Here is an 846,297-nt window from a genome sequence, read left to right on the forward strand (position 1 = left end):
AAAATATATATAAAAAATAATTGGAAAAAAAAAATTGAGGGGGGGGGGGGCGAAATATAATGATGATGAAAAACAAGTTAGTCGTTTCCCTCTTGGATGTTGAGACCGTGTGGCTGTATGGTACGAAGGCGCTTCACTCAGAATTTCTCCCTGCTGGCACGGACGGTGTCAGGGCGGTTACCTAAAGACTCAATGCCCTGTAGGATCATGTCGGAGATGGAGTGGTTGGGGAGGTTAAAGTGATTACCAACAGGGTGTCAAGCTTCTTGGTTTTGACAGTGGACCTGTGTCCATAAAACCGCTTCTTAAGTGCATTCTTAGTTTCTCCCACATACTGTATACCACAAACTCTGCAAGAAATGAGATATACTACATTAGATGTGGTGCAGGTGATGTTGCCCCTGATCCTGTGGGAGGAATTGTTGGAATTACTGGCAACAGAATCCCCTTCTTGGATATGGTCCTGGCAGACAACACACCTGGAATCACATGTGAAAGTACCCTGTTGTGTGGAAGGAATAGTATCAGAAAGTGGGGGGACTTCAGCTCTCACAAGAAGATCTCTAAGATTGCGAGGACGTCTGTAGGCCAGGATGGGGCTATCGGGAACTGCTCGTTGTAGCCGATCTGAGGTTTGAAGTATATGGTGATTGTCATTAGTGATGCTGCGGAGAGGAGGGAGGTTAGGATGAAAAGTGACCACAAGAGGGACTCTGGTATTGGTGTCCTGGCTTCTGGGCTTCTGCTTCAGTACATCTGACCTGGGAAGAGATTTGACCTTGTTGATGGCCTGCTGCACTTTAAGTGCGCTGTGTCCCCTAGATGTAAGGTTCTTCTTGAGGTCCCTGGCATGCTGTGAGAAGTCAGAATCATTAGTACAAATGCGGCGGAGGCGGAGAGCTTGACTGTATGCTATACCACTTTTACAATGTTGGGGATGGCAACTGGAAGAGTGTAGGTACTGGTGACTGTCTGTGGGCTTGGTGTATAGATCTGTGACACGGGAGTCACTCTCCCTTCTGATGGTGACATCCAAGAAGTTGACCTGGTGGTGAGAAAGTTCAGACGTGAATTTAATAGTTCTGTGGAAAGAATTGACATGGTTAAGAAAGGTGTGAAGGCTGTCTTCTTCTCTGGTCCAGATGAAAAACACATCATCAATGTACCTCCACCAAATCCATGGACGACAAGGGGCAGCAGCCAACATCTGCTCTTCAAGCCTAGACATGAAGAGGCAGGCGAACGACGGAGCCATGCGGGTCCCCATCGATGTCCCAAATACCTGTAAATAGTGATCTCCCATAAAGGTGAAATTGTTCTTAGTTAGTACATGATTCATGAGAGTCTTCAGATCATCAATGGGGGGGCTGGTGTGGCCACTTCTAGACAGCGCTTCACAGGTAGCTGAAATTCCTTCACTGAATGGGATGTTAGTATACAAGGATGACACATCACAAGTGCCAATGATGGCAGTGCTGGGGATCTGGTCCTTGATAGCTTCAAGCTTCCTGAGAAAGTCCGGGGTGTCGTGTATGTATGACGGAGTCTGAGAAACAAGGGGTTTAATGAAGTGATCAACATAGAGGATATGTTCTCAGTGGGGAACCATTACCGGATACAATGGGTCGACCAGGATTCCCAGGCTTGTGGATCTTGGGCAGGAGATAAAATCGAGCAGCTTTAGAATCTGTAGGAGAAAGAAATGCATGGGCTTTGTCAGTTAATTCATCACGAGCATGCATGTCATCCAGGGTGGTCTTTATCTGTTGAGAGAAAGAGTCAGTAGGATCAGAATCAACAAGAGCATAGTTAGTACGATTGTTGAGGTGCTTCATGGTCTCATCGATATACTTTTGGCGATCCATGACAACCACGGCAGATCCTTTATCAGCAGGCTTGATGATGATGTCAGTCCTGGTTCTAAGAGACTTGAGAGCCTGGCGTTCCTCACGGGGTAAGTTGTCATGTGTCCTGTGGGGAGAATTAGCAGAATTATTAACTTTGGAACTAACAACCTGCACGTATGTCTCCATGGCTGGAACCCTGTTCTTTGAGGGACCCAACTGCTTTTCTTGCGAAAAGGCTCAGGTTCAGATGCTGGCTCATCAAGGAAAAACTCCCGTAGACGTATGCGACGATAGTATTGAGTGAGATCCTGACTGAGTTCTACCTGGTTGACCTCTGGAGGGGTGGGACAGAACTTGAGGCCTTTGGAGAGAAGATCCAATTCAGCGGAGGAAAGAGAGGACGATGATAAATTAACGACTGTGGAGGGAAGGTTTTCGTTATCATGGTTAGTAGTTGCAGGACGCCTAAACCGTCTTCTGTTGTGCTGTTGACGTTTCTCCAAGATACCACGGATCTTCCTGTTTCTGCGATCAAGAAGTTCGGCTTTCTGTGTGGACAAACATGAATTTATCTGATTATTATACTGTTCCCATTGGGCCTCTGTACAACATGATCGCAGGTCATCTTCGAGTTCGGTGATTTCATCAGAGAAACTGTCAAGAGAAGCAGCACAATGTTCAGTTAGGATATTGATGAGACGGATAGATGTACCATATAGCAGTTGATTCCTTTTCGCAAGAAAAGCAGTTGGGTCCCTCCAAAGAACAGGGTTCCAGCCATGGAGACATACGTGCAGGTTGTTAGTTCCCAAGTTAATAATTCTGCTAATTCTCCCCACAGGACACATGACAACTTACCCGTGAGGAACGCCAGGCTCTCAAGTCTCTTAGAACCAGGACTGACATCATCATCAAGCCTGCTGATAAAGGATCTGCCGTGGTTGTCATGGATCGCCAAAAGTATATCGATGAGACCATGAAGCACCTCAACAATCGTACTAACTATGCTCTTGTTGATTCTGATCCTACTGACTCTTTCTCTCAACAGATAAAGACCACCCTGGATGACATGCATGCTCGTGATGAATTAACTGACAAAGCCCATGCATTTCTTTCTCCTACAGATTCTAAAGCTGCTCGATTTTATCTCCTGCCCAAGATCCACAAGCCTGGGAATCCTGGTCGACCCATTGTATCCGGTAATGGTTCCCCCACTGAGAACATATCCCTCTATGTTGATCACTTCATTAAACCCCTTGTTTCTCAGACTCCGTCATACATACACGACACCCCGGACTTTCTCAGGAAGCTTGAAGCTATCAAGGACCAGATCCCCAGCACTGCCATCATTGGCACTTGTGATGTGTCATCCTTGTATACTAACATCCCATTCAGTGAAGGAATTTCAGCTACCTGTGAAGCGCTGTCTAGAAGTGGCCACACCAGCCCCCCCATTGATGATCTGAAGACTCTCATGAATCATGTACTAACTAAGAACAATTTCACCTTTATGGGAGATCACTATTTACAGGTATTTGGGACATCGATGGGGACCCGCATGGCTCCGTCGTTCGCCTGCCTCTTCATGTCTAGGCTTGAAGAGCAGATGTTGGATGCTGCCCCGTGTCGTCCATGGATTTGGTGGAGGTACATTGATGATGTGTTTTTCATCTGGACCAGAGAAGAAGACAGCCTTCACACCTTTCTTAACCATGTCAATTCTTTCCACAGAACTATTAAATTCACGTCTGAACTTTCTCACCACCAGGTCAACTTCTTGGATGTCACCATCAGAAAGGAGAACGACTCCCGTGTCACAGATCTATACACCAAGCCCACAGACAGTCACCAGTACCTACACTCTTCCAGTTGCCATCCCCAACATTGTAAAAGTGGTATAGCATACAGTCAAGCTCTCCGCCTCCGCCGCATTTGTACTAATGATTCTGACTTCTCACAGCATGCCAGGGACCTCAAGAAGAACCTTACATCTAGGGGACACAGCGCACTTAAAGTGCAGCAGGCCATCAACAAGGTCAAATCTCTTCCCAGGTCAGATGTACTGAAGCAGAAGCCCGGACACCAATACCAGAGTCCCTCTTGTGGTCACTTTTCATCCTAACCTCCCTCCTCTCCGCAGCATCACTAATGACAATCACCATATACTTCAAACCTCAGATCGGCTACAACGAGCAGTTCCCGATAGCCCCATCCTGGCCTACAGACGTCCTCGCAATCTTAGAGATCTTCTTGTGAGAGCTGAAGTCCCCCACTTTCTGATACTATTCCTTCCACACAACAGGGTACTTTCACATGTGATTCCAGGTGTGTTGTCTGCCAGGACCATATCCAAGAAGGGGATTCTGTTGCCAGTAATTCCAACAATTCCTCCCACAGGATCAGGGGCAACATCACCTGCACCACATCTAATGTAGTATATCTCATTTCTTGCAGAGTTTGTGGTATACAGTATGTGGGAGAAACTAAGAATGCACTTAAGAAGCGGTTTTATGGACACAGGTCCACTGTCAAAACCAAGAAGCTTGACACCCTGTTGGTAATCACTTTAACCTCCCCAACCACTCCATCTCCGACATGATCCTACAGGGCATTGAGTCTTTAGGTAACCGCCCTGACACCGTCCGTGCCAGCAGGGAGAAATTCTGGATGAAGCGCCTTCGTACCATACAGCCACACGGTCTCAACATCCAAGAGGGAAACGACTAACTTGTTTTTCATCATCATTATATTTGGCCCCCCCCCTCAATTTTTTTTTTTTTTTTTCCAATTATTTTTTATATATATTTTTTTTTTTACATTTTTTCCTCCACTTTATTATTTTAGTTTTTATTTCCTATTTACATCTATCATTTTGTAATATGTTCATGTAGTTGCCATTCATTTTCATATTTCTATTCAGCCCATTGTCTTCATTCATATCCTTATCCCTCTTACTTCCATTCATGACATCCCACTTCCTGCCCCTATTGATATTTCCCAAGAAACACTTATGTCTTCTATTGTCTTGCTAATTTCCTTTTCCTTTATGTCCATGTCCCTATATATATGCATGTTTGTGTGTTGTCTTGTCACTCTGCCTTTGATAAAGATCCTGCTAGGATCGAAAGCTCAGGCCCCTAAAACTTTGAAAAATATATAACAATAAAATCTATTTAGTTTACTACAGAAATTTCACATCATTTACAAAATATAATGAATGTCTGATTTACACAACTCGATTTTAAATTGGCATTTCTTCAAACCCGATTTTCTCGAAAAGTTGTTTATTCGCGGCGCCCCACTATACGCCACTATGGAATACAGACGACGACATGGCATATATGTAATTATGTGCAACATGCAACTCAATGCCTGAATCAACTGACATTTTTGTGTTTTTCGTGGGTGTCTATTGAACTATGTCCTGAGAAAGATGATATAGAATCACAAAATATCCCTAAATGTAAGTTGGAACATGCTTAAAAAATTAACCAAATTCATTGAAGAAGATCATACATTGTGGTTTTAAATTGTACTGATATGATTTTCTTATAACATCTAAATCAACCATGTTCTCACATGTTTCGTAATGGGCTATTCCCCATTTAAAATCTGCCAATCCCTGTGGAAAATTTAAGAAAAGTCTTCCACTGAGGGAGTATGTTTTTCAAATATAGTTAGTTGGGGTAAATTATTTTGAAACCCCTGTATATGGTTTTCCCTATTATCTTCCCAAACTGGTCTTTTCAGGGACGTCCCTCTTCTGTTTGAGACCCATACTCCCTCTATAGTAGTAAACTTGAACTAATCTTCTTCAGGGGAAGTGTGGATTTCAAATGGAATATCCCAATATAAGCCAGTTTTATATCACTTCTAGGTCTTCCCAAGCTTGAAGGTGCTGATGGTAGGATCCTAAAAGAACTCAGAAGAGTTTCCGAGATCTTCTACTTACCGCAACTGAGCCAGGTGGTAGATAACATAGTGAATGATGAAGCTTCCCTAAATCCCAGCATCGGCACGTATCTTAATCACAGGATGGGACAGAGGGCAAAGGCTATGTTTCTTGAGAAAGAAACTTTCTCTGACATCAAGTTTAATGTACAAGGTAAGTTGATTGTCATAATCTCCATGATTCCAATGAGAAATGGTTACGGACAATCTTAGCTAGTCAACAAGTGGGTAGCTTGATGTTATGGGTTCAAATCCCTTCACCAAGGGCGGATCCAGGTTTTTTGAAAGTGCAGGATGATCATGAAATATCTTCTGCATCACCTCGCTCACAAATGTGATTCTATTGGCCATTCTAGAGGAGCCCGATAGGGAAGTTGTTAAGGCCATCATGTTATGCACTTGGGTGTGGCAGATACCCCACATGCCTCGCATCATCCCACTATGGGAACAATGGGGAGTTGTTATAATTACAGTGGTTAAATAGTTTTATTGAACTGGCCACAAAATTAAACTTTATTCACACTCACTCGCCAGCGCACAACATATTATTATTAATATCTGCTAAATCACAAGAATTTCTTGCATTCAGCAAATTTGTCATTTAATTAGAATAGCATAAAACCACACTCAATTGAATAGAATTAGACCTTTTGAAAACTTTCCCGTTCTTGATTTGAAATGGTCAATAATGGTCCATAATGGACCTGGTACAGATGTAGATAAATAATAGAATAGATTAAAATTACATCTTCTAATAAATGAATTCTTTTTAAATATATGGTTGGAATACTTAATTTTCTTCAGGAGTTGTTATCCCAGCACATAAAGTGATGTTGATGGCCCGATGTGACGTCATGGCAGGAATGTTTGGTGGACTGTTTGCAGAGAGGTCTAAAGAAGTGGTAGGTGTTCTGACAATGGGCTATTGCAGTTGAAATCTATCCACCCCGTATGATTTCACACCACCAAATAGAATTATATGGTTGTGCGCCCTTAATTTCACTTCTCAGAAAAACTCATGCATTCTCAATTTAAGCATTAAAATGAGCAGAAATTTGCATAATTTTAGCCAAATTGGGATTGGTCATGATTAGTAATATTAATTCCTGCAAGTGTACCACAGATGGGAGAGATCGAATAACTTTTAATGATTTTAAGCAGCCTTTTCTTTACAGAAACACTGGCATGGTTTTGCCTGTAAAATAGGAAATTCCCAGGCATCGTAGACTTTGAGGGCCAGTCGTAAAAAATAATGACGGTCAACCTATATTTTTTCCCAGCCAGAGGGATCAGGCAAGGGCTGATTTCAACCATCATAGCTGTCGCTTAAAACTGAGTCGCTCCTGTGAAGAAAAAATGATGTTTTCTTAAGGCAAATATAGCACATATCTCTATGGGACTCTGATTTGGTGGTGTGAGATCTGAAGGAAGACATGACCTCAATCTCTCACACAGGGAGTGTGAATTTCAAATTGAGTTACCTGATAAGCTGGAACATGTTCATTGTAAAGTTTTGTGTGGATGTCCCCAAAATGCTACATATCAATTACAACCCATCATTGAAAAAATCGCAAAATTTGGTTGTGGTAAGTATCATTGCCACTGGTGAATCATTAGAATCAGATTGCATCAACTATAGTTTTCAGCACAGTACTTCAGCGGTCTGCCAATTTGGCAGTTTGTGGCATAAATACGGAAGTGGGGTTCTGATTGGCTAATTGAATCACGTCATCATCACATCGGCACCTCATTCGCGAGTCAAAATGCATAGCAACGAGTGACCTAGTTCTTTTTACGCGATAATCAGAGCAGACAGACACCGCTGAAGTAATTTGCTGAATAGTATAGGCTGGTTGCAGCCGAACTCGGTGCAAAGCACTTGGATTGTAACATTAACATCTGTGCAACTCCCCAAATTCCATTGGGTGAAGGAAGTTTTGATAACAAACAATAAATCAATTATTTTGAAAGCAGGAGAAAACAGGAGATCCGGGTGAAAACTTGCAAGATCGATCATGGATTGGGATAAACCAAGTGCACATACAGTCCTTGGAGTATCCCATTCAGGTAACCTCATTTGAAATTCACACTCCCTGTGTTGGAAGGTTAAGATCATGTCTTCTGTAGGAAGTGTATGGATTAATCTGTAGGTTTAAATTCAAAAAGTTTTTTAAGATCATATCTTCTGTAGGAAGTGTATGGATTAATATGTAGGTTTAAATTCAATAAGTTTTTCTTATTTACTTCCAGGTCACATTAAATGATGAAGATCAAAAATGTTTCACAGCACTCTTGGAGTATCTCTACACAGATTACACCCCAATAGAAGATAGTGACAGTGTGGGCATACTTACCATGGCAGATAGATATGGCCAAGAAAGACTCAAAAACTTAAGTGAATTGTACATTGCTAATGAAATTGATCGAGATGTTAAAGATCACATTGCCAAGGCTGATATTGATGTGATAGAACTTCTTCATGGAGCACAGGTAAGATTTAATTGACATCTTGAATTTATTTGATGAAATTTCCATTGAAATATAAAAAATAATGTGCTTCTTTCTAAAAATATGTTTCTATGATACAGTCTGTACTACTGGTTTCTTAGACAAACTGAAACAAATTTGATGACTTTCTGTAGAGTCAAACCTCTTTTATCCAGCCATGACAGCACTTGCCGGATAAGTGAAAATTCGGATAAGTGAATAATTATGTATAATTCTGCATTGTATGTTTAAAGTACAAAAATTGGCGGGGACAGAACATAATTATTCAGTAAAACAGAGATGGTCTATGAGTGCTGTGTGCAACATTGTTATGGGGGGCACATCCTCCTCCCCCAGAATTCGGAGATGGTGGGTCTTAGGGAGCTGATGGCGTACTGGTAAAAGGGGGTCTGGGAAGAGTCAAAATCGAAGGTCTTTTTTGGCTTTCTGGTTGAAAGTTGCCTGGAAAAAAAATAGAAATGTGAGGAATTAGCAATAATTATTTAGGGGTCTTTTAGTGCTGAAATGATCAAAATTACAGATCTTTCAATTCTCTATTTTGGTAAAATTCAGTGGTTTTTTGGGGAGCATACCCGTATGATCATTTGTGTTAAGAAATATTCACCAAAGGTCCACTTTTGTTTGGTAAAAACGTTGAAATCTGCCCTTTTTTAAAGGAAAAAATCACAAAAGGTCCACTTTTGAGCCTGCTGCACTCCCCTCAAATAAATCCAGGTTACATGCCTGGTTCAGATGTTAAGACCACATTTTATGTTCATTTTGTTCTGTTCTATAGCCTAAAATTTAAGCAAAATTAAGTTCCCAAGACCCAAAAATTGTTCCCAAAACTCCCAGTTATGTGCTTCAAATAAAAGTTAAGTGTCTCTGGCTCTTTGTGCTGATGCTGATACTGTATTACATTTTCCAACTATAAATTACCTGACAACACCTTTTTACAAGCCGACGACGAACGTTCGTCGGCTTGTTCTGTCTCTTCCCAATTCTTCTTCTTCTGGCAACTCGTGACATTTTGCGTGACTTGCCACGTTTCGCCCTAGCTCTCTTATGCTTTGACAGATTTCAACCATACTTGAGCCAAATGACCACTGGACTAGGCCAAACCTTACATTTGACTTTGACCTGACTGTGACCTTTGACCTTGACCTTATGGCCAAAAATGTTGATTTCACAAAAAATGCTACTCCTTCCACAAATTTCATGCGATGAGGACATGGTTATATCATGTGACTCGACTTTAGTCGGTGTCTATAGGGTGTGCTCAGATAAGGGGTCAAAGGTCATTAAGGGGTCATTTCCGGTCAAAGTCTAAAAAATATTTAAAAATCACTGTCTTTACAAATTACATAGCAGAGAGTCGCCATTAGCACACATGCATTGCTACTAGCCAGGGTCTTTAGGATGCCTACAGTTTTGGGGTCAAAGGTCATTAAGGGGTTACTTCCGGTCAAAAACCAAAATTATCAAAAATGTTCAAAAAATTTTTATCTCAAAATGTAAAAAGACCAGAATAATATAACCATCATACATGAATCAGTGTTCCCTGATGTATGCATGGTATTTTTATTTTGGGGGTCAAAGGTCATTGAGGGGTCACTTCTTGTTTTTAGCTGAATAACCTCAAGAATTTTTATCTCAAGAACCTCACATGTTAGAATTTTTTATTTAAAATTGGAACAATGCATTTTGTTGGTGTACATAAGGTTTTTTTTTTCATTGAGGTAAATTGTCACTAAGGGGTTCAAAAGGTTATTCAAAAATTTTAAAAAAATCAAAATCCATGTATAAGTTCCGATTAAGCTGAAATTCACCAGGAATATTTCTTATGACATCCTAAGCACAATGCAAGAGCAGTTGCCCCCATCCGTAACCCAGGGGTCAAGTTATAGGGGTCAAATTGCGGCTTGTACTCAGCGTCTGTTGACTCTAGTTTTAAATGTTTTTTCTTTTTTTAATGTTTGCGTATCCCTTTCTTTCTTTCTCAGTTCCATAATGCTACACAGCTTGCCAATTGGTGTCTTCATTTCATCTCATCAAACTACTTGGCTTTCACAGAGAGGTCAGAGTTCACTCAGCTCAATGGAGATAACCTGAATACATCCAAAAGAACCGCTGGCCACCTGTATCTTATCTGGAAGAAATGAAAGAATATGAAGCTAAGATCGGAAAGAAAGAAACAGATAAAAAATGTAAAGTCATGTAAAACAGGCTTCAAGCGGCCCTATATTTCCTATATTTTTGAACTCTTACTATATTTTCCTATATTGTTATAAAATGTCCTATAATTCCTATATTTTTTCAAAATGTAAGAAATTGAAATGCTTTTTTCACTTGCACTGGTGAATTTTATGTAAAATTTAAAAATTTTGCGTTCTTTGTGTGTAGCTGTCATTATGTGACATGATCAAGGGGAATGAGTCACATGTCGGCCCTGGTCGAAAATGAGTTTTACACATGTTTCTAAAGAGGACATTTAGGGCTTTCAGAAACTGAAAACCCCACGTCAATTTATCAATCGCTAAAAACAATATAAAACAAAAGAATTTTAACACTTTCTTTGCCAATATCTCAAAATCAATATTAGCGACATCCGACTCATTTCCCTTGATCGTGTCAAATATTATCAGCAGGGCAGTGGGTAGATTTTGCTGCCCTCTATTTTTTGCCTAGGATATTATTTGTAGACATCATACTGGGTCCAAAACTGATGCACACATCATGCAAAGGTTAAAAGTTTCTTTGGGACTTTTCCCCTTAACAATAGTTATTGGTCTCTGACACCCACTGTATTTGACTTCCGCGGTTCTATATTTGTCCAATATTTTCATTCTAAATGTTCCTATATTATTCCTATATTTTTGCAAGGGCTGGCTTGAAGCCCTGTGTAAATGCTTGCATGCTACGTGAAAATTACAGACTTGCTTCGTGAAAATTAAGACTTCATGACATTTTACAAGCTGTTTTAATAGTTGAGGACATAATTATGGCGGTGGATGGTTGGTTGTCTGAAAGTGATATATCGTCGGCAGAGTGCTACACTATCGTAAGTGCAATAGAATGTAATAGCTGCCTTTTGTAAAACACCTATTGTTTGCAGCACAATCCCCTCATTGTAAAGTGTTGATGTTCTGTATTACTTGCCTGATGCCCACTAAGCTAACCCAAGATATCACCTTTACATGTAGTACATGTAGTTGGGTGTTTTTCTAGTGTTATTGGTTAAAAGTAAGTACATTTATTGAAATGTTGCAAATGGCAGCTATTACATTTTATTTCAATTTTATATACGTCAAAATATTTTTTGAATTTACTGAAAATAAACGCTCAAAAAATGATGAAAAATCTAATGTAATTTTTACATAGAACCCCGATAAAGATTACTGTGTCGTTTTTATGGTAATCTAATCTTCTATTTTCTAAAAAACATCTTGGGGTTCTATGTGAAAATCTTGAATAAACTGGGGAAAACCCAACGTCTATACTCCGGGGACTATAGGCCTACAAGAAAATGGCAGATTCCCTATAGGCCTACATTGTACGGACCGATATATCAATACCATGATGCACGATGCAGTCAAAGTTGATATTATCTATTGTGCTCAGCACAATACACGCCGGGAATACACGTATTGTTGTATTTCTATTCTATACCCAGAAATGTTGGAGTTGCCTATAAGCTATATGTTAAAAATTCAATATGGCTACCAGCAACTCATGTGGTCCAATGGATTAGCGCGCTGGACTTGGCGATACTGTATGCAGCTGCGGCGTATGTTCGAGTCCCACCTCTGCCAAACTGAAATTCACTTTTTTTTTTCACTTTCATATTTGGGAAATGGGACTGGGCGAATTTATGTGTGATTCGGGATCATATTCTTTAGGATAGGTGCTTTTAAATCGGAAAGATAATATGACAAGTTTTGAGTTGAAATGCCAATAGGCCATTTTTTCCCGGGAATTTTCTAAATCCGGGTGGTGTCGCGTAAGCCGGAAATTAATCTTTTCTAAAACAAGAATAATAATAACAATAATAATAATAACAATAATAATAATATTAAATAAATATTAAAACTTTAAAACTTAATGTGAAAGTCTGAAAGACCATAGTTGAACCAGAGAAGGTGAGATTTTGAACATATATAGTTCAAAATTTAATAAAACAATATAAAATAATAACAATACTATTCAATGTTGCTACACTAAATATATGAAAATAAATAAAACGTATTACTAAAATGAAGCAACCTTCTCAGCGAACACAAAACATTTTCGAGATCATTCGCAAACGGTTAGAAAAGGTTGTCAGAAAATGTTTAAATGTCGGGTTATATAAATGGTATACAGACGATATATAAAACGTTTTTCATAACATTCAAAAATATTCTAACATTATGTTATTTAAGTGTTGACAAAATATTTCACAAAAGAAATGTTTGGAAATTTTTATTAAAATAACATTTTGAAAACATTTTAAAATATTGTTGTTGTGTGTTTTCATAACAAAACATTTTAAAACGTTTTAATGACTTTGATATAATCCGACATTTAAAGGGGCATTTCGTGATCCACAGCATCATCTCCCCCACTTTTTTCAAAAAAAAAGTTGAGACTTTTACATAATGTTTATGTACAAAAAAATTCTTGCAGATTAATTCGTTTAGCAAAGATATGAATTTCATTCTGGTATACCAGAACGAAATTACAACACAGTCTATGGAGCAGTATAATCATGCATAACTCGCAAACGCAAAATTGGAATCAACTGAAATTTTGGGAATAAGCTTTTTTCGTGGATATCTATACTGAAAATTGTCATAAAAAGAGGATCATCAGTGCTATGATCACGAAATACTCCTTTAATGTTATTAAAAGGTTTTTACCAAAACCAAAACCCAAAATACAACCTGCCCAGCAAACACAAAAACGTGTTTAAAACGTTTTAAATAAGTTATACTTTGGCTTTTGGTTTAGGTAAAAACGTTTTAATAACATTAAAATGTCGGGTTATATAAAGGTCATGATAACGTTTTAAAACGTTTTGTATGAAAACACACTACAACAATATTTTTTTAAAAAAAAAAAAAAATGTTATTTTAAACTATTTTTGCAAACATTTTTGCCAATTATATTTTGTCAATACTTAAATAACATTATGTCAAAATATTTGAACCCAGCAAACCCACAAATGTTCTTAACATGTTCTTTTCAAAACCTTTTAATAACATTTAAATGTCGGGTTATATAAAGGTCATGAAAACGTTTTTAAAACGTTATTGCAAATATTTTGGGCAAACATTTTTCGCAAAATATTTTTTCAACTCCCAAAATAACATTCTGTTTAGAATGTTTTGTATCAAGTTTTTGAGAATGTTTTTGAATTGTTATTAAAACGTTTTTATACCCTTTATATAACCCGACATTTAAACGTTTTCTGTAAAACATTTTTGTTTGATGAGCAGGAGATTATCATAAAATGTTTTTTAAGGTTATGAAAACGTTTTATACTCTTAATATACCCTTTATACAACCCGACATTTAAACGTTTTCTGACTATAACCTTTTGCGAATGATGTCGAAAACGTTTTGTGTTTGCTGGGTGCTTCCAACGTTTTAAAAATTAATGTTTGTGTTCGCTGGGTTAGGGCCTACTACAAAAATGTATTTGTATAAATTGGAAAACACTTCAGATTTATTGTCCTGCTTTTTAACCAAAAAAAAAATAATAATAATAATAATAATTTCATTGTAGGATGAAGAAGCTTATCACTGAGCGTATACCAACCGCGTGCAGTTAGGCCTATATGGCGTTTTAATTGAATTTAGGGCCTACAAATATCGCAAAGCGCATTTTAATATAACATTTTTCTGCTAAATTGGATTGGTACGCTATTGTTTTGTTAAAATAATTACACAAAAACAAATGATACGAGAAGCAATATTGTATAAATAAAGACAAAATGACAAACGTTTTCAACTGAGTGTTTTTAAGTTATTTGACAAGTTTATAATATTCATCATGTTCATGCTGTTTGTGTGGCCTATAAGATGTTGCGAAATGATATATAGGCCTAGGATAAAAAATGTTTATAATTTCTTTAATTTAAAACAAAATCCTATACATTAGGCCTATAGTATATAATATTATCATCGTTTAATTATAATTATTATTTCGTTGTTATTTTTTAAATCGTAATCATAAAGAATAAATTAAGTCATGACATCCTGCTGCTGAATCATACTATCAGATATCTGACTTTTGCAGTTCTGAGTTTGATCATGCTAATTATCGATTATCATGTCATCATTTTTGAGAGCTATTCAGCTATGATAGGCCTACATGTATGTTTCCAGTGCGTAAATTCTTATCCATGACAATCGTCGAACGATTTTACTTTGTATGAACTTTGAACTTTATTAAATCCTATGGTACCGGTATCTGATTTGTTGAGCCAGTCCCATAAGGCCCAAAAAAAATTGTTTGTTTGTCCACGTCCGACCGACCGTGTACCCTGGTCCCGACCGTTTTTTTTTTTTTTTTTTGGATTTTTTTTTTTTTTGGAATTTTTCAAAAAAAAAAAAAAAAAATTAAAGTTTTTATTTTTTTTTTGTAGTGTCCCTGGACCTAGATTAAATGCTAGGATCATTCATGGTTGACCTAAAAAAAAAAAAAAAAAAATTAAGATGTTTTGTATTTTTTAATATGAAAATTGATAATTTGTATTCATGTCATAGTCTATTAATGATTTCAAAATGCATTGAATTTGAATGCATTTTGAAATCATTAATAGAGTATGACATGAATACAAAGTATCAATTTTCATATTAAAATACAAAACATCTTGAATTTTTTTTTTTTTTAGATCAACCATGAATGATCCTAGCGTTTAGGTCTAGGTCCAGGGACACTACAAAAATAAAAAACCTTTTTTTTTTTTTTTTTTTTTTCAATTTCGGTACCCGGTTACCCGCCCAAAAAATGCGCCGGGTACCCGGGTACAAAATTACCCGAAAATGCCAGGCCTATCAGCAGAACCATCTCAAGAGTTAAACCAGTGAAGTGCTGTGTGTTTGGACTTATTTACCAGTCTTGTCAGTTGTCAGTTTCAAGTGCAATATCTGTAAAAAAAAAAAAAAAAAAACCGACCTACCGACCCAACTATTTCATAAGCCTTTATGGACAAACAAACAATTTTTTTTTTTTGCCTAATCGTTGCTATGCCGATTGTTATAATGCAGGCAGACGCAAAACTGCTGATAGCCTATAATGTTGGCAACGTCGAATTTGCGACGGCGTTTTACAATATACTTTAATACAATCACCACCATGCGTACACATTCTCAGAATCACGTATTGACTTTATCCCTTTTTTCATCAAGCGCACGTCCTTTTTCAGGTTGGATAGTAGCTGGATTTTGATTGGTTCACATGCCATGAGGTCATCGCGAGATGGCGTGTTTCTCACAAGAAGCCTAAAAAGTTTATTACGGGACGCTAAAGACGTGTACCATGCATGCAGATCCTAACATCCAGTTTATTTCAAATAAAATATGACCGAAGTTCCATGGCAAATAATAATTTTGCACGCTTGGTTACGCTTTCAACCACACCACCTCAATGCCTTCGGCAAAATATTTCCCTAAGTTCAGGTGTGCCATTTGCGCATGCGCGAAAGTAGTTTGATTGACAGATTTCACCTCTGACCTCGATCAGCTGTTTTTGCGACAGTCATAACACTGACAGAAGTATCCAGTTGCGAAAATCGAATTATTTGCCTCATTTTAGCGACGTGCTTGGACTAGTTTGCAATAGTAATATTAGTATTCAATTCACTGAATATTTAGAGAAGCAAATGACATGATGGATAAGGACAGTTTAAGGCCACGGACATCGAATATACCACGAAAACTAGCTCGTTCACGTAGCGTTTTCGTTGTTCGAAAATTTCTAACTTTCGTATGAACAACCGATAGCTTGTGATACGAAGTTAGAACGTGCAAGGATTTGCGCTCATGTAACGTACCTTCACTGACCTTGTTTGGTACATGTACACGGTTGGCATACAGGTCCCAATATATCATGCATATGAATAAAAACTTCTTCCTGAAGTTTCTTATTGTCTCAAAAATATGAGGATATTGTTCTTGACATATTACCGACACACTGTGCTATACTCCTGCATCAGTTCGTCATTATTGTACTTACTAAAATCGTCATTTTGTGTAAATTTTTCTGGAGTGATCGCCGGACATCAAGGGGCGCAACACTAAATAAGCGTCCCATAGGATAACGTGTGATTTTGGCCTACTTCGAGCGCCATTCCTGGCGTCCCTGCAATACTTGGCAAAATAAATTTGGTATCAAATTAAAGCTCTGTTTCTGTAGATTCCAAAACGTTTGTCGGCATATATCGATGACCGTTGACTTTTTTCGCTATTTCGCGGGGCAAAAAAGATGGCCTAAAAATATACTAAATTCACCACTCACATTTCAAAATCGGAAGTTGTCTTCATCCGCCACAGAGAATTGCTTTTGAGATAAAATGTCCGGTTTTTTCTGCATGTTATCATTGAATAAACTTGTCGAATTCTTATGAGCTGATATTGAGTGATTTAAAGTGAACATGTCGGTAGATATGGTCGCTACAATCTCATACTCACTATGGACTATATTAGCCGAATTTCGTTCTTACATAAAATGCGTAGTGATTTAGTGTTGCGCCCCTTATAAGGATTTAAAAGTTTTCAAAATCCACATTTGTCACTTATTAATTAAATTAGAGAAAATTTGTAGCTCAACACCGAAAATTTCATGTCTCTGCGACATTTCGTTCAAGAGAAATGTTGTTTTAAAGATCAGTGCCGAAACGCGGAAAATCGCATATTTCGACTTTTCCTCCAATATGCGAGAGTTTGCACAAAACTCACTAAACTAGTGACAGACAACAATTTAAGCACGTCTTTGAACCAAGTTTAATTTCTTTTCTAGATTATCTGTCTTGCCATTTTGTTTTGGAAAGCACTTGTTAATGAGTGTGAAGTACAAACACCCCCCCCCCCCTGTTTCAGTAGTAACAATTATGATCTCTTTGCATAGGCCTACTGAATATGCAGCAAAACGGCTTCATGCAGATTAACAATGCCTATTAACTTTAAAACTCATTTTTGAGCCTTTTTGAAGATTTTTGGATACAATTTCTAGACTTTGCAGGCGCCTGCTCGGCCAATAAAGCATTTTTTCCATTAATAATTCATCAGGGTGACTTTTCGTAATCCTTGTTTATCATCATGTTTGAAATAGAACACATTTCATGACGCGCATTTCTTATTTTACGCGAAGAATGTAAAAGGAACGCGTTCATAGCGACGGCCGTTACAAGGGGCGCAACACTAAATAAGCGTCCCATAGGATAACGTGTGATTTTGGCCTACTTCGAGCGCCATTCCTGGCGTCCCTGCAATACTTGGCAAAATAAATTTGGTATCAAATTAAAGCTCTGTTTCTGTAGATTCCAAAACGTTTGTCGGCATATATCGATGACCGTTGACTTTTTTCGCTATTTCGCGGGGCAAAAAATATGGCCTAAAAATATACTAAATTCACCACTCACATTTCAAAATCGGAAGTTGTCTTCATCCGCCACAGAGAATTGCTTTTGAGATAAAATGTCCGGTTTTTTCTGCATGTTATCATTGAATAAACTTGTCGAATTCTTATGAGCTGATATTGAGTGATTTAAAGTGAACATGTCGGTAGATATGGTCGCTACAATCTCATACTCACTATGGACTATATTAGCCGAATTTCGTTCTTACATAAAATGCGTAGTGATTTAGTGTTGCGCCCCTTATAAGGATTTAAAAGTTTTCAAAATCCACATTTGTCACTTATTAATTAAATTAGAGAAAATTTGTAGCTCAACACCGAAAATTTCATGTCTCTGCGACATTTCGTTCAAGAGAAATGTTGTTTTAAAGATCAGTGCCGAAACGCGGAAAATCGCATATTTCGACTTTTCCTCCAATATGCGAGAGTTTGCACAAAACTCACTAAACTAGTGACAGACAACAATTTAAGCACGTCTTTGAACCAAGTTTAATTTCTTTTCTAGATTATCTGTCTTGCCATTTTGTTTTGGAAAGCACTTGTTAATGAGTGTGAAGTACAAACACCCCCCTGTTTCAGTAGTAACAATTATGATCTCTTTGCATAGGCCTACTGAATATGCAGCAACACGGCTTCATGCAGATTAACAATGCCTATTAACTTTAAAACTCATTTTGAGCCTTTTTGAAGATTTTTGGATACAATTTCTAGACTTTGCAGGCGCCTGCTCGGCCAATAAAGCATTTTTTCCATTAATAATTCATCAGGGTGACTTTTCGTAATCCTTGTTTATCATCATGTTTGAAATAGAACACATTTCATGACGCGCATTTCTTATTTTACGCGAAGAATGTAAAAGGAACGCGTTCATAGCGACGGCCGTTATAAGGATTTAAAAGTTTTCAAAATCCACATTTGTCACTTATTAATTAAATTAGAGAAAATTTGTAGCTCAACACCGAAAATTTCATGTCTCTGCGACATTTCGTTCAAGAGAAATGTTGTTTTAAAGATCAGTGCCGAAACGCGGAAAATCGCATATTTCGACTTTTCCTCCAATATGCGAGAGTTTGCACAAAACTCACTAAACTAGTGACAGACAACAATTTAAGCACGTCTTTGAACCAAGTTTAATTTCTTTTCTAGATTATCTGTCTTGCCATTTTGTTTTGGAAAGCACTTGTTAATGAGTGTGAAGTACAAACACCCCCCCTGTTTCAGTAGTAACAATTATGATCTCTTTGCATAGGCCTACTGAATATGCAGCAAAACGGCTTCATGCAGATTAACAATGCCTATTAACTTTAAAACTCATTTTTGAGCCTTTTTGAAGATTTTTGGATACAATTTCTAGACTTTGCAGGCGCCTGCTCGGCCAATAAAGCATTTTTTCCATTAATAATTCATCAGGGTGACTTTTCGTAATCCTTGTTTATCATCATGTTTGAAATAGAACACATTTCATGACGCGCATTTCTTATTTTACGCGAAGAATGTAAAAGGAACGCGTTCATAGCGACGGCCGTTACAAGGGGCGCAACACTAAATAAGCGTCCCATAGGATAACGTGTGATTTTGGCCTACTTCGAGCGCCATTCCTGGCGTCCCTGCAATACTTGGCAAAATAAATTTGGTATCAAATTAAAGCTCTGTTTCTGTAGATTCCAAAACGTTTGTCGGCATATATCGATGACCGTTGACTTTTTTCGCTATTTCGCGGGGCAAAAATATGGCCTAAAAATATACTAAATTCACCACTCACATTTCAAAATCGGAAGTTGTCTTCATCCGCCACAGAGAATTGCTTTTGAGATAAAATGTCCGGTTTTTTTCTGCATGTTATCATTGAATAAACTTGTCGAATTCTTATGAGCTGATATTGAGTGATTTAAAGTGAACATGTCGGTAGATATGGTCGCTACAATCTCATACTCACTATGGACTATATTAGCCGAATTTCGTTCTTACATAAAATGCGTAGTGATTTAGTGTTGCGCCCCTTATAAGGATTTAAAAGTTTTCAAAATCCACATTTGTCACTTATTAATTAAATTAGAGAAAATTTGTAGCTCAACACCGAAAATTTCATGTCTCTGCGACATTTCGTTCAAGAGAAATGTTGTTTTAAAGATCAGTGCCGAAACGCGGAAAATCGCATATTTCGACTTTTCCTCCAATATGCGAGAGTTTGCACAAAACTCACTAAACTAGTGACAGACAACAATTTAAGCACGTCTTTGAACCAAGTTTAATTTCTTTTCTAGATTATCTGTCTTGCCATTTTGTTTTGGAAAGCACTTGTTAATGAGTGTGAAGTACAAACACCCCCCCTGTTTCAGTAGTAACAATTATGATCTCTTTGCATAGGCCTACTGAATATGCAGCAAAACGGCTTCATGCAGATTAACAATGCCTATTAACTTTAAAACTCATTTTTGAGCCTTTTTGAAGATTTTTGGATACAATTTCTAGACTTTGCAGGCGCCTGCTCGGCCAATAAAGCATTTTTTCCATTAATAATTCATCAGGGTGACTTTTCGTAATCCTTGTTTATCATCATGTTTGAAATAGAACACATTTCATGACGCGCATTTCTTATTTTACGCGAAGAATGTAAAAGGAACGCGTTCATAGCGACGGCCGTTATAAGGATTTAAAAGTTTTCAAAATCCACATTTGTCACTTATTAATTAAATTAGAGAAAATTTGTAGCTCAACACCGAAAATTTCATGTCTCTGCGACATTTCGTTCAAGAGAAATGTTGTTTTAAAGATCAGTGCCGAAACGCGGAAAATCGCATATTTCGACTTTTCCTCCAATATGCAGAGAGTTTGCACAAAACTCACTAAACTAGTGACAGACAACAATTTAAGCACGTCTTTGAACCAAGTTTAATTTCTTTTCTAGATTATCTGTCTTGCCATTTTGTTTTGGAAAGCACTTGTTAATGAGTGTGAAGTACAAACACCCCCCCTGTTTCAGTAGTAACAATTATGATCTCTTTGCATAGGCCTACTGAATATGCAGCAAAACGGCTTCATGCAGATTAACAATGCCTATTAACTTTAAAACTCATTTTTGAGCCTTTTGAAGATTTTTGGATACAATTTCTCGACTTTGCAGGCGCCTGCTCGGCCAATAAAGCATTTTTTCCATTAATAATTCATCAGGGTGACTTTTCGTAATCCTTGTTTATCATCATGTTTGAAATAGAACACATTTCATGACGCGCATTTCTTATTTTACGCGAAGAATGTAAAAAGAACGCGTTCATAGCGACGGCCGTTACAAGGGGCGCAACACTAAATAAGCGTCCCATAGGATAACGTGTGATTTTGGCCTACGTCGAGCGCCATTCCTGGCGTCCCTGCAATACTTGGCAAAATAAATTTGGTATCAAATTAAAGCTCTGTTTCTGTAGATTCCAAAACGTTTGTCGGCATATATCGATGACCGTTGACTTTTTTCGCTATTTCGCGGGGCAAAAAATATGGCCTAAAAATATACTAAATTCACCACTCACATTTCAAAATCGGAAGTTGTCTTCATCCGCCACAGAGAATTGCTTTTGAGATAAAATGTCCGGTTTTTCTGCATGTTATCATTGAATAAACTTGTCGAATTCTTATGAGCTGATATTGAGTGATTTAAAGTGAACATGTCGGTAGATATGGTCGCTACAATCTCATACTCACTATGGACTATATTAGCCGAATTTCGTTCTTACATAAAATGCGTAGTGATTTAGTGTTGCGCCCCTTATAAGGATTTAAAAGTTTTCAAAATCCACATTTGTCACTTATTAATTAAATTAGAGAAAATTTGTAGCTCAACACCGAAAATTTCATGTCTCTGCGACATTTCGTTCAAGAGAAATGTTGTTTTAAAGATCAGTGCCGAAACGCGGAAAATCGCATATTTCGACTTTTCCTCCAATATGCGAGAGTTTGCACAAAACTCACTAAACTAGTGACAGACAACAATTTAAGCACGTCTTTGAACCAAGTTTAATTTCTTTTCTAGATTATCTGTCTTGCCATTTTGTTTTGGAAAGCACTTGTTAATGAGTGTGAAGTACAAACACCCCCCCTGTTTCAGTAGTAACAATTATGATCTCTTTGAAATAGGGTAAATCCCGGTGGACATCGAGTAAAAAAAATTAAAACAGATTAACAATGCCTATTAACTTTAAAACTCATTTTGAGCCTTTTTGAAGATTTTTGGATACAATTTCTAGACTTTGCAGGCGCCTGCTCGGCCAATAAAGCATTTTTCCCAATAATAATTCATCAGGGTGACTTTTCGTAATCCTTGTTTATCATCATGTTTGAAATAGAACACATTTCATGACGCGCATTTCTTATTTTACGCGAAGAATGTAAAAGGAACGCGTTCATAGCGACGGCCGTTATAAGGATTTAAAAGTTTTCAAAATCCACATTTGTCACTTATTAATTAAATTAGAGAAAATTTGTAGCTCAACACCGAAAATTTCATGTCTCTGCGACATTTCGTTCAAGAGAAATGTTGTTTTAAAGATCAGTGCCGAAACGCGGAAAATCGCATATTTCGACTTTTCCTCCAATATGCGAGAGTTTGCACAAAACTCACTAAACTAGTGACAGACAACAATTTAAGCACGTCTTTGAACCAAGTTTAATTTCTTTTCTAGATTATCTGTCTTGCCATTTTGTTTTGGAAAGCACTTGTTAATGAGTGTGAAGTACAAACACCCCCCCCCCCTGTTTCAGTAGTAACAATTATGATCTCTTTGCATAGGCCTACTGAATATGCAGCAAAACGGCTTCATGCAGATTAACAATGCCTATTAACTTTAAAACTCATTTTGAGCCTTTTGAAGATTTTTGGATACAATTTCTAGACTTTGCAGGCGCCTGCTCGGCCAATTAAGCATTTTTCCCAATAATAATTCATCAGGGTGACTTTTCGTAATCCTTGTTTATCATCATGTTTGAAATAGAACACATTTCATGACGCGCATTTCTTATTTTACGCGAAGAATGTAAAAGGAACGCGTTCATAGCGACGGCCGTTACAAGGGGCGCAACACTAAATAAGCGTCCCATAGGATAACGTGTGATTTTGGCCTACTTCGAGCGCCATTCCTGGCGTCCCTGCAATACTTGGCAAAATAAATTTGGTATCAAATTAAAGCTCTGTTTCTGTAGATTCCAAAACGTTTGTCGGCATATATCGATGACCGTTGACTTTTTTTCGCTATTTCGCGGGGCAAAAAATATGGCCTAAAAATATACTAAATTCACCACTCACATTTCAAAATCGGAAGTTGTCTTCATCCGCCACAGAGAATTGCTTTTGAGATAAAATGTCCGGTTTTTTCTGCATGTTATCATTGAATAAACTTGTCGAATTCTTATGAGCTGATATTGAGTGATTTAAAGTGAACATGTCGGTAGATATGGTCGCTACAATCTCATACTCACTATGGACTATATTAGCCGAATTTCGTTCTTACATAAAATGCGTAGTGATTTAGTGTTGCGCCCCTCAATAACATGTAGCGGCCGCCATATTGTAATTAAATGCATACTTGCAACACTGCCAATTGATGACGCGCAGCCAAATTGTGTTATCTATAATTTTTCACTATCTTTTGCAAGTTTTCTGAGGTGATTGATTAAAAATATTAAAAATATTGTGATTAAAATAAAATTGCATTGGTATTTTCCCTTTCTTTGAATTTACAAAAAATTATTTTATTATAAGTTTTTTTCGTTAAAAAAACCCAGGTGACCTATGGTACCTTGCAAGCTTGAGGCTCCATGAAGCGGGTGGGGAAAAAGTCGTGGGGGACCGGCGAACCAGTCAGTCGTCAAAACAACTGCGATCAAGAAAGATCGCAGAACTACAGGACCTATTACCGTTTTTTAAATGGTCAGAATTTGTACTTCGGCACCTGTATTTCCGGTTAAAAGTAAGCAATTGATCTTGCGAAGATACATAAATGTTAGCCAAACTAAATTGTAGCCAAATTTGATAATTTTAAAAATTGTTTTAGAGCGTTTTAAAACAGTCGACGAATCTCCGACTAGGGCAGGTATCATTGGCCATTCTAACTTTCGTATCACAAGCTATCGGTTGTTCATACGAAAGTTAGAAATTTTCGAACAACGTTTTCGTTGTCCCACTGGCCTACTACACGTAGATTGCCTGGCGATCGGAGTGTTATCGTCAGAGCACCTCAGACTACACGAAAACATGACGAGATTTGTCCCATTCACCACTGCATCACACAGATCTGTTGTTCATGCACTGTCATGACTGTACATTCATGATCATTGCAATACAGTGTATGTCGTGTAGTGTATACCGTTCTCCTGGCTGAGTATGTTGGGTGTGTTGTTTGTACCTCGACTCTGCAAGGTGAGTTTCTTTTATAACTCATTAATTTTTTAATGCACAAGTAAAACTAAACGACACAACATTAATTTTAACTGGCAGTGCCAGTGAGGATTCGCTATAGTATAGACGAATCCAACGAGCCAAGTCATGGTCAGGATTTGGTCGGCCATTACTAGGCCAAGTAAAATAAAAAACATGTTTCACGTCCGGGTTTTCGAAAAAAAGGAGGAAGAGGGTCTTTTTATTTTCTATTTTTATCACAAAATTGGTGTAAATAGCCATACTTAGAGCTCAGTGTTTTAGCGTATACAATAATGCCTGGAAAAAGGAGGAGAGTTACACCCCTCAAATGATCACAAAACCTTCCTAACGTGTTTCTTGTATCTTAACAAGGCTATAGAAAGCATCCTAACTTCCTAGACATATATTTTGAAAAGTTATAACCGAATTTCAAAAAATTAAAATATATTTGAAGAAACCTCAAAAAAGGAAGCGGGAGGGGACGTGAAACATGTTTATTTTTTTATTTGGCCTTATTAGGGTCCCTGCATGCACCAAACAGGTGTTGTGAGTGCCCAATTGGGTGGATTAAACCCGCTTAAAATTTGATGTGAGATTCTTTTGTGTTGTAAACTGTCATCATTCTTTTGTCTGCGTGTAACACGGGTGGTAGAATGCAGTTTAAAATATCCTTCAAGGGCGCATCATTTCACATTTTAGGTGAGATAGTTTGGTCCCCGTCGCGGCTATGGCCGCCATTGAGGTTGGGGAATGCGTGAAATTTGATTCGTCTATAGGAAAATATGATTTTGACTTCATCTTAAGTCTCAATCCCAACCCACAGCAAGTGAGCAAACATAAAGTCTTGATTTTTGCAGAGTATTGTGACGGAGTGGAAGCCTGGGGTAATTTTAGGAAACAAAACGACTGGAGGGAAAGCCTATAAGGATCTCGTGAAAACCTGAACCCTATAAAATCATACTAAAATCTCCCACCCGAGAAAGAAACCTCTCATGTTTGCACTTTCTACACGAGCACTTATTTATGCCGTGATTAAGATCGTAATTCAATATGCTCAATATCTATCATGTAGTCGTGATCCCAGAGCATGCAAAGTTAAAACAATAGATTTCCTTCAAAAGTTTACTATTTGAAAGCCTAAGGAGTTACATTAATTTTATTAATTAACCTCGCTAACGTACTGTTCATATTTACATGTTTTATAGCAAAGTTGTTTTTATTAATAAAGTAATTTGACAAGAGAGACGATGATGTTGTGTCTTTACGTATTCCATGAGTCTATGCAGTTCTTTTCTTACTTTCATTTCCAAATACAATTTCATATACAACAGAGTATACATTACTAAGATTATACTAAATTATTAAGGGTCCAAATCTTGCCCATATTTCCCCAGAAATATTGGCAAGCATCACCGGGATGTATTGTTTTAATAAATAAAAGACCAGACGAAGATTTATTAGTGAAACAAGGGTTTTTGAAATGTGACCTGGCTGAAAACGGTCGGCGCACGAAGCCAAACATTAATTCGGGTCTACAGAAAGCTCTAAACATGACCTGGAAATTTCCACGCATGCATGCACGTATACTTTCATGCGTTAATGGCCATAAGTCAGTGGCACGGGACACAGCGGTAGCGTTGTCCCGTGCTATGCATAGGCACATGTACTATGCAACGGTTCCACTCCACAAACCTAGGGACCGTCTTGGAAAACGATTAGTACATAAAGGGATCCAAAGTGTCTTCGTCTTGTCTTTCATGAAAGACCTTAAAGTTTGAAGTATAAAAAAGATAAAGGGGATTCCTATCATGCATATAAAAACAATGTTAATACTCATGGGGGAACGACAACTGACAATATAGAGGGAAGGTGCGTGGGTTGACATGTCTACTAAGCTTGAGAATTTGAAGGACCTCACGCCATGTAGCGTATTCAGCCCAAAACCTTTTCCAAGTAGCGCTATAGTGTCACTTCTATGCCGACTAGCATTTCCGTGCGATAAACGCCCAAAGGTTTTAATTAAAATAATCCTAAGAAAAGTATCACTAAACAGTTTTTACAAGGCCTAAATTAGAGATGTAATTTGGGTTGTAGACATGTTCCCGACTCCACCTTTCCCCATCTGCCTGGTCCTAGCAGTCTGTTCTCGTGCGCGTCCCCAATACAATCAAGCAAAGAAAATTAGTAAAAATAGTAAAAATAACCCCCAAACCCCCCTCCCTCCGGGTCTTTGGGCCGACCCCTCGGCCACCCGAAACTCTCACATACCTGAAACTAACCTATCCAAAATAGTAAAACTGCTTAAAAGCGAAACAAAACTTGCACAATCTTCACACCCGACTGCCTCTCGTGAGGTTTTTGACAAGAGTGTCCCGACGGCGTCCCGTTTTTGGACGGGGCGTCCAGGTTTTTGGACGGGCCCTGATTGGTCAAAAGTTTCACATGACCTTGATCTTTTAGTGCTTGACCAATCAGGGTCAACCCTATGATCATGCTCCCATCCCCCCTGATTCCTTTGCTTGATTGTATTAATAAACAATAGAGGGCCTACTCTAGCTCCTCTCAGATGGGTGAAGACATCTATATGAAAACAGGTAAATGACCACTTTGTTACACTACCCCCGACGAACAAAAACATTTCGTCCCCGAAATGGGAACCGGGGGGTCCTGTAGTTGTGGTCAGTATAATAATATGTGAAAGCAAAACATCAAGAAGTCTACTTGCCGTTTCACTTTCTTTCTAAAAAAAAACAGGGTAATCTGATCTGTACTGTTCCTGAAGCAAATCCCACAAATTCCTTCCCATACGCAACCTGTCTGACATGAAGACATGTCAGTACTCAGTACTGTATGTAATTTTAAGCTTCCGTAACACCATACACTATACAGTACACGCAACAACAATGCAAGCACAACAACACCACAATCCAACTCCGTGAGCTGGTACCGTACCAGAAAGTCACCCATAAGATCACCTTCCAGAACAACACAGATCAAAATATTCTATATTTCTTACTTTACTTACTCTAGTACTTCGATCACATGTAAATTTAAAACATTTTAAACTTTGGTTGTAGTGACAGATCCATTATCCTGACTTCGCACAACAACTTGTTTACCGTATCCACTGAGTCAGAGGTCAAGCTAATGAGTGTTTTTAAATTTGTTTTGGTTCGATTTATTGCACAAAATTCAAAATTTCGAGCTTTAACATAAAATAACCTCAACGTGTACCATCAAACTCTTGCATATAATTAAAATAGTATCTTCAACAGGTTTACCTGGGAAATTTTTATTATAAAAGCCAAAGAAAATCCCAAAGGATTCCCAAAACAAGATTACAAACTAGAAACACTACTTCTAGCCAGCAAGGAGCTGAAACCAGACTCGTGTAACCTGCTTGTTTCACTTGCTTGGACATCAGGATTTCCACGAACTTTGTGAACGGAAAAATGACCCAAATACTCCTCAAAGAGAACTAAAATTTGATTAGGAAGTTTCCTTGGTCTCTCCAATACGATATGGATAAGAAATTCGGACTCAAAATTTGCATGTGCGACCACTTTTGGAGGAGTTTTGGGAACTGTCCAAATAACCGGAAGTGGGAAAAACGAAAAAAAAACCGACACGACATTATTCATGAGTTGTTGTTGTACGTTGGACATGTACGTGCCTAGTAAACAAATCTGCATAAAGGTGTGGAAATTAGGGATCGTCGCAGAAACTTGGTGATCGGCGAAAATGGATAAACGGAAATCTCCTATGCAATGATGTTAAAATTTTGAGGTGAGTTATAAAATGAGTCAATGTCAAATAAGCCAAGACCTGTAAAGGATCCAAATATTTCCAAAATCAGCTTAATTAATTTGAAACTGTCTTTGAATTTTGTTGCAACTTCAAAATTTCATCTGGAAGAAATACAAAAGTCACCTTTTTGGTACCATTTAAACCAGTAAAATATGCAATAAAAAATGCAAGTTTAGGTCCTTAACATTTTATTCTAAATCATTAATTCCTGAATCCAAAAAGGTAAAAGTACTAAACAGTATTTCCTATTTAATTTTGTACCAATTGAACAATTTTAAATTGATCAACAATTTTCAACATTAATATAAAGAAAACACTTCCAAAGCCTTTCCTAGCTCTGATGAAGCGATATAACATGTAGAATAAACAAATGGACTAAGAAATGGTATAATTTGGTGAACGCATGTCGTAAAGCCTTTCCTAGCTCTAATGTGACATGCCAACATTTTCAGCATGCACTCCAAGGCCTTTCCTAGCCCTGATAAGTGCTCTGAAAATGTCTCACACATAAATTATATCATTTACAAAGTATACAAAAAAAAAAAAAATTAAGGCCTTTTTTTTTTTTTTTGCCCTAATTTATTAATTTATCTCGAGCTACCAGAGCAATACCTGTGGTGTGTCACAAATTTCTATCACTAATTAAAAAAAAATCTATTTTTATCATAACATTCATTTATATACGAAAAGACCAACCAATGCGCAAGCTAAAAGTAAATAGCCCCTATCCAGGTGCGCGCTTACCTTTGTTTGTTTAAAAAAAAAACCCAAAGACAACAAACCCCCAAAATGGCCGTGCACAAAAAAAATTTTTGATGCTGACAGTATAAAATTATACATCTAAATTTTCCTTTTTATTTTATTTTTTTAATTGTGATAGAAATTGTTTATTTTTTTTTTTTTAATTTTAAAAAAAATCTCCCCAAAGCCTGAAAGCCACACCCGGGATGTTGCTGGTGCCCTATTTAATATTGATTTCTCGAATTTTTATCTTCTTTTCTTTTCAGACTTCTTTGTTGTACGGCGTGAGCTGGGCTTCTCCGGTTTCTGCAGTTCTTCCACCACGCTCTCATAAATGGTGCCGTCCGCAAGTACAGTCTTTTCCGAAATTTTGGTGTATACTATACCCCCTACCATGCGTGAGGGTCTATCCCATAACCGGTCAACTTGACTGTCAGGAAGATTCTTCACTTGCTCGCGAACTGCTCTAATCATCGCCCCGCTGGTACTACGGGGGGCCGGCATCTGCCGATGTGATGCCGGAACCGGCACCCCCGTAGCTGCTGTGTAAGATGAGGATGCGACGACTGGTAGGCTAACACTGGGTTCTACTTGCGGAACTGCTGCTAGCTCGCTACAATTAACTGGAGCCGCTGGTGGAACGCTACATGTAGCTGGGATACCAAGAATTTGAGACCAAGGTTCTTCATGCCAGGCACCGGACCACATAGGGTCGAACCCCCCCTCTGCCAAACTGTCTACCGGAGCATGCATTTCTGCTTCCGCGGGGGCAGGCCAGGCCGGTGGCCCGGCGTACCGGGTACCTGACGCGTAATCCGCTGATTGGTTGCTGGTAGTTGGTGCCGTATTTGAACTATGCTTGACTCTTCGGTGACTTCGCAGCTTCGATGGACGGTTAGCGTTAAATGTGCAATCTGCGATCTCACATATATACTTGACATAGTGAGCGCTCCGCAGATGATCTTTTAGCGTCCTGAAATCAGAGGCTGCAAACATATTGCACCTTCGGCATATTAGCTGCCCTGGGGCCTCATAGGGTTTCAACTCCGCCATCTGGGGATAAACGAAATCATAACATATATATAAAACAACAGCGGCCTTACTAGCCTGCTTTTAAAACCACAATGCACGTAGGTATAGATCAAAACAGTTTCGTTTCCTGTTTCTATTTTTAGACAACAATTATTAATTAACAGATTGCGTTCTCAACAATAACAATATAACAACTGGACCCTTCAAAGGCTCCGCAATTTTGGTCCACATTTGACAGCTGAGACTGTTAATTTTACATATTAATAATTAATTCCTAACCATTGGGGGCTTTTTGTTTTTCTGCCTCTCTTAGTTTTGTTCGGGGCTTCCTGTGTTGTACACCGACGATCTGTGCCCGTATTTGTCGTAATTGGTTTGTAGCACAATTCCTGACTCAAAGGGCGGGATATGTTAAGTTTGAGTTTGTCCTTATTCACCACCACCACTTTAGTACCTGGGGACAACTCAATTTTGTACAATACATCATTTAATTTCTTGACTATGGTATAAGGGCCGTGCCAGAAGGTCTGGAGTTTCGGGCACACGCCTTTGGACCTAGCAGGTTTGTAGTACCACACGCTATCACCAACAGTGAAACTTGTCTCACTAGACCTTAGATCATAGTGGTGCTTTTGCTTTTGGCTAGCTTTCAAGTTGTTTGCACGGGCTTCACTGTGGACTATGTGCATTCGTTCTTGCTGTTTTTCTACAAACTCGTGTAGCCCTACTTCCTCCTCCCTTCCTTGCGTATCTGGCCCCAATACGATGTCTATGGGTAGCCGAATATTCCAACCCAGCATCAGTTCACAGGGGGAATATCCGGTACTACTCTGAACGGTTGACCGATAGGCCATCATTAAGTATGGAATTTGTAAATCCCAGTCCCTTTGATCTTTGCTCACATATAGTTTAAGACTATGTTGTAATGTTCTATTCCAGCGTTCTATGAATCCATTCCCTGAGGGACGGAAGCTGGTAGTTCGACTTTTCTGAACTCCGAGCAGCTCACATAACTCGGTAAACAGTTTCGATTCAAAGTTACGACCCTGATCTGAATGAATTTGTCTGGGAACCCCGAAAACACTGAACACATGTTTAATCAATGCATTGGCTACCGTCTTAGCCTCCTGATTCGGAATTGGAATTGACTCGATCCATTTTGAAAAATAGTCCCCAACACACAACACATAACGATTTCCAAGGTTAGACTCGGGAAGTGGGCCCAATATATCTATACCTAAACGTTCCATCCTGGTACTAGAGGGAGATAGTTTCATGGCTGACCTGGCGTTAACAGATGGATTTTGTTTCTGCACGCATTTAGGGCATCTCTGAACCCAATCCACCACGTCCCTATAATACCCCACCCAGAAATAGCGTTCTCGAACACGAGCAAATGTCTTCTCTTGCCCTAAGTGACCGCCACTCTTTGCGTCGTGTAATTGCTGCAAGGCGCCTTCGCGCAATTTATTCGGCAACACTATTACGAGCGAAACTCCCCACGGATCCGTCTTCCGCCGGTATAACACCCCACTGCGTACAACCAGACTCTTTCTTTGCCTCCCTGTCACGATTATTTTGTACACTCCTGACTGGCTTCCTACCCGAGTTCTGGGGGCCCTCACTACGAGCAGCGATCTTAATGGCAACACGCACTGCCTCGTCCAGATCGATAGGCTCTTTGAAATACACCATGTTCTGGACCTCTGGCTGTCTTAGCGCATCAATAAAGTGATCTTTGGCGATAATCTCAATCATAGAGTATGCAGCCCCTGGGTACGCATTTTTGGTCATGCGCCTTATAGAATGTGCAAGATCAGGGAAGTTCTCGTTTACGCCCTGCGTTCTATTTTTCAGAAGGGCACGAAACACCTCTTCCTGTTTCTCTGGACCAAATCGCTTACTCAAACATTGGACCAAATCCAGAAAGCTACCTCTAAGCATCGGATCAATGTCTCCCAATACTTCCCTTGCCACGCCCCAAGGCTTCCCCAAGATAGAGCAATTTTTCGTCTTCGCTCCAGTCATTTAGTTGAGATATCATGTTGAACTGAATTAAATAGTCAGGCCATGATGTTGTGCCATCATAAACCGGCGGTTTAAGTTTGTTCACGGCTTTCCCTGGTGTACGTAAGGGATATTGGGATATGGAAGGGTGAGTAAACTCAGCATGAGAACTTGAGAGGATATTACCATCTTTGCCCGCTACTGACTCATGATGGGTCTGCGGAGTTTGGGCACGTGTGGAATTTTTATTGGCCTCCTGAAGCTCAGTCAGGCTACATTGTATGGCTTGAACAGCTTTGATCATTTCGGCCATATTACTCCCTTCACCCCCAGCCCATTCATGTTCTTCGCTGGCATCCTCAAAATCCGAGTTTTCCTCCCCATCCTCAATTTGTTTTTGTTGGGTTTTGGGAATTTCTCGCTCAACTCTACCCCTATTTGCCTTGCTTTTAGGGCGGACAGATTTTTCCACCGTTTCTTCCCTGACTCCAGGAGTCTTTGGACGGGAATCACCCCTTTCTGTTTCTCCTGAAGGGTTTAGTGCCTGACCTCCCACAGCCCCTTCGCTAGACTCTGCATCGCTATTCGGTCCTGAAGTTCCTACTTGTCTCCCAGATCTAAGCACAGCCCCTTCCGTAGTCTCCATATTATTTTGCGCTAAATGTCTTCTGAAAAAGAAAGGGTTTTGAGACTATGTTGATCTATTTTATTTATTTTTAAATAATTTTTACATTTCAATAAGTTTTGATAAATTTTTTTTTTTTTTATTATTTTATTTACAAGTTACTTTCGGCTTGTCAGCTCGTTTCCTTTATTCATAATAAAACACAACAGCACTTTGTTTTATCAGAAATGTCCTCCAGGGGTTGACTGGGTACTACTCTGCGCACCGATTTTCCGCCATTTTGAAAATTTGCCTGACAGTTGTGTATTTTAAGGAAATCCACTCCTAAGATTCCATTTATGGGTAAGTCTGCGACCCAAATCTCGTGCTCAATCTCCATTTCACTTAATCCTACATCAAATTTACCAACCCCTTTTACTTCCACACACTGTCCATCAGCCAAGATCAAAACTTTTTGAGCTAGCTCCAAATAAGGGCGCTTAATTTCAGGAATCTGTTCAAACACATGACTACTGATAATTGTGACTGAGCTACCCGTGTCAATTAACCATTTAAGTGACACTTCTTGAATTTTTCCATCCAGTAATCCTGGCTGTATTTGTAGACTTTGGTCGAGCATTACATTTTTATTTGAAAGACCCTCTTTTCCGGCTTGCACTGCAGCCACCCTCTGACGTGGAGTTCCTAAAATCGTCCTCTCCATTCCTTTAATTTAAATTTACAAGATTTCTCAGGTTAGTTGTCTTGATAGAAAAGAAACTGATCCTGCCCGGACTACGCCATTGTGACGGAGTGGAAGCCTGGGGTAATTTTAGGAAACAAAACGACTGGAGGGAAAGCCTATAAGGATCTCGTGAAAACCTGAACCCTATAAAATCATACTAAAATCTCCCACCCGAGAAAGAAACCTCTCATTTTTGCACTTTCTACACGAGCACTTATTTATGCCGTGATTAAGATCGTAATTCAATATGCTCAATATCTATCATGTAGTCGTGATCCCAGAGCATGCAAAGTTAAAACAATAGATTTCCTTCAAAAGTTTACTATTTGAAAGCCTAAGGAGTTACATTAATTTTATTAATTAACCTCGCTAACGTACTGTTCATATTTACATGTTTTATAGCAAAGTTGTTTTTATTAATAAAGTAATTTGACAAGAGAGACGATGATGTTGTGTCTTTACGTATTCCATGAGTCTATGCAGTTCTTTTCTTACTTTCATTTCCAAATACAATTTCATATACAACAGAGTATACATTACTAAGATTATACTAAATGATTAAGGGTCCGAATCTTGCCCATATTTCCCCAGAAATATTGGCAAGCATCACCGGGATGTATTGTTTTAATAAATAAAAGACCAGACGAAGATTTATTAGTGAAACAAGGGTTTTTGAAATGTGACCTGGCTGAAAACGGTCGGCGCACGAAGCCAAACATTAATTCGGGTCTACAGAAAGCTCTAAACATGACCTGGAAATTTCCACGCATGCATGCACGTATACTTTCATGCGTTAATGGCCATAAGTCAGTGGCACGGGACACAGCGGTAGCGTTGTCCCGTGCTATGCATAGGCACATGTACTATGCAACGGTTCCACTCCACAAACCTAGGGACCGTCTTGGAAAACGATTAGTACATAAAGGGATCCAAAGTGTCTTCGTCTTGTCTTTCATGAAAGACCTTAAAGTTTGAAGTATAAAAAGATAAAGGGGATTCCTATCATGCATATAAAAACAATGTTAATACTCATGGGGGAACGACAACTGACAATATAGAGGGAAGGTGCGTGGGTTGACATGTCTACTAAGCTTGAGAATTTGAAGGACCTCACGCCATGTAGCGTATTCAGCCCAAAACCTTTTCCAAGTAGCGCTATAGTGTCACTTCTATGCCGACTAGCATTTCCGTGCGATAAACGCCCAAAGGTTTTAATTAAAATAATCCTAAGAAAAGTATCACTAAACAGTTTTTACAAGGCCTAAATTAGAGATGTAATTTGGGTTGTAGACATGTTCCCGACTCCACCTTTCCCCATCTGCCTGGTGCTAGCAGTCTGTTCTCGTGCGCGTCCCCAATACAATCAAGCAAAGAAAATTAGTAAAAATAGTAAAAATAACCCCCAAACCCCCCTCCCTCCGGGTCTTTGGGCCGACCCCTCGGCCACCCGAAACTCTCACATACCTGAAACTAACCTATCCAAAATAGTAAAACTGCTTAAAAGCGAAACAAAACTTGCACAATCTTCACACCCGACTGCCTCTCGTGAGGTTTTTGACAAGAGTGTCCCGACGGCGTCCTGTTTTTGGACGGGGCGTCCAGGTTTTGGACGGCCCTGATTGGTCAAAAGTTTCACATGACCTTGATCTTTTAGTGCTTGACCAATCAGGGTCAACCCTATGATCATGCTCCCATCCCCCCTGATTCCTTTGCTTGATTGTATTAATAAACAATAGAGGGCCTACTCTAGCTCCTCTCAGATGGGTGAAGACATCTATATGAAAACAGGTAAATGACCACTTTGTTACAGTATGTAGGCCTACTATATGTTTACAAAGCAATCGTGTAAAAACAGAATTTTGAAAAATATTCAGGGCTTTCCCCTTAGCAAATGTTACAATGGCTTTAATTACAATGTCATACTGTATTGTCTTTCCAGAAACTGGCACACGAAAGGTCCATTCAGCAAGGCATATCTTCCAAAAATCTGAACTATAAACACACGCTGAAGCAAAGCACCTGCAACCGAACAGCACAGCTTTCCTTATTGAGGAGGATGTAAGTAATTTCATTTACAAAGTTGTAGCCAAGGGGTGCAGCACACCACACAAAATGCCAATACCTTATTCCTATGTGTTCCTATATTTAATTCTCAGGCACGACAGGTATATATGAAATGAAAGTGCCCCTGACAAAAAATAAAAGAGAAAATCAGAAGGGCAAAAGAAAAGAAAAGGGACAAGGAACCCTTTTCTACCGAAATTAACCTGATCATGACCGAAAATAGTGTAAAATACGAAATTTTTGCGTGCTACGTCCCAATAAAGCCTTTTTTAGAAGCTCAAAGACATACAACCTCTCTATTTATAATTGTATGATGCAACTTTTTTTGCGATGCAGAGTTTTTTGTGTACCACCTAAGTTTTATTTTGCCCTCCTTACTAAAAAAGATGGCTATGCCCATGAAACTATGCACGACTAGTAGACTTAGTAAATTACAGATTAGTGCTTTAAATCTGTCTCCGCTCTCACAGTTCATAAAAAAAAATTAAAATTGCAAAATGATTGCAAGTGACTACTTTTGACTTTATGACCTTTGACCTCACACCTATTGAAATAGCATATCATGACTCTGCTACAATAATTTATCATTTTGGAAGGAAAATCTAAAAATTTAAAAAGATAGTACATTAAGGCTTTAAGGAGTACTACTGTACACCCTGGCCAATTTTGTGCTTATTTTTGCATTTTTCGCAAAAATTATAGCACATTGGTGACAAGTAAGATATGTATAGGGGCAAGGACTCCCAACTACTGTACTGAAAATTCAGCAACTCAAAGCAAGTAGTTATTGATTTTTTGATCAAATATTGGTTTTCCCTCATTTTTGACTGTAACTCCACAACTGTTGTCTGTGCTGATATAAAATTTCCAGTGCAGTAGTTGTAGTCCTTGCCCCTATAATATACATATCTTACTTGTCCCCTATGCCCTATAATTTTTGAGAAAAATGCACAAATAGGCACAAAATTGGGCAGGGGTGTAGTACCCCCTTAAGGCACACAAACAGCCTAGATACCATAATCCTGATAATAATGTGTAATAATTAATCATTGGCTATTATTTTATTTTATTCCAATTTCCAGGTGCAGCAGTACTACTGAGGATACTGGTTTCGTGAAAGACAAAGAGGATGATGGTTTGGAAGTCAACAGCTGGCATCTGTTATCTGTCGCATCACTCGCTAGCCGTACTATAGGGCTTTTTAAACACACTATATCCGAGAACTGCTAAAACCCACTAACCGCTCCACCCAAAAGGGGGCATTAGCAGTCTGGGTTTAGCAGTTCTCTGGATATAGCCAGGTTTTACGATATAGCATGGTTTTGGACCACCACAGTCAAAAGGCCGTAGTAGGGCTATCACTCGCATGCATTGAAAACTTTCCCAACATTATGTCAACAATTAAATTTTTGAAGAAAATCTTTTCTGGAGGGTGAACATTTGATGAGAACTTAAATACTTGCATAGTAATTTATGTGGTGCATAAACTAACTAGTAAATGTTTGCTCCAATTATTAAAATAATAAGGACCTCAACAAATGACTCTGACATCATGTGATGTAATCGTAATGCATAGTTCCTTACAGGCTGTAAAAGTTGCATGGAATTATTGGAAATGTTCTAGGCACTTTTCTTTGGTTTGCCTCAAATTCAGCAGTGACGTCAATGTCTTTTCATGTCTGCGCCACACGAACCACCCTTTTTTTTACACAATTAACTATACGCACACGATTCAATACGGCGCCCACTAAAATATGCACCTACGTCACTACTGAACTTGAGGGGAACCAATGTATAGCCAAGGTTCTCTAGTCCAAAAATACGGATCGCTAGTCCGAAAAAATAGGAAATGGTTCACAAGTCCAAAAATAAATAAGGTTTACAAGACCTTAGCAATGGAAAATCTGCAGCCATTAGGACTAGCGACCATTTTTTTCTTGGACTAGTGACATTTATGACTAGCGCACCTTAGGATTAGCGGATGCAGGATAGAGTAATTGTAGACCAAATTGTTTAGTAGCTGCTACTGGTTTACCTTCATCCCCGTAAATATGATGAGTATCCAGTCCACTAATCAAGGGTTTAGGACCAGAAGGCCTAACTGCAATAGCTGCCCCATAGACATTTTGATAATTTATCTAAAATATGACACTTGGCAGCTATTGCAGATAAGGCCTCGTTAATGTCTGTTATTTATTAAATAAATAAAAGAAGACCCTACATGTAAACCCTTAACATAAAACTAAAATAAAAGAAGGTCCTACATGTAAACCCTTGACTTATAAATGCTTTTAAAGGAGTGTAAGTGTTCATAGTTTATTATTGGCAGACACTGTTTCTTTCATGAAAGCTGTGACTGTGCATCAATGCATTCACACCCAAAGCCTTCAGGAAAGACTAGCCGATGTCAGTCAATGCTACAATGTAGTCTTTTGTGAAGGCACCATATTAACACACAAGCTGGACTCGAATTTCAGTCAGGGCCATTGCCTGCAGTTTTTCAGTTTTGGCCTTTGTGCCCCTGATCTTTGTTAACTTCAAGGTGTTCTTCATTCCTCTTGACAAGTGGTGCCAAATGGCCTTGACAAAGGGTCCCCCAAATGAAGGTCTGAACAAAAGCCTTCTCAAAAGACTAGTGGCTGCCAATAGACTGTAAATAAATGGTCTTTTTGCACTCATTATCTCATACTTCATTACTAAATGTGTTTTTACACCTATTTCTCTGGTACATAATTATTAGAAAGACAAGAGTTCATGAAATAAACAAAAATGCATGGTGAATATGTAGCTTTGATCATTGTTTTAATTTATTTTGAGATCTGTAAGGAAGTGAAAAAATAAAAGCACTATTTTTTTTTTAAAAAAGTATGAAGAAGGAAGTCAAACAAACCAAAACAGTTGAACACACCTACTTAATAGATAATAAATGATGGGGATTTTTTTACTACATGTATCCTCTATTGTGTGATGGAAGATATCCAATAAAAGTCTGCACAAAAAGTAACACAGCTGAAATATGCCTATAAGTTCAGAACTAGTAATCGTTTCCACAATATTTCTACATAGAAAGAAGGATGATTTATTTACGCTCATTTTGATACCCCATTTGTGAAATGTCGTTCAATACTGATAACACAGTACATAGTGCTTTTAAAGAAAAACCACAAATTTAAAAGTTGCCATTTACAGCAATCAATGGTTTCAATCAATGACTTCATATCAATACAAATAACCGCAACTTTCAATTCGGGTATTTTTCTTTAAAAACACTGCTGTGTTGTTATTATTGAACGAGATTGGACTAATGGGGTATCAAAATGCGCGTAAATAAATCATCCTTCTTTCTATGTTGAAATATTGTGAACACAATTATTAGTTCAAACGCTACAGGCATGTTTATAACAGCTGCGTTACTTTTTGTGCAGTCTTTATTTTATAATACAATTCAGCATATTCCCTCTAAGTGATTGTGATCTGGGACAAATCCAAAATTGGATCTAATCTATTAGAAATATTCAATCTAGAATTCAATCTTATTTGATTTTTAATCTAAAAAACATTTGGATGGATTTTTAAAAATCTAATTTGAATACATCTAATTTGATTTTAATCTAAGGCAATCTAAGCAATTTTAATCCCATATATTAAAATTGAATTAGATTGAATTCTAATCTATTGGATTGAATATTTCTAATAGATCTTAATAAATTTTCACACATTCTGTTACACCTAATTTATGAGTCCCGACTTTCAACACAAGTATTGTTCTTCAATTAGTGAGATTGAAGTGCGTTTCTGAATCCGGTCATTATTTCAGTCCTTTTTAATATTTCATTTGTTCCATGACTTCCATCTGCCTCCGCTGCAAAATGTGACATGAAATGGCTCACAGTGGCATTGGTTAATGGTGTCTGGCAGTTGGTTGTTACTTGTACAGTGTAGCTCTGACCTTTTAGTAGGCCTGAAAAAGAAAAAGAGGATTTTAGACAATTTGTCAGGGTAAAGCTGGGACAGTGGCACAATCCCCGCATGGGGCTGTTACAGCAGCTTGGTTTGAAATCCTTGCCCACCCACTTCCCCAAATGAGCACATGCATCTGTATTCCCCAGCCCCCCTTGGCGGTGGTGGCAGATTTACCCCAGCTAGCTGTTCCCTTGATTGCAATGAAAGTGTAGTTTTGCCACTGGTGCCCCAATCCCCCTCCACCATCGGTTGCACACCACAGGGTTCATTTATGTGCCATATTAGGGGCTGTGCAATAATTATCGGGGTAATAAAATGTCCGAACGACCCACCAAAATAGCTTGCCCCCCTCTCAGCCTGCAAAATAATCGCTTTCCTCCCTCTTTTGGCCTGCCAAAATCTTTGCCCCCAACACATGCCAAATTTTTGGGATCCCAATTTGCAAACCTTAAAAGGTCTAGATATGTTGAGAGCACAGCGAGCATGAAAATTTGCATATTTCAGCGTTTCCATACTGTTTTCCTAAGCTTTTTAGAGCATTTTATTTAAAAGGCACCCTATGAATGTGTGCCAAAATTGCTTGCCCCCCCCCCCTCGGATCGCTTGCTTGCCCCCCAATTTTACCCTCCTTCCAGGGCTCATAATTATTGCACAGCTGAGCCCTTATAGGTATAAGGGGCTATCATTTTCTTCAGAAGGGGGGTCATGAATATACTGGGGGTCATAGAATTTTAAGACCAAAAATAGGGGGTTATAATTTTGTAGCAATCAAAATAGGGGGTTATAGAATTATTAAGGGCTGGCGACTGGTGTAACTTTTCTTACACTTTTTTGAACAAAATGTGCACACAATCTTTATACAATGCAAGATTTTTGCGCACTCCGTGCGCCTTCTTTACGCTTATGGTCAAAAATTTTAACGCGTTTCGTGTACTCCGCTCTAAAATTTTGACAGAAGGGGGGGTCCTAAAATTTTTTTTTTTTTTTAGGGGGGTCGTAAAAATTTTAGCCCTCGATCCGCGATGGAGGGGGGTCATAAAAATTGACTTCAGTCACCGACATATTCATGACCCCCTGCCGAAGAAAATTACATCCCCCTGAAAGGTGAATTCAGTCAAATTTTGCCATCAAACACTGCATCATTTTATATCAAATTAAACTCCTTGATTATAAAGAAAGCCAAAACTGAAAATCGTTTTGTCATAGCACTTTCCGTAGCAAAATTACATCTTGTCACAGATTGACTTTCATGATATCATCAAAAACATTCAGCCAACATTAGAAGCTTCAATTGGCAAAACAAATCAGGATCTAGGCTCATGATGGAATTTCCGGCTCATGACAGAGCAGCTTTTCTACGGTGCGGGAACTGCTATCAAAATCCCTCTAAAATTCCATGTGCGATTCTCTCATTACAAAAATAAATCATATATTTGGGTCAAGTGAAGTATTGACAACATATTCATATAGGTTTCCTTGACCGATCTTTTCTTTACGAGGAAAATTTACAAAATATTGTTGTATTTTAGCCTAGTCGTAAGAGATTCCCATTGAGTTTACATGTACGAACCTGTTATTCCCACCTAGACCATGCCAAAAACATGCCCACATTTCAACTCGATTATCTACCAAACTGGTCATAGATCTCCAACAATATTTTGATATGACATAAATGAAAGTGTTACTTACCTAATGTATCCATTTTCAGTCGAGATCTATGACTGGAATTCCTGTAATTCGTTGCCAAATATTGGTATTTTCCTCATTTTGCACCACACAAACCAATGGAAAAAGTTACTTCCGGGTTGCCGAGAAGGCAGGGAAAGTAGGCGGGGCTTGTGAGAACAACTTCTAGAATCGTTTGAGTCGGGACGGTAGAAACACCGAGTGCATTAAAAGTAACGAACCCAATGTGGTGGTGTGGCTTTCAACCTCTACGATTTATGATACAGACTATTTTCAATTATCAAAATATCTTTATTAGATTTGCAGGAAATGACAGGAAAATACATTAAAACAATAAAATATAGATGATCAAAAATCATCCCGTTTCTAACAAAATCCTAAAACACTCTCCTAAATAATTAATATATGTTCCAAGATTTTTTTGGAATCTTTACAAAACTACATTTCTTTCTTATAGTATCAACGTGTGGTATCCCTGCAGAGCAACATCAGGTACTTAACACACACGTGTCATACTTCAAGGAATTATCTATAGAAACATTGGATATGGTTTCAATTCTGGAGTGAAAATTAATCAACCGTAGTCGGCAACACACATCACATCAAAGGCTACTTTCAAGTAGATGTGTAACTACTTGAGAATAAAGGACTATGAATAGGTGCGACAGGATAACCTACGGGATTATCTCAAGGATATAATTCCGTTCTTCCTCCTTCTTTTTCAACTTTCCTGGTGTAAGCAAAGAGCTTTTAAATAGAAATAGAGTCGCAATAGATTATATAATCTTTTGTTCGTTTGATGCCGATTAGAAGTTGCGACAGGCTATTCATAAAAGTGGTACAATTGTTTCGAATAAAGGGGTTCCGCCATTAAATTAGTCACTGATCCGGCATCATATTAACGCTCTACACAACAGGCGAGTATCAATAAGTGACCACACTACAGTCATGTGTAAGGGCAGTCATGTGTAAAGTGGTACCATTGTACTCACGTATCCCAAATGTGTGCTTGTGTGGGTCTGAAGTCTATAAGGAGGCTTTAGCTGTCGATGCAATCATCTTTACCACCCACCTGACGTTAGGCGTTTCATTTAAATAAATTGAATGCTCTTGCTGATCGATTACACATTAGAATGTATGAAGGCTGCCATGTCCAGTCCATATAGAGTTATGTAAGCTATCCACCAGTGGAGCTTCTGCGACCCCTACGCAGAACTTCCGATAGTGGATTATCTGCGCACGGTGGACGCAAGGAATCCACAGTCGGATTTTCTGCGCACGTGCATTGAAAATCCCCTCCGTATATAGTTCCGGTGGAGTAATTCTGCGCACGGTCGCAGGGAATCCACGGACGGATTTTCGGCGCACGTGCTCAGAAACTCCCTCCGTATATAGCTCCGGTGGAGTAATTCTGCGCACGGTCGCAGGGAATCCACGGACGGATTTTCGGCGCACGTGCGCAGAAACTCCCTCCGGATATAGCTCCGGTGGAGTAATTCTGCGCACGGTCGCAGGGAATCCACGGACGGATTTTCGGCGCACGTTTTAATCATCTCATGAATTGTTATGATTTAATATTATTAAATGGTAGAAAGTAAGAAATATTATTTTAGTGCCTATATGTTTAGAGTCAGTTCTGCGCATCAAGTTTCATGTTTAAAAAAATAACTTAGAAAGTAAGAAATATTATATTTAGAACGGTGGAGTTTTTCTGCGCACGGTCGCAGGGAATCCACGGACGGACTTTCGGCGCACGTGCGCAGAAACTCCCCTCCGTATATAACTCCGGTGGAGTAATTCTGCGCACGGTCGAAGGGAATCCACTAACGGATTTTCGGCGCACGATTTTATCATCTCATGAATTGTTATGATTTAATATTATTAAATGGTAGAAAGTAAGAAATATTATTTTAGGGCCTATATATTTAGAGTCAGTAATTCTGCGCATCAAGTTTCATGTTTAAAAAACATTACTTAGAAAGTAAGAAATAAATTATTATACATATATTTAGAGTCAGAACGGTGGAGTAATTCTGCGCACGTGCGCAGAAACTCCCCAGGTAGAAAGTATGAAATATTATTTATATATAACTCCGGTGGAGTAATTCTGCGCACGGTCGCAGGGAATCCACTAACGGATTTTCGGCGCACGATTTAATCATCTCATGAATTGTTATGATTTAATATTATTAAATGGTAGAAAGTATGAAATATTATTTTAGTACCTATATGTTTAGAGTCAGTTCTGCGCATCAAGTTTCATGTTTAAAAAAATAACTTAGAAAGTAAGAAATATTATATATATATTTAGAGTCAGAACGGTGGAGTTTTTCTGCGCACGGTCGCAGGGAATCCACGGACGGGTTTTCGGCGCACGTTTTAATCATCTCATGAGTTTACCTTCTGAACCTTCTGAGTTTTTAGTCAGCAAGGCGGAATACCGCAAGTCGCTAACGTAACTCTGGAACCTAATAATTTAATATTATTAAATGGTAGAAAGTAAGAAATATTATTTAGGGCCTATATGTTTCTACTCTAATTTCGGGGGTTTTGCGGATGCTACGCAAGCGGCGGGCGCGAAACCTCCAAAATCGGAGGGTTTGCGTCCATTTTAAATATTGTTAATAATGTTCATACTCCAAATTCGGAGTTTAAAATTATAGTAATATTATTTTTCCAAGGATTTTAAAGGTTATTAATGGATTGACGAATTTCCCAGTAGGCGCTAATGATACGGCCTATTTCACCAGAGGCGGTAAAGATAAGACGGCTTATTACACAGTAGGTGGGATATAGATGAGATGAGATTAGGCCAACTGCTAAGTATCTAAATAATATCAGGAATAATCCGATTCCGCGGTAATTGTTAATTAGTCATTGAACCAAAAGATCAAAGGTGTCGTGATGAGAAGATTCCGCGAAAATTGTTAATTAGCCATTGAATCAATAGATCAATGATGCCGGGATGAGAAATCCCGCTGTTTTGCAGCATTGGAAATAATTTGAAAAGATATAGAGATGATCCCAAGAATAATCCGATTCCGTCAGAATCATAATTTTATATAATAGGCCTATGTATTAATAATTCTTGTTTTTTGTAATTTTACTATTTATCAGCCTGTCTTTATATTTACTTAATGTCATGCATTTGTTGTTGTTTTTTCACATTTTTTAATATTCTAACTATAGGTTTTCTCAGTTAATTTAACGCATTTTTCGTTATATTTAATATCCCGTTAAGGGGGTACTACACCCCCTGTGGTAAATTTGTGACTATTTTTGCATTTTTCTCAAAAAATAATAACACACTGGTAACAAAAATTCAGTAGATTATTGGGGCAAGGATCCCAATTACTACATTGAAATTTCAGTGACTCAAGACAAGCGGTTCAGTATATATGATCGGAAATGAGGTACATCCTAGCGGTACCTAATTTCTTATCATAAATAACGAACCGCTTGTCTTAGATCACTGAAATTCCAGTGTAGTAATTGGATACCTTGCCCCTATAATATACATAACTTTTGTTACCACTGTGTTATTAGTTTTTGAGAAAAATGCAAAAAATATACACAAATCTATCGAGGGGTGTAGTACCCCCTTAAGGGAACTGGAATGATCGTTTCGACAGTATTTTTTGTGGGACATGAGAGTACATCAAACATATCGAATTGCATTATGAATACGAAGAATGTCTTTCTGATATCAAATAATTTTCATTTTATGAAATTTACGATATAATACAAATTTTATGACGAAGTAAATTTTATAAATTTACTGATATATTCTTAAAGTATATGAAGCTGGGAAGAAAAGCCGACGATCAATTGAAAATTTTGACCTTTCATATTGAAGATATGGAATTTTTTCCCCAAAAGACCTTTTTTTTTTTTGGTGTTTTGGGAAAAAATCCATATCTTCAAATTTAATAATTAATAATTAATATTTTGAAAAACACATATTCATATAAATATAATTCGGGGTTTTTTTTACTCAATATACTTTAATTGCCTTGTCCAGAAAAGGTAAATTGATTCGAAGCATCGAATTGTTTTGAATTATTCTAAGCATGTTATTTATAGTTTTCTTTGTAGGTTCTTTATAGGCCGTACTGCTAAGATCCAAATACTATAAGTAAATTGATTTTGATATATAATAAATCATATATGTGATGCGATCAAGCAAAATCAGTCGGAACTCGGAAATATTGATTTTGAGATATAGCCAAAGAAAGGAAATATTTCCTTTTGTTTCCTATTGTTTTGGAAACTCTGTAATTGCTCATATCTTTGGAATTAGTTGTTCAATTTCAATGGGGTTTTCTTCACAATCCAGCTTTGTAAATGCCTGTTACTATCCTATAAGAATCTGAAAATTTAATATTTTCGAGTTCCGACTGAATTTGCTTGATCGCGTCACATATTATTTCCAATATGTATGATTTGTATTTTGGGATTTTTTATTATCTTTTTTAATTATATCCCTGACTTTGTGGTTTGATTTTGGACTGGAAAGGGACCTTTTTTCTTTTAATTTTATTGACCGAATAAATTACAATCATATCATTTCGCGGTATAGATCATATCAACCAAGTGGCGCAATTAATTCCTTAATTCTTTAAAACAAAAAATCTGCTTTATCTTTTTGTAACCTGGTTTGTTTGTGGATGTTGCTGTATGTTACACGGTTTCTATCATTGATATAATGAATATATATTTCTAAGTTATTCTCTACAAATTGTAATACTGTAATAAGTAAATTTGATTAAATGAAGGTATTATTCATTCATTCATTCATTCACTTGTTTTGTTATAATATTGAGTAGCATACGCAAAAAATCCGAAATTGGAGTAGTAAACATTATTAACAATATTTAACCATATGATTTAACATACATTTATAAATGGCGATTTTTTTTTTTACAAATAACTAAGAAGTATACACAACATGGGCAATCGAATAAATATAAATCTAGGAACTTTCCTGATCCAGGCATTCAATGTTTTTAATATAGTCCATATTCTGAATTTCGGAACGAAATCAAACTTTATCGCGGTAGGAAATATAATGAAAATAGTTAGAATATAGCTGAGACAATAAGCATAAGTAAAAAAAAAGACTTGGTAAATAGTAAAAGTACAAAAACAAGAATTATCAATACATATTTTATGCCTATGAAAATGAAATTATGATTCTGGCGGAATCGGATTAGTCTTGGTATCATCATTATACCTCTTAAAATTATTTTCAATGCTGCAAAACAGCGGGGTTTCTCATCCCGGCATCATTGATCTATTGATTCAATGGCTAATTAACAATTTTCGCGGAATCTTCTCATCACGACACCTTTGATCTTTTGGTTCAATGACTAATTAACAATTACCGCGGAATCGGATTATTCCTGATATTATTTAGATACTTAGCAGTTGGCCTAATCTCATCTCATCTATATCCCACCTACTGTGTAATAAGCCGTCTTATCTTTACCGCCTCTGGTGAAATAGGCCGTATCATTAGCGCCTACTGGGAAATTCGTCAATCCATTAATAACCTTTAAAATCCTTGGAAAAATAATATTACTATAATTTTAAACTCCGAATTTGGAGTATGAACATTATTAACATGAAAATTGTTAATTTTCGCAGAATCTTCTCATCACGACACCTTAATTGGCCGCTGAGACACAATGAGAGAGTTATCATGGGGACTTAAGTTGAGATTGCCCGAGTACCGACTGTGAACTCAGGTAGGACAGTGGTAAAGCACTGGACCGGTAATCCAGCGTCCGGGGTTCAATCCCCGCTGAGTCCTGATTTTTTCTCTCAATATTTTCATATGCCAGTTTGCTCGAGCCCCAATCACGTCATTTAAATTATAATTTCTCGGGCTTGCATCGTTTATTTCCGATCCTCGCATATATTAATTTGTGTTTCGCATTGTCTTACGCCCTGCCAGGGTGAAGCATATAGGCCGCCTCCTTCTTCATTATTTAATATTAAATCATAACAATTCATGAGATGATTAAAACGTGCGCCGAAAATCCGTCCGTGGATTCCCTGCGACCGTGCGCAGAAACACTCCACCGTTCTGACTCTAAATATATATATAATCTTTCCTACTTTCTAAGTTAAAACATGTTTTTTAAACATGATACTTGATGCGCAGAACTGCCTCTAAACATATAGGCCTAAATAATATTACTTACTTTCTACCATAATAGTAATAAATCATAACAATTCCTGAAATGATTAAATCGTGCGCCGAAAATCCGTCAGTGGATTCCCTGCGACCGTGCGCAGAAAAACTCCACCGTTCTGACTCTAAAAATATATATAATATTTCTTACTTTCTAAGTTATTTTTTTAAACATGTTTTTTTAAACATGAAACTTGATGCGCAGAACTGACTCTAAACATATAGGCCCTAAAATAATATTTCTTACTTTATACCATTTAATAATATTAAATCTTAACAATTCATGAGATGATTAAAACGTGCGCCGAAAATCCGTCCGTGGATTCCCTGCGACCGTGCGCAGAAACACTCCACCGTTCTGACTCTAAATATATATATAATCTTTCCTACTTTCTAAGTTAAAACATGTTTTTAAACATGATACTTGATGCGCAGAACTGACTCTAAACATATAGGCCTAAATAATATTACTTACTTTCTACCATAATAGTAATAAATCATAACAATTCCTGAAATGATTAAATCGTGCGCCGAAAATCCGTCAGTGGATTCCCTGCGACCGTGCGCAGAAAAACTCCACCGTTCTGACTCTAAAATAGATATTATATTTCTTACTTTCTAAGTTATTTTTTAAACATGTTTTTTAAACATGAAACTTGATGCGCAGAACTGACTCTAAACATATAGGCCCTAAAATAATATTTCTTACTTTATACCATTTAATAATATTAAATCGTAACAATTCATGAGATGATTAAAACGTGCGCCGAAAATCCGTCCGTGGATTCCCTGCGACCGTGCGCAGAATTACTCCACCGGAGCTATATACGGAGGGGAGTTTCTGCGCACGTGCGCCGAAAGTCCGTCCGTGGATTCCCTGCGACCGTGCGCAGAATTACTCCACCGGAGCTATATACCGGAGGGGAGTTTCTGCGCACGTGCGCCGAAAGTCCGTCCGTGGATTCCCTGCGACCGTGCGCAGAATTACTCCACCGGAGCTATATACGGAGGGGCGTTTCTAAGCACGTGCGCCGAAAATCCGTCCGTGGATTACCTGCGACCGTGCGCAGAATTACTCCACCGGAACTATATACGGAGGGGATTTTCAGTGCACGTGCGCAGAAAATCCGACTGTGGATTCCTTGCGTCCACCGTGCGCAGATAATCCACTATCGGAAGTTCTGCGTAGGGGTCGCAGAAGCTCCACTGGTGGATCATGTACATACATGCCATATATCTATATTACACTATAATGGTAATCGATATACGTATACATGTAAGTATAAGTAGAGGCCTATAAAGGTTGTTTTTAAGAAATTTCCATTTAATTTTATTTTAAGAAGGAGATTGGTATAGAAATAGTGGCGTACCCAAAGAGGGAGGGGTTGGGGAGGGGCAGATTCACCTCTGTGAGAAGTCTTGGGAGGGAGGAGGGGATATGGAGAATGAGAGAGGGCTGGAAGGGAGAAATAAAAAGATAAAGTAGATAAATAGAAATATAAGGAAAATGATGGGAATGAGAGAGGGAGGGTGAGAGGGGACAATGAGAGCGAGAAAGTGATAAAGTGTAGACCTGGGAAAGAATAAGTACAGAGAAGGGAAAAGAAAGGAATGATGAATACATTTAATAACAATTATTAGGCCTATATAATAACTAAACACATAACAGCACTGGGCAGCCATTCGATGATGTTAATGCCTTTATTCGTTACGTAATTAAAACGCCCAGTCAGATGTATTTCACACCTACCAAACACAACTCACCCAATTTCGCAAACTGGACGTTGAATGTACACTCTCATGAATATTGATTGGCAACATTTTCCAATATGTCAGCCCTCTAATCGGAAACAATAGAACAATAGACCCTGCAGAGCGTTGTGTGTAAGCGACTGCATCAAACTTTCTCCCTTTTGTTTGGTCAAGTGGGTTATTGGTCACACTGCGAGACAAAATACTTAACTTAGGCACGTGTGAATAAGCATGAATGAACTCGTAAGGCGATGACCTTAGAGACCTTTCAATTATAATGAGCTCGTAAAATTGTTTGCTTAGCGAAGAATTCACACTCGTGTTTTGTATCTGAGAAGTAAGCTACATACTTGATCATTTCAGAAAAGTACACTTTATCCTGTCTTGAATTTAAATTTTTTAAATGATATTAAAATGTCATTATATCATTTATATGAGGTGTCTTAGTACATTTTCGATTTTTGACAGTCACGACTAACAAATCTGGCAAAATACGGTTACTTACAGTCATATTAAATCTTTCTAGTATAATATTTATGTTGAAGAAACCTTATACGTGCAAAAGGTGAGACTCGTAGGTTCGAAGAAATGGACGTTTTTGTAACACGCAATTACACTTCCGGTAGTTATTTCTGCACTTTCCACCATAGATTGATCCAAGGCCAATTTACAAATGGATGAACATTGAATCTCTTTCCTGGAAAAAATTTTGGCTTCGAATTTTTAAATAATTATCACGGTTTTAATTTTCAATTTATGAAATGTTTACCGCAAACGATATAGCACTAGATTAATGATATTTTCTTTTTCTGGGAAAGCCCTATTCCACACGGAACAAGAATCAAGATGAAACCAGGGATCTATACGAAGGGATAAGCATCCTAGGTTACATAACCAAACCGGAAGATGTAGCCTAGGTCTAGACAATAGGCGCCATATTGCAGGAGGGTTAGAGTTCAAACGTTAAAGGTTAGTAGATTTAGGTCATGGGATTTTTTTTCATTTTCCCAAAAAACTTGTTTTCCATTTTTATTTTTCCAAAAGGTTGATATAAAGGTGTGAAAATACCATAATTAACCTCCACACCCACCACACCTATCCCCTCTCTTTTTCTGAGAAATTGAAAAAGATAACTCAGTAGGCCTTCCCTTCATTTTGCCCAAATTCGAGAAATCGAAAATGGGACTTTCCCTTTTATAGGAACTTGATTCATATTTTTGAAAATTAACTTCTTTTCCCTTTTTCTAAGGGGAATATTCTTTTTATTTCCAAGAAAGAATAAAGTTTAAAATGTTTTTATTCCAGGACGGAATAAAATGTATTCCACTATGGAATAAAGTTGGTACTAAGAGTAAGAGTGAAGTGTACCCTATCTATTTTTCCTACATCAGAAAATATTTCAACACGGAATAAATGCATTTTAATTCCCCAAGAGAATTTCTGAAAAGGCATGTTGTGTAAATGCAGCTACGGAGGCTCTGAAGGGACATGACGACTTGACGAGATGACGACATAAATGATGACATAAGTGACAACATAATTTCGAGATGATGAGATAAATGACAACATAATTTCGAGATGATGAGATAAATGACAACATAAGTGACGATATAATTTCGAGATGATGAGATAATTTCGAGATGACGACATAATTTCGAGATGACGAGATAAATGACAACATAAGTGCCAACATAATTTCGAGATGACGACATAAATGAAGTAGCTTTGGTGTAGACACTGAAATTCATACTGGCGACACACTGTGGATTGCGATGAAGCAAGTTACTACACTATTTTGGTGGTAGGCCCTAATGAATTTATTTGCCCATGGAAGTACGAACTTCATGCTATGGGGGCTATGGTGCATGATGTAAATTGTTGGTACCAGGGATAGCTCATACAATTTTGTTGTTCCTAGAAACCACGGTAATGTTAGTCACACCTTTTTTTATAGTGGCATCAAACATTGGAATTCATTACCAAATTCCATCAAACAGATCACCAATTTGACACAATTTAAAAAAACCGTCAAAAAACATCTGATGGATCAAGCCATAAGAACTGAGCAAAGTTCTTTCATTAGGTATTGATGGAGTTTGATCTTTTTCTTTTGGTCGTAATTTTATGTGCAATATGGGATTTGGGTGTTATTTATTTATTTTGTGCAATATTTTGGGTTCGGGAGTTATTTATTTATTTATTTATTTGGTTCTGTTGCCTGATCTGCTTGTTTCCCCATTTCTTTTTTTCTTTAAGGACCCCAATGGAAATAAGCCTCAATTTTATTGAGGCTTTTTGGGCTATCCTTGGTACTCGTCTGGTGTTTACTCCATAATCCATATATTTCGTTGCTATATCTGGTATTTCATGCAATTGACCACATCTTGTATACGTATTTATAATGTATATTTTTTTATCATATGTGCTGTAATATTTTTTATGTGCGTACTGAATAAATATGAATGATGAATGAATGAATGATTGTCGCCGTTCGATTTCATTTGGCAATAGAGCCTACGAGCTAGTACCGTACGTACTATCATAGTAGGCCTAATACTGCACTTTAAGGGCGTTCATTTTCTTTGGAATTTGAAGGGTCGATAAAATGAGGGGTCGAGTCACAACCTCCATCCCAGCTTAATCCAAAAAAAGTTTTTGAGATTTTTAAACCATTAACAGGTTCTTGCAGATTCCGTCGTTAGTCAAAGACATCGTTCAATTTGTATTTTCTGTCTGTCGACATTTACAACATTGGTCTATGGGGCATTGTAACACATGCAATTATACGCAACCTGCAAATTCGATGTCCGAATCCACTGAAATTATGGAAATAAGCTTTTTTTGTGGACGTCTATTGAACCATCTCCTAAAAAGAGGATGTAATAATAGAATCATGAAATGCTCCTTTAAGCTCATTTTTAATACCTCATTATTATGGTTACAATTAGGGTATATAACTAAGTTACTGGGTTTTCGGACTAATGACCTTCAGATTTGTAACCCATAAGTTACTGGCACTGTCTTGAATTTTCTGGGTGTCTTATTATTGATTCTGAACAAAAAAAGAAAGAAAAACACTCAAAAATTATACATTTCAGCATGCATTAATGTTTCATTCACTCAACCTCAACGAAACGAACCTTACTCAACGAAAATAATGCCATAATGCAAGGGCAAAAATCAGGAAAATGCACATTGTGGAAGGCATAATTGACGACCGAAATTTGTACAATTTTTTTCAACCTAAATTTTGGACATATGTGACCGTACACGACGAATGAGCCGTAAATGTCCTAAATTGTATTCTGAGTTACAGTGTAAAATGTGCATGAAGGTCGTATTCATAGGTACCTGAAGTTGTTGCGATATTTAAGGCCAAATAAAATAAAAAACATGTTTCACGTCCAGGTTTTTGAAAAAAAAGGAGGAAGAGGGGGCTTTTTATTTTTTTATTTTTTATCGCAAAATCGGTGTAAATACCCATAATTAGAGCTTTTTTAGCGTATACAATAATGCCTGGAAAAAGGGGGAGGCCTCTTTTTATTTGTTGTTCTGAGAGATAGGCCCCCGCTAACTATCACAAAATCTTATAAAAGTGTTTCTTGTATATTAGCAAGGCTATAGAAAGCATCTCTACTTCCTAGACATATTTTTTGAAAAGTTATAACTGAATTTCAAAAATAAAAATAAAATTGAAGAAACCTCAAAAAAGGAAGCGGGAGGGGACGTGAAACATGTTTTATTTTTTATTTGGCCTAAATAAACTCATTTTAAACCAATCAATGATCATAATATTATTGTTGAAGAGGATAATTAGCTTCGATCTTGGATGTCCATAGAATAATTCTTAATAGCTCTGGTCTTTGTTTGCTTTGGCTAAAACCTGTTCAAGTGGTTGGTTGCAAAGCATCATTTTTTCTAGGTATGTGTACTTAATAATGAGAGGACATTCTTGAACCTCGTTGACTTGGGGATAATTTGACATGACCGCCAATCAGGCCTATGACTGTTTGGTATTTATTATCAGCAATGTGGAAAAAGAGATATGTAGAAGGTATATCATTTTGTTGAAGGAGCAAAGTTCAACAAACCATAACTCCTGGATATTGTTTGAAGTCAAATGATATACCATATTAAAGCTTATGATATATATTTTCTAAACACGAAATAAAACAAAATTGAACGGAGGAGGAATTTACGGCTCATTCGTGATGTACGGTCTCATATTTTGAATTTGTACACATGGAATCAGTCAAATTTGCTGCATTGTTTAGGACAACGGAACAATTTTGAATATGCCACAAATCCATGTTTAACGGTCAAGATGTCCTGTGGGTTTTTTTTAATTATTATTGTGTGGGGGTGTGTGTGTGTGTTTTTTGTTGTTGTTTTTTGTCATTTTATTCGGCTTAAAAGGCATTTCGTGATCCACAGCCTCATCCCCCCACTTTTCTCAAAAAAGTTGAGATTTTTATATCACTGGAAACCTCTGGCTACATAAATGTTTATGTACAAAATATTTCTTGCAGATTAATTCGTTTAGCAAAGATATCGTGAAATTTGAATTTCGTTCTGGTGCACCAGAACGAAATAACAACGTATTGTCTATGGAGCAGTGTAATACACATAATCATGCATAACTCGCAAACGCAATATCGGAATCAACTGAAATTTTGGGAATATGTTTTTTTCGTGGATATGTACTGAAAAATGTCATAAAAAGAGGATGCTAGGATCACGAAATACTCCTTTAAAATGGACAGAAACAATATATTATTTCATCATTTTTGGTATAGATTAAAATTTGACAGGAATTATTGTACATTATGGCTTTAAATGTCAATAGGCATATACTCCTGCTGTATACATAATTATCATGTGGAAGACCAGTAAATTAAGGTGAAACGGCTTCTGCTATTATACGTCTCTGTTATTGTTTTATTGTTGATTTCACGATATCTTTGCTAACAGACCCTCTGTACTTTAATTCAGCGGGGTAACCTGGATTGCAATCATACATCATTAACTACACCAACAAATCTAACTTAATATCTAACTTAATAGAAAATAATAAGAAATTAAATGCAAGTCTCCCACGTCGCACAGGTTCACACAAAGCCTATACATCACGCATAAACACCCCCCCCACACCCATCACCATGTTACGCCACCGTACTGGTACCAGAGCATTGTATTTTAAAACGTAGTTTAAGGTTAAATACCACTAATTATGTATTACACGGGTTTCAATGGGATAATGGCTAATTTCGGGTGGAATTTTCTCAAATTCAGAACTCTCACAGTTAAATGCCACTATAATATCAGGTGAAACTATATGATTTAGATGCCAAATGATCAAAAACTCAACATAGGTTGACCTGAGACTTTTCTTGTTTTAACGCACTGAACCGTAAACACCTTAAAATGGCAGTGCGCCCTCGAAGCTGAAAGTTACAATATGGTAGGGCGAATATTTACCAAAAACCGAAGCCGTGCGTATGAATTTTGGTACTATTACAACAAAAATGTCATATAATGTGAGAAAATATACCATTTTGAAGCATCAAACCCTAAAAAGTACTTTTTTGGCTATATAACTTGATCAATTTCAGTCTTTTCAGAAAACAAATAGTTACTCGTCGTATTGCCATGTATCGCCCAGGCATATTAGTGGTATATGTAACCTTAAGGGGGTACTACACCCCTGCCCAATTTTGTGCCTATTTTTGCATTTTTTCTCAAAAATTATAGCATATTGGTGACAAGTAAGATATGTATATTATAGGGGCAAGGACTACAACTTCTGTACTGAAAATTCAGAAACTCAAAGTAAAGTAGTTATTGATTTATTGATTAAATATTGGTTTCCCTCATTTTTGACTGTAACTCCACAACTGTTGTCTGTGCTGAAATAAATTTTCCAGTGCAGTAGTTGTAGTCCTTGCCCCTATAATATACATATCTTACTTGTCCCCCAATACGCTATGATTTTTGAGAAAAATGCAAAAGGTACACAATTGGGCAGGGGTGTAGTACCCCCCTTAAAAACTCTGTAAAGTAAGTAGGCCTAGCTCACTCGCCAGTACGATATTCCACAAATATGCAGCCTAAAGCTGAATTTATCGCTGAGCGATAGCGATTTATTTTTAGCCAATGAGGTATCGCGCTTTTTGTTGCGTTGGGAAAAGCGCGATAACTCATTAGTCAAATACCAACCCCTCGTCGCTCAGAGATGGAGTATAAATTCAGCTTAATGAAGTCTGGTCACTCGGGTGTGCCCTAATTCACACCACCTATGCCATACATAAATTCGCCTCATACTGCAGTTACTGTCCGTTTTCCTATACACAATACACAGTGCTCTTTCCCATTGACGCGTGACCTTTACAAATAGCCCTACGTTAACAGTATGGGGATATGACTAGTTAACGTCGCTGTGTGAAAAATAACCGGCCAATATTAAAAGTACTCTTCTAAAGTTCTAGAAAATATAGTTTTTAACATGTCCTAAATTTTTAGCTAATTTAGATGTTTGGAAATATTCGTACTTTGGTGTTTTATTTATTGTTATAGGTAATAGTACATTGCCTAGTTAACGTCGCTGTGTGAAAAATAACCGGCTAATATTAAAAGTACTTTTCTAAAATTCTAGACAATATAGTTTTGTAACATGTCCTAAATTTTTAGCTAATTTAGGTGTTTGGAGAGGGTCGTACTTTTGTGTTTTAGGAAGGACATGTAAACGACAGATAACACCAAAAATATGAAGAAATTATTTCCAAACCGTGTTAAGTCAAAAATCATTATGTTGCTCATTTTCAAGAATGCTGGTTTACAAAAAGCACGCCATTGTCTGATTTCGTGAACAAAGCCACACATAACATTGTTTCCTTTCGTTTCCTTTATAATCGGTTACCCAACTGAAGCTATGAATACCAGCTTTATTGCGATATCGCACATGAAAACAGTCACTTGTGCACAACCAGAGAAGATCCGATTTAATCAGTTGAGCTGTTTCAATGAGTGTTATCTTGGTTTAATAGCTTTTAATGGGGTTAAGTCCTGCAAAGGTCGAGATGAATTCTACTGTAGACATGACTGCATCATGTAGCCCAGATAGACCCAGGACATAGTGTTTATTCCTGCCCAAAACAAGACATTATGCATTATGTACTTTTGCTGTTCTCGAACGTTTTAAACACGTGCCTTCACTGTAATTCAAAAGGCGCGCCTTTTTGCGTGATTTGGCAGTGTCCCTAGTCTATTGATTTTATGCTAATACTGTTACGTAATCAAGTTTATGGTAGGAAAGACAAAGGTACAGTCTTTATGTGAACATAAATAAATTCCATCAAAATATTCAATATATGGGGTCAAAGGTTAACTTTCATTACATATTGGCCGATCCTCGTAAAAGATCGTACATTATGGCTTTAAAGTTTTAGATATTCTTTGTTTTTTTCCACAAAAATGACCCAGTAAATGTCATCAAGTAATGACTTTGGAGCGTCATTTATTGTCGCAAAATCATAATAACAAAAGCATCCTGAGCTGATCAAAGTCGACACGTAGGCTACGGCACTACACTGTTACATTTCTTTACTCAAGCCAATTGTGTTTCTCAAAATATAATATTATCAGGTGTAAATATTGATATAATATGTGATAATAATAATGTCATGTCTAGTTCTAACGAGTGCCTGATAAAGGGCATCTCATTTTGCGATCATGTATTAGTAGGCCTATAACACATTTATAGACACAAGAATATACGACATCTGACGAGTTAGCCCGAGGTACTCACACCTCCGTCACTACGATTTCCACTGTCGAACAGGGTCATGATGTTTCGGGCTACTGACGAGTAGAAAATTTCAATGCGATTGTATTCAATTTGAGAAGAAGAATAAAGCAATAACAGACCAATATCTATGAACAGACTGAGAACGGAGAATCGGAGATTGAACCGAAAATCAGAGCGGAAAACGCAACGATCGCTCGTCAAAACGGAAAAGCTCACGCAAATACGCTATTATTGGCATACTGCATGAAAGGTATGTTACACAAAGTGTGACAAACAATTATATCACGATTGAAAACAGTGTTACTAAGGATTGCTATCGTGCCATTAGTTTTGTATGCCACAATCAAATTGTTTGTTGAGAGTACAATCCCTCATTTCAAATATATAGTTTTGGTTTCTCTATTGTTCAGAAACCAAAAATCAAGGGATTAAAATGTGGAGATGAACTGGTATGCAATCATAACACTATTGTGCTGGGAGGACACAAGAGGGTATATATAATCAAAAGTATAATGGCCTATAACCATACGTATATAATAGCCTATTGTGCTAACATTTTCATTATCGATATCTATCAACGCGGGCGACTTTTGCCGTAGGTGGCACACTTCCATGACACCATAAAATTACACCCGAGTTCCGAGATTCGTTTGATAAGTTATGCATAGACATCGTTGAGACACAATGGATGGATATATACGAGACCTAGAGCTACCTAGGCCTACATGTAGAAATCATGTGCATATATTGAGGGGTGGGGGGGTGTTTTGTTTATTTGTCTGAAATATAAACGATGCATGATGATGTAGATGATTTGATTATGAATTAGATTATTCCCCGGAAAGCACAACCCATACCTCTTACCTATATTCCCTCCGCCACCTATATAACCTCCTCCTCCCCCTCCCCACACTCGATATCGACTCTTCCCTATTATTCCACTCCACTCTTGAGCCCCCTCTCCCCTCCTTCCCTTCCCACTTCTAATGCTCTCTCCCCTCTGTTTCTCTTTCTCCCTTACCCTTCCCCCTCCCCCCTCACACACACATACCCTCTTTCCCTGGCGATCTCTTCTATCTCTCTCTCTCTCTCTCTATTCTCCAATAAATAAATTGAATAAAAGTTAGTTTAAACCAGCTTTCTATGATATTGATCTTCCGTCATGCGACATGCACATAAATAGAGTTGTGTATAATAGTGTTGATATCAATGAAGTCATAATCTGTCAAGTGGCTATTGTAATGTCTGTGGAAATATTTCGATGGTCTATATATTTTCACAGTGAAATCAGCTTAGGCTAATTCGTAGCCTCAAGTCAATGCTTTCAAACTAAATCAATGCTTTCAAATGTAGACTGCTTTGTTCGACTTCTCTGCTCGTGAATATTGCACTGCGAAATTTAAACATTTCTTTTGTATACTTAGAGTAGGTAACTTCAAATCAAATAATTTTACGATCCACACCACTTATAAGAAACTGAAACCAAAACCGAAACTGACTGACCCAAATGTTCGGTTTTAAACAAAAGGTAGAAACAATGAGTTCGATATCTTATGATCCAAGTGGTTAGGCAGGACAATAGGAAACCACGTGACCAAAACCAAAACCAAAACTAAAACTATATATTTGAAATGAGGCATTGTATTATCAGTATAGGCTAATAGTGTGGCGACAAATTTTCACTTGCATAATTTGAGGATTTTGTTCAAGAAAATTACCACACATTTTTTGTGTCGCCTGAGACTCTATCCAGTCCAAATTATATCTTAGAAAAAAGGGTGCCAATTAGAACCTTTTTTGTTCCGTAGCTCTTGAACCCTCAAAAAAGGTTCCAGGAAATCCAGGAACCCTTTAAGGTTTTATAGAGTGCACAGAGAACCTAGAAAGGGTCCCCCAGAGTGCCTTAAGAACCTGTGGGAACCATAAAGGGTTCCATATACGGGACAAGCGAAGAACCATTTTAGCACCCTTTTTTCTATAAATGGATGTATATGGGTGTGTGGGGTCACGGTGGGTGGGGCGTGTGTTAATGACAAATGTTTCGGTTTCACACACTTCCAAAGTACAAAGTACCATCTGACCCTGCTTAAACCATGCAACTTGGCAAGTGCCCATGAGTAGAGACTTTAGGTAGCTCCCAAATATCGATGTATTTAATTTGTGTGACTTTTTTCTGCGAGCTTCTGCGTATGCAAGCAGAGTAAACCTAATAAAGGCTACTGATCACTACTATGACCTTTCATTTCGATTTCAGATCATATAGCAGATAGGCCCTACAGCCCTTTGAGAGTAAAACTGGAAGTCCGCTGGAAGTGAAGGGAAAGTGCTCAACCAATGACCAATTGTGTCGGTTACAACAACAATTTGCAACTTTGTAGAAATGACCGGTTGAATTCCATCCAAGCCATTCTGGAAGCCAAGACAGTGAAGCTAACTTATGATACCAACAACCTTGATCTGTTGATAGGTCCAGCTACTACACATGTTGATCTTGTCACTTGCGAGTTCGTCACGCTGAATTAAACGCCTTTCTCATCAGCTGACAGTTTCTTTAAAAAAATTCGGGCTTAATACGCCAGCAAACTGATAATATGATTCAAACTCGCCGTCCAATTTGGAAGCTAATGCTTTACTTGCTTCTTGCATATGTTATTTATATGCTCCTAGTGACACTTAAATCGTACTGGTATGATATCCCTCAATGTCATGTGTATGCAGAACATTCACAGGATGACACCACAATAGGCCTACTCCAGACGCAAATGTATCACCGCGAGTATTCTAACAATAGCTTGCTCAAGATACCAGACACCACAGATGTGCCAAAGACCTCATCATCACCAGATGTCCCACGAATCATCATCGTGATGGTGCTTTCCAGAGTTGAAAATGTTCAAAGAAGATCTTTAATCCGGAAAACTTTGGCAGAACAAAACAGAGCGACAGTTCTTATGAAAACTATATTTGTAGTGGGAAATTCTTCTGAACAAACAAGTTATAGTGATACTCATGGTGGTGATGTGATTACAGCTTGGAGAAATTACGGTGCGTGGAAAGTGACAAAAGCTGATAAAATTGTATGCGGAATTCGGTGGGTTGTAGCTAATTATCCAAATGTAAGCTTTGTTTTTATTGTCAATGATAACACATACGTGAATTATCCGCTATTAGGTGCGCGAATTATGAATGGTGGGAGATATGATGATGCGGGAAGTAGGCCTATTATGATTGGAAATATGATCATGGGAGGACATTTAAAGCAAAATCAGGGAAATCTTTGGGATTTTTGGAATTCTTTATATTATTCCCAATGAATATGACTTCTCTGCGACATTGTGCGATTTGGACAACGGATTCGGTCTTAGTGGTAGTGCAGCAAAGTATTTAAATGAATGGACAAAATCATCTAATAAGTCCTATCATAATTATCGTTATAAAGTTATTGGTTTGGATGTTTCTGGATATGATTTTATAGGATTTGTTGCAAGGGATGGCTCTTGGTCATTAACAGAAGATGAGCAAATCATACCTTCCTCATATGACTCCATTAATGCATGTGCCTTTAAAAATCAAACAATAACAGCTGGTTTTGATTCGAATGAAATGTGGGAGATGGTGATAGGTGACATTGAACATTTTAAGAAGAGATTTGCAAGATTTTGCCACGACCCAGATCTCAGTCAAATTTTGACTCAAAACGTCTCCAATGTAGATTATTTTAATAAAACATTAAATATAGTGGTAAACCCTCGTGATGCGTGCTTAGATGAAAATGGGAAGAAATTATCCAACCTGACCTTGATCATGTTAGTTTACTCCTCTCCAGAAGACTATGGATTCCGTCGGAGGCAAAGTATACGAAACACATGGGCAAAACAAACAAAAGTAGGCAATGGGGAAGTTCGGGTACTTTTTGTTGTAGGAAATACCGGGGGAATATCCAGTAAGAGGGTTGACGATCAAGAGGCTCGTCGTTATCAGGATGTCATACTTACCGACATATTTGATCATCCAGAAGAACAGACTCTGAAGCTGTTACTGGGTTTGAAATGGGTCGCACAAAATTGCAACCATGCAAAATATTTTTACAAAGGGAATGACTACATGTTTGTGAATATTGAAAATATTTTAAGAGAACTTCAAAAAGAGCAACTTGGTGCTAATAATGTGGATAGACTTTACATGGGTACTCTTATTAACACGGGACATGTGCTGCCATACCCTTACTATCACCCCAATCATTATATGATGATGATGCACCAGATCAGAAAGGTTTATCCATATAAGTATACAGGAAGGTTTTACTCTCCATTTTGCTCAGGGCGCAGCTATGTGCTTTCAACTGGGTTGGTTCCTGCTATGTATGATAAATCTTTTTCCACACCATTGATCATATTTGATGATGCTTACCAAGGATTGTTAGCGAAACAGGTGGGGTTGACGCCGTTACATCATCCTGGATTTAAAAACATGGGCAAGTATCAGGATTATCAGGACTCTTGCAGTCTACAAAATGATGTACTGACAGTACCAGTACTCCACGAACATGCGGGTGATCCTTCTACCCATGAATACACGTGGAAAAAATTCAAAGCACCCTGCACTAATAATAGTTCGAAGGCCTATGATCGTGAAAGTGGGCAGGGTCAAGCCATAGGCCTTCAAAAAAAGACAAGTATATTAAAAGACTAGATAAACTCCCGGTCCCCGCACTCCATGCATCCGCGGGTATTCATGCTTGTCGAAAATTTCGCGAAATAAGGGGTGTTTTCAGATGTAGAAACGCGATTCGCGAAACACACAAAAAAGGGGTGTTTTTTCAAACAACGTGTTCGCGAAATTAAAAAAAAGGGTATTTTTATCGAGCAGCCTACGCGTTTCTGCCAGAAAATGGTATATTAGAAATATCGTTCGCGTTTTAGCTAAAATAGGGGTATTGTCGAAGGGCAAATAATTCGCGAAATCGCTAAAAAGGGTCTTTTTCCCTAAAAACTTCGCGAAATGAGGTGCAAAAGGGGGTGTTTTTAAAGTTCACCGACAAGCATGAATACCCGCGGATGCACGGAGTGCGGGGACCGGGGATAAACTAAATAATTTGGACGAATTTTTAGGTCAAGTCATGGATATTTCCACGTTTACATAAAAATTCCTCATATACCCTAAAGTTTATTTAACAATAATAAAAGATTAGATTACCATAAAATGGAAAACATTAATCTTTAGTGGGGTACTATGGAATATTTAACGATCTTTTCAGTCTTCATTTTCAGTAAATTAAAAATAAATGGCGCATATAAAATTTAAATAAATACTATGCCTTCTAAACTAAATCAACTGTGACGCGATTGTATCACACATCGTTTTATATGATGTACAGTTGATATTCATATTATTGTTTTATATATCGGATGCTTCAGTTGTTACACAAAAAATATTTCATACGACACCCCCACTCGGCTATTTCTAAAAGGTATTCAGACTTACTTAGACTGCATTAAATTAGCGTTATCTTATTTCATTCTAAAAACACTTTTAGAAACTGTAAAAAACCACAATGGAGCAACTCCTACATCACTGTCAAAACTAGATGCAGTCCAGAGGCGTGCTGCTCGCATCATCGATCTCCCTGGAGAAGAACTTTCCTCTCTTCAAATTCAGTCTTTGGCTCACCGTAGAACAGTAGGTGCCACCACTATGTTCCATCGAATTTTCTACGGAAATGCCCCTGAATTACTATGCCAACTACTTCCGGACCAGCTCCAGACTGACCCTCGCCTTCGCCGTTCAGTTAGATCTCACGACCTTGCTTCAAATTCCAAGATCTAACCTTGTTAGTCATGAGCGGTCTTTCATTCCATCTACAGCCCGCACATGGAATGCACTTCCGCCTCACATTCCTGGAATTGCGAAACGGAACAGCTTCAAAAAGGAGGTTAATAGCTATCTAGGCGCCAACCCGTCAGCTTTATCGCAACGATAACAGCTGTTAATGCCTTGATATGTCTTGACATAAAAACAAATTTAAAAAAAGCCCAATTGCTGGCAACCCACCTGTCAGCAATGTTCCGAGTCTTGTTTTACATTTACAGGATTATTTATAAGAAGCTCTATCTGTTTATATTGCAATTTTGTTTTACAGGAATATTTCAACAATGTAGCTGCCCTTTTTCCCCTCTTGTATAAAAGGAATAAGTATTGGTTTGTTTTTAATAAGAAGCTTTATATTGCAATTTTGTAATATTCCAGATGTTTTATGTAAATTCTAAAATTCAATAAACCACAACAAAACAATGAAGAAAACACTATAGTGTTCAGTGTTGTATGATATGGTCTTATTACAATAAGCTCATGTTTTTAATACCTCATATCAATATCTATTACAATACAGTTCTAAGTAAAAAAAACAAACTGGTGCATAGTTTGTGATCATTTCTATAACTTAAAAATTAAAATCTTTATATTGCTCATTTCTTCTACACCATGTACACAGATAAGGAATCATATTTTTCACAGCGAATATTTTTAAAGCAAAAACTATGCACTGCAAAAACGCTGCACATGTTGCTTCACCGGGCCACCCTGGCTTGGTCACATTTGGAAGACGGGTGTTACGAAACCGTAATAGGTACAAATTAAGAACAAGTATAGTTTATTCTATACATGTCAATCTTTAAATCATTAGCATAGCTAGTCCTTATAATAACGGTGGACCGCTTTGATGAGTAAATAACAGCCAACCATTGAAAAATACCCCAAAACTCGGTCAGTGGAGCTCCGCCCGTACATGTCAATAGCGTCATTATCGATTGGATTAGTCGACCGTAGCGGACAATTCGATCGCTCATTGGATTAATATTATCACGTGGTAATAAATTTGCATTGGACAATCGATTACTATAATGGTTTAGTACTGCATAGCTCGGTTTAATCTTCACTAAGCGGGTTTATGGCTGGAAAGGTCACGGTGAATTTGCCGTGGACATAACTGCACTATGTGCAAAGCGATATAGTCAAAAATTGTATTCATCCATTGCTATGGTAGTTAATCCGATTATTATATCACTTCGACAGTGAATAAGTGAACATAATTTTGAATATATCGCCCTGTACTAAAAGCAGGTTGCACTAATCACCTGTGTATGTCTACCATCATAGATTGAACACAATAATTATAATGACCCGATTTATGGTGCGTTAGCATCACTGGAAGTATGATTTATTTGCAGCGAATAAGCATTATGAAAAGTATGAAATACGGAATTAATGCTGTTATAAAATATTGTAATAGAAAGGAGGATGTTGATGGCAAAACATTATGGTTTGCCTCTTTGTATGTTGAAGTTGGACATGGAATATATCATCCAGTCCTCGCATTAGGCAACGTAAAGGATCGTGGGTAAAAAGACGCTGCCATTCGTTAACATACCCCGCACACCGACATCGCCTGGCTAATAATTACTTGGTACACCAGAGATACTAAAATCAATACCCGGGATCGATACACGTGAATGTGCTATGCACGATTTTGATATTCAGACGAAAATCTTTGGATACCGGGGTAGAAAATGATGAATATCTCCCGTAAATGATTTCGTCTAAAGAAATCAGACGTGGTTCCTTGCACTTGAATATATGTGTTGAGAAAGAAGCGTCTTGAGAAAGAAGCTTGCGTCTTGAACTCAAAAACTGACAATAATTCTGATTTTATATGTGCCAAATTATATAGCGCAGTGTATAGGCCAATCATGGGTAGTCTAAAAGCATATGACCTATGCCGTACCATGCTCGACTCACACACAGCGAGGTCAGTCACCGGGCAATTGTCAGTAGCCTTAGGCAGATGTCCTTCGGCCCATTATGCGTCTCAAATCTATTAAACAGGTCAGAACAAAATGCGTGGCGGTGGATTCAACCTACCATGGCGATTTCTGCCATGAAGATATCGGGGCTATGACATTGTGCCCCGTGTAGAAGATTTTATTTATTTCATCAAACTGAGGGCACGGTGGCTCAGTGGTTACGGCCTTGGACTCATAATCTGAGAGCTTGCTCGACGTGCGTGGGTTCGATTCCCCGTCCCACCACCGTGTTGCGCCCTTAGGCAAGGCGCTTTGCCTCGCTTGCCTCACCCCACCCAGGTGCAATGGGAAGCTGTTAGGGGTAGTCACAGTTGTTGTACTGATGGACCCTGCGCCACTTGTAGGCTGCAAACGTGGTTCCGACATAATGACGGCGGAATAAATGTAAAGCGCTTTGAGGCTGTTTACGGCATAAAGCACTATATAAATTTATTTATTAATTTTCTACTTACACCTTTGGGTAAAAATTGCAATCTCTTTTAATATGAGAGCAAAAATATGCATTTGAAAGCACGTAATGTGTAAATTGTGAAATACGTTAACCATGATACACGGTTGTTTGATGGGATCATTTATTAGTTTTTCAAACAAAACATCATGTACAACCAAATTTTAGGCTTAAACAGCTAAAAGTGATATCGTGCTAATAAATACAGATGCTTTGGAGTCATTCTCAACTGTAATTTCCCCTCTTTTACAAAATCATTCACTTTTATAGTATTTTTTAAAGCTTTTTCGGATATAAAATGTATCTATTAATGACAAAATTGGTGGCGCTATTTATACAAATAATTCCTTTTATTGTTTGATAAAATATGTTTATAAAATTTCCTTGTTGCTTGTTTCACCTATTCCAGCTGTTTTAATGGCGGTATTAATCACCTAACCCTTGCAAATACAGAAATATGATTTAGGATAAATAGTGCCATCTATAGTTTGTATTTAGTTAATAATGAAGCCAATTCTATATACATCAAACAGCCGTGGATACATACAAAATCCAAACAGTACATGTTTTAGCCCTAATGCTACAGTTCAAAGAGTCAATGAGAAAAAATATATTATCTTTCTATATGCACTGCACACCTTTGTTTCCAATGGACATTTTATTGTCAAATTTCATTGTACAAGGAATACATTAAAAACAATTCCACATAGCCCCCGCATGAAAAGTATTTAGTTATCTTTGTAATCACTCAAAAAGCATTTTATGTGAATTTTACATCCGAACCATGTGCTATTAAATTTTTATGAGCCTTTTTATTTTACATGTAAAGTCTATGAGGTGACGATTAGAAATGAACGGCAATATTGAAAAACCCTCATTTTGGGCCATTTTAGACACTAAAATGCCCACAAAAAAAAAGAATAGCACTTAGTTCGGATGTAAAATTCACACACAATGCTACCTGAGTGAGTACAAACATAATTAAATATATTTCATTCGGGGGCTATAGCAAAAACAAAAAATGTCCTATACCTTAATGGTTATGGAACAAAGGTGTGAATGATAGTTATACCATGGAGGTATATAAATAAATGGAGAATGATCGCCAGAATTCTAATCTCTTAAGTGGAGATTATCCTATTACCTCTATTCAATGAGTCACCAAACTTGAATGACTAGCCACTTCAGCCAAGCTATTGATCTCCACGATGGTTATGAGACTCTACCATGGTTCATTGATCGTCACTCCCAAAATTTCCTCATAGGAATTGACCCTACATTGACCCGTACCGGAAGGCTTGTAAAAGAGACTGTATAATGACGTCAGCTAGTCAATTAGCTGTTCAAAGTCGCCAGTTTTGATAGCTTATAGTTTCAATGTATGATTGTGCGAAATCTTTTCATCATCATTAAACTTCTCATTTTATAATAAATAATTATCAGTATTTAGGCCTAAATGATTATTAATATTATTAAGGGCCATCATTTTCTTTGGAGGGGGTTCCAAATAGGCCTATACCGGGGGGGGGGGGGGCATAACTTTTTGGAAAGAAAAATAGGGGGGCATAGCCTAATTTAATTTTTCAAGAATCATGACCAAAATGTAGGGGGGGTCACAATATGACCACAGATATAGGCCTACAGATAGGGTGTTTATTTTATTCAAAAAGACTGATTTCAATGCAATTTTTTGGCGAAAATGACATTTTGATATCAAATTTTCTGAAACATGAGCACTTTCCAATAAACATTATAAGTAACTGCATTTAGCACCCCATTGAAATAAATGACCAGTGAAACAGACTTAACAATGTAATCAGCTTAGCATAATCAATATCCCCTGAAATTGCCTATTCAACAATAAATGGTCATAACCAACGTAGTACAAAAGATGCTTGGCTAGATCATTCTCCATTTATTTATATACCTCCATGGTTATACCAAATTCTTCAATCTGCCACCATTATCTTATGAATTACATGGTAAAGATAAATAGTAATACGTGTATTTCTACAAATTGGTCGAATAAAACCATCAATTTAATCAAAGTCAAAATAATGTCTTGTCGAAAATTGACCAATTCATTTTTGTGGTGATATGAAATGAGATTAGCACACTTCACAAGATAAGTTGCAGTAATCCTTGATCTTCTTGCCACTGCCTATGACATCGTCTTCGCAGACATTTTTCCCTTTAGCCGCGACGAGGCCGGGACATTGTGAGTCATCGTTTGTGCATTCCTGTCGTCGAGCTATATTATATATAATTATAGCCGGTTAAACAGACAGAATGGAAAAGAATGCGGTTAATTTTTATGCACCAAATAACAAATTGAAACGGATTGATATTGTTGCATGCATCGGCCTAATAATGTGTTTTGCACAGTCAATAAACCATTGTCAGAAATCTATTGTTTGATATTAGTTATTATTATATAATATGAAGCTTCCATCTATACCACTCATTTTTAGTACTGAATGACGTTTAAATCAAACTGTTCAGTATTTTTACAAAACTGTTCAATATATCTTGATACCCGCACGCTCATCACAATACCCAGAAGGCACGCATCACATAAACGCAGTATTCACGTAGAGCGTTCACAAACAGTGATTGAGACTAATTTTGGTACTGCATGACTCCCTCTGATGTGCAGCAAGTCATGTTGTCCTGCGAAGCACACAAGCAGCACAAAAATACGGCGATTTCATCGGGTATAAGGCCGTATAAAATTAATGTTTTGGTTCTCGTCCAGAGGATTTTCATGAATTGATGAGGGAGGAGGTGTTTTTTGTTTGTTTTTTTTTCAATGTAAAATTAGCATTGTCAGTAGTTTTCGGTCTTCTCAACAGTGCTCGAGGAAACGATGAGGCCCTTTTTTTCAAATGTGAGATTCTGAGGATAAACCCCTAGAGTACCACAAAAAGACTTGGAAGTGATGCTTGTTCTCTAATAAACTTATTTATATGTATGAAGATTTCATAAATCATTCCAAAGTCTAAAAAATTTGAAAAATCTGAAAAAAAAAAAAATCTGACAAATCCCAGAAATTGAGGAGGAGGGACGAGAACCAAAATATTAATTTTACACGGCCTAATGTGTTTTGCACAGTCAATAAACCATTGTCAGAAATCTATTGTTTGATATTAGTTAATAATCATGACTTTCAAAATAATTTCCCATCCTCTCCATTATTTGTCAATTTAATATAATTTGAAATAATTGGTATATGGTAATTTTTCAAAATATGCGATACGCCCCGGGCACGTCACAGCCACGTCAGCCAATGAGAGCAGCAACTATAATAGGTCTATTATACAAATATTGACTGCTATGAGGGGCACAGTTAAAATTATAGGCCCGAGGTGATGTCAAAACCATGACTATGCCCGAAGCGAAGCTGAGGCCATAGTCATGGTTTTGACATCACCGCGAGGGCCTATAATTTTAAACTGTGCCCCGAATATTAAGCAGTCAATATTTGTTTTATATACCGAATAATATAGATTCTTCTCATTTGATTGGTTAATAGATTTCCTGAGCTGACAAGGCCTACACTACAAGCTCTTAACTGCATAGGCATTTAAGCTTATAAAATGCATAGTGCAGACCGATATCTACCGATTTCATATCTAAAACCCTACCGTTTCTGTGCTAACATCACACACTGCCGAATCTTCAGATCGTAGTAATTTGTCTAAAAAGTGACGTTTGGCAGATATAAATCCTTGACATATAACAGATTGTAAACAAATCACTGCACTCTGACACTACGGCGGTGAAAGGCCGTCGTCTGCATGGTCAAATTCATCGCGAACTGTGACCGCTATAGTCTCTTTTACAACACTGTATTCAATGCCGACCGTATAGTGAGTGCGTAATGTATACGAGCGATCTGTGTATTCGGGGTTGCGACTATTCAATTATTTATCGGGCACAGTTGAATCTATGCCCCGGGCATAGTTGCATATGACGTCATCTTGAGACAAAAAAAGGGGGCACAGCTATTTTAATGACTCCACTTTTAACCAATCAGATGAGAGGAATCTATATATGAGGTATATAATAATCATTAAAGGTTGTGACAGTGATTGATAACGCAATTAAACTGAAAGTTATGCCACAGGGCTAGAAATTTCAAAAATTTAAAGAATCCAAAACGCAAATTTTAGAGACAGGCAAATGTTTTATCTTTACTTGAAATTTTACCAGTAATAAAAAAATTCACCAAACTTTTTGCCATTTTTAAACACCACAACAAATACCTATGTTTATTTGAGTTAGGTCCTCAGTTTGGTTTTTAACCAAAACATCCAACTATAAATAGTATACAATGATATGATTTTGACAATAAATGTTGTTGGTAATGTTTTGACAAGTAACAGAAATCTCGCAATTTTAAGAAACAGTCCGGAGAGCGTTGCCGCTAAGCCATACAATAGGCTCTAACTGTGGTTTTCATCATTCTGAGGTGGGTTTTTTTTTTGTGATTTCCAAAGACAGGGGTCATTTGAGGGTCATTGATATAATAAATGAAAAAGGGGGTCATTGGATATAAAATTGTGAAACAAATGGGTCATCGGGTAGAAAATTCGAATAAATGGAGCATTTTATTCTTTTTTTGTTTAATTTGAAAGTTTCCGCAGTATTTTATGGCATTTTGATGATAAAATCTGTAAAAAAAAGGGGGTTAATGGATAGCCGAACCTAAAAAAGTGGGTCATCGGGCAGGGGATCATCGGGTATCAAGTCAAGTCAAGTCAAGAGTTGAATGCCTCCCCCACTCCACCCCCAGATATACAAACTCACCCTCAAAGAACCATTGCTGAGCTCTTTCCACAGGCCGCTTCCCTCTCTTTTCTGCTGCTGCCTCTTCCCTACAGTCCGGATCACACGTTTTCTCGCAGATGTCTCGATATGTCCCATCATCGTTCAGTTTTTTATCACAGTCCTCATCGTTTGTGATCAGCTGTTTACATTGATCATTAACTGCTTTGTCAAATTTGTCATCGCATCCTTCAGCAGACGCTGTATTATCGTTGGTGATGAAAAATTGAAAAAATGTGTCACTTCGTTAAAAAATAATACAAGTTTATGATTGATTATTCCCGTCTTTCTTGACTTTATTTGACCAAAATGGGGCAAACAAGGCTTACAAGGACACTGGGCCAGATTTACCCTTTTGGGGGCCCTGGGCCAGGCCAAAATTTGGAGGCCCCAATCTCACCGTGAGACTCAAGTAGCCAAGGTTTAGTTTACAAATAAGGGGTCTACTATATGATCGATTTTACTAGGACATTTGCGTGCGAAGCGCGTGAAAAAAATGTCAAATTCAGACAATTTTAGCCCAAAATGCGAAGGTGAATTGTTCTATACGAAGGGCCAGTGCGCGCGAAGCGAGCAAAATTGTACAATTTTAACATATTTTGATCCAAAACATGGTGTTTTCGGGCTAAAAAGAAACATTCACATGGCAACTTTGGGGGCCCTAGGGCTGGCCCAATGGTATTTCGACGTTTTACTCCCGGTTTTATTGCGATAAAAGTAGCGAACAAGTATTATCATTTGAACGGAATAGGCCCATTCATTTCGCAACGGTAGAAGTAGTGATGTAACAGGATTAATTACCATGGCGATAGGTGAAAACAATTTATGAATGTATTGACAATGCACTCGACGTACGCTATAACTCTGCATCGCACCATTGATTATTAGGCATAAAGACATGGATCGTAATTCTATGGAATATGTATACTGACGATTGGTGTCTTTGAAAAGAGCGGTATTGTATTCAATCTAGCAATAACTTCAAAAGAAAATTGACTTCAACCTTAATTTTTGCTCTGAATAATAGAGGACATATGAATATTTGAAATCTGTAAACAAAAATATTTCATCATACCATATTGAGGCAAAATTTGGGTTAAAACATGCTTTTTTTCATGATTTTGATCATTTTTTTACCAAAAATGACCTTTTTTTTAAAGAATAAAAGAATTACGAAAAACTTGATTTTGGGACAAATGGGGTTCATAATTTGTACGTAGGCTTGGATATATTTGAAAGTGAATCTGAAAAAGTAGTGCCAAAGTGATTCGCAGCAACAGGACTGTATAGCAGTGTTCAAAAATCCTGGATATCAGTATTATTTTCCAATAAATACCGCGTGAAATGAAGCAAGAATGTTTGTTTATTATCAAACAATAATTGACTGTAGGATAAGTGTCGCTTTTTGAATTATTGAGTTGTTAAAATATTACATTTGGGACAGTAAATAACATTTAGCATGGTTTTAGATATATTTTCTACCCAGCGAAAAATATCATAGAACAATAGAACTCAAGTGTTTTGGTGTTTCGTGTAAACATGGTCTCGCGGCGGATCATCTGTTTAGTCGTCTTTATCAGTCGTTTATTTAACTTGCTGACTCTAATCGCGGGTAAATTTACGTTAGAAGTCATATCTTGACGATAGGCGATATAAAAACCATGAAAAAGTGTTTTGGTTTCGTAACGTATCGTATCCGTCGTTCGATTTGCATATGAAAGAACGTGAAAGAATTAATTATGAAAACTAAATCAAAGATTTGAACCGAGCCACTGAACTAGTAAGTTTAAAATGAGTAGATAATAATCTTTCTCAGAAAGCTTGAGAGGAGGGTTTCAAATATCAACGTTAAAACGTACTAGCGTCCGGAATGTGACCATATGTACCCATAATGTTCGTATAAAAGTTAGAGCAGAATTAATAAATATTAATAACTCACCTAACTTGCTCTCAAGTATGACCACCATAAGAAAGATGCAGAGTGCAGCCTTGATGTGTGCCATTTTCACTGATGTTTAAAAATGTAAAATTGTTGAAACAAACACTAGATGCTTTGGAAATGTGCAACTGCTCACCGCTCGGGAACTCTTTTATATATTGAACAAATTGGACAGAACTCTTTTTATATCGGAATTTTTAGCGGTGATTTAGCGAAATGACATGACATACTGATTTGCCTATGGGGCATACCGAAAAGAAATATGTGGTTGACTAAAAGTAAAAACAGAAAAAATTATTTGATGGATATATTAAATATGTAGCCTAATAGCTAAATTATTTTAAGGTTGCAAATACTATTTTTAAGTTTGCAAAAATTGTTTTTAAGTTTGCAAAAATTGTTTTTAAGTTTGCAAAAATTATATTTAAGTTTGCATGTCCCACATGGTACACCATGCTCTTGGTACAGATGCATAACATCGATGATGAGTAGGCTATTTCGATTCGCAGTGGTATTCACAAAAGGTATAGCATACCAGTCTGCCGGTTGCGAAGGCCTTAATCCCCTGTTGTTAAGCATATTTTAATTGGATTTCGTAACTGATCTGCTCCAGTGACTGCACTGACGCTGAATTAAGATGAAAAGCAATCAAATTATGATAAAAAATCCTTGACATTTTGATTATCAACAACGTACATTTGAACACCGACTTTAAATCATCGCAATCGGCTACACAACAGCCGAGATGCTTGCGAATACATTTTGTACACAAACCTGGCCAATTCGGCACAGAAACAGTGGCGAAAACTAACCTCAAAAATCTCTTTTTCTTGAAAAGTGCCCCTCCAGATTTCAGATTTAGATTAAAATAAGTTTTCTAGAAATTTGTAGAAAATCGTATCACGGGGTGATATCGATCTCCGACAGTCAGTGGCCACACAACGAACGACATGCATAAATACGTTCTCTACACAAACCTGGTCAATTCGGGCAAAGAAACAGTGGTGAAAACAACGCTCAAAAGTCACTTTCTCTTTAATTATACTCCTCCAGATTTCAGATTTAGGTTGAGACATATTTTGTAGAAATTCACAGAAAATTGCATGACGATCGGTATTTCACTAAACGCTATGGATTATCTCGACTCAATAAAATTCCATCATGCACGAAGTAAATTAACGGAGATTGTGCTACACTTGTTAGCTGGGGCTGGTTATACGTCCCGGGGGTTACGTTCACAAGAAAGTGTAACAACATTGAAAATGTGGCATTGTTGTCTTTCTGATATTTTGTGAGTTATTACAAAGATTTCTTTGAATTATTGTTCCAAAATACACACATCTTTTTGAAAGTGTTCAAAAGTGTGTTTCTTTTCTTTTCGTTTTATTTATTAATATTTAATGATACTATTTTAAAAGTGCAATATTAGTTTCTGTAAATGAAATTTTATACCATTTTATGTGTTTTATAGATGTTATTCTTTAAAAAATATTTTTGAATGTTTGTTGTTTTTATCTTTGTAAATTTATCATGTAATTTGACCTTCGGGTCACCTTTTGATAATAAAATATGAATATGAATATGAATATGAATAAAAGTGAAAGACACAAAGCTGTATTTTTATTCTCCGTTTTATTCACGTAGTGGCGTCACCCCACCCCCACCCCCACCCCCCCACCCCACCCCAAGTAATTGCACAGCGCTGACCATGCTGATAGACTTTTCATGCTATTTTCGCCTGCCATGTTACGTTGATGCATGCTTCTCTTTGCCACCTGCTACTTCATCTTTATTTCACCTTTTCTACATCACTAAGTTCTTATTTGGTCATTACTAGTGCACTGGACACCATAGGACCAGTTTGTTAAGGTTTTCCATCTCACGTTCTGTAAGGGGCTGTGCAATAATTATGAGCCCCCGGCCCGGGGGGGGGTAAAATTTCCAAACTGCTCGCCAAAAATCGCTTGCCCCCCCCCCTCTCGGCCCGCCCAAAAAATCTTTACCCCCCACCCCCTCTCGGCCCGCTAAAAAATCTTTGCCCCTCCCCTTGCACATGGCATATTTTTGGGATCCCAATTTGCAGACCTTAAATGGTCTATATACATGTTGCGAGCGCAGCGAGCAGGAAAATTTGCATAATTGTCCTGGCCCTGTCCTACAGACCCGTATACATTTTTCAAAGAGGAAAGTTTGAAAGTTGATTCCAGTTGGGTATGCATAGGTCTTCCAAATTCTACTAGGTGGAAAATTCCAAACCCGGGCAAACTCTGTATATGGCCATTTTTCAAAATGGCCGCCAAAATGTACTTAGAGAAAGATAAGCGCATTAATCCAGCCTCTAGGTCATGTAATTGGTGACATTTCACTTGGTTAATAGGCCTAGTGGTTGCTATGGATGCCATCTGGATTTGGTGTGACTTCGACTTCAGAAAACCATGCTATCACATTAATTTAATCAAACAGCCTTGATTTAGAGAAGTTACACACCTTATTGCTCTTCTAGATCAAATAATTACTGAGATATTATCATTTCACCTAGTTAATATGAATATTATATGGTTGCTATAGGCGGCCATCTTAAATGTGTGGATGTACGCCCTAGACATCAGACAACCATGACACCCTCTTCATTCAAATAGACAGTCTTGATTTAGGGGTCAAGCGGCCCCTCGGGCATAAACAACCGTTTAGTCATGAAAATATATGAATGAACCCCGTTCATACATACCAGAACATTTTGTGATTCTTATTTCATCAAAATAATAACAAAATATAACAAGGAACATCATAAAAAACGATGAATTTCCTTCGTTTTCATTACCCCGAGATCGCACATCCGGGCCACCGGGCATAAACGCTGTTTATGCCCGGCTCTCGACCAATCACGCGCGCCGTTATATAGTGAGTATGTATGAATTAGTAGGGATATAGACCTCAATGACCCTTGTAGGTCAAGCAGATTCCGAATTATTGTCATTTTATCTGGTTAATATGATGATTACGGTTGCTACGGGCGGCCATCTTGGATTTCAGGTATCATAGACCTCAGACACCCATGAACCCCCCTTTGTTCAATCAGACAGCCTTGATTTAGTGGGGATAGACACCTCAATGACCCTTGTAGGTCAAGCAGATTCCGAATTATTGTCATTTCATCTGGCTAATATGATGATTATGGTTGCTACGGGCGGCCATCTTGGATTTCAGGTGTCCTAGACCTCAGACATCCATAAAACCCCCTTCATTTACTCAGTCATCCTTGATTTAGTGGGGATAGACACCTCAATGACCCTTGTAGGTCAGGCAGATTCCGAATTATTGTCATTTCACCTGGCTAATATGATGATTTATGGTTGCTATGGGCGGCCATCTTGGATTTCATGTGTCCCAGACCTCAGACATCCATGAAACCCCCTTCATTCACTCAGCCAGCCTTGCTTTAGTGGAGATAGACACCTCAATGACCCTTGTAGGTCAGGTAAATTCCGAATTATTGTCATTGCGCCAGGATAATATGATGATTTATGGTTGCTATGGGCGGCCATCTTGGATTTCATGTGTCCCAGACCTCAGACATCCATGAAACCCCCTTCATTCACTCAGCCAGCCTTGATTTAGTGGAGATAGATACCTCAATGACCCTTGTAGGTCAGGTAGATTCCGAATTATTGTCATTTCATCTGGCTAATATGATTATTTTGGTTGCTACGGGCGGCCATCTTGGATTTCAGGTGTCCTGGACCTTAGACATGCATGAAACCCCTTCATTCAATCAGACAGCCTTGATTTAGTGGGGATAGACACATCAATCACCCCTCTGGGTCAAGTAGTTTCAGAGTTATTGTCATTTTACCTGGTTCATAAGTACATTTTGGCGGCCATTTTGAAAAATGGCCATATACAGAGTTTGCCCGGGTTGGGAATTTTCCACCTAGTAGAATTTGGAAGACCTATGCATACCCTACTCGAATCAACTTTCAAACTTTCCTCTTTAAAAAATATATACGGGTCTATAGGACAGGGCCTGGACTAATTATGTTAAGCGTTTCCGTACGGTTTTCCGAAGCCCTTTTAGAGCGTTTTATTTAAAAGGCGGCCCAAGAATGTGTACCAAAAATCACTTGCCCCCTCTCGGCTTGCCAAAAATGCTTGCCCCCCTTTGGCTCGCCAAAAGATTCTTGCCCACTCCCCCCCAGTTTTACCCTCCCCAGGACTCATAATTATTGTGACTTTTGCCAAGTTCTTCAAGACTGGATTTGATACTTTGTTTACACCGCAATTCGGCAAACTCATCAGCCCGGCGGTGTCTATTGACATTCTCAGTATGGCAACGGTAAGCTTAACGGTTCGGTACTCCTAAGGTTCGATATCACTAATTTTAAATAAGGTTCGCTATCTCTAATTTCAAATAAGGTCCGCTATCACTAATTTATTGAAGGTTCGCTTTCTCTAAGGTTCGCTATCACTAATTTAAAATAAGGTCCGCTATCTCTAATTTTAACAATCCCGGTATCCCTAAGGTTCGCTATCTCTAATTTCAAATAAGGTCCGCTATCTCTAAGGTTCGCTATCTCTAAGGTTCGCTATCTCTAAGGTTCGCTATCTCTAAGGTTCGCTATCACTAATTTCAAACAAGGTTCGCTATCTCTAATTTATAATAAGGTTCGCTATCTCTAATTTTAAATAAGGTTCGCTATCTCTAATTTTAAATAAGGTTCGATATCTCTAATTTGAAATAAGGTATAGATAGCGGACCTTATTTGAAATTAGAGATATCGGACCTTATTTAAAATTAGAGATAGCGGACCTTTTTGTAAGATTGGAGATAGCGGACCTTTTTTAAAATTAGAGAAGCGGACCTTATTTAAAATTAGAGATAGTGGACCTTATTTAAGATTAGTGATAACGAACCTTAGGTATAGCGCACACTAATCAAAATTAGTGATAGCGAACCTTAGAGATAGCGAACCTTAATTAATTAGGGATTACGAACCCTAAACAAAATTAGTGATAGCGAACATTAGGTATAGCGGACCTTTATTGCAATTAGTGATAACGAACCTTAGAGATAGCGAACCTTCAATTAATTAGCGATAGCGGACCTAATTCAAAATTAGTGATAGCGAACCTTATTTAAAATTAGTGATAGCGATCGAACCTTATTTAAAATTAGTGATATCGAACCTTAGAACTAGCGAACCTTATTTTAAATTAGTGATATCGAACCTTAGCAGTAGCGGACCTTTTTTTAGGTATAGCGAACCCCTTTCTCTATTACAGATAGCGGGATTCTGATCTCCATAGACTTTACACGTTAGTTTTAGCGAACCTTAGAGATAGCGAACCTTAGAGATAGCGGTCCTTAGAGATAGCGGGATGTCACGCACAAACCTACGGGAACAAGGCCTGGGGCATCCCCCAATTTTTTTCTTGCCCCCCCACACACTTTTAAGGCAATCAAACCCAACATTACACAAATTTCCACTTTTTGCGGCACTTTGTCCAAAAACAACAACAATCTGGTGCCGCCACTGTAGATAGAGTCGACATTTTAACGTTGTCTGCATTAGAGCCATCTAAAAACGGGGTTTGCCTGCATATAAAGGGTACCAAAAAGCATAGCATGGGCTTGTACATACTAACGCAGCCTATACCCTACAACGATATATCTAATTAATGGTATACGTTTATTTTTACGATTCATCTCATTTAGAAAGAAATTACAATCATAAAATAAACAATCATCATAAATCAATATATTTATAACTGTATAATGATCTCAGTCAATAGCACATATTAAAAAAATCTGTCATTGACATTCACAGTCTGCGAATTAATGAGTTTTGATAATATGGTTATTAATCAACAATACTATTAATTATTTCAATGTACATCTTTTGTGTGACATCGGCCCTACAGGCGTCAGCTGCTACTGACGAGCAAGAGCACTCAACAGAGAACAAAATATTGTGCTGGGTGTTTTTTTTCAACAATTCCACTGGGTACGTATTTTCGTACGAAATAAACAATATTTGTATGAGATGATGTACTCCAGGAACGGAATAGGCAATAACCTGGGGTATAGACACTGTGATGTGCCCTGAGTAATTTGATTTAATTTAATTATTTAACTTTGTTTACAAGCTGAAAGTATTTCATGAGATGGGAAACCCCCTTGTACGTGCAAGATAATGGTGTGGAAAGTCGTTTTGGAATTCCCCCAAATTATTGTAAACAAAGTCAGAGCTATGTTGGAACTTGGAAAGCCCCATGCAGTTCATTATTGCACCATCAGGAAAACCCCCAGGAAGTGATGTAATGTGAATGTATAATTAATCTTGGGAAATCCCAAGATTGCAGCAATGTTGTGAAAATGTGATTGAAGTAATGGTTTATTAATAGATGATGGGTTTTTGCATGAGTACGTACTGATATAAAAAGCTGGAGGCTTTTGTGGGACTTTACAGAATGCCATGGGAGATTGAGAAACTCCACATGTGTGTGATGGTCTTCGTGCTTCAAAAAAGAAGTACATTTTAACCAGTTTATATAGCCAATAATTGAGCTAATTTTAATACAGCAACGAAGAAGACAGCGAGCACACAAAAGTGCTCTTCCTCATCAAAGGATTAAAAGTTCTTCTGTCAAATTGCTGGAGTTTGCTGGGTTTGTGAAGGCCACGCATCTGTCAAAAAACAGCGGAGCTGTGTTAAAGAAACCTGTTCCCTGGAAAAAGAGGGATTGGTGAAAGAAACACCAAGTTTGGAGAAAGCAGCGCAAGGAGATATATTTGTGGAGAAAGCAGCGCAAGGAGATATATTTGTGGAGAAAGCAGCGCAAAGGAGATTGGAGAAAGCATCATCATTTTTGTGTGAGGATTTCATACACAAGGATAATTATAACCGCAAGTGTACACTGGACTTCGCTGGTTTTCGCAGGACAAGTGAATAAGGATATATTACATCAGTCGTCCAGAACATTGCAAGAACTCTAGGATCACCAACAAGAAGACAGCTGGTTAAGTACTGATATAGTAAAACTGTCATTGTGTGATTTTATTGTATATGCGATATTTTTATTATATGTACCAATCATACTCTGTTTTCAATTAAAGACTTAGATTTTGTTAGCTTAAACAAACAGTGTATTTGTGTTGTGCATTCGTGTGAGTTCGGGAAAAAGGTGATTTTGGCCTTGAAACTCGTAACAACAAGGAGTAATGCGGGCCATTATTGCGGGGTCTTTTAAACATCTCCTTTATCCCCATTTTTTTTTATTTTCGCTTTTGCTCGGTTCAACCCCGGGGCTCCTGGACTTCGCCCACCCTGTCCATCCGCTTGCTACGCCCGCAGCATATTTATTCCGGTATGGTATGCACTCAACTTTTAACCCTTCGTAACTCAAGTGTAACCCGTTCGCAAGTTACATTTTTACTAGTCGTAACTTTACCAAGGATCCTTGTAGTAAATCCTACTAACGAAGGGTGCTGTATAGTGCAATTGATTTCAGTTTACATACACTACATTCGTGCAAATCATGTTAAAGCTGTAGATATTTGGCAGATGAATAGTACTTATAGTGCTAATTAATTTAGGCTATGGGGGCATTTTAACAGTAGACCTACCCTCTTTCTAGTAGAAAAAGGTCATTGAACTTTGCACAGAGGGTCAAGTTCAAAATTACTCAGACCTGTTCAAAACTTACATCAATGTGGTCCTCTGGTAATAAGGGGCTGTGCAATAATTATCAGCCCCCCGGGGGTAAAATTTCCGAACGGCTCGCCAAGAATCGCTTGCCTCCCCCTCTCGGCCCGCCAAAAATCGCTTGCCCCCCCCCCTCGGCCCGCCAAAAATTCTTTGCCCCCCCCTTGAACATGCCAAATTTTTGGGATCCCAAATTCCAAACTTTAAATGGTCTAGATGTATGTTGCGAGCGCAGCGAGCAGGAAAATTTGCATATTTAAGCGTTTCCGTACCGTTTTCCTAAACCTTTTAAAGCATTTTATTAAAAAGGCGCCCCGTGAATGCGTGCCAAAAATCGCTTGCCCCCCCCCTCGGCTTGCCAAAAATTGCTTCCCCCCACCCCCCAATTTTACCCTCCCCAGGGCTCATAATTATTGCACAGCCCCTAAGGACTCCGAAGACCGAAAAAGTATACTTTGACCATTATGATGTACGGTTATGCAGTTATGGGCAAAAGAGTAACATTGTGACGTCATATGTCCAATTTTGTCTCCGCTGGGACCGAAAATAAAACTTGCTCTGATCATGGACTCTTGATTTTTGATGAAATTAGTCTCAAATTATTTGTCTTATTACAAGAAATCTATCTTGGGTGCTTTTAGGTAACATAACAATTTGTCAAGGTCAAATTGATGCAATGGAACTCAATGCGACTCAATGGGTATTGTTGTTTTTGATATGTTACTGAGGTAACAAAACATCCTACATAGCACAAACTGTTATTTTACTGATTTATCATGGAAAGATCAATAATTTGGGACCACTTTCAACAAAATCGGAGCATTTTTCAGTTTTGTTTCCAGCTGTTCCCTTTGGTGCTAAAATTAGACATATGACGTCACAATGTTACCTTTTTGCTCATAACTCTGTAACTGTACATCGTAGGTATGTCAAACTATACTTTTTCTGAATCCTTACGACTAGAGAAACACATTGCTTGTGTTTTTAAAAAGTATGCACTTACTTCAATACAAATAGCTGCAACTTTTAAATTCGGGTATTTTTCTTTTAAAACACTGCTGTATTTTTAATATTGAACAAAATTGGGCATCAAAATGCGCGTAAATAAATTATCCTTCTTTTTATGTTGAAATATTGTGAAAACAATTATTAGTTCTGAAGCTATAAGCGTATTTATAACAGCTGCGTTACTTTTTGTGTAGACTTTAGATTCTACGATGGGTCGTAAGTTATGATTGATTTTGAGACTTAGCGTCAGGGGTGTAAATTGTGATTTCTTCCTCAGGAGCAAGTTTTTTAGGCTCAAGATTTCCTCAATCATACCATGCATAAAATAGCTTTATTCTGCACTTCAAAAGATGAGAATACTAGTATTAACATCTAGCGTGTAATTTTAGAGCGACTCTATAAGTGAAGTCCAAATAAAAATCCTTTAAAATGGATGGACCGGGACAGTATTGATTCCATGTGAGGTATAAGTAGTGCTTTTCTTTTCTTTGATAGTATTTGATGGCATCGTACTCACGTGCATGTGATGCTATTACGTATTTTTTATTGTGTGCGTTTGATTTTCTGACTTAAGGCTGGTTCAAAGTGTATATTCGAAGGCGAATATTCGGCTTCGAATACTTTTTGGTCGTCAAAATATATGCGGCTTCGAATATAAAACTATGAACCGGAGAAAGATATATTTCTACAATTCACAGCGTTGCCCGACTGTTAACAAGTATTGCCCGTTGACCTAGGTAAGCAAAAATTAGAGAATTTCTATAACGTAGTCAATAAAATAATAGGTAAACTCAATATTGAACTACTGTCATGATTTAATGTCTGAAAATAAAAATGAATAAATAAATTAATAAGTTAATAAAGAAATAAATAAGTCAATAAATAAGTCAATAAGTGACCATGCGTTTTAAGTGGAGATGTAACATTTTGGGGTTCATAATATAGGCCTACCCCGGGAGGCCTACAGCCTATGTAGTTAAATTTGGTGTCAAACTAAAGCTTGTGATGAGACCAATACAGTAAGCATAATAAATATTGTAAACATAATTAACATTTGCATAATTTGCGGGGTGGAGGATGATCAGGAGGAGCAAATTGAATATAAGTGACCCCCAGTGGTCATATAATGCAAGAGGGCCATTTCTTTTTTCACATTTTGTTTACAATTCACTTTAAACTGCATACTTTAACACCATACAATCATATTCCAGGTAATTTAATTTGCTTTGAGAAGCAATTTTACATATTTAATTTTCTGTAATTATCAAACACATGGCTAATTGTTATCTAATCAAGTATAACATTATAATTATAATTATAGGCCTAGATAGTAATGCGTTGAGTTTTTAAAAAGTAATATCCGCCTTTTTTTCTTTCTTTTTGAAATGACATACTCGTTACAAAAACAAATCAGCATGGAAAACATTTTCTTCGTCAGAGGCAGATATTTGGTCTAGACGATCTTTTAAATTCATTTTTAAATGGCTTTTTCTTTTTCAACCTTATTGTTTGTATTTGTAATGTTCACACAATCTGACAATGTCCCAACTTATACCTAATGTGAATCGAGCCATTTAACATGTGCTTGTAGGACAACGATTTTGAATGAAACATATTAATTGTGATATTTTAATTCCCCTACACTAAAAACAAAAGCTTGTTTTTCGTTGTGTTCTACTAATTTAAATTAGTAAAATAAACTGCTTGAGCGCATTCTACCAATTTTTACGATGTCTTACGATAGGCCTATATGTAACTAAGCGGACGTATGCAAGACTCGTAAATGAAGGAATAATAGTTGTTGAGTGGGTCCTACCAATTGGATTTGGAAGTTCTACGACAATGCAACATTTAGTACAGCATCGATAATTCGTAAACCCTGTCATCGCAGCATTTACGAACTCGTTGTACCATTTGGTTTTACAAAGCTCTGGTGGTTTTACGATGTTTTAAACATTCCCGCTGTTTCGATCATGTGTTCTGCACTCGACCACGCTTGCAGACGACTGACCGAGTAGCGGTTGTGCAGCGACAAACTTGAAGGTGAAAAACTATGCTAACAGGTAATATTTCAAGGTATTTCTTTCAAAATGAGCACTAGATCCTATTGTATGGTGTAAGCTTCTTTTCTGTATGATCAGAAATGCTGTGCCACATGTACATTGTGGTCGTAAAGACTAAAAGTCACGATGCTGTGTCACATCGCATGTAAGCTTAAAGCTACATGTATAAGCTTACATGCGATGTGACGCAGTTATGACTTTTAGTCTCTACGACCACAATGTACATGTGCACAGCATTTCTGATCATACAGAAAAGAAGCTTACACCATCAATACAATATCTAGTGCTCATTTTGAGAGAAATAACTTGAAATATTACCTGTATGCATACTTTTCCACCTTCACAACCATCGTACATCACATTTGTACAACTGATTCGTTCCGCCAGTCAAACGAGTTCTAATCTTTGTTGAGCCTGTCCAACTAACCAATATTAGTTAGTTGAGCCTGTCCAACTAACCAATATTAGTAGGATGAGACATCGTTTTTACGATCCTATAGGTTAGTACGGCAGGTTTGAAATTCGTAAAACCCATGCCGTACTAATCATTTCGTTGGTAAGGCACGTTAGTTAAGCATGCCTAACCAATATATAGCATCGCTTGTCATGCCGTACAAATCATTGATTAGTAGAACGAGACCTCGTTTTTACTAACTTTTACTTAGTAGAACTTACGACATTATGTTTTCAGTGTAGAACACCACAGTTAAGCGTCAAGTCCAAAATTGTAAGTGGGTTTTCTTTTATTTTACCTCATTATTTCGTTAAAATTACTCGAAAACCCTCCTAAGAGTTGTTACTGATATACATTTCATAATTTTCGGCAAAGAATAGCCAAATAGTTGACCGAAATCGTATATTTGCACCAATATTTGACTGAAATCGTATATTAGCATTACCGCCCCTTCGTGACTTTATTGCTGCTAAATGTGAAACGAGATTACTTGAAATATATATTTCAAGAGTTGAACAAGTTTCAACTCTACGAATATATTTCTGAAATATGTCTATCTGATTGGTTGATGGTCAAGAGGATTACGGCATCCTCAAAGTCTCTTGCTGTAATTCTCTAATCGATATCTATCATAGGACCGATCTTTTGAAATCCATATACAACCGTGTCAAATGAAATAGTCTCGGATCATAATTTGTGCACGATACAACGTTGATACTTCAGATTTCGGAATTTTATTTAAAATAGGCATAAATCACCTTGAACAGGTTGAATGCTGGCAAAAGTAGATAAAATAACTATGGGTCGAATTTACATTAATCAGTGTCCTGGGCCAGGATAACATGTAGGACTCATTCGCACTCTAAAACAATACTTCACCAAATGTCCTTGCTTTCATTTTCTCATTTAATTTATTTTTATTTTTATTAATTTCTTTATTCACTGCCTATGTGGTCAATCCGGTATTGCCAAACATTTCTCGTCCATTACCCGTGTTAATCTATTTATTTATTAAAATGCACCATCTATTAAATTCCTGTAATACAATGTATAGTCCTAGTGTATTTTGATAACAAAGTTGTTTTTATTTTTGATTGGAATTTGGGGTTCCATAGATTTACAAGGGGTCAGTTTTTACACGATTTCATATATAAAATATGTTTGGACATGGCGGAATTAATATATGATTAAAAATAGACATACTCTTAGGCCCCCTTTTTTTAATGTTTGTACATTATTAATATTAATGTACAAAATGCATATATATTTGACTGTTTTGTAAACATTAATTTTGATGTTTACTCATAATTATGTCTGGAAAGTCAGGAAAAAAAAGGAGTATCGATATTTCCTGGGAAAGTGGATCAGATGAGCAGTGAGTAAAAACATTCGCTCTAAATGTTTATTTGATTTTTATTTTTTTTATGAATTTATTAGGCCTACTGGTAAAGTGAAGAAAAAAACTCCAAACGCACTCTAGGATTTTTCATCAGCAGCAGTAGAAATTTCTCTTGCATAGATTTTCGGGTGATCTCGCTTGGATTTAGCAAACAATGAACCGTTCACTTGTAGGTTATGTTTGTAAGCCTAAATATCATATTATTTGCATAAAACATAACTTACCATCACTACAGCATTGGAATGCTATTGCCTGCCAGGCATTTTCCTTTTTCTGGTCGTCTTTATATAGTCCCTTACTTTTATGTCATATAAAATGGGTTTTCTTTCAGTTCGTTATCAGCCATTTTGGAACTATCCAGACGTATTTTGCACAACTGTGCAGGTTAATTTTCATTGGGGATTTTTGAAATCATCGTTCGTCGAACGATATTCAGGTGACCTCGAGCCTTTCATATAAATCAATAGTATCTCGCTATCAGTTGCGCGATATTTAATCCGACTCAACTCGGCGTGTCATCATATTTTATTCGTTGCCGTATATATTTTGACGTCACAAAAAGTATTCGACAACGAATATTCGCCTTCAAATATTCACTATGAACCGACCCTTAGGCCGGTTCAAAGTGAATATTCGAAGGCGAATATTCGGCTTCGAATACGTTTTGGGCGTCAAAATATATGCGGCTTCGAATATCAGTAAAACTATGAACCGGAGAAAGATATATTTCTACAATTCACAGCGTTGCCCGACTGTTAAAAAAAAAAAAAAAAGCGCAGTGATTTATAGTGCGCTACGCACAGGCACACCGCCTAGACGTTGATCCACAATCCTCAGCACACTTTACAGGTTGTCGCTGACCACTACGGCCCCACATCATTCCACAAACCATTAAACAACAAATCAGGGACTTTGCTGCTTCAAGAGCGCACACCCTATATACATTCCACAAATATCCATCGCAACCAGGATCAGCTCCCCGAGTTTCATACGGGTTACAACGAGACAAATTAGCAGTTAAGTTCCTTGTCCAGGGGAATTTCAAGCTAACTCAATTTTTTCCACGTGAGCGTACTAGGCACCGCCAGGGTTCGAACCCGCAACCTCTCGCACCACAGTCGAACGCCTTATCGATTGAGCTAACTTGACTGTTAACAAGTATTGCCCGTTGACCAAGGTAAGCAAAATTTAGAGAATTTCTTTAACGAAGTTAATAAAATCATAATAGGTAAACTCCATTGAACTATTGTCATGATTTAATGTCTGTATAAATGGGTCTAAATAGGAGCAGTGGCGTAACCAGTGGGGGCCGGGGGTGCAAGCTGCCCCCGGACACACAAAACCTGGAAGAACGAAGAAGAGTCAAAAATTGGGAAGGGGAAAAGGGGGAAAGAGAGAAAAGAGGGAAGAAAAATCTCCCATTCAAAACACACAACAAAGACTGCGCCAGATGGGCAAACGACTTTTCTTTTGGGAACCCAGAACAAAAACATCAACAATCAACACTGATAATAACAACACCTACAACAGCAAACAACAACACAAATTAACGGGTTGTCTTCATCTTCATTAGATACAGTGCATCCCTCAGAATTGAGTATTGATGCACCTTGAATATCAACATGGCGAGGCGAACAAAGTGCTAGTGATGAACGTGAAGAAAGTTTATCAACTTTCTTCATGTTCATCACTAGCACTTTGTGCTCATGTATTATATTTAGCCTATATACAGTGCTTCGTGCGAGTAAAAATAGCATCAGCAATTATGGAAGCTGGATGCTAGCAAGTCCGTGCCGAAATGCTTCTACGGACGGAGCTGCAGTGACGAGGGATGGAGGAAGATGATAGCTTGATGGTATACTGATGGAAAGAACGAGTACTGGAAAGCTAGAACTCTTGCACGCAGTTGGACGAACTTATGCCTCTGGCCTCTCAGTGAGTCAATGTTCCTGTCACTTCTGATGGTAAGGTAGTCAGCAGCTGGAATATCCACAATGGATGCTACAATTTTGTAACACATCACCACCTGCGATCTCATCCTCCGTTGGTGTAGTGTATCTCACTGCACTGCAGTGACTGACTGAAGATGCATGTCAGTGACGCTATGCTGGTACCGCGATACAAATCGTGCTGTCCGTCTCTGTACAGCTTCTAGACTCTGCTGGATATTTCGTTGCGTGTGGGGTGCCCAGGCAGATGAAAGAAATTAAACAAAATGCATACTTAAAGGAGTATTTCGCGATCCTAGCATCCTCTTTTTATGACATTTTTCAGTAGATATATCCACGAAAAAAGCTTATTCCCAAAATTTCGGTTGATTCCGATTTTGCGTTTGCGAGTTATGCATGATTATGTGTATTACACTGCTCCATAGACAATGTGTTGTCATTTTCGTTCTGGTAGGCCTATACCAGAACGAAATTAAAATTTCACGATATCTTTGCTAAACTAATTAATCTACAAGAAATTATTTGTACATAAATATTATGTAGCCAGAGGTCTCCAGTGATATAAAAAATCACAATTTTTTTGAGAAAATTGTGGGGGATGATGCTGTGGATCACGAAATGCCCTTTTAAAACAAGTATACTAGTACTAGTAGTTTCTGAACAACGAAGAAACCAACACTGGGAACTTGAATGGCTCCATTGAATAATTATGAAACAGGATTTTCATCACATTTTATTCTTTCAAATATCAGTTAACTTCATGAACCACAAGTTACATCATGAACAATAAGGTGGCAATGACTTATTGTAAGGCGACGGAAAAAACACCCTGTTTGACGGGCCCAACTGACCCAGATTTTGTGTTTTGGATTTTTTTTAAATTTTGCTAAAATCATGTATAATCAGCCATTTATTGGCCAATATTGGCTAATAAATATTAATTTTTATACATTTTTTAAATATTCAGCAAAATATGTTTGCAAAAAATCATCACTTTTTGTCATAATTAAGCTTGCGGTGATATTTTAGGGTCATTTATGCCTCCAGAAAAAAAATCTCCGCCAACCGACCTTACTTGAAAAGTCTATCTGCCCGTAAAACAGGTTGTTTTTTTCGTCGCCTAATATTAAATAATTATTTAAACAAATTAGAAACTGAATGTAAGAATAAATTATGTACTGTAGCTATGAAGAATTTCTGAATTGTATCAAGATTGGTACATTTTTAATTGTCCTCTGGACAGTAGTTACATGTTTTAGGGCATATTTCGTTCAATGTTAACCTTTCATCTTCGAACCATACAGCACGTTCACATGAGCTGAGTCGGGCTATGAGTTGATTACAGTAGACAAAGTGGTCATCTTCAGGAATACACGGGGCTGTTAGGAAACAAAATAAATGTAGAACGATTTGTGATACATGCATGATAACAGAACACGGAAGAAAAATCAAGTGATTTCAGGGCCGGATTTACCTTTTGGGGGCCGGGCTCTTGGCCAGGTCAGAATTTGGAGACCCCAAACTCACCGTGGGGAAGGCATGTGCACTCAAGTGGCCAAGTTTTTGTTTAGAGGGTGACGAGCATATTTTGTTCCAAATTTACAAAGATGATTGCGAAAAATGTAAATTTCAGACTATTTCAGCCCAAGATGAAGGTGAATCATACGATGTATGTGGTCAGTGCACGCGAAGCGCGGAACATTTTTGCAAGATTACCACTGATATTTTGGTCCAAAACATGGTGTTTTCGGGCTAAAAAGGAACATGTGCAGGGCAATTTTGGGGGCCCTAAATGTTGAGGGCCCTGTGCCCGGGCCCATCTGGCCCAATAGTAAATCCGGCCCTGAGTGATTCACAATCACATGGAGACTTTCCTCGTAGGCCTACTTATGTGAACTCAAAAAGTCAACCAAATTTCAACAGAGCGAAAATTGATTGCCTGTATAGGTATGATCAGGTTTTTCAATCCATTCTCTGATCAATCTTTAGTCCGTGCGACATTGCTGATTGTCGACAAAGTATAAGGGCCCCCAGGAAGATCAGTGTTTTCATTGATGGGATTACCCTGCTTAAAGAAAGTATTGCCAAATGAGACCAACAACAACAACAACAGCACCTTAGCATTTTCAATAAAATGCTATCCAAAAATTGGGGATTTGGACCTATAGTAGGCTACTTTCACTGTTTCTGAAAAAGGCTTCATGGTCAATACGTTCCCCCTATATGCTTTGGGTACCTCCTAGAGGGTATCTCCTTAATTACTGCATCATTTTGCATTTTATAATAATGCTAGCGTTGCTGTCGTTTTGACGGCCAACTCCTGATAGAATCTTGAAGGAAGTTTCTGCTAGACTTTATGCCAACCATGATACTAAATGCACGAGTCACTTGCCATGCTGGTCGTATCTCATTAACCCCAACCATACCCGCGTTTTTTTGCTATCGGAAGGGAAAGAAGAAACGAAAAAGGAGAGAAGGTGAAGAAAGAAGTCACTTGGTACCCCCGGGATTCGAACCCGGGACCCCTCGCATGCCACGCAGAAGATCACCGACCAGTTACCACGGATGTTACGCTGGCCCGGGCAGCGATTTCCTAGACTTATTCCACCAGCCGTCTACACTGCGCATGTACTGTGTTATGCTTCGTAGTGACCAGAATATTGACGAATGAGGGCAGCAGTTTAAGCGATTTCCATTGATTTCAAAATTGCAGCCATTTCAAAAGGATTTAACATGAGGTGATGCCAAAGGAGTAATACAGATAAATGACAATGATTTATTAACACCTCACTGGATAATAGCCATCTTGAATTTCAAAATGGTCACCATTTCAGGAACAATATGCAATTATGCATCATAACCTGTGATTTTAAGAGACTTTGTAAAGCATTTAAACCACAAGATGATCCTTTTGAAATGGCGGCCATTTTGAAATCCATACGGTTGATGGAAAATAATGCTAATGATACTTTTCTGATACGTCTAGACAATGACACCAAAAAAGCATCCTTAGCAAAACAAAATGCAAATATACATATTCCCTACACTATTGAATAATTAAGTCCATACTCCTAAAAAAACTCCTTAAAGGAGTATTTCGTGATCCTAGCATCCTCTATTTATGTCATTTTTCAGTAGATATCCACGAAAAAAACCTATTCCCAAAATTTCAGTTGATTCCGATTTTACGTTCGCGAGTTATGCATGATTATGTGTATTACACTGCTCCATAAACAATGCGTTGTAGTTTCGTTCTGGTGCACCAGAACGAAATTCAAATTTCACGATATCTTTGCTAAACGAATTAATCTGCAAGAAATATTTTGTACATAAACATTATGTAGCCAGAGGTTTCCAGTGATATAAAAATCTCAACTTTTTTGAGAAAAGTGGGGGATGAGGCTGTGGATCACGAAATGCCCTTTTAAATATACAACTCCCCAAATTATAACTCTACATTATCATATTTTGGCCTTTTCTGTCATTCATATTTTCTGTCCAGCTTTAACCATTTCTGGGCCTTTTCTGGCATTATGTCAGAATTGAACATAATCCACCGCCACCAATTTTGTTGTTGTTGTTGCTTATAGGAATCTGCCTGAAACCAAGTGCATTAGAACCGCTTCCAATTCCCAACTGCTTACAATATAAATATTATTCTCGCTCACAGTTTTAATTTATGGCGGCAACGGCTATGTTTTTGCTGGACCATGAAAAGGTACCAGCCTATATTAGTAATGTTACCAGCTTTATTCTAGCTTACAAGCGTACTTAACAAGTTACTGACGAACCTTTTGGTCTGAAATGGACATATCTTGAAATGCATGCACGAAGGTACGACCACCCGAGTGGTGTCAAATGAAAGAGAGAAAAAAATAATACAGAAACACAGGGGGTTCCACTCCTAATAGTTTTAAAGTTGTGGTCCATTTTGATCTTCAAAATCATCAGAAGTCGCCTAATTGGGCTTCTAATCACGGGTGTGGCAACTTTATAGATAACCTGCATGAACTTGATTTAATGACGAAATCAGTGATGCCAGACGCATTTGTCGTAAACTTGAACGCAAATGGTGTAAAACAAAAATTAGTTGTGACCATGATGCCTACATTGAGCAAAGTAAATCTGTTAACAAAATGATCAATAGTGCTAAAGAAACGTATTGCAAAGACATTCTTGAACTTGAACCGCTGATAGTATAAATATGTATTCTACTTTAAGAACTCTAGACAATTACCAAATGCTGACTTATGTAATGCATTTGCTAGGTACTTTACACAGAAGGTGGTTAAAATAAGAAATGAACTTGATATGATAAACCTCACTTGTGTTGACCCGGAAACAGTTGTCACACATTCAAACTGTAGTGATGATACTAATGTTACCAATGCTTTAGTTTTAGACGTGTTCAATACTGTGTCTGTTGAGGTTTTAAGAAGTACAGTTGCTTCAACACCAAACAAAACATGTTCTTTTGGATATCATTCCAATGTGGCTTCTTAACGACAATATTGACTCTGTGAGAGGCCACTTGCTAATATCATTAATGAGTCTTTCAAAAGTGGTGTGTTTCCAACGAAACTGCGCGAGGCGGTGGTGTCCCCCATTCTTAAAAAATACGCCGAAGAATTACCAGCCTGGAACCATGCAGTCTCCAATATCAGCTATCTCTCAAAAATCATGGAGAAACTGGTGTGTGCACAAATTATTGAGCATCTTAGTTTCAATTGTTTTTCTGAAGAGTTTCAGTCCGCCTATAGACTTCAGCACAGCACAGAAACTGCTTTGCTACGTGTCAAGACTGATATTATGAAAGAGCTGGATAATAATAGAGCTGTTGCTGTTGTCTTATTGGACCAATCAGCCGCATATGATACGGTCCACCATCAAATCCTTCTCAAGCGGCTTTTAACAACACCTTCTAAATTACCGGCAATGCTCTTAACTGGATTGAGTCATATTTGCATGACAGATCCTTCCGTGTGTGCGTCGAAGAGAGTTCATCGATAGAATCTGGTATTCCTCAAGGCTCCGTGGTTGGACCGTTCTTTTTTTCTATGTTCACTTATCAAATCGGTTCCATTTTTCGCAAAAATAACATCAGCTTCCATGTGTACGCAGACGACATTCAGCTTTACTTGCCTTTTAACCCCAAAGATAACATCGAGTGCGATCAAGTGATGACAAGACTTTCTGCGTGCATCGGTGATATATATGGGTATTTCTCTGAAAAGGTGTACTATTGGAAGATAGGCAAATATGAATTTGAAAATGATTATAAAAATGTTTCCTTTACATATCTGTAAGGATGTAAGTCTTTAGTGCATGAAAACAATATTTGGCGCAATCTTTAGGGCGCCCTCTATATTATAGAGGGCGTAATTTGCAGGTTGTGCCAGGTGAGCATCATCTCCGTCACATTTTGGCCAAAAAGGAAAAAAGGACAAAAAAATTGTTAAAACTCTTAATTATGAGTTTTATGGATAACTTGTAAGTTGCTTGATTCATGTTTGCTTTTTTCATTTAAAAAATATGATTTTGTACTTTCGTCATTTAGTTGGGACAATGAGAGGCAGGCTGTACGGAAATGTCATGTCTGTTAGTATTTTTTTATACAAACTTAAGTATATTCATAATTTTGCTTGAAATAACTAAATAAATTTCTATTCACATAGTATACACATATCAATTACATTTCCAAATAGTAAATTCCATGTTGTCTGGGTCAAAGGTCAAATAAAGGTCAACAACAATTGTGATGGAGATGACAATGCTGTGATGGAGATGATGGTGATGTGACGGAGATGATATTTATACACAAATTCCTATAGAGAATCATCTCCGCCACGACAAATTGTGACGCCAACTGATGTAGCGGAGATGATGGTTCAGACATTGCTTACGATTAATAGCAGGGTTAAGCTTACCCACGTGGTACATATCACCACAACAGCTTGTGGGACATATTCAACCATCATTATTTTCCGGAAAAAATCAACAATAAGACTTATATCAAATTGATCAGAAACGTTTGGAGATGATGTTGAATAAAGGTACGCGCGTGTTTACTTGAAGATACCCTCAAAATTGGCAGGAAAAGAGTGCCAATGTGCACCTATTCCGGGTTGATGTTTTTCGTCGTCTGTAAAAGGCCGCGTACAGGGTCAAATTATTGACCTCTGATATTTGGTCTTCACCTCCAGCCGTTTTGATGCCAATGTGACGGCAATGATGCAAAACCAAGGGACAGCAATTTTTTGACACAAATATTTGAATTATTCCATAAAATTGACTTTAGAAGTGGTTTAAAAACCTTCTTAGACATGATATTTACCCCAGTCAGTGGTAATTTTCACTTCCCACACTTGCTCGCAAAAATACTACAAAATCACTAAAATTCGGTGCGTGACATCGGGACATGGGGTTTTCAGGGGGGTCGTCAGATATTGAAGAATTGTTTGACTCCAAGAAATTAATTTTTCCCCACTTGGATGTTCTTAACTATTTTTATACATACAAAAGTCCATGACTAAGCCAAAAAAGAAAAACAAAATCCGCTTTTAAAACTTTTATGAGCGCCGAAAGTCGCGGGACTTAAAAGTTACTCTTTTCAGAGAATCAGTGCCTGGATGACGATGAATGTGAATAAACTAAAACTCAACAATGACCAAGTAAGAGGTTTTTTTTATAGCCGTGTCAAGTTACAATGCTGAGAATTGGTGACAGTGTTACTCAGCAATCATATAATATCCGGAATCTTGGCGTCATTTTTGACCAAAAAAATGTCCATGACTGACCATTTGAAAACCATCACCAAGACTGAACAGATTCATCAGGATCGTTCATAAATCACTGGTAAGCCAATGTTCTCAAAACGGATTCAAGTAGTAAATTTGGTAGGCCTACTCACTAGAAATATTTCGATTCCTATCAGGCAGTGGCGTAACCAGTGGGGTGGCCGGGGGGGCAAGCTGCCCCCCCGGGCACAAAAAAACTGGGAAGAAGAGCAAAAAATTGGGAAGGGGAAAAGAAAAGGGAAAGAAAGAGGGAAGAAGATCTATAGGGTCCTACTACTTTCATTGTGAAATTTGTTCTCTGAAACACTGATTTTTTAGCTTCTAATATGCCAAAAACCAGGAGCTTCAGGGGGCTCCGCCCCCTTGACCCCCGCCGGGGCTTTGCCCCTGGACCCCACCAGGGGCCCTAAGGCGGGCCCCTGGACCCCACCAGTTTAATGCTTCGCGGCAAGCCGCTCGCATATAAATACTACGATTTTTTTTCAGAAATTAGGAAATTTTACAATCTTGCCCCCGGAAGGTCAGGTCTGGTTACGCCCCTGCTATCAGGGATCTTGATCACTGTTTGGTGAGTGTTATTGTTTCTAGATGTTATCGGCACACTTTGTGACGGATTTTGATGACGTCACATGGGTTGCTTGCCGATTGATGATCTGATCGTAGATCCGATTAAGTCTGTACACCCCTCGTCCTTGTTCATGGTGATGTTGCCTCTACTCCTAATCCAGATGACCCCTTGCCTCCCCCCCCTCGTAGCGCCGCCACTGTCATCTCAATGTGTTCAAGGGACTGCACGACTCACGAGCTTGTTCCTCGTGACTGAGTTTCTTGTGCCTTATCCCTGGGTGGCAAAGTCTTCGCTCTGGTAATGACACTCTTCTTCTTCAGTGCCCAACAGTCATGTTGTTCAGGAAGCGTTTAATAACAAATTTGTTCCAATCCATATATGATTCCACCGTCTCTGCGAGCCTCTTTTCAGTGTCCGACTGCATTATTTTTTAGTGTTTTTTTATGCATGCAATTTATATTTTCCTGCTTGTTAATTACTGTGTACTTTTCTAATGTATTTTATGCTTGCATTTTATGAGTTTAATTTTATATGTATTTTATATCTTCTTGCTTGTATGTGTATATTAAGCCAGTGCTTTTAGCTTGTATACAGCGCTTTGTTCTTTTTTTTAGCTAAGGCGCTTTATAAATGTCTGTATTAATAATAATAATAATAATAATAATAATAATAATAATAATAATAATAATAATAATAAAAATAATAATAAAATAATAATAATAATAATAATAATAATTTATTGTTACTTTATAGTTGATTCACATAAATTTTGAAATAGCATCATAAAAAATCCTAATAAAAGAAAAAAAACAATAAATGTCCCTGCGCATCTTCCTTTTAGCCCCGAAAACACCGTGTTTTGGGCTAAAATATAGGGTAAAATGCACACGCGCATAATTGGCCTCTCACTTTAGCTAAATTCACCTCCATTTGGGGCTAAATTAGTTTGAAATTAAAATTTAGCTGTGCGCAAATATCCCAGTAATATCGGAACAAAATAATGCCCCCACCTCCCTCTAAATTTGAATGCTTCCGACGCCACTGTTTACCTACATAGGCCTACAAGCGTTAAGGCAGCCACAAGATCTTTTTTCTTAAGAGTGTAGACCTCGATGAACCCATCAATATTTAACATGGCAATCACATCAGGGACTTAACTACACGATGTAGAGCGGTTACCACACCACAGCTGAACCATGGGCTTCGGCAATATATTGTGGTATACCACTTTCACCTGGGTTAATACCTTCTTGACTTGAGATTTATAGACCCAAAATATGAATATTGACCCAGGTCTTATGAGGAGTGTTACCCAAGGTAGAGAAATTATTTTTTATTATATTCTTTACTTTTATCTCTTTCAATTGACACCCTCGGGAGTCATATCTTCTTGGCATTTTGAGATATGAAAAGGACCCATATGAATATTGACCCGGGTCTTATGAGTGTCACCCCTGGGTGGGAAAATATTTTTAATGGGGGGGGCTATATTCTTTACTATTTCCTCTTTCATTTGACACCACTTGGGAGTCATACCTTTTTGACATTTAGAGATATACCCATTTCAGACCAAAACGTTAGTCAGTAAATAACTTAGTACAGCAAGTAAGTAAGCTAGTAACATACACTTGGATACCATTGCATGGTTCAGCAAAAATTATATAGACATGCATCAAACTAGAAACCAAAATTGTTATGAAGAACAAAACCTTGAAAATACCCATTGGATTGGGTTATTCCAGTTGAAATTCAAACACCCCCTATGGAAGACATGATCGTAATCTCCTACACGGGGAGTGTGAATTTCAAATGGGGTTACCTGAATGGATGACTTCATTTGAATTCTTCACCCCCAGTGTGGTAGATTAAGGCCGTGTCTTCCATAGCGGGTGTATGGATTTCAACTGGAATGGCTCATTGACTTACGTTGCTGCGTTGGCGTTGGTTGAATAGAATCACCAGGACAGTTATTACAGGCGACTGGACACTTCTCTTTGAGAGGGAAAATACCGTCCGAGAAATAAATTTCTATATTGCAATTGGACTTAACAGCCGTCTTTAGTTGGTCACAGTATGGCAATTTTTCCGTGCACTCCTCTGAAGCTTCTTGAGCTGAAAAATAAAGAAATTTACTTACTTTTGATAATTTGTTTAAATAATTGATACCATAAAGTGTAGGCCTATGGAAAGTTAACATAATATATTGAGGTTCATGAAAGTTCGTTTGTGTTGGTATAAATCATGATTTTGATTTAAACTTTTGATCCAAACATCGTAAGGAATTAATTCCTACCTCGGAATTTAATACCTCGGAGCCAACCAACCATCTTTCAATAAAGACGGGACCCGGTTCAAACTTTCAGGAGTCCGGAGCCCGGTTCAAACTCGAGTCTGTGGCCCGGTTCAAACTTCTAGGAGTTTGGGCCCGGTTCAAACTTTCAGGAGTCTGGGCCCGATTATCTATTTGTTTTCATGAATTGGAAGACGTTCTTTGATGTATTACTGAGCTCAATCATCTGAAATTACTGGAACGTGAGCCACCCAGGCTGGTGGCTCAGCATAGTGTTTTATTAACAGAATTAACTCCAAATTCGTTTCCTAATGAGTTTTAGTAGGAAGTAAAAGCACAATGTCCGTTTTCCCGTCCACGGATGTCCGCGTCCAGCACCATCAGCAAAATAATACAAAATGCGTTCGTAAAATATTTGTTTCATTATTGTTGCCAGTAACCTATGTTGCCCTACCCTACACTGCAAAAACAAGTGTTTATATTTAAACACCATATTGTGTTTATCAGAGCAACACTTAATAAACACATAATTCATGTTAATGGTCTAACACTAATGTTCATAAATTAACACTTGGTGTTATATTACAAACACTAATGTTTGTAATATAACACCAAGTGTTAATTTATGAACATTAGTGTTAGAAAAATTAACATTAGTGTTAGACCATTAACATGAATTATGTGTTTATTAAGTGTTGCTCTGATAAACACAATATGGTGTTTAAATATAAACACTTGTTTTTGCAGTGTATTACTTACCAACGACGTCTTTTAAGAGAATTCCAATTAAAAACAATACCATGTTGGTAATCCAATTATTTCTCCTGAATGAAATCATATTAATACCTAATTGTAAAGAAACACGCTGTCTCTCTGTCATGGCTAGTCTACAGTGTCATCGCTGATTTCTATTTTAGTAACCAGTAATAAACCATATTTTATTATTATTTTTTCATGGTACCAGTAGAAACATGTGCGAATTAATCCACGTGTCTCTCACGCGAGGACACCAAGTTTTCTTGATTTTTCAATAAAGGGCTGGGATAGCGACGTTTTCACGTATTTTTAATGGGACCTGAGAGCACATCAGACATATCGAATTGCATTTTGAAAACGAGGAATGTCCTTCTGATATCAAAGAATTTTGATTTTTTGAAATTCGCGATATAATACACATTTTATGGAAAATGATTATATTTATGGAAAATGGTTAAAAATTGATATTTTGGAAATTTTACAGGACTTGAAATAAATTGTATAAATCTAATGATATGTACTTAAAGTGTATAATAGCTGGGATGAAAAGTCGTCCATCATATGAAAATTATGACCTTTCGTATTTGAAGATATAGATTTTCCCCCTAAAACGCCAAAACAAATTAGGTCTTTTGAGGTACTACTAAAACATGTATATCTCCAAGATTTTCCATGAAATTTACCTTCACGTTTATTTTTCTCTTTTATTAAGAAGCCACCATATACGATCTTTAGAATGAGGATGACTACCATGAGTGATGTATTATTGAATAGGCCTACACTCTATCAAGAAAATGAACATCACAATTGCTGGTGCATGATGAGTACATGTTGGCTCAATCCTTCAGTCTTTCAACAGCTACACATTGTCATTGGCTTGTGCTGTTGGCGACTAAAGTTTGATGGCATGTAAAGCTACGTCATTTTAAAGTAAAAGTGAACACCGATGGCGGTATTTACAAAATCGTGTTTGCATCTTTACAATGGCATCAAAACGTCAGAAAAAGAATATGAAAAGCAAAAAAAAAAATTATCATGAAATGTAAGGAATATTTTATATTATTTGGCTAAATTAAAATTTATGTAAATAGCGCCCTCAGTTTTCACACAAATATACAGTTTATAAAATTACCACAAAAAAGCAGAAAAGATTAATAAGTGGATAAAGAAACGAAAATCTATGTTTAAAAAAAGCTACAAATGTAGGTATATGTTAGTGTGATAGCTGTTGGTATTGTCCAAGTCTAGAATTGAACATTATTATAATGTTTTGTTAGAAAAGTTAATAAATTACCTCATCAAACAATCGTTTACAGGTAAAAGGTTAGGGGTTAATTCTGCTCGATAGAAACGTAAAGGATCGCGAAATTTGCTCAAACAATTAAAGGCACATTCAGTGATTTGCTCATCCGGACGATCGTAAAAATCATCAAAATTCAGATTTTGTCATTGTCATAGATTTGCTAACGTAGCACTATGCTAGTGGTTCAGCCGAAAGCCATGTATTTAAGATATAAGACAAAATAAGGCATTTACATGAATCTGTAATTTATATACTGACAGTATATAAATTAGATACATGTATTTGAATGGATCCTGAAGTTAGTCAATACTGCAATAATGCTGTTTTCGTTATTTTTGCCAATTTTTTACCCTTCAAAAATACCTAATGACAATTTAAATAACTTATTCTTCGCTTTTAGGCAATTTATAAACAGGTGGGTTTTTTTTGGCACTTTCGCTGGGATCACTGAAAGGGCCTTTAATGCATAAAATACAAAATATAAATAGTACAATGATGGATGATGGGTAAAACTCAACACTTTTGAATATAATAATGAAAGCAAAATAAGTGAGTAATAATAATAATATATATAATAATGATATAAATATTTATGAATAATTGAAGTTGATGTAGATAATACAGCCAATTAATGGTATAGTAAGATAATGTAATTACAGTACACTGCGTTGTTCATAGTAGATAATCAATGATACACATTTTATTATTATTTTATGTTAATGTTTACTATGGGCAAAACGCCCATCATAATTATACTTTAATATACTGAATATACTTAATAAAACTTAAGCATGCACTTGACTTTGGTGCGGGCTTTGGTGAATATCCCTTGTTTTGTTTTAATTGTGTTTAATAATTTATTTCCTAATACTTTTGAATAATTTATCATTTTGTATGTCTTTGTGCAATAGTGGTCTTGATGATGTGTTTTAATGATTTAAATATAACTTGTACATAATAATAACGTTTTATTGTGAAAGATGTATGGAGGGTGTGTGTTGAGAGGGTGAGAGAGGAGTGCATGTGAGAGTGTGATTGTATGAGGAAGAATGCAGGGTTACTATTTTATTTATTATATATATTTTATCTTTAGTAAAATATCGTATTAATTTTAGTTTTTAGTCTATGTACACTAATGTATTATATTTTAAATTAACTTGTGTTTGTTAGTAATATTTTTAATATCCACACGGACATGTGGAAGAACAATACTGTATTGAACATGTTTTACCGTGTAAAGTTATTATTATTATTATTATAATGTAATGTTGAATGTACCTGCAAAGTAGTATATATTATTTGCTTGATTTGATGTTAACAAAAATATTGTCTTTTGTGTTACAATCAACTACAATAGGCCTCCAATACATGTATATTGTCATTATTATTCCAATCAAAATATAACAAGGTTTTTCAACATGTGCTACCAGCTGGTGCTTCGACTTTTAAAAATAAAAATAGAAAATCGCTAATAATTGTAAATTTGAGTGCCATAGAAAGTGCTCGGATAGTGACGTTATTTTTTTGTGGGACCTGAGAGCAAATCAGACATATCGAATTGCATTTTGAATACGAAGAATGTCCTTCTGATATCAAATAATTTTGATTTTTTTTTAATTCGCGATATAATGCAAATTTTATGACAAATTATTAAAATTTGATATTGTTTTAATTTTTGATATATAGGGCCTAACAGTCCTCGAAGTAAACTTTGGGGAAAAAATCCATATCTTCAATACGAAAGGAACATTTTTTCAATTAATCGTCGGCTTTTCTTCTCAGCTATATACACTTTCAGACATATCATAATTATCATTAGATTTATAAAGTTTACTTCGAGGACTGCCGACTGTTAAATATCAAAAATATTAATTTTTAATCATTCGCCATAAAATGTGTATTATATCGCGAATTAAAAAAAAATATCAAAATTATTTGATATCAGAAGGACATTCTTCGTATTCAGAATGCAATTCGATATGTCTGATGTGCTCCCATGTCCAAAAAAATACTGCCCAAACGCTCATACCCGACTGAGCCCTTAAGTAGTAGACATTTTTCATTTCTAATACAATTTTAATAACTTATATTTCGCTTTTAGGCAATTTATAAACATTTTTTTAAAACTTTCATTGTAACCGTTGTACATAATTATGTATACAATCATGATACGCTGTATTTTACTGTTGATTTATAGACCTTTTACATTTTTCATCGCATTTCAGAAACCACTGCGGTTTATCATTTGATTTATAAATGACAAGTTTATGAATGCTTTGCAGCACCTATATAATTAAGCCATTATTGTCATCAAAATGGATAATGAAATTTATGAATTGTTTTGAAGGGAAATAATAAATTTGCTTAGGCTTGTCTAGCAATAAAATTGTTAAATAACGCTCACGCGTGTCAACGAGCTTCAACGTATCCTAGACTCGCCGTGCCTCTGTATATATACAGGGTGTCCCAGAAAAAATTACCAAGTGAATAAAATTGAACGTAAGTCGAGAAATAGACATCAGAATCAAAAAAAATTAAAATGTAGTGCATGGGCTATTTTATTGTGCATCGCATGAAAAAATATTTGATTCGGTTGACTGGTTGCGAAGAAATTAACGATTGCATAATGTAAGCATCAATGCAGTTCATTCCAAGTTTAATCAACAGGCGCTTTTTCATACTTGCTCATCGCTTCTAATGTATCTCATTAAATTTAGTCTACATTATCTATTTTATAATCCGAAAGTGTTATGTTATTCATCCTTGCACTGAAGATGAATAAAAGTTTGTCCGAGAATTGGAAGCTTTCCAACTTTAATTCTTTAGGTTGTGCAAATACCGTATGTTATATTTACTTTCCAAAGAACATTTGAGCCAAGAATGACAATGATAGTCAAGTGCTTACAGCTTTATGTGTGATTTTTGATACCATGCAACATTAATTAACATTAAAGTTAAAAAAAAAAAACTTTGCATTACAATTTCTTGGAAATATTCCAAAAACATCAATGTGTGGAAGAATTTTTTTAAGCCAGTTGGAATTCGTTATGCAAAATTCTTTAATCAACATTTATATGAATATTAACGATAAAAGATATTTACAAGCACGGAGCATCATTCATTTTCAAAACCTAATTAAATGTTTTGCAAGAAACAGATTGTTTAAAAAGAACGAAAAGGATTTCACCGAACAAAATATGAAGCCACAAACTATAATGAAAGACAAAGATAAAGATAATTTATCGCGTCTGACGTCACCTATCAATCAAACTCGAGCACGGTTTGTTTACAAGTGTCGTGATGATGACTTGCTGAACGCGGATTTATAACCGGGCGCCTTGTTAATTTTGCACCTTTCGACATGCAAACCATCTCAAAAGTTATGTCTTTATAGTTGGAAACTTTCTTTGGTGAAGGCACCATGTCGACAATGTCTAGAAAAGCTGCTTTTTGCCTTGTAAAAGTACGAAATTTTTCGCCATTTGCTGCTATTGCTTTTCTCCGATCAGCACCGGATAGATTGGTCTTCCTTTTACGCGCTGATTAACCTGTGTAAACCAATCAAGGATCGTAATTGACAGTGACATCAGACGCGATAAATTGTTTTTTTATCTCTGTCTTTATAGTGCGCATTGTGTTGAATGATGTTTCTTTCAAACTTGGAATGAAGTGAATTGACGCATGCGTTATGTAATCGTTCATTCCTTCGCAATCAGTCAACCGATCCCGTAAAATTAGCATATAAGATGCAGAATAAAATGAGCTAAACGACGAATTTTAGATATTTGAATTCTGATGTCTATTTATCGACTTACGTACAAATTCATTCGCCCGGTATTTTTTTCTGGGACACCCTGTATTAGTGACGCACCATTAGGTTTCCAGGGGGCGGAGTATTTGTGAAAAGAACTTAACCCACTTGTTCTGTGGTAGGGGAAAATCCCCTAGGTTATACACAAAAATCCGCCTAGCTTTCACACACAAAACGCAATTCCCCCAGAAAATGAAGCGGAATTTGGGTATAAAATAGTGTAAAATTGCACATTTTTGCGCACTTTGCTATTATTTTCCCCTGTCATTCGTATATATTTGGGCATTGCAAAATATGTTGATCAAGTTCAAGACTTTTATTTGCATTAATATTTATGACGGATGCATCTCAGACACATGCGTCATCATCATCTAAAGTTTGGTGCCCATTCCGTGCGCGTGTAAAAAATGTTGCCCCCTTGACAGGGTAGGGCAGCTACGCCCCTACCACCCCTTTGCACATGCCAAATTTCGGTGACCCAATTTGCGAACCTAATAGCTCCTAATGCGAACGTAGCGAGAAGGAAATTTGATTATTTGACTGTTTCCGTGCTATTTTCCCATTTTAAAGCGTTTTATTAAAATGTGCCTCATGAATGTGTGCCAATTGCTTGTTTTCCTCCTTTTTGAGTTGACCTCCCAAAAATTACCCTCCCCTTTTTTTTGGCTTGCCAAAAATTCTTGCCAACCCAGACTACCCTCCCGCAGGGATTAATTTCATATTTTACGATTACAGTCTAGAGCACAACATGACTAAAACAGAACTTTAACCTGAATCTCATATTATCTCCTGCATCTCATCTCTCGGCTATGTGTTGGGGGCGGGGGGGTGAACAACGAGAACAACGAGGCCGAAGGCCGACTAGCGAGGCCTCGCAAATAACATGTAGTATTAAACTTCTGTCAGCCGAGAGTCATTCTTAAAGAACTATGTTAAGGTAGTCCTTCAAAAATGACCTCAGCTATGTGGGGGGATGACCTCGGCTATGTGTGGGGGGGGGCGACTAGCCGAAGGCCGACTAGCGAGGCCGAAATAGTTTTAAACTTCTGTCAGCCGAGAGTCATTCTTGAAGGACTATGTTAAGTCGCGTCGTCATCCATAACAACATCTCAGGTTACTCATGACGTCAGATGGTATCTGACGGAACATCCCCCTCAATTAGAGATATTAAGTAATAAATAATAATTTTGATGCTGAAAGTGTGACATAAATATTGACTACTTTTAATGGGAGTGGCGAACTGTAACGTGGTGGTAACATCTTGCGTGGTATCAGTTTTCATAAGACATCAGTATTAGCCAATATGTGTTTATAAAATGCTTACTTTTAAAAAAAATACGTTACTTTGGATTTAGTAAGCAACTTGTATGCAATAGTGTAATGCAAAGAAGAGCTACAGAACGATGACATCTACATCCAATACAATGAATTTCTTCGTGGTTCTAAGTGTGGTAGTTCTGATGTTGCGAGATGTTTCTGGTAAGTGTACTGATGTTCCGAGATGTTTCTAGTGTAATTAATGATAAACGATGATGACGATGATGATGATGATGGTGGTGGTGGTGACGATGATGATGATGATGATGATGATGATGATGATGATGATGATGATGATGATGATGATGATGATGATGATGATGATGATGATGATGATGATGATGATGATGTCTCTCATGAAGTCTCATGTTCGATGGGCTCTACTATGCCTCACTGGTTAACCACAGGGCCGGATTTACCATTGGGCCAGATGGGTCCCGGCCCAAATTTTGGGGGCCCCTTTAACCCGAGAAACACGTTTTGGGCCCAAATAGGGTCAAATTGCAATGTTTCCGCGCGCACTGGCCCGTTATATAGCAAATTTCACTTTCCCTTTGGGCTAAAATAAGCCCGAAATTGACATTTTTTGCGCGCTTCGCACAAATGTCCTTATCAAATCTAAGCTAGTTTCCCTCTAAAATTGTAATGCTCGCTTGGCCTGCACCTGAGTGCGCATGCCTTCCTCACGGTGAGATTGGGGGCCTCCAAATTTTGGACTGGCCCAGGGCCTCCAAAAAGGTAAATCAGCCCCTGCTTAACCAGATTGGCAAAAACGTGGTTAGATGTGGAAGATTTTTGAATTGCAAACAGAAAAAAAACCCGGTTTCAACGTGATTAAATTGCGATCATAATTGACGTTTAATCTGTGTTATAAAATAACTGAAATCAAAGCAACAAGTAATACTTCTTTGAAATATCAGTCACTACTTTTTCAATTTGATTAAACGCGTAGATTGATCGGTGATTTCTAATTTTTAAATTAAAAACATGATATGTGTTGTAGCTCGACAGATTTTTAATTAGAGAAATATCAAGCCTCGCACGCATCAAATTCGATAGGGCGTGAATTGGAGACTTGTCTTCATTGCAGAGTCTCAGAAGAGTAATCTTCTACCAATCATCCATAAACACCCTTAAAAATAAAATCTGTAGCAAAAATGTGGAATACTTTTTCACTCGCATTTGTTAAAATCAAGCAATGCCTACAAAAACAATCCAACAATATAAACAAACCCCAAAACACAAAATCTAGGTCCGTCGGGCGGCAGAACAGGGCTTTCCGCCGTCGAATCATTTCTATATGATCCATCAGGGGCTATATTAACGTGCACGTTCGTGCAGTGAGAATAAAAATCCGTGCAGTGAGAATTAAATATCCGTGCTTATACTATTTCTATCCAAAGTAAGACCGAATCGGAAAATCCTACATGCATTCAAATCGGCATCAATTAACAATGCGTTGCGTAATCTTTTTCCTTCCATATGTATACAACCTCCCTACACACACCCAGATGTGATCAAGCAAAATGAGTCGGATGTCGGGAATATTGATTTTGAGATAAAGCCAATAATGAGCAGCAAAATGACCCTATCTCTGGAACAGTATATCTAATAATCATGTTTTCAGCAAAATAAAGCCCTGAGAATGGCTCATAAAATAAAATGGGGGGGATACCCAAGTTTGGTTTTGGTAGGGGTGTGCCGCTGAGAATTCGAAGTGGACCCATCAATATACCAATTTGTCAAGACATTTGGACCCATCTATATACCAAAAGTCAAAATTTCCGGCTGAAGTTATCCCAAATTGTCTTAGTTTTACAAATTTTCCCCAAAGTTTTGGGAAAATATCGAAAATTTTGGCAAGATTGACGGCAAAATTGAGCTATTTTCCGAAAGAAATTTTAAAAAAAGGACCCATCCATATACCAAAATTGGTCATTGATATACCAAAAGGCCGAAAATGCTACCCATGTTTGCGGCACATCCATGTATGGTCACTTGTACTGAGTACTCCCCCGGGATAAAATTAAAAACAGATCTGATCAGACTCATTTAGCTTGATCGCATTGCAATATTGAAGTTATGCCTTTTACTTAGATCGGTGTGTATTTAGGGGTGATATGGGTACGGTACGGGTATAAACAACAGAAGATTATATCAGTTACGAATAAATTTCTGAACATTTCAGAGAGAACATCACACACCGATATCGCCCGGTTAACAATTACATGATACAGCAGAGACACTTAAATGAATACCAGGGATCGATACACGTAAATGTGCTATGCACGATTTGATATTCAGACGATAAATCTTTGGATACCGGGGTAGAACATGATGAATATCTCCCGTAATTTATTTAGTCTAAAGAAACCAGATTTTGTTCCTTACACTTGAATATAATGTGTTCAACGGATATGATAGTCGTTAGCTTGCGTCTTGAGAAAGAACCATTGCGTCTTGAACTCAAAAACTGACAAAAATATTCTGATTTTATATGTGCCGAACTATAGAGCAGCGTAGGCTAGCTGCACTCACTCGTGCAAGCAGTCTAAAAGCATATGACCATTGACCTCATCAATGGCGTATACATGCTCACTCACACACAGAGAGGTCAATTACCAGGCTATTGTCAGTAGCCTTAGTCGGATGTCCCTCGGCTCATTATGCGTCTCAAAGATCGGAACAAAATGGCCATGCGTAGCTGTGGATTCAACCTACCATGGCGATTTCTGCCATGAAGATATCGGGGCGATGACACTGTGCATACCTGTTTACATTCTCTCTTTTACAGGGACTGGTGAATGTGTGGATAAATTTAAATACTGTAATGATATGAAGATTAGCTTCAACTACGATTGCAACGTCGAGATTAAATTCGCCCACGGCAGCTTTTCTTTGAAAGAGATGTGTCCTGTCACTTGTGATCATTGTAATGAGCAATCCTTCCTAAACAACATCATACATGGTAAGAAAAGCTTGCTGCATCAACATGTCTTCGTTATTTAATGTATACATTCCCATTATATTTCCAGTCACGTTTAACTTCTAACGAATGTTTGATGACGTTATATCGATCATATATTTCTACCAGACATTTGACATCATAATATAGTTGATTTCCGTCAACAAAAATTCTTTGGAAATAAAAATGAATTGAAATATATTGAATAACGAATACTTGACAATGACAAAATAATTGTGTCATAACATAATGCCAATTAATTGTTTGTGCAAATTTCGTAATTAGGCAATAGGTTTAACCAATCAGTGAACGGCTCTTTTCAGAGCCACCAAACCGTTTACATCAGCAGATAGGAGAGATCTGCTTGTTCTCTGTTGATAAGGAACAGTCTTCAGTGAACAGCTCTTTACAGAGCCACCAGTAGGCAAGGGGCGGCCTACATGTCTCATTCTTAGGTGCTTTGTCCAGAAGAAGTCAGAGCTACTCCTGACGAAAGCTCGACAGTTCTAAACTTGTTCGAGGGCGAAACACGCTAAAAACTTACCAAACCTATCCCACCAATAGGTTTAACCAATGACGAAGTACTAGGTCGAAAATTATGACAATGCGTACTTGTTGAAAGGCTGAGGGGTTGAGCCTACATACATGTGCCCACCGTAGCACAAAAATTAGGATGTTCACGAGTCATCATTTTTTCTTGATATCGGAACCATATAAGGGAGCTTTGATAACAGTTTTGGGGGTTCCGTAGTGGTGATATGTACACTAAGCCAAAAAAGAAACTTATAATTTTTCACAAGGTCATATCTTAAAATCCTCTCCATAAAAATGAACAAAAAGTGCATACAGGATTACTTCAATACTCTACTCTAAACACTGGTCAGTAAGCAAACAGTTGTCCAACTGACACAACAGAAAATGCACTGACATGCAACATCTTCCTGGACCACATTCACAGCGCAACAGATTTCTTTGGCTGGGTTCCAATTATTCGCCTGTACATGAACAAAAATTACACACAGGATTACTTCAATACTCTACTCTAAACACATGTCAGTAACCAAGCAGTTGTCCAACTGACACAACAGTAAAATGCACTGACACAGAACAGCTTCCGGGATCACATTCACAGGCGAATAATTGGAACCCAGCCAAAGAAATATGTTGCGCTGTGAATGTGGTCCAGGAAGGTGTTGCATGTCAGTGCCTTTTGCTGTTGTGTCAGTTGGACAACGGCATAGTTAGTGACATGTGTTTAGAGTAGAGTATTGCGGCAATCCTGTGTGTAATTTTGGTTAATTTTGATAGACAGGATTTTAGGATATGCCCTTGTGAAAAATTATAAGTTTCTCTTTTAGCTTCTTTTGGCTTAGTGTATAAGGTGGTATATTCTCCAATGATTTGGTTCCTTTGTTTGATCCAGAAACGGTCTCTTGCAATCCAGCTGCGGACCAATTCTCTTACTGTGACGCAATGACAGAAGCAGTCAGCTGTGATCAGGAAGTTAAGTTTGTGGATGGTTACTTTTTACTCCAGGAGAAATGCCCACGCACCTGCAATTATTGTCCATAGGCTCGATGTACAAATTCAAGCTGAATCAACGTAAGTTGAAAGGGTATAATTGTATATAAAAAAAAAGTAATAGTTCTGAAAAAATACCGTAAAAACTCGATAGTTAGCATAATGTGCCTCATAGTACTATCGTGCGCTTTTGAAAACATGAAATTGTACCAAAGTCCGACGCTTTACCAACTGAGCTAATGGGGTTGAGACACACGTTTGCAGGTTTACTTGTACGTATATAACTATGTGTATCGATGATTTGCTCAAAACCCTTTAGGGACCGTTCACAAACACTTGTAAGGGGGGGCCTGATGCAAAGGGGGGGGCCTGAAAATGTTTGACCCTCCTAAGGGGGCCCTGAAAAAAATGGCCACAGATTTTTCTGGGAAAATTGAGTTTATATGCTTTTCTATGGGGTTGACCGATAATTTTCATGTCAAAAAAAGGGGGGGCCTGAAATTTTCGAGGTCTGTGAAGGGGGCCCCGAAAGTTTATTTGCATCAGGCCCCCCTTACAAGTATTTGTGAACGGTCCCTTAAACTTTTGTGGATGGGGCTCTTCATGTTTGTATGTTTTAAAAGCGCTCTATAGTAAGAGCACATTGTGCTAACTATCGAGTTTTTACGGTATCATAAAAGATAACGGTGTAGAACAAACGACAAGCTTAAAGATTTTAAAGCAAATCAGATTGTGCATTACACCTTTGTTCCATAACCATTAAGGTTTTGCTATAGCCCCCGAATGAAATGTATTTAATTATGTTTGTACTGTGATGTGCCCTCAGTAATTTAATTTGATGATTTATCTTTGTTTACAAAGTTACATGAGTGATGACATTTTGGGGGAATTCCTCTCTCAAATTGAGCAAAACAAGTTGAATCATATCTAATTTGGAATATTTGGAAACCCCCTGAGGTTGTAAAGGGAAAGTGATGTAATGGAATTCCCCTAAGGAAGTGATGTAATGAGAAAGGTTAATGTTATAAGTAAGACTTGGGAATTTCCCAGATTGAGCATAGTGTGAAGGCAGTAAGGGGCGCACCATTAGATTTCCAGGGGGGGCATGGGAGTTTTTTGAAAAAAAATTTTCACCCACCCAACTTTGTATAAAAATGTACATTAAAATTCTGCCTGACCCAAACTCCCATGCCCCCCCCCCCTGAGAATCTAATGGTGCGTCCCTAAATGGCCCATAATAGAATGGGGTTTTTCCCAGGCTTGATATATAAGAAAATGTACACAATTATTGTCACAGTTGATAGTGTTGATCTGGGCTAGCTAGCTAATATGCTTACAGTCCAATTCCTTCAAAGAAAGGAAATTGCAAACCAGAAATATTTTATGTAGTCAAAGTACTACTATTTACCAGTGTTGTCGGAGAAGATCTAGAATACGTCAAAGAACGTTATTCTTCCAAGAAAGGAATATATATTCTTCTGTCGACTTGCTGAAGTCTGGTGTTTTGATTCAACGCAACTGTCAAAGTAAGTGGGGACAACTGCATCGCAGTCCTGCTTCCTGAAGATATTGTGTGAAAGGTGGAAATAGCACCAAGTTTGGAGAAAGCAGTGCAAGGAGTTGAGTTTGGAGCAAGCAGCGCAAGGAGTCAAGTTTGGAGGAGAAAGCAACGCAAGGAGAAAGCAACGCCATTTTTGTGTGAGGATTTAATACGCAAGGATATTTATAAACGCAAGTGATCACTGGACTTCGCTGATTTTCGCAGGACAAGTGAATAGGGATATTACATCAGTCGTCCAGAACATTGCAAGAACTTTATGATCACCAAGAGAAGAATGCTGGCTAAGTACTAAATAGATAAAGAGTGATTATATTTGATTATTATGTATGTGCATTTGTTGTCATATATTGTACCAATCATAACTGGCTTTCAATCAAACAGTGTATTTGTGTTGTGCATTCGTGTGAATTTGGGTAAAAGGTGATTTTGGCCTTGAGTCAATTACGACTCGTAACAGCACTCACTCAGGTAGCATTGTGTGTGAATTTTACATCCGAACTAAGTGCTATTCTGTTTGGGGGGGGGGCATTTTTGTGTCTAAAATAGCCCGGGAAAATAGCCCAATATGAGGGTTTTTCAATATTGCCGTCCATTTCTAATCGTCACCCCCATAGACTTTACATGTAAAATAAAAAGGCTCATAAAAATTTAATAGCACTTAGTTCGGATGTAAAATTCACACAAAATGCTTTTTGAGTGATTACAAAGATAATTAAATACTTTTCATGCGGGGGCTATGTGGAATTGTTTTTAATGTATTCCTTGTACAATGACATTTCACAATAAAATGTCCATTGGAAACATAGGTGATCAGCTGATGTAATTGCAGAATGTAGTCGAAATCTAACCCTAATCATCCCTAAAGCCAGCCCTAACCCTAACTGGGCCTGGGGGATAGCCCATACACGTTCAATCTTATTGATCAATATCAAAGACCCTAGATACAAGAGTGGATACAAAATCTACCATTGGACACGCACAATGGTAGATTTTGTATCCACTCTTGCATCTTAGGTCCCCAATTTTGATCTGCATTACTGCTCAAAAATGTCCGGTCCGCTAAGCTCGGCGTCGCCGGCGTAATTCAGTGGTAACACCATCACTTTCCCCACCCGAATGCATTTCCTTGACTCCCCCCCCCCATTAAAAACAAAACAAAAACGGGGGACCGTGGTTCCCGTTCCCCCTTCTTTGCGCACGCCACTGCATGTAGAGTCTTTAACTACTCGTACATGTATATTTATTTCATATCTTTCTAATATCAGACTATACTTCATTCACATGCATTTACTATACGCATGTTTTGCAGAACTAGACTTACTATAATATCTGGTAGAATAACAAGTGTTTTTCTTCATTTATCTTTCAGAATGAGGCTTTGTTACATGCCATCAACGCAGAACCTGTCATAAATGTTCCGGTGAGACATCTGTATCTGTGATGCGATCTATACAATCACCATAATGCCAAACATTGGTTTTCGATATTAATGTGCAAAAAAAAAGCGTTATACATTGTTATACAGGGTGTCCAAAATGATTAGCACCAGTTCATGTTATAAGATTTACATTTTACAATTATATCACAGTATGACGGACGTTAACTTTCAATATCAAGCCCATTCCGACATGGTGTCCGCGTATGCGTGAGTGTTTAACCGTAAATGTCAAAAACTTTAATTCCATCTAGGGCCTTTATATTATTAATAACTTTTCCGCTCAGCTTTGGGTATTTTTTCACGGCAGTGAAATGATGCCACTTGCACCCACATCTCATATGCACAGTTTATCCCTTACATATCCTTTGTCTTGAATAGCTATATAGCCCACCAAGCCTGTGGTTAAAGAGACTAGGAAATAATATTCCTAATATCTCATACCCTAGTTTGTATACCTTTATCTAATCTTGCCCCACTGACTACTCACTCATTAGCCCTTGGCCGGGGAAGAGTCTGTTAAATGTAGGAATTTTTTAGCCTTTTTTATAAACATGTTTGTAATTGGCTTATAGCCATCACATGCTGACAATACACATAACTGATTGGTTAACAGGTCATGGCCAGGCCTGATCACAAAATAAACATATCATCTGTATAGAAAACTATGCAGCAGGCGGTTTACTTCAGAAAATTACTACATTGCACAAAACTAAGTCCATTATAGACTCATTATCTATAGTTGAATGTTTATTGACTCTTGTAATATCCCATGTGTATAAACCTGTATAATATTGGTGTTCAGTTCATAAAAAACAGGACCATGACCCTGACAAAAGCTAGCAAGAGCAAATGGCTGTTTAATTTGTTTACTTTAGTGATAAAGGCATCTTGCAATTTTCTTCGTAGTTATAGCCAAATTTGTTTCCTGTATAGGTAGCCTAATAAAAATTCCTTTAAAAAAGGAATTCCTTTAAAAAAGGAATGTGACGCCCAATGTGAACTTGGTCGTGATGTGGTGAAATACATGGTGTTTAGATTTGGTATTATTATCTCTTGCAAACCCGGTGACACCTCATTATAGAAATCAGACCTGTCCATAGGTTGTAAGAGGGGATAGCCTTTTCCAGGCACAAATTGCGCCATATATAAAGTAAGTTTGGCTACTTTGCAACACAATAAAAACCTAAATGCAAAATGAGATCCTGTAGGTGGCTCCCGAGGGGGCTTAAAAAACTAAATGCAAAATGAGGTTTTTAAAAAATATTGTTTTCCAGAGTCAAGACGCAGGTATCATTATTAAGCCTCATATCACTTATTTATTGTGGAATAAGTGCAGGGTAGGTTAGATTTGAATACCGTATTAAATGTTAGACCAAAGTAGCTGAAAGTACATGTACTATACACCTGATCCGTGAACTTGTCTTTTTTAAAGACAGATTCTTGTTTGTGATGTTTTAAGATGGGTTTTTTTCCGTAGATGTAGTAGCTGTTAATTGTACGTACAATATTGTATGTACAATATTTTTCGTGACGTCAGAAAGTATTGCACGTACAATAAAAAGTATGTACCGGGAAAATATATATTTTGCCACAATCATTGGTTGCTTAATTGATACGGAGTTGCCAAATTTCTAAGAGTGGTAAATTTAGTGCAGTGTTCGTGCACGGAATGATGAACATCTTTTTATGTCTTCTTGTATTCAACTGTACTTGAATTTATATTATATAATCAATGGGCACCTTTAAAGTTAATAATATTAATACTGATATTAATATAAAAAATATTAAAATTGTAATAATAATATAAATGGCACATTCAGTTCCCCAATTGATCTGAATTTTAGAAAATCCATAGGAAAACTGCCAAAAACGGCTTGTGCCCCTCCCCCCTCATCAGACCCGGATGCAACGCCTTCTATACTTTTTCATTAATTATAGGCCTATTAATAGTAATGCGTTGAGATTTTAAAAAGTAATATCCGCCTTTATTTCTTTCTTTTTGAAATGATATACTCGTTACAAAAACAAATCAGCATGGAAAACATTTTTTTCGTCAGAGGCAGATATTTGGTCTAATCAGTGTAAGCTACAAAATAGACGATCTTGTAAAATCATTTTTAAATGGCTTTTTTTCAACCTTATTGTTTATATTTGTAATGTTCACACAATCTGACAATGTCCCAACTTATACCTAATGTGAATCGAGTCATTTAACACGTGCTTGTAGGACAACGATTTTGAATTAAACATGTTAATTGTGATATTTTAATTCCCCTAGAACACCACAGTTAAGCGTCCAAAATTGTAAGTGTGGGCTTTCTTTTATTTTACCTCATTATTTCGTTAAAATTACTCGAAACCCCTCCTAAGAGTTGTTACTAATAAACATTTCATAATTTTGGGCAAAGAATAGCCAAATAGTTGACCGAAATCGTATATTTGCACCAATATTTGACTGAAATCGTATACCGTATTCACTCGATAGTTAGCACATGTGCTTACTATCGAGGGCTTTTTGAAAACGTGCAAAACGAAAAAAATGAACAGCGCCATCCACAAAAGTGACAAAAGTGTAAAGGGTTTTGAGCAAATCATCGATACACATAGCTATACGAACAATTAAACCTACGAATTTGTGTGTTAACTACATTAGCTCAGTTGGTAAAGCGACAGACTTTGAATCATCTTAAGAAGAGCAAACTGAGCAGGAGTTCGTGGCTCGTTATAAACTTTTCCGTTGCTTTATTTTTATTTTGGGGTTTGAGCTTTTCTTGATAAATTTAATCTTTGTTTTTCATTTTGTTTCTTTATTGTTTTTTATTTGCTTTATTTTGTTTTGTTTTTTTCTTTTCTTTTCTTTTTCTCCTTTCTTTCTTTTTTGAAACCTGCAAATGTATGTCTGAACCCCATTAGCTCCGTTTGGAAAACGCCGGACTTCGAGACTCGATGAAGTTCAAATCTGTTCGGTATTTCACTATTTAGATTTTTTTCTCTGCCATGTTTGTTTTACAGGTATTTTTTAACTACGAATATAGGCCTACATTTGACAATTCTTGAAGTTTTTTTTGTGGGCTTTTTATTTATTTATTTTTACCAAAGGAACAATTAGAGATCAGTTGGATTAAAAGTGGAGTGGTTACATAACTCCTTGGTAACTGGATCACGCACCTTTTTGAAGGCAAATAAATACGCTCATTTCGTTCTAATAGACAAAGTGATAATCGGATTACACGTAACACTTCGCTGGCGAATAATTTGATCAACTTTAAAATTTCACCCCTACATCCAATTTCATGCATTTCTACACCCATGCATGCTACACCTCAATGGCAGACATAGCTGCTGGGACACAATAGAACAATAAATGGCGTTGAATGCCATAGACTTTGTGTTGCGATCATATCGATCGTGGTGCAGAACTCAAAAGCGTGATCCAGCTGACAGTGATAATCGGATTACACGTAACATTTCCCTTGCGAATTGTTACGCATAGTCGTGCTAAAAGGTCGATACATGTTGAACTCAGCACAATTCAGAAATACGCGTTTTTGCTTTGAAAATTCTCGGTCAAATAAAAACTTTTTTTTCAGTAATGTTGAATAAAAATGTTGAATAAAAACATAGTTCTTGGATATACATTTGAAAAAAATCCCGGTGTTAAAATTAGGCACGAAATTGTTTCCTGTTTGATTTTGATAGGACTCAGCTTCACCTAGACTGCGGAACTTAGTCCTCAATGATCAGTCCCAGAACAACGCCAAATATGGATTAAAAGACCTTTGACCTTGGATGTACAACAGCATGTTATGATCTAATGGGAAACTGTGCACATCAACAAACACCATTTCTATCAAAAGGCAACGTCTGATATAATTTGAAACCACATAAATTACTAGAGTTGGTTCTTCTCTTGGATTTGGACCAAGCTTTAGAATATCGAATGTTGCGTTTTGAAATAAAACAAACCAGAAATTTATCACCCATTGTAAAGATATGGCACATGTACCGAATACATGTACATACATTGGCTGACCTTGTGGATTTCCTGGCCCAGCCATGCTAACCACATAAGGAGATTATACGATTAACCTAGTGCAGCTATTGTCATAGCAGGGTATTATTATGTAATACTCCTGATCCATATTTGGCGTTCTCTTGGACTGATGATAGTCAGTCATTTATCTTTTGGTCGTTATATGACTATCATGATACATCTCCGAGGAGCAATTTCAGACAATTGCTTGGAATTACTGGGGCAGAGGTTAATTGAATCCTTTCATGACCACTGATGCATAGTCAAGTCTGACAAGGACACTCGGCACGAATTGAAAGACCATGTCACTCTCGACATAAGAATGCATGCATGTCAAAGGTCATACGACACCAATTGGTGTTTGTTATGCTCATCGAAATATGTACAGTAGTTCCCTTCATTGTAATGTCCTTCCATACTTCTCCAACCCACTTGGTGATCAGAATTCGTCTTTGGCTTGCTGTTATGTCATTGTTGGCGTATTTTTGGCCATTTAATCAGGGACTGGAAACAGATTATTGTCAAGCTATTGTTATCAGATTATCTTTTCGACCTTCGATTGTATGCGAGTTGCGCCGAGTGCGCTATGTTTGAATTTTATTATTTACTCATGTTGCCCTACTAAATTTTAAAAAAAACATCAAAATATTCAAATATCTTTTTTAAGTTATGTAAAATTGTGTAAAATGTCTATCCTTTGTCGAACACAATTTCTGTGTAGCATGGAAAATCATTTACACAGGATTTTGAAGACAACATGTGATAATTTTGTGGAGATACAGAATGCTAGAACAAACAAAATTATATTTTTTCTGGAATGTGTACACCGTACGCTTGGTATTCCTACTGATTTCGATACTGAAATAATTCTTAAGATGATGTTCTTTGAAGATTTATGTTGGCATTTCTAGAGTCTGTCATTATAGGCAAACATGTAGGCTCATTTCGCAATGTACAAGACAAGCCACGCGCTGTGTTGTAACTGTGCTTGGATTCGTACCAGGGTCTATTGATCAACGTATTATTCATGCTTGCTCAACTGAGGATAATTTGTAAACCAGCAACTCGCATGGTACAATGGGTGGAAGCCGTTTACAGTCCCTCCATGGAGGTATATAAATAAATGGAGAATGATCGCCAGAATTCTAATCTCTTAAGTGGAGATTATCCGATTACCTCTATTCAATGAGTCACCAAACTTGAATGACTAGCCACTTCAGCCAAGCTATTGATCTCCACGATGGTTATGAGACTCTACCATGGTTCATTGATCGTCACTCCCAAAATTTCCTCATAGGAATTGACCCTACATTGACCCGTACCGGAAGGCTTGTAAAAGAGACTGTATAATGACGTCAGCTAGTCAATTAGCTGTTCAAAGTCGCCAGTTTTGATAGCTTATAGTTTCAATGTATGATTGTGCGAAAACCCGATGAAATTTGGATGTTCTGTTCTCAAGTTATGAAACTGTTTTCAACACTAGTTGTGCCGTAACTTGACAAATATACTTACTTTTCATGTTCATATATTAAGCTTATAAGGGGGTCTGAGGGAGTTCAAATATAGTGCAAATGAAAGCAAAACGTTTTTACCTTCCGATTGTGACAAATTTATGTTGGGCCAATTTGGGCCAATTGAGTTAAGAGCGAGTAAAATTTACCGGAAGTACTTCGGAATTCAGCTAAAATCTTTTCATCATCATTAAACTTCTCATTTTATAATAAATAATTATCAGTATTTAGGCCTAAATGATTATTAATATAATTAATTAGGGGCCGTCATTTTCTTTGGAGGGGGGTTCCAAATAGGCCTATACGGGGGGGGGGGGGGTGAAAACTTTTTGGAAAGGAAAAAAGGGGTCATAGCCTAATTTAATTTTTCAAGAATCATGACCAAAATGTTGGGGGTCACAATATGACCACAGATATAGGCCTACAGATAGGGTGTTTATTTTATTCAAAAAGACTGATTTCAATGCAATTTTTTTGGCGAAAATGACATTTTGATATTAAATTTTCTGAAACATGAGCACTTTCCAATAAACATTATAGGTAACTGCATTTAGCACCCCAATGAAATAAATGACCAGTGAAACAGACTTAACAATGTAATCAGCTTAACATAATCAATATCCCCTGAAATTGCCTATTCAACAATAATTGGTCATAACCAACGTAGTACAAAAGATGCTTGGCTAGATCATTCTCCATTTATTTATATACCTCCATGGTCCCTCCATATAGAGGCCTTGCATGTGACGTATCTTCCCGTAAATATGGCGGACTACTCAAATGCATTCAATAAAAGCATGATTGCAATCTACCGTGACAGTTCGTCTCACACACATAACCTTGCACTACGATCAAATAGGTTGATGACAACATTTGATTGAATGGACTGCACTCCGCTATAACTACGGTGAAGGACACCGGTTCAAATCCTTTGTCTGGAGCCAATCGATAATTTCATGCAACGCCTCTATACAAGGTCCCTGATTCAATAAAGCACACAATGTAACAGGCACAATTGAATCGGAGCGGGATTTTACATGTTACACAATGAGCGTGTTTATAGTGAGACAATCTTTCCGTTATTTAGCTAAACTACCGCGCAGTCTAGATTTGCAATGGTTAGTAAAACATAAACAAATATAGACTGCGTGGCAGTCCAGCTAAATACCGCATAATCTGGCTCACTATAAACACGCTCTTTGTTTTTTTATTTTTTGTATTGCACAAAATCATAAAAGTATAATGGATAAGGTTAAAATTATAAAATGCAAAAGATTTCTTTGCGGTTAAAAAGCATGTCCATATCACGTTTAAGTCGCAGTTATTGTGTCCTTCTTGATGTAAAACGAAGTCAGTATTTTGAAATAGACTGCGGAACTCAGTCTTCAATGATAGTCATTTGATAGAAGGGAACCAGCATCAGAGCCTTTGAAAAATATGGAATTTCTGTAGCGTGTAATGGCAAAGAGGACCATGACCACCTCATTTTAACATTGAGGGCACACACCGTCATCATCCCTATATCTTCGTGTTAAGAATTGCCGTGATAGTACGATGAATCCTCACGTTTTTCAACAACTACGCATGGTGATTTTATTCGAGATAGGCCGTGCAACTCAGGCTAAGCATACAATTTGAGATTTTGAGCGCCTGCCACACTGTTTCTATTCTATGTTTTACGATTTTCGCATGATCAATATATGGCTGGCCGTAACCGCCACAACTTGGAGCTGCTACGCGTAGCTTACTTTTCGCTTCGCGGAGCTAAATTGACCAATCATGTTAGATCTTTTCATTACGCGGAGCCAGTGGATGCATCCTCGTTCCAGAGAGAAAACTCTTGCCAAAATTAATGTTTACTATGGGGATTTTAAATGAATCGATTGTAAATAAACCACGACCAGTTGTATAGGATCAATACCATTGTTTGATTAGTGTATAGTCAATGTTACCTTGCATGCATGTGTAATGTGTGTGGCGTGTTTATTTGTTTGTTTGTCTACTGTGTCAGGCCAGGATCACTGACACCCACGGTACTGATACTCTCATACTATCACGGTGATCATATTGTTGAATGTTGTTGACTTAAAAATAATCATGATGCAGTCATGTCTACAGTAGAACTCACCACGACCTTTGAAGGACTTAAACCCTATTAAAAGCTATTTTAAACCAAGATAACACTCAATGAAAACGGCTCAACTACAGGGTGTCCCAGAATGATTTATACCGGGAAAGATGGAATTCTTTAGGTATGAACGGCATTTCTATTAGTCATATTGTTTTGCATTTGAAGTTTTACATATATTTAGCTTTCTCAGATTTTTTAGATTTTAAAAATTAGACGTTTCTAGTAGAAGTTAGAGAGGATTGCGTAAAAATGGTGAATTCCAAGTTTTGACAAAGCAACCTATTTTGAAAATCTGTAAAATTACTAACCGTTCAGCACAAAGTTATTTGGAAAATGTTATGCAGTATATTTGTTGTGTCCTGTTCTTACTTCTACTAAATAGTTGATATCTATCGTTTATTTATGATGTTACGAAGCAATCTTTGTATGGAATAAAGGATTTGCTACTCCTGAGTGACCTTAAACTATTTCTTTGGCGGCAGTTTTGAAGCCAATTATTGCGGTGTGTGAGTTTCATCATTTGAAATGCCGGCAGAGATGGATTTTTCATAAAAGTATAGAGAAGGTTCATCCTTAGTGTCACAGCATGCATTTATGTCCACAGTATATTGGCAAACCCACATCTACATGACGAAGAAGATTAAAATTTACTGCGGAGGATGCTTAAGGAAGTTATATCCTCTGTAATAGTGACATTTTTGGGTAAAAATTGGGGTAAAATCACATAAAAAGTATGTTTTTCAACCTAAATATCTGATGTCATATTGCAAAAGTTTCACTTAATCCCATATCAAGAATTATTTAGCATTGTAAGCTATATGTCTGTGCCAAATTTGGTGTATTTCCTATAAAAGAATGTAGGATTTCTCCAATATATTGCACAGTGTCGCTGGATATGGTGATAAAGGATCCATGTGGTATGATGCCTTTCCACTGTAAATTACACACATGCCATTTTCGTCCATTTTCAGTAATAGCAATGTCACGCAAAAACGAATCAAGCTATTTCCATGATAGTCACAGAATAAGTAGGAGACATGTGTGCCATGTATTGCACTTATTAAGATTGGATACACTGTTGACTATATATTTTTAATATTTTGTTCAAACACGGTATAAATCATTCTGGGACACCTTGTATGTTACATCAGATCTTCTCTGGTTAAATACACACTGCACTTGTGTCTGTTTTACCTGTGCAATGAGCAATGAGCTGGTATTATAGTTTCAGTTGGGTGAACGATTATAAAGCGAACGCAAGGTAACAATACTGTGGGATTTTGTTTACGAAATGAGACAATAGTCTGCTTATTGTTAACCAGCGTTCTTGAAAATGAGAAGCTTAATGACTTAACACGGTTTAGAAATAATTTCTTCATATTTTTGGTACAAAAGTACCAATATTTCCAAACACCTAAATTAGCTAAACATTTAGGACATGTTACAAAACTATATTTTCTAGAATTTCAGAGAATACTTTAAATATTGGCCGGTTATTTTTTACACAGTAGTGACGTCAACTAGGCAATGGCCTATACTTCTAACATACACTATTTGTAGAGGTCACGCGTCAATGGTGAGCGCACTGAGTATTGTGTATAGGAAAACGGACAGTAACTACAGTATGTATGGCCTACTACTAGTATATAAAGTAAATCCGAACTGGTTTGCAGTTTGCTGAAGGTCGAATTCCGCAGGGACACCGCGCAAGTTATACAAATTAGCTCCCGGCGATACACTGCAGATCGCAGAACTGTGTGCATAGTTTACCACCACTCTGCCTAGCTATATAGTTATGTACAATACTGTATGAGTTTCTTATGAGTGCATGTCCATCTTAATAATAAGTCAGTTCGTACTTTTCATAAACTACTTTTTGAATCATAACTTTCGTGACCGAGGATATCTTGCAACTACGTGACGCTCGTCTGGCAAATTCTTAATGAATAAATTCGCTTCACGTAATGAGTAAGTCGTACTTAATTAGTCAGTTTTACCTCCGAGTAATGAAAAACTCTAACATGATCATGATTGGTCAATTTGGCTCCACGGAACAAAAAGTCAGCTACGCGTAGCAGCTCCACGTTGTGGCGGTTGCGGCCTACCATATCAGTATCCCATATGATATTTCTATTGCAAGAAAATTTTATTTGTTGTCAGGTTTTATCTTAAATACACTAACTGGAAATTAAATACACTAATTAGTGAGGACCGGTATTTTGCTGTGGATATGTTTAACTGCAATTTGCGGGTAAAAAATTTGAAATCCTGAGTAAAAATTTTGATCATATTCAACTCTTTGAGAAAAAATTATATAAAAGAATGCATGTAAAATCCAGCTGCAATACAATGTACATTATTGACACACTATCACTCTCTTTATCTTCGGCAATAATAGAATATCGATTTCAATCGAATTGAATACGATGCTCAGTTTTGAGTTTGTAGTTGACTACTAAGCGACCTAAGCGATCGATTGCTAGCCAATCAGATAGAACTCCTTTTCTTGCGTTCGGTGAAATACCAGTCGCCCGTCGCTCACCAACGGAGTATTAAATTTATATTTATCGAATAGGAAGTCGACACTGTGGGGCATACCCAACTACATTGTTGAATAAACAGCCCATGACCCCAGTATGAATAGAACGAAAATGAAAGAAGAAAAAGAAAAGAAAAAACAAAACAAAATAAAGCAAATAAAAAACAATAAAGAAACAAAATGAAAAACAAAGCAAAAAAAGATTAATTTTATCAAGAAAAGGTCAAACCCCAAAATAAAAATTAATCAACGGAAAAGTTTATAACGAGCCTCGAACTCCTGCTCAGTTCGCTCTTCTTAAGATGATTCAAATTCTGTCGCTTTACCAACTAAGCTAATGTAGTTAACGCACAAATTTGTAGGTTTAATTGTTCATATATAGCTATGTGTATCGATGATTTGCTCAAAACCCTTTACACTTTTGTCACTTTTGTGGATGGCGCTGTTCATTTTTTTTCGTTTCTGCACGTTTTCAAAAGCCCTCGATAGTAAGCACATGTGCTAACTATCGAGTGAATACGGTATTAGCATTACCGTCCCTTAATGGCTATATTGCAAGCCAAAGTGCTGCTAAATGTGAAACGAGATTACTTGAAATATATATTTCAGAGTTGAAAGAGTTTCAATTATACGAACATATTTCTGAAATATGTCTCTCTGATTGGTTGATTGTCAAGAGGATTACGGCATCCTCAAAGCCTCCTGCTGTAATTCTCTATTCGATATCTATTATAGGACCGATCTTTTGAAATCCATACAACCGTGTCAAATGAAATAGTCTCGAATCATAATTTGTGCACGATACAACTTTGATAGGCCTACCGTACGTCAGATTCGGAATTTTATTAAAAATAGGCATAAATTACATTGAACAGGTTGAATGCTGGCAAAAGTAGACAAAATAACTATGGGTCGAATTTACATTAATCAGTGTCCGGGGCCAGGATAACATTTAGGACTCCTTCGCATTCTAAAACAATACTTCACCAAATGTCCTTGCTTTCATTTTCTCATTTAATTTGTTTTAATTTTAATTAATTTCTTTATCCACTGGCTCTGTGGTAAATCCGGTATTGCCAAATATTTCTCGTCCGTTACCCGTGTTAATCTATTTATTTATTAAAATGCACCATCTATTAAATTCCTGTAATACAATGTATAGGCCTAGTGTATTTGATAACAAAGTTGTTTTTATTTTTGATTGGAATTTGGGGTTCCATAGATTTACAAGTGGTCTGTTTTTACACGATTTCATATATAAAATATGTTTGGGCATGGCGGAATTAGTATATGATTAAAAATAGACATACTCTTAGGCCTCCTTTTTTAATGTTGGTACATTATTAATATTAATATTAATATTAATGTACAAAATGCAAACGAATGTATATATATTTGATTGTTTTGTAAACATTAAATTTGATGTTTACTCATAATTATGTCTGGAAAGTCAGGGAAAAAACTAAGGAGTATCGGTATTTAGTTTCCTGGGAAAGTGGATCAGATGAGCAGTGAGTAAAAACATTCCCTCTAAATGTTTATTTTATTTTTATTTGTTAATGAATTTATTAGGCCTACTGGTAAAGTGCAGAAAAACCTCCAAATGCACTCTAGGATTTTTCATCAGCAGCAGTAGAAATTTCTCTTGCATAGATTTTCGGGTGACCTCGCTTGGATTTAGCAAACAATGAACCGTCAGGGTTATAGCGCGTTATTTAATCTGATTCAACTCGTCGTGGCACGTATATTTATTGGACGTGCAATACTTTTTGACGTCACGAAAAATATTGTACATACAATATTGTACGTACAATACGGTGTCGGAAGCTCGCTTTACCGTAGTTTATTTAAGCTGCTAGAAATGCACATCAAAAGGTCTTTCAGCGTACACAACATGGTACGTGTATCTTTGTTATAAAATGTAATATATACCAATATACGTCTAGCCCTTTTCTATTCACTGATTATCCATTGTATTTCTTTTGTTCAAGGTTCGTTTCCCCGACCATTACCATGAAGCAATTCCTGGAGAGGGCAATCCCTCATTTGCATGTGACGCTTTCTTATTTAAATTAGCCATTGTGTTATTGCTTAATATTCATATGTTATGGGGAGCACTTTACACCACCAGGTTGGGCAAGTCATGAATAATTTAGCGTTGTGAAGCCAAATAAACTTATTATTTCCCAGGCTTGAAAAAAAATTACAGGCAGAGGTGGGAATCGATCTCGGTACCTCCCGGTTAAAAAGCACAGTGCAAGACCGCTAAGCCAGCTAAATATCTGTTGTGAGACGTGTAACATTAAATCAGTAATAAAAGACGTAGATTCTTATTTTGGGCTCAAATTGTAGAAAAGGGGAAATATTTGTCTCTGCTCTAAAGAAAATAAAAATTGAGATCTTCAAAACAAAATGTTACGGCCCTATTGAAAAAAAAAAGATTGATATCAAAATAACTTCATTTAAATTAATAATTAATAAATTCATTTCACGAGGCGGCATTGTCACAGACGAACACTGTATAGGCTAAAAACTAGGTCCTCACCACTAGACGACGTCGTAGCACAGTGGTAGAGTATCAGACTGGTGATACAAAGGTTGTTGGTTCGAGTCCTCCTGTCAGCAATGTTTGTTTTTGTGAATGCAATGCTACGATACCATTTGTTCAAATTTTTCTTATTTATTTATTTCTTTTTTTATTTATTTATTTATTTATTTATTTGTTTATTTATGTAAATAATTATGCTTGTATTTATTTTGTTTAATCACTCACTCACACTCTTTAGAAAAAGGGCTCTTGGTCGATCAGTTCATTTATTCATTGTTTGATGGTTTGATATGATATGTCTATTGATTGAAATTGAATATCATATAATTTATTCATATTCATTGTTTGTGAATTGATTGATTAATTAACTGATTGATTGATTTGTTGAGCCGGTGCAAGTGAGTGCGTGAAATGTTAGAGGTGAGTTACTTGAACAAGCCTTAATAATTATAATAAATAAATAAATAAATAAATAAATAAATAAATAAATAAATAAATAAATAAATAAATAAATAAATAAATAAATAAATAAATAAATCGCTTTCCCCTCTCAGCCTGCAAAAATATTGTGACCACCCCTGTTGCACATTCAAATTATTGGGATCCCAAATAATGATTAAATACATCAGATTTGTAGATGTAGGCCTACAGTAAAAAAACTTTTTTTTAAACTAAACCGATATTTTACTCATTATTGACCATGGTAGGCGAAACCGTCAATAGTGATTAAAGAATTTTTGTTCAAAATAAAATTTCCATATCATAAGCGTTTCCGGACCTTTACTATTATCCTCCTCCCTCCCCCAGGGTGGGGGGTACTCACGTATAAGGTTTTCCACGAAAATCCATAGACATGGGTCTCCCTTTTAGATTTTCGGTGCTATGTGTGAAAAACATGCCGGAAAACATGTTGCTTTTACTATTTTCAAGCTCAAATCCTTAGATATGGGTAGGGGCCTACATATTTTCGGTAAAATCGTGACCCTTAGAAATGGTTATGGGTTCGGAAGCTCAGGCCGCATCTCCGTCGAAAAATAATCCAAGTACCCGCCCCTGGTTATCCTAAGCCTTTTAAGGCCAAAATCGCACCCCTCACCCCAATTTTACCCTCCCCAGGACTCATAATTATTCACAGCCCCTGATAATCTCCTAAATTATTCATTATTGTTTTTTCGATGGACCTAAGCTCCTGTAATATGCATGCACATATTGAATACAGCAAGCTACATTCAAATTATACATGCACGATGCAAGTGCTATTCCAGAAACGCTGCACATCAGTGACATCACTTAATTAATATTACTACCGGTGGTGAATAGCAAGCTTCGAAGGTTGAAAGTGCGCCCGCTTTACTACCTGAGAGCAATCCGGTAGTGGCGTTTCAATTTATTACGTGTTGGGAAATCCACAAGATCAAATAGAACGGTGAGTGATGATTATTTACTTATTTTTAAAAACAAACTTCTTAGGCCAGTTATAAACTACGTTCACGGCCGACAACTATAGTTTGAATGATATTTATTATCACACGAGGAAATAAAAACAAACGAATATGGCGCCTCACGTGCTTCAGGTCAGGTCAGTGGTCAAAGGTTTTTTATCGCTAAATCGCTGGCTGAATATCGTATCAAATTCAAGTGATACACTACCGTCGTATTATTGACACCAATTCCTAATTTCGACATTACTATTGCGAAAGGTTATTCCATTATCAAATTAGTAGACTTTCTGTAAAAACAAATCACTGGTGCCTGATGGGAAATACTAGTGCGCCATCACCGGATTGCTCCCTGCTCTGCTAGCTGGCGCACTTTCAACTAGTTTCAAGCTTGGTACTCGCATTGAACAGGCAGAGTTCGCAAAACTAACGGCGTCGTTATTTGCCAACCTGGTAAAAGGGATCGAAATTAATTATTCATAACCGATCGATAACTGGCCTCATTTTCTAAATAGCAAACCAGCGGGATTTGTCATAGGTTTGCGTTGATAATAGAACAACCGTGAAGTTAGTGTCACCCCCTTGCCATTACCTAGAGTAATGGAGGTGGCTAGCTGCCCAGAGACCATTATCAACACAATAGCTCAAGATAACGGTCTCGGGCAGCGAGCTGAACAAAAGGAATACTAGGACATTCTAGAAACACTATGGAAAGGATCACAACATACATGTAGAATCTGAGTTACTTTGGTAGACTTACGAAACAAATGCATTTACAGCTCGATTTATATATGCAAATGTTACACGGCAAGAGAAAATTATAGAGGGCTACTGCAGTCCGTATAACATTAATATTTTATATAACACCACTGGTGCTCAACTGATATAAACATGCAAATTAAAACTTAATTACCATAATGAAGTAATAATTATTCATAAATAAAAAGTAAATGTTTCGTTGAATGTATACTCAGTACATGTATATAAACTTTCCATTAGGTTTTTAGAAGGGAATCTTTCTTTATCCTTACCCAACCCAAAAACGCTCAACGGTCCATGCAAATTAGCTACTAGGCAAGAACAGGGGGGTGACACTAAATTCACGGCTTTTGTTTAGCCACGCAAACCTATGGCAAATTTTGTTGGCTTGCTCTCAACAAAGTGAGGCAAGGTATCGATCGGTTATGAATAATTCACATCAACTCTTACTCAGCCCATGTGATTGAGGTCACCACATAAAGGTGTCGTGAGTTTGGCGAATCGAACCTGTTGAAGATAGTAACAAGCGCCCCCAAGCAAGGTTAGACCGGGCGGAAGTGGGTCAACTACTATGATCCCATCAGGCCACAGTGATTTGTTTCTACAAGAAAGTCTTTTAATTTGATAAGGGAATGTCTTGTGGATATAGTAATGTCGAAATTGAAACTAACTATCGATAATAGAAAGGAAATATACGACAAGCATAAGATATGAAATACAGTCAGTATTTGAAGTCAAAAAATCATTTGACACTCCACGCAAACCTATGGCAAATTTTGTTGGCTTGCTCTCAACAAAGTGAGGCAAGGTATCGATCGGTTATGAATAATTCACATCAACTCTTACTCAGCCCATGTGATTGAGGTCACCACATAAAGGTGTCGTGAGTTTGGCGAATCGAACCTGTTGAAGATAGTAACAAGCGCCCCCAAGCAAGGTTAGACCGGGCGGAAGTGGGTCAACTACTATGATCCCATCAGGCCACAGTGATTTGTTTCTACAAGAAAGTCTTTTAATTTGATAAGGGAATGTCTTGTGGATATAGTAATGTCGAAATTGAAACTAACTATCGATAATAGAAAGGAAATATACGACAAGCATAAGATATGAAATACAGTCAGTATTTGAAGTCAAAAAATCATTTGACACTTCACGTGACCTTCCAAAATGGCACCCGCGGCAATAGTTTTTGCCATGTGCTTCCTCCCTGTGGAAAAGCATCCCGAAAAATATCAATCTGCACTAATACACTTATTGGTTTAGCCTGCCAGTATGAATTATTGTTGAAAAGTAGAATAGCACCGTAATTTTGACATTTAATTGTATACCGCCACTAATAATCCAAAAATCCGATCTTTATTCATCACGTCTATTGGCTCATTTTCTTACATTGAACTATTATAGGCACTTCAACATCGATGATAACCAGCGTACACCACAAGACCCTAGAAAAAAAATATAGGCTCACGTCAAGCCGTCTGTACACCTGTCTTCAATCATATAATATATTGAATACAATACCGTTCTTTTCAAAGAGACTAATCTTACAGGTGCAAGTGATTAGCATTTCTTTGACATCTATGGTTCAATGCAACGCACTGAATGGTCTATTGTTCTATTGTGTCCGATTTGAGCGCTGACATATTGGAAAATGTTGCCAATCAATATTCATGAGAGTGTACATTCAACGTCCAATTTTCGAAATTGGATGACTTGTGCTTGGCAGGTGTAAAATACATCTGACTGGGCGTTTTAAATATGTAACGCATAAAGGCATTGGCAAGGATTATTAAATCAGGATGTGACACTTCGTAATTTGCATGTGTCCAATTCATATGTTAATAGCATATTGTTATTAAAATGATGGTCTGACCTGGCTAGAGGGCGTTAATATAATAGACGTTTGATCAAGGGACAGAGTAGTTGCCGTTTGTATCGGCTACCGAACGAAACATAATTATTATGCACATTCCGACCAGACTAGCTTTGCCAGGCAGAGTAGGCCATGACGCGTAGGCCTATGTGCCGATTGCCGAACGTACATTTTAAAGTATTTGCATAACTCTTTTGCATGAAACTGTAATTGTCATCTAAAACAGACAAACAAAAACAATATTATTTGAAGTTTTAATCTTTAAAAAATTACCCTATTTTACTACGGTAAATTAAGATGGCGGTAAACTACCATGTAAATTAAGCGGTAATTTACCGACTCACAACACTGACATGAATACAAGTTTTAGTATTATTTAATAATATTATTTCCTCTATCGTTTGATGTAGGCCTACTATGGTACAGGTTGGGGGGGAATAGTTTTGTACTTAATATGAGGGTGGGGTCATAACAGTTTTAGGTCCATTAACTTGTGAGACCGGGGGTCAACAAAGTTTTGGGTTCACCAAGAGGGGATAGGGGGGTTAAAAATTTGTAACACGAAAAAATATATTGTCCCCCCCCCCCACCAAAGTATTTCTGAACACTCCCTAAACTTAGTTGATTTTCAGCAAATGTTATTTTTCAGCGAGTTTTGCTTTTATTCTGTGTTAAATTATGGCAAACGGAAACAATCAAAATATGATGTAGCAAGGAAACAAATACTATAATCGCTCCTGGGTGTCACCCATGCATACTTTTTGCATACCGGTAGGGGCCTATTGCCAATCACAAAGTTTGAAATTGTAATTGTTTAATGTAGGCTTTTCCCTAACAGAATACGTTTATAGGCACGCTGGCGAAGTGACGTATTTAAATCGGATTAACTACCATAACAATAGATGAATACAATTTTGACTATATCGCCCGCACTCACGTTGATGCAGTAGGACCTACCGATGCATTGAACCATAGATGTCAAAGAAATGCTAATCACTCATGCACCTGTAAGATTAGTCTCTTTGAAAAGAACGGTATTGTATTCAATCTATTATATGATTGAAGACAGGTGTACAGACGGCTTGACGTGAGCCTATGATTTTTTTTCTGGGGTCTTGTAGGTGTACGCTGGTTATCATCGATGTTGAAGTGCCTATAATAGTTCAATGTAAGAAAATGAGCCAATAGACGTGATGAATAAAGATCGGATTTTTGGATTATTAGTGGCGGTATAAAATTAAATGTCAAAATTACGGTGCTTTTCTACTTTTCAACAATAATTCATACTGGCAGGCTACACCAATAAGTGTATTAGTGCAGATTGATATTTTTCGGGATACTTTTCCACAGGGAGGAAGCACATGGCAAAACTATTGCCGCGGGTGCCATTTTGGAAGGTCACGTGATTTTTGACTTCAAATACTCACTGTATTTCATATCTTATGCTTGTCGTATATTTCCTTTGTATTATCGATAGTTAGTCTCAATTTCGACATTACTATATCAACAAGACATTCCATTATCAAATTAAAAGACTTTCTTGCAGAAACAAATCACTGTGGCCTGATGGGATCATAGTAGTTGACCCACTTCCGCCCGGTCTAACCTTGCTTGGGGGCGCTTTTTACTATCTTCAACAGGTTCGATTCGCTAAACTTACGACACCTTTATGTGGTGACCTCAATCACATGGGCTGAGTAAGAGTTGATGTGAATTATTCATAACCGATCGATACCTTGCCTCACTTTGTTGAGAGCAAGCCAACAAAATTGCCATAGGTTTGCGTGGCTAAATAAAAGCCGTGAATTTAGTGTCACCCCCCTGGCATTGGCATCATCGAATGGCTGCCTATAGTGCTGTTAGTGTTAGGCCTATGTGTGTGTGTGTGTGTGTGTGTGTGTGTGTGTGTGGGCGGGAGGGGGGGGGGGCTGTGTTTAGTTTCTATAATAATTATTATAAGGCCTACATTTATTTGTTATTCATTTCTTTTCCTTTCTCTGTACTTGCTAAAGTATCACTCCCTCTTCTTATCTCCCTTCCCTTCTCCATCCCCTCTTACGTTTTGTCCCCTCTCATTCATATCATTTTCCTTACCTTTCTATTTATTTACGTCTATTTATTTATTTCTCTTTATTTCTTCCTCTTGCTCTCTTCCTCCAGTCCCCTCTCATTCTTCATATCTCCGCCTCCACCCTCATCCCCTCCCACGACCTCTCACAGAAGAGCTGCCCCCCCTTCATACGCCACTGATTATGACATTCTCCTTCTTAAAATAAAATAAAATAAAATCTCAATTTGTAAAACAACTTTTATATAGGCCTATACCGGTATACTTATTATATGTTACATGTATACGTAGCTCCCGGGACGTAGCTATTTAATACCATTATAGACATGGCAGCCATGATGTGTAATCATTCAGCAGGCGCATTCAATTTATTTAAATGAAGCACCTAATGTCAGTGGGGTGACAACGAACTATGCATTAGCGGCTAATGTGTGCCTTTTGTGCTTACGGCTACTCAATCACACCCTTGGGTTTATGTATAACAATAGGTACTTTTCATTCCATTAAGCGCTTTCACGCGACTTGCATTTGATCACTTATTGACAGTAGCCTGCTAGGTAAAGCGTTAATACACTGTCGGGTCAGCTTACCGATTTAATGGTGGAAGCCCTTTGTCCCAAACAAAAGGTACCTTTCGATGAATAGCTTGTCAGATTTCAAATCGGCACAAGGTTTCAATGCGTTACGTAATCTATTTCCTCTCCATCTTATAATACCTCCATGGTCCTACTGCATGAACGTGAGTGCGGGCGATATAGTCAAAATAATTGTATTCATCTATTGTTATGGTAGTTAATCCGATTTAAGTACGTCACTTACCCAGCGTGCCTATATAAACGTATTCTGTTAGGGAGTAGCCTATATTAAACAATTACAATTTCAAACTTTGTGATTGGCAATAGGCCCCTACCGGTAGGCCTACATTAAAAAAAGTATGCATGGGTGACACCCAGGAGCGATTATAGTATTTGTTTCCTAGCTACATCATATTTTGATTGTTTCCGTTTGCCATAATTTAACACAGAATAAAAGCAAAACTCACTGAAAAATAACATTTGCTGAAAAATCAACTAAGTTTAGGGAGTGTTCAGAAATACTTTGGTGGGGTGACAATATATTTTTTCGTGTTACAAATTTTAACCCCCCCATCCCCTCTTTGTGAACCAAAAACTTTGTTGACCCCCGGTCTCACAAGTTAATTGACCTAAAACTGTTATGACCCCCACCCTCATATTTTAATATTTAAAAGTACAAAACTATTTTGCCCCCCCAACATGTACCATTGTACATCAAACGATAGAGGAAATAATATTATTAAATAATACTAAAACTTGTATTCATGTCAGTGTTGTGAGTCGGTAAATTACCGGTTAATTTACATGGTAAAATAGTAAAATAGGGTAATTTTTTTAAATTAAAACTTCAAATAATATTGTTTTTGTTAAAATGTACGTTCGGCACATAAGTCTACGCGTCATGGCCTACTCTGCCTGGCAAAGCTAGTCTGGTCGGAATGTGCATAATAATTATGTTTCGTTCGGTAGCCTATACAAACGGAAACTACTCTGTCCCTTGATCAAACGTCTATTATATTAGCGCCCTCTGGCCAGGTCAGACCATCATTTTAATAACAATATGCTATTAACATATGAATTGGACACATGCAAATTACGAAGTGTCACATCCTGATTTAATAATCCTTGGCAAGAACCCCCGGGATACTACCCGACCAGGCACAGTGTCGACTTCCTATTCGATAAATATAAATTTAATACTCCGTTGGTGAGCGACGGGCGACTGGTATTTTACCGAACGCAAGAAAAGGAGTTCTATCTGATTGGCTAGCAATCGATCGCTTAGGTCGCTTAGTAGTCAACTACAAACTCAAAACTGAGCATCGTATTCAATTCGATTGAAATCGATATTCTATTATTGCCGTAGATAAAGAGGGTGATAGTGTGTCAATAATGTACATTGTATTGCAGCTGGATTTTACATGCATTCTTTTATATAAATTTTTTCTCAAAGAGTTGAATATGATCAAAATTTTTACTCAGGATTTCAAATTTTTACCCGCAAATTGCAGTTAAACATATCCACAGCAAAATACCGGTCCTCACTAATTAGTGTATTTAATTTCCAGTTAGTGTATTTAAGATAAAACCTGACAACAAATAAAATTTTCTTGCAATAGAAATATCATATGGGATACTGATATGGTAGGCCGCAACCGCCACAACGTGGAGCTGGATATACGCGTAGCTGACTTTTTTTTTTTTTTTGCCAAATTGACCAATCATGATCATGTTAGAGTTTTTCATTACTCGGAGGTAAAACTGACTAATTAAGTACCGGTACGACTTACTCATTACGTGAAGCGAATTTATTCATTAAGAATTTGCCAGACGAGCGTCACGTAGTTGCAAGATATCCTCGGTCACGAAAGTTATGATTCAAAAAGTAGTTTTTGAAAAGTACGAACTGACTTATTATTAAGATGGACATGCACTCATAAGAAACTCATACAGTATTGTACATAACTATATAGCTAGGCAGAGTGGTGGTAAACTATGCACACAGTTCTGCGATCTGCAGTGTATCGCCGGGAGCTAATTTGTATAACTTGCGCCGTGTCCCTGCGGAATTCGACCTTCAGCAAACTGCAAACCAGTTCGGATTTACTTTATATACTAGTTGTAGGCCATACATACTGTAGTTACTGTCCGTTTTCCTATACACAATACTCAGTGCGCTCACCATTGACGCGCGACCTCTACAAATAGTGTATGTTAGAAGTATAGGCCATTGCCTAGTTGACGTCACTACTGTGTAAAAAATAACCGACCAATATTTAAAGTATTCTCTGAAATTCTAGAAAATATAGTTTTGTAACATGTCCTAAATTTTTAGCTAATTTAGGTGTTTGGAAATATTAGTACTTTTGTACCAAAAAATATGAAGAAATTATTTCTAAACCGTGTTAAGTCATTAAGCTTCTCATTTTCAAGAACGCTGGTTAACAATAAGCAGACTATTGTCTCATTTCGTAAACAAAAGCCCACAGTATTGTTACCTTGCGTTCGCTTTATAATCGTTCACCCAACTGAAACTATAATACCAGCTCATTGCTCATTGCACAGGTAAAACAGACACAAGTGCAGTGTGTATTTAACCAGAGAAGATCTGATGTAACATAGTTGAGCCGTTTTCATTGAGTGTTATCTTGGTTTAATAGCTTTTAATAGGGTTTAAGTCCTTCAAAGGTCGTGGTGAGTTCTACTGTAGACATGACTGCATCATGATTATTTTTAAGTCAACAACATTCAACAATATGATCACCGTGATTATAGTATGAGAGTATCAGTACCGTGGGTGACAGTGATCCTGGCCTGACACAGTAGACAAACAAACAAACAAACACGCCACACACATGACACATGCATGTAAGGTAACATTGACTATACACTAATCAAACAATGGTATTGATCCTGTACAACTGGTCGTGGTTTATTTACAATCGATTCATTTAAAATCCCCATAGTAAACATTAATTTTGGCAAGTTTTTCTCTCTGGAACGAGGATGCATCCACTGGCTCCGCGTAATGAAAAGATCTAACATGATTGGTCAATTTAGCTCCGCGAAGCGAAAAGTAAGCTACGCGTAGCAGCTCCACGTTGTGGCGGTTACGGCCAGCCATATATTGATCATGCGAAAATCGTAAAACATAGAATAGAAACAGTGTGGCAGGCGCTCAAAATCTCAAATCGTATGCTTAGCCTGAGTTGCACGGCCTATCTCGAATAAAATCACCATGCGTAGTTGTTGAAAAACGTGAGGATTCATCGTACTATCACGGCAATTTTTAACACGAAGATATAGGGATGATGACGGTGTGCCAGGGGAGCTTCGCAACTACTCTGCGGTACTCATTACAAGTCAAGAGGCTGGGGGTGCAAAGCCTTACTGTGACCTACCCATAAAAGGGGAGTACCAATGAACACTGCGTTAATGGGTCTTCAAATATGTGCTTAATCACATTTTTCTAAGATATAAATTTCATGGTGTTGAAACCGATCGTAGTCAAAATGTTGATAACTTTTTTGCCATTTGCATTATTCATTAATCATTTGAATAATAATGGTAACGGGGTGAATACACTCCAGCGGATTAACTATGCAAGTACACTTCAAATACAGATCAATTCTGTATTGATTTGATAATGCTGGCGTCTGAGGTGTTAGTGTTTTTAATTCAAGAAACTAAATTTTGGCATTAAATTTCTTTTTAAACTATTATATTTACATATTTTGATACAAACAATTTAATTTTGCTCGCCGTATATGTAAGATAAACGGTTCAAAACAGACCATTATCAGAAATAATGGGCGTGTTGTTCATGACTGGTGAGATGTTAGTTGGTTTGAGGTTGAGACCCCGATACCCTTTATCTACTACGTAATATAAGCCTGGTTCAACGTTTTGGTCGGTGCTTTTTCGATTCCGCATCGATTTGCGGCCGGCTGAGACCTGTTCTTTCCGTGAATGATCAGCCGTGCGGGGCTTTATGGACGCATGTGAATCAGAATGGTCGACTGCAGATCCGTCGGATACCGCTTTTTCAATGGGAAATGAACTTTGCTGCTTGGATGATATCACGATGAGGTCAGCATTTATTCCGTATTCTATTACCCCCACGACCCATTATTCAAAATCGCGCACTGTGATTTGTTGAAACGCGTCACGTGACAGACCATTAATTAGCGATAAAGTGTCAAGGGCAACTAACTTTATGTTCTTCTATCATCACAGCGCACAGCAGAGCGCACAGCACATCTGCTTATGTAGGGGAGAATGGAATGTCAGGGATGTGTTATTGCATGTGCATACCTGCTTATAGGGGAGAATGGAATGTTAGGTTGTGTTATTGGAATGTGCATACGCTTTGGCTACGCGTATATGCGCTCCACCTTGAGATAAACAACTTGAAATATTTGGGCAAAAATTTGATATTTTCTCTTTAAATCACACTATTTTGTGGTAATAGAATAGAAATAAAGGGTGCAGCATTATCCTTTAAACGCAAATAATGTGTCCTTGGCAGTAAAAACGTTTAAATAATGGGTTCGGCTGCGCCTCACCCATTATTTACGTTTTACTGCCTCGGACACATTATTTTCGTGTAAAGGATCATGCATTACCCTTTATTTCTTAATTGAAAACCGTGTTCCGACGGATCTGCACTCGACAACCCTCGAAAGCAAGTATCAACTAAATTGATCAATGAGGGCATTGGTTCTTATCAAAGTTGTTCAGTTTAGCTTAAAGTTTGCTTTCTTTCTCTTTAAAACAAAAGTGTGACTTTTAAGTGAAGTAAGTTTACTTCCGCTGGTGGTGGTGGTAGACTTGAAGTCCCAGAAGACCACTACATGTCGACCATATCGCTTCCAAATGATTGAAACTACAAAAACAATTATTGAGACACATGATATAGGTTCATTTTACAACACCCTATATTTTAAATATTTTTTTCATACAGCTCCATACTCCGTTGGTGATCAATATTCTGTTGTTGACACAGATAAAGAAAGTTTACATATGCATTGTGACATAGACGTGTGATTGAATATATTCTATACAAGCATCTGGATCTTAGGTGAATGGGCTAAATGTGGTCCTTTATATAATTGTAATTCTCAAAATTAAATATATCACAATTTCAACTTACGATTTAAAAATCGTTACTCATAAAATGCAGTAAAAATATATCCAGATCAAACAGCAATGGCCGCTAATTAGTGTATTTAATTTCAAGTTAGTGTATTAAAAACAAAACCTGGGTTTTACCTGAAAACAAATCGAATTTCCGTGTAATAGCAACACCACATGGAGTACTAGAGCATGTACGCAAATCGTAATAATGTGTAGAATAGAAACTTGGTGGTACAATGTATCTCATAATTATGATAGTCGTATGATGCTTAGCCTGAGTCGCTCGGCCTATCTCGAACAAAATCGCCATGCGTAGCTATTGAAAAACGAGAGGGTTCGCCGTACTATCACGGCAATTTTTGACACGAAGATATAGGGATGATGACGCTGTGTATCGCATGTTCTCAAAATTCAAGTTGGTGGACTTTCGTCAAAATTGATCCCTTTGCTTTTGCAAAGCCAGGGGGATAATAAAGAGGGAGATTCTTGACTGCAGAGGAAGAATTTGAGTCAATTATAACTTGATCGCAGCATGATATGATTTCTCCCCTAACGCGATTTCTTTTATTAGTTTGATTACTTTGAAATCAAACAATTTTTTTAAAGCCTACAGGGCCTTTTGAACGTGGCAACCCCCACGCCCCCCCCCCCCAAAAAAGAAAGTCGCCGTTCTATCCAGATAACTACTGAACCGCCCCCCCCCGGACTCGGGTGGAGCGGTCACTGGGTTTTTAGCGGGTCTCGGGAGCATAACGTGCTTGAAGACTATTTTCAACCGGCACCGTACACATCAAACATGATCGCAGGCCCGAACGCAGGGGGGGGGGGGGAATTGGGTAAAGTATGCAACAAGTCCCAAAATTTCAGAATTTGTGAGCGTAGCAAGCAAAAAAAAACCCAGGTTATTTACGCTTTTTTTTTTTCCAAATTTCCAAATTTTGTTCACTTTTAACAAAATCGCCCCCTTGGAAAAAAAGTCCACCTTTTCAACTTGATCAACAGCCCCCCCCACCCCCCACCCCAATGAAATCCTGCGTACGGGCCTGCATGATCGTGACAGTCATTTTGATACAGCTTCCCAGCAAATACAGAAATGTTTTGAAAACGTTTTTTAAAATAACAGGTGCAATTCTGGTTTACCCTGCACATCCTATCTTTAGGTTAAGGTTTATGGTAGGGTTATACTTCTGCGCAGGATACCAGAATTTTAAAACATTTTTAAAACGTGACCCTTTACATTACACGACATTTAGGCTTGTACGGTTTCTTTAAAACATTTTGTGTTTAACGCACTTTTGTTGAAAACACATTTTGGCATTCAAAATCCAACATTTTTCAATTGTTTTTTCAAATGAAAAATATGGGTTTCCCATCAATACCAAAAAATTTCTTTGATGCTTTAAGGGATGTTTGTTAACCGGAACATTCTCCTTTGAAGGAAAATTCAGAAAAATTTTCCACATTCTCCCATTACATTCGGCTATTCCAGTTGAAATCCATAACTCCCTATGTAATGACCATATTGTAGGCCTACGATTTCCGTCATATTTCAATCTTGACCCAAAATGCTGAAATAATAATTATTAGTAATAACCATGATAACTGTCACTCTGTCAGGAAGGGTTTCTGTTAATTTTGAGTCGAAATAAAACAAGAAACCGGGCTATTTTGGCCGTTTTGTAGCGTTCTCTCTGTTGACCTATGTTCAGTTCTCTGTAGTCCACTTGCTCACTGTGCATACTCACTACTCTATCCCAATGGGCACAGGTTAGGATTTCGACGTTGAATCAGTCAACGTTGATACAACGTCGAAGTTTCAACCTAACCTCAACCCGATTTCAATTTTCAACTAACCTCTAGCATGTCTAGGTTTAAGGGACCGTTCACAAACACTTGTAAGGGGGGGCCTGATGCAAAAAAAATTATCGCGAACATTTTTCGGGGCCCCCCTTTACAGACCTCGAAAATTTCAGGCCCCCCTTTTGACATGAAAATTATGGGTCAACCCCATAGAAAAGCATATAAACTCAATTTTTCCAGGAAAATTTGTGGTCATTTTTTCCAGGGCCCCCCCTTAGGAGACAAGCGGCTAGGGGACGCAGGGGTAACCTTGTCAATCAATGGTTATTCTATTGTCCACCAAAGTTAAGCTTGTGACATCACCAATACGTTTATATCCATGATCAATCCAATCAATACTAGCAATTATCCCCAGAAGACCACTGTGCGAAATTGACCAAATTTAACGTGTGCACATAAATCTACATAGAATAAAAGTTAAATAATTATAAAATATTACAATTTGAAATGAAATAAAATTTATAATAATAATGAAAATATTTTCTGCAAACATTTTTTGCCAAATATTTTGTCACCACTAATTAATAATGATATGTTTGAGAATATTTGCAGTAAGTTATCAAAAAATGTTTTCTAATGTAATGAAAAAGTTTTATTCCCTTTATATACCCTTTATATAACCCGACATTTAAATATTTTCTGGCAACCTTTTCTAATGATTGCGAATGATGTCGAAAACTCGAAAACATTTTGTGTTTGCTGGGATAATTGAACATAATTTAAAATTGAATAACACAATAATAAATAATAACAAAAATAATATTGTAAAACTATAGGCTAATACTAATAAATATGTATTAGGCCTATACTCAAAAGACACATTCCTGTTTGTATTAACGATTTGAGAATTTGAGAAAGTGCTTAGTTTTAACCAAATAAAAGAACACAAAGCGCATTTTAATATAACATTTTTCTGCTGAATTGAATTGGTATTTGTATTCAAGTTAGGCCTACATTTTATGACAAGCTATATATTCAGGCTGTTCGTGCGGATATTTAATGTATAACGTTACAAATTCATATTTAGGCCTATGATAATGATAAAAAAATGTTTTAATTTCTTTAATAAAAAAAACTTATATACCTTATATTCTTATAATATTATCATATTTTGTTTATATTGTTATTATTATTATTATTTTTATCGTAATCATAAAGAATACATTAAGTCATGACAACTTGTTGTTGAGTTGAGTGCTGAATCCAGGTACCTGGCTGAATCACCTCGTAAAGTATTAAAAGTGCGCCGCCGTAGCTTAATTCCATGATCTTGATCTTACTTTTATCGATATACATCGATCACTTATCGGATTAAGTATTGAACACAATAGATGAAGTATTTGATTGACAAGGTTACCCCTGCGTCCCCTAGCCGCTTGTCTTAGGAGGGTCAAAAAAATTCAGGTCCCCCCTTTTTGCATCAGGCCCCCCTTACAAGTGTTTGTGAACGGTCCCTAAATCAGGTTGAAGTCCATCCGGTTGAAGGCAATTGCAAATACAACGTGATTTCAACCTGATTTCAACGTCGAAATTGAATTCGACGTTGAAATTTCAACGTGATTTCAACGTCAGGTGTGCCAACTGGGATATACATGTATATACGAGGGGCAGTCAGTATGTTTTAAGAGTGGACTCGTGACGTGATATGTGGATTGTTTTCATGGCATTTCTCAATGATTACATAAACACTGTACCTTTGTCTTTCAAACAACACATGCAAAAATTATATCACACACATGATTACGTAACAGCATTAGCATAAAATCAATGGTCTAGAGTCACTGGTGAAATCGAGTCGTTTTTGTTAAGGGAAATAAGAGGCTGAAATGAGGTATTGTTGTATTTTTTATATTTTCTCGGGAATTAAAGAATGGAGAATGCTGCCTTTTGGAACAGTAATAGAACACAAACTACCAGTTCATTAAACCATGTTTGTTGGGCTGTAAGGGCGAATTTCTCGATAGACGTCTTAGTAAGCCTTAGGCTTAAGGTGGCCTTGAGGCTACTAAGCCTAGCCCGCTCTCGAAGCCCGAGTCTTAACTGTAGCCGGATTTCTTGAACGCACATTCAAGCTGGTCTTAGTGGCCTTGCAGGCTTAACGCTTGACAACCTCGTCCCTTTCTACCAGCGACTTAATTGTATAGGCAGTTGGAGGTGGATGTGTATAAGCTGTTGTCCTTCACGGTTTACCGTACTAATAAGGTTACCAGCGCAAAGACTAGCCTAGACCGGCGGTCTTGTGCTTGGGCTTACACCGTACACAACTTGATGCAAGACTAGTATTTTTTCTGTTTTTGTGTCTTTTATGTATTATTTTATTTCAACTTTACTTTATATTATGAGTCCTGCTTGCATGAAAGATACTTCTATACTTTGTACTCGACGCATTATTTTTTTTTTTTGCATTTCAAAAAGGGTAAAACTGCAAGCCTACAGGAAAGGAAACTTTGATTCCCCTAAAAGTAGGCCTAAAGCAAAAATTGTTTCACACTTCACACAAATCATACGCATGTTTGTCAAAAGTAAAACAATATTAAGGATCATTTTGGTGCAAAACAAAAACATAACCAACCATTTGACAACCATCGTGCGTGCTATCTACTGCTGATATTTTCATGTTCTATTTGCGAATTTAGCAGGAGTGCATAGTTTAATATGATGATGATGATGATGATGTTGGATGATGATGATGATGATGATGATGATGTTGGATGATGATGATGATGATGATGATGATGATGATGATGATGATGATGATGATGATGATGATGATGATGATGATGATGATGATGATGATGATGATGATGATGATGATGATGTATATAGATGTATAATTGACGCAGAATTGAATTACTGCATATTTTGCAGCCAAATTTGAAAGCAAGGCGTCCGATAATAAATCTCAGGCAAAAAAGAGGAAAGCATGGTAGCAAGTTAATGTGGAACGTCAAGGTTTTTGGACATGTCAAATATGGGGGGGGGGGGGGGGGGCACTTCTTGTAGAAGTTGAACAGGAAGGAGAGGGTTGCTCCTTGACCGTTGTTGACCGTTACAAGTTAGGTTCAAGTAGATCAGTAAGCCTTAAAACATTGCCTTTACTGAATCGGCAGCGCGATTTAAATTTGGTATATTCGTAGGCCTACTTCAGAAAAGGATCCTTCCTCTCCTGAAGACGCTCACGACAGCAAGTTGACGCCGAAGATGGCGTCTCGCTTTAATTGCACCCCTTTGGCACCGTTGCTCCAAAAGAAAGTTCATCATTCAAATTAGTAGGCCTTAGAGCAACAGCAGGTTTAACAGACTCTGAATGAACACTAAAATAAAATGGTGAAATGTTCAACTAACAGCAGGTTTAACTGACTCGAATGAACACGAAAATAAAATGGTGAAATGTTCAACTATAAAATCGAACAATAATTATTAGGGACCGTTCATAAATACTTTGGTGGGGGGACTGGGCAAAGTGTGGGGGGACACAAAATGTTTTGAGTTGTACAAAGGGGGGACCAAAATGTTTTGGTTACTAAAGGAGGGGGGGGGTCAAAAAGTTTTAAACAAGAAAATACCAAAAGAACATACCAAAAGAACAAGAGCATACAAAATTTTTGGAATCTCAACTTGAGACTTTACATGTAATGATGTATTCTACTTCGCTATAAGAAAAGGGAATATGTATGTCATTGTATGTATCCCACTGATAATACCGGGTCAAAATAATGCAACCAGCATTTTGTTTTGTTTTTTGTATTTGCCCCGAAATTTATTTTCACCCCCCCCCCCGGCCAAGAAAGCTGGCTACACCCCTGATAAACAAGTCTTAAGTATTAAAAATCTTGAGTATGTGCCCAGATGTTGCTCTCAATTTCCAGTAGCATAGCGACGGGGGGGCAGGTGGGGGCATGTGCCCTGGGCGCCACTCTTAGGGAGCGCCGAATTGACCAATTCAGCTTCGATTCTGCGCCCCTCTAAGCGATGGAAGTCAAAATTTTCACGTGCTTCGCGCACATTTCAGGACAAAGTCAATTGAAAGATCAACTTCATTATAACCAAAATTAATTAGTGATAGGCCCTATTTGTGCTCCGCGCGCAATAATTTTTTCAAGAATCGGGAGCGACACCTATCCTTAGCCCTGAGTGTCACAAGCCCTAGCTACCCCACTGTCAATTTCCCTTTTTTGTGTTATTACTTTTATGTATTCAATTATTGGTTAAAAGAATGAAACATAATTGTATTTTCAAAAAATTAGAATGCATAAATTGAAATTAAACTTCAGACAAGTCACAGCATGTGAAAAACACCTTCAACTTTTAGAAAACAAACCTATTATAAATAAATGTAGGCCTATAATTGCCGGGTATAATTGTGACTGAGTTGCACAAATGGAGTACGGTAGCCCCCCCCCCAGACTGTTTTTAACCTCTTGGAAAGGGGGGGGTCAAAAAGTTTTGTATGTCTAAAGAGGGGGTCAAAAAGTTTTAGGTTCTCTGGAGGGGGGGGTCAAAAAGTTTTGACTCCAAAATTTCCAATGCCCAGCCCCCCCCACCAAAGTATTTAAGAAAAGCCGCTTTAAGCCTGGCCTAACAGGCTTGCATAGACTACGGCTACAGAAGACTGATTTCGAGAAATGTAAATTTTACCGAAGCCTGGGGCTTAACCTACAAGCCTGGCCCACAGGCTAACGAAGCCTCGAGGCTATGGTAGCCGTGCTTCGGGGAACGTGTTTTCAGTTAAGCCTGGTCTTACGACCTCTTAAGCCTTGCGGCTAGACTAGCCAACTGCTAAGCCACCCGTCGAGAAATTCGCCCTACAGGTTTTAGTTTGTTTAAAATGCATGGCCAAATATGTCTTATTTTTGACAAAAACAAGGCTTTTCTTTCTATACAAATCTTGATATTGCCAAAAATAGCAAACGTGGAAATTTAATTTCTTTGGCCAGTTCTGTTGACTAATCTCCAAAAATTAAAACGGGAGTCTCCCTAGAAAATATTTGAATCCGTGATTAAAATATAACTGTTATTCTACCATTGTTACATTTATACAAAAAGTAGTGGTACAGAGAGAGAGGTCATCGTTTTAATAAGAAATTTATTTTTAAAACTTTTCTGTTCATTTCAGATTGAGATCATCCATAAAAATTCATATAAATATTTAAATTAAAATTTTCATAGCATTTTGTAATATTTTAGGCCCTATTTACATGGAATTTTGCCATTTTTGTGCATTTCCACCATGTTGTATCGGTCATCCTACCTACGCATGCGCAGATTATTGTTTGATTTGCACCAGTTATCATCGCACTGAGTACTAGCTCTCACACGTGACCAGTCATTATATTTTAGTCTGTTTCATTTTGGAGATAATTAATGTCATTTGTAATAACTGCTTTTTCATTAACGCCATTTTTGCAGAATAATTTTGCTTACATTCAAGCCCTAAAGTTGTTGAAGTTTCCAGACGTCCCATTTCCACCACAGTTTAATGACAAGTCTCATATTTTACCAAATGCAAACTGAGGATCTAGTGTTTATTCCTACCAAAAACTAGCCTTATGTTCCTTGTACTTTCTCTGTTCTCGGACATTTTAAACACGTGTCTTTGCTGTAATTTAAAAGGCCCGCCTTTTTTGCGTGATTTGGCAGTGTCCATAGTATATTGATTTTATGCTAATGCTGTTACGTAATCATGTGTATGATATAATTGTTACATGTGTTGTTTGAAAGACAAAGGTACAGTGTTTATGTAATCATTGAGAAATGACATGAAAACAATCTACATATGACGTCACGAGTTCACTCTTAAAACATACTGACTGCCCCTCGTATTTTTATGTATACGTTTTTATACACCCGGTTTTTTTTTTTAATTATGCGTAATTGATAGATTTTCAACATCTGATCTTTTCAGTGACCATACTCCCACTTTTTCGTTATTAAATAAACCATTGGATCCCAAAATCAGACAGACATCAGAATTGTCAATTAAGTGAGCCCTCATCTGTTAATAATTCGATAACAAATTAGGCCCATGAAAGTCAATTCCGAGTTTATCGTCCCTTTTTTTTCCAGGTTGGTGAGGTGACTTTTTCATTTTTCATTATTTCATCAGATTTCATTATTGGCCTAAAGTGCGTGTTGATTTAAAGCCACACTCATATACATGTTATTTATAAACATGTTTTTATATGGGTAGGGACTAGAAAAGTTAGAAAAGAGCCTGGTTTTGGTTCCAAGTTATAAATTTATATGTTTTACAAACAAAAATATATGTTTCCAATTGCTAAAACTGGTGAAAACACTGATACTTTGAAAATAATGAATTATTTTGGCAGTTTTGAAAATTTGACGCGGGTGTTTTTGGTGTCCAAAAAGTGACGCGGGCGACGATAAACTCGGAATCGACTTTCACGCGCCTTATGTATAGGCCCAATACTTTACTTTTACCGTCACTAATTATATAAACCTTTTAGCTCCTTTTTGGCCATTTGTTGAATACTTTACCTGTCATGAACATCTGTATAATTTTGAGTTCAACTGAATGCGTTCATAATGATTAATAACATTTTTTTATTTATCAAAAACAACTAATTATTAAAGCACTTCAGGCTTAGTATTTTAGTACACCACTGGGCATTATAATTATGCAAAAAGTAGATGAGGGCGTCACTGTGAAGCAAATCACACATTATGGCTTTAATTGACCTATACAAACCCAACAAATTTTCGCCGATCCCATTTAGATGTAAGTTAGGACATGTGTAAACATTTTAAAACCTTTAAAAAATTGTACATTACGTTTCACTACCTGAAGAGAATTGATCAAAAATTGAATTCCCTACTGAGGTTCGTATCTGTCAATGAGTTGACCAGATCACAAGGATGTCATTAAAACTAGAGGCAGTATATAACACAAATGAGTCAATGAGTTACATAAAAATGACCTTGTGTGGTTAGTTCCCTGAGGCAATTTGGTTAAATGTTGATCCCAGACTAAGACTTATTAGGCCTACCGTCGATTTGATTGAAAAAGGAGGTGAGACGTGATCAAATCTCTCCAGGTTACAAAACGCAATGTTATATGGCTATAATCTTCCACACACGGAATTTCAAATGGCGTTACCTGAATGGAAAACTACATTTGAAATCTTAACACTCCCTATGTGGGAGATTAACGTCGCGTCTTCCATCTATTGGCATGATTGGGGCATATGGATTTCAATGAGAAACCACAAAAACCAGCCCTATTTTTTTTTTTTTTTTTTTTGCTGGTAATAAAAATGTAATAAATAAATAATCACTCCTGAACAAGGATGAAAATAAGAGAGCTTGAAAAAGGGACCACTTTGGCAAAAGTGGCCCCTGGTTTCAGTGGTTTTTTTATCTTCAAGATTTGGAGTGAACCAGGGTGAAAATAAAGAGCGACGGACCAGCTATTTTTACACAAAAATGGCACCTGGTTCAACTAATTTAACTAGGCACCAGGGGCAGTTACTTTTATATTTTTGGTTCACTATTCAGGGTCAGTTTTATGAGAAAAGTGTGACCTGGTTAACTAAAATTGAGATGGAACCAGGGGCCAACAGCTCACATCTCCCACTTATTTTCACCCCTGCTCCTGAATATAGTAAAACACACATCACAAAATGGGGTAATATGAAAACAAAAATTTTATTCACGACATTTTGGTATACCTGTATTGTATTTGTATTACAGGCCCCCTTCTGAGGGCCAACTCATTTCTTGAAAAAATTTGGCGAATGCTTACATAAGTAAAATGTTGATTCCAATAAATCTGAAGAGGCTGGAAGGTCTAAGTACATGTACTGGTAAATTTAATCAAGAATGGTTTGAGCTTGCATTAAAAACACTTTCAACTACTCTTCAAAAGAATTAAAGGATCAAGTGAATATAATCAGCACTTTTGAAAAGATTGGATATGATGATAATATGTGACCCGGCAGCACAAACGAGCCGTAAATTCCCTAAATTGTATTCTGAGTTATGGTGTAAAATGTGTACGAAGGTCGTATCCATCGGTCACTTAAGCTGGCGCGACATCTGTCTTATTTGGATAGTCACAACACCAATCAATAATCCTATTATTGAAGTGGATAATAAGCTTCTACCTTAGATGGCTATAGAACTTTTAATAGCTCTGGTCTTTGTTTGCTTTTGCTAAATCCTTTTCAAGTGGTGTGTTATTTGTATAGGTATGCATAACCAACAATTAACAATGAGAGAACCTTCTTAAACCTCGTTGACTTGGGGATGATTTGAAATGACCGCCAATTATGACTGTTTGATATTTATTGCCAGCAATGTGGAAAAAGAGACACACATAGAAACGAAAAAAGCTATAATTTTGTTGAAGGAGCAAAGTTTAACTAACCATAACTCCGCTTCTGGATATCGTTTGAAGTCAAATGATATACCATTTTAAGTTTATGATGTTTATTTTTAAACATGAAATAAAACAAAATTGACCGGGGAGGAATTTACGGCTCATTCGCCGTGGACGGTCACATATTATTGATAATTGTGCTTGATCTTTCATTACATAACTTGTTCCGTAAGTTATAAACAAAATTCACTCATTACAAATATCCACTATCACCCACATCTTGAGGGGAGGGGGGGAAAATGGAGGCTAAAAAGATCATACTAAGCAATCGCAAGCATTTATTTTTTGGTGACATAACTTCCGTAGCTTTACGGAAAAGTGATTGCCGACCCAAATCGCAACCAGTTCACTGCAAAAAGAGTGTTTATATCTTAAACATCTAAACACATAATCATATGAAATGTGTTTAGAATCTAAAAATTAAATTGTTTAAATGCTAGACATTTAAGGGGATACTACACCCCTGGCCAATTTTGTGCCTATTTTTGCATTTTTCTCAAAAATTATAGCACATTGGTGACAAGTAAGATAGGTATATTATAGGGGCAAGGACTACAACTACTCTACTGAAAATTCAGCAACTCAAAGCAAGTATTTTTGATTTATTGATCAAATATTGGTTTTCCTCATTTTTGACTGTCCACAACTGTTGTCTGTGCTGAAATAAAATTTCCAGTGCAGTAGTTGTAGTCCTTGCCCCTATAATATTCATATCTTACTTGTCCCCAATGCGCTATAATTTTTGAGAAAAATGCAAAAATAGGCACAAAATTGGGCAGGGGTGTAGTACCCCCTTAACTTTCTAAACACCGATCTGTCCTCGATTTCTAAACACTGTTTTTGTAGTGTTGACTTAATTGAAGGCCATAGGTTTTAAACCTGTGGGAATGGTGGACGCCCCAATATTTTGATAAGGGGGATGATCCATACAACCAACCATACCCCATGTTGATGCCTGAGGCTGTGTGTGGGGTGTTCCCCGGGGGTGTTCCTGACCAAATTAACCTCATATTTGGCCATTTTGGCCTTTAAAAGTAGAATGCTTATTCAAACTGAATGAATTTGCTCTTTTGTTGAAAACGCTGTAACATTCCCTTTATTTTGTCGTTCAAAAACTTCTTATCAAAAACAGCTATTAGTATTATTATAAAAAGTCATTACAATATTATATATAATTATGATTATATAACATGTTTAAACTTAAGACAATTTCTCTCATCAAACTAGCCTACAAACAATGCACTAAATCAGAATCCAACGATTCGTTCAAGTGATGTTCAAATATTTTGCTGGGCTGATGGGACCAATTAAAAAAAAAACATGTTCAGTTTTGAATACTAATAAAGCATAACGATAAAATATCAAACATTTTGATAAAACAAGATTGGCCATGATCCAATACATTTGTAACATCCACTGAGGATGCCCTCATTTTTGTCTTCAAAATTCAGATTTTTATACAATTGTGATGTATTTGAATGAACTAACATGCCCTGCGAAAAGCAAGGCCTTCTGAAGGTGATATATTTTAACACAAAATCTGAGATTTGTAATAAAACGACGTAACACATCGTTTATCATACGATAGAAAATATTAGTCAGAACTTGAGTATGGTTGAAATCTCTTGCTTACATGAATCATTGGTATAAGCTATGTGCATATTACTGACTTTAAAGGCCTACTTCTTATTTATAACGTACGTTCCATGCATGAATCTATTTGATGTTCATAACACATTTAGCCGATTGACTTCAATAATGATCGGCGGACTGATACACGCATTGACGAGATAAGCGCTGGAAGAAACAGCGATTTTGTTTGTTTCACCTCTTAATTGTTCCACTCAAAATTAAGGTTCCACACATATATGGTCACCTTCCTTTAATCGTGGCTTTCATATTGGCATTAATGGTATCATGTATAATGGCCAATTACCTGTGATTTATAGTTTAATAATACCCCTACAACTGAGAATTTAATCAGCAAAGAGGATAGAAAAATACATAGGTTGCATTCACTCTTAACATTGGCCTATTCCAGATTCAAATCCACACCCCTATGGAAGACATGACCTTAATTTCCCACACAGGGAGGGTGGATTTCAAATTCAGGTAGCACCATTTGAAATTCACACTCCCTGTGTGGAAAATGAAGGCCATTCCTTCTATAGGGGACTTAGGGTGATTCACAAAAAATGAAATTGGTATTTTTCAACGGGACACCCCCTCATTTTGTTCATTTTGGTAATAAAATTATACCTGCAAAATATGAAAAAATTCAAAAAGTTTAGGGGTGCTACCGGTCAATGAACTTTTGTACACAAAGTCAATGGGATTTTTTGTCAAAAATTTCAAACGCTTATTTCAGGGCCTAAAAAGTCTACCAGGCTTGCAAAACTGAAGTAAATGTTCAATGATATACCTAACTTTGTGAAAAATGGGTTTTACCAAATTAAAGTTCATAGTTGACTGTAATAATAAAAATGTTTCAAAAGTGACAGAGGGAGTGTAGCTCAAGAAAAGAATACCCTGGGATATCCCCTGAATCCCACCAGGCACCCCAAATGTATACCTTATTGAACTGAACTGTTGATAAAAAAAAGATTAAAATTCTTCACATATTAGTTTACCCCAATGGTGATACCAGCTTTTGAAATCTTATGTAATAGTAACTATCAAAATCCATACATCTGTATCAGGGGTGGTCATTATGGCCATACCTGATGAAGATTTGTATTGTTTGAATTGAATGACCACAGGAAGGATTAGATTCACCATGGTTGAAAAGAAATGTATATAAATTTGGGTCACAACTTTATATTAGCCAAGTACCATAATATTTTGGCTGTTCCAGCAACTGCCTTGCCCCAAATGTAACAGTTTTCACAAAAATACTATTTTCTGGAAAGCGGGTTAACATTTTTACAATTTTCTTTAGCATTTATTTTAAGGACATTACTCACACTATGATCAAATATTTTTGGCACAATCAGGGAAAATTAACATGGCTTTTTTGTGTTGTAAAGAAAATGGCTCATAAATCCCATTGACTTTGTGTACAAAAGTTCATTGACCGGTAGCACCCCTAAACGTTTTTGAATTTTTTTTCATATTTTGCAGGTATGATTTTATTATCAAAATGAACAAAATGAGGGGGTGTCCCGTTGAAAAATACCAATTTCATTTTTTGTGAATCACCCTAATAGGGGTGTACGTATTTCATCTGGAATAGCCCCAATTTGATTGCAAACTGCAGTTGTCCAGCATGCGAGTCTTTAACCCCTGCGCACTACTGCTTTTCTAAAAACAACTTTGATTGGTTGATGTCAAGAGATATTCAGTTGAATAGCCAATAAGAATAGTTTTGAAAATATTTCACCGCATTCATTTTAAATGATGGCATTATTCTTACGAAATCACTGATTGGTTCAATAAATGAAACAACATCCATTCTGACCAATCGGCATTTAATACATGTATTGTTATATAAAGGGTATAAAACGTTTTAATAACATTAAAAAAAAACAATTTAGAAAACTTGCTGCAAAACATTCTAACAATGTTATTAAGTGTTTACAAAAATATTTTTAATGTTTGCCAAAATGTATTCTATTCTATATCTTAAATGTAAATGTAGTGTTTTTTCAAATAAGAAAAAAAATCATGTTTTCAGACCAGGGTTCCCAGCATTTCACAAAAAAAAAATTCTGATTTTCCCTGATATTTATTTCCCTGAGAATTTTCCAAAATTCCATGAAAACTATTTCCATTTTACTCATTCGCGTATTTGGGGGGCTTTGGGGGCACCAGCCCCCCCCCCCCCGGGTCAAAGTAGGGGGAAGCCAAAACTAAGCGGCGGAAGAAGAAGGGCGGCAAAAAGAATTAGTAAAGAAAAAAAGGGCGGACAAATTTGAAAAAGTATAAAAAAGTAAAAACTGTGATAAAATGGTACTATGCATTGCTTTTAGGGTGTAAAATCCTTTTTTTTTTTTTTTTGCTCTTCACTTTTTCAAATCACAGAAAAAACAAGAGCTATATAGAAAGTCATGCGAGACATGACACACAAGCCGACCTGTTAATGAGTCAAGTTTGAGCAATTTAGAAATTTGACCTTTGACCCCTAAACTTTGACCTTTGGGGTCATAAATATTTTTAACATGTTTAGAATGTTGGACGAATAATTCCTGTTGCATTTGAGCTCGATTGGACCAATTTCGAATTTGACCTTTGACCCCTATAACTTGACCCTTGGGTCACGGATGGGGTCAACTGCTCTTGCATTGTGCTTAGGATGTCATAAGAAATATTCCTGGTGAATTTCAGCTTAATCGGAACTTATACATGGATTTTGATTTTGATTGACCTTTTGACCCCTTAATGACCTTTGACTTCAATGGAAAAAAAACCCTTACGTACACCGACAAAATGCATTGTTCCAATTTTAATTAAAAAATTCTACTATGTTTAGTTGTTGAGATAAAAATTCTTAAAGTTATTTAGCTAAAAACTAAATTGTAAACTCAACCCAGAAAGTATTGAAACGATTATAGATGTTCAGATATATCGGGAACTGGAATATATAGCAAAAACTTATTTAATGTATATAAAGCACAGCTTTCTCCTGCGCATTTTGATACCTCTTTTGTTGCTCTACAATATCATTTGGTCGAGTTATGGGCGCTTCAGTGGCTTCAAGTCGGATTTTGAAAGTTGCACTTAGCTCATATTCAAGCCAAATGCGTTCATCGTCTACACACAAAAATCAAGACAAAGGACACCGATGTGCTCTGTTTACTTAACCATGAACTTTACTTTATTTTACTCATTAGACTTCCAACTTCAATAGTTGATACTTATCTCTGACTTATCTCATGAACTCTTTCTGCTGACATCTCAATACTTGGTGTGCCCACCATCAATGTCTATCACTGTCTGGATTCGTCGTTGCATGCTCTGAACAAGATCTTTCTTTGGTCAATGTCTCGCCATTTCCTGAGCAGGATGCGCCGAAGGAGTTCTAAGGTGGTGTCAGGCTTGATTGCCTTGTTAGCTTTCCTCCTGTTGACCATTGAGTACAATTGATGGTCACCGCAATCAATTTATTCAACACGAGACACACATACTCATTTGAATTTGGCGGACAAAAGCAATGGCATTTATTGTTCACAGTACAACGCATTTGGCTTGAATAGGAGCTAAGTGCAACTTTCGAAATCCAACTTGAAACCACTCAAGCGCCCATAACTCGACCAAATGACATCGTAGAGCAACAAAAGAGGTATCAAAATGCGCAGGAGAAAGCTGCGCTTTACATGTATATACAATAAATACGTTTTTGCTATATGTTTTAGTTCCCGATATATTTGACCATCTATAATCGTTTCGATACTTTCTGGGTTGAGTTTATTACATCACCCATAGTATTTGTTATCACTAACTCTCAGCAACAGGCAATATAAATAAGGCCAAAAAAAAAGTGTCTCAAAGCTGGATTGAAAACAAATGCGAAATGCAATTTCTTTTTTATTCCCGACTTGGTATTTTTATGGTATTTTGATTTTTGTCAAATTTTTCCGGAAAAAACTTTGCATTTCTTTTTTTTTTTTTTAAATCATGCGATTTTACAAACGCACACACAAGCTTTGAGACGAACCTTTTTTTGTGCCTAAGATGCCCTAAAAATAAATACCATGAATACCTTGCATAGTCTGCATGCAACTGTTGTAAGGTTTATGCATCAGAGCAGGGCAAGAAATAATGGGAGTATAAATTTCAAATGGAATGAACACATTAGACAACTCTTATCTATTTTAAACTCAACTGCCCTCTGAACGATTCCAGTTGAATCTCTCATAGGGGTGTGAAATTCAACTTGAAATTCATACTTCCTCTGTGAAACATATTTCTAATATCTTCCACACAGGTAAAGTGGATTTTAAATGCACTAGCCCAATGGTAAAGGTATGTGATTGCACTCACACACCTCAAAAGACAAGTCCTGATAAGAACATTAAATTATACAATATTAGACTGAGAAAATCAGAATGGTATTGTATATCAACAGCCTAGCATTAGGCGGGGGCGCCGTATTTAACGTTAGCTTTGGGCATTTCATTATTTTCTTTTATTTTCCACCCGGCTTACCCGGGTGAAAAATAATTAAATATCCAAAGCTAAATGATAAATATGGTTCCAGTAACAGGATAGTGACTTCGTGCTTTGTATCACTACCCTATCATATGTTATTTCATGTAAATCAAACATAATTACTGTATTGTCTGTAATAAATGCCCTGGGGGCATGCAATTTTTTGAACGGGTGGGGAGCATTTATTAGAAGTAAAAAGCTTAAAAATCAGTGCGAAAATAGCCAAGTACGACATACTTCCAGCTGGATTAGGGTTCAAATCCAATATGGCAACGCCCACGTAACGGCATATTATTGCAGTATATACTACTACAAATTCTACCATAATTAGGCAATGAACTGAATGGAAGTTTAAGTTAGAATAGGTTTTGTTCATGCAATTTAGTGATTGTGGCAGCCAGCAACTACGCCAGTTTTACGCTTAATCACACAATATGGCATGGATATATTTGCATGTTGGTCACTTTTTCATTAAAAAAATATGGGGGGGGGGGGCCTTTATTTTAGGGGTAGCATCTATTGGACACAATACGGTATAGTAGATGTGTAGCACATAATGATGTTTTGCAGTTCAGTCCAATTGAAGTTTTATCATGTCATTACACACATCAACTCTTGTACAATCTCTTTGATGATCTCGTCACCCTTCGATTGGACATTCCATCGGCACCATCCAGACTCTCAAAGTCAATCACAGCATAGTCGGCGCGTGTGCAGAATCGTTTACTTTGCTTTGGCTGCTCTTGACTTGATGGACTATCCTCAGCTGGTCGTTTACTCGCTCTAGACCTTCCTCTTGCTGTCCGTTTCTGCTTTGTTGTTGTGTCTTTGTAATCAGTTGAATTCTGAGATGATGTTGGGGTATTATTCATCTCCCTTGTGCATTCTTCTTTGCTAGTTGAGGCTAATGTGGACAATTCTAGTCTTTTCACAAATACTTCCTTGTCATTGTTATTCGATCCATCAGCCACTTTGTCATCAGATTGTCTTGAAGTATGTGCAACATCCACTTCAGGTAGATGCAAAATGTCATCCGCCTCTGTGGGTTTTGTTCTCTCCTGCTGCGAAGAAATATCCGTTTCGGAATAGCTAAGGTCCATTGGAGGCGAGTCAGCAACATCTTGATTCACTCTCAACGGTGGCTCTGACTGTACATCAGAATTTGGATTTTTCGTGTTGGCATCATGTGAGCCTGTTTTCTGGTCTGAGGTGCTCTGACATTGTCCTTTCACTGGTGTCTGTTGGGACCATTCCATGTCAAGTTCTTGAAGACAACTCAATGACATCAGTTCTTGCACTTCTCTTTGAGAGGCTGTTAAGCTATCGGTCAATAACCTGTTTTCTTTATTACCGGGAATAGTTTCACCTTCTTGGACAGAATCTTCTGGTGAGGTTACATCTTTACTACCACAATCTTTGTTTGTTCCTTGTCCTTTGGCTCCACCCCTTCTGTCACCTGTTACACTTTCACTAGATCCTTCACCACTTCTACCAGTCTCTTGCCGTTCAACATATTCAAAGGTTTCTCTTCTGCGCCTATTTGGTAATCGGAACCCTCTCCTAACAGTACCAGCCACAGTACTTGGCAATGGACTCAATGGCGGTGGTGACGGTATCCTACCAAGAAGTCTTGTTCTCCTCTCGACGTCCTTTTTCTTCTCTTCAAGCTGACTGCTTTGAGAGCTACCACAATATGATACATCAAATACACCTGTTGCGTCTGTCAATGAGATAGCATCTTTTGCAACAGTGTTGCCAGTATCAAGTTCATTAGTCCTGCCGAACAAATTGGACCGAGGCTGACTTGCAAGCCTTTCCGATCCACTGTGGTGAACACCAATTGGTGTAGCACCTATATGGCATCCATTACTCGATCTCACCACCGGAGTGAAACAATTCCGACTCGTTGATCCCACGTTGGAAGTTGATGAGTTCTTCACATATTGGTTACCTGAATATTTCTGCAATCCACTGCTAGCTTTGGGAAGAGTTGCTGGAGTAAAAAGTTTTGAGTTGCCTGATGTTGGACTACTTTTCACCCCTGTAAACGGACAAATCGCTTAACAGTCGGTGTAGCCGGTTATTGGGACCTTGGTTGCAGTGTTCAAGGACCTTGATTCAAAACAAGCTGGTGTGGTTCTTGAATTGCTTGCCATGTTATCACAATGTCCACTGTCAATGTCTTTCTGCTTACACACGTTTTTATCAGCAGGCGTGTCGGAACAATGTTCAAAACTGTTGCGACGGACCGCTCGCGAGCTTGACGTAGACCCTACCAAAGGAGATACAAATTTTGGGAGCATGGTTGGTGTCTTCATAGGTTGAGGTGTCTTGGTATTTGTAGCAGTGTACATGTTGCTGTTTGATTCAATGTAGTTGATGAATTCCTGAGGATTCTGTAAAAAATAATCAAGAGTTACATTGGTTATTATTTGAGTGCAAAGGTCAGTAGGTCACAGAGATGTCAGATTTATTGGGTTAATTGAAATCCATACACCCCCTGCGGAAGACATTACCTTTGAAATTTAAAACAAACTGATATTGACCATAAAAACGAATAAAAACAGCCATCTCTCACCTCGTGATATTCAATTTCCCGGGCACCGAATTTGCCTGTGGCAATGACATCCCAGTATAAACACAATGAAGGCCGACGACTGTCGACAATTGAGCACAAATAACCATGACGTCGTCATTGCCACAGGCAATTTCGGCGGGGGCATTTTGAATATCGCGTGTTTTGAGCTGGCTTTTTTTATTTGTTTTTATGGTCAATATGAATTTGTTTTAAATAAAACGACATGATTTGTGCGTGATAATTGCTTTTCGAACATACAATGCATAATGTTGATTGACGAAGTGTTCCTTTAATGTGGACTTGTCGTGATCAATACATATTTCATACTTCAGCATTGTGTTCTTTGTTTGTTTATTGAGCTTGTGTATATTGTTTGGAGAGGGTGTGGATACCTCTGGCCTCATTCATTATTGGCGTCTGCACCATCTCCTTCATAATTTGTTTAACTGTATTATTATATGTGACGTGTCATGTCAAAAGGAGACACTTTTGGGCAGGTTATCAATTTTGAGGTTTTTACATATCTTAAATATAGAGATATTTTGCTCCACAATGCCGTTTTTCCCCAATGAAATCGGACATTCCTAAGCAAAGATATTGAGTTCGTAAGTTATGGTATTATAAAAATGGAAATTGAGATATCGGCCTTTAAAAATATTATTGACAATGTTGAGAGTATGCATTTCCTTGAAAAATGTCTCAAAAAATACAAGATGCCAGTTATATTCCGGTCTGAAACTATCAGACAATATTTTAAACATTAATAACATCACAAATTCCCAGCAAACCCAAATTCTGAAAAAGTCACCCCGGGCAGATTTTTGGCTGTTTCTCCATTTACGATCCTGCCCAAAAGTGTCTCCTTTTGACATGACACGTCACATATGTGACACGATCAAGGGAAATGAGTTGGATGTCGCTAATATTGATTTTGAGATATTGGCAAAGAAAGTTTTAAAATTCTTTTGTTTTATATTGTTTTTAGCGATTGATAAATTGAAGTAACTTCGCAAAGAAAAGTCGTATCAACATGGGGTTTTCAGTTACTGAAAGCACTAAATGTCCTCTTTAGAAGCATATGTAAACCTCATTTTTGACCAAGGTCGACATGCGACTCATTCCCCTTGATCATGTCACATATTCTGGTATTTTTCAATATGTGAATTATGAAAATAAATTTATCTTGTATACTGTCCCAGCACAGAACAAAAATTGCAGCGGAGAATATAAATGTAATTTTTTGGCACAAAAGTGGGTGTACATGCATAGTAACAAAAGCCTGATGATGTTTGCTTATTCAGAACTGGTCAAACTATAGCAATGGGCTATTCCTGTTGTTATCCATACACCCCTATGGCAGACATAACCTTAACCTCCACACAGGGGTTGTAAATTTTAAATGGAGTCACACATTCAGGTAGCCCCATTTGAAACACACACCCCCTGTGTGGATGATTAAGGTCATGTCTTCCATATGGGGAGTAAGGATTTCAACTGGAATAGCCCAATACATTAGCTACACTCACCTTAATGCCCTGTTTCAGCTTAGTCACAGCTTGTCTCATTATTTCGACTTGGGAGTTTGTGTAAAACTTGACATGTCAGTTGCTTGGAGGTAGGATGTTGCATTAAAACGATCTCTGGGCTTGTGTTGGAGGTTAGTGCAGCAGATAAACGAGCCTGGTTTGATGATTTCTTCTACACAATATGCCTGTGTGATATAAACAATACCAATATATTAGGTATTGAAAGTAAAAGTTTCTTCTTGCTATATAATTGATGAAGGGTGGATTCCAAACTATTCAGCGATTTGCTCATTCAGAAAATAATCAAAATTCATTGTTTTTGCACCTTGTTAAGAACTTGCCCACCGGTTCACCAGTGGTTGAACTACATTCCATTGTTTTGAACAATAGAAACCTGGCTCCAACCGGTGGTTAAGTTTTGAAGGCATCCCTTAGTAGCATAGATGTGCTAACATAGCCTGCTCGTAGTTAAGCCACAAGACGTGTATTAAAGACAAAATAGGGCATTTTACGCAAACGCCCTCTAGTGGCAGTTCCCCACATCCCCGAGATTTGACCCACATATTCTTATACAGCACCCTCACAGGAACAAACTGCAGTCAATAATCCCATTAGCAGACTATTCTGAACTCCCAAAATATAATTTAATTGTATGTTGGCGGGCTTTTTATTCAGCACCTTGAAAATTTACAAAAATATTTTTTCAAAACCTCTTCCCCTTAGCCTCACAGGAATTCATATCAAATGAAGTTTAATAAGGCATACATTGGATTGCTTTGGCACTTCAGGACCATGGTGCAACATGCACAATTATGCTAATTAACCCCATTTATGCTGAAAATGTTTGGTTTTTTAACATGAATGCATAAAAGGAACGATATTTGACATTCAGTTTGAACAAGATCCATATCGTAAACCAATCTGACTATCCCTATAAATAACTAATATTCTATCTATTAACATTGGTTTATCCTTAGTGCTTAGAGAGCATGAAATATTAATAGGATTAGAGTTAGGGTTAGGATTTAGGGTTAGGGTAAGGGTAGGATTAGGGTTAGGGTTGGGATTTGTTTGGTATTCTTTTACACGAAGGATACACCCTAACATTGAAGAGCATTGCTAAAAAGTTTTTCTAAATGAAAGTAATTAATGAAAGTAAATTGATGACTTTTCAAAGTGCAGAGATGTCACAGGCTGACCCAAAAAAATCCTGAACTTGCGAAGCGAAGCTCTCGCGCAACACGGCCGGGAGGTCCGCTTAAGGGCCCCGGGTGGGGTCCAGGCCGGTAGGGGGCGAGGGGGCGAAGCCCCCCGAAGCCAGATGGTTTCTGCACATTTAGCACCACAGTAAAGGCCATTTCAGAGGGTAAAAAGAACAGTTCAAAGCTCCTGGCTTGTTCTACACTTTCTTCCAGAAAACATCTGTTAAGCATTTAGCTCTTGGTCCAGGGCCACTCCAAAAGCAAAAAAAAAAAAAAGCAAAAAAAAAAAAAAAAAAAAAGACAATCCAGAATTTTTTTTAATCCCCAAAATCCGAAATCCGAAATGTGACATCTCTGAAAGTGGCATGTCAGCTTGTTACCAGGGCGCAATACAACCATTTTTGCAAATTCATTTTCTTCACCCAATTTGATTTGTCTCTGCAATTCAATTTTTCTCCACATAATTCATATTACAGCCAAGTTTCAGCAAAATATGTGCTTTAACTACTTACTTTACCTCGATATAGGTACAAGTAAACCTAAGTCTGAACTGTGCTATATATGTTTATTTAGTATGGCTGAAACTGACCTTCAGTGACAACAAAGCTGAAAATGCTCAAAAGAAGCTGAGAAAGTTTCAGGTCCAATTGGTTCACCAAGTCAATGAAATATGAACCATAAATTTGTAATCATCACCTCCCAACTTGTAACCAATTATACTTTAATGGACAACGATGTTGATCAACAAAATAGACAAGAGATTTATGACCTGTATGTTATCATTATAGCAGGGTTGACTTGATTACAATCTCTTGTTTTGAAATTGGTGTTACATGAAACATAATATGATGCTTCATCCGGTGTCCCTCAAAATGACATTAGCTTAGTTAATTGACTTTGCAATATATATGCACTGTTCCATCTTATATGAAATTATTATTTTATTTTTTGCTTTATTTCCCATTCTGGATAACAGGGCAAAAAAGGGTGAAAGCCCATTTGAAGCATGGCTTATAACATCCTCCATGTCCATGTTATCCTAAAACGAATATAGGCGAGATACAATTATCAAATGCACATATTATGCCCCAATATGATTATGCCAGTGTTGTCTGGGGTAATTTCTCTTTTGAACTTGAAACAACACTTTACATAATCGATTGGCAAGGAAAATTTTATCAACTGATATTTGTACACCTATAAATGGTTTGATGGACTCACTGAAATGGATTAAAGTAAATGATAGGTGGCACAATCAATTTCTGCTTCTTGTTTTCAAGTCACAGTGTTTGAAAAAAATAAGTCCACCATATTTGTCTTTACAATCTGAATTTGTTCATAATAAACATAGTCATACAACCAGAATTTATACTTCAAATTCATGTGTTGATCCAAAATTTAACTCAAATTCAGGCCAGCGGTCATTTCATCTTAGAGCTGTTCATTCCTGGAACGGTTGCACCTTCAATTCGTAACAAATTAGAAAAAGTGTCTTATCGCTAGCATCGGGAGAAGTGATTCATTTCAAACTGTGCGACAAAAATGTTTATTTTCTATCACATAAGTTACAATGCAATCTGATTGGATAAACATGCGTGTGGCACTATTAATACGCTATGTGCATGTGGCACTATTATTTAAATACACAGTGTCAGAATACCTGCTGCATGTTATTTTTATCAGAGATGTGAATTAAGGGCGTACATCACTATATGCACATCACCGTGTTTATAAAGTTCACAAGTGAAGTAAAACCAAATATAACTACCTAATTAACCCAAACATTTTCGATATCAAGTCTCCAATTTGCCTAGAACTTGCATCAAAGATTTACAATGATTTATAGCCTTGACATTTAGAAATTGAACACCTGATCCCAGGGACACAGGAAAGTGTCACTTACGAAACAATTTATTTTCAATTTGCCAATCAATTTGGTGGGGGTTGAATTTTAGAGGTTACACATCTGATATGCGTGATAATGTAACACTTTGAACTAGATTATATGAATGTCAAATCAGACCGTTTTTGATATAATATTAAAGCCGACTTAATTAAAATTTATGTGTACTCGCGTAGGCCTAATTACTAGGAATCGGATACACACACAGACACAATAAAGCTATCAGATATGTTTTTAAGCAGAATTCTTTCTTTTCAAAGAAATAGAGTTGAACTTGTAAAAAGTCACCTTGCAAAAACCTGCCAAAGTTGCCACTGCATGTCAGGGTCCCCCCCCCCCTTTTTAGTATCAGCGGTACACGAGAGACTGGCCAATTACCTTATACATGTATCAGCATAAGATAGACACTTTATAAACTTCCTGATATTTAACTTGGGGGAGGGACCTGACCCGCTGTTAATTAATCTCCCACACAAGGCGTGTAGATTTCAAACAGAGTCATCCATTCAGGTAATCCTATTTAAATTCACACTCCCTGTGTAGAAGATTAAGGCCATGTCTTCCATACAGGGGGCGTATGAATTACAACTGGAATAGCCAACATTACCTGCAAACCTCCCCAGAACTTGATGGCGACCACATTAGCATCGGAATCAGCCACATAAACCATCTGCATGCTACTACCGCTGTATTGAAGCAAGAGATGGAAAATAAAGTTAGTATTTCAAGAAAGCAATCCAAACGATTGATCTGCTCTGCTTTAAAATAGTTATAAAATTAGTTTCACATAAACTATTTAAACAATTAAAATGTGCGACTGAAATTTAAAATTATGCGACTGAAATGTTATTCTGTTCATAGTAAGTTATCAAAGGAACGAATAAGTTGTGTACAGCCATATCGTCAGCCTGCTACGATAACTGCCCAAGTAATTTTTTTGTAATATTGAGAGCAAAGTACAAAATATGGTTCAAGCATGCATTTAAACATATCTTTTATTCACCAATCTTTGGAAAAGAACAAATGATAAGGAGACAAAGGGAATAATCGGAAATAATTAGGGTGATTACTTAAAGTATACTGGAACCATATTTTTTTAACTTTGTTCTCAAAATAACAAAAAATGACTTGGGCAATTATCGTAGCAGGGTGACGATATGAAAAGGTTGTATTTGTTTGCACAACAAGTGGTAGTCAGTAGTCAACACTGATCGACTTCTTCAGGAGGACTTTTAACGAAAAACACCGATTATGCATGACCATTAAAGGGGCATTTTATGATCAACAACCTCATCCCGCCACTTTTATAAAAGTTTTTTTAAAGATTGCCTGTACCAACAATAAGTGTTGAGCTAACAACTTGCGATACATGAGCAGTGTCACCAATCATACCGTATCACATGCATGCTCATCAAATGCTCTGTCTCCAATATGTGATTGGTTGTGGCATTTTTGTTTACATCTTTCAGAACTAATTTCTCAAAAATTCTGATCAGCTGCTGATGAGGTCTACAGCTTGTAGTAAATTGTCTGAATCAGCGGTAGATTGCACCACAGGTCAAACAAGCTTACCACATGAGCTTATATCAATAGGATATGTGACGAGTCATGTCAAAAGCAGACACTTTTGGGCAGGTTATCAATTTTGAGGTTTTTACATATCTTATATAAAGAGATATTTTGCTCCACAACGCTGTTTCCCCAATGAAATCGGACATTCCTAAGCGAAGATATTGAGTTTGTAAGTTATGGTATTATAAAATTCGAAATTGAGATATCGGCCTTTAAATATATTATTGACAATGTTGTGAGTAGGAATTACCTTGAAAAATGTCTCAAAAAATACAAGCTGCCAGTTATATTCTGGTCTGAAACTATCAGACAATATTTTTTAACATTGATAACATCAGAAATTTGCAACAAACCCAAATTGTGAAAAAATTACCCGCGGGCAGATTTTTGGCTATTTCTCCATTTACGATCCTGCCCAAAAGTGTCTGCTTTTGACATGACACATTTAACATTCAATTGTTTTGATTTGGCTACTTTAACCTACCTACTTCCAGCCGCGCTCCCACCGCCTATAGACGTGACCAAGCCCACTACATCTACTTCTCCATACAGTGCTTCATATCCATTCTGCCTCAGTTGCCAGGTAGGAACAGGAGCTCTTTGCTGGTAAACGTTATCCAATTTACTGCTCTCTGCAGGGAGTTCCTTGTAGCGGGTTCGCTTTGTGGAGGCGAGCTGTACCGATTTTGTGTTCTGTGAAAACCTGTGGAGTAAAATGACATGACAAGTCAAGTCATGTATATTCCCTATAATACCACCCTGTATATTGGCCAACAGCACCCAGAAACAAACAAACATAATTATTCATCAAATATAATGATAAACATGTGTTTGTATCGCATCATGCCATAAAGGTTTTCATCCTATATTAGGCACATTCCAACCACTAAGCCCCCTCCCCTCGCACTATATCTGAGCCCCTTTCCTGGTATAGTCAGTTTCTGGTACACCCCTGGAGACAATGTAAAGTAATTTTACTAACATAAACATGTCTCTAATCACCGCTCATGTCCTTTAACTGCACACACATTAATTATTATGAAAAGGAAGTTTTAAAAAAGAAAAAGAAAAAAAAGTGATGAAATGTGGGCTTCATTAAACTCATGGCAGTTTGCTCTATTCATCTCTCATTGGTACCATTATGTGACGAACATAGTTGATGCATGTTAGATATAATGCAAAATACATTATAGGAGTAGTACCCTGTAAATATACTGCACACAGAAGTATTTCAAACTTAAAACAAATGTGATTCTTAAGCGGGTACTACACCCCTGTGGTAAATTTGTGACTATTTTTGCATTTTTCTCAAAAAATAATAACACGTACACTGGTAACAAAAGTTATGTATATTATTGGGGCAAGGAATCCAATTACTACACTGAAATTTCAGTGACTCAAGACAAGCGATTCAGTATGATAGGAAATGAGGTACATCCTAGCGGTACCTTATTTCTTATCATAAATAACGAACCGCTTGTCTTGGTTTACTGAAATTCCAGCGTAGTAATTGGATTCCTTGCCCCTATAACATACAAAACTTTTGTGACCACTGTGTTATTAGTTTTTGAGAAAAATGCAAAAATAGACACAAATTTATCGAAGGGGTGTCCCCTTAAAGACACCAAAACTACTGATACCTCATTCTGCATGCTTCAACTTTAGCTATACACATTTGAATGACAAAAGGTAGAGTTTTAAAAGTGACCATACATACAAGGACACAAACTCGAGTGTTTGTTGTTCCTAGCTTTTAACAGTTTACTTATTTTTACATGTAAATATCAAAGTACAAGTCAATATTTCTATGTAAATATGTACACATTATATCTAGGGATTTTATGATCATTCCTGATCCAATTATTTTTCATCCAAAATCATTACCTTCCTGGCGATACATTGACATTATAGAGCCTCAATCGTTTGCCCTCTGTCAAATATGCCATGATGTCCTCCGTGGGTCTCCATACAGTCATCATACATGTCTGGCTTAGGTCACTATATCTGGATGTATGGTAATCAGCCAATCGCACTCTCAGCAAAGGAGTCACATTCCTTTCTTTAGATTCCTATGGAATTAAATGATATTTGACATTGCATTTTGTTAAATATATATAAATAATAAATGGATTTTAATTGTTTTAAACTTTTCTTAGTCCAACAAGCATCAAATTTACAGAATCATTTTGTTGGCATTGATGGTGCAATGCCATTTGAAAGGTGAATGTTGAATACAGGCTGCATACAAACAACTATACAATTGAATACCTGAGTGGAAGAAGGGCCCAACTCCATCCAAACTGTTTTTGAGATAATAAGAAAAAACTTAATATTTGGAAAAGTTTTGCAGACAGAATGCTGTCATCTTCAGGGGACCTTTAACACATGAATATACAGTATTACATACATTCCAAATTATATATGATGTCTCCATGGCAATGGTACAGGTCTCAATACAAGCTGGAGTTGGGCCCTTCTTCCACTAATATACTGTAAGTGCCAGTTCCGTAAGCAGATGTATTATAAATAGCTACAGAAATTTGATAATTATCCATTAGTTGCACATGTGATATGTTAGCAAGAACATTTATTGCAGTGAAAAGCAGTTTTCATGGATGAACAAAATTCCACTTTAACCCAATATTTGTGGAAGTAGGGCCCAACTCCATAGAGTTGGGCCTTTCTTCCATGAAAACCATGATTAAGTGTACATGGAAGACTATTTAGAGAGTGGATTTTGGCTCATCTTTCACACACAAGGAAGAACAGTCTGTTGGCAATAAAATGCTGGGTCTAACTCATTTTTAAAAAAAATTGGAGTTGGGCCCTTCTTCCACTCAGGTATTCAATTACAGTTTTAGTTCAAAGTAAAGAATAAAAAAAGGTGTAACAGCATAATATTTCATGTTTTCAATATGTAATGTCTATTCTTTGGTTTAAGTTTGGTAGTGACATCAATGCTTTTTCAAAGTTACACTGCAAGTGTGCTGACACAACGCCCTTGTTCATGCGCATTCTGCACAATTAACTTTAAAGCCAATGTACAATTTTATAATATGAAATTGGTTAATTTGTTTTCAAACCTGATTTTTTTTTGCATATTTGTAATGTTTACACATGTCCCAACTTGCACCTAAATGGAATCAGCCAAATTTGTTATGTTTGTAGGTCAACAGAGCAAAGTTCGACATTCATAATCAGGATTTGATGTCCTCCTGTATAGAACTGCATTTTACACGGCCAAAATAAGCAGTAGTTTCTTTTATTTTGCCTTGTTATTTCAGCTCAAAATGGACAGAAACCCTTCCTGACAATTATTATTAGTATTATTTCAGCATTTTGAGTATAGAACAAATTTAAAATTTGAAGGAAATTGTATATTTAGGCTTTATAAGAATGTGATTTGATAGTGCAACTAGGGAAATACACACATACGTCACTACCAAACATAGGCGTAGATCCCGCGGATGGGAGGATAAATCCCCCACCCCAATATTTTGCCAGGGAGATGGTCCATATAACCAAATTAACCTCATATTTGCCCATTTTAGCCCCAAAAGTGCAAACTTAGCACATGCAGAATCTAGGGGAGAATCTGCAGATGTCTTGTGGTTCAGAAGTCACATAGAGCTTTAATTGGCCCTGTATACAGGAAGAGTCATCCCTGTGCATGTTAACTGTCACAGCTATTCAAAAAGAGAAAGGGGACCATCCCTGGTTCTGATGTCTTTACTCAGTAATAGATTCCAGGATAAAGATAGTGACTTGCGGTGTTCCACCCTGCTAACTAAAACTACAGAAGGTTCTGAAGGTATATTGAAAGTGGCTTTTCTAGACCCTGTAGATAATCGGATATAACTTTTGAACCCAAGCTTTAAAATGATCCCAATTTAAGTGCCTCTGGTAGCCTAGACATAACTTATTTTTACACAAAATATTTTGCTGTTGTGCTTTCAACTGATTTTTGTCCTGTTACAGCCTGTATGACATATATTGATTTGATTTGTTCGGTTTGACAACCCTGGATAACCCAAGAAAGCCTCTATTGAAGCTTATTTCCATTGGGGTCCATTTGAACACCGGGACGGGTTGGGAACAGTCAGGGGTTAACACCCTACTCTTTTCGAAACTGGCTGTGAGATACATGTAAGGTAGAGTCTGAAGTTTACCGTTTTCTAAAATCCATTTTCCGTGTTGTAATCCGTGTTGTAAAATTTGTAAATCCATGTTTTATGAATAAAGCTTAAAATGTATAAACAATAGTTATGAATTATAATAATGTCACAATAAAGTGTTCAATATCGCGATCAATATGCTTTAATTGGAATATTCTCACGATAATAGGCCGACTGTTATGATGTTTGGATGGATAGGGGGTCCATGCCTTGGTAATATACCTTTATTTTGGTATTATTAAACAGTATTTTTATCATAAAAATTGACAGCACATCTCAAGAATGTTTTCAACATTTATTTCTCTAATATCTTTTAACAATTTTTGTCACGTCATACACAAATGTAATTTTCTGTGTTTTACCTCCAATTCCGTGATTTTTTTTCCGTTTTCCGTAAAATGGACTCTAATGTAAGGTATGGCTCTCTGCACACGGGACCGACGGCTTAACATCCCCTCCGAAGGACGGAGTACTTTCATGATTCATTTACCCAATTCTAAATTAACCGTGGGGAGTTGAACCCGGGGCCTCATGCACTAAAGGCAAGTACCCTAACCATTGCGCCACACTCTCCCTTGTACATACAACAGACAAAGTAAGCGCACCATTCTTAAGGTGTGACATGAAGTAGCGTGCCATCTTCAGTACACAACTCATGACTCAAAGTAGAATGTAATTGCCATCTGGCAATCAGCGTATACAGACCCGCTGATAGCCAGCTCTGAAGACAGCATGGGTATTGATTGCTATCTACTGAAGACAGCACAGATATGGGACATTACCGCAACCACACAGGTATAAGCCCACCTTCGGCTATAACCCTAACCCGTCTGAATACTACAAAATACTACTCAATATATGCGCTGTTCGTGCATGCATCCCACGTGGTGTGATGATGCAATCGCCCTAAGTGATATATAGGCACGGTTTCGCTGGCCAGCGAAGCCCAAGACCCGTGGCAAAGTGTCGCCGACCGAGTGCTTGGCATGCGAGGGGTCTCGGGTTCGAATCCCAACAAGAGCAAACAACTTCTTTCCTTCTTTTCTCTCTTTATTCTTTCCTTCTTTCCCTTCCCGTCGCCAAAAAGCCCTTAGGGGGTTAGGATTAGAGCTAACCTGCTCATTTTCAAAACTTTCTGGGAACAAGGGTGCACTCAGGTATAAGCCCAGATGTAATTTTGCCTAGTTGTAATTTTGCCTAAGTTCTTAAATTAAATTAATGCTTTTCTCTCACATTTAAGGAATCGGATATTAAAGTTTGCACAGTTATTATACAAATTTTATGACAAATAAAATTTGATATCTTTTAAATTTTTGATATATAACAGTCCTAGAAGTAAAGTGTATGAAGCTGGGATGAAAGCTGATGATCAATTGAAAATTTTTTTTGACCATTCATATTGAATATATTTATATACCCCATATCACAGATGTCTTCATTAGATAGCAGTTAATACCCCATATCAATACTACCTTTAGTAGATAACAATTCTAATACCCCATATCTATGCTACTAACAGACATGCCAACTTTGAAATCCAGATTTCCGTACTCAGAAGAACAAAAATCCGTATTTTGCACCCTAAAACCGTATTTTTTTAAATATGTACCTTTTGCATACCTGCCAACCCCAGAAACCCCAAAAGTAGAACACATAATTGTGAGGGAGCACTTGTGCGATCGAGCACGTAACCAGGCGGTGATGGAAGCGATATCGCCAATTTTGAGGTCGCCATTGGATTAACACATAATCATGAAATCTTCATAAACAATTCTAAATTTGTTATGTGGTGTCAAAGCAAAATTATCTTACTCTAAAACCGTCGAGGTACGACAGTGTACCACACTGCAAGTATGTTAATTTTCCATTTGTAATTGCTAACCGTGTATTTTGAATGGGGCTGTCAGCTCTGTATCTTCGCCAGCCTCGTACGTCACGTGTTGCGCTTCCTATGCCGCCTGCACGTAACAGTCGGGGTCCAGGGGCCCACCTTACGAATTTGCAATCAAATTTGGCAATACCAAAGAACGATTCCATCAAAGTAATAAATCAAAACAGAAAGATGCTTCCTTTATGAGTTATCACTCATTGAAAGTGCTACTTTGCTATACTTTACATGGAAAGCGGCCATCTTAAAGTGGCCATATTTCCTTAATTACATGACTGATCAAGCTGATTTTCGGATATGTGAAAATTAATTATTAAAAGATTTGGTGACCTCAGTCGACCTTTGACCTTGTATGTGACCTTTGACCTCATGAAATTGGATAAAGTATGTAGACCAAACAAATTGATATATTTCTGGAAACATTGGGTTTTGTTACTTCTAATGTTGTTAGAAGCATGCTTTGTTAAAACTCAGAAAATCATTGATCATCATCATCATCATCATCATCATCAATATCATTATAGTATCAAGCGGTAGGCCTAACATCGGGTTTTGTTCATGTTTTCCAAAAAAATTAAACAGTTTAATGACAATGTCAATTAGAAGACTGTACTGGGTCTATCTATTAATTGCTATCTACTGTAGACAGCATAGATATGGGGTTTAATTGCCATCATCTGTAGGCAGCAATGATCCACCGTTACATATAAGGGACTGCACCCGGGTGCATCAACTCTGACAGTGGATTCTCTGCGCCCGAGCACAGAAATGATCCGCCGTAATTTTAATAAGAAAATCTATTATTTTGCTTCCGAACGGATCAACTCCGACAGTGGATTATCTGCGCTCGAGCGCAGAAATGATCCACCGTTATTATAATAAGAAAATCTATTATTTTGCTTCTCTGTGCCCCCGAGCGCAGAACATCCATTACCGGAAGTTCTGCGGAGGGGCGCAGGAGCTCCACTGGTGGATCACGTACATAACTCCATCTGCTGTAGACAGTATAGATATTGCTATAGGTATAGGGTATTAAATGCTATCTACTGAAAACAGCATAGATATAAGATATTAATTGATATCTACTGTAGACAGACAGCATAGATATGGGGCATTCATTGTTATCTATTGAAGTCATTATAGATATGGTGCACAGCACAGATCCTGACTTTTGATTAATATTATTAGACTATTCTGGTTTAACAAATCACCGATTGTATTTATGACGGGCAACAAATTATTGACGACACTTTCAGTGATTGGCTATATCAGAAAAAAATCTAGATCAAATTTTTACATTTGTAAAGCGTATCTTAGGTGTGCTTACTGTGCTAACATACCCTGCAAGGGACGAGACTGAACACAACTTCTAAAGGTAAAGGTCACATTTTAGTCAATGTTGGAGGAGTTCAGATACATGTAGGTAAATTAATTTGAATGGAGATTCTTTTGTCATCAACACTTCTGTTCACTACAAAAATGGTCCTGTTTGGGATATATTTCCTTTGACGTTCATTTTCAGAATCATAAGAACAAACATACCCAGTGCCTCGCAAAATACCGAGAACCTAGAGAAGATATCTTACACTTCCCACAATGCATTTCTTCCCTGTACTGATTTGCTTTTCAGTGCAACATGGGTTGATAGTGACAAAAAATACCTCAATTGCAAGATCTGGATGAGCTTTGTTAATTGACATATTTTTTGTCACTATCGACCCATGTTGCACTGAATAGCAATTGACCTTTTCGGTAAATCCCATAACCCTTTGTGAGTACACCTGAGAACTTCGTCATTTAACGTCCACGCCGACTTGCAATGCGCAGTAACGATGTTCGATAAACGATGTGCGCATCGGCGCGGAGCGGCGTGACGCAGAATGACGAGTTCTTAGGTGTACTCGCAAAGGCTTATGGGATTTACCGAAAAGGTCAATTAGTACAGGGAAGAAATGCATTGAGAGAAGATATCTTCTCTGCCGAGAACCCACCCTGTGTAATTGGCACATTCTTTCTTTTACTATAAAACACACAGGACACTAGAAAAGATGCAACATCACATTCTTCTTTTTATGTTAGTTGATTTATACTTTTGTTTTCTCTCTGGCATGGGTGTACATGTATTATAGACTAAATTTATACAATATATATTACCGTACTGACGCGAGTATAGTCCCACCCCGTTTTGGGGTGAACATTTTTCAAAATTGGGGGTGAGACTATACTCGAATTTCAAAAAAAAAAAAAAATTATTTTTTCGGTTTTGTATTGTCCCTGGACCTAGACCTAAATGCTAGGGTCATTCATGGTTGAAATAAAAAAAAAAAAATTGAATTTGAATGCATTTTGAAATCATTAATAGAGTATGACATGAATACAAATTATCAATTTTCATATTAAAATACAAAACATCTTGAATTTTTTTTTTTTTTTTAGGTCAACCATGAATGATCCTAGCATTTAGGTCTAGGTCCTGGGACACTCCAAAGCCGAAAAAATAAATAACTTTATAAAAAAAAATTTTTTTTTTTTTTAATTTCTTAAATTTTTCGAAAATTTGGGGTGGGACTTTACTCGAAGGTGGGACTATACTCGCGTCAGTACAGTAATAGTATAATACACTGTAAAATAGTATTTATACAATAAAACTAATAGGAATACATTGTAAAGTATGGTGTGTTTTTTTTATTAATTTTTTTTATTAAATTCTAATCAAAATGTAGTTATTACCATTATGTTACCTTTGCTTTAAACAAAGTTATAGCTAAAATAATAGTTTCTCGATCATGAGAACTCAATAGGCACGCAATGACAATTGCGTCGGCGTACAACGCCTACCACACACACTTTGGGTAGTGCTGCATTTCCTGTGCGTGCACAATTGATCGCGCTATCGTGTCATTCCACTAAACTTGCAACATTACACAGTGCATGCAGTACATTCATACTCTCATGATCGAGAAATTATTATTTTAGCTATATACAGGGTGTCCCAAAAAAGAGGCCCCACATTGCCCTCCTTTTCTCCTATTTCTGAAAAGTTGATCAAATATATTTTGGTATGTAAAGAAACCTACAATCATTAGCTTTAATAAACCAAAACAATTATTTCAATCGGCTCATAACTTTTGAAGATATGTTCTTTTAAAGAAATGTATCCGTTTTTTTTTTTTTTTTCGGAGGAGGTTTGTCTACTTCAAAGATTGGAAAGTGCATATACCATGCATGAATATAAAACATTCCTCGATGATAACTTTATAAAATAACAACTTTATTTAAGGAAATGGGCTTTACCGTTTGGTTTATGGGTTATGAATTTTGTTAAGTGTCATTAATTTGGGCGAAATTGATGTGGGATGGGACTTCTTTTGCTATACTTGCAATTACTTATGTTTTTCTCGTTTCTTGCTTTCTTTTTATTGACAACATAAGTCATTTCCCTTTTTGGAATAAAAGGTAGCCCTGAAAAGGGCTGTTTAGTTTGTCTTTGGTTCTTTTGAAGTGAGTTTACTGTGCTGCTCTGCCCTCTACCTGGTTGCCTCCGTGACGAATACAGGTTTCAGCCCTAGTTCTCATTGCATTAATTGCGTTGCATTACCATCCTTAAGGCCTTGTCGCGGATACTTGCAAATGCAGCAGTAATATGGGGTTGCGAAGATGTCTGAAGCTAGCTGGTGATCCTCGTTTATGGTGAATGCTTTCCCAAGACTAATGGTATTATCTATCAATGTCATTAACCGTGTGTTTAGTTTAAATCTTTGATGTAGCCAAACCTCATCCGTGGACAGAGTGAAAAACGGGTACATTTATTAAAGAGGGCATATCTTCAAAAATTGTGAGTCGATTGAAAGAATTGTTTTGGTTTATTAAAGCTAACGATTTAGGGTTTTTTTACATACCAAAATATATTTGATCAACGTTTCAGAAATAGGAGAAAAAGAGGGCGCAATGTGGGGCCTCTTTTTTTTGGGACACCCTGTACCAGTTTTTATCCTTCCCAAGAGTGGCCCGGCACACATAACAAAAACATGTGCACTTGATTGGATTTGAACCGATCACCCACGAATCTCTAGATTTATAAATACAATTCTCAAGCCATCAGCTATGGACTGTAACAAGCAATGATCAAACCACAGACTTAAACAATAGATGCACCATTGTGCTATTCCTGTTGAAATCCATATACCCCCTATGGAAGACAGGACCTTAATCTTCCACACATAGAGGGTGAATTTCAAATGGGTGACTCCATTTGAAATCTACATCCCCACCCTAAGTGGGAGATAAAGGTCTTGTCTTCCATAGGGGGTGTTATTTGTCGGCTATATGGTACTATTTTCTCAAGTTAAATGTTGCTGTAGCTCCTTAAAAATTGGTGACATTTCATAAAATTTCAGGACATATTTATGGAAATTCTCATGTCTTATTTGTTTTATTTTTAATATTTTTGTTTTCTCACTCAGAATATCAGAAATTTAGAGGATTTGGACATGGCCGTAAAGTTGGGAGTTGGGGTAATTTTCCGGGAGCCTTCAGACCAAATCGGGAGGGTTGGCATCTCTGCTTGCATAAACACTGGCAAACAAGGACACACACATGACAAATCTGTATATAACAGCGGAAACACAGTCCAGGAGTGGTGGATGTCAGTTTCTGTGAATCTACAATTTGCACACAAAGATTTATCATGTGTGTTCTCATTTGCCAATGTGTATACCTCAACACCTTATTACACATATCTGTTGTTACCACTATTTACATAATATTCAAGTAAACATATTATAATTTATTCATATTCATATATAGTATACTGCACACAAAAAGTATCCGTACACGTAAAACAAAAGAAATATTTTAAAGACCTAAATTACCAAATCAAGTCTATGAATAACTTTCTTCTGCATATTTTGACAACTCATTTGGCACCATGCAACTTTATTCCCTCAAGTAAACAAGCATTTCAAAAGTTACAAATTTAGGACATTTCTACCGTCAGGATGATTCCCACAGGCATTTGTAATGAGCTCATTACATCATGACAGATCAACACTCATTCGCTCATAATTAGCATGTTTCAAGAGAAAAATCTACGTAAATCTTTGAAATGCTCTCTTTTTGCATTCATATTGGAGGTATATAAGCTGGGAAATTAAGGTAGCATTGTGCCGAATGAGGTATCAAAATATGCAGAACACAAATTCTCCATCTATTGAATACTTTAATTGGTAATTTATGTTTAGTGTCTTTAAGATATTGATTTTATTTTTAAGTGTATGGATACTTTTAGTGTGCAGTACATATAATCTACATTGTCAATGCATTAAGGTGGCTGTGTACTCTCAGACATGCATGTAGTAAAAGTGCAATAACTTTGTAATTATTCACATAAAACATATAAAAGTATACATTTTATGAAGGCAAGACATCAATAAATCTTAATATAAATACAGATTTGGGGTAAAAACAACAATTTTAAAGAAAATCACAAAAAAGTGAGTTTTTGGCAATATTTGTTAGGTACATCATAACAAAAAAACACTCTTTCCAAAATATTTTATTTTGTTTTTAGCTCAATCTTGAGGCTCCATTCCAAAAACGGTTTTTTTATTTTTTTTGATATTGGCCTTATTTTTTGAGATATTGACCATATTCGCTACTTGCACGGTTCCGCCATTATGCACTATGTGCGGGGAGAGCCTCGAACTGGCAGCATACATGAAAGGAAGAATTATGTAACCTTACACAGAACGTTATGACTAGTTCAATTCCCATTCATGTATGCTGCCAGTTCGAGGCTCTCCCCACATATAGTGCATAATGGCGAACTGCAAGTAGCTAATAAGGCATCAAAATGAACTTTTAAAATTCAAAAACGCCTATTTGCACAAAATGATGCCCAAAATATAAAAAAATGAGAAAACCGTTTCTTGAGTCGATCATGCTTTTCACGATGATCATATTTGCTTACCTATATATGCTGTGTTTATTGAGTTATCGTGTACCTAAATCGTCATTTTACCGAGAAAATGAACATTGAAATAATGGCCGTTGAAGTTTAAAGTGGTCACATTTTGCACTTTCATCGAATCTCACAGGAGAATGCGACAGTTTTCGTTTTTGTAACTTATATTACGTGAACATCGGGTAAATCCACAGCCCCTTGAGAAGTTTGAGCGAAATCTATTCATAACTTGATATTTAAATCGGGGAAAGAACTTGAAAAAACACACATTTTATCAGCTAAAACGGAGCCATTTGACCACTAGGTTTTTGTGAAATCAGTGCTTCCGTGGTGTTTCCATAAGATGCGCCACGCATGCAGATAAGCGTCAGCGATTTGTGCGTTAACAAATTGCGCGATACGCAACGCGATGAGTTGTTGCGCGCGTGTACCTTGCTGGTACAACAAAGATTTTCTTTCATTTTCAATTTCAAACACGAGTGGAATAGTGAAATAAAATCCTTAAAATATTGCAGTTGGAGTTTACAAATCTGGATTTTCATTCCTTGTATTTATAAAAAACATAACAAGGTACAAACATATCATAAAAACTCAATTTTGAGAAAGAAACAATGGCTAGAGTACACAGCCGCGTTAACTACTGAACACATTTAAAGGCCCTTTCAGTGATCCAAGCGAAAGTGCAAAAAAAAGAATTGCTTATAAATTGCCTAAAAGTGAAGGATAGGTCATTAAAATTGTCATTAGGTATGTTTGAAGTGAATAATTTGGCAAAAAATGAGGAAACCAGCAGCATTGTCAAAGTTAAGGCCCCCATTCAAATACAAGTAGCTAATTTATTTACTGTCAGTATATAAATTACAAATTTCATGTAAAATGCCTTATTTTGTTTTAAATACACAGCTTTCGGCTGAACCACTAGCAGGCTATGTTAGCACATCTATAACAATGACAAAGGTACAAAAATCTGAATTTTGATGATTTTAACGATTGTGTAGATGAGCAAACCTAGATATGAAAACTTTAATTACATTGTTAAGTTTATATTTAAAAACAATTGTACCCGTAATTATGCATCTCGTTACATTATTAATTAAATATAATAGCGGTTAAAATGGTATTTCTCATTAACAAGCTGCTGCTGCTTCTCCCTAAAAAGTAAAAAGTTTAGGGTCCATTTTAATCATACTGGGACCAAAGGTGTAAGTATAGAAGTATGTTTTGTATCAAATGTGAACGGTTACATCCGGCATCTACAAATAGCGGCGTGTATGCCATTTATAGCCTGCGATGGTTTCCACAGTGGTGGTAGGGGCCTGAAATCAGAAAACGCCTATAATCAAATATAATCAAATAATTCTATAGTTCCTTTTGCTTATTCAAGAAATTGCATGAAAACAAGATCCATTGATGGGTTAGAGGGGTGCATGACCTAGTGGTCACACTCAAATATTGAGGCAAATAAAGCTGACACACAAGAGGAATGGTATGGGTTCTATGAAGGAGATCTAAGCATTATTTTAAGGTGGTTGGAGGGGAACATGACCTAGCGTTGTGCACTCAAATATTGAGGCAAATAAAGCTGACACACAAGAGGAATGGTATGGGTTCTATGAAGGAGATCTAAGCATTATTTTAAGGTGGTTGGAGGGGAACATGACCTAGCGTTGTGCACTCAAATATTGAGGCAAATAAAGCTGACACACAAGAGGAATGGTATGGGTTTCTATAAAGGAGATCCCAAGGCTCATTTCTGCCCCATGTGCATGATTTTTCTTGGGAGAGGAAAATGCCCAAAACTTTCGTTTTGATATATTATTGGCCATAACTCAAGAACCCCAAGACCTATGTAAATATAAATGTGATTACTGACTCATTTCCTTATAAGATCAAATTAATAATATTAAGAAGTACAGTGCAGTTTTTTAGTTAAAAATGCCCTAAATCAGTAAAACCATGGCTCCTGTCAAACCTTTGCGACCTTATGCATCTAGATGAAACATACACACAAGCCTGTGTCACAGGTAGCCATATCACTACATGCATAATAACTATTCTAGTAAGCTGGTAAGTACAAATGGTGACAACATGACCTGATTTTTTTGGAGTAAATATTTGGTATAAAAACCATCAGAGGATTTTGAATTGAAAAAGCATAGGAAATGTACATGTTGCATGTACCATGACACAGAATAAGATGAGTGCAGTCTTATAAAGCATGAGTCTTTTGGCTTATCGACGTTGCAACTTTATTTGTTCTCTTACATTTCTAGCTTCCTTTCTTTTCTTCCAATAATCTGTTATCTCCCCATAAATCACATAAAGAAATGGGTTTATTGAGGAATTAATAGGAAGTATGAACCCTATTATCCATACATACATTTCTGGGGGTAACTCAATGACTTGGCATTGTGCAAGGATGCATGTGATACACAAAGGGACCCAACAAATAAAATCTGTGAACACAAGCGCAAACATTTTTCTAGCCATGCGTATTTCTTCGTCACGGCTTTGCGTTCTTGCTGCCTGTTGTGATGTTTTTCTTGCCGTTCTAAATATTCCTATATAACAAGCTGCAACTACCACGAAGCAAAAAAGGTTAACTCCAATAAATATCACAATGGAATAAATTGGGGAAATTTGGCTTCCGGTAATATCAGCAATGGTGTGAGTGACATTTTGTTGATATGGTTGTTGATGTAGAGAGATATTAGTACTAATTCTACCATTGTTAAGGTGCCGAATTTTAATTGATTCAACTTCAAACTCGGTCTGATTAAGTTGTGTATAATTATTATTCCATGCGGTTATGTGTCGGCGGACTATTGGGATTCCGATGCACACTTCAGAAATGCTAAATACGCCACCATCTTCATTTGCTAAACTAATGGATATGACACTAATCAATAATGCTGCTAACCAAGCAAGTGCTGCACAAATTCGAGCCAGTTTTGTTGTTAATCTACGGCTACCAAATGTATACTTTACTGCTAAAACCGATCCTCACTAGACAATATGGACAAAAACCCAGCAAGTTTGCAGACAAATCCTGGTCGCCATATATGGGCATATGATGGAAAGAACTCCTCATAGTATAAATCGGCAATAACTAAAATGAGTATGTTAATACCCATCAGGAGGTCTGACAGTGATAGATTTGATATGAGTAAAGTTTGCACTTTATTTGCTTGTCTTTTGTGTGATCGTAAGTAAAAAGCAATTCCATTACATATGAATGCAAATAGTCCAATGAGCCACATTAAAACCCTGATAGAGATATGAGGTAACATTCTATTGCATGTTAGATACTCTGGGCGTGGTTCTTGAGATACACATTTTTCATCATTAAAAAAGCAACAGGCTGAAAATTTGTCAACCAAAACCTTGACAGATGAAGTGTTCAAAGTTTTGAACGATTTTCGAGTTATTCTGTACATGCTATTTCCCCTGAGGTCTATAGTTTCAACATTCCTTGGAAATGCTTTATAACCAATTTTTTGAATACTATTATCAGAAATATCTAGAAATACAAGCCCATGTAAGTGATAAAATACATGAGTTGGTAGTTCTAAAATATGGTTATCTGAAAGAAAAAGTGATTGTAAATTTTTCAGTCAATCGAAAATTTCAAATGGCAAGCTTTGAAGTATGTTGTCGCTAAAATCTAAAGCTTTCAACTCCACTAGTGATCTTAAGGAAGGTAGAGTTAACAGAAAATTGTTGCTTATATTCAAATAAATCAAAACACTAAGATTTGTAAATGCACTAAATGCGATAGTCTCTAAACTATTTTCAGATAGATTTAAGCTTAACAAATTTGTAGTCACCTGAAATACATCTGATGGAAATTGGTCGATAGCATTCTTGCTTAAATCAAGCACTTGTAATGCAGGGAATGAATGGAATGTTAGGGATGAATTGATTTTCAACTGATTACTTCTTAAGCTGAGGGAAATCAATTTGGAGTAAGTCTCAAACCTGTCACTTGGCAATATGACCAAGTCATTGTGACTCAGATCGAGGATTGCTAGTTGTAGCATTATGTCATATGTAGTTGACGCTGACACCAAGGCATTATGACTCAGGTTAAGGATACCACCTGTGTGATCAAATGGTACATTATCAATTAAGGGGAATTTTGGCAATTTGCTCAAGGTATTATGACTCAAGTTAATGGTTCCAGATATTTTAACTAGTGAGGCAAATACTCGACCTGGTAATGTGGACAAGTTATTATGACTCAAGTCAATGGTTCCATATATTATATATAGTGAGGCAAATATTCCACCTGGTAATGTGGACAAGTTATTATGACTCAAGTCAAGGGTGTCAGAGTAAACTAGTGAGGCAAATATTCCACCTGGTAATGTGGACAAGTTATTATGACTCAAGTCAAGGGTTCCATATATTCTATATAGTAAGGCAAATACTCGACCTGGTAATGTGGACAAGTTATTATGACTCAAGTCAAGGGTTCCATATATTCTATATAGTAAGGCAAATATTTCACCTGGTAATGTGGACAAGTTATTATGACTCAAGTCAAGGGTGTCAGAGTAAACTAGTGAGGCAAATATTCCACCTGGTAATGTGGACAAGTTATTATGACTCAAGTCAAGGGTGTCAGAGTAAACTAGTGAGGCAAATATTCCACCTGGTAATGTGGACAAGTTATTATGACTCAAGTCAAGGGTTCCATATATTCTATATAGTAAGGCAAATATTTCACCTGGTAATGTGGACAAGTTATTATGACTCAAGTCAAGGGTGTCAGAGTAAACTAGTGAGGCAAATATTCCACCTGGTAATGTGGACAAGTTATTATGACTCAAGTCAAGGGTTCCAAATATTATATATAGTAGGACAAATATTCTATCTAGTAATGCGGACAAGTTATTATGACTCAAGTCAAGGGTTCCATGTATGTCAATTAGTGAGGCAAACACTCCACCTGGTAATGTGGACAAGGTATTATGACTTAAGTCAAGGGTTCCAGACCATCCTATTCCATCTAGTGCGGCAAATATTCCACCTGGTAATGTGGACAAGTTATTATGTCTCAAGTCAATGGTTCCATATAGTATATCTACATGTAGTGAGGCAAACATTCCACCTGGTAGTGTGGTCAAGTTATTATGACTCAAGTCAATGGTTCCATATATGGAATCTAGTGAGGCAAATATTCCACCTGGTAATGTGGACAAGTTATTATGACTCAAGTCAATGGTTCCACTCTCATCTCTCATATATAGTGAGGCAAATATTCCACCTGGTAATGTGGACAAGTTATTATGACTCAAGTCAAGGGTTCCATACATATAATCTAGTGAGGCAAATATTCCACCTGGTAGTGTGGTCAAGTTATTATGACTCAAGTCAAGGGTTCCATGTATTCTATCTAGTGATGGAAATATTCCACCTGGTAATGTGGACAATTTATTATGACTCAAGTCAAGGGTATCCCCTACACCTATAACATATAGTGAGGTAAATATTTCACCTGGTAGTGTGGTCAAGTTATTATGACTCAAGTCAAGGGTATCCCCTACACCTATAACATATAGTGAGGTAAATATTCCATCTGGTAATGTGGTCAAATTATTATGACTCAAGTCAAGGGTTCCATACATTCTATCTACTGCAGAGGCAAATACTCCACCTGGTAATGTGGTCATGGTGTTATGACTTAGGTCAAGGTATCCATCTCTTCTGTATGGTAAGGCAAATATTGAATATGGCATTATGGTCAAGTAATTACTACTCAAGTTAAGGTGAATCAACTCATCCAGTGAGTCAAACACATCCACTGGTAGTACGGAAATGTTATTGTGGCTCAGGTCAAGATAACGTAACTTAACCAATGAATGAAACATGTCAGCGGTCAATTTAGTTAAGTCATTGTAACCTAAATTAAGCACTTGTAATTGTGTCACATTCTGAAACAATGATATGGGGAGTGCTTGAATGTTGTTGTGGTCTAAGATTAGATATTTCAGTGTGTTGAGACGTGCAAAGGCATGGGGTTGAATATAAAATAAGCTGGTGTTAGCAAATGATAGACCAATGGTGGATGGCTTATATACTATCAAATCTGCACTTATCTTAATTGCACTGTCTGTATTACAAGAATACTGCCATTCTCTATAACCCAATGTACATGTGCAAGGCAGATGGCACTTGCATTCACACTTAATTACGTTTGTACTAACTAATTTGAAGATGCTGAAATCTTCTGATCTGTACCTATAATAATGTTTGATTCTATCATTTTTGTTTTGTTCATTTTGCCTTACAAGATTTTCATACAAAGCCAATTCACATCTGTCACCCTTATTAGATACACTTTCAAAACAAGAAGACGTATCTACATCTTCAGCATATATTTCAAGTACAATCTCAGTGTTGTGAAAGTGTAATCTGAATTGATTTCCACTAACAACTGTCATACAAGGGACATAGTCATCTGACACTAACGCATATCGCCCTGCGCAGTCTTTAGTTTGATTACCTACTAATTCTATGTAGAAATACGAGTGTACGGTTTTAAGATCAGATAGTAACAATTTGATGGAGAGAGTCATGCTTTTGTCAGAAGTAACTAAGACACTGCAGTTGTCTGGGCCAGTAAATGCTTCGACCCTGAGCGGAGTGGTAGAAATTACTAAAGTTTGGTTCATATCACATGCATTGATTGCACTCATGGTAGTGGGAGAGAAACTAGGAACACCCGACTGTACAGTACTCTCCAACATGTCAGCTTTCATTATGCTCGTAGATTGGGCCTGGATAACTTGAACATTTCCAGTTCTGTCACTACCAGAATCAACATAGCCTGTAGCATATGATGATGGTCGACTTGTTGGATTTTGTTTTGGAGTTGATGCACCATCACCATCAGAGTTTGATGTTTGATAATCAATTCCAGTCGTGTGAGTAGCATCTGTGATGGGAACTAAACTTAAGGTTACATACTCTGTATGGCGCTGCTGGTGATTACAGCAGAACTTTCAATTTCATCATACTCATAGAGGGGTCTTTTACAATGCACATTTGTGAACCAAATCACAAAAACAAATATAAGATATGCTTGTTTTGATGATTTGGTAAACAGTATAACAAATTGATTTTGCATAATGAGCAGTAGTATTGTGATTTACAGTAATGTGATAAATTGTTTTCTAGTGACCTTACTTAAGCAAATATTTGCAATCGATTCCACTGTTACTGGTTACTGTAAGTAAATATGTGAATTTCCTCACTTATGGATGCTTCTGTTAGTGCAGAAATTGTATTTTAATCTTAGAAAGATTTACAATAACAATATGGATAATGTTTTCCTTATTCTATATTAACCTTACACTACCTACAAGAGTACATGTACACAGATAAAAGAATGATTGTTTTGGAGGCTATGCTTGCAGTACTTGCTGTCAGATGTAGCAGTCTGTAATCTTGAAAATAGAGACTCCGCCCAGCTGTAACAGAAAAGAAAGGCATACAGAAATTGTGATTTCCCATAAACTTCTTGAATGACTATATAGATGAATACAGGGTTTCATTTTCAAATCGACAAGAACCCAAAAAACGGTTCTCCTGAAGGTTCTCGCTGGATTACAACTAGGAGAACCAAAATTGGTTTCCGTAAGCTCCAAGAAGTCTCAGATTCGCATGTGGTGTTATAGTTTACCTTACTGCAACAGAAATATGGTTTAATAATCTCATTAATCCACAAATATTTTCTGAAATGTTGAAAAGGCAAATTTTAATTAAATCATAGACAAAGGCAACAGTGGCTGATTGGCCAGATGAACTTAGAACTAGTTTTAAGCATAGGCAGATATACCAGAATAAAAAATTCCGGACATACCTGCCTGTGCAGGAACTTGAACTAGAACACTTTTCCTACTGCAAGTTTTTGCGTGTTACAGAAGCTTAAAATGTTTTGATTCTGGTGTCTATTTCTAGGTCGGTCAGGGAGCTAGAATTGACCAAATATTTTTGTTCCCGCACTAGACAATATTTTGGGTTGTGAGGTTTGTGAAGAACATGGTTGGGTGACCGGAAACGCATCAAAATGTTTGTCCAGTCTTTTATTTACAGTGCTATGAGGAAAACTGGACATCTTCCATGGAATTATAAATAAATAAATAAATGATATATTGTGAATTATTAGAAATAATATAGAGCATTATGTTACTTTCTTTATGAACTCCACAATGTTATAATTTTGTTGATGGCTGGCGTCTGGATTAACTTAGCTTTCATCAAAAACACTATACATGTATGCTTGTAGACGAGGTTTTACGGTATATCACAGCAGCTGAAAGGAGTATCCCATTATGTTTTGTGGTACAATAGTAGAACCACATGTGACATTGAAAATATACACAAAATCCCTCAGTTCAACTTTCAATTACTCACTGTTTGAATAAATATGACCCCTGAACTATCCATAGGTCTCAATATTTAAGCGGCTCTTACTTATTTGTGGGGATTTGGGCTCCTTGCACAAAGTCCACACAAACAGATGTCTCATGTGTTTCTTGTATACAAAAAAGCAGACAAACGAAGTATTTTTTTTTTTTTTGACACTTTCAGGATATGTCAAGTGTGTGCTAATGATGAAACCTATTAAATTTGAATGGTAGTCGACATCTACAAAAAGAATAACGAAGTATTCAGAATTGTACTAATTTAGTTGGACTTTCACAAAGTCACCCAATATTATACCTTATTAATCTGCATTGGCAACTCTGTATTCGTATGCGATCCAACCAGAGGTTGGTCCATATAGTCGTGCACATAGTCGTGCATAGCCGGTTTTGCCTACCGCTGCCATTGGTTACTTAATTTATACTTCTATCTCAGACTGGCTGAGGGCCAATCAAGTGGAAGTTGCCCAATAGTCATGATAGTATATCCCCCATTGACTCGGTCGCTTTTAGAGTCGTAACGATGTGGTATAGACTTGCCAGTCTCGTGTACGCCGTGTGTACACAGAGACTGGCTTATGCCACTGTGTGTGTCATTGGGATCTATACAAACGTAGCAACATTTTTTTTGCAATTGAGTCAATTTATATAAAATTGGTACTCACATATCTGATTTCTAAATCATAATTATCCTGTTTAATGTATCCAAGTACCTTACACTTGGAATTTGTGATACTTCAAAGATAATTTTTGAGCCATCGACCTTACGAGATGAAACAATGCAAGTCACAAGATCTCGCGAGATGACCCACCTCTTTTACAGCCGGTTTCTGTCTTCAAGTCATGTGCGCGATACTGCCACGTTGCACTCTGGTGTCGAGACTAATCAGTTACGTCGTTAACAACGAGTAAACAAAATGGCTGGGAAAACGGAGGAAATTGTGTCCTTAAAAGTGTTTCAGCGTGACGATCAGAAACCTCAAAAACTATTTTTGTTGGGCCGCTTGATATGCTAATGATATACAGGTACATTGTAGGATATAAATTGGATGGTAAATAAGCCAAATATTGCAAGAAATCTACTCGCTAGAATCCTAGCGACCATAAAAAAAATGACCGTCCATGCGAATGTAATATTGAAATCGTAAAATCCCTACTAGTAATAGACCTACTTGTCACTAATCGTATGCGTGATCAAGTCGTGATAAAAAGGTCAAAGTGGCTGATCAATGTGTGGGCAAATGTTCAAGTGGCTTTTTGACCAATCGGCTTTCTAGCAGTAAAATATGGGGACCAATCAGGTTGTATCAATGTGATACCAATAAACTATGATGTATGACTCATCTTGTTAGGCCTACTAAAAATAAAATTCGGTTTCCGGTAACCCGCCCGTCCTCTTTTTTGGTGCCGCAAAAAAAAAAATAATTTATGCCACTTTTGGAAAAAATAAAAATTTTCAAGAGTCGTCCGTGTCGAAATTCTGACATGAAATAATTTATGCCACTTTTGGAAAAAATAAAAATTTTCAAGAGTCGTCCGTGTCGAAATTCTGATATGAAGTTGTTGGAAATCACATTATTTTATTTTCACCCGACTTTCTGCCATTCAATGATTAAAGAAATACAGTTGAATTGATAGATAATATTTATCGCGATATAGGCCTAGGCCTATGCACAACTATTTTATTTATGAAAACAGCGTGCAGCAGGACTCGTAATATTAAGTAGGCCTACAACTATTGAAAAACTATTGAACTATATATTTTGTCTGTGTCCGCAAAAAATTTGATAAAAACGGTAATAGTAGGCCTAACACTATAAGACAAAGGCCTAACGCTCATTAAATCGGTGTTGTTGTCGAACTAATTCCCATAAAGCTCGTATTAAAAAGAGCAAGTAATAAAAAAGTTAAAATGCTAAAAATGATGTAGGCCGAAAAATTGTGTAATCTTGTCCTAGACACTCAACGATAAACCCCTATCAAGTATGAATAAAAGACTGTTCATTTCAATTTATAAACGTTGAGGAAGTTGTGCATTTTGTCAGCACCGATATAATACAAATTAAAATAACTAACCTGGCAGATTTCAGGATTAACCAACATTTATTTTCTCATGCCGCTCGCCCAGGCCTGCATATTATCCCGTCAAGAAACTCAACCCTAGGCCTACCTTTTTCAACATGTAAATATAATTCCATAGCGATAAATAGTGAACGTTGCATTGAAGATGAGGATACTTGGATGATACAGACCTGTATCATCCAAGTATCCTCATCTATATTAAGCACATGTTAAATGGGGGTATGGGGATGTCCCAGTTTGTTTTACAAGGGCAATTATTATTTGACCCAAACTTTTTGGTGGGTGGGTTCATCATGACCCGAGACAGAACAAGTTTGTATTGGTTAATGGGTCAAGGTCATCCAGGGGTCATCTGAGGTCAAATTAGTAAAAACTATCATATGGGCATGAAACTTGATAGGGTAGATTCAATATTTAGAGCCAAATTTGTGGAGGGTAATTTCGGGGTCACCAAAGGTCAAATTAGTAAAACTGTCACATCACATTGGCATGATACTTGGTGGGTACAGTCAATATTTAGAGCCAAAATTTTGGAAGGTCATTTTGGGGTCACCAGAGGTCATCTGAGGTCAAATTATTAAAAACTGACATATGGGCATGACAATTGGTTAGTACAGTCAACATTTAGAGCCAAATTTTTGGAAGGTCATTTGGGGTCACCAGAGGTCATCTGAGGTCAAATTAGTTAAAACTGTCATATGGGCATGAAACTTGGTTAATACAGTCAACATTTAGACCAACATTTTTTACAGGCCATTTCGGGGCGAACAGAGGTCATCTGAGGTCAATTAGGTTAAACTGTCATATGGGCATGAAACTTGGTTAATACAGTCAACATTTAGAGCCAAATTTGTTGAAGGTAATTTTGAGGTCACCAGAGGTCATCTGAGGTCAAATTAGTTAAAACTGTCATATGGACATGAAACTTGGTTAGTACAGTCAACATTTAGAGCCAATTCTTTTAAGGTCATTTCGGGTCACCAGAGGTCATTTGAGGTCAAATTAGTTAAAACTGTTATATGGGCATGAAACTTGGTTAATACAGTGAACATTTAGAGCCAAATTGTTGAAGGCCATTTCGGGGTCACCATATGTCATCCGAGGTCAAATTAGTTAAAACTGTCATATGGACATGAAACTTGGTAAGTACAGTTTACATTTGAGCCAAATTTTTGAAGATCATTTGGGGTCACCAGAGGTCATCTGAGGTCAAATTCGTTAAAACTGTCATATTGGAATGAAACTTGGTTAATACAGTCTACATTTAGAGCCAAATTTTTTGAAGGTCATTTGGGGTCACCAGAGATCATCTGAGGTCAAATTAGTTAAAACTGTCATATGGGCATGAAACATGGTTAGTACAGTCAACATTTAGAGCCAAATTTGTTGAAGGTCATTTTGGGGTCACCAGAGGTCATATTAGTAAAAACTGTCATATGGGCATGAAACTTGGTGGATACAGTCACCATTTAGAGCCATATTTTGGTAAGGTCATTTGGGGGTCACCAGGGGTCATCTGAGGTCAAATTAGTAAAATGTTGTATTGGCAAGAAACCTCTGTCGAGATTTGATCCCCAAGTCAGGTAAACTTAAAAAATTGGTTTGATTTACACTTATTGATTTCACGTTCAAGTCATTAACTGTTTACAAGTTAATATTATATTTGACTATTTTTGGATCCCAAAAGTTTGGTTATGGACCCCTATTTTTTGGATTTAAGATAAGAGGGTCCATTTCGAGTTTGGACTCCTTACTTTTTTCTACCCCTAATTATGGTCATTTCAAAATATTATTTTATCTGTTTAGTGTTTTGTATTGCATAAATTTCCAAATTGTATGTAGCAGTTTTCTATAATTGCACAAACAGAAAAAGCTTTTATATATAGACAAGAACAGTGAATGACAGAGAGTAGGTAAATGATATTGGACAGTACGACACACTTGTGTAGTATGAGAAGAGCTTTTACGATTGAGACCCCGAGTCATACTGTTTTTCTATTGGCTAGCCTTCAAGTGTTAAATTGGGTCGAAATTTCAGTATGTGTAAATAATTTTTTTTCCTTCCTTCCGTCCCAATTTTTTCAGAGCATGTTACCGGAAACATCATTTTATTTTTATTTAGCCTTATTTATATTATGGCGTAGTACGTTTTGTGCATTGCCGTCCACGGGATATTATAAAAGAAAAATCGATTTTGCCCAAACCTGTATAATAAACACATCAAGGAAATTGGTACTTGACTTGATGAATGACTCATCGTGTTGAGCTTAATTGATGATGATGATAGCGATTACGTAACGCTATGACACAAGTTTTTGTACATTGAAACGCCTACAATGTTGTATCGGTAAATAATAATTAATTTAAATGATGTTGCGCACGCGCCTATGCTATATTCCATGTTTTTGTTTACACCACGCCAAAGAAAGCGTCACATGCGCCCGTCAGTGAGTGAGGATTGCCAAACCTGCGATTTGGTAGCCCAATTGGGCGACTTTTGAAGATTTTCCCCGCGACTTTTGACAATTTCCTGTCCCATAGAAACCAATGGTTAAGAAAAAATTGGGCGACTTTTCAACATTGGCTCCGCGACTTCCGATCATTTCATGTCCCATAGAAACCAATGGTAAAGAGAAAAATTGGGCGACTTTTTCGATTATTTGACCCGCAATTGGCTGAAATCTTTTGGCAACCCGGCCGTCACTTCCTTCAAAGTATCCACTGCAGACAGACGTGTAATTAATTCGTCAAATCGGTCTCATTCATCAACAAACATTATACATTCAACTTCTATTCAACAACTATTTCACCAGGCCAAGTGTCCATGCTCCTATGTTTTCCTTCAACCTTTACAAACCTCTACCGTCTACCTCATTTTAACTCTCTAACCTCTCACTTTCCCTTCTTACAAACATTTAACTAATTACCCCCACCCATCGACTCGCCAAATCCCCACAAGGTTCTGAACAGAAACAAAACATACATCACCCAACCTAAACCAATCAATCACAAACACCATCAATGATCACCCAAACACATGTACCATTCAGTGCCAAAACAAACCACCAAAGCAGAGAACCGCGAAGCCCGAGAACCGCTCTAGTTTTGTATGCATTTGCTATGGAGCAAACAGATCCACTGCAAAGCATGATGGGATTGTCCCTTCAGCTGATGTGGGATATATAAAATACAATATTGCACATTTTGTTTAAAATAAATGGGGATAAATGGTGAATTATACAATTACAAACCAGTGAAAGGAAAGGATGAACAGGTGTCCAGTATGTCTAATAGCATCCAACCTATGGAAACCAATACAGGAGGGGGAAGGACCCATAAACCAAAGGTGCTTGGATAGTGTTACTATATAGATTGAAAACAACTAAGATATCATTGCAACATTAACCCTAACTGAACACAAGGTTTTTTTTTTTTTTTTGTGAAAGAAGAAACAAAAAAGGAGAGAAGATGAAGAAAGAAGTCACTTGGCACCCCCGGGATTCGAACCTCGGACCCCTCGCATGCCACGCAGAAGATCCCCAGCATGTAGCCACTCAGGTGATGTTGGCCCGGCCTACAATTCCGTGGGTATATATGACTTGGGCTGATTGCGTCATCATGTCACGTGCAATGCGTGCACGAGCAGTGGTTTTAATAGTGAGATTTAGTGAGATCTGGTTCAGTAAGGGTTATCTGATTGCCACATAAATTCCTGGCCCCGATTCATGATTGGCCAATTTCCTCCCTTCCTTAAATATGATTGGCCAAAAGTTTGGTGGTGTTTCTCTAGACTAATTCCAATCAGCCGTCTACACTTCACATGTACTGTGTATGCTTCGTAGTGACGACTGATTATCTTACAGCCAATATCATGACAGACTTCTGAAAACTATTCAATGCGACTTCAGTTGTGCGCCAGTGGCGCGACTGACTAGCGGCGCCAGCGTATCAGCGTCGCTGTACCGCGCCGCTGTGACAAGACATAGACAAGATCGCGCTCTGAACTTCTAAAAACAACAAACTCGGTCAAAAGGTCAATTTGGACACAACTGCGCATGCTCTATGCCACAGGAATCCTGTTGCAAAATCCGTCACTTTTTTTCCACGTAGTTTTCTCAGTCGTCAATCCAGACGGTTGACGACTGAGGGCAGCAGTCTAGTGTTTCTCCCTGCCACAAGGACATGCTAATTTTCCATAGGTGGGAAATCAATAAAAACATGGTGGTCTAGCATGCGCAGTAGAGGACGGACACAAAACTCATGACCATGGTGTACAAAATGAAATAACAAAACAAAATTATAGATACAAGCAAGGGTCATTCCATAATTTTTCTTACCAAGAATCTTAAGAAAACCTTCAAGGTTTCATCAAAGTGCAACTGCAATCCTTTGGGTGTTTAGGATGACCTCAACTCCTTTCCTGTAAGAGGAGCAAAAAGCAATTTGTTTGTGATGGTTGTTTCAATGAAATCAATTAATTGACTAATTTTTATAATATATGAATCTTAGTACGTATTGATATTGCCCAATATAAATTTAGCATTAATTCTCATTAATTAGTTGTTAGTTCTTTAATAACAGGCATCGAAGCAGCATCGACGGTCGATCCAAAGATCGAACTAATTTGTTTCTGGTGCCTCAGCACTAGTGCTTTCATTCTTCCTTTTTGTAGTCTTTTTGCAAGTTACACATAATTACATGTATTGCAGTGCCCAATAGGGTTACATACCACTAATAGGCCTGGGCGATACATGGAAATACGACAAGTAACTATTTGTTTGCATGGCATCTGAAAAGACTGCACTAAAATCGCTGAAATTGATCAAGTTATATAGCCAAAAAAGTACTTTTTAGGGTTTGATGCTTCAAAATGGTATATTTTCTCTCATTATATGACATTTTTGTTGTAATAGTACCAAAATTCATACGCATGGCTTCAGTTTTTAGTAAATATTCGCCCAACCATATTGTAACTTTCAGCTTCGAGTGCATTAAACAAGAAAAGTCTCAGGTCAACCTTGTATGTTGAGTTTTTGATCATTTGGCATCTAAATCATATAGTTTCACCTGATATTAGTGGCATTTAACTGTGAGAGTTCTGAATATGAGAAAATTCCACCCGAAATTAGATATTTTCCCATTGAAACCCGTGTAATACATAATTAGTGGTATTTGACTGTAGACTACTGTGATGTAATAACAACCCAAACATGGGATATCTGTGTTACACGACCGATTCTACATAAAAGCCTATGCACACAATCATGACGTAGTCTAAGTTTTCTAATGGTGTAAACATTTCAACTATTTTGTGGAGTAAGTTTGGGGGATGAGGCTGTGGATCACAAAATGCCCCTTGTAAGCTAAAATAGTGTCTAACCTTAAGCTATTCTTAACGAATTCAAACAATTTTGCGCTTTTGCTGGGATCACGACAGTACATTTAAATCATAGAAATAGTAAAGAATATACATGTACTTACCAAGTTGTATGATGATTGGAGAACAGCCTCTGGATCCCTAAGAGAAACTGCACATAAGCTTTGGTTTTTGAAGTCACAAACTTTGTTATGCAGGTATCTGCTTAAACAAAGTCACCGATCCAGATCCAGAAATCTCAGAGATAAGACCGAAGTTTAACATATAACGGCTCTGCTGAGTTGAACTAACTGGTGTGGCAAACACAAAACAGGTGGTTTGTGTTCAAGAAGACACGATCTGCGACTGATCACGCCGCTTGCCAGGGCTGGTATTTATAGGGCATCGATACCGGATGCTATATGGCACCACCTCCACTCTTGACGTAAATCATACCCTGGTTTTCTGAAACTATACACCCTTGCTTATCATGCTTGTCAGTTATATGATTGATAGTCATGGTAGTTGGAACTTTAGGCAGAGGGACACTCCTGATATTGACAATGTATATTTGTAGTGGTCAAAACAGCAGTTTGTAACCTTATTGTTGCACTATCTTCCATGAAGCTCTTAAGACATCCTCATTCTTTTTGAGGAGGAAAAGTCTCTTTTTCCACACACTCCTACCTAAAATGTATCCCTCTGAAGTCACAATTTTGTAACAGTTGTACTACTTAATGATTGATACATGACTGATTTAGTACAAAGTTCTTGTTTAATTCAGCAGCAAGGTCAAAAATAATAGGGTGGCCATCAAGAACTTGGCCGGCAAAATTATTTTTGTGTCCAAATGTATTATAATATTTTATTGTAATTTGTAAAGAAATACATTACAAATTAATCATAGTCATGAATTTCTAAATCTTCACTTCAGAAACATAAATTCTCAATCAGTTAGCTTACCTGCTCCTCCCTTGCATAAGTTTTTTGTTCTAAACCCATTTCACTTTTTAAACACCTCTTTCATCAGGCACCTTTGCCCTAAACACATTTCTTCCCGATGAAATTAAAGGAGCCCCACCCCCGGACTCCCAGACCTGATCCCAGGGTAGAATTGGAATTGAGACATATTTATAGCTGGATAAAATTTCACACTGAAATTTGAGGTTTATGCTTATAATATAAATATTTTGATTCTACTAGGCCATATAAAATAATTTGCCAAAACAAATTAAGTCCCCTTGGACCCTGGACCGGATCCAGAGGTAGAATTGATTACACTTATCTGGATAACATTTCACACTGTTATTATTGGAGTTTTATGCTTGGTATATCATGGTTAATCTAGTTAATTGACAAAGTGATCAGTGTATTATGGTCAGATGACTGGTAACTTAATATTTAACAAACTGTTGCATTTTGTTGGAATAATAAAAACCATCATCAAGAGGAGATGGGTGTCATTTTCAAATGGAATAGCCCAAATCAGCTGTATGATTGATGATCATAATAGTTCCAAATATTGACAATGTATTTTTGATAATTTCTCTGGTGGTCAAAATTTTATCATAATTATTCCAACCCAAAGTTGCACTATCTTCCATGAAGCTGTAAAGGACACCCTTGTTCTTAAAGGGGTAACCTACCCTATTGGTTTAGGAAATGGATTTTCTTCAAACTTGCGTACAATGTCAATTGTACGCAATCGAATTGGATTGTGGTCCCGATCATTGTAAGCAGTGAAGCATGTGAAGGTATGCCGTATTAAACTTAATTTTACAGATTTATCTTGAAAAGAAAAAGTGATTTTATGTCAATATGTATAGTCCACTTACATGTTATAGAAAGTGTGCACATATAGCAAGAATAATCATCCATGGCGGCGTAGCTGGGATTTTTTTCCAGGAGGGCAAGCCAGGGGGCGGGGCCCAAATCCACCAAATTTCCCTGCACTTGGGGGGGGGGGGGGGGGAGGGGCAGGGGCCCAAATAGACAATTTTTGCCGGGCTTATTGCTAATAATCATATGGTATTGCATATCGTATAGATTCTCCATCTCTCTGCCCCTCCTCTCCCCCTTTCTCCTCTTTCTCCCTCCTTTTTCCTCTTTTTTCCTTTTCACTAGGGGGCAGGGGCCCAAATAGGCAATTTTTGCCAGGGGGGCAATCGCCCCCCCTGGTTACCACAAATTGACATGTTGTTTTGGAGGGGTTGGAAATATGAATTTTTAATAATTTGCCATAAAATTTGTATTATGTCGCCAATTTCAATAAATCAAAATTATTTGATATCAGAAGCACATTCCTCGTATTCAGAATGCAATTTGGTATGTCTGATGTGCTCTTATGTCCCACAACAAAAAAAAATTGTGCAAACGTTGCTATCGGATTCCTTCAAAATATTTTCTTAAACATAATGAGAAATGGCCACTAAATTTGAAGTGTTAATCTTACAATTCCTCCAACAAAATGCCTCTTAACAATTTTTGTACTGATATTTTTGTGGCAAATTTCTCTGAGACGATATCAGGGTTCGTTTTTTGCAGGCAAAAACCGGCAAGGGTGGCAAAAACCTGTTTTTGCCTGGTTTAAACCGGCAAAAACTCACATATAGTCACTCAAATATTATAAAGTTACACAGAAAGCTCATAAACAGTAATACAAAACTTTTAATGAATCATTCAACATATTTTTTTGTGTCATCAAGTCCTAATGAAAAAGTTTTGAATTTGATATATGACACATTTTGGTTAAATGCACTTGAGCAATAAAAATGCATGCCTTTAATTTCTTAATATGGTACTTAGAATTACAAAACCTGGTCTTGTTATGTTCAGGAAATTATTTTTGTAACATAATAATTTGTTTTGAGATGAAAAAACTAAACTATTAATCACTTTTTTTAGTTTTTGCCATTTTTGCTGGCAAAAACTGTTTTTGCCAAGCGATTAAAACCACGGTTAAAACCGTGTTTTTCCACTTACGGCAAAAACCTGCGAACCCTGGACGATATGCTGCAAAAGAGCTCCGAGACATACTTTTTTTCATGCCTAATGCTTCAAGTGTCATTGTCACTATTAAACTAACCTCTTCCTGTTCTTCTAGAGCCTTCCTAAATTCCGCCTGCAAATCTGCCTGCTCCTTCTCTTGTAAAGAACGCTGGTAGTTCTGCATAGATATCATCTGCTTCTCACTCAAATGCATCTAAATTAGAGAATAAACGATAGGAATGTTTGCTTTTACTATCCTCTACTGTGTGACAGACGACAGACAGGTCCAATGTTTTATTGTAGTGGATATCGGCACACATTAATAGTCTGTTAAATATTATTTTCATAACTAAAACTAGTTTTGTTTAGAAAACAAATAAGTTAGGCACCAGAACCAAATTTGGATTGACTCTCGATGTTTGTAATTAATGTACTATCAACTAATTAATCAGAATTACTGCTTAATTTGTATTGGTCAATATCAGTAAAAGGAACGATTCATATGTAATCACAATTAACAATAGTCAATTAATTGATTTTATAAATAATAAGGATCGACCAAGCATCGATGGTCGATTGAAAGATCAAACTAATTTGGTTCTATTACCTTACCGTCATGAAAACTCCCCTTTTTCTAAAATGAATGAAAGTTGTCTACAAATTGCACACATTGCAATCGCACGTACTGCATGGCGTATTACGCACTACACTTGCAATGCGCTACATACGTGTAGCTAGTACGCACCTCAACAAGTGTGTTCCATGATAAATGCGGATAATGTGCCAACATCCAGGAACCAATGAAATTCAGCGCTTACAAATTAAACCACACAGCCACTGACTAAAGTTCTGTTCATGCTTCACTATATCTGCATAGCAGTGAGTTGCATTAGCTGCATTGCAGTCTCTTCCCAAAATATACCATAAAATTCCATCTACAAGGGAAGGGTTTTTTGACGAGAGAGACGAAAGGCTGACACCCTTGAGCAATTATGTTACTGATACAGGCAGCTGTACAATGTACACACATATTATTATAAGACCAATCTGCTTTAAATATTTTTGTAGAGGGTGTCTGTCTTTCATCTCTTTACAAAAAACCCTTGTTATGACACCACATTGAATCCAATGTGACTTCAAGAAGCAAAGTTACAAGCATTTGATTAGACGAAGGTCCAGTTTTAAAAGTGACAAACTAGCCTATTCAAAACTCCACGGACTAGTCATCTGGTTTGAGAGTGGTGATTGGCTAATTTATGCGTTTGGCTTTAATTTAAAACAAAAGGAACAAAAGAAAACTGAAACAAAAGAACTGACAAATAAAATGAAAGTTATGAAAAGTACAGAGAAGTAAAAACTGAAATAAAAACAGCTTTAAATAACGCTTCATTGAAGAAACTGTGTTGTCTCTTTGTTGCGCTTGTTGGAATCTTTTTGCGCCTTGTATAGGCGCGCCAGTTTGTCACTTTTAAAACTGGACCTTCGTCTTTTCAATTGCTTGTAACTTTACTTCCTGAGGTCACAAGGGCTTTAATGTGGTGTCATAATGTGCAGGATTTAATAGTGCATCTATTAAAAAAAAAATTTACCCCAATATTGTTCAGTTTTGAAACTCCGAGTATTTTTTCCAAGTGTAAGGATACTCTATTGGCGCAGTATATATACATTAACATGAACGGTGCATCCTGGTTTTCGAGAAAGAGGTTGAAAATAACATACATGTAGATGGAAACAAAAATTCCTTTAAAAAATCTTGCATGCCATTTCCAAGATTTAAATCTCTGATGATGTTTGCGGCATGTAATATTTTGCAAAACATACATTTTCTTAAAGGCTTGAAGGAAAAATATATTCAATGAATTTTTGTGAATCCATGTCACTCTCAAAAGTTTCATACGTGTGTACATTTCATGCTTTACAATAATACAGCTACATTAATTGTCAATAAAATAAAGAGGACCGGTTATGTTGAATGCAGTGGTGGCGCTACGGGGGGAGGCAAGGGGGGGAAATTCCCCCCCCATGCTTTTCTTTCCCCCGCCCAGTTTGCCCCCTCCCAGTTGAGGCAAAAAAACCCCAATTTACGTAAATTTCCGCTTTTTGCAGCAATTTTACACAAAATTTGTTGATTTTGCCACCCCAAAAATTCATTTTTCCCCCAATGCCCCCCCCCCCCCGAAAAAAATTCCTGGTGCCACCACTGGCTGGATGGAAGGGTCTGTATAAAAATTGAAATATTCGACCTAATTAGATACAGTGCCCCCTCCCTAATAAGCACCCCCTGAATTTTTAGACTCACCTCAATAGCTCCTGGATCATAGGCCTCATTGAGGGCTTCATAAATTTCTTGACCTGTGCTGAGTTCACGTATCTCATCTTCTTTCAGGCGCTGAGAGGACCGAGATCTTGTCTTTCTCTTCGGTTCTACAAAGGGCGAAAAAGAAATATAATGTTATGAGAAATGGTTAATTAATTTCCTGTACACTTAAACTTCCTTGCTCTGTCTCATTATAATCTTGTTTAAATCTTTGAAATCGCATTGCTCATTACTCCAGGTACATCAATGAGTCAAGGTGACAAACTTTATACAATAATTCTTCAACGGTACTGAATATGACATAAAACTGCTGCTTGCATACTTACAGAATAAAGGTATTGTTTTTAGCTGCTGGAGTGCATCTATCGTCTTAAACAAGGGCGACATCAATAGTTAAGTACAACAACAAGGCGAAGCCGAGTTGTATTACGCCAAAAATAATGATATTGCATTATGAGACTATAGATGCAACCCATCAGCTAAAAACAATACCTTTATTCTCATTTTCAAACAATTCAATTCAAATAAATATATTAATCATAAGTATACCAAATTTTAATCAAATTAAATCCTACATTTTACAAGGAATTACCTAGGGCTTAGAATCGATCAGTCCTGTTGTCGCTATATATATATATGCATCTCCGATTGGTTCAAATAGCACTTCAAAGTATCGTGTCGACAAACACACGCTAAAGTTGTGTCATATCACACGGGTAAGAACCAATGAAATTGCAAGAACATTAAGTGTTTAAGAATTCCTGATATAAGATGTGATTTCAGAAGACAACATGAGGTTTGTGAACTGAGATTTGAATTAGAAGAATTGCACAGATTTCAACAGGAGCTTAGGCCTCAAAAAAAGCAGACACAGAGTAAAGAAAAACTCTTCTTTCCTGAATGCTACTTTCATCATGTTGATGCATTCGATGTTAGCTTTGTTGCTTTTTTTCCTGGTGTTGTTGTTGCTTTGGTTGGGTGTGTTGTTATTATTGAGGTTGTTGTTCTTGACCTAGTATGCAACATAAATGTTCTATCTTACATCTGAGCTTTAATATGTTTGATTTTACTCCAAATAACCTACATATTTACAAGATTCAAGGGCTGTATGCATTGTCCAGGAAAGCAAAACAGCTAGAACGTTGACCTCAAAAGCAACACCAAATGTAATAGCAATGTCTGCATAGCATGCAGAAGGTTACGGGTTTGATTCCCGAGTCGGTGCATATTCCAACCTTTTATCTGGCGTTTACGCCTGTACTTGTCCAAAGGTTTCATTCAAACATATTGGGTGGCTTAAACTGTTCTTTTCATTTGTAACAAGCAGACGGTGAATTTAATGGGCTTCCAAAACATTGGCGCTTGTCCAAAATAATTGTATCAAACTTGCGTATCCCTTCCTAAGGTTCAAAAATCCTTCTGCTGGACTATTCCAGTTGAAATCCATATACCCTCAATGGAACAGATGACTGTAACCTCCCACGCATGGGGTGTAGATTTCAAATGGAATCTCCTTTTTAGGTAGCCCCATTTGAAATTCACACACCCTGTGTGAAAGATTAAAGACACATTATGTCTCCTGTCCATTGTTATAAATGCTACACTCAAAAATTGGCTTCCAACCACTCATCATACATGCATAAAGCCCACGCTTTCCCACGCTCTCTCTCTCTCATTTGCATTTGTTTGTACAAAATTAAAAATTTTCTTTTTGACAAAGAATTTCATTTCTTTTGATCCTTCTCTGGAATTTCCGTGACCAAAGAGTAAAATTCATGATTTTAGTAATGTATTTACAATTCCATGAATATTCCACTTGCCATGTTGAAATCTTAATCACCATTAATTTAAAACCTACCTTTCTTGGCTTGCTTCTTCTCAAAATCTTTCTGTATTTTACTAAAGAGCTTCTCCATTCTTTGCTGTTTCTCTTTATTGTACTTTCTAGCTTCTTTCTCCTCAGCTCGACTATTGCGAAAGGTAGCGCCACCCTCTCCATGCTTCTCCATATACTGCAAATCAACATTGAAAAACAGAAATAGTGTCAGGGATTCTAATATATGTCCCCCCTTGGTATATGGTCTCTGAAAGGCAAATCTGTTCTACTTGATTGTGCCCCTCTCCATTACCCATACCATACTAGGCAATCACATGGAGTGTAGCTGTATTTTTGTGACCTTACTTTGTCGCTTATCTAAAAAGCGATTGCCAATATATCAATCAAAAGTTGCTAGGATATGATTAGGGTTCCCACACCTTGAAGCTTTTAAAATTCAAGGACTTTTCAAGGACTTTCAAAGTCCAAAAGCATGATTTTCAAGGACTTACCACAATACAAAAATCATGATTCGGCTCTCCATGCAGCACATATTAACGAAAGTGACAGCTCCTCTCCACTCCCCATATTTTGTCAAAATTATACTTTAGGTAAAATTTCAATTTTCAAGGACTTTCAAGGACCTTGTGCAAATTTCCAGGACTTTCAAGGACTCTCAAGGACCGTGGAAACCCTGGCTAATATGATATGGGCATTATGCCCAAATATTCAGTTATGCGACTATCCCCTTATATTTCAACATTGTGTTCCTCTATTGCAGCCAATAAACTTAAGAATAGTCGTCACCATCCCATCTTAAATCATTACCCTCAGGATTGTCCGGCTTATAACTGCCACAAAAAAACAGACTTATTATAAATAATGTATTGATATAGAATTGAGTACACGCAATTATGCACAGCACTTACACTGGCTGCATGTTGCATAATGCTGCATGTTGTGTTTCTGGTGGACAGTACTGCGCAGTGAAGCAAAATCGTCGGCAAAAAAAAAAAAAAAAAAGCGGCAGGAAAGTATGCAACCAGCATAAAACACACCAATCTTACCTGGATAGGATAGCACCTGACTACTACTATATCCAGACATCCAGTTACACCTCCTTCACCACACAGTGATGACATAGTCAATGGGAATGGCTGAGGATTGCGCTGTAGGCCTAGTTTGACATCGTAGCGAGCGGGACGGGTTGAGTTACCATTGATACGTAGCATTAGGCTGGCTGGAACCTGTTGGTGAAAACGAGACAGTTTAGTATATCTAGGCCTGGGACAAATACCTGTGATGGTCATTATTTGATATTTACAAGCCTTGCACTAGAGAAAAGCGGCATAAAAAGTTCAATAGCACCAATGAGATGGTTGCTATACCCACAAAATCCAATTACAAGTGGCCAGAGTTCAATTACAAGTGGCCAGAGTTCAATTACAAGTGGCCAGAGTTCAATTACAAGTGGCCAGAGTTCAATTACAAGTGGCCAGAGTTCAATTACAAGTGGCCAGAGTTCAATTACAAGTGGCCAGAGTTCAATTACAAGTGGCCAGAGTTCAATTCCCAGGATCAATTTAACCATAATTCGGTGACAAAGGTTCGAATCCGGGGGTACCAAGTGACTTAGAACTTTGTTCATCTTCTCTCCTTTTTCGTTCTTCTTTCCCTTCCGATAGCAAAAAAAAAACTATGGGGTTTTAGGATTTGGGGTTCATTCATAGGATTGAGGCATAAATCAACGATCATGCCCTCAATCCTATGAATGAACCCCGTTCATACATACCCAACATTCTGAACATTGTTAGCAATCCAATACAAATGAAAATAATAAGGGTTTACAAGTTTAAATAACATTTCCATACCGTTTTCCTTCAAAAATTGGGAGAAAATGAGTAGGCCTACTTGCAAGAAGCAGCTCGGCTCATGAGGTCAACGGCCGGGAGTCAACGCGTTCATCTTTTGCGCTCCGCGTGAGATGGGCGTGGTGAAATGCGCGTGTACGCAACACTAGCAAATCGTGGATCGCGTAAATTGGGTTCCAAAGCTGCGTGACGCAGCTTGTTTATGCCCTGCGTACTGGTCATAAACAGAATTTATGACCAGCAAAAAACGTCCCAAATCCAATCAGAAACGTCGTTATATCCTGAGTATGTATGAATAATGAATTAAACCTGCATGTGTATTTCTTATTGCTATTGAGAAACAGAAAAAGCTAAAAGATAATGCATTGGTTGAAATATTGACACTAGTCCAAATCTCAGCACATGTGAATTAAAATCTTCTCTTAAAATATAACTAGTCAGTGTATAATCATCTTACCTCAAGAGGACTGCAGGCATCATCCGATCCTACCAGTTCAGCTCCATAGATGCACAGTTTTTGGCCCACAAAGATCTTACCCTTGTGGACCAATGTCAGGAGTGCTTTATCAATAGTTGTGTTGATGCAATACCAACCATCAGTCAGCTCCAGTGTAGTCTGCAATGTCGGCTTCTGGAAAACAAAACCAACAAAATAAGCAATTGAACTTTTTGAGATGTTGATATGTAAATGCTTCCTTCTCAAATAATTCCTTATTAATAAGCCATGTAATGGGCTATTCCATTTAAAATCCACACTACCCCTGTGGAAGATTTTGGAAATATCTTCTACAGGGGAGTGTGTTTTCAAATGTAATTGGTCAGGATTAATCATTTTGAAACCAATACTCCCTCTGTATTATGGCTTTACCTATATCTTTGACAGCTGGAGTGATGAGTATATCAAATAGAAGTTAACCAACTGTCTATTCTATTCAAAACTCATACTCCCTCTGTGGAATTCTTTAGCTAAATCTTCCACAGGGGTAGTGTGGACTTCAAATGGAAAAGCCCATTTAATGAGATATTGGTGGGCCATCTCAGATTAACAAATGAACCACACATAATTCCCATTCCAGAAAAATAGAGCACCAATTTTTGGGACTATAAAAATATTGATCTTGTTTTACCAAATGAAACATAAGCCAAATCTTAATCCCTTTGAATTAACTGACAATAAAATAGCTTTTTTTGTACTGAACAGCATTTTTGGGGGGAAAGGGGGAAAGAACTTGCAATTTGGAATGTTTTTTTAGAATTGCAGTCATCACAAAATTCAAAGACTTGACTGAAGTCTAAGCATTCACAATCTTGAGAACAGGCTAAGATATTACTTTTAATCTTACTATTTTATGTTAAATTTTAATAATTGGTTATGAAATAGAATAGAAAATATTTTTACTAAAATTAGAGTGCATAGACTGACATTAAACTTGGCTTAATTGCCAGAGCATACAAAAACACACTAAAAACATGGGCATAATTTCTCAAAATTGGCCAAATATTAAAAAGTTGACTTTAATTGCTAGAAATTAGAACAAAGTTTCATTGTTGTATATTTGTTTGTTTGCCAACTAAACTTTTCCCATAATTACCTGTTTATCATTGTTGTTAGGAGCCGCAGCAGCAGCAGCAGCAGACTCTGGCCCAGTTCTATGGATTGCACTGACACACAGCACAAGACGCCTAGATGGAGTATCATCTCTCTCTAGAATTTTCTTCAAGGCTGATCTCTGACTGTTATCAATCTCTCTATCGTATCTGTACTTGAGTTGTAGCATCATCCAATGAGGCGTCAAAAGCCTATAAAAAGTGTAAACAATTTAAAATTAATTTCCTACCATATTTAATGTAATAAACATCTATAAACAGGTATATAACGTGACCACTGCCACCATTGTAAGGAATGGATGAAATGGTAGGCCATTGGTAATAATGTTCATATCACAAACAGCAACTTGGTTTGGTAGTAGTTTATTATTTTCATACAATATCAAAATACATAGACATCAAATCATAAGGAGCGAACCCATAATTGTGTGTTGCTCAGCCAAGAGATTGTGAGAGAGAGTTATCTCAGGCCAAAAAAAAAAAGTTTGTCTCAAAGCTCACGAGAAATTTAAAAACAAATGCGAAATGCGATTTTTTTTTTTTATTTTTTTATTCCCGACTTTTTTCATGGTATTTTGAGAAAAAAGTCTGATTTTCGCCAATTTTTTCTGGAAAAAACTATAAAAAAAATTTTTGGAAATAAAAAAAATTTCCGCATTTCTTTTTTGTCAAATCGTGCGATTTTACAAACGCGCGCGCAAGCTTTGAGATGAACCTTTTTTTTTTTTGGCCTCAGCACGCCACAGGTTTTTATTCCTGTTCCCCTATTGATACCCAAATTCCTTTGTCGATCAGAATTGACCGTGATTTGAATGAAATCTTAGACAGTGTTTCTATTCCCTATTTCTTAAATAATAATATTACGAAAAAGTTCGATTACCCATCAGCATTCTACCCTGTTACAGGTAATAGGGACAACAAGCAATTTAAGTGGGTGCATACCATCTGGAGTCTTATTCAAATGAAATCACTCACAGGAGGATTGGAACCTAATAATTACAACCCTACTTGGCCCATATGTTCTCAAATTAATTTGTACCAGGGCCACAAGGGGTCAACACATTGTAAACATACAAGCTTGGCTCTGCAAAAAAGTTCATCAGGATTGTCAATAAAACATGTAATGCCCCTGTCCGACTTTCCTGCCGCTTGCCGCTGCGGCATGATGTATCAACTAAATGACAAGCCTTGTTGTGTCCGTTTGTCTGCGCCACGCCGCTCATCAGCGGCAAGCGGCATGGTAGTATGAAACCAGCATAATTCATTAATTGATAAAGTCTTCTTGCACTTCAACGGCTGCTTGTGGGTGGAGCTGATGTAGACGGTGCTGTAAGGAGTTTCTTCGCATTCGACTCCTTACAGCACCATCTATGTCAGCTCCAACCGGAAGCAGCAGTCGAGGTGCAAGGTTTGCTGAGTCAACTTGAGATGTGCCAAGTCTTAGCACAAAACTGTCACTGAGGTATGTAACATCAACCCAAAATTTCAGATTTGTACAAAATTACATGCTTGCCTGTATTAAGTTTAAAAAAAAGATTTGTCCTCAAATCATCCTGGTCTTACCTTCCTGCAAATTGCTGTGGATATGCCACTTCCATTGCAGCTAATTTCCATACAATCCACCTGTAGTGGTTAAACACCCAGTCTTCATTTACAAACTTGGGGTCTACACCATCAGTGTCCAGTAGTGCACTGAAACAAACAAACAAACAAACAAACAAACAAACAAAAGTGTCATTCAAGTACATGTTTCCATATAAGGCAACAAAAAAGTTGTATTGCCCTTAAAGCTACAAAGACAGGGTCAGTTGATCATCTTTCTTTAAAAAAACCATTTTGCCGCAGATGATATTAAAAATGCAACAATGATTTATACAAATTAAAGTTTTAACTTCAACACTACACTATTTTTCGCTCACCTGGAACATTTTCACTAGTCCGACTAGCGTCTTCAGCAGATGGTGATGCTGTGTTGATACATTGTATCTTGTCTACAATCGGGATATCTCTCACTGATGACGTCATATGATTGACGGAATGACGTCATAGGATGTTACGATGTAGCGCTGCCCCCCTGGGCATCAGCAAGTTATCCCAAATAGGATCTATTTCTAGTCCTTGGTCACGATTTAGTCTTGGTTTTTGAGTCCTTATTTGTATGGTTTCAAGAACTCTCCGGGAAAATTCTTTTTGCTCCCGTTCAAGCACCTTGACATTTTCCCAATCAATCTGGTGACCTTTAGATCTCACTACATGTTCTCTGACTGCTGATTTCGAGCTGCCAGCAGTGGACTTGTGTTCACTAATTAAGCCTTTTCACTAAGCCTTTCCTATGACGTCATTCTGTCAATCATATGACGTCATCAGTGAGAGATATCCCGATTGTAGACAAGATATCAACACAACATCACCATCTGCTGAAGACGCTAGTCGGACAAGTGAAAACGTTCCAGGTGAGCGAAAAATAGTGTAGTGTTGAAGTTAAAACTTTAATTCATTTTATCTACCACTACGTATGAATATCCACTCGTATATATGATTTATACAGTTTGTCAGGCTCATTTTTGGAATATGTCAAACTTATGCAGTACAAATTACAAACAGGAAAACACTTTGCGAAGTTGTGTATGAATTAAAGCCATATTGTAACATTTGCCCGCCCTCAATTTTTATAGAAAGCTAGATTTTTATACTAAATGTAATGTACTTTGATGAACTAAGATACCCTACAAAAATCTAAGCCTAATATGCTGTTGCTGTATGTTTGACAAAATCAGACATTTAATAATAAACTGTTGTATTCCGTTGGTAACATTTGCGCTGGTATTAAATATTGATTTTCTTTGTATTGCCTTATATGTTTGGGCCAAAATTAAACATGGACATATCTGGCAATGAAAACTAACATTTTGAGGAAAAGAAATACAATTTTTTTGATGAAAAAATGAAAATGTTACAACATGGCTTTTAGCAGTTTATCCTTAGCATCCTGTGTTAAATCTAAATGATAACCCTACTGCAGAAGGTGCACAAATCTATTAAAAGTCTTACCTTAACCTTAATGCTAACCCTAATTTATAACAAATCCCATTCTCAAAATTAGTCCGATATGTCCCAACAGCAATATTATATCGTTGTGTAAATGCAAGAAAGTCTCATGGCTGCCTCAGGTTAGATTTTGAAATGAAATTTGCAGAGGAATCCAAAAAGTTGACAAAACTTTAATCTCACTTGGCATTGAGTTTCTGACTGATGACCTGTGACCTAAAATACAATATCGGTCTACTCACTGATAGAATTCTTCCTTCCCAGCCACACCGGTCTCATCAAGAACCAGTCTTCCTCCATCACCAACTAGGATGCCATCATGTGTTGCCATAGCAATATGACTGAAATGCTCTTCACCTTTGAACTTGAACGATTCAGCTTTGGCAGCGCTGACTTGGAGAGTGCTTGGTAACACTCCATGAGAAAAAAGCTGAAAATATCAGACCAAACATGGAAATTAAAATAAATTCCATTCATACTGTGCAGTACATGTAATAGTAAAACTTTAATTATTGTGTCCAATTTCTCGAGCAACAGGTGATCTGCATTTATTAACCTATTTTATACACGAAAAAGAATTTCTATCTTTTATAATAAGGCCTAAAAAAAATTGTTTGATTGGCGTAACCCGACCGACCCTAAAAATAGGCCCGACCCTAGACTTATATTATTTTCTTATTTTTTTGCAAAAAATGAATAAAAAAAGATTAAAATTAAACCGACCGACCTACCCTAATTTTTTTTTCATGTTACGCCAATCAAACAATTTTTTTTAGGCCTAAGATAACAGAAAATTTGTCCAATATCAATGCACCCACCTTCAAGAAAAAATAATCAATCCTGCACGATGCGAACTCACAGCGCATAGTTTGTGAAATAGCGTGCCAAGTGCAATTGTACAATATTTATGCACTCTAAGTAAGAGTGTATCAAGATTGCATAACCTACCTGCTGCTGTGAGTATGCCTGTGGAGGTTGTCCATCAACTACATCATAGAGCTTGACCCTTGGCATATGTTGACGCTTGCTGAACAGACTACCTGGATGTGGCTTAATGTGCTGTGTCTATGGGAAACAAAAGAAAGATGACAAGCGGCTTATATTTGGTTCCGTCTGTCATATTGGGCTAATCCAGTTGACATATATGCACCCCCTATGGAAGACATGACCTTAATCTCCCACACAGGGAGTGTGAATTTCAAATGGAATCACCCATTCAGGTAACCCCATTTGAAATTCACACTCCCCTTGTGGGATATACAAGGTCATGTCTTCCATATGGGGCATGTGGATTTCAACTGGAGTAGATCACTGTAAATCAAATGAGTGTCATTTCATTCAATATCGTTCATTCAACAGAATACTTTCACTAACAAGTACTGAAGTCCCATGACACTACTAAAAAAACACTGGTCAGCATCATAAAAACAGGATTGAAAGAATGTAAATCAAGATTGTCAGTTTCTGATCCTTTAAATATTTTGAGTAGTTGGCTGAAAGTGCCATGGACATGGTAAATCAGTGTTTACTTTCACTATAATTTTGGTGTGTCAAATGAAGTCCTCAAAATGGCCGCATTTTGAAAACAATTTTTGATTGAAAATTACAATTTCATTACATTAAAATTGCAACATACAGTCTCACAGTGAACAATGATTAGAGATACAATTCTTACGAAAAATTTTCATTTTCAACCTTAGCACAAACCTTTTTGGATTCAATCCTGGCTTGTTGATTCAACCTTGCCTGTTGCCACACCTCGCGCATATGGAGCCCAATGGCCACATTGGTAGTACCAAAATGTGTGCTGCTGCTACCTGATGAACTATTAGCAGTGTTGCCAGAAGGTACAACAAACTTCTGAAATGACTTCTGAGGTAGAGAACCAACTATGCTACGTTGCTCTACTGCATGCTGAAAGTTGGCCTTCTTGTAGAATGGAGTTCCCTTTGGACCCCAGTGGTTTGGTGGCAGAGTCTGCTGTGGTACAACTTGAATCTGTTCAGCTTGGACCCTGCTAGGCGTGCCTCTGACTTGATTGTTGGTATTGCTTATTGCATACACTGCTGATGTACTTGGTGTTTGGCCCCGATTGTTGACTAATTTTGATACGCTTTAAGAGAAAAGGGAGTAATTGTTAAAGCCATATTGTAACATTTTTTGAGGACACCCTCAATATTTTTCAATATTCTGATTTGTGCACGATTGTAATGTACTTTTAAGTATAAACTAACATACCCTGTAAATATCAATATACTGTATTGGTGACAAAATCTGACATTTTTAATAAAGTGTGAATAGTGTCCCGTCGTTTTATTTACACAATCGAAATACTAGTCCATTTTAAGTTAGGATTAGGATAAGGTTAGGGTTAGCATTCAGGGTCAGTTTTAGGAATAGGGTTACGCTATTGCTGGGGTTAGAGATTTAAGTCAGGGTTATGTTTATGGTTTGGGTTAGGGTAATGTTTAAGGTTAGGACTTACGTTATAGGATAGGGTTAGGGTGAAGTTTAGGGTTATGCTGGTTTCATACTTTCCTGCCGCTTGCCGCTTTGCCGCTCTGAAGATGATTTTACTTCACTGCGCAATCTCACTAAAAACGCTAGCAGTGACCAGCGGCAAGCCGATATATCGATTACTCCACCGCTTTGCCTTGGCGGCAGCACCGCTGGGAGTTGAATTCAATTTCAAGTCAACTCGGAGCGGTGCCGCTCTGACGATATGAGAACAAAATACGATTTTGGAGCGGTGCTGAGCGGCAAGAGTAGCTTTCAGAGTCATGCCGCTGCCGCTTAGCGGTGTGCCGCTCCGCTTGCAGAAAAGTACAAGCGGCATGATGAAGCGTCATGCCGCTCAGCGGCAAGCGGCAGAAAGTATGAAACCAGCTTTAGGTTATGTTTGCTTCTCATATCAAAACCGCTGAAGCAATATAACTCAAAATTTTGAAACATATTGTTTTAATGGCAGGCCTCAATGTAAGTCAGACCACGCCTTTAATTTTAATTCAAACCATATAATTGAGGTTAAAAAGAACAATTTCCTATAACAATGTTGCAATATAATGTACTCGGAATAAATATCACCATATACTAACAAAACCAAAAACTTGTCCTTGTTTACATAACAATATCAAAACCGCTGAAGCAATACAACTCAAAATTTGGCAACATTGTTTTAATGGTAGGCTTCAAGGTAAGTCAGACGACGCCCGTAAGGAAGCGATCATTTTATTGGGTTTTTATTCAAACTGCATAATTGAGGTTAAAAAGAACAATTTCCTATATCAACCTTGCAATATATTGTACTCTGAATAAATATCACCATATACTAACAAAACCAAAAACTTGTCCTTATTTACATAACAATGTTTTATGGTAATTTGATTAAGAGTTTATGATAAGATTGCACTCTTAAGGGGGCTCTTACACAGGCAGAAGTTGGACAGTTTGTGGGGCACTTACAGGGTACTGCTTAGGTAAACTACTGTGTATGTTTATACTGAATACTCACTTGCTGTTAGTAACTGGTGTGGTACAATATGGCTTGAATGTCTTGCTGTGTCCTACAAGACTGTTTGATCTGTCTGCCCATTGACCTAAAAACAATCCATGAAAACATAATTAAGAAGGGTATGAGGTTACAATATATTTTGCAGGCACTTATGTTTTGCAGAGTCCCTTTTAAGCGTTAGTCCTCAAGCGACGTCAAGCATGTGCATAAGACCTTGTGTAATTAAAATAATATTCGCTTGATGGTTTGCAGTACGCTTATTTGTAAAAGGAATTAGGTAAAACTTCAGTTCGGTCAGTATTTTACATGATCCAAGATTGACAATGAAGCATGTTTTTTTATTAGTAAAATTGAAACAGGAAAATAATGGCATCCCATAAGCAGCTAATACAAGTAACATCACTTTCTTTACCCTCTTTTAAAGCCCTGAATATGCTCCTCAGTCCTCATTATCTACAATTTTTGCTCTTTTTATCTCATACTCCTCATTATCTGTTACTTTAAAAAAAATATGACCAATCACTTCGAAACCCAGCAGTTGCCATCAAAAATAAACTTATTAGATTTCTTTACCAAGGTATAGAGGACTGCTTTTATGCTTTAAAATGACACCTCGCCTATTGATGTTGCATGTAGAATGGTAATTTGTTGTGACAAATTGGGTTCAAATTCCTTACTATTTTCATTACTTTTTAATACCTATTTCCTTTAAATGCTGGTCTAGAAGCATACATAGTGTTTTTTATGAAAGCTAAATTAAATCGAAGCCAGCGTAAATATACCAATACAATAGATTGGTCTTAAAATAATACTTGTTTGTATATGCTTGGATCCGTAATTTATTTGCTCATACTCCATAATGGCGCCTGGATTAATGTAGCTTTCATCAGAAGCACTCTATATGCTTGTAGACGGGGTTTTACGGTATTGTACACCGCAATAAGAATCAACCAATTGATTCAAATTACTTTGAAAACTGCACTTTGATCATTTATCAATTCCTGTAAGAATACTGTAAAAAGCCAAGCAGTGCTATGTTAGCTTGCAGTTCTACTGTACTTTTAGTTGGACACAAGTTGCTAGTTATCCCATGCATGTTACTACTAAGTACTATAGCTCATAAGTATTTATTAGGTAATCCAGACATCTTATTGGTTAATAAAGCCAGCTCCCGAGTACAGTATTTTGACTACTTGCAATTACGCACACACGGTGAAGTAGTAAAAACTTCTGCACCCCTACTACCACACAGTGTCTCAACCCCGCGCATCACCGTTACTTCAGACATAGCATTATGCTACACAACGGCAATTCTGCAGATGCGGATCGTGAAAACGGCACATGCTGCAGTTATTTTGCCGAGATCACCGATGGATAATAACATGCGAATTTGACATTTTATGAAACAAAATCTTATTAATGGAATGTTCAAAGGAAAATTAGAATAATATGGTTCAAAGTGTAAATTGATTGAACAGAAATCCTCCAATAAAATCAGGTAAGCAAAATGCCCGCCGGCACTTTGACTGGTGTGTTGTTTGACTTTTGTTTACGATTTTACCGTGATAGTGAAAATATTTATGAGGTATAGTAAAACAAAGACAACATGTTCCATTTTGGGGAAGTATTCAAAACTACAGGTCCCTCGGTGTTGGATGATTTGCCTACTTCCCCTCAAAACATGTTGTATTTGTATACTACTACCCTCTTATTCTTTTTTATTTCCTCAACTTACTTGCAGGAGAAGTAGAAACTGGCTGCTGTCTTCGGAATGGAACAAACTGCTTCCTCACTTGAGCATCTGGAATATCGAATATAGAGTAGAATCAAACATTTTACTAGGTTTTTTAGAAAAATTCTTAAATTTGCTCATTAATTCAAATTTACATCTAAATATTAGTAAAGCAATAAATCAGGGGTTCTCAACAGGCGGCCCATGGACCAGATGTGACATGCCGACCAATTGCCCTTAAGCAACCCTGACATACGGCAAATACATCAAAACACAAGGTGTATTTGTCCCCAAACTACAGATTTTTGAAATGAGTTTAGTCATACGTGGCCCATGAGCAAATATAACTGAGAACCTCTGAGCTAAATTATATTATAAATGCTGGCTGCTGCTTGTAAGTACCCATCTATTTTATTTCTTACATTAGGTCATCTTAATAGTTCGTCTCAAAGCCCCCGCAGGCATTAGTAAAATCAACCATTTTTTTGTGTGTGTTATTCCCGCTGGATTGAGTAAAATTCTGTTTTTATTTCCAAATCCATCACACAAAAATATTACAAAATAGCCTAAATCGTAAATCTCAATAAAAATTTTCGTCTTGACCACAGTGAAACCTCCTTGACAGATGAAAAGGTGGTCTCTTCTTGTCAAAACGCTTGTCCCACAGCTAAAAAAAAAGAAATTGAAGTATATTTTTAAAAAAAAACCTAAAATAAACCGCATTCCGCATTAGGTTACAACTTGGGAAGGGCTTTGAGACGAACTATTAAATTGAGATGGCCTTATCTTATTTGTGTTTTTTATGAATGATTCTACATCACTTTGACAGGGCTGTCAACTTTTTGGATTTGCTAGGATAGGAAGCTTTATTTCACCACGGAGGACCAAATCAACAAAGTTGTTCTTCCTTGGGGCCGTGTTCTTCCTTGGGGCTGTGTTCTTCCTTGGGGCTTGGCATCAGATTCTATCTTACACATTACCAAGTTTTCGTTGTGGACTATGGATTCACTCGGTCGGACATCCGGGAACATTGTCCCCTTCGTCCCCTTTGCACAAGTGCTCGCACAGCAACCAGCTCGAGAAAGGGGAACTGCACATGCGCACACTGGTATTACAAGGCTATTTCCCCTTTGTGACGTCAGCCCGACCAAGAGAATGATTCTGTGACGGTAAATTGACACCTCGAGTCATATGCGTATGTGTCAACTTCGCAATTTCGTCATCCTACAGTGTCTACGACACTACTTGGTGCAAATCTGGATTGTTGTAAAAATGGCAAAATTTTGATGACGGTCATGGTAATTAATTTTTACCGTTGCAGAACCCACCATCATCAAAAACAAAAATTCACTAATATTGGGTAATTAAATACCAACAAACTATAAATTTGACACTGTTTTTTACTAACCTGTTTCAGTGCTTGGTGCCAAACTCTTGGTTGTCTTTCCCATTGACTTTTCTCTTCCGCAACCTTCCAATCCAATTTTCTGTGGAACTACGCTATCCCCTCTATTCGCAATAGGCCTCACTTGATTTTGGGTGACCACCAAGGTATTTCTCATGCTCACCGCTCTTCTTTGTGACTCAAGACTTGTTGCTTCTCTATTCCTTGTACCTGTATTTGATTGCATAGGCTCTTGTGGAACAACTCCATGAGATATCTTGGCATCTTCTTCCAGTCCATCAGCTATTAAAGTCTTTGCCATCTTTAGAGACGCCTCAGAAACCTCAACTCTGCTACCACTTGCTGTTGTAAAACCGACAAAGCTGTTTGTATTTCTTGATGGCATCTGAGGCTCAGGTCTGTAAGGAACTTTGTTGTCCTGTTGTGCCTCATCTGAGATAATATTCTTTGCCATCTTTAGAGACGCCTCAGAAACCTCAACTCTGCTGCCACTTGCTGTTGTAAAACCCACAAAGCTATTTGTATTCCTTGATGACATCCGAGTCTCAGGTCTGTAAGGAACTTCGTTATCCTGTTGTGCCTCATCAGAGATAATATTCTTTGCAATCTTTAAAGATTCCTCAGAAACCTCCACTCTGCTACCACTTGCTGTTGTAAAACCGGCAAAGCCACTTGTATTCCTTGATGACATCTGAGTCTCGGGTCTGTAAGGACCTTCGTTGTCCTGTTGTGCCTCATCAGAGAAAATTCTCTTTGCTCTCTTTAATGACTCATCAGAAACCTCAACTCTGCTACCACTTGCCGTTGTAAAACCGACAAAGCTGCTTGTATTTCTTGATGGCATCTGAGGCTCGGGTCTGTAAGGAACTTCATTATCCTGTTGTGCCTCATCTGAGATAATATTCTTTGCAATCTTTAAAGATTCCTCAGAAACCTCAACTCTGCTCCCACCTGCTGTTGTAAAACCGACAAAGCTGTTTGTATTTCTTGATGGCGTCTGAGGCTCGGGTCTGTAAGGACCTTCATTATCCTGTTGTGCCTCATCGGAGAAAATTTTCTTTGCTATTTTTAAAGACTCCTCAGAAACCTCAACTCTGCTACCACTTGCTGTTGTAAAACCGACAAAGCTGTTTATATTTCTTGATGGCATATGCGCCTCAGGTCTGTAAGTAACTTCTTTATCCTGTTGTGCCTCATCTGAGATAATATTCTTTGCAATCTTTAAAGATTCCTCAGAAACCTCTACTCTGCTACCACTTGCCGTTGTAAACCCAACAAACCTTTCATTTGTTGGGGCCCGAGGTACCGATCCAAAAGATTCTCTGGCCTCATGTTTTGGCTCATCAGATATTAGAGTTTTTGCCATCTTGAAGGAATCTTCAGAAACATCCACTCGACTACCACTTGCCGTTGTGAAACCAACAAATGTGGCGTTTGTTGATGGGTTCCCTGGCGGTAGTGGTCCTATACCCTCATTATCTTGATTAAGAAACTGTTGAGCTTTCTTCAATGCATCTTCTGATATGTTTACTTTATTACCACTTGCTGTTTGGAATCCAACCATAGGTTTGATAGGTTGTAAATTTGATGCTGCCAGCTCTTCCGTGTCACAAAGGTTATGGGCTCTCTCTAAAGAACTGCTGCCATCTTCATGAAGGAAACCTTTTGCTTTCTGCAAAGACTCATCTGATACATGCACTTTCCGTCCACTGGCTGTTTGAAACCCAACCCCAGATGGCACAGCTTGGTCATCCTCTATGTGGTCTTGTCTTGAGGTACATCCTGAGTTGTCTTCCTGTGCTTCTTCATTCAAGATTTGCTTGGCTGCCTGTAGAGATGCACCGGACACTTGTACCTTGGTCCCACCTGCTGTGCAAAACCCAACAGGAAGTTTACTAGTAGAAGGAATGGATTCATGGATGCTGCCAGGAAGTCTGTTGATCTGATCTTGTGTAAGATTTCTTACCAAATCACTGGCTTGATGCGATTGGTCGGGTATGACTTTCTTGTTACTCACTGTTTGAAGGCCTCCAACAGTTGGATCCGAGACATCTGTGTCATCACATGCAAACCTGAGTTTAGCTTTCTGTAATGCTTCTGCTGAAACTGACACCCTTTTCCCACTTCCAGTTTGAAAGCCAACAAATTCAGTCTTATCCTCAATTTCACTATCGATTAGGTTGCCGTTTGACCCATCAGCCACAAGTCCATGTGGCCTATTTCCTCCATCTACAAATCCCTTCACTAAATGTGATTCAGCTTTCTTTTGAAAAGGCCAGTTAATATCCGATTCATTTCGAGTCCTTCTTTGGAGTTGTTGTTCTATGGCCTGAAGCTCACCAAGAACATGCTTTGCATCTTCCGATACATACACACTCCGTTTCACATCTGTGTCATTTTGCCCGTTCCTACACCCCTCTGCCTCCTCGAGTTGACTACAAACTGTATGCTGGGAATTCACAAAGCCTTGGTTAAGGGATGCATCACGCTGGGAAACTTGTGCGCTCAACACCGAGTTGTTTATTACATTTGCATCGTCTTTCAGATTATCAGCATGCCTTGCTTCCATGTTAGCTATAAGGTGCAAATCTTCTTCTTTGATCAAACTATCATCAAGGAGCATATCATCAGCTACTCCTGCATGTATCTTTTTCTTAATGGCATCATGATCTTCTCCAGAGGGTACCTTTGTCATGATGGCATCAACCTGTTGTTGACTAACACCCACAACTCTGCTGTCTGTTTTACAATCCCTCTCAACTTGGTTGTTATTCTCCACAGTACCAACTGCAACATGGTCCTGACTAAAACTCGCCTCTTCTGCCTTCATGAATGCATACATCAGTTCCATCTGCTCAGCTGCTTGAATCTCATGCTGAGCTTGACTCATACTAAAACCATCATCTGAAAAACCATCATGTGATTCCGAGGCAGGTTTGTTAGCTTTAGCAGTCTGGGCATGTTGGTTTTGTTAACTTCACCTCCAGCTAAAGATGTGGTTAGAACGGCACTACTGTGTGCTGGAATGGCATGTAATGAGGTGTTATCACTTTGGATTTTTGACTTAGTTTCTTTATGCAGTTGATTTCTTGAGGAAGCAACTCTTCCAGAATCTCCAATTCGTAGCCTCGTTTGATGATTCAAAGGCATCTTTGAAGAATCAATTCTCCCTGGAGGTTTAAATGGCCTGAAACCTTTTGGTAATTTACTGTAGTCTTTCTTTGGTTTGATAGCACGGTGAGTCTGTGGTAGCTGGCGATATCGTCCAACTTTTGATGCACTTGAGCTAGACGGTACTTCAGTTTTGTCTAAACTCTGGTTAATGTTTTCTTCTGTGGAACAATTGAATACAAATGGTGGTGCATTGTCGCTAGTATTTATTCCGCTATCTCCACTGGACACAAAGGAGCAAGCTATATCTGAAGCTCCACCTGAGACCTTTCCACTAGCAGAGGCAGACTGGACCACACATGATGTAGAATTATTCATTGCTTGATTGACTTCATCCATGAGACTCTTAGCCTTTTGAAGAGAGCTATCAGTAACTGGAATGAGCTTCCCACTTGCAGATGAAAAGCCCACTGCAAAGGATTGAGAGGATTCCTTCCTAAAACTCTGAGAATCAACTCTTTCACTGATACAAGTGTGTGTCGGTACAGAGTGCAATTCATCCACCGCTTGCTGAGCATCATTAACTAGCATCTCTGCCTTCTTAAGCGCCTCCTCTGAAATCCGAATACTTCTACCACTTGCCGATTTGAAACCTGTGAAAGGCCTTCCTGTGTCAGAAGATATTGCCTCATTCATGGACTTCTCACTGCTGAATTTCAATTCATCTGCTTCCTGTGTAGTACCCGATTCAAAGTTTACAGATGCCATCAAAGACTGAGCCTTCTTCATTGCTTTGTCCGATATCGTGATGCCTTTACCACTTGCCGATGTAAAGCCAACACTGATCGGAATACTTTGTAATGCTCTCAGTTCGCTGTCTACATCATTCATAAGTGCCTGCGCTTTTTGCATCCCTCCTGAAGACACAGAAACCACTTTTCCGCTGGCAGAAGAAAATCCTACATTTGTGGTAATCTGTTTTGGAGACTGCCTGCTTGTTTCTTTCACTGTTTCATTGATCACGGTGGAATCTTTATCTGATAATGTACATGATACATTTCCACTGTCCCTCTTCTGTAAATTAGGCCTGCTATTTGAATCACGCTCGCCCAATTCACTATCTACCTCGCCAATCATCTTGCGAGCTTTCATCATAGACGATGCGGATATTTGGATCGCTTTGCCACTTGCAGATGAAAACCCAACTTGGTGAGTATGTTCCATTTCAGGAGGTTGGGGTCTATCGACAGACAACGGTGCTTGTCCCCTGGTTTCTGATGGTCCTTCTGAGTATTCACAAGTTGTGGTTTTGCCAGGCACTGATGGAAATTGAATGCCTTGGGTGTAGATTTCCGCCATCATGCCTCTTGCTTTCTGTAAAGAATTTGACGAAACACTTATTGCTTTGTTCGCAGCCGTTTGAAATCCTGACATTAATGATGCACCTTCTGTACATTGCACAACTTTGCCTGCACCTGATTGGAGCTTGATTTCTTCACTATGCATTTCTGCCATCATATCTTCTGCTTTCTGTCGAGAATTTGAAGACACTTTTATCCTTTTATTTGCAGCCGTTTGAAATCCAGACTTCAGCGATGATCCTCCTAAGACAGCTTCACTATGCGCTGCAGCTGGTGGGAGCTTGATCTCCTGACTATAGATTTCAGCCATCATACCTCTTGCTTTCTGTAAAGAATTTGAGGAAATTCTTATAGTCTTATTGGCTGCCGTTTGAAATCCCAACTTCACCGATGATCCTCCTAAGCCAGCTTCACTATTCGCTGCAGCTGGTTGGAGTCCAATCTCCTGACTATGTATTTCTGCCATCATGCCTTTCGCTTTCTGTAAAGAATTTGAAGAAACTATTATAGTTTTATTTGCAGCGGTTTGAAATCCAGACTTCACTGATGATCCACCTATGCAAGCTTCATTATTCGCTGCAGCTGGTTGGAGTCCAATCTCCTGACTTTGTATTTCAGCCATCATGCCTCTTGCTTTCTGTAAACAATTTGAAGAAACTGTTATAGTTTTATTTGCAGCCGTTTGAAATCCGGACTTCACCGATGATCCACCTATGCAAGATTCACTAATCGCTGCAGCTGGTTGGAGCTCGATCTCCTGACTATAAATTTCAGCCATCATGCCTCTTGCTTTCTGTAAGGAATTTGAAGACACTTTTATAGTTTTATTTGCAGCCGTTTGAAATCCAGACTTCACCGATGATCCTCCTAATCCAGCTTCATTAGTCGCTGCAGCTGGTTGGAGCTTGATCTCCTGACTATAAATTTCAGCCATCATGCCTCTTGCTTTCTGTAAGGAATTTGAAGACACTTTTATAGATTTATTTGCAGCCGTTTGAAATCCAGACTTCACCGATGATCCTCCTAATCCAGCTTCATTAGTCGCTGCAGCTGGTTGGAGCTTGATCTCCTGACTATAAATTTCTGCCATCATGCCTTTTGCTTTCTGTAAAGATTTTGGAGTGATATTGATACTCTTATTGGCAGCAGTTTTGAATCCTGATGTAAACCCACCTGGAAGTTGTTTCTGATTAGGTAAAATATCTGCTGGGAAAATTCTGTTTGCTTCTGGAAAATTGCCTACATTTATAGTATCATCTTGTTTCTCCTCATTACCCATATGGGCTTGGCGATTATAAATTTTGTCTTTTCCAACATCTGTCAAATTTTCTGCATAATGTATTGTTTTGAAATCCATACTTTGATGATGAAAGTCTTCATGTTCTAGGGTAGTTTTAAGTCTCTTCGGCGGCGGTAACGCAGACCGTCCGAGTCTCCTCCTCGATTTGTGGCTGAGAGAACCGGTGTTTCGTCCTCTCACTGGAGTGGAGTGATTACCGGTGTGGCTTTGTGCTGTTACCATGGGTGAGAAGTTCTCCTTGATTTTCACCGACAGGCTTTCATCTTTGCTGGTTCCTTGAGTTGTGTTTGATGATGTTGCATACTGATGTAATGGGGAGACACTATTGATGTGACCTGATGATTTTGGAGTGTGGTTGGTGGTCTTTGGATCCTTCTCGATGGATTTCATAAAAGATGAAAAGGTGACAAATCCTGTATAAAGGAGATTAAAAATGAACAAAAAGTTCAGTTACACATTTGTGATGTGATCAAGCTAAATGAGTCTGATGTTGATCAAAATCAAAATTCAGTTTTCAATTTCATTACATGAGCCATTCTCAGAGCATAGGCTTAGGGTTCCAGAGATATGGCCATTTTAGTGTTGCTTAGAACAATAAAATAGAAAGGAAGTTGAACACTAGTATTATTGGCTAAAACTCAAAATCAATATTCCCAACATCCAACTGCTTGATCCCATCACATTAACTCTAAGCTAAGTTGTCACCGCAGAAGGTATATTAGCTCCTGTCAAATGCATACTGCTTCAAGTAGAAAAAGTACCCAGCAAACACAATATGTTTTAGAGAAACCATTTCAATGTTGGGTTATAAAGGGTATAAAATGTTTTAATAACATTTTCTCAATGCTCAAAATGATTTTTCAAGAAACATTTTGGCATAGGCAACATTTTTAAAATGCTGTGTTTTTTCATATCAATATCAAACAATATCAAAATGTTGTCATTACCTTTATTATAATATGACCCGCCATGTTTATAATATTTTAAATTGCTAGGTATGGATCATATGGATCATCCTATTTGCCCATATAAGATAACACACAGATTTAGCATGGACAGTAACGATTCATCTCATAAAGCTGTATATTTTCTTCCACATAGTTTTATTTGAACAACAAATTCTAAAGAAATATAAGAGTAAGTTAAAGCCATATTATAACATTTTCAAACAAAATAGATTAGCATTTCTTTGCCATAAAATGTTAGCTTTTACTGTCAGATATATCCCTTTTATTTTTGAGCGAAAAACTACGGCAAAGCAAAGAAAATTGGAATTTACTACCAGCGCACATGTCGCCAATACGTACCACTCCTTCGGTCATGTTGTGATCGACCCTTTGTTGTGTATATCACCGTCCCACACGTCGTGTACGTACTGTGTGTTATGAACATCGTGTATGCGTTCGACTAATAATTCCATCGTAATAATAAAGCGCCGGTTCTGTCGTTTTATTCAAAATCTCGGATTTTGACAAAACTACAGCACCTAGAGTCTTGATTTTTGCAGGGTATATTGGTTTAATAAAGTACAATTTAATCGTGTAAAAAAGGAATTTTAAAAATTCAGTGAGGCGTCTTCCTCAGCAAATGTTATAATATGGCTTTAAGTCCTTTTTGGGAGCAGTATATAGTGTCTTAGATATTCTTCAAATATACCTGAACTTCTGTTGGCTGGTGTGCTTGATGCTTGACTGGTCTCATTCAAATGCCCAACCTCGGTATCACTTTCCACATTGCTGTCTTCTTCTTCCACTATGTGGAGTGTACCTGCCATCAACTTAGGTGTAGTACTGCTTGATCCAACCTGCTTCACATTAATCAAGCTCTGTAGGGGTGACGAATTAGCTACGGACGGATAGTAGAACTTCTTTGTGGCTTTTGGCTTCATACGGAATATGGCAGTGGCTTCTTCAACTGCGCTTACTGTCTCATCAGTGTTTAGGTGTTTTGTTATCTGCACTGCAGGTGCTGGCGAAACTGTTGCTTTGTTTGATTCACTGGTACGTTGAATCTGGCTATCCCCAGTGGACAACTGTGATTTATTTGGTGCACTATTGTTATCTTTTGCTTCAGAAGTAGACTCGGTTTTTATTATCAGTTCATTAGGTTGAGCTGTAGAGGAATGGCTACAAACTGAGAGAGCATGTACTGATGACGAAGTACCCTCACACTTCTGGTTTGTCGTACTTGCAGCGTTCTTTTCATCACTCGTCTCAGGGTCGTTACAAGCGGCATCAACCGCACGACAAAGGGCATCGGCATAGTTTGGGGAGATCTGCGAGAAGAAATCTTGGTTGTCAGCATTTGACATTGGGGTGACATCGGCACAGTTTTGTAGTTCATCTATACTGACATTCATGGATAGGGAATTCAATTTCTGTTGAGTGAGTTGATTATCAGCTTCAATCAGTCGTGCAGCTTCTTTGTTATGTGTTTTCTGCCGAGAGGCAGTTTCAGCTATTTCTGGATGTAGCACTGTGGTTTGTTTATTTGTGTCATTTGAGCTCTCTTCATCTAACGCATCAATTATAGCTCCATTGTGTAGAGTTGAATTTTCAATTCCCAAATCATCTGAAGTATCCGTTGGTCTATCCTTGATTTCTAAAATGTTGCTTTTTGAATTTATCTCACTGTCCTTTTCCGATTCTTTGCTGCTCGCTTTACTGCCAGCATTAGAACATTTCCTAAGTTTCATACGTCTTTGAGGAGGTGTAGCAAGAAAGAAAGCAATAGTCTCTTCAATGTTGGACTGATTATTGCTAATATTTACATTCCTAGCTGAAGCAGAAGCTTCTACGCCAACATCTGCAGCCAACATTTTGTTTTCATGCTCTGGTATCGCATTGCCCGTATCAACTTGCTTGGTCTTTGTATCACCATGATTTACAGAGTTGTCACTTTTTGTCCCAAGTGGTGGCATGGCAATGATTTCCTCATCTGCATCCATAACAACAGCAGTATCCTCATCTGCAACCTGTTGTATATTTGGTTTATGTGGAAGCAAACACGGCGCAACATCTTCCGATTTATCTTCACATGGTGTTTGAATCTGTAAACTGATATTTGATGATGATTGTTTCTTCCTGAGAGTTGTGGATAGATTGTTCTTTGTAATCGTTGCTAATGACTGTTTGTTAAGATAAGGGATCCCCATGACGACGTCACCATCATCATCATCTTTGTCACCACCAATAACATCACTATCGAGGGTGTCTTCACTTGTGCCTTCCTCCTCCAGAGACGACATCCGAAGCAGCTGTAGAGGCTGGGTGTCATTGTCAAGACTTTGACTGTGGGCATCACAGCCTTTGTCAACTGCTGATGTTTTAGGCTTGATGTCGTCCTCAGAAAAGTGAAGCGCTTTTGGCATGACCTGAAATGAGATGAAATAAAAGTGGGGGTTAACACCATGGGACACTACCAGTCAGATTATCTGCTTCTGTAAGAGCTATTTTGATTGGTTACAAAGAGGACTGCGTCATATATTAAGCCAATTAGAGATGTGGTAACAATGCCCAGTAGGGTTGAAGAGGATTAATCTTTAATGTTAAGAAATTTTCTATTTTGATTGGTTATTCAGATGATTATATTATGTGATTAACCAATCAGGGGCAGTGTAAGAAAGGCTGTGTAGTGTCTATGCAGAAAAAATACAAACCGCATAAAAATGATTAGTACATTGTACAATGTATCCATCTGTACTATGTTTCTGATTTTTTTTCTTATGAACAAATACCTCAACATTCAAGGACAGGTCTTTCTCTTGTTATGAACAGAACCCTACATCTCGAACAAGCTAGCTGAACAGTACACCAGAAGTGCAGGATCCATCAATATTTTTCAGAAACTTGCAAAATACCACAGATTTATTTGGCTTGTATATCAAAGCAGTAACTTTCTATGAAACAGTCTCAGGGGTGTGATTGGTGCTTTTTGAAAAAAAACCCAAGGCAATGAAATTATGACGGAGCTCTCGCCTGTTATGACCCGGGGTCCAGGGGCCAGCTTAAGGGCCCTGGTGGGGTCAGGGGCAACGCCCGTGGGGTCGAGGTTTTACACACTTGAGCACCACTGGAGATGCAATTTCATGGGGTAAAATGCAAAAATAAGAAACTGTTAAAATACTTCACTTTATAGTATAAAAACATTTATTATCTGTAAATACATACTTCCAGTATCATATCATTCACATACACATGAGAAATTGCATCACCATTTTTGCACAGTACAGTGTGTCTATATATCATCCAGTCAGGGTTCTAAGGAATTTTCATTTTAAAATTGGGAGATTTTCTCATATCTGGAAACTGAAAATTCCGGAAATGTGACATCTCTGTTAAGCATTTAGCTCTTGGTCCAGGGCCACTCCAAAAGCGACAAAAAATTTTTTTTTTTTTTTTTTTGAAAATCCAGATTTTTTTTTAATCCCAAAAATCCGGAAATCCGGAAAAATCACACCCCTGCAGTCTTTTTGAATCGATATCAAGTAATTAAATGTATTTTCTTGTCACTTGTTTACCTAGTACATATTTATCTCCAGCCCCTCCGTACAAGATTTTTTGTTTTTAGGTACTATGCATATTTTCAGGGATTGGTTGATTGATTTCACATAAACTCATAAACAGAGTATGAATAAAGTAATGAAACCAAATTACTTACCCCTACTCTCATCTCTGACTCGGCCTGATTGCCATTGCTGTTACCCATCTTGTTGTCACTCTTGGAGCCAGGTGGTGTTGCTAAAGAGCTTGTCCAGGATAGGTTGGAGTCATCCGGGTCTGCGCCCAGGCTGATTGAGAGTCTCTGAGATGTGGACTGATATCATAAAAAAGTTTGTGTGTTATAAGAGAAGATATATGCAGATTGCAGAACTAAAAACAATACCTTTAATATTCTTTATTAAATGTGTGAACCTTTTTGATTTTAAGGTCATGGTCAATGTCAAATGTCTTGGCGGCCTACATCTGTAAAATGGCTGCTATTCCAGTTGAAATTCGTACACCCCCTATTGAGACATGACCTACATAATCTTCAAAACAGGGAGTGTGACTTTCAAATGGAGTGATCTGAATGGATGACTCCATTTAAAATCTATACCCCCTGTGTGGAAGATTAAGGTCATGTCTTCCATACTGTGTGTATGGATTTCAACTGGAATAGCCCAAGGGAACATAATGAATATAAATATGTTTCTATTATAGGCCTATATTGAATTTATTTTGTTCTGTGACAAATAGCCGTTGTCTTAAGATGTGGCTGAACGGTGCACATTGGAAGTTACATGGTCCATGGCTTGGCCTCCCCTGCTTTACCCATTTTATTCAAATACCAATTTGCTCATTGAATTACCTGAACCTTGACATGTACATGTATCATTCCTGTTGTCACAGTGAAAATGTGATTGATTTGAGCAGCGCATAATGATCATCGCATCGCCGCACCCACTGTGGCCCTGTGATATCATCCCAAATAATATGACAGCCACAAACCAATGAAATCACATGAAGTTTCTCACATATTTCAGAATAACCCTGGTCTTACTATGTCATTAATAACACAACTAAGATCAGTCTGACTGATACCTGCAAGTCACAAGGGGTCATCTTGATGCCCTGCTGAACTATTTAGAAAATCATGTAAAACCTTAAAATTTCCCCGAGTGGATGAGATGCACCCAACTGGCATACTTAAGTGGGTGAAAGATAAACCTTGAACAAAGTTTAAATTACGGTAACTTTGATTCCAATAATGCATTAATTTCCTCATGCATTTCTGATGAAATTTTGTGACTACATGTATAGGCCATTTTGCTTCCTCGAGGCAGTTGTACATTAATACATTGACGCCATTACATCACATATACGATGCATCATGCACTGTCTGATTGCGTGTGTAAACACACCAGTTCTTTGAGTCAATGCCCGCAATTAAATACTACGCCCACTGGAGCACACACTGATGGCACTGCCTCGAGGTAGACTGTCCCACAGTCTCGGTTCCATCTCTGGGTAAATAATTATTATTTTAATTATTTATTATTATTTATTATTAATTAGAGCTAAAACCACCTTCTCCTTCACTCCAAAGATTAAAACCAACACACCACTAAGCCCTAATGTGGCAACAAAGTTATAGTGCTCCTGAGCACTGTGCGTCGATGAAACTCAATTAATCTACATGTACAAACCAACTTGTTTATTTTTTATAATAGCTCTCCTAATGCGAGACTGTTCAGCTTTGATAGTAAACTGACTTCCAAATAATTATCAAGCTATGTAACGTGACTGTGGCGTCAATTATGATAGCCCTGTCCCATTGTTATAAATTCAAATATGGTAGGCACATAACATGCATGACCCAGTTCTATTGTCATTTTGCACGCGCGTTGGTTATGATCAACAGACTATCAATGAAAACTCATTTCAAATATCGCGTTGCTTGCTGAGCTCTACATTGATTGGTCAGGCTGAGTAGCCGCTTACACAAGTCTTACACAAACGGCAAGACAGTGAGACCACGGACGTGATATATATAGAAAACTTGTCTGACCCAGGATGTAAAAGTGAATTCCCACAAAATGCTGGGAACTGGAAGTCAATTTGCCTACAGATTGGAAGGGTCCATGTATCGGGTTTATTTAATGTTATAATTACCAGTCGTTCTCCATGGACCCGAGGGAGGGTCTACCTTGAGGAAACAAAATGGACTATACATTATAACAGAACTTACCCGATCTTCATCTGGTGTGACCAGCTTTCTCCCTGGTGTCTTCGCTACCGTGGATGGCGTCTTAAACAGTTGCTTCATGAATGCTGGGGTTGCTAGCTTATCGGTAGGGTTCCAGCTTGGGAAAGGGCTGAATCCAGTTGTGCTAACCTGTGATTGCTCATGAGGTTGTGATGAGTCAAGGGCTCTCCCTGTGGCTTGATTTGGTGTGAAAGCTGCTATACCAGGAGTAGCTGCTGGACTTGTATCCACTGCAAAGGAAACAAATCATTTGAATTAAATGTTGGCAATTTAATTGTTTTCTCGTGTGACAAAATGCAAAACGTGATTAGCAAGATTAGCAGAATATGAATTTGCTTGATTTAGCAAGATGGTAACAAAAGTGAACACTATAAGAACAAATGTTTTTTTATAGTTTGAGTGGTGGGCTCTAGCATCAAAATGAACCTTCATTGGTGGTCTCCTGAAGCGAGTGGTGGGCTTCACCGCCCACTGCCACTCACCCACTGCAACTCTGGTGATAAGATTTCAGACTTTAATCTTTGGGTTATACGAGGGGGTACATGTATCCAAAAGTTTTTGACATCACCCAGAAGTGAAGGAGCTATACCGATGAAATTTTGTCAGTGTAATCACTGGTCCTTATGTACATTATGGTCCAAAAATGGTCTCATAAGTATGTTTACTTTCTTAACAGGTGGCGCTAGATGGGCAGTAGGCGCATAACCTTTTCATGATACGATCCTCCACTTTCTTCACTGTAGCCGCATCATCATAGTGATGGACGTCCACTTCTTAGCTCATCTGTGAGGGACATGTGGCCAGTTTGGAAATTCCTTTTTCAAAAAGCAACAGTGCCATATGATGGGCAATCATCACCGAGGATAGCTTTCATTTTATCATAGATTTTCTGAGCATTGTAGGCCTATTACCCTTCAAATGCAGGAACTGAATCATGCTGCGTGCCTCAATTTTCACCATCTTGCAGGTTATGCGCCTACTGCCCATCTAGCGCCACTTGTAAAGAAAGTAAACATACTTATGAGACCATTTTTGGACCATAATGTGCATAAGAACCAGTAATTACACTGACAAAATTTCATCGATATAGCTCCTTCACTTCTGGGTGATGTCAAAAACTTTTGGATACCCTCTTGTACATGTATAGAGCAACAGACCACAGTTATACATTAGTCACACATTCTACAACACCACTATTCATCATTGGAAGGCTTTGCCAAAGGGAATCAAGCAAGTAAAATAAAATCAATACTTTCAAAATATTAGTCAAAAAACACCTTGCTGGTCAAGCTAATTAATTTGAGCTGGTCTCACTTCATGTGCAATATTTGTGTTGGTGTTTCATATTTTTTGTCTTCATTGTTTTTTTGCATTCCCCTCACCTCACTTGTTTGAAGGACCCCAATGGAAATAAGGCTATCCTTGGTGCTCGGCTGTTTTATAATGTTTTATCATCTTAATGTGTTGTTTTTAACAAGTGTGCATCTTTTATTGTTGTTACTTCTCTATTTATATGTAAACATTGTAATTTCTGAGTACCAAATCAAATCAAACAAAATAAAATAAAATCACCAACTGCTGATGAAATATGAGAATAATGAGATGAATAGGCATGCTTCTGCTTCTTCTGCTTCTGCTTAATTACTCCTCAACGCTACAATCGTAACCAGGCGAGGAGGGATTAGTGCGCGATGCGATGCGTAGATGAATAACTTAGTGACTTTGATGTTGATAATGTTTCAGGATCTCTTGTTTGAATTGCTTATTTTCTTCAATGTTGACAATGTTCTGTGGTATTAAATTCCAGTCTCTTATTGTGTTTGGGAAGAAAGAATAGACCCAGCAATCCTTCCTCCCTGACGGTCTTTGGTATGCTTTGTTGTTTGTGTTGCGGGTAAGGCGTTTAACCGGCTGCAGGTACGTTTGCTCTGGAATGGCTGCCTGACGATATGCGATCTTGTGCATTAGTGATATTCTGTTAACTTTTCTTCTGAGTTGCAGCTTATCCCATCCAAGGGATGTCAACATGTCGGTGGGACTACTGTATCGGCTGTAATCTCGTTTCACAAATCTTGCCGCTCTTCTTTGGGTTGATTCAACTTTCTTGATAAGCTCCCCATTGTTTGTGTCCCATACTGAGGAGGAGTACTCCAAGAGTGGTCTGACTAACGTTGTGTAAGCAAGGGCTTTAAGCTCTTGCGGACATGATAGTAGGTTTCTTTTATGAAGCCAAGCTGCCTATTGGCTTTGGCGGTTATGTTATTTATGTGTGTGTTCCATTTTAAATCATGCGTTAATTCTACACCCAGATAGTTGTGACTCTGAGCTTGTTGTAATTTGTTGTTACCAATTGTGTAATCAGTAAGTATTGGATTACGAGCATGTGTAATGCGTAGCAAGAAACACTTGTCGGCATTGAATGCCATCTGCCAGGTATGTTGCCACCTGTCCAGCATTAGCATATCATTTTGCAGCTTTTGAGCATCAGCCTTACAAGTAATGTTTCTGTATACAACACAGTCGTCCGCAAAGAGACGGATAGAGGACGTTAGATTATTTGGTAGATCGTTCAAATAAATCAGAAATAAAAGCGGTCCTAAAACCGTCCCTTGCGGAACTCCAGAGAGCACATTCACCCAGTTTGAGTTCTCACCTTTCACTACTACTCTTTGCTTTCTTTGGGTTAGAAATTTATCAAGCCATGCGTGTATGTTTCCTGTGATAGGCAATATAAATTATTTTTAAGGCAATATAAATTATTTTTAAGTTTACCTGCCATCGAAACAGGGAACCCAGTTGGCGTTGTTTGACTGTTGGCCCATGGTCCTCTCATCTTTCTTCTCTTGTTCCTACACGCTGACGAGGATGGCTCATCTGGACTGAAAAGTGATGGTGATGGTTGATCCTTACACTTTGAAATGTGCTGTGGAGTTGCGGGAGGCTAAGAAGGAAATACAAGCAAGCAAATAATTTGATCATACATGTACCAGTTATGTGCTCGGTATTTCATCCAACTCACAACTTGATGGGCTATTCATAATTCATCTATCCCACATGGAGGTCATGACCTAACACTAACAGGGAGTGTGAATTTGAAACAGGATTATCTGATTTGGGGACTCTGTTTGAAATCTACACCCCCTAAGATTAAGGTATGTAAGGTCATGTCTTCCACTGGGGTTATAATTTATATGTGGATTTTAGCCCAATATTTTGAGAGCTAAGGATCAACACATGCAAATTGAAATTCTAGAATGATATATTTTGACAAAATGGGCTGTCTGCATTTTCACTTTTAGAGATATTGGACTGGCAACTTCTGCTCAAAATAAGCTTGACATCAGGCGGCGGATGACATGATCGAGCCGGCAACTTGTGAAACCGCCCGGCCGTATGGGATTTTCCAATATAGTCGGTTAGTTTTGTGGGGTTCATTATCGAACCACATCGGTTTTAGCTTGTATTTATATGTATAGGCCTATTTGTTTGTGATATTTCAAGCGTTTTAAAATTTCAAAATAATCCCATTCAATTACACGGTTGACGATGAAAATTTACTGAATTTAGAGAATGCAATGCGGCCACCACCTGCTTGACATCATATATTACATGCCCATTGCTCGTTTACAATAATCCTTTGTTTTCTATTGATTTTTTGAGAGGTTTTATGGACCATATCTCAAAACATTATACAGGAAATTTGTGGTGGATGGTCACATATTAATCTCATACCTGGTCGCATGTCATAAGTTGGGTACAATTTCCATTACATGGTCAAAAATGACAAAAAATTTATTTTTTGATATGTTGTATATATTGACAACCTCTAATAATTAACAAAATTTTTAACCTTAACACATACTTAATTTTTGAGATAATGCTTAATTACTAATTAATTTTCAAAATACACAGGTGTCTATGTAAATCTCAATTTTCAAATGCATTTTTCTCAAATCGGACCTCAATTATAAAAATGACTCTAAAATTTTTATTTTATACAAGAATGTCATCAGATTTGGAGGATATGTTCTCAATACATCAATGCTTCAAATGAACTATTTGAAATAATTGTACGTATGTTAATTACATTGTGAAGGTCAATGACCTTTTTACGAGTAAATAGCGAGACGGTTATTCTATTATTGAGGAAATGAATATCAAGAAGAAAGCGTACATTATCATGTTGCTAAAATACTGAAATTCAACTAGGATTTCATTAAAAATGAAAAAAAAATAAAAATGGAACATAATAGGCCCTACCCTTTAAGGTGGTACTACACCCCTTGATAAATTTGTGTCTATTTTTGCATTTTTCTCAAAAATAACAACACTGGTAACAAAAGTTATGTATATTATAGGGGCAAGGAATCCAGTTACTGCACTGGAATTTCAGTGACTCAATACAAGCAGTACGTTATTTATGATAAGAAAAGAGGTACCGGTAGAATGTACCTCATTTCTTAACATATTTAGATGAATCACTTGTCTTGAATCACTGAAATTTCAGTGAGGTAATTGGATTCCTGGCCCCTATAATATAGTATAACTTTTTTTTACCAGTGTGCAGTTATTTTTTGAGAAAAATACAAAATTAGTCTTAAAATATATCATGGGGTGTAGTGCCACCTTAAGTAGTCGGTAATTGTTTTAGTTGTATAAATTCAACATTCAAAGCTGTCAATACATCATTCCATCAAAAAAAAAAAAAAAGTAACCAGTAGTTTTGACATGCTGACATGTGAATTTTCACATAGGCCCTATGCACACACTCCCGCATCCGCCTGCTCCACATCCGCCTGCTCCTCCACCCCTGGCATTTTTCATTTCAACTGATGTGATTTTTTTACTGAATGATGTACAATTATATGCTTCAGTAGACTGAAAGAGTATAAAATTAGGCTTAAAATGAGGTATCAACCACTGCTGTAGGATATGGGGTTACGGAAAGCCAATCAATTGTGTATCGCAATTTTCAGAAAAGTGTAATCCCTCCACCCTTTTTGCATACCCAACTTATGACATGCGACCACCTATATTATCTAGGGCTCCTACAAATTGTGTTTTTTGTGGCACCAATCACATATTTTGACTGCCACTGCATTTTTAGACCTCCTAAATAAATTTTAAGATTTTAACTTTTTTTTTGTTGCAAATTTGGAGAGGAGAGTCCCTGGACCTAAAGCCAAGTGCTGCAATCATTTTATGGTTGATTCCAAAAAGATTTGTGGACAAAAGTTACCAAAACATTTTGTATCCAAAAGGGAAAGATTTGTAACTTGTCTTCACTTCAAAATCTATTTAAGATGTACAGAACCAATGCACTCTCCAAATATGAGAAAAAAAACCTTTTTTTTTTTTTTTTTTTTAGATTTTTGTATTTTTGGTGCAAAATCACATATTTTAGTTTTTTGGAAAATTAAGGCGCGTTTTTAACCTCCAAAATCATGTATTTCTGGCAGGCCTATAATTACCTTTCTGTCTTGCTCCGCACCACATTCACTTTTGTCATCTGTCTGAGACTTTCGTACAAACCAATTTTTGTCCACCTGCCCCAAGTCCACATCAGTCAGCAATGACGTCAAACTTGAATCTGTTGATGAGGTTCCTTCTGACGCTTTGAAGGTCTCAAACTGCAGTGCCTTGTATTTCTTCTCACCGATACACTTGGCACGGAAGTAGGTTCCTTTGGTTATCCTGGGCTGCATGCTGAGTTTTGGTCTTCTGAAGCTAACCCATTAAAAAAAAACATTTCCTGTAAAATGATAAGAAATAAAGTTAAAAGTATTTTACCAATATTTTAGAGATGCCACAAGGTATTTGCAAAAATAAAGGTTAGGGCAGTGCCCATTGGGGGTTGAGGGGGGGGCAAAAAACATTTCCAGTAAAATGATAAGAAATGAAGTTAAAAGTATTTTACCAATATTTTAGAGATGCCACAAGGTATTTGTAAAAATAAAGGCTAGGGCAGTGCCCATTGGGGGTTGAGGGGGGGGGGCAAAGTCCCTGAAGCTGAAGAATTTTCAAGAATGGAGCCCACATTTTCTATATAAAAATATGTTGATTTTTTAAACAAATTCATCCTTTTTTTGGATATTGCTAACTACATTTTTCAAACAGGAAGTAAAACATACATGTTATGGTTAATTCAAATATATGTGTTGATAAGTGTAACACACCTACCATTGCCACTATAACGTGACTAGTCAAACAATTTACCTTTTTCAATTTAAAAAAAAGCTATCAATAATTTCATGCAGTAGGTTTAGAAGCATGCGGGCGGAGGACGCAAATCTAAAACTTTCATTTTATACCATGGCTTTATCAGTCCCAGAACAAAATATTCACTTACCGGTACTGAAATTTGTGTTCTAGTCGCTAGATGATGACTAGTTCCAATAACTAGACATTAGGGCTCTCAACTAATGGGTAATTATGTACTCGGGTACCCGAAGCGGGTAACCCGATTGAATTTTCGGGTAGGAATCCGGGTACCCGAAAAAAAAATAAAAAAATAAAAAACCTTTAAAAAGAAGTTAGGCCCTAAATTACTGGTACTTGTTATTCAAGGTTTACTGGAGAAATAATGACTACAAAAAAAATGCTATTTTTTTATTCAAAGTTGGATAAAGTTGTACATTTTAATTACTTTTGCTTCTATTGAACAGGCAGGGACATATTGAATTAGTATGCATTGCTAGCTTTTCAATGTAAGCAAAATAATTAAAATGTATTGTACAACTTTATCCAACTTTGAAAAAAAAATCCTAATTCACAGGATGGATCTATGTCAACCAACCAACCATTGGCGACGATCATGGGATTGAGTGACTCAAGATTATAGTACCATGGATGTATTAAATCTTATTTAGTACGCGTCCATGGTTATACTAAAAATGTAGTTCCACGCTTTATACTCTATCCAGTATCCATACACACATGACACACACCAACTATCATAAATCCTGTCGTCGTGAATAGTAGATTTCTCAATCAAGTCTTACCCCGGGTCTTACTGTGAAATTAAAATAATTGGGCATACATGTAATATAGGTATCACAGGCAAACCTTTAACACGTTTGCTAGTCAGCCAAATTTGCCTAGACCGGGGCCCAACCAAACACAATACATATTTACATAGAAATTAAAAGAACAGGTCAAGGAAACCTACATAAATATGTTGTCTATACTTCACTTAGTTGTAGTAACTACAAATTTCGAACGTGTGAGGACTTGTTCTCAAGTTGTAGGCACTCCCGTAGGGTGCCTCCAGGGTTTTATTTTGACAAGTTTGCATTTAGTATATCTAGTAAAATACTCAATTTAGAAACCTGTGTCACTGATGTATGTCATCAGTGATTGCTCAACTTATTCTATGCATCAGCTTTTGTCCAAAGAAATATTTAAAAAGATGATTTTTGAGTGATTTTTATGAGCAGCGAAAAGTCCACTCCACGACTATGTACATGTGAATGGTGATGAATGCACACTAAATCACGGCGACACATACACATAGCTCCTTGGAACTACTTCACTTGACCCAAATATATGATTTTTTATGGTGATGAGACACTCGCACATGGAATTTTAGAGGGATTTTGATAGCAATTCCACATAGAAAAGCTGATATCATCATGAGACTAAGATCTAGAAACACCACCGAAATGCCATTTTGTTAGCTGAATCTTTTTGATGAAAGTCAATCTTTGACAAGATGTAACTTTGCTACGGAAAGTATGACAAAAAGGTTTTCAGTTTTGGCTTTAATTTCTTTACTCATAGGGCTTTAATTTGATATATAAAATAATGCAGTTTGATGGCAAATTTGAATTCACCTTTCATACAGGCTACATAAATATAATATTGATGTTCAATGATGTTGTTGATTATTTATAATTTTGTTCTTCTTCTTCAGGGGGAAAAGTTTATTAAATTATAAATTATAATGCAAGATGCAAGATGTACAATCATAGTCCGAATAATCAGTCCCAGAACAATATTTTTATTTCTGACATGATCGTGTTCTGGGTCTGAACTGTTTCCATGCGAAATCTTGATGGGAAATTGGACAAAAGAAGCACATGGTTCGACTTGACAGCTTTTTAATCCCTATTCATGTTACATGAATCACGCTATTGTGGACCATCCTCCTGATACTAGAGTGTTTGGACAAGCGGAATTGGAATCGTTTATAAAAATATCCGATCTTTGCAATCAAAAAACACAAAATTACAACTTTGGACGTACTATTGGCAAAAGACATTATTGCCAAACAATATAGAACATTTTATGTCAACTTGTCAAAATATTGAAGAAATGTGCTTCCTAAACTTGTGGCGACTAGGCAAAATAATTCCCATTTCAAACGCATGGGAAACTGAAAATGCATAACACAGGCTAAGCGGAACGGCCTTTTTGTCTACCTCTCTGTTTGTTAGTCCGAATAATCAGACCCAGAACAAAATATTAATTTCTGACATGATCGTGTTCTGGGTCTGAACTGTTTCCATTCGAAATCTTGATGCCAAATTGGACAAAAGAAGCACATGGTCCTACTTCACAGTTTTTTAATCCCCTATTCATGTTAGTCCTAGAGTAGACCTTATAATAAGCATCATATTCCGAGGAGCGGAAAGACACCAAATTGGTGTTTTATGACCTTTGACATTCTTTTGTGGTGAGTGACATGGTCTTTCAATTCACGCCGAGTGTCCTTGACAGGCGTGACTATGCTTCAGTGGTCATGAAAGAATTCAAAAGATAACCTCTGCCCCAATAATCCCGAGCTATATTGTCTGAAACTGCTCCTCGGAAGATGTATCATAAGAACTCAGTCTTCAAATGATAGTCATAACGACCAATAGATAAATGACTGACTATCAATCATTGAAGACTGAGTTCCGCAGACGCAGTCTATATTCATGTTGCGTGAATCACTCTATTTGTGGACCATCCTTTTTTGAGTATTTGGACAAGAGGAACAGTTTTGACAGGCGTTTTGTCTACCTCTCTGTTTGTAAACAAACGAGGAGGTCGAAATTGTCCTCCTCGGCGAATACGAAAGGCAGCGTAAATAGTACGGCACTATCTGTTTGTCTAGTCCGAATAATCAGACCCAGAACAAAATATTAATTTCTGACATGATCGTGTACTGGGTCTGAACTGTTTTCATATGAAATCTTGATGGCAAATTGGACAATAGAAGCACATGGTTCTACGTGACAGCTTTTTAATCCCTATTCAGGTTACGTGAATCACGCTATTGTGGACCATCCTTCTGATACTTGAGTGTTTGGACAAGCGGAACGGTTTTTGTCTACCTCTCTGTTTGTAAACAAACCAGGAGGTCGAAATCGCCCTCCTCGCCGAATCACGAAAGTCAGCGTAATAGTACGGCACTACTGTTTGTCATGGTTTGTCTCAGACGAGGAGGTCGAAATTGTCATCCTCCCCGAATAGGAAAGTCAGCGTAATAAATAGTACGGCACTAGTACAATCAATGTAATATGTAATAAAAACAAACGGGAAATTACAAGGTTTCAAATGTCTGTTAAAAAATGTACCCAATCAAGATCATCTTGAAGATGCAACTTGCAAGATGACAGCAAAGCCAATGCAACATGCAATGGCATGCAATGGCAAATAATTATAATCATTGATAATAGGGCGATCTTTTCTTTTAGACCACCCGAGCTATATAAGGTTAAAATTACTTAATTTATCAAATTAAACTTTAGCATCAAGGTTAAACATGTTCTTAGCCATGTTAGCTATACAAACATACCTTTTATTTCGCCGAACAAGCTTTATTTTGTTCCAAAATCCATGTTTTTATCGCAATTTTTGACGTAAAAGAGCTGAATGTAAAACCGGTGATACAAACTCCAAAACTTTCGCGTAGCACAGGCGCTTGATGTACGCTCGTTTTGACGGTGATTTACGCTCGCGTATCAAGCGTTTTCAAGCGCGTTTGACAGTTTTTTACTGTGTGACGCAATTCTGCATTTATTCAAGATGGCGAATTTATCGAAAAACACGATGTATTTTTATTTACAAAATTACTTCATTTCACAAATTCTTTGCCACTATCCACTGATCTGATCATATTTTTATGTGACGGAAGTGATGCTGATTTTATGAAGGTATGTTTCTTGCTTTTCCGATAATTTCTAAATTGTTTTTTGAGGCAAAACTTTCCTAGCAAAATGGCCGTTTTCACTTGTTTTCAAAACGTTGTTTTAACCTTGTTTTTTACCCCATAATTTCCCTCATTTATCGAAACCCTGCCCTCCTTCCACTATTAAACCTTGACTTCAAAGTGTTTGGCAACTGTTTAAGCTTGATGCAAAAATAAACCTTGATGTAAAAGTAATAATTTAGTCCCTATATAGCGAGGGTGGTCTAAAGGAATAGGCGAGGGTGGTCTAAAGGAAAAGATCGCCGATAATAGAGGATTCAATTCAAGATGCAATGATAAAAAAATACGCGCTTTTCGACCTAAATTATTGTTACAATATAGAGACAAAACATTACATAAGGCTTACCTAGTTCCAGGATGACCGTAGTCATTGGTAGTTAGAGATGTGAGGCAATAATAATCATTAAAAATTTAATTTGTCCAAGTTCTTTCGCGAACTTTTCATGTAAGTCGCCATTTTGAGCCTGGCGCCTGCTGAAGAAATGCATTGTGGGATGGCAATTGTATTCGCCAGCCGGAGACAGACGTGCATGAGTTTAAACAGTGGGGTTTTTTTATTGTTATTTTGTTTTAGAATCAGAATCAGAATCAGAATCAGATTTTATTGACATTCATCTTACAACAAGATATGGTCAAAACATATATAATAATACGATATATATAATACAAATAAAGTACAAGAACAATACAGTTTACAACTATAAAGAATAAAATATAAATTAACTAGGCATAGCCTAGGCCTATTATTTAAATCCCGTTTTTCAAATGCAGTATAAATGAAATTGGCAACTGCATTGGTGGTGTCAAAATCATTGGCACCCAAGATAAGAAGAAACTTATCATTTTCAGTTGAATTGTTTGTAACAAAAATATCATCTATTAACGTCATAAATCTATCACGGATATCGTTATATAAGGAACATTTCATAATGAAATGAAATTCGTCCTCAATTTCATTGAGATTACAATATTTACAAATATTTTATTTTATTTTATTTTATATTATATTATATTATATTATATTATATCATATCATATCATATCATATCATATCATATCATATCATATCATATCATATCATATTATTTTATTTTATTTTATTTTATTTTATTTTATTTTATGTTTTGTTTTGTTTTGTTTTGTTTTGTTTTGTTTAGTTTAATTTAGTTTGTTTTAGTTTAGTTTAGTTGTTTAGTTTAGTTTAGTTTGTTTAGTTTAGTTTAGTTTGTTTTAGTTTAGTTTAGTTTATTAGTTTAGTTTAGTTTAGTTTAGTTTGGTTTGGTTTGGTTTGGTTTGGTTTGGTTTGGTTTAGTTTAGTTTGTTTAATTTAGTTTAGTTTACTTTCCTCGCAACATATATCTAGACCATTTAAGGTTTGCAAATTGGGATCCCCAAAATTTGGCATGTGTAAGGGGGGGGGCAAGCAGCGCCGATTTTGGCGAGCCGTTCAAAATTTTACTCCCCCGGCTCATAATTATTGCACAGCCCCTAATAATAAGGGGCTGTGCAATAATTATGGGGGTGGGGGTAAAATTTCCAAACAGCTCGCCAAAAAATAGCTTGCTCCGCCCCAGCCCCGGCCAAAAACCGCTTGCCAGTATCGACCTGCCAAAAATTTGCATATTTAAGCGTTTCTGTACTGTTTTCCTAAGTCTTTTTATTCTTTTATTTAAAAGGCTTCCCTTCACATCATGAATGTGCCAAAAATCGCTTGCCCCCCTCTCGCTTTGCCAAAAATTGATTGCCACCCTTTCGGCTCGCCAAAATTTTCTTGCCCCTCCCCCCAATTCAACCCTCCCCCAGGGCTCATAATTATTATAATTATGATAAATATTAAAAATAACTATCGGTTGTTAGTGACCGTTCACGAACACTTGTAAAGAAGGAGCTGGTGCAAAAAGAAAAATTCACTTTTTTTCAGCGCCCCCCCCCTTTCGGACCTTATTATTTTCAGGGTTTTTTTGTTTTGGGTTTTTGGGGGGTGCATTTGCATGTTTTTTCACTTCTCAAGAATTTTCCCAGGGCTTTTTACTATAGCCTACAAACTTTTTGGTTTTTTGTTTGAGATATTGCCAAACAGGAATCCTCACAAGCTCTCACATGATGAGCTCTCATTGCCTGAGAAACTTGAGCTGAAAAACTAGTAGGGCCTAACCTTCTTTTACCTCCTATAGGGCTGTGCAATAATAAGCCCGGGAGGGGGGTAAAATTTCCAAACAACAAACCAAAAGATGCTCGTCCCCCCCCCCTTTCCCCTCCGAGCTTGTGGACCTTTTGTCATGTTTGTGAAGTTTTAAAAAATGCTGATTTTAATATTACAAAAAAAGATGGCCTTTTGTAACTTCTTTAAAAAAAAAAGCTGAATTTCAACACAAAAAAATTTGGCATTTTGGGGGCCAAGTTGTGCACCCTTCATATATATGCCCTAGCTGGCTACAGCTTTGGATAATCCAAGCATTCCTCTTATGAAGACACACACCTGAGACATCGAACTACAGTTTGTCATCTGAAGTACAAAGCGACAGTACCGTAGTAGTAGTTCGGAACTCCCGCCTTTATTCAGATCTTTGGAGTAGACTTCAGTGGTGTAGATTTATGTAAATTTGGGGTTGGGGGATTGGGTGGCTTAAATGTCTTGAATTAGTGAAGCACCTTTCGGCGACAGAATAAGTTTATGGTACAAATGCATCCAAATCACATGAAAAATTTGCCAAAGTGAAGCTAAAATGGTGGAATATGGTGCAAAAATGGACAAATCTCACTTGAAGAGTACAATATCGCACTTTTTAGACCAAAATGGCCAAATATGACATGAGGTTAATTTGGTCAGAAACCCACATACAGGCATCAACAATGGGGTGACACCATGGCTGTCAAGTGTCAAATGATCAAAAAAAGAATGGGGTGATTGTATGGACCATCCCCCATATAAGAATATTGGGGGATTCATCCCCATCCCCATCAGTCAACATTAATAGGTAAATTTTCACGGGAAAATGTTCTGGACACGTGACCAATGCGTATCAATGTGAGTGTAACCTCGAGCCTGATCTCTGACCCCCGGCGGTGACCTCGCTATTCATGTCTTAGTAATTTTGAATTGGAATAGTATTTTTGACCGCAATTTTGATAGAAATTTGTGCATTGCAAATTTATTAAATATTATGTAATCTTAATGTCTTCACAATATCATCAAAAGGTATTTTCAAAAATATCTATCTACGGAAAAAAAATATTTATCTACGGAAACTCTTACCATAATATTATTAACTTGCGACAAGTAACTTATTTTGCATCAAATCAGGAAATCTTCCTATTCAAATACATTGGAAGAACACCCATGTGCTCGAGGTCACATTCAATAATGCTAATATGTCTGCGCTCATGGGTGTCACGTGTCCAGAAAATTTTCCCGTGAAAATTTACCTATTAATTCTGACTGCCCATGGGATCTACAAGCCAATGGACAAGTGAATGGGACTACAAACAAAATCATAATATAAATTGTAGTACCATAGTTTTATTTCAATGGAAACAAGATACAAAGTTAAATAACATTATTATGAGTACAATGGGTTGGTGGTAGATGTGTTAGGCAAAACAAATATATTTCGCCCGGGGGAGGCACTCCCTATCTGAAATGGCAGGGATGTGCCTCGGCCATGTTAAAAGTAGGGGGCATTCAGGTCAAATGTACAATTACAAAAATATGGGGTCATTCAGTACACAACCTGAATAAAAATGGGGTCATTCGGTATGAAACTTTGAAAAAAAGGATGGTCATTGGGGTTACAAAGAGTAAAATGGGAGTCATTGAGTACACTTATTGCCAAAAGAGTATCATTAAGTACACATAAATAAGTGCCAAACTGCGTAAAAACAACTTGGCCACCTTGGAAATGTGAAAAATATCATTATTTCTGGAGGAGAACACAAATACCACCTAAATTTGGGAATTAAAAGGTTTTTTTTTGGGTATAGCAGGAAATAGAAAAAGGGGGTCATTGAGTACATGATTTTTTTTAATGGGGGTCATTGGGTAATAGGTTCAAGCACAAATCTTCCAACAAACGCTTTAAAAAAACATTTTCACCAATATTTTTGTACAACCAAAAATGTGGACAAATGTGCACTGAAAAGAACACGCGCAAAAGAAACACAGCTCTGAGACGCTGTTTTTTAGGCTTCTCATGGAAAAGGACTCCTTGCAGGAAAAGCCTGAGAAACATTTCGTCATGAAACTGCATTATGATTATTTGTATTAATAAAACTTAGGTCTGGTGCAACATAATGTTCCTGTATATGTGTGGTGAATAGTAGGGGGTATTTTTGGCAGATCAACAAAAAGCTAAAAATGGGAGAAAGAGCAAGCAATTTCTGGAATACATTTTGCAGCACATTTTGAATGTTAGAGCTTGGATACAAAAGCATAACCAGTTTTAAAACATTCAAAATACCTACTCGCATTAAACATTTGAAATTTGTGTCCTCCAAAATTTGACATGCATAAAGAGGGAAAATAATTTTGTGCACATCATGGGGAAAGAGATAATTAATTAGCTATATTTAAGCAAAGCACCTGGTTATCACATTGCATGCTGTAATGGCCTTTTGAAACTTATCACATAATGTGTTCTATAATGTACACATCATCTTAAGATTTCTAAAAGTTTGTTATCATGGCTATTATTTTTTTTAATTAATTTTAATAGAAGTTTTAATTGTTTATTATCTTGTTTTGTCAAACATCATGAATGCCCGGGGAAGAAATACAATATTTAATTTGCATCCTAGGACCATAAAAGGCATAGTATAAATCGTGTACATGTACACATTAGTTTACACAAAAAATACCTGGATGTCGAGATATCTTCATAAGTACAGGGACTAACAGGATGTGCCAAAAAGATTGGTACCAATCAGTTTCTACTGATTTATGGACATGATGGCCAAATAAAATAAAATGCAACATAGGATCGGCATAATTTGTTGATTAATGTCATAAACAGTCATGCATAACAATAAATCATATGGCCATTTCAAGAGGATCCAAATGTTGCATCTGGAAGAAGCAGGCTTATCAATAACCATCAAAACTCATGGGTACCAATCATAATGATTATACTTGCATTGGTAATCCCTTTAGCCTTGACTATCCAGCCTACATACACAGTATACACCACGCGGATGCGCAACTGCCGCAACATCATTAGCAACCATCGTTTTTGCACACGTTGAATGCACAATAAAAAAGATGTGTGCGTCGGCATGTCGTATGTAGGGTTAAATGGCAAAGGCTCATGGGATTTACCGAAAAGGTGAATTGATTCAGAGCTTAATGGCACAAATTTTCTTGATTCTCATCCCAGATGACCAAAAATTAACTTCATGTCCCGAAAAAACAGGATTATCATGAAGTAAACAGGAATGATTATTTTGTTTTTTCCTAACAGGTAAAATCTGATACATTAATCTCCATATATATATAAATTAAAATAATAATGATACAATTGACAACATAATATAAAGTATAATATAAATTATACATGTAGTACTGCATAAATAGGTAGGCCTATTACAAGTTATTACAATAAAACTATTTCCAAATATTGGAGCAATACAGAAACGTTTGCATGTCACATCATGAATTTGCAGATGGGTCCAAGGCACTTTTAATCATTTTGGTCAATTTCTAGTAGAAGTTAACAAAAGTGATTTCAAAATGAGGTCAAAAGATTTAAAACTATGATCTAAATATTGTAGGGGCTGTGCAACAGTGTTCGCAATATGCCTCAAAAAGTTACAGGCCAGCCGGGCTTGACCTTAAAAAGTTACCAGCCAGCCGGGTCGGCAACTAGATGCCAGTCAGAAAAGTTACCGGCCAGGCCAAAAAGTTACAGGCCAATGGCCGGCTGACCGACCCTATTTCGAACGATGCTGTGCAATAAATATGAGCCTGGGGTAATATTTCCAAATGGCATGCCAAAAAATGCTTCCCCCAATGGCCTGCCAAACAAATCTTTCCTGCCCCTCCGCCACTCGGCTTGTCAAAATTGCTTGCTCCCCCACACGCCTTTCGGTTGGCCAAAAATCATTGTCCCTCCCAATTAACCCTCCTTGTGCCCCCCCCCCCACTATCATGGTCAGTGCCTTAAATATGATGACTCACGCTACGCTACTGTGAACAAGTGTTCTCAGCTCTAGGCTGAATAAGCCAGGCAAACACGATGACTGGTAGCCAGTCTGACCCAGTTTGCATTGCAACTTGAGGTAGATGTATATCAATTGAGACCTGTTCCCAAAAAATGAGCATAAAGTCACAAGTTGGGAGTTTTGAGACATTCCAACTGTTGGGTTGATGTTCTTTGCTTGAAGACACCTGTATAGTCAGTGGTATGTCCTTTGTGAATGGGGGCAGAGGCTCCGGAAGATTTTAAATAGTAGGGGCCCAGGTTATTGGTGGGACCCTATGGTACCTGCCCATAGCCACCAAAATTATGTCCCCATTATTCATGCACAAAGGACATACCACTGCCAATACTGGTGTCTTCAAGCAAAGAACATCAACTCAACAACAGTTGGAACATCTCGAAACTTCCAACTTGCGACTTTATGTTCATTTCCTGGGAGGTCACATTTGGCATCTTGAGGTGTACTGTGTTTCACCTCGAGTTTGGTACTGACGTTTGTACGTATTTAGTGATCGCATCGAATTATGTGAGTTATTATAAACCTATTCATGTAGAGCACATACATACATGTGCAAAGATTCAGTGGCGGTGCCACGGGGGAGGCATGAGGGGAAAATGCCCCCAGTCAGAACTCTTGCCCCCCTATTTCCCCTCAGTAAAAACCCAAAATTACGAAAATTTCACCTTTTTTGTGCAAAATGTGTTGATTTTGCCCCGGGGGGGGTTCTCAGTACAAATGACCATACGGGGACGTGCCGCAAATATGGGTAGCATTTTCAGCCTCTTGGTATATCAATGACCCCTTTTTCAAAGCCTATTTTGGTATATGAATGGGTCCTTTTTTCAAAATTTTCTCAATTTTTTCGGAAAATAGCCCAATTTGTCGTTAATTTAGCCAAAATTTTCAAAATTTTCCAAAAATTTTGGGAAAATTTGTAAAAACTAGGACAATTAGGGTTAAATTCGGCCGAAAATTTTGACTTTTGGTATATCAATGGGTCCAAATTTCTTGAAAAATTGGTATATTTATGGGTCCACTTTCAAATTCTCAGCGCACGTCCCTACCAAAACCAAACTTGAGTACCCCGGGATTTTGCCCCCCTGAAATTCACTTTTCCCCTCAATGCCCCCGATCCTCCATAAAAAAAATCCTGGCGCCGCCACTGCAAGGAATATGGTTTGTCCGCACATTTATGATGCAACCACAAGAAGTTACATTTGCTACCAAACTTGAGGTAAATAGATAAATAATAAGAGTATTGCAGTTTGCCTTCAATGCAACTCGTACAGAATATCTTACATTGAGCTCATAATATATGCCCAGAATGTTCATAATTCTAAGATCGATAAATTTGGTACAAGGTGCCATATCTGCAATAGCTGCCCTGTGCCCATTTCACAATTTCTCCATTCTATATTGTGCACAATCTAGATTAATACACCTGGCAGCTATTGCAGATGGATAGGGTTTTCTTGCTCTAAACCCCTGATAATAATGTTCCTGACAAGTAGACATATAATCATTTTATGTCACCATGGTTGACTTCACCAGAAGTGAATATGGATATAAAACGTTGAGGCTTCTGCTAATAATTAAACTGCATTTTACATGGCAGCTGGGCAGCAAGACCTATTAAAGTTTGTTCGGCTTATATAAGGCGGAAATTATTCGGCTTTTATTACCGGGCACATCAATAAAGTCCCAACTCACGCTCGCGTAAATTAGCGTAAGCACTGCGCCCAACAGCGTGCACGTCATTCTATATCAATACACAGTGTTATGAGTCTTTTATTGTTTCTGCCTTATATAAACCGAACAAACTTTAGTTACTGTTTGAATTACAATTCTTACAATTTCTACATAAAACGAGGCAGTCTATAATTAGTACAGTCATGCATATAATAGTATTGTATAGAGTTTCAAAACTTAAGTTTCTACTTATCAAACTAACTGAAGAAAAATGCAAAGTGGCTGTGGGTTATATATAAGGGAACAAAACAAAAGTTTGATGACAACCTATAAACGAAAGTCCTTTTGTTAGGAGGTTGGGGTCAAAAAGCTGGATTTTTTAGGCCCTTAGGTACTTTTAGCCGACCATTTTCGTCAACTATTGGCCCCTTGAAAGCTGCATTGCCCCCCTTCCCTATGAAAAAGTCCTGGCTATGCCACTGGGAGAGTGGAGGTCAGCCTCCAAATGAATGCAAGTTTAGTTCATAGGATGTCATCTGAGTTTTGGTTTGTTCCCTAAAGTATATACCTAGCTAACACAAAACGTTTTTCACATCATTTGCAAAAGGTTAGAAAAGGTTGACAGAAAATGTGTAAATGTCAGGTTATATAAAGGGTATAAAATGTTTTCATAACATTCAAAAACATTTTTTTGAAAACTTGCTACCAAATATGCTACTATATTGTTGACAAGATATTTTGCAAAATATTTAAGCAAAAATGTTTGAAAAAATATTTTACAATAACATTTAAAACATGTTTTTGTTTTTGTTGTGTTTTCTTACAAAATGTTTTAAAACATTTTCATGACAACTATACAACCCTAAATTTTAATACTATTAAACTGTTTTAACTGAAACCAAAACATAACCTGTTTAAAACATTTTGTGTTTGTTGGAAAGTTCTGCATGTATACATTCACATGGTATGCAGTTGAGAAGCTACAAATCTACATTCTAAAAGTATACAAAACTAAAAATAAATCGAAAAGGCATAGGTTACAATACATAAAACTAATAAAAGAAAGCTACACTAAATTAATAAATGGCTAAGGCTGCATGAGATGTGCTTTTCATATTGAATTGGAATAGCTATAGAACCACAATGTAGTGCTTTCACTATAATTATGAGCAGGGCCGTAGCAAGGTTGAAAAATGTGGGGCGGCCAAATTACAAATATATTCCCAAATTGAAATAAAGATATAAAGAAAAACATAACAAATTTATCAAAAAGTGAGGCGGCCATGGCATCCCCAGCCGCCCAGCTTGCTACGGCCCTGATTATGAGGGTGTGTTCAAAATTGACACAATTGGGGCTACAGTGAGGTTTAAACAAAATTAGATCAGCTATCAGCAAAATGAGGTTTTCTGTCTAAACAAAAAAATGCACAAAACAACACATGGACCTATCTTTCTGCCCTGGACAGGTAACTTTTTGACCAACCAGGGGGGAGGTGTACTCATATTCTTCAAGTATGGCTGTGTAAGGATGAGCCTGCTGCTGAGAATTTGAAAGTGGATCCATCCATATACCAAATTTCTAAGAAATTTTGCTATACCAAAAGTCCCAATTTTTGGCCTAATTTAACATCAATCAGTTTTTACAACTGGTCCCAAAAACTTGGGGTCATAAACAATCATAAGCGAAGAAAGCAATGTTTGCAGTTGCCAGAAAATTCGCAAAATTCATAAGTTATTCCAGTATTTTATTCATAATTCACCTCTCAGTCCCAAAAGCTTTGGCAAATTTCAAAACATTTTGGCTAGTTATGAAAATTAAGCTATTTTCAAGAAAAGTTTGAAAAAAAAACCCATCCACATTATTACAATGATGAGAAAAAGGGGTCAATGATATACCAAGTAGGTGAAAATGTGACCCATGTTTGCAGCACTTCCCTGTATCCCCCCCTCACCTGTCTGGTCACCTGCCTTTTCCCGGGGGGGGGGGGGGCACTTACATTACGTGGACACCATGCTCATGTATGGACTCTCGAAACGCACCCTAAACGAGTATTACTCAGCGCGTGCAAAACATACCCTAAACAAGTATTTTGCCATTTTTTAACACTAAGAAAGTAAAATTCATGTTTAATATAAGTAGTTTGATGTTTCTTAATGTTTTACCCTACGATTTGTTCTGATAGAAGCCAAACATAGCCTATTTCACCCTTTTTTATTTTGCCATTAAACTTTGGTACCCTAATCAAGTATTTTGCTTGGAAAAGTATACCCTTTTTCCTGATTTTTGGTGTTTTTGACACCCTCAACAGGTACAGCACTGTACTTGCCCAATGCTGAAAAACATCACTTTTTACTTGTTTTTTTAAACGAGCATGGTGTCCACCTTGAAAACCAAGTGGCCCCCTGGACCTTTTCCCGAGTTTTGAGCAGTATGCTGAAATGAAAAGATCATACTAAGCAATCGTTAGGAGCAGATTTTTGTGACGTAACTTCTGTTGCCGACACCCAATCGATACAGCGCCAGCATGCCCTAGCATCTATTCACAAGCAGTTGACTTGAAGGCAACTTTCTACATCATTTGCAGTGACTTAACATGTTTGAATCATGGGCAGTTTTTGAATCGCACGCAGCAACTGCTAGTATGATATGGCCATAGCACTTGACAATTTCTCATTGCTGTACCATATTGCATAATAATCAAAGTGATGACTAAAGAATATTTTTTTAAAGCTGCATTGTGAAAGGTGATATATAAATTACATATTTTTTTTATATTACATTGCAATATAAAATTAAAAAAAGAACAACAATGACAAGAATCCAGACAAATTATTACGTTTACATAAAATCCATACAAAATGTTATCAAAATATAAGCAGTAGCACCTTTTTGGTTATAGTGTTTTGTTTGGCAAAGTTCTGAGATGTACAAAATGACTTTACACAGTAAATGTATCAAGGCAAAATAATTTCGTTGTCAACTTACAGGTTGTAACAAAAAAAATGATACAATTTAGAAAATAGTATTAGGCAAACATGTCACTTATTGATTGTATTGAGTTTTATTTATTCATCAAGGTAATTTTGTAAGGTACAACATAAGCTTTTCAATGGGAGTCTACAAGCGAAGATATGGCCAATTGTGTAAAGTAGTCCTAAAATAGCTTGGGCCACTTCTGTGTCTTTGTGTAGTAAAAGTCACTGTATTGAGTTGAATCATGAACCATCTGGTCCCGAACTATTAAAGAAACCAGGACTTTTTACCAGGTTAAGTTTTTCTGTTACTAATCCAAGTACTGCTTCCACTGCATATAACATTGTTGCCATAATCTCTTATTTTTCTCTAAAAAGCGAAATTGCAATTGTATAATTTTTATTGTTACCGCCTGTATAGAATGAACTGATTACAGCCTGCAATTCCAGATTCCCTAGATGCAAGACATGATTGTGAAAAATGAACAGTAGGCCTGGAATTCCAATTGTTGTTTTTAGTAGATTCCATCTGGAGGGTATTATATAAACACAGACATTTTATGAAATCAGCGAAAAAAGCAGTAAATTGTAGTCTGTGGTTATTGACCCTTTACAGAAATGTGAGACATACCCAGTTATTTGTTCTATGATACATGTAGGGCAAGAAGTTAGTTTCTTTGGAACTATATATTTTGAGGTAGGTCTGTTTAACATGTTTAAGGGAAGGGGTATGAACGTTTGGACAGTATTTATTGTGGGACATTAGAGCACATCAGACCTATCGAATTGCATTCCGAATACGAAGAATGTCCTTCTGATATCAAAATAAATCAACGTTTTACAACAAACAGCCAATCCACGTGTCCACAGCAATTTTTGTCAGACTCAATACACATTGGGCCAAAAAGCAGCTGATTTGCACACAGCAAAGTGAAAACAAAACACCAAACTAAGAGAAAAGCTTGGTAGGTTGGTGCAGAACAGCGTTTTTCCATCGCCTAACCATAACACTAACACTAATTTTACCATAATTTCACACAAACAGAAGCATAACTTTATATCAATTTTGTGAAAAGGTGAGGGAAACACATTCCCCCGGACAGACGAAATATGGTACATACATATCCACGGCAGCCGCTATCAGAAACACCAACATGCTGCAGGCCACCATGACTTTGACTGAGGTTTGCACGGCATTGGATTTCAATTCTAAGGAATGTAAATTCTTCAAGTGTTATATAAAAAAATATACAAAAATATTTGACTCTTCAAAATATAAAACAGTTGAAAGTTTTCAAAGTACTGTGCAATTGAAACACACTGGAAAGCCTTTGGCAACTTCTTCCAAACACAGGAGTATAAATAGCACACATTATTACCATATAAACCAGGAATGTCCGTTAAATGGAACTTTGCAAAGAGAAAGTGTAGCTAAAGATGTAAACATTACATCAAAAATGGACCATAAATGGCGTAATCAGTGTAGAAAAATTTCACCCCTTATTGGCGTAAGGCTCTGAAAATCTTACCCCTAAAATATGGCCAAAAGAAACTAAAATGGACCCCTAAATGGCGTAAACTCTAAAACAAACCCATTGAAATTGAAAAAAAGATACCCTAAACGTCGAAACTTTACCTGAAAAGCACCCTTTTTACTTAAAACGTCGACGACGCCACAAGGCCAAAAATCGACCCTTTTTCGATGTTTTTGGGGACGAGCATGCGAGTAAGCGAGTGACCCCCCTGGGTATGCCACTCTGTACCCATTACATCCATGATAATGTGAAAAAGCATGTATGTGTGTGAATTTACGCATGTCTGCATATGAACGGCAAAACCTTTCATTGAGGTAGTCATATCCATTTGGACTTGGGGTTTTTAAGTTAATATACAAGACTTAAAATACAGCTTTTGCATCACATTATGTTTAAAAGCACCCACACAGAACCATACTGAAAGCCCAATATAATACAGGGAGAACATACCTAATTAATAATCATTTGCATTCTGCATAGATCTAACTAATTAAGCTAACGAGAAAACATCTGTATTAAAAAACATTCATTTAATTATGAGTTTCTCCGACTATATTTCTTCCCAAAATGTTCGGTATTCGGAAAAAAAAGTCCCATTTGCACTGATTTACTTCCTAGCTTTTAAATAAATTCACTATTTTGTTGAATAGGCTAAAAATAAATAACACACATTGTCAAGTTTGCATTCTAAAAATACATTCCTTAAAATATTCTATTTTTATAAATTATAATTTATGTTTTTCTTTACTGCTATCTTGAGGTGTTTATTAGGTTAAAATAAACCATTGCATATATTGAAAATCTTTCTATTTAATAAAAAAAAACCTGCCTGATCTTAGCTCACCAATATTGCTTGTTGAATACCATTATGTAGAATTTGCCATTTCTTGTCGTCTTTAGTGGATTTTTTTCTCCCCAAACATTCAAAGAGAATTTTAGAAGCAACTAATACAAGATACCACACAATTCTAATTTTAATCCTAAATCTATATATATAAGTGACCTAGTCCTACTAATATCCAGACTAGTCCTTGCTCTAAATCCTAACCCAACAGGTATTTAAAAAATACACATCTATGTTACTTCTTAAGATGTTACTTCTTGTGATGCCTTAAAATAGTATTGTTTATTTTTCTTTTCCATCCCCCGGCAATGAAACTTTCTTTTTAAACATCTCAAGTTTTTGTAATCTTCCTGCTTTTAAAATATGAACCATGTTATGTAAATCTCAGTGGAGAAACGGAAATCCCATCAGCAGACTGAAAACTCCGCATATGTTGCAACCACAGACGAGAGAGAAACAGAGCGCGTGCAATCAGTCAGTCTTAGCATCACCTGATAACGAGGGCCGATTGTTCCATGAAATGCGACAGGAGAGACTGCTACGCAATTACTGCATATTGTCACGTATTTTCACACTGACGTGATTGTTAAACACGGCATGATCGAACAATCGGCCCTCATGAATATGCAATAACTCACCTCATACAATACCCGGGGACTTTTGACTGGTTGTACACGATCTATATCTCTCTCGTCTGTGGTTGCAACAGAATAACAGGCTCTTCCACTTGAAATCCTTACACTCCCTGTTGAAGGCATGACATTAATCTTCCACACAGGGCATGTGAATTTCAAATTGGGGTACCTGAATGGATAACTCCATTTCAAATCTATACACCCGCTGTGTGGGAGATTAAGGTCATGTCTTCCATAGGGGATGTACAAATTTCAACTAGACTGGCCCAATGCACGCAACGTGGGACTATTTACTAGCCTAAAAGATATGACTCCTAATGGCAGTCAGCAGTAAAGTCAATTTTAGCCGCGGGTGTTTGAGTATTAACACTATCCCCTACACTTTCTCTCTGACCTGGACCTGCGGGTGTGTTACCCATTTCCTTTGTGGGACTTGATCTTCCAGGTTGCCTTTTTTGCAGTGGACTGGGGCGTCTTGTCCTGCGTCTTTGCGATCGTCTCTTTATGGCTGAATTGGGAGGCGCTGAATTGGCCAGGTGTTTGAATGTGGGACGATCGATAGGGTCGGGGCGAAATTCGCAGACCTCACCACCGAAAGGGGACCAATGCAGCACAGGTTGGCTGTTCCTAGGATACGTCATGTCTAGATTGACGTGGTCATTGTAATTATAGTCATTACGATGGTGGTTATTATTATTATTATATGGAGAGCTCCACGTAAAGCCACCGTTGTGAGCGGAAGGCTCAACCACAAAGTCATTCTTCCGACTCCACTGCAACATTGGACGTTCTGGCTCAAGGTTGGGTTTACGGAAGAGGAACGCGGAAACTCTGCATCCTCTTAGTGGTCGGTACTCTAGCATGTCTTCAAAGTGTTGCATGGCGTTGATGAAGTTTGCAGATGGTTTACTGTAGGATTCATCGTGCCACTCTTCTATGAGGTGTATACCTATAGGAAAATGATTGGGAGAAAATATGCAAGTATTGATTAACTACAAACGATATTTTTTGGTGTATTTTATTGTGCGTACATGTAAGGCACGCATGGGAGGCTGAGAAATCTAAAGAGACTCGAGATTGTGTGATTTTTCCTCAAAAACACTCTAAAAACCAGGGGTGTAGCAAGAGCATCAGGGGCCCATGGACAAGGAGCAGTACGGGCCCTTTTAACCAGGGCGTGATTTACCTTATGGGGGCCCCGGGCCAGGCCAAAATTTGGAGGCGATAAAAGTGGTTTTCCAAGTAAAGTGTTGGATGTGAGCAACCTTGTCTTCCAAAATTTGGAGGCCCCGAACTCACGTGCCGAGGAAGGCAAACTCAAGTCAGTGACCAAGTTTTGGTTTAAGTATAATATAGAGGGGGACTAACATAATTATTTTGTTCCGATGTTGAGGACATTTGCGTGCAAAGCATGCAAAAAATTCAATTTCAGATTATTTTAGCCCCAGATCAACATGAATTTTGCCATTTGAATGCGCGTGAAGCGTGGAAAATTTTACAATTTTGCCCTATTTTGCCCCAAAACATGCTGTTATTGGGGTTAAAAGAAAGATGCATAGGGCAATTTTGTGGGCCCTTGACCCGGGCCCATCTGGCCCAATGGTAAATCCGGCCCTGCTCCCCATTATCAGCTCTTATTTGATTTTCGCTTTTATGCTCGGGGCCCCTGAAACCTCGGGGCCCATGGACTTCGTCCACCCTGTCCCCCCGCTTGCTACACCCCTGCTAAAAACAAGTTTCACTCTTTGGGCAGAAGTATCACCTAAGGATCCATGTTTCATACCAAATAGCAACTTTGTTATTAACAAAAGCACCAATGGTGCAAAAGATTTGCCTGAATTATGCATTCACAACTGGAAATTTATGCAGTCTGGTTCAAACTTTGGCTTGGTTGGTGCCTTTCTTGCAACATCTTTGGCAATATTCAAAATTACAGTAGCCTAAAGATAACTATGAAGACTTCCAAATTTCAACCAAGTTTCAGTCAAAATTGGAGAAATTTACAATTTGACCTCTAGATGACCTTTAACCTTGGATGGCATGTGGTTGTTTTTTTAACAAGCATATACAGGGGGATACATACCTTCATCCCTTGTCATGTGCAAGAATATCATGTTAGAATCATCCCTCATGTTATCTATATAGAGTACCATAGCACCTGGTTTCAAAGCCCTCAATACCGCCGGTATAGCACCTGTTCCGATCCGATGATTAGCTATGAAGGTCTGCACCGCTGATAAACTCTTGACGAACGTCACCAAATCTGCAGAAGACAAGGCGGATACAAAGTCTCGCCACAACCAGGAATTCTCGTCGGCCATATCAAATGGGATGTAGTTCACTTTGACCTTTTGAAAAAAGGGACATGAAAAAATATGTCAGCTTTAACCTACAACACAGAAACATATGCACACAAGCACTCATGCACACACGCATCCCCACCCCCAATATGCACTTACACACCCCCACACACATGTAACTAATTTGAGTATATGATATCAAGTCATAATTGCTAGCTTTACAGCTCATTGTTCATTAGTATGACAAAAGTAATCTTGTATCACTGTTATAAAAAAATAATTTTTTTTCACAAAATGTTAGTTTTCACTGTCAAATATGTCCCCTTTAATTTCTAGCCGAACAACAAAAGAAAGAATATTGCTATACATTGATTCGCCTCAAATATTTTCACATCTAATATCAACCGTGAAAGCGCTTAAATTAAACCTCCCAAAAATTTCCCGCTATACAAAACAAAAATCTACACAAATCTACAAAGAGAGGACCTTTGGTTCTGGTGGTATATGCTTCTGAATAGTCTCCCACGCATGCTTCCAGGATGGGTTGAGGTCCATTACACTGCATTCCATGTATGGGACAGAGTTCATATTGAGTAAATACATCATGATGCCAACAATCTCCGATCCCGGTCCGCCTCCAGCGCAACAAACTCTCATGAAGGGTTTAAAGTTATCCACAGCCATGGGATGTAGCAATGTATGCAGGATATCGCACACCTGCAAAGAGACTCAAAAGGTTAAGTTCTTCTTGAACAGCTAGCGGTTGTGTGGATGCGGTAAATTCATGAGAAACCAGAAATACACAAAACTGATATAAAGGCGTCCACAGCCATGGGATGTAGCAATGTATGCAGGATATCGCACACCTGCAAAGAGACTCAAAAGGTTAAGTTCTTCTTGAACAGCTAGCGGTTGTGTGGATGCGGTAAATTCATGAGAAACCAGAAATACACAAAACTGATATAAAGGGGCGTTGGCTCTAAAAATATTAAGCATTGATATGTAAATCAGACAAATTCACGCTCTGTGGCTTTTATGCTGGATCTCATCTCCGAGCATGTTCCTTTGTTATGCTAAATTCTTTCCCTCTTTTCTGTGCACAAGGTCCTTCCTATACAGGTGAATGAACATAAAAAAGAGTGTATCGCACGAGTATATCATGCAAATTAGTTATCATGTTAGTTGACTCAGGGAATGTAATGTTGTAGGTTCTCCAAATGAAGTTGGTATAACTGGCTCAAATCTTCCTATTAATTATTATGCGATGTTGGGTAGGATATATTACTATATGTGACGTGTCATGTCAAAAGGAGACACTTTTGGGCAGGTTATGAATTTTGAGATTTTTACATATCTTAAATATAGAGATATTTTGCTCCACAACGCCGTTTTCTCCAAAGAAATCGGACATTCCAGAGCGAAGATATTGAGTTCGGAAGTTATGGTATTATAAAATTGGAAATTGAGATATCGGCCTTTAAAATATTATTGACAATGTTGAGAGTAGGAATTACCTTGAAAAATGTCTCAAAAATACAAGATGCCAGTTATATTCCGGTCTGAAACTATCAGACAATATTTTTAACATTAATAACATCACAAATTCAAGCAACAAACCCAAATTGTGAAAAATCACCCACCGGCAGATTTTTGGCTATTTCTCCATTTACAATCCTGCCCAAAAGTGTCTCCTTTTGACATGACACGTCACATATACTCTATATTTCTAAGTGGATTAAATATATTGCTTTTATAGCAGATATTCTTTGCAACAAAATTTGGAGTAACTATTTATTCTTATTCCCTACTTTCAACCCATGACCATACCAAGCTGCTGTGTTTGAGAAAGTACAAGTACACATAAGCACATCTAAAGGCAGGATCCTCCCAGTTAGGCCTGATGTCTAAGCTCAGTTTGGTCTTGTAAGTATCCGAGATCACATGGATTGCTTGGCGCACTTTCAGAGCCTACAAAGGAAATAATAAGGAAAGTTATAGTAGATTCCAAACATAGGCCAATTGTTTAATAATATTGTTTGATCGATTCATATTGCTTGGAGTGCTAGAATTATGCTATACATGTAATAGGAATATATGTATGACAAATTTAGGTTCATCAAATAAGACCACACATGTATGAATGAATAATTTTTTTCCATATCGTCAGCCTGCTACGCAATTGCCTAAGTCATTCTTACATGTTTCTTATTTGCAATTTTGATTTTCTGAGTAATAAACCCATAATTAATCAAATTTCCAGCCGCATTCTTCATTAATTTGTGGGATACATCAAAAGAGATGTTATTGTAGCAGGCTGATGATATGATCAAAACCATTTTACAGGGACTTGACCTATATTTGTTTGAATGAAGGTATTACAGATCAGGGAAAAAAACAGGACTTGGGAAAATTATTCATGGCATACTATATTTTCTTTCATTCAAATGCCTTTGGACTTCAAGCAAGAATGGACTGTTTGCAAGATACTAACAGTGCTAGATTTGAAACAAATCTTGAATTAAGGTGGTACTACACCCCCTGATAAATTTGTGACTAATTTTGCATTTTTCACAAAAAGTAACTAAACACTGGTAACAAAAATTATGTACCGGTATATTATATGGGCAAGGAATCCAATTACTTCACTGAAATTTCAGTGATTCAAGACAAGTGGTTCATTATATATATGTGAGGTACATTCTAGCACTCAGTACATCTTTTCTTATCATAAATAATGTACTGCTTGTCTTGAGTCACTGAAATTCCAGTGTAGTAACTGGATTCCTTGCCCTAAGTTAGAATACACATAACCAGTGTGTTATTATTTTTTGAGAAAGATGCAAAAATAGTCACAAATTTATCAAGAGGTGTAGTACCACCTTAAGTGTCTCAAAAACTGGACCATTTTGACATAACAAACAAATTCTTCTTCAGTAAAAAAAATAAAATTTTAAAAACTAGATATAAATATCTAGGGACTGTTTTTTGGTTGTTGGTTTGTTTTTTGTTTTTGTTTTTTTAATTTCAATTAACTACAACAAAAATGATTGAAATTCAGGCAAAAATCAGGCTTTTTTCATATGTTTTTTTTTTTTTTGGTGAAAATTTCTCAAAGTTGCTCAAAATTTTAAAAAAATAAACAAAACAGGTCCTGGATATTTATATTTACAACTGAGTATTTCTGTCCAAATTTGACCTCACAGATGGATTAATCAAGTCTTTGCCATTCTAAATAAATATGCATACTTTTATATACCAACAACAATTTAGCAGTTATGAGGTCCAAAAGTTTCACTAATTCAAGGATTAAGACCAACCTTAAGACCAATAGGCGCAGTGGCGTAGATTTCTTTTTGACATTGGGGGGATGGGGTTGGAAAAATTTCTTGAAGTAAAGTGAATCCAGCACTTTTTGACGACATATTAAGTTTACTGGACAAATGCACGCGAAGCGCACGAAAAATTTTGCAATTTTAGGGCTAAAATGGCCAAATAAATTATAAGGTCAATTTGGTCAGAAACCGATATACAGGTCTCAATATTGGGGGGGGATGATTGTATGGACCATCCCCCTGGCAAAATATTGGTCCCCCGGGATCTATGCCTATGAATAGGCGAGTGACATACTCACATAGTAAGTGAATATTGACCCTAATCTTATGTGGAGTGTCAACCCCAGGTGGAGAAATACTTTTATTAATTATATTCTTTACCTTTTTTTTTCTTTTTCATTGACACCGGACAACTCTGGGAGTCAACCTCTGTGGCATTTTGAGATTATGTCCATTTAAGACCAAAAGGTTAGTCAGTAAGAAAGTAAGCAAGTAGGTTGCAATCCATAGAGCAGCCAAAACTCACCCTATCTACATCACTAGCTGCTGGTACATTATGGAAGAGCTCTTCCACTGCTTTGATCACTAGTCTCTCTATTTCCTCTGGGATGTCCTGTCCACTCTCTTCTGACCAATCAAAGTTCTCGTAACCCCAAGAGTAGGCCATATTTAGTGTGTCAGAGGTCGGAGATTATCACTACATGCAAGGTGCTTCACTTATTTGAGGTTGTAACTTGTATTCGAAAGCAATGGGGTGGAAGATCGTCAAAATTTCCTTGGGAAAAGAAGAACAAGAGATCTAGTAAGTGAGTAAAATACATGTATCTCATTTCTGTCAGATATGGATAAGGAAATGATTCTAAACATCTTAAAGTAGTGCAACAACAAATTGGCTGCCAAAGTGTCTTGAAATTGGCTAAGATTAATTTTTCAGCATTTATGCAATTAAATGCAGAAAATTGTTTTTTTTAAGTTGAAATTTCAATATTGTAATTCAACTTTAGACATTTATGATAGAGCTGACCTTGAGGCATTTTATGCCTAGTTGTCAGTATCTATGTTATCAGTATTTTCAAGTTCATTGGTTTGGTGCACAGCTGTATTGGTACACTCAGCGTGGTAAATAAGGCGGGCCCGGGGGCCCATAGCCCCTGAAAATCAATGTGGGCCCGATGAAAATGTGCCATGAGGGCCCGACTGGCCCATGAAAAAAATAAGTAAATAAATAAATAAATTTAAGCTTATTGAAAACAGGACTGAAAATACAACAAATCTTCCAAGACATCGTCCATACTACACAAATTCATAATGGAGATTCATTTTAAATGCTTATTTTTTGAAAAAATGTGTTTATTTTCCACTCTCAATTTATTCAGGCCCGCAAAAGTTTGTGAGGGCCCCCAAAGATTCAAGAACAAGGGCCCAAATGGCCCGTGGTCATTTTTGCTTATTTACCACACTGGGTACACTCTTCATCTGCTCCACAAGCACATATGTTTCTGTGTACAGGTCAGATTGTGTCGTCTGCAGGAACATCTTCTGGAGCATTTGCTTATTCCACATCCGCACCTAACAAGCTCCACAACAGACTCGGGAGCTATTGCATTGTCTGACAGGATAGGTACTGTAACTGTTATCTGCATCACTCGACTATCCTAGCTTGAACAGGTCTGGAATATTTGGATTTACCACAAGGTCTTGACTCCAAGCATATATGCTTGCATATGCACCTGCAGAATGTGTTGATGCCACGTACCAGAAGTTGGACTAGGGATTTTACCAATCCCCCTGGTTGGCTCTTGAAGCGTTTCCATCTCAGTTTTCCAGCTATGTTGGCCAGTACTGACTCATGTTAGTATTAATAGTAGGTATAGCACACAAAAAATTCAATTACACAGGAGGTCTACAAAATTAGGCCCATTTAAGAGATCTCTGAAAAAGAATAAATTTGGCGAAAAAATCATCGTGATCGGGGTTACGGTTCTTGAGATATTGTCATTTGAAGTTCGGAAAAAATGACCATAAACCTGCCACCGAAAGCCATTTTTGGCCAAAAATGGGATTTTCCTAAGTTCAAACACCCCTAAAAATGAAATTATATACATACAATAACTGAAAATCACAGAGGTAAGACACTTTTCATAGGTTATTACATATTTAATAAAATCAGGTGTGTTATTGATCTCATTTTTGTACAATACACTCTCAGATATGCCAATTTATTCAAAAATCATAACCGCAAATGAGAAAATCATGAAAAAACGACTAAGTTCAGCTAATTAATAATAGTCCCACCCAGTTTTGAGTCAGTACGGTATTATCGGTATATTTGTAAAAATAAACAATACTAGGCTATTCCATTAACTCAGAAATATTTGGACTGCACGTGCCCATATTGCTATGGTGACTTGCCGTTTATTTATAGTCCGGCTGCAAACTATTGTTTCATTTGGTTAGATGGTTTTGCCAGTTAAAATTTTTTTTTTAAATCAGATTTTTTTTTATTTAAATCAGATTTTTTTTATTTCAATCGATTTAAAATTTATTTTATTTAATTCCAAAAACTGCTATCAAAAAGTCAAGAGTACTAGTGGAAAGCTATTCATATCAGGGTTCGCAGGTTTTTGCCGCAGATGGAAAAACCGCGGTTTTAACCGCTTGGCAAAAACAATTTTTGCCAGTTTTTGCCGGCAAAAATGGCAAAAAAAAAAGTGATTAAATAGTTCAGTTTTTTCATCTCAAAACAAATTATTAAGTTACAAAAATCATTTCCTGAGTGTAACAAGGCTATATTTTGTAATTATAAGTAACATTATTAAGAAATTAAAGGCATGCGTTTTCATTGCTCAAGTGCATTTAACCGAAATGCGGCATATATCGGATTCAAAACTTTTACATTTTAAGGACCTGATGAGACAAAAATTATGTTGAATGATTCATTAAAAGTTATGTGCTGCTGTTTATGAGCTTTCTGTGTTATTTTGTAATTTGAGTGACTTTATGTGAGTTTTTGCCATTTTTGCCGGTTTAAACCAGGTAAAAACTGGCAAAAACAGGTTTTTGCCAGTTTTTGCCACCCGCAACAGCAAAAACAGGTTTAATTGCCGGCACAAACCGAACCCTGATTCATATGCACAATCATACCAGGTATTTACAAAAAAATCAAAACATGTTTTTACATGTGAAAATTTCAAAGAAAAAATCTGGTAAAATTATGGGAAAAGAACCTGTTGAATTCTGCACCTTGAAGATGAAATTTTGGCAATAGATAAAGTGACACCATAAAGATATTTTAATTGTATCCAAAAGGTGTAGAAACATTAGGAATGAACTAAAACAGTCAATTTAAGAAAGAAATTAACTTACATAATTTATCAAAAATGGTAAAAAAATAAAAAACTTGATTAAAAAAACAACAATGATTTACAAAAAAATGAATTAAATCGCGAAATAAATCAGTGATATAAATTGGCGTGATTTAAATCAAACAACCGCATTCTAGATGGTTCAAACTATTCTTTATTTGAGTTGTTGTACTAGAAAGACCCATTTGAGACTATTTTCATCAAAATTGGAGCATTTATCAATTTTAACACCTGTGGAGTTCTCTATAAAAATAACCGTCAACCTTTTTGCTCATAACTCCACAACGATAAGTCGTAGATATGTGAAACTATGGATTTTCTGAATCCTTATGATGAAAGGAATAAAATGACATATGTTTGAACAAAATTTGACAAGATTTTAATTTTGACCCCTGTATAAATTTTGACCTTGACAATTTTACATCCCTCAGAATCTGATTTAATACCACCCATAGAACAATAATCCAGAAACAAAAACACTTTAACTGACAAAACCAGCCTACCTTGGTTGGCCACCGGAGTATTATTGTGTTTTCTGTCATATTGCCAAACAAATGAGTGCCAACGATATCTTGCTTGACTCGCAACATGGATTTCATGAACACCTCTCCACCATCACTCAGTTAATAACAGCTACTCATGATTGGGCTTCTACACTTGAACATCGAGGTCAAACATATGTCATTTTACTAGATTTTAGTAAACTGAACCTTTGACAGAGTGGCTAAACTGGATCACTACGGAATCAGGAGTCAAACCTTGTCCTGGATTCGTTCATTCTTGCATAACAGAACACGGGCTGTATCTGTCAATGGAACACACTCATCATGGGGAGAAGTATCATCTGACGTCCCCCAGGGTTCGGTCTTGGGACCAGCTTTTTTTTTTGCACATCAATGACATTCAAGACCATCCAATCCAAAAGTAGATTGTTTGCCGATGATAGCATCCTTTACAGAGAGATTACCAATCCAGAAGATCATGCCATACTCCAAAAAGATTGGGAAGTTCTCAATGAATGGTCATCCACCTGGCTGATGGCTTTTAACATCAAGATGCTGTCCTAAAAATAATGAGGAAGCGTAAAATCAGCCACCACATTTATAACATCTCCCTGGAAAGGGTAGATCATCATGATTACCTCGTTGTGACCCATGCATCTCCCATGACATCCACTAGGAGTCTGGGACGCCACTGTCACAAGATCAGACAGAAGGCTAGTCGTACACTTGCGATTACTCCGCCGCACACTATCACCTTGCAAACAATAAGTGAAGGCCAAGGCATACCAAGCCCTTGTTCGTCCACAGTTGGAATATGTCTCTGAGACATGGAATCCGTACACCAAAACTGGTGTGGGCCAGCTAGAGCAGGTGAGCTGCAGCTCACTTTGGAGACTACCGAAGAACAATGTCGGTCACCCCCCCCCCTTAATATTACCATCTTGGGGTGGGATCCACTCCACACCAGGCATCTACTTTCTCAAGCTACAATATTCTTTAAAATCCACTACAAACTCATCAACATCAGATTCCCACCAGGCATTCATCCTGCATCATTCATTGGTAAACATTACCACCAGTTGAAGTATTCTCTTCCTGAAGCAACCATCTATTTATCGACCCTTACAAATTTTCCTACTGTTTTGTCAACTTGGCTAGTTCTTCACCTTTATTCTTCACAAAATCACATGCACCTTTATGGCTCTGACGCTGCACCTGCATCAATCCCAGTTTAGCTTCATCTACCCGTCATTTTTCGCTAAAAGGGATCACCGCACTCAAGACTCAATTCACATGATTCTTTCATTTGGAATGTCCATTTGTTATTGCCACTCAACATTACAAGAAGATCAGTGATTTCACTGTTTATCAGCTATAAAATAAATTAAAGAATAAAGCGGTAATGTTTAGCTGCTTCCGTGTTTCGTGATTTTTCGTCATTCTCGCATTTTTGGAAGATATATCTTCAGTTGAAAATTTTTTATGTTCCCGCGTCTGGAGAATTGCTAGCGGCCATATTGCCTTTGGCTATATCCTGAATACATCTTGGACCCACCCAGCGACTTTTTCAGCGTGGATATTACTTGTACTTTCGGTGTATTTTATCAAACAGTGGCGCAGTTTTTAACTCTTTGAAATAAATTTGCAGTCTTTTTATGAAATACCTTGTGTCTTCAGTGCGCATTTTAACATTTTGAAATAATTTTCCATGATTTTGATGTGTAAATTTTAATGACGCAATAAGGGTGTCGCCATCTTGCCACATCTTATCAGCCATCTCGTTACATTACTTCTCTGAATTACTCAACCGCATAGTGCAATAATGGGATTTATGAATGCATCACCATACTGTTCTTTGTTTGCTACGTTGTTTATCATGTTTTGGAGGATCCTAAATCGCCTGTAGAGTTGGATTTGCCTGACTACCATTACGAGCATTGTCGTCGACATTGACTAACGGTACAGATTTGGTCATTCGGGATTTATGGGTGAGTTCGTTCCATATTTCTTCTCAGTCACCATCTAGTACTCTTGTTAAAAAAGCATTTGCTGTCAAAAACCTGAACTTAAAAACTCAGTTATGCCTGCTCATTCTGCTTTGTGGAGACATAGAAAAAAACCCGGGCCCTACTTATGTGCCTAAGTACGATCAATTTAACAGAGTGTTAACATTCCAGGGCAGGCATGACAAATTTTATGCGCGTACACATATCGCGTAACTTGCGTTCGCGAATATACGCCACTGGACTGTGGATTCATCACCGATTAACAACGCTTGGCTCCTGTACAAAGGTAATAGGAAGAATTGTTGGAATTTTTTAGCGAGGGTTGTTCGAAATATTCTCTACATGTCTAATGACATGAACGAGGGCATCAAAGGTTCGCGATCGCGGAAACACCTATTTCCCTGAAGTTCTCTTGCTTCATGATTTATTTTTTATGTTTTTACTGGTTTATGATGTCGCTACCAAGCATTTATCATCATCATACTTAATTTCCACTACTCTGGATTGATTTATTTGGGATGATCCCATCGTCCAAATCATCTTTTGCTGGCAATCTCCATCCTACTCCCGGGCCAACTCCTCAATGTTTTTTCGCGGGGTTGAAACACTTGTCGGCCATCTTGGTTGGACTACATGGCTTGTTTACATTGGCAACTCATGAACTGAGCTGTTTTTCGTCTTTCATTTTACCTCATGCATTTGGATTATACTACTCTACCAGTGTTTAAGGTTTGATACCCTTCTCTCCCTACTGGATACCAAGGTCAGTTATTAGTTATGTTTGACATTTCAGATTTCAGACCTAAATTTGCTGTTGGTTATCCCAACGTTCGCCACCAATTTTATCATGGCTGATCAACATGCTACGCCATATAGGTTGATTACAGTCGATACCATGAACCTTGACTCTATCATGTGGTATGGTATCCTGCTGCCAACCATTTTACTCCAATTGTTACAACCTTACACCAAGCCTGTAAATTACCAGAGCCAATTGAACTGGAAAGGGGTCCTGCTGGACCTCAGTATTTTGCTCATCACTCAATCTCATGACACTGAGATGAATCCTGGACCATACACTCCTGAATATCCTTGTGGTGTATGTCTCAAGGCGGTGCGCTGGTCCCGTACCAGAACTGCGGTAGCGTGCGACACCTGTAACACTTGGTACCACACCGACTGCATGGGAATGTCCTCTGGAACCTACATACATGTACAAACACCTTAACAGATCTGATGTGACATGGATTTGTATGAACTCTGACACTCCCAACCATTCATCATCTCTTCTGGACTCCTACAAAGTTGATAGTGAGACTGAGAAAAGTTGATAGTGAGACTGAAAATAGGTTCCAAGTTCTGTCCAGTATTGACAACTCTGCGATTGACTCATCAAACACTTCCTCCATCTGTAGCACCAATACAACATGTTCAGCTAATGCATCAGTCAATTCTGATATAGGGCCTCCACTTCCACAATCCTTGCCTATTAAAAAGACCACAAGGAAAAATACAACAAGACCACTCAAGGTTCTTTTCGGTGAATCTTCAAAGTATGAAAGCCAAAAGGAATCTTTCTGGGAAGCTGTTGAAGTGAGCCAACCTGATGTCATCATCGCTAAAGAAACATGGCTAAAGCCTGACTTGCTGAACTCTGAATTGATGCCCCTGGATATAACTCGCCCATCAGAAAGGACCGTGCTGACGGCTATGGCGGCGTTCTACTTGCCACTAAAGGTGATCTTATTGACAGAGAAATACAACTTGACAGTGACTGTGAAATCATTGCAACTACATGTAAAGTTGAAATGGTCAAACAACAACCGCTCATCATCATCTCTGCATATAGACCACCCAAAAATCACCAAGCTGCCTTATGCCCAAAACCTTTGTTTTAAAGCTATCAAACAAAGTTGTCACCAAATACCCTTCTGCTAGCTTCTGGATCAGCGGTGATTTCAACCTACCAGATCATATTAACTGGGTTACTGAAGCTATCAATGGTCACCAGTATATACCATTGCTATCAACAACTGCTTTCAATCTACCTTCCAAGACCTGGGACTTAGTCAAACTGTGGACTTTCCTACAAGAATTAACAGCACTCTGTATTTGCTTCTGACAAACCGTCCATCTCTGGTTAGTAAGTGCATCCCCTTACCAGCGAGCGACCATGAGATGGTGCTTACCATTTCTGATATCCGTACCAAGCGCCAGAAACCAGTTCGCAGTCTTTTTTTTTTTTTTTGAGGAAGAAAGCTGACATGGCCATCATCAAGTCTCAACTCCACAAGTTTACTACCTCTTTCCTGTCCGCAAATACAGTCGAAAGTCCTGTCAACAGCCTGTGGAACCAAATTAACACCACTTTGCATGGTATCCTTGAAGAACATGTTCCATCTAACTTTTAAGATGACTTCACCCAGGTTCAACCAACCATAGATCAACAATCGGCTTAAAAGCCTGTCGAAACGGAAGATGAAGGCCTACAAGAAGGCAAAGAAGTCTAATTCACACAAAGATTGGTCGTGCTACAAGTTGCTCAAGAAGACCATGCAATATAGCTGCCGTAAAACCTACGACTCTTTCATCTGCAACATAATTTGCGGAGAGATGTCATCAAATGCGAAGAAATTTTTGTCATACAATAAAAGCAAACGTTGTGACAACTCGTAAGATGGCATCCTACAGAGTGACAGCACTACCAAAGGCAACCTGCTGAACGATCAATTTGTTTCAGCCTTTACAAGCGAAGATTCAGCTGACATGCCTATTCTCGGTTCAAGTCCACACCCCGAGGTTCCCATGTTCCAAATATGATGTGAAGGCATCCAGAAGCTGTTATCAAATCTTAAGCCACAAACTGCTGCTGGTCCAGACAATCTACCAGCCTACTTATTGAAGGAAGGTGCAGAAGAATTGGCTAGAGCTCTTACGCTTTTATTTCAAGCCACCCTCCATCAAGGCAAAATTCCTCATGAATGGAAGTCTGCAAATATGTTACTCCAATTTTCAAGAAGGGAGATAAGCATCAGCCAGCCAACTATCGGCCCATATCCCTCACTTCTTTAGTATGCAAATTAATGGAGCGCATCATGCACAGCCAAATTATCAACCACCTTTATAATGACCATGGTCTTCTCACTGACAAGCAGTTTGAATTCCGGAAGAAACACTTGTGTGATGCTCGGCTCCTCTTGACCATTCATGACATGGCAAGTGGACTGCGAGACCAAGACCATATACCGTATTGTTTGTAATAAACGCTCCCCTCTAATAAACGCCCCCTCCAATTTTTCTGTGAAAAATTGACAAAAATGCAAACATTTCCATGCTATATCGTGTGAGTAAGCTTAAAACCGGCATCAGTCAGTCAGTCTTGTCATGGACGATCGGTAAATTGCATGGAGCAAAACCTATTATAGCTCGCACTTCTATCCATTGCCTAATTATGGTAGAATTTCACCAGATTCTTGCTTGATGATGCGCGTATGGGTGTAATTTTGATGTATTTACCACGAAAATGATATTTTCCATGGGCGTCACCATTAGTGAAGCCATAAATCCCTCCTTCCTACAGGAGCACCATCGGGAAATTTAACCCGATTTTAAACTTTTTTTCACTGACAATTCACCTTCAATAAACGCCCCCCTTTTGGAAAAATGCAACGCCCCCGGGGCGTTTATTACAAACAATACGGTAGATGCCATCCTTCTGGATTTCTCGAAGGCCTTTGATAAGGTCCCGCACAAGCGTCTCCTCCTGAAACTTCACTACTATGGCATACATGGCTCCCTTCTGTCCTGGATTCATGATTTTCTCACCAACCGAACCCAGCAAATCATTCTGGAAGGAAAGAAGAGCAACTTAACGAGCGTCACCTCAGGAGTACCACAGGGAACTGTCTTGGGACCATTGCTTTTCCTCATATTCATCAATAACCTTCCGGAATATGTTACTTCTGATATGGCTGTTCGCTGATGACTGCCTCTTGTACAGGCCGATTAAGACACAGACCGATGTCACCATCTTCCAGCATGACCTCCAAGAGTGGGAGCGCAAATGGCTAAGTATGTCTTTCAACCCTGCCAAATGTGAAGTTCTGAGAGTCACCAACAAAAAAAAAGAACCTCATCACAGCTGACTACTCCATCCACGGCTCTACTCTCCGCACAGTTGACGAAGCAAAATATCTTGGCGTCACGATCCAAAGCAATCTGTCCTGGAAACCGCACATCAACAACATCTGCAAAAAATCCAACAGCACCCTGGGCTTCTTAAGTAGGAACCTGAGAAAATCTCCATCCAACATCAAGGAGCAGGCCTACAAAACATATGTTCATCCAACCTTAGAGTTCTCCTCTACTGTATGGGACCCTCACACCAAGGACCAGTCATCAAAGATCGACATGGTGCAGAGACGTGCAGCCAGGTTTGTCCAGTCAGATTACCATCCAAGACACAGCATGACACAGATGCTAAACAAACTCCAATGGCAGACTCTGAGCGAACACCGGGCACAGAGCAAAACCATCATGCTCTACAGGATTGTCCATGGCCTTGTCGCTATTCCATGCAGCCATGTGGTCCACCCTACTTCAGTACTTCTATCCATCCACTTGTGATGCAACCAGAGGTCACCATCTGCAATTCAGACAACATCACTGCAGAATCCAGTCCTACCAGTACTCCTTCTTTCCAAGTGCCATCTGCCTGTGGTATGTGCTCCCAGCTTCAGTAATGTCGGCCCGGTCCCTGGAGGCCTTCCGGAGCTGGTTGAACCCACTGCAGCTTCGTTAAGTTGTGGTGAGGACCTTTTTACTTGCACTTCATCACCAATCTTCACCTGCACGTCTTCGAATTTGTGTTTCCGCTCGCACCCTTTGCACCGCACACAGTATGACAATACTCTTTTCAAGCCTCGTTAAATTTTAATTTTGTTATTCTTTAAATTCAAACTGTTGAAATAATATTAGTAACTGACGGGAAGGGTTAATGTCCATTTTAAGTTGAAATAACAAGGTAAAGTGAAAGAAACCCCACTGGTTATTTTGGGCATTTAACATGTAGTTCTATGGGAGGACATATTATCATAATTTTCAAATTATGATAATATGTCGAACTTTGCTCTGTTGACCTACAAAGACAACAAATTTGGCCGATTCCATTTAGGTGCAAGTTGGGACATGTGTAAACATTACAAATATGCAAACAAATCAGGTTTGAAAAAACCAACCAATTTCATATTATAAGATCGTACATTATGGCTTTAACTTTTAAGAGGGATGTACCGGTACTTACTGGAAGAAAGAAAGAGAAAATTCATTGCTAGTCATGCTAGTGTTTCTCGAGCAAAGGGTGGTCGTCTAAAAGCCAGGGTCGCCACATGTGTTATGCATGAACGCTGTTTGCAATATTAAAATGGCAATGCATGCATGATGCATGCATGAATGATGACAAAGCAAGGCCAAGAGCTGAGGGGTGGTGCAATAATTATGTGTACCCCGGTGGTGAATTCTCAAAATGGTCTGCCAAAAATCGCTTGCTCCCCCCACACACCGACATCGCCCGGTTAATTACACTATACAGCAAGAGACACTGAAATGAATACACGGGATCGATACACGTGGATGTGCGAATGCGAGACGTCTCACCCCGAAACCTATTCGCCCCAAAAAAGTTCACCCAATACACATTACATACCACGACCAGTTCGCCCCAATACACGTACATACCACGTCCAGTTCGCCCCAATTGACTCACCGTGTATAACGTTGCCGTAGCGTGCATAGTACTAGTAGTGTTAAACATGATGTAAATTACTTATAAATCGCCAGTGTAATAATTTATATAATATAGGCCTATGGCAAAACAAAACATTATATAAAAGAAAAGAAAAACAACAAAAACTCTTACTCTTGCGAGTTTTGTGTATTTTTATTTTACCGACTCAAACTCAGTTAAAATAAGTTTGAGATGTTCAAAACTTTCAAAACTTGCAGTCCTATAAACATATTAAATCAGAGAAGATCTTCTTTGACATAATGAAACTATTAAAAGGACTGAAAAAAATATATTTGGCAATTTTGCGTACAACTAGCAAAACAAACGCCAGCAGCAGCTTTGAGATGTTTTGTGGGTTCCGTGCTGTGCACCCGGGCTGTGCACTGACTTTTGCCCGCTTTTTGCACCGCGTGTAAGCGGCGGATATTTGCTGCCACTTCCGCGAAAACGCCGGGTGTGATATGTGTTCAATCCTGGTTCAATCAATGGTACCGTGACCAAAGCACGCAAAAGTGCCAGAACACACCGACGGCGTACCTTGCTTGACAAGTCCCCGGGCCCGCGGCCGTGTGCCTTACACACTGATGTACGATCGATTGCTTGACAAGTAGGCCTAGTATGCTCTCAATTTGATTAAGACCCGGAGGTAGTGCCACAAAGAAGAAAAATGCAATGATTTTGTTTGCAAAACTGGTTAAAGCCCAGTATTAATACGATTTCTGTCAAATTTTAATTTGGTTATTCTTTGCCAAATATTATTATAGTAACAACTGTCAGGAAAGTTTTCTGGTCATTCTAAACTGTGATGTTCTAAAATAATCAAAGATTTAACAATTTTTAAATATTAGTCTCAGATAATTATATATTCATCCTCATATAGCTTGATATGGCGTTACAACTCTTTACAATAACTTATTATTATATATATCTTTAATTGAAATGCTATTATTTTAATTATATAATCATAATTTTATAATGTTTCAGATATATTGTACATTGTAATTGACAGTTATCATGATTCATTTTGTTCTTAATTTCTGCAACTTGCCTATCAATCACAGACTAATTATGATTGATTTAAACACCACGGGACAGCTTACATTGTACGATGTGTCCTAATCCTCTCAATATGCCAACAATTTTAAGGCGGGATGTTTTAACTCGATGATGTTAATACAAATGTCGGCCTTATTTTATTGATTTATATCATACGCTAATACATAAGCTGGCATAATTATTCCCGGAATATCATGATTATATCGTTATGAACACGACAGAGTGCCGAATACGCAAAATTGCTGTTCTGAGTAAACGCCGCGGCGTTTGAAAATCTTGGTACCATGCTCGACCAATGGGCTCAATCGATCCAATTTTATATCACAATTTTACCCCCGAAATACCCATGACCGCAAATAATTAATTCCTCTAATTTAATTTTCTAGATTTTCTGAAAGTAAGACGAACTCAGTTTCACCCCATTCAAACTTGCTCAAAATGTTAATCAATGTAATTTGTCAGTCGAGTATACCTGTCTTAATTGTTCATCGAGTGGTTACGGTATTTATTTTATTGAATTCATACTAAAATATGCAACGAAGGTACCATTGCGCCAATTCACCAATTCAAACATCTATTTATTTTTGGTAACAAAGGACCACTTCGTATAACTTCCAAATCTGGGTGCTTGATGTGTGAAAATATTGGATCCAAGACATAATAATGATAAAATTGGATTGCTCTTTGACTGTGTCCAATCAGGGATTTCCCTTTTAACAAAGGAGCACCGGCGCATTGCAGCGCACTGCTGCACAGTAGCAAAATCTATCGGCATGATGAAATAACTGTCAATTATATACAAATCAGAGAGTGATGAATTTTATGATGGGCTACAACATCACCTTCAGAAAGTCAATAAGAAGGAGAAACTTATCTTGATGGGGGATTTCAACGCCAAAATAGGCTCTGACAGTAAAGCTTAGACCCCCGCAATGGGCAAGTATGGTATTGGTAAGATCAACAGTAGAGGGAGAAACTGTTGGAATTCTGCATGCTCCACAAGTTGACAGTCTGTAACACCCACTTCCAGCATAAAGCCTGTAGAAAGGTAACATGGACTTCACCTTGTGGGAAATACAAAAATATGATTGACTTCGTCATAACTCAACATGAGAACCTAAGTAGCATCCAGAATTGCCGATCAGACTGCTCAGCTGATGTGGGCTCAGATCACAATCTAGTGATCGCTAAAGTGGTGTCAGCACCAGTCAGAACCAAACGCCTGAAAACAACGCCAAAAAGCTATGACGTCAGTAGATTTACCAACCCCCTGATTGCAGAAGAGTTCAGAGCCAAGATTGGTGGTACTTTTGAACCCCTGCTTCAACTGGAGGATACTGATGTAGAAGACCTGTGGGCTAAGTTCAGAGACACCACAAACAAAATTACTGAAGAATCAGTTGGTATTAGGAGGGCTCGCCAAGTGAAGGGATTGCCTGAAGAAGTCAGGAAAATGTGCCACTTGAGAAGGAAAGCCAGAGTCTTGATGTTAAACAACCCGTCAGCTCCAAACAAGAAGTGCTATCGGAAGCTGAACAAAGGGGTCAAATATCAAGTGAAGCAGTGGAAAAGAAAACTTCTTGAAAAAGACGTTCAAGAAATGGAAGAAGCCCATGCAAAGAACATAAGCCATGATCTCTTCAAGAAAGTCACAAAGCTAGCAGGTGATAAAACCAAAGTTCAAACTGCAGCCAAAGACAAACATGGTTCACTGAAAACAGCCCCAGAGGAAGTAATGAAATGCTGGGAGGAATACTTCAGTAAACATCTGAATACGGAATTCCCCAGGGACTGTAATATACTTAACTCCATCCCGGAGCCTGTCAACACTGCTACAACAAGTTTGCCCTTTTCAATAGATGAAGTTGAAGAGGCCATCAAGAAGCTGAAAAACAACAAAGCGTGTGGTTGGGATAAGATCTCAGCAGAAGTGTTGAAAACAGGAGGACCCATGATGAAGCAGATGTTGTTGAAGATCATCAACACCGCCTGGGTTGAAGGAAAAATCCCTGAAGACTGGAGTAAAGGTCTAATAACCCCTGTATACAAAAAGGGCGACAAACTGGACCCAGCCAACTTCAGAGCTATTACCCTCTTGTCAATCCCGGGAAAAGTATTCTGTAGGATGGTTCTTAACCGAATACAACAGACTGTAGATAACCATCTGAGAGAGGAACAGTGTTGGTTCAGGAGTTCCAGAGGCACCTCAGATGCGCAACAATTCCATCAGACAGAGTCTCAACATCACTTGCTCCATCAATGATGTTATCTGCCGGAGACGTTTGAAATGGGCTGGGCACATCTTCAGGATGCCTCTACATCGGCTTCCCCACCAAGCCTACACTAATGACTTCAGCAAGAAAAGACCACCAGGTCGTCCACCAACCAGATGGAAGGACCAAATTCAGAGGGACTTGGGAATGACCCCACATGAAGCAAAGACGCAAGCAACAGACAGAACTGAATGGAGGAGGCTTACTCGGCAGAGAGCAAAGGGCCACACCGGCCTGTGCATTTAAGTCAAGTAAGTCAAGTATATACAAATCAAAATAGTCAGATTGCACCCTTTTTCATAAATAAGTATGATTAATATAATATATATGTTTGGTGTTTCACGGTGGTGTTTGTTAGAAATCAGTAAAGAAATGTGATGTGCATACTGCATAGTCATGCAGAAAGCATAAGAGAGAAACATATAGGCTATAGTTCCAAATCTGGGTATTTGATATATAATAAGTAACGCTAAGCTAATGCAAAACATGCTAAACTTCGAAGCTAGTGCCGGTGACTCGACGAGGTAGATATATAGACTATAGTAGACGGTGCGCGTGTGAACAGGAAAAATAATGAGTTATGAAGTTTAAAATGATATCATGCATAAACCCGAATAACCTGTATCTTCCAAATCTGGGTGTTTGATATAGGGAAGACCTATACTTGCACGTACGCGTGAACAGGGAAAATAACGTTTCAAATTAATTATCAAAGCCCCTATCAATAAGGGGCTGTGCAATAATAATTATATTTTGTTGTAAAAGAATTAAATGGGAAATATTTTCCATTTCGAATTATAGCGGAAAGAAAACACATTCGGATTTATGCGCGCAAAAGTAACATTTTCCAATTCCGCGCTCAATTCTTTTATTCTGTTCAATACTGTTCATGAAGGTGTGCGTTGTGTAACTTGGGGTAGAGGGGTGTATAAAAATAGTTGTTTTTAAAAGGTTTAGTATGCCTACAACGTCAGAAATCAATGTACGTTCAAACGCATGCTGCATGCACTGCAAGACACCATTAAATCTTTTGGCTGCCTGCAGATCTGAACATATAGGTCTTTTCCCACAAAATGGTCTTGGGAGCAAAAATTTGCCTTTTGCGTGAAAAAAAGAAGGACGGGTCTTTGGATGTGGGTAAAGGATACTACCAAGGATAACCAAATTAAAATTTGACCGAAATCGTATTAATAGGCCTACTGGGCTTTAATCAGTTTTGCAAACAAAATCCCAACTTTTTCTTCTTCGCGTGCCTCCCAATATAGGCCTACGTCACATTTCAAAACACGGCCCGTAATTCTCGGGGTCGTAAAAACATACTCGATAAAATAGATAAGTAACAAAAACCCATATGGATGGAAAAGTACATGATCAAAAATAAAATGTTTTCATAACATAAACATAGTCAGCTCAACTGAATCTCGGGGCTGAATCACATGGGTTTCTAAACAAATTCATAGCATTACACGTTTATATATATCACCAGCCAAATTGGGAAAAGGGAAATTGTTACAAATACTCAACATTTATTTAAAAACAGCACTGCATACTGTCTACTGAAAATACAAATTGTATTAGTTACGAACGTGAATGGATTGTAAAAACATGACAAATTCATAAAATACATAAATACATTTTAATGGCATAAAATTCATAGAACACCGTCAAATTTGTTTACAAAGACATAGGCCTACAGTAAATAAACAAATTAAACAACACAATGTAAAGTGATTCAATAATATAATAATAATTAAGATATGATTAATATATACTAGTACTATTAATAATATTAAAATGATAGTTATTTTTTATTGTTATCATAAGAAAATAATAATAATACTATAATTTTTACTATAATACCGTATTAATTATTATTATATGAATAGGTCGTATTGATTATTCCATAATACATGAATATAAATGCAAACAATTGGAAGTTGTATTGATTGGCCATATGACCGCATGCACTGCATTCACGGCACTTTACAGTTTACACAGTGAGTCAATTGGGGCGAACTTGTCGTGGTATGTACGTGTATTGGGGCGAACTGGTCGCGGTATGTACGTGTATTGGGGCGAACTGGTAGTGGTATGTACTGGTGTGGGGCGAAACGTCCTGAGCACGATTGATATTCAGACGAAAAATCTTTGGATACCGGGTTTGAAAATGATGAATATCTCCCGTAAATGATTTCGTATAAAGAAACCAGATGTGGTTCCTTGCACTTGAATATATATTTTTAACAGATATGATAGTCGCTGGCTTGCGCTTTGAGATACTAGCTTGCGTCTTGAAAAAAAAACTGACAATAATTTTGATTTATATGTGCCGAATTATATAGCGCAGTGTATAGGCCAATCGTGAAGGTAGTCTAAAACCATATGACCTATGGTGTACCATGCTTGACTAGCACACAGCGAGGACAGTAACCGGGCTAATCAGGGCTATTGTCAGTAGCCTTAGTCAGATGTCCTTCGGCTCTTATGCGACACAAAACTATTAAACAGGTCGATATAAAATGGCTATGCGTGGCGGTGGATTTAACCTTTACCATGGCGATTTCTGCCATGAAGATATTATACAAATATTAACTGTCTATGAGTGTAATGGTCGAAATATAATCACGAGGTGAAAGATGGATTGTTCCATTCCACGAGCCGGAACGGCGAGTGGAATGGAACAATACATCTTTCACCGAGTGATTATATTCGACCATTATACGAATTTAAGACAGTTAATATTTGTTTTATATCACTCATGCATAAATTCTATTACTAAAATACTATTTAAGGTAGGAAATACATTTATTCATCAACATAACACCATGTTTTGCGGTGATATACTAAATCGGCGAGTCCAAGAGTCAGCGCACGGCTTGGCGCAGGCGCACTACGGCAAAGCACATGATGGTAAAGACTATCACACAGAGTGGGTGATGGTAAAAATGGCAAATGGTAATCAACCAATGAACTGTCTAGAATTTATGTATAGTGATATAATGGGGCAATGACACTGTGCCCCCCTTTGGCCGTGCCAAGAAATCTTTGCCCCCCCCCCTTTGACGTGCCAAAAAACCTTTGCCCCCACCCCTTTCGATGTGCCAAAATATCTTTGCCCCTTCCCCTTATAGTTACACATGCAAGATTTTTGGGAACCTGAATTAAAAACCTTTTTTTAAATTGTCTTATCATATATTTGCCATGATTGCGAGTGCAGCGAGCAAGTAATTTTGCATATCATGTTCCTAACATTTTCCTACACCTAGGTGTAATTATAATAGAAACGTGTCCAATTCCAAAATATCTGCACCTCAAATTGCTTGCCCCCCCTTTTTTGACCTGCCAATTCACTTGACCCCCTTTCGACCTGCCAAAAATGTTCCCCCCCCCTCTTTTGGCCTGACAAAAAATCTTTGCCTCCCTCTATAGCCTAATTCACCACCCCGAGGGTACACATAATTATTGCATCACCCCTGAAGGGCACTAGCAAATTCACTCGATTTCGCTTCGTTATTCCGAAGGGTCGTTATTCCGAAGGTTCATTACTCCGAATTAATGATAAGGGTCGTTATTCCGAAGGGTTGTTATTCCGAATTTACAACTAGGCTTGTTATTCCGAATTTAAAATAAGGCTCGTTATTCCGAATTTAAAATAAGGCTCGTTATTCCGAATTTAAAATAAGGCTCGTTATTCCGAATTTAAAACTAGGCTCGTTATTCCGAAGGGTCATTACTCTGAATTAAATAGTAGCCTCGTTATTCTGATTTTAAAACAAGGCTTGTTATTCGGAAGGGTAATTTCTCCGAATTTAAAACAAGGTTTGTTATTCCGAAGGATCATTACTCCGATTCTCTCCGAATTTAAAAGAAGGCTCGTTATTCCGAATTTATCACTAGGCTCGTTATTCCGAAGGGTAATTATTCCGAATTTAAAATTAGGCTTGTTATTCCGAATTTAAAACAAGGGTCGTTATTCCGAAGGGTCATTACTCTGAATTTCGGAGTAATGACCCTTCGGAGTATTGCCCCTTTGGAATAACAAACCTTACTACATGGAATTTATAACCAGCTCGCTATTCCGAAGAGTCATTATTCCGAAGGGTCATTACTCCGAATTTACGTTTAAGGGTCGTTATTCTGAAGGACCGTTTATATTCCGTAATGACCCTTCGGAATAACGAGCCTCATATACGAGTAGTGACCCTTCGGAATAACGAAACTTGTTTTAAATTCGGAGTAATATATCCTTCAGAATAACGAGCCTTATTTTAGATTCGGAATAATAAGCCTTGTTTTAAATTCGGAGTAATGACCCGTCGGAATAACAAGCCGAATTGTTTTAAATTCGGAATAACGAGCCTTGTTTTAAATTAGGAATAATGAACCTTCGGAATAACGAGCCTTGTTTTAAATTCGGAATAACGAGCCTTGTTTTAAATTCGAAGTAATGACCCTTCGGAATAACGACCCTTCGGAATAACGACCCTTCGGAATAATGACCCTTCAGAGCACCCTTCGCCGTAGACATGATCACATTTTGAACATGTGAGGGCGGGCTTCATTAAGCTTACTTGTGCACCAAGATCCTGTCTTAACTGTGTAATCCAATAGGAAAATGAAGAAAATTTGGATTTTGACCATCAAAACTCCAACCTAGCCCTAGCATGATTTCTAAAAAATCTGCATAATAATATTTGATGCTATCAAGTACTGAAAGCTACATTTCATGAAACATTAGCACATTTTTGTAAAATGGCCCTTCGTGCTTAAAATTTTAGCCATAAAATACATACACACATGTTAACAGGCGCGTATCCAGGAATTCGTAGACCGGGGGGCGCAAATTAGATCTTTGTGAAATACAATATGGCCGCGAAGCGGACATCCCGGAGCGCTTGCGCGACGCAGGGGGGTGTCTGAGGGGGGATGTGCCCCCCTCAGAAGTGAGAAACTTTTACAAAATGAAGACCTTATTGAAGGCATTTGGTGGACCATTTTGGCACTATTATTGTGTAAAATCCCCCGAGATCAGAAGTTGGGAAATTTTGCAAAATGAAGGTCTAATGGTAATCCCCATTAACATTTTTTTGGTATGTTGATCGTCCCTTTCTCCTCTTCTTTCCCCCACTCTCTCCTCTCTCTCTCTTTCTCCCTCTCTCCTCTCTTTCCCCTTCTCTCTCCTCTTTCCCCATTTTTTTACCCGGGGGGCGAGCGCCCCTTCGCCCCTCCCCTGGATACGCGCCTGTGTTAAGACATAGCATTGATAATGATGGGACACACAATTTGGCCCATTTTGGGACATTCAGGCGATCATACTTTTCCTCATAACATTGCCAATTAAGGCCTACATACATGATTGACCACTCATTTTTTAAGTTAAACGATTCTCTTTTTAATGAAAGCAATTTTAGATGAATTTATTAAATTTCAAAATTTTATGAACATGCCTTCGGAATACTAATAGTGAACCTTCGGAGTATGACCCTTCGCCTCGGAATAATGAGCCTTGTTGTAAATTCGGAGTACCCTTCGGAATATAAATGGTCCTTCGGAATAACGACATGCCCTCATTCACTCATCATGCTCATGCACTTGTCATGCTTGTCAATGAATGTCATGCTTGAATCAATGAATGTCATGCTTGAATCAATGAATGTCATGCTTGTTGCATGTTGTAAAACGATAGAGTTAGAGAAAACGAATACATGGAATAAGCTTTAGTGTCAATACATTTTGTCACCCGACAAAGTCATGACATATTAAAACAAAATCAAAACTGACGGACTCTTACCAAAGTACCCCGGTCAAAGTACTCCTCTCCTCAAAGCTTTGATGCTCAAGTGTGGCTCAATCACAAGATCCAAGAGCTTCCAAGACTCATCGTCGGTCACACTCACAGCCCCGGTGTTGTCACTTCCTATTCAAAGGCGTAACGCATGATCGTTCCCAAAGTCAAAAATACCCCCCTATTTTGCGCGGTTTCAAGAACATTTTCAGCATTTGTTACCCCTATTTTATACAAAAACGGGTACAAATTAGCCTTAAAAATTACCCTATTTTTGCATTTCAAGTACACTTTTACAAAAGCACCCCTTTTTTAACATTTCTAGAACACATAGTTGACATACCAAAGAACACAGCGGCCAAACTGAGAAGTGAGTTCCTGAATATTACTTGGAATGCACAAAAGTTTCACAAAAGTGAAATCCGGGAGTAAATTGAGCAAGAAATGGTATAATGATTTCAACATCAGGATTCACAAAATATACCTTACCCTATTTTTTAATTTCGAGTACACCGTTGTCAAAAACAACCCTATTTTTTAAATATCGCGAACATTTTATGTTCGCGATATTTAAAAAATAGGGTTGTTTTTGACCACGATGTACTCGAAATTGGGAACGATCATGCGTACACATAGTCAATGTTAAGTGATAACACCGGGCTCACAGCCAACTTCAAGCAAGATCGTGTGAAGCAAGATGGAAGAATCTGTGCTTTAATTGATAATTGATCGGATATATCGATATATGGTAAAGCTGAATACTCCATCGCTATAAGCGAGCGATTCGTCACGGTACCAATGAGGTAGTTCGCTTTTCTCAATGCAACAAAAAGCGCACAATCTCATTGGCTTAGAAGCCAATCGTTTCTCGCTCACGCGATGGTGTATGAGTTCAGAGGAGCAAGATCGAAATCGAGGGTTGCACGGGCCCTCATCCACAGAGCTGTGTATACAGGGTGCAGTGTGGGGTCCCAAATATAGGCCTACTGGGGGTCATACATTTTTGGAAAGAAAATAGGGGGGTCATAAATTTTTGAAGACCAAAATGTAGGGAGTCACAAGATGACCACAGATAGTGTGTTTATTTTATTCAAAAAGACTGATTTCAATACAATTTTAGCCTGTTTTAAAAGGGCATTTCGTGATCCACAGCCCCCCACTTTTCTCAAAAAAAGTTGAGATTTTCATATCACTGGAACTTACCTCTGGCTACATAATGTTTATGTACAAAATAGTTCTTGCAAATTAATTCGTTTAGCAAAGATATCGTGAAATTTGAACTTCGTTCTGGTGCACCAGAACGAAATTACAACGTAGGCCTACATGTAGGCCCTACATGTCTATGGAGCAGTATAATACATAAGGCCGTATAAAATTAATATTTTGGTTCTCGTCCAGATGATTTTCATGAATTGATGAGGGAGGGAGGTGTTTTTTGTTTGTTTTTTTTTCAGTGTAAAATCAGCATTGTCTGTAGGCCTAGTTTTCGGTCTTTTCCAACGGGAAAACGAGGAAACTCGAGGAAACGATGAGGCACTTTTTTTTTTTTTTTTTTTTTTTTTTTTTGATAAACCCCCTAGAGTATCACAAAAAAGACTTGGAAGTGGTCCTTGTTCTCTAATAAACTTATTCATATGTATGAAAAATTCATAAATCATTCCAAAGTCTAAAATAATTGAAAATCTAAAAAAATAAAAAATCTGACAAATCCCAGAAATTGAGGAGGGAGGGACGAGAACCAAAACATTAATTTTATTCGGCCTAATCATGCATAACTCGCAAACGCAATAGGCCTATCGGAATCAACTGAAATTTTGGAAATATGCTTTTTTCGTGGATATTTACTGAAAAATGTCATAAAAAGAGGATGCTAGGATCACGAAATACTCCTTTAAGGGATAAGATGTACAAGATGCCGAAAATATGCAAATTAATGATGTCATCTTATGAATATGCTAATTGGTAACGTCATCTCATGAATATGCAAATTGGTGACGTCATCTTATGAATATGCAAATTAATGAGGCATCTCATGAATATGCAAATTGGTGACGTCATCTCATGAATATGCTAATTAATGACGTCATCTCATGAATATGCAAATTCGTGACGTCATCTTATGAATATGCAAATTAATGACGTCATCTTATGAATATGCAAATTGGTGAAGTCATCTCATGAATATGCAAATTGATGACGTCATCTCATGAATATGCAAATTAATGACGTCATCTGATGAATATGCAAATTGGCGACATCATCTTACGAATATGCAAATTGGTGGCGTCATCTCATGAATATGCAAATTGGTGACGTCATCTTATGAATATGCAAATTGGTAACGTCATCTCATGAATATGCAAATTAACATCATCTTATGAATATGCTAATTGGTGACGTCATCTTATACAGATTGGTGACGTCATCTCATTAATTTGCAAATTGGTGGCGTTATCTCAAGAATATGCAAATTAATGATGTCATCTTATGAATATGCAAATTGGTAACGTCATCTCATGAATATGCAAATTGGTGACGTCATCTTATGAATATGCGAATTGGTGAAGTCATCTTATGAATATGCAAATTGGTGACGTCATCTCATGAATATTATTGACATCGTCTTATGTATATGCAAAAAATCTCATGGTAATGTCATCTAATGAATGTGCAGCCTAATGACGTCATCTCATGAATATGCAAATTGGTAACGTCAATTACGATATGAATATTCATTCTCCTTAATTCATTATGCAAAATATTCCATTTTGAATTGGAATAGTCGTAAAATATTTGAATATTCATGAAATTTGATTTTCATAATTGATAATTCTTTGATTCTTGAATTACCACACCTCACAAATTAGTCAGGGAGAGTGTGGTATGATATTATTATCCCGTGCATTTATAATGATTAAAACATCCCACCTAATTAGATACCTTATAAATATAGGTCCCAAAGAGCAAGAATATCTTTGGTGGACAAATCTGAGGTGTGGCAGAGGGCGGCCATCTTGATTTTCAAAATGGCCGCCGTTTTGATATTTATTTTTAATATAACTTGAGGCTCATTCTCCGATAAAGCGTTCAAGTTTGGTCTCGGTAATTGCAAAATTCCAACCACGAAAAATTCATGAAAATCATTCAGAATCGTAAACTTTAATAGTTTCAGACCTCAAAACAATGCATGGGTGATTTTTCAACAATACTTCATTATTGTGCAATATTACTTGCACGCATTGGTGGTAACGTATCAGTGATAACGTATCTGTGAAGCCCTTTCACACTTTTGTCTTAATCGTGCAAGTGTAAAAACTTACCGACTTAATACTTATACTTGATCAGTCATCACCCAATGTACTAAAGTCTGGTATGGTATTTGGCTTCATTTATTACAGCGTTTTTTCCGAGGGGAGTAGAATTTAGGTAACGTATCTGTGACGACATGAACGTAACGTCAGGATTTTTTCCATTAATAGACCTGATTTTGTTTTTACTTTGAAACCATTGTGTTATGTACCACATATCTTAATACTAATTATAGAGAGTTTGTCCGTCTGTCCGCGCGCAATCGCGTCGCGCGGCGATCGCGCGAGGATATCGCGTGCTCGCAGAGCGAGTACTCGCGGAGCTATCGCGTGTTCGCAGAGCGCGTACGCGGAGTATCAACGGGCGTGTGCGCGGAGTACCAACGGGCGCAGTGCAGGCATCGGAAAGCATTGCAGGGTCCTCCAATGTAGTAGCAAGGCACTCAGGGCTTGGAAGAGGTGAACGATGGGTTTCCAGATTATGGATACCGAAGTAAGCGTCACAGGCCTACCTATATCATAGTAGTTTAAAAGGTCAGGACAGGTATATGGGTAATAACGGGTGTTTGGTAATTAAAGATAGGCCAATCATGAGAACCACTCAACCCGAGAACCGCGAAATCTAGTCTTAATACTAATTATAGAGAGTTTGTCCGTCTGTCCGCGCGCTATCGCGTGCGCGCGGAGCTATCGCGTACTCGCAGAGCGTGTACGCGGAATATCAATGGGCGTGTGCGTGGAGTACCGACGGTCGCATTGCGGGTATCGGAAAGCATTACAGTGACTAATTTACAGGTGCATCTCATCGGACCAGAACCAGGTAAGGCCTATAGCCCATTATATTGATCACTAAGAGACGCAGGCCTATATCATAGTAGTTTAAAAGGTCAGGGCGGGTATATGGGTAACTGGTGTTTGGTAATTGGAGATAGGCCTATATTATGAGAACCACCCAACCCGAGAACCGCGAAATCTAGTATAATATAACTATGGAGCCTGCTTGATCCATCACATATGAGAACATTCATATAGCTAGTTTTTTTGACAGATTGCTATCCATTAGAAATATGGTAACGTATCTGTGAACAATATTGACGACATAGTCTCAAAGACCTGTTGGAATAATTTAATAACCTGCGTTGTGATGTTTTATACTTTATAATTAGGGTATGATACCAGCTAATGAAAAGTAGGCCCCTACCTATAATCCATTATTATGCGCGCATGTATAGCGAACAGGGACACATTATACGGATCGCACCTTGGCTGGCGACATGGAGGAAAACAATGGATATGCATAATCAGCTTTATTGTTTTATACTTTCTAGGCATGTTACAACCTCTAGCCTCACACATTTTAGAAAGCAACTCCTAAGTATTAGTTATATTAATAAAAGTCACTTCTTTCTGACGAAACAAGTCTGAATACGACTTGAAACTATGGGCGACACAAATTTGGCTTTTTGGACACTTTATCGGAGAATGTGCCTTGAGTTGCGAATATCCTATTAGGCTAATTTTGGTGACAATACCCACATTTCTAATACCGACGAGTCCACACAACATGGTGCCAGATTGCTAGGGGATCGATAAGACTGGCAGCAATCTTGATTTTCAAAATGGCCGCCATTTAAACATTTTTTACCATAATGGCGGCCATTTATGGTATATCTTCAACAATGACTCTGACTCTGAATGTCGTTTACAGTTCTTTACCTTTCATGAGAAATGCTTGTAAATTACTAATGAACTGAAAAGGCATTCTGCTTTCGCTTTGCAACTTTCAGTCATGTGTACGAGTTACTTCACTTGTATACTTCTCTCAAATTGAACCCCGGGGGGTCACTCCCATTGTGGCCTGTACACCATCCGCGATAATCAACTTTTGAAAAGCACCCTAAACAAGGATTTAACTCTTGGCTAAAACAATACCCTAAACAGGGATTTTATTCCTTGCATCAAATTTCATACCCTAAATTTCATTACCGCGTATATTAGCAATTGCAATTTTGCTACCCTTTTCCCCAATATTTCATGTTTTTGACACCCTAAACGCGTTACGCGCGTATCGTGCTTACCCACGAAAAACTACCCTTTTTACGCGTTTTCATTATCGCGGATGGTGTACAGGCCACAATGGGAGTGACCCCCCCCCCCGGGAATTGAACTTAACTTGCTTTATAATATTAACGTGTAATGTAAGTCTATTAAAATTGTGTTATGGTTACTAAATACTAACCTCATTATACATACACATTATATGTTTATTATCTCTTTCATCTTCATCAACTGATAGAGACACATTTTGACTCAATAGAATAGCCACAAAGTTCGGTACAGTTCAGTCTTTTCCTTCGGCACTTGCAGCGATTGTTGTCACGTGGTGACTCAAAACATCCACACTTCACTAAATGGATCACTGCAGCTGGAGCAGGATGCAAAGTTGTCCTCACTGGTAGGAATTTTCCAATCAACTACATCCCAGCCATCATGGCCATCATCGTCTACATACCTATATAGCTAACAAAAATCCTTCAGCCATGCTGTCTAGATTTATTCTCCAGATACAGATGTCCTCGTCCTAGCCATTAGATGCTACCCAAACCTCTGTAAAGATACGTCTTTTATGACAGAAGTTGCAGAACAAACGCAGGGTAGTCTGCATGCGCCCATCTACAATGCCCTGGGTGTTGAGAAGGCTGCGTCTCTTTCTGGAATCGGGGCAGACGTCACTGGATTTGCTGGCAAGGCAAAGCTGAATTTTTGGCAGGCGTTGAAAGATCTTGACTCAGATGATGACACAGTGTTTGCACTTTCACAGTTAAGTGTAGCAGAATGACCATCTGATGCAGTCAGATATGCAATTGAAGCATTATTCAACAAAAATAGCAAATGTGAGGTGGTGGCTCTTGAAGAAGAGGCAGGCACAATCAGAGGGTCTGTCGCCAACTGGTGCTTCACTTGCACCAGCTATCATGAGATCGCACTTCCAGCAATGATATGGAACAATAATGCTGTTCATGATCCAGAGTTTCAACGACTACAGCATTATGACTGGAATGTTTGATGCAAAATTCCTACCAGTGATGACAACTTTGCCTTCCGTTCCAGTGATCCATTTGGTGAAGTATGGATGTGTCGAGTCACCATATGATAACAATCGCCGCAACTGCCAAATGAATGGACTACACTGTAACAAACTTTATGGATGTTCTATTGAGTCAGATGAATGTGAGAAGACATAAAATGTGACGTGTCATGTCAAAAGGAGACACTTTTGGGCAGGTTATCAATTTTGAGGTTTTACATATCTTAAATACAAAGATATTTTGCTCCACAACGCCGTTTTCCCCAATGAGATCGGACATTCCTAAGCGAAGATATTGAGTTCGTAAGTTATGGTATTATAAAATTGGAAATTGAGATATCGGCCTTTAAAAATATTACTGACAATGTTGAGAGTACGAATTAACTTGAAAAATGTCTCCAAAAATACAAGATACCAGTTTTATTCAGGTCTGAAACTATCAGACAATATTTGAAACATTAATAACATCACAAATTCGCAACAAACCCAAATTGTGAAAAACTCACCCCGGGCAGATTTTTGGCTATTTCTCCATTTACGACCCTGCCCAAAAGTGTCTCCTTTTGACATGACACGTCACAAATATCTCCCTATCGGATGATGAGGATGATAGTGATAACGAACTATGATATGTATGCAGATGAATGGAGTTAGTTACCGTAATTCCGTTTTAACAGACTTTATATACTCCTTGATGTATTATTATAAAAAGCAAGTTCAGTATTTAGAGAAGTGTTTGTGCGAGCAACTTTGTCACGTGACTAAAAGTTGCAAAGTGAAAGCAGAATGTAAGTTTCAAGCACATTAGCATTTCTCATGAAAGGTGAAGAGCTTTATACGACATTCAAAGCCAAACATTGTTGAAAATAGTCCATAAATGGCCGCCATTTTGAAATTCCAGATGGCTGTTACCCTAGCAATCTGGCACAACGTTTTTCGGTCTTGTTGGTGTTGACAATGTGGGTATTGCCACTAAAATTAGACTCATATGATATTCACAACTCAAGTTATGGTAAAAATGTTTAAATGGCGGCCATTTTGAAAATCAAGATGGCTCCCAGTCTTATCGATCCCCTAGCAATCTGGCATCATGTTGTTTGTACTCGTTGGTATTGGAAGTGTGGGTATTGCCACCAAAATCAGCTTCGTAGGATAGTCGCAACTCAAGTTATATTAAAAATAAATATCAAAACGGCGGCCATTTTGAAAATCAAGATGGCCGCCCTCTGCCACACCTCAGATTTGTCCACCAAAGATTTTCTTGCTCTTTGGGACCTATATAAGGTATCTAGATAGGTGGGATGTTTTAATCATTCAAATCCCACGGCTGACCACAGTCTCCCTATAACAATAACAATAACACTGGAGTCACTGTCAACCACGTAACCTCCATAAATGTACATATATTTAAATGTATTTTTAAAATACATTTGTAACATTCATCAATAAAAACAATATTTATATATGACATCATACTAGAATGAATCATTCATTGACATATTGATTTAAATCACTGTATGAATAGTCATAGGCCTATTATCAAAACAATTTAGGACTTAATTTAAAGCAAAATGCTGCTACAGAGAAACCATGCATTCAAAAGTTGGCGTGCGTATGGGTTGCCTAAGATCAATTAGCCCAGCAAATTCAAAAGACTTTACCCATTTCGTTGAAGATTTGGATAATAGTTGATATCAGTATTGACGAAGTAGCTATAATGATGATATATGAATTGATGAAGTACGATAAGGATACTGATGAAGTAGCTATATACCGCTGATAAGGGTATTGATGAAGTAACTAACTATACTGTTGAAGTGTATTAATGAAGTAGGCTATCTAACTGCTGATAAGGGTGTTGATGAAATAGCTATCTACTGCTGATAAGGGTATTGATGAAATAGCTATCTACTGCTGATAAGGGTGTTGATGAAATAGCTATCTACTGCTGATAAGGGTATTGATGAAATAGCTATACTGCTGATAGGGTATTGATGAAATAGCTCTACTGCTGATAAGGGCATTGATGAAGTAGCTATCTACTGCTGATAAGGGTATTGATGAAGTAGCTATACTGCTGATAAGGGTATTGATGACGTAGCTCTCTAACTGCTGATAAGGGTATTGATGAAGTAACTATCTACTGCTGATAAGGGTATTGATGAAGTAGCTCTCTAACTACTGATACGGGTATTGATGATGTATAGCTATCTACAGCTGATAAGGGTATTGATGAAGTAGCTATTTACTGCTGATAAGGGTATTGATGAAATAGCTATCTACTGCTGATAAGGGTATTATCGAAGTTGTTATCTACTGCTAATAAGGGTATTGATGAAGTAGCGCTCTATCTGCTGATAAGGGTATTGATGAAGTAGCTATCTACAGCTGATAAGGGTAATGATGAAGTAGCTATCTACAGCTGATAAGGGTACTAAAAAAGATATCAGATTCTTAAAAACGCGGTTTTTTCTGAGTTTTTTTCTATACCGAAATCAGGGAGGTAAATAACATGTTAACTGGGTGGGCATTCAACTTGCCCATTGCCCAAAACTGCCCACCCAGTAAATTATTTTGCCCACAAAAAATTGGGCACCATAATTATAATAATTATCAGAAAACTAGTACCAACATGGATAATCTTGAAATCAACTTGAAAGTGATATTGAATAATGAAAGTGATGTATCTTTTCTTAACATTTGCCAATTTATTCATTTACCATGTTTACAACTTTGGAGTAGGAATAATTATCACACAGTACAAAATGGTATATGAAGGAAAAAAATAATATTATTAATTATTTTGAGCAATTTCCACACAAGACGTGAAAGAATTCTTATGAGACCATATTAATTTAGATATTCTCGAACAAGGGGTGTTTTTAATAGACTTGGAACATTATATTTGAAACTTAAATCCAGATATACATTGCTCATTTCAAGTCTTTGAGCATGCATGAATACCGTGAATAACGGGGAATACCAACATACACCGCAATGCAACTTTTGGCCACTCAAAAACGCTGAAACTTTGTGAAAATTTGGATAAAAAGTCACAAAAATAGCTGAAGATAATTAAAAGTGTGGGCATTTTGAATTAATTAAAGAAGGAATTCCGGCATGAGAAAGAAAAGTGGCATCTCTGATACCGGTACAGGAAATTACTGGGAAACATTGAAATTTCTGGTAAATACCTGGTCAAATGCTGGTTTGGCAATCATTTTTATATGAATTTGAGAAATATAGTTTTGTTCATGTTTTTAACACATTTTCATATAATCAAATAATTTACTGAATCGTACGCTGAAGTAGCCGCGGGCGTGAGCGTTAATTTGTTTATGCCCGGCTCTCGACCAATCACGCGCGCCGTTATATATCACAAATGTATGAACAACCGTTTAGTCATGAAAATATATGAATAAATCCCTAATTCAAGATGATGATTAGACATCGGGGCTCGTGCATTAGACGCATCAACATCAGCACGCGTGCATTATTTTGTCTAGTTTCTATCCCAACAAGTAATACGCGTTCATTAATCTATAACTGATCTCTAATAATTATGTCAGCATTTCTTGCTGGATGGTATCATTGGTGTTAAATCTATATAATTTTTTGTAAATGGTCACTGATGGTGATTTGTGATTTTTGTGTGATTGCAATGTAATTTCTTTTGTGTGATTTCTTGTAAAAATTCTTGTAAAAAAACACAGAAACATACAAAATAAGTACACACACCACTGCGCTGCTGCGCTAGCCTAGTCCGTCATGAAGGACCGCGCTAGTAAATACGATACTCCATCACAGGGAGGTAAATAAGGATAATGTACAGGGTGGGCAATTTAATTTATTTTTGCCCTCAAATTAGGGAAAATAATTTACTGGGTGGGCAGCGATAATTAATTTCATCCAGGCGTTTGTAGACCTCGCGTTTGCGTGGAAGTTGGCTTTGATGTAAAAAAGTGGACTTTACCCTCCACCTAAATGCATCTTATTAACATATTCATGTTGCAACTTTAAAGAAAAATTGTATATCGACATTTTAAAATCTTATTATTATTCACCATTACTCCTAGGCAGGGGAAAAGGGTAATGTTTTTATTTGGTATTACAGTGAAATAACGTTTTGACTTTTAGTATACTGTAACTTCTTGTCACAGACACACATCACTCACAGATTAAAGAAATATAAATTTCTGTTTGGACGAGTGGCATTTTCTAAAATGTATTGAAATTATTTGATTATAAGAAAATGTGTTAAAAACATGAACAAAACTATATTTTTCAAATTCATATAAAAATTATTGCCAAACCAGCATTTGACCAGGTACCAATAATTTCAATGTTTCCCAGTAATTTCCTGTATCAGAGATGCCACTTTCTTTCTCAATTAAGTCAAAATGTCCAGCATTTGCCCACCCAGTTAACATGTTATTTACAGCGTGCTTCTCGACCAGAGTGTGCTTCTCGACCAGTAGGCCTATAGCGGGCAAAACTCGCATTTATGACCGATGTGGCTTGCCATACTGGTCTGTATTTACTTTCTAAACTATGCAAGGTATACAGTGGTATAACAATAGCTTATTGTAATTAATCGATGAAATATATCGAAAATGTCAATTATTTCACGAGGTCACACGCATCGCAGTGTTACCAATTTGCGCTGATCACGCCTACTTGGGCTACCTGATTAATTTTCATATTTTTTTTTACAGTAATTTATATTATGTATATCATTATCCCTGCGGGTTGGAAGGCCCTAATTCTTGACTAGGACCCGTCATTTTCTTTTAAATATTAAAGTAAGACCGTATAAAATTAATGTGTCGGTTCTCGTCCAGACGTTTTTCATGAATTGATGAGGGAGGGATTTTTTTTTTAAATATAAAATGAGCATTGTCAGTAGTTTTTGGTCTTTTCGAACAGTGTCCGAGGAATTGATGAGGCCTCTTTTTTTTTCAAATGTGAGACTGAGGGATAACCCACCTAGAGTAGGCCTACCACAAAAAGACTTGGAAGTGATCCTTGTTCTCTAATAAAACTCTTATATATATATATATATATATATATAACAAGTATTATTTTCAGGTGACTAACTTTGGAATTAAAAGTGCTCAAACCCATTACAGGTGAGCGTAGAAACAAATTCAAAGTATAGACCTCTGGAAAAGGCAACCGTTACTACTAGTTATGAAGTTTTCATAAATCATTTCAAAGTCTTAAAAAATGGAAAAATCTATAGAAAAAATCAAAGGAGGACCGGGGGGGCGAGAACCAAAACATTAATTTTATACGGCCTGCGTAGATATGCATATTATCACAATCAACTAATCGAGAAGAATTATATTATTGTTTATCTTGGAGACTTTTAATGCCAAAAATTGGCGGGCTCCTTTTTATCTCCACACGCGCTTTTGATGTAAGGGTCCAGCATGCATGTTCAGGCAACAGGCACATGTAAATGGTTCCGGCAACAAGTGACTACCGTCTTCTTACCTACACAGTGCAATAATTGCGATCATTATTAAACCATTTTTGCAAATTGAAAATAAAAATGACTGTTATAAATACACGAAGGGGCGTGCTAATAGGAATTATTGCTTCTATCACATTAATAGTTACTTTTTCATGGATACGGAACCAAGTCGTAATACCAGTCCCATCACTGCGGTATATTTCTGCGGTAAGCATGCATGTGAAGTTGTATCAGGGATATAAAGGGATAGGCATCGTAGCTATTACGTAACACACCGAATGATGTAGTTTAACTCTAGACAATAGGCGCCATATTGCAGGAGGGTTAGAGTTCATAGAGGAAACGTTAAAGGTTAGTAGATTAGGTCACCCAGGCACATCACTAATGTGTTTCACGAGTTGTAATACCGACAGGTAAAAACATTGATTTTGTAAAATTCTCCCGATTTTTAAAATTACTAAATAAGGTTAGTACTTCAAACCATTCTTTGATGAATCTATGCAATATGACGGTAATTTTGAAACATCTAAGAATCAATCTTAAACATCTTCATGATATTCATTTTTTGCGCATGGTCAAAGCATGCTCTTGCGCTATCCACAGACTATCCGGTGGAAACTTCAAAGCAACGATCATGCGTTAATATTTACAAAATGGCGAATGATGTAGTTTAAGTCGAACAATAGCGTGACCGGCGTGACGTAGTTTTTGGCATTGTTCCTATATGCACTTTCACCCTCCTGGTTGTATATGGATTAGGCATAACACGCTACACAATCCTGATATCTTTAAGGGGTACTACACCATTGTACACCCCTCGATAAATTTGTGTCTATTTTTGGAGTTTTTCTCAAAAACTAAAAACACACTGATAAAAAAAGTTATGTATATTATAGGGGCAAGGAATCCAATTATTACACTGGAATTTTAGTGACCCAAGACAAGCGGTTCGTTATTTATGATAAGAAATAAGGTACTGCTACATGTAGGATGTACCTCATTTCCTATCTTATACTGAACCGCTTGTCTTGAGATACCTTGCCCCAATAAAATACATAACTTTTGTTACCAGTGTGTTATTATTTTTTTTTTTTTTTTCAAAAATAGTCACATGTTTAACACAGGGGTGTAGTACTCCCTCAACTTCTTATGGGCTATACCTTACATCAGCAAGAAAACGCCATAATAAATGTAAACATGTATCTCGAGCTATATAAGCCGGGTAGGCCTAGTGCCGTACTATTACGCTGAACAGGATCATGTCAGAAATTAATATTTTGTTCTGGGTCTGATTATTCGGACTAGGGTAGGCCTATATAAGTGATCCGAGTATATAGTAAAAGCCGGGAGTAAAAGCTACATTGGGACACGGGGTCAATTTTACTCCTTGTTTCCATCCCCAGTCGCGTAAATTTTGATGGATGTTTTATTGTTCTATGTTAAACCTCCTGTAAGCATGGTAAGCTATAGACCCTACTCCCTTTTCTTCCCCCACCAATCAATGTTGCAGAGTCCTACACGGAGCCTGATGATCACAGACCCCGATCAACATGATCAATATTGTTACGGGGAAGGGGGTCGATTTCAGTGCATGGTTCTAAACTCGAGTTAAGGGCTGGGGTATGAACGTTTGGACAGTATTTATTGTGGGACATTAGAGCACATCAGACATATCGAATTGCATTCTGAATACGAAGAATGTTCTTCTGATATCAAATAATTTTGATTTTATGATATTTGCAATGTAATACACATTTTATGGCAAATCATTAAAAATTGATATTTTTGATATTTAACAGTACTCGAAGTAAAATTTATAAATCTGATGATTTATACTTGAAGTGTATGTAGGTGGGATGAAAAGCCGACGAAGAATTGAAAAATTTGACCTTTTGTTTTGAAGATATGGATTTTTTTTCCAAAACACCAAACAAAATTAGGTCTTTTTGGGAAAAAAATCCATATCTTCAATATGAAAGGTCAAAATTTTCAATTGATCGTCGGCTTTTCCTCCCAGCTACATACACATTAAGAATATATCATTAGGTTTATAAAATTTACTTAGAGGACTGTTATATATCAAAAATGTGAAAAATATCAAATTTTAATAATTTGTCATAAAATTTGTATTATATCGTGAATTTCAAAAAATGAAAATTATTTGATATCAGAAAGACATTCTGCGTATTCAGAATGCAATTCGATATGTTTGATGTGCTCTCATGTCCCACAAAAAATACTGTCGGCGAAACGCTTAAAACGCTCATTCCAGATCCCCTAAGTCCAATTGACTATATAGATATGTAGATATAGTTCAAATATTAAATATTGTTTACTACATGGATGAATGATAATCTTCACAAATTTAACATTATGTTACAATGTTCTGCAGCAAGTTTTCAAAAACGTTTTTGAATATTATTTAACCATTTTATACCTTAGAATAACCCAACATTTAAACTTTTTCTGTAAAACATGTCTTCCTGTCAGAGGTCCTTGTGTTCTCCCCTGTTCTGTGCATATTCATGGTGCCCGGTGAGGTTTTTGTTTAGGCCTAATGCTTGTAGACCTGATCTATAAATCACTGGGCTCCCCTTATGTATTTTAATATATTTTGCATGGCAATATTTTGATGTATCCCAGTGATTCGTGTCTTTTAATATGGCAAACAAAATGAAGTTAAACGAAATAATTGATTTTTCTATCCTAAATTTTCATTGAATTGAATTGATTTTTAATATAGTTTCCACAAGAAACCAATTTTGGTGACGAGTCTTCTCCAACTCCAGAAATTGTTTATCCCAAAGCGGAGAACCAACCTTCAGTCTCGAATATGCCTACGTCGCAGCCATCCGATACCAAACCAAACATCATCTTCATCTTAGCTGATGACTATGGTTACCATGACATTGGTTACCATGGTAAACAATATGGCGGCATAATTAACACTCCTGTGTTAGATAAACTAGCCTCTGAGGGCGTTACTTTAGAAAATTATTATGTGCAACCAATTTGTTCGCCAACTCGAGTACAACTTATGTCTGGTAGATATCAGGTATGTATATGTGATCTCTAACTTATATTTTGCAATCTTTAACAAATCTAAGTGCATTGTAATTATAGAAATGTTTAGGTTTTATCTATTTAAACACTTCAATATATTTAAGTTATACGGGGTCAACACTAAATTAACCAAACACATATTAAACACTCCTAAACACTAACAATAAAAACACACTAAGATTTTACACACATATCCTCTAATAACTAAACACTATTAATTTAGGACAGCGTTTAGCATTTCTGAGTGTTTATGTGTTTAATTTATAGTGTTTAAATTGGTTAATTTAGAGTTTACCTCTTATGACAAAGTAAATATATTGAAATGTGTTTAAATAAGTGTTTGAAGCCTGAACATTTGTATTCAATGCATCGGTCTAATAGAGAAGTTTTGTCTTGGTTGAAGGGAAAACAGGCTCCAAAAAGGGCTGATTTTATATAAAATTGACATAAAATTGCATTGTCTTTTCGTCCCGATTTCACTGATTTTCCAGAACGGTAAGAATTTACCTTCGGTAACAAGTTTTTGCAGGTGATGAGGAAAGGAAAGAACGCAAATTTCCTTGAAAATGAAATGAAATATCCCTTTTTCATATTTTCATATTTTGTTGACATGCCTACTTCTAAGCAGGACAAGTTTCGCACCGGGGAGGGGAGGTGGGCACATCATATGTACATTCCCCCGGAATTCGGAGATGGTGGGTCTTTTGGAGTTGGCGTACCGATAAAAGGGGGTCTGAACTGCGAACTGTCAAAATCAAGGGTCTTTTTTGGCTTTCTGGTTGAAAATCGCCTGAAATTTAAAAAAATAATGAGTGGAATTAGCTCTAACGCACGGCGTCATCATCCCTATATCTTCGTGTCAAATTGCCGTGATAGTACGGCGAATCCACTCGTTCTTCAACAGCTACGCATCATCGGCGATTTTGTTCGAGATAGGCCAAGTGACGCAGGCTAAGCATATCACTTACACGATATGAGATACCGCAGCGTTCCCATTCATACACGTTTTTACGATCTGCGCATGCTCAGTACCCCATTGGATGTTGCCATTACAAGAAAATTCGATTTGTTGTCAGGTAAAACCCAGGTTTTGTTTTCAATTAACTCACTGGAATTTCAATTAACTCAAATACGATTATCGTTTTCTTTCAACACATATTTTACTGCATTTTCACCGAAATGTTTTCAAATCGTATGATAATAATGTGATATATTCAACTGTTTGAGAATTATAATGAAAAGAACAAGCTTAGCCCATTCAGGTCAGATCCACGTACGTGCGCAAGCACTGGCTATAGAATATTAAATCACAAGTCTATAATAAAAAGCACCATAGTTTCTTTATCTGCGTCAATAATAAAATATTGATTTAAATGGAATTGAATACATCTCTACATCTGAGTTTGTACTTCACTGAGCGATCTGGCAATCGGTTTCTAGCCAATCAGATAGGACTCCTTTTCTTGCGTTCGGTGAAATACCGTCACCCGTCGCTCACCAACGGAGTATTAAGACGTGATTCATTTCAGGGAAAAATATTTATTTACAGGGGTTGTCGACACTGCACAGTGTCAACACCCTGTATTATAAATATGTTTTCCATACAGCTCAATACTCCGTTGAAATCAATATTCTATTATTGACACAGATAAAGAAAGTTTACATATGCATTGTGTTATAGGGCTTGCACCTGGAACTTAACTGAATGGGCTAAAAGTGTTCCTTTATACCTATAAAGTAGAATCGCAATTCTCAAAATTAAATATATCACAATTTTTACATTGGATTTCAAAATCTTTACATAAAAAATGCAGTAAAAGATATCCACAGCAAGCTGCAAGGCCCCGCTAATTAGTGTACTGCTTTTCGAGTGAGTGTACTGGAAAAAAACCCTGGTTTTACCTGAAAACAAATCGATTTTCTTGTAATAGAAACATCATATGGGGTACTAGAGCATGCACAAATCGTAATAATGTGTAGAATATAGAAACTCTGTGTGTATCTCATATGATAGTCATGGTATGCTTAGCCTGCCTGAGTCGCTCGGCCTATCTCGAACAAAGTCGCGATGCGTAGCTGTTGAAAAACGAGAGGAGTCGCTGTACTATATAATCACGGCAATTTTTGACACGAAGATATAGGGATGATGACGATGTGCACTATGTAACGGTCTCTTAGAGTTGAAATTATAAAACCAGTGGTGGTAGTATTATATTTACAATGTTCTATCCTATTTTCACCATGCAGATACACACAGGAATGCAACATTTCGTTATAGAGCATGGGCAGCCACGTTGTCTCCCATTGGACGAGGTTACGTTGCCACAAAAACTTCTGGAAGCAAACTATACAACGCATATGGTAGGAAAGTGGCATGCTGGATACTACAAAGCTGCTTGTTTACCTCACAGAAGAGGATTTAACTCGTTCTTTGGTAAAATGGAAACTCCAATATGATGGAATAATGTTGTTTTGTAGTAAATCTTGTATTTTTTTAGTAATGTCATTTTCATAATCATTGACATCTTCATATTTTTCACGCGTTAATGTATATACCCGTACTGACGCGAGTATAGTCCCACCCCGTTTTTGGGTGAACATTTGTCAAAATTGGGGGGTGGGACTATACTCGAATTTCATTTATTTTATTTAAAAAAAAAATTTTTTTTTAAAGGTTTTTATTTTTTCGGTTTTGTAGTGTCCCTAGACCTAGACCTAAATGCTAGGATCATTCATAATTGACCTAAAAAAAAAAATTCAAGATATTTTTATTTTAATATGAAAATTGATAATTTGTATTCATGTCATAGTCTATTAATGATTTCAAAATGCATTGAATTTGAATGCATTTTGAAATCATTAATAGATTATGACATGAATACAAAGTATCAATTTTCATATTTTTTTTTTAAGGTCAACCATGAATGATCCTAGCATTTAGGTTTAGGTCCTCACTCCAAAGCCGAAAAATAAATAACTTACAAATTTTTTTTTTTTTTTTTTTTTTTTAATTTCTGAAATTTTTCGAAAATTTGGGGGTGGGACTTTACTCGAAGGTGGGATTATACTCGCGTCAGTACGGTAATTAAAATAAATTAACACTTCACCAGGCATGAGAATTTTCAGTTTAAAAACTGAATTCAGTCTTTTTTTATAGTCAAAATTTCCGCAACTTTATTTTAATTTCAGCCTATTTTGGGTACTTTTTGCCCAATTTACGCACATTTTCAGTTTTATTTAGGAAAGTATAATCTCATGGCGCCTGCACTTCACATGGCCTATATCTTCACTGTACAATGCTCAAGCCTTAGCCATTAACGTGATCAAGTGTTTATTTTAGGTATTTTCTGTTGTTTTTGCAGTGAGCTAGATAATTTTAGCTGGCTAGGGCTATGACAAAATCCCAAAATCAGTGACAGACACGAGCAAAATCTATAAGAGGACATTAGCATAGTTCTAAATATCAGGAGACACATGCAATAACCATTAGCGGCGGAATCCGAGAGGTTGGAGGGCCAGTGCCCCCTCCCTACCCACACTTTTTTCGACCGGAGGGCCTGGCCCCACTTTAATCAAACCCATGATGTGTGTCATACGTCTGTGTGAACATATAATCAATTCTCTATTCTATACCCTGAAAGAAAGTGTAAAAATGATGTTTTCAATTAGACCTTCATTTAGCAAAAGTTTTTCACTTCTCAAGGGGCCACATGCGAGTTTCACAAGGGTTTCAGGCGCAAGCGCCCTAAAATCAGCACATTTTGATGTATAGTATCATTTTTTCGAAATTTGTTATGCTTTATCAAATTTTTCCGCCCTTTTTTATTTACTAATTCTTTTTGCCGCCCCCTTCGTTTTTGCCGCCCCTTCTTCTTCCGCCGCCCCTTCATTTTGGCCGTCCCCTGCTTTTACCCCGGGGGGCTGTAGCCCCCCCCCCCAAAAAAATACGCGCATGACATCCCCCCTCACACACTCCCTCCGTTATTGACATTTTCTACATCCTCCACTTACTGCCCCCCCCCCCTCACTTTCAAAATCGTTCTGCCGCCGCTAGCAATAACTATGAAACTAACATAATGCTAAATAAATAGTTGTCACTTTTTTTTATTTGCTTCCTTTCTTTTTGTAATCCTTCCAATCTCCAGGTTTATTGCTTGGAAACAGCGATCATTTTTCCCATTCGGCTAGTTGTGGTGGGTCTAAGGGGTGTTCGGGTTTCGGGTACGACTTGCACGAAAATGATATGATTGCAGATCCAAAGAAATGGAAGGGACAGTACTCGACCACAATATTCACTAATCGTGCAATAAAAATCATAAAGGAACAGAAAAAGGTATGTCACATTTGATACTGGGGTGCTCCACCCGAAAGCGGGATCAGCATTAAAACGTTTCAATGCGATCCGCAATTTTAAAGTTTTCTGTTAAACTTTTCTAAGCTTTTGCGAATGTTTCCCCAGCAAACACAATGTTCTACAATCTTATAAACGCGTTTTGGTTTTGGTTAAAACGTTATTATAACATTTAAATGTCGGGTTTCCGTTATATAAATGTCGTGAAAACGTTTAAAACGCGTTAAGGCTGCGATCACATAGAAGTATACGGTGTAGGCCCTACGGTATTCGCTATACGAAATACGCTCATTCGATCAGGCTGAATTCACATAGGAGTAGGCTATAGGCCTACTATGTGAACTCAGCCTGATCGAATGAGCGTATTTCGTATATATAGCGAATACCGTATACCGTATACTTCTATGTGATCGCAGCCTAAGGAATTAGTCGTCTCTCTGAAATATATTATTTATCATTCTTATGTTCCTCTTTCCAGCCTTTATTTCTGTATGTGTCATATCAAGCTGTACACGCACCAATGCAACCACCAAAAGACCCAGCCTACGATTATAAGAACATATCTGATAGTACTCGTAGGAAATATGCGGGTATGGTATCTTACATGGATTACTCTGTTGGCCGGATAGTTGATGCGCTAAAGGAGACTGGCAAATGGAATAACTCGGTGTTAGTTTTTTCAACCGGTAAGATTCAAGTAAACATTACATGGAAAACACCCAAACACTCTAAATGAAACGGACGCCTGGTTTTTGAGCACCCGGCGCGTTCTGAACACATGCGTTCATTCCCCCTTTTCTCAAAATATATGCATCCACTTTTCTGTAGCGCTTCATGGTTTTCACCCAAATAATTTGAAACCCAACCCGGCTTGAAATGGAGGGGGCCGGGATTGACGCCTTGCCCATGAACCCACGCATAATATGGCATTGCATTGGAAGTTTGTCAGGTTACCGTAGAAACCCGTCTACAAGAAATAGTAGCGACTGTGATGATAGCAAATTTCACGCTAGCGCCCTCCACAATATTATATCATTATGGAATTTGAGCAAATCATTTACCGACACAAGCAGGTATACAATGTATTATTTTATCTTTATTTCGCATCTCACGAGCATAGCTCACTTGGCAAGGCATAAGACTTTGGTTCTTTAGATCGGAAGGTGGTGAGTTCGAGCCTCATCACGGTCACACAAACTTTTATAAACAAAATATTGTTCAAACTTTTCATTTATATTTTCTTGCATTTTCTAAAGACTCCTTTCGTGGTCATTTTTTTTTCATATTTAGTTTAATTTATTCTATTGTTTTTCTTTTATTGTATTCAATCTATGATTTCAGACATACACAGGTGATGAGTGTAACCTGCTTGTAGCGCAGCGCGATATGTTCAAAATTGTTTTCACCTATTGCTATGGTAATTAATCCGATTAATTACGTAACTTCGCCAGTGTATAATGGCCGAATAAAGTCTTGACCATCACTTGGCTTGTTGGATTCGTCTATACTACAATTCGCTGTTGAAGTGACGTAATAATCGCAATAACTACCATCAAGCAGATTGCACTAATCACCCGCGTATGTCACCAAACATAGATTGAATACCACTCTTTTCATAAATACTAATCTTACATGGCGAGTGATTAGCATTTCTTTGACAACTATGGTTCAATGCATAGGTACCACGTGATTTCGATTCGAAATTGTATTCATCAATTGCTATGGTAGTTAATCCGATTAATTACGTCACATCGACAGCGAATAGCCTATGAGTATGGGTTCAAGTGGAACAAAAAATAGTGTATGTCCATTGCTATGGTAATTAATCATGTTAGTGTTTACATCACTACTTCGGTGAAGACAAGAGAAGTGTGCCGTCTCTACCAACGCCTGTGATATAACAGGTGCAAGCGAAACAAAATTGAATGACCAGAATAGTTTCCTTTGTCAGATGAATTGATTGAAGTTTTTGAAGACACTCTATTCTTGATGGGACAATAGATTCAAATGTGGAATAATTATTATTCCTCATCTATTTTTTTATTGAAAAAACTGCAATTGTGGCAACAGAACAATATTTATTTTGATTTCATCACAAGTCTTTCATTCTGGCAAGGGGTAGAAGATGCATATATTAAGTTCGTAAAAAGGACCAAGAGTATTAACTAAATTGAACACCCCTGCAGTAAGTTGGAACAGGTTCTTGTATACAACATTAAAATGCTTAGATTAGATTTGCTTCATATATTTTAGCACGATGAAAGTGTTCTTGTGCGGGCTTCTTGCGGTCGGAATGCGTCATTATGGCAACAGCGGGCTAGTGGTAGGGGAAGGTTACTACCTTCGCAGGGATAGGGACAACCCCCACGATGAGAACGCAGTTGCCATTGTCGACCGTTCTGGCCGCAAGAAAGCTAGTCTAAAGAGACACGGCCACGGTGGTGGCCGGTCTTTTTGATGACACACTTATACACATAAGTAGAAACAAAATCGTGCTTAAGCCAAAAACGCACCCTACCTACCATTCCTCAAGAATTGGGATGGCACAAAGGTGCAACATAGGTTTTTATTGCAAAGACGAGGACAGACAAGTAGTTACAACACATCTGTCTAACCGTGGGTTTCGCTATTATTTAGAATAAATGCTTTTACTAGTTTCTATAAAACCACAAAATTACTAAAAAAAACTATAAAAAAAACTATAAAAAAAAAAAAAAAAAAAAAACACCTAAAATTAAAAGTAGAAAGGTAGATTTGAAGAAAGATAAAAAGAACATGTCAAAAAGTTAAAATTAAACGAGAATGAAAAAACGGAACCAGTGCCCGGACCATGCTCTCTTCAGTTCCAAAGTCTGACGCTCTATCAATTGAGCTATACGATCCTGATGTACGAAACAGTCGTTATTATGTCAATACAATTGATTGGTGTTACAACATACTTAGATGGAATGCATAGCCACCCAGTGCCAGTATTATATTTGCTCAAACTCCAAATACAAAAAGCAACCAATTTTATTGAGGGCGTTTCTTAGGTATATCCTTGTAGACGGGTTTCTACGGTAGGTTTAATACCAGGTCTTTCAAGAGCACTTGTGAGTTATGTTCCGGCCGGACTTTGTCCTTAAACTGCTGGAAAACAGTGCGGTAAGATCGGGTGCTGTTTTTCTGGTAGGGCTAGTTTAGTTCCAAGGTCCCTTGCCATGAACATCAAAACTCCATCTTCATTTTCTTGAGTATTCTAAGGGGTCAAGGACGGTAGTGATTCTCTTCATATTGGAGTAGCCTATCCCAATGGCTCTAAATCTTCATCATGGGCCAAAGAGCGGAAGAGGAATATTTACTTCTCAACGGTCATTAGGCTGGTGTTGAACATGTCATCATTGGTCAACCTTCCAACACTGGCCAACATGATCCAGATCAGGGGCGAACTACTACAAATTGGTAGATCTCGGCTGCTGTGTGTCCAGAAATAAGCTGAAACAGGACTGATCACCCGTAAAGCTGCTGGGACTGGACCAAAATAATTTCCAGCAAAATTCATGATTACGAAAACTACAAGCAAATCTTCGAAAATACCGAGGGTAGATGAGCGGCAGTCTACTGTTGACTTCATGACGGACCAGCGGGAACTCGGCACACCATCACGAACTGTTGGCCCTGATTATTGTCGCCTGTCTACCTTCAAACCTCTTGTAATATCGGTAGCTGTAAAAGACAGAAAACAGAAATGACAGAAAAGACGGAAAAGTTTGGAGTTATGAATTAGAGAGTTGTTAAGAAGCTGTGCGAGTTAAAATGTTGGGAGTTAATGTATAAAGGTGCATTGTTCCCATTAATTGAATGTTTGCTGGATTACCATCAAACTTGGTGGATAAGACTACCATCGGGTGCCGAAAATTGCCAAGGTCATGTCAAGGTAATCCCAGACTTTAGATTGTTGGATTGCCATCAAACTTGGTGGATGCGACCACCATCGGGTGCCAATAATGGTCACGGTCATCTGAGTAGGTCTATAGATTGTTGGATTGCCATCAAACTTGGTGAATGTGATAAAATTTAGTTTCTTTAATTAAACAAATTTTTGAGCTACAGGCACATTAACAGTGCCACCCTTATTTTCAGCTTCATGATTGCCTCCTTACCTGCCATGTCCGTGCAAGGATTACTTATCATCATTTCATGTACTCAGATCAACAGTGGCATAGCAAACGGGGGCGGGGGCGTCAGGGGAAAAGGGGCAGCTTTTCAAACGGCCTGGGCTTTTTTTATTAAATTGTTTTCATCTAACTGTGGGTAACTTGTGAACTTGCTTATTTTTGGAATGGATACAAAGTCTTCAATTGTGTCTCCTGCTTTATCACAATTTGCTAATAAAATTTAATTGTGATGATTTGTGGGGATCAGCATCCACCCCTCTCCATGTACTCCACCACCACAAAGTTCTCGCCAAAATCACATGCACTTCAAATTAAGTAGCTTATACTCGCCACTAAGAAACTCTAAAAATATGCAGGTATGCAAAACGAACCTGCTGTGTATCAGCAGGTCCTGCAGGTGGTCAAGGCTTTCTGGCTTTGAGGCACAGTCCAGACTTTTGTGACCGTGTTACATAATCAGAGGACCACATGAAGTGTATGGATTCATATCGACTCATTCTCACTCATTTGCATTCATTACTATCAATAACTACTCTCTAATTCATAACTCCAAACTTTTCTGTCTTTTCTGTCATTTCTGTTTTCTGTCTTTTACAGCTACCGCTTGTAATATCTACTTAAAATGTCCGTACTGTAAATCAACAAGGGAAAATGCATCAGCTATTCATGGGCTGTGCTGATGCAGGTATTGATATTGCCGGAATTCAAGAACATCGTCTCATTACACCAAGCCCAACCGATGAACTTTGGTCAGATGAGGAGTTGGTCTGGTCATGTCCAAGCACATTCACAGATGTCTTAAGAGTGTTGAAGCTGTTTCCGAGAGGATACTATTTGTAACATTCCATGCACCCACTGAGTGCGCAACATCTTCTGACAAGGAGGAATTCTATTAATCTCTATCTGACCACCTGGGTGGTATGAAAAGGCACAACATCCTTCTCATCCTCGGCGATTTTAATGCCAGAATAGGAACAGACAGTCATCTTTCCCATCCTTGGGTCATTGGTCCACATTGCTACCATGATTCAACAAATGACAATGGTGAGCGTCTGGTCAACACCTGCCAGGAGTACAATCTCAGACCGGCCCAGATGAGATTCCCGCAACCGAGGAACCGTCTCTGGACTTGGACCCATCCATCCATTGAAGTCTATGGTAGTACCATCAACCATGTCACATTTCAAGTATTTGGGTTCCAAGATGGGCTCTAGTGTTGGAGACTTAAAAAGAAGAAAAGCGCTAGCCTGGGCAGCTTTCTGGAAACTGGAACGCCTTTGGAGAAGCCCGTCCCTGCCAATCGAAACAAAAATCAAACTGTTTCAGACAACGTGTGTTACTGTCTTTCTGTACGGGTGCGAGTCATGGGAAATTACCAAGGACGTGGAAAACAAGATCAATGCATTTGCAACATGTTGCTACAGAGTCATGTTAAACATCAAGCGTGTGGATCGGATTCCAAATGAAACCATCTACAACCTGACCAACCACTCCACTGGTTGCCAGAGTCAAGATTCATCAACTCAAATTTCTCGGCCATATACTGCGTCTTGAAGATGGCGAGCCTGTGAAAGAATATGCACTTTATATTCCACCACATGGGAAGAGGAAACCGGGACGGCCGCGCACACTGTACTTACAGTATGTCCAGCACCTCCTGGGAGATACTGAAGGGATGCTGCAGCCAAACAAAATTGTTTCGCTTGCCCAAGATCGCATTAGTTGGAGAAAGCTTGTAGTCGCCTGCTCCGCAGCCGACTGATGATGATGATGATGCATCGGAAGTTTTTTAAGCTTCTTGGAAAATTGTCAATTTCACCTTTTTTTTTCCTTAAGAGCGGCCTTTTGAACGCCTGACGTGTTTTACGAAGTGATCAAGTGTTCAAAAAGTATATGCATAAATTGTGTTACAGAACACGTTTTGCTCACTCAAAAGCGTTGATTATATCTGCAGAACACATTTTGAACACTGACCAGTGTTCAGTGTTCAATTGATGAACACCATGAACACAATCAAACGTTTAAATTCAAAATTGGAACACAAAAAGTGATCAAAAGATGTCCCAAACATGAACAGTGTCAAAACGGTGTTCCGTACAAGTGTTGCATAAAATGTGTGCAAATGCAAAATGATGTTCATTCTTTAACATCAGGCGTCCGTTTCAATTAGAGTGCACATAATCCTAAAACACACCTACTTCTACTAGTACAACGTTATGCATGGTGATTATTTTGATCCATAAGGATTTAAAAGTTGACATAAAAACTAGGGCGTGATTTTCATAAGGGAGTCCCGTATATGCAGAGACGGGGCTAGTGAGAGGGAGGGGAGGAGGAGGAGGAGGGGAGAGAGAGAGAGAGACAGGGTTTTGAAATAAGAGGCCCTTCAGAATATTCGTCTCTAATGCATGGTTTCTAAACTGATTTAGTGGATTTTATTTTTCAACAGATAATGGCGGAGATATTTCGCATGGCAAGGGAGGAGGAGGAGAGAGAGAGAGGGGGTTTTGAAGTAAGAGGCCCTTCAGAATATTCGTCTCTAATGCATGGTTTCTAAACTGATTTAGTGGATTTTATTTTTCAACAGATAATGGGGGAGATATTTCGCATGGCAACAACTGGCCTCTTCGTGGAAAGAAGAAGACTCTCTGGGAAGGTGGAGTCCGTGGTAATGGATTCGTGAACAGCCCATTAATCCCACCCCAGTCCAGGGGACGTGTTAGTCATGACCTGATTCATATCACAGACTGGTTTCCGACATTCGTACAAGGACTCGCTGGAGGGTCCTTAAATGGAACGAAACCTCTTGATGGATTTAATGTATGGGAAACTATAAGGTACGTGGTGGTATGGTACCGGGGGTATGGTAGGCCTAAGCTTAGATAAAGCTCGCTACTTTCCCTTTCGATTCGTGATTTTAAAGAGCTATTATTGGCCTAATTATATCCTTGACCCAAGCCTGTTGAAAATACACAGGCAGGTACAACCCTGCAAAGCCTATAACACTATTTATTTGGGAGAGATACACCCCTGCGAGAGAGTCTCATGTAAATCTCAAATGAAGTTCACACTCAAGACACCTCAGAATATCTTCATTAGGAGCAGTCCGACTGTCCGAGGACCTGGACCACAATGGCCTCATCCCAATAGCATAGTTCAATAACCTCAATTAAACACATAGTGAAAAATTTTGATCCCAAATTTTCAAAATTTATTCAATGAATGTACAAATGTATTGCGGTTAAAGAACTTGCGCCCTGATGAATGAGCATGTTGTGGATCCTAGTGTTATATATCGGCTCCTCAGAAGATACCGTTACCCAATATTTTAGGAAACAATATTGTGCCCGAATATTTTGACTTTCATCGCTTGGAAGGGCGCAGAATCGAAAAATTTCCGGATTCCCCCCTTGTTTCCCCTTTGTATTCATTTAAAACTTAACATTCTCCCTCAATGCCCTCATGGTTGCGTCAAGCCCCCCCCCCCTTTAAAACTCCCACCCCCCTTTGAGCGTAAATATTGAACGGTCCCTAAACGCAACCAAACTTTTTATACGCAGGGATAAAAAGCCAAGTGTTCGAACGGAGATTCTACACAACATTGACCCAATGCTGACAAATACCGAAACCCCAGCAGATTTTGAGGACAGTCCAGAGTTATTTACACCCACGACTAATGCCGCTATACGTGTTGGGGACTGGAAACTTATAACGCATGAACCAAGTAAGTTATATTTGCTTAAAGCCACACTGATCACAGCTAGAAAACAACAGCTGTGTGAAGTGACCAGTAGGCCTAGATATTATATCACTCATACATGAATTCTAGACAGTTCATTGGTTGATTACCATTTATCATTTTACCATCACCCTCTCCGTGTGATAGTCTTTATTATATCACTCATACATAAATTCTAGACAGTTCATTGGTTGATAACCGTTTATCATTTTTACTATCACCCTCTCCGTGTGATAGTCTTTACCATCATGTGCTCTGCCGTAGCGCGCCTGCGCAAAGCCGTGCGCTGACTCTTGGACTCGCCGATTTTAAATACAACATGTTTTGAGGGGAGGATATAAAACAAATATTAACTGTCTTAAATTCGTGTAATGGTCGAAATATAATCACTCGGTGAAAGATGTATTGTTCCATTCCACTCGCCGTTCCGGCTCGAGGAATGGAACAATCCATCTTTCACCTCGTGATTATATTTCGACCATCACACTCATACACAGTTAATATTTGTATACTATCACAGTGCTCTGCCGTAGTGCGCCTGCGCCAAGCCGTGCGCTGGCTCTGGACTTGGATCTTGGATTGGTATACCTCCTAAATACTCCTGGGGAGTTTAAACTGGAGGTGTGATGAGAGCGGGCTAGTTTTTGAGGCGTGGTCGAACACAGTCATTTGTCAGGGAATTCTTGAAGGTAGCTATGGAAGGTTGGTTGATTGTCTTGAAGAAGCGGCCAGTTTAAGGAATTCTTCAGAGCTGTGACACTGGTGTCCTTGCCATAGGTGTTTGTAACATATCTCGCCCCTGCGTTTTGAACCTTTTCAAGATTTTTGATGTTCTTAGATGTGTAAGGGTCCCAGGCGGCGGTGGCATAGTCAACGTGTGGACGGACAAGTGTATTAAACAGCCTTTCTTTGATGGAGGATGAGGTGTCATAGAAGTTCCTTCTCAGGAAGTTTAGAACACGGAAGGCCTTTGTTTTGGCATGGTCTGTCTGCTTATTCCATCGTAGGTCGTTTTGGATGGAGATTCCAAGGTATTGGCTGCTGTTAGTTTCCTCCAGGTCGACACCCATCATATTGTAAGAGGTCGGGGGTGGGTTTCTTCTCCTTGTGATACGCATGGTCTTACACTTGCTGGGATTGAATCTCATGCCCCACTTGGTGGACCAAGTTACCATTCTGTTCAGGTCGGTCTGGAAATCACACTCGTCTTCGGGAGATCTGATGGTCTTGTAGATAAGGCAGTCATCCGCGAAGAGTCTTGTTGTACTTGTCACTCCATCTTGGATGTCATTGATATGAAGGAGGAAGAGGTGAGGTCCCAAGACCGTACCTTGTGGAGTTCCGCTGAGAACAGGAACCCACTCAGAGGATTGTCCATTAACAACGACCCTTTGGAACCTTTTTGTGAGGAAGGAGGAAACCCAGTTCTTGGTGGCAGATCGGATACCATAGAAGTCTAGTTTGATGAGCAGTCTATGATGTGGGATGACATCAAAAGCTTTCGAAAAGTCGAGGATACCCATGTCTGTAGTAAGTCCGTCGTCCAGTTGTTTGGTAAGGTCGTTGGTTGTCAAAATTAGTTGGGACTCACATGATCTGGCCTTACGAAATGCATGCTGGTTATCGGATAAGATGTTCCACCTGGAAAGATGTCTCATCAGGTTACTATCAACGATATGCTCCAGTAGTTTGCAACAGGTACATGTGAGCGAAACTGGTCTGTAGTTTGCCGGGTCTGTGGTGGCGCCTTTCTTGTAAATTGGTGTAATATTTGCTTTCCTCCAGTCTAGTGGTAAGTCCCCTGTATCAAGAGACTGCTGAAACAAGTGCTGAAGAATTGGAGCCAGTTCAACTGCTGCCATTTTCAGAGCTTGGTTTGGGACTCGCCGATTTAATTATGGGGTGGACCCCAAAATATCACGGCAAAACATGGGGTTATGTTGATGAAAAAATGTATTTCCTACCTTAAATAGTATTTTAGTAATAGAATTTATGCATGAGTGATATAAAACAAATATTAACTGTCTTAAATTCGTGTAATGGTCGAAATATAATCACTCGGTGAAAGATGTAGGCCTATTGTTCCTATCCACTCGCCGTTCCGGCTCGTGGAATGGAACAATCCATCTTTCACCTCGTGATTATATTTCGACCATCACACTCATAGACAGTTAATATTTGTATACTGATATAGTCCTAATGCATGAAATATTGGATGGCCATGATGGGAAAGTGTATCCGTATGCCTATATTTGCAAGACTATAACCATGGCTTCAAGGTGAGATAAACCTATATGCTCATTACTGTATGAGCATGGTCTGGTCTGATGTTTCCCTGGGAAACAAGAAATACTAATCTATGGCTTTAAGTTATGTTATTTCCCTGGGAAACAGGAAATACCAATATGTGGCTTTAAGTTGTTATCCCTGGTAAACATTAAATACCAATCTGTGGCATTAAGATTAACATATACGTCTAAAAAGTTAGGTCCTGGTGATGGTGTACTTTCTTTCCTAAGGCATGTCAACAATACCTAGAAAAGTTGCTTTTTGCCTTGTAAAATTATCATATTGTTTCGCCATTTTCTGCAATTCCTTTTCTTTGATGAAGGCACCAGATGACTCAGTCCTCACACACTATACTAACCAATTAATTGTTGTTGGGAGTTTAATTGACAGTGACGTCAGACGCAAAATAGTCTTTTTAATTCTGTCTCAGATTATAACTTATGTTTTTTCTTCTTCTTTTTACTTTTAATTTTACAGCGACTGGAAACTGGGACGTACCGCCTGAATTAGCATCTACTTTAACTAAACCAGCAGTCAATAACGACTACCAACCGATATGGTTATTTAACATTAAATCGGATCCATTAGAAACTCACGACTTGTCAAAGGCACATCCTGAAAAAGTGCGAGAATTGTTACAAAAATTGCAGCATTATAATATAACTTCAGTTCCAGTTTTTTACCCTAACTGTGACAGTAGGGCATCACCTAATCGACATTCTAATCTCTGGGTTCCATGGGGTGAAACGAATTGGAAACACTTTGCACAAATAAAATACTAGATGTATACTAAACTGCGCTCAAAAAGAAACTTCTAATTTTTCACAAGGTTATATCTAAAAATGAACTAAAATTACACACAGGATTACTTCAATACTCTAATCTAAACACATGTCAGTAACCAAGCAGTTACCCAACTGACACAACAGCAAAATGCATTGTCATGGAACAGCTTCCTGGACCACATGTCACAGCCCATTTGATGTGTGTGTAAAGCAATAATGTAACAGCAATGTGGACTTTCCTGTCTCTGAACATGTGAATTGACTCGCAGAAATAACACTCGTACCTAACATTCGTAAACACGCGGACGCACACACTGACACAAATGCCCCAACACTTTCTCACGAATACCATCATTTGGTTTAACTTCTTACGTGCCTTAAACTCTATAATCTCTATAACTCTATAAATATCCATTCTGTGACATGTGATACAGCAAGCGGTTCCATGCCAGTGTATTTTTCAGTTGTGTCATGTCAGTAGGGTAACCGTTTGGATATTGCCATGTCAGTAGAGTTGATAAAGTAAATCCTGTGCGTAATTTTGGTTCATTTTGATGGACAGATTTTCAAGATGTGACCATTTGAGCCCAGTTTAGTTGATTTTCACAAGAAGTGGACAGCATACAGCATTATGTATTTTTTTACTAAAATCATCACCTTTTCAACCGTGCACACAGAGAATCTTAATTTTCATATAGCATATCGTGTTGCTTTGGACGAGTTCTTACGTTGGAATATTTCGCCTTTTTACGATAATGGAGAAGTGGAGGACGCTTAAAGCCATATTATAACATTTTCAAACAAAATAGATTAGCATTTCTTTGCCTTAAAATGCTGGCTTTTACTGTCAGATATATCCCCTTTTATTTTTGAGCCGAACAACTACGCCAAAGCAAAGTTGGAATTTACTACCAGTGCACACGTCGCCAATACGTAGCACTCGTTCGGTCATGTTGTGGTACGACCCTTTGTTGTGTATATCACCGCGCACGCCGTGTACGTACTGTGTGCTATGAACATCGTGTATCATGCGTTCGACTAATAATTCCATCGTAATAATAATCCGGCGTTTTATTCAAAATCTCGGATTTTGACAAAACTACAGCACCTAGAGTCTTGATTTTTTCAGGGTAGGCCTATATTGGTTTAATGAAGTACAATTTAATCATGTAAAAAAAGGAATTATAAAAATTCAGTGAGGGCGTCTTCCTCAGCAAATGTTATAATATGGCTTTAAATATACAGTATTTGAATTGTCATGGTTACCAACGAATCCAAAGAAATGCACCACAAAATAATGCACAATTTATTTCTGAACTTAATTGCAGAATGAGTTCAACAGCTGTTAATTATGACTGATGTGTACTGTCACCCGGCGGCAATATTTTCCGTAGTTAACATTTGAATAGGAGAAAGTTCCTTACCCAACTCTAACCTAATCCTAACCATAACACAATCCAAATAGGATTGTGCGGGACACCACGTATGCAGTTGCTTAAACGGGCTCCCTATTCAAATGTTAATTACGGAAAAATAATTCGCGAACCGGCGGTCAATTTAAATAAAATTGTAATTTCTTGAGCTTGCATCATTATTTCCGATTCTCGCATATGTCTTAGATTGCAAGATATTCCAGTGATTCGTGTTACAAGTACTTGGCATGTCAGAGGATGATTTAAGCACTTCCCAGCAAGTCTTGCGGTTAGCACAGCTGTGTGAGTGAACATGACACCACTGCCCGGTGTGCCCGCCCACTGCATACACACGTGCATGGTTAAATTTGAATTTGGACAGATATATTTACAATAAAAACACCTTCAAAAAGTTGGTCGATTTCACATTTTATGTTATCTACAGAAGGTGTGAATTATCCTTCATGCATACATCACTTTAGATCTGAAATCGACCAAGAAATAATGACACACGGGCAATTCTACAACAACATCTTTTGCACAGAGTTCAATGGGATTTGAAAAGTAAAGTGGCAGTTGAAACTCTAGTGCAGGCCTTCTCAACTGGCGGCGCGCGCGCCACTTGTGGCGCTTGGAGTCAATCGAAGTGGCGCATGAAGTGGCGCAGGGTAATTTTAATAATTTTTTCACATAAATCTTGAACAAAAAAGAGGTGAAAATACCCAATCTGGGCCTTTAAAAAACCTTAAAATCCATGAGCTTCCGGGGGCACTGTCCCCTGGACCCCCATAAAGCACCACTGCTCCTTAACCGCTATGCATAAGCGCTACCTCGCAGAGTCCTTCCTTGACATGTTGGCACTTCATGACCACTAAAATTTTCCAGTTGGCACTTCAAATAAACTAGTTGAGAAGGCCTGCTCTAGTGATAACACTTTTACAGTGCATGATGGGGCTTCCTTAAATCATCCTCTGTTGGCATGTGAACACGTCGCAAAAAATAATTACCCCTCCCCGTTTAATAACCCCCGAGATAATAACTCAACATCTATGCATCACATGGTAAAAAAAACTTAAGTAGCAAAAGGAAACCAGGCTTTGTTCTGCACATTTTGATGCCTCATTTATGGACCAAAATTTGTTGTCATGGATGTTGCTTTTGTTGATAGAGTGCCTGATGGGGCCTGGTCATCACCGGTCATCTTTGACCATCAGTCATGTAGAGAACGTAGTGCATGCGTGGTGCACTGCACTGGTTAGAGTACACTCTTAAAACAAAATGTTCAGAAGGGGACTTACCAGGTATCTCTTCAATTTTACAAGGGTTCTCTTCAAAAATGGCCTTTTAAACGGGCATTTCGTGATCCACAGCTGCATCATCCCCCCACTTTTCTCAAAAAAAAGTTGAGATTTTGATATCACTGGAAACCTCTGGCTACATAATGTTTATGTACAAAAAAATGTCTTGCAGATTGATTCGTTTAGTAAAGATATCATGAAATTTGAATTTCGTTCTGGTATACCAGAACGAAATTACAACACATTGTCTATGGAGCAGTGTAATAAGGGAAATGAAATATATAGCAAAAACTTATTTAATGTATATAAAGCGCAGCTTTCTCCTGCGCATTTTGATACCTCTTTTGTTGCTCTACGATATCATTTGGTCGAGTTATGGGCGCTTGAGTGGCTTCAAGTCGGATTTTGAAAGTTGCACTTAGCTCCTATTCAAGCCAAATGCGTTCGTCGTGTACACACACACACACACACCCACACCGACAAAGATGTGCTCTGTTTACTTAACCATGAACTTTACTTTATTTTACTCTTTCGACTTCCAACTTCAATACTTGCTACCCTTTACTTATCTCTGACTTATCTCATGAACTCTTTCTGCTGACATCTCAATACTTGGTGTGCCCACCATCACACACACTCATTTGAATTTGGCAGACAAAAGCAATGGTCATTTATTGGTTACAGTACAACGCATTTGGCTTGAATAGGAGCTAAGTGCAACTTTTAAAATCCGACTTGAAGCCACTCAGGCGCCCATAACTCGACTAAATGATATCGTAGAGCAACAAAAGAGGTATCAAAATGCGCAGGAGAAAGTTGCGCTTTATATACATTAAATAAATTTTTGCTATATATTTCAGTTCCCGATATATCTGACCATCTATAATCGTTTCGATACTTTATTGGTTGAGTTTATAATATAAGACGAAAGAAATTTGAACAAATCGAAGCGTAGCATGAAAATCACAAAAATGAACTTTGCTGACAGGAGGACTCGAACCAACGACCTCGGTATTACTAGTCACCGCGCTCTACCACTGAGCAGAGAAGATCTATGACAGCATCTAGTGGCGAGGACCTATGCAGTGTTCGACTGTGACATGCCGCAAACTTGAGGGCGATCGCCCGTTTTTTAAACGGTGATTCAATTACTTCACGGCAATTAATATTTTTACGTAAGAAATTTGTGAAGTAAAGAACCCTACAAGCTGATTTGCTCGACAAATAAATACAAAGACGAAAGAAATTTGAACAAATCGAAGCATAGCATGAAAATCACAAAAATGAACTGAAAAATGAAAGTGTATTTGTTTATTTATTTATTTATTTATTATATTTTGAAAGACTTAATTTATTTCAATTTATGATCAATTTGACGGGTCAATTATTGTGTGTCATTATTATTGTGTTACTTGTCATGTCATATTAAAGAGCTTAATTTTAATACAATCAAGTATGGGATGAAATCAAAACTCGACCGCCGGTTGACCTGAAGTTACCGGCGGTTGAACCGCGTTCCATTGTTTGGCACAAAAGAAACCGGCTCTAACCTGATGGAACCGCCCAGAACCCGCGGTCGACCGCCGGTCGAGTTTTCATTTCATCCCTAATAGGCCCTATGGGTCGTTTGTGCTGGCACAGATCCTGCATGGGTGCTGGAAAACATTGATTTTTGAGATACCCTGCTCTCCCACGCACAAGTCCCACAACAGATACTTTCTTATAACTGGGAGTATCTATAGGAACACTATAAATTTAGCTTTGCAAGATACAAGATAATTTTATTTCCCATAATTCACAACAAATCACACAAGTATAAATTTAATTTTAAAAATAAACAAAGGCAATATCAAACAAAACGAATTATGGAGGGAATGACCAGAAGGCCAGAGGAAGTCACCCCCTTTAACAAAGAAATGTTACCAGTGGGAGCACGTGTGGCCGAGTGGATAAGGCGCCCGACTCATAATCCATAGGTTGTGAGTTCGAGCCCCGCTCGTGCCAACGTGTTGTGTCCTTGGGCAAGGCACTTTATCCTCATTGCCTACTGGGGGATGTGGTTGGGTTGGATTGGATGTTTGTATAGTTGTTTGTTTCAATGTTGCAATATTGGCGCTGATTAAGCTGCTGCCTGCAAATTGCATTGTGTGTGTTTAGGTGTGTTTATTGTACAATTCTAGCAATTTGACCTGCGGGTCACCATTAGAGTTTGAAATTTAAAAAAACCCTTCCTACCATTAAAAAAAGTACAAAACAAACAAACAAACGAGAAACCCAATGCTCAAGAATATTTTGAGATCAAGTCACGTTTATATATATTTCGGAAATGTTCCACTGAATTGACCGTTTTTATTGAGTTTGGCAATGAATTCCATAATATTGGACCAGCAGTACGAATGGCATGGTCAGTAAATGTTTTATTGTTCTTCATTAAGTTGAATTTACTAGCGTTTCTCGTTTGGTAATTATGAATATTGGAACGTAGTGTAAAGTCATCATATACGTCGCGTCCGGTAGCCTAATTCAGTGTACTTGTATATAAATACCCCCAATTCAAGCTTGTAGGTGTCGGCAAGAGTTAAAATATTGTATTTTGGTAAATAAGGGAGCAGTATGGCTTCTGTAATGACTATTTGCTATTGCCCTCAGCCCATTTCTGTAATTTCATAATGTTATCTAAGTATGTTTTACACGTATCCCCCAAATCAATACAGAGAATACATAATACGATCAGGTAGGCCTACATAAAATTTGAGTTTGTTCATAACTCCAATTGCCCAACCAATTTTGTTTTAAATTTGCCGAATAGTTTTAAATCACTTGTTGAGTAACGGGTTCGTCCAATACTTTTAGGGACTTTTAGATTGTATTTTGAACCAAGGTCGGTACTTTTTGGCCAACATTTTTAATTTTTGTCCACGAGGAACCCCCGCCCGGGAGGCACTATGCATTTTGAATGAGAGCGATCAATGCGTAATAGACATCTGATCGGAAATTGACTATTAACTTAAATTGAGATTGGCTTTTTACCAAAATTTGTTTGATCTGTTTGTACTTCTTCCGCTTCCGCGTCATCAAGTCCTTCACACTCCAATTCAAGCTCTTTGACAACCGCTACCGTGATGTTGCAAAGTCGGAGCCGAAAGCGTATAGCCTACAGCGCATTCATAATTTTCCATCGGCAACAGCAGATCGCCTCAGCAGCCAATCAGAGACAAATGCATTTCAACGCTTAAAATACGCTCTCGTCAAAAGTTTACTATCGTAGTTCACCTGTTGGCAGTTTTGTATATTATATTAGCCTCTCAATTTCAATTAGCAATTTTCGCTTGACAAAACCAGTAATTTTACTTACTGTAATATTTCGTCCTAAACGTCGGAGGACTTCATCAGATGTGACCATCTGATCCACTTTCCCGGGAAACTGACTTCCGGTTGTGATTGGTCTTGTCTCCAGACTTTAAAAGTGGGTCATATACGTGACTTAGGAAATAAGTGCCTTCCTCTCTATTCATAGTCTTTGTCCCCCTCTTTCTGATCTCCATCGCTTCTCGTACTTCTCTGGATCTTCTGACATGCTCTTTGCCAAGTATCTTGGAGTCCTCCCAGTTGACGACATGATTTGCCCTAGCGACGTGATCAGATATGACTGACTTTGTTTGTTCTTGTTCTGATGCCCTTCGTTCTGACCGAATGAACTTTTTCTCATTCGCTTTCTTAACCTCCGCGTGATGTTCCGCTAGCCTAATCCCGAACAAACGAGAAGTCTCACCAACATAAATAAGATCGTAATTTTGGCAGCCGATCTCATAAATACAATTGCCTGTCTTTAGCTTGTCTCTCTTGTCCTTTGGGTGGACCAGTATCTTTGTGAGGGTTTGATGGGGCTTCATTGCAGTGTCTACTTGGTGCTTTTTGACATTTCTTTGAACTCGTTCAAAAATTCCTTTAACATAAGCAGTCCAAGAGAACGCCAAATATGGATCAGGAGTATTACATAATAATACCCTGCTATGACAATAGCTGCACTAGGTTAATCGTATAATCTCCTTATGTGGTTAGCATGGCTGGGCCAGGAAATCCACAAGGTCAGCCAATGTATGTACATGTATTCGGTACATGTGCCATATTTTACTATGGGTGATAAATTTCTGGTTTGTTTTATTTCAAAACGCAACAGTCGATATTCTAAAGCTTGGTCCAAATCCAAGAGAAGAACCAACTCTAGTAATTTATGTGGTTTCAAATTATATCGGCCGTTGCCTTTTTGATAGAAATGGTGTTTGTTGATGTGCACAGTTTCCCATTAGATCATAACATGCTGTTGTACATCCAAGGTCAAAGGTCTTTTAATCCATATTTGGCGTTGTTCTGGGACTGATAAGGGATCACTACTACCATCCCCTTGCTTTTGTCCTCATCCTTATGGTCTTTCTTTGCGCTAGGTTTACATTTTAGATTTTAGTTGCATATTTGCTTTCACTTGATCCACTGGCCATTTAGGATAGCCATAGTTTTTAAGGGCTCCACGCACATGTTTTTCTTTATTCACTCTATCCGCTTCTTCCGTGACCACGCTGTAGATACGGTCAAATAGAGTTCGGACTACACCCATTTTCTGATGGAGGGGGTGTTCTGAATTAAAACTGAGATATTTTTTTATCTTTCCCAATTAAAACTGAGATATTGATCAGTATGGGTTGGTTTCCTGTATAACAAGAGCTTTACCGAACCGTCAGGTTTCCGAACAATAAGCGTGTCGAGAAATGATATTTGCCCTTCTTTCACTTCCTCGTACACTGTCTGTTTTGTCAACTTGGTTTAGATGATCATGATGATCAGTTAAATTTCGGACTACCTCTGTTTTTATGATTTCGAGCACGTCATCCACATAACGATGCCAATACCGTGGCTTACAATCAATCGGGGCAGTCGTGATTGCTTTCTGTTCCAGAAATTCCATAAAGAAATTCGCTATGATGGGGTTTGCTAGAAAAGGGCCTTGCCCTTTTCTTTTCCTTTGCCCTCCTGATTTTCTCTTTCATTTTTTGTCAGAGGGCACTTTTTCTTTCATTTTTGTCAGGGGCACTCTGCCCCCTGCCCCCCCCCCCGCTGGCTACGCTACTGCACTCCACTTAGGTCCTCCGCTAATTTTTTCGAATTTTTAACGACGGTGGTGTTCCGTGGTACCGACCAAAGGATAGGGTTTCCTTGCTGTGGATTTTCATAGTGCAATAAAGTGCAATATTTCTCACACCTACCTAGAAATTAATATGCATGTTTTCACCGTGGCAAATAGTTTCACAATTCTTTACTTATAGAGCACAAGCGAAACGGAGAACGCTTCAAAAGAAATATGCCGCTGTTGAATATCCCTGTGTTTAGGGTCTTTGGTTCAACCAACACTGGAAGTACTCACCCGGAAAAAAGATCGCGTAAACGCGTGGTTTGGCATGTAGCTAGAATAAACTTTCTATTCAATGGCAGCAAGCAAGGCGAATAGATATGAACTTGACCTGATAAGTTCGAACTCGGTGAAGTATAGTATAATACAAAAATAACAGTCCTATTAAAATCTAAAATAAATTGGATAACAAGCTAGTTAAAATTCGAAAATAAGTTTTGAAACACTTCAACGCCAGTTTTACGCAACCAATAATATGGAACTCAAAATTGAACCCATTCCGACTTTTATAGGTTGTGCGCAAAGTTGTGTAAACGTGATGAACAAATTTCAATATTTTGTCAACCATGCATATCATGGTTGATGGAAAAATTAAAGGATCCTAGTTTAATAGGCCTTCATGTATTGTTGACATTTTTCAAAAATAGCAAATTGATCAGCCTATAGTAGTAATGTTCACGTATACAGGCACTATAATTGTATTACCGAGTACTAAAGTACTATGACACCGTGAAAAACCTCCTTGGTTGGTACCATGAAAACAGAACGCAAGCAAACCAGGATTTTGAATATGATCCATTTATATTTTTATATTTATATTTTTGAATATGTTTGGTGTATATTACAAATTAATTCCACCCATGGTGTTTTCCTAAGCCTGTTTAGAATGTTTTATTTAGGTGCTCCATTAATGTGTGTCAAAAATCCCCCCAATGTCGCTTACCCCCCCCCTTTTTTTTTTGGCTTGCCCAAAAACTCTTGCCCCGTATAGACCCTCACTCTAAAATTTCGATAATTTGATTGGTATTGTTTGATGGAACAATTAGCTACAATATTTAGTGTATCATAGCCAATCAAAGTTAAAATTTGTTGAGATAGCAAAAATTTATACGTGAACTTGACAAGCGAAATTGCATCAGTACATTTCAATAAAAGGGACACGGAACAAAGACCTTTTGAAATAAAGACAGGCTCTTCTGTTATTGTTCATTGGGCATTGACTTATTATACACACACCTTAAGTAACAGATTGTGCACTGAACTTAAAGCACGGGTTCCGTGTACCTGTCAGACATTTTATCAGTTTGTACTATACATAGGATAGAATTGCCTGTTTCTGAGTTTTTACGTTTGTTTTATTGCCCTTCCAATCTGGATATATAGACGTTCTTCAGATCCCGCAATGGGGATCGTGATCGGAGATTACAAGTTCTTTTTGGTGTTGTTGGTGACTCTGATAACCGTGTCACATGGGTCTCATTATCTTGGGGGTACCATTCATTGGTACAGAGAACCAATGGACTCGACAAGTCAATATCCGGTAAGTTTCGCTATACGGTCCGTAAATAAGGTTCCAGTCCGAACGGTGCGGTTAGTGAAGGCCTATGACTAGTATCTAACCTTAGAACTAGCGGACTAAGCTATAGGACTGAATCCATACACGCAGTGCACCAATAATGTATTGCGTCCGGGAAGCTTATTTTCCTGAACCATTTGGGGGGGGGGGCCTAATACACCTAATCGTTAGGGTTTGGGTTAGCGTATTCCAGCGTTCGAAATAGGGCCGATCAGCCGGCCATTGGCCTGTAACTTTTTGGCCGGGCCGGCTGGAAACTTTCATGACTAGCTGTCTAGTTGCCGGCCAGGCTGGCCGGTAACTTTTTAAGCTCAAAGTATTTTAAACATGATTCGTAAATAATGCATTGTCTATCTGTCATTATTTATTAAATCACTTACGAAGCACGGTACAAAATAAATTTAATAGTTTCAATTCGAACAAAATCAGTCCCGATCTTGCTAGAACTAGAACCATTTCAACGGTTCAACCACCGCTTCTACGTTTATTCTGTGCATTTTATATAGTACCAAGCCCGGGGTACCAAGTTACCAACGTATTTCGTCATAGTAACGAGATTTTGAACAGCCTGCGTACGAGTCGGACTCTACAGTACAGTCTCTGATATCAGTAATATGGATCATAATTTAATTATGTAAGAAGTTTACGGGGGAGGGGGCGTACTTGATTTACATTTTGACATAGTGTGCCGCGGGGACTCTGAAACTTCTACCCGTATTTTTGGATTTTTTAACCTAAAAAATGCGGCTGATTCGACCGTTTTTGACCATCTTATTTCCCAAATCTGGACCCATGTTTGATTTTTTTACCTAAAAACGGCTGATTAAACAGTTTTTGACAAATTTTTCTCAAATCAGGACCTTGCATGTTCAGGGATTTTTTTTTTCAAATCGGGACCCATGTTTAAGTTCAGACTCCCAAACTACCCGTAGTAGTAGCCTACACGTCCCTAAAGTACCTATTCAGAATTATAATTATACACTTAAGTTCATTTTAAATACCATGACAAATAATTCCTTGGTTTAAAACGTCACTACCCAGCAAATAAAAAACGTTTTGGACATTATTCGCAAAAGGTTAGAATAGGTTGCCAGAAAACGTTTAAATGTCGGGTTATATAAAGGTTATATAACCTTTTCATGACATTCATAAACATTTTTTGATAACTTGTTTGCAGAAAATATTTCCAATAACATTTTGAAAACATTTTAGAAATATTTTTGTTGTGTGTTTTCATACTTAATATATAACTTTATATAACCCAACATTTAATGTTATTAAAACGTTTTTACCAAACCCCAAAATATAACCTGTTTAAAACGTTTTAAAAACGTTTTGTGTTTGTTGTGTACTGAACTTGCTGTAACTTGACGGAAATATGTTGATAAAAAAATGTGTCCCAGCTTATAATTTCCCGTTTCAAAACTCTAAACAGTTTTGGCCGGTAACTTTTCACTCGGGCCTGTAACTTTTCAGAGTTACAGAGCCGGCTGGCCTGTAACTTTTTGAGGCATATTTCGAACACTGGCGTATTCCCGGAGCGTATTGCAGACCATTTATGCTTGCAGAAAATAAATACGCGTCCGGGAAGCGTAGCCTACTTATTTGCGCAACCATAATGTGTCGGCAAAAATGTCTCCTGCCCCCCCCCCCCCTGGAATCCCCACCCCAGGTGTTTTACAAACACCACCCTGCTAATAATAGGGATAGCTAGAGATCAAAGTTTGATCCTCGCCGTAGTAAATGAATGATGTATCTATAATGGTATCACAGGCAAGTTGCTGATGTTTTAGGCCTACCCCTGGTATGTAACGCCAGCAAAATTGGGCCAGAATAATGCTCACAAAAAGTCCAGGCACGCCACTAGAAATGATGAACTGCAAACTGTTTCAGTTGGGCCTTATATTGAACAAATTGTCCACCAAATTGTCCACGTGTAAAAATTGTCCACCAAATGCCTTCATTGGGCGCTCATTTTGTAAAATTTTCAAAAGACTGAGGCACCTCAGACACCCCCTGCAAATAACCTTTCTTTTTATAGCTGCACTACCACTAGTAACTTTTGATGAACAGTGATAAATCAATAATTGATACTATTTTTACTAGCATCTCAAGTCAAAGCCGCCGCCGACCGGGTTGTGTTTCCTGCTTCATGTACTTGTTATGGTTCAGTATTTTATCAGATTCAAGATTGTTGTATAATAAACTTCGTATAATTTATGGAATTCAGTTCAAATCTTCAACTTCATTCACATGATAGCATGATAGCTATCATGAACAGCCTTGGGATTCTTTGCACCAATGCGGCATATAACCCTAATATTTACTTTTCACCCGTTTCACCATAATTCCATGATCAACATTATATTATCAATCATTATAACAAACAAATTATGTCCGTAATCTAGCTTACGAATTATGCAGCGAGCAGGCAAATAATATGCGGGAGTAAATTTGGACGACAAACTGGCAACTGGTACTGTGCAACTTCCGCTCAACACTAGAGGTCATGAAAATGTCAAAAGTGAAACTAAAACAGGGGCGGAAGCGCGTACGCTTCTCGCCAAAAAGATCACATAAAACGTTTTTACATTCAGAAAACATTTTTGAAAACTTAATGCAAAACATTCTAACAGTAACATAATGTTATATGTTGGCAATATTTTGCAATAATATATGTACATTTCTTTTAAATGTTGCTGTTGTTCATAATAAAACATTTTTAAAATGTTTTCATGACCTTTATATAACCCGGCATATAAATATTATTAAATATAAAACGTTTTGACCAAAACCAAAACGCGTTAATAACACGTTTATTTGCTTGGAGCCTGGCTGTATTTCTAAATATTACAAATAGGCCTAGTGCCTATGTCAAAAAATCAGGTTTGAAGAATATTAACCAATTTCATAAGATCGTGTGGCTTTAATGTGTCTTTATACCAATTACGTGAAGTGTAACAAATTTTGCTTTCAATATTAGTCGACAAAAGAACTTGAACCACAGAAGCTCACAGAATAGCGCAAAACCATTGAACGAACGACTGAAACTGTTTAAAACAAGTCACCCGAATCGTATGCATTTGCTATCTCTATCTTATGTGGACACATTTTGCCGAGTTATAGGCATAGTCATGGATAAATATATGCATATTATTATTATTATTATTATTATTATTATTATTATTATTATTATTAGTGTTATTATTATTATTATTATTATTATTATTACAAATGTATTATTATTATTAGTGTTATTATATTAGTGTTAGTAGTAGTGTTAGTAGTAGTAGTAGGTAGTGTTAGTAGTGTTAGTAGTAGTAGTAGTAGTAGTAGTAGTAGTAGTAGTAGTAGTAGTAGTAGTAGTAGTAGTAGTAGTAGTAGTAGTACTAGTTTAGGCCTACTACTACTACTACTACTACTACTATAGTAGTAGTAGTAGTAGTAGTAGTAGTAGTAGTAGTAGTAGTAGTAGTAGTAGTAGTAGTAGTAGTAGTAGTAGTAGGAGTAGTAGTAGTAGTAGTAGTAGTAGTAGTAGTAGTAGTAGTAGTAGTAGTAGTAGTAGTAGTAGTTGTAGCAGTAGTAGTAGACAATAAAAATAATACGTATACTGTAACTTTATTGCGACTAATACAAACATCTTATTTATTGAATACTCGCGATAAACATCTGCATAATTTCGAATTCAAATACATGCGGTAATCATGATTTTAAAATAACAAATTTTATTTCTCAAAAATGGACTATGGCATAGTGTAACTAGCGCAGTGTCGAACTGAAGAAGTGTTTTCTAGATCCACATATAAAGTCTTTTCTATAGAGTGCCGATGATATTGCATTTTAAAGAAGCAGACTTTTTAATAAACATTAATAGAGGGGCAGCCATAAGATCAATATAAGACATTTTTTGTTACAAGCAATCAACCAGTTGGAATCACATCATCATGAGGTATACACATTAGCGTATGGGGTGCTCCGTTGCAATTTTGGATATTTTGGGGTCAAAATTTGTATAAGGAGGCTATCATTTTGCGCCCCCTGTTTCGGCAACAAAATTTGTATGCCCCACCACCGATACACCTTGTATTGAAATCAGTTGAATAAAATAAACACACTATCTGTGGTCATCATCTTGTGAATCCCTACATTTTGGCCATCAAACATTTTATGCCCCCCCCCTATTTTTCTTTCCAAAATGTATGACCCCCCCCCGTATATTTGGGACCCCTCCGAAGAAAATGACAGCCCCCTAAAAACAAAGTGGCCGCCAAATTCATTGAATTAGGAAAGAAAACAAGGTACACCAACTTGATGTGGGGAAACAAGTAAAATACAGACTAGACAATATGCAGGGGGGGGGGGGCAAACCAGCAAATGTAGGCATAGGAAGTAGGTAAAGTTCGATAGCCAAAATAACAGTTCCAAGGCTCACAAAAGTGCTAAACCTGCAAAAACAACAAGGATCAATGATGTAAATCACTGTGCACATAAACAGACTCGGTAAGCAGAGAGGAGGGCACATACCTCTTAAGTCACGTCGTCTACGATCCACTTTTGAAGTCTGCAAAAGAGACTAAGCAGCTCCGGAAACCACTCAAACTTGTTTCCCGGGAAAGTGGATCAGAATAATGATGATGACCATATCAGTCATCATGGTCATACCTGATGAAGTCCTCCGACGAGTAGGACGAAATATTGTAATGAGTACCAAATATTCACTTGGTTTTGTCAAACTAAAATCCAAAATGTCTATTTACTGAACAAACCTGATGAATCTATTCAACGAAGTTAGACTCGGTAAACCAAACAACCAATGTAGGTACAAAAACAGGCAAAGTTCGATGGCCAAAAATTGCCAATTTCAGAGCCCACAGAAGTGTCAGCAAAACAGTACAAAAGTAATCTGGAGCAGACAAACAAAACCAGACGGACAAAAAACAACCGACGTTTCGAGCAGATAAACTGCTCTTCTTCAGGGACAGACAACAAAATATAAACGCAAACAATGAAAACTACATGCTGTAGTTTAAAAACAAATTGAAGTCAAAAACTGAAGGCAAGTTCAAATAGAACTCAGTAGCAAACAAGATAAGCTCAGAGCAAAATAAGCATGTCTTACCTCAATGAAGCACGCTACCTTGACGAGGCGAGGATAGTGCGGAACTTTGCCTGTTTTTGTACCTACATTGGTTGTTTGGTTTACCGAGTCTGTTTATGTGCACAGTGATTTATTATTATTCCATCATCTTTATTCAAGCAATTTAAACATACAAATTTAAAAGAATAAAGAAACCAACAAACATCCAAGACAACTGGGGCCTTTACTGACCACCAGGCATGGCGTGAACGAAATACAAATTACACATACACAATCATTAAAACACCTAAAAAAGATACAAAAAATATAAATTGATTCTTGTTGTTTTTGCAGGTTTAGCACTTTTGTGAGCCTTGGAACTGGGAATTTTTGGCTATCGAACTTTACCTACTTCCTATGCCTACATTTGCTGGTTTTGCCCCCTCCCCCCTGCATATTGTCTAGTCTGTATTTTACTTGTTTCCGCACATCAAGTTGGTGTACCTTGCTCGTTTTCTTTCCTGTTGTTCATATTCAAGATATCCTCTTGTATCATTTATTGATCCTTAATTGTCAGGAGCAAGATTTTGTTTTCAATTCTCTGATGCACCGGTAGCCAAGTATAGTTCGCGTATGGGTGTTATGTGATCATGGTTGCTGATGCGGGCAACCACTCATGCATCAGCGTTTTAGCATAGAAAGGTCTTTGTCAGGAAGACCGTACAAGACTAGCATTACAACTGTCCAAGTCTAGAAGTTACCGTCACATACACCAGTCCTGTACAATGATTTTATAAAGTCGATAATATATTATCGACTTACATCACATGGGCGCAGCCATTTGCAGTTGGCACCAGGATGTCTGGCATGTGGCTTGAAGCTCTGCGGTTGGTCTTCCTGTAGTTTTCAATGGCAAGATAGGAATTGTGGTCATTTTTCTGATTAGAAAATTGTATTTTTTGCTAATTTAAAACAATATTACAGAAAATTCTCTCGATAACTTTTTTAATCTCTCGACAGAGATTTTACAAATATTGTTTTGTGCATTGTATGTGAAATTTTGAATCACCCAGTGCTCAGACTTTTTGCCGTAAGCGGTTTATCAAAAAGTCATGATTCATTTTCAAAATTCTCCTATTCATTTGTGTGTGCAGCTGAAAATCATCCAGCCATCTGACAATGGGTGGTCTGCTAATGGCTGCCTCCATGAGCTCTACTCGATAATATATTATCGACTATATAAAATCATTGTACAGGACTGTACACGAGCTTAGTTCCGCACTATCCTCGTCAACATGGTCAAGGTAGCGACGCAACTTTCCGATCTTGGCCCTTTTGCAAATGTTGTTGACGTGGTTGGATATGGTTAAAGTGTGTCATCCAAGATCACACCAAGGTATCGTATCGGACCAAGGCAGAGGACAAAACGGGGGAGCCGCAAGCATTTATGTCATTCAGATGTAATTTATTTGTGAACTGGGAGGACACATGCAATGCCTTATTGTCATTGAGCATCAATTTGTTTTCTACCATCTTTTCTAATCTATTCTTGCCAATAATACACTGTCGCGATCTTGGGGCTTCATCATGATTTAGAGCTGCGTGTCATCGGCATAGGTGATGCTGAGAGATTGTGGTGTGCATCAATAATGTCTTGCAGCGGGCCCGTATAATGACATAAACGTAACTGGTCGTACGACAGATCCCTGGGGCATTCCCCAGTCAAGAGTATATAATCAAGAGTTGAGAGTGATGCTACATACCCAATGATGACAGACTGTTTCCTGTTTTGGAGATATGACGCGAACCACTGCAATGCTGATCCACAAATGCCATAACGCTCTTTCAGCCGCCTCAGTGCACTCGCTTGTATAATGTTTGAATGTTTCCATGTTCCAGTGTTTGATGCCAGAGGATGATTTAAGGAAGCCCCATCATGCACTGTAAAAGTGTTATCACTAGAGTTTCAACTGCCACTTTACTTTTCAAATCCCATTGAACTCTGTGCAAAAGATGTTGTTTTAGAATTGCCCGTGTGTCGTTATTACTTGGTCGATTTCAGATCTAAAGTGATGTATGCATGAAGGATAATTCACACCTTCTGTAGATAACATAAAATGTGAAATCGACTGGCATTTTGAATGTGTATTTATTGTAAATATATCAGTCCAAATTCAAATTTAACCATGCACGTGTGTATGCAGTGGGCGGGCAGTGGTGTCATGTTCACTCACACAGCTGTGCTAACCGCAAGACTTGCTGGGAAGTGCTTAAATCATCCTCTGGTTTGATGCGTAAGCCTCTTCCTCTGTTTGTAAGATGGAAGAGTCCCGGGGGAAGAGTCAATTATACCAAAGGCGGCTGAAAGTTCTAAAAGTACAAGCACCGCTTCTTGGTGTTCGTCTACTGCTTTCATTATCGATACGTACCAATGCTGTTTCTAATGCACTGTGGAAGTTCCAATAAACAGACTGGTACTTTGAGTACATGGAGTTGTTATTCAGATAAGTTTGCAATTGGTTGATGGCAACGCGTCACAAGTTCGATTACTTTTACTAGAAACGGTAGGTTGAAGACAGGGCGGGAGTTTTTAATATACTTTGCATCCAGGCTAGTTTTCTTAATGGACAAACAAGCGCCTGTTTCAAACAGTAACACGCCGGATTGGAGGGATGAGTTCACAATTGAGGTGATTGATGGAATCATGAAAATCAGGTCTTCTATATATATAATAATTAGTGAAGCAGGCAGAGGTCCAACTGAAAATCTTTATAGCTGAGCGTTTGATGATCTTCTTCTGATGACAAGGCGTCAAATTGCGATAAGCGGCTCTTGCACTCGCGCTTAACATCAGCTAATAGAACAGGCTTAGAACAGACTGTGCGGTGGCAGACGCATCCAAAGCAAGGCGGACATTGCGAATTTTCTCGTCCAAACACTGACTAAAGCGACTGGCTAAGTCCTTTTTTGATTCGTGAGATCAGAAGGTAGCACTTTGGATGGTTTATACACAAAAAGCTTATCAAGCAGGCAGAAAAGTTGGCGAGAATCACACTCAGCTATCTGAAAACAATGATATTCAGTTTTGGCATCATCTAGTTTTGATCTTGATGTTGATACTGCCCAACACTCCTTGAGGACCCAGCAAACACAAAACGTTTTCGACATCATTCGCAAAAGGTTATAAAAGGTTGTCAGAAAACGTTTAAATGTCGGGTTATATAAAGGGTACATTAATGGTATAAAACGTTTTTATAACATTAAAAACATTTGTTGGTAATTTACTGCAGCAAACACAAATGTTTTACTGAAAACATTTAAATGTCGGGTTATATAAAGGGTATAAAAATGTTTTAATAACATTCCAAAAACATTTTTGAAAACTTGGTAAAAATCATTCTAAACAGAATGCTATTTTGGGGTTGAAAAAATATTTTGCAAAAAATGTTTGCCCAAAATATTTACAATAACGTTTTTAAAATGTTTTCACGACCTTTATATATAACCCGACATTTAAATGTTATTAAACGTTTTGTAAAAAACATTTCAAGAACATTTCTGTGTTTGCTGGGTGCAAATATTTTAACATAATGTTATTTAAGTGTTGACAAAATATTTGGCCAAAAATGTTTGCAAAAATAGTTTACAATGACATTTCGAAAACATTTTAAAAATATTGCTGTAGTGTGTTTTCATACAAAACGTTTTAAAACGATTTCATGACCTTTATATAACCCGACATTTTAATGTTATTAAAACGTTTTTACCTAAACCAAACCCCAAAATATAACTTATTTAAAACGTTCTAAAAACGTTTTTGTGTTTGCTGGGGAGTCACTCGGATAGGTTGTTATGCGCATGCATGCGGTTCGTGTAAATTAGTCTCTATTTATAGTATTTATAGTATAGTATTTTATAGTATATTTTATTCACACACAAATCGTGGCCCTCAGGCCAAATTACAAGTGGTTTACAATATTAAAAACAATGAAACATGAAAAAATACAGTATCAATATTAACAAGGAAAAATACAGCAACTGCTGTTGATAGAAAATAAAATATTGCACTTATTCAAGACATCATTCAAAAACATTATAAATACACACCATTAAAAGGCTAAAATTGCCTCAATATTTCCATATTTAAAAAGTCAGAATATGCAAAACAGTTCAGGGCATTTAGTTATTCAATAAATTGATAAAGTATGGAATAGCGCTGTTTTTGAAACGATCCACTTTCTTGCAGGTGTTGTTTTTAAATTGAGTGGGATCTGATATTTCAACCAAATTATTTGGTAGATCATTCCACTCGCGAACAGTTCTGAGTAGGAAGGCGTATTTGTAGACGTCTTTGTTGGCGTGAATTAATGTTGGTATGCAGAATGGTTGTGGAGCCGTGGTTGACGCAAAGGAGGCTGAAGCAGGTTTCCCGTTTCCGACGGGTAGGGATAGGTGACCGGATGCAGCTTTGTGGAGAACTGTGAGACGATGCATCGATGACTGGTTCTTCTGGTTTCAAGTGAAGCCAGGTCAAGGTCATGATCATCTGTCATTTTGGTGACACATCCCTTAGAGCGTGAGTGGTAATCACTCTGAATGAACCTCACTGCTCTCTTTTGAATCATTTCAATTTGATTTTTGGCTTTCTTAGTGTGTGGATCCCAACATAATGGAGCATATTCCACCAGTTGTCTGACTATGGTCTTATATGCCAGCTATATGCAAATGTTGTCTCATTTGCTCTCGGATCATTAAAATGAAACTGGTTACATAGAGAAATCAGGCCAATTTTCACTAAACGAGCTTCTACTGAATGAAATAAAAATATTCAATTAAAATCCCTTTCAGATTTTAAAAGTATACACATTCTTCTCACAAAATCCGTTCATAAAATGTGTTTAGAAGCTTTCATTTCTTAGGACGGGTCGTGTAAATGTTGCAAAATCACCCTTTTTTTACATGCGAAAGGGCAAAAATTAGCGTGAATCCCGTGAAATCTCGACATTCAAATCGCCCTCTCGCGGCTGCTGATGATCGATTTTTTTTCTCCCAAAATGAATTACAAAATTGATTATCTGCGCTAGAAGTATCTATAAAAACAATTCTGATTGGTCAAATATTATTTCCGGACCATTCAATAATGTAAAATAATATCCAATCGGTATGCGTGTTAGGAAATAGCCCATTAGCATGACGTCATCACGACATCCCGGATGCGTTGCTTGGGGACGCCGCCGCCATTACGCTTCAATCAGCTGATCGAAAGGACGTACTTCGCATCATTCCATTTAATTTTAACATTTCTTTGCGTTCAAAAAGATAGTTTTAGTTCTGACATACTATTTCAATTTCAATTAAAGTCATTTGCTGGTTCAACAGAGTGTTGAATCAAGGAAATATCGCATTTTTGTTTTTCCGTGGATGTCAAATCTCCCAACCGGACCAAGGCCAAGTCGACTCGAGCCGTGGAACTAGCCCTGTAGGGGTGTTGTTATGGTTTGATGTGTGCTGTATTTTTACGCTTACAGTGATATGGGGACCCGACACAAGTAAGTTTCTGTGGTATTTAAAATGTTGTTTTTTATAATGGAAAATTAATGTATTCGATTAATATATTTATATGAATACATGAAAATTGCAATGGATTTCAGTGCATGAGTGAAGTGCCGGAATTAAAGTTTATTTTAAGTATAAAAGTTTGTCGTGCATGTGATGTATGTGAATGAGTATTGCATGCCATGTCTGCCGAATTCGGCATCTCCATACAGTTTTGAGACGAAGTCCAAGAAAAATGCAGAATTCGGCAGACATACAAAAAGATTGGACAAAAAAGTTTTTAAAATTGGGTGTTTACTTTTAACGCAAAATGTTGTCCAGGGTTTATAGTGTCTTAATTTAGCATTAAAAAAAGTAATTCTTGTAATATTGTGTTTGGGGCAGTAATAATTATTAAATTTATTTTTTTTTTTTTTTGGGGGGATGCAGATTCTGCATAAATTTTTGGCAAGTCAAAAGGCAAAGGGGGGGGGGGCAATTTTGGTACCCATATTAATGCGATGGGGCGCCTTGTGAATAAAAGGCTAGTAGGAATTTAATAGTACGAAAACGCTTTAAAAAAATGCATCAATGTTTTCAAATTGGGATCCCAAAAATTTGGCGTGTGCAAAAAAAATTTTGATTTTTGGCAAGCAGTTTGGAAATTTTATCTAGGCTTGGGGGAATTGTTGCACAGCCCCTGTTGCACAGCCCCTGGAGTGCCTAGGCTAGGTTAAAATACTGCACATCAAGATGGCATTGCATCTTGCCCCCCCCCCCCAGTTTCCCCCACTTTTGAGGGGGAAAAAACCAAAATTACATAAATTTCCACTTTTTGCAGCAATTTTGTGCAAAATTTGTCGATTTTGCCCCCGAAAAAAAAAAAACCCTGCTGCCGCCACTGAATCAGATATCCTTTGATTTAAAAAATAAATACGGTAACCTTTTGTTTTGCTTTCCAGATCCAAGTGATGGAACGGTGTTCATCAAGATTAAAAGACCTGCCGAGGGTTGACTACAAAAAGCTTGCAACTGGTCCAGCTCTACTTAGTGACTGTGATAAACATTCAACACCAAAAGAGACATGGTCAACAAGAGATTTTTATAAACTAGAGGTGATTGACACCAAATTTGAAGACCAACTGTTATGCAAAGTTCATTACACTGGATGGGACAATAAATATGATGAATGGCGACCTGCAACTGACATTTTAGACATTCCTGAAGAGTTTTTGACCAGCACTGATGAAACAAAGCAATTATTTTTTATTAACTTACGGATTGCCATCAAGGAATCGTTGCATTGTCAACGAAAGGTGGACAGCCTAGTGGAGATACGTGTCCAAATACCAAAGGATTTGTTTACAGTTATTATTGCCAAAGCTAAGCCCCACAAGCGTGGACAATTTGTTGTGGATGATCTGCATGTTCTTGATGAACTCTTAGGTGACGATTGGAATTACAGGATCAATAACAAAAACAAAGACTTTGCATTTGTTTCTGAAAACCGGGTAATCCTGCGGTTATGTGAACGAGAACCACTTGTGGAATATACAAATGATGGCGTTATGATCTGCAGTCATCGGGGATTCGTTTTAGTGATGAAATTTGTCAGAGGACTTGGCAACAGAGCTGACTTCGACAACTTTACATGTATATGACTTAAATGGACACAATTGAATAGACTGGTGACATTTTGAATTTTAACCATATTCCATTTTGAATTTTAACCACATATCCCATGTTTATTCTGTATGCATTTGTTTCTAAAATTGTGTGTTGCCGAACCAAGAACTTGTGACTCTAATTGGATAATTATATTGTGTGACAGTCGCAGAGATGTCACATCTTGTTTCGTGATATCAGCTTTTTTAGATCCAAATTAGTGATCAATTATATTTCAAACCCATTTTGACATTTATCCCAAATTTGTAGTTTTTAGGCATTTTTCACAAATTGATTGATGCTCTTGCATTGTGATCAGCTTGTAATGGACAAGAATTACTAGTTTTTATAACTGCGCAATTTAATCAAGTCCCAACTTACGCCCGCGTAGGTCCACAAAAGCGTGCATCGGTCACGCATGCAAAACGCAGTCTGCGCCCAGCTGTATGAACATCATTCTTTATTAGCCCATGTTGTAATGAGCCCTGCCTGTTAAGAGCCTATTAGTGTGTTCATTGTATCTCTGTTTTAAAACAGTGTTGCAAAGCCATTCCAATTTACATTGTTGTAACTGACATATAATAGTAAGTACATGTGTAGCAATTAAGTATAATAACAGGCCTATTTATTTTGTACACATATTATATTGTGATCAGCAATTCTTAATTCCAAGATGGCATTGTCTAGCAAGGTCATTATAGTTCAGCTTCTTCTCACATTTATTTCAATGTCAATTGATGCAGCTCCACAGCCTTCAGAGATGTTTCCACACATGGTGAACCTTGACATAAATAATTTGTTAATTTACAATTTGGCAGTCAAAGATGTTCAAGATCCAAAATCTGTTGATAATGTAGAATCAGTGCTGAATACAATTTTAAGTAGGCATAAATTGAGTGCAGAGAAATTTGATCTCCATGATGTAGTAAAAACGTTTCAGTGCAAAATTAAGAAAATGATAGAACATGTTTCAAAAATGAGAAGTGCTGGTGGCAAATCATTGAAGAATTTGTTAGACAAATGGAGTAGGCCTAATTCAAAATATGATCTTAAATTACCTCACAAAACAGGCAGTCCAACAAAAAGGAAACTAGAGGATGATTTAGGCAATGAGCGGGCTAAACGACAGAAACTGGAATTAGATGTAGAGAACTTGCAAACAGAGGTGAATCAAAGCAAGCAGGAAAAAAATGAGCTTTTAAGGCAAATAGACAGGTTAAAGGATCCAATCAAGGAAAATCATGGTCTAAGAGGTAGAGCAAAAAATAAGAAAGACTACAAAAGGGCTCAAACATACAGGCATCGTGCAAAAAAAAATTGATGATATACGTACATCAGTAGACAGTAAAGTAAGACAAGCAGGGATGACACCAATTTGTTTAACAATGAGAGATGAAAATGGGAAGATAGTAAAAATGACATTTTCAAATGAAAATGATGATGCACATGAAGAGGTATCAGAGCAAGAAGTAGCAGATATGTTGTTCATCTTAGATGCGTTCAATATTCCTATCAAAGGTTACCATGAAATTGCGCAGCGCTATGACAATTTGCCAAGATTGGGAGCGATTCAGTCAAAGAAGTTTGAACTAAATAGTCAGTGCCCACTTAAAGATGTTGAGGCGGTGATAGGAGGTCAGCGTTTTACTGGTGTTGTGCGCTCCATTAAAGAAACTCTGCAGTCTGTTTTAGGAGATCCAGCCAGGGCACACCTAATAGAAAATGGGAGTGTAAAGATAAAGTTGAGTGGGGATGGAACACGTGCAGGAAAGAAGAAGCATCTTGTTAACTTTTCAATCACAATTATAGGGGAAGCAACATGCAAATCTGAACTAGGAAATTACCTAGTAGCAATTCTAAGGTGCCCTGAGAATAATACATGTTTGAAAGCAATTCTAGGGGATTTGATTGATGAATTTGAGAATCTCACATCGGTTAATGTCAATGGTCAAGAGATACTCATAGAAAAATTTCTTGGTGGTGATCTCAAGTTCCTCAATCAAATCATGGGAATTGGAGGGTTTGCGAGTAAATTTTCGTGTGTATGGTGCAAATGTCCAAAAGATGAACGCTTTGATATGAGTAAATTCTGGTCTATGAGTGACGCAACAAAAGGTGCTAGAACAATTGATGAAATTTGTAGGCTAGCAGGGAAAAGAAAAGACAATTTCAACTGCACAATGCAACCCTTGTTTCGGTCTGTACCACTTGTCAATGTTATTCCTGATACGTTGCATCTTTACATTCGCATTGCTGACCAGATGGTCTATCATATTATCAAATATCTTCAAGACCTTGACAACCATATCAAGCTAACCTCTGAAAATCTGTCCAAAATGAAGAATCTTGGGATGTTTAGAAAATTCATAGAAGACATAGGGATTTCAGATTGGTTTTTTACAGTTAAAGATGGCAAATTGGACTATGACTCATTTTCTGGACCAGAACATCGCATGATCATGGCAAAAATTCAGTTTGATGAGTTGATTCCAAACCATCCCAAATTAGAAGAAATCAAATTAATGTGGACAAACTTTGTGTCACTTATGGATCAACTGAATCAGGACATGACAGAAGAACAAATAGAAGAATTTGAAGAAGGTGCTAGAGATTGGGTCAAGTTATATGGGGGACATCTTTATTTGACAAAAGATGTTACCCCATACATGCATATTTTTGCTTGTCATCTGCCGGAAGCAATAAGAAGGCATGGGAACATTGTTGACTTCTGTCAGCAAGGGCTAGAAAAGCTCAACGATTTGGTTACCAAATGGTACTTTCGTTCCACAAATTATGATTCAACGGTACTTGCACAGATCATGCACAAACAGCACCGTTTACGAGTTTTGGAGGGCAAGTGTAGGCGTGCACCCAAATTTCAAATTACATGTACCAAGTGCAAGGTACAGGGGCACAATAAGCGTACTTGCAGTAGAGCAATCTAAGGGCACTAAACCATGTACATCATTGTGTATTTATTTTTTGTATATTTTTATACAGATACAAGGATTGAATGTATGTAAAATTGTGTACCAATAAAGGGCCTACATGTGTGTAGACAAAAATGACAAATTATTGTATAAGCTAAGAGTGAAAATAAAAAGCATGAACACTTCTCAGTTTGAGAATAATCAATACTCTTATTCTTAAGACACCATCCATTGCATGAAGATGCCATTAAAAATCTATGGAAACTTGTCAACTGAGATGCTAAATATTTCTGGACTTGGCTTAAGCTAGGAATTTAACTGCACATTCTGAATGTGTGCATATAAAAATGTTGTCTGGTGCTTTATAATACACATGTAGGCCTGCACTGAGGTTCTTATCATTTTCATTGTTTTCTATTTTTGTCATCATGTGATGTGCAAGTCAGTTTTAATAGTTTGTTGGACATTGTATAATTATGTCTTTGTAAAATATCACTACAATCAATGAAAAAAGACAGTGCTTTCATACTTCTTGAAGATGTTCATCAGGACTGTTCATGTTAAACTGGTATTTGTAATTTCATACAACTAGTCCAAAAATTTCCACTTACTTGCAGACGTTTCGGAAACTCACAGTTTCCTTTATCGATGCTATTGTTGCAGTTTCCGAAACGTCTGCAAGTAATTGGAAATTTTTGGACTAGTTGTATGAAATTACAAATACCAGTGCTTTCATACATACATGTATAAGAGATGGTATTTTAAATATTATTATCATCACTTTCACTTTATGTGACAATGTGCCATACCCACAAACCTTGAGGTGGTGTTTTTTAATTCGGATATTATTGTTTTACTGTTTTATGTTTGGTGCTATAGGTTTACCATAACAGTGCTCATAACAAGTTATATTATTCATTTAATTTATGGTAGGGCAAGTAAGAATAAAAGCATGTTTCGTCCAGGTTTATTGAAAAATATGTATAGGCCTATATGGCCATATTTGCACTCTCAATTAGTGCATACAATAAATACCTGAAAAAATTCATTGTTCTGATAGGTATAGGCCCCTCTAGTGATCATGAACCTTCCAGAAATGTTTTGTTGTATTACCAAGGCTATAGAAATCTTCCTAGACATCTTTTTGTAACAGTAATATAACTCATTCTATAATTGAAGCAGCCTCTAGGAAGTGAGAGGGGAAGAGAAACATGTTTTGTTTTTTATTTGGCCTTATTATTACTTTATCATGCAAACCTTGATTATGAACTGCTTACATGCCTCCATATAAATGTGATACATGTTAGTTGAATATATTTTGGTGCTGGTTTTAAAACTAATATTTATTACATGTTTTTAAAACTTTTTCAACTCTTTTTTTTATTTATTAACTATATTTTTATTATGTATATAATATATATCAGTATTAACATTTCTGTGCAACTGTGAATAAAAGTTTGTAAGAAACAGAAAACCAACACATTTTAAACTACTATTTATTACATGTTTTTAAAACTTTTTCAACTCCTTTTTTATTTTATTAAAACTATTTATTTTTGATGTATATCAGTATTAACATTTCTGTGCAGCTGTGAAAAAATTGTAGTAATAAAAGTTTGTAAGAAACAGAAAACCAACACATTTTAAACTACTATTTATTACATGTTTTTAAAACTTTTTCAACTCCTTTTTTATTTTATTAAAACTATATATTTTATTTTTGATGTGTATCAGTATTAACATTTCTGTGCAACTGTGAAAAAATTGTAGTAATAAAAGTTTGTAAGAAACAGAAAACCAACACATGCTTCGTGACCAGTTTGTGAATATTGATTGTGTTTTCCCCCTCCAATTTACCCATGCACAACAATGGAGTGGTCCTAATTGCAAACTCCCTGGGTGTGCTTATGCATTATTGATCAAGCCTAATCTCCTGTGCAATGACCCAGTGAATTGTGTACATAGAACTTTGCACTGTGTGTGGATGAGGAGGTCTTTATCAAATGAGACAATACTGCCAAAACGTTTCCATATGCTTTGGTGCTTTTAGGACAAGAGTGTAAGTTCCTTTTAATGAAACCAAGCGACCTGTGTGCTGATGCTGTGATGTTGTTTATGTGCTTTATATGCTAGTGCCTTCTTATAGTGGCTACACTCCTCGCGAACTGAAGTTGCTCTTTGTCAACAGCAAGTTGAGTTAACTTATTTGCCATCTGCGCACAAGGCGTCGCTTTTTGTCTCGCCTGAATGTTCAGGGAGAGACTTAGTAATCACTATGGTGTGTGTGTGTCCGTGTGTGTGTGTGTGTGTGTGTGTGTGTGCGTGTGTGCGTGTGTGCGTGTGTGCGTTCGGAAAAAGCTTGTGAACGCGTTATCTTGAGAACCGTAAGTGCTATGATGATGAAACTTTATAGGGGGTAGCATGACCAGAGGGTGTCGACCTGATTAGATTTTGAGCGCAAAATATGGTAATTAAGTACCTAATTTGCATAATTTATGCGTAATAAGCAAAATACCTTGTGAACAGATTATCTGGAGATCCGTATGGGGTACAGTGACGTAACTTGGTGGGGAGTAGCGTGGCCAGATGTTCTCGACCTGATTAGATTTTCAGCGCAAAATATGCTAATTAAGTACCTAATTTGCATAATTTATGCGTATTTGATGCGTATCAAGCAAAAAAACCCTTGTGAACAGCTTATCTGGAGATCCGTATGGGGTACAGTGACGTAACTTGGTGGGGAGTAGCGTGGCCAGATGTTCTCGACCTGATTAGATTTTCAGCGCAAAATATGCTAATTAAGTACCTAATTTGCATAATTTATGCGTATTTGATGCGTATCAAGCAAAAAAACCCTTGTGAACAGCTTATCTGGAGATCCGTATGGGGTACAGTGACATAACTTGGTGAGGAGTAGCGGGGCCAGAGGTTCTCGACCTGATTAGATTTTGAGCGTAAAATATGGTAATTAAGTACCTAATTTGCATAATATATGCGTAATAAGCAAAATACCTTGTGAACAGATTATCTGGAGATCCGTATGGGGTACAGTGACGTAACTTGGTGGGGAGTTGCGTGGCCAGAGGTACTCGACCTGATTAGATTTTCATGAGGTCAAAGGTCACATACAAGGTCAAAGGTCAACTGAGGTCACCAAATCTTTTAATAATTAATTTTCAACTGTGCATCACATATCCCAATAACAGCTTGATCGGTCATGTAATTAAGGAAATATGACGACTTTAAGATAGTCGCTTTCTTTGTAAAGTATAGCAAAGTAGCACTTTCAATGCGTGATAACTCGTAAAGGAAGCATCTTTCTGTTTTGATTTATTTGATGAAATAGTTCTTTGGTATTGCCAAATTTGATTTTTCAGCGCAACATACTTTTTCCAATTTCGTGAGGTCAAAGGTCACATACAAGGTCAAAGGTCAACTGAGGTCACCAAATCTTTTAACAATTAATTTTCAACTGTGCATCACATATCCCAATAACAGCTTGATCGGTCATGTAATTAAGGAAATATGACGACTTTAAGATAGTCGCTTTCCATGTAAAGTATAGCAAAGTAGCACTTTCAATGAGTGATAACTCGTAAAGGAAGCATCTTTCTGTTTTGATTTATTACTTTGATGAAATAGTTCTTTGATTTTGCCAAATTTTTGGAAGGTCATTACGGGGTCATCCGAGGTCACTCAGGGGTCATCTGAGGTCAAGTTATTAAAAACTCGTATGGGCATGAAACTTGGTGGGTACAGTCATCATTTAAAGCCAAATTTTTGGAAGGTCATTTTGGGGTCACCAGGGGTCATCTGAGGTCAAATTAGTAAAAACTGTCGTATGGACATGAAACTTGGTGGGTACAGTCAACATTTAAAGCCAAATTTTTGGAAGGTCATTTTGGGGTCACCAGGGGTCATCTGAGGTCAAATTAGTAAAAACTGTCGTATGGACATGAAACTTGGTGGGTACAGTCAACATTTTAAGCCAAATTTTTGGAAGGTCATTTCGGGGTCATCTGAGGTCAAATTAGTAAAAACTGTTGGATGGACATGGAACTTGGTGGGTACAGTCAACATTTAAAGCCAAATATTTGGAAGGTAATTTCAGAGTCACCAGGGGTCATCTGAGGACAAATTAGTAAAAACTCGTATGGGCATGAAACTTGATGGGTACAGTCAACATTTAAAGCCAAATTTTTGGAAGGTCATTTCGAGGCCACCAGGGGTCATCTGAGGTCAAATTAGTAAAAACTGTCGTATGGGCATGAAACTTAGCACGAGGGTACAGTCAACATTTAGAGCCAAAATTTTAGAAGGTCATTTCAGGGCCACCAGGGGTCATCTGAGGTCATATTAGTAAAAACTGTTGCATGGGCATGAAACTTGGTGGGTACAGTTACCATTGGCCAGATAATCGTGCCCAGCCGATAACCGCCAAATTCATTTACCTCTCTACCAACAGTTATCGCAAAAGCAGGCGGTCACAAAAGCAGGCGAGACTCGTGGTTCGAGAACCGCCTTTTTTAAGTTTGCATTTTTTAATTTGTAAATTTAAACTTATGATCTCAACACAAAATTAAGACGTACCTCAAATTTTCGGTCACAACTTTGACCTTCATCTGGAGACTGGCAACCCAAGTTTGGGATCAGTGACCTTTTGGACACTTGACCCCAAAACCCGGTCGTACACTCTGGGTAACTTGTATCGGCCCCCGTCGCGGTTGAGAGATGGTTGGTTGACTCTGATGTAAATTGACTCCTTCACACCCCTTTCAAAGTATCTAGCGTCCCGGTCGAGGATTTTGACCTCATCCAAATCAACTTGGTGGCCGGGGGATTCAATGTGGATGTGCTGGGAGACTTCTGACGAGGTAGTACTCGGACGACGGTGTTCTGAGAATCTGGTTTTCAAAGATCTTTCAGTCTCACCAATGTAAGATTCTGAACACTGGTCCCTCAGGGTTTTCCCCTGACAGGGGATGTAATAAATTGGTCCGGTAATGTCTTTCTTCTCAGTTTTGTCTTTAGGTGAGACAAGTAACTGCCTCAGAGTTTGAGTGGGTTTAAAACAAACTCTGATACCGTAGGTCACTCGCATTCCTCGACACTCATACAGTCATCCAAGAGGACGGTACGCTAAAAATCAAAATCTATAGGAAACCGACCCACACGGATCAATACTTGAACTTTGATTCAAATCATCCTGTCCAGCATAAACTGGGTGTAATCCAGACTCTTCACCACAGAGCGGACAGTATCATATCTGAGCAAGAGGACATTAACAGTGCATTAAAGAAGTGCGGTTATCCGAACTGGTCCTTTGACAAAGCTAAGAAAGCAAAAGAAGTGAAATCTAAGAACAGTAACCGGAAGAATACAAACGTTGAGACAAAAGGACAAGTAGTTTTGCCATACGTTAAAGGAACTTCCGAAGCCCGACGAAGAATCTTCGGCACCTACGGTATCAGAGTTTGTTTTAAACCCACTCAAACTCTGAGGCAGCTACTTGTCTCACCTAAAGACAAAACTGAGAAGAAAGACATTACCAGACCAATTTATTACATCCCCTGTCAGGGGAAACCCCTGAGGGGCCTGTGTTCAGAATCTTACATTGGTGAGACTGAAAGATCTTTGAAATGAACCAGATTCTCAGAACACCGTCGTCCGAGTACTACCTCGTCGGAAGTCTCCCAGCACATCCACATTGAATCTCCCGGCCACCAAGTTGATTTGGATGAGGTCAAAATCCTTGACCGGGACGCTAGATACTTTGAAAGGGGTGTGAAGGAGTCAATTTACATCAGAGTCAACCAACCATCTCTCAACCGCGACGGGGACCGATACAAGTTACCCAGAGTGTACGACCGGGTTTTGGTGTCAAGTGTCCAAAAGGTCACTGATCCCAAACTTGGGTTGCCAGTCTCCAGATGAAGGTCAAAGTTGTGACCGAAAATTTGAGGTACGTCTTAATTTTGTGTTGAGATCATAAGTTTAAATTTACAATTATGAAGTCTACCAACACAGATGAACTTTCATGCTAATAACCTTTTAAAGACAGTTTTGGCATGCTGTATACAAAAATCATGATTTCCAAATATCCACAATTGCAACGTCCATTACCCCACACGCTAATGTGTACCACATGATGATGTCATTGATGCGATTCCACATGGTTGGCTGCTTGTAACAAAAAATGTAACACAATTTCTGAACACTTATCATACCCATAGCTGTCTATGTGTGAAAATTTGACGTATAGAGATTGTCTAGTGAAATGTGTGTGATACTTTCCGTATAAAAACAACATTGCGATTTCACTTGGACACCAACGTTGAATAAAACGCACGGGTTACGTGGAAATATGCTGATTTTACCGCCAGATGATTAGTAGGGCTGATGATGCGTTCAGGATTGGACGTGAAAATTTCCCCCACTCAAAAAATAGTAAGTCCAGTTGACTAGATTATAGTTCAAATATCATTAATGCTGATTTTACGACATGTCGAATTTCATGCAACGCGCCTAATTTTCACCACGGAAAAAAAATCTCAATTTGAAAAATACAATTAAGTTTAAACAGCATGTTAACCTCGGTTTTAGTCAAATCAAAAGCATGCTGTATTGAATTAGGCAGAAGAACCGGTTACCATTAAATTTTCAATCGCATCGCCCTCTATTGAACAGATCAGATGTTAGTCTTTGTTCCAGCCGCCTTGTTCTCCTTCGTAACGAATGAGCACAATCCAGTTTGGAACCGAGACTAGCAATATTTAACGCCGTTTCAAACGTCGTATAAACAGACGGGCCCATGGATAGGCCACGCACCGTACATGTATAATAATGTAGCATCGCAATCTCTCTATTATAGACTATAGCCTCACGGTATATAAGCACTTATCCCAAATCGAAACATAAAAAAAGGGCCGAATGCTACTTTTTGTAGGCCTATGTAGTCACCAAATTATGTGCTCTTTTTTAGACCATAACATAGGCTCCCACAGACTTAATTATGGGAGGGGACAGCAAATGGGGTCTGGCCTTATAGGAGCCCCTGTGGGAGCTCTATCGTACTTGCCCATGACCACCAGAAAATCCCCCAGGTCCGTTCCGGAACCACTGCGTAATTTATTATTATATGTTTTTAAAAGATTTTTAATGGATTTGATACTTTCAGATAACCATCATGGTTCGCTCCAGCTGGTTAGGAACCAGGTCTGAGGCAGCAGAATGTGCAAACAGTAATTCAGCAGTGAATACAGTGCCTACTGAATCTCTTTACTGTAAGACTGGTAATTGTAATGGTGCTGATAGTACGGGTAAGCTATTTCAATCACAATCTAACACGTGTACGGACTACAACGGCCTGCTGTCATATGCATCAATGGAGGAAATATTTCAAACCTCAACCGCCACACTACCTGTAGGAAGCACTTACGAATTGGGGTCACAGATATCGTAAGTACAGTCATTATTCCATGGTACAGTTCCCCGGGGAAGTTATTGTTTGAAAATACCAAAATCGAGACATTTTAGGTTTCCAATTATAAAAACAGATCCCGGAGACAGATGCACGTGACAGGCCTGTAACCCTTTTGGCATTTCTATAAGGAATTTCTAAAATCTGGTATATGCTCATTTTTTTCACCCGCGGGTTGATTTCTTTGACTTTAGCCAGACACTCGACTTGTTCAGTATCAGAAATGTCTGCTATAGACGAATCTCATTTCACGCATTCTTACACCTCACTGGCAGCCATAACTGGGTCCCCGTCGGCTACTATACATCCAAAATGTGAAATGATTCCAGCGGGCTGCAACGTTCATTGTTCTATTGTGTCTTATTAGAGTGCTGACATATTGGAAAATGTTGCCAATCAATATTCATGAGAGTGTACATTCAACGTCCAGTTTTCGAAATTGGGTGACTTGTGCTTGGCAGGTGCGAAATACATCTGACTGGGCTCTTTAATTACGTAACGCACAACGGCATTGATGTCATCGAATGGCTGCTTAGTGCTGTTATGTGTTAAGTTTTATAATAATAATTATTACATTAATTTTCCTTCCTTTTCTTTCTCTGTACTTATTCTTTCCTATGCATACACTAACTTTATCACTCCCTCGCTATCCTTCTCTCTTGCCTTCTTCCCCTCTTTCTTTTCTTTTTTGTCCTCTCTCACTCTCCCTGTCATTCCAATATAAATATGTCCTTATCTTTCTATTATTTTATTTACTTCTCATTATTTCTTTCTCTTCATTTGTCCTCTTTCTCCCTTCCTGTAGGCCCCCCCCATTCTCCATATCCCTCCTCCCCTTTTCCTCCCCTTTTCCTCCCTCATATCCCTCTCAAGACTTCTCACAGGGAAAATCTGCCCCACCCTTCCACCGCCGCTATTTCTATGCCAATCTCCTTCTTAAAATTAAAATAAATGGACATTTGTGAAAAAAAAAACCCCTTTAGGCTGCGTTCACATAGAAGTATACTATTCGGGTATACGGTGCACGTTTTGCAGGTTCACGCGTATAGCTTAAATCGAGCAAGGCAATTTCATAGTACCGGGTCACATAAGGCTACGATCGCATAGAAGTATACTATTCGGGTATACGATGCACGTTTTGCAGGTGGACGCGTATAGCTTAAATCGAGCAAGGTAATTTCATAGTACCGGGACACATAAGAGCTATTCGAAAAGGCCGTATACCTGCGTTTAGTATAGTATAGTGGGAATCGCGCGTGTTCGATTTTAGTGCAGCGTATACCGTCCAAATTTTAAAAACCTAAACCATATGTGGGTAAATTCATTTTTTAATAGATGCACTACCTAATTCTGCACATTATGACACATCATTGAATGCAATGTGACCTCAAGAAGTAAAGTTACAAGCATTTGATAAGACGAAGAAAATGGGTAAACTGACATACTCGCTGTTCGCTATATGAAATACGCTCATTCGATCAGGCTGAGTTCGGCTGAGTTCACATAGTATACTCCTATATGAACTCAGCCTGATCGAATGAGCGTATTTCGTATAGCGAATACCGTATACCGTATACTTCTATGTGAACTCAGCCTTATAGGCCTATACTTATACTTACATGTATACGCAATGATTACCATTAGGCTGCGTTCACATAGAAGTATACTATTCGGGTATACGGTGCACGTTTTACAGGTGCACGCGTATATAGTTCAATCGAGCAAGGCAATTTCATAGCACCGGGTCACATAAGGCTACGATCGCATAGAAGTATACTATTCGGGTATACGATGCACGTTTTGCAGGTGCACGCGTATAGATTAAATCGAGCAAGGTAATTTCATAGTACCGGGCACAGTGTCTTCGACCCTATATCTTCATGGCAGGAATCGCCATGGTAGGTTAAATCCACAGCCACGATTAGCCATTTGGTTCAAACCTTTAAAGCTCTTTTAAACTAATAATTAGTCGGGGGACATAACTAAGGCTACTCACAATAGCCGGGTAATCGATCTTGGTTGTGCGTGATTAAGCTTGTATACCCCATTGAGGTCAATGGTCATCGACTTTTGTACTGCCTACAGTGAGTGCAGCTGTACTACACGCTGCACGCTGTAGTCCATAACAGGACCAACACAATATAAAATGGTCAAATTTTGAGTTCAAAGCGCACGGCCAATTTTCAAAGCGCATTCTAGCGACTATCCCCGCGACTATCATATCTGTTCAACACGTATTTCCAAGTTTATGAGACCAAATCTGGTTTCTTGAGAAAAAAATCATGACGGGAGATATTCATCATTTTCTAACCCGGTATCAGAAGATTTTCGTCTGATATCAAAATCGTGCATAGCAATTCACGTGTATCGATCCCGTGTATTCATTTTAGTGTCCCTTCTGCACCAAATAATTATTAGCCAGGCGGTGTCGGTGTGCCGGGTCACATAAGAGCTATTCGAAAAGGCCGTATACCTGCGTATAGTATAGTGGGAATCGCGCGTGTTCGATTTTAGTGCAGCGTATACCGTCCAAATTTTAAAAACCTAAACCATATGTGGGCAAATTCATTTTTTTAATAGATGCACTATCTAATTCTGCACATTATGACACCTCATTGAATGCAATGTGACCTCAAGAAGTAAAGTTACAAGCATTTGATAAGACGAAGAAAATGGGTAAACTGACATACTCGCTATTCGCTATACGAAATACGCTCATTCGATCAGGCTGAGTTCACATAGTATACTCCTATATGAACTCAGCCTGATCGAATGAGCGTATTTCGTATAGCGAATACCGTATACCGTATACTTCTATGTGAACTCAGCCTTGTAGAATGTGGACCTGGCAGCTAATACATTCTGATGTGTAGTCGATCAGCAGGGCATTCAATTTATTTAAATGAAGCGCCTAAAGTCAGGTGGGTGATAAAAAGATTATATCGACAACTAAAGCCTCCTTTATAGACTTCAGACCCGTACAAGCGCACATTTGGGATTAGACCCGCCCTCGGGTCCATGGATAACGACTAGTACTGTAGACTATATAACATTAAAATCAACCCAATACACGGACCCCCCAATATGTTGGCAATACGCCTTCCAAATCCTAGTACTTTGTGGGAATTCACTTTTACTGATCCTGGGTCACGCGATCTTTCTATATACCACGTCCATGTTCTCACTACATTAACGTTTGTGTAAGCGACTAAAACAACGATATTGTATCCGACCAATCAACGCAGCTTGGCAGCGCGGGGATATTTGAAGAGGCTTCCCTAGCTAAATAATGTGCAAACATTTGCAAACTGCACGCGATAATATACGCAATATGGACAGTCCGAGTCGAGTGGTTGCCTTTTATTATTGCGGGTACCATGGGTCTATCAGACGCGTGCCAGTTTAGTCTCGGTCCCAGCCGATTTGTGCTCCTTCGTCACTAAACAAATAGTGACGAAGGAGCACAAATCGGCTGGGACCCAGACAAGTGCCAGTTGAGCTCAATACCTCTCAGTTGTTGACAAGTGTCCCATCCGATCTTGCGTCACATCCCGCGGCATAGCTTTGTGCTACCATATTTGATTTGAAACTGGGGCGGGGCTTTCGTAATTGACATCGGAATCACCGGGCTTCATTGAATGATTATTTGGAAGGGAGATCTCAAACAGATTGGACCAGTCGAGGAATCAGCGCTCAATGGACTTTCGGGTTCACTAATAATTATTAATACGAGTATGTTTCTATATTGCTGCATGGTTGACTGTGTGTAGGCCTAATCAGTGGCGTCGATTTGTGGATGAAGAGGAATGGGTTTTGGGCATTGAGAACACTAAGGGGGGGTTACAGGACTTTGGCATTTTTTCATAGGGCATTATGTAATTATTTATTGTTACATTATCCAGAGATGGAACCGAACCGAGAGTGTGGGTCAGTCTAATTTAGGATACGTAATAACAATGGTACCACTTTACACATGACTGCCCTTACACATGACTGTATTGTGGTCACTTATTTATACTCGCCTGTTGGGTAAAGCGTTAATATGATGCCGGATCAGTGACCAATGTAATGGCGGAACCCCTTTGTTCGAAACAATGGTACCACTTTTATGAATAGCCTGTCGCAATCTCTAATCGGCATCAAAGGAACAAAGCATTACGTAATCCATTTCTTCTCCTTTCTATCTATCCTCCTTGAATGATTCGGCCTTGGCGGGAATTCTAAACTCAAAATTCTAAAATTCTGAATTCCATCACCCGTGCTAGCCGTAGACAAAGGACTACATATTATGCAGTTACTGTCCGTTTTTCCTATTCAGTGCACACACAGCGCTCCAATTGATGATTGACCTTTAGCTCACTCACTGTACTTTAGGTATAAGCAATAGACTAGTTAGTGGGCTGGAGGGAAAACCCTTCACCCAATAATAGCCATAGAGGCTCACATGTGAATTATAATGTTCATCCTTAACATACTACAATTTGAAGTAAAAAATGTCACGGGAAAGCTGTTGTCGAGCTGTTTTTCCGAAGAGAGTCTTCAAAATTTCATAACAGTCGGACGTGTAATTTTAATGGCAAATTGTGCTCAACAGCTGACTCGAGATAGCTCCAACTTCGAGCGAGCACCATCGTGTGATCGGTTTGATCAATTTTCGCCATAGAAGCTGTAAAAAAACTTAAATTCTTTCCCTCTATGGTCATCTAAAAATGATTAAAATGCGATTTTGGGAAGATTGTTGTCGAGCCCTCCCAAATATGGAGTTCTGACTGCCCGATAAAAAGCTAAAAAATGGACAAACTTTTTCCAAACCGTGTTAAGTCTAAAACGACATGTTTCTCATTTACTTGTGTGATACGATCACAATAAATGTGACAAGTTTGACATGAGTTGTACCATCAACATGGCTGGATAACAATATGCAGACTTTTGTTCTCAGTTCGGAAACAAAGGCCACGCTCAGTATTGTAAATGTGCGTTTGCTTTGTAATGGTGCATCCAACTGATATTATAATACCCATTTCATCACAGCACATTGCGATATCGGACATGTAAATCAGAAACATATATTTATTGATTTATCCAGGGATATGAGACACATCCCTGATTTAACATAGTTGAGCTGTTTTGAATGAGGTTTATCTTGGTGTAATGGGGTTTAGTCCTCCAAAGGTCGTGGTGAATTCTGCTGTAGACATGACTGCATAATGATGAAAGACAGTTTACAACACAATACAATATATATAACATCGCATTTTTAAGCGCTTTAATTCACCCAATTGGGCAGTCACAACACGGGGACCCAGTGATGGCCGACCAAATCCTGACCATGACTTGGCTCGTGAGATTCCAATTCATGTACTGTGTATAATGTACTGACCCTATAACCCATTGTTATGAGTCTGGAACTAAAATCCTGTTTGATACATGTAGAATCAGCCTATTTGGCCCATGCTATCTCATAATCTTGAAAAGTACCGTGTAGGAGACCGTGAATTTTATCTAAGGATTTAGTGATGAGGCATAGCATATTTATAGCACCCTTATTTAAATTGTCATCCCCATAATGGTTAGACTACTACCTTGTTCCACTTGCCCATTGTGCATACTCTAGATATTAAAAACCTCGCGTCGAGGTTTTGCCCAGTTTTAAAAATAACGGTTACTTAATGAAATAACGGTTAGTTCATGAAAAAGAAGAAGTGAAATTTAGCAAAACGCGACGAGGTTTATTTACCCGTAAGGCTGCGATCACATAGAAGTATACTATTCGGGTATACGGTGCACGTTTTGCAGGTGCACGCGTATAAGCTTGAATCGAGCAAGGTAATTTCATAGTACCGGGTCACATAAGAGGGCACTAATTCGCTATACGAAATACGCTCATTCGCTCAGGCTGAGTTTACTATAGTATACTCTTATGTGAACTCAGCCTGATCGAATGAGCGTATCGTATAGCGAATACCGTATACCGTATACTTCTATGTGATCGCAGCCTAAGAGAGCTCTATTGTTCCGCTATTGTATCCACTATTGTATTCTATTCATAAAAGCTACTGCAAGAATCGCGGCAATCCCTGATATCGCTGGTGTCTACCGCCGGCGTTTCGTATTTATTAACATTCAAAATGATCCGATACTCTTACATTTATAGACTTATTTTCCGCTTTTTTTATAATATTCAGAAATTGCAATTATGAAAACTACAAACTTTGAAAGTGAAAATATATTACCATCGAAAATATATCATACTTAAATTCTATAGAATCTATTCAGTATCGAAGTTACGTAATGTTACTATGTCAACGGGATCACGCGCTAGAGTAATGAACCACGATCGAAATGATCACCACATAAAGTATATGGCACTCGAAGGCATACCAAAGTAGCGTGATCCGGTAACCAAGAGAATTACGTAACCACTTCGATGCTGAATAGAGGCATTGCATGTGACGTATCATCCCGTAAATATGGCAGACTACTCAAATGCATTCAACAAAAGCATGATTGCAATCTACCGTGACAGTTCGTCTCACACACATAACCCTGCACTACGATCAAATAGGTTGATGACAACATTTGATTGAATGGACTGTACTCCGCCATAACTACGGTGAAGGACACCGGTTCAAATTCTTTGTTTGGAGCCAATCAATAATTTCATGCAGGGCCTCTATTCAGCATCGAAGTGGTTACGTAATTCTCTTGGTTACCGGATCACGCTATTTTGATATGCCTTCAAGTGCCATATACTTTGTGTGGTGATTGTTTCGATCGTGGTTCATAACTCAAGCGCGTGATCCCGTTGACATAGTAACATTACGTAACTTCTATACTGAATAGATACCCAACCCAAAGTGCCCATTTATTTTCTAATTTTTTGTAATCGCGCCCAAATATCCCCGCAAATATCTTATACACGGTTTTATTGATTCATTTTGGGCATTTCAAAAGTTAGAAGTCGTCAAAAATGGCAACATCCATTGATAGCAATGGTTGAGTAAACATTGTCTAAACACTAGATAAAAAGACAGCTTTGTACCATAGATGAACTCCTGGATGGGGCAGCTTTAATTAGCATGAGGCCACATTGATATGTAAATAGCGTATTGTTATTTAAATTTGCGACCAGACGTAGAATGGCTGGCTGCATATGCCGGGCATGTCAATTTGCTGAGTGAAGGCTGATAATCACCTTTCTGTATAAGCTAGTATATTTCGTGTACCAGTTGGTTATGACAAAAAATTAGTATCATATTAAATATATTAAATGTATAAACTTTGAAATTTACATGAATTTGAAGAGCAGAGCTTCGAAATGTAGCTAAGTCAGGTGATGTGAAATTCTGCTGCGTGACCCCTCTGCGTGGTAGAATTATATTCATAAAACATTGAATTTAACAGATATCATGGGTAGCCAACCACGATTTATCAGCATTTAAAATATATGTTAATTAACAAAGATAAATAATAAAGAGTACAAATGGCAATTAACTAGTAAACAAGCCTGAAATCTTAAAATGTTGCCACGTGATTTCCCGAACACATGATATGTTAACATGTGACCACTATTCGGATTTACCGTAAATATTTGGCAGTATGTTGCACATCATGCACATACACTGTGCATTTCTTTACTTCCGTATAAAATCAATAATGTGTGCTGGGAGCCAAGTAACATTGTCTGCTCAGAGCAGATTGGTATTTTATTTTACTTGAGAGCATAATAGAAATACATAAAGACGAATAAGGCGCCATGATGGAAGGTCAGGTCGGGTATCAAAGGTTATTATAACTTAAATACTACTTGTATTTCTCACCTTGCCTCTGTCACATATTTCCTTCATATTATTGACAGCAAGTCCTAATTTTGACTTTGCTATTGCAAAATGTCATTTCATATCAAATTAGTAGACTTTCTTTGAAAAAACATATGTCTGGTGCCTGATGGGAATACCCGTCCGCCATTTTATTAAACTGGATCGTTTTCGCCTGTTTTGCGCCCAGATGTATTGGGGGCGCGCTATACTCTCATTGAACAGGCAAAGTTCGCAAAACTAACAACGTTGTTATTTGCCAAACTCAATTAACAATCCAAGGGGTCGAACATGAATTATTCATAACGAGCTATAACGGATCGATAACTGGCCTCACTTTCTAGCTAGTAAACCAGCTGATTTTTTCATAGATTTTGCGTTGCTAATAGAACAACCGTGAATTTAGTGTCACCCCTTGTTTGTACTACAGAGAAGATGTGAGGAAAAGGAGATAGATCCAGCTATCCTCAAACAAAATATGTGTGCTGCCGCTCATTCAAAAGTAATCACGCTATTCAGGTTTAACAATAAAATACAATAAAGGGGTTCGAACCCAAAGAGCTTTTAATAGAAATAGAGTCGCAATAGATTATATAATCTTTTGTTCGTTTGATGCCGATTAGAAGTTGCGACAGGCTATTCATAAAAGTGGTACCATTGTTTCGAAGAAAGGGGTTCCGCCATTAAATTGGTCACTGATCCGGCATCATATTAACGCTCTACACAACAGGCGAGTATCAATAAGTGACCACGCTACAGTCATGTAGTAAGGGCAGTCATGTGTAAAGTGGTACCATTGTAGTCATGTATCCCAAATGTGTGCTTGTGTGGGTCTGAATACTATAAGGAGGCTTTAGCTGTCGATGCCATCATCTTTACCACCCACCTGACGATAGGCGTTTCATTTAAATAAATTGAATGCTCTTGGTGATCGATAACACATTAGAATGTATGAAGGCTGCCATGTCCAGTCCATATATCTGTATTACACTATAATGGTAATCGGTCTACGTATACATGTAAGTATAAGTATAGGCCTATGAAGGTTGTTTTTAAGAAATGTCCATTTAATCTTATTTTAAGAAGGAGATTGGTATAGAAATAGTGGCGTACCCAAAGAGGGGAGGGGTTGGGGAGGGCAGATTCCCATCTGTGAGAAGTCTTGGGAGGGGAGGAGGGAGGAAGAGAGGAGGAGGGGATATGGAGAATGAGAGAGGGCTGGAGGAAGAGGGAGAATTAAAAATATATAATAAAGACAAGTAGATAAATAGAAATATAAGGAAAATGATGGGAATGAGAGAGGAGGGTGAGAGGGACAATGACAGCGAGGGAGTGATAAAGTGTAGGTCTAGGAAAGAATATGTACAGAGAAGGGAAAAGAAAGGAATGATGAATACATTTAATAATAATTATTAGGCCTATATAATAACTAAACACATAACAGCACTGGGCAGCCATTCGACGATGTCAATGCTTTTATTCGTTACGTAATTAAAACGCCCAGTCAGATGTATTTCACACCTACCAAACACAACTCACCGGCTTTTGTCTAACACACGCGTCACGTCACGTCACGTCACGTCACGTCACGTCACGTCACGTCACGTCACGTCACGTCACGTCACGTCACGTCACGTCACGTTGAAATGTTATCAAAAGTTCATAATAAATTATTAACTCCACAATTACCCTTATCTCCCTACGTGATAAATAGTCCGTGAAATAGTCCATGGAATTCCAGGCTTTTCATCAATGCCGCAAAGCACAGCAAAGCTTCAATGAATAAAATAATCGGGAAATGTTTCATGTATGGAAAGAGGAAAATGATTTTGAAACTAACAAATGTTTTGGTAAAAGTAACAGACATTTTGGAAGTTCACATTTACTTCGTTCTCCATGTTTTATGTGTAAACCGATTTTCATTGTGAAGATCGTCAGCGTGCCCCCTGCGCTGGCTGCCAAAATAAGAGTAAATCAGGATGTGGTTGTGATTGTGTTTCAAAGTTTTGATATATTTTTTTTTCCATTTCAAATTATGAGTACAAGATGCGATTTTGTGCTAAACTCTCGCAAAAAGTTCGGGTGTTTTCATGTCATAAATTTTGTACAAGTTTTCTTTTTAAAAATGCATTCAAAAATAGCGGGTACTCTGTATTTTTGCATGGACCATAAAATGGCATATTTCAAAACATTTGCTCCAGACATGTTGACTGCATGTATGGCAAGCCACATCATTCATAAATGCGAGTTTTGCCCGCTATACTGGTCGAGGAGCCCGCTATACTGGTCGAGGAGCCCGCTATACTGGTCGAGGAGCACGCTATACTAGCTTATACTGGTCGAGCAGCACGCTATACTGGTCGAGCAGCACGCTATACTGGTCGAGTTTCACAACGCCGAACGGCGAGTTTTCACCACGCCGAACGGCGAGTTTTCACCACGCCGAACGGCGAGTTTTCACCACGCCGAACGGCGAGTTTCACAACGCCGAACGGCGAGTTTTTCTGACGTCGATCTAAAATACTTAAAGTTCACGAAAAAATACTACATGTAGGCCTAGGCCTATAGGATTATAATAATGTTTAAAAACAATTTTGGTAAACTTTTTTCGGGGGTGGGTCTTTTATCTAGTTTTTTCGGTATATCTCTTATAAAACGAATCACTGTGCCCGGAAGTTTTAAAAGCGGGGTTCTCTTGCTCTCGTTTCTGATTGGACTTAAGCCGTAAAGCCTACACAGGGCATTTAAACAAGTTTTAACCCAATTAACGCGATCCACGATTTGCTAGTTTTGCGTAGGCCTACACGCGCATGTATTATTTGTATTGCTACTTGAACAATGTTCAGAATGTTGTATGAACGTTGATTTATACGAGTGTTTAAGCGATCATGCCTGAAATCCTATGAATGAACCTCTAATTCAATGTTAGTTGCAAATTCAATCAGTCAGGTTATTATTAATGTTATTTATTGAAGATCGGGTTAAGTGTCAACCGGTACGCGGTATTCTCTGAAATTTGTTCATTTTTCGTGCGCACTCTTTTGCCTTTTTAACACCCCCCCCGCCCGGGTACTCACATGTATACGGGGATGTGCCGCCCATGGTTTTAGTCTCAATGGGTTTTAGTCTCATATATTTTCCTTCTTTATTTCCCCGGATAGTACTGCAGCATTACAAGGAAAGCCGCATTCAATTCAAAGACCACCAAAAATGTTTGGTTGTAGGCTACTTGTAGGGCCTACTCCACCGACCGATCCTAATGTGCAGGGCCGACCCATAATAGGCCTATATGCCTATTACGCCTATTCTTTTAATCCAAAAATTAAAAGAGTCTATTCTTCTTTTCAAAAAAGAAAAATCCAGTTTTCCCAAAAAATTTGTTTTCCTTCAATAATTCAAAGCACATTCCTGACAAGCACTTTTTATTGTGTAATAAACATTTAGACCATAATCAGAGAGGATGCCCACAATTAAGAATTAAAAATAAAATAATGACAAATCATAAAAAAGTGAAATGTATATGATGATATTATATGATGTTATAGGCCTACACTTAAAACCAAAATAAAGAAATACTTAAAGGGCCACATAAATAAAAATCACGAGCTTTCTGGTCAAGAATGATAAGAGGAATACCGGTAACTAGAAAAGAGCGGGAACATTTTTACGTTAATTTATAGGCCTAATACGAAAATGAAAAGAGATCAGAACCTTTAAAATAAAACACAGCACAATTTTCCTTTAATTTCATTTATGATATTTCAAATTTATTTTCCATTTTTACACATTAAACAGAACTTCAGTCACATTTTCAAAGGGCAACACCTGATATATACATGTAGGGCCTGTCATTTTTCATAGAGCGACCAATTTTCAGTAAGCTAGTGAGTCCAACTTTGGAGCCAACAGTGGGTTGTAAAACACGATATCGCCTTCATATTGCAAAATTGTTTTTAAACATTATTATACTACGTGTAGGCCTATTATTATTATAGGGCCTACTACGTGAATATTTTAGATCGACGTCAGAAAAACTCGCCGTTCGGCGTGGTGAAAACTCGCCGTTCGGCGTGGTGAAAACTCGCCGTTCGGCGTTGTGAAACTCGCCGTTCGGCGTGGTGAAACTCGACCAGTATAGCGTGCTCCTCGACCAGTATAGCGTGCTCCTCGACCAGTATAGCGTGCTCCTCGACCAGTATAGCGTGCTCCTCGACCAGTATAGCGGGCTCCTTGACCAGTATAGCGGGCAAAACTCGCGTTTATGAATGATGTGGCTTGCCATATGCATGTACATGTTTGAACATGTTTGCTCAATGCTCACCCTCGGTACATGTACGCCTTTTATCTTGTGCCGCTTCCGCAGTACCTGCGTGTCGTCGCGTTACACAAAGACTTTTGATACATGCATGTTTACAGTCAGCGCGTCTCAAGTATGGTACAGCCACCACTTCAGCGTACACATCAGCTTGTTTATAAATTTCTGATTGGACGAAACAAATCCCTCGTGTTGTCGTGGTAAAGTAATTGTTTTTATTATGCGAACATTTGCAGTAAAGCTAGCTTTGAGATGGTGTATTTTATCATGATCGCCGATTTATTTAACCATGCGACACATGTGCATAATACAAGCGTGGCGCACGCGAGTGTTTGTTTAGAAAGCAAAGTACATGTTGATTTTTGTGATGAATATTTTTTGTGTATTTCAAAATTTTCAAAGTTGACATTAGGCCTACATGCTTTAGAAAATGTTCCATTTCACAACTGGGTATCTTGCTTGCCTTCACTGGTTGACAAGAATCCCTTTTGCTCATTCATTGTTGCTAGTGTAGACTGTGTAGTAGATTTAATGACCTAAATTCAAAAATATTGTTTCCCCTTTCAAAACCAAACCATTTTTGGGGTGGCGCATGCATGTTTAGGCATTCTTCTGGTAAATTTTTTTCCATGCATGGCTCTCATGTTTAAGCAGTATATGTTTGAGTACTTCATGTTTTCCTCGGACTGATCACCCAAGGAACACGTGTTCACCCTCTCAGGTTCCATGGACTATTTCACGGACTATTTATCACGTAGGGAGATAAAGGTAATTGTGGAGTTAATAATTTATTATGAACTTTTGATAACATTTCAACGTGACGTGACGTGACGTGACGTGACGTGACGTGACGTGACGTGACGTGACGTGACGTGACGCGTGTGTTAGACAAAAGCCCAACTCACCCAATTTCGCAAACTGGACGTTGAATGTACACTCTCATGAATATTGATTGGCAACATTTTCCAATATGTCAGCGATGTCAACAATAGAACAATAGACCCTGCAGAGCGTTGTTCGAACCCATGATGGGTGTGATACACAACTTGCTGCTTAATAGTTTTAGGGAAAGGTCAGTGTCTGTATATCATCATACTATGCATACCATGCATGCAGACCCTAACATCCAGTTATATTTCAAATAAAATATGACCGAAGTTCCATGGCAAATTATCATTTGTGACGCTTGTTGACTCTTTCAACCTCTATGATACAGACTATTTTCAATTATCAAAATATCTTTATTAGGTTTGCAGGAAATGACAGGAAAATACATACAACAATAAAATAAACATGATCAACAATCATCCCTTTTCTAACAAAATCCTAAAACACTCTCCTAAATAATTATAATTCGAAATAATAACACCTATTCATTTATTCATTATAAACCTCTCGCAAACTGGAATGTGTATGTTGTGAATTGTAATTTTAATAACCGATATATGGAAACAAACAGGTACTATAATATTATTCAAAATCAAGAATAATATCAAACAAATCCTCCTACTCCAAGTACACTTAATTTAGGCCCGGGATTTAGGCCTGCATTATGATTATATATACCTAAAGGTGGGCTTACACGATGAAATTTCCATTGCAAGGCCCATTACTTAGTGGGTGAGATTATGTGCTCACTGACCATGAAGGTGTGCAATTGATCAAAATAGACGAAGCAATGTTCGGCCTTGCAATTCCTTGAGCGTGGCCATAGGTTTGGGATATACTCAAACATAAGTAGTGGTTAATGATTTTCGTAATAATATCCAAATGGCTCATGTGTTGTCCTGAAAGCAAAAGATTGCCATCATCTCCTGTATATCTATACAATTTTCCATAAAGAAAAGGCTAAGGAAAACTAAGATCAAAAGGGCTAAACACCACCACCACCAACAACAACATAGGCCTACAAGTGTATAATGTTGCATGTGCACACATTATCATGTTGTGGATGGTGAATCAAGCTGGTCCCTACACATTCCCAAATGAATGCAGTGACCAGTCGGTGTTCACTCAGCTGATTGGCTGGAGGAGGTTAGATTGCATGCAACAACCTTGAAAGTAGAGCATGTCTCTACTGTTTTGCCTGTTGCTCGGGGGATTAATTTGCCTGATGCTTGGGGGATTAATTCCTTGCAAATCCAAAATACACGAAGCAATCGGTTTCCAAGGTCTGTGCAACAGGCAATTGCATGGAAAATTGCATCGTGTAAGCCGGCCTTAAGGTAAAAATACTTGAAGAGATAACAAGAAACCTCTCGTGCTTGGCCACTGTAGTGCTTGGCTGATCCTTGCTGGATGAAGGTCAATATTGATCTATTAGGCGCGTGAAAGTCGATTCCGAGTTTATCGTCCCCCGCCCGCGTCACTTTTTGGAAACCAAAAACACCCGCATCAAATTTTCAAAAATGCCAAAATAATTCATTATTTTCAAAGTATCAGTGTTTTCACCACTAACCGCGAAATGAGGATATCGAACATAGGCCCCCGCAGGGCTACAAAAAAACCGCGAAATATGGATATCTAACCGCGAAATATGGATATCCAACTAGTTTGCCCCGCAGGGCTACAAAGAACCACAAACCGCGAAATATTGATATCCAACAAGATTGCCCCGCAGGGCTACAAAGAACTGCTAACCGCGAAATATGGATATCCAACTAGTTTGCCCCTCGAAGCTTCAAAAAACCACTCATCGCGAAATATGGATATCCAACTAGTTTGCCCCGCAGGGCTACAAAGAACCATTAACCGCGAAATATGGATATCCAACTACTTCGCCTCGCATGGCTACAAAGAACCACTTACCGCGCAATATCTTTTTACCTCAAAAAAAGAATTAATATCTACCAAAACACGTTTCAAAACGTATAAAGGGGCCAAGTTTAAAAATCTTTCCTGTGTGGCTTTTCACCCTTTTTAAACTTGGTCCCATTTATGAAAGTTTCTAAAGACCCATACGAAGTCATCTTTAGGCTACTTGTTTGTTTTCTTAGTTGTCAGTGTTCATTTTGTAGAGTAAAGTAATTAATGTTCGTGCTTGAATGAAGTTTTCTGTAAAGACGTTATAATGTATTTTGATTTAAGCAAAAGTAGCAAATACTCACTTTGTTAAATTCTTCATCGTCTTGTGCGATCCTGCGCCTTATGTACAAAATGTAGGGCCTATAATATGTAACAGGTTGACAGACAGTCAATTTGCTAAGTATATATAATACTCTACTACTCTTTATGAACACGCAATATAATGAAACATAAACCTTCAAATGTTTTTGATAATACATAGCCTACGTCATATTGCACCGCTTTCGAACAGTCTTAAACCTAATTGTTGCATGTAGAAATTAGGATTCATTCTTCATGTTATTACGGTACCACTTTATTGAATGGGACCAAGTTTAAAAAAGGATGAAAAGCCACACAGGAAAGATTTTTTAAACTTGGCCCCTTTTTACGTTTTGAAACGTGTTTTGGTAGATTGTATTTAAGCTTAAAACTCTGATTTAATTAGTGTGTTCACAATTGATAGATTTTCACAACTGATCTTAACAGTCACCGTGCTCCCTCTGTTTGTTAACTGATTTTTAACTTGGACTTTTGCGATTAATAAACTGGTAGATTCTAAAATCAGAATTGTTCAGTATGGAAGTGCCAATATAATTATGACGTTATGATATGTTGCATTCAATAATATAAGCCTACGTACACTTTACCTTACTTTACCTTTACTGTCACTAATATAATTATATAAACTTTTTCTTCACAATTTTATACTAGTATTTTGATGTAATAAATATCAGTATAATTTCGAGTTCAACTGAATGCTTTCATCATGATTAATAACATGCTTTTATTTATCAAAAATCGACTATGGCATAGTCTACATAATGGTCAAACCAGCAGTGGAATCACCAATATCTTGGCTAACAGAAAAAACGTTACTTGGTTTCACCTTCCTTCCCTGTAGTACAATAGAATCCCGTAACAAGGGGCGGGGGGGGGGGGAATTCGGGGAAAAGACGTTAAAAAATCCCGCTTGCATGATTTTGACCACTAATATCGGTGGGATGTACTTATCAATGCAAAGTCTTTGAGTTCCAAAAAAGGACTTTGTTGGGACAAAGTGCGTAAAAATGTGTCACCAAACCTGGTTAACATTTACTCAGACATCATGAGAGAAGCCTTGGACGGGTTTACGGGTTGAATGAAATTTGGCGGCAGCATGCAGCAGTGACACAAATCTACGTTCTGCTGATGATACCACCATAATATTCTAATGCCAAGAACATTTTGTAGGATGGTTCGCTACCTTGGAGACACATCAAAATAGGACAATACCTTTTGAGTTCTGTCACGTCCATTTGACCTTTGCTGTGTTATCTGGCCATGTTACCAAAGCACCATAGGCAGTTAGAACTATTCTTTTTTCGATTTCTTGCAACAAGAGAGTTATGTAAGCTATCCACCAGTGGAGCTTCTGCGACCCCTACGCAGAACTTCCGATAGTGGATTATCTGCGCACGGTGGACGCAAGGAATCCACAGTCGGATTTTCTGCGCACGTGCACTGAAAATCCCCTCCGTATATAGTTACGGTGGAGTAATTCTGCGCACGGTCGCAGGGAATCCACTGACGGATTTTCGGCGCACGTGCGCTGAAAATCCCTCCGTATATAGTTACGGTGGAGTAATTCTGCGCACGGTCGCAGGGAATCCACTGACAGATTTTCGGCGCACGTTTTAATCATTAACTTTAATCTATTAAACATTATTAAATGGTAGAAAGTAAAAATATTATTTTAGGGCCTATATGTTTAGAGTCAGTTCTGCGCATCAAGTTTCATGTTTAAAAAACATGCGCAGAAACTCCCTTCCGTATGATAGAGCTCCGGTGGAGTAATTCTGCGCACGGTCGCAGGGAATCCACTGACGGATTTTCTGCGCACGTTAACTGAAAATCCCCTCCGTATATAGTTCCGGTGGAGTAATTCTGCGCATGGGCGCAGGGAATCCACTGACGGATTTTCGGCGCACATGCTCTGAAACTCCCCTCCGTATATAGTTCAGGTGGAGTAATTCTGCGCACGGTCGCAGGGAATCCACTGACGGATTTTCGGCGCACGTTTTAATCATCTCATGAAATGAATTGTTATGATTTAATATTATTAAATGGTAGAAAGTATGAAATATTATTTAGGGCCTATATGTTTAGAGTCAGTTCATTTTTAAAAACCTTGTTTAAAAAAATATATATTTTTAGAGTCAGAACGATGGAGTATTTCTGCGCATGGTCGCAGGGAATCCACAGTCGGACTTTCGGCGCACGTGCGCAGAAACTCCCCTCCGTATATAGCTCCGGTGGAGTAATTCTGCGCACGGTCGCAGAGAATCCACTGACGGATTTTCAGCGCACGATTTAATCATCTCATGAATTGTTATGATTTAACATTATTAAATGGTAGAAAGTAAAAATATTATTTTAGGGCCTATATATGTTTTATCACTTATTAAACATTCTAGGGTAGGCAAATATTAAATCATATTAAGAATTCAAGAAAAACGTGAGCCGAAAATCCGTCAGTGGATTCCCTGCGACCGTGCGCAGAAATACTCCACCGGCGCCTATATACGGAAGGGAGTTTCAGCGCACGTGCGCCGAAAATCCGTCAGTGGATTCCCTGCGACCGTGCGCAGAAATACTCACCGGCGCCTATATACGGAGGGAGTTTCTGCGCACGTGCGCCGAAAATCCGTCAGTGGATTCCCTGCGACCGTGCGCAGAAATACTCCACCGGCGCCTATATACAGAGGGGAGTTTCAGCGCACGTGCGCCGAAAATCCGACTGTGAATTCCCTGCGTCCACCGTGCGCAGTTAATCCACTAACGGAAGTTCTGCGTAGGGGTCGCAGAAGCTCCACTGGTGGATCATGTACATACATGAACAAGACAAATAATTTGAGTTTATTTTCATCAAAATCAGAGCACATTTCATTTTTGCTCCTTGACCTTTTCCCAATAAACGGGGTAACGATCATTTGAAAATTTTGAGTTTTCGTATCAAAAATTTTTACCCAAAAGACCTAAAATTTTAAGTACGAATCTTCAATACGAAAGGTCAAAATTTTCAAATGATCGTCGGTTTTTCTTCCCAGTTAGAGTTTGCCTCAAAAAGGGGGTGTTTATTGACAGGCCGGGTGGCAGGCACATGGCGCGTACTTATGCCCCGGGTCACGTCAAGATTTTACTGATTCCTATTATATAAAGTGTACGTAGTCAAGTTAGCTCAATCGATTAATCGATAAGGCGTTCGACTATGGTGCGAGAGGTTGCGGGTTCGAACCCTTGCGGTGCCTAGTAGGCTCACGTGGAAAAATTGAGTTAGCTTGAAATTCCCCTGGACAAGGAACTCACTGCTAATTTGTCTCGTTGTAACCCTTACGAAACTCGGGGAGCTGATCCTGGTTGCGATGGTTATTTGTGGAATGTCTAGGGTGTGCGCAAAAGTCTCTGAATTGTTGTTTAATGGTTTGTGGAATGATGTTGGGCCGTAGTGGTCAGCGACAACCTGTTAAGTGTGCTGAGGCTTGTGGATCAACGTCTATGCGTTGCGCCTGTGCGTAGCGCACTATAAATCACTGCGCTTTTTTTATATCGCAAATTTCATCAAATCAAAATTATTTGATATGAGAAGGACATTCTTCGTTTTCAGAATGTAATTCGATATGTCTCATGTGCTCTCAGGCCCCACAAAAATACTGTACAATGTTGGGTGTGAATTGTTTTTGGTCCAACCTTTTTAGGACCAAAATTTATTTTGACCCCTATATTTTAAAACCACCCCCGCCAGAGAATATTTTATGAACACTCAATTGGCTATAACAGAAAAACGTTACTTGGTTTCTTTCCTAGTTCAGGTTCAAAAACTATGTTCGCACATTCAAGTTTGTCCGACGTAAAATATCGTACAACCTGTAGAACTCATTTGAAAAGTGATCCACATTTTATTCGAGTGTTGCTAATCTTCGAGTATCGAGTTTCGAGTTCGAGTATCGAGTTTCGAGTTGCAATTTTCGAGTATCGAGTTGCAATTTTCGAGTCTCGAGTTGAAATTTTCGAGTATCGAGTTGAAATTTTCGAGTATCGAGTTGAAATTTTCGAGTCGAGTATCGAGTTGAAATTTTCGAGTATCGAGTTGAAATTTTCGAGTATCGAGTTGAAATTTTCGAGTATCGAGTTGAAATTTTCGAGTATCGAGTTGAAATTTTCGAGTATCGAGTTGAAATTTTCGAGTATCGAGTTGAAATTTTCGAGTATCGAGTTGAAATTTTCGAGTATCGAGTTGAAATTTTCGAGTATCGAGTTGAAATTTTCGAGTATCGAGTTGAAATTTTCGAGTATCGAGTTGAAATTTTCGAGTATCGAGTTGAAATTTTCGAGTTGATTTTCGAGTTGAGTTGAAATTTTCGAGTATCGAGTTGAAATTTTCGAGTATCGAGTTGAAATTTTCGAGTATCGAGTTGAAATTTTCGAGTATCGAGTTGAAATTTTCGAGTATCGAGTTGAGTATCGAGTTGCAATTTTCGAGTATCGAGTTGCAATTTTCGAGTATCGAGTTGAAATTTTCGAGTATCGAGTTGAAATTTTCGAGTATCGAGTTGAAATTTTCGAGTATCGAGTTGAAATTTTCGTATCGTATTTTCGTATCGTTGAAATTTTCGAGTATCGAGTTGAAATTTTCGAGTATCGAGTTGAAATTTTCGAGTATCGAGTTGAAATTTTCGAGTATCGAGTATCGAAAATTTCGAGTATCGAGTTGCAATTGTCGAGTATCGAGTATCGAGAAATCTTCGAGTATCGAGTTGCAATTTTCGAGTATCGAGTTGAAATCTTCGAGTATCGAGTTCAATTTTCGAGTATCGAGTTGCAATTTTAATTTTCAATCTGCTTTTGAAGTAGGCTATAGGATGTCCCCTCTCCGACATGAAGAGAAAGCACAAATGTTTAACCCTTCTCTATCCAATTTGTTATTACGTTCTCCACGGAATTCATAAAAGCCCCGGTAAAAGCACACTAGTTGTTCATAAAAAGGGGTAGGCCTACTAGTGGATAGGTATTAACCTTGGGGGTATTACCCTCCCGAGTAGGCCTACATTGATACCAGAATGACTAAAATTAGACTAGGGTTAACTTATATATATACCGGGATATATACACGTTACCATTATATTAAGGGCTCGTGGATAACGAGAAAAAAGGAAAATCTGCATCAGAAAATTCAAACTAGAAAATCGTTCATTTTAGCATACTTCAAGTTTCAAACTCGAAAACCTGCAAAATGAGCCTACTTCGAGTTTTATACTCGAAAATCTGTAAAATGTTTAATTTTAGAGTTTCATTTATACCTATTATAATGAAAAGCAAACTACTTCACATCATATTAGATTAACCCTAATCTAACGCAGGGGGAGCACGGTACCCTGGTATCCAACTCCCCTTACGGATGACTTTAACGTAACCCTAAAACGCTTTTATTTAGTTTTAGCACCCTCTACTTTTATATAGCTCGAAAATCGTTCATTTTGGCATACGTCGAGTTTCAAACTCGAAAACCTTTAACATGAGCCTACTTCGAGTTTTAAATTCGAGAATCTGCAAAATTTTAAATGTTCGAGTTTCATTCATACCTCATAATGTAAGGTAAACTAAATTTACTTCAGATCATTAGATTAACCATATAGTCCAACGAAGGGGTGGTATCGTGGTATCCAGCCCGGGATCCAACACCCCAACAGATAAGTTTACCGTAACCCAAAACGCTTTTATTTAAGCTTTAGCACACATTTCTTTTGTGCATGCGCATGTGCGAAAAATGTATCATTTGTAACAGGAAAGTTTAACTCGAACTTCGTTCATTTGAGCGCATTTCGAGTTACAAACTCGAAAACCTGCAAAATGAGCGTTCTTCGAGTTAAAAATTCGAAAACCTGCAAAATGATTAATATTCGAGTCTCGTCCATATTTACTATATATGAAAGGCAAAATACTTCAGATCAATCTAGATTAACATTTGGCCTAATAATATGTGTTTACCACTTTGATTAAGGGCCGCATGTGCGACAAATGCATCATTTGCAACAGAAACGTTTAACACGAACTTTGTTCATTTGAGCGCATTTCGAGTAACAAACTCGAAAACCTGCAAAATGAGCGTACTTCGAGTTCAAAACTCCAAAACCTACAAAATAACCAATATTCGAGTGAAATCCATATTTACTATATATGAAAGGCAAAATACTTCAGATCAATCTAGATTAACCTTTGGCCTAATAATATGTGTCTACCACTTTGATTAAGGGCCGCATGTGCGACAAATGCATCATTTGCAACAGAAAAGTTTAACTCGAACTTCGTTCATTTGAGCGCATTTCGAGTAACAAACTCGAAAACCTGCAAAATGAGCGTAGTTCGAGTTAGAAACTCGAAAACCTACAAAATGATCAATATTCGAGTGAAATCCATATTTACTGTATATGAAAGGCAAAATACTTCAGATCAATCTAGATTAACCTTTGGCCTAATAATATGTGTTTACCACTTTAATTAAGGGTCGCATGTGCGACTAATGTATCATTTGCAACAGGAAAGTTTAACTCGAACTTCGTTCATTTGAGCGTATTTCGAGTAACAAACTCGAAAACCTGCAAAGAGCGTAGATCGAGTTAAAAACTCGAAAACCTACAAAATGATCAATATTCGAGTGAAATCCATATTTACTATATATGAAAGGCAAAATACTTCAGATCAATTTAGATTAACCTTTGGCCTAAATAATATGTGTTTACCACTTTGATTAAGGGCCGCATCATTTGCAACAGAAACGTTTAACTCGAACTTCGTTCATTTTAGCGAAAATATGTATCATTTGCAACAGGAAAGTTAAACTCGAACTTCGTTCATTTGAACGCATTTCGAGTAACAAACAAAACCTGCAAAATGAGCGTACTTCGAATTAAAAACTCGAAAACCTGCAAAATGATCAATATTCGAGTGAAATCCATATTTACTGTATACAGTATATGAAAGGCAAAATACTTCAGATCAATCTAGATTAACATTTGGCCTAATAATATGTGTTTACCACTTTGATTAAGGGCCGCATGTGCGAAAAGTGTATCATTTGTAACAGGAAAGTTAAACTCGAACTTCGTTCATTTGAGCGCATTTCGAGTAACAAACTCGAAAACCTGCACAATGAGCGTACTTCGAGTTAAAAACTCAAAACCTGCAAAATATCCAATATTCGAGTGAAATCCATATTTACTGTATATGAAAGGCAAAATACTTCGTAAGTGTGGGGTGCTTTATAACGAATTCCCGAGGGGGGGGTGGTAACCACCCCCCTTGTTAAGATACGTAGTAAAAAAGGCTTGGTAGGACGAGGGTTAATAAGGGCCGCATGCCTAAAAATGTATCATTTGCAACAGGAAAGTTTAACTCGAATTTCGTTCATTTGAGCGCATTTCGAGTAACAAACTCGAAAACCTACGAAATAAGCGCTGATATGAGCCTACTCGAGTTTCAAACTGAAACATGCAAAATGATTAATATTCGAGTCTCATCCATATTTACTATATATGAAAGGCAACATAGGCCTACTTCAGATCAATTTAGATTAATTTGCCTAAATATGCGCGACAAATGTACTATTCCGAAAACATAATATAGGCCTACTTAGACACTAACAACACAACCATGATCATATCATCGTATTCTAAATTTAGTACAGTTCCTATATTTTGGAGTCATTTGTCGAATTTTTTTCTCGTCAAGCATCCAAGGTGTCCCAAACTATTCTTTTTCTTATACCAAATGACAAGACGAACATTTTGCGACCATTTTGAAGAAAATCCGAGCAACTTTAATTTCTGACCCCTGTACAAGACCTCTGACCTTTAAAGGACCCTATCTTGAGAACCATAGGTCGCATTGAGAAAAGAAATGCATTTCTGAAAACCTTGGAGTACCCGAAGTAATTTGATATGCTGCATACTGACATTTTGACTCTTTTAATTTTTCACCCTATTTACCCGTGTACAAACTTTACCCCTTATATCAAGGTCATGTGGGAAAGAAACATTTTGGCAGACAATAGATTCGGAATCTCTATACCCAAAAGGACAAAATAAAGGTGGTTGCCAGCCTTTACGCGAATTTGCGTCTAGCTGAACGATTTTTCCATTTTCGCACCAGACTATACGTTTTCAACGATCAGATCGCAAAGTACTGTAGTCTAAATCCCAGTCGTCGAAAAAAAGTAAAAAGATTGCGGCAGCCGCCTGCTTGACGATATCAAAATAAAAATGCTTGACGAGAAAAAAATTCGACAAATGACTCCAAAATATAGGAACTGTATACAAGTACTAAATTTAGAATACGATGATATGATCATGGTTGTGTTGTTAGTGTCTAAGTAGGCCTATATATGTTTTCGGAATAGTACATTTGTCGCGCATATTTAATCAAATTAATCTAAATTGATCTGAAGTAGGCCTATGTTGCCTTTCATATATAGTAAATATGGATGAGACTCGAATATTAATCATTTTGCATGTTTCAGTTTGAAACTCGAGTAGGCTCATATCAGCGCTTATTTCGTAGGTTTTCGAGTTTGTTACTCGAAATGCGCTCAAATGAACGAAATTCGAGTTAAACTTTCCTGTTGCAAATGATACATTTTTAGGCATGCGGCCCTTATTAACCCTCGTCCTACCAAGCCTTTTTTACTACGTATCTTAACAAGGGGGGGGGGGGTGGTTACCACCCCCCCTCGGGAATTCGTTATAAAGCACCCCACACTTGCGAAGTATTTTGCCTTTCATATACAGTAAATATGGATTTCTCTCGAATATTGGATATTTTGCAGGTTTTTGAGTTTTTAACTCGAAGTACGCTCATTGGGCGCATCCAGATATTTTTGGCCCACCCCCTAAAGAAGACATGGGAAAATCTTAATCTTTTTTAAGATCTGACCTCGTAAACAATGAGGTCAGATCATAGCCAGCAGTAGTGCATAGAGTATCATGCCTACGGATTTCATCACAGTCTTACCTTAGCACGCTGGTAAGCAGCGTTTGAGATGGTGTTAATCGATAGTCGATAACCGATAATCAATGATCAATCAGCTATGAATATTTAATTGGATTCTAAAATAATGATCACGGACTCTCATGTTCAAATGTGTGTGTGGGGTTGGGGGTGTATACCCCCTCGCATGTTGGTGCTAGCAATTGCTGAGGACGGCTTTTTACCCCTAAAGAAGACATGGGAAAACGCAAACTTATTGGGAATCCCATGTCTTCTTTAGGGTAGGTGCCGTTAATTTCTGGAATAGCCCATTGTGCAGGTTTTCGAGTTTGTTACTCGAAATGCGCTCAAATGAACGAAGTTCGAGTTAAACGTTTCTGTTGCAAATGATGCATTTGTCGCACATGCGGCCCTTAATCAAAGTGGTAAACACATATTATTTAGGCCAAAGGTTAATCTAAATTGATCTGAAGTATTTTGCCTTTCATATATAGTAAATATGGATTTCACTCGAATATTGATCATTTTGTAGGTTTTCGAGTTTTTAACTCGATCTACGCTCTTTTGCAGGTTTTCGAGTTTGTTACTCGAAATGCGCTCAAATGAACGAAGTTCGAGTTAAACTTTTCTGTTGCAAATGATGCATTTGTCGCACATGCGGCCCTTAATCAAAGTGGTAAACACATATTATTAGGCCAAAGGTTAATCTAGATTGATCTGAAGTATTTTGCCTTTCATATATAGTAAATATGGATTTCACTCGAATATTGATCATTTTGTAGGTTTTCGAGTTTCTAACTCGAACTACGCTCTTTTGCAGGTTTTCGAGTTTGTTACTCGAAATGCGCTGAAATGAACGAAGTTCGAGTTAAACTTTTCTGTTCGCAAATGATGCAATTGTCGGACATGCGACCCTTAATCAAAGTGGTAAACACATTTTATTAGGCCAAAGGTTGATCTAGATTGATCTGAAGTATTTTGCCTTTCATTATAGTAAATATGGATTTCACTCGAATATTGGTTATTTTGTAGGTTTTGGAGTTTTGAACTCGAAGTACGCTCATTTTGCAGGTTTTCGAGTTTGTTACTCGAAATGCGCTCAAATGAACGAAGTTCGAGTTAAACGTTTCTGTTGTAAATGATGCATTTGTCGCACATGCGGCCCTTAATCAAAGTGGTAAACACATATTATTAGGCCAAATGTTAATCTAGATTGATCTGAAGTATTTTGCCTTTCATATATAGTAAATATGGACGAGACTCGAATATTAATCATTTTGCAGGTTTTCGAATTTTTAACTCGAAGAACGCTCATTTTGCAGGTTTTCGAGTTTGTAACTCGAAATGCGCTCAAATGAACGAAGTTCGAGTTAAACTTTCTTGTTACAAATGATACATTTTTCGCACATGCGCATGCACAAAAGAAATGTGTGCTAAAGCTTAAATAAAAGCGTTTTGGGTTACGGTAAACTTATCTGTTGGGTGTTGGATCCCGGGCTGGATACCACGATACCACCCCTTCGTTGGACTATATGGTTAATCTAATGATCTGAAGTAAATTTAGTTTACCTTACATTATGAGGTATGAATGAAACTCGAACATTTAAAACTCGAAAATTTCAACTCGATACTCGAAAATTTCAACTCGATACTCGAAAATTGCAACTCGATACTCGAAAATTGCAACTCGATACTCGAAGATTTCAACTCGATACTCGACAATTGCAACTCGATACTCGAAAATTTCAACTCGATACTCGAAAATTTCAACTCGATACTCGAAAATTTCAACTCGATACTCGAAAATTTCAACTCGATACTCGAAAATTTCAACTCGATACTCGAAAATTGCAACTCGATACTCGATACTCGATAAAAATTGCAACTCGAAACTCGATACTCGAACTCGAAACTCGATACTCGAAGATTAGCAACACACATTTTATTCTGACTGAAATTTATCGCGATTTGAAAAAAAAAATCGATAGAAATCTTTGATTTATGTATTGTATTATTCACGGTACCATGTGTAACCATGATGGTATAAAAACGCATTGCTTTAATTTTACATTGACAGATCTACCTATTGTTGTTGGGCCAGTCCAGGCGAATCAATCAATTACTTGGCAACCATTGATCTTACATCCATATCCGCAACAAATATGCATTCACCCCAAGTTATCATGATTCCGACCGTACGGATCAAAAAAGGATGCCCTACATTGACGTCTGTACTGACTCTAAATATTCCAAGTAAGTAACAATTCGCCGAGAACTGATGATGTAACAGGATTAACTACCATAGCAATAGATTAATACAATTTTGTATATATCGCCCTGCACTATAAGCAGGTTGCACTCATCACCTGTGTATGTCTGCAATCATAGATTGAATACAATACCGCTCTTTTCAAACAATTTACTAATCTTACAAGTGCGAATGATTAGCATAGCTAGACTCTGGTACCCAGGTGTAGGGAAAACAACACTATAGTATCTCATGTTGCACATTATTTGACACCCAGGTGTAAGAAAAACAACACTAGTCTCTGGTGTTGCACATTATTAGGCACCCAGGTGTAAGAAAAATAACACTAGTCTCTGGTGTTGCACATTATTAGGCACCCAGGTGTAGGAAAAACAACACTAGTCTCTGATGTTACACATTATTAGGCACCTATAGATGTATAAAAACATTAGTCTCTGGTGTTGCACATCATTGGGCACCCAGGTGTAGGAAAAACAACACTAGTCTCTAGTGATGCACATCATTGGGCACCCAGGTGTAGGAAAAAAAACCACTCAGACTCTGGTGTTGCACATTATTGGGCACCCAGGTGTAGGAAAAACAACACTAGGATCCAGTGTTGCACATCATTGGGCACCCAGGTGTAGGAAAAACAACACTAGTCTCTGGTGATGCACATCATTGGGCACCCAGGTGTAGGAAAAACAACACTAGTCTCTGATGTTGCACATCATTGGGCACCTATAGATGTATAAAAAACATTAGTCTCTGGTGTTGCACATCATTGGGCACCCAGGTGTAGGAAAAACAACACTAGTCTCTGATGTTACACATTATTAGGCATCCAGGTGGAGGGAAAGCAACACTAGTCTCTGATGTTGAACATTATTGTACACCCAGGTTTAGGAAAAACAACACTAGACTCTGGTGTTGCACATTATTGGATACCCAGGAAAAACCAACACTAGTGTCTGATGTTGTACATCATTGTATACCCCGGTGTATCAGAAACACAACACTAGTCTTTGATATTGCATATTATTGCGAATCCATCGGGTGTCGGGAAAACAGCACAAGTCTCTGGTGTTGAAGCCAGGTGTAAGGAAAACAACACTATAACCACTGATATTGATATAAACTTGGATCGATTGACCCCATATTTATTGGTCCAATATTTTAAAACTCATAGCAAAACCAATAAAATATTGGTCGTAAAGCATCCAATTTTATCATTATTATGTTTTGGATCCAATATTTTCACACACTTGGATTCATCAAAACATAAATAATGAATCCAAGGGTGTGAAAATATTGGACTCGACTATGTCTCGTCCAATATTATCATTATCTATGGTAATGCACATTATTTGGGCACCCAGGCGTAGGAAAAACAACACTAGTCTCTGATGTTGCCTATTATTGGGCACCCAGGTGTAAGAAAAACAACACTAGGATCTGGTGTTGCACATTATTGCACCCAGATGTAGAAAACAACAACACTAGTCTCTGATGTTGCACATTATTGGACACCCAGGTGTACGAAAAACAACACTAGTCTCTGATGTTGCACATCATTGGGCACCCTGGTGTAGGAAAAAACAACACTAGGATCTGGTGTTGCACATCATTGGGCACCCAGGTGTAGGAAAAACAACACTAGTCTCTGGTGATGCACATTATTGGGCACCCAGGTGTAGAAAAAAAACACTCAGACTCTGGTGTTGCACATTATGGGGCACCCAGGTGTAGGAAAAACAACACTAGGATCCAGTGTTGCACATCATTGGGCACCCAGATGTAGAAAACAACACTAGTCTCTGATGTTGCACATTATTGGGCACCAGGTGTAAGAAAAACAACACTAGTCTCCGATGTTGCACATTATTGGGTACCCATGTGTAGGAAAAACAACACTAGGATCTGGTATTGCACATCATTGGGCACCCATGTGTAGGAAAAACAACACTAGTCTCTGGTGATGCACATTATTGGGCACCCAGGTGTAGAAAAAACCCACTCAGACTCTGGTGTTGCACATTATGGGGCACCCAGGTGTAGGAAAAACAACACTAGGATCCAGTGTTGCACATCATTGGGCACCCAGGTGTAGAAAAACAACACTAGTCTCTGGTGTTGCACATTATTGGGCACCCAGGTGTAGGAAAACAACACAAGTCTCTGGTGTTGCACATTATTAGACTCTGGTGATGCACATCATTGGGCACCCATGTGTAGGAAAAACAACACTAGGATCCGGTGTTGCACATCATCGGGCACCCAGGTGTAGGAAAAACAACACTAGTCTCTGGTGTTGCACATCATTGGGCACCCACGCCACCCAGGTGTAGGAAAACCAACACTAGTCTCTTGTGATGCACATCATTGGGCACCTAGGTGTAGGAAAAACAACACTAGGTTCCAGTGTTGCACATTATTGGGCACCCAGGTATAGAAAAAAAACCACTAGTCTCTGGTGTTGCACAGTATTGCACCCAGGTGTAGAAAAAACAACACTAGTCTCTGATGTTGCACATTATTGGGCACCCATGTGTAGGAAAAACAACACTAGGATCCGGTGTTGCAAATCATCGGGCACCCAGGTGTAGAAAAAACAACACTAGTCTCTGGTGTTGCACAGTATTGCACCCAGAAAAAACAACACTAGTCTCTGATGTTGCACATTATTGGGCACCCAGATGTAAGGAAACAACACTATAACCACTGATATTGATATAAAATTGGATCGATTGACCCCATATTTATTGGTCGAGGTATGAGTTTCAATACGAGTCCAATATTTTAAAACTCATAGCGAGACCAATAAATTATTGGGCACCCAGGTGTAGAAAAAAACCACTCAGACTATGGTGTTGGACACCCAGGTGTACGAAAAACAACACTAATCTCTGATGTTGCACATCATTGGGCACCCTGGTGTAGGAAAAACAACACTAGAATCTGGTGTTGCACATCACTGGGCACCCAGGTGTAGGAAAAACAACACTAGTCTCTGGTGATGCACATTATTGGGCACCCAGGTGTAGAAAAAAAACCACTCAGACTCTGGTATTGCACATTATGGGGCACCCAGGTGTAGGAAAAACAACACTAGGACCCAGTGTTGCACATCATTGGGCACCCAGATGTAGAAAACAACAACACTAGTCTCTGATGTTGCACACTATTGGGCACCAGGTGTAAGAAAAACAACACTAGTCTCTGATGTTGCACATTATTGGGTACCCATGTGTAGGAAAAACAACACTAGGATCTGGTATTGCACATCATTGGGCACCCATGTGTAGGAAAAACAACACTAGTCTCTGGTGATGCACATTATTGGGCACCCAGGTGTAGAAAAAAACCCACTCAGACTCTGGTGTTGCACATTATGGGGCACCCAGGTGTAGGAAAAACAACACTAGGATCCAGTGTTGCACATCATTGGGCACCCAGGTGTAGAAAAACAACACTAGTCTCTGGTGTTGCACATTATTGGGCACCCAGGTGTAGGAAAAACAACACAAGTATGTGGTGTTGCACATTATTAGACTCTGGTGATGCACATCATTGGGCACCCATGTGTAGGAAAAACAACACTAGGATCCGGTGTTGCACATCATCGGGCACCCAGGTGTAGGAAAAACAACACTAGTCTCTGGTGTTGCACATCATTGGGCACCCACGCCACCCAGGTGTAGGAAAACCAACACTAGTCTCTTGTGATGCACATCATTGGGCACCTAGGTGTAGGAAAAACAACACTAGGTTCCAGTGTTGCACATTATTGGGCACCCAGGTATAGAAAAAACACTAGTCTCTGGTGTTGCACAGTATTGCACCCAGGTGTAGAAAAAACAACACTAGTCTCTGATGTTGCACATTATTGGGCACCCATGTGTAGGAAAAACAACACTAGGATCCGGTGTTGCAAATCATTGGGCACCCAGGTGTAGAAAAAACAACACTAGTCTCTGGTGTTGCACAGTATTGCACCCAGAAAAAACAACACTAGTCTCTGATGTTGCACATTATTGGGCACCCAGATGTAAGGAAACAACACTATAACCACTGATATTGATATAAAATTGGATCGATTGACCCCATATTTATTGGTCGAGGTATGAGTTTCAATACGAGTCCAATATTTTAAAACTCATAACGAGACAAATAAATTATTGGGCACCCAGGTGTAGAAAAAAACCACTCAGACTATGGTGTTGGACACCCAGGTGTACGAAAAACAACACAAGTCTCTGATGTTGCACATCATTGGGCACCCTGGTGTAGGAAAAACAACACTAGAATCTGGTGTTGCACATCACTGGGCACCCAGGTGTAGGAAAAACAACACTAGTTTCTGGTGATGCACATTATTGGGCACCCAGGTGTAAAAAACCACTCAGACTCTGGTGTTGCACATTATGGGGCACCCAGGTGTAGGAAAAACAACACTAGGATCCAGTGTTGCACATCATTGGGCACCCAGATGTAGAAAACAACAACACTAGTCTCTGATGTTGCACATTATTGGGCACCAGGTGTAAGAAAAACAACACTAGTCTCTGATGTTGCACATTGTTGGGCACCAGGTGTAAGAAAAACAACACTAGTCTCTGATGTTGCACATTATTGGGTACCCAGGTGTAGGAAAAACAACACTAGGATCTGGTATTGCACATCATTGGGCACCCATGTGTAGGAAAACAACACTAGTCTCTGGTGATGCACATTATTGGGCACCCAGGTGTAGAAAAAAAAAACACCACTCAGACTCTGGTGTTGCACATTATGGGGCACCCAGGTGTAGGAAAAACAACACTAGGATCCAGTGTTGCACATCATTGGGCACTCAGGTGTAGAAAAACAACACTAGTCTCTGGTGTTGCACATTATTGGGCACCCAGGTGTAGGAAAAACAACACAAGTCTGTGGTGTTGCACATTATTAGATTCTGGTGATGCACATCATTGGGCACCCATGTGTAGGAAAAACAAACACTAGGATCCGGTGTTGCACATCATCGGGCACACAGGTGTAGGAAAAACAACACTAGTCTCTGGTGTTGCACATCATTGGGCACCCACGCCACCCAGGTGTAGGAAAACCAACACTAGTCTCTTGTGATGCACATTATTGGGCACCCAGGTGTAGGAAAAACAACACTAGGTTCCAGTGTTGCACATTATTGGGCACCCAGGTATAGAAAAAAACACTAGTCTCTGGTGTTGCACAGTATTGCACCCAGGTGTAGAAAAAACAACACTAGGATCCGGTGTTGCACATCATCGGGCACCCAGGTGTAGAAAAAACAACACTAGTCTCTGGTGTTATTGCACCCAGAAAAAACAACACTAGTCTCTGATGTTGCACATTATTGGGCACCCAGATGTAAGGAAACAACACTATAACCACTGATATTGATATAAAATTGGATCGGTTGACCCCATATTTATTGGTCGAGGTATGAGTTTCAATACGAGTCCAATATTTTAAAACTCATAGCGAGACCAATAAATATTGGTCGTAAAGCATCCAATTTTATCATTATTATGTTTTGGATCCAATATTTTCACACACTTGGATTTATCAAAACATAATTATGTTATGAATCCAAGGGTGTGGAAATATTGGACTCGACTATGTTTCGTCCAATATTGTCTATGGAAATGGACATTATTTGGGCACCCAGATGTAGGAAAAACAACACTAGTCTCTGATGTTGCACATTATTGGGCACCCAGGTACACGTAAGAAAAACATTACTAGGATCTGGTATCATTGGACACCCATGTGTCGGAAAAACAACACTAGTCTCTGTGATGCACATTATTGGGCACCCAGGTGTCGAAAAAAACCACTCAGACTCTGGTGTTGCACATTATTGGGCACCCAGGGGTAGGAAAAACAACACTAGGATCCAGTGTTGAACATCATTGGGCACCCAGGTGTAGAAAAACAACACTAGTCTCTGGTGTTGCACATTATTGGGCACCCATGTGTAGGAAAAACAACACTAGTATCTGGTGATGCACATCATTGTGCACCCAGGTGTAGGAAAAACAACACTAGTCTCTGGTGTTGCACATTATTAGACTCTGGTGTTGCACATTATTGGGCACCCAGGTGTCGGAAATACAACACTAGGATCTGGTGTTGCACATCATTGGGCACCCATGTGTAGGAAAAACAACACTAGTCTCTTTGGGTACCCAGGTGTAGGAAAAACAACACTAGGATCCATATCCGGTGTTGCACATCATTGGGCACCCAGGTGTTGAAAAAACAACACTAGTCTCTGGTGTTGCACAGTATTGCACCCAGGTGTACAAAAAACAACACTAGTCTCTGATGTTGCACATTATTGGGCACCCAAGTGTAAAAAAAAACACTAGTCTCTGATGTTGCACATTATTGGGTACCCATGTGTAGGAAAAACAACACTAGAATCTGGTGTTGCACATCATTGGGCACCCTTGTGTAGGAAAAACAACACTAGTCTCTGGTGTTGCACATCATTGGGCACCCAGGTGTAGAAAAAAAACCACTCAGACTCTGGTGTTGCACATTATTGGGCACCTAGGTGTAGAAAAAACAACACTAATCTCTAGTGTTGTACATCATTGGGCACACAGTTGTAGGAAAAACAACACAAGTCTCTGGTGTTGCATGCATCATTGGGCACCCATGTGTAGGAAAAACAACACTAGGATCCGGTGTTGCACATTATTGGGCACCCAGGTGTAGGAAAAACAACACTAGTCTCTGGTGTTGCACATTATTAGACTCTGGTGATGCACATCATTGGGCACCCATGTGTATGAAAAACAACACTAGGATCCGGTATTGCACATCATCGGGCACCCAGGTGTAGGAAAAACAACACTAGTCTCTGGTGTTGCACATCATTGGGCACCCAGGTGTAGGAAAAACAACACTAGGTTCCAGTGTTGCACATTATTGGGCACCCAGGTATAGAAAAAAAACCACTAGTCTCTGGTGTTGCACAGTATTGCACCCAGGTGTAGAAAAAACAACACTACAGTCTGACCACATAGAAGTACAAAGTAAATAGACCTCGGAAACTAGAGGTATGAGAATAATTATTTCAGTGCAATGCTTCTTTGGCGCGCCAACTGCTGCGCGATTTGTACTTGCTGAACGCACCACGCTCTTTACGCGTCGCGTCGCGTTCGCCTGTGACGCAAAGCATCGACCCCCGATGCCACAGATTTGGTTTGTACTTCTAAGTGGACAGACTATAGTCTCTGATGTTGCACATTATTGAGCACCCATGTGTAGGAAAAACAACACTAGGATCCGGTGTTGCACATCATCGGGCACCCAGGTGTAGAAAAAACAACACTAGTCTCTGGTGTTGCACAGTATTGCACCCAGGTGTAGAAAAGACAACACTAGTCTCTGATGTTGCACATTATTGGGCACCCAGGTGTAAGGAAACAACACTATAACCACTGATATTGATATAAAATTGGATCGATTGACCCCATATTTATTGGTCGAGGTATGAGTTTCAATACGAGTCCAATATTTTAAAACTCATAGCGAGACCAATAAATATTAGTCGTAAAGCATCCAATTTTATCATTATTATGTTTTGGATCCAATATTTTCACACACTCGATTTATCAAAACATAATTATGTTATGAATCCAAGGTGTGAAAATATTGGACACGACTATGCCTCGTCCAATATTGTCTATGGTAATGCACATTATTTGGGCACCCAGATGTAGGAAAAACAACACTAGTCTCTGATGTTGCACATTATTGGGCACCCAGGTGTAAGAAAAACAACACTAGGATCTGGTATCATTGGGCACCCATGTGTAGGAAAAACAACACTAGTCTCTGGTGATGCACATTATTGGGCACCCAGGTGTCAAAAAAACCACTCAGACTCTGGTGTTGCACATTATTGGGCACCCAGGTGTAGGAAAAGCAACACTAGGATCCAGTGTTGCACATCATTGGGCACCCAGGTGTAGAAAAACAACACTAGTCTCTGGTGTTGCACATTATTGGGTACCCATGTGTAGGAAAAACAACACTAGTCTCTGGTGATGCACATCATTGTGCACCTAGGTGTAGGAAAAACAACACTAGTCTCTGGTGATGCACATCATTGTGCACCCAGATGTAGGAAAAACAACACTAGTCTCTGGTGATGCACATCATTGGGCACCCAGGTGTAGAAAAAACACTCAGACTACAGGTGTAGGAAAAGCAACACTAGGATCCAGTGTTGCACATCATTGGGCACCCAGGTTTAGAAAAACAACACTAGTCTCTGGTGTTGCACATTATTGGGTACCCATGTGTAGGAAAAACAACACTAGACTCTGGTGTTGCACATTATTGGGCACCCATGTGTAGGAAAAACAACACTAGTCTCTGGTGATGCACATCATTGGGCACCCAGGTGTAGGAAAACAACACTAGGATCCGGTGTTGCACATCATTGGGCACCCAGGTGTAGAAAAAAACAACACTAGTCTCTGGTGTTGCACAGTATTGCACCCAGGTGTAGAAAAACAACACTAGTCTCTGATGTTGCACATTATTGGGCACCCAGGTGTAGGAAAAACAACACTAGGATCTGGTGTTGCACATCATTGGGCACCCAGGTATAGGAAAAACAACACTAGGATCCGGTGTTGCACATCATTGGGCACACAGGTGTAGAAAAAACAACACTAGTCTCTGATGTTGCACATCATTGGGCACCCAGGTGTAGGAAAAACAACACTAGGATCCGTGTTGCACAGTATTGCACCCAGGTGTAGAAAAAACAACACTATGAGAATAATTATTTCAGTGCAATGCTTCTTTGGCGCGCCAACTGCTGCGCGATTTGTACTTGCTGAACGCACCACGCTCTTTACGCGTCGCGTCGCGTTCTCCTGTGACGCAAAGCATCGACCCCCGATGCCACAGATTTGGTTTGTACTTCTAAGTGGACAGACTATAGTCTCTGATGTTGCACATTATTGAGCACACATATGTAGGAAACACAATACTAGGATCCGGTGTTGCACATCATCGGGCACCCAGGTGTAGAAAAAACAACACTAGTCTCTGGTGTTGCACAGTATTGCACCCAGGTGTAGAAAAGACAACACTAGTCTCTGATGTTGCACATTATTGGGCACCCAGGTGTAAGGAAACAACACTATAACCACTGATATTGATATAAAATTGGATCGATTGACCCCATATTTATTGGTCGAGGTATGAGTTTCAATACGAGTCCAATATTTTAAAACTCATAGCGAGACCAATAAATATTGGTCGTAAAGCATCCAATTTTATCATTATTATGTTTTGGATCCAATATTTTCACACACTTCGATTTATCAAAACATAATTATGTTATGAATCCAAGGGTGTGAAAATATTGGACACGACTATGCCTCGTCCAATATTGTCTATGGTAATGCACATTATTTGGGCACCCAGATGTAGGAAAAACAACACTAGTCTCTGATGTTGCACATTATTGGGCACCCAGGTGTAAGAAAAACAACACTAGGATCTGGTATCATTGGGCACCCATGTGTAGGAAAAACAACACTAGTCTCTGGTGATGCACATTATTGGGCACCCAGGTGTCAAAAAAAAACCACTCAGACTCTGGTGTTGCACATTATTGGGCACCCAGGTGTAGGAAAAGCAACACTAGGATCCAGTGTTGCACATCATTGGGCACCCAGGTGTAGAAAAACAACACTAGTCTCTGGTGTTGCACATTATTGGGTACCCATGTGTAGGAAAAACAACACTAGTCTCTGGTGATGCACATCATTGTGCACCTAGGTGTAGGAAAAACAACACTAGTCTCTGGTGATGCACATCATTGTGCACCCAGATGTAGGAAAAACAACACTAGTCTCTGGTGATGCACATCATTGGGCACCCAGGTGTAGAAAAACACCCAGACTACAGGTGTAGGAAAAGCAACACTAGGATCCAGTGTTGCACATCATTGGGCACCCAGGTTTAGAAAAACAACACTAGTCTCTGGTGTTGCACATTATTGGGTACCCATGTGTAGGAAAAACAACACTAGACTCTGGTGTTGCACATTATTGGGCACCCATGTGTAGGAAAAACAACACTAGTCTCTGGTGATGCACATCATTGGGCACCCAGGTGTAGGAAAACAACACTAGGATCCGTGTTGCACATCATTGGGCACCCAGGTGTAGAAAAAAACAACACTAGTCTCTGGTGTTGCACAGTATTGCACCCAGGTGTAGAAAAACAACACTAGTCTCTGATGTTGCACATTATTGGGTACCCAGGTGTAGGAAAAACAACACTAGGATCTGGTGTTGCACATCATTGGGCACCCAGGTATAGGAAAAACAACACTAGGATCCGGTGTTGCACATCATTGGGCACACAGGTGTAGAAAAAACAACACTAGTCTCTGATGTTGCACATCATTGGGCACCCAGGTGTAGGAAAAACAACACTAGGATCCGGTGTTGCACAGTATTGCACCCAGGTGTAGAAAAAACAACACTAGTCTCTGATGTTGCACATTATTGGGCACCCAGGTGTAGGAAAAACAACACTAGGATCTGGTGTTGCACATCATTGGGCACCCATGTGTAGGAAAAACAACACTAGTCTCTTGTGATGCACATCATTGGGTACCCAGGTGTAGGAAAAACAACACTAGGATCCGGTGTTGCACATCATTGGGCACCCAGGTGTAGAAAAAAAACACTAGTCTCTGATGTTGCACATCATTGGGCATCCATGTGTAGGAAAAACAACACTAGTCTCTGGTGATGCACATCATTGGGCACCCAGGTGTAGAAAAAAAACCACTCAGACTCTGGTGTTGCACATTATTGGGCACCCATGTGTAGGAAAAACAACACTAGTCTCTGGTGATGCACATCATTGGGCACCCAGGTGTAGGAAAACAGCACTAGGATCCGGTGTTGCACATCATTGGGCACCCAGATGTAGAAAAAAATACCACTAGTCTCTGGTGTTGCACAGTATTGCACCCAGGTGTAGAAAAAACAACACTAGTCTCTGATGTTGCACATTATTGGGCACCCAGGTGTAGGAAAAACAACACTAGGATCCAGTGTTGCACATCATTGGCACCCAGGTGTAGGAAAACAACACTAGTCTCTGGTGTTGCACATCATTGGGTACCCAGGTGTAGGAAAAACAACACTAGGATCCGTGTTGCACATCATTGGGCACCCAGGTGTAGAAAAAACAACACCAGTCTCTGATGTTGCACATCATTGGGCACCCAGGTGTAGGAAAAACAACACTAGGATCTGGTGTTGCACATCATTGGACACCCATATGTGTAGGAAAAACAACACTAGTCTCTGGTGATGCACATCATTGGGCACCCAGGTGTAGGAAAAACAACACTAGTCTCTGGTGTCATTGAATAACCGAATGTAGGGAAAACAACAGTGTCTGGTGTTGCACATCATCACCATACAGTTCTTTTTAGCTTGTTTTTGATAACTTTTGACATCTTTACAAAGGAGAACATAGAACAATCATGCAAGATGTATTTAATACAAAATAGGTGTGATTAAGTTGGGAACACACTTTTCAACATGGCGTTGCCCCTTCCGACCAAATCCTAGCTACGCCTTTGATTAAATCAACTGCTCTCTTTACTCCTTTTGTTTCAAACAGTTTTTGATGCAGATCAAAACGCAGCTAATCCAGTTACATGTCGTTGGGCGAATATAGCAGAATGCGGAAGCCTGTGTACTTACCAATCAAGTATGAATCTCACGGTAAGATCAGGTAGAACAAAACTTACAAACAAACAAACAAACAAACAAACAAAAAAGATAGAAGTGCAATGATTTATAGTGCTGCTTAGAAGCGCACACCCTAGCTAGACATGCACACATTGACCTTCGCAGCCAGGATCAGCTCCTTGAGTTTCGTACGGGTTGCAAACAAGACAATAAGCAGTAAGTTCCCTGTCCAGGGAATTTTAAGGAACTCAATATTGCCATGAGAGCGCATTAAGCCACCGACCGCCAGGGGTTCGAACCCACAACCTCTCGCACCAAAAATAGTCGAACGCCTTTATCGATTTAGTAGTCTTGTCATATAAAATTAACAGGGTGAAAACTATCATTTTGTGGGAAAAAATTAACATATTTTTTATGGAAATGTCATAATATGGTATTGCGTTAAACCGCATCTATTTCAGAATGGTGTTGACACATGTACCATTAGTATCCCATCTAATCCATCAGGCAATGCCTTGGGTGTAGCCATTACTGTAGAGGATCATGCCAACGCTGCTGCTGCTTCACCTGTAAATGCTGTTCCACTTCAGTTTTGGATACAGTACTATACTGAAGCGTAAGTGGTATTTTTATTTAAGGGGGTACTACACCGCTGGGCAATTTTGTGCCTATTTTTGCATTTTTCTCAAAACATTACAGCACATCGAAAATTCAGCAACTCAAAGCAAGAAGTTATTGATTTATTGATCAAATAATTGGTTTTCCCTCATTTTTGACTGTAACTCCATAACTGTTGGCTGTGCTGAAATAAAATTTCCAGTGCAGTAGTTGTAGTCCTTGCCCCTCTAATATACATATCTTACTTGTCACCAATGCGCTATAATTTTTGAGAAAAATGCAAAAATAGGCACAACATTGGGCAGGGGTGTAGTACCCCTTAATTTTTCAATTTATTTATTTATTTATTTACTTATTTATTTAATACACATTAAGGGATCTGGAATGAGCATTTTGAGCGTTTGACAGTATTTTTGTGGGACATGAGAGCACATCAGACATATCGAATTGCATTCTGAATACGAAGAATGTCTTTCTGATATCAAATAATTTTCATTTTTGAAATTCACAATATAATACAAATTTTATGACAAATTATTAAAATTTGATATTTTTCACATTTTTGATATAGAACAGTAATCGAAGTAAATTTTATAAATCTAATAATATATTCTTAAAGTGTACCCAGCTGGGAGGAAAAGCCGATGATCAATTGAAAATTTTGACCTTTTATATTGAAGATATGGATTTTTTTCCCAAAAAGACCTAATTTTTTTGGTGTTTTGGGGGAAAAAATCCATATCTTCCATACGAAAGGTCAAATTTTTCAATTGATTGTCGGCTTTTCATCCCACCTACATACACTTTAAGTACATATCATTAGATTTATAAAGTTTACTTCGAGTAGGCCTACTGTTAAATATCAAAAATATCAATTTTTAATCATTTGGCATAAAATGTGTATTAAATTGCGAATTTCAAAAATGAAAATTATTTGATATCAGAAGGACATTCTTCGTATTCAGAATGCAATTCGATATGTCTGATGTGCTCCAATGTCCCACAATAAATACTGTCCAAACGTTCATATCCCATCCCTTAAAGTTATCACAAAAAACTGCTGCGAGAGAGCTCAATCCCGAAGGAGAGCAATGTTATTTAGGCATGCACGCAATTTTGTTATTTTCCGCCCTGTGTGGGCTGAACAAGATTTGGATCATTCGCCTGAACGGGAAGCCGTAAAACACAGTGTAGCTAATGAAAAACCATTGTAGGCACACTATCAATATAATATTTATTTATTTATTTATTTATTTATTTATTTATTTATTTATTTATTTATTTATTTATTTATTTATTTATTTATTTATTTATTTATTTATTATTTATTTATTTATTTATTTATTTATTTATTTATTTATTTATTTATTTATTTATTTATTTATTTATTTATTTATTTATTTTTTATTTTTTTTTATTTATTTTTTTATTTTTTATTATTATTATTATTATTATTATTATTATTATTATTATTATTATTATTATTATTTTTATTTTTAATGTAGACCCCTATATGTATATTTGTTATCTATTTATATATGTGTTTGCTTGTTTATTATCATACATATTTATTTGTTTGTCTGTTTATTTGATTCTTCACTTTTGCTACCTTTTGTATTAGATTTTTGTCATTTATTATTATTATTTATTTGATCCAATTTCTTGGAGTGGTTTCTCACTTCTTGCACTACATCCCTTACACATTTGTATCGTTTGTGGAAAACTTGATACCTTTAGCCACTTTTAAAGTGTATTTTTAATTATAGGTTAATAACTTTAATAACTGCACTTCAGAAAGCTAGCTCTGTACTACGCCCCTGCATATGTGCCGGGGGCAAATATTTTTGGCAGGCCGAGAAGGGAGCAAGCGATTTTTGACAGACCCAGAGAGGGGGCAAGCATTGGCGAGCCGTTTGGAAATTTCCCTAGGGGTGATCATTATTGCACAGCCCTTAAACTGGGGTTCCTCCCGGTAACGCAGTACGTAGAAGCTGAAACTCCAAACTGAGCCACCAACTGCACTGGGCTAAACTCCGGGGCTAAACTTGAAACCTTACTAGCGGCGGAAGAAGACAATGATAAACATGATAAAGTAATAACCCTGTGCATATCTTCCTTTTTAGCCTGAAAACATGGTGTTTTGTATCAAAACAGGGAAAAATTTCTCAATTTTGCGAGTTTGAGGCATTGGCCCATCAAATAGCAACTTAAAAGGCTCCATGTCACATGGGGGGAAATGGTAGTCACACATATTCAGCAGCACTTTTTTTATCTGCTCATTTATCACCATTTTGCAGAATTCAGCAACCTGTTACAACAGATTTTGCGTGATTTTTGCCGACCTTAGGAAATTGATCCAAATTTGAAACACTAAAAATCTTTGTAAAATTTACCGCAATTTCCTCTGATTTATCAAAATTGAGCACGATTTGTAGTGATCGATTACAATTTAGCATAGACTTTTAGAGCTGTGATTTGAAAGCAGTTTGTTATTTGTTATTTTTTTAAATTATTTTTAACATGATTGTTCTGTAGGCATATTATTATTATAATTATTATTTATCATTATTATTATTATTATTATTATTATTATTATTATTATTATTAGCACCTATTATTATAATATATTATCTTATTTTATTATCTTCATTATTGGGTTTTCATGATTATCATTATTGGTGGGTTTTTTTAACTTCGGAGCATATTTTCAGTTTATTTTGTTAGTAAAGTTGTTGCACGCATCAACAACTTTCAATTGGTGGGGTACAGTTTCAAAATGTGGACCTTTTAAGGTTGGTCTGAACCCTGGAATTATGGAAACTTTCGGGCCTCATAACTGCTAAATTGTTGGTGTAATGTATTTAAAAGAAGTATACATATTTAGGTTGGTAAAGACTTGATCAATTCATCTGTGAGGTCAAATTTGGGCCAAAATGCCATTTTGGGGCCAAAATCCTGAAAATAACGTTTTTGACCCACTTCTTGTTCGTTAAACGTAACAAAAAAAAAGAATTCTTGGGCCAACATTTTTTTCATTAATTTTCAAAAACTAGATAAAAATATCTAGGAGCCGTTTTTTATTTTTTTGAATTTTGACCAACTTTTTTTTTTTTTTTTTGTTCGAAGTTGGTCGAAATTTTAAAAAAATGAAAAAACGGCTCTTAGATATTTTTATCTAGTTTGTAAAAATTAATAAAAAAAAAATTTTGACCCAAGAATTTTTTTGGTAGGATTAGGCTACGAAAAAGAAGTGGGCCAAAAAACAGTTTTTGGGGATTTTGGGCCAAAATGAGCATTTTGTCCCAAATTTGACCTCACAGATGATCTTATCAAGTCTTTGCCATTCTAAATAATTTTATGTGTACTTTTATATACTTTAGACCAACAATTTAGCAGTTATGAGGCCCGAAAGTTTCCATAATTCCAGGGTTCATACCAATATCTTAGGGGAAAATGGCAGATTAAATATTATTATTCCTTACTGGTCTTGTCATGATGCAGTCATGTCTACAGTAGAATTCATCTCGACCTTTGCAGGACTTAACCCCATTAAAAGCTATTAAACCAAGATAACACTCATTGAAACAGCTCAACTGATTAAATCGGATCTTCTCTGGTTGTGCACAAGTGACTGTTTTCATGTGCGATATCGCAATAAAGCTGGTATTCATAGCTTCAGTTGGGTAACCGATTATAAAGGAAACAAAAGGAAACAATGTTATGTGTGGCTTTGTTCACGAAATCAGACAATGCCGTGCTTTTTGTAAACCAGCATTCTTGAAAATGAGCAACATAATGATTTTTGACTTAACACGGTTTGGAAATAATTTCTTCATATTTTTGGTGTTATCTGTCGTTTACATGTCCTTCCTAAAACACAAAAGTACGACCCTCTCCAAACACCTAAATTAGCTAAAAATTTAGGACATGTTACAAAACTATATTGTCTAGAATTTTAGAAGAGTACTTTTAATATTGGCCGGTTATTTTTCACACAGCGACGTTAACTAGGCAATGTACTATTACCTATAACATTAACTAAAACACCAAAGTACGAATATTTCCAAACATCTAAATTAGCTAAAAATTTAGGACATGTTAAAAACTATATTTTCTAGAACTTTAGAAGAGTACTTTTAATATTGGCGGTTATTTTTCACACAGCGGCGTTAACTAGTCATATCCCCATACTGTTAACGTGGGGCTATTTGTAAAGGTCACGCACGTCAATGGGAAAGAGCACTGTGTATTGTGTATAGGAAAACGGACAGTAACTGCAGTATGTATCAATGTGTGTTGCGAGTTTTTAAACTTAAAAGTAAAATCTGAATCTGCCATATACCCATCAAAAGTGGATGTTTCAGGTATTTTCCGAACATTTTCACTCAAGAAAGTAGCCTATGTGAAAATTTCATTTTGACCAATATTTGGACATATTTTATGTTCACAATAAAATAGAACATTAATTTTTGCCTGATATATCGAGCTAAGACCACGAAAAACAAAACAAAGAACACCCTGACCGACACCAGATTTTGCGTTTTGGAAGAATTCTTTTTAATTAGGGACCGTTCACAAACACTTGTTAAAAGGGGGGGGTCGCCCCCCCCCCCCTTTACAGACCTCAAAATTTCAGGGCCCCCCTTTTGACATGAAAATTATCGGTCAACCCCATAGAAAAGCATATAAATTCAATTTTCCCTTATTATTTACTTTTTGCTAAAATCATATAAAATCAGCCGTTTGGGGGTCAAAATTGATTGATTTTGACTGAATTTTTTTGAGTAAAAAAAAAAATCATAATATTTTCAAAATATGTTTGTAAAAAAAAATCATCAAATATATGCCATATTTTCAAGCTTTTGGTGATATTTTAGGGTCATTTTAGTCTCCAGAAAAAAATCCATTCGCCCGTAAAACAATTTTTTTGTCGCCTAAGTAGGCTTTCCAATTTTCAACGATTGTTGCGCAAAACTAATAATTATATTATTATATCTCAATTCGCCAGCGAAGTGGTTATGTAACTCCCTGGTAACTGGATCACGCACCTTTTGGAATTGGTAGTACATGCCATAGACTTTGTGTTGCGATCATTTCGATCGTGGTGCAGAACTCAAAAGCGTGATCCAGTTGGCATGGTGATAATCGGATTACATGTAACACTTCGCTGGCAAATTTTATTTGAAGGTGTGACAAAGGAATTCCAACATTTGTGGCTCCAACTCCTGCAGATTTGACTGTATTCACGTACACTTCTAGCCAAGCACAAGCAGGTAGTTTTAGTGCGACAATAAGGGCCCAGAGTTCTGGTACAGGATTGCTAGGGTAAGGAAGACAATTATCATTTACTTCTTAATTACACATCAGTAGTAATCACACAGCCCTGCCTTATGCCTATAATCCGGGGAGCACTCACTACAAATGGGTGACAGGATGTGCGGCCACATTGACCCCCATTTTTCAACTCCCCCAATGACCCCCTTTCTTGTTTTTCTGTCACCAAAAGACCCTTCTTTTCAAGAAATTTAGACAAATTTCTCACCCGAATGACCCCTTTTATATTATTTTTCTTCAAATGTTTCAACAAATTTCCAAAATTTTGATGATATTTTTCAAAGAATTTTAAATTTTGATGAATTAAAAAAAAATTGTATTAACTTTGACCCAAAATATTTCTCAGTCTCACGGAAAGACTCCCCATTTTTGGTAAGAATGTCCCCATTTTTCAAGGGTACATGCCACAAAATAGCTTTCCATAGACTTTACGTGCAAAATAGGGGTCACGTTTTAGGCTATAAGTCGAGTTACGTCTTACTTTGAAATTTATATTTGATATCATCTTAATCAGAACAAAATTCTGCATAACATATCTGAAAATGACACCATATTTTAGGTCTACTTTTTGAGAAAAATAGCGCTATATAAAAAGCCCAGATTTTCCCGTGTTTACGTCCGACTGCTAACCGCGTTTTGACCTCGTGTGTTCATGCGCGAACATCACTCAAATTTTCGCGTTTTCTGTTCAAATTAGTAGAGATCACATTCACAAGTTCTACCAAAACACGATTTGCAACACTAAAATTGTTAATATTGTACCGATTTTGCACAATTTTTATGCAAAGTTGGAGCTAGTTGGGGCTATAGTCGTGATAAACTTTTACCGGAAACCGCTTCACATGCGGATTTAGTGGTATGAACCCTCAAGAATCGGGGCGTCATTATGTATCCTTAGCCCTGGGCGCCACAAGCCTAGCTACGCCACTGTATCTGAATCACCGTCACCATCCTCATCATTTGAATCACTATCACCATCATCATGAATCATTCGCTATCACCACCATGATGATGATGATGATGATCATCATCATCATCTTTTTTATCTCATTCACCATCAATATCACTGCCCGACCTTCATCATGATCATCATCTGAATCACCTGATCATCATCAGGAATCATCATCATTACCACCACCATCATCATCATCATAATCATCACCATCATCATCATCACCATCATCATCATCATCATCACCATCATAATCATCACCATCATAATCATCATAATCATCACCATCATAATCATCACCATCATAATCATCATAATCATCACCATCATAATCATCATCATCATCATCATCATCATCATCATCATCATCATCATCATCATCATCATCATCATCATCATCATAATCATCACCATCATAATCATCATAATCATCACCATCATAATCATCATCATCATCACCATCATAATCATCATCATCATCATCATCATCATCATCATCATCATCATCACCATCATCATCACCATCATAATCATCATAATCATCACCATCATAATCATCATCATCATCACCATCATAATCATCATCATCATCATCATCATCCATCATCATCATCATCATCATCATCATAATCATCACCATCATAATCATCATAATCATCACCATCATAATCATCATCATCATCATCATCATAATCATCATCATCATCATCATCATAATCATCATCATCATCATCATCATCATCATCATCATCATCATCATCATCATCATCATAATCATCACCATCATAATCATCATAATCATCACCATCATAATCATCATAATCATCATCATCATAATCATCATCATCATCATCATCATCACCATCATCATCATCATCATCATATCATCATCATCAATCATCATCATCATCATCATCATCATCATCATCATCATCACCATCACCATCACCATCATCATCATCATCATCATCATCACCATCATCAGTATTATTACTATAATTATACAGCCTCACAATCAACACAGTGACTGCACCAGAATTTGTGGTACCTCAACAAACTGCAGTGACTGGAAACCAAAATCAGCGGGAAATAACACTGACACTGGATAATGCATACACCTACACAGGAACTCAAAATGCCTATCAGGCTTGTTTCACTGCACAGGATCAAAATGGGTAAGTCATGAAAAAATAAAAATATTTATAATAAATAATTTAAAATTAAGGGGTCGGTCACCCACCTTTGCACAGTATTTTTGTGGGGCCTGAGAGCATATCAGACACACCAAATTACAATATTCTGAATAGGAGGAATGTCCTTATGATGTCCACATTATTAAAAATTGATATTTTTGATATTCAACAGTCCTCGAAGTAAATATTATAAATCGAATGATAATGACTTAAAGTGTTTGTAGTTGGGAGTAAAAGCCGACCATCGTGAAAATGTCAACCTTTCGTATTCATAAAGTTTCCCAAAAGACCTCAAATATGTACCATGTACATCTTTAATACGAAAGGTCAAAATTTTCAATTGATCATCGGCTTTTCCTCCCAGCTACATACACTTTAAGTACATATCATTATATTTATAAAGTTTACTTTGAGGACTGTATATTGTTAAATGTCAAAAATATCATTTTTTAATAATTTGCCATAAAATTTGTATTAAAAATCGCAAATTTCAAAAAATCAAAATTATTTGATAATGAGGACATTCCTCATATTCAGAATGCAATTTGGTGTGTCTGATGTGCTCTCACATCCCACAAAAATACTGTGCAAACGTCGCTGTTCAAGCCCTTAACAAATATATAATAGAGGGATTTACAAAATAAAAATTCCTTTAAAAAGGAATGGGGCACCCAAATGGGAGCTTTGATGTGATGTGCAGAAATGTAACCGTTTGGCTATATTGTTTTCTTCTTTAAAACAATAATGTAACATTAGCAATAGTAAGCAAAGAAAGATTAGGAAATGTAAAGCATATTGTAGTGGGAGAGGTGTACATTACAACAATGATATTCAATATACATCATGCAATGTGACAGGCAGGTCGTGCTTTGCATTCCAGAGGGAGGCTGCTTGTTAAAGGACATAGCCATCAGAAAAGGACTAACTCTTACTCGGTCTCGGATTATGCACTCCAAATAAAGTTGAGATTCGAACCCTAAACCTGTGGTTGGTTTGTGAAATGTGTGTATCAACCATTAAATTAAATCAAGAAACAATAAGTTGTAGGTTTCAGGCGGGTGAGTTACGTTGATTGCTATACCTGCCGGATTGGCTGTGCAAAAAAACAAAAAACATTAATAATGTATGTCCATTGTGTTTTTGTTCTAGTGCAAGTGATGAAGTGAGGTGTATCACTGTACATATCAATGATGGTAAGTGTTCACACCTTATTAGGGAACAAACCAAAAGTTCGATGACATCCTATAATAAAGCGAAAATATTTTCGGTAGTGGGAGGGGTCTGATTATGTTTGTAAAAAAATAGTTAAAATATCAGTCAACATTTATTTTCAGGAATTGTCAACATTTTACACTTATGTTTCAGGGAGGGAGGGGTCAGCCTTCTAACGAAAGTACTTTCGTTTATAAGACGTCATGGTTTATTCCATTTATACCTGTAATTTCCAGACTAATTACATTTAAGTACAAACCACCACACCTGGGGATCCCTGTCATGCCTGCAGGCATTACATGCCCCAACTAATAGCCGTTGTTCCTACCACCCAATTTCCCCCTCCCGAGTTCAGAGGCATTCCAACCAGGGGGGATTGGGGGACAAGTGTCTGCCGCCCAGACTCGAATCACAAAATGTACCAAAAGTTGTAATGTGCATCAGTGGCATAGCATGAGTCGTCGACCAGGGGGATTGGCCATGATTGGGGCACCGAGCCTGATTGGGGGGGCAAAGTCTAAATTTTCAAATCAATTGTGGGCACATGCCCCCCCCCATACTCTCTAAATTCCTAAGATAAAAAAGTTAATCTATATGATTGCGATGAGGGACAAATCCAAGCTATTACAAATTCTTAATCTAATAGATTGAAATTAATATTTTTAATCCAATAGATTGAAATTCAAATCCATATTAGATTAGGAATTTTGAGAGTACCCCAATGACCTCATACCACTGATGCGCATCTTCCCTTGACCCGGTTGGGCCAAAATTGTCCACATTTTGGCCCATTTTAATGTTCAAATTTTTGCACATTCGCTATTCGCTATTTTAGTAGCGGGATGATTTGAAATTTTTTCCCCTTGGCTTGGTGGGCCCCCTTGCCCAGATTCTAAGTTCGATGAGGAGATTACACATTACAAAATTCTGCACCCTACTATGGTTAATGTATTCATGCCTCACATATCCCAGGAGAGAAGAAAAGTACTTGAATAGTGTAGAAATGACTCACACAGTGGCGGCACTATGAGGAGAGGTGCAAATATTTTTCTTGCCCCCCCCCCTCTCCCCCAGTTTGCACCCCCTCACTTTTAAGGCAAAAAACAAATTACAAACATTTCCACTTTTTGCGGCAATTTTGTGCAACATTCAATGATTTTCCCCCCTCCCCCAATTCAATTTCCCCCACCAATGCACCAATGCCTCCCAGAGAAAAGTTCCTGGCACCGCCACATGAAATTAAGAACGGTATTAAAATCATCAGAATTAATAAATATATTGACAACAAAATAAATTGGAGCTTGTCACTTGTTTATGTCTGCCCTTATTTTGTGTGTGTGTTTGTTTGTTTATTTGTTTAATTCCAGATCCAGTTACGTGTGATCCCAATCCATGTAACAATAATGGAGCATGCAGTATTAATGGACAGGGAGTCGCTGAATGTGATTGTGTAGATGACTGGACAGGATCTTTGTGTCAAACAGGTATGAAAATCGCAATACTAAAAATCCCAAAGGCAAATGTTTTCCTATTGGGTTGCCCCCCCCCCCCTGGGTTTTCCGACTGTTTTCTGTGCACCTTTAATTTCCTGCTTGGCATTTTTGCGGGCATTTTTTATTCTCTTCTCCAATTTGCAGTTCTTGGCCAGTGTATAAATCATGGCCCATACCAGGGAAAGGGGTACTCGAGTTATGTGTATTGTGCAGTGGCGGCACCAGGATTTTTTTTTGGGGGGGTTCATTGGGGCAAAGTGAATTCAGAGGGGGGCAAAATCAACAAAGTTTGCTCAAAATTGCTGCAATAAGTGGAAATGTTTGTATTTTTTGGTTTTTAGTGGTGGACAAGGGGGGGCAGTTAAAAAATAAATGTATACCTACTCAAAAAATAAAATTCAAAAACTTTTCAAAGATATCTTTCATCGCATTGGCTAATACTTTTGTTTTACACACACAGCTGGTGGCTGTAACCCAAATCCCTGTCAAAATGGAGGTACATGTGCACATGATGTAAATACTGGTGCTCGTGACAGCTGTACCTGCACTGGTCAATGGCAAGGAGATATTTGCGAAACAGGTAAGCGTGGTATATAATATTCAAGTCATATTATAACATTTCCATAAAAATAGATTAGTATTTCTTTTCCATAAAATGTTAGCTTTTACTGTCAGATATGGGGCTGTGCAATAATTATGAGCCCTGGGGAGGGTAACATTGGGGGAGAAATTTTGGCGAGCGAAGAGGGGGGGGCAAGCACGGGAAAGCAATTTTTGGCCCCCCAAAAAAATAACATCATAAATATCATCACACACGCCCGGGCGGTGTGATGATATTATGATGGCTAATGATGATCTAACAATTCAGAGCATATACACCAAAAGTTTCTTTTATGTGCATTTCAATGTTCCATTTATTTGGTGGTATGTGTCCTTGTTGCAATATTATATGTTGTGCGCCCTTAACTTTTCTTATCCTTTATAGAGAGCCCGTAGTACAATCAAAATTTTGCGATCGTGATTCGTGATTTGAAAATGCTGTGTATAGTAAAGGTTGTGGTGAAAATGAAATGTATAAACAAATCTATTGAATTATAGTTATAGGCAGTATAAAATACAAGCCTAAATAATGCATTAGTGTAAACTAATGATCTGTGGGTAAGTCTTGAGATAAATTGTAGTTGTAGCTTAAAATTTAGTACAGTAAAAATGAAAGACATAAATTGTGTTTGTCATGTGTATGATAATTTGATGAAAGCTTAAGTTAAATCACATGGACGCCTGACATAGGCCATAAGCACCATATTCTGGGGTGCATAACTGTTTAATGACTTTTGACATGCATATGCATGCATTCTTTTGTCGAGAGTGACATGGTCTTTCAATTCGTGCTGTGTGTCCTTGGCAGACTTGACTACCCGGAGGGAGGGTAGGGGGGGTTGTTCGAAAATGTCTAACTTTCGTATGAACAACCGATAGCTTGTGATACGAAGTTAGAACGTGCAAGGATTTGCGCTCATGTAACGTACCTTCACTGACCTTGTTTAGTACATGTACACGGTTGGCATACAGGTCCCAATATCATGCATTAAATGAATAAAAACTTCTTCCTGAAGTTTCTTATTGTCTCAAAAATATGAGGATATATTGTTCTTGACATATTACCGACACACTACTGTGCTATACTCCTGCATCAGTTCGTCATTATTGTACTTACTAAAATCGTCATTTTGTGTAAATTTTTCTGGAGTGATCGCCGGACATCAACAACATGTGGCGGCCGCCATATTGTAATTAAATACCGGGTTAAATACACACTTGCAACACTGCCAATTGATGACGCGCAGCCAAATTGTGTTATCTATAATTTTTTTTTTTTTTTTTTTTGTTATCTATAATTTTTCACTATCTTTTGCATGTTTTCTGAGGTGATTGGTTACAAATATTAAAAATATTGTGATTAAAATCAAATAGCATTGGTATTTTCCCTTTCTTTGAATTTTTCGTTAAAAAAACCCAGGTGACCTATGGTACCTTGCAAGCTTGAGGCTCCATGAAGCGGGTGGGGAAAAAGTCGTGGGGGACCGGCGAACCAGTCAGTCGTCAAAACAACTGCGATCAAGAAAGATCGCAGAACTACAGGACCTATTACCGTTTTTTAAATGGTCAGAATTTGTACTTTGGCACCTGTATTTCCGGTTAAAAATAAGCAAATTATCTTGCGAAGATACATAAATGTTAGCCAAACTAAATTGTAGCCAAATTTGATAATTTAAAAAATTGTTTTAGAGCGTTTTAAAACAGTTGACGAATCTCTGACTCAGGCAGGTATCATTGCACATTCTAACTTTCGTATCACAAGCTATCGGTTGTTCATACGAATTACGAAAGTTAGAAATTTTCGAACAAGGGGGGGGGGCACTGGTCATTGACAAGGGGGTATCACGTGGCCATGAAGTTTCAAAAAGCACCCTAAACAAGTATGTGCAACGACTGAAAATACACCCCTAAACAAGTATAACAAGTGTAATTTCCTACCCTAAACAAGTATTGGCGTTTTTTACCCCTTAGCAAGTAAAACATATATTTTCGACACCCTAAGCAAGTAATACTACTTGAAGCTCCATTTTCATTGTTTTCTAATATATAGTAACTCAGTAATGGTTCTGCTACCAGGGCATATACGTCTAGCCCTCTTCTTTTGTTCCATTATCTATTGTATTTCTTTTGTTCAAAGTCTGGTCAACTGTTGATTATATCAAGTAATGTGGACAGGTCAAGATAATCTGGACAGGTCAAGATAATCTTGGTCAGGTCAAGAAATTTTGAACAAGAGACGTACATGTTCATATTTAGAAACACTGGCCACATTATTTGATTTTTTTTGGACATTTCAACAAACTTAAAATGCATCAAAGTACATTATGACGTGATCAAACTAGAGAGGGCTCTAATTTTGACTTTTACATATTTTACACGATCAGCATAAATTATTATGCAAGTTTATGCATATTAGATTTAAATGAAGATGGTAAACAATACTTGTGTGTATTGAATGACACCAAGAACACCTCTATTGAATAATGCAAATTAGTTTGTATTATGTCTCTTAAAGCCTGTATAATTAGGACGGGATGTCAATCTACCTTTGTCCCCCTTTTCCCAACTAACGCAGATTCCGACAAAGTAGGTAACAAAACATAGCCATGAGGTCTTACAAATTAAGTTCAACCAAGGATATTTTGCACCTAAAATGCAGTACATTACAGGCCACAGGACTAGATGTAGAAAAACTAGTAACTACAACAATCCGCGGCCTCACCCCAACCAAAATAGGTCGAGGAGGGTACCCAGGAATATGCGTTGATTAGGTTCAGGACATTTGTTGTATAAGTATATTAAAGATAAATATATATTCTATGGTGTTAAATGAGTTACCGTCATATCTAGGTAAAACCCACCCACTTTTTAATTTGACCTTTGAACTATTTACATATTCATTATTAATATTACGAATATGTATAAAGAATGAATAAGGCTATCGAGTGAATTGAATAGAATCTCCCGTTTAACGCGTTAAATAGATTGAAATCAATGCTGTATTGATTTTATTAAATCACTTGCAATAAGACTCATAGACTCGAACGCAGGACACATGAGGAGAATATTACACTGTCCCGGTGTGTTTTTATTTTGGAAAAACCTAAACTTACACAAGATAATCATATCAGCTTTTCCAGTTTGTCTTTTGGAAAATGAATCAACCATAACAACAAATTCGTTTATTTTGGCTCACCAGATATGTAAGATAAGCGGTTCAAAACAGACCATTACCATAGATAATCGGTGTCTTGTTGAGGTATGGTTAGCATGTTAGTCGCTCGGAAGGCTCGACCCCTTGAGTCTCGCCTTCGGCGACATGCTCACCATACCTCAACAAGACACCGATTATCTATGGTAATGGTCTGTTTTGAACCGTTTATCTACTACAGAATAGGAGCTATTTTAAAATTCCAAAATAAATGTCACATTATTTAAGCTGGGAGCGATAATTGTACCTTAAGGGCAGAGTAATGGGAGAGAATGTGGACCTTTTCGGGCTTCATAATTCTGAATTGTATGTCCAAAGTATATAAAACTATACATTTTTGGAAAGGAAATGAGTCAAGGAATCCCATGGTGACGTCAGATTTGTTCAAAAATTTTAAGTTTTTGAAAAAATCACAAAAATTCACTTTTTTGCTCCAATTTTTTTTTGTCAACTTAGAAAAAAATTCGTTCGGAGTAAAAACAATTCAGTTACCTTTTCATGAAGAAGAGACATGATCTTAGGGAAGGTTTTTTATTTTTTTGAAATTAAGTCTCTTTTTTCAAATATTGAAAAAAAAAACATGTGAAAAAAAGCCATTTTGTCACTCTATTAAGCTAAAAATTGCACATAAAGGTGTATATTTGTTTGAAACAAATATTTTGAAAAAATGAAAAAAGCTTCCTCTAAAGGATAGTGCAAAAAGTTTACCCTTTGCTTGCATATTTTTCGAGTTATCTTGTCACAAAAATCGCGCAATATTGTCAAAAGTGAACTCTGAGAAATCGACGTTTTAGTAAAAAAAAATGTCAAAATTATGCACAAAACGTCCTTAAATTTTAAAACGGTAAGACTTTCACACTTGTAAAAGCTGTATCTGGTGCATGGTCTAAATATGCATCTTTTTGCACCAATGAATCTATAATATCTGCTTTCAGTGCGCCAAAATTCAAAATAATTAAAAATCTAAGTGGCATTTTGACTGCAAATTTTGTTTTGTTGACACCACAATTTGCTGGCGTTAACAACATACCGAATGCGCTTTGACTGCGTTGGGCATACGCGCAGAGTTACGCCGCGTCACGAATCGCGTGCGTAATCACAATATTTCGCATTCGCGCATTTCTGACTCATTATTTCCCGCCAATTTACTATTATACTAAGCTGTCTTGAGCCATGTGACTTTTTAGAGTTGAAAAGAGTGAAATAAATCAAGCAAAAATACAAATAAATATTAGCAAGTTATATTTTATCAGTTTCAAGTGAAAGAATACATCTTAGTGTTGATAAATATCAAAAAATCTCAAATTCGGTCGTGGACGAATGTGTCTTCCATTACTCTGGCCTTAAGCTGATATATAGTATCAGAGAGCCTGGGAGGGGAATTAAATGAAAAGTCGGCAATCGTTTATGGATTTAAAGAAGAGACTAAACAGAGAACTACACAGTCAAGTCTGGGGATAAATATGAAGGACATGAAACTTAAATGAAGGACTGGAGTCTGGACGGACCCTAAATACGTAAATCTGTTGTGAAAAAGATACCCCTTTTCTCTGATTTCCATGTTTTTGACACCCTATTCACGATACGTACGTACAGTGCCTGATCGTTAAAAAAAAGACCCTTTTTAGGTGATTTTTTGGCCACGCATGATACCCCCTTGTCAATGACCAGTGGCCCCCCCTATGCTTCAGTGGTCATGAAAGGATTCAATACTATAGATAACCTTTGCCCCAATAAATTATTGGGGCAAACATATTGGGATTATTCACCAAGCTATTGTCAGAAACTGCTCCTCGGAAGATGTATCATAAGAACTCAGTCCTCAAATGATAGTCATATAACAACCAAAAGATAAATGACTGACTATCATTGAAGACTGAGTTCCGCAGTCTATAGACGCCTACTGACAAAAGTGACGTAGCACGTGGTACCATTTAGAATAACTTTAGTTCACAATATACATGCAAACATAATGGCACAATTTCTGACCGCTTGCCATTGCTTACAATTTCTGTCCCCTAGCCAACTGAACTGGTCTTCGGTTTGAACCATCTCTGACTCTAATGAGATTCTCTTAGTCTGGTGCCGAAACCCAAAATATTGTCTTAACCCAAAAATAGCGTCCGCACAATGTTTTTTTGTTGTTTCTATATCGTCAAGACCTACTGATTCAGAAACTGACTGATGCCACCTCAGCACCCTTGGGCATTTCGAGATATTCAAGATGGCCGCCAATATGGCTATCATCACATATAAATAGCCATATATCAGCTATATTAGCCGGTATGGTCGATGATTTTGGCGTCTTTGAATAGCTAGGTTTTAGGGGTCAGCAATTTCATATCCCTCCTTATATAAACCACTGAAATCTTCTTCTACATCGAAATCCAATATGGTCGCCAAAATGGCCGCCACCACATAATAAATAGCTACGTATCAGCTATATAAACAGGTATAGAAATGTTGTTAGTGTCTTTAAATAGGTTTTAGGGATCAATGAGTTCATATGTGTCCTATATAAACCACTGAAGTCTTCATTCACATTGAAATCCAATATGGTCGCCAAAATGGCTGTCACCATGCACCACTACATATAAATAGCTATAATAATCAGGTATGGTGCTGATGTTAATGCCTTAATATGTCATAGGGGTCAATGAGCTCATAATTGGCACATATTTGTCCTTATTTAAAACAAGTCTTTATTCACATTGGAATCCATGGAGGCCACCATCTTACATGAATGGCTACATCTGAGTGTGAGGTATAACAATGATATAAACAGCTTTGATTATGTTTAATGGGAAGATGTGGTCACTTATTCATCAGATTCGTCATCATAATCCGCATGATCACTTTGCTCATGACAGTTTCTGTCCATCTGACAACCACAGGATATCATCCTGAATATTTTTTGAAGGTGCTGGTTGCACAATATCGGGTAATGTCACTTGTTTGGTTCAGCCAACCCAACTGACAAGGATCAGGTGGATCCTAGTTTAAAACTGGCCCTATAGATGCTAATTTACAAATACGCTCGTTTTTCGTTTTCAGCAAATGCCCCGGTTGTTGGTGGCAAGGTTTCAACTTAGGTGATGTGGTTGTCACTTTCCGTTTTGTAATTTTCGACAACCAAGTGCTGTAGTACCAGATCGCTTACATTGTCCCAGTTGACTGCTTGCATCACATACTGCATCAAAGGTGGTAGCCTCTGCAATTATGTCATCCACGGCTTGCTCCATATCACCCAACTCCTAACTTCAGCCCTTTAGAAGCACTTTGATAACAGTTGCCTTTTCCAATCTCCCAACGATATGCCACAATGTCAGAGCCAGGGAGGATATGAGCAACCAGAAGTTGTGGTACAATATCTACATGCTTCTTTGCGGACGATGCAAGACTTTAATGTTTGCACGCTTGGAACTAATGCCGTCCATAGAAAGGTTACAGGTAGTAATATGTGGGCAACACGTATCATCATTCTCAATCCCTTGGTTGGCAATAAAGACAACCTGCTGGTCATCAGCTTTGCATTGTTCGTTTTCATATAATCAGTCCGCTGGATCACAATACCCAAATTTACTTCTTGTGGAATAGTCACAGCACATCGATGAGCTACAGTGTTTGTTTGCTGAAGATCTCAGTGAATAGATTCATCAGGTTTGTAAGACATATCAATTAGAAATTTTCGCTTGACAAAACCAGTAAGTTTTTACTTACTCTCTAATATTTCGTCCTACACGTCGGAGGACTTCTTCAGATGTGAAACATCTGATCCACTTTCCCGGGAAACTGACTTCCGGTTGTGATTGGTCTTGTATCCAGTCTTTTAAAGTGGGTCATATACGTAACTTAGGAAATAAGTGCCTTCCTCTCTATTCATGGTCTTTGTCCCCCTCTTTCTGATCTCCATCGCTTCTCGTACTTCTCTGGATCTTCTGATATGCTCTTTGCCAAGTATCTTGGAGTCCTCCCAGTAGACAACATGATTTGCTCTAGCGACATGATCAGATATGGCTGACTTCGTTTGTTCTTGCTCCGATGTCCTTCGCTCTGACCGAGTGAACCTTTTCTCATTCGCTTTCCTAACCTCCGCTTGATGTTCTGCGAGCCTAATCCCGAACAACCGAGAGGTTTCACCAACGTAACTAAGATCACAATTTTGGCAGCCGATCTCATAAATGCAATTGCCTGTCTTTAGTTCGTCTCTCTTGTCCTTTGGGTGGACCAAAATCTTTTTGAGGGTTTGGTGGGGCTTCATTGCAGTGTCTACTTTGTGTTTTTTGAAAATTCTTTGAACACGTTCAGAGATTCCATTGACATAAGGGAGCACTACCATCCCCTTGCTTTTGTCCTCAAACTTTTGATCTTTCTTAGCGCTAGGTTTCACAGTCGATTTAGATAATTTTGTTTCATTTTTTCTTTGACTTGGTCTACTGCCCATTTAGGATAGCCACAGTTTTTAAGGGCTCCACGCACATGTTTTTCTTCATTTTCTCTATCCGTTTCTTCCGTGACCACGCTGTACATACGGTCAAATAGAGTTTGGACCACACCCATTTTCTGATGGAGAGGGTGTTCTGACTTAAAACTGAGATATTGGTCAGTATGGGTTGGTTTCCTATATACCAGGAGCTTTACCGTACCATCAGGTTTCTGAACAATAAGCGTGTCGAGAAATGGTATTTGCCCTTCTTTCTCTTCTTCGGACGTGAATTTTACACTGTCCGTTTTGTCAACTTGGTTTAAGTGATCAGTTAAATTCTGGACTTCACCTGTTTTTATGATTTCAAGCACGTCATCCACATAACGACGCCAATACCGTGTTTGTATAGTGAAAAAACAAACACTGTAACACATCGACTTGTTTTGCAAGATCTTTCACACAATTCCAGAGCTGTTGACAAATGATGGCGATGATCTGAACATTGTTCTTAATGCCATTAAGTGTGATTTGCTTCTGTACAGGGAATTGATGTTGAATACTGCCTTGTTTTCCAGCGCTTTTGCTAAATGCTCACAAAATGCTTGCCACTGCATTGCAGTATTGTATGCATCAACATCTCAGCTTGTGTACCCTGATTTGTCAAAATTCTTTCTCGTAAATATAGTTTAGTGCCGAAACCCAAAATATCATCTTAATCCACACCATGTTTTGTTGTATAGTGAAAAAACAAACACTGTAACACATCGACTTGTTGTGCAAGATCTACCACATTTGTTGTAGCCAACAACTCAGGCATTTGCTGAAAATGTAAAACGAGCTCATTTGCAACTTATCACATGGGAGCGATCATTTTCTCCCCGATCATCCACCTGATCTTGATCCATGTCACTTGGGGTGGATGAAAGATGAAAACAAGCCTGTGACATTACCAGATAATGTAGTTGTACGTGATGAATAAATGACCACATAAGCCCCTTCAATATAATCAAAGCTGTTTATATCACTGTTATAGCTCTTAAGCACACTCGGCACTTAGATGTAACAATTCAAATATGAAATTTGTTGACCCTAAAGCCTATTTAAAGGAACTAACATCGATCACCATAGCTGTTTATATAAGCCATTTTATATGTGATGGTGGGCATTTTGGTGGCCATATTGGATTTCAGTGTGAATGAATACTTCAGTGGTTTTGATAAGGCCAGATATGAATTGGTTGACCCCTAAAACTCATTTTAGGACACTAAAACCATCACCATACCTGTTTATATATAGCTAATATATGGCTATTTATATGTGGCGGCGGCCATTTTGGCGGCCATATTGGATTATTTCAGCGTGAATCAAGACTTCTGTGGTTTAGATAAGGACTAATATGAAGTCGTTGACCTCTAAAACCCATTCAAAGACACTAAAATCATCACCATACCTGTTTATATAGCTGATATATGGCTATTTATATGTGGTGGCGGTCATTTTGGCGGCCATATTGGATTATTTCAGCATGAATAAAGACTTCTGTGGTTTTGATAAGGCCAAATATGAATTGGTTGACCCCTAAAACTCATTTCAAGACACTAAAATCATCACCATCCCTGTTTATATAGCTGATATATGGCTATTTATATGCGGCGGCGGTTATTTTGGAGGCCATATTGGATTTTAGCGTGAATACAGACTTCTGTGGTTTAGATAAGGACTAATATGAATTCGTTGACCTCGAAAACCTATTCAAAGACACTAAAATCATCACCATACCTGTTTATATAGCTGATATATGGCTATTTATATGTGATGGCAGCCATTTTGGCGGCCATCTTGGATATCTCGAAATGCCCAAGGGTGCTGAGGTGGCATCAGTCAGTTTCTGAATCAGTAGGTCTTGGTGATATAGAAACAAGAAAAAAACATTGTGCGGACGCTACATTTGGGTTTTCTACTTGGGCACCAGACTATCTCTGTCTGGGTTGTTCCATCTATTGCACTTATCCATGCAGTTCTCACATCTGTCATACTGGGACACCCTTGCAAAATCCCTATTGGTTTGTACAAGGCCTTTCAGTTCCAGCCCATCTCTGCATAGATTTAGTTATTTATTTATTTTATTCCCCTGATAAATCAAATTTTGAATTGTTTCACCAAGACATATTTATTTTATGACATGTTTTGTGATTTCTGCCATTAAGTGCAATGGTAAGTGTGTCCCCTTCGTGTCAGAGGGTGTGAGATTTAATAAACCAGAATCCCAGCAAAAATAACCTTTTGAGGATTCTATCTTACCCAGAAGAAAAAAGCTTGTGCACTTAAATGTATTTTTTTGTATTTCAGAATTTTAGAATTTTTTTTAATTTCCAAAATTATGTGAAAGGGTTAGAACTCCTTCCTATAATTAGCCATTTTGATGAGATGAGGCTAAATAAAGTAATTGAAACTTGATTAATATATATTTAAATGCATTTACTAAACATGCTAATAATACAGGTCCGATTTTGGGGTTCCCTTTTGGGGGTTTGGGCAAGGGTGTTAGGCTACTTGGGCTTGGGTGGGTTTGTATACATGTAGTAAGGTTTGGGAAGGGGTTAGAGTTTGTGTAAGGGTAGGAAAATCGATTTTTTTTTGAAATAAAATTAAAAATTTTTTTTTTTTTACATACGCTTACACGGTTAACCGACGGATCGTGGTCTGTTTAAGGTTGGTCTGAACCCTGGAATTATGGAAACTTTCGGGCCTCATAACTTCTAAATTGTTGGTCTAAAATATATAAAAGTATACATATTTAGAATGGCAAAGACTTGATAAGTTCATCTGTGAGGTCAAATTTGGGCCAAAATGGCACTTTTGGCCCAAAATCCCAAAAATAACGGTTTTGGCCCACTTCTTTTAGTGCACCGTAACAAAAAAATTCTTGGGCCAAATTTTTTTTTTAATTTTTAAAACTAGATAAAATATCTGGGATCCGTTTTTTCATTTTTTTGAATTTTGCCCAATTTCACCAAAAATATTTGAAATTTGTGCCAAAATCTGGCTTTTTTATGATTTTTTTGAAAAATCAGCATTTTTTGACCATTTTTGGCGCAAATTTCTCAAAGTTAGTCGAAATTCAAAAAAATGAAAAAACGGGTCCTAGATATTTTGATCTAGTTTTTAAAAATTAATAATAAAAAAATTTGGCCCAAGAATTTTTTTTGTTACGGTGCACAAAAAAGAAGTGGGCCAAAAAAAAACATTATTTTTGGGGTTTTGGGCCAAAAAGTGCCATTTTGGCCCAAATTTGACCTCACAGATGAACTTATCAAGTCTTTGCCATTCTAAATATGTATACTTTTATATACTTTAGACCAACAATTTAGAAGTTATGAGGCCCGAAAGTTTCCATAATTCCAGGGTTCAGACTAACCTTAAACGGTTAGACAAATAACCGTGAATTTACACCCCTAGTTCAAAATCGGCAAAGCGCAATAAATTACACACGCAAAAATTACCACTTTTTTTACAGCACTTGTAAATCAATGATTTTAGACTATAAATGTTAGTATAAGATATTTTTGAAATAAATTTCAAAAATATGTTGGGGTTGACATTTCATATCAATTTTGAGTTTTCAATGAAATTTATGAAAGAAAATCCAGTATCGGCGTGTGTGACGTACGTAACTCTGTACCTTACCATTCATGATTACGGGGAGTGCACGCAAAATCTTAATAAATTTTACTGATAATAGGCTTACCAATAGTAACTAATTTGTGCTGGTCATGCTTCTGTACTTACAGTGAAAAAAAGTATTTTGGTCATGAAACTTAAAGCAATATTATAACATTTTCAAACAAAATAGATTAGCATTTCTTTGCCATAAAATGTTAGCTTTTACTGTCAGATATATCCCTTTTATTTTTGAGCCGAACAACTACGGCAAAGCAAAGAAAATTGGAATTTACTACCAGCGCATGTGTCGCCAATACATACCACTCCTTCGGTCATGTTGTGGTACGACCCTTTGTTGGGTATATCACCGTCATACGCCAAGGCATACATACTGTGTGTTATGAACATCGTGTATGCGTTTCGACTAACGATTCCATCGTAATAATAAATGGCTGAATCAGCCTTTTATTCAAAATCTCTGATTTTGACAAAACTACAGCACCTAGAGTCTTGATAGTTGCAGGGTATATTGGTTTAATAAAGTACAATTTAATCGTGTAAAAAAATGAATTAAAAAATTCAGTGAGGGCGTCCTCCTCAGCAAATGTTATAATATGGCTTTAATGCTTTATTATGGTCTCATTGTTTGATTGATAACCCATGCATGAATACAGTATTTCCCATCTGTTCTGCCTTTGGTTATTCATTGATTTGTGAAATGTAAACGCACCCGTACGTAAGGACCGTCGATGTTAGGATTTTAAAAAATCGATATATCGGTCACTCATTATCGATAATAATCGATAAATCGATTTTCCTCCCAATTTTAGTGACCTGAAAATTCAAGTCACTAAGCTTCTAAAATTTGAATTAGGCATATGGAAATGTATTAGAAACTTTTAATAGTGGTGAGGTAAAATAACACTTATTGATTCTAGAAGTTTTTACATTTCAAAACACGTCTGTACTGACATAATTGCGGCAGTACACTGCTTACGCCCGATTTTTGGATTTTTTTTTCATTATCGGCAACTCCGATATATCGATTTTCTTCCGAAAGTGATATCGGCGATATTGATATTATTGGATAGCCGATTTTTTGATTATTATCAATTCATCGACGGTCCTTACCTGTACGTGAGCAAAGCATTCAGCATTTAAAGAGATCGAGTTTAGCACTAAAAAATTTCCATATGCTTTTTAAAGCCATATTAAATTTATGATCTTTTAAAAATGATTTTGGTGAATTTTTTTTCAAATGAGCCATTCCATGTCAACTCCTGGGATGTGCACCGCAGCACCTCTTCAATTTTTTTCTTTTTCTGTGTGGTGGTAGATATTGATGAGAAAGTAAAATCCTGAAAATTTGAACTTCATACGCTATTTCGTTTTCCTGTGGCATCAATTTGAAATTTAGGGGGATCAGCGTAAAAAATGTGTCGCAATGCGAAAGACGATGTTTGGAGGTCCATAAATGTATAAAGATAACCCCCTACAACTTTGAAAGGTATGTATCCTGGGGTACTTAAGGGGGTACTACACCCCTGCCAAAATTTATGCCTATTTCTGCATTTTTCTTTAAAATTATAGCGCATTGGGGACAAGTAAGATATGTATATTATAGGGGCAAGGACTACAACTACTGCACTATAAATTTTATTTCAGCACAGACAACAGTTGTGGGGTTACAGTCAAAAATGAGGAAAACCAATATTTGATCAATAAATCAATAACTACTTGCTTTGAGTTGCTGAATTTTCAGTACAGTAGTTGTAGTCCTTGCCCCTATAATATACATATCTTACTTGTCACCAATGTGCTATAATTTTTGAGAAAAATGCAAAAATAGGTATAAAATTGGCCAGGGGTGTAGTACCCCCTTAATTGTGTAGAGTTCAAATCTGGCATCAAAATACTTGTAACTCCTTTACTTTAAAAGATACAGGGCCCTCAAAATGCAACTTTGTCCATCCAGGACCAACTTCGGGGGGTCAGAACTCCATAAGTAAAAATAATTTTTGTCCATTTGTTTGCCAGTCGGAACCCTTTGGTAGGACATTAATCTTATCCAATATTGAGTCATTTAGGATAATTTTAGCTGAGATATTACCCATGCAAAACTCCAATAGTACATTTTTTGTAAATTTTGACCCCCTGAAAACCAATGTCAGACAATTTGCCCCTCAACTTTAGGTATGTTGAAAATATGTTCTTGAACAACATTTCTGAGAAATAGTGGCTTGGGGTCTTGATGACTTTGCATTAAAAACATCAGTTAGGCTTGCCTACTCACATAGGAGTCATTCCAGCCACATCAACAAAAAGGGTTGGTTGGTCATTGGTCATCCCCTCAAATTTTGCTGAAAATCATTTCTAGCAAACCTCTATGAGCATAATGATCACATGGAAAAAAAAAATGAATGCTCAACTCCAAGCGGTTTTGGAGATATGGCTTGTCAAAATTTCGCTCAGATCCCACTTTTGCTCTCTCGAGTTAGTCGTTGAATTAGTAGCGTTTTGGGACAATCATATGTTGACTTTGCAAAAAAGATATTATACTGAAAAGTACTACCTGGGGTGACTTTTACCCAGAAAAACAGAATCTGGCCTCAGAAACATTGTATCTTATCTACTGAAAACGTTATGGGTCTCTCAAAACCTCTTTTCGTTTCGTTTTTGACAAATACATTTTCACAAAACGAAACAAGGTTTTGAGAGACCCATAACTTTTTAAGTAGATAAGATACACTGTTTCTGAGGCCAGATTCTGTTTTTCTGGGTAAAAGTCACACCAGTTAGTACTTTTCAGCATAATATCATTTTTCAAAGTCAAAATATGAGTGTCCCAAAACTACTAATTCAACGACATGACTTCGAGAGAGCAAAAAAGTGCGGTCTGGGCCAAATTTTGACAAGCCATATCTCCAAAACCGCTTGGAGTTGAGCATTCATTTTTTGTTGTTGATGTGGCTGGAATGACTCCTATGTGAGTAGGCAAGCCTAACTGATGATTGATTAATTGATGGTGGGGCAAATTGTCTGACATTGGTTTTCAGGGGGGTCAAAATTTACAAAAAATGTACTATTGGAGTTTTGCATGGGTAATATCTCAGCTAAAATTATCCTAATTGACTCAATATTGGATAAGAGTAATGTCCTACCAAAGGGTTCCGACTGGCAAAAAAATGGACAAAAATTATTTTTACTTTTGGAGTTCTGACCCCAAGTTGGTCCTGGATGGACAAAGTTGCATTTTGAGGGCCCTGTATCTTTTAAAGTAAAGGAGTTGCAAGTTTTCTGATGGCAGATTTGAACTCTACACAATTAAGTACCCCAGGATACATACTTTTCAAAGTTGTAGGGGGTTCTCTTTATACATTTATGGACCTCCAAACATTGTCTTTCGCGTTGCGACACATTTTTTACGCTGATCCCCCTAAATTTCAAATTGATGCCACGGGAAAATGAAATAGCGTATGAAGCTCAAATTTTCAAGATTTTACTTTCTCATCAATATCTACCACCACACAGAAAAAGAAAAAAATTGAAGAGGTGCTGGGGTGCACATCCCAGGAGTTGACATGGAATGACTCAAATGTGATTTTTGGCATGTTTGTAGATGCTTACATAATACATATATTGGATTCAGCAAAATCAATTTTGTTTTTCGGACAACAGAGCAAGTTTGAATTAAAGGCCCATTCAGTGATTTGCTCATCCAGACGATCATAAAAATCATCAAAATTAAGATTTTGGTACCTTTGTTATTGTCATAGATGTGCTAGCCTGCACGTAGTTTAGGTGAAAGCCATCTATAAAAGACAAAATAAGACATTTTACATGAATCTGTAATGCTGACAGTACATAATTATAAATTAACTACGGGGCCTAAACTTTTTCAATGATGCTGTTTCCTTGTTTTTTTGCCCAAATTTTTCATTTCAGAAATACATATAATGACAATTTTAACAACTTATACTTCACTTTCAAGGGATAAATTACACAATTTTAATTTTTTCATACTTTCGCTGGGATCATTGAATGGGCCTTTAAAGTATAGTTAAAATCCCCTTGAGAAAACCACAGTTAAGTGGCTAAAATATTGAGTTTTCTTACACTCATTGGTTTGGCTTGAAATGACTTGAAAAACTTTCCTGACACTGACAGTTAAATAACCAAATTAAAATTTGACTGAAATCGTATATTAAAGTCCCATTCAGTGATCCCAGCACAATTAAGTGTAAAAAGTTAATTGAGTCCGATCTGACATTTATAACACATTAATTTTAAATGAAACAATTATTAGCCAGAGGTCTATAAAAATTATTTATAAATTGCTTAAAAGTGAAGGATAAGTCAATCAAATCGTCGGGTGCATCACATACTGGTCTATCTTGAATTTTTGACTTTTTTGAGAAAATTGGTATATAGTTCTTTTTTACGGAGCTCTTCAAATACAACAAATTACAGACCTCAATTTTTCCTAGATAATTAGTTATAAAATGTTTAATTTAAACTATCTATGATTTTTTCAAAATACGTGTTTTCACATACTGATCTATCTCGAAAAAAACACGCATTTCTAGAAAATCGCAATTGAAAATCTTCGTATTAAGTTCACCTTTCTATAATTTAATTAGACTACAGATTTTCATGAAAGTGGTTTTAAATTAAAGCATACACTTAGCAGATTTATTTAAGTGGAATCTTTAATTATATTTACGTATGTAATATTGCTTAAAACTACACTTTAGTTCTGTATGTGAAATCGTTAATTTCCGATATCGTATTGAAAGTGCATTACATACTGGTCTATCTCGAGATAGACCAGTATGTGATGCGCCTAAAAATCACATCATTGTTCGCGAAATCGAGATAGCCCCCAAGATAGACCAGTATGAAACGAATTTTAAATATGATATCGGGAAATTAACTATTTCACATACAGAACTACAACTTTAGTGTAGTTTTAAGCAATACTGCGTACATAAATATAATTCAAAATTCCACTTAAATAAATTTGTTATATATCCTTTAATTTAAAACCACTTTCATTAAAATCCATAGTATAATTAAATTATAGAAAGGTTAACTTAATACGAAGATTTTCAATTGCGATTTTCTCGAAATGCGTGTTTTTCGAGATAGACCAGTATGTGATGCGTCCGACGAAATTGTCATTTGGTATTTTTGAAATGAAAAATATGGCAAAAAATTAATTAAGGAAAACAGCAGTATTGACGAAGTTGAAGCCCCATTCAAATACATGCAGCAAATATACTGTCAGTATATTAATTACAGATTCATGTAAATGCCTTATTTTGGTTATATACATGGTTTTCGGCTGAACCACTAGCAAACAATGTTAGCACATCAAATGACAAAAGTACCAAAATCTCAATTTTGATGATTTTTACGATCATCCGGATGAGCAAGTCACTGAATGGGCCTTTTAAAAGGCTCAGTATCTATTATCACCTTTCCTTTAATTTAGTGCCACCTTAAAATGACAACCCGATAAACATGAACTTCCCTATTGTGTTTATTCAGTTGGTATTGTTCTCTTTTGCATGGATGAGTAGCTGACTAGCTGCACATTATTTTCAATCAATGAACATTAAGAATGCATGTGCATTGTCAAATGGTTTATATCCGCATTTTGCAATGGATGATAACCTTGATCAAGACTGTTGGGTCTAGCTAGGATTCACTTCAAAATGTTTGATGTATGTGTTGTGTATATGCATGTACATGTGTATGTCTTATGGGAGTGTCACAACAATTTTGGTGTGTGTGTGCTGAACAGAAAAGAGTACATGCATGATCCTTGCCTATCTTATAATATCAAGTTTCCACTTTTCTATCAATCAACAACTTAAGCTGGCCTAGAATTGGCAATATGCTGTTCTTTCCTGGGCCGTGTTACAGAATGACATGACAAATTATAATGATAAAAGAAAATAATTTAAATATCCAGTATAAAGTACATACTTGTAAAAATTAAGATAAAAGTAAAATATTTAAAACCTAATATTGTTATGGTTCAGAGGTTATGATTTAAGAAGACTTTTGAAAGAACTAAGGGGGCTGTCATTTTCTTCGGAAGGGGGTGGGTCATGAATATACTGGGGGTCATAGTTTTTAGACCCAAAATAGGGGGGGGGGGGTTATAATTTAGGGGGGTTATAGAATTATTAAGGGCTGGTGACCCAAAATTTTTGCGCACTGCGCGCGAATTCTTTTCACTTACAATCCAAATGTACGCACAATCTTTAATTATGATTCAAAATTTTTGAGTGCGCCTTCTTTACACTTACGATCAAAATTTTAACATGCTCTGCACACTTTCTTCGCATTTAAGTTTTTGCGCGCTTTGCGCCATAGTTCCGGCAACAAATAAAAAATGTTGTTGTCATTCTGTGTAGGCGGAAGGGGGGGTCATAACAATTTTCGACCTAAGATGGGGGGGGGGATCATAAAAAATTTACTCCGGTCACTGACATATTCATGACCCCTCCTTTCCGAAGAAAATTACATTCCCCTAACACATTGTGCACATTATTCAGACATTTTCTTAGTCAGTAGGAGTGGTCCAGTTTCAAACACATAATCTGATTGGACAATCGCGTGCTATCAGGCTGTACACATGTGTATCGGTAATGCATAACATGCTGGTGCACATATATTTGGCACATAAGCACAAACCTAGTAGATAATACTCACACATGCTTGCAGTATGGCCAACTGAAGAGGCAAAGTTATAAATAAGTCTTGTTCATTTTAGAATAAGAGGAGTTTTTATGACAGCAACTTAATTTTTGCTCAATAAAACAGTTTATACAAATTTTAATCTTTCCCTGGAGTAGCCAGTGCACAAAAACGTTGACCCCCCCCCCAAAAAAAAACCCCCAAAAAACAAGTGCATCCAGCCGGATTCGAACCAGCGACCTTCGTAATACTAATTTTTGGTATTAATAACCAATTTTTTGAAAGGGGGGGGGGCATGGGGGGAAGAATTCCAGGGGAGGGGCAAAATCAACAAATTTTGCCTAAAATTTTGATTTACAAAATGGGAAATTTTCAGAATTTGGGTTTTACTGGGGGATGGCAAAGGGGTACAAGAGTTCTGACGGGGGAGCATTCCCCCCCTCAAGGTGGCAACGCCACTGGTACTGAAACTTCTGGGTTTTGGGTAACACACTAAACTCACCTTGTTTGTTGTTGCCTTTCAGCTGGTGGTTGTGTAGGTACTCCATGTTTAAATGGTGGAGAGTGTATGTTTGATGCCGATGGCAACTTTGCAGGATGTACATGCACAGCACAGTGGTCTGGGGGTGACTGCAGTACTCGTAAGTTTCAAAATTAACGGACAGGACCTTCTGTGCGGGGTCAGAGCCAAGGGGAAGCTGCCCCTCTGAGAAGTCCCCCCATTGGATACTGGCCACTCTGATATTTAAGATTAGTATGCCTTTAGCAAATTTTTCCACCCACTTGAAAGTTCCTTTTCCCCCTCTAAAAAAGGTTTGGAAAACTTTTTTGGTCACAAAACTATACGGAATTATCTTGAGGTGGATTCATAATCATCAATGGTTGAGGTTCAATTAAAGCAAATTTAAACACTGATTTGCCTATAGCTGTAGAAAAACGTTTGGCCAATTATGGTATAATTTTTGTAAATGTATGACACATGTTTTTGAAACTGAATAGTTTTGATGGTGTTGTCTATATCGCATGCATTATGAATTCAGTGCACGTAGTAGGTCTTTACCCAAAACCACGGCCCAAAACACAAAATGCTTTAAACATTTAAACTTTTAAAACATTTTTAAAATAACAATAAAAAAAATTGCTGCAAAACATATTCTAAGTTTGAACAATGTTGCCAAAATAATATATGAATGTCTACAATAACATTTTCACAACATGTTTTTGATTTTGTTGTTGTGTGTTTCATTATAAAACGTTCTACAAACGTATAACCTTTAATAGGCCTAAATTATAATGGTTACCCAACATTTAGGCGAAAATATTATTAAAACGAATTAACCAATTTAACCAACACTCGTTTAGGCCTAATGTTTAAAAAAACACCCCTGATTCTGTATTTGTTGGGTAGGCCTATAACTTCATACCATCTATTGGACCCTACTATGGTAGACCTACTTTGAGGGAGGGGTCCAGGTCCGTTATCAGTGGAAGCACGCTGGCAAGATTTGGTTTGTACATGTTGTATTTAATATATTAGAAACGGCCACCTTTTTGCGCTCAGCAAACATTGTTTTCTTTATTTTGTGGCCCTAGTTATTACCGGTGCGCAAAAATAGCATTGACACGCACATCACGCATCGTTCTCTGCGATGTCTGCAACGCAACGAAGAGCACGACGCGGAGTATGCACGCATTGAAAACAGGCGCAATAGTCAAGTCGATTCGGGGGACGACGGAAAACCCTTAAGGGTAAATAGTAAATACATGTACATATGTGTGTGCATGCTTATAGGACTTTCACTTTGTACATGTACAGTACTTAAAATTGATATCCGAAAATTTGTCCAAAATTCAAATCAAAATTTTGTGTGTAACCTAAACCCCATGTTTCATAGCTAAAGATGTTTTCATTAATTGCTCCAACTTCTTTGTCATGCGTTTAGCAAGATAGCACAGGTCATATTCAGGTTTTCAATGCATGTAAATACCTTCACAGCTAGTGGAATAAATCAAAATACTTGTTTTCTTACAGCCTTGGGTTGCGCAGATATCGATTGCCAAAATGGAGGAACATGCATCGCAGACAGCGATGGTAATTTCGACTCCTGTGATTGTACAGCTGATTTTGTAGGAGAATTCTGTGCAACAGGTTAGAATAATTAAGATTAAGAACAAGGACTTACTTTTTTGTTGCGTTCTGTAAAACGTTATGCTAATGTGTGCTATCAAGGCTTATATTAAGCAGGCACTTTATCTCTTGGTCCAGGCATAAATATAAGGCCTGTGTGTTATATGCTTAAAAGAGTATTTTGTGATTCTAGCATCCTCTTTTTATGGCATGTTTGAGTAGATATCCGCAAAAAGAGTTTATTCCCAACATTTCAGTTGATTCTGATTTCTGAGTTATGCATGATAATGTATATTACATTGCTCCATAGGCCACTTTGCAGTAATTACGTTCTGTTAACAGCATATAAATGCAAATTTGATGACATTTTTGCAACGTGAATGAATCTGTAAGGAATTTTTTTGCACATATTATGTAGCCAGAGCTTTCCGGTGGTATAAAAATCTCAACTTTTTTGAAGAAAGTGGGTGATGAAGCTATGGATCACAAAATACCATGGTTTTTATTTTTGTGGTTAATCTCAACCTCAAATTTAAAAGTCTGCAAAAATATTTTTATCCCTAGGCTTTTTTAAATTAAAATATGAAACTGTTTGCAATTGCGAATATAAGAAAACTGCAGTCTGCAAAACTGCTTTGAACACTTCAAATCCAAAAATTCAAAATTCAAAAAAATAATACCATGATAATATGTGACACAATCAAGGGAAATGAGTTGGATGTCGCTGATATTGATTTTGAGATATTGGCAAAGAAAGTGTTAAAATTCTTTTGTTTTATATTGTTTTCAGCGATTGATAAATTGACATAACTTCGCAACATGGGGTTTTCAGTTTCTGAAAGCTCTACATATCCTCTTTAGAAACATATGCAAAACTCATTTTTGACCAGGGTCGACATGTGAATCATTCCCCTTGATCGTGTCACATATCATGTTTCACATTATTTGGTTTGTATGTATAATAGGAATTGGTTGTGATCCTGACCCATGTGATCAAGGAAGCTGTGAATTTGATGTTGCAGATGGCTCCTTTATGAGATGTGATTGCCTTGAAGGTTGGACAGGAACATATTGCACTATTGGTAAGTTATTATTACTGTCCATGGCTTGTACAGGCTGAATGGGCTATTCCATTTAAAACCCACACTACCCCTGTGGAAGATTTAGCTAAAGTCTTCCACAGAGGGAGTATAAGTTTCAAATAGAATAGACAATTGGGTAACTTCCATTTGAAATACTCACTCCAGTTGTGGAAGATATAAGAAAAGACATAATACAGGGGGAGTATGGTTTTCAAAATGATTAACCCAGACCAAATACATTTGAAAAACATACTCCCTCTATGGAAGATGTTTCTAAAATCTTCAACAGGGGTAGTGTGGATTTTAAATGGAATTGCCCAATGCGCTTGTGTGCAATGTGTGGTTCTTCTTTACCCTGTATATTGATATGAGGGTCATTCAAAAAGTGTTGCCTCCATCATCCCATCTCAATATCTTGGCACGTAAGATAACAGAGATGTGACGATGGAGGTAGTACTTTTTGAATAACCCTTGTATATTACTTACTGCAGTTAATGTTTTAGTGTTTCTATGTTCCCGTGTAGGATGTGTAAGCCTCTTCCCTTTATCAGTTTCAGTTACTTTTTTTTTATCAAAAAAAACCCCATTATTTTGTATTTTTTGGTTATTATTCATGTTAAATACTGCTGAATGTTGGTGCTTGTCCAATGCACTGTCTTAGACACATCAACATCTCATCAGCGTACATGCATTGATATGTGACCTGCTATACAGAGGGTAAAGTCATAAGTTGGTAGTTCCATCAAAACATCCTGGCTGACTGAGTTCTTTGTTTGCCGCGCACAAGCCAGCAATATGACCTTTGTGAATGGGCCATTGTGCCCCCTTCACATTCATTTATTTCATGCGGCTGTGAAGCAGGCAACCACATGTACAAAGTTTCTCCATGTACTACGATTTAAAGCCAAAGTGGTAATGGCATCTGGCAGTAAGTTGTCAAAGTCCCCCATCAGTTTTTGCACATAACACAAGTAGGGTGTTCTTCGCCTTCCAGGTCTTGTTTTACCATGTAATGGGGTGTAGAGAGCATATCTACTGCATGGGTCATCTTCCTCTTCCTGCATCCTCAAGATATGTCCCAAGAATCATAGTTGTCGTGATTTGACAGGCACAGTGTTGGTGCTGCTATAGATCCTAGCTTTCATTACTAACATGGTCAATGTGCTTGATGTTCAGCATTATCCTATAACATGATGTACCAAAAGCATCTTATTTTCCATGTCAGTAGATATCACCCAGGACTCACAGGCATAGAGCAGTACTGTAACACTTGTGGTGTGAAAAAGCTTGACCTTTGTTGCAACAGTAATTGATGGATTCTCCACAGTACAGATGCCACAGTTTCCAGAATGCATACCACGCAAGCACCTTCCATCAGGAGAGGCCACTGGTGCTAGAGCCCATCATGGAACCAAGATATTTAAAATCGGTGACATACTTCACAAAGGACATACAAATCTACCATACTGGCTTGAACAGGTGCATGTGTGGAATAAAAAACACCAACACAGTAACCAGACCGTCTCAAAACTACCAACTTGCGACATTACGTTCATTTCATGGTAACAGGTCACATATGTCCAATAAGCCCAATCGGCATTGGAAGTTTGCAATGCATTGTGGGACAGTTTTTGCAGTTTTAGGACACTTTGTCCTTTGACCTATCGGGAAAATTGCTGTAATTATTAATAATTTATTTATTATTGTCATAATGTTATCATTAAAAATATTTAAATAATTAATTCATTTAATAATAATGTTTTTTAAGTTTGTTTTTATTCTAGTAACAAGTTTTAAATTATATTTTGTACGCACAAAACCCGAATTTTCCAGATAGGTCAAAGGGCAAAGTGTCCTAAAAATACCGGAAGTTACAATAGCGATTTGGCTTATTTCTCTTCCAACAAGTATAATGCCCAAGTTTGAACCTATAATTCTAATAATTTGATTCCAAAAAATCCTATCTAGCTCCAGGATGTAATACAGACCCGTGTGTCATGGGAAGCTGTGTTACTAATGCTGATGGTACATTATTTGGGAGATGTGACTGTCAAAGTGGTTTCTCAGGACAATTTTGTGATATAGGTGAGTAAAAGTTCAACAGCTGTATCTCGTTTTAATGTTTGAATGATAAATGACTGGTTATTATTATTATCCCATAAGTTAAGTTTTCCATATGCTATTTCTATACAAAGATTTTAATTTGTATTATTTAATTTTTATTTTTAAATGCTTCATACATCATAGAATACTCAATTTCCAAATTGTTTTGATGGATTAAAGTAAAGGAAACAAAAAAGGAAACAAATTAGACGCTGCGCAAATATCTTGGAGCACATGATTTAAAAATGAGAAAAGCATGAATACCTCATCAACTGTGCATCCACACGGGCTGCTATCTTGACCCAGCTGGCTGGGTTAGCAGTTATGCCTCTGACTTTTTTCAGAAGTAAATCAGTCAAGTTAATGTTGTGGTAAGCTGACTTGTCTGCATGGGCACACAACTTTTATCACAACCTTTTCACAACTGGGCACTATCAGTATCTCTACCATATCTTGATCTTTACTTGAGATAACCACCCTGTAACTACCTCATGCCTGAATACAGTTTATGTTGTTGATTGATCCAACAGATGACGACTGCGACAGTTGTAATCAAGGAGTCTGTATTGTGGATACTGATGGCGCAATTGTAAGCTGCTCATGCAACACAGGATGGTCTGGGCAATTCTGTGATGTGGGTAAGCATCAAAATCAAATGACGTGCCATGTCGAAAGGAGACACTTTTGGGCAGGATCATAAATGGAGAAATAGCCAAAAATCTGCCTGGGGGTGATTTTTTTACAATTTGGTTTTGTTGCGAATTTGTGATGTTATTAATGTTTAAAATATTGTCTGATATTTTCAGACCGGAATATAACTTGCATCGTGTATTTTTTGAGACATTTTTCAAGGTAATTCCTACTATCAACATTGTCAATAATATTTTTAAAGGCTGATATCTCAATTTCCAATTTTATAGTACCATAACTTATGAACTCAATATCTTCGCTTAGGAATGTCGGATTTCATAGGGGAAAACGGTGTTATGGAGCAAAATATAAATATGTAAAAACCTCAAAATTTATAACCTGCCCAAAAGTGTCTCCTTTTGACATGACACGTCACAAATAATCGGGAGGGTGATAGGGAGATTCCTGAACAAGTTTAATTCCTATTGGAGCCGCCTGCACAGGTACACCATTGCCAAGGTATACCGGGCTGGTACACACAGAATATAGTGGTACTGCACTGGTACTTACTCTGGTACTCCCCTGGTACTGCACAGTACCAGCCAAGACTTGGTGATGGTGTTCTTGTGGAGGTAGCCCCAATAGGAATCTGTTAGTGAAGGTCACATAACACATTAGAAAGTAATGTAAGTTTTGTTTTGATTACTCTATATCATTTATAAAGTATTATATATTTTGTAATTAAGTGCAGGGCCTTCTTGGAGATCAGTACAAGATACTGAAGAGGTTACCCTGATCATTCAGAAGACATGAATAACGACATTTCATTGGTTAATAGCCAAATATAATTATGTATTGTTTCAGTTTTCTTAATTACCATACAATATAATTATAGCCATATTAATCAGCACCGGCAACTGGGACCGGCAATCAGCGGGTCTGCATACTTGCAGCGGTGTAATCGTAATCTGTGCTGATCACATATGTGACACAATCTGGTCCATGGTGGCCAAAGGCGACAAATTTGAAACGGAGATAAAGGCAAAAATATGGAGTAATAAACAATAAAATACATAAGAAAATACACATCACAAAACCTCATAACTTTAGAACCAAGCATGCTAGACCTTTGGTGTTTTCAGTATATGATAGCCTAACTACAAGGTAATATTTATAGTAACTCAATTTTCAAAAATGCCTCCTTTGGCTACCATGGACCAGATCATGTTACATATAAGGAAAAGATGGTAATAACCACAAATCAATTGTTTTTTCACAATTTTGCCAGAAATACATCGTTATATGATACCAAAAACTCATTAACAATGAGAAAAATCAGGGGGATGAGGCTGTCCATCAGGTTATAGACCTTTAAATTTTTTTTCGCTCATTGGCATCTTCATAGAGTCATGACTAACATGCAAGATGTGACTGTTTCATTCAGGTTTTTAAATAAATACTTGTTTTCTTGCAGCCCAGGGTTGTGCAGATATAAATTGCCAAAATGGAGGACAATGCGTGGCAAAAAACAATGGGAACTTTGACTACTGTGATTGTACAGCTGATCGGGCAGGATCCTTGTGTGAAATAGGTAAGATTAAGTAGATTAAGGGGAGAGCGTGGCCTAGCGGTTAAGGCATAGGACTGTGAACCCAAGGGTCAAGGGTTCGAATCCCAGGTCCGGCTCTTTGTGTCCTTGAGCAAGACACTTCACTCTACTTGCTTAGTGCTTCGGAGGGCACTTTAAGCTGTCGGTCCCGTGTACATGCATATTTTCTCACATTAATGTAGTGTGCACGTTAAAGAACGTCACAGGCTATTCGAAAAGAGCAGGGGATCATCCCGTCATGTTGACTGTACTTCAAAATACACTCATCTACTCTAGGTTCCAGAGTAAAAAATAAGTACAGCTTGTCTGTACGCAGTGCGACAATACTCATACATATGAGGGAGGCACTTATAAGGAAGAAGAGAAGAAGAAGAAGAAAGCTGAATTTATACTTGATCGCTTTTGCAGAAATGCAATTCTCACGCATGCTCAGTGTTTATCCGTTTTCAGAACGTTAGGCCGATCAATCGATACAAATCACTGAGGCAAAACAATGTCGCTTTTGCAAGTTGAAGAAATCTCAACTTTCGAGCAATATCGCTTGACAGGTAAATACATCAACTAATCATTTCCTATCAACTGGATCTAATTATTTTTCTAATTAATTTACCTTTCTCTATTATTAACTTTCGGTGTTACGGTAATTCAAAACAATAATTATTGACAGTAATGGATGTTCTAAAAATGTATTTTGTGGCATTTAGAATATTTTAACTGTTGTCTGCAATCGCTATTGCCATGATAAGTATAAATGCAAAAGCGACAAACGATGCATTGCAAAATTTGGCGATTGCACATCGCTTTCCACAAGCGGTGCATCGCAATCGCTCAGCGATCGAGTATAAATTCAGCTTAAAACTGAAAGGCCCATTCAAGAGATTTTCTGTCTAACTGCGTGCATACTCTCTCAATGTAAAAGAGTGAATTTCCACTCTTTCAAGGAGTTGAACGAAGGAAGACCCATTTTTGAGTGGAAAACGAAAGAAAATGAAAGAAAGTACATTTTCTTCAGGCAATATTCCCTCTTTTGAGAGGATTCAGACTACTTTTTTCAATCCTTTTAGAGTGAAACTTTTCCACTCAAAAAGGAGTTGTCCTCCATTGCACTCTCTCACTTTTTTTTTGGGGCGCCCACGGCGGGCCCCTTATATTTAACATGACTTTGTAAAAAGCTTCAAATATCGGTCTTGCTCGATTTACTTCGCAATTTTGCTTAGAAGTATGCCCAGCTTTAAACACAACTTGCTTGGTTTTGATTTTGATTTTATTACTGTTTACTAATATGCATTGAATGTAGGTAAAGTAGTTCTATATACAGCGGGAATTAACGCTTGAAATACGAAATTAATAAAAACGCCTTTATGTCTTTTAAAAACGCTTTTGAAGAGATGGCGCTATTACGATCGCAGAGTAGGCATATGATCCAGGTGAAGAGCGACATGATTTGATTTGATGCGGCATTGATCCAAAAAGCTGCTTTGTTGATCAAGGAATGAGGAACTTCATTGATAAACATGATTTCTTATTTAAAAAAAAAACCCAAACAACAAAAAACAGGGATGTTCTCTTATCCCTGAAAAATCTAGCGTGGTAGTTGCAATTGACATTTGTTGCAAGTGTTATTTAAAACAATTTACCTTTACAAAAATCCTTAAAATCCTGTGCATAGGCCCTATATACTTGTCATCTTTGTTTGAAATACAAAATTATCCACAAAACAAGTTCAAATGCTCTTAAAATATCCGTGGCGACTTGCCGTTAAATCAATAACCAGGCATGCAATATTGTCAGGTATTACAACCGACAGTTATATCATAATATGGAAAACAATCCTTAAGAAGCAAACCTATATATATTCTAAATAAAATAATTCTGCTCCAACAACCTTCCACAACATGATTTCCTAACAATAGTAACCGAAATGATAAGATCTTTATTCCTTTTTATTTGAAACCAACCCTCTTCCATCCCATGCAGTACGATTTTAATTTTACACCTCTCTCACTGCAATAAATATGCTTTACTTTTCCTAATCTTTCTTTGCTTACTATGCTAATGTTACATTATTGTTTTAAAGAAAAAAATTGTATCCAAACGGTTACATTTTAGCCCCGGGGTGTCACTTCAATACCAGTAAGGGGCATCCGGTGAGAGCAAAATATAAAAAAATATGGGGTCATTGCAAGCCTGAGAGCATGATTTTTGGCATTCTGTGAGCTCCTGTGAGAGCAAAAATCAGTGTACAAAATATGGGATCATTGGGTGAGAGAGAGACCGTTTGGATCTAAATTAGGGGGGCATTGGGTGAGAATATGACCTTTTTTAATGGGGTCTTTGGGTGAGAGCCAAAATAAGCCTCGAAAATCAGTGAGAGACGGCTTGTTGCTGTTCAGATGGAAATATTAGGGTCTAGGTCTTTGGGTGACAATTCTAAAGGAAAAATATGGGGTCTTTAGGTGACAGAGCATGTGCAGGTAACGGGGTCTTTGGGTGACAGCGAGGGTAAAAAAGGGGGTCTTAAGGATGCACACAGGATCACTGAAGTGTTACACAGCCAAAATTGAGTTTTCATCACTAATGTCATCTTCAAACCGTATTTTATCTTGTCATTAATAGATTTTAAAGAAATCTTAAAATTTGAACCATAAGAAAAGCTATTTTAAAGACCCTTTTTCATTAAAAATTCGTCAAAATTCAAAAGCAAATAAATTATCCCGCAATAGATCGCATTCTCGTAACGCGTACTGCGGCGTACAGCTAGCAAAGACACGCACACATGGTAAACTGGATGGGCGAGGTGATTACTGATTGAGGCGCTGTCGCCAATCGCGATCACTACCGTATTTTATCGTATTGATCTCTTCCAAGGTAGGTAAAGCTTGCACCATTGCATTACGAAACTGCAGGCCGACAGACAACCACCGTCCCAGAATCAGTAGGCCTACTCGATAAATTTCGCCAAAAAAGTGCTGATATAGTGGTATAAATTATAGGTTTTTTATATGAACATAATAGTGAATTTTTTGTTTGTTTTTGTTTTGTTTTTCAAGTTTCATTCTGAACTTGAAAAGATGAAATTTATCTGTAAGAAGTAGTTACCCGTAAGAAGCCCTGTAATGATGACGCAATCTGGCAGATACGATAGAAAACGTAGGGCCCTAAATATTTTGCTAGTAGGCTAGACTTAACCCGTATTATAGTACATCATTATAGGCTTATTATTTTATGTTTAAAAATTTGTTTTATTTCATTCATTCATTCATTCATTCATTTCATTGTTGTTATTTGATTTACCAAGTTGGTATAGTTGGACAAGAATATAGGCCTATTATATTAGCTTATATTTTATGCAGTCCCAGCCTTGGTTCAGGAGCCTCTTCGGTCGTTCAGTCTCGTCTTCATTTTGAAGACCATAAAAAATAGGCAAGCAGTTACTACCGGTAGGCCTATATTAGATACCTAAGGCCCTGAATAATGTTTCAAAGTGTTATTAAAACACGGATTTAAGATTCGTTTTCAAACGTTCTCAACTCCTGATTGACCATTAACGCAATGTCAAAAACGTTGACATTTCAATACATCATATCGACCATCTAGGCATAGGCCTACAACTCTATGTCAAAAATGTCGATATTTGAAATCGGCATAGCGAGCACGCGTTTATGAAAGCATAATTTCAAACGAGAAATATAATCGTGCTTTTTTCATAACCAATTTTAACTACATTTCCATTAGTAGGCCTGTAGGCCTACCATGATTGTGAACACTTTTTGTGAATGTTTTGGCCGAATGCCTTTTTATTTGCAATGTTTGTCTGGCTTTCAACTTTCACGTTTATAATGTTTTCTGCATACTTTAAAAGGTAAACTGCTTTAAAGCAATTTTCGTGAATGTTTTCATGCAGTGTTTTAAAACGCTCTTTATAGCATGCATGATCAGTGATGCCTATATACGGTACTGCATAAACCACACTCTAATTTAAAGCCATAAGTGTTCCGTTTTCTACTTTTGAAATTCGGTTTTGTTAGGCTATGTAAATTTCTGTGTTTTTCAGTTTTCTTGTGACCTCTCCGTGTTTTGCCTGTTTAACATATAATAGCCTAGGCCTACTTTTTGTCCGTTTTACAAGAAGTTTATTCAAGACATATTACAACTTTTACCCCATTTTTTACACGTTTATTTGATTGAAAACAATATTGAATATCGGAATAAGAAAAAAAAAAGAAAAGAAAATCACCAAAATCGATCAATTAAAAACATCGCATTTATCATGATTATGTCTCAATTTATTCTTCATTTCATAAAACTTCCTGATTATCTGCTAAAATAATTGCTTGTCAGTTATTCTATGCTAATTTTAATGTTCTGATGTCCGCAAATTTTAATACAGAGCATGATCTTTTTTTTATACGGAACAGGACAAAATTGTAATTAAATAATCATGGTTTCGTTCGCGGCAACACGACCATGCACTGTGCAACTTATTCGCAGAACCTGTCTGTCTGTCCGCGCGCTACTGTCGCTACTCAAACGCCGACGCGACGCCGCGGCCTTGCCGGAAGCTCTGTTACACCATGGAAACAAGACTGCAGTAAATAAAATGGCTACACCATGTGGATAAACATCTGCCGAATGTGCACGGATAATTTTGTTATATTGTATATTTTACCTTCTAAATCACCAAAAAAATGCCAATCTGCTGCAGTAGGACGCCCCTTCTCATTTTCTAACTTGACCAAACGTCACAAATCACCGGATTATATATGGAATAATCTTCAAAAATGGACCTAAAATCCGCTGTATTTTTCTAAATCGCGATTTTCGCAAGTTCACTTTTGACCACTTTTAACCATTTTTGGTCCGCCATAGCGTCTAAATGAAGCATCACTGAGGTAAGTTTTTAAGTCAAACGTTTAGATATGGCCAAAATCTAGATAGTGTTTTTTCATTTTTTTAAATTAGGGCCTAGAACTTTTTTTATCACCCATGATTCAAAAATGTGAACATGGGTCACACGTTTTTACTGATTTTTGCCTATATTTTAAAAACTAAGCAAAATTTCGAAAAAATAAAAAAACTCTTTCTAGATTTATTTGTCTAAATTAATAAAATTCATGCTTTAGAGTTTTTGCTTTTAAAATAATTTTTTTATGGCGGACCAAAAATTTATAAACAAAAAAGCCGTTTTTTGGGATTTTCTCGAAAATTGTACTTTTTGACCCAAAACTGACATTTTAAATGGATTTATGAGCTCAAAAAAAAACAAAAAATGTATACTTTTATATACTTTACATGAATAGTTTTCGAGTTATGAGGTGAATAATAATGGATAATTAGTGATCCTGTGTGCCTCCTTAATAGCCCTACATACGCGTCACGGCCAAAGTGAGAGTGCCCCCGCTGGATTTCAGCACATCACATCATACTCCCATTGGGTGCCCCCATTCCTTTTTTAAAGGAATTTTTATTTCTCTTTCACTCGGTGTACATTTAGAGAGTAACCAAACGATCAACAATTATACATAGGCCGTTTTGATTACAATAATTTCATGTCTATTGCATAAAACGTATAAATAACCAGCTCTGAAAGAGTGAAATGCTATCTTCAGTGTCTACTGCTAGCGCCGTACACTTCAGAATTCAACAGCCTTGTTGTGCAATATAAGAAAAAATGGGGAGTGATATTCTATTATTCTGTGTAAGTGTAAAATGCTATCTTTGGTGTCTACTGCTAGCCCTGTACACTGCAGAATTCAACAGCCTTGTTGTGCAATATAAGAAAAAATGGGGTGTGATATTCTATCATTCTTCTGATGTCCAATCTTGTTTTATCAGATTGCTTTCATGTTTTTTATTTGTCCATTTCAGTACATCAATGCTATTACTTGTTCCAAATATGCAAAAAAATGAATTTTGATGGATTTTTGTGTATTAGTCTGGTTGAGCAAATTGCTAAATGGGACTTTTACTAGAAAAGGTGCAATTGTGCTGATAATGTACGTGTGCTAATGCTCAAGCATAAAAATACCATTTATCATTCAGGCTTCTGACAATTTAAATGCCAGAGGTAACCCTATTTTTGTCCCTATCAAGACAATCCGACATGGTTGAGTTAGAATAGAGGACGTCAGCCTTTTCTGCAGGATCCGCCATCTTGTGGGTACTGCAGTTCTGCATGTCATGCATTGCAAGTGTTATAACATGTCATGCGTTACACATTACGCCCCCGATTACGTGGAAGTCGCAGCGCGTGAAGCACCTCTTCAGTCAACGCGGTGATGTTAGCAGCAAGACACTCCATACCCACAAGATGGTGGTGTTGACGCACAATGACCCGGGGGTACTCAGTACAAATGACCATACGGGACGTGCATAAACATGGGTAGCATTTTCAGCCTTCTGGTATATCAATGACCCCTTTTTCAATGCCTATTTTGGTATATGAATGGGTCCATTTTTTAAAATTTTCTAAATTTTTTCGGAAAACAGCCCAATTTTTCCTTAATCTAGCCAAAATTTCCAAAATTTTGGGAAAATTTGTAAAAACTAAGACAATTTTAGGTAAATTCGGCCGAAAATTTTGACTTTTGGTATATCAATGGTTCCAAATTTCTTGAAAAATTGGTATATTTATGGGTCTACTTCCAAAATCTCAGCGGCACGTCCCTACCAAAACCAAACTTGAGTACCCCCCCGGGCACAATGACCTACCTCTATAGCATTGCGCACAGGATTATTCTGAGTGTGGACTGTTTTAGTTTTATTTTCTATTCTATTTGGTTTGTGTGTTGTATATTTTCTAGGAATTGGTTGTTTTCCCAACCCATGTATTCAAGGAACCTGTCAATTTGACGCTGCAGACGGCTCATTTGTACAATGTAATGATTGTGTTGAGGGTTGGACAGGGACATTATGTGATATTGGTAAGTTATTATTACTATACAAGCCATGGACAGTCTGAATCTTTGATCACCATACATGTACATTACTATAGACCTTTTTCCTGTTCCTTAGATGTAAACAAACAACATCACTCGGCCTTTGATAAAGATCTTTGTAGGATTGAAAGCTCTAGTGTTGCCAAAACTTTTCAGCGACAAGGCTCAGCTCAAGGATTCTCAAGTAGCCCAATTTTTAAGCTTCCAAAAAAGCGCATGCACAATACCAGATATTTGGGTGGATTTACCCGAATTTAGAACGCAAATCACCCAATTGGGCGGAAAAGCACTTGACTTTAAAACTTCCAGTACTTGTTGAGAAGTTACTGACTGATCAATAAATGGTCACAAAACCTGTTGTAATTGCAATTTGGAGCATCAAAGACTCAAAACCTTTATAAACTGGCTAAATTGAAAGGAAAATACGTCAAATTACTGCTGCGACCTGACACTTTCAAAAGTATTTGAATTTTATGCAAGTAGCAACATGCTTTTTTGAGTAGCAGGAAGTGATCGCCAAGTAGCCCAATTGTGTGCCTAAGGCATGGCGTTGGCATCACTGTTAACCCCATGAGCATTACTACCTTTCTTACATTGCTCCTGATTGGTTAATTACATGATATAATCATCTGAATAACCAATCAAAATAAAGCTTTTAAATCCCTTACAAATTTTAAGCTTAATTCCTTCAGTCCAACTGACAATTCTTACCATATCTCTGATTGGCTCAATACATAATATAACCCTCTTTGTAACCAATCAAAATAGTTCTTAGAAGCCGCTAATTCGGCCAGTATAATGCCCATGGGGTTAACCACATTTGAATTGACGAAGTAATAATACATAGCCTGTAACCTATTTTGATTCCAAAAATCCCATGTAGGTCCAGGATGCAATAATCCAGACCCGTGTGTCAATGGAAACTGTGTGACTAAAGAAGATGGTACATTTGGGGGATGTGTCTGTCATAGCGGTTTCTCAGGACAATTTTGTGATCAAGGTGAGTGCAAATTAAACATCTTTATCTCTTTTTAATGTTTGAATGATAGGTAACCATAACCGTAACCACTCGGGTATATAATACATATCGTGCCACCAGTGGCGGCACCAGGAATTTTTTTCAGGGCTGTTGGAGGGGGGGGGTGGAAATCAACATTTTTTGCGCAACATTTCAGCAAAAAGTGGAAATTTATGTAATTATGGGGTTTGCCTCAAAGGTAGGGGGAATAGGGGCAAGAACAATATTTGCCCCCCCACCCCAACTTGGTTAAGTTTTACCCAACCGCAAGGTGCAATATGAGATTTAAAAAACTTACCATTTTGTTGGGTAATATATTGCCCACTGGTGTTGGCCAATTATTTTACTACATGATTGGATAAATTGTATCCTTATTCACTACTTCTATATGTGTCATTTCAATACCTACCATCAAAAAGTTGGAATAAACATTCTGTGATGTTTCACTGTTTACCCAATAGTAAACTGGATTTTCCTGTGAAAGTTTACACAAACACTGGGTAACATCAATTTTACCCAACTCACATATATTTACCCAATAGCAGTTTACCCAATTCTGACGTTGTATGGACCAAATTATATGCCTTAATTGGGCATATAAAGTAACTTTAAAGTGGGTGTTTGTTGATACAAGTTTGGTTTGCTTGCTTGTTTTTGTTGTTTTTAGCAGTTCAGTAGGATATGGTTGGGAATTTGACCATGACCTGTCAGTAGTAGGCTGATACACTAGGACCCACAACATGCTCATCTATCATGGCACAGTTCTTTAATCCCAATACATTTATTTATACATTCATTGAAAATGAAAAACTTTGAAAATTTTGGCACAAAAACTTATACTCTGCAACTTGAGGTCAAATTTGGCACTATGATTGTTTAATTGAGGTTAGTGAACTATGGCATTGGGATGAGGCCATTGTGGTCCATAGTGATAAGCCCTTCTGACTTTCAAACGTTAACAATCTCCATTATAATAGTAACATCAGCTCAGCTGTAAGTGGGCTGTTCCATCTGAAATCCATACACCCCTTATGAAAGAAATTACATTAATCTTCCACACAGAGAGTGTGAATTTCAAATGGGATTACCTGAATGGGCGACTCCATTTGAAATCTACATCCCCTGTGTGGGAGATTAAGGTCATGTCTTTCATAGGGGGAGTGTGAAATTTAATTGGAATAGCCCAAAAGATAGGTGGACGATTTTTGTTTCGTAAATAAATCAAATATATTGATATTGTAGTGCTAGCTACATGCATATAAGTAGACTAAACATATATGCATACTGCCTCTCCTTTCAAGATTACCACTATAAACAATATATATGTAGGCCTATGAAGTCACATCATCACATGGTAGCTGGAACAGATTATATAGTATGTCTCATCTCAAGTTGCCATGTTGGATTTCGCAGTGGCAGATTAGCATCGCGCGTTAACCTTATTCCGAGGGCGTAGGCCTATTCAAATGTGTAGAACCAAATGTAGTTGTGTAAACACACCAATTCTAATATGCCACTGGGTAATCCAACATGGCGTTACTGTCAACTTGAAACTAGACACGCTATAGCAAGTTTAATGTTTGATTTCTAATTTCTTGATTCAGTGTAGATTATAATTGGCTGTGCTGAATAGGAAGATACGTGTGTATAGAAATTCATCAATGGAATTGTTGCCATTGAAGTTAGCAAATATCACACGCTGTCAGTTGTGACACGTTCACACACAATAATAAGTTTGCATTCATGAGTCAGTCACCCTATGAATGGCGTGTGCAGGCAAAAGTTTCTCACAACAATATTGATATTAAAAAGTTGATCACTCATCCATAGAGTGCTATACAGTTTATTGTCGCATAATATTGGTTACTATATAGGTTTAATACACACCTATGACGTCGCGCTATTGTTTTACCGCTCCATTATTTTCCACGAATGGAGCGATGATCACAATAACACGCCATTCGTAAATGCCTTTCTCTTTCTCTGAAAAGCAAATACTTTTCAGGGAAAAAGTATTGGCATTTACTTAATGTAGTGTTAATATCAATTGCACTTTTGAAAAGCAAGTATTTGCGAAAAGTGCGGTATTGTTATCATCACTTCATTCATGCAAAACAATGATACTGAAAAACAAGAAGAAAATGATTTTCATTAATACAATAAATTGAGGAAGCGGATAGCAACATTTGCACAGTATTGTCATGGGACCTGAGAGCACATCAGACATATCGAATTGCATGCTGAATACGAGGATTGTCCCTATATCTAATAATAATAATAATTTTGATTTTGTGAAATTCGCGATATAATACAAATTATTAAAATTTCATATTTTTTATATTTTTCCAAATTTAACAGTCCTCGAGTAAACTTTATAAATCTAATGATATGTAATTAAACTATAGGCCTATGTAGCTGGGATGAAAAGCCGACTCAATTGAAAATTTGACCTTTCATATAGAACTTAAACATTTGTTTCCAAAAAGACCTACATTTTTTAGTGTTTTGAGGAAAAAATCTATATCTTTAATAATGAAGGTCACAATTTTCATATGATTGACGGCTGTTCAACCCAACTTCCTACTATTTACTGCATATCGTTAGATTTATACAATTTACTTTGAGGACTGTTAAATTTCAAAAATATCAATTTTAATAATTTGCCTTAAAATGTGTATTGTATCGCTAATTTAATAAAAATCTAAATTATTTGATATCAGAAGGATGTGTCTGATTTGCTCTTAGGTGCCACAAACAAAATACGTAAAAACGCCGCTATCCGAGCCCTTACAATGCAATCTGTGAAAAGTAAGTCAAGATCAAAACGGGCAGGTTAAATTGTTGGCTAAGTACGTTGTACTTATTATGCAAGATGTGTTTTACCCTCACTTAGGCTTTACTTCGTAGGCCTTTACTTTTATTCATTTGGACCTTTCTTTCTACGCTTACTGTTTTTTATAACATTTTTTTTCCTTCTTTATATTTTTATACGTTTTCAGTGGCTTAGGCCCTACATATAATTTGTCATATTTTGGGCAACATTGCTACATATACATAATACACATTCTGTATCAATGTATTTAGGCCTATGAATCTGTTTATTTTCAAATCGTTCTCTTCGGGCATGTTTAATAATGATAAAAGCCACAGTAGGTCTATTTTCTGTATAATTTTTATTTGTCATTAGTATATCTGATGTTTCATCTGATGGTATTTTGGCATGCTTGAATATTTACTTACATCGATCAGTAGGCCTATCCGATACCGTAAAACGGGTAACTTTGGGCACTTTTCAGAGTTTTTAAACCACTGCTTCCAAACAAAACCAAATATATTTCTAATTATCTCTTTTTATGACGTTAGGGTTCCTTCTACACCTTGAAGTTGAAAAAGATTTTTGAATAATTTTGAAAGGGTGCCCTAGGGGTTGAAAATAGCCTGACCAAAGTTACCCCGCATTTGGGGCAACTTTGGTCAGAGTATTACATTCCATGAAGAAACGAAAATGAAAAAAATTGATCTTCGCTGTATATGGGCAAGGTTTTGTTTTTTGTGACATTTGTCCCCATGCAAAATTAAGCAAGCACGCATCCTTGCTCACAAATATCGATTTTTATTTTGTCTGAAAAAAATGTAAAAAATGCTCATTTTGGTCAAAAATGCCAATATTTTCGTAACTTTCAAAGAAATTGGACATGAGCGACTTCTTCCAAATATATTTCTTAACAAATTGAGACCAAATATAACTAAAAACAATATTGCTGTACGGAAGATGACCGTATAAAGAAAAAAAAAGAACGACCAAAGTTACCCCACTTACCGAAGTTACCCCCATTTTACGGTAATTAAATATTACAATGTTAGGGACGCTCCATTTGATTTCGGAACGGGGACTGGAAGTTGAGGTGGCTTTTATTTCGCGTCGAAGGCGGCGAAGTTTGTTTTGTTTTTTGCCGACAAAGTTCAAGGACAATAATAGGCCTAGGTAAAATGTGTTGTAGTACATTTAAAATTTTCGTACCTTTTCGTACCTGATTTTGGTCCTTCTGCTGCTAATCAACGATATATATCCTCGGAATGATTCCATCACAAAATTATCCAAGATAAACAATAGTGTCCATAATTGCATGGTTGTTCCAAAATCGTAAACTCGATTCACAGAGAAGAGTATCATTGCTCAGGTATAGCGATAGGTGTAGTTTTCTTGAGGTTGACAACTGTAATGACCATTTCATATGAGCCTATACATGCTATATGACCTTTTTGCCAATTTTCCTTATTATGCAAAATAGAGACCTAACGCAACTACTTCACCAGTTAATACATTAGAAGTGGGCATAAAGAACTATTGATGGTCTAATCACTTTAATGATTTTACTGAATCTACGTTTATTCAATTTGTGTAACAAACATTTTAAATCTTTATAATTCAAGAAGGTGGTTACGGATGATTTGAACTAAACACCTGGATCGTGATATGATGGGTATTTCTATAGAAATTTTACATAAAGCTGAGTCGGACTATTTTTGCACTCGCACCTAAAATTTAGTACGATCATTATATTAGTGTATTGTCCGGCATCAATGAGTAATTGATCAATTTGTAAAGAGCAACCTATTTCAATAACACTCCATTCGTGAAAAATAATGGAGCGGTAAAACAATAGCGCCGACGTCATAGGTGTGTATTAAGTCGGTTAATGGCGGCGGATTAGAGCGTGAGTGGGTAAGAATGGCTTCGCCGCTCCGCTGTTCAGCCCTTCGTACCCACTCACGCTCTAATCCTTGGCCATTATCCTATACATAACAAAAAGTGTTTGACTTACAGATCCATAAGAAATACTGACCTTTTTATTCCAATTAAAAATTCAATTACAAAAATAAATAAATACCTTAATTGACCCGACTGTATTTTCTTGAGAACAGCCCGTTTGTATGAAGGGTCATTAGTTCAAAAAGGGTTAAAGTTAGGGTTTAGGGCATTATTATGTTAAGATTAGGGTTAGAGTTAGTGTTAGGGATAGGATTAGGGTTAGGACAATTTTGTCTTGTTATTTTGAGCTGGAGGGACCTCTGATTAGAATTTATTAAACTAATTTATATGGATAACCGCTCACTCATATAGCTGTTTTCTCCTTTTTGTCAAATATTTTGCATATGGGCAAAAAAATATCTACGGTAATAGGAATTTTATTGATAAAAAATTTTTCAATTACACTAAGGCCTAAAAAAATTTGATTGGCGTAACCCAACCGACCCTAAAAATAGGCCAGACCCTAGACTTTTTTTTTCTTCTATTTTTTTGCAAAAAAATAAAAGAAATTAAAAGAAAAAATATTCCAAAGCCTTTATCGTACGCAATTTACAGCTTAAAATGTGTGTGTAAATAATAATAATAATCAAAAAATGCCGACCGATAACAAACAATTTTAGGCCTAATTTTCATGCTTCTTCTACATATTTCAAAATATTTATCATGGATCACTGATAAAATTCCTTATAAATTGTAACTCAAAATGAGCAGGACCTTTGATGACCGATTTAAACTGCAAATAACCGGTTCCCAAATTAGAGAGAAAAAATGAAGATTCAAATGATAGATTAACTTTCTACTCATCTGAAATAAATTATTTTCCTGATGTTACGTGTGACATGACTTGAATAAAAGAGTATTTACTTATTTGCACATTTTGGTCACTGTAGCTTTTGAGATTAGGCCAAGAAAAAAAAAATTGCTTGCCCTCCAGTGGGATTTTTGGGGTGGGTCGGTCGATCGGAAAAATATATTTTTTACATTCACAACTGTATAGGCCTGTAGGCAATGAACATTGGTCATGTGGAAAGATACTTCACTTCAGACCTTCAATACGCAAGATACACTATATAAATTGAACAACTTCATACTTACAGGCACAAGACACCAATGATGCATGAATGGATAGTTATAAATGTTATAATGGGTTTACAGTAATGATTGTCTTCTTAAGAAAAATGTTGTTGGCCAAATGTAGCTTTGAAATAATTTAGGCACTGAAAAAGCAATAAAAAAACATTAAATTATAAACTAAAAACTAAAATAAACCCATTTTTCTGTTAAGGGTCGACCCTGATTTTGGAAAATTTTGGGTTGGTTGGTGGAGGGCAAGCATATAAATATTATTTTTTTGGCCTTATTCAGATTTTACCTTCAAATAGTTGTTATAGTGACCATCATACTCACAACTATTTGGTCTAGTCCATGAAACAAGCTGAAGTATTGCAGTACTACTACATGTACTAGCACTGACTTATATAATGCAAATTTAGTGAAATTTAACAAAAAGCTGAGAAGAAAATATTTGTTTGAATGATTATATATAAATTATTGTACTTTAAGGTATATTTTTTTATAGAATGCATTTAACCATGACATTTTATATACCATAAAGGTGTATGGATTTGAGGACAATAAACGGGATTGCCACATTAAAGGTGAACTGAACTTTGGTGTACGGAATAAATAAAAGAAAAATGCCAAAAATGTGCTATTCCATTGAAATTCATACAATGAATGGAAGACTTGAAATTCATACAATGAATGGAAGACATGACATTCATCTTCCACCCATGCAGTGGGTGTAGATTTCAAATAGGGTCACCCATTCAGGTAACCCCATTTGAAATTTGCACTCCCTGTGTGGAAGATTAAAGTCATGTCTTCCATAGGGGGTGAATGGATTTCAACTGGAATAGCCAAATGTACCGGTACATGGAATATTTAATAAAAAGCATCCTATTTGGCAAAAATTTTGTTAAAATTAACAGGGATGTAAGTTTTCTGTATTTTTACAGAATTCAGGTTTTTTGTAGTCCCAATTTCGCAATTTTGTTTATTTTCAGCCCATTTTGGGGCTTTTTAGCCCGAATTTATGCGCTTTCCCCCCAATTTTCCATATTTTTTCTTCAGGGTTACTTACATCCGTGAATTAAGGCCAAAAAAAAGGTGCTTGTTTGTCCTCTACCGCCCACTCATCAGATCTAGACCTCACCAATTTTTTTTTTTCAAAAAATTATAAAAAAAATTTTAGTATTTTTTTTTGGATTTGGAATATCCCTCCAAGCTTTTAAAATTGTTATAAAAGCTTAACTCCATTTAACATACTTAACAAATGGGTGAAAAAATTAGAAGAATGATAAATCAACAATATTTTCCGCATAGAATTATTGATTGAATACATACAAGAAAATAACATCTTAGATGATACGAACTGTTTTCTTTTCAAAAAAAGTAGTTATACAATGTTGAGCATGAAGCCTCTGAAACAAAAGAGCCTCATTTCAAATGGAGTCACCCATTCAGATAAACCAACTGGGCTAAAGGAAATTGAAGCAGTTGCGAGCATTTACAAATTATGAACTCATATTAATGTCTTTATCCATAGCATACTTGCTTCCAAAGTTATGCGCTTTTACACTTTAGGGTTGAACAGGGTTCTAAAGTGTCTTCCTGAGAGAATGTTGCACTCAAGCCCTCAAAAAGGTTTCTGAAAATGTAACAACCCTTTACAGAACCATTATAGGTTCTGCAGCATCTTTATAAAAACAAAAAGTTCCTCAGAGTGATCAAATGTCATTTAAAGGAGTATTTCGTGATCCTACCATCCTGTTATTATGATATTTTTCAGCAGATATCCACGAAAAAAGCTCATTCCCAAAATTTCAGTTGATTCCGATTTTGCGTTTGCGAGTTATGCATGGTTATTAGTATTACACTGCTCCATAGACAATGTGTTGTAATTTCATTCTGGTATACCAGAACGAAATTCAAATTTCACGATATCTTTGCTAAACGAATTAATCTGCAAGAATTTTTTGAACATAAACATTATGTCGCCAGAGGTTTTCAGTTTCAAACTTTTTTTGAGAAAAGTGGGGGGATCATGATGTGGATCACGAAATGCCCTTGGTTATACTGAGAGACAAATTGTATTTTCTTCCCTGTTTTGGCCTGCCTCTCTAGCTCTATTTCAAAATTGTTACCTTTGGCTAGTATTTGGTCAAATGATACTTACCCATGAACTTTGAGCTTGGCCACTCAAGCACAAAACAGTTATATTAAATTTTCAGCATATTTTGAATGCAATATTTTTGCAATTGTTCAGGGTGTAATTAGCACCAAAGTTATAGTGTGCTGAATATGGACAAACAACAAACAATCCTTTGTCATGTTTGGCCTTTGCATAATATAGTATAGCATGCATGATTTACTGGGAAAGGTCTATTTGACAAGTCAGTACACCTGTAGGGCCTATAACATAAGTTTTCATATTCAGAAATCTGACATGAAAAGAGATGCTAGTTATTACAGAATTGTTCATATTTTAGCTTCATTTCATGAAAATGAATATTTCAAAATAGATATTTAAAACATTGTTTAAGAAACAAACCAAAAGTTTGATGATATTCTGCAAATGAAAGTGTGTACAATAGAAGGATTGGGCTATTCTATTTAAAATCCACACTACCCCTGTGGAAAATTTTAGAAATGTCTTTCACAGGGGGAGTATGAATTTAAAACGGAATGAACACATTAGCAGCTCCATTTGAAACACACCCTCCCTCAGTGGAAGATTTGGATTGAATCTTTCTCAGTGGGTGTATGAAATTCAAATGGAGCTGCCCAATGTGTTCATTCCATTTAAAATTCATACTCCCTTTGTTGAAGACATTTCCAAAATCTTCCACAGGGGGAGTGTGGATTTTAAACAGAATGGCCAAAAATAGTGAACCAAAATAACATTTACCTACTGGATTTTAATTGTTCATTTTGAACATTTCTTTTAATTAACATTTTATATAAACTAGATTAAAATTGTATATAAACTAGATTGAATTAATTAGTTAAATTTGATGTAATTTAATTTAAATTAAATTAAATTAATTAAAATGTAAATAATTACTTGAATTCAATTATTACTGTACATCCTTTATGGCTGTCCCAAATAATGAACCACAATGACATCGTTTAATTATTCAACCGTGAAGCATATTTGAATTTTTAATATACCAGAGTTGTGCAGTACAAAATACAAACAGGCAAAACAATTGTGTATTTAATTTATACCAGATGTGAAAATTCAAAATTGAAGGTGAACCCATTTATTCATATTTCGGGGTCAGTTGAAAAGGGGAATACAAATCTCTTTTGTTTAGGGCTACTGGAGTATTATCTGTTTATTTTCTGTTTTCATGGCCTTTTGGTTTTGAGGAATGACATTTTTGTGTGCAATAGTCCATGATGTGGGATTGGTCAAAATTAGGTTAATACTAGTTGTTTCTCAAAATAAAAGAAAGTTAGCAGACCTGAAAAAAGATGAATATTATGGGTGTACATTGCCCCAGGCACTTTAAGTAGGTGTTCTTTATTGTTATACATGCATTCAAATTCCAATAAAATGGTTCAATTGGATAGTACTGCAGAAATGTTCAGAAGAATCTCAATTGCAATGTTATATGTAGTACTAGCAGATCCGTAGCCAGGGGGTGGGGGTGCAACGCTGCTTTATCTCTAAAAAATAGCAACATTTTGCCCAAAATGTCAAAATTTAGATAAATATACCCCAAATTATGAAATTATGTCAAAATTTAGATAAATATACCCCAAATTATGAACTTTCTGTGAAATTTGTGTAAAATATAGGCTCCAAAAATCACTGAATTGTAGAGGGGGTAAAGGTATGCTTTTGGCCAGAATGAAGAATCTACACCCCTGCAAATTAAATAGTAGTAGTACTGTCTGTTAAACTCGGAGAAATAGTTTTTGAGTTTTTGATTTTATGTAGTACTAGCAGGTTCGGTGCAGGGGGTGCTATGCAACCCCCCAAATTGTCAAATGTCTGATTTGTCTGTAAAAAAATGGCCAAATTGCGACCAAAATTATAGATAAATATACCCCAAATCATTACATTTGTGTGAAATTTGTCTAAAATATAGGCTCATTAAATCGATTATAGAGGGGGTATAATAGGTTGACTAGAATGAAGATATCTTTTGAAAGGGCTACATTTTGAAAATCAGCATGAAACCCCATGAAAAAAATCCTGGCAGGTCTGAGTACTAGTAGTAGTACTTACTGTTAAACCCAGAGAAATAAGGTGGGAAAAAGTCAGAAAAATAGAGTGCAAAACAATACTATCAATACCTTTGGTCAGGAAACCATACACATCGTCGGCCATATCACAAAGTGATGTATTTACAAAATTTGGAGAAAAATTAAAAATTTCATTTGTACTCTTGATTAAAACATTATTGTCGATTAAAACCTGGTTAAAAGTAATGCAATATATCATGTTTTCAATGTAATTCACTTGTCACTATCAGAACATAACTTATTCTGCAAAATATCAAATATTAAATTAAATACATCACTATGTGAAAAGGACGAATGACAATGTCACTGTTTAAATGACAAATATGCCGTGCAAATACATCACTATGTGAAACAGTTGCGCAAATACATCACTATATGAAAAGGACCAATCATTTTACTGTGTAATGACAAAGTCGCGCAAATACATCACTATGTGAAATGGCAAATTCTTCCAATTGCAGATACAACATACTGGGCTTATGCAGTATAGATGATCGGCATATGTTATGTGATACAACATAATTAAATTAATTAATATCGTCCTAATTAAGCTACTTTGAGGCATGGTTTATGGTGAATACATAGAGTAGAATATAACAAACTAACTTGATGTTCCAATTTTCTCAAAAATGTCGAATATGTCACTATATGTGATACAGCCGAAGACAGGGGTGCATTTTACGGTATATGCCCAAATGCTTTTATGGGGGGGGGGGGTAACTTTACTGTCAAGCTGATAGCAACTTAAAATCAAACATGATTTCGAGGGTTCTAGTGGAGTTGAGCATTCAAAATGGTAGCAGGAATTGTGGGACACCCTGTATTATAGCCATTATGTCGTTAGAAAAGATTTTGCTTCCATATGCGATGTAGTCTGATCAACCCAGGCCAAAGAAACTTAAACATCTATAATTACAAACCCACAAAATATGCTAATGTTGAAATCCTTGCATCCATATCTTACTTTGTCACAAAGTTTAGTGTTTTTACAATTCCAATTTTCTTTAATGAGTATTTTACATTTGTTTTCTCTCTGTTTTGGCCTGTATCTCTATTGGAATTGTTACAACAATGATGGTTTCCATGGTGATGGATCATGTGTACAGATGTCATTTGTCCTGGTGATGATGGTAAGTACAGAAACATATTAAAGAGGAAGTCCCGCCAGAGCAGTTCTGGGGTGAACCAAACCTGCCTGGTTATCAAATTAATCAGTGATAAGGTTTTATCTGAATTTGACAGGTGCTATATTATTGCATCAAATTTTAGAGATAACATTGTCACTGATTAATTTGATAATCAGGCAGGTTTGGTTCACCCCAGACGAACTGCTCTGACGGGGCTTCCTCTTTAAAGTGACACTTTTGTTTGTTTGTTTTTAATAGCTTTTACGAACAAAAATGTAGCATTCTTGGTTTTGTTGTTATTTTATGCATATTTATATCACAATACAATGCACCTCCAGCAGCTTGCTGAGGTGAGGCCAAAATATGCAGTGCATCATGAGAAAAAGTCCACATCCAAAGTCAGCGTAATATGAATACAATATGGTGGCACATCTTATTGTGAATCATGAGAATTTGAAATATTCTATTTCAAATCTGCTATAGGCCTACCACCGTTGAAAATCTGCCATACCACCATCTTCCACAGAGGGAGTATATTTTTTTAATGAAATTGGTTAGGGATAATTATTTTCAAACCCATACTCCTCCTGAATATGGTTTTACCTATATCTTCCAAAACTGGATGGAAGTTACCCAATTGTCTATTCTATTTGAAACCCATACTCCCTCTGTTGAATACTTTATTATTGAAGACCGTTATAGACCGAATTAAAAAGACTTGTTTGCATCTGACTTCTTGTCAACCAGAAAAAAAATGCCGTACTGCGCAGGTCGGCAACCAATCACGCCGCGCCTTTGCCCTGACGTCAGACGCAAACTAGTCTTTTTAATTCGGTCTTCAATTATATAGTTTAATCTTCTGCAAGAGGAGTGTGAATTTCAAATTGAATAGCCCAATAGCACTCATCCCCTTAGCGTTTCTTTGTTAATTTGTGTTTGTACATGTGTACAGTTGCGATGCACATACAACAATTGTTTTTTTTAAGAGTTTCAGTAGATCACAGGAAAACCGTAAGGCAATGTAAGTTTTCATGGCATTTGTTTCCTAAGCTGAGTTGAGGTCTTGTGGGTAAAAATGGAGCCAGGGAAGATAACTTACCCTTCCCAGAATCCTTTGCAAAATGATATATCACCTCATTTTATCAAATGACACTCCCATTACTTTGTACAGGTTCCTTTGTTTTCATTTTGAGAATAGACTGGCTAAACATGGGTCGATAGTCAAGAAATGAACATATTTTTGCAAGATCTGGATGTGCTCTGTTCAGTGGGGTACATTTCATCACTATCAACCCATGTTGCACTAGACAGCACATCAGTACAGTAAATTAAAATGGGAGAAATGTACTATGGGAAGTGTAATTGTCTTTGGAATAGAGCAGTGCCATAAATATTGATTTTTTAAACTCTATTTGTTTACTTGTCATTGCAGGGTTTGATGTTCTTCATGAATGCGTTGAAGCTGGCTGTGACTGGGGATGTTTTGAATCAATCAACTACCCAGAACCGTACACGTCAGAGCACAGCGCCCTTTATCTCATTAGCGTAACTAGTACTGCGACATCAATCACCTTCAAGTGTGATAGTCCGTTTAAGATTGAGGAAAATAAAGATGTCTTGTTTGCCGGTGAGGGATCAGAACCACCGTTTCCGCTTGATTCAACAACACCAAATGTAAACATGTTTGACGGGTGCGATCCGCCTTCATTCACGATTACGGGGAGTATGGCTTGGTTGTATTTCAGAACCGATAAGAGTAAGAATGAGATGGGATGGAGATGCTGCTGGCATGCAGGTAGGTATACAGTTCCTGTAGCGTATGTCCTTGAGGGGTGTGCCAAGTTGCTGCACTCAAAGCAGTGGCATATCCATGGGGTGGCAGCTTCAGGGTCCACACCAGTAAATAGCCCTCATTGACTTTCAAGCAGGGTCCGGGAATACGTCTATTTCTTGACTCCAGAGCGACTCAGTTCTTCAAAACTTACCCTTTCTGCAAGTCGAAGGTCAGATGAAGACATCCATTGTAGAAATTATGTATGGAGTCCGGCATTTTTTCCAGAAAATGCCGACTAGATCACCCTATAGCCTATACAGCTTACACCACCTCACAAATAGCTTGGTGTTTCTAAAATGTAACACATTTTGAAAGTTTAGTAGTCATTAGTTATTATTCATCATTCATTTTCTAGATGATCCATGTGCGGATAATCCATGTAATAATGGTGGTACATGTGTAACCAATGCCGACGGTACCTACTCATGTGACTGTACAGATGGTTGGACAGGAGACAACTGTGAGACAGGTCAGTATACTTCAGCAACTTGGGCGTAACAAAAATTTGAAAAAAAAATGCATTTCGAATTAGTTTTACAGAGTTGGACAGCTTTGAGACAAACTTTTTTAAATTTAGCCTAAGAGGAATTGAGGTGTGCTATAAATTGCACTCGGACAAGGCAATTAAAGGTGTGCGCTTCTTAAAACTCAATCCTGAACCAATGGGATAAGTCACCAGTCCAAGGCATTGGTTAGGGCAGTGTGAATAGCCAGGTCTTGGCTCATAATATTACAAGCAGGCTGAGTTAAACAAAATTAAAAACAGAAAATATCACACACAAAATAATGTCAAGTGTAATTAAGCCAAAATGAAAACAAAATGCATACACATAAAATCACCAAACAAACATGTACATCATTTACCAAAACTTGACAGGTTTCTGCAGGACTAAAATTTTTTTTTTCATTTTTTTCTTTTCTTTGAGCCCTTCCCACCCCACACACATCTTGTATCTTCTTTTCATCACACTTTCTGTATTATTTTTCTCATCAACAATTCAGTTCTGTTGCCATGCGTATGGTGACCCTCACTATGTGACCTTTGACGGCAAATATTACCACTTTCAAGTCATTTATTTCTTTTCTTTGAACCCTTCCCACCCCACACACATCATGTATCTTTTCATCACACTTTCAATATTATTTCAATATTTTTCTCATCAACAGTTCAATTCTGTTGCCGTGCATATGGTGACCCTCACTATGTGACCTTTGACGGAAAATATTACGACTTTCAGGGCACCTGTCAATATCTCCTTGTGGGAGGGGCTTATCAGGGAGTGCCATTTCAGGTGATACAGCAGAATGTACCATGGGGATCCACCAACAGACAAGTCTCTGTTACTGAGGAGATCATTATCAACATCGGAGATTTTGTGAGTACACATGTAGCATAGACACTAGAAAAAAATGCGGAGTGTATTGATGTATAGTTGCATTCCGCATCTTACATGTTTGTATCGCATGGTATTGATTTACTTACTAAACAAGGGGGTTGCATTTTTATCCTGTAGGTGATAAGAGTTCTGCAATCTCATTGGTCAAACACCACTTGGATAAAAATCCGTATTACCTACGTACTCCTCATTAATATACAGGCAGGTAATAATTCCTGTACTACATGCGTAGTCCTAACGTGTGTGCATCTGCGTAACATGACTCGCGCGATATCCTAAGACTCACTTGGATACTTCATGCGTCACATGGCTGCACTGTTAAAAAGCAAGGAAGAAACTGGCCTACTTTTCAGTAAGATTATCAAACTTAAGTCCTTCAGCAAAATTTACGAACAAGTTGGAAGATAATAAAATTCATGTTCACTAAAGGATAGAATTGTAACCCCCTGTTTGTTCTCACGAACAAAGAGGGGGTAACTAATAATATTGCTTGTGTTTTCCCAAATTTTTAGTGAAGATTTTGTTACAAAAATAGCAAAAATTGCAGAATTTCTCGTGTATGAGATAGGTTAAGACAGCATATCTCAAGAAATTAGACAAATCTGTGGGCTGAATGTTGATGCATAAATATAGCAGCGTGTGTGCAAAATGCCGTGCATGCATTGATTTTGTCCAATTTCTCTCTTGACAAATAATACGGAATGAATAAAACGGTATTAACCTGTAAGTATCTGTCAAATATTGGTATGATAATTATGGTACTTTTTTGTGCTTATTTCTTTGACAGCAAGTAATACTGAAACAGGATCTTGTATGCTGTGTGATTGATACGATAAATGGAGTCACGTACGTCTTCGATCCTTGCACAATGATTAATGGTTTTACTGGGTTTTCTGTGTATTCAAATGCCCCAAATACCTGTGTGGTAAGTCATTTGTATCAAATGGGCTATTCCACTTAAAATCCACACTACCCTTGTGGAAGATTTAGCTAAACTCTTCCACAGAGGAAGTATGGGTTTTGAATAAAATAGACAACTGGGTATCTTCCATGGTGGGGTGTGGATTTCAACTGGAATAGCCCAATTTTGTAATGATTTGTTGTTTTTCAATTCCAATTCCAAATTCGCTTTTAAAAATAACAAAAATATAAACCAGAATCCCTGAAATTTTTTATGTGCAACCTTTCAGACATGCTTAAGTGTCAACTTCAGTGTGCCCTCTTCCATATAAGGTTTGTGATGAGTCACTGTGCTTCCAGTTGAAATAGAGGCCATCTGCCTTTTCTGCAGGATCCGCCATCTTGTGGATACTGCCATTCTGCATGTCATGCATTAGACATTATACGCCCCCGGTTATGCAGAAGTCGCAGCGCATGACGCACCTCTTCAGTCATGCATCAACACGGTGATCTTAGCAACAAGGCACTCTGTACCCATATGGAAAAGTAGTCTCTTTTGCTCAAATAAAAGGGGTCCCACAGTTAAGCAATGGGAGAAAATTGTCTTTTTCACTTTCAACTTCAATTATTATAAAGGGAAAGTCTTGTATTTTTTGGCTCACTCTTAATTGTCTCATGTATATATTCAACTTTACTTTCCCCAATTTTGTAGGAAATCTGATGAAAGACCTCGTCGTACAGGAGCACTAAACACCGCGAGGTATTCCCAAAATCTCACTCGATTTATGGCGAAATACACTGACATGCACCCCGTGTCATTAAAGTAGCGTGCTATAGACGGCCCTCACTTGATAATAGTCAGTCCGATTGACTTGGCTCAAACGGTATTTCATCGAAATACTTTGCCAGATTCTCCTCTCTAAAAAGGAATCTGATTGGTTACAAAATGCTGTCGTACCGTAGGAAAAACCATACCCTCTTCCGTAAAGCTCTGCTTAGTGTGTTGTGTGGTAATGTATGCATTGTGCATTGACCTCGAATGCTTCTGTACACACAGCGTGCACACACTGGAGTCGAGTATAATTTATTTAAAGAGACTTTCATAGGAAAACTTTTCCATATGACAAGATGGTGGCATTATTGACGTCACAATGACTACCCCTATTCACACAACCCCTATGGAAGACATGTCCTTAATCTCCCACACAGGGGATGTAGATTTAGAGTCATCCATTCAGGTAACCCCATTTGAAATTCTCTCTCCCTATGTAGATAGGTCATGTCTTCCATATAGGGGATGTATGGATTTGAACTGGAATAGACACAATATAATGCTTAAGCCATATATTGAACTGGAATAGACCCATTGCTTAATCCATTTTGAACTGGAATAGACCCAGTGCTTAATCCATTTTGTACTGGAATAGACCCAATGCTTAATCCATTTGGAACTGGAATAGAGCCAATGCTTAATCCATTTTGAACTGGAATAGAGCCAATGCTTAATCCATTTTGAACTGGAATAGACCCAATGCTTAATCCATTTTGAACTGGAATAGACCCAATGCTTAATCCATTTTGAACTGGAATAGACCCAATGCTTAATCCATTTTGAACTGGAATAGACCCAATGCTTAATCCATTTTGAACTGGAATAGACCCAATGCTTAATCCATTTTGAACTGGAATAGACCCAATGCTTAATCCATTTTGAACTGGAATAGACCCAATGCTTAATCCATTTTGAACTGGAATAGACCCAATGCTTAATCCATTTTGAACTGGAATAGACCCATTGCTTAATCCATTTTGAACTGGAATAGACCCAATGGTTAATCCATTTTGAACTGGAATAGACCCAATGCTTAATCCATTTTGAACTGGAATAGACCCATTGCTTAATCCATTTTGAACTGGAATAGACCCAATGCTTAATCCATTTTGAACTGGAATAGACCCATTGCTTAATCCATTTTGAACTGGAATAGACCCAATGCTTAATCCATTTTGAACTGGAATAGACCCAATGCTTAATCCATTTTGAACTGGAATAGACCCAATGGTTAATCCATTTTGAACTGGAATAGACCCAATGCTTAATCCATTTTGAACTGGAATAGACCCAATGCTTAATCCATTTTGAACTGGAATAGACCCAATGGTTAATCCATTTTGAACTGGAATAGACCCAATGCTTAATCCATTTTGAACTGGAATAGACCCAATGCTTAATCCATTTTGTACTGGAATAGACCCAATGCTTAATCCATTTTGAACTGGAATAGACCCAATGCTTAATCCATTTTGAACTGGAATAGACCCAATGGTTAATCCATTTTGAACTGGAATAGACCCAATGGTTAATCCATTTTGAACTGGAATAGACCCAATGCTTAATCCATTTTGAACTGGAATAGACCCATTGCTTAATCCATTTTGAACTGGAATAGACCCATTGCTTAATCCATTTTGTACTGGAATAGACCCAATGGTTAATCCATTTTGAACTGGAATAGACCCAATGGTTAATCCATTTTGAACTGGAATAGACCCAATGCTTAATCCATTTTGAACTGGAATAGACCCATTGCTTAATCCATTTTGTACTGGAATAGACCCAATGGTTAATCCATTTTGAACTGGAATAGACCCAATGCTTAATCCATTTTGAACTGGAATAGACCCAATGCTTAATCCATTTTGAACTGGAATAGACCCAATGGTTAATCCATTTTGAACTGGAATAGACCCAATGGTTAATCCATTTTGAACTGGAATAGACCCAATGCTTAATCCATTTTGAACTGGAATAGACCCAATGCTTAATCCATTTTGTACTGGAATAGACCCAATGCTTAATCCATTTTGAACTGGAATAGACCCAATGCTTAATCCATTTTGAACTGGAATAGACCCATTGCTTAATCCATTTTGAACTGGAATAGACCCAATGCTTAATCCATTTTGAACTGCTTAATCCATTTTGAACTGGAATAGACCCATTGCTTAATTCATTTTGAACTGGAATAGACCCAATGCTTAATCCATTTTGAACTGGAATAGACCCAATGGTTAATCCATTTTGAACTGGAATAGACCCAATGCTTAATCCATTTTGAACTGGAATAGACCCAATGCTTAATCCATTTTGTACTGGAATAGACCCAATGCTTAATCCATTTTAAACTGGAATAGACCCAATGCTTAATCCATTTTGAACTGGAATAGACCCAATGGTTAATCCATTTTGAACTGGAATAGACCCCATTGCTTAATCCATTTTGAACTGGAATAGACCTAATGGTTAATCCATTTTGAACTGGAATAGACCCAATGGTTAATCCATTTTGAACTGGAATAGACCCAATGCTTAATCCATTTTGAACTGGAATAGACCCAATGCTTAATCCATTTTGAACTGGAATAGACCTAATGGTTAATCCATTTTGAACTGGAATAGACCCAATGGTTAATCCATTTTGAACTGGAATAGACCCAATGCTTAATCCATTTTGAACTGGAATAGACCCAACGCTTAATCCATTTTGAACTGGAATAGACCCAATGGTTAATCCATTTTGAACTGGAATAGACCCAATGGTTAATCCATTTTGAACTGGAATAGACCCATTGCTTAATCCATTTTGAACTGGAATAGACCCATTGCTTAATCCATTTTGAACTGGAATAGACCCAATGCTTAATTCATTTTGAACTGGAATAGACCCAATGGTTAATCCATTTTGAACTGGAATAGACCCAATGCTTAATCCATTTTGAACTGGAATAGACCCAATGCTTAATCCATTTTGAACTGGAATAGACCCAATGCTTAATCCATTTTGAACTGGAATAGAGCCAATGCTTAATCCATTTTGAACTGGAATAGACCCAATGCTTAATCCATTTTGAACTGGAATAGACCCAATGCTTAATCCATTTTGAACTGGAATAGACCCAATGCTTAATCCATTTTGAACTGGAATAGACCCAATGCTTAATCCATTTTGAACTGAATAGACCCAATGCTTAATCCATTTTGAACTGGAATAGACCCAATGCTTAATCCATTTTGAACTGGAATAGACCCATTGCTTAATTCATTTTGAACTGGAACAGACCCAATGCTTAATCAATTTTGAACTGGAATGGACCCAATGCTTAATCAATATAAAACAGGAATAGCCCCATTGCTTAATCCATTTTGAACTGAATAGACCCAATGCTTAATCCATTTTGAACTGGAATAGACCCAATGCTTAATCCATTTTGACCTGAAAAAACCCCAAGGCTTATCCATTTTGAACTGGGAAGAACCCAATGCTTAATCCATTTTGAAATGGAATAGACCCAATGGTTAATCCATTTTGAACTGGAATAGACCCAATGCTTAATTCATTTTGAATTGGAATAGACCCAATGCTTAATCCATTTTGAACTGGAATAGACCCAATGGTTAATCCATTTTGAACTGGAATAGACCCAATGCTTAATCCATTTTGAACTGGAATAGACCCAATGCTTAATCCATTTTGAACTGAATAGACCCAATGCTTAATCCATTTTGAACTGAATAGACCCAATGCTTAATCCATTTTGAACTGGAATAGACCCAATGCTTAATCCATTTTGAACTGGAATAGACCCAATGCTTAATCCATTGTGTATCACATCTTCGATCCTTTCAGTATCTAAAAACAGATTTTGGACTTACTGTGAAATGGGATGGTCGGTACAACGTGGATGTCTGGATAGTTGGTGAATTCTCTGATCTAGTGGAAGGTCTGTGTGGAAATATGAATGGTAACCCTGATGACGACTGTATGAACCCAGCAGGAGATCAGGTATGTTTGCATCTAGCACAAAGAGGTCGAAGGCCATGGAGAGTTCAAATTTTAAACTTTGTTCAATTGTGGGTTGAATCCTCCTTATAAGGGAGCATGAAAAATGTCAAACTGAGGTCATCCTATGTCAAAGGTCATGTAAAGGCTGAGGTCATCCTATGTCAAAGGTCAAATGTTAAAGTATATCCAATTGGGGTAAACTTGGTGAAGAGAATTCTCGATATGAAAGGCATGAAAAAGTCAATCTGAGGTCATCCACGGTCAAAGGTCATATGGTAAAGTTTGCCCAATTGGGCTTAAACTTGGTAAAAAAATACTCAATATGAGGAGAACATATCAAAAATTGAAGAGGGTCATCAGGGATCAAATAATATCACTATCATGCTGCTGGTGCTGCTTGTTTGTTTGTTTTATTTCTTCTTTAACCTGGGATACTCAATCAGTTCATAACACAATTAATCATCTCTGTTCTTCCTTGAGGTCCTAGAGGGCAAAGGCTGCTGTCACAGCTAATGGTGCTCTACTTTTAAAAAAGATCAGTTTCATTAAATATTTCTACAAAAATAATGATTATAGGTCTTCATACTTTAATCATGTATATGTATATAGGATGGCCATTCATTTTAGTATCAGAACAATAAAAACAAAAGGATGTTAAGTACTACTATTGTCAAGCTAGCTCAATTGATAAGGCGTTCGACTATGGTGCAAGAGGTTGCGGGGTCGAACCCTGGTGGTGCCTAATATGCTCTCGTGGAAAAATTGAGTTAGCTTGAAATTCCCCTGGACAAGGAACTCACTGCTAATTTGTCTCGTTGTAACCCGTCGAAACTCGGGAGCTGATCCTGGTTGCGATGGTTATTTGTGGTATGTCTAGGGTGTGCGCTCTTGAAGCAGCAAAGTCCCTGATTTGTTGTTTAATGGTTTATGGAATGATGTGGGGCCATAGTGGTCAGCGACAACCTGTAAAGTGTGCTGAGGCTTGTGGATCAACGTCTAGGCGTTGTGCCTGTGCCTAGCGCACTATAAATCACTGCGCTTTTTCTTTTCTTTTTTTTACTATTATTGGCTATATCTCAAAATCAATATTAGCGACAAATAACTCGTATAGCTTGTTCACATCACATATTTCAGCTGAACAATCCAGTAGTTTTTGGCAATAGTTGGGCACAAAATCCAGATGAATGCACACCTGTGGATCCCTCTGCCTGTGACTATTATCCTTGTGATGAGATTGATGAAGAACTGGTGGATTATGCTGATGAACTCTGCTCTATTCTCTCTGATAAATGGGGTAAGTAAATTAGTTTTATGTGTTTTGTAGAAGTAAAAGGGGAGTGTGGTGAAATGCTGATGGCGTATGGAGTCATAAAATTTTTTCAAAAAGTTCATATAGTGCATTTTTTCAGAAGATTCAAAGTGTTGTAATTTTGCTGCCACTGGTGATCAGATTCGGATCGTTCCAAAAAGTTCATATAGTGCATTTTTCCAGAAGATTCAAAGTGTTGTAATTTTGCTGCCACTGGTGATCAGATTCGGATTGTATCAATAACTCAAGGTCCGTTCATACTACGCCGCAATTGCTTTTCGATGCTGTGCATTGTCGATATATCGATTACTTTTTGCTGCAACTCATCACATTTCCAAGTTAAAATGTTTAACGCAATGCAGTATTTGCAGTAGGATGCAGTGCAGCAACGCACCACACTGCAATTTTGGCATAGTATGAATGGACCTTAAGACCGGTTGCAGCCAAAGCGCAGACCTATCTGCCCTTAGATTTCCACCAATTACATGTGCTGCTCCATAAATTCCAATGGGTGGAGAAAGTTCATGATAACCTAAAAACTAATCACCAATTTTGAAAGCCGGCCAGGAAACCGGAGATCCCAGAGAAAACCTGCTAGAGCGAGCATGGATCGGGATATACCCAAGTGCACATACAGTCCTTGGGTGCAGGCTGGGCTTGAACCCAGGACTCAGTGGAACAAAACAAGGGGACAAATGCTGTGGCACACAGTGACATCGCCCCGATATCTTCATGGTAGAAATCGCCATGGTAGGTTGAATCCACAGCCACCCATGGCCATTTTATTCGGACCTTATGAGATGCATAATTAGCGAAGTGACCTGACTAAGGCTACTGACAATAACTGGGGTAATTGATTTCTCGCTGTGTGAGTAAGCTTGTATACGACATTGCGGTCAATGGTTATACTGCCTCCACTGAGTAGTGAGTGCAGCTATAGCCTGCTGCGCTGTAGTCCATACAGGACCAACGCAATATAACATTAGAGTTTTGGTCAGATTTTGAGTTCAAAGCGCACAGCCAATTTTCAAAGCGCACGCTAACGACTATCATATCTGTTCAACACGTATTTTCAAGTGTATGAGACCACATCTGGTTTCTTGAGAAAAAATCATTTGGGGAGATATTCATCATTTTCTAACCCAGTATCCGAAGATTTTCGTCTGATATCAAAATCGTGCATAGCAATTCACGTGTATCGATCCCGTGTATTCATTTTAGTGTCTCTGCTGCACCAACTAATTATTAGCCAGGCGATGTCAGTGTGTGGCAACTTGCTCCTATGTTCAACCCCTGGTGATTGTGGTTTACTGAGATATTGACTTGAAATAAATCTTTTTTTTATAGTAATCCTATGACCTCAGAGAGAATACCCACATCATGCACATGCTGCATGATAAACTGTTTTTAGTCTATATCACATAAGTGGCAAAGTCCATTAGATTCCACTGCCTGAAGTGAATTGATCATGTCTCACCTCCTTTTTCAACCAAATCGATGGTAATAACTCTTGTGGTGAGCTACCAACATTTAACCACAAATTGCCTGAGGCAAACTCACATCCTGGGAACTAAACACCACACAACGACTGCTCAAGTGGGTAATTGCAATAACTGCCATGTGTACGTAGCTGCCATGTGTAGATGAGTACAATATACTGTGTGTAAATTGCCAAATGTTCACAGGGCAGCTATTGCACTTACCCACTTCTGGCACTGAGCAGCCAACAAGATCATTTTATGTACCAGTAACTTATTGACCCACCTGAGGCATATTCTGCCTCTAGCTATAATGACAGCCTGGTGATTTGGTCGCCTCATTGACATATACTATCCTCAGGAGAGAATTCAAGTTGTGATCAATTCTGTTCAGGTGGTGAAACCTAATATCCATAACTCCTTCTTGGTATGGCAGTAAGACATTTTATACACTTATTTTGCAGGTCCATTTGCTGCTTGTCATGAGGTGATAAACCCAGAACCATATGAATGCAGCTGTCGCTATGACCTCTGTGCGACCTTGCCTGACCTGGGTACATACTGTGATACTGTTGCTTTATATACTGCATTGTGCAGGAGAGCTGGTATTAGAATTAGACCATGGAGGAATGATTGGCTCTGTCGTAAGTTAAATTTTGTCTTACAGTAGAAATTTATTTCAAGGCATCTCTAACAATATTTTGGTAAACTTTGAATCAAGTCTGGGAAGAATCATTGTGAGCCATAATAATTTTTTGTGCATATTGTATTTAAGAAAACAAGATTGAACAGAAATCGTATATTATGCGTGTAAATCTAAAAGGCCCATGATACTCATGGTGTACAATATCCAGAAATTGTTGCAACTCATTAACATACAGATAGGTTGTTTAATATAAAGAGAGCATATATTAAGCATGTAACCTTGCTTATGTTGTATGCTTTAATTAATATGCTATAGACTATGTTATTTTGTAACTATTACACAGGTGCCACAGTTCTACACGCTCTGTGTTTCTGTGACATCTACACCACAATATTTTAATATTAGAGTATTACTTTGTAATGATACTCTTAAAGGTAAAGGGGACGATCCTGTATAAATAGTGATTGGAGTGTCCATCTCTCTTTCATTGGCGATTGGCCCAGACTCCTCCATGTAATGTTGCTATAGGGGGATCGCTACACCTCCTCTACAGCGAGTCTGTTACCTTCCCAGCATTTAAGAATGCCGGTACCCATTTAAACACCTGGGTGGAGAGGAGAAATCAAGATAAAGTGCTTTACTCAAGGACACAACACGATGACGTCGCCGGGCTCGAACCCGCAACCTTCCGATTATTAGTCAGTGCCCGTTCCGCTAGGCCACCGTGCCCCCAAATAATGATACTATTATATCTCATTTGTATTATTATGAATTGCATTTTGTATATTGATATAAGTAAAAATGTCTCCTCTGTATTACATTATTCTATGAAATAAAACTGAACTGAACTGAGCTAAATAGTATTTAAAAATAATGCGAAATTTCATCATCATAATATTTGGTGTGCAGTGAATTATGCATGTTTAAGAAATATATTTTAGATTGATTATAATTTAGTGTGTATGTCTGCATCAAATTTATCAGCAAATATTAACTCCATGAGAACTACCTGCTGATTGGCCAAAAAGAAGTTTTCATTATCGATTGGACAAATCAGCAATATTATTAGAATAATTTCCCAATGCAAAAAAATTGGGGTGAATTATTTGCAAACTCTATTCTGATTGGTGATAAAAGTGAAGATATCACGTAATTGACCAATCAGAGGCAATGTTAGATCAGCAGGTAGTGCTCAGGGGGTTAAAAATCTTGACACCTTTTGATTTCAGCCTATACCTGTCCTGTTGGGTCCCATTATGAGTTCTGTACCACAGAATGCCCACAAACATGTGTCGATGTCGCAGCAGGAGAACCGCCTAAACCATGTGGGGATGTCTGTGTGGAAGGATGCGAATGTGATGAGGGTCTGGTGGCTGATGGTGGTAGATGCATCTCTCAAGACAAGTGTGGATGCATCGATGGTAACGGCAATTATCGTAGGGTATGTAGTTAGGCAAAGCATCCAAACAAATCCCTTATGCAAAAGGGATAACCCTTAGCAAATCCCTAAAGAGAAATCCTTTGGAGAAATCCTTAAAATTTGTGTTGGTTGATATGGGGATGGAGATGGTGGCTGGAAGGTTTTGATTCCCCAAGCTAAATTTTGAGTTCACGTGATAAGACATACCGTATTTCGTCAAATACATTTTCCCAAGGGGGGGCGTTTATTCAAGGTCAATTTTAGAACGATAAAAAATGCTAAAATGACGAAATATGAACTAGAAACACCGACTTCTGGCTCACTTCCGGGTTTCCAATCCAGATTTTCGCCAATTATTGACACTATTATTGACTATGTGGGGAACTTGGTAAGCTTACTACACAAGATGGCATGGAAATATCGGCATTTTTGAAACATCTTGGTTGAAAAAAGTGGTGGGGTGTTTATTTGAGGGGGGGCGACTATTTGACGGTAATACGGTAAATACGGTAATAGCCAATTGAGATGCTCAGATACCCCAATTAAAGCTATCAAGTGGCTGCCAACCTGATTTTTTTGGCATATTTGTAATGTTTACAAATGTCCCAACTTGCACCTAAATGGAATCAGCCAAATGAGCAATTTTGACAAAGTCATATTATGACTTTAATCCCCCATAGAAGTCCATGTTAAATGGCCAAAATAACCAATGAGATTTCTTTCACTTGACCTTGTTGCTTCAGCTTAAAATGAACAGAAACTTGAAAACATTTTTATAATCCCAAAAAATCAGTGAATGGGGAGTAGTGGGCATAGTGGGAGAACAGTGTACATCTGACATGGAATGATAAAAATAAAAAGTAAAGAGAGTTGGCAAGAATATTGCAGGGTTATTTGATTTAAATCATGCCAATTTAAATTGCGATTAAATCACTTCATTTTTTTTAATCACTGATTTAAATCAACTTTTTTCATTCTTTACCATTTTTGATAAATATAAGTTAATTTCTTTCTTAAATTGACTGTTTTCCTTATTCCTAATTTCTACAACTTTTGGATACAATTAAAATACCTCTATGATGTCACTTTATCTATTGCTAAAAAATCATTTTCAAGGTGCAGAATTCAACAGGTGTTTTCCTATGATTTTGCCAAATTGTTTCTTTGAAATTTTCACATGTAAAAACATGGTTTGATTTTTTTGTAAATACCTGATAGGATTATGCATATGACTAACATTCCACTGGTACTCTTTTGACTTTATCATGGGGTATAGCAGTTCTTGGAATAAACAAGTTAAAAAATTGATTTAAATAAAAAAAATTCTGATTTATTTTTTTTTTAAATCAAAAAATCAACAACCCTGCTTGAAGTGTGCCTTGTGGATTTGGCATGGCCTACTTTAAATCAATGAAGTTTTTTCAAATATTATGTACAGGATGGTGAAATCTGGATCGATGGAACCAGTTGCATCGGAAATAACTTTATACGTCGATGTGAGTGTTCTGCAGTTGATCAGATTACTTGTACCAATATGGAATGTAGTAGCAGCGCAACATGTGGATTGATGGATGGAATCTTTGGTTGCCATTGTAATGAGGGTTTAATTGGAGATGGACTTACTTGCACAGGTACAAATTGGTTCTGTCTTAAAAAGTGTACAAAATTAGATGTTAATTTAGTTGGGAGTGTGGAATAATTATGATAATGTTTGTGATGCTGATTGATGATGATGATGATGTTGTTGAAGAAGACGACAAGAACGATGCACTGATAATGGCAACGGAAGTCATGAACGATGGGCTATTCCATTTAAAATCCACACTACCCCTGTGGAAGATTTGGAAATATCTTCCAAAGAGGGAGTATGTTTTTCTGATGTAATTGATCAGGGTTAATCATTTTGAAGCCCATACTCCCCCTGGGTTATGGCTTTATGGTGGTCCCATATACCAGAAGAGCAATATCTGGACATGTAAAAGCTGCAGGCCTTTTCGTAAAGAGTAGGGGATCAGCCCGGGCCTGTTATCTGTCACACTCAGTATTGAGGTCAACTTGCGCTGCCCTTAGGGGCTTGGGAGCATATCGACCCGTGGCGCGCTTTGAGGGATCTGAGTATCCAGAAAGTGTGGATAAATGCTGTTTTATTATTAATATTATTATTTACATATATCTTCCACAATTGGAGTGAGTATTTCAAATGGAAGTTACCCAATTGTCTATTGTATTCAAAACTCATAGACTTTAGCTCAATCTTCCACAGGGGTAGTGTGGATTTTAAATGGAATGGCCCAATGACAAGCAGCCTACTATAAAACCAGGTCCTACCTTGAAACTCCTATGCTGTTTGTGTGAGCATAATGCAGGTCTACCAGCGCATTTTGAAGCAGGAACTAGCAAGCATGAGAATTTTCAGGCTTTTGCCTGAATTCAGGCAGTTTTGTTGTCCAAAATTATTTTTATTTATTTTTCAACCTGTTTGGGGGCCTTTTAAGGCTGAATTCACACGCTTTTTCAGGCAGTTTTTCATGTTATCAACCAATCAGAAATACTGTAAGATGACCAGTAGTGTCCACTTTTGCATTTTGTGTTCAGTTTGTGAGATATTTATGCCCTGCATTTGCATCCACATGTTTACAAATAATAAAATATGATTGGATCACACACATCGCATATATGCATGAGGTTATGAATGAATTACAATACCACTTTTGATTTTTCTTCTTTCTCACTTATTGTCTCAGATAATCCTTGTTTGCCCAACCCATGTGGAGACTTGGGAACCTGTGTTTTGGATTCTACTGTGGCTAATGGCTATTACTGTGTATGCAAGAGAGGTGCTACTGTTAATGCCGATGGGCATTGTGACACTGGTATGTATTATATCGTGGTGTAAGAGCATCCCATGCAGGGGCGTAGGCAAGGGGAGGTGGGGGTGTGCCACTTTGCTGGGATTTTTATGATTTTTTAGTCAAAAATGTCAAAATTTTCCCATTTGCGAGTGTAGTGAGATTTTGGGGAAGGTCACAAAATGTTTAATTATTACAATTGAAATGCTAGTTGAACACATTCATGTGATGTTCATAGCGTGCAGGAAGGTCAAAGGACTGATCTCAGTCATGATCGACAAAGTGACACGCATTGGCAACATGCAGTAGAATTAAATAGTGATTTTCATTGCTTTGCCTCATCTGTTCATAGTTCAAAGGGGACAAATGTGACAGTGAAACTATCATTTTGTGCAAAAGAAATTCAATTCTATTTCTTATGGAAATGTTAGAGCATGGCTTTAAGCTAAGACCATAATACCTAGGTATTATGGTCTCAGGCTTTAAGTGATTCCCGGGGATGCAAAAGAGACCTCCTGTGTGTAACAATGCACAAAGAATGACTTTTAAAGCATGGATCAAGGGTCCATTTCACAAAAATTTTAACCCTTCATAACTGAAGTAACCATTCGTAAAGTTACAAATACCCAATACTTAATGTAAGTTTATGAAGGGTCCCTGTAGTAAATTCCTACTTACGAAGGGTGCCGTTCTAAGTAAGCTTAGTGAAATGGAACTTACGACTCGTCGTAAGTTACAAACGATTTCAAGATTTGCGAAGCTTCATAAATTTTAGTGAAATGGACCCCAGCTCTTCAATTTCATTTCACACAAGATGTTTTTACACTCCCAGACAAACAATTACCTAGACCTCTGGCTTCAACATCTGTAGCGACTATGACTTTGCATAGTAACAATATTTTACAAAGACACAAACAAGTGAGTCTTCCTTGGCTTGATCTTAAGAATCAATAGTGATTTCAGTCATTAGAGGGGTTAATTTCGTCACCTACACCACGATTGACTTCAAGTACAATATAATGTGCAAATTTGAGGATAATAATAGAATTTTAAAACTTTTGTCAGGACTTTTGGGGAAAAAAATTTCGATCACATGCCTTTAAATCCTAAATCAAATTTCACGATAATCTAATTGAGCAGTTTTCCAAAACTAATGGAAAAATAATATTGTCGTTGGGCAGGAAAAACTTCCTATGTGTTTGTGGCCCCTGAATATGTTTAAAACAAAATTGCCAACCAGTTACATAGGAGGTTTTGCTTTAAGCATGTTCAGGGGCCAATGACACATATGAGGATTTTCCTGCTCAACGACGATATTCCACACTTGTTTTCATTTCAAAGCAGTAAGGTCCAGTTGAGATCAATAATGTTATCAATCAACCCTCAAACCCTCCTCCATGGGGCCACAGGCCATGTATGTACATGATCCACCAGTGGAGCTTCTGCGACCCCTACGCAGAACTTCCGATAGTGGATTATCTGCGCACGGTGGACGCAAGGAATCCACAGTCGGATTTTTCTGCGCATGCGTGCACTGAAAATCCCTCCGTATATAGTTCCGGTGGAGTAATTCTGCATGCGGTCGCAGGGAATCCACGGACGGATTTTTCGGCGCGCGTGCGCAGAAACTCCCTCCGTATATAGCTCGGTGGAGTAATTCTGCGCATGGTCGCAGGGAATCCACGGACGGATTTTCGGCGCACGATTTAATCATTTCAGGAATTGTTATGATTTATTACTATTATGGTAGAAAGTAAGTAATCTTATTTAGGCCTAGGCCTATATGTTTAGAGTCAGTTCTGCGCATCAAGTAGGCCTATCATGTTTATTAAATGGTAGAAAGTATGAAATATTATTTATATATAACTCCGGTGGAGTAATTCTGCGCACGGTCGCAGGGAATCCACGGACGGATTTTCGGCGCGCGTGCGCAGAAACTCCCCTCCGTATATAGCTCCGGTGGAGTAATTCTGCGCACGGTCGCAGGGAATCCACTGACGGATTTTCGGCGCACGATTTAATCATTTCAGGAATTGTTATGATTTATTACTATTATGGTAGAAAGTAAGTAATATTATTTAGGCCTAGGCCTATATGTTTAGAGTCAGTTCTGCGCATCAAGTAGGCCTATCATGTTTATTAAATGGTAGAAAGTATGAAATATTATTTATATATAACTCCGTGGAGTAATTCTGCCATGCACGGTCAGAGGGAATCCACGGACGGACTTTCGGCGCACGGGCGCAGAAACTCCCCTCCGTATATAGCTCCGGTGGAGTAATTCTGCGCACGGTCGCAGGGAATCCACGGACGGATTTTTGGCGCACGTTTTTAATCATCTCATGATTGTTATGATTTAATATGATTAAATGGTATAAAGTAAGAAATATTATTTTAGGGCCTATATGTTTAGAGTCAGTTCTGCGCATCAAGTTTCATGTTTAAAAAACTAACTTAGAAAGTAAGAAATATCTTAATACTAATAACGGCGTGTCCGTCTCTGTCCTTGCTATCGCGTTCGCGTCAAGGTCAGCGTTTAAGCGTCATGCTGCGGTGCACTATCGCGTGCTCACGCTGCGTTATCGCGAGTATCAACGGGAGTGTGCAGTGCGCGATCGGCAAAGCATTACAGTGTGACTAGGAAGAGTTGATTAAGTTGTGAAAAGTTGGGTCTTGATCATTGAGAGACGCATTTCATAGTAGTTTAAAAAGTCAGGGCAGGTATATGGGTAACGGGTTTGGGTAATTAGAAATAAGCCTATCACGAGAAGCGCCCTACCCGAGAACCGCGAAATCTAGTTATATATATTTTTAGAGTCAGAACGGTGGAGTTTTTCTGCGCACGGTCGCAGGGAATCCACAGTCGGATTTTCGGGGCACGTGCTCAGAAACTCCCCTCCGTATATATCTCCGGTGGAGTAATTCTGCGCGCGGTCGCAGGGAATCCGGACGGACTTCGGCGCGCGTCGCAGAAACTCCCCTCCGTATATAGACCTTTTTCCCTCTTTCCCATCATGCACTATTCCAGGGGGGTATGAGTGTCGCAAACTACATCATCTCCCGGGGAGTACAGAGTTATGTTCATTACATTCTGGAATACGGACATTTCGGCTGGTGCCTTCATCACAAAAAAGGAATCCCCGATAATCACGATAATGGCGCCGTGATCACTAATACCTTTCGGGGGCAAAAAACAACATTTTTATGCCTTGTGGACATGGTGACCTCACCCAAAAAAGTTTCCTGCTATTGAAACCTAACTTTGTATACATTTTATAGACCTAATGGTGAAAAACTAATGACGGGACACGCAGTGATATTTTGTCGGTGTCCGTTTCACTTTTTTTTCGGAGATGAAAATAAGACGTAAACATAAATCTCTTACACAGATGTTCTGCATCGCTCCGTAACTGCATCATTCGTGTATTCAATAATTGCATAATTAGAAACATCGATGGCCTTTACGATAATCCGCATATATGGAATCAGTATGCCCAGTATTAATAAATATATTCATCGTGCTAGTAAATCTTATTTATATGTATGTTTTATTGATTTTTCTGCCGCCTTTGATACCATCTGGCGAAATGCTCTTTTATATAAATTAAGCCAAACGGGTATTGGCGGCAACTTTTTTCAAATAATTAAGAACATGTATACATCTGTTTCTTTAAGCTGTAAAATGTGACAACAAACTTACTGATCGTTTAACACCACAGTCGGCGTGAAACAAGGCTGTGTCCTTAGCTCCAATTTTCTTCAATATTTTTCTTAGCGATCTTCCAAAAATATTTGATGCTAATTATGCTCCAGTGAGTCTTAACAACTCACCTCTCAGTTGTCTCATGTATGCTGATGATCTAATCATTTTATCTGAAAGTGCAAATGGCCTTCAACATGCCCTTGATAAATTGCACAATTATTGCAGAAAGTGGAAACTGTTAGTTAACATTGACAAATCAAATGTCATGATATTCAATAAAGGTGGTCATGTTTTGAAAGGTTGTAAATTTAATTATGGTAATTGTAACATCAACATAACTAATGAATATTGCTATTTGGGTATCATTTTTGTACCATCTGGTTCATTTACAAAAGCAATGATTAGACTTAAAGACAAAGCAATGAAAGCATATTATAAAATTAGGGATAATTTTATAAGTGACTCCTACAAATGTAGCATGAAATTATTTCAGACCCTCATCCAACCAATCCTTAGCTATGGATGTGAGGTTTGGGCACCATATTTGTTAAACAAACTGAACGACTCAAACTTTCTTACAACATGTGATAAACTTCCAAGTGAATCTATTCACATTAAGGTTTGCAAAATTATACTCGGAGTTCATAAAAATCCACTAACAATGCAGTAAGAGGCTTAATTAGGTAGTTTTCCACTGCTCACAACTATGCTTTCTTTATCTGTAAAATACTGGTGGAAGCTAAACGAAAATGTATGAATGGTAATGATTCTCTTGTAATTCAAGCACTTGTAGATAACAGAAAGTTAGTGTGTACTAATAATTTCACATGGTCGACAGGTATAAAAAATATATTTAGCCTTATCAATAGGATTGACATTTGGGATAAACCAAATACGATCACCGCTTCAATTTTAATGAAATTATTGTATCTAAACTTCAAATCGTCTATAACAATCTTTGGGTTAATCATATTAATAATTTTAGTCCTAAACTCAGAACATAAAAAAAAAAAAAAAATTCTTTCAGTACAGAAAATTATGTTATTATCGCTAAAAGATCTTCCAGGGCTGCATTCTGTAAATTAAGAATAAGCGCACATAATCTCATGATCGAAAAGGGGCGTAACTTCTCTCCAAAAATTAATCCAGAGAATAGAATTTGTACACTTTGTAATTTAAATAAGGTGGAGGATGAATTTCATTTTGTAATGATATGTCCTTTCTATACCAACCCTCGCCAAGATTTATTATCTACAATACATGAAATGTATGATATAGATGGTATGGTAGACACTGACATTTTCAAACTTATAATGAGTGCAAGTGATTTTGACAGTATTACTCCAATAACCAAATTCGTCAAATCAGCTTTTGATTCACGAACGAACATGGACTTATAGATAATAACAAAGTTCCCATTTGGGCTTAGAGCAGCGACCCCCTGTCATATTTTCATTCTATAGGCTCAATGTAACGTGGACTTGAGCGCCACTATTAATATTGTCTATTATTATTAAGACTAATTTATATTTCTTCTATAATTGTAAATATTTGTACTTGTAACTTTAATATTGCAATTTCAATTGTAAATATTTGTATTTGTAAATATTAACTATACCAGTTTGTTTGGTGAATGTTAATAAAATATATTGATATTGATATTAAGACAAAATAATTGCAAAGGCCTGGCAAAGACCATCGGATGCACACGATCTATGAGGTTAATGAGCTACGTCATACCCCCCCTGGAATAGTGCATTGTGGGATAGAGGGAAAAAGGTCTATAGCCCCGGTGGAGTAATTCTGCGCACGGTCGCATCCACGGACGGATTTTCGGCGCACGTTTTAATCATCTCATGAATTGTTATGATTTAATATTATTAAATGGTAGAAAGTATGAAATATTATTTATATATATAACTCCGGTGGAGTTTTTCTGCGCACGGTCGCAGGGAATCCACGGACGGATTTTCGGCGCACGTTTTAATCATCTCATGAATTGTTATGATTTACCTTCTGAACCTTCTGAGTTTTTAGTCAGCAAGGCGGAATACCGCAAGTCGCTAACGTAACTCTGGAACCTAATAATTTAATATTATTGAATGGTAGAAAGTAAGAAATATTATTTAGGGCCTATATGCTTCTACTCTAATTTCGCGGTTTTTGCGGATGCTACGCAAGCGGCGGGCGCGAAACCTCCAAAATCGGAGGGTTTATGTCCATTTTAAATATTGTTAATAATGTTCATACTCCAAATTCGGAGTTTAAAATTATAGTAATATTATTTTTCCAAGGATTTCCCAGTAGGCGCTAATGATACGGCCTATTCCACCAGAGGCGGTAAAGATAAGACGGCTTATTACACAGTAGGTGGGATATAGATGAGATGAGATTAGGCCAACTGCTAAGTATCTAAATAATATCAGGAATAATCCGATTCATGGTAATTGTTAATTAGTCATTGAACCAAAAGATCAAAGGAGTCGTGATGAGAAGATTCCGCGAAAATTGTTAATTAGCCATTGAATCAATAGATCAATGATGCGGGATGAGAAACCCGCTGTTTTGCAGCATTGAAAATAATTTTAAGAGGTATAATGATGATACCAGAATAATCCGATTCATGAGAATCATTTTTTCATTTTCATAGGCATTTAATATGTATTGATAATTCTTGTTTTTGTACTTTTACTATAGGTTTTCCCAGAGTATTTCGCACTTTTATCATTCATGTTCATAAAAAGGACAGTTTAAATTCGTCCTAAAAAATCGAAGCCGCACAAACTCAAAAGCAATTTCATTATTCGGTCATTGGAATTCATATTTGTATCAGTATATTTCACATTTTGATATTCGTCAAATCTGTGGTAAATTTCGTCTCGCGTGGCGATGGTTTGTGAATCGTAAAAGCAATTTCGTTTTTTGTCATTAAAGTTTCAAGAGATATGAGTAGTATTCGGTTTCTTAATTTAGATAACCGAGACATGGATCCAAGTTCGGATTCTATGTTGCATATTAATGTATGAACACTTGCATGAGAGATCCGAGAGGATATTCGTGCGGTTTGATTTCACGGAATCAGTGTTCAACATGACCATATATAGATATACTACTATTCTAATTCAGAAGATATAAGTGGTATATTTTGTGAAACACGTATACTTTCCTTAGACATGTTGAAGAAAGTAGTGTTTTTGTTTTGTATCAAGATTCGTTTAAATTAGTTTCACAAGGTGAGACATTTTTTGGATATTTTCTTTTATAATTTACCCCTTTATGGTTATGATTTTGGACTGGAGGCAGGTTTCTTCCAGGGCCCGTAATTTCTTTAATTTTGTTAATTAGGCATTGAACCAATAGATCAAAGGTGTCGTGATGAGAAGATTCCGTGAGAATTGTTAATTAGCCATTGAACACATAGATCAATGATGCCGGGATGAGAAATCCCGCTGTTTTGCAGCATTGGAAATAATTTGAAAAGATATAGAGATGATCCCAAGAATAATCCGATTCCGTCAGAATCATAATTTTATATACCGGTAATAGGCCTAAGCATTGATAATTATTTTTTTTGTAATTTTACTATTTATCAGCCCGTCTTTATATTTACTTAATGTCATGCATTTTTTTTTCCACATTTTTAATATTCTAACTATAGGTTTTCTCAGTTAATTTAACGCATTTTTAAGGGAACTGGAATGATCGTTTGTACAGTATTTTTTGTGGGACATGAGAGTACATCAAACATATCGAATTGCATTATGAACCCAGCAAACACAAAACGTTTTCGACATCATTCGCAAAAGGTTAAAAAAGGTTGTCAGAAAACGTTTAAATGTCGGGTTATATAAATGGTATATTAAGGGTATAAAATGTTTTCATAACATTAAAAAACACTTGTGATAATCTACTGCTCAGCAAACACAAAATGTTTTACAGAAAACGTTTAAATGTCGGGTTATATAAAGGGTACAGAAACGTTTTAATAACATTCCAAAAACATTTTTGAAAACTTGATACAAAACATTCTAAACAGGATGTTATTTTGGGGTTGAAAAAATATTTTGCGAAAAAACGTTTGCCCAAAATATTTGCCATAACGCTTTAATTGCCTTGTCCAGAAAAGGTACATTGATTCGACGCATCGAATTGTTTTGAATTATTCTAAGCATGTTATTTATAGTTTTCTTTGTAGGTTCTTTATAGGCCGTACTGCTAAGATCCAAATACTATAAGTAAATTGATTTTGATATATAATAAATTATATATTATTTCCAATATGATTTGTATTTTGGGATTTGGTATTATCTTTTTAATTATATCCCTGACTTTGTGGTTTGATTTTGGACTGAAAGGGACCTTTTTTCTTTTAATTTTATTGACCGAATAAATTACAATCATACCATTTCGCGGAATAGATCATATCAACCAAGTGGCGCAATTAATTCCTTAATTCTTGAAAACAAAAAATCTGCTTTATCTTTTTGTAACCTGGTTTGTTTGTGGATGTTGCTGTATGTTACACGGTTTCTATCATTATTTCTATCAATTAGATTTTAGTTCAGTTTGTCTTTATTTCTTTTGATTTAGCTTGGTTTTTTTTTCTTTCTTTTCTCTTAAAATTGGACTAATTATATATGTTGAAGGGCTTTTATCTTTTGAATTAAAATATTAGGCCTATAGCTTTATTTGGTCGAAGAAACCTAATAGGCCTACATATGCGTATATCTTTCAAACTTTTAAATAGTTTTTGATATAATGAACAAATAATATAGCAACAATATTAATACAACATACATAGTAATGGATTTTTGGGTCGTAAACTTGTAAGTAGAATATTTTTAATTAGACATATACATAAATTATCATTGATATAATGAATATATATTTCTAAGTTATTCTCTACAAATTGTAATACTGTAATAAGTAAATTTGATTAAATGAAGGTATTATTTATTCATTCATTCATTCACTTGTTTTGTTATAATATTGAGTAGCATACGCAAAAAATCCGAAATTGGAGTAGTAAACATTATTAACAATATTTAACCATATGATTTAACATACATTTATAAATGGCGATTTTTTTTTTTTTTTTTTTACAAATAACTAAGAAGTATACACAACATGAGCAATCGAATAAATATAAATCTAGGAACTTTCCTGATCCAGGCATTCGATGTATTTAATATAGTCCATATTCTGAATTTCGGAACAAATTCAAACTTTATCGCGGTAGGAAATATAATGAAAATAGTTAGAATATAGCTGAGACAATAAGTAAAAAAAAGACTTGGTAAATAGTAAAAGTACAAAAACAAGAATTATCAATACATATTTTATGCCTATGAAAATGAAAAAATGATTCTCATGAATCGGATTATTCTTGGTATCATCATTATACCTCTTAAAATTATTTTCAATGCTGCAAAACAGCGGGGTTTCTCATCCTGGCATCATTGATCTATTGATTCAATGGCTAATTAACAATTTTCATGCGGAATCTTCTCATCACGACACCTTTGATCTTTTGGTTCAATGACTAATTAACAATTACCGGAATCGGATTATTCCTGATATTATTTAGATACTTAGCAGTTGGCCTAATCTCATCTCATCTATATCCCACCTACTGTGTAATAAGCCGTCTTATCTTTACCGCCTCTGGTGAAATAAGCCGTATCATTAGCGCCTACTGGGAAATTCGTCAATCCATTAATAACCTTTAAAATCCTTGGAAAAATAATATTACTATAATTTTCAACTCCGAATTTGGAGTATGAACATTATTATTTCGCACAATTATTAGTATGAACTTTTTATTTCGCACAATTATCAATGATTCTGATATTGAAATTCTTCAGAATGATCTTACTACGCTTCACTGGTGGTCAGAGAATAATGCTCTCCAACTAAATCCCCAAAAGTGTCAGGTTATGTGCATTACCCGTCGTAAAAATAAGCCTTCTCCAATTTATCTTGTGTCTAATACTAAGCTTTCTCAAGCGCACAGTCTTCCTCTTCTTGGGGTTCAGATTTCTTCTGACCTCACATGGAATGTACATGTATCTTATGTAACCAAAAAGTGCAATAGATTGTTAGGTTTTCTTAGAACTGTTGTTGGAAATCAAAAACAAAATATTCTCCTTACACTGTATCGTTCCCTTGTTTTACCTATTATTGATTTCTGTTCCCCAGTTTGGTTTGTTTATCGCAAAAATCACATTAGCACCCTGGAAACTATTCAACGTCGTGCCACCAGGTTCATATTGGGTCAACGGCGGGGGGATCAATCATATGGGGAGCGTCTCAAACAACTCAACATCATGGATCTTAACAACAGAAGGAAATATTTGTCTATATGTTTTGCCTGTACTTGTATATTAAATTGTAACACTTTTGGTTTCAGCAATTGGTCTGTAAACACACGTCACTCAGAAAACTTAGTTTTTAATCATAATATCACACCCAAAACTGACAGTTTCAAATTTACCATTGCTGTAAATTTCCCTCGCCTGTGGGCTGGTTTGCCAAATTCTGTAAAGGATCATTTTATCTTGTACATGGGCACAAAGTCTTTTAAAAACATTTGAAAACTTATTTAGTAAATAATAGTACTGAAGAGCAGGACTCTTAAATTTTGTTGTCTTGGTTTTCTGCTCAGTGACCTACTTTATCCGTCTTCATGGCCTGTGTTGGTCTGGTGGGTGGGAGTGGGTGTTGCTGGGTGGGTTGGTAGGGTTCAGGTGGGTCGGGGAGGAGGGGGTGGGGGTAAATCCATGTGTCTGATAGGTACATGTAGGGGTCACTGAGCAGATTTCCATCTTGCAATAATGTAATAATGTGTACATCCATATCGGGAGGGTGGGCTTGTCGGCTGCTGCATGTGTCTCTTTCCATTTGTTGGCCTTGGGTGGATGCCGGAATCATCCCGGGTCCCGGTCGCTTGGGGTCGTCACCGGGTTGCCTGGTTTGGGAATGTTTTCTGTATTCCTTCATGTGGGCAATGTGGCTTGGGGATGATTTGGAGTGACCTCCACGTGGCATGGGTCTGGTTTTTGTTCCTGGCTGGTGGGTGGGGGAGACATGTGTGGTGGCTGGTGGGTGCATCCTTGTGATGTGGATGTACACACAATGTGTTTAAACAGTGCAATAGTATATCTTTTTATGTAATTGCCCCAATGGGTTGGAGGAGTCACACCTTTTGGTGACAGTGTCTTGATGCTTCTGACTCTTCCTGGCTAGCCCATTGGGTCTATTTTTACTTTTGTTTCCTTTTGCATGTATTGCGTAATTTTACTTTGCTTTTTGATGTATTTTTAGCCGAATTTGTAAAATAAATAAAATAAATAAATAAATTAACAATATTTAAAATGGACGCAAACCCTCCGATTTTGGAGGTTTCGCGCCCGCCGCTCGCGTAGCATCCGCAAAACCCCCGAAATTAGAGTAGAAACATATAGGCCCTAAATAATATTTCTTACTTTCTACCATTTAATAATATTAAATTATTAGGTTCCAGAGTTACGTTAGCGACTTGCGGTATTCCGTCTTGCTGACTAAAAACTCAGAAGGTTTAGAAGGTAAATCATAACAATTCATGAGATGATTAAAACGTGCGCCGAAAATCCGTCCGTGGATTCCCTGCGACCGTGCGCAGAAAAACTCCACCGTTCTGACTCTAAATATAATATTTCTTAATTTCTAAGTTATTTTTTTAAACATGAAACTTGATGCGCAGAACTGACTCTAAACATATAGGCCCTAAAATAATATTTCATACTTTCTACCATTTAATAATATTAAATCATAACAATTCATGAGATGATTAAATCGTGCGGCGAAAATCCGTTAGTGGATTCCCTGCGATCGTCTTGCAGAATTACTCCACGGAGTTATATATAAATAATATTTCATAGTTATATATAAATAATATATCATACTTTCTACCTGGGGAGTTTATGCGCACGTGCGCAGAATTACTCCACCGGTCTGACTCTAAATATATGTATAATAATTTATTTCTTACTTTCTAAGTTATGTTTTTTAAACATGAAACTTGATGCATAGAACTGACTCTAAACATATAGGCCCTAAAATAATATTTCTTACTTTCTACCATTTAATAATATTAAATCATAACAATTCATGAGATGATTAAATCGTGCTTGAAAATCCGTTAGTGGATTCCCTGCGACCGTCTTGAAATTACTCCACGAGTTATATATATAAATAATATTTCATACTTTCTACCATTTAATAATATTAAATCATAACAATTCATGAGATGATTAAAAGCGTGCGCCGAAAATCCGTCCGTGGATTCCCTGCGACCGTCATGCGCAGAATTACTCCACCGGAGCTATATACGGAGGGGAGTTTATGCGCCGCGTCGCCGAAATCCGTCCGTGGATTCCCTGCGACCGTCGCAGAATTAATCCACCGAGCTATATACGGAGGGGAGTTTCTGCGATGCGTGCACCGAAAAGTCCGAAGTTTTTTTTCCTGCGACCGTGCGCGCAGAAAAAACTCCACCGTTCTGACTCTAAAATATATATAATATTTCTTACTTTCTAAGTTATTTTTTTTAAACATGTTTTTTAATTTTGAATCTTGATGCAGAACTGACTCTAAACATATAGGCCCTAAAATAATATTTCTTACTTTATACCATTTAATAATATTAAATCATAACAATCATGAGATGATTAAAACGTGCGCCAAAAATCCGTCCGTGGATTCCCTGCGACCGTCGCAGAATTACTCCACGGAGCTATATACGGAGGGGAGTTTCTGCGCCACGTCATGCCGAAAGTCCGTCTGTGGATTCCCTGCGACCGCGGCGCAGAATTACTCCACCGGAGCTATATACGGAGGGGAGTTTCTGAGCACGCGTCGCCGAAAATCCGTCCGTGGATTCCCTGCGACCGTGCGCAGAATTACTCCACCGGAACTATATACGGAGGGGATTTTCTGAGCACGTCGCCGAAAAATCCGTCCGTGGATTCCCTGCGACCGTCGGCGCAGAATTACTCCACCGAACTATATACGGAGGATTTTCAGGTGCGCGCAGCAGAAAATCCGACTGTGGATTCCTTGCGTCCACCGTGCGCAGATAATCCACTATCGGAAGTTCTGCGTAGGGGTCGCAGAAGCTCCACTGGTGGATAGCTTACATAACTCCACAGGCTTGTAAGCTTTGATCTAATATAATATCTTATGTTGATGTTTTTATTCCATAGCCCTCAGCTACTGCACATTCCAAGCAGCATATCATTACATGACCTTTGGTGGCTCAAGATATGACTACCAAAGTGGCTGTCAGCATGTCTTAGTGAGATCATGTAGCTCGGACAACTATATTGTTGTATATGACGGTGCCGACTCAGGCCAAGTCTCTGCAATATTTGCACTGTATATTTACATTTTCGATGCAACAAAACCTGTAAGTATGTTCAGATAATGCTAACTGGGTCGTCGTTTTACGATGACAATGAAAAATTTATTTATCTCAGTACAGTGTCTTTTTAGGGCATTTCTTTAAAAAAAATGTTTTTGAGGTGTTTTGCTGATTATCAGCAATAAAAAAAAATAAGATAAGAAAACTCAGCTGCAAAGTGATTGATTCACAAAAAAGTGGGCCAAAATGCAATAAAAATATACCCTGCATAATGTGTTTTTTTGGAATCAGGAGCAAATAATTGGCTATTCTATTTAAAATCCACACTACCCCTGTGGAAGATTTTGGAAATATCTGCCACAGGAGGAGTATAAATTATAAATGGAATGAGCATTTTAGGCAGCTTTATTTGAATTTCATACACCCTCTGAGAAAGAATCAACCTAAATCTTTGACTGAGGGAGAGAGTGTGTTTCAAACGGAGCTGCTAACATGTTAATTCCGTTTGAAATTCATTCTCCCCCTGTGGCAGATATTTCCAATATCTTCCACGGGGGTAGTGTGGATTTCTGGAAAAGTCCAATGTTTGTCAAAGAACCTTATGATACAAGGGTGAAGTCTGGTAGACATCGAAACGTCCACAGTGAGTACTGTTTAGTGGACTAGAAATAAGAAAATTCTATTACTTATGTTTCATAACAGTCCTGATGAACATGTTCAGTAAGGGTGAAGTGTAGGACAAGGTGTTTTAGTGTCTGCCAATAACCATGTTCCCAGTGTAGTGGCCTTCTGTAACATTTTGCATATACTACTCGCTCGCTCAATACTTCAGGTACTGGAGATATGCAATGAAACAACAGCTTCAAGAAATGTTTATAACCTAAACTTAACCATAACTGTGCCAAATACTACTCTACAAAGCAACTGCAAGACCAAGCATCCCATGTGATCCGATTGCAATTTATCCAAAATCACATAAATACACAAAATCATTGGCTGGACAGCATTCACACTATAGTGGCTTGCTATCACAGGTTTTGTTCTCCGCACCTAGTATCCCAATATCTCAATTTTAAAGCGCTGTCATTAGGTCCCCGTTAACCGATGGAATTTTTGCATGTTTATTAATCTATGACCGTATTTGTTTTTAGCTGATCTGTATCAGAAGACGTAAGAAGCGCTTTAGCATTGAAGTCAATGGCAGTGAAGTCCTACCACCAGTGGTTGGTATTAAAGGAGTTACAGTCACATTGATAGGAGATAGTATGGTAAGCTTTATTTAAGGGGGTACTACACCCCTGGCCAATTTTGTGCCTATGTTTGTATTTTTCTCAAAAATTATAGCGCATTGGTGACAAGTAAGATATGTATATTATAGGGGCAAGGACTACAACTACTGCACTGAAAATTCAATAACTCAAGGCAAGTAGTTATTGATTTATTGATCAAATATTGGTTTTCCCTCATTTTTGACTGTTACACAACTGTTGTCTGTGCTGAAATAAAATTTCCAGTGTAGTAGTTGTAGTCCTTGCCCCTATAATATACACATCTTACTTGTTACCAATGTGCTATAATATTTGAGAAATATGCAAAAATAGGCACAAAATTGGGCAGGGGTGTAGTACCCCCTTAATGTCTGTAACATGTACCACAAACTTGACTATGCCATAGTCAATTATTGATAAATTAAAATACAACAAGGTTCTACTGTAAAGAGTGTGTTATGTTGCTTACACTTGTGCTTTAATTACTGCACACTCTTATTATAAAAGCATATCGTGCATTGCATGAATGCACTTTTGCACATGCTTTTTGCGCGGAGAGCCTTGTGTTAATTGGTAAGAAGATGATGGATCCATGCAAATAAAAGGTGGATCCATGCAAAGGATGGTGGATCCATCAATACAATGTGTGAAGTGTGACACTAGGCAAAACTGTATACCAAGTGTATTATCTTAGGTTGGTGAGGTCCCTTGTTTAATCCCTGGTGTAAAGTCTAAGTTCTATTGATTCAAGCTATTCGTATATATAGACTATATATATTTCAGTTGAAATCCATACCTCTTGCAATAAGGAAGACTTGACTTGAATCTCCCACACAGGGAGTGTGATTTTCAAATGGAGTCGCCCATTTATAATCCCATTTGAAATTCACACTCCCTAGTAAATTAAGGTCATGTCTTCCATAAGGGTGTATGGATTTAAACTAGAATAGCCCATTTACTCCATTGCATTGCATCTACCAAACCTTTGCTAGGTGAATGGAATGTAACCAAAGTAACATCAGAGATGGTGGTAAAGGCAAAACAGTATAGTATGACAGGGATCATATTTAACACAAATTGTCTTAATTTTTACAACTTTTCCCAAAAATTTTGAGGAAATTTCATAAATTTTGGCTACAGTGAGGCAAAATAGAGCTACTTTCAGAAAAAAAAATGTGAAAATTTTCAAAAGAGGACCCATCCATATACCGGTACCAAAATTGGCCTAGAAAAAGGGGTCATTGATACCAAAATGCCAAAAATGCTACCCATGTTTGTGGCATGTCCCTGTATGGTCATTTGTACTGAGTACCCCAATTTTGGGGAGTGTAGGAAGTGTTCTTTTTGGTATATTAGTATACTGATCTTGATCGGTATCCAATTTAAAAAACAAACTGATCAATAAATTGCTCAACAGATTCAGGCAAAGGGTGGAGGTACCAGTGCATCCCTAAAAACTGTTAAAGCCATATTGTAAGAAATAGAATTGTATTATTTGTTCACAAAATGTTAGTTTTCACTGTCAGATATGTCCTCTTTTAATTTTGGGCCAAACAGATGAGGCAATGCAACGAAAATTGCTATCTAATAACTGCTCATATGTGACGTGTCATGTCAAAAGGAGACACTTTTGGGCAGGATCATAAATGGAGAAATAGCCAAAAATCTGCTGGTGGGTGATTTTTTTCACAATTTAGGTTTGTTGCGAATTTGTGATGTTATTAATGCTAAAAATATTGTCTGATAGTTTCAGACCGTAATATAACTGGCATCTTGTAGTTTTTGAGACATTTTTCAAGTTAATTCCTACTCTCAACATTGTCAATAATATTTTTAAAGGCCGATATCTCAATTTCCAATTTTATAATACCATAACTTTCAACTCAATATCTTCGCTTAGGAATGTCCGATTACGTTGGGGAAAACGGCGTTGTGGAGGAAAATATCTCTTTATTTAAGATATGTAAAAACTCAAAATTCATAACCTGCCCAAAAGTGTCTCCTTTTGACATGACACGTCACATATGTTGCCAATGAGCCACTCCTTTTAACATGACTCGGGTTGGTTCTTTTGATATCCCACACTGTACGTACATACTGTGTTATGAACATCACATATGCGATTGACTAATTTCCATCATAAACATCGTTTCATACATTTTATTCAAAATCACGAATTATGTCACAACTACAGCATTTAAAGCCATGATTTGTGCAGGTTTTTGTTTTGTTTCAAAGATATTTGTGTTATTTATTAAAGCCTTAATGTACGATCTTTTTAAATTTTTAGATTTTTCTTTTTTTCTTCTAAAATGATAATATGCAATCATTATGAAAGTTCCCAATACATTTGGACGCGAAAAACATTGGGAATTTGCAAAGAAACAACATAATAAACTTCACCTCTATCACTCGAAACATCTCGCACGATTTGGATTAGGACAGCGAGTGCGGCCCTGTGGTGCGGCCTCAGAGTTAGTCTCCTATGCGGCCAGCTTGGTTAAGCTCCCTCCACATGTGGAGGGAGCGTAACCAAGCTAGTTTTACAGTTGTGTAAGTTCAAGCTAGTTTTGTAGGAGACTACGGTTTGCGATCGTGGCCGACATAAAGTCACAATCTAAAAAATTATGACTTTATGTCGGACCAACAGAAAATCGTCCCGTTTTACTACAAATAGGGCCAATTTGACAGTTTGCTCATAGATTTAAATTAGAACATGTGTAAGTATTACAAATATGCCAAAAAAAATCGGTTTTGAAAAAAATAAAGGTAAATTCTGAAAAAAGATCGTACATTATGACTTTAAATACACTACTGTGTTTCTCTAATTAGGTTGTAACAACTGATTTTGGATTGGAGGTAAAATGGAGTGGGCACAGTAATATTGAGATAGCTCTACCAACATCCGATCTTAGTGGCGCATGTGGCATGTGTAGAGAAGAAAGCGTAAGTAAAAGATATTTTCAAAAATGTTGGCTAAAGATTTGATCACAAATACCGTATTGTCTGTTATAATTTTTTCATCACCAGCGACAGAGTTTGCACTGCTTTGTACTGTATACCTTATGTCTCTTTTGTCCCTTTTTGTACCTGTTGCTTGAAAAAAGATATTGAAATGTAATTGTTCATGATCTTTGGGAAATTTTATATGTCTTTTCACCTTCCACCAGTTCCAAGCACAGGGGAAAAATGGTTTAAAATGTCCTTGGTATGTTGGGCATCCTTATTTTACATTTTTTGCATAGTCCTAACAGCGTCCATGTTTGGAAGTGATAACTTGTGGGGATGGTGTGTTTGTGTGTATTATGTCAAATTTAATATATTTAGGAATTGTACGTGTTGCTGATTTAAGGCCAAAAAATAAAATGTTCGGTTGCTCTTCCAAGACTAAAATTTGGAGGGTGGGTAGGTTGATCCTTTTTTTCGTAGGCTCTTCCTTGATTTTTCCTCAATTTTGAAAAGGCAAGCATTGACAAGTGCTTGATCATTTTATGGTAAAAAAATTGTGTGTTTTTGGACTGGATTTAAATGGAAATTAACCACTAACCTCTCAATATCCTCATCTTGTTCATCATTTGAAGGTAACTGATGCAAATGAAGTAGGGAAGAACCATTTGTTTGGCCAATGTACACTGCTAACGTATGACGCTACCTATAATCCCTGTGGCGAAGTCAACCCACTAATACAAACACAGGCAGAGGCATTGTGTGCTATCTTAATAGATGCTGATGGTAAGTAAAGTGCATCTGCAAATATATTGGGCTATTCCATATGAAATCTACATTCCCCCTGTGGAAGATATTGGAAATATGTTCCACAGGGGAGTATAATTTTAAATGGAATTAGCACATAGGCAGCTCCATTTGAAACTCACCATCCCTCTATGGAAGATTCAGGTTGAATCTTTCTCAGAGGGTGTATGAAATTCCAATGGAGCTGTCTAATGTGCTAATTCCGTTTAAAATTCATGCTCCCTCTGTGGAAGGTATTTCCAAAATCTTCCACAGGGGTACGTGGATTTTAAATGGAACAGCCCATTATAAAACAAATAGGACTACTTTTTTACTCGGGAGACAGGTGTTTTTTAATCAACTTCAAGTATGGCATATTTACCTGACACAGGGCAATCTTCAGTGAACGGCTCTTTTCAGAGCCACCAAAAACTTTTACATTAGCAGATAGGTGAGGTCTGCTTGTTCACTTTTTTGTTTGTTCTTTTGTTCTTTTCTTTTCTTTTGTTTGAACTAATATTTCTACCTTCCTTTTTAGGTCCTTTTGGTAACTGCCACAGCACCATCAATCCAGATCCAGTCTATGCCAGGTGTTTGTTCCAGATGTGTGCAACAAACTTGGATCGGTGGACTCTGTGTTCCATTATCGCTTTCTATGCATTACAATGCCAGGAATGTAACATCAAAATTGGGAGATGGAGGGATAGGAAGTTTTGTCGTAAGTGATAACAATATTTAATAACTATGGTAAAGAAAAATTAATTGTGAAGCAACTTTTAGAATAAAGATAATTTTTTATTTCTTCCGTGGTCCAGGTACGCGCTGGTGATCGGCGATCGAGTAGATGTGGCGAGGTCTCCTCACCTTCTATGTGCCGATGACCAATGGGACAACTGTCTTGTTGTCAAGACCGTTGATCAGCCAATCAGTGTGATTGTTTATCACTTTTGTGTTTACACTCGGATACGTGCACAGCCCAAACCATGGAAGAAATAAAAATTTAACTTAATAGTGATGTCTACCACAATCATATAAAGATTCCTAACCTGATCTATAAATTTTAAACCTAAATGATGTCATTTTAAAGGTTATATTCATGTGTTTTCTTTTAAACCAAAAACTGTCACTTTCGAGCAAACACAATAATGTTTCTGAAAGTTTCTTTGGTTTTGTCAAAATATTTTAATAACATTTAATGCCAGATTATATAAAAGTCATGAAAACATTGGAAAATGTTTTGAAGGAAAGAAAAAGCTACAGCAACATTTTTACAGTGTTGTTAAAACGTTATTGTAAATTACTTTTTTGCAAAATATTTCTCTAAAACAGTAAAATGTTAGAATGTTTTGGAGCAAGTTTTCAAAAAAAATGCTTTTAAATGCTATTTTACATTTATATACCCATTATACAACCAGACATTTATATGTTTTCTAACAAACTTTTCTTAACTTTTAAAAAATGTTTTGTGTTTGTTATTGGTCTGAGAGAGTAGGTATCGGAGATCATCTGAGTGCGTTATTACACATTTGAACTTGTATTTTTGGAATAATTATTAATTTGAACACATTTTGGTTTGTTATCCTTACTAGCTCTGGAGTGCCCCCCAGGCAGTCGGTATAACCACTGCATACCAAGTTGTCCAGAGAGATGTGATAACCAGGGTAACACTGACCCATGTCCAGAGAGATGTGATAACCAGGGTAACACTGACCCATGTCCAAGGCCATGCATTGAGGGATGTGAGTGTATTGATGAGTTTCCTGTATGGGGTGCATACCAATGTGTGCCAAGAAATCGGTGTGGCTGCGTCGTAGAAGGAATATATGTCGATGTAAGTTATTTGTGGAAATTGGGCTATTTCACTTAAAGTCTACACTTTCCCTGTGAAAGGTTTTGTAAATTCTTCCACAGAAGGAGTATGGATTTCAAATGGAAATAGCCTTATTCATTCCCTGTATAACCCAAGAATACTACATCAACCTTAACTTTCAACCAACATAAGAAATGGGTGTGTAGAGTAGGCATTTGCAAATAGCGAGCACGCTCTGCTTGTGGCACACCACAGGTTCCCAAGTGGCTTGGGGTCCCCTATAATTCAAAAGAAAAATTGGAAAAATTTTCAGTTTTTTGATAATTTTGAAGTGTATTATGTTTATATGTAATATTATCTCTGTTGAAATAGTTGAAAATTTGAACAAAAACATGCTAGAAGATTCCTCCTATACCACTTTCAATGGCCCAAACCCACAAGCTTCCGGGGGCTCCGCACCCTGGCCCCAATCAGGGCCCCTAAGGAGGGACACTGGTCCCCACTCATGAGACGCTACTCTCTATTTGATCAGTGGCACTTTATGTTACTGTATAAGTGGTAATTTTCGCGTACAGTTATTTTCATTATTTGGAGTGAGAGACACATTTTCTCAAATGTTATTCTTGCGATTGCCCAGCCCTTCCCTATACTTGTAATACATTATTGCATATATTTGCGAGGTGTTATTTTCGCGGTTGGAACTCTAATCGTGAAATGCGCGAAAATAAAACCCTCTCGAAAATTACCACTTATATACAGTATTTCTTTTTTTAATGTGGCACTTTACAGAATCTATTTGAGAATGCCTGGTGTAGAGATTGCTGCTGCTGATGTTAATGTCATAATAATAATTTATTTTCGTATTGCTGTACCATTCTGTAAATTCTCTCCCCTGTAGCCTGGAACCACATACATCAAACCGGAATGCAAGCAGTCTTGTACATGTCACCCAGATGGCACAGAATGGTGCAATGATATTGCATGTAGCGCTGATGCCAGTTGTGTCACTGTGGATTCCTTCTTTGATATATTCTATGAATGTCGTTGTGATACTGATGGGCTGTCTGGAGATGGTCTCACATGTAATGGTAAGATATAAAGGATAATACAGGAGGGGTAATCTACATGTATACCATATTGGTATGTCTCAAAATGGTGACTTTACGCTCATTAGGTAAATTGTTTACTTTTTACCATTGAAAACATGAAAAGCTGTGATTTTCAGTTGACAGATAACATTTCCGAATATTTTTAGGTAAATGTGCCTGAATACTGTAATTTATATTTTGCAGCATTATGTGTAATATTGGGTTCCCATTAGTTGTAAGTCAAGGATGTCTAAATTGAAAAAAAGTGATGACCAAATCAATCACATTCCGATGCAAATCTAGAACTAAGTTTCCAAGGTCAATAATTCAAATGTGAGGTATGAAAGAGTAACAACATTTGTTTATATTTCTTGATTTGTTAAGATGATCCCTGCATGCCTACTAATCCCTGCCAAAATGGTGGCACATGTTACCGGAAGGATGATGGAGGATATGGCTGTATATGTTACCGTGGTTACGATGGACCTAACTGTGATGAAGGTTTGTAATAGGCATTTGATAAAGTAGAGCAGTAAGGTTGGGTGATATATTGGGTTATTCCATTTGAAATCCATACACCTGTTGAGGCTGTTATGGAAGATATGACCTTAATCTCACACACAGGGTGTGTAGATTTCAAATGGATCATTCATGTACATGTAGGTACCCACATTTGAAATTCACATTCCCTGTGTAGAAGATTAAGATTGTGTCTTCATAGGAGAGTTGATCTACTTTATGGGTTTCAACTAGATAATAGCCCATTTAATAGAATAATTCACACACTTGGAGACCCTCTTATTACTTCTGTGACATTGTGATAGCTCAAATTAATTTATATATTTGAATGCATGCACATATCAATAGACCATTTCAAATCAAGATCGGAAAGGTTCCAAAAACCAGGTAGGGGGCACCGGCACTGATTAAGGGGTATCATGCATGACCACAAAGTCTCAAAAGCTATTTGTGAGGCATGAGGTCTGAAAATGCACTCCTAAATACAAGTATGTCAAGTGCAAAGCGCAGTTCGCATAGTGGTTGCTCCCAGCTGTGTGTATGCCATTCTGTATCAATCCACAATGTTATGAGTCCCACCTATTTCGAGCTGATCAGAGTATAACACCTACGTGTATAACACCTCCATTATTTGGCACTTCACATTATAACTTGTTTTGCTTTTTGTTACCAGATCGTGCCTACTGTGGTGTTGCCGCTAACAATTACTATGCTACTTTTGATGGTTTCTTTTATAACTATTTTGGAGGCTGTTGTTATATACTGGTACAAAATTGCAGGGGTTCAAACCCAGATTTCCATGTAGTGCAGTGCTTAGACTCTACCCAATGGAAGCCATCAACTAAAGCTATTATTCTCATTGTCTACGAAAAGGTAAGTATTATTATTTATTATTATTGGTGGTTTTTTTTTAAAATGAAGACTACAGTCTGTCTTGTCTCAAGTTGAGAGTAACGCCATGTTGGGTTTTGCAGTGGCAGATTCAAATCATGCACGCTAACCTAATCCCGCAGGGCGTATACACACGCGTAGAAGGGCGATTTGTCCATACGCTGGTGACGCAACCACATAAACACACCGATTCGAAGTCGCCGCTTTAAAATACTTTTAAACAACTTAATTGCGTTAAATTTCTGAATAAGATTACCATCTACAACCTTCCAGATTTTAGATATGATGATTTTGAGATACAATGATTTGTAATGTATATGTGCGTAAATGGTCACATTTAACTTCTCTTTTCATCATTTTAATAAGGACCGTGCCTCTGAAAGTAACTTGATTTAAGCCCCCAGGTTGCTAATATGGTACTGTACAATTGCTGCACCCAAGTTTTAAAACTCCACAGTGAATGAAGTATACCGACCGGACATTGTGGTACTGGTAATACAACATTTTGTTCATGCATGTATTTTAACCACTTATGGTTAATATCTGGCAGAGTTAACAACAACTCTTTTGTGTCATTGTTTATATTTTCAGAGAATTGAAATATTGAACAATAAATATGTGACCGTGAATGGCCAGTATGTCAACCTACCCTATGACTGTGGACAGGTGCAAATTACACTCATTGGAGGCTATGTGGTAAGTTCAAAGAATTTAAAGGGAAAGTAAAGCCCTTCAATATGCTCTATGTATAATACTAAGGAAAATCTACCTCATATTGGATTGGTACAGGTGTACCTTTGCAATAACCAAAATGCAAGACTTGACCCAGTTTTGTGATCTTTTTTATGTCTCCCTAAAGGAACAATATTCATTGTAAATTTGCTGATGTGCTTTTGACCTCTAAACAAACAACTATTTTCTCTCCCTAGGTGATAACTACAGACTTTGGCCTAATCGTACGTTATAACGGATTATACACTGCCGAAATCTCGGTGCCTGGTTCATATAAAGATCAGGTTTGCGGTATATGTGGCAACTATGACGGAAACGCAGAGGATGCTAATGAAATCAGTGGATTGGATAAGAAAGGGGTAAGACAATAGAAATTTAAAAGGTTCTTCATTGTTGTGTAATGTGTATGATAATAGTATAGTTATAGATCTTTTCATATTGAAGTTTTCCGAAGTGATGACACAGAAAACATGTCATCATACGCAGTTCTTGGGCGCGCACTTATGCCAGTTGTGCATTACGTCAATGCACGCAGTTGAGGAGCGTATATGTGTATTTACGCGGGCATGTAAAGACGCTTGCATCCATGTGATTATTTTGCGAACATTTCCGATGCCGATTCACACAATATGAAAAGGTCTATTGGGTGATAAGCAGAGACATGTCATGGGAATTTCCATGCGCAAACTGTATGACACCGAGGGCGTGGTAATTCTCATGACATGTCGATGCTGAACAGGATGTTAGCCAGCCATCACCCATCATTTTTTGGGCTTGTGGGACAGGCACTAAAAATAGTGCTTGAATAAGTTCTGTGAACTTAAAACAAGACCAGGCTAATAAATCAATAGCTATTTGAACTGACTGAACCCCCTGAAGGTGCAGAGAGGTCTGGTTTATGTTTTCAGGGTCACATTTTGGACAAGTAGTTTTGGTGAAAATTATGCGATCTTGTCAAATGTTAGCTAAGACCCTGATGCTGAACCCAAAACCCAATAACAAATTTATCATATCATAAGATTATTCTTAATTAAAAAAAGTGTTTTTGAGACATTATAATCACAATCTATTGCAGAAAACAGCAATAGAATGATTGAAAAGAGCTTAATATTTCCCTGTGTCCTAGCTTTGAAGCACAGTGGACTTGCCCAATATGGAAAATACACGGTTACAACCTATTATGAATCCATAAAGTAGTGCATGTGTATATAAGTCGGTAAACGCCTTGTACGGACGGTGCTTTGCATTAAAATGCTGAATGGTATGATAAGAAAACATTTCATTACAGACCAGCTAAGCTACAGAATGACCTCTCAAGTAATATTCATTATGATTCTATGAGTCTTATATCATTCAATGAGGTTATTTGTTTGTAAGAAATTTTCCTTTTTCTAATTTTTTTATTTTTAATTTATATAAAGCTTATGATGGTATAATAATTAAAATGGTGGTATAATAATAAAGACTGGCAGTCCATACACCCCCTGTGGAAGACATGACCTAATCTTCCACACAGGGGTTGTAGATTTCAAATGGAGTCAATGATTCAGGTAACCCCATTTCAAATCCATACACCCCCTATGGAAGCCATGACCTTAATCTTCCACACAGGGAGAGTGAATTTCAAATGAGGTTATACCTGAATGGTTGACTCTATTTGAAATCGACACCCCCTGTTTGGGAAATTAGGTCATGTCTTTCATAGGGGGTGTACATTTTAACTGGAATAGCCCAATGGGTTAAAAAGAATCATACACATCGTCGCTAGGCAGGAAAAACCTATGTGTCATTGGCCCCTGAACATGTTTAAATCAAAACATCCTATGTAACCTGTTGGCAGTTTTGTTTTAAACATGTTCAGGGGCCACAAGCACATAGGAGGTGTTTCCTGCCCAACGACGACATGTACCTCATCCAGAGAAAATGTTTCTTTCTTTGCCAGTTAATGTTGTTTTTTCCCCCTCTTTTCTCTTCCCCTCAAGTTCCCCACTGCAGCTTTATTTTTTGCTGCTTTCCAATCGGACATCTACAAACCATACGATAAACAACCTTGCTATGAGATTGATTTTCCCACTTATGTTGGAGGTTATCTCGATGAGACTGCTGAACTTGTGGACTTTGCTGCAGCTAAAGAGGCATGCTCTCTACTGATTGATGACACAGGTAAATAGGGCTAATCCATTTGAAAATCACACCCCCCCCCTTGAGAATTCCAACCGAATTCAACAGCTTTTACATAATTCCAAATCCAACCATTATAATGGTGGCCGAAATGTGTAGATTTCAAATGGATTTGATTAATGTTAATAATTTTTAACTGAATTCACCAAAGGTGCAAGTGGAATTGAGATCATGGCAGTGAATTCTTCCACAGGGGTGTGTGGATTTGAATTGAAATGGAATAGCCCGTTTAATTCTCTGATAATCTCACATAACGAGAAAAAATATTCATGGGTGTAATTCTTGGCTGGAACATTTTTACTCATGCCTGTCTACGCTATAAAGTAGGCATAATTCTCTAATAAGCTTGAGAGTTCAACCAGCATGTTCATCGTCTGAACTAAACTCAACTCAGGTATTACTGAGACCAGGGGCATAGCTTACTCTCTTGGTCAGCAGGGGGTGATTGGGTGGGCAAAATAAACATTTGGGGCAAATATGAAAGAAAATCTCAGTTGCATCATTTTGACCCTGTATTATCAGTGGAATATATACTTAGAACATTTTTTAAAGAGAGACTGTACAAGTCTTCAAGCTTCTAAAATGGGGTTCATTTGGACAATGTGCGTGCATAGCGTGCACAAATTTGTTATTTTACACTATTATGGCCCAAGGGATCAGGGTGAATTTTGAAGGGAAATGGGCCCTTGCCCCATTTCTTTTCCTTTACCTTAACAATTTTCTCTTTCATTTTTCTCAGATGGACACTTTTCTCTTTCATTTTTTGTTGGGGGGGGGGGCACCCTAATCGCTAGTAAGGCCAAAAAAAGAATATCAATTTTTTTTTCTCAAAATACCATAAAAATACCAAGTCGGGAATAAAAAAAATTGCATTTCACATTTGTTTTCAAACCACTCAAATGCTGGTAGTGTTTTCACATTTGCTGACAGTATCCAGTCATGGTTAGCGATGTAGCAAAGTTGCCTTCAAGTCAACTGTTTAAACATTTGATGCTAGGGCATGCTAACGACAGATATCGGCAATCGCTTTTTTCGATAAGCGACGAAAGTAACGTCACAAAAACGCTACACTCCTTGCGATTGTCTAGTATGATATGACCTTAATACTTGCTGTCCAATGACCTTTATGTTTGTGTTTGCATGTTTGTCATGTGTTACATTTTCTATTACAGGCCCATTTGCAAGCTGTTTTCCATATCATCCAAAAGACATATTTTACTTGGTGTGTTATCAGTTTACTGGGTTATGTGCTCTGGACGGCAACGCTGACAGGGCACGATGCGCAGCGCTTGATATCTATGCACAACGCTGTCAGGGGACACAGAATGTTGAGCTACAACCATGGAGAGAATTAGCGGGATGCGGTAAGTTAACTAAACTTTTATTCTCAGTATGCAGCAGAGAGATAACACTTTTCAGGTTGCAGCCCAGAGAAGATATCTTGCACTTCCCATAATGCATTGCTCCCATTTTAATTTTATGTACTGATTTTCTATCTGGTGCAACTTGGGTCCACAGTGACAAAAGGTACCTCAATGAACAGAGCACATCCAGAGCTTGAAAAATTATGTTTATTTCATGACTATCGACCTATGTTTAGCCTGTCTATTCTCAACTTGAAAACAAAATGGAACCTGTACAGAGTAATAGGAGTGTTATTTTGATGAAATTAGGTGATGTATCATTTCTGGCATTTCAGCAAAGAATTCTGGGAAGGGTAAGATATCTCTGGTTGCAGCCCAAATAATATTTTCCCCCCAAAATGTCCTAATTAATGTTAATTATTTATTTTCAGCCTTGTTTGGAATTGTGTATGCCAAACTTACATGTACAAGCTATTTCAGGCTTTTTTTATTAATATTTTTGTGCTTTTTAATGGTACTAACTTGCATTTTTGATGTTGGAGTGTATCTGTGCGTGCAAATGTACAGTATGCACATATGCTTGGGGTTGATCATCAATTATGGTGAGAACAAGCAGGATTTCGTATACATGCATGGAATAAAGATGGAATCCAGGAATCGCCTTCCAGAGATATTTTTTCATTTTGTCCTTGCGCAGGAAACGCCTCCTGTGTCATTGGTCCCTGAACATGTTTAAAGCAAAACCTCCTACGTATGAACTTAGCAGCTTTGTTTTAAACATATTCAAGAGACACAAGTACATAGGAGGGTTTTCCTGCTGCAACAACTCTTTTTGGAGGGAAATTTTGCTCACCTATATATAAATTATTTCCAGTATTTTGTGGGAAATAGGCCCATCTCTTCTACAGAGTTTCTACACATATTGTGTAAAACCAGCAACTTTTAAACTTTCATTTTTATTACAGATCTGTGTCCTGAGAATTCAGAGTATACATCGTCTTGGTACAGCCTGCCCTCTAACCTGTGATGATGTGGACAAACCTAATTTCCCCAATTTTCCCTGTACTCACAATGTGTGGCTGGATGTCAGTGCAAAGACGGTTATGTCCTTAGTGGGTGTCAATGTGTCAAACCAGAGAGATGCGGCTGCAGAGATGATGACGGATTCTATCATGAGGTATGTATGAAAAAGAGTGTCAAGTGTCAAGATATGTCCTATATGAGCTATGGACTATTGTATTTAAATTCCTCACTACCTCTGAGGAAGATTTTGGAAATACCTTCCACAGGTGGAGTATGAATTTGAAAGAGAATGTACACTTGAGTAGCTTCATTTGAAACTCACCCTCCCCCAGTGGAAGATTCGGGTTGAGTCTTTCTCAGAGGGTATATGCAATTCAAATGGAGCTGCCTAATGTTTCATTCCATTTGAAATTTATACTCCTCCTGTAAGGAGGACTATGTCTTCAGAGGGTGTCAATGTGTCATGGCCAGAGAAATGTGGCTGCAGAGATAGTGACTGGTTCTATCATGAGGTATGTAAGAAAAGAGTGTCAAGTGTAAAGAGGGATATGTCTGCAGTGGGTGTCAAACTAGACTATGCCATAGTCGAATTTGCCTAACTCTCCATAGAGTCCCGTGTTAAAAATCTTAACCGCAAGGCAATGTCAGTAGTCCACTTGGGAAGCTAACAAACAGAGGGAGTAGGGTGACTGATCAGATGTGAAAATCTATCAATTGTGCACACATTAATTAAATCAGAGTTTTAAGCTTAAATACAATATCCAGAGTATGCACAATGGGCAAGTGGACTACGGGTAGTCTAGTGTCAAACCATAAAAATGTACTGGTAAATGGGTAGCAGGGTGTCATCAGTGCAAAGAGGGTTATATCCTCAGCGGGTGTCAATGTATCAAACCAGAAATATGGGGCTACAGAGATGACAGATTTAATCTTGAGGTATGTAAGTAAAGAGAGTCAAGTGTAAAGGGTGTCAGAGTAATAAGGAGGACTATGTCCTCAGAGGGTGTCAATGTGTCAAGCCAGATAAATGTGGTTGTAGAGATGATGATGGATTATATCATAAGGTATGTAAGAAAAGGGTCTCAAGTATAAAGGGTGTCAATATTATTATGAAGGCTTAGTCCTTCATTTCCTGCAAAGGTGTTGAACCAAAGGAATTTGTCTGCAGAAATAATGATGGGTATTCTAATGTTTTATCCAAATAAGGTGTCAGTATAAAGGGTTTCGTCATTAGTATATATAAAGGCTATGTTTCTGTAAAGATGTCAAGTGCTTATCAAAAAAGAAGAAAATTAAATTATGTGGCCAAGTTTGGTACCAGAAGAATTCAGCAAGCTCGCTCTTTTCAAATATGTATTTTATTTTTCCGTGCAATAATCCTTGTGAGTAATGTGAAGGTTAAAAATGGCAAAGATTCTGTTTAGTGTTGCCAGTGTGAATTTCAAACTCTGTAAAACATTGTTATTCATCAAAAGAAATGTGTGTGACTCTCCTTAATACAGCTTGGGGAATATTGGATCACACCTGACTGCAAGCAGAAGTGCTCCTGTAGTAAACATGGGAAGATATTCTGTGTGGACTACAAATGTCATCCAGAGGCCGAATGTGGAATCTTTAATGGACGGAGGGATTGCTACTGTCCGTTCCCAAATATTGGGGATGGTAAGGACGTGTGTGTAGGTGAGTGTTATGAGGAGGGGTGGGGTGGTCTTATTGTTAATGCCATGTGATGCCAATGGGATTGGAACAACCTTATGGAGACTCTTTTTTGCCTGTGGAGACACAAAACAATGCTCCATAAGGAAAATGTACCACATTGTGTGGTCTGTGTGTGGTCTTATTGCTAATGCCATGTGATGCCAATGGGATTGGAACAACCTTATGGAGACTCTTTTTTGCCTGTGGAGACACAAAACAATGCTCCATAAGGAAAATGTACCACATTGTGTGGTCTGTGTGTGGTCTTATTACTAATGCCATGTAGAGCCAATGGGTTCTGGAACAACCTTATGGAGATTTCTTTCCTTGTGGAGGCACAAAACAATGCTGCATAAGGGAAAAATTAACACAGGGCATTAAAAATTAATTGCTCTAAATTGATTGCAACAAGTACGTACAGGTCTCCAGGGGTCTATCCTGTGGAGTTTGTGGTGTGTGGACCCATTGGGTATGGACTGTGGAGCCAATTACAGGTTCTGGTACAAGGGAAAAAAATGTGTTGGGGTGTGTGCGTTTGTAATTACCTGCAAACGTGGACCTACATTAGGATACACACATCACAAACGTGGACACATTAGCAACCGTGGAAGTCCATGGTTGCTGGATATAACCAGCATAACGCAAATAACTTACAAAATGCATTTCAAATTGGTCCATGTTTATGGGGTTCAGGACGGTTCACGGATAGGAAGTTGTCGAGTGTGTGTGGGGTAGGTCCACGGCACGGTTGTTTGATGTATATAGAATTGGCTTCATTATTAACTAAATGCAAACAATAGATGGCGCTATTTATCCTAAATCAAATTCCTTTATTTGCAAGGGGTAGGTGATTAATACTGCCATTAAAACAGCTGGAATAGGTGAAACAAGCAATAAGAAAATTTTATAAACATATTTTATCAAACAATAAAAGGAAGTATTTGTATTAAAAGCTTGAAAGAGTAATTTGCAGTTACTAAATAGCGCCACCAATTTTTTCATTAACAGATACAGTTTATATCCGAAAAAGCTTTAAAAATGCTATAAAAGTGAATAATTTTGTAAAGGAGGGGAAATTAAAGTTGAGAATGACTCAAAAGCATCTGTATACATTAGTATGATATCACAATTAACTGTTTAAGCCAAAAATTTGGTTGTACATGATGTTTTATTTAAAAAACTAATAAATGATCCCATCAAACAACTGTGACGGTGTGTCGATTGAAATCGGGCGTAGGTGTCCTCGGTTAGATCATATGCAGAATGCAGTCCTCGTTTGCAGGTTACAAAGAGGGATATGTGTGTAACAGAGTGTGTGGTGTTTGGAGTGTATATGGGGATTGGACTGATACTGTCCATTCCCATATATTGGAGATGATAAGGTGTGTGTAGGTAAATGTTATGAGGGGGTATGATATCAAGGTTTTATATGATGAAGGGGTGTGTAGGTAAGTGGTATGAGGGGTGTGATATCAAGGTTGTATATGAGAGAGAGAGCGTTGTGTGTGGGGGTAGTGGTGGTGATACTTAGGTCTGTGCAAGAGAACGGTATATTAGGTTGCATCAAAGAGTGATGCATTTGAAGGTATGATGTGAGCTGTTTACTGCATATATTCGTCCCATAAGTGACATTGCCATCAGTCATGGAATTGAATATCATATTTATGCGGATGACACAACAACTTTACATCTCGTTTAATCCCTGCATTCCTGGTGATATGGAGCGTGCCCTGTCCACATTGTTCCTCCTCGTACATTGTGATCGTCTTCTGACAGTAACCGGCTTGCTATTCCAAGATGCAGCCACAGAATCACTGGTGAAAACAGATTTCACATTGCAGCTGCCACTGCATGGAATACACTACCTGTGGACATATAAAATCTGCTGCGACCACATCCGTGTTCAAGTCTATGCTAAAGACTCATTTGTTTTCTTGAACTGTTCTCTTGTTATTTGACTTTTTGTGTATATTTTTTGTAAGCGCCGTGGTATCTTGGTGAATGGCACCATAAATGCCTGTAAATGTAAATGTTGTGTGATGTGGGGTTGTGTATTAGGGGAAATGTGGGTGATGCAAGAATGAGTCCTTGAATCAAAATTTCTTCAACCATTTTGTTCCTTCTTTTGCAGTGGATCCATGTCTTCGTAGGCCATGCAAGAATGGTAAATGCCATAGTAGTAAAAACGGGCAGTACTGGTGTGAGTGTCTCAGGGGATGGACTGGAAGACACTGTGACATACGTAAGTATACCATAAATAAGATAATACACTTAAAGGAGTATTTCGTGATCCTAGCATCCTCTTTTTATGACATTTTTCAGTACATATCCACGAAAAAGCATATTCCCAAAATTTCAGTTGATTCCGATATTATGCTTATGCAGTTATGCATGATTATGTATTACACTGCTCCATAGACAATGCGTTGTAATTTCGTTCTGGTGCACCAGAACGAAATTCAAATTTCACGATATCTTTGCAAAACGAATTAATCTGCAAGAAATATTTTGTACATAAACATTATGAGGCCAGAGGTTTCCAGTGATATAAAAATCTCAACTTTTTTTTTTGAGAAAAGTGGGGGGATGAGGCTGTGGATCACGAAATGGCCCTTTAAGTGAAAGTAACAACATCGCAGTAAAGAAGGAAGCTTTTTATGTAAGGGTTGCAGACGATGGAGTGGAAAACACTGTGACATACATACATACATATACCATAAATAAGATGACACTTACAATGAATGACTATCCATCAGTTCACGCTGAAGTAACAACACTGTAGTGAAGATGGAAGTATACCAGAAATAAGATGACGCTTACAATGAATGACTATCCATCAGTTCAGGCTGAAGTAACAACACTGTAGTGAAGATGGAAGTATACCAGAAATAAGATGACGCTTTTTATTTCTTTCTCTCTTTTTTCTGTGTTATAAAAAAGGGGGTGGTCAATACTGACCTTATTGGCCTTTTAATCATTCCCTCCATAATCGTTTTGTTTAATCTGTCATTGTAGTAATGTATTTAATAAGTTGTAGTAAAGATGAAAAGTACTGAATAGAGTTAGAGTGTTTCAGAGAAGGGACTGCAAACGTTTCTGCAGCTTGTTGCGGCATGGGCCCAGCAAACTTACATTTTAGTCAGTGCTCCTCTTCTTTTTCATTCTGCATGATGTGGTTTTGGTTCAAACATTAAACAAAATATTTCAAAAATGTTTTAAAACATTTTTTGTGTTTGCTGGGCAGCCAACCAAGATCCAAAACCCCCCAAACTTGAACCAAGTATAAACTTTTCATTAGGTTTCACTGCCTGAACAGAATTGATCATGTCTCACCTCCTTTTTCAACAAACCAACTCTTGTAGTAAGGATCAACATTAAACCACAAATTGCCTCAGGCAAATCTCACTTCCTGGGAACTAAACAAGGTCATTTTTATGTAACTCATTGACCCATGCATGTCATATACTGCCTCTAGCTATAATGACAGCCTGGTGATCTGGTCGACTCATTGATAGATACCATCCTCAGGATGGAATTTAATTTTTGATCAATTCTCTTCAGGTAGTAAAACCTAAATGTGGTATTTTTGCATGCATTCTCTTTCCAATCTAGGATTGGCTTACTGCTCCACACATGGTGCACTTCATTACAGGACATTTGATGGCACTGAATTTGACTTCCAAGGAACGTGTTCTTACATCTTCGCATCGGACTGTGAGGCCGATTCCAGGACTTCAGACAATGCCCTTGATGTTGCCATCATCAATGAAAGGGTCAATGATGACTCGCTTAATGCCAGAATTGGGCAAATCTGTATAACTATAGGAAGAATTGTAAGTGTAAAAAGAGGAGCAGATTAATTGATTGATTGCTTGATTGATTGATTGATTGATTGATTGATTGCCTGATATGTGTGTTTCTAGTGGGAACTATTCTTCAATAAACTGAGCTCAAAAAGAAACTTATAATTTTTCACAAGGTCATATCTTGAAATCCTGTCCATCAAATTGAACCAAAATTACACACAGATTAACTCTACTCTTAACACATGTCAGTAACCATGCAGTTATCCAACTGACACAACAGCAGAATGCACTGACATGGGGCAGCTTCCTGGACCACATTCACAGCCCAGCCCTGTTTCATGAAAAAAGTGTATGAAAAGCAGAAAGCAGCACCGTTTTATCATCTGTGCAAGGATCTTGTGTGCATTCTCACAGATTTTTTGTCCTGGGTGCCAAATGTTGGGTCGTGAAAGTGAAGGAAGTCCCAGAAGCTGTCCCATGACAGTGCATTTTGCTGTTGTGTCAGTTGGACAACTGCTTGGTTACTGACATGTGTTTTGAGTAGAGTATTAAGGTAATCCTGTGTGTAATTTTGGTTCATTTTGATTGACAGTATTTTAAGATATGACCTTGTGATTCACAAGTTGTAAAAAATTATAAGTTTCTTTTTGAGCTCAGTTTATATACAGGCTGTATCAAAATTATTGGCACCCATCAAGTTGGATGTTTATTGAAAAGTTTGCCTTTTCCAAATGCATCATTAGATACATTAATTGTGTGGGAGATTAAGGTCATGCCTTCTATTGGGAGGAATATTTAGCTTTTCCAAACCCTCCGCCCACTCCCACTGTAAAAATAAATATATTCAAACTTGAGACCACATCCAGATGATACCATTGTTACATAACTTTTCTCATAATATAATAATATGCCGTAATGTGAATCATTGATTTTCTTTTAACAGAAAATCACATTGTTTGGTGATGGTCGGTGTGATAGAATCAACGATGAGGATGTGATACTACCGGTGTTCTTAGAAGACGAGGGCATCTCAATCACTCGCAGTGGAGACAGAATTAGTGTGGTAAGTATACTGTTAATACTACTTCACCCTCCCTTTATCAAAGGTCTTGGTAATTATGTTGTTTACATCATGACATTATTAGAGCTTGTCACTCGTCCGATTCGAAACACAAAAAACATTTGCACTTTTCTTTCCATTAACGTTATATCGTGAAATACCACATAGCGGAGGAGTTAGTTTTTTATTTAAGGAAAATATTCTTGGCGATGACCCCATGTTGACAATGGCTAAATATGCTGCATTAGTTCTGGAAAGGGTCCGGCGACGGTCTGCCATTTTTTTTCCTTCAGATTTAGAGGTCATTTAATAGACTTGCTTACCAGTCGTTTTCATTATCCTAACTACAGTTTGCACATTGAAAAGTGAACTTGACGTGCGTGATGCTAAAAATTCTTGCCGTACCATTTTTGATTCATTTTTCAGCCGGGACGGTTACGTTTGCAGCCACGCATCGGTATAGGGATAACCAGTTCTTGTGTATATTAGAATTCTGCGGTATGGCTGTATATCTGTTCCTGTCTGTTCTCTATCTTCTCCCATAGAAATGCTATGCAAATTGGTATTTAAAGTCAAACCAAATTGCATTTGAAAATTGCGAGTGAGTCTCATTGGATCAATAATTATTATTGTCTCCTTTTTTCTCAAAGATTGTAAGTAAAGAAGACAGTAGAGATGATGGGTTCTCTGTCGTATGGGATGGAAAGTCCGACTTGGATGTAGCCGTACCACAGTCTTATGCAAAAGACAGACCTATGTGTGGATTGTGTGGATTCTACAATGGCATTAAAGATGATGACTTCCTTACTGCTCCTGATGGGGCACAGGTAATTTAACTCCATGAGGACTACCTGCCGATTGGCCAAAAAGAAGTTTTCATTATCAATTGGACCAATCAGCAACATTGTTAGAATAATTTCACCACGCAAAAAAATTGGGGTGAATTATTTGCAAAGTTCCATTCTGATTGGTGATTAAAGTGAATATATCATGTGATTGACCAATCAGAGACAATGTTAGATCGGCAGGTAGTGCTCAGGGGGTTAAGGTCCAAAAAAACTATGTTTCAAAGCTGCCATGTGCATTTGTTTTTGGTGAGCAATTTGTCTTTAAAAAATTACTAATTTCAATTTATTTTTGGTGTTTTTGGTAGCAAGATGGCAGATCCATGCAGAGGGCCAATACTATTTAGGCCTTAGATTCCCAAGTATAGATCTCCCCTGAGAGAAAAATCATTGGACCAGGATTTGAACCTGAGACCCCTCCCCTGGCTATCTTGAGTAGCCCTCATTCTAACTGAGCTTTCAAGGAAGCAATTAGCATCAAAACCTAATCGCATACTATATTATAGGCCAGATATTACAAATCATATGCCTGTTTTTCTCTCTCCAGGTTGAAAATGCAGTAGAATTTGCTAATAGCTGGAAGATAGCTGAGACTCCAGACTGTACCCTCCAGACTCCTGCTGAGCAAAGCCCAGCCACACCTGGTGACACTACTGGTCGTGAGCAAACCCCAGCCGCGGATACTAGTGCTGAGCGAACCGCAGACGATTGCACAGATATAAAAAAATACAACTGTCTTGTTCTCTTGGATGAAAATGGTAATTCACAACAACTTAACGCACTACCATTACCATACCAAATCCTAATTCTATAGTAAGAATTCCAATTGAATGAACGCAGCTGTACTCGATCCAACCGAGATTGCATATTTCAAACTACAACATGCATACACAACCTTGAATACAATGCTAACCAATCACGAGTGCATTGGCATGGTGGTGCCTTACTCACATACGGTCGCACATGCTAGCGTACATCATGCAGTATATGCAAAAATTGTCACGCTATTGAAAGCTGTGTTCATTCAATTGGCATTCCCACTATAACTGTTACCTAACCCCAACTCATGGGGGGGGGGGCACTCACATGTAAATGTGGTATGGGTATGTGTGACTGTCTCTGGCAGTTCCTTAAGACCCACATTTGGACCATGTTCCAATTCTATAGCCTCAAACTCTGACAATTGTAGCTCGAATTAGCTCAAATTGGAAAAATTATGAATTTTTTAGTTTAGATCCACAGCCTACTATTTTAATTGTGAAGGGTTACTCATTCTTTCATTTCTCTTGACAATTTTTCATTTGCTCGCCCTATTCCTTTTAAAGGAATTTTTATATTCAATATTTTGGATTTTGTCACAACTACAGCACCTAAATAAAGCCTTGACTTTTACAGGGTATGTTATAGTTACATTGCAATTATTTAGAAATCAGAAACCTATTTTTGAATTTTAAGTGCTACCTTCATAATGTCAGGTTTGCTGGTGATCAATGCTGGTGAGCCTTCACTGATAAGAGTGGCTCATTGAGCAATCGGAAGACTTCTGTTTTGTTGACATATAGAAGGTTTCAAGTAAAATTCAGATGGGTGCATTGAGGGGTGCATTGAGGTGTGCAGTGACCATGTTCAAAAGTGAATTTGGCTGGTACTCTGACTAGTATCTTGTTCTTATTGACTGCCCCTTGTATGTTACTGAAATATTTAACAGGATAATTAAGTAGATAATCAAAGCATTTGAATTTGTATGCATTTAATGTCTTTTAAGTTAATGTGTGAAAGAGGGGCCCCATAGCTTGTGGACCTTGTGCCTGTTGGGGTTTGTCTTTTTATTTGCATCACACAGCATATTATTTTGTGCAAGAAAGGTAATAAATTCAACTCAACTCAACCTAACTTAAAGAGGAAACTCCACTTGAGCAGCTCTTCTAGGGTGAACCAAACCTGCCTGGTTATCAAATTAATCAGTAATAAGGTTATCCCTGAATTAGACGTGTGCTAATTGATATTATAATGTCATTGCACTAATTAGCACCTGTCAAATTCAGAGAAAACAAGGCAAGTTTGGTTCACCCCAGAAGAGCTACTCTGACAGGGCTTGAATTCTGCTTAAACACACAAAATAAAATCCACTTTCAATTTATATCTCTGAAGTCTGCATGTGCAACATGAGAGTTTCTATATGTATGGCTAATTTTATAAACAGGCAGGTTTGGTTCACCCCAGAAGAGCTGCTCTGGCAGGGCTTGAATCCCCCTTAAACACACAAAATAAAATCCACTTTCAATTTATATTTCTATATGTATGGCTAATTTGATAACCAGGCAGGTTTGGTTCACCCCAGAAGAGTCACATACCTTCATTTGTATATGTATGGTTATACCCTTGCAGGTCCATTTAGTCAATGCCATGGTGTCATTGCACCTGCCCGCTTCTATGCTACCTGCGTCGCGGACTTTTGCTCCACTGGGGATGAGCAACTGCTGTGTGCAAACATGGGTAGATATGCTGATATATGCCAAGAACATGGTATCGCTGTCGGGTATTGGAGGTCACCAGCATTTTGTCGTAAGTATTGGGTAAAGATATATTAACATTTTAAGATAAGGTGATGGAAAAAGAAAACCCTGTTCTACTATAACAGAGGGACACCTGCAGTCTGGGTAGTCTTATTGAAAGCAGCCATGGCACACACAGAACATATAACAGAATTTATGTTGCACACACAAATTTTAATTGCAAGGATTGCATTGAGAAACAGAAATTTGTCAGACTCATTTGCTCATTTCTGATAAAGAACCGGCAAGAATGTTGCATTCACCTTGCTTGTGTCTTTGAACAGAGGGTGATGGAAGACCAAAGTTCCAAGGAACCTGTGAAATTTTAATTTCCTATTCTTAATATCCACTTACATATCAGTAATTCATTTTCAAATACGCAATTTTAAATTGGACTATTCAAGTTGAATTCCGTACCCCCTATGGAAGATATGACCTTAGTCTCCCACACAGGGGGTGTAGATTTCAAATGGAATCACTCATTTAAGAAACCTAATTCACATCAGATCTGTTGATGAACTTTAAATAGCTAACCTAATTCACACTCCCTGTGTGGATGATTAAGGTCATGTCTTCCACAGGGGGTGTATGTTTTTCAACTAGAATAACCTAATTTGTCTTCTTTGTAATGATTATTTTCTAGCATGGAGAAAATGTCCTTACGGCCAGTGGTATAATCCATGTGTCACAGCATGTCCACTCACATGCATGGACCTACTGAGGAATGAAGGCTATAAGGATGTCCACGATATCCTCCCTCATTGCAAGAGGCATTCATACGGAGCAGGATGCGAGTGTCATCATGGTTATGTGTTAAGTGGTAATCGTTGTGTCAAACCGGAGGATTGTGGGTGCTGGTTTGAAGGCAGATATTATGAGGCGAGTATTTTGAAACAACGGTATTCTGTCGGTCGGGGTTGTTGAATTGGACATTCTCACTCACTATAACTGGAGACTTTTCATGGGATGTCTATGGAGTGGTCCTGAATTTTCCAATTTTAAAATGTTTTGGACTTGATAGTGTTAACTTTTCATTAAGTACATTTGTAGGACATTAATGTTGATGATATATCATAGAAACAACTCCAAACAATAAGTAATTTAGCTGTAAAGAGAAATTTTGTTGACTTGGTCATTCACTCCAAAGGTAATCTTTCACTCCAGGGAGTAACTTAGAACAGCCATATCTGGCCAATCATCAGGAGCCAGAATTCCAATCTGTGATGTGTCCCCGACCGATAGAATAGAATCAATTTCATCATTGAACCAAAGATCATGAATGAATTTTACTGGGTTTTCTTTTCAAATAAACAAAATGAATGTGGTACAAATGCTCCATAATCCAAGTGTTTTTTTTTTTTAATTTACACTTTGTTTTCATTTTTGTATACAATAATGACATTTGGTGATTATTCTTATATATATCAGGGGTGAGATTCTTCAGAATTTTTCCTGGTTTCAGGATTTTTTGTGGCCAAAATTTACGCAAATGTATTGATTTCAACTCATTTTTGGGTATTTTAGCCCAATTTCATACTGTTATTCAGGATTTTCTACAAATTTCAGGATATAATTTGCCAGATTTGAATCACACGTCTGATATATTTCGGAACAAAATAATTCAAATGTGTAACACACACCCATAATTTTTAAGCCTTGGGAATTCATCTGCATCTCAAAAAATAAACAACTTTTTCAATATTTAGTGTTTTGTTTTCCCTACGCTCACAGATTGGTGCCGAGATAGTAACAGACAGTTGCGACAGGCGATGCGTATGCAAACGACACAACAAGGTTATATGCAAACCAGTCGTATGTGAAGAGCCGGCAGTGTGTGTCGTCATCAACGGCATGCAGGATTGTGTCTGTCCGGATGGAATGTCCGGAGAACCTCCTAATTGTGATGGTTGGTAGTTATAGTACAGTCAAGTTTGAATTTAAACTGGTGCAGACCAGAGAGATAGATGGGGAGAGAGCCTTTATTCGGCCATAATGTGCCAGGCAAATCTCTGTAATGCTTTGCAAGCTGGCAGTAGACTTCAACACAAAAAGCAGGACTTTGTCCTTAACACACACTGTCAATCATACATGCCATCTATTTCTTTTCAATCCAATTTTATCACAAGCGTTAAGCATACAAGTACAAGACGCATTAGACATACATCAATGCACCAAGTGAGAGTTTAACTTTCACGCCCACACAAAGTACTGCAAATTTCACACAGATAGTTGTGTAGGGGAAGGTGGGGCATAACGGACCCCCGGGGCAAAACGGACCCATAGGGAAACATAGGCCTTGGCAATACTGTCGTCTATGCAAATTATATTGAGGAACACAAGTATAGCCACGCAGATTTACAACAAAAATTTGATCTGAAACAATCTACTGACATCCGAGCAAGATTGAGTCAAAAAATTACAACCTGTCTGACGTAAGATATGTAGATGTTTAATGTGCGGAAATTTTATTTACTTCATTAATGTCGGAGTTCCCAAATAATTGTGTATATTGTAAACACTAAGGTACTAGCTTTGAGCTGTAGGCCTATGTACTGCATGGCCTATATGCTACAATGTATTATGCATGCAACCTATTCCTAAAAAATCGGGTATGGGGGCATAACGGAATAGGGTTCCGTTTTGCCCCGGGCGTTTTGCCCCACAGATGGGTTCCGTTTTGCCCCTATTGGACATAATACGTCTTCACTCAAGGAAATGTAGGCGTTATCTAGGGGCTTACTCGAGCATGGTAAACACTTCGCTGAAACATAGGCATTTTAAACTAGGCCTACAGATAGAATTAATGATTAAAAGTTAACTTACTCCACAGAGATGGGTAGGCCTACTTAATATTTCTTTCTAATCAAATATTGGTCATACATATTATAGTCCTACTAGGTCTATAAGAAGTTAACCGCTCACTCCACAGAGATGGTAGGCTCACTTTATTGTAACTGAATATAGGCCTACATATAACTAGGCCTAGGGCCTACCGATGGAACTGCTGATATAAATTTACACCCAGGGTGCCGTTTTGCCCCATAGGGGGGTGACGTGTTGCCCCGATAGTGGGGCAAAACGGATTTATTTTTTTGAAAATATTTCTTCATTTTTATAAAAAATTGCAAGATTCAAGTTATATTGGTTAAGGTGGCTGTGTACTCTCAGACATGCATGTAGTAAAAGTGCAATAACTTTGTAATTATTCGCATAAGACATATAAAAGTATACATTTTTATAAAGGCAAGACATCAATAAATCTTAATATAAATACAGATTTGGGGTAAAAACAACAATTATGAAGAAAATCACAAAAAGTGAGTTTTTGGCAATATTTGTTAGGTACATCATAACAAAAAACACTCTTTCCAAAATATTTAATTTTGTTTTTAGCTCAATCTTGAGGCTCCATTCCAAAAACGTTTTTTTTTATTTTTTTGATATTGGCCTTAGTTTTTGAGATATTGACCATATAAGGCATCAAATTGAACTTTTAAAATTCACAAACGCCTATTTGCACAAAATGATGCCTAAAATCGGAAATAGACCAAAATATAAAAAAATGAGAAAAACTTTTCTTGAGTCGATCATGCTTTTTACGATGATCATATTTGCTTACCTATAGATGCTGTATTTATTGAGTTATCGTAGTACCTAAATCGTCATTTTACCGAGAAAATGAACATTGAAATAATGGCCGTTAAAGTTTAAAGTGGTCACATTTTGCCCTTTCATCGAATCTCACAGGAGAATGCGGCAGTTTTCGTTTTTCTACCTTATATTATGTGAACATCAGGTAAATCTACAGCCCGTTGAGAAGTTTGAGCGAAATCCATTCATAACTTGATATTCAAATCGAGGAAAAGAACTTGAAAAAACCCACATTTTATCAGCTAAAACGGAGCCATTTGACCACTTGAAATTAGTGTTTCAAAAGGATGCGCCACGCATGCAGATAAGCGTCGCGTATGCGTAGCGTATCTGTGCGTTAACAAATTGCGCGATCACGCGAGCGCGATGCGTTGTTGCTGCACGTGTCACCCTGCTGATACAACAAAGATTTTCTCTCTTTTAAAATTGCAAACACGAATGAAATAGTGATATAAAATCCATAAAATAGCGCAGTTGGAGTTTATAAATCTGGATTTTCTTTCCTTGTATTTATAAAAACATAACAAAGTAACAAATATCAAAAAAGCTCAATTTTGCGAAAGAAACAACGTCTTGAGTACACAGCCGCGTTAATGGTATATTAAAGGTAAATACAATCTTCAACTGAACATATAATTTTTACAGTCATATTACTTATGGTGACGTCACAGAGCATCCTCGAAGTTAAGTGTTCCGTTATGCCCCACCTTCCCCTATGTATAGAATGGTATTGTGTAGAATGATAATAGCACGTGCTCGGAGGATTAAAACCATAACAAGTTCTGGGCAACCAATCACTAGGCAGATCCATTTAAAGATGCATTACATCATGGCCAATTTTAGTAGGCCAGAAATTGAACAATCTTTCCTTAGACACCCGTGTTAAGCATGTTAACCACAATCCAAAATTAAGTAGTCCACTTGGTGAGCTAACAAACTGAGGGAGTACGGTGACTGAAAAGATGATATGTGAAAATCTATCAATGGAACACAAATAAATGCAAATTTGAGTCTTATGCTAAATATAATAGCCAAAATACATGCACAATTTGGGATACAAAGAAGTGTGCTCAGCCACCGTCTAGACACTTTGTGTGCACAATGGTAATGGTTTCTAAGTCCTGAGCCCCACTTCCCATCGGTAACTTATATATCATCCTGGACAATTGTCAAACTTGTGTAATTCCTAATTCTTCCCACAGATGACCCATGTGACCCCAACCCATGTCTGAATGGAGGCTTATGTACACCTACAGGACCAGGAACCTATGAGTGCTGTTGTCCCATATGGCAAGGGGGACTAAACTGTGAACAAGGTGAGTGTGTATGCATTTGTAAAACGTGTAGAACACATCTTGGGCAGGAAAACCTCTATGTGTCATTGGCCCCTGAACATGCTTAAAGCAAAACCTTGTATGTAACTGGTTGGCAGTTTTGTTTTAAACATGTTCAGGGACCACAGACACAACAACGATATTGAAAGGTTCAATGCATGAGAAAGCTGTGTGTTTTGGTGAACAGACTATAACCACAGATGTTCCTGAACAGTGTTACTAGATCAAAAATAGCACAAAAACATATGGGTGAATCGAATCAAGAAAATGTCTGCAATTTGATAGTGAAATCTCTCAAGTTTATGTCCATTGCCAGATGTACCTTTTGCATGCCCATGGGCCTGGCAATATGAGTGGCTACCCTGAAAAATGTTGCTATATTGAAGCAAAAATGATCATACATGTATGTGATGCGATCAAGCAAAATCAGTCGGAACTCGGCAATAATAAATTTTCAGTTTCCTATAGGATAGTAAAAAGCATTTTCAAAGCTGGATCTTGCAGAAAAGCCCATTGAAATTGAACAACTAGTTCCAAAGGTATGAGCAATTGAAGAGTTTCCAAAATAAGAGGAAACAAAAGGAAATATTTCCTTTGTTTGGCTATATCTCAAAATCAATATTTCCAAGTTCCGACTGATTTTGCTTGATCGCATCACATATATGGTTGAAGCTGAAACACAAAATTTGTGAGAAGTGCTATTAGTGCTGAAATGGTCAAATATGGGGTCAATTTGGTCGAAATCACACACACACACACGTCAATTTTGGTCCCACTTTAGATTGTGGCCCCTGGGTCCGGGACCCTGTGGTATGTGTATATCCATGTTCTTCTGTGTTTACACATATGTTTGTGGGGATAGGTGCATGTGTTGAGATCAGTGTGACATGAGAGACAGGAAGAACTTATTTATAACACATTTCTGTACATTTTCTACACAACAGATTTTTCATATGGCAGTGCATTCGGCGACGTCCATTACCTGACCATGGATGCGGTGAACTATAACTTCCAGGGAGGCTGCAGCTACATCCTTCTTGAAGATGATAACTCTCCTCCTCAATTCACCATCATACAGACCAATATGAAGTACACTCATAATCCCAGTGCGTCTATCACCATCAAGATTACCATTCGGATATTTGGCCTGGTATGCTACTGCTTGAATACTTGTTTATTGTTGTCCTTATGAGATGGATGAGTTTTAATATTGCTTAACCCCATGAGAACTACCTGCTGATAGGCCAAAAAGAAGTTTCCATTATCAATTGGACCAATCAGCAACATTGTTAGAATAATTTCACCACACAAAAAAAATGGGGTGAATTATTTGCAAAGCTCCATTCTGATTGGTGATGAAAGTGAAGATATCATGTAATTGACCAATCAGAGGCAATGTTAAATTGGCAGGTAGTGCTCAGGGAGGAGCATTTAGTGATTTTAACATCCTCTTTGTAGGGCATGGTTCAATAGCTATCCACAAAAAAAGCTTATTTCCAAAATTTCAGTTGATTCAGACATTCAATTTGTGAGTTACGCATATTTGCACGTATTGCATTGCCCCATAATTATTTCTATTTGTCGATGGATAGAAAATACAAATTGGACAACAATGTCTTTGTCAAACATGACAGAACCTGCAAGGAAGTTTTTACACACAAGCATTAGGCCAAAAAAAAAAATTGTTGTGTTGCCCTCAACCGTCCTACCCTAAATCCTGAAAAATCAGGGTCGCAATTTTTTTTTTTTTTTTTTTTGAATGATGATTTTTACAGATTTGTTCAAAAACTCAATGTTTTTCACTTAAAATTAATATTTTATTGTAAGACTAGTCTTTAATTGTTGTCTAACAGGTATCCAGAAGTCAACATTGACAAATGTCCCCTAATTGAACAAGCATTATTTAATATTTGAGGGGATTTTTAAAACTGAAGGTTTAAAAAAAAAAAGAAAGAAAAAAAAAAAAAAATCTGACCGTCCTACCCAAATTTTCCATTTTTCCAATTTAGGGCAACACAACAATTTTTTTTTTTTTGCCTTATGACTCTCAAGTTTAATTTTGATGGTATGAAAAACTCAACTTTTTAAAGTAAGTTGAGGATGAGGCTGTGGATCTTGAAGTGCCCATTTAACAAATTTTCAGTTGCTTACCTGTGTATGGAACAAAACGAAATGCAAGACCTATTTTGAATGACAATTACAAGCAACAACAACCATAGACCCGCTGTCTTTATCTGTTTTTCAATATCATTTAAAACCAATGCACTTCTGCAGCCCTTTTGAAACAGGGAGGAATCCTAAGAGTCCTCTGGTGGGGTGGGGGGGGGGGGTGGCATGAGAGTGAATGAGGGGGTACCGAGTATGGTTGATGATATTTGTCATGTTGTCAAGTTTTCAGTTTTACTGGGGTTGGTTTTATGCCCCCTATACCCCTATCACACTGCACCTCTGACCCTGTGCTAAATTACAGTCTTATGATGAGGGGTACTGGGATGTATTTAGAGGGTTTCTGTGGGGGGTGTTTAACTTTGATGGTGGGGGCATGGATGTGCTCCCTGTTTCTATGATGTTAACCTATGAGCAGACATCCAAAAACTCTGTTTGTGCAATATTATTTTATTGTTCAGTATGTATCATTATTTTTTCAAGATTTGTTTTAGACATACTTTTGATGTATCGTAATAATTATTGTCTTACAGGAAATTTGCCTCCTTCCAAACTGCAGACTTCGAGTGAATGGTGTCAATCAATATGCTCCATATTTATTTAATGACGGAGCTGGCAACACACTTCATGTCTACTTTGATGGAGAGAACATAGTAAGTATTGTTGACATCCCACAATATATTTTTTTATTTTATTTAATCATCTTTATTAACCAAAAGAAGAAAACATATAACCCCAAGATCAACTGAGATCCATACAGATCTCAGGCAAGGGTAAACACAATTACAAACAGCAAATACACATGAGGAAATACATCATGGCGGGAAGAAAAAGTTATATGACTTCTTGGACATTCCACATTTGCTCATGTTTCAAGTTGAAGATTGAATAAGATGACATGAGAACAGACTTGGTAATTTGGTCTTTGAATTTTTGGGGGTGTTAAGTTGTTTTGACAAACGAGTCAGCCTATTTTTGTTGTCAGTGTCGATCAAGCCTCTAGAGCCAACTTCGATGGCAATAAACAATAAATATATCATACCCGGCGTCGGAAACGAGGGAGGTGTACCGATCATATTTGATAGAATTTGCTTTACCTATGTTAGTCTCAAACAGCACCGACAGTTAAAAGAGAACCACTCGTTTGTCTGTAGGCCAAAACAATGTCTGGTTTTGGGCTGTGGCAATTATTTGGGGTGTGGAGTGGTATTGTACCGCCACCAATGGTATTGTTTTCAATGTTGGCATAGACTTGTATAACATTATTATGTCTCCATAATTATCTGTCAAGCATATTTTGACAATTATTGAGTATGCGTAGTAAGGTACCCTTACCCTTACAGAGAGGACAAGTGTCAAAAAGTCTTTTGCCCCAGCGTTTTAAATTTGTAAAGGAAAGTAGGGTATATCTATGGAGAAGTTAATAGCAAATTTTAACACACCTTTGGGTAAAGAATATATCAAAGATTTCCAGGTTAAATCAGTTTCACATTTTTCCAACAGCTTAGGGATATCCCCCTGGCTCAACAACAGATTTCCAATAGTTATCAGTTTCATTCTCAAGATTTTTTAAAACCTGTTAGGTTTGATTTTACCCCATATGGTACTTTCAGGGAATGGATATTTTCGCATTCTTTAGTGATGGAAATTTTACGAACCCAGGAAGATTAACTTTGGAGCTTAAGGTCCAGAGTTAGGTTTGTTATTTGATCAGCTTTGCATCTTGATCTACTGTATGAGGCACAATGAGCTTGAAAATATACATCCGAAATGTGTTGGATGTCAAGACCTCATGACATGTGCAACTAGGCTGTATTAGCGATACAATATCCTATACTTAGGATATTTTCATGATATTTCAATGGGTGAATGAAGAAACATCTTGCACAGTGTCCGCAAAATGCTCTTTGAGTCAATCATACTTTACTTCAGCACAGAGGACTGCAATAGGATGATGTGTGTGTGAAGATGAGGCATTCATTTCATCATTTATTATCGTACATGTGGCATTGACATAATGCCATAGGCCTACTATGGAGCCATCTCCAGTGACCTTCACATCCACAGTTTGATTCCCTTCCCCAAGTATCCCCTTCTCAACAAGATGTTTGATTTCATGTGTGAGCGACTCGTTCATGTCTCTTTAGACCCCTGGTTTTGAGGACTTAGTCTTTGACAATGTTATATCACATTCCCTATTTGTCATCTGTTTCTTGATCTGGGTCAAATTAGGCAAGTTACTAATTATTCCACGTATCATCAAATACCAAATGGCGTCCTTCACTAATATGGACAAATTGATCTTTTGTAGCAGTTCATCCTCCGTGCAATCAGACGCATATATTCAACAAGTGAAATATTGGAAATTTGCTGTGTTTTTTATGTCTTTAATTTGTAACTGCCTATAACCTGCACATGCCATGCATCTAAAAATTGCAGTCTGGCTTGGCACTCTGCCTTTATACTTTGTCGCAGATATTATTGCATGTCTTTTTGAGTACTCAAGTTTGTTACGCCAGGCTGAACGTTGTGCACTGTCTGCTTATTTCTGAGCAGCATGGACAATCGCTGCGCTCCTTCCTGCCTTATTACTTCCTTCCTTCCTTAAAAGTGCTGCCTCAGGTGGCTGAGGAAAATGCACTGATTCCGCAGGATACTCAGCACAGATTCATTCCGCAGGATACTCAGCACAGACTCCACCCACACTTGAGCAGGGCCCCAGGAGAGCTTGGCAATGGTTATTAAGATTCATTCAGAACTTAGCTTCATCACATAATATCATTATAGCCATATTATATACTATGGTACCTCATTTCAAATCAATTATCAAAGATAAGGAATAAAATTGATAAAGAAACAAAAATTATAACAAAATTGAAGAGAACTTATCTGAAATCTTGATTTTTAGGGTGTTTTTTGTTTGTTTTTTGTTTGTTTTGTTTTTCTTTCTGCTTTTGTGTCTTCTTTTAGCATTAAAAATGCAAATTTTCCAGATGTTGCGTGCATTTGTCCCAATACAGTTATTTTAGTAGCAGGTTTTGTGGGGACAATTTGAAAAGCCCCGCCCTGGTACACCCCTGGTGGAGAGGAGCAATCAAGTTTAAGTGATATGCTCATCAAGAAAACAACAAGCATGGCTGTGCCAAGACTCAAACCCACATTCTTTTGATTATGAGTCTTTGCTCTGCCGCTAGACCACACATGCCCATGTTTGCAAAAATATAGGACAATGAAAAGCATGGCTGTGCCAAGACTCAAACCCACATTCTTTTGATTATGACTCTTTGCTCTGCCTTTCTTTCCAGTTTTGTAAGAAATATATTTTGATGAATTTGACTAACATATGTGATTATTATATTATTCCTAGGGTGTCTGGACCAGTGCTGGTCTCATTGTCCTATGGGATGGAAACACTGGAGTTTGTGTGTATATTTCCAATATGCATATGAATCAAGTTCATGGTTTATTGGGGAACTTTGATGGTGATGTAAACAATGAACGAGAGACACCAGGAGGGGCACAGGTAAGTGATACAGCAATACAGAACACTCTCAAGTTCGTGAACATTCTGTGTATGGTTTATGGTGATGTTGTGTTTTATTGTCTACTCCCTATCCAGAAAAATACAGCACTAATTTTTGGGATAAAAAAATATTATCCTGTTTTGTCAAATGAAACATAGCTAAATCCTAATCCTTTAGTTAGTCCTAACTGGCAATAAAAGAAAAATTTTAATATTTGGCAAATTTTTGGAATTAAGGGCCAAAAACATGCATTTTTAGGGTGTTTTTCGTATGCTGTGACAATCAAGCCTAAAGCCTTGTACTAAGACTAATTTCAGTTTATGCATTCTAGTTTTTGGAAAAGACATGTTTCATTTTTATAACCAATTATTTAAATAGTAATACAAAAAAGTGGGATTTAGAGCAAAATTGCAGCATTGTTTGTTTGTTTATTTCTTCTTTATACTGGGTCCATATTCAGGGGAAAATTTAATTCCCCTGTTCTTCCATATGGCACATCTACTCTAGATTTTGAATGCTTAGACTTGTTACAAGTCTTTGATTTTTAATGATTCGATTGTCAGAAAACATGCCAAAATGCATGTTTTTGGCTCTTTTTCAAAAAATTGGCCAAATATTAAAATTTTACTTTTATTGCCAGTTAGGACTAACTAAAGGATTAGGATTTAGCTATGTTTTATTTTGCAGAACTTCATCATATTTTTTTAATCCCAAAAAATTATAGTGCTGTATTTATCTGGAATGGGGAGTAGTGGGAGACCTACAGTTTTTAGCAGAGAAAAACTGCAGTTGTTTACATTTTGAGAGCATGCAGAGCGTAAACACGGAAGTGGGGTTCTGATTGGCTGAATCAATCATGCATCTGACAATCATCATGGCAGCATGGCAACAGACCGATAATCTGATTGGCCGATTATGCTTCAAAACGTTGGTCGCCGCATATTGGTGCCCTTGAAGGAAACACAAAGCTCAGCGTATGTCGCTCATTAACAGAGTGCTCGCGTCACTGCCGTGCTTCTCTGAAACCGAGTGTAGTGATCACTATGGTGTGGGCCCGGTGTGAGTGTGTCAGGTGTGCTAACAGCTTATGAACAAGTTATCTTGAGAACTGTAAGGGCTATGATGACAAAATTTGGTGGTGGTGGGGTTAGCATAGCCAGAAGTTCTTGACCTGATTGATATGAATGATTCCAAATAACCTTGTGAACAGATTAGTGTTTACATTTTGAGAGCATGCAGCAATTTTGTAGCAATTTATCCAGGGCTAAAGGTTCTGAATCTAATTTAACCCTGTATTCAGCCAAATAACCTTGTGAACAGATCATCTAAAGATCTGTATGGATCAAAACTTGATGCACGCTTGTTTGATGGCATGTAAAACTGAGTCATTTTTAAGAAAGGTTGAACAATGGTGGCGCTATTTATCTAAAATCTTGTTTGGATCTTTACAAGGGGTAGATCACTTGTAAAATGGTTTTAGAACATCAGCAAACAGACTAACAAATGACAAGGGAATTTTCAAAAAACTTCTTATCATGAAATGTAAGGTATAACTCATATTATTTGGCTAATTTAAATTTAAAATATATTGTAAATAGCACTGTCAATTTATACACAAATGTACAATTTATACAATTAAAATTACCATAAAAAAGCAGAAAAAGGTGAATAATTTGATATAAAAACAAAAATCTATGTTAAAACTTGCTACAAAATATATGTGTATAAACAGTTTCTTAGTGTAATAGCTGTTGGTATTATTCAGGTCTAGAATTAAACATTATAATGTTGTTTTGTTAGAAAACTTAATAAATGATCACATCAAACAACCGTGGATGGGGGCAGCAGGGCCAGAGGCTTTTGACCTGATAAGATATTCAGGAAAGTTATGCTAATTAACTAGCTAATTTGTTAAATTTTTGCGCATTGAGCAAAATAACCTTGCGAACGGATTATCTGGAGATCCGTATTGGGTTCAGTGACAAAACTTGGTAGGGGATATCTGGGCCAGAGGTTATCAACCTTCACTAGGGTGAAGTAAGACGGGTATGGATTGTGGTTGGGGAGGGGTGGTTTAAGGGTAGTGGTGGGGATAGTGATGGGTGGAGTAAGGGGTGATTTCTCATTGTCATATTGCTCTGGCAACTTTGGTTTATGATGGGGCCTGGTGATATCGTTATGAATACGGCAGACGGCCGAATCCGGATTCGGCTTTTGGTAAATTCATTTTACACATGCATTACATTTGAATTCGAGAACAAGGGATCAATGCTATATCTCTAGAGGGCAGCATATCGATTTTTTAACGGTTGCCGTCGGTGACCGTACTGTGATGCACCGTCAACTAACCTTGTATGCCGCCCTCTTTTGATTATTTATTATGCTATTATCATCTGGTCTCCGTTAAAAAAATGATATGCTGCCCTCTATCATGTACAGCATTGATCCCTTGTTCTCTAATTCAAATGTAATGCATTCGTAAAATAAATTTACCAAAAGACGAATCCGGATTCGGCAGTCTGCCGTATTCATAACGATATAACCAATGAACAAGACACACAATTTTCTCAATTTTTTCCCAACTTTGCACTCACTTTAGCCAAAATTTGGGGGTGAAATCGGAAAAACTAGAATTAACTCAAAAACTAGAAAATTTGTTTCAATTTTGGATTTGGTATATCTATGGGTCCAAATTTCTTGAAAAATTAATATGTGACATGATCAAGGGGAATGACTCACATGTCGGCACTTTTCAATTAGAAGTTTTTTACATCATATTCTGGCAATTTATGAATGCTACATTTTGATGCAAACCCCATCAAAATCGAACATTTGGTTACCAAGTTATGAGCAATTTATCAATGGCTGAAAACAATATAAAACAAAAGAATTTGAACACTGTTTTTGCCAATTTTTAAAAAACAATATTAGCGACATCCGACTCATTCCTCATGTCACATAATTATATTGATGGGTCCACTTTCAAATTCTCAGCTGCACACTCCTACCCATACCAATCTTGAGTCCCCTCCCAGGCAGGCACTCTGCCTTTAACCTAAAGATCTTCATTATCTAATCTTCCACTGTTATCACAGGCCTTCAGCTATGCAGCATTTGGTGACAGCTGGGTGAGTGTTCCACCCACCTGTCTATCCCAGGAATTTTCAGAAAGCGACAATTATAACCCATGTGGAGAGATAAGCCAAGAGGGCCAAGATGAAGCCAGGAAGAAATGCAATGTGCTTTTGAGTACTTCCGGTAAGAAACTGATACTGGCTAAACCATTGGGCTACTCCATTTAAAATCCACACTCCCCCTGTGGAAGATTTAGCTAAATTCATCCACAGAGGGAGTTTGAGTTTTGAATATAATAGACAATTGGGTAACTTCCATTTGAAGTACTCACTCCAGTTGTGGAAGATATAGGTAAAGCCATAATACAGGGGGAGTATGGGTTTCAAATTATTAACCCTGACCAGTTACATTTGAAAAACATACTCTCCTGTGGGAGATATTTCCAAAATCTTCCACAGGGGTAGTGTGGATTTCAACTGGAATAACCCATTGTATACAACACAATCATGTATGATATGTTAGCAAATTGATATCATTTATAGAATAAACTTATCATTTTTTTAACATCTAAAACCAATTCTCTATTCTGTTCTTCTTCAGGACCTTTTGCGAAATGTCATGATATCATTGATGTCTCGCCATACTACAGCGCATGTCTGCATGATTTCTGCGCTGCGTACCCTAAGTTGGATGGTCCATGTTGTGACTCCATAGGAGAATATGCCAAACTATGCAAGGCATCATTTGTAGAAGTAGGACCGTGGAGAAATGAAGAACTTTGTCGTAAGTATACAGTGATGTCCATTATCGTGTGCAGTTGTAGTGATGGACAGTGTTCGAAATATGCCTCAAAAAGTTACAGGCCAGCCGGGCTTGACCTTAAAAAGTTACAGGCCAGCTGGGCCGGAAACTAGATGCCAGTCAGAAAAGTTACTGGCCAGGCCAAAAAGTTACAGGCCAATGGCCGGCTGACCGGCTCTATTTCGAACGCTGGTGATGGAGAGACAAATCACTATAGAAAAATTATTTATTATTATGGGTATTTACACCACATCGTGGTACATTCAACTACGCTTGTTACTCCGCGACTAATCATGCTAATACACGAGCGTACAACGCTACTCTACTCGTCCAGATTAGCAAGATTATCTGCGTACAATAACTAGGCACAGCCACGCAAAGAGTATCTTCCATGATGTACACAAATTGAATAATTTTTCTATAGTAATAAAATGTTAGTAGCAATTCTCAAATTCAACTGCAAATTTACGTCTTGCGATACAATTTTTTACCCTAATGTGGCAGTAATGTCAGTGCCCATTTCATTGGGCGCATCTTCAAATCGCTAGTGTTCACTCAAAGCAGTAGCATACACGCGTACATGCTTAAAGATGCCGCTGAGATGCACAAGTGAAAGAGCTGCCTCAACGTGTTGACGTCCTCAGTGACCATACACAGAAATGCTGAATGTCATTATGACTGTCATTTGTGATGGTCACAAGTTGACTTGAGTTCATCTGGTAGCAATGGGCTATTCCATACTACCGGGCCTCCCCTGTGGAAGATTTTGGAAATATCTGCCACAGGGGAGTATGAATTTAAATGGAATGAGCATATTAGGCAGCTCCATTTGAATTTCATACACCCTCTGAGAAAGATTCAACCTGAATCTTCGATTGAGGTAGAGCATGTTTCAAACAAAGCTGCTAACATGTTAATTCCATTTGATATTCATACTCCCTCTGTGGCAGATATTTCCAAAATCTTCCACAGGGGTAGTGTGGATTTTAAATGGAATAGCCCAATTTGACACTAAAGACACAGTGACTTCTGATTGATGCTGATTGATATACCAGCAAGTAAGTGAATGCTATATGTGCTTTATTAATTATGCATGTGTCTCTCATATTATTCACCAAATTCCCGTTACCGAAGATCTTAAAGGTAAAGATAGTAAAGAGATAACTAATATGATGTGTTTTTTCTCCACATAGCTTGCGGTGAAGGCTTCATTTATGAGCCCTGTTTGAAAGACTGCCCGAAAACTTGCCCAGAAATCCTGAGTGACCAAGCCATACCACCTTGCAAGATATATCCATGCATTGAAGCATGCGTCTGCCCTGAGGGACTGGTCATTGATTATGACGAAAATGGACAAAAGAAATGTGTGAAAAGAGAACAGTGTGGATGTCTGGTAGATGATGTATATTATCCGGTAAGTAGACTACTTATTATTGGGCTATTCCAGATAAAATCCATCCACCCCCCTGTGGACTTGAAAAAGTGGCTCGATTTGAAATCTACACCCCTGTGTGGAAGATTAAGGTCATGTCTTCCATAGGGGTGTAGCCCATTGGAGTTATCATAGAAACACTTTTGGTTGATTTTATTTTGAGAAATGATTACAGAGAAAATTCTTTATTCTTATTTTACCTGGGAGATGACAATGTTGCAGAGGTTCAACCAAAATTCTTTAAAAATGCAGAAATGCTCATGCTTCCTCAAGTAAATAAGCTTACTGATTGTGATTAGATAGCCAAAAATAGCATTACAACCCTGAAGTTTAAGTACAGGAAGTACAACCAGAGGTCACGTGGCGATATTTCGTTATTTCCAGATACATTTATAAGCTTACGTATGGAGTTTGCCTATGTTTTATTGTTGAAAATTTGCCCCCGTTTGGAAAAATGCAACACCCGGGGCGTTTTTATAATTAGAGACAATACGGTATATTCAAATGTTGTACTTTTTTATTTCATGTCATTGTAATTGTTGAATGTTTATGTTTTTTATTGTTGTTGTGGTGAGTAATCATTTCCTACAATTTTCAGTGAGTAATCATTTCCTAAAATTTTCAACAGCTTATTTATTGATTGATTGATTGATTGATTGATTGATTGATTGATTGATTGATTGACTTTCTACAGGTTGGTTCCAATGTTTTGATAAATGATTGCACTCAGAGATGCAGATGTGTGGAGGGAGGAGTGTTTAAGTGTGAAGATGTGACTTGTGATGATGCCACCTCTATGTGTACGTTAATTGACGGTGCATATGAGTGTGTCTGCCTGGATGGAACTGTTCTCATTGGTGATGGTTGTACAGGTAGGTAGACAATAATTAGAGACAGGGGGCCACTCAAATCAAACTTGATGTCATCCTTGAACAGAAAAACGCCGAAAAGGGTAGGGTTTTCAGCTTGTAGCACGGCCCGTGCGGGCCGCAAGGGTATCAATTTTAAGATTTTTGTCAAAAAGGGTAGCCTATTTAGCCACTTAGGCCTACAAGTCAGCATTAAGGGTAGTGATTTTGCCGGAAGCAGTTTTCCAACTGGTATTTTACATACACAGCAAAAAATATTAAAGCCCGGAGGGGAGCCCAAATGTTACGCCTACTTTATTGTATCAGTGTAAAGGTTGTATATTTTGAGTTGATCAGTGAAAAGAGTTCCTATTTTGCTCCAAAGTCAGTGATAAGGGTTAATTTTTTTCACTCAATGAAGGTCGGTGTTAAGGGTTGGGAATCTGAGGGGCTGCTTGAGGATGACAACCCTGGCTGAAATTTGATACACTTTTGATACACCACTTTTGATATGTATGAAAAATGTATGAAATAAAAGGCTTTGAATTGGAACCCTCATTTCATACACTTTTATGTATCAAAACTGTATCAAATTAACATTGCATACACATTTTATACATATCAAAAGTGTATCAAATGCCAAGATAATGTATCAAAAAAGTATCAAAAGAAATGTATCCTTTCATTTCATACATATTTGATACATAATTATATCAAAAGTGTATCAAATAAGTAACTGTATCAAATCAGGGTTCCAATTTAAACTGTATCAAATTAGCGTTCAAATTTTTATCCTTTCATTTCATACACATTTCATACATAATTTATATCAAAAGTGTATCGAATATGTTACTGTATCAAATGAGGGTTCCAATTTAAACTATCAAATTAGCGTTCAAATTTTTATCCTTTCATTTCATACACATTTCATACATCATTTATATCAAAAGTGTATCGAATATGTTACTGTATCAAATGAGGGTTCCAATTTAAACTGTATCAAATTAGCATTGAAATTTTTATCCTTTCATTTCATACACATTTCATACATAATTTATATCAAAAGTGTATCGAATATGTTACTTACTGTATCAAATGAGGGTTCCAATTTAAACTGTATCAAATTTTCGTTGAAATTTTTATCCTTTCATTTCATACACATTTCATACATAATTTATATCAAAAGTGTATTGAATATGTTACTGTATCAAATGAGGGTTCCAATTTAAACTGTATCAAATTTATGTTCAAATTTGTATCCTTTCATTTCATACACATTTCATACATAATTTATATCAAAAGTGTATCAAATAAGTAACTGTATCAAATCAGGGTTCCAATTTAAACTGTATCAAATTAGCGTTCAAATTTTATCCTTTCATTTCATACACATTTCATACATAATTTATATCAAAAGTGTATCGAATATGTTACTGTATCAAATGAGGGTTCCAATTTAAACTATCAAATTAGCGTTCAAATTTTTATCCTTTCATTTCATACACATTTCATACATCATTTATATCAAAAGTGTATCGAATATGTTACTGTATCAAATGAGGGTTCCAATTTAAACTATCAAATTAGCATTGAAATTTTTATCCTTTCATTTCATACACATTTCATACATAATTTATATCAAAAGTGTATCGAATATGTTACTGTATCAAATGAGGGTTCCAATTTAAACTGTATCAAATTTTCGTTGAAATTTTTATCCTTTCATTTCATACACATTTCATACATAATTTATATCAAAAGTGTATTGAATATGTTACTGTATCAAATGAGGGTTCCAATTTAAACTTTATCAAATTTGCGTTCAAATTTGTATCCTTTCATTTCATACATATTTCATACATAATTATATCAAAAGTGTATGAAATATGTAACTGTATCAAATCAGCGTTCCAATTTAAACTGTATCAAATTAACATTCAAATTTTTATCCTTTCATTTCATACATATTTCATACATAATTTATATCAAAAGTGTATTGAATATGTTACTGTATCAAATCAGGGTTCCAATTTAAACTGTATCAAATTAACATTCAAATTTTTATCCTTTCATTTCATACACATTTCATACATAATTTATATCAAAAGTGTATCGAATATGTTACTGTATCAAATGAGGGTTCCAATTTAAACTGTATCAAATTAGCGTTCAAATTTTTATCCTTTCATTTCATACACATTTCATACATCATTTATATCAAAAATGTATCGAATATGTTACTGTATCAAATGAGGGTTCCAATTTAAACTGTATCAAATTAGCATTGAAATTTTTATCCTTTCATTTCATACACATTTCATACATAATTTATATCAAAGGTGTATCGAATATGTTACCGTATCAAATGAGGGTTCCAATTTAAACTGTATCAAATTTTCGTTGAAATTTTTATCCTTTCATTTCATACACATTTCATACATAATTTATATCAAAAGTGTATCGAATATGTTACTGTATCAAATGAGGGTTCCAATTTAAACTGTATCAAATTTGCGTTCAAATTTATATCCTTTCATTTCATACACATTTCATACATAATTTATATCAAAAGTGTATCGAATATGTTACTGTATCAAATGAGGGTTCCAATTTAAACTGTATCAAATTTGCGTTCAAATTTTTATCCTTTCATTTCATACATATTTCATACATAATTATATCAAAAGTGTATGAAATATGTAACTGTATCAAATCAGCGTTCCAATTTAAACTGTATCAAATTAACATTCAAATTTTTATCCTTTCATTTCATACATATTTCATACATAATTTATATCAAAAGTGTATTGAATATGTTACTGTATCAAATCAGGGTTCCAATTTAAACTGTATCAAATTAACATTGAAATTCTTATCCTTTCATTTTATACACATTTTATACATAATTATATCAAAAGTGTATCAAATATGTCACTGTATCAAATCAGCGTTCCAATTCTAATGCTGGCCAGCGGGACCGCCCTATTTTGATACATGCCATTTGATACACTTTTGATATAGTTTTGATACACTTTTGATAGTTTTTTATACACTTTTGTTTTTTTTGATACACTTTTGATACACTTTTGATACAGTTTTTTATACACTTTTGATACAGTTTTTATACACTTTTGATACAGTTTTTTATACACCTTTGATACAGTTTTTCAAATTTCAAAATTGGTCCAATCAAGCTCAAATTCAACAATTATCCTTACATGATCTAAACATATTTGCAAACATTAATGACCCCAAAGTGAAGGGGTCAAAGGTCAAATTTTGAAATTAGTCTAATCAAGCTCAATAATCAAGCTCAAATTCAACACTGCCCTCTACTGCTAATGCTGACCTCTAGCACTTTCCCCCATCACGGAGCAGCTCAATGCACTTTTCTCTATCAACGTTCAAAATTACAACGCAATAGGATAAATGTGTGAGAAAGTCTTGCAAAAAAGAAGCAAAACCCAACCAAAATGGAACATACATACATCAGAGGGCCTGCTTGGAATGCAGTGCTTGTCACTGAAGTTGTTACCCTCAATAAAGAGACAAAAAGGCTACCAATAACATCTACTATACAGGCATGTGCTATATTCATGCTTAATACATATACATTGAGGCCCTATATATAATATATATAGTAAGCTTACCTTATCAGAACAAAGTCAGATATTTCCTCAATCACAGTCCCTGATTACAACTACATTGTAACCTAATGTGCAGTCTACAAGCATGTTTGTATCTTCATCATGATAAATAAAACACCATAATTTGCTCTAAAATACAGTACATTTCCAAATGCAAATCCTGGTGTTAACTGCATACATGCCACATGGGCAAATTTGAAAATGATGAGTCATTATCTAGACATGTGATCAGTTATTGATACAGTTTTGATACACTACAAAAGGTCAGTTTATGAAAGCTCAATTTGATACACTTTTGATATACCTCTAGCCACCCAAAATAAACTAAGTCCAATTTAATACGCTTTTGATACACTATAGGCAGCCAGAATTTGACCAAGTCCAATTTGATACACTTTTGATATACCTCTAGCCACCAAAAATTAACTAAGTTCAATTTGATACACTTTACATACACTAAAAAACAGGCAAAGTCCAATTTAATACACTTTTGATACACTGTATGCAGCCAGAATTTGACTAAGTCCAATTTGCTACACTTTTGATATACATCTAGCACCAAAAAGTTCACTTTGATACACTTTACATACACTGAAAAACTGCAAAGTTCAATTTGATACACTTTTGATACACCACAAGCATGGCCAAAATTAACTAAGTTCAAATTCGATACACTTTTGATACATTTTTGATACAGTTAGGTGGTATTTGATACAGTTTTGATACCTTATATTTTCAGTTGATACATTTTCAATACACCCTTTGTATATCAAAACTGTATTAAATTGCTGTTTGATACAGTTTTAATACACTTTGATACACTTTTGATACACTTCTTGCTGTATAGAATTTCTGCTAGGGAACACATAATGGTATATGAGTGTCCCCTACAGGATTAGAGGTTAATAACTGTATGCGCATCAGTTATATGTCAGGCATATGAAAAATGTAAATAATATGCCTTTGGAACCGAGGAATATCCTGAGGCCTGCAGCCCAATTTCTAAGGTTCAAATTAGCAAATGGTAGTTGTGCCCACATGAACTGTACGTGTTCTGACGCATTAGGATGGGTGCACACGAAAGTCATTGTGCCGAATAATCCCATACCATGTTACATGTAGAGATCATTGTTAAGGTTGGTCTGAACCCTGGAATTATGGAAACTTTCGGGCCTCATAACTTCTAAATTGTTGGTCTAAAGTATATAAAAGTATACATATTTAGAATGGCAAAGACTTGATAAGTTCATCTGTGAGGTCAAATTTGGGCCAAAAATGCCATTTTTGACCAATTCACCAAAAATATTTGAAATTTGGGCCAAAATCTGGCTTTTTTATAATATCAAATCAGCATTTTTTTTTATTTTTTTGTGCAAATTTCTCAAAGTTGGTCGAAATTCAAAAAAATGAAAAAACGGGTCCTAGATATTTTGATATAGTTTTTAAAAATTAATAAAAAAAAAATTTTGTCCCAAGAATTTTTTTGTTACGATGCACAAAAAAGAAGTGGGCCAAAAAACGTTATTTTTGGGATTTTTGGCCAAAATGCCATTTTGGCCCAAATTTGACCTCACAGATGAACTTATCAAGTCATTGCCATTCTAAATATGTATACTTTTATATACTTTAGACCATCAATTTAGAAGTTATGAGGCCCGAAAGTTTCCATAATTCCAGGGTTCAGACCAACCTTAATATTCATAGCTCATGAATATATGCAAAGCATGTGACCCAATCAAAATTATTTATTTGCCAAAACACAAATGTGATGTGCGGGTACTACTAAACAACAGTGGACCTTGGCATTTGATTTGGTATGGAACTACGCACAATGTTGTCTTCCGCATAATCATATTCTATGTGAATGTATAATTTACGTACAAAGCAATTGCTGTATTTGACTTTACATGGTTAAGCACATTGTAATTGTTCGGTCACGGGTTGGCTATTCGATATTCGTAATGGGGAAATTAATTACAATAAAGTTAAAATTGGATTTTGATTTCTCAGTATTTTTCCTCGGGAGCTTGCACTCCCTCAGAAAATTACCTTGGCCAAAAACAAACCCTCTGAGGTCGCGCAAATGACCTCAAAACAGATTGGAGATACCGCACACTTAGTATTGTCTAAATAACCCACATCTGTTTGTGCATGAATCAATCAACTAACAAGCCATTTGATAGAGACGCTCATACAGAGGGTTTGTTTTGGGCCAAGGTAATTTTCTGAGGGAGTGCAAGCTCCCGAGGAAAAATACTGAGGAAATCAAAATCCAAGGTTATGAATAGGAGATGAATTAGGTAGATAAATGGATTCATTTTTATCTACAATATTTAATCCTATAACAATCTTATTTAATGACTAGTATAGAATAAGGGTTTTGTTTGTAGCCATGTGAGTCCAGCTGCATGTCTGGGTGACAGTTTTAATGACAGTGTTTATTCATATTGCACAGATGACCCATGTCAACCAAACCCATGTAATGGTGGTGTATGTGAGGTGGGTAGTGATGGGAGTGCTATCTGTGTCTGCTTACCAAATTGGGATACAGGTGTGAGGTGTGGATTCAATGGTGTTACGTGTGATCATGGTAAGTGTTCTTTTATATTAGGCTAATTAAAGTTGGTTTGAGTTTCCCCATGGCATCACATATTTTTTGCAGAGTGATGTGGTGACTCTTTCATTATTCATTATTTAACATTCATTATTTATCACATACCATATTCCCTCAAATAGTCGCCCCTAGGGGGCGTTGCATTTTCCAAAAGGGGGCGTTTATTAGAAGTCATTTTTAGAACGATAATTTCAACCCATTTTTTGGTGAAGTTGATCCGGGTTTTTGAGTATTTTTGCCTAAATTTGACCTCACAGATGGATTTGTCAAGTTTTTACCATTCTAAATTAAGTATACTCTTTTTTACTTTAGACCAACAATTAAAAAAAACGGCCCCACATCATTCCACAATCCAAAACAACAATTCAGGGACTTTGCTGCTTCAAGAGCGCACACCCTAGACATTCCACAAATAACCATTGCAACCAGGATCAGCTCCCCGAGTTTCATACGGGTTACAACAAGACAAATTAGCAGTGAGTTCCTTGTCCAAGGGAATTTCAAGCTAACTTAATTTTTCCATGTGAGTGTATAGACCTTTTTCCCTCTTTCCCATCATGCACTATTCCAGGGGGGTATGAGTGTCGCAAACTACATCATCTCCCCGGGGGAGTACAGAGTTAAGTTCATTACATTCTGAATACGGACATTTCGGCTGGTGCCTTCATCACAAAAAGGAATCCCGATAATCACGATAATGGCGCCGCGATCACTAATACCTTTCGGGGGCAAAAAACAACATTTTTATGCCTTATGGACATGGTGTCCTCACCCAAAAAAGTTTCCTGCTATTGAATCCTAACTTTGTATACATTTTATAGACTTAATGGTGATAAACTAATGACGGGACACGCCGTGATATTTTGTCGGCGTCCGTTTCACTTTTTTTCGGAGATGAAAATAAAATGTAAACACAATCTCTTACACAGATGTTCTGCATCGCTCCGTAACTGCATCACTCGTGTATTCAATAATTGCATAATTAGTAACATCGATGGCCTTTACGATAATCCGCATATATGGAATCAGTATGCCCATATTAAGACAAAATAATTGCAAAGGCCTGGCAAAGACCATCGGGTGCACACGATCTATGAGGTTGATGAACTACGTCATACCCCCCTGGAATAGTGCATTGTGGGATAGAGGGAAAAAGGTCTATAGGCACCGCCAGGGTTCGAACCCGCAACCTCTCGCACCATAGTCGAACGCCTTATCGATTGAGCTAACTTGACTGCTAATTAAGCAGTTATGAGGCCAAAAGAGTTTCCATAATTCCAGGGTTAAGACCAACCTGAAATTCTTTAATTGAACTCTTAAACATTAATGTGTCAATTTCAAAATGTGCCTTCAGGTCTGTAAAAATTGCTGAGGGCCCTAGATTTTCAGACCAAAGATGGCTTATTACTAACACTGCATGATAAGCATGTTCCATTGACTGTTCCATTTGCTTTTCACAGGTGTTGCGTATTGCACCGCATACGGAGATCCACACATTATTACGTTTGACGGTGTCAAATACGACTATAATGGAAACTGCCAATACGTCTTGGCAGAACCTTGTGAGCAGTATGCAGATGAGGTCAAAGCCAAATTCTTGAAAAACTTCAGGGTGGTCCAGGATATCCTTCAAGGAAGAGTGATAGCAGTGTATATCTCTTTCCCTGATTACAATTTGGTAAGATGACCAACTTTGTCTGAAACCCTTAAGGGGGTACTACACCCCTGGCCAATTCTGTGCCTATTTTTGCATTTTTCTCAAAAATTATAGCGCATTGGGGACAAGTAAGATATGTATATTATAGGGGCAAGGACTACAACTACTGCAATGAAAATATAGCAACTCAAGGCAAGTAGTTATTGATTTATTGATCAAATATTGGTTTTCCCTCATTTTCGACTGTAACTCCACAACTGTTGTCTCTGTTGAAATAAAATTTCCAGTGCAGTAGTTGTAGTCCTTGCCCCTATAATATACATATCTTACTTGTCCCCAATGCGCTATAATTTTTGAGAAAAAATGCAAAAATAGGCACAACATTGGGTAGGGGTGTAGTACCCCCTTATATAATAGTTTTCTGTCAGATTTTAATTTTGTTATATTTTCACAAATATGATAAAATAATATTTGTAATAACTGTTCTCTATTTTAAGGTTTTTACAAATTTGGATCATATTTTCATTTATTGCACCATTATTACAAAATTTTAACCATCTTAATCTGAAATACCTACTGTAATATGCGGCCATTTGATTGGTGCCTACAAACCAGCACAAAGTTCACACAAAGTGCACAATGAAATCACTACCTTGTAAATACTGTGCAGTTTGTGCTATATATAGTGTGTCTTGTCTCAAGTTCAAAGTAATGTCATTTTTTGGATTTTACATTGGCAGTTTTGAATCGTATGTGCTAACTTACGTGTACACACACCTAAAAGGGCAATTCATCCTTACGTTGCCAATACAACTGATTACTCTGAGTTACTCTGAACTGAGATGAGACACACTATTGTCATAGTGATTAAAACTGTTAACCATACTATTTCTGCAAACAAATTTCGAGAATTTACCAATTATATCATCTGTTTTAAATAATACATGTATGGCAAGACATGGCTGTATTGCATTTTTGCGCATGAACGCTTGCTGCAATTAGACAACAAGCAAATTGTAACTGTCGTTACTATACACATATTTTGAAATCGGAATATTATGTTAACATTTTTGTTCAATTGTAGGTAATCTGCCTGCGTGTTGATGTGATACTTATTAACAGTGATCAAGTTGATACACTACCGGTGGAGTTAAATGATGCGGATGGAAACAGAATTGCAGAGATATATTATACTCCTAATGGAGACGTGGTAAGCAGTGCATATAGTTCTGATATAGTATGCAAGTATTTACTGCTCGTGATGGAAATGGTGCAAATACCTACCCAAGGTGACTGAGGAGTGTGTGCCTACTATTTTCCTGAGAGTGAAGCCTGCATGAGCGAAAATAGTAGGCTCATGGTCACCCGTAGGTATTTGGTATTTTGCACCATTTCACAAATAAATAGTTGATATTTGTTATATATATAAATATAATTCATACACTCTTAGATAGCGAAAACCAATCACAACAAATGTTAGAAAAATGCACGAACCATGCATTAATCTTGTATAATTGCACAGGCGCATACTTCAAGCGCAGTGTTGTCGGATGCGTTCATTTTTCTTGCAGGCTGATGCATTTACATTTGCTTGTATTTTAGTTCACTGAACAGTTTCATCTGTAGGATTGGGGTTGGTTATCAAAGGTTTAATTTAGGTAAACAAATTCATTAAACTACTCACATCTTTAGCTTTCGCCATCTTGTATGATGGCTTTCTCAAAAGTGACTTGGTTCACTGCTTCTCCCGCGGAAACCAGCTGTAGCCTCATTCCCATGGTGCAATATCTGCTTTATGGAAGTATGTATTATGTGTGAATTGAATATTACAGCTATTGTCCTTTCTATAGATTGACATTTCCCAACTACCATCACTTTGCACAGTAACTAAACAGTTAAAGAAACCAATTTTTTCCCTTCAGCTCTTCGTCCAGGAACTTTATACATGTATGGGGTATGTGCATTGACACTGTTTATATGATCATAGGGGGCTAATTTCATTCTTGCACATTTTAACCCATGTGTCATAGAAACAGTGTGCGGAAGCGATACCAATGTTTTGGTTAAAGGCCACTATGTTTGAACAGTAGCATAGCCAAAGGGGGGAGGCAGTGCACCCCCTGTGACAAGTCTTGCTCCTCTCTTTTACCCCTGTGGGATGCTGGCTGCCCTGATACGTTAAGACTTTTTAACCGTTTTTATATTTTAAAGTCCATTTCTGTCAGATTTTCCCCCCACCCCTTCAAAGTTGCCTTGTACCCCCTCCCCCACTTTGAAAAAATCCTTTTCTTCTTTCCTAATTTTTGTAAATTTTCTCCAATGCTGTTCTAATTGTTTTTCAGCTTGTCACAACATCATTTGGGTTGGTAGTAAAATGGAACAAAGATTGTATCGCAGAGATTGCATTACCTAAGACATACCAGGACATCATGTGTGGAATGTGTGGGGATATGGATAATGTGGCAATGAATGCCGACCAAGTTGATGATTTCTTTGATATGAATTTGAATCAAGTGAGTGGTGAACGATGGTCATGTGATGTAATAGTAGTATCAAAGGCAAAGAGAACAAATGTTAGGATAGTGGTAGTATTTATGATGTCATTAACAAACAAAATAAATAAAGGGCCTAAGATTGAACCTTGTGGAACACCACATAATATGTTTTCATATCTTGTGTGGCATGTTGGGTGATATGGATAGGCTAACCAAGCTGATGATTTCTTTGGTGAAAATTTGAATTCGATAGTTATGACAGATTGGTAATTTCCAATGTTATAGGAATTTAATCAGGCGGCATAGGACACGCAACATGTGACGTTCGAGGCTGGCGAAAATACAAGACCGACAGCCCCATTCAAAATACACGGTTAACAGGTACAAATTGAAAAACAACATACTTACAGTGGGGTACTTTGCCGAACCCCAACGGTTTTAGAGTAAGATAATTTTGCTTTGACACCATATAACAAATTGTTTGTGAAGATTTCATGATTATGTGTTAATCCAAAGGCGACTTCAAAAATAGCGATATCGCATCCACCATCATCTGAATTTAATAGTAGTATCAAAGACAAAGACATGTAAGTAGTGGTACATGTACATGATATATTTGTGATGTTGCTTGAACCCTTTGGTATGCCACTTGGCTTTGCAGCCGGTGTGGAATGATGTAGTATTCCCGGTTCTGTCGGCAAACTTTGAAAACACCCAATATTCCAGAGCAAATTTCAAGAGCAAAAGCACCTCTATTTTTAGTGAGTTCACACATTTTTTGCCATTAAACAATGCCCCAGTTTTTGCTAAAATGCTAATGATATTTCTAATATACCTCTTTCTGATGGAAATGCGTAGGATACTTAAAACGCACGGCAATCATGGTTGTATGTAGTGCTGTCGTCGGCACCGTTTTTTAATGTCGACATGTCGATATAATTGGTATACCGACGTCGACAGTGTGTCGACATCAAAAAAATTCCAAAAATAAATTTTAATTTTCAAAAAATATTTTTGGCCAGAAAAGCAAGTTATAGGCCCAAAATTACTTGTTATTCAAGGTTGGAAACCAGAGAAATACTGCTACTAAAAAAAAATGTTAATTTTTTTTACAAAGTTAGTAAAGTTGTACATTTTGATTACCTTTGCTTCTATTGAACAGTCAGGGACACATTATGAATGCGTATGCATTGCTAGCTGTTCAATAGAAGTAAAAGTAATTAAAATGTACAACTTGATCCAACTTTGTAAAAAGTGCACCGAATAGAAAAATGAAACTGAGATGATTTGTACACATAAATATAATAATAATAATAATAATAAAAACGCATTTATGGGGCGCCTTATGCCAGCACTGACCTCAGGCGCCTTACAATGAGAAACTAAACTACAAATAAAATATCTTAAAACTACTTAAAGTACTATCTTACGCTACAACAATGATAACAATATTGGCAAGCATATAATATATATATACAAAACTAAAATACGCAAAAGACAGATCATATTGGCAAGCATATAAAAGACATAGGCCTACCACAAAGGCAAGCATAAGTACATAAGTAAATTACACAATAAATCAAATTAGACATTCCAGAGAATAACATGGGTTCAGCAAAAAAAAATGAATTAAACAAGCCAGTCCGTGATGGTTAACCGGAACAGATGAGTCTTGAGTAGGCCCTTGAACTGCGAGATGGTGGCAGCATTCTTAATGTTCAAGGGCAGTTGATTCCATAATCTTGGGGCCACGACAGCAAAAGACCGAAGTCCGTAAGAAATGATGGCATATCGCGGGACACAGAGAAGGTTTTGATCTGCAGATCGAAGACCACTGCAGCTTGGAATATGCGGTTGAGCACCCTTGTTTTGATTTCACAAACAAGTGGAATAAAAAAATTACCCTTTCTTGTGCGTTTCGCGAATTGCTTATCTGAAAATACCCCTTTATTTCGAGAAATTTCTGACAAGCGTGAGTACCCATGGATACACGGAGTGCCGAAACCGGGGTAGTAATATTTGATCATATATACAATATATCATTGGTGTATTTATGTTTAGCCAATTTGATTGTAATTCACCAACTGGCAAAGTTAGTTAATGAGGGCCTATCTTTCCATGTCATACAAGAGATGAAAATACTATGCCCACTTCACGGCTGTTGCATCATTTTTTTTAACGCAGTCTTGCTAATGTTTAAATGCAAAGGCACACAATAATTATGATGTGCGTAACTTGTTAAGACACTGACGATAGAAAGATATGTGATAATCCTCATGCAATATAATCACAGGGACTTTGCCAGTCAGCTAGCCATCTGTCTATTTTTAGTCTTATGTTGTAATGATGTTGGAAATGCAAAATGGGTTATTTTATTTGAAATCTGCACCATACCACTGTGGAAGATTTTTAAAAAAGTCTACCACAGAGGGAGTATGTTTTTCAAATGGAATTGGCTGGGGTCAATTAATTTGAAACCCATGACACTCCCTCTATTTATAGCTTTACCTATATCTTCCACAACTGGAGTGAGTATTTCAAATGGAAGTTTCCTAGTTGTCTATTCTATTTGAACCCTTACTCAGTGTGCGGAAGACTTTTGCTCCATCTTCCACAAGGGGAGTGTGAATTTCAAACAGAATAGCCTAATGTGTCACCTGAAACTGGTTCAGATTGACAACACATTTTATTATTGCTAAGTATTATTACTAAGTATTATTCTATAAGTAAAATCCACACTACACCTGTGGAAGATTTTGGAAATATCTGCCACAGGGGGAGTATGAATTTCAAATGAAATGAGCATATTAAATTTCATACATCCTCTGAGAAAGATTCAACCTGAATCTTTGACTGAGGGAGAGTGTGTTTCAAACGGAGCTGCTAACATGTTAATTCCATTTGAAATTCATACTCCCCCTGTGGCAGATGTTTCCAAAATCTTCCACAGGGGTAGTGTGGATTTCAACTGGAATAGCCCATTTGATGATCTAAAGTGACCTATTTCAACAGACCAATAATCTTTGAATCTGTTTTTACCACCAGGTCGGCACTGCTACAGAGTTTGGTCTAGCATGGCTATTCAACTCAGATGAGTGTGAACCAGTGCCAGTTGTAGATGATAATCCTTGTGCAGCAGACAATTTCATATTTGAATCATACTGTAATATTCTAAGAGATCCAAATGGTGAGTACATACAGGGATAAAGGAGGGCAGTGGCGGCACTACAGGGGGGCATTTGCTGCCCAATATTTTTCTTGCGATGAGACAGCATTGGTGCAGAATTTTGCAGCTAGAATTTGTCTTGTTTTCACCAATTGTCAAATTTTGTAATAAAATTGCCACAAAAAGTCTTTTTGCTTAGGATTATATGATGATTATAACTTGAGATACACTTTAAAAACAATTTTGTCTGTGAATTCCCAGTCTAGACTTTTTATTCCATTGTTTTAATAAGCACCCCTGAAAATGACTGACTTTAGCAAATGGTTATGTGCTTTTACGGTAATGCTTCCACCATTTTTTATTTTCTTATAACTATTTTAGGTCCATTTAAGCTTTGCCATGATGTGATAGATGTTTCTTGTTACTATGACGACTGCCTCGAAGATAGTTGTAAGCTTAATGAGCCCGCGTGTAAGATCATAGCTGTGTATGCATGGCAGTGTCAGCAAGCTGGAATATCTATAGGACCATGGAGAACAAGGACTTTCTGTCGTAAGTAAACACTGTGTGTGTTGGGGTGGGTGGGGGTGTGTGTGAAACTCGAAGGTTAGATTGCGTGTCTGGGAAACTCCACGGTTGGAAACTCACACAAACCCCACAAAAGGATTATACAAGAGGGCGGTCCTTATGCGTGGCAATGCTATATGGCATGTTGGCTCACAGGCTTGACTCTTGTATATAACCTCTTAACATTTAATGCTTTTGCAGCTTTACCATGTCATGGCATGTTGGCTCACAGGCTTGACTCTTGTATATAACCTCTTTACATTTATCTCAAATGCTTTTACAGCTTTACCATGTCCAGAAGGTTCATGTTATCACCCATGCACGACACAGTGTCCTCCGACCTGTCAAAATCCAAATGGCATATCACCATGTCCTAAGCCATGTCATGAAGGATGTGTGTGCCCTGAGGGTCAGCTATGGAGTGGGGACAAATGTGTGGATCCAAAGGACTGCGGATGCTGGTATCGAGGACACTACCTTCAGGTATTTGGGGTTTGTGAATTTGGGGTTCATTTATATATTTTATGACTAAACAATTGTTGATGCTTTAGAGCATGAACAATGTTTAGTCATGAAAATATATGAATGAACCCTGTTCATGCATATGCAACATTCTTTGTGCTGTTTATTTCCTCCACAATTAAAAATACAATAATTTTTGACTAAAAAAACTACCGGTTCCTTATCCTTTTTGAAAGTTTTTCCATCACAAATTCATGCTCATTCCATTCTGTTTAGATGCATGTGAACATCACTCATCACGCTTTGCGTAAATAGCGTGTGAGCATATGAATGTATATCAAACTCATGAGCATCCATGGGTTCTATAATTAAAGACAGAGATAAAAACAATTTATCGCGTCTGATGTCACTGTCAATTTCGATCCTTGATTGGTTTACACAGGTTAATCAGCGCCAGAAAGGAAGACCGATCTATCTGGTGCTGATCGGAGAAAAGGAATAGCAGCAAATGGCTAAAAATTTCAGTACTTTTACAAAGCAAAAAGCAGCTTTTCTAGGCATTGTGGACATGGTGCCTTCACCAAAGAAAGTTTCCTACTATAAAGACCTAACTTTTGAGATGGTTTGCATGTCGAAGGTGCAAAATTAACAATACGGCGCCCGGTTATAAATCCGTGTTCAGCAAGTCATCATCACGACACTTGTAAACAAACCGTGCTCGAGTTTGATTGACAGGTGACGTCAGACGCGATAAGTTGTCTTTATCTTTGTCTTTCATTATAGCGCAGTACACCTGGCTTGTTTATGCCCAGCTATCGACCAATCACGCATTAAATAATAAATAAATTTCGGAATTTATATAGCGCTTTTTCCAGAGGATTCAAAATTTCGCTGTGTGGTGAATCATCACAATCAGATCGCATCAACTAGGCTAGTTGCAGCCGAACCCGGCGCAAACCTATCCGCACTTAGATTGTAACATCCACCCATTTTCTGCAGCTCCCCAAATTCCATTGGGTGAAGGAAGTTTTTGATAACGAAACAACTAATCACCGATTTTGAAAGCAGGAGGAAACCGGAGATCCCAGACAAAACCTGCGAGAGCGAGCATGGATCGGGATAAACTAAGTGCACATGAGTCCTTGGGCCGCGCCGGGGCTTGAATCTGGGACCTCAGTGGTGCAAAGCGAGGGAACTACCGCTGCGCTAACTCGCCCTCGCTATTCTGTTATGCTCTGCATTCTGTTCTGCTCTGCAATGATAATGTGATAGGAACCACTAATCTAGCAATATGACTCAGAATGAGCTGTTTCAAACTTTAGTTTATACATTAGGCACAAAGAAACTTGTTATATTCATCCTTGTTGTTCAATAACTTGATTCTTTTGATTATTCTGAAATATACATTTGTTAATTGACTTTTTTCTCATTTGACACCCTGTTCGTGAACATTGAGCAAGAATTGACCAAGATATGCACCTCCAAATTCTCAGACCCCAAAATGAAAAGTTGCAATTTTAACAATTCAATGTTACACTGTGTGCTTTATTGATGGGCCCGTGGTGCTTGTGTCCAATACAACGATACGTTCCCATTGAAAATCGTTGAAAATGCAACTTTTGATTTTGGGGTTTGAGGCTTTGGAGGCGTATATCTTGGTCAATTCTTGTTCGTTTTCACAAATAGGGTGTCAAATGAGAAAGCAAAGTCCAATTAACAAAATGTATATTTCAGAATAATCCAAAATTATCAATTTATTGAACAGCAAGGATGAATATAACTGACGAGTTTCTTTTTGTGCCTGGTGTACATTAAAATTTGCTTTGTTAGTACTATAATTTTCTTCTGTTAAAAAGATTGATTTTTTTTCCCAAGAAGTGAATGTATTTACATGAGCAATATAATTCCAGCTGACATGGACATTGCTCATCAAAAACTTACTATGTACATTACTGAAGACTGGATGTCACAAAATTACCTAAAATTGAATGGTTCAAAAATGGAGTTTTTGATTTCAGGGTTAAGATACTATCTTAAAAATGCAGAGATCACGCTGAATATGCTAGCAGACGACACGATGATCATCCAATGGACACTTCAATTAAGAAGGAATTTCTTGACCTATTTTATGAAAATGCATGATTTTTTTACATTAAATTTAAATATATTTGTTTATTGATCAATTCATGGGCATATAGTCTGTGCACCTTCCTTGAGTCAGTAATTTAGATATTGTTTTTTATTGTATCTCTAAATGTCATGATGAGAAATATATGTAAAAGGATACATTTTCAGAAAGGAAATGATGCAATTAATCACCTAGAATAAAAGTACAGATTCCTGCCAAAATTCACAGTTTTTGAAAAAATCTCAAAATTTGACTGACTCGAGGAAGGTATACAGACTATAGGCAAACAATTTTGAATGAAATATCCCTGAATATATAGTTTTACGTACAAAAATTGATTGTGTGGAAACTAACTAAACACTGATCCTGATAAATCTGATTTCAAGTGCTTTGTGTTTCACTGTGCAGCTGGGAGAATGGCTCTTGAATGCAGATTGTACACAGCGCTGCACATGTACCTTTGATGATGCTACTGGTGTATCTGGCATTGTTTGTGTTGATTATGTATGCCATCAGTTAGCAGATTGTAAGGAAACTAGTCCTGGGATCAACCAATGTCAATGTCAAGAGGGCCACATCGGGGATGGAGTGGCAAACTGTACAGGTGAGTGAAATACTGGCCAAATGGGCTATTCCATATAAAATCCACACTCCCCTGTAGAAGGTTTTGGAAATATCTTCCACAGGGGTAGTATGAATTTCAAATGGAAGTAGCACATCAGGCAGCTCCATTTGAATTTCATACACCCTTTGAGAAAGATTCAACCTGAATCTTCCACAGAGGGAGGATGGGTTTAAAATGGAGCTGCCTAATGTGCTCATTCCATTTGAAATTCATACTCTCCCGTGTGGAAGATATTTCCAAAATCTTCTATAGGGGTAGTGCGGATTTTAAATGGAATAACCCAATGCAAGAAAGTCATAAATGGCATTTTATTTGCTGTCGTAGTGCATGTTAGTAACCATTGGTTACTGCTCCAAGCCTGGGCTCGTACACCTGTTCCGAATTTTGATATGCTATAGGCTTTGTGTTGTGATCATTTCGATCAGTGGTTCGTAACAAAGAAAGCGTGATCCAGTTGGCCTAGCAACGGTCATATTGTAACGTGCACTACGACAGCGAATTTAGTTGCTACTTCCAACATTGCTGCGCACCTGATCACATGATCTCGGGAAATACACCCAAATGTTTGGAATTAGGCAAATCAAATTTAGGAAAATAAGTAGTTAACCCACCACTATATTGGAACAGACCAGGTCTAAATGAGCATTAAGCCTTAAAGCCATAATGTGTGATTTGCTTCACAGCGACGCTCTCAATTTTTCTCTGATTGCTACTTTTTGCATAATTATAATGCCCAGTGGTGTACTAAAATACCACGTAAAAGACTAAGCCTAAAGTGCTTTAATAACAGTAAAATTTAACTTTTTGTATTAAAACCGGGTTGACCCAGTTTTATTTAGAGTTCACCAATCGAGTGCTTGCTGACATATCCCATGGATGTCAGCTTATGTGTACACATGTCGAGCGCGATGCTCTGTGTAGTATACATGTTATACAATCGGCGAGCGTAGTACATGCATTGTAGGCACTGGAATAAAATCGCAATTTCCTTCGTGATACCTCATTTGTTTGGCTCGAAATTAAAAGGGGATAATGTGATGAGTGAAAGCAAACATTTAAATAGGAATCTATTCTTTATGCAAATCACACATTATTGCTTTAATCATGGTGTTTTTTTAAGCCTTTTTCAATGTAAAAGTAATTAACATGACACTTTGCCACTTTCCCTTTTTTCGAAACACTGATTTGTGAACACTAGGTTGTATTTTTTATTTGTTTTCTAGGTGACCCATGCGCTGCCGATCCAGACTTCTGTATCAATGGCCAGTGTGTTGCGATAGCTGGTGCAATTGACTGTATATGTAATAGAGGATGGGGCGGCGATAACTGTAACGAACGTGAGTTGATGAACTTATGACAAGTTTTAAGATTAAGATATTTTGATTGTGGTTTGGAAGTTATAAATCTGACTAGTGGGACTCAATTTATATCTTATATGTGACACAATCTGGTCCACATTTATGTTTCAGATGGACATTTTATTTTTGAAAAGACCATACATACCAGTGACATTATACAATACATGAAAAAATATTTCGTATTGCCCCCTCTCAAAAACTAATGCATTGCATACGTACTTGGAACAATTAGCATTTTGTGCAAATTTTATTACACAATTCGATGCCATTCTTTTTTATGGACCTTTTATTTTATATACATGTAAAGTCTATGGAGATTAATATATTTAGAGAAGGCTGGAAAGGGCGCTATAGCCTCTTTTTCCAAAAATTTATCACAGCATTTTTACATTTATATATAAATATCCTATGTGCTAGTAACATATTAACCAAAAAGTATTTGAGCGACCATGTACACACAAAATTGTCTAAACAGAAAGTTAGATGGAGGGATGAAATTACAAAATTATTTGATGTGACCTGGATGAGAAAGATGTGGGGTAAATCAGAGTGGTGTCACCTTGGGAAGGCCTTCACCCTGCAGTGGGTGGACGATGGTTTAGGATAATGATGATGGTGATTGTAAATGGAAAAAAAGTAATAAAAATAAGACAATTTGCTTTTTCTAGGTCAATTTTAGTATAAAATGGCTAATTTTTTCTAATGTTTCGAAAAAATGACCCAATTTTACCTAACTGGAGCCCAAATTGCATAATTTTTTTTTTTTTTTGTAAACAATTTTGTTAAATTTGGCAGAAAATATATCACGGGTATAAAAATGGGTCAAATTTTCTTGGAGAATTGGTATAAATACGAGTCCACTTTCGTATTTTTGGAAGCACGCTAGCATCAGTCACACATACATGTATCACATTAGTTTTGGTAAATAACAACATTATGTATTATGTTGTGGGCCACGCCTTATTTTTCTCATGAAATTTGGGTCACTGCAAAAAAGTTTGGGAAGCCCCGTCTAAAGTAAAATATTTAGAATTAAAATTTTTGATTTATAATAAATCTTGCCTGTTTCCTTTATCATTGTGTCCTATATAGCGCTCGGAGATGCAGGTGGATTTGGGGACCCTCATTACATAACAGTGGATGGTTTTTACTATAGTTTCCAAGGAGATTGCCAATACATCCTCCTGCAATCCCGCGGATGTACACAAAACCGACGATACAATACCAAACTTCCAAATTGTGCAAGATAATGTCAGAGATGTTCTGAATCCAGCCGTTTCTAGTACCGAGTCGATATGGTTGATTACCGATGATTATGTAAGTAACCAAGACATAGTTCCAAATTGTACAAGATTATTGGGGGCCCTGGGCCAGAACAAAATTTGGAGGCCCCCACACTCTCGGTGAGGAAGGCATGTGGACTCAAGTGGCCAAATTTTGGTTATGTATAAGATCGACAGTGACAGCGGAAGCATTATAATTTAGATTGAGACAAGGATATTTTGTTCCGATTTCACTATATAGAACATTTTCACGCAAAGCGCACAAAAAATATTCAATTTCAGACTATTTTAGCCCAAAATGAAGGTGAATTTTGCAATATGAAGAACCCCTGTGCAGGAAGTTGGATAAAATCTTGCAATTTTATCCAACTTAAGTTGTTTTTCAGGCTAAAAAGGAAGCAAAAGAGCAATTTTGGGGGCCATGGGCCCGAGCCCATCTGGCCCAATGGTAAATCCAGCCCTGAATGTTCTGAATCCATTTCCGTTTCCAATAGCAACAAACAAGAACTGCTCTAAGTATTCTATTATTCCCAACACATTGGTGGACTGGAGCTCTGTACCTGTCCTTATAACTTCTATAAGACAAAGACCAGTTTAAGGCTGCATTATATACCAACACTATGTCAACCAGTAACCAACCCAATCTGCATCACTTCCTGCTCGATTGGCTCCTTTTAATTTTAGGAGTATAATTTGAACCAAAAACAGAAAAAAAGCTATGGCATCTTTACAAAAAATTGTGTGTGTCGGGTATGGGGAGTGTGCAGGAGGTACATTGTGGGGATACTTTTAAGTATGAGTCTACATTGTGGGCGTATTTTGACATTGTGGGGGTATACCTCCCCGGCCCCCGCACTCCGTGCATCCGCGGGTATTCATGCTTGTCGGTGAACTTTAAAAACACCCCCTTTTGCATCTCATTTCGCAAAGTTATTAGGGGAAAAACACCCTTTTTTTTTTTTTTTTCGCGAATTATTTGCCCTTCAACAAAACCCCTATTTTTGCTAAAACGCGTACGATATTTCTAATATACCCTTTTCTGGCAGAAACGCGTAGGCTGCTCGATGAAAATACCCTTTTTTTCAATTTCGCGAACACATGGTTTGAAAAAACACCCCTTTTTTGTGTGTTTCGCAAATCGCGTTTCTTCATCTGAAAACACCCCTTATTTCGCAAAATTTTTGACGAGCATGAATACCCGCGGATGCACGGAGTGCGATGGGCCGGGATACCTCCACAATGAAGACATCTGCAAATGTCATTTTAGGGCCTCTAGAGGGGGTAGGGGTAGGTCTTAAATATACCACCAGAGTGACACACTGTACATGTCACCATCAGCCACTATGGGAGTATCAACACACAGTTTTATACCCCCTACATTGTATGTTCATACCTATTTATACCCCACAACATACAAGAACCCTATGGGGGTACCCCACAATATAGCTCTTGTGGGTAGGGGTGTGTGGGGGTGTCTTTTTCTGTGTGTGAGATAGCTGTTGCCTTGTACAGAATTCTGTACTCTTGTGTCATTAATGAATCATTTTTCTACTCTTTATACAGATTGTAAAGATGGGTCCAGGAATAGGCCAGGTGTTAGTGACTGATCTTGGGACTACTAGTGTCAACGCATATATTCCACCATTTGATCTACCACCAGGCTCCACTGCTGTTACTCCACCAATTTCTATTGCATACGGTGGAAATGGTCTGGTAAGTTAAAACTAACTTAACCCCATGAGAACTGTCTGACGATTGGCCAAAATGAATATTGTGTCCAATTTTGAACCAATCAAGGAGGGTATTAATAAGATCATCTGCAAATGCAAGTTTGACCAAAGCCTAGTTATAATTGGCAATTGAAATGAGCATTTCACATATGGAAAAGTAGTCTCTTTTGCTCAAATAAAAGGGGTCCCACAGTTAAGCAATGGGAGAAATTGTCTTTTTTCTCTTTCAACTTGCAATTATTATGAAGGGAAAGTCTTTAATTTTTTGGCTCACTCTTAATTGTCTCATGTATATATTAAACTTTACTTTCCCGATTTTCAAGGAAATCTGATGAAAGACCTCGTCGTACAGGAGCACTAAACACAGCAAGGTATTCCCAAAATCTCACTTGATTTACGGCGAAATACACTGACATGCACCCCGTGTCAAAAAAAGTAGCATGCTATAGACGGCCCTCACTTGATAATAGAAAGTCTGATTGACTTGGCTCAAACGGTATTTTCTAGAAATACTTTGCCAGATTCTACTCTCTAAAAGGAATCTTATTGGTTACAAAGTGCCGTCAGTACTGTAGGAAAAACCATACCCTCTTCCATACAGCCCTGCTTAGTGTGTTGTGTGGTAATGTATGCATTGTGCATTGACCTCGAACGCCTCTGTACACACAGCGTGCACACACTGGAGTCGAGTATAATTTATTTAAAGAGACTTTCATAGGAAAACTTTTCCATATGGTTATCAACCAATCAAAAATGCTGTTAGATGACCAGTAGTGTCCAGGGGATTAAACAATTACACATGCAAATATTACCACTTTGAAGCACTTACAGCAGAAGTCTCTGGTTCTCCATTCCCCAATCCACACTCCTTTCAGTAGACAATCTGGATGTGTCACACATAGGTCATACACACAGTCATTATGTAACTCTTGATCTACTTGTGGGAAGAAATTAATGCATTGGACCTGATGAGAGAGATGAAAACATCTGACTTAAAAAAGTGGTGGTAAATTTTTAACCAAATACTTTAAGAATATGCAACAGTAATTTGATTGAAACAGACTTCAATTTTGGGAGAAATTAACTTTTAAATTGGATCTAACTTAACCCGAGAAGTGTCTGCCGATTAGCCAAAATGAATATTGTGTCAATTTTGAACCAATCAAGGAGGGTATTAATAAGACAGGGGTGTCTATTCTTCCAGAAAATCTAAATTATTCCCTCACCCTACCGCGGTGTGTCACATCCTTCCCCAACTGGAATCCCACAAAAATTGACCCGAAAGGGAACATTTTTAATATGCTGGTTGCTATCTACGTGTACTTTTCCTCATTTTTCTTGTTACCTCCCATAGGCAGTGTTCTAAATCGGTAAGTAAAATAAACCTCTGGTATTTTACCGGGTAATTTTCAGTAAAGTACTGTAATTTACTGTAAAATTTGGTAAAATAAAAGACACCAAAGGAAAAGATATTTTTGAGTACATGTCTTAAAACATGATACATGGTTAGAAAAGTGAAAGGTTTCCTTCAGAAAATATTTTTTTTTGGAATGCATATTAATTTATTATACTAAATAAGATTGATCGCTACTAGTTCTCAAAAACAGATGCATGGTTAAAAAATAAAATTTACTTGGAATACATATTATACTAAATGAGATTTATTGCTACTAGTATTCGGAATATCTTAATGTACCTTTTGTTTTGATCAAAATTAATAGTTTGCAATGCAATATTAGAGGTCAAATGGTTCAAAAAGGTCTCAAAAAAGAGAAAGGTCTCAAAAACATGATGCATGGTTAGAAAATCAAAAGGTTTCCTTCATTCATCAAGTTTTTACAACAAAAGGGCAGATAGCAATAATTGCACAGTATTTTTTGTAGGACCTGAGAACACATCAGACATCGAATTGTATTCTGAATACGAGGAATGTCCTTCTGATATCAAATAATTTTGATTTTTCGAAATTTGCGATATAATACAAATTTTATGGCAAATTATTAAAATTCTTGATATTTTTAATATTTTTGATATTTAACAGTCCTCAAAGACAAAGTAAACTTTATAACTCGAATGACATGTACTTAACGTGTATGTAGCTGGGATGAAAAGCCGTCCATCAATTGAAAATTGTGACCTTTCATATTGAAGATATATACATTTCTTCCCAAAAAGACCTACATTTTTTGGTGTTTTGGGGAAAAAATGTAAATATTCAATACAAAAGGTCAACATTTTCATATGATGGACAGCTTTTCATCCCAGCTACATACACTTTAAGTACATATGTATATCATTAGATTTATACAATTTACTTCGAGGACTGTTAAATTTCAAAAATATCAAAAAATGTGTTTATATCGCGAATTACTTTTTGCCCAAATTAGTTTTCTTTTTAAAAAAATCTTCCTTGAATCCTGTTGATTTCTGTTTTCTTTTCCTCTTTTTTTTTCTTTTTCAAAACGCAAAATTCTTCCCCAAAGGGGTAAAATTATTCCCTCCCCTTTGGGGGCGAATAACGGAAGAATAGACGCCCCTGTAATAAGATCATCTGCAAATGCAAGTTTGAACATAAATAGTTTAAAGCCTAGTCATAATTGGCAATTGAAATGAGCATTTCAAGTTATCAACCAATCGGAAATGCTGTTAGATGACCAGTAGTGTCCAGGGGGTTAAGACATCCTTTTTATTGATAGTTTTAAATAAAAATTCCTTTAAAAAAGGAATGGGGTGCCCAATGTGAGCTTGGTTGTGATGCGGTGAATTTAATAGTGTTTAGATTTGGTATTAGAATGAAGAGGGGCAGATGATTAAATGCAAAAGATGTGTTTGAGTGGGGGAGGTGTATGACAGGACCCTTTTGGATTGATTTAAATTGTGTTGAAATGAATGGTATGAAGCTTCAGTGTCAATTTGTGATCATGTGAGGTGGGGGAGTTTTGTATTTATTGCAGTGCGGATATTGCATTGAATATTGAATGTTGTTGAATTATGAGTCCATTAATTTTGTATTTTAAACAATGCACAGGATGAACACAGGATTTCATCCTGTGCATATCAGTAAAACAATAATAAAATCAAAACCAAGCAAGTTGTGTTTTTATTTCTAAGCTGGGCATACTTTTAAACAAAACAGTTGCGAAGTAAATCTAGCAAGACCGAAATTAGACGCATTTTGCAAAGTCAAGCCAAATAATGGGCCCTGCCGTGGCGGATGCCCCAAAAATCAGGACTCCACTTATATTGATTATTTGATATGTACATTTTATGTAGCCTTGTAGAGAGCAAGTTCATGCATATGACATACATTCATCTCATCCAAGATATTTCCAAAATCTTCCACAGAGGCAGGCCCGTACGCAGGATTTTGTTTGGGGGGTGCTGATTTTGAAAAAGTGGACCTTTTTCCCAAGGGAGGGAGCGATTTTGTGAAAAGTGGACTTTCTTTCCAAAATTTGGACATTTTTTGATGAAAAACAGTAAAAAATCTGATTTTTTTGCTAGCGAATTCTGAAATTATTGGGACTTTTTGTACACTTTGCACCCCCCCCCCTGCGTACGGGCCTGCACAGAGGTATTGTGGATTTTAAATAAAAAAAGCCCAATGCCACCTTTGCACACATACATAAATTTTAAGCTAAAAATCCCCCAAATGCTGAAGAAGAGAATTCACCCAAACACAGAGTGAATACAAGTATATCATGGCCCTGTGATAGCCTGCGATTCCGGAAAAAATGTGTTCAAACACCCACTGTAATTCCCATGTTCTTCTTAGTATAGTGTGCACGCTATATGAGTCACTGGAAACTAAGAATTATAATAGTGTTGTCTCAATGTTCATCTTAAGCATACACCCTCCCCTTTCCCCACCAAACAATGTTGGGAGAAGATATGGTGAAGATGAGCATATTGGGAGTGCCAACATTGTACGGGATAGAAGTGGGGACCATTTCCAATAAGGGCTTAAAAGTGTTTGAACAATTATTTCTAAGATTGTGGTTGGATAGCTGAAGCTTAGGAATTTTTATTTCAAGTCACATTTGCAGCATTTTTTCAAGAATAGCTGCCTCTTACCAAATTCAATAAGTTCATGCATATGATATGCACTTATCTTGTCCAAGTCTCTTGTTTGTTTATTAGGCTGCGATCACATAGAAGTATACGGTATATGGTATTCGCTATATGATATATGCTCATTCGATCAGGGTGAGTTCACATAGTATACTCCTTTGTGAACTCAGCCTGATGGAATGAGCGTATATCGAATACCGTATACCGTATACTTCTGTGTGATCGCAGCCTTAGGGAAAGTCAATGGGTCAGTACTTTGCTTTGTCGATTGGGTAATCTTATTTGCCTATGAATAGGAGTTAAAGGAGGATTTTGTGATCCTAGCATCCTCTTTTTATGACATTTTTCAGTACATATCCACGAAAAAGCCTATTCCCAAAATTTCAGTTGATTCCGATTTTGCGTTTGCGAGTTATGCATGATTATGTGTATTACACTGCTCCATAGACAATGCGTTGTAATTTCGTTCTGGTGCACCAGAACGAAATTCAAATTTCACGATATCTTTGCAAAACGAATTAATCTGCAAGAAATATTTTGTACATAAACATTAGGTAGCCAGAGAAAAATGGGGGGATGAGGCTGTGGATCACGAAATGCCCCTTTAAGTAAATTATAAATCACATGCCTGACTGAATTTGTCTAGCTACCTGTTTAATAGGTGTTTTTAAAATTAAATTAAATAATTAACAAAAATGATTATAACATCAAAAGTAACACATAATCCTATGTAATTTTTATAAGTAACAAACTTTACCAGAAACGTTGCACAATATTACATTTATTCATGTTTAATTGTGGCTACAAAAAAAAATGTTACACACACAATGATGCAACTACTGTCTTAATCTATCCCATAGCGCAAGACAATAAGAGTGCTACATGCGTACACAACATTATTATTTGTTGTATTTGTGTGTATTTGTTTGTTGCAGCTTGTAACAACAGACTATGGCCTAACTATCACCTGGGACGGTTTCTCCGGTTTTAGCATTTTAGTTCCACAAATATTTTGGGGAAAAGTCTGTGGAATGCTCGGCAACTTTGATGGCAATGCAGCAAATGACCTTGTTACACCAACAGGAGTAGCGGTAAGTGGTGATGTTTTCCCCAAGTTATTTCAGCTTTTATGTGGATTTAACAGTTTTATCCCTGTATTCTGTATGCTCTAATGAAGGCCACCTCTTTGTTTTTGATAGGTTTTATTACATATAGAGCATAAATAATGTCTAAGTGTTATAACCCCTTATTCAGTACTTTTCAGTTGTCAGATCAGTTTTGGCACTTTAACCTATCATCAAAGTGCTAGGTACCAACAAAGGTTGTCACAACACACCAGAAATCATGTTACAATTATTAATGCTGATGATAATTCAGTTTGAGCCTATATAATTAATTAAATGTATGAAAACTTGTTCCAGAGGTTTTTTTTACAAATGTTATAAGTAACGGTAACCATGGTAACAAAGCTGTAATAATATGTTAATATTTATTGGCAGGAACCAAATGTCAACTTATTTGGTAACAGTTGGATATATGCCAGGGATGGCGACTGCAGAGATGAACCTAAAGAGATATATAGCCCTTGTGACGATGATGAAAAGAAAGAATTTGCCAATAAGCAGTGTGGGATACTTACAGATACAAATGGTATGTACATGTATGAGCTTTGACCTTTCCTTCATTCTTTTTGGTATGTGTACATGTATGAGCTTCCTTCTCTCTTTCCTTCATTCCTTTTGGTATGTACATGTAAGAGGTTCCTTCTCTCTTTCCTTCATTCTTTTTGGTATGTACATGTAAGAGGTTCCTTCTCTTTTTCTTTCTTTCAGTAGTACCATTTTCTTTTCTTTTTTATTTTATATGTTCATTTCTTTATTCATTTCTTTCCTTTCCTGTCTATTTCTTTCTTTTCTCTTTTCTTTTCCATTTTATTTTATTTTATTCTATTCCATTCCATTCTATTTTCTATTCCCGTATCCACTCCTCTCATTTTCCTCCTCCTTTTACTTCTTTCTCTTTCTCTTTCTCTTTCTCTTTCTCTTTCTCTTTCTCTTTCTCTTTCTCCTTCACTTCTTCCTTCTCTTCTTACCTTTTCATTCTCCTTACTATGTCCCCCATTGGGGCCCCATTTGTAATTGTATGTCCTTGTTTCCACCACTCTGTGCCTTTCTTTGTTCATCTCTTCCAATCATCCTTCCATTCTTGCCTTTCCCTTCCTCACTCTCCTTCCTGTTTTCCTTCTCCCTCTCTTTTTACCCTGTTTTCCTCATTCTCTATCTTTCTTTCAGCCCAGTATCTGTCTATGTATGCATGTCTCTCCCTCGGGGCTAATTTTTTCCCCTGGTTTTTTTCCCCAGGAAGATAAGCCTTTCACACAAAAGTAGGAATATTTCCCACAATTTCTTATGTATTTCTTTATTTGGGGAAGCAAAACTTCCCTCCCAATGGCAAATTTTCCCTGTGAGGAACTTCCTGGATTCCACATTTTGTCCAGGCATGCTTTCCCTATCTTCCCTCCTTTGCATGCTTGTCATGGGTGGCGCAGTATTGGTAAAGGGGTCAAACCTGTGTTCACAAGTCAGAGTGTCCATCTCTCTTTTTTGAAACTCTTGGGCCTAGCAGACAATGAGGGATCGCTATACTTCCTCCACAGCGAGTCTGTTACCTTCCCGGCATTGAATAAAGCCAGTACCCATTTGCACACCTGGGTGGGGAGAGGCAATAGGAGTGAAGAGCCTTGCTTAAGGTTGGTCTGAACCCTGGAATTATGAAAACTTTCGGGCCTCATAACTGCTAAATTATTGGTCTAAAGAATATAAAAGTATACATTTTTAGAATGGAAATGACTTGATGAATTCATCTGTGAGGTCCAATTTGGGCCAAAATGCTCATTTTTGGATAAAATCCAAAAAAACGTTTTTTTTTGCCCAAATTTTTTCGTGCAACGTAACAAAAAAATTGTTTGGCCCAAAAAAATTTTTTATTAATTTTTAAAAACTAGATAAAAATATCTAGGGGCCGTTTTTTCATTTTTTTGAATTTTGACCAACTTCACCAAAAATATTTGAAATTTGGGTGAAAATCAGGCTTTTTTATGATTTTTTTGAAAATTTTGCATTTTTTGACCATTTTTGGTGAAAATTTCTCAAAGTTGGTTATTTTGGCCCAAATTGGACCTCACAGATGAATTCAGCAAGTCATTTCCAGTCTAAAAATGTATACTTTTATATTCTTTCGACTAATAATTTAGCAGTTATGAAGCCCAAAAGTTTCCATAATTCCAGGGTTAAGACCACCCTTATGTGCACAACACATTGATGCTGTGGGATTTGAACCCACTACCTTGAGCTACCTCAGGATTATGAGTCAATGTCTTACACTACTGCGCCACCATATGCCTCTGTTACAACAGACATTACTATCTTACAACAGGCATTTCAATAATTAATACCTGTAGTATGATTATTGCATAAATTTGGTTTCATTTCAGGTCCTTTGGCAAAGTGTTTTGATGTCATTAAACCAGATGATTACTTCACAGCATGTGTGTATGATCTGTGTGCTACATGTCCTGATACCACATATCTCTGTGGTGACATAGCCTATTATGTCAGGTTATGCCAATTAAATGGAGTCAGGTTTCCAATGCCTTGGCAACCTGTGGTTGGATGTGGTAAGTAGATAATTTATGGCAGGAATTTTGACATTCTTATAGATTTGGATCACAGATATATGCATTCTGATTTATATTTTTAAATTATTTTTAGCAGTCTTTTACACATTCCCTACTCCTTATTCCAGAAAAACTAATTTTTTTGGATTAAAAAAGGACTGTTTTGCCAAACTTGGCTAAATCCTAATCCTTTAGTTAGTCCTAACTGGCAATAAAAGTCAAATTTTAAAATTTGGTAAATTTTTGGAAATAAGGGCCAAAAACATGCGTTTTTAGGGTGTTTTTCGTATGCTGTGACAATCAAGCCCAAAGACTTCAGTTTAGGCATTCTAATTTTTGGAAAAGACATGTTTCATTCTTATAACCAATCACTTAATTAACACAAAAAGGTGAAAATTAGAGCAAAATTTCGGCATATACTCAAGATTTTGAATGCTTAGACTTGTTCCAAGTCTTTGATTTTTGAGATTCGATTGTCAGAAAATATGCAGAAAATGCATGTTTTTGGCTCTTTTTCAAGAATTTAGTAAAATAGTGAACTTTTTCTTTTATCTCCAGTTAGTACTAAATGAATGATTAGGATTGAGCTATGTTTCATTTGGCAGAACTTAATAATATTTTTTTAATCCCACAAAATTAGTGATGTATTTTTCTGGAATAGTAAAACTCAATTTTTATCAACAAAAGAAAGTGGCATAATTTTTTTTATAGAATAAATCAGAATGAGCCTGGTTATTTCATCATCATTGTTGTTGTTTTTGTCATTATTATCATCATAGTCATTGTTATTTTTTATTTATTATTATTATCAATTATTCCTGCCATTTTTCTCTAGCACAAAGATGCCCTCCGGGTTCCCACTTCAGTTCATGCATCTCAGGCTGTCCAGCAACATGCATTGATCCTGATCCTAATACACCATGTGTGCATCCATGCACGGAAGGCTGCGAATGCGATGAAGGCAAAGTACTCAGCGGAGATAGGTGTGTTGATAGAGCACAGTGTGGTTGCAATGTAGATGGACTGGGCTATATACCAGTAAGTTTTAACGTGTGAAGAGTTCCGATGTACATATATCCAAACAAAAAGTTGCCTTGTTGATTTATTTGTATGAATACCGTATTGTTTTTAATAAAGGCCCCGGGGTGTTGCATTTTTCCAAAAGGGGGGCATTTATTGAAGGTGAATTGTCAGTGAAAAAAACTTTAAAATCGGAATAAATTTCCCGATGGTGCTCCTGTAGAAAGGAGGGATTTAAGGCTATACTAATATATTATTATGGTAATGCCCATGGAAAATATCATTTTCGTGGTAAATACATCAGAATTACACCTGTAAGTGCATCATCAAGTGAGAATCTGGTGAAATTCTACCATAATTAGGCAATGGAATGGATGGAAGTGTGAGTCATAGGTTTTGTCCATGCAATTTAGCGATCGTCACTGACAAGACTGACTGACTGACTGGTGCCAGTTTTAAGCTTACTCACACAATATACCATGGAAATGTTTGCATTTTTGCCAATTTTTCACAGAAAAATTGGAGGGGGAAATTATTAGAGGGGGGGTTATTAGAGGGGAGCATATATTGCAAATAATACGGTATATAAAGAGAAGCCCTTGTAATAATGGCTTATTAGAGAAGGGTGCTAAATATCCAGGAAGGGGCTTCTTAAAATAGGGTGTCCCATAAAAAAGGGTTCCAACAAACGTGGTGATATTTTAAAATGCGTTTCCAATCATCATCCAATATATTTTTGCAGCTAGACTTATGTACTATTTTGTGATTCTAATTGTCTTTTTTTCTCAAAAAGTGACATTTTCTTAAAAGAAATGTTCTAATTTTGATAAAAAATAGAAAATTGATCCACAGATGAACTCACACGCCTGCACGAAAAGGACAAATGTGGACCTATATTAACCAAATTTGTTAAATATGGGTCCCTATTTTCTGCAAAACTACCCTTAAAAATGATTAAGGGGTTGGCAGCTTGAGCCGACATGCCTGTCAAAAAATAATCCAAGTACATTATTTTTGATTGCATTATTCTCACATTCATTGTGTTAACGTTCAATCTTTTTGCAGGCTGGGACTTCATTCCTGACAAACGATTGTACCCAAATGTGCCGTTGTGAAGCAGGAGGAGAGGTGGTGTGTACAGCATTTGAATGTCCAATCAATTCCCAGTGTGTAAAGAATGCAGCTGGAGTATACGAATGCCAGTGTAGAGAGCCTCTCATTAACACCCAACAAGGATGCTTACGTAAGTCAACTTTGTTGCTAGACGGGAAAACTTCATATATAATAAGCCCTTGTAACTTTTGGGACACTTTGACCTCTGACATATCGGGGAAATTGCTGTAATTATTATTTATTAATTTATTATTGTCATAATGCTATCATTAAAAATATTTAAATAATTAATTTATTCAATAATAATGTTTTTTGGGTTTGTTTTGATTCTTGTAAAACATTTTAAATTATATTTTGTACGCACATAAACCAATTTTTCTGAATATCAATAGGTCAGAGGGCAAAGTGTCCCAAAACTGCAAAAACTGTCCCACAATGCATTGCAAACTTCCAATGCCGATTGGGCTTATTCCAAATGTAAAACCTTATAGGTCCCAGTTACACAAACCTGACAGTTTTGTTCAAATTCATTTTTTGTATGTCAACTTGAAATATTTTTATTAATTAATTAATTAATTTATTAATTTATTTATTTATTTATTTATTTATTTATTTATTTATTTATTTATTTATTTATTTATTTATTTATTTATTTTTTTATTTTATTTTTATTTTTATTTTTATTTTTATTTTTATTTTTATTTTTATTTTTATTTTTATTTTTATTTTTATTATTTGTTATACAAAGCCAGGCAGATCCAATATTGAAAAGCCAATAAATTGAAGGATTTCCCTTAAAACATTAAAATCAAAACATGGCCCGACACACCTTCTGATACTTCCCCTTTAACGGGAAGCTGTTTATGTGCACATGCAAAATGACAACATTTTTGAATATGTGACATGATCTTATCTAGTCCATGGAGGCCAAAGAAGGCATTTTTGAAATGGGTCATTATAACAGGCTATCATGTACAGAAAACGACCAAATGGTGTAAGTTTTGAGGTTTTGTGATGTCTATTTTCATCACGCGAGTATAGTCCCACCCCCAAATTTTCTATTTAAAAAAAAACAAATTTAAGTTTTATTTTTTCGGTTTTGGAGTGTCCCTGGACCTAGAGCTAAATGCTAGGATCATTCATGGTTGATTAAAAAAAAATTGTAGGCCTTTGTGTTTTGAATAAATTTGTACTCATGTCATACTCTATTAATGATTTCAAAATGCATTGAATTTGTATGTATTTTGAAATCATTAATAGAGTATGACATGAGTACAAATTTATTTAAAACACATAGGCCTACAATTTTTTTTTTAAATCAACCATGAATGATCCTAGCATTTCTTCTTCCTATATACTTGCATACCTCAAATTGAGTATTGTCGCACTGGCTTAACGTGACGTGCACAGTTTTTTACCTATGCACGATCCTGGAACCTAGGATTGATTGCAGATATCACAACCGGGGATCGTCCCCCTTCTCTTTTCGCATAGCTCTGACACTTAACGTGCACAGTGTTTGACTCTTCCTGTACACGGGACCAATGGCTTTACGTGACTTCCGAATCACGGACGAAGCACATACACTACCTATATCTGCACATGCTAAGCAGTGTATGGGGGCGACAAGAAATTCTTCAATTAAATTCTTCAATTAAATAACTGAACTTAATTGAAAGATTCCGACCATATAGGAACTTTTTGAGAGGGAAGAGAATTTTCACCTAAGGCAAGCCCAAGGCTCGAACCCTCGTCGATCGTATCTCCCGGCCGGCAGCGCAACGCCTTAACCACTCGACCATCTCGCCCTCTGTTAAATTTAGCTCTATGTCCAGGGACACTCCAAAACCGAAAAAATAAATAACTTTTTTTTTTTAATTCGAGTATAGTCCCACCCCCAATTGTGAAAAATGTTCACCCAAAAACGGGTGGGACTATACTCGAGTCAGTACGGTATTTTATTTTGCATAGGCCTACTATATGAAAATGGGGATACAAACTGATAAAGATACCTTGAATCACGCTCGCGGTAGACCTATCTCACCAACACCCGACAACATTGAACCCCCTCAACGTGGAGTTGTAAATGTATACGTTATTTGCGCTGTCTTTGTTTAAGCGTGGATGTCTACGGTTGCAGGTGTGTCAACGTTTGCATAGGCTTAGGAACCAAGGAGGGGACTTGTGGGGGGCTTAGCCCCCTCAATAATTTTGGTCTAGGGGCTCAGGGGCTACAAAAAGAAGAAAACTTATGAAAGAATGTATAGGCCTAAATAGGCCTATATACTACGGATGATACGTTTTAATTATGCATGTAATCATGACAATTATTGCATTTAATTACTGTACAACACATATTGTAAGTTTGATACATAAGACAACATTTTTACAATGTTGTGCACATAATATTTGACGGGTTTTTCGAATATACAGTGCACGGTCCATATCTGAGAGGCTGGGACAAATTAGTGTCTGATCCGGTTGTCTGATACTGCTGTATCGCGTAACCGTCTGCCGCCCTCAAACAAAGTTCCATTACACTTTCATTGGGCGAAAACGTGGACAAAAATCTGGCAATTATACTGCCCGTTGTACTGTGCAAATATAACGGCCATTATATTTCTTTGCAACTTCCGCTATGGATCAAAAGTGATTCTAGTATTCTCAATAATTATTACCTCTATCAGAAGATCACCGTGAGGTACCGTGTCTAGCTTGTATGTAATGGGTCATTAATTTTATAGTGAGTAATTAGTTTTAAAAACTCCATCGCACAATATCACTTGCGTCGATTCAGACTACAAAAATTGTGACGAAAGTTTCATCTCATATTAAACGTCATTAAATGTCAAAAGTGATATTAGAATGGTACATACAGCGTGTACACCCAAAAATGCCTCCTTTGGCCCCCATCTACCAGATCGTGTCAAATATATTTTTCGGAAATGTTTCACTGAATTGGTTGTTTTTATTGAATTCGGCAATGAATTCCATAATATTGGACCAGCAGTATGAATGGTATATGGTCAGTAAATGTTCTATTGCTTAAATTTAATTTATTAGTGTTTCTTGTTTGGTAATTATGAATATTGGAACATATTGTAATAAAATCATCAAATACACCTGGTAATTCAGTATTACTGTACTTGAACATAAATACCCCCAAATTCAAGCTTCAATTTTACATATTGTCAAAAATATATCAACATCATTTTAATGTTATCTTATTTCAACAGTTGACCCATGTACTTTGGTGGATGTTCCTTGTCTGAATGGTGGTACTTGTGTCACTCAAGCAGACACTCCAGACGGATACTCATGTATTTGTCCACGTGGCTGGACGGGACCTAAATGTGAAACACGTAAGTTTGCACAATATCTATCGATTTCAACAGCACACAATTTTTATATAATTAAAAAGGTGTTTAATAGATTGGTGTGCTTGATGGACCAGCCTGAATTGATATACAATGACATTCCATATTCGACTTAACTAGTGCCCAAAGGTGCTTAAGTCAATCATTTTCAGGGGTTGCATATTAAAATTATGAAATGAAAGCTTCAAATGGGGATTAACATGCATTTAACATTCAAAATACAGTGTTTCTGAAGTAAAAAGATTATCATAATCCTAAAAGGTTTAGAAGGTTATTTTTTATTCAGAAATTTGATGGAATTTAGTTGTACAAGTGCGTTGAAAAGGGGCGCTTAAACAGTTGTCACTTGACAAATTCTGTAGAGGGCGCTTATTAGGGGAGGGGTGCTAATTAGGTCAAATACAATACAGGCAGGTGGGTGCAGCATATACGTAAAGAACACTTTGCGTATTATATGTGACCATCCACCACGAAGTGGTATTAAAGCCGGCTCTAGATCATTTTCTGTTTATCGCAGATTTTGAAAGAATGCACTTTTTCAGCTTTAAAATGACACCTCGACCAGCTTTATCCGAGATCTGGAAGTGATGAAGTTATGGTTCATCAAAGGTCAAATTCCTAATATATTTTACATAGAAATCCATTTACTGTTTTTGATTGTATCCCAAAATGGAAAATGGCGACTTTACGACCAGTTTGTGGTGGATGGGCACATATGTAACTACAAGCACACCTAATTTACAATTTTTTTTCAGAATATATACCTTTATTTTTTTTTTCAAAACCGTTTTTTTGGCATATTTGTAATACTTACACATGTTCCAACTTAAATCTATGAGCAAACTGTCAAATTCGCCCTATTAGTAGTAAAATGAGATGATTTTCTGTTGGTCTGACATATTATCATAATTTTTAGATTATGATAATATGTAGGAACGACTCGCAAATTGTAGTCTCCCACAAAGTCAGTTTAGTTACGCTCCCTCCACATGTGGAGGGAGCGCAATCAAACTGATTGTGTAGGAGACTAACTCTGAGGCCGCACTCGCCGTCCTAATCCAAATAGTGCCTGAATAGTGCGAGATATTTCGAGTGATAGAGGTGAAGGTTATGATGTTGTTTCTTTGCAAATTCCCAATGTTTTTCGCATCCAAATGTATTGGGAACTTTCAAAATGATTGCATATAATCATTTTGGAAGAAGAAAAGAAAAATATAAAAATATAAAAAGATCGAACATTCTTAGTCAGTGGGAGTGGTCTAGTTCGTAGACACATTTCTGATTGAACAATCGCATGATTTCGGGTGCCGTCTATCAGGCCGTAGACGCACCCCACGCCATCATGCGCCTTGATAATGCGTAACACGCGTGTAGATCTCCGCGGTCGCCTCACCCTGAAAGCGAAAACTAGTGCGGAATACGCGAACACGCTAGCAATACGCGCAACAGAATATGTGAAGTTGTAAACAAGTTTCGTTCATTTTATAATGAGGGAAGTTTTTATGACGGTAACTTAGTTTTTGCTTTTAAAAATTGTTTACAGTTATTAAAATAATATTTAACTGACTAAGAATGAGAATAAGCGATAGGAATTTTTTTTTGTTATCCTCTACCTATGATAGAGCGACAGGCAGGTCCAATATTTTTATCATAGTGGATACCGGCTGCGCCGGCATCCACTACTCAAAATATTGGACCTGCCTGTCGTCTATCACACGGTAGAGGATAGGCAAAATAAAAATTCCTATAGTTTATTCTCTAATTAAGGCTTTAATATATTATCTTGCATTTAGGCATTGGTATATGTCATGCTCATGGTGATCCACATTACCAGACTCTTGATGGAAGAACCTATGATTTCCAAGGGGGGTGTAGATACATCCTTCTGCAACACTGGCCTACGGATGGATCCGATCCCTTGTTCACAGTCCTGCAAGAGAATGAACAGTTCGATGGTGGAAGAGCTGTCTCTGTCACAAAAGAGATAACTGTCAAAGTCTATGGACATGTAAGTTACAAATATTTTCCTCATTATCCAATACCTTTAATCTTTTAAGCATATCTTAAAACATATCTTAAACGATATGTTTCGTTTAGATGGTGTGAGCAAAAATGTGGTGAACGGTGGTAACCTGCACTGGAAGTATGTACTATCCTGAAATGGGCTATTCCAGTTGAAATCCACACTACCCCTGTGGAAGATTTTAGAAATATCCTCCACAGTTGGAGTATAAATTTCAAATGGAATGAGCGCATTAGGCAGCTCCATTTGAATTTCATACACCCTCTGAGAAAGATTCAACCTGAATCTTTCCCTGAGGGAAAATGATTTTCAAATGGAGCTGCTAATGTGTATTCATTCCATTTGCAATTCATACTCCCTCTGTGGAAGATATTTCCAAAATCTTCCACAGGGGTAGTGTGGATTTTAAATGGAATAGCCCAATGTATGTTTTTTTTAAATATATTTATGTACTAGGGCATTATTATACCTATTTTTGCTTCTCATGTCAAAACCGCTGAAGTAATATGATTCATAAAATCTGACCTCCCACCTTTAATATCTAAAAGTTTTGGAGAAATGATTGTGTTCAAAAAGGAGTTTGATTTTATACTAATTTCTAAAGAATGTTGTAAAATTCTGAAGAATACTGTTTATTGTATGGAGATGTGGAATAAATCTGGAATATCCCATTAAATAGCTGATTGTACCCTACTCTCTATAATGAATGAATGAGCGAGGGAGCAATTTATGAATACTTATTATGAAAATGGTTGAATATAAATGTGTCAATTTTGTTTGTTTTAGGTGATAGTCATGGGTCGGAATGAATGTTTGTTAGATGGAGTACCGCGTATACCACCACTCGTCATCCCAGGACCTAATCCTGGAGAGTTTATAGAAATAAGGAGAATTGGTAACGAAAAGGTGAGACAAATTATCATCGTAAAATTGTCAAAATCTAAACATTTAAACAAACAGAATTAATGATGTGAATCGTAATGCTGCATCTGTTTTTGGATCAAAAGATATTTTGAAGGAGAAGCTTGGTACTTGTACATAATTGAATATATGAATACAAAACCCACCCAAGTCCATACTTTGGCCAAATTGAATTAAGCATGGGAAATTGTTGCTTATAAATAGGCTTATCATGTGTATGAAAGAACAACTCAAATTCATCCTCTGTGTCTATTGAGCGTGTGAAAAATAGCATGTATGAAAGAACCACCCAAGTCCAGGATTTGAGTCTTGTAACACATTGATTGAAATCCAGTATGTATAAAACTCTACTTGTAACACATTCATTGCTGGAGAGTGACTTTTGAAAAAAAAATGGGTTTAATCAAGGAAAGTGTGTGGTTTATATTACATGGCAGTATGCTTATCAACATTATACATACCTGTGTGCTTTATTTTGTATTATCCCCTATTATCTTACTAGTGGTAATCTCATTCCAACATTGTTGTCTTTGTATATGATTCAAAAAACCACCCAAGTCCAGCATTTAAAATAAACCCCACGAAGTCCCTGAAATTTTCATACCTAACACAGTTTAACCCACTCACTCGTAAAACTTACCATATTGACCATGTAAATCAAACTGAAGGAATTGAAATGATACACAGGTTTTTTTTCTCAAAATCACTTCCCATGGACTTGGGTGGGTTTTGAATTCATGTATTCAATTGCTTGTTTAGGCCGTGTGACTTACAAGAAAGAGATAAGTGACCACTGTAAGGTCTGTGGACTGTGTGGGCACGGAGTACTATAGAGGTACAGGCTCAGCCTAATAATCAATTGCCACAGTGCCGCTATTATGTTGTACGTGCCCATAGACAAGGCTCTTAAGGCACCAAAACCAAATTTGTTTGATCTTTGGATCGATACACAATACTAATTGTCGCTTGGTGAGGATTTTAAACTGCACTCAACCACATGGGTTTTTCCATTAGTAACAAGCCATGAATCAACTTTTGTGACAAGCATAGGCCTACGTTGTTACTTTTGAATTTAGGCTCATTCAGCCCTGAAGTCATGGAAATCTCTCATTTTCACACAACACTCATTAAACAGTCATATAATTATTTCAAAGTTAGTTTTATTGGTACAAAACAAAACCTTACTATGTTATGAGGACATGTTGAGAGGGGGACTTGTTTCTTGTGCTGTGTTTAGTACCCCCACAGCAAGTTAATTCAGGGGAGTGTGACCCATACACCCAGGATAAAGACATGGACACTCTGGCACGTGAGCATCGCTCCAGGATGACATTAAAGGGGGAAAAAAAGTTGGTTTGAAAACAAATGCGAAATGCGATTTTTAAAAATTTTATTCCCGACTTGGTATTTTTATGGTGTTTTGAGAAACAAAATCTGATTTTCACCGAATTTTTCCAGAAAAAATGAAAAAAAAATTGAAATAAAAGTTATTCAGCATTTCTTTTTTTGTTTCAAATCTCACGATTTTACAAATGCGCATGTGAGCATTGAGACAAACCTTTTTTTTTTTTTTTGCCTAATGGAAAATCTGTTGCAACTGACCAGCAGAGAATTAAGGGTGGATCCAGAGATTAAGTCTTCCGGAAAAGAGACACAAAAACAAAAAAAAAATTCCGGAAATGTACAAAATTTTTATTTTTTATTTTTAAAATTTTGTTTTTTACATTTCGAAATTGGATGATGATAATTTGTCATAAAAAGAGCAAAAACAACTGTTTTTGTAGGGGGTGATATCCTGCAGCCTATTCCTCGGACAAGCCCCCTTGCATATTCCGGAAATTTTGCGAGGTGCTCGCCTTAGGCTCGCATATTTTTCAGGGAGTTGATCGTTACATCACTTACATCTGTTTCTCTCTCTTGCTCTCTCTTAAGGGTGGTCTTAACCCTGGAATTATGGAAACTTTCGGGCTTCATAACTGCTAAATTATTAGTCTAAAGAATATAAAAGTATACATTTTTAGACTGGAAATGACTTGCTGAATTCATCTGTGAGGTCTAATTTGGGCCAAAATGCTCATTTTGGAGAAAATCCCAAAAATGGGTTTTTGGCCCAAATTTTTCTAGCGTAACAAAAAAATTGTTTGGCCAAAAAATTTTTATTAATTTTTAAAACTAGATAAAAATATCTAGGGAGCGTTTTTTTTTATTTTTTGAATTTTGACCAACTTTGAGAAATTTGCACCAAAAATGGTCAAAAATGCAAAATTTTCAAAAAATCATAAAAAAGCCTGATTTTCTACCAAATTTCAAATATTTTTGGTGAAGTTGGTCAAAATTCAAAAAATGAAAAAACGCTCCCTAGATATTTTTATCTAGTTTTTAAAAATTAATAAAAATTTTTTTTTGGCCAAACAATTTTTTTGTTACGTTGCACGAAAAATTTGGGCCAAAAAACCCGTTTTTTGGTATTTTCTCCAAAAATGAGCATTTTGGCCCAAATTGGACCTCACAGATGAATTCATCAAGTCATTTCCATTCTAAAAATGTATACTTTTATATTCTTTAGACTAATAATTTAGCAGTTATGAGGCCCTAAAGTTTCATAATTCCAGGGTTCAGACCAACCTTAAAGCTTCTCTCTCTCTCTTTTTAAATTTTTAGATTTTTCTGTTTTTCTTCCAAAATGATAATATGCAATCATTATGAAAGTTCACAATACATTTGGATGCAAAAAACATTGGAAATTTGCAAAGAAACAACATCATAAGCTTCACCACTGTCACTCGAAATATCTCGCACTATTTGGATTAGGACGGCGAGTGCGGCCTCAGAGTTAGTCTCCTACACGGCCAGTTTGGTTACGCTCCCTCCACATATGGAGGGAGCGTAACCAAACTGGCTGCGTAGGAGACTACGATTTGCGAGTCGTTCCGACATATTATCATAATCTAAAAATTATGATAATATGTCGGACCAACAGAAAATCATCCCATTTTACTACAAATAGTGCGAATTTGACAGTTTGCTCATAGATTTAAGTTGGAACATGTGTAAGTATTACAAATGTGTCAAAAAAATCGGGTTTGAAAAAATAAAGGTATATTCTGCAAAAGGAGCAGTATCTCTGTAATGAGCTTTGAAACCTCATAATAACATTGTGAGTCTCACTTAAGGACCATTCATCAACTTTGATTTTTCTCAAGAACTATAAAAGTGAAATACATGTATTTTCGCCCAACACAAATATATTCCTTATTGTGTATAGGTCAATGTAAGGAAACTTAAAATTGCAAATTTTTTAACGAGGGGAAACAGTTAAAAATATGCAAAGTGCAAAAAATTGATTATGCAAAGATTTCTACTTTTACAGTATCATTGTCTTTGTTCATCAGGTTGTTTCAACTGATTTCGGCCTTGAAGTATGGTGGGACTTTCAGTACAATGTGGAGGTCATCATTACAGATGACTATACTGATCAAGTGTGTGGTCTATGTGGTGATTTTGATGGAAACGCAGATAACGATTTTACACTAGCACAACCACTACCAGATGGAACAACTGTGAGTATTATTATTGTTAGACTCAAATTTATGAAATAGGTTTATAAAAAGGGCATTTCGTGATCCACAGCCTCATCCCCCACTTTTCTCAAAAAAAGTTTAGATTTTTATACCACTGGAAACCTCTGACTACATAATGATTATGTACCAAAAATTTCTTGCAGATTAATTTGTTTAGCAAAAATATTGTCAAATTTGAATTTCGTTCTGGTATACCAGAACGATATTACAACAGTGGCTTATGGAGCAGTGTAATACATGCATAACTCGCAAATGCAAAATAGGAATCAACTGAAATTTTAGGAATAAGCTTTTTCTTTTTTATTTACTGAAAAATGTCATAAAAAGAGGATGCTAGCATCACGAAATCCTAAGTTATCATTGATATTTCCAATACTACTGTCAGATATGTCCCCTTTTAAGTTTGATACAGGCAAAACAAAAGAAAATCGCTATTTAATACCAGCACATATGATGCATGCCAATGTGTGTCACTCTATCGATCATGACTGAGGTTGGTCCTTTTGATGTGTTATGATGTTCCCGCATGCATGTGTACGTACAGTGTCTAGTTGTTGCGTATGTATTCAACTAATATTTCAATCGTATTAATTAAACAACATATTCTGTCGTTTTATTCAAAATCTCGAATTTTGTCACAACTACAGCATCTAAAGACTTGATTCTTTCAGGGTATGTTTGTTTACTTAAAAAAACCCCAAAACATTGAGGGCGTTCTCCTCAGCAAATGATGTGGCTTTAATTGACGGCTCTTTTATTTTGACCATTTGTCTCAAGTTTTGTGGACTGAAAGGAGGATCTATTATTTCATCGTATTAATTGTGCGTTCACATTGATTGGATAGCCACACCCACTCCCCATCTGTATGAAGTTTCATGGTATTATTCCAATCAATTTCAGGACCAGAAAAAAAATCGGTGATTAGTTGTTTGGTTATCAAAAACTTCCTTCACCCAATGGAATTTGGGGAGCTGCACAGATAATTGGTGGATGTTAATACGATCTAAGTGCGGATAGGTCTGCGCCTGAGGTTCGGCTGCAACTGGCCTAGATGATGATATCTGATTGTGATGATTCACCATGGCAGCGAAATTACAGCGCTTTGAATCCTTCAAGATCTAGCTGGAAAAAGGCGCTATATAAATCCGAAATTGTTTTTTAATTTTATTTCCCAGAACCAAAACTGAAACACACCATATACTATATGAACAATACATGGGTTAACCCACTTTACAAACTAAACCAAACCAAACCAAACAGCTTCCCTAATTGTTCACAATGAGAAAAATTGGCACCTTTCTTCTTATACCTTAGTCTGGGGGCTGATGGGGGATGATCAGCTGTTGATCGGACCATTCGTCTTCAAGTCTGATGACAAAGAAGATCTATGCAAAACTTCTCTTTGTGCATCACCATTTGTAAATCAAACATTTTGAACTTTGCATTGTTTCTTTGATAGACGACAACAAGCCCAGCAACATTTGGCAATAGCTGGGAGGTTCCGGATTTCCCATGTGACCAGCCAGCTGATCCTGCTAATGATGACTATGACCCTTGTGATGGAACTGATGTGGCACCATCGGCAGCAGAAAAGTGCAAGATGCTTGATGATCAAACTGGTAGGTTCAAAGTTCAAATTTCCTGGCGGTCTTTCAGAATATGCAATAACAATTTGAAACAGGCTTTTCAACTTTGAGAAACAAACCTTTGAAGTTGGGTAATGTTGTTTTTGGACCACCCTGTACAGTTCATCTAAATGTGCGGTACTCATATCAGTATGTAGGCTGAGAGACAAAGAGCAATCTCGCATTTCATGCCTTGAATCTCGCTTTTTAGTACTTTTCTCGCTTTTTAGTACTTTTCTCGCTTTTAAAAGATTCATTGCCACCACGAAAATCTATTTCTGTGGCGCATGGTTGCAGAATTCGACAAACTTTACAACCAAAGTTTGACCCGATTTTCCAGCCTGAATTTGCAAAAACGCTGCATTTTCTGGCACATCCGAGCAACATTACAAGTGATATTCTTTATTTACTACACAAATCATTCAGTATTTTGACCTTTTAAGCTGATTTATGAGGAAATATTTGTGTTTTTTTGGTGGCTCATATCTGCTCAAGCAATGCAATGGTTAAATTTAGAAATAGAGGGCAGTATTTTATTTATTTAATTAATTTTTTTTGATTTATTGCCAATTTGGAGGCATAAATCTTGCTTTTTCTTGCATTTTGCAGTTGCCATCTCGCATTTTGGTCACAAAATTGTGTTTTTCTTTAAGCCTAAGTATATGTGACACGATGTGACACGGTCCATGGGGGCCAAAGGAGGCATTTTTGAAAATTGAGTTACTGTAATTATTACATTATACATACAATAGTCTATCATTTACTGAAAACACCAATGGTCTAGCATACTTGGTTCTAAAGTTGTGAAGTTTTTTGATGTCTATTTTCTTTTGTATTTTATTGTTTTACTCCATATTTTTATCTCAGTTTCAAATTTGCCGCCTTTGGCCCCATGGACCAGATCGTGTTGTCGCATATCATGTACATTACTATGGTATGGTGTGTCTTGGGTAACAGTAGTTAGCAAATTCCTGCGTTCGAAAGCAGCGTTCGAAATAGGGCCGGTCAGCGGGCCATTGGCCTGTAACTTTTTGGCCTGGCCGGTAGCTTTTCTGACTGGCATCTGGTTGCCGGCCCGGCTGGCCGGTAACCTTTTAAGGTCAAGCCCGGCTGGCCTGTAACTTTTTTAGGCATATTTCAAGTGTGCAGAAGCTAGTGGGTTTATGCCTGTGCATAGTGCAATAGTAATCACTGTACTTTTTCATACCACCATTAATTTTTTTTCAATCTTTCTCATCAGGTCCATTTGCACAATGCATTGAAAGGTTCCCACAAGTAGCTGAACAGTTATACAAAGACTGTGTCTATGACCTATGTGTGACACATCCAGATTGTGAAATCCTGTGTTCTCACTTAGAAAAATTTGCTGAATTCTGTCTACTGAAAGGAGTGTGGATTGGGGAATGGAGAACCAGAGATTTTTGCCGTAAGTACTTCAAAGTGGTAATTTTTGCGTGTGTAATTGTTTAACCCCTACTGGTCATCTAACAACATTTCTGATTGGTTGATAACTTGAAATGCTCATTTCAATTGCCAATTATAACTAGGCTTTGGTCAAACTTGCATTTGCAGATGATCTCATGGGGTTAATTTGCTCTCTGCTGATTTTTAACTACTTTGCTTGTTCCTAGACCTATACATAAAAGAATATTATTATTATTTATCCCATGAGAACTACCTGCTGATTGGCCATATGAATATTGTGTCCAATTTTGAACCAATCAAAGAGGGTATTAAAGTTTATTTGGCTTATATAAGGTGGAAAAATAAGACTCATAACACTGTGTATTGATATAGAATGGCGTGTACGTTGTTGGGCGCAGTGCTTACGCTAGTTGTGAGTTGCGTAATGTGTGACTAACACACGCTTATGTGAATTTACGCGAGCGCGAGTTGGGACTTTATTGATGTGCGCAGTAACAAAATTCGAACAATTTCCTCCTAATACAATTTCCTCCTAATATATAAGCTGAACAAACTGCAAATGCAAGTTTGACCATAAATAGTTTATAAAGCCAAGTCATAATCAGCAATTGAATTGAGCATTTCAAGTTCAAATGCTGTTATTAGATGACCAGTAGTGTCCAGGGGGTTAAAGGTGATTTTATTCTTGTGGTAGCTGTGTTGAGCGTGAAAAGTTCCACAAACATTTCCAAAAAAAGTAAAAAAGGCTGACCCAGTTTTCCTATCTTTGAACCAGATAAAGAAATTTGACCTGATCCACAAGTTTAACATCCTGGGGGAAGTGGGGAAAATGCTCCTCAGTCAGAATTCTTGCCCCCTAGATGTCCCTTAAAGCCATATTGTAACATTTGCTGAGGAGGATGGCCTCAATATTGTTCAAAATTCTGTTTTTTACACGATTATAATGTACTTTGTTAAACCAACATACCCAGGCAAAATCAAAACTTTATGTGCTGTAGTTTTGTCAAAATCTGAGATTTTTAATAAAACGCAGGAACCTTTGTTTAATTATTATGATAGAAATATTAGTCAAACGCATACTCGATGTTCATAACACGCGGGATGTACATGGCTTGCGGGACGGTTGCACACATCAAAGAACTGTACCGTAGCACGACCGATGGAGTGACACGCATTTGACGACATCGGCGCTGGTAGTAAATTCCAATTTTCATTGGTTTACCTCAGGTGTTCAGCTCAAAATTAGAAGGGGACATATCTGATAGTAAAAGCTAACATTTATGGAAAAGAAATACTATTTTTTATTGAAATGTTACAATATGGCTTTAATAAAAACCAAAACTGGGAATAAATAACTTTTGTCACATCTCTACCTATTTTGAAATAAATCATGTTTGAAAATTTGCATTAATTAATGAGATGAGAACGATGAATGAAATTATAGTTTGTTGATATATTTAAACTTTTGCATTTTGTTAACTTTCAGCTCCTAATTGTCCAGATGGCAGTGTGTACGAGGTACAAGTCAATGTTTGCCCTTTGACCTGCTATGATAGATTGACACAACCAAGTGACGATGGCAACACAGGTATGGTTTGAAGGGGGGGTCATGCTTGAAACACTTGATCAACTTGCCATGATCAATATTTGTTAGCTTCTTTTAAGAATGTGACTTCAGGTTTCTGCATCAATTTGCTCCCATATAATTTTATTGGAGTCAAAATTTCTGTATTTTAAACTTATTTGCAGCCACTTTAAGGAAATTTTAGCTGGATTTCAAATACTTTTTTAGGATTTTCTAAACCAATTTTAGGATGTTTGAGTGGCATATCATCTCAGATTAGATTTGAAGCAAAATATAAAATAATTTCATTCAGACAAATTTTTATTAGCAGCTTAAAAAGCTGGATACTAAAATGGGCTATTCCATTTAAAATGCACACTACCCCTCTGGAAGATTTTGGAAATATCTTCCACGGAGGGAGTATGAATTTCAAATGGAATGAACACATAGCAGCTCCATTTGAAACACACCCTCCCTCAGTGGAGGATTGAGGTTGAATTTTTCTCAGAGGGTGTATGAAATTCAAATGGAGCTGCGTAATGTGGTCATTCCATTTGAAATTTATGTTCCCCTGTGGAAGATATTCCAAAATCTTCCACAGGGGGAGTGTGGATTTTAAATGGAATGGCCCATTTATAGACTCTGATTTATTCTATGTCCCATATTTTGTGCTATATTACTGCTTCAGTTTTAGCAGATGGCTGTTACCCAACTGGCCATGCTAATCTTAAAAAGGATCGATTGGAATGAACAATAAAATGTGAGATGGACTGAGACAGTCAGTATATATGCAATACATACAAAATGCTGCCGCCCAGCTAGTTTACATTGACCAAGAAGCATGAACACATTACTCCAATTTTGCGATCCCTTCATTGGTTGCCTTGTAAAGAAGCATATCATATAGAAACTTACCTTCAAATGTCTCAATAACCTGCCACCTGACTACTTATGCAACCATATCACCATCAAAAACCCAACTCATCAGCCCTCGAATTAAGGATCTGAAGGGGCACAGCAACTTTTTTAGGGCAAGTTGATAATTGCCTTGGATTTTCACTGATAAGGCAAGGCAGCACAGCAATTTGTAATATTTCAAAAGGGCATCATGGCAACTGTTGAAGGCAATTTTTCAAAACCGAATAGATGCATTGCTGTCAGCTGTAAAATTCGACTCTCAACTTTATACTAAAACTAACCTGATTGCTCAAAAAACCTGCTTAAATAATACAAAGCAATAAAAAATCAACAGTTTAATTTACTTAAATTTTGCGATTCCTAGTTCTGAGCTGCAAAACTGACTCGAAACAGCAATGAAACAGCTGTAACTTTGGTAATAATATTGATCAAATTCGCTGGGATAAAAACTATTTCGTTCAAAACATATCTAGAGATGGGCTCACATGTACAAGATAAGATGATACCGGAAGGGTATCGTCATCGGTTTGCAATGGGAAGTCAATGTTTGCTAATCGAGAGATCAATTGATTTGCCCAGCGCTCGGATTTTGTTCATGACACGAGGAAGCTTAGTTACTAACAGCGTTTCTGATTGGTCGATAGTACGCTGAAGGTATTTCTCTGACCAATCGGAAAAATGAAGTCAGATTTCTAGCAACCAGATAATGTATAAAAGCCGATGTGATTGGCTGAATATGTAAGCTTACGTAGGGGTAATGAATATTAATTCATTACAAACTATTGGGTATACTGTGATTGATTGCTGGGTTACGATGCTCAAAATAGCGATCGTGTTCAAGATTTTCGATTTAATTTTCCACAATTTTTCCGGGTTTTAACCACTTCTTGTTAATGATTTATAATGAAGGGGCAGTGCTGGGGCACCGACGGCAACTTCATTAGAGGGCACGGCAAGTGACTGCCGTCGGTAAAGGACATATTTTGAGGGCATTACGGCAGTGGGGGTGCCGTGGGTTAAAATCGAGGGCTGCAACTCATGCTCTCAGATCTAATAATTACCACTACCTTGCAACACAAGATGGCCAGTACTGTAACTTACAGCAAGAGATCTTTTTCTTAAGCACCTGAACTGTGGAACCAACTCCTAATGTCATGTCAGGAATACCAAGTCTCCCAATCAAATCAAGAGCTCACTTATTGCCTGTAGGAAATTTTCCTGGGTAATTTTCACTCTGTTCTTGGCTTTTTAAACAGATATTTGTCAACTACCCTTAGAGATTGGACCATGCGATGCTGTATTTAACCGTTGGCGTTATGACAATCAGCAAGAACAGTGTGTCCAATTTGTATATGGAGGGTGTGAAGGAAATCAAAATAACTTTGAAAGCCAAGAGGAATGTCAAAGAAGATGTGGAACCATTGATGGTAAGTTCTATTGGACTATTCCATTTGAAATCAATGGAAGACATGTCCTTAATCTCCCACGCACAGAGTGTAGATTTCAAATGGAGTCACCCATTCAGGCAATTCCATTTGAAAGTCACACTCTTTGCGTGGGAGATTAAGGTGATGTCTTCCATTGGGGTGTTTGGATTTCAATTGGAATAACCCATTTTGGAGCAGACAACACTGAATGGGTGGCTCCATTTGAAATTCACACTCCCTGTGTGGGAGATTAAGGTCATGTCTTCCATTGGGGGTGTATGAATTTCAACTAGAATAACCCATTTTGGAGTTTATTCCCAAAATTTCAGTTGATTCCGATTTTGCGTTTGCGAGTTATGCGTGATTATGTGTATTACACTGCTCCATAGACAATACGTTGTAATTTCATTCTGGTATACCAGAACGAAATTCAAATTTCATGATATCTTTGCTAAATGAATTAATCTGCAAGAAATTTTTTGCACATAAACATTTTGTAGCCAGAGGTTACCAGTGACATAAAAATCTCAACTTTTTTTGAGAAAAGTGGGGTGGGGGATGATGCTGTGGATCACAAAATACCCTTTTAAAATCGCAAATTATCGTTTGATTTCAGGCTCTTTCAGGATAACGCCAGATGTACACTATTTGTTCTCCATGAGCGACAAACCATTATGATAGATTTACCATAGCCTTACGCGCGGGGCAATTTTGAGTCGGTACTCTTTAGGTATAATCCGCATGTGCAAACACAAGCTTAAAGATGCAAATTATCCTTTTATTTCAGGCTCTTTCCAAAAAACACAGGAAAAACACTATTGAGCAGCAAACCATGCAATAGAGTGGATTTACCGTAGTGTTACACATGGAGCAATTTTTTGGACCTCCACTCCAGTTTAAAGCTTGGAGCAGTACTCTAGTTTGTTTTGAGCAGGGGAGTGCTGCTGCATGAGATTTCAAAAGGGACCCATCAAGATTCCAATTTTTAAAGAAATTTGGACCCATTGATATACCAAAATCCAAAATTTTTGGTCACATTTAACACAATTAATTTTTGCAAATTTCCTCCCAAATTTTGTAGAAATTTCAAAAAATTTAGCTACAGTCAGGCAAACTTGAGCTCTTTTCCAAAAAAAAAGAAAAGAAATTAAAAAAAAAAAGACCCATCCATATACCAAAATTGGCCTAGAAAAAGGGGTTGTTGTCTCCATATGTTCATTTGTACTGAGTATTCCCCTGGGGTTTAAAGATGCAAATTATCAGGTGCTCAATTTGCCCTCCATTAGTGACAAACCAGTATGACAGATTTATCGTAGCATCAAACCCGGGGGGGGGGTACTCAGTGCAAATGACCATACGGGGACGTGCCGCAAACATGGGTAGCATTTCAGCCTTCTGGTATATCAATGGCCCCTTTTTCAAAAGCCTATTTTGGTATATGAATGGGTCCTTTTTTCAAAATTTTCTCAATTTTTTCGGAAAACGGCCCAATTTTTCCTTAATCTAGCCAAAATGTTCAAAATTTTCCCAAAATTTTGGGCAAATTTGTAAAAACTAAGACAATTTTGGGTAAATTTGGCCGGAAATTTTGACTTTTGGTATATCAATGGGACCAAATTTCTTGAAAAATTGGTATATTTATGGGTCTACTTCCAAAATCTCAGCGGCACGTCCCTACCAAAACCCAACTTGAGTACCCCCCCCCCGGGCATCAAACACACAGCAATTTTGAGTATAATCTGTATTGATTGATTTTGGGCTATTGCAAAAAATGCCAGAGGTACTCTATTTGCCCTGCATGGATTTACCATAGCATTATACTCAAAGCAATTTTGAGTTGGTACTCTTTGGGTATAATCTCCTATAGGTGAATTAAATCAAGACTTTTTCTCTCTCCAAGGCTCTACTTCAGTAGGCCAGAGTACGGAATTGAACACAGAAGCAAGAGCTGCTGATACAGAAGCGAAAGCTGCAACCACTGCAACAGATGAACGAGTTGCAACCATTGATGCATTAGGTGCCTTATCGCCATGTCATCGTACTGGAGTCGCATATTGCAGATGTCTTGATGGTCTAATTTGGAGTGGGGATAAGTGTGTGGAGCCTTCAAAATGTGGATGTGTAGTTGATGGTGCTTACTATGAGGTAACATTTTATTACTATTTTTTACTTTGAACAAATTTTAATCTTTCCCCAGAGTAGGCCAGTGCACATAAACGTTGAAAAAAACAACAACAAAACAGTGCATCCGGCGGATTTGAACTGGCGATATTCCGCTCTTCTCCAACGTGCCTCTTTAGCTCAGTTGGTTAGAGCGTCGTGCTAGTAATACGAAGGTCGCCGGTTCGAATCCGGCCGGATGCACTGGTTTTTTTCAATGTTTATGTGCACTGGCTGGAGAAAGATTAAATTTGTTCATCCTATTAACCAAGAGAACTAAGTATAATAATTTTCCTATTTTGTACTTTTAAAATAAAAACAGCTTTTTATTTAAGACTTTGGAAGTGACAGGAATGTGCGGACAACTGTGGGTCTTTCAGTGAGAGATTTTACATGAAAAAAGGTGGTCATTGGGTTAAGGTCCTAAAAAGAGAGTCATTCAGTAAGACTGAAAAATATTTGATCATAACATTGCCAAAATATAAAAGTTGATATGAAAATGTCACAAGGTCATCCACATAGGAAAAAATGCGAAATTGGAAATTGTAAAAAGATTTTTTTTAAATTCCAGAGCAACAGGGTCATTTGGTACAAGATTATCAGAAAATTATTTAGACTTCTTGAAATAAGGGGGACTTATGATGACAATAAAACAAACAATGGGGTGAGCGAGCGAGTGAGGGCTTGACAACTCTCTAGTCGGAAGGTTCCCTATTCTGCAGGCTCCTTAGTCCAAAGGCTCGCTAGTTCGAACACATAATTTACTATTCGCTAGTTCAAATTCTGAAAAAGGTTCGCTAGTCCGAATATTGGGTTCTCTAGTCCGAGGGTTCGCTAGTCCGAATAATAAATAAGGTTTTCTTGTCTGAATATAGAATAAGGCTCGCTAACCCTAAACCCTAACACTAACCCTTATTCTATATTCGGACTAGAGAACCTTCTGATTAGCTAACTTCATTTGGTTTTCGAATTAGCGAGCCTTCGGACTAGAGAACCTTCGGATTGGGGACCCTTCGGACTAGAGAGAAGTCATGGAAAAAAGTGGGTCATTATGGCTGCACATTCCGTCACCCATTTTCAGTGAGTGATTGAGTGTACATTACTGTCAGTTTGAAATTGAGATTCCTATAGTCTGTCCACATAGAAGTACAAAGTAAATAGACCTTGGAAACTGGAGATATGAGAATAATTATTTCAGTGCAATACTTCTTTGGCGCGCTTACTGCTGCGCGATTTGTGCACCACGCTCTTTACGCGTCGCGCTCGCGTGTGACGCAAAGCATCAACCCCCGATGCCACAGATATGGTTTGTTCTTCTAAGTGGACAGACTGTATTTCAACAACTCTTCCTATACCTTTGTACAGGAGCCAACCGTTGTTAAACCGTGATGAACCCACACTTTTACTGTAGAAGCGTGTCACGCGAGCAGAAGCGAGACTACGCGTTCTGCGAGAGCGCGTAAAATTCGTCATGCCTGGAACCTTTGTGCGTATGCCAGCTTACAAGTTGAATTCAGTATTTTTCAGGTAGCGGCTAAACATTGCCGTTTATTCTGTAGTTTTATTGCTGATATCAAAAGAGAAATCATCGAAGTTTTTGTAAGGCTGAGTGGCAATGATTTTGACATTCCTCGTAAAATAATCGTGAATTATACGATATTTAGCTTCTTTTCGTTGTTGAAAGGATTCAATCATGTTTCACGTTGTTCATCACCGTTTAACAACTTCGCGTCCGGCAGCGTCTGCGTGGTTTACTTTACGAAGTACCCCACGCAGACGACGCGGCCGCATCGTTGTTAACCGGTGATGAACAACGGTGAAACATGATTGAATCCCTAAGTTTTTAATAGTCATCTCCAAAATACTATAAAAGTGGAAATTTTCACGCTACATTTATTTTTACGCTTTTTGCATTCCAAACTGCTACCACGAAAAATAATGCGCAATTATAATCTTTATATTTATACATAACATAAATGCATGGAAGCTTAGAATCGCAAATTTAAAAAAAAAAAATGAAATCATTCAAAATTGGCAAAATGGGAAAAATTACACACGTAAAAATTGTCTACTTTCACAGTACCCGCTGTTGCCAGTATCTAAAAAGCTGAGCATTTACCAGAATGAGGACAGGGTTGCCAAACCCTCGATTTGGTAGCCTAATTGGGTGACTTTTGAGGATTTTCCCCGCGACTTTTGATAATTTGCTGTCCCATAGAAACCAATGGTTAAGAAAAAATTTGGGCGACTTTTCAACATTAGCTCCCGCCACTTATGATAGTTCCCTGCCCCAAGGAAACCAATGGTAAAGAGAAAAATTTGGTGATTTTTCAATTATTTGACCCGCGATTCGGGATGAAATCTTTTGGCAACCCTGGGTGAGGATATTATCAAACAGTGTGAGAGAAATGCACATATCACTTCAGCTCCTACAGGTTCAGTGCCCCATGAATATTAAAACATTATCTCTCTCCATGCGGGCGTTGACTGCAGACGACAAGTTTCTTTTTTTTGTTGAAAATTCAAAATATTTAGAATTGTAAATGTTCATCTGCATTAAAAATGCATAAAAATGAGAACAAACAAGCCTAGTATTGGTTCAGTGGTTCTTAAGATAGCTCTTGATATTTTGAGAAAATATCTCAAAACTTGGGACTTTTTATGTTGAAGCCTATATGGCTAGCATGTATTAATTGAATTTTTGTTTCATTTAAACTTGATTACTTTCCAGGCTGGTACAGAATTTATAACACCAGACTGTAGTCAAGTTTGTAGATGCGTGGGTCAAAACAAAGTAATATATCGCGACTATCCATGTGATCCTGATGCAGTGTGTGATGTTGTTAATGGTGCGAATATATGCGTCTGCCGGAGGGTTTTACGGTGATGGCTTCGATTGTGTCGGTAAGAAGCAACTTGTAATTTTGAGCATGTGCATTGATGCTATCAGACTAACATATACAATTTTGACTTACGTGTATATATATGATGCAACTTAAATTCCGTAACCAAGGAGAAACTCATCATGAAGGGAGTGTGAGTACTCTCAATCATCTGGGAATCATAAATGAGAAAATAAATTTAATCTAGTTAACCAGATTTATCAACATATACCTTGGAGCAACATGCTGGGAGTACTTTTATTATATTTTAATTTTTTTTTTTAAGCGCAGTGATTTATAGTGCGCTACGCTGACAGGCACAACGCCTTACGCCTAGACGTTGATCCACAAGCCTCAGCACACTTTACAATAAAGTATTGATTAATTGTAAACTGCAAAATTTGCAATGTTATTTATATATGATGAAGCAGTAAACGTGCAGTATAATAATTTAACATTTAACGCATGCCACATGTTACAGCAGTAGATTTGCTAGCATGTATTAAATACTAAACCAAAACATGGTTTGGTATTGAAGGAAAAAGAGATGCACATGGGTCAAGGGTCAACAAGAAGTGACACAAATTTAACCATTCCAAATATGTGGCATACATAATATTAATTAGAGAATTTATATGCAGTGACAAATTATACTGGCCAGCTCAGTGCAGCTGCCCTTTAATATTCCGGGCCCAATTTTACTTTTAAAATTCCCACTCCATTGCATTAGGCACCATTAGCTCCCCTCTGGGCAGGCTAATTAAGAAATCCAGTACAAAGTTTCACAAATTGGAGCTTTTGCCATCTCGTCTGATAGCTCAATAACAGATTGTTCGGTCCACTTGTTTTCATGTGAAACTTAACAGCTGTCGCATGGTTGTTTCCCATATTTGATGTTGATCAAAGGAGTGACAGTTACATGTTTCAGACAATCTTGAAATGCAAGGGTTTTTTGTGTCTAATTTACAGCCAATCAATGTCAAAATAACCCATGCCAAAATGGAGGTACATGTATACCAACAACGGGAGATGACTTTGAATGCAAGTGTGCACCTGGATGGTTTGGTCCTACATGTGAGAATGGTGAGTACTGATTTTAAAATAGAAAGGAAAAATGATACAAGGTTTAAAAAAAAAATGACAAAGGTACATAGTAAAAAGAAAAAAACCCGCAGTGATTTATAGTGCGCTACGCACAGGCACAACACCTAGACATTGATTCACAAGCCTCAGCACATTTTACAGGTTGTCGTGACCACTACGGCCCACATCATTCCATAAACAATTAAACAACAATTCAGGGACTTTGCTGCTTCAAGAGCGCACACCCTAGACATTCCACAAATAACCTTCACAACCAGGATCAGCTCCCCGAGTTTCGTACAGGTTACAACGAGACAAATTAGCAGTAAGTTCTTTGTCCAGGGGAATTTCAAGCTATAACTTAAGTTTTCCACGAGAGCGTACTAAGCGAACCCATGGCTTATCGTTAGCTGAATATATGCTCATTACTTTTGCAGAAAAGCAATTCTTATATATGCATGTCGCCCAATCGATTGATAACCATACTTCCCTTTTGCAAAAGCAATTATAGGGTATATAATAATTGCGCATTTAAAATAGTTATTTAGATGGCATTGTGAAAAATCTAGATATTTTACCTTTGGAACCGAAGATATTCTGATGTCCGAAGCAAATGCTGAGATTAATTTTTCACAATGCCAGATGCTTGACGTGTAACTGATGCAAAGTTGTTAACCGAATTCATAACCGTCACTATTTAACGGCTCACTTAGCCAAGTCTCAAGATTTTATTCTCTGAAATCTGTTGGTTGCACGCATCATATTCCAGCGCAAAGGATGTGGAAGTCGTTGTACTGTTGTGTAATCCCTAGCTATTCATTGATGGATATCAATGACCTCTGCACCTGTGTGTATGTCAGCTAACAAGCAATTTGATTGGGATGCACTTGTGGTGTGATACAGCCCGGGGGTCACTCACTCACAAAAGTGCCTCCCACCCACGTCCGAACAACTCTGAAATGCACCCTTAATGGTGAATTTTCACATAACCAAATTGTACCCCTTAATGGCGAAACACATGCAAAATCCTACCCTAAATGGCGTAGCACATGCAAAAACCATACCCTAAATGGCGTCAACTGAGAAATATCTATATTGATACCCTAAGTGGCGTAAACAGGGAAATGAGCTAATTTGATACCCAAGGTGTCTTTTTAATGTTGCAGACATATAGATACTGAAGAAAACATGCTCAAAAGTAAAAAGAATCAATTAAAAAGTGGTGATTTTTATCAAATTAGTGCAAACTCACTCAAACAATAATATTACTAACCCTAAACGTCTAAGGATTTGGCTGAAAAAGGACCCCAAAATGGCGATGCCTTCTGAAAAAGTACCCATTTTTCAAAAAGACGTCGACGACGCTGTGTAGTGAAAAACATACCCTTTTAGACGTTTTTCTTGGACACGGGTGCGTAGCAAGTTAAGTAGTGAGTGACCCCCCGGTGTGATACAGAGGTTATGAATGTTGCATTGCGAGTTCAAAAAATCCCCTGAAAAAAAAAAATTATAAATTACTAGAACTTTTACAACTCGCTATGTTGTGCCTGATACCATCAGATTTCATCAGGCAACTGACCCCTTGACTGATCAGTCATGTTGTAAAACTTAAGTAAAAGATTTTACACAAAACATTGTGAGTTTAATGACAGGATGACTGAGAATATTCACTATTTGGTTGAAAAAAATTGTTAATTTCCTGATGAAGTCAATTCATCTAAAACAATATTCAACATAATAGATGCCCTTAAAATGTGATTTGATGTGATATTTTGGATAGTTTAATGAAATTTGTAAAAAAAAAATTGTCTGCATCTTGATTGCAATTACATCATTTTTGAGTTTGATCAGCGCAATAAATGCAAAGGTGACATCCAGTGTATTAAATAGCAATTGCTACATCACAATCAGTGATCGGGTTGTGGTGTCTTCAGATTTATGTACCCAATCCATGGCACAGCTTGGGGAGCCCTGTATCAGGTGCTTGCTGATATCATACTGTCCCTCATCTCTGTTCTTATACCATGTTATGTTATACTGCTTGCTGCTTTGATTATGTCTAAGCTATCTGGCCAGTAACGCCAGCGGTGAGCAGTAGCAAGCAGCATTTTTCCAATACATCAATCACTCCACCGCTTCGTGTTATGCGGCAAATTGCTGCAAGTTGACTTCACATCAACTTGAGAGCATTGTCTCTCGTGAAGTATGGCACCGGATTCAATTTTTGACCAATAAGCAAAGGGCGACAACACTGTGCTTCAAGTCAAGTGACTTTATCAATATTCTGCTTGGTGAGTGTCGCTTGTAGAGAACTACTAGTGCATGACATTCCCCAGGTGGCACGCCGCTCAGTAGCATGACGCTATGAAAGCAGCATTAAGGTAAAGTAACGGAGGCGATCCTGTATATAACAGTACCCATCTCTCTTTCATTAACGATTGGGCCAGATTCTTTCATGTAATGTTGCTATAGGAGGATCGCTACACCTCCTCCAAAACAAGTCTGTTACCTTCCCAGCATTTAAAAATGCAGGTACCCATTTATACACCTGGGTGGAGAGGAGCAATTGAGATAAAGTGCCTTGCTCAAGGGCACAACACGATGGCGTCGCCAGGGTACAAACCCGTAACCTTCCGATTACGAATCGGAGCCTTTTCCACTCGGCCACCGTGCTCCCTCAAAAGCAGCATTACATGAGTAATATGTGTTTCCTTTTCTTTCTTCAGATGACCCGTGCGTTAATCCCAATCCATGCCAAAATGGTGGCGAGTGTGTGTTGCTTGCGGATGGAACCACTGCTTGTATATGTCCTCAAGGATGGGGTGGAGCAATCTGTGATGAAGGCAAGTACACACAGTGGTTGGGCTATTCCAATTGAAATCCATACTCCCACTGTGGAAGATTTTGGAAATATCTTCCACAAGGGGAGTATGTTTATCGAATGTGGGAGGGTCTATACTCGAATGTGGGACTATGATCAGATGAATACGGGATAAGTATACCAATGTAATTATCAGTGATGTAGAGAAACACCTGTGGTTACTAACATATATGTCCAAGGTTGTGCTGAAAAATCAACAAAATTTATCCAAAATGCCAAAATTGATGAAAATTATTAATAAAATGTTGTTTTTTCATAATTTCTTTATTACATCTTTATGTATATGTGTACATCCATATCAAAATGATGCACTTGTCGGCTGCTACATGTGCCTCATTTCACATAATAGCTAGGAATGAATACCAGACTCATATCAAGTGGAGGTCAATTCAAATCATCCCCAAGTGACATGGTTAAGGAGTGTTCTCTGTTCTCTGTATTAATAAGCCATGTGACTTGGAGTTCTTGGAGCCCCGTTTTTGTTCTTGTGTGATAGGCTTAATATACTCTGTTTGTTTGTTGTTGTATTAATTTAGTTCTGTAAGGGGATGTTCAATGCTGGCCTTATTGGCCTTTCGATCATCTCCTCCATAATTGTCTTGTTTTATTTTTATGATGTTGAATTTCTTTGTATTTTGTTGTTTTTTATTATGGAAATAAAGATTCATTCATTCAAAAGAAAGATTCATTCTTGGGGATGATTTGATTTGACCTCCACTTGAAATGAGCCTGGTATTTATTCCCACTTATTATGTGAAATGAGACCCATGTATCAGCTCACAAGTGCATCCTTTTGATATGGATGTACACATATGTGACACAATCTGCTCCATGGGGGCCAAAGGAGGCACTTTTTGAAAATTGAGTTACTATAATTACTGCCTTGTACAAACATTTGCCTTTCATACTACTGAATACACCAAACATCTAGCATACTCTAGGTTCTAAAGTTATGAAGTTTTGTGATATATTTTCTTATTGTTTTTTAATCCATCTTTTTATCTTTATCTCAATTTCAAATTTGCCGCCTTTGGCCACCATTGACCAGATCGTGTCACATATAAATTGTTTGCATTTATTTTCTTGTTGTAGTCTTAGCCATATGCACTGCCTGGGGAGATCCCCATTACACCACATTTGATGGCAAGCGTTATGACTTCCAGGGAGACTGCTCCTACATATTGGCTCAATTATGGGATACTACCAGTGATCTTACAGACTTCATGGTCATCCAAGATAACGTGGAGTGGTCCACCAATAGTAATGTGGCTGTTACCAAAGCAATTTATGTTCACATCAATGGAGCAGTAAGTTATACCTAAATCACTTCTAATAAGCCCAATCGCCATTGTAACTTCCGGTTTTTGAGAGCAGTTTTGGGACACTTTGACCTCTGACATATTGGGGAAATTGCTGCAATTATTATTTATTCATTTATTATTGTCATAACGTTATCATTAAAACTATCAATAATAATGTTTTTTGGTTTGTTTTCATTCTTGAAAAACATTTTTAGATTATAATTTGTATGCACAAAAACCAATTGTTCTGAATTTTCCCAATAGGTCAGAGGGCAAAGTGTCCCAAAGCTCCAAAAACTGTCCCACAATGCATTGCAAACTTCCAATGCCAATTTGGCTATTTTTACACCTGACTTACAACTTGCTTTATAGATATATCTTTATGTATTAATTGGTGTCAAATTTCAGTAAGACGACAAAAAAATCTGTTCTACCATCAGTCGGTAGGGTCGGTCGGTTTTTTTTTGGTAAATGACCATAAAAATCATTTGTATAGGAAAATTTTCCCCTAATTTCTAAAAAATCTGGGTCGGTCTGGCCTATAGAACAGCGCATTTAATTTTTGATACCTAAGCCGTATTAACATTAATAAGAATACCAAATTTGTCATGCAAATTATTAGTCATTTGTCAGCCAAATCCAAAATTTAGTTTTCAAATTTATTATATGGGCCATTTGCGTATCCTTATTTGATGAAAACCCCATTAAATTTGATTTACGGTTTCAGATATATGATCATTTTAGTGTTGCTCAGAATAATACAATATAAACGAAATTGAGCACTATTACTGACTATTCTGTCGGTCCGTGCCACGTCACTTCCGGTTGATGATGCGACTCACGGTCGAGTGAAAACAAGTCCCTGATTCGATTTTTGTTGATGATTTCTGTCATTGGTGTTATGTAAATTTCGATCGCAAATAGTCAGTGGAATCAAACGACCGTTTCTAAGTCTTCAGAGTGGAAGAAACTTACTTGATTTACCGCTTATATACTGACAAACTTAAAATTAAATTCCATGGTCGAGTGTCGCTTTTTTCTCCTTCACAGCCAGTTTCTGTTGTTCATAACAAACCGTGAGCCACATGCAGTTTGGGCCCGAGACTAGAGATAGCCAGGATGTTGGACCGACAGAATATCTCATAATTAATATTAGCGTCAAACAACTTATTTAGCTTGATCACATCACATTTGTTTAATTAAGGGGGTACTACACCCCTCGATAAATTTGTGTCTATTTTTGCATTTTTCTCAAAATCTAATAACACAGTGGTAACAAAAGTTATGTATATTATAGGGGCAAGGAATCAATTACTACACTGCAATTTCAGTGACCCAAGACAAGCGGTTTGTTATTTATGATTAGAAATAAGGTACCGCTAGGATGTACCTTGTTTCCTATCATATATACTGAACTGCTTGTCTTGAGTCACTGAAATTTCAGTGTAGTAATTGGATTCCTTGCCCCAATAATATACATAACTTTTATTACCAGTGTGTTATTATTTTTTTAGAAAAATGCAAAAATAGTCACAAATTTACCACATGGGTGTAGTACCCCCTTAACACTCTTCCTTAATTAGTAACCCATGTGGATTATATGATTTTTTACAATGAAAAAAAAACACTGAACAGTGTACCTCTACATTGAACTTACAGAACAAAATAAGGTCTACACTGAAATTGTTTTTCAGAAGTATTTTTAGTATTTTGCTACTTGCCGCTGACTTCTATAATAAGCAATGATTCAGGGCAGTAATTTCCATAACAATAGCACTGGCCAGGTCATTTGAGTGATGATTAAATAAATTTTAGTGGCATTAAGTAATGGCCATTGATTTTCAGAGATATTTTTTGTTCATTTTCAGTTAAGCGCCGGTTATTACCAGGGGCATATAGCCAGCTTTCTTGGTCAGGGGGGGGGCAAAATAAAATTTCGGGGCACAGACAAAAAAAATTGCAGTTGCATCATACATTCAAAAACCTTTTTTTTATTCTTATTTTTTGAGATATTGACCATATAAGGCATCAAAATGAACTTTTAAAATCCACAAACGCTTATCTGGAAGATTTAGGTTGAATTTTTCTCAGAGGGTGTATGAAATTCAATCGGAGCTCCGCGACGTGCGCATTCCATTTGAAATTCATACTCCACCCGTGGAAGACAGTTCCAAAATTTTCCATAGGGGGAGTGTGGATTTTAAATGGAATTGCCCCATTACTGCCTGAATGGTCTGGTCTGATTGGTGTTGGTTAGGGTTGTATTTGCATGTTGTTGTTGGGTAGGAAAAACCTCTAGTGTCATTGGCCCCTGAACATGTGTAAAGCAAAACTTCCTATAGAACCATTTGGCAGTTTTTTAAACATGTTCAAGGGCCATAAGTACATAGGAGGTTTTTCCTGCCCTGCAACGATATATTAATTCAAGAAATTTCTCTGACACGGTATTATATTTTATACTTGAAATTGACAGGTAATATACTTGGGACCTAGTTTAGTGGTTACTGTTGATGGCAACACCTACCCATCTACTGCTGCTAGTACCGCTCTCCCTGCTGGGGTCACAATCTGTTTTGTAGGAGGGAAAGTGGTAAGTATTATATTCCCTATTTTATAATTGACTTGCCCAACAATATATATGCAATTTGAGGTATATTTTAGGATAAATCAATCCTGACCTAAGTAAAATAATTTTTTTTAAATCCACATAAAACCCACGGGAATGTGTGAGAGCAGTAGCGACCTCCTCCCACTCCCCACCCTCGGGGTTGGGGAAACTTTGAAAGTGACAGGGATGTGCAGACAGTAGTTCGAAACTAGGGGTCTTTCGTTGAGAGTCTAGACACCAAAAAAAAAGGGGGGGTCTTTCAGTCAAGGCCAAGAAAAGGTCTTTCCGCAAGACTTGGGAAAATCTTACCAAAAAGGGGGGTCATTCAGTTAGACTGGGAACATTTTTGGGTCAAAATATAAAAGTTGGCAAAATTTTGAAAAATTTGAAGAAAAATAATGAAAAAACAGGGTCATTTGTTCCCAAATTTTCCAATTTTTTGAAAAAAGGTTTTTTTTGGTGACAGGAAAACACAAAAGGGGGTCATTGGGTAAGAGGGAGTTCAGTAAAACAAAAAGGGGTCATTGGGTGAGAGGAAGTTGAAAAATGGGGTCAATGTGGCCGCACATCCCCGTCACCCATTTTTAGTGAATGCCGGGGGACATTGTACACAAAGAATTTAACCCTAATTTGCTATAATGATAGAGAGAAATTGACACACTCACTCAAACTTATCAGCACAGGCAGGTATAGTTTGATCAGCTCATAATCGGCGGGCCTTATAACATCGCGGATTAATATCAATATATTTTATTTGGTGAAATGTCTTGTGACATCTCGTCAGAAGTATTACAAATTATTATTTAAAGTTCTATACTTTGTCTACTTTCTTTAACACCCAAAATATAGACCAGTCAGATCAATAATATCCCTCATAACATGGATCTACTTTTCAGTGTAGTGGTAAAAGCCTAATAATTCCCGCTGATCAAAGTATAGGAACTTTTGTTATTGGTCGTTCTGTTTTAGCCTGTTCAATTTTTGGAAAGGTAAAATGTAAAAATTGTTTATAAACTTTTAAAGAATATTTTGGTGTTATTTTGTAACGTAAAGAGATGAAAGTGACGGTTATGAATGAGGTTAATAATTTTGCATTGGTAATATATCTGGCATTGTGAAAAATCTAAACATTTTGCTTTGGACCTCGGAATATCCCGTAGGGTTACGCCCTTCGGAATATTCCTCAATTCCAAAGGCAAAATGTTTTCACAATTTTTCACAGTGCCCTCCAAATAACTACTCCATATTCCAGAAAAATACAGCACTAATTTTTTTAGAATTAAAAATAATGATCTTGTTGTGCCAAATAAAACATAGCTAAATCCTAATTCTTTTATTTAGTTCTAACTGGCAGTAAAAGTCAAATGTTAACATTTGGACAATTTGAGGGAATTTTAACATTTGGACAATTTGAGGGAAAATGGCCCCAAAACATGCAATTTTGCCTGTTTTTTATTATAGTCACAAAATTCTAAGACTTAGGCAAAAGTCTAAGCATTCGAAATCTTGATTTTAGGCTGAGAGTGAGCTCGAAATTTTAATATTTTATGTTATATTTGGTATAGTTGCGTATGGAAAATATTAGAAAATGTATTTTCCAAAAGTTAATTTGCATAACTTGAAATTAGTCTTTGTACAAGTCTTTGGGCTTGATCGTCACAGCATACGGAAACACCCTAAAAAAGCATGATTTTGTCCTTATTTCCAAAATTGCCAGTTAGAAATAAACAAAGATTAGGATTTAGCTGCATTTTATTTGGCAAAACAGGATAATGTTTTTTAATCCAAACAAATTAGTGCTGTATTTTCTGAATACGGAGTAGGCCACGCCTCCCTACAAAAAACATGAACAAATCTAATCCTTTCTTTCTCCTAGATTGTCAAGACAGATTTTGGTTTGCAAGTTAGCTGGGATGGTACATACAATGTGGCGGTCAGTCTTCCAGCAGCGTATGAAGGCGAAGTGTGTGGGCTGTGTGGTAACTATGATAATGATGGTGCCAATGACATTGTGGATCCTAGTCAAAATACGGTAAGAAATCAAGACTACTGCTTAGGCTAAAAAAACATTGTTATGTCTCAAAGACCATGGCAGTAGAATGATGTTTTTTTTAAGATATTAATTTTTTTTTCAACTAAATTTTAAATTAAGATGTCATTTTCGAGTGTTCAAAAATACACAGCATAAAATTGTGGTTGATTTATACAATTGAAGCACAAATATCATTTTGTTTTATACAAATGTACCTAAACAACGTGAGTATCAAATCAAGTAACTTTTCTTCCAAATTTGTTTCAGATTTTCATGATTTTACGGCCAAAAAAATAATAACAATAATTTTTTTTTTAAATGAATTTGCCCTTTCAGCTGACATAGACAAAGAAAGACAAGCACTTTGAGACATACATTTTTTAGCCTTATCAGTGGCTTTACCAGAATTATTTTGCATGGTGTGGAGGGATAGTGGGGAACAGTTAAATTTTTTGGGGGAGTGACAAATTTTCCTTCAAATGGTGGAACTTTCAGTAATTTTTTTGTTCTGATGCTGAAGAACCCAAATTTGGTTGGCCCTTGAATAGCTCTGAAATTTAAATCTGTAGTATTTGCTAGCTACTCTAGGAAGGAAATAAGAGTAAAGGACCATTCCTGATGGAACTAAATTCCACTTAAACCAGGTCTAACGTTAGAACCGGTCTAACTCTTTTGTGAATACGGACCTTGATATTTAACCATCCCCCCAATGTCAAAAAGAAATCTACGCCACTGAAAAACTGATTGCTATGGACTCAGGTGCAAGTTTTAAAACAGCCTCTTTTCTTACACAATTAACCATTGTGACTGAACGCAATGACGTGTGACGCTATAAATTGTCCCACATGTTTAAAACAAATAGGGCTATATATACCTATTTACATTTTTACATTTCATAAAATATTTTTTGACTTATTTTAAAAAGTATTAGGAGGAACTTATAAGTTGTGGGCCCTATATTATTCAACCCATTTATTTTTTAATGTTAATGCTTGTATTTCTTCAGGTGACAAATTTGATTGCATTTGGCAACAGTTGGGTATATTCATTACCCGGATCTGCAGACTGTGTACTAGAACCTACGGACACACTTCCATATGAGCCATGTAGCTCTAAACCAGAGATTGAAGCTCTTTCTATACAAAAATGTGGAATTATCACTGGCATGGGCAGTAAGTACTAGTAGGAAACTATTGGGCTACTCCAGTTAAAAATCATACACCCCTGTGGAAGACATGACCTATAGTAATCAAAGTTCCCTGTTATAGGTTAATAAATGTGACACAATCAATGGAAATGAGTCGCATGTCACTAATATTGATTTTGAGATATTGGCAAAGAAAGTGTTAAAATTCTTTTGTTTTATATTGTTTTCAGCGATTGATAAATTGACATAACTTTACAAAGAAAAGTCGTATCAACATGGGGTTTTCAGTTTCTGAAAGCTCTAATTGTCCTCTTTAGAAACATATGTAAACCTCATTTTTTTTTTTTTTTGACATGTGACTCATTCCCCTTTATCATGTCACAAATGCGTATCACTTGTTGGGAGCGAAACTCTATAAAATTATGCACACATACTGAAATGTTGATGCATCTAATGCACAAGCCCTGCAGGGGTAGTGCATTATGATGCATTAACTTCTCAGGACAAGTGTATTTTTTGTACAATTTCTGGAGCAACAAGAATGCATTTATTAACCTATTTCATAAACAAGAAAAATATCCTGTTTTTTGCTATTTTTTTAAACAAAATTGTCACTAAAACTTTTGAGAAATGGGAGCAAATAGAAATGCATCGACCCGCAAGAAAAATGAACACATGCGAGTGCTTTATTTTTTTCTTTCTAACATTTGCTCTGATTGGTTCTTGCTATCTAAGAGTGTATGAATTATTTCTGATCCTTGCCTATATTAATTGTGTCCCACATTGTCTTACGCTAGGGTGAAGCATATAGGCTGCCTTCTTTCTTCATTATTTAATATATAGCTGGCCGCTAAGCAGTGGCGGCGCCAGGAATATTTTTTTGGGGGAATTGAGGGGGCAAAGTGAATCGATCAACAAATTACCGCAAAAAGTGAAATTTTTTGTAATTTTAGGTTTTTACGGGGGGGGAAGGGGGCAACAACAGGGGGTAAGAGTATGCCCCGTGGTGCGACTGCCGCTAAGACACAGTGAGAGAGTATGCAATCATGACTAGGTGAGATTAACCGTGAACCAACTGTCAACTCAGGCAGTGAAATGGTAAAAATCTAGACCTGTACTTGTGAGGCCTGGGATTCAATCCTTGATTCCTGATTTTTTCCACTCTCTCAATTTAACTAACAAGTTCCATTGATATTGTTTTCTTACCAGGCATCTGTCCTCCAGGATGGCTTAAATTTGATGGACGATGTTATCGCTTTATAAACGATCAACCACGCTCACACAAAGCAATGCTGATAACTTGTGCCAGCAACTAAATGGAGAACTACTTGAAATAGTATCCCAAGCAGAGAATGACTATGTCACAGGACAATTGCAAAATCTTGTCACTGGTGATACAAATGCTTGGCTAGCGTGCACTGATGCAGGTACTGAAGGAACTTGGACGTGTCCAACAGGTGCAACTCATATGTGGGTTGCAGGAACGGGAAGTGGTACAGGATCAAGCACAGGATATTTCAGTAAGTCAGCTTTTTTTTAAATGTTTGTAAACACTAAAAACAAGGAGAATATCCACAGTTCCTATATTCCTGATTCCAGAAAAATGCAGCACAATTTTTTATTACAATTTCCTATTTTGCGAAATGAAATGTAGCTAAATCCTAATCCTTTTAGTTTGAACTATGATTTTAGTAATTAAAGCTAAATTTTAATATTTTTGCAATTGGAGGGAAAGTTGGTCAACATTCAAAGACTTGGCATAAGTCTAATTGCAAAGTTGTAGGTGTAGGGTCAGACCCAGGGTTGCCAAAAGATTTCAGCCCAAATAATTGAAAAGACGCCCAATTTTTCTCCTTACCATTGGTTTCTATGGGGCAGGAAACTATCGGAAGTCGCGGGAGCCAATGTTGAAAAGTCGCACAAATTTTTTCTTAACCATTGGTTTCTATTGGAAAGGGAAATTGTCAAAAGTCGCGGGGAAAATCTTCAAAAGTCGCCCAATTGGGCTACCAAATCACGGGTTTGGCAACCCTGGTCAGACCACATTTTAGTGAATGCTTCAAGAGTCCACAGTAAAAAAAAATGAATTTCAATTGTTCCTGTCTTCAGTTAGATAGTAAAAACTCCCAAGCAATATGTGTTTGAATAAATGCTTGCAGATGCACGACACGCAAGCGTAAATTACCGTCAAAATGAGCGTACATACTGAACAGTTCAGAGGTGCATCTCCGGTTTTGCATCTAGTATCATTTTATGTCAAAAATGGCAATAAAAACATGGATTTTGGAACAAAATATAGCTTGTTTGATGAAATAAAAGGTATGTTTGTATGGCTAAAAACATGTTTAACCTTGATGCAAAATTTGATAAATTTAACCTTTATAACTCAGGTGGTCTAAAAGAAAAAATCACCATTATTATTATTATTAATTACCATTCATACATACTCACGATATAACGACGTTTCTGATTGGATTTGGGTCCTTTTTTGCTGGTCATAAATTCCGTTTATGACCAGTACGTAGGGCATAAACAAGCTGTGTCACGCAGCGTTGGAACCCAATTAACACGATCCACGATTTGCTAGTGTTGCGTACACGCGCATGTCACCGCGCCCAACTCACGCGGAGCGCAAAAGATGAACGCATTGACAACCGGCCGTTGACCTCGTGAGCCGAGCTGCTTTCTCTGCAAGTAGGCCATTCATTTTCTCCCAATTTTTTAAGGAAAACGGTATGGAAATGTTACTTAAACCAGTAAACCCTTGTTATTATCATTTGTATTGGATTGCTAATAACAATGTTCAGAATGTTGGGTATGTATGAACGGGGTTCATTCATAGGATTTCGGGCATTGTCGTTGATTTATGCCCTCGGCTCACGCCTCGGGCATAAACAACGATCATGCCCTCAATCCTATGAATGAACCCCTAATTTAAAAACATGAAAGTAGGCTGTGGTTTGCTGCTGCTGTCTACGATATAAATTTCTTCACTGTGAATGCCAGTGCAAATATGTTTAGTATAGAATTGTTTTAATCTGCAACTGGCCTAAACAAGACTTGAAATATTATGTACTATAAAAATAAAATAAAAATATGAAAAAACCACATTGGGCAATTCCATTTAAAATCACCATTACCCCTGTGGAAGATTTTAGAAATATCTTCCCCAGAGGGAGTATGAATTTTAAATGAAATGAGCACATTAGGCAGCTCCATTTGAATTTCATACACCCTCTGAGAAAGATTCAACTTGAATCTTCCCCTGAGGGAGAGAGTTTCAAAATGGAGCTGCCTAATGTGCTCATTCCATTTGAATTTCATGCTCCACCTGTGGAAGATATTTCTAAAATCTTCTGGAGGAAGACAATTCTTTTATATGGCCTGATCATAACTTAGCCTAATCATAACCATTTTCCACCCTGATGTGGCAGTGACATCAACGTCATGGTATAGATGCTGCTGTATTACAAGTTCTCCAAAATAGACTTGTGAGGTTAGTACTTAACGAAGGCCCAAGGGCACGTGTTTTGGATATGTATGATGTTCTGAAATGGAAAACTTTGAAAAACCGTTCTCATATCAATCTTATTAATCTTGTTCATAAATGCTTGACAGGGAATGCCCCAGATTACCTACGAACTAAATTTTCCTATGTTAACACCCACCACGCCTACGTAACAAAGTCAAGCTCAGGTCTATGTCTTTACCATAACAAGGTGTCGACAGAAAAAAGAAAAAGAACTTTTCATTATCGAGGTGTTACAGCGTGGAATGAAATGCCACAACATTTAAGGTTAATAAATTACAACTCAAACTTGTTCAAACGGGCACTTCACAATAATTTCTGAACTTTTAATATTTCAGTAAATGTTATATGAAAATGTAAATAATGCGCCAAAGTTTTACTTTATGACTTTTAAAGATTGATGTATTTTGATGTATGCTTCTATATTTTGAGTGTTATTAATTATTCTACATATATTATGTTTTATGACCCAGTGAATATGTAAATAACTAGCCAATGTCTTTACTATGATTTTAATGGCTTTAGATATTATTTGATGTATAAGTTGATGTATGTTTGGATGTTTAAGTTATTAATTAGTTTATGTATACTAGTATTACATGTATATTTTAAGACACAGAGAAATGTAAATAACTAGCCAAAGATTTTTACTTTATGAATTTAATGACCTTTGATATTTGATGTATTTGATATATGGTTTTATTTGGATGTTTGTATTTTTAATCATTCTAATATGTATAATTCTACCAATTACTATGTACTTTATATTTTATGACATGACACAGGGCCCCTGTAATAGCAGATTTATCTGAAGGGTAACCCTGTATAAATATGGTTTTAATAAATAAATAAATAAATATCTATATATGCGGCATCTGTAAGTGTGTGAGTGGGTCACTCACATAAATGATCAGTACGCATGTGTGACCAAAAAAGAGGTAAAAAAGGTGTTTCTTTAGGCAAGGCAAGTTACGCGTATGACGCATTTAGGGTCTAAAAACACTGATTTTCAAGAAAAACTTGAAAGAAACTTAACAACTTGTTTAGGGTACCTTTTCAAATTTTTGGTAAATTACAAGTTCAAAATTAAAAAGGGTACATTCTCTTAATTTTTACTAGCCAAAAACCCATTAGGGGGTAAATTCTATATTAAATGACCTTATAAAGGGGTAAATCTGCTGGTGGGGTAAAACTTGTTTAAAGGGTGTTTAAAAACATTTGGTCATGCATGTGTACACTATCATACTTGAGTGGCCCCTTGGGCACATCAGGATGAAAATGGTATAATATTATGATTTCTTTTTCTAGACTGGGGAACAGGCGAACCAGATAATGCTGCTAACCTGGACTGTTTAGTAATGACAGGTAGTGGAGCATGGGAATCGGATGATTGTTATAATATTGGTCTCTATTACGAACTCTGTGAACAGCCATGTAAGTATAGAGGCCCAAAGAGGTCAAACTTAAGGGATGGGGTATGAACGTTTGGACAGTATTTATTGTGGGACATAAGAGCACATCAGACCTATCGAATTGCATTCTGAATACAAAGAATGTCCTTCTGATATCAAATAATTTTGAATTTTTGTAATTCGCAATGTAAATACACATTCTATGGCAAATCATTAAAAATTAATATTTTTGATATTTAACAGTACTTGAAGTAAACTTTATGAATCTGATGATTTATACTTAAAGTGTATGTAGGTGGGATGAAAAGCTGACGATCAATTGAAAATTTTGACCTTTCGTATTGAAGATATGGATTTTTTTCCCAAAACACACACAAAAAAAGGTCTTTTTTTTTTTAAATCCATATCTTCAATATAAACGGTCAAAATTTTCAATTGATCATCGGCTTTTCCTCCCAGCTACATACACTTTAAGAATATATCATTAGATTTATCAAATTTATTTCGAGGACTGTTATATATCAAAAATTTGAAAAATATCAAATTTTAATAATTTGTCATAAAATTTGTATTATATCGTGAATTTCAAAAAATGAAAATTATTTGATATCAGAAAGACATGCTTCGTATTCAGAATGCAATTCGATAGGTCTGAGGTACGCCATGTCCCACAAAAATACTGTCGTAAACGCCATAAACAATCATTCTAGATCCCTTAAAGGTTAAATATACCACTAATACAAGGCAGTTTTTAAAAATAGTATGCCATGACATTACCCCTGAGGTTTTCAGGCACCACTTAACCACACGACAAGATAATAACGGGAACCGCCACTAAAACCGATCACAACTGGTGGTAAGAATTTCCAAAGGGTAAACTTCAGGATAATAAAAACGACTGGTAAAAAGTCTACTAAATGACCTCAAAAGGTCAAGTTGTCTGCGAAACGTAAAATTTTGAAATTGCGACAAGAATTAGTCATCCTTTCAAACTAAAATACAGCTTCTTTAGGCAATATCAACATGGTATCATCAGGTAAAATATTTTCAACATTGTACTAAAAAAACATTCAATATCTGCGTAATTACAGTATCACTTATTAATGTTCTATTTCTTTCTTCACTTTTTTTCCTTCATCTACTCTAGCACCACCATGTCCATTTTCTTGGTCTGTAGTGGCAGGGAAGTGTATGAAACTCAACCCAAATTCTCCCACCTCTTATTTCACTGCCCAACAAAATTGCATCAATTCCGGCGGCATGTTGGCATTGGTAGAGTCACAAGCGGAACAAACAGCTGTTCTCAATTTCATATCCCCTGGTATAGGAACCGGTGTTTGGTTGAGATGCAATGATATCACTGTTGAAGGAACCTGGCAATGCACAGCTAATCAACAGTTTGTAGAAGGCAGCGGCACATCATCACCTGCTGTTGATGGTTACTGGAGTAAGTCTATGCTTTGTAAAACTTGCATTTAACTATTAAGCTGGTTTCATACTACCCTGCCGCTTGCCGCTGAGCGGCGTGGCGCACACGCATTGCAGACAAACGGACACAATCAAGGCTTGTCATTGGTTGAACCGCCCTGCCGCGTGCCGCTGCGGCAAGCGGCAGGAAAGTATGCTGGGGGCATAAAGTACTGCATTTGGCATAAAGTGGCACATTGAGTGCTGACATATTAAATCATTTAAGGGTTGGTTTTAACCCTGGAATTGTGGAAAATATAAGTTTGGGCAAAAATCATCTTTTTTTTATGTTTTTCTTCTGAAAATAGAGCATTTTGATCATTTTTGGTTCAAAATCCTAGATACTTTTATCTAGTTTTTAAAATTAATAAAAAATTGGCCCAAGAATTTTTTTTTGTTATGTTGACCGAAAAAATTTGTGACAAAAAAACAATTTGGGGGATTTTCTCCAAAAATGAGCATTTTGGCCCAAATTTGACCTCACAGATGAATTCATCAAGTCTTTGCCATTCTAAAAATGTATACTTATATAATTCTTTAGACCAACAATTTAGCAGTTATGAGGCCCAAAAGTTTCTATTAATTCCAGGATTTTATAAGACCACCCTTAAAAAAGAGGCTTAACGCTTCCTGTGCATCCAAGATGGCCGCCATGGCATGAGCGGCCATCTTGGATGTGCAGTAAAGGTGAATTTAAAAACTATTTATGAGAAATGGGGAATAATCATTTGAAATGTGTATGGAGTAATATGCGCAAGGAGTTGGATTTTTCTGTTGGCACATTTATGCGCTGTAAGCGAAGGAAGTTAAAAGTGGCACATTGGTTGCTGACATAATTCATTTTAAGAGGGTGCTTATTGACCTTTCTGTTTGTCGGCATGACGTCACTGGCGATAGATCGCTTCATCCCATTGGTTGTTTTTGCCGAGATTCGGCTGTTCCATCGCGCTCTCGGACATGAAGGGGACACTTACCGTTGTACTCAATGGCAAATCACAAAACATGTCATAAAATAAATACCTCTTGGTGAAACAATTCAAAAAGTTAGATTTCTTATCAGGGGAATAAACTCCCACTAATTACAAAAGTAAAAGCAAATTGGTGTTTTCTATTCAGTGAAAATTGACTGGAACTGAAATGCCCTGTACAAACCAATAGGGATTTCACGAGGGTGTCCCCTTTGACAGACACAAGAAATGGGTAAGTGCACTGGATGGAACAACCCCGACCGAGAGAATGGTGAAATCAGACCTCACATTGGGCAATTCCATTTGAAATCCATACACCCCCTGTGGAAGACGTGGCCGTTAATCTTCCACACAGTGAGTGTGAATTTCAAATGGGGTTACCTAAATGGGTGACTCCATTTGAAATACACACCCCTGTGTGGGAGGTTAAGGTTTTAGAGCCACCAGCCTTTTAGTCAACCAGGGGCAATCTTCTTGGACGGCTTTTTACAGCACCTACTACAAAGACTCTTTTCAGAGCCACCATTGCTTTAGTAGACAAAGCGCAATCTCCTCTGTCATTGGGTATGGGACAGCCCATGTGACCCTAGACAAGAGGTGGACTACATGCAGACAGGGCAGGATTTACCATTGGCCCAGATAGGCCCGCAACCAGGGCCAAACAAAATTTCCCAGTCCTTTATTAGCCCGAAAAATGCCATGTTTTAGGTCAAAATATGGTAAAATTGCAAAACTTTTGCTAAATAGTAAAATTCAACTTCATTTTGGGCTAAAATAGTCTGAAATTGATTTTTTTTCTTAGCCCTAGTAAAATTGGAACAAAATATGCTCCAGCGTTTCCCTCTAACTTTAATCCTCCATTCTCTATCATATAGTGACCACCTAAAACCCACAAAATTTGGCCACTTGAGTACACATGCCTTCCTCACGATGAGTTTGGGGCCTCCCAATTTTGGCCTGGTCCAGGGCCCCCAAAAAGGTCAATCCGGGCCTGCATGCAGAACTCCCAATTGTTTTGTCCTGAAGAAATGTGATCCTGATGAAAGCCTGACAGTTTTATAATTGTCTGACGTACAACAAACTCATCAAAACCCTCAATTTGTATGTTGCAAAATTGTTATCCTTACATACATACATACATACATAAAGGTATTTATAAAGCGCCTTTAAAATTTATCAAAGCGCTGAACAAGGAGAGAAAGGATGGGAAAAAAAAGAAACACAGCGGAACAAGAAAGAAGCTAACTGAAAAGGTGAGTTTTCAGTTTCTTCCTGAAAACTGGAATTGATGGAGACTCCCTGATGGCTTGAGGGAGTTTGTTCCATTCCCTCGGGCCTGAGACAGAGAAGGTATTTAAACCAGATCCTCTATGTGCCCTAGGCTGACTAAGCAGAGTCTTATCGGAAGAAGATCTCAATTCTCTTCCGGGAGCATAGGCTGAAAGAAGCTCACAAAGATAATTGGGGGCACGGCCCTGAGAGCACTTGAAAACATAAAGCAGAAGTTTAAAAAGAATTCGGTCCTGGATTGGAAGCCAATGCAATTGAATGAGAAGGTTGGAGGTACCAGTTGAGCGAGGGTCAGAGAAAATCAAACGCACAGCACGATTTTGCAGCTTCTGCAGTCTATTTCTTTCACCTTGAGTGATACCATAGAGGATTGCATTGCCATAATTAATTCGGGACAGTATGAGAGAGCGAACAGCATGGTGACAGGTATCCTGGTCAATGAATTTACGGATGCGGTAAAGATTACGAAGATGGAAATTGACAGACTTTGTTATCCTTATACTACTTAATCCTTATGCTACTTGTGTTGTATTTCACAGATTGGATATCATCTAGTGAGCCAAACAATGGTGGAGATTGCCTGAGACTAGAAATAGACAGCGGTAATACTGGTGGTTGGAACGATTTCCCATGTGATGGCACTGCAGCAGTAACTGTATGTGAACGCCCTCAAATTATGATTGGAGATGGATCGCCAGGTATGTATAATATGCTTGCGTTTTCACCTACGAACGAGTACACCCACTTGACATTTCACTTATAAACTACAGACACACACAAAAATGAGGAGGGCGCTATACAGCTCAAAATTGCATAGGGGGGTAGGTCCCCCAATGCTGGTAATGTGTCGAGGTCCTCGGTTAGTCGATTAATTGTCAGGTTTTCACACAAATGTCCACGATTAGAATGCAAAAAGTCAAATGTATAAGGTCCTCGGTTGTACAGTGAAAAGCTAGGTGTCCTTGTTTGGCGGTGTAAACGGGTAGGGGTGTATGTGGGGGACTGGGGGTGTGGGCTTGTAGCAACACCGACAAATGGGGACCCACCAAACGGAGACATCTGATGACCAGGGATATTCCCAGTTGGGTAGTTTTTTCGGAGTCCCAACCACACATCCCCACCCAAACGAAAGTTGAGAACCCCCTGCTTGCTGGGTGTTATTGGCAGATCACAAATAGCATAAAAAACTGCATCATGAACAATGTCTGCATGTGATTGTCCTGGGGCTACGGACAATAAAACTCAAATATGTATGTCCGTTGTAAGGCGTATAAAAGTGTTTGTCCTTAGTCTGCAGTTGTCATCTGCGTAACAGACAATGCATAGGGACTATAATGGGCTAATTACCCAGCGGTTCCCAAACTGTAGGGTGCAACCTTTTGGGGGTCATGGGCCATTTGAAAAAGGGTCGCAAGCAAAAACTTCATGAAGCTAGCATTATAAACGTAAAACATGAACAACCCAGACTATAAATCGCATTTTCTAAAGCTGCATCGTGTACCTGAATTCAAAATTTTCTCGGGCTACGGGCGATTTAGCAGTAGGCACCTTTTGAAGCTGCATGCATCTTACTGTACAGTGTGATATTTTTGCTGAGTTGATTTTTCACAATTTTATCAATTCTGAACAGTTTAGTGGGTGTTTAATTGGCATTTCCAAATATATTCACATATAAAGTACTATATGTAATAAATATTATCACAGGTTAAAAAATTATTTGCGGCTGCCTATTTGACTGTGAAAAGCGCAAAAATTAAAAATTTTATAAGTCAACATTGCAAACTGTGTGCAAATCACTTGCATTTGTAAAGTTTGTACTAGTAAGTTTAGTAGTTGGAGGACTCAAACTTTGGTCTCACCAGTCCTCCACCCCTGGATATCAGCGGACATAGAAAATTTGGTAATTTCCATTTTAAATACTCACACTCAATTCATATATGGGGGAGTATGGGTTTCAAAATAATTAACTGTAGACAATTCCATTTGATAAACATACTCCCTCTGTGGAAGACTCTACTTAAATCTTCCACAGGTGTATGGAAGATTCAAATGGATTAGTCCATTGAAGTAAATAAGACAATATCATATTTCCCACGCTTACAGGACCGTTTGTCAATTGTACCAATGTAGTGGATCCTGCACCACTGTTCAGCGATTGTGTGTACGATCTGTGCGCTACAGAATGTAATGAAATGGTTTATTGTAGCACCATTGCTAATTATGCGACTCAGTGCAGGGCTAATCTGGTCAAAATTGAAACGTGGAGGAATGCTGATTTCTGTCGTAAGTATAACATAATATATTTTTATAAATTCGCAATATTTTATTCCTTTCTTTCATCACTTTAATTTTACTGATGTGTGCATTTCTTAGGGCTCATATTGAAATTCCTTTACACAGGAAGGTGTGCACCATCCGGCAGCTTTCCTGTGCTAGCCTTCTTTTGTTAAAATCCTGGGCAGGGTGTATCACTGATGCATGTAATCCATCCGTTTTATGACCGAGCTTTCTTGAGGCGCGCGCTTAGCGAGGGGAATCCTGCCTTCTTTCTGTGTGAAAACGTGGTAGGGTATTTCAATATGAGCCTTTAATTTCCTTTATTGGGTTTATTGGGCTATTTCAGATATTACTCAAAGGTACTCGCCTAAAGAAGACAAGGGATTTCCAAAACTTTTCATAAGTTTTGCTTTGTGAATTCCTATATAAAGTATATTCCTCAAAGGAATAAAGTTGGTACCAAGTCTGCAGTGTATTTTTCCTACACCAGAAAATATTTAAACATGGAACCAATGCAATTTTATTCTCTAGGAGAATTTCTGATAAAGCATTTTGTATAAAAGGCAGCCGATAGGCCTACCTTTTACTCCCCTCCTAAAAAAGTATGAAAATACTAAAAAGACTGTATTCCCTGGATCTTTTAGTAGGTTCTGTTCATTCCCGTCTCTCTTATCCAAAAGTAAAGTCATCAGTCATATTGTAATTCACTTTTTAACGTTCATGATTAAAAATTATTTTTATGTATATGTTTTGGCATGTTCTGCTCTATGCATGAGCTTCCTGCACCCTGTTTTTGTGGTTTTGATGCGCTTCATTTTGATGTAGAGGCGGTATACAAATGCCCACAATTTATGAATGTACTTTTATATATTATTTCATTACTTAGGCTATACTTAATGTAAAATTATGTTTTCAGCATTGACTTGTGGATCAGGTTCTACCTATAACCCATGCATGACAGCCTGCCCAGCAACCTGCGCAGACCAAGATGGCACAGTGGACTGCCTCGAGCCTTGTGTTGAAGGATGTGAATGCGATAATGGCTTTGTATTGAATGGACCTACCTGTGTCGCTTCAGACACTTGTTCTTGTCAACTTGGTGACATTATTTATGCAGTAAGCAAAAAAGCTGGGGAGGGGGGAAGCAACCTGCACAGCAAGGTACTGGTAGCATAGTGGATTACCTAGACTCATTGTGAAAAAAGCATAAAAACATGAAGATTTCTACCTCGCATTGAGGCCTATCACTCCAAACATTCTTATTTAAAGGCGCTCCCTGGGTAAGATCTGAAACCAGGCCAGCCCATGGCCAGAGGGTAACATGAGTAGGTTGTTTCACCTTGAAGGCAAGAATAGTCTTGTAAATATGGGCTAACTTTTTCCTAGGCCATCCAATATGCCATATACAGTAGGACTACAACTGGTATCTACTGGTCAGTTTATACTCCTATTTCCACATCTGTTATTTTTATATGCTCCTTTAAGTTTTGAGTTAAATTGTTCCAGTGGTTTGGTGTCCAGAAGCCATGTGTATCACAGTGGCCCGTAGAACAATACATGACTTCTCCGGGTTGGTACACCACTATAACTACCATATTTGTGACATGATCAAAAGAAATGAGTCACATGTCTACCCTGCTCGAAAATGAGTTTTACATAAGTTTTTGAGCATGACATTTAGTGCTCTCAGAAACTGAAAACCCCATGTTGATAGGACTTTTTGTTGCGAAGTTACATCGATTTTTCAATCGCTGAAAACAGTATAAAACCAAAGAATTTTAACACTTGCTTTGTGAATATCTCAAAATCAATATTAGCGACATCCGACTCATTTCCCTTGATCATGTCACATTTGATACTGAAAAAAATATGAGCTTTCATTTGATACCAAATCTGCATTTTCATGGGGTAAAGTGGGGGATCAGGTTGACAATCAGGTCCCCGGGGAGTTCACTTGGGATATTATTTGGTACACAGGCTCGTCACAGAAAACGTCGAAAAAAGGGTCGAATTTTGAGGGTAATCTTCAACATTACGTAGCTATAGTTGTCATTTCAACCCATCTTCAATGTTAAGTGTCACTTATTTACAGAGATGATTCTGGTCATGGTTGGCCTATACTCAGGTACATTAGAAGTAATTAACCAAAACTAAGAAAATGAATATGTACGGTTCCATTCTCTTTCTCATATTGAGTGAGAAAATTGTCATACACATAATTTACGCCATTTAGGGGTCCGTTTTAGAAAAATTTACCGTAAAAACGCTATAGTTAGCATGTGTGCTTACTATCGAGCTTTTAAAACATGCAAACATGAAGTGCCCCATCCACAAAAGTGTAAACAATTTTGAGCAAATCATCGATACACATAGTTAAAATAACAGTCCTGTTATACCAAGTACCCGTGATGTAGTGGTTAGCATGCTAGAACGTTAATCTAGCGGACCGGGTTCGATTCCCAGCAGGTACTGTTTTGAGGATTTTTCTTATTTATAGGCCTTACGGTCATTTGTGAGTTTAAAACTCGATATAGCGGCGAATGCATACCCTTTCTGCACTTACAACTTAGTTATATAGTTATATACGCCCAAATAAACCTGCAAATTGTGTCTCAACCCCATTAGCTCAGTTGGTAAAGAGCCGGACTTTGGTACAATTTCATGTTTTCAGAAGCGCTCAATAGTAAGCACATATGCTAACTATTGAGTTTTTACGGTATTTTGAATCTGTCTGCTTCCAATAGACTATTCCAGTTGAAATCCATAAACCCCTATGGAAGACATGACCTTAATCTCCACACATGCAGGGAGTGTAGATTTCAAATGGAGTTACCAATCACTCTCATCTGAACTCTTTGGAATGCCCCACTTGTGCGCTTGATTTAAGTGACATGTGGTTAGGGGCAAAAAACTTTACCCCCTCACACTAAAATCTTGGCTACACTTCTGCATGTGATGACATATTTTACAGGTGAAAAAAGCTCCTTGTTATTATATAATTGCATGTAAAGTGACCATAAAATTCAATTTGTACAATCCAGATTGGAGATACATACACAACCACTGACTGTATACAGTTCTGTACATGCCAAGGAGGAGGCCAGTTTACATGCGTAGATATTGAGTGTGATACATCCGCTACATGTACAACTCAAGATGGAGTCTATGGGTGCCATTGTAATGCTGGATATATTGGCGATGGAATCCAATGCATCATTAATGGTTAGTACTTACTCCTGATTAGGCAAAAAAAAAAAGGTTTGTCTCAAAGCTCATGAGAAATTTAAAAACAAATGCGAAATGCGATTTTTTTTTTTTTTTTTTTTTTTAATTTTTATTCCCGACTTTTTCATGGTATTTTGAGAAAAAGTCTGATTTTTTCTGAAAAACTATAAAAAAAAAAAATTTGAAATAAAAAAAAAAAATTTCCGCATTTCTTTTTTGTCAAATCGTATGCGATTTTACAAATGCGCTCAAGCTTTGAGACAAACCTTTTTTTTTTTTGCCTTACGGAAAAATACAGCACTAAAAATGTTTTTAAATATTATCCTGTTTTGCCCAATCAAACATATAGCTCATTCCTTATCCTTTAATTAGAACTAACTGATGATAAAAGTAAAATATTTATATTTTGGAGTTGGAGTTTGCCCCTTTGGGCAAAGGGGCAAACACATTTTTATTTAACAATCTTAAAATTGCAGCCACAATATTCAAAGACTTGACACAAGTCTAAGCATTCAGAATCTTGAGTATAGGTTAATATAATTGTTACTCTTAATCTTACCATTTAATGCTAATTTTTGGTTATGTAGAATAGAAAATATAATGTGTTGACTTAAAATTGAGAGTACAGAGACTGATGTAGACTTTGTACTTCAGACTTCAGTATACAATTTCCAAAAACTGTCCAAATACTAGAATTTGACTTTTATTGCCAGTGAGTTTATAGTTCCAATTAAAGGATTATGATTGGGCAACATTTCATTTGGCAAACAGGATAATATACAATGAATGTTTATGAGTGCAATGATACGAATATTTTCATGAGTTGAAAAATGGAATGTTCCATTCAACGAAACGAAGCTGAGTTGAATGAAATATTCAATTTTTTGACGAATTTATTCTTTCCATTGCACAATGAAAAACATTCATATTTGTTTTATATAACATCTAAGTAGACATTTGTCGTTTAATTGGTTGATTGTAATGGCTTTGCATGAGTTTAAAAAAATATTGAACGAATAATAGACGAGTACGATATTTTTAGCAAGTATAATATATTCTTGTATCATCCAAAAATAAGCCATTCAATATTAGCCCCCACCAAAAAAATTCTTTGCTTGCCCTCCACCGACCGACCCAAAATTAGAATCGGCCCTTCTCAAAAAATTACTTTTTTTTAGATTTTAGTTTATAATTTTGATGTTTTTTTCATTACTTTTTCTGTGTGTAAATTTCATTTCAAAGCTAAATCGTATCATACATAAAAAAGTTTGCCATTTTAGTCCACGGTTAGTGGATGAAAACACCATACACACGTCCACGTTTAGATAGCAATAGAGGTTGTGCATATGACGTATCACACCGTAAATATGGCAGACTACTCAAATGCATTCAACAAAAGCATGATTGCTATCTACCATTGATGACAACATTTGATTGAATGGACTGCAATGCACCATGATTACGGTGAAGGACACCGGTTCATATCCTTTGTTTGGAGCCAATCGATTAAAGCATTCAGGGCCTCTATATACAGTGGCCGCGGTTGCCGGCAAACACACACAGGTGTTTGCACAAGTGTGATATCTAAAGATACATTGATGCTTAACTCTCTTCACGCGGGTGTCGACTGCAGACGACATGTTTTAAAAAAATACAAAAATTTCAGAAATGTACATTTTCATGACCATATTTGGAATCGGCATGAAAAATGCATTAAAATGAGTACAAACAAGCCTATTATTGATTCAGTAGTTCTTAAGATAGTTCTTGATATTTTGAAAAATATTTCAAAACTTGAACTTTTTCCATTGAAGCGCATGGCTAGCATGCAGAGCATTAATATACTCATATTGTTTTTCTTTGATACAGAGTGTCAGAATGATCCATGTGTTAATGGTGGACAGTGTCAGGAAAGGCCTGGTGGGGCACCTGCATATGTCTGCGCAAACTGTAATGCAAATTTTGTGGGTGCAGATTGTTCAGTACAAGCAAGTAAGTAAACATGTGTTATAGCCACATAGCCAGCAAATCCCACACCCTTCTGGAACGTGAGGGGCTGATGAGTAACACATAGGGGCACCCCCACCCAAAGCAACCCAGTATGGGTAGAGCAAGCCCTATCTACAGCAAATCCCACACTCTGGGGACTGGAATGAGAGGGGCCGGACTGGATAACACATAGGGCCACCCACCCAAATAAAACCTACCTCCAGCTCTCGACTACACTTGGTGCAGGATGACGATGGGTGTAGATTGTTCAATACAAAATACAAGCAAATTATCGAGGAGTTGCATCTTTGCCATTTCAGGAATTCATACATGCCCAAATTTGGAATCTTGATATTTATAAACAAAAAGATGTATCGTTTCACTGAAAACTGATGAAATTTTTAATATTTCCTCCCTTTTTTCTTAAAGGGGGGTAACCATATCGGTTTAGGATATGGATTCTCATCAAACTGACATACAATGTCAAATATCGTCCCCTGTATGTATCTATGTGAGAAAACGGGAACAATTTCAGCATAAATGTGAATAATTAGCATAATTAGCAAGCCAATACGATGGTACGTGTGCATTGCATTTTGGTCAGGCAAATCAAAACAACGGCCGAGACAAAAGTACATGTCCCGACCGATAACACTGCAACGCAGTAGTTAATATGATACCTCCACGCCACTCAAATATACCACTTTTGTGGGGGTAATAGAATAGGGTTAATGCAAACATGTGTAAACAAAACAAAGATGGCGCACTAAAAGCAGACATTTTGGATTCATTGGTGCAAAAAGATGCTAATTAAGACCATGCACCAGATACAGTTTTGCAAGAGTGAACATCTTGCCGTTTTAATATATAAGGACATTGCATAATTTTAACAGTACTTTGCTATAACATCGATTTTTCAGAGTTTTCACTTTTGACAACACTGCACAATTTTTGTGACAATTACACTTGTTGCTCTATCATTTAGAGCACATCAAAGTCTATTGAAAGTTTTCTCATTTTTCAAAGTATATCTTTTTAAATAAAAATATACACCATCATGTGCAATTTTTTGCTGAATCAAGTGACAGAATTGCTTTTATCATATGTATTTTCAATGTTTCGAAAAATGAGGCAAATTTTCAAAAAAAATAAAAATAATGTCCCTTATTTCATGTCTCTATTTTATGAAAAGCTAACTGAAAAATTTGGGGAAAAAAGTGTCTTTTTGTCATTTTAATTTAAATCTAACGTTACCACAGTATTCCTCAACTCATTCCTTTCCAAAAGTGTATTGTTTTATATACTTTGGACTTAAACTTCAGAATAATGAAGCCCAAAAAGGAGAATGTTCTCTCCCACTACTCTCCCTTTAACACTTTGTCATGGGTACTTTAAACATGTCTCCCATTCCCCAATGTTGCCAATTGTTAATTGAACACTTGTGTAAAAGCAGGATTGTTTAACTTCAGATTCAGATTCAGATTAAATTTATTTCAAATTCGTGGCCCTTAGGCCAAATTACATGAAATATTACATTTGCATTGTTTACATTAAAAGACATAAAAAACACATATAAAATATACATAAAAACACCAAAAATTACTCAAAGAAATTAATTGCACTTGTTGAGGCAAAATCTCACACTCACACTCATACAGCTCACACACCCCTATATCTCCACACACACTTTACATACACCCACATCCAAACTATCAGCCCTCCATATACACACACCCTCACACACCACAGATGCTCAAAAGAATTTAATTTTATAAAGCAGTAATTAATAAATAACATAACAAAATATTGCACATATTTAAACTGGACCAGCCAAATTATAAGGAACAAATTGAATACATCAAGATAAAAATGCTGTCATAAAATCATTAAAACACACCGGCTGAATATGAACATAATGAGATGCACTAATTAAGTAGATGAGTGAGATAGGGTATTGAGCTGTTCCCATATCTTTTTGTTTTGGTTCTGGGGACCTGATACTTATTGCACTGTCTAAGGGTCATATTGTGGGTCCTCATATTGTGTGGAAACCATTCTGAGTACCTATCAGATTCGACACATTTTGAGCAAACTGTGTACAGAGATGTAGTCTTCTATCATTCAAGGTTTGGAGTTCCAACTGGTCAAGGGAATCTGTGTAGGATGAGTAATTAGCACCAAGGATAATGCGGCAAGCCCTCTTTTGGATGCGCTCTAATTGATGTGCCTGGTCGTTGGTAATACTACCATGCCAGACAGGGCTGCATACTCACATGTTGGGCGAAACATAACCAATATAAACAGAGACTAGGTCACCAGTTGGAACACCAAAGCGTTTGAGACGTGAGAGCATGTACAACCTTCGACTGCTTTTTGATACCATATTGTTAACCTGAGACTGCCAGCCAAGATTGGACTGGACAGTCAGTCCCAGGAGCTTAGTCTCAGACACCACCTCAAGCTCAATCCCAGCAATGTGAAGACTAGGAGGGACAGGTGGTTCCCTCATGAAACAAACCTGCATCACCTTGCACTTACTCGGATTGAGCTTGAGATGATGGTCTTTGCCCAAGCATCCAAGTCCTGAACATCGGGTCCAATCTGGCTGACTTGTTTAGCAGGACGGACCTCTCCAAGGGTGAGATCATCGACATACTTAAAGCTTTTAGTCAGAGACTCCTCAGAAGCATTGTTGATCACACCAAGAAATGTGATGGGGCCCAGCTTAGTGCCCTGTGGGACACCACATGAGAGAGTTTCCCATTCTGACAGGGCAGAGTGGTACTGCACCCGTTGACGCACGAGCTGTGAGGAAGTTTATAATCCACGGCAGTAACTCGCTTCTGACACCAAGCGCGTAGAGTCTCTGAATCGCTAAAGTATGGTCGGTGCAATCAAATGCCTTGGAGAAGTCCGTCACAACTAGGGTTCCTACAGTTCCTCCTTTGTCTGTACCTTTGAAGAAAACATCAAGAATTTCAATTAGACAATGAGAAGTAGACGACCCTTTGATACTACCATATTGGTTGCGGTCAATTGCACTAGAAATATCATCAAGCACCCAATTTGCAACAAACCCCTCACATACTTTTGCCAAAAGGGAAGTCAATGAGATTGGCCTTAGTTTTGAGATTGTAGCAGGGGTTTCCTTTGGAATTGGGGCAATTGTGGCATCTTTCCAAACTTGGGGGACCATTCCATCTTTTAAAGATGAGTTGAATATATCTGTTACTGGGATGCTAAACTCACAGGCAAACTCTCTAATCAACCTCCCAGGAAGACCGTCAGGTCCTGCTGCTTTTTTAACATTCAGTTTTTTCAGAGCATTATACATATCCCATACCTGGATCTGAGGTGGCAATCTTGCAGGTAGGAAGGCAGGCAGCGCCTGTGGGTTGATTGGAGGTCTACTTTGTGAGACTGAGGCAAAATTATCATTTATAGCCCTTGCAATTGCTTTTTCATCATTTTGCTGGACACCAGGGACTGAGATAATTGGCCTTTTCTGGCATTTGTTGGTTATTAGTTGGATTCCCTTATGCCAGCCTGATGGATCACTTGACTTGAGGTTCTGAATGCGATCTTTGTAGTAAAATTTCTTCGCTTGATCAATGGCACGACTAACCTTATTATGGAGAAAGCGCCAAAGAAACATTTTCTTCTCTGCAAAAGCTACCTGACGTTTCCTGATTAGGTTCTTAATCTCAGGGGTGATCCAAGGTTTATCCTCAGAATGTAATTTGATAACCTTAGAGGGGAAGTGAAGATCAATTGCTTCCTGAACAGTAGCATCAAATGCATTCGCTTTATCAGCAGGAGATGTCGCGTTCAGAACCTCAGTCCAAGAATGTTTGGTTATCCATCTTCCAAACTCATGCACACTTTGTTTACGTAATGGCCTAACTGTTCTTTTGTGAGATTTACCGTTCTTACTATACCCTACTGGTGACCAGTAGACAGTGTTGTGGTCACTTTTACCGATTGGAGAGCTCACAATAGGAGTACCATAATACTTCTGAAGGTTTGTAATGATCAAATCCAAGATAGCATTGTTACGTGTTGGTTTATCATTAATGAATGGGCTCTGCACAGCGGGTTAATATTGAGCCTATTAAAATCACCTAAAATGACTATACCCAATTCAGGGTGCTGAGACTTTAGAGTATCTAGAGTTGACATACTAATATTTTGACAAAATGTCCAAATTAACAATTGGCAACATTGGGGAATGGGAGACATGTTTAAGGCCAGAGTAATGGAAGACATACAACTTGCTAATATTTACTCGTATTTTTGCTTGATTTGTTTCACTCTTTTCAACTCTAAAAAGTCACATGGCTCAAGACAGCTTAGTAAATTGGCGGGAAATAATGAGTCAGAAATGCGCACATGCGAAATAATTTGATTACGCGCACGATTCGCTTAGCGTGACACGGCGCAACTCTGCGCCGTATGTCCAACGCAGTCTAGGCGCATTCGGTTTGTTGTTCACGCCAGCAAATGTGGTGTAAACAAAACAAAAATTTGCAGTCAAAATGCCACTTAGATTTTTTAATTATTTTGAATTTTGGCGCACTGAAAGCAGACATTATAGATTTATTGGTGCAAAAAGATGCATATTTTTTGACCATGCACCAGATACAGCTTTTACAAGCGTGAAAGTCTTACCGCTTTTAAAATATAAGGACGCTTTTGTGCATAATTTTGACATTTTTTACTAAAACGTTGATTTCTCAGAGTTCACTTTTGAAAATATTGCACGATTTTTGTGACAAGATAACTCGAAAAATATGCAAGCAAAAGGTAAACTTTTTGCACTATCGTTTAGAGTACATCAAAGCCTAGGGAAGGTTTTCTCATTTTTTCAAAATATTTGTTTTAAACAAAAATATACACCATTCTGTGCAATTTTTAGCTTAATAGAGTGACAAAATTGCTTTTTTCACATGTTTTTTTCAAATTTGAACATATTTGTGGGGCTCTGTGAACTAAAATCGGCCAAATTATAGGCTTTGGAGCTAAAATTTTCCAAATTTTTCCAAATTTTAGCTAAAGAGCTACAATTGTCAGAGTTTGAGGCTCAATGAACTGGAGCATATAGCAAATGTGGGGCTTAAGGAACTGCCAGAGAGCCTGAAAAAGGGACCCTTGACGGCAGCACATACCCGTACCACCTTTACATGTGAGTGCCCCCCCTGGCCAACTGCATCTTCAGTTGGTCACAGTCCCGTGGTTTTAACAATGTTGTAATCCAGCACCTCAGTATAGGGAGATTGATGTAGTAGATCTTGGGATGTATTTGATGAATATCACCCCCGGAGGGGGTACTCGCATGTAAAGGTGGTATGGGTTGTGTGGCGGTCAAGGGTCCCTTTTTCAGGCTCTCCAGCAGTTCCTTAAGACCCACATTTGGATCATGCTCTAGTTCTTTGAGCTTCACACTCTGACAGTTGTAGCTCTTTAGCTCAAATGTGGAAATAAATGTTGAATTTTTTAGCTCCAAAGCCTATATTTGGCTCAATTGTAGTTCACAAGACCCATCAAATATGTTGAAATTTCAGTTCATCAAGCCCCTATTTTGCCAAAAACTTAGTTCTTAGTTCCCAAAGTTTGCCGCTCCGCACCGCACACCCCTTGCGTGCCCCCACAGGAGTGTCATTTTTATGTTCAGCAGGGATTTGACAAACAATTCTAACCTCTTTTTATCTATTTACCAATTATACTCCTGCAGCGTGCGATTCATACACCAATTTGTACACCTACGGCACAGATACTACCCAACAATCGGGCATGATCCAGTCACCAAATTATCCAGATATTTACAACAATAACGACATCGCCTGCTATTTAATCTGGGTGCAAGGTGCCAACTACATCACACTCACATTTGTGGAAGAATTCCGGGTGGAACATTCCAAAGACTATTTATACGTAGCTCCAGGTTTGGTCTACCCGAACGCAGCGTCTACTAATGTAGGAGGAGGGTACGAGCTAGATGGATCTCGTATACCAGGACCACTAACTATTGGAGGCGATTCTGTGGCGATGCGCTTCATAACTGATCCGAGCAACAGATTCAAAGGATGGAAACTGGAATGGCAAGCAGGTAGATAAGCTTTTTTTTTTTTTTTTGAAGATGTAGCAGGAAAATTGCTCAAATTTGACTGCTGGAAGTTTGGGTCACAATTCCTCATACAGTCAGTGGTAGTTTTAAAGCATGTATTGAAAAGACCTTTAAAGTAGTGGCGTAGCCAGCACTTTTTCAGAGGAGGGGGTGCAAAGGGGGGCAAGTCAAATTTTAAGCGGGGTACCTTTTGGTGACAAAATCAGTTAACGTTAAAATTTTGCCATTTGGTCAGAAACACAAAAAAGTCTTAAATGTTGGGACGGTCACCATCCCACAGGGGGGCAAGTCTTTTCACAGGGCCCCCTGCCCCCTTGCCCCCCTTGGCTACGCCACTGCTTTACAGCCATGTGGAAACATTTCCATAAGAAATAGATTAAAGTATTTCTTTTCCACAAAATATTAGTTTTCACTCTCAGAAATGTCCCTATTAATTTTGAGCTGAACAAATAATGAGGCAAAACAAAGGAAATTGCAATTCCAGCACCTCCAGTTGCTATGTTGCCAATATGTGTCACTCCATTGGCCGTGACTGAGGTTAGTCCTGTTGATGTGTTATGACCATCCCATATGTGTTATGACCATCCCATGTATGTACAGTGTAAGATGTAACATTATAAAACAGCAGAGCACCAAGGATAGCCCAAAAAGTTTTTCAAAAGAAAGGCTTATTTCCATTGGGGTCCTTAAACAAGTGAGGGGAGGGAGAATGCAAAAAACAATGAAGACAAAAAATATGAAACACCAACACAAAATATTGCACATGAAGTGAGACCAGCTCAAATCCATTAGCTTGACCAGCAAGGTGTTTTTGACTGATATTTTGAAAGTATCACAAATACGGCACCTAAAGCCTTTGCAGGGTGTGTTAGTTTATTCAAATACATAACAATCTGGTAAAAAGTTGAAAAACAGAGGGTATTAGCAAATGTTACAATATGGCTTTAAGTCAACAAAGTAAACAATGTTTTAAATGTTCTAGCATGCAATGTGTGATATGATATTTTCTCACCTTTGTATTTTGCAGGGGTGTGAAATCTCTTCTTTTAAGCTGAATTCCTCTTTTTTGGAAATTTCTTTGAGGCAAAATTTTGGCTTTCTTTCATTTTCAGTCCATTTTGAGCATATTTCAGTGATTTTGCTCTTTTTTGAACAAAGTTCCTCTTTTTTTAATAGAGGTCACTCACACCCCTGATTTTGATTTCTTAACCCTAACAGCCTCTGGGCTTTTTGGCGACGGGAAGGGAAAGAAGGAAGGAATAAAGAGAGAAAAGAAAGAAAGAAGTTGTTTGCTCTGGGTGGGATTCGAACCCGAGACCCCTCGCATGCCAAACACACGGTTGGCGACACCTTGCCACGTGTCTTGGGCTTCGCTGGCCAGCGAAACCGTGCCTATATATCTCTTAGGGCGATTGCATCATCACACCACGTGGGATGCATGCACGAACAGCGCATATATCAAGTAGTATTTTGTAGTACACAGTACGGTTAGGGTTAAAAATTGCAGTTAACTTGATCTCCTGTCCATTTGTCTTCCAAGAGATAGTAGTGTCCGCGTGTATAATACACATGCGATCAAAGGCGGTGCATCTGTAACATGGGATGTGACACAAAGTGACTGCGTTCTACAGATACACCACCTTCGATCGCGTGTGTGTAAATGCAGACGCTACTGCCTCAAGGAAGCCAAGTGGACCATAATGTGCGATGTTTGATGGTTTTCATGTTCTAGTGTACAATGCGTAAGCCTGTTTTCTACGTTCAACTAAGACCTAAAAAAATTGTTTGATTGGCGTAACCCGACGGACCCTAAAAATAGGCTTCGACCCTAGACTTTTTTTTTCTTATTTTTTTGCAAAAATGAATTAAAAAAATCAAAAAAGATTAAAATTTAAAAAAAAAGAAAAAATTCGTGATTTTCAGCTTAAAGTGTGTGTTTACGCCAATCAAACAATTTTTTTTAGGTCTAAGTGACTTTATTGTCAGATGAGAAAGACATCTGAATTATGATATCTGCACACTTAAAAGGATATGATTTGTCTCTTTTATTTCATGTACATTCTAGGATTTGATACGTTCACTGACCCAGTTTCATGCTGGAATGGCTATGAAACCTTAGCAAATGGAGAAACATGGGACTATCAAGACTGTGGCATTACTTGCACTTGTAATGATGGTGTTATAGATTGCCCTCTTCTTGTAAGTATATAGTGGTATTAGTTATTAGGTTCAGCGTCGGTGTAGTGCGGAAATTATCGGCTGAAGTGTCATACTGGGTGAAGCCAAGGCTGAACCCAGTATGACACTGAGCGCACGATAATTTCCCCTGCACTATACCGACGCTGAACCTAATAACTAATTTATCATACTACTAAGTCATTCTAATTATTGAAATAATTACGTTTTTAAACATTTTAATTGCTGCTAAATAGGAAAACTTTGCAAAAAATAGATGACTGTTCCGCGATTACAGATTGCGTGCATTTTACGCTACCGGTTTACGCGAGTCGCTTTTATACGCGTACCTCGCCAGTACATCGCCAGTATCGTGCTTGCAATGCACGCTCTTACTGACTAGATATAAAGCGTAAAATACGCACTCACTGACTAGATACGAAAATATATCAGGTTAGCGGTGTTCTTTGATATTTCCCTTAGTGGTATGATAATAGTGTTTATTGAATAGCTCTGAGTGTGATAAGAGAATATGCATTACATTTTGTTACCTGGAGAGATTTGATCATGTCTCACCTCCTTTTTCAACTAAATTGACAGTAATAACTCTTGTAGTGAGAGATCAACATTTAACCACAAATTGCCTCAGGCAAAGCTCATTTCCTGGGAACCAAATGCCACAAAAGGTCATTTTTATGTAACACATTGACCCATTTGTGTTATATACTGCCTCTAGCTATAATGACATCCTTGTGATCTGGTCAACTCATTGACAGATACGAAACTCAAACTTAGGAGGGAATTCAATTTTTGATCAATTCTCTCCAGATAGTGAAACGTAATGATATACTGCATCAGCCTGGAAAATACGAACAGAGCCAAAGGCGAGGGCAGTATTTCATGGCAAATGTGGTATATTCTCGTATCACAGGAAAAAATATTTTTGTTACAGCTGCATTATCACCATGCTTGCTGACAGTACAATATATAACTGAATGCCCTCAATGACTTATGCAGTGCATTGGCTTTTGCCCGCAGGGTTAGACTATGGACTTTGAATTTTAAACGGGATATTGAGCGGGCAAAGTCCCTAACACTCACACTGTCAATCATATATACTTGTTTATCAATCAAATTTAACCGCAAGCAAATACAATACGCTCATGCACTTATTGACGCTGCTTCATGCAATTACATAACACAATGGCGGCATACTTGTGTACCATGTAGTTATTAATGGTAATGATAGGTATCCGGAGGATTTAAACCATAACGAGATCTGGCCAGATCCATTTGAAGATGCATTACATCATGGCCAATTTTAGTAGGCCAGATTTCCGACAATCTCATCCATAGAAGCTCATAGACAGCCGTGTTAAGCATGAAAACCGCAATCCAATGTCAGTAGTCCACTTGGGGAACTAACAAACAGAGGGTGTAGGGTGACTGAAAAGATCAGATGTGAAAATCTATCAATTGTGCACACATTGATTAAATCAGAGTTTTAAGCTTAAATACAATATCCAGAGTATATGCAGAATGGGCAAGTGGACTACGGGGTAGTCTACCGCAGGGTGTGTCACAGTAAAAATTGTGCATTATCATGAAATTGTGTGTTGTAAACTACGCGCTATTAAAAATTGGTATAGATGTAAGCTTGATATTACCATAATATTAATTAGTGAAGCTGAGGTATGTATGGGGACATTTTCATGTGAGTATGATACCAGGGGAAGCCAAAGGCTGAGTCATTCTTAATTTTTCATGATACATTAAGATGTTTTAAAATTAACAATTATTTTGGATTTACTGTAATAACTGAAATAGTTTAAAAGCCGGTTGTATATAGTTACACAATATTTGCTCTGATATGTTCTGATCCAAGCATGTACAAAGTAAAAAATGAAGGAAAATGTTTTTAAAGTGTGTAAGTATAATATGTGCAACTTGAATTTATATAGTTGAAACAAGCTAAAATGTTATAGCTCGGAAAATCAACAGCAGGAAAATGACAACTTTTGCAGTGAAATGCCCAATCTATCAAAATTTACATAGTGATGTCAGCCTTGAAGCAATTCCATGCAGATGTTTATTTTTCAAATTCTTTTATTATTATAAATTACATTCACAGAGTAATAACCAAGCCATTCCATGTACCAGTGCCAGTGATTGCCCAGGAGACCAGCAGTGCCTACCAGCAGCCCAAGTTTGTACAGGGACATGCCCACATGCAATGTACTGCGGAGGAGGTAGTACTCTAGCAACGTGTGCAAGAAACCCATTATGCAGAATCTTGTACATTACTATTCCTGCAATTCCAAGTGTAAGTTCCGATTCATTATGCAAGAGCTATAGATGAGTTGACCTCAACGTTTATCAACAAAGGCAAGGGACCGGTATATCTTTATGCTTGAGTGAACCCCATGCAACCACTACACTGTTCAATAGTCTTATTGTGATGTGGCGGGAGTTTTAAAAACACAAGCCTTGACAAAATATGATGCGCGCACATACTGAAGGCAGAAAACAATGGAAATTGTGATGATGCGTGCGCATACTGCCAGGCATTGACGTCAGAAGTCAACTCATCTATACAATACACAGAATACGATTTTCATTCAAAAATATATGTTGTAAGTCCTCATGATTTCAGATCAGTACTTTTGAAACTGTGTGATTAATTTTTGGCCCCGCACATTATGTGGGGGTCATGTTATCACCCAAATGGTTGTTTGTTTGTCTGGTTGTTTGGCTGCCTGTCCGGCTATTTGCTCGGGCGGAAGCAAAACCATTAATCCACTGTGTATCTCCAACACAATAACCGATCAACTTCATTATTATGTCTTCAGAATCTTGCATCCTATACCTTTGTACATAACCTACAATCCCGGTCATAAGTAGTTCAAAAACTTGTGTCAAAGTAGGACTGTTTGAAACCGTATTTCTGTTATACTTGACATATTAAAATTTCGCTTTCTTTAGCGTGAAGTCTGAACCCTTCCCTACTACTACAGCCTTCCTCCTTCCCCACCAATCAATGTTAGATGTTTCTAGGGGTGCATGACCAAAAAAAACAGCTACCAACATTGATCGAGGGAATGGGGGGCATATTTGAAGTACCCATGTTAAAGTGTTCTAACAAGTATGACCAGGATTGTATCGGTCGCCTGGAGCTACAGGGGTTTTCATCTCTTTATAGAGTGCATATACTTAATGTGCACAAGTCGCCATGTTTAACTGTGATTGATATTTAGCGACAAAGACAATGCGAGACACAAATTAATATATGCGAGAATCAGAAAAAATCCTCGCATATATTAATTTGTGTCTCGCATTGTCTTTCACCCTGCTAGGGTGAAACATATAGACCGCCGCCATCTTCATTTAACTTTTAATCTATTTAGGCACATGGACCCCAGGTTTTTATTAATCTCTACTTCAATATGTTGTTAAAATATTTAGATATTTACCAAATTGACTGGTAAGGTAAAACATGCGTGGGAACTAGGCAAACTTGTGGCCGGTGTGTGCGCGTAAGTTACCCGAAATTGTGCATGAGTCACCATACAGGGAGATTCTGAATAGACGGGTGCGAGCCCTACACACAGAACAGTATGTGCGGCAGAGATCTCTGCTCTGTGTGTGTTGTGTTGCTGGCCTAGCTAGTCTTACTGGGGTAAAATCACTGAGAATTTATATTATCTGTTAATAGGCCTACATTCTCACCGTGCAACTCACAAGATTCTTCAACAAATGTGGCCAGCAAAATATGGTCATAATTGTTTATATTTTTGTCAGTGAAACCTATGGTAATGTTGTTATTTTTTTCATATATGCATGATAGCGCAATGGGTCTTAGTGAAAATTCATACTTCTTTTTTTGCAGATTGCAAACGATTTAGTGGATGCCCTAATCTTTAATTTTGGGAAAATATTTACTAAATGATAAGGTACAATCAAGGTGAATTTAAGGGGATTCGGTATATGACATGCTAGCTGATGATTCTACCTTAAGGTCAAGAAAATGAATGATTTATGATTGATATGCTAAGGAGTTAAAATAATGCCTTCCACTTATTAGGGTAGGATATTAAAATAGTAAATTTGTCACTTGTCATACTTATTTAGGGGTGTATTTTGGCAAAACTTGTTTATGTTACCTAATGGAGACTTTGTGGTCATGCATGATACCACATTGTCAATGACATGTGGCCCCCCTGGGCCCTACTGTAGCATGTAACTTTATCTGAAAATGTAACTAAACATCCAATTCTATTAACTCAAATTCTGTAATGAACTTTCACTCTAACTATAACTCATACATTGTACCATATTTATTACCTTTTTGCAGGGTCAAACTGTGCAACAATTTTGCAACGGCCAGATTGCCAGCCACATTGCCACCTATTACCCAGGTGGTGCTAATTGCCTGAACTTTGAGTGCTCAATCATAACAGATGATAATGTAAGACGCAAGCGACGTGACACCACAGTACAAATTGCAGCCATATTGGTAAGAAAAAGTGAAAGGGAAATAACTTTGTTATCACATTATAATAATATTAAAAATACTCCAAATAAATGGAATGCAGGGACAGGGAAGGGGGGAGTAACAATTACAGTGGTTGACTGTCATTATGATACATGTCTGATTATGTTCATCTTGACTGTTTATACATCATACTAGCTCACGCTTTAAAACATTTTATCTTGTGACCGGAATACATCATCAGCGCCAATCTACCCCCAAATAAATGGAATGCAGGGACAGGGAAGGGGGGAGTAACAATTACAGTGGTTGACTGTCATTATGATACATGTCTGATTATGTTCATCTTGACTGTTTATACATCATACTAGCTCACGTTTAAAACATTTTATCTTGTGACCGGAATACATCATCAGCGCCAATCTACCCCCCAAATAAATGGAATGCAGGGACAGGGAAGGGGGGAGTAACAATTACAGTGGTTGACTGTCATTATGATACATGTCTGATTATGTTCATCTTGACTGTTTATACATCATACTAGCTCACGTTTAAAACATTTTATCTTGTGACCGGAATACATCATCAGCGCCAATCTACCCCCCCCCCCCAATTCCAGAAAAATACAACACTAAATATTTTTGGATTAAAATTTTTTTGTCCTGTTTCGCCAAATGAAACATTGCTAAATCCTAATCAGCTAGTTCTAATGGGCAATAAAAGTCAAATTTTAATATTTTGTAGATTTTTGGAAATAAGGCATAAGACATTTTTGCCATGGACATGATGGATGCTACTCGCACCTGTGATTCACCTAAGGCACGTGAGGACTACCGTATGCATATGTGCTTACTATCGAGCGCTTTTGAAACATGAAAACATGAAGAGCCAGGGATGGTTTATAGTACTTAATCTGATGGTATAAATCACAGCAACATGCTGGACTATTCCATTTTAAATCCACACTCTGTGGAAGATTTAGCTCAAGTCTTGCACAGGGGAGTATGGATTTCATCAATTGGGCATCTTCCTTTTGAAATACTGCAATTGTGAAAGACAAATTTAAAGCCATTTACAGGGGGAGTAAGGGTCTCAATATAATTGACCCTATCCTATTCCATTTGACAAACATACTCCTCTGTGGAAGACTTTTCAGAAGTCTTCCACAGGGATATGGCAGATTTTAAATTGAATATTCCAGTTACTTTCCATATTTCCATATTTCCACCTGGGCACCTTGGGAGAACAATGCCAGTGCATTGAAAGGTTAACCCAGGTTAAATAAGAATGAAATAAATAAATAAATAAATGTTTTGCTATACAGGAGGTCATCCACTCCACAAACCCGGGTAACTCATCCGAAGTTGTTGACACAGTAGCTGTGAGTATCATTGAAAGTATACAAAGAGGAATGGACGATGGCACGCTGGACCCTCCTGTTATTTCTATCAAGTTTAACGGCGAGAAATTTGAATTTGATGTTGATGTGGAAACTGTGGAGACTACCCCTGAGTCACATGTTGAAGTGAATGAACATCCTGAAAGTAAGTTGAATGTGTAAACCAACATGATTCAAAAATATACTGATACAGATACAGTACTTAATGCAGGTCTCAAAAAATTGAAAATTGTATGGGGGGTGGGGCTATTTAAAAAAAAATTCTCGAAAAAAATTAAGCCCAGCAACTTTTGTAACGAGGGATTCTTAGACATTTGGATTTTTAATGTAACATTTATTTGTTTAGCCAGTGATTGTCATATGACGACTATGTCCCTTTTTAGGTATTTTTTTTTACACCCTTGTCAGGATGATTTTAGACAATTTGCAGGCAAATTTACCATTGCCCCTGTATTCTTTGAGCTCTGGTTGCAATTGGTCTATTCCATTTAAAATCCACACTACAGTTTGTCCACCAAGTACAAAGTGACAACGCATACGTAGAGCTGCGCTCCGGTACAAAGTGACAACGCTGCGTGAGCTGCGCCTCCGGTACAAAGTGACAACGCGTGCAGAGCTGCGTCTCTGCTGCAGGTATGCGTGCCTTCAAAGTCGGCACACCTTTTGCGTCCGCGTCGGTACTTTGTACTTCAGACTAGACTGACTGTACCCCTGTGGAAGATTTTGAAAATATCTTCCACAGAGGGAGTATGAATTTCAAAGGGAATGAACACATTATCAGCTCCATTTGAAACTCACCCTCCCTCTGTGGAAGATTCAGGTTGAATCTTTCTCAGAAGGTGTATGAAATTCAAATGGAGCTGTCTAATGTGTTTATTCGATTTGAAATTCATACTCCCTCTGTGGAAGATATTTCCAAAATCATCCACAGGGGTAGTGTGGATTTTAAATGGAATAGCCCATTAAGGCTGGACCTTAACATTAATGTACAAGCCCATTTTGGATCTGTCCCCTTCTAAACTGCAAGTGTGTACAAAAATGATGTTTAGAGAATAAAGGTATTGTTTTTAGCCGCTGTCGTGCATCTATCGTCTCATATAACACGGGCGACATCATTATTTTTGGCGTAAAACAACTCGGCGGATCTTTATTCTCATTCTTTAACACTTCAATTCAAATAGAAATATCAGAAATATTACAAATTTAAATCAAATTAAATTCTACATTTTACAAGGAATTACCTAGGGCTCAAAATTGATCAATCCTGTTGTTGATATGCGCCTCCCATTGGTTCAAATAGCGAGTAGGCGTATCGCGTCGATGTACACGCGCTGACCCGGGTAAGAACCAATAAGATTACAGGAACGTTATCAAGTGTTTAAGAATAAGAAAAAGAGAAAAAGAAAAAGAGAAAAAGAAAAATAAAAAATAAAAAAAATAAAAAAAAGTGTTTAAGAATAAATTTTATGGCATTTTCACTTTGCAGGTGACATAAAACTTAACTAACAAATCAGGTAGTTTTCCCTGCAAAATGACAATATCGTTTATTGAATTATTTTATCACTGTTACCTGTTGGGGAAATAGGTAACAACAGTGAAAATGCATGTAGGAGGTTTTTCCTGGGCAGCTTGCAGCATCTCATAGTATATATTCCACTATCCTAATCCTGCCAAGCACAAAAAACATCAATGTTCAAAGCAAGTGCAAGCATTCCACATGATCGGACTGCATCAACATGCAAACTCACGTATGAGCACGGAAAGCTTAGCCAGCGAAGGTACACTGCCATGACATGCTCTCTGCGGTTGTTTGTCTATAGCACACGAGGGGTCCCTGGTTCAAAACCACACTTCTCTTCATCTTCTTTCTTCCTTCCTTCCAATTTGCCACAAATCGTCTGGAGCGTTAGGGTTAAAAATGTACAAAGCAACTCCAAGTGCAGGTATCCCACATGATCCGATTTCATCAACATGCAAACTCACATATGGGCAAGGAAAGCATAGCCAGTGAAGGTACACCGTAGTGCTGTGCTATCCATAGTTCTGTGTATATAGCACCCGAGGGGTCCCTGGTTCAAAACCACACATGAGAAAACAACTTTTGTCGTCATCTTCTTCCTTCCTTCCACTTTGCCAAAAAGCACCTGGAACGTTAGGTATAAAACATTAACATAGCTTTTTTTTACAATTAACTTCCACAGTTACTGTATCTTCCTCCTTGGTTGCCACCTTTGCTTCCGTCGGAGGAATCGGAATCCTGCTTCTCGTCGCCGTCATCGCTGCATTCATCTACGTCTTCCGTCGACGACAGAGAGCAATCAGGAAGTTTGATCTTCGAGATGGAGCCAAAAATCCAAAGGCAGAAGTTATTGAAATGCTGGAGGAAGGAAATCAAGATACAGAACCTCATCATTTTGGAGGACCAAGTCCATTTTCAAGAAAAGTAGCTCTTGATGACGGCGCAGGTGGTATAGACAACGTGTATGCATTGTCTTATGAGTTGGGTAATACACCTGCATCTAATGAATCAACTGCATAAAATCAGTTCTGCACAATCATGACAATAGAGACATTTATTAGTTCTGTGTCCACTGATCTTGTGTAATGTCATTATATTAATAATGATAATTTATATCGGTAGCCACTATTTCTCAAAACAAAAGATATAGGCCTATAATTATATAATATGGGTGTGGTGGAGGACTATTAGGCTTATTCCAGTTGAAATCCATACACCCCCATATGAAAGGCACAACCTTAATCTTCCACACATGGGGGTGTAGATTTCAGATGGAGTCGCCCGTTCAGGGAACCCCCATATGAAATTCACACACCCTGTGTGGAAGATTAAGGTCATGTCTTCCATAGGGGTGTATGGATATAAACTAGAATAGCCCATTGTAGCTTATAGTTTCAGTTAGTTTTAGAAAATGTTAATAATAGAAATTTGAAAACTGAATGTTATGCGCATTTTAAAGTAAATATACAGGTGTTTTTAAAGGTGGGTGGACCAATTTTTCATATCATGTTTTCTATTATACATATACATTGAACAGAGATGCTAGTGACTTGCCAAAAATAATTCTGGAAATAAGACCGACAATTGTAAGCCATAAGGAGCGCAGCGACCGGAGCGCAGCGAGTCGTGGCTGGGGGTCCGTTTTAGATACAAAATTTTCAATTTTTGTAAAATTTTCCCAAATTATTTTAAAAATCAACCACAAATGATTGTATCACTTGGCTCTAGGGCCATGGACTCTCCAAACCCCAAAATAAATCGCAAGGAAAAATAAATTTTAATAGTTAAAAAATTCAATTTTTTTTCTTTTTTTTGGATTAGATAAAAAATCAGGAAACCTAACAAATTCAGGAAACTGGCATCTCTGATTGAGGTCTACCCTGAACACAATTTGTTTCCCAATTTTACTCCAGAGGTACGTATTGGTAGTAGAAGCCAAAATGTGTATTACAGTGCCCCATAGAATAGAACATACTTGCAGTGGTGGTAAACTACTTCTAAAACAAAACGTTTGTCAGGCCTAATAAGAATAATACAAGTTTTCTATTGATATCAAAATATAAGTTTTGATGAGGGGGATGAGGCTGTCGATCGGTATCTTTTAAAAGTTCTTACAGTAAGAACGGCAATGTGCAGTTTTACCTTGCATAGAAGCCCATCACACAAATATTATTCCAAGATTTGAAAGTGTTTCAGTAGAACTTGGATATTAGAAGCAACAAAGGGTATCCCCAATGACCCACAGGGTTGTACACTGCCCAGCTACCACTTTTTTGTTCATACTATCTTGGGCTAAGAAAAGTACTGGATTAATAAGAAAATTAATAAGAAAATATGTGATTGGGGGATGTGATTGTCAATCGGGTCACCCACCTTTAACCTTTTATAGGTCACCAACTGTGATCTCACTCTGCAAGCTTATGTACAATTATAACAAAATGACTACTATTAACAGCATATAAATGTTTATAATTTTTATCCTTCATTAATTGATTCTTGTTCATTGATTGAAGTGTGTCACATGATCACAAATAAAATAATGTACTATTTTGGCCTCCTCTGGCCTAATCCTACACAAAAGACTATTCAGGGACCCGATTAGGCATCTAATCATTTATAAACAACTCCTCCTTAAGTGCTTCGCTCAATTTTACTATGCTCCTAGTCTTCGCAAGTGACGCTTGACGATAGAAAATAGGCTATTAGTATTGCAAATTGATCTGCAATTTACGCTAACAAAGAACAATTCATACACCACAAATAAATGAATGTGTGCCACTAAAGATGATAATAATAGCAGACGATCTGATATCACCTTCTATCACCATTTTCTTTGAAGATGATACAATATTTAAGATAAATTGCCATATGCAGACCAACACAGAACCGAATTAAGAAGTGACACTATCACGGTAAGCTTGTGTCACCCTGTGCGTTTCCAAAGCCAAGACACTACGTATATAAGCTTAGCCTATGCCTTGTGTGAGTCTAAAGCCAAGACACTAGGTAAGCTTAGCCTAGGCCTGCCCTGCTTTAGGCCTATGGGTGATAGGCCTATTAGAATATAATCTTTCAACTAATCAGTGAACAAAGAATCTATGAATGCAGGATACAAAACAAATATATGAAGTTACTTTCAAGGCTCCAGGTTCAAACTATTGGCCTTTGGTGTGCTGTTGATCAACTCAAATTTCTCGGCCATATACTGCGCCTTTATATTCCACCACATGGGAAGAGGAAACCGGACGGCCACAGACACTGTACTTACAGTATGTCCAGCACCTCCTGGGAGATACTGAAGGGATGCTGCAGCCAAACCAAATTGTTTCGCTTGCTCAAGATCATTAGTTGGAGAACTGATGATGATGATGATGATGATGTTACCTCGGGCCAATACTTTGAACCAGAACCTCTCATGACAGTGCAGTAGTTTTTTATTCTCTGTTTCGCTATAATTTTATGTTGCTTTTAGGGAAAGTAATATTTTTATTCAGTAATAATCTCAGGAAATATGTAATCATTATTTTCCAGTTATCACTATTACTGTAACCTCACAAAACCGTAATGAAATTATATAAATATATTTTTAAATAAACTGTATTTGCTAGAAACTATACTTTAAAAAAAAGTATAGTTTCTAGCAAATACAGTCTATTGCATAAGAAAATAGACTGTTGAAATAGCAAAATGTACAAGTTATTTATAAAATTTGGTATATTGGATTCAACTGACATAGGTTAGCTTACAGGTGGGTGGTGCAATTCTACCTCACATTGAGGTCCATCACCCAAACATACTGAATGTTGGGTTAAATTGCTTCATCGCACTTAATGTGGATAACCTGTCACATGCAGATTTCCCCTGTGTGATTGTCTCGTAACCTGGTTGTCGTGGTATGAATATCCAATTTGCCAAATTATGTGTTTTTTAAACAGTAAACAGTGATACATATTTAGAGCATATCTTAACTCTCTTCACGCGGGTGTCGACTGCAGACAACATGTTTCAAAATTTTGGTAAAAATTCAAAAATTTCAGAAATTTAAATTTTCATGACCATATTTGGAATCAGCATGAAAAATACATTAAAATGAGTACAAACAAGCCTAGTATTGGTTCAGCAGTTCTTAAGATAACTCTTGATATTTTGAGAAAATATTTCAAAACTTTTTCTGTTGAAGCACATGGCTAGCATATCCTTACTATATATGCATCAGGCCAAGGAGATTTGAGTGCGGACTCTGAATAGCCCGATGTGTAATGCTGTGGAAATCCACCATGTTATTTTGTCAATCATGGAGACCTAAATGGTGTACCTCCAACATTTATAGGCAAACATGCGAAATCGTACAATAATTTGCATCCTTAAACTTGGGCGTTACTAAGGTTGTGATGTAGCAAGAGTGCTGGTGGCAACGCACAAAAATCACAAAAAAAATCCCGGAAATTTTTTTACATTTCTGGAATTGGATGATGATAATTTGTCATAAAAATAGCAAAAAAAACTTTTTTGGGAGGGGTGATACCCTGCCGCCTATTCCCCGGACAAGCCCCCTTGCACCCCAGGAGTTCCGGAAATTTGGCGAGGAGGTTCTCGCTTTAGACTCGCATGTTTTTCAGGGAGTGGATCGTTACCTCACTTACACCTCTGAAGAATGCAAAGAAGCACATACTCTTACTGAATCAAAGTTTGCAGGTGCATAGCGAAATGATCCAGAGGTACGCTAGTTTACCCTCCATTAGCAACAAGCAAACTTGGTGGAGTCGGGTTTCTTTGATCTGGGCTCGTTGGTACCTTGCAGTGGGTTATTCCGGTTGAAATCTATACACCCCCTGTGGAAGACATGACCTTCCCTTCCACACAGAGAGTGTGAATTTCAAATAGGGTTACCTGAATGGGCGATTCCATTTGTGTGGGAGATTAAGGTCATATCATCCAGGGATTTCAGCTGGACCAATGAGCAAGTTGATATAAAAGTGAGCCCTGATGCATAAAGAAATGCATAACTTGATTTCTGTGATCCTGCATATTCTATAGAACTTTTAGCACTTTTTTAATTTATATTTTTGATACAATTTTATGTTTGAAATAACATACTCAGTACTTTATAACATTTGTATTTTTGAAAACATTCAGTACTATCTACCAACGTATTTTTGATACAACATACTATATTTTATACTTTCAATGTGTAATTTTGTATAGAAAACTACTTTTTATATATGTAAGTAATTTGCATAATTGTTCGTTTGAACTTGATTGGGAGAAAAAAATCAATAAAGACTACATTACTCTATGTAAAGCTGTTTTCTTAAAATGTACTTAATAAGAGTGTGGTTATTATAAAATTATGAGTAGTTTAAAGATTAAATATTCTGAAACTTTGTCTTCAACATTACCAAACTGGAAGTGGTAAGGTATAGACCACTTGACATCACTGTTTATCAACAAAGGCGAGGGACTCTTCTATCGATATGCTCGAACGAGCCGCTACACTGTTCAATGGCTTTCTTGTACTATATGAAATGTGGCGGGCGATTTAAAAAGCATGTGCCCTTAGTAAACTACGATGCGTCGCACACTGCAGGGCAAAGAACAATGGAAATTGCCATAATGCGCGCGCATACTGCCGGGCAATGACGTCACATGCCAAGTGGTCTATAACCATTCCTACTTGAAATCCGACTTGAAAAGTGGGAGGCTAGAGGATTTGGCCAAAATTATCAAAAAAAATGGCTGAAAAGAACAGTAATGGCAAACTTTCCAAAAAATAGGGGAACAATTTCCATGGACCCTATCCCCCCTCCTGCAGATTGGAGTGTTTTTGCACTGCATAGCTGTACCAAATTGGGTTTTCTCAAGCTTTTAAAGACTTTTAGGAGTAGAACCCCTGGTTCTTTTTTTTTTATTGTATTCTTTACCTTTTTCTGTTTCATTTGACACCACCCAGGTTCATACTCTTTTTAGTTTGATGTTTTATATGTTATCTTTACATTTTTCTCTTTCATTTGACGCCACCACAAGGGCATGGTGGCTCAGTGCTTACGGCCATGGACTCATAGTCTAAGAGCTTGCTCGACGTGCGTGGGTTCGATTCCCCGTCCCACCACTGTGTTGCGCCCTTGGGCAAGGCGCTTTGTCTTGCTTGCCTCACCCCAACCAGGTGCAATGGGAAGCTGTTAGGGGTAGTCACAGTCGTTGTACTGATGGACCCTGTGCCACTTGTAGGCTGCAAACGTGGTTCCGACATATTTAAATGACGGCGGAATAAATGTAAAGCGCTTTGAGGCTGTTTACGGCATAAAGCGCTATATAAATATCTACATTTTATTTTTATTTTTTAAGATATTCAATGTAAAAAAGACCCAAATTCCCAAAATATGTACACTGACAGACCTGGATCTTTTAAGGAATCACCCCTAAGGGACACATTCTTTGCTCTCTTTTCTATCATTTGACACCCACCACTCTGGTGTCATACCTGGTTTAGTTTTAAAGATTTTTTTATAAACCTAAAATACAAATATTGATCTGGGTTTTTTGAGGAGTGTCACCCAGGTGGGGAAAATATTTTAATTATATTCTTTACTTTTTTCCTTTATTTGACACAACCCAGGGGTCATACCTTCTTGGCATTTCAAAATATATCTAAAGGTTAGTCAGACAGCATTTCTTGGTCCGCTGAAAACTGATGTTGACTCCACAGACCAATTACACATAACAAAATGTTCTTGTGTTCTCAGTGCTCCATTTTATTTAGTATCTTCAGTCCTTTCACTTGCATGATCATGAAAATATTACTTACAAATGCACATAATTTAAAATCATTATCACATAAATATATTATATTCATTATAAACATTTTTAAACTGTCACTAAAATTTCAAATAAAAATAATTCAGTCAACTTAAGTTATGTACAAATTCATACACAAAGTCAAAAATCTTCAAATTGCAATCTCAAATTTCAAGTGATTATTTCAAAACAAATGTTAACATCACAGTCACAGATGTGTGACATACAAATTTTAAGTAAAAAGAAACAATTCATTATAAATCCATTGTTATCATATTGTACCTATACACCTCTTAAATATTTGAGAGCAAATCATGCCATTTTATTGGTCAATCACATTAACAACACCAAACTGTTTCCCATGCGATTGTGTTCCCTATTTCAACTACATGGTTCAATATTGATATAAAATTGGATCGAATTGAGCCCATATTTATTGGTCGAGCTATGAGTTTTAAAATATTATAAAACTCATAGCGAGACCAATAAATATTAGGTGTAAAGCATCCAATTTTATCATTTATGCTTTGGATCCAATATTTTCACACTTGGATTCATCAAAACATAATAATGGGGGAAATAGGGCAACTATGTTTCCCTCTTTAACTGACTATGGGCCTATAATAACCAGGGTTCGGGATGATAGGCTTGTTATGATAGCTAATACCTTGGGGAAAATAGTTCGCCCTATTTACGATGTTTTTCCGATGTTTTAATGGCAGTATACAAGTTCTACCCCTTTTAAATATGCAATCAAGATTTAAGATGAATAGCGCCATCAATGTTCACATTAAGTTATTAAAGAGCCATGAATCGACGGGGGAAGTCACTAGGTCTGACATTCTTATTATCTGGATCGATATGTGCCTTTCACACATTTTGTCCTCATACACCTCTTGTTTCTTATACTCTGTGTATTTACATTGACGTTTATAAGGTAAAAAAAAAAAGCATGATACCAAACTTTCACACATAAATATAAAGTGGCTTCCTAATACTCCAAAAAGTCCACAATTCACATATTGTGCTACACCACCTTATGGTGCAGTTTGATAATAAGTATACATCAAATTCTCTCATTTTGGTACATAATTTTACCAAAAATATAATTTCACACAACTAGGCACTGTGTATATACCCAGGGCCAAAGTCACAAATATCAGAATCTTAATCTTGTTTATATTTTGATTGCTTTTATTTTGAAAACAAGTTTTTGTTTTTATGTTAGAAATGAATTTGCGATTTTAGCCCCTGGTTTTCAAGGTATTGTTTATCACTGAAAAAAGTGATTCCATCAAGCCCTGGGGGGGTACTCAGTACAAATGACCATACGGGGACGTGCCGCAAATATGGGTAGCATTTTCGGCCTCTTGGTATATCAATGACCCCTTTTTCAAAGCCTATTTTGGTATATGAATGGGTCTTTTTTTCAAAATTTTCTCAATTTTTTCGAAAATAGCCCAATTTTTCCTTAATCTAGCCAAAATTTTCCCAAAATTTTGGGAAAATTTGTAAAAACTAAGACAATTTGGGTTAAAATTGCCTGAAAAGTTTGACTTTTGGTATATCAATGGGTCCAAATTTCTTGAAAAATTGGTATATTTATGGGTCCACTTTCAAATTCTCAGCGCACGTCCCTACCAAAACCAAACTTGAGTACCCCCGGGCATCAAGCGCACTGAGGACATTTGGCTGTTCCAGTTTACATCCATACACCCTTTAATGGTAGTCATGACTTATCTTCCACAAAGGGGGTGTGAATTTTCAATGGAGTATTCAGGTAACCCCAATTCACACTCACTGTGTGGAAGATTAAGGCCATGTCTTCCATAGGGGGTGTAGATTTCAAATGGAGTCACACATTCAGGTAACCACATCTGAAATTCACACTCCCTGTGCATGTGGAAGATTAAGGTCATGTCTTCCATAGGGGGTGTATGGATGTAAACTGGAATAGCCCAGCATCTCCAAAATTGTTGAATGTGTCCGTCCTCATCAGTTATTTTTTAAGGATTCTTACAGATGATGTGATTATCGCATTAGGCCGTATAAAATTAATGTTTTGTTTTTTGTCCCCTCCCTCCTCAATTTCTGGGATTTGTCTGATTTTTTTGTAGATTAAAAAACTTTTTTAGACTTTGGAATGATTTATGAAAACTTAATACATACAAATAAGTTTATTAGAGAACAAGGATCACTTCCAAGTCTTTTTGTGGTACTCTAGGGGGTTCTTTATCCCTCACATTAAAAAAAGGGGCCTCATGCTTTCCTCGAGCACTGTTAGAAAAGAGCGAAAATTATTGACAATGCTCATTTTACATTGGAAAAAAGAAGGAAAATAAAACCTCCCTCCCTCATCAATTCATGAAAATCCTCTGGACGAGAACCAAAACATTAATTTTATACAGCTTCAGGGTAATTCTCGCTATTCACAATAAGGGCGCCGCCAGCGGTTTACGATGTAATCGTGATGTATCATGGGAAAAGGTCGACATCCAAGTCCGCGCAATACGAATATTACCATGCTATTACATAGGAACATGTGACAATATTTTTTAGTTTGTCAAAATAAAGGTGTTACACGCGAATCGATATGCAATAATACTAAATAATGTGATTTGAAATGTGACAATTAATTTTTTCTCTATCGATTTGCGTGTAATACCGTTATATTGACAAACTAAAAAATATTGTCATGTGTTCCTATGTAATAGCATGGTAATATTCATATTGCGCGGACTTGGATGTTGACCTTTTCCCATGATACATCACGATTACATCGCAAACCGCTGGCGGCGCCCTTATTGTGAATAGCGAGAATTATACATTCATTTGAGTTACACTTCTGAATGTAATTTCAAGGTATTTTGAGTAAAATCACATGATCACAACAGCAAATGACTTATGCTTTATATAAAATATAATTATGCTGACACAAAACACACACAAACCCTTTAGGTCCAGATGCACAAAAGAGTTAGACCGGGTCTAAAGTTAGACCTGGTCTAAGTGGATGGAATTTACTTTGATCAGGAATGGTCCTTTACTCTTATTTCCTTCTTAGAGTAGCTAGCAAATTCTAAAGATTTAAATGAAAAGTTCAAAAATAATACAAAATAACTTAAAATGTAAAGGAAATGTCCTTTCTCCTGGTACTAAATTCCACTTCGACCAGGTCTAACTTTAGGCCCCGTCTAACTCTTTTGTGCATACGGACCCTACAGTTTACAATATCGCTACAGTAAATATATACAATATTTTGTTCAACATAAAACAGGCACTGAGCATGGTGACAATAATTATGCACCTTACACTAGGATCCACGACATGCTCATCTATCAGCATTTACACATTCATTGCATGACCTTTGAAATTACTCACTATGATTGTTTAATTGAGGTTATTGAACTATGCCATTGGGATGAGGCCATTGTGGTCCATAGTGCTAATTACCTGTTTCCCCAGTTAACGTTATGCTACTGTTATATATCACACACGGTGGGTGTCAATTACGTCATATTCATCCGATTATGTCTGTTTGTAAGGTGAAAATTAAGCAAATGAAGATATGATACATCACTTGAAACTATGCCTGATATATAAATTAAAAAATGTCTCCAAAGCTCTTTTCACAGTGTTTTTAATGTGAGCCTTATTTGATTATTAGGCAAAAGCTATTAAGCTTATAGGCCTACATAAATATGCATATTATTTTTTCACAAGCATTATCAAGAAGAGAAACTTCTGTGCTAAGCCAAGTCAGAGGTTGTGAACTATTAAGCCAGTGTAGGCCTATATTATGCATGATACATATTTTTTACAAGCAATATCAAGAAGAAAAACTTCTGTGCTAAGCCATTACAGAGGTTGGTTGGATGTGATGAGTAGCACTTGCATATACTAGTAACCCAGCAAACACAAAAACGTTTTTAAAACGTTTTAAATAAGTTATATTTTGGCTTTTGGTTTAGCTAAAAACGTTTTAATAACATTAAAATGTCGGGTTATATAAAGGTCATGAAAACGTTTTAAAACGGTTGGTATGAAAACACACTACAACAATATTTTTAAAATGTTTTCAAAATGTTATTGTAAACTATTTTTGCAAACATTATTTGCCAAATATTTTGTCAACACTTAAATAACATTATGTTAAAATATTTACCCCAGCAAACACAGAAATGTTCTTAAAATGTTTTATTTAAAACGTTTTAATAACATTTAAATGGCGGGTTATCTAAAGGTCATAAAAACGTATTTAAAACGTTATTGCAAATATTTTGGGCAAACATTTTTCATAAAATATTTTTTCAACCCAAAATAACATTCTGTTTAAAATGTTTTGTATCAGGTTTTCAAAAATGTTTTTGGAATGTTATTAAAACGTTTTTATACCCTTTATATAACCCAACATTTAAACGTTTTCTGTAAAACATTTTGTGTTTGCTAGACAGATTATCAAAAAATGTTTTTCAATGTTATGAAAACGTTTTATATCCTTAATATACCCATTATATAACCCGACCTTTAAACGTTTTCTGACAACATTTTATAACCTTTTGCGAATGATGCCGAAAACGTTTTGTGTTTGCTGGGAAGCGAATTCTTTTCAAATTCTGTCACCAGAATCTGGTTCAATCTGACGCTGAAATAAAATCGTCGCTCGCAAGACATAGTGCCCAAAATTACCCTATGCAGTGTGAATCTTCCATTTTAGCCGAAAAACGCCATGTTTTGGGCCAAATTAGGGTACAAAACTGCAAAATTTTGCGCGCATCGCCCGCACTGGCTTGTTATATGGCAAAATTCAGCTTCAACTTGGGCTAAAATAGTCTAAAATTGACATTTTTCTTGCGCCCGCGCGCAAAATGTCCTAGTAAAATCTAAAAACTTGGCCACTTGAGTGCACATGCCTTCCTCACGGTGCGTTTGGGGGCCTCCTAATTTTGGCCTGGCCCAGGGCCCCCAAAAAGGTAAATCTGGCCCTGGCCACACCAAAATAGTGGCGTATGTCACTGATACGCCACTATGCCGTCCAAAACAAGGGGAATGTTGTACACAATAATTCCATTGAGTGAGATACGCCAAACCTAATTAGTGATAATACTTAATTAATTAATGACAAGTATGTCTTGAAAGTTTGTCAGAATGAAGAGCTTTATACATAGATTATGAAACGGTTCTTATCTCATTTTGTCAAAAATGGCTGATACGCCACTATGTCTTGCGGGCGATGAAATGATTAATCTGGAGTCCTCCATATATAGGAAGGCGTCATTATGCAATTTTGACACTCCCTGGATAGACAGGATTTTAACCAGTGGAATTAGAATACCTTAATTGACTTGGGTAGAACTTATGTGCTAGTGCCTCTTGTCAAATAATTGTCGGCAGAATGTCGACCATTTTGACACTGGAGTAAATTTTCCCCAAAATAAGCTTTACAATGATATATTATTCCTGTTGCTTGTTTGCAATGTAGTAAAAAATCATTACACTCTAAATACCTACACATTGACACATTGTTATTATTCTCTACATGTATCTTTTCAGAAAAAAAGGCTACATATGTGCCCTGGCAGTACGGTGTAAAATGTGTACGAAGGTCATATTCATCGGTAACTTAAGCTGGCCCGACATCCGTCTCATTTCGATAGTCAAAAACTAATCAATAATCCTATTGTTGAAGTGGATAATAAGCTTCTACCTTAGATGGCCGGCTATAGAACTTTTAATAGCTCTGGTCTTTGTTTGCTTATATTGCTAAATCCTGTTCAAGTGGTGGGTTACCAGGCATTGTATTTTGTACAGGTATGCATAACCAACAATTAACAATGAGAGAACTTTCTTAAACCTCGTTGACTTGGGGATGATTTGAAATGACCGCCAATTATGACTGTTTGATATTTATTGCCAACAAAGAGAAAAAAGAGACACATGTGAAAACGTAAAAGCTATAATTTTGTTGAAGGAGCAAAGTTTAACAAACCATAACCCCGCTTCTGGATATCGTTTGAAGTCAAATGATATACCATTTTTAAGTTTATGATGTTTATTTTTAAACACGAAATAAAACAAAATTGACCAGGGGAGGAATTTACGGCTCATTCGCCGTGGACGGTCACATATATGTGACATGATCAAGAGAAATGAGTCACATGTCGACCCTGGTCGAAAGTGTTTTACATATGTTTCTAAAGAGGACATTTAAAGCTTTCAGAAACTGAAAACCCTGTGTTAATACAACTTTTCTTTGCAAAGTTACGTCACTTGATCAATCGCTGAAAACAATATAAAACAAAAGAATTTTAACACTTTCTTTGCCAATATCTCAAAATCAATATTAGTGACATGCGACTCATTTCCCTTGATTGTGTCACATATTTGAAACATTCTCCTACACATCACAATGGTATAAATACTGCCCCTTTGGTTTACAAGTTATACACTTTTAATTTGTATCTAAACACATCCTAATATGTGTATGTTATCACACGAGTTGGGCGCAGCGAGTACAACAATTATACATTGGTTACAAACAATATCAACTTGTACCCACTCATTATCACTCAGCTTAGATATCAAACATCAACTGGTATATAATCTTAACACAAGCTGAACAGTTTAGATTGTATATAGGGGCATCTTTGATGACACTTAACCCTAACACTGACCCAGGTTTTTTGCTATCGAAGTCACAGAAGATCCGAAAAAGTCAAGAAGAAGAAGAATTTTTGACTTGGCACCCCCGGGATTCGAACCTTTGACCCCCGCATGCCAAGCACACGATCACGGACCGGGAGCTACACGACTAATTACTGCCCGGCCCGCAATTCCGTGACCATTTGACACTTCAGGTGATTGCGTCATCGCAGACCCTGGGATGCATGCATGCGCAGAATTTTTCATCGTGGTATTCTGTGGTTTTTTCTGGTGTAAGGGTTAACGGTAACATTTAGAATATTTAGGATGGCTATAAATGTTTAGGTTGTGTTTATATACAAATTCAAAGGGTAATAACTTGTAAACCAAAGGGAAGGTTTGAGTTTACATTGAAAAATAAAAAAGATTCAAAATTCCAAAAATCTGAAGCACATATTTGTTTCCATATACTGTTAAAGTGGAAATTTTTGCGATACATTAATTTTCACTTACTTATTAATTGTACAGACTGTAAAAGAGCATTTCACAACATCTAAACCAGGCCTTCTCAACTGGCAGCGCGCGCCCCACTTGTGGCGCTTCGAGTCAATCGAAGTGGCGCATGAAGTGGCGCACGGTAATTTTAATAATTTTTTTACATAAATCTTGAACAAACAATGGATGAACATACCCAATCTGGGCCTTTAAAAACCATGCGCTTCCAGGGGCGCTGCCCCCTGGACCCCGATAAAGCGCCACTGCACCTTAACCACTATGTATACGCTCTACATCGCAGAGTCCTCCCTTGACATGTTGGCACTTCATGATCACTAAAGTTTTCCAGTTGGCACTTCAAATAAACTAGTTGAGAAGGCCTGATTTAAACCATAAAAAGAATAATGTTTTATCAAAATTTGATATTTGAGGCACATTTGTTTTTTTGATCCACAGGTTGAAGAACAGTTTTTTCCCAACATCACAAAAGAGTAAAAGTTCTAAAAATTTGATGCTGAGGCACATTTTTGTTTCATTAATCATGCTGTAGAGGAGCCAATGATATAACTTGTAGAAGATAAGGGCTGTAAGCTATGGATAGTCTTCGCCGCATGGTGCTGCTGACTCAATTAGCTCACACAGAAAACAGTCCTGCTTATGTAAAGTGAAAAATATCATTATCGTGCAAAAATGATGATTTGAGTGCACCTATTAGTGCAAGATTCTCTTCTTCAATACTATACTTCTGCTACTGTATAAGGCGACAAAAAAAGAAAAACCCTGTTCTACGAACCTGACCGACCCAGATTTTATAAGAATTTGGAAACAAATGTTTCCTGTACAAATGAATGCCGACACAAATTTCAAAAATATCAGAAACAAGTTTTTTTGGTATTTCCCCAAATTGTAAAATATTTACAGTTTTGGGTGAGTTTTGGGGTCAATTGGAAATTTTTTTTTTTTTTAAACCCGACCGACCCTACTTAAAGGTACGTCCCCCGTAGAACAGGGTGTTTTTTTCCCCTCGCCTAAATTTAAAGTGGACATTTTCAAAGCCACAAAAATGTTCTTAACTTAGGCTTCAAATGTAACTTTTTCAAACAGTGTATAAGAGAAGCCACATCACTGTTCAGAACAAATATAATCAAGGAAAGTGAACCCCACAAAAATAACTTGTTATACAGTATACAATCTCTATCTCGTTTTCATCATTGTCAACCACCTTTCTGGCAAGTTCAGGACGGAGTCCGTAGACCACTAGCTGTTTGAACATGTAGTGGGAAATTGAACTCCATTGTGTTCTTTCCATCTATGTGACAAGCCTGTGGAGGCCAAAAACCAAGCAGTTATTGCCATAGTGGCCAGTCTTCCTATTTTTTGCATAATATTTTGTGCTACTAGTAGAGCTTTGTCACACAGTCACTGGTATTCTGTCCATACGAGTAAGCGTTGAACTCCTTGGAGGGGGTGGGGGCCTTGGTGGTTTGCTAGATCCCGACATATCCGTCTCTGTATCGCTCACTAATCCTGGATTATCTAATCCGGAAATAGAAGGAGTTGAATCGGACCCATTCCTTATCAGTGATCTGGTGTCACCGGAAGAGTCTGTGCCGCAGTCGGAGCATACCGATGCTGACGGTCTCGAATGAGGCATTGTGACATCTCGTCGATACGATGAACTATGTGAGCTTGATGTAGTGGAAAGAGGGGGAGGGGGTGGAGGTGGTGGTGGTGGAGCTCCTGATGGTGGGTGTGGTGGAGCTCCTGAAGGTGGAGGAGGGGGTGCTATATTAGGAGGGGGAGGAAATGATGACGATGACGAGTTGGCTGGTGAAGGGGGTGATGTTGAGGTTGAAGGTGGAGGAGGGGGAGGAGCCTTTCTTGGTCGTTTCGGGTTGTGATTATGTCGATGGTGATGGTGTGCTAGTAATGTCTTACTGCTTGTTGATGATACGGTAGAATGTGGAGGAGAGGAGCCTCTTGGAGGAGACCTGAAACTGCCTGGTGCTGAAGATGCCAGGGTACTGGTAGAGGAATTCAGTGTGGCATTCACTTCATTCTGTCTTACAACACCTGGGAAATGAAAAAAATATAAATGTGAGAATTAATTAACACATTCGCAAATAAGTTCATCAGGATTGTCGGTAAAATAGATATTTGAATAAGGACCGTCGATGTTAGGATTTTTAAAAATCGATATATCGGTCACTCATTATCGATAATAATCGATAAATCGATTTTCCTCCCAATTTTAGTGACCTGAAAATTCAAGTCACTAAGCTTCTAAAATTTGAATTAGGCATATGGAAATGTATTAGAAACTTTTAATAGTGGTGAGGTAAAATAACACTTATTGATTCTAGAAGTTTTTACATTTCAAAACACGCCTGTACTGACATAATTGCGGCAGTTAACACACTGCTTACGCCCGATTTTTGGGAATTTTTTTTCATTATCGGCAACTCCGATATATCGATTTTCTTCCGAAAGTGATATCGGCGATATTGATATTATTGGATAGCCGATTTTTTGATTATTATCGATTCATCGACGGTCCTTATATTTGAAGGTTTGTTTGTACAAATCCAGAAATTTGGGTTGATGTTACACCAGAGCGCAAAGACAGGCCTCCGTTACGGGGGAGGAGAATAAATCTGCTATCACAGATCACATGGCCGAGCAAAACCATGTAATCGGTTGGGAGGAGTCCCAAATCAAAGACAGAGAATAGAACAGGAAGAGGAGACACATAAAAGAAGCCATCTGGATAATAAAGAGGGGGGGCCAAGACACTCAACAGAGACCAGGGGAACTACTTTATTCCGCATATTTACAACCAAGTCCTAACAGCGCCATCTACGCCAGCTCCATCCGGGAGCAGCCAACGATGTGCAGGAATTGGTCAGTCAATTTGAGAAAGTGCTAAGTGTTAGCACAAAACTGTCAGTGAGGTACGTAACATCAACCCAAATTTTTTGGATTTGTACAAAGAAACCTTCAAATATCTAATTAACACATTCAAAACGAATGGACACAGAAGAATCAATTTCAGGACTTTTTTGCTTTATTTTCCTCATAGTGGTGTATCTCAGTGTACTTTTAAGTATGAAATGTTCGAGTATATAAAAATTTTCGGAATTTGTGCGGTTGATTCGCAAAATTTTCATTCTTGCAAATATTTTTGCTTCCTATAGGCCTTAGAGGAAATGTACAAATTTGCGAAAATTTCATGTCGCAGAAACAGGAGTTCTCTTCAAAATTTTGTACAAAATGTCTGCAAAAAGTGGATAATTTGTGAAATTTTGGGTATTTAATGGGGGCACCGGTGGTGGGGGTGGCAAAATCTTCTGATAGACTTTATCACTTACCTTCAAGTCTAGGTAGATCCCATTGTGGTACACTATGACCAAACTCATTGCTAAATCTTCGGATAGTCTCTGTCTCGGGTATCTCCTCACACTGCTTACTCAAATCATCATCACTCGAGTAGTAAGCCGACGAATGCGATGAATTGAATCCATACATGGAGTACCTGCCATCAGCTCCAAAATTCTCGCTATATATACTTCTCGGTCTGGGGATGTACGTATGCGCCATGTTGAATTCCGATAATTTCACCACGGGACCATCGTTAACATTGAACGACTGTGCGTGCGTTTGGCATTTTCGATGAACGCAGTGATGCATGAGTACAATGGCGACTATAACTAGGATAACACCTAGAACACTGCCTATGAGATAATAAATCAGCATCTGCTGCTCCTTAAAAAATATACCATTATTATCGTCTCCATTATCGATGCCAGATGTTGGAGTCGTTTCAGCAAGAGGTCCATTCTTAAATAAAATATGCTTTGCAGTTAATAATCTGCCTTCAAAGAGTATTGTGAAATTTCCTCTTTCAATTTCGGCTGATAAATCATACGACACATCATGGTTGTTATTATCTATCAATGTGATATCAGTAACAACTGAACCACATTTCACTTGATTAACTTTCAATTTATCTGTTTCTATCGTAAGAGATTCTGTTAATGTACTTATCAAGTTGTCCTTGAAATCTTGTTCTTTCGCTAACACGGGTTGACAATCGCCGTCAAATGTGATCGTCAAGTCAACCGCTATCTGATTGACTTCGCTTGATGGTTGCTGCGTTTGGAAAACAGTTGTCACACCAGATGAGTTTTCTGTTGTTACATCTGGCATGCCAGTGCTGGCAACTTGCGATGAATTTGTTTGTAATCTGAAAGTTGTTCTTTCTGGTGTATTACTTGTGGTAAAGTTAGTTTCATTTATCGGCACTGTAACAGTACCACCTGATTCTGGTGTTGTTTGTTCTGTGATATCTATCAAAGACATAGTGGTTACATCTGGCATTGTCTCAAAGGTACCAGATGGTGTTGTAAATCCAACAATGGATGTTTGCATAGGGGGTGTGACATGCTTAGTTGGGGAAATCACCTCTTGCATTACACTAGATGCAGATATCAGCAATGATACGCTTGCTTCATCTACAGCAGTAGCTGATGGTGACAGCAGATATGTTGACAGCAAAATAGTTTCATCAGCAGCTGATGTATCAGTTACCATACTCATACTTGGTGTTGGCTCCATAGTAACAGTTACCATTGATGCAAGTGGTGTAAGTTCGGAACTGTAAGCTTCCTCCTCTTCCATTGATACTGTTAATGACACATCTATAGTCTGCATTTCTGTTGGAATGATGGTTGTAACATCAAAGTCGACATTAACAGAAGGGGTAACTGAAGGGGCACTTGGTGAAGGGGTAATACTTGGAGTTGGGGTTCTTTGTGAGGGCATCATTGTGGCTTTCGGTGTGTATAGTACTGTTGAAGATACCGAAGCTGATATGAGTTGTTCTGGTGAAGGAGTTGGTTGCACTGATTGCATCTCAAGTGGAGTAGGGGTTATTTGAGAGTAATCTATAGTGAGTTGTGGTGGAGTTGGAGTTGGAGTTATATGAGATGATCCTGTGGCAAGTTCTTGTGGCGTTGGTACAGGGGTTGGTTGTAAATCTACTAGTATAGTTGTCCATTCTTCTGCTGTTTCATATTCTTCTGTGGCAAGGCTTGATGTGGTACTCTGTGTATCTGTATAGGAAAATGAACACAGATGTTAAGTACATGTAGAAAGGTTTTGTGGACTAAACTTTATTGTGTACTACTATATGAATATTATATGAAATATGCATCACTTGTATAGATTCTGAGCAATTCAAAAATTACTATTCACAAATTGTATTCAATTTTAAAGCATTTATCTTCATGCAATTCTCATCAATCCACTTCTGACACATCATAAGTCCTAAACATGATCATAAGTCCCAAATACATCGGTCAATTTTTATGGATACTGAGTGACCAATATATTGATTTTTTTTTTATCCCGACTGTCTTATTCTTATGCTGGGGTTCGGAGGCAAATAAGTGATTCATAACACTTGCAATCTACGTAGCAATAATCAACATTTATTCACACAGGGCGCTGCCATTTTGGAACGGGTTGCCAGCCCGAACGATGTGAGTCAGTTGCCAAACGTAATAGCCTATTTCAGATATCACCACATCTTTCCCCTTTTGGGAAGATTGAACAATCTTGTTGCTGCAACTAATATTGATCAAGTTGTATTGGCAGCAATATGTCCATTCATAAGAGTTTTTGTTATACTATGAGAGTCTTTTTTTCTCTTTAATCAAGTTTCAGTGCCTTTTCATTCTTTTAACTTTCAAACAAAGAAATTAGATTTTAAACAAAGAGAACTGGATGGATTATCCAAAACTCTGTGCTGGGTTACAGGGTGTTATTTTTTCCCTATTGCTTGAACTCCAACACTGAAGGCACTTTCATTTGAACAATTATCAAGAGTTCCTCTTCTTTCTTCCATGGAACGCTAGAACCGAGATCACATGTTGTATATATGAGGATTTGTTACTGTATTGCATGTAGGTTAACCTGGATGTTGATTCTTTGAATAAACACAAATTCCAAAACTTGCAACTTGTGAAAACATATTTACATAAATTCACTGAAAGTTTGTGAAAGTTCAAAAAGTCAGTTCAGACATCACATGAGTCTGTTTAAGCAGGCAAATTGTTTTCACTAAATTTGACTCTGTGCAAAGTATAGGCATGTGAAACACATATTATTGTTGGTAGTCCTGCAAATATGCTGGTGGTTTCCCGGGGGTGGTTTCACCATCCTGCCAGATCTGGTTCTCACGGATGGTGCTGCTGCTCTGGTGCTGTCTTGTTGACATGTAGCTGGTTGAACTGGTTGGTTCACTGGTGCTGGTGCTGCTGCTGCTGGTTGACCAAGTGGTTCATCATCATCATCAATTGGATCAACATGCTGGTAAGTCTTCTTCAAATGCTTTCTGTTTCTTTTCAGATTTCTGCCATTTGACAGCTTTACCACATACGATCGGTAAAGTAATCTTTTGACAATCATACCCTTAGTTGACCACTGCTTGTTTTGAAAGTCATAAATGAGAACGTGATCTCCTAACTGAAGTGGTTTGAGATCTTTAGCGTTTTGATTGTAGTAATCAGCTTGCTTCTGCTTGTTTTCATTGATCTTTCTTGAGACTCCTTTTGCCACTCTTGGAGATAGTAGCTTTTAGTAGTTGGTAGGCTAGTCTTCGTTCTCCTACTCATTAGTTTCTGCACTGGACTAAATCCATCTTGGCCTGGTGTGTTTCTGAAGTCCAACATGGCTAGATACGGATCTTTATTATCTGCTTTTGCTTTCTTCAACAGTCTTTTTGCTGTTCTGATGCGTTTTCTGACTTCCCATTGCCCTGGGGATATCCTGGAGATGACGTTGTATGCTGAAACTTCCATTTCCTGGCAAATTCTTGGAATTGTTCACTGGTAAATTGTGTGCCATTATCAGATATTACAGTATCAGGTATCCCTTGTCTTGAGAAGTGCATCTTGACTTTGGAAATTACTGTCTCTGATCTCATGTCAGGTAGATAATCTATCTCCCAGTAGTTGGAAAAATAGTCTACTGTGATCAAATAGTTGCGATCATCAAGGTGGAAAATGTCCATTCCGACCTTTGCCCATGGTCTGCCTGGGACAGCATGTGGATGTAGTGTTTCCTTCTGTTGCTGATCAGAGTATCTTCTACACACATCACATTTTTCAACATAGTCTTTGATCTGTGCTGTCATCCCTGGCCAATACATGCTTTCGCGTGCTCTTGACAGGCATGCTTGTATGCCTTGATGGGAAGCATGAATATTCTCAACCATTCTCCTGCGTGCTGCTGGAGGTACTACAAGTCTTTCTCCCTTGTAGATTAGATCTTTCTGCACAGTTAGTTCTTCTCGGATGCCCCAGTAAGTCTTTAATTGCTGTGGAACATGTTGCTTGTCTTCTGGCCACCCATGAACTATCATGTTGTGTAACTGCTGCATGATTTGGTCTGCTATTGTCTCTCTTTGGATAACATCTATCAGACTCTCTTCAAGGTCTACCTCTTCAAGTAGATTAACTGCTTCCAATTCCAGTTCTTGCTGTATATTGGTATCATACTCTGGAAGGTATGCTCTGCTTAAGGTGTCTGCTAATACTAGTTTGCTTCCAGGTGTGTATTGAATTTCATAGTCATAGGTTCCCATCTTCAAAAACATACACTGTTGACGTTTAGGTGCTTTGTGAAGCAGTTTCTTCTGTATGATCTCGAGAGGTTTGTGGTCACTCTGGATCCATACCTTTCTGCCATAGGTGTAAGCATGAAATCTTTTCAATCCATACCATGCTGCTAGAAGCTCCTTTTCAATTTGAGCGTATCTTGTCTCAGTGTCAGTCAGAGCTCTGCTAGCATATGCTATTGGCTGGCCTTCTTGAAGCAAGGCTGCACCTAGACCTGTCTCCGATGCGTCAACTTGCAAAGTTACGTCTTTCTTACTGTCAAAGTAGCGTAGAACTGGATGGGCTGTCACAGCTTTCTTGATCTGGTCTACAGCTTTGGTGTGGTGATCTGTCCACTCCCATAGTACATTCTTCACAGTGAGTTTTCTTAATGGCTCACAGAGATCACTCAAGTGTGGCAGGAACTTACTGAGATAGTTTACAAATCCCAGTAGACGCTGTATTCCTTTAACATCAGTTGGTAGAGGCATCTCTCCAACTGCTCTAATCTTCTCAGGATCAGGTTTCAATCCATCTTTGGATATTATATGGCCAATGAATGGCACTTCTTCCATTCCAAGCTTGGCCTTATCTTTGTTGATCTTCAAGCCAACTTCTTGGCATCGCTTCATGAGTTCCCTGAGATTCTCATTGTGATTTTGTACTGCTTCTTCTTTTGTCTCTCCAACTCCAAATATCAACATATCATCTGCTATGGACTCTACTCCTTTCAGCCCTGCAAGTGCTTGCTGTTGGCGTCTTGTGTATTCTTCTGGTGCGCTTTTCAGCCCAAATGGCATGCGCAACCAGCGATATCTGCCATAAGGAGTATTGAAACATGTTAACTTTGAACTAGCTTCATCTAGTTCAACATGCCAAAACCCATTTCTTGTGTCAAGTACGCTGAATACTTTTGCTTGATGGAGTTCAGGAAGAATTTCTTCTATTGTAGTCATATGATGATGGCTTCTCTTTATGGCCCGATTCAAGTCTTTCGGGGCTATGCAGATGCGCAATTTTCCTGATGGTTTCCTGACTGCTACCATGATTGACTCCCAATCTGTAGGCTCAGTTGCGTCAATGATTATCTTGCGCTGTACCATGTCATCAAGATCTGTCTTGAGTTGTTCTTTGACTGCAACTGGTACCCGCCGTGCTGCATGGACTACTGGTGTGACTGTTTTATCAATCTCTATATGATACTTGCCAGGTAATTTTCCAGTACCGTCAAATACATCTGGATATTCTGCTTCTAGTTGCTGTATTGTCAGAGGCCGTATTTGTGCTGCTGCAGTCTGCACTTGTGCAATGTTGTCATATATAATTTCTATCAGGCCCATATGGCTTCTGAAGTTTTGCGTCCCAAAATCGGTACATATTTGTCAGAGCTCACAATTTCAAACACTACGAGATATTTTCTCTGGTTCTTCGGGTTTATCACCTTCAGTTTTGCTTTGCCAATCGGGCGCATAAGATTTCCATCATACATCCTCAGGATGGTTTCTGTCTTCTCAATTTGTATTTAATGTTCTTCAAATGACTCTTGCTGAGAACATTGCATGAAGCTCCAGTGTCTATTTCAAACTGAATTTCTTTCTGCTTCTCTATCGTCATTGTTGCTATGATGCTCTTTTCCAGCTTATTTACTTCCACAACTGTTATCTTGTTAACTTCGTCATAACTTGTGGTAATGTGGTAGACTCATCTGTGTCTTCACCTTGGTCGATCCTGTTAACTGTTTTCTGTGATAAACACACATTACTGAAATGGTGCTTCTTCTTGCATTTGGTACAGGTTTTTCCATAAGCTGGACATGCTTCTTTACTTGCTTTGTGCTCTTTTCCACAGTACATGCAATTCTGATGCTCTTGCCTTTTGTCTTTGTGGTATCTAGGATTCTGCTGGTCCTGTTTTGTATATCTGGCCTTGTTACTCCTTCTTGCATAATGTATTTGCTGTTCACTACTGCTCGCCATGCTTTTTAACTGCTGGGTTGTTGCCTCACTTATCTTAAGTGCATCTATGGCTATCTTAAGTGAGCACTCTTCTTCTTTTCGGAACAGTCTGGCTCTGGCTGAATCGTCTTTACATCCCAGTATCAGAATGTCTCTGATCATATCCTCTTCATCTTTAAACTTACAGTTAATGGCCAGATGTCGTAACCGATCCACAAATTGCTCTGTATTTTCATGCTGTTGCTGTACTGCTCTATAAAAACAGTATCTATCATAAAGTACATTGTGTTTGACAATAAAATTATCTTCCAAAGCTTTCACGATTTCTTTGGCATCTGCCATATCTTGTCATCGGACAATTTCAGCCCAAGAAGGATTCTCTTACAAGCCGGTCCCATCAGCGTTTTTAGTGTGGCTGCTTGTACGGTTGTATTCTTTTTGTCTAATTCTGTAGCAATAGCATAATCATTATAGGCATCTTTAAATGTTTTCCAGTTTTCCTCTGTGTTGCCTTTGCATATCATATGCGGTGGACATGGCAACTGGAACTCAGCCATGATTTATTTGCACTTGTCGCCGAAGCGCCTTGAGTTCGTTGAACCTCAAGATAATCGCCGAATACGCTATTAGTAATTAGTATCGCCGAATCGACTTGAGTTCGTTGAACCTCAAGATTAATTGCCGAATCGCTATTAGTAATTAGTATCGCCGACGCCTTGAGTTCGTTGAACCTCAAGATTAATTGCCGAATACGCTGTTAAGTGTTAGTATCGCTGTAGCGCCTTGAGTTCGTTGAACCTCAAGATTAATTGCCGAATACGCTGTTAAGTGTTAGTATCGCTGTAGCGCCTTGAGTTTGTTGAACCTCAAGATTAATTGACGGATACGATATTATTATCGCAAGCACGAATAATTTATCAAACAGCCTTGATTTATGCTCAAAATCAAGAAAGCGTCTGTTATGCATGTATATATGTTGGCAAAGAAATTGTATGTAACTGCCTGTATGTATGCCTTTTACGCGCAAATTTGCGTGCGTGCTATGCAGATATTTAAATAACCTTGCAATATAATACACACTTGATTTGCCGAAAAGTCTTGATTTCACGTCACCATGGAGGTAACTAATTGCTGCCACCATGATTTCACTTTAAATTAAGACTGCTGAACATGTCATGCTGCTGATCATGTTCGTACGTATACACAAATACTACTACTCGATCTGGAGACTGTGTCTGTGACTAGCTAGGCTGTAACTGCCACTTCACTTGCTAATTAAAGTAAGTAAGCTTAAAATTCGTGCTTATCATGCACCATAAAACTAAGTTCAGTATACATTGAATCTGTTTTTACTTTATTGTTATTGTACATGTACATGTATACCATGTTACCGACACTCGTGTGCCAAATTCTGCAGTCATTCGCTGCCACACTGTTACAGGCTCACAGGTCTGCTATCTTCATCATCGGCTGTTTTCTGCAAAACACGGCTCCCGATAAGGCTGTGGCTTTCCCTGTAATTGCTACACCACTCTAGACACCATGTCTTATTCTTATGCTGGGGTTCGGAGGCAAATAAGTGATTCAGAACACTTGCAATCTACGTAGCAATAATCAACATTTATTCACACAGGGCGCTGCCATTTTGGAACGGGTTGCCAGCCCGAACGATGTGAGTCAGTTGCCAAACGTAATAGCCTATTTCAGATATCACCACACCGACATCGACGGGCCTTATGGCAATTGATACCACACCAAATTGCTATTTTATAGTCACACACACTCCACATCCCCCATCTTACCACACACATAAAACGGGATATTTTTGTGATTTTTATCGTCTTCATAATTATGTTAAATGTGCAACACATAGGCGTATCGTGACCCCATGTGTGCCTAGTCACATGTATGCGTGGAGATAAGGGCCATTTTCTTGACAAAAAAAAACACACAAAACACCACATTTACACTTGTCCGTCTCTGTTTCTTTAATTCTGTCCGTCTGTTCTTGTTTCTCATTATGCATGCTGAGATCACACCACTAAATCAGGTCCCGCCTATCTGACTGAAGAAATACCAACCAGTGTTTCCATTTCCTGACCATGGTTGATTTTAATGGAAAAAAGACAATTTGGAATGAATGCTGATGTGCCAATTTTTTTTGTGATAGTTGATGAGCTCTATGGATATTTTTCTCAATATCGAAACATAAAAAGATGAAAAATATTACAATTCTGAAATTTTAGGAAGGTTTTTTTTTATTCAGTTGACCAAATGATGTCACTACATGGAGGCGCTGTTCTGTAGAGTTTGGTACAGTATACCTCATGTTCGATGCACCACTGCGAAAAAGTTGAGCAGCTGAACGACCAAAAAATGCTGCTTCTAGGGTAGCATATCTCATAAGCCTTTGGTAAAATGGTGTTTTGAATGCCCAACATTTTAACCCTGAAAAAATGATGAATTCTTCTGTTTAACACATAAAAGAATAGGAACTTGATTTGGTGGTGTGATAACTGCTTGTCCATTTGTAAAAAAAAAGCCTTTGTGTCGGGGCAAGAAATAAGAATTCCCAATTTCTTATTTCTCGACCCAAGGGCTGACAGCAAAATTGTACAATTGATTTGTTGGGAGTGGTCTTTCTTTTCCTTGTTCTTTTTCCTCAATCCTGTTTATTTCTTTTCTCTTCATATATATATAGGCCAACATGCTTATATAAGCTTTTAAAGCCATATTATAACATTTGCTGAGGAGGACGCCCTCACTGATTTTTTTTTTAATTAATTTTTTTACACAATTATATTGTACTTTATTAAACCAATATAGCCTGCAAAAATCAAGACTCTAGGTGCTGTAGTTTTGTCATAATCCGAGATTTTGAATAAAATGACCGAACCGGCGCTTTATTATTAGGATGGAATTATTAGTCGAACACATACACGATGTTCATAACACACAGTACGTACACGACGTGCGGGACGGTGATATACACAACAAAAGCTCGTACTATAACATGACCGAAGGAGTGGTACGTATTGGCGACATGTGCGATTTTCTTTGCTTTGCCGTAGTTGTTCGGCTCAAAGATGTGCTAATCTATTTTGTTTGAAAATGTTATAATATGGCTTTAACTTGGCTTATAAGCATTTTGCTTGAGCCTGGTCCCATCAGGACCCAAGCGTGTGTCTGCCCGGACCGACCGGTTAGACAAACTCACCTTGTGATGGTGTAGGTTGTATACGAGATGACAAGGTGCTGGATGCTGCAAAGGTACCTGCAACAAATTACAAAAATGAACCAAAATGTTACACAAAATATACAAAATTACATGCATCAACAAACAGGTACTGTCAAACTGGAAATATTTCGTCGGCAGAGTGCAACACTATCGTAAGTGCAGTAGAATGTAATAGGCTGCCTTTTGTAAAACACCTATTGTTTGCAGCACAATCCCCTCATGATCATGCTCATTATAAAGTGTTGATGTTCTGTATCCTTTCCTGATGGCCACTAAGCTAACCCCAAGATATCACCTTTACATGTTGTTGGGTGTTTTTCTAGTGTTATTGGTTAAAAGAAAGTACATTTATTAAAATGTTGCAAATGGCAGCTATTGCATTCTACTGCACTTACGATAGTGTAGCACTCTGCTGACGATTTGATATTTGCACATTTTGCATTCCAATCAGCTACTATGAAAATACCGTAAAAACTTGATAGTTAGCATATGTGCTTACTATCGAGCACTTTTAAAATATGCAAACATGAAGTGCCCCATCCATAAAAGTGTAAAGGGTTTTGAGCAAATCATCGATACACATAGTTATATACGAACAAGTAAACCTGCAAATTTGTATCTCAACCCCATTAGCTCAGTTGGTTTAAAGTGCCAGACTTTGGTACAATTTCATGTTTTCAAAAGCGCTCGATAGTAAGCACATATGCTAACTATCAAGTTTTTATGGTAACAAGAAGCTAATATTTGTGTATAAGTATAAATAAATAATGTCAATGAAAGGAAATTTAGAATTACAAATTTGATTAAGTAAAACAGTTCAAAATTGGCGAAAGTGCAAAAAAAGATGCAAATTACATAATTAAGTTTAGGCCAAGTAACTGGAACGGAAGAGCTATTTAGAACACACTTTGTTTATATTATATTAGGGGAGAGCGGGGAGTGTTCGCCCTATATTTTTCTGACCAGCCTAGCGATGTCAATTTTAAGGTTAGGGATGACCTGATCAGCTCATGTGAAAGCCCTATGTCTTAGCTATATACGACCACAATCCCAGAACTATAGGCCTTACAATAGCAACAGGATAGAGCAAACAAAAAAGTTTTTTCAAAGTTGTGAACTTGCCCCATATTGGGGCAAGTTCACCCATATGGTGGGGTAAGTTCACCATAATAACAAAAAAGGTTTAAACATTGCATAACAATAACATATTAAATGCAAACATTTAGCAAGAGTATACAGCGATTCATTCTCTTCTGGGGAGTCACTAAATTTGTTGCAGGGGTCGGGTCAGGGTAAAATGTAGGGGTCCAAGGTGAGCTTATAACGCATCATGTTTAAAACTTCAGGGAGATTATGGATTAGGACATAAACGGTGGTATGAGTAATACTGATACCACATAACTTTACAAAACATGTTTTCCAATAGTTTTACCTTGTTTAGTGGTATAATTATAAATATTTTGCATAATACGCTGATGGGGCAGGTCCGCCCTCCAGTTTGGGGGTAAGTCCGCCTGGGAAGATATAGGCTAACATGCCCCATCCTCAAAGGGCTGAACGTGTTCTTTGTGCACATTTTTGTATTTTCTTCAGGGTATGCAAAATACAAATCGAATAAGGAGTTTATAACTGCATTAAATCTTTGACAAATCCCATATGTTCCCAATATAGATTTCCATTAAAACCATCTGTATTTATGTATAAATGATGATACAATATTATTAATGCAAGAAAAAATTACGTTTTGTGTTAATTTTTTTGTTTTGGCTGCAGTTCGATGAACACGTCCCTATATGTCGGGTAGCTAATATGAGAAGTTTATAATGACCTATGTCACCTAATTTTGCCATCACCAAATTCCCCGATAGCCGTAGTGCTGAGAAACAAGGGGTGGGCGAACCTGCCCCTAGGGCGAACACTCCCCGCTCTCCCCTACCATAAATTTCACAAATATTTAATTTTGTGAAATTTTAACACATCTTAAGTTCAAAATTTGGACTAAATACTAATTCCTATGGTCATCTATATAAGAGAAGTCTCACTCAATTTCTTTGTCATGAACACACACACCCCTGCACACCCCGAACTGTGGACTAACTGTACAGGGGGACTCATTTAATTATTTTAGTCTTTCTTCAATCTTCTGAGGTAGTTAGTAGACAGTGGACATCCACATGGTTGTGTGGCCACAGTTTGTGATCAGATGTAAGAAGAAAATATCTTTTCGGACTCACAAACGCACATTACAATCAAAACACACACTCTCACTCCCACCCCCATATGTGAAATCACCAGCAGATGAGGATGCAAAAAACACGATAGAGCTTTTTACTATCCAACTGTAGACACACACGTTTGGGTTTTTTTACCTTACCATAGATGTGGTTATGTTTTTACCAAGTGTGGACTCAGGGGCGTCGCTAGACCAATATGATTCGGGGGGTGTACAGTATGGTTTGCCGACGGAATTTTTTGTAATTTGTTGACCCAAAATTTTTTTAGCCAGGACGGCGCTCAGAAATCTAAAAAGTGGGTTGGGGGGGGGGGTAGGAGTCAAAATTTTTTCAAATAAATTTTTAAAACTAGTAACTACTATACCATTAACAGTAGGTCTATTACGTTACAACAACACAATTTCGTAACACATTAATCTTTTATATGGCTCTCACAATTTGCTGACAATCACACATACCTTTGACTGCATTTGCCGACAGTCACATGGTTTTGACGACAGCAGTCAAATTTTGCCGACAAAATTGTGTATAGGGGGGTGTCACCCCCCATACCCCCACCCCTCTAGCGACGGCCCTGTGTGGACTTGCCCTACAGTACACCGATAAGTGCTTTCTTATGGCATTTTTCATCTAGAAAAAACATCTAGGAACAGTTCCACTGTTGCACATAAATTTCTCACATGTGTCCTAGTTTGCCAAATATGTTTACTAACACTTGTGCATGGTCGGGTGTCTTGAGCTCGCCACCAAAAAAAGGTGGCGACGTTACATTTTGCAAAGTCGACTCAACACAAATGTGACTCCTCGCCACAACTGAGCCCGATGTCGCCAGTGCCACTATTGAGATATGCTCCATCGAACTTAACAATAAACAAAAAGGAAAGAAAGGATTTATTGACTGTTTTATTGATTTTTCACTACTTAAATGTCAAGTACTATAGACATGATATACATCATTTAAAGCTAATTTCAAGCAGAATATTTTGGTTGAATTTCTCAAAAATGATGATTGGCGACATCCGGGCTCAGTTGTGGCGAGGAGTCACAAATGATGATATCTCTGTCAAGCAAGAAGGTATTGTCATGCTTGTGGTCTCATTTTATTGCTAAATAAAATGCACTTTCAACCCTGTAGAAAGAAATACTTGAACTTTTTTAATACTGACACTGTGCTTCATAGAATTCAGAATGGGCAGGGTGGCGGTGGTGGGGGATGTGGTGTGGGGGGATGTGGTACACAAAAACTCTATGGGATTGGTATTTTTAGTGCGTAATCTGCTTCTGTAAAGCCTGTAAATTGGATTTGGACTCTATTTAGCATCTAAAACACTCATGGCCTTACAGCTAAACAATTCTACTAATTGTTTTTAATAATTTATGATTGGTTTAGTCTAGAAAATACAAACTTTTCCATACAAAACTATCCGTTGTCATATTAAACACTGCAGTAAGTAAGGCAGATGTTTTTAAAAACTAAAAGTTACTGTAAAATTTTAATTACTTATCCTATCATAGTCAAAGTATAGATTTTCTGAAGGGAAATTTGACGAGGAATCTAAATATGGACATGTTTTTTCTGTATGGGTTAGGGGGAAATGTTTAGGTTCAAAATATGTTGAATTGTAAACAAATCTAACATACTTTGGGACACCCTGCATTCCGAGATTACCAAACAGCTGTGATTTTGGTTTCTTCCAAAGTCAGTTGGCTCTCCATATCCTCTACTGTAAGTTGGTAATAAGCAATGCATTGAGTGACCCTTTTTTTATCAAAATCTTTTTTATTCCACCCTGTATATCTTGCAGGTCACCCTGTATAATGAGTTGAAATGTATATATTTGAATTGCTTATGCCTTCAGCTTTCCAAAAATGTATACTTTTGCTAGTTTAGGGTTGATGATTGTCGAGATAATCTAATTAGAAACCCGGTTGGTGTAAAAATTCATAATATTTGTCATGTAACGCTACAAAATTTATACACAGATTATAGTATAGTAGTGGTTTCATAAGAAGACTCATAGATTTGGCACATACTCACTATACGGATATTATTTCTTAGAATCTTTGCCAACAAAATATTCTTGGATATCACTAATTATTATCACTACTATGAAAGTATGTTACATTTCATGTCAACCTTCTCAGGAAATTGTTCTTGTGCCCTGTTTGGACACTATAAGAAAATGACTTCTGAACACCCTGGGTACAAAAACCCCCGGGACAAAAACCTCATACTCTACAAGATGAGGTGAATTTTTAAGCTATCACAATTATATGGCTGGAACTTTGCCACTAGAAATGAGAGCATTTGGCTCCTATGTGATAAACACAGGATGGGGGAAAGAGATGGGTGATTGTTGCCAAGCAGGCAGCCACGTTTTCAATTCATTTCTTGTTTTCATCTTCAATTCTACATTCAGATGTAAATATTTTGCAAAAATATTGCATGATATCGTTTGATAATTTCAAACACATGTTTGACAAGAAGAAATTGCTAGACAGCCAATTTCTTATATACAATGGACCACAATAGCCTCATTCTAATGGCATAGTTCAATAACCTCAATTAAACAATCATAGTGCAAACTTTGACCTCAACTTGCATAATATGAGTTTTAGTACCCAAATTTTTAAAGGTCATTCAATGAATGTATTGGGGTACCGGGTTAAAGAACAGTGCCCCTGATAGATGAGCATGTTGTGGATCCTAGTGTTATATCTCCCAAAAGATTTTCACAGGATGAAATTATGTTGTCCCTAACAACAAGTGATTGAAGACTGATGAATGATCTGGATATCTTTTAACCTCATTAAAATGTTCTTACTGCTGAGGACTGATTATTTGGGTGTAATATGATAAAGGGACACCTTTCACTCTAAGAAATAAAGGTTCTAGAACCTTTTTTGTCCTCTCAGGAGAACCCTCCCTCATAAAACCCTAAAAAAGGTTCTTTAATTTTGGAGAACCCTTACAGGTTCTCTAAAGAATCAAAAATGGTTCTGTATCACATTTTGGGGGCCATTTTCGATGGCTAACCCCTCTAAGGGTTCTCGTGAGGACAACTTTATAACCTTTTTAGAACCTTCTCTTTTGCCTAATTATTGTAAGTTGTTTACATCATTTTGTATTTTGTGTGTGTGTGTTCTATTTTATATATGAATAATGTTATGTAACAGAAAAGGAAATCACTGTCTGTTTGGACTTTAAGTCTATTTTTCTGAATCACCATTAACTTGCTTGTATTACATGTATATTGTTTGTTTATTGGTTAATCTAATAATATTATTATCAAGGCAGATCAAGTCAGGGATAGCGATAACTTGCGCCATGGGGTCATAGGTGCATTCTTTTAGATTTTGCACATTTAGAGGCTGCCAAAGGGTCAATTAAACCCTTTATTTCTATAGATTTGGATCCTTAGTTTCACAATATTTCAATATTTGACCCTTTGTTTGAAAACCTAGCGCTACCCCCCGGAGTAAGTATGCATATCCACAGCGTAAGTGACAGCGTATATCACAGAAAAAACACAGAAGCGCAAAATGCTCAGCATAAAATGTATCATGCATTTACCTTCATGTGACACATTTGGACAGATCACATAGCACGATTTTGCAGGGTTGTTTGATTTAAATCATTGATTTAAATCATTGATTTAAATCGCGATTTAAATCATTGATTTAAATCGCTATTTAAATCAGTTGATTTTGTTTTTAATCACTGATTTAAATCAACTTTTTCCTTTTTTTACTTTTGATAAATGTAAGTTAATTTCTTACTTAAATTGACTGTTTTACTTCATTCTTAATGCTTCTACAACTTTTGGATACAATTAAAATACCTCTATGATGTCACTTCATCTATTGCTAAAAATTCATCTTCAAGGTGCAGAATTCAACAGGTTTGTTCCCCATGATTTGACCAAATGTTTTCTTTGAAATTTTCACATGTAAAAACATGTTTTGAATTTGTGTAAATACCTGGTAGGATTGTGCATACGACTAGCATTCCACTGGTACTCTTTTGACTTTATCATGGGGGTATAGCAGCTAGTTCTTGGAATAAAAAAATAAATAAAACATTTGATTTAAATTTTTAAAATCTGATTTTTTTTTATTAAAAAAAAAAAAAAAAATCAACAACCCTGCGATTTTGAATAATCGACAGTAAAGGTAATAGATTAATTATATGTTTATATGATACATGCATTTAATATCAACAGGCCGGTATTCAGAGGTGCGGTGGTGTGGTGCATCCACCATAAATCTGCAAAGTCTGATTTGTCTGTAAAAAAATATCAAAAATTTTGATAAATATACTCCCAAATCATGAAATTCTGTGAAATTTGTTAAAAAATAGGATCCAAAAATAAGTGCAGAGGGGATAAAGCCTGGGGGGCCACTGACATAAATGGTCTGCGTGACCAAAAAAACAAGTAAAAGGGGGTGTTTTTTTAAGGCAAGGCAAGTTACGCGCGTGACGCATTTAGGGTCTAAAAACACAGATTTTCAAGAATAAGGGTAGTTTTCTGAATCTGAACAACTTGTTTAGGGTACCTTTTCAAATTTTTGGTAAATTACGAGTCCAAAAAGGTCATTTTTTACTAGCCAATTAGGGGGTAAATTCTATATTCAATTATCTTATTAAGGGGCTAAATTTGCTGGTAGGGTAAAACTCGTTTAGGGGTTGTTTGAAAAAAAATTTGGTCACGCATGCGTACACTGTCATATTTGAGTGATCCCCCCGGGGGATAAAGCCAGGTCTACTTTTGGCAAGAAAAGGTCTGCATTTGGAAAAATCTGGCTGAGAGCCTAATTATTAATAAACTGAATGAAAATCTACTGGACAAATCCCAATTGGGTCAACCATTTGCGATCAATATTCTTTGTCATTCTGAAAGATCCTAGTCAACAAATTAAACTTTTTTTACAAGTCTTGCGGGTTTAACAATATCCTTTAAAATATTGCCGTGAAAAAAGGGGCCACATCCCCGTCACCTTCCCCTACAACCAATAAAATAAAGTTGTCTGATGGAGATCAGGTGTAATGGTGGCTGAAATAAAGGAAGCTGCCATTTTGTTCCATTAGTTCCTTCTGTCCTAAGGGTATTGCCCTCTATTGGGTTCACCTTAAAGGTGATCGAGATAGCATGAGCCATGTTTTTCCAGTTTAAGCCATTTTAACTAAAAACATGCAGTGTATCTCTATTAATACATTGATCTTATGAAATAAGTCAAGGAAGCCAATAAGCACATCAATATTTCCATAGGTCTTGAGTTAGTCTTTGTCAAAGACCTCGCGATCCTAGGGGGCGAGCGGCGGCCATGAGCTGAGCGCCTCAGGCGCGACAGAGCGCGGCCACGACAGCGAGCGGCGAATGGAATATTATAGGTGGCGCTCCCACTACGGTGGTCCAGCCAGGCAGAGCCTTGTTGAAAGGCTAGTCTTGAGTTTAGGATATATCAAAACAAAATATTTTGGCATTTTTTCCCTCCCAACAAATATCATGCACATGGGATAAAATGACACCCCATATCAAGTCTTGTATCTTTGAACCTGTAACATTCCTCTTGTGTGTCAGCTTTATTTGTCTCAATATTTGAGTGGAAATGCTACAAAGTCATGCCCCTCCCCTCAGACCTGCCTTAATAAATAAAGTTGAGACTAGATTTTCTGGTGATCTGGAGAAAGCAAATGACCTCTGTGTCATCTGATGAATAAGTGCAAATTTATACTTCTTTCCAGAAAAAAACTTGAGATGTTAAGGCTACAATTGTGTTGTCTGAATCACTTGATTGGGCATATGAACTTGAAGTAACTGCAAACATGGTATACACCGGGGTATACATCATATGCCACAAGGGACATTTTGATCTCAATCTAAACAGCCTGCCAAATATTGCTTGCCCCCTCTCTGCCTGCCAACATTTTTTACACAGCCGTGACGTTAGTCACGGCTGTGTCTTTTTTCTTACAGGTTCTTTCTTCTTTCTTTCTTTCTTTCTTCTTCTGTCAACCATTACATTTGCTCTAGCACTCACACGCTTACATCGATTTTGACCTAACTTGGTCACAATGATCATTGACCGTGCCCCTACATGTCACATGAAACTTGTGGGGTCAAAGGTCACGCAGGGGTCATAGGGGTCAAAAACGTGATTTCAACTAAAAATGCATCTTCTCCCACAACTTACGTAGGACAGTGACGCCACTAGCACACATGCATTGTTATCATCCAGTGTCTATATGGTGTACACAGATTTGGGGTCAAAGGTCATTAAGGTGTCACTTCCGGTGTAAAACGAAATACCTTCAAAAATTTTTATTAGCTAAACAAAATATAGGGCAGTAACGGTATGTTCACATCTGAGTTGCAGTTACCTAGTGTATATGTGATATTTTTTTTATATGGGTCAAAGGTCATTAAGGGTCACTTCGGTATAAAACGAAATAACCTTTAAAATGCATCTTCTCCCACAAATTACGTAGGACAGTGACGCCACTTGCACACATGTATTGTAATTACCTAGTGTCTATAGGGTGTATACAGATTTGGGGTCAAAGGTCATTAAGGGGTCACTTCCGGTATAAAACGAAATATCTTCAAAAAATTTTATTAGCTAAGAAAAACGTAGGACAGTAACGGTATATGCACACATAAATTGTGGTTGCCCAGTGTATATGTGGTATTTTTTATTTTGGGGTCAAAGGTCATTAAGGGGTAACTTCCGGTATAAAACGAAATACTTATAAAATGCATCTTCTTCCACAAATTACGTAGGACAGTGATACCACTTGCACACATGCATTGGTGTTACCCAGTGTATATGGGGTGTACACAGATTTGGGGTCAAAGGTCATTAAGTGGTCACTTCCGGTATAAAACGAAATACCTTCAAAAATTTTTATTAGCTAAGAAAAACAAAGGACAGTAACGGTATGTTCATATATGAATTGTGGTTACGCAGTGTATATGTGGTATTTTTTTATTTTGGGTCAAAGGTCATCAAGGGGTCACTTCCGGTCTGAGACGAAAAACCTTCAAAATGCCCCTTCTGCCACAAGTAACATGGCATAGTGATGCCACATGCAAATGTACATTGACAATAGCCAATGTCTATGGGACTTTCATATATTTTGGGGTCAAAGGTCAATAAGGGGTCACAACACGGCTGTGTTCGTGGTCTTAGACCACAGCTAAGTCTAGTTTATAGTTGTTATTCAATGGACTGTTGAAAAAAGATTCTTTTTCTATAGTCAATGGTTATTCAAAAGGTGTCCCATATACGTATGTCAAAATGGCTTACCCCACTCCCACCTTATGGCTTGCCAAAAAAAATTTGCCCCCCATAAGTTTACCCTCCCTGGCCAGGGCTCATACTTATTGCACAGGCCATTTTACTGCAAGTTTCACACCCTGCTCCATTCCTAGAATGTTGTCACCATTGGTTCAAACACTTCACAGCCTTTAACACCTGGATAACTTGACTGCAGCCATTATGAACTTGAAATACTCAACAACAGATGAAGTGTCCAGGTGCCACTGTGCAAAATATGCCATGAGCTGCCTTTGGTGATTTTGTACCAATTTTCTTGACTGTTCTTTTTTCAGGGTTTTTTTTATACAAAAAATGCGTAAGGCAGCCTTTGCATTTTTAAATCTGAACTCTTTAGATCAAAATTGAGGACTTATACAACACATCACTCTGATGGCTTTTCCTTGACACTGATGTCATCATCAGCCTTTGTACAGGTGACAAGTCAGCCACTCATCATGCTCATGACTGAGATTCATCATTACAGGCCATGTGCTGCAGTTGTAATCACCCTTTGGTTTAAGTTTGCGTCTCTAAATGAACAATCCAAAATGAAAAAAAATCCAAAATCTGATGCCCCCCTCCTTGAAATGTAAGTGTAAAATGCTAAAAATTTAAAAATGAACGATTAACTTTGACCAATATTTTAACTGGCTGTTTTTACAAATGCAATCAGGCTGTTTGACATCTTCCTCCTCCTCCTTAGCGAGTAATAGCGGATCGTGTTTAACATTCAGGTGCACAAGCTGTGCGACCGCATGGCAGTGGAGATGCCATGGACTCAACCCGGGGGGGGGGGGTACTCAAGTTTGGTTTTGGTAGGGACGTGCCGCTGAGATTTTGGAAGTAGACCCTAAAATATACCAATTTTTCAAGAAATTTGGACCCATTGATATTCCAAAAGTCAAAATTTTCGGCCGAATTTACCCAAAATTGTCTTAGTTTTTATAAATTTTCCCAAATTTTGCAAATTTTAGCTAGATTAAGGAAAAATTGGGCTGTTTTCCCAAAAAATTGAGAAAATCTTGAAAAAGGACCCATTCATATACCAAAATAGGCTTTGAAAAAGGGTCATTGATATACCAGAAGGCTGAAAATGCTACCCATGTTTGCGGCACGTCCCGTATGGTCATTTGTACTGAGTACCCCCGGGGACTCAAGCCATATACAACATTCCTTGTTTGAACTGTACATGGGAGCTAGGGACAGGGATTGAATTTAGCACTCATCAACTGGTTAAGCACCGCTGGGAAGCAGAACAGGGACTTGGTAAAGCAGTCACAGCAAGCAGGAAAGAATCGCTTACAACTTCCCATAAATCAGCCATCACAAATCATGTCGTAGAGAAGAACCATGTCATCAGATGGGGAGGCAGGGGTCATAGGCACGGAGCTATAGAGATTATGAGCACCATGAACAGAGATGAAGTTCAATATCAACTTTCTCTCTTTTTGATAAGCTGCTGCACCCTGTGTCAAAGAATCCATCAAAAAATTCAACAAATTTATTTTATATGGCCTTATTAATACAAAAGACTTAAAATGACCTGCTACACTGGCTTCCATCAGTATGGCAGCAAATGGCCAGCCTTACTAATTTGTGAAAGAAAGTAACCTCTTATGATTGTGTTCTGCAGGGATGACACTTTTCAGGAAATTTCCTGATTTCAGGACAATTCTAAGAAAATTGACCAATATCAGGAAAATTTTTGCTCAACCCTTCCTGTGCAAAAGGATAGTGAAATGTATTTTCAGAATTTTGCATGTTTTTCAGGAAATTTTGACAACACCAAGTGGCATCTCTGGTTTATGATTTGTTATTAAAACCAAAATAAAAAGATGAGCAAACTGTAGTTTGACAATGATGTCATTCCAACAAGCATGCCTCCAGACACCTGTTGATGATGTAATCATGTCTAATTAAGGTCGGGTACATCAGTCTGATAATGAAGCTGTCAAGTTCATGATTTATACCGAGTCTCATCATCAGGCCAAACATGAGTCATCAACATATTAAATACAGCCCCAGGAATAAAGTTTTTTCAAAGTTTCTAAAAGGTCAGTTTCTTTTCCCCTAAAAATGTCTAAAATAATTTAATTTGCTTGTCAAATGAAACAAAAAATTATCCTTGCAGTTGAAATGGTTGCACCTTTTGTGAAGACCTTTTGTGGTATTTTCATTGGTGAACATTGTTGTGCAGGAGGACCAATCACGGGCGTGCTTGCTATTTGACGCCATGTTGTTTGTGAGAGCTCATTCTCATATAAACACAGCCAAAATAAAAAGTCTCCACTAGTTTCATCCCCATTTAATCAGAGCCTGATGAGTTTATGGCAAAATAATTCATATAATAATTTTCTATACACTTTCCCTCGCAGGTTGATACCAAATTTGATATCAAAAGTTTAATCATCGTGAGCGCAAGAACCGTTGTTTGGAAATTCATGCAATTTTAAAAATGACATCTAGGGAATTGTATCACGTAGCAGAGCTAGCGTGAGTGCCAAGAATTACGTCGCCTGAATAGACCGGCAGGTTAAAGGTTTACCCATGTCAAAATGCAAATCAAATACCCTGCTCTTTCAATTGTGTGCAGGCAAGTGTACAACGATTCCTGTACGGGTTGCTTTAGGCCACATAATAAGCTGATACCATGCATTGGATTTTGCGTGGTCAATTCATAATTTGTCATTTTTGAAATTGCACAAATTTCCAAACAACGGCTCCTCTGCTCACGATGATTAAACTTTTGATATCAAATTTGGTATTAACCTTTGAAGGAAAGTGTATAGAAAATTATTATATCAATTATTTTGCCATACACTTATCAGACTCTGATTAAATGGGGATGGAGACTTTTTATTTTTGCTGTGTTTATATAGTCTTCACAAATGTGATTCTGTATCAATTATGGAAATGATAAATAAATGTATATATAGCCATTTACCAGCCAGGATGCATTGTATCTATGTATTTAAATGTGAACAATTGAAATATGTCAATTTCAGTTTCAGGGTTTATAATAGAATGCCTGACTGTCTGACATCATGGGCACAATTGATAGATCATTATATAGATAGAATTATAATCTGTTATAATAGATGTCAATTTTCATTATCTTACTCCCCCATTTATTCAATACACATTTTACAGTAGGCCTTCACTTTCAGGCGCACAGATCCAATTCACAGATTAATCTGACTTAGAATGAATTTAAAGCCAGTGATTTGCATGAAGAATAGATTCCTATTTAAATGTTTGTTTTCACTGATTACATTATTCCCTTTTAAGGGGGTACTATACACCCCTGCCCAATTTTGTGCCCATTTTTGCATTTTTCTCAAAAATTATAGCGCATTGGGAACAAGTAAGATATGTATATTATAGGGGCAAGGACTACAACTACTGCACTGGAAATTTTATTTCAGCACAGACAACAGTTGTGGAGTTACAGTCAAAAAATGAGGAAAACCAATATTTGATCAATAAATCAATAACTACTTGCTTTGAGTTGCTGAATTTTCAGTACAGTAGTTGTAGTCCTTGCCCCTATAATATACATATCTTACTTGTCACCAATGTGCTATAATTTTTGAGAAAATGCAAAAATAGGCACAAAATTGGACAGGGGTGTAGTACCCCCTTAATCTTGAGCCAAACAAATGAGGTAAAACAAAGAAAATTGCTATTTCAGTCCAGTGCCTACAATGCGTGTATTAGCTCGCCGATCGTATTATTATAATGAATATTGGCGTAACTTCACACAGCTAGGACGAACAAGACGTAATATGATTAGCGATATGCACACAGTTTTGTCAAGACATAAATACGTCACTGATTCAATGATTAAATAATAAATGTGCATGTGACATGTTTTGCCACCACTCGGTCAGTGAACTCTGAATAAAACTGAAGATCTCCAATATAAAAATTTACATTTTACTGTAATTGAAGCACTTTAGGCTTAGTCTTTCACATGGTATTTTAGTACACCATTGGGCATTACAATCATGCAAAAAGTAGAAATTCAATAAAAATTGAGGGTGCAATCATACTTATGGCTTTAATTCCACATTCATTTTCACAAATTCAAAATAATACACCTGTCAAAAGTGTTTTTTTAGAACAAATGACAAAGAAATGCAATGACAAATCATATATTTGACATCATTATCTCTATCTAAATATTCTTTCTTCCTACCAGCAAAATATAGAACCTATACCCCCTGTACATTGTACAAGACACACTTTCCCCAAGCCTGGCTCTAAGTTAGTTTTGGACTAGAAATGTACCCTTTTTTGGACTCAACCAATTTGAAAACCTACCCTAAATAAATTGAACAAGTTCAGAAAAAATGCCCTTATCACATTTTATTAACCCGTTTCTGGACTCAATTTAAAGAAAAATTGAAAACCTACCCTATATAAATTGACCAAGTTCAGAAAATAGTACCCTTTTTCATGAATCTTTTTTGTTAACCACTAAACACATTTGCGAGATATTTGCCTGGTCACAAAACAAACACACCTGTTTCATTTTGGTCTGCATGTGTTGGGCCATATGTACAGTGTATTTCTTGAAATGTTGAATTAATAATAAACTGGTCAAACAACAGTGACCTTATCGTATGTGTACTTCAATAGGGCAGATGAGGCCACCATACTCTATGATATAAAGCCAGAATTTGTCCGATTTCAAAACATACATCAATATTACACTTCCAGACTGCCCACCACAACCTCAACTTCCCAGCAACAAAAACTGACATATCACATATGTATACCCAGCAAACACAAAAACGTTTTAAAAACGTTTTAAATTAGTTATATTTTGGCTTTTGGTTTAGGTAAAAACGTTTTAATAACATTAAAATGTCGGGTTATATAAAGGTCATGATAACGTTTTAAAACGTTTTGTATAAAAACACACTACAACAATATTTTTAAATGTTTTCAAAAAATGTTATTGTAAACTATTTTTACAAACATTTTTGCCAAATATTATGTCAATACTTAAATAACATTATGTTAAAATATTTGAACCCAGCAAACACATAAATGTTCTTAAAATGTTTTTTTCAAAACCTTTTAATAACATTTAAATGTCGGGTTATATAAAGGTTATGAAAACGTTTTTAAAACGTTATTGAAAATATTTTGGGCAAACATTTTTAGCAAAATATTTTTTCAACCCCAAAATAACATTTTGCTTAGAATGTTTTGTATCAAGTTTTCAAGAATGTTTTTGGAATGTTATTAAAACGTTTTTATACCCTTTATATAACCCGACATTTAAACGTTTTCTGTAAAACATTTTTGTTTGGTGAGTAGTATATTATCAAAAAATGTTTTTTTAGGTTATGAAAACGTTTTATACTCTTAGTATACCCTTTATATAACCCGACATTTAAACGTTTTCTGACAACCTTTTATAACCTTTTGCGAATGATGTCGAAAACGTTTTGTGTTTGCTGGGTACCTCATGCCACATGATCAAGCAAAATAAGGCTAAAAAAATATATGTTTGGTTGCCCTCACCCGACCGACCCACAAAATTGGAAATCTTGGGTCGGTTTTTTTTTTTTTTTTCCCAATCACTTTTTTAGAAGAAACCTTAAATTTGGACAGAATCAAGGACTTTTATATTTGTTATTCACTCATTTTATTTATTAAATTCATATTTGATTGAAAACAAGAAATATTTCCATTTAAATCCAGTCCAAAAACACATGATTTCTTTACCATAAAATGATCAAGCATTTGTCAATACTAGCCTTTTCAAAATCGAGCAAAAATCGAGGAAGAGTCCATGAAAAAAAAAAAAAAAAAAGGATCGACCTACCGACCTTCCAAATATTTTTTCGGAAGGGCAACCAAACAATTTATTTTTTTTGCCTAAGTCAAATATATTTTGTGATGCAACAAAAACAAGGAGACAAATAGGACTAGAGTGTGTGTATTTCAAATTGAATAGCCCATTAAGGGCTGGGGTATGAACGTTTGGACAGTATTTATTTTGGGACATTAGAGCACATCAGACATATCGAATTGCATTCTGAATCTGAAGAATGTCATTCTGATATCAAATAATTTTGATTTTTGAAATTCGCAATTTAATACACATTTTATGCCAAATCATTAAAAATTGATATTTTTGATATTTAACAGTACTTGAAGTAAACTTTATAAATCTGATGATTTATACTTAAAGTGTATGTAGGTGGGATGAAAAGCGGACGATCAATTGAAAATGTTGACCTTTCGTATTGAAGATATGGATTTTTTTTCCCAAAACACCAAAAAAATTAGGTCTTTTTGGGAAAAAATCCATATCTTCAATATGAAAGGTCAAAATTTTCAATTGACCATCGGCTTTTCCTCCCTGCTACATACACTTTAAGAATATATCATTAGATTTATATAATTTACTTCGAGGACTGTTATATATCAAAATTTGAAAAATATCAAATTTTATAATTTGTCATAAAATTTGTATTATATTGTGATTTAAAAAAATGAAAACTATTTGATATCAGAAAGACATGCTTCAGTATTCAGAATGCAATCGATAGGTCTGAGGTGCTCTCATGTCCCACAAAAATACTGTCGAAACGCAATAAACGCTCATTTTGGATCCCTTAAGGACTGTGTAAATAAGCAAACACAGAAGCAATGTAAAGACAAAGCATTTTTACAATGAAAAAAAAGTGTTCTTTGTCTTAGTCAATTTGTTTGTTTGAAAAGAGACCTTTGGAAGCCATAGAAATATAATTTTACCTCTCTGGGAATGGAATCTGAATTATATCGCAAATCAGAGCAAAATGTCAGAAATTTTCTGCAATTTAGACCAGTTTGTTCAACACTAGGCAGTAGCAGATCCAGGTATTTTTTCGGTGGAAACTGCACCTCCCTTTGACAATTTTTTGGTCTTACAGCTTCCCCCTCGTATTTGACCATTCTGAATCCGTAGCTGCTGGAAGTTTTTACTTTCAATAGATGATATAACCAGGGTTCGATTTAAGGGAACAAACCAAAAGATCGATGACGTCCTATAAACATAACTAGTTTCGTTTCTCAGCCAACCCCCTCCCTCCCTGCCAGAAACATAATAAAGAAATGTTGAAAATGTTGACATAATAATAATAATTACACATTCTTCAGACCGATGTTTTTGTACAAACGTAATTGAGTATTTTTACCCCCTCCCCCCTAAACGAATCGTTTATAGGACGTCATCGAACTTTTGGTTTGTTCCCTAACTGGTGTCGTGGAGCAAAATGCTTCCCATTTTGGACAACCTGCTACACAAATTTCAGCTTGTATGGCAATTTTTTACAATGTACACATATGCTAATTTGATAAGAACATCGCCTAAATAAGGTTTTCGCTAAAAACTGTTTGTACTGCCAAATATGAAGGGTGGTAGGTCTTGTTGCTCTTTATATGTGTGAAGAAATGTGTCAGGCCTTTGAATGACCTATATAAGGATAGGATATTACTAATTGGCATGTCTAGTTGATTCACATACATGTTCAAATAAGATTCTCTTGATTTATTTGTTATTGCATACAGCATGGAAATTATGTTGTATTCATTTATCACTTGCTATTAAAGCATAATAAATACACTATAATTTAACCTACACATAATGTGCAATTTAGAAGTAGGGGATTTTTTATCAGCACATTACTGGAGGAATGTGGTGATAGTGCCAACACATGACTACAAAACTTAATTTGCCAATCAGAAATGTTGCTGTGTTTTATTGCTGAAAAGTATTTGGGTTTTGAATTATTGATTCTAAATATCTAATATGTTGTCACATGAGAATAAGCATAATATTATTTCTATTTTTGAAAAAAAAAATTGGCAAATGGCACTTTGCACATTACAGTCATAAATTACAGGTTTTATTCAGGGTTTATTGAGACAAATGACATCATTCTCAATATCATTAAATCTATGTCTGTCTGATTCTATGACAAAAACATCCTGTGCTTATATCTCAATGCAGACTAACAGATGTGTCAAAGAGTTGCCAACTACAAGTAGATTGACTGACATTTAAAGCTTGTCAGTAATTTCCACAGTAGGGAAGTCTATAAGTGCCATCGTATTATAACTTCCAATATCCAATGTTGTCTGCAAGTGCCACTGAATTTGTTGACTGAATGTTGTGCAATTTTCTTTTGGATATGACCAATTAAATATTAGAAAGGCTGAAAAGAATGTGGGAAGAAAGTTCTCAGAAAATGTAGAGATTCAGAGAAGTGGCAGAGATATAAAAAAAATATTAGGATGACTTGTTGAAACTACAATTTTATTCCCTTTTGTGTTGATGAGCCCTACGTATATTGCATGGCAATGCATTCTGTCCCAAACAATACCCTCACATTGGGCACCGTCCATCAGCCTTGCTCTGCTAAGCTTCTTGTGAATGTGACTCCAGCCTGCTTCCATTTAGGCCTACAGTCCTTCAAGAAGAGTAGCTGATGAGGTTAAAAACTATCAAGGACGAAGGACAAGAATGGCCTCTCTGCTTGGCTTTTAGCCTCACTGCTCAGCTTCGCCAAGCCTCGCCCAATAGCCGATCGAGGTCCTCCTCAACGGACTAAGTTGACCTATGATATTAATGACATTGCCCTTATCATAATTAATAAACATACCTGATAATGTTTGGCACAAAATGGCCATCAAAAGCACGATATTGTGACTCATGTTTGCACTGTTCTCTATGGTGTGGTTACGTGGTTTGGTATGTATTGACATCATGGTCTGTCTGAAGGATTCACCTGTATCCTGTTATGGACTATCTGGATTCATGTCCTATGCCATGCCGGTAATCTGTAACATTAATGTAACAAAATGGCTCTGATTAGATTAGGTTTATATTCTTATGAAAGCAGGGCTGTACATGTATGTCTTTAAGCCAACCTAGGGAATGTGACGACTTACACACTCAGCTTCTTTGGCTAGTAATAGTAATATTAAGTTATACCATCCGACTCCCCAACTATAGGCCTACTTTTTGCAAGCCTGTAAATGCCATATGTAATGACTTACAATACAAAATGGCCTATCTCAGGCAGACCCGTAACCAGGGGAAGGGGCTGTGGCAAACCCCCCCCCCCTGCCAAAGGCCCAAAAAGTCCCCTTTTTTTAGTCTCATAGCATATCGAGCGAAAAAAATAGGGTTTTTTATGCCTTTTTGGTCAAAAGTCCAAATTTTGAACAGAAAGTCTACCTTTTCAAAATCTGCCCCTGCCCCCCTAGTCCAAAAGGTCAAAATTTTGAAAAAAAGTCCACTTTTTCAAAATCAGCCCCCCCCCAAATAAATCCTGGTTAACTTACGGGCGGACCTGTCACCTGCAGGGATATAGCTGCTAAAAACAAACAAACAGGTGAATATAGAAAATTGTGGTTCCAATAAGTAGGGCTATATCTGGTAAACTTTTGACACCAGCAAATTCAGCTGGTAGTCTATGCCCTACCCTTAATTAATGCAACATAATTGAAGCACAGGCTTTCTAAACTGAACTTTCGGTTGCATTATCACTGTGATAGTTGTGTTTCCATTGTCATGGTATAAACCCAGGGGTCTAAATTAGTTTGTTAACTTAGTTCAGTACTTTCTGATTCATATCTTAATTGTGGCACTTTTGTATAGCAACATTTTATTTGAATGTATTATCTCCACATAATTGCCAGGGGTCTTTGTGGGGAATGGAACACGGCAACCCCCTAACCACCATCCCCATAGTGAAGAATTGAAAAATGGCCAGGTACACAAAACTTTACTTTAAGCTTAAATAACTTATAGCGTTGTGCACAAACAGGCTCTTAACCAGGGGGGTGAGGGCGTAGCGAGAAAATATAGGGTTTTTTAGCCCTTTTTTTATTATTCCTGACTTCGTATTTTTATGGTATTTTGAGAAAAAAAAAAAATATAGGGAGATGTTTGTCAAATTTTTCGGAAAAAAGGAAAAAAATAATTTTTTTAAATAAACAAAATTTCTGCATTTCTTTTTTTTTTCAAATCACTCGATTTTACAAACGCGTGCGCAAGCTTTGAAACAACCTTTTTTTTTTTGCCTAATCAAGCATTATAAATATAGCTCATGTAAATGTTAAATAATAGCACCAAAAATACTGAAATAAGAAACTTGAGAATGAGAAAACATTGCCTTATTTTGATAGATTGAATACTCAAATCTGTAAGGGACCATTCACAAACACTTGTTAGGGGGCCTGATGCAAAAAGGGGCCCCTGAACAATTTTGACCCTCCTAAGGGGGGGGTCCTGAAAAAAATGACCACAAATTTTCCTGGCAAAATTAAGTTTATATGCTTTTCTATGGGGTTGACCCATAATTTTCATGTCAAAAAGGGGGGGCCCTGACATTTTTGAGGTCTGTAAAAGGGGGGCCCGAAAAATTTTCGCGATGAATTTTTTTTTACATCAAGTGTTTGTGAACGGTCCCTAATATTGAAAATCAGAGACATCCTGTGAGTGTCGTGTTAAGTTTATCTGCTATTAAGGGACCGTTCACAAACACTTATAAGGGGGGCCTGATGCAAAAAAATGCTCTTCTATCTATTCATCACTTAAATTTTTCATCTTTGTGTGTGCAAAGCTCAAAAGGAAAAACAATTGTAGCAAAAATAAACAAAATCACCCAAACTATTTTTAGTTATTTTCCAATATACTTGGTTATCACAAATTACCATGGCAACTGATTTATTTACAGATTTTTATTAGCAGACAATGCAGGACATTGTGAAATAGTGTATATTTCTAAGAAAAATTATTTTAGAGTGAAAGCAGGATATATAGATAAATCAAAAGAACGGTCAGAAGATTTATCAAAGATTGACATACTTTTCTTATCACCCAATATATAATTGTGCAAAACAAAACATTTGTTCATATATTTTTTTCTCATTTTTTTAAATATTTTTGGAGAAATTGTCCAATGAAATCACCAAAAAGTCCTGCAATAATTGAAATATCTTTGTGGAAAAAAAAATCATACCGCATTGCATTTTTAACCTCTGTTGAGACCAGAACAAACTTCTTTTTTTTTTTTTTTTTTATGCCTATACGTGAGATACATGAGAAATATTTTTCCCTGTGAAATCTATTACTTTCACATTTTACATAACAAATGTGTGTTGGTTCTCAATTTTGTAATTTAAACCAATGCTCCTTATGTTATTTACATATTGTTTTGTTTAAAAATATTTTTCATAACTTGTTCAAATTTTTCATTCTCACAAGCTCAGTTGTACATGGGAAAATTAATATGAATTACAAAACCTGTCAGTTTTATAAGTGAAATGCCTCATCAAGAAAAGACAGCAAAATATTATTCAAACTACTAAGTACTAAGTGTAAAAAAATATATGAAATTTAATAGAAAACTTTCTTCGAAAACACCATGTCAACTATGGCTAGAAATATTGCTTTTTGCCCCGCAAAGGTACTATCCTTAGATTATTAATACACAGATTGGAATTTTTCATGCCTGTGCCCTCTAAGCGTACTCGAATTCAGCTGACGCCTGTACAGCGTACAGACCTGGCGACATCGTTTATCTTACGCGAGAAGTTTCTTTTGTGTACGCTCGCGCTGTTTGCGCTATTTTGAGTTTGTTCACGCGGTACCTGACTTAGCGTCGATCCCCTGAGGTAACATGCCCTGTTTCCGCGGTATGGTACTATCATTTTGCGCCATTTTCTGTGATTCCTTTTCTCCAATGGAGGTACCAGATGATTCAACCTTCCTTTTATGAGCTAATAAAAGCCAATCACAGGCTGTGGCGAGTTGATCATCAGATGCCAACCAATATTTTTATCTCCGTCTCTGATAATAGAACCCCTTTAATTGAAGTCAACCAATCAACATGACCCAAGGACAAACATGCCAACTTCCTTTTTTGTAAGGTTAAAAAGGGGAACCTTAAATCCACAAAATATACTTGTCTAATAATAGGGAAATCATACAAGGATACATTCAGGAAATTTGGTAAATGAAAAACAATTTCAGTAGTACAAACAAACATGATGAACGTCACATCGCAAATCAAGTGTTCCTGTGTATTGAGTGAATGGAATCTCCCAAGAAAACCTCAATGCTGCTGGCATGTTATCTTAAAGGCACTATCTGTGATCTCAGCCTGAGACATAAACGGTACAACTATAAGAAGGGTTGCTTGCTAGTCATAGGCTTCAACATACGAAGTCCCAAGTTTTGAGATATTTTCTCAAAATATCAAGAGCTATCTTAAGAACCACTGAACCAATACTGACATTTTTGAACTTTTAAGAAATCCCAGTTGCCCCCTATCTAAAGATTAAAATGTCACATTTTATCTTTATTATGTGGCTTTCCATCTTATGGCTTACAGTGTATGTTTACACCAAAAGATAGTCTTACAAGTGCAAAAAAGTCAGATTTTTCCACATTTTTCAGATTTGGCAAATCACTGCTAGAACCTCTAAAATCGTATGACAATCTTAATTCTGTATAATGGGCAATTTTTGCGAGGTTTTTTTTTTTCAAATTGATTAATTAATTAATTTCATAATCACAAATTTATAAAACCACAGAAATAGGTTTTACTATAGGCTTTTGAAAGCCTATATGTAACTGTTTTGTACTTGAAAATGCAAGAAAACCCGAAATTGCTCTAAACAGTTTAAATCACGAAAAAATTAACTGCAAAAATATCACACTTTACAATATTGCATACATGGAACAACATGAAAACCGGTGAAAAACAGGATATAATGTATAAATTATACACCACAAACAACATTGGTATCATAATTAGTATGGATTGGGTTGAAAGGTTAGCTAGGGTCATGATATAAAGAAGAAATTTGATTATAGGCCTATTATAGTATTAGAGGAGAGTGCGTTCACTTTATTTTATAAGCCTCATTAGGATTTCTTTATTATGCAAAGTAAGATCGTTTATGCGGTCTTCATTATTGGAAAGATGTCGCTCTCGGTCACTCAGATGGTCAGTATTAACACTGAGGTTAAATGAGTGGCCAATTGGCTCAAAATGTTTTTATACTTTCAGAGTGACCAATAGGGCAAAGTTCTTGGGGCACTCAATATTGTTTACCTCCCTCAAAGACCTCCATATTTTTCTTCTTTTCCTCCAAAGACCCACTCTCAACCCTTCCCCACCCTAAAGATACCATTTTTTCCTGTTCCCCCCTGTCAAATTTTCAAGTTATTGCCTTAAAGGACCCAAAGGTTTTAGCATCTGCCCACGAAAGACCCCCATTTTTTGCATTTTCTTCCAAAAGACACTATTTTTCGCACAATTTTCCCTCATGTTGAAAGATTGTGCGACTGCACATGCACATGCATGTCACTATTGGAGTACCCCATACATGTTTCATGTAGTTAAGTGATTATAGAGCTATCCGTATCAACAGAAGTCCTGTTCCTGAATTTCTGCTATATACCGTACAGCAGGGTCTGAATCTGAAAACTATGCAGGTCCCAAACATTTTTTTGAGGTCTTTAGACACAAATTCTCACATGCTAGTCTCAAATGATAGGGTCCAGGTAGACCCCATAATTTTCAAAATTTGAAAAATATGGAGTCTCTTATGATTTTACCCGGGATTTTACTGTGCTAAAAGACCCCAAAACTTGGTGTAGCGGGAACCCTGCTGTACAGTATGTATGTATTCATCATCATGACATTTTCATTGATCATTTACATGCTTTATGTGCGTACACCTAATAGTGGCTGTACATTAAGTTTTTAATAAATTCCTGACACACACTGGTTATTTTGAGTAAATCTTGGATAAGAATACAGATTAACATGTCAACATCTTGTTAAATGGACTTTCCTCTGTTGGTTATATACCTGTATGCCCTCAGTACATGCATGAATCACTTGGACTGGTATGAACACAACTTAAAAATCCCTTCCTTACATCAGGGTGAAAGTCAATTGTTTTACAGTGCATAAAACATTTTTGCCAAGAAGTAGCACTGGGCAACTATTGGATTGTCATGAAACTTGGTGGATGTGATCACAAAAATTTTAAAGGTAACTTCAAGGTCAAATGAATATTGATTTTTGAATTATCATGAAACTGCGATTTCCATTGAGCTTTCTGTTAGGCCCATGAAAGTCAATTCCGAGTTTATCGTCCCTTTTTTTTCCCATGTTGGTGAGGTGACTTTTTCATTATTTCATCAGATTTCATTATTGACCTAAAATGCATGTTGATTTAAAGCCAAACTCATACGTGTGAGTTATAAACATGTTTTTATATGGGCAGGGACTAGAAAAGTTAGAAAAGAGCCTGGTTTTGCTTCCAAGATATGAATTTACATGTTTTACAAACAAAAATGTTTCCAATTGCTAAAACTGGTGAAAACACTGATAATTTGAAAATAATGAATTATTTTGACAGTTTTAAAAATTGGACGCGGGCATTTTTGGTTTCCAAAAAGTGACGCGGGCGGGGGACGATAAACTCGGAATCGACTTTCATGCGCCTTACATTACAAATATTAAATATATTTATTTTGGAAAAGTCATTCCCTGGAAATTTGGTGTTTGGGGTTATGGAAATTTGAGGTTTGAAAATAAAGGGAATACATAAGGCCAAGTAAAAAAAGAAACAAGTTTCTCGTCCGAACTTTTTCAAAAAAGGAGGAGGCAGGGCTTTACTATTTACTATTTTATATTTTTTTGCTATTTTTCCCAAGATGGCCACCATGCTAAATATAGCTGTTCAATGTATATTTAATCACCGATATTGTGTATGAGAATACTGATGCAATGTATGACAAAACAAATGATTTGTATCATTTTTAGTCCACTTGCTAAGCATGTTTCAAAATTCAGAAACGGTGAAAATGTACATTTGTTTAGCTTGACAATAGGCATATTTTCGATATACCGAATTTCCTGGTTTATACCGAAACCGATACCGAACTTTTTTTAATTTTTTAATTTTTTGAAAATGTTTTCCCTACCCTTACACAAACTCTAACCCACCCCCAAACCTTACTACATATACACCTACCCAAGCCCAACTAACCTTTAACCTAATCCAGAACCCTTGCCCTTACGCCCAAAAGGGAATTAGGGGACAAATTGATTTCACCTGAAAATCGGACCTATATTTAATGTTTTAAAATGCATGAATGTGTTAACGTTTTAATTACTTTTGCCTCATTTCATCGAAATTGTTATTTTTATCGCTAACAACATCAAAGAGAAACCTTTTACATAATTTTGGAAATTTAAAATTTTGTCTAAAATTCTAAAAATACCAAAAAAATACATTCGAGTGCAAAAGCTTTTTTCTTCTGGGTAAGAATTTTGTTCGTACATGCAATAGCTTTTTTTTTATTGCAGGTTAGAAATTTGATAAATTGGTCATCATAATAATTTATTATACAAAATGCATGCATGGGCCTATTTATCAAATTTCTAACCTGCAAGAAAAAAACTGTTGCATGTAAGAAAAAAATTCTTACCCAGAAGAAAAAAGCTTTTGCACTTTGTATTTTGTATCAATGTATTATTTGGATATTTTTAGAATTTTAGAAAAAAAATTTAATATCCAAAAACTATGTGAAAGGATTCTCCTTCCTATAATTGGCCATAAAAATGCCATTTTGATGAGATGAGGCTAAATAAAGCAATTGAAACTTTATTAATATATTCATGCATTTACTAAGTTTAAAAGCTAAATATAGGTCCGATTTTGGGGTGAAATCAATTTCACCCCTAATTCCCTTTTTGAGGGTTGGGGCAAGGGTGTTTAACTAGATGGGCTTGGGTGGGTTTGTATACATGTAGTAAGGTTTAGGGGTGGGTTAGAGTTTGTGCATGGGTAGGGAAAATAGTTTAACTTTTAAAAAAATTAATAAAAAAAAAGAAATTTTGTTGGAATAGTAAATAGTAAATAAAAGGAGGCGGCGGCCAAAAAGGAGGAGGGCGGGGACGAGAAACTTGTATTTTATTTTACTTGGTCTAACAAAGCAAAGAGAAATCATGTCTTGTTGGAGGGAAATTTTGAGTTTATTCCCATATTTTCCAGCTCCGTAAAATATATCCACAGAGTATTTCACCTTTCTAATTTATTTTACCTCACTAGATAGTCAGTTGAAGGCCTAAATTAAAACCCATGGCAACACTATTATAAAACATTTTGGTCAAAACTAAAGAACAAGGAAATAATCATTAGTTCAAAGCAAATTACCTCGTTACCTTGGCGATACAGGTTTATAACGAACGCTTGTATAGATTATGGTCCAATTTAGATTGATATTATTAACTCAGTGCTATACACTACATCATAGCAATACACATTGACAATATAGCTGGGCTTAGTTACAGGTTTCAGAAGGATGACATAAATTTATAAGTAAATTATTATTTTCCAAATTTGAAATAGATTTTAAAAACTGTTTATTTTTGTCAAAAGTATCATAAGCAAAACAAATTAAGCATGTTTTAACTATGACGACAAGTGTACATTTACAATAAAGGTACTACTGACTTGTTTGTGATTTTCTTTAAAAAATTCTTTAAAATTATATATGTAATTTTATGATATTATACAAAATATTCATATCCTTAATACATTCTTGTAGATTCCTATACTAGATTAATTTGTTAACATATTTAATGTGTTACTGTACATGCAGACCTGAAGATGCACATTCAATTTATAATGAAAGGAGATGCCGTTGTCAAAATACTCCAACCTTTACCAAATATTCGCAGTTTACAAGTAAAATTAAAAAGACTATAAATGGTATTCTATTACCCCACGACCCATTATTCAAAATCGCGCACTGTGATTTGTTGAAACGCGTCACGTGAAAGCCCATTAATTAGCAATAAAGTGACCAGGGCAACAAACTTTATCACTTACGCTTTGGCTACGCGTAGGCGCTCCACATTGAAGTAAACAACTTGAAATATTTGGGCAAAAAATGTGATATTTTCTCTTTAAATCGCACTATTTTGTGGTAATAGAATAGAAATAAAGGGTGCAGCATTATCCTTTACACGCAAATAATTTGTCCTCGGCAGTAAAAACGTTTAAATAATGGGTTCGGCTGCGCCTCACCCATTATTCACGTTTTACTGCCTCGACACATTATTTTGCATGTAAAGATAATGCATTACCTTTATTTCTTAAATAATAAGAATGGTTTAAATACATTTTTATTAAGATTTTGTTATTTTCTCTTCAGTCTGCAACTTTTTTATCCATCACTTAATTTGCATATATTGCATGATTAATTCAAAAGATGATTAACAGAATCACAGACAATGAAGATAGATTATGGAAGAACTATGTCCAATTCTCCTTGTACAGAAACAAATATTGATCACTCTTCTAAGCAGAACCTTAAAAGGTTCTAATTGAACTGTTCTGTATGTAGAACCTTAAATGGTTCTGCACAGAACCAAAGGCTAGAAAGAACCATTTTAGACCTGAAAAAGGTTCTAGAAAGGCCAGAAAGAACTATTTCAGGGTTCTTATAATTTTCAAGAAGCCCTTTCTCTTGAGGGTTCTGCATACACGACAGTCAAGAACATTTTTCCAAAAGTGATCAGTGTACATTTTGTAGCTACCATATATTTATATAAATAATATATTCAAATTAGGTGACTTCCAACTTCCAAGATTTTTATAAATATTGAACAGATTATTCAATATTCATTTAAATGTGTACCAGATTTTTATGCACAGAATGCTTGTTATAATAATTATGGTTTGTTAAGCTTTTAAAAGCAAGTCAAACAATTAATGACTCACCAGATTGGTAAGCATCCACCCAAACTAAGAATCAACGGTAGACTATTACCTTACATTACATAATAAATTATGAGGGTACTTAGTCACCCGTTTATAAATGAGATACATCATGTGAAGAAGTATAGAATTATGGAAATTAATAAATACTCAAGGATTTTTGTGGATATTATCAATAAATGAGTGTATTAATATTAAATATTAAGATAACATGGTTATCTATATTAGAGATTATAATCATTGGCAATGAAAGACATTGTATAAAATCAGTGCACTAATATTAATCCAGGATCAAAATTTACAAAATCTTGTGATGGCTTCAGTCTGTCACTACTTGCCGTCAACTTATGAAATGAGTCTTTTAAGCAGAATGCAGATTCCGAGTATTAGACGTACAATATTGTATGTAACATATCTATGTTATTTAATCTATTGCCATTCTATTTCCAGTAATGATTAAGTTCTAACGAATGTTTGATGACGTAAAATCGATAATATATTTCTACCAGATATTATACGTAACATATTATCGATTTTACGTCATCAAACATTCGTTAGAACTTAAACATTACTGGAAATAGAATGGCAATAGATTAAATAACGAGATATGTTACATACAATATTGTACGTCTAATACTCGGAGTCTGCATACTGCTTAAAAGACTCATAAGTTGACGGCAAGTTTTATAGGGCCTACGATTTGTGAAATTCTTTTATCAAAACGGATACTTTTTATATTGGAAACATCTCAAGTTTCTGAAATGGGGTATCCTGTCCAACCCGGTAAACAAAATTCTGTGCTCAACGACGACACGTCCGTCCCGCTTTACCAACAAATTTACATTCCATAGAATACAAGCCATTTTCAAACTTTTTGCGTTAAACCACCAACATCTGCTTTATAATATAAATGCCATAGCTTTAAATTTGACACCCTACTTTAAGGAATCTAATGTATATTTTTGAAACTATGATTAAAAACAGAAACATATTTTTTGATTCTGTTCTTTATATTTAACAATTTAAATTTACCTATATCTCAAACCACTGTGATCTCAAACTGAGAACAAATTCAAAAATGGATATAACTCTTCATTTGTTGCACAAAAAAATTATAATAATCAGAATTTTAATAACTTGTTTTACTATAATTCAAAATCACCTTTCACAACAAATGACCTAATGTTTTGTGCTTCATCCATTTTGCTTCTAGAAATATATTTTGGTAGTAACCATCTTTGTACGGCAGCTATAGTGATTTTTCTTTGTGATCAGTGGTTCCAAATTATGATCATTGTTAGTGACCTTATTTCTGACATGCAAGTGCTGCCAGCTGCAATAAGAAACAAAAGCATATTGATCTTTATATCAATATAAATTAACATAAAATAACTAAGACTATACCATACCTTGACACCATCTACCAATGTACATGTACGACCACAGCAATCATGTTACTTATAATTATCAATCAATATTTCTTCCAGTCCTAATGATCATTCTCATGCCAATAACACTCCCTTGTCACTAGCAGTAGTATGTCCAATCTACCAATATATGTAAACAAGGTTTGAATTTGACGCTAATGATGATATAAACTCACCGACTGACCATACCTTAATCATTGTGGCAAATTAGCACTTAAGGGCTAGCTTATCCGCTCTATATATTTACCATGTGAGCGAAATTTTGTTATTTTTTTTACTCAACACCAAATTTTAATATTAATTTTGTCTAAATACCAGTAGAAATTAAAATTATAATACAATGTACAAAAGTACTACTTTTTTGTAGACGAATGAGCTATTTGAACAATTACCCAGACAAGTAAAGTTTAAAATAACAATTAATTCTAAGGCATGCAACAAGGTGTGAAAATTAACCAAGCACAAATAATTAGTTTTTAGTGTATTGTACAGTCCTCCAGGGCAAGGTTCCCTGACCCTTATTTAACCTTTGAATAGCACCGTTAAGATGGTGTTTACAACACTTTGAAGTAGTTTGTTCCTATTTGTGCAAATCTGATGTTTTTGACCCTAAAAACTGGCACCCTGAAGCTGTGAATACCCACATTTAACACATTGTGTGTATTGCTCAAAGATGCAGAAATAAGTATGATTTGTTTAGCATGGGTGCACCATTCCCTGTGACACTTTTCAAAAGGAAATGTATTAGTTCATTTTTTCAAGTTCAATTTAATTATTAAATGTGACGTGTCATGTCAAAAGGAGACACTTTTGGGCAGGATCGTAAATGGAGAAATAGCCAAAAATCTGCATCGGGTGATTTTTTCACAATTTGGGTTTGTTGCAAATTTGTGATGTTATTAATGTTTAAAATATTGTCTGATAGTTTCAGACCGGAATATAACTGGTATCTTGTATTTTTCGTGGAGACATTTTTCAAGGTAATTCATACTCTCAACATTGTCAATAATATTTTTAAAGGCCGATATCTCAATTTGCAATTTTATAGTACCATAACTTACGAACTCAATATCTTCGCTTAGGAATGTCCTATTTTATTGGGGAAAATGGCGTTGTGGAGCAATATATCTCTATATTTCGGATATGTAAAAACCTCAAAATTGATAACCTGCCCAAAAGTGTCTCCTTTTGACATGACACGTCACAAATGTACTGTACTGATTTTCCTGCTTAATTTTTTCAAAGCCTTGATAAAACGTTGCTGTAAAATGAAGGAAACAATGCACTCTTGGGGACGGTTCACAAACACTTGTTAGGGGGGCGTGATGTGAAAAGGGGGGCCCTGAAAAATTTTTACCCTCCTAAGGGAGGCCCTGAAAAAAATTACCACAAATTTTCCTGGAAAAATTGAGTTTATATGCTTTTTTATGGGGTTGACCCATAATTTTCATGTCAAAAAGGGGGGGGGGGGGCCTGAAATTTTTGAGGTCTGTAAAGGGGGGCCCCGAAAATTTTTTGCGATGAATTTTTTTTGCATCAGGCCCCCCTTACAAGTGTTTGTGAACGGTCCCTTAGACAACGTTTTTTGGCTGCCTGTATGTAGAACCCTCAAGAATAAGGGGTTCTTGAAAATTGAGTTAACCACAAAATGGTTCTTTCTGGCTTTTTCAGAACCTTTTTCAGGTCTAAAATGGTTCTTTCTAACCATCCAAGAACCCTCTTCTATTTTGTAGAGCCATTTTTAAAGGTCCCAAGACAGCTCAAGACCCATCTTGCTTAGAACCAGTTTATGTAAGAGTGTTAGGGGGACGGGGAGAACGGGCGGCCTTCCCCCCACCTCCACTCCACTCAAATGAGCTGACCATTTGTACATGTGTGCTTCAAAATAAAGGAATCAGTATTTCGACCCTACTACCCCCCCCCCACGGTGGCAGATTTCTCCCTGGTTGCCTCCTCAATTGTGAGAGCTGGAGTTAAAGCCACTGTTTGAGAAAGTGTTGAGCAAATAAATTTAATTTTGGAAGTATTTAATGATTATATTCTCATACCCAGCGTCACAAGTCTTCCACACATGGTAGAGGTGACAAATGACTTCACCGATCCATCAACTAAAATGGTCTGACCACACATTGAATATGGAACTCATTATCCTATTAATATATTGACACAGGTAACGTCTTATAAAAGCCAGATTACTGTTTGGTCTGTTGCAAAAGATCATGTATTAAGAAACCGAAGGAAGTCATTGTTTTTAAGGGGTTTGAATGACATCCTGATTGCGGTATACTAGATATCAAAGGAACAGTCAATAATTTTCTGTACCAAAAAAACAAACCTCCCCCCGAATAAAAAAAATTGTCACAGCTTCCCGCGAACACAGGTTTTTAAAAATGTGTATTTTACTATTTTAGCTTTTTTTTTTTTTTTTTTTTCATGTTTTTGAATTTTTTTTTGAATTTTTTTAATCTTCAATAAAAGTGGGCCAAAAATGCAAAAAAGAAAAAAAAATCCTGCATCTACATAGCCTGTTCCGACTAATAAAAAAACCCAAAAGGCATAGCACTTGCGGGAGCACTTGTGGGAGCACTTGCGGGAGCACTTGTGGTTTTTAGTCAAAGGAATCCCGAGACAAACCTTTCTTTTTGGCCTAAATGCTTCATCAAATTCGATGAACAGCATGAGCAGGTTTTTAATTTGATCATAACATGCTTATTTCACAAATAACTCATTCTTTGAGCATATAATGATGCCCTGGCCCCATCATCAACTGCTTTGAGCATATAATGATGCCCTCCCCCATCATCAACTGCTGGATTCTGAATTATATGGTTTCACTTTGGGGTTTTGTTTTCATTAGATTATTTTCACACTTGCCATATGTCTGCTTTTTAAAATAGGAAAAAAAAAAAATTGTTTAGTTGCCCTTTTAAGACAAAAATTTGGAGGGTTGGTATCTCGATCCTTTTTTTTTTTTTTCAATGGGCTCTTCCTCCGTTTGGACATGCGGAAATGCTTGAACAATTAATGGTAAAAAATTGTGTGTTTTTGGACTGAATTTAAATGCAATTTTTGTTTTTAATCAAAAATGCATTTAATAAGTGAGTGATTTACAAATATAATGGTGTCAAAATTTAAGGTTTCTTAAAAAAGTGAGTGGAAAAAAATCGGTCAGTCCTGGAGGGCAATCAAACATATATTTATTGGCCTAGCGCTTACACCAGGTCAAAAATCCAAATTTTTATAAATCACCGATTGTGAGTGATTTACAAATATAATGGTGTCAAAATTTAAGGTTTCTTAAAAAAGTGAGTGGAAAAAAATCGGTCGGTCCTGGAGGGCAATCAAACATATATTTATTGGCCTAGCGCTTACACCAGGTCAAAAATCCAAATTTTTATAAATCACCGATTGTCCCCAATAATGCAATGAAAAAGAAATAATACTCGGAGCGCTTCATCAAGGAAGCGGTAAAATATGGGACAGTCTTCTATCATTACGTGATGACTTGGTGTTAGGAAAAAAGTGTCAATCATCAAATAAGACTATTTTAGGTGTGTATTTAGATAATTTTGTAGCTGTGCCCAATCAGGTAAGGCCAAAAAAAAAAAAAAAAAAAGTTTGTCTCAAAGCTCACGAAAATTTAAAAAAAAATGCGAAATGCGATTTTTTTTTTTTTTTTTTTTTTTTTTTTTTTTTTTATTCCCGACTTTTTTCATGGTATTTTGAGAAAAATTCTGATTTTCGCCGATTTTTCTGGAAATAAAGTTTAACGATGTGCAACAAGTTAAACTCAATTTGCCCTTGCCGTGAAAGTGGCGATTCCATTTGTTTACCGGGTCAGAGGTCATGTTGTCATGCCAGCGTTGTGGTGATTGACCCGGGAACCAATGAGAGTCGTCGAATGTCTCGGGTTTGGGACATGATCCTGGTGATCAAATCATTGTTGGTTTGAAATCATACAAGACAACATCTAAAAAATTTTCTCTCCGATCATCAACCGCCAGTGTGTTTGACTTATCAATATTATCTCAGAGAAATCATCATTGCCGGTAAGCTTATATTGCTACTATTCTGTGCTTCAAGATACATCGTACCCGTACAACAACACTGAGTTTCGTGGTATAAAAACATTGGACTGAACTGAAAAATCTGAAGCAGAGAAACGTCAAAAAAAAAAAAAAAAAAAAAAATGCCGGGACATAGGAAGTCAACACAAAGATTTCGGAGACCAAGCTCGAATTTACGCACTTTGAATCGGGCGGTGCCGGTTGATATGGATAGAAATGAGAGACAGACAAGATCGCAAGCACAAGCTATAAGACGCTTGATTAATATCAACAACGAAGATGGAACTGTACCAAGTCAAAACCGTGGTCGAGGTCGTGGTGGTAGGGGTCGGGTCGAGGGCGTGGCCGAGGCCGTGGAACACACTCAAATGCACCAGCTGCGCTGGGGCCCCCCACCAGAAGGTCAAGATGAACAAGAACATGTACCGATACCAGCGGCCGGCGTGGGTCATGAACCAATACCAGGTGCGCAGGGTGGATTTATACAACAACAAGTACCACACACCGACACCGCCTGGCTAATAATTATTTGGTGCAGAAGGGACACTAAAATGAATACACGGGATCGATACACGTGAATTGCTATGCACGATTTTGATATCAGACGAAAATCTTCTGATACCGGGTTAGAAAATGATGAATATCTCCCGTCATGATTTTTTTCTCAAGAAACCAGATTTGGTCTCATAAACTTGGAAATACGTGTTGAACAGATATGATAGTCGCTAGAATGCGCTTTGAAAATTGGCCGTGCGCTTTGAACTCAAAATTTGACCATTTTATATTGCGTTGGTCCTGTTATGGACTACAGCGTGCAGCGTGTAGTACAGCTGCACTCACTGTAGGCAGTATAAAAGTCGATGACCATTGACCTCAATGGGGTATACAAGCTTAATCACGCACAACCAAGATCGATTACCCGGCTATTGTGAGTAGCCTTAGTTATGTCCCTCGACTAATTATTAGTTTAAAAGAGCTTTAAAGGTTTGAACCAAATGGCTAATCGTGGCTGTGGATTTAACCTACCATGGCGATTCCTGCCATGAAGATATAGGGTCGAAGACACTGTGTACCATGCAGTCATGCAACATGAATATGATCAGGGGCAGCAACCAATACCAGAACTTGATTATGTACAAGGAGATCGTGTAGTGAGAATGGCGAGACAAGAAGAAGTGCCTGGACCAAGATCCATAGCTGACCAGCTTTTACAAGGTACATATGCAAACAATAGTATGTTGAATGTAAATAGATCAATGCCGTGTTGTCATCGAAAGTGTTAATAACACGATGAATGTAAATGATGCAAGCACAGTACCATTGAGTATGTCATCAAATAATGCCACAAATAGTAACACAGTGAATACGGCAGGTAGATTGAATGATCGGGTCATTGATATAAATACTTTGAATGGTACGGGTGCGACTACTGTGAGCAATAATGCATCAAATATGCTTAGGTTGAATACTACATGTAATGCAGTACATTCAAATGTCATGGATGTGGGTTCAGCGACTAATCAGGTCATTAATTCGAGTGGTGTAAATCCAATCAATACAGCCTTGACAGGAGTGCATATTCCTAACAATAGCATGTCGAGGGGCGTTAGCTCATCTCAAGCGGGTATAAGTATGGTTGGCCAAAATAGCAATGCTGGTACGGGTATAGTCGGCCAAAATGTCAATATGGGTACAAGTATGGTTGGCCAAAATGTCAATGCTGGTGTAAATATGGTCGGCCAAAATGTCAATGCTGGTACAAATATGGTTGGCCAAAATGTCAATGCTGGTACAAGTATGGTCGGCCAAAATATCAATGCTAATAATTTCACAGGTACATTGAACAGTATTCCTCGTGCACCAGTATTATCACCATATGTGACCATGGATGATATTAGCCAGCATCAGTTAGGTTTTTCACCATTGGTATCAGTGTGCAGCCCTTTGGGGGTGTCGGTACCGCAAAATATAAAAACAAAAAATAATCAATGGGGATTATGTTGACTTAGCTATGCTATTGGAAAAAATTAGCGACCCAAGCAAACAATTTGATGATGAGCGTGGCATGGCGCTTTCTGTAAATCAAACCGGTCAAATTGTTTGGAAAAGCAATAAGATAAAACGGGTAATCACAAGCATACACTCATGGACATCAGTTTTTCTGGTATTTAGTGCAGTGTATTTAGAAGCACACCCAGGGCGGGTCCAAGAGATGCTTAAGTACATGGATACAGTCAGGACTGCAGCCTCAAGGTTTGCCGGGTGGGGCTGGCGTGCGTCGACCAGCAATTTCAAGCATGCGGCAGCAATTGCAACCCACACGCTCATGGGCTATAATTGATGGGGAGCTTTGGGCATTATATGTCACTGCACCTAGCATTTCTAACTCCAGTTTGGATAACAGGGTTTCACTGCCAGCGGGCGCTTGGGGAGGCAAAAGGCTCATTTAGTGGGCGGTTTCATCAGCCCTTTCGTGCCAGAGAACCATCACGATTCGGTGTGTCAGGTGGGGTCCCAGGCAAACAGAAAATGTCGGGTGAACTCATGTGCTATGACTTCAACAGGCATTCGTGCGCACGCCTCAATTGCAAATTCAGCCACAAGTGCTTCAGCTGCAAAGACCCTGGTCACGGGCTTATCAACTGCAAAAAAGCAGCAAAGTAATCAAATGGTGAAAAGTTTGAGCAAACCCTGTAGTAATGTATGCTTATGCTGTAAATATCCATCGCCCATTAATTTGGAAACTTTAATACCATTGTTGGAACTATATCCAGATAGAAAATCTGCCACGGTGTTGGGGGGAAGGATTTCGGTTTGGGTTTAAATTGGGGTTTCAAAGGAGAGGTATTGGAAGGATGCACCTAATTTAAAGTCAATTGACCTAGATCCAGAAAAGGCAAATGAAAAGTTGATGAAAGAAGTACGGTTGAAACGCCTAGCGGGCCTTTTTCTAAACAGCCTATTTCAAACTTAATGGTGTCTCCAATTGGATTAGTGCCGAAATCTGAACCTGGTAAAGTAAGACTAATTCACCATCTGTCATACCCTGAGGGAAAATCAATAAATGACGGCATCGACCCAGATGTGTGTATTGTAAAATATGCAAGTTTTGATGTGGCAGTGCAATTGGTGATAAGTACGGGGAAGGGCGCCCTCATGGCCAAGGCTGACATCGAGTCAGCATTTCGTCTTCTGCCTGTCCATCCGGAGGATTTTCAGTTGTTAGGGATGAAGCTTAACGATCAGTTCTTTGTTGATAAAGCATTGCCCATGGGGGCATCATGCTCGCCTGCTCTTTTTGAAAAATTTTCAACTTTCATTGAGTGGGTTGTCAAAAGAGAATCGGGGTCAGATAAGGTCACACGTGTACACTACGCTGATGACTTCCTCTTTGTTGGCACGAAGGATTTAGGTAATAAGTCATCGTGTAACCGACTTGTAAGAATTTTCGAAGAGGTATGTGGAAACTTGGGCGTTCCCTTAGCGAAAGACAAATCTGTAGGTCCATCATCAAAATTGACCTATTTGGGTCTAGAGATCGATGCAGTAAAGCAAATAATTTCCATCCCCAGAGGTAAACTATCAGAAATAAAGAAAAAGGTCCAAAATGCGTTAAAAACATCTCAGATTACGCTAAGAGAGTTGCAATCAGTAATAGGGTCATTGTCCTTTGTTTGTAAGGCAGTTGCTCTCCGGCAGGGCATTTTTACGGCGACTGATCAATATCACATGAGGTATTAAGAGACCCTGGTGCAAGTTAAAATTAACTGCCGGGGCAAAAAGGGACTTGGAGATGTGGTTACTTTTTCTTGACAATTTCAATGGAACAACAATTATCCCTGAGCAAGCTTGGTTTGTAGAAAGTGATTTACAATTATTTACAGATTCAAGTGGGAAAATTGGATTCAGCGGAAATTTCCAAGGCAAGTGGTTTCAGGGCAAGTGGCCAAATGCAAAATTCAAAAATCGTTCAATTGCATGGCTAGAATTTTTCCCAATCCTGGTGTCAGTGGTTTTATGGGGAGAACAGCTTACGGGAAGAGGATTATGTTAAGATCGGATAACATGCCCGTAGTCAAAATCATTAACAAACAATCGTCAAAATGCCCACAAATTATGAAATTGGTTAGATTTTTTGTACTCCAATGTTTAAAACTAAATCTAGCATTCTGCGCAAGGCATATACCAGGCAAGGTTAATGATATTGCTGACGCTCTGTCTCGATTTCAGATGAACCGGTTCAGAGCAGTAGCACCACAAGCAGAGCCAGCGGCCACTCCAGTGCCAGAGTTTCTTTGGACGCTCTAGTGAGAGAATCTCAGCGTCTTTTACGGGCTTCATTGGCTCCGGGAACGTGGGCCGTGTATAAAAGGAATGTAGAGAAATTTATAGATTTTAGGAATTGTTATCAATTAGGATCAGAGTGGCCAATATGTCATAACCAAATTGTGTCGTATATCTCATTTTTATCAATGGAAAAGTGTGCGCCATCGTCAATTAATTCACATATATCGGCAATTGCTTTTGTGCACAAGATCAATGGATGGGCTGATCCCACAGATTCTTTTCTTATTAAAAAATTAAAGGAAGGATGTAGGCGGTCCAATCCTAGGATAGATTGTAGACTTCCAATTAGCCCCATTATGTTAAGAAATATTGTAGCAAAATTGACATCCACATGCAAGTCTGATTATGAGTTAAAATTGTTTAAGGCAGCTTATTTGCTTGCATATTTTGGGTTTTGAAGAGTAGGGTTATTTACTTGCGCAAGCTCGAACTGGGACACTACACGCATGATATCTGTGGATGACATTGAGATTAGAGAAGCAAATATGTTTGTAAAGATAAGGGTTTCAAAGACTGACCAGAGGGGTGCATCAGCACAACTAAAAATTGACAGTTCGTCGCACATAGATTTGTGTCCTGTAAAGGCAATGTTAGGATATTTAGAAGTAAGGCCAAATGGCAGTGGTCCACTGTTTATTCATTTCAGCGGTAAACCTCTTTCTGCATTCCAATTTTCGCATATGCTGAAAGAAGGGGTTAAATTGTTAGGTTTACCCCCCTCCTCATTTAGTTCACATAGTTTTAGAATCGGAGCAGCTACAGCAGCATCTATGAGCGGGTTTTCAGAGAATATGATAAAAACTATGGGAAGATGGAAATCATCAGCATTTCAGTTATATATAAGACCACAGAGCATGATAAAAATTTAACTAGCAAAAATTGTATTACAGGTTACTGCGCTTGTGATAGGCCTGAGTGGCCACTCATGTCACCTGTATGTACATGTATGTACATGCTATGTAAATATGATTATGAGATATGATAATATATTATTATGTGATAATGATTTAACAAGAAGCATTGTTAATTTCAGGGAGTTAAGCTTTAAAGAAGGTCATCATCTGAGATGGCCGAGTCGGTGTGATGCAAATGGAATGAAGATTTAATAATTATCACTTTTGTATCTGGAGTTTTAGTTTTCAGAGGAGAGAGGAAGTATTCAACGCCACCTTTTCGGTCATCACCGGCTTGGCTGTTGGTCATCGCTGGCAGAGGCAGTGTTGATAATTCTTTTTAATCTGGTGTTTATGTTAGTCAAGTGGTCGTCCCACAGCAAACACGAATAGTTGCTTGCGTTTTTTTCTGTTTATTTTCTGCAGGCTCAACGCTGCATACATGGGTCATTGGGGACAGCATTGTGTACCGGGCTGGCCAAAGCAACACTCAGCTACATGGTGGTGGTGAAGTCCAATGGTTCGGAAAGCCGGGTGGAAAGTGTAGAGGCCTTGTGAACTGGGTGCTATTTCTCTTGAGAACAAATCCATACCCCACTACATTAATAGTGCATGTCGGCACCAATGATATCTTATCAAGTCCTACGGGGATATCAGACAGAGGGTATTAGAGAACCTGACCGGGTTGAGAGAGGTGTTGCCAAACACCAGAATTATTTGGTCAGATATCATGCTTCGCTTAGGTTATGCAGAAGAGATAAACAGGGGGGCAGGAAAAAAATGCATGAGAAATGTCAACAAGTACGCACATGGGGTCATTAAGAAAGAGATGGGGGGCAATGCTCACATTGTAGTTCATTCTGGAAATTTTACTTCCAATAGGCGCAATGAGAATGGAAGACCCATTTACCTATATGATTGTGTTCATCCATCACCATTTGGCTTGCTAGTGTTCAAACAAACACTGTCAAACGCATTAGTCCACTTTGACAACAGACCTCAGTCCATAGTCTATCCGCCAGATGCTATTATAGACGAGGTGTAGGGATTTTTATGCAAAATAATTAGTGAGCAAACAAATTTAAGGGGGGAGGGGGGGGGGGGGGATTGGTCAAGTTCCATATATAAATAAGTCACTTGTGGGGATTTGAATTCTCTTTTCTTGAATTATAATAATACTCATGTCGTGTAATAACATATTTTATCCTTTGTAACTTCAGGTGACCACCTGTTGAGTCTTGGGACTCACGCCTGGGAGCATTTGACTTGTATACACCAGTACCCTATTGATTGTTGAAATTCCAGCCATTATATTTTGCTTTAAGGATCCCAGGGTTCAGGGTCAAAACACTCGGCATTCAGTCTTAGGGTGGGGGCACGCCCTAGGGCAAGTGTGGATCACGTGTTGGTTAGCCATGATTTTTCTAGGTGCAACACCGAGAATTTATGCCAGGGTGGGGCACACCTCGCGCAGTTATGATCACGTGGGGTTTTATGGAAAAATTATTGCGGTAGCGCCACTGCTATAAACAGGAGTCAGTCGCTGGTCACTGACATCTCAATTTTCCTGACCTTCATATACATGGCTTTTACGGCTGAGATCATAGGGACTTGGTGTTGGTCTAAAAACAAAAGTCAATAAATGGTTGTCTTGTTTGATTGCCAACGAGATTGCATTTTTTGCGTCTTTGTGCTTCTTCAGTTTCTCGGTCTTAGGGTAATAAAGTTTAACGATGTGCAACAAGTTAAACTCAATTTGCCCTTGCCGTGAAAGTGGCGATTCCATTTGTTTACCGGGTCAGAGGTCATGTTGTCATGCCAGCGTTGTGGTGATTGACCCGGGAACCAATGAGAGTCGTCGCATGTCGCTGGTTTGGGACATGATCCTGGTGATCAAATCATTGTTGGTTTGAAATCATACAAGACAACATCTAAAAAATTTTCCCACCCACCGCTCCCATTGGGGGCAATTGGGCAGAATTGCAAGATAAATCGTAAGCATGCATGTATAGTATAAAAATTATGTCAATTAACAATAGCTAAATTTATTTATTTTAGGTACAGTAAGTTCTGCAAGATAGTGCCTGAAAAGGCAAAGCACTCAACTGGCAGCAAGAAGGGTTAAAGGAAAATTATAATAATAAAAGCATGTTAATTGTATATACGTGAAAATAGAATGTAGGAAAAGGAGAGCTTTTGTTGATCATCAAAATTATTTAAAAACTTCCGTTCTAGGAAGAGTATAAGAGAGTGCCGACATCGTCAAAAGATGCATATATTGTTTGATTAAGCAATAGTTCCAATTAGTAGATTATTGCTACAATTGTTCCCTTTCTTGTATAGTATGGAAAGAGCAAGATCACATATCAGCAAATATATTCTGCATATTTAAATTATGTATTTATTAATTGCAGTTGTTCATCATCGTCAGAGCTGTTGTACAGGTGTCATATAACACCAGCGTGACAGTGCAGTTTTTCTTTTAGAAAAGGCAAAAAGTCGCACAAGCAAAAAAGAATGGGATTTGAATTCTCTTTTCTTGAATTATAATAATACTCATGTCGTGTAATAACATATTTTATCCTTTGTAACTTCAGGTGACCACCTGTTGAGTCTTGGGACTCACGCCTGGGAGCATTTGACTTGTATACACCAGTACCCTATTGATTGTTGAAATTCCAGCCACTATATTTTGCTTTAAGGATCCCAGGGTTCAGGGTCAAAACACTGAATTCAGTCTTAGGGTGGGGGCACGCCCTAGGGCAAGTGTGGATCACGGGTGGGTTAGCCATGATTTTTTCTAGGTGCAACACCGAGAATTTATGCCAGGGTGGGGGCACACCTCGCGCAGATTATGATCACGTGGGGTTTTATGGAAAAATTATTGCGTAGCGGCCACTGCTATAAACAGGAGTCAGTCGCTGGTCACTGACATCTCAATTTTCCTGACCTTCATATACATGGCTTTTTACGGCTGAGATCATAGGGACTTGGTGTTGGTCTAAAAACAAAAGTCAATAAATGGTTGTCTTGTTTGATTGCCAACGAGATTGCATTTTTTGCGTCTTTGTGCTTCTTCAGTTTCTCGGTCTTAGGGTAAAAACTTTAAAATTATTTTTTTTTGAAATAAAAAAAATTTCCGCATTTGTTTTTTGTCAAATCGTGGGATTTTACAAACGCGCGTGCAAGCTTTGAGACGAACCTTTTTTTTTGTTGGCCTAAGTGAAATAGTTGTTTCTACTTTTTTCAGGAGTAAATATAAAAAATATATATCAAGGAAAAGAGATGAAACAATTGATCAATACCTAATCATTTATCAAAATATACTGAATGACCCTGAGACCATAATGGTCTCAGGAATGACCCATATTATTTGTTGTGCCTGTTCATGAAATATCAGTTCAGAAGATAACTCAGCTTGGTGGAAATTTCATCTAATTCACCAAAATGTGTGCATTTGTACATGTGCTCAGTGTAAAAATTATGACAAAGGTGAAAACAATATTTTATAACTAAGCTAAAATTTAACACCGATATACATGAAGTTTGAATAAAGTAGTAGTGCCGGTACATATAAAAATATTTCACAATTGAGGTAGTCAAATTCAAAAACTTTTCTCAACCTACATGAACCAACACCAAAATAAAATAAAAGAGACAAGAAAAAAGACAAACTTGTTAAAATCCCGGGGGGTTCACTTCCATTGTGGCCTGTACAACATCCGCGATAATCAACTTTTGAAAAGCACCCTAAACAAGGATTTTTAAACAAAGGTTAAAACCCTTGGCTAAAATGATACCCTAAACAGGGATTTTATTCCTTGCATCAAATTTCATACCCTAAATTTCATTTCTGCGTATTGGCAATTGCAATTTTGATACCCTTTTTCCAATTTTTCATGTTTTGACACCCTAAACACGTTACGCCACAGATATCGTATATCCACGAAAAACTACCCTTTTACGCGTTTTTTATTATGCGGATGGTGTTCAGGCCACAATGGGAGTGACCCCCCCGGGGTTAAAATATGCAAACAAAACTCCAATTGCATTCTTTAAAAATATATGTGTTATAGCGTTGTTATTGTAACATTTCATTTCAAACAACGGATTTTATTTTGACATTTTAACATCATATAACAAACGCTAGCTCCTTCACCATGGCAACATATTGCATCACAATTTAATTTAAGTATAAAAGCACATAAAGCACTATCCATCAAATGACATAAGCTTACCTACATAGGAAAATGATGGCTGATCGACCAACTGTGAAACTATAACATCTAAAATTTATGTACAAAATCATGAAGATCATTACTATTCATCGATAGCAAAAATAAAATCTGTTCTATCAAAAAACACTTTAATTATGGTGAAATCCTATCCACACTTCATTGCAAGACACAATATGAACAATTAAATCTAGCATGACCTTATGACATCACCAAATCAGATCTGTTCAGGTTACCATGGTAACAAAGATATCTCACGGTTGTTAGAATTGCTGGTTATGTTCACTGACTGTGATCAATGCTTTTATCATTTTTTATTTTCATTGAAATACCCTGTGTTCAAAATCGAATTTAATTGTTGAGTACCAGTATATTTACATTGCTAGCTAGTCATCACTAGTAACTCCCTGTGTTTGGAAAGCGATGGTAGCGATTGATAGATAATTACATAACAAAATAAGTCAAATGCTGTCAAAATAAATTTCAAGATATGATCAAAATACTAGGTGTAGAGATTCTTTTGTTATCTTTTATATAAGAGTCACAACAACTGCTCATATCTCAGACAATTCAAATTTGATTCTCTTTTCACAGAAATATTATAACTTATAGTGTATTTTTGATCATTTAGACAGCTCAAATTCGTCTTTGGTCAACATACAAATAAATTAAAAAAAAAAAAAAAAAAAAAAATGTTTGGTTGCCCTCAGAGACCGATTCAAAAATTAGAAATCTTGGGTGGTTTTTTTTCCAATCACTTTTTAGAAGAAACCTTAAATTTGGACAGAATCAAGGACATTTTATATTTGTTATTCACTCATTTTATTTATTAAATGCATAAATGCATATTTGATTAAAAACAAGAAGTATTTCCATTTAAATTCAGTCCAAAACGCACAATTTTCAAAGTAGGAAAATGGAGGAAGAGAGCCCATGAAAAAAAAAGGTTGGACCTACGGACGCTCGGCAAACCACAAAATATTTGTGTGCATGAAATTTTTTGAATTTTGTGAATGACATGGATTTGCAAAATGTTCATGCTCACAAGTGTTTCTTTTTCACGGTCAGATTCCCCATGGTACGCCTTTATGAAAATGTATCGATTTAGTGAAGCACATGCATGCTTTTCAAATTACAAATTTGTGCAACAAAATTATTGTGCTTTACCATACTGCAATGAAGGTTAAATACATGTAGATAGTCCTTCCTCTTAAAAGCTGTAATCAAAATTTGTTGCAATCTGAATTAATTTAATTTAGTTTCTGGCAAACTAGAAGTAGGTATATGCACAATTAGATTTACTCAGCGATCAAGTCTTCTTTTCAACTAACCCTCCCCCTTCAACCTGGACAAAATGCAATAATTCTATGATGCTTTAACACACTTGCATGCATTTTAATAACTCCGCTAAACTGTTGGAAATTGAGTGGGCTTAACTGAACCCTCCCCTACTGCTTCTGCAAGTGATCAAATTGAATTTGGTATTCTTTATAACTCAAGTATGAATCAAATAAAAATCATTGCAACTCAATGTTTTACATGTCTGAACATGCAGTATGACAGTAAAGTGACCCCACCCCACAATGTTGTCATCTTACTATAATTTGCCTTATGTTGCGTGTATGTATGCGTGTATGTATGCGTGTTGGTAAAAGGCTCCCTCAGTTTTCATCCGAGCCTCGCCAAATTCGCACGGGGATGCAGAAAAATACGGGAGTGTCGTAAGCTACCTTCGGTCGAAATCGGAGGTCGAAGGTCAAAGGTCAAATTTTAAACTTGGTCCAATTGGGCTGTAACTCGGAGGGTGGACTCCTTGATGCGAGGGGAATGCGGAGGTCACATTTGGTCGAGATCGGTAAAGGATTGGGCTCAAAATCTGCGAAAATGTGATATTTTGTTTGTTTTATCCAAAATCCACAGTATGGTATACATGGTATATTGCACCCTGAATGCCCTCTCTGTTAATCTATAAATAGCTCTGATGATATGTTCTGATCATGCTGATACATGTATAGGCCTTGCACAATATACCAACTCTTGCTATCAAGCCAATGTCTTCCACTGTGGGTTTTATATTAACCCATTAAATGAAGGAAGAAAGAAAGTGTAGTCAGTAAAACAATAAAAATATATTTATTAATTGATGTAGTTAATTACCCGTAAATTAAGTGATGTCATCTGAGGTCAAAGGTCATCCAATAGGTCATCCAGGGTCAAAGGTCATAAGGGGTCAATGGGGTGAAACAGTACACTATCAGCTGGATTGAGCTTAAACTTGGTAAAATAAAACTGAGGAATCAGGCTATGATAAATAAAAGTCCCCAGGATTAGACCTATACCACTTTATGCTGGAGACCGTATTAGGCTATATTAACTCTTTAACTGAAGAAAGAAATGGTCAGTTAAATAAATAAATAAATTAATTAATTAATTAATTGTCATCCGAGGTCAAAGGACATAAAACAGGTCAAAGGTCATGTGGGTCCGGCTATGTTGCTGTTATGCATATGGGCATATTGAGCTTAATAATCATTTACGCATACGGGTATTAACTCTAGTGAATAACAAAACGCCACAAAAAATTTAAGCCAAATGCCATTAGCATTAGCAGATAGGTCTGCTTGTTCTCTGTTGACACAGGGCAGTCTACATGAGTCTACAGTGAGTGAATAGCTCTTTTCAGAGCCATCAGTAGGCAAGGGGCAGTCTAAATGTCTCATTCTTTAGGTACGGTACTTTATACTCCTGATGAAAGCTTGACAGTTACAACTTGTCAGAGACGGTCCAGCGGGAGGCACTCGAATATGAAAGTGACGCGCCAAAATTTCAATTTTGAGGACTAATTGTTCAAGAAAGGGGGTCATTCTGTGTAGGCTACTGAAAAAAATGGGGTCATTGGGTGTAGGATTTGCCACAAAAAAACCGGGGTCTTTCCATGGGCACATGACGTATGTCAATATATGGGAGTGCTCCCCTCCCCCCGGAGACGGTGAACCCGCTAAAAAACTAAAATGCAATCTGTGGCACAGTTGGATTCAAAACATTTTTGTAGCTCAAATATCATCACTGTCTATTTATTCCTCTCTCAATGGTGTATCAGTGTTAATTGAATTATTTGAATTATCAATGTCAATGACCAGATATGATTAAGTTCCCTTTTATTTCACCTTATCTCAAGGGATCTGGAATGAGCGTTTTGAAGCGTCTCGACAGTATTTTTGTGGGACATGAGAGCACATCAGACATATCGAATTGCATTCTGAATACTGAAGCATGTCTTTCTGATATCAAATAATTTTCATTTTTGAAAATCACGATATAATACAAATTTTATGACAAATTATAAAAATTTGATATTTTTCACATTTTTGATATATAACAGTCCTCAAAGTAAATTTTATAAATCTAATGATATATTCTTAAAGTGTATGTAGCTGGGAGGAAAAGCCGACGATCAATTGAAAATTTTGACCTTCATTGAAGATATGGATTTTTTTCCCAAAAAGACCTATTTTTTTTGGTGTTTTGGGGAAAAAAATCCATATCTTCAATACGAAAGGTCAAAATTTTCAATTGATCATCGGCTTTTCACCCCACCTACATACACTTTAAGTATAAATCATCAGATTTATAAAGTTTACTTCAAGTACTGTTAAATATCAAAATATCAATTTTAATGATTTGCCATAAAATGTGTATTACATTGCGAATTTCAAAAATCAAAATTATTTGATATCAGAAGGACATTCTTCGTATTCAGAATGCAACTCGATATGTCTGATGTGCTCTAATGTCCCACAATAAATACTGTCCAAACGTTCATACCCCAGCCCTTAAAGATCCAGTGCATGTATAGAGTCAACTATTTATTACAAGTCTTAATTCAATTATCGGTGTTCTTAGCACATTACTAGGGGAGATTTAAACTGAAAATCCTATGGATAAAGCTAGATAACCCCAACTAGTTGCCATGCAATTTACACAGCATGTTCTTACACGATGACTGATAGCAATATAAAACTATGTACACAATATTTCATCATAGACCAAAATAAGCTTAACATGATATGATTTCACCTGGCTCATGTTGGGAAAATATGAAAAATCAATTGTATCAAGTTGTTGCCATGGCAATATACACATGCATGTAAACATCTCCAAAGCTTTTGTACGATTAAGAATTTTTGTTTCAAGTGAAACTTTGGGAAGTTTACTTCTTTTCGTATAAAACCACCACAAAACAACTTCAAACTTAGAGGCCAGTATATAATAACATAAAAGCAAAGGTAAAATTTGGCAATCTTTTATAAGATTCCCACAGAGGCTTCCCCTTCCCCTTAAAAATTCTACACCGAGGGATCAGGCCAAGTCACCAGAGAGTTCAAAAATTGGAATAAAATAAATAAACATGTTTATACACTAAATTCTTTAAGGGGCATGAAGAAAGCCAGAGACTTAACCCTAGGCTCATACCCCCATTTGCCCTCTCTCCAGCTGAATGGTATAATGCTATGCTACTGATCTCATCCAGGTGAAAAGTGGACTACCTGTTAGTGTGAGTCATTCACAACACCTTTTGAGAAAGTCTTCTTTTGTCCTGCTTTCACTTTTATCAAGTTTACTGATCATATAAACAGAACTTGTGTAGCCTAAAGGTTCAAAAGCATAAAGCTTTCGCAGCTTATTTTCTTTTTCACAGGCTTTTTCAATAATCAAAATCATAATGATCCGGTTCTTATTAAGCTTGAGCCACTTGTCCACAACACTGGTGCCTGTTATGCGAGAACAGGTTATTGGCGAGTTAAAAAATAGGCGAGTTAGAAAAAGGCGAGTTAAAATGGCGAGTTACCCCCTGCAGTGTTTTCCGGAAAGTCCACGTGGCGAGTTAAAATGGCGAGTTACCCCCTGCAGTGTTTTCCGGAAAGTCCACGAGGCGAGTTGTGAATTTCCGGAAAGTCCACGAGGGAATTTTCGGAAAGTCCACGAGGCGAGTTGTGAATTTCCGGAAAGTCCACATGGCGAGTTGTGAATTTCGGAAAGTCCATGTGGCGAGTTGCAATTTCGGAAAGTCCATGTGGCGAGTTGTGAAAAATGCAGTTTTGGTCAAAATTCAAAAATTATTATTTAAAAAATTGATACCATTAATGTATTCTTTGACTCATGTCCGTTCCATATTATACTTTATCATATAAATAGATATCAGCCTTGATTTTAAATACTGCAATCAATAGTTATTACAAATACCATTAATACTGTACAAATTTGCCTAGGCATTATGTGTTTTGACTTTGGTACATACAATTTGATTTTTTTTTTCTGTGTGTGCAGTATGTCCTAACTAGTTTTTGATGGTAAAAACAAAAGGATTTCAGTATCAGTAGAATGCACAGTGACCGCCACTGATGTTGATGAAAATGTATTTGTATGATTTTTAAAATTGTTTATTTCAAGAGTAGTGAGATATGATTAGGTTTCTTTTATATTAGTGGTTTTTTTTTTTTTTTTTTTTTGATTTGTTCGGGTTGTGACAACCCTGGATAACCCAAGAAAGCCTCTATTGAAGCTTATTTCCATTGGGGTCCATTTGAACACCGGGACGGGTTGGGAACAGTCAGGGGTTAACACCCTACTCTTTTTCAAACTGACTGCGAGATATATGTACAGGTATGGCTCTCTGCACACGGGACCGACGGCTTAACGCCCCTCCGAAGGATTTAAGTACTTTCATGATTCATTTACCCAATTCTAAATGAACCATGGGGAGAGCGGAAGTCTAAACTTAATCTACAGATGTTGCCAATTAATTTCAGACTTTTTTTTTTTTTTTTTCCCAAGTCAATATCCCAGCAAATCGCCACCGCCGGGAATCGAACCCGGGACCTCATGCACTAAAGGCAAGTACCCTAACCATTGCGCCACGCTCTCCCTCTCCGATTATTCATGGTACATAAAATAGTTGAGTAATCAATCAATTGACTGATTATGTGTTGTGCCCCTTTGTTTTTTTTTTGTTTTTTATAAGTGTTTAAAAAAGTTTTATGACTTTTATTTGTATAACTTTTTCGGATTTTTTATTTATACTAGAAGAAGAGGGCAGCCTATGCACAGGTGAGAGTAGCACTGCCTCTAATATTAATTCCCAAGATCATTGCAAGCCCGAGAGAAATATATGATAAATGGAAACTGATTTTGCTGATTTTGGACTAGCAGCTTTAAAAAAAACAGTACTTAATAATACACTGTGACATTTTTAATTCACTGTTGGAACTTCATCATAGTGTTACTGTAACTCGCCACTTGGACTTCATAGTCTTGCTGTAACTCGCCACCGGGACTTCATAGTGTTACTGTAACTCGCCACTGGGACTTCATAATGTTACTGTAACTCGCCACTGGGACTTCATAGTGTTGCTGTAACTCGCCACTGGGACTTCATAGTGTTACTGTAACTCGCCACTGGGACTTCATAGTGTTGCTGTAACTCGCCACCAGGACTTCATAGTGTTACTGTAACTCGCCACTGGGACTTCATAGTGTTACCCATGGGAATATCTAAAAATAGCCTGGCTCTGTGGGGGTAACTCGCCTTTTTAACTCGCCTTTACCTAACTCGCCCATATTGTAACTCGCCTAAAACATGCTCTCCTGTTATGCTAGGCATACAATTACAAAGACAAGGTTCATAGAAAATAGAACCCTCAGGCTATATGACAAGATATAGAATCATTCATTATCGTCTATAAGGTTCATATTGAATATCTTCATTTTGCTTTAATTACGATACAGACGGCAATTTATCACATTAAGGTTCAGTGTCACAAAACTTGCTTTTCTTAGAGACTGCTAAAACAAACAAATTATGGAGACTCTAAGTGATTGACCACCATAGGGCCTTATGCTATACTCCAAGAAACGCTAAACACCCAGTGACCACTCCATCAGAGAAAAAAGCCTAATACAAATCTTGGCTATAACACACCTTGAAATAAATCTTATGCCTGCATTCTTTCCACCCAGGACGGTATTTCAAACTATTCAAGTTTCTGAAAAAAGTAAGTATTCACCTTTCTCATCATATTCAAATTTTTTTTTCAAAATAGTTTCTTTACAAATATTTTATAACAAAGCATATCAATGTGGAGGCATTGTAGTCAAGCCTTTGCATTGAGAACTGCACATGCTGAGAACCGCAAAATTATATATTGGCAAAATACCAATATGATATGTAGGAAAACCTGGTATATTGATGCCACAAAGCTGCTTAACATCCTGATTTATAGGTATCAATATAAATCAAACATTCAAACATCTTGTTTTAAGATTATTCAAATATATTTCTGCTTCCATGGTTAAAATCTAGGTCACCATGTATGTGTTTTCTTCACATGGAATGTTAATATAAAAAGCTATAAAAACATGATACATGTATAAATCACTCCATTGTCAGAAATTAACAAACAAACCTAGGATAGGCTAAATGCAAACTTACACATTCAACTTGTTGAATCAAGTTGTTCTAAAGGGGTCTAGAGAACAAACACGGAAAAACAAACATAATTTAGTATCATAATAGCTTATTTATGTTGAAAGAATGAATTAAACAAAGCATTATTGTATTAATATTAACACAATGCCCATTTTAGTTCTCACCTGTAAAATTCAGTTAGACTCTGTGATTTGCCTGATATCTTCAATCTTCATCATATTCCTATAGGCCTACTTGTGATAAATAATTGTGAAAACCTTGTTGCGAACAGAGTGTTCCATGCAAGAAATATCACAAAGGTGATTCAGTCAATCCACTCTCAGCTCCATCTTCCAATGATGGTATTCACAAACTAATCATGCTCATAAAGCTCTCATATCTGCATGTAAAATTTGTGTATGTATATAGTCATGTTTCCATGGATTCAAAGTCTGGTGTTTCAGACCACAACCTGAAACTTCCTCTCATCCCTAACCCACATCACAATAGTCAGAGTCACAGTTCTTTTCCACTGCTCATCTGTATCATCACAAACACAACCTTACAAATTTCAAGGTATGAAAACTCATACCCAATTACTATAAAATCAGCATTTATTAGTGCACTGTCAATGTAGACCTGTGAACTTTGTCATTGGAGATGACAGTGTAATGTCTGATATGGAATGGATGTCAACTAAAGTTCTCTTCCATGTCACCTTACATGACCTCGTTGTTAGGTAAACTCAAAACAACTAGACTCTCACACATGCACATAAATCATATCCATAATCAACATAAAAGTCTTAGTGAATGTGTGATAGACTAGAGATTTACCATCAACATTCTGCCAAACTTCAACTTCAACTTGTCCATACAAGTTAGTACATCATAAATAAAAATGACATTTATTGGCTCAAAATTAATTTATACAAAGCAGCACTGCAATATTTTTCATAATCAAGGTGAAGGATTTGGTATACACGATGTAATTTGCAAAACATTGCAAAATGTTTCAGGTCAAAATGTCATTTTTAATAGTTAAACAAATTTTGTGTTTCATGTAAGGTATTATTATGGAGTGTCACTACGTGATCAGATGGTGATTTGCATGTTGCTGACACAAATGTTTGTAAGGGGTGGTGCAATCCCGGGGTGCAATAATTATGTGTACACCCAGGGTGGAGAATTTTCAAAATGGTCTGCCCAAAATCACTTGCCGCCACATTGACCTTGCAAAAAAACCTTTGCCCCCCCCCATTTGACGAGCCAAAAAAACCTTTGCCTCCCCTTTTGACGTGCCAAAAACCTTTGCTCCCCCACCCTTTACACATGCAAGATTTTGGAGAACCCAAATTTGAAACCTTAAATTGTGTTATCATATAATGTGAGTGCAGCGAGCAAGAAATTTTGCATATTAGAACGTGTTCCTGAAGTTTTCCTGCACCATTTTAGGGTGCAATATAGAAACGATGCCCAAAACATCTGTGCCAAAAATCGCTTGCCTCTCCTTTTGACCTACCAAAAATCGCTTGTCTCCCCCTTTCGACCTGCCAAAAAATACCCCCCCCCCTCCTTTTGGCTTGCCAAAAAATCTTTGCCCCTCCTATAATTCACCACCCTGGGGGTACACATAATTATTGCACCATCACTTCATTAATAAATGTGACAAAATCACATTTTGTTTCTTCTGGTACAAAAGAAGGTTGATAACAAGCTTAGGTTGTAATGTTAAGAAATGTATTGTGTTATCACCGTGACAACATCAACAATTAAAATTTCAAGAACAGTTTAGAATTCACTGTCAATACTCAGCTCAGTTTAAGGGTAGACGAAGTATTGTTGGTCGAAGCAACCTAAAAATCGATTTTTCATTATCTAGATCAATATATTATTGAAAAATAACACCTTGATGTTTTGCAAAAGTTCATTCTACAAATCGTATACTTTGCAAACTTGCTTAATTTATTGTTGTTAATGAGTTATGTACGTTTTACAAAAGTGTTGTTGTTTCAGCCCTCTTTACAACGTAACTCAAGAACCGCAGCACCTATAAAAGTATATCTGTGATATTTTAATTCTTCTACACACTCGCTATGAATTGAGCAATGCAGTTTTTGCCAAAGCTCACTACCATTCGTAAGATGCTGTGAAATACCAAATCACAACAGTTTAAAATAATTAATAACCTTAAGTGGGCATACCCTGTTCTGGCTCTAAGCCCATATCATCTGAAATCTGACAATTGTCCTAAGTCATAATATTTTACTTTGTCACACATCTGTAGCCAATTTCCTATATAAAGTATGTTTAAAAGATTAAATAATTTATTGTTACTTTCCACAATCAGTCAATAATCAACACACTGCAAAAACAGCAGAGCAACACTAAAGGGGCATTTCGTGATCCACAGCCTGAGAGCCTCATCCCCACTTTTCTCAAAAAAAGTTGAGATTTTTATATCACTGGAAACCTCTGGCTACATAATGTTTATGTACAAAATATTTCTTGCAGATTAATTCGTTTTGCAAAGATATCAGTGAAATTTCAATTTCGTTCTGGTGCACCAGAACGAAATTACAACGCATTGTCTATGGAGCAGTGTAATACACGTCTCGCAAACGCAAAATCGGAATCAACTGAAATTTTGGGAATAGGCTTTTTTCGTGGATATGTACTGAAAAATGCCATAAAAAGAGGATGCTAGGATCACGAAATCCTCCTTTAATAAACACTTTAACACTTGATAAACACTAAAATAACACTAAAACACATTGTAAATATGAAGATTTTTATGTTTTAACACAAGATAGTAATTAAAAGCACTTTTATTAACACTATCTTGTGTTAAAAACATAAACATCTTCATATTTAAAAATGTACTTTAGTGTTATTTTATTCATTTCTTCCTTTATACAAGGTAGCTCCTACCTTCACTGTACAAACAAATGTTTATCAAGTGATAAAGTGTTTATTAAGGTTACGCTAAATTTCTATGGTTCTCATCCTAATGTGGGCTGTACGTAGCCACCTAAACCAATTTTTTTCTCCAGAAAATAAACATTGTAGACCTAAAAATCATAGGTCATCTCGAAGCTAACATTCTAAGCATTATTATTAATTATTATTTATAAATCTAGCTCATACACAAATGTACTTTTTCAGTGTTTCAATTTTGTTCACGTCACATGAGCATGAAGATTTTTGTGACAGAGGCCATAATTTAGTGATGCATGCCCGATTTTGCTTTTAATTTGGCTACAGATAATAAACAGTTCAATAAAATAATGTCACTATTTAGCCTGTATAAAGCTTGTGTTGATTTCATTTTATAAGCTTAAGCATTGACAAAATTTGCATGGAATCTGGTACCACTTGTTGTCTTAAATTATAACAATAATATTGTTTTTGTGTATGATATTATCGCCAGAATTCTTAGCTACATTATTTCTATGATACCTTACCATAACATATGTGGTATGCTAGTGTTACTAGGATTCACCAAAATGAAATATCTGGGCGTTTAGGCACACTCCGCTGTCATTTTGTGACGGTTTTCAATTACCGAATTACGGCCACTGCATAAAATACACGCTTGAAAAAAATCGCTCTTTCATCAACATCTTTCATTCTGTTGATGTCAAAATGGACATGACGATTAATGAATAGCGTTACATGCTAATCAGTAACTTACTTCTTACCAATTTGGTCCAAAGATGCCAAAATTTCAAATTATTTATCCTTCGGACACTTGATTTGAATTCAGCATGTCAGCGTGTTGATTTCTGTAGAGGTCACAAGGTCACTCACGTTGTGTGCCCTGTGACAACTTCGTATCTATTACAAACTTCGGCCTTATTTCAATTTGACCCGCTATGTCAAACAACTGTGTCCAATTTTCTTTGCCATTTTCTTCCTCTCCCGCACTCTCCTTCAGTCCCTCTTGCATTCCCCCTCTATTTCTCTCTCTCTCTCTTTCGCGCAGAAAATATATAATTAATCCATAGGGCCTGCAATAGGCCTAAAACCAATCTTTTAAAAAATATTAATTGGCTGGCATTTTCTTGGGGGTCCCAAATATACTGGGGGTCGTAAATTTTGGAAAGAAAAATAGGGGGGTCATAAAATTTTTAATGACCAAATTAGAGAATCTGAGTCACAAGATGACTACAGATAGTGTGTTTATTTTATTTAAAAGAACCGATTTCAATACAATTTTAGCCTGAGTTTAGGGGTAAGGTGTAGGCCTATCGGTGGGGGCCGGGAAGGGGGGCGCAATTTTATTGGCGCTGACTTTTTGTAAATTTGGGACCCCCCTTCCAAAGAAAACTTCACAGCCCGTACTACATAAAAGTAATGCATGAGAAAAAAAACACATGAAAACTAGGCCTAATAGGCCTATACCTAATGGGTTGTGAAATAGGCCTAATATATGGAGACAAATTTTAATGGCCTTTGCGCATTGCAAATAATACCCGCATGGCAAAAAAAGCATGACATTTTTAGTAGGCCGAGAGGGCAGTGGCGGATTCAGGAATCGCGCGACCATCGGGAGGGTGTCTGAGGGGGGATGTGAGCCTCGAAAACGGAGGGGGGGGGGTAGGCCTACCAGTGCAGGGCCTCAAATTGCAAAACCTGTTTCTTGATGACCTACTATCAAAATGATTTTGCTGGAACAAATTCGCACAAATGGAGCAAAAGTTTAATGATATTAAAAATGGACCTAAATACTCGGCGCTTATATAGGCCTACTGCCTTGTCAATCCCAGTCCAACAATTAAGGGGATGTTGAAAAAAAATGAGACCCCTCAACTTTTGGGATTGTTACAAAATTCAGAGATGCACAAACAGACCCCAAAATCCTGAACTTGCAAATCGTGGCGGCGTGGCAGTGGAGCTCTCGCCCAGCACCCGGGAGTTCGGGGCCCGCTCAAGAGCCCTGGTGGGGGTAAGCCAGATGGTTTCTGCACATTTCGCACCACAGGAAACTTAAAGGACATTTCAGAGGCTATTAAAAAACAACATTTCAAAGCTCCTGGCTTGTTCTACACTTTTAATAACAAGTGCTTCCTTCTTCCAGAAAACATGCTTTAAAGTTTCGAGTTTCCTATACTTTTATGCACAAGAGACACTCTTATAAAAATGTTTTTTGGTTTTATTACATGACCAATATGGCTGATGTGGAATTGAAGCAGAAAATTGGTATCCACTAGCTGCTTCCCCCACTCTACCACACCTACCGGCACCCCATCCTGGGCCTTCACGTCCAGTGTGCTTTTGGTTAAAATTTCAAGGCGACAAACATTTTAGCAGATTTAGCACCCCAAAAGAGACAATTTTTGACATAAAAACCTGAGTGTTTTAGACTTTTTTGAAAAAAAAAAAAAAAATCATTCCTTCACTCCTAAAAAAGTGGTTTTAAATGTTCAGTTTCCTATACTTTTGTACATGAGAGACATTCTTCAAAGTTTTTTTGACCTAATATAATATTAAACATGGCCTACATGACTGAAATTGATAGTACATAGGCCTATAACGCGCAATATAAAAACAATGATTCATCAAATTGCCCCCCCATCGGGATGTGGGAGGGGCCCACACCGGGGTACTAATGCATGAAGAATACATTGTATGATATATAAGAGTAATTTGTAAAATTCGGTATGTTAAACATACAGAGTGTCGCTACAAATTGGGACTTGAATAGTAGCCTATATCCCAAGAGAAATACATACACACACTCACTCACCCCCACCCAACCTCCCCACCCCACCTCAAGTCCACCCGGCGACCACACAAAGCGAAATGATACAGCTAAAAGGTCCACATCAAACCTTTGACCCAAGTTTGATATAAAATTGGATTGATTAAGCTCATATTTATTGGTCGAGCTATGAATTTTAAAATATTGGGCCGAGGCGTAGTCGAGTCCAATATTTTAAAACTCATAGCGAGACCAATAAATATTGGGCGTAAAGCATCAATTTTATCATTATTATGTTTAGGATCCGATATTTTCACACACTTGGATTCATCGGAACATAATAATGCTTCCATTTAGACTTAAACGTGACTTGATCTTAGAGTATACATAGGCCTATCGGCCGGCATCAGTCCATACAGCATCATCTCAAACGTCATCGTTCATTAATACACATTGCATACTTCTTACTAGGGTAATATTCATTGAGGAAAAAAGACTGAGATGGGATTTTGAGCATAAAACCCGACAGCAATCAGTGGCATGCTGGTCCGATTCATAAATTTTTGGCATGAAAAGGTGCTCAATAATGTAAAACTTTGATCAGTTTGGCCACGATGCATGTTAAATGAGTACCATTATCTAGCCGAGTCATCCAGTCAGGGTTCTAAGGAATTTTCATTTTAAAATTAGCAATATAAAAACAATAATTCATCAAATATTTGACCCTCCTCCTCTTCGGTATGTGGGAGGGGCCCACGGGGGGTAATGATGTACATGCAGAATACACTGTATGATAAGAGTAATTTGTTGGGAAAATGAGACCAAAAGTCGCCCCCCGCCCAAAAATCGCTTGTTCTCCCCCCCTCTCGCCCGCCAAAAAATTGGTTCCCCCCCTTGCACATGCCAAATTTTTGGGATGTCAATTCTACAAACTTTAAATGGTCTTTATACATGTTATGAAAGAAGCGTGAAAATTTGCATAGGCCTTATTTAAGCTTTTCCGTCGGTTTTCCTAAGCATTATTAGAGTGTTTTATTAAAAGGCGCCCCAAGAATGTGTTCCAAAAAGCCCCAAGAATGTGTGCCAAAATTCACTTGCCCCTCCTCTCGGCCAGCCAAAAATTGCTTCCCATCCCCTTTCGGCTCGAATTTCTTGTCCCCCAACCCTAATTTTACCATGCCATGGCTCATAATTATTGCACAGCCTTTAGATGTCCCCATTTTCTCTGCTAAAACAAACAAAATAAACATGAAACACCCACCCCAACGAACTAACTAAACAGAGCCCTACAAACAAATCCCGAAACAAATACATCTTGAAACGCATAAGCCCGTCGGCCGTTCGTGGTATATAAAACATGAATGTAGGCCTACCGAAGCGATTCTGTCAATCAAACTCCAGCACAGCCCGTTATTGCCAGGATTTTAGTGTGAGGATAGGCCGAAAAGACAAATTTTATCCCAATTTGTAAATTTCTTATCTCATTTTTAGTCATTTTAAGGCCTGGGTTTAAGGACTCTTTGCTGTTCCCATGTATTCCTTAACATTATCTGTGGCGATGATCCCCCACCGACTCCCCCTGGGTGCCCCACTCCCACCCAACCAATCACAGGCCTCAAAAAATATTGACCTGGCCGGGCTGGTTTTTTCTGGCTACATTACAATAGGGCAGTGTCTTTGAGGCCGAGTGCATCTTGGGTCGAGCTTGCAACTGATGATCAGTATAATTGCATGAGGCTGACATCTTTATAGTATGTTTTATAGCGATAGTTGTGTTGCGCATGACAGGTGACAAGCTATTGCCTGTCAATCAAATTTGTTACCAAGCATCGGTAAACAAATTTAACAATAGGAGCTGACTGAAGGTGACAAAATAAGCTAAAATGGTCATTTTTACACTTTTTTAAAAAATTTTTATTTCACATGATTGGTATGCATGTTTTCTTACGTGTAAGATGATAATATATTTTTTGAGCTGACAAAGCCATAACAGATTTTGTTTAACCTTAAGTGTTGCTTTGCTGTTTTTTGCAATGCAGTGCATGGTGACCTGCAGTGGCGTAGATTTCTTTTTGACATGGGGGGGATGAGGTTGGAAAAAATTCTTGAAGTATAGTGAATTCAGCACCTTTTGGCAACATAATAAGTATATGGTACCAATGCGCGCGAAGTGCGCGAAAAAATTTTGCCATTTTGAAGCTAAACTGTTGAAATATGATGCAAAAGTGAATAAAAATTTGCACTTTTGGGACTAAAATGGCCAAATATTAGGTTAATTTGGTAAAAAACCAATATACAGGCATCAACATTGGGGGATGATTGTATGGACCATCCCCCATCCCCCAGGATCTCGCCTATGGTGACCTGATCTAGTGAATTGAGAACAATTTTGACAAGTTGTTTTTCAGCTTAATTAAGGAAAGATTTACAGTTTAAATTATTTTTTTTTAAATATGATTTAAGTCACCAACACATCTTTAAGTTTGTCTTTGTCATCAAGTCAACATTGTATTATTTTTTTGGACCAAAATAGGCCCTATCAGTGAAAAAAAACCACAATTTTTTGAAACAAAAATGCAAAAATCATTTTTTGTTGTCAATTTCAGCATGTTCTTGAAAAATAATTTGATATATCATTACATATATCATTGACGATTCAATATCTTTTCTTCTCACTCTTTGTGTTTCAGTAGTGTTTGTGCCAGACACCCAAGGGATGAAGCCCCTGAAGACTGTGACAAGCCTAGCAGGGCTAGCTCCCATACTGTATCCTATTCCAAATATAGCAATTATAGCCTTGTATCAGTCTAGTCAATCAGAGAGCATTATGGATTCACAAAATTTCACATCCACACAAACATTATTTTATCTTCCTATGTGGTTTTAATTTTTTCAACATCCTGAATGTTTGATGCAAAGCTTGTTGTTGTGCCTGAAAACTGAAAGTATACATTGTTACTGAAGCCACATGCTTATGCTTACATAGTTATTTGAAACTTTTAAACTAATTCACACAAGCAAAATGAAAACTCACTCAGAAATTTTTGTGACTCATCCGAGTTCACTTCTTCAGCTGTTGTGACTGCTGGTTAGAGGTACTGGAGTCATGTGATCGATCTTGTGATATCGATCTATGTGACTCCAGAAGCCTTCTTTACATGTTGTGCCTGGATGTTGTGCAACATTTTTGAACCCTGTCATGTCACTTGAACCAAATTGAGTGAGGAACTAATAGGCCTACAGGTCACATCTTCTTCTGAAAATGTAAGAAATAAGCCTTCCACAACAAATTTAAAGTCGATGGACATTTTTTTGGGACAAATAAAACTCTTTCTAGGGTCTGTGAGCAGATGCATGCCATTAAGTCTTTCAAACAAAAAGTCCACCCCAAAAAAGAAAAGAAAATCACACTATCAAATACCGAAAACCTGGATGAAAGCTTGGATGAGAAACATTCAGACACGCAGTGGCAGTGCTACGAGGGGGCATTTTTCTTACCCCCCCCCCCAGTTTGTTCCCCCCCCTTTTGAGGCAAAACCCCAAAATTACGTAAATTTCAACTTTTTGCAGCCATTTTGCTGATTTGCTGAATTTTACCAAAATCTACCAAAAGTCAGTGAAAATCGGCATAATGTAGGGTGTACACCTATTTTGTTGTATCTGATAAAATTAATTAAATTTGAGATGAAACATTTCCTCATGAATATCTATTACCTAAAACTCGCAGTCCCACACACACATACATTCTTCATGCATTCCAAGCTAGACACGCTCTCCAGCAATTTTCATGCAAATAGAAAGCCAAGTCACGACCATCAGTTCATATTACAACTACACAATCCTTTATCATTCCTGACGAGGGATTTAGTTTTTACAAATGTTACTGATTGTAGACAGATTTTGTTTATGTGAAACATGATTTTTATGTTGATGTTAGGCACTCCATGAGACTTTTATAGTAATGAAATATGGGTTGTTTTGTAATGTTCCATGATATTGAATTAAAAACAATGTGCAAGCAAAGATCCTGAAGTATCAACAAATTTTGTAACCCCTTTTACATAGCCATCGGGTTGGATTCAGGGGTGATAATTTTGGGGAAAATGACTATCTGATGAAAGGGAAACAACCGAATGGGATTTTATGGTTAAATACCACTAATTATGTATTACACGGGTTTCAATGGGAAAATGCCTAATTTCGGGTGGAATTTTCTCATATTCAGAACTCTCACAGTTCAATGCCACCAATATGAGGTGAAACTATATGATTTAGATGCCAAGTGACCAAAAATTCAACATAGGTTGACCTGAGACTTTTCTTGTTTTAACGCACTGAACCGTAAACACCTTAAAATGACAGTGCGCCCTCGAAGCTGAAAGTTACAATATGATAGGGCGACTATTTACTAAAAACCGAAGCCGTGCGTATGAATTTTGGTACTATTACATCAAAAATGGCATATAATGAGAGAAAATGTACCATTTTGAAGCATCAAACTCTAAAAAGTACTTTTTGGCTATATAACTTGATCAATTTCAGCGATTTTAATGCAGTATTTTTGAATGCCATGAAAACAAATAGTTCCTCATCGTATTTCAATGTATCGCCCAGGCCTATTAGTGGTCTTTAACCTATATAAGCACAAAGGTGCTCCAATCTCGGGTAAAATGACATGAATGTAAACATTGACATTTGCAATACATGTTTTAACAAGAAAATTTCTGGAACACAGCATGACGAGTAAAATATCAATGATTTTCGGACACCCTGTATGATGACTGTTTCGCTGTTTTTGCTTCAACCTAGGACTATATCTGGAGATTCGTATCTGTAGCCTGCCTTAGCACGATCAGATCAGATTAAGATTGATTTAGGGTTAGTGTTCCGATTTAGGCTTGCTGTTTAGTGTTAGAATTGTTGATTAGGGTCAGGTTCGCATTAAGAATAGGGTTTTTATAGGGCTAGGCTCATGGATAGGGATAGAGATGCGGCTAGGTCCGAGGATTAGATATGGGTTTAAAATGGAGTTCTTAGATCAAGTTAGGGTTCCGGTTTGAGTTAGGATAGAGTGAGGCCACACATGATGCTGTAGAGGCTCATAGACAACGTGTACACAAAGACTAGGTTTTATTTTACACGTGACTATAGGCCTTACATGCACCTTAAAGCTTAAGCAAAATGCCTAGCCTAGGCCTATACTGTATTTACACGTATAGGCCTATGTACGTTATTTAGGACAAAGATATCACCAACAAAATGTGCATGTGGGTCTAATTAACTAAGTGGCATGTCTATATGATCATCAACATTGATTTTTCATCATCATTAAGCTTTCTACATGTATACGCAGGCCCGGGACGCAGGCAAGCGAAGGTTGTTGAATTTAGAAGCCCTGAAATCACAGAAACCAGCCGTAAACCCAATACTAATGCCACAAGCCCCCCCCCCCCCAACCCGTTACTACCTGAACGGGTTCTAAAAACATACCTTATAGTCGAAGAAGATGCACGTTTTCTTGCCAGGGCAAATACAGTTAAATATTGAGAAATGTAAGCAAAAAATAGCTGGAAAAGTCTCCATGACGAATATCAGATCCATAGAATTCAGTGTTTCTATAGGTTAAATACCACTAATTATGTATTACACGGGTTTCAATGGGAAAATGCCTAATTTCGGGGAATTTTCTCATATTCAGAACTCTCACAGTTCAATGCCACCAATATCAGGTGAAACTATATGATTTAGATGCCAAATGATCAAAAATTCAACATAGGTTGACCTGAGACTTTTCTTGTTTTAACGCACTGAACCGTAAACACCTTAAAATGACAGTGCGCCCTCGAAGCTGAAAGTTACAATATGATAGGGCGACTATTTACTAAAAACCGAAGCCGTATGCGTATGAATTTTGGTACTATTACATCAAAAATGGCATATAATGAGAGAAAATGTACCATTTTGAAGCATCAAACTCTAAAAAGTACTTTTTGGCTATATAACTTGATCAATTTCAGCGATTTTAATGCAGTATTTTTGAATGCCATGAAAACAAATAGTTCCTCATCGTATTTCAATGTATCGCCCAGGCCTATTAGTGGTCTTTAACCTTATGTGTACACTCATGCTACACTGAACATAGTGCATGTTTCAGGCACGTAGCAAGGTGATAACAAATGGGGCAGCTGAAGTAGCGAAACAAGCCACAATTGGCAAAAGATGGGGTTACATTTGCAAAAAAGTGAGGCAAAAAAAATGGCTGCCGGCCCGGGGGGCACTCACATGTTAAGGTAGTACGGGTATGTCCCTTTTTCAGGCTCTCCGGCAGTTCCTTAAGCCCCACATTTGGATCTGCTCCAGTTCTTTGAGCCTCAAACTCTGACAATTATAGCTCTTTTGGAAATAAATTTTTAGCTCAACAGCCTATAATTTGGCCCCAATTTCAGTTCTTCAAGCCCTTATTTTCCCTGAAAATCAGTTCTTAGTTCCCAAAGTTTGGCGCTCCGCACCACACACCCCTACCAAAATTTAAGTTGAGTGCCCCCCACCCTAATCACCCAGCTTGTGACACATCTGCAGTGGCGGCAACAGGAATTTTTTTCGGGGGTGGGGGCATAATCTGCAAATTTTACGCAAAATTGCTGCAAAAAGTGTGCACCTATTGATGCATATAGGCTAAAATACTGAATTTGCTCTGTGAATTGCATGTTCCAAAGAATTGGGTCACATAGAACATAAAATTTTATAATTCAAAACATCAGTAAAATGGGCTTTTGACTAACACACGCGTCGCGTCACGTCACGTCGCGTCACGTCACGTCGCGTCACGTCACGTCACGTCACGTTGATATCTTCATGAAGCGAACGAACTTGCACCCGCTGGGCCTGTTGAAATCAAAACAAATATTTGCCGGGGGGTCCACTCTTGCAGTAATGTTCATGTCAAATCCGACCCCATTTAATGGGTTCTCTGGGTTCAAAAATCCCACTCAATCAGGCCCAGGAAACTCCACAAATTACCCTCACGGAGGCTCCCAATACCGTCTAAAAAGAACCCCAAGTGCCCCATCTACTGCAAGAGTGGACCCCCGGCAAAGATTTGTTTTGATTTCAACAGGCCCAGCGGGTGCAAGTTCGTTAAGCTGTCGATATCAGCATGTGTGTATCATATGCAATAGAGCAGGCCATGGAAAACACGTGTGCAACAACGTGACCAAGTAAAACAAACACAGCTGTATGGAATTTTCCATTGAAAACTCTGAGGTCGTATTCTTGAAGACGGGTCAACCTTAGGCCTGGGAGGCTCTTTGGCCATGTCAAGTGGGGTGGGCTGGGTCATGCTATTGCGCGGTTGGGGTGTTCATTTTTTCGTGGCGTCTCTGGGGTTTTCTGCCTCCATGCAGGAGGTACTTTTTGCTTTGAAATTGACACCTAAAATGCCGCACATTGCGCGCAGCATGTAGGCCGATTATACAAATTTATATTCTGACAAGTACTCTAATTTCCGCCCAATATTGAGAGCCCAATATATATCCCCCACCTCTCTGCGCCATACATAAATTTGCCTATCGCCATTTCCGAATGTTCAAAAAAGGTAATCACGCTTCCTCAGCATGTGCAATATATTAGCATTAAAATTAATCTTATTCTATAGGGATTCTAGAAACACATATGCGTGGCGCCAATGGCGTGGGTCTATCAAGTTAATGAATTATGCATTAGAATATTTTCAAACTCATATGTTGTATAATTGAAGACCGAATTAAAAAGACTAGCTTGCGTATGCCGTCCTGTAAACCAAACCAAAAATGCCATACTGCGCAGGTCAGCAACCAATCACGGCGCCGCTTTGTCATGACGTCAGACGCAAACTAGTCTTTTTTTTTTTTTTTTTTCTTTAATTATAGGTTGTAGCCTCAGCGCTTATCAGCAGCCACACCACCTCAATGCCTTCGGTGTGATCAGCAGCTTTATCGTTGAAGACAAGTTGGAAAACCGTTATGCTGTGGCAATGGGAATACACATCAAACAAGGTTTAATTTCATGATTACATGAAACCTGATTATTAATGCAAAAACTTTGGCTGGAGAAGTTGAAGCTGCCGTCATTGCGACACTTTGGATATGATAATTTGACATCATGGATTGTTTTGTGCAAAATTGGAGGTATTTTTGTGCATGGCGAGTCAGCAGACCGACTGGCATGCATGCTAGGCTCGACTAGGCCACAATCATGATCCGATGCATTTGAACTGCAATGTATGGTATGATCGCCTAGCAGCGCCTATGGCCGGCTTCATTGCTGCCCGGCATTGCTGTTCAAATACATGTACTAACATATTGCAATTTTATTGCGTTGATATAATTCGGAATAATTCGTTTTAAAGTATTTGCTTCCCAAATTCCCATGCGTGGTTGTGTTTTATGTTCTACTGAGTACTGTTGCAATATTTTTGCATGCATACCCATGACCGTTTCAAGACTTTGACTGAGAAATTTGCTTTTTGTTTGTTAGGATAAAAATAAAAATAAAATAATCATCTTTCCCCACACAATACTTCTTACAAACAAGGTGTTGATATTGGCCCTTTCGATGCAAGACAAAGCACAAATGAAGGAAACAAAACAAAACAATAATGTTTTTAATTTTGTATTCAATTACACATACAAAAGAGTAATGGCCTATAAAAAGACCCCCCTAAATATAATAATATTAATATTATTTTAGTCCTGAATACAAAATATAATAAACAAGCATGAAAAAAATCTGATACAAAAATTTGTTACTCTGAAACGTTACAATCGTAATTTTCAGTCAAAAATCCACGAAATGACTCTTGATACAACTTGGGCATATATGCATTTAAAAAACAGAAACGGCTGCCTGCATCTGGAACTCTTCATATCTGAAAGTTTGAAGGTCTTATTTCATACATCAGAATTATCTGCAAGATTGCAAGATGGCTTTAGGTGACCGTGGTCCTATTGGCTAATGCACAAATTTAGATTTTCTTGCTATTTAAATAATATGTTAAAGCTTATGCCCTGTAGATTACATTCAGTTCTTGAGATATGGCCTGTCAAAATGGTGCGAACCCAAAACAAAAAATTGGCAACAACTTTCTTTTTATTTTCTATATTTTTGACAAGTCCAGTTGCCAGATGATTTTCTAATTACATGTATGAATTATGCAAAGTAAAGATTTCAGATAGGCCTACAATTAAAAGAGCTATAGTAGGCCTACTGAGGCATGGTACATGGGTAGAACACACACTGTAGACCTACTACAAAATTACGGTTGCGTTTTGGCAAATTTCAATTTGCATAATTAATTTGGGCCACTTAGGCCTATTAGAAAAGTTGATTAGGGCCCTAATTAATTATGCAAATGGAAATTTGCATGGAAAAAAACATTCATGGGTTTTATATCTTATTTTGTAGCCGATCTGTACATTCTACTTTGTAAAATTTTTACATATATAATTAGAAAATAAGGCCTACCTGACATCATTGCATAACAAAAATAAAAGAAATTTGTTGCCAACTTCTTGGTTTCGCGCCATTTTGACAGGCCATATATTTTGGTAACCGAATATCCGATTAAAATAAAATTTTCAGTCTTGTAATCAGGAGAGAATGGACTCACATATTTCAATCAGACAAAATCTATATCCAATAGCGTTACCTTAAAGCTAGCATTATAAGTGTCTCCTTAACTAATAACAAAAGGTGCCCACTGGTATCTTGGAGGCATTGTCTTTTTAAAGACATTTCTTGTTCTCTGGGGGCGGGTGTGTCCTGGGACGGTGTTAGCCCCTTTGCGAGAATACGGCCCGGGTATTTTCCACAGTTTAAAAATAGCCACGCGTATCCCATGCATTCATATCGGGTCTTTTCAATGGAAGTTCCTAGTGCATGTTCATGGTATGTGCTAAGCGAAACATTGATTGGGGTGCAAACAAGGGTCATGTTGAGTTCTGGCTTGTTTTGGGTGATTGGATCGGGTTGTCAAAAAAGGCAGTAAATACAGGTGGTTGTCAAGCATTCTCAATTGGCAAAAGAAATACAAACTAAGTGGCGAAGGGAAAAAGTTTCCGGAAAGTTTTTATCAAATAAAAATAAAATAGGAAAATAGGAGTTGAAAACAGAGAATTGAGGGACCCAACGGTACCCAGTTCGTTAGGCGGTGTTATGTGGCCCACCTCGGGTGCATTCACCCAATGCCCCCAACTTGATAGAGGTCAAGGTTTGTTTGTAACTTTTAAGAAGATATCAACGTGACGTGACGTGACGCGACGTGACGTGACGTGACGTGACGTGACGCGACGCGTGTGTTAGTCAAAAGCCGTAAAATGAATAACAATACCGACAAAACAAATCAATTGTCTTTTGAAATTTGAAACAACATGTTGTTTGGTTTGTCATTGCACAGGTGCTTGTCACATAGGTCCTGTAGGCTTACAGGTATGTTTCCAATATCCACATAACTACTCAAATTTAATAATCATGATGATAATAACACAAAATCAGAGATACAGGGAGAGAGGCACTTTATCCACAGTGGCCCCACCATTTTTTTCAGTGGGGGGGGTAATAGGGGAAGTGAAAGTTTGAGGAGCAATGATTGGAAAAACTTCTTAAAATTGGGTGATTTGCCCCTCCCCCCACCCACAAAGTAGATTTTCTGTGTTTTCATGACTGGGATGGAGAGCAAATACCTCCTCTTGAAACCCTAGCATTGCCACTATTTATCAATATGCAAGTAATCAAGCTTTCCCATTTTTATGTTGTTGTCCAATTTCACCACAAAGTTCAATTTGTATCTTTATTCTGCCGATTCATGAAGTCCATAAACTTACATTACACAGAGAGGGATCTGGAAATATAGAAATAGACTCTTTTTATCTGGTAGAATACAGGATGGATTGACTTCACAGGACCTGGAATCTATCAACATGATCATGGCAAAACTTTTTTAAAGCAGCAAAAACAGCTTCGTCAGTATGGTGTACGTGTGAAGCCAGTTGGGAGACTCAATGTGGGGGGGGTTGATAGAATGCTGACTTTCTACTGGGAAGGAGGGTCCTGACTAGGGATACAATGTTGCTTCTAATTACGCCCAGGTGTTGCTCAAATTTTGGTTTGGTCAAATTTGCGGACTTAATTAAGTCCAAACAAGCATGATCCTCTATTTGCTTTCTACAGCATTTAGGCCTATTTATTCATTATTATCCATTATTCTTTTTACAGCACACACTTTTAAAAATATGCAAAAATAAAATTGAGTCATGACATTTGATTTCCACTTCCTAAATACAAAGAATTTAAAATAAAATTGTAAACAAGATCACATTAATACAAAAACAAATTGTCATGATATAACAGCCTCCCCTCCCTGTGTACAGTCTATGACAAATACAGTTTAATTTCCTTCTATTTAAATTTCACAGTAAATGTATGCAATAGGAAATAGTCAATTCACTTGGCCATATTAGTGGGTAGCAAATTTCCTATGTAGATCATAATTAAAAATAAACTATAACATACTAGTATGTCAGTCGCATAACAGAGTCCAAATTCATCTGAAAAAAAATAGGCCTACATTTCAATCAAAGCAACTAATTGCCTTTTGTTGCTCTGAAAATGGAAAAAATTAAGGAAATCAATGTACCATAATTGTTTTCAACTGAGCCTTTGTGGCAAGTGAGAACCAGAGTATGAACCAATGGCAAACCTAGGGATCTTACCCCAGTGGTGCACAAGCGTCAACACCCTATGTTATAAATATTTTTTCATACAGGTCCATACTCCGTTGGTGAAATCAATATTCTATTATTGACATAGATAAAGAAAGTTTACATATGCATTGTGATATACACGTGTGATCGAATATTATAATACAAGCACCTGGATTTTAGGTGAATGGGCTAAATGTGTTCCTTTATATAATTGTAATTCTCAAAATTAAATATATCACAATTTTAACTTACGATTTAAAAATCGTTACGCCAAAAATGCAGTAAAAATGTATCCAGAGCAAACAGCAATGGCCGCTAATTAGTGTATTTAATTTCAAGTTAATGTATTTAAAAACAAAACCTGGGTTTAACCTGAAAACAAATCGAATTTCCTTGTAATAGCAACACCATATGGGATACTAGAGCATGCGCAAATCGTACATAACGTACTATGCTTAGCCTGAGTCGCTTGGCCTATCTCGAACAAAATCGCCACGCGTAGCTATTGAAAAACGAGAGGATTCGCCGTACTATCACGGCAATTTTTGACACGAAGATATAGGGATGATGACGCTGTGTGGTGTAGCATCATAAGGGCATTAGGAGGATGGGGGAACATGCCCCCATCAATTGCAAAATTTTGAAAATCCCACAGGAAAATTGCCAAAAAAAATGGCTTGTGTTCCCCCCCCCCCAATCAGTCCCGGTGCCCACCAATCATGGTCGGTGCCCCCCAATATGATGACCCACACTATGCCACTTCCCCCTCCTGTGGATGCTGATCACACTGATATTTAAGGTTTTTTAGGCCTCATTTGCAAATGTTTGTAGTTTTAGCCTATATTGATCATTTTCATCGAATTCAACCCCCTTGAAAATTGCCTCCCCCTCCCCCCTCTTAAAAGTCCTTGCTAATCCACTGGAGATAACTCATACCGTGAGGAAAAACCCTAAAATTAATTTGTTTCCTCTACAATAGGAAACCAGTGCGGTTTGTTGGTTTTCTCTGCTGTAAAATAATTATTGTTAGTTGTGAGTGACCACTTAGTCAGGCCATCTCTATTACAGGTGAGAAATGAAACTGATAGGTGATTTTGTTCCTTCCTGGAATGAGCAACAAATAAATATACATACATACATGTATCCCAGCTAGTGTTTAAAATAACATTCAAAAACATTTGTGAAAACTTTCTTGAAACATAACATTATTTGTTTTAAAATAACATTTTGACACAATTTTAAAATTTTGTTCCAGGTTTTTTCATATAAAATGTTTTCATAACCTTTTTTATCTAACCCGAAATTTAAATGCTATAATGCCTATATGTGTGACACGATCAAGGGAAATGAGTCGGATGCTGCTAATATTGATTTTGAGATATTGGCAAAGAAAGTGTTAAAATTCTTTTGTTACCTAGCTGGGGGGTTTTCAACCCCCCGAGCTAGGTACTGTTTTGCTATCCGATTCTTACCTAGCCGGGGATCCGGCTAGGTCCTGTGATCCTATCGGATCTTTCTTCTTCTTCTTCTTCTTCTTCTTCTTCTTCTTCTGGCAACAAATTTCAAAATGCTTCTTCTCCTACATGTTACATCCTACAATGACGTCACTTGCACATATGCATCGGCTATATCCAGTGTCTATATGATGTTCACAAATTTGGGGTCAAAGGTCATTAAGGGGTCATTTCCGGTATAAAACCAAATATCTTCAAAATGCTTCTTCTGCCACAAATTACATAGTACGATGATGTCACTTACACATATGCATCGGCTATATCCAGTGCCTAATAATTGTTCACAGAATTTGGGTCAAAGGTCATTAAGGGGTCATTTCGGTCTGAAAGCTAAAAATATTCAAAAATCACTGTTTTTACAAATTACATAGCAGAGTGTTGTCATTAGCACACATGTATTGTTACCAACCAGGGTCTTTGGGGTGTCTACAGTTTTGGGGTCAAAGGTCATTAAGGGGTCGCTTCCGGTCAAAAACCAAAAATCATCAAATATGTTCATTTTTTAAATCTTTAAACATAACCAGACCAGAGCGATATAAACTTCATATATGCATTAGTAATACCCGATGTATGCACGGTATTTTTTTTTTTTGGTCAAAGGTCATTTAGACGTCATTTCGGTTTTAAGCTAAATAACTTCAAGAATTTTATCTCCATAACTAAGCATAGTAGATTTTTAAATTTAAACTGTAACAATGCATTTTCTCGGTGTATATGCGGTTTTTTTTATATTGGGGTCAAAGGTCATTAAGGAGGTCAAAACGTCAAATTTGCAAAAAATGTTTAAAATTATGGAAAAGTAGCTGTATCTCAGCCTATGGGAGACGGATAAAGCCCCTACATGCTACAGTGATGCACCATTGTGATTGTACCTTTCTGTCTCAAGTTATATGTAAATAGGATCAAAGGTCAAAGATTAGCATTTCCGGCCCAGAACGCCCGGCTAGGTTCAGATCTGTTCCCAGATCTAGTTCTTTCTTTCTTCTTACCTAGCTGGGGGGTTTTCAACCCCCCGAGCTAGGTACTGTTTTGCTATCCGATCTTTCTTCTTTCCTTCTTCTTCTTCTTCTTTCTGGCAATAAATTTCAAAATGCTTCTCCTCCTACATGTTACACCCTACAATTACGTAACTTGCACATATGTATTGGCTATATCCAGTGCCCATAGGGTCTAAACAGAATTGGGGTAAATGGTCATTAAGGGGGCATTTCCTGTATTTAACCAAATACCTTCAAAATGCTTCCTCTGCCACATATTATATAGTACAATGATGTCATTTGCATATATTGCATCGACTATACCCCACGCCTAGAACTTGCATACAGAATTGGGGTCAAAGGTCATTAAAGGGGCAAAATCTTACAATAGCATTATCTGGACATCTGTAAGGGGTATGGGGCTCAAACTCGGTGACAACAAATCTCATGACCAGGGGAACAATTTGCACGGGTCAGGTCAAAGGTCATGCAGAGGTCAAATTTTAGAAATGAATTTCCTGGACATCTGTAAGGGGTACGGGGCTCAGACTTGGTGACAACAAACTTAATGATCAGGGGGACATTTTGGAACACTTTGCAGGGGTCATGTCAAAGGCTATCTGGGGTCAAATCTTATAGTTTCATTTTCTGGATATCTGTAAGGGGTATGGGGCCCAAACTCTGTGACAACAAATCTCATTATCAGGGGAACATTTTGCAGGGGTCAGGTCAAAGGTCATGCAGAGGTCAAATCTTATAAATGTATTTTCTGGACATCTATAAGGGGTACAGGACTCAAACTCGGTGACAACAAACCTCATGACCAGTGGAACATTTTTGGAACATTTTGCAGGGATCAGATACCTCCACAACACCAACACACCCCAGCTAGGTTTGTGGTCTATGACCACCATTTGCCACTAGTTCTTCTTCTTCTTCTGGCAACAAACTTCAAAATGCTTCTCCTCCTACATGTTACACCCTACAATTACGTAACTTGCACATATGTATCGGCTATATCCAGTGCCCATAGGTTGCAAACAGAATTGGGATCAAAGGTCATTAAAGGGGCATTTTTGGTATATAACCAAATACCTTCAAAATGCTTCTTCTGCCACATATTACATAGCACAATGACGTCACTTACACATGTGCATCGGCTTTACCCAGCGCCCATCACTTGCACACAGAATTGGGGTCAAAGGTCATTAAGGGGTAAAATCTTGCAATTGCATTATCTGGACATCTATAAGGGGTATGGGGCTTAAACTCAGTGACAACAAATCTCATGACCAGGGGAACATTTTGCAGGCATCAGGTCAAAGGTCATGCAGAGGTCAAATTTTAGAAATGCATTTTCTGGACATCTGTAAGGGTACGAGGTTCAAACTCGCTGACAACAAACTTAATAACCAAGGGAACATTTTGGAAAATTTTGCCGGGGTCAGGTCAAAGGTTATCTGGGGTCAAACCTTTTAATTTTATTTTCTGGACATCTGTAAGAAGTATGGGTCTCAAACTCAGTGACAACAAATCTCATGACCAGGGGAACATTTTGCAGGGGTCAGGTCAAAGGTCATGCAGAGGTCAAATTTTAGAAATGCATTTTCTGGACATCTGTAAGGGTACGGGCTTAATGCCAAGGGGAACATTTTGGAACACTTTGCAGGGGTCAGGTCAAAGGTCACCTGGGGCCAAATCTTAGAATTTCATAATCTGGACATCTGTAAGGAGTACGGGACTCAAACTCGGTGACAACAAACCTCATAACCAGGGGAACATTTTTGGAACATTTTGTAGGGGTCAGATACCTCCACAACACCAACACGCCCAGCTAGGTTTGTGGTCTATTACCACCATTTGCCACTAGTTTTATATTGTTTTCAGGGATTGATAAATTGACGTAACTTCGCAAAGAAAAGTTGTATCAACATGGGGTTTTCAGTTTCTGAAAGCTCTATATATGTCCTCTTTAGAAATACATGTAAAACTCATTTTCGACCAGTTTCGACATGTGACTCACTCCCCTTGATCATGTCACATTATATATACAGATATTCTATAGCCTATACCTATTTTACATTTTACTGTTCATAGATCCACTTACAATATCAACCCTATAGACTTCTCCGTAGTCCACTTGCCCATTGTGCATATTCTGGCTACTGCATTTAAGCTTAAAACTTTGATTTAATTAATTTGTGCACAATTGATAGATTTTCACATCTGATCTTTAATTCAGTCACCATACTCCCTCTGTTTGTTAGCTTCCCAAGTGGACTACTGACTTTGACTTGCAGTTAACATTTTTAACACAGGACTCTATGGAGAGTTAGGCCAATTTCTGGCCTAACTAAAATTGGTCATGATGTAATGCATCTTTAAATGAATCTGGCTTGTGATTGGTCGCCCAGATCTCGTTATTGTTTAAATCCTCCGGCACATGCCATTACCATTAACTATACATGGTACACAACTATCTATGGAATGCGGCGCTTTTGTGCTGGCGCGAAAGTTGGTGGATGAATGTATGCATCTAGCGCGTATTGTACCACCATCCTTTGTGCTTGTGGTTAGATTTGATTGATAAACAAGTATGATTGACTGTGTATTTTAGAGAACAAAGTCCCGAGGCAAAGTTCTGCTTAAAAGTCAAAGTACCGTACATAGTCGAATATTTTAATCGGGCCTTCGCGAATAAACTGGTAGATTCCAAAATCAGAATTGTTCAGTATTAAAGTGAGCCATTATTCAAGATGTGTTGCATTCAATAACATAAGTATACTTACTTTTACTGTCACTAATTATATAAACTCTTTATGACCATTTTACTATTAATTATAATACACATCAGTATAATTTTGAGCTCCAACAGGATGCGTTCATCATGATTAATCATAACATATTTTTACTTAAATCAAAATTCGACTATGGCATAGTCTATATCAACCCTGACACTTAAAACTGCTAATTAACCATAATTAATTAATGAGTACTTAAAGATTCCTAGTAGGCCCCTATACTATAAGCCTCAAGTTCAATATCATCATAGATGGTAAAAAAATGAATCTATTTATAGATCAATACACGACTTCCCTAAGACATAAACACATGATCAGTTATGAAATTATAAATAGATTTCATTGTAATCCCATTGGCTCTTTATGTAATCAGATTTAGCCTATGAACTATTTTAGGGTAATTCTGACTCTGAACCATGACAGCTTTAACTTGAACGTGGTACAGTGTCTCCAGACTTGATTATTATTTTAATATTTTAATTTGGATTATGGAAATAAAGATTCAATGATTCAATGATTTTGATTTCAAATGCTTTATACAATTACAACAAATTACAATCCCTGATAAGCTGTGTTCACATTGTCGGATGTACGCCAAGTGAACTCGGTCGGCGCAAGTTGCTAGGAGTAGCGGAAGGTGCTGCCAGGAGTAGTGGCAGTGTGAACGCCCGGCCCCCAACTCAACACAAAAGTTGGCAACCATGAGAGTTACCAAATCTTTTAAAGACCCCCTTTGCAATGATTTTTCATCAAATTTACCCCCTTTTTTCATGCAAAATCGAGGACAAAATTTGGCCAAAAACAACCCCTGTTTTGTGGTTTTCAATGACTAGAATTTCCAACACCCCTTTTCAATGACACTAAATATGGACATAAAATTAGCGGATTTTCCCAAGTACCCCTTTTATCCAAATTTCGCGGACAGTGCTAATTAAATACCACCTATTTTGCTGATTTCACGGTCAAATTTCGCGAACTATCCAAATTAAATACCCCCAATTTTCCCAATTTCGCAGTCCTCGCTACTGGTAAAATAATTACCCTTTTTCCGCGGCATTTGGTAACTCTCATGGTTATCAATTTTGTGTTGAGTTGGGGGGCGGGGGCGGGTGTGAACGATGGTCAGCGTAAGTTCCCCCAGACGATTTACTCCTGACAAAACTCAGGAGTAGCGAGCTATGCGGAACTAAGAAATTACATTTCGTATGGTTAAAAAAGGTAACGGAAACACCGAAAGTTGTAGCCGATGTTTACGCTGACCAGAAGTGAATGCTTTGTGGAACTGAATGGCGTAGTGCTAGGAGTAGGCTTGGCGTGGACACGTGGTAGAATTAGGGAAAATATTTATGGAATTTTTATCAATGTTAGTGTAAGTTTACGCCGGGTGTAACTCAAAATGTGAACATGACTATGGATAGGGATCAGTCCCAGGCATCAGTGAAATGGACTTTGAAGGACGGACATTGTAATGACATTTTGAGTCATGGTTCCACTCCCAGTATGTTGTTATGGGGAGTTGTCTTAATGCACTATTGCTTTGTCAAGTTCACTGCCATCCCAAGTATGCCAATTGTTATCCTTCAGTTATTCGGCGAGATTCAGCTATTGCCATGATTGCAGATATACCCAATATAGTAAATGTTTCTTCAGCTCTGTCATTCACCATGTTCAATCACAAAATTAAAATAGCATTTTAAAATAATGTGAAGAATGAGTAGTATAAAAATACTACTCGTTCAACGAAGCTAAAAAGGTTGTTTCGACGAAGGAATACTTCGTTCGACAAAGCTAATTTTGTAATGTGTACGCTCGCTTCGTTCAACAAAGGAAAATGATCATGTGATAAGTGACCTTCACCGGCTTTAATAATAGCTGGGCGTTAATAGCTTCATTCGAGCTTCGTTAATTCTCATGAAATGTGTACAGTGCAATGTCTTTGTTTGGTCTCCGTACAGCGTAAATATGTGTACGCATGCTTAATTAGTTAATCAAGATTAACTTATCTTCGTCAAATGAAGAAATTTTCTAATGTGAACAGGGTCCAGAGGTTGGACTGTGATTTCAGGCTTGGGAAAGCAGGACACTGGGATGGAACTAAATAATGTCATGCTCATCAGCCTCAGGCCTAAAATAGCCCTACTATAGGGCCTTTTAAACACACTATATCCGAGAACTGCTAAAACCCACTAACCGCTCCACCCAAATTTCTGGGGAATAGCAGTCACAGGGTTTAGCAGTTCTCTGGATATAGCCAGGTTTTATGATATATCATGGTTTTGGATCACCACGGTCAAAAGGCCCTATACTAGTAGGGCTAGCCTAAAAGGGGTGAGTGGTGCAGTGGGTGTGATGCATACCAAAAATGATAAAAAGGTCTACTTTTCAGTTTAAAAATCTTACAGTCCAATTGGCCCACAACTAGCCCCCCAAAGTAAATTATTCATAGAAAGAAAGAATAGTTTATCAACAACAAATAAACACAAATCCTTCCACAACCCAACTCCAAATAAAAATTCCTTTAAAAGAAATGGGCGCCCAATGAGCTGGACGGTATATGGTGAATTCCATGGTGATTAGATTTGGTATTATAATGATTTTTTTAGGGAAGAGTAGAAGATGATCAAATAACAAATACGAGAGAAATGCTTCATGGAATGCAGGGCCTAGGGTATATGATGGATAGTATAGAAGACACAAATAAGTAAGCTTCCCCCTAGTCATCTATACACTCACTCTTGTCACACGACCAATTTCGACAAAGTCATGTAAACGTAATTTCGTTTTTCACCCGACCTCCGTCCAGAAACAATCCTGAAATGAAATCCTGCATATCAGAAAACAATAATAAAATAAAATCCAAGCATATTGTGGTTTTATTTCTGAGCAAGGGTATAATTTTAGCAAAACAATTGCGGAGTAAATCTAGCAAGAGTGAAATTAGAAGCTTTTCACAAAGTCATGCCTATATGGTGCACCCTTCGTAGAGGGCGCCCCAAAAAGCAAGGGAATGTGCTTGCAAACTTTTAGAGGTTAATTAAGTTTACATTTTGCACATTAGCTTATCTTTTTTGGGGGGGGGGGGAAGGTCCATTTTGCATTTTGCATCTATTCCCTTGCAAACAACTCCTGGCAAGTGACTACATGCCTGGGCATGCTGGCATGCAAAACACCAAAATATAGGCCTAAATATTATGACCTAATAAAAGCTAAAAATAAAAACTGAAACTGAAAGGACATAAAAATGAGAATCCAATTTAATAACAGGAATAATTATCTGTCATGGTGACTGACATAGTAAACATCCTACCACAATTTTATACCAAAACAGTAACACACCATTAATATTTTGTCAATCCACAGGAGTGATTAACGGTCCCATACCGTTTCCAAAACGGTATTTGGCTCTGTAGAAACACGCTCTCTGACTCTGATCGTTCAAGAAAGATTTTAACCACAAAAATCCACTAACCGCCCCTCTGCGCAATCACGATTTCTTCAGTCCATGGTCTGAGCTGAGTATAGTCTGTTAACTTAGAAAAAAAGCTGTCCTTCTCGTCGGACTACACATATTGTTCAAAATGGCTGCCTAAATTTGACCTCAACCAGATGACCTATAACCTGACCTATGTTTTCCAAATAACATAAGAAAGTATATACCGGGGTCACTCCCATTGTGGCATGTACACCATCCGCTATAATCAACTTTTGAAAAGCACCCTAAACAAGGATTTAACCCTTGGCTAAAACAACACCCTAAACAGGGATTTCATTCCTAACATCAAATTTCATACCCTAAATTTCATTTCCGCGTATTTAGAAATTGCAATTTTGCTACCTTTTTTTCCAATTTTTCATGTTTTTGACACCCTAAACGCGATACGCTGCAGATCGTGCCTACCCACCTAAAAAAAATCGACCCTTTTACGCTGCTTTCATTATCGCGATGGTGTACAGGCCACAATGGGAGTGACCTCTCGGGTATATACTGAGTAGTATTACATTTGCTACCATCCATTGTAGAAGAATGAAAACAAGCTATAATAAAATTCAGAATTCAGGCTCTCCCATTTAATAATCAGGGTCGCTTGTTTATGGGAATACTAGTGTTTAAACATTAAAGCAATATTGTATGAGTTCTGAAAAATTATATATTTGGGCATTTGTATTTCAAGTTGCATACAAAAAAAAACAAGACAAAAACAGTATTTTTGCACAGCCAGGCCCAATCAAAAACAGCAAAAATAGGTAAAAAGAATACCTGAATCACACATGGTACCGGGTAAAAAAAATCAGTTGAAATAAGGTTCTCTGGTGAATCAAAACTGAATTTTTGTTTTTGGGTCTAAAAAGTATGGCAGAGACTTGCTTTATTTTAAGGGTATGGAGGACAACTGAGGGATACATGCGTTGGTTCCATTTCTCCAAGGAAAAAAATATCCGAGGGGGGGATATATGCTTACACCCCCCGGCTGGTACGATGACAGAATTTGGTGGGTTACAATTTTCCATCATAATTAGCTATAATTATATTGTTATCTTCCCGCAATCAAGTGGAGTTTTGAGTTTCTCAAGTTCTACCATTTGTCAACAATGCAACATGTTCTACTTGACTCTCTTCAATATTTCCCTACATTCTCAATGCGCACTATCTAAAATGTGGTGTGCATTGTCATTGGCAATATAATATTTTTCATTTTCTTAATCACAAAACCATGGCAACAGAAATGTTACTACTTACCATAGAAAAAACATGATGACATCTTCTTAAGGTTTATTCCAAAACAAATATCTGGTTATTTCCAAAAATATCCTTCAAAATATCTGATGATTCCCTAACAGCTCGGTAAGTCAGTAAGGTATTTCATTCGTTATAATAGCTCAATATGTAAAGAAGTCACACAGAGCAGTGTATTAAATCTCCAATACACACCTTGCTTAGCACATGCCTTCACTCACGCTCTCTCACGTTCATAGGTCAGGCTATTAACCAGTGGTTCACCACATCTCTGCCAATGGATGGCTCTGTGAATCAATGGAGCGACTCGCTGGCTGCGCAGATCAGAAAAACATTGTGTGTCGGCCACGGTAATAATCACCCACATGCTCTGTATGTGTACACACCACAGGAAAGGGGAAATCCTCACACTGAGTGACTGAGTAGAGTGGCGCTGTTTTCTTCAAGTCTGGTCAGTAAAAATATAGCACACCTTAAAGGCAAGTCGTCTGGAAATATATGAACAATGAAAAATATGGGTTGATATTTTTAAACTTTTGCACTTTGGTGATTTCCTTAACATGATAAGAATAGCTAAGAATCTTTCAGAATGAAAAAGTCTTTAATAAATGAAACAAAACATATCATAATTTATATTCCTTGAAACTGTTAAAGATATTTTAATATTAAAATATTTTGATTAGGCCTAAATTAATTATTAAAGTGTTATTGCCTTTCACTTATTTCAGGGCTATTTTGTAAACAAATATTACCAATTGGGACAAAATATGTAACTAGCCCATTTCTATAAGTCAAATGCTCCCTGTAAAACATACATTATTGCCAGCAAACACAAGAATGTTTTAAACACATTATAAATGTGTTATAAACACATATAAATGTGTTATAAACAAGATTTGGTTTGGGGCAAAACATTTTAATAACATTTAGGCCTAATTGTCTTATATAAAGGTCATGAAAACATTTTAAATGAAAAAATTTCACAACAACATTTCAAAACAAAAATGTTGTCAAAATGTTAATATAAATTTTCTTTTTTTGGCAAACGTTTTTGCAAAATATTGTGTTTTATAAAGTTTTGAATCAAGTTTTCAAAAAATGCTTTCTTTCTGATTGCTGTTTTACATAGGCCTAATCCAGGGCAGCAGCAAGGATGAAAAAAATATGTAGGCCGCCATCCCAAATGTGGGGCGGTCAAAATACAAATAATATGCTCAAATTGAAATTTAAAAAGAAAAACAGCAAATTTCTCATAAAGCAGGGCGGTCATGGTCCGGCCACCCCGCTTGCTATAACCCACATTTAAAAAAAGTTTTCTGTAAAACGTTTTGTGTTTGCTGGGTTCATACCACCATAGACCCTAGAAATGTAATTTCTAGGGTCTATGATACCACTGTGGGTTCATACCATCTCATCATCTGTTGAATGCCCTTTAAAATCCTGAAGCAATAAAGACTCAACACATTGGTATGTTTGCAAGTGATAACCTTGATAACAGCTGACTGGGGTCATGAACCCTAGTTGAAACCAGACCCCCTTGGGTGAGCATGGTCTCTGCTTTCTACTGTGAACTTGTTTCACTTTGAACTTGTCTCAACATTCATAACAATGTCACAACACCAGCAGGATCTCGAACATGTGCATCTCTAAGGACACAGTTCCTTCAGCACAATACCTTTGCATATTCACAAAATGATCTTTGCGAATGTTGGGTACTAAAGGTTGTACTACATAACTTAAGATCAAATTGTGAGCTCTGGTTGTTTGATGAAGGCTTGCACCGTGTCTTTGGATGGAGACCAATTTGGGTCCTCATGAAAGGCCAATTCTTGTATGTATTTTACATTATGTAGTAGACTTGTCCTATTGTGTGCCAATTAGTGGGACACAAACTTGAGATTGAAAGTAACAGAAAGACTATGACTAGTCATCTATATCCATAATGATAAATAATTTCCATCTAGAAATACATAGAGTCAAGATAATCATGCAGGAATGTCAGGTTAGCAACACTAGACTGAACTGCAATCTGTTGTGCATATCTGAGTATTAAATATAACCATCTCTGCCAAATTGCTTGCATCTACCCGCAGACCTACCAATAGCCTGACAAATGTGTCACACAAAGTGGACCGTTTTGACAAATAAAAAACTACTGTAAAAGTCAATATTTTCGCGAGAAGATATTTTCGCGATTTTGAACATTTTGTCAATTGCGTGAGAATAATTTCGCGGTTTTGATATTGATACAATAGAAACCTAATGCAAAAGGTTATTTTCGCGAGTTTTTATTTTCGCGATTTTATGTCCACTCGCGAAAATAAAAACCTCGCGAAAATTTCTACTTTTACAGTATGTGGTCACTTGAATAGAATAGCCTATAGGATGATAGGCCTACTGCCAAATGTGTTGTGATTATACAAAAAAAGTAATTTGTTTCTTATAACTTCTGAGTTATGGCTTGTGGCATGTGAAATTATGAAAACTTAATCATATTGATGGAATATTCAGTATAATGTGACATAATGATTCACTCAGGTCGAAGTTGGCAATAATTGCTTGTGGAATAACATATCTGGGAGTAAAATTTTGAAATGACCATAATTGTTTAAAATTGTTTGCCTCTGCCTGTATGTTGTGATCATAATTGAAATCAAAATTTGCCAATATAACACAGGTGTTTTGGTCATATAAATTTAACATTGATCTTGGTCTCAAAAGACCAAATTTAATATTGCCACATATCAATTATTGTGATAGTACATTAAAAGGAAAAATTGTAATGTATTTTGTGCAATAATTTTATTTTCTTTGATCGCATGCCAAGAAAGATATGAAAATACCACAATGCAACATACACCCACTCAAATGTATATGATTGTTATTATCAAGAATAACGTTTTGTTTTCTTAAACAAAACCTAAGAACCGGGGGCTGCATCTCCTCCCACCCATTCACAAATTTCCAGATAAGATATGGAAAATGATGTTCTTAACACGTACCTATGCCAAAATAAACGCCAACATTTTCCCTGGTCATGCATCTCCAGCTAAGTTTCACCGAAAGAAGTGCTAATGACCTTCCGTGTTTACAAACTGTTCTAGCCTGGTATCTATGTGTGAATTCTTAAACTAACTTGGTGTTACATTACAGCTGGAAGGTATGAAATAACGACGCCTGTAAGACTGTGTCGGTATAATGATGGGATGACGTCCAATTATCATGTCAGTAATATCTGCAGGTTATAACTTATAGGACCACAGGAAATGGCTTGCTTTCTCACAGTGGTTATGCTTGTCTAGAAAGCGAGTAAAATTATTTCTTCTCTCCGCACCGTGACGCACCCCTATAAATCAGCAAAAGGTCCACTTTGTAAAAAATTGCAAAATTGAGCCAAAATGTTAAAATCACAAACTTTCTTTGAAATTGTCTAAAATATAGGCGAAATCAATTATAACAGGGGGTTCAGGTCTACTACATAATACAATGAAGATTTTCTGGAAAGGAACTTGAGTTGCGACAAATTCATATAGGCCTATCACACCCTGGCTGGCAATAATAACCATAACCAATTATTGCACTAGGGCTCTGTGTGCTATTCGAGGGCCCGAGGGGCAAAGGTAGAGATTTCATCCCTTCCCCCTCATGGGATGCTGGCTGCCTTGATATTTAAGATTAAATTTTAGATCTTTTGGTGCTTTTTAGGGTAGCCCATTGTTGATAATTTGAATATCAAATTTTGCCCCCCCCCCCATAAAAGTAGCCTTGGCTCACCTGAAAGTCCTAGGTTCGCCACTGTCGAGGGCATCATCATCAGAGGAACTGACACAGATCTGCCCTAAACAGGAATTTAGCTTGGTTTTGCAACAAATTTTACCCGATAAACATAATTCTATTTGAAAGGTACCCCAAAGTAGAATTTTATCGAAGGTAAATTTGATAAAATATCCTTTATTACATGGTGTGTTTTTTGATCATTTTCTACTATATATATATATTTAATGTTTGGGTGATAATCCTGATGCAAATCAGGAAATAAAATACTTAAACATGTTTAATGATCCAATCCACTAATTACAGGTTTAAAAACAACCCCTTTTTTAGAAAATAGGCATTTTGACCCGGTCTAAAATGATCTGCGTTCTCTGAAAATGAACCTTTCCTCACATTTTTCTGGTGTGTACACACTATGAAACTTGAGTGGCTCCCATGCTTCCTCACAAAATTCACACAAAATGTAGACTACCCCGTAGTCCACTTGCCCATTGTGCATACTCTTGTATTTAAGCTGATTTAATTAATGTGTGCACAATTGATAGATTTTCACATCTGATCTTTTCCCCGGAGGGGTTCTTCCTGGTTGAAGGTATACGGGGATGTGCCACGGTTTTGGGGTACCTTTTCAGCGATTTTGGTATATCGATGGGTGGGTTTTCAGTCACCCTACTCCCTCTGTTTGTTAGCTTCCCAAGTGGACTACTGACTTTGGATTGCGGTTTACATGCTTAACACGGCTGTCTATGAGCTTCTATGGATGAGATTGTCGGAAATCTGGCCTACTAAAATTGGCCATGATGTAATGCATCTTTAAATGGATCTGGCTTGTGATTGGTCGCCCAGATCTCGTTATGGTTTAAATCCTCCGGGTACCTGTCATTACCATTAATAACTACATGGTACACAAGTATGAGCTAGTATGCGGCCTTTGTGTTGTGTAATTGCATGAACGCGTCAGTAAGTGCATGAGCGCGTCTTGTATTTGCTTGCGGTTAAATTTGATTGATAAACAAGTATGATTGACAGTGTGAGTGTTAGGGACTTTGCCCGTTCAGAATCCCGTTTAAAATTGAAAGTCCATAGTCGATTTTTAACCTGGAATTTCACGATTAATAAACTGGCAGATTCTAAAATCAGAATTGTTCAGTATTGAAGTGCCAATACAATTATGACATTATGATAATGTTGCATTCAATAATATAATAAGCCTCACGTATACTTTACTTTTACTGTCACTAATATAATAAACTTTTTCATAACAATTTTATACTAGTATTTTGATGTAATAAATATCAGTATAATTTTGAGTTCAACTGAATGCTTTCATCATGATTAACATTAATAACATGCTTTTATTTATCAAAAATCGACTATGGCATAGTCTACACAAAATGTAGAAAATCTGATGAAATCATGCACAATGAATGTGCATAGAAATGCACCAAAGAAAGGGCCAGTGTTATTAAAAACTGAAAAAAAAACCAGTACTGTCAAAAAGGACATGAAAGCCCACATAAAAGATCAGTTTGCCTAATTAGAGAACCTACAGAAAAAAATGTACAACGTATTTGGTAACTTCAACCCACGCCTAGCCTATACTGTTTTGATTTATATTTAAAACTTGTAATATTATTTCAGTTGGCTGTATTATGATAAGCCTTATGATGAGGTATACATCTTTGAATAATTGATATGAGATCATAACATTCAATATTCAACACTCACAGTTAGCAAAATATTAAGCCATTAGGCCTAACAAAAATAATTTGCATTGCATTGCTCCTTTTTAAAAGCTCCAGAGTCAGGGCCGAAGTTAGAAAAAACTGTTTTAAAATCATTATCCCACATACTGTACAGTATTTAAAAAAAGTAAGTTAGACATCAAATACAATGAATAAAAATTCATGCCCTGGGCGCCACCCTTTGGAGGGGGGGCGCAGAATTCACCAATTCAGCATCGATTCTGCGCCCCTACTTGTGTCGAAAGTCAAATTTTTCGTGCTCTTCATGCCCATACTGCACAAAATCATTTAATAAAAATTCCCTTTAAAAGGGAAGGCCAGCCTCAATGCAGAAGAGGTCTTGTAAATAGTTTGGGTCACCGTGAAAGGCATTTTTAGGATCACGCTTACATCCATGTTACATGACAGTTCACCAAACCATCAATGCTGAGAACATGCACACTGAAACAGCAACTCCTGTCAACTCTTAATTAATTCATTATTCCAAATTGTTCTGTATTTTTGTCTTTACTGCTTTTTACCCATGCTTATTATTAAAATCAAGAAATACACTGCAGTTGTTAGTTAATTAAGCTATGTAAACTCAACTTACATGCACATTTTATTTTAAAATGATTTTATATTATTTCGCAATGTATAGTTTACTATAAAGTAGATAGTGGCAAGCACATGATAAAAGGACTGATCATTCACTACAATCTTCACTTTTAAACTGTATTTTTTGAATGTGTTGATTGTTAGTCCGAAACTCCTGCAAAGCTATGGACATGGCATCTTACCTACTCCATTCTGTAATAGTCTGCATTGTTTGTTTTCTCAGTCTTCAATCATTTTGTTGAATGTAATTTTATGAATCAAATAAAAAAGATAGAAAGTGGCCTCACTTTAGTTATGTGTCATTTTACAGTATTTATAATTTATAAAGTAAGACAATAATTTATTTATTTTCTATAAGTGCATGCCAAAATATGGGATATATTGTTCAATATTATAGCTAACCCTAAAAACTTTATTTTCCATCGGATTTTTCCGTTGAAAAGACAAAACTAATGTTAAAGATAGCAATAATATCATCAATAACATTTTGAGTCAATTTTATCCATAAAACGATACAGGATAGGACAGATAATTACTTCAATGTGGTCCATATAATGAAGATATAATGAAGATTTTGATTCTACAACATTAATAGATCTGTTATCAACATATCAATTATGCACTCACAGGCAACCAAACATCATGCTATGCTCAGTAGTCCACTGATATGACCTTGTTCCAATGATCATTCCCGGCTAATTACTAATTGTTGACCATGTCATATTTTTGATATGCTGATTGCTGAACAAGTTTATGTTTATATGTGTAGGCCTAACCTATGATAACTTTTTAAGTCATAATTAATTCAAACATAACTTTGGCAATACTCAACGGCAAAACATACCTTCTTTTCCTTGCAAATCGAATTAGCAGACATCAAAAACATTTCCACCACAAGAAGTAAAAAAAAAAATTCATACCAATAGAAGAAGGCTATAATCTTAGCTAATCTTTAGTGTACACAAATCCCATCTCAGAATTAGGTACCAGCCCTATGGGCTGGCGAAAAGGCTGATATTCAACTTCATTATAGGCTAACCAAAATTAATGAGTGATAGGCCCATCAATTTGTGCAAATTGTCAAGAAATTGGGAGGGGCGCCATTTTGTATCCTTAGTCCTGGGCAGGCCCGTACGCAGGATTTTTTGGGGGGGGCGCTGATTTTGAAAAAGTGGACTTTTTTCCAAGGGGGTGCGATTTTGTGAAAAGTGGACTTTCTTCACAAAATTTGGACCTTTTTTGACCAAAAAAGCGTAAAAACCTGATTTTGACTTTTTGTATACTTTTGCCAATTTGCCTCCCCTCCCCTTTGCGCATGCCACTGTCTTTAATTAGAATATGTATCACTATCAATGATAATCAAAGGCTAAATAATATAAGCTAGAACAACTAATAAAACATATAGACTTACCTTATTGCTGCAGAATATTGCATATCTAAACAGTCACTTCAAGATAGGCCTACATGTATCTTCAACTTGCACGTGACGGAAGAAACTTGACTGTCTGGTAGCTTCTGGTGGTTCACCAGCTCAGCGTCGGACACCTGAGCGATACCTAAAATGAGAGAATACAGGACTATAAATATGACAACAAGAATAGACAAAGTAGTGTAATGATCGCCATTTCACCATCAATCTCAGGCTCAGCTCCCTGATCTCAGCGTGTACAAATAAATCACCAACCTCATCTCAATTGCTGTATCCTCCTCATTTTGATTTTAATAATATTGACTCAATGAGGGCAGCATACTGTTTCGAAACTCAGGAGGACTTTTGTTGAGAAAAGTGGGGGGATGACGAAATGCCCTTTTAAGAGCTAGGATAAGGGTTAGGGTTGGAACTCCCTATAAGCTGAGGACTTTCCCATAAAACCGTATTTCCCCCATACCCCCAAATCAGGTGGCCTTTTTTCTTTTTTTTTACAGAGGAAGTATTTTAATATTACTGTCTGGTCTGGTCTGGTGTAAAAATTTAAGTAGACTAGCGCCCTCTCACCACTATCCATCTGGCGCCGCTGGTGCCGCAGGATGGTGTCAGTCGTGACCTTTGTACGATTGCCAGTGACAGTTTATCAGGTGTTTATTTTAGTGCCATCTCTCTACATAACATGACATGCATAGGAAGATAACACCGGCAACTTGTCACTGATAAGGACTAAATAAGGCAGTCCCTGTATTCTAGTTGTGTGTACCATAATGGTGTTCATCTTGAAATTTAAATGAAGATTTCTAATCTAATTTGTGAGTATTAAAAAATAAAATTTGCATGATCATTCATACCGGCCGAGTCAGTGTTTTATCATTCTGAACTCGGCTCATGATACTCACTCACTGAGCAGCAAGCAGGTGTCATAAAAATGCTGATGATCATATTAAAATTAACATGTATTTTGACCCGCCTGTCTGTCATCTACCATACCTAAGATCGTATACATACAGGGGTATAGCCCCTACTTTCTAGGGTGTATGATAGGGGTAGATGCACGATCTTTGGCCCCCGGGCTTTGGCCATACTACTAGTAGTAAGTACTATAGAAAAATTATCAAATTCGTGTACATCGTGGAACATACTCTTTGCGTGGCTATGCATAGTAAGCAGTTGTACGCAGATAGCCTCGCTAATATGGACCCGTGAGAGTAGCGTTGTATGCTGCGTGTAGTTAGCATGATTAGTCGCGAGTAACAAGCGTGAGTTGAATGTTCCACGATGTACACAAATTTAATATTTTTTCTATAGCAATGAGCAATGTGATTTTGATCATGGGGCATGTTTCATACAACTTCAGTCACTCTGCATTGCCTGTACTGTAGTAGTGTTAGGGGCTATAGGCTAGCTATGCAGCCTGGGGAGGGTAAAATTACAGGGTGCAAGCATTTTTTGTGTGGAGGAAATGGGGTACTAATTTTTTCGAAGGTGGGGGTAGGCAAATGGACAATTAATTAATTGGTACACATACATGGCAATGGCACTTTTTAAATAAGGGGCTTTAGGCCAGTATAAAATTAATGTTTTGGTTCTCGTCCAGAGGATTTTCATGAATTGATGAGGAGGGAGGGTTTTTTTTTTTTTTTTTTTTTTTTTTTCAATGTAAAATTAGCATTGTCAGTAGTTTTCGGTCTTCTCCAACAGTGCTCGAGGAAGCGATGAGGCCCTTTTTTTTTTTTTTTTTCAAATGTGAGATTCTGAGGATAAACCCCTAGAGTACCACAAAAGTCTTGGAAGTGATGCTTGTTCTCTAATAAACTTATTTATATGTATGAAGATTTCATAAATCATTCCAAAGTCTAAAAAAATTGAAAAATTCTAAAAAAAAAAAAAAAATCTGACAAATCCCAGAAATTGAGGAGGGAGGGGACGAGAACAAAAATATTAATTTTACACGGCCTTATCAAGGTATACCGTACCATTGATCTTGTTCACTGGTATGTATATAAATGTGTTGTTTATCCTGAGTGCTCATAAAGTACATGTACCAGACTTCAGACCCAAAAAGTTTTTGCTGGAAAATGAAACTTACCATGGAGGTCTTTAATTTCAAATTTGTTCGGACTTGAGATCTTGGTGGCACAGCCCGTTATGATGCTTTGAAGTTAGTCCTGCCAGCAAGACTTCAGTCTTTATCATAAACATAATGACATCTACGGACCTGATGGTATGCCGAGTTACAGTTACTGGAACTAGCTTTGAAGTTTACACGTGGGCGCTTTTCATCAAAACATTGAATTTGCTGTTTTTATGCGCCATCAAGATCCCAACTTTTTTCTTGGTTTTTGTGAACCATTTAGTAAAAAAAATGTAAAATGCAGGTTGGGATGATGATGGCGCAAGATGTTATGCCCCTCCAAAGTTTGTCATTTGTAAACTAGGCTCAGAGAGGCCGAAATTTCAAGAATTTGTTTCAGCTGAACTAGGGCACTGAGCACGCTCATATTGTACATGTGAGTTGCTGGTGTTAATATGGAATTTTGTGGAGAAAATTTTTTTTGTATCACAGTTGGGTACATAATAAGGAAGACTAGTGGCTCTTAAGGGGTACTACACCTGGCCAATTTTGTGCCTATTTTTGCATTTTTCTCAAAAATTATAGCGCATTGGTGACAAGTAAGATGTGTATATTATAGGGGCAAGGACTACAACTACTGCACTGGAAATTTTATTTCAGCACAGACAACAGTTGTGGAGTTACAGTCAAAAATGAGGGAAAACCAGTATTTGATCAATAAATCAATAACTACTTGCCTTGAGGTGCTGAATTTTCAGTGCAGTAGTTGTAGTCCTTGCCCCAATAATATACAAATCTTACTTGTCACCAATGCGCTATAATTTTTGAGAAAAATGCAAAAATAGGCACAAAATTGGCCAGGGGTGTAGTACCCCTTAAAGCATCTACTTACAGTAGGAATTCCAATTGAATGAACGCAGCTTTCAATAGCACGACTTTTTTGCGTACAGTGCGCGATATACACCAGCGTATGCGACTGTGCGTTAGTAAAGCAGAAGTGAATCCGTCCATGATGTTAGCATTGTATCCAAGGTCGTGCTTTCGCATTGTAGTTTGAAATACGCGATATACAATCGTGGCCGATCGAGTACAGCTATTGTGTTCATTCAATTGGAATTCCTACTATAGCTACTTCCTTGCAAACACAATTTTTTTTAAAAACATTTTTGTATTGTGTTTTGCTTTTGCTGAAAACATAAATGTGAGGTTAAAAAATTGTAAAAAACACTAACATTTTAAAAATACTGCCAAGCTGTTGTTGTGAAATATTACATTTTGTTTAACATTTTTGCCAAATATTTTGTTAGCACTTAAAAATAACATTATGATAGAATGTTTTACAGCAAGTTTTTAAAAATGTTTTTCTACATTATTTTATGATTTTATCCATAATATATATAACCTGACATTTAAAGATTTTCTCTAAAAATTTTTGTGTTGCTGTGTTATTGTACAGTGCATGCATTATGTGTTTAATTTTATCTTGAAAAATGCTTACATCAATGATTTTCTACTTTTTCAGGTGACAACTGTTTTGAAACTTAGAAATTAAGGAAAATATCAACGGAAATATATTTTACTTAACCGTGTACTAATTGTGTGTGACCGTCAAAGATTCAATCATGGATGATAGATTGGTGTTGGTAGTACCTGATCCTTTGGAAGAAGAAGTCGGAGTCCTACTTGAAGAAACAGAGCAAGGGAAGATGTTCTTCTTAATGCCTCATCCTCAAACAACAATTCACCTGCTGATACAAACCATAAGAATGTAGAGAACTTTGCATCCAATGGAGGAGGCCATAATAACCATGACAACCATATATTACCTAGCAACAGCATGTCTGGGATGTACAGTGAGAAAACAAGACTTGGGGGAGAGCTTTTTCCAACCGAGCATGTGGATGATAATTTTATACCAATAAGTATTGAAGATGGACAAATACAGTATAAGAAAACTGAAAAAGCAAAGTTGAAGGAATTAACCAAAATGAAGTAAGTTTTCATTCAACGTAACATATTTAAAGTCCCATTCAGTGATCCCTTAAAATCGTGTATAAATCCCTTAAAAGTGAAGGATGAGTCGTTAAAATTGTCATTATTGTATACGCACAAAATAAAGTTGTGGTCAAATTTGAAGGAAGTTGACTTCATGCTCTGTGTAAACAGGGTCAAGGAATCACCTTTTTTGGGCAAGTTCAACATGATCATGAAAAGAAAAAATACCTGGTTTTTTTTTGTTTTGTTTTTGTCTCGCCTGATAAGGCAGGAGACTATATAATCACTTTTCCGTATGTGTGTATGTATGTGTGTGTGTGTGGATGTGACAAATTTGGTTAAAGTTTTGGTTAAAGTTTGCCTTGCGCCTATTTTCTCGGAGACTAGGGGTTGCACGTTCCTCAAACTTGGTGGGTGGGTGCATCTTGACCCGAGACAGAACCGGTTTGTATTGGTTAGTGGGTCAAGGTCACCGAGGTCATCTAGGGTTCATCTGAGGTCAAATTAGTAAAAACTGTCGTATGGGCATGAAACTTGGTGGGTGCAGTCAACATTTAAAGCCAAATTTGTGGAAGGTCATTACAAGGTCACCAGGGGTCATCTGAGGTCAAATTAGTAAAACTGTCGTATGGGCATGAAACTTGGTGGGTACAGTCAACATTTAAAGCCAAATTTTTGGAAGGTCATTTCGAGGTCACCAGGGGTCATCTGAGGTCAAATTAGTAAAAACTGTCATATGGGCATGAAATTTGGTGGGTGCAGTCAACATTTAAAGCCAAATTTTTGGAAGGTCATTTTGAGGTCACCAGGGGTCATCTGAGGTCAAATTAGTAAAAACTGTCGGATGGGCATGAAACTTGGTGGGTACAGTCAACATTCAAAGCCAAATTTTTGGAAGGTCATTTCGAGGTCACCAGGGGTCATCTGAGGTCAAATTAGTAAAAACTGTCGGATGGGCATGAAACTTGGAGGGTACAGTCAACATTTAAAGCCAAATTTTGGAAGGTCATTTCGGGTCACCAGGGGTCATCTGAGGTCAAATTAGTAAAACTGTCATATGGGCATGAAATTTGGTGGGTGCAGTCAACATTTAAAGCCAAATTTTTGGAAGGTCATTTTTGAGGTCACCAGGGGTCATCTGAGGTCAAATTAGTAAAACTGTCGGATGGGCATGAAACTTGGGGGTACAGTCAACATTTAAAGCCAAATTTTTGGAAGGTCATTTCGAGGTCACCAGGGGTCATCTGAGGTCAAATTAGTAAAACCTGTCATATGGGCATGAAACTTGGTGGGTACAGTCAACATTTAAAGCCAAATTTTTGGAAGGTCATTTCTGGGTCACCAGGGGTCATCTGAGGTCAAATGAGTAAATACTGTCGTATGGGCATGACACTTGGTGGGTACAGTCAACATTTAAAGCCAAATTTTGCTAGGTCATTTCGAGTCCACCAGGGGTAATCTGAAGTCAAATTAGTAAAAACTGTTGCATGGGCATGAAACTTGGTGGGTACAGTCACCATCAGCCAGATAATCGTGCCCAGCCGATAACCGCCAAATTCATTTACCTCTACCAAAAGTAATCGCAAAAGCAGGCGGTCACAAAAGCAGGCGAGACTCGTGGTTCGAGAACCGCCTTGTTTTAATCTGTGCTTTCAAATTGCACCAAAACATGGTGGGAGCAGCTCCAAAAGACCCTTTGATTTGACCAAACACAGATTTCTGAAAGACCCTTGATTTTGATAATTTCAGCTCTAACAGAAACCAAAATTCCTTATTTCTCACATTTCTGGGTTTTTTTTCAGGCGATTTTCAACCAGAAAGCCAATAAAGACTGTTCGCAGCTCCAAAAGACCCTGTTTTACCTGTTCACAGCTCTAAAAGTCCAACCCCCTCAAAATTTCGGGGGAGCATACCCACCAAAAATTTATGATGTCCCCCTGGGTCCCAACTGCCCTGGGTTGAATTTATCTGGGCACACCCTTGCTAAATGGCTGATAATGGCTGCATAATGTGTTTTTGTTTTACAGACGAATAAGAAAGAAAACTTTGAAGATGGTTGAGAACCTGTATGTGAGGTAAATATATTTGGATGGAATCATTTTCTTGTAAGAAAATTACACCATATCGTCCTCATATTGAAAGGTGGAAAAGGAGGTATTCGCTGTCGTAGTGCGACGTCAAAACAGATTAACTGGCTAACGCTATCTGTGTTCAGAACCACGATCAAAATGATCATAAAACAAAGTTAATCCAAGCTTGAGCCAGTAAAGGTATGACGTAATCTCAATCAATCACCAATCAATCAATCAATGTATATTGATTGATTGAAATTTAATTTGATTATTTGATTGATTTTGATATTATAAATCTTAATCAGTGCACATTGTCTAATAGCATACCAGAAGTATGTACCAACTTGATGGGGGACCAATACCGTAAACGTTCGCCTAATGGCGCACATGAGCTCCTTTGCCTTGGAGTAAATTTCAGGTACAAATAGAGAGCTCCCTCCTCTGAAAATCCCAACAAGAATTAGGGGTACGTGCCCTTATTTGCTGGTGGAATTTTTATGGGAGGGCACTTTTAGATTGTGCCTAAAATTCCAGTCATGTCAAGGCAGCCCATAGCGCCATTAGGCGAACGTTTACGGTATGATTTTTATGCAATTTCGAAAATATCCAGGGGGTGACTCTCATATACGATCATGTGTTACATCCTTGTTTTTATATGAAAATACCTACCCTAATCTCTGACCTTCCAAAATAAAAATGGGACCCTTTTTCACTTACCACTGTTTTGCTCTGTATGTGAAATTTGGGGCCAAGAAATTGTATTTAATATAACCCCATAATTGAAATGCCAAGCCTAAACGGTGATGTGCAGGATAATTGTGCCACTAGCCTACCCGTTTCAGCGAAGCAGCCAGAAATTAGGACCTTAAAATTTTATCCACTCGTTCCATGATGTTGGGTGGCATCGCTTTCAATCTGTGCTTGAGGATGGTAACACATTCGGTTTTGAGTGTCCCCCTCCCCCCAAAAAACAACTTTCATAGGGGGAAGGGGAAGAAACATATCCATTAATTGTTCTCGCACTTTTTATTTTGATATGTTCATTATGTTATGTCAACAACACTCTTTATAATTCCTGATCGGAATGATGAAATTAATTGAATAATAATAGCCAATAGCTTTTGTTGCGCTTGTAGTTAGTTTGTCGTTAATTAAGGCTGTCCTTTATGCTGTTAGTTGTGCTCATGAACATGGGTATCGATTCAGCTGATTGTTGAAATTACCTGTGTAGCAGCTGCAGCTGACAATTTAGTGTGCATTTTAACATTGCAAATTATTTTCGATTTTTTTTAAATGTATGCTTTAAAGTTTGAAAACTTGTAACATGAAGTTGTCCTGATGACAATCAAAGCAAAAACCTAATTTTACATATTTATCAGTATAAATAGTTGGTATTAAATATTGAAAGAAATCGAAGAATGTTATGAAAATTAGAAAATAAAATTGAAAGAATATTATGAAAATGTGGTGTTTTTTAGTATGGTACAAAATTAACATACTGCAGTTACTGTCCGTTTTCCTATACACAATACACAGTGCTCTCACCATTGACGCGTGACCTCTACAAATGATGTATGTTGGGAGAATGGACACTTGCCTAGTTAACATCACTGTGTGAAAAATAACCAGCCAATATTTTATTTATTCTCCAAAACTTCTAGCAAATATATTTCTCTAACATGACCTAAAATTACAGCTAGGTTAGATGTTCAGAAATGGTCGCACTTTTGTAAAATATGAGTGAGGGCAAGGCATAGCTAGCCAACTCCCGTGTTAATTGAATGGAGATTTGACCGAAAATATTGGTATCGGACCGCTCACTTCTGAAGGATGCCACAAAAAAGCGGTAAAAGCTACATTTAAATTATTCTAAATAGGTTCAAGAAAATAAAGTTTTGTAACATGTCCTAAATTTTTAGCTAATTTAGATGTTTGGAGAGGGTCGCACTTTTGTGTTTTAGGAAGGATATGTAAACGAAAAAAAAAAAAAAAAATATGAAGAAATTATTTTCAAACCGTGTTAAGTCAACAATCATTATGTTGCTCATTTTGAAGAATGCTGGTTAACAAAAAGCAGGTCTTTGTCTCATTTCGTGAACAATGGTACACATACCATTGTTTCCTTTCGCTTCCTTTATAATCGGTTACCCAACTGAAGCTATAATACCAGCTTTTATTGCGATGTCGCACATTGAAAACAGACACTTGTGCACAACCAGAGAAGATCTGATTTAATCAGTTGAGCTGCTTCAATGAGTGTTATCTTGGTTTAATAGCTTTTAATGGGGTTTAAGTCCTGCAAAGGTCGAGATGAATTCTACTGTAGACATGACTGCATCATGATACATGTAAGGTGTTTGACCAGATCAACAGCCTGATCCCCTATTTTTCCTCAACAGATTTTGGTATCAGAAAAAGGCTCGTATTTTTTCTTGATGTCAAATTTAACGCTCCAGATATGTTGTGTTTACATTTTGTTCAGATGGTGTAAACAAAAACATGGATTATCATCATCGGAAGTTTGTCGGCAATTCCCATTGTTGCTTGCCTGGCAGGATGCGCATCATATTTATTCAGGACCTGTGCGTTTAACTCCTGCAACATCACAATAAGGCTATTGAACGGTGTAGGGATTGTACACAGTTCACTCAAGCATATCAATATACCAGTCCCTTGCCTTTGTTGATGAACATTCAGGTCATCTAATAATAGGGATTGTACACAGTTCACTCAAGCATATCAATATACCAGTCCCTTGCCTTTGTTGATGAACATTCAGGTCATCTAATAATAATAATAATAATAATAATAATAATAATAATAATAATGATAGTAATAATAATAATAATAAATGGTTCTTTTAAAGCACAAAACCTTCTGAGGAACTTGGAGTGTGCAAAAACATGAAAAAGACAAACAAACAAAAAGCAATTAATTGTGTGATTCTGGAAAACCTTGGCGAAAGAGATGGGTTTTATTAGCTGGCTTTTAAATTGAGAAAGTGTGGGGATACTATGAAGGTTGTTTGGAAGCGAGTTCTAAATAGTTGGAGCAGCAAAATGAAATGATCATTCACTGGCTGATTTTAGGTTAACCCGAGAAATTTTGAGTAATTTTTCAGAGGATGATTGATGGGAGTGGGAAGTTTGATAAGTACAAAGCACAGATGACAGGTATATAGTGGTAAATTGCCACCAAAGTGATGAAAAGCCAGAACAGCAAGTTTTAATTGGATGCATAATTCGATGGGCAGCCATTGAAGCTCGATGAGGATTGGTGTAATATGCTCATGCTTTCTTTTCTTGACAATAAGATGGGCAGCACAATTTTGAATTTGTTGGAGATGGTTGATACGTTGATCAGCAGTGATACCTGCCACTTAAGATGGAATTGCAGAAATCAAGCCGTGAAAAAATTATAGAATTAACCAGACATGATCTACAGTAATATGATAATTAGATTAATAACTTAAGGTTTCTGTCATGATTTATTTACAGATTGGTTGGCATTTTGTTAGTATTTATTGATATCACCATTGTGCTGATCGACATCATCGTAGATCCCAAAGAGAAAGTTGGCATGGAAATTTACGATATCATATCGGTGTTGATATGGTGTTACTTCTTCATAGAAATTTCTTTGAGAATATTTGGAAAAGGGTAAGTATGGAAAATAATTGAAATGAAAAATTTTTTAGAGGTATTAAATCAAGAAAAATAATAATTAAAATGAGAGTATAACCATGATACACAGCCGTTTATTATGACCACTTTTATCTAGGGCACCTTCGATTCAAGGCTTACTGATATCCGGGGTACTCAGTACAAATGACCATACAGGGCCGCAAACATGGGTAGCATTTTCAGCCTTTTGGATGACCCCTTTTTCAAAGCCTATTTCGGTTTATGAATGCCGTCTTTTTTCAAAGTTTTCGTAAAATAGCCCAATTTGTCGTTAATCTAATTTTGGGAAAATTTGTAAAAACTAAGACAATTTGGGTTAAATTTGGCCGAAAATTTGGACTTTTGGTATATCAATGGGTCCAATTTTCTTGAAAAATTGGTATATTTATGGGTCCACTTTCAAATTCTCGGCGGCACGTCCCTACCAACCCCCCCGGGACTGATATTATCGTCACCCTCATAACAAAACTGCCTAAGTCATTCTTACATGTTTCTCATTTGCAATTTTGTTTTTCTGAGTAATAAACACATAATCAGTCAAATTTCCAGCCGCATTCTTCAAAACTTGTGAAATACTTCAAAAGACATGTATTCCATAATGACTTAGGCAGTTTTGTTATGAGGGTGATGTTTTATAAGCTATACATTTCAACATATATACATAATAACATTTTAACCAACATTTGTATATTTTACACTTGCTACACACTCATTGCACTTCTAGTTCATTCATAAAAATATGTTCTGATAAATCTTGGGGATAAATCAGTAAGTGCAGCTTATGTAGAATCAATGAGTCTCAGTAGGAATGTTTTAAAAGAACAGATCTTCATTTTCTATCAAAATTATACTCTCGCCAATGATCTCCTGAACTATGTGTAAAACTTTTCACCCAAAGATCCAAGTCTTGATATAATTTTGTTTCACCAAATACCCATTTGTATCATAGTGTGGGCCTCATACCCATATCCACCATACCATATACCCACGGAAATGCCTGGTGGTCTTTTATTTATCTATTTATTTATTTATTTATTTTAATCTGGACTTGTTCATGAGCAGGTGCAAAATGTCTCACAGAATTTTTTTAGAGAGGCTAACACCAGAATAGATATCTTACCCTTCCCAGAATCCTTTGCAACATGGTATACATCACCTCATGACATCAAATAACACTCCTATTTCTTTGTACAAGTTCCCTTTGTTTTCAAGTAGAGAATAGACTGGCTAAACACGGGTTGATAGTAATGCATAATTTGCAGTACTTGGATGCGTTTAGTTCATTGCAATACCTTTTGTCAATATTGACCCATGTTAAACTGGATTGCAAATCAATACAGAAAATTAAAATGAGAGAAATGCATTATGGGAAGTGTAAAATATCTTCTCTGGTCAAACACTCTATGAGCCCAAATACTCTCATCCCCAATGGCACTGTTCATTAACCTCCATACAATAAAAGTTCAAAATTTGACCTCAAGGTAATGGAGTATGCAAAGGTCGTTCTATGCAAATACACTCGTATTGGGGTTATAGAACTATGCCTGGACAGATGAGAATATCCTAGTGAAATTTTATGACAAAGTACATGCATGCAGGTGATTGATATATCCATGTACCCAAATTTGGCTGGTAAATTTTAGTCATGGATCCTTAGATATGGAGCCAATTATAGCAGGATGAATACCATTAAGTTTGATATGATTTCATCCTGGTTTGGGAGACTAAGGATCAAAAAATTTGATTAGAATTTAATAAAATGAATATGGTAAGCTCTAGAGAAGAAAATTAAAAAAAATTATAAAAAGGATTGAAGATGATTAACACCCATTTTTGGTGGGAAAAATATCTAGTTTTCTTCCTCTTTCAAATGATTTTGATAGAGAGAAATACCGTAGTGTAATTCACGGATTATTGCATTCAAATGGTATTTTACTTTCGTAGCCAGAAAAGCTTTTAAAAATACCCGTAGTTAGTAACGTTGAACAAAACTTGCAGAAAATTTCTGAGATTTGCTCAAGATTTAGTTCCCATAGAGACACCTAACCACACGATATTAACCTATAATTAAAGGAATGTGGCAGACACTCCCAGGAAGATGCAAATCATGTTCAGGGGATATTTTAAACTATAATTTCTTAATTTTATGTGTTGTTTAACATCTATAATAATAACTCTCACAATAAATAATTCTCTAAGAGCTTATTATTAACACTGTAGGAAAAACAGAAGTACTCCCGATTCCAGAATAATACATCACTTATATTTTTGGATTAAATAAATATTGTCTTGTTTTGCCTGATGAAATATACAATTCTAATTTTTGTCGAGGTCACTGAGGTCAAATGGGGGGGTCAAATCGCCATAGATTGTCGCAGGTTCATGAAATTTGGTGGGAATGACCACTGAAACAAGACAAAAATGTCAAGGTCATTTTCAGGTAATTCGGGGTCAAATTGCCGTAGACTGCTGCAGGCCTATGAAATTTGGTGGGAATGGCCACTTTAGCGATGCAAATAATGTGAAGGTTATTTTGGGGTCAAATGAAATTGCACCGGTTAAAATGATGTGCGTCAAGGTGGAGGGATTGAGGCCGACACTTTGCATCTAGAACCACGTAAGTCGAGAATTGCAAAATTCTAGTTTAGTTTGACCTAATTGGGAATCAAAGTTTAACATTCCATATTCATAAAACAGGCTGTATTTTGCAAACTTGGAAGAAGTTTTGTAAAAATTGCAAATAAGTCCACTTTTTGCGGCAATTTTGCGCAAAATTTGGTGATTTTGCCCCCCCCCCCGCCACTGCATGTTACATGGAAACAAAAAACATTATTTTTGGTAGGCCTTGTATAGGTGATCGCAAGGAAATATCAAATTATTTGCTAAACTATTGACTTGTAAACTGTTTTTAATAAACTCATTACCCTGTTGCTAAGAAACAATGTTTGCTTTAAGTGTTGTCATGTTGGTACTTAAAATGTTTCAGATGGTGAAATAATATAAAACATATAGGCCTAGTTATCGAAGGATGTAATATGCATTTTTTTGGTCATTTCCACAGCTCAGTTCTGGAAAGGCAATTTCGAGAGTGCTTGCTTATCATTGAGAGTTTGCCTTTGTGATACTATTTGTTGATATGACACAATACATTTGTAATGGTTTCGTTAATAAAATTGTGATTTGTTTTTAAACAACTCTGATTTCCTTTACAAAACCACTTCATATAACATGGCTGTTCGTCCTTTACCTTACAAGTGAAACCATGGCTTTGTAGTGAATAATTGGGACAAGATCAAGCATATTCAGTTGCTAATTGTCACATTACATAAATTTGTCATACTTTAAAGTGCTAGTTCTTTCCCACTTAACAGTCTCAAAAAATTAATATGCAGAAAATTTGCATCTCTCAGACCACAATGTAATTCAATAAAACCTCAACTGGCATACTTTTGGTCGTATCTTGAAATCAATCCGGGGGAAATCATTTTGGCGATAAGTTATACACATCGCATTTGATCTTATCACATATAGATTGGGCCTCTAGAGTTCTGTTGTTAGAGGCTGATTCAGAGAATATATTTCCTATATCGGAACATCTGAAGACAGATTGCTGTGGAATAATGATGCAGCCTATTAGTAGCAATTATATGTAGTATTTTTAGTCAGAACAGGCTGAAGAGCTATAAATATATGAGTCAAGGAGTGGTGTAGGACTAGTTGTCCGTCCCCTTCGCTTCATTTAAACTTAAAGGAAGCATTCCATTTTTAAAATTGTTTGCCTGGTGTGCTGTATTGTTTTGTGTCATGTTATTTGCATATTTATGAATATTAATGAGCTTACTTGCATACATTGCCTACATTTTGTACATTTTCATTAATCCACTCTGCAGCTTAACCGCAATAACCGATCAACTTCTAACTTGGTATTGTGATAGTATTTAGTGGCCTAATGTGCTGCATAGTTTTGTGGCATGTTATTTGCATATTTATGAATATTAATGAGCGTATTTGCATATTGCATATTATTTACATACCTTTGTGTGGGGCCACCTTAATTACAAAATACATAATTCTAGTTTTATCATTTGCAATATCTATGTGGGGACATGCAATTGAATGTGTTAGGAATTAAATCAAAACTCGACTGCCGGTTGACTGGCGGTTACACCGTGTTCCATTGTTTAGAATATTAGAGACCGGCTTAAACCGGACGAATCCGCCCGGAATCAGCGGTCAACCGCTGGTCGAGTTTTGATTTCATCCCTTACAGACAGAATGTTTGTAAACATGGTGTCTGCATGTGCAAGTTTTAGTGTAGAAAGGCAATTCTTATAGTGCTCACCGGATTACTTCAAACTATAAAAAAAACCAAAAAAACGATTCCCTTAACCCTAACCACCCCTGTATAACCTCAGCAATGCCATTCCTAACAACAGCAGAGTACTATTTTAAAAATGCAGACACCATTCACTCTAAAAAACCCAACATGAAATTGATAGTGTAAAACTTGATATTTTTATATTTCACAGTATTAATTTTTTGTAGTTTGAACTGTTTGGAGTGTTTTCTTATATTTGCGATTACAAAAAGTTAACAGTTACACATACAAACCTATGGGTAATGGGTAAAAAATATTTTTGCAGGCTTTTAAATTTACAGTTCCGAAATTAGCTGCGAAAAGCACAAAAAAAAAAACCATGCGAAAATTTCCCGCTATAAAGTAGGTTTTGGCAAACATCCTAAAAATAATATTATTATTATTGCGATGGTTTTCGCAAATTTTGCAAGTGGGTGTGCAGGCACAAAAATAACAACACTCTAAAATATATTTTTTTATATCAGTTACATTAACGTACATACTTTTCATAAATTCTGTGAAATCAACTTCACACAATTTCCAAAAAGTCAAACTTGTGAAAATACAAATTTATAACCACTTCTGCAATGTATGCTTTTATAAACTTGATAACTTTCCTCCTGAGAGTTACACTGAAAGGAAATTATATGTCCAAATAAATACATTTTCTGTATAAAATGAAATCTGAATCATGATTTAATCAAGGGGGAAATCAATGTATGTGTAAACTGGTCGAGGGGAAGTCATGGTAGAAACCAGGTTTATTCACAGACCTTATCCCTAATTCTATTACCTCCACGACCCATTATTCAAAATCGCGCACTGTGATTTGTTGAAACGCGTCACGTGACAGACCATTAATTGGCGATAAAGTGTCAAGGGCAACAAACTTAATGTTCTTATATCATCACAGCGCACAGCAAAGCGCACAGCACACCTGCTTATGTAGGGGAGAATGGAATGCCAGGGGCGTGTTATTGTATGTGCATACCTGCTTATAGGGGAGAATGGAATGTTAGGTTGTGTTATTGGAATGTGCATACGCTTTGGCTACCAGTAGGCGCTACACCTTGAGGTAAACAACTTGAAATATTTGGGCAAAAAATGTGATATTTTCTCTTTAAATTGCACTATTTTGTGGTAATAGAATAGAAATAAAGGGTGCAGCATTATCCTTTACACGCAAATAATGTGTCCTCGGCAGTAAAATCGTTTAAATAATGGGTTCGGCTGCGCCTCACCCATTATTTACGCTTTTACTGCCTCGGACACATTATTTTCGTAAAGGATCATGCATTACCCTTTATTTCTTAAATATAGGGTCTGTGGTCTATCTGACCAACCAACTTATATTGAGTCATTCTTTTTTGAAAGTTTATTATGTGTATTGAAAATAATGGTGTTTGATCCCAAGTAAGTCCTAAAAAATTGTTTGATTGGCGAAACCCGAACTACCCTAAAATAGGCCTGACCCTGACTTTTTTTTTAAAAGTTTTATTTAAAGACACAAAGGTCCAAAAGTGAGAGACAAAATGACAAAAGGCCCCCTTTGTGTTGATAAGGCATCGGAAAAGTCCACAAAAAGTCCACTTTTTATGAATAATCTAGATGCAAGTCTACTTTTTGGAAGTGCAGCAACCCCGCAATAAATCCTGTGCAGGCCCTGTGCACCTGCACAGGGCCTGGAGAACTCCAGGATCTTGTGGTATGCCGGGGGGGGGGGGTACTCAAGTTTGGTTTTGGTAGGGACGTGCCGCTGAGATTTTGGAAGTGGACCCATAAATATACCAAATTTTCAAGAAATTTGGACCCATTGATATACCAAAAGTCAAAATTTTCGGCCGAATTTAACCAAAATTGTCTTAGTTTTTACAAATTTTCCCAAAATTTTGGGAAAATTTTGGCTAGATTAAGGAAAAATTGGGCTGTTTTCCGAAAAAATTGAGAAAATTTTGAAAAAAGGACCCATTCATATACCAAAATAGGCTTTGAAAAGGTCATTGATATACCAGAAGGCCGAAAATGCTACCCATGTTTGCGGCACGTCCCCGTATGGTCTTTTGTACTGAGTACCCCGGGTGGTATGTGCCTGCTCTTGATTGTTCTTGACAATTTGATTCTCACAAAAGTACTTTGAACTAAATATCTTATGAGAAATAAAGCCTAAAATATGGTGCTGTAATTGTGACAAAATCTGATATTAAAAATAAACCAAAAAAACAACAACAATCACATTTGCTGATACACACATTCACGATCTAGGCACGCTTTGGGTCAAAATGAAAAGGGATCATAAGTGATAGATAGTAAAAAAAATGTAATATCATTTTATCTTGTTTTGGAGAAATTAAAAAAAAATTGAAATTGGTCAGAAATGTTACATTATTGCTTTAATTAATATTTTTGTTATTTCTTTTCAGAAAACCATTCTTCAAGAACCCGTTTGATCTGTTGGATCTATTCATTGTGGCGTTGACAGGTTCCGTTACTGTAGTCTATGTCGTAGCTGACTTCACAGGCTCTAATTCAGACTTAGGAAAGTAAGTACTGCATGGACTACAGTTAATTTTTTATTTCTTCCATGGTCGTGGCTGTGCGTATCCTGAGTGTAAACACACTGGTGATAAACAGTCTAGTTGTGATTGGCTGTTCAACGGTCTTGACAACAAGACGGTTTACCTATTGGTTGTCAGTGCGTATAAGGGGAGGAGACCTCGCCACTTCAGTGTGATCGTCGATCGCCAGCGCATACCTGGACCACGGAAGAAATAAAAAATCAACTGTAGGAACTGAAACATGCTCATCTGTCAGTGCACAGTTATTTGACCCCCAATAGGCTCTACATACAGATAGAATGACCTTTGAGTATGATGGGTACGAAAACTCATACTTCACAGATTGAAGTCAACTTTGGAGGCATGCTTGTTGAATGTAAGTTATTGAACTTAAAAATAATCATAAAAAAAGCCTAATTTCACTTGAATTTTTAACCATTTTTGACGAAGTTGATCAAAATTCAACACTGGACAAACCATATAGTTCCTTATATTTGCAGGGAACTTGCATTTTTTAATATGGTCCGTATGTGACAAAATTTTAAAAAAGGAAAGCATATAATCGACAGACCGACCGACCTTGACTTTGAAGCTTTAAGGGCAATCCAACTTTTTGTTGCCTCATTGTGTGTACAGTGAGTCCAGTGTATTTGTATCAATCAGCACATATCAAGGTAATAAGGAAGGCTGGGAAACTCACTAGTGATAAAGCAATTCATTTCCTCAAGCTCATCCCTATGGTCTCAGTTCAGTTCAAAGCATTGGTTCATTGCTGATGACCTAACTTGTCAATTATACTGTGTATTGCTAGGTGTTAGTTTCTTGATTTTCACTGTCTGCAATTGTGACAAATCCAAGCCAGTTGAGTTTGAAAAAAAAAATTGAAATGATATCTTGATAAGTTGGCCTAGTGTTTATATTGGGTGACCCCACATGAGAGTGAGATCAACATTAAAACGTCTTAATGCTATCTCCCGAGATGCGCATCCATAGTAGAAAGTGTCTATACAGCACTCGAATCCGCATTCGGGAAATGATCGCTTATTGAGGCGTTTTTTGTAAGTGCATTATAGTGCGTGTTCGTATAGGGTGCTGATGACGCGAAACCATATGCATGTACAGGGTGCTGATGACGCGATGCCATTTGCATGCACAAGAAGAGATCACATCAAAACGCATCCCAGGAATGCATTTTTTTTTAAAGAGTGAGTTTTAACTCTTTCAAGGAATTAAATGAAGGACAACTCTAAAAATGTGTTGTCCTTCATTTAACTCCTTGAACGAGCTGCAATTCACTCTTTTAGAGTGGTTTTCACTCTTTTTTGAGTGGTTTTAAAGTTAAAAAAACACATTTCACTCATTTTTGATTGGTTTTATAAGTGAATCACTCTTTTGGGGAGTGAGTTTTTCACTCTTTTACATATTATATTTTCATACACTCTTAGTGCCACATAGCCGATCAAAAAAACTGTTAGAAAATACACAGAGTGTATAAATATTGTATAATTGCACTCGAATGTAGTTTCATGTAGTACACGCTTTGCAGGATTTGCACGTACCACTACCCCCACCTTGAAGCAATTCGTTTTCTTTCCTTTTTGTATACTTTTCTTGTTTACAGGTTAGTAGTTGTGTTTCGTTTCATGAGAGTGTTTCTATTCTGTCGTATCATCAGTGAGAGGCGGCATGTCTCCAAAGCATCTAGAAGACTGGTAAGTATAATATAAACCTATTTGGCTGCCTCATGTCAATGACATAATAGCAGCTGTTTGGCACTGAAATGGGTCAGGGTACCACTTCCTCTCTGTGACTTCTCTCGAATAGTCTGAAGGGTTGCTAGTCCGAAAGTTCTCTAGTCCGAAGGGTCGCTAGTCCGAAAACCAAATTAAGTTCGCTTATCCAAAGGATCTCTAGTCCGAATATAGAATAAGGGTTAGGGTTGAGGTTTAGGGTCAGGGTTAGGGTTAGGGTTAGCGAGCCTTATCGAGTACCTTATTTATTATTCGGACTAGCGACCCCTCGGACTAGAGAGCCCAATATTCGGACTAGCAAACCTTTTTCAGTATTCGGACTAGCGAATGGTAAATTACGTGTTCGGACTAGCGAACTTTCGGATTAAGGCGCCTTCAGACTAGGGTACCTTCGAACTAGAGAGTTGTCACCTTCCTCTCTTGCTTGCATCACTGGTTAACATGCTTTCTCGGAAAGCTACACAGTTGTGAACATTGTGAAATAAGAATATTATAACTGGCTGGAGAGGCTATTTTCAATTTTAACTTGAGAATATTTTAACTTGGCTTGAGAGGCTTCATTTCTCAAGATAATGTTGACAGGCTCAAATCCTTTATTTTTATAGTTCACTTCCTGGTTTCAAAGATTTCTCTGACAAAGTCGGTACCACCACAAAGTGAAAGTGGTCAGTACCGCCACACATAGTCCATCATTGCCTCTTTTGTTACCATGCGATTGAACCTGAACTACGAAAGACACCAAGTAAGGTTTTTCTGATAGCCAAGATATTAATGATTCTACTGCATATCGAATTTACACCATGATCCCTTTTATTTTTTCTGAAAAGCAAAAATGCAATTACTAATCATGAAAGTCATTTACGCAATGCAATCTTGATATACGCATAAATGTCAAAAGTGGCCCAACTTGTTTTCTGGATGATTTAGTCAATTGCGCATAGTGTTTGAGTCCGAAATAGTAAAAAAAAACAAGTTTTTCTGTTAGCCAAGATGTTATTGATTCGACTGCATATAACATTGTTACCATGATCTCTTTTATTTGTTTCTGAGAAGCGAAATTACAATTGTATAATTTTTATTGTTACAGTCTGTATATATTCCGAAACCTGTACCTAAAATTGAATATATTTGTAATATTGTATCACTTTTGTAAAGCGATACTTTTGTAAAATGATACATTCCCTTGAGCTTGTAAAATGAATAAGCATTGATAAGGCAGTTTATTTTATGTGTAGTGACATTGCTAGCGAGTTGTAAAATTGTTCAACTTGAAAAGTGACAACATTTTTGCTGAAGCGATGGCGATTGATTTGTTCATTCAATGCTTGTAAAGAGAAATGATAAAAAACAAAAAGAGCATTCATGAAGAAATTGCTTTTTGCAATTATACAATCAAGTTATTCTTTATGTACATTGCAGCATTATGTACATGTATACATGTATAACACATTTGTGACCATTTCAAATCTTCAGTTCTGAAGTATATCCAAATACTTAAAAAATGGATGACCAAGATCAAACAGGTCAAAAGGGCTGTAAACATATTTACAAACCACATATTTAATTTGCAATAGATGAATCATTATTGTAGTAATTACAAGTCACACTGCTTGTTTATTATGTTATTAATATCAGATGGTTTGTCAGTCACCTACATATTACTCTGTAAGTGGAAGAGTTTTAAATTATATTTGATGGCAGGGAAGGGAATTGTTTTGTATGCAGGTGTACCTGTGTCATGATCAAGAAGTCTTATGTCGACAATAGAATTTTTTTAAATTTATTTTTCATTCACAAGTTTTGTTATCGACAGCCCATCACCATTGGCTTTTGTCAACATTTGTCCCCTTCCAGCTTTTTCTTTGTCCCCCCCCCCTCCATGCAGTCAAGACAAACAATCTAAAAAAATCCAGTATTTTGGGCCCAAATCGCCTATTTTGGCAGAAATAATCCTATTCTGATCCAAAATTGCCCAATTCCCCCAATTCCTGACACCGCCATTGCCTCAGCCGTATGTCTGTATTGCTCTTCCTAGTAAAAGACGTAAGTGTGTTATTTGGCCACAAGCCAATGCTCTTTGATGGTGCATGGACAGAATTCATTTGCACATTAATTAATATGTCGACTCAAAATCAACCTTCTGAAGTAGGCCTACAGTGTAAAGTAAGAAGTTTGTGGAAGAAAGTACAGGAAGATTCACAAATGCAAGATAGTGTTTACAAGGCACTTTGGGAGTGGTTGAAAATGTCAGGTTTTGGGGCTACATTTTCAATATGTTGCTATTTTAGACTTGTTTAGTAAGGCTTCATTTGACTCTTGGGGTTTTCTCTCCTATGCCTATGTTGATATGTTTATTTGTTGATATGCATGGTTCTCTTTGGCTTTTTAAAGTAGTATTACTTTAGTTATCTGTCTGGGTATGACACTGTCACCTTGGTTACTGGTTCAAGCTTGCTTTGCGCACCTTGTAGCAACCCATTGACTTTGTGTTACACCGCAAATTTTGGTTAAATTTGTCTCTGTATTTCAAGTCAATGGGGCAACTTTCGGTGACAACTCTCTAGTCCGAAGGTTCCCTAGACTGAAGGCTCCTTAGTCTGAAAGCTCGCTAGTCCGAACACGTAATTTACCATTCGCTAGTCCGCATTCTGAAAAAGGTTTGCTAGTCCGAATAGCGAGTTCTCTAGTCTGAGGGTTCGCTAGTCCGGATAATAAATAAGGTTCTCTAGTCCGAATATAGAGTAAGACTTGCTGACCCTAACCCTAAACCCTAACCCTTATTCTATATTCGGACTAGAGAACCTTCGAATTAGCGGACTTAATTTGGTTTTCAGACTAGTGACCCTTCGGACTAGAGAACCTTTGGACTAGTGACCCTTAGGACTAGAGAGAAGTCACACAACTTTCCTCCTTGCCCCCATTTGGTATGCCACTGAACTTTGTGTTATTTTTGTTAGAGCTCTCTTTTCTTAACCATAATATATGAATCAGCACTGAGTGAGTAGCTGCAATGGGCTATTCCACTTGAAATTCACACTATCCCTGTGAAAGATTTTGGAAATATCTCCCACAGGGGGAGTATGTTTTTCAAATGTAATTGGTCAGGGTTAATCATTTTGAAACCGTAACTCCCCCTGTATTATGGCTTTACCTATATACTACACAGCTGGAGTGAGTATTTCAAATGGAAGTTACTCAATTGTCTATTATATTCAAAACTCATACTCCCTCTGTGGATGACTTTAACTAAATCTTCCACAGGGGGAGTGTGGATTTTAAATGGAACAGCCTAATAAGCAGTATCCAGGTTTGATAGTAAGCACAGTAGGCTGTACCTGGGAATGTCTGTAGGCGTTTAGGCCTAATTTAGCACCATAACATAATACCACAAAGATCATAGCCATGATAGTATTGATAAAATATACTGATACCGTTGAATCATAAACAAAATAAAAGCTAAGATGACGCAAACCACAAATTGTATCCAGGGAGGAGACCAGGAAGATGGTTCTGTGCAAAAAATAGAAAGAGGAATCATACTGCTTATTCACCTGGATTTGAAAGGATTTTTAGATTTTTACCTTAAAAGGTAAAGCCAAGAATTTTCTGCTTTACAAATGCAAAATTGTAATTTTAGCACATTTCTGACATAATAAAATTTCACAAGAATCCAGTGAGTAGCAGCGCAATGCACGTGTCTGAGTCATGTTGAAACAAGTTCAAAAGGTCGGGAAAGCCCCAAGAGCTATTTTTAGTCGGGCGCGCAAAGGATTGTGGGATACTCAAGCTGTGAAAATTGTTTTGTTTTTTCTTTTTCTAGGTCATTTTTGTTTATTTTTTATATTTTTTTCTCAGAAATGCGTTTTCTGCTTTACCTCCAATTCCATGATTTTCATGGAATTTCCGCAACGTGAGAATTCTTGGCTTTAATTTAAGGTGATGATTCTCACTGCCAGTGAAGGTCCATATTCTTTGTTTTTACCATGGCAATGTAAATTGTTTCTAAACTGATTTCATGTACAAGGCATCATGATTGTGACCAAAACTCTTTGAAACAGACTGAAATAAAATCAAGTCGATAATACCCTCTACAAAATCTATATGATCTATGTGATAAGGAGGGGGGTTATGGTGCCAAATAGTTTTGGAAATGATCAGTGGCATAGCTGGGATTTTTCCAGGGGGTCAAGCCTGTATGGGGCGGGGGAGGAAGAATTAAGAAAGAAGAAGAAGAGTGCGGTTTTGAACACCCGACCCATCGGGTGCCACGGGCCTACCTTGCCACAGGGGTGTAGCTTGCCCGGCCGAACTTTTTCCGTCGTCATATATGACTGTGCGCATTATGACGCAATCACATCACGTGGGATACCTACTTGTGCATACGCTTTCTGAATTGAGGTTTTTTGATGTTTGTTGCTGTTAGGGTTAATATACACATATAGGAGATTAAGGTGTTATTACCCCTAACGCCTCAGTTGCTTTTTGGCGAGGGGAAACAAAAGAAAGAAGGAAGGAAGAAAGAAGAAGAAGAGAGTTTTTTTTCTCTGGTGCGGTTTTGAACCCCAGACCCACTGTGCCACGCCCGTGTATGGGCCTACCTTGTGTAGCTGGGTTAGGGTTAATCTTCATTTTATGTTGATGTCAGTCAGAGGCAGTTGGGGGAGTTAACCCCTCTAAAAGGATTTTTGGAAATGGCACAGCCTTCAATTTTGTTGATCTTTTATGATATTGTAATTTCGTTACAGATAAATAAAAATCTGAATCTGAATATGTTCTAACTCTGAAGCTCCCCCAGAATGTACCGTACAATAGGTCTGTATTGGCCATAAAATTTTGGCAAGCAGAGCGAGCCAGAAAACATTTCATGAGTGGCCTTCCTTTCAAAAACCTGGATCTGCCCAGAAACACAAAAAGTTTCTTTGTGAGTCATAGCAAGAAATGTTAGTGTTGATATGTATGATGCATTTGAGCAAGAGTTAGGAGAACTTAACCTGGTTAAAGTAAGATCAAAACCTCATTTAGCCTTCACATTAACCAATTACCTGGTAATAGGAGAACTTAACCTGGTTAAAGCAAGATCAAAATTTGATTTAGCCTTCACAGTAAGCAACTGACAGATCAAGTGAATCATATTCAAAATAATATTGGTTTAAGATAGGAAGTGATATTACTGAAAAAAGTCGTTCTGTGAAATATTTTGTGCATAATTATTGTATGTATTTTTCTATTAAAAACAAGTTGATGAAACTTGTTGCCTTTTGCTAGCAGCAGGGCCATGAGATGAACATAATGAAACCATATACAGCAACAAAAGTGTATGTTTTATTAGATGGAAGACCAAAACACATTATCCCAGCAATTCCCAAACTGTAGGTTACAATCAAGTTGGGGGTCGTGGGTCATTTGAAAGAGGGTTGTGAGCAAAACCCTTACAAAAGAAGCTATCATTATGTACATAAACATTAATGAAAATTTAATAACCCAACCATAACTCACATTTTCTAAACCTGCACTGTGTACCTGATTTCAAGATTTTCTTGCACCTGTCTTGCTCTCATATGTGATTTGATCAAGCTAAATGAGTTGTTTGTTGCGAATATTGATTTTGAGATACAGCCTATAATAGTGTTCAACTTCTTTTGTATTTTATTGTTCTGAGCAAAACTAAACTGACCATATCTCTGGAACCATAAATCCAGTTGTGATGGAGTTTTCAGCAAAATATAAGTCCGAAAATGGCACATGAAATGAACTTGAAAAATTTTGATTTTACCCGACTAATGACTCATTTTGCTTGATTGCGCCACATATGTGCCCATCCACCACAAACTGGTCGTAAAGTCTGCATTTTCCATTTTGAGATACAATCAAAAACAGTAATTGGATTTCTATGTTGAATATACTAGGAATTTGACCTTTGATGAACCATAACTTCACTTCCAGATGTCCGATGAAGCTGGTTGAGGTGTCATTTTGAAGCTGAAAAGTAATTCTTTCAAAATCTGCAATAAACAGAAAATGATCTAGAGCCGACTTTACTACCACTTTGTGGTGGATGGTCACATATATCCATACATATTGATGAGTGAATTTAGTTGAATAGAATTGCCTATTTCCCATCATATATTTGATTCAGTGCGAATGCCCATGGTTAGTTGAACCTGTCTACAATCATGCATGCACTTTGGTTGAGACACCTTATGTATTTTATATGCAGATCCCCGCTCCCCGTAAAAATTAGAGAGTAAAAGCAGTGGCATGCGCAAAGGGACCGGTGCAGTGGGGGAAGCGCCCTCACTTTTGCTGGTAAATTTGGGGAAATGCACCAAGTTGGGGAAAACCATGGGATTACCAATTACCGAACAATTTTGAGCAGTCGAGGAAATCAAGACCTGTAGCCCCCCACAATTGAAAACCTGCGGATGCCACTGAATAATGGTTTTGAGACCCAGCTATGACTCTATCACCTGATATTACAATTTACATGGAAGATAGTGGAACAATGAGGCGGCACAGGGCCTATATCGGTAGAGTATCGGGACATGCCAAGACCGGGGGGCTAAGCCTTATCCAGTGGAAAATGTGGGGCCATGCCCATCCTCCAATCCGTCACCATTGGTTACCCAGAAGTAGCACTGTGGAGATTCATTCCCATGACCTTGAGATACCTGGTAATGAACTCTACATCACCATGTACTGATCAACATCCGGGATAAACATTACAGGCAATATCAGTATAAAACAGTTTGCTTTAATGTTACAAAATATAAGTTATATGTTGTAGAGAAACTACTAGATATTATCTTATCTCCAGGGTCTATGGAGGTATATATGTGACGTGTCATGTCAAAGGAGACACTTTTGGGCATGGTCGTAAATGGAGAAATAGCCAAAAATCTGCCCGGCAAGATTTTTTCACAATTTGGGTTTGTTGCTTGAATTTGTGATGTTATTAATGTTTAAAATATTGTCTGATAGTTTCAGACTGGAATATAACTGGCATCTTGTATTTTTTGAGACAGTTGTCTAGGTAATTCCTACTCTCAACATTGTCAATAATATTTTTAAAGGCCGATATCTCCATTTCAAATTTTATAATACCATAACTTACGAACTCAATATCTTCGCTTCGGAATGTCCGATTTCATTGGGGTAAACGGCATTGTGGAGCAAAATATCTCTATATTTAAGATATGTAAAAACCTCAAAATTGATAACCTGCCCAAAAGTGTCTCCTTTTGACATGACGCGTCACTTATTAGGAAGTACACTTAATTGCAAATGCATTCAACCAGACTCCTCCTATTCCCATATGATAGTATAGCCCCTACTTGGTTACTGGGGTTAGTCATATTATATAAATCTTTTTAGGGGGTACTACACCCCTGGCCAATTTTTTGCCTATTTTTGCATTTTCCTCAAAAATTATAACGCATTGGTGGCAAGTAAGATGTGTTTATTATAGGGGCAAGGACTACAACTACTAGTGCTGTAATCGATTGTCGTAAGTATCGATTGTCGGAAAATACATAGACTTCCGACATGTCGAAACACTCAATGTCAGTATCGATACACAAACGACATGGCACACATTGCCAAAGTCATGTAAAATTGCGGATTTGCAATACCACTTTCGTTTGTTTGATGCATGATCCATGTAGTTTTAGCTGTTAGGCTTCAATACACTTGTTGTTAACTTGTTTCTGGAACTTACTGATAATAAAATTGGTAAACTCAAATCCGTGTTTCAAACTGCGTGAGTATCGATAATAGTATCGACATGTCGGATGTTTGCCTCCCGACATATCGATACCCAGAAAGCTTATCGATTACAGCACTAACAACTACTGCACTGGAAATTTTTATTTCAGCACAGAAAACAGTTGTGAAGTTACAGTCAAAAATGAGGGAAAACCAATATTTGATCAATAAATCAATAACTACTTGCTGTGAGTTGCTGAATTTTCCTTAAACCTGTTTATAGGGAATTAAAATAAACTTTGGGAAAATATAGGAATTTGAGAAATATGTGAATAAAATGATACACATGAGTGGTTTGTGAAAAAGGGGTGTGTGTTTGTGATCAGGCAAGTAAGTTATGTGATACGTTTAGCAAAATTAAGGATTCATTCATAAATGTTCAGTTATTGTTCACGACTAATTGTTGGACGTGCACGTACATCGTTTACGCTTTGTAAATAGCATGTGAGATCCATGGATCCATTCCTAATTTTCATAAACCAATTTCCAAGAAATTTACACCCATTGTTATGCCCAAAGTCTTTTTGTCCAAATTTAAATCAAATTGCCAGTTTTATTAATGTTCCCCAAATTTTCTAAAATTTTAGCTACAGTGAGACAAAATTTGGTCATTTTCTGTAATAATTAATAAAAATTAGAAAAAAATATCCCTTCATATATTGGTCAATAAAAAGGCTGGGTCATTGATACACAAAATGGCTGTAAATGTGAGCCATGTTTGCGTATGTGGTAATTTGTACTGAGTACCCCACCCCCATGCAAACGTTTCATGCTTCAAAGTTATCTCGTAAAATAGAATTCTATCTGGCAACCCTGAATGGATGCCATAGTGACTGTAATGTTTGGTAACGAGATAATGTCTGGCATTCAAGGAAAGGCAGGGTCTCGTTGAATTATTTTAAAGAAGTCCTTCGATCATTTCCTCAAACTCCCTCATAAGTGTGACACTGTCGATCTTCCAAATAAGTCATTTGTCGCAGGGTTATAGTCGCTAAAATTGGACTTTTGATGTTGCAAAATGTAGTGAACAGTCTCTTTATTTTATTGTTATTGGAGTTCATTTGTGTAAACAATAGTATCTTTGATCCAGTTGTATCCTAAGATCACAGACCCTCCCATTCATGATCATTCACAATACCTTAAAACTATGATAGCCAGAATGACCAATATCTCAGTGGCGGTACTAAGAGGGTGGGTAGGGGGCAGGGCCCAGCAAACATTACTGTACTGGCCCAATACAGGCTCTTTCCCCCAAATATTTTTTCTTTCCCCCAGTCCCCCCCCCCCCACTTTTGAGGCAAAAAACCACAAATCACACACATTTTCACTTTTTGCGGCAATTTTGTGCAAAATTGGTTGATTTTGCAACCCTCATTCACTTTGCTCCATTCACTGCCAGAGGATGATTTAAGCACTTCCCAACATTCCACTATGTTACTTGCGGTTAGCATAGCTGTGTGAGCGAACATGACACCACTACTCGCCCACTGCATATAGACGTACTGCACGTGCATGGTTTAATTTGAATTTGTACAGTTATATTTACATAAAAAACGCTGTGAAGATGCTGGTTGATTTCACATTTTATGTTATCTACAGAAGGTGTGAATTATCCTTTAAACACACGTCACTTTTGTTCTGAAATCGACAAAGTAATAATGACACACGCACAATTCTAAAACAACATCTTTTGCACAGAGTTCAATGGGATTTGAAAAGTAAAGTGGCAGTTGAAAACTCTAGTGATAACACTTAAATCATCCTCTGATTCACTGCCAATAGTAAAAAAATAACTTACCTTTTATACCCAAATTTAATACTCTACCACTGTTTGAGTTATGTACGTCATCCACCAGTGGAGCTCCTGCGCCCCTCCGCAGAACTTCCGGTAGTGGATGTTCTGCGCTCGGGGGCGCAGAGAATCCACTGTCGGAGTTGCTGCGCTCGGAAGTAAAATAATACATTTTCGTATTATAATAACGGTGGATCATTGCTGCGCTCAGGCGCAGAACATCCACTGTTGGAGTTGCTGCGCCCAGGCGCAGTCCCTTATATGTAACGGTGGATCATTGCTGCACTCGGGCGCAGAACATCCACTGTCGGAGTTGCTGCGCTCGGAAGTAAAATAATTGATTTTCGTATTATAATAACGGTGGATCATTTCTGCGCTCGGGCGCAGAACATCCACTGTCGGAGTTGCTGCGCCCGGGCGCAGTCCCTTATATGTAACGGTGGATCATTGCTGCGCCGGGCGCAGAGAATCCACTGTCGGAGTTGCTGCGCTCGGGAGTAAAATCATAGATTTTCGTATTATAATAACGGTGCGCTGCGCCGGGCGCAGAACATCCACTGTCGGAGTTGCTGCGCCCGGCGCAGTCCCTTATATGTAACGGTGGATCATTGCTGCGCCGGGCGAGAACATCCACTGTTGGAGTAACTTCGCGCCGGAAGCAATATACATTTTCTTATTATAATAACGGTGGATCATTTCTGCGCTCGGGCGCAGAACATCCACTGTCGGAGTTGATGCGCTCGGAAGCAAAATAATACATTTTCTTATTAGGCCTATATTAATAAATATACATGCGTATAATAACTAGTATCGGGCCTATTATAACTCCAAATTGAAAGCAAAATAATACATTTTCTTATTGAAATTACGGCGGATCATTGCTGCGCTCGGGCGCAGAAAATCCACTGTCGGAGCTTCTGCGCTCAGAAGTCAAATAAATAATTTTCTTATTTTATTAATAAAATATAATTATGCATGCGTATAATAACTAAACTCCGAGAAGTTTATTGCTATAGTATAACCGAATTGACAGCAAAATAATAGATTTTCTTATTATAATAACGGTGGATCATTGCTGCGCTCGGGCGCAGAACATCCACTGTTGGAGTAACTGCTTTCGGAAGCAAAACAATGGATTTTCTTATTAAAATAACGGTGGATCATTTCTGCGCTCGGGCGCAGAACATCCACTGTCGGAGTTGATGCGCATCCGAGCGCAGCAACTCCGAAGTATGTTCTGCGCCAAATAATAGGCCTAATAAGAAAATCTATTATTTTACTTCCGAGCGCAAAACTCCGACAGTGGATTCTCTGCGCTCGAGCGCAGAACATCCACTACCGGATGTTCTGCGGAGGGGCGCAGGAGCTCCACTGGTGGATGACGTACATACATGACTGTTTGCAACTTAGGCCATCTGCTTTAATATGCCTACAGTAACAAGGTTGACATTACTGTGTCAATGGAGTATTATTAATAGCAGCCAATGTCAGCCCCAGGATTGTAGGGATATTTGTGGAAATTACAGGAACAGTCATAACTTCATTTGGGTACCAAGTAAATCATTTTAGGTTCTACTCAAAAGGAATTACCCCATTTGTGCCTAATAGATGTCATGATGGGAGATGTGAACGACTATTTTTGGAAATTTATTTAGGACATCTTCCGTTCAAAACAGCTCAGTATGATACAGTGGCGTACATTTCTAGTCTGCTATTAAGACAAAACAAAATCTCAATAATATTTCCTTGTCAAAATCATAAGAATATGTAAACTTCCCTGGGAACTGCAATGTCAATGTAAAGCTTATGAGAAATTGTCAATGTTTTTGATATCCTGTTCAGAGCCTATGAATTAGGCCTATTTGAAAACATTAATATGAAAAAGTGATATAAAAAGATCTCAATCCGATCTCTCTTTATCTCCATGTGTGTCATTCTATCTATCGTTCATTGATTTAATCATTTATTTGTTTGTTTGTTTGTTTGTTTGTTGTTCGTTCGTTCGTTCGTCAGCCAGTACATACGAAAGTTTTGTATATTCCTAAATAGATTCCTATGTATTATTCTTTACAATGTCATAGTTAGTCAGCAGGTTTGCTATATCTCCTGTGGTCATGATAATGACATTGGCCATTTCCTGATTGTCAGGCACCTGTGAATGTTGGAACACTCAATCTGCAACTTATATTGAGAGTAGTTGACAAGAATGTAGCTTAAAGTAGCTATAGGTTTGATAAAAAAAATACCCAAGTGGATATGACTTTGAGGCAATTACTTCATTGTTTGCTTCCATGGTTTTATTATCCTGTTTCATAAAATAGGGTTTTTTTTGTTATTTTGATATCTTAACCCTAACAGGACCAAGTACTACAAAATACTACTTGATATATGCACTGTTCATGCGTGCATCCCACGTCGCATGGTGTGATGACGCCATCGCCCTAAGTGATATATAGGCACGGTTTCACTGGCCAGCGAAGCCCAAGACCCGTGGCAAGGTGTTGCCGACCCAGTGCTTGGCATGCGAGGGGTCTCGGGTTCGAATCCCACCCAGAGCAAACAACTTCTTTCTTTCTTTTCTCTCTTTATTCCTTCCTTCTTTCCCTTCCCGTTGCGAAAAAGCCCTGAGGGGGTTAGGGTTAGAAGAATAAAGATCATGATAGTATATATGAAACTTAAGTTGATGTCCTTGATGAACACACAAATTTGTCCTCAGCGTTACATAAAAAAGGTAATAACATGAAGATAAAAACCTTTCAAATGGGTATTTGAAAAAATGTGAAGAATGCTCATGTTACCTAATAAATGAGCATGGTGGGGACTGCATGGGTGTTTCAGCTCTCATATAATCGCACATGTTATACAAATATTGAATGTTTATGAGTTCAATGGTAAGAATATTTTCATGAGTTGAAATATGGACTGTTCCATTCAACGAGGCTTTGACGAGTTGAATGGAACAGTTCATATTTCACTGAATGGTAATATTCTTTCCATTGAAAGAATAAAAACATTCAATATTTGTTTTATATAACTCTTAAATGAGTTCCCTTGCTTCCACTTAATTTTATAAATCATCAGGAAAACAAAGTTAAAAGTATATATATTTATTTTAGAAGCAACACCCGCACCTATAATTGGCTAGTCAAGGTGGAAAGCTTTGCGCTATGCGTTTGTGCGTTGCTATGGTAGCTCCGCATCAGTGCAATAGAAAAATACTATTGCACTCACGCTGAAGTGCAATAGTCCTTTTGCACTTGGCCACTAAAAATAGCAGAACTAATCAATAGTAATTGGCCAATCAAATGGCAAGAAACTTTGTAAGAGTTATATAAATTCAGATATAAAATGCAGATATGTATTCAAGTTTTCTGAGAAGGAAGTGGGTAATGGGAGTGAGAGGCATGGGAATCTATCACATGCCATCAGGATGGCTAGAAGTGGAGTAAGGTAACATTAAATCAGGGCATAAAGATAAACTGGCAATTTTAATAGATTTGTGCAATTCCTGCTATTACTTATTAATTATTTGCCAGCCGGCTCCTTTTAAGGGATGGGGTATGAACGTTTTTCAAAAAATCAAAATTATTTGATATCAGAAGGACATTCTTCGTATTCAGAATGCAATTCGATATGTCTGATGTGCTCTAATGTCCCACAATAAATACTGTCCAAACGTTCATACCCCATCCCTTAAGTAAACGTTAAGTGCTATATATAATAACAGGCATGTAATTAGACTAATAAGTTGATAGCCACATATCCTTATTTATTTGTTGATCATCAGTAATTGGGCAGATCATATCAGGAAATGTGTGCAGAGCCAGCTGAGCTTAACTTACACACCCTCAACAGTCAAAAGGTCATTAAAAGATGTTGTTCTTCTATTTACCCTGTTTGGAAATGCAGTGGTGGCTAGTAAAGTGACATGCATGTGGATGTGTGGCTGCAACTTTCAACATATTGTAGGGATCTTTCTGGGAAAAAATGTGTGAAATAGGGTCTTTTGAGGTAAGATCCCAAAAATGGGGTCTTTTGGGGCAGATATTGTAGCAGTATGAATTGTTCACAAAACGGGGTCTTGGAAGCAAACATTGGCTTGGGTGAAACAAGAAAAATATGGGGTGTTTTTGGGAAAAGAGGGTCTTTGGAAGGAAAGTATGTGGTCTTTGGGGGCAAACAAGCAAAAAAACAGGATGAGGAGTGTGATCAAGAGCCAGCTGAGTGCCATCTGATACCCTCTAGCTTGGCTGAATCAGATCTTGCTTCACTCTCCATTAAAGGGCCATTGCCATAATGGTTTGTTGTTCACAGGGCTGTTAGGTCATCTTCAACTCAGCCAACCGCCAAGGCCCTCGCTAAAAAAAAAAAAAAAAAAAACTTTAAAAAGTAAACCCTGGCATATAGGCATGGAATAAGAATTCCCAATTTCTTATTTCTTGACCCAAGGGCTAAGGTCAAAATTGTACAATTGATTTGTTGGGAGTGGTCTTTCTTTTCCTTGTTCTTTTTCCTCAGTCCTGTATCTTTCTTTTCTCATCATATAGACGAATCCAATTTCACGCATTCCTTCACCTCAATGGCAGCTATAGCCGCGACGGGAACCCAGCTATCTCACCTAAAATGTGAAATGATGCGGCCTTGAAGGGTATTTTAAACTGCATTCTATCACCCGTGTTATACATAGACAAAAGAATGATGACAGTTTACAACACAAAAGAATCTAACATCGACTTTTAAGCGGCTTTAATCCACCCAATTGGGCAGTCACGACACCAGTTTGGTGCTGCGGGGACCCAATAATGGCCGACCAAATCCTGACCATGACTTGGCTCGTTGGATTCGTCTATAGGCCAACATGCTTATATAAAGCTTTAGAAGACCAGGCTCAAGCAAAATGCTTAAAAGCATTTTGCTTGAGCGTGGTCCTATCATGACCCAAGCTTGTGTCTACCAAGACCGCCTGGTTAAACAACAAACAAATATCTGAATTTATTCTTTCTAGGCAATGTTATGATGTTTTTATTTTCTTAAATATTGAAATATTTTCCAGTAATAGTTTGTTTTTGTATTTCCATTTTTATAGGTCTCTGAGAATAAGAGGAGATACCAGAAAGATGGCTTTGATTTGGATCTAACCTACATCACAGGTAAACTAAAAATACAAACAGTTCAGATCAGTTCTTTATTGACATGCACCACACATATAGGTATAGTCAAAACACATATACATCAATACAAGGATATAATAATGGTAGTATAAAACATTACAACATTCACTTTACATACTGTATGACATTGAGAAACATGTACATCAGATGTCTACTGTAACTCCGGATAATGCACTTTTAACAAACTTTATAACTAAAGAAATAGCATCATAATCCTGAAATCCCATTAGCAGCAAAAATATATCATTATCAGACATGTTATTAATATCATAGATCTCTGAAACATTTGAGAATAGTTTAGCACATAAATCAGCATAATATGGACATTTTAACATGAAAGGCAGTTCATCCTCAACCTCATTCAAAGAGCATAAAATACAAATACGTTGGTCAACAGCAATTTTTGGATGCAAACAAATATACAAACAAATACACAAACAGAAAAGCAACTTTTGTTATTTCCGGGGCACTCATGTATAAAAGTTGTAAGCATCCGCTTGAATTGACTTTCAAAAATAACCCTAAGCAAGGATGTCAAAAATTTGTCAAACTAACTCTAAACGCTGGGATTTGTAGGCCTGTAGCCAGTACCGAGGGAAGTAGTGTCCCTATGTCCCTAAAAATACCATGTATTGTTCATTGTCATTCATCTCACACATATTTATGAGAGGTGGTGCATGGTGTGTCAAGTTGCAATCGACCAATGAATTAGTTCCTTTCTCTCATGAATATGTACGAGGTGTATTAATAAATTTGATCTCTTTCAAGATATTGATAAGTGACAATGATGAAGCACACTGACCAGAAGGTGTGACAGTCACGCCATTTGCCAAAAAGACTCTTTCTGAGATAATGATGATTAAAGTATGCCAACTGTAATACCGTATTTCGTCAAATAGTCGCCCCCCCTCAAATAAACGCCCCCGACCACTTTTTTCAACCAAGATGTTTCAAAAATTCCGATATTTCCATGCTTTCTTGTGTAGTAAGCTTACCAAGTTGCTCACATGGTCGCGAGTAGCAGCAATAAATGGCGAAAATGGCGAAGTGAACCAAAAGTCAGTGTCAAAAGGTCATAGTTCGTCATTTTAGCGTGACTTTTAAGCTTACCTAATGATTTTTACGGGAATTTTCGTGATACAAATGACCTCTAATAAACGCCCCCCCTTGGGAAAATGTAACGCCCCCGGGGCATTTATTCGACGAAATACGGTATAAGGAAAATAATGAAAAACACTTATTCTGCTTATTCCAAAACTATAAAAAATCTGGATTTTGTTTACGTTTAGGATGTCCGGTTCACAATATTGCTGGAAATCCCTTGAAGGAAAACCACTCAAAATAACTTTGGTTAATTTAAACATCAAGAATAGTGTCGGAGCAGATATTTATACCCTTCCCAGAATCCCTTGCAACATGATACATCACCTCATTTCATAAAATGACACTCCCATTACTTTGTACTGGTTCCATTTGTTTTCATATGTTGCGAATAGACTTGCTAAATATAGGCCGATAGTCAAGAAATGAACATATTTCACAAGATCTGGATGTGCTCTGTCCATTGAGGTATTTTTGTCACTATCGACCCACAGATCGACCCATGGGGCACTAGATAGCAAATCAGTACGATAAATTGAATTGGAAGAAATGCATTATGGGAAGCGTAAGATATCTTCCTGGTGCTAGAATGTAAAAATAGTTTTGCCATAACTTGCAAGATTACATATAAGATCGCCAGTTGGGATTGGATCATTAGGTATCAATATGGGCTATTGAATTTAAAGACCACACTCCCACTCAAGATTTTCTTCTGTAGTAGGGGGAGTATGAATTTGAAATGTTATGAACACAATGGGCAGCTTGAATTTCATACACCCTTTGAGAAAGATTGAATCTTCCACTGAGGGAAGGTGAGTTTAAGATTGAGTTGGTAAATGTGCTAATTGCATTTGAAATTCTTACTTTCTCTGGTGAATCTATTTCCAAAATCTTCCACAGGGGGAGTGTAGACTTTAAATAGATTAGTCCAGTATAAGCTTTCATGTACAGGATACACTTGGCCTAAAAAGCTGAGACTTTGCTCTAATATGGTATATCCTTTGATGTTTGAACCTTAGAAAAACCGTTTTTTTATAGGTGCCATGGAAACATGGTACAACTTTTTTTTAAAGTTTTTCATTTTTAGAGTGAAACTTTTTTCATTTTTAGAGTAGACTCCCAGAAATCAAATGAAAGTGGCTTTTTTAGTGCATGATTGAGTAAGTAATGCAAAAACAAAAGGTGAAAGTGGCATTTTTTAGGTGTATAAATAATGCAAAAAGAAAAAAATACTGTGTCCTAGTCCCTAGTAAGCAGGGCAGTAATTTTATGTGGTCCAGGCTACAAGCAATCTAAATTGTCTTCCAATCCACATGTATGAGTCAATATCATCACTTTATAAAGCTTATTAATAATCCATTATGAGACCCAACTTTCAAAACTTAAGCTGCACGTGCACCTATAAATACCTGGTTGGAAGTATAATGAAAATTGTCATATAGTGGCAGTCTCTGTAGAGTTTCCAAGTATATATGTGTTTTAATCTCTTCCTGGTCTGGTCATGGATCTGTCATGGATTTCAACAATTAGATTTCTATAGTTTCCGAGTCCTTATAGAATTCCAGAGAAAGGTTACAAGAATCAGGTCAGATCTGCTGTACTGAGCTTGTTCAAGTATAAGTCATGAACACGGTGTGCAGATCAGGGTTCGGTTTTTGGCAACAAAAAAAAATTGGCAAAAACTCACACATAGTCACTCAAATATTAAAAAATGACACAGAAAGCTCATACACAGTAACACACATCTTTCAACGAATCATTCAACATATTTTTTGTCTCATCAAGTCCTTAAAATGAAAATTTTTTGAATTTGATACATGCCACATTTCGATTAAATGCACTCAAGCAATGAAAACGCATGCCTTTAATTTCTTAATATATTGCTTATAATTACAAAAATTAGCCTTGTTACACTCGGGCACTTATTTTTGTAACTTAATAATTTGTTTTGAGATGAAAAAATTGAACTAGAAATCACTTTTTTAGTTTTTGCCATTTTTGCCAGCAAAAACTGTTTTTGTCAAGTGGTTAAAACCACGGTTTTTTCCACCTGCGGCAAAAACCTGCGAACCCTGGTGCAGATCATTGCTATACTATATTACACCTAATGAATGCCCCTGCTGTAATTAACGCCCTAAATTTTGTTTCAATGAAAATGTGACCAAAATACAGAAATTTCTATGCCTTATCATGTGAGTAAGCTTAAACCGGCATTTTCTGCATGTCCGATATCACCCAAATTGAAAGGACAAAACTGCAACTTCAATTAATTAAAGCAAAAACATTTGTATGAAAAAAAAATATATATATGATGAGTGACTCACTCTATTACATAACTTTTGCACACAAGATGCATCACAAGTTATTGCCTTAGAGTGGGCCTATGAATATGAAAAACATAATTTACATCATAAAATGATGGAGACTCAGTACAAACTGAATGACCATACAGGGATATGTGCCACGTAAACCAACACGAGTCACATTTTCGGCCATTTGACATATCAATAACACCTTTTTAAAGCCAATTTTGGTGTATGGATTTTAATAATTTCAAAATATTATATTAGAGTTACATTAATAACTCTTTGCTAAACTCAGCTAGTTTTGCAAATGTAACTTCCTGTCATTTTGTCAAAGCACTTCATACAAAGAAATAAGACTTTAATTAGACTTAAGAGTCTGTACTCGGAATGAGTAACGCTATTAGAACTGAATTTTCCGAAAGTGATACTTCAAAAGGAATTTCCAAAGGACAAAAATTCTGAAGGAAACTAAACTAGCAGAAATAAAATTCTGTGTTTCAAAACTGATGCATTAGTGTGAGAAATTTTATCAAATTAAGCCATATGTAATAATAACACAATAAGGGACCTGGTTGAGAGACACAGTTAATATATGTGAGGATCGCAAAATAAAGGATGCTGATTCAAGATGATGACAATTAAACAGTAAGGAAAGCTTGGGTAAACTGACATGAGAGACCGGCGGGGACCAATCCAGTGCACTCAATAAATTATCAAAGAAAACAGCTTCCATGAATGGTCAAATCATACCCATAGCTATATAGGAGGGTTAAGGAAGGGCAGACACCTCATACACTATTTTCCAGAAATTCCCCACAAATCCACCCAAAATAACCCCCAAATCCCTCAAATTACATCTCAAATCACCAAAATTGGCCCTACATGTAGATCACCCAATCCCCCAAAATCCTTCTAGAATCCACCTAATTTGGTGTGGCGCTAAAACAAAAAACCTGCCCCTCCCAAAATAATTCCTGGCTACACAGGCAGGAATCAAGTCTCTATTATCACAGGCAACAAATGCCTGCAATATGTGGGTTGAAACCAAAGTAGACATTAAAGGCCCATTCAGTGATTTGCTCATCTGGACGATCGTAAAAATCATCAAAATTCAGATTTTGGTACCTTTGTCATTGTCATAGATATGCCAAAGAATACTTTGGATATGCTAACATAGTCTGCTAGTGGTTCAGCCGAAAGCCATGTATTTTTAGACAAAATAAGACATTTTACACGAATCTGTAATTTAGATACTGTCAGTATATAAATTAGCTACATGTGTTTGAATGGGGCTTCAACTTTGTCGATACTGCTTTTTTCTTTGTTTTTTTGCCAAATTTTTCATTTTAGAAATATCAAATGACAATTCGAATGACTTATCCTTCACTTTTCAGCAATTTGTAAACAATTTTAATTTTTTTACACTTATACTCAGGGGATCTCAGTTGGGGAAGAATCTGGAGATACTGGGATCACTGAATGGGTCTTTAAGTATGTGTAAGCCAGGTAGTGGTTTTGGGTATCTGTTGTTATAGCGCCTGTTCAGGATATTACACACGCAGGATACAAGTTATGATAGAGTTGTAGTTATTACTACAGGATATGCTATAAGATAAGGTATTTTGATTAAATGATATGCTTGATACAGAAGGCAGGTAAATACACTGTAAAAATCATGTTTTATAACAGTGTCTTGAAATTAAACATATGTCGTGAATAAAGAAAATGAGAAAAATAGAATCATATGTCTTATCTGAAAATACAATCTGGGCATGACTTCTCTCTAGTCCGAAGGGTCGCTAGTCCGAAGGTTCTCTAGTCCGAAGGGTCGCTAGTCCGAAAACCAAATTAAATTCGCAATCAAAAGGCTCTCTAGTCCGAATATAGAATAAGGGTTAAAGTTAGAGTTAGGGTTAGGGTTAGCAAGCCTTATTCTATATTCAGACTTAGAGAACCTTATTTATTATTCAGACTAGCAAACCCGCGGACTATAGTACCTGATATTCGGACTAGTGAACGTTTTTCAGAATTCGGACTAGCGAATAGTAAATTACGTGTTCGGACTAGCGAACCTTCAGACTACTAGGGAACCTTCGGACTTCAATCTGGGACACACCTTGTGTAACTGCAGGTTTTCAGGCGCTTCCCCATTAAGCTATTATAGCACAAAGAATCTCCAAATTTGATATACAAAGTCATATCCACATATGCAAGACTAAAATGTAAGACATGTCAACTGAGCTGGTATTGAGACATGTCTTGATTTTGCATCTTATGGTTAGATATGACTTGCTGAGGATTTCTCGTTTGAGCATACATGTCTTGATGATGATGATGATGATGACAACGATGACGATGACACTAAGGCAAAAAAATTTTTTTTTTTTGAATGATGATTTTTACAGATATGTTCAAAAAATCAATGTTTTTCACTTCAAATTAATAATTTATTGACAGGCTAGTCTTACATTGATTACAAGTATCCAGTGATCAAAATTAACAAATGTCCCTCGTTAAGCGTTATTTAATATTTGTGGGGATTAAAAAAAACTGAAGGTTTAAAAAAAGAAAAGAAAAAAAGAAGATAATTGACCGACCGACCCAACTTTTCCATTTGTCCCACTTGAGGGCAACACAACAATTTTTTTGGTTTAATAATAATGTGCCAATATCCACCTATGGGAAAGGTGCTCAAGGCATAGAAAAATGGTAGCAAATATTCATTTATGTACAATGTCACAGCATGCAGCTTAAAAATTTCATAAAAATTTCAGATAAATATAGCTACATGTATATCCATACACTCTCTGTGGAAGATATGGCCTTTTTACTTGAATGGGTTATTCTATTTGAAATAGGCACCCCTGTGTGAGAGATTCAGGTCATGTCTTCCATAGGGGGGGGGGGGGGTATGGATTTTAAAGCAACTGGAATGACCCATTTACAAAACACTCTAGCCAAAAGTTTGCGAAGACACCAGTTTTACAGTGTAATAAATATTTGTTATATGTGTGCATGCAGTTGCATGGCATGCCTGGCTCTCACTCTTGCGAGAACCAAAGCAGCCAAGCAAGGGAGATTTTTAAGTTCTACTTTTGTGCTGCTTGTGAAAAAGGAAAAGAAAATAGGTTAAAATAACAAAGGTTCTGCAGTATTATGTATTGCTTCTCAGTTTTTCAAAGCAAAAAATATCAGAAAATCAGCAGGATATTCAAAGTCCTTTTCAGGATAAATTTTGGGAAAGGAAAGGAAAGGAAAAAAAGAAAAACAAATAAAGTAAAAGCAAAGTTTCAACACACACAGAGATAAGAGTTAGTGGTATGCTCTAAGGGACCAGGGACCCCTCTCCTTCCTAAAGGGGGAAAAAGAACAAAAAATGTTGGCTCCCAGTCGCATTTGCTGTAAAATTGTGGTGAACGAAGTGTGCCGGACATTTCTTTCATGTATATGGGCAACCCCTTTTCACCAGGATCTGACCCTGATAGGCACGTATGTTCAAAAATGTTGGATTCACTTTTAATTATTGCAAAGGTAGACAGAATTTGGCAAAACAACAAAAGAAAACAGGACAGTCTTTACTAGAAATTTCAATTGAATGTAGTAGGCCTATTGACAGCTGTATGTGTTTCGACCGCGATCGTTTGTCATGTATTTCAAAGTTCAATGCAAACGCACGACCATGGATACAATGCAACAACAAAGGAACGATAATTTGGAGAAAACCTTTTCTCAAATTCCTTTGTATCAAAGTAGATAAAACAGTAATGGAGAATGCTTTCATTTTGGTCTTTCCTTGGGGTGGCGTTACATATAATTGTGTACCAAAAATCGCCTGACTTAAGAAAAAAATTGAACTATATAGCACTGTTTATACCTGGATGATACTATAAATTCTTAGAATGCACACAGTCATTTGAGTCCAAAATAATTTGAAGCTGTATGCTAGATGTAAACCATACATGCATGCAGGAAAATATGTCTGACCATAAGGATATAGCATTCAAAGTTGATTTCCATTTGCCAATAGGTAAAATATTGTTTATAATAGGGTGCTACCTGTCTGGGATATATGTAACCTATTAGAAACTAGAAAACAGCTGGATTGTGCTTTTGTAATCATGAAAATGTTATAATTATTTGAAAACATTTTCTCTGTATTTTTCCCATTTTAACCAGAATTTAATTGCAAATGTTATGCCTGTTTTGGTCAAAACATAGTGTGTGTTGGGCTAAAAAAGAAGATGCACAGGCAGGCCTATAAATCTGTGGCAGTGCGGGCTAATCCATTTGGATTCTCGCATGATCCTTGCATTCACGCAAATCTACATCCTGCTCCCGCTGCACAATGATTGAAAAAAATACTGCCCTCATACAGTCTAATTTAGTCATCCAAGATGGCGACTCTGGCGAACAAAAGATCGGCCCGACAAGGCGGTAAACGTAGCGTAACGTCCTCTTGTTATCCAAGACAGATTAGAGATTATATTGACCGACGAACTCCTAGAGCAGCTTACGGTAACCGCAGCTTACCCAATATCAAGTGCACCGATCAATCGATCGTGGTGACCTCTATCTATCAATTACTATTGATCATGTTGACGTGATAATTATAGGCCTACCGTCAAGTTTCAAGTTTCAAGTTTTTATTTGGAATTCACTTTTACATCAGCGGCACTCATCTATCTGATGGTGCATCCAAGACATTAAATATACAAACAAAGCTTAATAATTATCAACAATTATATAACAAAGTAAAAATATACTCAAGCAAAGGGTACATATAAATAATCTAAAGTGAGGAAGAGGGCTAAAGAAAGAGAACGGATGAAAGAAAGAAAGAAAGAAAGAAAGAAAGAAAGAAAGAGAGAGAGAAAGAAAGAAAGAAAGAAAGAAAGAAAGAAAGAAAGAAAGAAAGAAAGAAAGAAAGAAAGAAAGAAGAAAAAAGCGAAAGAAAGAAATAACTTAATCAATTGTTACAAAAAAGACACTTACAGTGTCATACAGATATACATAATACATGTTTGTATGAGCTTCATAAATCAATACATTAATATGGGTTATAATTATGAGATCATAAGTCTTTCAATATATTACTCCTTTCTTTCCACGCATCAGTGAGAAACAGTTTACTACATTTATCAAGTATAGACCCTAGATCATAGCTATCTTCGAAGATGTTATCTAAGAGGAGATGGTGTCTAATATTCGCATCCCCAACCGAAAACATATGCCAAATTACTTCCCACCCTTTAGAACATAGATCTCTTTCAAGTCTTTTGAAGTGGTCATTCCTTATGTAGTCCAAACTTGTACAATTGAATAGAAAGTGATCAACTGTTTCCTCCTGGTTTAAATTGCATAACTTACAAAGACCCGTGTTTATATCTGACCATGACTTTTTCCTTCCTTCCAAATCTAAAGAATTAGAGCGGGCTTTGAATTTTAAGTTTGACCCATAAAAATTCAGTTTATCAAGTAGGTATGGTTCTAGTGATGGTCGCTCTTTGTACCTAACATAGTCGTCAAGAGAAGATTTATTCAAGGCTTTGATTCTCCAATTATCATAATCAAGCTCTTTATTTACATTCTTAAAGGTGTTTGACCAATCTGCACTGTTTGATTGGTCGGTGAACCCATAATTGTAAAACATACTCATATTGCATTTCTCTAGAGAACTTTCCATATCACAAAGCCAGCCCCATTTCAGTTTGTCTTTGACTTGGAAGATTGCTTTAAACAATAGCTTTGGTAACCTGTTTTCATCCATATCCTGAAGCCTCTTAAAGTACTTGGCACGAATATTATTTTGGATAGAGGCAATAGTTTGCCATCCAAGATCACCATATAGGGCCTCTTTAGCAACGTTTCTTGGTGCTTTGAGAATAGCTCGAGCCATGTGGTATTGAATATTTTCGAGCTTGTCTATCACTGTGATACCTTTACAAAACCATATTGCACATGCGTAATTGATTGATGACAATCCAATTGATTTCCATAGGAGATCACCATAATAGACCCTATTAAAGTCATCTTGGTCATCAATTATTGATTTGATATAACCAATTAATCGATTGCCTCTTTTAACAACTTCCTCGATATGAGAGTGATCTGACATATTCCTTGAAATGGTAACACCTAAATATTTGTACTCGTTGACCTCTGTGATGAAACTATTACAAAGTTTCCATTTTCTATCTACATTAACACGCTGACCGGTGATGAGAACATTCGATTTGGTATAATTAAACGACATTTTGCATTTATTAGAAAACTCGCTTGCTGTGTTAAGGAGTAGGTTAAGGTCATTATCATTATTTCCAATCAGAACTACGTCGTCTGCCCAAAACAAACAGCCAATATTTGTACCGAAAATACTTACACCTAAGTTTTTGGCCTTGATCATTTTTGCAAGCTCATTAATGTAAATGCAGAAAATAATTGGCGAAAGGACACAGCCTTGTTTCACACCTTCATCTACAGTAAAGAAATCAGTTTCTACATCTTGGAATATTACTTTACTTTTTACATTTTTGTACATGTTTATAATGATATTTAAAAGATTACCCTCAATACCAATACTCTTCATAGCTTTAAACAGACCTTCTCGCCAAACTGTGTCAAAGGCTTTCTTAAAGTCAAGAAAAGCCATAAATGTTTGCTTGCCTTCAGCTTGTCGCGTTGCAATAATACTTTTAAAGGTGAACCTCATTGAAAATAAAGTTATATATCAATGGAAAGCTTATGATGTCAGGATACCAAAAATTATTTTTCCGATTTTTTGATGGCCAATAAAGCTGAAAAATTAAAAAATGAATGAATTTTTGGTCTTTTTAAAGCGCCCAAAAGCACCCAAATCAATCGTCTATGACCTTGGGAATGCTCGTGACGTAAGCTCAGGGTTCATGAGTCACGTGAACCTACTCGGAAACATGTAAATAAGACTTGCTTCCTGTACTTTGCAAGCTGTCCGGCAAGTCTGATTTTCACAATAAAGCTTGAAATTAGAGGACTCTTCAAGTTGCTGGTTCCTTCTATATATATTAGAAATAATAGAATTATTGTCAGCACATAAATTTTCCGTAAATTTTGACAAAATCAGTCATAACTCGCTGGGTATAATTGGGTAATTGATTTTGAATTTCGCGCTGGGATCAGTTCCATGCGCAGTGCTTGCTGCTACCGTATACCGCTCATGTCATGGACTGAATAAACAAATTAAATACTTGTTTGTGACATTCCCTATTCTATGTATTTTCGCAATAAAGCTTAAAATTAGAGGAATTCAAGTTGCAAATAATAGAATTATTGTCAACACATAAATTTTCCGTAAATTTTTGACAAAATCAGTCGAAACTGGATGGGTATAATTGGGTTATTGAGTTCGAATTTCGCGCTGTGATCAATTATTCCATGCGCAAATGCTTGCTGCGACCGGTGTCCGGTCATGGCATAATATAAACATCAAATACTTGCTTATCAAGTGACATTCCCTGTTCTTGATTCATTATAAAATATCTGATTTCTAAAAAATATTGTCTTGCAGTAATCAAAAAAAGATTTCATTAAATCCAGCTCATAAAAGGTTTTCATATCTAGCGCCGTGATCATTCCCGGTCGGATATCATTCATTACTGGAAAATATTCTTTCCATGAATTCACAATTGAAAGAAACATACTTTATAAATACAATTTAGGCTTAGTAGACCGAATATTTGATGGAATTCTGAAATCTAAATTATAATATTGTCATTTCTGTCACAATTCTTGATGATAGAACAATCGGTGTAGCCCTACTGAAAAAGAAAAACATCCATGTAAATTGTTGTATGGATGATGGTAGTAGCGACATACTGCAGAAATTGCAGGAGCTGATGTCTGCGAGGCGGGTATGACCAAACAGCGCTAGCGCTTCGCGTCTTATTCCGGGAGACTTTCTGCTGTGTAGGACTATTAGCTGATTTGATCAATCGTTCCTTGATATGAACATTTACAGGAATAAATTTTGCTGATGAAGTAGCAATAAGTTGGAAATATCAGAATGTGAATATCAAATCGGTCATTTTGTCTGCAAGTACAGTACAGTCGCGGATACACTCGGCGACTGAGACTCGATCAGTCACTGAGTTCATCCACCATGTTCATTCCGTACGTACGTATCTACGAGTTCGGCTATCATACATGACCGGTTGTAAAGCTAAGAAATAATTTTAAAAAATCCTGTACATGTACCTTATTCTATTCCCTCATTTTCTCATTGTGATAAGTTCATCTCAACTTGGTGGGACGATCTGAACTGGTAGCACTAGCAGTTGATTTTTCCAATCTGTTTTCATTCCGGTTCTTCGGCGAATCTTCGCTCTTCGTGCTTTACTGTAATATTCCCTATGCATATCGTGGATGGCTTGGGATGGCTTGGCCAACACTTTTTCCATTTTTATCCACACACTTTATTCAGGAACTTCTTTATTTGATCATGATGTTTCCTTCATTTTATTCTTATCTTATTGAAGATATTTTTCATGTAAAGTAAGTTGGCAATGACTGAATTCGTACATCGGCCCGATGCATGACACAGTAATGCATGGACATTGTGTTTACAATCAAACCCGGAGTAACTGTGTGTCCCGAGCTGGCGTCATCAACGAAAAGCGCCAATTTGAACGATTTCGTTTTGTAATTTAGGGGGTGCCAATATCCAATCTTTGCATGGAGATTTTGTCTAGCCTGGTACGTTAGGCAAATAAAAAATATTCTTTTCTGCTTCCTGACATCATAAGCTTTCCATTGATATATAACTTTATTTTCAATGAGGTTCACCTTTAAGGTTGAATATATGGTCTTCGCAGCGCCTGTCTTTACGGAAACTGCCTTGCACTTCAGTTAGAATATTGTTATCTTCAATAAACTTTGACACAGTTTGCGCGATAATCCTATTATATACTTTTGAGACACAAGATGTTAAGGTTATCCCCCTGTAATTGTCAAGATCTTTAACATCGCCTTTCTTAAAGATTGGTATTATAATGCCTTCATTCCATTCATCTGGAATACACTCAACTTTTGTTAGTCTTTTGAAAAGACTAAATAAGGAAGACATTAAAGCATCTCCGCCGCTTTTGATAAGCTCATTAGTAATCTTGTCAATTCCAGGGTTTTATTAAGTTTACAATGGGAAATTGAATCAACAACATCTTCAATAGTGAAGGATAACTTGTCAATCATAACATTGACATCCTTCCCATTCAACTCACAGGTCTCAAGATAATTAGGAGTGTTTGAGTCATCCTCTTCATTAGCATAACAAAGGTTATGGTTCATTTTACCTAAGGTATTATAGTACATCATAATTGAAGTTTTCATAACTTCCTTATCTGAAGTGGTTTGGTTAGTCCCTGGAATCTTTATTGATGTAACTTTATTAATTGGTTTAGCTCCTTTCAATTGTTGCCAAAAGTCCCTAGTCTGTGGGCCACCTTTTTTCATTAGGCTAATGAAAGTTGATCCCCAGTTTCCCGTTACATAGTTTTTCATGACTGGGTAGGTGACTGTTTCATTATTCATTATTCATTATTTTCAAACTTTCATTATCGGTGCAAAGTTAATTACGGAATGCTATGTTTTGAGGCCCAAATAAAATAATAAAGTATAGTTAGTAATGACCATGCTTCACTTCAAAACAAATTTTAATTAAGCACATCTTCTTTGGAATCTTCAAATTAACCTATAGGTTGTGCAACATATGAAAGCACCAGAAGTCCATGATAGTCTTTGGAGAACCACTTTTCCATATAAATACACTGTGTCTGTGTGTTCTATTGCACACTACTTTTTACAAACCAAACTTACTCTCCACTAGCACATCTTTGGAAGCAATATTTATACGGAAATTAGTTTGTCTACTTGCACAAACTGGAGGTTGCTGGTAAAAATCATCACAGGGTGCACGTGTTAATAATAAAACAACCATGCAAGAAATTGACAAATAAATCATTTTATTTATAAGTTTATTTTATTAAATACATATATTTGTAAGAAAAGCAGAATAAATTTGACTTCAAATTTTATTTATTTTATTTATTTTGATGTTGAATGTCTATATATAGCGCTACATAGTGCACGTAGAAATGCTTTCATATTTGTTCATACGCTGGTTCCCTTGAACTTGGCTGCCTCTCTTTGTGTTCGGTCTATCCATTTAGTGGTAGGAGAAACTTAGATGCAGGGAATTGCTAGTCTCCAGTAAATGCGCCCTACGATATCGCCATTTTACCACATAGTTTAACCCAGCGTTTGCAAAGCCTATTCGGGCCGGTCAGGGTCGGCGTAAAAGTGCTTAAAATACGTGTCGGACGTGAAAGATGACATTAAAACTATCCTTTTTTCTTAAAAACTTGAAAAATGTGAAATAATGAAATAATGGAAAATAATGAAATATTTGATCGGCATTTTTTTCTGACCGGAGTCGGGTAACGGGAAACTGGGAGTCAACTTTCATTAGCCTTATGTCAGAACACCTATCTACTCTCATTTGCATAATCTTACGTTTAATCAATGATTTACATTCAATTCGCTTCTTTTGATAGTCCTCCCACAGTGAATCACAAACCTGCCCATCAAAGTCAGGGTTATCTTTTTTCTTTGAATAAAGTCGATGTGTCTTACATGCATTTTTTCTTCTATTTATTCCTTCCAAAATGTCATCATCAAACCATGCCTTACATTTGTTATCTTTGTATTTACAACCAATTGTTTCTTTTGCTGCTGATATAACACCATGTTTCCATTCAGACCAAGCTTCATTGGCAGACATATTAATAGGGTCCCAATTATGGAACCTTGTTTTCAAGACCTCTTTGAACGGTCCCCAATCTTGATTAGGCTTGATATTCCAGTACATATCATCTTTGGGATTACTTTTCAACTCAGAATTATTTTTTTAGAACGTGTTATTCACATGTTTAAATGTTGTTACAATCATGTTATGGTCACTACCTAAGTGATATATTCCTTCCTCATGATCGTTATGCTACCATGGTCGGGATTGTTTAAAATATTTAACTGTTTGATAGACACGGCCTACCTAATTTGTTAAAGTGTTATTAAAATTATATACATGTGCAGAATTAACTATTTCATATATTGCCATGTAATGTTTTTTTTTTCTTTCTTTTTTTGGGGGGTGGTTATTTTGTGTGTGTTTTATTCCCTTACTCGTAATCGCTTTTCATAACTTGTTCGTTTTTTCCTATATTTGTGAACTTTCTAGTTGTGGTCGAATAAAATATGTAGCGCATCATCTCCCGGCCTCATCTGTTAAGGCAAGGTTCATAATCAATATTTAACTTTCGAACTGTGTAACTCTGGGCGTGATCAATCGATTCATGATGCACGGCAGCCCGGGGTCGTTAGTCAAGAGGGGCTCAGAGATCGATTGTCAAGCATGCACGGGTCTAATCTTACTATAAATAGGCTAATGTTGTATGTGTGTATGTATGTATGTGGTTTATGTAAAAGGCTCCGTCAGTTTCGATCCAAATGTCGCCAAATTCATACGGGAGATCAAGGAATATACGGGAAATTGCCTGGACTTTATTTGGTTGAAATCGGTCAAGAATTGGCTGCAAAAACAGTGAAAATATGGGTAAAAACGGGTTTTTTGTTATGAAAAACTGCAGCTGGCAGGCAGCACGTCAGCGCCAGCGTGCGTAATGCGCACTACGCCAATGCGCTGGCGAACGGCGCAGAGCCACGCGACTTAAGAGACAGAGACCAGTGGACATGATAATATCACAGAATTAAAATGACAAAAGAGGTACGAATAATAGGCCAACGGGTTAAAGTAACTAAATGAAACGGGAACGAAACAAAGAAGGAAAGAATCTATTCAGGAAATGTAAAAAAAAAGAAGCTAAAATAATGAGAACAGAATTAAATAAAAAACATGGAAACGGGAAATCGCAAGCAGCAAAAGAGAAGCTAAAAGGGAATTGATTGGAACAAAATAGCCCCATGTAGAAGAAACTGAAAGAAAGGAAAAAAAGGAAATGTAAGAAGAGACAGATTTATATAAATAAAATGTACCTTTTCAATGATTCTACCTGTTCAGTAATTCTTCCTGTTATAGTGAACGCTCCCATTTACTCATCTAGCGGGAACCCGCGCGAAGCGCGGGTATCCCGCTAGTCTCTTATAATCTATCTTGGATAACAAGAGGACGTTCCGCTACGTTTACCGCCTTGTATCGGCCCGCAACCGATGGCTGTTTTTGCTTTTAAAATGCCCTCTCAAATCAGTATTACAAATTATTAATGATTATTAATGATTTAAGTAAATTATACCATAATTCGCCATTTTGGGGGTTCGATTGCTTAAAAAATAAAGTATAAATAGTCAAACCGGGAGTCAAACTTGGGAAATATTTTTTTCTTTCTGTAAACTGCCAATGCACTACGCGAAACCATATATGGATTCGCCCGTTTGATGTTTTACGAGAATCTTTGCGCGAATCGATTCATGGATTCGCGTCAGATTTCTGAGCCTGACAGGGCAATTATCATTGATTTCTTTCCGGTAGGCCTACATGGAATATTTTTGAATGATTTTTTCTTCTGTTAAGATTTTTAGGGAGGATGTCCCCATAGAATTTAGGGTGGGGGAACTAATGTGTGTTCCTTCCATAAAAAGCATAAGAACCCAGTTAAGGTTAGCAACTATTTTAAAGTGCTGCGATTTGGTAGTTCACAGCATCTTGGGAATGGTAGTGAGCTTTAGCAAAAATTGCATTGCTCATTTCATAGCCAGCATGTAGAAGAATTCAAATATCACAGATATACTTTTGTAGGTCCTGTGGTTCTTGAGTTATGTTCAACATAAAAACACTTGTAAAACATACATAACTCATTAACAACAATATATCAAACACATTTTGTAGAATGAACTTTTGCAAAACATGAAACTGTTATTTTTTAATAATATATTAATTTAAATAATGAAAATCAATTTTTTTGGCTGCTTTGACCAACAATATGTTGTGTACCCTTAAGCACATAGTTGTGATTTTGATTATCCACTGTTATATTTTCTTTATACCTTTCAGATCGTGTGATAGCGTCTTCCTTCCCATCAGCTGGTAGCCAATCAATCTACAGAAATGCCATCGATGAAGTGGGTAGATTTCTGGACACAAAACATCCGGAGAATTACAAAATTTATAACATGTGTAGTAAGTTACAAGTCTTATAAAGGCTATTATTTAGGCCTACCTCATATATACATGTATATATTTTCTTGTCATCTGATTGGTTAAAAGTGGGGCATTGTTTTAACTATGCCCTGTATTTGAGAGAATTTCATCAAAATGAACTATTCCCGGTTATGGAAACGAACTATAGATCGGTGTGTGTCCCGATCAAACTCTATGCGCATGATGGCATAGTGCACATTACGCTTGGTTGACAACCGATTTTCATAACAAAAAACCCAGGAAGAGGAAGTCATGAAACTTCCTTTGTAAATTTATCCATAGCCTATTAGCAATAAATAGGCCTTTTTAAACCAATCAATGACAACAAATCTATATTATGAGGTATATAAAACAAATATTGAATACTTTATTTGGGTCATGGTTAAAATTGTAGGCCCACGATGATCTCAAAACCATGCTCTGCTGAGGTCACCTTGGGCCTATAATTTTAACCATGCCCCTGATAGCAGTCTATATTTGTAGAGTATACGGTCCTGTTTTTTTTTCATGCATTTTTCTGTTGCGACCAAAGAGATAGTAAAAAAGTGTACTGGCTCAAAAGTGCCCTGTGTGTAACGCTATGGTAAAGGTGCCATTTTATTTGGTCACTCATGGAGGGCCAATACTGTACCTTTGGCTTCTTCAGCAAGAGCTCAAATTCTAATAATAAGTTGCATCTTTAAGTTTGAGTGTTACAAAGGTTTGCGCACTCAGAGCTTAGTGTTGATTTTTTGCGCAATGTCAGGCTAGCGGCACTCTGTACAAATTGCCTATACCGATTCCGAGGACAGGACCTGTCTAACAGTCGCATACCCTGCTTTGTACATGTTTACCCAGGTCACGATCTGTCTACGTGACAAACAGTCAGGGTCAGAGGACAGCGAAATCTGTCTGCTGCCATATCGTAATATATCTATCAGTCACCTTTTTGTACCGTTCACAGAGCGTGACGTCTGCACAACAACAGCCTCAGGCATAATGGCTCTGCCCAATGAACCACATACATTCAATAACACCACCTTTTCGTAGCTAAGTCACATTATAACTCATTCATATCATTACATATTCACAATCACCTTTCGGCATTTGCGGCGTGACGAACACACTCTTACACAGCTACCAAGCTCACACTGTCCTCAATTTAGTGATCGAAGTAGCGCCTCTCTTAATTTAGTACTCTCAGGCAATGTGTTACACACAGAACGTTAACAACAACACACTTTGAATCAAAGTTTGCTGGGGGCATATAGTGAAATTATTCATGTTACACATAGGCTATACACTATTTGCCCTCAATGAGTGACATACAAACATAGCAGAGTTGGTACTCTTTGGATCAATACCTCTTTGGTTGTGACAGTTTCGTTTTGACTTGTCCACACATATCAGCAATTTTGATTCTCCTAGCTCTGCAAGTTTTGGTTCTTGGATGCGATTTTCTGCCCAATGTTTGGTCTTTGTTCTCCTCCTCAACATTGCAAGTTTAACGTCCAAACTGCCTTTGCATTTGTTGTAACTGCAAAACGCACACATAAGACAGCAGACTATATTCTGACCTTTACACTGGTTACCCCGGGAGTTACCAGTGGCAGATCTGGGACTTGAAAAATGGTCTCAAATACAAAGGGCTAATTGAGGAGCTTTTATAGGATCCAAATTGGGGTGATTTTGCATGATTTTTGTCAAAATTATGGGGGAGATGGCAATCTCTTAAACACCCCTGGATCTGCAATCATTACATCTCTCTATCTTGGGTCTTGTTACAAGGACATTTATGACATATCAGAGATATATGTATCATAAATCATAACTCAAATGCAACGTAAGTTATGATAGGTTTAATTTCACAGAAGAGGTTGATGATTTATACACAGCAGTAGTAATACTAGGAATTTATTACAGGATCCTATCAGAAAGTAATGCTTGTAACTTGACTTTATGGTGACTTCAGGTAAACTATACTCCCCTTTATTATTGGACTAAATAATGTGCTGCTCAAGACAGCTTTGTCAACATAAACATATTTTGCAAAGACATCATTCATGCAGATTTGCACCATTAAACCCAATTTTGATTTTAATGACTTATCCTTCACTTTATAAACAATTAAAAAATTTTTACACTTTATCAAAACAGGGCTTTAAGATGTTTTGGGAATATTAAGTTTAATCCCCACTACTGACTATTCGTACCATATCTCTAATTGACTCAATACATGATGAAGCCCTTTTTGTAACCAATCAGAATTGTTCTAAGAGACCGATATTTGGCTGGCAGTGCCCTTGAGGTTTAAACTGTTAAAGCAATTGGGTAAATTCTGCAGTCCTCATCTATAAATATGCAGAAAGTAAAAAAAAAGTTGAAACTGTTCTTGTGTTTTTTAAAATTTCAGGTGAGAGACATTATGATGAGTCTTTCTTTCACTTCAGAGTGAAACGGCTGATGATTGATGACCATAATGTACCAAAGCTTACGTAAGTTTTGAGGAGAAAATAAGGACAATAAAATTTTGTAGTATGTTATGTGATCATCATCAGGGTTCTGCTGTAGATGTGTCAAGGTTCTGCTATAGATCTTGAAACAAATTCATCAGGTTTGGTAATTACGAATCAAGAGAGTTTTTCTTTAGTCAAAACCAATTTGAAGAAAACTTACTAGTTTTTCTTGTTGACAGTTTCGCCAGTGAACCACTGACTTTATCAAAGCTTGGTGTTGTTGTGATGATCCAACAGCTGATGACTGGCGAGAAGTTATGTCACTTCTGGTAGCGATGTTAGTCTTGCTAGCAGTCTTCAAAAGTGGATCATACATGTGACTTAGATTGTAGACCCCCTTGTCTCTGTTCATTACTCCTCGCCCTCTCTTCCTGATCTGAATTGATTCCTTAATCCATGTTGCTAAGACTGCTAGCAAGACTAACATCGCTACCGGAAGTGACATAACTTCCTGCCAGTTTTCTTCAAATTGGTTTTGATAAAAGAAAAACTCTCTTGATGCTGCTGTAGATGTAGATGTTGTTGTCAGGGTTCTGCTTCAGATGTTGTGGTCATTGTTCTGCTGTAGATGTTGTTTCTGATATGCTGTAGATGCCCGGGTGTAGATGTTGTGGTCAGTGTATCAAATGAGGTATTTTGTTGATGTGCAATCTCATCCTCACTGCACTAAAATTGTGACATGTGGCCTCGCAAATGAACACTCAAAGTTGCGACATGCAGCCATGAGAGTGAGCACAACGGGTAGTTGAACCCAAATTAAGCTTAAGGAAAGAAATAGTGTTTATATTTCTGAAGGAAATGACTGTTATTTGATGATGGGTATTTCTGGCATTATCTCATATCTTCCTCAGCACATTAGCTGTCATGACTGCATCCTTTATCTCATTTAATCAGCGTCTGATGGGTTATAAATGTGACGTGATCTGATTCAACAGTGGCAAAGGAAGACATTTTGACAAATTTTTGAGTTCTTGTGAAAACCTAATGCAGAATGGTTTTTTTTTACTTTAATTTTTTTATCTGTGAGACGAGCTGTTTGATAAAAACAAGCCACCTTTTCATCTGTTATAGAGGTTTCACTATAATCAAGATGAAGAAATTGATTGAAATTTACGATTTAAGCTATTTTGACATCTGACGATGTCAGACGTGATATTTTTCTGTGGGGGATTTAGAAGATTAAATAAAACAGGGAAAAAATGAAATTTACTCAATCCAGCGGGAATAATGTGCAAAAAGCGAGCAGATTTACTAATGCGCGCGGGAGCTTTAAGACTAGCTATTTAATTACGGTGGTCTTATACATGAAAGTGGTAAGTTATGGTCTCCAGAACACCCGTGTGGAGAGGGTTTTTCCTGTGGCAGGTTGCATTAAATATATATATGTTAACTTAGTGCAGCTAAGTCAGGTTTACATACATATTCTTATCAATTCAAATTTCAGTGAGCTGTTAGATTTCTTGGATGATATACGTACATGGGTTGAAGCTGATCCAGATCATATCATTGTAATACACTGCAAAGGAGGAAAAGGTGTGTATGCCGTGACTTCATGTACTCAGTGGCGTGTCTGGGGGGAGGGGGGTCTGGGTGCTGAAGCCCCAGCACTTTGTTAAAAATCATGTAAAATCAGCCATTTTGTGGCGATTTTAGCCATTAAGCCCCCACCCGCATAACTCTGAAAGCCCCTCTGAGCCCCCTCCCCCCCGCAGGAAAAGATCCTGGACACGCCGGTGGTACTCACATAATATACTGCACACAAAGAGTATCCGAACACTTAAAACAAAAGCAGTATGTTAAAGACACTCAACCTAAAGTACCAAATAAAGTAGTCATTAGATGGTCCATTTGTTCCGTGTATTTTGAGACCTCATTTATGAGACCTCAACCGAATTTATTAACCCAAGATTAAGCAATTTGAACGGAAAAAGAGCATTTAAAAGTGTCAAATTTGGGCTAATGGGCTCAATATAGCGTAACAGATCAACATTCACTCAACATGCTTATAATTTAATAGCGTGTTTCGAGAGAAAAGTCTATGTAAATTTTGTCAGTTTTGAAATGTTTTTATTAAAATTGGCATAACTTCTCAATATATTTTGACTACTTTATTTGGTAATTTAGGTTTGACGTCTTTAAAGCTATTGCTTTAATTTTGTTGTAAGTGTTTGGATACTTTTTGAACACAGTATATAGTTGTGGTGTTCCATTAAATAAAGTTTTAAAATCTTAGTTCTCACAGTGTTTCCAAGTTGCTGTAGTTAGGCAGGTCACTGGGGGTGGGGGGGGTTTGCAGAGGTACGATGCTTTTCAGGGTTAAATTGTTAAAATGTAAGCAAGAAGGTACCACATTGCCATGCCAAACTGTCCAAACTAGAACAAAAAAAAAAGCAATTTTAGGGGGTTAAGTGGGATGTAAGCGTTTTTTTAATTTCTGCATTTGGCAAATTCCGCACCCCTCTCAAAATATTATGGCTACATAAATAGCCTGTGTGGGAGATTGAGGTCATGTCTTCCATATAGGGGGTGTATGGATTTATGGAATAGTCCATTGTCCTTTGGGAGGGTTTACAATTTCAAAATAAAGATATATGAAGATAACATTTGTTGTAGGGGGAGAGGGGGTTTGGGGCTAATTCATTTGAGTAGATTGAATAGTCAGTAATACTGACTATATGAGTTCTTTTGTTGCAAGATATCTTAGATATAGCAATGTGTTTTCTGTGTCATTTTCAGGGAGGACTGGTTTAGCTGTGTGTGCATGGCTTCTGGAATCAGATACATTTAAGTCAGCTGATGTAAGTATTGCATAATGGACAAGTGACATTACCCAAACAAAGCAATGTGGTTGGCATGAGGGCTGATGACTTATGCTTGACTTAACCTAACCAAAGTCTAACTCAAATCCTAACCCTTAAACATAATCCAAATCCTAACTCAAATCCTAACCCTAAACCCTTACCCTAATTCTAACCCTGAAATCTAACCTAATCCTAAAAACTAACCCAAATCCTAGTCCTAATACCTTACCAAATCCGTACTGAAATCCTAACCTAAAAACTATCCCAAATTATAACCTTAATACATAACCTTATCCTAAAATCTAACACTAATCCTAACCCCAAAACCTTACCCAAATCCTAACTTTAAAACTTAACCCTAATCCTAGCTCTGAAACCTAATTCAAATCCTAACTCAAAATCTAACCCTAAAACCTAACCTAACCCAAGCCCTAAAACCTAGCCCTAAAACCTAACCCAAATTCTAGCCCTCAAATCGAACCCAAATCCCAACTCAAATTGCATCCCCAAAACCTAATGCAAATTCTAACCCCAAAACCTAACCTTATCCAAGCCCTAAAACCTAACTCAAATCCTAACCCTAATCTTTTTTCCTAAAACAAACCTAATACTAACTCCAAAACCTAACCTAAAATCTAACCATAAGCAAACTCTAAAACTTAGCCCTAATTCTAACTCTAAAACCTAATTCCTAATAAGCCTAATCCTAACTATAAAACCTAATTCTAATGCTTACCCTAAAACCTAACCCAAATCCTAACTCTAAAGTCTTTGATATGTTTGAATACTACAGGATGCCTTAGAGTACTTTGGTAGAAGACGCACAGATTACAGTGAAGGAGATAAATTCCAGGGTGTAGAAACACCCAGCCAGGTAGGATTATGGCGTGTGGTGGTTGGAGTGGTGGGTGGGCACCTAATGTGAAATAGCATCAGAATGGAGAATGCTATTTAGGACTATGCAAATGGGGATGTTTAATTTATCAACCAGGGACTGAAATTTTATCACCGATAAGGGACATGCTCTCAAATTGGTTGGAATGTAGAGTTTCACACTAATGTCCCTGTTTGGAGGTCATTACAGATGCATGTGTGGGGAGGGGTGGGTGCTAGGGAGGTGTTGGGGTGTGTGTGTAAATTGTGTATGCATCGGTACATATAGCATCCTATCATAAATTATTCTACCAAGCCTTTCTGTAGGTGTGTATTTAGAATAAACTATAGGAAAATTTGTTTTCCAATATCTTGAGTAGTGGATACTGTGTGCACACTACCTGCCTGTTGCTTGTCACATGCTAGAGGATAGTGAAAATTAAGTTAGCATCATAAAACCTGCCCTTATTCCAAAATGAACAAAACTTGATCGCAACTTAATGTCTTCAACTGTGTGTATACTGCAATCATATGTGAGTATTATGCACTAGGTCTACGCATCCAACGGGCTACATACTCGCACCTGTATATGCGTGTTACATGTTATCTATAGTTGTGATGACATATTATAGGCAATGTCCACAATATGTCCCAACATGTCCACACCACAAAGGTATGTATTATCTGTATGTAAATGTGTAAGCAGTGTGTGCCTTGTATGGATGTAGATTAATAGACTTCATATTTATGCAATCTATTGCTATTTGTAGGGTCTAATTTTGCTATACAGATTATATTTCCATACCCTGGTGGATCCAGGCATGTGCACACCCCACCTGTGCTCCCCTCTTTTTGTGTTGAAAAAGATAAAAAAAGAGTGGGGCTTTGCACTGAAATTTTGTTTTAAGCAACGATAACAATAATAGATGCAGTAAAAAAGGTCCACCAAATGGCTTCATATGAGCATTCATATTTAAAAAACTTCTAAGGGGGAAACAGCCCCCTTAGACACTCCCTACATAGGCTAATAGATAATAAAATGACAGTTGAATGTTTTGGCTTCAATTTTGAACAATCGTACAATTTTTATAACAGCGTAAAAAAATCTCTGAACATATGGCTTCAATCTGGCCTTTGCAAAATTATCCAAATTTTGAGGGGCACACCCCCTGCATTACAGCCATTCAAAAAGAGGGAAGCAACAAATTCAATTGTGCCGTCCCCCTTTTGCAAATTCCTGGATCCACCACTAATTCCATCACCATAATAACCTGTTCCATTTTGATGAACATATATAGATAATGAATATTTTGACATATTTTAATTTCAGGCTCGTTACGTCAACTACTTTGAGCAGATCAAATTCAAGATGGGTCGAGTAATTCCAAAACCCAAAGTGCTCAAGCTGCAGTCACTAAGGATATTGAATCTAGGAGGTAATGATTTGTTTTAGGTTCTTGTTGGCCTCTTTCTAATAATAATATACTCTTAGAAAAGGGGTTCTAGGTTGTCTTGTATATACAGGTACCCATTTGTTTTAGTTTTGATTGAAAAGTTCGCTTCTTTTAAATGCAACATGGGATCCTCTTGGAATGACCAGAATTGATAGTTTATAACCTATTATCGACCAATCACAAGCCAGATCCATTTAAAGATGCATTACATCATGGCCAATTTTAGTTAGGCCAGAAGAGTCTCAATAGAGTCCTGTGCTAAGAATCTTAACCGCAACCCAAAGTAAGTAGTCAGAGGGAGGGAGTATGGTGAATGAAAATATCAGATATGAAAATCTATCAATTGCACACAAATTAATACAAATTAGCATTTTATGCTTAAATGTACCGTATTCGTCCGAGTATAGTCCCACGTTCGAGTATAATCCCACCCCCCATTTTTCAAAAAATTTCAGAAATTGTAAAAAAAAAAAAAAATTTGTCTTCATGTCATACTCTATTAATGATTTCAAAATGCATTGAATTTGAATGCATTTTGAAATCATTAATAGAGTATGACATGAAAAAAAGTATCAATTTTCATATTAAAAATACAAAATATCTTGAAATTTTTTTTAATTTTATTTTTTAGGTCAACCATGAATGATCCTAACATCTAGGTCTAGGTCCAGGGACACTCCAAAACCGGAAAAAAATAAACTTGCAAAAAAAAAAAAAAAAAAAAATTGGGACTATACTCGGACCAATACGGTAATAGCCAGAGTATACAAAATGGGCAAGTGGACTACGGAGAAGTCTAGTCTCCATTCAGATTAGTATAAGGAGGTTCAAGCCACTATATGCAATACAAAACATGAGCATGTTGGACTAAATATATATATATTGAGGGTTCAGAACTAAAAAGCCGTAACTCACTATGACCAGCTGTCACAAAATGAGCATGAAGTTGGCTCATTGCTTTGGTCTTCAAAATCAATATTTCTTCCACAATGTCTTCTGTTTTCTATTGAAATTTGTCATGATTAATGACTATCTTAATATAATATTGCCCTGACGACTTTATAAGCTCATTTTGTAGGTGATTGTGAGTTGAGGCTTTCTGGCTCTCAATCTTGATATATTCATATAAATTGAAATTGAGTTTATTGTTTTTATATCACAGGATTGGGCAAAGGTGATGGTCGAGATATAGGGATGGAAGTGGTTACCGATGGGACTACAGTATTTGGTTGTACTTTAGGAAGAAATATGAATTGTCAGGTAGGGCCCTAAAATTGCTGTAAAAAGAAAAAAAAGAACAGCATGATTTACTGGAATAGAGGCCTTGCATGTGACGAATCATCCCGTAAATATGGCGGACTACTCAAATGCATTCAACAAAAGCATGATTGCAATCTACCGTGACAGTTCGTCTCACACACATAACCCTGCACTACGATCAAATATGTTGATTGAATGGACTGCACTCTGCCATAACTACGGTGAAAGACACTGGTTCAAATCCTTTGTTTGGAGCCAATCGATAAAAGAATGCAGGGCCTCTATTAATATTGGATTTGGATTCTAATATATGCCATATAATTTACATGCATATTTGTATCTCAACAGACAATAGGCCTTTTCAAGAGAACCATCAAAACATGTTCAGCCAATCAATTTCTGGTGATTTGAACATGTATGTGTGACCACACAGTGGACATCATGATCAATAAGGTGCATCAAGTAAGAGTAACACTGTACATGATTGGTGTGATCAGTCATACCACACCCCATGGTCATCGAACACATTATCGCCAGTGTGTGATTTGTTTGTGTTTCTGTGTATCGCACAAGAATTTCCGTAGATTTCTGATTGGCTGCTGAAAAGATCTACCTAATAATAGTGATGTGCTTTCAACTCTGGCAGGCACTCTAATTCACTGGCGTAGTGCATGTTAATAAAATATGACCGTTGCTAAGTCTGGCTCACCCTTTTTTTGTTACGAACCACTGATCGAAATGATCTCAACACAAAGCCTATGGCATATCATAATTTGGAACAGCTGTATGAGCCCAGGCTTGAACCAGTAACCAGTGGGTACTAACATGCACTACGGCAATGAATAGTATTATAGGGAGTGAAACAATGATCATTAAATGAAACCAGGTTTGAATCCAAAGCAGTGGTATATTTTGATTTGTGTAATTAAAGCTTGAGGGGACGTCTCAGATCACTTTTCCAAAACCGATCAGTTCATCACCATCATAATTTACTACTCTTTGGTGACAATAAAAACTGTCCTATAGCGTGAGACATGCGAATGTGTTTTGTAATAATAAAGGTACACACTACATATTCCTATTGCTGCTAACCCCAGATGTACTAGTGCTGCCCATCTAATTTGTGGCCACTCTAGATTACCAGTAAAGTAGATACTCTGGAGTACCAATGAAACTGGGCACTAGCAATAGTAATTTGGTTGTGTAAAATGAGCAGATTTATATGAAAAGAACTCCTCAATTTATCCCTGTCTTTGTGTTTTATGTGTTATTCAAAATAATATTGAAAAAAAAACATGCACCAAAGTAAATCAAGGTACTGTCTTTCATTAACAGGCTGTATATGATCGTGATATTGATGGATGCGTAGTACGTCTCATCAACGGGCCGGTGGTATCTGGGGATGTCAAGATCCGGTTTAAATCATCATCAAGGGTAAGTCAGCATATTCTCTGTAGAAGTAGTGATGTAACAGAATTAATTGCCATAGCAATAGATGAATACAATTTTTGAATGTATCGGCCCGCACTAGAAGTACGCTGTAACTCTGCATCGCACCTGTAACTCTGCATCGCACCATTGATTATCAAAGAATAGGCAAGAGGCCTTGATCGTATAAAGATTTCACATTGGGCGCATCCAGATATTTTTGGCTCTCCCCCTAAAGAAGACATGGGAAAATCTTAATCTTTTTTAAGATCTGACCTCGTAAATCATAAGACAAATGAAATAAGAAAAAACAAAGGAGAGATCATAGCCAGCAGTAGTACATAGAGTATCATGCCTACGGATTTCATCACAGTCTTACCTTAGCACGCTGGTAAGCAGCCTTTGAGATGGTGTTAATCGATAGTCGATAACTGATAATCAATGATCAATCAGCTATGAATATTTAATTGGATTCTAAAAATAATGATCACGGACTCTCATGTTCAAGTGTGTGTGGGTGGGGGGGGGTGTATACCCCCCTCGCATGTTGGTGCTCGCAATTGCTGAGGATTTGAAAGATTTTTACCCCTAAAGAAGACATGGGAAAACTCAAACTTATTGGGAATCCCATGTCTTCTTTAGGGTAGGTGCCGTTAATTTCTGGAATAGCCCATTATGTACATTATATTTCACACCTGTACGATTAGTGTCTATGAAAAGAGCAGTATTGTATTTAACCTATGATTGCACACACTGACATTAGCCTTTTAGAGATATGGCGGACACAATAGGATGGCGCTGCATGAAATGGGTAAAGGCTTTTGAATTTGGCAGGTTTTACCCATATTGTATACTGCCCTCATATTGTGTACGCCATGCTTCGAAAAGGCTAACGACAGGTGATGAGTGCAGCCTACTTGTGGTGCAGCGCAATACATTCAAAATTTTGTATTCATTGCTATAGTAATTAATCATGTTACGTCACTAATTCTATAGCAAATTCCAGTTATGTTTAGTCTTTTCTTTCAGCCCCCAACAATTAGACCATTTTCAAATTGTGGAATGCAGCTGATGATACATAATCAAAACATCAAAAATTACTGTATAGGCCAGGTTGGGGCAAATACTCTACAGGACTAAAACACTCAACACTGTGTGTTTCAGAAAATTATATATGGACTAATGCACAATTTTACTGATGGTTATCATTTATTAAATTGGAATTTGTAACATTTTACAACGTAATTAGCTATAAGAACACCTATTAAAGACATGATGGATTCTCTTAACTGGGATAAACTTCATACAAGATGGGAGAAACAACTTCTGATTATTGTGTTCAAGTGTCTTACCCATAATGCACCATCATATTTATTTTCTCAATTTTCTTATATGCAATCTCTTCATACTCATGGTACTAGAAGCCAAACTTTCAATTCTCTTGTCATTCCAAAATGGAACATAAATCCTGGTAAGAGAACTTTTCACTACAGATCATGTTATGCTTGGAATAGACTCCCCAAGACATCCGTGGAAACTTTGATTCTATGACCGTTCATACTTTTAAAAACTGTATTTCAAAATTGTGATTTGACTTAATTATTTGATTTATTGAATTCCACAAATTTATATAATTTTTTTTTGTCTTTTTACTCACTATTTGATTGTAAAACTTGTACAATGTTATCTATTCTGTATAGTGTAATTATTACTTGACCTGATGTACAATGTAAATACTGTATTTAAGTAACTTTTGCTTCCATGCATTGCTTTTAATTGTTATCAACTTCTTTTATTATATTGTGTGCTGTAAATTGTCACTCAGGGCCCCCTTGGAGATCAGTACCAGTTACTGAAGGGGCTACCCTGGTTAAAGAAAGAATAAATAAATAAATAAATAAATATACTTCCATGCAAATATAGGGAAAATATAGTAAACCTCCAGATTGTTTTGTCTATCCCGAGGTACTCGGACTTCATTGTCTATCATGTCATTTTATGCATCAATCTAGCTATCAGACAATATCGGCTATTTATAAGATTGAGAGGTCAGCATTCAAAAAGTTTGTCTACACAGAAAATATTCCATGAATATACTACCAATTCGCTCTTCATTTTAAAAACAATAATGATATTAATTTGCAATAATATACCCTAATTACATCTGGAACACATTAAAGTATGACACATTCTATGCAGAACATTATACAGTTTTGCATAAATTGTTCCATCCCGTGCACTGCCTGTTATACACTGTGCATATAAAAGTACATATGTACACAGAATAGAATATGCCTTGCCCATTTTGTATGTTTTTATTGCCTCGGACATATTATTTAGAGGTAAAGAATACTGCATTACCGTTTATTTCTTACTAATTCTGTTGACCTTGTGGATACATTATGCAAGTACACCTTGTTTGATTGGTCTATAGAGGTACGGTCACCAATTTTCCACATTGCCATATTTAAAATCTTGTATATATCTCAAAGGCAATAGCATATTTAGGCAATTTGTGACACGATCTGGTCCATGGGGGCCAAATGCGGCAAATTTGAAACTGAGATAAAGGTAAAAATATGGAGTCAAAAAACAATAAAATACATAAGAAAATAGACATCAAAAAACTTCATAACTGTAGAACCAAGTATGCTAGACCTTTGGTGTTTTCAGTAAATGATAGCCTATTGTATGTATAATGTAATGATTACAGTAACTCAATTTTCAAAAATGCCTCCTTTGGCCCCCATGGACCAGATCGTGTCACATTTAGGCAATCAAATGCAATAAGATTAGTATGGACTAATTTGAATAACCAGATACCTGATGCACTCTGACATTACAAATTATTTCTCCGCATTGGATCCAAGTAATTATTTGCACTTGTATAAGTATATGCCATCAGTTGATTAATAAACGAGTGAGCAGAAATTCAAGTACATTACATGCATATATTACACTGTACTCAGTGCACATATTGTGCTAGTTCCAGTATAAAGTGGCAAAAACATCTTGGATTCTCAACAGGTTTTGGGAACTGATCCATACAGTACTTTATGCAAACTAATGAACAAATAGGAAATAACAAAATAAGATTCATGGTTGCTATATTAGAGCTTGTGATCATGAGAGTCATCTTTCAAAATATTACAGTTTCAACACTAAAGTTTGTTCTTCTCATATGAGGCGAAATTATTTGGCTTTTGTTACTGCACGCATCAATAAAGTGCCAATTCACGCTCGCTTAAATTCACGTATGCGTGCATCAGTCATGCATTACGCAACACACAACTAGCGTAAGCACTGCATGTGTCCAACTGCACGCCATTCTATATCAATACATGGTGTTACAATCAAGTCTTATTTTTTCCGCCTTCTATAAGCTGAACAAAATTAAGTTGAGTTATTTCCAGTGAGCGACGTAATCGTTCACTAGTCTATTGTACTTTCATAGCTGGGGTAAAATTTTAACAATTACATACTCCTGTATGTGTGAAACCTAAGAAAAATGTAACATTATGCAGTTACATGCACTCTATTAGGCAATAATGTTACATTATTTTCAGCATATATGAAACAAAATATTCAAATAATGAAATAGCCATATCATCATCAGTTAGTCTAATAAACAGTTCAATTCAGTTCAATAAAGGAGAAATCCAGCAAATGTACTATATTTGCCACTGTCGCTATATACTGTACCTGATCCACCACGTAACCATACCTGGTTGCCTGTGGCCATCTGCAATACAACAGTAATAGACGACTGCTGAAAATCAGCAGCAGAATCTCGAACATGCGCGGCGGCAATCCGTCTGCCATCTTTCACAAGTTCAATCCAAGGGTTATGACTGCTTGTACCACTGGCAATGGTATATGTAAAAACATAGGTGCCTGGCAATTGACATGTAAATTTATGACTCGATGAATCATAATGGTTGCTGATGTTTGTTTCTACTGTGTCAAATGTTAACACAGCGCCTGAACTTTGAGTTTGTTGAGATGTTTTTACGACTGTAAAGGCTGATCGTCTAATTTCTGGTGCTTCACCGTTACTGCCCTTTTCACCGATTGGTCCTGATTGACCGGCAAGCCCTGGACTTCCTCGCATTCCACTTGGGCCAACTTTTCCAGGTAATCCTCGTGCAGAAGGCCCGGGCTCTCCCATCTCACCGCTTGGGCCCTGGGGGCCAGAAAATCCCCTTTCACCGGCAGGCCCAATACTTCCTGTGTCGCCGCGATCTCCTTTCAACCCGTCTCTTCCTGGTAGGCCATTGTTGCCTGGGGAGCCATTGTTGCCAGGGGATCCGGGAATACCATTACCGGGTATACCGGGGATGCCTGCAGGGCCTTGGCAGCATGAATTACAGGTCTCTGATTGGCTGGTTTGTGACGTGACTCCCAACAGGAGACTAGGTGCAATCAGGATCAGGGATGTGATGGCTGCCAGATGTATGTACATGGTGAAGCTGTGGAGATGAAAATGAAAAAATGGTAATTTTGCCTCGCAAATACAAGTACATTTATGTCTTTGAAATGTTTTGAAAACCTTTCTCAAATATTGTCAAAACATTGTGAGAACATTTCAATGTTGGGGTATATGGTCATCAAATTAATGTTTTAAGGACTTAGGTTCATAATTCTTACTGAGTATTTTGAGTACATTTGTTTTAATAAAGAAATACTAATTTTCATTAAATTTTGTTGTAATAAAGAAAATATTAGACAAATATTTTACTTATTTTATTGAGTTTCTAGCTAATTTATGTATGAAATATGCAAATGTAGACTGCTATATGCTACAAATGACACTCAGTCTTGGTAAAGTCTATCATATCAGGCTAAAAATTCCTCTGTTGAACGACTGTCGAGGGAGTCTATGCTCCAAGAAATGCCACTAATTTGTACCCTTTTAGGCAAAAACAGCCTATTTACCAAAAGTCATACATACATGTACATTGTATTGAAATATACCACAGCTACTTGCATGGTACTTCACAATATGATAATAATGGAAAGATGGAAAAGTGCAAATGTTTGTCATTTAGATATTTTCAAAAATAATGACAAAATATGCATCACCCCTTTCACAAGTCGATCCCTTACACAATTCGACACTTATTCAGTATATAAAACAAATATTGACTGCTTTATATGGGTCATGGTTACAATTATAGGCCCCCGGTGCTCTCAAAACCATGCTATGACTGTCAGATGTGCCTCGGGCCATAGCATGGTTTTGAGATCATCTTGGGCCTATAATTTTAAACATACCCCTCATAGCAGTCAATATTTGTATACTACTCCAGAATCCTTGGTACACTTACCTCTGTGATTTCAAGTTTATTCTGAATATCTCGTGACACCAGGTCTCATCAATATGTTGCCTTCTTGAAAACAAATACAGTCTCAGGTTTGAAGAATGTAACTTTATCAAAGTTCAGGAATTCACAATTTCGTGTAGATAAGTTACAGGCAGCACATTTAGTAGATGTCCAATGCTAGATTATATTAGACTGAAGGTTGTCAGGCAAAATCTTTGCTCTTAACTTTGAAGTCTGATTAATAAGTGCCATACATTTAACCAGTTGTATTGTGAGAAACAAATGATGCTCTATAAAGTAAACTTTTCACATTGAATCCATGCCAAATTATGATGTAGGTATAAAATGAAATTTAAGTTTAACATCGTCACATTTAAGGAAAGCTCTGATTGGCTGTGTGTTTTCTGTCCCTTTCCCTATTTGGTTACATCAACATCTAACAGGATGCACAGCTATACATTGTGTGTCAGTTACGTACACGTAGCCTTTAATTTTAAAGTTGTCATATTGTATGTTTGAACTTTTGATGATGAAAGTACTTGATGTTTTGCCAATTCTGTTAGATATAAATCTCAAATAGCGGAAATGTGTACTGCCCCTACTTGACTCGAAGTATTTGATTTCTTACTCAGCTAATAAATTATATGAACAAACTAGGTCTTGTGAGTATTAACTTCAACAAGGTTCAATGTTAGGTTACTGCATTATACTATCTGCATGAATGACATACAGCATCGCATCATTTGCTAGTATAAATGAGTTAAGAAAAAGTTGCCAGAGTTTGTGCTATCAGGTTTTTAAGGTCTCCCACCAACAAAATATTATTTTTTTTGCAAAATTGATTTTGGAAACCACTTTTTTTTCTCGATGTTTTCCACGAGCATGGATAGATAACAGTTTGGAGAGAAAATACACTTGGGTTAATGTATAAACGTATAAACTTTAGCCAATAAAATCAATTTGTGTTAATGTTTTAACAAGTTTCCACTGCATACCTAAACAATCAGTCAAGTTGAATTTAAATTTTATACATGTTTCCTGAATAAACATTGAAGGCAATTGCTTGGCATGAGATACCGTAAAACCTCGTCTACAAGCATATAGTGTGCTCCTGAAGAAAGCTAAATTAATCCAGGCGCCATTATGGAATTTGAGCAAATAAATTACAGATCCAATTAATGCAAGCATATACAAACATGTATTATTGTAAGACCAATCTATTGTATTGGCTTATTTACACATTTATCGTATTAATTTAGCTTTCATCAAAAACACTATAATGCTTGTAGACGAGGTTTTACGGTACTGTTGAACAGCGGAATACCAGGACAAAATTATTGTATGCTGACTGATTATTTGAGCCAGAGTGCTTTTAAAAGAACCTAAAAAAGTGGAGGTGGAGGTAGGGACAACAATTATATTGACGATGTGGGAGATTTTGTGAGCTTTTTTTTACCTGGGCATGAGATTTACTACCTTGGTGTGAGATTTTATTACCTCACTAAACATAGACCTTACCTCAAGTGCCCAAATGTGTGAGAGTTGACAGCCCCTGCTGATGATGTAAACACTCACTGACAATTTATTCATGGTATAAATACTCTTGTCACAATCACATTCAGGGTCAAAATTAGTTTTTTTAATATAATATCTTGGCATTTGCATTATGATAGAATTTGAAACATTTATCAACATTATATAATTAGCTACCATGCATGCATGCAAATATAGGGAACGGTGAACTCGGGATTGTTTTGTGTAGCCCAAGGTACTCAGACTTGGCTATCGTGTCATTTTACGCATCAAAGCTAGCTGTCAAACAATATCAGCTATTTCCAAGCCTGACAGGTCTGCATTCAAAAAGTTAGGTACACAGAATCAAATGTGTTAATTTGGCAGATCAGGATCTCATTGACTGTTAAGGCCAAGTAAAAAATAAAACATGTTTCTCGTCCAGGTTTTGGAAAAATAGGAGGAAGAGGTTTTTTAAATTTTTTATTGAAAAAATACCTTAAATTGCCCTATTTTGATGCTTTTTATCCTTTTTATAGCGTAAAGATTAGAAGCTGAAAAACATGAAGAGGCTCTTTTTATTTTGTTGTTTTGAGATGTCAACCCCTCATCACAAAACACTTCACAAGTGCTTCTAATACTATTGTAAAGGCTTATAAGAAGAAGTTGCAACTTCTCTAGCATCGTCACAAAAAGTTATGACAGAAAGATTGCAAAATTAAAAGAAAAATGCAAAATCTTCAAAAAAGGAAGCGGGAGGGGACGAGAAACATGTTTTTTTATTTACTTGGCCTAAGTGATTATTTACATTTGATTACCTCCACCATCCATTCGGAAATGAAAAAAAAAAAAAACCTGTTTTAGGAGTGGACAAACTTTTGAATTAGGGTAGGTTTGGTCAGTCTGGATTAAAAAAAAATTCTGGAAAGGTAAAATGGCCCTAAAAGTTTACCGAAAGCTTGAAAGGAAAATTTTTGCAAACATAATTTTGAAATACTTTAAAGTAAAATTCAATACATTTTGCCTAAAATGATGATTTTAAATGATGTTATAGCAAAATTAAAAAACAAACAACTCCCAAAAAGCAGAATCTGGGTTGGCTGGGCCCAATATTAAACAGGGTTTTTTGTTGCCTTATTAAAAATCATGCACAGTGATTTGTCCAAATATGTGAGGTGAAGTGTAGAATACGCGGATTTAGGGTTTCTCTACAGGAAGTCAATTTGTGCCGAAATTCCTTCCCACAATGCAATAAGCATTTTGTATAACAATAGATACAGTTCGGAGATTAATCAATATTCTTTGTTATGCAACATGCATATTGCATTGTGGGAAGGTCCGGAAGGAATTTCGGCACAAATTGACTTCCGGTAGAGAAACCCTAAATCCGCGTATTGCAATGATTCCTAATTATATCTGAAATGCAGTAAAGTGTGATACATTCTATGTACAGCATTACGTGCGGTTACTCATACATTTTTCCACGCCTTGCACTGTCGGTCAATCAATATACTACACTGTGTATTGTCTCTTGTTGGATTTTGTAGTGGCAGACTCGAATCGGTGCATTTATGCGGTTACGGACAAATCACCCTTCTACGTGTGTGTATACGCCCTGCGGGATTAGGTTTGCGCACACGATTTGAATCATGCCACTATGAAATCCAAGATGGTGATACTCAATAAAAGTTGGTGATGGGCATGTAAGGTCACATTTACCCCATTTTTTTTAACTCCCTCGCACTGAATGACCCTCTTTTTGGTTTTACTCTATTCTCTCAAAAAGAACCCCTTTTCAAGTGATATTCTCTCACTGAAATCAAAAAATTTCTAATTTTTCAGAAAATAAAATAAAATTTTGATGCCTTTTTGAACAATTTTGTATTAATTTTTGTTGGTAAACTTTCATGTTTTGACACAAAATTTTTCCCAGTTCAAGGAAAGACCCCTTTCACCCATCTCACAGATACTCTCCTTTTTGGGGACCTTCTCACCAAATGAGTGAAATGACCCCCTTTTTTGGTGTCAAGAGTCTGCACTGAAAGACCCCTAGTTTCAAACTGGTGTACGCACCTCCATCACTTCCAAATTCGAATGTCCCCCCCCCCTGGAGAGTGTCATATTTCCAAATATTACCATTACAATACTATTGCCAATGAATTTAAAAACATGTTTCTATTAAGGGATGGGGTATGAACGTTTGGACAGTATTTATTGTGGGACATTAGAGCACATCAGACATATCAATTGCATTCTGAATCTGAAGAATGTCCTTCTGATATCAAATAATTTTGATTTTTTGAAATTTTAAAATAATTTGTCATAAAATTTGTACTATATCGTGAATTTCAAAAAATGAAAATTATTTGACATTAGAAAGACATCCTTCGTATTCAGAATGCAATTCAATTTGTCTGATGTGCTCTCATGTCCCACAAAAAATACTGTCGAAACGCTCAAAACGCTCATTCCAGATCCCTTAACATAACCCTAAGGAAAATGTAATATTTGTGTTTACATGTACTCTAAAGTAACACATTTCAGTATATTGTATGAAATAGCCATAAATCAGTGCAGTCGCCGTCTATAAACTGTTCAATTCAGTTCAATAAAGGAGAAATCCAGCAAATGTAGTATATCGGTGTCTGTCGCTATATACGGTACATGATCCACCAGCTAACCATACTTGGTTGCCTGTGGCCATCTCTAATACAACGGTAATTGACGACTGCTGAAAATCATCAGCAGAATCTCGAATATGCGCAACTGCAATCCGCACGTCATCTTTCACGATTGCAATCCATGAGTTGTGACTAGCCGCATTACTTGCAATGGTATATGTAAAGACATAGGTGCCACTAATTTGGCATGTGAACTTATTAGTACTGGCATCAAAATGAGTGCCAATGTTTGTTACTACTGTGTCGAATGTTAACACAACTCCCAAGATCAGAGATTGAGAACTTGTTTTTACGACTGTAAAAGCTGATTGTCTAACTTCTGGTGCTTCACCTTTACTACCCTTCTCACCGATTGGTCCTGGTTGGCCCATTACACCGGAAGGACCGATACTTCCTACCTCGCCGCGATCTCCTTTGAATCCATCTCTTCCGGGTATGCCGTTGTTGCCTGGGGAGCCGTTGTTGCCCGGGGATCCTGGAATGCCTGCAGGGCCTGGGCAGCAGGAATTACAGGTCCCTTGTTGACTGGTGGTTTGGCTGCTTTGTGTTGCAACTCCCAACAGGAGACTAGGTACAATCAGGATCAGGGATGTGATGGCTGGTAGATATGTGTACATGATGAAGCTGTGGAGATGAAAACAAAATGAACAGAGTAATGATAAGTTTTAGGTTTCTCCATCCACCAAGTACGTACTAGTGTTATTGGCTAAACATACAGAATATAAGGGAAATATGAAGTCCTTTAAGGGGGTACTACACCCCTTCCCAATTTTGTGCCTATTTTTGCATTTTTCTCAAAAATTATAGCGCCTTGGGGACAAGTAAGATATGTATATTATAAGGGCAAGGACTAGTACAACTACTGCACTGAAAATTCAGCAACTCAAGGCAAGCAGTCATTGATTTATTGATTAAATATAGGTTTTCCCTCATTTTTGACTGTAACTCCACAACTGTTGTCTGTGTTGAAATAAAATTTCCAGTGCAGTAGTTGTAGTCCTTGCCCCTATAATATACATATCTTTACTTGTCACCAATGCGCTTATACTTTTGATAAAATGCAAAAAATAGGCATAAAATTGGGCAGGGTGTAGTACCCTTGCAATAGGTTTATGTTTAGTGAAATTTGTTGCCTTTGAGAGCTTTTGCTCTGTAACACTATAGCGTGTTCACTCTGAAATTGATATGTGATTGATGATACTCATGAAGTTTAGTAATAGCTTCAAATTGCTGCCTGCATCAAATGTTCATGTTTGCCAAAATGTACCATTTTTTTTGGAAAAACATGTTTTTTTATGTCTCGCCTATACTATGTTCAGGAAAAGACTTACTTTTGTGAGTCATTATTTGTCTGTCTGTCCGTCCGTCTGGATTTTGCAAACCTTGTGGACGAGATAGGTTAAGAGGTGTCAGGGTGGGTCTAAGGGTTAAGAGGTGTCAGGGTGGGTCTAGGGGTGTCGTGTCATGGTGGCTCAAGTGGGTCAGGGTAAGTCAAGTGATGTGTGGTTGGGTCAGGTAGTGTCAGGGTGGGTCAAGGGGTGTGAGGTTGGGTCACTTGGTGTCAGGGTGGATCAAGTGGTGTCAGGGTTGGTCAATGTGGTGTCAGGGTGGGTCAAATGGGACAAGGAGTGTTAGGGATGGATCAAGGGGTGTCATTGGGTCAAGTGGTGTCAGGGTGGGTCAAGTGGAGATGAAACCTGGTGGAGAAAATGGGGTCAATGGGTCAAGGAGTGTTAGGGTGGGTCATGTAGTATCAGGGTGGATCAAGTGGTGTCAGGTCAGGTCAATTGGTGTCAGGGTGTCATGGTGGGTTAAGTGGTGTCCTGGTGGAGCACAGGGTGTCAGGGTGGGTCAAGGAGGTCAGGGTAAGTCAAGTGATGTAAAGTTGGGTCAAGTAGTGTCAGGGTGGGTCAAGGGGTGTCAAGGTGGGTCAAGCGGGTCAGGGTAAGTCAAGTGATGTGAGGTTGGGTCACATGGTGTCAGGGTGGGTCAAGTGATGTTAGGGTGGGTCAGTGGGGTGTCAGGGTGGGTCAAGGGGTATCAGGGTTTAAGGGGTGTCGGTTTTTCAAGGGGTGTCTAATTGGGGTCAAGGAGTGTTGGTGGGTGAAATGGTTTAAGGGTGGGTCAAATGGGGCAAGGAGTAGTGAAACGGATGTGCCTTGGCCTACAAATTATCAAGGACTATGTATATCATGGTAGCGTGATAGTCCCAAAGGATCATGTGAAATATAGGCCTAAATGTCAGGATCATAAATAGCATAAATACCTGGTCGTCGTTAATTATGAAATGGTTGTAGGATTGATTGTGATTTGCCACGGACTGTGAATTAATTAATTTAAGTAACTGAATTAAAGAAACCAGATCAATAAAGGTGACTCATGACAACATTTAAAGTGATCAGTATTATATTGTACTGGTTTCCCAGCATAAACTGTAAGCTTCACAATGCACAACAATATATACAATATTCACGTATCAAGTTTACAACTCCAATCTCATCACTGAAATTATCAGTAAAATAACGACATTATTTAATCACTAAAACCAGTCACTTCATCCTGTAAAGGTCACGAGTGCATCGGCATAAAAGCTTCACTTATAAAATCATCGTGGGTTTGTTTACAAATGAAATAAACAGCTGATTGCTGTAATTTCCCACGCTCAAATTGATGACGAAAATTAGAGTATCGGACTCTATCACCGATCTCTCAAATACATTTATTATATTATTTATAAGGCCGGCGTATTGATTAGAAAATCGTGACAATTAATGAGATGAATTAACTAAAGAAATTAATGATTTATGTTTTATCGATGATGCAGATTTACTTTATCTGACTGAAGTTAAAAATAGAAAAGCCAAAAACCTGATCACGTCATAATCGAGAACTCACTCAGATTAATCCACGCTTACTGAGTCTCCGTGATCCAAAAGTATACAAAAATCATACATAAATTAATAAGCACATTTCCAGTCAGATATTATATTAAATACGAATCATTACGAATTATTACAACACTCACGTAGCTGATCCTAAAAGGATCAGCGAATCTATCAGAATGTCATGCCGAAGTACGAGTTGCAAGACATGAAAAACACGTCTCTCCGGGACAAAGCCTGGGCCGCAACTCAGCCGTTCCAATAAACACAAACGGCGTTTTCTTTTGATATCGCAAGCAATTTCGGTCAGCGCAATTTATGCGTCGCTGCTACGCCTGCAAAGCAAGCACGCAATACCTAAGCAAATGAAATAAAGATAATAAATATACTGGAAAACACTGAGCGCTGCCGAAGTTTATTAATAAACAATGATTTTCAATATTAGTAGGCCTACTGAGGTGCCTACTGGGGGTTCCGTTACAGTAGTGGATAATGGTGAATCCAACAGATGAGGACACAAAACACAAGGGCAAGGAGTGTTAGGGGTGGATCAAGGGGTGTCATTGGGTCAAGTGGTGTCAGGGTGGGTCAAGTGGAGATGAAACCTGGTGGAGAAAATGGGGTCAATGGGTCAAGGAGTGTTAGGGTGGGTCATGTAGTATCAGGGTGGATCAAGTGGTGTCAGGTCAGGTCAATTGGTGTCAGGGTGTCATGGTCGGTTAAGTGGTGTCCTGGTGGAGCACAGGGTGTCAGGGTGGGTCAAGGAGGTCAGGGTAAGTCAAGTGATGTAAAGTTGGGTCAAGTAGTGTCAGGGTTGGTCAAGGGGTGTCAAGGTGGGCAGGGGCGTAGCCAGCTTTCTTGGTCAGGGGGGGCAAAATAAAATTTTTGGGGCACAGACGAAAAAAAATTGCAGTTGCATCATACAATACATAGAGACTGTATGTCTTCGAGCTTCCCGAAAAGGGCCTTATTTGGATGATGTGCGCGCGTAGCGCGCAAAAAATGGTATCATAATACTATTTACAGAGTGTCCGTCCGTCCGTGCGTTATCGCGTCGCGCATAGCACTTTCGCTGAGTCCGCGCTATTGCCTCGAAAGGAGCGCTTATGCTGAGTCCGCAGCTTATCGCGGCACGCGGATCGCTTTCGCTGAGTAGCAACGGGTAGCAGTGTGTGCAACTGAAAGCATTAGGCCTAACAGTGTGACTACCAGGTGCATCTCATCGGACCAATCGAGTGCATAGGCCTATTTCAGTAGAACATGACTATTTCCGTGGTCCTCCAGAATGGTTAGGCCGTGTAAAATTAATATTTTGGTTCTGGTCCCCTCCCTCCTCAATTTCTGGGATTTGTCAGATTTTTTTTTTTTTTTTTTTTTTTAGATTTTTCAATATTTTTAGACTTTGGAATGATTTATGAAATCTTCATACATATAAATAAGTTTATTAGAGAACAAGCATCACTTCCAAGTCTTTTGTGGTACTCTAGGGGTTTATCCCTCAGAATCTCACATTTGAAAAAAAAAAAAAAGGGCCTCATCGCTTCCTCGAGCACTGTTGGAGAAGACCGAAAACTACTGACAATGCTAATTTTACATTGGGAAAAAAAAAAAAAAAAAAAACACCTCACTCCCTCATCAATTCATGAAAATCCTCTGGGCGAGAACCAAAACATTAATTTTATACGGCCTTAACATTAACATAATCAGTTATGGTAAGGCATTATTGCAATTAGAGATAGGCCTATTACAAGAACTGCCCGATCCGAGAACCGCGAAATCTAGTTTTACACTATTTTTGCCCATTATCCGGCTAAAAGGGCTTTATTGTTACAATGTGCGCGCGTAGCGCGGAAAATTTTTGTATTTTACACTATTTTGGCCCTTAATTTTGCTAGAAAAGGGGCTCCTTGCCCTTTTTCTTTTCCTTTGCCCTCCTGATTTTCTCTTTCATTTTTTTGTCAGAGGGGCACTTTTTCTTTAATTTTTTTGTCAGGGGGGGCACTCTGCCCCCCCCTGCCCCGCTGGCTACGCTACTGAAGGTGGGTCAAGCGGGTCAGGGTAAGTCAAGTGATGTGAGGTTGGGTCACATGGTGTCAGGGTGGGTCAAGTGATGTTAGGGTGGGTCAGTGGGGTGTCAGGGTGGGTCAAGGGGTATCAGGGTTTAAGGGGTGTCAGTTTTTCAAGGGGTGTCTAATTGGGGTCAAGGAGTGTTGGTGGGTGAAATGGTTTAAGGGTGGGTCAAATGGGGCAAGGAGTAGTGAAACGGATGTGCCTTGGCCTACAAATTATCAAGGACTATGTATATCATGGTAGCATGATAGTCCCAAAGGATCATGTGAAATATAGGCCTAAATGTCAGGATCATAAATAGCATAAATACCTGGTCGTCGTTAATTATGAAATGGTTGTAGGATTGATTGTGATTTGCCACGGACTGTGAATTAATTAATTTAAGTAACTTAATTAAAGAAATCAGATCAATAAAGGTGACTCATGACAACATTTAAAATGAACAGTATTATATTGTACTGGTTTCCCAGCATAAACTGTAAGCTTCACAATGCACAACAATATATACAATATTCACGTATCACGTTTACAACTCCAATCTCATCACTGAAATTATCAGTAAAATAACGACATTATTTAATCACTAAAACCAGTCACTTCATCCTGTAAAGGTCACGAGTGCATCGGCATAAAAGCTTCACTTATAAAATCATCGTGGGTTTGTTTACAAATGAAATAAACAGCTGATTGCTGTAATTTCCCACGCTCAAATTGATGACGAAAATTCGAGTATCGGACTCTATCGCCGATCTCTCAAATACATTTATTATATTATTTATAAGGCCGGCGTATTGATTAGAAAATCGTGACAATTAATGAGATGAATTAACTAAAGAAATTAATGATTTATGTTTTATCGATGATGCAGATTTACTTTATCTGACTGAAGTTAAAAATAGAAAAGCCAAAAACCTGATCACGTCATAATCGAGAACTCACTCAGATTAATCCACGCTTACTGAGTCTCCGTGATCCAAAAGTATACAAAAATCATACATAAATTAATAAGCACATTTCCAGTCAGATATTATATTAAATACGAATCATTACGAATTATTACAACACTCACGTAGCTGATCCTAAAAGGATCAGCGAATCTATCAGAATGTCATGCCGAAGTACGAGTTGCAAGACATGAAAAACACGTCCACCCGGTACAAAGCCTGGGCCGCAACTCAGCCGTTCCAATAAACACAAACGGCGTTTTCTTTTGATATCGCGCAAGCAATTTCGGTCGCGCAATTTGCGTACGCGCTGCGCCTGCAAAGCAAGCACGCAATACCTAAGCAAATGAAATAAAGATAATAAATATACTGGAAAACACTGAGCGCTGCCGAAGTTTATTAATAAACAATGATTTTCAATATTAGTAGGCCTACTGAGGTGCCTACTGGGGGTTCCGTTACAGTAGTGGATAATGGTGAATCCAACAGGTGAGGACACAAAACACAAGGGCAAGGAGTGTTAGGGGTGGATCAAGGGGTGTCATTGGGTCAAGTGGTGTCAGGGTGGGTAACAGTTCAGTTCAGTTCAGTTCAGTTTTATTTTCATCTCAACACACATACATATAAATAACATGATATAGAAAAAAAAAACATTTTGTAATAAATTAGTAATAATGCAATGCCAGATAATTTACAATTGAGATATCAATATTAATATTACAAAATAATATTTTAATAATGTGGTATGAGAGATGTGGATGCCACAGAAACGCAAAGCGTGTAAAGTTGTGGCACCCATTTGAAAGGTTACAGACAAGTCTATAGCTTAAATACAATATTCGATATTTATAAGGTTACAAATTCTATGAATGCCATAGACAGACAACATAAAGTCCGAAAAATCAATGAAGCATAAAATGCGAACTAAAGCAGCGCATGTAAATCCATCATGCAGGAGAAAGCACTTTAAACATCATGTAAATATCCATTGATGAGGTTTTGTTTGAATGTTTTTTTAAATACTGTAGGAGACGGGGGAGTTTAAGGGATTGGTCAAGATCATTCCAGAGGAGAGCACCATGTGTTTTGATGGTGTTGCTAGCAAAAACCGTATTAAATAATTGGATGTGAATGTCTTTAGAATGTCTGGTATCGTGTGTATGGATGTCGTCATTAGTAGTAAAGAAGTTGTCGTAGAGGTCATTTGGTAGCATTTTGTAATGAGATTTATGCATAAAAATTGCTGTTTGAAATTTGAATATGTCATGGATCTTAAGGGCATTTAATTGGTGGAAAAGTGGGTCAGTGTGGACGAGCCACAAAGAATTTGTGCACATCCTAACAACTCGTTTTTGTAGGAGAAAAAGAGAATCCAGATTGGCGTTGTTTTTATCTGCCCAGACAATTGCACAGTAAGTTAAATAGGGAAGCACAAGTGTATTATATAAGGTTTGCAAAGAGGCCTCCGGTAGAAAAGGGCGGACTTTACGTATAATACCATTATATTTTGACACAATTTTAGTGATGTGTGTAGTGTGTGATTTCCAGCTGAGGTTATCATCAATAAGTAGGCCTAGAAATTTGGTAGTATGAACCAGATTTAATTCTGTATTATCTATTAGTACTTTTATATTGATTTCAGATTTATTATTGTATTTATTTTTAAAAAGCATATAATTAGTTTTTTTAATGTTTAGTGAAAGTTTATTTAATTTAAACCAATTTGATATTAAAATAAGCTCAGCATTAATGATTGATTCGAGGTGATGGTGATCTTCATGCGAAAAAAAGTATGTTGGTATCATCTGCGAAAAGGATAAAATGTGGGATTTTGGAACACAGGGAAGGTCATTAATATATAATAAGAAGAGGAGGGACCAAGAATTGACCCCTGTGGAACTCCGCAGGTGATATTCGTGAGAGGAGAAACTGCTTCATTAAATACCACACATTGTTTCCTATCACTGAGATAATTTTGAATCCATATATTGGCCAGACCTCTGATACCATAATGATCGAGTTTGTTCAAGAGGATGTTGTGGTTTAAGGTATCGAATGCCTTACTGAGGTCAAGAAAAATGCCTGCAACATGATGCTTTTTTATCAAGGTTTTCTGCAATTTTGCAATAAAGCTCATTAATGGCCATATACGTGGATCTTTGTGGCCGGAAACCAAACTGATGAGGACTTAGAATATCATGAAGTGAAATAAAATTTAAAATACGATTATAAATAACTTTTTCAAGAAGTTTTGATATTGATGGTAGAATTGATATAGGCCTATAATTAGAGAAATTGTGACAATCGTCTGCTTTAAAAATGGGTGTGACTTTAGCAATTTTTAGTTTTGAGGGTACAATAACGGATGATAAAGATGAATTGAAGATGTGGGTGAGAGGAATACTTAATTCGAAGATGATTGATTTTAGAAGATTGGAGCTTATTCCGTCTACACCAGAGCTATAGGTGTTGTTGATTTTGGAAGAGAGCTTGATAATTTCCTCAATTGATGTTGGAGAAAGGAAGAGGCTTTTGTTTTTTGAAAAGTCATTGAAGGTTGACGGGGAATTATTATCGGGTTCCGGAATTTTTCTGCCAATAATGGTCCAATATTTGTGAAAAATTCATTAAATATCAATGCAGTGTCATATTATTAGTGACTTTATGACCGTTAACGGTATCAGTAAAGAAATCAGGAAATTTCGTTTTTTTATTCCTACCTAAGAGTTTATTTAGAGTTTGCCACATTTTTTTCATGTTATGACTGTGAAATTCAATTTCGGATGTGATGTGCAGTTTCTTTGAGGTACGAAGCAGTGAGTTTAAGTAGTTTCTATATTTATTATATTTCAATTTATTCTCCACAGTGGGCTTAGAGATATATTTTTTATAGAGTCTGTCTTTAGTTTTAATCGATTTTATTAGGCCACTTGTAATCCATGGTATCAGGGTGGGTCAAGTGGCGAGGAAACCTGGTGGAAAAAATGGGGATCAGTGGATCAAGGAGTGTTAGGATGGGTCAGAAGGTGTCAAGGTGAGTTATATAAGTCTATAGCTTAAATACAATATTCGATATTTATAAGGTTACAAATTCTATGAATGCCATAGACAGACAACATAAAGTCCGAAAAATCAATGAAGCATAAAATGTGAACTAAAGCAGCGCATGTAAATCCATCATGCAGGAGAAAGCACTTTAAACATCATCATGTAAATATCCATTGATGAGGTTTTGTTTGAATGTTTTTTTAAATACTGTAGGAGACGGGGGAGTTTAAGGGATTGGTCAAGATCATTCCAGAGGAGAGCTCCATGTGTTTTGATGGTGTTGCTAGCAAAAACCGTATTAAATAATTGGATGTGAATGTCTTTAGAATGTCTGGTATCGTGTGTATGGATGTCGTCATTAGTAGTAAAGAAGTTGTCGTAGAGGTCATTTGGTAGCATTTTGTAATGAGATTTATGCATAAAAATTGCTGTTTGAAATTTGAATATGTCATGGATCTTAAGGGCATTTAATTGGTGGAAAAGTGGGTCAGTGTGGACGAGCCACAAAGAATTTGTGCACATCCTAACAACTCGTTTTGTAGGAGAAAAGAGAATCCAGATTGGCGTTGTTTTTATCTGCCCAGACAATTGCACAGTAAGTTAAATAGGGAAGCACAAGTGTATTATATAAGGTTTGCAAAGAGGCCTCCGGTAGAAAAGGGCGGACTTTACGTATAATACCATTGTATTTTGACACAATTTTAGTGATGTGTGTAGTGTGTGATTTCCAGCTGAGGTTATCATCAATAAGTAGGCCTAGAAATTTGGTAGTATGAACCAGATTTAATTCTGTATTATCTATTAGTACTTTTATATTGATTTCAGATTTATTATTGTATTTATTTTTAAAAAGCATATAATTAGTTTTTTTTTGTTTAGTGAAAGTTTATTTAATTTAAACCAATTTGATATTAAAATAAGCTCAGCATTAATGATTGATTCGAGGTGATGGTGATCTTCATGCGAAAAAAGTATGTTGGTATCATCTGCGAAAAGGATAAAATGTGGGATTTTGGAACACAGGGGAAGGTCATTAATATATAAGAAGAAGAGGAGGGGACCAAGTATTGACCCCTGTGGAACTCCGCAGGTGATATTCGTGAGAGGAGAAACTGCTTCATTAAATACCACACATTGTTTCCTATCACTGAGATAATTTCGAATCCATATATTGGCCAGACCTCTGATACCATAATGATCGAGTTTGTTCAAGAGGATGTTGTGGTTTAAGGTATCGAATGCCTTACTGAGGTCAAGAAAATGCCTGCAACATGATGCTTTTTATCAAGGTTTTCTGCAATTTTGCAATAAAGCTCATTAATGGCCATATATTGGATCTTTGTGGCGGAAACCAAACTGATGAGGACTTAGAATATCATGAAGTGAAATAAAATTTAAAATACGATTATAAATAACTTTTTCAAGAAGTTTTGATATTGATGGTAGAATTGATATAGGCCTATAATTAGAGAAATTGTGACAATCGTCTGCTTTAAAAATGGGTGTGACTTTAGCAATTTTTAGTTTTGAGGGTACAAAACCGGATGATAAAGATGACTTGAAGATGTGGGTGAGAGGAATACTTATTTCGAAGATGATTGATTTTAGAAGATTGGAGCTTATTCCGTCTACACCAGAGCTATAGGTGTTGTTGATTTTGGAAGAGAGCTTGATAATTTCCTCAATTGATGTTGGAGAAAGGAAGAGGCTTTTGTTTTTGAAAAGTCATTGAAGGTTGACGGGAATTATTATCGGGTTCGAATTTTTCTGCCAATAATGGTCCAATATTTGTGAAAAATTCATTAAATATCAATGCAATGTCTTTATTATTAGTGACTTTATGACCCTTAACGGTATCAGTAAAGAAATCAGGAAATTTCGTTTTTTTATTCCTACCTAAGAGTTTATTTAGTGTTTGCCACATTTTTTTCATGTTATGACTGTGAAATTCAATTTCTGATGTGATGTGCAGTTTCTTTGAGGTACGAAGCAGTGAGTTTAAGTAGTTTCTATATTTATTATATTTCAATTTATTCTCCACAGTGGGCTTAGAGATATATTTTTTATAGAGTCTGTCTTTAGTTTTAATCGATTTTATTAGGCCACTTGTAATCCATGGTATCAGGGTGGGTCAAGTGGCGAGGAAACCTGGTGGAAAAAATGGGGATCAGTGGATCAAGGAGTGTTAGGATGGGTCAGAAGGTGTCAAGGTGAGTTATGTTAGGGTGGGTCATGTGGTATCAGGGTGGGTCAAGTGGTGTCAAGGTGGGTCAAGCAGGTCAGGGTAAGTCAAGTGATGTGAGGTTGGGTCACATGGTGTCAGGGTGAGTCAAGTGGTGTTAGGGTGGGTCAGTGGGGTGTCAGGGTGGGTCAAGGGGTATCAGGGTTTAAGGGGTGTCGGTTTTTCAAGGGGTGTCTTGGGGTCAAGGAGTGTTGGTGGGTGAAATGGTTTAAAGGTGGGTCAAATGGGGCAAGGAGTAGTGGATAATGGTGAATCCAACAGATGAGGACACAAAACACAAGGGCAAGGAGTGTTAGGGGTGGATCAAGGGGTGTCATTGGGTCAAGTGGTGTCAGGGTGGGTAACATGGTGTCAGGGTGGGTTAAGTGGTGAGGAAACCTGGTGGAAAAAATGGGGATCAGTGGGTCAAGGAGTGTTAGGATGGGTCAGAAGGTGTCAAGGTGAGTTATGTTAGGGTGGGTCATGTGGTATCAGGGTGAGTCAATTGGTGTCAGAGGTGTCATGGTGGCTCAAGTGATGTCATGGTGGATCAAGGGCTGTTAGGGTGGGTCAATGAGGTCAGGGTAAGTCGAGTGTTGTCAAGGTGGGTCAAATGGTGTCAGGGTGGGTCAATTGGGTGTCAGGATGGGTCAGAGGGTCAGTGTCATGCAAAGGAGGTCAGGGGGTCAAGGAATGTTGGGAGTGGATCAAGGGGTGTCATGTTGGCTCAAGGGGTCAGGACAAGTCAAGGGTGGGTCAATGGGGTGTCAGGCTGGGTCAAGGGGTATCAGGGTTCAATGGGTGTCAGGGTTGGTCAAATCATAGTAGGGTGTCTAGGGTCAAGGAGTGTTGGTGGATCAAATGGTGTCAGGGTGGGTCAAATGGGGAAAGGAGTGTTAGGGGGTGAATCACGGTGTGTCATTGGGTCAAGTGGTCTCAGGGTGGGTAATGTGGTGTCAGGGTGGGTAACATGGTGTCAGGGTGGGTCAAGTGGTGATGAAATCAGGTGGAGAAAATTAGGGGTCAGTGGGTCAAGGAGTGTCAGGATTTGTCAAGAGGTTTCAGGGTGGGTCAAATCATATTAGGGTGGGTCATGTGGTGTCAGGGTGGATCAAGGGCTGTCAGGGTGGGTCAAGAAAGTCAGGGTAAGTCAAGTGAAGTAAGGTTGGGTCAATTGGTTGTCAGGGTGGGTCAGAGGGTAAATGCCATGCAAGGGATGTCAGTGGGTCAAGGAGTGTGGGTCAAATGGTATCAGGGTGGGTCACATGGTGTTATCAGGGTGGGTCAAGTGGTGAGGAATATGTGAAATTCGTATTAGTGTTGCAACAGTATGTGAAATTCAGTTGTGGGTGATCTTGTCCCAATTTTGCAAATACGACACAGATATGACAGTATGTGAAAATGTTTTTGTGATAATACAGTGATCGAATTAAACAATGTTAGAGATACGGCGCAGATAAGACAGTGTGTGAAATCCACCATATAACATGATTATATTACCTATGAGACCATTAAAAAAAATTTATGTCAAGACAAGTGATTTTATATCAAGGCATTAACAGCTGTTATCATTACGATAAAGCTGACGGGTTGGCGCCTAGATATCTATTACCCTCCTTTTTGAAGCTGGTCTGTTTCACAATTCCAGGAATGTAAGGCGGGAGAGCATTCCATGTGCGGGCTGTAGATGGAATGAAAGACCGCTCATGACTAACAAGGTTAGATCTTGGAATTTGAACTGCAAGGTCGTGAGATCTAACTGAGCGGCGAAGAAGCGAGGGTTAGTCTGGAGCTGGTCCGGAAGTAGTTGGCATAGTAATTCAGGATGAGTTCTACAGTGAGCCAAAGGCTGAATTTGAAGAGAGGAAAGTTCTTCTCCAGAGAGATCGATGATCACGAGCAGCACGCCTCTGGACTGCATCTAGTTTTGACAGTGATGTAGAAGTTGCTCCATGCCATGCTGTGCTAGCATACTCCATCTTAGATCTGACCATACTCTTATAAATTATGGCTCTCTGAGCTGGCACCAAGTAGGGTGCAGCACGGCGGAGGAGACCAGTGCACTGGGCCGCTGTCTTTGCCATCTTGGTTATAATAATAATAATAATAATGGAGCGGACTGCCGTGCTGCACCCTACTTGGTGCCAGCTCAGAGAGCCATAATTTATAAGAGTATGGTCAGATCTAAGATGGAGTATAACAGGATTCCAAGATAATTCTCTGCTGAGGGTGAGACCAAGGAGTTTGACACTATCTGCCTCTGGGAGCTTTAAACCAAAGAATTGGAGGCTAGGATGATTGCCAGCAGAATCTCTGCAGTTGGAAACTGTGATTGATTGGCATTTAGCTGCTCCGAAAAGTACGTTCTATGTAGAGGCCCATGTTTCGATCTCTAGTAGGTCTTTGTTGAGAGATGCAGCAGCAGCTTGTCTGTCCTCTCTAGACTCGATAAAGGTCATCAGGGTAACATCGTCAGCATATATGATTGAAGTATTTGTCAGCCTATGAGAGATGTCATCAGTGAATATTATAAACAGGAGAGGACCAAGGATTTAGTTTTGAAATTTGATATATTAGTAGTACATAACAATAACAATGCATACCGTATTGTTTGTAATAAACACCCCAGGGGCGTTGCATTTTTCTAAAAGGGGGGCGTTTATTAGAAGTGAATTGTCAGTGAAAAAAGCTTAAAAATCGTGTTCAATTTCCGGATGGTGCTCCTATTAAAAGGAGGGATTTACACTATACATGATGGCGGCGCCCACGGAAATGATATTTTCGTGGGAAATACAACAAAATTACACCTTTAAGTGCATGAATTAGTGAAATTCTACCATAATTAGGCAATGAAATGGATGGGAGTTGAGTTATAATAGGTTTTGTCCATTCAATTTAGCGATCGTGACTGATGACTGATGCAAATATTAAGCTTACCTACACAATATGTCATGGAAATGTTCGCGTTTTTGTCAATTTTTTACAGAAAAATTGGAGGGGGGCGTTTATTAGAGGGGGAGCGTTTATTACAAACAATACGGTATGACAAATATCTTGAAAAAGTAAAAAATGAGAGATACAACAGTATTAGATACGAGCAAGATATCTGACGATCCGTAAGGTGCAGGTGTAAGGTGCTGATGGAAGGAAGGGGGTCTATGGGTTATTTTGCTGATAGGATTTGTGGCAAAGAATATGTATACTAAAGATGTAATTTGCATAATTGTTTGCATAATTTATGGGGTTCTTCAAAAAAAAAAGCTTGGTGGGTAACAGGGGTCACAGTGTGAGGTCAAGGGGGTGTCAGTGTGTGCCAAGGAGGGTCCGAGGTGCCAAAGTGTGTCAGGGTGGGTCATGTGTGGCAGGATAGGTCAAGTGGTGTCAGGGTGGTGATGTCAGGGTGGGTCAGGTGGTAACAGGGTGGGTCAAATGGTGTCAGGGTGGGTCAAGTGGGTCAGGTGATGTTTTAACATTTATTTTATCAATGTCACTTTTAGAACCTGAGAAAATTGAAATTTTGATGTTCACAATGGTATTTTAACCACAGAAAACAACGATATTGGAAAATAATTGTAATTGTCTGATGAACAGAAACAGCCATGTCTCGACTATGGTGCGAGAGGTTGCGGGTTCAAACCCTGGCGGTGCCTAGTACGCTCTCGTGGAAAAATTGAGATAGCTTGAAATTCCCCTGGACAAGGAACTCACTGCTAATTTGTCTCATTGTAACCCGTACGAAACTCGAGCTGATCCTGGTTGCGATGGTTATTTGTGGAATGTCTAGGGTGTGCGCTCTTGAAGCAGCAAAGTCCCTGAATTGTTGTTTAATGGTTTATGGAATGATGTGGGGCTATAGTGGTCAGCGACAACCTGTAAAGTGTGCTGAGGCTTGGGGATCAACGTCTAGGCGTTGTGCCTGTGCGTAGCGCACTATAAATCACTACGCTTTTTTTTAATTTTTTTTAATAGACATTAAGCCTGTGAGACTGAAGTAAATGCTTGTGGTTAGGGAAATGATCTAACAATGCATTCAAAACTCTGAAATGTTCTATTTTTGCCATTTTCAGTTATTTGTGGTAGGTTTTGGATAATTTCAGAACATCTTTAACATGTTCAAGGCAAGTGGGATGGTAGGAGCCATCCTATTTCAGTTTTAGCCATTTTTAAGTAAAAAACTGCAGTGTACTTCTTAATATTAATACGTTTATCTTATAGGGAATGAGTCAAGAAAGCCAATAATTGATAGTATTGCCATAAGTGTCACACTTGTGTTATTGCCAATAATATATCAAAACAAAAGTTTTAGACATTTTCCCCCCTCCTGAGCAAAATTGTGCACATGGGATGGAAATGACACCCCTTATATCAAACCCCTTAAATCAAGCCCTGATATCTGAGCATGGTGTTACATAACACAATGAAAATTTAGCCGACAAACACGTTTTAGCAAAATAGCCCCAGAAATAGAAGACACATGTCCTTTCCTGCTTAAATTGCATACCATGCCCACGGATAAGATATTAAAATTTGTGTAACAAATTGTGCAAAAGTTAAATTATATGTGGAATAAAAAATTACAAACATGCTCAAAGTAGCTGGGAAAATGAAAAAAAAAAAAAAACAGTGCATGTCACAATCAAAATTTAAATGTTCATATCCATGCAAGCAAGAAAAAGTGCCAAACTCAGAAATGGTGCCATAATAAAAAATATCTTAGCTTGTCTGAAAATTTCATGAAATTTGCTTGGTTTACGTCTAGTCATATATTGTACATGTTGAAATGCATATTCGTTTTTTCCCTATAAACAAACTTTCAGGCCCGTATGCACAACATAAGTTAGACCAGGTCTAACTTTAGACTAGCCATGGAGATTAGTCTTACAGAGAAGGAACTTCTTGGTATATTTATATACCTTATTCTATGTTATTTTAGATCCAGTTAAAAGGGCAAATACATGCAGCTTAATATTAGATGGCTGCAGTTCAACTTTTTCGACTTTGTTAGGAGTAAAGGAAGAAAATAAAATAGTAAAAGGATCCCTTCCTAATTCTATCCTCCATGCCATGATTAGACCAGGTTTAACATTTGACCTGTTCTAACTTGTTTTGGGCATACGGACCTCATTGTCAATTGTCCAATGTTGGTTATTTACCTTGAAAAAATACTCACAACGTTCACAAAATGTTTAAGTTGGTACATAAAGGTTGATATTACTTTATTTGGATGATGTCAATTAATTCCAAAAATAGCATCAACGAGTGAGTGAGAAATAAGATTGCAAATAACACCGTGGATTTCTGATGTACAGCGGTAAATATTTGGATGCCCAAATAATGGACTCCATGTTCCCTGGTTCGAAACCCAGCAGAGTACTTTTATATACTACGCTCTATTTTATTTTAAATTTCTTTATTCCTCAACCGATTTCAACACATGCAATGTTAGGTGATATACCTCAAAAAGTTACAGGCCAGCCGGGCCTGTAACTCTGAAAAGTTACAGGTCTGGGTGAAAAACTTTTTAGATCATTTAAACAGGACATGCAAAAAAAAGCTTTTTTTAGAAAATGTATTGCAAAAACGAAAAACCTAGTAATGACATCCTGTTGGTGGTTTCAAAAAGGACATCTATTGTTTGATGTATATAGAATTGGCTTCATTATTAACTATAGATGGCACTATTTATCCTAAATCATATTTTCTTTATTTGCAAGGGGTAGGTGATTAATACTGCCATTAAAACAGCTGGAATAGGTGAAACAAGCAACAAGGAAATTTTATAAACATATTTTATCAAACAATAAAAGGAGTTGTTTGTATTAAAAGCTTGAAATAGTAATTTCCAGTAACTAAATAGCGCCACCAATTTTGTCAATAATAGATACAGTTTATATCCGAAAAAGCTTTAAAAATGCTATAAAAGTGAATAATTTTGTAAAAGAAGTGAAAATTAAAGTTGAGAATGACTCAAAAGCATCTGAATACATTAGCATGATATCACATTTAACTGTTCAGGCCTAAAATTTGGTTGTACATGATGTTTTGTTTGAAAAACTAATAAATGATCCCATCAAACAACCGATGAATATCAAAATGCAAAATTTGTCTACACCACAGAAAATCACCAAAATAGTAAATGGATACATTAGCATTTTCAAGGCAATATTACAAAAATTTGGGCATAAAATGTGCAATTATGTCTTAATTAATTCTTAATTAGTCAAAATGTCTCGATTATCGGCTGAAATAATTGCTTAGGCCTATATCAGTTATTGCTATATAGTTCTGCTACCTACAAATTTTGAAACAAGGCATTTTTAAGGCGGTACAGGATAAAATGGTGCTCCAACATGGTTGTTTTTTGCGATAACACAAGTTGTAACCTGTCTCAAACATGCTAAATACGTTGGTACTAACTTATGAATTTAGGCTGGTCGAAACAATTATGAACAATTATGGTTGAACCATTGATAGGTTTCTTGCAAGATCAGGAATTTTTTGGGATCAAAATTAGATTTATTTAATACCATGCATTGTTAGTGATTTAATAAAAGATGACAGATTGATGATGCATTCATGAATCATGTGTTTTAATATTTAAAAACAAATACCTTGAGCTTTAAAAAGTTACCGGCCAGCCGGGCTGGCAACTAGACTGCTCGTCAGAAAAGTTACTGGCACGGCCAAAAAGTTATATGCCAGTGGCCGGCGAACCGGCTCGATCTATTTCGAACGCTGATCACATGAGGTCTTAAATAAGAGCCAAAGGGTACAGGTATTGGCCGCTAAATTTGACGTATAGAATTTCGAGGGGGGGGCAAAGTTAATTTCTGGGGGGGCAAAAGCGCAAAAAGCGAAATTTATGTAATTTTTGGGGTTTTGCCTCAAAACTGGGGGGCAAAAAACATTTTTTGGGGGGGGCAAATGCCCTCCTTGCCCCCAGCCCCTCCCCCTTGGCGCCGCCACTGAGCATAACTGGTACCGTAATTCTTTTGCTATCTTGTAGTACATTGTCTGCATTCTTGTGCATTGCCCTAACAGACATGCCCAAAGTGACACAAAATATATTTTGGATGATCATATTCGAACAACATATCTCACCAACGATACCAACAAATTGGATAAAACAAACAGTATCAGAAAGCTGAATATATACTAAACCATGAAATTGCACAACATACAACTTTTATACTATTTTGCAGTAAACCTTTGATAAGCGCGTACTACCGTGATGTTGCAAAGTTGGAACTATGGTACAAAGTTCATTCATAAATTTCTACTCTGCATCAGCAGGTTGCCTCAGCAGCCAATCAGCGATGTACGCTTAAAATACGCGCTCGTCAAAGGTTGACTGCAAAATATTATAAATACATATCAGCCATTTTTGGTTGCACCATTTTTGGGGGACAAGCTGAATTGAGCCAAAACAGTTTTCTATACAGATAATCTCTTAATGGTCTTTTAGAAATAGATAGAAAATTGGGTGAACACTTACCTTTATGATGTCAAGTTAATTCTGAATATCTTGTAACACCAGGTCTCTTCAATGCGTAGCCTTCTTGAAAACAAAGTGTAGTTAAATATATTCTGAATACCTCGTAATACCAGATCTCATCAGTGTGTTGTCTTCTTGGGTTTGAAGACTGTATGAATAACTATAAATAGTTCAGGAAATTCAAAATTCAAAATCAGACTGAAAAACTGAAGATCTTTGCATTTACAGTTGGCTTAACACCAATGCCATAACTTAAAAAATTTACTCTCCAATTGTATTATGAAGACAAGTAATGTGGTACAAAGTCAACTTTTCACATTAAAGCCATGCCAAAGTATGATGTCGGGCTAAAATGAGGTGACCAAATCTCTGATTGGCTGTGATGTATCTGTTTCTTGCCATATTTGGTTACATGTTTGTCTCAACTTCTAAAATTATCACAATTAGGCAACCATCACTCTGATTGGCTGTGGTATCTCTGATTCCTGGCCATATTTGGTTACATTTTGCCTCAACTTTTAAAATCATCACATTTAGCATATGGGTGTGGTGTAGCTGTCCCTTACCATATTTGGTTAAATGTTTGCATCTATGCTGAGCTGTAGTCCTCTGATTGGCTGTGGTTTTTCAATACATGGTTTATCTTTTATGCCATCATCTATCAGGATGCAAATCTGGGGGGTGTCACTTGAATATAAAAGTGCTACACATCTGTTTTCATAAAACAGATTTTGAGCATACAGTATTGTATCTACCCCGGGGTATCTACTGATGTTACGCATCTTTGCAGGGAATATTACAATTTTAGAGTATTAACTGTTCACAGTCATTTAGGTAATTTGCTACCACTTGGTCATTTGAGCATGATTGGAGGGTTGATTAATGAGTGAGGGTATCCCTTATAATATATATATAGGCGAGTGACCCCCAGGATGCAGGGCTGTGTGCGCTAATTATAGTCTTATATTACATTTTAAAGTTGATATATTGTATGTGTTGCCAATTCTAGTACTAAATCATAAAAAGGGGAAATATTTACACCTTTGGCACTATTGACTCAGAGTACATTGTCTTCTTACACAGTTAATAAATAATAAATGCTCAAAATAGATCTTGTCAGTTTGTATCTGGAGCAAGATCTTATTCCATTTAACATCCACACACTCCCTGTGGAAGATTCACAGGAACATGGCAATTTTCTGAAGTGTTTTTTTTTCCTACAGTTTTTATTCCAAAGGTAATTTCAACTAATTTGACCAAAGGTTTTTTCTCCAAAGGGTCATTTGGCCGAAAGGCTTTCAGTCCAACAGGTCATTTGTCCGAAAATGTATACCATTGCTAAACTTTCTTGGTAAGCTCATGTAGATTATTTATGTTAGAATGTTTCTAAAAAATTGGTGTCATTAGGCGTGTTAAACACTTCCTACCTCGTCAAACTATTGTTATGTTATCAAATGCACTTGTACATGTATTGTTATGCCTCAATTTGATTTTGGCAGTTCTGTATGGAGTAATTTGCTTGTGAATTTCAAACAAGGCTGCAAGTGTTACAAAATCAGCTAGCCAGGACAATTTTATCTGCAGATATTAGAACACCAATAAATAACATAATGAGTGCACTAAAGCGGATAAAACTATTAAAATGATAGATGGTTTCCAATTCAAAATCCAACTAGAAATGTTTGCTAGTTGGATGCCGAATTCTGGTTGAAATTATATCCAGTTGCATTTTACGCAAACTTGGCTTCATATGAGAAATACTTGCTTGGAATTCCCAAATTCCACTTTTCCCCCTTTTCTACATTTATGAATGAAAATGGTTGGATCTGAAATTTGTTAAACTTTTGAACTTAGCTGGAATTCCAAAATCTTCATCAATGGGGGTGTGGGTATCAAAGGGATTAGCCCAATGTTAAGATGTTTGCGAAAAGTTATGTTTGATCCGTTTTCACAATAACTTACTCAGATCTCTACCCGGATTCTCCACCATATGTTGCGTTTGTGGGACACAACGGGGAAGAATGAGCTCAATGATGAGACACTTACTTCAGATCTAATATCAAGACTTGTAATCCTTTTATTTCACAGCTCTTTCTCCGTCAACTAACTTGATTCCACCTTATCAGGGAGCACCGCTCAGGATGGGAAAATCCGCTAACAGGAGGGGGCGCCAGACCATATCTCCACATTTAGTACTGCGATTTAATTTGGTTTTTATATTTGTTAGTTAATGACAGAGATGTAAGAAAAAAGTTTAAGAAGACTTTACAAGTATGTAGTCCTACTTTTAGGAGTGGAGGTATGGGAGGGGAGGATTACATTAACCCTAACACTGGACCCTGCTTTTTGGGATCGGAAGTCAAAGAAGATCCGAAAAAGTCAAGGAGAAGAAGAATTTTTGACTTGGCACCCCCGGGATTCGAACCTTTGACCCCTCGCATGCCAACCACACGATCACGGTCCGGTAGCTACATCGGGTTATTGCTGCCCGCCAGCAATTCCGTCGCATATATGACACTTAGGCTGATTGCGCCATCATGAGACCCTGGGATTCATGCATCGCATATTTTTTCATCGTAAGATTTTGTAAGATTTTTGGGTGTTAGGGTTATAGTAGGCTCTAATCTGGAAAAATACATCTTAGTTAACCCTAACACTGGACCCTGCTTTTTGGGATCGGAAGTCAAAGAAGATCCGAAAAAGTCAAGGAGAAGAAGAATTTTGACTTGGCACCCCGGATTCGAACCTTTGACCCTCGCATGCCAACCACACGATCACGGTCCGTAGCTACACGGGTTATTGCTGCCCGGCCAGCAATTCCGTCTTGCATATGACACTTAGGCTGATTGCGTCATCGCAGACCCTGGGATTCATGCATGCGCATATTTTTTCATCGTAAGATTTTGTAAGATTTTTGGGTGTTAGGGTTAAAAGCTTATATTAGGCCGAACCCTGTCGATGGTTTAGTATGCTCTTGGGTAAAAATTGAGTTAGCATGAAATTCCCCTGGACAAGGAACTTACCGCTAATTGTCTCATTGTACTCGGGGAGCTGATTCTGGTTGTGATGGTCAATTATGGAATGTCTAGGGTGTGTGCTCTTGAAGCTGCAAAGTCCCGGCCCTGTGTTGTTGTTAAATGGTTTATAGAATGATGTGGGGCCGTAGTCTTCAGTGACAACCTGTAAAGTGTGCTGAGGCTTGTAGATCAACGTCTTGTCTTGTGTTATGCCTGCATGTGCGTAGCGCACTATAAATCACTACGCTTTTTAATTATTAGGTACTGAGCAAATTCCCAATGGATCAAATCATGTCACATACAGGGTGATCCTGAAAGAACTGTATATTGGAAACTCTTATTTTTGAGTATTAATGCCCAAACAGTTAATGTTGTTGAGGAATAAAACAGCTGTCACAAAGTTTTTGCATTTTGACAATTGACTGCTTCATTGTGATGATACAGTTCATTCAGGGACACCCTGTATGTTGTTATTCATGTCTACTCATAAACAAGGGAAAAGATTCCTCTCTTAAGTTAGATGCAATAATAATACTAAATGGTATGCATATTTCTATTTTTATTTCAGTTTGTACCCAAGGCGTACGATAACTGTGCATTTTTCTTCTGGTTTAATACTGGTTTCATCAGAGGCAACAGGTAAGGAAAGATATCTGACCAGGAATGTAGCCAGGGGGGAGTGGCAACTTAACTGCGGAGGATCCAAATCAACTAAAAAGGTCCCCTTTGCATGGTAAAAATGTCACCTTTCCACGGTAACGCATCACTCCCCTTGGTTATGCACTTGGCTATATCAAAATCTTAAAAACCAAATTATGCTATATGAGAAGTGTCACGGTGTGTGAATGGGGCTCGTTATATAAGCTATATAGCCAGCATTTTTATTGGGGGGGGGAGGGTGTGGAATGCACAAAATGTGGACCCCAAATAATCACATCCAAAAAGTGGACTTAACCCCCTATATATTGACTTTTTGGTGCTATTGTGAACAGTTTGACAAGGAAAAGTGGTTCTTTTGCTAATGTGTCTTTATAATTTAGACCTTGTTGGGTACATTTTAACATTTTTACCCTGAAAATCATATTGCACCCCCTGGCTACGTGCCTGGCTGTATAAAAATCTTAAAAACTAAAATTATGCCATGTTTCTGGTTTTATTCAGCATTTTGACATAGTTTAAATCCTGGGCAATGCAATGCACGATGAGGATCGACAGCGGCGGCATCATATTTTTTCAGGGGACTAGGGGACAATATCCAAACATTTGCTTGTATTGGTCATTTGTGGTGCAACAGTTGGTATTCCAATATTTCATTTTAACTGGGTGGTAAGGGGGTGCCGGGGGGGGGAGACAAAGCTTAAGATTGAGGGCACATAATATAATCCACCTTCCACCCACTCCTCCCCCCACCTGGGATGAGGAGTACAAATATGGACCGTCACACTTTTTGAATACATTTTCTTTGTTGAATTGATCTCCTCCACAGACTGTACCTTGAAAGAAATGAATTGGATAATCCACACAAGATGAAGCCTGGCAAAGTGTACAGTGACAATTTTGCTGTAGAGGTTACATTTATCAACATAGAGGAAAGTATGGCATAACACTTTGATTATGTGAATTGGATTTGATACATGACTTTCCTTTCTACATGGTTACTTACAATCCATGCATGTATATATGGGCATATCTTGATGCAGGATGATTCATTTATGAACTTCAAAAGCATCTTATACTGTACCCTCAATCTGTCGGGCCAAAATACTTGGATTTTGATGTGCCTATATATGTGACCATCCACCACGAAGTAGTAGTAAAGTCGGCCCTAGGTCATTTTCTGTTTATTGCAGATTTTGAACGAGTGCACATGCAGTTTTAAAATGACCCCTCAACCAGCTTCATCGGACATCTGGAAGTGAAGTTATGGTTCATCAAAGGTCAAATTCCTAATATATTTTACATAGAAATCCATATACTGTTTTTGATTGTATCTCAAAATGGAAAATGCCGACCTTACGACCAGTTTGTGGTGGATGGGCACATATGATCATACATATAAATGCAGGACTAGTCTTATAGGAAGCTGACATTTTCTTCGGAAGGGGGTCCCAAAGTTACAAAAAGCTGGCGTCGATAAAATTGCGACCCCCCCTAAAAAATTTATGACCCCCCACCACCGATACACCTTACCCCCTAAACAGGCTAAAATTGTATTGAAATTGTGACTCCCTACATTTTGGTCATCAAACATTTTATGACCCCCCTATTTTTCATTCCAAACATTTTTATGACCCCCTAGTATATTTGGGACCACCCCCTTCCGAAGAAAATGCCAGCCCCCTAATATAGACCTCAGCAGTTGATTGGAAATCTTAGGAAATTATTTAAGATGTCATGTGATGACAGTATGTTCAAATAACATGTGGTTTGGTGTTATTCACACCAATTTGTTTACTGCGTTCATCTTGGTCTGGGACGGACATTTTAAAAATGAATTTAGAAGAGCAGCAACGACATCACTTGCATTACATTCCAGATGTTAAATCTACATCATATGCAAAATTTGAGGAAATTTGCACGAGTCCGTTTTATTTTAGGGCCATTTGTCTATAACTGGTCATTTACATGTAGCCCTATGGAGAGAGTGCCCGTTGAGGGCGCTATAACCCCCATTTTAGGAACAAAAATGTGATTAAAAAAAACGGACTCATGCGAATTTTCTAAAATTTTCAGAGTATGTAGTTTGAATATGTAGAAATATAATCAAGTAGTTGCCCTACCTACTCTTCTCCGCAAAAATAAAAAGTCCTATACCTCAATGATAATGAAACCTAGGTGAATTGCTCTTAATTGATGCAGCATATTTGAACATGGTTTCCACCGCGTGGTTGAATTTGCAGTTCAAATTGCCAGAAATTGATTGGTTGAACATATTTCGATAGTTTTGTATGATAGCTGTTTTTCGTAAACATCCTCCTAAAAAGGTATATAGGAGGCTTCCAGATACTGGTGAAAATTGCTCAAAAGGAATGCAAATTTTTCTATAAAATGCCCATAAAGGGTAGGAAATTGGGTTTTCTTTGAAAATCTTTGAGCACTATGAACAAACACAAAAAATCAGGCAATAACAAACCATTTTCACATGATAAAATCCCCAGAAATAGAGATCCACCAGAAAAGGAAATCATACCAAACTGTTTAAGGGGGTACTACACCCCTGTGGTAAATTTGTGACTATTTTTGTATTTTTCTCAAAAAATAATAACACACTGGTAACAAAAGTTATGTATATTATTGGGGCAAGGAATCCAATTACTACACTGACTCGAGACAAGCGGTTCGTTATTTATGATAAGAAATGAGGTACATCCTATCGGTACCTTATTTCTTATCATAAATAACGAACCGCTTGTCTTGGGTCACTGAAATTCCAGTGTAGTAATTGGATTCCTTGCCCCAATAATATACATAAATTTTGTTACCACTGTGTTATTAGTTTTGAGAAATATGCAAAAATAGACACAAATTTATCGAGGGGTGTAGTACCCCCTTAAGGGAAGAATAAGCAAACACACCAATGAAGCCCTGTGTACATGTAACTAGTTTTGTTACAAATTTGTTGAACCCTACTTGTTCATCTATAATGACACTTAATATGTGTCAAATATAACAGTGATGATTTGCAATTAGAGTAACGCAAGAAACATGCTCTATATTTTACCCCCCCCCCCCCTCCTTTTCTCCCAACAGGCTAGTTTTGTTTACAGGACTTCATTGATTGCTTTGGTTTGTTCCCTAAGGTATCACAGTGACTACCAAAGTCTTTTTATCTCCCATGAGAACTACCTGTCGATTGGTCAAAAGAAGTTTTCATTATCAATTGGACCAATCAGCAACATTGTTAGAATAATTTCACCATGCAAAAAAAATGGGATGAAATATTTGCAAAGCTCTATTCTGATTGGTGATTAAAGTGAAGATATCACGTAATTGACCAATCAGAGGCAATATTAGATCGGCAGGTAGTGCTCAGGGGGTTAAAAAGAATTTAAAATAATATATATATATTATATTATGATTATAAAAGTATTTATGAGAAATTAAAATAATAATATATTATATCAATGATATAATATATAGATATTTAAATAAGTTTATCTAATAAAACTCCATCCGTAATGAACTTCAAAATTATATTCATACATTTTATTAGCATATATTGTACATATATTTTATTATATGCAAATTAAGATTTGATTATACCTTATCAATTATTTCTATTTGTGGCCGAGGATATTAATGGCTTTATGACTAAAGTGTAAAGTTGCCAGTGCTTAGAGGGGAACTTTTTAAATGTTTACATGAAAGATGCTGAATTAAGCTTTTATTAAGCTGAACTATTTCATATGATAATTAGGCCATCTTAATTTAATAGTTTGTCTCAAAACCCTTCCCCAAGTTAAAAAACGAATGCTGTTTTTCAGACATTTTTTTTTACTGTAATTTTTTTTATCTGTGGGACGAGCTTTTTGACAAACATAGACCACCTTTTCATCTCTCAAGGAGGTTTTACTGTGGTCAAGATGAAGAATTTTATTGCGACTTACGATTTTGGCTATTTTGGTGTCTCTTGAGGTCAGAGGTGAAATTTTGGTGTGGTGGATTAGAAAAAAAAAAAAAAAAAAAAAAAAAAAAAGAATAACACGCAAAAAGCTGGCGATTTTACTAATGCGTGCAGTGACTTTGAGACGAACTATTGAATTAAGATGGCCTTAAAGGGGCACTTTTTAAATGTGAAAGATGCTGACTTAAGCTTTTAACTATTGACATTGACCAAAATAGAGGGCACCATTTTTATGAAATCTGGAAAGGATTTGTTCCCAACTATATACAGTGGGAAGAAGATTGAAAAACAATGAAAATAACTGAATCCTAAAACTGTTAGTATTCATTTGGAAAAGATTTGTCCCCAACTTCCAATTGCTAAAAGATTGAAAATTGCTCATTTTGATTAATTTTTCATAAAATGATTGAAAATTCAAATCAATTAACTGAATATTCAGTTGTTAAATTATTTATCTGTAGCTGCAGTTAGCAAAACATTGATTTGGATTGAATATTCAATAGAGGTTGTACATATGACGTATCATACCGTAAATATGGTGGATTACTCAAATGCATTCAACAAAAGCATGATTGCAATCTACTGTGACAGTTTGTCGCACACACATAACAAATGCACCATGATCAAATAGGTTGATCAGACAATATTTTATTGAATGGACTGCACTGCGTCATGATTACAGTGAATGTCTGCATTGTGTAAACTTGGAAGTGGGGTTCTGGTTGGCTGATGGAACCCTATCATTGGCTAACCAAGCTGCGCAGACCTGGCATGTTCCCAGGGATTTTTACGTAATGAACAGAGCATATATGCATCAGCAATGCAGAAGTTTCCTGGTAAACAGTGTAGTTGCAAGGGGTTATTCCAGTTGAAATCCATACACCCCCTATGGAAGACATGACCTTAATCTCCAACACAAGGGGTGTAGATTTCAAATGGAATTGCACATTCAGTGTCGTCTGCTCCAAATTGGGTTATTCCAGTTGAAATCCATACACCCCCTATGGAAGACATGACCTTAATCTCCAACACAAGGGGTGTAGATTTCAAATGGGGTCACCCGTTCAGGTCACCCCATTTGAAACTCACACTCCTGTATGTGTGAAAGCATACATTATAAGTTCATGTCTTCCATAGAGGGTGTATGGATTTCAACTGGAATAACCGGATACCTTGTATTTTCTAATCATGAACAACTAAGAGTAACATGAGCAGTATTGGCAAATGTGCAATGCAAAATGAACTCAAATCAAATGGTGCTTTTATCATTATATTGATTATGTATTGATTATATTAATTTTAACAAGAGTTTAATATATTTTAAAAGAATGTGAATTATTGCCAATAGTAGACTTACTTTTGAATACCGAGTGTGTTTAAAATACAATGTGTGTTTAAAAAGTCAATATTTTAAGAAATGAAAGTTTTTTATGTTCATATATCTGCATTCCATATGTAGTTAAGCTTATGCATGTCATGAGTTTTACCCCCTCCCCCGTAACTCAAAAAGCCAGTTTGGTTTTCGCTGCCCAATGGGGAATTCGAAGCAAGAGGTATGTCACAGGTAGGTCAAACTATACTTTTTCTGAAATCCTTGAGATGAGAGGAATACTTTGGTGTAGTGTTCAACCAAATTTGAGCAAGTTTTTTACCTGTGTTACTTTACCCTTACGAGGCCTTAGGAAGTAAGAGGTATGTCGCAGGTAGGTCAAACTATACTTTTTCTGAAATCCTTGAGATGAGAGGAATACTTTGGTATAGTGTTCAACCATATTTGAGCAAGTTTGAAATTTTACCCATTACTTTACCCTTACGAGGCTGCGAACCACTTTTTAATTTTGGGAACCCTGTCAAATTTGGTTATTGATTTCCTTGACACTTAAAAAAATAGGTGTCATTAAATCCCAAGGGTTACAAACTAGGCCCTCTTACATCCCCAACTAGCTAAGTTATCCAACTGTTCCTGTAAGTGTTATGGAGTGGATGGTATTACAAACATTCCAAAAGATGGACAAACATTCCAAAAGATGTCTTCCTTTTGTTGGTCTCTACTATATCATGTGTCATGTAATATTAGGTAACATCAACTTTCTTATTGTAATGATTTATTCATGGTGTGCTGGTACATGGATTATATGTGATTCCAAATAAATAGGCACCTATTATTATGCAATCAAGGGTCAATTTGGCTAACATTTAGGGCACATCTTAAGTGGAAATGTTAGCGAAATACATCCCTGGTGATACAAATCGTAAATATTATTGTATTGTTCTCAAACTTGACATTCCAGTCTTGGGATTCCAGTAAAACAATTTTTGCATTAATTGGTGGTGCATAAATCATTATTAACGGGTTTCAATTCAACCCAGCAAATTTTCATTCAACTAATAAGTTGTCATGGGATATTCCAGAAATTAAAGGCCCCCCTAAAGAAGACATGGGATTTCCAAATTTGTTTACCATTTTTTGCTCTGGGATTCCCCCCTAAAAGAAATGGTCATTATTATTTTCACAACCCTAAAGAAGACATGGGAATTCCCAAGAAAAAGACATCTTTTTATTTTAGGCTTGGGAATTCCCAAAAAATTTTGCAAAAATTTGCCTGTCTTCTTCAGGGACACTGTGAATTCCCAATGTTTTAATCATTTTATGGTCAAATTGGTCTGGGAATTCCCAAATATTTATGGTACAAACTTACATGTCTTCTTTAGGGGGGGGGGTGTCATTAATTTCTGGAATAGCCCCATACTCCAAACTTGGCTTTCTAATCCTGTCATAATCACTGGATAACCATTCTTAAATGTGGACCAAATTGGATGTACAGTTTTCAAGAAACTGCATTTCAATAATGAATTTCAAAGCTTTTTTGTATTTTATTGCTTTTATCAATATAAAAATGGCTGTAGAATTCATAAATATAGCTCTTATGAAATTTGGATCAGAAATTTAGCCAAATTAAGCGTTCTTATAAAATGTATTAGTGACGCAAATATGCAAATTAAGCTCAATTAGGGTAGAGATAAAAGTAAAAAACAAATAATTTTGCCTTTATAATATTCACATTATTTTTCTATCATAATGTACCTTTATCAATGGTATTTCTTACAAATTGTGAAGTGTATGTGTAAATTTAATTCATAAAGGAATTGCTGCTTTCTAAAAATCTGTCATGATGCACTATTGAAGCTTTCTGCATTTATGATTTTGAGCTTAAATCACTATACAATTCAATTCAATATGGCCAATTTTGTGTTACAATAGTGTTACATAAGGGTATCGTGTGTCTCATCTCAAGTTCAGAATAACGCCATGTTTGGATTTTGCATTGGCAGATTCAAATCGGTGCGTTTAGGCGGTTGCATCGCCAACGTATGGATAAATTGCCCTTTTACGCCCCAACTTGAGATGAGACGGACTATAATAGTTTTGTCTATATCTCACAACTAAATGGGCTATTCCAGTTCAAATCCATACACAGGGAGTGTGAATTTCAAATAGGGTTACCTGAATGGGTAACTCCATTTGAAGTCTACACCCCCTGTGTGGCAGATTAAGGTATTGTCTTATATATAAGGGGTGTATGGATTTCAACTGGAATAGCTCAATATTAGCATTGTACATGCAGCTCAATTTACTTAGTAAAATCACATATCTGTATTTTGAGATCAATGAATGTGTGATCATGTGCATTTTATAATCGCATTTTTAAATTTGTAAAATATTGATGCAATCATGTTCTACTAATAAAATTTTGCAATAAAATGTTTTTATAATAAATGCAATTTAACATTGTGAATTTCTTAATCCCATCCTGCACTACGAATATGGAATTGGCCTTTTCGAAGTATGGTGTACACAAAAGGGGGGCACAGTCTTCAATGTTGGTAAAACCCGGCAAATTCAAAAGACTTTACCCACTTCATGCAGCGTCATCCTATTGTGTCCGCCATAAAAATCAACCCAAACAAAAACCAGACAATTATGCACACAGCATCAAGATTTCCATATTATTCCAACATGGTATTAATATTTCCTGTATTTACAGAAAACAATTGGAAGAAATCTGGTACACATTAAGATACACATTGGCTTTAAAACCACAAATCTCTCATAGAATTAATATCAGAGAAACGGGACTCCCCTATATACCACCATGGGCAATAGCACAGTCAGTAATGGAGAAAAATTTGGGGAATTTAGGTCCTTGCCAAATGAATGAAAGGAATGAAAAGAAATTTGTGTGTAATCACACTTTAATGTATTGCATCGCTCCTTAGACGCAGCCAGTGCGTCTTGCCATAAGCTTGTCTAACGTGTATAGTTTTGTGTGCATTTTGAGCAAACACAAATACCCTGTATCCCCAATTTTTGCCCCATGATTGTAGCCAAGATAGCGACGATGTCCTCGTTCTCTGGTTTTAATTCTGTACTTTAGAGCAAACTGCTTTTCAAGATATTCTTATTCAAGAAATAAATATGCTGAATGAAGACGCTGTGATGGCATCGCAAGCTACGTCACTGCTAAATATAGACTCTGAAAGATAAGTTTTTAAGCTTATATGTCAACAGAGTCTAGATTATTACTATTAGTCTCCATGCTGCTAAGAGAAAAATACATAATGAGTGTCATTACATATGTCATTGCAATTGAAGCTCCAAATTGTAATAAAAAAACAACAACAAAAAATACAGTGATTTATAGTGCGCTATGGAAAGGCACAATGCCTAGACATTGATCCACAAGCCTCGGCACACTTTACAGGTTGGCGCTGACCACTATGGCCCCACACCATTCCATAAACTATATTCCAAATGGGTTTTGTAACTATTTATTGATCAGTCAGTAACTTCCCATCCCGGGTTCCCATCAAGTGCCGGAAATTTTTAGTCAAGTGCTTTTCTGCCCAATTGGGTGAGTTACTCTAAATTTGGGTAAAAGTGCCCAAAAATCCAATTTTGGGCTACTTCACCAAGGTCTACTCCTCATTCCAGGAAAATACAGCACTATTTTTTTGAGATTAAAAAATATTATCCGCCAAATGAAACACACAGCTCAATCCTAATTATTTATTTAAAACTTAATTTTCCTATTTGGCTAAATTTATGAATTAAGGGCCAAAAACATGCATTTTAAGGGTGTTTTTCATATGTGACAATCCAGTCGAAAGACTTGTACAAAGTCTAAATTCAATTTATGCATTCTAATTTTTGGAAAAGCTATGTTTTATTCTTATATCCAAAAACATGCAAATTATAGCAAAATTTTGGCGTAATAAACATAAGATTTTAAAAGCTTAGACTTGTTCCAAGTCTTGTGAGACTTGTTCCAAATCTTGTGACTCGATTGTCAGAAAACATGCTGAAAATGCATGTTTTTGGTTCTTTTTTCAAGAAATTAGTAAAATATTGAACTTTTTCTTTTATCTCCAGTTAGTACTATTTGAATAATTAGGATTGAGCTATGTTTCAATTGGCAGAACTTGATAGTATTTTTTTAATCCCAAAAAATTAGTGCTTTATTTTTCTGGAATGGGCTTAGTGAGTCATTTCACTTCCCTTGGCACCAAAAGGTTTGGCAATGCTGTAATTATGAAAAGTCATTTCTTTCATGATATTTTCAAAACATGATCATCAATTAAAACTTTGCTTCAAAGTTAAATGAACACAAAATATCATTAAAATACCATAATCTACAATACATGATTACAATCCATGTACCAAAATAGTCATTCAATCTGTTATTAAAACATCACATTTTCATTATAATTGATAAAATCAAAATCCAATTTGAAAACGTGTCTCCAGCTTTACAAAAATAAAACGGCATAATTTACAATTTTCATACCATGCAATTTGTACATATTAATTATCATCAAGTACATGCAATATTTGCACACACAAAAAACCCATCATGTACTGCAAAGTAACACTACAAAATATGTTCTGCTAGTGAATTCCTACACTAGCTTCCAGGGAAGTACAGCACTCTTTTGCTTTGATTGATGTTAATAAATAATAAAAATGTAGAGATTTATATAGTGCTTTATGCCGTAAACAGCCTCAAAGCGCTTTACATTTATTCCGCCGTCATTAGATTATGCCGGAACCACGTTTGCAGCCTACAAATGGCGCAGAGTTCATCAGCACAACGACTGTGATTAACCCTAACAGCTTCCCATTGTACCTGGGTGGGGTGAGGCAAGCGAGGTAAAGCGCCTTGCCCAAGGGCGCAACACGGTGGTGGGTTATGAGTCCAAGGCCGTATAACCACTGAGCCACCGTGTCCAGTCTTAATGAGCAAGATATGTGTAGCTTCGTGTTCTCTTTCATGAGCACCACTCTGTGACCAACGCTTTGACGCGTAATCTGCTAATTAGATTATCGGTTTGTTGTTATGTTGTCAGGTGATTGAATCAGCCAATCAAAACCCCACTTCCGTGTTTATGCTATGTATGCTCTCAAAATATAAACAAGTGCCATTCGTCTCTGTCAGCCAAGTGTAGATAGCCAGCTGAATTTCTATAATCCATTTCTGAAGTCTAAAAGGGCATTTTGTGATCCACAGCATCATTCCCCCCCCCCCCCATGTGATCCACAGCATCATTCCCCCACTTCCCAAAAGAAGTTTTGGGAATAAACAGTGTCTGCAATAAATGCATAGCAGTAGCAAATTGCTAGTCACAATTTTCATCATTTGCTACACAATTTTGGAATGTGTAACATTCATAAGCATTCGCTCCCAAATTTGGTGAGCATTTTTGCTACACAAATAAAATTGCTTTGGACCCTGGGAATAAACTTTTTTTCATGGATATCTACTGAAAAATGTCATAGAAAGATGATGCTAGGATGACGATATACTCCTTTAAGCGGTCTGTGGCATAGCATACCATATCGGGCCCTCTCACGGTAAACACTAATATTTTAGAGACCCATGTCATACATTATGAGGCATTCTTTCAATAAACCAAACAGAAGTAAAATATATACTATAAAGGAAGCCTAATAAAATAGCACCTCTTTCTTATATTTACAAAAGCAACTTAAAATCTATGATTTGTATAAACTTTCCCCCCAAAAGACAAGAAAAGATTGAAAAATTAATCATTACACATTTTGCGGGAACAGCTAACAATCACACTGCCAGTTTCGGTCACATCACACTGCCAGTTTTGGTTCACCAAAACAAAAGAAAAGCGGCCTGATGATGTATAGTGCAATACTCCTGTGCGGTTGAATGACAGTTAACAGCTCTCGTAGGATGTAAATGGTAATGCAGTTTACCATTGCAAACTGGATTTCCGTAGACTTAATTTATTTACCAGCCTCCCCATCCAAGATATTACAGCTACAGAGGAATTGAAAGGATACTTGCCACATATTTGAATGTCATAGGAAGGCCCTTCCTAGATTTTCTGCAATTTCTTTCCAAAGTATTTTCCCCATAGAAAACCAATGAACACAGAAGCTTAAGTGTTTCTGATGCTTGTAGATGACAACATCTAGAAACATTTCAAGCTGCAGAGGTAACAACACTGCATTAAAAATGATGTACCCAAACTGGTGGCGAGGCTTACAATTGACAAAATTGGGCAAGGGGCTTTAAATAATACTGTTTTTCTTTCAAAATTACAAATTCAAAAGAATGCAATTTAAATACAATAAGATTTAAAAAAACCCATTTTACTATTTTTCCCAATAAAATCTATACATTTACTCATATTTTAAACAGTTAGTGGTTAACCCTGTGAATTCCATACAGTCAATTAACACTAAAACTAAACATGTTACATGATTTTTGCCTGACAGTACCTTATATAGCTTTGATTCCCAAAACAATGGAATGACATTAACATCAACCCTGTAAATCCCATGTAGTCAAATAAAAATGTTACAATATAGCAGTCTTTTGGTCTGAGTGATGTGAGCGCCCTGTGCGATATACATAGAGCACATAGGATCCATAGAGCCTATATATAAGCACCAACCCAGCAAATTTACAATTTGCAAAAGGTGATATTACAAACTGCCCATCCAATACTGTCAAAATACTTCCAGTCAGAAAGCCAGTTTGACCGTACAATGTTGCCACATGACAAACTTATCATCAGAAACAACAGCATTTTGTAGTGAGAGTAACCTCTTCAATAACAATGTTAACATACTGTACAACTGAACAAAAATCTAATTGTATTGTGATGCTATTTCATAGCGAGGGTTAGTATACATGTACATTAAATTATTTATATATCCCAATGACTTTTTGCGCTTAATGGGATACATATGGTAAATTTACAAAACATGATACAAGTAATTCAGACATTCTATTTCAGTAAATGTTTGCAGTTAAATTGTGTAATAATGTATCATATACTCTTAGTAACTTCCAAGTCAGTGGCAGTGAAAAAAATGATCATCCTGGATTTGTACCTGTGACCTTTGAACCCCACATATCATCAACCCACAAGTCCCATCGTCAGCCAGCAGATTTGTCAAGAGTAATTTGACGAAGCTGAATTTACACGTTTGGTTTTGCGAAGTCAATGTGACACAATCAAGGGCATTCTTAAACACTTGAGAAAGTTCCTGCAATCTTATTGGTTCTTTTGCCTGGTGATATGACACAATATAATACACTTTAGCGTGTGTGTCGACGCTTGATACTCATACACGCTATTTGAACCAATCTTAGGTGCATAGTAACAACGGAACTGATCGATTCTAATCCCTAGGTAATTCTTTGAAAAATGTAGGATTTAATTTGATTAAATTTGGTGTACTTTATTTGAATTGAAGGGTTTAAGAATGAGAATAAAGGTATTGTTTTTAGCCGCTGTCGTGCATAATATATCATCTCATATAACATGCGACATCATTATTTTTGGCATTAAACAACAAGGCAAAATGATGCCGCATGTGTTATATGAGACGATAGATGCACGACAGCAGCTAAAAACAATACCTTTAATCTCTAAATATATGTCGAAAATCTAAAATTTCAAAAGTTGTTACATCAGTTATACTAGCTCTGTAAAAAGGCAACGTTTTGAATATGCTAACCCCATAACTTCTAGTAACCAGTTATAGGCAATTTATCAGCTTCTGAAAAATTTAACAGAATTTGAGCCCCTTTTTTGACAATAACTCAAATCAATATTTACAGTGATATTAGACTCATTTGCCTTAATCGGGTTACATACAAGTTTTTCATGTACCCTCTGTTTAAAACTTAATAAAAGGGCATTTCGTGATCCACAGCCTCATCCACCACTTTTTTCCAAAGTTGAGATTTTTATACCACTGGAAACCTCTGGCTACATAATGTCCAAGTACCAAAAATGTCTTGCAGATTAATTTGTTTAGCAAAAATATCGTCAAATTTGAATTTCGCTCTGGCATACCACAACCAAATTACAACAGTGGCCTATGGAGCAGTGCAATACACATAATCATGCATAACTCGCTAACACAAAATCGGAATCAACTGAAATTTTGGGAATAAGCTTTTTTGTGGACATCTACTGAAAATGTCATAAAAAGAGGATGCTAGGATCACGAAATCCTCCTTTAAACTGATAACATTACTTTGACAAGATGTGAAAAAAAAGGTGTTACAAAAATACACTTTGTATGATTCCAAAACATTTGAAGAGAGTAGTTGTCTATTGCTTGCCTCAAAAAGAATGGGAGGTTGTTGAGCTTTGTTCAGGTGTGACTGACCGTTCATCTTTGATTTATATAATCAATTCAAGGATGAACGGTCAGTCACACTGAACAAAGCTCAACAACCTTCTGATGGTATACCTGTTGAAACAGTGTTCCTTTGTTCAGGTGAACATTATTGCATATTGCAGGGGCCAGTATCGTGGCCAGCAGCTAGAGGATGGTGTATGTGGCAGAGTGTACTTGTGTGGAAATATTTGTACACATTTTGGGACAAGAAGGGATGAGCTACATAGAGGTAAAGTGAGCTATCCCACAAAATCACAATTTCACGAAAATGAGGTTTAAAGTTGAAACATGTGAACAAAATTGTCTGTGCATGACATACATTTTGACCAATTCTCACATGATTCATGATGAAATATTGTAGCAATAATCAAGAAATGTTGCCTAAAGTAGATGATAAAATTCTCAATATGAAATATTTCATCTAACATCAAGCCTACATGGTACAAAATGTGGGATAGCCAACTTGACCTTATGCATAGGCACACTGTAGCTAAATTATTTGCTTCATACATTTCAGGAGCAAAATAGACTATCCTACATATTTTAGAGGATAGTCCACTTTCTCAAAAAAACCTCATCTATTGAAAAAGAATTTTTGATTTGTCAATAGAGTGCAGTAGAGTACAGTCCTGACAACGCCAGAGGGATAGGGACATGCATTGACCCTCAATCTATTCGCTGTAGAAGTGGCGTCATAATCGGATAAACTACAATAGCAATAGATGAATACACTTTTTGACTATATCGCTCTGCACTACAAGCAGGTTGCACTCATCACCTGTGAATGTCTGTAATCATAGATTGAATACAATACTGCTCTTTTCAAAGATACTAATCTTACAGACCTGTGCAAGTGATCAGCATGATATGGTTCAATGCTTAGGTACCACGTGAACGTTGTAGTGCAGGGCGATATAGTCAACAATTGTATTCATCTATTGCTATCAGTAGCCTTATGTTACTTCTACAGTGAATAGTGTATCACTCTCATTTTTGACCTACATGTAGGATAACCCACTTTGCCTCTATATGCCTCAGATTACACACTGTGGTAAATGAGCTCGCTTTTGAGTGAATACCTCCAGGCACATCCATTTCCCTATAAATAGGCAATTTTTTCCTTCAGACCTCGCTATGTTTATACCCATAGCCACTCTTGTAACACCACAGTCAGAAGTCCATCCGTAATCACATGCACACCATGACACACAATAAGCTCTGTGCCCATTCCATGCTATTCATCCTCCACCCATTGATGTCTTTGTTCCTTTTATTCAAACATGCTTGGTCTATGCAGCATCATTTCTTTCCTGACAATTTCGTAGGGTAAGAACAGTGTTGCGTTGACTGGGAATGCACGGAGGACACATGGACCCATTCCGCTAACAAATGCTCTTGCACCTGCATTAATTGAGGAAAATAACACAACATATTCATTAGTCACTTGAAATATAAGGTACACATGTTCTAATGTCCCCATAAGACTTTTTAAAATAAATCAAAACGTTGTGGACAAAATGAAAATTTACAAGTTATTGATAGCCTATTTAATTGTTTCACACACCTGGTTCATTTTACAATGTCACACATAGTTGCGTTCGTTATGGCATGTAAGAAAAGATGCCATTTGGAAGTTGCACTTTGGTCCACTCAACTGTCCAACAATGCAGTAGGCCTGACCTACTGACTGTTGCGATTTGGTAGTTCACAGCATCTTGCGAATGGCAGTGAGCTTTGGCAAAAATTGCATTGATCATTTGAAAGCGAGTGCAGAAGAATTTAAATATCACAGATATACTTTTGTGGGTCCTGTGGTTCTTGAGTTATGTTGTAAAGAGGGCTGAAACAACAACACTTTTGTAAAATGTACATAACTCATTAACAACAATAAATCAAGCAAGTTTTCAAAGTATATGATTTGTAGAATTAACTTTTGCAAAACATCAAAGTGTTATTTTTCAATAATATATTGATTTAGATCATGAAAATAATTGTAATTGTGTCCGAACGCAACCATGTGTGACATAGTAAATTGGACCAAGTGTGTAAAACAAAATAGGCAATACCATTTTTCACCCTGATTAGGCATTGATGCCAGCGTGCATTTCATTATGCGCAGCTTCGAGTAGCTAGCAGACGCTCAAGCACTGGCTTATGCATGCACGCACAATGAGCCCGCAATGATGTGCACACGAAACAGCTGCCTTAACGTGCTGACGTCACTGCCCATTAGGGTGAAAAATATTATAACAATAACTTTTTTATAATTTTTTAATATCATAAAAAACTTTTTGTTTTATTTTAAAGTCTCAGGGTGAACTTAGGACTTGTCAACTTTTCTAATTTAACTCTTACAACAGATTCATGACCAGATTGAGGCCCATCACCCAAATAAACATTCTTATTCCAAATTTGAGTTCAATTGCTTCAGCAATTTGAATTCCAGAAAAGCAAACAATGTGTATCCTAGTGACCCATAGTACATACAGTACACAACTTCCAGGATGGAAACCATCAATATACCAATTTTTGTTTATTATCGCCTAAAGGGCTCATATTGAAATTCCCTTACACAAGAAGGTGTGCGCCATCCTGCAGCTTTCCTGTGCTAGCCTTCTTTTGTTAAAATCCTGGGCAGGGTGTATCACTGATGCATATAATCCATCCGTTTATGACCGAGCTTTCCTGAGGCGCGCGCTTAGCGAGGGGAATCCTGCCTTCTTTCTGTGTGAAAACATGGTAGGGTATTTCAATATGAGCCCTAAATGATCATATCCAGGCCTAAAATTTCACTGAATATGAGCTTTCACCTGACACCAAAATCTGCATTTTGATGGGTGTAAAGTAGGTTGTCAATCTGGTCAAGCTCCTGTTACTCTCTTATAATGATTGACCTATTCCAGCTGAAATCCTTACACGTACCCTATATGGAAGACTTGGCCTTAATTTCCCACACAGGGGTGTAGATTTCATATTGAGTCACCCATTCAGGTTACCTCAATTGAAATTCACACTCCCTGTATGGGAGATTAAGGTCATGTTTTCCATAGGGGGTGTATGGATTTCAACTGGAATAGCCTTTTTGCAGTCATGCTCACCTTCTGTTCTGTATGTCTTGATTGCTGTTGATAAGAACCCTGGCATTGGACCTACTAATGATTGCACTTGAATTCTAGATTTAATGACATCTATGGGGTATATGGCCGTCCATAAACATGCACCTGCTACGCCACCACATGCCATGATGCGAACAGGTCCTGCAACAAAGATAACAAAGTGCAATTTTGAAAAACTTACTTTTATTATTATTATAATTATTACTGCACCTGTGCTTTTAAAGTCATAATGTATGATCTTATAATAGGCACTGAAATTGTCCAGTGCAATGACGTCCTTGTAATACAATGAAGGCTGAAAACAATTGAGCACAAGTAACCATGACGTCATTACACTCGGCAATTTCGGCGCGGAAATTTTGAATATCGCTGGCTGTTTTTAGTTTTTTTTATGGTCAATATGAGTTTGTTTCAAATAAAACCATGTGATTCGTGTTTGATAATTGTTTTTCTAACATATAAGGCATAATGTAATAAAGCTAATGATACAAATTCTGACTGACCGCTCCTATTTATTTTTCTATTTTTGGCTTGAAATAACAGAATAAATAAATGATTACAAATTCGGCACCAGAGATAAATTTGTTCGATCTTTGGATCAACCGTCAATGCAGCTTCGATGCTTGTTATTAATGAACTATCAACTGATTAATCAGAATTAACGCTAAATTTATATTGGTCAATATCACTCCAGGCACAAATTACTATTTCATCCCAATTTACAATAGTAAATTAATTGATTTCATAATTAATAAGGATCGACCAAGCATCGATGGTCGATCGAAAGATCGAACTAATTTGTTTCTATCGCTTTACTCACCTAAATCGTCCTTGCTTTGGCCCTTTGGTGTAAGCAATATTTTACTGACTTCATAACCGCCAAAGAAGAAGAAGTATCCAGGCATCTCTCGTAACCAAGTGCTGGTCAGTCCTTGGAATAATGCCATTGGTCCTTCCGTCTTGAATAAGTCTTTGGTGACCTGCCATGGACCACTGTTAATAATTAGTAATTATTTTGGATATTAGCACAAAATATAAAACATTTTATCAATTCATAGTTTGAAATTTAAATACAAATAAAAATGTTGACATTTTGTTGCACTTTTTTGTTCAAAGTGCCTTACATTTATTTAACTGCCACCGAGATGTACCAGTTTTGTAACATGATCCAACAGCCAAAGTGATTTTCAAAATTCAAAGTAGTGTAACTATGATTTTCACAAGGATGCTTTGAAGGATGTATGAAGCAAAATCTGATTGAAGGAACAGATTAAAAAAAAATCATGATTTTCACTTTACGGTAGGTAGCAGGCTCCACTGATTTGTACACATCATACATGTAAGTGGTGCATGATAAACTGTGCTAAATCAGTCAATCCAAATGTACATGTACATTGTATGCCTGGTTAAGCTGACAGTGGGCCTGCTACGATAAACAGCACAATTTAGTAGAGGAAGTGACCTAATGTTTTGTGACCAAATCTTTGGAACAAAGCTGGTTTGAAAGTGTTTTTGGCATGCCTGAAGGATACCCAAGTCAAATTTGTTCAGTACCATTCAGGCATGCCAAAAATACTTTCAAACCGGCTTTATTCCAACGATTTGGCCACTAAACATTAGGTCTCTTCCTATAATTAATAATTGAATACCTGAGTGGAAGAAGGGCCCAACTCCAATTTTTTACAAAAATGAGTTCGACCCAGCCCGGATCTATAAAACTTTTCCAAATATGAAGTTTTTTCTTAATATCTCAAAAACAGTTTTGATGGAGTTGGGCCCTTCTTCCACTCAGATATTCAATTATCAAATTCAAAATTGAATCGGTACCTTCCATCGGTTATTGTTTCACAACTTGGCAATTTCTGCATCATTTGCCATCATGGTGCACAATTATGGTCACCTTGATTTTCAAAATTAACCCTCACTTTGGCTGTAAGATTATGTTAGGGCTCATATTGAAATACCCTACCACGTTTTCACACAGAAAGAAGGCAGGATTCCCCTCGCTAAGCGCGCGCCTCAGGAAAGCTTGTTCATAAAGCGGATGGATTATATGCATCAGTGATACACCCTGCCCAGGATTTTAACAAAAGGCTAGCACAGGAAAGCTGCAGGATGGCGCACACCTTCCTGTGTAAGGGAATTGAAATATGAGCCCTTACAATTATTTAATGCGCAGATTAGAAGTCTCTTTTGTTCTTGTTTCTAAATGATATAACATTATACCGTATTTAGTCAAATAAACGCCCCGGGCGTTACATTTTCCCAAGGGGGGTTTAATCAAGGTCAATTTTAGAACGATAATTCCCGTTAAAATCATTAGGTAATCTTAAAACTCACGCTAAAATGACGAACTATGAACTAAAAACACTGACTTCTGGTTCACTACCGGGTTTCCAATCCAGATTTTCGCCAATTATTGACGCTATTATCAACCATGTGGGCAACTTGGTAAGCTTCTACACAAGATAGCATGGAAATATCGGCATTTTTGAAACATCTTGGGTGAAAAAAAGTGGGGGGGGCCTTTATTTGAGGGGGGCGACTATTTGACGAAATACGGTATGTACTCTGAGATTAAATCCCATTTGCCTTACATTTTCTTCGCCATATCCTTCGAGGCTGACGTCACCTCCGTCATCGCTTGCAGCCTACACTTCACAAGCTCTGTAGGACACAAAACAAACGCTGAGAAAAATGCAGCAACAAACCCTGCATTGGCATTCTGTAACGGCGTCAAATCCGATATACTGTCGGTGCCTGTGGCTCGACATACAAGTTTCTGACATTGACCATAGCACATGAAAAGAACAGACATTTCTCCTACAGCTGCAGCGATAGCAGGGACAGTCCCCTGGAAGAGTCCTGGCACGCCTTCAGCTTTCATTGTCTTTCTGAAACACTGCATAGCACTAGGATACATACTTGGATAAGTCTGTAGCTTTACTTTCACAGTATCAAATGGTTGACCAACAACTATTGATAATGCTCCCCCTGTTGACAAAATGGAAAATCACACATTTTAAAAACCTGTTCTGATCTATACCAACCAGGTCCAGCGCAGGATTTTACAAGCTGATGGGTGGGTGTGTGTGTGTGGGGGGGGTGACCAGGTAAGGGGTGTGTGCGTGTATGTGTTGGTGTTTGCCTGCAAACAAGGATACACCTGATACTTTTCACATTTTAAACAATGGACCTACTACAGTGGAAATTCCAATGAATGAACACAGCCTGACATAGCATGACGATTTTTTGCGTACACTGTGTGATGTACGCCAGCGTGTGTGACTGTGTGTGGTGTGGGTAATGAAGATGAGTTAATCTAACCATGCCAACGCACTCATGATTTGGTTATTGTGTCCAAGGTTGTGTGTTTGTGTTGTAGTTTGAAATACACAAAGTACGATCGCGGTTGGATTGAATACAGCTGTTGAAAGCTGCGTTCATTCAATTGGAATTCCAACTGTAGTCAAAAGCCTTGCGTTGCAAATTCAGCTTTACACAATAACTAAAAATAAGCACAAAAGCCATGTTCAGTCTAGCACTACTTTTCCAAACATGGCAAAAAGTGGCCTGCATTTTCCATTCACTTCTGTGTTAAAGCCTTTCCTACAAGCAAAGAGATATGAAGAGCCTCCCTCTGGAAATTCCTTACCTAAAGCCCCTGCACTGAAATCTGTGAATGCCTGGTACAATTCAGCAATCCTGGATCCAGCGTTTACTGGAGGTACTGCAACGCCAGTAATAACCTCCCCTCCATGGGCATGTTGATGCACCTCAATTTCATGTAGTTTTGTCTCCATGGAACCGGCCATGTTGAATGGATGGAGTCTCTGAAAGGCGAACATAATAACAGTTGTGGAAAAATACATGATCAAACAGGAATAAAACTATAATTACTTGCATTACCGTATGTAACCAGATCTGATCCACTCAGGCTAACGTCGGAGACGGAGAATAATAGAGAAGGAGAACCGGGACGCAACCTCCATCTTGATACAGGTATGGAGCAAAAATTGGGGGTATTCGGTTTCCCTCGGAATGCGCTTGAGGCATTCGTTGCCATGCAAACACGACATGGATGATGGGTGCACTTGATGCGACCTGCACACGAGTACAAGACGCTTCAGATGAGACGCAGAATTGATTTTGTTGGCTTCAATTGGGCCTTCATTTTGCAAAATTTTATTTTTATAAATTCTTTCTCAGGGGGAACATCCCCTCAGACACCCCCTGTACAAAGAAGTAACCTTTTTTGCTTCTGCTTTGGACACCCAGCACCAGCAGTCACTTTATGTTTTTAAAAAGCAATCATTTATACAATAAACTTAATACCGTATTTCGTCAAATAAACGCCCCCGGGGGCGTTACATTTTCCCAAGGGAGCGCGTTTATTCAAGGTCAATTTTAGAACGATAATTCCCGTTAAAATCATTAGGTAAACTAAAAACACACGCTAAAATGACGAACTATGAACTAGAAGCACTGACTTCTGGCTCACATCCGGGTTTCTGATCCAGATTTTCGCCAATTATTGACGCTATTATTGACCATGTGCGCAACTTGGTAAGCTTACTACACAAGATAGCATGGAAATTTCGGCATTTTTGAAACATCTTGGTTGAAAAAAGTGGTGGGGGCGTTTATTTGAGGGGGGGCGACTATTTGACGAAATACGGTAGTTAAAACTTGTCCAAGGATGTCTTCAATTGGGCCAACATTTCACAAATTTTGGCCTTTTCAAATTAAACTTTTACACTTTAGTGCCAAAATGGTCCACCAAATGGCTTCAATTAGGTCTTCATTTTGCAAGAGTTTCTCACTTCTGAGGGGGGATGTGCCACACAAAACTTTCGGATCATTGCTGCCTGATGCTGGCTTTCTCTATACCGTACCTACTTTTTGCTGTTTTTGCCACCTACATGTATCAGTATACCAATTTTTCACAAAAAATGCCCAAAAAGCACCCAAACTTTTGACTAAATGCGATTGGGTGCATTAATTGGTCTCTACTGAAAAACCCACCTATATATCCGTACACCGAAATTGCTTTAAAGGTACCCGCAATCGTGGCACATCATACTTTAAACCATGAAGACCCCCCTCCAGCACAAGCTTACAACATTATACTTGTCAAAGTCGGAAGACAGAACATTGTCGCTATCGCAAACTAGGTTCATTTTTTTAGGTTAGAGACCATTTGCAGTGGGCCCATTTCACGGTTAGGCGCCACTTTTTGATTTTCAACGTATCTGGCCTGGTGTGTAAAAAATAATGGGGTTACAGAATTGACTGTTGGTGATTTTTCATTGTCTCTGTATAGCCTACCTCCACTAGCTTAATCGGCCTTTCTGCTTTTATCTTTCAGGGCGCATTAGGGGTCAGAAGTGGTCAAAAACCACATTTTACTAGCAACCTAAAACAGACATTTATTTTCCAATGCTGCCACTTTTAACTATGTTGAGCCTACCAGCTGCTTTTGTTGTTTTTATGTAATGAACAAGTTGCACTATACAGCCATACATGAACAAAGTAGTAGTTGTCAGTTAAACTAGCATGAGAACCATTTTAATTTCTGAATTCGGATGTGACATTTTCCGTTCACATCTATGTACCTTATTCAATGTGGAATAGATCAACTAATACTTTACATGAATGGCAAACTAGTGTGTTTTAGTAAAGTTCAGAGTCTTGTTACTATTTGTTGAACAAATTACACTTGTTGCTCTTAATACGTAGATACAGCGATATTTTGAATTTTTGCCAACAAATTCCGTTCACAATTTTGTCACATCCGATTAATTTTCCAAATAGTATAATTTATTAACAAATAAGTGGCAGAATTTGTTCTCCTTGATTTTTAAAAATCTCCTGCTATGAGCTATCTAATGACACCATTTAATGAAAACTCCTTCATCAACTTAGCTTGCAGATGTCATTTCAAAGTTTCCGTTCACATGTGTCACATCCATGGTACCTGTCACATCCAAAATAGTTTCTTCAAAGAACTAAGACAGGAATGGGACTAGGATGCCAGTTTGAAGTTATTTCATTACAGGTTTGTGGGGGATCAAAAGGCACAATAAGTTTTTAATTCAGTATGCCTTCTTTAATTGTGACAGGAGATTCAAAAAGCTTCAATTTCCGTTCACATGTCACATCCTCAAAATTAGTAGTTTTAGGCCAAAATACTTAAACAACATGATATTTGACTTTCTAAAATAGGTTTATTATTTCATACATGTCACATATGATTATTTCATGGCTTTGTTGTTGTCTTTTAGGGGACAGTTTTGTATACAATTTACAGAAGCGGATGTGACATTTTCAATTGTGAACGGAATATTTCAGTATTATAAACATTTTGCTTGGCAAAAATATAAAGGGTCAGGAAAAACATTTTAGCATTGCTCAATTCAATAGAATCTATCAAAATATATGTGTTAGAAGTGCTTTAAAGCTTATATTTTGACAAGCAAACTGTTTATAATAATGAAATATTCTGTTCACAATTAAAATGTCACATCCACCTCTATAAATTGTAAACAATGTTTTAAAATGAACACTAACACAGGTTAATATGTTTCAATATATCCCATTTAATTTACTGAGTGTGTGAAAACTCTTTGAATCATTATTTTCTGAAACATACTCTGCTTTACAATGTGTGGTTTCCGTTCACATTGACATCTGTCACATCCAAAATTGCACAAACATAAGAATCTTGAATTTGACCTGTGCTTTCAAACTGGCTGATATTATTTGTGAACATTACCCATATTATGACCATCAAAGCTGTGAAATATCAGAGTCATTCATTGATTATTAAAATTGTTGAGTAAACCTTTTCATGTCAATTTCCTTTTTACCACAAAAATTACATGTAAGTGGCCATAAATTTGTCATTACACAACAAAATTTGCCCAAATTTGGTCAGAAGAGAGCCTATGACATACTTGTTTATTTTAAATATCTATTATATATGTATTGGACAGTAAAAGTATAAATATTCACTACTCAATATTTATCAAATTTGTTAAAAAATTACATAACATGAGATAATAAATTATAATTTTCTTCAAGAAGTAGAGAGATTTAAGCTGGGAAATGATATTTTTATGAAAATCTGGTCTTATGTGGAAAAGAAAACCCCAATTAAATGAAATTTAATCCATTTTGAAAATTTCAAGTTTTTTTCACCAAAAGTGGCGCCTAACCGTGAAATGGGCCAGTGGCGTAACTAGGGTTGGTAGCGCCCGAGGCAAGAAACAAAATTGGCACCCCTACCTCCCACCCGAGAATATCTTAGACGTCGTCAGTGGCATAGCTAGGGGTTTTGGCGCCCAGGACTAATAATATTTAAAAATGCCAGTGTTGTAGTCGAGTCCTCAATGTCCGAGTCCGAGTCCCTGCCAATTTCTGATGTCCGAGTCCGAGTCCTTAGGTAAGATATGTATATTATAGGGGCAAGGACTACAACTACTGTACTAAAAATTCAGCAATTCAAAGCAATTAGTTATTGATTTATTGATCAAATATTGGTTTTCCCTCATTTTTGACTGTAACTCCACAACTGTTGTTTGTGCTGAAATAAAATTTCCAGTGCAGTAGTTGTAGTCCCTGCCCCTATAATATACATATCTTACTTGTCCCCAATGCGATATAATTTTTGAGAAAAATGCAAAAATAGGCATAAAATTGGGCAGGGGTGTAGTACCCCCTTTATTTATTGTTGTTAAAATGAGTTATGTACATTTTACAAAAGTGTTGTTGTTTTAGTCCTCTTTACAACGTAACTCAAGAACCGCAGCACCTAATAAAGCATACCTGTGATATTTTAATTCTTCTACACGCTCGCTATGAATTGAGCAATGCAGTTTTTGCCAAAGCTCACTACCATTCGTAAGATGCTGTGAACTACCAAATCACAACAGTTTAAAATAATTAATAACCTTAAGACTGTCTTTTATCATATTACGCACACAAAGTTTTGTCAACTTGTCTAGAAAGGTCAAATTTTGCCACATTTAATCGCTGTGCAATCCTATGAAAGTCCAACATCACATCGTTATCGGCGATCGTGATTTTTTTACTGAAGTTTGGCTGGCGCACTACCGTCATACACGTGACACAGCTAAAACAACTGATCGGGAATCGGTGATCATTAAAACGTCAACCGTTTCAAAATACGCAATGACTGTAAAGTTATTGGCAAGTGGTCTGAATTTGGAGCCATAAGGTGAACTAGGATTTATCCCCGGGATCTACCCTATGGTCATTAACTCATTAGCTAAAATTACCGTTTGGAGTTAAATATTTAATACTCATTGGAGACATGCATACAAATGTAGTGTTACACCCAATAAAAGTGTGCACACATTTTGTTGATTTGTAGCTTGAGATTACAAAATTGAATACATTCAAATTTTGTAATATGCTAGGTGAATTCAAATTTGCCATCAAACTGCATCATTTTACATATCAAATTAAAGCCCTTGAGTAAAGAAAGCCAAAATTGAAAACATTTTTGTCATAGCACTTTCCGTAACAAAGTTACTTGTCAAAGATTGACTTTCATCATAAAGATTCTGCTAGCAAAATTCCCCAAAACGGCATTTAGGGGTGTTTCTAGATCTTAGTCTCATGGCGATAGCAGCTTTTTTTTAATGGAACTGCTATCAAAATCCCTCTAAAATTCTATGCGCGACTTGATTATCACCATAAAAAATCATATATTTGGGTCAAGTGAAGTATCGAAAACATATTTATGTAGGTTTCCTTCACTGACCTATCCTCGAAAAAAATTCAAATTTCTATGTAAATATGCGTTGTGTTTGGGCCCCTGTCTCGGCGAATTTCGCTGACTAGCAAATGTGTTAACTTAGGTTTGCCTGGGATACCTAAATTTTGGAATGTACATGCCTTCTCGCATCTCGTACATTTTTTCACCCTCAAATTTTTTTGATCCCCCCCCCTATTAAAGCCATATTATAACATTTGCTGTTGAGGACGCCCTCACTGATTTTTTAAAATTCATTTTTTACACGATTATATTGTACTTTATTAAACCAATATACCCTGCAAAAATCAAGACTCTAGGTGCTGTAGTTTTGTCAAAATCCGAGATTTTGAATAAAGCGCCGGAACCGGCGTCTTATTATTACGATGGAATTATTAGTCGAATTACGCATACACGATGTTCATAACACACAGTAAGCTACAGTACGTACACGGCGTATGGGACGGTGATCTACACAACAAAGGGTCGTACCATAACATGACCGAAGGAGTGGTACGTATTGGCGACATACTGCGCTGGTAGTAAATTCCAATTTTCTTTGCTTTGCCGTAGTTGTTCGGCTCAAAAATAAAGGGATATATCTGACAGTAAAAACTAACATTTTATGTCAAAGAATTGCTAATCTATTTTGTATGATAATGTTATAATATTGCTTTAAGGACTGAATTTTTTTGACCCCCCTTTTTAGGACCCAATTTTTTTTGATCCCCCAATATTTTCCACCCCCCCACCAAAGTGTTTATGAACACTAAATTAACAATTTTCGATAAGCTTAAAAAATGTTCACATCACCCCATACATCATGTACATACAATATACATGATTTATGATAGTGATAGTGAGTTTCCGACACAACTTTTGCCTTGTGCCTTCTTGAATATGACTCTTCCTCATGATCAAGATCATCATAGTTATGAAGATGATCATGATACTTACCTCAAAAGTCAAGTTTTATCTTTGATCTTCGCGTGCAGTTCGCAGGTTGATGCGAGGAAAGAGAAAGTTCAAGTTGCACTCGTACCTGCTTTCAATTAATGGCTGTGTTTACATTAAATCGCTTAAAGCGATGACCTATTGCTTATGTCTAATGAGAAAGAGCGCTTTTAGTTGAATTGGGAAAAGGGCGCTAACTCATTGGCCAAATTGATTGCTCATCGCACGCATAGCGATCGAGTATAAAATCCAGGTCGCGGTCGGAGGCCCGGTCAGAGGTCAATTTTATGACGATAATTAATCCATTCCTGGGTATTGACAGGACCGCGACACTCCGGAGGACAGCAGAGGACAGAAAAATGTGACTCTCCTGCTAGTCTCCTACACAACCAGTTAATTATGTTTTTGTTCATACCGCATACAGTCTGGCCCGCGCCCGAGACTAGCAGGAGAGTCACATTTTCTGTCCTCACATCGGTATAGGCCGTCTGCACGTTAATTGTACGGAGTGTCGCTTCTCTACCTTTATTTTCTCTGGTATTGATCGACTTGTAAACACAAAAAATAAGAAATGTTACACTTTATTCTTTATTATTTACGAGGTGCCAGTTGAATACATTCCAGAAACTGTAAGTTTTCACGTAAAATAATACATTATGTAACTGTAAAGTCTGGTCATGCTAATGATTCTATCCGCTATCCATGGCATGGCATTATTTTAAACATTTTATTTATACATGCATTGTGCATTGCATGAATTGAATGTTTTAAATATTTTTTAAGCTTACTAAAAATAATTGGAACTTCCGGCTAAGACAAAACGCTCGTTATTGTTTTAGCATCCTTTGACATGTTTGATAGTTATGATATTAGCTAATCCTCGTATAATTCCTGCAATTTTAGATGGGTCCAGAGAATCAATTGTGCAGTTGATCTACATCATACATGTCATGCATGTACATGCATGACATGTGTACAATCATGAGACATGACAATTGTACAATACATACATGTAGACTAGTAACTTACGACTTTACGAGTCAATCTCATGATCAGATCTAGTCATGCTAGTTGCCCACGCGTCCAACTTATTTCGTCAACACAGACATTCACTGTTATCATACTGACATTTTTTAACGGAATAGTATTATAGTACCGTACTCTTCATAAGTTGGGCAATACATATATTATCCTGAAACACATCGTGATGGTCCCCACTCCCCAGTAAGTATAATCCGCACAGCATGTAAAGTAAAGGAGCCAACTTGACACAGCGAAGCTGCAACGTTTGTGAGCAGCCTCGAGCTCCTGTGTGGAACGCACTCGCTATACATGTAGGGGAAATGTATACGCATTCCCCACCGTAGCGCGATAGACCCCCATATGATAAAGGACGTGAAGGTGGGGGTCCGGGTTCCTCATCACTAGTTCTAGTTAGACGTTCGCTTTTCGTATCTCTTTCCTTGTTGGAGAGGTATACACAGGCATTTCGCGCATCCAGTGGACACCCGGGTGCCCACTGGTGGTCCACTGGATGTGACATCCAGTGGCACTCCGGTTTAGGCACATCCAGTTGACAACCAGATGTTGACATCTGGTGTGACACTGGATGTCAATATGTGGTGGACTGCTGGTATTGGAAATCAAGCGGACCACCAAAAGTGTGCATCATGTTGTCTGCTGTTTGCATACATTAGGCGGCCTGCTTGTTGTGGTTATTTGGAAAGCTAACACAATAATGATTCCATATTTGGGCATACCAATTCTCATTTTCAAGTCACGTGACCAAAATCTTAGCTAAAACGTTAAAAACCATGATTTTTGTGATTTTGATGAAAATCAAGGTAAAAAAGGTTTTAAATGAGCTAACTCCGTTACTTTTTGAACTTGAATCTTGATCTGAAACTTTGCAAATATGTCAAGGTTGATAAAAACTTACCATATATAGTAACATAAAGTGAATCTTATATTTTCACTATCTTCTGTTGTCATGGTAACGCATTTAAAAGCCACAGATTTGGTAAAAAATTAGTCTAACTCCGTTATTTTTAGGAATTCAAATCTGAATCTTTGCAGGTGTGCCAAGGTTGATAAAAGCTAACCGTCAACAGTAGAATAAAATGAAACATATGTTTTCGTTACCTTCTGTTGCCATGGTAACATGTTTAAAATCCACAGATTTGGTAAAAAATGAGTCTAACTCCGTTATTTTTATGAATTCGAACCTGAAACTTTGCAGATATGTCAAGGTTAATAAATGCTAACCATCAACAGTAGAATAAAATGAAACATATAATTTCGCTACCTTCTGTTGCCATGGTAACATGTTTCAAATCCACAGATTTGGTAAAAAATGAGTCTAACTCCGTTATTTTTATAAACTCGAACCTGAAAGTTTGCAAATATGTCAAGGTTGATAAAATCTAACCATAAACAGTAGAATAAAGTGAAACACATGTTTTCGTGATCTTCTGTTGCCATGGTAACGTGTTTAAAATCCACATATTTGGTAAAAAATTAGTCTAACTCTGTTATTTTTAGGAATTCAAATCTGAAAGTTGGCAAATATGTCAAGGTTGATCAAATCTAACCATAAACAGCAGAATAAAGTGAAACACATGTTTTCGTGATTTTCTGTTGCCATGGTAACGTGTTTAAAATCCACAGATTTGGTAAAAAATGAGTCTAACTTTGTTATTTTAAGAAACTCGAACCTGAAACTTTGCAGGTGTGTCAAGGTTGATAAAAGCTAACCATATATAGTAAGATAATGTGAAACATATATTTTCGCTATCTTCTGTTGCCATGGTAACGTGTTTAAAATCCACAAATTTGGTAAAAAATGAGTCTAACTCCGTTATTTTTAGAAACTTCGAACCTGAAAGTTTGCAAATATGGCACTCAAGGTTGATAAAAGCTAACTATAAACAGTAGAATAAAGTGAAACACATGTTTTCGTGATCTTCTGTTGCCATGGAAACGCGTTTTAAAATCCACAGATTTGGTAAAAACGAGTTTAACTTCGAATTGAACCTGAAACTTTGCAGGTGCAATTAGGTTGATAAAAGCTATACATATATAGTTAAATATAAAGTGAAACATATATTTTTGCTACCTTCTGATGCCATGGTAACGTGTTTAAAATCCAGATTTGGTAAAAAATAAGTCTAAAAGAGAGGGCTCAAACAAGCTCAAAACGCTCATCAGAAAAGTTTCCAAGTTCTTAGAACCGAAATCTTATCGTTATCGACCAGTAGTGATTGACGAAATTGAAGCCTCATTCAAATACATGTAGCTATATTTTTTAAATAGGCCTACACGCGGCTTTCGGCTGAACCACTAGTAGGCTATGTTAGTACATCTATATGGCAATGACAAAGGTACCAAGATTTGAATTTTGATCATTTTTACGATCGTCCGGATGAGCAAATCACTGAATGGGCCTTTAAGTATTTTAATTAAAAATGCATGTATTAGTGCAATAATCATGTGTAGGCCTACTTATGTGTAAGCCTACCCCGGGGTGGTGAACTATGGGAGGGTCAAGATATTTTGGCAGGCCAAATGGGGGGCAGCATTTTGGCAGGTCGGTAGGTACAGGTGGAGGGACAAGCGATTTTTAGCAGGTTAAAGGGCGGGGGGGGGGGAGGGCAAGCAGGGAGGTCAATAGGTAAATAAGGATAATTTATTGGGTGGGCGATTTTTGTTATTTTTGCCCTCAAGTCAGGGAAAAGAATTTGCTGGGTGAGCAGCTGTAATTAATGGCATCCATACGTTTGAATTTTCGAAATTTAGACCTAGGCCTATTCAGTGGCGCTCCGCGGCCGCTCATATCCAGGGGGCTGCGGAAAAGGTACACTTTGCCGCCCCGTCATCAACAGCCCGAAAAGGTTGACCCATTTTTTTTCGATGGTTTGAAAAATTGAAAAGCAAAAAAAAAAAAGGGGATTATAGGCATTATCAGGCTAAAAGCACAAAATTGTTGTATGTATAGTTCAAACTTTTAAAACATTTTTCATAATTTCTACACCTTGTTTTTAATGATTCCTATTTACCGCTCCTTCTTTCGACACCCCTTCTTTTTACCCCCTGCTCAAGGCTTCCTAAAGCCCCCCAAATACAGTAATGTACGTGAAAAAAAAAAACCCAAAACAAAACAACAAAAAACAGCTCAAATTCGGTGTAAAAATTGGACTTTACCACTCCCTAAATGAACATTTGGTGGTTCTTTGCATCATATTTCCTCAATTGGAATTTTGCTGTGAACCAACAATCACAGTGCGGGTTCCGCTCCAAGAGATCAACAATTGACATGCATCTTCTCGCTACGGCAACTGCAAGAAAAATGCAGAGAGCAGCAACAACCCATTTGGCATTCATTGATTTGAGTCATTTGACTTAAGGGTAGACGAGGTATTGTTGGTCGAAGCAACCTAAAAATCGATTTTCATTATCTAGATCAATATATTATTGAAAATTAACACATTGATGTTTTGCAAAAGTTCATTCTACAAATCGTATACTTTGCAAACTTGCTTAATTTATTGTTGTTAATTAGTTATGTACGTTTTACAAAAGTGTTGCTGTTTCAGCCCTCTTCACAACGTAACTCAATAACCGCAGCACCTATAAAAGTATATCTGTGATATTTTAATTCTTCTACACGCTCGCTATGAATTGAGCAATGCAGTGAACTACCAAATCACAACAGTTTAAAATAATTAATAACCTTAAGCGTTTGTTCTAGTTAGCAGGGTCCGTCTTTTCAAGATGCTTCCTCAGATTGGCTGTCCACCCAAACTACTCAGCATAACTCGTTCTTTCCATGATGGGGATGATGAGTTAGAGTATACTGTCCAGTTTGATGGCTCAATGTCTGAAGAATTTGGTGTCAAAAGTGGAGTAAAGCAAGGCTGCATGCACAGAGGGAGTGTACCTTCACTCACGATCTGACGGTAAACACTTTAACATTGCACGCCTGAAGGCCAAGACCAAAATAAGGGAAGTGTTGATTAGAGACATGCTATTCGCTGATGCTGCTGCGATAGCTGACCACTCTTGAAGTTGAGCTACAGAAACTGATGGATTATTATTTCGCATCAGCCTGCGACCTCTTCAGCCTAATCATGAGTCTGAAGAAGACTTAAGTCATGGGACAGGCCCGGGGGACAGGGCACTATAATAACTCCACCATCAATCCATACACATCATCAGTGATCAGTATAACTTGAGGTAGTTCACCAATTCACCTATCTAGGCTCTACTGCCACAGACAATCTATCTCTGGATGCTGAGCTCAACGAAAGGATCGGCAAGGCGGCCTCTACTCTCTCCAGCTTATCTAAGAAAGTATAGGAGAACTTGTAAGCAGCTCACCAATACAACAAAAATGGCGGTCTAGAAGGCAAGTGCAATCAGCATGCTCATCTATGGTAGTGAATCATGGACGACTTAGAAGAACGGAAGCTGCAAGTATTTCACTTGAGATGTCCCTATACGCCGCATTCTTGGAATCTCCTGGAAAGACAAGGTCACAAACAATGAAGTCATGTCCAAGGCGGGTGTCCCATCAATGCGGGTATCCCATCTTCGCTACTACGTCAACGTCGCCTTCGATGGCTAGGACATAGGACATGCGAGTCGAATGGAAGATGGTCGCATTCCCAAGGATCTCCTCTGCGGTGAAGTGCCATCAGGACACAGAAGAAAGGGTCGACCGCTAGGCTACTCCGCGTCAAGGATGTCTGTAAGCGTGACTCTCTGATGGCCTGAAAAGGGGAGAAGACCTCATCCAGAATGCTGCTGATGACAAATGAGCAAGGCGCAAAGCCAGTCAGTGAGAACATTCAAACCAACCCTATCAGTCGCACCAGTCTTCAAATGCCAGGTCTGCAGTGGCGTAGATTTCTTTTTGACATTGGGGGATGGAGTTGGAAAAAAAATTCTTCAAGTATAGTCAATCCAGCACCTTTTGGCGACAGAATAAGTATTTATGGTTCAATTGCGCAATTTTACTATTTTGAAGCTAAACTGATGAAATATGGTGTCAAAGTAGAATATGTAAATGCGTGCGAAGCGCGCGAAAATTTGCACTTTTGGGGCTAAAATGGGGGATATGGGAGGGATGAGAGGGAGAGGAGAGAGGAGAGGAGAGGAGAGGAGAGGAGAGGAGAGGAGAGGAGAGGAGAGGAGAGGAGAGAAGAGGAGAGGAGAGGGGAGGGGAGGGGAGGGGAGGGTAGGAGAGGAGAGGAGAGGGGAGAGGATGAGAGGAGAGGAGGAGGAGGAGAGGAGAGTATTATTAAGAGGGACTCCGTGCTGACTTCAATATCGATACATGCATGCTTTAATTGTGAGTCTCAAGTCTCAGTTGTAAAGCAATGATTTAAATACTGTCAAAATGATGCACATAAACAAATGGCCATTTTCGCTTCTGCTTTCAACATTTGGCAGTTTAGGCCTTATGTGTGACAGAATTTATACACTTACAATAATAGGGAAAGCTTGTCCACGAAAGGCTTCAAACTAACATTTTACACACTAATATAGTGCCAAAATGGTCCACCAAATCGCTTCAATTAGGTCTTCATTTTGCAAGTTTCCCTGCGTAGTGCACAAACGAGTAGCCATTTTCGCTTCTTCTTTCGACATTTGCCAATTTATGTTTAACACAATTTTTAGGCCTACAATAATAGGGAAAACTTGTCCACGAAATTCGTGCGAAGGTTTCATGGACCGCTCATTTCACAAATTTTCGGCTTTTTCAAACTAAAATTTTACACTCTAATAGTGTCAAAATGGTCCACTAAATCGCTTCAATTAGGTCTTCCTTTTGGAAACTTCAGACCCCCCCATGCGTTGTGGTCAAACAAATGGCCATTTTGCTTCTGCTTTCGACATTGGGAACCATGCACCCCTGGAGAGCGGAAACCATCAACAATTATTGTAATATTTGTTCACAAAAATAATTTGCAACATCCAAAATAACAATCCATGAAAACAAAGATCAATCAATGCAATTAGTACCAGCTGAAAAACATGGAGCCAATCTGGAGAGTGGAAACAATAAAAAATTATTAATATTTGTTCAAACAATAATTTGCAACATCCAAAATAACAAAATCCATGAAAACAATGATCAATCAATGCATTAGTAGGCCTACCAGCTGAAAAAAATGGAGCCAATAACACTGGGAACCACCTCTGAAGAGTGGAAACCATAACAAATTATCATTATTTGTTCAAAAAATAATTTGCAACATCCAAAATGAACAAAATCCATGAAAACAAAGATCAAGCAAAGCATTAGTACTGACCAGCTAAACAACATGACAACTTGGAGCCACTAACACCGGGAACCACCATTGGAACGTGGAAACCATCAAAAAGTAGATTTTTGTTCCAAAATTAAGTTGCAACATCAAAAATAACAAAATTCATGAAAAAAGATCTTGAAGCAACGCATTAGTACCAGCTAAACAACATGGAGCCAATAACACTGGGAACCACTACTGAAACGTGGAAACCATCAAAAAGAAGATTTTTGTTCCAAAAATAATTTGCAACATCCAAAATAACAAAATCCATTAAAACAAAGATCAAGCAAAGCATACCAGCTAAACAACATAAAAACTTGGAGCCAATAACACCGGGAACCACCACTGGAAAGTGGAAACCATCAAAAAGTAGATTTTTGTTCCAAAAATAAGTTGCAACATCAAAAATAACAAAATTCATGAAAAAAGATCTTGAGAAACGCATTAGTACCAGCTAAACAACACGGAGCCAATAACACCGGGAACCGCTACTGGAACGTGGAAACCGTCAAAAAGTATAATTTTTGATCAAAAAAAAATTTGCAGCATCCAAAATAACAAAAATCCATGAAAACAAAGATCAAGCAATGCATTAGTAATAGCTAAACAACTTGGAGCCAATAAAACCGCGAACCACGAATGGAAAGTGGAAACCATCAAAAAGTAGGTTTTTGTTATAAAAATAATTTGTAAAATTCAAAATAACAAAACGCATGAAAACAAAGATCAACCAACGCATATACGTACTATCCAAACAACACAGAGTTAGAAAAGAAAAGAAAATGGGAACCACCACAGGAGCCATCTGGAAATTAAATCGGCCAAAAACTTAAAAAATAAAGATCATGCCAAAAATATTTTGTTGATGACTGCATGTAGATGTGCATGGTATGTCTACATCTGCAGTGCAATCGCATGTATGCAATCATAATGCTAACAGATGTCTACATCTGAATTCTAACTAGGTGTAAACATCTTTCAGCATACCTGTTGTCCACATCAGGTAGGCCACCAGATGTCACCACATCCTCATGTCCACCTGGTGCAGCTGCATCCAGTTGCCCACTAGATGTTGCCACAACCGGTGGGCATCTAGTGGTGCACCTAGTTGCCCACCGGATGTCGTGACATCCGGTGGGCAACTGGATGCGCGAAACGGCTGTGTAACGTTGACAAGATCTATAGGAACATGTAGCCTACCGAACATCCGGGACCTACTCTGCCGTGTTTGGCTGAGTAACGGTATATGAACACGGTCTTTTGTGCCTATGTAAATTAGTCATTGTGTAAAGCTGTGTTTATACCCGTGGAGGTTAATACTCATCATCAGACTGAATCATTGTCATTAACTGCACAAGTTATGTTCTAGAGAACGTTGACCCGACAGAGGGTGTCAATATAGGCCTATGTGTCGCTTTTGAAAAACAGCGATTCATGCGCATGCTCAGCAGGCAAATACGACAGCGATTTAGTACACGATCATGCGTGCGATTCAGATTCCTGCAAAAGCGATTGAGTATAAATGCATCTTTAGAAATGACTGGCGATTGTGTGTTCTCAAGTGCGTTTTTTATCAGTTCAGTTCAGTTCAGTTTTATTTCATCCATTCAAAATACATGTAAACATAATACAGAATAATAATGTCTTTTATAAAAATAATGAGGAACATTTTAAATTATATGACAAAAGTATGAGAAACAAAGGATGAGGATGCCACCAAGCGCACAGCGTGATGTTGTGGCACCCTATACATTATAATGTTTCAATAATACAATAAGCAAAACAAAATTTAATACATTAGGAAAAAAACGAACAAAGACAAAACAAGCGTTGTAAGTAGAGAAATTATACAATACAAAAGTATACTATGCATATTATTAAATAAGAAACAATTTTATATAGTGTTGGCCGATACCGATCTGTGAATCGGAGATCGGTGCCGATATGGACTGCATCGGCCTTGAATCTGAATCGGCAGATGAGCTATCAGCTGCCGATCTAGCTTACCGATCTCTGAACTTGACAGTAATAAAAGTACACAACAATTCTTTAAGCTTACCATTACTTTCTTATGTAACATTACTACTATTTAATGCCAATATATTTCCAAAAAAACGTTGTTACCACCGCAAGAATCATGTCGTTTCATACTGTATTTTATGTATGTATCCACCCCCTTTGATAGACCGAATTAAAATGTAAACAAACAATCAAGGTCAAATTTATTCAACAGTGAAAGCATGCAGCGATGATGTAATGACGTGTGCAGGGACTCCCCAAAAGCAGTTCATAAGTGGTTCGCCTCTACATTCCATTGTCCATTGTATAATAAAACCACAAAATATTATCCACTCAGTGACAACACTCCCGACTGTACAGTGCGTCCCTGGGAAAAATTTGTAAACACTTTAACACTCGACACGCGAAGTCCCTGTGCCCTTCAATGTCGGGTTTCCCAAGGTGAATTTGAGGGCATGTTATTTTTAGAAGCGCGCACATTCTCGCTATTCCTCCTCACACGGACGATTTCATCTCTTAATCTCCGAACACGTGAATTCTTTCTGTAAACAACTCTGCACAACCAATCAGGATGGGAATTCCGTGGCATTCCCCAATACGTCATATGCATAAATTATTATAATATCGATGGAGCTGATTTAGCTGTAGGGTCATCGAATCAATTCGCGCAGTGATTCGCCTAACTTTGTAAACACGCAAATCAAAGTTGATTCGCGGAGAAGAAAGAAGAATAAAACAATCAAGAGAAATGGATTAATGATTAAACTTCCGACAATCGGAGGCACTGAGTGAGTAACGCTGGGACTGTATATTTGATTTGATCAGCATCAGTAAAAAATGTTGTTAGAAATTCAATTAACAATTTATTTAATCGTGAATGAATGTACTATCTTAATATTCTGAATTCAAACAAAGTAAAATAAATATTGAAGTTTGAACACATTAAAAAATTAAAATGTAAATAAAGATAACACGCTTCTGTATAGAACGTTTTGTTTACAATAACCACAACATTCCTTGGCTGAATAACATTTTATCATGACCCAATTCCCAGGTCAACTACGGTCCAAGTTGTGTCCCCCTTACTCTGCCGTGTTTGGCTGAGTAACGGTATATGAACACGGTCTTTTGTGCCTATGTAAATTAGTCATTGTGTAAAGCTGTGTTTATACCCGTAGGTTAATACTCATCATCAGACTGAATCATTGTCATTAACTGCACAAGTTATGTTCTAGAGAACGTTGACCGACAGAGGGTGTCAATATAGGCCTATGTGTCGCTTTTGAAAAACAGCGATTCATGCGCATGCTCAGCAGGCAAATACGACAGCGATTTAGTACACGATCATGCGTGCGATTCAGATTCCTGCAAAAGCGATTGAGTATAAATGCATCTTTAGAAATGACTGGCGATTGTGTGTTCTCAAGTGCGTTTTTATCAGTTCAGTTCAGTTCAGTTTTATTTCATCCATTCAAAATACATGTAAACATAATACAGAATAATAATGTCTTTTATAAAAATAATGAGGAACATTTTAAATTATATGACAAAAGTATGAGAAACAAAGGATGAGGATGCCACCAAACGCACAGCGTGATGTTGTGGCACCCTATACATTATAATGTTTCAATAATACAATAAGCAAAACAAAATTTAATACATTAGGAAAAAACGAACAAAGACAAAACAAGCGTTGTAAGTAGAGAAATTATACAATACAAAAGTATACTATGCATATTATTAAATAAGAAACAATTTTATTATAACCAGTAGGCATATAGAATAATAAGTCATTTTAAACAATTTCCAAAAATATTACATGAGAACAAAACATGCATGAATGAGCAAATCAGAGGCATACTTGGTTCTAAAGTTATGAAGTTTTTTGATGTCTATTTTCTTCTTATGTATTTTACTGTTTTTTACTCCATATGTTTGCCTTTATCTCAATTTCAAATTTGCCACCTTTGGCCCCATGGACCAGATTGTGTCACATATGAAATGTAGTGGGCGAGTTAAAATGCATGTACCCTGAGCAAACTACAAAGTCTTTTAGATTCTAAATAGAGTCAAAATCCAATTTACAGCCTTTACAGAAGCAAATTATGCACTAATAAAAATTCCTTTAAAAAAGGAATGGGGCGCCCAATGTGAGCTTGGATGTGATATGGTGAATTCCATGGTGTGTAAATTTGGTATTAAATTATTATGATTTTTCTAGGGAAGAGTAGAAGATGATCAAATGCAAGAGAAATGTGTTTGATTGGGGAAGGTGTATGACAGGACCGTTTTGGATGAAATAAATGGGAATGAAGCTTTACGTGTCAATTTGCGATTATGTGGGGTGGGGAGTTCTGTTTTGGGGCCTATTGTAGTGAGGATATTGCTTTGGATATTGAATATTGTTGAATTTCATTATGCAGGGGTATATGATGAATAGTATAGAAGACACAAATAAGTAAGGCTCCCCCTGGCAAAATATTGGGGGGGGGGGGTTATCCCCCCATGCACCCGGAATCTACGCCTATGTTGATAGACCAAAAGAAAACATTGAATTTTTATAAATTTATAACGTCTGTGATACATTATATATATACATCATCTACTTGCTAATACAATGTACACTGAAAATCAAACAGAGATGAAGGATAAAAAACAATTACAGAACATTCATTCTTCATAAAAGTAGCTATGGGTATACAATGTTTACAAGATAAGAACGTTAATGTTTTGTACATGAACGTAATGTCTTTGATACATAGTTGTTTTAACACACTGAAAATCTGACTAGAAATTTACAATTTGATGATATCCAAAAGAATACTTAGCATTGTAGAATTTAAAAAAATTACAGAACTTTCATTTGTTAACATACACGTAGCAATGATTAACAATGTTGAAAATACAAACGTAACGTTTTGTTCATAAACGTAACATCCTCGACACACCCCTACATCCTCGATACACTGAAAGTCTAAATAGAGATTCTACAATGTGATAATATCTAAAAGGATTCTTAGCATTAAAAAGTAACAAGAAATGTCTTTAAAAAGACAACGCCATGGATGCAATTCATGCTTCACAATTTTACATTGACAAGTACTTGGAATGCTATTGCTAGTAATTTTTTTTGTGTAGCACAGCTAACCGGGTGGGAAATGTTGTTACCATCAATGACATACTATAGGAAATTCTTAAGAATTTTTATGTTGAAAGCTAAATTGAAAAATGTGTGCTAAATAGGTCTACATTTAATTTATACTTGTACAAACAAAGGATCAATGGAAATCACATCCACCGAAGTTTCGCATCAAATAAGAATGTTTACTGCCGGTGATAACCAGCCATGACAATCAAAATATCTATTATCAGTAACTGCTAACATTGATACGACCTTGATGGTTTTAATGCTTAATTGTGATTACGTTATGACACGACTTTGAACATTCTGACAATCCAAATATATACTTAGTCCACCTCATATGACCTTTAACAATTTTGGCGCAGAATTGTGATCAACATTACTTAATTCACCTCGGATGACTTTGATCTGACATTCAACATTTTCACGCTTTCACCAATCATGTCCATAACAATCTAACTCTTACAACTTCTTGTCATGTCAACTCTCTAATTTAAAACTCTAAATTTCTGTCTGTTTGCCTTTTCTGTCTTGTATACCATTTAGTACACTACAGTTTTTTACAATTAAGATAAAGCAAACATTGCTGGGTAGATAACAAGATTTAGTTACAAGCACATTAAATCAAAAAGACTGCATGATTAGGCCTACTCAATCCAATCATGGAGGTAGTAGTAGCTAGTACTACCTCCATGATCCAATCTTGCATTTTCAGAATGAATTGAATTGTCAAATAATGTCCAAAAAACTTTATTTGTGAACAGATTTTCATCGCTGACAAAACAAAATGTATGTTTAATATATCAATTATTTCAATGAGAGCAGGTCCATTTACTTTCTTCCATAAATAACAGAGTATTATCTGTTTACAAAATAAGCGTTTTTTTAATTGTATATTCAGATTTAATTAGCGTGCAATTATCATTATCAGTGCTACAAAAACATGGCCTTGCTCATGTTTACATTGTATAGTCAAAATAGGCATTTTACTGGCTCGTAAAATTTATATTAGGCCAATAAAAAAAAATTGTTTGCTTGCCCCCAAATGAATTTTCAAAATTGGGTCGGTCGGCCGCGGGATTTCTTTTTTTTTTATTACTAGCAAACTCTACTGTTTGTATTAATTTAGGTTCAAAATATGAAAAATCAGACAATTTTGGTGTCATAATGAATCAACTAATGTTACAAAACAACTAAAATGTTGAACACAAGTTCTAAAATACATTTTTGACATCTTCAGAATGCAACAATTTGAAAAGAAAAAAAAACTTTGCAGGAATTTCCAAAAATAGGGTTGGTATTCTTTTGTATAGTAAATAGAAAAAAAACCTTTTTCTGATTTCCAAAATTTACAGGGCCTGTCGGTTGAGGGCAAACATCTGTTCTTTTGGCCTTATGGTCAACTTGCACTGGGATCCACAACATGTGCATCTATCAGCACACGGTTCTTTAACCCCAATACATTTGTACATTCATTGAATGACTTTGAAACTTTGGGTACAAAAACTCATACTCTGCAACTTAGGTCAAATTTTGCACTATGATTGTTTATTTGAGGTTATTGGACTGTGCCATTGAGATTAGGCTATTGTGGTCTATAGTGTTGGTCACCGCTTCATCGGGTTCTAAGAGGCGATAAACTGCTCAAGCCATACAAAGGTCACGGTTTATTTGGTGTTTTTATAAGTCCATTAATTTTGTATTTTAAACAAAGAATATACGCACAAGATTTTATTCCGTGCATATCAGAAAACAATAATAAAATAAAAATAAAATCCAAGCAAATTGTGGTTTTATTTCTTAGCTGGGCATACTTTTAGCAAAACAATTGCGAAGTAAATCTAGCAATTGAGTGAAATTAGAAATGTTCACAAAGTCATGTTAATAAGGTGCCCCACTGCTTGGTGCCCCAAAAATATCAATCCCATAGAGTTTGTGTGTACCACATCCCCACCTCCACATCCCCACCTCCACATCCCCCACCTCCGCCACCCTGCCCATTCTGAATTCTATGAAGCACAGTGTGAGTATTAAACAGGCTAACGGAATTCTTTTTACAGGGTTGAAAGTGCATTTTACACGTATTTAGCAATAAAATGAGACCATAAGCATGACAATAACTTCTTGTTAAAGGATGACTCCGGCAATCACAACATTATGCCTTTAAGATAGAAAATTAATTATCAAGCAGGAATCATGTGGTTTTATTTGAAGCAAACTCATAGTGACCATAAAAACATCCGTCTCTCAACACGCGATATTCAAAATTCCCGGGCACAGAAATTGTCGAGTGCAATGACGTCCCAGTAATACAATGAAGGCTGACGACAATTGAACACAAATAACCATTACGTCATTGCACTTGAACAAGTTCGTTTAAATAAAACCATGTGATTTGTGCTTGATAATTATTTCTCTAACATATATTAAGGCACAATGTTATGATTGCCGGAGACCCCCCTTCCCTTTAAGCAGAGATATTATCATTTAATTTGAGTCGAATTTGGGAAAATGTAACATCGCCACCTTTTTCGGGTGGCAAGTTCAAGACGCACGACCACATAGAAACAACATTTCAATTTCAAGGTTCTTTTTTTAGCCTGGACAAAAGTTTATTGTAGATCAGTAAAGTGAACTCTAATGTCCAATTGCAACAGAAACTATTAATTGTATACATGTTTCCCCGGGACATGTTTACAATGACATTGCATGCATCATTAAAAATTCTAAAGAAAAGTTAATGAACAATATTTTTACATCAATTTAAATTCAATTCTGATTCCAATGCATCAAAATAACACTAATGTTGTACACCCTAAAATCAATTGTAGGGCAATAAGTGGAAATTAAAAAAAAATGAATACTGATATGGTATCCATGCCTTATAGGACTTAGAGCCATGTACTTGACTGAAGTGTGACTAATGTTTTATTTCATGTCACCTATTTGTAACAGATGAGAAAATTCACATAGTAATATGTTATGGCCCTGTGCCACTTAATTAATTAACAGGTGGGATTATGGTAGCTAGGCTGTTAGGAATATATACAATTGTGTTATTTGTGCTTTTTTTTTCGATTTTTTTTTCAACATGGATTTTGGAAATCTGCCCATGCGAACTTGTAAACTATGTTGGGTCTGACAATCGGCATGTTTCTATATGGAGCAAACAAACGGTTGATGTTGAATGCGAGGTAATTTAACCTAGTAGAGACAGATTGGGGTGATACAGGGTGATGAGACTGAGTGAGCCTCACTGTCAGCCATCAGCCACATTTTGAGGGGGCTTACATGGTGGATACGCGGTGATGTTCGCTGTAGAAACACGTCAGGTGATGATTTTGTGGGTGACACCGGAAGTTACCTCAATTACAGCGCAAGCAATCTAAATCTGACCATTCTTCACTAAATATGTGTGTAGTGAATCGTTACCCTGCATTTGCAGCGCAGCAGAAATGACCCGGTTGACAATGAGAGGATTTTAATATATGCAGAGGAATAAAAGCGCAATAATGCGAGGTGCTCTGTATAAACACGCTAAATATTTAGCAATATTTAATTCATTATTTTGCACATTTATCAGTACTTTGTCAATATTGAATAAAAACACCAGATGTAAGATAATTGAATGCATAATAGTGCTCACAAAAAGGTCATGCAACCAATTTCAATAAATTGATCGATGTGTCTTGTATTATATTGATTGACTGGGAAGAACAGACTATATTGGACACAATGAAAGCAATAAAAGTCAATTTTTGTAAAATTAGGCATAAGATTGTTTTGCATCCTTGATGAACAACCATACTTTCAAACCAATTCTGTACTAACCATTTTCATAATTGTTTTCCATATCTGAATAGATGATTTTAAGCAATCCGTGGCATTGTTTCATGGCTACTTTTTAGAATAATTTTTTCATGATCAAAAGTTCTGTTCACTTTTTCTCCCTTCTACAATGTAATTCTGGCATCTGTTCTAAGGAATTTTTCAGAAAAATGATCAGAGCCAATAAATATATAAAGTAGGAAAAATAATTGAATACCTGAGTGGAAAAGGGCCCAACTCCATCAACACTTTTTGTGAGATATTAACAAAAAACACAATATTTGGACAAGTTTTAAGAGACAGATTGTTTTCATCTTGAGGGCACCTTTAGTACTGGTACATGAATACATTATAAGATACTTGTGAAATTATATATGTTGCAATGGCAATGGTACAGATCTTTTAAAAATATGACAAACTCGTTTTTGTAAAATGGACTTGGGCCCTTCTTCCACTCAGGTATTCAATTAGAATTTTACACTCTGGAATAGTGTGCCAACTAACATCACAATTATATGATTGTTGTTAATTTGATTTTTCTATTTTTTAAGGATTTTATGTGCACAGTATCATGACCATTTTACGTACATATAATGTATGTCGATTATGAGCTAAATGATGCTCCTGAATGCATGTCATATCTTTGATAATGTTCATATTATTCCAGTAATACATGCACTTAACTACTTCTATTATTAATACCAAAGTTATTTTTAGTGAAGTGAGTAAAACTGAATACAAATATGTTTTTAAAATTTAATTATTTCACAATATAAACATTAATTTTCACCAGGTTCGCCGTCGCAAATAATAAAGGAGACAAGGAGAAAAAGTGATCCCACCTGGGAATCGAACCCAGGACCTCAGGTTTACGAGACCTATGCCTTAACCACTTGGCCACGGGAGCTTCATGATTAGGCTGGTTGAAATTCGTACCCATAAGCGGTCACTTATCCACTGTTTTTCGTGTTATTTCACAATATGTTACTTAAGTATATTAAAAAAAGCAAAATAAAAACTTTTAATTGAATCTAACATACATGTAAGTGATTAAGCAATTTAACTCAAGTTTCATATTGTTATTAATTCTGCAGCACCTGCATGCATATGACTATATGCAGCTGTGCATAGCACTGCCAGATGACTGTGTCATGTATTATTCACAGTGTCAGTCATAATTGTTAGTTACAGTTAAAATCCAAGCAAATTGTGGTTTTATTTCTTAGCTGGGCATACTTTTAGCAAAACAATTGCGAAGTAAATCTAGCAATTGAGTGAAATTAGAAATGTTCACAAAGTCATGTTAATAAGGTGCCTCACTGCCATTGGGTGCCCCAAAAATATCAATCCCATAGAGTTTGTGTGTACCACATCCCCACCTCCACATCCCCACCTCCGCCACCCTGCCCATTCTGAATTCTATGAAGCACAGTGTGAGTGTTAAACAGGCTAACGGAATTCTTTTTACAGGGTTGAAAGTGCATTTTACACGTGTTTAGCAATAAAATGAGACCATAAGCATGACAATAACTTCTTGTTAAAGGATGACTCCGGCAATCACAACATTATGCCTTTAAGATAGAAAATTAATTATCAAGCAGGAATCATGTGGTTTTATTTGAAGCAAACTCATAGTGACCATAAAAACGAATAAAAACATCCGTCTCTCAACACGCGATATTCAAAATTCCCGGGCACAGAAATTGTTGAGTGCAATGACGTCCCAGTAATACAATGAAGGCTGATGACAATTGAACACAAATAACCATTACGCCATTGCATAATTGTTAGTTACAGTTAAATGTATCAATTTGATGGAGCAGAGAAGATGAGAATTAAATAGATTCTCATCTTCTCTGGATGAAGATAAAAAATATTCAGTATAAGTTATGCAGACCTGCTAATTAAATTCAGTATGTAGTTTGAAATAAATGTGATAAATCATGGTGCATAATCGATATTGGACCCCAACATCTGGATCCTGGCTCACAAATTAATTTTGGATGGACAGTTTCTGGATCCTGATATGGCTAACACCCTGGCAGACGATCATAACTGTTGTGATTTTGCCAATAACATAAATGATTCATTGTTGTAATTTTGCATCAATATCATTATTGATTATTATATATTTATTTATAGTGCAACATGTAACAGGTACTACACCTCTCCAAATATTGACCAAATCCAGGCACCGGGCAGCACCATTATACTATCTGCCACAGGCCAGTAGAGGCTTATAATTTTATAGACATACCTAAAGTCATCGCTTACTTGTACCTGAAGCCAGGACCTGAAGAGACCAGTACTGATGGAATGAGGAAATGGCTGCTGGTAGCAGAAGAAGGACATCTGTGACATCATAGTCGAGTGCTACATCAATGGATGTGGGAGAAAGGGCATTATGGGGGAGGAGTACATTGTGCCCAGTAAGTATTCAATTGGCCAGTGGCATCTCTGGGTTTAAAGCCATGTGTGATTTGCTGCACAGTCACACCAACAATTTATTTTAAATTTCTAGTTTTTACACTATTGAAATGCCCAATTATGAACTTAGATATTCTGTGGAAGATTAAGCTTGCCTAAGTGCTTTAATTACAGTATAATTTAAGAGTTTTATAAGGCCCAAAAAAGTAAATTGTTTGGTTGCCTTCCAAGACAAAAATTTGGAGGGTCGGAAGGTTGATTCTTTTTTTTTTTTCATGGGCTGTTTCTCCATTTTTTATTGACAAATGCTTGATCATTTTATGGTAAAAAATTGTTCGTCTTTGGACTGAATTTAAATGGATATACTTCTTGTTTTTAATAAAATATGCATTTAATAAATAAAATGAGTGAATAACAAATAAAATGTCGTTGATACTGTACAAATTTAAGGTTTCTTCTGAAAAAGTGTTTGGAAAAAAAAAAACCCGACCCAAGATTTCCAATTTTTTGGGTTGGTCTCTGAGGGCAACCAAACATATTTTTTTGCGCCTAATAAATCGGGATATTGATTGTATTCACTGTGTTCACGAATCGATGGCTGTAAAATGTATCATGCATGTGTAGACCATTGATGTATAAACTGTGTGTATACAGTTATTCGCCTTTTATATACATGTACGGTATTTCCCGAATAGTCGCCCCTCAAATAAACCCACCCACCACTTTCTTCAACCAAGATGTTTCAAAAATGCTGATATTTCCATGCTATCTTGTGTAGTAAGCTTACCAAGTTGCACACATGGTCGATATATAAGCGTCGATAATCGGCGAAAATCTGGTCGGAAACCCGGACGTGAACCAGAAGTCATCATTTTTAAGTTCATAGTTCGTCATTTCAGCATGAGTTTTAAGCTTATATACCTAATGATTTCAACAGGAATTATCATTCTAAAAATGACCTCCAATAAACGCCCCCTGTTTGGAATCCGCTCAATATCAATGAGCAAGCTAATACACACATTAGCGCTAATTATAGACACTTGAATTAAAAAATAGCGATTTTCTTTTTTTTACCTCATTTGTTAAGCTCAGAATTAGAAGGGGCATAATGTGCAAGTGAAAACATACATGTAAGAATCTATTCTTGATGAAAACCAAGGAAGAACAGTGCCAGTGCATTGATTGGTCACCCCAGGTTAAATAAGAAATAAATAAATAAATGGAAATCACACATTATTGATTTCATGTACTCATTGATACCATTATAATAAGTAAAGTAGTAAT

The 846,297-nt window shown here is 37.4% G+C and overlaps 18 protein-coding genes and 1 non-coding gene across 22 annotated transcripts in view; 11 read left to right on the forward strand and 8 right to left on the reverse strand.

Moving 5' to 3' along the window:
• Positions 1 to 11,566, forward strand: part of LOC140160615 (rho-related protein racA-like) — a 76,376-nt gene extending 64,810 nt beyond the window's left edge. Inside the window, exons 8-11 of the mRNA XM_072183863.1 lie at positions 5,725 to 5,952; positions 6,603 to 6,700; positions 8,049 to 8,288; positions 10,289 to 11,566. Coding sequence (XP_072039964.1) covers positions 5,725 to 5,952; positions 6,603 to 6,700; positions 8,049 to 8,288; positions 10,289 to 10,447 — 725 coding nt within the window. The 3' untranslated portion in view covers positions 10,448 to 11,566. The remainder of the gene's footprint in view (positions 1 to 5,724; positions 5,953 to 6,602; positions 6,701 to 8,048; positions 8,289 to 10,288) is intronic.
• LOC140160408 (uncharacterized) lies at positions 206 to 2,563 on the reverse strand. The gene is given in 2 exon segments (XM_072183643.1): positions 206 to 1,589; positions 1,591 to 2,563. Coding segments are annotated over 2 exon segments (1,827 nt in total). The 5' UTR covers positions 2,034 to 2,563.
• Positions 2,584 to 4,617, forward strand: LOC140160614 (uncharacterized). The gene has a single exon (XM_072183860.1). The coding sequence runs from the start codon at positions 2,794 to 2,796 to the stop codon at positions 3,967 to 3,969; it is 1,176 nt and encodes a 391-aa protein (XP_072039961.1). The 5' UTR covers positions 2,584 to 2,793; the 3' UTR covers positions 3,970 to 4,617.
• Positions 11,567 to 24,254: 12,688 nt separating the features above from the next.
• Positions 24,255 to 38,027, forward strand: LOC140160618 (uncharacterized). The gene is made up of 3 exons (XM_072183867.1): positions 24,255 to 24,313; positions 35,189 to 35,307; positions 36,396 to 38,027. Exons 1-3 carry the CDS (start codon positions 24,278 to 24,280, stop codon positions 36,541 to 36,543), a joined length of 303 nt encoding a protein of 100 aa, XP_072039968.1. The 5' UTR covers positions 24,255 to 24,277; the 3' UTR covers positions 36,544 to 38,027.
• A 28,931-nt stretch (positions 38,028 to 66,958) lies between these two features.
• On the reverse strand, positions 66,959 to 71,934 carry LOC140160278 (uncharacterized). The gene is made up of 3 exons (XM_072183548.1): positions 71,788 to 71,934; positions 69,831 to 70,049; positions 66,959 to 67,272 (listed from the first exon to the last, which is right to left on the reverse strand). Exons 1-3 carry the CDS (start codon positions 71,849 to 71,851, stop codon positions 67,130 to 67,132), a joined length of 426 nt encoding a protein of 141 aa, XP_072039649.1. The 5' UTR covers positions 71,852 to 71,934; the 3' UTR covers positions 66,959 to 67,129.
• A 15,162-nt stretch (positions 71,935 to 87,096) lies between these two features.
• LOC140160279 (uncharacterized) lies at positions 87,097 to 96,934 on the reverse strand. Its single transcript, XM_072183549.1, has 3 exons — positions 96,778 to 96,934; positions 95,655 to 95,840; positions 87,097 to 87,742 (listed from the first exon to the last, which is right to left on the reverse strand). Exons 1-3 carry the CDS (start codon positions 96,896 to 96,898, stop codon positions 87,588 to 87,590), a joined length of 462 nt encoding a protein of 153 aa, XP_072039650.1. The 5' UTR covers positions 96,899 to 96,934; the 3' UTR covers positions 87,097 to 87,587.
• Positions 96,935 to 103,244: 6,310 nt separating this feature from the next.
• Positions 103,245 to 107,766, forward strand: LOC140160280 (uncharacterized). Its single transcript, XM_072183550.1, has 3 exons — positions 103,245 to 103,367; positions 106,000 to 106,173; positions 107,594 to 107,766. The coding sequence occupies exons 1-3, from the start codon at positions 103,292 to 103,294 to the stop codon at positions 107,740 to 107,742; spliced, it is 399 nt and encodes a 132-aa protein (XP_072039651.1). The 5' UTR covers positions 103,245 to 103,291; the 3' UTR covers positions 107,743 to 107,766.
• A 43,986-nt stretch (positions 107,767 to 151,752) lies between these two features.
• LOC140159972 (uncharacterized) lies at positions 151,753 to 226,936 on the reverse strand. Its single transcript, XM_072183239.1, is given in 26 exon segments — positions 151,753 to 153,766; positions 153,902 to 154,103; positions 155,812 to 155,858; positions 155,861 to 155,996; positions 159,524 to 159,602; positions 160,973 to 161,191; positions 162,373 to 162,557; positions 191,469 to 191,585; positions 193,671 to 193,795; positions 195,547 to 195,700; positions 196,572 to 196,751; positions 197,833 to 198,006; positions 198,968 to 199,175; positions 200,547 to 200,675; positions 202,274 to 202,461; positions 202,980 to 203,096; positions 203,739 to 204,144; positions 205,543 to 205,627; positions 207,278 to 207,343; positions 208,683 to 211,617; positions 211,620 to 214,864; positions 216,108 to 217,824; positions 219,111 to 219,266; positions 221,181 to 221,428; positions 223,971 to 224,139; positions 226,670 to 226,936. Coding segments are annotated over 26 exon segments (12,972 nt in total). The 5' UTR covers positions 226,904 to 226,936; the 3' UTR covers positions 151,753 to 152,315.
• Positions 226,937 to 245,413: 18,477 nt separating this feature from the next.
• LOC140160619 (uncharacterized) lies at positions 245,414 to 271,753 on the reverse strand. Its single transcript, XM_072183869.1, has 6 exons — positions 271,673 to 271,753; positions 251,420 to 251,668; positions 249,389 to 249,529; positions 248,048 to 248,278; positions 247,345 to 247,609; positions 245,414 to 246,210 (listed from the first exon to the last, which is right to left on the reverse strand). Exons 2-6 carry the CDS (start codon positions 251,558 to 251,560, stop codon positions 245,576 to 245,578), a joined length of 1,413 nt encoding a protein of 470 aa, XP_072039970.1. The 5' UTR covers positions 251,561 to 251,668; positions 271,673 to 271,753; the 3' UTR covers positions 245,414 to 245,575.
• An 11,771-nt stretch (positions 271,754 to 283,524) lies between these two features.
• Positions 283,525 to 303,041, forward strand: LOC140160620 (arylsulfatase B-like). The gene is made up of 8 exons (XM_072183870.1): positions 283,525 to 283,745; positions 286,282 to 286,593; positions 288,849 to 289,035; positions 290,747 to 290,934; positions 291,431 to 291,638; positions 297,697 to 297,946; positions 298,670 to 298,833; positions 301,615 to 303,041. Exons 1-8 carry the CDS (start codon positions 283,617 to 283,619, stop codon positions 301,917 to 301,919), a joined length of 1,743 nt encoding a protein of 580 aa, XP_072039971.1. The 5' UTR covers positions 283,525 to 283,616; the 3' UTR covers positions 301,920 to 303,041.
• Positions 303,042 to 311,084: 8,043 nt separating this feature from the next.
• On the forward strand, positions 311,085 to 472,956 carry LOC140159973 (uncharacterized). The gene is made up of 43 exons (XM_072183240.1): positions 311,085 to 311,357; positions 333,778 to 334,058; positions 360,374 to 360,549; positions 372,251 to 372,354; positions 372,783 to 372,937; positions 378,127 to 378,264; positions 380,233 to 380,400; positions 381,568 to 381,611; positions 382,998 to 383,114; positions 383,584 to 383,703; positions 402,256 to 402,372; positions 403,764 to 403,880; positions 404,825 to 404,941; positions 406,910 to 407,026; positions 407,575 to 407,682; positions 409,149 to 409,265; positions 416,087 to 416,206; positions 417,105 to 417,221; positions 428,475 to 428,498; positions 429,928 to 430,290; positions 430,685 to 430,798; positions 431,497 to 431,705; positions 432,514 to 432,651; positions 437,315 to 437,470; positions 438,605 to 438,764; positions 440,722 to 440,901; positions 442,133 to 442,344; positions 443,762 to 443,954; positions 445,068 to 445,196; positions 458,118 to 458,320; positions 459,427 to 459,543; positions 462,376 to 462,489; positions 463,125 to 463,275; positions 463,814 to 463,993; positions 464,865 to 465,106; positions 465,984 to 466,173; positions 466,558 to 466,674; positions 467,366 to 467,565; positions 468,175 to 468,279; positions 468,513 to 468,674; positions 470,298 to 470,478; positions 471,669 to 471,860; positions 472,826 to 472,956. Exons 1-43 carry the CDS (start codon positions 311,220 to 311,222, stop codon positions 472,885 to 472,887), a joined length of 6,465 nt encoding a protein of 2,154 aa, XP_072039341.1. The 5' UTR covers positions 311,085 to 311,219; the 3' UTR covers positions 472,888 to 472,956.
• Positions 472,957 to 472,963: 7 nt separating this feature from the next.
• LOC140159974 (zonadhesin-like) lies at positions 472,964 to 521,376 on the forward strand. The gene is made up of 30 exons (XM_072183241.1): positions 472,964 to 473,037; positions 473,314 to 473,395; positions 474,386 to 474,563; positions 476,713 to 476,823; positions 478,194 to 478,414; positions 479,331 to 479,450; positions 480,098 to 480,274; positions 480,840 to 481,050; positions 482,681 to 482,857; positions 483,491 to 483,726; positions 484,579 to 484,753; positions 487,701 to 487,814; positions 488,777 to 488,982; positions 490,532 to 490,651; positions 493,366 to 493,521; positions 496,618 to 496,780; positions 497,198 to 497,380; positions 498,592 to 498,812; positions 499,525 to 499,702; positions 505,781 to 505,915; positions 507,400 to 507,617; positions 508,681 to 508,806; positions 509,939 to 510,109; positions 513,137 to 513,278; positions 513,639 to 513,809; positions 514,108 to 514,307; positions 516,823 to 517,018; positions 518,263 to 518,376; positions 519,490 to 519,714; positions 521,244 to 521,376. The coding sequence occupies exons 1-29, from the start codon at positions 472,964 to 472,966 to the stop codon at positions 519,645 to 519,647; spliced, it is 4,734 nt and encodes a 1,577-aa protein (XP_072039342.1). The 3' UTR covers positions 519,648 to 519,714; positions 521,244 to 521,376.
• LOC140159975 (IgGFc-binding protein-like) lies at positions 519,979 to 564,281 on the forward strand. Its single transcript, XM_072183243.1, has 23 exons — positions 519,979 to 519,984; positions 521,244 to 521,393; positions 526,417 to 526,572; positions 526,981 to 527,131; positions 528,975 to 529,157; positions 529,993 to 530,195; positions 531,243 to 531,420; positions 534,527 to 534,652; positions 536,461 to 536,675; positions 537,477 to 537,596; positions 541,004 to 541,171; positions 542,652 to 542,811; positions 544,058 to 544,243; positions 545,729 to 545,830; positions 547,981 to 548,151; positions 550,019 to 550,296; positions 553,043 to 553,160; positions 554,163 to 554,276; positions 557,003 to 557,119; positions 558,250 to 558,464; positions 560,932 to 561,048; positions 562,943 to 563,098; positions 564,105 to 564,281. Exons 1-23 carry the CDS (start codon positions 519,979 to 519,981, stop codon positions 564,279 to 564,281), a joined length of 3,567 nt encoding a protein of 1,188 aa, XP_072039344.1.
• On the forward strand, positions 550,442 to 550,515 carry Trnat-agu (transfer RNA threonine (anticodon AGU)). Its single transcript has one exon. It is a non-coding gene; the product is annotated as a tRNA-Thr (tRNA).
• Positions 564,134 to 600,525, forward strand: LOC140160621 (uncharacterized). The gene is made up of 15 exons (XM_072183871.1): positions 564,134 to 564,270; positions 565,455 to 565,765; positions 569,083 to 569,208; positions 570,334 to 570,633; positions 573,451 to 573,609; positions 575,015 to 575,194; positions 576,105 to 576,304; positions 578,230 to 578,410; positions 580,283 to 580,405; positions 586,134 to 586,508; positions 588,592 to 588,725; positions 590,833 to 591,024; positions 593,053 to 593,214; positions 594,515 to 594,734; positions 596,791 to 600,525. The coding sequence occupies exons 2-15, from the start codon at positions 565,492 to 565,494 to the stop codon at positions 597,126 to 597,128; spliced, it is 2,964 nt and encodes a 987-aa protein (XP_072039972.1). The 5' UTR covers positions 564,134 to 564,270; positions 565,455 to 565,491; the 3' UTR covers positions 597,129 to 600,525.
• Positions 600,526 to 610,252: 9,727 nt separating this feature from the next.
• On the reverse strand, positions 610,253 to 707,957 carry LOC140160622 (uncharacterized). 4 transcript variants are annotated; one of them, XM_072183873.1, is made up of 6 exons: positions 707,695 to 707,957; positions 700,363 to 700,655; positions 641,109 to 641,286; positions 622,871 to 622,927; positions 613,409 to 615,151; positions 610,253 to 612,113 (listed from the first exon to the last, which is right to left on the reverse strand). In XM_072183873.1, exons 3-6 carry the CDS (start codon positions 641,212 to 641,214, stop codon positions 611,452 to 611,454), a joined length of 2,568 nt encoding a protein of 855 aa, XP_072039974.1. In that variant the 5' UTR covers positions 641,215 to 641,286; positions 700,363 to 700,655; positions 707,695 to 707,957; the 3' UTR covers positions 610,253 to 611,451. The 4 variants fall into 4 exon arrangements, with proteins under 4 accessions (XP_072039974.1, XP_072039973.1, XP_072039976.1 ...); XM_072183872.1 differs by having other exon boundaries at positions 700,171 to 700,655; XM_072183875.1 differs by lacking the exon at positions 700,363 to 700,655.
• Positions 707,958 to 708,356: 399 nt separating this feature from the next.
• Positions 708,357 to 803,750, forward strand: LOC140160626 (phosphatidylinositol 3,4,5-trisphosphate 3-phosphatase TPTE2-like). The gene is made up of 17 exons (XM_072183877.1): positions 708,357 to 708,524; positions 711,309 to 711,778; positions 713,809 to 713,856; positions 717,351 to 717,512; positions 724,314 to 724,433; positions 726,070 to 726,160; positions 740,839 to 740,902; positions 757,427 to 757,552; positions 759,966 to 760,047; positions 761,513 to 761,601; positions 762,805 to 762,866; positions 763,663 to 763,743; positions 765,073 to 765,178; positions 766,359 to 766,456; positions 767,792 to 767,890; positions 799,647 to 799,717; positions 800,565 to 803,750. Exons 2-17 carry the CDS (start codon positions 711,624 to 711,626, stop codon positions 800,680 to 800,682), a joined length of 1,572 nt encoding a protein of 523 aa, XP_072039978.1. The 5' UTR covers positions 708,357 to 708,524; positions 711,309 to 711,623; the 3' UTR covers positions 800,683 to 803,750.
• On the reverse strand, positions 771,509 to 774,263 carry LOC140160628 (uncharacterized). Its single transcript, XM_072183879.1, has 2 exons — positions 773,212 to 774,263; positions 771,509 to 772,353 (listed from the first exon to the last, which is right to left on the reverse strand). The coding sequence occupies exon 2, from the start codon at positions 772,344 to 772,346 to the stop codon at positions 771,528 to 771,530; it is 819 nt and encodes a 272-aa protein (XP_072039980.1). The 5' UTR covers positions 772,347 to 772,353; positions 773,212 to 774,263; the 3' UTR covers positions 771,509 to 771,527.
• A 6,554-nt stretch (positions 803,751 to 810,304) lies between the features above and the next one.
• On the reverse strand, positions 810,305 to 826,530 carry LOC140160627 (mitochondrial ornithine transporter 1-like). Its single transcript, XM_072183878.1, has 6 exons — positions 826,288 to 826,530; positions 820,207 to 820,384; positions 819,149 to 819,545; positions 817,372 to 817,544; positions 816,534 to 816,692; positions 810,305 to 814,836 (listed from the first exon to the last, which is right to left on the reverse strand). Exons 2-6 carry the CDS (start codon positions 820,364 to 820,366, stop codon positions 814,706 to 814,708), a joined length of 1,020 nt encoding a protein of 339 aa, XP_072039979.1. The 5' UTR covers positions 820,367 to 820,384; positions 826,288 to 826,530; the 3' UTR covers positions 810,305 to 814,705.
• Between the last annotated feature and the right edge of the window lie 19,767 nt (positions 826,531 to 846,297).

This window comes from Amphiura filiformis, chromosome 9, assembly GCF_039555335.1.
Source record: "Amphiura filiformis chromosome 9, Afil_fr2py, whole genome shotgun sequence".
NCBI lineage: Eukaryota > Metazoa > Echinodermata > Ophiuroidea > Amphilepidida > Amphiuridae > Amphiura > Amphiura filiformis.

Coding starts and splice junctions, on each gene's coding strand:
- LOC140160614 (XM_072183860.1), top strand. CDS start 2,794: ATGGATCGCCAAAAGTATATCGATGAGACCATGAAGCACCTCAACAAT.
- LOC140160618 (XM_072183867.1), top strand. CDS start 24,278: ATGTTGGGTGTGTTGTTTGTACCTCGACTCTGCAAG. Junction 24,314..35,188: donor TTGTACCTCGACTCTGCAAG/GTGAGTTTCTTT, acceptor TTGTCTTTCCAG/AAACTGGCACACGAAAGGTC. Junction 35,308..36,395: donor CTTTCCTTATTGAGGAGGAT/GTAAGTAATTTC, acceptor TCCAATTTCCAG/GTGCAGCAGTACTACTGAGG.
- LOC140160278 (XM_072183548.1), bottom strand. CDS start 71,851: ATGGCACACATCAAGGCTGCACTCTGCATCTTTCTTATGGTGGTCATA. Junction 70,050..71,787: donor CATACTTGAGAGCAAGTTAG/GTGAGTTATTAA, acceptor ACGATAATACAG/CGTCTGCTGAAGGATGCGAT. Junction 67,273..69,830: donor TCAGCAATGGTTCTTTGAGG/GTGAGTTTGTAT, acceptor TATATAATATAG/CTCGACGACAGGAATGCACA.
- LOC140160279 (XM_072183549.1), bottom strand. CDS start 96,898: ATGACAGAGAGACAGCGTGTTTCTTTACAATTAGGTATTAATATGATT. Junction 95,841..96,777: donor TCTCTTAAAAGACGTCGTTG/GTAAGTAATACA, acceptor TTTATTTTTCAG/CTCAAGAAGCTTCAGAGGAG. Junction 87,743..95,654: donor ACCAACGCCAACGCAGCAAC/GTAAGTCAATGA, acceptor GTTTCCTAACAG/CCCCGTGTATTCCTGAAGAT.
- LOC140160280 (XM_072183550.1), top strand. CDS start 103,292: ATGACATCTACATCCAATACAATGAATTTCTTCGTGGTTCTAAGTGTG. Junction 103,368..105,999: donor GATGTTGCGAGATGTTTCTG/GTAAGTGTACTG, acceptor TCTCTTTTACAG/GGACTGGTGAATGTGTGGAT. Junction 106,174..107,593: donor CCTAAACAACATCATACATG/GTAAGAAAAGCT, acceptor TGTTTGATCCAG/AAACGGTCTCTTGCAATCCA.
- LOC140160619 (XM_072183869.1), bottom strand. CDS start 251,560: ATGGCCTACTCTTGGGGTTACGAGAACTTTGATTGGTCAGAAGAGAGT. Junction 248,279..249,388: donor TTCTCAAACACAGCAGCTTG/GTATGGTCATGG, acceptor GTCTCTTTGCAG/GTGTGCGATATCCTGCATAC. Junction 246,211..247,344: donor GCACATGACAAGGGATGAAG/GTATGTATCCCC, acceptor ATTTTCCTATAG/GTATACACCTCATAGAAGAG.
- LOC140160620 (XM_072183870.1), top strand. CDS start 283,617: ATGACTGTTATAAATACACGAAGGGGCGTGCTAATAGGAATTATTGCT. Junction 286,594..288,848: donor TTATGTCTGGTAGATATCAG/GTATGTATATGT, acceptor TTCACCATGCAG/ATACACACAGGAATGCAACA. Junction 297,947..298,669: donor AATGTATGGGAAACTATAAG/GTACGTGGTGGT, acceptor TTTTATACGCAG/GGATAAAAAGCCAAGTGTTC.
- LOC140159973 (XM_072183240.1), top strand. CDS start 311,220: ATGGGGATCGTGATCGGAGATTACAAGTTCTTTTTGGTGTTGTTGGTG. Junction 381,612..382,997: donor CACTGTACATATCAATGATG/GTAAGTGTTCAC, acceptor GTTTAATTCCAG/ATCCAGTTACGTGTGATCCC. Junction 407,027..407,574: donor AGGACAATTTTGTGATATAG/GTGAGTAAAAGT, acceptor TTGATCCAACAG/ATGACGACTGCGACAGTTGT.
- LOC140159974 (XM_072183241.1), top strand. CDS start 472,964: ATGTCCTTAGTGGGTGTCAATGTGTCAAACCAGAGAGATGCGGCTGCA. Junction 481,051..482,680: donor TGTTCTCTTGGATGAAAATG/GTAATTCACAAC, acceptor ATACCCTTGCAG/GTCCATTTAGTCAATGCCAT. Junction 493,522..496,617: donor AGACACCAGGAGGGGCACAG/GTAAGTGATACA, acceptor CTGTTATCACAG/GCCTTCAGCTATGCAGCATT.
- LOC140159975 (XM_072183243.1), top strand. Junction 561,049..562,942: donor GTTTTGTAGGAGGGAAAGTG/GTAAGTATTATA, acceptor TCTTTCTCCTAG/ATTGTCAAGACAGATTTTGG. Junction 563,099..564,104: donor TGGATCCTAGTCAAAATACG/GTAAGAAATCAA, acceptor GTATTTCTTCAG/GTGACAAATTTGATTGCATT.
- LOC140160621 (XM_072183871.1), top strand. CDS start 565,492: ATGTTATCGCTTTATAAACGATCAACCACGCTCACACAAAGCAATGCT. Junction 578,411..580,282: donor AATCCAATGCATCATTAATG/GTTAGTACTTAC, acceptor TCTTTGATACAG/AGTGTCAGAATGATCCATGT. Junction 593,215..594,514: donor TACAAATTGCAGCCATATTG/GTAAGAAAAAGT, acceptor TTTGCTATACAG/GAGGTCATCCACTCCACAAA.
- LOC140160622 (XM_072183875.1), bottom strand. CDS start 641,214: ATGATGTCAATACATACCAAACCACGTAACCACACCATAGAGAACAGT. Junction 622,928..641,108: donor TTTGTGCCAAACATTATCAG/GTATGTTTATTA, acceptor AATTTGTTGCAG/GTACCTTTGCAGCATCCAGC. Junction 615,152..622,870: donor ACAACCTACACCATCACAAG/GTGAGTTTGTCT, acceptor TTTCCTATACAG/ATACACAGAGTACCACATCA.
- LOC140160626 (XM_072183877.1), top strand. CDS start 711,624: ATGTCTGGGATGTACAGTGAGAAAACAAGACTTGGGGGAGAGCTTTTT. Junction 717,513..724,313: donor TTGAGAATATTTGGAAAAGG/GTAAGTATGGAA, acceptor ATTTCTTTTCAG/AAAACCATTCTTCAAGAACC. Junction 724,434..726,069: donor TCTAATTCAGACTTAGGAAA/GTAAGTACTGCA, acceptor TCTTGTTTACAG/GTTAGTAGTTGTGTTTCGTT.
- LOC140160628 (XM_072183879.1), bottom strand. CDS start 772,346: ATGTACATACATCTGGCAGCCATCACATCCCTGATCCTGATTGCACCT.
- LOC140160627 (XM_072183878.1), bottom strand. CDS start 820,366: ATGGCCGGTTCCATGGAGACAAAACTACATGAAATTGAGGTGCATCAA. Junction 816,693..817,371: donor CCAAAGCAAGGACGATTTAG/GTGAGTAAAGCG, acceptor TCTTTGTTGCAG/GACCTGTTCGCATCATGGCA. Junction 814,837..816,533: donor CAAGACATACAGAACAGAAG/GTGAGCATGACT, acceptor CAATTAATGCAG/GTGCAAGAGCATTTGTTAGC.